The sequence below is a fragment of the Panthera pardus genome, unplaced genomic scaffold (assembly GCF_024362965.1).
Source record: "Panthera pardus isolate Hobbes unplaced genomic scaffold, ASM2436296v1 HiC_scaffold_24, whole genome shotgun sequence".
Taxonomy (NCBI): Eukaryota; Metazoa; Chordata; class Mammalia; order Carnivora; family Felidae; genus Panthera; species Panthera pardus.
The window spans coordinates 66,319,851-67,349,489 of record NW_026526810.1 but is presented as its reverse complement, the minus strand read 5'-3'; the positions used below and the strand labels follow the sequence as shown (position 1 = coordinate 67,349,489).

The 1,029,639-nt window shown below is 47.8% G+C and overlaps 54 protein-coding genes, 11 long non-coding RNA genes and 2 pseudogenes across 173 annotated transcripts; 36 read left to right on the top strand and 31 right to left on the bottom strand.

Annotated features, from left to right (window-relative positions):
- Positions 1-25,619: 25,619 nt before the first annotated feature.
- On the top strand, positions 25,620-25,986 carry LOC109254938 (60S ribosomal protein L31-like; annotated as a pseudogene).
- Positions 25,987-68,051: 42,065 nt separating this feature from the next.
- On the top strand, positions 68,052-71,683 carry LOC109254955 (granzyme B-like). The gene is made up of 5 exons (XM_019429261.2): positions 68,052-68,220; positions 69,794-69,941; positions 70,399-70,534; positions 70,723-70,980; positions 71,463-71,683. The coding sequence occupies exons 1-5, from the start codon at positions 68,166-68,168 to the stop codon at positions 71,631-71,633; spliced, it is 768 nt and encodes a 255-aa protein (XP_019284806.2). The 5' UTR covers positions 68,052-68,165; the 3' UTR covers positions 71,634-71,683.
- Positions 71,684-80,172: 8,489 nt separating this feature from the next.
- LOC109254957 (mast cell protease 1A-like) lies at positions 80,173-83,214 on the top strand. The gene is made up of 5 exons (XM_019429266.2): positions 80,173-80,361; positions 81,498-81,648; positions 81,893-82,028; positions 82,223-82,486; positions 82,844-83,214. Exons 1-5 carry the CDS (start codon positions 80,307-80,309, stop codon positions 83,114-83,116), a joined length of 879 nt encoding a protein of 292 aa, XP_019284811.1. The 5' UTR covers positions 80,173-80,306; the 3' UTR covers positions 83,117-83,214.
- Positions 83,215-84,467: 1,253 nt separating this feature from the next.
- Positions 84,468-88,101, top strand: LOC109254956 (granzyme H-like). 4 transcript variants are annotated; one of them, XM_019429263.2, is made up of 5 exons: positions 84,477-85,067; positions 86,114-86,300; positions 86,805-86,940; positions 87,144-87,401; positions 87,830-88,101. In XM_019429263.2, exons 1-5 carry the CDS (start codon positions 85,013-85,015, stop codon positions 87,983-87,985), a joined length of 792 nt encoding a protein of 263 aa, XP_019284808.1. In that variant the 5' UTR covers positions 84,477-85,012; the 3' UTR covers positions 87,986-88,101. The 4 variants fall into 4 exon arrangements, with proteins under 4 accessions (XP_019284810.1, XP_019284808.1, XP_019284809.1 ...); XM_019429264.2 differs by having other exon boundaries at positions 84,714-85,067; positions 86,153-86,300; XM_053889309.1 differs by having other exon boundaries at positions 84,717-85,067; positions 86,140-86,300.
- Positions 88,102-100,049: 11,948 nt separating this feature from the next.
- On the top strand, positions 100,050-102,738 carry LOC109254958 (cathepsin G-like). The gene is made up of 5 exons (XM_019429267.1): positions 100,050-100,179; positions 100,949-101,096; positions 101,537-101,672; positions 101,840-102,094; positions 102,494-102,738. Exons 1-5 carry the CDS (start codon positions 100,125-100,127, stop codon positions 102,665-102,667), a joined length of 768 nt encoding a protein of 255 aa, XP_019284812.1. The 5' UTR covers positions 100,050-100,124; the 3' UTR covers positions 102,668-102,738.
- Positions 102,739-154,377: 51,639 nt separating this feature from the next.
- Positions 154,378-157,470, top strand: CMA1 (chymase 1). Of its 3 annotated transcripts, XM_019429270.2 has the most exons (6): positions 154,539-154,655; positions 154,972-155,023; positions 155,249-155,399; positions 156,107-156,242; positions 156,468-156,722; positions 157,137-157,470. In XM_019429270.2, the coding sequence occupies exons 1-6, from the start codon at positions 154,554-154,556 to the stop codon at positions 157,278-157,280; spliced, it is 840 nt and encodes a 279-aa protein (XP_019284815.1). In that variant the 5' UTR covers positions 154,539-154,553; the 3' UTR covers positions 157,281-157,470. The 3 variants fall into 3 exon arrangements, with proteins under 3 accessions (XP_019284813.1, XP_019284814.1, XP_019284815.1); XM_019429268.2 differs by lacking the exon at positions 154,972-155,023 and having other exon boundaries at positions 154,378-154,611; XM_019429269.2 differs by lacking the exons at positions 154,972-155,023; positions 155,249-155,399 and having other exon boundaries at positions 154,515-154,611.
- A 26,722-nt stretch (positions 157,471-184,192) lies between these two features.
- Positions 184,193-187,321, top strand: SDR39U1 (short chain dehydrogenase/reductase family 39U member 1). Of its 2 annotated transcripts, XM_019429276.2 has the most exons (6): positions 184,193-184,292; positions 184,608-184,714; positions 184,809-184,891; positions 185,288-185,409; positions 186,193-186,336; positions 186,577-187,321. In XM_019429276.2, exons 1-6 carry the CDS (start codon positions 184,277-184,279, stop codon positions 186,987-186,989), a joined length of 885 nt encoding a protein of 294 aa, XP_019284821.1. In that variant the 5' UTR covers positions 184,193-184,276; the 3' UTR covers positions 186,990-187,321. The 2 variants fall into 2 exon arrangements, with proteins under 2 accessions (XP_019284821.1, XP_019284822.1); XM_019429277.2 differs by lacking the exons at positions 184,193-184,292; positions 184,608-184,714; positions 185,288-185,409.
- A 1,217-nt stretch (positions 187,322-188,538) lies between these two features.
- On the bottom strand, positions 188,539-197,124 carry KHNYN (KH and NYN domain containing). 4 transcript variants are annotated; one of them, XM_019429274.2, is made up of 8 exons: positions 197,060-197,124; positions 196,065-196,285; positions 194,089-195,200; positions 193,831-193,961; positions 193,649-193,745; positions 190,729-190,836; positions 190,418-190,519; positions 188,539-189,865 (listed from the first exon to the last, which is right to left on the bottom strand). In XM_019429274.2, the coding sequence occupies exons 2-8, from the start codon at positions 196,263-196,265 to the stop codon at positions 189,613-189,615; spliced, it is 2,004 nt and encodes a 667-aa protein (XP_019284819.1). In that variant the 5' UTR covers positions 196,266-196,285; positions 197,060-197,124; the 3' UTR covers positions 188,539-189,612. The 4 variants fall into 4 exon arrangements, with proteins under 4 accessions (XP_019284819.1, XP_019284818.1, XP_019284816.1 ...); XM_019429273.2 differs by having other exon boundaries at positions 196,923-197,105; XM_019429271.2 differs by lacking the exon at positions 197,060-197,124 and adding an exon at positions 196,396-196,732.
- Positions 197,125-197,261: 137 nt separating this feature from the next.
- Positions 197,262-200,878, top strand: CBLN3 (cerebellin 3 precursor). The gene is made up of 3 exons (XM_019429278.2): positions 197,262-198,344; positions 198,652-198,771; positions 199,125-200,878. The coding sequence occupies exons 1-3, from the start codon at positions 198,045-198,047 to the stop codon at positions 199,320-199,322; spliced, it is 618 nt and encodes a 205-aa protein (XP_019284823.1). The 5' UTR covers positions 197,262-198,044; the 3' UTR covers positions 199,323-200,878.
- A 1,168-nt stretch (positions 200,879-202,046) lies between these two features.
- On the top strand, positions 202,047-208,294 carry LOC128772997 (uncharacterized). The gene is made up of 2 exons (XR_008417163.1): positions 202,047-204,604; positions 204,827-208,294. It is a non-coding gene; the product is annotated as an uncharacterized LOC128772997 (long non-coding RNA).
- A 2,583-nt stretch (positions 208,295-210,877) lies between these two features.
- Positions 210,878-233,688, bottom strand: NYNRIN (NYN domain and retroviral integrase containing). Its single transcript, XM_053889308.1, has 8 exons — positions 232,921-233,688; positions 221,990-222,657; positions 220,305-221,867; positions 219,212-219,342; positions 218,973-219,069; positions 217,210-217,311; positions 216,901-217,002; positions 210,878-215,581 (listed from the first exon to the last, which is right to left on the bottom strand). Exons 1-8 carry the CDS (start codon positions 233,116-233,118, stop codon positions 212,731-212,733), a joined length of 5,712 nt encoding a protein of 1,903 aa, XP_053745283.1. The 5' UTR covers positions 233,119-233,688; the 3' UTR covers positions 210,878-212,730.
- A 19,682-nt stretch (positions 233,689-253,370) lies between these two features.
- On the bottom strand, positions 253,371-262,588 carry NFATC4 (nuclear factor of activated T cells 4). Its single transcript, XM_019429281.2, has 10 exons — positions 262,301-262,588; positions 260,106-261,201; positions 258,524-258,686; positions 257,737-257,936; positions 257,234-257,406; positions 256,631-256,771; positions 255,676-255,731; positions 255,272-255,398; positions 254,498-255,079; positions 253,371-253,747 (listed from the first exon to the last, which is right to left on the bottom strand). The coding sequence occupies exons 1-10, from the start codon at positions 262,398-262,400 to the stop codon at positions 253,680-253,682; spliced, it is 2,706 nt and encodes a 901-aa protein (XP_019284826.1). The 5' UTR covers positions 262,401-262,588; the 3' UTR covers positions 253,371-253,679.
- Positions 262,589-288,440: 25,852 nt separating this feature from the next.
- Positions 288,441-292,449, top strand: RIPK3 (receptor interacting serine/threonine kinase 3). Of its 3 annotated transcripts, XM_019429283.2 has the most exons (10): positions 288,441-288,581; positions 288,840-288,980; positions 289,119-289,428; positions 289,885-290,024; positions 290,151-290,197; positions 290,408-290,575; positions 290,692-290,759; positions 291,002-291,364; positions 291,508-291,568; positions 292,122-292,449. In XM_019429283.2, exons 1-10 carry the CDS (start codon positions 288,556-288,558, stop codon positions 292,268-292,270), a joined length of 1,473 nt encoding a protein of 490 aa, XP_019284828.2. In that variant the 5' UTR covers positions 288,441-288,555; the 3' UTR covers positions 292,271-292,449. The 3 variants fall into 3 exon arrangements, with proteins under 3 accessions (XP_019284828.2, XP_019284827.2, XP_019284829.2); XM_019429282.2 differs by having other exon boundaries at positions 288,459-288,980; XM_019429284.2 differs by having other exon boundaries at positions 288,461-288,980; positions 291,002-291,223.
- Positions 292,450-293,636: 1,187 nt separating this feature from the next.
- ADCY4 (adenylate cyclase 4) lies at positions 293,637-309,262 on the top strand. Of its 10 annotated transcripts, XM_019429286.2 has the most exons (26): positions 293,637-293,762; positions 294,068-294,277; positions 295,565-295,762; positions 295,879-296,040; positions 296,684-296,833; positions 297,275-297,423; positions 297,502-297,613; positions 298,307-298,434; positions 298,587-298,745; positions 299,004-299,136; positions 299,339-299,512; positions 302,206-302,249; positions 302,367-302,453; positions 302,654-302,723; positions 303,086-303,183; positions 303,855-303,939; positions 304,036-304,173; positions 304,996-305,106; positions 305,365-305,549; positions 305,745-305,829; positions 306,302-306,460; positions 307,771-307,917; positions 308,212-308,319; positions 308,413-308,527; positions 308,840-308,964; positions 309,056-309,262. In XM_019429286.2, the coding sequence occupies exons 2-26, from the start codon at positions 294,119-294,121 to the stop codon at positions 309,206-309,208; spliced, it is 3,234 nt and encodes a 1,077-aa protein (XP_019284831.2). In that variant the 5' UTR covers positions 293,637-293,762; positions 294,068-294,118; the 3' UTR covers positions 309,209-309,262. The 10 variants fall into 10 exon arrangements, 9 of the variants coding, with proteins under 9 accessions (XP_019284831.2, XP_019284836.2, XP_053745281.1 ...); XM_019429291.2 differs by lacking the exon at positions 295,565-295,762 and having other exon boundaries at positions 293,638-293,762; XM_019429285.2 differs by lacking the exons at positions 293,637-293,762; positions 294,068-294,277 and having other exon boundaries at positions 294,313-295,762.
- A 2,087-nt stretch (positions 309,263-311,349) lies between these two features.
- Positions 311,350-317,970, bottom strand: LTB4R (leukotriene B4 receptor). Of its 4 annotated transcripts, none has more exons than XM_019429311.2 (2): positions 317,863-317,970; positions 311,350-312,636 (listed from the first exon to the last, which is right to left on the bottom strand). In XM_019429311.2, exon 2 carries the CDS (start codon positions 312,578-312,580, stop codon positions 311,582-311,584), a length of 999 nt encoding a protein of 332 aa, XP_019284856.1. In that variant the 5' UTR covers positions 312,581-312,636; positions 317,863-317,970; the 3' UTR covers positions 311,350-311,581. The 4 variants fall into 4 exon arrangements, with proteins under 4 accessions (XP_019284856.1, XP_019284857.1, XP_019284855.1 ...); XM_019429312.2 differs by having other exon boundaries at positions 317,867-317,959; XM_019429310.2 differs by lacking the exon at positions 317,863-317,970 and adding an exon at positions 313,234-316,023.
- Positions 316,140-317,970, bottom strand: LTB4R2 (leukotriene B4 receptor 2). 2 transcript variants are annotated; one of them, XM_019429306.2, is made up of 2 exons: positions 317,863-317,970; positions 316,140-317,517 (listed from the first exon to the last, which is right to left on the bottom strand). In XM_019429306.2, exon 2 carries the CDS (start codon positions 317,508-317,510, stop codon positions 316,434-316,436), a length of 1,077 nt encoding a protein of 358 aa, XP_019284851.2. In that variant the 5' UTR covers positions 317,511-317,517; positions 317,863-317,970; the 3' UTR covers positions 316,140-316,433. The 2 variants fall into 2 exon arrangements, with proteins under 2 accessions (XP_019284851.2, XP_019284852.2); XM_019429307.2 differs by having other exon boundaries at positions 317,867-317,969.
- Positions 317,971-320,442: 2,472 nt separating this feature from the next.
- On the top strand, positions 320,443-323,274 carry CIDEB (cell death inducing DFFA like effector b). Its single transcript, XM_019429315.2, has 5 exons — positions 320,443-320,645; positions 320,943-321,087; positions 321,931-322,080; positions 322,333-322,523; positions 322,691-323,274. Exons 1-5 carry the CDS (start codon positions 320,605-320,607, stop codon positions 322,827-322,829), a joined length of 666 nt encoding a protein of 221 aa, XP_019284860.2. The 5' UTR covers positions 320,443-320,604; the 3' UTR covers positions 322,830-323,274.
- On the bottom strand, positions 323,252-329,179 carry NOP9 (NOP9 nucleolar protein). Of its 2 annotated transcripts, none has more exons than XM_019429299.2 (10): positions 328,375-329,179; positions 327,706-328,164; positions 326,845-326,955; positions 326,460-326,601; positions 326,151-326,343; positions 325,324-325,464; positions 324,810-324,935; positions 324,418-324,654; positions 324,100-324,205; positions 323,252-323,524 (listed from the first exon to the last, which is right to left on the bottom strand). In XM_019429299.2, the coding sequence occupies exons 1-10, from the start codon at positions 328,607-328,609 to the stop codon at positions 323,367-323,369; spliced, it is 1,908 nt and encodes a 635-aa protein (XP_019284844.2). In that variant the 5' UTR covers positions 328,610-329,179; the 3' UTR covers positions 323,252-323,366. The 2 variants fall into 2 exon arrangements, with proteins under 2 accessions (XP_019284844.2, XP_019284845.2); XM_019429300.2 differs by having other exon boundaries at positions 328,359-328,469.
- LOC128772996 (uncharacterized) lies at positions 324,114-327,332 on the top strand. The gene is made up of 2 exons (XR_008417162.1): positions 324,114-324,224; positions 326,421-327,332. It is a non-coding gene; the product is annotated as an uncharacterized LOC128772996 (long non-coding RNA).
- Positions 329,180-329,402: 223 nt separating the features above from the next.
- DHRS1 (dehydrogenase/reductase 1) lies at positions 329,403-334,937 on the top strand. Its single transcript, XM_019429313.2, has 8 exons — positions 329,403-329,609; positions 331,063-331,206; positions 331,368-331,447; positions 332,759-332,891; positions 333,206-333,352; positions 333,894-333,963; positions 334,277-334,357; positions 334,542-334,937. Exons 1-8 carry the CDS (start codon positions 329,460-329,462, stop codon positions 334,676-334,678), a joined length of 942 nt encoding a protein of 313 aa, XP_019284858.1. The 5' UTR covers positions 329,403-329,459; the 3' UTR covers positions 334,679-334,937.
- Positions 334,938-347,341: 12,404 nt separating this feature from the next.
- Positions 347,342-353,734, top strand: RABGGTA (Rab geranylgeranyltransferase subunit alpha). Of its 5 annotated transcripts, none has more exons than XM_019429303.2 (17): positions 347,342-347,471; positions 347,787-347,843; positions 348,002-348,112; positions 348,455-348,579; positions 348,766-348,953; positions 349,437-349,640; positions 349,938-350,021; positions 350,111-350,193; positions 350,283-350,384; positions 350,490-350,595; positions 350,694-350,745; positions 350,898-350,986; positions 351,119-351,207; positions 351,302-351,418; positions 352,276-352,389; positions 352,685-352,772; positions 353,526-353,734. In XM_019429303.2, exons 2-17 carry the CDS (start codon positions 347,841-347,843, stop codon positions 353,672-353,674), a joined length of 1,704 nt encoding a protein of 567 aa, XP_019284848.1. In that variant the 5' UTR covers positions 347,342-347,471; positions 347,787-347,840; the 3' UTR covers positions 353,675-353,734. The 5 variants fall into 5 exon arrangements, with proteins under 5 accessions (XP_019284848.1, XP_019284847.1, XP_019284846.1 ...); XM_019429302.2 differs by having other exon boundaries at positions 347,787-347,852; XM_019429301.2 differs by lacking the exon at positions 347,342-347,471 and adding an exon at positions 347,496-347,619 and having other exon boundaries at positions 347,787-347,852.
- A 114-nt stretch (positions 353,735-353,848) lies between these two features.
- On the bottom strand, positions 353,849-356,223 carry LOC109254978 (uncharacterized). Its single transcript, XR_008417161.1, has 3 exons — positions 356,117-356,223; positions 355,070-355,179; positions 353,849-354,964 (listed from the first exon to the last, which is right to left on the bottom strand). It is a non-coding gene; the product is annotated as an uncharacterized LOC109254978 (long non-coding RNA).
- TGM1 (transglutaminase 1) lies at positions 355,483-370,697 on the top strand. Of its 3 annotated transcripts, none has more exons than XM_019429296.2 (15): positions 355,483-356,293; positions 356,903-357,232; positions 357,360-357,548; positions 358,549-358,797; positions 359,176-359,294; positions 359,402-359,509; positions 359,959-360,133; positions 360,514-360,652; positions 360,771-360,874; positions 364,008-364,096; positions 364,649-364,802; positions 364,910-365,191; positions 365,315-365,475; positions 365,847-365,983; positions 370,294-370,697. In XM_019429296.2, the coding sequence occupies exons 2-15, from the start codon at positions 356,905-356,907 to the stop codon at positions 370,520-370,522; spliced, it is 2,463 nt and encodes an 820-aa protein (XP_019284841.2). In that variant the 5' UTR covers positions 355,483-356,293; positions 356,903-356,904; the 3' UTR covers positions 370,523-370,697. The 3 variants fall into 3 exon arrangements, with proteins under 3 accessions (XP_019284841.2, XP_019284842.2, XP_019284840.2); XM_019429297.2 differs by lacking the exon at positions 370,294-370,697 and adding an exon at positions 367,813-369,987 and having other exon boundaries at positions 355,483-356,232; XM_019429295.2 differs by having other exon boundaries at positions 355,485-356,232.
- Positions 370,698-378,851: 8,154 nt separating this feature from the next.
- Positions 378,852-384,303, top strand: TINF2 (TERF1 interacting nuclear factor 2). Of its 4 annotated transcripts, none has more exons than XM_019429324.2 (9): positions 378,852-379,725; positions 379,863-379,967; positions 380,081-380,182; positions 380,262-380,369; positions 380,455-380,551; positions 380,712-381,174; positions 381,264-381,331; positions 381,429-381,520; positions 381,652-381,894. In XM_019429324.2, the coding sequence occupies exons 1-9, from the start codon at positions 379,534-379,536 to the stop codon at positions 381,823-381,825; spliced, it is 1,401 nt and encodes a 466-aa protein (XP_019284869.2). In that variant the 5' UTR covers positions 378,852-379,533; the 3' UTR covers positions 381,826-381,894. The 4 variants fall into 4 exon arrangements, with proteins under 4 accessions (XP_019284869.2, XP_019284872.2, XP_019284873.2 ...); XM_019429327.2 differs by lacking the exon at positions 381,652-381,894 and adding an exon at positions 382,519-383,304 and having other exon boundaries at positions 378,857-379,725; XM_019429326.2 differs by lacking the exon at positions 381,652-381,894 and adding an exon at positions 383,888-384,303 and having other exon boundaries at positions 378,865-379,725.
- GMPR2 (guanosine monophosphate reductase 2) lies at positions 382,326-388,925 on the bottom strand. Of its 4 annotated transcripts, XM_019429329.2 has the most exons (10): positions 388,730-388,925; positions 388,233-388,353; positions 387,976-388,095; positions 385,741-385,824; positions 385,182-385,355; positions 384,346-384,427; positions 384,150-384,256; positions 383,921-383,963; positions 383,165-383,324; positions 382,326-382,960 (listed from the first exon to the last, which is right to left on the bottom strand). In XM_019429329.2, the coding sequence occupies exons 2-10, from the start codon at positions 388,317-388,319 to the stop codon at positions 382,771-382,773; spliced, it is 1,047 nt and encodes a 348-aa protein (XP_019284874.1). In that variant the 5' UTR covers positions 388,320-388,353; positions 388,730-388,925; the 3' UTR covers positions 382,326-382,770. The 4 variants fall into 4 exon arrangements, with proteins under 4 accessions (XP_019284874.1, XP_019284875.1, XP_053745280.1 ...); XM_019429330.2 differs by lacking the exon at positions 387,976-388,095; XM_053889305.1 differs by lacking the exons at positions 388,233-388,353; positions 388,730-388,925 and adding an exon at positions 387,323-387,399 and having other exon boundaries at positions 387,976-388,088.
- A 264-nt stretch (positions 388,926-389,189) lies between these two features.
- NEDD8 (NEDD8 ubiquitin like modifier) lies at positions 389,190-398,551 on the top strand. The gene is made up of 4 exons (XM_019429343.2): positions 389,190-389,332; positions 397,145-397,192; positions 397,360-397,442; positions 398,188-398,551. The coding sequence occupies exons 1-4, from the start codon at positions 389,315-389,317 to the stop codon at positions 398,282-398,284; spliced, it is 246 nt and encodes an 81-aa protein (XP_019284888.1). The 5' UTR covers positions 389,190-389,314; the 3' UTR covers positions 398,285-398,551.
- A 759-nt stretch (positions 398,552-399,310) lies between these two features.
- Positions 399,311-400,767, top strand: MDP1 (magnesium dependent phosphatase 1). The gene is made up of 6 exons (XM_019429342.2): positions 399,311-399,420; positions 399,534-399,594; positions 399,664-399,774; positions 400,115-400,222; positions 400,313-400,398; positions 400,565-400,767. The coding sequence occupies exons 1-6, from the start codon at positions 399,384-399,386 to the stop codon at positions 400,654-400,656; spliced, it is 495 nt and encodes a 164-aa protein (XP_019284887.1). The 5' UTR covers positions 399,311-399,383; the 3' UTR covers positions 400,657-400,767.
- Positions 400,748-405,299, top strand: CHMP4A (charged multivesicular body protein 4A). Of its 5 annotated transcripts, none has more exons than XM_019429338.2 (7): positions 400,871-400,985; positions 401,188-401,326; positions 402,946-403,095; positions 403,184-403,361; positions 404,102-404,210; positions 404,381-404,516; positions 404,949-405,299. In XM_019429338.2, the coding sequence occupies exons 2-7, from the start codon at positions 401,215-401,217 to the stop codon at positions 405,005-405,007; spliced, it is 744 nt and encodes a 247-aa protein (XP_019284883.1). In that variant the 5' UTR covers positions 400,871-400,985; positions 401,188-401,214; the 3' UTR covers positions 405,008-405,299. The 5 variants fall into 5 exon arrangements, with proteins under 5 accessions (XP_019284882.1, XP_019284883.1, XP_019284886.1 ...); XM_019429341.1 differs by lacking the exon at positions 401,188-401,326 and adding an exon at positions 401,553-401,640 and having other exon boundaries at positions 400,887-400,985; XM_019429340.2 differs by lacking the exon at positions 400,871-400,985 and adding an exon at positions 401,553-401,640 and having other exon boundaries at positions 401,214-401,326.
- Positions 405,300-406,173: 874 nt separating this feature from the next.
- TSSK4 (testis specific serine kinase 4) lies at positions 406,174-413,077 on the bottom strand. 5 transcript variants are annotated; one of them, XM_053889303.1, is made up of 5 exons: positions 412,926-413,077; positions 408,224-409,213; positions 407,660-407,874; positions 406,881-407,274; positions 406,174-406,455 (listed from the first exon to the last, which is right to left on the bottom strand). In XM_053889303.1, exons 2-5 carry the CDS (start codon positions 408,446-408,448, stop codon positions 406,273-406,275), a joined length of 1,017 nt encoding a protein of 338 aa, XP_053745278.1. In that variant the 5' UTR covers positions 408,449-409,213; positions 412,926-413,077; the 3' UTR covers positions 406,174-406,272. The 5 variants fall into 5 exon arrangements, with proteins under 5 accessions (XP_053745278.1, XP_019284878.1, XP_019284877.1 ...); XM_019429333.2 differs by having other exon boundaries at positions 406,174-406,528; positions 412,410-413,071; XM_019429332.2 differs by having other exon boundaries at positions 412,410-413,071.
- Positions 413,078-413,195: 118 nt separating this feature from the next.
- On the top strand, positions 413,196-418,790 carry TM9SF1 (transmembrane 9 superfamily member 1). Of its 3 annotated transcripts, none has more exons than XM_019429321.2 (6): positions 413,196-413,308; positions 413,733-414,094; positions 414,894-415,515; positions 415,802-415,987; positions 417,275-417,548; positions 418,123-418,790. In XM_019429321.2, the coding sequence occupies exons 2-6, from the start codon at positions 413,750-413,752 to the stop codon at positions 418,514-418,516; spliced, it is 1,821 nt and encodes a 606-aa protein (XP_019284866.1). In that variant the 5' UTR covers positions 413,196-413,308; positions 413,733-413,749; the 3' UTR covers positions 418,517-418,790. The 3 variants fall into 3 exon arrangements, with proteins under 3 accessions (XP_019284866.1, XP_019284865.1, XP_019284864.1); XM_019429320.2 differs by lacking the exon at positions 413,196-413,308 and adding an exon at positions 413,335-413,437; XM_019429319.2 differs by lacking the exon at positions 413,196-413,308 and adding an exon at positions 413,350-413,474.
- An 82-nt stretch (positions 418,791-418,872) lies between these two features.
- IPO4 (importin 4) lies at positions 418,873-427,621 on the top strand. The gene is made up of 30 exons (XM_019429318.2): positions 418,873-419,210; positions 419,290-419,376; positions 419,504-419,583; positions 419,669-419,710; positions 420,160-420,289; positions 420,384-420,563; positions 420,794-420,859; positions 420,965-421,066; positions 421,153-421,236; positions 421,479-421,643; positions 421,732-421,785; positions 421,943-422,052; positions 422,357-422,465; positions 422,629-422,758; positions 422,983-423,096; positions 423,205-423,318; positions 423,569-423,689; positions 423,841-423,952; positions 424,063-424,175; positions 424,285-424,362; positions 424,443-424,500; positions 424,597-424,702; positions 424,794-424,987; positions 425,141-425,185; positions 425,526-425,651; positions 425,752-425,960; positions 426,066-426,198; positions 426,287-426,391; positions 427,085-427,154; positions 427,257-427,621. Exons 1-30 carry the CDS (start codon positions 419,007-419,009, stop codon positions 427,385-427,387), a joined length of 3,372 nt encoding a protein of 1,123 aa, XP_019284863.2. The 5' UTR covers positions 418,873-419,006; the 3' UTR covers positions 427,388-427,621.
- Positions 427,622-427,663: 42 nt separating this feature from the next.
- REC8 (REC8 meiotic recombination protein) lies at positions 427,664-434,196 on the bottom strand. 2 transcript variants are annotated; one of them, XM_053889300.1, is made up of 19 exons: positions 433,366-434,196; positions 433,203-433,271; positions 432,928-433,070; positions 432,767-432,842; positions 432,321-432,441; positions 431,293-431,377; positions 430,873-430,952; positions 430,534-430,624; positions 430,331-430,403; positions 430,166-430,251; positions 429,972-430,021; positions 429,506-429,655; positions 429,097-429,163; positions 428,861-429,006; positions 428,642-428,690; positions 428,316-428,382; positions 428,091-428,222; positions 427,907-428,013; positions 427,664-427,812 (listed from the first exon to the last, which is right to left on the bottom strand). In XM_053889300.1, exons 1-19 carry the CDS (start codon positions 433,419-433,421, stop codon positions 427,721-427,723), a joined length of 1,740 nt encoding a protein of 579 aa, XP_053745275.1. In that variant the 5' UTR covers positions 433,422-434,196; the 3' UTR covers positions 427,664-427,720. The 2 variants fall into 2 exon arrangements, with proteins under 2 accessions (XP_053745275.1, XP_019284867.1); XM_019429322.2 differs by having other exon boundaries at positions 429,506-429,652.
- Positions 434,197-439,565: 5,369 nt separating this feature from the next.
- Positions 439,566-445,149, bottom strand: IRF9 (interferon regulatory factor 9). 3 transcript variants are annotated; one of them, XM_053889301.1, is made up of 9 exons: positions 444,604-445,149; positions 443,648-443,828; positions 443,149-443,332; positions 442,766-442,896; positions 442,594-442,675; positions 442,419-442,490; positions 441,194-441,535; positions 440,155-440,270; positions 439,566-439,999 (listed from the first exon to the last, which is right to left on the bottom strand). In XM_053889301.1, exons 2-9 carry the CDS (start codon positions 443,825-443,827, stop codon positions 439,871-439,873), a joined length of 1,236 nt encoding a protein of 411 aa, XP_053745276.1. In that variant the 5' UTR covers position 443,828; positions 444,604-445,149; the 3' UTR covers positions 439,566-439,870. The 3 variants fall into 3 exon arrangements, with proteins under 3 accessions (XP_053745276.1, XP_019284901.1, XP_053745277.1); XM_019429356.2 differs by lacking the exon at positions 444,604-445,149 and adding an exon at positions 444,108-444,546; XM_053889302.1 differs by lacking the exons at positions 442,594-442,675; positions 442,766-442,896; positions 444,604-445,149 and adding an exon at positions 444,108-444,551.
- Positions 445,150-445,265: 116 nt separating this feature from the next.
- Positions 445,266-457,862, bottom strand: RNF31 (ring finger protein 31). 4 transcript variants are annotated; one of them, XM_019429346.2, is made up of 22 exons: positions 457,791-457,862; positions 456,668-457,081; positions 456,434-456,580; positions 456,127-456,282; positions 455,824-455,892; positions 455,648-455,723; positions 455,031-455,208; positions 453,970-454,372; positions 453,477-453,767; positions 452,972-453,220; positions 452,680-452,865; positions 452,362-452,568; positions 449,296-449,469; positions 449,114-449,212; positions 448,928-449,017; positions 447,645-447,759; positions 447,414-447,532; positions 447,028-447,141; positions 446,821-446,878; positions 446,001-446,097; positions 445,512-445,680; positions 445,266-445,402 (listed from the first exon to the last, which is right to left on the bottom strand). In XM_019429346.2, exons 2-22 carry the CDS (start codon positions 456,857-456,859, stop codon positions 445,349-445,351), a joined length of 3,243 nt encoding a protein of 1,080 aa, XP_019284891.1. In that variant the 5' UTR covers positions 456,860-457,081; positions 457,791-457,862; the 3' UTR covers positions 445,266-445,348. The 4 variants fall into 4 exon arrangements, 3 of the variants coding, with proteins under 3 accessions (XP_019284891.1, XP_019284890.1, XP_053745274.1); XM_019429345.2 differs by having other exon boundaries at positions 457,749-457,857; XM_053889299.1 differs by having other exon boundaries at positions 453,477-453,764; positions 457,749-457,857.
- A 20-nt stretch (positions 457,863-457,882) lies between these two features.
- PSME2 (proteasome activator subunit 2) lies at positions 457,883-461,643 on the top strand. Of its 2 annotated transcripts, XM_019429370.2 has the most exons (11): positions 457,884-458,021; positions 458,332-458,364; positions 458,780-458,842; positions 459,079-459,165; positions 459,270-459,300; positions 459,387-459,484; positions 460,534-460,602; positions 460,759-460,826; positions 460,989-461,043; positions 461,341-461,427; positions 461,519-461,643. In XM_019429370.2, the coding sequence occupies exons 1-11, from the start codon at positions 457,974-457,976 to the stop codon at positions 461,597-461,599; spliced, it is 720 nt and encodes a 239-aa protein (XP_019284915.1). In that variant the 5' UTR covers positions 457,884-457,973; the 3' UTR covers positions 461,600-461,643. The 2 variants fall into 2 exon arrangements, with proteins under 2 accessions (XP_019284916.1, XP_019284915.1); XM_019429371.2 differs by lacking the exon at positions 458,780-458,842 and having other exon boundaries at positions 457,883-458,021.
- Positions 461,644-462,672: 1,029 nt separating this feature from the next.
- On the top strand, positions 462,673-464,942 carry EMC9 (ER membrane protein complex subunit 9). The gene is made up of 5 exons (XM_019429372.2): positions 462,673-463,162; positions 463,305-463,381; positions 464,296-464,365; positions 464,455-464,549; positions 464,703-464,942. The coding sequence occupies exons 1-5, from the start codon at positions 462,965-462,967 to the stop codon at positions 464,881-464,883; spliced, it is 621 nt and encodes a 206-aa protein (XP_019284917.1). The 5' UTR covers positions 462,673-462,964; the 3' UTR covers positions 464,884-464,942.
- Positions 464,939-467,733, bottom strand: PSME1 (proteasome activator subunit 1). Its single transcript, XM_019429369.2, has 11 exons — positions 467,569-467,733; positions 466,910-466,942; positions 466,703-466,765; positions 466,477-466,587; positions 466,343-466,388; positions 466,129-466,226; positions 465,816-465,884; positions 465,663-465,730; positions 465,502-465,556; positions 465,338-465,424; positions 464,939-465,164 (listed from the first exon to the last, which is right to left on the bottom strand). Exons 1-11 carry the CDS (start codon positions 467,605-467,607, stop codon positions 465,084-465,086), a joined length of 750 nt encoding a protein of 249 aa, XP_019284914.1. The 5' UTR covers positions 467,608-467,733; the 3' UTR covers positions 464,939-465,083.
- A 2,698-nt stretch (positions 467,734-470,431) lies between these two features.
- Positions 470,432-472,281, bottom strand: FITM1 (fat storage inducing transmembrane protein 1). The gene is made up of 2 exons (XM_019429363.2): positions 471,450-472,281; positions 470,432-471,070 (listed from the first exon to the last, which is right to left on the bottom strand). Exons 1-2 carry the CDS (start codon positions 471,713-471,715, stop codon positions 470,458-470,460), a joined length of 879 nt encoding a protein of 292 aa, XP_019284908.1. The 5' UTR covers positions 471,716-472,281; the 3' UTR covers positions 470,432-470,457.
- A 4,052-nt stretch (positions 472,282-476,333) lies between these two features.
- Positions 476,334-485,590, bottom strand: DCAF11 (DDB1 and CUL4 associated factor 11). Of its 7 annotated transcripts, none has more exons than XM_019429349.2 (15): positions 485,450-485,590; positions 483,709-484,076; positions 482,704-482,831; positions 482,319-482,446; positions 481,979-482,043; positions 481,574-481,674; positions 481,198-481,344; positions 480,930-480,984; positions 480,495-480,563; positions 480,107-480,164; positions 479,823-480,008; positions 479,233-479,386; positions 478,677-478,829; positions 477,290-477,396; positions 476,334-477,194 (listed from the first exon to the last, which is right to left on the bottom strand). In XM_019429349.2, exons 2-15 carry the CDS (start codon positions 483,861-483,863, stop codon positions 477,060-477,062), a joined length of 1,641 nt encoding a protein of 546 aa, XP_019284894.1. In that variant the 5' UTR covers positions 483,864-484,076; positions 485,450-485,590; the 3' UTR covers positions 476,334-477,059. The 7 variants fall into 7 exon arrangements, with proteins under 7 accessions (XP_019284894.1, XP_019284897.1, XP_019284893.1 ...); XM_019429352.2 differs by having other exon boundaries at positions 483,709-483,915; XM_019429348.2 differs by lacking the exon at positions 485,450-485,590 and adding an exon at positions 484,552-484,665.
- On the top strand, positions 484,653-514,194 carry NRL (neural retina leucine zipper). 3 transcript variants are annotated; one of them, XM_019429360.2, is made up of 3 exons: positions 484,653-484,763; positions 511,476-511,883; positions 512,790-514,194. In XM_019429360.2, exons 2-3 carry the CDS (start codon positions 511,503-511,505, stop codon positions 513,120-513,122), a joined length of 714 nt encoding a protein of 237 aa, XP_019284905.1. In that variant the 5' UTR covers positions 484,653-484,763; positions 511,476-511,502; the 3' UTR covers positions 513,123-514,194. The 3 variants fall into 3 exon arrangements, with proteins under 3 accessions (XP_019284905.1, XP_019284906.1, XP_019284904.1); XM_019429361.2 differs by lacking the exon at positions 484,653-484,763 and adding an exon at positions 499,666-499,774; XM_019429359.2 differs by lacking the exon at positions 484,653-484,763 and adding an exon at positions 509,692-509,847.
- Positions 493,261-502,012, bottom strand: PCK2 (phosphoenolpyruvate carboxykinase 2, mitochondrial). The gene is made up of 10 exons (XM_019429355.2): positions 501,782-502,012; positions 499,513-499,758; positions 498,873-499,057; positions 498,582-498,785; positions 498,015-498,202; positions 497,545-497,707; positions 497,079-497,297; positions 494,523-494,660; positions 494,148-494,243; positions 493,261-493,908 (listed from the first exon to the last, which is right to left on the bottom strand). The coding sequence occupies exons 1-10, from the start codon at positions 501,808-501,810 to the stop codon at positions 493,454-493,456; spliced, it is 1,923 nt and encodes a 640-aa protein (XP_019284900.2). The 5' UTR covers positions 501,811-502,012; the 3' UTR covers positions 493,261-493,453.
- Positions 514,195-515,932: 1,738 nt separating the features above from the next.
- On the bottom strand, positions 515,933-522,514 carry CPNE6 (copine 6). Its single transcript, XM_019429358.2, has 17 exons — positions 522,384-522,514; positions 520,869-521,040; positions 520,287-520,466; positions 519,855-519,929; positions 519,617-519,691; positions 519,386-519,469; positions 519,205-519,294; positions 518,742-518,846; positions 518,429-518,515; positions 518,149-518,208; positions 517,751-517,884; positions 517,611-517,665; positions 517,466-517,517; positions 517,004-517,137; positions 516,623-516,859; positions 516,238-516,412; positions 515,933-516,121 (listed from the first exon to the last, which is right to left on the bottom strand). Exons 2-16 carry the CDS (start codon positions 521,034-521,036, stop codon positions 516,275-516,277), a joined length of 1,674 nt encoding a protein of 557 aa, XP_019284903.1. The 5' UTR covers positions 521,037-521,040; positions 522,384-522,514; the 3' UTR covers positions 515,933-516,121; positions 516,238-516,274.
- A 1,784-nt stretch (positions 522,515-524,298) lies between these two features.
- Positions 524,299-541,856, bottom strand: CARMIL3 (capping protein regulator and myosin 1 linker 3). Of its 11 annotated transcripts, none has more exons than XM_053889281.1 (40): positions 541,117-541,856; positions 539,512-539,606; positions 539,122-539,172; positions 538,960-539,019; positions 538,768-538,883; positions 538,455-538,552; positions 538,144-538,214; positions 537,972-538,045; positions 537,675-537,750; positions 537,503-537,591; positions 536,935-537,029; positions 536,620-536,706; positions 536,297-536,406; positions 536,083-536,160; positions 535,462-535,538; positions 535,276-535,380; positions 535,112-535,181; positions 534,554-534,635; positions 534,340-534,436; positions 534,123-534,177; positions 533,870-534,042; positions 533,527-533,595; positions 533,220-533,313; positions 533,035-533,133; positions 532,487-532,615; positions 532,199-532,312; positions 531,598-531,773; positions 530,733-530,820; positions 530,457-530,594; positions 530,104-530,167; positions 529,754-529,962; positions 529,268-529,371; positions 528,300-528,615; positions 527,807-527,935; positions 527,082-527,148; positions 526,889-526,978; positions 525,265-525,383; positions 525,001-525,181; positions 524,732-524,842; positions 524,299-524,618 (listed from the first exon to the last, which is right to left on the bottom strand). In XM_053889281.1, exons 1-40 carry the CDS (start codon positions 541,154-541,156, stop codon positions 524,590-524,592), a joined length of 4,125 nt encoding a protein of 1,374 aa, XP_053745256.1. In that variant the 5' UTR covers positions 541,157-541,856; the 3' UTR covers positions 524,299-524,589. The 11 variants fall into 11 exon arrangements, with proteins under 11 accessions (XP_053745256.1, XP_053745258.1, XP_053745260.1 ...); XM_053889283.1 differs by having other exon boundaries at positions 524,299-524,615; XM_053889285.1 differs by having other exon boundaries at positions 525,001-525,175.
- Positions 541,857-541,981: 125 nt separating this feature from the next.
- LOC109254998 (dehydrogenase/reductase SDR family member 4) lies at positions 541,982-552,504 on the bottom strand. Of its 2 annotated transcripts, none has more exons than XM_019429368.2 (8): positions 552,338-552,499; positions 551,052-551,229; positions 547,206-547,307; positions 545,103-545,173; positions 544,954-545,005; positions 544,516-544,650; positions 544,047-544,102; positions 541,982-542,499 (listed from the first exon to the last, which is right to left on the bottom strand). In XM_019429368.2, the coding sequence occupies exons 1-8, from the start codon at positions 552,466-552,468 to the stop codon at positions 542,385-542,387; spliced, it is 840 nt and encodes a 279-aa protein (XP_019284913.2). In that variant the 5' UTR covers positions 552,469-552,499; the 3' UTR covers positions 541,982-542,384. The 2 variants fall into 2 exon arrangements, with proteins under 2 accessions (XP_019284913.2, XP_053745271.1); XM_053889296.1 differs by lacking the exon at positions 541,982-542,499 and adding an exon at positions 543,326-543,512 and having other exon boundaries at positions 552,338-552,504.
- Positions 552,505-552,590: 86 nt separating this feature from the next.
- Positions 552,591-751,338, top strand: LOC109255004 (uncharacterized). Of its 6 annotated transcripts, XR_008417154.1 has the most exons (9): positions 552,591-552,938; positions 570,726-570,908; positions 573,673-573,925; positions 576,585-576,616; positions 577,732-577,819; positions 586,039-586,169; positions 591,311-591,402; positions 603,556-604,473; positions 739,932-740,271. It is a non-coding gene; the product is annotated as an uncharacterized LOC109255004 (long non-coding RNA). The 6 variants fall into 6 exon arrangements; XR_008417155.1 differs by lacking the exons at positions 586,039-586,169; positions 591,311-591,402 and having other exon boundaries at positions 552,593-552,938; XR_008417156.1 differs by lacking the exons at positions 586,039-586,169; positions 591,311-591,402; positions 603,556-604,473 and adding an exon at positions 737,885-737,984 and having other exon boundaries at positions 552,599-552,938.
- Positions 574,214-576,578, top strand: LOC128772993 (60S acidic ribosomal protein P1-like; annotated as a pseudogene).
- Positions 686,097-739,015, bottom strand: LOC128772995 (uncharacterized). Its single transcript, XR_008417160.1, has 3 exons — positions 738,832-739,015; positions 714,813-714,927; positions 686,097-686,472 (listed from the first exon to the last, which is right to left on the bottom strand). It is a non-coding gene; the product is annotated as an uncharacterized LOC128772995 (long non-coding RNA).
- A 10,450-nt stretch (positions 751,339-761,788) lies between the features above and the next one.
- DHRS2 (dehydrogenase/reductase 2) lies at positions 761,789-771,294 on the bottom strand. 2 transcript variants are annotated; one of them, XM_019429365.2, is made up of 9 exons: positions 771,112-771,294; positions 768,485-768,664; positions 768,139-768,316; positions 767,504-767,605; positions 764,564-764,634; positions 763,450-763,501; positions 762,810-762,944; positions 762,502-762,557; positions 761,789-762,255 (listed from the first exon to the last, which is right to left on the bottom strand). In XM_019429365.2, the coding sequence occupies exons 2-9, from the start codon at positions 768,622-768,624 to the stop codon at positions 762,144-762,146; spliced, it is 846 nt and encodes a 281-aa protein (XP_019284910.1). In that variant the 5' UTR covers positions 768,625-768,664; positions 771,112-771,294; the 3' UTR covers positions 761,789-762,143. The 2 variants fall into 2 exon arrangements, with proteins under 2 accessions (XP_019284910.1, XP_053745272.1); XM_053889297.1 differs by lacking the exons at positions 762,502-762,557; positions 771,112-771,294 and having other exon boundaries at positions 761,789-762,296; positions 762,813-762,944; positions 768,485-768,669.
- A 14,893-nt stretch (positions 771,295-786,187) lies between these two features.
- On the bottom strand, positions 786,188-791,429 carry LOC128772826 (uncharacterized). The gene is made up of 4 exons (XM_053888727.1): positions 791,003-791,429; positions 788,778-789,715; positions 787,968-788,078; positions 786,188-786,382 (listed from the first exon to the last, which is right to left on the bottom strand). Exons 1-4 carry the CDS (start codon positions 791,208-791,210, stop codon positions 786,188-786,190), a joined length of 1,452 nt encoding a protein of 483 aa, XP_053744702.1. The 5' UTR covers positions 791,211-791,429.
- A 5,704-nt stretch (positions 791,430-797,133) lies between these two features.
- LOC109255005 (uncharacterized) lies at positions 797,134-797,757 on the bottom strand. The gene is made up of 2 exons (XR_002075056.2): positions 797,616-797,757; positions 797,134-797,303 (listed from the first exon to the last, which is right to left on the bottom strand). It is a non-coding gene; the product is annotated as an uncharacterized LOC109255005 (long non-coding RNA).
- LOC128772994 (uncharacterized) lies at positions 797,221-802,424 on the top strand. Its single transcript, XR_008417159.1, has 4 exons — positions 797,221-797,330; positions 797,433-797,634; positions 797,753-799,616; positions 801,343-802,424. It is a non-coding gene; the product is annotated as an uncharacterized LOC128772994 (long non-coding RNA).
- Positions 802,425-802,560: 136 nt separating this feature from the next.
- JPH4 (junctophilin 4) lies at positions 802,561-813,927 on the top strand. Of its 2 annotated transcripts, XM_053889294.1 has the most exons (6): positions 802,578-804,660; positions 805,201-805,751; positions 806,523-807,294; positions 810,328-810,446; positions 810,771-811,303; positions 812,237-813,927. In XM_053889294.1, the coding sequence occupies exons 2-6, from the start codon at positions 805,373-805,375 to the stop codon at positions 812,318-812,320; spliced, it is 1,887 nt and encodes a 628-aa protein (XP_053745269.1). In that variant the 5' UTR covers positions 802,578-804,660; positions 805,201-805,372; the 3' UTR covers positions 812,321-813,927. The 2 variants fall into 2 exon arrangements, 1 of the variants encoding a protein (XP_053745269.1); XR_008417145.1 differs by lacking the exon at positions 812,237-813,927 and having other exon boundaries at positions 802,561-804,660; positions 806,523-807,338; positions 810,771-810,883.
- Positions 813,928-814,048: 121 nt separating this feature from the next.
- Positions 814,049-822,750, top strand: AP1G2 (adaptor related protein complex 1 subunit gamma 2). 2 transcript variants are annotated; one of them, XM_053889292.1, is made up of 22 exons: positions 814,049-814,342; positions 814,706-814,910; positions 815,357-815,481; positions 815,622-815,763; positions 815,885-815,981; positions 816,152-816,228; positions 816,347-816,442; positions 816,854-816,934; positions 817,234-817,332; positions 817,508-817,563; positions 817,735-817,848; positions 818,045-818,185; positions 818,284-818,338; positions 818,422-818,544; positions 819,233-819,322; positions 819,410-819,537; positions 819,795-819,899; positions 820,232-820,352; positions 820,436-820,571; positions 821,883-822,046; positions 822,262-822,360; positions 822,463-822,750. In XM_053889292.1, the coding sequence occupies exons 2-22, from the start codon at positions 814,707-814,709 to the stop codon at positions 822,562-822,564; spliced, it is 2,355 nt and encodes a 784-aa protein (XP_053745267.1). In that variant the 5' UTR covers positions 814,049-814,342; position 814,706; the 3' UTR covers positions 822,565-822,750. The 2 variants fall into 2 exon arrangements, with proteins under 2 accessions (XP_053745267.1, XP_053745268.1); XM_053889293.1 differs by lacking the exons at positions 814,049-814,342; positions 814,706-814,910; positions 815,357-815,481; positions 816,152-816,228 and having other exon boundaries at positions 815,650-815,763.
- THTPA (thiamine triphosphatase) lies at positions 820,880-825,950 on the bottom strand. 2 transcript variants are annotated; one of them, XM_019429387.2, is made up of 3 exons: positions 825,730-825,950; positions 824,691-825,242; positions 820,880-823,594 (listed from the first exon to the last, which is right to left on the bottom strand). In XM_019429387.2, exons 1-3 carry the CDS (start codon positions 825,788-825,790, stop codon positions 823,449-823,451), a joined length of 759 nt encoding a protein of 252 aa, XP_019284932.1. In that variant the 5' UTR covers positions 825,791-825,950; the 3' UTR covers positions 820,880-823,448. The 2 variants fall into 2 exon arrangements, with proteins under 2 accessions (XP_019284932.1, XP_019284934.1); XM_019429389.2 differs by having other exon boundaries at positions 825,642-825,754.
- Positions 825,951-826,013: 63 nt separating this feature from the next.
- ZFHX2 (zinc finger homeobox 2) lies at positions 826,014-857,618 on the top strand. Of its 8 annotated transcripts, none has more exons than XM_019429377.2 (10): positions 826,014-826,194; positions 844,058-846,147; positions 846,328-846,845; positions 847,389-847,629; positions 848,904-848,978; positions 849,386-849,444; positions 851,111-851,311; positions 851,678-851,804; positions 851,944-855,402; positions 855,657-857,618. In XM_019429377.2, exons 2-10 carry the CDS (start codon positions 844,107-844,109, stop codon positions 856,634-856,636), a joined length of 7,701 nt encoding a protein of 2,566 aa, XP_019284922.2. In that variant the 5' UTR covers positions 826,014-826,194; positions 844,058-844,106; the 3' UTR covers positions 856,637-857,618. The 8 variants fall into 8 exon arrangements, with proteins under 8 accessions (XP_019284922.2, XP_019284920.2, XP_019284924.2 ...); XM_019429375.2 differs by lacking the exon at positions 826,014-826,194 and adding an exon at positions 828,385-828,729; XM_019429379.2 differs by lacking the exon at positions 826,014-826,194 and adding an exon at positions 828,992-829,101.
- Positions 830,354-831,589, bottom strand: LOC109255016 (uncharacterized). Its single transcript, XR_002075073.2, has 2 exons — positions 831,518-831,589; positions 830,354-830,667 (listed from the first exon to the last, which is right to left on the bottom strand). It is a non-coding gene; the product is annotated as an uncharacterized LOC109255016 (long non-coding RNA).
- LOC109255015 (uncharacterized) lies at positions 838,667-869,030 on the bottom strand. Of its 8 annotated transcripts, XR_008417151.1 has the most exons (7): positions 866,992-869,030; positions 864,438-864,600; positions 854,716-854,885; positions 854,249-854,424; positions 842,520-842,623; positions 840,414-842,076; positions 838,667-839,804 (listed from the first exon to the last, which is right to left on the bottom strand). It is a non-coding gene; the product is annotated as an uncharacterized LOC109255015 (long non-coding RNA). The 8 variants fall into 8 exon arrangements; XR_008417147.1 differs by lacking the exon at positions 866,992-869,030 and having other exon boundaries at positions 854,701-854,885; positions 864,438-864,727; XR_008417149.1 differs by lacking the exon at positions 866,992-869,030 and having other exon boundaries at positions 854,249-854,371; positions 854,701-854,885; positions 864,438-864,727.
- A 21,309-nt stretch (positions 869,031-890,339) lies between these two features.
- On the bottom strand, positions 890,340-899,650 carry NGDN (neuroguidin). Of its 2 annotated transcripts, XM_019429390.2 has the most exons (11): positions 899,598-899,650; positions 899,215-899,274; positions 898,549-898,620; positions 895,031-895,168; positions 894,699-894,783; positions 894,553-894,605; positions 894,189-894,309; positions 893,925-894,093; positions 893,042-893,198; positions 892,841-892,898; positions 890,340-892,382 (listed from the first exon to the last, which is right to left on the bottom strand). In XM_019429390.2, exons 1-11 carry the CDS (start codon positions 899,616-899,618, stop codon positions 892,363-892,365), a joined length of 954 nt encoding a protein of 317 aa, XP_019284935.2. In that variant the 5' UTR covers positions 899,619-899,650; the 3' UTR covers positions 890,340-892,362. The 2 variants fall into 2 exon arrangements, with proteins under 2 accessions (XP_019284935.2, XP_019284936.2); XM_019429391.2 differs by lacking the exon at positions 898,549-898,620.
- An 18,902-nt stretch (positions 899,651-918,552) lies between these two features.
- On the top strand, positions 918,553-940,876 carry MYH7 (myosin heavy chain 7). The gene is made up of 40 exons (XM_053889267.1): positions 918,553-918,630; positions 920,033-920,086; positions 920,552-920,760; positions 921,054-921,197; positions 921,490-921,646; positions 921,827-921,854; positions 922,441-922,549; positions 922,633-922,725; positions 922,829-922,892; positions 923,219-923,317; positions 923,552-923,655; positions 924,302-924,440; positions 924,543-924,661; positions 924,775-924,924; positions 925,189-925,359; positions 925,942-926,251; positions 926,536-926,603; positions 926,958-927,045; positions 927,949-928,066; positions 928,194-928,317; positions 928,583-928,719; positions 928,961-929,216; positions 929,838-930,080; positions 930,230-930,406; positions 931,190-931,335; positions 932,448-932,538; positions 933,241-933,630; positions 933,845-933,971; positions 934,171-934,289; positions 935,217-935,413; positions 935,996-936,179; positions 936,360-936,525; positions 936,662-936,786; positions 937,384-937,692; positions 937,914-938,117; positions 938,240-938,365; positions 938,569-938,844; positions 939,791-939,886; positions 940,009-940,143; positions 940,740-940,876. The coding sequence occupies exons 3-40, from the start codon at positions 920,560-920,562 to the stop codon at positions 940,755-940,757; spliced, it is 5,808 nt and encodes a 1,935-aa protein (XP_053745242.1). The 5' UTR covers positions 918,553-918,630; positions 920,033-920,086; positions 920,552-920,559; the 3' UTR covers positions 940,758-940,876.
- On the bottom strand, positions 940,758-950,309 carry LOC109255025 (uncharacterized). Its single transcript, XR_002075076.2, has 7 exons — positions 950,208-950,309; positions 949,734-949,807; positions 948,463-948,621; positions 948,257-948,372; positions 946,411-946,532; positions 945,989-946,212; positions 940,758-942,842 (listed from the first exon to the last, which is right to left on the bottom strand). It is a non-coding gene; the product is annotated as an uncharacterized LOC109255025 (long non-coding RNA).
- On the top strand, positions 946,032-971,509 carry MYH6 (myosin heavy chain 6). The gene is made up of 37 exons (XM_019429397.2): positions 946,032-946,232; positions 947,664-947,807; positions 948,049-948,205; positions 948,291-948,318; positions 948,599-948,710; positions 948,981-949,073; positions 949,952-950,015; positions 950,236-950,334; positions 950,807-950,910; positions 950,998-951,136; positions 952,857-953,125; positions 953,390-953,560; positions 954,766-955,075; positions 955,748-955,818; positions 956,093-956,180; positions 956,270-956,387; positions 956,533-956,656; positions 956,929-957,065; positions 958,669-958,924; positions 959,061-959,303; positions 959,453-959,629; positions 959,917-960,062; positions 960,307-960,397; positions 962,660-963,049; positions 963,366-963,492; positions 963,591-963,709; positions 964,082-964,278; positions 964,826-965,009; positions 965,190-965,355; positions 965,466-965,590; positions 966,710-967,018; positions 967,240-967,443; positions 968,368-968,493; positions 968,697-968,972; positions 970,133-970,228; positions 970,937-971,071; positions 971,430-971,509. The coding sequence occupies exons 1-37, from the start codon at positions 946,032-946,034 to the stop codon at positions 971,451-971,453; spliced, it is 5,820 nt and encodes a 1,939-aa protein (XP_019284942.1). The 3' UTR covers positions 971,454-971,509.
- Positions 971,510-973,716: 2,207 nt separating this feature from the next.
- CMTM5 (CKLF like MARVEL transmembrane domain containing 5) lies at positions 973,717-976,536 on the bottom strand. 3 transcript variants are annotated; one of them, XM_019429408.2, is made up of 5 exons: positions 975,965-976,536; positions 974,940-975,092; positions 974,359-974,451; positions 974,077-974,161; positions 973,717-973,976 (listed from the first exon to the last, which is right to left on the bottom strand). In XM_019429408.2, the coding sequence occupies exons 1-5, from the start codon at positions 976,511-976,513 to the stop codon at positions 973,963-973,965; spliced, it is 894 nt and encodes a 297-aa protein (XP_019284953.1). In that variant the 5' UTR covers positions 976,514-976,536; the 3' UTR covers positions 973,717-973,962. The 3 variants fall into 3 exon arrangements, with proteins under 3 accessions (XP_019284953.1, XP_019284954.2, XP_019284955.1); XM_019429409.2 differs by lacking the exon at positions 974,359-974,451 and having other exon boundaries at positions 975,965-976,380; XM_019429410.2 differs by lacking the exons at positions 973,717-973,976; positions 974,077-974,161; positions 974,359-974,451 and adding an exon at positions 974,472-974,573.
- A 113-nt stretch (positions 976,537-976,649) lies between these two features.
- Positions 976,650-985,063, bottom strand: IL25 (interleukin 25). Of its 2 annotated transcripts, XM_053889279.1 has the most exons (4): positions 984,964-985,063; positions 980,008-980,174; positions 979,585-979,829; positions 976,650-977,734 (listed from the first exon to the last, which is right to left on the bottom strand). In XM_053889279.1, the coding sequence occupies exons 2-4, from the start codon at positions 980,014-980,016 to the stop codon at positions 977,479-977,481; spliced, it is 510 nt and encodes a 169-aa protein (XP_053745254.1). In that variant the 5' UTR covers positions 980,017-980,174; positions 984,964-985,063; the 3' UTR covers positions 976,650-977,478. The 2 variants fall into 2 exon arrangements, with proteins under 2 accessions (XP_053745254.1, XP_053745253.1); XM_053889278.1 differs by lacking the exon at positions 984,964-985,063 and having other exon boundaries at positions 980,008-980,626.
- Positions 985,064-986,745: 1,682 nt separating this feature from the next.
- On the top strand, positions 986,746-999,868 carry EFS (embryonal Fyn-associated substrate). Of its 5 annotated transcripts, XR_008417142.1 has the most exons (9): positions 986,747-988,180; positions 992,412-992,690; positions 992,951-993,091; positions 993,194-993,916; positions 994,281-994,370; positions 995,505-995,775; positions 997,572-997,665; positions 997,985-998,241; positions 999,699-999,868. XR_008417142.1 is itself a non-coding variant. In XM_019429405.2 (7 exons), the coding sequence occupies exons 1-7, from the start codon at positions 988,163-988,165 to the stop codon at positions 998,041-998,043; spliced, it is 1,581 nt and encodes a 526-aa protein (XP_019284950.2). In that variant the 5' UTR covers positions 986,746-988,162; the 3' UTR covers positions 998,044-998,084. The 5 variants fall into 5 exon arrangements, 4 of the variants coding, with proteins under 4 accessions (XP_019284950.2, XP_019284951.2, XP_019284952.2 ...); XM_019429405.2 differs by lacking the exons at positions 997,572-997,665; positions 999,699-999,868 and having other exon boundaries at positions 986,746-988,180; positions 997,985-998,084; XM_019429406.2 differs by lacking the exons at positions 997,985-998,241; positions 999,699-999,868 and having other exon boundaries at positions 997,572-997,901.
- A 101-nt stretch (positions 999,869-999,969) lies between these two features.
- On the top strand, positions 999,970-1,006,141 carry SLC22A17 (solute carrier family 22 member 17). The gene is made up of 10 exons (XM_053889269.1): positions 999,970-1,000,076; positions 1,000,247-1,000,753; positions 1,000,846-1,000,949; positions 1,003,086-1,003,240; positions 1,003,834-1,003,999; positions 1,004,189-1,004,334; positions 1,004,498-1,004,603; positions 1,004,763-1,004,980; positions 1,005,273-1,005,384; positions 1,005,502-1,006,141. The coding sequence occupies exons 2-10, from the start codon at positions 1,000,346-1,000,348 to the stop codon at positions 1,005,788-1,005,790; spliced, it is 1,704 nt and encodes a 567-aa protein (XP_053745244.1). The 5' UTR covers positions 999,970-1,000,076; positions 1,000,247-1,000,345; the 3' UTR covers positions 1,005,791-1,006,141.
- Positions 1,006,142-1,009,415: 3,274 nt separating this feature from the next.
- LOC109255027 (bcl-2-like protein 2) lies at positions 1,009,416-1,029,340 on the bottom strand. Of its 4 annotated transcripts, none has more exons than XM_019429413.2 (8): positions 1,018,035-1,018,400; positions 1,017,564-1,017,678; positions 1,016,789-1,016,856; positions 1,016,366-1,016,472; positions 1,015,812-1,015,899; positions 1,015,572-1,015,723; positions 1,012,849-1,014,636; positions 1,009,416-1,012,195 (listed from the first exon to the last, which is right to left on the bottom strand). In XM_019429413.2, the coding sequence occupies exons 1-7, from the start codon at positions 1,018,383-1,018,385 to the stop codon at positions 1,014,597-1,014,599; spliced, it is 921 nt and encodes a 306-aa protein (XP_019284958.1). In that variant the 5' UTR covers positions 1,018,386-1,018,400; the 3' UTR covers positions 1,009,416-1,012,195; positions 1,012,849-1,014,596. The 4 variants fall into 4 exon arrangements, with proteins under 4 accessions (XP_019284958.1, XP_053745251.1, XP_019284959.1 ...); XM_053889276.1 differs by lacking the exon at positions 1,018,035-1,018,400 and adding an exon at positions 1,017,823-1,017,846; XM_019429414.2 differs by lacking the exons at positions 1,009,416-1,012,195; positions 1,012,849-1,014,636; positions 1,015,572-1,015,723; ... (3 more) ...; positions 1,017,564-1,017,678; positions 1,018,035-1,018,400 and adding exons at positions 1,023,630-1,027,390; positions 1,027,953-1,028,392; positions 1,028,845-1,028,932; positions 1,029,229-1,029,340.
- On the top strand, positions 1,018,507-1,023,973 carry LOC128772991 (uncharacterized). Of its 2 annotated transcripts, none has more exons than XR_008417144.1 (3): positions 1,018,507-1,018,823; positions 1,020,165-1,020,249; positions 1,023,872-1,023,973. It is a non-coding gene; the product is annotated as an uncharacterized LOC128772991 (long non-coding RNA). The 2 variants fall into 2 exon arrangements; XR_008417143.1 differs by having other exon boundaries at positions 1,020,162-1,020,249.
- Positions 1,029,341-1,029,639: the final 299 nt, after the last annotated feature.

Sequence of the window (1,029,639 nt, the reverse complement as noted above, 5' to 3'; positions counted from 1 at the left end):
TGCTGACCCAATCTTATTTTAGGGGAAAAGTTTGGGGACCAATCCACTGGGAAAAGATTCAATGGTACACAAAAGCCTGAACCTAACTTCCCTTATATTTGATCTTCTTCCCTGAGGCTGTGTCCTCATCCAAACTTCAATAATTAATCTTAGGAAGTGGCACCGTTTGGTTGAAATAATGAAAATATAGAATGTATTGACATGTAGCTACTTTAATCTTAGAGACCCAAAGGCTATAAAAAGAAAATAAGTTGCATAGTGAATCACAACGTATTGTCATAGGAGGGGAAATGTACATGTTTGCAATCATAAAACTTAGAAATCAAGTTGGAGATGTCTTCTTGCTGCTTGCCTCTATCCAGTTTTGGACATGTCTTCCATTTTAGATCTCTTCTAAGCGAGGGTGACTTTTGATTGTCAGTGATCATAAATGGGCCTTAGTATAGTCCACATATTTTCCACAGAGAATCCAAAGGTCGACAAGCCACTACTTTTGGGGGCACATCTGGGTCTAACAGACAACATAAAGACCTTAAGTCTTTGTCACTTTACTCTTGATTAATTTCTGATGGAGCGCCTCCAGCCTATAATGTGAATAATATTCTTTTCCTTGACTCTGTTTCAACAAATAAATTCATGGTAGTGGAGCCATGTAGGAACGCGGCAACAGCATTCAGACAGCAGAACCCAGGAAATAATTTGTTTGCTTCCCATTCCTTATGTATACACGCAAGCACCTTCACAGAGCAGGCTCTTCACAGCCTAATTAGCCTAATTCAAGGATGGCAAATGTACCAAAACTGCCCCCTAGGTTAGGACTGCCCAATAAATATCGTCCCTCTTACCTGCCCAAGTTCAGAACCAACGGAGAGATAAACACAGGAGTCAGACAGATGGCAAATAACTATTAACAGTACAGCTCTGGGGAACATAGGCAGGAAATGCAAATAAACTTACTACTGTTGCCTAAATTAAACTTCCCAGGCTTCGAGCCCCTCTGACTGAGGACAGTGCCTGCCCTTCAGGCTTGTCACATAGTGGGGATAATAGGCCAAAAGAGGCAGGCGGTTTCCAAAGAAGGAGAAGCCATAAGGAACTAAAGAAAGCAGTGCCAGAAACACCTCACATGCCCAGTTTCTTCTCTCAAATTCGTTCATCTGACAGGTCACTCCTGCCTTCCCCCCACTCACCAAGAAGAGTCAAGCATGTGGCAAGGGACCGGCAAAGTTTCTCCACCGCTATGCTTCCCAAACTTGAGCATCAGAATCACCTGGAGGGCTTGGTATAAACACAGATTACTGGACCTACTTATGAGTTTCTGCTTCCACAGATCTCAGTGAGGCCTAAGAATCTGCATTTGTAGCAAGTTTCCAAGCAATGAATCATGCTCTGAGGTAGTGGTTGTCAACCTTGACAAGCATTGGAATCAAGAAGAGAAAGGAGTGTTTCCTCCTATGATTCCTCAGCTTTTTGTTTTCCTTCTTAGCCCATTGGGTTGAACCCCTAATTCTGTGAAGGTGTGGTCCTCCATCCAGGGGAGGGAGTCAGCAGTCCATCCAAAAAATATAGTTGCCGCTTCATGGGGCTTCTCCCTCAATACTGACCACTATTCCTTCATGGGACTGTTAATGCACAGTAATTATTTTTGTCCCCAGAAAGCTACGTAGTGGGTCATAACATCAATTTTAAAACTCAAAAGCCATACTGACGAGAGCACTCCTTATTCTATTTCCCATCCTAAATTAGGTCCAGCCACACTGTCCAAAAGAGCTCATCAGAGATTCTTTGGTGAAACTAAATGGCAACATTAAGATATTCCAGGGGCACCTGGGTGGCTCACTTGGTTAAGCTCCTGCCTCTTGATTTGGGCTCAGGTGGTAATCTCACGGTTCATGGCATCGAGCCCCATGTCAGCAGCTAGGCTGATAGTGTGAAGCCTGCTTGGGATTCTCTCTCTCTTCTCTCTCTGCCCCTCCCCACTCCCTCTCTAAATAAATAAATAAATAGATAGATAGATAGATAGATAAATAAATAAATGCATACATACATACATGCATGCATACATAAATAAACAAACAAACAAGCATTAAAAAAGATATTCCAATAATACATTAATAATAAAAAATTCCATTTGGGTATAAGCCCTCTCCATCACGAATTTCCCAGGTTGAAATTAGAACTCCAAAAAATCAAATTCCCTGAATATTAAAGTCCAAAATCAAACCATCTTGCCTTTGTGTTCAAAGCCAAAAGAAAATGAGTCCCGAATTCCATCCTCCCTAATTTCTTATTCTTCTGAGTCCTTCTGAGTCCATCTAGAGGAATCTCCATATTTAGGTAGGGCTGTGGTTCTTTCAGTAGCTGCAGGTGAGCTCTCTTCCATGGGACAGAAGTAGTTGTCTAATGACCTTGAAGGTAAATAGTTCTCTTACAACCTTCAGCTGTGAACCACTGGGCAGTAGCGGCCCAGAAAAGGAAAAAAAAAAAAAAATCATCATTTTTAAGGAGGAATTTGATGAGGTTTGACAAATGTATAGTCAGTTGGTCACCGTGACCAACAAAACATAGAACATTTCTCATCACCACTCAAAAATTTCCTTTGTGTCTCTTTGAAGTCAAGACCCTCCCTGCACCCACAGTCCACAGGATTCACTGGTCTAGACTGGTCTGGTCTTTTCTTCTAAAGAATTATATAAATGAATCATGGCGTATGTCATCTTGTAGGTGTGGCTTTATTCACTTTACCATATGCTTTTGTGATTCATCCAGGTTGTTGCATGTATTGTAGCAGCTTATTTTATCCCTGAGTAACATTATAGTATGAAGTACCAAAATTTGTCCAATTGCCAGTAGTTAATGGCCATTTAGGTAATGTCAAGCTTGAGACAATTTTGAATAACAGTGTTATAAATATACACATACGAGTCTTTCTATGAACACATTTTTTAATTCTCTTGGATAAACACCTAGCAGCAGAATTTCTGGGCCATATTGTAAGTATATATTTAACTATTTAAGAAACTGCCAGACTGTTTTTTAAAGAGGCTGTCCTTGGGGCGTCTGGGGGCCAACTCTTGATTTTGGCTCAGGTCATGATCCCAGGGTTGTGGGATCAAGCCCAGAGTCGGGCTCTGTGCTGACATCGTGGAGTCTGCTTGGGATTATCTCTCTCTCTCTCCCTCTCTCTCTGCCCCTCCCCTTCTCTCTCTCTCTCTCTGAAAATAAAAAATTAAATTAAAAAAACATTTTTTTTTAAAAAGGCCTTTAAAGAGTAGAAGTTTTTCATTTTGACACTCAAGTTCCTGTCTAAAGAATTGTTGCCTACCCAAAGGTCACAACAAATTTTTTTTCCTAAGTTTTTTTTGTAGAAAGTTTGTGGCTTGGCTCTTATATTTAGGTCTAGGATTCATTTCAGGTTAATTTTTGTATATGGTGTGAGAGGAAAGTCAAAGTATTTTTCCCCCATATAGTCTGTTCTGGCACCATTTGTGTAAAAAACTACTCCTTCTCCATTGAATTACCTTGGTATTTTTGTCAAAAATCAATTGCTTATGTATGTGTGAGTCTCTTTCTGAACTCTATTCTGGTTCACTGATATTCATGTCTGTTCTTATGCCAATCACCCACCATCATTATTACGTGTAGCTTTATAGAAAGTCTTAAAATTAGCAGGAGTCCTCCAACTTTATTCTTCTTTTTCAAAAGTGTTTTGTCTATTCTAGGCCTTAGCATTATCATGTAAAATTTTGAATCACCTTGTCAATTTCTATAAAATCCCTGCAGAAATTCCTACTGATATTGCTTGGGACTTATAGATCAATTTGCAGGGAAACAATATTGAGTCTTCCATTATAAACATGGTATATCTCTCTACTAATTTAGGTCTTTAATTTTTTTTTCTCAGCAATATTTTTCAGTTTTCAGTGTACAGATCTCTCACATATTTTGTTAATTATTTCATGTTTTTCAATGCTATTGTAAATATTTTAAAATTTCAGTTTCTAATTGTCCATCTGCATCTATGATAGTCTTCTTTATCTGTTAATATGGTGACTTATATTATTGATTATTTCTAACATTGAATCACACTTGCATTTCTGGGATAAACCCTACTTGTTCATTATTATCCTTTTTATATACTACTGGATGCAACTTGCAAAAGTTGCATTGATATTTTTTTACACCTATATATGGGTAGTTTTCTTCTTTTGTAATATTTTTGACTAATTTTGGCATCAGGATAGTGCTGACCCCTAAAATAAGCCAGGAAGTAACATCTTGTATTCCATTTTATGGAAGAATTTCTGTAGAACTAGTGTTATAGCTTCTTTAAATATTTGTAAAAATTCACAGTGAAGCCAATTCTGGGCCCAGAATTTACTTGCAGTTGCTGTTTTTGTTGTAAGATTTGCAATTAGGAACTCAATTCCTTTCATAAATATAGTTTATCATTTTAGGTTATCTATTTCTTCTTGACTCAACTACAGTAATTTGGTACCTTTTAAAGAGAATTGTCCATTTCATTCATATGTCATTCATTATTTTATTACCCTTTTGATATCTGGAGTAATCCCCTTTTTCATGTCTGATCTTGGTAATTTGCATTTTTTCTCTTGATTTCCTGCTAAGTCTGACTAGAAATTTATCTATTTTATTGACCTTTCGAAGGATTATTGTATTAGTTTCCTATTGCTCCTGTGATAAATTACCACAAACTTGGTGGCTTAAAACAACACAGATTTGTTATCTTACAGTTCTGGAAGTCAGAAGTCCAAAATCAGTCTCACTGAACTGAAGTCAAGGTATTGGCAGGGCCTATTCCTTCTGGAGGGTCTGAGGGGAACATGCACTTTCTCACCTTTTTCAGTTTCTAGAACCTACCTGCATTCTTTGGCCCATGACCCACCCCCTTCGTCGTCCAACTTCTTGCTTCTACCATTGTTTCTCTAACCATTACCTCCTGCCCCCTCTAATAAGGATGCTTGTGATTACATTGGACCCACCCCAATAAGCCAGAATAATCTCTCCAGTTCAAGATCCTTAAAATATCACATCTGCAAAGTCCCTTTTACCTGTAAAGTAACATATTCCCAAGTCCCAGAGATTAAGACTTGGGCTTCTTTGGGGAACCATTACTCTGTCTACAGAAGCTTTTGATTTCATTGTTTTTCTCTATTGTTTGTTCATTTCCTATTTTATGGGTTTCCAATGTTCTCTCTATTGTTTCTTTCCTTCTTTTTGCCTTAGATTTATTTTGCTCTCATTTTTAGTTTCTTACAGTGGAAGGTTAGGTTTTTTATTTGAAATATTTCTTTTTTATATTCAAAGCATTTAATGCCATAAAGTTCCCTCTAAACCCTGCTCTAAATACATCCCAAAATTTTTGATGTATCGTGCTTTCAATTTCATTCACTTCAAAAACATTAATTTTTTGTGATATCTTCGATCCATATGTTATTTTTAAAATATGCTTTTAACTTGGAATTTTTTAAAGATATTTCTCTTGTTGATTTCTAATTAATTCCTAATTAGAAATGTGTGTGCTAATTTACTGCTCTTATATGAATTTGAGCTTTTAAATTTATGGAGACTTATGACTCAGAGTCTTGATGACTTTCATGTTTGAAAACATGTTTTGCTGTTTTGAAAAGAGTGCGTGTTCTGCTGTTTTGGAATGATGTACTCTATAAACAGCAGTTAGGTCAACTTTACTGATAATGTTATTCAAGACTTCTAGATCTTCCTTCATTTTCTATTTTTTCTTTTACTGGGAGAAGTGCATTGAAGTCTGCAACCATAATTGTGGATTTGAATCTTCTTTTAGCTGGGTGAGCGTTTGCTTCATGGATTTTGAATCTCTGTTATTGGGTTCCTATCCATATAGAATAGTTATCTCCTCTCAGTGGATTGACCACTTTCTCACTATATCATGGCCCTATCCCTGGAAATAGTCCTTGTTGGGTTTTCAAAATAGTATAAAAGAGGACCAGAAGTTGTGTGGCTGACCTAGCACTGCCTATCTATGCCTGGCACATCCTTTCAAAGCTAGAACCTCACACATAAATGATTTTCAGAGCACATGAAATATAGCTTCTCTGTTTTTTAAAGTCTTGGACTATAGATTTGCAGCCAAGCAATAAAAAAAATTATTCCATTCCCTAGACCTAAAAGCTGACATATGAAAACATTCTTCTTTCCCTCTAATCACAACCTTGCCTCAGCTCCCTCTGTTTACTGAGCTCAAGGCAGTGCTAGCGTTTTTTGTAAGATTGGCACTTGCCACCTCGCCTGTATAAAAACAGCTGCTTGTGGTGCCTGGGTGGCTCAGTGGGTTAAGCACCCGACTTCGGCTCAGGTCATGATCTTGCAGTTCATGAGCTCAAGCCCCGCATCCGGCTCTGTGCTGACAGCTCAGAGTCTGGAGCCTGCTTCAGAGTCTGTGTTTTCCTCCTCTCTGGCTCTCCCCTGCTTACATTCCGTCTGTCCCTCTCTCAAAAATAAATACACATTTAAAAAAAAAAATTTTAAACAGCTGCTTGCCTGTGGATGAAGCTGCCATTAGCTGCTAGGTCAAAATCCTCTTGGGCTTTGCTTGCTAAAAATCTAAGGCCTAAAGCTGCCAGCCCAACCTCACCCCTCAGACGATAATTGCATCACTGTAAAAAGTAGCCATGTGGTGCGCCAAAGCCCTATAAGCCCCAAAGTTAAAGGGAAAACGATGTGACCCATGTTTATGCCACCGAAGCCCTAAAGCTACTCAAAGCGTCCTGTTTTGGGCTCCCCAAGTAGGACTGCTTACCTGCCTCTCAGCATTCCTGGACTGTCCTCCAAACGTCGGGGGAAAGGATGTTGGACTTCCTTAAGCTCAATCACCCTCCTGTGCTGATACCAATCATAACCGATCCCATAAAGTGGGTAATAAGGTTTATTTTCCCCGCTGGCCGGCAACACGCTGGTCTCCGTTTGGGGTGTTGTTGTTGCTGTTGTTGTTGCTGTTCTCTACAACACTCCCCTCTCTATAAATTCAGGTCCCTCACTCTATGTTGTGAGGGAAGAGCTTCCTAGTATCCTGGAACGGTGACAGAGGTGGGTGCACACAGGACAGTGTGGGTCAAAGCTCAGGTACATCAGGCCTCCGTGTGTGCCCATCTGCTGGGGGAGCCCCAGGCAGCGAGCAGGGCAGGAGGCTGTGTGGCGCTCTGCCTCTCTCTGTAGTGACTGCTCTCATTTTGTGTCCCCCACCCCTCAAGTCAGAACCTTTCTCACGTAGCCTCTGGCGGCCTCCACAGTTGGGTCCAGGATCACCTCTGCTTCCTATCCTCACCCGGGATGACCTTCATACTCTTTCCTGGGGAAGAAGACATGGTGTCAACCTCTCCCTCCAGCTATTATTAATCTCTCTGATGGCACATACTATGTTTTGCTCCCCTCAGGAGCTTCCTTTACGAACCCCATAACCCAGTTTGGAAATCAGACAAAAGAAAACAAAAACAGAATGGGTGGCTCATTCTGTTGACTTTTGATTTCAGCTCACGTCGTGATCTCGCGGTTCCTGAGTTCAAGCCCCACATCCGGCTCTGCGCTGATGGGGCAGAGCCTGCTCAGGATTCTCTCTCCGGCACTCTGCCCCTCCCACGTGCTCTCCCTCTCTCTCTCTCTCAAAATACATGAAGACATTTTTAAAAAGGTTTTTTTAAATAAGGGATTCTTTAAAAAAAAAAAAAAAGGTGGGGGGAAGCAGACAAACACAAATATTATTAACCATTTCTTTCTCTTTCTATCTGGATGCTCTGACAACGCGGGAGAAGCCTGCAGACACACAGAAAAGTAGGAACAGCGCAAAGAGTAATACACAGGATTCTAGGTCAGCACACGGGTTTGCCTACACTGCACCACACAGGTCTCATAATCGCTCCAAACGCCCGACCCAGTACAGCCATCGAATACCAGGATGGCCATTAACCGTCCAAGTCTTGTCAAACCACAGCACTGGTAGTGAAGTAAGTCAGGAGGCTTTAGGAATGAAAGCCCTATGGCTGGAAGTGTGTCCAAGGCACACAGCTTGTCAGAAGCATGGCCGGGATTCAACTTCCAGGCTGCCGAGCTTCACCTTGGGGTGACCCGGAAGGACTAGGTAACGGACAGCTCGGAGCAAGACCTGGACGCCGGGCAGAGGCCAAAGCAGGGAGGACACTTTCTTCTAATGAAAGTGCCACCGTGGAAGATGGGGGGGGGGGGGGGGGGGGAAGGGGCAGGGGGAGTCTGGGCCTCATTTTGTTCCACGAATGGATGACATGTCACTGGTGTCTGAAGACCTTTCTCTCGAAGCACCAGCCCCAGTGGGACTCTCTTCAAATACCTTGTTTCCATTCAAAGTGATTTTCCGAAACTAAGAATTTTCCACCTACCTTTATACATAGGATATAAGTGTAATATAGAAAAGTCAGGGGAGAAAAACATCTGTCCTGGGGAGTGGAGCCCTGTGTGGCTTGAGGCTACGGGAGCTACTAAAACCCCAGCCATCGATGTCATTCCCCTTCTGGGCCGTTCTTTAGTGAGCTATGTAATATCACGATGCTTTAAAATTGTTCACATCGGCAAAGAGTGCTGTTTTGATGGGACTCTGAGGAAAACCCTTACACGGGTTTCAGAGATCTAATGGGAAAAATCACTGGCAACCTTGCACTTACAATCAGAGAAAATGGATGCTGGAGGGGTTTTCAAAGTTGATGGAGGACACGAGTGGTTCTTTCCCCCAGCTGACTTTTCAGATTCAAGGCTTGCACGTGAGGGATCGTTCTGAGAGAATGTGGGGCATTCCTGCCAACAGTAATTATGGCTGGATCCTAATAGTACCCTGAAAGGTTCAAATCAAGCAGTAGGTTCAGCAGCTGTGGCTGTCCAGATATGTCCTTTATCCATACGACTGGGGCTGGATCTACACAGTCCAAGACGGGGGTCAGGATTCAACCACTCTCGAGTTCTAGTACAGCTGCCTCTCCCTCTGACCTGATGTCATACCACCATCTCCCTCATGCAGGACACTGGTCTTTATGTTTCTCAAGCACACCAAGCTTTCCTCCTTTTTGTCTTCCAACCTGCTGGTTCCTGTGCCTGGAATGTTCTTGCCCAGACTTGTACCTGGCTGGCTTTTCCTCAACCTTCAGGCCACCCCTCCAAGAGGCCTCTCTCACCAGCCATCCTCAAGAAGTTACCAGACCTCACTTTCCCACCTTCATGTTTTATTTTCTTCATAGCAATTATTGCTATTATTTTCTAATGTATTCATTCTTTTGCTGTCTGTCTCCTCCACTAGAATATAAGCTCTCATCTTCCTTTTCACTGCCGTATCCCAAGCACCTTGCCTGGCACATAGTCGACACTGAAGAAATATTGGTCAAACAGGCAAGGGGAAAGATGATGGCGCTGTTCTGTGTGGGGGTCAGCTGCTCCCCTCATCCAGCGGCGACCACAAACTTGCAGGGGTCTGCAGGCCTCGGAGGAGCGGTGTGTATCAGCCTCGCCATTCCCTTGCTGGAGGGACAGCATTTAGGCTCACCGATGAAAGAAAGAATTATAGGATTTGAGCTGATACAATTGCATCTGTCATGTACCAGCTGGTTTTCAAGATAGTAAGAACAGCTATAGAGCTTGCTCATTTTAGGTACATCTACTGTGTCCTAACCCATTTCTCTTAGTGGTGACCCATTTTTAACGACTGTAGTTTTCCCTCGTTCTTCTCTGAAGTATTTATTCACAGCCTGTGGCCAGTTCTGGCTTGCAGTAGTCGGAAAGTGGGTCTGGGGAAGGTGGATGAGCCCTCTGACACAGTGGAGGAGGTCACTGGTCACTGGTCCTGGCTCTTCACAAGATAATATAATGAATTTTATTAAGGTCAAAGGCAGAGGCACCTGGGTGGCTCAGTCGGTTGAGTGTCCAACTTCGGCTCAGATCATGTTCTCACTGTTTGTGAGTTCGAGCCCCACGTTGGGCTCTTGCTGACAGCTCAGAGCCTGGAGCCTGCTTCTGATTCTGTGTCTCCCTTTCTCTCTGCTCCTCCCCTGCTGGCACTCTGTCTCTCTCTCTCAAAAATAAATAAACAATAAAAAAAATTTTTAAGTTAAAAAAAAAATTTTTTTTTTAACGATTAAAGGGCAATCACCACTCATGTGCTTCATTTACAAGGATTTTGTAAGGAGTCAGCAGAACCTTCCTTAGGGGGTCCTCTGGTCCAGCTTTCCACCAAGTGCAATTATTGTCCGTGACATGGCTAATATAATAACTGCCCAGCCTTTGTGTAAACACAGCTCCACTGCTGAGAGGGCAGCCCAGATTTTTACCCCTGGAAAAATTTTCCTGAGGAAATTGTCCAATAAAATCAATTATTTCTCTTTTAAAAACATTTCTGTGGGCAGTGGGTAGATATTTTTAAGTTTAGGATTTGGGCCATATGGAGTGAAATATTTAGAAATGTTTAGAGCTGTTTTGTTCCTTATGAAAACGAGATTGAGAATAACCTAAGAGAAAATATAACACCACTGGCTTTCCCATTCATAAACACGTTCTGCTTGGCACCTCCTTCTCTGACATTCTGTGAGGCGAGGGCGCCTGTAGTTGAAATTTCATTTGCATGTTATCCCACCGGGATAGGAAATTATTTCTCCTTGGCCAACTCTTATCATGCAGATTGCTCTAAAATCAGATTACAGTTGTTTGTTTTGATTGATTAGTTAGTGCTGCCTTTTAAAAAAAAAAAATCACTCATATCTTATCAGTGAGAAGAAAGCTGAGAAAGCAATTACAAGACTTACTTGTGGGTTTCTGAGAGTGTTTTAACAAGAAGCTCCACAGAAAGAACTTCTATATAAAGGTGAGACAGAAACAAACTTCTTTCAAATCATGAGTAAATCTGTCAAATCTGCCAAATAACCCAAGGGGCCAAGAATTTAATTAAATCCAATTAAGTTGTCCTGTGCAGCAGTGAGCACCCATTAAATGCCAGATGATTCCAAGAGCTGCATAGGACAGAGGATAAATAGAACTTGGAAGTTCACACTCAAGATGCACAAAGCAGCCTGACCCTCTACACCAACACCATCACCCCAACCATGGAAGCTCTTTGATGTGTGACCTCATGTTCCGGCCAAGTGTCACAGGATACTTACAGGGGTAAGAGAAATGGGACTTAACTCTGGGGAGATACTATGCATGCTCCAGGCTTTGGGACCAGACATTCTGGAGTGAGTCCCAGCTCAGCACTTACTAGTTTCATGACCTTGAAAACGTTTTTTTAACCTGTTTCCTCATCTACCACAAGACAATACTACTATTCTTGCTGGCTCTTGGGGAATTATAGATACTATATGTAAAGAACAGTGTGTCGCCCCCTGTAGCCTGTGCCAGCTTTGGGGTCTGGGTTTGTTTTCTCCGCACAGCCGCAGACCTGGTAGCCGGGCACACAACTTCCTACAGTTCCTAAGTTTATTCTGCTGGAAGGTGACCTTGGAGGATCTGCGCCAAGACAAGCTGCGGAGGCCCTACGTTTTTTAGCACGGGCTGCGGCTCTGCAGAGGGGCTGATCCGGGGCACGCGGCTGGGGCCCACGCTGCGCCGACAGACGTCGCGGAGAAGGCGGGTGAGAGCAGGCGAGGGAAGAAAATCCGGGATAATGTGTTTAATTTGATCCGTTCCCTGGAGTCATTAAAATGCATCCTCCCCTGGACTCTAAAATTCTTGAGCTGAAATAATCAGTCCAACAGGCTTTTTGCTGGAGATAATGCGAGCACAGCTCGCGATGCGTCGGAAAGCTCAGGCCTGTTGAAATACTGCCCTCTTGTGTCGCGCGGCGGGCACAGCCTCTTCTTGGGATCCGCTCAGCCGCCCTGCCTCTCAGTGGATAGCTTCCAAGCTGAAGCTAAATGCGAGGGAGACCCCAAATGATCCAGCTAATGTGTAGGTAGGAATGGGGGTGCCAGGAGTCCAATTCCTTATTCACGTGATGGAGAATCTCTGTCGTTCATTTTCAAGGGGTCCCCAAACGAATTCTGAAGTAATTACTGGCCTCTACTATATCTCAACAAGGGAAAAGAAAAGTACTTAAGAGACTAGACCAACCTCCACACAGGAACACCCTGTCTCCTTCCCTATCTGTCTCTCTCCTCCGTTTTCTTCATTCATCCCTTCCATTAATTGAGTGACTTCTAAGAGAGTTAGAACTTTCAAAATGAAAATGGGTAAGAAAATAAAATATTTAGAACGAGCGCTATCACATTGCAAACACTAATAGTAGCTATACTTAGTCATTATTATATCTTTTTCTAAGTCTCAGGCTTTGCCTTGAGTCCTACAAATGCAGCTGGGGAACATAAAAATGACCCCTCCCTCCCATGAAACATACATCCACAAATTCTGGGCTTCACCCTATTTGGGGTTGTATCCACACTGGATGGGAAAAAAAGTAATGTTTCCAATGTCTAATAAAAAAAAAAAATTTCCAAAACAAAACAATTCATGATAGCTCAAGACCCACTAGAAAAATATTAGTGCCATTTCTGTCAAACAGAGCCAGGATTTTCACAGGTAAAAGTGTCTGTATGCCTTGGGGAGCTCTTTTTCTCTTCTCAAACGTCTCCATGAAATATAATTCCCCTCCTTCAAATTCCAATGCTTATCCACATTTTTAGCTAAAGGGAAAAATTAATCTTTACATAGGCAGAATATGGAGCTGAGTGGTTTGAATCATGTTTTTCTTACTCTGGTTGAAATGATGTTCCTCTGTTTTATAGAATTAGAGTCTCCAGGAGCCCTCTGCTAAAATACGCATGCCCCTGCACACATTGCCTCATTCATGATTAGTCATTAGCGGTCACTATGAGATTGATTTGTTAAATCCTTCCCAACTTGATGGCTAAAACCAGAGAGGCTCAGAATTGAGTACACTTTTAAGAAGAGTATTTTCTCATCATAATAATAAATGCTCATTGTAGAAAACTCTAATGAGGAAAATTACCCCCGGCATGAGATAACTAATCTGAACATTTGATTCTCCTATCCAGCTAAATAATTATACATCTTGAGACCTAAATAAATGGATGCAAACTCCATTCCACAACTTGAAGAAATCCCCCAGATTTCTGCAGACAGATGAGGAGTTGGCTTTTACATAGTCAGTCCTTAGTTCCAGATTCTCCCTCCAAAAATGCTATCTCCACTCTTTACCAGATCTACCCCCACCCCAACGCACACATGCACACACACAACCCCGCTCACATGAGACACTTGTGCCTGGGGTAAGCTGAAGACGAGGGACAAGAAGTATGTATTGCAGCAAGCAGCTTCAAATGAGGCATTTCCAGGCCTTTCTTACAGTGTCCATTGGCCATTCCTTCTGCCAGAGAATTCCCACCAGCCACTATTTGCCCTGCTGTCCTCGGTCCGGGAATACCTCCCTTGCCCTCTTTCTTTGCTCCTGGCCTCATGCAGAGCACTGTAGCCACTTCCTGCTCTTGTTTAGGCTCCTGCCCCCTCTCCAACCCCTGAGTCTTCTCTTCTAACTCAAGGGCTTACATCAAGTTCCTTTTTTTTTTTTTTTGAGAGAGAGAGTACACGTGCGGGCACGCGCGCGCACACACGGAGGAGGGGCAAAGAAAGGAGAGCCAAAATCCCAAGTAGACTCTCACTGTCAGTGCAGAGCCCGACGCAGGCCGAACTCCCAAACCATGAGATCATGACCCAAGCCGAAGTCGGACACTTAACCAACTGAGCCACCAGGGGCCCCACATCAAGTTATTTTCTAAAGCAAGAGTAGTGTACCCCCTGGAAGAAACATTATTGCCAATCATTAAAATAATGAAATGTCTACCCCTATTACGTTTTTTAATACTGTGGATAGGATGTGAGTTTGTATCCTTTTAAAAATACAGGATATTGTGAGCATTTCACCATGTCAAAAATTACTCAAAAACTTACATATCGCATAACATGTCATCATCAGGATGAGTTAGTGTTCCAGAGGAAGGGTTGGGTGAGGAGCATGAAGGATCTGAGAAGGATCACGTGCTTCGGTGGGCACAGGAGGACTGGCGCTATTTATTGGGGGCCGTGACGTTCCCATCTCCCTTGGGGAAGGAAGCAACACATTATCAAGAAGGGTGCAGATACAGGAAACACCCTTGGAACATTCCATGATTTAGCTTAGGTTTGGTTCTGTTAAAGAGTGGGGCAGGGGCGCCTGAGTGGCACAGTCGGTTAAGTGTCTGACTCTTGATTTAGGCTAGGGTCATGATCTTAGAGTCATGGGAACAAGCCCCGTGTCATGCTCTGCGCTGGGCATGGAGCCTGCTGAATATTGTCTCTCTCTCCCTTTACCAGCCCCTCCCCCACCCCCTCCCACACACATGCATGTCCTTTCTCTCTCTCTCTCTCTCTAAAAAAAAAAACCAACGGGGCAAACACCCTCAGCATAGCTTTTGTTGAGACACTAGAACCGTTCCACATTCTTAAGTAACAGAGAAATGCAGACAGGTGATATTTAAACACTGGTAAACTGTGTGATTGAAGCAAGGGGTGGGAAGAATAGTAAATCCAACTTCTTTAAGGTGATAGTACATCAAGTATTAACTATGTTAACGTACCACATAGCACACACCATTGGAAATAAACACAACTAAGATAAAAATCTGGAAAAGGTGATGCTTACTTGTTTTTTAGTAACTTTTTAGTATTAGAAACTTCACATGAGTAGGGTGCCTCCTGAGTATGTATTTATGTAACAGTACCTAGAGGCGTTCTTTAACTCCAACCTTTATGAAGATAACAAAAAGACTGGGCCTATATTGGCCCTTGCAAGAAATTAGACCCATTTCTAATTTACTGTATAAACAACTCACTACAGTGTGTCCTGCTCACCTGTTCTGCCTCTTTCATTAAGACTTCCTGGGAACCTACCCAGCATGAACAAGGCTTCACAGAGGTTCACCTGTGTTGTATCTCAGACAGCTCTTGACCCCGCCACTGAGTCTGGAATGTACACCTGCTTCCAGGCCCTGGGAAAATTACAGATATTTCAGAAATGTTTTCTTTTGTACTTGATTTAGTCATATTCTTTGAACAATTCCTATAAAAGATTACAAAAAAAAAAAAAAAAAAAAAAACCTTAAAAATTCTTCTTGGTCTGACCCTTGGAAAAAAACCCTGACTTGCTTCATTTACCATCCTCAGGCATCCTCTCCTTGGCCCTGTCCCCTGTTCTTCTGCTTTGTGTCATTTCTGATACAGACCCTCCCTGAGGTTCTGTGTTATGTCTCTTGGCCAGTTTTGAATTCAGTGCTTGGTCTATCCCTGGATTCCTAAGCTTTCGCGCTGGAGCTTGCTTTTAGACCCCCTAGCTTCACATCTCCAAGCCACAGGCCAGCCCTTTGCCTTTGCCCTACTATTTTGGTTACCTATCTCCACCTAAAAAGTCATCTCAAGACTTCATAGCCCAAGACAGCACTACCATTTATTGTTCAAGATTCTGCAATCTCAGCAGGCTGTGTAGGCATAGCTTGCCTCCGTTCCATGTGCAGCCAGTTGGGGTAGGTTGACTGGAGTTGGAGTGTCCACTTTGAAGACGGCTTACTCCAATAGTTGGCAAGTTGGTCTTGGCTGGCAGCTGAGACCCACTGAGACTAACAGCCAGGGGCTTCAGTTCTCCATGTGGACTCTCCAGATGGCAGCGTTGGGCTTCTCATGGCATGGCCACCCTAGAGTAGTTGAACTTCTTTTATGGAAACTGGTTTCCTCCAGAAAGCAAAGTGGAAGTTGCCCATGAGATACCTGGAGGCAGCACTTTGTAGCAGGGAGAGCACTGGGCTGAAGAGTCATGACCCAGCGCTCCCACCCATGTGTTGGGCTCCCCAGGCAGCTCACAACCTCGGAGACTTTCTCATATACACAATACTGGGAAGTGGGTTTGGGAAATGAGATGAAACCATCTTCACCATCGATTCTAATGTTCCTAAATCTAATCCAAGTTAAGAAGTAAATGGATAGCCATGGAAGATCACTGTTTAACCCCACTAAAAATAGTTATTTAGCATCTACCTTCGACAATTCTGGGTCACTACAAAAGAGAGGAGTTTGAGTATTCATTGGCAGGCACAAATAGGTAACAAAAAGTTAGCAAAAATATGAAGAAAGGCACTGGATGACTGACCATCAATGGTTCACTGCAAATAAATAGTCTAGGAAATATATTCTGAGTGCTTCAGTAATGTGATAGCTCTCTGAAGGTTAAGATGGTTTTGGAGGTGAGACCCATTCTAACATCATTCTCTTTTCAATATGTAAGGCAAAGGAAGGAAATATGAGGATTTGGGGTTCAGCATCAGGGTAGCAAGAGAGGTTCAGCTCCAAGGCTAGCAAGAGACATATTCCGGGTTATGGGAGTATACGCTTCTGCAGAGAACATCACACATTGCACCTGCAGCCGTGTACCTTGAGAAACGCCACATTGAAAGCAGATGTCAATGGAGAAAGGAACTTCCCAGAACTATTCTATTCTTCCCCTTCATCCTGAAGCCACAGAATATAAAACCTGTGTTTTGTGGGTGGCATATGGAGACATGCTTCTTTTGCTATGCCTAACATAGCACTGAACAACAACTGCAATGCACAGAGAAGCTGGAGGTTTGCCCGCCAAAACCCCGCCACCACCTCTTGTGTTACCTCATCATTTAAATCACATCAGTGGGGAAGACAACCCCAAGCTCAATCTATTGACAGGATTGACTATGGCACTCTGAGTTTAATCTAAGAAGGAACGTCTAGAGGGCCATCTGAGCTTGAGTCTTGTCAAATGTTAGTGACGTGCAGAGGTTTTATAAAGATCAGATGAGAAAGCGCGGGTGGGTCATCAGGCCTAACATGGCGCCTGGCCCGTAGCAAATGCTCATGAATGGTTTTGCAACTGTGTACTGAATTCAACACTCTCTCAGGTGTGGCCCAGCTTCAGTTCGATAAAAATGGGGTAGGAGAAAGCCAAACCTAAGCTGGGTCTAGAGAGTCAAGCTATTAAGGAGTCAGGTCCAGTGGAAAAGGCCTATCTCTTCAGGTTGCTCTGACTACCCGCCTCCCAGCCACCTGCACCTGCTGCAGGCTCACAAGACCCTGGGGCCCTTCGGGGCAGCGAATGGACCTTCATTGGCTCTGAGACAAGGCAGCGTCACAGGAGAAGTCTTGGTCCTCCCACGAGGACTTAGTCCCATGGGAGGGGACGAGACACCACAGAAAGGACCCAGAGCCTGGCTCTGACACCAACCAGCTGTGAGGCCAAGCAAGCACATTCCCCTTACTTCTCCGAGCCTCATTTCCCTCACCTCTAACAGCGCAGTTGGAAGTGAAAGAGGAGGCGGGTGTTGGACTACATGATCTCTAGGGACCCTTCAGCTTTAAACATTCTCCAGGTTGGGGCACCTGGGTGGCACAGTCGATTAAGTGTCTGACTCTTCATCTCGGCTCAGGTTATGATCTCATGGTTTGAGTTCAAGCCCTGCATTGGGCTCTGCACTGATGTTGCAGAGGCTGCTTGAGATTCTGTGTCTCCCTCTCTCTGCCCCTCCCCGACCTGTGCTCCCTCTCTCTCTCTCCCTGTCTCTTAAAAAAAAAAAAATAAGTCGACTCCAGATTTCCAAACTTTTCAGTTTTAGTTTGGCCTAAATGCTGAGTTGATGTAAATCATGCTTCCCCAGTTGAAATACAAGGCGCACCTGTGTCTTCTTTCTCACAGACAAATGCGTGGTTGACAAATTTGTTCTTGTCATCTTTTTAAATGAAAGATTAAAAACCTTGATTAAAGTCACACCAAAAGCAGGTGAGAGAATTCAGATCTTCTAACTACAAGTGCATGCTCTTTCAAATCCTATTTCTATGATTTCTGTAATCAAGGGGGCAATCTTACGAGGACTCATGAAACTGAATTTGGAAAGGTAGAGTACTGAGGAATGCTGAAAAAAGCATCTGATGTCTTCCAATAGATAATTTCACTCATATGTGAAATTTAGGAAACAAAACAGATGAATATAAGGGAAGGGAAGCAAAAATAATACAAAAACAGAGAGGGAGATAAGCCATAAGAGACTCTTAAATACAGAGAACAAACTGAGGGTTACTGGCGGGTGTTGGGTGGGGGGAAGGGCTAAAGGGGTGAGGGGCATTATGGAGGGCACTTGTTGGGATGAGCACTGGGTGTTACATGTAAGTGATGAATTACTAAATTCTAGTTCTGAAATTATTATTACACTATATGTTAATCAACTTGGATTTAAATTTTAAAAAATAAAATGTCCGACTATAAAAAAAAAAAAAGGATCTGATGTCTTCTGATCTCCCATCTTAATTCTACCAGAACCTAAGGAAGATGGAGGGGCTGCCCCCTCACTAACGACCCCCCACAACACAGACATAAGGGCAGATCAGGCGAGGACGTGGGGCGGTGGTAGGCAGAGTGGGCTGACCCTTCGAATGACAGGCCCGCTATAGGGCTCTTAAAGAAATGGCCCCAGAAGTGTCTTTCTTATTGGGAACTTTTCCTCACTGTTGCTTCTCCAAAGCAAATGTTAAGTATTTCCAGCCAAGGTTTTTCTGCTGTTTCAGCGTAAGAACCTTTTGAACATGCCCCCAGCACCACCAGCTCACGTGTGTGTTTCCTCCCCAAAACTTGCAGTAATGACATGATTAGCTCACCAGAGCCTATTCCTTCAAATCTCTGTCCTTCACAGGTTTTGCTGCCAAAATCTATTATGTGAATAATCTGTTTTTGTTATTGTTTTGTTTTCCCTTTTCTAGTAATTTCAGGGGTTACTGATGCTTAAAAGGATGAAGGGCTTAAAAGAATAAAATAAGTTTTAAAGAACCCTTTTTAAATGGCTTTTTATCTTTTTGTTTACACTTTATACATGCTGATTGTGGAAGATTTAGAAAATATAATAAAGCATATGGAAAAGAATTACTTGCCTATCAACCCCACCACCATGAGAGACATCACTATTGACAATGTAATTTTTTCGTGTGGGATCAATCCTTACTTTTTGGAAACACGATTTTTTTTCCCACCTAGCAGCATATGATGAAGCACATTTTCTGGCAACAATTAAGCATATACCCAGCTCTTGGACCTGAGTCAGAATGCCACCTTTACAGCATTATTTTTAAAAAATAATAATAAATAATAGTTTTTGGATAACAGAAAATTCAAAAAGAAACAATCTAACAATATAACAATTTTTTTGCCAAGTTAAATATGGCTTGTACATTTTATTAATAAAAGTGATATTAAACATGGCTTTTGAATGATTTGGGAGGGAACATTTTTGTTATCTTTCTATTTTTTGCTTTCGAATGGTTCCATTTGGCCAGTTTGCAAGTAAATGTAATTAAAACTAGTTTTTACAATGTTCCCCAGATCTCAGAGGTTTAACATAGTGAAAATTTATTCGGGCTCATGCAATGTTCAGTAAAGTCTGGGCAACTCCCTTCCTTGGCTCTATTACAAGCAGTGACTCAGGGATATGTGATCTTTCCATTTAGTAGCTTTACCATCTGGAACACGAGACCATGTGAAGAAGGAAGAGTGGAGAGAGTGGGGGGGATCATACCGTGTTTTGTTCAACCTGGAAGTAGAGTACATCTTCCTTCCCACATCTTATTGGCTGATAGCCTGTCACATGATCTGCACCTACCTGTGAGGGACTCTGGGAAATGTAGTCTAAAAAAAAGAAACAGGTAAACCCCTAACAGACTACTTAGAGGGCCACTTACAAATGAACTGTTCTTTGTGTTTCCACCTTAACACCATTTGTTGTTTTGGCCATTTAAAGAGCTGTTCATTGTACAACCAATTGGATTCCATAATCCAGGTCTCTCCTCGATGGCTAAAATAGCCACAGTACAGTAAATGGAAACATATACTCACTCTCTCTCTCTCGTTGCTATCGGCAACTGCGCTAACAGCATAGTTGATTTGGGTATATTAATAATAGATCCTTATAATAAGCATAGCTCTATGTCAGACTGTGCTGTGTGCTTTACTTCCATGCATTATCTCAATTGATCTTCACAAAATTATATGAGGCAGTCACTAATTATTATTCTCATTTTACAGTTACAGAAATGAAACTTAAGTGACACAACTTGCTCAAAGTCAAACCATGACAGGGTTCAAGCCCATCTGGCTCTGAAACCTGGGTTCTTAACTCCCGAGCTGTACCGGCCCCGTTTCGGAAAGACGCTGCCGCTGCCAGAGTGAGCAGGAAAGAAGCTCTGTGGGGAAGGAACGCTCTGGCTTTCCTGACCTTACTCCTTACTGTCACCGTGGTTCTAAGCTCAGTGGGCTGCCCTCTGATCCTCCAGCACTCCTGCCACACACGACCTAGACTGAAGCTGCGTATGGCCCACTTTCCACTGTCCCCCAGGATGATGTTCTCACAGTTCTGCTCTGCCTCAACACTAGCTCTGTTTCCAACCTGGCCTACCGAGTGACCGTGATGTGCAGCATGGCTCTAAAGCACAGCGCATTACATTAGTCGGAGCCCCAGTTGCTCACATTTGATATGTTGCCATATGCTGTCTTTAAATGTTTGCCTGTTGCCAGCTCTTATCTCCCCTAGTAGAGGGTGAGCCTGAGACTAAAGCCATGTGTTTCCCCAGCACTTAGCACAGTAGAGGCACAGCGGAGGCAACTGAGAAACTTGGGCCGATTTGGGGAGGGCAGCCCTCATATCACCCCCATACCTCGGTTTCCTCCTCCACAACTTCAGGGGCTTGTGCAGGAAAAGATCTACGGGCTCACCCAGCCCTATAGCTCTGCGTATCACCGGGCACTGCTCTTCAAGGGCATGCTGTCCAAAAGTTTTGTAAATTTTTCCTGCAAAGCCAAAGTCACCAAATGGTCACAGGGTGAGTATAATCACACAGTCACCAGCTAACCTTTCCAAACACACGCGACCATAACTGAGTTATAAAGAAAATTGCATTTTAAAGTGACAAAAAGCCATTATTACAAAATGACTAATAATGCAGCAAAGAGCCGTGAAGTGATTCTTGCCCAAGTCATTAATCAATTGATGCACTTTGAAGAGAAGCTTCCTTATGCACGTTGGTAGTCATTTATTCAAATCAAGTAAATATTGTCCACGTTGTCCACTGAGAAAGTACAGGGTGATTTATTAAGGAACTGAGCAGATCAAATTTCTTGGAGAAACTTCACAATGAAGGAGTCTTTCAAAAAAATGTTTTCAGGCATCTGGCAGGCTCTACGGGCTTCGTGCTCTATGTGCTCATCTTTGGGCCTCACTGGGTTCTATCTGATGCTCTAATGCAGTGAAGGTCAAGGCGACCTTCAGTTGTCTAATGGGTTAGTTGCTCTCAGGCATGAGGACAATACCATTCAAGAGGCAAGAGCTTCTAACAGAGACGCTGACTCACATTGTTATTTTCTTTCAAGTCAAATGCCTTGCCTCCCTTTCTGGTGTATCAAATAGGTGGTTACTTTCCAGAATCAAATGCCTCAAACTTGGGTGCTAATAATGTTTTGTTTGCACCTGGTAGCATCTCCTAGCAGGGTGTGCTACTCCAGGCTTATTCTACAGCTGCTATTGCTACACAAGGAAAGGAGGGATGGAGGAAGGAGAGTTCGAGGAACTGCAACCAATGATCTTTTACCACTTGGAAGGAAGGGCTCAAAACAACCACAAACGTGAGGCTACGGGAAAATTATAACGAGTGACCCACTTTATCATTAGTCAGCATATAATAACAGCTGGAGGACAGAGCAACCTGTGGGGGCCAGGTTGGAACAAAATTTAGAGCAGGTTATAGCTACCCAATGGCAAAACATCCAGTAAATTCAGGTACATATTTTTAAGCACATCTTTTAAGTGCATGTAAGCAGCTGAATTTATTTCCTTTCATAGGGGCTATGCCAACTACCTAGAAACACTGCCTGGCACTTCTCACAGGAGTTTTGTGATCCGATTTTGCAAACTGGCTTCAAGTGCAGACACACAGAGACTCGGAAACACACACACGGACACACAGTTAGAAATCTTCCCTTTTTGCTGTGTCCTTCAAACACCTCCAGGATCCTCTGACCCCTCATGAGGAATAGTTCTAAGTCCTCTCCAGGTGTGGAAGAGTTTGTCCCCTTCCTTTAGAAGAAATGATGGCAACCAGAAGGGACGATCCCCATAGGCAAGGTCTCACCCCATCCCACCTTTCATTCCTGTCCTAATTTAATACTGTTCGCAAATAAAAAAAAATGAATGATTTTAGGACTGGCTTCATTGTTGAAGGAGTGCTTTGTATAAATGTTGCATTACAATCTGTCCTTCTTGCCAGTGCTCACGGAGAGTCCATGAGTGTGTGTCAGCACAAACTCTCCCTCCCAAAGCTCACCGAGCTCACCCATTTCTCCCCATCTCCACTCTTTCCCCAGCAGGACTGTAACTGTACGAGTCTGCCGATCCCGGGCCCCACTCTGTGCCTCCATCCTCTCTGCTCCCAGCCACAGTGTGCTCTGAGAAGCCCTCACCCCGCCTTCAGCTGGTTCCCAGTGCTCTTAGACCAAGTCCAGTCTTCAGTGTGGACTGCAAAATCCTACCTCTGCTGACCTCCTTCACCTCGTTTCCGTCCGCTGCCCCACGCTGCTCACTCAGCAAAGAGAGCAGGCTCTTCCAGGTCCTTGGGGGCAGGTCCTGGTCTCCCCTCGGCCTTTGCCTGGGCCTTTGCCTGGCCTCTCTCCCACCTTCCCCCACCCCCATCTTGCCCCCACTCCTCTTTTGAGCCTGCATTTAAATGTTACATCCTCGGGGAAGCCTTCCTTCTCCCCACGCCAAGTTGGGAGCCCTCTTTTATTTTCTCATGACACATGCTACCTCTCCCTCGGGGCCTTCCTCAGCTGTAACTGAGTACTCATTGGCTCCCATACTGAACAGAATGCTTGTCAGTGCAGCTGAACAGCCCAGGGCCTGGAGGCGGACTGCACAACTCAGACCTCAGTTCTGCCATTCACTCGTGTCCTGGGTAAATCTCATCGCCTCTCTGGGCTTCCATTTCTGCATCCGCCTGATGGGGTTAGCCGTAGCAGCTGTGTCACTGGGTGACTTTGGACGTTGGATGAGACAGCAAGTGGCCTGTGCCTGGGATGTAGTGAGCACTCAGTAAATATTAAGAAAACCTTAGTAAGTACCCAAAACGTGTTCGCTGAAAGCATGATGCTTTTCATGCAAAATGGGGATAACAGCATCTGCCCTGCCAACCACTCAAGATGGATTTACGATGAAGTGAAGGGCTGAGTGTGAAAAGGCTCTGCACACATGGAGTCCTGCCATCGCCACATACACTTTCCAGACTTAAGCCTTACCTGGCCTGGCCAAAGCAAGGACTGTGTAAACACAGTCTCCCGGGGTCTAGCTGACAGTCTAGCACTTTATCCCCTGGGGAAAATCTTAGCCCTTAGCAAATAAACAGACCTTGAAGTTTCCCTTCAGGGGAACGGGTACTATTTAAAGCTCTGCAACAGTGGAATGCTAATGTCCAGCAACAGCAGGAGCAGTGAAGTGTGCTGGGATGCATGAGATAGGCCCTAATTAATCAACTACTCCCAACCCTGTCCACAGTCAATGCATTTTCTCTAATTTAGTTCAGTGCCATGTGGAAGTGTATATTCCTGCTATGAATAGAGCTCTAGAGGTACACGGGTTCTGGGTTGGAAGGCATCTGAGGACCACTGAACTCAAAAGCCTGTTCATGCACATCCACGATTCTCCCCTCCATACGTGGCCAAGCCACAAGCCCCAACCTTCCTGGATGGGTCCCTTAGCACAAGGAGGGGGCAGGCCCCAGGCCCAGCTAGTGTGGAGACAGCTCCTGGTCGACCTGCCCAGTGGGACTCTGAGGCAAGGGAAGAGAGCCCAGTGTAACTCAAGGTTCACGGTGGGAACCAAGAAAGGACACTGAGGCCAGGGAGAAAGGGGTCAGGATTCTAACAAGTAGGAAACAGTGAAGCCAGGTACCGAGATGAGGTGACATGATATAAACAGAGCCCTCCCACTACACTACCAGCAAGCATTCTTCCTAGACACATGGGTGCTGGGGTGAAGTCACAAGGCAGGTTAAAGTCTGCAGGGGAACAAACCAACCCCAAACAATGAGAAAGGAAGGAGGAAATGAAGTGTCATCCAATGATACTGAATGAGGTACTGGATTGGGAGTCGGGAACCCTGCTTTCCAGTTCTGACCCTGCCCCTCGCACCCTCGGGTAAATGACATGATCAGAATGGAGCCATTCTGTAGTCATCACATCCCCAATATGATAGGCACTCGGTGAACATGGTGCGAGGGTTAAGGTTGGTGGAGTTACAACCTTCCATTCTGATCCAGGGGGTTCACACACAGCTGCCCCCAGACCCCAGGCATCTTAGAAGATGAGGAGTTGCCAAGCCAGCCGTGTGATAAGTCAGTGTTCTCCAGCGTAAACATCCAATAGGGAGGAAGACTTCTAACAGGAAATGGCAAAAGATCTTCCTAGCAGGATTTCTTTTTCACAAATCTCCCCAGGGGCACCTGGGTGGCTTAGTCAGTTAAGCGTCCGACTTCAGCTCAGGTCATGATCTCACGGTTCCTGAGTTCGAGCCCCACGTTATGCTCTAAACTGACAACGTTGAACCTGCTTGGGATTCTCTCTCTCCCTCTCTCTCTCTGCCCCTCCCCAGCTCATGTGCACATGTGCTCTCTCTCTCTCTCAAAATAAATAAATAAACTTAAAAAAAATTTTTTTTCAAAATCTCCCAAGAATCATTCTAAATGTGAAACCCACTTGATCATTTCACTGGAACTGTGCCTCTCAGAGCTCTGCCTTCAGCCCTTCACTGTGTTGTGCAGAGGCCACACCTGCCCTGGGCTTCTCCTGGCCAAAGGCAAAGCAGAGCAGGGACACCGAGGCAGGTCTGTTCCAGGGAGATACAGGCTCCTCTGACAGCTGACTTTGACTGGGGACTCCCAACAGCCTTGCCAGACTTCCTTCAACTGCACAGGGATCTAGGATGCCTCCACCCAACTTTCCCTTCCCCTCCCCCACTGGCACGAGACCTGTGCCTCAGAATGACTCTCACAGTCTCCTCTGGTCCCCTCTCACCTTCCCCTCAGGCATATCCCTAATAAATCTTTCTCATTTCATCCCATCTCAGTGCCCAATTCTTGGAGGGCCCCAACCAGCACCACTAGTAACCATCTCCTAACTAGTTGAATGAATAATTGACTGTTTCTCACTTCAGTGAAAGCCATCAGGCCAGTCTGTGTGAAAATGTTTTCAAAAGATTTCCTCAGGGGCACCTGGGTGGCTCAGTCAGTTACACATCTGACTTCAGCTCAGGTCATGATCTCAGAGCTCGTGAGTTTGAGCCCCACATCGGGCTCTGTGCTGACAGCTCAGAGCCTGGAGCCTGCTTCAGATTCTGTGTCTCCTTCTCTCTCTGCCCCTTCCTCACTCACGCTCACTCTCTCAAAAATAAGTACACATTAAAAAAAAAAATTTTTTTTTTAATTGTTGAAGTGAGCTTTCCAACCTGGGCCCAGCAGAAAGAATGGCTCCCACAAGGAAGGGTGGCGAGAAGGGCTATTCTCCCATCAGCGAGGTAGTGACCAGAGAATTCACTATCAACATTCACAAGCACGTCCATGGGGTGGGTTTCAAGAACCATGGCCCTCATGCATTGAAAGAGATCGAGAAACTTGCCATAAAGGAGATGGGAAGTCCAGATGTGCGCATTGACACAAGGCTCAACAAAGCTGTCTGGGCCAAAGGAATAAGGAATGTTCCATACCTGACTCATGTGCAGTTGTCCATAACGAGGAAGCAGATGCACCGGACAGGCTCTATACGTTGTTAACTGTGTACCTGTCACCATTGTGAAAAATCTACAGGCAACATGGATGAGAACTAGCTGCTGATTGGCAAATAAAGAGGAAACTATCAAACCTGAAGAGAGAAGAATGTTTACAGAAGACATGGGCCTGAGTAGTCCTCACCAAACATCCTGCTTATTAGGAAGGAGGGGTGCCAGGACTCTACTAAGCCAAGAGCCACTTATTTTTTTTTATTTTTTTAATGTTTATTATTTTGAGAGAGAGACAGAACGTGAGCAGGGGAGGGGCAGAGAGAGAGGGAGACACAGAACTTGAAGCAGCCTCCAGGCCCCAAGCTGTCAGCACAGAGCCTGACGTGGGGCTCAAACTCACAGGTGGAGAGATCATGACTTGAGCCAAACAGATGCTTAACCAACTGAGCCACCCAGGAGCCTCAGCCAAGAGCCATTTCGGTGACTGCAGGGAAATGTGTCACGACAGATGTGTGCAGGATTCAGATAACATCTACTGCTCTGCTCGGAAGTACCTGAAGTGCTGCTTACCACTCTCTCCATCAGTTTGACAATCTGATTTCAGAAGTGACAGCAGCTCAGAGTCCCCACCAAGAAGAGCTCTGGAAGCCAGACTCCCTTTAGTGCTGGACTTGTTTCCTGCAACTGTTCTTTCTCCCCCTTCACGGCCAGGGTGTCAGGAGTGGATCAGGGTGCCTGCCTCTCCTCCCCATTTTTATTGACTGTTTTGAACAAGAACATTTTCTAGCCGGGCACCTGAAAAATTGTCTTCGCAGGGTGACTTAAGTAGCAAAACCTGGGAATCTACCTAATTATCCTAATATCAGAAATACGGTTTAGTATATTAAGTATTACCAATATGATGGATTATTACATTATTTAAAAATGAATAAGACTATGCGGCGCCCAGGTGGCTCAGTCAGTTAAGCATCCGACTCTTGGTTTCAGCTCAGGTCACGATCCCAGGGTCATGGGATCAAGCCCTGCATCAGGCTCCATGCTGAATGTGGAGCCGGCTTAGGATTCTCTCCCTCTGCCCCCCCACCCCCACTCTTGTGCATGTGCACACACTCTCTCCCTCTCTCTCAAATAAACAAATAATAATAATTAAAAAATAAAAAATTAATAACGTAACATACCAAAAAAAAAAAAAAAAGAATTGCACATTTTAAATGGGCGAACCATATGGTATATGAATTATGTCTCGATAAAGTTCTTTTTTAAAAAAGTAAAAGCACTGTGGCAGCTCTGGGCCCATGCCGCTTTGCTGTGGGACCCTGGCCAGAGAGTCAAACCCAAGCAAGAGGGTGGCTGTTTCCCCCTCTATTGACAATGCGATACAGCAGCAAGGACCCAAGCACGGGACAGGCAGAGTTTCCTGAGCCAGGTGGACAGCTCCAGGGGTACGTGTGACAGCCTGGGGGAGGTCCCGGACGGAGGCTGGGAAGTGAATGAGCACAGAGGGGCCCAGAGGAGTGGCAAGCAGCTCAGACATCACACCGGGCAGCCCGTCCTGTTTCCTGGATTGGTTCTTGAGTGAACTCTGACCCCTCAGAGGCTCGTTAAGACGGGAGATGTGGGTGGAACCTTTCAAGGGGGCAGAGACACAGATGTTTCAGATCCCACTGGGGAGGACTATCGAGTGAGCTAAACCGCAATATGCATATTGATGTGACCACAATCACACTCGACATCATTTGTACCCGGTGGGGTCAGTCGAGGGATACTTGGTATAGAAGCGAAGTTGGGAATTGGTACCATTATTTGGACCACTTGAAAAATAAGGAAGACAATTTTGCCTGATTATCCGAACTTCTTATCTTGGTGTGTATAGCACCGAGGCTCTGGAGTATAGGTTTTATCGTCTGAATTTTCCATTTCTAGTGTAAGTGGATACACCTATGGAGTGCAAAGAAATACGGGAAATGAGCTGATTTTCGTCCGTGCAGAGAGGTACCTGGACAGGCTAAAACACTGGCTTTTCTTATTAATCTGTGAGCCCATCACTCCAGCAGCATTTGCAATGAATGACAACATCTGGATGTTCCAGATTCTAGGAGAAGGACACAAGATAATTGAGGTAAGTGTGATGATGTTAACACAGGTCTCCATATTCTCGGTGTCGGCCACGCTGTCTCACGTGTAATTTCCATGTTAAAGTGGTAACCAATGGACGGATAGTTGTCACAAGTCTGAAACACCGACCTGGCTACTGTATCAAGGCGCTGGAATTAAGGTATTTGGATTTACCTAAAATTAGAAGCTATATATGTAGCACAGCTTACATGCCTTCATATTGTGGGAAACTCATTATTTGGGGTTATTGTTACTGACAAGTATTTTTGCTTTTAATTTGGGGGAAAGATAATACATGCAATAAAACACCTATAAATGGGTATTATAGAAGGAAATCTCCCTCTCAGGACCTTATCTTGGAAGCAACCATTGCTATAGTTCCTTCCAGAGACTCAGTATGAACTTCCATAGTGCTAAAAGTTTCTCTGCACTTAGCATGAATCAATAGTCCGAGGGAGACACACCTCTTTTCAGATGGATAATTTGTCCTCAAACACAATATGCGTATTTGCAAACATGTAAACACACAGGTCAGTCAAAAGTCTCTAACGGATTGGAAGAAAAACAAGAATGATGGATTTGTCCCTATCTCTAAATAGAAAAAAAAATCTCAAAGTTTATGGGACTTGAAACACACAAATTATACTTGAATATTAATGACGGAAGGGATTTTTCTGGCTGCATTCTATTTTTTAAAAAGTAGAGTTGTCCTAGGGAAATAAATGCGCTAATCCACCAACTTGGGTTCCGCATTCTGTGCACTTGTATAAAAATACAAAATAGCTACACCTTGTAAACCATTTTTCTCCTGGTCCATTGCTCTGCAGGGGTAATTTGAGTAGGCATTGATGATGATAAACACCACAGTTTAGAAGATGTTAAACCAAGCTTATCAGAGCTCACATAGAGAAACAAATTAGGCAAACTGAAGTAATTTGAGCTAATGAAGTTTGATTCCAAACATCCAGATCAATTAAGCTTCCAGTACTTGCTTGGGTTCCTGCTCTGTAAGGCAGGGAAAGCTGCTGCCTGGAGGGCTGGGCCAAGAGAACTAACTGCAAAGGTATGGAAATAAAGGCGACAGAGCCATTCAGTGCTTCAGGGACCTATTTCGCAAGCCTCATCGTCTGAGGATCACATCATACTGAAATGAAGGGAAAGTGGGCAATGCACCCGGGGGGGGGGGGGGGCCCTGCTTATTGACGGTCCCAAGAGTTCCAATATTGCAAAGACCCAGTATTGCGAGAATGGGACCAGCCTTCTGGGTAAAAGCTACCCAATAAGAAAATGGTCATAAGCGAGGCTTCCATGGAAGGATAGGAAGCCCGGGAGCCGGAAGTCAGGAGATCAGGAGGACCTAGTCCTGGTCCTGCCACAAACGAGCTGTGTTTCCCATCTCTAATCTACAGAATGAAAATATTGGGCTAGATAATTTCTTTAATCTCTCACATTCTGGAAGTGTGGGAGTGTGTCTGTACTCTGTGTGCGCATGCGAGTGAAAGGTTAAGGGTAGGAGGGAAGAACTAGGAAGTAGTTCCCAGCCTGACCCCTCCAGAATTTGGCGAAGCACTGCCTTAAAGGCTTTAGCCTCCATTGGTTATGTGTCCAGTACTGTTCAGAAACGAATTCAGTCCCCTATTGGCTGTGGGGATGGCGAGTGGGCGTGCCTCCCTGGCACCTGGGGCACCTGGGAAAACGGAAGCTACGTGTTAGCCCCACCCACAAACTCAAGCTGAAGGTGTCAGCGGTCAACACCCGTCCACCTCCACGGATTCCATGTTCCTCGCCACTGTGGGCACACAGTGCCCCCATCTTGCTCAGAACTTATGAGAAACGCACAGTAGTCTACTTAAGTGGCCTCCAAACATTTTTGGAGCATACATGCCATATCTGTAAATATTTATTTAGCAATAAAATATGAACTAGTGGTACATGATATAACTGAATACATTATAAAACCTACATAAAATCGAAATTAAAATCACATACGTTTGTAAAAGAGCAGAAACTGACATTTTAATTTTCCTGCCATACTCCCCCTTCCAAGTTTCCCTCCTCTGGGATACAAATACCCCCATTTCAGAAACCACTGCTGTAGCATATCAGAAGCAGCATGGAGAGTCTTAAATGTGTGGCTTTGGCACACAAACTTTCTAGGCCTCAGTTTTGTTGTCTATAAAATAATAATACGTTTCTTCATGTTGTTACTATAATTATCTTCACCAAGACACTCTCCTTATCACTCCCCTAGCTTATTTATTGTGTGTCTGATTCATTCACTCATGCATTAAGTGATTCATTCTACAAATATTTATTGAACCCTGTCTATGCTGTTCCCCACCTATGCTGTTGTGTTAATGGGAATACAGCAGGGACAAATGCAGTCAAAGTGTTTGCCCTCATGAAGTTTGTATCCTGGAAGGACAGACAGGATTAAAGATTAAACAAATAAATATATGACATAAAGGCAAGAAGTGTTCAGTATTATGAACATATTAAAAGAAGAGGCACCTGGCTGGCTCAGTAGGAATATCATGAAACTCTTGATCTCGGGGTCATGGGTTCAAGCCCCACATTGGATGTAGACAGTACTCAAATAAATGAACTTGTTTTTAAAAAATATTAAAAGGCAGTATAAAGTGATGTGAATTGGAGCAGACGCTATTTTAGATTGGATGGTAAAACATCCTCACTAAGGAGTGAGGGGGATTTGGATAGTTACCCCAATGAAATTATAGTTATCAGAGGAATTAGAAAAAGAGCATGCAGTCAGACGGATGATACAAGAAAGGACATGTTCTCAGACAGAAATGAGCTTGGGATGTCCTAGGACAAGTAAGAAGTCAGTGTGACCAGCAGGAGAGACAAGTTCATCAGAGGCCAGACCATCTTGCATCTTGAAGCCATTTTCAGGACTTTGAGTTTTATTTGGAGCATGATGGAGGATGGCAGGAGAGGACTTAGAGCCATGTTGAAGGCCAATTAGCATAACTCCCAGGGGCTCCTGGGTAACAGACCCTAGTTATACACCATCAAGTTCAGGAGTCACTTGTATCAGGCTGTGTTAGCTGAGGGGGGGGGGGGGGGGGGGGGTTGGGGGTTCTACATGAGGGCTGTATTTATGCCTGAATGTATGGTGCTTACTGCTCTCTGTGGTGATCTTGTATATTAAATGACCTTGAATGTACCTGGTTCAGATAAGGTTGAGCTTGCCCACAGTCTAGACCATGAGATACTCTGCCAGCCTTGTAGGGTAGATCTGGAAGGAGAGGAGCTTCCAAAAGCTCTGATGTGACCTCCACTCACCCAGACCTTGCTTTCTGCAACTGCTGGCCAGTTGATGAGGCATTTTGTGGTCTAAAAGCTTGCAATTGCCACCTGTCCAGGAAAATGTTGCTAATACATTTGCCATGTGGCCAGAGTGTAAGGACGTCCTTCCTGTAATTTTTTTAGATAAGTAAATGTAGTTTGGTTTACACGTGTCTGAGTATCTGAGACTGATTTTCCTGTCCATCTGAGACTACAGTCGACACTTGGCCATGCAGAAACCTAGTGGCTGTGTAGAAACCAGGGTGCTGGAGGGTTTGGGGTATGGCAGTAACAAGTTATAATTTGTATTCTTCAAAGATCCCTCTGGGGCGCCTGGGTGGCTCAGTCAGTTAAGCGTCCAACTTCAGCTCAGGTCATGATCTCATGGTTCATGAGTTCAAGCCCCACATCAGGCTCTGTGCTGACAGCTCAGAGCCTGGAGCCTGCTTCAGATTCTGTGTCTCCCTCTCTCTCTGCCCCGACCCACTCACGCTCTGTCTCTCTCTCAAAAATAAATTAGCATTAAAAAAAATTAAAAAAAAAAAAAGATCCCTCTGCCTGCTGTGTGAAGAATTTATTGTAGGCGGGCAAGAAGAAGCAGGGAAACCAGGTAGGGGACTATTGGGATGATAAGTGCTGGTGGCAGTTAGAAAGTGGGATATATATTGAAGGCAGAAGCAGCAGAATCTGCTCTTACATGGCCTATGAGTCAATGACAACTTGTAGGTGAGGGCCTGATCATCTGGGCAGCGATGGTGTTTACTGAGAAGACAACACATCCAGGTTGGGATGGAGGAGTCAGGAGTCTTGTTTGAGACATAATAAATCTGAGATGCTTACTGGACATCTCTATGGCCATACTGAGCAGACAGCTCACTAATTTTCTGTCACGTGAGTTATCTGTGCATGGTTTGGAGGGAAAATATATCTCCACTTCATATATTTACATTAGGATATGATTTGGTGAGTGACATGGGAGGGCAGGCCCACGGCTGAGCAAAAGCTTGCAATGTGATTTCATGGCTTGTGTTGCACTCTCCTGCTCTGCCCTCCGCCATAAGCACAACATAATGCAGAAACTGGCTACTAGGTCTAGAATTTGAAGTCATGCCAGTCCAGCCAAGTTAGGCAGAGCCACAGCTGACCCATAGCATTTATGTACCATTAACAAGAAACACATGCTTATTGTAAGGCATTGAGATATTGGAGTGATTTGCTACTGCATCAAAAATTGATAGTGTAATACCCAAGGGTCATCAGTGTATAGGCAGTGTATTCGAGGTCATAGCACCTAATGCCATCGCTTAGGGAATAAGCATAGATAAAGAAAAATACTGAGTCCTGGGAAAAGGAAACTCCAGGAAAACAGACTGATAATCCATGGACAAAGATATCCCAAATTTTTTTAAAAAGTGCTGTATGAAGGGGCACCTGGGTGGCTCAGTCGGTTAACGATCTGACTTCAGCTCAGGTCTTGATCTCACGGTTCATGAGTTTGAGCCCCACATTGGGCCCTGTGCAGAAAGCTCAGAGCCTGGAGCCTGTATCTCCCTCTCTCTCTCTGCTCCTCCCCTGCTCATGCTGTCTCTCAAAAAAATGAATAAACATTTTTTAAAAATTTTAAGTGATTTATGAAAAAGAACAAAGTCCGTGATGCCAAAAACAGCTGAGGATACAAGAAAGAAAAAGACACAGAAATTACATTAAATCTAGCAAGAGAGAGAACATTGATGACTTTGACAAAAATGAGCTCAGTGAATCGGTGGGGTGAAAACTGACAAAAATTGGGTAGAATATGAGGTGAGAATGTGGAAGCAAAAAGTACAAATGACATGTTTTATAAATCTTCCCTAAAGGGGAACAAAGGCATGGAGCAAGCAAGAGGTTTAGGAAATTCTGTTTTGTTTTCCAGATGAGAGGTAATACAGAATGTTTACATGTTGATGAGAAAAATCCAGTAGAGAGATATCATTTCGAAGTAATATGATAAACTGATGCCCAGATGAGTGATGAATATTGCCAGATTTTATATTGGAGTATTTATACTGATAATGTTTAACTATACCATCACCAGCAATCCAAAGAAAAATATTAAAATCCTATGATGCCAATTATTCTCTTCACCCCCAATTCCCCGAGGATCATAAAGGAGCCACAGACAAGGAATAACAAAAAATTAAATGCCACTCTACCAATGGTTGTTACAGTGCCTAATACTCCAGCTCAAAGTCTTCATAATGGTTGACTAAGACTCCACAGCTCAGGCTTCTCCTTCAAGACTTGGATCCAATTCTTAAGATCTTAACCTCTCTAGCAAACTTCAGGAAGAAAGTCATTTGAGGATAGTGGTCTTGAATCCACTTACACATCCCCATAGAAGTGAAGAGAGAGCAAAGGTGAAGGGCCTCTGTTTGTGCTACTTATGTCACAATGTCTTATCCATTACCTATTAAGTCCCAGGTAATGTCTTGAGTTCTAATAATTCATGTTAGTGACCGTTCCTCCCTTCAAGGGACAGCTAGTAAGGACATGGGCAGGTTAGTCATAGAAGGACAAGTTCTCCCCCACTGCATAGGTGGATGATGGTGTTTTCTCCATGGGCAACTCATTCATATTTAACTTGGAAACTCTGAAGACGATGTCCTAATCAAAGGCATGGCCTTCAGAGTAGAAATTTCGGACACTGAGGTACAGGACTGGCAGAAAGACTTGGGGTAATGCTTCTTCCATGGTGATGCTGGCTCGTGCCAAGTTCAGTCTCCTTTGGGACTCTTATACACGCAACATGTACAGGTTCTTCACTATAAAACCTCTAGAAAGCTCTCTTCGATTTGCTCTCTCCCTCCCAGGATGCTCAAATGAACATTCTCTTTTCAAATAGCCCATAATTATCAAATCGCTTAATTTGTATTGCAGAGAAAGAATAATTTCACCAGAATCCAGTGACCATGAGTTTTGGGAAACTCAAAGGGAATTTCATAATTCAGAATTAATTAGGCAATGAGAGAGAACAGGAGGCATATTTTAGTATATTAATTCATGCCAAGTTCACACTCATTCCATCTCAGTTGCCCAGTGTGAATAATTATGCCATTAATCCATAGCTGGAGGAGAGCTATGGTGACTGCAATATATTTCTAAGCAAATAAAGAAAAATGTCACTGTTCCCCTTCAACTAATTCTCTGAATAGAGCTACATAATAATAATACCTTTATTTGTTTATAGGGCATAATTCTCCAGAGCTCAATAAACTATAGGATAAGCAAAATGCTGAAGAGGAAAAACAAAAAACAAAAAACAGAAGTTTTCCAGCTAATTCTGAAACAAAACATTAGAGGGGGAAAATGACTAAGGAGAGAAGCTGAAATTTTTAGAAGAGCTTGGGAAAGGGCTAAAGGGAAGAAGTGATGATGTGGCTTTTTCATCTCCCTCCCCTTCTATGGAACACTCTCCCGGCGGTGACTCTCGGGAGGGCTAGCAGTGGGAGTGGGGGGGGGGGGGGGGGGGGGAGGGGGAGCGGGGGAGTTTCACAGACATTTTATCAGCTCTGAACAGGACCCCTGGCTCCAATCATCCTTTGCTGTCAAGATGATGCAGGTCAGCCTGTCCCCTTCCAGATGCCCTTACAGTTCATGTACGGTTTATTGAGAGTACTAGTATTGCGGGGATCAGATCCCAGGATTCTGATTTATGAATTAGGGGAGAGAGAAAAGGCAAGGAAATCTGGGACCTCTCAATCGCCGCCTTTCTGGTTTCCTGCCGGCACTGACTGCATGGCGCCCTCTGGTGCCCAGACTGGTTTTCTTACAGTCTCGGCAAGGCGGTCCAGTGCAATTTTTTTTTCCCCCACATGAGGGAGCAACACAGGGAAAATAAAACTATTAGTGGAAGACATAATTTTATTTTAAAATAATAGTTTTACTGAGTTCCAAGAGAAATGTACATTCTTAAAACCTGCATTATGCCATTTATTGAACAGAAGATCAATTGGAATATGAGAAGAGAGTTTTAGTTACTAAAATCGTAACAAGCACATTTGATCCTGCAACCAAGAGGAAGTATCTAGTCATTTATCCCTTGTGCACACACACAGCCCATTAGAGGGCCCCAAGTCTGTCCCTGTGCTTTATCTCATTTCAGCCCCAAATGGCTGGAGACGGCCATCTTGAACCCTGACCTTTCCCCAGTGCTCCAACTGGTCCACCCAGACTCCATATATATGTGCAATAGACATAACACATGCAACTGTGTGCAAAACAGAGCTTTTGATTTGTCTTCTCCCTCCCTTACCTGTTCCTCCCTCCACTATCCCCTGTTGGCACCACCATCTCTTAGCTACTCAGGCCCAAAGCCCAGGAATCACTTTTGACCCCTCTCTTCTGCACGTTGTAATTCCAAATCACTGGTAATTCCTGTTAGGTCCAGCCTCACGATAATGTTTATAGGCAAGAACTATCCCAACTAGTGGGTGAACATTTGAGGAGTAACAGAGTATCATGTACTTCCAAAGGGTCTCCCCACAAATACTTATTAATTACAAAAGGTGAAATAGTAACCTTACTCTTACCACTAATGGGACTGATTGACAGCAAGTGCCTCCTGGTGTCATGCAGGAGTAGGACTCAGCATCGCTTCTATGATCTCCCTGCCAAAAGTCCATAACGTGGATCCAGTCATGAGGAATTATCAAACCCAAATTGAAGGCCATTTTACATAATAACTAGCCTGTACTCTTAAGAACGTCAATGTCGTGAAATAAAAAGAATGACTCAGAAGCTGTTCCAGATTAAAGGAAATTAAAGAATGATAGGACAAAATGCTCCATGTGATCTCAGATTTTCTGTCATTATACAGAATAGAATTGAAGCAGTTGGAGAAATAGAGGTTCTGTGGATTATATAATGGCACTAGAGCAATATTAACTTTATTTATTTATTTTTGAGAGAGAGAGGGAGAGACCATGAGTGGGGTAGGTGCAGACAGTGAGGGAGACACAGAGTCCGAAGCAGGCTCCAGGCTCTGAGCTGTCAACACAGAGTCTGAGGCGGGGCTCCAACCCACTAAGCTGCAAGATCATGACCTGAGCCCAAAGTCAGACACTTAATCGACCGAGCCACCCAGGCACCCCTAGCAATATTAACTTCTGATTTTAATAATGGTACTGTGTCTTTAGAAAAATTTCTTGCTTTTGGGGGCACCTGGGTGGCTCAGACAGTTGGGTGTCTGACTCTTGACTTTGGCTCCAGTCATGATCCCAGGGTCGTGAGATTGAGCCTATCGGGCTCTGCACTGACAATGTGCAGCCTGCTTGGGATTCTCTCTTCCCTCCCCCCTTCTCCGTACCCCACCCCCAATGCCCCTCCTCTGCTTGCACTCATATGTGTGCGCTCTCTCTCTCTCACACAAAATAAATAAGCATTTTTTAATAAAAATCAATTAAAATGGCCATTCTCCCCCAACTAATTTATAAATTAATTGATTGCAGGCAATTGTGGCAATCTTAACCTGGCTGGTAAACACTGCTGCTCTCCGCGGAGCTGTGTGAGATGTCAAACAGGAAGCCACCACATCCGGTTCTGGACCCTCTTGGGCTTTTTCTGGTACCAACCCAGACACTTCGAGGCTGTTTGCTTTCCTCACTGCATCTGTCCCCCTCCTCCCACCCCGGTCACTCCATAAGCTCCCTTTACATTTCTCTATACTACAGGGACACCCGTCCTCAGCGGTGCCTTCAGCCCCGGATTCCCCTCTGCCTCCCCTCCCCTCACCTACATTCACTCTCTGACCTATAGCAAGACTTTGAGTGGGCTTCACTAGAGCTGATTCAAAAGCAGCGGCAAGAACCCACCCTCAGTGTGCCCAGCGTGGGGAGCAGTGGGAACGGGGGTGGAGGGGAACATTAGCTTCTCTCACCTCAAAATGAGATAAGAAGTTGAGTTTCTTAGAACTAACCTCCATATTCTGGTCACTCATGAGGGGGCTTCTGATAAGTGATTTGGCAGATGTCCTCTCTACCACCCACTTCTGTGGTCACGCACACCGCACAGAGATGAGCAATCCTTTCCAGGCACACTCTCTGCTCCACAGCCTTGTGATTGGGCCCCACACATGTAGTTCTGGTCCGTGATTTCCTGTATTTTGCTGGCTTCTAATATAGAACTTTCAGGCTCCAAATACCTCACCCATGTCCTCATCTTTCCCCTCCTGCTACGTATTTCCCCAGAAGCCCCTAAAAGGAAGTGCGTCACAAGTGCTCACAAACAAGGTCTTTGCCAATCCACAGAGCTGCAATTGCCCTCTTCCTTGGCACTGACGTCCTCTTCCCTGTCGAGCAGGACACGGCCTGCAAAGCTACACCAACACACCGCAGCACTGTCTGTAGTGTCACCTCTGAGCCATCGCCTCTTCTAATGTCCCATGAATGAACGCAGGCCATGGAGACCAAAGGATGCTGTGTTTTCTTTGAAGTTCTAAAAGCACCCAACCTAACCGTGTCTCATGTCTCGGTGGTGTCAACACCTCTTCCCTCTTTCCTGGTTCTAGTCTTAGGATTTGACATTCCGGTGGCACAGCAATTCTGCTCGGGCCTCATTGTCTCTCCGAGAGTTTTAGGGAGAAGAATGCTTTCATTTTGTGCCCTTGACCTCTCTCTTCCACAAGCTGAGCTGGGGCGCACACCCTGGGCTGCCTCCCTGTCTTCCTCTCTCTCCTTGCATTACCCCTTCTCCTTTTTTTTTATTTATTTTGAGAGAAAGAACGTGCACACGCACTCACACAAGCAGGGAAGGGGCAGAGAGAGAGAGAGAGAGAGAGAGAGAGAGAGAATCCCAAGCAGGCTCTCTGCCCCAAAATCTTGAGATCATGACCTCAGCCAAAACAAGAGTCGGTCACTTAACCGACTGAGTCACCCAAGTGCCCCTACCCCTTCTCCTTTGACCCAAGACTGATGCTCCACTCTGAAGCTTTCAGTAAAAGGGATGGCTTTTGTCCCTCTTCTGGTTTCTAGAGAAATAGAACACCTTGTTGGCTGGGCCCAGGGGTAGAACCTTTCTAGCCTCCATTAGATAAAATTTGAATCTCACTCCCTCACACGTTCATCTGCTTCCACTTTCATTTCCCCTCTGAAACCCTAACTCCTCTCAACTGTCTCCCTCAGGACCCAGTATGGCTTCTCAAGAGGCTCTCTACAGCGTCTATGCTTTCAGTCTTCCATTCAACAATTACAGGAGCATTTACCAAGCAGCATCACTTTTACAAACCCACCCAATTTGAGTATGACCAAGAAACATTCAGTCATGCATGAAGGCAAAATTGCAGGGATAAGGATATCTATAGCAGGTGTGTTAATAAAAAACAGTGAAAAAATGCCACTAATATAACTGTTCTGAAATAAATAGCTGGTTGAATACACAATGGTATATCTACGCAATGGAAAATTGGGCAAGAGTTATAATTATTGGTGTATAAAGGTGATTCTCAAACTGTTAAAGAACAGCCTGCATCAGAATTAGCCAAGGGCTTGTTCAAAATACAAAGTTCTGGGGGCACCTGGGTGGCTCAGTCAGTTAAGCGTCTGACTCAATTTCAGCTCAGGTCATGGTCTCACGATTCATGAGATCAAGCCCCACATCAGTCTCTATGCTGATAGAGCAGAATCTGCTTGGGATTCTCTCTCTCCCTCTCTCTCTCTCTCTCTCCCTCCCTCTCTCTCTCTCTCTCTCTCTCTCTCTCTCTCTGTCCCTCCCCCATTTACGTGCTCTCTCTCTCAAAATAAATAAATAAATAAACATTAAAAAAGTATAGAGTTCTGGGCATAGATCCAGACTACAGAATCAGAATCTCTGGGAGTATGACTTGGAATCTTTATTTTAACAGGCTTCTCCAATGACACTTAATGCATATAATATTTAAAAACTTACATCTGTGGAAGTCTAGTTAACCATGAAGGAAAATGGTCATGATATACTGTCAGATAAAAATCATAGGTTATAGAAAAGATCTATAATATAGTCCTATTTTTTAAAACAAATAGTGTAGATAGATAACACTGAAAGGATATTTGCCAAAATATTAACAGGACTTAGTGGTAAGTTTATAGACGATTTTTATTTTACTCTTTTTATGTGTTTGCTTGGTGTGTGCAGTTTCTGCATTTCCAAAATAAGCACGTATTTCATGAGTACTTAGCAAATGATAAAAGTTGTTTCGTTTTCACAGAACTAAACAGGAGTTAAACTGTGTAAACCTTTTTTAACTTGTACTTTCACCTTGGATTTAAGAAAGCACATGTGAGGCAGCTTGCAAAATTTTACACCACATGACAAAATTTCGAAATGAAGAATCAGAAACAAAGGGGAAATTCTGGCATTAATACAAAATGAAGCCAGGATTAAGGTCAGTTTCCAATACACCACCATAAACTTTAGTATTGTTTCTGAAGCTGAGCTGTAGGTTTGGCACTTCCTGGTGTCCCATGGTAACTGAGCAGATAAGGGCAGTTAGGAAGGGGGAGGAGTGAGGGATTATAGCAAAGTTTTAACTTGGATGACTATGTGGATGATAGTGCCCTTAACCAAGACAACAGATTCATGACAGCCTTGACTAGATTTCTGTATAACAACTGCCCACTGGGAAAGAGTGCAAGAAAACAAGCATGGAAGAGAAAGCTCCCTCTGCTACAATTGCTGGCCACCCAGCTAAGTGACTGCCCCACACACCAGGCTTGCAGCCTGAGATTCAAATTCTGGTCTCAATAAAAAGTCAGGGACATTAAGGGACATCTGGGTGGCTCAGTCGGTTAAGCGTCTGACTCTTGATTTTGGCTCAGGTCGTGATCCCATGATTCATGCGTTCCAACCCCACATTGGTCTCCACACTGACAGTGCGGGAAACTGCTTGGGATCTCTCTCTCCCTCTCTCTCTGCCCCTCCTTTGCTCACTTTCTCTGTCTCTCTTGAAAATAAATAAACTTAAAAAAAAATTTTTTTAAGTCAAGGATGTTATAAAAAATGAACACAGGAGGGGAATAAACACGTCTCCAAAGAAACTATACAAATGGCGAACTAGCACCTGAAAAGATGTTCCATGTCATTACTCGTTAGGAAAATGCAAATCAAAACCACAACCTCACACCCACTAGGCTGGCTACAATTTTTTTAAAGTGTGGGGGTGGGGGTGGGCAAGGATATGAAGAAATTAGAACTTTGTATGTTGCCGTGGGAATGCAAAGAGTAAGACGTAAATGTCAAATGGTGTGGCGCACGCAGAAAAGAGTTTGCCGGTTGCTCAACAAGTCATACAGAACTACCCTATGACCCAGCAATTCCACTGCCAGGTATATATCAAGAAATTGAAAACTAGAACTCACATAAATGCTTGTACATGAATGTTCATAGCAGCACTATGCACAATAGCCACAAAGTGGAAACAACCCAAATGTCCAGCAGCTGATGAATGGATAAACAAAATGTGGTCCATCCATATAATGGAATATTATTTGGCCATGAAAAAGGACTAAAGCACTGATGCTACAACATGGGTGAAACTTGAAAACGTTCTGCTGACATAAAGAAGCCAGACACAAAACATCACATATTGCGTGACTCCGTTTACATTAAACATATGGAATAGGCAAGTCCATAGAGATAAAATGTAGACTAGTGTTTTCCAGGGCCTGAGGGGAGGGGAAACGGAGAGTGACTGCTTAATGGGTGTATGTCTTTTGGGGGTGATGCAAACATCTTGAAACTAGATAGAAGTGATGATCACACAACACTGTGAATGCACTAAATGTCATTAAATTGTACAATTTAAAATGGCTCATGGTTGGGGCACCTGGGTGGCTCAGTCGATTAAGCATCTGACTTTAGCTCAGGTTGTAATCTCACCGCTCATGAGTTCCAGCCCCACATCGGGCTGTGCTGACAGCTCGGAGCCTGCTTCGGATTCTGTGTCTCCAAGTCTCTCTGCCCCTCCCCTACTTGTTTTCTCTCTCTCTCTCTCTCTCTCTCTCTCTCTCTCTCTCTCTCTCTCTCTCTCTCTCTCTCCCCCCTCAAAATTAAATAAACATTTAAAAAAATTGATAAAAAATAAAATAAAATGGCTCATGGTTAATTTTATGTTAAGTGACTTTTGCCCCAATTAAAAAAATGGGGGGAGGGCAAGTTTCAGGGTCATTTAGGAATCATTTGTGAAAGTTAAATCTGAGAATGCTGGGGCTTTCAAAAAGATTCTGGAGAGGAAGTGGAAATAATTAGTCCAGTTTGGGACCCCTGAGTCTGATAGGTCCATGGGGCATTTAGGTGAAGGTACTAGAAATCAGTTTGGATTACCAGTCTCAGCTGGGGAGAGAAGACCGGGCTGGAGCTCTAGATTTGAGGGTCATCAGGCTGGAGGTAGAAATTGATATATGTGAATTCTCCTAGGAACCCCTAGTAGAAATGGAGTGGAAAATAGGCCCCAGTGGAAGAAATTCCTTCATTGTCTCTGATTGACTCCCCTTTGAAAGGTTTCCTCATCAGTGTGGGCTTTGTATTCATTCGTTGTTTTTAATGAAGGAAGAAGGTTGTATGCAAACTTTCTCCATGCAGAAAAGCCTTGGCACGGGGCACCTGGGTGGCGCAGTTGGTTAAGAGTGCGACTCTTGATCTCAGCTCAGGTCTTGATCTCAGCTTCATGAGTTCAGTCCCTGCATTGGGCTCCATGCAGGGTATGGAACCTACTTTAAAAAAAATAATAATAAAAGCCTTGGCTCTGATGGGAGTGGAAATCTCTAACATGGCAAAATGGTAAAAAATGTGACTTATGTTTGACACATTATCAGAACAAGTCACCACAGGCCCCTCCTCCTTATCTTCCTTCTCTCTGTACCAAGCAAAGTGTGAGAGGCCTCCCTTGCCCTTTCCAGCGTGTGGTCCCACGTGTTTGCGGTAGGCTTGTTGGAGACTTGCGGTAGGCTTGGTGTGTCACAAGAAGAGATATGGTGCTGTGACTGGCAAAGCCAGGTCATACTTTCTTCCAAGTCTTTTCTGATTTGGAACAAATTTCAGGGCACAAATGACTTTTTAAATGGCATTTGAAAAAGCAAATATGGGGGCGCCTGGGTGGCTCCGTCGGTTGAGCCTCCGACTTCGGCTCAGGTCACGATCTCGTGGTCTGTGAGTTCGAGCCCCGCGTCGGGCTCTGGGCTGATGGCTCAGAGCCTGGAGCCGGCTTCCGATTCTGTGTCTCCCTCTCTCTCTGACCCTCCCCCGTTCATGCTCTGTCTCTCTCTGTCTCAAAAATAAATAAACTTTAAAAAAAAATTAACAAAAAAGCAAATATGGTCAGGGGGAATGGAGGGATGGGTGAAAGAGGTATAGGGATTAAGGTAATAGGGATTAAGAAGTGTGCTTGCTGTGATGAGCACCAGGTGTTGTATGGAACTGTTGAATCACTATATTGTACACCTGAAACCAATATAACACTGTGTTGGCCAACTGGAATTGAAATAAAAACTTAAATAGGGGCACCTGGATGGCTCAGTCGGTTAAGCGTCTGACTTTGGCTCAGGTCATGATCTCACAGTCCATGAGTTCCAGCCCTGCGTCGGGCTCTGGGCCGACACCCCAGAGCCTAGAGCCCGCTTCAGATTCCATGTCCCTCTTTCGCTCTGCCCTTCCCCCGCTCATGCTCTGTCTCTCTCTCTCTCTCAAGAATAAATAAGCATTAAAAAAAATTTTAAATAAAAACTTAAATAAAAAGAACGGATAAAAATGCAAAAAAAAAATTTTTAAACCACAAAAAAGAAAATATGGCAAATTTGTTAACTGTTCAACCTAGATAAGGGATGTATAGACATTTATTGTACCATTTTCTCCATTATTATATGTTGAAAATATTTATAGCAATTTCAAACAGAATCTTTAACATTACAGTGATGTGGATTTCACACAAGTTTATTAAGCATAAGATGTGTTCCAGGCACTAAGCTAGGAAGTCTCACAAGTAACTAGTGCCTGCATCATGGACCATTTTGATGACATTTTCTATTCCAGATAAATGCCCTAAGCTGTAGGTTGCAATAAATAATGTTATGGTGCAGGAAGGTGGTTAACAATGATCCCTTGGGTCAATAAGAGGTCAAGATGAAATTTGACTTGTATAAGGTTTGAAATAGAAGGCATTCCCTAACCCCAAAGTTATAAACTTAACTTCTCTGTATCTCCCAGAATAATACTTTGGAAAATTCAATCACATAGCTTATTTTCTCATACAGAGGAACCGATTCCCCCACCTATAAGTAGAACTGTTCTGCTTGTCTAGGCTCTGCCATGTGTTCCCAGGGCAGCCCCATCTGTCAGATGCTGGTTCTTAGGCAGGTCCTACTGACAGCACAATGCACGTGGACTTCCTGACAGTGCCTTTGAAGTGGTGGGAAAAAGCCACATTACTGTGGGCTGTTGTAGCATGAGTCTGGGTAGACCACTCCTCCTCTTAAACGAAACACAAACTCTAGATTGAGAAGAAAATCCAAAAGAGATAGAAGGCTCACAGCTTTCCCTCATCTAGTCTTAGGTGTAAGACCAAACCTCTTGGACACAGATAATGAAATTATTATTCTGAAATTCCTATATCAGGTTGAAGCTCTGATCCCAAATAGTCATGAGGTATCATTGTCACTCCTACTTCCCCTATAAGAAAAAGGAGGCCAAGAAAAGCTAAACGTCAGGATTTAATGGTATGCCAAGTTAAGCCTCCAACTCTAATTTCTGCATAGAATTTGAATTTTGATCTTAATTTCAATCTTAGTATTATGGAAGGAAAACTTTGATGAGTTTCTTTTTCATTGAAATATAATTGATATATAATTAGTTTCACTTGTATCACATAATGATTCGCTGTATGTATATGCTGTGAAATGATCACCACAATAAGGCTAGTTAACATCCATCGCCACACATAGTTACAAATTTTTGTCTTGTAATGAGAACTTGTAAGATCTGCTCTCTTAGCAACTTTCAAATACGTAATACAACATTATTAACTATAGCTACCGTGCTATGTATTATATCCCAGGATGTACTTAGAACTGGAAATTTGTTTTTTGACCATCTTCACCCATTTCACCGCCCCCCCCCCCCCACTCCCAACCCTGCCTCTGGCAAACATCAATCTGTTCTCTATGAGTTCAAGGTTTGGGTGAGGGTTTGGGGGGTGGGGGGTAGGGAGTGCAAATTCCACCTGTAAGTGAGATCATATGGTATTTGTCTTTCTGTGAAGTATTTCATTTAGAATAATGGTCTCAAAGTCCATCCATGATGTCACAAATGGCAAGTTTTCTTCTTATTTTTTCTGTCTGAATAACATTCCATTATATATATTTTTTATCCAATTATCCATCCATCCATATATGTATGTATGTATTTTCTTTATCCAATCATCCATCAATGGGCACTTAGGTTGCTTCCATGTCTTGGGTATTGTAAACAATTAACATGGATGTGCATTTATCTTTTCTAGTTAGTGCTTTTATTTCCTTCAGATAAATACCCAGAAGTGAAATTACCAAATTGTATGATAGTTCTATTTTTAATTTTTTGAGAGGACTCCATAGTGTTTTCTGCAGTGGCTGCACCAATTTACATTCCCACCAACAGTGCACAAAGGTTCCCTTTTCTCCACGTTCTTACCGACACTTGTTACTTCTTATGTTTAATAATAGCTATGCTAGCAGGTGTGAGGTGATATCTCATTGTGGTTTTGATTTGCATTTCCTTGATGACTAGTGATATTAAGCACCTTTTCATTGAAGATAAATAGCTGCCCCCCCAAAAGGATTAAGGGAGGAAATAAGAATTATCCAAAAATTTCTGAAGGGCTGGCATATAGATGGGGACGTCATAGGTTTGGCAGGTGTAAAATAGCGCAACACTACTTTTTGACTTACAGTGAAGTTATCAAGTTCACCAGCATCTTCCCAGGTAGGACTGCATCACTACATTTTTCCTGGTTGGTACCACAAAATTGTCTGGAAAAAGTACCCACCATGTGCCAAGCTCTGGGCATGGTGTTTTACATACCTTATCTCATTTAATCATTTTAGGAGTCCTGCGTACTGACATTTTTAACACATAAGAAACAGTTCAAAGAGTTTAAATAACGTGGCTTAAGTCACAAAATTAGTAAATGATCAAACCAATAATCAAACTTGGATCAAAACGTATCTCTTGTCAAAACAGCATGTTGTTTCGGGGGTTAGATTGCTATGGAATTCAGGAATTCATGTCTTTTAACTTTGTTTATGGTTTCTTTTGGTGTGCAGATTTTTTTTTCACTTAAACAGATATATTAGTATTTTTCTTTATGGTCTGTGCTTTTTGTGTCTTGTTAAGTCAATTTGTCTACTTTAAGGTTATAAATGTATTCTGTATTTTCTTTTAGACTTATAAAAATCTGTTTCTTACAGTCATATCTCTATCTTTAATTTCCAGTTTAATTTCTATTTTTTTCTAATTTTCTCTAATTTGATGATGGTATGAATTAGTGATGTCATTTAACTTTTCCCCATGAGTAACCAATTGTCCAGCACCATTGATGAGAATCCATCTTTACTCCAGTAATTTATCATGCCTCTGTCACATATTGAGTCTAAATGTGAGGAGGTCTCTTTCTTTTTTTTTTCCATGTTTATTTATTTATTTTGAGAGAGAGAGAGCACATACACACACATACACATAAGCAGGTGAGAGGCAGAGAGGGATGGAGAGAGAGAATCCCAAGTAGGCTCCATGCTGTCAGCTCAGAGCCCAAGGCGAGGCTCAACACAAACCATGAGATCATGACCTAAGCCAAGATCAAGAGTCAGATGCTTAACCGACTGAGCCACCCAGGTGCCCCAACGTGGTCTCTTTCTGAACATTCCACTCTCTTCCATTGGTCTTCTCTTCTTTTAATCTCTGTGTAAACACTGCATTGTATTAATAATTATAGCCTTGTAATAAATATTAATATTTGCTTCATTAAGCCCCCATCTCATTCTTCTCCAATTTTTTTCTTGGTTATTTGAACTTTTAAAGACAACTTATTATGTTGCTTGAAAAACTCTACTGGGCTTTTGATGAAAACAATATTGCAACAGTGAATTTTTGGGAGAAGTGACACCTTTAGGAATAGTAAGTCTTCTTATCTAAGGACATAGTATGATTCACCATTTTTTTTAAAATAATCTTCTCCAAGGATGTGGAGAAACGGGAACCCTCTTGCACTGTTGGTGGGAATGCAAATTGGTGCAGCCACTCTGGAAAACAGTGTGGAGGTTCCTCAGAAAATTAAAAATAGACCTACCCTATGACCCAGAAATAGCACTGCTAGGAATTTACCCAAGGGATACAGGAGTACTGATGCATAGGGGCACTTGTACCCCAATGTTTAGAGCAGCACTCTTAACAATAGGCAAATTATGGAAAGAGCCTAAATGTCCATCAACTGATGAATGGATAAAGAAATTGTAGTTTATATACACAATGGAGTACTACAGGGCAATGAGAAAGAACGAAATATGGCCCTTTGTAGCAACGTGGATGGAACTGGAGAGTGTGATGCTAAGTGAAATAAGCCATACAGAGAAAGACAGATACCATATGGTTTCACTCTTATGTGGATCCTGAGAAACTTAACAGAAACCCATGGGGGAGGGGAAGGAAAAAAAAAAAGAGGTTAGAGTGGGAGAGAGCCAAAGCATAAGAGACTGTTAAAAACTAAGAACAAACTGAGGGTTGATGGGGGGTGGGAGGGAGGGGAGGGTGGGTGATGGGTATTGAGGAGGGCACCTTTTGGGATGAGCACTGGGTGTTGTATGGAAACAAATTTGACAATAAATTTCATATATTGAAAAAATAAAGAAATAAAATAAAATAAAATAAAATAAAATAAAATAAAATAATCTTCTCCATAAAAGCCTCACCCCACCCCCCTATTATTACCTCTCTATACCTTAGTGACTTTTTTCCTATTGCAAATAAATTTCTTTTTAAAAAATTGTCTGGAACTCAATTGGTTTTTCTATATTTATCTTGCACCCAGAAACACTGCTGAACTCTCTTATTAGTTTGTAGATCGTATTAGATTGTTCAATGATTTTTTTCCCTAAGAAGTATTACATTGATTTAAGCATGTTTAATCACTCAAAATTATCAATGTACAGGTATAAAATTTAAAAACTCCATGGGGCACCTGGGTGGCTCCACTGGTTAAGCATCCAACTCTGGGCTTTGGCTCAGGTCATGATCTCGTGGTTCGTGACTTCGAGCCCTGCATCAGGCTCACTGCTGTTAGCACAGAACCCACTTCGAATCCTCTGTGCTCACTCTCTGCCCCTGCTCTGCTCTCTCAAAAATAAATAAACATTTTTTAAATTTTTTTAAAAAAATAAAACAAAAATAAAAACTCCAGAATTTGAAATATATCACCTCTTATCTTCTATAAACTGATGTAATTTTGGTTTGAGCTGGGGTCACACACAGGTCATGTCATAGTCCATGGTCTGAAACATGTCCATGGCCTGGGGGCTAGAGAGTACCCTCTCTCATCATGGGCCATTAGTGTAGTCAGTTTTCTGCTGCCGAATCTGTTTTCTCTGCACATCTCCCATCCTGTGGCTCTCTACCACATCTGTGCTTGTGAGGTGACTCCCTCTGAAAAGTGTAATGAGAAGGTAAATCCAACCGAGTGCTTCATGAAAGCATCAGCAGCTGTTGCACAGGTAGAAAATGCACACTGGAAACAAGCTACTGTCCTGGAGAGAAAAGGAGAGAGCAGACCAGTAAAAAGGAGGGAGTAGAGAGGGGAAAGAAGTTTTCACTCGCACCATCTCACAGCCGTATGCCATAAGTGATACTCCCTCTCCAAACATGAAAGGAAGGGACAAAGAATAAAGAGAAGATGCCCTTTTAAAACCTCTCCTAGAAACCCTGCTCAGTGACTTCCTTGGGCTAGAATTGTATCACACTTAAATTCCTATGTGCAAAGGAGTCTGGGATGGTGGGTATATTTAACCGGGTGCCATTGCCACTCTGAGTAAAATGGGAGTTGGTTAGTGAGGAAGAAGGGGAGATGGCTACTGGACAGGCAACCAGCAACATCAGCCTCCATTTTAAAAATGAGGACACAAAGCCTTAGAGCCTTCTTCACAAATGTTAGCCAGGAAATGTTGGGGCTGTCTGAAGAGATCTTTTTTTTTTTTTTTTAAGTTCATTTATTTATTTTGAGAGAGAGAAAGAGAGAGAGCACGAGCAGGGGAGGGGCAAACAGAGAGGGAGAGAGAGAGAATCCCAACCAGACTCCAAGCTGCACAGAGCCAGACATGAGGCTCAGACTCACAAACCATAAGATCATGACCAGAGTTGGATGTTTAACCAACTGAGCCACCCAGGGGCCCCCGAAAAGATCTTAAAATCCCTGAAGAGAATACAGACTTAATGAATAAAATTCATCTGCTAAGGGGGAGGCAGAAGCGGCTTTGGAGGCCAAGGTGGTGGCAGAGGAGGCTGAGATGGATGTGGTGGCAGAGGCCAGGGAGGCTTTGGAGGGCCAGGAGGCTTCCAAGAAGGCTGAGGAGGAGCAGGAACCCACAAGCCACAAGGAAAGATGAAGTTTGAATAGTTTCTCCCATCCTTCTATCTTTTCCCCCTTCCGCTTGAAAGAAAAGGACTCTGTAAAAACAGAGTTTTTACTCTGTTAGCTGATCAATGATGGAACCTTCTGAGGACCTTCCAAAACAGTCCTGTGGTCTACTTGGAAATTCGTATAGATAACATTTCAAGGGAGATACCGTGTTGGTTTTGATTGGATATCCATATACACTTTTTAAAGAGGTCAGTGATACAGCTAATCCTTGTCTGTCACTTTTGAATTTATATTGTTTCTTCCCATGTACAAAACTATTTTTTTCCTACAAAAAAAAAAATTCGTCTGCTAAGGCAGACTCTGTAGTGGCCTCTGTAGTGATACCGCGTGCCTGAGATTTCCAACCTCTATATAATGGGACACTGCTAGAGCTTAGAGCCAAAAGGGACATTTTGATGGGGTTGCTTTGTCACTAGGACGAGACTCATGCAACTAGACCTGAGCTTTACGGAAGAAATCTACCCACCCCACCCCACCCAGTCCTCAGGTGGTGGCAGCTGAAGAGTTAGCACGAAAAGCCACAAACCTGTCATTTTACTGTTCTATAAACATCTATGGTCTTACAGGGTCTCCCCAGCCAATGACAGGGAGCCTGCTCTGGGGCCACCAAGAAGTTTTTGTCTTCAGTTAGAGGTGAGATCTTGGGACTGCTTGCCAAGTGTCCGTATGCACTTGGAACGCATGCAGCAGGGAGATTCTCTCTGAGAATCTTGAGATGTAGACCCGAGCAGTGGCAGGTTTCCATGACCCCATCACCTCAGCTCTTTTCTCCTTTATTCCTTCACTTGATGCTTCTCTGTCCTAGGCTAGCCTGGCCACCTGTGGGGGTCCAGGTGCAGTATACACCTTTCTTTCTGAGACTTTTCTCTCCCAATTTAACTCAGAAAGTTGTTAAGGATACTACTAATGCCACACAGTCACTTAAGACTACTCCCCCTCACCACCACCCATAGGAGGTACAAGATGTAAATTTTGAAACTTTCTATTACTTGAGCTGACATGGGGAAGCCAAATCTCAGAACACGTGAGAAACCGTCCCTCAGGGAAGGGCTTTTATACGATACAGAAGGAGGTGGAATGTCCAGGTCTGGGCAATTTTTTTTTTTTTTTTTTGAAAGTGAGAGAGCAAGCAAGAGCATGAGCAGGGGAGGGGCAGAGGAAGACGGGGAGAGAGAGAGAGAGAGAGAGAGAAAATCCCAAGCAGGCTCCACACCCTGCATGGAGCCCAATGAGGGGCATGATCTCATAACTGTGAGAATGTGACCTGAGCTGAAATCAAGAGTCGGACACTTAACTGACCGAGTCACCCAAGCACTCCTGGACAATTCTTTCATTCAAAAAGAATGTATTAAGTACTTTCTCTGTGTGTGGCATTGTACAAAGCACTGGGAATCAGTGCAAAGAAGAGGGACTTAATGAGAGAAGAGGCTGGGCTAGTGATCCAAGACCTTGTCAACTAGGCATTAAACTTAGGCCTCATCCTCCAGTTGGAGGGGCCCAAGAGAAGGGTCAGTTCTCCCTCATAAGAGAGCTGAACTCGGATACACCAGGACTTAGAAATCTGAGTAGGGAGATATCAGTCTACACTGTAGATATCAATGTGTACAACAGATTTCAGCAAAGCGCCTTGTTGTAACCCAGCCTGCACATCATGATAAGTTTCAGAAGGAAGCAAACAATCTTAAGAAAGGAAGAAGAGCTGAAAAGATCATCCAGAGAAGCCAGGCTTTCCAGAAAGACTACCCAGGGCAGGGGCTGCTCTGCACACCAGGTGCCTGCCCTCAGAGGTAGGAGGAAAATGAGAACTCAGCCTCTCCCTTGTGTAGGTTCCAATGTTTCACTGGTCCCTGATATACTTTTCTTCCCTCTGGTGTCTCCATTGTCAGAAGCAAATAATGGAAGAAAATCAAGAGCTTTGGTTCCCAGCCAATGCCATGGGTGGTTCAGGTTTAGAAACAACGGGGCAAGTCTGGACTCATCTGAGTTAAATTGTGAGCAGTGTGAATTGCTGAAACAATATGGGGAGCAGAAGAGAGCTGGCTGTTCTTCCTTAAAACTTTTTAAAAATGGTTGATCCTATACCAGCCTCTGCAACCTTGCAATTATTCAACATTTTTTAAATTAATTGTATTTTTTTAAAGAAATATGTTTACCGGGTGCAAATTTTAAGTTCCAAAAGTATGAAAAAGTAAAAATCCTCCTCTCACCTCTGACTGCTAGGCATCCTGTTTCCTCTCTAAAAGAAACAGATCAGTGATGTATTTTTGAGATTTATCTGTGTTGGTACATGTAAGTATAGCCTATTCACAGTAATCGATGCACAATAACACACTCTATGTATCCATTCCTAGAAAATTTAGGTTGTTTCCGATCTTTGCTTTAAAAATAAGGTCACAGTGAACACTCTTTACTGTCCCTCTATGTTCATACGTGCAATAATTTCTCCAGAGTAGATCCTTAAAGTGGAATGGCTGGGTCATAGAGTATATGTACCTTCACTCGTCTTTGGTCTTGCCCAATTGCTTCACAAAGTTATTGTTCCAGTGTTTTAGTGTTGTAAAGCTTAATCCTTTTTGTCAGTCTATTCAAGGTGAAATGGAAAATCATGAGGGTTTTTATTGCCACTTCCCTGACCACTGGTGAGGCTCATTATTTTTCAAATATTTACTGGCCATTTCAGTTTGCTCTTCTATGAGTTGTCTGTCACATCCTTTGCACATTTACATTTGAGTTGTTTTCTTTAAGAATCTTAAAGATTGCTTTATATATTCTAGATGGCTTTTTCTTTTTTTTTTAATGTTTTTGTTTGTTTGTTTTTTGAGAGAGAGAGACAGAGAGACAGAATGCTAGTGAATTAGGGGCAGAGAGAAAGGGAGACACCGAATCCGAAGCAGGCCCCAGGCTCCGAGCTCTCAGCACAGAGCCCAACACGGAGCTCGAACTCACCAGCAGTGAGATCATGACCTGAGCCGAAGTCGGACACTTAACCAACTGAGCCACCCAGGTGCCCCTTCTAGATGCCTTTTTCAACAGATAACTGTAAATATTGTCTCCCAGCCCAGGGTTGTTTTCTATACTATGATGATGCCTTGGTTAAAACTGAAGATTTAAATTTTCAAAGACTCCAGTTAATTTCTGCCTATTGTCTTTGAATTCTACATATCTTCTGGAAAATAGAAGACATTAGTTTCTGGCAAAACTCTTCATTATATGTCATAATGTTCAGATACTCCAGAACCTCCAGGTATGTGATCACCTCAAGATAATTACTTAAATGTAATGGAGAACACTTTCCATCCTCAACTGTGTGTTTTCATGGCTGGCAAATATCACCTCCTCAGGAAGGTCTTTCCTGACCCCTATAAAGGTCAGGGTAACCTGTCCTATTCTCTTAATTTTTTTTTTCCTTCAGAGTAACTGCCACCATTCATGATCACACACATGTATGTTTATTTGGCTAATGTATGTCTCGCTCCTCAAAGTTAGAAACTAAATTGGTATTGCTGACCATCTGATTCCCAGTGCTTTGTACAATGCCACACAGAGAGAAAGTACTTAATACATTCTTTTTGAATTTAAGAATTGCCCAGACCTGAACCTTCCACCTCCATCGGTATTATATAAAAACCCTTCCCTTAGGGACTGTTTCTCAAATGTTCTGAGATTTGGCTTCCCCATGTCAGCTCAAGTAGTGGAAAGACTCAGAATCTGCAGGAAACACCATCTCTATCTTTGTTCTAAAGCCCACAGTGAACTATTCATGAGGTTCCCGCTGTGGCTACAATGACTGTAAAGAGTCAACGGCTCTTGCAACACAGTAAACCCTAGAAGAATGATCTGTGGTAACAGCAGTTAATTGCAAGTTTGTGGTTATTGACTAATCAAAATGAGTCCCCAGCCTTAGCTCAGGTCCCAGGCATTTTGCACTTTTTCTATGACATGTTTTCAAGGGATTATTTTATTTTCATTAAGCCTGGGGCAATGAAAGGGGTATCGAGGTTATATTATGACTGATTAGGCAATTGGAATGTCTACTTTCCATCTGGATGTCGTAGCACAGGGTTATCACATATAGACCCCATTATATAGCACAATATAATGCTCCCATTGTCTGCCTGTCACAGATTTCCTAAGTATAGCAAGGTGCCCTCCTCTCCTCAGCCTGGCTAGAGTTTGGGTTGGAGGCAAGATGTCAAATAAAAACACTGATGTTGAGTATCAGGTATGTGTTGTACAGTCATTTCATATAATGAAAGGAAAAAGAGCGTGGAAATCAAATAGGAAACAGAGAGTCCAGTGACATAGGAATGAAAATGAAAAGCTGAAAATCTATTCTTCAGTGACACAAATAGAAAGACATTCCATATTCATGGATTTCAAAAACAAATGTGGTTAAAATATCAATACTACCCAAAGCAACCTACACATGTAATGCAATCCCTATCAAAATACCACCAGCATTTTTTCACAGAGCTAGAACAAACAATCCTAAAATTGGTATGGAACCACAAAAGACCCCAAATAGCCAACGCAATCTTAAAGAAGAAAAGTAAAGCTGGAGGCATCACAATTCCAGACTTCAGGTTATCTTATAAAGCTGTCGTAATCAAACCAGTATGGTACTGGCACAAAAAAATGGGACACATAGATCGACAGAACAGAATAGAAAATCCAGAAATGAACCCACAATTATGTGGTCACTTAAACTTTGACAAAGCAGGAAAGAACAATCCGATAGGAAAAAGACTGTCTCTTCAACAAATTATGTCAGGAAAATTGAACAGCTATAGGCAAAAGAACGAAACTAGACCACTTTCTTACACCATACACAAAAATAAATTCAAAATGGATGAAAGACCTAAATGTGAGACATGAAACCACAAAAATCCTAGAAGAAAACACAGGCAATAATTACTTTGACATCAGCCATAGCAACTTCGTTCTAGACATGTCTCCCGAGGCAAGGGAAACGAAAGCAAAAATAAACTATTGGGACTACATCAAAATAAAAAGCTTCTGCACAACGAAGGAAACAATTAACAAAACTAAAAGGCAACCTACAGAATGGGAGAAGATATTTGCAAATGACATATCTGATAATGGGTTAGTATCCAAAATCTATAAAGAACTTATAAAACTCAACACACAAAAAACAAATAATATAATTAAAAAATGGGTAGAAGATATGAATAGACATTTTTCCAAAGAAGACATCCATAGGGCCAACAGACACATGAAATGATGCTCAACATCACTGATCATCAGGGAAATGCAAATCGAAACTACCATGAGAGGTGCCTGACTGTCTCAGTTGGTTAAGCATCTGATCCTTGATTTCAGCTCAGGTCATGATATCATGGTTCATGAGTTCAAGCCTCAGGCTTCAGGATCTTCACTGACAGCACAGAGCCTGCTTGGACTTCCCTGTCTCCTTTTCCCTCTGCTCCTCCCCCAATCATGCTATCCCTCTCTCTCTCAAAATAAATACACTTTTTTTAAAAGAAAGAAACAAAACAAAAAAACAAAACAAGCACAGGGGGAAAAAAGAGAGAAACAAACCAAGAAAGAGACTCTTAACTATAAGGAACAAACTGATGGTTACCAGAGGGCAAGTTGTTGGGGCGATGGGTTAAATAGGTGATAGGGATTAAGGAGGGCATTGCTGTGATGAGCACCAGATGATTTATGGAAGTGTTGAATCTAATAACGTACTATATTGTACACCTGAAACTAATATTACACTGTACATTACCTGGAATTTAGATAAAAAATTTGAAACATTTTTATTTATTCTTCCTACAAAAAAGCAACACTGAAGTTACACAATTGGTCTCCACTTTTAGAATGTCATGTTCCTAGAAAGGACACTGCATAGTGGAAAGGTAATGACATGCAGGAAGAAGGCTACATGTCACGCCATGTGAAAGTAATCCACGAAAGGCAAAGAGGACCAGGTCAAATGCCAGAAATGAAAAAACCTATAGAGACACCGAGAAAGTAAGAGATGAAGTCTTTGTCGCATGGATTAAGAAAAACGCCAAAATGCAATTGAAGACAACTAATCCATTCTAAAAGATTCCTCCACGCCCGATTTCCTGGAAATCTCAACAAGCTCCTGGAAAGTCATTCTCTTTTCTATCACTGATTCTTCAGCAATCTTTTGAGTATCTACCAAGTAATTTATGAACTATCACTTTATTTCTCATTACCCTTTTCCTTATGACTCCACATTCATCCCATGCCTTAAAGCCCACATCTCTGTGTTTCGCATCATTTCTTATCATCCCCACCATTCCTGACTGCATTAAATAAAGCTCTACGGGTGCATTGTGTTCACAGTGCACATTCGGTTACTCTTTGGCTGTTTTTTTGTCATCCTGCCAATCACACAACTGTAAAACAGGAAGAATGAAGTACTAGAAGAGTAAGGGAAGACACAACCAATTTTGAGGCCAGCAGCGTTTTTTGGTGACTTTGTAGGACTGAGCCCCAACTCTTCCTCGATTACTAAAGTATTTACCAGTATAAACATCTCATTTTCCCTATGAGATGTTCTGCCTTCAGTAGGCACAGGATAAGCTTCCTTCCTTTGGTGGGGCTGAGAATCTCGGGCTGCTCTTTTTAAGGCTACAACGCTGGCTTTATGCTACCAATAGAAAGTATGTGGGTGACATTCCTGGTCCCCAGAAACTCACTGTGAAAGGGGATAAGAAAAGACCTTCCATCCCAAAACTTGGTTATAAAGAGGGGAGAAAGATCCAGAGACTGCCAGGAGGGGATGCCATAAGGAGGAAAGATTTTAATGGAAGGCTATCCCGGGAGATTATCTGGTTTGTAATTTATGAAAAGACTCCTTTTGAGTTTCAACTTCCAATCTGAGATACAAGGAAGAAATGCTAAAAATTGTGCTTTCCCACTTTGTCCTATTCTGACTCCTATAGGAAATAGAGACTGAAGCAAGGATTATGGTAGGAACAATTTATTTGGGAGGTCCAAACCCAGGTCGATCACATTGAGAAAAACACAAGGAGTCAAGGAAAGATACAATGCCACGTGATACGTGGTGTTACCACAGCCAGCCATACATCACAAGTTGCTAAGGCAAGTTGCTCAGCAAGCTCCGTCACCCAGGGGCTTCTCCACAACAATCGCTTACTGGCCCTGGACAGTAAGAACTAAGGCACAAAATTTCCTGGAGACAGGCCCAAGAAGGAGTTATCCACAGGGAATAATATCCCAGAATAAGTGGGAATATCGGTTCTTCCTTCTCAGTTTTTCTTCAAAAATAAATAGATTCCTTGAGCCCAAACTACTACCCCCATGCTATCTCCAAACATTTTTTATTCTGGTTGTCCAACACATGGAGAAGCCAAAACTTTTTCTCTGACCAGCCCCATAAGGGATTCTCATTCATTCACTGTCTCTGTGTGTGTGTGTGTGTGTGTGTGTGTGTGTGTGTCTCCGTCTCTCTCTCTCCCTCTCTCTCAAAATAAATAAAAATAAAGATAAATATATAAATAATTAATTAATTAATTAATTAAACTAACTTACCACACCTGGACCCACTACCTAGTAGTAATTTTCACTTGCAAATTACTTTTAGGCAGGCGTGGACCTTGGTCTCTGTGCCCTGATGATCTTCCCTGAACAAGTGTGTTTGGGTGTATCCCCAAACACAGGAGCATACACCAGGTCCAGAGAACTTGGATGAGAGGTTAGAAACAGAATCTGTAGGGCTACAAACCTTGCCCTCCTCTGGTCCAATCCCGCTTTCTCTCTCAGATGTACTCTCACATTCTCCCCCTTCGGTCTCCATAGACTTCAATCTCTACAGACTTCCCGCTTGAGATCTTTTCCAAATTCAGGCCTCCCAAGGAAAATAGCCGGGAGGAGAATACCAGTATCACACAGTCTGTATGCTACGAAGCCTAGAGAGAAGGACTTTCCTGCATTCTTGTGGGAAAGGCGGAAGCAGCAATTTTCTTACTAGATGAGGAGCTGAGTAAAGGGTTTCTGAGGATTTATGAACACTGTTCATTAGATTAAGGAAATTTCTTTCCATTTTGGTCTGGTAAAAGGATATCTTTGTCATCATGAGTGGATGTTGAATTACATTAACTGCTCTTCTGTTTATTGAAATAACTCTATGACTTTTCTCTTAGATCTGTTTTGTGGCAAATTACATTCATTGATCTTTCTTAAGGTTCAATGAGATCTGTATTCTTTGTGTAAACCTAACCTGCTTGTGGTATATTGACCTTTTTATATATTGTTGGACGAATTTCAAGAGCTCATACTTGGGGCAGAGTTTTTGTGTCTATGAATCATGAATGAGATTGACCTGTAAATTTCCTTTCTTATTCTGTTATTTGTATCGAGGCTGTGCCAGCCTTATAAAGTGAGATGGGTAATGTTCCTTCTTTACCTCTTTTCTGGAAGAGTTTGTATATATTAAAAGTTTTCCTTCCTTGAATTTTAGTAAAAATTAATAATAAAGCCATCTAGATCAGTTCTCTATGTGGAAAATTGCTGCTTGCTAATGCAATTTCTTTACCAGTTCCAGGATTACCTAAATTTGCAATTTCTTCGTGAATAGGGGCTAGGCAGTGATATTTCTATTTTGTCTGAAATTTAAATTTGTTAGCACAAAGATTTTTTATAATATTCTTGGCTTATCTTTTAATAGCCTGCAGCATTGGTAAAAATATTCCCTTTTTAGTTCATAATATTAAATATTTGCTCCGTCTCTCTTTTATCCTTGATTAGTTTCTCCCAAGGTTTGTCAATTTTATTAACCTTTTCAAATAATTAATCTTTGCTTTATTAAACCTCTCTATTGTATGTTTGCCTGTGATTTCATTAACTTCTGCTTTCTTCCTCATGCTTCATTGATTTTTTTCACTTATTAATTTCTAACTTCTTCAGATATACAATTTCAGTTTTTTTGTAATACGTGAGTTTTAAGACTATAAACTTTTCCTCCACTTGCTGTAGCTGCATTCCACAACTTTTATTAGGAACTGCTATTGTTAAACTGAGGGTTGATGGGGGGGGTGGGAGGGAAGGGAGGGTGGGTGATGGGTATTGAGGAGGGCACCTTTTGGGATGAGCACTGGGTGTTGTATGGAAACCAATTTGACTATTAAATTTCATATATTGGGGAAAAAAAGAACTGCTATTGTTATTATTCAATTCAACACAATTTTTAATTTCTTTTTGAATTTTGATTTGTGGGTTATTTAAGAGTATGGGGTTTTTTTCTAATATTATAAGGATTTTTCTAGCTGCCATTTTATTGATTTCTAGCTTAATTATGTTGTGGCCAGAAAAAAAGTCCCAAGATTTATGTTTTTGGAATTTTTCAAAATTTGCTTTATGGTCAATATATGACCAATTTTGGAAAATGTTTTCTGCATACTTATAAAGACAATATATTCTGCACTGGGGTGGGTGCAATGTTCCAAATATGTATATTAGGTCCAATTTGTTCTTTGTTTTGTTTAAATCATTCTTACTGATTTTGGGGGGTGGGGGGGGGATGTCTACTTATGTTATCAATTCCCGAGACTATTTATCTCCCCTGAAGTTCTTTGTGTTTTTGTTTTATGTATTTTCTAGCCATAAAATTAGGCACATTAAAATTTTAAAACATTATGTCTTCCTGATGAACTTAACCTATTTATTGATGAACCTGTTGGTGAAACAGCCTTATTTATTTTTACAGATGCTTTTGATTTAAAGTCGATTTTGTCTGGTATGAATACACCTATAATGGTTTTCTATGGTTACTATCAATGGTGTATTCATTTCCTTTCTTTTCCTTTCAATTTTTTAAACCTGTTTATTGCACAGAAAACATATTTATGTTTTGTTTTCATAGTTGATCTGACATTCTTTGACTTTTGACTGGAGCATTCTGTATGTTTACCTTTAATATAGTCATTGGTGTACTCTTTTAATATGCTCTTTATTTGTCCCCAACTACTCTATGTTTTTTCCCCTCTTCTTTTTTACCTTTTCTAGGATAGATTACTGTTTACCTTTCCTTTTTTCTCTTCTACTAATTTGAAAGAGATACATATTTCAAAATATGTATACATATTTATTCAAAATATACATATTTATATTATTTTAGTGATTACATAAAAGTACATTATGTTTCCTTAACTTATCAAAGACTAAATTTAATCAGGCTTACCCTCTTCCCTGAAAATAAAAGAAATTAGGAACTTTAATCTCAATTACCCTCTCCCAACATTTTTGCATTTTAATTCCAGCCTATTTTTTAAGCACTATTAGAAATTGTGATCATTTTATATAGACAATGTTCATTTTCTTTTAATAGTTCCTGGTAACTAGATTAGTTTAGTTTTTTTTTTTTTTTTCCGTATTGTACTCTAATAACTTCTTCTGATATTTCTTCCAGCTAGTAATGCTCTTTTCTATTGTCGTCTGTCTGTAAGCCAAACCATCCATTTAATTTTTAATTTTGTTATTGCACTTATTATTTTTGCAAGTCCTATTTATCAACCTGTTATGACACTTCATATTTTCCTATTCTCTACAATTATTTTTAAGTTTGCACATGATATGTGCCAGATAATTCCAACATCTCGAGTACTTGCTGACTTGTTCCTGCTAAGTGTTAATTCTGTTGACTCTTCTTCATGGTGTCATGTTTTTCTTGTGTTCTTTGGCATTTTGATTATGTGCAGCTCGCCACTTTTAAAAAGATATTGAGGGAGAGTAGAGGATGGAAGGATTTCCAAGGCCTAGAATAAAAATGTCTCCTTCAGCGCCTGGGTGGCTCAGTCAGTTAAGCATCCGACTTCAGCTCAGTTCATGATCTCACCCTTCATGGGTTCAAGCCCCTCATCGGGCTCTGTGCTGACAGCTCAGAGACTGGATCCTGCTTCGGATTGTGTGTCTCCTTCTCTCTCTTCCTCTCCCCAGCTCACATTCTGTCTCTCTCTCTCTCTCAAAACTAAACATTAAAAAAAAAAAAAAAAAAAAAAAGTCTCCTTCAGAGAGGATTCGCGATTGCTTCCGCATGGTACCTGGGGGCATTTCCCTTCAAAACCACCAGAAAATCAAGACCACTGCTTTAGACACTGTCTGTCCAGTCAATGAGAACCTAGGCTGTAAATCTTCAGGAAGGTTGGCCCTTGGTCACAACTTCTTCTCAGGGTTTGGTTGTTTTTCCCTTTTAGCTGTTTCTCTACTTTATTCAGTACCAAGGCTGTCTTCTCTGGTGGGGATAGATTTCATTCCACTTTACCTTTATGCTAAAGGAGAGCCCATGGGACATCAGACTCGGGTGAGGGAGTTTTCTACTTGATTCTCCATATTGCTTAAACCCAGGTCTTTGACTTTTATCCTTCTTGCCACAAGAAATCACCAAAACTAGGGCCAAATTGTTCAGATGGCAAATACCTTCAGGGCAAAAAATGCTTTGTGTTGCTTTGACTTCTGCTTGCCTTTCTGGGTTTCAGAATTAAATCCAAAATTTAACCTGACAGTTCCCCGCTGTCTCGTCAGTTTCACCAGTGCTTTAAAAAATTTTTCTCCCCTCTTTTTCATTCAGAGGGTTAGACTAACTAACCTGGCCCACTAAAGCTAAAGATAGAAGTCGGCATATTACTTTTGTATTTATTCAAGTAACCTGATTCATTTTCTCCTGTGAGGGCCATAATTATAATTATTTTCCCAAGCCATTGCCCTATCTTTTTGGCAGTTATTCTTTACCTGAAAAAATCACAGAAAATCATTCAATGACTACATTTTAGTGGACTCCTCTCCTGGTAACATGTAGAAAAACCATTTAATCTCAGTGAGAAATACCCAAATTTGTCATAGGTTGGTTTTCTTCATGCGATGACTCCTATAAGCAGTTAATCCAATCTGGTGTGTAAACTCTTTCCTAATAGCCTCTTCCTGAATTTTAAAAATCCCCTTTGCTACATTTAGGGGAATCCTGTACCACTTAGAGGAAACTATAAATATCCAATGGGGCTTCTCCACTTCAAATTATTATTTGATAGGCTAGAGAATAATGGAAAAAGAAAGGGAAAGACCTGAAAAACCAGCTAAGGGAGATGTTCTGACCCAGCAGATAAGGGACTGAGGCTGGAGCAAGGGAAGGGATGAAAGTCCCCCCAACCATCCCCTGATCCTCACAAGGCGGGTTTACCCTCATGTTCATCCTCCTAAATTGCTAGCACCTGGTGGGAACCCTGGCCCTGTCTAATGGTGTAAAGGCAAGATCCTAGGGATGAGAGGCACAAGGATGAAACAGTACCACACTGTGGTAATGACCATGGCCAGGCAAGAACCAGAGAGTGCTTGATGAACCAGGATCCTAGGTGTCTTTGTCTTTCTTCGTAGGTTTCCCAACAAAAAAGAGAAACAGTTCAGTGTTCCAATATCATTTTTTAGAATGTTTATATGATATGACACAACCATTCTACCACTGGGAGTAAAAAGCAAAACCCAAAGCACACACACACACACACACACACACACAAACACACACACACACACACACACACACACACACACAGGCTACAATAAACAATAAACTTTGAGCATAAAGATATTACTCTCAATTTTATTTAATATTGTCAAAAATTAGAAATGGCCTAAATAACAAAGTAGGAAATCATTAACTATGGTATATCCACATAATGGAGTATGGTATAAACATAAATAGGATTTTTAGGAACCCTATAGAAAACCAGGCTAAAAACATTAACTGGTTATTTGCAGGCTCTCACTCCCAAAAAAGAAAAGCATTAATGGACATCTGGGTGGCTCGGTCGGTTGAGCTCCTAACTCTTGTTTTCAGTGCAGGTCATGATTTTCTCATGGTTTGTGAGATCTAGCCTCTCAACGGGCTCTGTGCTAGTTGTGCAGATCCTGCTTGGAATTCTCTCTCTCCCTCTCTCTCTCTGTTCCTCCCCTGCTTATGCTCTCCACAAGAAGAATAATCAATAACTATTCATGACAAGACACCACTGAGAAAATCCTAGAACATGAAGTACCCCCCTGTACCATGAAGCACCCCCCTGTGAAGACAGAACACATCTCCTTTGGATGAAAAATGGAACACCTCCAGGTCTTCAAGATCCTGAGCCTCCTAGCCTGGAAAAAGAGATCAATAAAACCAGGGACCCAGCAAAGTGCCCTCTGTGACTGACCATTGTCTCTGGGGAAGAGTCCAGATCTCCCTGCATGGAGGCTGCCACAGCCTTAGTAAATATCCATTTCTAGAATGAAATGATTGATTTCTCCTTTATTTATTCAATAATCACTGGGTAGCACCTATAGCCCAAGTCTGCCTCTGTTCCCTCTGCTCACATTACTCCTCTGCCTTCTGCTTCTTTCTCTCTTCTACCTCTCACCACCTCCTCATAACTCCTTGCCATGTTATGACCCAGCCTGACTCTTTTCCACACCTCCTGTGTGGCTGAGCCCCTCACACCCAGTCCCACATCCTCCATAGGCTCAGAGCTCACTCATAGACCATTCACTCACAGCTTTGGCCCCTTTAGGCCAGTCTTTTGATCACCCATGGTAACATGGCTTCTGGTCTAAGATCCATCTAAGATGGCTATAGCCATCTGTTGAGCAAGGGAAAGCAACTTTGCACTGGAACTTAACAGCATTACTTTTGCTATCAATCAGCAAACAAGAGATACTGAGCACCTATTATGTGCTCATAATAAATGAGAGGCTCAGAAGTGAGCATGGCAGGCACTTTCCATGCCCTCATGAAACTTAAGGCCAAAGGACAATCATCAGAATTTCCCTAAATCTCCTTCCTTGATCAGGTTGGTTGGATTAGACTGAATCTGTGTAGGAAATCCACACAAATGAAAGTCATCTTATTCAAGGTTAATATTTGTCTTACAACGTCCAGTTTTCATGTATCTTGTCACATTTGACCCTAGGATTAGAGTTAATAATTCTGGTGTCAGTGGAGACCTACTTCTGGATGCAGGAGAGATGCAGGAAGGAAAATATATAACCGGGGCAGCCATTTCTTTATGGTTTACACTTAGGGTATCCTATGGGGTATAAAGTTCAATATAAACTCTGACATGGAGGAGATACCACATTTCCTTATCTTCCTTAAATCATGCCAGAGTAGGGAGGCTTCCATGGTGACAGAAAAATGGAGAACAATTTCTAAACTTCAGAGCATCATGGTTACTGCAACACACTGAGTTTTCAAGCCCATGATGACCCTTAAAATTCATTCAGCTCTTAGCTTAGAGACCACACATGTGGTATGAGACTCTTTTTTGACTCTGTGCCTGGCGCAGTCTAGCCAGGCATGCCCAGCAGTCACCCCCTCCCAGGTCTTGATTCCAATCTGGGGTGCTACTTTGGATTTAAATTTAGTCACAATTGTGGATGAATATTCCCCAACCAAATAACACACACCACTAACATGATACTCATCTTCACACAAAGAAAATATCTCCCTCTGGGTTCCCATCACCCTTGAAGTCATGTCTTCTCACATGTGGTTACCCACAAAGACCTCTGTAGCAGAATATCTTAAAGATTTTGACTACTTCATAATGAGGGGAAAATAGTTGACTTCACACAGTTTCTGTTTGAACACTAAAAATCCTCCTGAAACAACAATGTACCAAAATCATGGTCAGAAAGAAAAACTGAAGGGATCAAAACAAATAAAAACATACAACTATACACACAGCACATGTAAGTATATCCTAGCCACTAGACCATGAAAGAACTGTAAGCACACATAAATATATATGTCTATATATATACATATATGATGACATTTATAGAGCTGTGGATAAGATCACAGATTTGGAACCAGATCCCAGCTATATTAATGTGTACACATGTATAAAAGTGTAATTTCTGACAATAAGAACATGGGAGGTACCTGAATACAAGTTAGTAAAATGAATTAAACAAATTGCAGGTAAAATGTAAGATCAGTTGTTTCTATACACCAGCAATGAACAATCAATAAGGAAATTTTAAAAACAGTTCCACTTACAATACCATCCAAAAGAATAAAATACCTAGGACTAAATTTAATTTAGCCAAGGAGGTGAACAAATTGTACACTGAAAATTACAACATTGCTGAAAGTAATTAAAGAAGAACTAATTAAATGTAATGGCATCCCATGTTCATGGATTGGAAGGCATATATTGTTAAGATGGCAATACTCCCCAAAGTGATCTACAGAGTCAAAGCAATCTTTGTCAAAATTCCAATGATCTTTTCTGCTGAAATGGGAGAGCCAATTCTAAAACTCAAATGGAATTGCAAGGAGCCCCAAATATTTAAAATATTTAAAGCTAAAATATTTAAAAAGAAAAACTAAGCTGGAGGACTCACACTTCTTGGTTTCAAAACATATTACAAAGCTATAGCAATCAAAAATAGTGTGGTAGCAGCATTAGGATAGACATACAGATGACTGGACTAGAACTGAGGGTCCAGAAATAAACTCAAACATCTATGGCCAATTGATTTTTGACAACGGTGCCAAGACTATTCGGTGGAGGAAGAATAGTACCTTCAATGAATGTTGCTGAGACAAACAGATAACTACATAGAAAGAATGTAGTTGAACCCCTACCTCACTCCATACACAATAATCAATTCAAAATGGGTCAACAGCCTAAATATAAGAGTCAAACCATAAACCTCTTAGAAGAAAACATAGGGTAAATCTTCATGACCTCTGACTTGATACTGGATTCTTAGATTTGACAACAAAAGCACAAACAACAAAAGATAAAATAGATAAATTGGATTTCATTAAAAAATTTTAAATTTTTCACACAAAAGAATAGTATCAAGAAAGTGAAAATAAAAAAATGAAAATACAGTCTACAGAATGGAAGGAAATATTTGCAAATTACATCTGATAGAAGTTTAGTATCTAGAATATATAAAGAACTCTTATAACTCAACAACAAAAGGACAAACAACTCCATTGAGAAATGGGCAAAGGACTTGAACTGACATTCCTCCAAGGAAGATGTACAAATGACCAGCAAGCATAGGTAAAAATGCTAAACATAATTAGTCATAAGGAAATGTAAATCAAAAACACAAGCTACCACCCCATTCACACTAGGATAGCTATAATAAAAAAATGAAAAATAACAAGTATTGATGAAGATGTGGAGAAATAGTAATGTTTACAAAAAAGCCAGACATTGGGGCACCTGGGTGGCTCAGTCAGTTAAGCATCTGACTTCAGCTCAGGTCATGATCTCATGACTCATGGTCCTGAGCCCCATTTCAGGCTCTCTGCTGTCAGGGCAGAGCCCACTTTAGATCTTCTGTCCCCCTCTCTTTCTGCCCCTCCCCTGCTCATGCTGTTTCTCTCTCTCTCTCTCTCTCAAAAATAAATAAACATTAAAAAAAATAAGCCAGGTCATACATTACATGATAATTTTTATATGAAATATCCAGAATATACAAATCCATGGAAACAGAAAGATTAGTGGCCGCTAGTAGAACAGGCAGGGGTGGAGAAGGGAGAATGGAAAGTGATTAAGTACCCATTAAGTTATGAATGGGATGGATGGATGTTCTGGGGTGATGAAAAATTTTGAAACTAGAAACGGTGGTAGTCACACGACATTTTGAATGCACTAAATCCCACTGAATTGTACACTTTAATGAATTATGTTATGTGAATTTCACATAACACCTCAATTTTTAATTGAGTCATAGCCTCATGTTTAGCATAATCCTTTTTTTTTTTAATTTTAAAAAATGCAGGTGGGTGCCTGGGTGGCTCAGTCAGTGAAGAGTCCAACTCTTGATCTCAGCTCAGGTCATGATCTCACAGTTCATGAGAGAGATCAAGCCCCATACTGGGCTCTGCACTAACAGTGTGGAGCCTGCTTGAGATTCTGTCTCTCCTCTCTCTCTCTCTCTCTCTCAAAATAAATGAATAAAACTGAAAAAATCTAAAAAAAATAAAAATAAAAAATTTAAATGTAGATATACATGAGAGAAAAATATATTAGATCATACTTCAAGACATTAAAGATGATTATCAATGAATGATGAGAAATCATATAATTTTAATTGTTTTCTCTTTGCTTAAGTTATTTTTCAAATTTTCCAACAATTTTAGAAAATAATTGCGTGCTAAATTTTTTAACAACTAGGAAAGAGAGACTATAGTGATATTGCTAATAGATTCTTAAGAGCATAAAGAAAATACCTAAGCTATAGGGTTAAGTGAGGACAAAAGAAAACTACATTGTATATGTACTTTGATTCCAGGTATTTAAAATGCACTGCTTATGGTAACAGTCTATCAGTAAGAGACAGACAAATGAGTGACATTTTTTCTTTCTACTTTCCAAATTTTCTTAATGAACATATATTACCACTATAATCAGAAAGATACTTTTATTTTTTAAATGTCCACTACTGGGCAAGCTAAGTTCAAAAAAAGTAGCTTTGAAAAATATACTTGATTTGATAAGGAGGATATTAACACTGGAATTATATATTTTTATACATAATATTCCTCATAGAAAAATCGTAAAATACAGAAAATGTAGAGATGGAAACTTAAATCACCAGATTCTAACCACTCAGAGATATTTAGTTGTTCTTTTTTTTTTTTTTAAGAAAGAGAGAGAGAGAGTGCTGTGAGAGTGCACATGTAGGGGGGATGGGCAGAGGGAGAGAGAATCCCAAGTAGGTTCCACGCTCAGCATAGTGCCTAACGTGGGGCTTTATCCAACAACCCTGGGATCATGACCTGAACCAAAATCAAGAGTCAGACACTCAACTTACTGAGCCACCCAGAAGCCCCTACTTAGTTGTTCTTTAAACAGAATTTGGGCTTGGCTGTTTACAAAAAATTGGTCCCTTCCATCCATTATAGTGAGATTAGCAACAGAGTTTGGTTAGCAAATGTGAATCTATTATGTGCCAAGCCTGCTGTATCAGGAGTGTGGCTCTCTGGACGGAGGACAGAGAATACTGAAAGGACAACTATTGGTCTTTGATTGCCCAGCACACTTTCCCACTTCATATGGTATTGGCAATCTAGTAACCTGGACTTCTTTGAACCAACCTGGACTTCTTATGATTTGGGTGGGACTGACCCCAGTCCACCCAAAGTAGGAATTACCTAGGCTTAATCAGTCATTCAACATCTAGGTCACAGTGGTTCATTAATTTAAACCAATACGTATTAGGTGCAGGACTTTTGTTAAAAACATTGACAGGAGAGGGGCGCCTTGGTGGCTCAGTCGTTTGGGCAACCAACTTCGGCTCAGGTCATGATCTTGCAGTTTGTGAGTTTGAGCCCCACATCGGGCTCTGTGCTGACAGCTCAGAGCCTGAGGCCTGTTTCGGATTCTGTGTCTCCCCCCGCTCTAACCCTCCCCTGCTCACGCTCTGTGTCTCTGTCTCTCAATAATAAATAAACATTAAAAAATAATTAAAAAAAAAAAACATTGACAGGAGAGATGAGCTTTATCACACTGAGCATTTTTGTAATTTAAAAACAGATGCTAAAAATCCCTAAGAAAGAAGGTGTGATGATGAATGGGTTACCGTATGGATTTAGTAGGTAGTAGTCATGCTCTCTTACCATCTTGTGTATCCCTCTACCATGGCACTTACCAGACTGGATCCTGATCACTGCTGTTTCTGTCTCCTCCACCAGACCATCAGCCCTCTGAGGGAAGGAGACACATCTCTAATACGTTTGAGCATACAGACAAGGGTCTACATACACTTCTACTAAAGAAATTATCCTCATGAACTTAGCAGCAAAATGGAAATGAGGCATTGGTGGTCTTATCACTGGGGATTCAGGTTTCTGGACTCTAGTACCTTTACAGGTTGATACCACAACCTTCAGCCCCAACCTGGTACCTTTGGTTTCCTATTCTGGGAGGAACAAGTGGTCAGGTCTGAGTCAACTGGTGTGGGTTCTGATGTGGTCACAGCACGATTCTCACACAACCACCCAGGGAACACCATCAGACAGAGGGAGTGGGGGCAGGGAAGCTTTCGTAGAAAGCCATCGAAGATGAAGCACCACAAAACCAAAGGGAGTTCAAGGTCAATGAGCCCATCTCCACCCGCTTCCTCTGGTGGGAGCTAAAAGAGAGCACAGAGAAAGCACCAGCATCTCCGACCTGAGCAGCCTTCCTGGGAAGATGCAGCCTCTCCTGCTCCTACTGGCCTTTTTCCTGCCTTCTAGGGCAAAGGCAGGTAAGTGACCACCACAACCCTCAGAGGCCCGACCCCATCCCACCGTGGGTAGAGCTCTCCTGCCCCTTCTGCACACCCCTGATCCATCTATCCACCAGGAACATTCGGAACCCCAGGCTTCATCCTGCCTCACACTCTCAAGTATGATGCTGAATTAGCTACCAGCAGGAATGGCCAGGGCAGAAGGCTGGTCTCCAGAAGAGCCAGGGGATACTGTCCCCTCCCCAGGCTCTACCTTTGCCATCTGGAAATGGAACTTTCCTAGCAGAGGATGAGAACTGGAAGAGAACATAATAAATCCCCCTGCAAAGGGAAGAGTAGGCCTGGCTTCTGAGTGAGATGAGCCAGGTGCTTCCTGAAGCATCTGCTTGGGAGAGAAGCCCGGGGCTCAGCTGCAACCAGAGTTCGTGGGATCACTGTCCCCACAAGATTGCTGTGGCCTTTGCTCTGTCCCAAGTCTCCTCATTCCTTTCTCCAACTCTGCTTTTCTTCCCAACGTGTTAGTGGCTCTCCTCTTTCATTTATTTGGGTCCTTTCCTTTTCCTTTTTTATCAAACTGGCTAGTGGTTTATCAATTTTGTTAATTCCTTGAAAGAACGAGCTTCTGGTTTCATTGATCAGTTCTACTGGGGTTTTTTTTTGTTTCAATAGCATTGATTTCTGTTCTGATCTTTATTATTTCCTGTCTTCTGCTGGTTTGGGGTTTTATTTGTTGTTCTTTTTCCAGCTCTTTAAGGCATAAGGTTAGGTTGTGTATCTGAGATCTTTCTTCCTTCTTTAAGAAGGCCTGGGTTGCTATATACTTTCCTCTTATGACCGCCTTTGCTGCGTCCCAGAGGTTTTGGGTTGTGTTATCATTTTCATTGGCTTCCATGAGCTTTTTAATTTCCTCTTTAACTTCTTGGTTAATGCATTCATTCTTTAGTAGGATGTTCTTCAGTCTCCAAGTATTTGTTACCTTTCCAAATTTTTTCTTGTGGTTGATTTCGAGTTTCATAGCATTGTGGTCTGAAAATATGCACGGTATGATCTCAATCTTTTTGTACTTGTTGAAGGCTGTGGCTCTCCTTTTTCAAAGATGAGCTTGGAAGACCTAAACTTCCCTGCTTTCCAGAATCCTACCAGCAGTAGCCCTACCGACCCTCCTCCAAGAGGCTCACTGGGGAGCCACGCCTTCAGGCAGCCAACCAACACTTACTAGGCACCTGCTCCATGTCATGCCCTAGGAAATAGACTATGTCAGACAACATCTAGATCCCTAAACTTAAGTCCTAGCCACTGGAAAAGCAGCAACATCCTAGACTTCACAGGATGACAGGGGCCTTAGAAACTCAGTTGAAACAAAGCAAAGTCAGGAAAGGAGTTTTCAGGAGCCTCTAGAACTTGGCTATCCCAAAGACAGGTATGCTCACCTCCAATTATATGTAGAAGATAGATTCACAGACCAAGACTACTACCCATCCCTTTCCCAGAGGAGGAAGTTGAGGCCCCCTCCATGGCCCTCCCAGATCCAGGCCACGCCTGCTCTGTGGATTCAGTGGGTGCACAGGAGCAGAACAGATTTTTCCTTCAGGGGAGATCATCGGGGGACATGAGGCCAAGCCCCACTCCCGGCCCTACATGGCATATCTGTGGATCCAGAATAGGGAGGTGTGCAGTAAGTGTGGTGGGTTCCTGATACAAGAGAAGTTCGTGCTGACAGCCGCTCACTGCTGGGGAAGGTGAGGAGCAGCAGCCAGCACAGCCCTGAAAAGCCCAGCAGGGAGCCCTGCCTTCTGCAATGGGAGCTCCCAGGGCTCCAAGGAAGACAGGAGTCAGGAGGGCTCCTGAAAGGGAGTGAGGGAGGGCCGTACATTGTGGGGAGAGGGGAGGCCGGAGCTAGGGGCATTGCTGAAGAGCCGGGGCCTGCATTGACCTCTGAATGCAAAGTCATGCAATTTCACATGTTTCTCTGGGGAACTGTCCCCTGAGAACCACCGGCATGGTCAGCAACGGCTCCAGAATCCTACCTCAGCTACTGAGAAGCAGAAGGCACAGACAGCTCAAACCTGGGCCCTTCTGTTGCCTCAGTTTCCCCTCGGCTCCAATCCTGCCCACCCCAGCTGCCACCTGCCCTCATGGATCCTGGGCTAGGTCCTGTGACCCCACACCCCCACACCCCACTCTGCTCTCGTGCAGCTCCATCAACGTCACCCTGGGGGCCCACAACATCAAGAAGCAGGAGAAGACCCAGCAGATCATCCCCGTGAGAAGAGCCGTCCCCCACCCAGACTATAATCCAAAGAACTACTCCAACGACATCATGTTACTGCAGGTAAGGAGACCTCCCCACTGCCCTCACTCTCCTGGGTCCACATTGTCTCCTCTCCCACTGGGACCTGTCCCCTCCTTCATACCTGGCCTGGCCACCTGACCAGTCTCAGTGGCTCAGGGGAGAAGGAAGACAGGGCAGCCGCATAGAGACCACTGACTGAGCTGGCCCCTCTTGCTTCTTTCCATCAGCTGGTGAAAAAGGCCAAGCTGACTGCAGCTGTGAGGCCCCTGGGCCTGCCCAAAGGCAAGGACCGGGTGAGGCCGGGACAGGTGTGCAGTGTGGCCGGCTGGGGACAGATGGCCACGGGAAGATACCCAGACACACTGCAGGAGGTAGAGCTGATCATGCAGGAGGATCAGGAGTGCAAATCCCGCTTCCCCAATTATTACAACCACAAAACTCAGCTCTGTGTGGGAGACCCAAAGGAAAAGAAGTCTTCCTTTCAGGTGAGCAATGGATCCAAACGCAGTGCTCCTCCAGAAGGAGGGATTGGCAGCACTCTGCCCCATGCCGGGGCACCGATGTTAGAAAATTGTGCGCCCTGGGCGTGCAGTGGTGAGAAAAACAGGGGGCTCCTCATAGCTGGCACCCACCTGGGGTACTGGGCTCCTCCTCCATGCTGAGGAGCAGCCCCGCCCACCTGCTTTGGGGGAGGGGGGTCTAAAGAGGAGAGTGAAGCCAGCAGTCCCCAGCAGAGGATCTGGGACCAGGGGAGGAGAGGGAGCTGCCACCTGGGGTGAAGTGAAGCAGGGACCATGTCCAGGCCTGCCCTGCCCTCAGACTTCCTGACTTCCCGTGAAGGCCACGCAAAGCACCCTTCTCAAAGGGGCTGGGGAGGGCGGTGTGGGGGGTGAGGTTGGGGAGTGGGCACAGGGAGGGCAGGGACAGCAGGAGAGCTGGCTCACTCCTTCCCCATCTCCGTCCACAGGGGGACTCTGGGGGCCCTCTCCTGTGTAACAATGTGGCTCAGGGCATCGTCTCCTATGGACCAAAAGATGGGGCACCTCCACGGGCCTACACTAAAGTCACAAGTTTCCTGCCCTGGATAAAGAAAACGATGAGAGGCCTCTTCCTGCAGGAACCAGACTATTTGCTCTGAAGCTGATCTAGAATCACACTGGGGAGGGTGGGAGGGAAGGTGCCAGCTGTCAAATAAATGTCTCTCAACTGAGTGTGAAGGGCTGGTTTCTTGTGTGTGTTTACTGACCCTCTTTCCCTGGCATCCACTCTGTGCTTAGAAGGCCAGTGACACAATTCTGCTGTTTTCTGCTTCCTCTTCTTCCTCCTCCCCCCGCCCCTCAACCCCATGAAAAGTTCCTTCCAGCTCCCTCTCACCCACACCTGTCTCCCCAGAGCCTGCCCTTCTGCCAGGGCTGAAGTTGGGCACCATCAGGAGAAAGCATGAACCTTTCTGGTCCTGGAGCTCAGGGTGAAGTTCTTACCTCTTTCCCCTGTGTTCTCTGGCAGGGAGGAAAGATAACAACATGGGTCCTAGAAACCACACTTGCCCAGTCTCGGGCTGTGGCTCAAGGACATAGTCCCCCACTGGGAAGTGGAAGGACATTTCTCTCCCACAAACAAGGATGCTGGCACAGAGTGGGGCTGGGTCTCTTGAGTAGCTCTTGATCCTCATCTCGACTGAGTTCCCTTCCCTGACCTCTTCTGAGCTCAGGGGCCAGCTCAGCCTCTAGTCTCCTGGCTGCTCCTTCTTCTCCATACCTCAGAGTATTCCAAACCCCTGGGAGTGTTCAGTGGCCACAACTCCTGTCCCCTCCAGACAACACTGATCTGAGCCAGCCCCTTCCTCATATCCCTTCCACCTAGAACACCCAGAGTTCCAACAGGGCCTCGCCACTGAGATGTCAGCCCAGTCCACGCCCTCACAGAGAGGGGCATCAGAGGCACCTGCCCTGTGAGGGCACCAGACAGGGTCCATGGAGGACAGGGCTGGCGGGTGGCTCTCCAGAACCCTTGGCCCCATCGATCACCTGGGAAGGGCCAGCTCAACTCCTCACATCCAGCCCAATGTCACCCCCTGTGCTCAGGGTCCACTGGCTGTCTAGTCACTCCATAGCCTAAGTCCCTCTCCACCTGTCCCTCTCGTCACTGCCAGCCTCTAGGCTGAGACTCCCTGCTGGCCACCCTGGGCTATATCAGCCTTTTGAGTTTGAAAGGGCTCTTCTCTGCAGTAGGACTGGAAAGCACAATGTTTTCCATCAACCAATAAACAAATGCTGATTGAGCACTTACTACATGTCAGGCATTGATTGGGGACATGCAGGAAACATAATGCAGGCTCTATCATTTGAGCCCAGGTGAATCCGACACTGTTGAATTTCACCCGAATCATCTAACCCCTTCTCCCTCCTTCACACCTGTCCACACGGCCTACATCTCTATGGTAAGTCCACCTGAATCAAGAATTTGTACTTTTTTATTATTGCTGGTCACAGTCTGTATACATATTATCACATGTGACTCTAGAACAGCAGTACATAGATTTGGAAATGACTTTAGTCATTCAGCATCTAGACATGAAGTTACCAAACTCTGTTTACTGTAACACCCTCTATACCTAGGGGACATTTGCTTCAAAAGCAGCCGGTATGAATGTCATTGCATAGATTCAAATGGTAGAAAAAAAACACATTATATATTGGCCCAAAGGCAATTTAAGCTTAAGTTAAACACCCATCCAGTTGGACGGGCCAGTAACAATCCCAGTCATGACTGCAAGACCCTTCCTGTGCAGACTCAAACTAGAATCAGGGAGGCTCACGTGGTCTGGAAAAATGGGAGAACCACCACTGCCCTTTAGGCCCGGGCTACGTAGTTGCATCCACAGACCCCAAGACTGCCTAGACTTTTCCACATTTGGTAGTTTGTGGCTTGGAGGCCACGATATAGAGGTTTAGATGTGATTTTTTGCTGAACGAGGATCTCCCTATGCTGGGCTTACCTCACCAGACACCCGCAAGAGCCATACCACCAAGGTCTTACCACTAGCGTGGGCACTGCCTGGGAGCTGGGCCTAAGGTCCCAGCTCTGGGCTGATGGTTTAGCCTGCACCAAAAAATCTGCACCAAAAATACACAACACCATCCTCTTTTGTGACACGGGGTAAACACTCTGGGATCATGTAACCCTCAAAGGCATGCCCTTTCACATCTTATGCACAAAGCCTGAAGCAACACAATCTTTTAACGACCTCGAGTACTTTTGCAAGGGAAGAGCGATGAGATCCCACAGCTTCTGATTTGGAGCTGAAAAAAAATCCCTGCATCGAACGCATACTAAGGACCTGGTTCCTTGATTAACAGAGACAAAAGGAGGGGTGCCTGGGTGGCACTATCAGTTAAGTGTCTGACTTTTGATCTCCGCGCAGGTCATGACCTCACGATTCGTGGGTTCATGAGTTTGAGCCCCACATCGTGCTCTGCATGGATGGTACAGAGCGAGCTCGGGATTCTGTTTCTCCTTCTCTATGCCCCTCCCCCACTTGTTCTCTCTCTCTCTCTCTCTCAAAATAAATCAAGTTAAAGAAAAAAAAGGAAAAAACAAAAAGGAAAATGCAGAAAGCAAAATTAAAAATAGTATTCTTTAAAGTTTCCCAGCCACCTGCATATTCAGTTCACATAGTACGTCTGCTTTGAGGAAATGGTTCTGTGGTTTAAAACAAGCTTGAGAACACTTGTTGTAGTCTCTCATCCTCCCTCAAGAGATGAGGGAGAGACAAAGTACCAGAAACAGATCATAACTGACTAAAGGGACCAGAGTTAGGACAGCACCTGGACTGAACCCAGGCCTCCTGACAGCCAGGCCAGGAAGAAGCCTTATATGATGGGGGTGCCTGGGTGGCTCAGTTGGTTAAGAGTCCAGTTCTTGATTCTGGCTCGGGTCATGACTTCAGGTTCATGAGATCGAGCCCCAAGTTGGGCTCTGCACTGACAGCATGGAGTCTGCTTGGGATTCTCTCTCTCTCTCTCTCTCTCTCTCTCTCTCTCAAAATAAATAAACATCTTTTTTAATTTTTCTATAAAGAAGCCTGACATGTTTTCTAATGCCCAGTCTGTGATGAATTATCAGCAACCCTGAACAAAAGATGAGCTTCTGCTCAGACACCTCCCTGGAGAAAAAGCCTGTAGGCTCCTGTGGCAGCCATTCCTTGACAAGTATTCAAAACATCTGCCTTGGTAAAGCTGCAGTCTATTCATGGGCACATTCAGATGCAAGTTGGTGAGCACCTTAACGTGCCAATTCCTTCAAATCTCCTTTGTCTGGGGAAATATCCCTCAACCCCCAACTCAGAGGAAACAATTCTTCCCTTGCTTAAAAATCTCTGTGATGAAAATTAAGAAATAAAACAAAATAAATTAACTCTGTAAAGACCTCAAGGAAGTGCCCCTCGTCCCCAAGATCTCCTTTCACTGTCCTTCTTTCCCCACACACCCACCAGAAGAGTCAGGCCCCAGTGTGACTGGAGAGAGAAATGCAAAGCCAGTTTCTGGTGGGGGATAGGCCCGAGGAATGCCAAATCTTGCTCATTTGTTTCAGGGACGGGCATTGGGATGGCTTGGCCTTCCATTACCACACTTTGTGGACTTAGAGAACTTATAGCTTTATTACCAATCTGTATCGCACACGACACTGCTTTTGACCAACCAACATATTTCACCACGAGAGAAGGGCAGCCATGGGTTCCTTTTCATCACAGGCCTATTGCTGGATGGCATTTCTCATCCCCAGAGTCAGGAACTTCAGTGAGTCTCAGGTAGGACAAGGAAAGCCACATCTAAGCACCTAATAGTCAAATTGGTATCTGATAAAGATCAAAAAATGAAAGTAGAGGGGAAAAGAAGATACATTACTTTACAGGAAACAAGAAGCATAACAATGAGCTTCTTCCAGATAATAATAGAAGTCAGAAGACAGTCAAATAACATTTTTTAAACAGTTGAAGGGGAAAAAAAGAAATAGGCAATGTATTTCTAGAATTCAACCTGGAATTCTAGATCCAGTGAAAATATTGTTAAAAGTACAGGCAAAATGACTGTTACTCAACATACTATTGGAAGGCTTAGCCTCAGCAATCAGACAACACAAAGAAATAAAAGGCACCCAAATCGGCCAGGAGGAGGTCAAACTTTCACTCTTTGAAGATGACATGGTACTCTATATGGAAAACCCTAAAGATTCCACCAAAAAACTGCTAGAACTGATCCATGAGTTCAGCAAAGTCGCAGGAAATAAAACCAATGCACAGAAATCGCTTGCATTCTTATACACCAACAATGAAGCAACAGAAAGAGAAAGCAAGGAATCCATCCCAATTACAACTGCACCAAAAACCATGAAGTACCTAGGAATAAATCTAACCAAAGAGGTGAAAAATCTATACACTGAAAACTACAGAAAGCTTATGAAAGAAATTGAAGAAGACACAAAGAAATGGAAAAAGATTCCATGCTCCTGGATAGGAAGAACAAATATTGTTAAAATGTCGATACTACCCAAAGCAATCTACATATTCAATGCAATCCCTATCAAAATAACACCAGGATTCTTTACAGAGCTAGAACAAACAATCCTAAACTTTGTATGGAACCAGAAAAGACCCCGAATACCCAAAGCAATCTTGAAAAAGAAAACCAAAGTGGGAGGCTTCACAGTCCTGGGCTTCAAGCTGTATTCCGAAGCTGTAATCATCAAGACAGTATGGTACTGGCACAAGAACCGACATTCAGATCGATGGAACAGAATAGAGATCCCAGAAATGGACCCACAAACGTATGGCCAACTCATCTTTGACAGAGCAGGAAAGAATACCCAATGGAATAAAGACAGTCTCTTCAGCAAGTGGTGCTGGGAAAACTGGACAGCGACATGCATAAGAATGAACCTGGACCACTTTCTTACACCAGACACAAAAATGAACTCAAAGTGGATGAAAGACCTCAATGTAAGACAGGAAGCCATCAAAATCCTCGAGGAGAATGCAGGCAAAAACCTCTCTGACCTTGGCCACAGCAACTTCTTACTCAACATGTCTCCGGGGGCAAGAGAAACAAAAGCAAAAATGAACTATTGGGACCTCATCAAAATAAAAAGCTTCTGCACAGTGAAGGAAACAATCAGCAAAACTAAAAGGCAACCGACAGAATGGGAGAAGATATTTGCAAATGACATATCAGATAAAGGGTCAGTATCCAATACCTATGAAGAACTTACCAAACTCAACACCAATCCAGTGAAACAAACAATCAATGAAACAAAAACAAACAATCCAGTGAAGAAATGGGCAAAAGACATGAATAGACACTTCTCCAAAGAAGACATCCAGACGGCCAACCGACACATGAAAAAAATGCTCAACATCACTCATCATCAGGGAAATACAAATCAAAACCACAATGAGATATCACCTCACACCTGTCAGAATGACTAACATTAACAACTCAGGCAACGACAGACGTTGGCGAGGATGTGGAGAAAGAGGATCTCTTTTGCACTGCTGGTGGGAATGCAAGCTGGTGCGGCCACTCTGGAAAACAGTATGGAGATTGCTCAAAAAGTTAAATATAGAACCACCCTACAACCCAGCAATTGCACTACTAGGTATTTATCCAAGGGATACAGGTATGTTGTTTCAAAGAGGCACATGCATCCCAATGTTTATAGCAGCACTATCAACAATAGCCAAGGTGTGGAAGGAGCCGAAATGTCCACCAACAGAGGAATGGATAAAGAAGATGTGGTACATATACACAACGGAGTGTTACTCGGCAATCAAAAAGAATGAAATCTTGCCATTTGCAACTACACGGATGGAACTAGAGGGTATTATGCTAAGCGAAAGTAGTCAGAGAAAGACGAACATCATATGACTTCACTCATATGAGGACTTTAAGACACAAAACAGATGAACATAAAGGAAGGGAAGCAAAAATAATATAAAAACAGGGAGTGAGAAAAAACATGAGTCCTAAATATGGAAAACAAACAGAGAGTTGCTAGAGGGGTTGTGGGAGGGGGGAGGGACTAAATGGGTAATGTGCATTAAAGAGTCTACTCCTGAAATCATTGTTGCACTACACGCCAACTAACTTGGATGTAAATTAAAAAAATAGATTAAATTTTAAGAATTTTAAAAAAATAAAGTAAAGGCCAAATGAAGACATTTTCAGGAAAACAATGATAAGAGAACTGTTGCCATCAGAACTGCTTTGCAAAGAGCACTAAAAGAAGTTCTTTAGGCTAAAGGGAAATGATCCCATTGAAAGCAGGAAGGGAAAAAGAGAAATAAAAGTGTGAAATGTGACTTAATATAAAAGCTTTTATGTAAATTTCTTTTAAAGATTATTGATTACTTTAGGCAAGAATGCTTTAGGAATTATGGCATATTGTAAAATGTATGACAAAAATAACTCAAATGGTGGGAGGGCAGTTAAACGGAGAGACATCATTACAAGGTTCTTATGTGCAGTGGCATAACATCAATTCAAAGTAGAGACCGTGATACGTGAGGACTCATATTGTAATCCTAGAGTAAATAAGATAAAATATACAGGTATAAATAAAAGCCAACAAAGAGGACTAAATGGGACACAACAAAAGAGGGCAGAAAAAGAAGGACAAAAAAACAAAGACTAAGTCACACCAATACAAATCACTATCAATAAGATATTCTTCAACCAACCCTATCAGCAGCTCCATTAAACATAAAGAGAGATTGAATACTCTAATTAAAGGGCAGAGATTGTTAGTCTAGCTAAGAAATGCCAGACCGAATTTTGTACTATTTACAAGAGATACATTTTAAATATACAGGCATAGATAAGATGAAAGTAAAATTATAGACAAAAAAATATACATCTTGCTACACAAATTAAAAAAAAAAAAAAAAAAAGCCTTGCCCTTGGCGTATGCTATTTCCCTTTTAAAGGCAGCCCCTTCGTGCCAATGCAAACCTCACTATACCCAACTGCTCTGATGAATTGCACCAGACTGCCCCCTCAGTGGAGGCCCCTGTCTGCCTCCTTGAGCTCTGATACCACCTATTAGGCCAGTCCCTGATGTGAATATCCCCCTCACCGCACTTAGGCGTCTACTTCCCGAGCTGGGCTGCCCTCCTCACCTCACGTTTATTCTGCCATCCCAAGCTGGACTGCCCAGTGCAGGGCGTCCAAGCCCATGTGGGATAAGGGGGAGGGTGTCCGCATAGGAAGCCTGGTGTGGCCACCTTCCCCACCTCGCAGGGGCTTGAAAGCCGTCTTTTGGTTCACTCTGGCTCCCCACCAGCCAGAGTCACGGTTGACTTTATTGCTTCTCAAGAGAACTGGGATCAACATGTTTAGAAGCAACAATATTTTCAATTCCATTACTCCCTTCTTGTTATCCATTATGGGGAGACCATCAGAAGAACTCATTGAGCAAATACTACAAGGATATGAGAATATAGCTCTCCAGACAGTGGTGTGAGGATCCTGTTCTAGCTCCCTGGCACTCTTTGCCACTTCACACACTATCAGGAATTCGTTTCAGAGACCCAACCCTCTTCCATCCTCAATACACTTGGTTTCGACAGAGCAGGCCCCAATCTGTCCAAAGGCTATAACCTCGACTTATAACCTGAAACCAATCAGTGGTTTCAAGTCCTCTGATCAACTCCACCTGCCCCTAAAGTCATGTGGCAGATTGTCCTTTACTATGACTGACATTGTATGTCTCCCATCCCGCAGGCTCTTCTGACATGACTGAAACACTCCTCCCCCTCAGAAGTGGGTTCTATATGCCTCTTCCTTTTTAATATGGGTGGAGGCTTTTGATTGCCCCCAAGAAGCTGAATTTGGTAGAACGGATGCCGTATGACTCGAAGTCTGGTAAAGAAAGAACACAGCTTCTGCCTGGCTTGATCTGGGGGACATCCTCCCTCTGGGAAAGCCAACCACCACGTTGCAAGGAAGACTAAACAAGCCCATGCAAAGACTACATGAGAGGACCTCATGGAGAGGAGCTGACATGCCAGTAGATAACCAGTACCAACCACTGGGCACTGGTGACTGAGCCTTCAGGTGATCCCAGCCTCCAACCTTCAAGCCTCTCCTGACACCAAGGGGAGCAAAGGGGAGCTCTCCACGCTAAACCCTGAGCAACTTGCAGATTCATGGGAAAAATAAATGGTGGTGGTGGTTGTGGTCGTGGTGGTGGTGTCACTGCTGTTGTTTTAAACCACTCAGTTCTTTAGTAACTGGACCAACCCCTCTTCAACATGACTCCCACACCATTCATTCTGTCCATCTCTCTAGCCATGACCTTCACCATCCTTATCAGATCACCGATGATTTTGTCTCCTCCACCAGAAGCAAGGAATCTCACCCCCAATACCCCTGAGTCTCACTCGAAAGGGGCCTCCGTAAAAGATCGTCCTGACGGGCTAAAGAGAGCCAAGGAAGACGAAACATCTTGGATCTATCATCATGAAGCTCAGATTTCTGCAGCTCAGGGACTTGCTGCTCTCTGATGGGACATTTTTAACCACCCCATCTCTAGCCTGTGGTTCCTGTTTTCAGCTGGTGTGGTCAAGAGCTACGGATACCAATATGGTGACTGATAAGTTATTTCACTCAGTCCAGGACTTGATCAGACAGCAGTAGGAGGCACTCAGAGGGAGGAGCCTTATGTGATAAATACCACAACACCAGAGAAGAACACCAGGGAGAGGACACTAGGACGAGGCACCAGCAGCTCCGACCTGGGCAGCCTTCTTGAGAAGATGCAGCCGCTCCTGCTCTTGCTGACCTTTCTTCTGGCCTCCAAGGCTGAAGCGGGTGAGTGACTGTCCCCACCAGCAGAGGCCCAGCCCCATCCCACCATGGCTCAGCCCTGCCTACATGCTACACTCAGGCACATCCAAGCCCTCCTGAGTGTTCATCCCGCATCAGATCTGCCCACCTCACTCAGAGATGGGCAGATCTGAAGCGGGATGAACCCTCAGCAGGAATGGCAGGGCAGGAGGCTGATCCCCAGGAGGGCCCATGGGTACCATCCCCTTCCCAGGTCCTAACCTAGTCATCTGGAAATTGGGTTCTTTTACAAAGGCATCTGAAAGAAGGTTGGAAGGTAGGAATGAGAAATGACTAATGTCTCAGGAAAGGGCAGCTTGGAGAAGGGGACTGGCTTCTGTAGTCAAAGTAACGCCTACTAACTTTCTAACCCAAGGTGTTAAAATATACCCTCAACCTTCACTCATTTCTCCAAGATTTGGCATTCTTATGCTGTCCACGAAAGAAGTCGAGGACCCAGTTGATCTCACAGTTGGTGGCGTCCTGGTCCCCATAACACTTACGTTGGACCATTTTTGTTTCAAGTTCCCTCTGGTAATCTGTCAGTCACAATGGGCACAACGGCTTTGGCAGGCCCCGTATTCCCTGCTACTTAGAACCATGACCAGCCCTCATCGAGGGGCTCATCAAGAACCATTGTTTCAGGCGGCCAAGACATTTATTGAGCACCTACTACGTGCAGGGCTCTGGCAAAGATCAAACGCAACCCACAATACAACATGAGCATTTTGAGCTCAAGTTCCGAACATGACAAACGTGGAGCAGTTCATTAAGGTCTGGGAAACAAAAGGGGAGAGAGGACCTAGGTACATTCAGGGAAAGGATTTTCCAGGATCCATGGGGATTTCACTGCTTGCTCCAAATGCAAATTCTGTCTGCCACCCTATGTGTCTGCAGCAGGAAATAAGGAACAAGGGCTCCTCTGCTCTTTGTCAGAGGGAAGATGTGAGTCTCATGGCTCATGTAGCAAGCCAGGAAGGCTGCCTGAGGAAGCCTTCTGGGTTGCTGCTGGCTACTAGGGACTGTGCTCTCCACCACCCCGACTCCCACCTGCCGCAGTTTCTCTGCATCCAGCCTTCGGCTTCATGAGCACAGCAGGCAGGGTAGAATTTTTCTTTCAGGGAAAATAATCGGGGGTCATGAAGCCAACCCTCATTCTCGTCCCTACATGGCATTTCTCCGGATCTGCAAACCAGACAACACCTGCAAACAGTGCGGGGGTTTCCTTGTACGTGAGGATTTTGTGCTAACAGCAGCTCACTGCTGGGGAAGGTAAGAAGGGACGCCTGGAACCCCGCCCTTCTGTGACACCTCTCAGGTGTTAACTGTGAGGTTAACTCCTGCCCAGCCTGGGCTGCCAAGAAGCAGAGGGCACAGAGATGCTCAGCCCCAGGGCCCCATTGCCTATAATTCTTCTCCAATTCCAGTCCTGCCCTGCCCCGAGCTGTCCTGTTCCCTCCACGGCTTTGAGACTGTACCTCCTGTCACCCCACCCCCCACCCTGCTCTGTGTGCAGCCTCATGACTGTGACACTGGGGGCCCACAACATCAAGAGGAAGGAGAGGACCCAGCAGATCATCCCCGTGAGAGAAATCATCCGCCCCTCAGGCTACACTTCTGAAACCTTCCTCAATGACATCATGTTACTGCAGGTAGGGCCCTCGCTCCACTGGTTCTTGTGCACTTTATTCCTGGGGGCTTTGCATTCCCTGGGACCTCATTCTTCTCCCTCCTTCCCAGTATGACCTTCCACTTGACCCGGGGCTGTGAAGATGGCAATGCCATGACTGTCCCCGGGCTCTTTGTGACTATCGGTAGATTACAATACCTTTCCTCCGGCACTCAGCTGTCAAGAAAGGCCCGCCTGGATGCCAACGTGAGGCCCATCAGGCTGCCCAAAAGGAATGTGTGGGTGAGGCCAGGGATGGTGTGCAGTGTGGCCGGCTGGGGACAATTCAGAATGGACAGCTCCTCTGGGGCAGAGAAACTGCATGAGGTAGAGCTTGAAATCCAGAAGGATGAGCAATGCATGTCACACTACAATCACCTGTATAACCCCGCCACCCAGATGTGTGTGGGGAACCCAAGAAGGAAGAAGTCTGCTCTTCAGGTGAGATCCCCAGTACTGTCCATGCCCAGCCCTGGGACAGCCACACTTTGAGAAGAGGCAGTGAGAACTAGCCATATCCCTGTCTTCAGCCTTTCCATCCAAACCCATCTCTGGCCCTGTGTCTGTAGCAGGGGTGAGAGACTGTCCCACAGCTCCTTATGGGCAGAGGGTTTCTGAGGGAGAAGAGGGAAGGGAGTGTAAGGACCAGGCTGGAACCCCAGGACCAGGTGAGGCCACAGGCCTACCCTGGCCCTGATCTCACCCACAGCCCCCTAACAGAGACCACCTATCCCCAGGGACAGCAGGGAGGTAGGACCAAAGAAGGGTTGGCTCAGCCTTTCCTCCCTCTGCCCACAGGGAGACTCCGGAGGCCCCCTTGTGTGCAACAACGTGGCCCAGGGCATTGTCTCCTGTGTAAAACACTGTGGGACACCTCCACTTGTCTACACCAGGATTTCAGGCTATATGCACTGGATAGAAAAAATAATGAGACACTTCAGCCCACCAGGACCAGACTCAGACGCCTCCAGGATCAATCCATCCACCTTCTCTGGGGCAGAGGCCAGAACTGCACTGAGCAAAGGGGGTGGAGAGGAGGCCGCCAGGGACCTAATAAACTTCCATCTCTAGTGGAAATTAGATTCCTCCCTTATTCACCAAAACAACATTCATTCGTTACGGCAACCATTGGTTCACATTCTCTAGAATAAAAAGTTTTGCTGCACTGAGACCCAGCTCCTTCCAAATACACCTCCCAGCGCCACAGCCCCCTGCCAGGCTGACTGTTAGCTCCATCGGGAAAAGGGAGACACTGTCCCAGGAAAAATGACCCTCTTCTAGAGCACCCTTCTGTCTCATCCATATTGCCCTCTACCTCCTCCCACACCTACACTCCCACCCCATCCTACCTCAATATGGCAACATAAAGGAATCCATTTGGAAGGAGGACCACCTCAGAAGCTCTGAGATAGGGGGCCACTTCTCCACCCTAAGAGAAATGGGCGAGAAGATTCTGGAGAGCTGTAGCTCTCCCCATGCAGCGCTCCCTCCCCAAATCAGGGTGGCAGCTTGGAGTCTGAGAAGTTTCAAGAGGACCCTTCGGTACTCCCAGCCTAGCCCGAGTGCCTGTCACAGCCTTGCCATGGTCGCACCCTCTGGTGTGCTGCAACCCATCTTCCATGGGCTTGAATGACCTTCAGGTGCTCTTCCATCTTGGTCTAATCCAGCCTCTTCCCACCTCCCACAGATTCGCGTGTGTGTGTGCATGCGTGCGTGTGTGTGTGTGTGTGTGTGTGTACGTGTGAGTGTGCCTCCAAAGGAAACTTATTATAATAAAAAGTTGTGTTTCAAAGGTATCCTATTATTTCAAAGGTGTCCTACAGCTTACAGCTTATCGAGTAAATTTTTTCTCCCATTTTTCAACCATCACTAAGTCTCTTATATAAGAATGTATTCAGAAAAGTAATCTCATTTTAAAAACACCCACCTTAGGGGCTCCTGGGTGGCTCAGTCAGTTAAGTGGGTGACTTGGGCTCAGGTCACGATAACATTGCTCATGAGTTTGAGCCCCACATCAGGCTCTGTGCTGACAGCCTGCTGTGGAGATTGTGTCTCCCTCCCTCTCTATCTGCCCCTTCCTCACTCAGGCTCTGTCTCTCTCCATCAAAAATAAATAAACATAAAAAAAAATTAAAACCACCCACCTCAGGGGCACCTGGGTGGCTCAGGTGGTTAAGCATCTGACCCTTGATTTCGGCTCAGGTCAGGATCTCATAGTCCTGATCCTTGCTGACAGCCCAGAGCCTGCCTGGATCTTTCTCTCTCATTCTCTCTCTCTCTCTCTCTCTCTCTCTCTCTCTCTCCCTCTCTTTCTCTCTCCCCTTTACTCTCTGCCCCTCCTCCACTCATTCTCTCTCCCTCTCAAAAGAAATAAACATTTAAGCAAACAATAACTAAAAAAATAAAAGAAAACCCCCACCTAAGTGAAGGCAGCCTGAAAAGAAGCAGTTTGCTGAATGTCTGCAATTGATGAGTGTGCTTAGACTGAGGGGAAAGGTACACTCAGCACAGATTCTTGGTCTGCCCCTGGTGACCATCAGCATCTCAAGCTCAGGAGCCACGCCTCTCATGTCCCCGCACCCAGCTAGCTCAGTAATTATTCACGGTTTCCTCAGAAAGGAAAAAGAGCCAAGAGCCGAGAAATAAAGACATTCTTGTCTCGATTCAGTCACCGAGTGGCTTCTGAGGTACCAGCCCTTCTGCGGGCTGCAGTCCCAGCCATCACTTTCTTGTTCTTTCTTCTCACGTTCACCTCGTGACTCAACAGTGGGAGTGCAAGTGTGGAGGCAGTACCGTTGTCACCCAGCCCAAGAAAACCACTTTGTATGACGACGCCCAGCTCTACAGGAACACAAGTCGAGGAGGCCTAGACGGTCAGTGAGCCACCTGTCCTTCATTCCCCTCGGGGCTTCGCCTCTGGAAGGAAGAAAGACAGGCTGCTCTGACCTGGGCAGAACTTCAGGGAAGATGCAACCACTTCTGCTTTTGCTGGCCCTTCTGCTGCCCCTTGAGACCAGGACAGGTGAGTGACCAGCCCCATTCCAGAGGCCTGAGCCCATCCCACAAAGCCCCCTGTAAGTCCTGACCCTTCTGCCCAGTGCGGCCCTGGATTGTCCTCCTTTGAGCCCAGGAATTTTCTGAGCCCCGGCTCCTATCTCAAACCAAGACTGACAGGTCTGATGCTCGACAGACACACTCAACAAGGATGGCCAGCAGGAAGGGTACTCCTTAGAAGGTTTGGTAGGGGTTAGCCTCTCTCTTATGGCTTGGAAAGTGGGTTGTTTGTAGAAAGACATTTGGTAGGAGATATGAAACTACAAAAGACAGGCATTGAAATTGCTTGCTCCAACCCAGGAAAGGTAAGCTCAGACCAACCAGCTGCAGTAGAGGGTGTTGTCGCTGGACTCAGCTTTAAAAGCCAATTAAATTTCTCAGTGCTCTCCACCTGCTCCATCCTGCCCACGGAGGGTGATCTCAGCAGCAGCTAGATGACTGTACCCCAACCTCAGTCCCAGGCCCGTGTAACCCATTGTCAGCGCCACCCACCCCTGCCTTCCTAGGCCCTCGGCTGCTCCACTGTCTTTGCCGATGCCCTCCCTGATTCCTGCGGCCTTGAATCCCACCAGCCCTATCTCTCCATCCAACCTCAGCCAAATGCTAATTGAAAGCCGTTCGTTCATGCAACTTAAAAACGTCTACTGACACCTTAGGATGTGCGAGGCCCTGGAACATGAGGATATCAGAGAATCCAACTCCATAAGGCCATAGGTAGCTTATTAGAAAATGGCACCCATCAGGATGTTAGCAGAGGCTCAGACGGGCCCGGGGGGACTCACTGAGAAAGAAGGCATCAGGGGAGTCCTGTCCACGATCCTCTGAGATTCTACCATCTTGAAGGTAGATCTTACCTCCCCCACACACTTGTCTGAAATTGGATGTGGAGAACAAGCACTGTCCCTTCTCAGGGGGGTTCTGAGGCATGAGGTTCAGGAAAGGTCCTCCAGCTACAAGGAGAACCTGAGAAGACCATCAGTCACCGCCTTCTTACTCTTTCCCTCCTGACCACAGCTGCCCCCAGTCACCCCATCCACCAGCCTTTTCTTTCAGAGGAGATCATCGGGGGCCACGAGGCCAAGCCCCACTCTCGGCCCTACATGGTATTTGTTCAGTTTCTCGTCGGGAACAGCAAGAAGAGGTGCGGCGGTGCCCTTGTGAACGAGGACTTTGTTCTGACGGCTGCTCACTGCTTGGGAAGGTGAGGGGCAAAGACCCCTAGGGGGACCCCTGCCCTTCCCCGCCAGGGCTGCAGCCCAGGGGGCCATCCGAGGCTCCTGGTCACTCAAGCCTATGAGAGCTCATCAAAGGAGCCAGCTGAGAGTGTGGCTGGGGCAGAGAAAGGCTGACACATAGGACAGGTGAGCTTTGGAGTCGGTGGATCAGATGTGAGAGTAAGTGGCACAGTGGAGAAGAGATGGACCACACCAGGCAAATAAAGCAGCAGTGGAGGACGGAAGCATGCCCTAGCACCAAAATGCAAACTCACAGTAATTTCATGATATTGCTTGAGAGCAAAAGAGAGCTCCCAGAGCTCCTACCCTCAGTATCATTGAAAAAAAGAGAATCCAGGACCCATCTGTCACCTCTATGTGCCCCTCGGCTCCAGTTCTGCCCACCCCGGTTGTCACCTGACCTTCCTGGTTCCTGGGCAGAGCTGTGTCCTGTGACCCCACACTCCCTTGCCCACTCTGCTCTCGTGCAGCTCCATCAACGTCACCCTGGGGGCCCACAACATCAAGAAGCAGGAGAAGACCCAGCAGATCATCCCCGTGAGAAGAGCCATCCCCCACCCAGACTATAATCCAAAGAACTACTCCAACGACATCATGTTACTGCAGGTAAGGAGACCTCCCCACTGCCCTCGCTCTCCTGGGTCCACATTGTCTCCTCTCCCACTGGGACCTGTCCCCTCCTTCATACCTGGCCTGGCCACCTGACCAGTCTCAGTGGCTCAGGGGAGAAGGAAGACAGGGCAGCCGCATAGAGTACCTGGGCCCAGAGACCACTGACTGAGCTGGCCCCTCTTGCTTCTTTCCATCAGCTGGTGAAAAAGGCCAAGCTGACTGCAGCTGTGAGGCCCCTGGGCCTGCCCAAAGGCAAGGACCGGGTGAGGCCGGGACAGGTGTGCAGTGTGGCCGGCTGGGGACGCGTGGCCATGGGCACTCTAGCAACCACTCTGCAGGAGGTAGAGCTGATCGTGCAGGAGGATCGGGAGTGCAGATCCCGCTTCCGTGGCTATTACATGGGGGCCACCCAGATCTGTGTAGGAGACCCGAAGAAGATGAAGACCAGCTACAAGGTCAGGCTTCCAGCATCTACCTAGACAGGCCCCAGGGCTGAGGAACCTAGGGAGGTCCAGGGTATGGGAGTGGCTGTGCCTTCATGCCTCAGCCTGAGAGCCTGGGCAGCTGGGTCTACAAATCCAGTCTTCAGTTCCCCACCCCTTCCAGTGGTCCCCTGTTGGGGGAAGAAGGCTTAGTCTCCTCACAGCAGCCTTGTCACCCGTGTTTCCCTGAGGTTTGGAGAGAAATGTTTGGCCTGGGTGGTGCTGGAAAGAACAGTCAGTGCCTGGATGGAGTGCAGGGACTGAGAGAGGGGACAAGGTCTGCCCAGGGCCCAATCTCCCATGCAGCCCCCTGACACAGACCCCCAGCCTCAGGGCAGTGGGGAGGGCAGGACCACCAGGAGTGCAGTCACCAGCCCAGTCCTTCCTCTCTCTGCCCACAGGGGGACTCTGGGGGACCCCTCGTGTGTAACAACGTGGCCCAAGGGACTTTCTCTTATGGAAACGGGAATGGGACACCTCCAGGGGTCTTCGACAAGGTCTCACACTTCCTGCCCTGGATAAAGAGAATAATGAAGCACTTCTCTCAGCAGGCGTGAGGCTAACTGTCCTCTGTGCTTGGCCACCTTTTCTGAGGCAGAGGCAAGAACTCCTTGGGGATCGGGGGATGGGGAGTGGGCACTGCAGGGTCATAATAAATAGATCTCTAGAGCGAGTATGGCTGCGGTCTTATTTATTCACTGAACCACTTTCAATATGCAGCAACACTGCCCCAGGAAGTTTTCTGCTGTCACTTACAGGTTTTGCTTTCTCCTTTCTCCCCCAGCCCTCGGTCCTCCCTAAACCCTTTGCTGCATAGTTTCTCATCAGTTTCTCAATAACACCTCTTTGGGGCTTAGCCCTCTGCAAGGGTTCAGCCTAAACTCTGTTATAAAAGGACAATCCTCTCTCCCCAAAAATTATCTTTCCTGGGCCATAAAAATGCCATAACTTCTCTAAGCCAACCACCAGCACCAACCCCACAATTTGGTCAGTAGAAAGGGAATAACTCCAGGGGACCATGCCACAAGCATTCCATTTCCTGTTTCCGGGGGGGGGGGGGGTCTTTCTGGGGCAATGGGGGCAGGTTTCTCCTACAGCCAAGACTTTCTGCAGCTTAGGAGGCTGAGATGAGGCCCCAGCCCCACCCAGGTTTCACTTTTCTGCACTGCTCAGGGCCCAGGACTAAATTCAGTTAACCTTCCTCCCTGGCTGACCATCCCACAACAGCCTCTGTTTTCCATCCTGCCACACCTGGAGCTGCCAACCCACCCAATGCCTGTCAGAGGAGCCAGTACCCACCTCCCAAGGAGTAGGACCTGCTGAGTCCCTCAGTCCAAACCAGCATCCCCCAGGAACTTAGCTACTATAGCCTATGGAGTCACTCACTCAGTAGCTTCAGCCCCCTTAAGCCTGGCCTAGTCTCAGGACCCAGACTCCCCCTGCTGGTACCCTGGGTTATGGCAGCTTTGTGAGGCAGAGGGCTCCAGGCTGCTGGACCGTAAAGTACCACATTGCCATCCATCAGATCAAATTTGATCTCTCTCTTTGTGCCAAGCATATAAGGGGCTCTGTTCCTGCCATTGGGAAACATACAGTGATGAGACATTTCTCCTAAATTCCCCTGGTTTCTCTCCTTCCACCAAGCAGTTCAGTTTGGCATAAATGGATCTGTTTTTAGAATCCACAAGAAAGCTTGTCTCTCTCTTTTTTTTTTAATGTTTATTTTACTTTTGAGAGACAGAGATGAGCTGGTGAGGAGCAGAGATAGGGGGACAGAGGATCCATAGCAGGCTCTGTGCCATCAGCCCAGAGCCCGATGTGGGGCTTGAACTCAGGAACCATGAGATCATGACCTGAGCTGAAGCCTGACATTCAACCGACTGAGCCACCTAGGTGCCCCAAGAAAACTTGTCTTGAAAATAATTGAAATCCCTAAACTTTATCTGTATCGCACATCACAGTTGCACAGGCATGACTTTGTTTGGTTCCAGAAGGGCAATGTGAAGTTGGAAGAAAGTGGGAGACTCACGGGTCGTCAGGTTTGTAATCTATGCACGATAGAGGCCATGCCCAGAAGTGAGGGAGGGAGAGAGAGAGAAGAGGCAGGCTTATTTTTATTTCACACGTAGAAGACATGAACTTTAGTCCACAGACCCATGAAATGCCACATTTCAGGTGGAAGATAGTTCATTGTGACCAGATAACCTTATTTTAGGGTCCCATATCCTTCAAACACCACAACTAGTGAGTTGAATGTGACAGAACAAATTCACGATAGCTGAACAACTAGACAAACACTGAATCAAGTAGGACCCATATCAAAAGGAGAAAGAACTGGGGCACCTGGGTGGCTCAGTCAGTTAAGTGTCCAACTCTTGATTTGGGCTCAAGTCACGATCTCTCGGTGGTGAGATCAGGCCCTGGGTTGGGTTCAGCACTGGGCATGGAGTCTGCTTAAGATTCTCTCTCTCTCTCTCTCTCTCTCTCTCTCTCTCTCTCGGCACCTGGGTGGCTCAGTCAGTTAAGCGTCCGACTTCAGCTCAGGTCATGATCTCGCACTCCGTGAGTTCAAGCCCCGTGTTGGGCTCTGTGCTGACTGCTCAGAGCCTGGAGCCTGTTTCAGATTCTGTGTCTCCCTCTCTCTCTGACCCTCCCCCGTTCATGCTCTGTCTCTCTCTGTCTCAAAAATAAATAAACGTTAAAAAAAAAATTTTTAATAAAAATAAAGATTCTCTCTCTCTCTCTCTCTCTCTCTCTCTCTCATCTGTCCCTCTCCCCCACACATGCACTCTCTCTTTCTCTCAAAAAAAGAGAGAGAGAGAAAGAAAGAACTTCACTAAAAAGGAAACAAACCACATAGATGTGAAAAACAAAATCCAGTACACTGAAAAAAAAAGTGAAAAGCAAATAAAAGCCAATATTTCACACAAGACTGTCCCTATGTCCATCTGCCAAGTCTTCCCTGGAGCTCACAGCACAATGCAATAGCACAGGTGAGATTCAAGATGAATGCATGTATGGAGGTAAGCAAGAGAACAGTAGAAGGTGATGACCAGTGGACAGCTCTGGGCACAGCAGTAAAGAACAACACTCTGAGGAGAAGCCATCACACCTAAGAAATGTAGAGTCCTCAGAAAGTCAGCCATGAAGAGCTCCATGGAGCCCCAGGATGCAAGGTTGAGCCAAGGGCAGAGTAACCAAGGACATCCACCACCAGGGGCAGAGGTGTGTGACCTTGAAAGACAGAGCCTGATGGGTCAGTTTTTCCCTTACACCTGATAGAAGCACTTGACACAGTATGACATATGTTAGGAAGAAAAACTACTACCTTACAATGACGGTAGCATCATGAAGACTGGGCTGCTGTTGACGTTCCCTTAACATTTTGAAGTCAGTTCACACCTATTTCTCTCTCTTGCTTTTGTGATTTTTATTTCTAGAACTTAATCCTATATAAGGTTTAAAGTGTGTGTGTGTGTGTGTGTGTGTGTGTGTGCACACGCATGTGTGTAGGGAAGTTATTCAAAAGGTGTTCATTAATCACACCATTATTTAATAATGGACCTCAGATTGGAATCAGTATTAATGTCCAAAATGGAGAAATGGTAAAATATGGCACATTTATATTATGTATTATGCAGCCATTGACATCTACATTGTCCACCGCTCTAGAAAACTAGGCTAAGGAAACAAAAGAAAGAAAACTAAGCCAAAAACATTAATAGGCAAGTTATTAAAAAAAAAAAAAAGTTGGTACATGTGTTAGTTAAGACAACCCTAACTACTCTACCAGATAAACTTTAGCATTTCAGTGACTCACACAATGGAAACCTGTTTCTCACTCACCCACAGTCCACAATGAGTGTTCCTGCTGAGTAATGCCCCTTTTTACTCTCAAGTATCCCAGCTGGGACAAAAGTTACATGTGTGCCCATGATTAAGGAAACCAGGCTCAAGTTCCTAACGATGTCTTCCAAGTCCCTCTTGTTCATCCAAGTGGAACCCAGGTAGAGGTTCGTTATAGGCCCGTCTGAAAGGTACAACACCATCTCCATTCACACCCCATTTGCTACAGTAATCACACAGTCACACCTCACCTCAAGTGAGGCTGGATGACTGGGTTCACCCAGGTCCTCTGCAAGAAAAGGAAATTGTTTTGCTAAACTGCTAGCTCGCCTCTACCACAATTCGTTATAGTGTTTGCTGTTTATAAGGATCATGGGCCCTAAATTTTGTTCTGCCTATGAAACTAATACACACTGATGACAGAAAAAAATGGATAATATAAAGGTGAAAAAAAAGAGTCATAAAATGATTATTCTGGCTGTTGCTCTTTCTAAACAGAATTAGTATCAAAATGCATACACCACATCATATTCTACTTTTTCCACTTACTATTAGGTGATGCAAAGTGTTCCATGCCACTAAGCAGTCTTCCAAAACATGCTATTTAACGGCCAGATAGTATTTCATTCCATGAATATATCAGAATTAATATTACTGAGCTCCTGTTGTTGAATAGTTGGATGGCCTGAGCAATTGGGAAGAGAGTCTCAAGGTATATGTCCACCTCCAGCTCTTTCTCACATTTACCCGAGGCCCCAGGGCCAGTCACTCCATCTCAGTAGTGTGCTTTTCTTCCAGGAGACACTGAGGTCCTTGAGCCTCTTTTCAAGTCTTCCTCTGCCACATCCAGGGTATCTGGGTCCTTCTTTCCCTCAAACTACGCTGATGGGGAGATTGTATGCAGTTCCCATTGACTTTCCTTTGTCACCTGCTCTTTCCTACTAGACCAAAACAAGGGCCAGTTCTTTGCAAGAAAGTGCCTCGCTCCCAGCAGACATGTGTGGTGGGAAGACAATAGTGAAGAAACAGACTTCTCCCGGTGCTGGCGCTCCATAAAACAATCACCAGCTCATCAGTAGAAACTTCCCAAGGAGCTTCTAGTCTGTCCTTCTAACTGTGATATTAGGGCAGCCCTAAGAATGTCCGGAACTTCTCAGTAGTACACTGGTCTCCTACAATGCCAAGGGCAACCAGATTGCTTTCTGACCAGAGCAGCATCAAAGGGAGGGAGAGGAAGTGTCCCAGCCTCAGCAGGCAACTGCCTGCCCAGAGCTTTGCATTTTGGCGGTATATGGGGCCCAGGGAGGAGGTGGGAGACATCCTACTTTAATGTCCCAATATCCCAGAGGAGAAAAAAATTGTAACTGACGGAAATGTAATAAAACAGTCAAACGTAGATGTAACCAGCTAGGAATATTGTGAAATGTACCAGAGACATGTTTGTTCAAATATCACAATTTTTATTAAAAGGGAAAATCAAAACATTAAAAAAAATATGTGCCCACATTTATTCTCTGACATTCCATTCTCTGTCCAAATGGTCTCTCTAATCCCCAACCGCTGGCAAACCAACTTTTAAGAAATTTTTATTGCAGGGGTGCCTGGGTGGCTCAGTCGGTTGAGCATCCGACTTCGGCTCAGGTCATGATCTCACAGCTGGTGAGTTCGAGCCCCGCGTCGGGCTCTGTGCTGACAGCTCAGAGCCTGGAGCCTGCTTCAGATTCTGTGTCTCCCTCTCTCTCTGCCTGTAACCCACTCGCATTCTGTCTCTGTCTCTCTCAAAAATAAATAAACGTTAAAAAAAATTTTTTTAATAAAAAAAAAGAAATTTTTATTGCAAAATATACACACATGAAATATATATACACTTAAGAATGCTGGCCAAATTTCAGAAAGCCCCCATATGTCTCTTCCTGCTAAAAATGCCCTCTCTGCCCTCCAACCCCAGAATTAACTTACTGTTGTGACTTTTGTGATAACCACTTCCCTGCTTTGCATCATGCCCTTACCCCCTATGGACGCATTTCTATCCAAAATAGTTTCATTTTCACAGTGAATGTAATCCTTCAGGGACTTTTCTCTCAACATTAAGTCTGTAAGATTTATTTGTGGGACTGCATGTGGTTATTAGTTATTTATTTTCATTGATATGCAATATTCCATTATGTAAGTATACCACGATTTGATGTTTGTGCTGCTGTTGATGAGTCTTACTACTGTTTCCAGTCTGGGGCTTTCATGAATAACGCTGCTATGACCTTCTTGGACATGTATCTGGTGGAAATGTTCGCATGCTTCTCTAGAATATATACTTAGGAAAAGAGTCAACCTGATGACTGTAACCGGTATTTCCCTGTGATTTAAACTGGTTGGTTCTCTGGTATCTACTGAGAGTAACATCTTTTCCTATGTGTGTTGGCCACTTGGATGTTTTCTTTTTCGAGATGAAGCTGTTCAAGTCTTTTGCCCATTATTCTATTGAATTGTCTTTTTCTTATTGATTTATAGAAGTTCTTTACATAATTGGAATGTAAGTGCTATGTGTGTTATAAGCATCTTTGACCCCCTCTACCTATTGTCTTTGTTTCCTCTTGATTTTAATGTATCAGTTCATCAATCCTTTTCTTTATGATTAGTGTTTTTATGCATATGATTTAAAAATTTTACCTATCGTGAAGACATTGTTACATTATATTTTCAAATCTTTATTTATGCTCGGATCCATAATCCACTGAAAATGGATTTTTGGATATGGTATGTGACAAAGGTCATGTTTTATTTTGGGGGTGTCTATAGGACACCATAAAGAATCTATTGTCCTGGTTGTGTTTATCAGGGAGAAAAAAGAAAATAGTCTTTTCCCCACTGCTTTGCCATTCAAACTCCATTATCAATCAAGTGTCCATATATCATATGTGTCCATATGTGTATGTCAGTGCCCAAATGTGTATGGGATCTCTATTCCCAGACCATCAGTCTATGTTCCTGTGCCCATATCACTACCACACCATCTTCCTTACTATGGCTTTATTTGCTAAAAGCATGACCTCCCATCTTATTCTTCAAGAGCGTCTTGGCTATTAGCCATTTGTTTTTCCACACGTCTTTAGAACTGATTAAGTTGTATGAAATACTTCTTGAGTACAATGAATCTACAGATCACTTTTAGAGAATTGATATTTTTATAATATTTAGTCTTCCAATCCACAAACATAGAATCTCTCTGTGTTTGGGTTTTGTCAAGTGTCTCTTAATGCAATTTTATAATTTTCACCAAAGACATCTTGCACATCTTGTCTTAGATTTGTGTTTAGTTATTTGATCATTTTCATGCCATTGAAATATTACCTTTTCCAAAATTTCATTTCCTAACAGTATTGCTATCCATATTGAAATGTGATTAATTTTTAATATTTATTTATTTATTTTGAGAGAGAGAGTGAGGGAGAGGCAGAGAGAGGTAGGCAGACAGAGCAAGAGCCAGATGCAGGGCTCGAACTCACAAACCGTGAGACCATGACCTGAATGGAAATCAAGAGTCAGACACTTAACCAACTGAGCCACCCAGGCACCCCAGAAATGTGATTAATTTTTAAATTGATTTTGTGACTAACAAATCTGTTAAACTATCTTATTAATTATGATAATCTATCTGTCCATTCTGTGGCATTCTCTATGTACACTATCATTCTTCAAACAATGACAGTTTTGTTTCCTTCTTTCCTGTTCCCCATAACTTTCACTTCTATTTCCTGCCTAACTGTACTCGCTAAAATCTCCAGTCTGATGTTGAAGAGAAATGATAATTATGGGTACTCAGGTGTCCTTGTATTGTTTTGCTCTTGAACAAAAAGAATTCAACATTTCACCCTTAAGTATAAGGACTGCTGTGAGATTTTTGTGGATAATTTTTACCGGATTAAAGCCATCATTTCTATTCATAGATTACCAAAATTTTTTTTTAATAATGAGGGTGAATTGTAGCAAATGTTTTCCCTGGTTTGCTTCAAGTGAAGAATCATATGTTTCTTGTTCCATCAATCAATGTGACGTGTTTCAGCAACTGAGTTTTGAATGAAACCCCTCCCCATTCCTAGGAAGGTCATGGTATCTTTTTGCTAATTGATTGATTTGGTTTGCATCAATATTCTGAACTGATACGGCCTGTAATGTTTCTTTCCCATATTGTCTTCATTGGGCTTGGCCTCAACATTTTGCTAGTCTCATAAAGGAGATAGGTACCATCTACTCTCTAGAAGAAATTGTGTAGTATTCTTTGAATATTTTGTAGAGATTTCCAGTGAAGCCATATGAGTCTATAGCTGACCTTAATGGAATATTTTTGATAACTGAATGATTTATTTAATGTTTATAAGAAAATGCAAATTTCTTGAATATGTTTCATTAAATTTTCTGAGGATTTGTCAATTTCATGTAGATTTTCAAAATTACATAATGGTTTTCCAATGGCTTATATAGAAATATGACTTTTATATACAAATATGCACACATGTATCTCCCAAATACAAACCCTTTCTCAGTTATTGATAATATCTTCTTCCATTCTGTAGCTTTACTTTTCACTATGCTGATAGTGGCTTTAGCGGTCAGAATTTCTGAAATTTTTATATAGATCAATTTATCTATTTTTTTCCTTTGTAATTATAATTTATATTAGGGCTTTTTACGTCCTATTTCAAGATTTTTTTTCCCTACCTTAAGTTTGTAAAAAAATTAATTCTTCTATCTTATCTTCTAAAAGTTTTGGTTTTTAGGGGCACCTGGGTAGCTCAGTCAGTTAAGCCTCCGACTTCAGCTCAGGTCATGATCTCATGGTGTGTGAGTTCAAGCCCCACATTGTGCTCTGTGCAGACAGCTCAGAGCCTGGAGACGGCTTTAGATTCTGTCTCCCTCTCTGTCTGCCCCTCCCCTGCTCACACTCTGTCTCTCTCTCTCTCTCTCAAAAGTAAAATAAAACCTTTAAAAACAATTTTTTTAAAGAAAAGATGTGTTTTTAAAATCTTCCCAAATGACTATGAAGTTGTTTCTTCCTGGAGAGTATTCACTCATTGCTGCTGCTAAGGAGTCAGCCTCAAATCCAGTATTAATTTGAAAGTAATCTTTCTTTCTCCAATTGTTCTTAAGATTTCTGCCATTTCTTGGGGCGCCTGGCTGGCTCAGTCAATGGAGTATGCAACACTTGATCTCAGGGTTGAGAGTTCAAGCCCCACATTGGGCATGGAGCTGACTTAATAAATTAATAAAAAAAAATTTTTAAAGATTTCTGCCATTTCTTTAAGACAATGATTTCTAGGTATGAATTTCTTTGTATTATTCTGCTTGAAGTTTTTTTTTAACCTCTAGTTGGATATTTTTCATCAACTTTTTAAAAATTTCAGCCACTATTCTATTTTATATGACCTCTTGTTTTTTCTTCTTCCTCTAGAATTCCAAGTAAATATATGTCCAATCTTCTAATTCTATTATTTTCTATATTTTTATCTTTAGGTCTGTCTATGTTCCATTCTTAACACTTTTTTCTGAGCCATTTCAGGTTAGTAATTCTCTTTAGCTTTGTCTAATCTGTTATTAAGTTTTTCCACTGTGACTTTAATTTTGGTTATTACATTTTTCACTTTTTCAAATGTTTTGTCACTTTTTTTAAGGTTCGTGTTCCCCGCAGCTTTTTTAAAGCTTGTTTTTATTTCAGCATAATTGTCTTATTATCTATATTTTATTATTCTAATACACTTATCCCAATAATTAAATTTGTTCTCTGTTCTTATTGTCTATCATTTCCTACTTCTGTTGTCTTATCTCTTTGCTTATCCTCTTGTTTATATTTGACTATATGCTTGTCATTCTACTTGAAAAATAATTTTTAGGTATAAATCAAACCCTGGAATTAAGTGAATTTCCTCTAGATTTCCATTTGATTCCATCAGGCACTTTGGGACACAGTCCATAACCACATCAATGCAAGTTCAAGGTCTGAGATTCCATGAAAGGTCCAAGTAATTCCAATCTTTCATGAAATCACTTGCAGGGATGAGCTCATTATCTCTTCTTTGTTACTTTGAGGGTATAGACTTTTAATGTCCCAGCTCATTGTGAGGAGTGTCTCTGGTTGGACCTGGTTGTGTGGGTTTTGGTCTTTGATTTCTACACCCTTCACCTTATGTGGCCATCAAAGCAGAGCTTTGAATTTTGTAGGTTCAGTAAATTCCCTCAGAACAGTAGTAGCCACCTAACGCCCATTATTCCTTCCTTTTTAGCGTGATAAACACTCCTGCATTGGCAGTTCTTTGAGGTTTGTAAGGTTTGGGATATTTTGAACAGGTTTGCTTGGGATTGTTTCTCGTGGGAAGGTTGGCATGAAATCCTAGGTCGCTGTTCATGAACTCTTCTGTCCACATTTCTATGTAGATCATTGGGAGCATACAATTTACTCCCCTTTTTCCCTCAGGCTGGTCTTTATCCTTTTCCCTTTTTAAAAGAGTTAGACTAATGTTTGTTTGTTTTTAACTTTATTTTTTTATTTTTTAAAATTTACATCCAAATTAGTTAGCATCTAGCGAAGCAATGATTTCAGGAGTAGATTCCTTAATGCCCTTTACCCATTTAGCCCATCCCTCCCTCCCACAAGCCCTCCAGTAACCCTCTGTTTGTTCTCCATATTTAAGAGTCTCTTATGTTTTGTCCCCCTCCCTGTTTTTATATTATTTTTGTTTCCCTTCCCTTATGTCCATCTGTTTTGTCTCTTAAAGTCCTCATATGAGTGAAGTCATATGATTTTTGTCTTTCTCTGACTGATTTCACTTAGCATAATACCCTCCAGTTCCATCCATGTAGTTGCAAATGGCAAGATTTCATTCTTTTTGATTGCTGAGTAATACTCCATTGAATATATATACCACATCTTCTTTATCCATTCATCCATCGGTGGACAGTTGAGCTCTTTCCATACTTTGGCTATTGTTGATAGTGCTGCTTTAAACATGGGGGTGCATGTGTCCCTTCGAAACAGCACACCTCTATCCCCTGGATAAATGCCTAGTAGTGCAATTGCTGGGTCATAAAAAACTGAGTCATAGTCATAAAAAAAAAAAACTATTTTTAGTTTTTTGAGGAACCTCCATACTGTTTTCCAGAGTGGATGCACGAGCTTGAATTCCCATAAACTAATGCTTTTAAAGTGTTGAAAACATTTAAGTAGCAATAAATTAAAATTGTCCCAAATGCTAAGGCACTAATAAAGCCGTTATAATAGTTTCTCTTTTTTCTACACAGTTCTTTCTAGATGCAGAAAGAAATTTCACAAGGTTGCCATCATTAAGCATGTATCAGAGAAGGATGAAGTTCTTTGCAGCTGTGAAAATCATGTATATTTGTATATAAGGAGAGGATTCTTAATTTTCATAAGATATTCAAATGGGGCCATCATATCCATAAAAGTTTGAGAATTGTATTAGTTTTTAATTCTGACATTTTCGCAAAAATTATGCTATATTACAATGTTTTTCTGTGCACCCACAGAATCTTCTAAGTATTTTTAAGTGTGTCTGTGTTACTCTGTACTGCCTTCTTAACGTGGACTGCATGTTCTTTATGTATTGTAGGTGGTGCTTTATGTGTTACAGGGAGCACAGCAAGCATGCGTTCCCTTGTTAGAAGCCCCTGGGGGCAAAGAACAGGGATTAAGTTAATTGGACTCATATCATGGATGAAAAGGATCTTCGCTGTTTTTCAGCCAGGGTCTGACAGCTCTCAACAAAACTAAGCCTCTAGGTCTTTTCTGTGTGCAGGGAGCATTCTGGGATAAAAAGGTCCTCACCTTAAGTAGGAAGCAGGAAAACAGAAATTCTCAACTGTGTGATAATTTTCACGGAGAGTTTGTTGGGGCTCAAGTGCCCTGAGAAAGTAATTATCAGTGGCAGAGCCTTGTTCTGCCCTTTTCCTTCCCTGGCAGTGCACTCTACCCACTCAGGAGAGGGAGCTATTTGATCTGCCTCCACAACCTCTAGAAAGAAGTGGGAGCAGCAAAGGTGCCAGCAGGGGGTCCAGGGACCAAAGGGTAAAGATAGGCAGGCTTCCTCTTCACTCTTTGGCCTCCTCTTCTGACTTATTCCTAGTGTCCTCACCACATACCACCACCACCCCACACCTGTCTTTCATTCACCCATGGCCCCACCTTACTAAATATGACTTAAAGAAGAAATCTAGAGGGTGCCCGGATGGCTCAGTTGGCTGAGCATCCAACTCTTGATTTTGGCTCAGGTCATGATCCCGGGGTCATGGGATCTAGCCCCACATCAGGCTCCACACACAGCCCCTCTCTCTGCCCCTCTCTCCCACTCTCATGCACTCTCTTTCTCCCTAAAAAAAAGTAAAATAAATAAATAAGCAATCTAGGAAATGTGCATTCATTTAAAGAACTCAAGTGCCAAAGGACTGAGGCTCTCATCCTGGAAAGGCAGGAAACAGAGGAGATAGGCAGCTACCAGTTTTCCTGCCTTGTTGGGATATTACTGAATTTGGTGGGTTTAGGGTTCTGGGACACAGGGCCCCAAGCCCCCTTCCCTGTCACCCCAGGTGCCCATTTCTGCTGCCAGCACTGACTCAGCAGCTGTGCAGGACAGCGTTGGCTTGGACTATTCTCTTCCCCCCACATCACCGGCAGTTGGTGGGCAAGCTTCCTGGGCAGCCACAGGTGACGAAACCTGTCACACCAGCAGGAGTACGGGACTGCTCTTGAGCCCCCACCCCCAGACTTCCTTCCTCTCTTGGGGGGTACAAGTCTGGCAAGTGAGAGAGGCAGCGGCATCTGACTGGGGCAGTCTTCCCAAGAAGATGCAGCTGCTCCTGTTCCTGATGGCCTTTCTCCTACCCCCCGGGGCTGGGGCAGGTAAGTGACCACCCCCAACCTCAGGCCCGACCCCTCTCACAGACCCTGGAGCCAGACTGCCTAGACGCTTCCTAACTCTGTACCGTTGGGCAAGTTATTTGAATTCACAGTTCCTCAGATTCCTCATCTATAAACTAGGAAGAATACCAGTGTGTACCTCCTAGAGTTCAATGAGAGTTAAGTTAGTTGGTGTACATGAAACCTTTGGACTTGCTGCCAGCACAAAGGACATGTGATATACATGTGCTCTCTAGATTCATTCTGCAGTCCGTGTGTCCGAGCCTAGGAAATAAGGATGCAGCAATAACAATACCATCAGCTCATGTCTAGAATCTGAAAAACCAGTCCCCTGCTGCTCATGCGCTGACCTTGAGGAGGCCTCAGGGGGACCTGGGAAGCTCCCTGAGGAAGAAAGTACCAGGGAACTTCGGAAGAGGCCACCCCAGAGGGCTCCAGATTTGCCACCCAGCAGCAGACCACCTCTCCTCATGGTGGGAGCCTGAATCTGACCCTGCCTGGAACCAGAGCTATCCTCCGGGGAGCTGGGAGGGAGCTCAGGTCTGGGATGGGGAGCCAGCAGTGGTTCCTGCCAAACCCGGGAGTCCTCCCCCAACGTGTGGTGCCCTGCAAACCCAATTCTCACCCGCAACTCCTCCACTCCCTCATGTCTCCCGCCTCCTCACCTGCCAGCCTTTGTGGAGCAACCACCCTGATGCCCACACCACAGGGTCAGCAAGCACAGAGATAAGTGCGCAATGCTTCCTTCCAGGGGAGATCATCGGAGGCCAAGAGGCCAGGCCTCATTCCCGCCCCTACATGGCTTTTCTTATAATCCAGACTCCAGTGGGGTACAGCACCTGCGGGGGTTTCCTGGTGAGAGAAGACTTTGTGCTGACGGCAGCTCACTGCTGGGGAAGGTGAGCAGCTCGTGTGCCAGTACCGCAGGCCCAGGAGAGCCCCTGACCAGCCATGTGAAAGCAAGCTTCCAGCAACGAAGGGGAAAAAGAGACGAGTGGGATTTGGGGGTGGAGAACGGGCCAGGGTGAATGAAGAGAAAAGGAGGACATGATCAAAAAGAGCAGGAGGAGGCAATGAAAGCACACAGTAGGGCTCAAAATAGGAGTTCAAGCTATTTCTCAACTTATTCCAGGGGAAGCAAGGCTCAGTCACTGTGTCCCCCACCACCCTCAGCTCAGGGCTGAGGAGAAGCACAGAGGACTCGGCCCCTGAAACCCTCCTGTCCCCTCAGTTCCCTCGGCTGCAGTCTTGCCGCCCTGGGCTGTCCACCTGGCCTGCAGAGCCTGCGGGCTGAGCTCCTGAGGCTCACGCCTACCCCTAGGCCACCTCTCCTTTGCAGTCCTATCACTGTCATCCTGGGGGCCCACAACCTCAGGAGGGAGGAAAGAACCCAGCAGCGCAGGTCTGTGCTCAGAGCCATCCGCCACCCTGATTACAATCAACAGAGCAACGTGAATGACATCATGTTACTGCAGGTACGGCCCGCCCGACCCTCCAGTTCTCCTGCTGAGCCAGTCCACTCCCAGTGCAGGGGGGCCTGGCCATCCTGGGAGGCCGAGGAGGAGGCAGGGGCAGAGCCGCAGGGCAGGGACGGTGGGCTGCACACACCGCCCCTGAGTGCCCCCTCCCCTTCTCCTGCCAGCTGGAAAACAGAATCCAACAGAGTGAAGCTGTGAGGACAGTGTCTCTGCCTCAGGCACAGGCCAGACTGAGACCTGGGGCCGTGTGCACCGTGGCAGGCTGGGGCCTGGTGAGCCTGAGCAGGAGTACAAACAGACTCCATGAGGTGCAGCTAACTGTGCAGAGGGATAGCAGGTGCCGCGATCGCTTCAATTTCTACACCGACCAAACACAAATTTGTGTGGGGAACCCAAGTTCGAGGAAGTCCGCCTTCCTGGTAAGGCCATGGGCATCTGCCAATACTGCCTGACAGGCTGGGCAGTCGAAACAGGCTATTCCCCGCGGCGTCAGTCTGGAGGGGTCAGAGCAGAGGGAGGTAGGGTCTTTTCCCATCAATCTGGTCTCTAGGGTAACGGGAGGAGCACTGGGCACACAACATATACGTGTGCAGTGTTTTCCTGGAGAAGGCAAAGGCAACTTGACTTGGGTTGAGCTAGAGACAGTAACTCTAGCCAGGCCTGAAGCCCAACCATGGAAAGACCGGAAGGTTGACTTCCATACTTCCACCGCCCTTCCATCCTCCCCCCACTCGCCCCTGCTTTCTCTGAGAGCCAGGCCTTAGGGCAGCAGGAGCCCAGAGGCCTGGTTTAAGGTCTTTTCCTCTCCTTGTCCACAGGGGGACTCCGGAGGCCCCCTGATATGTAACAATGTGGCCGAGGGGATTGTCTCCTATGGAGACAGGAGGGGGATTCCTCCCGCAGTCTTCACCAGGGTGTCCAGCTACGTGAACTGGATAAACAGAACAATGGAACGCTTCAAGCAGCAGAACCAGACCTGGACGCCGCTGTGACTGATTCTGCTCTGGGGCGGCTCCAGAGGGGGTGGCCAGAGCCTTAATAAATGTCCATGTCTAGAGTGGAATTAACTAACTTTTCATGGGTTCATTAAACATCATTCGGTACACAACAAGCACATGCCAGGACAGAGTCTGGGCTCCTCCAGGAAAATGGGGTTCTTCCCCAGGACAAATTAACCCCTCCCACACCACTCTGGAGATCAGGATGAGCTACTTCCTTCCTCCTGGCCATCCATTCCCTCATTTCTCCTCCCCCCACCACCTGGGAGAAGGGTGGAAAGACATATCTCTTCTCAGGACAAAGCTCTCTACTCTTCACCCTACCAGAGATTCCCCTACTAGGTATTAAAGTAGACTCTAAAACTGTATGCCAGTGCTATGTGTAGGGCAGGGAGACCAAAGGGACAGAGTTGAAATTCAATACAAAGCTTGATTTAATATATGATAAAGGTGGCATCTCAAATTACCGAGAAACAATGAATTTTCAATAGATGGTATTGGAACAACGAGATAGTCATTTGGGGGGAAAAAGATAAAATTGGACCTACTCCTTGCACTGTAAGCCACAATAAACCTCAAATGAATCAGATATCTAAAAGCAAAAAAATGAAACCATACAAGTACTTGAAGGAAGAAAAAAATAAAGATTTGCTTGCTTAAAAATAGCGACCAAACACTCACGTTCACAGCACCGTTATTCACGATGGCCAAGAAAGGGAAGCAATCCAAAGGCCTATGGACAGCCAACATTCTTCTCTTAAACCCTTAGGCTACAACCAAACCCCACTGAATTACAGACCACTGTTCTCATCTTTTTTTTTTTTTTTTTTCATATCTTTCTTTTCTTGGGGCGCCTGGGTGGCTCAGTCGGTTGAGCGTCCGACTTCAGCTCAGGTCACGATCTCACGGACCGTGAGTTCGAGCCCCGCGTCGGGCTCTGGGCTGATGGCTCAGAGCCTGGAGCCTGCTTCCAGTTCTGTGTCTCCCTCTCTCTCTGCCCCTCCCCCGTTCATGCTCTGTCTCTCTCTGTCTCAAAAATAAATAAACGTTAAAAAAAAAAATTTTTTTTTTAAATATCTTTCTTTTCTTAATGTTTATTTCGAGAGAGAGAGAGTGCGCTCATGCATGCATGCAAGTCGGGGAGGGCCAGAGAGAGAGGGAGAAAGAGAATCCTAAGCAAGCTATGCGCTGTCAGCACAGAGCCCCACTCAGGGCTCCATCCCATGAACCAAATCGTGAGATCATGACCTGAGCCAAAATCAAGAGTCACTTAAGTGACTGAGCCACCTAGGCACTCTCATTTTCTTATGTTGATACTCCAACGTTACACAAAACTCCACACAAAATGTTGACTAAAATAAGGACATGTACCCTAAAAATTAGCCCATAGCTGTGTATACCAATATTATATTCAAATAAAAGATTACTAAAAATTGCATAATTTAAACCATACTTTAAACACCTTCTTAAGATAACTGTACAGAATCAGCTGGAAGGTTTTGGGTTTTTTTTACATCCATCAAAATGCTAATTACTCCTTGCAGTGTGACATTTACCATCTGACTTTTTGCAGTTTCCATCATCTTAAATGGAATAGTCACTGAACTCATATTTTATCAAGTCTAACTGGCTATATACAAAAATACTTTGAAGTAAATTTAATCATTATCGTATGACTATTTTTTATCAGAAAGTCATTTGCCTATAATATTCAGTGTAAGCCATTCATCAACCAAATTGTAATCAACATCACATCTTTGACAATACACAGGCACTCTCTATATTTGTTATCATCTATCCATAGGAATTATCTATTATTTGCATGTTCTGGGGGATAACAGTCTCATTATTAAGTGTTTGCATTGGCAAACAGAAAGAGTACTTGCTGGTGGGGAAAAGGGAAGGGAGAGCGACGAATGAGTCCATTTAGCCCTGCCTCTCTGTGACATTTACTCAGAGCCCAAGAGCACCACTCTGGACTCAGTGCCCAGGAAACACCAGGGCCGACCCATCTCACCTCCATGTCTTTCTCTGCCAGTCAGCACTTCCAAGGCATCTCTCTCCCTCCCGCTGCCCTGCTGGGAAGATTGCCACAGACCTCACAGTGTTCACCTCCAGAGGACAATTCTGATCATGAGCATCTCAGAAGCCAAGCCTATCCCCAACCCTCCACAGGTCTGCACTCTTCCCTATTAAGTAAACCGCAGCAGCAAAACTTTGGGAAGAAAGTCTTTTGCACACTGAAAACTAGTGCAAAAGGACTCGGTTTCTCCCACTTTCTTTCTCCAGGTGCAAACTCTGTATTACATGCCCTCCTGACTTGACTGAAAAGCCATAAAACAACCATGACAAGCTCGTACGCGAAAACCCAACTGGGAACTTCTCCCAAACCAATAGCTATAGCAGACTTCCTATCTACAGAGACTTGGTGCCTCCACTCACCACCCCCACCTTCCCCCCAACCCCCAAGGCAGAGCATCAGAGTCAGGAGAAACTAGACACTGGCAGTTCATCATAGCTATAGCAGAGCTACAGAGGTGAGGGGTGGTGACCTTGATAATGGTGTCTGAGGAAAAGCGGGGAAAGGTGGGTGCTCCAAGAGCAAGTTGGACAGGTACGGAAAGTTAGACATTGGATAGGGATATTGAGGACTGGGGTTCTTCAAGGAGCGTGGCGTCTGTCACCTCCACAGGAGACTACAGGACAGCCCTGACCTTGAGTCAACAGCGACAGAAGAAATGGGACCGGAATGCCAAGGACCTGGGAACCCAGCCTTGACAGAAAGTGAAGTTTGCCTCCAGACTGTTGCTCCAAAAAAACAGGTGTGCTGAGAGGTAGGGGACACTGAAGATGTGGGCACTAGGGTCACCCCATCTCTGCCAACCCAAACCACGCCATTTGCATTTGCACTTCTGCCATCCCAGGACAATGTGTTCTGCACCCTTCACTGTCAACATGGTCTTAGGAGAAACATGTTGCCCCCTGCAAAAAGGCACAGAAAGTCAAAATTCACCCCAGTATATTTCTCCCAGTACTAGGGAGACTAATTTTTAGAGTGCTACCTGGGGAGTTAGCCAAAATAGACAACAAAAAGTAAAACATAATAATATAATATGTAATAAATAATTATACACATCTAAGTTATTTAAGATTGAGTGTTTCCATAGGTGTTTCAAAAATTTATTTCATTCTTATTTAATTATCTCTTATGTGATATTTTTAAACTAATCAACAATAGATTATTGACTATGGCCACTAGTAACTAACTGTAAGACTAATGAAACATTAATATGTATGGTAAAGTATGCTATTTTGTGTTTCTGTCACTTGAACAGCATTTTTTTTTTCATCTTTTCTTAGAGTTACACTTCGTTGTATCTTATTGTGTTGTTTTAATATACAAAAAAAAGCATATCATTATGTATATCAATATTCTAAAGGAAAAAATAAATACATGAGGATTAGGTAGACAATGCCTACATATGCTTAAAATAGCAGCGCTGTGTTATCTCTGTCTTATGATAGAGTAGAATCTCACCATTTTTCTTGTTTCCTTTTACAATGATACTAGATGATCTAACTGCCTGCCTCTTGAGAACATCCTTCCTTCTTTTGGTAAAAACAGAGTGAATTATATTCAAAAATCATATACTTTGACCTGCAGTTCTGGCTGGTTCCTGGTCTCCTCAAGCTAAACAGCCTCTCAGCAGAAACTCTTGAGTGTGCAATACTGAGGATTTTACTTCTCACCAGCAACAGGCAATTTGATTTGCAGGAGTTAGTTCCCAGCTCTCCAAAACTGTGTCTCCACTGGGCCTGCAGGACTGTTCTGGTGGACAAGCCATTAGTCAGAATCCATCCTGTCACATGGTTTTCAAATTGGGGCACCGCCTGAAAGGGGAGGAGAACGAAGGGACCAGCCCTCACCCCACACCACCCCATCAGAACAGCTCATCAATTTTAAATACTTAGCACAGGTCCAAATTTTACTTAAGGAAAATATTCATGGCTTAAGAAAGTCACAATTCTGAAGGACACTGATAGACACTAACCAGCTCCATTAAAAGAGAAGGCCCAGAAAGGAAAGCGACCAGCACGGCCCTGGGGTGAGTTCTTCTCAGGCACAACACTGGACCCTGGTCTCCCAACTCCCAGCCAGTTCTGCCAATGAAAAGATGTTGTTCCTCACACTTTCTCCTCTCCCAGGCCCTTGGCCACATGGCCATGGGCCTGCCACTCTCATGTCTGTATTTTGAGGCCAAGTGGACCCATCCTGTCTCTCCCTTCTCCGAAATGAAACCTGCCTCCCTGTGGCTTCCCACAATCCGTACAGCTCTGTCAAGTGACGGTGTTTGACTAACCTGAGTATCTTCTGGAATCCCTGTATTAGTGTGACTTATCAAGCTACTTAACCCTCTGTGAGAGTTAGGGGCCAAGAATGAAAACAAGAAGTTACTTTATATGTTCCACCTTCCAAGTGATGACCTATCCAACAGATACAAAAGCAGCATCAACATTATGTCCAATCTGAGATAAGATTTCAGAGGTCTTCTCTTATCTGTATGAAGTTATAAATGAACAAAGAAGTCATTGGAAGTATCAGGTTGATTGTATTCTATCCAAAAGCTGACAGCCCTCTGGGAATGCAAGCTGGTGCAACCACTCTGGAAAACAGTATGGAGGTTCCTCAAAAAACTAAAAATAGAACTACCCTATGACCCAGCAATTACACTACTAAGTATTTATCCAAGGAACAGGTGTGCTGTTTCAAAGGGACACATGCACCCCAATGTTTATTGCAGCACTATCAACAATAGCCAAAGTATGGAAACAGCCCAAATGTCCATCGATGGAGGAATGACTAAAGAAGATGCGGTATATATATACAATGGAGTATTACTTGGCAATCAAAAAGAATGAAATCTTGCCATTTACAACTACGTGGATGGAACTGGAGGGTATTATGCTAAGTGAAATTAGTCAGGGAAAGACAAATATCATATGACTTCACTCCTATGAGGACTTTAAGAGACAAAGTAGATGAACATAAGGGAAGGGAAACAAAAGTAATACAAAAACAGGGAGGGGGACAAAGCATAAGAGACTCATAAATATGGAGAACAAACAGAGGGTTACTGGAGGGGTTGTGGGAGGGGGGATGGGCTAAATGGGTAAGGGGCATTAAGGAATCTACTCCCGAAATCATTGTTGCACTATATGCTAACTAACTTGGATGTAAATTTAAAAAAAAAAATTAAAAAAAAAAAAGCTGATAGATCTCAAGCCCCTGTGTACAGAGAACTGCAGAGCAATGATACTATCATTGTTGATAACACTATCAACAGCCTAGAAATGTGGTTCCTGCAACAACCTCACCACAGAAAAGATCTTTCTGTGTGAGGGGAAGGGCGATATGGTGAAAGCTCATAGCCTGAGAATCAGAACCAGGAGAAAATTGGTGGTCACTGAGCCAGCCCCTTTTTCTACTTCACCTCAAGGACTGAAAAGCCTGGAAAAAGAAAACCTCTTAACAGACCCATTCAGCCTTTCAAGAAGTTACTGCTACTCCTGTTTTTCTTGGCTGATCTCCTACCCTCCAGGAGGTAAGGGACCATTCTGTTAAAAAGAAAACCACAGGCCCCAAATGGCTTCACTTAGATCCAGTCCCCAAACCAGGGCTTGATACCTAATCTAATTGCAGTTTCAACCTCCCTCAGAAATGTTGTCTAAACCTGTCAGTCAGGAATTTTTCCATTGAGTCTGCCTTGTGGGCCCTCTCCAGGCCCCTAAGGAAGATGAGGTAATCTGTTTTTTCCCTAAGGAAAAGCCACCTTGCCTGAAACAAATCGTTTCCTTCTGCTTTCTTGCCCCATCCTCCTTCTATAAAAACCCTCCATTTTGTGCATCTCTTCGGAGCGACCCTCTGTTTTCTAGATGCGATGCTGCCTGACTCATAAATCATTTAATAAAGCCAATTAGATCCTTAAAATTTCCTCAGCTGAATGTTTGTTATGTAACAATCCCTAGACTCAGAGGCCTGGCTTATGCCAGCAGTGACACTTCCCCAGCATCCCATTGAGGTTATTACTATGATTCTTTCTTGCCTCACTCCCATAAATTTTCTGAGCCCCAGGTCTGTCATTGGATATACAACATACAGAAATTACAGAACAGAAAACTGCTTCCAAAGAGACATAGTGGGTCCTCTCCCCTAGATGGGTCATATCCTGTCACCCAAAAAGTGACATTACTAGGATGCCACAGGATCCTGGCAGCAGAGGAAAGCTGAAAATGAGGGCTGGAACTTCTCATTCCCCAAAGCTGAAAGTGGTTATCTATCCCAGGAGCTATTGTCAGAAAGTCCCCAAATTACACACACACCCCAATGTTTATAGCAGTACTATTGACAATAGTCAAAGTATGGAAATAACCCAAATGTCCATCAACTGATGAATAGATAAAGAAGATGTGGTATATATATACAATGGAATATTGGTGATCAAAAAGAATGGAATCTTGCCATTTGCCACTACGTGGATGGAATTAGAGAGTATTATACTAAGCAAAATAAGTCAGTTGGAGAAAGACAAATATCATATGATTTCAGTCCTTTGTGGAATTTAAGAATAAAATAGATGAACATAGGGGAAGGGAAAGAAAAATAAGATAAAAACAGAGAGGGAGACAAATCATAAGAGACTCTTAAATACAGAGAGCAAACTGAGAGTTGCTGGGGGGGTGTTGGGTACGGGGATGGCTAAAATGGGCAATGGGCATGAAGGAGGGCACTTATTGGGATGAGCGCTAGGTGTTATATGTAAGTGATGAATCACTAAATTCGATTCCTGAAATCATTATTACACTCTATGTTAACTAATTTGGATTTAAATTTTATAAATAAATAAATAAATAGCAACACAAAAAGAAAAAGAAAAGTAAGTCCCCAAATTAAAAACAAGTAACCTGAAAAAGCATCATAAAATCTTAGAAAACACAAAACTGTTTTTGATAATATGAAAGTGATCAAATTAGACATGATTTCAATATGAGGCCACAAAACCCCAGGTCTAAAGGCACTTATCTGGCAACATCCAATCCAACTTGACACAATCAGCTAGCGCCTAAAGTTAAGAATGTAAGGAGCTTGGAAGTTGACAGACCATCCAAACAACAAGTAAAAAGCTGACAGACTAAACAATCAGCAAACCCTTCTTGGGGTCATAAGAGGTGGGGGGGAGAGGGCAAACCACTACCCCTATGATTTGGAAAAACTGACAGGCAAATACAGGGAGCCACAGCTCAATGGAGTCGAGATTCCCGGAGCAAGAACCACTGTGGGAACCAGTGCTGGTGCAGAAAAACCTGAGCTGTAATTGACAGACTGCTGGAGGCTCAGTGTGGACAAGCCTGAGAGTTAAAAAACTGCAGGACGACCTGGCCACAGAGGGACCCCACACTTTGGTGAGATTTACCTCCTAGTGCTCAATCAGATTTTCACAGTAAATACTGGAGGAAAATCCCCTCGTGCTCCTGGCAGGGAAAGAAGGAAAATGAGCCATTCTGAAAGAAAACAGAAGACTCTGTTCTTCTTAAAAAGCCTTGCCCTCAGGAGAAACCAGTTTCTCCTAAGCCTAACCTGCTGGGGTACTGTCAGACCTAACTGACCCGGGAGAAAGGAAATACCCAACTCCAGCCCCCCTAGCTATCCTGTCTCCCCCAGGGAGACATGTGAAATTCACAGTCCAGAGGCACAGTCTCACTAAAAGACTGAGACGGAATCACAGGACTACAGAATGCTTCCCCTCTCCCCACATCTTACTGCCACATAATTAAAGGCCTATTTATAGCAGTTCCTTTTACCATCATGTCTAGTTATCAAGAGAAAAATGACAAGGCATACCAAAAAGCAAAAAATAAAATTTTAAGAGAGACAGCAAGCATCAAAGCCATATATGGCAGGGATATTGGAATTATCAGAGCAAGAATTTAAACAACTATGGTTAATATGCCAAGAGCTCTATGGAGAAGAAGGCAGGGCACAAGAACAGATGGGCAATGTAAGCAGAGAGGTGAAAATGCCAAGAAAGAACCAAAAAGAAAGGCTAGAGATCAAAAACGCTTTTCAGAAATGAAGAATGTCTTTGATGAGCTTATTTGTAAATTGAATGAGTTTTATTCGTAGATTGAAACTGGGGAAAGAATCTCAGTGCTTAAGCGTATCTCAACAGAAACATCCAGAACTGAAAAACAAAGAGAACAAAGACTGAAAAAAAAACAAACAAACAGAACATCCAAGGACTGTGAGACAACTACAAGATATGTAACATGCATAATGAGAATGCCAGAAAAAGAAAAAAGAGAAAGGAATAGAAGACATATTTGAAATAATAATGACTGAGAATTTCCCACAAATTTCATGTCACCAAACCAAAGGTCCAGGAAGCTCAGAGAACACGGAGCAGGATAACTGCCCCAAAAAACTACACCAAAGCATCTCATCTTCAAACTACAGAAAATCAAAGATAAAGGGGAAAAATCCCTAAAAAATCCAGAGGAAAGAAACACCTAACCTATAGAGGAACAAAGATGAGAGCTACATCCAACTTCTCCTCAGAAACCATGCAGGCTGGCAAGTGGTATCTTTCAAATAGGCCCATTTCATCTAGATTATCAAGTTTGTGGGCAAAGAACTGTTTATAGTATTCCTTGATTATCCTTGCAACGTCCATGGTGTCTGTAGTGAGATCCTATATATATATATACTTAATACATAAATGTTATATATGTATGTGATATATATATGACATGTGTAAGTGGACATAATAGAATATTATATATATATTATGGAATGTAAGTTTATACATAAGCGAAATGAATGACAGTAATGATACAGGGATGGGAGGGAGGAATTAGGATTATTTTGTTATTATAAGGGAGGCACACTACCTGTGAAATGGTACGGTATTATTTGCAAGAGGACTTGGGATTGGTTGTAAATATATTGCAAACTGTAGGTCAACCACTACAAAAAGCAAAGAAGAAAGAAAGAAAACAGTAGCAAATATGGTAGATCAATAATCATTTTGAATGTCAGTGGTCAAAATGCACCAATTAAAAAACAGAAATTGGGGCGCCTGGGTGGCTCAGTAGGTTAGGCGTCTGACTTCAGCTCAGGTCATGATCTCGCGGTCTGTGAGTTCAAGCCCCGCGTCAGGCTCTGTGCTGACTGCTCAGAGCCTGGAGCCTGTTTCAGATTCTGTGTCTCCCTCTCTCTCTGACCCTCCCCCATTCATGCTCTGTCTCTCTCTGTCTCAAAAATAAATAAACGTTAAAAAAAAAATTGAAATAGAGAAATTGTCAGAGTCTATCAAAAAGGAAGACTCAACTATATGTTGTTTACAAACCCATTTTACACTTAAAAGCACATATAGATTAAAAGTAAATGGATAGAGAAAAATAATATACTATGGTAACACTAATCAAAAGAAAGCAGGGAAATGCGCCTGGGTGGCTCAGTTGGTGGATCAGCTCAGGTCATGATCTCACAGCTCATGGGTTTGAGCCCCACGTTGGGCTCTGTGCTGACAGCTCGGAGCCTGGAGTCTATTTTGGATTCTGTGTCTCCCTCTCTTTCTCTGCCTCTCCATGGCTCTCACCGTCTCTCAAAAGTAAATAAGCATTAAAAAAATTTTTTTAAGAAAGCAGGGATACCTATATTTCACCAGACCAGACTTCAAAGCATGGAAAGTTATCAGGGATAACGAAGGGCACTACATAATGATAAAGGGGCTAATTCTCCATGAAGATATAACAATTCTAAAGATGCATTTGCTTAACCACAGGAGCAGCACACTATTTGAAGCAAAAACTATAGAACTGAAAAAAGAAACAGATGAATCCACTATCATAACTGGAGACTTCCAACACCTCTGTCTCAGAGGTGGACAGATCCAGGGGTAGAAAATCAGTAAGGACATAGGTGAACTCAACAATACCATCAATCAACTTGATACAAGGGACATCTCTAGACTCTTTCATCCAACAGCAGCAGAATATGTATTCTTCTCATGATCACATGGAACATTCACCAAGATAAACCACATTCTGGGCCATAAAACACACCTTAACAAATTTAAAAGAATGGAAATCAGGGCGCCTGGGTGGCTCAGTCAGTAAAGTGTCTGACTCTTAATTTCAGCTCTGGTCATGATCTCACATAATTGGGCTCTTCGCTGACATTGCAGATCCTGCTTGGGATTCTCTCTCTCACTCTCTCTCTGCCCCTCTCCTCCACATGCATGCTCGCTCTCTCTCTCAAAATAAACAAACTTTTAAAATATACATATCCTGGGGCGCCTGGGTGACTCAGTCGGTTGGGCATCTGACCTCAGCTCAGGTCATGATCTCATGGCTTGTGAGTTCGAGCTCTGAGTCAGGCTCTGTGCTGACAGCTTGGAGCCTGGACCCTGCTTTGGATTGTATCTCCCTCTCTCTCTCTGCCCCTCCCCCACTCACACTGTGTCTTTCTCTCCTTTAAAAATAAATAAACATAAAAAATTTTTTTAATATACATACCCTTTTAAAAAAAAATAAAATCATGGGAATCATACAATGTTTGCTCTTGCACCACAATGGAATTTAACTAAAAATCAATAACACAAAGATAACTAGAAATCATAAAGTACATGGAGATTAAACTTCTGGGACACCTGGGTAGCTCTGTCAGTTAAGCAGCCGACTTCAGCCCAGGTCATAATCTCACAGTTCAGGGATTCGAGTCCCACATCGGTTCTGTGCTGACAGCTCAGAACCTTGAGCCTGCTTCAGATTTTGTGTCTCCTTCTCTCTCTGCCCCTCTTCCACTCACTCTGTCTCTCTCAAAAATAAACATTTTAAAAAAAAAACTTCTAAAGAGCATATAGTCAAAAAAGAAATCTCAAAAAAAATTTTTAAATATTTTGAACTAAATGAAAACATGACTTATCTAAAATTAGTGAGATGTTGGGGTGTCTGGGTGGCTCTGTCAGTTAGGTGTCCGACTTCGGCTCAGGTTATGATCTCACAGTTTGTGAGTTGGAGCCCCATGTCAGGCTCTGTGCTGACAGCTCAGAGCCTGGGCCTGCTTTGGATTCTATGTCTCCCTCTCTCTCTGCCCTCCCCACTCACGCTCTATCTCTCTTTCTTCAAAAATAAATAAACACTAAAAAAATTTTTTTAATTAGTGAGATGTAGCAAAAGCAATGCTTACAGGAAATTTATAGCAGTCAATGCCTATATTATTAGAAAAGAAGAAATCTCTAAAATCAACCAAATTAATGCAAAGTAAACAGAAGAAAAGAAATAATAAGAATTAGAGCAAAAATCAATGAAATTGAAAACAGGAAATCAATACAGAAAGTCAATTAAACCAAAGCCTGACTCTTTGAAAAGATTAATAAAATCGATTAGCCTCTAGCTAACTAAGAAAAAAAGAGAGAGAGGACATAGGTCATGAAAACCAGAAATAAAAGAGGGACATCACTACAAATCGCATGGACATTAAAAGAATAATCAAGGAATTCTTTGAATAACGCTGTGCCCACAAATTTGACAACCTAGATGAAATGGAACAATTTTTGAAAGACATAATATGCCAAACCCCACCCAAGAAGAAATAGACAATCTGAATGGGTCTATATCTAGTAAAGAGATTACCAATAAATTAATAGCCTTCTGAAACAGAAAGCACCAGGCCCAGATGGATTCACTAGTAAATTCTACCAAGCACTTAAGGAAGAAATTATGCCAATTCTCTGTAATCTCTTTCAGAAGATAGAAGTACAGGGATTACTTCCTAACTCATTCTTTGGAGCCAGCTATACCTAAATACCAAAACCAGACAAAGACATTACAAGAAAAGAAACTACAGACCAATTAACTCTCATGAACATAGATGCAAAAATCCTCAATAAAACATGATCAGATCAGATCCAATAATGTTTTTTAAAGAATTATACACCCCAAATGAGTGGGGTTCACCTCAGGTGTTCAAGGCTGGTTCAACATTTGAAAGTCGATTAATGTAATCCATCACATCAACAAGCTGAAAAATAAAACTCACGTGACCATATCAATAGATATAGAAAAACATTTGACAAAATCTAACACCAATTTATGATAAAAACTTACCATAAACTAGATATACAGGGGAACTTCAACTTGATAAAGAATATCTACAAAAAACCTGCAGCTATTATCATACTTAGTGGTGAAAAACGAGAAAGTTTCCAATTAAGATCAGCTACAAGGCAAGGATGTCCCCTCTCACCACTTCTTTTCAACATCATACTGGAAGTTCTAGCTAATGAAATAAGAAAGGGTGGGAAGGAGATAAATGGATTGGGAAGAAAGAATAAAGTCTATATTTACAAAGGAGATAATTATCTATGTAGAAAATCTAAAGGAATTGACAAAAACACAGCTGGAACTAATAAGCCATTATAACAAGGTTGCAGGGTACAAGATTAATAAACACAAATCAATCACTTTTCTATATACTAGCAATGAACAAGTGGAATTCAAAATTAAAAACACAATATTATTTACATTATTGGCACCAAAAAAATGGAATACTTAAGTATAAACTTAACAAAATGTGTGCAAGATCTATATAAGGAAAACAACAAAACTCTGATGAGTGATGCCACAGAAAAACTAAATAAATGAAGAGGTATTCCATGATCATGGATAGAAAGCCTAAAAATTGTCAAGGTTTCAGTTCCTTCGCTCATTAGTCCTAAACATACATTCTATTGGCACTAGAACAGAAGGTTGTTTGTGTAATTTATCATCTTGTTCCATGGCTTTTAAACAGGAAGAGAATGGTAATGAATGAAATAATCTCAGGTCCTAGTCCCTCACTTCTGATTCAATCAGAAGAGCCTATCTCTAGCTCTTTTAGGTACAGGCATAGGTATAAAATTTTCTTTGATAAAAGATATACCTGGCATTATAAAATTAATAATTTTGAAACCCATTGATGTATAACAACTTCCTCCTTTGAAATATGAAGAAGCTGAGGCACAGAAAGGGAAGTAACCACATGGGGCCATTCAGAGAGCTGTCTCCAGATGGGAACCTTGGTGTCCCAACTGCCAGGCCAGTACTCTCCAAGACACAACCATTTCAGCAGCAAGAGAGCTTCAGTTCGCGTAGTCACCTCCTTCCTCACCTCCCCCATCTGGCTACTCAGATGGGTTGCATCCCAACCTCCCCCATCTGGCTACTCAGACAACAACCTGGACAGAAAGTACATGGAATTCAACCTCTTCCCTTTTCCACCGAAATTATGAAAGCTTAGGTCCAAACAAAACACAAACCATATGACAGTCCATATAATGCTTCCAGTCAGCTGCCACACACACCTGCCCCATCCCAACCCAGGCAATTCCACTGTGTTCTGAGTTAAACACCCTCACTCTCAGTTCTTCATTTGCTCTGTGAGATAGCAGGGAGCCCATTCACCACACAAGACCCTCCCTGAAAACTCTCTCAGAGCCCAGGGCTGGGATGTTCCCAGGACCAAGTTCTCCTGAATTGTATCTAGCTAATACTGAGACAATCTGACAGGCAAAGCAAAGAAATTCAACGGGAGAAGAAGCCCAGAGGGAAGCTTCCGTAAGGCTCAGGTCCAAGAGTGAGCCAAGGGACCCATCTTCGTAAAGCTCCTTAGGCAGTGACCTTTGAAGAAAGAGTACATGAGGAGCACAGGCTTAGGGTTACACCCTTAAGACTTTTTTATGTTTCCTTTGGGGAAAAAAAATGTGACTTCATTTATCAGCTTTCTGAAAAGTGATGGACAGGATAGAGAAAAGAATGCCTCCATGCAAGTGAGAACTTGCCACGATCTTGATGAGACTCGTGATGAGAAAGTGATGAACTCAAGAAAACCAACATCCTTATCTGGTTTTCATTTCATTTTGTTACTCCCAGGATATCCCCCAATTCAAGAAGCAGTCTGGAGAAAGATGGTCACTCCCACCCTGCAATTTGTTAAATGCAAATCATTACATATTTAGGACTTCCCCAGTCCCCACCAGGACTAGCACTAAAACTTCACACTAAAAAATGCCCAGACCTCACATACCCACCCCCACCCCACCCCCAGCTACTCTGCCCAGGAGAAAATGCTTAAGGGGCATTTCATTTTCCTGCTGGGGGCTCAAAAGAAAAAGAGACAGAGAGAGAGAGAAGGAAGAAAGAAGTTAAGTTACTCCCCATCCCAACTCAACTTGGGCTGAGCAGACCTTTTTCCTGAGCCCTGGTATGCTCAGAGTCCCTGAAGGGTAAGATCTCTGCCTATTTCTTATGTGTGTCGTTATCTGTCCACCTTCCCTAGCAGATTCTGGGCACTCTTTTGGAATACCGTGGCCTGGTTTCTGAATCCTTGCTATGCCCCTACTGCCTTAACCGGACTTTCCCACCCTAATGCTGTTTCAGTTTCTTCCTATCTCCTAAGTTTGGCATCACTCCACATTTTGCAGACAATAAACATATTTTTATTTTTATTTTTTTAATTTTTTTTTCAACGTTTTTTATTTATTTTTGGGACAGAGAGAGACAGAGCATGAACGGGGGAGGGGCAGAGAGAGAGGGAGACACAGAATCGGAAACAGGCTCCAGGCTCCGAGCCATCAGCCCAGAGCCTGACGCGGGGCTCAAACTCACAGACGGCGAGATCGTGACCTGGCTGAAGTCGGACGCTTAACCGACTGCGCCACCCAGGCGCCCCAATAAACATGTTTTTAAATGATATTATAATTGTACATAATAACACTTGATAACTAATTTGAAATTCTAGATTAGAAAATTCATGGATTCTTAGAAAAACATAACTCATCGAAACTGACACAAGACACTTTGAAAATATGACTAGCCCAATGTCTGTTGAAGAGATAGAATCTGATTTTAAATCTTCCCCCAGAGGGGGTGCCTGGCTGGCTCAGTCCATAGAGCACACAACTCTTGATCTTTGGGTTGTGAGTCTGAGCCCCAGGCTGGGTGTGGAGACTTCTTAAAATAAATAAATGAATAAAATCTCTTTTAAAAATAAAAACTAAATAAAAATAAAAATAAAATATCCTCCCAAAGAAAACTTTAGAAGTTAATATAGAAGACTATCTTCATGACCTCCAGGTGGGTAAGAATTTTCTTAAATAAGGCACAAAAAAACACTAATCATAAGGAAAAATATCTTTAAAAAGCATTTTTTGTTTTTGAAAAGATGAGAGAGTGAAAAGGCAAACCGTAAAGTGGGAGAAAACCTTTGCAAGGCATATATTTGACAAAGGACTTACATCCAGGATATATAAAGCCACATAACTTCCACAAATCACTGAGATAAATACAGGCAATGTAATTTTTTTAAGATTTTATTTTTAAGTAATGTCTACACCCAACATAGGGCTCAAAATTCACAACCCCGAGATCGAGAGTCACACACCCCACTGACTGAGCCACCCTGGCACTCCTCAGCAACGTAATATTTTAAATGAGCAAAATCTCACACATTTTGCAAAATAATACCAAAATGGTCCATAAGTATGTAAAAAATTTTGCAACAGTATTAGTCTTCAGAGAAGGCTAAAGACAAAAAAGATAAAAACTGCAATAAGATACTGATACATGGTGTTCACAGCAGCTGTATTGCCATTAGCAAAAACTCTGGAAATTCCAATATCCAGTAAAATGGGCATATAAATTGTAGAATAATCATAACAGAACATGAATCATCGATGAGAATGAAAGAAAAACCATTCCAAACAACCCACAAAGATGAGTCTTCAAAAACATGATGTTGAAAAAAGTAATAAAAAATAAAAACAATGTTGAATAAAAGAAGCCACACACAAAAGAATACATACTGATTGATTCTAAATGTATAAAGTTTAAAAATAAATAGGCAAAATTAATCTACAGTGATGAAAGTCAGGACAGAGGTTACATTTAGGGAAAAGAAAGAGATTGACTGGCAAGGGCAGAGAGGAGCTTCTGGGGTGCTGGCAATAGTCTATTTTCTGATCTAGGCAATAGTTTCATGAGTGTGCCACTTTATGATAGTTTACTGGGAGTATATATGTATGTATATATATATATTTTTTTTTTTAAGTTTAGTGATTTATTTTGGGGGCAGGGAGCAGAGAGAGAGAGAGAGAGAGAGAGAGAGAGAATCCCAAACAGGCTCCACGCTGTCAGCCCAGAGCCCGACGCGGGGCTCAGTCCCATGAACCGCATGAGATCATGACCTGAGCTGAAATCAAGAGTAGGACACTTAACCAACTGAGTCACTCAGGTGCCCCAGGAGTATGTTGTTGTTGTTGTTGTTGTTGTTGTTGTTGTTGTTGTTGTTTTTAACTAAAACAGTTGACAATTTTATTTTCACATTTCACAATACAAATGAAAAATGCAAATTGCTTTTTTTTCCCCCACTTCTCCCCAGCCAAAACTATTCTTTCTTTGACAGGAGGGGCGAGCAAGTCTTCCTTGTCATGCTGTTAGAAAACACCCAGATTCACAGCACCATGATCTCCTGGTGAATAGAATAGCTCTCCTCATTTCTTTTTCAGGTATTTTATTGTTAGTATTTAGAAATGTAACTGATTTATGTATGTTGATTTTATATCCTACAAATTTACTGAATTCCTTGATTAGTTCCAATAGAGTTTTGGTTGAGACTTTAGGGTTTTCTACATATAAGATCATATCACCTGCAAATATAAATTCTACTTCTTCCTTTCTAATTTGGATGCCTTTTGTGTCTTTCTCTTGCCAAATTAATCTAGCAAGGACTTCCAGCACAAGATTTGTATACTTCGATATGTGTAATTCTTCAAAAAAATTTTTTCTTAAAAAATATCTGAAGGAGTGCCTGGATGACTCAGTTGGTTGATTTTGGTTGATTTTTCCTACTCCTGATTTTGGCTCAGATGATGATTCCAGGGTCATGGGATGGACCCCAAGTCAGGCTCTACATTGAGCATGAATCCTGCTTACAATTCTCTCTATCCCCGCCTCCTTCTGCCCCTCCCCCGCTGGCCCACGTGTTCTCACGCTCTCTCTCTCTCTCTCTCTCTCTAAAATAAAAATATCTGAGGGGTGCCTAGGTGGCTGATTCTTGACTTCAGTTCAGGTCATGATCTCACTGTTCACGAGTTCAAGCCCTGCATCAGGGTCTGCGCTAACAGTGCGGAACCTGCTCGGGATTCTGTCTCCCTCTCTGTCTGCCCCTTTCCCCACTTGCTCTTTACCACTCCCTCAAAATAAATAAAAATAAACTTTAAAAAAAATCTGAAAATACTATATGCTAGTGCAAATATGGAGCAAAAAGAAGTCTTGTAAGCTGCTGATGAGAGCACAAATTTGCAAAATGATTCTGGAAACAGTTTGGCATTTCCTATCAGAGTTAAAGGAATGTATATGCTTTGACCCAATGATTACATTCTTAGTTACAGCCATAGAGAAATTCATGCAAATGTGCACTGGATATCTGTTTAAGAATGCTTTCACTGGCATTATCCCTAATAATCAAAAACTAGAAAAAAAAAGGTGTCCATCACCTGTAAAATGGATATATAAATTATGATGTATTCATACAACGGAAACAATGACCCAGAGCTATGCACAACAACATGAAAAAATCCCACAAACATAATTTTAAATGAAAGATACAAGGTATGGGACACCTGGATGGCTCAGTAGGTTAAGCGTCAGACTTCGGATCAGGTCATGATCTCACAGTTCATGAATTCAAGTTCCACATAGGGCTCTCTGCTGTCAGCCTAGAGCCTGCTTCAGATCCTCTGTCTCCCTCTCTCTCTACCTCTCCCCCACTCATACTCTCTCTGTCTCTCTCAAAATAAATAAACAAAACTTAAAAAAAAAAAAAAAAAGGAAGGAGTGCCTGGGTGGTTCAGTCAGTTGAGCACCAACTTTGGCTGGAGTCATGATCTCACAGTCTGTGAGTTTGAGGCCCACGTGGGGCTCCGTGCTGAAAGGTCAGAGTGTGGAGCCTGCTTCAGATCCTGTGTCTCCCTCCCTCTCTGCACCTCCCCCACTCGCACTCTCTCTCTCAAAAATAAAATAAATATTAAAAAAATTTTTAAGTTAAAAAAAAATGTGATAGATACATACAATGGATTATCATTTAACCCTAAAAAGGAAGGAAATCCTGTCATATGTTACAACGTGGATGAAACTTGAGGACACTATACTAAGTAACCGGTCTTAAAAAGACAAATACTCCACTAATATGAAGTATCTAAAGTAGTCAAACTCTTAGAAACATATAGAACGTAGGGCACCTGAATGGTTCAGTCTGTTGAGTATCCAACTCTTGATTTTGGCTCAGGTCCCCCGCTCAGCATGGAGCCTTATTTTTTTTTTTAAGGTTTATTTATTTTCAAGAGACACAGAGCAAGCAGGGGAGGAGCAGAGAAAGGGAGACACAGAAACTGAAGCAGACTCCAAACTCTGAGCTGTCAGCACAGAGCCCAATGTGGGGCTCGAACTCACAAACTGTGAGATCATGACCTGAGCTGAAGTTGGATGCTCAACCAACTGTGCCACGCAAGCGCCCCAGCATGCAGCCTTCTTAAGATTCTTTCTGTCTCTCTCCCTCTGTCCCTCTCCTTCACTTGTGTGCACTCTCTCAATAAATAAACAAATAAATAATAAAAAAGAAACAACTAGAACGGTGATTTCCCAAAAATTGTGGGAAGGAGAAAAGGGCAGCTGTTGACCAATGGGTACAGAGTTTCTGTTTTACAAGATGAAAAAATCCTAGTGGGGCGCCTGGGTGGCTCAGTCAGTTAAGTGTCAGACTCTTCATTTCAGCTCAGGTCATGATCTGACGGTTTGTGAGTTCAAGCCCTGCATCGGGTCTTTGCGCTGACAATGCAGATCCTGCTTGGGATTCTCTCTGCCCCTCCCCCCTCCACTTGTTCTCTCTCTCTCTCTCTCTCTCTCTCTCTCAAAATAAATAAACATTTTTATTGCACAATAATGTGCATAAAGTTAACACCAGTGTTCTGCATACTCAGACATAGTGGAGATGGTAAGTTTTATGTTAATGTGTTTTTTACCACCATATTGTAACCACTGACCTATAGGACAAACTCCACACTTCTACAGCAGACAAGCCATCCCTAAACTGGCTCCTATCTAGCTGGCCTCATCTTCCACCATTCCTGCCCTTGTTTCATTAACATTATGCCTCAGTAATACTGAGGGACTTGTAGTTTCCCCAATCACACAGTCTTTCTCTTGCCCTTTTTAGATATGTTGCTACTTCTGCTGAGAAGGACCTGTCTCAATTTGTCCAGTGACAAAATATAACGTATCCTTCTGATCTCAGACAGAATGAAGCTGTTGCTGCCTTACCAGGATGGCCTGGACAGCTTCTCTTACCACCCACAGTGTCTCTGCATCTGTCCATTGCAGCACTGTGCTATTTGCACTGTGCTGTTTGCACTGCGATGATGAGATGGCACACTCATCAGGGTCTGGCACCTGGTAAGTGCCCATCAAACATTTTTGAACGATAAAGTGAGTGAGTGAGTGAGTGGCATTTTATCAGGAACCCAGAGCCTTAGAGGAATGGAGAATTGTGATATCCAGGCTGACGCTAACATTGTCACTGAAAGAACTCATATGTTAGTAAGAGAAAATAAATGGAAGGTCAGGATAAGGGAGATAGTGCCAATTATGTGTCATGTGATCATCAAGGGATTAAGACTGGGTGGAATGGGAGGAGCCAAGATGGCGGAACAGCATGGAAGTTTTTTGTGTGTCTCACATCCAAGAAATACAGCCAGACCCACACTAAACCATCTTGCACACCTAGAAAACTGATCTGATTAACACAACAATCTGCACAACCTGAACCATAGAATTCAGCAGGTACACTGCCCAGAGAGGTGAACTTGGGGAGAGAGGAGCCACGGAGGGCAGGGAAGTGTTTTTGCATGCAGAGAGAGGACGGCATCAGGGGGGAGAATACAGAAAAGCACCTCTCTTGAAAAGCAGCTAGACAGAAAGTGGAAAATTAGAAACAGCCACAGGAGCTGAACTAAAAAGGGAGAAAGGAGAAAGGAGAGGGTTTAAATTCCATTAAGACTGTAAACAAGGGGAGCACAGAGTCTGAAATTACTCAGTACAATACCTGGCAGTGCTCTGGTGGGAAGGGCGAATCCTCAGGAGCAGACTGGGGCCCGGGAGGTTCTCAAGCCACATGGGGAGAAGCAGTTCCACTGCTGAAAGGACGTTTGGTAGAGACTGTTGAAGCCACCTGGTCCCAGCAGACCCCAGAAAAAGGCCACATTCACTGGTGCTGGAACAAGGTCGTTAAGTGTGAAGCCTGGTGCCAGATGTGTGTTGTGATTTTCCATAATCCCTGACACTGCTGCTACACTATCCCATGAACTTTCCTGGGTGCAGCTGGCACCCAGCCATTGCTCGGTGAGACCCTCCACAGAGAGGCAGAACGGGTCAAAGCCGCGGTCCTTCAGAAATAAGGGGTCAGGAAAAACAACCACATCTGAGACAAAACTCCGGAGAGAGATACTACCTGGGGTTTGGTCACGGACAGTGTAAAAGCAGGGAGTGGACGAAAGCTGAAGACAAAGGACGGGTGCACGGTTGCTGATCAGGGAGAACAGAGTTCTGATACTAGAGACCGGGTACCTGGGTGATGCCATTTTCACCGCTCCCCCACATGTGCATACACACCTATGAGCACCACAATAATCTACCCCAGGAGGTCAGCAGCACCATCTAGTGGAGAACTGAGCCGTTACACTAAACCCCGCCCAACTGGGCCAACCTCGCTCTTCAAAAACAAAAGTCTCACTGCCTGCTTAGTTTATGGACTATAAACCGCTTCATAGTCTGACTTCTAGGGGGAAACGAAGTAATTTCAGCCGTATTTAGTCTGTCAGTAGGTCCATCTATTCAATTTTCTTTCCCTTTTTTTTTCTCTTTTTCATTTCTTTTCTTTTTCTTGAATACAGAAAGAAAAAATTCACTTTTATTTTCAATTTTTATTAAAAATATTCCTTTAGACCTGAATGTGAGACAGGAAACCATCAAAACCCTAGAGGAGAAAGCAGGAAAAGACCTCTCTGACTCAGCCGTAGCAATCTCTTACTCAACACATCCCTAAAGGCAAGGGAATTAAAAGCAAAAATGAATTACTGGGACCTTATGAAGACAAAAAACTTCTGCACAGCGAAGGAAACAACCAACAAAACCAAAAGGCAACCAACGGAATGGGAAAAGATATTTGCAAATGACATATCGGACAAAGGGCTAGTATCCAAAATCTATAAAGAACTCACCAAACTCCACACCCGAAAAACAACCCAGTGAAGAAATGGGCAGAAAACATGAATAGACACTTCTCTAAAGAAGACATCCAGATGGCCAACGGGCACATGAAAAGATCCTCAACGTCGCTCCTCATCAGGGAAATATAAATCAAAACCACACTCAGATATCACCTCACGCCAGTCAGGGTGGCTAAAATGAACAAATCAAGAGACTATAGATGCTGGAGAGGATGTGGAGAAACGGGAACCCTCTTGCACTGTTGGTGGGAATGCAAATTGGTGCAGCCACTCTGGAAAGCAGTGTGGAGGTTCCTCAGAAAATTAAAAATAGGCCTACCCTATGACCCAGCAATAGCACTGCTAGGAATTTATCCAAGGGATACAGGAGTACTGATGCATAGGGGCACTTGTACCCCAATGTTTATAGCAGTACTCTCAACAATAGCCAAATTACGGAAAGAGCCTAAATGTCCATCAACTGATGAATGGATAAAGAAATTGTGGTTTATATACACAATGGAGTACTACATGGCAATGAGAAAGAACGAAATATGGCCCTTTGTAGCAACGTGGGTGGAACTGGAGAGTGTGATGCTAAGTGAAATAAGCCATACAGAGAAAAACAGATACCATATGGTTTCACTCTTATGTGGATCCTGAGAAACTTAACAGAAACCCATGGAGGAGGGGAAGGAAAAAAAAAAAAAAAGAGGTTAGAGTGGGAGAGAGCCAAAGCATAAGAGACTCTTAAAAACTGAGAACAAACTGAGGGTTGATGGGGGGTGGGAGGGAGGGGAGGGTGGGTGATGGGTATTGAGGAGGGCACCTTTTGGGATGAGCACTGGGTGTTGTATGGAAACCAATTTGACAATAAATTTCATATATTGAAAAAAATAATAATAAATAAATAAATAAATAAATACTAATCTCCTAAAGAGAAAAAAAAATATTTCTTTAATTTTTTTACCATATTTTTTACTTTTGTGTAAATTTTTTTGAAATTCTATTTTACTTCCATCATTTTATTTTCGTCTACTTCAGTGTATTCATTTTTTCAAATTTTCAAACGATTTCCTTTTTTTTTTACTTTCATTTTTCTCTTTTTCATTTCTTTTTCTTGAATACAGAAAGAGAAAATATTCATCTTTATTTTTAATTTTTATTAAAAATATTTTTCTTTAATTTTTTTCTACTATATTTTTTACCTTTGCGTAAGTTTTTTCAAATTCTAGTTTACTTTCATCATTTCATTTTAGTCTACTTCAGTGTATTCATTTTTTCAAATTTTCAAACGATTTCCTCTTTTTTTTTCTTCTTTCCCCTTTTTTCTCTAATCTATCAAGCCACTTTTTTTTTAATTTTTTTTAACGTTTATTCATTTTTGAGACAGAGAGAGACAGAGCATGAATGGGGGACGGTCAGAGAGAGAGGGAGACACAGAATCTGAAACAGGACCCAGGCTCTGAGCTGTCAGCACAGAACCCGACGTGGGGCTCGAACTCACGGACCGCGAGATCATGACCTGAGCCAAAGTCGGACGCCCAACTAACCGAGCCACCCAGGCACCCCAATCAAGCCACTTTCAACACTCAGACCAAAACACACCTAGGATATAGCATCATTTATTCGATTTTGTGTGGGGGGGTATTTTTAATTTTTTAATTTTAATATTTTTTTAATTTTAATTTTTTCTGCCTCATTATTTCCTTTTCTCCCTTCAAAATGATGAAACAAAGGAACTCACCCCAAAAGAAAGAGCAGGAAGAAACGACAGCCAGGGACTTGACCAACACAGATACAAGCAAGATGTCTGAACCAGAATTTAGAATCACAATAATAATACTACCTGGGGTCAAAAAAGGTTAGAATCCCTTTCTGCAGAGATAAAAGAAGTAAAAACTAGTCAGGATAAAATAAAAAATGCTATAACTGAGCTGCGATCACGAATGGATGCCACAGTGTCAAGGATGGATGAGGTAGAACAGAGAATCAGCAATATAACGGACAAACTTATGGGGAATAACAAAGCAGAAAAAAAGAGGGAGATTAAGGCAAAAGAGCACAATTTAAGAATTAGAGAAATCAGGGGCACCTGGGTGGCTCAGTCGGTTAAGTGTCCGACTTCGGCTCAAGTCATGATCTCACGCTCCGTGAATTCGAGCCCCGCATCGGGCTCTGTGCTGACAGCTCAGAGCCTGGAGCCTGTTTCAGATTCTGTGTCTCCCTCTCTCTCTGCCCCTCTGCTGTTCATGCTCTGTCTCTCTGTCTCAAAAATAAATAAACGTTTAAAAAAATTAAAAAAAAAAAAGAATTAGAGAAATCAGGGGCACCTGGGTGCCTCAGTCGGTTAAGTGTCCAACTTCGGCTCAGGTCATGATCTCACAGTTGGTGAGCTGGAGGCCTGCATCAGGCTCTGTGCTGACAGCTCAGAACCTGGAGCCTGCTTCGAATTCTGTGTCTCCCTCTCTCTCTCTCTCTGTCCCTCCCCTGCTCGCACTCCATGTCTCTTTCTCAAAAACAAACAAACAAAAAAAAATTAGAGAAATCAGTAACTCATTAAAAAGGAGCAACATGAGAATCATAAGGGTCCCAGAAGAGGAAGAGACAGAAATAGGCTTAGAAGGGTTATGGGAGCAAATCATAGTGGAAAACTTTCCTAACCTGGGGGAAGACACAGACATCAAAATCCAGGAAGCACAGAGGACTCCCATTAGATTCAACATAAACCGACCATCAACAAGGCATATCATAGTTAAATTCACAAAATACTCAGGCAGGAGAGAATCATGAAGGCAGCAAAGGAAAATATAAAAGTCCTTAACCTAAAAGGGAAGACATATCAGGTTCACAAGAGACCTATCCACAGAAATTTGGCAGGCCAGAAAGGAGTGGCAGGATATATTCAATGTGCTGAATCAGAAAAATATGCAGCCAAGAATTCTTTATCCAGCAAGACTGTCATTCAAAATAGAAGGAGAGATAAAAAGTTTCCCAGACAAACAAAAATTAAAGGAGTTTGTGACCACTAAATCAGCCCTACAAGATTTTAAGGGGGACTCTGAGGGGAGAATAGATGAAAATAGAAAGAGAGAAAAAAGGAAAGAAAGAAAGAAAGAAAGAAAGAAAGAAAGAAAGAAAGAAAGAAAGACCAAAAGCAACAAAGATTAGAAAGGACCAGAGAACACCACCAGAAACTCCAACTCTACAAGCATCATAATGGCAATAAATTCATATCTTTCAGCACTCACTCTAAACACCAATGGACTCAATGCCCCAATCAAAACACATAGGGTAACAGAATGAATAAGAAAACAAGATCCATCTATATGCTGTTTACAAGAGACCCACTTTAGACCTAAAGACACCTTCAGATTGAAAGTAAGGGGATGGAGAACCATCTATCATGCTAATGGTCATCAAAAAAAAGCTGGAGTAGCCATACTTATATCAGACAATCTAGACTTTAAAATAAAGACTGTATCAAGAGATGCAGAAGGGCATTATATCATAATCAAGGGGTCTATCCACAAAGAAGACCTAACAATTTTAAACATTTATGCGCCAAATGTGGCAGCACCCAAATATATTAATCACAAACATAAAGAAACTCATTGATCGTAATACCATAATAGTAGGAGACTTCAACACCCCACTCACAGCAATGGACAAATCATCTAATCATAAAATCAACAAGGGGGGCACCTGAGTGGCTCAGTCGGTTAAGCGTCCGACTTCGGCTCAGGTCATGATCTCACGGTCTGTGAGTTTGAGCCCCACGTCGGGCTCTGTGCTGACAGCTCAGAGCCTGGATCCTGTTTCAGATTCTGTGTCTCCCTCTCTCTCTGACCCTCCCCCATTCATGTTCTGTCTCTCTCTGTCTCAAAAATAAATAAACATTAAAAAAAATCAACAAGGAAACAGTGGCTTTGAAGGACACACTGGACCAGATGGACTTAACAGATATATTCAGAACATTTCATCCTAAAGCAGCAGAATATACATTCTTCTCCAGTGCACATGGAACATTCTCCAGAATAGACCACATACTGGGACAAAGATCATCCGATCATCCCTCAGCAAGTACAAAAAGATCAAGATCATACCATGCATATTTTCAGACCACAACGCTATGAAACTCAAAATAAACCATAAGAAAAAGGTTGGAAAGGTAACAAACACTTGGAGACCGAAGAACATCCTACTAAAGAATGAATGGGCTAACCAAGAAGTTAAAGAGGAAATTTAAAATTATATGGAAGCCAATGAAAATGAACACCACAACCCAAAACCTCTGGGACACAGCAAAGGTGGTTATAAGAGGAAAGTATACAGCAATTCAAGCCTTCCTAAAGAAGAAAGAAAGATCTCAGATACACAACCTAAACTTACTCCTTTAGGAGCTGGAAAAAGAACAGCAAATAAAACCCAAAACCAGTAGAAGACAGGAAATAATAAAGATTAGAGCAGAAATTAATGCTATTGAAACCAAAAAACAGTAGAACAGATCAATGAAACCAGAAGCTGGTTTTTGAAAGAATTTACAAAATTGATAAACCACTAGCCAGTCTGAACAAAAAGTAAAGGAAAAGACCCAAATAAAATCAAGAATGAAAGAGGAGAGATCACAACCAACACAGCAGAAATAAAAACAATAATAAGAGACTAAATATTATGAGCAATTATATGCCAATAAAATGGGCAATCTGGAAGAAATGGACAAATTCCTAGAAACATACACACTACCAAAACTGAAACAGGAAGAAATAGAAAATTTGAACAGACCCATAGCCAGTAAGGAAATCAAATTAGTAATCAAAAATCTCCCAAAAACACGAGTTCGGGGACAGATGGCTTTCCAGGGGAATTCTACCAAACACTTAAGGAAGAGTTAACACCTATTCTCTTGAAACTGTTCCAAAAAATAGAAATGAAAGGAAAACTTCCAAACTCATTCTATGAAGCCAGCATTACCTTGATTCCAAAACCAGACAGAGACCTCACTAAAAAGGAGAACTAAAGACCAATTTCCCTGAAGAACATGGATGCAAAAATCCTCAACAAAATATTAGCCAACCGGCTCCAACAATACATTAAAAAAATTATTCACCACGACCAAGTGGGATTTATACCTGGGATACAGGGCTGGTTCAATATCCACAAAACAATTAACGTGATTCATCACATCAATAAAAGAAAGGACAAGAACCATATGATCCTCTCAATAGATGCAGAGAAAACATTTGACAAAATACAGCATCCTCTCTTGATAAAAACCCTCAAGAAAGTAGGGATAGAAGGAGCATACCTCGAAATGATAAAAGCCATATATGAGCGACCCAACGCTAATATCATCCTCAATGGGGAAAAACTGAGAGCTTTCCCCCTAAGGTCAGGAACAAGACAGGGATGTCCTCTGTCGCCACTGTTTTTCAACATAGTATTGGAAGTCTTAGCCTCTGCAATCAGACAACACAAAGAAATAAAAGGTATCCAAATCGGCCAGGAGGAGGCCAAATTTTCACTCTTCGCAGATGACATGATACTCTATATGGAAAACCCTAAAGATTCTGCCAAAAAACTGCTAGAACTGATCCATGAATTCAGCAAAGTCACAGGAAGTAAAACCAATGCACAGAAATCGGTTGCATTCCTATACACCAACAATGAAGCAACAGAAAGAGAAATCAAGGAATCCATCCCATTTATAGTTGCACAAAAAAAACATAAAATACCTAGGAATAAATCTAACCAATGAGGTGAAAAATCTATACACTGAAAACTATAGAAAGCTGATGAAATAAATTGAAGACGACATCAATAAATGGAAAAAGATTCCATGCTCCTGGATAGGAAGAATAACTTTGTTAAAATGTCGATACTACCCAAAGCAATCTACATATTCAGTGCAATCCCTATCAAAATAACACCAGCATTCTTCTCAGAGCTAGAACAAACAATCCTAAAATTTGTATGGAACCAGAAAAGACCCCGAATAGCCAAAGCAATCTTGAAAAAGAAAACCAAAGCAGGAGGCATCACAATCCCGGACATCAACTTATACTACAAAGCTGTAATCATCAAGACAGTATGGCACTGGCACAAGAACACTCAGATCAGTGGAACAGAATAGAGAACCCAGAAATGGACCCACAAATGTATGGCCGGCTAATCTTTGACAAAGCAGGAAAGAATATCCAATGGAATAAAGACAGTCTCTTCAGCAAATGGTGCTGGGAAAACTGGACAGCGACATGCAGAAGAATAAACATGGACCACTTTCTTACACCAGACACAAAAATAAGCTCAAAATGGATGAAAGACCTCAATGTAAGACAGGAAGCCATCAAAATCCTCGAGGAGAAAGCAGGCAAAAACCTCTCTGACCTTGGCCACAGCAACTTCTTACTCAACACGTCTCCAGAGGCAAGGGAAACAAAAGCAAAAATGAACTACTGGGACCTCATCAAAATAAAAAGCTTCTGCACAGCAAAGGAAACAATCAGCAAAACTAAAAGGCAACTGACAGAATGGGAGAAGATATTTGCAAATGACATATCAGATAAAGGGTTAGTATCCAAAATCTATAAAGAACTGATCAAACTCAACACCCAAAAAACAAATAATCCAGTGAAGAAATGGGCAAAAGACATGAATAGGCACTTCTCCAAAGAAGACATCCAGATGGCCAACCGACACATGAAGAAATGCTCAACACCACTTATCATCAGGGAAATAAAAATCAAAACCACCGTGAGATACCACCTTACACCTGTCAGAATGGCTAACATTAACAACTCAGGCAACAACAGGTGGTGAGGATGCAGAGAAAGAGGATCTCTTTTGCATTGTTGGTGGGAATGCAAGCTGGTGCAGCCACTGTGGAAAACAGTATGGAGGTTCCTCAAAAAATTAAAAATAGAACTACCCGGGTGCCTGTGCAGCTCAGTCAGTTGAGCATCCCACTTCAGCTCAGGTCATGATCTCACAGTTCATGAGTTCGAGCCCCGCATTGGGCTCTGTGCTGACAACATAGAGCCTGGAGCCTGCTTCGAATTCTGTGTCTCCCTCTCTCTCTGCTCCTCCCCTGCTCATGCTCTCTCTCTCTCTCCTTCAAAAATAAATTTTAAAACATTGTAAAAAAATTTTTAAATAGAACTACCCTATGACCCAGCAATTGCACTACTCAGTATTTATCCAAGGGATACAGGTGTGCTATTTCAAAGGGACACATGCACCCCAATGTATTGCAACACTATCAACAATAGCCAAAGTATGGAAAGAGCCCAATGTCCATCGATGGATGAATGGATAAAGAAGATGTGATGTATATATATACAATGGAGTATTACTCGGCAATCAAAAAGAATGAAATCTTGCCATTTGCAACTACATGGATGGAACTGGACCATTTTATGCTAAGTGAAATTATTCAGAGAAAGACAAATATCATATGACTTCACTCATATGAGGACTTTAAGAGACAAAACAGATGAACATGAGGGAAGGGAAACAAAATTAATATAAAAACAGGGATGGGACAAAGCATAAGAGACTCATAAATATGGAGAATAAACAGAGGGTTACTGGAGGGGGTGGGGGGAATGGGCTAAATGGGTAAGGCATTAAGGAATCTACTCCTGAAATCATTGTTGCACTGTATGCTAATTAATTTGGATGTAAATTTAAAAATTAAATAAAATTAAAAAAAAAAAAAAGACTGGGTGGAAAAGGCCATGAAATTAGGAAGGAAATGAGCAGCTTAAAGAATCCACAGAAATATGGTCTAGGAGGTCCCAGAACACAAAACAGAGATGGAACCAGCTGCTCCAGCACTCAGCTCCCACAGTTTAACATGGAAAGCAGGATAGCATTCCCACGGGGCTGGGAAACCCCAGGGCACAGAGCCACCACTCCCCTGAGAACAGAATGGAGGGTCCCAGACTCACTCAGATACAGTCATAGGTTTGGGGCGAAGATGGTTCCAAGTGCTGGAAGGTGCTTTTTACTTCCATTGGCTTTTTTAGAGTCCTGGCACAACTTAGAGGAAGACAATTCTGGTTCACAAACTCTTGGAAGAGGTTTGTGATCTTGGGGGCTCATAATGCTAATACTAGTAATTAACTTTGAGTACTTACTTTACCTGGTACTTTATACAAATAAATTCTCTTATTTAATCTTCACCACTTTTTTAATGTTTATTTATTTTTGAGAGAGAGAGAGAGCACGAGTGGGGAAGGGGAGGAGAGAGAAGAGGACAGAGGATCCAAAGCAGGCTCTGTGCTGACAGCAGAGAGCCTGATGTGGGGCTCAAACTCACAAACCATGAGATCATCACCTGAGCTGAAGTTGGATGCTTAACTGACAGAGCCACCAAGGCTCTCCTTTAATCTTCACCATTCTTTTTTTTTTTTAATAGTTTTATGTTTATATATTGTGAGAGACAGAGCAAGGGAGGGACAGAGAGAGGCAGAGACACAGAGTCCAAGGCAGGCTTCAGGCTCCAAGCTGTCAGCACAGAGCTGGACGTGGGGCTCAAGCCCACAAGCCATGAGATCACGACCTGAAGTCGGACGCTTAACTGACTGAGCCACCCAGGTGCCCCTAATCTTCACCATCTTATGAAGATGAATTATTGGGTGGGAGAGGCTAAGAGTTGAAGAAACTTACCCCAAATCACAAAGCTAGTAAAGGACACTACCAGGATTCCACAGTCTGATTCCAGAGCTCTTAACTATGCACTTACTTCACCTAGCTCCCAAATGCATGGCCTGAATAAGGCTTCTATAAGAAAAGGATAACCCTTTCCCAAGCCTTGACAGTGTGATCTTTATATTCAAATGAGAGATGTTTGCCCTAAGAGATGCACTCCTCTCTTCTCCATATGACAATCCTCTTACAAGCATTAAAAAGTCATCCTTCACAGGAGATCTTGGTGCCTGGGTCCCTCCACCATAGCAGTATCCACAGACCAGCCAAAAGCTCAAAAGTTTATCAATCATATGTGGTATCTAAGGGAAGGAGAAAGTTATTCCTGGATGGTTCTATAAAGAGATAAGGAATTGCAAGAATCATTACATGAGAAAACATCCTGGAAAGTTAAATGGAGAGTTCTGAGTAGCACCCCTTCAGTTAATTGAACCCACAGATGGGAGAGCATAAAAGATACCTTGAGACTATGTCCCTGACCCTTGCTGCTGTGCTGGCTCCTAGCAGCTGCCCCATCTCATTCCTTGCAGCAACCACAAATCAAACTTCAAGCAGGCAAATGAAAAAGACAGATGGTGCAAACAGATCTCCTCCAACAGCTCACCAGATAATGGGAAGATTGCCATTGATAGATTTGATTCTAAGATGCAGAGAGCTGTCTCTTGCTGGCCTGACCAATGCTGATTGCTGACAGACTGGCAGCATCACATGGTTTATGAAAGAAGCATCCAAGATTTAAGGGACTACTCAAACCCTTGGGAAGGGGACGGCCTGAGGACTGCCTAGCATGTCCATAAATTTAGAAGCTATTGAAAGGAGATGAGACAGGGGCACCTGGGTGGCTCAGTCAGTTAAGTGTCCAACTTCAGCTCAGGTCATGATCTCACAGTTCAGGAGTTCAAACCCCACACTAGGCTCTGAGCTGACAGCTCAGAGCCTGGAGCCTGCTTCAGATTCTGTGTCTTCCTCTCTCTTAAGGTCCCCTCCCCCACTTATACTCTGTCTCTGTCTCTCTTAAAAATAAACATTAAGGGGCACCTGGGTGGCTCAGTCGGTTAAGCGTCCGACTTCGGCTCAGGTCATGATCTCACGGTCTGTGAGTTCGAGCCCGCGTCAGGCTCTGTGCTGACAGCTCAGAGCCTGGAGCCTGTTTCAGATTCTGTGTCTCCCTCTCTCTCTGCCCCTCCCCTGTTCACGCTCTGTCTCTCTCTGTCTCAAAAATAAATAAACGTTAAAAAAAATTTTTTTTAATAAATAAATAAACATTAAAAAAATTTAAGGAAAGAAAGAAAGAAAGAAAGAAAGAAAGAAAGAAAGAAAAATAGAAAGAAAGAAAAAAAGAAGACAGAACAGGAAACAATGCAAAGCCAACTGTTCTCAGGTCTGCAATGAGCCTACAACAGAAGTGAGAAAGGAAAACAAATAAAACAAGCTCTCCTGCCATCTTTCACCCCAGAGGGAGTTCTCTCCCTGAGACATTACAATCCACATCCCCTCAACCTTTTATCTCCCTGACTTCTTTGTTCTCTAACCTTCAAGCACCAACACAATTCTAAAAAAATTGAGGGGCGCCTGGGTGGTTCAGTTGGTTAAGCATCCGACTCTTGGTTTCAGCTTAGGTCATGATCTCACCATTCATGGGTTCAAGACCCACACTGGGCTCTGCACTGATAGTGTGGGGCCTGCTTGGGATTCTCTCTCTCCCTCTAGATAGATAGATAGATAGATAGATAGATAAACAAACAAACCTTTAAAAAAACATCGAGAGTTCCTCAGGAGTAAGACAGAGATCCCAGAAGTCCTATAACTAAAAACTAAGTAGACCAAATAGGTGATCTGAATGGAGATGTGGTAGGAATCATCACTCTTGCATCCTTCTATAATTTGGTGGTTGCACTAATCTCTGAATGTCTCCATGAATATAATATTGCTCTTGGTTTACTATTTGGGTAGGGAGAGGCAGTTCTGGTGGCTCCGTTTGGCCTTTTTCTACACATTAGCCCTCACTCCATGAATCGGGCAACCATTATGGAGATTCTTTTTAATACATCTATTCTACCTCTGCATTCTGGAGCTTGGGAAATAGTCAAAGGTTGATTTGGGAACCCACTGGACCCACTATGAGATGGACACATGCCAAAACTTTGTTGATCAGTCCACAAGCCTCTCGTGTGGCTGTGATTCACACAGGAATTTTAGGTCTTTGGGAATTTGTATCAGTCCAGCAACAAAAAACAAACAAACAAGGGCATGAAAATGTCTCAGTTTTTTTTCTCTAATTCATAGTCACTTTGCTAATGGCCACAGGTAGCTGTGAAGAAGACAAACAGGAAAATGTATAGTACAACTTTTTGGCTATGTAGCAAGGACCTTCCTCAAAGGTAGTCCATCCTCTTCATTCAAGGGTCAATGACTTGGTTCAAGTCCAAGAACTAGTTGATGTGCCTTGTGATATTCAAAAGCTCTGTTCACCAGACCCAGAACGCTTCCACTTATACAAATCAACTAAGACCTTAGTAGGCTGCCTATCTATTTCAGTTCTGGGAACACCATGATCAATTAGTCAAAGTCATGGGCCTCTATCTTGACCTCTGCTTCAATTCTGATGCCCATTATGGTAACCAAGCCTATGGCATCTCGGTAGCTTGGCTTGTCCCACCCTGGGGTCCCATTATCTCCTTGAAACTCAGGGATCCTGACCTCATCAGGATCATAGCACCCATTCCCACTGCCATTCTAAGCCTGCAGCAAATATCCACTACAGCACTCTCCAGAGATGCCAGTGCCTCCCACTCCCTGAAGTATTTTTGACAGTTTGGTGGAAAGAATGTTCTCTGTACTCTCCTAAGACACACTTAGGGGGTGAGTAAACCAGTCTCGCAATAATAAATCTACTCTACCTTCTAATTTCCTCAAAGCTTTGAATATTTTCTCTATATCAAAGAAGGCTGGCATCTCAACTTCACTTGGTATAGGCCACCTTTGGATCAATAGCTCAATCCAACCAACTAGTCAAATAGCTAGAACTACCTTGATATGCTTGATCAAATATGCTGACATGGGAATCTGTATTGAGTTCATCCCATCAACAAAGTCAGCCTGGCCCAACACCTACACCAACACCCTCAACACCACCCCTTCCCCCTTCCCATGTTTCTCTTGATACAAATTAGCAAAAATCTTACAATTGCTTTGGTGTATATTGCAAGTCCTTATGGGTCACACATCTGGGATTTACTGGGAGTTGAATCTGGTTATAGATCTAGAAGCACTAAAGGTGGTAGGAGAGGGTGGTCAGCAGTCAGCTGCAAAGTAACTACCTCAGGGAATCTCATTACAGATTCTTCAGGTGAGGGAAGACTAACCTCCTCAGACCAGAAAAGATGGGCTGCTGTTGACAGGCAAAGGAAGATTGGAGGAATTCAGGGATTAAAATGCCAGCTTCATCAGGATATGTCCAAATGTATTCCCAATCCAATCTTCAGAGTCCCAGTGAACACTGTAACTTTATATAAGAGACCCTACCAGTTTGGTGATTCAAAATATGTTCAAACCACCCACAGGATTAGACATTGGTTTAATATTTAGAAATCTCAGACAGGAGATTCCATGATATAAGGGTTTCCTTTATGGCACAGATTTCTGGACCTTTACTTAGATCATAAGCTTGGAACTGAAAGCCCAAAGCTCATCACTTACTTCTCCTAAGTTCTTTAGTGCACCTAGAAGCAACCAACCAACCCTGTAATATTCCTTATTTCTGCTAATATGTTCTATGTCAGCAAATACTTAGTCACCTAAAGTCTTGCCTTGGATTAAAGGTATGTACAAGTGATATTTTAATAGGTTTGCTACTGTATGCATTAATGGTTACTTACAACTTACAACTAATATCTTTTACTACTTACAATAGGGTAAGCAATGTCTTCAAATATATTCAGATTAGAGGGGCACCTGTGTGGCTTTGGTCAGTTAAGTGTCCAACTCTTGATTTTGGCTCAGGTCATAATCTCACAGTTCATGGGATCGAGCCCAGCATCAGGCTCTGTGCTGACAGTGTGGAGCCTGCTTGGGATTCTCTCTCTCCATCTCTCTCTGCCCTTTTCCCACTGACTCTCTCTCTCCCCTCTCAAAAATACATAAATGAACTTTTAAAAATATCTATATATAGATATAAATAGATAGATAGATAGATAGATACTCAATTTAGAAAACCTGTAGTAGATAACCCAGGCCAAGTTTCAGAACCTAAGTGTAGGTTAGGTTCCTACTCACTTCCAGTGCCAACATCTCTATTATTTAGAGTTCAATTAAGGAAAGCAGAGCCACTATGAATAATGTAAAATAAGGGATTTCTTAGAAGGACTGCATCTTCTAAAACTGTGGATATTGGTGAAGAAAGCCTCTCTAGATCCTTCTCATTGTTGTTGTTTTGTTTTTACGGTCTAGGAAAGCAGGGTGATATATGGAAAGATATATCCATATATGGAAGATACGGAGTTTGACACCTAATTCTGATATGTATTGGCTTTGACATCTTGTCAAGTGACTCAAATTCTATGAGCCTCAGTTTCCTCATCTGTTAAATGGAAACAATAATAGTTCTCAGGATTGGTGTCAGGGTGAAGGAGTGCTTGGAATATACCATATTTCATTGATTCCAAGATACCCAATATTCTACATTTTAACCCCTTTACAATAAGAATGAATCTTGTAATCAATGGCATGTTATTATTTAATCAAGAACAACTTTTTTCTTTCTCAAGGCACATAAAAGAATGAAAGCCTAGAGTAATATCTCAAATAATGACAACTGAGATGTCATTTTGTTACCAAACCAAGTGTGACCCTCAGTGCACAAGGGGAAAACCCCAACAGCCTCTAGAGAACACAAGTGTTCTTCTTGATACATTCCATTCCTTTCTCCATTTACTAGACTAACCCTTCATCCCACATCCCTTGTTGTTCAGATTAGTGGAATGGAAAAAGTACGAGTTTCAGATCTGATGTATTTTGGATCTCTGTCTCAGGAACTGTGAGATCATGACCTGAACTAATATCAAGAGTCAGAAGCCTAACCAACTGAGCCATCCAGGTGCCCCCAAAACAGACTCTTAAATACAGAGAATAAATTGGTGGTTGCCAGAAAAGAAGTCAGTGGGGAATGGGCAAAACAGGTGAAGGGGGTTAAGAAGTATAAACCTCCTTATTTATAAAATTTATATTTATATTTTATAAATATATTTTATTTATACATCCTTATATTTTATAAATAAATTTTACATATATTTATACATTCTTATTTATATTTTGTGAAATAAATCAGTCCTGAAGAGAGAAAGTACAGCATAGGGAATATTGTCAATAAGATTGTGATAATACTGTATGGTGATGGATGGTGAGTACACTTATCATGGGGAGCACTGAGTAATGTATAGAATTGTTGAATCACTGTGTTGTATGCCTGAAACCTAACATAACATGATATGGCAACTATACTTCAATAATAAAAATAAATACAATTTTAAAAAATTAAAACCCCTTCATCTGTGTTACTATGCTGCCTCAAGAGAACAGCATTAGATGAGAAAGGTGCATGCCTCGTCCCAGTAAACAGAACTCTGGGGCTCTGACCATAGCCTCGACACCAGCAGAGCAGACAGAAGGGTCATAAGACTTTCTGATGAGGAAGCTAGCCAGGCCAAAGTGAAAGACAAAAATGTGACTAGGTGGTTTCTGTGGTTTCCAGTCCTCCTCTTCCTTCTACTTCTGGGGTTATAAAAGCAGGGGCAAGGGAGGGCAGGGACAGAAGAAGCTCACCATGGACACTATCACTGGGAAAATGCAGGTCCTACTCCTTTTGTTGGCCTTTCTTTTGCCTCCTGAAGCTGGAGCTGGTGAGTCTAGGGTGTAACCCCCTGTCAAAGAAGCCCTTAAGTCAGGCTACAAGTTCCATGACAAGTATTCTAGGGGGAAATCTCCACCTGGAAGGGTCAGACTCTTTTCCTGCAGTTGATGACAGTTTCCCTGGGATGAGAAGACTTGGGTGGAGAAAGAATCAGAACACTGTCTTTGGAAGTTCCTCCTAACCCACTTTCCTGAAAATAGCCACAATTCTGATTCATGGTCCTTCTTGGTGCTTGCTCTCAGGTGGAAGAGGTCAGGATAGAGACCTGAAGAAACGTTTAGATGACAGCTCAGAATCAAGACTAACCATCGTGTTCTGAAAGTAGGGTGAGGGTCAGTTGACAAGGCGGATTAGGGTCAAGAAACCAGCAAAAAGGACACACAGAGGTCTGAGCTCCATTAGAAGTAAGGTAAAAGCTATGTGGGTCCTCAGCTTCCACCTCCTTTCCCTCACCCAGTGCTCTATCCGAAGGCAAGGGAGCCTGCGTTTAGGGACCTGGGGTTCTCTGTTTCAGTGGAAATCATCAGTGGCATTGAGTCCAAGCCACACCCCCGCCCCTACGTGGCCCATCTGGAAATCATCACTGACCAGGGTTATGTTGCCAGCTGTGGTGGGTTTCTCGTAAGTCAAGAATTTGTGATGACAGCCGCTCATGGTAAAGGAAGGTAAGAAAACTTTGATCTACTCTCTTTTCACGTGAGGAGCTGTAGGTGCCAGAGTTACACGCAACTTCAAAGTGGCCTAAGGAGAAATTCTTGTGTCCTGCTCATCTCAAGATGATCAGCAATGCATATTGGGAGGGACCAGCCCATTTTCATTTGCTGTCTCCACCTCCAAAGACCAGCCAGGTCACAGCAAGCTAACACTGCCTTACTGTCCTGATGCCAGCCAGCTGAGCTCGCTCAGTCCCATGCAGCTGCCAGGGCCTGGCCCTTCGTGAACCCACTATGATCCCGGGGTGGGAAGGGGGACTTCTGTCCTCAGTTAAGACCTGAGTTCCTCAGGTCTTGCCTTGTACTGGGAAAGAAGAGAGCCTGATGTCTCCTTGCTCAGAATGAACCCTTTTCAGAAGACCAGCACCTTTTCCTGCCTCTCTCCTCCTTCTCAACAAGAAAATTACTGTCACTCTGGGAGCTCATGACATAAAACAGGAAGAATCCACATGGCAGAAGCTGGAAGTCTCAGAACAAATAGTTCACCCAAATTACAACTTTTTCACCAACCTTAATGACATCATGTTACTGAAGGTGCCATTAGCCTTCCAGCACTTTCCCATTCCCCCTTCTTGAACTTTTCTCCTAACCTGTGCATTTCTCATTCTCCCTTGTCCAACCCATGTCCTCGGGACCCACCCTCATCCCACTCCATGTCATCACCATCCCACTGGGGAGAAACTCTTGGCCCTGCCCAGGGAGCCTCTACCACAGCACACTGGGACCCACTTTCTCTGGGACTGGAGGTCCATCTACTCTCCCTCCCTCACAGCTACAAATGAGAGCCAAGCTGACCCACGCCGTGGGGACAATCTCCCTGCCCACCGGTCTACCTTCATTCCACCTGGGAGAATGTGCAGGGCAGCTGGCTGGGGAAGAACGGGAGTGATGGAGCCGGTGTCAGATACTCTGAGGGAGGTGAAGTTGAAACTCATGGATGCCAAGGCCTGCAACCACTATACGTTTTACAGCCATAAATTACAAATCTGTGTGGGCAATCCCAGGAAGACAAGATCGACATACAAGGTGACCACACACTTACACTTTCTCCTCACAATGGTCCCTGGGAGACAGCATCCTCCTGGGAGGATGTGGGGTCACAAAGTCCCCTAGTACAGTGACTGGTGTCTGAGTTTGTGGGTTTCTAGCACCATGGGAACTAGAATCCTCCTTCTGAGTTCCATCCTCACATACCCAAGTCCTGCCTCTGACCCTCTCATCTAGTTGAAGACCTGGTGACAGGTCTTCAGGAGAGAAAGGAAGAGATGGAGAGGACAGGATCTAGGCTTATGGTTCCATGCCAGAGACATTAAACCCCTAACTTATGACTCCATGAGGAGCCAGGATTCCTGATCTGACTCTAGGGTATCTTGGAACTAGCCAGGTTGCTGATAGAACCCAGATGAAGTGACAGTAGGGTGAGAAGGACATTCCCTGTTCGTGATCTGCTTTCTCTAACCCACAGGGGGATTCTGGGGGTCCCCTTTTTGTGCAGGGGTGGCCCAAGGTATTGTGTCTTATGGATGTACAGATGCAAAACCCCCTGCTGTCTTCACTCGAATCTCCCCATATGTGCCTTGGATTAATAAAATCTTGAAGAAACAGTAGCCACAGAAGCCTGACCAGCCTACGTGAGAATCCCAAAGCCCGAGGCCTCCCTGAGTAGCCCTGGGTTCCACAGAACCTGACCCCAGCCTGAGCCCAGGGAGGCTCTCAGAGGCACACAAAGCCCCTACTGATTGTATCCCCAGCAAACTTCAATAAAAATGCTGCCTTCAGCATACTTATGTGTGTGAGACTCTTCTCTCTCCCACGGAGCTGGTCTGCTCTGACGGAGGAGTCCAGATATCCTTCTATGGCTTGAATGAAGAATTGTTCTGGGCTCCTTTCTTACCAGATTAATAATCTTGCCTACTTATCTCCCTGTGCACTGTGTGGTATTATGGATTATTGAAGAAAAAAATTTGATCTGCACACTTTGGATTTAACATCCACGGGGCGCCTGGGTGGCTCAATCGGTAAAAGCGGCCGACTTCGGCTTAGGCCATGATCTCGCAGTCCGTGAGTTCAAGCCCCGCATCGGGCTCTGTGCTGACAGCTCAGAGCCCGGAGCCTGTTTCAGATTCTGTGTCTCCCTCTCTCTGACCCTCCCCCGTTCATGCTCTGTCTCTCTCTGTCTCAAAAATAAATAAACGTTTAAAAAAAAATTAAAAAAAAAAAAAACATCCAAAGTAATGTTGGCACTAATTTACCTTCTTCCCCCACTGCCTCCTTTTCTTCCTCCTCCTCCTCTCAATGTTACTCTTTCCTCAAAACCTGTGTCTCAGCTACTGCAGTTCAGAGCAGAGATGCACCATAGCAAACTCCCAATGACTGTTTCCAGAGATGACCCCAGGCCTAGGCTGTTGTTATCTCGAGTCCCTACACCCACTTCTACCTCATCATTATCATCTCTCTCAATATTGGGTCTGAAGCCAGGGAACCATGTGCCAAGATGGAAAAGTGGGGAGGATAAAACTTCCCAAGCACAAGAACTCAGGAGGGAGGGGGAGGGATGACACCTAGAAGTCCTCCAGATGGGTCCGTCTGTTACAGCCATCAAAACAAAGTTGTAGGTGGGGCAGGACCATTCTAGCTGAGGGGAGAGCCCCAAAACCATCAGCGTCAGCCCAGTCTGTGAACTACATCAGAGCCACCCAAATTCAACTGTCATCTTCCCCCAGAAATGACACGATGTCTCAGGTCTTCCAGAAGGATATCTGAGTTGGGCCAAGTTCTCCAACATTTCCTCCTCCAAGTGACCTGCAACACTCTGAGCTGAGCAAACACACAGCCACACCTACCCTAACGCAGGGAAACAGGGCATGAACTCCAACTAACTCTCAGGAACCTGCAATTCAAGGACCTCCAAACAGGTCCCACTACAGTCCCTAAAAGTCCTGAGAAGGCAGGCCTGGCCCCAGGCAGGAAAGAGCTGCCGTTGCTGCCCACAGGGAACCCAGCACCTCCATCCGCCTATAGCCTGCCAGCCCACAGTTCATGACTTCCAGCTTTGCCACTGGTCAGTACTGGTGTTAAAAAAAAAAAGAAAAAAGCTAGCATAATATACAAGACTGGTAATTAACTCTATGTGTAAAACAAGTCTAAGTGGGTAAATTGGTACAGCCGCTGTGGAAAATAGTATGGAGATTCCTCAGAAACTTAAAAACAGAAATACCATAAGATCCAGTAATTTCACTACTCACTACCGGGTATTTACCCAAAGAAAATGAAAACACTAATTTGAAAAGATACATGCACCCTTATGTTTATTGCAGCATTGTTTACAATAGCCAAGGTACGGAAGCAGCCCAAATGAGAGAGAGAGGGATCTCTCTCTCTCTCAAAATTAATAAACACTTTTACAAAGAAATAAGAAAAGTAAAAAATAGGGTGCATGGGTGGCTCAGTCGGTTAAGCATCCAACTCTTGACTTTGGCTCAGGTCACGATCTCATGGTTCATGAGATCAAGCCCCATGTTGGGCTCTGTGCTGACAGCATAGGACCTGCTTGGGATTCTCGCTTTCTCCCCCTCTCTCTCTGCCCCTCCCCAAACGTCCCTCTCTCAAAATAAATGAATAAACATTTTTCAGTAAATAATGAACAATAAAAATAGGACAATAGACAGAAAGTTGAAGATATAGGAAGAAATAAAAAGGACCTGGTGAAAATCACTCTAAATACAAAAATATAAAAGCAATAGCAAATATTATAATTTTTATGATTTAAAAGAAAATTTTATTTAAAAAATAGATCTGGGCTCCTGGGTGGCTCAGTCAGTTAAGCGGCCAACTTCGGCTCAGGTCATGATCTCGCAGTCCGTGAGTTCAAGCCCCGCGTCGGGCTCTGTGCTGACAGCTCAGAGCCTGGAGCCTGTTTCAGATTCTGTGTCTCCCTCTCTCTGACCCTTCCCCGTTCATGCTCTGTCTCTCTCTGTCTCAAAAATAAATAAACGTTAAAAATAAATTTAAAAAAAAATAGATCTATGTTAATGGCCACACAATGTATAAAATATAGTTTGTGATATATACTTGTGATGCAAATAAAACATGATTGTGAAAAAAATTTTTAATTACCTTTTTTTTTTAAGTAGGCTTCATGTCCAGTGCAGAGCCCAACACAGGACTGGATCTCATGACCCTGAGATCAAGATTTGAGCTGAGATCAAGAGTCAGACACAACCGACTGAGCCACCCAGCCACCCCTAAATTACCATTAAAGAAAGAAAAAAACAGGCATAAGTCTGAAATTTTTTTTTAGTTTTTTTTAGGTTTTTTTTGGGTGTGTGTGTTTATTTATTTTTGAGAGAGAGCGCAAGCACAAGTGGGGGAGGGGCAGAGAGAGAGCGAGACACAGAATCCCAAGCAAGCTCTGCACTATCAGCACAAAGCCCATCGGGTTCAAACCCACCAACTGTGAGATCATGACCTGAGCCGAAGTCAGATGCTTAACCGACTGAGCCACCCAGGCACCCCGTCTGACAAATTTTGAAAAGAAAAAATCAGAAAAATCTCAAAAATGAAAGAACTTATGCTACAATGGTAATTAAAAGATGTGGTTTTTTTTCTTTTAGCCCTAAATCTCATTTTATATTTGTACAATTAAGTAGTTTTAAACATGAAATACAAGGAACAGGACATTATGTGTGATGTCTGCCTAGGAGACCACAGCACACACTGAATTACTTCTAAGGCCCCACACACTCCTGACCCCTTGGGACAGCACATTTATACGGCAGCTTTTCTTCCCGGGAAGCTAGACAACCAGAGACGTGGACAGAGTGGTCAGCCTACCCTGCCAGCGTGGCCTCCAACAAGTACTGGGGCCTGTCGAGACCGCAGAGATCTGGACTGTCTGCAGGCTGAATCGGACCCCAAGGGACTGACAGGGCTTGCATAACTTTCATCCGTTGCTAGGGGAGTGCAGAGTGGTACAGCCACTTTAGAAAAGAGGTTGGCAGTTTCTTAGAAAATTAAATATACACTTACTGTATTACCTAGAATCCTACCCCTGGCTGTTTACCTTACAGAAATGAAAACTTAAGTTCACACAAAAACCTGTACCCAAACGTTTAAAGCAGCTCTATTCATAATTACAAAAACCTGGAAACAACCCAAATGTCTTTCATCAGAAACACTGGGGAAAACTCTCAGTGACGCCTAGATGGCTGGCTCGCCCCCGTGCTGGGGGTTCTGTACACCCCCTGCCTCTGATATCTCACATAACTTCTCCTCAAGCTGTCCCAACAGCCTTACTGGAATCTACCTGCAGCTGGGAGCACTCACCACTCAAGGAACAAAGGAATCTCCTTGCAACTAAAAACATAAGACATGGAGAAAAAAACAAGTCAAACGAGACACCCGTATGAGGCCTCAACACAGAATAGCAATCCCAGTAGAAGGAGGATACCAGCCCATTCTAGGACTGTCTAGAACACAAGTGGGTCCAAATCCAGTAGTGATATCCTGACAGTGTGGCCCACAGGAAGCAGCCGGGGACACCATGGGCCGAGCCTCCAGGCGTTGACTCTGTCATTGACGACAGCCACAGATTAAACGAGCATGGCGTAGACCCCTGGAAGGGAAACCACAGCTGTTGCCTCACCAGTCTCTCCCACAGCACACCCAGAAAACATAAGGCCACCACAGCCACTTGGTGCCATGTTAATTCTGAGGTGCAGAAGAGGAGTGCCTGCCTGACCGATCCTGAGAGTGATGAGGGGTGATAGCATCACAGGGTCCAGAGGAGAAACTGCTCAGGGCAAAGGGCTTGCCCAAATTCATGAGAAGGGGCACCCTAGGACTTTCCCTGCTCAAACACCAGCCTATCGCAAGAATGGTAAATGGAAAAAAGACCTAGCAGGAAGAAATCCAAAAAAGCACCCATGGGTGGGGGGTGGTTCTTGCTGCAGAGCCTGTGTGAGGCCATGAGACCTATTCCTCCCAATCCAAAACTTGGAGTCAGCTCCCAGGACCTCTTCATCCGTCATTCTCCTGGATAATCTGTCCACTGGAACAATCATGCTGAGGCAAGTCATTCAAAAGGAACTAGTGTGCGGGGGAGGAGCCAAGATGGCGGAACAGCATGGAAGTTTTCTGTGTGTCTCGCGTCCATGAAATACAGCCAGACCAACACTAAACCATCCTGCACACCTAGAAAACTGATTGGAGAAGTAACACAACAATCTGCACAACCTGAGCCACAGAACCTAGCAGGTACGCAGCACGGAGAGGTGAACTTGGGGAGCGAGAAGCTGCAGGAAGGGAGGTGCTTTTGCAGGTGGAGAGAGGATGGAGATGGGGGCAGGGGAGGGGAGAATACGGGAAAAGCACCCCTCCCCAAAAGCAGCTGGAGAGAAAGCGGAAAATTGGAAACAGCCGCAGGGACAAAACTAAAAAGGGAGAAAGGAGAAAGGAGAGGGTTTAAATGCCATTAAGACTGTAAACAAGGGGAGCGCAAAGGCCTCAACTCTGCAGCTCAATACCTGGTGGTGCTCTGGTGGGAAGGGCAAATCCCCAGGAGCAGAGTGGGGTCTGGGAGGTTGTTGGGCCACACAGAAAAAGCTGTTCCACTGCTGCAAGGACATTTGGTAGAGACGGTTAAAGCCACCTGGTCCCAGCAGACCCCAGAAAAAGGCCACATTCGCTGGTGCTGGAACAAGGTCATTAAGGGTGAAGTCTGGTGCCAGATGTGTGTTGTGATTTTCCATAATCCCTGAAAAGCTGCTGCTACACTATCTCACGAACGTTTTCCTGGGGTGGGCTGGCACCTGGCTGCAGTCTCAGGGCACCAGCAGCAGCAGGGTCCAGCAAGTGTTCCTGGGTGCAGCTGACATTCGGCCATTGCTCGGTGAGACCCTCCTGCAGAGGGGTGGAGCAGGTCAAAGCCACAGTTCCTTTGAAGTAAGGGGCCAGGGAAAACAGCTGCATCTGAGACAAAACTCGGGTGAGAGGTACTGCCTGGGGCTTGGTCACAGAGAGTGAAAAAGCGGGGAGTGGGGCGCCTGGGTGGCGCAGTCGGTTAAGCGTCCGACTTCAGCCAGGTCACGATCTCGCGGTCCGTGAGTTCGAGCCCCGCGTCAGGCTCTGGGCTGATGGCTCGGAGCCTGGAGCCTGTTTCCGATTCTGTGTCTCCCTCTCTCTGTGACCCTCCCCCGTTCATGCTCTGTCTCTCTCTGTCTCAAAAATAAATAAACGTTAAAAAAAAAAAAAGAAAAAGAAAAAGCGGGGAGTGGAAGAAAACTGAAGACAAAGGACGGGTGTGAGATTGCTGACTGGGAAAACAGACTTCCAATACTAGACCAGGTAGCTGGGTGATGCCATTTTCACCACTCCCGCACATGCGCATACTCCCACGCACCTGCGAGCACCATAACATTCCACCCCAGTAGGCTAGCAGTGCCATATAGTGGAGAGCGGAGTCATTACACTGAGCCTGCCAACCTCGCCAACCTTGCTCTTCAAGAACACAGGTCTCACCGCCTACTTAGTTTATGGACTATAAAGCGCTTCATAGTCTGACTTCTAGGGGAAAACTAAGTAATTTCAGTCCTATTGCAATCTGTTAGCAGATCCATCTATTCAATTTTCTTTCTTTTTTTCTCTTTTTCACTTCTTTTCTTTTTCTTGAATACAGAAAGAGAAAAAAATTCATTTTTATTTTCAATTTTTATTAAAAATATTTTTCTTTAATTTTTTTACTATATTTTTTACCTTTGTGTAAATTTTTTCAAATTCTATTTTACTTCCATCATTTTATTTTAGTCTACTTCAGTGTATTCACTTTTTCAAATTTTAAAACAATTTCCTTCTTTTTTCTCTCTCTCTCTTTTCTCTTTTTCATTTCTTTTCTTTTTCTTGAATACAAAAAGAGAAAAAATTAATTTTATTTTTAATTTTTATTAAAAATATTTTTCTTTAATTTTCTCTACTATATTATTTACTTTTGTGTAAATTTTTTCAAATTATATTTTACTCCCATCATCTCATTTTAGTCTACTTCAGTGTATTCATTTTTTCAAATTCTCAAATGATTTCCTTTTTTTTCTCTCCCCCTTTTTTTCTCTAATCTGTCAAACCACTTTCAACACCCATACAAAAACACACCTAGGATCTAGCATCATTTATTCGCTTTTTTGTGTGTGTATTTTTAAATACATATATATATATATATATATATATATATATATATATATATACACACACACATATGTATGCAACTATATATGTATTATTAAATTATTAAAAAATTATTTTATTAAATTTTTTATTTATTCCACCAAAAAACTGCTAGAACTGATTCATGAATTCAACAAAGTGCAGGATATAAAATCAATGCACAGAAATCAGTTGCATTCCTATACACCAAAAATGAAGCAACAGAAAGAGAAATCAAGGAATCCATCCCATTTACAGTTACACAAAAAGCCATAATATACCAAGGAATAAATCTAACCAAAGAGGTGAAAAATCTATACACTGAAAACTATAGAAAGCTTATGAAAGAAATTGAAGATGACACCAATAAATGGAAAAAGATTCCATGCTCCTGGATAGGAAGAACAAATATTGTTAAAATGTCGATACTACCCAAAGCAATCTACATATTCAATGCAATCCCTATCAAAATAACACCAGCATTCTTCTCAGAGCTAGAACAAACAATCCTAAAATTTGTATGGAACCAGAAAAGACCCGGAATAGCCAAAGCAATCCTGAAAAAGAAAACCAAAGCAGGAGGCATCACAATCCCAGACTTCAAGCTATACTACAAAACTGTAATTATCAAGACAGTATGGTACTGGCACAAGAACAGACACTCAGATCAGTAGAACAGAATAGAGAACCCAGAAATGGACCCACAAACGTATAGCTGGCTAATCTTTGACAAAGCAGGAAAGAATATCCAGTGTAACAAAGTCTCTTCAGCAAGTGGTACTGGGAAAACTGGACAGTGACATGCAGAAGAATCAACCTGGACCACTTTCTTACACCAGACACAAAAATAAACTCAAAATGGATGAAAGACCTCAATGTAAGACAGGAAGCCATCAAAATCCTCGAGGAGAAAGCAGGCAAAAACATCTCTGACCTTGCCCACAGCAACTTCTTACTCAACACGTCTCCAGAGGCAAGGGAAACAAAAGCAAAAATGAACTACCAGGAGCTCATCAAAGTAAAAAGCTTCTGCACAGTGATGGAAACAATCAGCAAAACTAAAAGGCAACCAACAGAATGGGAGAAGATATTTGCAAATGACACATCAGATAAAGGGTTAGTATCCAAAATCTATAAAGAACTGATCAAACTCAACACCCAAAAATCAAATAATCCCATGAAAAAATGGGCAAAAGACATGAATAGACACTTCTCCAAAGCAGACATCCAGATGGCCAACCGACACATAAAGAAATGCTCAACATCACTCATCATCAGGGAAATACAAATAAAAACCACAATGAGATACCACCTTACACCTGTCAGAATGGCTAACATTAACAACTCAGGCAACAGCAGATGTTGGCAAGGATGCGGAGAAAGAGGATCTCTCTTGCATTGGTGGTGGGAATGCAAGCTGGTGCAGCCACTCTGGAAAACAGCATGGAGGTTCCTCAAAAAACTAAAACTAGAACTACCCTATGACCCAGTAATTGCACTGCTAGGCATTTATCCAAGGGATACAGGTGTGCTGTTTTGAAGGGACACATGCACCCCCATGTTTATAGCAGCACTATCAACAATAGCCAAAGTATGCAAAGAGCCCAAATGTCCATCGATGGATGAATGGATAAAGAAGATGTGGTATATATATACAATGGAGTATTACTCGACAATCAAAAAAGAATGAAATCTTGCCATTTGCAACTACGTGGGTGGAACTGGAGGGTATTATGCCAAGTGAAATCAGTCAGTCAGAAAAAGACAAAAATCATATGACTTCACTCATATGAGGACTCTAAGAGACAAAACAGATGAACATAAGGGAAGGGAAACAAAAATAATATAAAAACAGGGAGGGGGACAAAGCATAAGAGGCTCATAAATATGGAGAACAAACTGAGGGTTACTGGAGGTGTTGTGGGAGAGGGAATGGGCTAAATGAGTAAGGGGCACTAAGCAATCTACTCCTGAAATCATTGTTGCACTATATGCTAACTAATTTGGATGTAAATTTTAACAAATTAAAAATAAAATTAAAAAAAAAGGAACTAGTGTGGTAGGGCTACAGGCCCAGATACACGAACCTGTATCAGCTTATATATCCTTGCAAATTACTCGGCAGATATTGAATGTAAACCAGTAGCAGTTAAATTCAGAAAAACTTGGTCTTTCAGAAACATCAGCTATTGCAAGGGCAAGCACAGAGTGAGCTCCAGCCTGCTTCGGGAAAATGTGGCCAATGCCATGAAGAATGTACTTACTGTCCCTTCTCCATTGCACTGCTATCTCAATTAGAGGCAAGAAAGCACAAGCCCGTGCCATCAGGTGTCCCTCTCCATAGTATTTCTTACAAGAGTATTTCTTCTTGCAACATGGGTCAACGTTTACAGCTGTTCTAGTCCTGCATGGCAATTTGAGGGTTAAACCCACTTCAGTCACATGCTCAATCCAAAAAGACACAGCTATTACTCAGAGAACAAGGTTAAGAAACACCCTGGCAACTTAAAGTTCAACAAATAAAACAAGATGGTGTACAAAGCAGGACATGACTCAAGTCTGGTAAATCTGATTAATCTGTAATATGTTTAGGAGAATTTAGAGGGAAAGATAAACAGCCTCCAGGAGGACATATGCACCATTTGCCCATCAAACCGTTATATGACCACACAAGATATAACACAAGGGGACCAAATCAGTGTTTATTAAAGACCAACCATGTGGCATTTTTCATTTAGCACCATATTTAACTCTCCAAAAACCCTGTTTCATGTCATTCTTTGTATTTTACAAAGGTAGTAACTAAAGCTGAGAACTTAAGGAACTTTGCTAAGGTCAGACAGATAGCTAAGCGGCAGAGGGATTCAAGTTCTCCCATCTAACTGCAAAGCCGGCCATGTGCCTTGAATGTCAAAGTGAATAATGGCACTGATGATAAATGCTTCAGGAACTCAGAGGAGGGATGATCCCTCTGCATTATAGTGGCCCAGGAACATTGCCGTCACTAAATGCCAGTGTTTTGTTTTTATAGTCGGCCCAACCTTTTCCTTCCCACTCACTGTGAATCTTAAACAAGACTCTGTCCAACCTCTACTTTAATATCTCAGGCAATGGGGAAATCACTTGCCTCCCCTCCCCACACATTCGTGTTGTAACAACAGATTATTAGCAAATTCTTCCTTATGCAGAGTCACCATCTTCCTCACATGCTGTGGAATCAGATATAGAGGTGATGTAGCCAGGGAAACGACGTTGAACTACAGCACAGAACTGTTCAGCAAAGGCGTCACAGCCCATTGACTTGGCCCTCAGGCAGCACCAGACAGCTGACCCACAACTCATTTTTCCCCAAAAAACAGACCCCTCGGCCACTCACCCTCACTGGAAAAATTAATTCCACACGATGCCTGCTCCCTCTGATTACACCTTTCTAAATCAAGTTTTATACCTACTCAACTGATTGGTAGAGTCTCAGTCATAAGATTGAGGCCTAGATGCAAAAGAATCTGAGAAAGGAAGTTTATGGATTCCACCTTAGGAAAGCAAGAATCATAGCTGGGAATTCCTCTGATATGGGAAGGGTGTTCAAAAGACACTAAGGACCCACCATACATGGCAAATGTCTCCTACAAGCCATCACATAGCTGCCACACACTCCTTCTCTGTACCTAACCTCCCTAAAACAAAAGTGCCCTCATTGAACGTAATCCTCCCTATCTCCCGTACAAAGAAAAATGAGGCTTGACTCTCCCCAGAACTGATATAATCCAGTCTCATCAGTTACTGCTTTCAACTCCAAGTACAGGATCTCTAGGTGATACCCATGCCACCTCTAATCTAGTCAGACTCCCAAAGTGATATTCTACAAACCGTGGACTAAGCCGAAGGTTCACCACCAACAACATACTATATCAAAATAGCAGAAGGAGGGCAGAGGAGAGAGAAAAAGGAAATCAGTTCAAATATGCAAACACACATGACAGCACAAGGAAGAAAATATGGAAAATACGGGCAGATAGTGCCAACTTTATTTCTGAAATTGGCACTTGACCAGAGCTTGTACCTATTCCATTCTCTTGCCCTCAGCCAGTACAGGTGAAACAAAAATTGAATGTTGGTGAACCAGGTCTTTACTGATGCTGTGGAACTATCACACAAGTCCTGGACTACCTACCCCTCAACTTCTCATTACATGAGTGAAAAATAGAAATGTTTCATTTGCTTACCTCTCGGATTTTGGGTCCAACTGGTGCAAGGCCACAGGATAGGACTTCTCCAGGTCCAGATTCTCCTCTGTTCTGCTGATGGTAGAATGCCTAGAGTAAGTTTGCCATCTTTAGCAAATAAAAATGCAGGACTCCCAGATACATTTGAATTTCAGATTGACAATTTATTTTAGTATAAGTATGTCTCATTTGATATTGAGATATACTTAAAAAATGATTTGGTATTCATCTGAAATACAAATTTAACTGTGCATTCTGTATTTTATCTGGCAGATAAAGAGAGTGAGAAAAAATTAGTACAGGGATTCATCAAAAAATTTTACAAAAAAAATTGTACAGGGACTACAAATACGTGTAGGTGTAATTATTCTAGAGAGGGTCAGAGCTGAGGGCAACTGAGGACCTAACCAGTATTTACTAAGGAATGAACCACCCCAGTCACAAACCCAAGCTGAGACCAAGGGCATGGTAGAATGATTTGGGGAAGATATTTTTCCCCTGTGCTTACCCATCTCTGAATTAAATGGCTTCTCAGTCTCCAAGAGAAATGACACTCCACCCCGTTACCCAACTCTTCCCTGGACTCCCTGCTTCTCCAAGTCTGGGGAAAACAGCAAGTATGTACTTGAAACTTGGTTGTGGTAGTTATGAGTTGTGTGATCTTGGTCATGTTAATGTGTCTGAGCCTCAGTCCTATATCTGTAAAGTGACAGTAATGGTATTTTCTGAAGAATAAAAAGAGTAAAACCTCAGATACTGACATCTGTGTACATTCTATTTGAGCAAAACAAGTTTGAATAATAATGAGAGAGTAGGAAACCCCAGGCTCCCAGGGCAAACCATTCTTCTACATCTACGTCCCCATTGGTGGGACTCTATTTCTCTGTTTCTCTTTGGTGGTAGGGCAGAGAGGGCCCTTGATTTGGAATAAGAAAAATCTATTTCTAAACTAGAAGCCTCAATAGCCAATCCATAAAACTGAGCTAATCATACATACTTCACAGGGTTGTTATGCAAATATATCAAGAGTTGGGACAATAAATGATGCATAAGCTCTCAAAAAATGCTAATTCCAATCCCACGTGCTCTTGTGATAATGTGTATAAAGCCCTACCATTGGGTATGTTCCCTTCCCTATCTACGCTCCATAGATCTTTCTTCTGCCTATGAACATTTGGTTCAGAGGATGAGAGAGACCAGATCAATGGTTTTCAAATTGTAGGTGTTCACCCTTTAAGTGGGGTGCTGTCCATATTTTAATATGGAGTAGATGGGGCACCTGGGTGGCTCAGTGAATTGAGTGTCCAACTCTTTTTTTTTTTTTCAACGTTTATTTATTTTGGAGACAGAGAGAGACAGAGCATGAACAGGGGAGGGGCAGAGAGAGAGGGAGACACAGAATCTGAAACAGGCTGCAGGCTCTGAGCGGTCAGCACAGAGCCCGACGCGGGGCTCAAACTCACGGGCCGTGAGATCATGACCTGAGCCGAAGTCGGACGCTTAACCAACCAAGCCACCCAGGCGCCCAGAGTGTCCAACTCTTCTTTTTTTTTTTTTAATTTTTTTTTAACGTTTATTTATTTTTTTGAGACAGAGAGAAACAGAGCATGAACAGGGGAGGAGCAGAGAGAGAGGGAGACACAGAATCCAAAACAGGCTCCAGGCTCTGAGCTGTCAGCACAGAGCCCGACGCGGGGCTTGAACTCACGGACCATGAGATCATGACCTGAGTCGAAGTCGAACGCTTAACCAACCAAGCCACCCAGGAGCCCCCGAGTGTCCAACTCTTTTTTTTTTTTAATTTTTTTTTCAACGTTTTTTATTTATTTTTGGGACAGAGAGAGACAGAGCATGAACGGGGGAGGGGCAGAGAGAGAGGGAGACACAGAATTGGAAACAGGCTCCAGGCTCAGAGCCATCAGCCCAGAGCCTGACGTGGGGCTCGAACTCACGGACCGCGAGATCGTGACCTGGCTGAAGTCGGACGCTTAACCGACTGCGCCACCCAGGCGCCCCCCGAGTGTCCAACTCTTGATTTCAGCTCAGGTCATGATCTCGAGTTTTGTGGGATCAAGCCCCACATCAGGCTCTGCACTGTCAGTGTAGAGCCTGCTTGGGTTCTCTCTCCCTCTCTCTGCCTCTCCCCTGCTCGCTCGCTCTCTCTCTCTCTCTCTCTCAAAATAAATAAACATTTAAAATTTTTTAAATAAAAAATAAAAAATACGGAGTGGAATGGAATGAATGGAAACTGAAAGCATTGCACGTGACAAGGATAAATATTGTTTCCCGAAACTTTTGATTCATTTGTACATGTGTATGTTTGTGCTCATGTAGTCACACATGCATATATATGGCTACTGGGTCCCTTTGCAAAATGCACTTCCTATTGTGGGCCATAAAAGTGCATGTGTTTCTGGATGCTCTGTGTAAGGACTCTCCCCACCCGTGTTTCTGATGAGCCTGAAACCAGCTGCCCTGACTGCGAAAGACACACTCCCTCCACCTCCCCTCACCAGATAAGGCACCATGGTTGAAAGCTCATCCTGGAAGCCAAAACTTGGGGGTCAGACCTCCACTTCACCTCCAGCAAAACAGAGGGTAACTTGGGGGAAACTTCTGATCAGAAAGATCACCAGTTTAGGATGGGAGAAGAAAACATGACCACACAGTTCCTGTGGTTACCAGCCCAGCCCGTCGCTCATCGCTGGAGTTATAAAACCCAAGCCAGAAGACAGAAGCAGCATCTGCCCGGGCAGCCTCTCTGAGAAGATGCATTGTCTTCCTCTCGCCCTGCCGCTCCTTCTCCTCTGCTCCAGAGCTGAAGCTGGTGAGTCCTTCCCTCTGGAAGCTGCAGTATCAGCCCCCAACACAGTTTAGTCTGAATATAGCTGACTCTTTAACAAGATCGCAGGATCTCTCTGCAGGAATCCAGGGTGAAGTTCCACTTGGGATATGCCTCCCCCACCCCCCCAGTCTCTGCAGCCTATGGTAGTTCCCAGGGACGAGGAACCCCGCTGACTAGGGGAAAGCCCGAACAGGTGGGAGGAAGAGGGGGCATCTTCTCATGACTTAAGGTGAGATATTGGGTAGGAGGTCCTATGTTCTCTTCATCTTCTGAGCTTCGGGGCTACACTTTACCTCGTAATGTGGCCATTCTCTGACACTGCCCTCAAGGTTTGGAGCCCAGTGGAAGAGGAGCATTGAGGTCCCAGGCACAATGGCAGTGGGGGAAATCCGAGGTGAAAAATGCCTGAATGGCATCTGAGGCCAGATTGGCTGTTGTACCTGGAAGAAGGAGTGAGAATTTATGTGAGAGGTTGTGGGTGGGGACACCAGATACCCGAGCCTCCTGAGGGGGCAACAGGCAGAGTACACAGTGAGGATGAGATTAGAGAGAAGCCCCTCTCAACTTTAGCTCAGCCTATGCATTCTCTGTGTTCAAGCCCTGGGGATCTCTGTTCCAGGAGAGATCATCGGGGGCACAGAGTGCAAGCCACACTCCCGCCCTTACATGGCCCACCTGGAAATTGTCACTCTCCAGAATAGACTGGCATCTTGCGGTGGTTTCCTGATAAGACGGAACTTTGTGCTGACGGCTGCTCACTGTGCAGGAAGGTGACACAGCAGGGTCCCATTTATCTCCCTTCTAGAGATTAACAGCTAGGGTGGCAGCCAAGGACGTACCCTTGGGTGGTCTGAGGCTCCTGGGGCTGGGAGAGGCAAGACTTGAACTTATGGAACTTGGTCCCATAATTGATGAGATGCCCTGATCTTCAATCACCGTGAGCTCGGCTCCCCTACAGAGAGGAAAAGGAGGCCCTATCCAAAAGTCCCTCCTCTAAAAGTAGCTTCCCTCTCCCAACCCACCCAGTTTTCCAGGCCACTTCCTCTAAGCCCTTTCCAAGAACACTGGCCTTTAGTTCTCAGGGACTTGAGCCATCTTTCCAGGGGAGGCAGACAACAGGGTCCACCAGGGATCCCACCACCTCAACTCCCCCTTTCCTCTGATATCTCTGGCCCTCACACAGGGCTCCCTAAATTAGGAAGTGCTAATCCTATCCCCTGGGTCCTCCATGGCCTACTCAGTCTCCAGGAATTCCTGAGGGTCCTGGAAATTGTCAATGTTCCCTGAGAAAGCTATTCCCTGAGTAAAATATGAGCCCCCACCCCAAATGCTACAAGTGGTCCAGGGAAAGAGGGGTGAGTAGAGTCCAGTGACCCCTGTGATAGACTCTAGTCCTCTTTTCTCAGAATGGGAACATCGCAGGAGAAACCTCAGACCATCACAGTTTCTCCTGGTCCTTCCTTCTCCCTCACAATAGGTCCATAATGGTCACCCTTGGAGCCCATAACATACAAAAGAAAGAAGACACATGGCAGAAGCTTGAGGTCATAAAACAATTTCCTCACCCAAAATATGATGATAGTGCTCTTCTCCATGACATCATGTTACTGAAGGTAATAACTTCTTTCTCCACATTTCCCACTTTCTGTTCTCTTAGTTTTCTCCTTCAGGTCTCCATTGCTTAAAATGTCCCCAACCTGCCTCTGGACTCCAACCCCACTGACTCGTGCCACTGGATGTAGTTCTAATGCAAAACAGTTTGCCCTGTCCCTCCCTGATTTCCTCCAACTGCCCTGTCACCCATTTCTAGCACTGACAGCCCCTCATGCCCTCCACAGTTGAAGGAGAAAGCTAACCTGACCCTGGCCGTGGGGACGCTCCCCCTTCCGCCCCAGTTCAACGTCATCCCACCCGGGAGAATGTGCCGGGTGGCTGGCTGGGGAAAAACACAATTGAATGAACCAGGCTCTGATACTCTGCAAGAAGTGAAGCAGAGACTCATGAATCCCCAAGCCTGCAGACACTACAGAACTTTCGACCACAACCTCCAATTGTGTGTTGGCAATCCCAGGAAGACAACATCTGCATTTGAGGTGATCCTCGGAGGAGGGTTCTTTTCTACAAGTCACTGTTCGGGGCCCAGACGTCTTGTGGAAGGAGATGGGTGGGAAGGTTGTCAGCCAGCGACAGGGTTTCAGATCATGGGCCTAAGGAACTGGAATCACCCCTCTGCAGATCCATTCCCTGCCCCTCCCCCACCCATGGCCCAGTGCAGTCTCTGGGCACCCCTCCCAGGCTGCTGCACAGGGCACATGAGGTGGCCAGAAGGAAACAGAAAAGGGGCATCACACCAAGATGTATAACCCCATGAGGAACCAGGGCTGCTTGGTCTGACCCCAGGTCTCACTGGGAGTAGACGACTTCCCAGCTCACCTTCTGTGTTCTCTCTCTCTCTCTCTCTCTCTCTCTCGCGCGCAGCGCGCACTCTCTCTCTCTCTGCCCCACAGGGAGATTCAGGGGGCCCTCTTCTGTGTGCTGGGGTGGCTCAGGGCATCGTCTCCCATGGACGGAAGAATGCAAAGCCCCCTGTTGTCTTCACCCGGATCTCCCACTACCGGCCCTGGATCAATGAGGTCCTGAAGCAGAATTAAGCCTGGATGGAGCCTGGGCCGGCCTGAGGGGAAATCTGGAACCAGACCTGGGCAGGCTTTCTGTGGCACTCACTTTCGAGTTGCCTCTGATCTCTGCTGAGGCCCTGCCACATCCCTCAGACCCACGAGGGCCCCTCCAGGTCACAGAATCCTCAGTAAACCTCAATAAAGACCCAGCTTTCAGACGTGAGGATGTGTCTTCTCTCTGATGCTCTCTTCTCTTGGCACAATGCAACTGGCCTCCAGCCTAGGCAGCCTACAAGCCTTGGAAATGGTTGGGTGTGTGGGAGCAGGTGGGGGGGTCTGGGGGGGGGGTGTGAGTGTGAGATACAGAGAGGAAATAATGAAGAAAAATTAGGGAAAGAAAGAAGAAAAAGGGAATCCCTGGAGAGACAGGATCCTTATTTCCAACTTAAACAAGATGTTATGCCAGATCCTTGCTGTAATCATCAACTCTATACTGATTCGAATTTATCTTTAGTAATATCCAGAATCACTAAGAACATTGTGAATCACAGGCAAAGATGTAGGATATTTAGGGCATCCCTGATCTCTCCCCACCAGGTCCCAGGAATAGCGCCCCTCCACTAAGTTGTGCCAACCAGACATGACTCAGGGCATTGCCAAGTGTTCTCCAAGGGGCAGGGGAGCAGGAATCATCCTCAGTGAGAACCACCGGTTTAGATATGTGATGCAGGGAAGACAGTTGCTTCCACACAGGGCCCTCCTCGCAGTCCACCTCGATAAGAGGAGATCTACCATCTGCGGGGCTTCAATCTGAGATGCAGAGAAGATTGTCTCTCACTCCCTGATGCAGAACAGAGAGCTGGAGCAGATAAGGGGGGGATAGCATCACAGTTCTGCATGAGCAACTCCCAGCCACAAGGGCCGTACCCAAACCAGTAGGAAGTCAAAAACCTACAGCCTGCTCAACACAAAGTCTTGCCAGCTGAGAGACTGGCTAGAGAAGAGAAAACAGGTCAGAAGGACAGGAGACAGGCACAACAGCAGCCTGAGGCTTATAGCCCTCCTGGCTTCGGAGGGTATGGTGAATCGCTGCCTCGAGCAAACTCTTTCTAGCAATTTGCCTGAAAAACATAATCAGAGATTATGTCTCTGATTACGTCTTACACAAAGATTCATGAACAAGGATTTTAATCTCAGCATTGTTAATAATGGAAAACTTGGAATCCCAGTCATGGAACAAAGTTTAAATGGTAAATTCAGGGTCGCCTGGGTGGCTCAGTCGATTGAGCGTCCGACTTCAGCTCAGGTCATGATCTTGCTGCCCGTGAGTTGGAACCCCGCGTCGGGCTCTGTACTGACAGCTTGGAGCCTGGAACTTGTTTCAGATTCTATGTCTCCCTCTCTCTCTGCCCCTCCCCAACTCATGCTCTGTCTCTCTGTCAAAAATAAATAAACATTTTAAAAAATTGAAAAAAATGGTAAATTCAAATGATTGAATATTTTTTACTGAATATTTTGAATTCGTTAAAAATTTGTTTTCAAAAATATTCAGTCATGTGGGAAAATGCAAAACTTCAATGTAATGTAATGCAGGATTTGTTTCTCCTGGGAAGACCCTGGACTCTTCCTCTTCCCACTGTGAAATACCCCTTGACTGAATGTCCCTCCACCGGCCACGAGGGATTAAGAAGACGCTAACAGATCTTTGCCTGGATTATGTGATTTGTGACATTTGGGGCATTATTTTCTGAGTCTATGTTTTTTATTAAATGTTGAAAGGCTTCTGTCCCTACTCAACTTTTTGGTACTTTCAGTTTATTTGGATAGTTTAAAAGTGTTTGGAGTTTTGTGTTTGTGTTTTTGTTACGTGGCTTTAGGGCTGTGAAACACCACAGCTCCCCAGAAGAGTATTTGGCTGCATTCGTCTGAGTTCATTTCCTCATCAATCAGGAAACGATTGCATTATCAGGCCATGGTAGCCAAGAAGCAGAGATCTTTGCTAGTTTCCGTGATGGTTTTCCTGATGACCATCTTCTCTGATTTTCATCTCACGTATGCGCTTATCTGTGCTGGGCTTGCGGGCTTTGAAAAGTGCACCATGATTTTCCATCGCCAGCCCCACCTCTGGGCTGTGAAACAGCCACATCTGTGTATTCTTTGGGCCTTTATCCTCAAAGGGTCTGTCTGTCAGGTCCCAGTATTGGCAGATGGCACAATCACACAGGATAATTTAGGAAAAGTTCGATGGAGGATCTATCTATGTGCAAAGGGAACAGGAAACCAATAGGGTGTGGTGACACATCCCAGAGTTGGCAAGAGTACGGAGCCACCACCGTCCCTTTGGCATGAAGGGGGTTGGGTAAGGAGTGGTTATTGGAACCCAGAAAGACAGCTGGAGCTCCACCTCTGCTTGCTCTAGCTGTAGCTGCAGGACAGGAGCTGTGGGTCATGGAAGGACCCACGGGTCATGGAAGGACCCACAGCCAACTGATTCTAAGTGGTTTCCCAGGAAAGGACTGTGTGAATAAATCCTACTGTATCACTCTCCTTCTGCTCCTGAATTCCTGACCGTGCTCCCATTGGCCAATCCTTTTATCCTAAATTTATTTATTTATTTTGAGAGAGAGAGAGAGAGAGAGAGAGAGAGAGAGAGAGAGAGAGAGAGAATGTAGGAGAGGGGCAGAAAGAGAGGGAGAAAGAGAATCCCAAGCAGTCTCTGTGCTGTCAGCCCAGAGCCCACAGGGCTCCATCCCCTGACCCTGGGATCATGACCTGAGCCGAAATCAAGAGTCAGACGCCACCAAACTACCCCAGGCTGAAAGTTCTCAAGCCACACCCTATTCTATTCCCAGAAGCCTCCCTAACTCTTCCTCTTGCTTGACAAAAGAAAAGACAAAGATCACATCACTGAGCCTTACATAGCCTCAAGCCTGTGCTAAAGTAGTTTCAGGTGCAGGAGAGGTAGCTGGCCCAGGAGGGATACTTTTGTGATTCATTTCTATGTGAGAGGCAGGGACCGCTACTTTTTTTTAAGGCAACCCCTCAAGAGGGAGACTTCTGGCACCTAGGTGACAGAGGCCACCAACAGGGCAAAGCCATTGTAGGAGCCAGAGAGACACCTTTCCATCACTGGGTAACAATGAAGGGCTAACACTGGCTCCTCTAGACAGGGATATAACCTAGATCCCACCACTCCATCCCAAAAAGGGGACACACTCTCATGCTGGGAAACATGAGGGACCACCAAAGGAAACTCAGCTAACAGCTTCAGGAGAACAGAGTGTTTGCTGTCTCTTCTGCCTTGTGTTTTGCCCCCTTTGTTCAGCATTTTATAAACAGCTTCTCTAGTCTCCCCCTGCCCCAGCTGCATCTGAGAGAGCTGCTGACCTCAGGTCCTCCTACCACCCTTGATCTGAACTTCAGGAGATATCTTCTCATCCTTGGCCAAGGGAACCTACAAAATGTCCAGAACGTTTGAGGGCTCTTGCATATAGGATATGAGTGGGGAGTAATACTTGAAAACCTGATATGCAGCCGCGCCCCATCTGTTAGAGCTGAGACCTATGCGCCAAGTGACAAATGAAGTCCTCGTTCGTGTCTGTGTCACAGTAGGTCATTTGGGTTCTTGACCCCAGACTATGGTCAATTCCCTGGACTCCGAGTGCATACTTGGCATGTATATTTGGGACTTAGAAGCTGACAGAACTCTCATAATGATTCTCTGATTTATGAAATAAGGTCCATTTTGGTAAGAAAGGCTAAGAGGAAGGGCACCTGGCTGGCCCAGTCAGAGGATAGAGCATGTGAGTTCGAGCCCCACATTGGGGGTAGAGACTACTTAAAAATAAAATCTTTTGGGGACACCTGGGTGGTTCAGTCGGTTAGCATCCAACCTTGGTTCAGGTCATGATCTCACGGTCTGTAAGTTCAAGCCCCACATCAGGCTCTGTGCTGGCAGCTCAGAGCCTGGAACCTGCTAAGGATTCTGTGTCTCCCTCTCTCTCTGCCCTTCCCCCACTCACATTCTGTTTCTCTCTCTCAAAAATAAATCAACCTTAAAAATTTTTTAATAAATAAATACATAAATAATTAATTAATTTTAAATCAAAAAAAAAAAAAAAAAGAAAGGCTAAGAGGAAGCACGTGTAGCTACATCCCCACATCTGGCCAAAATGATAAATCAGAAACAATACAACATCCCAGATGAAATGGCATAGTGTAGTGGCACTCTTAAAGATTTAAGGGGCGCCTGGGTGGCTCGGTCAGTTAAGCGTCCGACTTCGACTCAGGTCACGATCTCGCGGCCCGTGAGTGTGAGCCCCGTGTCGGGCTCTGGGCTGATGGCTCGGAGCCTGGAGCCTGCTTCCGATTCTGTGTCTCCCTCTTTCTCTGCCCCTCCCCCTTTCATGCTCTGTCTCTCTCTGTCTCAAAAATAAATAAACGTTAAAAAAAAATTTTTTTTTAAGATTTAAAGGTGCAGGGGATAGTATCCTGGAAAGCCAGATATACCATGGCAAACAGCAATGGACCACCATAAACTTCACCGCATAGTAGCCCCAAATGCTGCTGCTATTTTGTATGTCATATGTTTGCAAGAACAGATCAACACAGCCTGTAGCATTTTATATGTGACTTTGGATCAGGCAAACGTGTTCTTTCAGTCTGCACCAAGCAGAAAGGTCAGAGCAGTTTGCATTCACCGGAGAAGGAAAGCAGTCTGCATTCACCATCTTGTCTCAAGATTATGGCAACTCTCCAGTTCTCTTACAGGATGAGCCCAAAGAGGCCTTTATGTCTGGACACTGCCCAGAACATAAAACTGGCCCGCTATAGTGATGGCATGGGCCATTGAGAGGAATAGTGCATGGTAGGCCTCTTTGGATTTTGGAGACAGCATATAAACACTTGAGAATATTGTTCTGGCCCATTTAATAGATGTCTCAGAAATCTGATGACGGTTTCAAGAGAAAGTTTTCCAAGGCAAGAGAGCAATCTGTAGCAGGTTCAGGCAGAACTCAAAGAACCCCAAAAGAACCCATGGGTGTTACAGGTACTCCCGATAGATAAGAGTGGGGACCCTACAAAGTGACTGACAAGCCCTGATTTACAGAACAGACCTCTAAGGTTCTGTAGTAAAGCCATGCCATCGGTAGCACAGAGTTATTTATCATACAAAAAGTAGCTCCTGGGAAGCTACTGGACCCTAATAGACACTGAGTATCTGATCTTGGGACATCAAGTGTCTGTGATCAGACCTACTGAATTCAGGGCCCTGGTTCCCAGAAATAGACCAGGGGATTTGCTCCCGCTGGGGCTGAGGGTATAGTAAGGGTTCCACTAAATCTAAAGTTATGGCTGCCAGCTGTCATGCCAAGCCTGTCTTGATAATGAGTGAATCTCTAGGCAACAGTGAATTTACCTCACTACCATGAATAACTCACCCTTATTATCATGCAAAGATAGAGTTGTCATGTAATAAGGGCAGGGAGGAGTATGAGGTACTCTTTGGTGCTTTTATGCCCAGTGATAACTAAAACCTGTAACTGCAGCAACCCTTCCCTTAAAAAAAAAAGCACAGGGGCACCTGGGTGGCTCAGTCGGTTAAGCGTCCGACTTCGGCTCAGGTCATGATCTCGCAGTCCGTGAGTTCGAGCCCCGCGTCGGGCTCTGTGCTGACAGCTCAGAGACTGGAGCCTGTTTCAGATTCTGTATCTCCCTCTCTCTGACCCTCCCCCATTCATGCTCTGTCTCTCTCTGTCTCAAAAATAAATAAAGGTTAAAAAAAAAATTAAAAAAAAAAAAAAAAGCACAGTAACCTCTGAGATAAAGGTCTGGGTTACCCTACTGGGTAAACAATTTAAACCAACAGAAGAGCTTGCCATGTGGTGGAGCAGGAGGGAGGCGGGGAATGGGTGCCAGAGGAGGAAGGCAACAACTAGTATTAATGGCCCCAGGACCAACTGCAACTGGCAGGGACTGTAGGTTAGCCTTATAAAGTGATTAACATCTAAATCAGCAGACTCTGACGTCCTCCACCCGCAGGTGGGCTCCATCCAATCAGGTGAAGGCCTTATGAACAAAGACTGAGGTTTCCTGACATAAAAGGAACTCTCCTCAGGACTGCAACATAGAGGGGCGCCTGGGTGGCTCAGTCATTGAGCGTACAACTTTGGCTCTCGGGTCGTGATCTTGTGGTTCTTGAGTTCAAGCCCCACATCAGGCTGGCTGCTGTCAGGGGGAAGCCCACTTCAGATCTTCTGTCCCTCTCTCTCTGCTCCTCCCCTACTCACTCTCTTCCTCTCTCTCTCTCAAAAATAAATAAACGTTTAAAAAAAAAAAAAAAGACTGCAACATAGAAAGCCTGTCTTAGTCTCCAGATGGCTGCCCTGAGGGGTTCGGACTCAACACTGCAATGTCAACCCTTACCTGAATTCCCAACCTGCTGACATGCCCTACAGATTTCAAACCTGCCAGCTCCCACAGTGGCGTGAGCCAATTCCTTAAAATAAATATCTCTTATAGATAGGTAGATGCCAGGATGGATAGATAGATAGATAGATAGATAGAGAAAGAAAGAAAGAGAAAGAAAGAAAAAGAAAGAAAGAAAGAAGGAAAGAAAGAAAGAAAGAAAGAAAGAAAGAAAGAAAGAAAGAACCACTACCTTGAAGAATCAATGACAAGATGAAATGACCTGAATGTGGGCCAGCAGTGGACCCGGCCATTTCAGAAGGAGGAGAGTGGCTGACAGTGTCCCTACTCTGTAACTGCTCACTGAAGGGAGCTTCCACTCAAGGCTTCTTACCCAGCTCATCACAACTCTTTCCCTAAAAGCTTGCTCTGGTGTAGAAGCATGCTCAGCCAGTGCTCACAGGAGATCAGAAGTGGCCCCTAAAGTGGCCTCAACGCAAAAGGGATGGGAATTGGTGAGTGATTAACCCAGTGTCATCACTCTACTGGGGAGACAAGTCTGAGGCGTGTCTTACACCATCTCCCAAAAGTCCCTGGTGACATGAAGCTCCAGGTGTCCACAGCAGTGATCTGCTCATTAACACATTCTGTAACTCCAGGGACACATTTCCTGGCAAAGGAGGAAATTCAGGGCAGTGGGAAAGGACTGTCCTTTGTCCTTTTATTGCTGGGCCAGGTGAAGATCAACGGGGAAAATGAAATTTGACCCCTACCTCACAAACACACAAACATCAATTCCAAGGGGGCACCTGGGTGACTCAGTCGGTTAAGCACCTGACTCTTGGTTTGGACTCAGGTCATGGGATTAAGCCCCACATTGGGCTCTGCACTGCCAGAGCAGAGCCTGCTTGGAGTTCTCTCCCTCTCTCTCTGCCTTTCTCTCTCTTTCTGTCTCTCAAAATAAGCTTTTAAAATTTTTTAATGTTTTTTATTTATTTTTGAGAGAGACAGAGACAGAGTACTATCAGGGGAGGGGCAGAGAGAGAGGGAGACACAGAATCCAAAGCAGGCTCCAGGATCTGAGCTGTCAGCACAGAGCCCCATGCAGGGCTCAAACTCACGAATCGTGAGATCATGACCTGAGCCGAGGTCAGATGTTTAACCGAATGAGCCACCCCAGGAGCCCCAAGTGTCTTACTCCTGATTTTGGCTCAGGTCATGATCTCACGGTTCATGAGTTCAAGCCCCACGTCGGGCTCTGTGCCAACATTACAGAGCCTGCTTGGGATTCTCTGTCTCCCTCTCTCTCTTGCTCTGCTGCCATGCTCTCTTTCTCTCTCTCTCTAAAATAAATAAATAAACTTAAAAAAAAAAAACAGTCAGTTCCAGGTGATTCATACATGACAGGTAAAACAAAAAAACTTGTAGACAATTTGACAAGACAGTATCTCTTCACATTGGGGTTTAGAAAGATTTCTTCAAGGCACACAAAAATCACTAACTTAAAAGCAAGTTTCTCAACCTTGCACTACTGACATTTTGAACTGGATAAATTTTTGTTATGGGGGCTGTCCTGTGCATTATAAGATATTTAACATCATCCCTGGCTTCCCACTAGATGCCAGTACCTCTGCCAATACCACCCCAGTTATGCCAATCAAAAATGCCTCAAAGACATTGTTAAATGTCCCCTATGGGTACAGCTGCCAGATTCAGGTGAAAAAAACAGAACACCCAGTTAAGCTTGAATCTCAGATAAACAACAACAACAAAATTGTATGTGTCACAAATATTACCTGGGAAGTACTTACATTCAATTTTTTTATTGTTTATTTATTTTGTTGTTTATTTATTTTATTGTTTATCTGGTATTCAGGTTTAACTAGATGTCCTGTATCTGACAATCACATCCGTTAAGAACTATTGCCTCAAAGGAAATTGATATATTGGACTACAAGAAGGACCTCCATTGATCAAAAGACACCTTTAAGAGAGTGAAAAAGCAAGCCACCAAGTGGAGAAAGATCCTTGTACTACATACACCAACTAAGGCCTCACATGCAGAATTTATAAATAATGCCTATAATGCAATAAGAAAAAAATCAGACCATCCAAGAGAAACACAGACCAGAGACTTGAAAAGGAAATTCACAAAATAAGATATCCAAATGGCCAATAAACGTATGAAAGGTACCCAACCTCAATTGCAATCAGGAAAATGCAAATTAAAACCACAACACAATACCACTACAAACTCACCAGAATGACTAAAAATAAGGACTGATAATATCAATACCAGAAAGGAGGGCAATAGGAACATTCCTACAGTGCGGAGGGCATGTAAACTCACTCAACCACTTTGACAGCATCAGTTGACAAAATAAAAATAGGCACATCCTCTGACCTATCAATTTCACTTCTAGGGATACACCCAAAAGAAATACCTGCATCATAAAGCATGAACAAGAATGCTCATAGCAACATGATACTTGGAAACAATCCAAAAGTCCATCAACAGCAGAATGAATAAATATAATTGTGGTATGGTAACATTACATGGGATACTACCCTGCAATGAAAAGTACCTGCTGTTACATACAAGAACATGGATGAATCTCACAAACATAATATTGAGAAGGAGAAAAAAAAAAAAAACAGACCTTAAAAGAAGACCCATTGTTAGCCTATTTATATAAAGTTCAGAAACCAACAAAACCAATCTATGTGTTAAAAGTTGAGATAGCAGTTACCTTTGGTGAGGATGGAGGTACAAGAATTAGGAAAAGGGGGCCAAGATGGCGAGACAGCATGGAAGCTTTTTGTGTCTTGCGTCCATGAAATACAGCCAGACCGACACTAAACCATCCTACACACCTAGAAAACCGATTGGAAGATTAACACAACAATCTGCACAACCTGAACCACAGAATTCAGCAAGTATGCAACACGAAGAGCTGAACTTGGGGACCAAGAAGCCCCAAAAGGTAGGGAACCCCTTTTGCGGGCGAGAGAGGACAGAGACTGGGGAGGGGGGGGGAGCATACAGGAAAAGCACCCGTCCCCAAAAGCAGCTGGAGAGAACGTGGAAAATTGGAAACAGCCACAGGAACTAAATTAAAAAGGGAGAAAGGAGAAAGGAGAGGGTTTAAATTCCATTAAGACTGTAAACAAGGGGAGCACAAAGGCTGCAACTCCGCATCTCCATACCTGGTGGTGCTCTGGTGGGAAGGGCGAATCCCCAGGAACAGAGTGTGGTCCGGGAGGTTCTTGCGGGCCACACGGGGAAAAGCAGTTCCACTGAAGGAAGGACATTTGGTAGAGATGGTTGAAGCCATCTGGTCCCAACAGACCCCAGAAAACGGCCACATTCGCTGGTGCTGGAACAAGGTCGTTAAGGGTGAAGCCTGATGCCAGATATGTGTTACGATTTTCCATGGTCCCTAAAATGCTGAGGCTACACTGTCTCGCGATCTTTTTTGGGGGTGGGCTGGCACCTGGCCGCAGTCTCGGGGCACCAGCAACAGCAGGGTCCAGTGGGCGTTCCTGGGTGCAGTCGACATTCGGCCACTGCTCATTCAGCCATTGCTCGGTGAGACCCTCCCACAGAGGGGCAGAGCAGGTCAAAACTGAAGTCCTTTGGAAGTAAGGGGCCGGGAAAACAGCTGCATCTGAGATAAAACTTGGGAGAGAGGTACTGCCTGGGGCCTGGTCACGGAGAGTGGAAGAGCAGGGAGTGGATGAGAGCTGAAGACGGAGGACCCGTGCGCCATTGCTGATCCGGGAGAACAGACAGGGTGTCTGGGTGGTGCCATTTTTCACCGCTCCCACGCATGCGCATGCACACCGATGAGCACCGCAACAATCCACCCCAGTAGGCTAGCAGCACCATCTACAGGAGAGCAGAGCTGTTACACCGAGCCCTGCCCAACTGGGCTAACTTCACTCTTCAAGAACACAAACCTCACCCCTGGCTTAAGTTATGGACTATAAAGAGCTACATGGACTGACCTCTAGGGGAAAACAAAGCAATTTCAGTACTACTTCAATCTGTTAGCAGGTTCATCTATTCAATTTTTTTTGTCTCTCTTTTTCCTGTTTCTCTTTTACAATTCTTTTCTTTTTCTTGAATACAGAAAGAGAAAAACTTATTTTTATTTTCAATTTTTATTAAAAATATCTGTCTTTAATTTTTATTACTATATTTTTTACTTTTGTGTAAATTTTTTCAAATTCTACTTTACTCCCATCATTTTATTTTAGTCTACTTCAGTGTACTCACCTTTTCAAACTTTCAAACAATTTCCTTTTTTCTTTCTTTTTCTTTTTTTCTCTTTTTCATTTCTTTTCTTTTTCTTGAATGTAGAAAGAGAAAAACTTCATTTTTACTTTCAATTTTTTAAAAAATATTTTTATTTAATTTTTATTACTATATTTTTTATTTTATGTAAATTTTTCAAATTCTATCTTACTCCCATCATTTTATTTCAGTCTACTACAGTGTATTCACTTTTTCAAATTTTCAAACAATTTCTTTTTTTGTCTTTTCTTTTCTTTTTTCTTTTTTTATCTTTTTTCTCTTTTTCATTTCTTTTCTTTTTTTTTAAACATGGAAAGTGAAAAAAATTCATATTTGTTTTTAATTTTTATTAAAAATACTTTTCTATAATTTTTTCTAGTATATTCTCTACTTTTGTGTATTTTAGTCTACTTTAGTGTATTCATTTTTTCAAATTCTCAAATGATTTCCTTTTTTTCTCTCCCCCCTTTTTTGTTTTTTATTTTTGTTTTTTTGTTGTTGTTTGTTTGTCTCTCTAATCTGTCAAACCACTTTCTACACACAGACCAAAACACACCTAGAATCTAGCATCATCTATTCGATTTGTGTGGGTGTGTGTTTTTAATTTTTAATTTTAATACTTTTTAACTTTAATTTTTTTAATTTCAATTTTTTATCTCATTAATTCCTTTTCTCCCTTCAAGATGACAAAACGACGGAATTTGTCCCAAAAGAAAGGGCACGAAGAAACGACAGCCAGGGATCTAACCAACACAGACACAAGCAAGATGTCTGAAACAGAATTTAGAATCACAATGATAAGAATACTAGCTTGAGTCAAAAATAGATTAGAAACTCTTGCTGCAGAGATAAAAGAAGTAAAAAATAGCCAGAATGAAATTAAAAATGCTATAACTGAACTGCAATCACGGATGGATGCAGCAGCGGCAAGGATGGACGAGGCAGAACAGAGAATCAGTGATATAGAAGACAAACTTATAGAGAATAATGAAGCAGAAAAAAAGAGGGAGATGAAGGCAAAAGAGCACAATTTAAGAATTAGAGAAATCAGTGACTCATTAAAAAGGAACAACATCAGAATCATAGGGGTCCCAGAGGAGGAAGAGAGAGAAATAGGGATAGAAGGGTTATGAAAGCAAATCATAGCAGAAAACTTTCTTAACCTGGGGAAAGACACAGACATCAAAATCCAGGAAGCACAGAGGACTCCCATTAGATTCAACAAAAACCGACCATTAACAAAGCATATCATAGTCAAATTCACAAAATACTCAGGCAAGGAGAGAATCATGAAAGCAGCAAAGGAAAAAAAGTCCCTAACCTACAAGGGAAGACAGATCAGGTTTGCAGCAGACCTATCCACAGAAACTTGGCAGGCCAGAAAGGAGTGGCAGGATATATTCAGTGTGCTGAATCAGGAAAATATGCAGCCAAGAATTCTTTCTCCAGCAAGCCTGTCATTCAAAATAGAAGGAGAGATAAAAAGTTTCCCAGACAAACAAAAATTAAAGAAGTTTGTGACCACTAAACCAGCCCCACAAGATTTTAAGGGGGACTCTCTGAGGGGAGAAAAGATGAAAATTGTATATATATATAATTTATATATATATATATATATACCAAAAGCAAAAAAATATTAGAAAGGACCAGAGAACACCACCAGAAACTCCAACTCTACAGGCATCATAATGACAATAAATTCATATCTTTCAGTACTCACTCTAAACGTCAATGGACTCAATGCTCCAATCAAAAGATATAGGATAACAGAATGGATAAGAAAACAAGACCCATCTATATACTATTTACAAGAGACCCACTTTAGACCTAAAGACACCTACAGATTGAAAATAAGGGGATGGAGAACAATCTATCATGCTAATGCCCAACAAAAGAAAGCCAGAGTAGCCATACTTATATCAGACAATCTAGACTTTAAAATAAAGACTGTATCAAGAGATGCAGAAAGGCATTATATCATAATCAAGAGGTCTATAGACCAAGAAGACCCAACAATTGTAAACATTTATGTGCCAAATGTGAGAGCACCCAAATATATAAATCAATTAATCACAAACATAAAGAAACTCATCAATAGTAATACCATAATAGTAGGAGACTTCAACACCCCACTCACAGCAACGGACAGATCATCTAATCAAAAAATCAACAAGGAACAATGGCTTTGAATGACACCCTGGACCAAATAGACTTAACAGATATATTCAGAACATTTCATCCTAAAGCAGCAGAATATACATTCTTCTCCAGTGCACATGGAATGTTCTCCAGAATAGACCATATACTGGGACACAAATCAGCCCTAAGTAAGTACAAAAAGATCAAGATCATACGTGCATATTTTCAGACCCCAACGGTATGAAACTCGAAATGAACCACAAGAAAAAATTTGGAAAGGTAACAAATACTTGGAGACTGAAGAAAATCCTACTAAAGAATGAATGGGCTAACCAAGAAGTTAAAGAAGAAATTAAAAAGTATGTGGAAGCCAATGAAAATGATAACACCACAACCCAAAACCTCTGGGACACAGCAAAGGTGGTCATAAGAGGAAAGTATACAGCAATTCAAGCCTTCCTAAAGAAGGAAGAAGATCTCAGATACACAACCTAACCTTACACCTTAAGGAGCTGGAAAAAGAACAGAAAATAAAACCCAAAACCAGCAGAACACAGGAAATAATAAAGATTAGAGCAGAAATTAATGCTATTGAAACCAAAACAAAAACAAAAACAAAAAAAAAAAAAAACAGTAGAACAGATCAATAAAACCAGAAGCTGGTTCTTTGAAAGAATTAACAAAATTGATAAACCACTAGCCAGTCTGATCAAAAAGAAAAAGGAAAGGACCCAAATAAGTAAAATCAAGAATGAAAGAGGGGAGATCACAACCAACACAGCAGAAATAAAAACAATAGAGAATATTATGAGCAATTATATGCCAATAAAACGGGCAACCTGGAAGAAATGGACAAATTCCTAGAAACATACACACTACCAAAACTGAAACAGGAAGAAATAGAAAATTTGAACAGACCCATAGCCAGTAAGGAAATTGAATTAGTAATCAAAAATCTCTCAAAAAACAAGAGTTCAGGGCCAGATGGCTTTCCCAGGGGAATTCTACCAAACATTTAAGGAAGAGTTAACACCTATTCTCTTGAAACTGTTCCAAAAAAATAGAAATGGAAGGAAAACTTCCAAACTCATTCTATGAAACCATCATTACCTTGATTCCAAAACCAGAGACCCCACTAAAAAGGAGAACTATAGACCAATTTCCCTGATGAACATGGATGCAAAAATCCTCAACAAGATATTAGCCAACCGGATCCAACAATACATTAAAAAAATTATTCACCACGACCAAGCGGGATTTATACCTGGGATGCAGGGCTGGTTCAATATCCTCAAAACAATTAACGTGATTCATCACATCAATAAAAGAAAGGACAAGAACCATATGATCCTCTCAATAGATGCAGAGGAAGCATTTGACAAAATATAGCATCCTCTCTTGATAAAAACCCTCAAGAAAGTAGGGATAGAAGGAGCATACCTCGAGATGATAAAAGCCATATACGAGCGACCCAACGCTAATATCCTCAATGGGGAAAAACTGAGAGCTTTCCCCCTAAGGTCAGGAACAAGACAGGGATGTCCTCTGTCGCCACTGTTTTTCAATATAGTATTGGAAGTCTTAGCCTCTGCAATCAGACAACACAAAGAAATAAAAGGCATCCAAATCGGCCAGGAGGAGGTCAAACCTTCATTCTTTGCAGATGACATGATACTCTATATGGAAAACCCTAAAGATTCCACCAAAAAACTGCTAGAACTGATTCATGAATTCAGCAAAGTCGCAGGATATAAAATCAACACACAGAAATCGGTTGCATTCCTATACATCAACAATGAAGCAACAGAAAGAGAAATCAAGGAATCCAACAGTTGCACAAAAAAACCATAAAATACCTAGGAATAAATCTAACCAAAGAGGTGAAAAATCTATACACTGAAAACTATAGAAAGCTTATGAAAGAAATTGAAGACGATACCAATAAATGGAAAAAGATTCCATGCTCCTGGGTAGGAAGAACAAATATTGTTAAAATGTCGATACTACCCAAAGCAATCTACATATTCAATGCAATCCCTATCAAAGTAACACCAGCATTCTTCACAGAGCTATAACAAATAATCCTAAAATTTGTATGGAACCAGAAAAGACCCCGAATAGCCAAAACAATCTTGAACAAGAAAGCCAAAGCTAGAGGAATTATAATCCCAGACTTCAAGCTATAGTACAAAGCTGTCATCATCAAGACAGTATGGTACTGGCACAAGAACAGACACTCAAATCAATGGAATAGAAGAGAGAACCCAGAAATGGACCCACAAACGTATAGCTGGCTAATCTTTGACAAAGCAGGAAAGAATATCCAATGGAATAAAGACAGTCTCTTCAGCAAGTGGTGCTGGGAAAACTGGACAGCGACATGCAGAAGAATCAACCTGGACCACTTTCTCACACCAGACACAAAAATGAACTCAAAGTGGATGAAAGACCTCAATGTAAGACAGGAAGCCATCAAAATCCTCGAGGAGAAGGCAGGCAAAAACCTCTTTGATCTTGGCTACAGCAATTTCTTACTCAACACGTCTCCAGAGGCAAGGGAAACAAAAGCAAAAATGAACTACTGGGACCTCATCAAAATAAAAAGCTTCTGCACAGCGAAGGAAACAATCAGCAAAACTAAAAGGCAACTGACAGAATGGGAGAAGATATTTGCAAATGACACATCAGATAAAGGGTTAGTATCCAAAATCTACAAAGAACTTACCAAACTCAGCACCCAAAAAACAAATAATCCAGTGAAGAAATGAGCAAAAGACATGAATAGACACTTCTCCAAAGAAGACATCCAGATGACCAACCGACACATGAAAAAATGCTTAACATCACTCATCATCAGGGAAATACAAATAAAAACCACAATGAGATACCACCTTACACCTGTCAGAATGGCTAACATTAACAACTCAGGCAACAGCAGATGTTGGCGAGGATGTGGAGAAAGAGGATCTCTCTTGCATTGGTGGTGGGAATGCAAACTGGTGCAGCCACTCTGGAAAACAGTATGGAGGTTCATCAAAAAACTAAAAATAAGGGTTTTTTATGACTATGACTCAGTTTTTTATGACTCAGCAATTGCACTACTAGGCATTTATCCAAGGGATACAGGTGTGCTGTTTCAAAGGGACACATGCACCCCCATGTTTATAGCAGCACTCTCAACAATAGCCAAAGTATGCAAAGAGCCCAAATGTCCATCAATGGATGAATGGATAAAGAAGATGTGGTATATATATACAATGGAGTATTACTCGGCAATCAAAAAGAATGAAATCTTGCCATTCGCAACTATGTGGATGGAACTGGAGGGTGTTATGCTAAGTGAAATTAGTCAGAGAAAGACAAAAATCATATGATTTCACTCATATGAGGACTTTAAGAGACAAAACAGATGAACATAAGGGAAGGGAAACAAAAATAATATAAAAACAGGGAGGGTGACAAAACAAAAGAGACTCATAAATATGGAGAACAAACTGAGGGTTGCTGGAGGGTTGTGGGAGAGGAGATGGGCTAAATGGGTAAGGGGCATTAAGGAATCTACTCCTGAAATCATTGCTTCACTATAAACTAACTAATTTGAATGTAAATTTAAAAAAATAAGGTTAAATTATAAAAAAAAAAAAAAGAGTAGGATGGGGCGCCTGGGTGGCTCAGTCGGTTGAGCGGCCGACTTCGGCTCGGGTCATGATCTTGCAGTCCGTGAGTTCGAGCCCCGCGTCGGGCTCTGTGCTGACTGCTCAGAGCCTGGAGCCTGTTTCGGATTCTGTGTCTCCCTCTCTCTGACCCTACCCCGTTCATGCTCTGTCTCTCTCTGTCTCAAAAATAAATGAACGTAAAAAAAAAAAAAAAAGAGTAGGAAAAGGCACATGGTTGGGGAATGAGGGCCTTCTGGAGAGCTGGTAATGTTCTATTCCTGACTGGGGTAGTGGTTACAGAGATGCACTCACTCTGTGATAACTCACTGAGTTACAGTAGTGTTACCCACTGCAATTAAAAGTTTGAATTTTTTTTGTTGTTGTTAAGTTGGTTCTCTGTCCCTCTCAGTGTTTTGGTTACCTTATTACCAGTTAATATCTAACTCTTGCTGGGGCACCTGCGTGGCTCAGTTGGCTAAGCATCGGACTTTTGATTTTGGTTCAGGTTGATCTCATGGATCCTGAGATTGAGCTCCGTGCTGACAGTGCGGTCCCTGATTAGGATTCTCCCTCTCCCTGTCTCTCTGCTCTCTCTCAAAAATAAATAAATGAACTTAAATACATATTTAAATATATATATTTCTATTTAAACATATATTTAATATATTTCTATTTTATATATATTTATATATATACCCACTCTATATGTATCTATAGATAGATAGATAGATAGATAACACTCTTGCTATTCAGTGAGCTCCCTTTCTCCCCACCCAGCCAATTTGACCATATGTTTTAAAGGCAGATTTTTACCCATAGAAGCCTCTTTTACGATGCTGGTTAACCACCAATGAGGATTTTTTTTTTTTTAATGCCTGGAAACATTAATCCAGACATCTTATTTCTTAACTTACAGGGTTGTTGCCTTTTAATATTTTACCTTGCAATTATTCATTAACTAATTTTCCTGTTTTATGTGTGATCTCTGTTCTCCCACAAAAATGTTGGACTTAATTGGGCATAAACACTATGACTAAAGAAAGTATGGCTCACACCTGGCCTGGTTTATACAACAGTCTAGTTCCACACCCAAGGTAAAGACATCACCTCCAATTCCACCCTAACAAACCATGTTCCAGCCTTTCCTCAAGCAGTACAGTCAACAGCTGCTCCAGGGGCACCTGGGTGGCTCAGTCGGTTAAACATCTGACTTCAACTCAGGTCATGATCTCAGGGTTTGTGGGTTCGAGCCCCTTTTCGGGCTCTGTGCTGACAGCTCAAAGCCTGGAGCCTGCTTTGGATTTTGTGTCTCCTTCTCTCTCTGCCCCTCCCCCACTCATGCTCTGTCTCTCTATCTCTGTCTCAAAAATAAGTAAAACATTTTAAAAAATGAAAATAAACTGACAGCTGCTCCAGCCTCTCTCTTTACTCGAACTGGTCAGGTGATCCACAGTGGACAGAGCTCTGCTGTTTTCCATTCACCCTTGACTGTTTCATCCAGTCCATCTTGAACAATAAAAACATGCTTTGCTTCTCACCCCCTCACCCACTCACTCAAGAGTTCCCCAAAAGGGTGCCAAATAGTTCTAGCAGGCCAGTGAATAAATAACCTGTGTTCATCTGGCCGTGATCTGCCTTCTATAGCAACCGCAAGAATGTGCCGTGTCATAAAATCGGCATTTTATTATGTGTGAATGTGATTTTGAGAATCCGTGAGAATGTGATCTCCTCCCAGAGACCGTATATAAGCTTTCGCTTTAAGATTGTTCATGTCTTCCTCACATACAGGGCCACTTCAACTCTCATCTGCCCATCCGTCTCCTTCTTTTTCTCTGGAAGTATGTCCCATTAATCATCTTCCCGTTCAGTCCCTGCTGATCAGATAAGCCTTCATAAGTTCTTCATACATCATTAAGGGTTTCAGATCTCCTGTTTAGTAAGCCATGACCCGGCCATGAGAGAGGAGGACCATTTTGTCACCTGACTTGGTGTGGCTTTTCCTGCCTGTATCTATTTGCTACGCTGTTGGCCAGGGGGAAAAGCAAACCCGGGAAAAGCAAACCCAGGAAAAGCCTCCTGATGGCCATTTTACAGTCCAGGACTGGAACACTGATGACAGTCTGCAGACGGTGGCCCTCCCTTTGAGAGGAGAGGAAACGGGATTTCTGGTTCTGGGCTAGTGAGGCCTCTGGTGGTGCAAGAGCTGTTGCTCATGATGAACATTTCCCTTCAGCCAGACAAAAGGCTAATTAATCTCTGTGTGTGTTTCTCTATGTGTGTACCTCTCCCTTCCTCTCTCTCTCTCTCTCTCTCTCTCTCTCACACACACACACACACACACACACACACACACTCCAGCACTGGCAGAGCACACAGGAAGGCAAACCTTAACTCATTTCTCACTCACTGCTCTGGAAACTAGACTCAGAGAGATCTCAGGGGCACATGGTCTTCACAGCAGAACAAGAACAGAAGCAGATGGGGCTAATGTGGGAGGTGAAAAGGTATTAACTCCTGAGTAAGGCCCCACTGGGAACAGATGTTTGGATAGGGGTCTGACTAGAGGGAGTGGCATCTAGAACTCTTCATGGAGGAGAGAGAAGAGAAGATGGAGCCCTAGGAGAAAACCTGGCCTTTCCACAAATGGCGAGACTCTGCTTCTGTCAGAACACTGCTTCTATCACCACAAAACCTGGGGTCAGAGGAAACTATCTTCATTTTTTTTCAGTTTATTTATTTATTTTGAGAGAGAGAGAGAGTGCAGGGAAGGGGCAAAGAGAGAGGGAGAAAGAATCCCAAGTAGGCTCCGTGCTGTCAGCATGGAACCAGATGCGAGGCTCGAACTCATGAACCATGAGATCATGACCTGAGCCAAAATCAAGAGTCGGACGCTTAACCAACTAAGCCTCCCAGGCGCCCCCAGAGAAGACTATTTTTAAAGGGAGGGAGGAGGTTCTAGGTTCCTTAATCTGCTGTGTCTCCAGTATTAAGATTTTGGTTGGATGGTTGGTTGGATGGTTGTATCATATTTTAATAAGAAACCATGTGACATGATGATGTGAATCGCATTTAGCAAGCAACATTCCAGAGCCTGAGAGAAGTTGCAAAAATCTGCCCAAACAAAATGAAGCAGAGGGACATTCACACAATTAGAGGTGGCATGGGAGAAAGGAAGAAGTGCTTGTCACCAGCAAACCCCCAACCCACTCTGCCCCTGCCCAAGTTGAGGGGAGCAGCCAGGACACCCCCCCAGTAAGTTTTGGCTTCCTGTCGCACCCTGTGGTGATGGCCTGACCACCCAGAGGGACTGTGCTCAGCTTCTTTTGCTATTTCAGAAAGCAGCTGTGGGGGAAACAGTCCCGTTTCAATGAATGAAATCCTTGTGATTGCTACAGACTCCGAAGAGACCCTTGTCTTCCTGAAAGGCAAACCAGCTGCATTTGCACCAATACCCAGATGCAGACAAAAATTTCTCATGTCTTGTTGTCTGTCTCCGATTTGAATGTTTTCACAGCTGAAGTGTCAGATGTACTGTGAGTGCTGCAAACAGCTTAACTTTAGTTCAGTTGTAAAAGGAGAGGCTAAAAAAGAAGGAGAAGTCAACCCACTCACCCCCAGGACGCAGAAGAAGAAAGACTTTAAGGAGTTTGAGGAGAAATTGAGTACACTCAGACAGGACCTGTTTCCCATCAGCCTACTGGGAGAGAAGTGGTTGCTGGGAGCTAGCACTGTCCCTATGTATATTCCCTCCCACAAAGGATACACAGCTCTGGAAGGAACTCCTGCCTCACCTCCATGAGGATATTGATGAAACTCCACCCCCCTGAATCCATGGTCTTAGGGCATCTGATTTAGCAGAACCTCCTTTCCCTCTGCCCAGTCCCCTCCCCAACTCACTGTAAGAAAAGAGAGCCAGGAGAGAAAGAAGGGTTGGTCAATAACTAGAGTGTGGTTGAAGAGAGGAGGAGTCCCTTGATACCTCAGAAACCTGGCTGAGGACGATGAGTAGGGACTCCCCGCCACCCTGGTCCAGCAATAGACACATGTCCCAGGCCTGGCCAATCAGAACACTCCATACTTGGCCACAATTGTCGGTTTGGAGATGGACACATGAGCAAATTCAGTCCAATGAGAGATTTTTTTTTCTAGGATTAGAAGCCAAGAATCCATCCTTGTGATCAAGGGGATAAATCTTCCTGAAAATAAAGCCAAATTACAATAGAGATGAGCCTGGAATAGCCTGGAAAGTAGGAGATTCACTTGCAAGAGCAAAGTTTTTAGAGAAGAAAATACTTAAGTGTTCCAACAAACTAGATCTTAGAAGATGGAGCAAAGAATTTGTTCTGTAAATCAAAGAATAGAAAAGAAACAGGATATGATATCAGAGCTATTGTCCATCACATAGCTTTTCCTGGGCTGGGAATAGGAGGTCAAGGAGGCTTGGAAAGGTCAAAACTAGATTATAAATGCTGCCTGGCTTCTCTGAAAAGGAACTCAACTAGAGTAGCAGGGAGAGACACCCAACCCAGAGAGGTAGAGGACATATCTGAAAACTGCAAGACTGTGCTGCAATCCCCAAGCATAGCTGGGAGCTTGCAAGGCTCTCCCAGAAGCCCCAATTGCAGCACAGAGCTTGTGATGCTTTTAAAATATGTCCACAAGGGACACCTGGGTGGCTCAGTCGGTTAAATATCCAACTCTGTTTCAGCTCAGATCATGATCTCATGGTTTCATGTGTTCAAGCCCCGCATCAGGCTCTGTGCTGATGGTGGAGAGCCTGCTTGGGATTCTCTCTTTCCCTCTCTCTCTGCCCCTCCCTCATTCACACTGTCTCTGAATCTCTCAAAAATAAATAAACTTTAAAAAATAATAAAATAAAACATAAAATATGTCCACAAATTCTTTGACACTCCTGCCTTCCAAAGTTGGAGCCAAATTCCCCTCTACTTGAACTTGGTAACTCACTTCTAAGAAACAGATTATGGGGGTCGCCTGAGTGGCTCAGTCGGTTAAGCATTCGACTTCAGCTCAGGTCATGATCTCATGGTTTGTGAGATCGAACCCCACATCAGGCTCACTGCTGTTGGTGCGGAGCCTGCTTCGGATCCTCTGTCTCCCTGTCTCTCTCTCTCTCTCAAAATAAATAAATAAGTAAATTTTTTTAAAAAAAGAAACAAATTATGATAAAAAGCAACTTCCAAGTCTAAGTGGGTCGTTAAGGGCATTGAGGCTTCCTCTTCATTCTTTCTCTCTTAGATCACTAGATCCAGGCAAACATGCTGCTGTGTCATAAGGGTACTCAAGAAGCCCTATGGAGACATCCACGTGGCAAGAAATTGGAGTTTTCTACTAACAACCGGCAAGACACAAGTCCTCTTGCCAGCAGCCAAGGGAGTGAGCCACCTTGGGAAAGGGCCCTCCGGGTCTTCAGATGATTGCAGCCTTGTTATCTTGGCCATAACTTAATGACTGACCCTAAGCCACAACCACCTAGCTAAGCTGCTCCCATATCCCTAACCCACAGAAACTGTATGAGATAATAAATATTATTATTGTTGTTTCAAGCCACTAAGTATCTTTTTTTAAGATTTTCTTTTAAGTAATCTCTACACCCAATATGGGACTCAAACTTACAACCCCAAGATCAATCAAGAGTCATATACTTTACCGACTGAGCCAGACAGGCACCCCTCAAACCACTAAGTTTTGAGATAATTTGTTAACAGCAGTATATAACTAACAGTGCTAGACTGCAGCGCGGTGCCTAGGCAGTAAAGACTGTAGCAGAAAATCAGGAGGGGGCCTATGGGGAGACTTACCAAGCCCCACATGTTCTATGCTATTGGTCAGAAGACAAGCCTACTGTTCCTCAATCTCCTAGCAGACATTCTTAGAACACTGGGATCTCAGCCAGGACCACGGGTATTACAGGCAGAAGATATAATACCCAGAAGCATGGGAGTTTGTATCAAACAACTATGCCCAGAGGCCCAGCCTAACCAGCCGTGTCTCAGCCCACAGCAGGCAACATGAAAAGGCCAAATGAGAAGAGATTTGGCCTTCTCAAATCTCTGAGGACTGGATGGCAGCGCCTGGACCATGGGCCTCCTACACCCTGGTGTCCAGCGGGAAAAGGGAAGGGAGAAGAGGGACGAGGCACTCTGAAAGACTGCGAATTTACTCCTAGAAAACTGAGTGAGATGAGAACTTTAAACTAGAAATGAGGAAGTTACTTTGGTTGGGTGAGTTTGAGTTTATTCCACTGCCAAAGAAAAACGTTCATGAGCAAGTGGGGTTCGGTTATAAAAACTAAAGTTCTGTTTCTGCACATCTGAGACAGGACTATAAATTTTAAATCCACCACAAATTTTTATTTCTTATACTTCAGACAACTAAAAGTTACAAAGAAAAACAAAACGAAGTTTCATGTACCCACCATCTAGCCTAAGAAGTAAGAAGTCAGGGTCCCTTGAGTCCCCCTCCCTGACTGCTTTCCCACTCACTCCCACAGGTAAATGCTATCCTGAGGATTTTTCATGCCTTTCTTGTTACTTTAAATCTACCTCCCCAATTAAGAGTGCATTATTTGGCCAATTTCTACTCTTTAAACAAATAGTATCATACCATAAATACTTTCCTCCAACTTCCTTTCTGCTCAACATTACAGTTGTAAGATTCATCCACGTTGAAATCTAGAATTCCAGTGCATGTAATTAATTCAATTTCTCAGTCTAAATGTATTATAGATACCGATTATTCCTATTATCTTACTTTGAATCTTCTAATTTTGTCTAAACTTTCTTTTTTTATTGTTTCTCAATGACTTTTTTATTGATTAGATTGTTTTGTTGTCTCTACTGATTTATAAGTGCACATTTTGTTTCTAATATATAATAGTTGCCCTTCATTTGTTAAATGGATATTTAACAAAGTTTAGTATTATTCAGGACTGTTACCCTTCCCCAACAACTCAGCTCCAGCTCCATTATTGGTGACTAACATTTTAGTTCTGGTTCAGTTTTTACCCACAAATTATATATCATTGTGTTGCTCTATATGGCCAATATTTGTTTATATTTCCCCATTTGTTTACCAGCTTTTTGCTCATTATTCTCCTGCATCTCACGCCTTCCTTTTAAGACCCTTTTCTTTTTTTCTGACAAAGTTTGTAAGTCTGATGATAACAAATGCTCTCTTCTTTGGCTTGTCTAAACATACCATCGGTTTACCTTCATTCTTGAATGCCAGCTTGTAAACAGTTCTAGGTTGGCCATTATTTTCTCTTCGCCTTTGAAGGTTTTAATGTATTACTCCACTGGCTTGTATTGTAGCTAAATTGTCTGTTGTCCGTCTAATTGTTATTTTTTTATAGATAATCTGTCTTTCTGCCCTCTTCTAATATCTCTTCTTGGTTTTTATACTTTTACTATGATGGGACTAGGTATGGATTTCTTTTTATTTATTCTACTTGAGATTCATTTTGCTTATTGAATCTGAGTATTCATACCTTTCATTAATTTGGAAAAATAATCAGCTATTATCTCTTTAAACATTTTCTCTGTCCCTTCCTCTGTTTCCTCTCTATCAAGACTCCAAATAGAAAGAATTTGAATCTCTCACTTTATCTTCCTTGTCTCTTACCCTCTGTTTTATATTTTCTACCTCTTTGTCTCTCTGTGCTGTATGCTGGGTAATGTCTTCATATCTAGTTAATCATCTCTTAACCAATGCTGAATCTATTCCCTGATGTTAAACTCATTCAAAGAGTTTTTGAATTTCAGTTATTATGTTTTTAAATTTTAGAAATTCTAATTGGTTTATCAATTCTGCTGGAATTTTTAAAATAGTATCTTCTCTTTCTCATGTTTTTAATGTCTCCTCTTGAAACATTTTGGATTTGGTAGTTTCATATTCTATATCTCATAATTCTAATATCTGAAATCCTTTTTGGTCTAATTCAGCTATGTATTATTTCAGCTGACCCCTCCCCAGAGTAGCTTGGATTTTTTCGTGTGTTTTGGATTGTGTGATTGGCAGGATTTTATCAATTGGGATCCTGTGAAACCAAGGGAAAATTTATTTCTATTCATATCTGGAACACTTAAATTTTTGGCTCAGGGCTTTCTAGTCCAAGCAGACAACAATTAATTCAAACTCCGAATCTGCAGGAGGGCCAGACAATAGATACAACTTCTCAGGGAAGGAAATTTTTTTACAACCAATCCTAGGGGAGAGCCAAGCCTGCAGAAACAAGTTTCCTGGTCATGTTCTTTGATACTAAGTGGGCGTTTGTTTTTTAAGTTTTATTTATTTAAGTAATCTCTGCTCCCCCCACCCTCCCAGCCCTACCCCCCACGCTGCCCTGAAACTCACAACCTGAAGATCAAGAGTCATACACTCATCTGACTGAGCCAACCAGGCACTAGTAGGCTTTTTTAAACTCATTTTTTCCCCTAAGAACATAGCCCACCAAGAGCTTTATGCAGGGGTCTGAGGCATTCTCTGCTGTCACCCACACCCCTAGGTTACTCTGACAAACAACCACAAGGTACCCTCAGTTCCAAGACTTGTTTTTTGGTCTCTGAGGATTTCCTTTATTTTCTAGTTGCCTTAACAATGTATTTAAATGGAGATGTGTTACATTTTACCCAGCACATCCAGGAAACTTACAATGGGAGGTTTTTGGGGGGGGGGGGGGTTGTTTTTTGTCTTTGCTTTTGTTTTCAGGAGTTGTATGTCACCATAGTGTTCTCCGCCCAGCTTTTTAAATCATTCAGTTTGCAATGTGTGGAACAGTTTGGAGAGGAGAAAGACGCAGAAGCAGGGAGACCTACTAGGAGCCTGCTGCAGAAATTTACACAAAAGAGCATAATAAGTTAAAAGAGAGTGGTGGTGGCAGACAAACAGAAACAGATGGATGTGGGAGATACTTAGTAAATAAAATCAACAAGTTTTCAGACATCCAAGAAGAAGTGTCTAGTGACAAGTTTTTATAGAGTCAAAAGGTCAGAGGAGAAATTCAAGTTGCATAGGATGTTGGGAAGCCTCTGAAAAACTGGTAACTGTATTTGTTACTGAACTCACACTTGTCAGTGCACCGGATGTTCAGTAAGCCAATGTCTGAGACACCAGTTTTGAAGCAAAGAAGTTTTATTAGAAGAGCAGCCCAACGAGAAGGAAGAGGATCATTCATAAAGCTGCCTTGCTCTGTTGAGTGAAGGGACAGCTTATAAATGTTTGGGGAAGGAGGTGAATACATGAGAGGTGGGTGAGGGGGTTCCTGAAATCCTGAAAGGAGGATTTGGAGGTGTGTATGTTTCCGGAAAATGAGGGGACGAGCAGGACTTGGTATATCAGGCACGTCAGATAATTTTGAAGACAAATGTTACCGTCTGGTCCTCATTAGTTTTTTACAATCAGTGGGTAAACAGGGAGTAGGGGCAAAAAGGGCAAAATTAATGATAAGCAGTACTAAAACATAAGTAGGGAACAAAACAGAAGGTGGGCCTAAGTTACTAATGCAACTAACACAGCTATAGTGCTGCTTACGCTTTCAAAGCAGGTTCAGGAACTAGGTGTCCAGCCTCAAATTCACCCACATACACTTGGGAGAAAGTGCAGACCGAAGAGAGGAAGGTCCTAGGTCCCAGCTTTGAGGAAATACCAACATTTTAAGACCTTCGAAGCAGAGCAAGCAACAGAAACTGAAAAGTTTGGAGGAACACCCAGAAGAGAGCTGTGGCTTTCACGAAGGCCGAGAGATGACGATTTCCAAAGGGAGGGAGAAGTCGGCAAGTGTCCAGTGAAACTGAGGTCAAGAAAATAACTGGAAACTAGGCATTTGTTTTGGTGACACATTGGAAATTAGTGCTCTTGACGACAGAGTCCATAAACAATAAAGGCAAAAGACGGGAGTGAATTGGGGAGTAAAAATGGACACCACTCCTTGGAGAAGTTTGGCTATGCAGGTGAAGACAGAGGGCATTAGCATCCGAAGAAATAGGCTGGAGAAGGATTAACAGGAGAGTAACCTAAAAAATTTCAAATGAAGATAGGAAGGAAGCAGAACAGGGAGAAGAAAGGATGAAGAGGCCAGGCCGAAAAAAATCCATAGTACGGATAGAGAAATTCTCTTGCGTTACTACCAATCCGCCAGGCTGAAAGGACATTCAAATCTCTACGGGCTTTCGGTCATGAGTGGGTGGGTGGGTAACTGTGTGCTCCCCACTCTAAAACCTCCCGTCCTCTGCCTTCGTACCTTCTTTCCCCGCCCACTGGGTCTAAGTCTACCACCTCCCACCCCAGCCGGTCCCAGCCACTCCTCGCGCTGAAATATACAGCCTTCTCTATGAACTCTTCCGGGTCGCCAAGCAGGACCACGCCCAGTCTCAATCCTGCCCGCCCCCCTATTGGAGCGCGCTTCTCGAGAGACGCATGCGCACAAACGTCGCTCCCAGGATTGGGCGGTCGTTTCCAAGATTGGGAGCGTCCCCCTAAATCTTGCGCGGGCGCGTTAGGTTCTGGTCGCTATGCGGGTGTTTGTGGGTGAGGGAGGGCAGAAAGGGAGAATCGGGGGCGGGCTTATGGAAAGGTTGAAATAAAAGACTGGGAGGTGGGAGGCCGTTTTTGAGGGAGGGCAATGAATCGTGCACTGGTAGTCGTGCACCAGCCTTGGCTTCCTATCCCAGGAAGTCGAATCTCCCCCAGTCCCTGTGACCTGTGTCACTTTTGCATCACGGGAGGGGGGAGAAGAAGTCTGGAGTCAGATGGGATGGCACCAGAGGAGGGGGCCACATGCGGAGACGGAAGGTGACCCCCCGAGAGGATAATTTCTGTAATTAGCTCGTAATTTCTGGTCAGGTGGCGGGACGGGCTTCATTGGGACAGCCCTAACCCAGCTGTTGAAAGCCAGGGGCCACGAAGTGACGTTGGTCTCCCGAAAGCCCGGGCCCGGTCGGATCACCTGGGTATGTCCATCCTCTGGAAGCTATGGGAGAAGGTCTGGTTTGGCGGCGCAGGGGAAGCCACCACCCGTACCCGCCTCATTGTTTTCTTCAACAGGATGAGCTTGCTACGTCGGGGCTGCCGCGCTGTGATGCGGCTGTCAACCTGGCAGGAGAGAACATCCTCAACCCTCTCCGAAGGTCAGCTAGGGCCCCGAAGCTGATGTCCTTCAGAGCAGAGGGAGGACGGGTGTGACCCTGATGAGGAGAACCTGTGAGCTGTGGCGAATAGAAGTGTCAGATTGAGAACTAAACTCATATCCCAAACTACTCATCCCGCCCCACTCCTTCCTCCACCCCCACCTGCCCTTCTGCCTGCCTCAGCCATTGACTTTAGTCTTCACTCATAACTCAAGATACCCAAGATATATGCCTTTTTTTTTCCTACAGGAGAGATGGGCCATTCCTCTAAACCACAGTGCAGGGGTTTGCTAGAAGTGGGTATGGATGAGCCCCAGGGAAAGAGGAAGGGATATGCGTGTATGTATTTAGTGACTTATTTCCCTTTTTTTTTTTTTTTTTTTTTCCCTCCTGCAGATGGAATGAAACCTTCCAGAAGGAGGTTCTCAGCAGCCGCTTGGAGACCACCCAGATATTGGCTAAAGCCATCACCAAAGCCCCACAACCCCCCAAGGCCTGGGTCTTAGTCACTGGTGTAGGTATGTCCCAAATCACCAGCCCCTTATATTAGCCAGAAGAAGAGCGGTTGCACAGCAAGGGGTTAGCTCAGGCCCTTCTAGCTATACACACCCGAGTACTGATCTTTTCCCAGCACAACAACTTCCTAGGCCCTCAGTCCATGCATATTTCTCCTGACCTTTGCGTACTTTCTCTGAGAAACCGGGATTCTCAGAGGAAGAGGGGATAGTGGCACTGCTCTCAGTGCCAGAAAAAGCCTCATCTACTCCCAAGTCCCTTGCTTCTCACACCACGGTTCTTTGGGAACAGAATTTGATTCTTGTATTTCACCATTGGGACCAAAGAACTGCAAACGGTTATAGAACATATATCTGCCACTAGTCTAAGTGTTTTACACATATTACAGCATTTAACCTTCACAAGCACCCTATGAGAGATAGGTATTATTGTTATTCCTGTTGTAAAGATGCAAACATTCTGCAGAGAGAGGTTATATAATTTGCCTGAACTCCTAGGGTTAATAAATGGTGGGGCTAAGAATAAATCTCAGGCAGCCTGGCACCGAGTCTTTGCTCTTAAGCACTACACTCTAGCAGTCACTCAGCTTAGCTACAACTAAAGATAAGTTACTCTAGGGCAGGAACAGGTCAACTCGTGGAGTAGTTCAAAGGAAAACTAGGGCTCTGTCTTCCCATGGGAAGATCCCAAAGACCTAGGAGGGCAAGACCAAGGGGAAACATCAGGTGCAAAGGGCCAGGCAGGACCAAGGACGTTGGGGCAAACCAGTGCTATTCCACCGGCAGCTTACTACCAGCCCAGCCCGACTGCAGAGTACGATGAGGACAGCCCAGGAGGGGATTTTGACTTTTTCTCCAACCTGGTAACCAAATGGGAAACTGCAGCCAGGCTTCCTGGAGAGTCTACACGCCAGGTGGTGGTGCGTTCTGGTGAGAACCAGGGGCCTGGGTATCAGACAGGTTTGGAATGTCTTCCTGGGCTCGGGGAGTGGCAGATTTGTGGCCAAGCTGTGGATGGGAGGACAGGAAGTCCCAGAGAGAGCCACACCTCTGAGCTACTACAGAGCTAAGCTGGCCTGGGAAAAGGGAGGAAGAGGAAACCAGGAGGAACTATGGAACTGCTGGAGGCTGAGGAGCCTCCTCCCCGACCATATCTCTTGCCTGCCCTAGGGGTCGTGCTGGGTCGTGGGGGCGGTGCCATCGGTCAGATGCTGCTGCCCTTCCGCCTGGGCCTGGGGGGCCCCATCGGCTCGGGCCACCAGTTCTTCCCCTGGATTCACATCAGAGACCTGGCAGGAATCCTGATCCATGCCCTTGAAGCAAGCCACGTGCAGGGGGTCCTGAATGGAGTGGCTCCAGCCCCCACTACTACAAATGCTGAGTTTGCCAAGGCTTTGGGCGCTGCCCTAGGCCGCCCAGCCTTCATCCCTCTCCCCAGCATGGTGGTGCAAGCTGTCTTTGGGCAAGAGCGTGCCATCATGCTGCTGGAGGGCCAGAAGGTGGTCCCACGGCGGACACTGGCCACAGGCTACCAGTATTCCTTCCCAGAGCTAGGGGCCGCCTTGAAGGAAGTCGTAGCCTAAGCAGGGAGGCCTCTGGCAGGGCTGGAGTCCTGTCCCTCAACAGAGGCTTCCTGGTTGGAGACTCAGGTACTCCTCTGGGACCTGAAATCATCTAGTCCTTAGAGATTCCTCTCCCTGCCCTCCTCATGGTTCCTTTGCTCCACCTGATTTAACTGAGAGACTGTCCACTGTCTCAAGGTTGCAGTCTCATCAAGTTGGATCCTTAAACTCTTCAACTCCTTGGAAAAGAATTCCCAGATTGGTTTCCCTGTGTGTCCCATTACTGTCCCAGTTACCCTTTATGTTGTGTAGAGAATTCTCTGTGATTGAGGCAATAAAGATAAATTATCTCACAGGCTTCGTTCACCTCTTTGGCCTAGATTCTTCTGGAATTTATTTCTAAGGAAATGCCAGATGATTCTTTTCCCTATGTTGGGGTTTTGAAAGTTATACTGGGCATCTCTCTTCTTGGTCCCTCCCTTGCCAAGAGCCAGTAACAAATTTGGGGCATGAGGTTATTATAAAGGTAGAGACCAGAAAACGAGTGCAGTGATCATCCATTTCCAGTGGGTTCTGTGGTCACCCTGTGTACTTGTTCACACAGTGCCATTAGGGTGCCAGCAGAGGAAGAGACAAGGCTTCAGTCTAGAACAGCCTTCAGTCTGTCACTGAAGAGCAGTGAATTAATAAAGCAATCCTGCTGGCCCTAGTTCATGAAGCTGCAGTAGGACAAAGCCAACATCCCCACCTGTAAGAAGCTTGGGACTTGCCTCTCATCTGATTGGGCCAACTTCAAGCAACCAGAGTCCCTAGCACGAAAGGACAGTTGGGTCCCTCTGGCCTACTGTCCTGATTGTGTGCCACGCCTTGACCAGAAGTAGTTCCCCCTAGCCCCCAGTTTGGGGCCAGATTACCCAATCTCCTTTCTTCCCAGAGGACTAGGAGTTGTCTGTGAGTCAGTCACCCCACAACTAGCCTCTTTGCCACACACCTGCCCCTAGGTCAGGTCTATACAGGCTAGTGCTATAAAGCCCTAATGGGAGAAGAGCTGAAGACACTCTCCATCATCCAGCTCCCCAACACTAATTGCTGGAATGAAGAACAGAGATGGCAGTACTTAACTCGCTGTATGCCACTCAGGCAGATGTCCACAGCCGTAAAAGAACCATGTCCAGGGACTCGCTGCAGAGCCCGGACAGCACAGAATCCAGGGGCACTTGTCCTACTTCTTTATCTGGTCTTGGACTCTTCAGGAAGTTGACGGGCTCTGTATTGTTCCTGAGAGAATGACCCACCCAAAGGTAGATGTAACAGAAAAGCATATTTGGGGGCTGCAACCAATACTGTCCACAGATGAAATGTGCAACCTTGGAGTAGTCAATTTTCTGGCACAGGAGGACTTGAAGCAGATAAAGGACAGGATGTAGGAATCAGGATGACAGTGGTCGATCTGGTGGCCAGTCAGGTGCCTTCTGACTTGGACCCTTTGGTTTTCATTTTCCAGATAATTGGTTCATCTCAATACCACCTCTATAAACCCTTCCATCCCCATACACATGCACACAGAGCAGAAGGGGGCCTCACTTTATGCAGTAAATTTGTTCTGTAGAGAAAATGCTGGGGTCAGATCACATTAACATTGTCATTGCAGACAGAGCATGGCTTCATCAGTTTGGCGAACGCTCAACACTTCAGCAAGTGCATCTCAACGGGGACTTTCTGACACATTCGTGAATCTGTAAACAAACACTTGAATGCAACAGGAGAGCTGCCATTTATAGGAACCCTGAGAGTATTTTGGTAATGCAAACAGCCACCCCTAATTAACTGTTCTATAAATGTGGATTTGGGGGAGTTGCCCAAAAGGGACGCAGCCATGATAGGGCACATTATACTGAGGACGCAGTGTTAAAATCTAGGGCACGGGCCCTGGGGACTGAGGATCCTCAGCTCTCTGAAAGTGAGGTTTTGGTTAGGAAGCCTGTGCAGCCACAGACAGACACACCTGAGACTTGATGCAAGTACCTTTCCTCCAAGGAGCTTTCCCCCACATTCTCATTTCTCTTCCCAGCTGGCATTTTTGCTCCTGATTTATACACAGAAGTAAAGGCCAAGCAGCTCAATCAAGGTCACAGACAGGCATAGCTGAGACCGGAAGCCAAGTCTCTCTCTGCCTTCACCAGCTCCCTGCTGCCCCACTGTGACCCAGACCCCATAACACTAGCCTCCCCAGGGCCCAGCATCCCCCTTCCCAGCCAGGCCTAGGAAGCAACCTGTCCTCTGACCTGCCAAAGCCAGGGCAAGGAAAGGCTTCGCTTTCTTGCCACCTGCTCTTCGTTCCCCACCCCCGTCTCCATCCCCAACTCAATTTGAAGGAGGAGCTAGCAGTCCCAATCTCCAGGACCTACTCTTCCCAGCAGCCCCCACTCCCTACAGAAACCCTGTGCTATGGCAAGGTTGAGAAGTTAAGGCTGAGCAGAACCTCCTGAGAGCTATTTGAGGTCCTGACTCCAGATGAGATCAAGTCGCACCAACTCAGAGTGAGTCTAGGTCAGGATCTGAGCAGCACAAGGACCCTCACAGAAAATGCTGAGTTGGGTGAGGCTGGAACTGACGGTATAGCAGCCACTCGGACAGGTGAGACTCAAAAGTTGAGGCTCAGTAGGGCCTCCGAGAGCTGGTTGATGTCCCGGCAGTATGGCTCCCGCTGCAGGATGAAGTCCACCTTGTGATCCTGGCCCCAAAACACCTCCAGCAGCTGGCGCCGGAGCCGCTCTGTCTCCCGAGTCTTCCGAATGCCACCACCGCCTTTTTCCTCCTCTTCTCTCCCCTGCTGCTGATGACCGTGTTCTGTGAAGGCCATGGAAGGATGCTGAGCCTTAGAAGACCCCTGAGCCCTGGGAAGAAACAGAACAAGAAAAGCTGATGAGCATCACGGAGGGAAGTTAGAGCCCAGGGGGCATCCCAGTTAACTGCCTGGCCTATTCCTGGCTTGGAGGGAGGGGGGAGGTGGGGAATGGTCCTGAAGTTCCCCAATATGACCACTGAGTGGCAGTATCAACCCACTTCTGAAGGGGAGGACATTTCCTTTGGAGCCAGGAAGGTGAACCCTGCCACTGGTATGATCTAGTTTAAGTCTAATATATTGACTACTTACTTCATGGTTCGGCACAGATGTGCTAAATACAACTGGCTATAAGTAAAAGCAACCATGTTCCAAATAATCCACCAAACATGGATCAGGGGAAGCTTCCCTCCCAGCCTGGAGGGTCTATGTCAGGATTCCCTGAAAAGCAGTTAAATACGGCCAAGCCCACCGCAACCGGAACCACTGAAGAATTAAGCTGGCCCAGATTGAGGTCACACTTCCCCCCAAGTCTCCAGGTCCACAAAGCCCTTCAGACAGAGGGCCAGGGCTGGGGGCTGTCTAGGAGAAATTGGGGCGTTACCTGACTGGCTTCTTCAGGAACTCATCCAGTGTGGGGCCGTTTCGCCCCAATGGATCATCAGGAACCATGAAGAGGTTTCCCACAAAGGTGAAGGGCAGTAGGCTGGATGGGGACAGAGAATGTATGGTCACAGAGGGACCCTTAAGAACCTCCCAGACAGCTGAGACCAGCAACACCAGAAAATTACTGGCCACCGTATCCTTCAAGGCAGTATCAAGCCCCTTCCCAGAGTCTTCACCCGATGGCAGAACAGAACTGGTTTAGAGAAAGGTCCGAGTATGCGCCCTGTTCTCAGGGGAGGGTTCCCTCACCGCTCCCTGATGATCGCCATCCACTTCTCAGACTCCTCCGCCAGGTCCCGGAACTGGTCATTGGAGACAATGACCCCGTCGGTCTCTTCAGCCAGCTTCACCATGAACCTGTCTCAAAAACCACGGCAGCCGTTCTGGGATACTCCAAGGCCCCAACCCCAGAGTATCATCAACTTCCATGACCCACTTCTGGGCATGGAGATCTGACCCCCCCCCCCCCCACCTCACCTTGACCCAGTCACTAAGTGACTGCCAGATTCAGGTGCCATAGTTAAGAGAGAAAAAAGACAAATCCGCATGGTCTCCCAAGAGCATCCCCTCTATCCACCACAACCCTCCACCCAACACTTTGTGCCTCATTCATGAGAGACCGTGAGATCTGGCTCCAGCTCTATCTCCTTCCATCCTCCCCCATCAGTCACAAATCCATCATGCTCTTCCTCTGAAGAGCCTTCCACTCTGCCCCCTTCCTTTCCAGTCCTACCATTACCCTTAGCTATTTGAACATTGCACCTGAGATACTGCATAGCCTCCTGATAAGGGGTGCCCTGACCCCAGCCATTTACCACCCTCAAGTCTCTCCTGCCCTCCCCTAAAAGAACACGCATTTCCCCCAAACAAAACTCTTCCCTCCTTGCCATTTATCTACCGAATAAAGTCCACAGGGCTGGCAGCTACGGCCTTCTAGAACCCAGCTCAATCTACCTGTACAGCCGTATCTCTTCTGGTATTCTCTAATGTACTCTCAACTCTGACAAAATCAATGATCAGATAACACCCTGTTCTCCAAACATGCCCTGTGCTGTCTGACTGCCACCATGCTTCTCAGACGATTCCCTCCATCTGGAGGTGCTTCCCAAACCTCACTGGATGAACAGGATCATCAGGGAACTTTTAAAAAAGAGATGCCTGGGCCTCACTTTAGTAATTCTGATTCCACAAGATGAGATAGGACTCTTGAGGCAATGGGTGGGGGTCTTTTATAACAGGTTTAGAAGCCAAAAAGCTGGGGCCCAGCCCACATCCTCAATCAACAAAAAAACTTGCTAATCTCTCCCTTCCCATAAAATCCCCACCAGAAGGGGGCTCCCTTTCCTCCGAGATGCCATAGTGTTTGGTTTATGGTTTGTTTGGGCTCTGAAATCAATAATCAGGCCTTCCCTAATTCCCAGCACCCCTACCTCCTTCTACAGGCCATGTGCCTACTGCTAGGTGCTAAGTGGGCAGGCAGTATTTGAAAGACAGTGTGGTGAACAGGGAACGAGTGATAAGCGTTAGGTGTAACATGACTGGTTCTGAGTTTCTGTCTGGGAAACGCATGAAGGAGACGACATATAAATGTACACGGTATCATATGATAATAGAAAAGGTATTTGCAGGTTAAGGGTATTTTACTGTCATGTTACTTCTGTTGCTCAGCAGTATTCATTCAGTAGGCCTATGCTATGCACCACTCTGCTACTCACTGTAACTAGACAAAATTCCAAATTCATATTGTGCTGTCTGCCTACCGGGACCTACATAACAGACACGTGCCTTTAACATTCATTACAACTGACTCGCTCGTCAGTTTCAATTCTGTGTCAGTGCTGGTGTGGAAAGGTTCCATGTCTTGGATAATCTGTGAAATCTAGACATAAAACAGAAGAGCACTGGGAGAAAGTGAACTGCCTTTTTGTAGAATACCATTTGTTCGTTAGGGAGAAAAAAGTATTTGAAAAGACAAAATATATAATCACTGTGGCTTGGAAACTCATTTTTTTTCTTTAAGACTGAAAATCCTAGGGAATAAAGAACTTGTAATTGCAAACAACGAATTGGCTTTTAAAATCTGCCCATTTCCCCCTCTATGTGTGTACCCTGGGGAGGGAATGTGCCCTGGATTTTTTATTTGAACAATTTGACAGCTTTAACTGCTCACTTTGCCTTTGCCATGTAGTATAGCCTTTGTTTGTTAAGAGTTAACCACCACTCTTGGGGTGCCTGGGTGGTTCAGTCGGTTAAGCATCTGACTTCAGCTTAGGTCGTGATCTCACAGCTCATGAGTTCAAGCCCCACATCGGGCTCTGCACCGACAGCTCGGAGCCTGGCGCCTGCTTTGGATTCTGTGTCTCCCTCCCTCTGCACCTCCCCCACTCACACTCAGTCTCTGTCTCTCAAAAACAAAACATAAAAATTTTTTAAAAAGGTGACCACTCTTACTCTATGCATTCCTGTGTGACAGACAAGAGACCTACTGCCATAGTTGAGGGGGTCCATGACAAGTCAAGGACTATCACTGTACACTTGCCTGGCACCTTGAGTGAGGCAAGCACATACCTTAGCTTCTTTTGATATTCACAAGGAGGGTGAACAGATAGAAGAGGACCCTGGGACAAAGAGGTTAACCCGTTAAGAGACTGGTCTGTAGTCAGAGTCAAGGAGTAGGTACAACTTGGGGCTCAAATTCAGATCTTCAACTTCTAAGTCCAGTGATGTTCCTATTGTAACACGTTTTGTATCATCTTAGTATGGCCGCGCTGTGTTTCTTCCTTTGCCTTTGTTATTTTGAACAGCTACACCGGTACTTCCAGGGGGTTTTCTCTACATGTTTGGAAATTTGGGCTGTAAGAAGTTATTTATGTCACCAGCTTTCCCAGCTTCCCATTAAACTAGTATGTTCTAGACAGTAAGGCACTATATAAATACAAGGCATCATTTAGTCTGATGAATCAAAAATGAATGAATGGGCAAACACAGTTGTCTACCTTCTGTCTCCTCTGGCCTGGATTCATCCAGGTACGCGGAGGAGTAACTGGCCATTTTCCCGCTGCCCAGACTTAAGAGACCGCACAAAGGGTCAGGGGCTTCCATCCCCGCCTCGGCTGCCCCCACTGTGCTTCTTGAATCTCAATACTGGGGCCAGGAGAGAAGCAAGTACCTATCATCGTAGGAGGAGATCCTCTTGCCATCCATGACTCGGGAGGGAGTGAGAGAGAGCAGGCTGAGGGAGTATAGCTTTTGCAGGAAGTGGCCCTCTAGAGAAACAGAGGAGCACAATGGGGTTATCCTCAAGTTGAAACGGGGCCTCTCCCGGGTTACAAAACATTGTGCCCAACTCACCTCTGACCTTGGCATCCTTACTGAAGCGCCACTGAGGCACAAAGACAGTTATGTCACGGTGGCCCCGGTCCCAGAAGTACTGCACAGCAATGGCAATGCCCCGGCTGGAGAAGTAGTGTTGGAGGCCATGCCTGCAGTGGGAAGGGGTCAGCACTCTAGGGCTCCAGAGACGGGGCCTCTCAGCATGTGTCCCCAAGGTCCATAAAACTGTTCATATCATCCCCCTCCCTGGGATCCTCAGTCCCACCAGGTACTCACACCATGGCCACATTGCTGCCATCAATGACAATGTGACGGAGGTCTGGCTGGCCAGGCACATTGGCAAGGCACAGGGTGAAAGGGTCCTGCAGGGCCTCCTGGAAACGCTGCGTGCCAGTCACCAAGTTGCCCCCGCGGGTACCTCGTTTCCACGGAGACCCACGGCCTCGAGCCACGACCTGCTGCTTGTCTCCCCTGTCTCCTCGGTCTCCGCAGTGCCACGGGGGTTCGGGTGCAGGTGGAGGGCTAGGCACCCTTGGAGGTGAGGCCTTCCCATTGTGTAACCGCTGGAGGAGGGAGGCTCCCCGGGGCTGAGCTGCCCTCGGATAGGGACCCTGGGCACCAGGAGGCTCACTCTGGACACAGAACCGTTCTCTGTCCTGAGGCACCCCCTCCTTCCCCAGGCCCTTTCCTGTCAGGGGCCCTACCTGCCCTGCCTCTCCTCCTCCTGGCTGTGATCTGAAGGCCCCTTCTTTCTCCCAGGCCTCTTGCCCAGGCAGCTCCTTCCACCCCAAATCCATCTCCCTGGGACCACCCTGCTTCCCTCCCTCCTTCTCCATAACATGTCTCTCTCCCCGTGACTCTTGCCACCTTGTAGGTCCAGTGTGCAGGGACTCCCTGCCTTCACTCGAGAGAGCTCTGACTCCCTGGTACTGAGCACCCAGTGGGCCCGGGCTCCCCCCCACCCAGGGGGGTATTGCATGGGGCCCCTGCCCTCTGGATGCCTCCTGCACCAGACTCAACAGTTCCTCCTGGACAGCCAGGGGCAGCTGTAGCAGGGCCTCTCTGTGGGCATCCCCATAGGGCTGCAGCAGGGCGGAGAAGTCTCTCAGCACTCCGGCACACTGAGAGACTCTGGGGGATCGCCCTGGCTGAAAGTCCCAGCTCAGCCGCTCCACCAGCTCCTCCACTCTGCTCTGAGCCATGACGAAGGCCTCAGTCAGGCCACTGACCATTAGCGAGCCGGGCAGCCCAGGCACCAGGTGGGCTGATGTGCTCCAGACCAGACAATCAAGGAAGAAGCCCTGGGCTCCCAGGAAGATGCAGTGCAGTTTGGGTGGGTAGTGGATTTCATTCTGCAACTCTGGGCTGCAGAGACCCTTCAGGAACTCCTGGGGGAGGAACGGGGATAGGGGATAGGAAAAAAAGGAGACTTCTGGAATTCTACATGGCCCAGTAGCCTCTTCAGGCCCATTGCACACCACCACCACCCCATCCCTGAGTTCCAGGACGCCTGGGCAGAGCAATGGAGCCCCACAGAGCCTGACAAAGGTGAGGGTTAAAAAGGGATCAAGAATCTCACTTCTTTTCCCTTTTCAGCTGATAGGGCTACGGCTAATATTTCCACTTAGAACCTGACTCAATTTAATATATTATTATAATAAACTGATCACAAGGCCATCTCTCTAAATATGTATTCATGCTAAATATGTATGCGTGCGTATGCGTGTTGTAGATTTCCATCACAAGGACTGTCATTTGCTAACTTTTGCTGGACTCATGCTTTATCTCATTCACAATAAGTCCAATGAAGTGGATACTGCTATTATTCACATTTCATAGATAAGGAAAGGGAGACTCGGTCATGAGGCCACCCCATGAGGTAAGTGGAGCTGTACTAGAACCTCTGACGGCAGGAAGCAATGGAGCCTGGCTTCCCATCCCCCAGTGAATTCCTTGGTGGGGCCTGCTTGCCCAACCGGATTATCTCTAGTCTTCAAAAACAGCACAACTGATTTGAGTGGAATCACCTGTCTCTAAGTCCTGGCAGAACCTGGCTCAACATAGCTCAAATGAAACCAAAACTCCAGATAAATACAGATTTGCAAAGTCCCTCAAAAGATGACAGTCACTGAGGTTGCCAGTAAGACAACCAAGGAGTGAGTGGAGCTCCTCCCCAGCGGCCCCTCCTCTGCTCTGCCTCCCTGTAGGGGAGGGAGACATTGTTCCCCAAAGGGTCAGAGAGGGGTGTTCACCTTGGCTCTGCTGGCGTTCTCCTTGGGGCCCTCCAGCTGCAGCCAGATGTGAGGGTTTTCAGGACAGTCCTTTGGGAGGACACTCATCCCCACGCTGAAGATGCGCTCCACGTAGGGTTGCTGCTCCCGCACCTTGTCCTCAGCCTCCGCAGACACGGCAAAGCGGTCAGGGGACGGGGAGCCAGCCCCCCAGGTGGGCATGGCTGCTTGGCCACCCAGCCCTGGAAGGAGGGAAGGCAGCTCAGAGCCTCCTTGTCCCCTTAACCCAAATCTTGGGTCTCCCACCCTACACCAGCTATCAACAGGTCGCGATACCAATCTAGTAAACAACCTGGGTCCATCCTGGGGGTAGGAAGAGAATGTCAGATTATCCGGAACCAGGTCTTCTCTCCGGAGAGGAAGTCATGGGCAAACAAGGCTGCCTACTGGGGATGGGCATCTGGCCTTTGGAAAAGGCTGACCACAGCCCTAAGCAGGAAGAGTGGGGGCTCCAGCTCGGTCTGGAGGCCAGAAGTGGATAGATGACAAAAGAGTCCCTCTCCTCAGGATCTCTGCAGTCTCCGCGTCCAAGACGGCCTCTTAAAGATGAATCCGCACCAGGGCTTGAACTGGGATGTCCTCTGGAGTCCCTGGTCTGCCATTTCCAAGGTTCTAGCCCCTCCCACCTCTCCCCCTCCCTCCGCCGTCCGCCGCTCTTCTAGGTAGCGCCAAGGCCCCACCCGGGGCCCAGGGGTCGAGCCGGGTCCCGCCCACAGCCGCCAGCTGCCACCGCCCCCGGCGCCCTTCCCCCGGCCGCGCTCAGCACAGGGGCCTCCGGCTCGGCTCCCGCCGCCGGGGCACGGGGCAGAGCGCGCCTACCCGCCTTGGCCGCCTGTTTCGGCCTCAGTACAGTGGGCGCCTCTCGGTGCCTGCAGGCCCCAGCTTCACCCGCGCCCCAGGCCCAGCGGAGAAGGGCTGGGAGCCCAAAACTGGGCGGGCCTTCCCGAAGTCCTCACCCAACGGGGACCTGTCTTCGCCACATCTCGAACAGTTTTTTGAGTCACTTCCTGGCCCGGGGCGGAGTCAGCCAGGCCCCACCCGGCGCAGGGCGGGCTCCGGGCCCTAGCGCGCGCCTGCCGCCGGGACCCTCCCTGACCCGCCCCCGGCCCGCCTCCCGGCCCCGCCCACCCGCCCGGGGTTCGCTTGGGCTCAGCTTCCAAGCCTGCCTTATGGGTTCACCTCTCCCGGTAAATCTGGGTTCTCGCTCGTTCTGCGCAGTTGTTTCTCGGGAGAGAGGAACCACTCATTGAGAGCTGGAGGTGAAGAGGATCCCTTCGGATGAAGATGTGGAAGATCAAGGAGAGAAAGAGACTGGCCCACGGTCACAAGATACTGACACGGTTGGCCCAAGCACTTTCCACCACGATCGTAGGGGAAAGACAAGGTCACCCGCTTTCTTCTAATGGCGGAAAGGGGCCACTGAGAGGGCTGTTGACTAGTGAGGGATTTTAAGAGGAGAGGAATGAGGAAAAGGAGGGGCTGTACGAGCTGTCTGGCGCATAGATGCACGCTCACCGGCATACACCTACAGGCTCTCACACATTCTCACAGGCACATGTACACTTTTACACACCAAGTTCTCTATGGTCCCAGATCCAGCCTTCAGTGCTCTCCAGAGGGGCTGCCCTGGGTTCTGGCTGTAGCCCTTCTGTCTCTCTGCTTCATCCCTCCTCTCCCTCCTAGCGCCCAACTGCTGTCACTTCGTGCCCTGCCAAGGAGGAGGGAACTGCAGTGACAGCAGGAGAGAGAGGCAGGACAGAGTCGTGGGGGTACAGAGAGGTATGGAGAGGGAGATGCTGAGACCAGGTTAACAGTGAGACCCAGAGAGGGGGCTGAGGAGCAGGGTGAGGGGTGGTGAGAGCCCTGGGGGAAGCAGGAACTGAAAGGAGCGGCAAGAGGGGACAAGACAGGAAGACTTGTGGGTCACAGAACAACTCAGCCATGCCAGGAGCAAAGCGACACTGGCGACCAAGACTCCCACCCAGCCCCAGGCTGCCCTTGGCCCTGATACTTCTGACCCTAGGGAATGGGTGGGCCCAAGAAGGGGCAGAGCCTGTCCTCCTGGAGGGGGAATGCCTGGTGGTCTGTGAGCCTGGCCGAGCTGCTGCAGGGGGGCCTGGGGGAGCAGCCCTGGGAGAGGCCCCCCCAGGAAGAGTGGCATTTGCTGCAGTCCGAAGCCACCACCACGAGCCAGCAGGGGAGATCAGCAATGGCACCAGTGGGGCCATCTACTTTGACCAGGTAATCCCCCTACCCTTGTCCAGTGGACGTGTAATGACCTGAAATCAACTACTCAAACCCACTTGGCTCTTAAGGAAAATCCCCCTACTGTGACTAGGTGCTCCTCCGCTCCTCTGCCCTGCTGCCTGTCTCCCTTCCCTACACCCCTACCCACACTCCTCCTTGCCCGTTCTCATCATTTCTTGTGAATCTGTGCATTCCTCCTGTTCTTATCTACCTGCCACCCCTTCTTTTCCTTACTCACTGCCCTGTCCCATAAGCCAGTAGTTTCCCTCAACCCCCACTCAGCAGAGTCTGCTTCCCACAGGTCCTGGTGAATGAGGGTGGTGGCTTTGACCGGGCCTCGGGCTCTTTTGTGGCCCCTGTTCGTGGTGTCTATAGCTTCCGGTTCCATGTGGTGAAGGTGTACAACCGCCAGACTGTCCAGGTGACCTGTGTACTGGGGCCCTGTCCTGGCTCAGGAGGGGAGGGAAGGGAGAGGAAATAAGTAGAGTCCTGCTAACTCCTAGGCAGTCCCTCCCTTGACGGTGTCCTTGGCTGGGGGGTGGGGGTGGTGCGGCTGGCAGGAGGAAGAGAGGAAAGGACCTGTCTAGCAGAGAGTGTGGAGGAGGTACTGAGTCCAACCCTGGCCATCCCTCAGCCCCCCAATGAGCGTGTGCTGAGCCCCAAGTTCCCAGGATTGCAGAGTATCCCTTGGGAGCTGGAGAAAAGAAGAAGCCCTCGGGCAAGTGGGGGATCTTGGGATAAAGGGAGAAGTGCTAACTGGGCTCATCTCACCAGGTGAGCCTGATGCTGAACACGTGGCCCGTCATCTCAGCCTTTGCCAACGACCCTGATGTGACCCGAGAGGCAGCCACCAGCTCTGTGTTACTGCCCCTGGACCCTGGGGACCGGGTGTCCCTGCGCCTGCGTCGGGGGAACCTACTAGGGGGCTGGAAATACTCAAGCTTCTCTGGCTTCCTCATTTTCCCACTCTAAGGGTTCAGGCCTTTCAAGGACTGGAATCTAACCCCTGCCTTCTGCCCTCTGCCCTCTGCCCTCTCCTGCCCCAGAAGCAGCATCTTTGGAGTAGGAGAGAGGCTCCCTCTGGCTGCCTGTATTCCACCTTCTTGCATGGAACCCTGTGCCTAACACCCAAGGTGAAGAGTAGAGCTGTGGTGTCTGGGGACCTGGCCCCCCTCACCTACCCTCCCACCCCCATCCTCCCACTGCATCTCTTTGTGCCTGCAAGGTATGGCAGGTGGCAAGGCCTGTGCTACTTTGCAGACTCTGCTCTTCCTGTTCCTCCACCCCCAGCCTTCTGCTCAGTGCTATTTGGGGACAGGTGGCACAGGTGAGCCTGACGGGCCCCCCCACAGGGACCCAGATGGACCAGCCTCAGTGTACCCTGCAGGCTCCTTCCTATGAGGTGTGCCAGCATCACGGATCTTGGCCAGCACAGTCAGAAGCCAAGCCAGCACAGTGTGGGCTAGGGCAGGAGGCTTAGCCACCAGCAGAAGTGTGGGGAGGACCACAGGACAGCCCAGAGCCTGTGGCTGGTGGGGCAGGAAGGCCATGTGCCCAGACTGAACATGGTACACACTTTTCATGTACACTGGGGCAGCCAGCAGACAGTGAATCTGGGCATCCATCTTTGCAAGGTCCCTGATGGACTCTGGCCCTCACCTCCCCACCTAAGACGTGGGGTGTGTGTGTGTTTGCTGCAGCCAAGAGTGGGTGTACTGAGCTTCCTTGGACAGCTGGAGGTAGGGGTAGACAGTCACACGTGGGCAAGTATTGATCTCCAAGCATGACACATGTCAATGACGCGGCCACCTCCTAGAACCTTTGTGATCTGAACTTCAACGACTCCACATTCTGACCGCCACCGCCACCCTCCCAGCTCTCTCAGCTACCTTCACTGTACCTGTCCCAAACTAGTCCTAGCCTCTCTTCTTTCTCCTGATTTGTGCTGTTTTGTCCTCCTTCTTAAACTTCCTATTGTCTTAGATGCTATGATTCATCCCCTCAGCCACTCTCCTGCCAGTGTTATAAAATCTCTATGTCTTACCGCACGCTGTCCCATTCTCCCAGCATGGATAAACCTATCAGTAAAGCAACTAGAGAATGACGGTCAATGAGAAACCACAGGAGCCCTGAAGAGACAAGATGCCATTTACAATTTGGATCAGGGGTTACAGGATACAAGCAGGTATGTTTAGAGAAGAGAAATGTAAAATTGTATATTTGAGTCAAATTAAAAAGGAAATTAGTAATGCTTAAATTACATAGGAAACACCAACGCGGATTTGTGGTTTTCAAAAGAAGTAACTTTTTCAAAATTTGTCACTAAAGTAGCCTAGAAACAATATTAGAACAAATCTGATATGCATTCTGAGCACCTGGACCTTTGCCTCAAATATGATTCACCTTTAAAAGAACTTGGGGCGGGGCGCCTGGCTTGCTCAGTTGGTAGAACGTGTGACCCTTGATCTAGGGGTTGCAGTTTAGAGCCCCACATTGGGTGTAGAGATTACTTAAAAATAAAAGTCATAGGGGTGCCTGGGTGGCTCAGTCGGTTAAGCGCCGACTTCGGCTCAGGTCACGATCTCGCGGTCCATGAGTTCGAGCCCCACGCCGGGCTCTGTGCTGACAGCTCAGAGACTGGAGCCTGTTTCAGATTCTGTGTCTCCCTCTCTCTCTGCCCCTCCCCGTTCATGCTCTGTCTCTTTCTGTCTCAAAAATAAATGAACATTAAAAAAAAATAAATTAAAAAATAATAATAAATAAATTAATTAATTAATTAATTAATTAATTAAAATAAAAAGAACAGAACTCCATCTCTTAAATAACTCTATGCCTGGAACATGTTGTTAATGACAAAAAGCAAGGATACGTTTTAAACTGTATCGGGTAGAGCCGAAAAGGCAAAGGAATCCATTTTCAAATTCTCCCACCCCTTGACATGCTGTGACAATTTGATCATCTAAAGGAAAATAATACAGTTAATTGGAACAAGGTGAATTTTTAAAATCCATGACTCTGTAATTATATTTAAAAGGGAAAAAGTCACTATAAAATGTGCAAAAAGATAGTTAATTTATCAAGAGAAGAAGAACAAATATAATCATATATATTTAGCTAATTCTGATAAGTAGAAGAGTGTAAATATAGTGAGTATTTTATCTCTTCGTAAGGTATACTTATTTTTCTTTATCTGTATAAGTAGGGAAGGGTGGACACATAGAGCTGTGAGTGATTCCAGAAAAAGTTGGAACTGTATCAAGAATGGAGGAGACTGATTGGCACCATCTGGTCATATATTACAACCAGGAAGAAAGGGAGCCCAACAGTGCGTTGCAAGATGATGAATTAGTCAAACGTCCAAAAGATAACTGCTCACAGCTCAAATTTGATCCTTCATTTCTTGGGAAAGGGAGCCTCTATATCACCAAACTAATTACAATGAGATTGCAGTAACAGCAAACCCAAAATAATAATGGGTTAACCAACAAAGAAGATTATTTCTGTCTCACATAGAAGAATTCACAGATAAAGAGTAGGGCTGGATCACAGTCTTATGATGATTGCAGCCAAGTTTCCCTTCTTGCTGTTCTACCATCTTTAGCTGCCATATCATGGCCCAAGATGGCTCCTTGCACTCCAGCCATTACATTAGCCTTACAGCCCCCCAGGAAGCAGGAAGGAAGAAAGAGCACGCCACCTTCCTTTACAGAAGCCTTCTGAAAGTTGCCCCCAACATGCTGATTACATCTCATTGGCTAGAATTTAGTCACACCTAGCCACACCAGGCCAAGGAGAGAGGCTAGGAAATCGAGTCTTTATTCCGGACAGCCATGCTGAGCTAAACATCATGAGTTTTATAATGTGGAAAAAGAGGAGACTGGATATTGAGGAAAAACAACTAGATGTTTTTGAACGTGCAAATGGGCTACATAAATTCGTAAATAATGGCAGGGAAGTTATTGTGTTGGTTTTCTATTGCTATATAACAACTTCAGCAGCTTGACACAACACCTATTTATTATCTCACAGTTTTCTGTAGGTCAGAGTCCAGCAGAGCATGACTGGATTCTCTACTTGGGGTTTCATAAGGGTGAAAGCAAGGGCTGCCTTCCCTGCTGAAGGGGAAGAATCCACTTTCAAGAGCATTTAGAATTCAGTTCCTTATGGCTGTAGGACTGAGATCCCTGGCACCCACCATCTTTAGGCCAGCAATGTCAGGCCAAGTCCTTCTCACACTTTGAATCTCTCTGACCTATCCTTCTGAGAGTCAGAAGTCTCTGACTTCAGTGGAGAAATTTCTCTGATTTTAAGTGCTCATGTGATTCGATTGGGCCTGCCCAGATAATCCAGTCTAATCTTCCTCTTTTGACCTTAATTACATGAGACATCTGGGTGGCTCAGTCAGTTAAGCATCCGACTCTTGATTTCAGTTCAGGTCAAGATCGCATGGTCATGATCTCATGGTCCTGGGTTGGAGCCCTGTGCATCAAGCCCTGTGCCTCAGGCTCTGCGCTGAGCGCAGATTCTCTCTCTCTCTCTTTCTCTGCCCCTTCCCCACTCACTTGCTCACTCTCTCTCTAAAATTAAAAAAAATTTTTTTAATTTAGAAAAAGATTCTCTCTCTGCCCCTCTCCCTCATTTGCTCGCTCTCTCTCTCTCTCTCAAAGTATAAATAAATAAATAACCTTAATTACATATGAAAATGTCCCTTTTGCTATGAAACATAATTCAGAGGCTCCAGGGATCAGGGCATGGACATTTTTGGAATATCTGCAGGGAACATGGACATTTTTGAAATATCCTAGTCATTAAGTTTTAAGATGGCATCATCTAGGGGCGCCTGGGTGGCTCAGTCAGTTAAGTGTCTGACTTCGGCCCGGGTCATGATCTCACGGTTTGTGGGTTCAAGCCCCACATCAGGCTCTGTGCTGACAGCTCAGAGACTGGAACCTGCATCAGCTTCTGTGACTCCCTCTCTCTCTGCCCCTCCCCTGCTCATGCTCTGTCTCTCTCTGTCTCTCAAAAATAAATAAATGTTGAAAAAAAAAAAAAAAAGATGGCATCATCTAAAGGAAAGGCATCCTGGGGCATCTGGGTGGTTCGATTGATTAAGCAGCCAACTTTTGGTTTCGGCTCAGGTCATGACTTGGAGATTTGTGAGTTCAAGCCCAGTGTTGGGCTCTGCACTGACATCACAGAGCCTGCTTGGGATTCTCTGTCTCCTGCCTCCCTCTCTCTCTGCCCCTCCTCTGCGCTCTCTCTCTCTCTCTCTCTCTCAAAGATAAATAAACATCTAAAGAATGTATTGGGGCGCCTGAGTGGCTCAGTCGGTTAAGCGCACAACTTCAGCTCAGGTCATAATCTCGTGGTTTGTGAGTCCGAGCCTATGTCAGGCTCTGTGCTGACAGCTCAGAGCCTGCAGCCTGCTTCACATTCTGTGTCTCCCTCTCCCTCTGCTCCTTCCCCACTCGCACTCTGTCTCTCTCTCAAAATAAGTAAATGTTAAAAAAAGATTTTTTTAATGTATTATAAATAAAATAATTTAATTTAATTTAAAAATAAAATAAAGGCATCCAGTTACAACACACAAATCACATGGAAAAAGCATGGGTTTAAGAAATTCCCATGGTATACAAGGTAAACACTGGCTCAGATTTTAGTCATTTTATTTAATTTAAAAAAAAATTTTTTAATGTTTATTTTTGAGAGAAAGAGAGACACAGAGTGAGAGTGGGGGAGGGTCAGAGAGAGAGAGAGGGAGACACAGAACCCGAAGTAGGCTCCAGGCTCTGAGCTGTCAGCACAGAGCCCCATGCAGGGCTCAAACTCATGAACCATGAGATCATGACTTGAGCCAAAGTTGGACGGACGCTCAACCGACTGAGCCACCCAGGCGCCCCAAATTTTAGTCATTTCAGAAGATTTTCCAGTTCCCAGGTCCCAGCCAATCATTCATTGATTAATCATATAAAACTTCATCTGCCCTGAGATAATGTTCTTTGGGATTATCTAAATTCAGAAATTGGTCTGAACTGAGATAGTGTCCATCTCTTGGGTCTACAAACCCATTTTTATAATATGTGTATACACATAGTATAGGTGTAATAAATTTCATGGTCCTTGTAAGATGTGTGTGGTTTACCAAAATCATGCTTTTAGAGAAATTAATATATTACTGGTGATCCTATCAAAATATGTAGGAGGTTTTAAGTTTACAGGAAATGTTTAAATAATTTGATTTGTAAAATAGGTAGGTTTTGGGGCGTCTGGGTGGCTCAGTCGGTTAAGCGGCCGACTTTGGCTCAGGTCATGATCTCGCGGTCCGTGAGTTGGAGCCCCGCGTCGGGCTCTGTGCTGACAGCTCAGAGCCTGGAGCCTATTTCGGATTCTGTGTCTCCCTCTCTCTGACCCTCCCCGTTCATGCTCTGTCTCTCTCTGTCTCAAAAATAAATAAACGTTAAAAAAAAAATAGGTAGGTTTTGATTTATTGGGTATACAAACCGTGTTTAAATGTTTAAACAATTTTGCTTAAGTAGGTTTATGAGGTAAATAGAATAAACGGTAAATAAACACCAATGGTGGTTAGTGTTCCTCTCCAGGTACAAAAAGCTCCTCAGACTTTAAGAATCCTAAGACTAGAATGCAGCTGTCCTGGGGCGCCTGGGTGACTCAGTCGGCTGAGCAAACGACTCCGGCTCAGGTCATGATCTCGCGGTCGTGAGTTCGAGCCCCACATCAGGCTCTGTGCTGACAGCTCAGAGCCTGGAGCCTGCTTCGGATTCTGTGTCTCCCTCTCTGTCTGCCCCTCCCCGCTCATGCTCTGTCTCTCTCAGTGTCAAAAAGAAACATTAAAAAGAAAAAAAAAAAAAAAAAAGAATGCAGCTGTCCTGCCTCCCTGTGCCCACACCCTGGCAGCCAATCTCAGCAGAGAAAGTCCCACCACTGAAGGATGCACTGTGGATCTAAACCCATTGGTGTCCAGGGGCACCTGGGCGGCTCAGTCAGTTAAGTATCCAACTTCAACTCAGGTCATGATCTCACAACTCGTGGGTTTGAGCCCCTCGTCGGGTTCTGTGCTGACAGCTCAGAGCTTGGACCCTGCTTTGGATTCTGCGTCTCCCTCTCTCTCTGCCCCTCCGTAGCTCACACTCTGTCTCTCTCTCTCTCAGAAATAAATAAACATTAAAAAAAAATTTTTTTAAACCCATGGTGTCCAGTCACCCCTGTCCCCAATCCTCTGTGCAAATCTTTTGTGGTTTCCTCTGCCAGCTTTTTTCTTCATCCTCCCCAGCATCCAACAGAAGCTTTCTGTTCTTTCCTTAAACCTTTTACACCGCCAGGTCTGCCCCTGTCATCAGCAGCAAACGGGCTCACCCTCAACCTGACTGAAGAAGCAGAAACACCAGGTAGGAACCCTTCCCACCACCACATCCGGAAACTCACCATTCTCATCTCTGCTCCCTCTTGTCTGGTTCAGTAGAAGACGTGTCCCTCTTCTTGTCAAGGCAGCTACCTGCATCCACCAGTCACGGATCTCACTTCCTCCAAACATCCCCTTTCCTTAGTCTCACTTCTCTCTTAAGGTTCAACCTCTCCCTCTCTACTCCTTCCCTTTAGTAGTTAAATAGACTCAAGACTCTTGACTCTGAAAAAGAAAATGATAGGTGTGGAAATAGTTGTAGATACAGAGCTTTATATGTCCCCGGCTCTATGTTCATGTCATCTCTCCTCCTCTTTAGAGTCAAATATTTATGCTCGCCAGTTTCTCACCTCCTGAGTCAACTGTGGCCTCCACTGCTCCACCTAAACTGCTCTCAGCCTGGTCACTCCCAACTTTGGTGTCACTAAAGTCAACGCACATTTCCAGTCCTTCTGTTACTCAAGTCCTCACTAACATATGACCCTGTTGGCCACACCTTCCTACCAGAACTCTCTGTGCCAATTTCCCTGACTGTGCACCTTCTGGGCTTGCCCTCCACTCTCTGCCCAGGCTTCAGTTTCTTTTTCAGGCTCCTCTACCCCTCTGCTCAAGTCTTAAATGTTTTTCCTCAAGGTTCTGCCCTAGGATTCCTTCTGGCCTGATACATTCTCAAAAGCTTGAATTTCCATCCATGTGCTGACAGCTTCCACACTTGTTATCTCTATCCCTGATGCATACATTGGACACCCCACCTTATAGTCAACTATGGTCTTTTCTCCCTACATCTGTTCTCTCTCTGTGTGTCTCTGTTCTCCATAAATGAAACCTCCCTGTTTCCCCAACCCAACACTAGCCGTTGTCCTCAGTTCTTCCCTCTCCCTTATACCCCGTAGCCAATCACAACCAGGAGCCCTGTCTATTGTGTTCCACCCCCCTGACTCAAACTACCAGTCTCCTAGATAGAGTTCTCCAGAAGCTTTCTAACTGACCCCTTGGCCTCCAGTTTTGCCTCCCTCAGTCCATTCTCCACACTGGGGCTGCCATACTGATCTATGTAAGTGAACTTCCTTGCATAGCCCTTTAGGGGATCGGTGAGTCTCAGAATGAGACATTACCTAGTGTGGTTTTGAGATCCTTGGCAATCCAGCCGCTACAAGCTCCTGCTTCATGTTGACCATCTATAAGAATGTGGAAGCTTACAAAGTAGCACCAGGTACTAGATGAGGGAAAGTGACACAATCCTGTGTTGGGGGACCCGGAGCTGGTGTATTAAGTCAAGAATATGCAGTTTATGGGGCATCTGGGTGGCTCAGTCGGTTAAGCATCCGATTTAGGTTCAGGTCATGACCTCACACTTCATGAGTTCAAGCCCCATGTTGGGCTTTGTGCTAACAGCTCAGAGCCTGGAGCTTGCTTTGGATTCTGTGTCTCCCTCTTTCTCTGCCCCTTTCCTGCTCATACTCTATCCTTCTGTCTCTCAAAAATAAATAAACATTAAAAAAAAAAAAAAAAGAATATGCGGCTCATGACCTGCTGAGGAGGTCATAATGAGGAGGCACAAGCCACTCACACAGGGCACTGTAGGCAGGTAGCCCGCTCTCCACCGAGCTCTCACCTCAGGAAAGTGAAAACCCCAGGGCCGTTTTCATTAAAGGTGCAGTTTCGGTACATGCACACAAAAGAAGTAGCGACACAAGATTTATTACAGATCCCAGAAACGGGGGTGGGGGTGCACACAATGAACCAAGGGAAGGGCAGGCATTTGTCCCCGGTCACGAGTGAATGAACAGGATGTAGAGAGCAGGGTAACGAGCACCTACTATTCATAAGGTGGTTGGCACAGAGGTCACTAAAATTTTGTGTGCTCAGCTCTCAAGTGGTTATTTTAAAAGGTGCCCCCAGGAAAAGCAAAGTGGGAATTTGGGGTGAGTATCCTAAGCTCTGGTCCTTGAAAGCCATCCAGCCTCTGGGCATGAGCGGGGGTTGTCATACTGTGAAATACCCAGGCAGCAACTCAAAATCATTGTTTTCTCATCACACCTCAGAGAAAAGAAGGCCTGGCTTTCAAGTCAAAATTTATCAAGGCCAAGGGAATCGTTCTTGGACCCGCCTAAGGTAAATCGGGACGGGTTTTAGTTTGTACAGCAGTCTGATCCCGACCAACCTGAAATGGAGAAATCTTAACCGACACAGTGTAACACGTTAAGGAAAGACCAGCCATAGATTGAAGGGGGGCAAGGCAGAGTAATCCTAGCAACAAGTGAATATGCTCACAGGAGAAGCAGTGAGCATAGTGGTTAAGACGGTGGCACAGGAGCCTCTCACTTAGTGGCTGCACATGACCTTCCATGACTGAACCTCTCTGTCCCCCATCTTCTTCCTCTATAAAATGGAGAAAACAATTGTATCTACCCCACAGGGTTGGAAAACACTTAGAACAGTGCCTGGCACAAAGCAAGTACTCAATATGTGTAAGTTACTGTTACTGTTTGGATTAGTAAATAAATTAAAAAAGGTGCATGTCCCAAGGATTCTCTGGCAATCTTTAAAAAGCATGTAGGGGGTGGTGGGGCATCTGGGTGGCGCTGTTGGTTAAACATCTGACTCTTGAGCTCAGCTGGGGTCATGATCTCAGTGTGTGACTTCGACCCCCGCATCAGGGGCTGCACTGGTGCACATCTCTCCTTCTCTCTGCCCCTCCCCTGCTTGTACTACTCTCTCTCTCTCTCTCTCTCTCTCTCTCTCTCTCTCTCCCCCTCTCTCGTTCCCTGTCTCTCTGTCTCTCAAAATAAATAAATTAACTGAAAAATAATTTTAAAGCATGTAGGGGGGCACCTGGGTGGCTCAGTCAGTAAAGCGTTTGACTCTTAGTTTTGGCTCAGGTCATGATCTCACAGTTTCATGAATTCGAGCCCTGCAACAGACTCTGTGCTAGCAGCCTGCTTGGGACTCTCTTTCTCTCTGCCTCTCGCCCACTTATGCTGTCTCTGTCTCTGTCAGAATAAATAAATAAGCTTATAAAAATTAAAAACTAAAAGGCATGTAGGATTTTTATTTGGTTTTATAGTGGCCATTTACCTGTTACGATGCTTCTTTCATTCAAATATGTTCACTTTTACCTGTGAACGCCAAGAACTTAGTAAATGGTTGCTGGGAAAGCGTGGTGTCACAAAGCTTAGGGGTCTTAATCTCACCAGCTAGTTTATGTTAAGTTTTAACGTGAGAACAGGATACAGTGTGGAACATGCTTTGTCTTTATGACTTGTGTTATGTCACAGAACTATCTGCATACTGGCTGCTTTGTAATTTCTCTGGGGAAAGCCCACCTTCCAGTGCCCCATATGAGAAGGGAAAATCGTGATGGGCATAAACGAGAGAAGCAGTGACTGGTAGGCTGTGATGCCCGTAATGGTCAACTCTAGACAAACTTTTACTATGCCCTCCCCTAAAGGTAGGAGGAATCTCAAATCCTGCTCAGAATTGTTGAACAGCGAAGAAGCAAAATCTCACCATCCCAGCGCTCAGAAGCCAATGTGGGTAAAATCTGATTATTGCTTAAAGTCATCCTGAGTAAAAACTAAAGAGGTTTTGCTGAGCCAGCTTTCTGCTCGGCTTTCCACTTAGGAGTTCTGAGCCTTTCCCTTGCTGCCTTGTACTAAGGGCATGTGCATTACTCCTGGTGAAGGGGGTCAGGGAAGACCATGACCTGTCTGAATAGCATGTGAGCTGAGATCCCAGGTGCCTGAGCCCCAAGCTCATATACTATGCGCTCGCTCTCTCTCTCTCTCTCTCTCTCTCCTCTTACTCCCCTGCACTGCATTTGCTTGTTGAATTGTCTCCTTCACCTAACTGAGGATTCCAAGGGGCAGAGACCCTATGACTCACATGACCTGCTACCCAGCCCACACCTAGACAGGGCCCGGCACATAGTAGGTGCTCCATGAATAATGAATGACAGCGTACACACACACACTGGGGAGTTCTCAGGAAAGAAGTTTCCCTCCTGCTGCTCCATACCCCTGCCAGTGCTGAACAGAAGTTTGGGCAGGTGAGGAAGGCACCAAGAAGCCGAGGCCCAGAGTCGGGAAGCTTGGCCAACATTAGGAAGGTCTCTGAACCTGAGGATCAAAAATGGCAAGAGTTCCAAGGGCAGAAGAAGAGAAATGTTAGCTAGTACATGATTGTCTCAGGCAGCTCGGGCTACTATAACAAAATGCCATAGACCGGGGCGGGGCTTAAACAACAGTCACCTATTTCTCATAATTCTGGAGCTGGACATTCAAGATCAAGGTGCTGACAGATCCAGTGTCTTGTGAGACCCCACTTCCTGGCTTGCAGATGGCCATCTTTTCATTGTACCCCACATGGTGGAGACAGAGCAAGGAGTGGCCCCTTTCCCTTAAAAGGACATTCATCCCACCATGGAGGCTCCACCCTGATGACCTCATCTAAACCTGATTATCTCCCAAGGGCCTTCCTAATTCCGCCTAATAGCATCCTCCTGGGGTTTAAGATTTCAGCATATGAATTTGGTGGGGACAGAAACATACAGTCCACGGCAGAGATGAAAGCTCACACCATACTCAGCACCACAGTAGCCCCTTTGCACAGATTATTTCATGTAATCCTTGTGCCATCCCGTAACTTGGGAGTCATCACCCTGCATCTCACAGATGGGGAAACCGAGGCCTCGAGAAACAAGCCACACAGGTAGCAGATATAGAGTCGATATCCAAACCTAATTCTGTCATGTTTCCAATACAACTAAGCTGGGTCAGCGCTGATGCCATTCTCTCACGCCAGGCTTCATTCACCCAGTTCTTCCATGACAGGGACTGGAAAGAGCAGCTGCGTGGGAGCCCATAGCCTGGGCTCCCCTCCCAGCCCTGCCACAAACCAGCCGTGGGGCCTTATGTATCTCACTACCTGGGTGCCAGTCTCCTCATCTATAAAATGAGACCATGCGTCAGGTGAGCTTGAAAGGGTACTACCCAGGCCTTCAAATCTTCAACTCAGCCTGGGAAACATGCAGCAGCAGCACCCCACAACTGCCCCCCACCCTCCCCACCCATAAGTGAGCCTGCAGCTAAAGAGAACTAGACCTTGGTTCCATTCGGATCCGTTTATTGACAAATCGAATGAAAAACAATCATATAAAAGGATATAAGACCATAAATGTGGTTAACACGTGGAGCGGGCGGAGGAGGGCAGTTGGGATGTGGGTACCGCATGGGGAGGGAGGAGGCTGGGCATACCACTAAAGGGAGAAGCAGAGAAGAGGGGGAGAAAAGGGGAAAGAGGAGGAAAGAAGGTGTCTGCTAACAATCCCACAGCTCACCTTTCAGTTTTTCAGCTGTCACCCAACCATTCTCTCCTGGACAGGATTAACAGCTGGAAATGATTTAAGGGCAACAACGAAGCAGTTTGTCTACAAGAACTGGGAGATGGGGGATGGGATACGGCTCTGAGGGAGTCTCTCCCTTGAACCTGTCGCCAGAAACCTGTTTAGGGTGAACCGAGAGCTAGGAAGCTTAGTCTTGGTCCCAATTCAGCCACCAGCGAACCAGCTGTGTGACTTTGGGCACGTCACTTCCCCTCCGGGCCTCTCACCTTGGCTGTGAAACAAGCAAACTGGACTCGATGGTGGGTCCTACTCTGGCTCTAGCAATGCCAAGCGCTTTGGCAACCTGAGCTGGGCCAGGAGTCTGGCTCAGCTTTGGAAAAATAAAACTACTTAGAGCCCCCCCCACCCCCCAAGAGTGACACAGTGCTAGCCTTCACCAGGAAACTACAGTCAGCAGAAGCAGCAGCCACTCAGAGGGCGAGTGTAAGTGCACACACCTATGAGGAATTCACTGTCCCTACAAGATGATCTTTGCAGGAAGTGGCCGCGAGGGAGCTGGGCTTTGCTCTACACAGAAGGCAGGTGCAGGGGAAGGGGACGATCCAACCAAAGCAGTCACACATTGTGCGGGGTCTGGGGATACGGGGTACAGTAGACATGGGAAGAGAGGGCTGTGGGCTTTGGGGCAGGGTTGGAAAGTAGAGCCGTGCCAGTACCTCACCGCGTGCCGCACTGCTCATTTCAGACGCCCTGCCCCCTTCAAACAGAGGCCTGGGCCCCTCGGTCTAGTTGAAGTAGCCTGTCAGGTAGAGATGCCACACTCGGCATCGAGATCCTTGATTCCTGTTCTGGTTGACGCCGTTGAAGCAGGGGACGGGTTGTCTTCGTTGGCTAGAGCCAGTTGAGGTAGGCTGTCTCTCCTTGCCCTTCCCCTGCTGACAATCGGGATGCTCTATGTGGCTGGCCGTACTTCTACCCCAGCTCTGAGCCTTGGGCCCAGAACTGACAGTCCCTCCTCGACAACTGGACAGGCCTAGGCTGGCCTGAGGAAGGTGGCTGTGAGACTGGGAATGGGCTGCCTCTCCACAGCCCTCATGGACTTGGGTCAGCTGTGACAGCGAGAAGAGCAAAAGGTCCCCAGGTGGACAGTTCAGGGGAAGAGTCCATATTCGAGATTTCTGTTTGATAAGGGAATGTGGTTCCGATTTTGAGGCCCAGAGCCAACACCGTTTGACCGTTAGGACAGGCAGGAGTAACATTCTGGGGGGACGTGTGTATGTACCTGCACACGTGTGACAGGACGATGAGGATACCCGGGGAAAGACAATGAGCCTGGCCTACCTTAAAAAGGGGACTTTCTGCCCCCCAGGGTAAAACTGCCAGAGGCCCATATCTCACAGCCTTTGACAGACTCTCCCGATATCCCAAACTGGGGATGCTTCCATAGGGACGCTGATCCCCAGTTCAAGGCAATTCAGCAAAGCTTTGTGAATTGACTTCTCCGCAAAAGGCACAACCGAGGCCCCCAGGGGGCTATGAGACCACTTCTCGAGGCTGGGGGAGGCCTAGCAGCAAAAGCCCAGGACCCTGGAGTGGGGGCTCTCCCGGCACCCCGGTCATTGCTCTAAGACCTTGAAGGACAGGGGTGTGCCGCTCTTGGCAAAGGCCTTCATCAGGCTGCTGGGATAGATGCACCCAAGCTTCTCTGGAGTCGGGAAGCCCCAGACCCTGTAGAGAGACAGGCTCAGCCGGTCCCCGATATAGAAGGGGCCCACCCATTTGGCACTGCTGCCGTTCCTGGGGAGCGACAGCAAGAGGACCTGGTCGCCCACATTCCACTCCTTCTCCTGACTCTCCCGCTTGAAACGCCTATTCTCTGCCTTTTCGCTAGCCTTGTCGGTCACCCGCCAGTGTAGCTCCAACAGCTCCCCAATGAGCTGCAACAAGAAGACATCCATCTTGAGCCCTTCGATATTGGCACTGCTCATCTCCCACCACAGGGGCTCGCTCAGCCTCACTTCATCCCCCGTCAGGATCTGGACCGGCGTGGCCTGGGTGGAGGAGGCCCTGAAGGCCAGGTGCAGCAGGGGCAGGGAAGCCGCCCACTTCTTGCCGTGCAGGAAGATGAACTCCTTGAGGGCCCTCTTGAATTCCCAGTAGGCATCTGAGCTGGTCAGGCAGGGGAACTGGAGGTCCCTGCTCAGGGAGGCTGCCTGGGCTCCCAGGGCCAGCCCACAGCTCACCAGGACATGCCGAGCAAACTGGGGGCCCTGGGCAGCCTCCAGCCTCACGGGAACGCCCCACCTGGCAAACACGTGCTGGAGCAGCACCTGGGCCACTGCCGTGTGCGTGTAGGGCTTCAGGGGGAACGCCTCCACCCATCTGGTGTTGGGGTCGGCCACAATCAGCACGTGCTTGTGGCCCTCCTCACTTATGGTGACTGGGCCCACCACCTCAATCTGCAGGTTGGACCAGGGGGCGGTAGACCTGAGGGGCCACACGGACTCGATAACCTTCAGCTCACTGCCTATGAGATTTCGGGGGATGCAGAACAGGCAGCTTCGGCAGTAGTCCCTCACATGCTCCTGCATCCCGGGCCACCACCCCAGCAAACGCAACTTCTTGTAGGTCTCCTCGGGCCTCTGGTGGGCGCCCAGGGGGAGGTCATGCACGGAGAAAATCAGGTCCCTCCGGAGTTGCCTCGGGACTACCCAGACCTTAGGCCTCTTATCCCCCTTGAACATAAGCAGGCCGCTCTCTTTGTCGAGGCTGAGTGAGTTAAAGACAGAACTGAAGGGTGAGGAGCCAGACAACTTCTGCCCCGCCTGCAGCTTGGCGATGATATCGGCCAGAGTGCTGTCGCTCAGCTGTAATGCCAGCAAGTCAGGCCTCTTGCCCATGGTGTGAGGAGATACTACAGGGATCGGCACGTCCTTTGGCAAGTTCCACCACTCCCCGCCCCCCTGTGCTCCCTGCTTGGCCAGGGTGTCCACTGTCACAGCAAACAGGGAGCCCCGGTAGGAGGTTCGGTAGATGAACGGAAGGGACGAGAGGTCAGAGGTGAGCGAGATGATGTAGGACAGCAGGCTCGGGTGAGGTAGCGGGGCCCCGTCCGAGGAGAGGAAGCCTCGAGCCCTCCACAGGGGCAGGAGCTCCCAGAGGAGGCTGAAGATCCAGTTGCAATGCGTGAGGAAAACCACAGGGAGGTGGGACTGGCCGAAGCGCTCCAGGCCACAGGCCACGGCCGCCAGGTGGGCATAGGTTGGTGTGTACGGGGAGCAAGAGAAGGAAAGGGAGACAGGAGCGCTGGTGGGAGACAGGACATAGAGACCAAAGCCAGCACACCACTCGTCCTCACGGTAAAAGCAATAGCCCGACATGTGGATGCAGACAAAAGTGGACAGGTCGGAAAAAGGAGGCAGAACCTGGAAAAAGCGAGGCATCGAGGACGCGGGCGTCAGCAGTCGGTTTTCCCCCAGCAGGCCCTGGAGAAGGGTCAATTCCAGGGCCCTCTTGCCTTTGTCCTGTACCAAGAGGGACCATCGGATCAACCATGCTTTGGAAAGTCTGCGGCCCTCTGGCGCCTCAGGGTCCACAGTGGCCCGGGAGGCGTAGGAAAGGTCCAGGACCACTGGGGTGTCTCCAATGCAGCGGGAAAAATGTTTGAGGGCCCAGGCCACCGCATAGGGGCTGTCTCCCCCTGACTGGGGGCCCTCGCTCTCCTCATCAGGAAGGAGGGGCTTCGAGGTATAGGCTATAGGGTGCTTCCTCCCCGAGTGCTCCTGATAGACAACGGCCGTGAGGGCCACTTGGCTCACTGTCACCTCCAGGCGGAAGGGCAGCTGGGTGTTGGGGGCCGTCAGGCAGAGGGCAGACACCAGGGCTCGCTTCAGAGCCAAGAAGGCCTTCTCATGCTCCCAGTCCCACTGCCAGTCCGGCTTCTGCTTGAGGAGGCTATGCAGGGGGCCCACGAGGGCTTCATAGTCAGGGATGACATCCTGGTGGGAGTCCATGAACCCCACGAAGAAGGAGAGTGCAGTGAAGTTGCTGGGGATGGTCAGCTGGGCCAGGTGGGCAAGAACCTGTTGGCAGGGAGCCTTCTCGTCCCAGGGGATGCCCAGGTAGGGAGACGCTGGCGCCGGCAGGAGATCAATGTCTAGGGCACCGTCAGGGGGGTCCTGGAGGCTGAGGCACCGGAGGATTTCCTCTGAAAGGGAAGGGCACTCGGCCCTGAACACTGATGCCAGTGAGGAGTCCAGGGCATCTTCTTCAGGCGGCTCCTGCACCCCTTGCCCCTCCCTCTGCTCATCGTCCTGCCTCTCCTCCTTCTCCTCCCGGACTTCTTCCATATTCTGCAGACCCTCTGGAGGTGCAGGGTCAGCACCATCACTTGGCTCAGAGGCGCTGGCTGAGCTGGGAGGAAGTGTCTTCCACACCTTCAGGAAGTTGCCGATGTCGGTGTCTAGCCTATACCAGAAGAGCAGAGCGGAGGGGCTCAGGGGCCTGCTGGAGGGGAGGGGCACCCAATGGGGAAACCACATCTGCGGAGCCTCACCCCACTGCTAAGTCCCCCTGAGGCTGGGCCAAGCGCCAGAGCCTCCATCAGGACCCTGCCCGCAGGTACCTCCTCTATTTCCAGCACGTGCCAGGCCTCCATATTGGGGATTCATCCATATGCGAAGCCTCACCCAATCAAACCCTTGTTGACCAAGCAACATTTTCAACCACTTCTAAGCCAATGACTTGGTACGAGTTAGATGACTGGCACTTCCAACCTGTCCCTAGGATGAGCAAGCCAGGGGGAGGTCAAGAAGGAAGGCGGCCTGACAAGGCACTTGAGAGAGGGCACAGCAGACAAACCTCCACAGCACTTTTTCTCAAACCAGGGAAATGAAACTGAGGGACCCGGTCCAGAAAGCAATGCCCTGTCCATAAGGTCCTTACCACCATTCTCTGCTGGGAACTAGGAAGAGAGGGGCAGTAAGGCAGCTCAGAGCAGGAGGAGGCCAGACCGTCTGAGTTGCTGCAAACCTGGTCCAGGACAGAAGTCATGTATGTCTAACCCAGGTTGTGAGAATCCAAGGAGACAATAAATATGGAAAAAATTCCACAGTACTTCCCCTAGCCCAGCTCCCTTTATTCCCACAGCAGCAAGAATGAGGCTGTCCCCTGGAGCACTGCTGCCAACAGCATAATATGGAAAATGTCAAACGGCCCTTGACAAGAGATTCGATAAATCCCCTGGGTACTTCTAGAATGGAATACCGCACAGCCATTAAAGTGAGCCACATGAATTAACATGGCATGTATCTGGGCGGGGCGGGGGGTGGGGAGCCATAAAATGCTGAGTACAAATGCCAACTGTGGAAAGATGCACATGTGCAAAACTGTAAAGCTGCAAAACCATACTGTAAGTGGCTTATGGATGCATCGATATGTGGTAGAGGTTGGGGCGCCTAGGTGGCGCAGTCAGCTGAGTGTCTGACTCTTGGTTTTGGCTGAGGTCATGAGCTCACGGTTCATGGGCTCCAGCCCCGTGTCAGGCTCTGCGCAGAGTCTGCTTAAGATTCTCTCTCCCTCTCGCTCTGCCTCCCCCACTCACATGCATTCTCTCTCTCTCAAAAATCAATAAATATTTTTTAAAAATATGTTGTAAAACCGTAAGCCTGAAAAATCGAATCACTCTGCTCATGGTTAAGCACTAGACAAATGTTGGTTAGCACCAAGGAGAAGTTTCTGGTCAGTCCCAAGAGGAACTGGGAGGCAGCAGAGGCTTGGCCCATTACCTGTTTGGCTTCTTCAGAAATTCGTCCAGGGTGGGGCCATCACGGCCCAGGGGGTCATCCGGCACCATGAAGAGATTCCCCGCAAAGGTGAAGGGCAGTAGGCTGGACCCAGGAGAGAGGAGATATGGTCATAGAGGAGCCCTTGATTCATACAGCCCGTTAACCCCCAGATGTCTGAACAGGAATTGAGACCAACGTCTGGTGAGCACAGCTCTAAGGGCCCTCTCCCAAGCCCAGCACCCCCTGCCAGGGGCTGGCTGACATCCATCCACGGGGAAGGAACAGCTCAAGTCCCTGGGATCACCTCACCGATCTTTGACCATCAGTTTCTTGGAATTATTCATCAGGATGTGGAGCTGCTCATTGGTGACAATGATGCCGTCTGTCTCCTCTGCCAGCTTTACCATGAACCTGCAGGGAGAGGGGTTGCTGCTAGCCACCCAGAAACCCTTACTTCCCAGCTCTTTGGGGAAAATGAACTTGCAGTTTCACGTGGAGATGTGCTGAACAAAAATGCTGCCCTTGGTGGTCGGGGAGCCAGGGCTCAGGAGCCCATCTCCTCGTCCGTCTGTGCAGCCATCCGGGATCACTAGCCCCCGGGAGGGTGAACTTGGATGCACACCCCCATCTACAGATACAAACACACGCCCCTATCTAGCACACAGGCATTCACATACACATGCACAGACACACACGCTGAAACCTGCACACTCGCCCACATTCACACATGCATTTTTACTAGCTCAGTTTCCACATCTGCAAAATGGACATAAAATACCTACCCTATATTGCTGTGAGGATTAAACTGAATGAGACAAACAGTACACTGAAGTGCCTACCTCGGTGCCTGCCACACAGCATGCACACACATGTTCCATTACTATTCTTCACCAATGCACCACATTCCCATACATGCCAAGACATACATACATACATCCATATGTACATATACACACTACATACATACACCGATATGTATGTAATGTATGTATGTATATACATATAAAACATATATAAAATCACATACCTTAATAAACAAATCCACTTTTCCAAGGATCACCTCTCCTTGAAAGAGGGCTGTGACCAGGAAAGAAAGCAAAGGCCACCTACTTCTCGGCATTCCCCGAAAGGTTGCCATTCCGGCGGCCCCAAGCATGCTATTCCACAAGTGCCCAGCAGGGGACCTTTGCAGAACAACCATTTTCCCTCAAACCCAGACCCGAAATTTTAGAGGCGCTTAAAGACCTTACCAGGGGGCCTAGCTCTTGAAGGAGGGATGCCTGAGCTGCCATGCCTGGCCCTTCCAGCTGAATGGATGCCAGGTCTTGAGAAAAGTGGGGAAGAACAGAACTTCTCATTGGCCAGCATAGGAGGTGCCTAACTGCAGCCGAGACCGGACACAGACTCCAGCCTGGGCCCAGTGACTATGGCAGGGCCTTCCCTGCCCCAACAGAGGCAGCATCACAGGCTCCCCCTGTGCATTCTGGTCCTGCAGCCATGTTGGGGACTAGGTGCTTAGGATTGACATGTAGGGAAATAGGGAGGTACTGGGGCTTTAGCGAGGAGACAAGGCCAGTCTAACTCCATTTTCAGAGCCCTGCCAGGGGTCCAACCACATACAGCCACACACATACCTCCTCCCAGTGCCAGGGCTGGGGGGGAGGAAAAAAACTGAAGCAGTTCCTGGAGACTTGAACTTTAGCCCAAACCGAGGCCCCAAATCAGTCACTTGGGCAAGCAGCTCACTGGAAGCACCAGGAGTCACCTGGGCGGGTCCTATCCAAAGTAGTGGGATCCAGCCCATAGGTCAGAGAGCCTGTAGACTGAGGGAATGGAGCTGGAGAGTCCCAAAGTCAGGAATCCCCCTTAGCCTTGGGTAGAGCCGATCCTGGAGCCCTCTCCTCACTGTGTGCCTCCCTCTGCCTACAGAGGGCCTGTGCACCACGCCATCCTTTCTGACATGACCCTCTGACATGGTGGCCTCCATCTCCCCAGAGCAGGTGAGGCTGGACTCCACCCGACACACCAGCCCAGCCCCTGGAACCCTCCAGAAAGGCCTGGGACTGGCACACCTATAATCGTAGGTGGTGATCTTCTTGCCGTTCTCGAGCTGGGAGGGGGTGATTGAAAGCATCTTGAGGGAGTGCAGCTTCGTCAGGAAGTGGCTCTCTGGAGGTGAAAGACAGAAGACAGAGATGCTCAGAGGAAGGGCGAAGTGGAAGAGGCCACGGCAGGGACAGAGAGGCAGGGAAAGGCAAAGCTTGGTGATGCTGCAGGGGCTGGCGGAGGGGGTGGGCAGTGGACAGCTCACCTCTCACCCTCCGGTTCTTCTTCAGCTGCCAGGTGGGTACAAACACAGTGACCTCTCGGTGTCCCCGGTTCCAGAAATACTGCACCGCCATGGCAATGCCACGGCAGGAGAAGAAGTGCTGGAGGCCATGCCTGTGGGGGGTGGTGGGAAGTGAGCAGCCTCCTCCTGACGAGTGGCCCTGCCTTTCTGCTCCTCCCTCAGACAATGCCACATGCCTGCATCAGCAACCGGCAATGCCCTTCTCCCTCTCCTCCATCATCGAACATTCTGTAAGCACCTACTGGGCTCACTCACCTACTCTGCGTGTGCGTGTGTATGCACACATGTCAGGGGCTATGTGCATGTGATCAGCTGTGTGCACACGTGTGGGGTGAATGCGTGTGTGCGTGTGTGTGTGTGCGGGAAACTCCAGGGCAACAGGAAAAAGAAGGCAACCTCTGCACCCAAAGAACTTAAGTCAGGGCCAGAAGCAAACAACCATTCATTCCACCTACTGTGGGCCAGGAGTGTGCTCAGCACAGATAACTACTGTCCCGTGGGGACAAATTCAGTGGTCTTGCACACATTTATGCTAGCATGTGTAGAGCAGTAAGCACAATGCAGGAGGACAGTCTCTAAGGATTGATTGGCACACTCAGGAAAAGCTCCATAAAGGACACCTGGGCCGGGCCTTAAGGTTCAGGCTAAACATTGGTAGCTGGCCTGGGGTTGATAGACGCTGTGCTATGTGAGACAGGCGGGCTGCGGTGGGAAGAGCAAGGGCCTTGGCAGTGGACAGATCTGAACTCAAAGGCCAGCCAGGTCCCTTACGAGGCTCTGGAATCTTGGGCCAGATGCCTTACCTCTGTGAGCCTGTTTCTGTTTCTATCAAAGAGAGAGAAAGAAACGTCCCTTGGCAGGACTGTCTGCATGATTCCGTGCACATTCCTACCATGCCCCAGTCACCCACCATTGCCATTTCCATCCTATCATTTCCCCATTTGAACCCATGTCACCCACATACCAAGGGGATGCCCACGCTCTGTCCCACCCGGGGATGCCCTGCCCCAGCTCCCCAGACTTCCCAGCCCACGCCACACCTGTAGCTACTCACACCATGGCCACACTGCTGCCATCAATGACCACTCGCCGTAACCCCTGGTTCCCGGGTTCCCCCGACAGGTTCAGCTCGAAGGGTGTATTCAGGGCCTCGTGATACCTCTGGAAGCTGGTCACTGTGCTGTTTGCCTGTGGGTGACGAGGCGGCTGCCTCGGGGCCCCCTCCCAAGCCCCCAGGAGCCCCTCCATCTGAGGTTGGTGCTGACTACCGGAAGTCAAGGTGCTGCTGGACTGAGGACCCTGCCTTCTGGACTCCCCATGGCCCTTTGGCAAGGAGGCATTGCCCCTTGACGAAGGCTGCACCTCGTTCAGGAGTTTGGCGGCATCCAGGCTTGGCCCTGGATCTGTGGGCGTCTTCTGAGATGCAGGTGTTTTGGGGCCTCTGGAGGCTTTGGAAGCTGCAGGTGCTTTGGGGGCCACAGGTCCCTTGGGGGCCATAGACCCTGTTTTAGCTGCAGGCCCAGTTTGAGCTTTGGGTGTTTTTGCTGCAGGTGGCATTTTTGCTGCAGGCGTTTTCTGAGCTGTGGCAGTTTTGGGAGTCGCAGGTACGATTTGAGCTGCTGATGCCGGTTGACCCACGGCTGCCTTCTGAGCTGCAGGCCCCCCTTGAGCTGCTGGCTTTGTCGGAACCGAAGGCACTTTGAGAGCTGAAGGTTCTGTGGGGACTGCCAGCATCATCTCTGCTGTAGGCACTTTGGGGACTGCAGGCAGCCCCTGATCTGTGGGTGGGGTTTGAGCTGTGGGCACTGCCGCAGCCACGGGCACTTCGAGAGTTTCAGGCACTGTTTGAGCATCGGGTGCTGACTGAACTGTCAGCCCCTCTTGAGCCACGGACCCCCCGTGAGCTGTAGGCACACCTTGTCCTGTTGGCAGTACAGAAGGGCCCTCTTCTGGCCCCTTACAATCCCACTGCACACTTCCTTGATCCCCTGGCTCGCTTCCAGCTTGCAGTTGGGGCGCAGAGGTCAAGGGGGGCCCTATCTGTGGAAGTCCTGGGCTAGTCTTGTCCTTTACGCCTGAGCCCCCTGAGACCACCAATAAACTCATGACTTTTTGGGGGGTCTCTGGCCTCGGGCAATTCTGTAGGGTTGCATCTCCTCCTGGTCCCCCATCTGGTCTGCAGTCTGGGCTTTCCATGCTGGGCAAAGGAACCAGCTCCTTCTGCTTCCACTCTAGATTTAAAGGCAAAGGATTCTGCCCTGGTAGCTTGAACTGAATGGGGCCCAGGGGCCTCTGCCAGAAGGGAAAACTGAAGCATGCCTGGGACAGGAGCCAGGCCAGGTGGAGAGAGTGCAGTTCATTGATCCTCCAGAAGGTTGCGGCGATAGCCCCTGGCCACAAGGGCCCAAACGCTGGCCCCGGGGTCCAGGCCTTCCAGGGCGGGCACATGCTCAGGGCTGACACGGGAGGCTGGAAGGGGCGTTTATCTTCCACTCTCTGGACCTGCCTTTGCTGTGACGGGGCTTGTGTGTGGTTTGCAGAGTCCTGGCTGCTGGTGGCTTGTGCGGGCCCTTCCTCTCGAGCACTGTCGGTACTACCTTGGCTGTTGGAATCGACCCTGGAGGAAATCCAAGTTTGTTGGAAAGGTGGTTAGGCCAGGTAAATCTCAAACCATTTCCGTGGGGCAGGGGGGAACAGGGACAGGGTCTAGAGAAACCAAACTGATTCTTCAGAACTTACCTTACCAGCTGGCTGGTTGTTTCCTGCTGTGTGTTCTGGCCTGGGGTGCCCGAGACCAGGGCCCTGGTGGCTCCCAGGCTGGTTAATCTCTTTGAATGTTCTGGGCTCCTGTTCTGGAGAGTCCCCACCTCCAGGAAGGGCCCAGGACCGTCTCCCACAGACACCATGGCCGGGCCTTCCTTCTGCTGGTGGGGAGGGCAGATCAGCACCTCGGGGTCAGGGCAGGACTCAGAGGTGCCGATGCGGCCGAGCCACTCGATGATGTCTTCCTTGCCTGCAGCGTCCCGCACCAGGCTCAGCAGCAGCTCTTGGACCGCTGGGGGCAGCTGCAGCAGATCCCCTGCATACTGGTCACCACGGATCCAGACCAGGGCCCCAAAAGCCCTGGTCACCTCAGCCTCCCAGATTCCCCGGGGGGTGAGCAGAGCGGCAGGGCCCCAGCGCAGCCGCCCCACCAGCTCTTCCAGCCAGTTCTGGGTCATGATGAAAGACTCGGTCAGTCCCCCCACCATCAGGGAGCCGGGGGGACCAGGCACCAGGTAGGCCAGGGTGCTCCAGCAGAGGCAGTCGAGGAAGAGGCCCTGGGCCCCAAGGAAGGCGCAGTGCAGGGCCTGCGGGTAGCGAACCTCCTTCCACAGCTCCGGGCTACACAGGCCCTTCAGATACTCCTGAAGTCACAGTGGGGAGAACACAAAGGAAGTCATTCCTTTATGGGCCTGCCACTGGCTTGCACCCTCCCCCCTCCCCCCCCACACACAGCCAGCCCCTCTCTCTAGGCCTGCCTCCTCACACACTCATTTCTTTTCAGGGAGCTCTCTGACTGAATGAGGGAGGCCTGGGGGGGAAGGGGGAAGCACCTAGGCTTGGAGTCGAGGGACCTGATTCTGGTTCCAACTTGACTGCAACAGGTTAGGTCAACTGTGGGAAATTTACCTTCTTCTCAGGGCCTCTGTCTTTTCCCCTGTAAGATGGCAGGTTAAGTGACAGTGACATACCCCTAGGGTCCAGTCCTACCCTGGCATTCTAGAACTGTGAGACAGCTAGGGGAGGGGAATTGCATACTACTGAGAATCCCCCATGTGCCAGGAACTTATGTGACCAGGGGGCGAGTTATTTACCCCTCCTTGTGTCTGGATTCCTCATCTGTAAAATGGGGACAACAGTTTCCCACCTCATCAGGCTATTATGAAGCTTCAATGAGTTAATATGAAGGAAGCGCTTAGCCTGATGTCTGCCCATCCTATTCCCATTTTGCTTGCCCAGCAGGGGCTGTGTAGCTTGCCCAAGGGCACACAGCTAGAGGGCGATGGACCAGGACCACAGCCCACATGTGTCTGACTCCGAAACCAGAGTTCTTTCTACCTCCTCAGACTGCAGAGTGACTATAGGCTAATCCTGTGGGATTCTGGCTTAATCCCCCTCCAGAAGGTCTCTAGCACAACCTGTACCTGTAACCATGGTAACTCTGTTGCCCAGAGGGAACAGAGGAGGAGGTAAGTCACTGGGCCAGCATCCAGGAGAACCCCGCAGACATGCACAGTGGCGGAACCAAAAGGAAGGCCTCTGGCTCTCTGGGCAGACCAAGTCCTCATGTTTACAGGGCTCAACCACTCAGTCTTTGGCAGTCACTGGGATGGACGAGGTTGGGTTTCTCCCCAATATGGCTGAGTTGCACCAGCATGACCCCCATGAGCTCCAAGGGAGCGTGGGCTCTCCCTCTTAATCAGTCAACCCATGTCAACTGTATTTGCCCTCATGTCCCTCCTGTCCCTTTACATCCCCGTGTCTCTGAAGGTCACCCCTCTCCCTGTTTCCCCCTAACAGGGAACAAAGGCTCCCTCTTAGATCACCAAAAGCCATCCTGAAGATGGCTCCAGCCCCTCTGCTCGGTACCCTGGCCATCCCGTTCAGGCCTATGTTTACCTCTTCCACCAGGACCAGGCCACAGACCTCCAGCCCCTTCCCCAAAGGGTCTAAAATACACCTAGGCTTAGGCCCAGGTCTAACCCCTTTTCGATCAGTCCAAAACCAGCTCAAAACCTGACAGACACCCCAAGCCAACCCCTCCCACCAAGAACCTCATCTGGTCCACTGTCTGGCGAGGGTGAATCTGACCGGGCGCAGGATAACTGTCATAGACCTTAACAAATCCCCACCCCAGCACCCTATATTCCGATTACTTGAAAACAACATGTAGAAATGAAGAGAGGTGCTGAGGAAGAAGATTGTCGGTGGTTTCTTTCTCTTTGTGCAAAGAGCTGAAAATATTTATTGTGCCATTCACTGTTCAATATTTTTTAACTAACAGGTATATAAAAACTAAGATTGTTTTCCAAATAGTAAGTGTGAACTAATATTTATTGAATACTTACTGTGTATCAGGCTCTTTAGACACATGATCTCATTTATTTGTCTCTCAGCCCTATAAGGAATTTGCTATCATCCCCATTTTAGACGAGCAAGGAAGGGCACGTGTCCAAGGTTAAACAGATTGTCGGCTGGGATACTCAGGCACTCTGACTCCAAAGTCTGGGGTCTTAACCATAGTGCCGTCTGTACCTTACAGCAAGAAAATGTAAAGAAACAACAGGCAATGACATCCAGAAAATTCTGGAGCAATCTGCCTGCTTAAAGCCCACCCCAATCTTTTTCCTCCAGAAGGAAAAAAGGAGAGAAGAGGCAGGAACAAAATAAGCACAGAAAAAGAGTTGTGTATTTGTCAAAATACATTGCTCAGTGTCCACAGGTCCTCTGTCAATTAGTAAGTTAAATAAAAACAGTAACACGAAACAGTTTAATATTGGTCTATACTTGATCAAGGTGTTCTAGCAATTAACACCTGACTTAGAAATCTCCTTTTTCCTAAGGCAGTTACCATTCATTGTCTGCTGTCCAGAACCACCCCCAAATTACCCTGCAGAATAGTCAAAAGGCTCAGAAAATGGCAGCACCAAGAAACTCTGGAATTGAGAGTGATGGGAAACCTTTAAAAAGGCAGACCAAGGGACTCCTAGCTGGCTCTGTCGGTAGAGCATGCAACTCTTGATCTTGGGATTGTGAGTTTGAGCCCCACATTGGGTGTAGATTACTTAAAAATAAGATCTAAATAATAATAATAATAATAATAATAATAATTAAACTAAAATAAATAAATAAAAAGGCAGACTGAGGTCAAGTTGTTTGAAGAGCAGCTCGAGACGGGAGACCAACTGCCCCCCTACACAAAGGCTGTGAGGTTTGTTCTCTAGACGGCGGGAAACAAGGTCCCAGAATTAGAGGTGGATCGCCATACTTGAGGGTGTGGGTATCATACAAAAAACATGAAGGAAGGGAGGAGAGATGAATAATGAAGTCTACAATGAAAGCTGAATGCCAAGAAACTCATTCTTCCCATTCAGCGATTTAGCAGCCAGGACAGAGAATAAGAGAAATACATTCTGGAAATCTGGCCAGCTGGAGAGCCAAGACCTAAAGATCACCAAACAAGTTTCCTAACAGACAGTGCCCTCAGATCTCTGTACAACCAAGCTCTAAATCAACAAGTGTCAGCCTCAAGCAAGGATTATCATGATAGATAAGGAAAACTTCTAATGTGAAATAAATATACAGAAAACATACACAAACGGGTGGGGAACAATTTGAAATACTCGGGAGGGAGAAGAAAACTTTAAAAAGTTTACTATTGGGGCGCCGGGGTGGCTCAGTCAGTTAAGCCTCCTACTCTTGATCTCAGCTTAGGTCTTGATCTCAGGGACATCAATTCAAGCTCTGCCTTGAGCTTCATGCTGGACATGGCATCTACTTTAAAAAAAAAAAAAAAGTTTACTACCATTGCTGTCTCAGAGAGATGATAAAGAACATTGCACACATTAAACAAGAATACGGTGTTATTTTTGAAAAGAGAATTCAAAAAACATAAGTGGTTTTTTACAAAAATACTTTATTCTTGAGGCACCTGGGTGGCTCAGTCAGTTAAGCGACTGACTTCAGCTCAGGTCATGATCCCACATTTCCTGAGTTCTAGCCCCACATCAGGCTCTGTGCTGACGCTCAGAGCCTGGAGCCTGCTTTGGATTCTGTGTCTCCATCTTTCTCTGTCCTTCCCCCACTCTCTCTCTCTCTCTCTCTCGAAAATAAACATTAGAAATTTTTTTTTAAAAATAAAAAATTTATTCTTAAGTAATCCCTACACCCAAATGTGGGGCTTGAACCCACAACCCCGAGAATTAGTCACATGCTCCACCGAATGAGTCAGCCAGGTACCCCCACAAATGACTTTAGATATTAGAAATATGATGGCAGGGGCGCCTGGGTGGCTCAATCAGTTAGGTGTCCAACTTCGGCTTGGGTAATGATCTAGCGGCTTGTGGGTTTGAGCCCTGCATTGGGGCTGTCTGCTGTCATCGCAGAGCCCAGCAGAGCCAGCTTTGGATCCTGTCTCCCTCTCTCTCTGCCCCTCCCCTACTAGCACGAGTGCGAGTGCACACTCTCTCCACTCTCTCTCTCAAAAATAAATAAACATTAATATATATGTATATTATAAATATATATTTATAATATATATAATGTATATATAATATGTATATATGTATGTATATATATAATATATACATTATATATATATATATATATATATATATATATATATATACACACACACACACACACACACACACATATATATAAAACGGCAGAAATGGAAGACCCAATAAAAAGTTTGGACGATAAACTTCAGGAATTCTCCAGAAAACAGAGCAAAAAGTCAGAATTGGAGAACAGGAGAAAAAAATAAGCAAAAGTACATTGGGCCAGTACATTGGGACATTAATGTCTAAAAAGGAGTTCCAGAAAAGGAGAACAGAGAAAACACAAGGAGGAAAGTCACCAACTTTCCAATCACCAATCTAGTCACCAATCTAGTCAATCTAGTCACCAATCTAGAAAACTGTCTAGATCTGAAGAACACGAGTGTCCAGATAGACAGGCCCCCAGAATATAGCAATAATAAGCAATGATGGATGAAGACAGACCCACACAGAGGAGTCTCACTGAGAAACCTCAAAACAGTGGGGAAAACAACATACTTCCAGAGAGAAAACACTTCACACACAAAGGACCTGGGACCTAAAGAGCTTCCAAAGCCCTAAAGCAAGAAATCAATGGCATAATGCCTCCACACTTCTGAAGGAAAATAATTTTCCATTTATTTATTTATTTGAGACAGAGAGAAGGTGCAAGTGAGTGAGGGGCAGACATAGAGAGAGAAAGAGAAGCAGAGTTCACCCAAAGTGGGGCTCATGGTCACTCGATGCAAGGCTCGTGCTCACCCGAAACAGGGCCCGATCTCACCAATAATTTTCCATTTATAATTCAATACCAACCAAACTATCAATCAAGCGACCTTCAGCTATGCAATGTAGATATGCAAATATGCATATCATTTTACCTCCTCCAACATTTTACCTCCTGTAAACCCTTTCTCAGGAAGCTGCTGGAGAGCATTCTCCAGCGAATCAACAATGGAAACTAAGAAAGGAGATCCGAAAGACGAAGAAAGCAAAGACAATCTCCAGGATGACGGTGAAGAGAAATCTCAGAATGTATTCATCATTCAGCAAATCATCATTGAGCACCCACTATTTGCTAGGCACTGTTTTAGGACCAAAAGCATCGTCAGGCACGGGGGACAACTAGTTCAGACTGGAGGGTAAGACTCAAGAGGCAAGCATGTTACTAGTATATTCTTCAGCACTGCACCATCTTTTACTTATTTTTCTTTTTTTTTTTTTAAATAGGCTCCACACCCAGAATGGAGCCAACGTGGGGCTTGAACTCATAACCCTCAGATCAAGACCTGAGCTGAGATCCAAGAGTTGGAGGCTCAATCAACTGAGCCACCCCAGGAGCCCCATGCACTGCACCATCTTTTTAACTTACGACGCAACTGGTGGACGTGCTCCACCAACCCAAGAAAGAGAAAGGCATTCGGTCCAGGAAATAATGCACTTAACAAAGAAAAAACGCAAAGGGCTGCCAAGAATGACAGCAAATTGAAGTCTAGGAAGAAAACTGTGTAGTCCTGGCTAGACAGAAAGAAGGATGTCTCCAGGAAAACATCTAGAACTGCAAGGACATCCTGAAGCCATAGACTGACCACCTAGAAAACTGTAGTGAGAAGCCACTGAAGTTGTTAGAATTGGCTACAGGTACTAAGAAAAACAAGTACATTAAAAAAACAAGGAGTTCTTAACGTCACTGAAATAAAAGCAAGAAAACATAAGCAGGGTACATGGCAGTGCTCAAATACGTGTGATGCTTGCACAGGCATAATGATGCAAACAGTAAATACAGGTCTGAGAGAAAACTGAAATAGAACTATACTGAGAAAAAAAGAAGGGATGGTGATATAAGGGACTAAAGGCTCACCTACAATAATGGTATGTCAAAAGGTATCTTAAACTGGGGCACCTGGCTGGCTCAGTCGGTAGAACATGTGACTCTTGATCTCAGGGTTGTGAGTTCAAGCCCCATGCTGGATGTAGAGATTATATCAAAATAAAATCTTAACGCGGAACATGGAGGCTGTGTCAGCTTCCCTCCCTCTCTCCCCCTGCCCCTCTCCTCCACCCTAATTCTCAGTCTCTCTCTCTCTCTCTCTCTCTCTCTCTCTCAAAATAAAAAATAAGGGGCTCCTGGGTAGCTCAGTCCGGTTGAGCATCCAGCTCTTGATTTTGGTTCAGGTCATGACCTCACAGTTCATGGAATCCAGCCCAGAGTCGGGCTCTGTGATGACCATGCAGAGCCTGCTTGGGATTAAATTTCTCCCTCCCTCTCTCTCTCTCTCTCTCTCTCCAAAATAAATAAATAAACATTTAAAATAATAAAAACAAAAGTAAAACATAAAAATATAAATAAATAAATAAACAAATAAATAAATAAATAATAAATACAAGATTTTTTTAAAAAATGTCTAAAATTGATTAGTCAAAATATAACAGTACCTATATATGTTTTTAGGAATGTGGAGATGAGGAAATGCTAAAGGCAATACTGCCTACAAGGAAGAGCACCAAAGAGGGAGTTGGGAGGGACAAGGCAGGCAATCATGGTGTCCTAGTGTGAGCTTTTTAAAAACTATTGACTTTTACATTGTGCATTACTTTGATAAAAGAAAAAATTAAGTTTTAAAAAAAGGAGAAGGGGTTCCTGGGTGGCTCAGTCGGTTGAGCATCCGATTCTTGACTTCAGCTCTGGTCATGATCCCATAGTCGTGGAATCAAGCCTCGAGTTGGGCTCTGCACTGAGCATGGAGCCTGCTTAAGATCCTCTCTCCCTCTCCCTCTGCCCCTTTCCCCTGCTCGAGTGCTCTCTCTCTCTCTCTCTCAAACACATTTTTAAACAAAAACTCTTTTAAATAAAAATTTAAAAGGGAGAAGGATCGGTTGCCCAAAACACAATTAGATGTGCCAGGAAGTGTTTAGCAATCAGCCAGGTGGGGGGATAGACATGATTTGTAGCATTTGACAGTTTCTGTGGCATAAATATTCCCACCATGGCTAATTTCAAATTACCAATGGGACTCCACTGGCTTCCAAACTTCCTGAAATTTTAACAGTGGGTTAAGTAGCAGCCAGCTCCAGCATGCCCCTGGCCACCAACTTACACGTTACTGCTCAGTGTGGAGCAGGGACAGATCGGCTTCCATCTGACAAGCCAAACCAAAAGTCAGCAAATCATGCCCTGTCCCACAGCTCCCTGAACCCAGTCTCTGGCTCCCCCTCATCTCCCTCCATCATCTCCAAAAAGGGGAAAAGTGAAATGTCACCTCTCCTCTCTGTGCTCAACCCTTCCTCACATTGTTGCCAAGAACAGAGCGCTGAGCAGGGCTTGTCCCTGGGCAACTCTGTCACTATTAAAACCCTCCTTTCCACTTGTTGATTTCACCTTAGAGAGGTGAGGCTACCCCAGTGTTTGTTTTTGCTGCCTGGGAAGGTGATTTCCAGCAGTGTCTTTATTATTTCTTTTTTTAATGTTTATTTATTTATTTTGAGAGAGGGAGAGAGAATCCAAGCAGGGGAGGGGCAGAGACAAAGACAGAGACAGAGAATCCCAAGCAGGATCTGCACTGTCAGCACAGAGCCTGATGTGGTGCTCGTTCTCAAGAACCAAGCCATGAGATCATGACCTCAGCCGAAATCAAGAGTCAAACACTTAACCAGCCGAGCCACCCAAGTGCCCCTGTCCTCATTATTTCTTAAATCCCACTACAAGATAACAATTAAAAGCACTCTTGAGGGGCGCTTGGGTGGTTCAGTCGGCTAAGTGTCCAACTTTGTCTCAGGTCATGATCTCACAGCTCATGAGTTTGAGCCCCGCATCAGGTTCTGTGCTGACAGCTCAGAGCCTGGAATCTGCTTTAGATTCTGTGTCTCCCTCTCTCTCTGCCCCTCCCCTGCTCACGCTCTGTCTCTCTCTCTCTCTCTCTCTCTCTCTCAAAAATAAATAAACATCAAAAAAAAACATTAAAAATTTTTTTAAATAAATAAAGTAAAAGCACTCGAGTTCTACAGAGATTTTCCTGAAAAACCAGTGCATATAATTTAGAAACATACCCAGTTCCTTCTCCAGATATAAGCCTGTGTCCTTCACCTCCCCTCCCCTCACAAGCCAGCCATCCCCATGCTCACCCCTTTCCCATCCTTCAGTCTCCGATCTCGCTAGGTCTTCTCTGCCAGGTGGCCTGTGCATAGTACGACATTATCAAAGTGCAGGATTCTATATCCCTGCAGCCGGGATTGGGGTCAGCCACAGCATCTCCCCATGGAAGCCACAAAACATCCTTATACTTGAGAAATTGTCATGTATCAGATTGCTGGAATTTAGAGAGCATTTAATCTTCTTACTCTAATTTAAGCTTTTCACTTTACAAACAAGGAGACCCAGAATCAGAAACAAAAGCACTCGTTCAAAGTTATACAATAATAACTGACATCTATCCCCCATAGCTCTCCACATCTGCAAACGTGCTTAAGCATGCATTATTTCAGCTGACTCACAATCCCTCTGTGATGTGGGTGTTATATTATTTTATAGATGAGGAAATAAGCTCAAGAGAGAGTAAATTGTTTGCCCCAGGTCACCCAGTTAGAGAGTAGCAAACCTCAATCTCAAACTCTCTCTGCCACACCAGACATAGCTTGGTGACAGCAGGTTAAGCCCAGATCTCCTGACTCCTGGGACAGAGCCTTATCTTCCCACCTACCCTGCTCCCCTGCTCCAAACCTCCAACTATCTCTCCATTCTGCAAATTCTGTGCAATAAGAGAGGGAGTTACCCAGAAGCCCCTCACCTTGTCTCCATCTTAAACAGGGCCTTTCCCCAAAGGAAGACAAAGAGGATTGAGGTGACAGGGTGGGGGAATTGAAGGAACCACTGGTTACCTTAGCAGGGCCTGGAGTGTAAGGGAGGGATCAGTGGCCCAAGGAACCCTGAGGCAGCAGTAGGAGCAGGAGCAGACAGGCCTAGAGAATCTGATCTGGGATCTAAGCAGGGGGCAGGGGAGCTGGGCACCTCTGAAAGTGCAAATCCCATAAAAGCGTGAGTTGTTGTGTTTCAAATTAATAAAAAGATTAAGAACCCAAAACACCCCCAAAGGTTGCTGTTGTTAACCAACTCTATTCCAGCTACTGAAAAGTCTGAATCTGAGGGGTGCCTGCCAATCCATTCTTTGGGCAGGCACCCCTCCCCCCACCCCCCAGCACCTCTGTCAGAACTGGAAAAACTGCTGACCAAGCAACTCAGTGGAGGGGCTGAGGGAGGAACTTTCCAGCCTGCCTGCCTGCCTGCCTGCCACTCGCCAGTGTACTCTGGGCTCCCCCACCCATGGCCTTGACCAATTAGGATATTGGTACAGACCCAGCTGGGGAAGGGGTGTGTGTTGGGCAGGGTGCAGGGGTGAGAGATACACAGGAAGCGAATGGCCTGGGGCCCAGGGAAGAAACTGTAGCATTCCTACTAGGAAAAGATAAGGGAATCTGGGGGAAGAGGGAGACCTTGGCCATGACTGGAGGCCAGAGAGAACCTTGTTAAGAGAAGCCAGGGAGTATGCAAGAGAGGTACACTGTGACCTGGCCTGTCCAGTGCCCAGCCCCACACAGCAGGCCCTTTCATCTGAAAGCCCACAGCCCTCCTCCAAGATTCCCACCCATCCCCAGGGACGGCTGCCTTCCAGAGCAGCTGTGCACGGACGCGGGCGCGCACACACACGGGCGCGCCCGCGCCAGCCCCTGCAAGAGGCTACCTAGGGCATCAAGAGTGTGGGGCAGGGAGCCCAGAGCCCTGGGTTCTGGTCCCAGCACCTGCCACCCTCCTGCCTACCTGACACTGTGTGCTCAGGCAAGCCTCTTACCCTCTCCAATCCCCAATGCCTGATTTGTAAAATGCCTGCATTGCTCTAGAAGCATCTCTAAGGGCCCCTCCAGTCCAGCACTCTGAGAGCCTCCAAGGGGCAACCCAGGATTTAAGGAGACGTAAAAAGAGACAGAAGGACCTGGGCCTTCCAGTGTCTTGGTGGAGAACAAAGAAGTGTTGCAGAGGCCATAGAAGGACCTTAAGCTGTTCCCCAGATGGAGGAGCAGGCTGTGGATGCTGGAAGGCTCATGAGGGAACACGTACCATGGAGGGTCTCGCAGCGCACTTGAGGGACAGAAGTGACACGCAAAAGAGGGGTGAGGCAGAAAAGAAAAAAAGGAACCAGAGGGAAGGAGTCAAGCCTGCAGATCTGGAAAGGCAGGACGTTGGCCCACTACCTGCCCGCCATAGTGCCGAATCCAGGTCGAGGGATCTCTGGGGACCCCTGTCTCCCCCGGGCAGGGGAGAGCGAGAGGTATCTGGCTGGAAGGGGCGGGTGGGGGTGGGGACAAGCTGTTTACCTTGGCTTTGCTCATGTTCTCCTTGGGCCCCTCCAGCTGCAGCCAGAAGTAGGGGGTGTCTGGGCGGCTCTGGAAGGCGTTCAGCTTGACCCTGAAGATGCGCTGCACTTGCAGCCGCTGCCGCTGCACCCGGGGCTTCGATTTGGTCTGCACCATGAACCATTCCTGCGCCGGAGGGTCGCCCCCGGACAGGAGCATGGCTGCCCCGTCGCCCCTGGAAGAAGGGCGCCGACGGTGTCAACCGGGTCCCAGCGCGGGAGGCGCCCCAGCGGGGTGCGGGAGGAGTCCAGGCCACGCCCCCTCCGCCGAGCGGCGCGCCCCCCGCCTCAGCCTGGTCCTCTCGGCTTACGGACCCACCAGCCACGGCCACGGCGCCCGTCCGCCCGAGTTCCGTCCCTTTTGGCGGCGGCTCCCGCGACAATCTCTTCCTGCCAGGGGCTGCAGCTGGGGGTGGGACCACTCGGGCTCCCGCCGCCCTTCCCTCCGCCCCCAGCCTTCCCCTTTCACCACTGCGCCAGCCCCTGCAGGATGAACCCTTTCTCCGTCTGCCTAGTGGCTTGAAGGGGCGCGGAGGGCCGAAGGAGGGGGCGACAGGGCGGGAGGAGGGCGCGAGAGGGTCCTGGAAACCTCCGCCTTCCACCCAAGTTTTAGGCCCGAAGCCAGAATCAGGGGTCAAAGTTAATTTCCTTCCACGTTCCCCTTTCCTGGGTGGAAGGAAGAGGAAGGGGAAGGAGGGGCGTTCCGGTGGGGGAGAGGGGGCTCGGTTTCGGGGACTTTCTCCCAGCTCCTCCCACCGCGCCCCTCCCAGCCCTCCCCGAAGAGGCAGAGAACCGGCCCTGTGCCACTCCTTCCCCGGAGGAAAGGGTTAAGGAAGAGCAGGGTGGGGAGCGGGGGAGGCCGGGGCCTGAGGAAACTCCGGGCTGGAAACCTAGCAGGAAGCAGAGGGTAACAGCACCGCCTCCCCACCCCACCCCCAAGTCTGGGGACTGTCGGGGCTGGCAGGCAGCCCAGACCCTCCTGAAGCCCCCAGGGCTGGAGGGGCGGGGAGAGCCGCCTGAATTTTCAGACTGGCGTGGTTAATGAAAGCCCCTTTTAGCAAGTTTGAGTAATGCCGGGCGGGGGAGGGGCGGGGCTTCAGGATGGGAGTGAGGGTCTGGTCCGTAACGCAGGCTTTGAGGGTTCCCTCAACCCTTGATCCACAGCCAACCTCTTGGCATCAGTGGTCAGGGACTAGCTCTGGGTTGGGGGCCCGCCTCCAACACCCGGCCCCGGAGGCATCCCCGGCACAAAGAACACCTTATGCAGCCCTGGGGCCTGAACAGAACCTGGCTCTGTAGAGGGCACAGTCTGGGTCCTGGGCTCCAGTGCCCTTTATTTTACAAACCCAAAATGAGCCCCGCATTCTGACAGGCACAAGTGTAGTACCTACGGGGACAAAGGGCAGTGGACTGTAATTTAAGCCTGCCCAGGAACATCTGGGCTGTCGGGCCATGGTGTGTTTGTGTCCTGGCAGGCAAGGGGCCAAGAGCGCCCCACTGCAAGGAAGAGGCCCAACTGGGGAGAGGAGGGGGTTCATATTCTCATACTACTCCCAGTATCCTCATACTATTCCTAGACTGGAATCCAGCCCGTCCTGTCCCACCCCTGCTTCTCCCTAGACTGGAATCCAGAAAAGGAAAAGGTGATCTGTGTCATCTCTGTCTCCACAATCTTCTGCTCTGCCCCATCTGTGTCCCGGTCCTGGCTCTTTATAGTACCTTGAAGCAAAAGACCCTCAGGGCGAACTTCAGGTCGTCTCCCCTCTTGCCACCTCTGTCTGCTCTCCAGGTATCAGAAGAGGCTCCTGCCTTCTTGTGTTTCAGTTTCTCCTCTGAAGCAAGGTGAGAGCCACTACCCCTGTTTCCTGCTCTTCCCTGAATAAATACATAACTCTTGTTGCCCTTTTCTAATGGACTGTGGACCCCACACACAGTGGCATCTTCAAGGAAAACTCTCTGGTTTAATCCTAAATTCAAAGGAGGATGGAAAGAGGGCGGAAGAATCAGGTACTTGATAAATGGATAAAAGAGGGTAATTTATTTAAACTCTTGTGCCTCCATTTCTTCAGCTCATAAAAATGGGGCTGATAATACCTACAGCACAGGTCATAAATCAGACCGCACAGGTTGTAAATCAGACCACACAGATGCACAGATACAGGTACTATGCCTAGCACATGTTCTGGCACAGAAGAGATACCCTATACATTTTAATTTTCCCTTCCTAGATCTTGTCTCTCGTCCCCACCTCACCTCTGGCCAATATGTCACCATACCTTCCCAGAGACGCCCTCTTTCCCATTGCCACCAGCCTGGCTCCTAGACCAGGCTCTCCTCACCCTCCCTGCTAACCAGTGCCCTCCTCCTCCCCCCTCTCCTCCTGGATGTAGCGGATTTAGTTAAATAGCCTGGCTCTAGTCCCGACTTTGCCAGTGACGAGTTGTGCATGATTAAGCAGGTAGCTAAGTCCTTGACCTCTCTGGGCTTCCTCATCTAAATTCATTCACTTGGCCAAATTCATTCATTCATTCAACAAATTCCACACACATTTATTAAGTGTTTACTATAAGCCAGGCCTTGGCAGTATAGCATTGACTAACATGACTCCTGGCCCTCGTGGAATGGGTGAAGAAAGAAGAAAACAGCTGTGATTTCAGGGAATGACAAATGTTGTACTGGAAATAAAGCAAGGTGTGGTGATGCAGAGTGCCTTGATGGGGACTCTCTGGCAAGGTGATATTTCAGCTAGAGGGAGAACAGGAAGAGCATGGGGATGGCAATGTGCAAAGTTCTTAATTTTTGATCTAAGCCTCTCCCAGCATGAATATGTTTGGTGATTCCTTGCCTGTAACATTAGGTTAAAATTTGTTCAATTGTGTTGGAGGCTTTCCTTGCCCTGGCCCAAACTTACCTTCCCAACCTTGTATGGAAGGATTCCAGCTCAAGTCTAAGGAGAATGCAATATGTCTGATATGTCTCGGCATGTCTGGCAACAGGGGACCCTGGAGCATGGAGTCTGTTTGCATAAAGAATGAGAAGCCTCCAGAGAAAGCTCTTGGAGATTAAAGGAGGGGCCTGCCCTGTAAGCTTGACAGACAGGCCTATTCCAGTTTCTGGAGATGGGGGTTGTGGAGCCCTGGGACCCAGGCAGCCTGCTTGGGATCTGCTTGTGGGAATAACCCAGTGGGGAGACAGGCACCTCCCTGACTTTGCCAGAATCCAGAGCAGCTTGGCCTGGTGGGCTCCCATTGGAATAGAAGTGGCTTCCCAGAGGCACCAAGAATGGTCGGGCCCGTTCCAAACAAGCAAGTAGAGGCAGGAGCCAAATAAACTGGAGTTACTCCAGGAGAGAGTGATGGCTCCCCATATTGGTCAGGATCTCAGTAGGAAGCACGTGGCCCTTTCAAAAGGGATGGCTGAAGGACGTCTAAAGAATGGATCTTTATGAGATGTGGGCAGGGTTAAGGAAAACCAATAAGAGACTCTAGGATTAGTGTGGGGAAAGCCATTACCACCAGAGGCCCGAAAGGGAAAGGGAAAGATGTGATTACTGGAACCAACTAATGGACCAGAGCTGGACCTGTAAAGGGCCACCAGAAGGAGCTGAGGCCTCAGATGAAGATACACAGCCACTGGCAAGCTGCGACCCAGGACGGAGGGAGCAGACTTCCAACCTGCTGCCAGTGCCCGTCATTGGCCACACCCAATCAGAAGCCAAAGGGCAGGGAAGTAGGGTTGAGGCAGTGCATTGAGGTCAGCCTCCTGGACACAGAGCAGGGTACTGGAGAGCAAAGAAGAGAACTGGAAGGGACACAGAATGGCCAGCATGCCCCTTCATCCCATACCTATACCCACAGGCTGATAAGGCCCAAGGAAATTGGGGATTCACTAATTTCCCCTACTTTTCCCCTCACACACTCTCACAGGAGCAGGGCTGAATACCTGTGCACTCCCATTCAGAACACAGCACTCAGGCTCAGGTGCACACTTAGACTCTCCTTCAAATCCCAGCTCTGTCACTGTATCAGCAAGTTGCCACCAATGGGGGGAGCAGGGAATGGAGCCAGGGAGTGGCTTAAAACAACGGACGTGTATTCTTTCACAGTTCCGGAAACTAGAAGTCTGAAATCAAAACATATAAAGCTACTATTAGCAACTTGGCACATGAATAGACAAACTGTTGAGTGGAACAGACCAAAAATGTAGAAAAGAAGAGCAACTACATACAGAAATTTAGTATATGACAAAGATAGCTTTTCAGTGAAGATAAGATGTATGTTTCTCTCTTTTTTTTAATGTTTATTTATTTATTTTGAAGGAGAGAGAGCTCCTTTGCACAAGCAGGAGAGGGACAGGGAGATGGAGAGAGAGAATCAATCCCAAGCAGGGCTCACACTGTCAACTCAGAGCCCAACGGGGGGTTCGATTCCATGACCACAAGATCATGACTTGAGCTGAAATCTAGAGTCAAACGCTTAACCAGCTGAGCTACCCAGGCACCCCTAGGATGTATTTTTCAATAAACGTCTTAGAACAATGGGGTAGCCTTCTGAGATAAAATAAAATATCCACACCTCACCTCATACAGCAAAATAAATTCCTGAAAAATCAAATATTTAAATATTAAAAATGAAATCATAAAAATATCACAACCATGGGAGAATTTTTTAAATATTGTATTTGGAAGAAGTAGGCCTTTCTAAGAATGACACCAGATCAGAAGTCATTAAAAACTTGTTTAGGGGCATCTGGGTGGCTCAGTTGGTTAAGCATCCAACTTTGGCTCAGGTCATGATCTCATGCTTTGTGAGTTGGAGTCCCATATTGGGCTCTGTGCTGACAGCTTAGAGCCTGGAGCCTGCTTCAGAATTGGTGTCTCCCTCTCTCTCTGCCCCTCCCCTGCTCACAGTCTGTTTCTCTCTCTCTCAAAAATAAATAAACATTAAAAAAAAAACTTGTTTAATACATTCAGTCACATATATATATTTATATCATATATATATTCAGTCACATATATATATATATCACATACATATATATTATGTATACATAATGTATATATATATATATATATATATATATATATATATTCAGTTGCATAAATACAAAATTTTTTTCCATTGGAATGTAAACCCCATAAGCAGAGTCAATAGACAAATGAAAACCTGAGAAAAATGATTTGCCAATCATCTCAAACCAAGAACTGATTTCCTTCATAGTTATTTTTTTTTTAATTTTTAAAAACATTTTATTTATTTTTGAGAGAGAGAGAGCAGAAACAGGGGAAGGGCAGAGAGGGGTAGGGGGTCAGATGATCAGAAGCAGGCTCTGCGCTCACAGCAGTAAGCCCAATGTGGGGCTCGAACCCACAAACCTTGGGATCATGACCTAAGCCGAAGTCAGACACTCAACCAACTGAGCCACCCAGGCACCCCTATTTTTTTAAATTTCTTTCTTAAGGTTTATTTATTTTTAGAGAGAGAGAGAGAGAGAGAGAACACACACACACACACACACACACACACACACACACACACACGAGTGGGGGAGAGGCAGAGAGAGATAGAGACACAGAATCTAAGCAGGTTCCTGGTTCCGAGCTGTCAGCAGAGCCCCACGTGGGGCTCAAACTTACGAACCATGAGATCATGACCTGAGCTGAAGTTGCTTAACCAACTGAGCCACCCAGACACCGCTGATTTCCTTCATATTCAAACAGCTCTTTTAGTATATGTGCTGCCGAAGCGAGCACCAAACAGCTCTTTTAAACCAATAAGAAAAAGATCGACTCAACCGAAAAATGGACAAAGATATAAACAATTCACAAAAGAAGAAATATAAATGGTTCTCAAATACATGAAAAGATGCTCCCTTTCATTTTTTTTTAATGTTTTATTTAGAGAGAGAGAGAGAGAGAGAGCATGTAAGCAGGGATGGGCATAGAAGGGGTAGAGGATCCTAAGCAGGCTCTGTGCTGACAGCAGAGAGCCCAATGTGGGGCTCAAACTCACAGACTGGGAGATCATGACGGAGCTGAAGTCTGCTGCTCAACTGACTGAGCCACCCAGGCGCCCCTCCCTTTCATTCTTAGTAAGAGAAATGCAAATTAAAACTATAGCAAGATTTTTCACCTACAGAGTGGCAAGAATTAGCAATGTTTGCTAACACACAGTGTTGGCCATGCTTGGACCCTGCTGGCATATCCTCACAACCTCCAAGGACAGCAATTAGCAGTGTCCATTAAATTGTGATTGGATATGCTCTGGAGCCCAGCAATCACACTCTAAGAATCTGTTTTACAAATATATTCTCACATGCGCATAAAAAAAATAGGAGCATGAGTATTCTTTGCAGCATTATTTGTCATGGCACATTAGAAATCATCTAAATGTGGATGTTCATTCATGCAGTGGAATGCTATCATTCAAAACAAGTAGGGGATAGAATTGTCCTAATATGGAACTAGGTCCAAGACATATAAAAGGGAACTTTATAAAGCCTAGTGCAAGAGAGGGAGGGCTGGGGTGAACCATCCAGTTGCTGATTGCCCCTGCGCACCAGCCAGCACCCACCAGAGGCACATGTGCTGTGTGTCTAAGGGAGCTGAGGCTGGAGGGGGCGCTCCAGAGCACAGACCCCTGTCGTGTATTCAGACGGTCTTAGGTTTCTGTGAAATGTGCAAAAGACATTTTAACCTCAGTGTGTGAGACTACTGTGTCTTTTCCTTCAGACTTCCTCTGTCACCCTTCCGCTTGTGGCAGGTGACATTGATGACGTTGTGGCAGGTGACTGCCTAAGGGCAGTTTTGGGGTGTAGCAAAAGGGAAGGTGGGTTGGAGATACATTAATTGTGATAGATTTATGTGGCTTGCGGCAACTTCCACACCGAATTGAGTTATTGTTTGCCATCCCTGTGCCGAAAGGGCTTTCAAAAATTTTCCTTTTACCTCACCTGGGATGGCCACACAAAGCTATAAGTCATACAGACTGTACATTAAGCAGTTCATGATTTATTTAATACCGTGCTATTTTTCTGGGTTTTGGAGTGTTTGTGGTTATTTGTCAGCTTTTTAAAATGTGTAGTTTAGTTTGAGTTTTCTATGTTTTGTATCAAAAATTAAAAATAAATGAAAAATATCTTGGTAGCCTCTGTCTTTAGTTGTTTTTTTTTTTAATGTTTATTTATTCATTTTGAGAGAGAGAGAGCTCAAGCGGGGGGAGGGACAGAGAGGGAGGGAGACACAGAATCCTAAGCAGGCTCCACGCAGTCATCGTGGGGCCCAACTCAGGGCTCTTATCTCACAAACTATGAGATCATGACCTGAGCTAAAATCAAGAGTTGGATGCTTAACTGATTGAGCCACCCAGGCGCCCTCACATATGCCTTTTAAATCCCTATGGAGACCAACATTTCTCCCTCAGTTCTATATTCCTTGTAAAAACAATGTTTGCTAGATGATGGATTAGTAGTGTAAACTGCGTACTTAGGATGGAATTTTGGGTGGCTAAGGAACAGTTAAACCAACAAGAATTTTGGTGATAGTGTGTTATATCTTGGGAGAGCCAGAGAAGGTCCCTGACCAACCACAACGTCAAAGAAACCATGGGGAGTCTTGACGGAGGCAGGAAACAGAGTGGAGCCAGGGCCACCCAAAACTGGGAGACCCCAAAACTAGGCAAGGTTATGGTCAGCTGCCAATGGGGTGCTAAGTTAGGAGGTGCTGGGATTTTCAGGATGGTGAAAATAATACAAAAATAATCCAAAATGGAATAGAAACTTAACTTTCTTTGCCTTAGAAAAACCTTTTATGCTAGAGGTCATAAAGCATGCCAACACCTGGTTGAATCTAAGTACCACGGCTTTGTCACCACAGCCAGGGTGTGGGGCTGGTCAGATACCCACGCAGGCAAAGGCATCGGCAGCTTTCTTCCTCTGCCCTTTGCCACCAGGGGGACAAAGAATGAAGAAGACCTCTCTCTGAGGCCGAGCAACATCCTAAAAGGACTTAAAGAATGGAGGGGAAAGGGCTCATTGGGGGGCTCAGAACAAGTTCTGTGCCTCATCTCTACATACACCCAGCCTGTATACCCCTTCCCCTCCCCACCCCTTCAGAGGGGCAAGGAAGTCCTGTCATTTATTCAACAACCCTGAGTGGTCTCCTTCTGCAGGCTCCCCACCGCACACTGCCATTTGCAGCATAAACTCCTGGAGTGTTAGAATCAGAAGAGGTTTCAGGCACTGTTTGGACCAGTCGAACTCCTGCATTTTACTACTTACAAAGTGACCAATATCCAGGGCGCCTAGGTGGCTCGGTCGGTTAAGCGTCCGACTTCAGCTCAGGTCATGATCTCACCATTCGTGAGTTCGAGCTCCGTGTTGGGCTCTGTGCTGACAGCTTGGAGCCTGGATCCTGCCTTGGATTCTGTGTCTCCCTCTCTCTCTGCCCCTGCCCCGCTCACACTCTGTCTCTCTGTCTCTCTCAAAAATAAATAAATATTAAAAAAGAAGGAGGAGGAGGAGGAGGAGAAGAAAAAGAAGAGGAGGAAGAAGAAAAAGAAGAAGTGAATGACATCCAAAAGGGAGCATGAATCTCAAGGCCTTTGATTAAAAGTCTGAAGTTCAATCTCTGGACTGTCTGGCTGCCTCATTCAAAGGGAGCCCTGGATATTTACTTTTTTTTTTTAAGTTTGTTTATTTTGACAGAGAGAAAGAGAGTGCGAGCATGAGCTAGGGAGGGGCAGAGAGAGAGGAAGACACAGAATCCAAGGCAGGCTCCCCGCTCTGTGCTGACAGTTCAGAGCCTGACACAGGGCTCGAACTCACGAACTGCAAGATCATGACCTGGGCTTAACTGACTGAGCCACCCAGTTGCCCCAAACCACAGCTTTTTTTTTTTTTTTTTTTTTTTTTTAAGTAGGCTTCATGACCAGCAGGAAGACCAACACAGGGACTGAACTCTCACAACCCTGATATCAAGACCTGAGCTGAGATCAAGAGTCAGACACTTAATCAATTGAGTCACCCAGGCACCCCACCTGGATGTTTATTTTTTATCTGATTTCACCCATGTGGTAGGGAATTGGCTGTAGTATGGTGGGAAAGGTCACTGGACCTAGAGGTGGGTCCCCCCCCCCCCAGGACAATCCCCACGTTGTCCCTGGGAGGCTGTGACTGTAGACATTACATAAGCCTTCTGTGCCTCAGTTTCCTCATCTATGAAATAGGGATAATAATAGGAACAACTTGCCACGACTGTTGGGAGAAGATTAAATGAGATGAGCTATGTGAAGGGCCTGCTTGACGAGGTGCTCAGAACAGAGTGAGCACCCCTGTTATCTATTTCTGTCGCTGCTCTCCTCAGTGAACATCTCTGAGCCTTGGTTTGGGATTGCAGCAAACTTGGAGTTAAAACACATAAAGCACTTCCCTAATAAGCATCACAAAATTGCAGCTCTTATTATTCACTGGACAAGGAGGCACGAAGAGTTATAAATACAAACACGGAATCTGCTCTTCAGGACCTTACAATCTGGCAGGGGAAACAGGGAAAGCACCCTAAAAATACAGTTAACAAGGCAAATCTATGATTACTAAGGGCCAAATGACTGACGATTCTGAGAAGTGGGAGCCAATTGGTGAACGGTGGTCTGAGAAAATGCACAAGAGGGGCACCTGGGTGGCTCAGTTGGTTAGTGTCTCACTTCAGCTCAGGTCATGATCTTGCAGTCCACGGGTTTGAGCCCGGCATCCGGCTATGTGCTGACAGCTTGGAACCTAGAGCCTGCTTCCGATTCTGTGTCTCCCTCTTTCTCTGCCCCTCCCCTGCTCACACTCTGTCTCTCTCTCTCTCTCTCAAAAATAAATAAACATTAAAAAAATAAAAAATAAATAAATGTACAAGAGAATCAGATGTGAAGTTCACAAAGGAACAGGGGCCCTGTTTTTCTAAGCTTTTTCCTCCTCCCTCCTGCCCACCCCACCTTCCACTTTGTTACTGCTGCCCCCTGGTGTCAGTCGCCTTCCCAGAAATCTGGGAAGATTCCCAGATTCCCAGATTCCCGTGGCAATCTGGACACCGTTCACCTCTGGGGCAGTCTGGAAGAGGAGGCAGACACCCACCCAGGGCACAGCCGGAAAGGACTTGAAGCTCAGCCAGGTCCCACTGGGAAGAAAGGAGGTCTCTTCTTCAGATTCTCCAGCCCGGACCAGGACGCAAACAGCAACTTCGGAGGTGGAGGCAAGGGAAAAAACAAGGATTACTGTCCAGTGGACAGTGGAATGCCTGTGACACATTTGAATGGATTCAGGGTCTAAGCATTGCACGTACGTGGGCTGCATCTCCACAAGTTACAGAATCACAAAACTTTAAAACGCACTGCCCCTCCCTGCCCTTGCTGGCACCAATATGTAAATATGCATGTGTTTTTCCTCAAAACAAAACCTGAAATCTCAACCCCTTTCAAGACTTGTGATTAAGTCTTTCGTACAATGCTGTACAGTTTAGGTTAGACTGAGGTTATGGGCCTTGGGAAAGAATATCACAAAGGTAATGTGTGCTTCTCAATGTATCATATCAGGGGCCTCAGATATCAACATAAATTACTGCCCATGATGTTAACCTTGATTGCTCGGTTACAGTGGTGTTTGCTTGGTCTCTCTACTGTTAAGTGGCTATTTTTCCCTTTCCATACTCTATTTGTTAGAACAACTTGCTAAGTCCGGAATACAAGCTGGGGCCCCTGAGTGGCTTAGCCGGTTAAGCGTCTGACTCTTGATTTTGGCTCAAGTCATGATCTCACAGTTCATGGGATCAAGCCCCATGTCTAGCTCTACACTGACAGTGCGGAGCCTACTTGGGATTCTCTCTCTCTCCCTCTCTCTCTGTCCCTTCCCCATTCCCGCCCTCTCATTCTCTCAAAATAAATAAATAACCATTTTGTTAATTCCTCTCAGCTCAGAGGAATTAAGTCAGCTCTATTTCCTAGAGCAAGGGGTATCAAAGAATTTGGGACTGTATTTTTCTTAATGTTTATTTACCGATTTTTGAGAGAGAGAGAGAACGCGCATGGGAGCACAAGTGGGGGAGGGGCAGAGAGAGAATGGGAGACACAGAATCCAAAGTAGGCTCTGAGCTGTCAACGCAGAACCCGACACTGGGCTAGAACTCACAAACTGTGAGATTGTGACCTGAGCCGAAGTTGGAAGCTTAACCGACTGAGTCACCCAGGCGCCCCAGGACTGTATTTTAAAACTCTCACAGTAATTAGTACATTTTGGAACAGATACTTTGAGGCCTGCAAATATCTTGTCCTTCCTTGAAGTTTTACCTGTTGATTTTAGCATTCATCAATGGATCTTGCCTGTAGCAATTATTACTGTCATGGTCTAATGGTGATTTTCTATTGCAACTCAGTCCATCTACATTTACTTTTTTAAAGATTTTATTTATTTATTTTAAATGTTTCTTTATTTTGAGAGAGAGAGAGCATGGGTGCAGGAGTGGCAGAAAGAGGGATCCCAAGCAGACTCTGGCCATCAGCACAGAACCCGATCCCATGAACTGCAAGATCATGACCTGAGCCGAAATCAAGAGTCAGACGCCCAACCGACTGAGCCACCAGGTGCCCCTAGTAAACTCTCCACCCAACATGGGGCTTGAACTTACAACCCCGTGATCAGGAGTTGCATGCTCTACCCACTGAGCCAGTCAGGCGCCCCTCCTTATGCATTTATTAATTGAAATTCTCTTTAAAGGAAACTTGTCCCTTCTCCTCCAGTGAGTTACTTATTCAACCATTACAGAGGTGTGTGTGTGTGTGTGTGTGTGTGTGTGTGTTGTTGTTGTTGTGTTTTTTGTTTTGTTTTGTTCTGTTTTTGAGAGAGAGAGGAAGAGAGAGAAAATTTCAAGCGGGCTTCATGCTCAGCATAGAGCTTGATGCTGGGCTCAGTCTCACAACTGTGAGATCATGACCTGAGCCAAAATCAGGAGTTGGATGCTTAACTGTCTGAGCCACCCAGGTGCTCCTATTTTATTCCTTGTGTTATAATCTAATATTCTTATTTATTAATTTGCTCAAATTGTTTCAACTTTGGCCATTAGGACATTTTTTAATGGTTTTTTTAAACATTTTTTTAACATTTATTCATTTTTGAGAATGAGAGACAGAGCATGAGTGGGGGAGGGGCAGAGAGGGATTGGAAGGCACAGAACGTGAACCAGGCTCCGGGCTCTGACCTGTTAGCACAGAGCCCAACAAAGGGCTCGAACTCATGAACTGCGAGATCATGACCTGAAGTCAGACACTTAACTGACTGAGTCACCCAGGCACCCTGGCCATTGGGACATTTTTGATTTGGCTCCTGCATCCTTTTGATATCCCCTCCTTATTTTTTTTTTTTTTTTGCCCTAATTTTCTAGAAATGCAATTTGCTCCAGGATTGTCTTGCGTTATTCCTTCCCCAACCCTAGAATTTGTCATTTTTCCAAGGAACCCTGGTTCCTGTTATTGAAGAATGGTATTTAGAAACCTAACATCTGGTTGTTAGGTGTGCTCATTGTTAATGTGGTACCCCCTTCTTTCGGATTCTTAGCAGGCAAAACTAGCAAATACATGTATGTGCATTAGCTCACATATACACACTTTATATTTATCTCTGTATTTTTTGTATGTCTATACACATACATACATATGTATATTATACAGATATCTGTAGCTTATAGCTCTATATATAGAATGATATCTACATATATAGATCTATTACATATATTCTATAATACCATGTAAATATGTATAGAAAACAAGCATGAGTTCATACTGGTACCCCCAATTCAAATCCAGCACTACAGTGTTTATTCTGTTTAGCTTTTCTCCCCACTTTCTCTGTCAATAAGAAACTTCTATCCCATAGCTACAATTCATCTAACTTATGTACCATTTACTTTTTTGTTCAAAACTAATATATATGTTAAATAGTTTCAGAATTGTTAAACTGTAACAAATTTACCAACTATAATATTGATCTATTGTTTCTTTTTTTTTTAACCTATGGTTCCTTTTGTCTATAGCCTTAAAGCATCCAGTCAAAACATTGTTTTCCAAATTTACTTATTTTAGCTTTCCCCCCACCCCCACCCCCACCCGCACTACCTTTTTCATATATATTTGTAATACAGTTAAATTCATATGTTACATATGGGTTTTTTTATTTGTATACAATTAAGTTTGGTCTTTGTAGAGTCCTATGGATTTTGACGATGGCATAGTCATATATTGACCACCATACCATACAGAACGGTTCCATCACGCTAAAAATTCCTGTGTGCTGCCCCTTTATAGTCAACCACTCCTTGTTCTCCAATTATTTCCCCTGGCAACCACTGATCTGTTTTCTGTCCCTATCATTTTGCCTTTTCCAGAATGTCAAACCGAGGTCAGGAGCCCCAGTTTCCATGGTGTTATGAGTTTCCCCCTACCTTGGCATTAACTATTCTGTATTCACACTTCTCACTCTTCTGTGTCCCTGTGAAGCAATATTTCCCAAATTTCTCAAGCAGATGTTGAGTGAGGTGTCACTAGAATGTGAGCTCCATGAGGATAGGGATGTGTCTGTTGTGTTTGAGGTTGTATTTTTTGGTGTCTAGAGCAGTGTCTGGCATATAGCAGGCACCAGTAAATATTTGCTGAATGAATGAATAAATGAATATTCATATTTGTGGTACCAGCCTCCCAGATGGCCCATATGACCCTCACCTCCTGCTCTTCCCACGGTAAATCAAGGCTGGTTTGTGTAACCAATAGAGTATGATGGAGATGACAGTGTGAGACTTCCAAAGCTAGGTTATAAAGTTTCCACCTTGGCTTCTTGGGTTGCTGATGCTGGGGAAAGCCAGCTGCCATGTCATGAGAACACTCAAGCAGCCCAGTGGAGAGGCCCATGAAATGTGGAACAGAGACCTTCCACTAGTTCCAACAAAGCCTTCAGATGACTGCAGCCTCAGGAAAAACTCGAAGCCAAGACTGCTCAGGCAAGCCACTCCCAAATCTCTGACCCTTGGAAAATGTGAAAGATAACTTTTTATTTGTTAAGCCACAAAGTTTTGGAATAATATGTTACACAGGAACAGATAACTAATACAGTATTGTCCTAAATAAAAGAGCTTCATGATCAGGGTGCCTGGGTGACTCAGTTGGTTGAGCGTCCAACTTCAGCTCAAGTCATGATCTCATGAGTTAGAGCCTCGTGTCAGGCTCTGAGGCTGGGAACCTGGAGTCTGCTTTGGATTCCATGTCTCCCTGTCTAAGCCCCTCCCCCACTCTCACTGTGTGTGTCTCTCTCTCAAAAATAAATAAATATTTTTTAAAAAAAGATCTTCATAAAAAAAAAAAAAGATCTTCATGATCAACTGCATTTAGGAAACGTCGGATTATACAGTTAAAGGAATTCATATACAGAAGGAATCTTCAGAGCTTTTAATATGCTAAAAGCTCATTGAGAATTTCCATTCTCATTTAGCTGGTTACTCTTTGTTCATTTTGTTAACCCTTTCCAGTTTGGAAGTGTAGTTGTAAATAAATCCACATAATCTCTCAGCATCCCAAGTAAAATGGAGATTGTCCAAGAACAGCAGGAAAAGGAGAATCTCCTGAGGATTGAGGGAGTTGGCCTTAAAATGCCTGCTCTTCACTATGTCAAGAAGCTACTTCAAAATCACCTTTCCTTTGGGACTCCCACACTTCATGGCTGCATCCACCAAGCTGGCATCAAAGGACACTGATCTCCCTTGCACTGCTGGGGCCCAAAGTGGACATTTTTGCTTAACTTGCCATAACACAACTGAGACCAGAATGATTGACAAAACTTTACATGAAATTCAGTGTAGTAGATTGGACTGGGTCACCAAAAAAGATATGCTGTCCTAACCTCTGGCACTGTGAATGTGATCTTATTTGGAAATAGGGTCTTTGCAGATATCGTCATACTGGATTAGGGTGGGACCTAAATTCAATGCCTGGTATCTTTATAAGAGAAATTTGGACACAGAGACACAGAGGAAACACGGGGAAGAATTCCATGTAATGATAGAGACAGAGACTGGAATGATGTTTCTACAAGTTAAGGAACACCAAAGATTGCCAGCAACCATGAGAAACTAGGAGAAAGGACTAGAATAGATTCTCCCTCAGAGCTTCCAGAAGGAACCAACTCTGCGAACAACTTGATTTCAGACTTCTGGCCTCTTGAATTATGAGAGAAATTTCTATTGTTTTAAGCCACCTAGTTAGTGGTGCTTTGTTATGACAACCCCTAGGAAACTAATATATTAAAAAAGACCTAAAAGGAGGGGCACCTGACTGGCTCAGTAGGAAGAGTGTGTGACTCTTGACCTCAGGGTCGTAAGTTCGAGCCCAATGTTGGGTGTAGAGATTTACTTAAATAAACAAATACATCTTTAAAAAGAAAGATGGGGCGCCTGGGTGGCTCAGTCGGTTAAGCGTCCAACTTCGGCTCAGGTCACGATCTCACTGTCCATGGGTTCAAGCCCCGCATCGGGCTCTGTGCTGACTGCTCAGAGCCTGGAGCCTGTTTCAGATTCTGTGTCTCCCTCTCTCTCTGACCCTCCCCTGTTCATGCTCTGTCTCTCTCTGTCTCAAAAATAAATAAATGTTAAAAAAATTTTTTAAATAAATAAATAAATAAAAAGAAAGAGAAGGAAGGAAGGAAGGGACTCCTGGATGGCTAAGTCAGTTAAGCATCCGACTTCAGCTTAGGTCATGATCTTCTGGTTTGTGAGTTCGAGCCCCGTGTCGGGCTCTGTGCTGACAGCTCAGAGCCTGGAGGCTGCTTCAGATTCTGTGTCTCCCTCTCTCTCTCTGCCCCTCCCCCACTCGCACTCTGTCTCTCTCTCTCAAAAATAAATATTTAAAATATATATATATTTTTTTTTGTTAGAAGAAAGAAAGCAAAATAAACTTGAGAAAAGGTGAGGGGGCCAAAAGGAATTACTCAGGAAGATAAAACGTAGTACTACCTACCACAGAGCTTCCATCTTGCCCAACCTTGGCCCCTGACTTCCTGCCCTGCCAGGATCCTGCCTCACTGTGGTAGAGACGACTGGGACACACTCTGCTCTAACTAGGTCTCTCAGAGTTGAGGTCTAAGAGAGAAAAGCATAAAGAGATGCTCCTTCTCACTCTACCCAAGGGCTGAGTGACAAATCCACATTTCCTGACCCTGGGTGCAATCACTGAATATCCATTCCTTTCAGGGAATGTCTTGTTCCCCCCCTAAAAGGGACAGATTCAACAGATGCTCTCAAAATATAGTTGTCCATCATTACTCTAAGAGATACGCAAACAGTGGGAGAGGACAGGTTCAGTGACCTTTCTGAAAGATCCCATAGCCCCCAGTACTTCTCCATCATTACACTATGTTCTGTAACTGCTTATCATAAACTTTGAGTTCTGTGAGAGAAGGAACTGTGTTTGTCTCACTCATTGTTCTATCCCCACGAGCTATCACAGAGGCTGCTACAGAGAAGGACGTCAATAAACATGTACAGATGAGGCAGCTAGAGCCCAGTTAGGCCAGGGACGTGCTAGAGATTACACGGAGAGTTGATGGCTGAGTTAGGACCCCAGTCCAGGACCTTTTCTATTCCCTGACCCCCCACCCTAGCTGAGCCTGCTTAGCTAAGCTAAGCAGTAGATAGAGCCCAGACTTCTCTTGCCTCAACTACTGCAAAACCTGTTCTGGTCTCCCTGCCACTATTTCTCGAAACAGTTTCTAAATCCTAAATCACATGTGCTCACACACCCACACTCATGCCTGTAGACCCTCTGACCAAATGAGTAAAAGACTGACTATTATCCATACTCCTTCGCATGACCTATTAAAGCATCGAAAGTCTGATTCCTTCCCCCCAGTGTGGTCTTGACCTCATATGTTTTAACTCTCAGGCATGACCCCCTCTCGCATGCCTATCTTGTTTATCCAGAAAACTCCCACTTCTCCTTGAAGACCTAGCTCAAAATCACCCACCTCTGTAAAATGTTCTTTGACCCTCCCTCTCAAGCTCTGGTCCCTGTGTTTCCATAGCAACGTACCATTTCTGCCTCTTGGACAGCTCAGATAAAATCACCTCACCCCCGTCTCCAGGCCGGAAAGTGTCCGCTTCTAGTGCCTGGATTGTCTGCTCCTCCACAGCAAGGCCCCGGTGTGATTCCCGTATCCTATGTGCCTAGCACAGAACTCAGCACAGAGCCCTGGAGGACTTTGTGGACCATTGGCTAAGTGAGCAACCAGACACTGAGGCCACTAAAACCAGCTCCCAAAAAAAGCAGCCAAACCCCTTGGCACTTCCTACATCTGGAACTTCGAGGAAGTGCCCTGCGTTGCAGTTTTTTGTTTTTTGGTTTTTTTTTTTTGCAACCTTCAAGACAACTGAGATTATCTACACAGCAAGATGGAGCCAGGTATAGAGAGCGATGAGTTGCAATGTGATGAATGTGTGTGCCCTTCCCCTCCCCTTAAGAACACTTTTCCAGGTGAGGCTCCACCCAGGACAGCCCAGGCAAGATCTGGGAGAAGGGAGCTATTTTAGAGTCTGGAGTGGGAAGGAGTGACACTTAATTGACAAATGACTCTAGATCTCAAGCATTCTTGTGCTGAATAATCACCTAGGGCACTCCTTAAAATGCAGATACTAGGCCCTGGCCCCAAAGAATATAATTGAGTAGGTCAAGGGTTGCCTAGGAATCTATATTAAAAACCAAAACAGGGGGACCTGGCTGGCTAAGTCAGAGCTTGCAACTGTATCTCAGGGTTGTGGGTTTGAAGCCCACATTGGATGTAGAGATTACTTAAAAATAAAACCTTTAAACAAAACAAAACAAAAAAACTCTCCCTAGTGATTCAAATACAAGAAATCCTCAGACCACACTTGGAGAAACCCTGGCCAAGAAAGTCTTTTCTGGCACCAGCTGAAGATCTGGCCTCCTCCCCTCTCTCTCTCTCTCTCTCTCTCTCTCTCTCAACCCCAGCCTCAGGGACCTAGATGTCTGTAGGGATCCTGGGAAGAGACAGTGACCCTGGGAGGCTGACTCACAACAGGATTCCAGTAGGAAGAGGGGTTAGGCTTACAAAGAATGGGCCCAAAAGGCGGAACAGGCCCTGGCAGAGCAAGTCACAGGGAGGCAGATGTCAGCTCAACCCCAGGAAGACCTTCATGGCAGATTGATTGTATCACCCCAGGCTTAAGGCCTACCATCTAGTAGGAAAGCTCCCACCATCCTCAAATAACTAAATTCCCCGGCACAGCTACAAGGGCCCTCAGAACTTAGCCACTGCTGCCTTCTCCAAACCCTCCTCACAGCCCCCTACTTCCAGAATTTAACCTGTACCCCATCCCCACCAAACAGAACCTCTCCTGCTCCTCCAAGAATGCCAAGCCTTCCATCTGTTAGCCTTCCTTGTTTGCCTCTCTCCAGGGTCTCTCTCCCATGCTGGTAGCTCTGCCTAACCTGCCCTTCCCCTAATCAGCCTGGGCAATTCTGTCACCCTGAAGTTAGTTCCCTCTCACCCCCACAACTGGATGACATGCCCCTGATCTCTGCTCCTTCTACACCCCATATTAAAACTACTCACCGTCCTCCCCCACAACAAGATCCAACATACTGTCTGTATAAGAAATATTTACAGAGTTGAACTGTTTGAATTTTTATAGTGAGCTCTTTCCTTACTGTTGCCCTGAGGCTAAGAAGTCCTCCAGGACCCACTGGATGGCAGTTATAGCTGCTCAAGAAATGTGTGGCAATGAATGAATAGCAGTGCCCTGACAGAAAATGAAATGGTCTGCCTTGGGAGGCAGTGAGTGCCCGCCTTCTGCAGCTTTCCATTCACAGAGGCTGACCTACCCCTTGTCAGAGATCTTGGGGATGGAGCCAAAGAATGCTCCCTGTGACTCATGTGCCCCAGGGTCCCTCCTGACATTGAGATTACAGGGCAATGACTCTGGCCCCTGCTGGAGGATACTTTTTTTTTTTTTTTTTAAGATTTTATTTTTAAGTAATCTCTACACCCAATGTGGAGCTCAAAGTTACAACCCCAAGATCAAGAGTTGCAAGCTCTACCAACTGAGCTAGCCAGGCACCCTGAGGGTATCTTTAAAAGAGCAGCCAAAGCCCAGTGATCTGATCACTTGAAGTCAGTTTGGTTCACAAAAATTTGAATTCAGGAAGACAAAGGAAATTCATTGCAGAGCAGCAACCAGACGGAGAGGGGTGGGTGGGGGAAGGTATTATCCCCATTTCCTGGGCTCCCAATCTAGACCCAGCTTCTGTCACACCTGCCCTGGAACACACAGGTACTTGCCAGGCCTGTCTGGACCCACTGGGCATAGAGAGGCCCCACCAGCCTTAGGTGAGGCAAGTTTCCCAAGTATGAATTCCCTGAATATCTTTTGAGTATGGCCGCCTGCAGCCAGGCCTCTCCAACTCAGCTTGGTGGTACCCAGTGCCTACTGTGTACCAGGCTCCAGGTGAGCAGGGCAGATAAGGTCTGACTTTCCCCAACCCACTGGAGACTTGGTCCCTCCCATGGCCTGTTAACTGGGGCAAACCAGGTTTCCAACCCCGGCCTGTCAGTGGGGACATGTGGGTGTACCTGCAGGATAGACCAGGAGATCATACAATGCCCTGAACCCAGGCAAGTGGTGACCAGAGCTGTGGGGAGCTGCTTGGTTTCCTATAGTCTACCTCTGAAGCACAGATGTTTCCAGAACGTCTTCACAGTCCTCAAAGGTGGGAGAATCCAGTGTGGATGGTTTCCTATAGTCTACCTCTGAAGCACAGATGTTTCCAGAATGTCTTCACAGTCCTCAAAGGTGGGAGAATCCGGTGTGGATGGGTCCATGCCAGCCCTCCCTCACCCGTAACCATACTCGAGGGAGATAAGCCTCAGGCCCGAGCCCAAAGGTATCTGAGGGTGGGTTGGGGAGGGTGGGCTGGGCAGGAGGCCAGGAGTGTGGCTGGCATTCAACCTGTTAATTGATTAGCTGTGTGACCTTGGACAAGCCCTTTTCCCTCTCTGAGCCTGGGATTTCTCCTTTATAAATGGGGAAAAGGGATCAGACTGGTTTTCGTGACCTTGGCTATGAATCTGAATCATCTGAGTGGCGGTAAGAGAAAGAAACTTGAAAATACACAGATTCCTAGGCCCCATCCCAAAGCTCCTAAAGGAATCTGAATCCCCAGGGAAGAGAGGCCTACTCAAGCCCCCAACCTCACTCCAGCTGGGGAGCCTCTGGAGTCCCTTCAAAACCTCCCCAGCACCCCTCCACTGAGAAACTCTTTGGGATACAGGGCTAGAGTAAGCTGCCCCATCTCTCTGTCCAAAGATTTCTGGAGCCTGAAGCACTAGTCAGTGAGCAGTTTATTATCCATCAAGCTGTCCCCAGCCTCCCAGCACCGTGGCCTGTACACAACTAGACACAGCCTTCACTCCAGTCTTTCCTCACACCCAGCCTTGGTCCCCACCCCCATCTTAGCCCCTCCAAGGCAGCACCAGGCCCAGGGGCCACACCTCAGCTAAGGGCAGGGGAGAGGAGGCAAAAGCTGGAGAAAGAGGATCCATATTGGCCCCAAGCTTCTGGAACCGCCACCCCAGGATGAAGGGAAAGTGGGCAGGGCTTGGGCAGGGGGGCTGGGGTTGCCAGGTGATGCTTCAGGCAGGAGGCTCTTCTCCAGGAGGTGCAGGGAAGCCACTCAGGTCTCGGCCAATGATCTCACTCACTGTAAAGGAGGTGCAGTTGAAAGATTGGGCTAGGGACTGGTCCCCACCTTTTCCAGAAATTCCCAATCCATTCCAGGCAGGCCTCAGTCTAGGATGCTTCTAGGCTCCTCCTCCACTGGCTTCTCTTCCACAGGGCCTCAGTTTCCCCAATGTGTCTTGATACCTGTCCCCAATCAAATCTCACTCAATTCCATCCATGTGGGCTCCCAGGCCCCCATCTTAGCCCTTTCCTGCTGGCTCGGCCTGCGGTGTTTGGGCAGTCACTGTCATCGGGGCCAGAGGTGGGTGTAGCCAGTGGGAGGAAGGAGATGCAAAATATGAAGGCTCCTCATCACCAAACCTGACCACGGTCACCATGTGTGGGGGGACGCTGAGGCAAGGGAAAATGTGCCTGACTGGGACCTCAGCAAGCCCCTGCCCCACTCTGAAATTCAGTGCGTGACTCTGACAATTGAGGGAGCTAGGCTGAATGGTCTTCAAAGTACTTCTAGCCCGGAAATTCTGTGATCTGGGACAGAGGGCAGAGGCAGGAGAAGGGCTGGGGCAGGAACTCTCTGCACCCTTCAGAACCGAGTTTAACCAGATTTAGGTGGCCACATGCACCAAACACTTGCCTCCTGAGACCCTCCAATTGGCCCTGAGGGCCCGAGGATGCCCCATCTCTGGGAAGCCAAACTCCAGCCCTCAGCAAACATGCAGAGCAATCTCTTGCACACACTCACACTCACAACCCCCAGCCCCACACCCACCTTCCTCCAGCGTGATACCCTGGATAGGGACACTGTCTCGGAAGCCGCTGCCGTAGCCACCCCTGGATTTCTCCTGCTCCGGAGCCCCCTCCCCAGGGCCATAGCTCGGCCCTACCTCATTGTATCCCTCAGCAGGTGGGGGATGAACACCACTCTGGGGAGGGAAGGGGCCTTCGAGCGGTGGGGATGAAGGCAGTGGAGGTCGAAAGGGGGCTGGAGGAGGGAACGGCAGCCCCAAGGGAAATGGGGAGCCCCGTCCTCCATAGGGGTCACTAGGGAAGGGCCGGGGAAGGAAGGAGACTGGAGGCGGGCGGGCACAACCTGCGGTACCCCCAGTCTCAGGGAACATCCGTAGGCCAGGTCTGTAGGATGGTGGGGGCCCCGTCTGGGGGTACAGAGGGGGTGTGCCATAGCTGAAGCCTTCTGACAGGTAAGGAGCTTCGTAAGCAGGGTCTTCGTGGGGATAGGAGGGGTATGGGGGCCTGGGTGGTGAGAAGTCCATGTCAGTGCCAAAGGGGGGGCCAGGTGCTGAAGGGAAGCCACGGAGAGAGGAGTCCGGTAAAGGCTCCTCCTTGAAGATCACTGGGTAGATGAGAAAGCAGGACACACTGGTGAGAGGGCTGGCAGTCTCCCCACTGCACGGCCTCCGCCCACTTCTCTGTCCCCAGGCTCCATCCGTCTCTTGGATCCTCACGATGGGGCACCGCATCCCTCTGCCCCTGCCTCAGCTCCCCGTATCCCCACACCCCCACCGTGCGCTGTCCCAGAACGTACCAGGCAGGAACTTGAAACTCTGGGTAGGACTGCGCTTCCTCCGCCCATTGGAGACATAAAAGTAGACCTGGACTGGCCGGGACACCCGCTTGTTGCTGTACTCAGGGACAGTCAGGGTCAGCGTCACCTGGGGAAGAACACAGGATGAGGCAGGGAGCCCTCGGGGATCTGGCTCGGCATAGCCCTTTCAAGGACCCAAACTCCACCTCCTGGCTTTTTCCATTTGCTAGACAGCAAACTTCATTTCCTAGAGATGAACCTGCTCCCAGAGTGACCAGACTGCCTCCTCCAGAAAAGAAGAGGTAGCTTCTGGAGTCCATTCCCATAGGCAAGGGACATAGCTGTGAATTTCCTGACTTCTCCCACCACCCGCCCAGGGTGGGTGCCCTAGGTGACATTGGTACCTCATTGCTCTGCAACCGGTTCACTGTGGCCTCCTCCTCCCACTGCAGCTTTCCATCTGTGCAGGAGGAACAGAGAGCTCCAGCCCAATTCCAGGGCCCGTGCCCCTTGCCCAGTCCCCTGCCACTTCCCCTCCTGCTAGAGTCAGGGCCACACTCAGAAGGCCCCTACAAGGCCTGGCTCACAGGGGAGCCCACTGCGTGTTTACTCAATTGGATGGAAGAGGCAGCAAACTGAAACGAGAAGTGGCAGGGCCAGCCCGGGGAACCAGAGAGAGTTCATGACAGAGGTGACTCTGGAACCCTCCCATTCAGTTCCAAACATCCCCTGCCATGACAGTGCTGGGAGGAAGTTCAAAAGTAAGAAAGGTCCTAGCTTGAAGGAAGGCAATGGGACCCTGATCTCAAGATCCAGAATCTCTGAACCTTCTCTGACATGGTCCCAGGGTGCTCCATTTGAGTGTAGGTGCTGGGGTTCTTGGTGGGCAGGGGTGGGGGGAGGGCAAAGGGCTCAGGTTGGTGGGTTTACTTGGACCCCTAAATGTCCCCTTCTCCAGCCCCGCAACTAACCCGAGTCCCCTCACAGGCTTTGTAATCACAGTTGTGCTACCAGGTCCATAACTCAGGAGGGGCTTGGGGTCTGGGAGGATATAAGTCCCCTCTTCCTCTCTCCTCTATGGACTATCTACATGGGAGTAAACTGTGTCAAAGCTGACTCCTCTTTAATAAAATGAATGTGATTTCTCACATCTGTTCATCATCTTGAGCATTTCAGATTGCTGTCACACCCATCTCCCCATGGGAAGCAGACAGGACAATAGGAAGGGCAGTCCATCTGTTCCCTTTCACAGATAAGGAAACTGAGGTTCAACTTGCTAGTTTAATGACAGTGCCAGAGATCTCTCACTTGCCCGTTCCAAACTCTTCCTGCCTGCCCCCCGCCCCCATGAGTGCTCACCAGGGCCCCTCTCGATGAACACCACCTTGGAGTCTGGCAGGAAGTTGGAGCCAGTGAGCACTAGTTCCTCTCCTCCTCTCACAGAACAGGCACTGGGGCTGTAGGCCTCTACCTGGGGCAGCTCCTGGGCTGAGCGCTGGGCTGCAGAGCAGTGCAGGAAGGAGGCTGGCTGGGCTGAGTCCAAGAGGACCCCACCCTTCTTGGAATAACTGCCACAGGACCCTGGAGGAGTCCTCCTCGGTAGCAGACATACAAGTAAATCAACAGTATCCCTGGGGTCACACACACCAGGTGAGGAGCTTGGGCAGAGACAGAGATGAACAGCGTCACCTAAGGGCAGAGTTACCCAAACAAGTACACAGGGCCACCCAGAGACAGATGGAGGACAGGCCAGAGACAGTCCAGCCCAGAGACAGAGTCTGTGGCAGGGACAAATTAGAACACTGCCCCCAACCCCTCCATAATAGAAATAAGCGCTGAGTCCTTTATAGGGCTACCTAGGACAGGACACAAGACACTATGCAGAGGAGATGGGAAGCCAGACATACACGCAAACAGGGAGTGGCAAGAGACATAGAGACGGCACAGGGCCTCTTTGCTCACAGCACTCAATGGGCACTGATGCTGTCTGCACTGAGACGACCTTCCCGCTGCCCTGGGGCACGTGCACCCGGAAGACGAGCCGCACACGTGTGTTCTTGCGCCCAATGTCTGTCTCCCCCTTCCGCAGCTCAATGTCTGAGTTCCGGAGCTTCAGGATTCCAGCACAGTCGATGCTGAAGGCAGAGAATGGAAGGCAAGCCCCCACCCAGCTGAAGACAAATGGCGAGGCCCCTGTAAGGAGGAAGCCCCCACGCTTCATCCAAAGCCCTGAATGACTTTCTCTGGGAACCTAGGGGGGGTATTTTCTAATCACAGGTGGTCTCTCCAAGGTGCTCCCTAGGCCCCAAGTCCTCTTCTAGATCATGAGAAGGCCTGGAACCTGTTCCTAGAGGTGATGTCCAGCTAGCTCTTCTGGGAAGAGGAAGAGTGGGCCTAGCTTAGACCTCATGGAAAAGGCTGGTCCTAAAGCCTGAAGACTGAGGGGAAGTGAAGTGGGGACCTACTTGGCTGCCATGTTGTTCTCAGGAAGCAGGGTCATCTCCAACACTTTGGTACCACTGACTACAGCTTCATAGCTAGCTGTGGCCACCATCTTGCCTGTGATACGGTGCACCTGATAGAAGGCATGAGGCCGCAGGTTCCTTTCATCTGCAGTGCCAATGAACATCTGTAGGGTCAGTGGCTTCTCACTGTAGCCTAGGAGCTGGCAGACGGAAAGAGAGAGGCCACCCAACTGAAACCCCCACTGTCTCATCCTTCATCCATCCCTGGGCTTTCAGTCCATCAGGGGATGAGGATGGTGAAAGATAAAGGATATCCTGAAAGGGATTCCCAGGGGGAATTGGGCACCAGCGGTGGAGAAAACGTGGCCTGGAGTTTACAGTGTTACTCTTGGAATAAGGCCCAAACTGAGCTGGGCAAAGGGGGAAATCTTCCAAGAGAGACTGGCCCAACTCAACAGACAACCTAACTCCCAGTGAACTTTGGCCTCAGCCTAACCCCTCCCCCATATCTGGCAGGCTACCATTTTCCAGAGTAGACATGAGGCGGGTGTCCCATGGGAAGAGTGGAGCGGGGGTGGAGGGACAGAGAAGGAGAGAGTATATCCGGGTCCTGGAAGTGCACCCTTCCTCCCTTAACTCCAGCCCCTCCCCCAGGCTGCCTGCAGGGTCATTGCTGAGAGGGAGTGTGGGAAAGGGCAGTGCCATGGGTCTGCACAGCTGGAGCCCATCTGCAGGGATCTGGGACTGGAGAAGAGAAAGGCTATCAGGACTGCCCTCTGCCCCTTACCTTGACTACAGGGTGACCACCAGGGGCAGCTTTGACAGCCCCTCGGCTGCCCTCAGTCTCGTAATGGGCCCGGTGGTGGGCTCTAGGCTGCACCTCAATCCTCAGCTCCAGCTGCTCATACTGGCTGGGTAGAGGCCAATCCAGCGGGGGTAAGGCAGAGGTCCTGGGTAGGAGAGAAAAGCACTGATCATATGCAGTCTCAGACCTCAGTCGGAGCAGCGCTGGGCCCAGCTCCCTGGGATGTGAGGGAGGAGGGGGTGTGAGTGTGGGAGAAAGGAAGTCACAGCAGAAATAAAACAGTCCACCAGCCCCAAAGCAAGGGGAGATAGGAGACAGCCCTCTCAGAGCCCCTTGAGATGAGGGTGTGGAAGATGACACAAGGCTTGAGACTCCTTTCTTTCCAGTTCTGAGCACAGGGTTTGGGGTGGCGAGGGTTCCTTCATGGGGAGGCAGAGGTGAACCTAGACCTAATCCTAATCCCCAGACCTGGATGGGAAGAGTCAAGTAAAGAAATACTTCAGGCCAGAAAAGTCCTCAGAGGTTACCCCTTTGTTTTTCAGATAAAGAAACTGAGGCCCAGGGAGTAGAATCCAGCAAGCCAAGCAAGCCAGTGACTGACAGAAGCCATGATTGTTTCCAAGCCAGCACCCTCTCCACTAGTTGGGGCTGGACAGGTCAGTTCCATAAAGCTGGGGGTTACAGATGGGCAACTTTCCTGTCCTGAACTCAAAGATACCCCCCCCCCAGGTGGTGGCTGGCATTGTCTGGAGACACTCTGAGTAGTCGAAACTAGGGGAGAGGGTACCATCCAGAAAGTAGAGGCCAGGGATGTTGCTAAACTATCCTACAGCGCCCACCACAGCCCCATACAACCATCATCCTGCTCAAAATATCAACCATGCTGCGGAAGTGAAACCCTGCCCTGCAGGGTTACACCCATGGGAGCAGGTGTAAAGGTTTCTTTCCCCAGGAAACTTTTCTGGTTAGAGCCAACTGAATCTGACATCCCAAGATTTAGGATTACTGAAATGTGCAGGGTTCTTGAGTGAAAGGGGTGGAAGAACTTCAAGAACTGCTTGTTTCAGTATGAATTCCTTGACTTGCAAGCTATTTTATTCAAATTAGCAGCTACACTTTTAATCAGTAAGTCAGGGCCCTAGAAATTAAGAGAAGGGAGACTCCCTGCTACCGGGTGTAGGGCAGAAATCCAGCCAGGTTCCATGCCCAGCCAGTGCCAGCATAGAGCTAAGGGTGGGGAACACCCTAGAGATGCTCCTTCTTTACCTAAGTGGTCCTCTTGGTGGGGGTGGGGGAGAGGTTTTTCCTTATTGGTCCCCAGGGAGTAATTGTCCTTTTGTAAATTATCTGTCTGGAGGGGGTGGGGTTTTTGTTTTGTTTTGTTTTGTTTTGTTTTTTAATGTTCTCCAAAACTGGGTAGATGGCAGCAGCCAAGCTGGTTGCAGATTCTCTTCTGAAATGCCAAGGGGCACAGAACTAGGGCCTTTCTTCAAACCCATCCCATCACCCTCCTGCTCTAAGTGAGATGGCTGGAGACACAGGCGGTGCTAGGCACAATCCTCACCTGAAGATGGGGCTGTGTCCCCCAATCCGGGCCTTGGACCAAGCCAGTGGGGAGGGCACTGCCAGGTAGTCCATGCCCGCCACCTCCTTCCGAGGACCCCCGGGAGGAGCCACGGCCTCCTCTGCTCCTGACTGCAGCTTCCCATTGCACGGGGCAGGCTCCTCAGGCCGAGGCAGAGCCACTGCCTGCTCGCTGGAGGTCCGCCGGGTCTTCTGCGGGATGCTCTCCGCGGGTGGGGCTCCCACGTAGTCAAAAGGGCCAGGGGAGCCAGGGTCACGGGCCAGAGGCAATGGGGGTGGTGGAGGTGGCTCGGGCCCCTCCTCCCCCAGGCTGCCGCGGCGGGACAGAGCTGGGGAGGCCGAAGACGGGGTCCCAGAGCTGGAATAGCGCCGCTTGCCACAGGGAGAGGCGGGCCGCGGGGAGGCTGGGGTGGGCCCAGGAGCGCTGAGGAGTAGCCAGCTATCCTCTGGTCCCCGACCTCCGGGGCTCGGACCATACAGGTTCCAGGGATCGTCGGGGGTCCACGGCCTAGGGGAGGCCCTAGGCGAGGGCAGGGGGGAGCCCAGGCCAAAGCGGGAGGCCGCCTCATTTAGCTCAGACTCCACCTCGTCGCAGGCCGCATACAGGGCTGCCTCGTCTGAAGCGTCGGAGAAGAAGCTCCACGAGGACAGGCTGCTGCTGCCAGGGCTGGGACTGAAGAAGGGACCCCCGCCCTGGCCCCCGGTCTCTCGGTAGCCCCCAAAGCCTTCTGGTGGCGGGTAATCCCTGGGGGAGCCGTCCCCCCAGGCATCAGGGTTGTCCTCCAGCGTGGCCGGCGGGTCGGGCGTGGGAGAGATGGAGGTGATGCGGATGCTAGGGCACTCAAGAACACGGCCTCCCCCAACCCCCCCGGAAGCCCCTCCCGGTCCCCCCAGCCTCACTGACCGGGCGGGCTGGCTCTCCCAAGTGCCAGGTGAGGGGGCCGGGCGGGGTGGTGGCGAATGCATGCCAGGCCGAGGGGGTGGAGGCCGAGGAATGCCAATAGGGGCAGCGCCATAGGGAGGGGGCTCCCCCAGGGCCAGACGGCAGCATGGCGGGGCGTCCTCTGAGTCCAGTTCTGTCGAAATGGGAAGGGAGGGGAACAGAGAGAGGGATGCCACAGGAGATGGGGACAAAGAGAAGCAGGTGAGATGTCTGGGTTCCTCGAGTGGCCAGCCCTCCACGCCCCGTATGCCACCCCCTCCTCAGTATAAGGGGGCTGGGTCCTGAGATGTCCTTCAGAGCCACGAAGACAAAGGCAAAGTTGGACCTCAGAAGGTGGAGTGCATAGATCCAGACGTCCCAGGCCTTTGCCCACTGGGATAACCTGAGCCCCTGGCCCCGGAACCAGGGGTACCAGACGGGGCGGGTCTTAAGGTGAGGAAGGCGACTCGAGAGGAGCTGGATTTGGGCCTGGAGGCGTGTTTAGGGAAGCGCAGGGCTGGGCTGGGGGCGACTCACACATGAACCCAATTAGCAGCGGCTCCCAAACCCCCAAACGGTGCTGGCAGGAGCCCCAGTTGCCATCGCAACAGTGGCCAAGGGAGGGGGGCTCCAGGGCTGTGGCAACGAGGGGAGGTGGCTCCTCCCTCGCTCCCCCCATCTGGGGGCGGGGGTACAGCCGAGGGGATGCTGCGTGCCGGGCCCGGCCCGGGGGAGGGGGCCGCGGGCAGCGCGAATTCCGTGAGAGCGGCAGCCGCCGCCCCCGGCTCAGTCCCCGCCATCTGCCTCTCATTGCGGCCGGCGGGGGAGGGGGAGGGGAGGGGCGCCCTGGCGGGCCCGGAGAGCTCCCCCAGCCCCGGGCGTCGGGTCCGCCGGCCCAGGGCCGGGACCGCGAGGGACACACTCCGGGGCCCCCTTCCCCTTCCCCTGGCAGCGCCCGGGGCTCCCGGGGCCGCTGTTCCCGCCCGCCCCCCAGCCCGGTGACAGACGGCCCAGCCGAGAGGCGGCGCGCGGCCAACGGCACCCCCACCCCCACCCCAGTCACGACCTAAAAAGGAGAAAGTGGTGCCCGGCCCCCAGCCTCACCTCCGCAGACCCCAGAGCCTCTGTGACTTCCCCCCACCTCTGAGCCCCTCATCCTCCACCCCAGGCTCGCTGCCCTAAAATCCCCAGTCTCGGGATCTCCGGGCCCTTCCTTTCCTGACCCCAAGACCACTTCCCAGCCCCGCACTAACCTTCCCCCGACCCCCCCGCGCCCAGCGGGGGGGTCTCCTTTTCCTCCCCGAACACCAGCTTAAATTCCAGCTCCTCATCCTCGCAGCTCGCTGCCCCCATGGAGCCGGCCAGAGCCCCCAGGTCCTGGTCTGGGTGGGAGGGGGGAGCTCAGGAGGCTGCCGTATCTTCACCCGTGGCTCCCTCCCTCCCCTTCTCCGTGACGCCCCCTCCTCCGCCGCTGCCTCCTCCCTCCGGACGCCCCCTCGTTATTATAGAAACTTTTCCAAACTTTTTTCCCCCAAACTTCTTCAAAGCGCCCCCCCAGCCTGTCCCTGATTGGCTGCCCGGGATGCTCCAGCCCCTCCTCCAGGGATGAGATGAGAAAACCACGCGCCCCTCGTCCTCCCCCACCCTCCCTCCCTCTGTCCTCTCTCCAGTCCCTCCCCCTCAAAAAAAAAAAAAAAAAAAAAAAGGAACAAAACTTAATTGGAAAACGGTCCCTCAGGCTTGGTGCGACCTCACTGAAGCCTATAGGCCCGCATTGAAGACAATCATATCCCTCCGGGAGCATTTCCACCACCACCACCCTCTTGTTAGTCTAAGTTGGGGCTCCGGGTCCGAGAGTCTTAAAGGGGCCATATCCTGGGTCCACCGTGTAGAGAGCCCAGGCAGACCCTTTCTTAAGTTCTGAAGAGTTGTGCAGCCAGCAACTCTCAAGCAAGGACACCTCCTCTCTCCTTTGCCTCCAAGCCTTCGGGCCCAGCGGGCTCTGGGGTGCAGAGCGGCTACAGCCTGCTCTTAAAAGGAAAAGGTCTTCCATCGTCTGAGGCTGCCCTGCCTGGAAGCCTTTGCCCTGCAGAGTCAGCCCTTCCAGCTACCGTCTCTGCCCAACCCTCAAAGGTGAAGAACTTTTAGCCGTCTTGGGGAACTGTTCAAAGGTCCACAGCCTCTGACGGGCGGTGATCCAGGCCGGACTTTACCGCTGCCCTTGTCCCAGCCACCCAGAGGGGCCATTAATTAGCCTCCGCGGGAAGTCGGCTCCCTCCTCCCTAGAAATGCAGTCTGGAATGAATCTCGGATCCGATGGCATCCCGCTCCGGCCCGCCTGAAAATCCTGGCCAGATTTTCTAGGAGCCCAGAGCCGGGCGACCTTGTGGGCCCCGGGGTTGGACACCTGTCACCTGGGCGGGGGGGAGGAAGGAAGACTCGGACTGGAGTTTCAAGGAAGGGCAGGTATGGTGGGGCCTGGTTGGGTGAGAGGGAGTTAGATCAGAGATTCTTGATTCAGAAGGCGGCCAGGGTACCATCCCCGCCCCCGACCCCCAAGCAAGAATGTGTACTTCAAAGTTCTCTAACAGGCCGCAGCGATTTTTCATCTAAATCCCTCCAGCTCAGGGCTGCGCCCTCAGCGGCGCCCCAGCCCCGCACCTAAAGGGTTAAGCGACGCCCCTCGGGTCAGACGTTTACAAACACTCGGGAGCCGGGCGGGGACCGCGCCCGTTACTCTAATGAGAAACAGGCTCTGCGGGGCTGGGGAAGAGGGGAGGGCTGGCCCGGCGGGCCGGAGCTCCGCAGCGGCGCAGGCGGCTCCCCTCCCTTCCCTCCCGTCCTCCCGCTGGCCCGCCCTGGGGACCCCCCCCCCCAGCCCCCGGGGACCCCAGTGACGTGCGGAGCTGCTCCGGCTCCGAGCCCAGGACCGCGACGCTGGAGGGGCGGGGATAAGAGGCTGGGCCGGCGGGGAGAGAAGAATGTTCCGAGGCCGAGCAGGGAGGCGGCCTGGTTTGATTTTTCTTTTCCTTTCTTTTTTTTTTTTTTTTTTTTTTTCTCCCCCTTTGGTTGGTCTCCTCAAATTACATTTCCCTTCCAGCTTCATCTCGGAAATAAAGGAAGGAGAGACCTACAGGGAGGGAGAGCGAGGAACACCCTGAGACTCGCGCGACCAGCTTCCACCCGAGGGGGCTGCAGAGAGAGGAGGGAAGCAGAGGCTAGAAGGGCAGGGGAAGAGACCCCAACCCAGCCCCTGCTTCCCCACACGTCGCCCCCGCGCCCCCCACCCCTCTGCTACACACGCAGACGCGCACATTCTTTTCAAATGTCATATTTCCTTTGATCCTGGGCAGCGTTTCTCCATGTGTCTGGCTCAGCTCCTGCCCAGCCAGCCACCTCCCCCTCTCACCCCCCTTTGTATATTTTCCTGGAGAACTCTTCCCCTCCTCCAAGCATCTGGAAGGCCCTCGAGGCTGGCGTCGGCGCACATTCCCCCCGCGACTCTGGCCTCGCCTTCCAGTGACTCAATTTCCCCTCTGCGGGTGTCGGGCGGGGGGGGGGGGGGCAGGGCGGGGAACAGAGAGGAGAGTTGTTGAGAGCAGAAGTAGTACGAGCGAGCCTGAAGACTGTTCAGAGTGCCAAGCTTCTCTGGGGGGAGTGGAGCGGGGCATCCCCTAGATTCTGAAAACCCTCCGATCTGCCTGGGCTACAGCAGAGGGATGGAATTTATGACTTCTGCAACGTCCCGCCTGGGGAAGAGCGAGTATTTGTAGGTTTAGGTTGCTGTACACTTCTGCTCCCCGGCGCCCATAAAGACCCAGCCTCCCTCGCTCCGGCAGTCCCAGGTTTCTCGCGCGCCTAACCTTTGTCCTCGCTCCGCTGCCCCCTAGCGGGCAAACCTGAGCGCCGTTCGGCTCTCTTTCACCTTGTGTTAGTGGAACGCTTTGCCTAGTGCTCTGCACTTTCACAACCTTGATTGAACGGCCTTGGAGGTGGACGTTATTTTTTTTTAATCACAGATGCATTCTCCTTGTAAATGACTCAAGCCGTAGAAAACTATATAGTAAACCGTGACAGTCCACCGTTTTGTGTACATTTCCTAACATGTACACACACCTGCTCTTTTCAGGAACATGAGACCATGCTGCAAGCATTTTTCATGACTTGCTCTTTTTTTTCCCCCCCTCATTTTAACAAACGGCTTGGATGGGGCGCCTGGGTGGCTCAGTCGGTTAAGCATCCGACTTCAGCTCAGGTCACGATCTCGCGGTCCGTGAGTTCGAGCCCCGCGTCAGGCTCTGGGCTGATGGCTCAGAGCCTGGAGCCTGCTTCTGATTCTGTGTCTTCCTCTCTCTCTGCCCCTCCCCCGTTCATGCTCTGTCTCTCTCTGTCCCAAAATTAAATAAACGTTAAAAAAATTTTTTTTTTTTTTTCAAAAAAAACCCACAAAAAGCAAATGGCTTGGAGATCTTTTCCTGTCGGTACATGTGCATCTGAAAATGGTGACAAAAGTGCCCATCTCTTCATGTGAGGTTAGTGACACAGCTAGGTCTGTGGGTCCTTTACCAGTGCTAATATGGCCCATGCCATATTTTACATAGGAATCCGTGTTAGGCTGAACTCCCCCCAAAAGCTGAGGCTGAGACAAGAATGACATGCAGGTAGTTTATTTATTGTGGAAAGCAATCACAAGGGACAAGGCAGGTGAGGAATGGGAAGAGGGAAAGTGGGAACGAGGGAAAGTAGGTCCAAGGATGTGGTACTAAGCTGGTCACTGCTCTGAGCAACTGGAACATTATCCCACTGGGACTTTCTGTGGAGCCACATAGAATATGAGTCAAGAGACAAAGAGAGGAATATTTACCCACTGACTCTTACCCCCAATGGTCAAAAGTTGCCCCTTGAATTGTTAATTCCCTCACCCTTCCAAGTTTACACAAGTGTCAGAAACGATAGGTGTCCCACAAGTCTTCAGTGAAGAATTCCCCAGGGTAAAGGCAAAGCTAGGTGCTGTAGTTGGGAGCAGATACTGTCAGGTGACGCCTGCAAGCAGTTAGTTGCCACAGTAATATCTACAGTAAAAAGATGGGTGGAGAATATATGAGGCAGCTAAGATGTGCCTGTACAAGATCATTCATTCAAACAAAAAATATGTATTGAAGTAAGTACCTTTATGTTCAGAGGCAGTTCTAGGCATTGGGTACCTATACTTATAAACCAAGCCCCCAAGATTTCCAGTTATTGTCAAGCTGAAAATATATTTCGTATTTGACATCTCCCTCTTCTGTGCTCCAATAACCGTAGAAAAGTATGTTTTTGTTTTTTAATTTTTTTAACGTTTATTCATTTTTGAGAGACAGAGTGTGAGCAGGGGAGAGGCAGAGAGAGAAGGAGACACAGAATCTCAAGCAGGCTCCAGACTCTGTCAGCACACAGCCCCATGTGGGGCTCAAACCCATGAACCATAAGATGGTGAGATCATGACCTGTGCTGAAGTCAGACACCCAACCAACCGAGCCACTCAGGTACCCCATAGAAAAGTACGTTTTATTCATGCAGTATCTACCTCCTTTTTATTCCCTTCATTGCTACCCCGGTTTAGACCTTGATTTTTTCCTGACTGATTTTTCCTGACTGAGACTGTCAGTAACAACAAATACCTTACATATTTTACAACTGAAGTATATGATTTTCAAAGCCCATCTCTTCTGTAACAAAAGATTATTTTCAGTATTAATGATGATATGAAACATAATCATGACCAGAAAAGAAATACAGAGTACAAATTTTCTTTTACTGATCTAATATGTTCATAATAATGCCAGTAACATACATATGTTACAGAACAAGAAAAGAAAAAGCAATGGGTTAATAATTATATACATATATTTTTTATCTTAAATAAAAAGGAAAAACATATTTACATATTGATCTGTCATAGGAATGAATTATGACACGACAATTTCTGTTCCAGGTCTTAATTTTTACAAATTTGTCAATGACTTTGTAAAAATTGATCTTCCCATATAGACAATAGAGCCAAATTTGTTCTTCTATTTCATTCATGATTGATCAGAGAAAATTTTTTAATAATTTTACATGTTTTTGAAACATAATTCACTTACCACAAAATTCACTCTTTGAAGGCACACAACTCGGTAGATTTTAGTATATTCACAGAGTCATGCAGCCTTCACCATATATATCTAATTCCAGGATATTTTCAACACCCCAAAAGGGCGGTTAGTAACCATTCTCTATTCCCCCGTTCCCGTAATTGCTGGAAACCATTAATCAACTTCCTGTCTCCATAGATTGCCTATTCTGGACATTTCATATAAATGGAATAACATAATACGTCAACTTTTGTGCCTGTCTTTTTTTACTTAGCATAATGTTTTCAAGGTTCATCCATGTTGTAGATATCATTAAATAGACCTGTTCTTTTTTATGGCTAAATGTCAATTTTAATTTTGAAATTTTTCTTCACACAAAGCAACAGATATATCAATAGCTAGAAAAAACATTTCATTGGTTATTGTTAAACCCTTTTATTAGTATATAACTTTTCACATGTTTACATCTTATCTCCCAATTAGATAATATATACCCAGAAGGAGCTACTAAGTTTGGGGATGATTTGTTACGCAACATTTGCTCAGGCTTGAGGTCCAGGAGCTAGGATGAGATCTGGGCCCTTGCACCTGAGCTTTGTGCCATGATGGGATGAGACTTGAAGATGTTAAGGGCAGGGGATGAGTGTGGGAGGGATGTGAATTGCTATGACCAGTAGGCAGACTGTGATAGACTTTATCTTCTAAAGATGTAGGTATTTATCCCATTCAACATGCCCTTCTTACAGTGTAACTGCTAGTCCTGCCACCCAGAGATGGGAGGTCTGTGTTCTCCCCCTTGATTGTAACCAGGGGCTTGTGACTGCCTTAACCAATGGCATACAATAACTTTCCAGGCTAGGTCATAAAAAGAATATACATTCTGTCTGGAGTGTGCTCTCTTCCTCTCTCTCTCTCTCTCTCTCTCTCTCTCTGTCTCTCTTTCTCAATGCTTGCCATATTTCCAGGAAGCCCGAGACACATGGAGAAGTCACATGTATGTGGTACAGCCAGTTGCCCTAGCTAAAGTCTCAGCCAAAAGTCAATATCAACTGCTACACATGTGAGGATTCTAGCTCCCAGCCTTCAAGTCCCCCACCAGACACTGTGGAGCAGATAGATAGGAGCCTTTATCAAACATCTATTATGTGTCAGAAACCATGCTAAGCTCTAGGATACATAGATTCATAGGAGATAGTTGTTGACCGATTGAAGACTTGGTAAGAGATGGTGTTTAGATAACTAAATGCATCCATTAGAATTAGGCATGGGCCGTATAAGACATAAAAACCTGACATCATGGTGGCTTAAATGAGATGGAAGTTTATTTTTCTGTCATATAAAAGCTCTACAGGTAGGCATGCAAAGTCTCAGTATGGCAGCTCCACAGCTATCTGGCTTCCAAGCTCCTTCTGTCTTCCTGTTCCACCCTAGCATTCCACTTCACAGAAGATCCATAAAGGATCCAGCTCAAGATCCAACCATCATGTCCATATTTAAACCAACAAGAAAAAAGAAAAGCCAAAGAATACATACCCTCTCCCTACCCACATCATATATATTCCAATTGGCCAGAATTTAGTCATATGGCCACATACAGCTGTGAGGGAGGCTGGGAAATGTATTTATTCCAAGTGGACATAAGTCTAGCTAAAAATGTCATGTTCTATTACTAAGAAAGATAGGGAGAAAGACTACTGGGGCCAATCAGCAGCCTCTGCAAACTAGAGAAACGGATTCGGGGATTATCCATAAATTCCAGTTATACATGTTGTCTCTTTCCCCTAATATAAGATATTTTGGGGGTGCGTGGGTGGCTCAGTCAGTTAAGCGTCTGACTTCGGCTCAGGTCATGATCTCACAGCTTGTGAATTCGAGCCCCACATCAGCCTCTGTACTGACAGCTCAGAGCATGAAGCCTGCTTCAGATTCTGTGTCTCCCTCTCTCTCTGCCCCTTCCCCAGCTCACACTCTGTCTCTCTCAAAAATAAATAAATATTAAAAAAAATTTTTAAATAATATAGGATATTTTCTTGACTTACCACATAATTATCCTCATTAAGCATTATACAGAACAAATAAAGTTCATTTTATAGTTAAGAAGAAACAACTTTATGAGATTTCTGGTTATCCTATTTTAGGGATGCTATCCATGATGTTGTTTACAGCAACAGAGCCCTCATTCTACAACCAGGGACACTGTTCTCTCAAGTCTCAACAACAACTATGCTTCTCCTGAATCATCACGCAAAAGGCAAAACCATAGAGACATTTAAAATGGCCAATCCTGGGGCACCTGGATGGCTCAGTTGGTTGAGCATCTTGACTTTGGCTCAGGTCATGATCTCCTGGTGCATGAGTTCAAGCCCCACATTACAGAGCCTGCTTCGGATCCTCTGTCCCTTCCTCTCTGCCCCTCCCCCACTTGTGCTCTCTCAAAAATAAATAAAACATTTAAAATAAGAAAAAAATGGCAGATGCTGAGCTTTTTGTGGGCTGCTAAGCACTCACAATATACATTGTAGATCATTACTTCAATTAATTTGGTCCAATCTAAAATTATCTTCTGCCATTTTTCTTTTTTTTAATTTTTTAAAAATTTATTTATTTTTATTTTTGAGAGACAGAGAGAGCAAGCTGGGGAGGGGCAGAGAGAGAATCCCAAGCAGGCTCCACACTGTTAGCACGGAGCCCGATGCAGGGCTGGGACTCATGAACCTTGTGATCATGACCTGAGATGAAACCAAGAGTCAGTCACTTAACCGACTGAGCCACCCAGGCGCCCCCTGTCGTCTTTCATAAATTCATGATCACACGCATTAAATTTTATAATCACATGGAATCCCCCAGATTTTGCCCCAGAAATTTCCTGCAGCTTCTTATGAGTATCATTCCTATTTACTCTGGTATGTTATTGCTTCTCACTCTCTGGTTCATCCTGGTCACAGGACAAGTATAAGGACATGAGGTGTGGGGTAGGAAATAGTAAAGCACTCTCCCCTCTGTCAGAGGGACACAATGAAAAACTGTTTCAAAGGAGTCTGTGGGATTGGGTTTTTCCCAAGACCCCTAGTTCTTTTCTTATGGCCATATTTGGATTATCAAGATCTTGATCTTTTTCCGGATCATTATTCTTACTTTCACTGCAGAATCTTGATGAGGTTGTAAACTTATCTGCAATTCAACAACGTGCAAGATCAGCTTCAGAATTCAGTTTACATCTGACATCTACAGGGAAAGATGCATACAGCTGTGCTGTATTTTCTTCTGGGCTTTGAGATGGAATATTCTGTATTCTGAGATTTTTATTCTCCAACCTTTAGCTATCCCCCCTTTAGCTACCATAGGAAGCAAAATCCAACCCTAAAATTGGATTCCTCATTACCATTTACCTTTAACTTGTTCTCATTACCTTTAACTTGTTCTATAGGAACTGCTACCTGGCCCCTTAGAATCATATCTAGCTTGCTTTGCTATAGCATATGGAAGGAGTCTCATTTCCTTTTGCTCCGTCTTTACTCTATATCCAATTCCATATGTCCCACGTATTCTCTGCATACAGTCCTACCTATAGATTAATGAAAAGACTTATTGAACAATCATCTCATTCACCACTACTGAGATACCATATTGAAGTTAAGAGCTCTTTGTACTTTGACCTGGTGGCTAATATATGGTATTGTTCATCCAATACCAGAATAGATGGTTTTGAGAAACAAGATGTTGTAGGCCGAGTGATGGTCCCCAATTATTAGGTAAGGGTCTGAGAAGAAATTTCACCAGTCTCATGGTACCAAGAAAACAAATGTTGGAGTTCAAGACCTGTTGAGAAGGAGGACCCTGATTAACACTCCTGGATTTCAGATAGGGCCCCTGAAGAACTATACTCTCAGACTAAAGCTGTAATCAGTAAGGGTTCACACAAGAAACAGAAATCACACAAGAATTTGAACCAGGAAACTTGAATATAAAATATCAACTATAATGGGGTATTAGAGTACTGAGAGATTGACTTGTAAGAAAAAAAGAGAACTCTAAAGAAGACAGGAATAACAGATATGAGAAAAGCCACTACCTCAAGGCTAAAATAAAACACCAAGGAAGAGGGGCACCTGGGTGGCTCAGTCGGTTAAGCGACTCTTAATTTCAGCTCAGGTCATGATCTCATGGTGCATGAGTTCGAGCCCCACACTGGTCTCTACGCCGACAGCATGGAGCCTGCTTGGGATTCTCTCTCTCTCTCTCTCTCTCTCTCTCTCTCTCTCTCTCTCTCTCACCACCCCCCGCCCAAATAAACTTTAAAAATAAATAAATAAAATAAAATGTCAGGGAAGACCACCTACCCTGCCTCAAACTCCCAGAGCTGAGATTCTGACCTAATTTAAGAGACCTGTGACTCACTGGCTGGTGGAGGAGTCACTGAGATACTGCACCTCAGAAATCACTGCAACACTGTCCAAGGAGGCACCAAGGGAAGTCGTTTAGGGGAAAGTGCCTCATCAGCTGCAATTCACCGAGAAGCCACCCAAGAAGGTGCCAGGCGAGGCTGTTGGCCACTGGGCACCGTTGATTGCCTTACTTTGCAGGAGCCTGCACTGGAGAAGTTGTACATGCCACTAGAGCCTTGCCAAAGGAACACCAAAACTAGGAAGAGACTTCCTCCTCCTCCAGTGTTCCTCCAGCACCCTCTACTGACAATGCTTAACACTGTGCCAGCTGGCAAAAGAAACATTTACAGAATCTAGCTCCAATATTGCAAAACAGGAAGTGAAGCGTGGGTTTGGAGCCGAGAGTTCGTTGATCATTGGCACAAAGGATAATTTAGAAATAGAAGAGCACAGAGGAAGACTGAAACACAGTTTCAAATCAGCTAGAGCCTACATTGGATGAAAGAGATTTTCCTCTATTCTAATTGCCTGTCAGAAATACAAGAACTATCCCGGGAGACAAACTGTCTCTACAATTTTTCATACAAATACCTGTCATTCAATCGAAACTTAACGAAGCATACCAGAAGATATCACCAAATGGCCGGAAACAAAGAGGAAAAAAAAAAAACCTCAACAGAAACAGACCCACAGCTGAACAAGACATTAGAATTACAAGACATGGATTTTGAAATAATTGCAACCAATAAGTTTGAGAAAATAGATGCTAGGATGGAAATTTTCAGCAGAGAAATGAAATCTATTAGCCAAATGTAAAATCTAGAACTGAAAAAATCCAATAAATGATCACCTTTATTCTCACTTCCCACAGGAACTGATCCATGACCAAGTCCCATTTAATTTTTCCAATTTAGAAAATTGCTTTACTTAACAATGATTATCTTTGAATGCCTATTATGTGTCAGGTACAGTAACATATGCATCATATACTTCTATCCACCTGTTCACCTAGGTAAATACTAGTTTCCCCATTTTATACATAAGGAAATTGATACAGATTAAGGAGTTTTCCCAAAGACAAACAACTCAGAAATGGTGAAGTTTAAATCCCAGCCCAGATCTACCAGTCTGACTCCAAATCCGTGTTCTACCCACTACTCTACACTATGTCTCTCCTCCCTACTTATCTGAGCAGATAGAAATTACTTTCCTTTCTATCTCTTCAGCACAATGTAATATCTTCACCTAATTCCTATTTGGTATTTCTCCTTTTTAAAAAATTACATCTTTATCCCTGTGTGAACCTAATCCTTCTACCTGAGCCCCTGAAATCCATACTTAGTCCCGACTCAGGGTCCTTGTTCCCTCTCTTAGGCCTGTGACTCTTCCCTCCCTACCGCCATTCTCTCTTCTCCACAGCCCAAAGTCCTCCCCGCCTTGAAACAAAGAAAAGAATCCCTTGATACTCTGCTTGCTTAACCTAACATCATCTCCTCTTTTCCTTCCTTCACTACCAAACTTCTCAACAGTCATGTCTGCTCTCTGCTTCTACTTCCTCAGATCCTTCACTCATTAACTCACTCAAAATGAAACCTAAAACTCCTCTCACAAAGATCACCAAAGTCCTCTTTGCTACCAAACCCGCAGGCTGTCTTCACCTTGTTTATCATTTCCAGCAGATGCCCCTGGTTGTGCTCATCACATCTCTGAGTTCAGCCACAGCTGTGGTGGACAGTTCCGTGTGAGGCCAGACTCACCTTGCACTGCCCGCATCCTATCTCGAGTCTGAACCCTGACTTACGTTCTGCTTCAGGGCCATATTAGTCATGGTTCTCCAGAGAAACAGAGCCAATAGGGTGTGTGTGCATGTGTGTATGTATGTAAATATAGGTTTTATTAGAGATTTATTACAAGGAAGTGGCTCACACAATTATAGAGACTGCCAAGTCCGGAATCTGCAGTGCGAGCCAGTCCAGAGGCCAATAGGTAGAGATCCAGGAGAGCTGAGATCCCAGTTCAGCCCAAAGACCAACAGACTGAAGACCCAGGAGTGCTGATGAATTCTTGCTGTTGGGTAATTGATTCAACTGATTAGATGACACCTACCCACATCATGAAGGCTGCCTTACTCAAAATTCACTGACTTCAATGTTAATTTCATCCAAAACACCCTCCAAGTTGACACATAAAATTAACCATCACTGGTCATTTTTCCACACGATGGGCTGGGCGCTTGCTCATCACCCCTCTCTTTGCCCATTCTGATGCAAACACAGCCAGGAAATGCAAGGTAATTAGTGCCCCAGGTGCAATCTTCAACCAATGGCTATAGATCTTGGTGGATGAATATTCCAGCCTCCCATCTTTCTTGTGGACAATCCTAGAGGCATTCTCTAAATTTGGAGGTTCTACTGAAATTCACCTTCCATTGCCTTTGACTGCACTGTCTTTTTTTAAATTTAATTTTATTTTGTTTTTAATGTTTAATATTTACTTACTTTTGAGATAGAGAGGGAGAGAACGTGAGTGCACAAGTGGGAGGGGGACAGAGAAAGAGAGAGAAACACAGAATCTGAAGCAGGATCCGGGCTCAAGCTGTCAGCACAGAGCCTGACATGGGGCTCGAACCCACAAACCGCAAGATCATGATCTGAGTTGAAGTTGGATGCTCAAATGACTGAGCCACCTAGGAGCCCCAACCTTCAACTGCAAACTCAATAAAACACCCTTCGGGTTGGCTTTTCTTCCCTTCCTGTCTCACTCTCTGTTCCCTCACTCCTGCTTCCTGTGATCCCTCCTCAAAAATCTACCTGCACCTAAAACCATGCTCAGGGGCTTCTTCTGGGGAACCCCAAATTTAGATGCCTTCTCAATAAGCAGTGGATTCGGATTCTCTCCTGATTCTGCTTCTGCCTCTCTGACCCATTTCTCTTCTGTTGGCCTGACCTTGACTATGCAGGGTTCGCTGTCCTTTGCCTTCTTTCTTTCTTCCTCCATTGACTCTCCTGGTTGATGCCTTCCATTTCAGCCTAGTACTTTCCACCTTCCCTGCTTCAGTCTCATGTTTTCTCCTGCCTGCTGGGGATCCCCTGAGTCTGAAGCACAGGGCTGTCACCCAAATGTGCCCACAGCTGAACATAATCAATGCCCACTCAATTTGTGTCCCTTTTATGTTCCATATCTCAGTTCATGGCATTACAGTTCTCTCAATGTCCCAGAATAGAAACTTCAAATATCCCTTCTCTCATCTCCCAGATCCTTCTACTAATACTTCAGAAAATATCTGCAGACTGGTTTCCCTCCTCTCCATCCCTACTGGCATTATCTCCATTCAGGTCCTCATCATCTACCTCTTAAATTGCTCTGTGATCTCCTGTTTTCTCTGCCTCCAAGCCTTCCCAGTTCAACCTATGCCCCAAGCAACCACTGGTCTTAGAGAATCCCAAGCAGGCTGTGTGCTGTCAGCATGGAGCCCAAGGCAGGGCTACATCCCATGAACTGTGAGATCACAACCTGAGCTGAAACCAAGAGTCGGACACTTAACTGACTGAGCCACCCAGGTGCCCTGAACTTAGCACTTTTTAAATGAATTTCCTTAGAAAGTAAGTGAAAAGGTCAAAGAAAAGAAACACACACACAAACTCAAATCAGGGATGTCTGAACTTTTTTATTTTATTTATTTTAATTTTTTTAAGTTTATTCATTTATTTCTAGAGAGGAGAGAGACAGAGAGAGAGTGCGCGCATGAGCAGGGGAGGTGTTAGAGCCAGAGAGAGAATCCCAAGCAGGCTCTGCACTGTCAGCTCAGAGCCCAATGCAGGGCTTGAACTCATGAACCTTGAAATCATGACCTGGGCAACCAAGAGTCCAACAAATGGGACGCCTGGGTGGCTCAGTGATTTAAGCCTTCTATTCTTGGTTTCGGCTCGGGTCGTAATCTCATGGTTTTGTGGGTTCAAGTCCCTGGGTTGAGCTCTGTGCTGACTGTGTGAAGCCTGCTTGGGATTCTCTCTCTCCCTTTCTCTCTGCCCTTCCCCAATTTATGATGTCTGTGTCTCAAAATAAATGAACTTAAAAAAAAATTAAAGGAAAGAAAAGTGTCCAATGCTTAACCAACTGAGCCAAACAGGCACCCCTGAACTTTTTAAAATTAATAGGTCTATTTTAAAACAAAACAGAACAAAACAAAAGTAACAGATATAAATGTAAAACCTGAATTATAAAACTTGTAGAAGAAAACAAGGGAAAAATCATTGTGACCTTGGATTAGGCAAAGATTTCTTATTGATGACACCAAAAGCACAATCCACTAGAGAAAGAAAAAACAGAATACATAAATTTCAAAACTCAATAATAAGAAAACAAACAACCCAATAAAAGGTAGACAAAAACTTTAATAGATACTTCCTCTAAGAAGATTTACAGATGGCAAGTAAGTACACGAAAAGAGGCTCAATATCATTACTCATTAGGGAAATGGAAATTAAAATCCATTGTGCTTTGTGATACCATCAGAATAGCTAGTATTAAAAATACTAGGAGCACCTGGGTGGTTCAGTTAGTTAAGTGTCCCACTTCAGCTCTGGTCATGATCTCACAGCTGTGGGTTCGAGCCTTGTAAGCGGGCTTTGTGCTGACAGCTCAGGGCCTGGAGCCTGCTTCTGATTCTGTGTCTCCCTCTCTCTCTGCCCCTCCCCTGCTCACATTCTGTCTGTGTGTATGTCTCTCTCTCTCTCAAAAATAATAAAAACATTAAAAAAAAATTTTTTTAAATGGGGCGCCTGGGTGGCTCAGTCAGTTAAGTGTCCAACTTCGGCTCAGGTCAGGAGCTCGCAGTTCATGAGTTTGAGCCCTGTGTCAGGCTCTGTGCTGACAGCTTACAGCCTGGAGTCTGCTTCGAATTCTGTGTCTCCCTCTGTCTCTGTTCCTCCCCTGCTCATGCTGTCTCTCTCTCTCTCTCTCCTTCAAAAATAAATAAAAACATTAAGAAAAATTTTTAATTAAAAAAATAATAATAATAATAAATAAACATTAAAAAAAAATTTAAGGGGCACCTGGGTGGCTCAGTCAGATAAGCGTCCGACTATGGCTCAGGTCATGATCTCACGGTTCGTGGGTTCGAGCCCCTTGTCAGGCTCTGTGCTGACAGCTCAGAGCCTGGAGCCTGCTTTGGACTCTGTGCCTGCGTCTCTTTCTCTCTGCCCCTGCCCCTCTTGTGCTCTGTTTCTCTCTGTCTCTCAAAAATAAATAAACATTAAAAAAATTTTTTTTTAATTAAAAATAAATAAATAAATATTTTAAAAATGTTTTAATTTTTTTTTAAACGTTTATTTATTTTTGAGACAGAGAGAGACAGAGCATGAGTGGGGGAGGGGCAGAGAAAGAGGGAGGCACAGAATCAGAAGCAGGCTTCCAGGCTCTGAGCCATCAGCCCAGAGCCCAACGCGGGGCTTGAACTCGCCGACCGTGAGATCGTGACCTGAGCTGAAGTCGGACGCTCAACCGACTGAGCCACCCAGGCGCCCCTAAAAAATGTTTTAATGCTTCAATATAGCCAAATGGCTGGGTAGCTCAGTCGGTTAGGCATCTGACTCTTGATCTCAGCTCAGATCTTGATCTCAAGGTTGTTAGTTCAAGCCCAGCATTGGGCTCCTTGCTGGGCGAGACCTACTTAAAAAAAAAAAAAGAGAAAGAAACAAAAAAGACTTCAATATACCAAATGCTGGAAAAGATACAGAAGAACTGGAGCTCTCACATTGCTAGTGGGAATGTAAAACAGTACAACCACTCTGGAAAACCATTTATCAATTTCTTCAGAAGTTAAATGTATACTACCATATGACTGAGTCATTCCACTCCTGGGTATTTATCCAAGAGAAGTGAAAGTATATACCCATACAAAGACTTGTTACATTAATATTCATAGAGGTTTTATTTGTAATAGCCAGAAATTTTGTCCAGGAACAGGTGGATGGATGAAGAAATTGTGGTACAATGGAATACTACAAAGCAATAAAAAAGAATGAACCACTGGTACACCCAACAATATGGGTGAATCTCAAAATAATCACATTGAGTGAAAAGCCAGACAAAAATGAATGCAAATTATGTGATCCACTTATATAAAATAGAAAATGCAGGGTGACTTGCTGGCTCAGTAGGCAGAGCATGCAGCTCTTGATCTTGGGGTTGGGAGTTCAAGACCCATGTTGGGCATAGAGCTTGGATAGATAGATAGATAGATAGATAGATAGATATAGATAGATAGAAAATGCACACCAAGCTAATGTGACAGAAAGGAGATGAGTTGTTGCCAGGAAATAGGGAATGGCATAGAAGAGTGGAAGGAAAAAATTGAAAAGGAGCTTTGTGGTGTGATAAATACGTTCACCATCCTAATTATGGGAATGGATTCATGGGCATATACATATGTCAAAATTCATCACATTGTACACCTTAAATAAGTACAGTTTATTGAATGTCAATTCTACATTGATAAAGCTGTTAAAATATTTAATTTAAAAACACTAACAGTCTCTGGGCACCTGGGTGGCTCAGTTGGTTAAGCGTCCAACTCTTGATCTCAGCTCAGGTCTTGAACTCGGATTTTGAGTTCAAGCTCTGCTACTAAAAAAAAAAAAAAAATATATATATATATATATATATATATATACACACACACACACACACATATATGTGTATATATATACACACATATATGTGTATATATATACACATATATGTGTATGTGTATACATATATATGTGTGTGTGTGTGTATATATATATATATATACTAATAGTCTCACTTGATTCAAAGTTCTGCTTCCAGATTCTATCAAAGGACCTCCCTCAATAAGGCAAGTAGCTAAAAGAGCAGAAATCTGGGTTTAACAGCCATAAAGTTGTTGTATGACCTTAGGATGGTTATTAAAATTCTCACAGCCTCCTCAGCTTCTTCATCCATAAAATGGGTCTAATAATAATCTGCCTCACAGGTTGTTGCCTAAATCTGAGGGAGATGACAGAGAATCCCTAGCACATCCCAGATGCCAGAATACAATTAGGCCTTATCTCTGAGGTAAATAGATTCCTTCTGTTCCCTTTCTTTCCCCTTCTTTCCTCTTTCCTTACAGACAGGGAGGGATCCTAGTCTCAAAGACAATCAGAAGAGAAACAATGGGGAGGAAACAGGGCAGAGGGCTTGGATTGTGTTCTCTTGAAAACAATGCCTGAGGACAGAACCGGAGACTTCCTGGAGGGTGGTCCCAGGGATCAGGAGGGAAGGAGCAGAAAATGTGAGTCAGAGGAGAAAGGTACATATTGAGCTAGCTACTGATATGTAGCTCAGTCCAGCCACAGACCCTCTGCAGAACTGTAGAACACACGAACCTCAGGATTGACCCTCCCAAGGACAGGAGGCTGGGGCACTGGCCCATGTCCTCTACTGCATGACCTCTGCCCTCAGCATTAGTTCCTCTCCTAGTTCCTCCCCTCTCCTTGACTTCTGTCAACTGAGGGAGGCACACAGAGAGTACCTCTTGCTTGAGGCACTGGCAGGGTCATGGAACTATCCATACAACCTTAGCTCAATCAAAGGTGGCCTGAAGACATGGGGCATGGGGCACCAAAAGTAGCTGCCTCAGGCCCAAAGCCCATCCTCAGGTCAACAATGTGAGATTTTCAACCTCGTTGAGCACCTCTGTGCCAGGCAGACAACTCAAGTACCAGAAACTAGAAACCCAGGATTCAAGTCCTCTCTCCCCAAGACTACAGGCCTGGACACAACTGACTTCCTCAATCACTCCCTCAGGACATTTGTCTGGGTAGAAGAGAGAATACCTGAAGGGTGAGTCAGTCATTAAAGGGGCCCTGGGAGGAAAGGGTGGGGCTGGGAATTTACCCGAAGAAGGAAAAGTTACTTCACTGAGCATGAGTTAAATCGTTTTTTTCTCTGCTCTACAAATACCTTGTGAACTGGAAATGTTCCTCAGGTTGGAAACACAATAATGTTTATTGCATTAATGCCTATCACTAATGAAGCACATAATATGTGCTTGGAAATGTGTGGTGTTCTCTCATGCCTATTTCACTTCATCCTCACAGCCAATCCTTTCCAGTAAGTACTATAATTAACTGAAGCTCAGAGACATTGAGCAACTCACTGAATGTCAAACAGTAACTTTTAGAGCCAGAATTCAATCCCACATAGTCTGACCTCAGAGCCTGTACTGTTGACCATTAGGCTATACTCAATTTCCCCATAATAAACAAACAAACGAACAAACAAACAAGGAGAACATCCAGCTAGAGAAGCAATTTGAAGCAGTGGCCTGTCCCCCCTGCCCTGCCTGGGATGAGGGGGGCTGGGAGAGTATCAAAATTAGATCTTAAGCATTAACTACACACAGTAAGCAAAGAAGGACTCCACACTGATCAGGGTGCGTTATGATTGTTGCATGTGGGCGGATACTTATCATTGATGGCTGCTCAAAATCTTTTTCACCCCATCTCACTAAGGTAGAAAGAATAAAAAGAAGTTGCCCTTCCAAGGCTCCCCTGCCTTGAGGGTGCAGAACAGCAACTTACATTCTGCCAAGGGGACACCATTCCATGCCCTCTAGTAGAAACAGATGACAAATGAGCAGGTATTCCATTTTGCTGGGGCAGATGGCCCTAGGGGCAGCATGGCTCTTTGTGAAATCATCATTCTTTCAGCTTTGCTAAGGAAAAACAAGTTACAAGGGGCTTTTGACCTGCTTGGAATGCTAAGAGAAGAAGAGCGCATCCTGGGCACTGGAAGGGGCTCCCAAAACAAGAACCCCAAGGGTAGAGGGAAGCTGGGGCCACAGCAGGTGGGATCCTAAAGTTCTGGACTCATTTCCACCATGCGTGTAGCAAGAGGAGGTTCCCACACCACCAAGAAATTCTTGGACACCAACAGTGTGTCCTACAACTCAACCCAATTCTGACACTATCTACCTGGAGACAGTATCAGATCTCACAGGTTAAGGGCTCAGTCCCACAAGACTGACACACAACACACACACCCTTCAAGACACCAATTGCAAATCCAGGTTATCATTTGTGTTTCTGACTAGCTATAGATTGGAGGTTCCCGTGCACCCTACCTTGGGTTCAATTAATTTGCTTGAGCAGTTCACAGAGCATGGAGAAGCAGGTTACTTACTAGATTACTGTGTTTATTTTGTTTTTTGTTTTTTTAAAGAGAGAGACCACTCAAGAGTACAAACATTCAAACAGGGGAGAGGGGAAGAGGGAGAGAGAATTTTAAGCAGGCTCCATGCTCTGCGCAGAGCCCGACATGGGGCTCGATCCCACAACCCTGGGATTATGACTTGAGCTGAAATCCAGAGTCAGATGGTCAACTGACTGAGCCACCCAGGCACCCCTAAATTACTGGTTTATTATAAAGGATATAACTCAAGAACAGCCAGGTAGAAGAGATACATAGGGCAGGTTATGTGGAAAAGGGCACAGAACCTCTGTGCGCTGTGAGAGCACCACTATCCCAGCACCTCCTATTCCCCAACGCAGAAGCTCTCCAAACTCCAACCTTTTAGATTTTATGGGGCTTCATTACAGAGTCATGACTGAATTAAACAGGAGCTGGTAATTGATTCAACCTCCAGCTCATCTCCCCTCCCACAGAGGTCAGGGGCGGGACTGGAAGTTTCAATCAATCCTTCAATTACAGGTTGGCAACTAGCTCCCCTCCTTAGGTTATCTCAGGGCTTTCCGAAGGTCGCCTAATTAACATAACAAAAGGCACCTTTTCCGCTTTCCTCACAGGAAATTCCAAGGTTTTAGGAGCTCTGTTCCAGGAATGGGGTGGAATGTATTTTAATATATTTCTTATTGTAAATCACAATATCACGACCCTTTCCAAGTGGAACACTTTCCCCGTAACTCCGCTTAAACCCTGGGGTTTGCTTGTGATCTTTCCAAGCTGAGTGCAGCCCAGTCCCCAAAAGTTCAGTTGCCGATAGTTCACGCTTACCCTGCCGTAAGAGTTTGTTTTTCAGCAGCTGGGAGCCGAGATAAGGGTCCCTTCCCCCCAACCAGGAGCTGGAGCAGCTTTGTGTCTGGGAGACTGGTCTGCACTGTCACTGTAAAAAGGTTTCTGATCCCTTTATGTTTGTTTTTCACATTCAGACAAAAAAGGAAGCCTTTTAATTTCTTTCATTTGCAGAACTTGACAATATGTCGAACCTCACAGAATTGCGGTGACTTTCAGTGAGTGCTTTGTGTACTATCAAGTGTAAAAAAGATAAGCTTTTATCATCATTGATGACTTTGCACCTTTGCTCACAACATCCTCTCTGACTGGAATCCACTTTCCCCAGGTTTACGTCTGTCAAAATCCTGCTCATCATTGGACTGCCAAGGGCTAACTTCAACCAGCTATCCAAGATTCAAGAGGGGCGCTTGGGTGGCTCAGTCGGTTAAGTGTCCGACTTCGGCTCAGGTCATGAGTTCACGATCTGGTCCGTGAGTTGGAGCCCTGCATGGTGCTCTGTGCTGACAGCCCAGAGCCTGGAGCCTGTTTCAGATTCTGTGTCTCCCTCTCTCTCTGCCCCTCCCCCGCTCGGACTCTGTCTCTCAAAAAAATGAATAAACATTAAAAAAATAAAAAAATAAATAAAAAAAAGAAAGATATATTAAAAAAAAAAATAGCTTCAAGAAACCAAGAGCGAGCTGCTCCCTGAGTAGATTTCCGGGTTAGGGTAGGAGGCAGGTGGCAGAGGGAAGTCTCCGCACCTCTGGTTGATGTCCTGAGGGGAAAAGAGACTGAAATGTAGTATCTGGGAATTCATTTTAGGAAAATTAGGAAATATGGATAAATAACACAAATATAAATGTTTATTTTGGGGAGAGAAAAAGTGCGTGAACGAGGGAAGGGCAGAGAGAGAGAGAGAGAGAGAGAGAGAGACAGAGGATCCGAAGCAGCCTGCTCTGAGAGCACAGAGCCTGAGTGGGGCTCGAACCCACAAACTGTGAGATTATGACCTGAGCCAAAGTCAGATGCCTAATCGACTCAGCCACCCAGGTGCCCCCCAAAAATACAAATATAAGACATAAGAAAATAAAAATCACCTGTAAACTTACCAGCCATAACTTAAATTAATTTTTTATTTGTCCATTTAGGTATTTTTCTAAATATGTATTATATATTATAATATATAAAATGTATACATATTATATTTTTCTAAATATACATTAAATATTTTTTTTAATTTTTAAAAATTTTTATCCATTTCTGAGAGAGAAAGAGAGAGACAGAGTGTGACCAGGGGAGGGCCAGAGAGACAGGGAGACACAATCTAAAGCAGGCTCCAAGCTCTGAACTGTTAACACAGAGCCCAACACGGGGCTCGAACCCACGAACTGTGAGGTCACGACCTGAGCAGAAGTCAGATGCCTAGCCCACTGAGACACCCAGGCACCCCTACATTAAATATTTTTTAGTGTTTATTTATTTTTGAGAGAGAGAGGGAGAGCGCAAGAAGGGGAAGCGCAGGGAGAAAGGGGGACAGGATAAGAAGTGGACTTGAACTCTAGGGGCTTGAAGTCTCAAACTGTGAGATCATGACCTGAGCTGAAGTCAGACGCTTAACAAACTGAGCCACCCAGGAGCCCCTCTAAATATATATTATATATAAATATTTATTTTTCTTTTTCCCCAGTAAAATTTAATGTTCAAATCAAATAACTAAATGTTTATTAACATAAACCTTCACATCTCTCTATCTAAAACATGGAATCATAATTTTAGTAGGTCTTTGTGGTGGTAAAACACACATAACATAAAATCTGCCACTTTAATAATTTTCAAGTGTACAGTTCAATGGCATTAAGTATATTCACATTGCTGTGCCACCATCACCGTCTCCAGAACTTTTTCATCTTCCCAAGCTAAAACTCTGTACTTATTAAATGGTAACTCCCCCTTCCCTCCCCACCCTACAGAGAATCCCAAGCAGGCTCCATGCTGTCAGCACAGAGCCCGATGCAGGGCTGGATCTTACACTCAATCAAACCATGAGATCATGACCTGAATCCACATCGAGAGTCAGACGCTCGATGGACTGAGCCACCCAGGAGCCCCTCAGCTGTGTTTTCTATTTAACCAAGCATTGCAATTTCAACTTAAACGTTACATACTTTTTTTTCTCTTGATAGTCTTTTTTTTTTTTTCTAAATCTATCTGGGCATTTTTTATAATCACTTATTCCTTGCTTACTTTTTTCTATTCCATCTTTTATTTCTTTAAACAGTTCACAGAAGCATCTTTAGATTCTTCATATGATTATTCCAAACTCTGAAGTCCTTAAAGATCCAAACCTGTTGATTTTTGTTCTTGCTGATTCTCTTTCATGGTGCTTTGAATCCTTACATATTTAAAATTCTTTTTGTGGGGTGCCTGAGTGGCTCAGTTGGTTGAGCATGTGACTTCAACTTTGGCTCAGGTCATGATTTTGAGGTCCATGAGTTCGAGCCCTGCGTCAGGCTCTGTGCTGACAGCTTAGAGCCTGCAGCCTGCTTCAGATTCTGTGTCTTGCTCTCCTGCTCACACTCTGTCTCTCTGTCAAAAATAAATAAACACTAAAAAATAAAATAGGGGTGCCTTGGTAGCTTAGTGGGTTAGGCATCTGACTTTGGCTTAGGTCATGATCTCACAGTTCGTGGGCTGGAGCCCCACTTTGGGCTCTGTGCTGCCAGCTCAGAGCCTGGAGCCTGCTTCGGATTCTGTGTCTCCCTCTCTCTCTGCCCCTCCTCTGCTCGTGCTCTCTCTCTTTCTCAAAAATAAATAAAAATTAAAAAAAATAAATTAAAATAAAATAAAATTATTTTTGTGTAAGTCTATATTTGGCAGAATTTAATCTAGAAGCTTGGGTGGATGATGCTTTCCTCTAAGGAGGATTCAGTTTCCTTCTGTTGGATTCCTGAGGGCATTAATAATCTGCGGGCAGTTAAAATTTTCAGCTTATGGTGTATTGATCAAAGGGAAAGTAAAAATTCCAACCATAGATCCTTGTTAGAGCAGATCTCACGTGGAAACTAACATTTTTATTAATTTTAACATCTGCAGCCTAGACAATTTTCCCTGTAAGATTCCTCTGTAAGCAGATAATATTTTTTCCTTTCCACTGAGAATGTAGCCTAGTTGAGGGTCCTAGCTTTGTGGGCAATAGGGGTGGCTCACATTTAGCTTTCATCTTCCTAGGCCTTAGGGCTCACTCTGTGGTTCTCTCCCAACCTTCCATACCCCCTTCCCAGTCCCCAGAACTCTAGGCTTCAAGTTAGTTGACTCTCTGTTTACTTACTGTTTACTTTTTGATTTGTATTGTTTTATTTTATTAGTCTCGGGGGAAGCCATTGGGAGGTTACCTTTCTTTTCTTGGGAGCTCACTAAGGAATTTTTAAAATGTGTTCGTTATGGGGCGCCTGGGTGGCTCAGTGGGTTAAGGGTCTGACTTCAGCCAGGTCATGATCTCAAGGTCCGTGAGTTCCCAGAGCATCAGGCTCTGTGCTGACATCTTGGAGCCTGGAGCCTGCTTTAGATTCTATGTCTCCCTCTGTCTCTGTCCCACCCACGCTCATGCTCTGCCTCTCTCTCTCTCTCTATCTATCTCTCTCTCTTTCTCTCAAAAATAAATAAACATTTTAAAATGAAAAAAATGTGTTCATTATGCTTTACATAGCATTTAGCTATCCTGTTATGGGAACTCTGTCACACTACTGGAGTAGATAGAATTTCCGAAACAATCAAACAAAAATGTGATTGTATGGTACCTATTGCCTTATAAGCTGCTTTTTTCCCCACTTGATATATGATAGACACCTTCCATGATAATAAATATGGGTCTAGAGCACCATTTTAATGGCTACATAGTCATCCACTGCATAATTTATTTATAATCTTTGTAATATATATTTATTTATGTATAACCTTTTCGTGTTATGGGATATTTAGGGTTCTGTTTTCATCACTATGTCAGACAACACTTCAGTGAATATCCTTACAGCTGAGTTATTGCATACACATGATCTTCTTCCTTCTTTAACTGTTTATAAAAGTAATATACGCTAACATAAACTGTTCAAACACTAAGGAAAATGAAAATTCTCCATAATCCTTTTTACCATCCCCTCATTTAATACCATTTGATCTATAACTGGAATCTCTTCATCAAACAACAGATCAGAATTAGTTCCTGCTAGAATATGTAAGAAGAGAAACCACACCCTCTGCCCTCCCACCCGCACAACTAAGGATAGGGAACCAGAGCAGGTACTAGGAATGTGCTGAAGGTGACCAAAGACCATCAGGAGCAAAAAACTGAAGAGATGAGAAACACCCAAATTCTCCAAAAGCCTGGGACAGGGGCAGAGGCTCTGTTAGGGGTCAGCAGCACTAGGCCTCAGGAAAGGCCACAGCTCCAAAATCTAGGGATCAGCTCTGTTTTGCCAGGTCCCCCCACCTAGAAGCAGAGGATCTTCTCAGGCACTCACTCCAGGCTCCTCTCCCTGCTCCTCCTTCTTTTAAAGGGGTTTGGTTTGTTTTGAGTCAAAAAGTAGTACAGGCTCTGACACTATCCCCAAATCCACACTGTATAGTGGCTTACCCCTGAGTCTCAGGGCCTTAGCCCAATCTAAACACATTCAGCCATAAAAAGATCTTTAAGCACCCTTCTAATGCCTTTCTGCCTGCTTCCCCTCAAGGGGAGCCTGGGGTCTTCTCCCAAAAGACTCATGAACAAGATGGCTGCCCTCTCTGGTGGCTCTTGACTCCTGACTAGACTTTTTTGAGGACCTGCTGCACTTGCCTTTATATTCTGTGAAATGCCATCCTGTCTCAACAATAAAGTCGATTTCATGTGGGTTCTGTCAGCCATGAAGGTGCAGGTGAGAGCCCCCAAACCTTAACAAAGTGCAACCTCCTTTTTTCCTCCCAATGAGTTTGGAGCTCCAGCAGGAGTGATCAAAGTTGTAAGGAATCCCCAAAAGTCTTCGTTGTTCACTTAATTCAATTCAACAAATATTTACTGGGTGCCTACAATGTACTGGTTTTTAAAGAGACTACAGGGGCACCTGGGTGGCTCTGTCTTTTAAGCATCTGACTCTTTTATTTTTTTTAATGTTTATTTATTTTTGAGAGATGGAGTATGAGTGGGGGAGGGAACCAGAAAGAGAGAGAGAGAAAGACAGACAGACAGAATCTGAAGCAGGCTCCAGGCTCTGAGCTGTCAGCACAGAGCCCGATGCAGGGCTTGAACTCATGAACCATGAGATCATGACCTGAGCCAAAGTCAGCGTTTAACCAACTGAGCCACCCAGGCACCCCAAGCATCTGACTCTTGATTTCAGCTCAGGTCATGATCTCACGGTTCATGAGTTCAAGCCTCTTATTGGGCTCTGCATTGACAGCATGGAGCCTGTTTGGGATTCTCTCTCTCCCTCTCTCTCTGCTCCTTCCCCACTTGCATGTGTGCACCACATCAGAGCTCACACACACACACACACACACACTCTCTCTCTCTCTCTCTCTGTCTCTCAAAATGAATAAACTTAAAAAAAAAATAGACTACAGTCCTAGAATTCCCTAAATAGCTCAAAAAAAGCACAAACTGACTCTACCAGAATTCATGGTATGGGTCTAAAAATCACAGTTAACTGCTGGCCATGTTTGCTCCATCCAGCAGAGTGCATGGACCACTGGACAGAATGGAAAGTGCATACCAAAGTGAGCACCTTCCAGTGAGAGTCAGGTCTCCCCATAAAGGACTGAGTGCTAGGACTGGCCACATATAGTTTCCACAGCCTCCAGCCACGGTGAGGCCTTCGGTATCCAGCTCAAGAGTGGAGAGTAAGGAGTGGGTATGTCTTCATAGACACCTTTTGTCTACCCTAAATCCTTAAGGCCCCCCAAATTCCTGCATTTCCAAAGGCCCTCGTCCAGAATACATCCTTGCTGGGCACATGTGTTAACCAGGGAATTTGTGTGGAGGTATTGGTGTGGCGGGGAGAGGGCAAGGGTGTGTTTCCCCTCCAATGTCCACCACAATGTCAGTTGCCCTTGGCTGGGTCAATTCATCTAGCTGACCACCACGCCCTGAGAGTCAAATCACTACCAATGCCAAGGGCTTGCCTCAGCAAGAGCAGCTGTCAGGGACTGGGCAGAAATACAGACAGGGACCTTTCAGTACGCTATTAGATGCTTCACACCTTCTTTAGCCACATTCACAACCAGTTAAGAGGTACAGACTGATGGTTCTGTCAGTCCATCAAATCTGATGGTTCTGAGCTAGGCCTGAAGTCAGCTCCATACTGGCTTGGGCAAGGTATTTAAGCTACCTGTGCCTGTTTCCTCATCCACAAAGAAGTAATAAAAGTAGTACCAATCCCCCTAGGGTGGATGTGAGAATTAAATAAGCTAATACAGGTACCTGGCACATTCGAGCTTTACAGAATTGTTAGCGGTGATCGTAGGGCATTTGGGGGAGGGCTAAATCCTTGGACCATAAAATCCTCCTCAGCCTCATCCCCTCCCCACAGCAGGCCTGGTAGGTGGTGGAGATGGAAATCCTGTGGGAGAAGGGAGAGACACAGGCTGCAGGAGTGGATTGTGTGTCCCTGAAAGATGAGGATTACTTGTGTGGCACCCTAAGGTCTCAGTGACACCTAACCTGGCTGTGACAAGCCGCAGGTGCTCAGGAAATATGAGTTAGGAAGGAAAAAGACTAACTTTCGGTTCTGCCTCCCTGCCTCCTTGGGGCGGCACCCTAGACACGCGCCCCTGGGGCGGGACCCTAGATGCACCAGCGAGTTAAGGAAGTGGTTTAGTCACTCCGGGTAGAGGAGGAGCAAACCAGGAAGCGGAATCCTTGCAGTGACCCCTCTCGCGAACCCCTGTCTCTCTCTGCCACAAACCCTCAGCTCCCAGAAGTCACTCCATCCGTGTGGACTCGCACCTTCCAGCCTGATGTCTGATGTTGGCGTCAAGTTATGGTCAGTGGAGAGCAGGATATGGATACAGATATGCAGCCTGACACACACAGCCACGCAGCCCTGCCCTCCCCTCCCCTCCCCTCCCCTCCACAGACTAGCTCCGGGAATGCCATTGAGCCCCTTACTGAGGCCAGAGCACAGTGGGACCCTGGGGGTGGGCAGGGGTGGGAGCTGGGGTTTGAAGTGAATGTGCAGAGTCACCGGTGTCACGGGGCAGGGGAGGGGGTGCGGTCTGGAAGACCAGGCCCCCTCTTTCAGGCCCAGCGGTACCCCAGCCTCCCTGGTTCCCCTCGAGGAATTGGAGAACCTGAAGTTCATCGGTGAAGGCGGGTTCGGGCCGGTGTTCTGGGCGCGACACAGGACGTGGGATTTAGATGTGGCAGTCAAGATCATGAACAGGTGAGTGACCTGAGCAGCGGGGCTGGGGCTTCCTGGGGTCTGGCCCAGAAGGAGGGGCCGCTGTGCTGTGGGCCTGATTGGGTAAAAGAGCGATCTTCCAAGAGCAGAGCCCCACTCCAACTCTTTCCTGGAATGTAGGGAGACGATATCCAGGGAGGTGAAGGCCATGGCAAGTCTGCGAGGCCAGCATGTACTGCACCTGCTGGGAGTCACCGGGAAGCTAGAATGGGAACACGTGCGTGGGCCGGCTCTGGTGACTCAGTTCATGGAAAACGGTTCCCTGGTGGGGCTGCTGCAGCCCCACTGTCCTCGGCCCTGGCCGTTCCTCTGTCGCCTGCTGCAGGAGTTGGTGTTGGGGATGTGTTACCTGCATAGCCAGAATCCCGTGCTTCTGCACCGGAACCTCAAGCCCTCCAACGTCCTGCTGGACTCAGACCTGCACCCCAAGGTCAGCCCACCCATAGCCCAGCCCAGCCTCTGGACACAGTCCTGTCTCAGAACTGTTCTAGCCCCACCCGCTAGACACAGAAACTGCTTCAGCTCTGTCTGCTGCACACTCTCAGCATTTCCCTTGGGACACAGGTGTCAAAGCCCACCCAGGAGCCATGGCCCCTACCATACCAGGTGTTTGAGACCCTGACCAACACGGTCAGTTCCACAGGCCCACCCACTAGTCCATCAAAAGCCTCATGGCTGACCTAGCTGAGGAGACTCAGACTTTGACCCAGCCCCATGAGAGGGTACCCAGACCTCCAACCCAAGGGCCCTACTGGTCCTCCCATTCCCCTAACCCTCAAAACCCCCTTTACAAGGCTGGACCTACACCTTGTGGTGGGAGAGGGAATTCTGAAAGTTGCCTTACCTGTCCATCCCCCAACCTTCTCCTTCCTCCCTCCCTTTCCAGCTGGCAGATTTTGGCCTATTCACATTTCAAGGAGGCTCAACGTCACTGGCAAGATCTGAGGAGTTAGCCCTAGCCTACTTGGCCCCAGAACTGTTGGCTGATGTAAACCGGAGAGCCTCCATGGCTAGCGATGTCTACAGGTAAGGTGCCCACTCTAAACACACATTCCAAATTTCTATACCTCTCTGGACCCTTCTAGGGGCCGGTATATGGGAAGGTAGTCTTGCCAGCAGTTTGCTCACGTCTCAGCTTTGTGTCTCCTGCAGCTTCGGGATCCTAATGTGGGCAGTGCTAGCTGGAAGAGAAGCTGAGAGTAAGACTCTAGGCAGACACTGGGATCCTTAACTCCAGGTGCCCTCTTCCTGCAAGCCTCCAAACCCTCTTCTTCCAGCTTACCTGCTCAGACTGCCTGACTTTCTCCTCACCTTGCCTTGGACTACACTCCTTTCCCCTTCCCATGGTGGAGCAAGTGGCCCCTCATACCCTGAATGTCTTTTCTTCACATCCTCCACCCCCACCCCAGTAGTGGCCCCGAAATCAGCAGTACAGGAAGCAGTGTGCGAGAGGCAGATCCGGCCCCCATTGACCAAGCTGCCGCAGCCCGGCCCAGAGACTCCTGGTTTGGAAGGACTGAAGAGGTTAATGCAGCACTGCTGGAGCCATGAGCCCAAGGACAGGCCCTCCTTCCAAGGTGAACTGGCCATTTAGCTGTCAGCCAGGGTAGGCCTGGATCTGTCAGCAGCGGGCTTCTCCCTGGGAAGGTTTGGCTCATCTGCCACCCCACCACCCCACTCTGCTTGTTTCCAGAATGCCGACCAAATACCGAGGAAGCCCTCAATCTGGTAAACAAGGAGATGGATGCCGCAGTCTCCATGGTGAGTGTCCAATGCCACCCCCAACCCCAGAGCAGAGCAAGGATGGCACAACATGGCTCTCTTGGCCACCCAATGACTCCCCACTGACCACTGTTCTTTATGCATGCCTTAATCTTTGGCCCCACTCTCCCCACCTCACCGCTGAGTTCCCAGGTAATGGATTATGGACCAAGAGATCCTTTCCTTGGGTTTACACTGGCTCTCCCACTTCCATGCCCAGAACGCTCCTTTTATCCTTGCAGGTGAAGAAGTTCCTGTCTGAGCACAGGGGTAGCAACAGGATGTTGTCTGCTCCCAAGCCAGGCCCAGGAGGGACAGAAACGGATGAGCCTAGGGGAACCACAGGAAGCCATGATTCTATAGCCTCTGAGATGCTGAACAAACTAAATCTGAAGGAGGCCCCCAGCTGTGTTCCTAAGAAATGTACAAATCTTCCTGAGAGGATCAGGACACAGGGAGACAAGGTTCAGCCTTCCCGGAGAGCAGGGATACCTTCAGCCTCAACAGCCCCATCTCCCCAAACTCCAGAGACCTCACCTTTCAGAAATCATACCCCCAGCCCCAAGTTGGCTTGGACCCCAGGTCCTGGACCCAAAGGGAATCAGGTGAGACCCTGGGAGAACTAGAGGATGCACTAGGAATCCTGTGAATCCTGTCCCCCTCGCCAGGGAAAACTTGGGGCTGAAGGGAATACAGCAGGGGAATAGGCCCCAGGACAGGGAGCCTAAGAGAGCTGTGTTGTTCGCAGGGGGCTAAGAGACATGGCACCAACCGGCCAACCAGGGCACCAGGGCTAAATCCAATACCAGGTACCCACTCCCCACTCCTTCCTTTCTCCTGCTTAATTCTTCCACTGGCTTCTTCCTCAAGACCATATATAGATCCAGGGTACCTTGGGTAGCAGGGGAGAGAAAGGGCTAGTGGCCAACTACCCCAAACTTCTCGTTTCATAAAATGAAGAAACTGACACCCACTGGGACTAGATCCCACTGAGGTCACACGGCAAAGCCTGGATTTGCCCTGAGCTTCCTGACTTTCCCCAGTACCAGCTCTGTGAACCCCTAACTTCCGTTGTTGCTATACTGGTCCAGAGGGGCTCCTGGAAGAAAAGACCCAAATATCAGGGTCTCAGACATTAGTTGCCACTCCTTTTGAACTTCTGCAAATTGCTTCTGAAGGGGCAGCAGGAAGGGGAAGGCCAAGGCATGCCTTGACCCAGTCACAGGCCAGCCTAGAGACCCCATACTTGCAATTCCCCAGGATGGACACAAGGTGCCGCTGCCCCCCCACCCTGCTGCTCCTCCTAATTTTGAGGTCCTCACTACTTAACCCTTCCACTAACCCTGCAAATTTCTCTTAAAGGGCCGCCATCTGTTATCATAAGTGACAGCCATGCAGTACAGGTGGGAGACAACAACCACTTGATTATACAAGGAGGAACTGCCTTATCCACACAGGGCCAGGCACCTTGGGGCATGGGTAGAGGCTGGCAGCGTGCCCCCCACAAGTAGGTGGGGAAGAAGGGCCACAAGAACCAAGAAGCCTGGAGTGGGCTGCAGGGCCAGTACAAAGCAGGTTCTGAGCTACCTCTTGGACTTGAAGCAATTAACTGAGGCTTTCTTCAAGGGCCATCTGGCCTGCAGCCAAACTGACTTTGTGCAAAGAGGAGTCAATAAACGTGGTGAATTTTTTTAAAGTTTATTTATTTTAAGAGAGAGAACACGTGAGGAGGGGAGGGGCAGAGACAGAAGGAGAGAGAGAATCCCAAGCAGGCTCTGTGCTGTCCACGCTGAGGGGGGGGTTCCATCTCACAAGGTCACGACCTGAGCAGCAATCAAGAATCAGAAGCTTAACCAACTGAACCAGCCAGGCACCTCCACACATGGTGGATTTTTAACCAAAGCGTCATACTTGGGAGGCTAATGCTTAGGCCAGGCCCTGGCAGCTGAAATGTGGCTGGGAGATCCGGGAGTTGACAGAGAGGGAACCCAAGGCACTGCTGTCTAGCAGAGGCCGGAAGCGGGATGCTCAGGGCTGGGGGTGGGCAGTGTCATGGCACACAAGGTCAGGGCCCAGCTGGCGGCAGGAAGGAATCCCGGTCGCCTGGCTCCTGGGGCTGCTCTAATCTCTGGGTGGAGCACTTCCTCTACATCAGGCGAGAACCCACCCTAAACCAAAATTCTGGTGATAGTCTCCCTGCCTACTTTTCTTCTGGGCTATGGAGACTCCGCAGTGGGGTCTTGGGAAGAGGGCTCTCTACCGGCATCCGCAGACCCAGGCACATCTCTTGCCCTGCAGGAAACCCCCCAGCCTCTTGGAGGTCAGCCACCGTACTTATTTGCCTCCACCACAATTACTCACCACCTACACTCACCTGCTCCTTGCTTCCGAGCCCTTTGACTCCTAGCTGGTGTCGGGAGTAGAAAGCCATGACTCCACAAAGCTACACACAGACGTGCCTCCTCCCATGGAGCTGGACTCCATGGGAGCATGGACAGTTCAGACTCCGCCACAGCAGCTCATACAGGCAGGAGGAGAGGAGAATGGGAACACCCTTCCATCCTGACCTGAATCCTACCCCCCATTCGCCCCCACATTCTTCCTTACATTCTTGCCAGCTTTCACTCCAGCTGTCCTGCATTCTCCCCACGTCCAAGGGTTCCACTCCGATTTCCACACTTGCTCTTCAGCCCGGCCTACGCCACCCCTTTGCATCTCCCACGGTCTGCATTCCCTTCTTGAGACGGCAGAAGGGGGAAGGTGACGGTGTTAGGGGAGACAATGAGGGAGGGAGGAGGCCTGAGGAGTCCGACTCGACTCGGCACGGGAAGGGGCCGGGCAGTCCCATCCGGGGAAGTGGGAGGGGTCCCCAGGCGCCGGGAGGGAAGCGCCTGCCGCCCGGGGCTCTGAGCCACTAGCTTCTCGGGGATCGGGACTTCGCGACCAGCTGCCCGAGCTCCCTCCTCGGGCGTAACCCATTCAGCTGCGGCAGCATCGCGGGCAGTGAGTTTGGGGGAAAGGGGGAACCCGAGGCTCCTTTGCTTCAACCCCGAATCCCGTCCCACCCGGCCATGAGGCTTCTGCTAGGGCACCTCAGGCAGTCTGGGTTCGAGGGAGTTGGAGCGAGGGATGGGGCAGTCCCCTCACCGCCAACTGGGAAAAGGCTGAGAGGCCACAGGGAGTGCCTGGAAGGTGGGATTGCCGCGAGGTTGGGGAAACGGGATGGAAGTGGCTTGGACCCAGTGAGAGGGGCACAGTTGGGGCCGGCTGGGGCCGCAGGCGGTAACGCGGCCCCTGGCCCTCCCCAGCCCCGGGGCCCGCCCTCCACCCGGGCGACGAGGCGGAGGGCAGGGAAGACCATGGCCCGCCTCTTCAGCCCCCGGCCGCCCCCCAGCGAAGACCTCTTCTACGAAACCTACTACAGCCTGAGCCAGCAGTACCCGCTGCTGCTACTGCTGCTGGTGATCGTGCTCTGCGCGCTCCTGGCGCTGCTGGCTGTCGCCTCCGCCAGCGGCCGGGTGAGCGGGGAGGGGGGAGGCTCTGGTGAGGGGCGCCTTCTGGAGGGTGGTGGGAGGGTCACTGCCTAGGGGGCGTTTTCGGAGTTAGGGCTCGGGAGGGGTCTTCTTTTCGATATGCCTTCTTTGCTGGAATCCAGGAAAGCCTTACTAGGAAATGTAGTGACCCTGGACAAGTCACTCCACCTCTGGGGCCACATTCGCTGGGCTGCTGGGAGAAGGCTGAGCCCTGGGGGTGCTTCTAATTTCTCTCAGGGTACTGACAGGCCTTCTGAGTTTCTGTGATCTACTGGTTCTAGAGTAAATGCAACACCGGATTTTCCAATTTTCCAGAGGGGAAATTACACTGGGCCCTGTGGGAATCCGTTTCCTGGTTTTCTTTCTTTCATAGGGGTTGTGGGGCAGTTGTACCCATAGTCTCCCAGAAGGCACCCTCCCTCCCGCTCACATTTAGTCCCAAAATAAACCCATTTCCAGTTTCTTTTTCTTTCTTTCTTTTTTTTTTTTTTTTTTTTTTTTTTTTTTTTTTTGAGAAAGGGGGTCTTCAATTCAATTCCATTTCTGGAAATATCCTGCTCCAAGTTTTCTTTTCACTTTTTGGAGGCAAGTTGGGAAAGCCAATAAACAGACCAATTCTTGCTGGTCCTCAAAGTCCAGGAAGAGGTGGGGACACAGGGCAGGGACAGCGGTGGGAGGGTGCCCAGAGGTGGGTGGCAAAAGTGTAGTGCTCCCCCCTGGCCTGACAGGAGGGAGGTTCCAGGTGCCCCCTGCTGCTGGAGCACTTCTTGGGTGGGTGGATGGGGATCAACTCCCAGACTTGTCCCCAGGGCAGGGAATCTCCTGAGCAAACTGGTTCATTCCTAAGTGCCTTCTGTAAGGTAGGATTCTTTGGTTGCTTCAGGACCCCTGGCTGGTGCTGGAATTCCTATTTGACAGACGAGAAAGCTGAAGTTCAGAAAGGTCATGGATTCACAAATGGGCAGTATGGGTTCTGAGCCAGGGACTCTGGATAGATGGCCTAAGGCTCAACCACCCCTGCAGCATGCAAGTGAGATATTAGGTTGAACCCTATGAGACCCCAGGCTCTGTAGATTAAAAACAGATTATTGGTGACTTCCTATGGTTCAACCTGATACGAATGGCAAGTCGAGGTGCCCTGTCTCCTTTTGCTACTTGAGTTTGAGACACATTTCAGAAGTGGCCTGGGGGGGCTGCCTGTTCTTCTTCAGCTTGGAGGCGGTCCCCCATACTCCACACTCCAGTCTTGCTGCAAGCACCCTCTCCTCGCAGGAGCTAGCTTCAGACCCAGGCTTCCTGACCACTGTGCTGTGCGCGCTGGGTGGCTTCTCGCTGCTCCTGGGCCTGGCTTCCCGGGAGCAACGACTGCAGCGCTGGACACGTCCCCTGTCGGGCCTCGTATGGGCAGCGCTACTCGGGCTAGGCCACGGCTTCCTGTTCACTGGGGGCCTGGTGAGCGCCTGGGACCAGGTGAGAGGAGCGACAGGTGGAGCAAGGGGCAGGAGGACAGCCAGGCCAAGAGGAGGGAACAGCCCAGCTGCTGGGCTGGCCGAAGCCAGCAGCTTCCTGTGCCCTCCCTCCCCCAGGTGTCCTTTTTCCTCTTTGTCATCTTCACCGTGTACGCCATGTTGCCCTTGGGCATGCGGGATGCCGCTGCTGCGGGCCTTGCCTCATCGCTCTCCCACTTGCTGGTCCTGGGGCTGTACCTTGGGCCTCAGCCGGACTCAAAGCCTGCGCTGCTGCCACAGGTGAGCACACCCATAGTACCTGCTGCGCAGTGGGCGGAGGGGGGCGGCCCCGCTGCACGCACCGTTAGTTCCTCTGAGCGTCCACCAACTTCTTGCTGAGCTGGGACTCCGGGGTGAGGCGCCCGCTAAGCACAGAGGACAAACACATACACACCCAGACAGTGCGCTCATGGGGCTGGTACACCAGGGCAGCCCGATGCCTGCAGAAACCAGAAGAGGCCTCTGGGTCCATGGGCAAGTGAGCTCACCCGGGGACCAGAGTAGTGGGGACAGATGCGGATGATGGAACCTTCACAGAGAATGTAAAAGTCGGAGATTGAGTGGTTTTGCGCTGCGAGGGGCGGGGGGTGGGGGGGGGGGGCGGCGGGTAAATACTGGAGTAGTATACCAGGCAGAGGAAACATATGTGAATGGTTTCTAGACCTAAGAGGCCATGTTGGTGCACAGCCAAGTCTAGAGCAGGGGTATTGGGGGAGGAGAAGCTCCCCCTATGGACCCCACAGTGTAGCACAGATTGCCTGGAAATTCTTGGGTCTCTGTGGAGTCCTCCTCAAGCGTCTTGGAGACCAACTCCAGGTATGCACTTAATCACCCCCACCGCCACCCACGGCCAGCATCCTCTGAGGCTGACCCTCACCCACAGCTGGCAGCGAACGCGGTGTTGTTCCTGTGCGGGAACGTGGCGGGAGCGTATCACAAGGCGCTGATGGAGCGCGCGCTGCGCGCCACGTTCCGCGAGGCACTTAGCTCCCTGCACTCGCGCCGGCGGCTGGACACCGAAAAGAAGCACCAGGTTCGCTGGGCCTGGGAGGCTGGGCCAGACTGTGGTGTGAAAAGGGGTTATTTATATCATTCAGCCGGGCCCCTTTGGAAGCCGAATGACTTTCAGCAGGTCACTTACCCTTCTCTTTCCTCCTTTGTAAAATGTGGCTACCGCCCACCTGGGAAAGTTGTGTTAAGTCTCAAACAAACTGAAGCCTATGAAAGCACTTTTATGATAGTAAACAAAGAACTCTTAATTCTGGCATTGGTTCTGGGAGTTCAGTCCCCAAAGGTGATTAGTGCAGGGTGGGATGTTGGAGCCCCAGCTCTATGTGATGGGAAGGATCTTGGGGGAGTACTTTGGGGAACACCTAGTGGTACTGGGGAAGTGCTGGGTTCCTAGTTCGTTGGGAGGCTGGGACTTCTGGCTGTGGGTTGCAGGAGGGTTGGTGTTCATTGTGACCTCCTCCAGGAACACCTTCTCTTGTCCATCCTTCCTGCCTACTTGGCCCGAGAGATGAAGGCAGAGATCATGGCACGACTGCAGGCTGGACAGGGGTCACGGCCAGAAAGCACCAACAACTTCCACAGCCTCTATGTCAAGAGGCACCAGGGAGTCAGGTATGAGAAATGATGGCCCCAGGGAAGGGGGCTGTGGGCTGAGATCCTGGCCCCACCGACACAGTCTGTCCTGCCCAGTGTGCTGTACGCTGACATCGTGGGCTTCACCCGGCTGGCCAGTGAGTGCTCTCCTAAGGAGTTGGTGCTCATGCTCAACGAGCTCTTTGGCAAGTTCGACCAGATCGCCAAGGTCAGAGGGGGCCTCCCTCCCCACCCAGGGATCTTCAAGTGCCCCACCCTGGAGAGCCCCTTCCAAGGGAAACACCTGCCTCCTCAGATCCCAGTCCCACTTCAGAGCCCATGTATTCCAATGGAAGATATTCCAATGGAAGTAGGAAACCCTCTCAAACAACCCCAGCTGTGGAGCTGCTCACCACACACCTCAAACCTGGAAGAGACTTCTCAACAACTCCACAAATGTCCCAACCACAACACCCCCAGATATGCTCAGAGCCCTGACGTAGGTGTCTCTGGACACCACAGCCAAATCTAGGGGGATGTTCAGATGTTCTAACCTTAGGGAGCCCTTCCAAGGGAAATGTCTGCCCTGTGTAACCTCAGCCCAATCCAGCCACCTGTTCAGACCCCCAGGGATGCCCCCAAAAAACCTAATCTTGGGTGTCACCCAGAAAACCTCAGTCTTGAGGCTACTTTCACATGCTCAAATCTGAATACACCCTCCACATGCCAGAGCTGGGGGAGAGCCACAGACCTCAGCCAGTCCCATAGCAAGTTGAGAGAGTCCCTAGATCTGACCCAGAGACTTCCGGCCTCAGAGGTTCTTCAGGAATGCCACATTTGCTCCCACTCCTCCCAGCTCCCTCGTACCTCTGGCCTCTAACCAGGTGCCCCCCTTCCCCTGCACACACACACACACTCCCAGGAGCATGAATGCATGCGGATCAAGATCCTGGGAGACTGTTACTACTGTGTCTCTGGGCTACCGCTCTCCCTGCCAGACCACGCCATCAACTGCGTGCGCATGGGGCTGGACATGTGCCGGGCCATCAGGTCAGCTCAGGTGGACGGGCAGGAGGGTAACAAGGGATGGATGTTGGGGAGGAGCAGACAGGGTAGTGGAAGTCCTCCTAGAGGGAGGGAGGGGTATGGCATGGGTAGGGATGAAGGCAGCATTCAGATTGTCCCCTACATACCCTGCTCAGGAAGCTCCGGGCAGCCACTGGCGTGGACATCAACATGCGTGTGGGCGTGCATTCGGGCAGTGTGCTCTGCGGAGTCATTGGGCTGCAGAAGTGGCAGTATGATGTCTGGTCCCATGATGTCACACTGGCCAACCACATGGAGGCGGGTGGCGTGCCAGGGTGAGATGTGGGGCTGCAGGAGGCCACAGGAGGAAACCAACCGGGCCTCCCACATGCTGTCATCCTGTTCATAGTTTCCTAAAATGAGCACAATCCCACGTGGGGCTTAGGGAGATCCTGGCGTGCAGGGAGTGGGGTCGGGAGACACTTCCGGTAGCACAGGGCCTTGCTTAAAGTCAGACCTCCAGGAAGGCTCCTTGAAAGAAAGGAGAGGTTTGCAAGCCCACCGTCCTGACTCCCACTGCCCCCTCCTTCCAGACGAGTACATATTACAGGGGCTACCCTGGCCCTGCTGGCAGGGGCTTATGCTGTGGAGGATGCAGCCATGGAACACCGGGACCCATACCTTCGGGAGCTAGGGGAGCCTACCTACCTAGTCATCGATCCCCGGGTAAAAGCCCAGCCTGGACCCCATGGGCTGGCCCATCCTAACCACCCGCAGCCAACAGGCCTGATCTCTTTTCCTACACCAGAGACTGAATTCCTGGGTCCCAGTGTGTGCGTCAAGGGGGAGGTGACACAACCTTCCAAGAGATGTGGGGAGAATGTGGAAAGCATTTGTGAAATTGACTCTCAGCCCTCCTATGCCCCAGGCTGAGGAAGAGGATGAGAAGGGCACTGCAGGAGGGTTGCTGTCCTCTCTTGAGGGCCCCAAGATGCGTCCGTCACTGCTGATGACCCGCTACCTGGAGTCCTGGGGCGCCGCCAAGCCTTTTGCCCATCTGAGCCACCTAGAGAGCCCTGTGTCCACTTCTACCCCTCTCCCGGTAAGTGCACTCCACTGCGAGCCCTAGCACTTACATAACCCCACTCCACTGCCTCTCCCAACCTCCCCCCACCCATCCAGTGAGTCACTTGATGACATCCTAAGGTCCTGAACTGTCTGGTTGCCCCAGTCACTGGTTCAGGCCTTTCTTTACCCTTCTTTCCAGAGACAGGGCAAAGGTCACTGCCCTCTGAGCTCACTTGAGATGCAAAATCCTATAGGCACCATGTTCACTGTTCCCCAAACTCCACTCAGGAAGCCTTCCCTCAGTACCCCAAAGGTATAGACCATACTTCCTCTTGGCTCTGAAGCCAGCACTCACACCCAGTCCTACCAGGAAATGTCTCTGTTGAACTCCCTTCCTGAAACCGCACACTCTTTTTTAATCCCCACTAGAATTGGGAAGGTGGGGGCAAATCAGTTGTTGCCCCTACTCTCAACATTTATACAAGGATTAAATGAGGTGACAGTGAAAATCACATGTGGTCTTGAAAGAAGTCACTCTGAGCAGGCAGGGATTGAGGAGAGAGGGAAGAGAGGTAACCAGGGCTTGGTTGGCTGACCTTGTGCATAGCACCTTCCGGTAATCATGACCCACTAGTGGAGGAGCCTGGATCTCTCCCACCAGCTGGCTCTTCGTGTTGGTGCTTGGTGACAAGCAGCCAGAACACCCACGCATACAGGTACTGAGGCTGTGTCCCCAAAGGCTTGCCCCAAGATTAGGGTCCTCAGCCTGCTCTTCTCCATTTTATCTGATCTTCTCCAAACTTTTCCAGCCACCTTTCTGCAGATCTTTCTCTCTGAATCTTCTCTGCCAGGTAGACCCAGTTGGATATATGGGATGACTTCAGAGCACCCTTTCTGTGTTCCATCTCCGCCCCCCCACCCACCCACCCAGCAGGAAAGCAGGCCAGAGATCCGTGAAACACTGTGGTATGGGGGGACATTGGCAGCAGTGGTTTAGGAGAGTACCTAATTCCAATCCTTAACACGGGGTAGGGGGGACGTCAGAAGGGTTAAGCGGGCAGGAGGGAGAAGAAGAAAGAATCCAAGACTCTGCTGACTATTGCAGGATAGAGTCTCCAGCATGGAGGCAGAGTAGAGGGTGGGCTTTGCTGGGAGCCCAAGAATTGTGAGACAATGTTAGGTGCAAGTGCAATCACCATGGTGAGAGGCCCCCTAGAACCCATGCCAGACCTCCCTGAAACCCCACTCGTGTGCAGGCTAAGAAGTGTCAGGGTGGAGAAGTAGGAACTCCTGGTTCGAGGGTAGCTCCCAAGGCAGGACCTCACCAGCCCAGAAATTCACTTCCAAGCCCGTGAAGTACCAGGCCCTCAGTCAAATGTTAGAAATCCTGAGAATCACATCAGCTTACATTTAAACAATGGGGAACCTTGGGGTGGTGGGGCAGTGTTGGTGCTAGTATATAACATCCATCCATCCATCCATCCATCCATCCATCCATCCATCCATCCCCACGTGGGTAGAACCCACGAACCGCAAGATCATGACCTGAGCTGAAGTCGGTCGTTCAACTGACTGAGCCACCCAGGCACCCTGTTCCTTCCACACTTTTAAAGCACCTACAATGTGGCAGGCACTAGGCTAGTTCTAGAGAAGACAGAAATGAATAAATTGTTTTCTCTGTTTTCAAAAAACAGTCATTGAGCAAGGTGGAAAGGCAGGTAGGTAGTTTGAAGAACGTTAGGCTCAGTCCTGGATGCATAGATGGGCTCATACCTAGAACACACCCCTTAATCTCCCTCCTTCCCCATACACCAAGTTTTGGTTTGGGGGGATGATGTGGCCCCCTGTGACCCTGCTTCCTTCACATGAGCCAGGGGAGCAGAAAAGAACAGTCACAGACTCCTGGCCCTGGGCAGTGGCCGTTGGCTTCGTTCTCTTCTTTGGGGCTTGTCTCACCTGCTTTACTTGCCTGCTTATTTTCATATGTTTGCTCACGGTGCGCATTTGTTTTGGTGCAGGAAAGAATGACTGTGACCAGGTTTGTCTCTCTTCCTTTCTCTTTCCCTTTCTTCTAGACTTTTTGTCTTCTGCCCCCACCACTTCCCAGCTCAGCCTGACCACAAGCGAGTCAGAACTTTCTCACTGTCACTTCAGTTTAAACCAAGGACTTTTGGGATTTGTTCAGTCCTTAGGGAAGATGACAGCCACTCAAGCTTACAGAAGACACAGAGTTGCCTCACAGGGGGTAGAGACTGAGGAAATAAAAGTATAAAGACCCTGGGTGTCTAAAGAGTCCAGAAGACACTGTTTTTTAAAGTTTATTTATTTATTTATTTTGAGAGAGACAGAAGTGCAGGCAGGGAGGGGCAGAGAGAGAGGGGGACGGAGAATCCAAAGCAGACTGCACACTGACAGCACAGAGCCCGATGCGGGGCTCGAACCCACGAACTATGAGATCATGACCTGAGCTGAAGTCAGACTCTTAAATGACTGAGCCACCCAGGCGCCCCAAGTCCACAAGAAATTTAAAGAATAAATGTGGTTTGATCCTTCCCTTAAGGGCAAATGGGATTTGATGGAGAGAGGAAGTCATTAGAGGCAGGGAAAACACTCATGCCAAATGCTCAAGGCCAAGGACATGTGTAGATATGGAACCCCTCACTGCAGAGAGGCTTCAGGGATGCTCAGCATCGCCTCATCCCCCTCTTTGCTGTGTTCTCCCAACAGGAGAAGGCCCTGGCTTCCTTTGGCCCCCAGTGGAGCCTGGACCGGTGAGGAGGCCCTGGGGTGACCTGCCCCCATCCATCCTGGGGGTTGGGGGCTGCACCTGCTTCACCCAGATATGTTGAGGGCCTCCTGTGGTGACAGGCTGGGCTGTCACTCTGCAGGAGCCGTACCCCCCGGGGGCTAGATGATGACCTGGACACTGGGGACGCCAAGTTCTTCCAGGTCATCGAACAGCTCAACTCTCAGAAGTATGGAGAACAGAAGAGGACTGGGAGGGGTTGGGAGCTGGGCTTCTGTGGTACAGGAGGGATGTGCTCCCCTAATGACCCAGAGGGAAGGGGGGGGGCTTCCCTACTCTACTCCAGGGAAACATGCACCTGACCACCCCTCCACCCACCTTGCCCTGTCCTTTCCTTTCCGGGGCTCATGGCCCCCCACCTCCTACCAGACAGTGGAGGCAGTCAAAGGACTTCAACCCACTGACACTGTACTTCAGAAAGAAGGAACTGGAGAAAGAGGTGGGCTGGGGTGGGTGGGGGGTGGCACAAGGTTACAGAATTTTCCAACCTTAGTGCCTTGGCCTTGGGAAGGGGGCAAGCCCTGTGGTCCCGCCTCACCTCCAAGGTCTGCTCAGTTTGTGATCCTGGGGTGAGGGGCTTGTACCTCTCTCCAAATGGCTGTCACCCTATAGATTGAATTTCTAGGTGGGGATGGGAGGGAGGAGGGCAGTTCCTTGGAGAACCAGTAGGGGCTACCTGAGACTGAACTGGAGGGTGGGTGGGGAGGCTGAGACACCCGTTCTTGCCTGGAATTGACACCTGTGAGATGATGGGCAGCCCTAGTGGCCCCTGTCTCCACACTGACCCCCCTTCCCTTCCAGTACCGACTCTCTGCACTCCCCGCCTTCAAATACTACGCAGCCTGCACCTTCCTGGTTTTCCTTTCCAATTTCATCATCCAGATGCTGGTGACAAACAGGTGAGAGCCCCAGGCAAGAGGGGCCCTGATTCCCATGTATAGACTTTTTGATCCTTGACTCACATTTTCTTCTTTACCGACGTTCCCTTAGTTTCGGACACTGACCCACAGAGGAAACATGTGTTCTGGGGAAACAGTGATAATCATAGCCCTCATTTTACTATCGTACATCTTGTGGGCTTTCTGCATAACCCAAGCACTTTCACAAGCCTGTCTCTCAATTCAAACAACTTTTCAATGAAGCAGGTTCTATTTTCATTGAGAAGCCCAAATCTCACAGCAAATGAGCTTAGAAAGTAGGTCCTTGTTTTTAGTCCATGGCTAGGAGGGGCTTCAGGGACTTGTCCAGAACTCAGCCAGGTAGAAGAAGAGCTTTGGCCTGAAGGCCCAGAGACTGGCCTGATGTGGCCTTGGCGCCTTTGTGAGCCTCCTGCCCCCTTCCAGTATTGTCCCCACCTTATAGTTCCTGCCCTACCCCACCACTGCCCTAGACCCCTCAACTTTCCCAGAGCATCAGCAGGCAATGCCTTTCATCAGCCCAGTCCCCACTGGCAGCCAGTTCAGATCCCCAGGACTCCTCCTCCCCACATCTCCCAACTGGGTGGCACAGCACCCTCCCAGCACACAGAGCCGATTCTGACTTTCAAGGCCTCACTCTTATCTCCCTTTAGGCCCCCAGCTCTGGCCATCACCTATAGCATCACCTTCCTCCTCTTCCTCCTCCTCCTCTTCGTCTGCTTCTCAGAGCACCTGACGGTGAGGTGGGCTGGGGGGTGGAAGTGGTGAGCTGGGCCCTCACTGTGACCTGGGTGTCCCAGCCCCACGGCTAAGATTCCTGTGCTCCTTCTGCAGAGGTGTGTCTTGAAAGGCCCCAAGATGCTGCACTGGCTGCCGGCACTGTCTGGCTTGGTGGCCACACGGCCCGGACTGCGAGTTGCCCTTGGCACAGCTACCATCCTCCTGGTTTTTGTGATGGCCATTCCCAGCCTGGTGAGGGCAGTGGGGGGCCCTATGTACCCCCATCAGGGCCTGTTCGAGCTGTCAGAAGCTGAAAGGGGACCCCTTGGATTTGGGAGGACAGCCGGAGTAAGGCCAACATTCTGGCAATGTTGGACAAGTATAAAAGAAAAAAATTAATCTGCCACCTGAGCATATCTATTCTGTGGAGGCAGATCTTCACTGTTTAGCTCGCTCACTATGATCTTGTAGCTGAGTCTGGCTGAGTTTTCAGAATTTGTTTTGTTTTGATTATTTTGAACGTTTATTATTTTTGAGAGACAGAGTATGGGTGGGGGAGGGGCAGAGAGCGAGAAAGGGAGGCAGAATCCGAGCTGTGCTGACAGCTCAGAGCCTGACGCAGGATTCGATCCCACGAACCGCGAGATCATTACCTGAGCTGAAGTCAGACACTTAACTGACTGAGCCACCCAGGCGCCCCTGAGTTTTCAGAATTTATAGTCATTCCTAGAATTCTATCCCTGAAAGACACCTTAGGAATCACACCCCCCCCCTCCCACCCCGCCAGCCAAGTAACAGAAGAGGAAGCTGAGGCCCAGAGAGGCTAAGTGGTTGGCAAGAGATCACACAGTGGATCCGTGGCAGACTCGTGCTCAGGACACCTGCTCCTCCCATCCCTGACCCCCCAGCGAGGACCCCTGCGCTAAGCCTCCCTCACCAGCCAGGCATAGCAGAATCCCCCTCTTTGGAGGGGTCTGGCCCTGACCCATCCCTAAGTCAGCTGAACCCCAGCACAAGCCACCATTGTGCCCAGGGAGCTGCCTGCCCACCTCAGCTCTTCACCTCCTTCTGCAGTTCTTCTTACCAGCAGCATCAAACTGCCCTTTTGGTGCTCTCAATGTGTCCTCCATGGCTTTCAACATCTCCTGGGAGCTCCCTGGGTCCCTGCCTCTCATCAGCGTCCCTGTGAGTATTCCTCACAGCCCTGAAACTCTGTCTCCAGAGCCTTCCTTGGCCCCTCCCCCACCTCCTTGGTTGAACGTTCCATCCTGTGGATTGGGACAGACGTAAATTACAGTCGGTGTGTGTTTGTGTGTATGACACCGCCTACTCCCGAGATAGGTCGTGGGCCCGGGGAGGGGCAGGCCAGGAGCCCCGGGATATTCTCCCACCCCTACCTGTGGGATATGCCCCGCCTCTTGACCACCCTACTTGGCCCCACAGTACTCTATGCACTGCTGCGTGCTGGGGTTCCTGTCCTGCTCCCTCTTTTTGCACATGAGCTTCGAGCTGAAGTTGCTGCTGCTCCTGCTATGGCTGGGGGCCTCCTGCTCCCTCTTCCTGCACTCCCACGCCTGGCTGTCCGACTGCCTCATCGCCCGCCTCTATCCGGATCCCTCGGACTCCAGGTGTGCAAGGCCACTGGACAGAGGTGCTCAGGCCCCCTGAGAGCGGAGGAGAGCTGTCCTTACCTCCCTGACCTGAACCATCCATCCACAGGGCAAAGGGGGAGGGTGGCTGTAGGCTACATGGGCACTGAGGGTAGGGAGGAGGCCATCGGGAAGGTGCAGGGCAGGGGCAATCCTGATCCGTGGCCTCCTCAGGCCAGGGGTGCTGAAGGAGCCCAAACTGATGGGAGCTATCTCCTTCTTCATCTTCTTCTTCACCCTCCTTGTCCTGGCTCGGCAGGTAAGTCACCCATCTCAGCCCTCCAGGGCCTCCCTTTGAAGGGTGAGGCGGGGGTCCCCATATTTGTGACTTGGTCTCTCTCTCACTCTTTCCCTCAAATCTTACGCCTTCGGGGTTGAGCCAAAATAGTGTGCCCATTGGAAGCTTCTAAGTGAACCTTCCTGCTCCTTTTCTTTCTCCTTCACCCCCCCGCCAAGGGAGGTGCCTTCAAATTCTCCCTCCCTCATCCCTCCCACCCCAACCTAGGAAAACCCACCTATAAGAAAGAATCTGCCGCCAATTCTATCTACCCTAGTTTGAATCTATTTTCAAGGTAGCCTCCCCAGGGATAGTTGCACCTTGAGGCTTCTCTCTAGACTGGGGGGAGGGGGTGTGGTTTAAGCATCAAGGAATGGGGGGAAGGGGGGAGCACACAGGAGCTGAAGTTTCCCGTGCACTGTGTCTCCCCTTGGGCCCCTGCTGACCCTGCCAGAATGAGTATTACTGCCGGCTGGACTTCCTGTGGAAGAAGAAGCTGCGGCAGGAGCAGGAGGAGACAGAGACCATGGAGAACCTGACTCGGCTGCTGTTGGAGAATGTGCTCCCTGCACATGTGGCCCCCCAGTTCATTGGCCAGAACCGGCGCAACGAGGTGACTCCCCACCCCTGACTCCTCAGCCTCAGTTGCCACAGGGACCAATTTTGGATGCAAGCCTTGGCCCTTGGCCCATCCTCTTTGGACTCCCCCACAGTAGTTAAGTGGCCACCCAAGTCTCTGTCCCTGTCACATAGGTGCCTGACATTTTCATAAGCTCTTAGTCTTTGTCTGCTGAGCACAAAGCCTCTGTGTTCCAAGTTCTTACTTAGAAGGAGCATCCTCTCCAACTCATAACCACTCCATGCCTTCCAGAAGCTTCTTCAAGTGTTGATGGGAGTTGTGTGGAGGACACAGTCCATCCATCTCTCTGGACCTGCACTATCCGGGATGGTAGCCATTAGCCATGTGTGGCCCTTTAAATTTAAGTGAATTAAAATGGAAAATTCAGTTCCTCTGTCTCACTGGCCACCTTTCAAGGATCTAACAGCTGCCTATGGCTAGTAGATGCCGTATTGGGCATCCCATATGTAGAACTTTCCATCACCACAGGGTTTCCCATTGGAAGATGCTAATCTATATCCTTAAACATCTTGCCATAGACCATCAGAAGGTCACCCACATAATTGCACCATTTTACTTTTGCCACCACTACTTCACTGTGTCTGCTGTGGAAATGCTCTTGGTCCATCTTGAGGAATGTTAAAAGAAACAGGCCAGGGGCTACTTCACAGCTTCCTGCCCCCACTGCTTGCTCTCTGCTCTCAAGATCAGCAGTAGGTCTACATCTCCTGCCTCCTTCTCTTACAGACACTGGGAATCTTGTCACTGCTTCTGTTTCTAGCTTCACATTGGCTACTAGAAAGCTCAGAGCCAGAATCTAGGACTCACAGGGACTTTATGGCACCCATTTTGTGAACCGACTTCAAATCTTACCTTTATTTTCTTACCTTTTCTTACCTTATCTTACCTTTATTTTCCTTTTGGCCCCTTTTCCCTATTACTTTATCTTCCAAGTTGTAGCTATCTTTGTAAGCTGACTTAGTTGACTTAACACCTATCGGCAATGAGATATGATAGAAAGATGATTCCCACTGACAGGATCCCAGCTCTTGAAGAGACTCCCTTCACGTGGCTATGAGGTGATCCTGACTCCAAACCCCTGTCTCTCCTGGAATCATAATGAGACCCAATCTTTGACTCCTGAGTCACACATCCCTGGGGTAACCTGGCCCTACCCCTCTCCCTCCTTTCCGATCCTTCTTAAATAGAGGGGTAGGAGTATGGACACAGGGAGGAGGGCCCATGCAGGCTCAGAAGGGGGAAGACCATGGCTTGCTCCCTCAACCCAGCATCCCATCCTCCAGGACCTCTACCACCAGTCCTATGAGTGTGTCTGTGTCCTGTTCGCCTCAGTTCCAGACTTCAAGGAGTTTTACTCTGAGTCCAACATAAACCACGAGGGTCTAGAGTGTCTGCGGCTGCTCAATGAGATAATTGCTGATTTTGATGAGGTGACAACTCCAAGCTTCCCCTGGACCCTTTGTCCTGGATGCTAGAATTTTCCACCAGTCCCTCCTGCCAATTTAGTCTCCAGCCAGGGGTCCATCCCCCTCTCCCCGGCCCTGCCACTCCTCCTCCAATCCCCTAGCTCTCTGGAAACTCTGCTCACTATCCACTCTCCCTCCTGCCACCATCCCTGTCCTCACAACCTGGTCCTTTAGTCTCCAAAGGCCTGGGGCTGGGCCTCTGAGAGGGAGGCAGGAGAGAGCAAGAAAGACTGGGGACACAGCTTCCTTTCTATACAGCTGCTCTCAAAGCCCAAGTTTAGCGGGGTGGAGAAGATCAAAACCATCGGTAGCACCTACATGGCAGCTACAGGCTTAAATGCCACCTCCGGACAGGACGCACAGCAGGTACAGAATCCCTTCTTTACCTACCAACCTTCGTCTGGGCTCTCACTGGGGGGTCCTCATTGACCCATCCTGGTGGGCCGGCCCCGTTGCTAGGATGCTGAGCGCAGCTGCAGCCACCTTGGCACCATGGTGGAGTTTGCGGTGGCTCTTGGATCAAAGCTGGACGTCATCAATAAGCACTCTTTCAACAACTTCCGCTTGCGTGTGGGTGAGGACCCTCCCTCGCTGGGGCAGTCTGGAACCTCCTCCTCACCTTCCCAAGCTCTGGCTCCCTTAGGCTCTTTGTTAGCTACTCCCCAGCTCACCCTGGACCCCCTCCAGCCTCATCCCTGGGGATGGAGCATGAAGCTGCTGGGCCAGGAGCTCTGAGGCTCAGCCACCCCTTCCCTAACCCACACCCCTCCAGGCCCTTTCCTCTAAGGCCTCCAGGCCCTTCACCCTAATTCCTAGAGTGTCCTCTTCCCCTCTCCCTCCTCAAATTCGCCCACCCAGGGCTCCTCTCTACCATACCTCTTGTCAGGGTTGAACCACGGACCTGTAGTGGCTGGAGTGATCGGGGCCCAGAAGCCGCAGTATGACATCTGGGGCAACACAGTGAACGTGGCCAGCCGCATGGAGAGTACAGGAGTCCTGGGCAAGATCCAGGTGAGGAGGCTGCATTGGAGGCATGGGGGGGGGGGGGCGGATAAGGATAGGGCCACACCCACACTTCTGACTCACACCCTTTCAATCCCAGGTGACTGAAGAGACAGCCCGGGTGCTGCAGTCCTTAGGCTACACCTGCTACAGCCGGGGTATCATCAAGGTCAAAGGCAAAGGGCAACTCTGCACCTACTTTCTGAACACAGATTTGGCACGAACTGGACCTCCCTCGGCCACCCTAGGCTGAGACCCCATCATCCTAAGATCCTCAATAAAAAGACTCTGGTATGATGGGAGCCAATTGGTGTCAGAAGCTTCTGGTATAGCTGCAGATCACCTTCTCCTTGCCTCTCAGCAAGCTAAACTTGCTTCTTCCCAAGCTAAAGTGAGTGTTTGTGTATATGCAAGGGTGATCATGAGTGTGCTGGAGAGGAGTGATTCTTTTTCAGAAGCTCAAGAAGAGGACTGCCTCAGCCTCCCTGCCTGATTCCAGTATTTTGTACACCTTGGAAGCATAAAGAAATTTAGCCGCATGGCTCAAAATAGGGATTTGTCTTTTCCTGCTCCCCACCCACAAATATTGGAAAGGAATAGCTGAGAATGTCATTTGACCTTTATTCATTCTCTATATACTAAATAAGCACCTATTATGTGCTTACTATACAGCATGGATGAAAGGCTTAGGAGATGATCTATCAGGTCCCTCCCTGTTTCAGCTGCTGTTGTCAAGTTGGTGCATACTTTCCAGCCAAGACCTGTAGACAGTTTTGGGATTCTCTTGTTCATAGATCCCTCAAATGCCCTCTTGCTTCCTTCTGCATCCTTCTGTGCAGATGCTGATACTATGTAGGTCTTGAAGCATCCAAGGTTCACGCCTACCTCCTATTTGTCGTAGACTCTGGGTCTGGAGTTCTCTCTTGTCCAGCAAGAGAGAGGATGCAGAATTAAAATGTTAGAGAGGCTAATGTTGGGGAGGAGACAAGAGCCCTAAGTAAAGATCCTTGCTCCGTTTTTATTAGGATCAGAAGGCTTACAAACGTGATGGACGTGCACAAAGAGACAATGAAACCGTGAACATTAATTCATATGTGTGAGAGAAAAGGGGTTTTTGAGAATATGCGGTGTTAGGGTTTGGGTCAATACAAAACAAAATCCCAGAGCCGGGCAGATGGTTGTTTATGGCAGGCACAAGGCAACGTGTCTGTTTATCTTAGCTTGCCTGGAGGATAAGACAGAGCAGGCTACCTCAGGGTCAACAAGGCTCCTTTCTTTTGCTAATTAGCTCCGCTCCAGGCAACTTCGCCCTGCTGAGGTCTATAACCTTGTTTACTTGCTTACCTATTCTGGTCCTTCCCTCCTGTGAAAGCAGCTTTCTGCTATTGCACTATTTTGGGGCACTTCCGCCCTGATTGCCTAATGTTGGATGCTTTCATCCTGTGGCTTCCTATTCCTCTATGCCTTTGTTCTATACTGGGGGCGCTTTTGCCCTGTTTACCTAATCTTGGATGCTTTCTTCCTGTGACTTTGTTAACCCATAGGTGCAAGCTCAGGGAATTCCTAAGCTTATTCCCCACACATTTTTAGCAGTCTGTGGGAGGTATCTTGACACCCTAGATTTGTTACAGATACTGCACATTTTGGATTTTTGGTCTTTCTCCTAGTTGGTCTTTGTTTATGGGAGAGATTCAAAAAGTACTCCGCTGCCATTTCTGCTACCATCTTCCTAAAATGCTGTCAGGACAGAGCCAGTCCAAGGCTCTCTAAAACAGTCATCCCTAGGAAAGAATGACTCATCCCTCTCACTTACAGGAATCTTAATTTCCTAAGAATGATGACTGGCACAGAGGGCCCTCAGCCTCAACCTGCTTCTGAGTGTATTTTAGGGGCTGGCAGAATGTTAATGTCCAGAATTCCAGGGGCTAAGATCTGATGACTTGGTTCTTAAGTGAGGCCTCCTTGGGAGATGAGGGGAGGGGAGGCAGTGCCCTAGAACATTGCCCACTGAAAGGACAAAGCTGAGTGGCAGGAAGTTGGAGTCATGGTAACAGCGATACCTATCATAAGCTTCAGGGTAAAGGTCCCAGAGCTGTGCTGTTTTCTCAGCTCATCTGCTGATTCAGGGAGTCTGGCATGATAAGCCCACATGGGTGGCCTTCTTCCATCTGCTCCTTCAGGAGTCTGTAAGACCTGTGCTCTAAGTATGATGGGCAGGGCACCTGCCTCAGAATGGGGGAGGAGAGGGGATTCTGGTTTCTGTATCTTTGTGTCCCTTCCAAAACTGAAAAGCACAGGATGTGATGTGCCTCTCAACTGTTGAGAAGGATCCCCAGAAGAGCACCCAGCAGCAACCCTAATTCCCCATTATACACACACGCCCCACACACAGGGTTGACCCAATTTGAGGCTTCAGTTTTAATAGCAAAGCTGCCCCAGGCTTTCACTGGGCCCTCACCTGCCCCGCCCCTCCCTCCTCTTCTGCTCCACCCCACTGGCGTTCTCCTCCTAGGGGTACAGCACTGGGCCAGGCCAACGTGGGGGCATTCCGCCAGGAGGAAAGCCGACCTTCCACCAACAGCGGCAGCACCACCACCACCACCACCCAGACCTAGTTCAGTTCGCTTCACTGGAGAGGGTTGGAGACGGTGAGGCTCTCGGTGGTGCCATTCTCGGGAGTGGCGGGGGCGCCCCTCACCGTCTGGGCCAGGGTGCCCCCGCGGCGGGTGCTGGACGCCTCGGAGCCGGTGGCCTCCAACAGCTTGGCGACGAAGCCCACGCCGGCCGAGCGCAGCAGGCCACCGCCGGCGCACGCGTACAGCACGGGGTTCACGCTACTGCTCAGAAAGGCCAGCGCGATGAACACGTAGCGCGCCAGGAGCAGCCGGTTCTGCAACGGCCCCGCCTCCCCGCCGGCCAGCAACCGGCCCGCCTCGGCCAAGTTCACCACGTGGTAGGGCAGCCAGAAGGCGGCGAAGGTCAGGATGATGAGCGCCACCAGGCGGCCCGTGCGGCGGCTTCGGCGGAAGCGCCGGGCCTGCAGCCTGCGACCGATGTCGGAGTAGCTGGCCACCACCACCAGGAAGGGCAGCAGGAAGCCGGTGAGGGCCTCGAAGAGTAGATGGAAGGCGTTGAGTCGTTCGCTGGGGTACTTCAGGAAGCACACCAGGCTCCAGTTGTTCGGTGCCAAGGTCACCGTGCGGTACACGACGACGGGCGTGGCCAGCAGAAGGGACATCACCCAGATGCCTGCCAGTACCCACCAGGCAACGGCCTTGGTACGAAACTTCTGGGACACAAAGGGGAGGGCAACCGCCAGCGAGCGGTCCAGACTCATGGTCGTGATCAGCAGGACGCTGGCGTACATGCTGACTCCGCAGACATAGTGAAACAGGCGGCAGGCAGCCAGTCCGAACACCCAGGTGCGTTGGGCCACGTTGTGGAGGAAAAAGGGGGCAGTAAGCAATACAGCCAAGTCGGCCAGGGCCAAGTTCAGCACCAACAAGGCAGTGACAGAGCGCTTCTGCATCTTTACCAGGATGCTCCACACCACAAAGCTGTTGCCGGGAAGCCCCACAACCAGTGCCACTGACAGGAGGATGATCGTCAGCAGAGCGATGAACATGACACCTAGTGAGGAGGTGCTGCAGAAGATGTAGCGTCCGGGGCCACTGCAAGGACCTGGAAGGTGAGGGTGAACACAGGCATGAGGGTGGGGGACCAAGGTTTCCCGACACCCTGGACACACCTAGCCTGAGTGCTCTAGCCGTCTCCAAATCAGCAGCATCAGTTGCACCTCTGCAATATACTGTCCTCACCACTGTCAACAGACCTGTCTTAAGGGGATCTGGCTGAGTAGAAACACTGATTTCCTAACTAGGCCCCGGGGCTCCTTCCTGCCCACAGACCCATTTGCAAAATACAGAGCAACAACAGCAGACCCTTTCTGCCTCCTTCTTTTCTGAAACCCAGAACCAAATGGCAGGGGCAGCAGGGTGGGGGGATGCTTTCCTTAACAAGGACACACCCTTCAAAAGGCTAGCTTCTCAGTAACCTGCCAGGCCCCGGGCCCCCTCAGTTCCAATGATTTCCACCAATCACCTCACTCTCTCCAGAGGTGCCCAGGGCCCACCAGGAATAACAGGGATGGGGAGGAGTTTGTGGATAGGAGACAGGAACAAATCCTCCCCAGTCAGGCTTTCTTTGGAAATTCCTTTGCCCTTTCGCTCATGGCTGTAACCTGCCCCACCACTACCTCCCTACTCCCAGGGTACTTACTTACAGACTTTGCCGTGTACTGGTTGGAAGCTGGTGCCAATCCCAAGGCCAGGGCAGAGTGGCGTAGCCTATTACCAGATCTGTCCCAGTTCCAGGGTCCTGGCCCCAGGTCTCGGTGCTGTCAGCTACGTTGGCCAGAGAGGAAGTACCAAGAAGCAGAGGAGGGGGAAGACACATCTTCCTGAGGGTGGGGCTGAAACTCCTAGCCCTCCCTTCACTGGGGAGGGGGGAGGGATGGTCTTTGTGTTCCAGAAGAGCCTAGCAGGGAGGAGGACTCCTCAGGGGTGGGACCAGATGAGAAGAGCCCAAGAAGGTGCAGGGAGAGGAAAGAGGGGTGAGGGGAGTGAGTAGGCTGGGGTGTGGCCTCAGATGCAGGTCTAGACTGGAGAACTGCCCTGGGTCATACAGGAGAAGGAGGGAAGGAAGCTGGAGAAGGGAAATGGGCTCAGATTGAGAGGCCAGAATGTTGGATATCTTTACATGTCATGTAAATAATATCATGTAATAATTTTTAGATTAATAGGAAGTGAGCAACAACTAACAGTCTTGGGAGGCATCAAGACTTGGCAGAGAGACAAAGGAGAGATGCCACCTCCCTGGGAACTTCCTGTCCTCCAGGAAGATGTGGCTAGGTTATGGCTTTGGGTTTAGGTAACATCAGGACTTGAAGAGGACAGCACTCTGTCCTTGGCTTGGGTTCAAGCCACAAGCAGAGTTGGGGGATGGGGCTCTTCCAGAACCCCCTATCCCTTCCCTCATGTAAAAAGATTGGTTCAATTCTTCTTCTTGGCAGAAGCCAAAGTCCAAAGGACCTCCTTTGTATTACACAGAATGCCAATTTCTTCCCCTTCCCCAACCATTTCCCTTGTGCTTGGCCGTGTGACTACCCTGCCACATGAATTTGGATTGAAGATCTGGGCGCTGGGCAAGGAGGTCAGCACCACCTCTTTCCTACCTTCTCATAGTTGGCTGTCCAGTCCCACCTCAGACACACAGAGAAAGTGGAGGCTGAGCATAGGGAGAGGAAGTAGGGGCAGTGATGCGTTATGCTTGCCCTGCCAGGAGGGGAAACCAGGAATGTACAGGGAGGAACAGCCCCAAGAATGGTCACTCTTCGGGGCGCCTGGGTGGCTTGGTCGGTTGAGCATCCGACTTCGGCTCAGGTCATGATCTCCCAGTTTGTGGGTTCTAGCCCTGCGTCGGGCTCTGTGCTGACGGCTCAGAGCCTGGAGCCTGCTTTGGATTCCGTGTCTCCCTCTCTCTCTGCCCCTTCCCCGCTCATGCTCTGTCTCTCTCTATCTCTCAAAAATGAATAAACGTTAAAAAAAAATATTGTTAATAAAAAAAAAAAGAATGGTCACTCTTCTCCCTTCCTGGAAGGAGTGCAGTCTCTCCCTTTGACCTCTTCTGCAGGGACTGAGAACTGAAAAGTCTTTCCTTCAATCTGACCATGAGCCTTTCTGCTTCCCTTCCAACTCTGTCACTTCCCAGGAAAGATGCACTTTGGTCCATCTTTGGTGGTCACTGAGGTCCTTTACCTTCTCTGCTTTGAGAAGGGCCAGTGCAGAGCTGACCCAGTAGCTGTGAGACAGAGGATGTGATGCAAAGAAATGGGCTGAAACCACAGCAGGAAGGCAGAGTTGAGGAAGGGCTTTCTGACCACAGAGGTTGTAAGACAGGGACTATGGAAGGGAGGAAGTTAGGGAGCTTCTGCCCTGACACATGAGAACAGGAAGGAGTTCCCGCTGTCAGTGTTGGAGGATGCAAGTTCTGGCCCAGAGCTCAGGGGTCAACCAGAGGCCCCTCCTGACAGAAACTGGGTTGTCTTCACCTCCTCTCCCAAACTGCTCCCCACTTCCATGTCTCTCAACAGCCTTTCTTCCTCCACCCCAGGCTAGATACTCTAAGCATACTTCCTGCCCCCCAGATCCAGAGCTCCACCCTGCCCCAGTTTGGGTGCCCCTGGCGTGACCCTGCAGACTGAATTTCCTTTACTCTTTCTTGGCCTCTGTCTGAGTGATGTGAACAGTCACTAAAGCAGAACCTGGGATGGTGGTCCGGGTGAGCACTCAGGTCACCAGCCATCTAGGTTTGCCAGGGACTGAGGATTGGGACAAGAAACTGTTGGTGCTGAAACTGGGAAAGTCTTGGGCAAACGGGGATGTTAGTCACCCTTGCGACCACATGTGTGTGCATGTGGACGTCCTCTGAACTCCATCCTACATCCTCAAACTCAAAAGCATCAGGATTCAGAACAGTTTGGGGACCTAGCGATAGAGAGATTCCAAAAGATGGGGGCCAAGGGGTATGGGGGGCAGTGAGCAACAGCTAGCAGTCTTGGGAGGAGTCAAGACTTGGCAGAGAGAAAAAGGAGACCAAGGAGAGATGTCACCTCCCTGAGAACTTCCTGTCCTCCAGTCATTCATACAGTCCCTGTACCCCTCGCCCCAAGCCCCAAATGTCCCCTGGGTGAGCCTGTGCCTGCTCCTGGGCTCCTTTTTGAGTCAGGTGATCTTTGGGGGGAAGAGTTGGATTCAGAGAGGAAGACAGGGCTCCCAGCCTCCCTCCCCACACTGCACCAACCACAAGACAGGAAAACTTTCCTTTCTAACCCCACACATTGTCTTTCCCCTTCCAGAGCTGGCTTTTTCTCCACTCAACTCTTTCAGACCCCAGAAAGTGGCTCCCATCCCCATTTTCTCATTCAAGCCCCCATACCTTTCCTTCCTCTTTCTCCCTTTATTTCCGGAGCGGTCTATGGCTTGGCTGGAGGGAACCAGGCCACCCAGACTCGGGAGGACAAGTCAAGATGCCACTGAAGGCTGGCAGCACCCAGCCTTGGACTGACCCAGCAGAGAACCAGGTGGCTTCAGTACAACTCAGGCATAATGAACTACCAGTGTGGGCATGCTTAACCCATGATGTAATGCCCCCCTCCTCAGTGTATTTCACAGTAGCTATTGGCAACAAGTAAGCAGTTCTGGCACGTGGGCCCATGACGACCTGCAGGCACACAATATTCACTAACAAGGACCACCACCACTTGCAATCCCTCAGTTTGGAGGAACCTGGGCCTGCCCAGAAAGATCCAAACTGTGGCCAGAGAAGGCTCCCCAAACGCTCCAGTTGTTCCCTGAGTTCTGGGGGAGGGACAACGGAAGGGGATAGGGAAGAGCAGGCCGGGTTGGTAGGGTTTGGTGTCAAGGGTCCCATCCCTGACTGTCCTTCTCCACCCCGCCCCCAGGGTCTCCATCGCCCCGGCCCTGCCCCACCACTTTGAGCCGAGGGGTAGTTCGGAGCTCCATGGTCCCCTCCCTAGAGCGGCCCCCGCTTCGGGCCTCTCCAGAGCCCTCAAAGAGTCTTGTAAGGAAGCGGGGACCTGCCCGGGGCAGCAGATCCCCTGCGGTGAAGACGTAGAGCACCGGGTTGACGCTGGAGCTGAAGAAGGCCAAAGCTGTAGTTCCAGCTCTCGCTGCCTGGCCCGCCCCGCCCAGCCTGGCCAAGGCCCCTTCCGGGGGAGCCAGCGCGGCGACCACCTGCAGAATGTTGACCACGTGGTAGGGCGCCCAGAGCAAGCCGAAGGCGAGCACGATGGCGCTCACCAGCCGGCCCACCCGCGTCCTGCGCCGCCCGGCGCCCCAGCGGGCGCCCCGCAGCCGCGCCAGCGTCAAGCCGTAGCAGCCGAGCACCAGCCCGAAAGGAAGCACGAAGGCGGTCAGCGTCTCCAGGCTCAGGTGGGCCGCGGCGTGGGCCGGCGACGGGTGGCACAGCTGGCACACGCGGTCTCCCCACAGGTGGCGGTAGACGGCGGCCGGGGCGGCGAGCAGCAGAGCGGCCAGCCAGACGGCCAGCAGCAAGCGGCGGGCCAGGGCCGGACTGCGCAGCCGGGGCGCCAGGAAAGGGCGGGTGACGGCGAGGCAGCGCTGCAGGCTGAGCAGGCTGGTGAGCAGGACGCTGGCGTACATGCTGAGCGCGCACACGTAGTACACCGCCTTGCAGCCCGCCTGGCCCAGCGGCCACGCCTGCCCCGCCAGGAAGGTCGCGAAGAGAGGCGTGAGCAGCAGCACCGCGCCGTCGGCCAGCGCCAGGTGCAGCACCAGCGTGGCCGCCAGCGGTCGCCCCCTTGCGGGCCGCCAGCCCGCCAAGCTCCACACTACGAAGCCATTGCCCGGCAGTCCCAGCAGCGCCGCCAGCAGCAGGAAGGCCGTGCCTGTGACCCGAGAGGCCTTCCAGCTCAGCAGCGTCTCGTTCCCCGGGGGTCGGTAACAGGCCAGCATTCTGTGCCTACCGGGAGATGGAAAAGGCCATGGAGGGCATTTAGGGGGTGGGGCAAAAGCCCGGGGTACCCCTCATGCCAGGTGAGAAGGGACTGCGTTTCCTCCCACTTTCCTCTCTTCTAAGAGCCTTGACTGACTTCCTGACCTACCCTGGCCCCTACTCAATCACTACTTCTTGGAACCCAAATCCCCTGCTGTCAGTCAGCCGACCTCCCCAGTCCTGACTCCCAGGCTGCCAGTACCTCCACCTCTACCCCTTTAGCTGGGCTTCTTCTCTGTCCAGCCCCCATTCCTTATACCTTAGGGCAAAATGAGTGGTGGGAAGTAAAGGTGCATGCGCAGATCTACTTACCCACCTGGGAGCTAGTAGGATCAGACCCACGAGGGGGCTGAAGAAGCTGAAAGGCACAGCAGCAGTGAGTGAGGTGGCTACTCCTGTCCTCTGCCAGTTAGATTTGCAGTGTGAGACTAGGAATAGGGAGGGACGAGGTGGAGTTCTTCTCAGGCCTTTCCTGGGGCTCCTCCCGCACTCTACCCTTTCCCATAACTAACAGGTCCAGGCATGTGAGAGGCTGCTTCCCTAGGAAACAGGACTATCTGCAGGTATACAGATAAGGTTCCCTGATCGTGTAGGTGAGTAGGGACACTACAAGATCCTGGGTCCTGCATCTGTCCTCATCCCTCGGGCAGTCCTGGCCCCAGTTGTTGGGACAGTTGTCACCACGTGCTCAGGCTTCCCTGGCCTACACTCAGCAGAGAAGGTGACCCAAACTACTCATTCCCCCAACTGCTCTATCTTGACCTATTTCCTGACTTCTGATCCTGCTGAGCCCTCTTTTTCTTCAGCCTGCTACCTACTCCTCTTGATGAGGTTTTGGGGTTATAGGGGTGATGTCCAGAGCCGACGGCCAAGAAAGAATTCTTGAAGATGTCCTTGGTACAAAAAGGTGACTTTATTAAAGCACAGGAACAGAACCCGTGGGCAGGAAGAGCAGTTTATAAGTGTGAGGGGGTGATCCTTTATATACTGTGGAGCTGAAGGAGGTAAAGTCAAGAGGAAGTTTCTTGAAGGGATTTCCATATGCTAAAGAGGAGTTACAGATTGTTGGGGGCCTAGCTATTGCCAAGCTAGGGCTGTTTTGCCCTCTAGCAAAGTATTATCATTAAGACAGTAGGGAGCTCCTGGAGACTGGGCTATTGATGAGATTGCCCTTTTCTTGTAATTTACTAAGATATTTGTAAACTGATGGAGACTCAGGTCCTGTGATCTCTATCAGTTTAACCATTGTTTTCTGTTCTTATCTTTGTTCTTGCACAGCTAGGAGTGCCTGAGGAATATCACACATATCCCACCTGGGGGCAGGGGAGTTGTTAGTTTGTGCTCTGCCTTTAGCTTGCCTAATGCACCCACATCACTCTCATCTCTTACCTTATGCCCTGCTCCATTCTTTCTACTCCCAGGGCTCTCAAAGGGCTACCAATGACAGCTTTCAGTCACAGTGCTGAGTTCTGGGGGATGCATTGGAGGTACAAGGGACTTATCAGCTCTTTGAGGAATCATAACACATAACCACAAAGAGACCATCCTACGGAGCTACGAGATAAGAAGATAGGAAAGGATGCATTGGTAGAGACATACTGAAAAGGAGCCTTCTCTGGGTGAAGAGATCAGGCAAAGCCTGGAAATGCAGAAATTTGAGGGGGATCTAGTACACTGATAAAGTTGAGCTAAGGCAAAAGACCCCTCCAGTTACCAGCTAGAGCTGGGCACTCCTTGGGAGCCAGGACACCAGTATTGTCTCAGTTTGGGTTACTTCCAAAGCACAGCCTGAATTAGCATGGGTACAGGTAATTCTGCATCTGGAAAGTCAGCTCAGGAAGTAGAAGTGAGGGAGCAGGGGAGGAGAGGGAAAAAGAGAGCCAAATAAGTGTGTTATTGAGTCTCTTCAGTAAGGATTAGGAAGCTCTCAGAATTACACAGAATGCCTTCCAGAAAGACAGAAGACTGGGGCACTGATGCCCAGCTTGCCTTCTTCACTGTTTGAGGGCTGTGCTAGAGGCATTATACACACTTGCAGCCTATACGTGTCAGGAGGCTGAGTGGGCTGCCGCAGCCTCAAACACCTAGGCAGGAAAGCAGAGATTTACACTCATGTGAGGGGTTCAGTCTTAGTGAGAGTCTGAGCTTCCATACAACTATCCACAACTATAGCTGAAATCAGAGATGGAACTCAGGGCACCCAAAGCTAGTCTTGATGCCATCAAAAGGCAACCCCCTTCCCCTTCACATCTCCTTCACGCCCATTCAGTGGCCAAAAGAGAAAGGTGAGAGAGAAAGTGACTAATGCAGTGTAGCTGAAGTGAGCAGTTCTGGAGATTGAAGCCAGAGAAATGTTGAGCCGACCCCTCCCCTAGACGGAGGAAGAAGCAGGAAAGCAGGAAGGCCAGGGTCCCAGACAGGATCCTGGTGATCCTGCATCCAGGGAGCAGGATCCATCCTCTCCTCACACACCACCCTGGCACACTGTCTCACCCTTCATTTCCTCCAAGCTCTGCCCATGATCCCACCTGCAGCCTGGCTTCCCCTTTCCTAATGCTGCAGTTTATGGCTTTCACAGTAGGTGGCAGCAAGTACAGTGCAAATCATGTATAACGCAGCTTCTCTAGGGTTGGGAGCCAGGAACTATTCCTAGAAATTCTCTCCATAGAAAGAAAAACACCAGAGACCACATTCCATCCTTACATAGTTCCCATTTATCCTCAGCACACACTGCCATCAGACAGACAGACACACACACACACACACACGCACGCACGCACAAAAGCCTCATGACTTTTGCGGGCAACTCTGGGCCTCAATCTCTCCTCCACTATCCCATCTAGGCCCCTCCTTCTCTCCCTCCCCTTGGACTTTGCCCTTCTTACTGGCCAGGCAGGGGGGACCAGAGTCCGGGTTGACTCATCTCCCACCTTACTGGAGCTGAGATCCCAGCTGTGTAGCTGAAAACACCACCATTTCAGCCCCAGCACAGCAGAGAACCACACAGCCCAGAACTCAGTGGGAGAGGCAACTCCCCTGCTCCTTCCCTCCACCATGGAGTACCTCTCAGCCCTGAACCCCAGCGGCCTGCTCAGGTGATTTTTTAACCCTCCTTTCTACCCTCCAACTCTGAGGATAGGGCATGGCAACAAAATTCCATTCAGCTCCCAGGAGACTCTGATACTCACTGCTTCTCTTTCCTGCCCCCACTTTCCACAACGGGCTTGTCCAGCTATGGAACCACCACTCACCACCTCCACTCCATGGTCTCTCCCTAGGCTACTCTGATCTGCAAATCTAGATCCCTCCTTAACTCCCCAGGCACCCCACCCCATCATCCCTACTGCATTCACCAAACTCCTCACTTCTTGACCTTTCTTCCCAACTACCAGGTCAGTATCCAGTATGAGCTCTGAGTTTGGCAGGAAAGTCTGGACTTCAGCTCCACCACCCCAGCGACCTTTCCGTGTCTGTGATCACAAGCGAACCACCCGGAAAGGTTTGACAGCTGCCACCCGCCAGGAACTGCTAGACAAGGTAAGTGAGCCAAATCCCTAAGTTCCTACTGCAGGGGCTAGAGAAGACTGAGAACTTACAGTGAGTGAGCAGAAAGGCTGAGGTTAGTTACATGGCTGCTCCTCCCTCTGGGGGCTAAAGGGGGAGGGGGGGCGGCGTGGTTCAGCCCAATGACCAACGCTGTATTTAGGTTATTTCTTTTCCAGGGGGTAGGAGGAGGAATAGCTAGGGAGGGTTGGGGGAATGGCATTCAGAAGTCAGTATGGAATGGTGATTCATATGACAAGTCAAGTTCAAGTCCAGATCCTACCACTTGCTAGTGTCACACTGTAGGAAGTTGTTCAACCTATCAAAACTTTAGTTTCTTGACCTACAAAAAGGGAATAATGTTACACCTTTCTCCTAGGGTTGTGGAAAGGAGTCAAAGAGGACATGTATGTAAAGTCTACATAGATACCTGGCACTAGTGAAGACTCAAAAAGGCTAAGGGTCATTGTTACTGAAAACAGTTCTCTGAGAGTGGGGGACAGTGAGGTAAGACACTGGAGAGAAGACAGAAGGATGGACCTCAAGAGAACCTGACTAGTTTTTCAATTCCAAACCACTAGGATTGGCTCAGAGGGTAACAGGGAAAGAGGACAATGACAGAGGAGCAACTAGGTTAAAAAAAAGTCAGCCCTTAGCGAGGGTCCCCCAGCAACTAAGCACCAAGAGCTGGAGCCATTTGAAGAAGGGCAGTTTCCCAGGAAGTAGAGTTGGGGTGTCAACCAGCATCCAGAGCCAACCAGTAGATATGGGGCAGCTGGAGAGGGAGGGGCATGGATAAGCCCTGCCCCTTCCCTCCTGCTTCCTGTGGCTGGGCAGGCACTGGAGGCCCTGCTGCTGAGTGGAATGCTAACACTGGTGCTGGAGGAGGATGGGACGGCCGTGGAGAGTGAGGACTTCTTCCAGCTTTTGGAGGATGACACGTGCCTGATGGTGCTGGAGTATGGGCAGAGCTGGACCCCCAACAGGGTGAGAGGCCCATAGTGGGGCTTGCTGTAGGCCACCAATCCTTTATATCTCTCCCAAGCTTCTCTAGCCCAACCGTGATCTTGGGGGCAGAGACACTGGGAGAGGTAAGGGGTTGCCAAGGACACCATTCAGGGGACAAAGAGTCCGGGCAAGGGTGGGTCTGACCCAGTGCTGGTGGGGAACTGTGTGCCCAGTGCACACCGTGGGTGTCAGGGTGTGAAGGTGCGTGGCACTGATGAGTGTACCCTACAGAGTGGGGTGCTGTCATACGGCCTGGGCCGGGAGAAGCCCAAGCACAGCAAGGACATCGCCCGTATCACCTTTGATGTATACAAGCAAAACCCTCGAGACCTCTTTGGCAGCCTCAATATCAAAGCCACATTCTATGGGCTCTACTCCATGAGTTGTGACTTTCAAGGACTCGGCCCAAAGAAAGTACTCAGGTCAGAGACCAATATATCGTATTTCCTCATCCCCTTACAGTTGCAGTGCCCTTAATTCCTTCTTCTATACTCCCCTATCCATAATCTCTCCCTTGTGGAAAACCCCCTCTATAGCCTCCTCCCACGTTCCCCCACCCATCCGACTTCATCTTGTCTCTGCCCTTCAGGGAGCTCCTCCGTTGGACCTCTGCACTGCTGCAAGGGCTGGGCCATATGTTGCTGGGAATTTCCTCCAGCCTTCGCCATTTAATAGAAGGGGCCGAACAATGGCATTGGCAGCGGCAGGGTCGCCTTCATCCCTACTGAGAAGGGGCTCCAAGCTGCTTTCTGCCCCTAGATTCATTCCAAGAGACACACTGTGAGGATTGTGACAGCATCAGCTTTGGAGATCTGAAGACAGTGCAGATTAGGTAACTCACCTGATTTTCCCAATGCCTTCTGACCCCATTGTGACAGGCCCCATCAGCATAACGCCTTACACCCCTAGCCTATACCCTTTCCTGAAGAATGCTGTCCCTTCCTAGCCATCTTTCCAGCATCCCACTTACCCGGAAAGGCCACAAGCCTGTCCCCAAGTATCTTGACCCCACCCTGATCATTGCTACATCTAGATTCCTTGCAACTCCTCCTGTCCCTAAGCTTCCTAGTGCACTGAATTCAGCCCTTTCTGATTTTACCTTGAGATCTCTATTTCTTTATACCCTTTTCCCCAAAATAACAAAAGCATGTCCAATAAAAATATAAAAATGTTTATTAATAAGACTTTTGATTCCAACTTAAACTAAGAAGCGGGACAGATACTCCCGCTACCCTCCCCATCACCCAGTCCCAGGTCCAAAGGCCTCAGTCTTTAAGTATTGAGTTCAAAGCCCTCCTCCGCTTGGCCACTGCCCCCTGCTGCTGTTCCCAAGCCTCTCGGCGCTTCAGGAAAGTAGTCAGGGCCACATTTCGAGCCACATGGTGGCCAAAAGGGTCTCTTATCAGCTCCTGGTTCCGCTCCCCTGCAAAGGGAATCACTCATGTTCAGTATCATCATGCAGTCACCCCCCGTGCTCAAAGCGACACTCCCTGGGTGAAGGTCCCTCCATTTTCCCTGGGCCCTGGGTTGGCCTCAGGGATAATACCTCAGTCTCCAAAGAACGGAAGCCAGGAGAGGGCAGGAGCACAGGGCTGCATAATCAGCAGAGGAAAGGAGGGCAGACTGCTAAGAACCCATGGTCAACACCACCCTTTTGGTTTTTTTTTGTTTTTTTTTTTCAACGTTTTTTATTTATTTTTGGGACAGAGAGAGACAGAGCATGAACGGGGGAGGGGCAGAGAGAGAGGGAGACACAGAATCGGAAACAGGCTCCAGGCTCCGAGCCATCAGCCCAGAGCCTGACGCGGGGCTCGAACTCACGGACCGCGAGATCGTGACCTGGCTGAAGTCGGACGCTTAACCGACTGCGCCACCCAGGCGCCCCAACACCACCCTTTTGAACTGAAGTCTCTGCTGTATTTAAGTCCCCTCCCCAGCCACTCAGCCATCTGGAGTGAGGGAAGTTTAGAAAGGTTAGAGAGAGGTGCAGGTACTCACCTAGCTCGGCAGCAATTTCCTTCCGGGCCCCCAAGGTTGCTCCACTCCAGATGGCATCTAGCACTCGGCTGCCATGACGACTACAAGCCAGAGCCACGTATTGTCCCTGCAGTGAAACAAGCAAGGTAGGTCCCTCTAGGGCATTCCACAAAAGTGCACTGGGGAGGGGAACGGGGAAGTGAAGTTTCAGAAGTTTATGGGCTGAGTCAAAAGAGTCTGGGAACGATATATCCTCTCTGATTCTGAAGGACAGTCTCAGGGCAAGCTCATGTTCTCTTAAATGGATGTTGGTGGGGGAATCAAAGCAGAAACCAGAACCTTTAGGGTCTTAAGCACACGGCGACGCTGCTTGCGCGTCACGGAGGGGCTGGTCAGGACAGCATCAAGCACGTGGGAGCCAGCAGGGTTCTGGGCGAGAGTCAGAAGTTGTGGTCCTGTCAAGGCACCAAGACTTCGAAGTACGATACCAGGGCTAGAGAAGTGCAGCAGATGCTGAAGTAGAAGAGACCCAAGGACTGTCACTTCCCCCAGAGCCCTGGCTGTGGCCATTTCCACCTGGTAGGATAGAAACAGGGATTTAGGAGGCAGCCACCAAAGTGCCACCCCCACCTGGATGAAGCCAGAGATCCCCACACCCTCACCACAAGGGTGAAGGACTTTTTAAACCCTGGCCCCAATTAGTCAATGACTTGGCCCCTCTCCTACCTCACCTGGTGCTCTGCGGGCACTGCCCCTTCCTCCTCTGCCAGTCTATAGTATACCTCATAAGCCGTCAAAGTGGCAAAGAGAGGCACACAAGCCACTTGCCGGGAAGGGGGCTCCGCACAGTGGAATGCCTAGAGGAGAAGACAAAACATGATGAATCGGAGAGCTACCTCATCCCTAACCCCAACTCTCTAGACAGAGGAAAGCATTCAGGAGATGTGAGAATGTAAGCTGCATAAGGGCAGGATCTCATCTGCCTTGCTGTATCTCCAGCCCCTATACACATAACAGGGGTTGAATAAACATTTATTCCTTAAATAAACTGCTCTCTTAGTTCTGGGAGACAATTTTCATTCCAAGGCTATGTGATGGGTTTGGCCTCATTTCTCCCTGGATCTGTGAACTCCCTGGATATTAGACCTCTTGAGTCCAGAGATATAACCACTGAAGATGAGAGAGGTCCTAACAGGTGGAATTTGAACTGAGGGCATAAACAGGTTGGGGGCAACACCTACTCACCTCCAACAACAGCTGCAGGACCCGGGCTTGGTGGGCCCCAACTCTGCGGCAGGCCCCCACCAGGGCAATGACCACCCCCGGGTGACCCTGAGCCAGCACAGCTTCCAGGGCAGGGCTCAGCTCCTCAAACACGGGGGACAGCTGAGGGGAGACACAGAATGAGGAATCTTTGGCATTCTGTAACAGTGGACTGAATTATTCAGAGAAATCTTCCTGCTGAAAACAACTAGAAGTGCTAGATAAGCACGGCCAATATCAGAATTTGGGTTTGGCCAGATAAAGTCTAGGACAAGGGGGCAGTCTTAGAGGTGCGGCCTCACATGAGGGAAGCAGCAATACTTTAAATGGCCACACTCTCAAGATAAGGGGATACTGGAATTAAATCTGCCCTTTTAGGGGCGCCTAGCTATCTCCGTCAGCAGAGCACACAGCTCTTGATCTTGGGTTGTGAGTTCAAGCCCCACATTTGGTGTAGAGATTACTTAAAAATAAAATCTTAAAAAAAAAATCTACCCTTCTACCCCAACTCCCAACTCTGTATTGCTACAGATAGTTGACCACAAACACGGGTCATGGAACCTCAAGCTGCATATTTGGATTAAGCCAGTCGCCTGCTGGTATTGGAACCCGAGAAGCCAAAACAAATCCTTTCTGAGAAGGCACTTTCGTCATAAGCTCTGAGTAACCCCTAGGAATAACTTCAAGGGGAATGGCCAGCACACACTCAGAGATGCAGAGACAGGCACACAATAAAATAAGGCACAATGAACAAAAACTAGCAGAAATAACAGAGCACAGAAACAGATCTGGCCCCACTCTCAACTCACCAACTCAGCGGTAGTAACAGCATCCAGTAAACGCTGCAAAGGGAAGTTGGCAATGGGGTGTGCAGCCAGGGTCTGCAGCTGCCCTTGGAAGTGATCCTCAAAGAGGCTCTGGAGCCTCGGGGGCTCCAACACCAGCAGCACTTGCTCCAGGAGTCTGGAGCTCGTCTGATCCCGCAGAAATAGCAGTAGGGGGCTAGGGACAAGGAGAAGGTGATCAAGCAGCCTTTACTGCATCTAAAATACCCATATCACTTCATTCACTTCACACAGCCTCATCAACTTTGGTGGACCCTGAGGCCTAGACCATACCTGCCATCTGCTGAGGAATTGCGGCTACTCAGATAGCCAATCACAGCATTGCAGAGCTGAGCACAAAACTGGGGCAGTTTGCGGTGTAAGATTTGTAAGGCCACTTGAAGGCAGAAGCTGGAGATCTTGTCAGTGATAAATACTGAGGGAAAGGGCAGAAAAAATAAAAGCAGCTCTTCCAAAATCCAGACAACCTGTACAACCTCAAACCTCAAGCAAAAGATATCAGGGACTTTGGATGTAAAAGCTCTATACAGAGTCTTTGCAATATCAAACCCGATCAGATTTGAAAAGGAATAAGACTGATCGAAGTAAGGGCCTCAGATGATGACAGTTCACCTCTAGAAAAGCAGGTCCTAGACCCTCCTCCTTTTTCCCTCCTTACCAGCAATGTCCTTCAGAAAGCAGGAGCTCAGGTCCTGAAGGCGATTCAAGAAGGTTTCAGGGACCTCAAAATCAGATGGCTTACCTTCCCGAGTTGGGGCCCTTTGGGCTTCTGAAAGAAGACCAAGAACACGTGCAGTGCTGGGATCACAAACTACCATCCAGGAGGGAGAATAATCCCATAGATGAGCAAGGATTCAGCTTGGAGATGCAGAACACATATGAATACCTCTTCTCATCTGGATGACTAAACAGAGACTATGTTTCTGTTTTAATTTTTCTAAGAAATTTCAACAGCGCCCCAGTGGTCCGTAGAAGATAGGCCAAACTCTCAGGACTTCAAGGCCTCATCTAAACTCTCTAACCTTATTTCCTACAGTTTTTCAAACTGTAGGTCGCTGCCTACAAATGCATCATAAAATCACTTTAGTGGATCTTAACCAGCAATTTTTCAATAGAATAGAATAGAATAAAACAGAAAAGAAAATATCAGAATGGGTTGTATATATATTATCTTCTCAAAGTTCTGCTTGAGTCCAATATATGTATACATACACAGACGCATGTTCAGTGATGTTTAAAACAAAAAAAATCTGTGAGTTGTGGTTTAAAAAAATTTGACACACATTCCTCATGAATCACCTCTCACCCCTGGCCTATTCTACTAGCTGTCCCCCAAACACACCTATGCATCCTCACGTCTGGGCCTCTGTGTGCACTAATCTTTGGCCTGTTAAGTCTTGTCCTAATTTCTCTGCTAATTCTTTAAGGTCAGCAAGAATTACTCTTCTGCTTACTCTCTTCTACTGGACTTCCTAAACTCTCCTCTCCTCTACATCCACTTCCCTCTTGTAATACTTACCAGGTGACTGAGAGCCACGGTGCCTGGTTCTCTCAGACTCCAGAAGAGTCCCTCCCAACACCTGTAGCAGAGTTCTGACCACGAAGCTGCCATGTGTGTCTCCACAGTAGAAAAGAAAATCATCACACACCTCGGAGGCTAGTCCCAAAACCAGCTCCTCCAGAGTCTCCAAGGGACCATCCTTGCCATCCTCCTCCTCTTCCACGTCCTCCTCCTCTTTCTCTGCAGGGCTCCCCAGCAATCGAGGCAGCTGCAGCAAAGCACTTTGCAATACATGCACCCCGCATCGATGACAGGCCACAAAGCGGAAGTTGGAGCGCAAAGTAGCCCATACTCGACACAGCGGTTTCAGGGGACTAAATCCCAGCAGTTCCTGCATAATCTCACTGCCAGTCCTGTTTGTGGCCAAGGCTAGGGCCTCAGCTTCCACTTCCTTCAAAACATTGTGCACCATCAGTTCTGAACAGACAAGAAAAATATTTCAGAGACTAAGAGGAGGATGGTTATGTTCCATTAGTTAACTAAAGGAGGGAGAGGGGAGCAATGAAGAGGATATGGGAGACATAGACTAAGTCCCTATGCCCTGGGAACCCATGAAAATTCTCCTGCCTATCCCAGAACTTATGCCCAGCGAATCCCACTTTTAGTCTCACCCTGAAGTCTCCCCACCTCGTTCTTCTCCGGTCTCAGGAGCCTCTTTCAGGGCTGACAGCGCCTGGCGGAAATACCCCAGAGCTTCGTGGCTCAGGTGAGGGTGCGCGTCTTGGGCTGGCTCCGAGCTTCTGTCCGGAGGCCGCTGGCGGCCTGGTGGGGGGCGCCCCGACCCCTTGGCCCCGCGCCCCCGTTTGTCACCAGCTGGAAACCGGCGCCCAGCCTTGTGGAGGGAGCGCGGACCCAGTCCCATGAGTGCTGAAGGCCGTGTCCGTCCGCGAAAGCGTCTCCAGTCGCAGAGGAACGTCACGCACGTAGGAGCGTGCCGGGTCCGGACCGAGTTTAGGAAGGCCGGCGTGCTCGGCGCGCAGCATATACGTCACGGTATTGGCGACAGCCCCTAGCCGGGTGACTGTGTGTGTTCCCAGGTCGCCCCGCCTCCAGTCGCCAGTCCTGGCCCCAGCACCGCCTCCCGTGCTCTCTGACCCTCTCCTCCAAACCCTCCGCTGATCCCGGACGGGAAGGCGGGCTGGCACCCCAGCCTCACACTCTGATCCAGTTGCAGTCACCTGGTCCCGCCCCCGCAGCCAGAATCGAAGTCCTAGAGTCCAAGGACTTTGCCGGCTAGACGGCGCCGGGACTGCAGGAGCGCAGGTAAAGGGCGCGAGCTCCCTCCTGCGTGCCCGGGCCCAGCTCTTACCCCCGACCCGGAAGCCGCCCCTCCGGGCTCAGCCCGCCAGGGCCACGCCAGAGGCCAGAGCTCTGGATAGCCCAGGACGCTGCGTGGACCCGCCGTTGAGGGGCTGCCGCGCTGAGCGCCCCCCACCCGGTCAGCCCCTTTCAGAGAGTCCTTATAGGTGGGTAGCCCTGGACAGTCCCACCGAGCCCCCTTATTTACTTCTTGGCCTGCCAAAAAGGACGAACAGCCTTGCCCTGGGGTTTGCACCGTTGTCCCGCTCTGAAACTTCTCTCTTCTCACAGGATCCTAACCTTGGCTCCTCCTCCCTCCCGCTATCCGGGTCCCCCTTCCACATACACGAGATGCAGGCTTCCCTCAGAGCAAGTCTTTGCTTCCACAGATTTTCCCCCTTTGCATGTGAGTCATGGCAGCTCCCATGAAGGGCCAAGTGTGCGTGGTGACCGGTGCTTCCAGAGGTATTGGCCGCGGCATCGCCTTGCAACTCTGCCAGGCAGGTGCCACAGTTTACATCACTGGCCGCCATATGGACACGCTGCGGGCCACTGCTGAGGAGGTGGGTGCTTCCTCTGGAACAAGTGGGACACACACCACCTGAGGTAGCCCTTCCCATTAACCACTCCTTCCACTAATCCCTTATCTGAAACCATTATATTCCTCCACGAAATGTGAATATTTATTCAGACTGGAATAAATGAAGCCCATAAATGACTTCAGATCAGGTCAAATTTTGCCAATAAGTGAGTTTTATGAAAAAAAAACCTTCTGTTTGAAACCTTCAGGGATTTTGGAATTGCAGCTGAAGGGTTGTGGACCTGTGCTTTCCTTTATTTTAGGAAAGACTTTATTGAGCTGTACACTTTCACTTGACTTTTTTTTTTTTTTTTTTTTTTTTTTTTTACTGGATTTCAGTTTTAAAAAATATATTTGGTGGGGCGCCTGGGTGGCTCAGTCGGTTAAGCGTCCGACTTCAACTCAGGTCACGATCTCATGGTCTGTGAGTTCGAGCCCCGCGTCGGGCTCTGGGCTGATGGCTCAGAGCCTGGAGCCTCCTTCCGATTCTGTGTCTCCCTCTCTCTCTCTGCCCCTCCCCCGTTCATGCTCTGTCTCTCTCTGTCTCAAAAATAAATAAACGTTAAAAAAAAAAAAAAAAAAAAAAAAAAAAAATATATATATATATATATATATATATATATATATATATATATATATATATATATTTGGTTTGCTAGGCACTGGGTGAAGCACTGGGGTTACCAAGATAAATAAGATGTCACTTCTGCTTTGGAAAGATAGGACCCAGCAGGAAATCAGAGGCAGACACAGAATGCTCTGGGAGCACGGGGGAGCAGTTAGGAGGCAAGAAGGTAAGAGGGTGGGAACTAGAACCTGGATCTGGAGAATAGGAGGATTGGTCCTGAATAAGGTATTTCTTCTTCCTTTGAAGTTAGAGGATGGGGACTCATTTGTGAAGGGTGAAGTAGAACGGAAAGTAGAAATAGTTCATGCCTGAGAGTTTTTGATTTTTCAGTAACTAGGCAGGAGCATTGGTGATGTGAGGGTAAGAGGGCCAGGACAGAGGAGAGGTTACACGTGAGTGGTGAAGAGTGGGAGCTTAGGGTGTGAATGATGGAAATGACCAAGGATGAGGAAGAAGAGAGATATTCCTTTCCCAGGAGCATCCCCCCTTCCCTATTTGTACCTTGCCTTCCAGTAAGAGTGTACAACGACTTGCACCTGGTAGGCCTCCGTAAATGTAGTTTTTAAGCTTGAGATCCCAATCTGTTTCCCTCTATAGAGAAAGGACCTAGCATTCCTGAAACTCCTCAAACAGACACCAGAGGGCGGTATTGCTCACCATATTCCCTCAGCTGCTGGCTTTGATTCCTACTTTTGCCTTCTCAGTGCACCCTCCCCTTCTCAGCTCCTCCCAAGCTGGGAGTTGAAGAGGGTTGCCTTATGTCTCACACTCATGTAACTATAAGCTCATATCCCCTCTGTCTCTCCAGGCACAGTCTCGAGGGGGCCAGTGTGTGCCTGTGGTATGCGATTCAAGCCAGGAGAGTGAAGTGCAAAGCCTGTTTGAGCAGGTGGATCGGGAACAGCAGGGGCGTCTGGATGTGCTGGTCAACAACGCCTACGCTGGGGTCCTGGTACCCTTTACACTTTGGTTCCAGCTCCACATCCCTAACCTCCCCCTCTGACCCCTGAGTCCTGAGTCCTTATCCCCACTCATTGTCCCTTTCATTATCCAGCCCCTCATACCTGTCTGCCTTTAGATCATCCAATTTACAACACTCCCTTTGCCTTCCAGGCAATTATAAAGAACACTAAGAAGGCATTCTGGGAAAGCCCTGCCTCCATCTGGGATGATATCAACAATGTTGGACTCAGGTAAGTGTTCCCTTTGTCCCAGGGTCTGGGTTCTCCTCATTCAGTCAGCTGAGGGCCTGGACCATTCCTCATATGCCCGCCCTTGTTCTCTGACCTCCCCATCTCTTTCTTCTTCTTTTTGTCCCATTTGTTTCACACCTCTGGAAAATTTCCATCCAGTTGGATCCGTACCTGGGAACATTGACTTTTACCTTGTTTCTGTCAGAACTGACACAACTGAACTTGCTCTTGGCCTCTCTCCGGCCTCACTCTGCACATCCAAGTGCGTGATCGGAAGGAAGCCTCCCTCTTTGAATAATGCACACCACCTGTAGTTGATATTAACAAAAAAAAATTCTTTTGTCTTAGATCAAGAGAAGGTCAATGAGGGTGAGTGCCAGCCATGTTAGCCTCCACATCCTCACTCCAGATCCATAGGCAAGGGCACTCCAACATCAGAGTTACACATACATGTGCATGGGAGTGAGATGAAACACAGCACGAAGAGTTCACCTAGCATGACGCACCACTTGTGTCTCTTTTTTATTGTTGGAATGGTAGTGCCCTCTCAGAAACTGCATTCCATGGGGGTGTGATCAGCCACCTGTGGGAGTAACTAAGAGATTATCTGAAAATCTGTGCCTAAAGCATTTTAAGAACACCCACAGCTTCTTGTGGAAATACCAAGGAAGCAGGATTAGAATCCAGTTGTGATTTCCAAGGCAGAAGAAAGATTATGAGGACAGAGAGGGATGGTCAGCCAAGAGGCAAGAAAAGAAAACCTAAAATGTTGATAATTGGCAGTTATGGCCCACATGCTTAGCCTTCCAAAGAGAGGCCTTCCACTCCCTCATCTCTTGCAGGTCAGAGTTTTGAGCCTGGGCAGAGGCCCAGGCCTTGGTCCCTGAGCCATGATGAATTTTCCAAGATAAAGGCCATTTTGTGAGCCTCTGGGAAGCCCGCCAACATGTCCTCACCTCCCCCCCCACTTACATACACATTTACTGTGCCTTTCCTTTGCATTACCTTAGATTGGGCTTTCCTTTTGAAACTATAATTCTCTCTACCTGTTTTCACTCGGAGGATCCTGTTTCCCATGCAAGTGAAATGTTTTTCTGGTTACCGAGTATATGTGTGCTGGGTTTTCCCTACATAGGAGAATGGAAAACTGAGTTTTTCCTTTACACGCATCCATTGGTGGTTCCTTTTACCACTGTTGCTCTCAGGAAGTGGCCTCTAGCCTTAGAGGGCAGAGGAAGCTGCCAGGGCTACAGCAGCCAGGACAGCAGTGAACGTCATGTATTCCTTCTCCTTCCTTGCCCCACCTTCTAGAGGTCACTACTTGTGCTCAGTGTATGGAGCACGGCTCATGGTACCAGCTGGCCGGGGACTCATCGTGGTCATCTCCTCCATTGGGGGGCTGCAGTATCTCTTCAATGTCCCCTATGGTGTTGGCAAAGCTGCGGTGAGGACCCAGGAGCACAGGGGTTAGGGAGGCATCAGACAGTGATGGTACCCATAGCTCAGGAGATCCGATCCCCAATGATCAGAGTAGTAAGGCCCACTGGCCCCCACCTCTCCCTCTGCACCTTCATAAACAGTCCCTTTGCCTGGGCTCCCCTTGGGTGGCCAGGGTAGGCAGCACACTGGGGAAGGTGGACAGCTGAGACAGGGCTCCTGAGAAGGGCTGGGGCATCCTCAGCAGAAGCAAGGAAGGCAGGGGAGGAAGGTGATGTGGCCGGGCGCCCTGGCTCTCCCCTGCCTTCTGTCCTTCTACAGTGCGACAGGCTGGCTGCTGACTGTGCCCAGGAGCTGCGGCGCCACGGGGTCAGCTATGTGTCTCTGTGGCCAGGGTTGGTGCAGACAGAACTACTGAAGGAGGTTGTGATGAAAAACAACAATGCTGATGATCCCCTGTTGAAGCAGGTTGGCAGGGGGAGGGCGAGGGAGGCAGGGAACGCAAAGGAATCAGCTTCTCCATCCTCAATGACAAGACAGTAACAAAGAGGAAATACCCAGGTGCCTACTGTGGCAGGAGCAGGGCCGAGCAGCATACATACATTATGTCCTTTCATCCACCAAAGGAGATATTATCTCCATTTTGCAGATGGCAATTCTGAAACCTGGAAAGGTTAGAAACTTGCTCAAGGTCATGTATGCCATAAATGGAAAAGCTTCCTTCCCCGAAGCCCATGCTGTTGACCCCTGCCCTGAACTAACCTAGAAGGTCCAGACATAGTTGACATCCCAAGATCCTTCCACTTAGGAAAGGCAGTGCGTCCTGGTGCCAGGGTACAGAATGTACCTGGAGGTAGGGAGGAGTGGCTCAAGCATCTTCTAAGATTCTGGGTCCTGCAGGTGCAGTGATGAGGGCCTGTCTCTCTTGGAATAGAAGCTAAAAGTGGGAAAGAAATTCGGGCAGTTCTCTTGGAAATTAACCCTTCACTTCTCTGCCCCTGTGTTTCAGTTCAGATCTGATTTCAGCTCTGCAGAGACCACAGAAATGAGTGGCAAATGTGTGGTGGCTTTGGCAACAGGTAAAGCGATTGGGAGCAGGTGGTAACAAGAAAGGGCATGGAGAATCTGCAGGGTGGTGGTAGCCAGTTCTGGGTCCTGGCTCAGGAGGTGGTTGAGGAATATGCCCTTCTTTTCTCCGGCTTCTGGACCCTATGTGGGCCCAGTTTGAGGTTTGGGAGCCGCAGGAAGTATAGCCAGGAGTCAGAGGCCTAGGAATAGAAAGAAAGAATTCTGGGCACCGAAGCCTGTTTCAGTGGTGCCCTGTCCCACTGGGCCCAAACCTTGTCACACTGCATCACTGCCATGCCTTCTCAGCTGTATTTGTGCCCACAGACCCCAATATCCTGAGCCTGAGTGGGAAGGTGCTGCCATCTTGTGACCTTGCTCGACGCTATGGGCTTCGGGATGTGGATGGTAAGAGCTCTGGCCCAGCAGCCAGCCTGGACCTCCCTTCCTCCGTTCCCTGCTCACTTCACCTTCTCCCACACTTTCTCCCCATTCCTCCCTCACATCCCACTCAGGCTCTTTAGCCTAGGCGGAGGTGTCTGAGGAGTGGGAAATGACAGTGTAACACTTCTCTTCTTCCTGTGCTCCACAGGCCGCCCCGTCCAAGACTATTTGTCTTTGAGCTCAGTTCTCTCTCATGTCTCCACCATGGGCTGGCTGGCCTCCTACTTGCCTGGCTTCCTCCGTATGCCCAAGTGGATTATGACCCTCTACACTAGCAAATTCTAACCCTCCTGGCCTGACTTCACAACTGTTCTCCCTTGGGCTATGTGGTAGGGCCTGACTCCGTGAAACAAGTCAGCCTCTCCTGCCTACCTCATACCCTTGATATGAAGAGAAGACCTCCACTGTATGTCCTGGGTGAGCCCTCGGGGCCCTTAGGTACTTCTTTATGCCTTAATTTTACTTGCCCCTACATTTTACTTTTTGCCTTAGTATTGAAAAACATCCTGCAGGCTAATAAACATCTCATTTCTCTTTCAACAAATTTTTGACTGCTGGTTCTGTCTGTGCTTAGCCAGTGTTAAGTACTTGAGAGAAAGACTCCAAGACATACATGCAAGCTGTTTAGGTCCTCAAGGAGCTTGCTAGGACAAGGCCCCTTTCCTCCACATCTGTTCCTACTCTTCCCTCTAGAGCTGCCCAGCTCAAGGGCACCTGCTCTTCAGCTGCGAGGCCCGTTTCCACACCTCAGCTGGGGAGCAGGGTCCCTCCCCAACCAGAAGCTGGCACACCCCTATCTCTCAGTACTTTTCCACCCCCTCATTCCACCATCTCTTTAGGGATGTCTGCTGCCTTCCAGCTGGGCCTGCTCTTGGCACAGCAAGGGCAGATTCCTTGGTATTTATGATTTCCTGGAATTTGGGAGGAAAGTACTGGCCGAATCCAAGTGAGAGGCAGAGGCTGATGGCACCAACACACCCATCCTTCCTTGCAGGATGGTTCCACCTGAAGTGCTCCCTGAGGAATTGACTGCAAGGAATAGCCTTGCCTGCTCCAGGGGCTGTCCCAGCCTGAGGCAAGGCAACAGGGGGTGTGTTCCAAAGGGGAGCCCAGGACCGTTCTGAGGGAGCCTTCCTGGCAGCAGCCTAGAGGGCCATCCACGTAATGGGACAGCTGCTGTCAGTCTAGTCTTTCTAATCTTTGAAAAAGGCAAAGTGAGAGCTGACATTTCCCAAAGCTGCCCATAGTGTGTGCAGAAGCCATGACCTTTCTGTAGCTTTCTGGGGACAGCGCTGCTTACTGTTCCAGTTGTGTGCGAAGGGCAGCTCACTGGCTTGCAAAAGAGCTGACTATGTGCTTCTCTTCCAGCTCTGCAGTCAGTGGTGACTTCATATTTGTTGCTTGAATTTAGCCACAGTGAGAGTGTATATGCCGTAGAAACCAACAAAAGCTACTAATTAGGGCTTTTTGTTTTGTTTTGTTTTTTTTAGAGAGAGCTGGCTTAGCACGTGACTGGAACTAACCAAACACCCATCTATTATTTTTTTCAATGTTTATTTATTTATTTATTTTTATTAAAATTTTTTTTAAACGTTTATTTATTTTTGAGACAGAGAGAGACAGAACATGAACGGGGGAGGGGCAGAGAGAGAGGGAGACACAGAATCGGAAGCAGGCTCCAGGCTCTGAGCCATCAACCCAGAGCCCGACGCGGGGCTCGAACTCATGGACCACGAGATCGTGACCTGAGCTGAAGTCGGATGCTTAACTGACTGAGCCACCCAGGTGCCCCCAATGTTTATTTATTTTTGAGAGAAAGTGTGAGTGGGGGAGATGCAGGGGGTGGGGGCAGGCAGAGGCTCCAAAGCAGGCTCCACGCTGACAGCAGTGAGCCTGATGTGGGGCTTGAACCCCCCCAACTGCGAGATCACAACCCGTGCCGAAGTCGGTTGCTCAACTGACAGCCATCCAGATGCCCCGCAAGCACCCCATTTAGATGACAGTGATCAGATAGCCTCACCACCCTCTCACCCCCTTCCACTTACCACCCTAAGTTCCTATTATCTCCTAAGGTCTGTGAAGGGCAGAGGCATTGCCTATATGATATGATAAGAATAAGGGCCTCCAGATCTCCTGCAGCCTTTCACAGCCATCATTAGAACAAATCCTTGTGCAATGGCATCGTCTCCTAAAGGCCGCAAAGTATTATGGGAAGAGTATGGGCTTCAGAGTCATGCAAATGTATATACAAATTTTAACTCCATCACTCTGGGAATGAAATGAAATAACATGTGTAAAACGCCAGGCACTAGGTAGCCATCGAAGTTGTCAGTTCCTTCTCACAACAAATATTTAAGAGCGTGCTCTGCACCAGTCACCATTCTTGGCTCTGGGGGCACAGAGCATAAGACAAACCAGGTCCTGGCCCACAAAGGACTTCCACTTCAGCCCTGGAAGACCTTAGAAGTCATCTAGACCTTCCACTGATGGGAGGAAGTGACCCCCAAGGGTCCACACTGTGTGGAGTTAGACCTCAGTCCTGGTATCCCCAGAAAACAGAGGGTACAGTGTTCTCTCCAGAACACCACCCTGCTTCTCTCCAACAAGCTTGGAAACATAAGCAAGAGTACAGAGCTCTGAGGGAATGAAACGTGGACAGTGAGTTTTGATTGGAGGTAGAAGAGAAACAAGATCTAAGAAACTCAATAGTAGAGAGGCTCAGGACATTGAGGGAGGATCAATGTTCATTCAAAAAAAAGTTTATTTAATGCCCATCCTCTTCCCAGCACCATGCCAGGCACCAGGGAAGACTATTTAAGTCTGTGAGAACAGTGCTATAGCCAAGTTTACACAGAGTACCCTGAAAATACAGGAAGAAGCAACTAGAGAACTGGAAGGAAGTGATATTGGCCAGAGACTTCCTCCAGCAAGGGCTGGACCAAGGGGTGGATTTCAGCTTTCAGGACAAGTCACTGAGGAAGAGTTCCCATCAACCCCTAAAGGCCCCTTTGGGTGACGTGAGAGTGGGGTGGGGATCCAGGCAAGGTGAAAGAAAAGCCCGCATGAGGGCCCCACAGGAGCCCAAGCTCAGTGGGCAAATCAAGATGAGGTGGTTGGGCCCAGGCCTGCCCTTTTTCCTTCCTCATCTTGGCTCCTACCCACCCTGTCCTAACCAGAGGCCTTGGCACTCTCTCTGAGACATTTCCTGAGGCCCTTCAGCTCCTTGCCCCCCACCCCATCCCTGGGCAGAGCCCCCACAGTGAGCTCAGAAATTGCTTCATTGCAGCCTGCCCCCCATCCCGTCTGGTTCCTGGTCCTTGTCCCCTTGGCTGGTCTACCCCTCCACAAAGCCCCTCTCCTGGGTCCCTCTGCCTATGCCCTCTCAGCCCCCCACCCCATCCTTCCACTGCTCCTGCTGCCCCTCCGGCCCATCCTCCCTGGCCCTCTCCCTGGGCCCTGTGCTGAGTCTTCTCCCTACCCTTCCATCTCCCAGGCAGCTGGTGTCGGTTGCAGCCTCCTCCGTGCCCTGCCCTGGGCAGGGAAGGGCAGATGGGTACAGGCAGGCCTGTAACACACAGGTCTGGCTCTCAAAGTGCTTTTGGTTATCATCAGGAGACAATCAGACAACCACAGGGAGCCCCAGAGTGGGGACTCAAAGAAGCAGGAGGGGTCAGCATAGCCAGCTGCCCCCGCGAGGCCACACCCAACTCCAATTCCTTTCAGGTTTCACCTTCCGGGGAGTATTACAACATTGTCATCCCTGCCTTTCCCTGCAAAACCTCATCTCTGTCTCAGTTCCTGCCACCAGGTATCCAGGGGCACCGTTGCTCATCTCAGCCCTGATCCTTTCCTGACGTATGCCTCAGCCAGCCGCCCACGCCACACGCAATCCCGGGTGCCCCTGCCCAGGGACCTTCACAGAGCCTTGGGGCTTACTGTTTGACCAGGCTGACCTGGCCCATGTTAAGCTCATGTTGAGCTGCAGAGACAGAATCTGCCCTGAGTGGGGCCTAAGGACAGGAACAGGCTGGCCCTTCTGTGGGTGAGTCCCACTGGCCTTGTACCAAGGTGCCCCAGGGTGCTTAGAAGTGGGCCAGCTTGCTTGGAGTAAGGTCAAAGGGTCCAGAGTCTGCCTCGACTTGTGTGCCAGAAGAGCAGAGGAACTGGAAGCTGCTTGTGCTTACCTTGATAATGGGAGAATCTAGGCAAGAAAAGGTCCCCTTTTTAGGCCCTTGGACATGGAGGAGGCTGTGAGAAATGCTGGGTAAGAGGCAGAGGGAGGAAGTAGGGTCAGCTTGGTGCAGTTTCTGTTAGCAACTACAGACACGTATGCACCTGTACTCCAGTGAGCAGATCTTGGCTCCCCCCTTCTTGAAGAGGTGGTTCCAGAAGAAACAAGCAAAGCCAGAACTCCATAAACAAACAGTGCCCAGCATCCCCAGAGGGGCTCATGTAGGAGGGAGCAAAGGTGACTCAGCTCTGGACCTTCACTGTCCCTTTAACACAGCTGAGACAGCCAGAGACTTGTGTTATTGTTGGGGCTGAGAGAATTCGTGTTTGTTGAGCACCAGCTAACTGCTCTGCCTAAGTCTTACTTAATCTTTCCACATCTGCCATATGAGGTAAGTATTCTCTTACAGCTTTAGAAACTGAGGCTCAGAAAAGTTGAGGTACTTGTCCAGATTACAAGGTTTTTTGTTTTGTTTTGTTTTGTTTTTAAGATTATTTATTTCAAGAGAGAGAGAAGGCAGGAGAAGGGCAGAGAGAGAGGGAGAGAGAGAATCCCAAGCAGGGTCCTCACTGTCAGGGTGGAGTTTAACATGGGGCTTAAACCCATGACCTGAGCCGAAGTCAAGAGTCAGACACTTTGGGGCCCCTGGGTGGCTCAGCTGGTTAGGTGTCCAACTCTTGATTTCAACTCAGGTCATGATCTCACAGTTCGTGAGTTCAAGCCCCACATCAGGCTCCATGCTGATAGTGTGGAGCCTGCTTGGAATTCTCTCTCTCCCTCTCTCTCTGCCCCTCCTCCGCTCATGCTATCTCTTGCAAATAAATAAACTTTCTTTATAAGAGACAGTGGGGCGCCTGGGTGGCTCAGTCGGTTAAGCGTCTGACCAGCTCAGGTCATGATATCACAGTCCGTGAGTTCGAGCCCCACATTGGGCTCTGTGCTAACAGCTCAGAGCCTGGAGCCTGCTTTGGATTCTGTGTCTCCATCTCTCCCTGACCCTCCCCCATTCATGCTTTGTCTCTCTCTGTCTCAAAAATAAATAAACATTAAAAATTTTTTTTTAAAGAGAGAGAGAGAGAGAGAGAAAGAGAGATAGCCGACTGAGCCACCGAGACACCTTGGGTTGCAAGTCTTTATAGGAAAAGAGTCTGGCTTCAACGTATGACTCTAGAGGGCGAGGTCTTTCCCCCACATTCCCCTGTCTCTGCTGCTTCATTTTTTTGGGAGTTGGTTTCATTTTGGTTTTGGAGGACCTTTTCTTTTTGGCAAAGAGGGTTGGAGATTGGGCAGAATGGTGAAAGCGTTCCCAAGTTCACTCAACCCAAAGGTGTCCTGGCCAAATTTAGAGTTGCCCTTCTCTCATTTTGACTATATTTCCTTCCATGCCTCTGCTCCAGCTGTTCTGGTCCCTGAGGTGCCGCCTCCCCCCAACCCCAGCCCCATTTCTACCTGCCAGAATTTTTTCTCACGAGGCTCATCTCAACCTCCTAGAAACTTCTACCCTCTTCCATTGTTCCTGCCCTTTTCTGGGGGACCTATGACAATCACTTGCCTCTTGACTAGTGTCAGAGCCATAGATGTCCTCATACCATCCCCTAGATAAGGCTGACAGCCCCCCAGGTCAGGGGTTGGGTCTTAGACTTCACACCTCCTACACACACACACACACACACACACACACACACACACACACACACACATTCACAGAATGTTTGAACCCTGCAGACAGAACAGAACAGTACCTGGAGTGTCCACACCACCCAGTGTGTGGCTGAGTTCACAAGCCTGACGGGATCCACAGGTGAGGGCCCCACTTCCCTACCTGGAGTCAGGTGGACTGGGCCAGCCTATGTGCCCAGGACCGACCCTCCCCAGACTGCTGCTCTCTAGTATTCCTCAGCACTTGGCCTCGTCCCACTCACAACACACACCTCAGCCTCCATGCCCTGTGCTCAGGGCTGCCAGTTGTGGGGGTCATGGGGACCTCTGCGGTGGCAGGCCCCTTGGAGGCTGGCCAACCCAAGACAAGTTCCTGAAACCTCTACTCCAGGACCTCCCTGCCCTCCGCACCCCCCTCCCGCCCCCCGCTGAACTCAAACCTGAGTCATGATTGAGTGCACAAGGGGACTGGCACACAATACTGCTCCTGTCAGCAATTCCAGGTATTCTCTTTCCTTGCTTGAAATTCTGAGGTTCCACAGCACTCCCTGTCCATTTCCTGCCCTGTCACTCAGACCTTCCCATGAGGCCTGAAGTGCAGCCATCCCTGACCACCCCTCCCTACCACCTTGCCCTAAGCTCCCCCACCCTGGGATCTAAGAGTCTTGGCTCCTCTCCTAATCCCTGCCCCAGCCCAGTGGGGTTCAGTGTGCTTGATCTGACCTTCACTGCTCACCATTCATTCATTCAGTCATTCATTCTCTCCCAGGATTCCCATCACCACCACCAACTCTAGGTCAATACCTTGTTTAATTCTCCTTGGGGCACTTATGACTGGCTAAAATCATCTCTTGTATGTATTTGCCTCTACAGGGTTTGTCTCCCAGATTCAAGTATAAGCTCAATGAGAACAGGGGCCTTGGCAGTCTTGGTCACTGCTATGGGGTAAGCTGTTCTGAGGCTCCGTGATTATTGCTTCATGATTGGCTGGATTATGTAAATGTGGAGCAACCACTGTGGCACCATGCTAGGTGAGGGGACATGCAGTCCAACTATCCTCCTTGGGTAGTTCACAGTGAGAGTAGAAATGGGGTTGTTCCACCCCACAGAATGAGCTAGAATGCAGGCACCACAGGCCCCACTGCTGGAGAAGCATAGAGGAAGTGTGCCACCAGCCCCAAGCCAGGGCTCCTGCTCCACACCAACAGCCCCAGCTCTAAGCTCCTCCCCTGGGAAATCTTACCCCCTTCCCTGGATAGGGCAGGTTCCCCCACCCATGGGACACACCCAGCACTACATCCCTCTCTTTAGGGCATAACTGTAGCCTTACACTTGCTTATACAGTTACGTGACTGCCTCTCTACACCATTTCCATCATCCAGAAAGTTTTACTGGGCAGCCCTACTCTGGGCCATTAACTCCATGAGGGTAGGGGCTGGGCCTGTGTTTGCCTCACCGCCACGGCCCCCATGCCTATCATTGTGTCCAGCACAGAGGGCACTCAGTTGCTATCTGTTGAATGAATGAATGGGACAGGGAAGGAGTAAGGGTTGGATCTACACCAAGGTCCGCCCACCACCTTCTTTCTGGGACTACTTGTTCACCCTCTGTATTCATTTACCAATCACCCCTTCTTGGTCCAGACACTCACAGTCAAGGCTTCTGTTTCTCACGTGGGCATAGAACCTCAGGGCTGCTGCCTCCTGGCACTACTCACATTTCCTATGCCCTACACCCAAAGCACTCCCTGGAGTTGTGCAGTGATGGTTGCCACTTGCGAGCTTCTTGGCCATATTCCCAACTCCACCCATGCTCTTGACATAGGCATGCTGGGTCCCAGGACCCAGAGGGGGTTCCACAGGACTAGCTAAGAGGGTCCTTGGCCTCATATAGGATTGAATTCAAAGTTGAGCCTGGAGGAGGTAAAAGTAGTTTACTGAACAGTGTAAGTGATAGAGTATAGCAGATGGGGTATCTGTGAGACTCAGAAAAGAAGAAGTGAGTCTCTCCATCGCCTGGGCTTAGGGGTTTATATTGGAAAGGGGTCCAAGGGACATGTTCTTTCAGGCATCCAGGGTAGGGGCCCATCAAAGGCAAGTGTCAGGCGTTATTCCATAAACCACAGAAGGTAGCAAGTATTGACGCCAGTGTCCGTGGAAGTTTGTCTGAAGCTAATGTCCTGGAACATGTTTAGGATCTGGTTCTTCTCAGATGTTATCAGGTGTGCAGGGGTCTAGGATGAAAGTCAAAGAATGATTAACTTTCTAGCCTCCCTCTTGGAAAGGGAGCACAGCTTCTTTGGTTTACTCAGATGCAAGGAGAAATATAGAGCATGAGTAAGTGGGGTCTAGCACAGAAACAGCAGAAATGGAGCCTTTCTAAAATGGAGTCCTTTCAGCTTCCCTATCGCACTCTGAGCAATTTTAGGGCAATGCTGTGCTCTTCACCAAACCTGTGCAGTGCCTGGCTCCTGTAAGAAAGAAAGGCTCCAGTTCTGGCTCAGGGAGTTTTTCCAGCTTTTCAGCCCCACTTCCTGGTTGCTTTCCCTGCATCTCTTCCCCCATAAAACACCAACATGAGTCAGCATCCACTGTGCCCTGGCTCTGTCATAGGGACTTTCCCTTTGAGGCCATTCTGTCTTTTGGGCCTGCTCTCCCTTCTCATCAGCTGGCTGGTTCCCTCCTTTCCCCCAGCCCAGAAGTGTGCTATGGGCATATGGTGGCACTGCTGGCCATTGAGGAATTCTCCCAGCCTGGCAGAAGCAACTGGGGAAGAGGGAAAAGAGAAAAAAATCCAATCGCTCAGACCAAGTGCCCAAGGAAACCCAGGACTCTGGGGGAATGGGCAGTATAGAGGATCTTCTTGGGTTTTGAACCATCTGATCCCCTGCTCCATCCCAAGGGTCAGAATCTTTCAGAACTTTGGGGCGGGTCCTTGAATGCCCTCTACCACATTGTCAAAGAATGGTTGAACAACATATGCTTGATTATCTCCCATGATGGTAAGCTCACAACTCACTCACTCCATTTTCGGAAAGCTTTAATTATTAGAAAGTCCTTCCTTATTACGAGTCTATATCCACTCATTGACCCCCCACCCCCTCACAGTCCTCTCTACTCCCTGTATTTCTAGGAGATGATAACCTCCTTCCCCGTACCTGTGGCTGGAGAGTTTAAAGTAGGAAGATCAAAGCTGTACGCTTTTAGTATATATGTTGTGCTTCATTGACAAGTTTTACAAGAAGAAAAAAGAAACATTAGGAGTTTAAGAAAAGAAATTGTAAAACGTTATATATCACCAGATCTAGAACAAACTCCCCTTGACCTCAATCTGAGTCAGTGTCCCTTCTGTGGGCCCCTGGGCCCCTATCCTACTTTAGCTTACATACTGGCATGTCTGTCTCACCCAGGAGAACTGTTCTGTCCAGTACTAGCCACTAGCCCCATGTGGCTGTTTAAATGGAAATAAATTAAAATTGAATTAGATTAAAAATGTGTTTCCACAGTTGCACGAGCCACATTTCAAGGGCTCACTAGCCACTAGGGCTAGTGGTGACCATACTGGATGGCACAGACATTGAACGTTTCAACACGGCAGAAAGTTGTCTAGTCTAGCCCAGCACTGCACTAAGTCTAGCTCCTAGCCAAGATTTAAATGGGGCCCCGACCCAGGGCTCATGGTCTGCTTCCGCCCTCCAAACCATCTCTGGTCCATGACTGGCTCAGGGTTCTAGGGACATTGTAAATGTGTGTGTGTGTGTGTGTGTGTGTGTGTGTGTGTGTGTGTGTGTGTGCGCGCGCGCGCATTGGGGAGTGGTTGCAGAGAAATAATCGGCAGGGGAAGAGGTGGTCAGCATGAAGAGAACCAGGCTTCCAGGCCTCAAGAAGCTCAAATTTGAGCTTCTGGTAATGCCCACTGCATAGGTGGGAGCAGCCACCCAGGCTTTGGGTTGAATTCTGGCTGTGTTTCCTCCCAGCTGTATGACCTTGGGCAAGCCTCTTAACCTCTGTGAAACCACTGTATGCATTCTTTTCTCGTTATAAAATGTGGATACTAATACCAACTTCATATAGGTAGTGATTACATTAAATAAGATGTCTAAGGGTTCAGTTGGTATTCAATTATTGCTTATTCCTTTTTCTACATAGAGGGCAGTAAAATCTCTTCCTTAAACATCATTCAGATCATAACCCTCAGGCACCTGTGTGGTTCCCACTTATCACACACAGGAGACCAAATATAACTCCTGACAGCTCCCTTTGCCTTAAAGCAAGAGGCCTGTCATTCATTCCATTGCTCTTATCTCCAAAGGCACCTGGCTCTGCTGCTATCTGCCAGCCGGCCAAGTCTGTTCTCCCCCTCCTTCACGTCACAATGCATGCCTGAAATGCCCTTCCTGCCCTCTCTTTCCTAAACCAGGCCCTACCTTCTCAGAAGCAGATTCTGTCACGAGACTCACTTCCTCTCTTAAGCCTACTTGATTCAACCTTCCCAGTTTCAAGATTGCTAATCACTAAGAAGTATTTCATGCCTACTTCGGCTTTCAACCATCCCCTTTCCTCCTCCCTTGGTGACTAGGATATAAGACTGGCAAATCTGCGTCTGTGGGCATCTGTGTTCCCAGCTGTCTGGTTGCACATGTGAGTGTGTACAGAAGCAAACAAAGGGCTAGTGAGGTGGGAGAGCTGGACCAGACCAGACACAGGTCCCATTTGGCCACTTACGACATGGATGGCCCTTAGCAAGTTACTTAGTGTTTCTGAGCCTCAATGTCCTGAATATTTATCATAAAAATTAGAAATAATAATAATAATAATATTACTACTATTACTATTTACTGAGCCCTTACTCGGTATAGACACTGTTCTAAGCTAAGCATTCACATTAGGTCCTTTTATCTAATCTTCACTTGAACTGTCACCGGTAGTGATATTTTTTCTATGTTACTACTGAAGAAACGGAGACACAAGGGAAACTCAACACAGAGGGTTAAGTACCTTTCCCAGATCACACAGCTAGTAAGTGGCCAAACCAGGATCTGCACCCAGGCACCCAACAGTCCATGTTTATAAGCACTCTGCTTACTGCCTCCACATGTGATCCTTCATGCATGCAAAACTCCTGCACAAAGACAACCAAGAAGTGGTGGGACTCTTTCCTCACTGGGACCACAAGTACACGAGGCCAGTAAAAGTGTCTCTTCTCCTCTGTCATTTGTTACAGAGCCCAGGAAAGGACAGACTATATAGTGGGCAGTTTGTATACATTTCCAGGACCTGAGAAAAATGTGGAAGAAATATAAAGAATTTAAAGCCATGCATTCTTAAGTATGAGCTATGAACACATACCACATGGACACACACTTCTCACAAATACATCACATATGCTCACTCATGCATATGCACTCACTGGCCACCTTGAACCCCATGAAGGCTCTCCAGGAAACCTTTCTGAGCTGGCCCAGGAGCCACAGAAGGCTTTTAGGCAGAGATGTGATATAATCAAACCTGCATTCTAGGAAAGTTGATCCAACAGCACAGAGAATGAACTCATAATGGAGAGGACAGAGTGGAGACGGGGGACATTGAAAAGACTTTCAACAATCTGGGAAGAAATGAGCTTAAATTCTAGTGCAGTGGGAGTGGAAAGAGTATTTAAGAGATACTAAGGAAAAATGGGGAGAGAGTAGTGCCATTCACTACAATAGGAAAACATAAAGGCCAAAGTTTAAGAATGAATGGGAGACATACCCTACGACCCAGCAATTGCACTACTAGGCATTTATCCACGGGATACAGGTGTGCTGTTTCGAAGGGGCACATGCACACCCATGTTTATAGCAGCACTATCAACAATAGCCAAAGTATGGAAGGAGCCCAAATGTCCATCGATGGATGAATGGATGAAGAAAAAGTGATATATATATACAATGGAGTATTACTTGGTAATCCAAAGAATGAAATCTTGCCATTTACAACTACATGGATGAAACTGGAGGGTATTATGCGAAGCGAAATTAGTCAAAGAAAGACAAATACCATATGACTTCATTCATATGAGGGCTTTAAGACACAGAGCAGATGAACATAGGGAAGGGAAGCAAAAATAATATAAAAACAGGGAGAGGGACAAAACGTAAGACACTTTTAAATATGGAGAACAGAGGGTTACTGGAGGGGTTGTGGGAGGGGGGATGAGTAAATGGGTAAGGGGCATCAAGGAATCTACCCCTGAAATGATTGTTGCACTATATGCTAACTAACTTGGATATAAATTTTGAAAAATAATTAATTAATTTTTTAGAAAAGAATGAATGGGAGACAACGATACCTCTTTACTTTTGGAGTTTGAGGTGTCTCTGGAACACCCAGGTGATATCCAATAGGCTTTTGAATAGGTGTGCACATATATATGTTTATTATTACAGCTCGTGAGACATCTGGGCTGGAGACACAAGTTTGAGTGTTATCAACTCCCAGGTGGTAATTAAAACTATGAGTGTGTATGACTTCACCCAGAGAAAGTGTGGGGCCAGAAAATCTGTGGGCCCAGGACAGAGCTCTGGGGAGCTCCAACTCCAAGCAGGAGAAGGCTTGGATTTGTAAATGTTCTCCCAGGAACAATGTGTGATGTGAAAGAGGATGGTGAAAGGGCCCTGGACATCACCAACATTTAGGGGAGAAGAAGGTGAACAGGTGAGAAGATTGGGGCAGAGGCGCAGGAGAAGCCAGGAAAGGGTGTCAAGTGGAAGGAAGTCGGCTACGTGAAAGCTTCAGGGATCAGTGGAGATAAGGACAGGAAACTCCACCAGTTAGATGTGGCAACTAGATGGCCAGTGGCCAGAATGAGGTCAGCAGGATGGCTAGTGCGTGAGTTCCCGGCTGTAGAAAAAACTTACGCAACTAGACTGCAGTTCTACCAGCTGACTGAAATTGCAGCCCCTACTGCTTGCGCGCGCCATTGCGCACGCGCACTCGTAAACACAAGAAGTAAATCAGGGATTTAGCCTTTCTAGAGAGTACCGGCGCACCCGTCTACCGAGCCCGCCTACTCCGCTGCCGGCCCCTCTCCACGCCTGCAGAGGGCGCTGCGCCTTGGAGAGACCGGGCGTGGCGCCGCTCTAGCCTGCGCCCGGACTCCGTGGCAGGCGCGGCAGCTTAGCGTCCCCCACGCCTCCCCTCGGCGCAGGTGGGTCGGCCCGCACGGGGCGGGAGTGTCTGGGATCTGTAGGGTGGGCGGGTAGCGGCAGTCTCTAGGCGCGGAGTCGTCCCTATTGCTTCAGTTCCCTGGATCGGGTCCGGTCCCGGAAGATCGGGCTGTGGGCAGGGCGGCACGGGTACGAATCCCAGTGTGGGTGAGCGCTCCTCCAGGACGGGCGCTGCTCTTCCCCGACCCTTTCACACCGCAGGGGTCTCCTCCGAGGCTCGCGTGCGGCTTCCGGGGAACAGCTGGGGGCGGGGCTAGCGGGGGCGGGGCTCCCATGATTGACACTTTTTTCCCCAGGTTTCTCAGGCTTCCAAGGGACCCCTCCCCGGTCCTGAACCCTGAGCCGGCACCATGGTGAGAACTGTGAGCAAAGCCCCTCACCTCCCCATGCCCGTGCCCCGCGTGGCGTTGCCTACGTTGCCCTGTATAAACCTGGGGTTCCGCATTGGGGGTTTCGGTGGGTCAGCCCCTGCAAGGCAGCCTGCGCCCTTCCAACCCGTTCATCCCTGTAGCACGGGCGCCTGAAGGTGAAGACATCGGAAGAGCAGGCGGAGGCCAAAAGGCTAGAGCGGGAGCAGAAGCTGAAGCTATACCAGTCAGCCACCCAGACTGTCTTCCGGAAGGTGGGGCCCTCAGAGGTAGCCCCTTTACCAGGTGGCCCTCTTAGGATAGCACAGAGGCCAAGAGCTGGGCCTTAGAGTTGGACTGCCTGGCTGCATATGTGGGTTCTGTCACTTACAAGCTATGTGATCTTGGGCAGGTTACTGAATTTCTTTAAGTTTCAGTTTGTTCATCTGTAAAATGGGGCTTACTGCATAAGGTTGTGAAAATTAAATGAGAGAATACACGTAAACCCATAAAGCGTTCTGCATGCTACCTATTGTATAGAAAGGCATTCCGAGAATATAAAGTAGTTCTATTTGTTATTTGCCTATGACTTCTGACCCTGCTGCCTGCCTTCTAAGCGCCAGGCTGGTGAGCTGGATGAGTCTGTCCTGGAACTGACAAGCCAGATTCTGGGAGCCAATCCTGACTTTGCCACCCTCTGGAACTGTCGACGAGAGGTGCTTCAGCAGCTGGAGGCCCAAAAGTGCGTAGGAGTTAAGGGCCCCAAGAAGGTGGCATTAGCCCTCTCCTGCCCAGGTCCAGTGATGGAGGAAGAATGGGACAGCCAGGAGCATAGGCAGAGGGGAGTGGAGGGCTGAGTGCAGAAAGTCAGGAGTGAGCTGAGATTGGGTGTTGTAGGGCCCTGAGCCCCATTTCCCTTTGAGTGCAGGTCCCCTGAGGAGTTGGCTTCTCTGGTGAAAACAGAACTGGGCTTCCTGGAGAGTTGCCTGCGGGTGAACCCCAAGTCCTATGGTACCTGGCACCACCGCTGCTGGCTGCTGGGCCGCCTGCCAGAGCCCAACTGGGCCCGGGAGCTGGAGTTATGTGCCCGTTTCCTCGAGGTCGATGAGCGGAACTGTACGTGCCTGCTGATGGTGTCCCACCTCGTGGTCCTGGGGCCTCAGTAAAGCCCAGAGTTGGGAGGGATGACCAGGACAGGCCCACTGAGCTGATGGCAGAAGGGATGCTGGAGACAAATGCATGCTCTGTAGAACACACAGAGGTGTTTGTTTGTTTGTTTTTTTAATTTTTTTTTAACGTTTATTTATTTTTGAGACAGAGAGAGACAGAGCATGAACAGGGGAGGGGCAGAGAGAGAGGGAGACACAGAATCTGAAACAGGCTCCAGGCTCTGAGCTGTCAGCACAGAGCCCGACGTGGGGCTCGAACTCACGGACCGTGAGATCATGACCTGAGCCGAAGTCGGACGCTTAACCGACCAAGCCACCCAGGCGCCCCACACAGAGGTGTTTTTAAGGGCCTCCAAGGGAACTCTGGGGATTCTAGCTATGAAGCTCCTCTTGCCCGACTTCTGAGATGTGCTGTCACCCTTCTTCCTAGTTCACTGCTGGGACTACCGGCGGTTTGTGGCTGCACAGGCAGCCGTACCCCCTGCAGAGGAGCTAGCCTTCACTGACAGTCTCATCACCCGAAACTTTTCCAACTACTCCTCTTGGCATTACCGCTCCTGTCTCTTGCCCCAGCTGCACCCCCCGCCAGACTCTGGACCACAGGGACGCCTCCCTGAGGATGTGCTACTCAAAGGTAAGGAGGGTCAGAGGGTGCTGGGGAGGACTCTGCAGTGATTCCTTTCCAGCCTTGATGCCTAACCCTGTTCCTGAACCTGCTACTTGGGCTTACTGAGCACCTACTTTGTGCCTGGCTTTGGGGGTACATAAGAGTCAATCCCTCTGCAGTGGGAAAGATACAGCTGATACATGTAGCCACTGTGCAAGGCCCACAGATAGATGAAACTGAGGGCTGGAGGTACTCCTGGGTGAGGGTGGGATGTTGGGGCGGCCAGGAGCCCACCAGGATCCTGTGCCTCCTTGGCCCCTGCAGAGCTGGAGCTGGTACAGAATGCCTTTTTCACCGACCCCAATGATCAGAGTGCCTGGTTCTATCACCGCTGGCTCCTGGGACGAGGTGAGCAGTGAGGAAAGAGGCTGGGTGTTTAGGGCTTGGAAGGAATGGAAGAGGATTTAAGGAGACCTGAGGTTGTGTCTCCCCCCCAGCTGACCCCCAGGATGCCCTGCGCTGCCTGCACGTGAGCCGGGATGAGGCCTGTCTGACTGTCTCCTTCTCTCGGCCCCTCCTAGTGAGTCCTGCAGCTTTTGCCGGAGAGCATCATGGATGTGGGCCTGGTGCTGTTGGGGCTGACGGGTCTCTCTTTGTCTCCTGGGCCAGGTGGGGTCCAGGACAGAGACCTTGCTGCTCTTGGTTGATGAGTCACCCCTGGCTGTGGAGTGGAGGACCCCAGATGGCAGGAACCGGCCTAGCCACGTCTGGGTATCCCAGGATTGATGGGGCAGAGTGGGGGACTGGGGTGGGGCTGGAGTGGGACAGTCAGAAAAGTGGTGAGGCTCGAGCATTTCCTTAACCTGGTGCTCCCAGCTCTGTGACTTGCCTGCTGCCTCCCTCAATGACCAATTGCCCCAGCATACATTTCGTGTCATTTGGACAGAAGGCGATGCCCACAAGGAGTGTGTGCTTTTAAAAGGTGACACAAGCTCTACGTTTTTATACCCTCGCAGCAGTATCCCTGTCCCTCTCCTCCTCTCATGGTTGCCCCCTTCTACCACCCATTCCTTCTCTCAGGCCGCCAGGAGGGCTGGTGCCGGGACTCGGCCACGGATGAGCAGCTCTTCAGGTGATGACAGGGAAGCACACAGACAAGGAGAGGGGGGTCTGGACTCTGGGGTGGGAGGCTGGAGGCTCGGGCATATGGTCTCAGACTGGATACTGGGGGTGACTAGCACCCTGAGTGGATGCCATCCCATCCCCCGCCTTGCTCATCCTCAGGTGTGAGCTGTCGGTGGAGAAGTCCACGGTGCTACAGTCCGAACTTGAATCCTGTAAGGAGCTGCAGGAGCTGGAGCCGGAGAATAAGTGTGAGGCCCCATTCCCCGAGGTCCTGCTCTAGAGGCCCCTTTCCAGGAGGGCCTCTTGGGGAGAGCAGGAAGGGTCTCAAGAGATGGGAGCAGGGGATCTAGAAGAGACAGTCCTCCCCCTCCCCTCCTCAGGGTGCCTGCTCACTATCATCCTGCTGATGCGGGCACTGGATCCTCTGCTGTATGAGAAAGAGACGCTCCAGTACTTCCAGACCCTCAAGGCAAGTTGGACCTGGAGGAACAGGTAAGGGGGAGGCCTGGTGTGCTGTAGGAAGACAACTGACGGGCCTTGCTCGCCTTCCTCGTCCCCGCCAGGCCGTGGACCCGATGCGGGCAGCATACTTGGATGACCTACGCAGCAAGTTCTTGCTGGAGAACAGTGTGCTCAAGATGGAGTATGCTGAGGTGCGCGTGCTGCACCTGGGTCACAAGGTAGGGACTGCTGTGCGCACCTTCTCCGGGCCCTCGCCCTGCTGGCCCTCCCTTCCTCCTCATCCCCTGGCCAGCTCTTGTGTCTCCTCCATGGGCTCAGCTGAGGCCTTCAGTCTGGTCTCACCATACCCCTGGCTTTGGCCCCAGTCTCAGGTGCCTTTCTGGACTTTTTTCTTAGCCAAGATTGAACTCCTCTTCCTTCAAGCCTGTTCTTCCTGGCCTTGTTTTCCGTCACTTGCCCCATCATTCTTGTTACACAGTTTCAAATCCTGAGTCATCAGGGCCTCTTTGTGCCGTCCCTTCTTCTGGGCCAGTCACATCTTCCTTCTTCCCTTAGAGCGAGCCCTCACTCACCCCCGCTCACTCCGATGCTTCCCTCCCTGGAGCAGGCCGCGGCATCTAAAGCCTGAGTAGTTTCCGGAGATGTTTGACAAACTTCCCAGACTCTCTTTTCCTCTCCTTGGGGTCTTTCCCAGCCAGTATTCCCAACACAGCGGTTTCAGCATGTCCTCGCAGCCCGCCTCCCCTGACACCAGACTGATCCCCCAGCCACAGCAGTCCCGCTCCTGCCAGTATCTGTGCCCACCCCAGCGCCCTCCTGCATTCCCTGTCCCTGCCGGAGGCTGCCTCCTTCCTATCCACTCACTGGCCACCCCACCCCTGCACCCCTGTGCTGTCCCATGTGCTTGATGGGGAGTGTATACTGTCGGGGTTGGGGGTGGGGGTGGTTGTAAGGTAAGCTTACCCGTCCTCTCCTCACCAGGGGCCTGTGTGGAGCACAGAGGGTAAGTGCCTTGTGAACGATGGCTGAGGCCCCTCCCCCAAGCCTCATCGGGGTATCTCGTTCCCCTCCTTAGGATCTGACAGTACTCTGCCATCTGGAACAGCTGCTCTTGGTCACTCATCTTGACCTGTCACACAATCGTCTCCGAGCCCTGCCCCCTGCCCTGGCTGCCCTGCGCTGCCTTGAGGTAAAGCACTCCTTCATCACTGTCCTGGGTGGCCCTCTTCCCTTTTCTCCACCTTAGAAGTCTGCCCACCCTACAAAGAGGTGTCCAGATCCTCCCAGCCCCTGCAAATGACCCTGTGCCTTCTCTGCCTCGGTCACCTAGACTGCCCCAGGTCACCTAGACTGCCTCGGTCACCTAGACTGACCCTTTCCTTGCACTGTAAGCCGATCACCCCAGGCTCCCTACTTGTTTGTACCAGTCCCAGGCTGACAGCTGCCTGCCTGGCCTTGTCTTCCCTGCCCTCCCTGCTCCCCAGGTCCTTCAGGCCAATGATAATGCCATAGAGTCCCTGGACGGTGTCACCAACCTGCCCCGACTACAGGAGCTCTCACTGTGCAACAACCGTATCCTCCTTTCTGGGTGCCTTTCAGACAGCGGGTAGGGTGAGCTGCTGGGCTGGGAAGGGACAGACAGCAAGCAGGGTGGGTGGGAGAGGGGCCACTGGTGGTCTAAGCTAAGGAGAGAGGATAGCTTGGGGCTGTGTGGGCCATCATTGACTTGCACTGGTCGTTTTGCGGGGTGGAAGTGACTTCCTCAAGCCAGAGTTCGTAAATCAGCAGCCTCCAGATGTTCTTGGGTACCCCATGGTACTTTAAAAATCAGGAAGCTTCATATTTAAAAACTTGAGAATTCTGATTCTACTTAAAAACTGGAAGTTAGGGGCACCTGGCTGGCTCAGTTGGTAGAGCACAAGACACTTGATCTTGGGGTCATGAGTTCAAGCCCCATGTTGGTTGTGGAGCCTACTTTTAAAAAAATTGGAAGTTAAAGCAACCCTTGGCCTGCATTTCCACTCAGCAACCCTTGGCCATTGTTGAGTCGTGGATGTCCCTGGAGCCAGAGCTAGCTTTCTTGTTGGCCATAGCCCACCGCTCCTTCTCATACCACATCTGGCCTGCCTCTTGGGCTTCCGGCCTGGCCCCGTGGGCAGGTGTTTGCAGTCTATAGTCTTATTCCCTCCAGGGAAGTGTGCAAGATGCCTGCCAGCCAGACCGCCAGGCAGCAGCCCCTGGTCTTGAGGGAGAACAGGAATAGATACACGGGAGCTCGTGGATCTGGGGGAACGTGCCTCATTTTCCTTGACTCTTCTGCCCAAGGCCTCCAGCAGCCCACAGCGCTCCAGCCTCTTGCCTCCTGCCCCAGGCTGGTCCTCCTCGACCTGCAGGGCAACCCCCTGTGCCAAGCAGCGGGCATCTCTGAGCACCTGGCCGAGCTGTTGCCTTCAGTTAACAGCATCCTCACCTAGGAAATCCTTCCCCACCCCTGTTCTTTAACTTATTGGGACTGAATAAACAATGGAGAGGCCCCCCAGGCTGCTATGCTGCCGCCACCGCCACCACCGCCACCACCATTACTACTGCCACCTATTTTGGAAGAGGAAAGGAGAGAGTTAGGGTGTGTCACATCATCCTCGCCCTTTCATTTCATGCTCGGTCCTGCTGTTTCCTCCCATGGGGAACCAGAGTCTCTGTTCTGGGGCAGAATTTGCCCCAGATGCCTTAAATGCAAGGGCTGTATTAGAGTTTACCTTCTGGTTGGGGCTGGGGCCCCAATCGAGTTTGGGTCCAGGTTCTGGTTGGGGCTGGGCTACAAAGCAGCCGTAAGTCGCCAACTAGAAGGACTCATAAAAGTTTCTCCCATGACTCCTGCCCCTTCCAGATGCCCTCTGTGCCCCGGCCCATTCACTACAGCTGAGAGGGCTGTTCCCACGAGGAGCTGGTCAGGGTGCCTTTGCTCCGCCCTCTGGTGACTATAGTATCGATCCTCATGAGTAGCATTCTGCGGTTGAACAGCCCTCGAAAGTACTATATCTCAGCTGACCCTCACAAGTGCTTAGGGATGAGATGGTGAGGCCCATTGTACTGATGAGGAAACTACACCAAAGCCGTCTCTGCACCTTGGTCTGGGATTCTACTTGTGTCCATTCTTCTGTATTGATATGGGATGATAGGTCAAGACTGGCCTCAGCTCCCGAGGTACCGAGCTGGGTATCTGTTCCCATGGTGCCCTGCTATACACACCCCTTGTCCTGACTTTAGAGCCCCAAGGCACTTGAGCCTCCTGGAGGGAGGAGAGGGGAGCGGCTCAGGGGTTAGGGCACTGAGTCAAATCTGGTTAGGTGGGGAAGAAGACCAAAACAAAAGAGAGAGTGACAAGGTACTTTTCTGGTTCCCTGGGAAATGTTCACACACATCCGGTCCCTTAGGGCCCTGCCCCTTCCCATGTTCATGGTGATACATACAGCCCCTCAACAAAGCCCTTTGGCTGACCTGCCTGCCTGGGATTTTGATTTTTACTTGTGTGTCCTTTGCGGGTGTTAGAGGTGGGGACGGACCCTCTGCCAGGTCAGGGGTTTGGAGCTAGACAGGGAAAGGTCACTGTGGGTGTGGAGAGCTCCCTGCCAGGTCCTGGAGTCTCAGTCCCCATTCCCCAAGGCCCCTCCCTGCCTGGTGCATCACCAAGTTCAGCCTCTCCTCTAGTCAGTTTCCATGTGTCTTCTTGCCAACCCTGTTTTCACTGTCTTCTCTTCGGTGGCCTATGGGCAGAGCAAGGACAACAGCAGGATGGAGGGAAGAGACCCCAAGAAATGGCCCCAACCTTCCTAAAGAACTTTCAGGAGAGCCTCCCAGAGATGTCTGACCTCCTCTTTGCCTTAGGGTTCCCTCAGTGGCATCCCTGGTGTTCCTCCAGTGCCAGGGTGGAGTTGGGATACACACAGGGCAGGTGCCTGGAGCCGGTCGGTCAGGATTTCTGGGAAGAATTCCAAGTTGGAGAATCCTGGACTCCAGCTGACCAGCCACCCCTCTCTGAGAGAAAAGGGGTAGTCTGCAGCCTGGGGAGAGGGCCTCACTTCCCACCTGAGCCTCAGAGTGAGGGCCCAAACCGTCCCCAAGCTCCCAGGCTGGGGGCAGAAAACAAGAAATTGCTCCTACTCTGACCCTCACTCCCCCCCCCCGCCCCCAGCCAATCCCAAGCTTGTAGGGACACAGGAAGCTGGGGGCAGTTCATTCATGCCAAGGGTTGTGAAGCAGCTGGAGGAAGAAGGAAGGACAGATGGGTGGGGGGGATCAGAGGATCTGGTAGAGCCGGCAGGTCAGGGGCTGGCTGGTGGAGCCAGTCTGAGGGCCTGGCTGCTGATGTCACCAGTCTGCAGCTTTGGATCCCAGGACCTCCCTGGGCAGGACCAGGCCCATGGGCCAGTTTCACAGGGCTGAGCCTGGCCTAGGCTGTACCAGACCCTGGCAGAGGCAGAGGTACCCGGGGTCTTATGAGAGCAGAGGCAGGCAATGTGAGCTTGGGAGCAGGGGGCCCGCTGCCTAGGGGCTTGGGTGACGGGACACTCTGCCCCACGGCTGTGGGGTCTTGTCACCCAGGAGAGGGGGCCCCTTGTGCTCCGGTCTGGCAGGAACCAGCCTGGAGTGGAGTCTGTCCATGGGGGCAGTCTCAGAAGGCCTTCCACTTTCACCACAGCTTTAAATCCTGACAGACCCCGGCCCCGCCCCGCTTTGGCTCGTTTCCACAGTTCCTCGAAAGGGGAAAGGGGATGCGGCCAGGTCTCCTTTCCCGCCCCTACCTCTGGAGACAGCCCCCAGAGGCCGGGCCTCTTCCCCAGAGTGAGGGGATGAAGCAATCAGGCTTCCCCTTCCCTGCAGCTTGGCTCCGCCCTCCCCCCTCATAAACCACTTACCTGCCCGTCCCACACCTTCCACTCGTGCCTCCTCGACCGTCCTGGGTCCCAGCGGTCCCAACCTGTCCCCGCCCGGCTGCCGGACTCAGCCCTGCTGTCGCCACCACCGCCACCAGGTGAGGCTCTGGCAGGCCCCGGCAAGGTGGGGTGCGGGCCAGCCAGAGCCTGCCAGCCCAGGTCAGGCTGCCCCTGACGCCCAGGCTCCGCGCCCCAGGGACGTCGGGCTCCTGAACCCGCAGCGCCCGCCACTCCGCGTGGGTGTTTGACCTAACGTGGGAATGCCAAAGACCCCAAATCCTGCATATCACCTGCCCATCTCCTACAAGGAGCCTTGGGTGGGGGATCTCTGCCAAGAATGGGTTCTAGAGGCAGCTTCGTGGACCTCTAGGCAGAGTAGCTGGCAGGTGGGAGGGAGCGGGTTTCGGGAATGGTCTGTGCCCTGGGTCCCGAGGCTGTGACAAGTGTCTACTCATTTCTGGGATGGGCCCTTAAGAGCAGGTTTCTCAGTGGGTCATCTAGTTTGGTGGATGTGGCTGTGGGGGTAAGAGGGGAAAGATTTCTCTGCAGTGTGGGAAGTTTCTCTAGGTGAGTCTGAAGGGAGTCTTTGGGGAGGGTCCCTGGATGGGTCTGGGGGAATCTCTGGGGCAAGATCAGATCATCTCAATCATCTGGTTGGGCTCTCCAACCAGTTCTCCAGATGGAGGGCTTCTGGGTGGGCCAGCTGGGGCGTTCTGAGTACAGGAGGTCTGAGTGGGGGATAAGAGCCTCCCTACCTCTTCCACACAGGCATGATGGACGGTCCTCGTTCAGATGTGGGCCGCTGGGGCGGGAACCCTTGGCAGCCCCCCACCACACCTTCTCCGGAGCCGGAGCCGGAGCCGGACAGACGATCTCGTCGAGGAGGCCGTTCCTTCTGGGCTCGCTGCTGCGGCTGCTGCTCATGCCGAAATGAAACAGATGCTGACTGGGGACCTGAGCCCCACGGAGACCGAGGGTCTGGCAGGGGTCGAGGGTCCAGCTCTGGGGGTCGAAGACCAGACTCCCGGGGCTCAGATTCCCGCCGGCCTGGCTCCCGGGCCAGTGGTGTGAACGCAGCTGGAGACGGCACCATCAGAGGTGAGGCTCTCCTAGCCACCTTATCTGAGAGCTGAAAGGCCTTAATGGGGCCTGAGACTCATCCTGACATCTCTGGGGGCCTGGGCTTCCCATGGGGCCTCGCTGACCCAGAGCTGTGGCCTTGCAGAGGGCATGCTGGTGGTGACCGGTGTGGATCTGCTGAGTTCACGCTCGGACCAGAATCGCCGAGAGCACCACACAGATGAGTTTGAGTACGACGAGCTGATTTTACGCCGTGGGCAGCCTTTCGACATGGTCCTCCACCTCTCTCGGCCCTATGAGTCCTCTGATCATGTTGCCCTGGAGCTGCTTATCGGTCAGTGGGGCCTGCAGTGGGGAGGGTGAAAGCCCAAGAATTGGGGAGTGCTGGCTAGCAGGGCCTCCAGCCCTGGTATTAGGATCAGAGGGACATCTTTAAGCTCCTACCCTCACCCCACTTCTCACCTCTGCCAGACAAGACAGGTGCAAGCACAGGAGTGTGTCTCAGGGAGGGTCTTGGTGTCCCATGTTCCTAAGCTCACCCTCTTCAGGGCTCCTGGGGCGTCTGTCTCAAAATATTTTCTCTTCAGGTGCTTGCTTCAGCTACTCCTTCATTGCTGCTGCCTCTGTGTGTCTTTCTTTCTGGGTCTGTTCTCCTTCCCCAGGGTGTGGCTGGCTCTCTCCTCTCTGTCCAACTCTGTCTCTCTGTCCCCATGACCCAGGGCAGGTGCCTTTCTCACCGCGTTGCTTAGTGGCCGTTGACTGCCCAGGCTGGTGATTATGCTGCTGCCGGGGGCGGGCGACTCCTCATACCCTTTGATTAAGGCCTAGCCGTGCCCACCCCAGCCTCTAATTTCCCAGGTACCCCCACCACTGCCACCAGGGATGTTCAAGGCTCTGGAAGCTTCAGCCCCAGGGGGGTAGGCAGGGTTGGCCTTCAGGATCTGGGCTGCCCTTTCACCAGGGGGTAGGGGCATCCGGACCCAGCCAGGGCAGCTCTGCCCCTCCAGCCCAGGCACTGGGACAGGCAGGCAGGCAGGCAGACGGTGACGGTGGCCTTGTCTCTTCTACCCACCTCTGAGTTCAGGGTCAGGGGAACAGGTTTGGGATGTTGGACTGCTCTGCCCTGGCATGTGGGCAAGCATTGGGTGGGGACAGAGCTGCTTTCAGAGTCTGTCACAGACTAAGGTGATGGCCCAACTCAGGGACACACACACACACACACACACACACACCGATGTGTGTCATACACATTCTGGGTTGGGCTGGGAGAAGTCCAAGACTCTATCTCCCCTCAGAGAAGCCTCACCAGCTAATTGCTGCTTCTCCTGCTCCAGGAAACAGCCCCGAGGTGGGGAAGGGCACGCACGTGATCATCCCAGTGGGGAAGGGGGGCAGCGGAGGCTGGAAAGCCCAGGTGACCAAGGCCAGTGGGCAGAATCTAGACCTACGTGTCCACACCTCCCCCAACGCCATCATCGGCAAGTTTCAATTCACGGTCCGCACACGTTCAGAGGCTGGCGAGTTCCAGTTGCCTTTTGACCCCCACAACGAGATCTACATCCTCTTCAATCCATGGTGTCCAGGTGAGCTGCTGGAGTCAGGAGCAGGGCGTGGACAGGAAGGAGCGGGGCTCAGAGCTCCCCTTCCTCAAATCTGGCTAGGTGCCTATGTGCCTAGTAGAAGCCGGCCTTCTATTGTTCAGGTGAGGGGACCTAGCTCCGGTGTAGAATGGTGGCCACCCAAGGTCACATTGCCTCACCTCTCCAGGGCCCTGGTTACAGCCACCTTCCTCCCACCATCTCTGTCACGCTCCCTCTGACCTTCCGGGGAGAAGTGCTGTCGGGCTAGGGGTGTCCCCACTCCTGGTCTGTGTACAGGAGTCCTCTAGAGTTGGCCCAGGGGCAGGTGGGGCCCAGGGAGAGGTCTAGAGGGGACCAGGCATATGTGTTTTGGGGACACAGAGGACATCGTGTACGTGGAGCATGAGGATTGGCGACAGGAGTACGTGCTTAATGAATCCGGGAGAATTTACTATGGGACTGAAGCGCAGATTGGCGAGCGGACCTGGAACTATGGGCAGGTATGGCTGGCCAGGGCCACGTGCACTTGGGGAAATAAGAGGCAGGTGGGGTGGGGTGAGGACGCGCGTGCTGACCTAAGGGTCACCTCTGCCCTCCCTCCCTCCAGTTTGACCATGGAGTGCTGGATGCCTGCCTGTACATCCTAGACAGGCGGGGCATGCCATATGGAGGCCGCGGGGACCCGGTCAGTGTCTCCCGGGTCATCTCTGCCATGGTGAGCACCCGCACGTCTCTGAGTGCTATGACATGTCTGCTTCCTGCCTCCCACCTTCTCTGCCCCCTGCTCCTGCCCTTTCTGATTTCTCCAGGAACTCAGCCCTGTCCTGCCCTTGCAAAGGGTATTGTAGGAGGGGTCTCACTCCCTCTCTTCTCCTTGCCTGGCCCCACCCCACCCTTTCTGGCTTCTGTCCCAGCTCTTGTGGAATGTAGGGCCAAACCCAAAACTTGGCACACCCAGGATTCACATTACTGTGTCAGATCCGGCAGTGGGGGGGTAAGGAGTGGGGGGGGCAGATGTCTTTGGGAGGCCTGGGTGGGGCTCAGGTTGGCTAGATTCTGAGGCATTTAGGGGTAAGGGGTGGTGGCAGGGGCAGGGCTGGGGACTACATGGAAGGCCCTGAGCCTCTCCCTCAACTCTACCCAACTCCATCCTGTCCTGGGCAGGTGAACTCCTTGGATGACAATGGGGTCCTGATTGGAAACTGGTCTGGTGATTACTCCCGAGGCACCAACCCATCAGCTTGGGTGGGCAGCGTGGAGATCCTACTCAGCTACCTACGCACCGGCTATTCCGTCCCCTATGGCCAGTGCTGGGTCTTCGCCGGTGTGACCACAACAGGTAGTGGAGGGACTGGGACAGGAGCTGCCTGGGCCCTACAAGGAAGAGGGAAGGAAACCAAAACCCCACCCAGCAGTGGCTACAGTGCAGAGACAGGTGGGGGGTGGATGGTAGTCTGACCTTAATTATCATTAATTAGTGTTAACTACCTAGGGAGGCCTAGGGGAGAGGAGGGAGAAGCACTGGGCAGGGACAAGGCCAGGCAGGTGGCCTGGCTTCCCCTAACCCCCAATGCTCCCTGGCCCAAAGGCCTCCTGAGCCCTGACCCAGCTTGGCAACCCAGTAGCCCTTGTCCCCCTGCTATTCCTCACATGATACCTCACCTGCCCACCACCCCACTCCTGCCGGGGCCCTGACCTCTAACCCTGGCTCCTCCATAGTGCTGCGTTGCTTGGGCCTGGCTACCCGCACTGTCACCAATTTCAACTCGGCACATGACACAGACACATCCCTCACCATGGACATCTACTTTGACGAGAATATGAAACCTCTCGAGCACCTGAACCATGATTCTGTTTGGTGAGGCTGGGGCCAGGGCTGGGCTGCCCATCCTTGGTGACCAAGACTTGGACACTGAGGGCACAGGGAGGCCCTGGGCAGGCTGCTCAGACCCAGCCCTCCCTCCGTGTCCATCCAGGAACTTCCACGTGTGGAACGACTGCTGGATGAAGAGGCCAGATCTGCCCTCTGGCTTTGGTGGGTGGCAGGTGGTGGATGCCACACCCCAGGAAACCAGCAGCGGTGAGATGGGCCCCACCTGGCTCCTGTGCCCCCCTTGGCCCCATCCCCATCTCCCAACCTGGGTAACAAGCCCCAAGTGTCAGCACCATCTGGGCGGTAGAACCTGGCCCTTTAACCCCCATGCTTCTTTTCTTCTTCTTCTTTTTTTTTTAGAGATGTTACACATTCAGTTTATTTTCTTGAAGTTTATTATAGACCCCAGTGTTTCTTTAAACAGGCTCACCGATGGGATCACTGTCCAGCCTTTCACTATTTTTACCTTTCCGCATAACTCTCTATTTGCCTAAATCTTCTTTATTTACGATGACTAATATATTCAGATGGCTCAAAAGGCAAAAGAGGTAGGAAAATTTGGCGAGAGCTTTTCCTCCCTAGCACACCTGCTCTTCTCCTTTGCCCTTTTACTTACACATCCTGGGGGTAATTAATCGAAGGACCATTTTATTTATCTTTTTTAAGTTAAAAAAGGTCATTATCATAAGTAGTACATGTTTGGAAGTTGGGGGAAAGTACAGAATTGAATAAGATAAAATATAAAATTTCCCTATTCTCTCTCAGGATGTTTCTGGTTTTATTTCTTTCTTTCTTTTTTTTAAATATTTATTTATTTATTTATTTATTTATTTATTTATATGTTTATTTTGGGGGGAGAGAGAGACAGAGTGTGAGTGGGGGACGGACAAGAGAGAGGGGACACAGAATCCAAAGCAGGCTCCAGGCTCTGAGCTGTCAGCACAGAGCCCAACCTGGGGCTTGAACCCACAAATTGGGGGATCATGAATGACCTGAGCTGAAATTGGACGCATAACTGACTAAGCCACCCAAGTGCCCCTAAATGCTTATTTATTTTTGAAAGAGAGAGAGAGAGAGAGAGAGAGAGAGAGAGAGAGAGAGAAAGAGAGAAGCAGGGGAGGGGCAGGGAGAGAGGGAGAGAGAGTCCCAAGCAGGCTCTGCTCTATCAGCACAGAGCCTGACACAGGGCTCAAAACTCACAAACAGTGAGATCATGACCTGAGCTGAAATCAAGAGTCAGACACTTAATTGACTGAGCCACCTAGACGTCCCCGTTTTTGTTTTTTGTTTTTTGTTTTTTTTTTTTTTAAGTTTTGTGTTTTTTTTTTTTTTTCAACGTTTTTTATTTATTTTTGGGACAGAGAGAGAGACAGAGCATGAACGGGGGAGGGGCAGAGAGAGAGGGAGACACAGAATCGGAAACAGGCTCCAGGCTCCGAGCCGTCAGCCCAGAGCCCGACGCGGGGCTCGAACTCACGGACCGCGAGATCGTGACCTGGCTGAAGTCGGACGCTTAACCGACTGCGCCACCCAGGCGCCCCTAGACGTCCCCGTTTTTGTTTTGTTTGAGTAAATGTCTAGGTCCCACCCCAGACCTGACATTTCAGACATTCCAGGGATAGATGTACATATTTTTTTGTTTATTTATTTATTTTGAGAGAGAGAGAGTATGAGCAGGGGAAGGGCAGAGAGAGAGAGAGAGAGAGAGAGAATCCCAAGCAGGCTCCACACTGTCAGCACAGAGCTCAATGCAGGGCTTGAACTCATGAACCGGAAGATTATGACCTGTGCCAAACTCAAGAGTTGGACACTTAACTGAGTGAGCCACACCCAGGCACCCCTAGATCTACATTTTTGAAAGCTCCCTTGGTGACGCTGAAGATGAGCTGGGTTTAGGACCACTGCAGGCCCTTGTGGGACACATGAGAAGGGGTGGCCCAGAGAGGTGGAGTGACTTTCTCCAGGGCACGGGGCATCAGGTCAGCAGCAGAGTCTCACCAGGCCTTGACTCCCTTTATGCATTCTGACTTTCACCAAGTTCTTCTCTTGTCTGTTCTGTTGCTCGTTATGAGTTGTGTGTACAGGATGGAAAATGCCAGAGTTCGGATAGGTCGGAGGAAGAAACTAGGCCCCATAACCGAGCCCTAAGAGATCATCACTGATGGCATGACCTGCTGATGTCTTTTCCACAGCACACACATTCCCTCGAACACCAGACCTGCTGTACGCGCTGTTCTCAAACAGCCGTCCGCTTCCACCTTTACATTCCAGCACCAGGCAGCTGGGCCTGCCCCTCCTGCTGCCTTCCTCCCCACCTCTCCCTTCCTCACCCCACGCCAGATAACCCTTGCCTCGCCTGCATTCCTCCCTCTCAATCATCTCTGTGAACGGTGCCGCCTGCCTTGTGCAGCCAGGCACTGCCCATGATGCTGGAACAGCCTGGCCCAGGATACTGGGGGATCTGAGCTCCTGTCCCCACTCTGGGAAGTAACGGGGTGGACAGCAGGCAGGGGTTCCGAGGCCAGCCAGACCCAGGTCTAATTCTAGCTTGATCACTTCTCTATAATATGGGGATAATATATACCAGATGGGGTTGTTGGGGGAATTAAGTGAGATCATCATATATCAGAGAGGATAGCAGCATGCCTGGAACAGAGTAGCTCTTCAGTAAATAGTAGCTTCTTCCATTCTTTCTTTGTCTGACTGTCTTGCAGATCTTGACATCTATTTGGTTTCCCTGAGCCTATGTCCCTATCTGTAAAAGGAAACCACAGTTAGGTGTTTTCTAAGAATCTTTCCTGTTGGGTGGCCCTCACTTCCTGTTTTGTGCCCTCTCTTGTCAAGCCTTTTCCTTGTCAGCCCATCTCCTCCAGAAAACCCTCCAAGCATGCCAAGAGAAGAATCTATTTCCCACCAGCTCCCCTCTCACCTCCCCACAGAGAGGACACACTGCAGGCTGTAGAGCTGAGGGTTTGTTCTGGATCTTTCTGGAATGGTGGCTGCTTTCCCAGCCAGCAAACAGAGTCACCCTGGGGTCTGGGTTTGTCTTGATGCAGGATGGGTTTCCTGACTTCTAGGGGTCACAGTCGATATCCAGCTTCGCCCAGTAGAGGAAAGATGTGTTGATAACTTGGTTATCAAGGCCGGCTTGTCCCACGTTTGGCCTCACCCTTGTTGACTGAAGCCAAGTGGAACTGTGCTTTCCTTTGTGTTCCTTCCCTGGGTTGGACCAGGTGGCAGCTGACCTAAGGCACCAGGGTCTGGGTGGGTGGGCCTCTCCCTAGGATCAGAGGATCCCCTCAGCCTCCTGGGATCTCTCACCTCTGTCCTGGTCCCCTAGGCATCTTCTGCTGCGGCCCCTGCTCTGTGGAGTCCATCAAGAATGGCCTGGTATACATGAAATACGACACGCCCTTCATTTTTGCCGAGGTGAGGACTGTGTTCCAGGTGTCTTCTTGGGTGGTCTGGAGAGACCAGAGCACAGCTGTCAGGCCTCGGTTCTCTGGTCCTGACTTCACCGCTGACCGAGTAGCTGTGTGACCTTGGGAAAGTCACTCATTTAGAGTCTAGGTTTCCTCAACTGTAAAAGGGTGATAATAATGGCCGCTGTGCTTCCTGTACTCAGGATCAAAAGAAATAATGGGTATGAATCTGCTTTATAAGTCATAAAGTCCGTGAATGAGCATAAGGGATTACTGTTATTAATGCCAAAATGCACTGCAAGGAGCCTCCCAACTTCTTCCCTTCTCTCTGGCCTCATCTGGCTCAGCTTGGAAAGTCTCCCAGGTTGGCTGTGCCAGGAAGTTCCTAACCCTTGGATCCAGCCCTCCCTGCAGCTCCTAGGTTCAGGGGAAGGCAGCGGGTGGGGGATGGGAGGGGGGGGGGTCACTGGGGGGGGAGGGGGGAGCAGGGGGTCAGGCCCAGCCTCAGACCCTCTGGTTATCTCATTCTTGGCTCACACCCCCCACAATCCCCCAACAGGTCAACAGTGACAAAGTTTACTGGCAGCGACAGGATGATGGCAGCTTTAAGATCGTGTATGTGGAAGAGAAGGCCATTGGTACGCTCATCATAACAAAGGCCATTGGATCCAACATGCGAGATGATGTCACCCACATTTATAAACACCCAGAAGGTACCGTTCCCTGAACCTGGCCAGCTCTGGCCCACACCAAGGGTTCCCACTGAGCACTTGCCTGCTCCGGCAGTGGCTGTAACCTCACCCTTACCCTCAACCCCCAGGCTCGGAAGCAGAGCGGAAGGCAGTGGAGACAGCAGCCTCCCACGGCAGCAAACCCAACGTGTACTCCACGCGTGACTCAGCAGAGGATGTGGCGATGCAGGTGGAGGCACAGGACGCGGTGATGGGGCAGGACCTGACTGTCTGCGTGGTGCTGACCAATCGCAGCAGCAGCCGCCGCACCGTGAAGCTGCACCTCTACCTCTCAGTCACCTTCTACACCGGTGTCACTGGGTCTGTCTTCAAGGAGAGCAAGAAAGAAGTGGTGCTGGCGCCAGGGGCCTGTGAGTGCTCCTTTCCCGCCCTGCCCCGCTGATGGCCAGGCACCCCGGGCTGTGGACATGGAGGCCCCAGGAGGCCGTGTCTGGGCGAGCGGGCCTAGGTGACACCTTGCCTCTTCTCCCCAGCGGACCGCGTGTCCATGCCCGTGGCCTACAAGGAATACCGGCCCCACCTCGTAGATCAGGGGTCCATGCTGCTCAACGTCTCGGGCCACGTCAAGGAGAACGGGCAGGTGCTGGCCAAGCAGCACACCTTCCGTCTGCGCACCCCTGACCTTTCCCTCACCGTGAGTGCAGCCTGCTGGGCTGGGCACGAAGGATGCCCTGGGGCTAAGGGAAGTCGGAGGGGGAGGGGAGAGGACGCTAAGCCTGGCCACCAGTTCCGGAGAAGGTCAGGGACTGGCTGTGGGCTCTTGGGCCCCAATGTCCTCCCCTGTAAAATCAGATCTCCTATTCCCGATCCTGCAGATGCTTCAGTGGGGGAGTGGGTGGGAGTTTCTTCTCTGGCATCCACGGAGCCCCATTCTTCTCCGGGGTGCCCATGTGGGACTTGGGGGGAGGTTTTGATTCTGGAATTTTCCCCTCTGGTGGAGTGTATGATTCCCTTGTATTTGGCCAGGGTCTCTGATGCGGAGGGGGGTGTCTCTTTTTCTCTTAGTTGTTGGGGGCAGCTGTGGTTGGTCAGGAGTGCGAAGTACAGATTGTCTTCAAGAACCCGCTGCCTATAACCCTCACCAATGTCGTCTTCCGGCTTGAGGGCTCCGGGCTACAGAGACCCAAGATCCTCAATGTGGGGTGAGTCTGGCCTCTCCCCGCCCCCACCCCTGCCCTTTTCTGCTCTCCCAGACTGCCAGGGGTCCCACGTTGCTTCCTGTCTTGGGTCAGGACAGTAGTCAGTCAGGACCCAACACAGCAGCCTGGAGCCAGCCAGCAAGGCCTTCTAACTTAGTTCAGTGGGAGCGGCATTTAAGACCTGCCATGTGCCTAGTGCGGGCCTGTCCTTCCTCACTGTCCCGCTGCGGAACCAACACTTCACCTAGGAATCCATAGCAGCTCATCACTAACATGCGCCCGCCACTCAGGAATTGACCAGGCACTTGAGGATTATTATCCCATTTGCAGACCACAAAAAACCCTTTAAAGTACATTAGAGAGCATCGTATGATTAAAAGGAAAGCTTTGGGATCCTGAAAACTTAGGCTCAAGTCTCAGCTCCAACATTCACTAGCTATGTGCCCTTGGGCAAGTGACTTATCTCCTTTAAGCCTGTTTTCTCAGCTGGAAAGTGGGGATAGCAACCATCCCTGGCTCCAAGGGCGGTTGTGAGAATTCGGTGAGCTATGCACATAAAGCATCTAGTGTTGGGCTTGGCACAACATGAGCCTCTGTTGGTAGTTCTTACTTTGATTATTGCTACCGTCACCTCCGCTTTATGACAGGGAACCTGGTGGCCGTGTCTCATGAGGTCTCCCAGCCCGTAAGGGGCAGACTCTGCTCTTCCCACCATGCCCCACCCAACACGCAGGCTTTCAGGCCTGTGGCTTCGTTTGTGCCAGGAGGGCTCGAGCAGCGGTTCCCAAGGAGAGGGCCCTGTCCCGTAGGTCCTCTGCCAGCCCACCTGAGCCTCACCCCGGCCTCAGAGAGGCTCTGCACCCAGGGAGGGCACACCCAGCGCTTGTGTGCCTAGGCCTGGGCTGTCATCTCTGACACAGAGCCACACATGCTGCTGTGACCCTCCCTGGAATAGCACAGAGGGAAAGCAGAGAAGGCCAGAGGCTGGCTGACCTTTAAGATCAGACTTCTGGTGACAGGGGCAGGTGTTTTCCTCTTTTGACAAAGAGTGCCTGAGGGAAAGGGATGGCCCCTGTGGAGGGGTTGGGTGGGGGAAGCAGAGGGTCCCTGCCCGCCCTGCCCCTTCCTTCCCCGGACATATAGCAGGCTCCGCCCGGTGGTGGCCCCTGCTTTTGCCAATAGGTCAAAGCTGAAAGGTTGCTATCCTGAGCCTTGCCCCACCTTGACCCCGCGTGATGTGATATGCCACAAAGGAGTGCCTTCCCCATTTCACCTTGCAAGAGTGTCCAGCAGCTTAGACTGTGCAGCTTGGGGCTCCCAGTGAGCTCACTCTGTGGCCATCTCTCACCTGCAGATGACGAGGGTTTCCCCTGTTCAGAGGGCTCCCCAGAGCTGGACTGTCCTCAGCAACTCCACCACATCTTTGATTCTTGCCCCTGCCTGGGAGTAAAAAGAGGACCCCTGTGCTGAGCATGGGGAGATCCAGCCCCGCTCTGTAGCTGTGGGGCTTGTGTGACACCCCACCCCCCACCTCAAAGGCCCTAGTCTTCTCTCCAGTAAATGAGAAGGTTGGATGATGGTTTCTCAAGGGAGGTCCTCCTTAGGCATTCTGTGGCTCTTCTCTGCTGCAAGCCCAGGCGGGGGTCTACAGAGCAATTGAGAAGGGGGAAGTCCCTGGGCTGTTGGTTCAGATACATTAGATTCCAAGACAGATATTACTTTGCTCTCGTTTGCACATCAAAGGCTGTGGTATGGAAACGCCATTAAGCATAGGTGTGCCACCCAGTGGGGTGACTGGCCACTTAATAAACATTCCAAACTTACTCCTCCAGATGGCTGTTGTCACTCACCACCAAGCCAGTCACCAGGGGAGGCTGAAGTCTATTCCAAACCCTTCTGGGGAATTTGCTCCACAGCCTGAATCATATTCTCTAGAATGTCCTTAAGGGTGGACTTCTGGGGTAGACTTGACTTTGGAGAAACAGCCTGAAGCCATTTAAAGCTAAGACTAATTAAGAAGGTAGGTGGAAAAGGTGGGTAGTGTGCCCTTTTCCATCAGAAATGAGGTTCGGCTGTGAGGGAGGAACAGGATGCACCCGGCGCGTGTCAGGGAGAGGGAGAGAGAGACAGACGTGGTGTACGTGTGGTTTTCCGGGGCTCTGAAGACAAATCTGAGAGGAGTTTTTAAATTCGTTTCAAGTCTTGACAACGTGATTGAACCAATCCATAAGGGAAGCACGATGCTCATTTGGATGTCTAATTTCTGGTGTCCTTGTCAGAGAGCCGGTTTCATTACCTGCACTGTTTCAGGCCCATTCCAGCTGTAGCAGCTGATGCGCTCAACTTCAACCAGCAAACCTGGGTGTGTCAGGTCTTGCCTGACACTGAGGCCGGGGCTGGGAGAGATCTTGACATTCCTAGCTGGAAGCTGAAAAGCAATTTCTCTTAGAAATAACGTTTACAAGTAAAGGCTGTATTCCGATCTAGTACAGTTCAATTCTAGTATGAATTAAGTACAGTGTTGAAGGCTGACCTGAGCCTAAACAGCTTGAAGTTTGTATCTCTGGAAAAATGGGCATGAGTTAAAAATGCGAATTTGTAACTGGCCACAGTATAGCCTACCTGTTAAGTTATAGACTTAATGTCTAGTTATATATTATAGTAAGTCTAGAAATTAGGTCTGTAACTTAATGGGGAGACCATCTATATCTCCCTGCCTTCCACTTATTCCCTCCTTTGTGGAGCTTAGAGTCACCTTCAAGGCCATCTGATTCCACCCCCTCATTTTATATTAATTCCCATTTTACAGACCAAAAAGTGAGAATCAGAAGTTTAATAATTTGTCCTAAACCACACAGCTAACAGCGGTAGAAGAAAGAGTCCAATGTGGTCCAGGGCAGCCCTTTGGAAGCAGGCTCCAAGCTAAATGTTTTGCCCCAAAGAGAGCCCATCTTTGAAGTTGGGGTGTTGGCTCTTTCCCTTAGAAGACTGAGATGTCTGCACAAAGTCCGGCTCCAGAGTGGATCCCCCAAGGCAGGCTTGAAGACGGGGCCAGAGGCAAGGGTTCAGGCAGAGGCAGAAAAGGACGGATGCTAACAGGCACAAGCAGGTGTGATAGAAATGCAATCTTGTTCAGTGTATACAGCACACAGGCCGATTACTGCAGGAGCTCAGAACAGGACAAGGTTCACTTCCCTGAGGGCAGGAGGTGCTCAAGGGGTGGTGTGAGCTGGGCCTGGAGCCAGCCCAGGAGCAAAGCATGAAAACAGAGGTGAGTTCGGGGAGGGGAAGGAGCTCATTGTTGGGGCTGGTGGGCAGGAGGAATGGTGGGGGATGATGAGGCCTTGCAGGCGGGGCTGAGTCAGAGTGAGCCTGCGTGTCGGGTTAGGGAGCTGCCGTCTCATCCCAGAAGCACCGAGGAAGCCAAACCCTTGACGGATTCAGTTCACCTCCAGGTGACTAGAAACTAGAGTGGGAAAATAAGATAGGACATTAGGAGGCAAAGAGGCCAGTTGGAAGGCTAGTGAAATTGCGATTCCCAGAGGGAGGGTCTGGGACTAAATTTCCAGAGGTCCATGGAGAAGGGGGGAAATGAAGACACCATAGTATGTATGTGTGCACATGTACACATGTATCTCTCTCTCTCTCTCTCTCTCTCTCTCTCACACACACACACACACACACACACACACACACACTTGTCCCTTTAAAGATGTCAATTGTCTATTCTTGGGAAGGACTTTCCTTTTTCTCTGAGATAACATCTTTCCAGTGTTTGCAGGTATTAAAGATGCTCCTTCCTCTTTGGTAAGATGATTATATTGCAGAGGCTGACTAATTATCTTCCACTTTCTTTCTTGGCCAAACTGAAATTATTTGGCAATACTGCGTTGAGGCCCGAAGTCTCATTTTAAAGTTTCCTTGGTCCTGGAACCCCCAGATGAGATGGGGTGGCTGGTCTGGTTAGGGCAGGAGCATTGGTGATGGAGAGGTGGGGGACACAACACGCAGTCTTTGTCCAGGTGTTTGTGGGGGTGGGGAGGGAGGGATGGATCCCTGGATGACAGATGACGGGAAGATTTCCAGCTCAGGCAGCTCGGTGGGTGGCCACTGACCTGGCTATTCAGAGGCGAGGGCAAGGAGGCCTTGGGGCTCAGGCTTCATCCTGGCCGCTGGTGTGGAGATTCCAGCTGAATCCAGAAATGCCCGAAGGGCTCCACCTTCTGCTCCTTCCTTCCTGGCAGCCCCATCAGTCCTTCCTCCCCACTCCACCCCCAGTCACCCCAGGTCCATGACTCTATCTCTGCCCATAGGGACATTGGGGGCAACGAGACAGTGACGCTGCACCAGAAGTTTGTGCCTGTGCGACCAGGCCCCCGCCAGCTCATCGCCAGCTTGGACAGCCCCCAGCTCTCCCAGGTGCATGGTGTCATCCAGGTGGACGTGGCTCCGGCCCCTGGGAGCGGAGGCTTCTTCTCAGATGCTGGAGGCGACAGTCACTCAGGGGAGACCATCCCTATGGCATCTCGAGGTGGAGCTTAACCCCTGGCCAGGAGCAATGGGACTGGAGTCAGAGGAGCAAGGACATTGCCTCGCAGGGACCCAGCGCAGAGCTGCTCTCCATAGGTTCAGGTGGGGAGGCCGGGGCACCTGGGGAGGGGGCCGCTCTTCACTTGCACTGGGCAGCACAGATGCTAATAAACTGTTTTTTAATGAACCGTTTTTAATGAAACCGTTCTGTCCATCTACCAGTTCGTCTGTCCCTGCTGCCAGCGCAGCAGCTCTTGAGATAGGGCCTGCTTGGCGTCAGGACGACCTTGAACATTTGACTGGTCTTTCCCCACTCCAGGATGCTTCTAACTGACCAAAAACCCTTCTGAAGCCCCCCGGAGTGAGGCGGAACTGCCTCCCTTCCATGGCACCCACGGTGGGTGAGAAGGATCGAAGTGTCCTCTTGTAGGCACACGTTTGAGATAGAACTAGGCTGGAGTCCTCTCTGAGCAGCAAAAACCACTTTCCAATATTTGTTTTCAAATGTGTTTGGCTAAGAATATTTATAAAAGCAACACATGTTCAATGTTGAGAATTCAGAAGACACGGAAAACTGTAAAGGAGAAAAGAACAATAAGCTTCAACTACCACCAGGTACAGAAAACAGCCGTTAACATTGTGTTTCATATGCCAATCCCCCTCACCCCCCACACGGTGTAACCTGTGGTGAGCATTTTCTCACAGCATTAAATAATCTTTGAAACCATCATGTTTACAGACTGGGCAGTAGTCTTGACTTCCAGGCCATCCTCCTGGTCCTCCTGAAGCCCCTGCTCAGCCTTGGGGTGTCAGAGTGACTCAGGCCTCCAGCCAGGCGCTCCCCCAACCAGCTACACTCTGCCTAGGTGAGTCCTGCCGGTCACGTGGTCTTAAGGACCATTGGCTCCCCAAATTGCATCTGTTTTCCTTGAACTTTAAACTCCCTTATCTATTGCCTTCTTAGTGCGTCTGCTGGAGACTCACAGATGCCCCCCATGTACTGTCTGAGATCAAACTCCTGACCTCCTCCAGCATATCCCATGGCCTCCCCATATCAGTAAATGGCAACTCCATCTTTCCAAGTTTCATGGGCCCCAAAGCATGAAGTCACTCTTGGCTTCTTTCCTTCTCTCATATCCCACTTCTGGTCTATCAGCCAGTCTTTTAATGTTATTCTCTCTGTCTCTCTCCTTTTTTTTTAATGTTTACTTATATTTGAGAGAAAGAGAGCACGAGCAGAGGAGGGGCAGAGAGAGGGAGACACAGAATCCAAAGCAGGCTCCAGGCTCTGAGCTGTCAGCACAGAGCCCGATGTGGGGCTCGAACTCACCAACCGTGAGATCGTGACCCGAGCTGAAGCCGGATGCTTGACCGACTGAGCCACCCAGGTGCCTCTCCCAGCAAGTCTTGATGGTCTGTCTCCCATATACGGATGTCCAGAGTCTGACCACCCATCACCTCTTCAGCTCCCAGAACTCCCTTCATCTCCTACCTGGATTGTTGCCCCAGTCTCCTAATCATTTCCCCCACTTCCATTCGTGCCCTCTGATACTCTGCTGTGCAGAATGGGTGGGTGAATCCAATCGTGTCAGTCCTTTGCTCAAAACCTTTGCGGGGGCGGGGGGTGGCACCTGGGTAGCTCAGTCAGTTAAGCGTCTGACTCTTGATTTCAGCTCAGGTCATGATCTCAAGGTTTGTGAGACCCATCCCCATGTTGGGCTCTGTGCTAACAGCGTAGAGCCTGCTTGGAATTCTATCTCCCTCTCTCTGCCCCTCTCCCCCACTGGCACTCTCTCTCAAAATAAATAAACATTAAAAACAAACAAATAAAACCCAACAACCTTCTACGGGCCTGGCCCCTGACTTTCCTTCTGGAAGAACACTGCCCCCAGGTTGCAAGCCCAGTCCCCTCCTGTTATTCAGGCCTCAGCTCACAGGTCCATCTCCTCAGGGAGCTCTTCCCTGACCTTCAATCTAATTTGTTTTCCTGCCCCCTGGTCTCTTTAGCGTATCACCCAATTTTATTTCATGTCCTGCCAAGCACTTCTTGGCATTAGCATGTTTGTTTATTTATTAAATTATCTCTTTTCTCTGAAATGTGAGTTTAGTAAGAACTGAGACTTTATCTGTCTGGTTCACACCCCTGTCCCAGGACTTGTAACAGGGCCAATCACAGGACTGCACAAGAGATATTTGCTCCTTGCCATTTAAAAGCAACAACTTGCCATTAATAATAATAAATATAATAATAATAATAATAAAAGGGGGCGCCTGGGTGGCTCAGTCTGTTGAGCATCTGACTTCAGTTCAGGTCGTGATCTCACAGTTCATGACTTTGAGCCCCACATTGGGCTCTGTGCTGACAAGGTCAGAGCCTGGAACCTGCTTTGGATTCTGTGTCTCCCTCTCTGTCTCTGTTCCCCTCCAGCTTGCGCTCTGTCTCTCAAAAATAAACATTTAAAAAAAATGTTTTTTATGTTTATTTATTTTTGAGAGAAAGGGAGAGTATGTGTGTGTGTGAGCAAGGGGAGGAGCAGAGAGAGAGGGAGACACAGAGTCCAAAGCAGGCTGTAGGCTCTGAGCGTCAGCACAGACCCCAATGCAGGACTCCAACCCACAAACCAGAACATCATGATGTGAGCTGAAGTTGGATGCTTAACCCACCAATACACCCAGGCACCACCCCCCTCCAAAAAAAATTTTTTTTAAAGTAACAACTTGCAAGATGTGATCTTTAATTGCTCCTTGAATTTATGGAGCAAACTCCAGTGGTATCCCTACATTTTTAATAACAAATGAACAAACACTGTCTACCGTAGAGTGCCATGATGTATTTGATTAATCCCTCCTTGCTGGAAATTTCAGTCTTCCCAATGTTCTGCTCTTACATGCAGAGCTGGGATAAATATCCTTGTACAAGTGCATGTATCTTTGTGCTCATTTTTTATTTCCCTAAAATAACTTCTTACAGTGAGAGTTATTGGGGGAAAGGGATTGAGGATCTGTAAGGTGGTCGAAACATTTTGTTAATTGGTTTCCAGAAAGAACAGCAACACAATAGTATCTCTTTTTATTGAACACCTGGCCAGTTTAAGATTTCTAACAACTTTGTAACTTGCTTCACATTTGTTCATTTTACCCTGGTCCCCTGTGGTTTGTTAGAGCTGAAACATACTTGAAATCCTCAAAAAGGAAAACACAAACACAAAAAAAGGGGGAGGGCCAGCTGTTCTCCAAACACTTGGGGGAAGGAAGCGAATATGTACATACCGAGGTCCTACTGTGAGTTAAGTTCAAATTGGGTGCTTGATAGGGGCATCTCCTTTAATTCTGTGGAGTTAGGCATTAGAATCCCTAGTGTCTTGGCTTACTGCGCTCTGGCCCTGGACCTTTAGCTCTCCTCCACTGGAATGTAAGTCCATGAGGACAGGGACCACCTCTCTCTTACTTACAGCAGATTCACACAGTCCATGACCTGTGGCAGGTGCTCAATAAATATCTGTCCAATGGACGATGAACTAAATTTGACGGTGATGGGGAGTCTGAAGGCTTGGGGGAGCAGTCGAGGATTGTGTTTCGGAGCATTTGTCGGAAGAATGCATGGTGCATGACTGGACCAGCTCTAGAAAAGCAAGATCAGTGGGCACCTGGGGAGCTGAGTAATAACCATCAGTACAGACTCCTACTGAGACTGTACCTCAGAAAATTGTACTAGGGAACCCTGTTTCCTGCTAGTTTATATTCGTTTATATGATTATTTCCTTGACATCATCCTCTGTATTACAGAGTGTCTTGTTTTGTTTTTAAATAACAAGAAGGTGTTATGAGTCTTGGTTTTACAAAATCCACTAGAGTTGCCCTCTTAGTTGGTGCCCCAGCACCGATGAGGCAGGTCATTGTCTCGGAGTCTTTGTGACCTGTTTTGGTTCTCCTGGGACACCTGGTATACAAAGTTGATCACTAGGGAGGAGGTTGATTCTTTGCATCAGTAACCCAGGGTAAAGAACCAGTATTCTCTTTAATTCCTTCTGCCCTAAGATTTACAGCTGGAAACATTAATGTGGACTGTGGTAGCTTCAACTGAGGTCTAAAAGCAGGGGAGGGGACCATCCCAGGCTTGGAGAACCAGGCTTGATATCAGGGTCCCTGAATCCCAGCTGAGTGGGTTTGATTTGGCAAGGCTGACAGCTAATGCTAGAAGCTCCTACAGCCCCCTGGCCCAGGGAGCAAAGTCCGGACCTCGGTGTTGAAGCCTGAGAGTACATGTACCAACCTCTGTACTTGATTTTGTAAGAGGCCATTGAGGAGATAGAAGTATGGCAGACCCTGTGGACAGCAGGGCTCTCCCCAGATAAACATAGAGGCTAGAAGGCTGGGCCTTTTGGATGGAGTGCTTGGAAAATTCTAAAAGAAGTAAAAACACCAAAAGGAAGATTTTATTTTCTGGATAGTAAGCCAGGTGGAGCTAATTACAAATACAAAAGCAAAAATTTACAAGATGTGACTTATAAATGTTTCCCAGATTTACGGATAAGACCATAATGGTTGCTCTTCTTCCCTCCCTCCCTCCCTTCCTACCTTGTTCTTTCTTTTTTGTTAAAGCTTATTTATTAATTTTGAGAGAGAGGGAGAGAGAGAGAATCCCAAGCAGGCTCCCTGCTGTCAGCACAAGCCTGACACGGGGCTCGAATCCCACAAACCGTGAGATCATGACCTGAGCTGAAATCAAGAGAGGCTTTAATTGACTGAGCCACCCAGTTGCCCCTGCACTTTTATTTTATTTTTAAATGTTTATTTATTTATTTTGAGAAAGAAAGATAGAGAGCAAGCAGGGGAGGGAGACAGAGAATCCCAAGCAGGCTCTGTGGCTGTCAGTTCAGAGCCCGACTTGGGGGCTTGAACTCACAAACTGTGAGATCATGACCTGAGCCAAAACCAAGAGTCACTTAACTGACTGTGAGCCACCCAGACACCCCTGAACTTTATTTAAAATAAAGTTAATTTTTTAAAATAATGGCTACCTTCAACTGTTCTTAGGTCTACCCTGGAAAGGGAATGTTTGTCCACAGTTGGACCCAAGTTTTACAGGAGACATTGACTGGCAGGGTCCAGCCATGGTGGTGGCTAATGGACCCATTCCTTCACTTATTAAACAAACATTTAATGATGTGTGTCAAGCAATTAACTAAGTGGTGGTGCACAGGACAACCCTAGTTCTTGCCCTGTGGAGCTTGCAGTCTGAGAAAGAAACAGATTAACTGAATAACTGCATGAGACAAAGTAAATAGCTCTGAAGTTTATAGTAAAGGCATCTGACCTAGCCTGGTTGTGGTGGTTAGGAAAGCTTTCCCTAAATAGGTGACCCTGGACCATATTTAGGCAGAAAGGGAAGGGAGATCACTACAGACAAAAGGAGTAGCCTCTGCAAAGATCCTGTGGTGGAAGGGAGTCTGGAAGAGTAAGCAAGACTCAAAGAAGGATAATGTGGCCAAGGCAGAGGAGCAAAGGTCAGAGTGGAGGAGGTGGAGTTGAGGAGTTGAGGGGCGCAGGGCCACACAAGGCGCCTCTTAGGTCAGATTCAGGATCTTTGTCTTCCCTAGAGCAGTAAGAAACCTTTGAAAGCTTTAAGGAATTTGAGATGACATGGCCAGATTGTGTTTTGAACAGATTACTCTGCTTGTAGTGTCAAGAATAGATTGGAGCAGGGTTAGCGTGGAAGCAGAGACACAGACTGGAAGGCAACTCTAGTTGTTTATGCTAGAGATGGTAAGTTGGGGCCAGCGTGGTGGTGCTGGAGACAGAGTGGAAAGCTTGGAGGAGTCCCTAGGAGATCGAATTTACACGGCTTGGGGAAGAATGGGATGTAGCTGCGTGGAGGGTGGAGAGGAGCAGTAATAAGAAAACCCCCGGGTTTCAGGTTTGTGGAAGAGGACCAACTGAGTGCCATCCACTGATACAGGGACAGGTGTCCCTCATCAGAGACAGGAAACTGCAGGGGAAGTTGAGGTTCGGAGATACAGAGTCAATACCCTTTGTATAGCTCTCTTCTACCTGGAAATTTTCCTTAGGTGACTTGAAAGATTTGGTTTTGGTTTGAATGAAACTGTTCCCTTACCCCGGGGTTCTTTGAGCATAGTCTATAGACCACTTATATTAGAATCAACTGAGACATTAATCAAGAATTCAGATTTCTGGGTGCCAGCATAAACCTCATGAACCTGAATCCCTGGAGCAGAGGCCAAGAAGTCTGTATTTTAACAAGATCACTAAGAGGTTGACTCCTATGCACGGTAAGGACTGAGAACAATCACCTTCTCTTTTTCTTCTCTGCTGTACTGTTCTCCCTGCCCACACCCTTCTGGGGCCAGCAGTAGCCATGAGACTATGTGCCCAAAGTTCTCAGTTCTGACCACTTGTCTTCTTGAACCTTCGAATTTAAGAAGACTTGTAAGACAAGGGGTTTTCTAAGGCAGTAAAAGAGAAGGCTAAAAAAGGAGCTGTTTGTATTAGCTGTAAACATACAAACAAGGTGCTATATGTACAAGAAAGAAACAAGGTCTTCCCTCAAGAGGCTCCCACCCAGTGGGGGTGACGGACATGTAAACATTCAGAATACAATGCATATGTAGTACTTACTATTAGCCGGGCACTGTTTCCTTTCTTTTCTTTTCTTTTCTTTTCTTTTCTTTTTTAATTGTTTTTTTTTTTTTTTTTTGTTTAACGTTTATTTATTTTTGAGAGACAGAGAGAGACAGTGTGAGTGGGGGAAGGGCAGAGAGAGAGGGAAACACAGAACCCGAAGCAGGCTCCAGACTCCGAGTTGTCAGCACAGAGCCCGATGTGGGGCTCAAACCCACAGAGAGATCATGACCTGAACTGAAGCCGGGCGCTCAACTGACTGATCCACCCAGGTGCCCCAAGGAACTGTTTCGAGTGCTTTATATTTACTAATTTATTTAATCCTTATAACAACCTTCCAAGATAGGTTCTGTGTGACAATGGTGGTGATAAAAATATGTATTGAGGATCCCAAGAAGATAACTATGATGGGCTTCATGGAGGTGGATGAACCACAAAAGATGAGAAAAAGTGAAGTCCAAGAGGCATGGAGGACAGAGGAATCATCCAGTATGCACCATGCACAGAAATGTAAGACAACACGGTATATTTGGAAAATGAAAACAATTTAATGAAGTCTGGCATATAGGTGCATAAGGGCAAAGTGGCAAGGAGTATAGGTGAAGAGAAGTTTGGCCAGATCATTAAAAATCCTTTTGCCATATTTCGGAGCTTGGGCTTTCTTTTGAATGCAAGAGAGGGCTTTCAGTTAGGAATGATATGATCAGTTTTGCATTTCACAAGATTCATGATGAAAGCAACGTGGAAAAGAAATTAGAAAGGAGTTGGACTGAAGATGAGAGGTTGGTGAGAGACAGGAAAACTTGAAATAGGAAAGAGGGAGTGAGAATGAAAATGGGGGTGGGTTGGAAGTTTCCATAGGAAGTAGAACTGATTAGACTTGATGATGGATTGGATGTGGAGAGGAGGGAGGAATGAGTTAAGGGCTATGGTCTGGGTTTCTAACCCACAGGTGAGGAGAGGTGCCCTGCACAGAAATATAGAGCCCAGGAGGAAGAGCAGAATTTAAAAGGGAAGATAACGTCCAGTGTTCTGTCCAGAAATCTCTGTGGATCACCTCAGCAGAATGACCTTGGGTGGCTCAAGGAGGGATCCTGCAGGTACTACCTCTAAGAGAGGAGATGGTCCAAGACAAGGGTAGTTCCACTAAATCCCTACAATGTAGTCAGGGAAGGTAATTCATTCAACCAACATTTTTTTTTAAAGAAAAAATGTTAATGTTTATTTATTTTTGAGAGAAAGAGAGTGTGATAGGGAAGGGGCAGAGAGACAGATCCCAAGCAGGCTCCGTGCTGACAGCAGAGAGCCCAATATGGGGCTGGAACTCACAAACTGTGAGATTATTACCTGAGCAGAAGTCAGATGCTTAACGGAATGAGCCACCCAGGTGCATCTCATTCAACCAACATTTAAAGAATACAACCTGTGTGCCAGGTTCTGTACTTGGTGATGAAAATAAAGGAGAGGCACCAGAAGAGTGACAAGGAGACAGACAAGTAAGTCGATCACATTGAGGGGCTGACTGGAGTAAGCCAACAACAGAAATCCGAAAAAGGAAAACTAATTTTTCATTTATTTTAAAATTACAGGGTACAAAAAAAAAAGATATCAAGCACAGAAAAGCACAGTCTGACCATCCAGAGAAAACCAAGTTAACAACCTGATGTATCTTTTCAAACTTTGTTCAGTACTTTATTTTTTAAAGACGGGCGCCCTCTCCTGTTTTGTGAAAGAAACAGTCGAATTTTTACTGGAGGCGGCTCGTCGCCGGGAAGGCTTTGCTGGCGCTGCTTTGAGGCCAGGATTTGAAGAATCGTATTTCAATGGAGAAGACGACGGGAAAGGGCAAGGCATGATCCTCGCTTTCCACACAACCAAGCCACGCCTTAGCGAAGGACGTGACTTTGTACGCTCCGCGAAGAAAGGCGGGAATCCGGAGAGCCACGATCAGCTGTGGCACCGGACGGAGATAGCGGGGGCGGAAGGGACGCCCTATCTGTTGGGGCGTGGCCTTATGACGCGATGTCACGTCTCCCTGTCTGATGTCCTATTGGTTCTCCATTACCGCCCTTTTCCGGGGCCGACAGACTGGCCGCAGGGGCCGGAAGTGGGGTAGCCCTCGGCTGCAGGGGCGGCGGTGTGGAAAACAGCGAATCTGGTGCTATTGTAGCTGGCCAGCTTCTCCATTCAGGCTCCATCCCGAGTTGAAGACCTCCAGGATTCTGATGACCTGTGGAAGGGATCGGATCGTGAATTATCCGGCGCAGATCCAAATAGCCTAGCCGCTGAGAGGCACCGGAACTTCGCCTCTAGGAGGAGTGGAGAAGGCTTGCCTTGGAAGAAGGAACCCATAGGGACTGCCCCCGGGGCGGAGCCCGCCGACCATGGCCACGCCCCCGGGGGCCGGTCCCGCGGCTCTGCGCTTCGCAGCCGCGGCCACCTGGCAAGTGGTGCGGGGACGCCGAGTGGAGCATTTCCCCCGGGTGTTAGAGTTTTTGCGATCACTGCGCGCTGCTGCCCCTGGCTTGGTTCGCTACCGCCACCATGAACGCCTGTGTATGGGTCTAAAGGCCAAGGTATTGGAGCCATTAGGAACTGGAAGACGGGAAAGGGGCGGGATGCGAGGGGACCAGACAGGGCCGACTGCTTGGCGTTGGGACTGGTTGGAAAAGGGCAGCTTGCCCTGAGATTCTGAGTTTAGTACCCTTCACAGGTAGTGGTGGAGCTGATCTTTCAGGGCCGGCCGTGGGCCCAAGTTCTGAATGCCCTACATCACCACTTCCCAGAGTCTGGACCTGTAGTGCGGGACCCGAAAGCTGTGAGTAATCCCTGGTACAGCCCTTTCCCGTTAACACGGTGCCACAAAGTGGCTTCTCCCGGCCACTGGATCCTGGTGACCCTAAGTTTTCTGCTTTTCCTTATCCTCAACAGACAAAGCAGGATCTGAGGAAGATCTCAGAGGCACAGAAAACCTTTTGCCAACAGGTGAAGCAACTAGCAGAGACCCCAGTGGACTTGGCTTCCAAGCTGCAGGTGAGACTGGCTGGTTTGGAAGCTGTTATGTGGCTAATTTCCCTAGCCCTCTTCTGACTTGCTTCTCTCCTCACTGCAGGAACTTGAACAAGAGTATGGGGAACCCTTTTTGGCTGCCATGGAAAAGCTGTTTTTTGAATACCTGTGTCAGCTGGAAAAAGCACTGCCTGCGTTGCAGGCACAGCAGGTTTTGTTGGGGCCAAATAAGGGCAGAGTGTGGGATGGTTGTATCAAGGACTGTGGTCTTCATGCCTCTCACTCTCTGCCCACAGCTTCAAGATGTGCTGAGCTGGATGCAGCCTGGAGTTTCTATCACTTCTTCTTTTGCCTTGAGCCAATATGGTGTGGACATGGGGTGGCCACTTCCAGGTACTAGGACCATCTGGGAGAACTAGGAACTTGGGGGTAGACTGGCCGGAGACCTTTTGAGATGAGCTATTTGAAGGGTTACATGGGCCTGAGGCATAAGAAACCAGATGGAGCTGTGTTACTATCTCTTATTTATAAGGAGCTTCATTTTCTTTTTCAGAGCGTTTGGTTACTGATTCAGTGAGCGTGACAGAGCCCATGGAGCAGAGTCCTCCTCAGCAACCAAATCTAGTACTTCATGATCCATCGCCAAAAGCCAGGCCTAGCTCATACCTTTCTCGGGGACTAGCCTCAAGGAAGAACCCAGAACCTTTGGCTGGCCACCACTTCAATCTGGCCCCTCTAGGCCGGCGAAGAATCCAGTCCCGATGGGCATCCACTAAGGGAGACCATAAGGAGCGCCCTACAGTCATGCTGTTCCCCTTTAGGAATCTGGGTTCACCAAGCCAGATCATATCTGAGCCTGAGAGCAGGGAAGAACATGAAACACACACGGCAGATCTGCCAGGTGCTGCGGGCATGAGAGCAGCTTCCACTGGAAAGTCTAAGAGTCCATCCCAGACCCTGGGGGGAAGAGCTCTGAAGGAGAACCCAGTTGACTTGTTTGCTTCAGAGAAAGAAGAGTGAGTGGTACAGTTGCTTCTCCCTGCAAACAGCCCATTCTTTGCCTGTTTTCCCGTTACCTTATCTTCTTTGCTTGCTCCCACTTCAGGAATTGCTTGGTTTGCCCCATGGACCCCCTGAGACTGTCATTATCACCTCCTAAGGCTAGGAAGCCAGGTAAGTATCTTGGGTCAGGAGCCAGCCTCCTCTCCTGGGGATTCTTCAGGGCCTGTTCACCTAGAAGGGTACTTTGACTCTGGTTTCCTTCTTGCAGTGTGTCCCCCATCTCTGTGCAGCTCTGTCATTACCATAGGGGACTTGGTTTTGGACTCTGATGAAGAAGAAAATGACCAGAGGGAAGGAAGGGTGAGTAGGAAGGAACAGAAAGCTGGGGAAGAGGATGAGCAGAACAAGACAGAGAAACCCCACATGCTCCAGAATATGGAGGGCTCAGGGAATAAGACGATGATAGGATCTCCCTGCTCCCTTCTCTGCAGGAGTCTCTGGAAAACTATCAGAAGACAAAGTTTGACACCTTGATCCCCACCTTCTATGAATACCTCCCTACTTCTGGCCCCGGTGCTGTGTCTGTCCCTCCCATGACCATGCAGACAGGTCTAGACACTTATGATAGGACCGGAATTCTCTCTGCACTCCACCTGTCTCCCTGAGCTCTACACACAGTTTAGTGGAAATAAAGTGGAAGCCCAGGTTTGGGTTCCCTGACTGCCTTGCTAAAATTACTTTGTAGTACTTGTTAATTAAGATTTGGATTTATTAAAATACTGTCTTGGTGTGAGAAAGGGGAATTAAGGCTTCTATAAAGTCAGTGTAGGTCATTCCTTAGAACTGGCTTCTCCAGGGCTAGAGGAATTCCTTTGCCTTTTTATTTCCGATGGAAAATGTTGTTCAGATGTGCCAAGAAGGGTTGATAGCCTGGAAGAGAAATTTCCCTTTGCTATTCTAAAAATATCTATGTGCCCTGATACCAGAATGTACTTTGTAAATTCTCATGCTGCCAGGTTACCTGGGGGTGGTGGCACTGAAATGGAGATACTTCATGGAAAAATACTCCCTGCCTTTGACTCTACTGGGTCAGTGCCAATTCCACTTCCACTTGTCCCGGAGAAGCACCCAGATGCCAGCCTTGTGCAGAAAGATACAGAATCTCTTATAGTCATTGGGATCTCTTTATTGAGATACTTAAAATACATCAACATTTCTGAGCTTTTTAGGTGTTCAAAGATACTATTTAATGAAGTTCATTAACAAAACATGATATCAGGAGAGTAACTCGTCCAGACCAAGGCCATATTAAACACTTAGGCAGGAGTCATTATCTTTTCCTTTCCATAATCTTCCAGATGCTGCGTCCCCAGATTTGCATTTGATTACCTTACTTCATTTTCTCAGCCTGCTTTCCTTGCTTCCTCCCCAGTGAGTACCCTGGGCATTTTGTGCGTACAGAGTACAGATTTATTGCAGAAGCCCTCAGGAGTAAGGCAACAGGAAATAACCGAGTGATAAATAGCCATAGTAGCTGGCGTGTGTGAGGAGCCCATCGGGAGGCCCTGTGCTAGGCTGCTAGTGCTTTGAGAGGGCACAGCTGCTCAGGTCTAGCTGTCATCACTGAAGATTGGATTCACCTGCTGGGTGACTCGGATAAAGGTGGTTCTCCGGCTCAACTCCTTCAGTTTAGCTGCTCCCACGTAGGTACATGTGGAACGGATGCCTCCAAGGATGTCTCGGATGGTATGGTCCACATCCCCTTTAAAGGGCACCTCCACTGTCTTTCCCTCTGAGGCCCTTAGAGGAGGAAAAACTTGTCTAACCTTTTCTTTTTGGATTTCTTAAGCCCAACAGCACCGCCCCAGTCTCTAGCATTTAGCCCCAGTTCACCACTTTTCCTCCAAGAATGTACCAAGCATCTCCCAGCAGCCAGCAGTTCTGCCACCACCCTGCTTAGTCACAATTTCCAGGAACCCTCAGCTCCTGGACCTCTGCACATACCTGTATTCAGCCACACCCCCAGCATACTTCTTCATGGCCATTTCAGAACTCATCCCATAGAAGAGCTTGTACTTCTTGCCATCCCTCTCGATGAGCTCACCACCTGACTCATTGTGCCCAGCCAGCATGCCACCCAGCATCACAAAGTCAGCTCCTGCCCCTGCCAGCATCAACAAGGGGAAAAGAGAATTGAATCTGGCCCACGCGCCCATATGCCCACCCCTGGAAGCAACTCACGCCAAATTCTCAGTCCTGACAATGATTCTAACATCTTCCTGGTTTTGTTTCCCTAGCTGACCCACAACCCACACAGGCCTGCTCTGCTCTGGCCTCTACTCCTCAGTGAGCCTGATTTCCCCAAGAATTTAAAAAGAGCCTCTGGAGATTCCGTGCCTGGGTTTTGCTCTTTTTTTTTTTTTTTTTTTTTTGCTGCTTTTACCATCTGGTCATTTCTTTGTACTATGTGCAGCTAAACAAGAGACTCCAAGTGTCCTAGGGGCAAAGGTCTCTAACTTTAGTCCAACAGTCTGAGGGATGCTACAGATGGACCTGGCATGCTGTGCAGTCTGTATCAGAGTCTCAGGGTTTCCCCTGCTGGCTTGCCCCAGGTGGCACCATGGGCTTCAGGGTCATTAGTTCATATTGTCAAAAAATCTGAACGGCTTTCTCAGCCTTTCCAAGCCTGATCTTTGGCCCTCAGAGGTGACTTATCCTCTTCTACAGGACCCTCCGTCCACACTCTCCCAGCACCCTTACCGAAAGCCTTGGCCACATCCCCTGGACAGCTGCAGCCTCCATCCTGCAAAGTGAAGAGCACTGTGAAGAGATAACGTGGATTTCCCAAGTACTAGGAGTGATGTCCCCATGGCCCACCTCAAAGCTGACGGAACCAGGGAGTTCTGATCCACCGCTACCACAGCCTCCACAGCCAGCAGAACACTCAGCTGTCTGGCAGCCTCATTCCCTCCCCTGCCCTTGGCCTTACTGAAATGATGTGGCCTTTGAGGCCATGAGCAGCATCTGCACACTCCATCACTGCACTGAGCTGTGGATACCCCACTCCAGTTTTCTTCCGAGTGGTGCACACGGAACCTGAGAAGAACATAATGAAAAGAGTAGCGTGCTCCACAGGCGTTCGCCACTGGAGAGGTAGCCAGTGGCCCACCCATAAACCAACTTACCTGGTCCTATTCCTACTTTGATGATGTCAGCCCCAGAGAGGATCAGCTCTTCCACCATCTCTCCTGTTACCACATTCCCTGCCTGAGACAGAGCAATCAAAACAGAGCACTCTTGGGGTTGGAAACGAGAGGAGGCTGCGCACTTTCATATACGGTATGCCTGGACCATGACCTTCCAACAGTATTACAAAGAGGGTACCTAGGGTCCCTCTACTGGGAACGAACTCTGCTTCCCAAGCTGAGGTAAGGAGGTGAGTGGCCAGTGGCGCTGTTGCACTAGGGTGAAGTTGGGGTACAACTGGACCAAGGCCAAAGCTGATTTACAGTAGATTTATCTCCCCGTCCCTGCCAAGAGACCCAAACATATCCTGTCCTTCATCTGTTACATCATAAAATCTCTGGCTTCAGGCAAAGGGGAAAACGTGATATAAGCTAAATACCCATTTGCACAGCTCTATTTATTTTTGGTGGATGGTACAGAGAGACCCCTTGATGCTGTGGAGAAAATAAGGCCTTGTTATCACTCCCCAAAGCTTGTAAAAAAAAAAAAATTAATAAAACTTATTTTCATGCGACTCCTTTAATACGATTCTAGTACGTGCCCACTTCAGTGGACACCATAGGTGGGCACAAGGCATGTGAAAAGGGACAGAGATAACTGCACTAACCAATCTATACATTTTAAGTGTGGGACCATGGATGATCACCCAGAGCCATGATTAAGCGGTCTAGGAAAATCAAAATGCAACGGAGGAGAAATGATGTAACAAAATGGGAGTGTCAGCAAAGAGTGGGAGGAAGAGGAACATACCAACTACAGAGTAATAGAAACATACCATAATAGTGTGTTTGGGGAAGCGCTTCCGTACATCCTTTACAAACTCCACAAAGTGCTCAGAGTAGCCATTTGCCACATCCAGGCATATATATTTCACTTGGGGAACAGCTTCCAGGATCTGTTCCAGTTGCTCAAAGTCAGAAGAGCCCATGCCTGAGCTGGCAGCCAAATGCTGTGAGAGAAACCGAGCCATTGGCATGGGAGGCATGAGACAGTCTGTGGCATGTCACAAAAGACCCAGTGAGGAGCCGGCAGGCTGGGAAGGTGAGGGTTAGTCCTCAGAAAGCCAAACAGAGATTCCTAGAAGGGCTCCTGGGTGGCTCAGTCGGTTTAAATGTCCAACTCTTGATTTTGGCTCGGGCCATGATCTCACGGTTTGTGAGATCAAGCCCCACATTGGGCCCTGCATTGACAGCGTGGAGCCTGCTTGGGATTCTCTCTCTCTCTCTGCCCCTCCCCGACTCATGCACACCCATGTGCTCTCTCTCTCAAACAAACAAACAAAAGATTCCTGGAAAACTGGGATGAAGAAGGGACCAGGAAAAGACTAAGATTACCTGAAGACAGTCAGGATTCTGGCTAGCAAAGTCTTTCCACTGCTCGAGGCTGTAGTGTTTATGGACAGCTGTGAAGAGGGAGAACTGGGGAGAAGAAAGAGTCATCAAAAAGGAGAGAACTAGCAACTCTTTTTCTACACATAGACCTTTATAGTAAGTATTCTCTCTGAGGAAGAAAATGAACTTTGGAAAGCAACTTGAAGAAGCCACTGGTTGAGTTGGGTTTAGTTTAGCCCTTATTCTCCCTATAAATAACCAGTAGGGCATTTTGTCATAAGCTAGTGCTTGTCTGACACCCTGACCCAAGTACTAAGTCATCTGGACTGGATTTCACCTGTCAGAAGATACAGGGGCTTCTGACTTAAAAGGTGACAGAGACGAGCTGTTGCTGCAGTGGAACAAGCAGCAGACAAGAACATAACCATGAAGAGGGTGGACGGAGCCAGTGTCTGCCTGCACAGACTCAGCCCCTCCTCCTATGGTAACCCAGTACTGAATAAACCTAGTTTTTGGTATCTTCTGGTCCAATAATTCAGTGAGTCTAAATGTTCACAAGAGGTCAGACCTTAATGGAGCCAGTAAAGTGCTACCCCATTCTTTCTCCATCTCCACTGGAGTAAAGGACAAATTTTCTGGAGACACGGACCAACCTAAAAAGTCTATTTCATTCCATCTATTTCGGTCAACCAAGTTTAAGGATACAATTAACTCCTCAGACTTGTATTCCCTAGGTCATCAAATTGCAAACAATATCCCAATGCTTTGAGAAAGGCATTCAAAGACAGCTGTGAATACTGGTACTTGTGCTTTAAAAGTCCAGACATGCAAATAGACAAGAGAGCAGTTGACAGAGACAACCCAAATCTTGCAACTAAGAAGAAATCCAAGGAAGTCATGTATCAGCCAGCAGTAAGGACATATTATTGCTATACTTAACTCATCAACACTACCTCGCTAAAGCTGGTATTGAATTCCGTTTTCTCAGCAACACTCTGCTATCAACATGCTGATACATAAAGAAAAATCACCCTAGAAGGTCAGTAGACCTTGGAGATATACTGATATAGTGTGACATGATGAGCACATCCAATTATGTACCGAGCTAGAGATCTAGAAGAAAGACGCTTATATCCAACTTTATGATTACTGTGAAACTTGGCTCTGTCGCTAAAACCTGATTTCTTTAGCACTCATCAGCATTACTGAAAAGCCAGTCTCAACATAAAGCATTAAAACAGTCCCCACAAAGTCCATGTATTATAGCATGTCTGTTAATGCTGAATTCAGAGTTACTATTCCTCAACTCTACTGGGCAGAACAGGCGGACAATGGACAACAAGAAGATTCCTAAGCAGTTAGTGAATGACAACAGCAAAAAAGTACTAAAACTGTATAACTATCAACTTCAGAGAAGTGACAACAGACATTCCACAAAGACTTACAGCAATCAAAAATAGAGAAAGGGAGATGAAGTCCTTAAGGCTAACAGAGCCACAAGCAGCAGCAGAATCCATCAATCAGGGCTACATAGATTAACCAGAAGAATGCATATGTTCCTTGAGTGCCCAGAATAACTATCTACCTTTTCAGCTACAAGTATAGAGGCAGGTAATATTACTGATGGGAGCAGCATCTTCTATTTTCAAAGTGAACAATAACCTGTGTGTAAGAAAAACACATTAAAAAAAAAAAAACACATTCCATTTTGAGCACAGGAATTCCCAGGAACCTAGGATTCAAAGAAGAGGAAGATTAAAAAATAAAAATTAAAAAAGGATAGCATATATAAAAGAAAGAAAATTAGTAAGCTGCTTCTCTAGGATCTTCTAGCTAGGAATTTTTGAATGCTCACACTGTATTTAGTTTCTGGACTAAAACAGTGAATATTTAGTGTCCTGAACAATGGTGTAACTGGAAGGATGAATGTGATTTGGAGGGGGTGACCTGGGTGGTGGAAAAAGTTGGCAGGGTGTATATAAACTGCTGGTCAGAACAAAAGTGAAAGTTATCTATCAAAAAAATGGGGGGAAACTTAGCTTTGAATCTTACTATTTCAGGCATGCCTTTGAACTTATAAAGAGCATTAGTATTGGAGAAAATGGATAAAATAGTAAGTTGAAACATCCTGTTACTTGCCAGAGAGCTGACTTGGGGTGGGGGTGGGGATGCAGGTACCTCTGCAGTCAGCCCATATAACTGGACACCAGTGAGGAACCTGCATGAGGGAAGTCCTACCTTACAGAGAACCTTGGCCATCTCAAAGGTGCCCACAGTATCCATATTAGCAGCAATGATGGGGATCCCAGTATACATCTGCTTTGAGTTCCGAAATGAAAAGGATCTTGTGAGATCCACCTGCAGATATGAACAGGAAACTGAGCATTTTATTCATCAAGTAAATGAGTACTGCAGGAGGACAAGAACTAGGACTCTTTCTCAGTACTGGCCCATCTGGAGCTTGGGGTCAAGTGCAACTAGGAAAGCAGTCTCACCTCACTTCGAGACTTAAGGGTACTGCGTTTGGGCCTCAACAAGACATCCTTGAAGTCCAGTTTGACGTCGTTATCGATGTGAGGCATGGCAGGGACCTCGGGATAGCGACCAATCTGAGAGCTGGAAGGTAGGGAAAGTCAGGAGGGGGGAGCTGAACCAATTTCCCCATAGGCCTTAATGCCCTCTTAGAGCTAACTGCATAACTCATCTCTCTCCTTGCTTAAATTGTGGAAGGTCAGTGCACTGGCTGAAGCTCATTGACTGTCATCTCATCTGTCTCATGGTTACAATTACCCGGTATCTCCATCCCAGGTACCAGTTGTTGGGGAGAAGAATTGGGATGGAGTCTTGAGAGACCCTAAAAATGTGTATTCCTTCCCCCCACTACTCTTCCTTCTCCCACCCTTGCAAAGAGCAATTTGGGGTAAGAGGCTGATTTGGGGGTGAGAAGAAATAGGGGGTTCCCACAACTAGTTTCCGGAATAGGGGTACTCACTTCCTGTCGCCGTGGCACAGGTGGCAGTTGACCAAAGTCGCCCTTGCTTAGCAACTAGGCTCGTGAAGCCCCGCTGAGCCTTGTAGGCCACGCCAACAGGTTCCGCTAATTGCCGGCGAAAAGGATTAACTGAGGCATTCTATTTTCGGCGGTGGCCGTGCGAGGCCTTCTGGGTAACAGAGTTCACACACCGAGGTTACCGTTGGACCCTAGGGGCGGGAGACTACGAGTCCCAGGATGGGACGCGCGGAGCTGTCCCCTGGCATGATGGGAGTAGTTCGTTCCGCCCCCCCGCTTTCGAAGCCCTGGCTCGCTAGGGACTCTAAGTATCGCGGAGGTATCATCTCTGCCGTAACGAAACCACCGCCTTCTTTTTATTTACGACACCACCAAAACCAAACGCAGGAGCATTCTTGAGCCTTTCGGCAACCCGATGAAAGGAAGGAGGCGGGGTGAGAGGGGTGGAGCCAGGCAGTGACCCGGAAACAGAAGTGACTCCCACAGGCGATTGCTGGGGAGCGGCAGCGGCGACCGCAGCGGTAGAAGCAGCAAGTTATCTGTGTGCAGCTCCAAACTGGGAAGAAGATGCTAATTAAAGTGAAGGTGGGAGCACCTCCGGCCTTGCCAAGACGCTGTGGTACTGGGCTGGCCGTTGTGCCTTACGGGAGAAGCGGGGAAGGAAAACCACGCCTTTCCCTAGCCTGGAGGGTGCTGACAGCCTCAGGGCTCCGCGCGAGGGGTGATGGGAAGTGGGGGGCCCCAAGAAGGGTTTGAGAGCTGGGGACTGGCCCCGCCAGATCACCCCAGGGTCTCTGCTTGTCTTGGTTTCTCAGCCAGGACTGTGCCGTGACTCAGAAGGAAGCCGTCTTTGTCCGGGGTATCGCTGTATGCGAACCCCCGCGGTCATAGAGAAGGCCTAGCAGCAGCTTGGCTCCCCTTCTCGGATTCTTGGACTAAGCTGTGATCTCCATTTTGCACTGCCCAGCTTACCTGCTTCTCCAAGCACAGTACAAAAACGTTAGCTTGGGGAACCGAGAGCCTCCTAGGAGCTAGACTGTAAGCCTTTGCTGGTTGTCGCCAGTGTGACAGCCGGCCTTCAGGAACCAAAGCTGGGAGTGTGTTCATTCAGCACCCGCCTTTCTGAGCCGGGCCTCCTGGACCAGCCTCACTTCTGTGACTGAGGCAGGTTAGTTATCATTGCCCTAGTTCTTGGTACTGGTGGTGTTTTCCTTCATCCCTGTCTCTCCCGTGGTTTTTATACCAATTGACAACACTCATTAGTCCTATCTGCTATTGCTTCTTTCGTACCTTCAGACAGAGAGGCAGAAACTAAAAACTGACGCAGTGCAACGTTAGTTTGGCCTTTTCCTGCTGAGTAAGTCTGTTCTTTCATCAGCTTTTTAGTGAATTTACCGTGCTTACCAGCCATTGTTAACCTCTTCATTCTTTCCAAACCACTTCTTGGCTGAGGATGGAGGCCAGCTTGTTGAAAATCTTTGTTTTTCAAACCTTTAGTAGTGGCTACAAGAGTCATTAATTATAAAATCCATTTAATGGGTCGCAAACAACGTTAACATAGAAATATCAGGGTATACTGCTGGATAAGAGTATTTCACGAATTTTGGTTTTCGTTTTATATGTATGTTAATTAAGCACATGTATGTATTACTAGTACATATGTATTATTGTGAGTCACTGTCAAAGTCTGAGAAACACTAAAATGCTTTTTGGATATGAATTCTCACATCCTCTTAGTCAAAGAAGAGGTTACTTTGTACAGTGTTTTGTAAACTTCTTAAAAAATCTCAACCTGCTCTAAAAATGTTTACCTCAGGTTCCTTACAAACACAAAAAACTTACCATGTGTGATATGCTCTGATATTTTCAGTTTTGTTCTGAGTTGATTTCCTAACCCACCAATGGGTTGAGACCTGCAGTTTAAGAAAATACTGTGTTCTAGTTGGGCTTCTCAATTTAAAAGTGCATGAGAATCACCTGGGGATCTTGTTATGCGGATTCTAATTCAGTGGGTCTGGGATGAGACCTGAGATTCTGTATTTCCAGCATACTCCCGGGTGATGCTGATGCTGCTTGTCAGGGACTACCCGGAGTAGCAGCGTTCTAGATTTTCTCTTTGAATCCATTTTTGTTTAGTGTTTCTCTAAAATTGTTAGTCTCCTTTCCTGAAATGCTTTTCTTTGTGCCTCCACAAACAGGTTCCTATGCCTTTCATCTTTCTCTTTTTTGTTAGCTGCATTTTTTAATATATTAAGTATATACAAAAGCAATTAGCTCTTAGTATACAAATGGTAGGTTTTATTTAGCAGGGTTCCTTTGCGAATTCAACTGTCTTCTCCCCGTAGCTGACTTTTTCCATATCTCTTTTTGCAGTCCTTTGCAATGAATGCCTCCTGATTTAAATCTTGTCTTGATGCCTCGTCTCTGTCTTTCTAAAATTAAATACATCATTTTCTGCTTTAGGTCATCTTCCCAGTACTCATCTCATGTATCAATCCCATCAATCTAGCAGGTATCTGGAATGTAATTCTTTAGAATCATTGTTTGCTTATAGAACCACATTTTTCCTTCGATAACCTCTTTTTTGCCTGATTTTCTTTCCATTCCCATTGTCCTTATCCTGGTCCGAGGTCTCATTAATTTATGTCTTTATTTCTCTGTAATACTTCTAACCCGATTTTCCTACCACATACCCCCTCTAAAGTTTAGAGTCTAAGCCATGACGTGGCGTACAAAAAAAATCATAGTGTACAGGTTTTCTTTATAGTTCTTTCTCATTATAGTACTCCCTAACCCCAGATTGTGCATTAGTGTCTTCTTTACTATCTAAGCCCCAGTTTTCTCATTCATGGTTTGTTTTTTTAAACACATTTGTATTTTTAACTTTAAACCAACAGTTCTTAAGGGTTCAGTTGAATGAGTTTTTAACAACAGTTATACATCCATGTAACAAGATCTAGAACATTTTCACCCCTTCCCTATGAAATTTCCATAGGTTAGTTTTGCTTGTTTTAGAATTTCATATATAAAGGGAGTTAAAGAATATATAATTTTGTGTCTGGCTTCTTTCACTTAGCATTGTGTCTGTTATATCTGTGTAGTTCCTTCTTATTACTGTGTAATATTTAATTGAATGACTATATCAGTTTGTTTATCCATTCTCCTGTTGATGGACTTTTGGATTGTTTCAGTTTCTGGCTATTATAAATAAGGCTTCCATGAACATTGTTATACAAGTCTTTTTGTAGACCTATGTTTTCATTTCCTTTGGGTATAAATCTAGCAACAAAATTACTGGGATCATGTAGTAAATGTATGCAAGTTTAAAAGAAGCTGCCAGTTTTCCAAGGGGTTGTACCATTTTACATTCCCAGTTGCAGTGAATAAGCAGTCCAGCTGTTCTGTACCCTAGCTACCTTTTAGTCCTATCAGTCATTTTTATTTTAGCTATTATAATGGGTGTGAAATGTTAATTTCATTCAGGTTTAAATTGATGTTGATTTTCACCCACCATAGCACTTTGTCGTCATACCTTGTGTTTGGATAGTAGTATTCAATATGACATTTCCTTTTATATTAGTTCTATTAATTATATGTCTTGTCGTTTCTTGGTAGTAAATCTTGACTTGAAAAAGATTGTTGGCAAAGGCTGGATCCCTTAATTTCTTTTTATATCCCCTCAAGTGCCTAAAGCAAGCAGTATGTTGAGTTTAGGTTCATCATTGACTTGTCAAACATCATTGAATGTATTCCCAGGTGACAATGACCAGATTTGGAGGAAGAAACACAATATGAAATATCAAGAATATCTTTTAAAATTGCTCAGTTACTCTGATTTTTTTTAAGCCCAAACATATTTTTTATTTGAATAGCATTTCAGTGTTTACAAGCACTTTTCTCCATTTCAAGCCACTTCATTCATGACAACCAATAAAGAATAAAACAATGGGGTCCATCACCTACACTGCCAATTGATACATTGTATTATAAAAATGAAAAAATGGGATTGATATTTCCAGTTTGAAAGGTTGACGCTTATTTTACAGGACTTTGAATTTTAATTATGAACTGTTTCAAACATACACAACAGGAGAGAGAAGGATATAATGCACCCCATATCCAGCTTCAAGTGCTGTCACCTCATGGCCAATCTTACTTATATTCACCAACTCTCGTTACCTTATGTTTTAAGAAACAAATCCCAGATAGCATATGTTATTTGTATGTGTTTCAGTATATATCTGTAAAAAAGGATTCTTTTTTTCCTAATGGAACTGTAATTATCACATCTAAAAAATTAACAGTGATTTATCACTGTCATCAAATTTTTCCCATTCTCTTTTTACACAGTTTGTTTCAATGTGAGTCCAACTAAGAGCCATACATTGCAGTTGGTTGATACGGATTTTAAGCCTCTTTAAAAAACCTGTAATTCCCCCCTTTTCCCCCTTTTCATGTTGAATAAACTAGGTGGTTTTTCCAGTGGAGTCTCCCACAGTTTGGATTTTGCTGATTATATTCCCATGTTTCCCCGTATTTCATGTCGATTGGTATATAAGATCTAGAGGCTTGATTAGTCTTTTGTATGTGTACTTGTGAGAATAAGTCATAGATGGTGTATGGTATGTAATTCTGTCACCTTTTTTGCTTTCTATGATGTTATAGACCTATTATTGCCTAGATCTATTATTTCATTGGAGGTTACAAAATGGGTATATCTAATTTTATTTTTGCTTGATATATTAGCTGGAACGCTCCAACAGTACTTACTAGCCATGTGAGCTATTGAACACTTGACATGTGGCTAATAAGACTGAGGAATTAAGTTTATGAACTATCTATTTGTGTTTAATTTTACTTAATTTAAATATAAAGCCTGAGACTTTATTCAGTTATCGGGAAAACTTTTAAGTCTGCTTGGAACAGTTTAGGTATGTAAGTCTACTTTTTCAACTGTAAGTTATGAAATTTAAATATAGTATAAATACAGTACTTCAGATGGAAATAAATCTACCATCTGAATCGAGATGTGCTATAAGTATGAAATGCACACAAGATTTTGAACATTTGGTTAGAACAAAGGAATGTAAAATACTAATTTTTATATTGATTATACATTGAAGTAATAATATTTTGAATATATTGGGTTTAAGAGTGTTAAAATTAATTTCACTTTTAAAATATGTGGCTGCTAGTATATTTTAAATTGTATATGTGGTTTGCATTACATTTATATCTTTTGGACAGTGCTGCTTTACAGAATCATTTCCTTACACTCCCATCAAGAACATTATTTTAAAAATAATGTTTTTCTCATTACAATGTATTCATGGTATAAAAAATGAAAAATACAGAAAAGCATAAATAATGTAATTAAAAGCATCCATAATGTCATAACTCAAAAACATTCACGTATATACCCTTCTACACTCGTTTGAAAGAGTATAAATACACGTATGTGTTTTGTGGTGGTGTTTTTTTGTTTTTTTTTTTTTAACAAAACTGGAATTATACCATTATTCCACAGATTATTTGAGGGCTACGTAATTTTTCTTCTATGTTTGTGTCATAATTTATTTAACCCACTATTTAATACTTAGATTGCTTGTAATTTTTGAGTGTCAAAAGACTGTAATGACCATTATCATAGGTATATTTTTTAGCGTAGTCATGATTATCTTCCCAGAAGTGATGCTGCTGGGACACCGCTTAACCAGATTGTTCTCTGGATACATTCATGGGCTTCTACAGTCAGAAACAAAGGGCCAGTCTTAGAGTTTTAAATTTTACAAGCCAGTAATTTTTTTTTACTGTCATTAGATCCAAGCACCTTACCCTTGGGGGAGCAGTTCTAGGCCTTCTCTAAGGGTCTTTTTTACTCTTTAAAATTTTTTATTAAATCAGAATGAATATTTGTTTTATTATTATTCATGTGATGAAGGGGTATATTTTTATTAGAAACTTTAATAGTGCAGATAAAGGGAGAGTTACCCTTAATAAACCCTTCCCTTAGTCCTATTCTCCTTCTCAATCACTACTATAGGAGATATGTATGCTTTTAATCATTTTTTCTATACATATACATATGTGTATCGCTATATGTGGAAAATGATATATAATTAAACATTCTTTAGATCTTTCCACATTAGTGTATAAATTGTTGCATGGTAAGTGTATCAGTCTATGGATGTACCCTAGTTTTAATAGTTTTCTTATTAACAGGCATTAAGCTTTTCCTAGTGTTTTACAGTAAACCTGTTCTGTTGAGTAAACACATGTTTCTCTTTGAATACATCGCTCAGGTTTCAAGTTTTTCCTCCAAGTTAGTTAACCTAGAAATAGATTATCTGCTTGAAGAATCTTTGCATTTAAAGTATTAAGATCAGTAAAGTGAAATAATTTATGGATGACACAGAATTGCTAACTTTTCATTTTGTCAGGAAAGGGCTTTAAAAAAGCACCATATATTGTTTCTGTCATTTCATAAAAGAACATTTTAAAAAAATTTCTTGGGACGCCTGGGTGGCTCAGTCGGTTGAGTGTCCGACTTTGGCTCAGGTCATGATCTCATGGTTCGTGAGTTTGAGCCCCGTGTCGGGCTCTATGCTGACAGCCTGGAGCCTGCTTCGGATTCTGTGTCTCCCCCTCTCTCTGCTCCTCCCCCACTCATTCTCTGTCTCTCTGCTTCAAAAATAAATAAAAACAATTTTTAAAAAATTAAAAAAATTTCTTAAGTAGCCTCTACACTCAACATGGGGCTCAAACTCAAAATTCCGAGATTAAGAGTCACATGCTCCACCAGCTAAGCCAGCCAGGCACCCCTTCATGGAAGGATAGTTTAACAGCTGAATATATTTAGTTTTATGAAAATCTCACTATTGTCATTATTTTTCCATTTTACCATAAATTTTCACAGGCCAGCTTGGATTGGGGTAGAAACTTGGGAATCACTGTTGTGATTTATTCTTTTGCACCCAAAGAGGTAACTCTAAAAGAATTACTCTTATATTTTTTTAAATATTCTTAGTACTGAACTGATTCTCATAGTTGAGAAATTAGGTCCTAAGTACTGTCATCATTCTGGTCTATGTGAATACCATAAGTAGAGACCATTTGTTGTTTTGTGAACCTATTACAATCCTATACATTGGGTTTTAATATCAGACCAGAGACACTTAGGCGGTACTGAGTACAGAGCTGGAAAAGAAACAAACAAAACCTCAGGCTCTGGGGCCAGAGAGTCTGTGTTTGGGTCCACACTCTCCTTTTGACTTCATGGATATGCTTTTTAACCTATCCAAACCCCATTTTCCTCATCTATAAAATGGTGATAGCAATAGTACATGTATCTCCTAACTTAGTTGCAATGATTAAATGTGTTGGTGCACTCAGTGTAGTTTCTGACTGTTGGAAAGTGTTAAACGTTGGCTATGATTGGGGCGCCTGGGTGGCTCAGTCAGTTGAGCGATCAACTTCGGCTCAGGTCATGATCTTGCAGTCTGTGAGTTCGAGCCCCATGTCGGGCTCTGTGCTGATGGCTCAGAGCCTGGAGTCTACCTCCGATTCTGTGTCTCCCTCTCTCTGCCCCTTCCCCGCTCATGCTGTATGTCTCTCTGTCTCTCAAAAATGAATAAACGTTAAAAAAAAAATTTTTTTTTTAACGTTGGCTATGACAGGGCACCTGGGTGGCTCAGTTGGTTAAGGATTTGACTTCGGCTCTATGATCTCACAGTTCATGAGTTTGAGTCCCCCTTCGGGTGAGCTCCACTGCTCTCTCTCTCTCTCTCTCTCTCATTCTCATTCTCGATGGGATGAAGCACATTTGTAAGTGTATGATCAGTGTAATTATTATGTGTATTATCAGCAGCCCTTAGCCTGTGGAAGAGGTCAAGAAGCTACAGCTGAAATTTAGTATTTAGGTAGAAGTCTGGAGAAGTTACAGAATAGAATGTTGAATTTTAGTGTTAATTGAAAAAACTGGTCATAAGTGGTCTCTGGGGTCCTTGAGAATTCTTTGAATTATCTGAATGTTAATTTCTAACTTTGATACAGGGAACAAAGGCATGCTTTCCTTAGGACATCTCTTATTGCTATCTCATCCAAGGGAATGCCAGTATTCTCATGGATTCTAATGGGGTGGGCGTGGGAAGTTGGGTAAAATGACGTGTGGGATTAACAGGGTCAAATGGTCAAATGCCCTCTCAAAGCTGTCTACTGCCTAAAAGTGTTTGATAAATACAGATATGGTCAAAGCCTTCTGATTCTTCAAAGCAGCTTTGCTGACAATGTGCTTCTTTCAGAAGATGTAGATTCCCCAGAGATTAAGACAGGGTGTTTTACCTAGAAAACCAGTTGTATATTAGGCTGTAGGACTCATGAAACCCTTGCCTGTTGCAGACACTGACCGGAAAGGAGATTGAGATTGACATTGAACCCACAGACAAGGTAATGTATGGCCAATACTTTTTCATGCCTGTCTCCCTACATGCACATTTGTTTGGATGTGCTGATGAACTTAGTCCTTTCCCTCTCATGCTATCTGCATAGCTCTTGTTCTTTCCACTTCCATGGTTCTACCCCTTAGCAGCCCCTGACTACTTGTACCCCTAAAGGTGGAGCGAATCAAGGAGCGTGTGGAGGAGAAAGAGGGAATTCCCCCACAGCAGCAGCGGCTCATCTACAGTGGAAAACAGATGTAAGTTGGACATAGTTGTGAGGTTGAGGGAGCAAATACTGATGGAGGAGCCTGAGATCCTTTGGTGATTTGGTGAATCCTATGAATTCCTTCTCGGATAAGATTTTTGCACACATAAAATAAAATACATAGATTTACAAAGGAAACTAATGATAATGAGATACGGTTCTCAAGATACTAAAAACAAAGTTGTGAAAAAATAATATATGTGGTTTATTAATACATGAAGATCTAATGGTAGGAATAATTACCATAATTTTGATATATTTTCAAAATACTTGCAAACAGTTATGTTATGAAATTTCTGTCCACAGGTCACCCATGTTGCTAATACCACTGTGGGTTTTTTGTCTATGTTCAAAATTAAAAGAAATATAGGGGTGCCGGAGTGGCTCAGTCAGTTAAGCTTCCAGCTTCAGCTCAGGTCATGATCTCACGGTTCGTGAGTTCGAGCCCTGCATCAGGCTCTGTGCTGACAGCTCAGAGCTTGGAGCCCGCTTCAGATTCTGTGTCTCCCTCTGTCTGCCCCTCCACTGCTTGCACTCTATTTCCCGCATTGTCTCAAAAATAAACATTAAAAAAAATTTATCAAATTTCATTTAAGGGGTTAGTAAAAATAAAGATATAAATTCTTTCTGCATTCATAGACCCCCCAGAAAGACTCAAAAAACTAAGCATAAGAATCTTGTTCTAGATGGTATTTCTAATCCCTCCACCCTTTTTTTTTTGCCCCCTTTTCCTGCAGGAATGATGAGAAGACAGCAGCTGATTACAAGATCCTAGGTGGTTCAGTCCTCCACCTGGTGTTGGCTCTGAGAGGAGGAGGTGGCCTTAGGCAGTGATGGACCCTCCCTCCATTTTACCTCCTTACCCTGTCGCTCCTAATGAGGCATCATATGTCCTCTCACTCTGTGGGACACCAGAGCCACTGCCCCCTCTCCTGGATGCCCAGTCTTGTTTGGCGGAAGACCGTGAGGATCCCAGGATGCGGTGTTCCTGACCCAAAGGGCCCTTGGTGGCCATTGGGTTTTAGTTTGCAGTCCTGTGTGCTTCCCTCTCTTATGGCTATGTCCCTAGTTGCCAATAAAATATTTCCTGACCTCCTGGAATCTTTCTTGTATTGCACAAAAGTGCACATCACAGTATATACTCTTTTACATTTCTGAAGGACAACGGAAGGGAATGTGTCCTTAGGGGGATTATCAGACTGTAGGAAAGTGAGCTCTAAGTGGTGTGGAGCCAGTTCTTATCAGCTCAGGAGATCTAATTATTGTCATCTCTTCCCAACCCCATAATTGATTTCGTGCTTGTAGCTTGAAATTGGCCATGATAGGAATATTTACAGAAGCCAAACAATACAAATCAGCCCCTCCCCCCAAACTGGTTGTTACACATTTACCAGTGTACTACTGATATAGGTAGTAGAAACCAGGAGAGTGAATTCTCTCTCCCTACTGGACATTTGGGCCCGGTTCAAGAAAGGACTCAGGGGCTTCACAGACACTACGATGTTTATGGCTGGAATGCGGGGGAGGGCTCTGGGTTCTGGAGAGAGGCGGATTCGGAGAAAGGTTGAGTGAAGAGTGAGTGACAAAGCTACGAATAACTTAGGTCTCAGCTGGTAAGATAAAATGAGAGAGGTGTCGGATGAAAGGGCTCCCTTCCCTGGCGTTTCTAGCCGATTCCCGCCACGCTGGGTGGAGAAGAAAGGGAAGAAGGTGTCTCGGAGAGATGGACCACTGCGGTCCCGTGGGTGGTGGCGTGGGCACTTAGCTACAGTCCTTCCCCCGCTCCGCCGTCAGGAGGCGCTCTTGCGCGGCCTCCAGACCCACGGCCGCAGCTCCGCGCGGCGACGCTCTAGTCGCTGTTTCTCTAAGGCAGGAGGGGCGGTTTGCAGCCGCAGGGCCTCGCCTCGCATCGCGCAGCCTGCCAGCGCCGGTCATGACGCGGCTCCCAAAGCTGGCGGTTTTCGATCTGGGTGAGGAACCGGCCCGGGGAGATTTGCGGCGTGCTCTCCTTTTCCAAAGCCCCGCTGCAGTTCTCGGGGCCCTGCGCGCTCCGAGCCTGAGCCCTCCCTCCGTCCTCCCGCAGATTACACGCTCTGGCCGTTCTGGGTGGATACGCACGTAGACCCCCCGTTCCACAAGAGCAGGTGAGGCGGCGCCGGGGAGGCCGGGTCCGGGCGGGGCCGGCCTCCGCTGAGTGCGCTCTCGCCCTCCAGCGACGGGGCCGTTCGGGATAGGCGGGGCCAGACCGTCCGACTGTATCCAGAAGTGCGTGACGTCCTGGAAAGGTTGCAGGGCCTTGAGGTACCCGTCGCGGCCGCTTCACGGTAAGGAGAGCGACTGAAAAAAAGCTGTCGGTCTCATGCTGAGAGACGCATGCATGAGGAGGCGTCTCGTGTAACCCCTTGGCTACAAAAACTTTGGCGGTGCGGATTTGCACGTATTTGCATATTTTTCTAATTGTACCCTTTCCTGTGCCTTTTATTTATTAAACCTTGACTGGCTTAGCGCCGCCTGTGTCAGACGGGAAGCCTAGGGAATCGAATAAGGACCGAGGGTGCCTACTTATCCTGGAAAAACAGCAAGTTGATTTCCCCTTGGTTAAACATAACTTGGCTTGCAGCCCCTGGCTCTGCTGATCCCATCTATTATTACACCTTTTTGCAGAACAGGGGAGATTGAAGGGGCCAACCAGCTACTGGAGCTCTTTGACCTTGACAGATACTTTGTTCATCGGGAAATCTACCCAGGCAGCAAGGTCACCCACTTTGAGAGGTATGCAGAGATAAGGTAGAAGCTGGGAGGCCAGAGAGGCTGCAGGAGCTAAGAAGCCAGTGTGGTCACCCCCTGCCCTGCCTTGCACAGGTTGCAGCAGAAGACTGGAGTTGTCTTCTCCCAAATGATCTTCTTCGATGACGAGAAGCGGAATATCCTAGACGTCAGCAAACTGGGTACAGAGTGGTGAGATTAGCCTTTTGGGGAATGAGGAGAAAGGGTTCCTAGGAGCGGTTAGATAGATAGGTCCAGGATGGGTAGCTTGCATGCAATTTTTGGGTGCACCCAAAAAAGGTGAGAGTAACAACAGGCTTGATGAAATGTGGCTTCTTTTCTTTCTAGGAGTTACCTGTATTCATGTCCAGAATGGAATGAATCTTCAAACCCTAAGTCAGGGACTGGAGACATTTGCAAAGGCCCAAGCTGGGCCCTGAGGTCCAGTCCTGTGGATGAGCCTCATTTGAAGCATAAAACTGAAAGGAAATCACGAAGGCATTTTCAGGTGTATTTGTAAATTATTAAAGTATGTTTGTGTGTGACAGAAATCTTCTGGCTGGTTTTTGTTTTTCTAGCTTTGTAGCCGGCATTGGCTTTTCGGAGGTGCCAAGACCAGAGCGAGTGGAATTAGACTTCATCCGGCTCTGCCAAAGAAACTTGTGGCACACCCGACTGTGGCCCCCTTGTGCTCACACCATCCGCGCCCCAATTCCTGAACTCTGTCAAGGGCCGGGAGAACTCTTCCACTGGCCCCAAGAAGTGGGATGTAAGACCCTGCACATTCCCTTTCAGGAAAACAAATACTGTGCTTTTTGGGGGGGTGGGGGTGGGGCGGCCTTTTTAAAGAATCAAAAACGGAGCGGCCGCTTTAAGAGGAGCGAATGGGTTGGGGGCTGGTGGCTCGGGTCACGTGGCAGAAGTGGCCTCGTTGGCTCTTGTTGATGATGTCGCCGCGGTGCCCCAAGGAGGGATTGGCCCAGGCCGGTCTCTGAGAGATGAGACCGCACCCTCCCGGGAGCCAGGCGGAAGTTGCAAGAAGCCGCGGAGAGGAGGCAGGAGAGGCAAAGGTGGTGGAGATGAGTGGTCTCGGCAGACTCTTCGGGAGGGGTGAGCCCGGGTGAGCCCGGTGGGCTGGTGGTGCTGGCCAAGGGGGTGTGGGGAAGGCCATGGCCCCCGGCTGTCGCGAAAACCCCGTCCAGGGCCCAGGCCTCCTCACGTGCCAGGAGGCCCCGCCTTGTCAGGCTGTCTGGCTCTGGCTGTCTTCCTTCCCCCGCCCCAGGGAGAAGAGCTCCGGGTCGGGCCGGAACGTGAATGGAGGGTCCCCACTGTTTAGGCTGGGGAGTTGAGTTTCCGACTGTCATCATCTAGTCCTTTCCAAAACACTGGTGCTTCCTTTATGCTGGCCAAGGGGGGAATCCGAGATGATGAAAAAAGATTGTCTACTTAAAACTCCCATCTGGTGGGGGGAGACCAGCAAAAACTGGTAATAGTGTAGTGTGGGAACTCCATAATGGAGATGTTCCTAAAAACTAGGGGGAGCACAGAAGAGGCGTGAGGGGTTGTGATCCAGAGGGCTAAGGTATGCCAGGTGGAGAATTGAGGTACTCCAGGGGGGAGGTAACTGTGTGCAAAACAGGCAGGAACGAGTATGGTAGTAATACTTAGGGGAAAGAGGAGTTCTGGCTGGTGGGTGTGTGTGTGCGTGTGCGTGGGTGTGCGCGCGCGCGCACATGCCCACGCCAGCTGAAGAAGAGGAAAGTAGAAGTGTGGATGGAGAGGTGAACAAGGGCCAGGTCAAGAAGGGCCTTGTATTTCTCATTAAAGTTTTAGATTTTATCTTGCAGGCAATGGAGAGTGTGAAAGGATTTTAAGCAGGCAAGGGCCTGCCTTATTAATTTTAATTACTGTCAGAAGTGCAGAAGATGAAGGGGAAAATGGAGATCAGATTTTTTTTTTTTTTTTCCTCTACCCCCTGTACTTCATTCAGTTTGAGGGTGTGGAGTTAGGACCTTGGGCATCTCCTAGGACAGCAAGTGGAACAGCGATTATAAAAAGTGACCAAACTCCAGTGGGGATGTGCTCATAGGAGGGCCATGCATATGTGTCAGCAGGGGGTATATGGGAACTTTGTATCTTCCTCTCAGATTTGCTGTGAACCTAAAACTTCTCGTGGGCGGGGGCTGAGGGGGAAGCCTGGGAATGACTTGAAAGGCAATTTGTTGTTGTTTTTTTTTAATTTTTTTTTTTAACGTTTATTTATTTTTGAGACAGAGAGAGACAGAGCATGAATGGGGGAGGGTCAGAGAGAGGGAGACACAGAATCTGAAACAGGCTCCAGGCTCTGAGCTGTCAGCACAGAGCCTGACGCGGGACTTGAACTCATGGACCGCGAGATCATGACCTGAGCCGAAGTCGGCCGCTTAACCGACTGAGCCACCCAGGCGCCCCGAAAGGCAATTTGAAATAGCAAAGAATACTGGATTTGGAAGTCATACTGCCACATTTCAATTCCTGCTCAATTCTCTCTGGCTGTGATTTTAAACAAATGATTATTTAACACATATATGCCTGTTTTTCACATTTGTAAAGTGAAGATAGTATATTCATTATAGAGAGTCATTTTGGGATTAAGAGTAAGACAGGTGCCTAGCACACACTCTGCGCTCAGTGATTGGTGGCTAATATATTTCCTCCACACAATATGGGCCTGCTTGATTGCACTCCAGGGAAGAAGGAGAAGGGGCCAACCCCTGAAGAGGCAATACAGAAACTGAAGGAGACAGAGAAGATATTGATCAAGAAACAAGAGTTTCTGGAGCAGAAGATTCAACAGGAGCTACAAATGGCCAAGAAGCATGGGACCAAGAATAAGAGAGGTAATGGGGGAGAGGTGCCAACTGGGTGGGCCCAGGTGGGAAGCATAAGGGCTTCTGGCTCTGATGCTCAGGGTGTGGGCTGGGTCAGCTGCCCTACAGGCTTTGCGGAGGAAGAAAAGATTCGAACAGCAGTTGGCACAAACCGATGGGACATTATCTACCCTGGAGTTTCAGCGTGAGGCCATTGAGAATGCCACCACCAATGCAGAAGTGCTTCGGACCATGGAGCTTGCTGCCCAAGGCATGAAGAAGGCCTACCAGGACATGTGGGTACGGGGGGAGGGAAGCAGGGGGCCCAGGCACTGGGGAAAGTAGCTTGGTATTTTCTCTTGACTCTTAAAACCTCTCAGAATGTAAATTTATAGATGTCTGTGACAGCTAGACCTCTGTCAGTCTCCTTGCTTCTTGGAAGATCTCTTTGCTGGCTGAAGCATTCTAGGGAGGAAAGAGGATTTTCCTAATTAAAAACAATTTTTTTTAATGTTTATTTATTTTTGAGAGAAAGAAACAGTGTGAGTGGGAGAGGGGCAGAGAGAGAAGGAGACACAGAATCGGAAGCAGGCTCCAGGCTCCGAGCTGTCAGCACAGAGCCCGACGCAGGGCTCAAACTCAAAAGCAGTAAGATCATGACCTGAGCTGAAGTCAGACACTCAACTGACTGAGCCATCCAGGTGCTCCTTTTTTTTTTTTTTTTTTTAATTTTTTTAAATGTTTATTTATTTTTGAGAGAAAGAAAGAGTGTGAGTTGGAGAAGGGCAGAGAGAGAAGGAGGGATTTTCCTAATTTTTAAAGATCCTTCAGGAAGAGGAGTACAGCCTATTCTCCCCAAAGTGGCTTCTTGCCAATTCTCAGCCCAGACTTGCTTCCACATAATTTCCCAGGGATCTCTTCTGATAGCCATGGATTTATCAGTCTGAGGCCACAGACAGGAGGGTGTTCATCCATGCAAGATGGGAAAGTCAGGAGCGTTGTTGCCTGATTTCATAGCTATATATCTTGTTCTCAGGGACATTGACAAGGTGGATGAACTGATGGCCGACATTACAGAACAACAGGAGGTGGCCCAGCAGATCTCAGATGCCATTTCTCGGCCTGTGGGCTTTGACGTGGATGAGGTGATTGGAGCAAGGGGTCAGGGAATATTGGAGAAAGCATGAGACTAGCCGGAAGGAATGCCCAAGAGAATTGTGGGGCAAATTTGGGAGGGGGGATTCAAAAATGGTATGTTTTCGGAAGTAGACATTTCCTTTCTTCATTTTTAAGAGTCTTCTTGTCCCATGTCCAGGATGAACTGTTGGAGGAGCTAGAGAAGCTGGAGCAGGAGGAATTGGCCCGGGAGTTGTTACATGTAGGCGACAAGGAGGAAGAACCCTCCATCAAACTGCCCAGTGTACCTTCCACACATCTACCTGAAGAGCCAGGTACTCAGGGTTATTCTCTTGTCTCAAGGACTTGAGAGGGTGGGATAGATATGGGGAAAGATTATATTCTTCTTACATCCTGCCTCAAAGGAGCCAGGCAGAGAGGGCTGCTGCTACAGTTGCACAGGTTGTTGACTGCATAAGGGTACCTGGCTGAGGGGGAATGAAGACTAAGTCCAGCCTCTGCCTCACTCAGCAATCTGTGTACCCTGGTGTGGGGCTGCAAGTGCTGGGAGAAAGAAGCACATCTTCCCAATTTGTACAGAGCTGCTCTGGGAATTTGCAGCAGCCCAGCAAGCAGAATGACCACACCTTTACGTTCTTTGCGAGGGAGAGATGTTTCAGCAGATTCTCGGTGTCACAGCAGGGGATTATTGACGTTGCCAAAGCCCTAATACTTCTTTCTTTCTCCGGGTATCCTTGTCCCCCAAGCTCCCAAAGCGGATGAAGATGAAGAAGCACTAAAGCAGTTGGCTGAGTGGGTGTCCTGATGTGTCTGGGCTTGTTTTCCTGGCGCTGACTTCATTGGTCTCTTTTCCTTAAGTGCCAAGTGCTAAGCTAAAGGAACGTAGCCTTTTGGGGGGGTCCTGCTGAGGGTGATAGTGACCCTGCCTGAAAAAGGGTTGTTGCCCTCCCCTCCCTGGCTCAACTCTGAAAGAGAATGTTGGTGCAAGAGGAGCCCCTTGGCTTCCTTCTCTTTGATAACAGTTACAGTGCCCTTGTTCCCAATAAAATCAGGCAGATGGAACCCTAGTGTTTCTACTGCCTCATCTACACCTGAAACTCTTCCCTGGTCTTTGGAGCTTTGTTTCAAGCGATGAATCATAGTGGGAGTAAGAAGGGGCATTGGAACATAGAGAAAGTGGGCACTGACAATATCTTGATCTACTATGTTCCAGGCATGTACTGTTTCATCTTTCACATTGGTTTGTCCTAGAGTTGCCTGGTGCTGAGGTTAAGGTTAACCTTATTATATATAACTGCCACCTATTATTTATCTTGGGACCATGTGGAGCTGTCTCTGAGTCTTCTCTCATTGCTTTCCCCCAGTCATGCCTCTGCCAAGACAGCCCCATGACTTACTACTCATTTTCACTTTGCAAAGCCCATTTTCAAGGGCAGAGAGGGAGAATACAGGGATAAAGGAGCAAGGAGCTTTCCATTATTCAGAACCCATAGCTAACAGGCTTGGTTTGAACTGTCATTTCTGTTTCTAAGAGCAATAGTGTGCATGATTCACTCGGATCGTTTCAGTCGTGGTTAAGGTGGCATTTGAAGGAAGGAGAAGAAACCAAGGCATTTCACACATCCTGATACCCATTTCTAAGAGAGCAAATAATGCCATCCCTTTGGTTATAAACAGGGAGAGCCATGGCCAAACAGCAACCAGGGCCTCTGCCCCACTGCTTGAACATTTAGAATGCACAGAGATGTGTAATAATAAGCATTTACTTAGAATAATGAAACTTCCCGAAAGGGATGTTCATCTGAGCACCCTCTCCCCCTGAGCCACATGTGAGCTATATACTGAATTACAGTGTTGACTTTAATAGGTGTCAAGATGACCAGTTACAGACTGGTTAGAAATCCACCTCTTGGACTCAGTAGTGTTCCCTGCTAGTTCCCTTGAGGAAAGAGTGTCTTTGACTCCAGCTGATGAAACTAAATCAGGTATAGATTTATTTTTCGTAGAAAAGATCGTTAGCCCCAGACCCTCCTGCTTTGCTCCTCTCTCAACTCCCTCCCTTAACCACTTTTAGGTATTGATTTCCAAGGACTGGTGCCGATTAGTGGTGCTGGGGGGTTGGCACATGGCCTCAAGCAGCCTGATCTCATGGGTGGGTTGCTGAGGCTGGAACTTGAGCACCCAAGGATCCTTGATGATGTCCAGGATGGTGGCACGCTTGGTGGCTTGGCATAGCATCTGGAAGACCAGGTTCTAGGGCAGGGGAGAGAGAGGTCTTGGCTGAGCTTGCCTCCCATTGTGCCACACAGGCAATGAGCAGTTGGACCTGAGAGAGAAGCAGGATAGCCCATCACACCACTCTGGTAAAAGGGGGTGTGGCCCTGATTTGATCCTGATGAGCCTGGCATGTAACTCCCTGGAGCAGAAGGGAAGGAAGGGTTCCTTGGGGGGAAATCCTTGCCTTATCCTGCTGAAACCAGCTCATCACTCACATCTAAGGTGTGGAGCCCAGGAATGGCCCTTTAAGCTCCCTCCCCACCAACTACTCTGGGGCAGGGGCTACAGTGTGAGACAGTGATGGTGGGGAAGAGCCTCCCCCGGGGTGGGGAGGCCTACATTAGGTATTCCCTCCCTGTGGGTCATCCCTGAGGCCTCAGCCCTCCTGGGGGAGCCAGCACCTTGCACTCCTGGGAGATGGAGTAGTTAGGTGGAAAAGTGACCTCCTTTTGAGTCTCTTTCAGCAGCTTTAAGAGATTGGTGTCATCAAAGGGCAGCCGGGCCACCACTAGAGTGTAGAGGATGACGCCCATGCTCCAGGTGTCAGACAGGAAAGGGTTGTAGGGCAAGCCCAGCAAGATCTCCGGGCAGGCATAAGCAAAGCTGCCACAGTAGGTCCGGCTGAGGTGGGTAAAGCAGTTCATATAGCGGTAAGAAGAGCTACCATGCACAGTCTGGTTAGAAGGCACCATCTTGGCGAAGCCAAAGTCCGATATCTTCACGTTCTCCCACTTGTCCAGCAACAGGTTCTCCAACTTTAAGTCCCTACCAGCAGCAGAAAGGCTGGGGGTCAGGCTGGGGAGAGGGCTTAGTATTAGACCAGGAGCTGAAGGGCAAGGGGTCAGAGGCTAGAGATGGAAAAGGCAAAGTGGGAGACAGGTGCCGTTATGAGGACACAAGGTTGAGAGGAAGGAACCATGGAGTTAATGAGCAGAGCCCAAAGGTGAGAGAGGATGGTACCTGGGGACCAGCGAGGGCTCATCATTGTAGTTCACAGAGTGCTGTGTTCACGGTGGGTACTACATAAATGTTCTTGACCAGACAATTAAAATAGAGGGGATGGATGGGCCTAGATAACTGAGGAAGGCCAAGGGAGGGAAAAAGAGGGCAGAAAATGGAAAATATGCATAAAACCCCCTTGAGAGCCCAAAGGCCCCAGCCTGGGTGGCAGCGCCCTCACCGGTGCACGATGCCCTTGCTGTGCAGGTAGGCGATGCCCAGGGTCATCTGGGAGAACCACTTGCCAGCATGGGGCTCAGAGCAAGCCCCATAGTGCTGGATCCATTCAAGGACGTCACCACCCTGAGCCAGCTCCAGAATGATGTATACTCGGGATGTGGTTTCGATGGCCTGATAGAAGTTGATGAGGTACTTGTGCCGCAGGACCTTCATTACCTGGCCCCGGAAGAGGGACCCATCAAACCTGGGAAGGGAGAACCCTGGCTGTGCTCCCAGCCCTCCTACTGTCCTGCTGCTAACTTACTTAGAACTCTGCAGCAGGATTAAACCCCAGAGGGCTGGTGGTTTGTGGGCAGACCCTATGCTTTGTACTTTTACTTTGTGAGGCGCTGGAGGTGAGTGGGTGGGTGGAAAGAGGTTGAATTTGTATCATCTTCCTGCTGCATAGTAAGACATTCACCCGATTTGGGGTTGGGGGTGGGGTTCTGGCTCTACCCCCTCCAGACCATGGCCAGAAGTCTTAATGAGCTTGGTACCAGTACCCTATTCTAGCCCCCTTTCCAACCTGTATCTCACGGGGCAGGAACTTGTTAAGGTAGTCCTCAGAGGCCTTCTTCTTTGAGATGATCTTGACAGCCACCATGATCTTCTGCTTTGTGTAGTAAGCCTCATAAACCGTCCCATAGGAGCCATTGCCAATGACCTTGCCCACCTCGTAACCATACTCCTCCATGACAGAGCGGTAGGCTGAGGTGGGTGGTGCTACCTCCAGGGTGTCTCCCTTCCGCATGGTGTTGGGCTTTCTGAGAGCAGGGAGCTTTGCTACTTAAAAGCCTATTATCTGCTCAGAAAGCCATGAGGGCTAGGGTACCAAAGTAAAGTTAATCTTTGAAAGCTTGCCTATATAGTCACACAAGTCTGGGATGCTGGGATCAACTCTCACTAGAAACGTGGAGGGGGAAGAAGGGAGAAGCAGTTCTTTTTGTCTCCACTAGCTGTTGTTACTTCTTTCTCCTCCTGGTTACGGAACTCCTCAAGGTCCCATGTTCCACATACATCACAATTCACCTTCTTTCCACCACTGGCCATAAGACTTGAGAATGAAGTGCACTTTGGAACGTATTCCTAGAGGCAACTTCTGCAATTTGGTGAGACTCCCCCCACCCTGCCTGCCCCCGCCATAGATCTAATCCCTTCAACCATTCATGTTTATTGAGCACCCACTATGTATCAGGCTGACTACTGGGATAAAATAATAAGACCAATAGAGACCCTATGCTCCTAGAGTTTTATTATCCAGCATGAGAAACACACGTGTGAGAATATTACAGAGCATTATAAGGTGTTGTAGAAACATATTCTAAGGAATCTTAACCTTAAAATGTTTTTCTGGCTTAAAACAACCACTTTTTTTTTTTTTTTTTTTTTTGCAAGTTGAGCTGGGCTCAGTTGGGTGGTTCTTCCAAGTGGTCTCATCTTTGCTGGGATCGTTTGTTTCTGCTGCATATGGTCTCACTATCCAGCAGACTAGCCAGAGTTCCTTCACACAGTAGCACTGAATTTCAAGAGAAAAAAAAAAAATCAGAAATTGTATGATCAATTGAAACCTAGGCTCCAAAACCACAAAGCGTCACTTCCATAGCTTTATACCAGTAAAGACGGTTACAAGATTACAAGGATCACTCGGATTGAAAGGTGGAATAGATTCCACCTGATTCCACCTCTGAACCTTGAAATGCATTCTTATCTTGCTTTCCATGACCTTAAATTCTGTAGTATTCCTCCTATCCCTCTGGCCACTCCTCACACTTCACTGGAGCCTTATCTTCTGTCTGTCCCTTAATCATACCGTGAAGGTTCTACCATAGGTCTTATGTCCTCATCCTTTAGGATCTCCCCCATTCCCCACACCTTACTGATTACATCCATTCTGACTGCTCCTAATCTTGTCTCTATCTCAGATGTCTCTGGAGTTCCAGATCCAGCATCCAACTGCTTGCTGGATTCACATGGACATGTTTGTATCTTCCACGTGCCATGTCCAAAACTGAAGTCTGTATGTTCTTGCCCTAGATTTCCTCTTTCTGTAAGTTCTATACTAGTTGTTTTCAGTTCACACACCCAAATGTCACCTGGACCCTTCCCTCTACCTCGGCCCCTACATCCAATCTGTCACCAAATTCTGTCTCTTCTACCTCCTAAGTATTTTTAACAATATGTTTCAGGCTCCCGGAGCAGCTGTCACTGCCTTAGCTGAAGCCTCTTTCAGTTCTCAACTGATCGCTCTGGCAAGCTTTCTGCTCCCCTCCAGTCTTCACCCTCAACTCCAAGGTGTAAATCTGATTTTATGCCCACTTGAAACAATTCAGTGTCTCCCCATTCTCCTCAGGATCAAGTCCAAATTTATATGTATATATATGTATTTATATATTTATATATCTGACCCTGCTTACTTCTCCAATTTTATCTTTTAACCTGCATGCAATGCTACAAACAGAATTACTTTTCCTTCATTGCTTTCTCTGTCTGGCAAACCCCTACTCTCCCTTCAGGACTTAGCTCATAAGCTGTTTTAAGGACACCTTTACCAACTGCTCAAGAGCAAACTGGATGTTCCTCCCTCCTGGGTGCTCCCAGAGCCCCAATACTTTCTCTGTCACAGTGCCTGTAACTGTGTTTTTTTTCTGCTTGCATCTCCCACTAGGCTGTCAGGGAGGTCAACTGGCAAGAAGAGGGAGATGAAGTCAGGTTTGAGAAGAATGGGTTGTGCAGAATAAGATAGCTGATCTGGAAAATGAACAGGATCACTGAGCAGCACTGGGGGTCCAACTGAGGTTAAAAACACAATTTAGAAACACACGATTTTAACACAGTGTTAAGATTCATCTTGGGTATAGGTGCTTGAATACTGACAGTTCTTGAATATGAACCCAAGATTAAGGTTTCACTTGGCAGCTGGAATGAAACAATAATGGAAGAGAGGCATCAAGAACACAGTCAAGAATGTGGCTGAAATGATGGAATGCCAAATCTAAGCTGCATGGGTAAGGAAGACAAGCTAGAAAAATACAGGTTGCAGGGAATGACAGAGATTGTGGTCACTGAAGGGTTAACCTGGATTTAAGACTGGGGGGGGGGGATGAGGGGGTGGGGAGGGGGTGGGGTGGGGGTGGGGAGTGGCACTCAGGAAAGAACAAGGGAAGAATCACATTTCTATCTTCCAAAGCAAAACAACTCCCAACAACAGATTATGCCATAGACTACTGGTAAATTCCTATTTACTGACAGCCTGCTGATCCTGCTGGCAGGATGGTTCCAAAGTTTGTTGGAAGCCTAATCTACATCCTCGATCTACCAAGATGAGTTGTCCAGGGCACATCATGGTAAGGAGGGCCACACAGCCCCACCCTCTGGATAGTTGGCTGGCCCTGGGATGGGCAGCCTGGTGGCAGCTGTGTTATCATTGTGCAGGGGGCATGTCCAGGGGGTAAACCAGTTCATTTGAAAAACATTTATTAAGCTGCCGACTTTATACGAAAGCACTGCTAAGGATATCAAGATGTATAACTTAGTCTTCCTGTGAGTAGTTAGCAATTAACAAGGAAGAGAGACACATAAGAAGTAAAATAACAGTCCAGTGAGGTAAAGTGCTATAATCAAAGACTGGAAGATGTAAAAGCAGGCTTTATAGGGGAAGCATTTGCACTGTCAAAAGTCTCCAGGCAGGTAAGTAGGGAATGGTAGACTGGGAAGTCTAGGCAAAAGGAGCTACATAAGCTTGTAGACTTGAGAGAACACGACATTGAAGATTCTAGTTTGAACACAGGACAGGGTTCCAAAAGGGTAATGTACCTGGAGAAGTAAAGATCCAGGTCTGACAGGTCTCATATGCCAAGCTTTTAAGAATTTATCCTATGTACTCATGGTCAAATTGTAGTCAAAATCAAAGCCTGTTAAAAAATAATGACCAGTCACCCCCTCCTCTAAGATCCTGATTTGGTGGGACCCAGGTCTCTATGTTTTAAATAAGCTTTTGGTTCAATCTGATGAGCACCAAGATTTCAGAACCACTGTTGCTGGAAATAGGACACATATTTTTTAAAAAATCTTTATAGCAGCAGTATGGAAAATGGATCCAAGTTGGGAGGTGACCAGGACACTAGCAAGGTGGCTATCATGGTAATTTAGGTGAGAGAGGGTGGGACCTGAACCAAGGCAGCTGCAAGGAGGGCAAGTATTGGAAAATATTCAGGAAATAAGCAGGGGGGCTTGGTGGCACTGATCTGAAGAGGATGTCCCCTGGGGACAGGGGAGTGAGAGAGTCCCAGGTTTCTGGCTTCTCTAAATTACTTTTCTAATTACAAAATCCACTGATTATCTAAAAAACTCAATCCCCTACTTCCTGGAACCTCACCTCCTCCTACAGGGAGGTGAGGCACTACTTCTTTACCCAGGGAAAGGGAAACTTAAATCTGCATCCTTACATGTTGCCCCCAAGTGGCCAAACGGAAGTTACTGCCCCTGGGTCTGAGCTTCAAAACTCTCCCAATGGCAGATACCCTTAAAATGGCCAAGACAGGCAAGGGTAAACTTTTCCAGAGTAATCTGCAATATAAAATTGAGAAGCCCAAACGCGTGCGCGCGCGCGTACACACACACACACGTAAATAACAAGAACACCGAAAAAGTCGAACGTATGACAAGATTCTTTGCCTGCAGGTTAAATAACCCTGCCAGGCTGCCCAACTCACCCGGTAAAAGGGCTGACACCCTGTCTCTTTGCGTGTCTCCGCACCAGACCTGCCTCAGTCTTGCCTGTCTTCGAACATGGGGCTGTCATTATTTGGCCGGGGAGGCCTCCAGCACAGCCTCGGGAAGACATTTTTACTTATTTATTTATTTTTTGGGGGGAGGCCACTCGTGACGGGTTGGAAGAGGAGCAGTGAAATGAGATGCAGATTCCAGGACACTTGCACGTACTGTGCCCTCGATGTCCCAGCACAGCGACGCCCAAAGTCTCACCTCCGCCCGGGTTGGGGGCCATCAACCGCCTCTCTGAGCTCGCCCTCTGCATTCGGTGGCGAGACCCACCGGTTCAGCCGGCAAATGCTCCTGGGCGTCCACTAGGTGTAGGCCCAGCCACCAACCGGGCTCCGTTTCCTGGACAGTTACTGGGCGCGTGCGGCGGGCACGGCTCTCCGGCCTCTGCCGGCAGGTGCCCCCAAGTCTTCCCTGGGACGGGCGAGCGGCCCGGCAGCGACTCTTACCCCAAAGTGGCGTCCGGGTCCCCGCAGCCAGGCCTCAGCCTCAGTCCCTGCCCGAAAGACCGTCGGTGGAACAGCGCACCGGCCGCAGCATCGGGGGCGTGGTCCCCACTAGGCTCCAGAAAAGGAGCTTTCCGCCCGACTGAGGTCCCCGCGGGTGAGGCGGAAGTGGTAAGACTGACGTGTCCCGGGCTGCTCTCCAGATCGCCGGGAGGGCCCACCTTCGGGGGACGGGCTAGCCGGGCCTTGCGGGCTCTCCAGAGCTGGGCCGGGCTCCCGACTGGAGAAAGCTAGTCGGCGAACACTTAACTGAACTCAGTGCGGTCTACCGTATGGTGTGGCAACAGCCGCTGCGATCAGGCACCGCGGCGGCCAACCCCGTGGAGGTCGGTCGTCAGGTCCTTCCCGGGCCGCCGCTAGCGCGCCGCTCAGGGGGGAGACCCCGGCAGGAACCCAAGGGCAGCTACGGGGCCGCAGAGGCCGCGGGCGCCGCCTCGGCCAGCCCTTCCCGTGCGGTGAGGACCCCGCGGGGGCCGCGGGAAGGTGCCTGAGGTGCGAGGCCGCGTGGCGTTGCCATGGAAACGGGCTGGGGCGCGGGGAGGTCCCGGGCAGGCGGGCTGCGGGAGGGGGGCCCCAGACTTAGAGAACAGGAGAGCAAAGGAGGACAGTGTGACAGTGTTGTCTGGGGGTCGGGAGGCGGCCTCCCGAAGGAGGGTTGGAGAACCCAAGGGGAGGAATTGGAGCGGTTCGAACGACTTGACCTGGGGCGTCAGGAATTGGTTTCCATAACTGCAGGACTCCCCCAAACAGGTTCTGCTGCCTTAAGGATGACAGTCCTAGGGCACCCGCGGAGTTGGAGCTACCAGTGGTTGTCACTTCTGATGCTGCTGCTGGGCACAGGCCATGAGCCTGGGGTGGAAGGTGTGACACACTACAAGGCCGGTGACCCCGTCATTCTATATGTCAACAAAGTGGGACCCTACCACAACCCTCAGGAGACTTACCACTACTATCAGCTTCCGGTCTGCTGCCCTGAGAAGATACGACACAAAAGCCTTAGCCTGGGTGAAGTGTTGGATGGGGACCGAATGGCTGAGTCTTTGTACGAGATACGTTTTCGGGAGAATGTGGAGAAGAGAATCCTGTGCCACATGCAGCTCAGTTCTGCACAGGTCAGCCTCTCCACATTGGCTAGAAGTCAGCCCTCCCTCCCAGGGACTAAACAGTGTCTTACAATTTATGGTCTTATAGCACCTTTATGGAAATGATCTGACTTAACTCTAACTACAATCCCACCAGGTAGTCAGGACAGGTGGTATTATTTGCATTCAGTTGAGGAAGAAACATACTTGCTCAAAAGTGACTTTCCAAGACCACATGGATACTGAATTGCAGAGGTGATATTAGAGCCCAGGGCTCCGGACTCCAGGCTGCTCTGTTGGTAATAAGGTCCCAACTATCACTCCTATATAGTTGTTTCCTTCCATACTTACCTCTTGGCTTTCTTAACTGGCTCCTTTACACTCTAATCTTTCCTGTGATGCTTTTTTTTTTCTTTAGCAAATCCTCTCTTAGGGCACTTTAGTCTACTCCAGACCTTCTGACACCTTGCCTTTCTCCTTTTTCTACACCTTAACCCTGTCAAGTCACATTGCTCGTTTTGGAGAATCCCAGCATACTAGGTTCTAACCTAGTGGTTCTCAGCAGGGGGCAATTTTGTCTCCCAAGGGATATTTGGCAATGTCCGGAGATAATTTTGGTTGTCACTGCCGGGAGGGGGGCTGGGGGGGGGGGTGTGCTACTGACACCTAGTGGGAAGAAGCCAGGGATGGTACATATTACAGTGCACAGGACAGCTCCCCACAATAAAAATTATCCAGCCCAGAATGTCAGAAGTGTCCAGGCTGTGGAACCTTGCTCTAACGCTATGCCTGGGGAGGCCGTATCTGACTCCTGACTTGCTCTTTGTAGGTGGAGCAACTGCGCCAGGCCATTGAGGAACTGTATTACTTTGAATTTGTAGTGGATGATTTGCCAATCCGTGGCTTTGTGGGCTACATGGAGGAGAGTGGCTTCCTGCCTCACAGCCACAAGATAGGGCTTTGGACCCATCTGGACTTCCACCTAGAATTCCACGGAGACCGAATTATATTTGCCAATGTCTCTGTGCGGGACGTCAAGCCCCACAGCTTAGATGGGTTACGACCTGATGAGTTCTTAGGCCTCACCCACACCTACAGCGTGCGCTGGTCTGAGACTTCAGTGGAACGTCGGAGTGACAGGCGCCGTGGCGATGACAGTGGTTTCTTTCCCCGAACACTGGAAATCCATTGGTTGTCCATCATCAATTCCATGGTGCTTGTGTTTTTACTGGTGGGTTTTGTGGCTGTCATTCTCATGCGTGTGCTTCGAAACGACCTGGCTCGATACAACTTGGATGAGGAGACTACCTCTGCAGGTTCTGGTGATGACTTTGATCAAGGTGACAATGGCTGGAAAATTATCCATACAGATGTCTTCCGCTTCCCTCCATACCGTGGTCTGCTCTGTGCTGTGCTTGGTGTGGGTGCCCAGTTCCTGGCCCTTGGCACTGGTGAGGTGATAAAAATTAATCAGGGATTTCTCTCAAGGGGTAGAACTAAGTTGGTGGTTTGTTCTGGAAAGATCTGCAGATCTTCTCTTCTTTCCAAGGTGAGAGGCAAACCTAAGGGGTGGGTGGCTTTAACAAGCATGTGTATATTCAGTTGTGGGTTTGCTGAACAACAGAATTAGGGGATATTGTTTTCCTTGGGTCTGGGAGAAAGGGGGATGATTCCTCTGAAGTTGTCAGAAAAGGGACAGGGGAGACCTGACACAGGCTTTCCACTACTACCCTGCAGGCATTATTGTCATGGCGCTGCTGGGCATGTTCAATGTGCACCGTCATGGGGCCATTAACTCGGCAGCCATCTTGTTGTATGCCCTGACCTGCTGCATCTCTGGCTACGTGTCCAGCCACTTCTACCGGCAGATTGGAGGCGAGCGTTGGGTGTGGAACATCATTCTCACCACCAGCCTCTTCTCTGGTGAGGACTGCCCTTTCCCTGGTGGGCTGGCCTGGCGACTGAGGGTTTAGGAACTTACAACACATCATGGAACCTGGGATAGAGTTAGAGTAAGGCCTTAAGGGAATGAAAATGGGCAAAAGAAACAAGAAAACCATTCAAAAGACAAGACTGCATTTCTTTTGCATAGTTTAAAAATTAAGTCCTTAAAATATTCTAGGCAGCATGGTAAGCACTCTGCATGCCTTCATCGCATTTAATCCCCACAATAGCCCTATGCGGGAGTTAATATTGTCCCCATTTTTACAGATGAGGAAATTGAAGGCTGGTTAAGCAATTTGCCTGAAATTACACTCCTAAGAGGAAGCAAACCAGGTTTCAGATGCAGGCAGTCTGACTCTAGAGCCTGTATTCTTAACCATTATGTTAAGAGTGAAATAACACTCCTTCTCGAACATATTTCTTGATAGTCCCTTTTTAAAAGGTTTTTTGGGGGCACCTGGATGGCTCAGTCGGTTAGGTGTCCCCCTCTTGATCTTGGTTCAGGTCATGATCTCAGGGTTGTGAGTTCAAGCCCCACATTGGGCTCTGCACTGGGCTTAGAGCCTACTTAAAAAAAAAAAAAAATTTTTTTTAACGTTTATTTTTGAGAGAGAACATGTGCACGCATCAGTGGGGGAGGGGTAGAGAGAGGAGGACAGAGGATCTGAAGTGGGCTTTGCACTGAGTAGAGAGCCTGATATGGGGCTTGAACCCACAAAGCATGAGATCATGACCTGAGCCAAAGTCGGACGCTTAACTGACTGAGTCACCCAGGTGTCCCCGCGAAAATAAGTTTTTTTTTTTTTATTTGCAGGAGGCTACCCCACTCTAGCCTTACAAGCCAGCTTGTCCTTTCAAAGGCAGCAGTAGTAGTATGCATTTTGAACCTTTCATGTTCCCAATCTTGAGTGTCTGATTTGTACTCCATCACATTTATGTTTGAAGAGGATTTTCTGAAAATAGGGCCTTAAGCCAAAGGAATGGGTCATGCTAGGAATCACCAATGCTACAGCAGAACAAGCCCTGGGAGGCAGGTGGATTGTGTTTCTCTTTGATCATTATGTAACAGCTGCCTTGACCCTTAATGATAATGGATGGGGGAAGGGATGTTGGTAAAATAAGGAACTGAGAACTATGGGATGCGAAAAGGTGAGGTCAGCTTGGGAGCAGGATGCTTCACCTCTCTCCCTGTTAGGTCTAGTCAGAGTGGGTGGCCCCAGGGATGTTCCTCCAGCTGACCCTCCTTCTGGGGGCCCATCCCTGCAGTGCCTTTCTTCCTGACGTGGAGTGTGGTGAACTCAGTGCACTGGGCTAATGGTTCGACACAGGCTCTGCCAGCCACCACCATCCTGCTGCTTCTGACGGTTTGGCTGCTGGTGGGCTTCCCCCTTACTGTCATTGGAGGCATCTTCGGGAAGAACAACGCTAGCCCCTTTGATGCACCTTGTCGCACCAAGAACATCGCCCGGGAAATCCCGCCCCAGCCCTGGTACAAATCTACGCTCATCCACATGACGGTTGGAGGCTTCCTGCCTTTCAGGTATCCTCCCTTTATGCTCTGGCCATCACTCTCAGGTTCCCGACTTTAACTGCCTTTCTCAGTACCCTGACCCAACAAGAGTGATGATCCCTGGTTCAGGTGCACAATTAAGAGATCATTAAATAGTTCCTCCTGTATCCAAGCAGGACTCGGCTTAAATCAACTCAAAGATGAGGGTGGCTCACTTATAAAGCTCTCCAAAGACATTGCTCCGTTCACTGCCTTCCTGGTTTCTGACTTTAGTGTCCACAGGCACCAGCTGGGGCTTAAAGCCCATGTGATTGCCTGTCCAATTTTTTGAGTACCTCTAGTGCCAGGCAGATAATATAGAGCAGAAAATAAAACAGACAGGATCCTCGCTCTTAACCTATCAGGGAAGCTGTTCTTGAAATGAGCACAGCTAGTCATGGGTAAAAGAGTCCCCACGGAGCCAGGAACTGTAGGGCAGGGAGTGGAGTGGACCCACTTTCCACAGTGACCCGGTAACATGGAGGGGGTGGCTGGATTTTGACCTGGCCACTGTGTTGGCAGTGCACAGCCCTTTAATGCTGTGTATCCTCTCTTCTCTTCACAGTGCCATCTCTGTGGAGCTGTACTACATCTTTGCCACAGTATGGGGTCGGGAACAGTACACTTTGTATGGCATCCTCTTCTTTGTCTTCGCCATCCTGCTGAGTGTGGGGGCTTGCATCTCCATTGCGCTCACCTACTTCCAGTTGTCTGGGGAGGATTACCGCTGGTGGTGGCGATCTGTGCTGAGTGTTGGCTCCACTGGGCTCTTCATCTTCCTCTACTCGGTTTTCTACTATGCTCGGCGCTCCAACATGTCAGGGGCAGTACAGACAGTAGAGTTTTTTGGCTACTCCTTACTCACTGGTTATGTCTTCTTCCTCATGCTAGGCACCATCTCCTTTTTTTCTTCCCTAAAGTTCATCCGTTATATCTATGTTAACCTCAAGATGGACTAAGTTTTGGGTGGCAAAACTATTGATCTTTTCTCCCATTCTTCACGTCCAGAGGCCCACTGATCTCTTACCAACGTCTCTTCTGATTGACTGAATTGTGTGATGGCATTATCTACTTCCCCTTTGCCCTTTGGGCCCCTCTTCCCCCCGGAGGGCCTGGAAATTACAAATCTCTATTATATAAGGAGTATATATTTGAACTTTTTAAGTTGCCTTTAGTTTTGGTCCTGATTTTTCTTTTTACAATTATCAAAATAAAATTTATTAAGAAAAAGGATCCTGTAGTTGGAGGGTTTGGTCTGGATATAGGAACTCTTGCCCTGCGGTTAAGGGTAGTGTCCCTTTAGAAAACCGGGTCGGCCCGGCACGCACGGAACTCGAGTTCTACGCGGAGCTTGGGAACTCTCGACTGGGGGAACCTTCACTGCCAGGGCCTGTTTCCGCGGCTCAGCCGGCGCTGAGGCCAACGGAAGTGGCAAAGCCAGAGCTCCGGATGGGAAGCGAGTTGAATCACCCTGGTGACGGGAGGGGCTCGGAGCAACGCCCTTTCCGCCGGAAATGGGTTTCGGGGCCTCCACGTGCTGTCCCTCCCCCCGCCCGACCCAGTAGCGGCTCTTCGGCTGCTGCCATGGAGCCCGCCGGCCTGGAGCAGATCCTGCGGGAGCTGCTGCTGCCGGACACCGAGCGTATCCGCCGGGTATGGACAGGGTAGACCCGGCCGGGCGAGCGGGAGGTTGCGGGAAAAGCCCTACTCTGACCCCCAAACTATCCGCCAGGCCACTGAGCAGCTCCAGACCGTTCTTCGGGACCCGGCCGCCCTGCCCGCGCTCTGCGACCTGCTGGCCTCCGCGGCCGATCCTCAGGTGAGGCTCCTGCCCCTTCCCGCTGAGCGTCCCATAGCACGCCACTGGTCACGCCCCCAGCTTGCCCCCTGCGGCCCGTTCAGCACCTTCCTGCCCAAACCCTCACGTGCGTGCTTCCTCGTCCCAGATCCGCCAGTTCGCGGCAGTGCTGACCCGCAGAAGACTGAGCACCCACTGGCGACGGCTGACAGCTGAGCATCGGGAGAGGTGGGCAGGGCCAGGGGCGGGGCGGGGCCAGGCGGAGGCGGCTCCTGGGCCGGCCAAGTGCCAACACCTGTCACCTGTGTTCCAGCCTCAAGTCCCTGGTCCTGTCGGCCTTCCAGAGAGAGACCCAGTAAGTGCCTACCTGCCTCCTCTTGGGATCCTGACTGACCCCCTACTGAGACCCTCTTTGGGTTTCTGCCTTGTCTTTCAGCTCCAGGCAGGGCCTGGGGCAGGGAGAAGGGAAGATTTCAGTTCTAGACCAAGGGTGGAGCAAGTGTTCTAAGGCCATGTTGAAGACTAAACTTCATAAGAATGGGCTGTGATGGTCTGCCATATCCTATTTAGAAGAACAGAACTGAAATTCAGTCTGCATGAAACCAGGCTCACCAGATCACATACCCACCATGCTGCTGGTCTCCCTGTTAGCCACTAGTGGTCTTATGTGTCCCAACTTGGCAAACACTCTGCCCACACTTGAAGGTTTCTTTCCTGGCCAGCCCATTGAGGCAGGCCCAGCGTGTGCTGGGGAGGGTACTGGAGGATGATTGGGGGTGGTGGGGGTATCTCTCCTATTTGCAGGCACTCTGTGAGCCTTAGCCTGGCCCAGCTCTCAGCCACTATTTTTCGAAAGGAAGGCCTGGAGGCCTGGCCTCAGCTCATGCAACTTCTTCAGCACAGTACCCACAGCCCTCACATACCAGAGAGAGAGGTATTAGCACATTGTCGGTGGGCGGGAGGGATGGAGGGACCGAGAAGCTGGATAGACCATGTAAGCTTTCCTCTCGTCCCCTACTCCTGAACAGATGGGCCTTTTGCTGCTAAGTGTGGTGGTGACCTCCCGGCCTGAGGCCTTCCAACCCCACCACCGGGAGCTTCTTTGGCTTCTGAATGAGACCCTTGGTGAGGTGGGCTCTCCTGGGCTCCTCTTTTACTCCCTGCGCACGCTGACCACCATGGCCCCTTACCTGGGCACTGATGACGTGGTAAGATGTGGGTCCTCACCTTTCTTGGTTCCCTATTCTTGGGTCTTCATATTCTCATTCTTGCAGGATGCAGAACTACTTCAGAGTCTCTGCCATTTGTGCTTCCTAACACTTGAGAGGGGATACTGTGGGTATCCCCTGTACCTGGGCTCATCTTGTGCCCAGGCTTTGAGGAAGCTGCCAGCTTCTGGGGCCTGAGATGAGCCCGTATTATGCTTTCTGTCCTCTAGCCTCTTGCGCGGATGTTGGTGCCCAAGCTCATTGTGGCCATGCAGACTCTGATCCCTGTAGATGAGGTGAGGACATGTGGGCAAGAGGTCTATTGGAAGGAGAGTGTAGGAGCACCCAGCCTGGTCCACTGAAGAAGAGCATGGTAACCCTATGACTTGTTTGTCTGGCAGGCAAAGGCCTGTGAGGCTGTGGAGGCCCTGGATGAATTGCTAGAGTCAGAGGTGCCCATCATCACCTCCCACCTCTCTGAGGTCCTCACATTTTGCCTGGAGGTGAGCTGAGGACAGGCACAGCCTCTGCTGCTTATATTGCTGGGAGTTTCTTTGTCTTTCTCTGATTCAAGTTAGTCTCTGGGCAGGTGGCTAAAAACGTGGCTCTGGGTGATGCAATACGTGTTCGTATTCTCTGCTGCCTCACTTTCTTGGTTAAAGTCAAGAGCAAGGTGAGTACTCTGTGACGCACATTAGTGCACCCCCATTTCCATCCCTTACCTCACTGCTGGGGCTTTCTGTCTATCTCTGGGTATCTTTAGATATTTAAAATTGATCTGGCCTCACCCCAGCTCCTAGCTGGGAGTTTGGGAATCTTCTGTTAGACCGTTTATGGCCTAGAAGGCTAGAATTTTTAATGTGAGTCCATCTTGAGAGCAGATTCTCAGGGACACCATTCCACCTTCTTTTCAAGGCTTTGTTGAAGAATCGTCTTCTGCCACCCTTACTACACACCCTTTTCCCAATTATGGCTGCCGAGCCCCCACTGGGCCAGCTGGATCCTGAGGACCAGGATTCAGAAGAGGAAGAGGTGGAGATTGGGCTGGTGGGGGAGACTCCCAAGCACTTTGCTGTACAGGTGAGATATGCTACAGGGGTAGTAACAGGGTGTTAGGTAGCTGTGGGGCAGAGATGGAGTCCAGCAAAGTCTTCCTGTCCATTTTCAGGTCGTGGACATGCTGGCACTACATTTGCCCCCTGAGAAGCTCTGTCCCTTGTTGGTAAGTGTGGCTCTGCCCTTCTGGCGCCCCTACCCCCAGGTGTGCCTAGTCTCCCATTGCTGAAGATGTTTGGGCCCTAGTAGGTGTGGAGGGCCAGTTGCCGGAGGAATGGCAGGCTTATGCCAGGGTTTCTGGAGAGTACCATCTGCTCCCTTAGATGCCCATGCTGGAAGAGGCCTTGCGGAGTGAAAGACCGTACCAGCGCAAGGCCGGGCTCCTGGTGCTGGCCGTACTGTCCGATGGAGCTGGTGACCACATCAGACAGAGGTAGGTGTCTATTCCTTTTTCCTAGAGGGAGGCTGGGCAGTGGAGAGAACCACCACACAGCGCGTGGCAGTCCTGGTCTGTGCTCATTGTTGGAGCTTAATTATCAGTAGGGCTTTCCGCCACTCTAAAAGGCATCCTGATTTGGAAAATAACTTAAATGGCTTCCCCAGCTATAGGGACCAGGGGTGGTGCCTACTGTCTGGTGACAGAGAAAGCCTTTTTCCCAGGGGAAATGAGAATGGCCCAGCCTAGGGCTTTCTGTTGTTGCCCCTCAGACTACATTCTCTTGTTCTGCCCCACCCAGACTGCTGTCCCCACTGCTGCAGATCGTGTGCAAGGGCCTGGAGGACCCATCACAAGTTGTACGCAATGCTGCATTGTTTGCCCTGGGCCAGTTCTCAGAGAACCTACAGGTCAGCAAGGCTAAATGGGCAGTCAGCATTTCAGAGTCCCCACCCCTCCCAGGGGCCAGCTTCCCCTCCTCAGGCATCCCTGCTGCCATTGGCACTTAGGTGCGTGCTTTGAGGGCATACCCGCCGTTGAGCTGACTCGGGGTCTCCTTTCCCCTTCTTTCAGCCCCATATCAGCAGCTATTCAGGGGAGGTGATGCCACTGCTCCTCGCCTACCTGAAATCGGTGCCTTCTGGGCACACAAACCACCTAGCCAAGGCCTGTTATGCCCTGGAGAATTTCGTGGAGAACCTGGGTAGGTGATGGCAATCGGGTATGTGAGGGAGGGGACGGAGATGTAGCTTTGGATGAAGGCGACAGGATGTGCAACTCCCTGAACCACTGTCTGGAGCAGAGAAAGGGGTGTGGCAGGCACCCAAAGAGGTCTGGGCTAGATGTTAGAGGTCAGCCTGGAAGGAGGTGGGCCCCCAGAATGTAGGAGACCTGGCCTGGGTGTTAGAGGAATGCTTTTTCCTACAGGGCCTAAAGTGCAGCCCTACCTTCCGGAGCTGATGGAATGTATGCTGCAGCCTCTGAGGAATCCCAGCAGCTCCCGGGCCAAGGAGCTGGCTGTGAGCGCCCTGGGGGCCATTGGTGAGGACAAGGAGGCAGGAGGCAGGGCACAGGGTTTCCCTAGGGTGTCCGTGACAGATGGACCGGTGGTCCTCACTCCAGCTCTGATACTGGCCTTCCATTCCCCAGCCACAGCTGCCCAGGCCTCCCTGCTGCCCTACTTCCCCACCATTATGGAGCACCTGCGGGAATTCCTGTTAACTGGCCATGAGGACCTTCAGCCTGTGCAGATCCAGAGCCTGGGTGAGTAAGGGGCTCTCAGGCAAGGTTCCCAGTGCAGGGGAAGGGCCAAGGTGTTCACAAAGATCTCCCCCCGGGCAACACAGGTTTTTTCCTTTTCATCGAAGGAAGCACCCTTCCCACTGTGCCTAGAAACACAAGTGGGATTCCTGAATCACCCCCCAGCTGCCATCTTTGGTCCCCCAGGTCTTGGCCTCGCACACCTCTGACCCATCTTCACATCCTAGTGTTAACCAAATCCTTGTCCCCACAGAGACACTGGGGGTGCTGGCTCGAGCAGTGGGGGAGCCCATGAGGCCCCTGGCTGAGGAATGCTGCCAGCTAGGGCTGGGCCTGTGTGACCAGGTAGACGACCCTGACTTGCGGCGCTGCACGTGAGTGAGCCCTCATCCCACCCCTGTCCCATGTCTCCTGCCCATCCACTGGATCCACAGCCCTGACCTGAGAACCCTGTCCTGTTTCTGGATCAGGGGTTTTCCTGGGCTTCCCCCTTCTGCCTGTACAGCTTCTGCCTGCCTCCCCCAGGTACAGCCTGTTTGCAGCCTTATCAGGACTCATGGGTGAGGGCCTGGGGCCACACCTGCCACAAATCACCACACTTATGCTGCTGTCACTGCGTTCCACTGAAGGCATTGTGGTGAGCAGAGAACGGGTGGGCTGGGCCAGTTGGGGAAGGGCAGCCCGGGACTGGCATTTATCTCCCAGTCTCAGCTAAGCTCGAGTCCCTGCTGTGCCTCCTCTGTCCAGCCTCAGTACGATGGAAGCGCCTCCTTCCTTTTGTTTGACGAGAGCGATGGGGAGGAAGAGGAGGAGCTCATGGACAAGGATGAGGAAGAGGAGGAGGACTCAGAGATCTCAGGGTGCGGAGGGCTGCCATTCTGGTCAGAGGAATCCTGGCTTTGCAAGGGCCCAATGCCAGATCTGCCCCTTCTGGTGCCTGATGGCTGCTGCCTCCCCACCTGACCCTAGGTACAGCGTGGAAAATGCCTTTTTCGATGAGAAGGAAGACACCTGTGCTGCTCTGGGGGAGATCTCTGTGAACACCAGGTGAGCCTCGGCCTTCCCCAGCACTGGGAACCCTGCCTGGGAGTTCCTTCCCCAATGGCCATATGTCTGTCTGTCCACAGTGTGGCCTTCCTTCCCTACATGGAGACTGTCTTTGAAGAAGTATTCAAGCTGCTAGAGGTGAGAGGGCTGGTAGAGTGGGTGGGATCCAAGGGCTCAGGGCCCAGCGTTGGCCATGAACACAGCAGGCACATCCTGCCCCTCCTCACCCTGCAGTGCCCTCACCTGAACGTGCGGAAGGCAGCCCACGAGGCCCTGGGTCAGTTCTGCTGCGCACTGCACAAGGCCTGTCAGAGCTGCCCCTCAGAACCCAACACTGCAGGTGAGCAGGGGAGGCTAGGGCCCCTGGAAGCAGGGGGCGATTGGAGGGAGGGACAGGGTCTGATCAGGGCTTCAGCTAATAATGTCCCCAGCTCTGCAGACTGCCCTCGCCCGGGTGGTGCCGTCCTACATGCAGGCAGTGAATGTGGAGCGGGAGTGCCAGGTGGTGATGGCCGTGTTGGAGGCGCTGACGGGGGTGCTGCGCGGCTGCGGGCCCCTCGCGTTGCAGCCCCCTGGGCGTCTTGCTGAGCTCTGCAACATGCTCAAGGCGGTGCTGCAAAGGAAGGTGAGCAGGATGGGTGGACTGTGGGCTGAGGAGATGGCTCAGCCCTAAGTGGGGATAGTCTGAAGCTCCTACAGGTCCAGGTTCCCCTATCTCCCCTCCATGGAAAGGGGAAGGGGCAGGAGAGCCAGGCTGAGCTGAACTCTCTTCCTGCAGATAGCTTGTCAGGACACCGACGAGGAGGAAGAAGAGGAGGACCAGGTGAGGGCCATGGATGCAAACTGTGGGACCAGGCTGTCCGGGTAGTCTGCACAGGGCAGAGATGGACAGTGCACCTGGGCTTGGCCTAGGGAGGCCAGGGGCACTAAAAGGCTGGTAATGGCTCCAAATGATGCAGCCCTGCTCCCACTAAGGCATTGGAGGTTCAGGAAAGGCTTCTGGCAGGTGGGGATTGGGGTGGGCTTGGATCGATAGCTAAGAGTAGGTGTACCAGGAGAAAAAGCTGTGTTTCAAACATGGCCAGCTTGGAAGGGGCATTGTGGGAGGCACCCACGGCTACAGAGCTAGCTCTGGTGCTCTAGCCCCTGACCTGGTTCCGCAGGCTGAGTATGATGCCATGTTGCTGGAGCATGCGGGAGAGGCCATCCCAGCCCTGGCAGCTGCAGCCGGGGGAGATGCCTTCGCCCCCTTCTTTGCCGGCTTCTTGCCACTGCTGCTGTGCAAGACGGTGAGTGCTCTGTGCTCTGGCTTCGAACCCTGTTCTACCTGTGCACCCTGTGTCCAGCCCCTCACTCTGTCCCTGCTGACTTCACTCCTCCCCCCACCAGAAGCAAGGCTGCACAGTGGCAGAGAAGTCTTTTGCAGTGGGGACCCTGGCGGAGTCCATTCAGGGCCTGGGTGGCACCTCAGCCCAGTTTGTGTCTCGGCTGCTCCCTGTGCTGTTGAGCACCGCCCGGGAGGCAGACCCTGAGGTGCGGAGCAATGCCGTCTTTGGGCTGGGGGTGCTGGCAGAACATGGGGGCCGCCCCGCTCAGGAGTATCCTTAGTTTGCAGAAAGGGCCTGGGTGGGGTTGGGAGCATCCCTGGAACTCGAGGACGGGAGAGGTCTGCCCGCGTGCCTGTTCCTTGACTGTGGAACCAGACACTTCCCCAAGCTGCTGGGGCTTCTGTTGCCCCTCCTGGCACGGGAGCGCCACGATCGCGTCCGTGACAACATCTGTGGGGCACTTGCCCGCCTGCTGATGGCCAGTCCCACAAGGAAACCGGAGCCCCAGGTGAGACCCAGGGGCATCAGGCACAGCCAGGAAGCTGAGGAGGGTGCGAGGGTGCGGAACAAGGGGCCTGAGGCATCTCTGTGTCCAGGTGCTGGCTGCCCTGCTGCATGCCCTGCCACTGAAGGAGGACTTGGAGGAATGGGTCACCATAGGACACCTCTTCAGCTTCCTGTACCAGAGCAGCCCTGACCAGGTAATGCTGATGCTGGCGGCCCTCAGGGGAGCTTGCTGCTCGTCACAGGCAGAATTGGCCTCGCTTGTAGCTGACGCAGAGTAACAGTTTAAACTGTCCTGTGACGCTCCTTAGTGCTTTTTCCTAGGGAGGCTCCATCGTGCCTGGCCATTTGCACACTCTGGGGGGAGCTAGAAATCAGAGTTTCCCTAGGCTAACTTCCTATACCAGGGCTCCTTCAGGATGCTCATGGGGCGTGGGTATCCCTGGGCTGCCCCACCATCCCTTCCAATTAGAGCAGCCCTGCTTCCTGAATTTGTCTGAACTGACCAGCTAGGTTTGGACTCCTGTTCCGTTGCTTCTCTAGAGACTGTTCTGTTGGTGGAGCTCCCAAGTGTCTGGGATTCTTTTGGTCTGTCTTTAAAATAAAAGGTGAAAGACTTAATAGATCTGAAGAGAAACCAGGGGATTCTTTTGTTCTTAACTTCATTCCTCTTTGGTCACAATCCTGTCTCCTTCAAAAAAAACAACAATTACTACTACCATGTTTCTTAGGTCCTTCTCATGTTTCACAGTTGTCTTGGATGTGAATTGGTATCACACTCAAAGTATCCCTGGTGGGAGATTCTCCCTCTCTTTGGTCTCTACCACTGCCCCCCTGGACCCGGGCCCAAGGGTGCTGCCACCCCTAAGTCAGCCTTTCTTTTCTCACAGGTTGTAGATGTGGCTCCTGAGCTCCTGCGCATCTGCAGCCTCATTCTGGCCGACAATAAGATCCCACCAGGTGAGGGTGGCAGTAGTGGGCAGGGCCAGGGGTCACAGGGCCTGGGGCAGCTGGGGGAGGGCCAGTCCTTGCGGGATCTCTCCCTCTGCACTTTCCACCCAGATACCAAGGCCGCATTGCTGCTGCTCCTGACATTCTTGGCCAGACAGCACACCGACAGCTTCCACTCAGCACTGGGCTCGTTGCCTGGTGACAAAGCTCAGGAGCTCCAGGCCGTCCTAGGCCTCACCTAGACTGAGCTGCAGCCAGGCCAGAGAGAACAGAGCCTGCCCAGACCCCGAGAGCACCTCTCAGCCCAGTGCAGCTCGTGCCTTACCAAAGATTCTGGGCCTCGTAGCCATTTGGAGTCTCAGCCCTGCCCGCTGCCCTGCAGAGGCGTCTCTGGATCTGTTCTGCTGTGGAACAACACAAATGAAGGCTTGACATCCTACCCTAATAAAGGCAGTTCAATTTCTGCTTGAAAAACAGTAGCTCTGACAGCAGAAAGCACGGAGATAGATGTTCAGAAATGAGGCAGGCAAGACATATTTAATGTAACCAGTATCCTGGCAGCTTGTGAATTAGTTCTAACCGCAGTGGAATCGGGGCCCCGGCTGCATCAGGAGGCGCCCGTACGGCTTCTCTTGTTCCACGCGAAGGATCTGTTGTGCTGCAAGCACTGCTCAAGGGGAGAAGACAGGGCCAGTCAGGGGGAGTCCGCGTAGGGCCTGTGTGTCCTCGTCCCCCACATTGCACCTCGTGCCCACACTCACCTAGTAGCAGATAGAAGGCCCGGGCAGCCACCCTGCGAGGGCTGAGAGGGGACACCAGGCTGCTGAAATCGGGCTCCCTGTTGGCCTGCAGCTCCTGTGCCACTGCCCTGTAGGGATCAAGGACTGTCAGCTGAAGTCTCAGCCTGGGCCCGCCCCACCGAGACACTGTCTATCTCCCTGATACCTATACACAGCCTCCAGCGACAGCAGCTCGGGCTCCAGGGGCAGCTCCAAAGGCAACTCCATAGGCACTTCAGGGAGTTCGGGTACCACAGGCAGTGCAGGGGCCTCTGGCCGCTCTGCCTCGGCCCAGGCCCTGGGAGAACATGGGAGTCAGGTGGAACAGGGAAGGTGGCAGCTGTGACAGAAACAAGGGGAATACTTGAGTTCGCCGGGGCTGGTGGCTTACCACCGTTCTTCCGAAGGGATGAGGCTGATGCGGGTCTTCTCCTCCTCGGCCGCTTCTAGAGAGAGTTCTGTTGGGGGAGGGGGAGGGGGAGGGGGAGGTGGTGAGTGGATCTGCTTAGATCTGAGCAATCGGGACCTTGAGGCCACCTGGTTGACCCAGATGCCGTGACTGTGCAGTGACTTATTAAAAGTGCCCAGTGGGAGAGCTGAAGAGATCTATGCTCCCTCATGTTAATCAATCACTCCCTTCTAATAAGAGCATTGGGGGTACCAGTTCTCCGGGACAGGGGCTGGGGTGGTGGTCCTGTCCCTTCTCCAGGTACCTACCTGAAGACAGCATGAGGGGCCCGCTGGGCTCCTGGGCCTCTCTCAGGACCTGGGGGTGGGAGAGCGAGAACTAAGACCCTGAGTGTCAGAAACACCTGGGGTAGGGTGAAGCAGTCCCAGCCCTGAACCCGCCTGCACTAGGGGACGGACCCAGCACCAATGGCTCCCATGGGGGGTGGAGAAGGCAGCCTCTTGACGAAGGAGGAAGGGTGCAGTTACCTCAATATCGCTCAGAGCTTCAGTCCTCCTCCTTTCCTCCTCAGCCTCCTCTTCAGGCTCCAGGGGTGGCCTTCGCCTGAGTGCTTCTGGGGGTGGCTGGGCACAGCGGGTCCAGAAAGACAGCAGTTCTGGGGGTAACCAGCCAGCTGGGGAGGGGGGTGGGCAGTGGGGGTGGGGTCTGAGGTGAGGAATGTGGGTTCAGAAGATCCCACATGCCAACTCCCACCGCTCCTTACAGTGAGTTGGGGTTTGGAATAGCTCCGTGGGGCTTCTGATGGTCCTCTCAGGAGGCTGCACCTTTGGCTGCATGGCAAGGAGGGCCAGAAGCCCAGTTAGGAGGGAGCCACTCCTCACCGCCCCTCCTCCACTTCTTTGCAATACTTTGTTCCAAGGCCTCTGACCTTCCAACTCTCAGGTTCATGCCCCTGCCTGCCCCACTCACTACTAACTGGGGCCTGTGGATATGCTAGGTGGGGTCACTCAAGGAACACAGCTGTGTATGTGCAAACCCCCGGAACACGTGCACTTTGGGGATTGTTCCCTGTGTAGCCCCCCCATCCCCCCAGAGTTTAGAAGGCCCAGCATGTGTTGCCCCAGGCCTGCCCTGCCTCCCTCCATCCCCAGCAGAGCCTAGGCTGCACTCACACACTCCCAGCAGTGGGCTCTGGTTTGCAGTTGTTCCCGGAATTTCTCCCGGGAAATCTGAGTCTCCTTGTCCCAGAACAGTAACTGGCGGCGGCGACGGCGACGAGCAGGTGGGACCCCAGGATATGGGGCAACTGGGGGCCTCCTCTGCTGAGTTGGAGGGGAAGTGGGGGCAAGGCTACCCATGATTCCCTTTCCCACCACCTTAGTGGTACAAGCCCCATATCCCCACCCCAGAGGTGCCCCGAGAAAGAGCTGGACACAGCCTCTGAGTACATGCAGTTCCAACCTCATGTGAGGGGCCCAGCTGAGAAGGGCAGTCTAGATAAATGGAGTGTGAGCAGGGGTACCTTTTACCCATTTGCCCAAAGGCCCAGGCAGGCTAGCAGTAGCCCAGGGCTTGGGGAAGCCGAATACAGATGAGCAGCTCTGGGAGGGGAAGAGACTTGGAAGGGGCACTACTCACCTCTGGGCTGGGAGGGGCTGGCAGACGCAGCTCCGGTGGAGGAGTCACCTCTGCAAAAACATTCTAGGTCCCGGCTCTGCCACACAGCCTTTGCCCTTACAGCCACCCAGCCACCAGCTAGAAGGCCTCCCTTCAGCAAGTTGGAATCCAGGGCCCTTGTGTGCAGTAGCTGTACAGGCACGATGGGCACTCACCAGTAAGTAGGGCCTCGGGCTCCCAGGCTGCTGGCTTCGGTTCCTCGGGGACTGGGACCGGAAGTGGCTCTGCTGCCCCTTCCACCCTGAGGGAAAATGGGCGAGAAATGAAGACACCCCTCCCAGCACTGACCCCCTACCTGGCCCAGAGGGTCCTGCCCTTACGGTGCAAGAGCTGGAGGTGAAAGCGAGGGTAATATGGTGTCTCCCTCCAGGGCCCGGGGCTCCTCCTTGTACTCTGCAGAGAGAAAATCAGGTCTCAGAGCACAGAAGAGAGGAGACGGGAGCACTGCCCAGGCCCAGACTGCCCATGTCAGGGCTCTGACCATCCAGTGCCACACGGGCCCTACGCAGCCAGATAGGCCTACCTTCACGTTCCTCTAATAAGATAGCTTCTTCTTCCTCGGCAATCAGCAGCTCCAAGTCTCGCCGGCTGACCTCTGGAAGGTCCCGTTCACCCTGTCCAAAGAGGGAGAGTAAGGAGAGGGGAAAGAGGACACAGTTCCATTTCTGAAAAAGGCAAGTGGATCTAGGAGACTGGGTCTGAAAGGCAGCAGGAGGCCCACTGGGCGCTCAAGGAACAGGGGCAGGGAGTGGTGAAATGGAAACAAGAAGGCAGGACTCGGGGCAGACAGGAGTGGATAAATACAAGGTGGGCTGGGCCGCCAGAGGCAGGCCTCAGGCCCCACTGTAGGGGTACAACTCACCTCAATCTGCAGCATGCGTATGGGCTCTGGCTCTTGGAGGGTGATGGCCTCTGGGGGCAGCACAGTGACCGGGATCCTGTCTGGAGGGGCAGGAAAGTCACCCCAGCCCCTCTACTTCTTTCCAGGTTCCCACCCCATGTGGTGAGTCAAAAACATGGACTCTACAATCAAGTCAACCTGGGTTCTGGTCAGGCCCAGGCCAGTCACTGCCAATCTGACCCTGACTATGCTGCTTAACCACTAGGGGCCTCACTTTCCTCCTCTGTAAAAAGGGGTAAGATTCTGATCTCATAGGACTCCTGTGAGGCAGAGATGAGGTTACACAAAAGGCATGGCTCTTAAGAGAAGCTCAATGATGGTCATTTCTTCAGTTTTGGGGCCTTCCTATGCCTCTCCCCGGAAAGAACCCTCTCTGCTCACCTGGCTTCGTTGGCTCCATAGGGACTTCAGGAGGGATCTCCTCAAGAAGTCTCTCTGGGGTTGCAGCCTCAAGAAGGTGTCGAATCTTTGGGGAGGATTGGGGACAAAAGGAAGGGTTCATCTTTAGCTGCTGTTTTCTCACTTCCACAACCTTATTCAGACAATGGACGAAAATATTCCTTCATGCCTAAGCCCTGTGGCACTGACAGTTGTATGCGGTGAACTCACCATATGCACGCCTTTCCTCCCATTCCTGCCATTATCTACTCTTTGTCCATCTGTCTGTACACGAAGCACTGCACCCTTATGTCAAGTGTTGTTGGGGACAAAGGAACAGAAAAGATTCCTGGTCTTAAGGAGCTTATGGTCCAACATGATGACAGGTTTGTACAGGACCTGGGCAAGAGTCAACACAAAGGGTGAAACAAGCCCCTTAGCGATGCGCTGAGTTCCAAAACAACATTTGGTTCTGGCCAGTGATAAAGTCGCATAGAAAAGGATAGTATTTGAGCCAGGTCTGTTAAGAATGTGTAAGACTTAACTAGTAGAAAATGAGGATGACCCTTATGGACTAGGGAAACAGCACAAGCAAAGAAGTGAACATGGCATCTTTGGGACATGGGGGCCAGACCAGTGTCTGGGAGCCAAAGATGCTTAAGCGATATGCTAAGAGACGGTAGCTAGTTCTAGACCTGGGCATGGAGAGCTCTAATGCTAGTACTCTATCTGCAGTGGGGAGCCACAGGAGGTGTCTGAAGGAAGGAAGTAGCATTGTATTAAGCTGTAGAGGTGTTAAAGTGTGGATAGAGGAGGACATAGATAGGGAAACCCAGGGCTGAGAAACAATGAGGGCCTGGATTAGAGCCTTGGCAGTGGGAACTGTGTGGAAATAAGAGCTGCCTCTTATTTGCTTATATGCTTCGGATAAGAGCTGCCTCTAAGTTGGCCTTGAATAGACAAGTGGAATGGGTTTTGTCTGGGTGGGTCCACCACGACAGTCCCCCTGAACTGTCTCTGGGGAGCCCTACCTGAGGGATATTGAAGGGGCTGGGAAGTGTGGGATCCACAGACATCATTCCAAAAAAGGGGTCTGGAGCATCTTCCAGGGTCTCCATCATGGCCAGGCGGTTAGGAAGCAGCAGGCTGGGTCTGAGAGAGAGTGTGGGCTGTCAGGTACTGAGGCAGAGGGCTAAGGTTGCCCTCTAAAGGCTGAAGGGCAGGGGTGGGGGGTGTCGGGTGGCTCAGTCAGTTAAGCCTCTGACTTCGGCTCAGGTCATGATCTCACAGCTGGTGAATTTGAACCCCGTGTTGGCCTCTGTGCTGACAGCTCAGAGCCTGGAGCCTGCTTCAGATTCTGTGTGTCTCTCTCTCTGCCTGTCCCCTGCTCACGTGCTCTCTCTCTCAAAAAAGATTTTAAAAATTAAAAAAAAAAAAAAAAAAAAGCTTAACGGGCCGGTCCCAGGGGGGCACTCACAGGTCAGTCTCTACCATATCAATGCGGATCTGCAGCTGGGCACGGTGCAGGCGCTCCAGAATGTGCTGGATGTCCTCTGTGGGCAGGGAGGGCAAGGTATAGAGCCCGCCTCGCTGAGGGCCACTCAGCTCTGCCCCATCTCCGAGCCTTCCCGGACTTACCTACGAGGTATTGGCATTGCTGGGAGTAGACCCGGATCACACCAATCTGCAGCTGGGCTGAGAGATACAGGGAGAAGCGGGGCCGCGGTAGACCGGGCAGCGGGGGCTGCACTCGTACCAGCACGTAATCGAGGATTTCCTCGCTGGGGGTACAAAACGCCCTACTCACCCCTGCGCCAAGGACCAACCCCGTAGCCTGGCGAACCGGATCCATCCAGTTGCCCTGCCACCCTGCCCGCACAGGCCCGGCCGCTCCTCCCCTTCCTGGGCCTTACCAGGTCTTCACCACGTTCACCTTCAAGTACTCACGCTTCACCAGCCGGCTGCCACGCGTCGCTGCCAGCCTGGAGGGGTCGGGGGTGTGAATGGACGGCGGGGAGGGGGTGTCAGGCTGGGATCCCTGGGTGCCCCTCCCGGCGCGCAGGGCCCTGCCCTTACCAGATGGTGGCGAAGCAGCCGGTGTGGCGCTGAAGCACGTTGGGATAGTAGAACATTGTCCCACAGGGGTTTCACCCCCGTCTCCGCCACTCCTCCGTTCGGATCTCAATCGGAATTCTTTGCGGCGCGGGACTTCCCAACACCGTTGGAACGAAGGGTTTGGAGAGGTGGCACCGAGGTGGACCCCGAATGCCAAATAAAGGAGCCAATAATCGGTGGATAAACGATTAAGGCGAGAAGCAAATGGAGGCGCGGACCGCACACACAACAGTTGGGATTCCCCTCTCCGTCTGCCCTGAGCGGGTTCACACGCCGCGTGGGTGCTTCGAACTTACTGGGGCCTTTCGGGTTGGGTTCCAGGTTGGAGGTGCAGAGCTCCCCGAGGGCAGGTCCGGGCTGGGCTCCAGACCAGGTCCCGAGGGAGAACGGGGGTCCTCCGCAAGAGTGCCGGGCGCCTGAGTCTTGCACTCAGCTTCGGCACCTGTAGTCCCGGCAGGGTCGCCCTCCCGCGGGACTAGATCCTGCCGCAGGGAGCGCGCCCACGGGTGCTTTGCGCCTCCGTCATTAGATGGCGGCGGCCCCCACGACAGCCAATGGGGAACGGGGGTGGGCTTGGGAAGCGCTCTTTCCAGGGCACCAAGGAGCCTGCTGGGCGTCGAGGCAACAGGGGTGAGGCAGACAGCGAACCAATCGGAAGAATCCTGTGCGCTGCCGGGGCCATTGTGAGGTGTCCTGACCAATGGGCTCTCGTTCTTGCCTTTGGCAACAAGGGTTCCTCGGTGGCACTTCTCTGCTGACCAATGAGAGTGGAGCAAGTTCCAGTCTCGCCCCCCCCCCCCCCCCCCCCCCCCAGCAAGTTTGGTAACAAGGGCACTTCAACTACTAGACTAGGTCGGGGTCATGCTGGGGGCAACTGCCCTACCCCACTCTGGGCGCCTGATCTGCGGTTAGAACTTGCCCTTTCCCCCAAATCCAACCAAGTACCAACAAAATACCAAAAATTGGTCTGCCTTTTGTGCCCAGACTTGGGTCTGTCGTGAGCTGGGGAGGTGGAAACGGTGTGGGTGGCCTTGGAGGCGTCACAGACCGATGAGGAAAAAGTCATATCTCACAGGAAGCCCTGAGAGAACTTGCTGGGTCCTTTCCTAAATTTGAACAGTTTAGGCTCTGGGCCTGTCCCATCTGGCTGTTTTCCAGTTGTGAATGTTCCCCTGGCTGGAATAGATTTCAGCTTTGTGGGATGCAGGGCATACCTCTCTGCATACAAAAGCCATTTGGCTCCAACAATTCTTTGTCTCCATGCCTCCTGGCTTTGTACAGCCATTTCTTTGGCTTAGAATGCCCTTCTCCAGGGCATGCTTCTCTGCCTCTTTAATAGTTATTGTGGCTGAGCTGACCCTATTTTGTTTTGTTCCTTCAGTCTGGGAGCTCTAGAGATCGAGATTTTATTTTATTTTATTTTATTTTATTTTATTTTATTTTATTTTATTTATTTTATTTTATTTATTTATTTTTTTTCCCCCAACTAGTTCCTGGAACCCAGCTCAGTAAACATTTGTCAAGTGGTTGGGGTGCCTGGGTGACTCAGTTGCTTAAACATTTGACTTCAGCTCAGGTCCTGATCTTGTGGTTCAAGAGTTCAAGCCCTGCGTCAGGCTCTGTGCGCTGCGTCAGGCTCTGTGCGCTGTGTCAGGCTCTGTGCTGACTGTTCAGAGCCTTGAGCCTGCTTTGGATTCTGTGTCTCCCTCTCTCTCTGCCCCTCCCCTGCCTGCATTCGGTCTGTCTCTCTCTCTCTCAAAAATAAATATTAAAAAAACACAAAAACATTTGTCAAGTGAATATGCAATTACCCTAAATTTACAACCACAAAAATTCAAGGCTGACTGGGATTTCAAAATCTAGCCTAAGGCTTGCCTTTCAGATGAGAAAACAGAGGCCCATATAAGACAGGTTTTCCCAGACCACACAGCTCTTTAATGACAGCCTGGCTGGGAACTCTGCTCTCTTGAATTCCAGCATTTCCAGTACCTAGTCAACTTGTGCTTGTTTAAGCTGGTTTCTACATAATACAAATTGTTTCAGTCACTGTACATATGTTGTGTTTATAAGTTCACATTAGAGCACAGAGATGATAAGGTGGGGGCATCTACCCTTAAGGTACTTAGAACCTAGTTTAGGAGATAAGCAATAGACTGAGTAATTTGTTCATCCATCCCTCCATTCAACAAGCATGTATGAGATGCCTACTACATGCCACACACTCCTCTATAGAGGCACTGGATATAGAGCAGTGAACAAAACAAGTCCCTGTTCTAACGCATTAGGGAAAGAGAGATGATAAGCAAGGAGACAAACAGAAATATGTGAAATGGTGATCAGTGCTATGAGAATGAGGCCGCATAGGAGAATAGAGAGTAGTGAGGGCTGCTATTTAGGTAGAGTGCTTAGGGAAGCCCCCTCTGAAGAGAGGAGACAACATGCACCTACCTAAAGGAAGAATATTTTAGACAAAAGAACCAGCAAGTGCAAAGGTCCTGAGGCAGAAATGTGGTGGGTTTAAGAAGCCTGGAACAAGAATGGCAAGCGGTGAGGTTAGAGAGGAGGATAGGGGCCACAGCACAAGGACCTTGGAGGCCACTTTAAGGATCTGGGCTTTAACTCTGAATGAATTAAGAGCCAATGGAGGGTTTTGACTGACATAATGAGATTTATGTGTTAAGGGGATCTCTATTGTGTTGGAAATAGGCTGAAGGTGGACAAGAGTGGAGGAAGAAAAGAAGATGTGGAAGGAAGCAGAAAGAGGTGTGAGAGATGATAGTAGCTTGTTCCAAAGTGTTAGTGGTAGGGGCCTCCGGGTGGCTCAGTAGGTTAAGCATCTGACTCTTTAAAAAATTTTTTTACATGTTTATTTTTGAGAGAGAGAGACAGAGCATGGGCAGGGGAGGGGCAGAAAGACAGGGAGATACAGAACCCGAAGCAGGCTCCAGGCTCTGAGCTGTCAGCACAGAACCCGATGTGGGGCTCGAACTCATGAACTGTGAAATCATGACCTGAGCCGAAGTCAGATGTTTAACCAACTGAGCCACTCTAGCACCCCATCATCTGACTCTTGATTTCGGCTCAGGTCATGATCTCACAGTTTGAGTTCAAGCCCTAATTTGGGCTCTGTGCTGATAGCACAGAGCCTACTTGGGATTCTCTCTCCCTCTCTGTCCCTCCCCTGTACTCTCACTGTCTCAAAAATAAATAACATTAAAAAAAAAAAAAAGTGTTAGTGGTAGAAACAGAGAGAAGTGGTCAGATTCTGGATAGATTCTAAAGGAATAATGACAGGATTTGCTGATGGCCTGGATGTGGGTTATGACAGAAAATGTAAGAGGACATGATATAATCATAAATGGGATAATCCAACCAGAAAATATAACAATTATAAATATTTATGCACCTGGCATGCGAGGACCCAAGTACATAAAGCAGTTAATAACAAACATAAATGATCAATAGTAATACAATAATAGTATGGGACTTTAACCCTCACACCAATGGACAGATCATCTAAACAAAAAATCAATACGAAAACAGTGGCTTTGAATGACACATTGGACCAGATGGATTTAACAGGTATAGTCAGAACATTCCGTCCTAAAACAGCAGAATACATTCTTTTCAAGTGCACATGGAACATTCTCCAGAACAGATCACATATTAGGCCACAAAACAAGTCTCAACAAATTTGAAAACATCAAAGTCTTTTTAGTATCTTTTCTAACAACAACACTATGAAACTAGAAACCAACCACAAGAAAAAATCTGGAAAGACCACAAGTACATGGAGGTTAAATAACATTCTATTAAACAATGAATGGGTCAACCAAGAAATCAAAGAGGAAATTTAAAAAATACATGGAGACAATGAAAATGAAATATAAAGAACTGATACAACACCAAAAAAAATAATCTAGTTAAAAAAATAGAAGACATGAGCAGACATTTCTCCAAAGACATCCAGATGGTCAACAAATACATGAAAAGATGCTCAGCATCACTCATCATCAGGAAAATGCATAGCAAAACTACAATGAGATCTCACCTCACACCTGTCAGTATTGCTAAAGTCAAAAACACAAGAAACAAGGAAAGGACGTAGAGGAAAAGGAACCCATCGTCCCTGTTGGTGAGAATGCAAACTCATGCAGCCACTGTGGAAAGCAGTATGGAAGTTCCTTAAGAAATTAAAAATAGAATTACTATACGATCCAGTAATTCCACTACTACAAAGAATACGAAAGCACTAATTCAAAAGGATGTGTGCACCCCTATGTTTATTGTAGCATTATTTACAATAGCCAAGATACAGAGCAGACTAGGTGTCCATCGATAGATGAATGGATGAAGAAGTGGTATACATATACATTGGTATATTATTCATCCAGAAAAAACAATGAAATCTTGCCATTTCCAACAACACACATGGATCTAGAATATATGCTAAATGAAATAAGTGAGAGAAAGACAAGTATCATTTGATTTCACTCATGTGTGCAATTTTGAGAAACAAATGAACAAAGGGGGGAAAAAAAAGACAAACCAAAAAACAGACTCTTTTAACTATAGAGAACAGATGGTTCCCAGAGGGGAGGTGGGTGGGGGGATGGGTGAACTAGGTGGAGATTAAGAGTACACTTATCACAGGGTGCCTGGGTGGCTCAGTCGGTTAAGCATCCAACTTCGGCTCAGGTCATGATCTCACAGTTCGTGGGTTCAAGCCCCGTGTCGGGCTCTGTGCTGACAGCTCAGAGCCTGCAGCCTGCTTTGGATTCTGTGTCTCCCTCTCTCTCTGCACTTCCCCCACTCATGCTCTGCCTCTCTCTCCTTCAAAAATAAACATCAAATAAAAAATTAAAAAAAAAAAAAAGTACACTTATCACAATGAGCACTGAGAAATGTATAGCACTGTTGAATCACTATGTTGTACCCCTGAAACTAATTTAACACTGTATGTTAACTAGACTGGAATTTAAAATTATAAAGAAAAGAAATAAAATGGAAGTCAAGGAGACAGCAAGTGCAAAGAAGAAAGGCCAGGAGGAATCTTAGAAAATCAAGAGCACAATAGGGCTTGCGTACCTGTGCACCCAGTACCTGCTTTCTTCCCTGCTAATGCAGATTCCTGTTTGGACTCTTGGCTTCTCAGGAGGATGATGGGCAAGACTGAAGAGAACGAAGGTCCGAGGAGGCAGAAAGGCTCAAAAGCAGCACTGAAGTTTGTCAAGTGAGACAGCAAGAAGATCCTCGAGGATCTAGGCATCTAGGCTTGATCACATAGATGAGCCGGGGAAGGCTTATAAGAGCGAAAGGACAGGAAAGTCTGGTCTGGGAGGCTCCTCTTCCTCCAAGCTGGTGTCACATATAGGAGGGGGGAAGCTGGATGCTGTGGCAGTTGGTTAAGTGGGGACTTACGTCTGAACTAATCTGCTGGATGTGAATGGAGAGGTAAGATGACAAGTTGCCTGTAAAGGAAGAACTTCCAGTTTGGTGGCAAAATAAACACAGGGGGTATGGGAAAGAAGTGTCAGTTGCTTTAGGGCCCTCACATCTCAGCGAACAGAGTGTTGGTGACATGGCAGTCTAGGCCACATGGTCTTTGGTGGGGTCTAGGTAGAGCGAGGAAACCAGTTTGGGAGTCCCCTTATGTTGGGGCGACAGTGCCCCATATAATGGGAGAAGAGATACCAGGGCCTGGTCTGCCCTCGGCACAGGAGGCACAGAAGCTCTTTCTTCCCTCTGATTTCCCCTCCCCTCCCAGACCCCAGCACCTCTAGTCCATAGTTTGAGGTCAACTTCAAGTTCTCCTGTTCATTTAGACCTCCAGCCAGAGTCCAACCCTAAGCCACTTGTGAGGCCCGAATCAGAGGCCTCTAGCCAAGAACCGTGGAGCCCAGATTTTTCCATGTGAAGTTGGTGGCTACAGCAGCTGTAGGCTGTGCTCTTCTGGGTGGCTAACCTCAATCCTCTCCCCAAACTCAGAACCCACAGAGGCCAGACAGCTTCCTAGCCAGAAGCTGCGGGTGGAGGAGGGGAAAGGGGCCTGGAGAGGTCAGCAGAAGAAAACCCAAGTACACCGCTCTGAAATTACATCTCTATCACTTCCCTGTGACCCCTGCTACCTACCTTTTCATCCCAACAAAGCAGATAATGACTCCTCTTTCAATAAAGTTTTATTTTAAATCCCCAGTGAACATCTAAGAAGAAAATATAAAGTGCTTGGCTTTAGGGTTGGGGGAAGCAGGAAAGGTCCTCTGAGTTCACACCATTTGGACTTTTCCCAATTCAGTTTCTTAGAAATGAAAGAGGGTATATCTCAAACTTAAAAAAAGGATAAAAATCATCCTTCAGTTCTCCACCAGCCAGGTACACGAGCAGTTCAAGGACACAACCATCACAGACAACCACCGAGAATGATCACCAAGGGAGCCAGGTCAACAGTGTGGAGAATGAGTTTCTTTCAAAGGAGATAGGAGGAACAGAGCGAAGAGGAGGAAGGCGGGTCTCCCAGGCTCTGCAGCAGGGAGAGAGCGGCTGCCTGCTCCTCAGGAGTCTCCTCCAGTAAACGTCGGGCAAAGGCCTGCTCCATCTGTGCCGGGAAAGGTGGGGGAGAGTATCATGAGCACAGCTGGGGCAGACATACCCCCAGGAGTTCCTCCCCGCCAACCAAAGGCCCTTCTCCACCTGGAACCCCCTACACCCCACTCACACAGGCAGGCTAGTCTTCCCTTGCCCTGAACTCACCTGCACTGTGATAAGACTCTTCGGGGTGTGGCTGGGGCCAGGGCTCTCCTCCCAGAAGTTCAGAGTCACCTGGAACTTGGGTGGGGGGCCTAGGCCCTGGAAGTACCTGGCCAGGTCTGATGAAAGAGAAAGGATCAAGGGTTGGAAGAAAGAAGGCAGAGGCTACAGGCAGGGAGGGAATACAGAGGGACCCATCATGGAGAAAAAAGGGTGGGTGTGGGGCCAATTGGAGACCAAGGCCAGAGCAGGAGCTGCTGGGTCACGGCTGTTGCCTCATACCAGGAGGGATGCCAGCAACTAAGCTGCTACTCACCCATGTGCAAGGAGGAAAAGGTGCCCCTTTTTCAAGTAAGAAGTATTTAGAGGTAACCGATTTTTACACACCCTCAAAGCTCTCTGCTGGAAGAGCTTAGAGTCCTCAAGGCAGCAGCCCGGGCTGCTAACATAGAAGTGTCCCCACCTCTATTGTCTGCTCGCACCCTCTCTGCCGAGGGCATGCGTGGCCCTGCAACACTCCCACTCTGCGTCCCCTGTACTCCTGGCCTCCACTCCCAAGGTGAGATTTAGAGGTGAATGGAGGCAGGAAGTGGAATCCCAGGCAGGGGCGAAGGACGGGAGAAGGACAACCCGAGGAGCTGCCCGGGGTGCAGCAGGGCTAGTGTGTGGGAGGTGTGCGAGCTCTCCCAAATATGGGGCCGGCCCGTGCAAGTGCATATGCAGGAGAGGGCCGCGAGGTGCACCTTCCCGTTACTGCATGCTGCCATGTGGTGGCAGTCCCCAACATGTGACTTGTGTGCTGAGCTGCATCCGAGCTTCATCTTCCGAGACCTTGGCTGGGGAAGGCTGGCTGCCAGACAGCTGCCAGGGCTGAGCACAGTGCCCCACAGGATGTGTGTGCACCGCTCAAGTGCAAGGTGCTATGCCTGGGCTGTAACGAAGGATCTACTGGAAGGAACACAGGGTGGTGGCAGAGCCTGCAAGGTCCCAGGGGGTCCTAAGAGATGGGGGCAGGGGCTCAGCTCAACTGGAACGGCCTCACCTCTGCAGAAGTAGGTGGTTCTGAAGAGCTCCACGCACTCATTGCTGGGCAGCAGATGTGGGCCTGGACCGGGTGGCGCCTGGGGCGCGTTCCAGGAGATGGGGATGGGGCAGAGACGCTGCACAAAGAGGCCTCTGGAGTTGCTGGCTACTAGGACACCTCTCTCGATCTGGCTCAGCAGGCGCTGGGTGGGCTCTCGTGGGTCAGGCTTGGGAAACACCACCTGCTCCATCCCATACTGGGAGCCTGAGGGCTCAGCCACAAGGCGGCAGTCCAGGCTCTGCACCTGGGCTTCGCCCACCACGCGCCCACCGTAGATGAAGGTAAGCAGCAGCGAGTAGTCTGTGAACAGAGAACGGCCAGCTGCACCTGTGCTTCACCCCAGGGGTCCACCCGGCCAGCACCAGGTCCTGGGGAATGAGGAGGGGCCAGTGGCAAACCCCACATCCTCATTTTGCTGGTGAGAAACGTGAGGCCCAGAGGGAACACAAGCAAGGGCAGGGGTAGCAGTTTGACCTTCTGCAGTTAGAGAAGGCGCTTCCCTCCCCATCTGCCCTCTCACCAACCTTACCAGCCAGGGGGCATCCTGTGAGGCTTTGCCATCACTCACGAGGGTAGCTGATACACAAATGCCCACTGAGGCCTCAAGGCTTAATGCCCAGGGTCTTATGGTTTATAAGAAAGTCCCGAAGACTAGGTCTCCACTTGACCCACAGAAATGAATGTCTCAAAGTGAATTTCCAGGGAACAGAGTGCATAGGGGATACTTTTTAAAAAGTTTATTTATTCATTTTGAGGGGGGCTGCAGAGAGAGAATCCCAAGCGGGCTAGACGCTCTCAACTCAGAGCCCAACGCCAGGCTCAATCCCACAAACCGTGAAATCATGACCTGAGCCAAAACCAAGAGTGGGACGCTTAACCAACCGAGCCACCCAAGCGCTCCCTTCACCCACCCCACCCACTTTTTTACGTTTATTTATTCATTTTGAGAAAAAAGAGAGAGAGAGAGAGAGGGAGGGAGAGAGAACACGAGGAGTATTTTTGAGAAGTAAGCTGTTGGGAGGTTGGAGTCTGCCCAGGTGTCCTGCCTGGAAAGCAATGCCTCTGTCTGGATAAGGTGGGCCCTGTTTCCTGCAAGCCCCGACATCCTTGATAATGCATGCATAGCTACAGGGAGACAACCTGGGGGGACAGAGAGCAGAGAGGAGTCAGAAACACCACACACCTGAGTCTGGAGGGGGCAGACTCTCCAATGACACCTGATCTCCTTGGAAAGGGGCTTCTGTTGTGTCTGTACCTATAAGGGAAGCAGAGGAATGTCATTCAGATGGGGACTGGGGAATCCAAGGGCCAGAGGGAGTGGCTGTAGGGGAACAACACAGAGGCAGGGGAGGTGGTACCTTCCTGAGGCTCAGGGCTGTTGCTGCTGCTGCTGCTCCCAAATTCTGAATGGCCTGCTTCCCCACTGGCCCCCACCTCCTCCTGCAGACACAGTGTCTATTCGTTGGCTGACCTCTCCCCTAGTTTACTCTCCTGCCCTCAGGCCCACTCCGTTCCCTCCCCAGCTCTTACGTTTTTGAGGGGGTCCTCAATCAAAGAGGGACTGAGTATGCAGTTCTTTGTGGTACCCTCATCCTCTTCCCTCTCAGAGGACACAGAACTGTAATGTCGCTTTGATGGTGATTTCTGGGTCCCTGGCTGGGCTGTGGAATATTGTGGAGGGGGAGAAAGGTCAGAGCCTTAAGTGTGAACAGAGGGTAAGGGAGACAGGAGACAGTGAAAGAATGTGCAGGACCAGGCAGGGGAACGTGGGTAGGAGTACCCCAGGGACAGGGCAGAACTCTGACTGAGGGGCCTGGAGGGAGGCCCACCACCCTCCCAGAAACCTCCTATCTCCATCCTCCCCCTGTCCACGTCTGCTGATTCTAGAAGCGGCTGGGCAAGGGGACACCCACCAGGGAGGGTCCCCGATGGCAGCAGCCGATACACCTTGTAGGGCTCAGCTCCATCCCTATGGCCATTTTCAGGAACCTCCTCAAATTCGGGGCTCTTGTTGAGAGCACAGCGCAGACGAGTCTTCCAGATGGCAGGGCCTTCTGTGTCTCCCTCCTTGTACTTCCCCTTAAATATCGCCCATGCCTGAGAAGCACAGGAAGTAAAGAGGAGACAGCATGTTACCCTGCCCAGCTGACCCTCTCCTACAGCCGGCTGCGGGCACCTGCGGCCTGAGCACCTGCACAGAAGGCCCAGTGCTCAGGTCCCCGCTCTGCTGCTGCTGTCTTGAAATCCTCAACAATTTTTGAATTTTCATTTTGTTTTGGGCTGTGACAACAATGTAGCTGGCTCTACCCTCCCATCTCCCCTTTATCTGAAACACAGGTATACCTCTTAAGGGTGAGAGATTGTGTCTACTCCACCCCTCCCTCGGAGGGGCTGGTTTCCAGGCCCATTCACCTTGAAGAAAGCGGCATCCTGGTCCTCCCGGAAGTCCTGCTTGCCTGCATGCTTCCAAGGAATCCGGAACATGGTCTTAGCTGCATCGTCCCAGCACACCCCCGGGAACTGCCCGCTCTCCACTTGCTCCACCACCCAGTTCCGCAGCTTTCGGGTGCAGCGTGCCCGGCCCGATGCCATCCTGGGGACAAGAGCAGCAGGCAGCATCAGTGGAACTGATACTTCAGGAGGGAACATCTGCAGAGATCCTGACCACTGGGGTTGGATTCTGGCAAGGGCCCCCAGAGACCCCATCCACCTTTTGCCTGTGGACATTTCTCACAATTCCCTGAGGCCAAACCGTTTCTTTCTGCCATCACTAGTAACCAAAAAACACACCCTAACATCCCAAGCTCCGACAACTGGAAGGAAACCCTAGGCGCTGGTCTTAAAACTGTCTTAAAACAGTCTTAAAACTGACTTTTCAGGAATCTGTTGTCTGGAAGAGAACTCCCTTGGTGTGGTTCCTGGGGAGAGGCCCGGTCTCTGCCCCAAGCATCTGCGAAGGCAGTATCTGTTTGCAAGATGCTTCATAGATACCTCACCCACCACCCCCACAACCTATCCTTTGACCCCCATCTGTCCCCTCCTCTTGCCTCTGGGGTAGGTGGGGCAGAGCTCCAGCGGAAGTGGGCAGGGCCAGAAAGCAAGAAAACAAACAGGGTCAGCTGGAGCCGGGGCTGACTTCCCTGAACAACCCACAGCAGGGACCTCCTGTTCTTTGCCTATAGGGCTGGGGACAGCGGTCCCCAGTCACTCTCTCACTCAGGCCAAACCCCCTATGTCCTGGCTCACAGGCGGTCTGTATATTCCTGTTTGGCAGAGGGGCCCCAGGAGCCCCCGCCCCCCCACCTCCAATCCGGCCGGGCCCTCTAGCTCTAGACCCACGCTGACATCCGGATGTCCGCTGATCTTACCTGAGCGGCTTGCTGGCTGTCCCAGGACCCAGCTGACCTCAGCTCGGCAGCCGTCTAGGCAGCTTCCTGATCTCTCCGCCCCTTTCTACAGTCCCCACCCTAAGTTTCAGTTCTCCTCCAGGAAGGGCCTTTTCTCAGAAATCACGTGGCCTGAGCTGCAGGGCAACGGCTTGCCTCCAGGGGGAAGCAGCATCTGAGAACCTCACTGTTGGAATCCCGCTGTCGGACACAAGAGGGCCCCCTTCCCGCTCAGGCTCAGTCCCCTCCTCCCTTAGATGCTCTTTGATCTCTGTTAACACTGCTGCTTCTCAGGGAGGCCAGTGTCCTGGAGTCTGGCCTGAGGCCTCTGGCTAGCCCCGTACCACCGGTGCATCTGTGTTCCCCCATAATGCCTGCTTGGTGTCTATTAGGTGACCTCAAATATCAACTGAATTCCATGAAAGAACAAAGGAGGCAGGGGAGGAGAATGCCCAGGCCAAGGGGCTGGCTGGGGAGAGGGGCTCCTTGGCCATCCATGGTGTCAATTCCTTCCTAGCCCTGAGTCCAAGAATGGTCAGGCGGTAGGCTGCAGGTGACCCTTTCGGCAAAGCTGTGTTCACCCCCCTCTTTCCCTGGTGCCCCAGATGGTGGGGCCAGGAAGAAGGACCACCAAGAAGCCTGGGCAAGGAGATGCCTCTTTATTGGTGCTGGAGCTGTTCCTGAGGAGGCTGGGCCATGAGACCCTCATGAGGATCCTTGCCCTCAGCTACTTCCTCCTGCGAGGGATACTTTGTCCCAAGGGCACTTCTTCCATCAGCTTCTGCAGAAGGAGAGAGATGATACTGGAAGTTTAAAACTCAGACACAAGCTGGACAGGGGACTTCTTTCTAGAGTGTGGGGTCAGAGGCGAGGCTGGAGGGAAGCCTTACCTGTAACAGGCGGGCGTGGTAGGCAGGGGCATCTTCCCCAGCTGCTGGCTGAGGGCGCACATGCAGGTAGCGCTCAGCAGCCGTCTCCAGCTCCTCCACCTCATACAGGGTGGCTGGGTCCAGTGAGTGGGCATTGATGAGACTCACAAGATACTCTTTGTAGTGTGCCCTGGGGAGATGACAGGGTGGAATATTTGTTCTTCCATTTGGCTAGTATTAACTGAGTGTGCCCAACACCTTGCTGGGCATTGGCATACTCAGACGAACAAGACTGACAACTCTTGCCAGTTGCACTTGTAGGCACTGTCCCCCTGTGCACACTGCCTGCTATTACCTACCCATGCCCTTGCCCAGAGAGCCCTTCCCTCACTTTCCCTGCAGGACCTACTACTCCCAGAGACCTCCTTTACTACCCATGCGTATCCTCAGCCCTCCTGCACGTCCCGCCCCCACCGCCCCGCCCAACACTATGCTCCTGCTGATACTCACTGGCAGAGGCCAGCATGGCCAGCTGGAGTCTCCTTGCCACAGGCTTCATCCCGGAACCCATTAGGAACCTCCTTCTGCTCCATCACTCGGCAGCCACCTAAGGGTAAGGGAAGGAAGGGACCCTTTTGTTGGGAGGAGGTCACTGACCACAAAGCCCCGGGAGAACTGGGGTATCAATGGAGGCATGTGAGGCAGCCTCCAGGGAGGGGACTGCTTTAACAGTGGTAGTGGTGGGGAGGGATGCACTTAGAGATACCATCGCAACAGACCAAGCCTGATAACAGAAGCAGGGGCCTTGCTGGCCCTGCTTTTATCTAGGCTTGCTTTTGGTCCATAATCACATACTCTCTCTCTTTTTTTATTATCACATACTCTCTTGGGACAACTCTTCTGGTTGCAATTTAGCTCTTGCCCAGTTAACTTAGTCTGTGAAGGTCTTACTTTATGGAAATAAGAGGTGGGGTAGGTTAGAACCATATGTAACATCTTTCTGTCACCCTCATGGAACCTAAAACAGTGCAACTATCAAGTCTCATTAAATACTGCTTGAGTTAACTAATGAATCATCATCCTTTGGGAATGGGAGAAGAAAATTAGTATCAACTGCTAGGCCCTCAGGTAAAATAGCTTAGCTGCAAAGGAGATATTACTCCCATGTCACAGAGGAAGAAACAAGGTCCAGAGAGGTTAACTCGCTAAGAAGCACACAAGTAAGCACAGGATGGACTCTGACCACAGACCCAACTGTCCCCTTTACCCACCATACAGTGGAAGCCCAGCCCACCCTCACCCCTTCTCCAAGGCTTGTCCTGACACTCACCACCAGGAACTGCCCGGGCTCCTGCTGGGGGCTCTGTGTTGAACATGACATTATTGTCCTGAGGAGGGGCAGACGGATGGGCATTAGGATCCCCTTGACGCCAGCCCACTGAATTTCCCAGCACAGAACCTTTCCTTTGTTGCCACCCTGAGCCCTGCCTCCTACCCTGGGCAACTCACAAACCCAGCCAGGCTGGCCACCCCTGACCTGTAGCAGCTTCTGGAGCCGGAGAGCAGTCCAGTCCCGCAGGTAGAAGAGGCAGTCTCGTGGGTGGTGGCCATGTAGGGACTTTTTCACCCTGCAGTTAGGGTCTGGACATTTCTGGCGGAAACCCAGATGGGAGAGAGGAAGTTGGAGACTGTTGGGGTCCTGGCTTCTCAGAACCCCTGCATGAGGGGTGTAGGGATGGGGAAAGATGGAGACATTGGAGGGTCTGGAGCAAGTGAAAGGGGAGAGGGGACAGAGAGAGGTGCTTTACACCCCATTGGCTTCCTCTTCTCTTCCCCTAGGCGTCTCCTCAATGTCTTTGCCCCTCACACCCAGTAGCAGCCTCCCACCCTTCTATCCCTTCCACCCCCATTCTCTGGGCTCACATTCTTGGCGTAAAAGGCATTGTAGCAGCCACTGCAGAACTGGTGGCGGCACTGGGTGCAGTGAAAGTGCATGCAGCCTCCTCGGGCCAGAGCATACGAGAACTTGCACTTGGGGCAATCTGTAAGGGACAGCAGGTCAGGGCTGGGGCTGTCACTGCTCCGCAAGGTCCTCAGGAAGAGAGCCACTGGCAGTGACTTATGAGTGGGCACACAGGCCTAACAGGACCTTACCAATGCCGTTCTCCTGAAGATACATGGCCAGGCCCTGGGCCTGGTACTCTGGGTCATTGGTGCGTTTCCAGTTCTGGAAATCCTCACAGCTCCGGCCTCGGTGCTGCTCCTCCCACTGCAGGAGGGAAAGCAAGCTTCACGTGAAAACCCCACCCCGGGCCCTTCTTAAGGGCCACCCCTCCTCTCAGATCTAGAGGTCCCTGGCTTCGTTTATGGCACTGCCATTCACCATTTGCTTCAATCTCAAACTGAGGGGCCAGCCTTGGTTCTTTGGCGTCCTCGTACCAGCACATGTTCACCGGCAGGTCTTATTCCCACCACCCAGGCCTATCTCAACCCTGTCCCCTTTTTCTTCATCCCTCCTCTGGCCATTCTACTCCAGGCCAGGTCAGGTGTTGCCTCAATTAGTGGTCTCTATTCCTCCATTCCTGCTCCCCTATGGTGCATGCTCCACCCTGCAGCCAAAATGTCTTTCAGAGTATAAGGCAGGCAGCTTCAGCAGTACTGGGAGTGTTCTAGTTGTGTGTGTGGTTTGTTTGGGGTTTTTTTGGAGTGTTCTAGTCTTGAGATCTAGTGGTGGGGTCTCAGGTGTTCATTTTATTACCGTGTTTTGTAATAGAACTTTTTGGTATCAAACATTAAACTTTTTAGAATATGTGCTGCCAAAGTGAGCACTCAAATATTAAACTTTTTTCAGATATTAAACTTTTTAACAGGTAAATGAAAGAGTATCACCCCTAGCTTAGTCTTAGAATAAAAGGCAAATACCTTCCTCACTTGGCCCCATGGCCTCTCCGGATCTGGCAGCTAGCTCCTCTCTGACCACCCACCACTCTCACCCTTGATCTTGGGGCTCCAACCGCACACCACTTTTTCTGACTTTGGCCTTTCCATGTGTTGCTCTTTTTGTCCTGAATATCCTTTGCATAATTGGCTTCTTCTTAACTTTCAGGCCTGAGCTTAAATTAAACCATTTGAGAGAAGACTTGTCTGACCTCTCCATCCTAAGTAGGTCCATTCTGTTATTCCTAATCTCAGATTCCTGTGTTTTCTTTGTAGAATTTAATGCCACGTGTACTTATGCTCTCTCCCTTCCTTCCTCCTTTACCTTACCTTTCTTTCACTGCCCCTCCTCCTCAGCCTCCCTCCCTCCTTTCCTGGAGTCTGTAAGCTCTTTGAGCCCGGAGTTCATGTCTGTTCTGTGCTTCAGCACATCCCAAGTCTGACATAGGACCTGCTAGCAGCTTTAGCAAGTTATTTCTGAAAGGATGAATGTGCCTCACCTGGCGCTTACAGCGCACACAGAAGGTCTGGTGACACTGGGGACATGTCGCCTCCAGCTGCTCTCGTTCATATATGAAGCCAAAGGAGCACTGTGGGTACAAGAACATAAAGCTATCTCAGGCCTGACCTGGCACCTCCATCCCTCCTCCATCCCTCCAGTCAGCTGCCCTGGGTAGGCCACTTACTTGGGCACACCACAAGAACTTAGGGTCTCGCATCAGCACACCCTCAGTCAGCTTCTTGTGAAATAGTGCATAGGCATCTGGCTCCAGGCTCTCCCGAAGCTGAGGACAGGATGCAGAAGTGGTGGATGGGCAGGGTACCTGTTCAAAGCCCAGGGCACCCCAAGTCCTAGGGACTGAAGTACCTGAATGTCAAGGGTAGAGAAGTAGCTGAGCAACTGTGTGTCATCGGTGAGGTCAGGGCGGCCACAGGCAGGGCACACCATGTCTGTGATGTGCTTCTCCTTCAAGGCGATGGTAAAGTGCTGGCGGAAGCAGTCAGGACAGATGGTGCACTCACAGGAAGTCAGGGCCTGCATCTATAGGGTGAGGCAGGGAGAGGAGGGGGTCTGAAGCCATAGCCGCCAGCCTGGGGAAGAGGCATTAGCCAGGTGTCCACTGAGAAACCAGGGTCTAATTAACAACCGGGCAAGGTAGCAACCCTTAATGCCAACAAGTGCCTGGCAGGCAATCCAAATGTCTAAAGACTGTCATTAGTTGGAAGAAAAGAGACAACGGTGAGGCCTAAAGTAAATGGAAGACTGCCCTCCAAAGGCATTCACATTCAATTAAAAGGAAACAAACAAATAACATTTCTGAACTGACAAAACCATACAGATGGAGAACAGGCTAGATATTGTCAGGTGATAGGAGAAAGGGAAGAAAGTTACAACTATAAAGAGGTTGTATGAGGGAGTTCCTTTGTGGTGATGGAACAATCTGTGTCTCAGTGGTTACATGAACCTGTAAGTGGAATAAAACTGCAGAGCCACACTCACACATCCATGTGAAAAATGAACAAGATCTGCAATTTGCTAACATTGTGCCAATGTTTATTTCCTGGTCTTGATACAGTACAATAATTATATAAAATTATATATTTATATTTATATATATTGTATAATTATATAAGATGTCATCATTGGGGGAAGGTGGGTAAAGAACACACAGGACTTGGGAAATAATGAACTATTGGGACCTCATCAAAATGAAAAGTTTTTGCACAGTGAAGGAAACAATCAGCAAAACTAAAAGGCAACTGATGGAATGGGAGAAGATATTTGCAAATGACAATTCAGATAAAGGGTTAGTATCCAAAATCTATAAAGAACTTATCAAACTCAACACTTGGTGAAGAAATGGGCAAAAGACATGAATAGACACTTCTCCAAAGACATCCAGATGGCCAACCAACACATGAAAAAATGCTCAATACCACTCATCATCAGGGAAATACAAATCAAAACCACAATAAGATACCACCTCAACCTACCAGAATGGCTAACATTAACAACTCAGGCAACAACAGATGTTAGAGGGGATGCAGAGAAAGAGGATCTCTTTGCACTGCTGGTGGGAATGCAGACTGGTGCAGCCACTCTGGAAAACAGTATGAAGTTTCCTCAAAAAATTAAAAATAGAACTACCCTATGACCCAGCAATTGCACTACTAGGTATTTATCCAAGGGATACAGGTATGCTGTTTCAAAGGGGCACATGCACTCCAATGTTTATAGCAGCACCATCAACAACAGCCAAGGTATGGAAAGAGCCCAGATGTCCGTCAATGAATGAATGGATAAAGAAGATGTATATATATACAATGGAGTATTACTCGGGAATCAAAAAGAATGAAATCTTGCCATTTGCAACTATTGGAGGGAACTAGAGGGCATTATGCTAAGTGAAATTAGAGAAAGAGAAAGACAAATATCATATGACTTCACTCATATGAGGACTTTAAGATACAGAACAGATGAACATAAGGGAAGGGAAGCAAAAATAATATAAAAACAGGGAAAGGGACAAAACTAAGAGACTCTTAAATATGGAGAACAAATTGAGGGTTGCTGGAGGGGTTGTGGGAGGGGGGATGGGCTAAATGGGTAAGGGGCCTTAAGGAATCTACTCCTGAAATCATTGTTGCGCTATATGCTACCTTGGATATAAATTTAAAAATAAATCATTAAAACACACACAACAGGACTCTACTATTTTTACAACTTCCTGTGAATCTACAATTATTTTATTTTATTATTATTGCTTTTAATGTTTATTTCCGAGAGAGACAGAGCACGAGCAGGGGAGGGGCAGAGAGAGAGGGAGACACAGATTCGAAGTAGGCTCCAGGCTCCGAGCTGTCAGCACCCACCAACCTGACACACACCAACCACAAGATCATGACCTGAGCCAAAGTCGGACGCCTAACCAAGTGAGCCAGCCCAGGCACCTCTACAATTATTTTAAAATAAAGAGTAAAGGGGTGCCTGGGTGGCTCATTTGGTTAAGTATCCAACTCTTTTTTTTTTCTTAATTTTTAATTTTATTTATTTATAGTTTATTTATTTTTGAGACAGAGACAGAGCATGAATGGGGGAGGGTCAGAGAGAGGGAGACACAGAATCTGAAGCAGGCTCCAGGCTCCGAGCTGTCAGCACAGAGCCCGATGCGCGGCTCAAACTCATGAACTGTGAGATCATGACCTGAGCCAAAGTCAGATGCTTAACTGACTGAGCCACCCAGGTGCCCCAAAGTATCCAACTCTTGACTTCAGCTCATCACCCTTGACTTCACCCTGCATCAGGCTCTGCACTGACAATGGGATTCTCTCTCTCCTCTCTTGGCACCCCCTGCCTTTCTCTCAAGATTCATTAGTAAACTTTAAAAACAATTTTTTTTTAAGAAAGAAAAAATAAAGAGTAAAAAGATAACAAAAAACACACACAGCCAGCATAAATAAATTGGTAATTTAAAAAATTATTGGTAATTTTTTTTGGTGTGCCAATGGTATTTGTGGGTATGTTTTCAAAGACTTTTACCTTTCAGAAATATATACTGAAGTATTTATAAATAGACTGTAAGAGTTGTTTCAAAATAATCTTCTGTGTAAGTGGAATAAAGACTGGCCATACACTGATAATTGCAGAATCTTAGTAATGATACATGGGGGCAGGGGGGGGTGGGCATGAAGAGGAAATATACTATTCTACGTATGAAACTTCCTATAGTGGAACGGTAAAAAAAAAAAAAAAAAAAAAAAAAGTGTGGGGGGGAGGTAGCCTATTCCTGCCCTCCCCTTCCTAGAAACTGCTGGGAGCACATGGGCAACTGCAGAGCAAAAGACAGGACAAGAGACAAGGGAGACAAGAGAAGTGGAGCAGGGCCCAAAGGGAAGAGTCATTCTAAGGCCGTCCCAGAGGAAAGAGGCTTACCCGGTTGCGAGGCAGGGTCCAGCCACACACAGCACACTCCTGGGCCAGCAAGCGGCGCAGGAAGGCCCGGTCCTGGCTGTGCCTCACAGCTTCCACCACATCGCCCAGCTCATAGTTCCTGGGTGTCTCCTGCAGCAGTGACAGTGCCAGTTCTGCCCGACCCCAGCTGGGGAGCGCATAGACTGCCAAAAGCCGTCTGACCAGACTCTGCAAGGTGATTTAGGTGGAGAGGGAAGAAGTGGCTGTCAGGCCCCAGGAGTCCTACCCCTCGGCCTTTCCCTGGCTCCTCTAAGTGGATTCTTCACCTCCTCCCAGCACCTGCTTGTCTGGCCCATCCCAGGAAGGGGTGGGATCAGGGCCCTTGTCCCAGAGACGCTGATGGAAGGGCTCTAGGCGCTGGCGCTGTAGCTCAGTCAGGGCCCGTGCCACATCACCACCATGTTGGAACAATGCTTGAAGAGACCCCTCTTCAGGCCCAAAGCCCAGGGACCGGAGCTCCTGCACCTGAAAATTGGGGGTAGAGAGAAGGAGTGAAGAGGGAAATGGCAAGCAAGAGTGTGAGAGGCTCTGAGACCCACAACCCTGCCTGCCCTGTCAGTACAGCCGGTACCTTCCTGCGCCGGGCCCTCACACACTCTTCCACAGCTTCATCAAGATTGCCATGACGATCCAACCAGGCTTTCCGGGCTTCCTGACAGGAAAAGGCACCCAGGCCCGGGTCCTGCTGTGCAGCCAGCTCGGCCACCATCTCCAGCACGTAGGGCAGCTCTGAGCGCAACCACTGCAGGGGCACCTCAGTGCCTGAGTACTGTAGAGCCGAGAAAACCTCCTCTGGACAGGCACCTGCAGCTTCCCCTTCCTAAGGCACAGTCCCACCCAGACAGATGGCCCATCAGGAAGGGCACCTTCCACCCACCCTCAGCCCAAACCAAAATGCTGACAGTGGTTGAGCTCAGACATATGGATCACGTGAGCACCGCACAGCATGTAGGCGGTGTTCAATAAGAGGCAGCTGCTGCTAATGACTAGGTTTACAAGAACTTGTATTAATCAACTGCAGCCCCTCCTTTCCCCCATTAGTTCAACCCTACCTCATCCCAGGCCCAAATTCTCACCCGGATCTTGATCACTAGTTGGAGACCTTCCTCACGCATCTTGTCTTGACGCTGCTTCTCAGGGTCCCCACAGGAACTGGGCAGGGGGGCACTGAGGCGTCGTGGAGGCCCTGGCTCAGGGAGTTGCTCTTCCAAAGAGCTGGCCTGGGGCTGGGGGGCGTGCGGTACTGGGATGGGGCTGCTGGTCCGATTGCACATAGCACACACCCAGCCAGGGCCAGAGTTGCAGAAGGTACAGTGGATACAGTACCAGACTGGACTCTGGGCAGAGGAGAGCAAAGTATCCCCCTGCTGGGAAGGCAAAAAGAATTATCCAACTGAAAGCTGGCTGAGGCTCAAAATGGAAATACAGACAGGTTTGGGGGGGGGGGGGGGGAGGGCGGAAGATTCAGAAGAACTGAAGGAAAACAGGAGATGAAGAGGTCGAGAATGGCCTGTGGTAACAGGTGCAAATAAAGAACGGGGACGGCTGGGAAGGCCAGGAACAGGTTACCTGAAGGGGCTGCAGGCAAATGCCAGTATCCCGAGAATCCACCACCAAGCTAGGAGGCTGAGCCAGCCGAGGTCGCTCACATATGGCACAGAGCACAGCTGCTGCCTCATTCTCAAAGGTGCAGCTTTGGCAGGCCCACCGACCCCGTGCAAGTTCAGATTCTAGGCCCTCAGCTCCTTGGGAACCCTCCATTGTCAGCCCCAACCCCTTACAGCCTCGGGGCCGATCACAGGCCACACAGAGCACTGCCCAAGATTCATTTAGCATGGCACAGGCAGCACAGTGCCAGGGCAGACGGGCATTTGCAGGATCAGAGGAAGCTTTCAGGGGAAGCACGAGAGAGCTATCTCCCAGGGCCAGCAAGGAGGCTGACTGAGGCCGTGGTGATGCTGAGGCAGGTAAGCTGTAACGAAAAAGCAGAGATGGTCTGCTGAGGGGGCCCTGGTGCCTGGGTCCCTTATTCCCAGGCATCCCTCATTCTCTGTATGACAATACAAGCCCTGTCCTTTGTGCATGTTGTTCTCTGTCTGGAATGGTCCATACCCATAGACTATTCAACATTTAATTATATCTTAGGGGCACCTGGGTGGCTCAGTTGGTTGAGCCTCGGACTCTTGATTTTGGCTCAGTCCGTGAGTTTGAGCACCGTGTTGGGCTCTGTGTTGACAGCATGGAGCCTGCTTGAGATTCTCTCTTTCTCTCCCTCTCTCTCTCTGTCCCTCACCTGTTTGTGCTCTCTCAAAATAAATAAACTTAAAAAAATGGTATCTTAAAGTTCATATCTTGTGATAGCTATCCCCCTAACATAGGGCCTGACCCACACTAGGTGCTTAAAATCCTACTGATTGAGCTGATCCTTTAGGCTAGGTTCCTCCTCTTCCTACCTATTTGCACAACATCTGGCTGTGACTGCTACTTGCTTCATATGTCTGTGATCTCTTGCAAAGCAGTAACTAACTGCATTCTATGAAGCAGCTTTTAGCAGAGAAACTGACACATAGTACATAAGTAATTCTAAGTTCTCTTAACTTCATTCCCACTCAGAAGAGAAGATCTCTTACCTGGGGGTCAGGCAGGTGGTCTGTGGGGCCCCAGGCAGGGTCTGGCGGAGGTGATGGGCACGGGATGGGTGTCCATGGAATAGACGATCACAAGCCGGGCACAAGGCCTGTTTACAGGTTGAACAGTGCAGTGTGCCTGGTGCAGAGCCACAAAGGAAGCAGGGACCAGGAGTGGAGCCTGGAGAACAGGAGAGGAAAAACTGAACATCCTTTTGAAAGAGACCAAGTTAATCTGAATTTGCTGAAGGGAACAAATTACAGACTACTATTCAACATATCCAGAGCCAAGGAAAAAATTTTAATCTCTTTTTAAAGGCAAAAAGGATAGGGGCGCCTGGGTGGCTCAGTCGGTTAAGCGGCCGACTTCGGCTCAGGTCATGATCTCGTGGTCCGTGAGTTCGAGCCGCGTAGGGCTCTGTGCTGACAGCTCAGAGCCTGGAGCCTGTTTCAGATTCTGTGTCTCCCTCTCTCTGACCCTCCCCTGTTCATGCTCTGTCTCTGTCTCAAAAAAAAAAAAAAAAAAAGGCAAAAAGGATAAACAGAGGAGGGCCCCAAATTTCCATCAATATGGTCTACTAGAAACTGCCCCCCACCTCCCATTATAGGATGAATAATACCTGGGGCAAAGGGCGTGTTGAGGGGGCCAGGAGCAATCTCTCTCAGCAAGGGGGCAAACTCGGAGAGCTTCAGTATCTGAGAAATAAAGGGCAGGGAATGGGCAAGAGTTTGGGGACACACAGTCCCACAACCCCTATCCCCTTTGTTCATCAGGTCTTAAGAGCCCCATCCCTACCTTTTTTACATCATCATCAACCTTTTCTTCCAGCAGCTGCTGCAGTGCTTGTTGTCTTGGGTGAGTATTCTGCAAACAAGGTAAGAAGAATTCCCACCTAGAGACCTAGGACAAGGTCCTCCCTCAAAGCCCTGGTCTCCCAACATCCACAGGAAGAAGAGTATGGGGAGTTTCCAGGTTGCTATGTGGACTATGCCCATGGTTCACCAGCATGAGGGTCTGCAAGACTGCTTATGGAGTTAGGCTGGGCTCCCCAGGCCTGGTGTTTAAGTCCTCAGGACTAGAGACACCTCAACATCTCACCTGTAACAACAGGCTGAGCTCTGTCCGAAGCAGCAGTACTTCCAGTGTGACTGTAGCAACTTGATGCTCGTCTGGCTCCTTCTGCCCCTCAGGGAAACTCAACCCATCTGGCTGCTCCTCAGTGTAGCCGTATAATCGCAGAACATCCCGGCCCCCCTACCACACATTCAAACCAGTCACCACCAGGCAGGCCCCCTTCCCACTAGGGCTGGAGCCCTCCCCATTAAGCACAGCCTCAGGCCCTTTCTTACCAACCCCCCAGCCCAGGCCAAGTCCCTTTCTCCCATAAGGGGCCCAGGGGCTTCACCTGAACAGCATCCACCGTACTGCGAAAGACAGGGTTATTAAACTTGACCCCGCGCCAGTACCGGGGCCGCTGAGGGCTGAGGAGGTTGCGGCCGTATTTCTCCAGGATGTTCAGGGCCGTGGACAGGGTGTTGAGGTAGTTTCGGGGCTGGGAGCAGTCAGAGAGCGGAGAGCTGTGAGCCCCGCCCAGGCCTCAAGTCCTACGTCCCCCTCCCGAGCGGGGGCCGGGCCTCACCTCCCCATGAGCATTGCAGCGGACCAGGCGTGCGGCGTCCAGCTGCAGGTAACGAGCTGCTGGCGGTAAAGACGTGACCAGTAGCGGCTGGAGTTGCTCCAGGGAAAACACCTGCCCGGAATCCTTCCTCAGGGCGCTCGCCAGCTCCTCGCGGGCCGCCAGGAAGGCCCTCTCCTCCTCCTCCCCCGGCATCCTGAGACAGGAGTCAGCCCCAGCCCCGCCGCCCGCCAGGACCTGGCGCAGGCTGTGCGCTGCCTGAGCGCTGCCCCTCCCGCCCGGTGTCGGGCTTCGTGGCCTGACTAGGTCGACGAAGACACCCCAGGTCACTCAGGCCACGGTCACTCTTCGGCCCCGGGCCCCGCGCCAGTGTTAGTCGGGAACAGGAAGTACTAGCAAAGAGGGCGGGATTGCAACCTGGTTTCAGGGGAAGGGGAGGGGTTTAAGTTTAGGACCGGCTGGGGTCAGGAAATCAGGGGGCGTGGGCAGGAGGGAAGTCAGGTCCCAGCCAATGAAAAGGGCAAATGGTCCCTGACTCCGCCCCCAGAGCATCTCGGCCTTAAATTCCAAACTAGCGCCCCTCCCCGCCTTCCTCTAGGCTGGTTCCGCCCCTTTCCGGGTAGCCCTAGGCGAGGGGTTACCTTATTTCCCTCAAAGCCTTCTCTATTTAGACCAGTCGGCTTTGCTCTGGTCCCCACCAGGAAAGCCCCACTCTGTAGGGACTCCACTCTGGCCGGTCTGGGCCCCACTCAAGCGAGTCCTGCCCTTTCTCCAGCCGCCCTTCAAGGCAGGGAACCCTCCCGGAGGAATCCCCCGAGACTGCTCCCTTCCATATCCTGCTATCCCTTTTCAGCCCCAGGCCCGCCCTCCCACTTCTCCCATCCTGATCCCTCTCTGGGCCCTCCTTGCAGTTGAGCCTTCTAGAGGGAGCCCCACCACTGAACACCCCCTTTCCCCACTCTCCTACCCATCCCACCTCAACCCTGGATTTTCCCCGGACCGCCCTTGCCCTTCCCTGCAAGCCCCTCCCCTTCTCCGAGGGACAGCCCCGGTACTGTCTCCGCGGTCCCACTTTTATACCAACCCCTCCCTCGGACAGCCCCTGGGCTTGTGACCGAGTCCGTACCGCCTTTACTAGTCGCAGCAGGCTGAGAATGACTGAGGGACTCCCTACAGTTTGCAGACTGCCAGAGGGAGGGGGAAAAGAAGGAAAGGGGCGGGGCCGAGGGGGGCGGGCCTGGACGTGCGGAGTGAAAGCGAAAGGCCGGGCAGAGAGCCGGGAGACCGGAGATCTTGCAACTGGAGCAGCATGGCCAAGCCTTGTGGGGTACGCCTGAGCGGGGAAGCCCGCAAACAGGTAATGGGGGATCGGGAAGCCAGGAAAGGGTCTGGGAGCCCTCCTGGCTGGAGGCAAGTCTGGGTGCTCCAGGGGACCAAGGCCGTGCCAGAGAACTCCTCCAACCTTTTCTTAGTGCTTTCACTTCTGCCGGGGGTTTCCCAGATTTCTGTCCTCTGACCAGTCTCTGCACTGAGCATGAGCTTCCAGGGAAATCTGGCTTGTGGTAGGAAAGGCCTGAGCCAAGTTGGAGGGCATCCCTTTGTGGGTGGGATCTTACTCTTGACAACTGAGACCCTTAACCAACATCCGGGTACTGCTCTCTGTGCAGGTGGATATCTTCAGGCAAAATCTTTTTCAGGAGGTAAGTCTTCTAGACTCAAGCGGTTTGACTCGGAATCTTAGACCAGTACTTGAGGGCCGCAACCTCTCAGACTGACCCCCAGACCCACCCTGGGCCCTCCTTCCTTCCCTTCTCAAACCTTTACCTAAGGCTAATTATTCATCTCCCCCTTTAATTTGACCCCTCTTAATATTCTCTCCACTTCTGCCACTTCCTCTCCCCTCTTTGGGTGTAAAAGGGAAAAGCTGTGGTCCCAAAGCCCTAACCTTGGTTCTGCCACTTCCCAGCTTGGGCAAGTCCCTTCACTTCTTATGGCTTCAGTTTGCTTATTTGTAATTATTGGAGTCAATGATTTACAAGGGCCCTTCCAGTCCTACTTCTCAGACATCTCTTGAGCATCTTCTGAGATTCCCCACCCTTGCAATGTAACCCACAGGCAGAGGAATTCCTCTACAGATTCTTACCACAGAAAATCATATACCTGAATCAACTCTTGCAAGTGAGTAGTGTGGGCCCTTCTCACTCCATCCCAAGGCCTCTCTCTTCTCCACCCAACCCCTCCAGCAAACAACTGGGCTCAGCCTGCAGAGAGCAGTTATGAGTAGTAGACTGGAAATGGTAGGATGGGGTGAGGCCTGAGCCTAGACAGTAGGTGGGTGGGCTGTGTGGAGGGAAGATTGTGACTCAGAATGAGGGGAAGAGGCTGGGCAGCTGCTGACGCTGAGCTCTGTGCAGGAGGACTCCCTCAATGTGGCTGACCTGACCTCTCTCCGGGCCCCACTAGACATCCCCATCCCAGACCCCCCACCCAAGGATGATGAGGTGAGGCACTCAGTGTGCAGGGGTCAAACTATAATCCAGGTGGGGAGGATAACCCTGCAACCTCCAAGACATTTCTAAAGCTGCTGTCCCCCTTTTTATCTTAGATGGAAACAGATAAGCAGGAGAAGAAAGAAGGTAAGAGAGGAAGGGGTGGCTAGGGAAGAGGAAATGGCACATTGACTGTTGGATGAGAAGGGGCCTGAATGCCCTCTTTTTCACAGCCCCTAAGTGTGGCTTTCTTCCTGGAAATGAGAAGGTTCTCGCCCTACTTGCCCTGGTTAAGCCAGAAGTGTGGACTCTCAAAGAAAAATGCATTCTGGTAAGCCTGGGAACTGGGGGAAAGAGAAAGGGAAGACAAGCCAGGCTAGACCCTAGTCTTCAGAGATACAAGTCCCTCAACCAGTCCTTCAACCTTCCTCTTGCTGAAATAGGAAACTTCCCCTGTGCCTTGGGGTTAGATACTTTGTGTTCTCATTCTGCTAGACCTCTGATATCACAGTGGTGTCTCTGTAATCAGAGACTGTGCTGTATCCACCTCCATAGTGTCAGAACCCACCTCTGTACCAGGTACACCATGCAGGTCCTATGCCATAGTGAGGTGGGGGCTTGGGCCCTCGAGGGAGACTGCTTGGGTTCAAAGCCTGACTCTATCACTTACCTAGCTGGTTACCTTAAATAAGTTCCTTGGACATTTTGCAACTTAGCTTTTTCATCGGCTAAGCAGGTACAATAAGAATATTTTGGAAGACTGCTGTGAAGATTTTTTTTAACTTTTTAATGTTTATTTATTTTGGGGAGGGAATGAGAGAGACACAGCATGGGTGGGGGAAGGGCAGAGAGAGAGGAGACAAAGAATCCCAAACAGCCTCCAAGCTGTCAACACAGAGTCCGACGCAAGGCTTGAACCCATGAACTGTGAGATGGTGACCTGAGCCGAAGTTGGACGCTCAACTGACTGAGCCACCCAGGCACCCCTGAAGATTTTTTAATGTTTATTTATTTTTGAGATATAGAGAGAGTGGGGGAGGGTCAGAGAGAGAAGGGGAGAGGGGATCTGAAGCAGGCTCCACTGTGACAGCAGAGAGCCCAATAAAGGGCCCGAACTCACCAACTGTGAGATCATGACCTGAGCTGAAGTCGGATGCTTAACTGAACCACCCAGGCATCCTAAGACTGCTGTGAGGATTAAATTATATATATGTATGTGTGTATATATATATATATATATATATATATATATATATGTATATATCACAGTGGCTGGCATATAATAAGGGTTCAATTAAATATAGCTGTTATTAGGAAGTGGCGGTAAAAGTAAGAACCCAGTAAGTTTGTTGAATGATTCCTACATGATCATTAATATAGGTGATCACATGGATCCAGCACCTGATCCCCAAGATTGAGGATGGAAATGACTTTGGGGTGGCAATCCAGGTAAGAAAACTGTGTGTGAGGACATTGAGAGCAGGGAGAGACTTGGGGAGTGAGGGATAGGAGCTAGACATGAACTAGGAGGAGGAGGAAGATGGTGAGTGAAGGACAGAGGAAATGAAGTGTTTTTCTTGCCTCCCATCTCTTTTGTTACCATAGGAGAAGGTGCTGGAGAGGGTGAATGCAGTCAAGACTAAAGTGGAAGCCTTCCAAACAACCATTTCCAAGTGAGGGCAGCTGGAGGGCCAGAAGAGGGGCTAAAGGAACATTTCTTTGGGATTGCCAAAGCTGGGCGGTTCCATCAGGATGATAGAGGGCTTTGGGAAGGTTCTGAGGGTATATCTCTCTCTCATTACCCATTCTTGTCATTATCCCCTTGCTTTTGACAGGTACTTCTCAGAACGCGGGGATGCTGTGGCCAAGGCCTCTAAGGAGACTCATGTAGTGAGTGGATAGTCCACCAGTCTTTTAGCTGAGGTGGGGCAAGGAAGAGGGGATAGAGGTCTTCCTTGTCTGTTTTCTGATCTTCCCAATGTAGAGAATATTAAACCAAGAGAATTGGCTAGAAAAACTGATTTGGCTTCAAAACCTTGACCCTTTTCTCTGCTTGATCCTGTGGGATTCCATTTCTTGGTGCTGAGAAGGGACTCATCCTCAAGTTACCTATTCCCTATATGGGGAAACCAGATTAATGTCCCAATCTCCCATGGGGCTGACTCAGCTTTGCCTCCCACATCCCAGATGGATTACCGGGCCCTGGTACATGAGCGAGATGAGGCAGCCTATGGGGAGCTCAGGGCCATGGTGCTGGACCTGAGGGCCTTCTACGTGAGTGTGGAGTAAGCCCCTAGGGGAGATGGTTGAGGGGGATAGGGGAAAGGCCAAGAACCTGACTGCCACCCTTCTGACCTTCTTCCAGGCTGAGCTTTATCATATCATCAGCAGCAACCTAGAGAAAATTATCAACCCAAAGGGTGAAGAGAAGCCATCTATGTACTGAGCCCAGGGCCAGAAGGGAAATAAATGATCTATGCTTTGTGTGGATTATCTCTGGTGTGTCATTCATTCAAAAAGCATTTATTGAGTGCCACCTTTGCAGCCACTGGATGTGAATGTGGTGGTGGGAAAGAGAGGGGATGCCATAATGGCAAAGATGAATGGGAAGCCCATCCTGTTCTTAAGAAGTCATCCTAAAGAACAGAGTGGAAATTGTGACATGTCATGACAGCTACACAGATAGCCCGTATTTGGGGATTTCACAAGATTATTTCCATCTAGGGGGCTCATGAGTGCTTACTGGAAGAAATGGCTTTTGCGAAGGCCCCTTATAGGAATAATCAGGCTTTGAACAGACAAGTAGAAAGCTCCGTGGCTGAGATCAGAGAATGAAGGAAGGAAGGAACAACACTTGTCATTAGCTCAGAGCAAGCCTGAAGAGGGGGTGAGTTTCACTGGGAGAATTAGGGGTGAATGGTGGGACTCCTCAAGAGATGACAGGGAGAAAAATGCTCCCAAGGCATTATGTTGAAGAAAATTATACTGCAGGACATTCATTAAGGGAAGGATGGGTCGGTAAATTTTCCTTTTTGTTCTCTTTCCCCCTTCCTTCAGCCGATTGCCGTCTTTATTTCTGCAGAGAATACATTAAGGAAACCAAGGGCCATATATCCTGTAGTGGCAAAGGTAACACGGGTCTTTGGTGAAGGAGCTGGTCTAGAGTACAAATCCACTCATTCCATAGTAGGAGCAAGGCAGTCCGCTTCGTGCCCACGTTCGGAGATCCAGTGCTCGGAGACACCCGACGCTGGGCGCGCGCTCCACCCCCTGTGGCTTCGCGGGGTCTGTAGGGGAAGATGCACAGGTATCACACCCAGCCATCCTGCAATTCTGGGCCGAAGTCGAGTAGCCTAACCAATCAGTGAGCGAGCAGGTCTCTTCAGTTTTCAGGTGTGGGTTCTTTCCAGTGCTCGGGCGACCAAGGTGGGGCAAAGTGTGGACGCGGCCGATGATTGGGCAAAATGAGAACCTCTAAGCCTATCAAAGGGCACCACGTGGGCGGGACTCCAGAAGCTGGTACTGCTCTCTGCAGCAGGCTCTGAGCCCCCAGACTGGCGGGGATCTGCGGCCTCCCGATGCGGGCGGGCGGAGGCGGAGATCGGCTTTGCAGCGTGCAATTCCCACCGCCTGCGCCCCAGGCCAGGTGGGGACCGGGCGCTGGGACCCAAGTCCCCCAGAGCCGGCTGGCTGCCTTCGAGCCGAGTCAGCGTCACGGCCGAATCTAAGTGAGGGGGCAGAGAGAAGGGACAAGGAAGGCTCCGGGGCACTGGAGGGAGCTTCGCGGACGAGAGCTGGGACCCCGCTCGCCATGGGGGAGGTGGAGATTTCGGCTCGGGCCTACGTGAAGATGTGTCTCCACGCCGCCCGGTACCCGCACGCCGCCGTCAACGGGCTCTTGCTGGCGCCCGCGCCGCGGTCGGGAGAATGCCTGTGTCTCACCGACTGTGTGCCCCTGTTCCACAGCCACCTAGCCCTGTCCGTCATGCTGGAGGTCGCCCTCAACCAGGTGCCGTCGCTGGACTCCCACTGACCACCGGGAAACCCCCTAACACCCCTAGCCCAAGCCCATCCCCGGTCTCTGGGCAGCAGTGCGCACCTACAGGGCGGGCGGCACGATTGGGTTTCTGATGGCCCCTTTCCCACGGCAGGTGGATGTGTGGGGCGCGCAGGCCGGTCTGGTAGTGGCTGGGTACTACCATGCCAATGCAGCTCTGGACGATCAGAGGTGAGTGGAGTAGCCCGAGGCAGAAGGCTAAGGGTTATGGGATGAGGGATCAAGAGAACCCTTCTTGGTCTTTCCTCCCATCTGTCCTTCGTCGAATGCTTAGGAGCAGGTACTATATACACCAGGCACTAGGCTGAGTACTGGAGTGAAGGCATATAAAGAAATATGAAGGCGATCCCTGGAGGAGCTGTAGTGGGGGTTCGGGGGGATAGTTGTGTGTAAGTAACAAGCTGACACCTGGCTTTAACTGAGGTGTCGTCGTCCCCCCCCCCCCCCCCCCCTGCCAAGCGCTGGCAGAACATAGAGGAAGCCCAACCAGCAACTTCGGGGGGGGGGGGGGGGAAGAAATTTCCTTATATATAGAAAAAGTTATATACTTACATATGAATCCCCTATCTGGATCAAATTATACAGTTTTGTGATTTGCTTTTCCCTCCTCACTTAGTAAATATCTGCCATCTTTCCATCTCTAAAGATTTACCTTAGCCTGGCAGCTATATAGTAGGAGTATGGATGGATATACCATGATTTATTTCATGCCTTTAAACATTGAGGTTGTTTCCATTTTTTTGTTAACACACACTGTCCAATTATTACAGTAAATTCTCTTAAGTGGAATTTCTGGGTCAGCATATGTATAGTATACTGCTTAAATCTGGGTGGTTATGCCAAATTACCCTACCAAAAGACCACCTTTGATTTTCACCTTGACCAGCAGTCTGAGCACCTGTTTTCCACAGCACCCAAGCATTAAGCAGTCGTGTATGAAGCTTCAAGCAGGCCTGACCCCTCAGACCAGTTACAGGGAAAGCCCACCACTGTGTCTTCATCTAGGAGACCTGTGAGGCCCAGCTCAGATGGACAGGGTCTATCTCTAGTCACCTCCTCACTCCTCTGATCTTCCCTCTACACAGCCCTGGGCCCTTGGCCTTGAAAATCGCTGGGCGGATTGCAGAATTCTTCCCTGATGCAGTACTTATTATGGTGAGGCTTGGGTTTCAGGGTGGGGACTTGGTGAGAAAATAGGAAGTGGGGTCCTTGAAACCCTCACCAGCCATTCCTTGTCCATACAGTTGGATAATCAGAAACTGGTGCCTCAGCCTCATGTGCCCCCAGTCATCGTCCTGGAAAACCATGGTCTCCGCTGGGTCCCCAAGGACAAGAACTTGTGAGTGCCCCACTCCCACCACCTCTTTTTGGAAACTCACAGCTCCTGGGCCTCCTTTGTCCTTCATCTTGCCCCAAGGGTCCTTCTCTAGACCCTAACCTCTGCCAAGTATCTGGCCCCACTGCCTACTGAGTTTGGGGGTTATTATTTCAGAGTGATGTGGAGGGACTGGGAAGAGTCACGGCAGATGGTGGGAGCACTATTGGAGGGCCGGGCCCACCAGCACCTTGTGGACTTTGACTGCCACCTTGACGACATCCGGCAGGACTGGACCAACCAACAGCTCAACACCCAAATCACCCAATGGGTTGGTCCCACCAATGGAAATACCTGAGTCAGGGCTGGGAGGTGGGAGGGAAAGGGTCAGGATCCAATAAAGATACTTGGGCTGAAGGGCAATGGTATGACTATTTATTGGGCCTGGGAGGCAGGGGAGGGAGAAACCTCAACAGGCTGAAGGTGCGGAAAGTCTGGAGTCCTGTCTAAAAGATAGGAAGGTCTCTGCTGGACCCATTACAGGATGAGAAGAGGCTCTCAATAAATCATTCCTTTTGTTTCTCCCCTCGGCTTCTTGAGCTTCTCGAAGTTCTTCAGGATGATGTCATATAACACAGCCTACAGGGCCAGAGAGGAGTGAGGGTAGCCACAGGCCCCTGGTGGCTCCTATACCCCATTTCTAGTCTTGTGGAGAGGCTAAGCTCTGTCACCCTTCACCCCCAGCCTGTAGGGTCAGGGAGTAGGTGGCCTGGGAAAGCTGCCTCTGCCCACCCCTGCCCTTGCTTCCTCACATAAGCATTGCGGATCTCCATGACCATCAACCTGATGTCCCGGTACTCTGCCTCATCCAGCTCATGCACCAGCTGTCGATAATCACCCTGTGGGAGATTTGGATCAGGTCTGACTTCAGATGTGTCCTTCCCCCACCATGCACCCTGACTTGGGCCTCACCTACCACATGGGGCTGCTTGGCTGCTTTGGTCACAGCATCGCCCCGCTCAGAGAAATACCTGTAGGAAGCAGAAGGGTTGGGAACAGAAGGAAGAGAGGGAGCCCAAGCCTCTGTCCAAGGAAAAGGCAGGGTATGCATGCAGGTGCAAATGGGCAGTCACTCACTTGGAGATTTGCGTGTGGAAGCCTTCCAGCTTCGTGTGAAGGGCAGTCATCAGCTCAAACACCTTCTCCTGGGGAAAGAATGCAAGGGGAAAAGTGGAAAACAGTGCGGACTGAAGCAGTAAGGAGGGCAGAGGAGCGGGGTAGTGCTTTCACCTGTACAGCCACTCCAAAATTGTTCCCATCTTCAATTCGAGGTATCTGAAGCTGTAACCAGGTGGTGACCTGGAAGGAGGAAATGGTATCAAAGCCACATCAGCTCCCAACCTAACTCTCTGTCCTTTGCTTCCCTGCCCATGGCGAGGGAAGGCATGCCAAGTCTGTCCTGAGCCCCAAGGCCTACAATTCTGGCTTCACTTGCTGTGCCCTCTCCTGCTAAGACTTGGCAGGTGCCAAGTGCTACCTGGCCCAGACCAAAGAGGACAAAGGGTTAGATCTGAAGCCTGGGGGTGGGAGTGGGAGGGCTCACCAGGTTGAGCTGCTCAATGACATCCTTGATCTCAGGCTTTAGACGCTGAAGGAGGACCACAATCTTCTCATTGCAGTTCACTGGGCCACAGGGAGGACCTACGCAGTGGGCAATGGGTCAGTCACCAGGCTGGAACTGTGTGAGGAGCAGGAAAAGAGGAATCCCTACAGAGGAGTTCCTGGGATGTGAGACTCAAGTCCCTTCATAGTGGTACCTTTGTCTTCATCTTCCTCTTTCTTCTTTCCATCTTTGTCTTCCTTCTGCAGGGAGATAGGGGCTCTTGGGAGTCAGGCCTAAGGCTGATTTTCCCCATGGTTGGGTCCCTCCTCCCAGCTCTTCCTGGCTTGCCTCCTGCTGCTTCTTCCGCTCCTCTTTCTCTTTCTCCTTGACTGGATCAGGCACTGGGATGTCCAATGGGGCCTTCAGATTGCTCAGGTTGGCTTCATTGAGAGCTGGCTCCTGGTGCAGGGTGGGAGGAGGGCTGGAGGCAAGGGCATCCCTCTCACCTCACTCTGATGGCCCCCCAGACTCTCCCCTTGATCCTTACTCTCTAGCTTCCTGCTGCCCCCAGTACCTTTAAAAATGCATCCAACTCAGAAATCTTCTTGGGGAAGTAGCTCCCCAGCAGGTTTTCTGTCTGTATGAAGTGGGGGTGGGGGAAGATGGAGGTCAGAATAAAATGTTCTTCTGGCAGTGAAGCAGCGTTGACACTGCCCAGCAAGGAAGGGCTGAGCGGTGGGAATTAGGTAGGGGTGGGGTGCTGATGGGCCAGGTTACCTACCTTGGTACACAGGTCTTCACGGAACACATCCACCTGTGGGACACAGGCAGCCCTTCACACACCTGGCTTTACAGGCAGTTCATTTGAGGACCGTTCCCTTAGGGTTGTATAGGGCCTGACATGGGGAAGGGGGTTGGGTTGGGGAGGGTGAAGTGGATTCCCTTGGGGCTGGATGCGGCGGATGAGAACATTCCTGGCCGTGAATGGCAGGTGGTCCAAGTGAGAACAGATCCCTCAGACTCAGAGCACAGGTCTCCTGGGCTGTACAAGGAGGGGTCTAAGAGCCTCTGCGACTGGCACAGGGACGGCATGCTCTGTGGAGTGGGCCCGGGGCCCTCCGGTGGGAAAGGTCATGAGGTGGCAGGGCAGCTCCGGCATCCTGTCTGTGTGTGGCCCCAAGCCCGCGCCAGCGGACTTCCCCTCCACGCCAGCTCTCCACTTCACCGCACCCCACTGAACCTCAGCCGCCTAGCTTATCCCGGCAGGTGGACCTCGCCTGTCTCCCTCCGGCACAGGTGCTCCTGGCACAGAGGCTCGCGTGGGCTCCATTCGACCTCCACTGGACTCGCGACGGGGGTTGGGGGGTGGGTCATGGACGCCTGCAGCCTTTCAGAGCCACGCCTCCCTAATGGGCCCTTCCTCAAACCCGCAGCGCTCACCTTGGCTTGGGCTTCAGGCTGGACCCTGAGTGTGGCCATTGCCGGGGCGGGGGGCCTAACGCCGCACGAGAAGCGGAGCGCGCACAGGGAAGGAAAAGCGAAAGCAAACGCTCGCCCCCACCACTGCCTTCCTCGGTATCGGGGAGTGGAGGTACTGGAGGGGGCGGGGCCAGACGGGGAGAGGAGAGGGTGGAGCGGGGGAGGGCTGCAGCCGCGGCGGGGCTCCCCCTGGAGGCCGAGAGGAGCACTGCCACCGCCACCTCCGCGGGGCGACCAGCGCCAGCCCGCCTCCACCTCGCAACTCTGCCCCCCGACGCTCAGCCACTCCCACCCCGCCGCCTAGCTTCCCGCCTTTGGACTCGAAGCCTACTGCCACCCGCCCCGCCCCCGCTTTTTTTCAACTCGTCGCGTCCCCACGTACCGCGGGCCCGCCTCCCCGCCTCCCGGAGCCCATAGGCCGGCCAAGGCCAGTGCCCGCCTCCCATCTCCCTGCCTCCGCGTTCCGCTGGTTCTCTTCTGCTCCTGCTCTGCTGGGACCATGATAAGCCTTATCTGGCGCTCTTTCGTCTTTTCTGGCCTCCCTACATAGCCCTGGCTCCATGGGCATCTGCTGGCCCATGCGGTGACATAAGACACTGTCACCACTCCAACCCAGGCCCCGGTCAACTCTCTCCTGGCCGTTGTGGACTACACCCCTCGATACTCTCCGCACAGCAGTGGCATGAGACCCCTCTCTTGGCTTAAAGCCCTTTCTCAGCTTCCTGTTGACCTTAGAATGAAATCTAAAGGGCTTTCCTGGCTCATAAGGCTTGCCTGGCCTGCCAGTCACCTGTTTTTCAACTTCACTTTGCACTGCTTTCCCCTTTCATTACACTTGCAAATACCTGGGCCTTCCATTGTTGCTTAAATCTGTCTGGTGTTCATTCCTACCTCAGGGCCTTTGCCCTTACTATAATCCCTTTGCTTGACACACCCTTTCCTTGCCTTAGGTTCTCAGTTGAAATGTCCCCTCTCCAGAGGGAACTCTCTCCAGTAAGTCTTTATTACAAACCAGCCTGTTTTAGTACATTCATAGCACTTAGCTCTCTGATATTAGCCAGTTTATTTATTTTTTTGAGGATAGTGGTGGTTTAAGAGATTTTTTTTAATGTTTATTTTTGAAAGAGAGAGAGAGAAAGAGAGCAAGCAGGGGAGGGGCAGAGAGAGAGGGAGGCACAGAATCTGAAGCAGGCTCAGGCTCTGAGCTGTCAGCACAGAGCCTGACACAGGACTCTAACCGACCAACGGTGAGATCATGACCTGAGTCGAAGTTGGATGTTTAACTGACTCAGCCACCCAGGTGCTCCACGGATAGTGTGGTTTAGACCAGGAGTTGGCAAACTTTTTCTGTAAAAAGCCAGATAGTAAATAATTTAGGCTTTGTGGGTCAATGGTGTCTGTAGTAACGACTCTGCCATTGCAGCAGGTATGAATGAATGAATACCTAAATGAATTAGTATGTCTAGGTTCCAATAAAACTATCTATGGACAATGGACTTTGAATTCTGTGTAATTTTCTCATATCATGGAATATTCTTTTTTTCAATCATTAAAAACTTAAAAATCTGGGCGCCTGGGTGGCTCAGCTGGTTAAGCGTCAGACTTCAGCTCAGATCATATCTCAGGGTTTGTGAGTTTGAGCCCCGCATCGGGCTCTGTGCTGACAGCTCAGAGCCTGGAGCCTGCTTTGGATTCTGTCTCCTCTATCCCCACCCCTTCCTCACTTGTGTTCAATCTCTCTCTCTCAAAAATAAACTAAATAAAAATTTTTTTTAATGTAAAAACTTTTCTTAACTCTCAGGCCATACAAAAACTGGCCACAGGAGGGCTGTAGTTGCTGGTCCTCAGTTTAGAGCACAATGGACCCACATCATGTGGGTTTATAATCCTGACTTTGATATTTACTAGCTGTGAACAAGTTACTTAACCTCTGTATCTCAGTTTTCACAACTGTACAATAGGAATACCACCAAACCTACCTGATAGTGTTGGTGTTGTTATGAGGGCTAAATGTCTTAATTTATATGAAGAACTTAGAAACACTTAGAACTGTGCCTGGCACATTGTAAGCACAATAGAAGCATTTGCCTTTATTTGTGAGTTTATCATCTGCCTCCCCCATTAACCCATAAGCCTCCAAAGAGCAGAAACCTTGTCTTTTTTTTTTTTTTTTGCTTTTGATTTATAATTATTATTTTTAAATGTCTATTTATTTTGAGAGAGAGAGAATGTGAGCAGGGGAGGGACAGAGAGAGGGAGAGAGAGAGAATCCCAAGCAGGCTCTGTGTTGTCAGTGCAGAGCCCGACTCAGGGCTCCATCTCACGAACTGTGAGATCATGACCCGAGCTGAAGTCAAGTAGGATGCTTAACTGACCAAGCCACCCAGGTCCTCCAGAAACCTTGTCTCATTCATAAGGCATGGAACTCTGCTTGGCTCAATAAATACCTGTTAAATAAATGTGCCCAGATAGACAGGCCCCTGAGGAAGGCGGAGGGTGGGATTCAGTGCAGGAGGCAGGAAAAACAAATCAGCCAGGCTAGAGATGAAGCACCTGCCCAGCAGGAGTGCTGCCCATACCTAAGGGCACTTTTACCTGCTCTAACATCACCATTCCTTGACAGCAAAACCCTCCATGTACCTTGAAGTCTGCAAGGACTGGGAGACTAAAAGGACAGCAGGAGGGATGGAGATCAAGCATAAGGAAGGATATTCAAAGTCCATAACAGCAAGAAATGGTTGAGGAACGCGAGACTGCCTGATTCTTTTCTTATCCTTCTCACCGTTTCTGAGTCCTCCCAACCAAATGATGAGAAGAGCCAGACTTAGGCCTGATTTGCCTTTATTTCTTTCAGTTATGCTTGCGGCTGGAGTGGGGCCGAGGGAAGAGCCCGTGGCCCGGGCTCCCTGGAGACCAGGGCTGATGATACCAGCTGCCATAGGTGAGGTACCAGGCAAAGGTCCCCACTGCAGCACCCACCACCTTGTGAGTATACTGGTGGAAATAGATGACGGTACAGAGCAGCAAGAAGTTCCAGAGGCCCAGCAGCAGCACGTTGAGCAGGAAGACTAGGCGTAGGGGCGCCCCGGCTGGCAGCCCATGGGCCAGGTACTTGGCGAACACAGCGGCTTCCTCAGCCATGAGCAGACAGCAGAAGGTGAGCAGGAAGGTGTGGGAGGAGACCGTGTAGCCCCGCCACTGGTGGCCGGCTGCCAGGCAGCTGCGGCGGTCGGGAAGCTCGTGCAGCAGCAGGCCCTGGGGCAGAGGCTCGAAGCAGGAACCAGTCAGGTCCTCGATGAGCAGGAAGGCCCTGCCGGCCCCCCGCCACACTGCGGCCCCCACCACCAGCCGGCTCAGGTGCCGGGCAGTCACCGCCACGCGCCGGGTAGCCAGGAACACCACCAGCAACACGAAGCCCCCCAGGAAGGTGCACGTCCAGCCCCATGCCGAATTCACAAACTTTCTGTGGGCACAGGAGAAGGGAGGCTATTGGGACCCCTCAAGCCCCATCTCCCACCCCGTCTGTGTTCCCATCACTGCTGTTCCCAGTCCTGCATATCATCTCTGGTTCCATTTCCTCCCCCTACCCACCCCCATTCACTTAAACTTTGCCATCTCCTTAGAGGCCCATTCAGCCTTCTAGGACCCATATTTCCTCTTCAGCCCTGCTCCTGATTTCCCCTGTACCCCACAACTCTGTTCCCCTCCCCCTCCTCCCAATTTCTCCTCAACCTCCTAGCCTATTTTTAGTGTCCAGACTGGCAGGAGGACAGAAGCCTGGAGGAGGGAGCTGGGATCTCAGAGCACAGGGAGCCGGCGCCCACAGCCTCAAGTGGACTCACATGTTGAAGAAGTTGCCGTGGCTGGCGAAGATAGTCCGAGGGTTGACATGGAACTGCAGAAGGGGCCCAAAGATGACCACTGCTGCCAACCAGGCATGGTAGAGGCGCCGTAAGCAGGGGCTGCCCAGGAGCCGGGCAGCCTGTTCACTTCCAAAGTACAGCAAGGCAGAGGCCACCCAGAGCAGCACCTTGACCAGGCAGCCCAGCAGTGCCCGGATTCGGGCCCCGGCCCCCAGCCCTGCCCCCACCACCGGCCCCCGCTCCATGTTCCCTCCCCTCCCCACTAACTGCTTGCTCTGCTGGGCAGCTGAGGAGGGGCTGATGGGGCCCCCCCTGGACAAGGACAGGCAGTGACAGGTGTGGCAGACACAGGGCAGAGCCCTGTTGGCAGCTGGCAGGCGGGGGAGAGGGGCGGGGGGCAGCAAGGGGCCAGGGCGGAGGGCTGCCACGTCAGCAGGGTCCTAGCCTTAGATGTGTGTCCTGACAGTGGCCTGTGTCCTTTCCTGTTAGCCCTGTGTCCCCTGGACTCTCTAGGTTTGTGTCCCCAGCTCCAACCCTGTTCTAGTTCTTGTTGGAGGGTAAGGTCTACTGTTCAGTGTTGTCTTTGTCCACAGTCTGCCTGGGTCTGCCTGTCTTTGTTTGATCAGCCAGTCACCCCCACCCCACCCCAAATTTACTTTGTTTGCTCCACAGGGAAATCAGGGGTCATGAAGATTCAGATTAACTAAATCTTGGAAATCATTAAAAATATCTGTGTCTGGGGGCACCCCACCGGTGGCACAGTTGGTTGAGCATCTGACTCCTGATTGTGGCTCAGTCATGATCCCAGGGTTGTGGGATCAAGCCCTCCATCTAGCTCTCGCTTAGCTTGCATGATCTCTCTCTCTCTCTCTCTCTCAAGATGATAACTTTTTTTTTTTTTTTAACTAAAAAACAAACAAAAAAAACCCCCACAAAGAATGGTCTCACGTTAGATCTGATGTCTGGTGCATTGCATAACCACCATGGTTTATGTAGGGCCAAACTAGCCCCTCAGAGCTCCTCACACCAGACAGGGGCTGGGGCTGGGTCAAGCCCCTCAGGTCACAGTGCACCTAAGTGGATACCCCTGCTGATGTGCCTCCTCTGCCTGAGTTGGACACCGTGCTGTGCACAGACATCTCATGCATCCTGATTCAGGAGAGGAGCTAGATCCCACTGATGAAACAGACCCAGATTTTTTTTTTTTTTAATTTTACAGAGACTGAGCGGGGGGAGAGGGGCAGAGGGAGAGAGAATCTTGAAGTTTATTTATTTTGAGAGAGAGAGAGAGAGAGACAGCATGAGTGGGGGAGGGGCAGAGAGAAGGAGAGGGAGAAGCCCACGCAGTTTCTGCACTGCCAGTGCAGAGCTGGATGCAGGGCTCAGACCCATGAAGCTGAGAGGTCATGACCTGAGCCAAAACCAAGAGTCTGGCACTTGATGGACTGAGCCACCCAGGCACCCCCCATTCCTTGGTGTTTATTATGATGGCCAACACATGAAATCGAAGTGTCTGATGAAAGGCGTACTGTATGAGAGATGGTGGCAGCCCCGGTTGGACTTTCAGAACCCCAAAGATTAGGCTTAGTACCATGTGATGGGGGTGGGAGTGGAGACCCTACAAAAATCCCCAGCTTGGAGTCCATCAAAACCTTAGGTTGTGTCCACCTGCCAGTTACCCTGGGTCCTAAGCCCCACACTGGCCTCCCAGCCTGACCCCTGGGGCTAGAACCACAAGGAGGAGAGCAACCTAACCAAGGGACATCCCTCTTATTCAGTAACTGTTCTGGGATACTTTTTTTGTCTGCCTTCCTCATTCCACAAAACTGTGGTGGGTTTTCAGAGCACAGTGGAGGCCCATGAAGTAGTGAAAAGAATGAGCAAGCAAGTACCCCTGGGTTCTGAACTGTGTGACTTTGGGAAAATCAACTAATCTTCCTTGGTCCTCCGTGCCCTCATTCATAAACTGACCAACATTGACTAATCAATCTGATTCCTTTCAGATCCTAAAGCCATACCTCGACATAGTTCCTGTTTATGGACCCCAACATGAAGACCTATAGAACCTCTCACACATTTTTAAGTTGACAAAAAATTTTCATTGTAATTAAAAAAATTTTTTTTTATGTTTTATTTATTTTTGAGACAGAGAGAGACAGAGCATGAACAGGGGAGGGTCAGAGAGAGAGGGAGACACAGAATCTGAAGCAGGGTCCAGGCTCTAAGCTGTCAGCACAGAGCCCGACGCGGGGCTCAAACTCATGGACCGTGAGATCATGACCTGAGCCGAAGTCGGACGCTTAACCGACTGAGCCACCCAGGCGCCCCTCATTGTAATTTTAAATAGTTGCACAGAACATAATTTCCAACGCATTTTCTATAGATCACTCTTTTAAATATACCCAATGGAATCTAAACCCTACAGTGACTATATATCTTACCATTATCCACTTAAAAAACAAGTGACAAGATCTTAATAGTCAGAAATCATATTTCTATTAGACTTCCCCTACAGAATTTATCCTAATGTTTTTGTGCCTGAAAGTTCTTTATTTTTTATTAATTTTTTTATGTTTATTTTTGAGAGAGAGAGAGAGACAGAATGCGAGATAGTTTCACATTGAGAGAGAGGGAGACACAGAATCCGAAACAGGCTCCAGGCTCCGAGCTGTCAGCACAGAGCCGGACACAGGGCTCGAACTCACGAGCTGTGAGATTATGACCTGAGCCAAAGTCAGATGCTCAACTGACTCAGTCATCCAGGCGCCCTCTGAAAGTCTTTTATTGATCACATGTCTCTGCCAAAAAAAGTCTGTAACTTGAAACTTAATTTTAATTTTTTTGAAGTTATTTTGAGAGAGAGAGAGAGTCCCAAGCAGCCTCTGTGCTGCCAATGCAGAGCCCGACGTGGGGCTCAATCCCATGAACCATGAGATCATGACTTGAGCCGAAATCGAGTGAGACACTTAATCGACTGAGCCACCCAGGTGCCCTGAAAGTTAATTTTTAAATATTTCTTGTGTTCATAAGGCCCTGAAATTAAAACGTTTTTCTTCTGGATAAAGTTTTCATAATAATTGTTAGTAATATAAAATGTATAATTAGTACAGCAAAGATTTCACTTTTTTTTGTAGCGTTGGTTTTTTTTTAATTTAAACTTTAGTTAAAAAATTTTTTTTTAGTTAGTTAACATACAGTGCAATATTGGTTTCCGGAGAATTTGGTGATTCATCACTTCCATGCAACACCCAGTCCTCATCCCAACAAGTACCCTCCTTAGTACCCATTACCCATCTAGCCCATCCCCCACCCACCTCCATCAATCCATAGTTTGTTCTCTATCATTAAGAGCCTCTTGTGGTTTCCCTCTCTTCTCTCCCCACCCCTTCTCCTATGTTCATCTGTTTTGTTTCTTAAATTCCACGTATGAGTGAAATCATGTATTTGTCTTTCTCTGACCAATTTATTTCACTTAGCATAATACACTCTACCTCCATCCACATCATTACAAGATTTCATTCTTTCTGAAAGTAATATTCCAAGTAATATTCCATTGTATATATATGTATACCTCTTCTTTATCCAATCGTCAGATTTCACATATTTCTGATAATTAATAAGTTAAAATTGTATTGGAAATTCATCTTTTTTTCTTAACAAATTTTTAATGTTTATTTTTGAGAAAGAGAGAGAGAGAGGGAGAGAGAGAGAGAGGTGGATGGAGCACAAGTAGGAGAGTGGCAGAGAGAGAGGGAGACACAGAATCTGAAGCAGGTTCCAGGCTCTGAGCTGTCAGCACAGAGCCTGACACAGGGCTGGAACCCATGAACCATGAGATCATGACCTGAGCCGAAGTCAGATGCTTAACTGACTGAGCCACCCAGGCGCCCTGGAAATTCATCTCTTGATAAGAAGAATGGATGGTCCTTGAGGCCTTGATTAAAGGAGACACTGAGGATATTAAAAATTGTAATTTGCTTCTAAGTTTTGGCGCTCTGGAGGTAATACAGGTTCTGCGTGAGATGGGTGGCATCTCTGGGGTGAAGTGACAGAAGGGGAATGAGGAGGGCCAGTAGGAAGGGAGACAGGCATGATAGTTTCACATTAGGCAGATCAGTCAGAGGAAAGAGATCACATGTGGGCCGAGCAGCTGGAGAATCTACTCTTTTATAACTACCTGTTTTGCTGTGAAAGACGAATCCCTTTTACCCCTTGCTGTGTCTTTGAGAACACTTGGAGGTGTGTGTGCTGGTTTGCAAATTGCATTAGGGATAATGAAATATCACAAAGAAAGGTAGATCAGAGCTGGGTGTGGACCCTAACCAACTCTCCTTCTGATCATAAACCATGGGTTTGCTCTGTCCCACCCCAAAGATATTTTTGGCAATCTATTATATCTGGGGCATGTTGCCTGACCTCTTCACATTGCCATTTCCTCACCTGTACAAAGGGTGGCTGTGAGGGTGGATGAGGTCCTCGGTGTGAAGCACCCAGATGGGGCCTGGCATCAGTGCCCATCCAGTCCTCTCTGGCTCTGAGCTACTTCTCATAGACCGGACCAGCTCCAAGGCCAGCCCCAGAACAAAGCTGATGTGGGTGTTCCAGGTTCTAATCTAAAATGCACTTACTTCCTGCTATCTCAATTTCTACTTGCTGGAAGTTTCTGAGTTCAGTGAGGGAGTTGCCTGTTGCAGAGCACAGTTAACAAATGATTTTGGCATTTCTCTTCATCTTGGGGGCATCAAAGGGGTGTTTTCTCCTACAGAGAAGCATATCTGAAGGCTTTGTGGATACTACTTTCTTGAAGTGAGAGGATAAAAGGCCTTAGACAGGAAAAAGAATGAGACAGAGACAGACACTGAGCCAGGTTCCCACAGAGAATTTATTGAGGGAGCCAAAGCCAGTGAGAGGACGAAGGAGTCCTACTTCAACATCCCTCCTTGAAGCTGCTGGCCTCCAGCATGATGGAAGTCTGGGAAGGGAGGGCCTGCCCTGTGTGGGGCCACATGGAGCCTCTCACACCACAACCTGTCCCACCCCAAAGACCCAGACATAGAGAGAGAAGATCTAATTCCCACCCAGGAGGGTGCTAATGATATGCCTTACTCATCCCACCCTCCCCTAAACAGCTAGAGCTCTAGCCTTCAGGACCTCTGGAAGAAGGGCCAGGATGCCTGGCCCTCGGATTGGCCAGTCTAATCCTCAACATGAAGGCCAGGGAAGGGTCTGGCTGACAGCTCAGTTCAGACCTGGCCCCGGGCATCTATTCTAGGAGCTAACACTTAACATCCAAACATGATTAAAAACACTCAGGACAGTTCTCCTGCTGACAAAGGCCACACCCCAGATAATGGCAGTCCTGCCAAACCCTGGCCAGAGATAGACACCCAAGCCACTGGGTGTGAGCACATGAGGAGACAGAGTTACTCTGCCCCTTGGGGAGGCCCTTCTAGGGCTCAGCTAGGGCCCCAAAGCCTGGGCTTGTGCTCCTCCCCATCCAATGCCAGGGATTCCCCCACAGATCTCCCGGAAGGGAGGAGGCAGAGAGCTTGTAAGAGGCTCACCGGTGTATGGGGCTGGAGATCAGGTCTACTGGGGTGAGGAAAAGGCTGCAGAGGGGTGGGGCACTGGGGCAGGGGCGCTGAGGGGCTCCTCAGATTCTGGCATGTCGTCCTGGAAGTACTCGGCCTGGCGGTACTGCCAGAGACGCAGGTTCCCATCCCACTGCAGGGCAGAAGGTGGCAAGTAGTCAGGGGGTGCTGCCCTGCCTAGGTCCAAGTCCCAGACATGCACTGGCCCCCCAACCCCTGCCACCTCACCGAACTGCTGACAATCTTTTCCTCAAAGGGGTGCCAGCTGACGTCACGCACGCAGGCCTTGTGGTTGGTCAGCTTCTTCACGATGTGGCCACTGAGGAGGTCGTACACTGTCCAGGGAAGGTCAGAGTGGAGACGGGGCTGCCAGAGTACCTTCTAAATACCCCTCACAGTTCCTGAACTGTACTGCTTACCTCTAGGGCAATTTCCCCACTTTTGCAGGGAGCAAAGCCCACACCAGAGGATGATGTAATTTCTCTTTCTTTTCCCTACCTCGGCTTGAGTGTGTGGTCTGGCAGAGCTTGGATACCTCTCCCTGGCCCTTACCTAAACTTAACAGGGTCAAAAGTTAAGAAAATGTAATGTGGCTTTAAAGCTCTTTACAACAATTTTCTATGAAACCCATAAGATATGGAAGGCACAACAAAAGTGAACAATGGGCTATCTGCACAGACACCTGAGCCTTCTGGAGTCTTCTGGACAGGGGTGCATCTTCCTTTCTGAGTGGGCCCCTGAGTGCCTCCCAAGGTATGGCACTGTCTTAGGCTCCTCATAGCTGTACATGTATTTGTGTCTTTCTGCACACTTTCTGCTTTAATGACTGCATGTCCTTTACTATGAGCTTGTCTTCTTGTGTCATCCTATTTGTCCCTGCCCTCCATTTCCGCCCCCCCGCCCCGGCTTTTCATCTGCAATCTCTTTCTTTCCTTGACAGGCTAAAAAAATAGAACTAAGTATATTTTTGGCAATCTATTATTATATTTACTAAATAGAAGCCTATGTTCCTTCTTTTAATGTTTATTTATTTTGAGAGAGAGAGAAACAGAAGGTGAGTGGGCAGGGGTAGAGAGAGAGGGAGACACAGAAGCTGAAGCAGGCTCGAGGCTCCGAGCTGTCAGCACGGACCCTGACGTGGGGCTCGAACTCACGAACCATGAGATCATGACCTGAGCCGAAATCGAAAGTCAGATGCTTAAGTGACTGAGCCACCCAGGTGCCCCTATGTTCCTTTTCTTAATTTAACACATTAGGGTGTCTGGGTGGCTCAGTCGGTTAAGCATCTGACTTTTGATTTCGGCTCACGTCATGATTCCAGGGTCATGGGATTGAGCCTGCGTCTGGCTCACGCTGGGCGTGGAGCCTGCTGGAGATTCTCTTTCTCCCTCTCCCTCTGCCCCTTCCACACTTGAACTCTCTCTTAAAAAAAAAAAAAAAAAAGTGCTAGTGAATACAATGTTTTCTACTTCCCTAAGCCTAACCTGCTCCAAACTGAATTAAATCTCACTTATAGTCACCATTAAGACATTTAAGGTGGTTACCGGTAACAGGCGAAATGCCAGAGAAATATTCCTGCCTTTCCCAAGGCCCCCTCTTCTGACACAATCCTTACCGACAACTTTGCCAGTAGAGCAGCCACTATAGATGAACTGCTGGCCGGTGCTATGGGTGGGAGAGAATCGGCAACGGATAAGGGTATGCAGCACCCCATGGCCCCGGTAGGTCATCAAGGAGCTGTCTCCTGGGAGTTTCAGTTTCCGCCAGGCTGGGTAGGGATGCATGGAGAGCCCTAGGTTAGGGAGTCTGGATTCTCCTGTATCATCAGTCCTCAGCAAAGACTGATGCTTACAGATGACTGCCTTTCCAGTCTCCGACTGGTGGCTCCTTCCCCACCTAATGTTCACCAATATGGCTCAGCATGCTGGTTGTGAAGATACTGAAATACTTTTTGTATTGGTTGTTTCTGAGTGAGCCCCAGCCCCAGGAACCCCAACTCTCCCCAGAGTTCAGCAAAGACTTCACGCCTAGCAAGAGGGAGTTGGGGGGAGGGACCCAGGCTACGGTCACATCCACTGTGCCCATGCCAGGCTTTACCAGGGGTTAATTATTTTAACTACCACCCCTGACTCTTTATTCTCCAGATCTCAGGTTCTACCTTCCACTCTCACCTTTTTTGGGTACCTGCTGCCAGCGGTAGTCCCAGTTTTGCTGTGTGGCAGCCTGCCGTGAGGCTTCCATACCTTCCCGACTAGAAAAGCGTCGGATATCCCAGAGCTTGATGGTCTGGTCTTTGGAGTTGGAGATGAGATACCGGGCATCACCCTGTGAATCCCCAGATGGGGAACAAGGTATCAGAGTTTGCAAATATCGGGGTCTGTCAGTCCAGCTCTGCTTCTCCAGGTGAGGGGGAAGAATGTCAGTCCTTTGAGTTAGCTTGCCTCTTTCTTCATCCAGGTGAGCTCACCATTGGTATTCTACCACAGACCTGACCCCCTGGCTAGGTTTCCCCTTCTTTGCCCAGGGACTGGCTGGGCCTCCTATTCTATCCTGGATTAATTGTCTTCTTTCCTTCCACAGAAAGCCCTGCCCTGCTCCTTGAGGACTGGTGAATACAGATGGAGCTCATGTTTCTTGGCTTAAGTCCCTTCCCTAAACTCCAGCTCTTGCAAACCTTAGCTAATAAGGAGCTTGGTGAGTTTCCATGCCAGTCCACTTCGACAACTGTAACCTGGCTGTGCGGTTCTGCTTCCCTGCCCACCTTGCTGTCAATGAAGGTGATGCCGTCCTGATGTCCAGCCAGTGCACCCACGGGCTTAGGGTCATCCTCCCGCATGGTGCGTCGATCCCACACTTTGCAGATGGCATCATCACCCCCAGAGAACAGGATTTGGGAGCTTATGTCAGCAAAGGCCACTGCATTCACATCATCCTCATGGGACTCAATCTAGCGAAGAAGGAAGCCAGAACACCTAGGACCTCTTTCTAGGTCTTCTAATAGGCCAAAGACCAGGAAGCAGAGGCTCTAAGTTTCAAGGACATTACCTGAAGGGTGCGCCGGTTCTGTTCTCGATCAAAGACGTATAGGCAGCCATCATTGGCCCTGAAAGGGAAGGGATAAAGAGGGTCCTGGAGCCAGAACTGAGAGGACTTATGCTGTGTATGCTCTAGAGAGTCCTTGTTGCAAAGTCCTGCTGAGGGGCAAGCCCTGGTCTCTTCTTACACAGGAGGTGGGAAAAAAGTTAGCTGTGTTTTTGCAAGCAGGTTTGAGACATCCCATCTCATGCTGGGGAAACAGTGAGCAAGAGGTGAAGCAACTCGTAAACCCTGACCTTGGAGAAGGGCTGGTTGTTCTCCACAGTGGGGTCCAGTACAGTCTCTGGGAGAACTCCTACCTCATTAATTGAGGAGTGCATCCCCTACAAATACTCACCCTCCTAACACTTCCCGTCCATCTGAGGAGACAGCGATGGAAAAGACAGCAAAGCGACGCTCATCTGGCCTAAAAAGAGCATAGAGCATAGAAGGAACTGGGTTAAGTGGACTCCCCTCAGCCTTTGTTGATCTGCACAGAATCTGATGAGGATTGTAAGGCACACTTCTAAGGGGAAAAGGAAGTCCGGCTAATGCGTGCCAGAATGTGGATCACCTCAGTGAGGACGCGGAAATAATCCCGCAACCATCTGGTTTACCCTGCTCCTCTGGCTGAAAAGGATGGGCGCTTCCCTCCCAGGAATCCGCACAGAGACACTTGCAACCAGTGTACTTTCTCCCTCTAAGCAGGAGTTCCAGTTCAGGAGGTTTGCTCCTGGAGAGCCTTCCTCTTGAGAAGTTTCTGATGAGTCTGCCCAAGGAGGGAAGCCAGTACCTTAGATCCAGGGCAGTGTGTGTGTCTCCCTCCCCGTAGATGTTGCAGATATGAACTAAGAAAGGCAAGAGAGACAAGAATCTTTCAGAGCTGGGGGAAGGAGGGTGGAAGCGAAGCTGGGCAGGAGATGGAACAAAGGGCAAGGATGTCAGACCCTGGGAGTGATCCTCCCAGGAGAAGGGATAAAGTCCTGGCACAATGGACGTGGGCATTCGGGAGACCTCAGGTCCTGGGCTGGAGAGCCAGTAGAAGTCTGGGGCATACTCACTGTAATCAGACCAGCTGGAATATAGGAAGTGGTTCCCATCAGGGGTGAAGGCCACGTCCAGTACGCTCCAGCCTACATCCCGGGCCTTGATGCTCTTGAATTTATGAAAGCGGCCATACCGGCAGTCATACAGTCGGATTGTCTGGTCTGGGTAAGTGGGGATCAGGCAGAATTAGGAAACCCTCTTCTCGCATCCTCTCTAGATCTGACCTCTCCTTCTCTGTACATCTGTGGAATCTTCCCTTGATCATGGGGAATGTGTTCTGGCTAAGCATCCTAACCCAGGGTCAGCGTTCCCTCAGTCTGGGGCTTTCTAGCCTCAGTCAGGGGGTATATTCCTTGTTTCAGGGTAGTTCGTAGGACCAGGGACTGGTACCTTGGCAAGCAGACATGAAGATCTGACCATCTTTGCTGTAGATGCCGCAGAAAGCTTTCTGAGAGTAGGTATCAGTGAAACCCAGATCGTTGGGCAAGAAGCTGGGGAGGGAGAGGGAAAGTGAAGGTAAAGGAAGCTGAGGATGAAGATTATCCCGGTTAGCAGAATCCTAACAGAGCTGGGTGTGAGTACGAGGGCGAACTTCCCTTTTGGCCTGGGGTATAATCCCTGTTCTTACATTAATTTATCTTCTCAGTTCCTACGCTTTTCCAGTTTGTTTACTCTCAAACTTTGACCCCATTTAACTTTAATATCCCTGACCATCCTTTTATACCTGTCCCTTCAAAGTTTAGGGGATAAAACCTATCTGGCCCTTAGAGTCTCTCCACCAAGCCCCATACTCACTGAGACATCATTCGAGACCGTTCTCCAAGGGAGAAGCTTCCCCGGTGGCAGAGGCCCCGTTCTCTCTAAAGGAAGGGATTGGGGAATATTGCTAGCACAAACAGAGGGCCACTGCAGCCACACCAAGCCCCCTCCTCCAGAGATTGCTCTCGCTACAGAAATAGACACCACACACACTAGTGTGTCCCACCAAACTCCGATGTAGACTGGCTAAGAAGTCTCCAGCTCCAGCACTTGAGGCGTCCTTGGAAAGTTTATTTCCCTCTTCTCTGGGGCAGACAGAGCTTCTGGCTTCCTCAGGAGGCCTGCTGCCAGGCTGGGTAGAGGTTGAGAGGCCTACCTGGTGCAGCATTTGAGGAAAGCTGTGCTCCCGGGCTGCCCGTCTAAGCCCCAGCCGCCCTGTGGCCAATTCCACTTGTGTCTTGATCTCATTGCATTCCAGCTCCCGGGTGTCAGGAGTTGCGTCCACTGTGAGTATCAAGGAGAAGTTTCATCCTAGGTTTTGCAGCCACAGAACTGTGCTCCAGCCCACTCAATGTGGCCGAATATACTACAGCTGTGAAGGCTCCCTCATTCCCTGAGTTATCTCATCTTATTTCAGTTTAACATATGTTCTTACAAAAAAAAAAAAAAAAAAAAAAAAAAAAGAAAAGAAAAAGAAAAGAAAAAGGATTTTCTAATGAAAGTCTTCCAATGTTAGGATCTCAGTCTGCCTTTCCTCTTACCAGGTGGGTTGTATCGGTCCCCAAGACGGCCATCCCAGGCACTGTCATGCTCTTCCTCCGAGTCTGAGAGGGCCTGGATGAGTTGTAAATTTGCTGCACCTCCTCCCTGCACCAACCTCACTTGGCCTCTATGGAGAGATGCCCATGATAAAAGGGAGGATCCCTTCCCCAAACCAACCAAATTCAGAGTCAATGGCTATCCACCTACTACTCAAACCCTACACTGTCCCTGTTTTGAAGTTTGAGGCTGACTAGACCTTGGCTGTAATTTTCAGTCTCCTATAAGATACTGTAGGAAATGAATCTTCATGCTTACAGCAGGAGCGGAGAACTGCAACACTCCGTGGATGTTGACAAACCTACTAAACTGACTTCCTAGAGAGCTAAAAGTTCTAAGAGCATTTCCTTCTGAGCCTCTTGCCTGAGGAGTCCAGAATAGAACTAAAGGGATCCCCAGGCTTGTCTTCTTCCCAAGGAGCTACAGCTAAAAAACAAAGCCAGTGGCAAACCTTTTTGGTTAAGTGCTGGTGGTCAATTTCCTCAAAGCATTCTTTCCTCAAGAACAGGGTTAGAGTTAGGTTAATTTAAACTTGTTTTTCAAGTAAGTCCACATGGCCTCATATCACATGTCAATAACTTCACAGAAGTTGAACACCCACCTCCCCAGCTCTTCTCTTTACCCCTCACATCACTCCTTTTCCATCAGGGCCCCATTTTCATTTTATTTTTTACTTACTTGGAAAACAGCTTACATTTGTGTAGAAACAGCTAGAGAGGCTCCCCTGAACAGTTCCCTCAAACACAGAAGTGAGTTTGTCTTCGTGACCCTCCCTAATTAAGAACTACTCTTGTTGTGTATTGAGATGAGTGCCATGAATGTCCAGAAGGGAAGCTCAAACAGAACAGCTGGTCTGGGCTAATCCCATTCCCTATCCTCTTTAGCCTGGAGTTGGGATCAAGGGACTGTGGTGGTCCCTGGTGGGGACACATCAGAGGGTAAGTTACCTGCGGAGGAGATAGGCCAGTACCTGGGCCAGATCCACATCTTCATCCTCCTCTTCCTCTTCCTCACTCCGACGCAGGCTAGCCCCTCTTCGGGGCAAGCCCTCAGAGGGGTCTCCGGACCCAGTTCCTGCGCTACTGCTGTTCCGTGATCCCATCTTCTGATCACAGCATCATTAGGTCCTGTGCAGGGACTCCTCGTGTCACCTCCTTGGGTTTGATGAAAGCAAAGCCTACTCTAGAAACACCAGTGTCTCCTGAGATAGAGCGGTAGCTATCTCTAGGAGGGCGACCCTTCCTAGGGACTGAGATCCCTTCTCTTTAGCCTGTGACAACTCCCAAGGCTTCAGGACCACAAACCTTCCCCAATCCTGTGAAGCAAAAAAAAAAAAAAAAAAAAATCAGAGAGTGAAGTCTAAGGAGCTACCCTAGCTCACCAATGAGAATCCTTTGAAGAGGAATTTCTCAGTTTTCTACCTCAAACTCACCTATCAAAGTCCCTGGGGGGAGTAGGTGGGTGAATTCCCAGGTAACCTCTCTGGCCGACCAATCAAAACCCCTCGCGGAAGAAAGCGCCTCATTAGCTTATCTCATGTAACCAATCAGAAGCCTTAAGGCTCTGAGACCCCCGACGCCCCCCTTACCGACCAATCAGAGCGCTTCTTTGCGAAAGCCGGCAGCAGCGACAACCAATGAAGTTAGAATTCAGCCTAACACCCCTTCCTTCCTCGCCTCACGCCCACGTGGTGTGCTGGGGGTGTGTACGCCAAGTGGGGGAGGCAGGGAGAAGCCGAGAAGCCCCTCCCACTGAAGCCGGCGGTTACTGCCGCGCGCGAAACCACCCACCAGCCGGGAGCGGTCGCAGGACCCACAGCGGCGCGAGGCCTTGTTTACACCGACTGCGGCCGCAGCGTTGGCCAACTGCTCCTCCGTCACGCGCCTCCTTCGTCATGCATCTCCTGGCTTCCCGGCCGGAGGACTGCAGACGTCACGCGTTGCCCCTGACGGCCCCGCCCCCTTGGCCCGCCAACTGGACAGCTGAGCACAGTGATTGACAGGTGGGCGGGAGAAAGTGCGTGAAGGGTGGGAGGGGAGGAAAAGCGCGCGACCGAGGTGGGGCGTTCGCTCTTCCTTGGGAGGAGTAGTGGGGAACCGGCTACTTCCTGATTCGGAGACAACGGAACTAGGCTTGATGGGTGAGGGGCGGGGCTTGCAATAAATTGGTGGTTCGCTACCTAGAGGTGTCTTACCGAGGGATACCATTTGCCGTCGGCCCCTAAAATTCTTTTGCCTTCGCAATTTTCAGACGATCTCTAAGGGCCTCCCTTTCGCCTTCCTCCCGACCCGGCTCCAGCCTTATTTTGCTGGCGGTAGCTTCAGTCAGCCCAGCCCTAAGGGGTGACCGGTGCCTTTGGGGTGTGATCACGTCACACAAGGGGATCTAGGCCTCCACATCCTCGCTTCCGGGTTTAGCTTCCGGAAGCCTTGTTTTGTGGGGACTACTCTTTCTAGACCACCCTTTAGTTGCTTTGGCAACTTTTCAGATGACTCCTGGCTTCCCTTCGCGGTCTTTGCAGACGCTCCCTGACACACCCGTGGGTTTCTAGGGACCTTTCCGGTTCCGTCTGTTCCCCTTGGAAGCCTCACGGCTCTCCGGGATTTGCAGACCTTCCCTAGACCCTCGGTCTCCGGCGTGCCTCCTCCACTCTGGGAGTCCAGCGAGTGCAAGAGCGCCGCCTCCTACCCTTCCTCGGGGTTTATGAGTAAGCGGCTGAGTCCAAGGCCAGGACGTGCTACGTCTCGGGATCTTCTCCCAGGCTGGAAGTCGAGTGACCTCGCCGCTCCAAGTGCAAAGGTCCGGGGTCCAAGCTGCACTTCAGCGCCTCTAGTCCGCGCTCTTTTATAAGTGTTGTTAACTCTCCCTGGGCCCCTGAGGTCAAGAATGGGTGTGGTCAGACCCGAGGACGCCTCTAGGTCTCTAGACCGCTAGGTGCAAGCTTATCGTTTCTGGTCGCTAGAGCCGGCATCTTAACTGGCGTGCGTTCTGTACTGGACCCTACTCATGGTTTAATGGTCTGCTCTCGCCGACTGAAATGCCTGCTTTTTGAACAAGCACCTCGCACTTTCATTTTGCTGTGGGCTGTACTAATTATGTAGTAGATTCTGCCGGTCCCCCATCTCTCATTGTCAGGTAGCTTACTAACAGTTTCCCTGTAACGTTTATTGAGACCTTAGGATTCTGTGGTTTCTGGGCTGTCCAGCCTGGAAAATCTGAAATCATTAAAAGAAGAATTTATTTTCTGTTTGCCCTTTTAATACAGTTCTTCAAGTCTTAAAGATTAGTTGAAGTTGTTTTCACCGTCACCACCCAAAATCAAAATTTCATTACTTCTGTTTGCCCTTTTAATACAGTTCTTCAAGTCTTAAAGATTAGTTGAAGTTGTTTTCACCGTCACCACCCAAAATCAAAATTTCATTACTTCATGCCTCTCCTATTTGATCTGCTGGAAGTGTTTTTCTCTGATAGCATTTAGTTCTAAAGAACCTACAAGTGGTTCACTTTTGTTTATTGTTTCAGATATAAACTTCCAAATCTGGTTGTCTTATTTTTTTATCGGCCTTTTTACTGTAACTTCTGCCAAGCAATATGCCCATAAATTCTGTGCTGTTTCCACCTTTGCACCTTCCCAGGAGAATTTCTTACCTGGGGGAAACTTTGTAGACTCCCTTCCTCCTGACCCAATGGAACCACTTACAGGAATCTAGCTGGGACCTATATGCTAAATCTAGCCTTAAGATTTATGTTTGGGCCGCCTGGGTGGCTCAATCAGTTAAGTCCATACTCTTGGGGCACTTGGGTGGCTCAGTTGGTTAAGCAAAGGACTTCTGGCTCAGGTCATGATCTCCCATCCGTGGGTTTGAGCCTTGCATCTGGCTCTGTGCTGACAGTTCAGAGCCCGGAGCCTTCTGATTCTGTCTCTCTCTGCCCCTCCCCTGCTCACACTCTGTCTCTCTCAAAAATAAACATTAAAAAAAAAAGAGTCCGTACTCTTTTTAAAAAAATTTTTAAACATTTATTTACTTTTGAAAGACAGAGACAGAGCATGAGCAGGGGAGGGGCAGAGAGAGCAGGAGACACAGAACCAGCACAGAGCCCCATGCAGGGCTCAAACCCACAAACTGTGAGATCATGACCTGAGCCGAAGCCAGATGCTTAACGAACTGAGCCACCCAGGCGCTCTGAGTCTGTACTCTTGATTTCAGCCCCCCACTTTGGGCTCTGTGCTGACATGGACCCTGCTTGGGATTCTCTCTCTCCCTCTCTCTGCTCCTCCCCTGCTTGCTTGCTCTCTCTCAAAAATAAATTAATTTAAAAAAGGATATGTTCAACACATCAATTAATGATAATAGTAAAACACTGGAAACAAAATATTCTAAATATACTGTAATATGGGAGTATATTGGTTAAGCAAATTATGCTCCATGTGGTAGACACAGAAATATCAGGTAGTCATTAAAATGATGTAGTCTTTTTTTTTTTTTTGCTATGGGAAATTGTCCAAGTTATATGGTTAAGTGTTTTTTTAATTTTTTTTTTTTTTTTTTTTTTTTGGCAAAGTGCAAGTGGGGAGGGGCAGAGAAAGGAGGACAGAGGATCCAAAAGTGGGCTCTGTGCTGACAGGCTGATGATGTGGGGCTCGAACCCACCAACCATGAGATCATGACCTGAGCCAAAGTCAGATGCTCGAGCCACCCAGGTGCCCCAGGTTTGTGGTTTTTTTTTTTTTTTTTTTTAATGTTTATTTTTTAGAGGGAGGGAGGGGCAGAGAGAGAGGGAGACAAAGAATCCAAAGCAGGTTCCAGGCCCTGAGCTATCAGCACAGAGCCCAAATCAGGGCTGGAACCCATGGACTCAGAGGTCATTATCGGAGTCAAAGTTGATGCTTCACCAACTGAGCCACCCAGGTGCCTTGGAATACCATCTTTTAAAAAAACCTAACTGTGGGGCACTTTGTCTCTCTCTCAAAAATAAACATTAAAAATTTTTTTTAATACAGAACTTGTACATTATTGAACAAAACATTAAAAGTCATGTTAAATATGAAAAACAAAATTTGAGGGGTGCCTGGGTGGCTCAGTTGGTTAAGTGGCTGACTTCAGGTCAGGTCATGACCTTGTGGCTCCCGAGTTTGAGCTCTTCATTGGGCTCTGCTGTCAGCACAGAGCCTGCTTTGGATCCTCTATCTCCTTTTCTCTCTGCCCCTCCCCTGTGCTTTCTTTCTCTCTCAAAAATAAATAGGGGCGCCTGAGTGGCTCAGTCGGTTGAGCATCCAACTTCAGCTCAGGTCATAATCTCGTGGTTCTTGAGTTCGAGCCCCACGTTGGGCTCTGTGCTGACAGCTCGGAGCATGGAGCCTGCTTCAGATTCTGTGTCTCCCTCCCTCTCTGCCCCTCCCCTGCTTGAGCTCTGTCTCTCGCTCTCTCTTGAAGATAAATAAACAATATAAAAAGAAAATTTTTAATAAATAAACATTTAAAAAAATCTGAGATTCTGTGGCCAAACTGAGTCTTAACATTAAGTCAGAGGTGCCTGGCTGGCTCAGTCAGAAGAGCATGTGAGTCTTGATCTTGGGGTTGTGAGTTCAAACCCCACATTGGGTGTAGAGATTACATAAATAAAATAAATAAATCTTTAAAAAAGTCAAGGGGCGCCTGGGTGGCTCAGTCAGTTAAGTGTCCGACTTTGGCTCAGATCATGATGCCACAGTTCCTGAGTTCGAGCCCTGCATCTGGCTCTGTACTGACAGCTCAGAGCCTGGAGCCTGCTTCAAATTCTGTGTCTCCCCCTCTCTCTGCCCCTCCCCCGCTCGTGCTCTGTCTCTCTCTCAAAAATAAACAAACGTTAAAAAAATTAAGTCAAATACTAAAGGATATAGGATTTTATCTCTGGATCCATTGATAGATTTTTTTTAGTTTATTTGGAGAGAGAGAGAGCTCGCGCGGGCGCCTGAGTGGGGGAGGGGCAGAGAGTGGGAGACAGAATCTCGAGAAGACTTGGTGCTGTCAGCACAGAGCTTGACACGGCTGGAAGGCTGGACTTCACAAACCGTGAGATCATGACCTGAGCCAAAACCATAACCAACTGAGCCACCCAGGTGCCCCAATTGATTGATTTTTGTATGTAAGTATTAAGCTTTTGAATGTAATTGTTACTTGTGACTTACAATACTTTTATTTTTTATTTTAGAGTGTGCGAGTGGGGGAGAGGGGCAGAGGGAAAGAGAGAATCTTAGGCAGGCACCACGCTCAGTGGGAGCTGGACTCAAGGCCCTACCCTATGACCCTGTGATCATGACCTGAACCAAAATCAAAGAGTTGGAGGCTCAACTGACTGAGCCATCCAGGTGCCCCTTATAATACTTTTTAAATGTATATGGACATTTATGTCTTAGGATATACTATGTGTTCCATTGAAAGAAATATACCATTTCATAATTAAGTCATTTTGAGAAACTATTGGCCTTCCCTCTCATGATTTTGAAATTGGGTATGTTGCTTGGTGACATTTTGTGAAGTGCTTTTCATTGGGCAGCTTCGTGTTTTCCCAGCCACACTTGAAGCCGCTTAATGCCACAGAGAACTTTTCTACCTTCAGCACCCATTTTAGGACTTGTTCTAGTGATTGCTAAGTAAATGTCAGCTAATTGACTTTCTTTGGGACCTGCCTTGTGCTATTTCCTGTTCATTAGCATCCCCACTAGAGGGCAGGCTGGGCTAGAGAGGAGAGAGGGGGAGCAGATTTTTCTTTTCTGGCTAATCCTGGCCTCCCTCTCCCCCACCCCACCTTGCAGGCTGGCAACTGCAGAGTTTCTCGGACACGTGTACAGCTCTGGGCTACACAAGGGAAAGTTGTCTTCCGAAGCGACTGATTACATTATCTTCTTGTAGCATTCTGTGTAGAAGGAAAGGGGAAGTACGTTAATTTACCTAGGATTTAAATTCTGTTGACCAAAAAGCAATTGAGTAACTATGGGATTTCTAATACTCTCATGTCCTGTGACCTTGAGAATCAGAAATTTTTGTGTGCCAGAGAGGAGGTACAGATGTGATACAGAAGCTAAAAACCCTTTCTTTAGCCAGGAATTTGAACAGGAACTATCAGTATGAACTCATGAAGTGTTTTATCTTACTATATCTGTTGAAAAGGTCTAGAAACAATGACCAATCCAGTAGTAGATCTTAAAATGCCATTTCCCATGGAAAGCCACCAGAGCTTAAAGAAATGGCTGATTCCAGGTCTGGGGCAGAAAATGTACGAGACAAACACGGAACAGCTTATCTTACCAGATAGCAAGAAGCCAGCAAACACTATCAGGGTAATGTCAAAAGGACTCAGTGGCTTGGTCGGTTAAGCGTCCAACTCTTGATTTTGGCTCAGGTCATGATTTCATGGTTCATGGATTTGAGCCCTGTGTTGGCCTCTTCTCTCTGCCCATCCCCCACTTGCTCTCTCTCAAAAATAAATAAACTTAAAAAAAAAAAAAGGACTCAGGAGCCAAGTTCTCATGGCCAAAGATGGGATAATTTGAGCACTAAAAGGGTAACTTCATTGGGGCGTCTGGGTGGCTCAGTCGGTTAAGTGTCCACTTTTGGCTCAGGTCATGATCTTGCGGTTCATGAGTTTGAGCCCTGTGTCGGGCTCTGTGCTGACAGCTCAGAGCCTGGAGCCTGCTTCAAATTCTGTGTCTCCCTCTCACTCTGTTCCTCCCCCGCTCACGCTCTTTCTCTCTCTCTCTCTCCCTCAAAAATAAATAAAGCTTAAAAAAAATAAATAAAAGGGTAACTTCATAAACATTAAGTATGTTTAAATCCATGAGTTCATAATGGTGTATGTGTGTGTGTAAGTAACTAATTGTTTGCCCTTTTGCAGGATGATAGAAAATTAAATCATATTGGAGATGGTAAATAAAGGAAAAGAATCCGTTACTTTGTTGCTTCTCTATAAACTATACCTGGAGGTAATGAAATAGAATATAAAGGGAGTGTCCTTTTGTAAAACTTCCAACAATTATGACAGTTTGAATATAGCTGTCTTGAAATTCCTGGTAAATTAATGAATCTAGGCATTAAGCATCTAGGTCTGGATGCTTCAATGATTAAATTAAGGGAAAAGAAACGAATGGAGGGGGAACTTATAGATTGAGACTTAAAAGGCATATGAAATTCTTAAAAATGGGCAAAGCTGAACCATAATGTCTACAGATCCACACTTGGGTGATAAAACTACAAAAATAAACTTAAAGGACATAATTATCATGCATCACAATATCCATCTATGCCAGGAAGGAGGGGCTATGATGAAGGTGAAGAATGTAGGGATGGGGTGGCTGGGCTTTGGGTGTCTGCAAAATTCTGTTTTTTTTCTCTGGATGATGGTTTACAAGTGTTCACTTTCTGTTAGTTTATTAAGCTATACCTTTGTTTTTCATGGTTTTCTGTATCTGTGTTTTAACATAAAATAAAAAGATGAGGGATGCCTGGCTGGCTCAGTCATAAGAGCATGCGACTCGATCTTGGGGTTGTGAATTCAAGCGCCATGGTGGCTGTAGACATTACTTAAATAAATAAAAAACTTAAAGTAAAATAAAAAGATTAACTAAAATGTGTTAGGGACACCTTAGTGGCTCAGTCGGTTAAGCGTCGAACTCTTGATTTTGGCTCAGGTCGTAACCTCACAGTTCAGTGAGATGGAGCCCTGGCATTGGTCTCTGTGCTTAGTGTGGAGCTGGCTTGGGATTCTCTCTCCCTTTCTCTCTGCCCGTCTCTCCCTCTCTCAAAATAAACTTAAAAAAAATTAAAAGTGTGTTAACTACATTTTATCATTTCTCTGCAGGGCATGTAGCCTAATTTTATTCTAATTGTCAAAATAATTTTTAAGGCTAATACCTTTAAATCACTGGGCATTTAGATACCTGGAGGGCTCTGGAACCCCAGTTCCCTGCCTCTTTCATGGAGGGACTTATTTCCAAACCAGTTTTCTTTCTCCTCTAAATTTTATTTACATTGCTCACTCTCCTCTTAAACTGTAGTGTCAGCAATATATGACATAGGCTTACAGGGCATACTCTAATCAATATAGAGTGGAAAGGTGAGAGCAGCTAACATACAGTCAGTGGTTACTCCATGCCAGGAACAGTTCTGAGTGCTGGCTCCACTGACCTTTAATCCTTCTAACAACACCGAGGTGCAGGCACATCCCGGTTTTAGAGATGAAGAAACCCAGAGGCACCTGACTCTACCGTGTGCCTAACATCTCTGTTGTACCGCCTCTGATCATTTTCTCAGGTATCGCATGCCATTGATGAAGCTGAAGATTTGGCTGTATATTTTTAAGTGTAATAGACTCCATTACTAACTATACATTAACACGTGATCCACTCTGACCTTAGCTGCTTCTCTGCTTACACATGATAGCTGGTTATTGGCTGTTCTCTATGAAACACTTGGTGTTTCCTCCTCCAGTTTTTTCTTTTGCAGCAATTCCCAGAAACTCCATTTTATTTGTTGGAGTTTATTCTCATTTTCTGGGTGTGGACTTCCATCCTACCAGTCTGTTTATACATGCCCTCAGCCTGATTCAGATCAGAGGTGAAGTTATCCCTCAGCCAGCGCCCCTGATTTATGGAGGATCATCGCTCCCTTTGTGGTCTTCCTATAAAGCTGATTTCTGAGGATTTAGGCCAAGGCCTTGCTACTTAAACTATGGTCCCTGGACCAGCAGCATCAACATCAATTAGGAGCGTGTAAGAAAAATAATCTCCTGGCCACTCCAGACCTGCTGAATGAGCATTTTATCAAGATCCCCAGGTGATTCATATGCACTTTTAAGTCTGAGAAGCATGGAGTAGGGGACATCTAAAATCCTTATAGTTCTCCAGTCTATGCTGCTATGAGAGATGTCTATGCGGTTATTGTTTATCCTTGGTTCTCCTGTTTGCTGTGTGGGCTTGGGCAATTACTTGACCTCTGTATGCCTTTGTTTCTTCATCTGTAATGTGGTACTTGCTTCAAAGGGTTGTTTTGTAACGTGCTCAGAACAGTACCTGGCACACAGAAGGTACTATAAGTGTTAGCTCTCTTAATATTGAATGAGCTTTCATGAATGCTTTGGAGTCCCAGTGTCAGGTCAAGCAGGAAGAAGAACAGGTTTGATGACTGACAATGGAACTGCTTCACTGGGGATGGGACTATAGAGGCTTCTGGTCTCCAAGTGGGAGGTCAGAAATTTAAGGCCTGGAGGCTATATGGAGTAGCTGGTAGAGGGCCCTGTCTTTTTAAGAACTGGGGACACACAGCAGATGCGCCTTCTCCCAGAAATTCCCACTTATATGGCCCAGTGGTAGCGCTGCCTGTGAGAGAGGTCCTGGAAATCACCGGGCTGCGCCAGGCCAGGCTGCACCAGGGTGCTGGCTGCTTGGAGAGCTGCAAGAAGTCTATGAAATTGGTGTTAGAGAGAAGCCTGTGAAGACAGGCAGGAACGAAACAGCACAAAAGTTGTGTAAAGTAAATGAGCATCTCTTATTATTAGCATGTTGGAGAAGGCCTGTGGCCTGGTCTCATGGCACCCAGATGTTAGTTCTATCCAATTGCTCATACTTTCTGCAAGCCTGGTGGCTCTCCTATCCCTAGATGGCGGCCAGGACAGATGGGGGGGTGCTGTGTTCTCCTACTAGCCTGGAGCCTCAGGTCACATTCTGCGCACACGTCCCTCCAGGGCCTCCAGTTCAGCCAACACCTCCTTGGGCAGATCCTGATTGACTTGCTCTGTCAGGTAGCTCCGAATGTCACGCACCTCCTGTTCCCAGAAGTCCTTGGGGAGTGAGAATAGCTGTGTGGTATCTATGGCTCCCAGACCACTGAGATCCAAGGCACCTTCCTTTGGCACCAGCCCGATGGGCGTCTCTCGGGCACTGTCCTCCCCCTCTAGCCGCCGGCAGATCCAGTCTAGCACCCGAGCATTCTCTCCAAAGCCTGGCCACAGGAAGTGGCCCGCCTCATCCCGCCGGAACCAGTTGACGTGGAAGATGCGGGGTAGCCGGGCCCCCTTGCGCTCCTCCATGCTCAGCCAGTGTTCTAGGTAGCGCCCAAAGTTGTAGCCAAAAAAGGGCCGCATGGCAAATGGGTCGTGCATGATGACCTTCCCTGGGGAGGGGAGCAGGATGGGTAAGGAATCTTCCTCCTAACTGGAGAAGAGAAGGGCACCCTGCATCCAGCTGGAGGAAGTTGGGAAATGTTGGTGGCTCCAGAAGATCCTCAGAGTGGGGTGAAGAGAAGGGATTGGGAAAAGAGACCCGTGGAAAGGGCAGGCAGGAGGAAGGGAGAAAGGTCTGGCTCAGAAAGGGAGAGAAGCAGCCATGTGGGTGTATAGGGATGGCACTCACCTTTGTGTTCAGCCGCAGCAGTGGACTCAGAGCGCATAGCACTGCCTACAAACACCCCGTGGCGCCAGTTGAAGGCCTCATATACCAAGGGTACTCCTAGAACACCATTGAACAGGGTCACAGGCAGCTTTTGTCTGTGGGCCCTCACCACATCCCTCCTGGTGATCTTGATTCCTGGTCTCTCTCTCCTAGTATCTCTGCTTTCCCATTTTCAAACCCCATGCCTCCCCATATTTTGCATTCTGAGGGGACAGCTCTAGAGATAGACAGCTACAGTTGGCAATCTAGGCTGAGCTTTAAGTATAAGAGGGAGGTGGGCCCTGAGATAGAAACAGACCTTTTACCAAGAAGGCATGGAGCCCACACAATGCTTACCTTTGGGTCTGCGGCCTCCAAAGATGATGGCATCAATGGGGACACCCTCAGGGGCCTCCCAGGCTGGGTCCATGATGGGGCACTGGCGAGCCGGGGCACAAAAGCGAGAGTTGGGATGTGCACAGGGCTCCTTGTCTCCTGGCAGGGGAAATACAAATACTTTCAGTTCCAAGGGCTTTTCCACCCCCAACACACACATATATTTGCATGCACTCTTGCAAAATTTCTGTTTGTGTCAACTCCCTGCAACCTTGTGTGGTAAGGAGCAGGGAGAAGGGAGCCAGGACATCTTTCCCAAAAGATCAGGTTATTTATCCATAATGGTGCTACCAGCTGTGCTATGTGAGAAAGAATGGGCAAGGAATTGGGGTTTAGCAGGACACTACTGTCTATGCCAAGCTGTAGCTACTTGGCATTGTCCAGTGCTCAAGAGAATGGGCTTAGATCTTGGCATAAGGTTTTCGCAGAAATTTTATCCCAGAAATGATTTATATATGGGATTAAAAAAATTTTTTTTAATGTTTATTTATTATTGAGAGACAGAGACACAGAGCGTGAGCAGGGGAGGGGCAGAGAGAGGGGGAGACACAGACTCTGAAGCAGGCTCCAGGCTCTGAGCTGTCAGCACAGAGCCTGATGCGAGGTTCAAACCCACGAACTGTGAGATCATGACCTGAGCTGAAGTTGGTCACCCAACCAGCTGAACCACCCAGGCGCCCCACTGTGGGATTATTATTTAAACAAACATTCAAACCTAAAGCAAAAACTGAGGCTGTCAATGAGTACTTCAGACAATTGACTTTCCATCAGCAAATAGAGGAAGATGGGGTCTTCTGAGCTTTCAAAATGTAAACAGCAATTGATTTTGAAGCTAGAAGAATTTTGGTGATTTCCCTGGGTCTCCTTAGACCCAGAGGGAACAATATGTCTTGAAGACCTCACATATAACCTGGGCAGGTGAAACCTGAGGAGCATAGGACATTTGGTCCCTAGGGAGAGAATGGGACCAAGTCAGTGGCATGTGTATAAAGCACCACCAGGGGGTCCTAAATGGACACAGTAGCTTCTCTGCTGGAGGTTGCTGGTTAGACCTGGGAAGGGGGGCAAGGGAGTTGTACAGCCAGCCCATCTCTCCCTGCCGCGCCCCCGCCCCTGCCCAGCGCCTGCTTCCACTTGCATATAAGAGCCTCTTGCACTTCCAGCAGCCCCCAATTTAGGACCCTGGCACAGGGTATTATTCTGGGAATAGCAGCTGGGCACAACATGCCCTAGTTATACCCGTGAATCTAGAGATGATGAAAGGGTTGGGGAACTAGCCTGCGGGGAAGTATGAAAGTTTCTTGGGTTTCTCAGTTGGGTGGGAAGGCCAAGGAGGGCTTAATGATGGTGGTGGAGAAAGCAAGGGGTGATTAGATAAGGAGGGAGAATGCTTGGTCAGTCCGGAAGACGTGAATGTAGGCTTCAGTGACCACAAGGCCACCCTCCCCAGCATGCCCTTCTTTGCTTCCATTCTTAGGTCTCTGGGCTAACTGCAGAAGGTCCAGAGTGCAGGGTTGGGGGAGGGGCAGGGCTGCTAGGCATCAGGGGCGATGACAGGGTTGAGAAACTAGCTGTTAGAAGAGGCTAAAGAGCTGGTCTGATTTCGCCTGGAAGGATTTGGGTGTGCGTGTTAGAGGGATAGAGAAGGGTGAGGGTAACAACGCTGACCTTTAGACAATAATTATTATACAAGGGATGGTGGGAGCCAAGTGGCAGGGGGAGGGGCAGGCTTCCTCCTCCCTAATGGGTCAAACTTCGTGGACTATGCTTTGAGCCCAAGTCCTTGTGTAAAAATTTTCAAAACAGTCCTTCCCTTTCCTTTTTAAAAAAATTCCAAGAGCACCTGGGTGGTTCAGTTAAGTGTCTGACTCTTGATTTCAGCTCAGGTCATGATCTCAGGGTTTGTGAGTTCGAGCCCTGCTTTGGGGTCTGTGCTTCAGTGCTTCCCCACTTGTTCTCTCTCTCTCTCTCTCTCAAATAAACTTAAAAAAAAAAAAGCTCCAGCTTACTTTTATCGGAAATTTGCTATGTATTCAGCACTATGCTGAACACTTTGCATGCATTATTATTTCTTAAAGTTTATTTATTTAGTTTGAGGGGGAAAGGGGCAGAGAGAGAGGGAGGAGAGAGAATCCCAAGTAGGGGCTCAAACTCACGATCTGTGAGATCATGACCAGAGCCGAAATCAAGACACGGACGCTTAACCAATGGCACTCCTGCATGCATTATTTAATTTAACTCTCCAACAGCCGAGATAGGTACTTTGGTAACTGCCTCCATTTAGCTGATGGGGCAATTGAAGTTCATGAGGGTAAGCAGCTTAGCCAGGTCCCAAAGCCAATACCTGGAGTTGGGACTTGACCTGAGATCTCACCTGGGGTTAGAAACCGGGAATATTTATAATTTCCTGTGACTCCCAGAGGTCCTGGAGGACAGCCACAGGTTGTGGAGAAGCCTTTTACATCATCAAGGTGCTGAGCCCTAGGGGCTGTATCACGACTCCCCCATCATACATACCAGGTTTCCAGGGTTTTCCCAGCCAGGAGGTCACAGTGACACCAGGTGGAAGAGGCTGGTCAATGCCCTCCCAGTACACTCCACCATCACTGGTCTCAGCCACATTGGTGAAAAGAGTGTTACTCTGGATTGTGGCCATGGCATTGGGATTAGTGGTGGCAGAGGTGCCAGGGGCCACGCCGAAGAAGCCATTCTCAGGGTTGATGGCCCGGAGTCGACCTGTCAGGAGCAGAAGTGAAGGAAAGGAAGGATCAACCAGTAAGAGTTGAGAGGTGCGTCCATGGAAGGTCCTATTCTGTTCCCTCTTGCCCTGAGCTGGCCCCCAGATCTTATGGAGAAAGCCCTTCTGTCTCTAGGGTGGGTAGACTGCCAGGAGGTATAGGGCAGGGTCCACCATGAGCAGTGAAGGGGAGACTCCTATGCTCTGGTATGAGCCAGAACTGAGTATGATCCATGGGCCTCTCACCGTCACTGTCAAACCTCATCCAGGCAATGTCATCCCCCACACACTCCACTTTCCAGCCTGGCAGTGCTGGCCGCATCATGGCCAGGTTAGTCTTGCCGCAGGCGCTGGGGAAGGCGGCTGCCACATAGCGCTTCTTCCCTGCGGGGTTGGTGATACCCAGGATCTGCGTGTCGAGGAGGGAGGGAACAAAGAGGAGGTCAGTTATGGTCTGCACAGAAAGGACAGCTAGGGGTTAATAGGGAGGACAAATAATTATTGCCTAAACAGGTGCACCACCTTGCCACAGGGCTGGTGTGGCAGCAAGTTAAAGCCCCCTCAATGGTCAGCAGCCTGGGGCCAAAGCTTTGGTCATTTGGGCAGAGTCCCTCCCAACCGGCCCGGCACCTGGCGGTGGGGAGGTGAGGCTGACCAGCCAGGCCCCACTCCTGCCCTGCTCCCTGCAGCTGCCTAGGTCCTCACCAGGCCCTCACCAGCATGTGCTCCGCCAGCCAGCCCTCATCCCGGGCCAGCCGAGAGGCGATGCGAAGGGCAAAGCACTTCTTGCCCAGCAAGGAGTTGCCGCCATAGCCGCTGCCGAAGGAGACGATCTCTCTCTGGTCAGGCACGTGGCCAATCAGGGTTTTCTCTGGGTTGCATGGCCAATGGCTCACCGGCTCCCCTGGGGACAATGGGGTTATGGGGTCATGGGGCCGGCTGTTGGTAGGGGCATGAGGAACTGGGGCATTAGGAGCTGGAGGGTATTGGGATTGGCAGGAGAGACACTGAGGAGCGGTGGTGGTGCCAATGAGTAGCTTACCACCCCCCCACACCCCCAGTATCTATCAGCTCCTACGTCCCTGTTCTGGGACATGACATGGATAAGTGACTTTTTTCAATCTTGTGCAAATTGCTCTGCCAACACAGCATTGCCCCAGCCCAGACTGCTGCTTTAGATTTTGGGAATGAGGTGTTTCACTAATTCAGATGGGTAGGATTGAGGGTTTCCTCTGAATGCAAGCAGGTCTCTGTGGCCTCCCCTAGGCAGGGTAGGCGCTCACCTTGCCCAGTCAGGGGCTGGCCCACAGAGTGCAGACACTTGACAAAGTTGCCATCTCCCAGGGCCTGAAGCACAGGCGTCCCCAGCCGGGTCATGATGCGCATGCTTGCCACCACGTAGGCCGAATCAGTGAGCTGCACTCCGATTCGGGACAGTGGGGAGCCCACGGGACCCATGCTGAATGGAAGCACATACATGGTTCGGCCTATGGAGGAAAAATACCACCAGGATGAAGGGTTCTAACCTGTTAATATCTTCAGTGCCCCTGCTTCTGTGTCCCTGCCCCGGTTACCCTGCATGCAGCCTGGAAACCTCTCATCCACAGCTTGCTGGAACTCAGCTGGGGACATCCAGTTGCCTAGCTGCCCACGGGCCCCACCAGCCGGGAGGGGCACTGTGTCCCGTTGAGAAGGAGTTACAATCACTGTCTTGCTCTCTACTCGTGCCACATCCTTGGGGTCTGTGCGGGCCAGCCAGCTGGGGGAGAAAGGATTATCAGGAAGACGTGGCCAGATGATCTCCCTCATCCCCAGACCCAATCTTTCAAGTCCAACTTTGACTCTATGTCTTTTGTGGGTCTTATTTTTGCCCATCCATTTGCACCTCAGTTGCTTGCTCCAGATTTTGTCCCATCTAAGGGGTAGTTCCTTTGGCCCAGCCTTCTAAAGGCCTCTGCCCTCGGCAAAAACTCTGAACTTGGAAGAGGGGGAAAAAAAAAAAGCAAAGGTTTTTATTTGTATTAGCTTCTTTCCTTAACATAAAAAATATAGACCAATCCCACTAATTCCTAATTCTGTTTCCCCCAGAGCTCCCATTCTTGCTCATTCCATTGGGATGGTCTAGTTAAATTTGATGTTTGTCTTGGTAAACCCAACGTGGCCTCTGTCCAATAAGCTGTTCCCATCCCATGGGTCACGGGGCTCAGGGCTTACCAGTTGTTGTACTTGGGGAGCTTTCGGATAAGTCCCTGCTTTTCCAGCAGGGCCAATGTGGCAGTGTTCTCAGCCTCGGTGCCATCACAGATGTGGATGCCCTCTGGTTGGCACAGGCGGGCACTGCGCTCCACAAAGTCTCGAACTCCAGCGGGCAGCTGGCTCAGATCTCCACTGAGTACTCGTAGGGTCTGGATGCCGCGCCATGATGACCAGCCCCAGGGGCTCAGCCCAGGCCAGCTAAGCCTAAGACAAGAAATAGGTAATGGGCTGGGTGTTCTCATGGAAGATGGGCAAGTCAAGGGGACAGAAAGCTTAGGCTGCCATGGAGCATGCTAAAACAGGTCTTGGTGCAGGCACCTTGAAGAGCAGGTGAGAGTAGGTGTGTGGGACGGGTTCAGGCCACGTGTACCTTGTGGCCTCCATGAGTCTCAGTGAGGGTGTTTTCTTGTCAGCAAGGGACAAATATTGCCAAAGGAGCATAAAGGCACATGCCTGGTGGCGTGGAGGGTATATGTCGGCATGCTGAGGTTATTGCAGTCTTAACCCATGCCCACGTTTAACTCTGTCTGGTCAAGGTTGGAAATGAGGAGGTGCCCTATGACCCAGTGTCGATAAACTGTGCCCTGGTGACAGCTTCATGGGTCTGGTAGTTAAAGCCCTCATCCCTGTTCTTTCCATTCTTAAGTATAGTTTTTATAAGTTAAAAAAGCAGCTGCTTTTACTTTTTTCTTCTGGTGTGTATAAGACTGTGAAAGCCTCAGCAAAGGACCCAGTCTTTGAGATGGTACAGTCCCAGGTTTCCAGATTAGGGCTCTTGCACAGAGAGTTGGTAACTGGGTATTGGGGTTCCAGGCATCAGAGCTAGGGCTGCCCACCTGGGCCAACAAGGGTTGCATAAGATATTACTATTGGGTAGGTATCTTTGAGCTGGGTGGAAGGCTGACTGTTGGGGAATGTCAATGGCTGGGGTACATGCCCATTCCCATGAGGGCAGGGTCCCTGTTCTCTGTCCCTTCACACCCCTGGGAGAGGGAGAAGCAGGGTCTGCTCTGATTGGCCCGGACCCAGGGTGGAGTGACCCAGAGAGAGCAAAGGCCAAGAGAGGGAAGTTGCCCTTCTCTGATGCCAGGGCCTCGCCCACCAGAAACTGCTCCACACATCAGACTGCATGCCCCTGTTCCTCCCCTTAGAGGTCAAATGCCTAGAGAGTTTTGGGTGTTGGTGGTAGGTGGTAACATCAGACTGCAGAAAGCTCAGTTAAACTTAGGCTGTAAGCCTGGGGAAGGGAGACAGCTCAGACCATGGATATGGGAGTTGGAACCTGGCTAGAGTGGACCTGGGCTGGCAGGATTCAAACCCAGTGTGGCCTCAGGGGCAGAGGAAGAGGACTCCTGGGACCTGGCATTAATTTGAAAGGCAGACCCTCTCCCCGCAGGGGGCCTGGCTCAGGAAGTCTCTGGTGATCCTCTCTGACTCTCCACCAGTGGGACCCTCTCCTTTTCCTCTGCTCCAGAGGCCACCCACATGGGCTGGCCAAGAGGAACCAGCTGTGGGAGAGACTTGGGGGTTAGCTCAGACTTTGGGACACATGCTGGGGAGAAGGGAGGCCACAGAGGAACGACAGGAAGCTGTGAAAAGGGAGCAGGGCCTAGGAGCTTCCGTCCCAGACAGAGGCGAAGCCAACCTATTAGAATTGAAGGCAACTTGTCCCCCTCCTCCACCTTGTTTCCCTCTTTCCCCTGGCCGCAGGTCCCTTGGCTGCGCCAGGCTTCCCTCCAGGTTCCAGTTCGCGGGAGGTCGGAAATGGAGGTTTACCTTCTGCCTTCTTTGGGGAGTTCTGAGCTCAATCCCCCAGGGGTTCATGCACCCTTGACCCCAGGGTCCTACCGCGCTTCTAATAGCAACTGGGGCACAAGAGTTACATCTTAAAGAAAAGAAGACGAGGAGACAGGGCTCTGTGGGGGCGAGCGAGGAGGGGAGGAAGTTGTGAGTGGCAGATCGAGACGGCGCGGTCAGAGATCAGCAAAGCAGGGACGGGGGAGGAGGGGACGGAAGCGGAGAGACTCGGAGCGGCGGCGGCCGCCCCATATCTCCCGCGAGACACGGGCCAGAGAGGTTGGGGATGGAGACACACTCGCCCCGGGCCCGCCTCCTCCTCGGCTGAGAAAGCCGGCGGAGGCTGGCGGGCATGAGAGCGCCATTGGCAGCCCCGAGGGGGCGAGCGCGGCGGAAGGTGCGGGTCGGCCCCGGGCTAGGGCTCACTCACCGCAGGCCGGGGCGGTACACAGCAGCCATGGCACCTGGGGCTGCGGGGTGGCCACGAGAACCGAGCGGAGCCGGGGAGATAGGCGGGGAAAGAGGGTGCGCTGCTAAGCGAGCGGGAGCGAAGGCTGGGCGGGAGGCGCTTAAAAAGGAGGCGGGCGGGAGGGCGCAGGGGCGGAACCTCGCTGGGCCCGCGCGACCCTCTCTATGCCCTAGCCACACAGCCGCTCCCCCAGGGCACCAGGCCCCGGCCGGACCAGACGCCTCCCCTCCCCCAGCATCCTAGCCCCCACACCCATCTCTCTCATTGGACAGCTGGGCCCCCTACTCGGCTCCCCGCCTCCGCGAGGCTCCGCCCCCCGCTCCGCCTCGCCCCCTGCACATGATGTAACTTTGAGGACTCTTGCTACCGAGAGATAGCGACTGGGAGACAACGGGGTGGCAAACAAGCTAGGAACGAGGGGGGAAGCCAGGGCGAGGGCCCACGGAGGCTGGGAGTCCAGAAACCGAGGGTTGGGCATTGTCTTTTCTCTTCTCCTGGGGACTGGACACCGTAAGACCCATGTTTTTCTGTTTTCCAGGGTCCCAAAGCTAACGTTTTCTTGGTCCCCACCTCCTAAATACCTGTTTCTTCTCCCCCTGATGAGGGTTCTCTTCTGCCTTCCCATAAAATGATGGCGTCTCTCTACCCCAGAGTCTCTAATTTGGGCCTCTGCCCTGGCTATTCTTTCCACATTCCCCTGAAGAACTAGTCTGTCCCACCCAACCACCACCATAAAGTCCTCAGGTAATTTGTCAAGTTATGTCTCCATCCAGACATCTCTCTTCCACTTGATACCATTGGGTACCACCCCAAATGCCATAGTACCCGAGACTCAACATGCCTGTAGTAGGCACCTGCCCAGCATCCACTCCCCCTTTCTGGTAATATCACCCTGATGTTCCTTTACGGAACTACCTCCTCAGTCCATGGAGGCAATCATATAGGTCTCCTGTGGGTAGGCTCTCAGTTTGACCAATTTGTGTCTTCCTCACTTTGGCCACAGCAATTGGGAATGTTTAGGGATGGGCATGAGATCCCTCTCTGGAGCTTTTTCTGTAGACTTTCAAAATGAGCTCTTTCTGCTGGATTTGCTGAGCTGGTGGGATATAAGCATAGAGCTGCAGGGTATCAGCTCGGCACTGCAAAGCAGGAACCTGCCCTCAATGAAAGCCAGCCCAAAGGAAGCAGCAGAGGGATGGAGAGCTACAGATTCCTGATTTTTATTATAGGACTCAACAAATTTCTTAATTTCTTCTCTCGCTCAAGCTAATTTTAAGTGGATTTCTGCCATTTGCAACAGAAACAATGCTGATTCTCAGGTTTCTCAAAGTCTGTGCTAAAACATAGTGGGAAAAGGAGAGCTGGCCTCAAGCCTTGGGCTTGCTATTGGCTCTCTATCTCTTCCACCCAGGCTCCATCCTGGACTCAACCTTATGTGTACGTGTTTGGATTCTTTCCTCCAGTTCCTACATTCAAACTCTGTCCACACCTATTCCACTTCAGACAACTGCCTCTTTGGCAACCCTTTGGGCCTAAAGGTGTGCATGCTGGTCGCAGCATGGATCTACTGAAGGTCATCATCTCTTCCCTAATGCTGCACCTGCTCTCATGGTTCCCTATCTCAGTGAATAGCACCAGCATCTAGGCAGCTGCTCCAGAGGAACCTGAATCAGTCTAGGCTATTCCTTTCTTCTCTTCCATAGCCAATCAGATGCTAGGACCTTTGGATTTGTACTTCATAATTAGCTCTCAAATCTGTGTATATCCCCATGGCCACTGCCATAGTTCAGGACTTACCTCTCACCTGGCTTCAAGTGATATCTTCCAAGCCACCTCTTGGGCTGCCACCATTCCAAATGCCACTCCTTCTCCCTCCCACCAAGCTACCCTCCAACTCTGCACAGAAGTTCACTTTGATGAGTTAAGAGAGAGAGGGGTAATTTTTATTGTGTGGACACTAGGCTGGGCTCTGTGCCAGCAGCTTTACATGCATTATTTCATTCAGATTCACAACCATCCTATTTTACAGATGTGGACACTGAGGCTTAGAGAGGTTAAGTCATTTGCTCAAAGTTATATAGCTGGTCAGCAGGAGAAATGAAATCTGAATCCAAACCTTTCTGACTCTAATTACTAAGTTATTTCCCCCCCTCCAATCCTATACTGTTCCCTTGATTTATCATTAAAAGAAAATGAGATCATATCACTCAGACTTAAAATCCCTCAAGGCTCCCTACCACATGGCAACTGATGTCCTTTATAATCTGACTCCTATTTATCCAACCTTTATCCCTGCCACCTTCTCTCCTATACACCAAACTGCAGTTTCCAGAGCACTTCTATGAACCTTTTCTGCTCTTCAGACTTAAATTAAACATCACCTCCTTTGTGAAGTCCGTTTGATTCTTAGAATTAACATCTATCTCATCTGTGTTGGTTTTATACTGTGTACATATATATATATATATATATATATATATATATATATAAATGTTTTTATTTATTTTTGGGAGACAGAGGACGAGTGGGGGAGGGGCAGAGAGAGAGGGAGACACAGAGTCTGAAGCAGGCTCCAGGCTCTGAGCTGTCAGCACAGAGCCCGTATCGGGCTTGAACCCATGAACCATGAGATCATGACCTGAGCCAAAGTTGGATGCTCAATTGACTGAGCCTCTCAGGCGCCCCTACATACCTATATTTTTGAACTTATCACACTTTATTATAGTTGTTTTTGTATCTTTATAATCCTCACTTAAGTGTTAGCTCCTTGAAAGGAGGGCCCAAATTTTAGTCTTGTTGTTATTTTATCTTAATTTGGCCTTATTTGGTCAGCTAATAAATGCTGTTTGAATGAAGAATAAACAAGTCTCATGTTTCTGAACACTTCTCCCCCATTGTGTCCTTTCTTAGCTTAAGGGGCTCCCATGAGGATTTCCTTGTAGTCTCGATTCCCTTTATTCATTTATTTGCTACACTTTTATTCAGTTCCCTGGCCCTCTGCCCAGCCTCCCAGGTCTACCAGCTGGCCCAGTGTTCGAAGCACACCACCAGGGGGCAGGGTGTGACCAGCCTTGACCTGGTCTGCATTTTCTTCCCAAGGCCCTCTGGGTCTGGCCCTTGGACACCTTCCCGAGCTCCTGTAGTGGATGCTATGGTGTGTTGCCTAGATCCCTGCTTCAGGATCCAGGTTTTCATTGTCCCAGCCTCGGAGTGGTGGCTGCTAATGGCTCACAGCTGAATACTTCCCTGAGACCTACCTGTGGCTGAAGGGAGTGGTGTCACCAAACACAATACCCCTTTCCTGGGGCAGTGTGTATCCAGTGACTGATTGACGCAAGGGTACAAAGCCTGATCCCCTTTCCTCAATTTGGTCCATCTGAGCTCCAGAGCTCCTGTGGGATCGGCTGAAGTCTCTGTTCTAATGCAGTGTATTTCCACTTTTCCTCCTGCCCAGTCCTGCTTTTCTCACTCCTTTTGTTTTTTTTTTTTAATTTTTTATTTTCAACGTTTTTAATTTATTTTTGGGACAGAGAGAGACAGAGCATGAACGGGGGAGGGGCAGAGAGAGAGGGAGACACAGAATCGGAAACAGGCTCCAGGCTCCGAGCCATCAGCCCAGAGCCTGACGCGGGACTCGAACTCACGGACCGCGAGATCGTGACCTGACTGAAGTCGGACGCTTAACCGACTGCGCCACCCAGGCGCCCTCTCACTCCTTTTGAAAATCCTCCTTGGTGAACCACCTGTATACAGGTTTCCATCTCAGAGTTTGTTTCCAGCTTAAGATATCCCTCAAACTCAACGTGGATACTGCATTAGCCCCCTAATCCCACTCTGATTCCATTTTGCCTTCTAGATCCAAAGTGATCTTTCCAAACAAAATCTGGTCTCATCATGGCCCTGCCAAAAATTCTTTAGTAACTTCTCACTGTTCTTCGAATAAAGACCAAATCCTAACCTTGGACCATGAGGCTGTGCTGGATCTGGCCCCTGCTGACATTGCCACTGTCACCTACCACCATTCTTCCCACTTCCTTGGCTTCTTCTACTCTCTGGCTATATTGGTCTTTTTGTCTGTTTGTTTTGTACTCATGTCTCCTTCCTGCCTGAGCCTTTACATATATTGTTCTTGCAGCTTGGAATCCCCACCTTCTCCATACCCCCCGCACATGGTCACTTCTTACTCACCTGGCTGGTCTCAGTTTAATGTGTCTTCCTTAGGCAAGCTGTCCCCGCAGTGCTGCCCCTCATTAGATTAGGTCTTCATGAAATACAATTTCATAGTGCCTGCCCTTCTCCTTCATAGGACTCACCTCAGTTATAATAGTTTATTTTCACATAGGCTCCTGCCTAACATATGTGGGGCCTGGGGCAAGAGTACAAACAGAGGGTCACAAACCTTGTGTTTTAAATATTTAAAATGTAGAACTCATGCTAACAAACTATTAAATAAAATATGTTCTATTCTTCTCCCTTGATAATATGTACATGATGGCCTGGAATTTGGTTCAAAATTGAATTCAGATTTGGATTTTATTTGGAGTCCTTGGGATTCTGCAGCAGAATGTGGTGGGTGGTATGGGGAGAGGATGCACTGGGCCACTGGCCTTTGGGCCCTCTTCTCTTCCCACCCCTGACACTGTCTTTTCCTGTGAGGGGCCTCACGTGCATACCTATGGACCTCCCTGTCTACACATCCCAATTCTGTCCATGACCTCCTATAAATAGTCACCCTTAGCTGGCTTTTGGGTCTAGGGATGTGTGTACTGTAGTGTGGTCCACTTCTGGAAGGGCCTACCTGGGGTAGAGGTCCATGTGGGCCTAGAAGTGGGCTTGGAGCCCTTTGGACAGGGAATTCCTGGGTATCTGGAGTGTGGTCCAGAATGGGGTTGGGTGTGGGCAGAGGAGGCCTGAACTGCTCACCCCATGGGGTGGGACACAGCCAGAGGAGAGCCAGAATGGAGTCTTCCAAAAGCACAGGGCTTAGGGCAGGGGCTACTCTTGCCTGGGCCTAAGGGCAATAAATTGATGCTTCTCTGTTTCATCAGTCTGTATGCTCCACAAAGGCAGGGCTGGTGTCAGTCTGATGTACCGAGGTATCGCTAAAGCCTAGCACAGTGCCTGGTGCTTAATAAACACTTGTCAAATGAACATACCAGGCAGGCCAGGAAGAGGTTTGAAGATTTGGATCCATTACCGAAGATCTGGACACCAAAGGCCAGAACTTCTAGGGCTTACAGGGAATTATGGGCTCCAAATATGGGACAAATATGGGAGTGCAGGACAGAGGAGATAGTGATGGCACCCTGAATTACTGACTCTGTCTCCTCCCTTCCCTCTCATTTTGTATCCCCATTCTCCCGGCCCTTTATCTGCCTGGCCCTTCTCCCCCATTGTCCAACATCCCACAGCCCGCTGTGTTTCCTCTATGGCCTGACCATCTATCTGTCTGTTCCTCTGCATCTGTTTCTAATTCTTGGGCCCCAGTCTTACTTTCCTCTATCCCTTCCTTCTACTGCTTTTGTTCTTCTGGTCCCTTGTTCCTACCACCTCTCTTTTTACCCCTACTCCCTTCTTGGTGCTCTCCAGAAGACCTCCTTTCTCTTTTAGTTTGTCATGGCCCTTTGCCCACCTCTTCCATGTGCCTACATCCCTCCAACTCCTTTTGTACAAATCTGTGGGGAGCCACCGACTTGTTCTGCCTTCCATCCCAGGTCTATACCTACTGCCCCCTCAGCTAAGCCTTCTTGCCTCCCTTTGTTCTGTCATTTCTGAAGTCCACCTGCCTTCATCTTTTCGCTCTCATTTCCCTGTCCCCAGATGTCCTCAAGCCAGTCAGTCTCAATATGCATCTCCCAGGCCCTGGTTCCACCCCCACCAAGGGGGCCCATTAACTACCTCTTGGGTCCCCACTGGCTGCCGCGTCCTCTCGTCTCTGTGCCCTTGCCCATTTCCCCTGGCCTAGCCCTCACTTCCCGGACTCCTTTCCCTAGTCAGTGGCACCAGGTCTGAGCCCGGAGCGGCTCAGCTTGCCTGAGCTTGTTTAGTCTGACTCTTTTAGCCCGTTAGCAGCTTAGCCACCCCCTCCCCCAAACCTTTCCTTTGAGCCCTCCAGTAAACAAGAAGATCAGCACAGACCTGACAGCTGCTCGGGGGCAAGTGTCTGGCCAGACCAGGCATGAGAAAGGGGCTGCACTCAACACTTCCTATTCTTTCTGCAGCACAGGAAGTTCTGGGGTCTCTTTCCTGGCTATGTGCCTCAAAGCCACATTCCATGGGCATGTACGCGAGATTCCCTGGTCTCTATGATCCCCATTCCCATTAAGTGGCCTTGTTCCTAGGCTCTGTTCTTCTGCAAACACAACTGGATCCAGGCAATCACACTGAGAAGCCTTACTACTTGAATAACGACCGTGGTCTCTGCTCCACGAAATGCAGAACACATGTGGGAAAAGAATGATGTCATCTGATCTAGATCTTCTTATATGTGCGTACAGAGCATGATGGGAGAGACCATGCACACACACAGGGAAGCTGAATTGACTGTAGGTATTCTGTAGACCAGTGGTTCTCAAACTTCAGTGTTCATCAAAGTTGCCTAAAGGCTTATTAACACACAGATTTTTGAGGGTGGGGGAGTCCCAAGCCCAGAGTTTCCGATTCAGTAGGTTTGAGGTGAGGCCAGAGAATATGCATTTCTAGCAAGTTCCCAGGTAATGCTGCTGGTTGGGGCCCAGACTTTGAGAACCATTGTTTTAGGCCACCTGAACCTATCAGCTTTTCACCCAACACCTAAGACTGGGACCGTGTTAATTTTTATAACTGATGATCTTTAGGGCTGATGGACACCCAGATCTCTGACTTGGGACAGAGGACTTGTGAACCCCACAGGAACATTTGGGTATCCTCACCAGGTAGGGAATAAAGTTCTATTCTAGTACACACCTTGTTTTAAACAGCTTCAGACAGGTTTAAACACCTCCTTAGCTAATTCCTAGTATCCCTGTTCCAACTTCTACTCAGGGATAAGAGCTCTAAGAGGTGTTAGGGGATTAGGCTGAAAATGTAGGTCACCCCCTAGCCATCTGGGAACCAGGATGAGTGAGAGAGGAAGAGAGAGGGACGGAGACACACGCAGGGAAAAGGCTAGAGGAAGCAGAGGGCGTGTGAGGGCAGTTACAGAAGTCAGATGGATTGGTGGTGATTAGATTTCAGTGTCCCGAGGTGGCCCGGAAAGAAGGAGCAGAGATCCCCACTCTCCCTTCTCCTGCTCCTTCTCGCTGGCCTGCCTGTCCTGGGACTGGTCATCAAGAGTGGGAGAGGCTGCGGATTGGGTAGCCAAGTCCTAGCGATTCACCGTGGGGACAGTTGCCTGTCCTTCTAATAGGATAGCTGTGAGGAGTGTGTGGCCAGTCACAGTGGGAGTGAGGCAGGGGGTCAGAAATGTGAAGATTCCTGAAAGCAGAACCACTGACCCAACTGGCTAGGTGAAAGTGGGTTCAGACCGTTTGTATTCCCCAAAACAACTGCCAAGGCACTGTAGAGCATTGGAGGGTGAGGGCGCCGGGAACTTCTCTGGGCCTCTTTTCCAGTCCCGGGTTCTCAATCACTGAGGGCTGCGGGTGGTATTCACATGAGGGTGGCTGACTGGGCCAATGCAGCTCTCTGTACCAGGGAACTGAGCACCTGTGAGATGGACCATCAATGAGGAACTTTATTGGGGAAAATGCCCCCTTTCCTTCCTTGAGAACAGGCATACTCATCGTCTTCCCTCTTCTCATTCCCCCCTCAACCCCCCAGGCCAATGAGATATGCAAATGATCCCCTTACCTCATTGGCTGCAGGCCTGAGGACCACAGATGACCTCAGAGAGCTGGCCCTTTAAGAGTGCCCTGTGGGCTCAGTGCCCACAGCGCCTTGTTCTGAGCACAGAGGCACCAGGCCCTGATCAATGGGGTCTCCAGTCTCTGAGGAAACTGTGCCTGCCTGGCTCTAACACTGACCACATCATCTTTACCATCCCCCAAGTGAGTATATTTGGGGCCTACCTGGGTGCCAGGCCTCTCACCTATAGCCTCCGCCTCTGTCACCTGCTGTCTGCTCTCTGCTGTCTGTTGTCAAGAATCCTCACACTTCTTTCCCCTGCCCCACTCCCACCCTGGCTGGCTTTATGTCCCTTACTGCTATCACATCAGAAAGATAAATAGCCCTCCTCACTTATCTCTTCATTCAGTTCTCTCTGGACACCTCTCTCACTGTTTCACCATAGCCTCCCTGCCAAGGATCATTCCTTCAATCTGTGTCTTTGTTCCTACCACCCCTGTCCTCTCAAGGGTGAGGGGTTCAGTAGATAGGGCAACAACCCTTCCCTGGGACAGGAAGACACAAGGACTTGTCCTTCCTCTCACCTCTCTGGGCAGAACCTGAGGGTATGAGATGTCTAGAGAGAGAGCTACCTAGGCTTGGGGTATCAAGATGGGACCAGATGCCAAGCACTGGGGATAAGCACTCCCTGCCTTGCCCCTTCGGGGGCTGGCAGTGGGGCTATTGGAACTGGAAGCTGGGCTAGAGTGTGAGACTTCTGGCTCAGGAAGGATTCCTGAGGTCATCTAGCCTGAGGTTCCTCAGGTGAGCACACACTCTGCATGATAACAGGGAGGAGAGCTCCTGGGTGACATAAGTTTGGGATGCTCTGGGTTGAGGTTGAACAGATGGTTTACTGAAGGACTTCATAGATTAATATGTTGCTGTGCTTTGTGAATCTGCAAAATGTGGGGATTGGAGGTAGCCTTTCTCAAATTTATCTGAGCATCGACTTCTTCTTGGGTATTTCTCACACTTGGTGTTTCCTGGAACACTCTTTGGGAAATGTGAAGGTCTAATTGCCTTTATTGAACAGAAGGGGAAACTGGGGTCAGGTGATCCGTCCAAGTTCATACAACATAGCAGGTTCTGAATAGAAGGAGGAAAACCAATCTTGGTTGGTTCTCTTTGGAGAGATTGGCTTGGGGAAAGATGGTCACCACTCAGTCCTGATCTTGCTAGAACTGACTCTAGGACCTTTCTTTTTCCCTTGGAAAGTCTCATGCTCCAGTGAAAGGGATTAATTGATTGATTAACCCACAGAATAGATGTGCATTGAGGATCTTCTAGTGCAAGGCATTGGCCTAGGTGTTCTGAGAGAGAGATATAACAACGTTATCCTTATATATTAAAATTCACCTCATACATACCTTCCCATTGTCCTAAAATAGACACCTACTCTGTTACAGTTAATTAAGCAAAAATTTTTGATTGGTTGGAAATGGAATGATGTCTCTTGAGATGACAGAGCCTCTCAGTCTGTCCCAGCACTAGAGTTGGGAGTACTGCCATATTCCTCTTGTTTTTCAAAGCTCCCAGAGGCAACAGTGGGGCCAGACTCCATGCTTTCATCTTCTTCAATCAGGCCTTTAAGCTGCTTGCTGGAGCCCCTGCCAACCTGAAAAGTTGCCTCAGTCCAGAGGTGACTATTTAGGGAACAGGGTTGTACCATCGCCCCTGCTTTCCAGAACTGTGGCTCTCCAGAACACTTGGACTTTGAAAGAAGGAGGTTCCCATAAGGAGGCTGGCAGGCAGCCTCCAGGTGCTCCAAATCTCTCTTCTTTTTTTGCAGGTGCACCCCTCCCAATCCAGCCCCAGAATGGCACTGCCTCCCAGCCCCCTGGCTATGGAATACGTCAATGACTTTGACTTGATGAAATTTGAGGTAAAGCGGGAACCCTCTGAGGGGCGATCTGGCCCCCCAACAGCCTCACTGGGCTCCACACCCTACAGCTCAGTGCCTCCTTCACCCACCTTCAGTGATCCAGGCATGGTGGGGGCCACTGAGGCCCCCCGGCCAGGCCTGGAGGAGCTGTACTGGCTGGCCACCTTGCAGCAGCAGCTGGGGGCTGGGGAGGCACTGGGCCTGAGTCCTGAAGAGGCTGTTGAGCTGCTGCAGGGTCAGGGGCCAGTCCCTGTTGAGGGGCCCCACAGCTACTACCCAGGAAGCCCGGAGGAGACAGGAGCCCAGCATGCCCAGGTGAGTGATCAGTGAGTTGGTTTGAGGGGAGGCAGGGTGAGGGAGGACAGCCCAAGAGAGGAAGGAGAATTCCTGGAGAGGGTTATGGATTGGACAAGAGACAGAGGGCAGGAGAAGACAAGGGCCCTTGAAAAAAATCAGAGAGAGAAAACTATCTTCTGCCCCCTCCCTTTTCCCCAAATGGAGAGAAATGAGTAGTCTAAACCAGGAGGAAGAGGGAGAAAAGATTAAAAGAGGACCAAAAGGGGAGAGTTGAGAATTAAAGGAGAGCCGTTGATTACGGGAGGCAAATATACTCCGTCTGTGGAAACCAGGGAAAGAGTTGCGCTTGGAATTGAGTGGAGTTGAGACAGCGGGCACGGGAATGAGGTTGGCCTTTTCAAGACATCGTGCTTCCCCAGCCCCCAACCTTCTCAGGAAGGATTGGGACTCATCCTATTAATTATAGACACAGATGGGGGTGTTGAGGGCATTAGGATGTAATCCAAATCCGTTGAGGGTCACAGGGTTGCGGCCTTCAGGAGAGGGGAGCGAGGTGCATTGGCGGGGCGGGTTCCGTCTGGGCGGTGTCCGCCGGACACCCGGTGAGCCTGGAGCAGGACGCTAAGGACCTCGCTGCAGCGGCGCGGATTTCAGGCGCGCGACCCGCTAGCCTGACCGTGGGAGACGGGGCCTGCAGTGTGGGGCGGACCCAAAGGGGGAGCGCGCCCCTCGGGGAGGAGGGGCTTGTTGGGATCTGGGGCGGGGTCTGCACGGCGGGGTAGATTCTGAGGAAGGGCGAGCATCGGGTAAAGGTGGGGGCCGGGGGCGGAGCCTTCCCGAGGGCGGGGTAGTCCGGCTCGCGACCTAAGTGTGGAGCGGGGAGGGACCCGGCGCTGACCCGCTCTCTGCCCTCTCCCTCTGCAGCTGGCGGAGCGGTTTTCGGACGCGGCGCTGGTGTCGATGTCTGTGCGGGAGCTAAACCGGCAGCTGCGGGGCTGCGGGCGCGACGAGGCGCTGCGGCTGAAGCAGAGGCGCCGCACGCTGAAAAACCGCGGTTACGCGCAGGCCTGCCGCTCCAAGCGGCTGCAGCAGCGGCGGGGGCTAGAGGCTGAGCGCGCCCGCCTGGCCGCCCAGCTGGACGCGCTGCGGGCCGAGGTGGCCCGCCTGGCCAGGGAGCGCGACCTCTACAAGGCTCGCTGTGACCGGCTGACCTCGAGCGGCCCCGGGGCCGGGGACCACGCCCACTTCTTCCTCTGAGTTGCTAGGGGCCGCCGAGTGGTGTAGTAGGTGGGTGGGGGACACCACCTAGAAGGCCACTTTGCCATTCACTAGATGGTTACTAGCGCCTTCTGGTGCCAGACACTCTGTTGTATGACTACATAAATATGCCCGAACTTCCTGGACCCTCAAGGCATGCTCCGACGTTAGAGGCTGGTCATTTTCTGGGAGAGAGGTCTTCGCAGGCAGGCAGCATACACAGCCCTCCACCTCCTGTTCCGCCCCACTTGACCAGGACACTGAGATCTGAAGGAGCCGGTGCCCGGACTGTTGTGGGGGGCGGGTAAGAAGAGGCGCGGATGATAGCTGGGTGACAGTGAATGGGAGGAGAGGGAGTGGTGTGACTTCCCCCTCAGTTTAGATTTTAATTCAAGGTTTTCAACCTGTAGTGCATTAAGGTGGTAATTAGCAATGAAGCAGTATTTTCATTCTGAGGCTTGTAAACACCCCATTTTAAGACTACTGCATTTTTCAAGATTTCAATCACCAACAAGACAGACTAGGAACTCTATCCATGAGGCTTTCATCCTATCCAACCCAGTGGCCTCCAGGGCCCAGAACAGCAAAGGCCTGAGGAACTGTAGGGGTGGTTGGTGCCGACTGGGAGAGAATTCTGGGCAGGAGTCTGGAGACCTGGGTGCTAGGCCCAGCTCTGCCACAGGATACCTCTGTCACCTTGAGAAAATCACTTGCTCCCTGGGTTTTGGTTACCTCATCTAATCCTGGATTGGATGACTTCTGACACCTTTCCAGTTCTGGCATCTCCTTGGTGTAGGAGCCCCAAGAGTCTTCCCAAGAACCCCCCAAGACAACCTCACCAAAGGGACTTCCTGTCCTGCTCCTGCTTCCTGATTGCAGCCTAGGCGGTGGATGAGCCCATGCGCTGCTCCTCTGCTGCTCTCTCCAAGCTGCCTTGGCCTCCAGACCTGCATAGGGTACCCTTGCTACCTCCTGCCTTGCTGAGGGCTGAGGTGAGCCTTTGCCCAGCATGACAAGATGCTGAAAGAGTGTGGTTTTTGTGAATTAAACTTGAAGTTCAGGCAGAACTTTACACTATTGGCTAAACGTTCTTGAAATTTAAGAAGTGTTCATTCTTTAGCCTGGCTCCTGGTTCCTGTGTGTGTGTGTGTGTGTGTGTGTGTGTGCGCGCACACACACACACGTGCGCGCACTGTGTCTCAGTTCTGGAGGCCCAATGAAAATGGGGTGGAAGCGTGGGGATTGGGCCAGATGGAGCCTCCTCCTCCCACCACCACTGCACAGAAGCCGAGGAGCATCAGTGACTGGGCCAGGCCTGCCTATGGCTATCCTGAGGTCCCACAGTTGCCATGGCTACCCAGCCCTTTGGTTCATCTGCCTACAGAGAGAGTAGGCGGGGGCTCTGGGCAGAGCAGAGGCATTGAGCTGGGAGCAGCTACCTCACCAGCCACTGTCGTAGGTCCTCTAAGGGACATAATAAATAGGGAGAAGCAGTCGAGGGTGGGGAAGAGGCTCCCATATGTCTCTCTTCCTTTCTGCCCCCTCTATCCACCCCCTCCCCAGCTGTCTCTTCCCATCACAGTTCTTGTTCTCTCCTCCCCCTCCTCTAGCCCAGCTCATCCCTCTTCCACTCAGGAGCCTGCAATGGGAGGCATCTCCTCCATCTCCCCCAGGATTTCTTTCTCTTCTCCTCTCCTTCTCTACCACTGGCCACCGGCCACCCTCTCTGGCTCTGGCTCCTCTATCTGAGTGGCTCACAGAGCCTCTCCTCCTTCATCTCCTTCCACATGCATCAATGAAGAAAGAGGCTGGGGCAGGGAGGGTCCCTCCAGGGTCCCATCTCTTCTTCTCTTGCTCTGGATATCACCTGTGTCCTGGCCTGCTCTCTGGAGCTGCAGTCCAGACCCAACACCGCTCTTGCACACCTTCCTTAACTGGCTGGGTTCCTGCACAGCACACACATGGGCAGAAATGCCATTCACAGGCACCTACCCCCATACACACAATCAGCCCACATATGCATACACCTGAATCTCAAGATGAGGCTCACATGGATACACCTCACAGAAGCTGCACACTAGTGATTGAGAGTGTGAGCACAGATGGGTTTGGGCTCAAGTTCCAGGCCCACCAGTTCTTTGATGATGGGTGAATTTAAATGGAATGTCACTTGATTTGTGAGAGTGGGTACATTTAAAGCACGTAGCACAAAGTTTAGCACATGCCAAACAGTAACGTTTTACTGCTGTTGTTAATGTTATTAAGAGCACCCAGCCTGACTTCCTGAACCATTACATTAAGACCACACTCATGGACAGGCAGGGATGTGCAGTGCATGAGCACACACATTTCGCACACCCAGGAAAACCAGGCTGCACAGACCTTAGATGCTCCCTTTATATTCATAATTCATTAACAGACCTGCTGCCCTCCTTCAGTCCCCGCCCAACACCCCTTCTCGGCCCGCCCCACAGCTGTGTGGGGGCTGGAGTTCAGCTCATGGGGGACTCAGCTGGGCTTCTCTGGAGGCAGCTGTAAGAGGGCATCAACCTGCCCCTTTGGCAGCCCCTTATTACCCACCCCCCCATCTCTGGTAATTAACCTTCATGGTGCCGGGCCCCCTGGGGTTGGGAGGTGAGGGTAAGGGCTCATCAGATCCCACTGGCCCACAGTTGGGGTGAAACTGCTGAGATACCAAGCTGCTGGGGAGTTCTGGCTCAGATTTTGAAAGGTGCTGGTCCTCATTTCTTAATGGCGTGTATGTTTGGGTGGGTGTTGGGCATCTGAGACATGATGGATAGAGGCTGAGGTGCTAGGAGTGGTTCCCTTTATTAATGGCCAGAAAGTCAGGATCACTGAAGAAAGTCACAAGGCTGAGGGGTATGGGGCCTGGACAGATAGAGCAGGGCTCACCACGCACTTCCAGGACCTAGGGGGGCACAGCCGGTCCAAGAGGGAGAGGCACTGGTCACTCGAATCACAAGGGTCAGGACAGGCACCTGGGGCAGGGGGGGATAGTCATAAGCACCTTCCTCTACACAACACTGAGCCCAGATGGGCTCCACCAAACACCACCTTGCACCCCTGTCCACCCCTTTGGGCCCCCAGGACTCACTGAGAGGCTGAGGGAGTGTTGGTCCGGTAGGAGGCAGTCACGGGCTAGGGCTGGGGGTCGTGGCCGGTGTGCAAGGCCTGGGAGCCCCTGGGCTGATGCCCTGGCTGGCGTAGTACTCCACCACCTGCCTGGGCACCTCAGCCAGGACACACTTAGCAAGCGCAGAGGGTGCGGCCTGGGAGTAGGGGCGGGGACGTTGTTGGGGGGGGGGGGCGAAGATTGTGGGGGGAGAGGCCAGGCAAGGGGGCGGGGCTTCGGGGTGGCCAGATGGGCTCCATCCAGCCTCCCTCACAAGCCTTCAACCCGGTTTGGGAGAGGCTGGTCAGATTGGAGGGCCTGAGGAGCTGGGGAGTCCTTTGGCCAGTGGGGGGCACCAGGCACTCACATCCTTGAAGTCCCGGAAGGGCACGAACTGGACGATGTCGCGGGCCGCGGGCACCCCTCGGGGGCAGCGCAAGGTACCGTCGTCGCCATCCAGCAGCCGCATGTCTGAGAAGTCCGCATTGCCCACACCCACGATGATGATGGACATGGGCAGGCGGGAGGCGCGCACGATAGCTGTGCGTGTCTCGGCCATGTCACTCACCACGCCGTCGGTGAGCACCAGCAGCACCGAGTACTTCTGAAAGCAGACAGAAGGGAGGAAGGGTAGGCTCTGTGTGTAAGGGCTTTGGCACCCACCCCAAGCCCGGCCCTAGCCCTGGCCCCAGGCCCACCAGAGGACACCCAGTGGGGCAGTGCCTGGTTGCCTGCTTCGTCTCCTCACCGTGGCTTGGCCGGTGCTCTGCTCTCGCTGAGCTGGCTCCGCCACGCGGTTGATGATGGGGGCCACGTTGGTGGGGCCATAGAGCTGGATCTGGGGTAGGCACCGTCGGTAGGAGGCGATGACCCCCGAGATCTCTGTTGGCCAGGAGGTGAGGCCAGCAGAGATTAGCAGGGAGCCCTTCTTGACACCCCTTCCAACCAAGGAGGTGCTTCCCTATCTCAGGACTGCCTGGCCCCTTAAGTTCTTCACTAAGCAGGAGAGTTGGATGGTCCAGGCTCTGGGAGAGGAGGGTGGGCAGATGCTGGGTCAGGAGCTGGGAGTCCCAAATGAAGACAGGAGCTGAGTGGGCCAAAGGGCAGGGGGCTGGCCCATGAGGATGGAATCTATCCCCCTGCATGGGGTGTATCAACTGCGTACGGTGTATGGGGGGAGGCGGGGCTGGTGAAAATCTCCCCTCTTTACCTTCACATTCAGGGTTTTCCGGGTCAAAGTTGATAGCAAAGTCATGGGACACCTGTGAGGGTAAGGTGAGGGCAGCGAGAAGATGTCCTTTCCTTCCTTTCTGACTCTCCCATCAAATCCTCCCTTCCTCTCAAACCCAGCCTACCTCGAAGTTGGGGGGGATCCGAGCCCCAAAGCCAAATGCTGGAAACCGTTTATCACTGGCAAGAAGAAAAGCGGGGGGGGGGCATTGGGCAAGGCCTCCGTGCCCACCACCCCCCTCCCCTACCTCCCCCCGCCTCCTACCTGTCATAGTCTTGGCAGATGCCTCCCACTGCACGCAGGGCTTGCAGGTAGTGGTTGGGCTGGCGGGGGCTGAGGCAGTGTAGGGACTGACTGCTCCTTGGGTCCCCGTTGGAGGCCGTGAAGTCGATGGCCACCTAGTGGAGGTGGAAAAGGGTCTCAGTGCATCTATGAGAGCTAACAGAGGCTAGCCCAGAGCTAAGGTCTGTAGGGGAGGACCCAGGTAAGTCCAGTCAAGCCCACAGGTAGCTTCATCATGGAGTGGGGTGAGGAGTACAGGATGACAATGCTAAGGCTCATGAGCGGCCCCAGCAGGGGCAGTGGGGATTTGGGGCTCCTTCTGTTCATGATGTGCTTAGCCCCTTCCTCTTGCCTGTGTCCCCCGTCCCCTGGGTCTTTACCGTGAAGCTGATCTGGCAGCCGCCCATGATATAATCCAGGAAGGTGTGCACCTTCTCCACCTAGCAGGAGAGGGAAGAGGTAAAGTAGCAGGATGGTCCTTTGAGGAGGGAGCTGAGGGGGGCGGGCTTCTGTGGGGAAAGTGGAAGGGACAAAAGTGTTTGAGGTTGAAGTTCCCAGTGGGATAGGGCAAGCCTTCTCAGTTCCCAGAGGAGGAGACACTGGTCTTTGAAAAAAGGATTGAATCTGAGCAGCCAGCTTGAGGCAGGCACCGGAATTTACCGTGCACTGGGCCAGTACCACGGTCCCCGAGCTCTTGTAGTTCTTCTTCTTGTCCCGGTACTTGGGGTTGATACAGTCCCACTGCATCTAGATCCCACACACCCCACAAGTCTACAGTCACAATTCCATCAGGCAGCCCCTGGTCTCCCTTCCAGAAGAGCCTCCCAGAGCAAGACCCCCATGGCTCAGTCCTTAGACCGAGCCTGGGAACTTTCCACCCCCTCGTCCTATTGCATGTAATGGGCTCTTCAGCACCCTTAGAATTCTCCCAGGGATCTGGGTGGGATTCTGGGAGCTGGGGTCTTTGTGGCACCTCCTGCCCAGGGTTTGCCGTTCCTTCCTGCATCTCCTGGAATGTGCTGGTGAACTCGCCGATGAAGTCATGCTTCCCGCTCGAGTCATAGTCATACACCAGGAACTGAGAAGGCAAGGAGGGGAGGTGAGAGGGTCAGGGTTGCTTTGCAGTGGTTCCTGGGGGCAGGGGATGGACTTAGAGAGGTAGGGGGCTAATAGTCCCTAGGCCCAAACAGATGTCCTTAAGCTGCCTAAAGAGGCTACCTGCTGAACTTTATTCTTTGGCTCAATCTGGCAGGGACTTTGGCCTTGATAAAAGGCACACATTGTAGGAAAACTGAACTGTGACTGGGTCTTTACCCCACAGTGGGAAGGGCTTATCACATGAGGGAGGGGAAGGGGCTTGACACGCTCAGGAGGAATGTCTCAGACAGAGGCTAGATGCTCCAATAGGCTGCCCTTGCTTGGCGGGGGGGCCTCACCTTGAGAGGCCGGTGGACATCACAGCTGCATAGGGAGTGCAGGGACAGGCGGAATGGCTCCCAGCTGGGATTCAGGTTGTTCTTCACCACCTTGGAGAGGCACCCGAGAGCTGGTCACCTCCTCTCTAGGTTTCCCTGCTCTGCTCTTCCTCCCTCCTTCCCCACTGCTCCAGGCACCAACCTCCGTCCTCCAGACGAGCTGGTCACTCTGGTCCCCATTGGTCTTATAGATCTCCATGAAAGGGTCAGATTTGCTGAACAGATCCTGAACAGAGGAAAGAACCCATGGGCCTGATGAGGTCTGCAAGGGGAGGCAGCTAACACTGAAGTAGGGAGCAGCACTGATTTATCTTGAGTGGGGGCCTTGGCTCTCTAACAGGGAAGATGGGGGCCTGGACCCTGGGTTTCCAACCTTGTTGTCCAGCTTGTGGGCTCTGAAGGTGAGTTGTACATAGTCATTGGTGCCAGATACCTCCTCAGCCACAATCTGCAAAGGGGAAACAAGTGCAGGATTCCCCCCTACCACACAAAGGGCACCTTATGCCCTTTCCCTTAGGTGGAAGCCAGTCCTGGGCATGATGTCACCATGGATGTCCATGCAGGGGCATTGAATGCTATGCCCAAGGGTCAGTATAGGTGACCTTGCCTACCGTGATGGTGGACTTGCCCGCAGTCTTCCCATTCTTCAGCAGCAATGGCTTAGTGACCTTGGTTTGTGACACAATCTGGAGATGAAGGTAGAGGGAGATCCAGCTGTGACCCGCGGCCCCCCCCCCCCCCCCGCTTTGGCCAGGGAACAAGGGACAGGGTAAAAATATCCTTAGAGTGCTCACAGGGGCTATACTTGGGCTAGGGTTGGATGTAATTTCCACAGCAACATTAAGAGGTAGGCATATGACCCCCATTGTTTAGATGAGGAAACTAAGACTCAGAGAGGTTAAACATCTTGCCCAAGGCTGCACAGCCAGTGAATGGTGGAATGGGGTCCAAGCCCAGACTGAACTAGCTCCAGAGCTTATTCTCTGTTATTTTGGCTTTCAGAGGCAGAAGCTGAAGGGGGTAGGGTGGATGAGAAGGCAAACCTGGCCCAAGGTGCATTCTGTAGAGCCGAGGAAGGTGTCATTGCGGGGGCTAGTGGCTCCATCCTCAGCGTCAAACACGTGGAACTGCAGGGGCTGCTTCTCCTCAAAAAAGTACTCGAGGGCCAGCACCCGAGAGAAGACAGGGCTGGAGCAGGAGCGTAGCACCTCTGTGTGCTCCACCTGTGGCAGGGGGCAAGGGCCCTCTGGGAACCCAGGCTACTTTTCCCTGCCCTGGACCACCCTGCTCATGCCAGGTTTCCTCAGGCTCCTGTATCCCCAGTGACTAGCTCTTCCCTTGTTAGGCTGACCCCCGAGCTCAGGCTGCTGCCAGCCCACTGGACCGTCAGTCCTTTGAGGCTCTGATAAGGCCTTTGGGAGCTGTGCCACAGCCTGGGCCGATCCCAGGACCCTATAGGACTCTGTGGCTCTAAAATGGTTTGTGTCTCCAAGGTTACCCCCACAGCCTAGAATAGGCCCCTCAGAGTCCTCACATTCTCCTGTGAGGCTTTCCTTGCCCCTTCCCAGCCCCTCCTCCTTCCCAGGCTAGGAGGTTAGTTCAGATAAGACCCAGCCCATTCTCACCTCCACCCACTGCTCATCAGAGTAGAGCTTGAGCAGCACGCAGGGGTGGGGCTTGGTGAGTGTGTCTCGGTCCAAGAGGCCATGGCAGGACACCCGCAGCTCCACCCGCGAGGCCCCCAGCGTCATGGCTGGGGGCTCAGGCACCCATCCCATCTCAGGGTCCGACATGTCACTGTGGGGACAGAGCAGATGGCCTGGACACTGGAAAGGGAACATCTGCCAGGGGAGGGGTCTGTCTTCTGGGAACCTGGGCCCCATGCCCCACCTTGTCCTGCTTCCTGAGGCCCTGGGATCTTATGGATCTCCTGCTTCCCCCCTACCCACCCCCACCCCTGCCCTCAGCTTAGCTTCCTTGGCTGGAGCTGTGGACAAGGAGGGCGGAGGACCTGAGCTTCCCACTCTTGCACAGCCCTATGCCTTTGTCACCCCTGCTGACCTACTATGCATGGATGGGGTTGGAGAGGGCTGGGGGTATGGGGAGTTCCTGGCAGTCTTGGCTCCTAGGCCATCGATTGATCCATGCTTTCTGCTACCTCAGCACCTTCTGCTATTTCCCGACTGATGTTTGAGCCAGCACTGCACTCAGTCTTGGCACGAGGGAGCTGAACTGGGGCAAGGGGGTGGGGACATGGGTGGAGGAGCCCCTGGAAATCTGAAGGGGATGGGCCGTAAGAATGGAGTCTGCAGTGGGCAGGAGGAGGCAGGTTGTAAGATGCCCTGCGGGGCTGTCCTTATCCACCTCCCCCTACTCATCTCCTGGGTGACTTATGGCAAGGGAGGGGTGGTGGGCTTGGGGAGTTAGAGACAGAGCCCCATCCCCGCTGAGAGCTCCTCCAGGTTCCTGGCAGGGGCTCCCACTATGACAACTCCTGCTTCCCTCCCCACCTCCCCTGTTCTCACAATTCTTGGCAGCACTGGCACTGTCTCTTAGCGACAGGATTTTTGGGGAGCCACAGCCCCCTCCATGCTGCCCGTGGGATGCACGCACGCCACCCTCCCCCAGCAGTGGTATCAAGCCTCGGGCAGCAGCAGGCAGGGGTATGCTGGCCCGAGTTCACGGCTGGTCAGTCCATCTATCTGTGTCTGTCCACATCTCAGGGTGAGGCTGTCTGATCCCATGTCGTGCTTCCCCCAAGCGAGTGTGCGTTGGTGTGTCTGAATGCCCCCACCCTGTGTGTCTGTGCCCTAGTCGTGTGTCTGTATCCAGGAGGGTGTGCCAGTTCCCGTACCTCCCTCAGAACCGGGACCCTTCTCTGGCTGGGTTCCCCCCCTCCCCATAGCGCGTGCCTTTCTGGATATGTGAGGGAGGGTCTGGGTGGGTGGGTGGGGGTCTCTGCCTTCCTGCCACAAGTCTCCCAGTTCTCGCAGGGCCCCTGAGATGGGCAGGTGCATGTGGTGGTGAGGGGATCGGGCAGGACTGGAGACCTCTCTGGGGGCTGGGGGGAGATGTTGTTACGGAGACTGGGCCAGGCTGGGCCAGGCTGGGGCTGGGCTAGGGAGGAAGGGGAGGCTCACCTGGGCTCTAGTCGGGGGGCTCCTTTCTCCGGCTCTCTGGCCCTGGCCCTGACTCCCTTGCTTCTCCAGCCGCTGGCGCCGGCTCCGGCTCCGGCTCTGCTGCTATTTATGGGGCCTGGATGGGGAGGGGTGGGGGGGGCCGCAGCACCAGCTCCCCCCCGCACAGACCGGTTGGGAGGGAGAAGAGGGGAGGGGCAGGGCCACTGCCTGGGAGGGAGCCACAGAGCCGGGGGAGGAGGGCGGGCCGGGGGTGGCTCAGAGGCAGGACCCCCACAGACACAGTGACACACATCTTCCCCTTCACACCACACCCATGCACACATTGTGGCAGTGTGTGCACGCACACACATTCACACCAGGAGACGATGGAGACACACGCACCCACGGCTCGTGGGCTCACACGTATCCTGACACACACAGGCGCCAGCACCATAAACTCACTGTGACACCACGACAGTTACAGCCCTACGGATACACAGAAGGAAACACACCCAGTCTCAGCACTCTCCACATCGCGCTTGTGAAGGATATTCACAGTAACTCATAAAAGAACACTGGGCTATACTTGTCACACACACATACACTCATTCACACCAACCCAAATACAACAGAATGGAGATTTTCACATGCTCCTTAAAAATCACCCTGTACCACGCTAAATCTCATAGCTTTGAGAATGAGGTCCAGTTCCCTCGCTGCTTTTCAACAGGGACACACATGGAGATGCACACAATTGCTTAAGGACACACACAGTCTCCCATCCTGAGGCAGGGCTGCCACTAGGGACATGCGCTAAAGGACTGATTCCCGAAGCATCTTCTGGCGCTCACAATTCACCCCTCACCCCCCCAAGATTCAACCCGTGTGGTCACATCCTTGTGGGAGGGGCCATGTCACACACAGATCTTGAGGAAACAAGACGTTAGTCGTTCCCCAGTGACACCCGGGAAACTAGGCAATTCCCTGGGGAGCTGCATCCACACATGAGGACATTTGGGTACATGGTGACCTGGGATGAGTACACGAGAGGGTTCACCAGAATATCTTGACCCTCCATTCTCTAAGCCGCTCTAAGTTAACGGCCATTTGTTGAACATCTGCGTGCCAGGGGCTGGGGCTGAACAGGCAATCACCCGGCACAGGTGATTGAGACATAGGTCCTGCCCCTGGGGGAGGTGCATGTAGAAAGAACAGACAGACCCACAGACAGAGAGATGATGAGCTAATACACAAATACACAATGAAATGTGACAGGTGCAATGTTCCAGACTTATTCAGGATGCAATAGGTCACAGAGAGGGAGGGTTTAATTTTGATGAGTCAGGAGAAGGCAATCGGAAGGGCTTCACAGAGGAAGAGGTTCCTGAATGGAGCCTCGAATGCTGAGGTAGTATTTGTTAGTACACCAATGGGAAACAATTGATTTAATCGTCCCTCACTGTGGACACTTCTGTTCCCTCGGGCCACTCTACCGTTGAGATTCTGACTATTGGTGGTACCCCTAAGATAATGCAACATCATTTAATTCCGCCATTAGTGAGCCTACCTGTGCGGAAACTTGCACACACACCACACGCACGCTGCCCCCCAACCTTCTCTTGAACACCGGGACCTTCCAATCCCACCGCATGCCCCAGAGCTGGACACACACTGGTGCTAATTTGTGTCATTTTGGTCTCTCCTTCAGCCAGCTAGGCCCAGATCCTGCACATACACTCCCCCACCCCACACTTAGGGACTTTTCAGTCCCCTCCCACTTAGCACGTCTTGGGCCCATCTCTCTCCTGTCAGAGCTCCATTCTCATCCCTGTGGAGTATTCCCTACTTTTCCCCACTGTGGCTGAGCACTGAGGGGGAGCAGATGGTGGGGGGTGGTGGCAGTGAATGGGGAAGACAGCAGAGACAAAGCAGGCAGTGATTTTGTTTTTTTTAATTCTATACAAGGAGGGAGAGAGTCCCTGGGGATAGAGGGACAGATCTGCCCTTCCAGGAGAGGAGACGGCCCTGCCCCAAGCTCTGCCTCCCTCTCTCCAGGTTGCTCTCTCCCATCCTGTCCCCCACCTCCTGTCCCCAGGCCTCATCCTGCCATCCTGCCCCTGGGGGATGGGCTGGCAGAGGGGCCTGGAGGTGTGGGGGGTGGGTGGGGGTCTGAGTCCTTGTGAGGCACATGTTGAGAGGAGGGCTGGGCAGGGTGCTGTAGCGGCTGTCAGTCTGTTCCTGGCTCACTGGTTCCTGCTGGGGACAAATCCAGGGAGTCCTGTTTCCTAGGCAGGGAGAGCCAGCCTCTCGGTGTGGGCTATATCGTATCTGGCAGAGGGGGACTGCCCTTTTGCCCACCCCACTGGCACCTGTGGGGTCAGGGGGCTGCCTTCTGTCAGGCTCCAGCTTGTCACAGGACTGTGCCCGCCGCGTCCTCTTGGGCTTCAGGGGGGCAGTCCGGCGGCCTGGATCTGGGGGCCCTGAAATGACAGTCAAGGTGGGCCTGGCACATGAGTAGGGCTCATAGGCTGGGTGCTCATCCAAGCTGTGACTCATTCCAAGCCCGGGAGGGGTCCTGAGGTGGGCAATGAGGTCCCAGAGGCGCCCCAAGCACCCCGCCCCGAGCCAGGTGGTAGACCTTGGACCTCAGTCTCCTCTTGATCCTGCTGTGAGCCCAGCCTCAGCCGGGGTTTGTTCACTCCTAGGACTGCACCCCCAGCCTCAGCCTCCTCCCTGCCCCCTGGCTCCTGGGGGGGCCGGCGGCCCCGGGGCACAGCCACTGGCTTGGGGGGCCGTGAAGCTAAAGGGGGGTCCTGCAGCTGGCAAAAGAAGGAAAAGACTGGGTCAATTAGTCCCTTCGCCTCATCCAAGGGCCCTTCCCCTCCGCCTTGCCGGCCCTCACCTTGGCATTCCTAGTGGGAATGGTCCTCTCTGGGAATTGGGCCCCCTCCTTTTCCTCCTCCCCGTCCTGAGAGGCTGGGCTGGGGCTCTGGCAGCTGTGGTTGGGGGCACTCTCCTCAGCTGGGGGATGGGAAGAGAGGAGAAGCTGTAGGAAATGGCATTCTTGCATAGCTCTCCCTGACCTTCTTCCTTATGAAGCCCTGGAGGCCAGGACTTCTCCCCTCCAAGCCCATTTGCTCCTCTGCCTCTGCCCTGGATGTCCCCTTCTGCTCTAAGTGTTTCTGTCTCCTTGGTATGGTCTCCAGGATTGTCCTGAGCCCATCACCTTTGGAGGGGGCCCTGGTGTGGCTGTTCCTCTTGAAGGGCAGGGCTTGAGCCCATGCCTGCTGGGGCAGAGCCAGGGTACAGGGACTGCTGGGTCCACAGGCATGGCTGCCCATCCAAGGCCGCAGTGCCCCGAGGCCCTGCCAAGGCTGCAGCCTGGCATTCCCAGGACTCTGCCAGTCTGATTTAGATGGTGAGAGCCTTGGGGAGAGATGCCCTGGCACCCTCCCACCGCTGCCTCTGTGGCTTCATGCAATCTGAGCCTGAGGGTGCACTACCTGGAAGGTGTTGTCTGTGTGTGTATCTGTGAGGTGTGAGTAAGAGGGACCTGGAGGGTGCTGGTGGTAGGTGTGTGCCCAGTGGAGCATCTGACTATTGTGCTTTCCTAAATGAAGGATGGAGCCTCACTTTAGGTGTTTTAACTAGTCTGTGAGTGGGATGGGATGATCAGCAAAGATGCCTTCAGTGTTGGGATGGCCTTGGAGGATTGGCCAGGGGCACGGACTCTGCACCATGCCCTTGTGCCCCAGCCTTGGGATGGGAGGGGGCAGGTGAGTAAGTGTCTGCCTCTATGGGGAGATTTGTCCACGTCAGTGTTGTCGGAGTGTTGTGTTCCAGGCCTGTGGGCAAGTGAGTTGATGCCGAGCTGACCAGCTTTCCTTTAGAGGCTCCTTAAGTGCTCTGATCCCAGCAGAAAGAAAGCATCCTACCACAATTCATTTACTCCTCCAGAGTTCTGAAGCCAGATGGTAAATGACTTGCTTAAGGTCAACACTGCTGGTGGTGGTTGAACCGGGACCAACACCCAGGGTTTCTGACCCCCAAGGCATGGCTCTTGCCCTTTTCTTGTGGCACATTTCTGAGTGAACTGTGGATGGCTTGGCGAGCTACTTTTGGAGGAGACTGGAATGTTCGAGGTGGGTCTGGCATGGCTGGTACTTGCTCACCCTCTTTCCCAGCTGAGGTGCAGAGAGAGACCTTCTTTATAGAGGTGCCACTCTGCTGACGGTGGCCAGAGGTGGCCCCTGCTCTACGGAATTCCCTGGAACCATCCACAAAGTGTTCTTCCTTTCTGCTAATCCTGGCAAAGCCACTTTTGTTCTGTAAGATCTTTCTTTGCATTGGGTTGTTCCTTTCCTTTGGATGAGGCTTTGTAAATATCCTCAAAACATTTTTACTGTGGTGACTTCCTGACTGCCCCACCTTGGCTGTAAATTCCCCAACATGGGGGCTGTGGCTTCTGGTTCTTTGGACACACCCTGGGCCTTCAGTGCTGCTACCTGAGAAGAGGCGTTCCATACCTATGTGCCACGTGGCCTCTGCTCGGCGCATGGCGCTGAAGCTTGGCTTGGTGCTTTGGGGTGGTGGTGGGGGCTTCCAGGCTCCCGGCCCTGGGGTGCAGGGAGGAGATGAGAAAGGGGGAAGGGGAAAGGCGAATTAGAAGGGGCCCCTGAGAGAGGGGTCAAGGGAAGGAAGTGAGGGGGACTGTCTCACCTGCATCGTCTGAAGAGCGCCGTTTCTGCCAAGCCTGGACACTGCCCTCCAGGTCTGGGCCTGTACCCTGAAAGGATAGCTGAGTCAGGTCATAAGAAAAGTCCCCTCTACATGGAGACTGCAGTTAACAAGGGGCTTCTGCTCTAGCATCTCACGCCATTCTCATGGCATTAGTCCCTGGACACTTGGACCCTTATCCCCCAAAAGTCACACCTCTACCACCCTAGGGGGTGTAAGAAACGGCTTACACGAATGAGCATGTTGTTATTTTAGCAGTTATGTGTTTATTTTATGTGTGGTAGAAAAAAAAAAACATGACTAGTACAATAAGTCCATGATTTAAAAAATGATAATGCTTAGGACCAGACTAAGTTAAAAGGGTGAGTTGATTTAAATAAAAATATGTGAATAATAATCCAGGTGGTATGTGGGGAAGGGAAAAATCAGTCATAAATATGGTAATCTAGTCACCAAACTTTCAGAAACAGAACTCTAGAGGTAAGTATTTTTACAACTGCCCATTTTCCAGGGAGGTAGAGGCTCCGGGAGGCTAAATGACCTCCTCAGCCTTTCACGGCAGGTGAGTGTGTGGAATGAGCAGACTTGCAGCTAACACCTTCTAACACCACAGAATCACTCTCTCCACTGGCCCGAGCAGGGACAGGGCACAGAAGGGAGGCAGACAGGGATCCATAGAAACACTTGGGTGCCTGGGCTCCCCTCACCTCTCGTTTCCCGTCGAAGCTCCAACCCTTGGCTCTTCCCAACCCAGGAAGGGCAACACCATGGACCCTTGGCTGCTGTGCCGTCCCAGGGGCCAGGCCCCCCTCCCCTGGCTCCGCCCCCTCAGTGCCCTGGAACAAGGCCGTGGGTTTATAAGCAGTTCCTGATGGAGAAGGGGCTCCATAGGCTGCAAGGGAGTGAGAGAGGGCCCCTACCCCTCTGAGACCCCAGCCCTGGGACTGCCCTGCCGCAACCCTCTGACCCTTCACCCCTCCTCTGAGGAGTCCTTCCTCTGTCCTTCTTTGCATGCAGCACTCCCAGCATGCTCTGGGTCACCAGGCTTAGATCACTCAAGGAGTGGGGCCATTGGGAAGACCAAAGTTCCTCAGAACCTCGAGTCCTGTCATTTTCCCATTAACTGCCTGGGACAGGGTAAGTGGGTGGGCTATGTGTGGAACAGCAACCGGGGAGGATACAGCACCTCACCTCACTTACCATCTTCCTGCGGAAGGAAGGCCCCCGGCTCCCCCCAAATCCAGGGAGGGGGCCGCTCTCCTCCTCTGGGCTCCAACAGGGGGAGGAATTATTGCCAAGGCTGGGGGGATCTGGGCTTGGGGGGCTCTCCTGAGTTGGGGGTGGGGGTGGGGGCGGAGGGAGGAGGAGCCCAGTGGTGGGGGACCCTGGCCCCCTATCCCCCTTGAAGCTCCGGGGCCGGCGAAAGTGAAACAGGCCTCTGCGTCTCTTCTTCTGGAGTGGAGGCAGCGGCGGCTCTGAGAGGCCTGGCCGCAGGGTCCGCAGAGTCCGGGGGTAGCTGAGCAGAGTTGGGGTGAGTTACTGACAAAGTCGCAGGCAGATGCAAAATGCCAGATGTGGAGGTCACTCAGGGCGCAGGCTGGTGCTAGTGTTAGTCTAGCCCTGGGTCTAATAAGCCTCCAACTTTCCTTTCATCCAGTCTCTCCTGCTGCCCTGTAACCCTTTCCACTTAGGTCTCAGGAGACAAAGCTTCCTCACCTTCTCTGTCATCCTCCAGCAGTCTCCTTCCCTCTGTCTCCCCAGCAACTCCTTCCTCCCAGGCACCCCCATCCCCCCATCCTTCTCTCAGCTTCTCCCAGTGACTCCATTTCTTCTGGACAGGTGCTGGGGAGTCTGCAAGACTGTGACAGAGAATATACCCTCCAGGGCTCTTACCACTGTCATCCCATCCCAGGGCCTGTTGCGACCCCATCCCTCCCACCATCCCACTGTGGTGGTTCACCCTGGCCCCATGCTTCCCAGCTGTCCTGAGGAAAGTCAGAGAACACGGGAGTTAAGGGCTGAGTGGGGAAGGATGAGAACATGGGGGAAATGTTTCACAGAGACTGGCTTTGGGACACTGCCATTGGAGAGACCTCCATGACTGCTGGGAAGGAGCCCTTCAGGGCCTCTGGGCCTGCAGAAAATGGGACTGTGCCTAGGTGCCACACCTGGAGCTTTCATCCATGACCCTTCGGCTGAAAAAATCCTCCAGCCCCTCATCCAGGCGGGTGGCCATCCCATTCTCCTGTCGTGTCCCAGTTATTGGCACCTGCTGGGAGGAAAGTCCTGTAGGGTATCTCATCTGGAACAGGAAGTCCTCCCTACTCTCTCCATTCACTCAGGGCCTTCCCCTTTGGACTTGGACTTGCCTCTTGTTGGCCCCATGAAAATTTAGACTTTAGTCTGCCTGGGCATTTCCTAGGCATGGTGGCTCTTGGCTGTATCCCTCACCCAAATGGGAACTGCCACTGACTGGCAGACAGATTTCCTATCTGGGAAAACTGGCTAATCCCATCCTCTTTTCAGTGGCCTGCCTGGGCCCCTGCCTGATCCCCCAAGGCTGATGTCTCTGGCATTTTGGTCCTAAGGCTAGGACCCCTGGCTCTGGCATTGCTAAGTGGTATTGGTCCTTTTGCAAGGACTTATGGACTCACACTGGGCCGACCAGGTCCTGGAGGTGTGGTCCTGGGGGGCCGAGGCCTGCCTTGTGTTTGATGCCTTAGTTTATAGCCATGAGTGGGCAGCTCGGATAGACCCTCCCAGGAGCCACCGCCTGTGGGCTGGCTGCTTCCGAGTCCTGAGAACCAGCCAGGCGGGATACCCAGGCTCCCCAGCTGGCTTTCCATGTCCTGAGGGCTCCCACCTGTGGGCACAGCAGCATTAGAGGGAGTAGCAAGAGGCACAGGGAGAAAGCAGGCTGGAAAGACAATTAAAAAGAAAGGGACCAGAGCCTGGGAAGGGTGTAGGGACCTGGAGGACATTAGAATTGAGGCTGGGGACTCACTAATGAAGGCGGACACTGGCCGGATCTTGCGGCAGCGTTTCTGCTTTTTGATGGCCATGGTGTCCTGCAGAAATGGAAACCAATGGTGGAGCCAAGTTGCAAGTCCCAGGAGCCTCATCTGAAGCCTCTTATTCCTCATAAAGCCTTCTCTTTAGAGCCCCTCCTGCCTCACTTTCTTTGGGTGGCTGAGGTACTGGGACAAGGGAAGAAGCTGGGCTGGATTGGGGCTGGGGGATGAGACCAGGCCCAGTGTCAGGAGAAAGTGGAGTCCAGAGAAACGGAAGGGGACAGTGTTTTGCAGGTTCAGGGTCAGGACCTAGTTTAAGGTGGGGAGTGGGGGTTGGGGCACTCACGATGTTGGTCCCAAGTTCATCATCTGTGGTCTCCTCATGGTCATGGTTCCGGCCTCGGCCCCGGGAGGACGGATCCTGCCCTTGGCCTGGCCCCGATGGTGGATCTGATAGGGTCTTTAGCTGGGCCAGGTGCCGGGCCTGGGGAAGGACAGATGTGAACAGGTTCCCAAGGAAGCTGCTCACCTTCCGGGGCTTTGGGGGATGGTTGGTTGGGGGAGATGGGATGATGTGGGGTGGAGAGTGTGCCTGAGCCTGGCTGGGGTTCAGAAGCCTTACCAGGCTCTTGTGGGAGTGGTACAGCTCCTGCAGGATCTCGTCCACTATGGAGTTGGTCAAGTAGGTGACGACTGAGAGCTTTACTTCACTGTGGGCACAGGTGGGACTACTCAGTCATCCTGCTCCCTGGCCCCTAAGCCTTTCCCCAGGTGCCTAAGGGAGTGGGCAGCTGGCCTGGACATCCATGGAGGCACCTTAGGTCTCCCTTGTGTCTCCATAAAGGCATGCTCTGTCCCACCCACTGACACCCCGCATAGGTGTGTGTAGATCGGGAGAGTGGGCAAGAGGAATTGAGGAGAAAGAGCAAAGGGGCTCTGGGCCAGGCTCCTGGAGTTCCAGTGGAACAGAGCTGGGTAAATTGGGGTGCTGAGTGAACCCTGCTGGTCTCCGCTGGAAGCCCAGAAACTGGCTCTTCTTGAGCTGGCCACTTCATGGATATGAGTGATAATATTCCTTTGCTTTGGTGAGCAGTGGCACCTAGGATGAGAGAGCGCTGGAGGGGAACACGAGAACTGAGTGAGGGCAGAGCATAGTCCAGGCACCCCTACTCACATCGATTTTGTCCATGCCTCCGAGGAGACTGTGCTTTGTTTCTGGGAGGCCATTCTTGGTGGATGTGTGTGGCTGAGTGTGTGTGTACACCTACATGTGCACTGCCAGGCTCCTAAACCCAGGCTCAGCACTTAGATTTCTAGGGCAAAGACCAGTTAGACCCTAAATAGCAAGGTTGCAGTTAGTTAAAGATTTATCCCTTGTAATGGAGATTATGCCATTCATTATTCATTGCTGTAGCTGGGCCCCAGGTTCCTAAGTGCTCTGGGACAAATCCAGCCCCTTCCCAGTGCCAACCCCCTCCACTTCTCACTCCAGCTTGTTCTGAATGTCCTGTCCTGCCTGCTCCAGCAGCGCCCCTCGGATGAAGTTCCGGGGCACAGTGACGCGCTCAGCCACATTGCTCAGCATCTTGTTGTGCCCCTCAGCCACTCGCATGGCCACAGGACATAACTCCTGCGTAAGGCTGACCATCGACTCCAGGATCACCTAGTATGGGAGGAGGGGAGGCCAGAGCCCGGGGGGGGGGGGGGGGCGGGCGCAGGGTCAGGGCTGGCACCACACTGGAAGAGACTCTAGCCTGTCTATTCCAGCCCCCCATGGTGAGACTGAGGGGCCCACCAACGTTCTGGGGCTGGTTACCAGCAGAGCCTGGGACATTCAGGCTTCCCCACATCCTGGTAAGTGTTCCTTCCATCCTGCCATATGGACAGGGGAGAGGTCAGAGTTCAGGGGTCAACGTGGAAGCTAGCAGAAAAAATCCAAGCCCTGTTTTCTAGCAAAGCCAGAAACATTGGGAGTGTGGATGGCTTCAACTCTGCCTTTCCTTCCTGTCCCCAGGAATTTCCTCATGCTGACCTCAGCCCTCAGCTTTGAGCCTTGGTCAACACTGGGCTTCTTCCCTCAGGACTTGCCTGCAGTTCCTTGTCCACAGCCTTGGAGACCTCACTGGCAACTGACTCCAGCCTCTGCCGTACAGGCCCGTCATTGGCCAGCACATGGCCCAGCTCATAGAGGCTGGGAAACAGCTGCAGAAGGAAAGGGTTATCATCAGAAGGTCAGAATCAGGCCTGACCAGGTCCTGGGAGCCCTGGGCTGGGAGGACAGATGCATGGGTCAGGGCGCGGATACTCCTGGGGTAGTGTGGCCGGCCTTCCTGGGCTCTCGGACTGCGAAGGAGGGTGGGGCTGCGGAGGGCTCACCGCCCGTGAGTTTTTGGCGTCCTTGATCAGGTCCCGAGCATAAAGCAGCTCATCCTGCACAGGCTCCAGGGGGCACAGCCTCAGGGCCCGAACCTCCTCCTGCACCCGGCCACACAGCCGCTGCAGCATCTGGAGCACAGCCGGCAGAAGTGTCAGCGGGGGGGATCCTTGCACCCTCATCTTCCCAGGTGGGACCCCAGGCACCCCATTTCTGGGTCCCCTTGGGCAGTGCTCCTGGTGCTGGCACTGATGGGGTAGTAGTGGTGTCTCTGGATGGCCTGTTCTCTCTTCTTGGGATGCCCATGAATATTCAGGGGAGTTCCTGTGGTCCCAGGGACTCCTGGTCTGGGGCCCCCCACACGTTCTCTCATGTTTAAGCCATACTCTGAATGTCCCGTCTTTTGCTCTCCCATGCATTCAGTCCAGTTGTGGACACCACAAAATGCCTCTTTCATGCCCCCACCCTCGCGTGTGCACCCTCTATCACATCACACCTGAACCCTGTGTGCCCCATGCATGCCCCACGTGTCCCAGAGGGAAACGTTTACTTGCTCGGCGCTGCTGGTCACCAGGCCCTGCTGTAGCCTGAAAGCCTGCTCCTGAGGGCATGTCTGGGAGTGATTGTTCCTCACCAAGCACCACTGGATCTGGAGACGATGGGGTGGGAGGGGTCAGGGCCTGGGATGTGGGCTGGCCCCTGCCCCTTGCTGTTCCACCCTGCCAAGGCCTCTACCTTCTGCCAGACATCCTCGGTGCGCTCCGGGGCGCTGCGGTAGGCTTGGGAGATGTCACTCACGGGGAAGGACATGAAGCGCAGTGTGTGGTTGCTGTAAGGCACAGTGACACAGCTGGGTTAGGGAAAGGTGGGGAGAGGCCCTTGCTCTCCATACTCTCCTTGCTAACCATTTCCGTCACCCGGGCCTTTCCTAACATATCTCTGCAAACAAGTTGAGTGAACCAGGGTGGGGCTAATGTAGCAGGCTTGGTCCAGGCCCAGGGAGGCTGGGGCTGGGGTCAGGGCAGAGCTCTGGTCCACTCACCTCTCCAGGGCCCTTGCAATGTCCAGAAAGCCCAGGGCAGATGTGTTGTTTCGATCCCATAGGATGGTTCTAGGGAGACAGTGAACAGTAGCTGGTTACCCCTCCCTCTGGGTCCTTTTTAGGGGTAGGCACGCACCCCCTTCTGGAGTCCTCCCTCCTTTCCTGGGTAATGAGGCTGACTCCAAGATGGTTCTGGGCCTGAAGGTGTTCTGGAAGCTGGGCTACAGAGCAACACAGCAAGCAGGGCACGCGCGCGCGCTCGTGTGTGTGTGTGTGTGTGTGTGTGTGTGTGTGGAGGGGGCATACTGGGACTCCAGGTCAGAGATAGAGGTGTGCACCGTACCTGAGGGAGGAGTTTATCTGCAGGGCCTTAGACAGCATCTTGGCCCCGATGTCCTCCATGCCATTGCCACTCAGATCCACCTTAGCCAGGCAGGTGTTGCTGCCCAGGGCATTGATGAGGATGCTGGTGCGGAGCTTCAGCCTTGAGTCCGCCACTGACAGTGACTGCAGGGACTATGTGGGCAAGAGTGGGGTTGAGCCCAGTCCCCGCAGCCCCTGCCACTGTGGATCCCTTCCCAAGCCCAGTCACTCACACAGTCCTCTTCTTGGATCAGTTGCACCAGCTTGTGGAGGATCTCCTCCAGGGTCCTGTGGGGAGTCAGGGCTCAGAGCAGGAGGGGAGGGGTTGGGGTCATGCTACTGGAGGAGCAGGAGGTGATTTGAGCAGGGAGGGGCCAGAGGTAACACAGTGAGCCAAAAGGATAGGTGGATGATGGAGTGAGGTCTGTGGGTATGGGGAGGGGACCTCACTTGGCCTTGACATTGAAGTTCTTGCCCAGGAACAGGTGCTTGAGGGACTTGTTCTTGCCAAGTGCGGGCACCAGTGTCAGGAGGTCCGAGTCGAACCCTGGCCAATAGATGGGAGAGGTCTGGCTTTGAGGCCTGAGGGCGGCAGGGGGTGAGGGGGCCGTGCTCCAGGTCCCTGGCCCCATTGGTCCCCAGGAACGGAAGTGTCCCTACTTACCATTGTCTGACAGATCCAGGCTGCCCACACAGGTGACAGCCCCCAGCTGCTCCTGCAAAGCCTGGGCTCCTGCTGAGCGGAGCTGCAGGGACACGGTGAGGGTGGGGTGGGGAAGGCAGGGGTGGGGACATCTTTAATGCTTAGAGATTAGAGTAGTCACACCAGGACTCATGGCCATGCTAGGTCTCAGGTGTAAAATCAGGAGGCCCCTTCTCCACCAGATCCTTTCCTAGGGCTCTCTCCCTTCCTCCCTTTAGCTAGAAATATCTCCAGACTGCTGCTCCGGAGATAGCTCGCTCCTGCCCTCTGGTGGGAAAGTCTGGTATCTCCCACCCCAAAGCTTTCAGGGGGCATACTGGAGACTGAAAATGACCTCTGGAAAAGAGGGACACAGATGACACACTGAGAAGGGAAAGTGGAGGTTTGGTCGGGTCTGGGGGTCACAGAGGTGCAGCACAGAGGTAAGATGGAGCCAGGGTTTGATGAAGATTGGAGAAATGAACAGTGAGGCGACCGGGTGGGGGACTGGCAGTGGGCGTTAGGTGACCAAGGGCTCACCTCACAGCTGCTGAGGTCCAGGTGCAGATCACTGAGGTGACTGTTGAGGGAGAGGCCCTGGAGCAGTGCCCTGTGGGAGGAAGGTCAGCAGGCCCACCTCTACCCCTCACCCTCTTCTCTCATGGTTCCCTCTTGGACGCCCCCCAACCCTGCACCCACCCGACCTGAGGGCCTCCAGGGGCAGCCTCGTGGCCGACAGGTTGACGTGGCTCAGTGTGTAGGCGCTGCTGAAGAACTGCTTGAAGGCCGGCGGGGCCTCTCGGCCCTTCCTGCAGAGACTCCCGGGGTCAGCAAGGGAGGGGGATGCCCATGGCTCACCCCATCCCTCCTTGTGCCCTTTGTGCTCCCACCTGTGGGAGCAGCTGTTGCGCGCCAGGTTGAGGTAGGTTAGGTGGGAGCAGCAGCCATGGAGCAGGGCTCCCAGAAGCTGTGGGGAAAGACATGGTGGGTCTCACATGGGCTGGGAGGGGCTGGCAAGGATTCCTCCCTCCCCATCAAAGTCCTGGCTCTTCACCCTTGGCAGTCAGTGTGATTCCTTCTATGAATGCCCACTTCACCTCTTAATGCCTCAGTTTCCACTCTGTGGAAAGTGGGTCTACTCCCTGCTTGACCCCCAGGGGTGGCGGAGAGGCTCACAGGCAGTGAATGTGTAAAGCCAGAGCGAGCCATTAGGGGCTCATAAGGTGCCTTGTTCAAGTCAGGGGAAGAATCCTTTCCTCTTGGTGGATTCAGCCAGGAGCACAGCTGGGGAATGGAGGGAGGGCTGGCTTTTAGGGACAGCCAGCACAACCTTGGGCAGTGACCGGGATAGCGTGCCCCACAGGTGTGAGCTGTGGGCTTTGCTTTATAATTCAGCTGAACTTGGAGTCATCCTTCCAGCTCTGTCCACTCAAGGCAGGGGCGATGAGACAGGGGCCACCCTGGCCTCCCTAAATCACTTCAGGCTGGTTCTCCCATCACCGACCCCTCACCAAGTCAATGGCGCAGTCGGTTCCTGCCAGGTCCAGGTGCACCAGAGCATTAGGCTGGGCCAGGAAACTGTAGAGGGCCTGGGAACAAGGACAGAGGGGCTGCCAGGGAAGAGGTGATAGAGCCCCACCACCCCCAAGCTATAGGGCAGAGACTCCCTGGTCCTGAAACCTGAGTGTGCTTCTGTGGGGCTTGAGCTAGGTTCCACGGACTCACATTGGCCTCATCTGTGGCGAGCAGCCCAGGGTTCTTGCTCAGGTCCAGGTATCGAAGGGAGCTGGCAAAGGCTGGGTTGGCCCCGAAGGTCTGGCCCAGTGCCTGGAGCCCTGAGCACAGCGGGCACTGGGCTGGGTTGGCCCCCATCCCCACCTCTTCCCCTTCCACACAACTCTTCCCCCCAGCCCCCAAGTGTGTCTCCTTTCCCTTCCTCAGATCCCCAGGATGCTGTGTGAATGGGTAGGTACACCTCTGGGACTTGAGGATCCAGAGGGTGCTGGAGGAGGTTATAGGTCAGAGGTCAGGGGTCCTGGTGCAAGTACCTCGAGGGGAAATGGCAGTCTTGGCCAGGCACAGTTTGGTGAGGCCAGTGGGGAAGCAGAGGAGCTGCTGACTCAGACTGAGGAAACCTGGGAGTAGACAGAGAAATGGGCCCAGTGAGAGGCTGGGCAGTGGGCATAGGTGGTGCAGAGTCAGAGTGGGGGCTTGAAGGGGGTACAGGCCTGGGGTCAAGGACAGCAGTATTGGGGCAAGGGCTGGCATCAGGCTGGAGAGTCCCTGTTCGGCCCCAGGTTGGGCTCTGGGCTAGGGCAGGGGTCTATATTGTGGTGGGGGTAGGATTCAGGGCTGGGGCTCACCCTTGTCCTCGATGGGGTTGTGGGACAGAGTGAGGGCATGCAGCACACAGCTCCCGTTCTCCCCAAACACCCCGGCCAGCTTCTGGACAAAGTCCCTTCAGGGAAGGGGAGGAAGGATTTGTTTGTCCCAGCCCCGGACTTCCCCTCTTCCTCCACCTGCCTGCCTGGTTGGGGCTGCAAAGGTCAGAGGCCTCCATAGGTGGGGATGGGCTTGGGGCCTGCCAGGGAGCTTGTCATCACTATGAAGTACCTGGGAAGTTGTGCCGAAACAAAGCCTAGCTTTGGGTCCTTGAGATTAGAGCAGTCCACCCCATTGGGTAGTTGATGGAAGAGGATAGGGCATGGAGCATACTGGGAGAGGCCATGGAGCTGGGGGGCCAGGAGACTTAGGTCTGAGTCCCAGCTTGACCAATGACCTGCTTTGTGCCCTTGTTGGGCCTTAGTCTTTTTTTCTGTAAAGTAAAGAGCTGGAGGAGATAGCTTGGGGACCCGTATCATGCTCTGACGTTCTGGGACCCTAAGGCTACATCACTGGGGCACCACTGCCCAGGGAGGAGGCTGGCCTCACGTCTTAAGCCCGGCATTGTCCAGCACCAGCTCTTCGAGGCTCCCCGACTTGCTCAGGGTATGTAGCACCTGTTCTAACACTTCAGAGCCCTGAGGACAGAGGAGGTTTTGTGACCAGGAGCCAGAGAGGGCACTACTCTCCAGCCCCTCCTCCCACCCCTCGTAGTCCCTACCAGCCGCAGATCCTTGCAGTAGAGTTTGGTGAACCACTGGTTGTAGGCCAGGGCTGCCACCATTAGGGCCAAGTCTCTGTGGGGAGATTGAAGGGCCAGGAAAGTGGTGAGCCGGTGGTTGGGGCAGGAAAGAAGAGTTTAAGGATGGGGTGATGGACTGGGGAAAGTCTAGATGGGTAGAAGGCAAAGGGGGGTAGGGTTGGGGAGATAGAGTTGGGGCTGTAGGTAGGATCAGAAGAGGGAGCCTGGAGGCTGAGGCTGGAATGGGGGGATTGAGTCTCTGCTCCATCTGCTTACCGGCTTTCCAAGTGGCTGAAATCCAAAAGATTGAACTCCCGGTTATCCTCGGCATGATAGATGGTGTCCACATCCTTGGAGAGGTGGAACTGGCTCACACCTGCTCCCCTCCTCCCCCGCCCCCTCCCTCTGGGTCCCACCTGCCCACCTGCTGGGTCCCTGCCCAACGTACCCATTGCACCTCCTCACGGCAGTGCAGTCCGTTGTAGTCACACAGGGCAGCATAGGTCTCGGAGAAGCCACCTGTGGGGCAGGATGTGAGCTGGTTCCATGAGGAGTAAGGGTGTGGAGAATAGGCTTAGAGTTCAAGGAAAGGTCAAGGTCATTTTATGTGGCCCATGTCCTGGGTTCCTGCTATACCATGAACCTCTGAGGTCTAGGAGCTATGGAGTCCTCAGGGCAGACACAGCCCCATGCACAAAGGACTCTGGACAAGGGCAGGGTAGTTTAGGCCCCACTTCCGCCAAGTTTGCCCCTGCTCACCACAGACACTGTGAGTGGTCGATGTGGAAGTCTCAGAGTTAGGGGACGTGTCTCGGGGCCCTTCTGGGGTGTCAGCATTTCCACGACGGATTAGACACCTGGAAAATGACCAAATCTATCTCAGAGAGGGGTGTAAAGAAACTCTCCATTCTTCCCCTGTTATAGCTTCTGGGACCCTAGGAAGAAGCAGCAGTGGGGACATAAGGGCTCTTGCCCTCAGTGTTCCAGGAGCCCAGGTCCAGGGGAAGGAGGGAAGGAGGAAGAAGTCTCCTTGTTGTGTAACCCTTTGAGAGACTCCTCCTTTGCCACTCACCCAGGGCCAGGGCAGACCTTGGAGAGGGCAGAGCTCACATGTCGTGTCACCTGGTCCACACTCTCAGCCGATGGGAACCGCATGCTCACCAGGCCACGCTCTGTCTCCACTAGGATCTAGAGGAAAGGGAGCATCAGGACCAAGTCCATCCTCCTGCTGACCCAATAGTAGGGCCCAAGTTGGGGTCCTCACCTGGTTCTGACTGAGCGTATTGAAGGCGCGGATTTCTAGGACATTGAAGGAGCTCTCCACCTGTGGGAGGGGCATGGGGGTGCTCATCTTAAGGTAAGAGCCTGGCTGCCTGGCTCCGGAGGGAGTATGCCAGGTGTACTTCTGCTCCTCAGCCCAACTCACCTTGGCTGGGACTTTAAGGGGGAAGAGGTGGAGGCGCCAGGAGGTCAGGGCCTTCAGAGAGAGGAAAAGAACATCAGCAGCAAATGGCCGCTCCTGGGCCCTAGGCCACCTGCCCTCCTTCACCCCCCTCAGCCTGTGTGCAACCCCTGTCAGCAGTGGCCCTCTGCTCCCAGTATCCTCCTTCTCTCTCATGCCCCACCCTGGGCTCCTGGACATCCACTCAGTCTAGCCTGCCCCTTCCCCAGGCTTGGTCTCCTCAGCTCTCCCCCCACCCCTACCCCCAGTCTCCCCTGCCTCCCAGGCTCCTTGCTCTCAGCAGCCCAGCTGCCCTTGATGACACTCCCTCAGCTGCTCCCCCTCCCCCCACTCGCCGAAGCCCAGTACCCTCACCAGAACTCGATCCTCAAACTTCTTGGGCTTCGTCTCCAGCTTCACCCGATGTTGTTGGAGCACAGCCCCTTGGCTTAAGCACCTCCTGATGCTGTCTGCAGGTGGGTGGGGGGCCTGCTCAGAGCTCCCCTTACCCTGGCCACCCCTACCTCCCCAGGGCTTTCCAGGGGTGGGGTCAGATGAGAGGAAAAATAAGCACAGAGAGAGCTTTCCTTCTTGGGTGGCTTTTCTCTTCCTATTAGAGAGGGAGGGGGGTGTGGAGAAAACTCTGGCTCCTGATGTCCCTGAGTCAGGGGACAGTTGCTGAGTGACACTGTCTGTGGGAGGGTGTGTCTTACACTTCTGAGGGTGTGAAGGATTTTTCCAACCCATGCACTCCAGCAGCCATTGACATATACATAGTGAGTCAGTGTGTGGGGGCGTGGGGGTGTCCCTCTGACTATATTCTAGGTGGTCTGGGTGTGAGTGTCTGCCTTTTACTATGCATGTGTGCACGCCTTCTGAAGATGCCAGGGAGACCGTGTGTGGCATTGGTAGGACTGGATAGGTGAATGAGTATGCTGTGCTTGTAGTTGTGAAAGACAGCCTTGGTGTGGGGGTGGGGGTGGGAAGTGGGGGGTGAGAAAGAGTTAGTGTTTAAATGAGCCCAATACCCACTTCCTAGCAGAACCCATCCGGATATCCCAGTGTGTATATGTGTATGTGTGTGTGTGTGTGGTGGGGGTGCATTTTCTGTAAAGATGTGTGTACACATATCTGATGATTGTATTTATGTGTGTGTGTAGGTATGGGAAATTGCCATGGTGCAGCATGCCTCTGAGTATCCTTGAGTGTCCTGATCTCTGCGTGGGCTAGCCTGTGCTCCTGCCTGGGGCGGGGGGCCAGTGAGGGTTGTGGTAGTGCTGGGTGGGGGGTGTGGTGTCAGGCCTTGGTTTGGGCTGAGTCTGAGAACCATGCAAACAGGAGAGACCTTGAGGTGTGAGTGTGAGTAGGGAGAAGGGGCAGGCTAAGACGAGGGCTGTGGGAGGCGAGCTGCAGAGACACTGCTCTTGGTCGTAGCTCCAATCCGGGCCCTCTTCCCTGACTCCCTTCTTTGCCCCACTGGCCTGGGAGCTGCCAGGCTGCCAGAGGGGCTTTCAGGGCCAGTTCCGGGGCGGGGCCGGGAGGAGGGAGGGTGCTGAGCCAAGAGGCGGTCAGGACCAGGGGCAGCTCCCATGGCCCGGCGGGGCGGACCGGGCCCCGCCCGGCGGGGAAACGGGGACTCTCTGGAGGGGAGACTGGACGTCTCGCCGAGGGATGGGCTAGGATCAATGAGAGTCAGCCCCACGGAGCGCCAGGGGACTGCACCTGTCACCGATGATCGGGACGGGCGGCTCTGGGACTGGAAGGTCCTGACAGGGTGAGGCGAGGCGGGCAGCGGAGGATGCTCGGGGGACAGCGATGCCCCTAGCTAGGATGCAGGGGCAGGGGACCGCCCTGGAGCCGGAATGCATGGGGCGCGGGGAGGGCAGGAGGCAGCGGGGCTGGGGTGTACCGCGGGGAGGAACGCACTGGGTCTGGGATGCTCCCGGACGGGGCGTCCCGGAGACCACCGCAGCCTCGTACCTTGCAGCTCGCGGGTGAGCTCCGCGCTGGGCTTGGCCATGGCGGCCGCTGCTGCTGCCGTTGCTGCAGAGGAGCCGCCGCCGCCGGGGAGCCGCGGCACATGCTAGACCCGGCTCCGGCAGGGCCCCGGCGCTGAGCGCTGCAGCAGCCGCCGAGCCCGCTCCTGTCAGGGGCGGCTGCGCGAGCGCTCCTCCCCCCGCCTAGGAGCCCGGGTCTCCCGCCCCGCCCGGTGAGGTGTGGGATTGAGCATGCGCGCCGCGCCTCCCTTCCGCGTGAGACCCCGCGCGCGCTCGCGCCCACCCCTCCCGCCGGCTCCCGCGTGCGACGCCCTGTGCGTGTCGCCTGGAGCCTGGGCCATCTCCCGGGCGGGACTAGCGTCCACTTTCCGTGCCACCCACTCCTCGGGCACCGTGAGCAGAACCCATTTCTTTTGTTTGTGGGCCTGGGTACCCCTCCCCGGGTCATCCTTGCAATGCCCCTCCCTTTTGCCCTACTGCTTGGGAAGCGTCCAGCTCCTACTTGCTGACTGGCGAGGAAACTCAGGGCTGAGGGCGATGCCAGGAGAGGTCCTGGCTAGATCTGGGGGTGTTCGTCCTTCCTCCAGCTTGCCCAGCCTCGGGGATCCCTGCAGCGTCTTTGGCACCATCCCCACGGGTGTGAGGCCGAGAGTATCACCCGGGAGTTCCCGTGCCACCTCCTTCCAGCTGGCAGTTCTGTAGACACATCCACCCCTGAGCATCACGCTTAGGTCCTGGAGACAGGGAGGAGGATTAAGGGGATCCAGGGTTGTAGCTCACTCAATCTCTGCTTGGCTACCACATCTATGTACCCTGCAATGACAAATGAACACACCTACTCAAAGCAATACAGTCATCTGCATTTTATTTGCACCTCCCTTTGCAAGTTGTTGATTTTCCAACTGCTTTCTCCACCCGGGTTCCTTTAATCCCATCTCCCTCAAATTCCCCCATGCCCAGGAAAAAAATATTAGTTTTTGCCAAGGTAGACTCAGCTTTCTCAGCAGGCCTGCCCTATGTTCTCAGGGGAAGTCTTTATCTAAAGCTACAGCAACAGGGTGAATCCTCATAAGACCACACCTTGACCAGAAGGAAGGCTGGATCTTTTCAGAGGGCAGAATTGATTTTGGGGGTGAGGTAGGGTGTAAGGTGAGCAGTATATTAGGCAGAGGTGGGAAAGACTGATAAGTGCTGGAACAGTACTCAGGAGTTAGAGCCCAATCTCTGCCCTGGTGAGTTCTCTCCAGGTCCTCAGAGACGGGATGGGGTCCCTCCACCCACTACCACTGTTTCCCCAGTGATGTAGCTGGCGTCTTCAGAGCACAGGAAAGACACGATGCCTGCACACTCATCTGGTTTGCCTATCCTGAGGAATAAGAGAAACAAGGAACGGAGTAAATATCAAACAGGCCAGACCCCCTGACCTGGCCCTCAAGGCATGAATGTGCTTATTCAAAAAGTATCAGATGATTTATCAGGACCAGTGTATAAGCTTCTTGTCAATCAAAAAGGGTTACCATGAAGATAAGCTGTCATAATAAATACTGCCTAAATACTGCACGCTGTAAAAACCACCACACATTATATTCAAATAATACAGAGACACTTTGTGTTTTAGAGAATCAGGACACCACAATCCAAAGTCATACAGATAATCTGGTGAGCAGCTATTTTGTTTCACACGTGTGTATACTATTCAAGTGTCAGGTAGTCTGTAAGACAGTAAATGGTTTGTTTAAAATGATTCCATTTATATTGCTTCAATTCACAGACAACTTTTTCAGGAATCTGTTTTTGTCCCTTAAAGTCAGGTTCATTTTGTGAGAATGTGCTAATTCTCGGTGTTTGTATCAGTGATTGCATAGTTAGGGAACACTGTAACCTAACCAAAGAATGCTCTAGAGGTGGGGGTGGAGTAGGTACCTCAAACTTAGAAGGCCTGGATTAGTGGTTCTCCATCATAGCTGCACACTATAATCATCTTGGAGGCTTAACTTCCTCCCCGCCCTGGCCTCTCACCTCGCGAAGGGAAAAAAAAAAAAAAAAGCCTAGGTCCTATATTGGACCAATTAAAAAAGAATCTCTGGGAGTGGAGCCTGAGCATTTGTAGTTTCACAAGTGCCCAGCTGATTCTAACGCACATCCAAGATCAAGAAGCGTGGGTGTAGACATTCACTGAGGCTCCAGGATGACAATGCCCTGACTTGTTAGTGAGTTGTGAAGTAGGTGTGCAGCTCATGCCTGACATCAGAACAGCTTTGGGCGCACCTGAGGGGATCTGGAATGTTTGGACCAGCAAAGAGTAGGCCTTGCTGGCATGTGTTCTTGAGAGAACAAGATGGAGAAGCTAAAGAGAAGAGAGTTTCCAGAAGCCACAAGCTGGAGAGAGGCAGGGAAGTTAGAGGAAAAGGAACCAGACAAAGATACCTGAACAGTTTGGCTAGCCCTATGGGGAAGAGGCGAGTTTTCTTAGCAAGGGGAGTTTTGGGACTTAGTAAAGCTCTTCATTCCTTTTATTTGGATTGTAGGATCATCAACCTGAGCTCTGGAAACATGGCTTTTTATTCAAGGGGAACTAAAAAAGCAGGGTTTTGGTCTTGGTCTTGGTCCCTGGGTGCTAGGGATGCCCAGAGATGGAGGCAACACCCAGGTGGAGAGAGGAGTCAGGGTTTTTCTCAGAATGATGCTCTGCTGAAACCCAGATGCCTGTGTTTGGTTTTTGCAATGCAGGTGGATCCCTAGCACATGCCACCATAGTGACACAGTGTTCATGGACTTGGGAAGTCTGTGTGTGCTACCGAAGAGGGCACGCTCATGTTTTCTGTGGGACCAAAAGACAGCAAGCTGTGGGCTGTGTGAGGGACTGGAACTTTTGTCTTTGTCCTTCCTAACCCTCCCCTGTGACAGTCTTACCTTGTTATCTGCATGGTTTCTTTTATGCTCTCCTCCCTTTCCTTGTCCATCCACAACTGCAGGAAAAAGGGACATCTCTTTATGTGGCAGAAGAGGAGGACAGGGAGAGGAGAAAGTGCCACCCTTATGTCAGCTGAGAGGAAGGCTGGAGAGGACACCCTTTTACTTCTTAGTCCTCCTCAGTTCCCAGTTGTTTCCCTCCTCTGTTCCATTCTTTTCAGGTGCTAGTGAGGCTGTTGCTGGGTGTCCCCAGTTCTCATCCACTTAAGGAAAAAAGAAACCACATGAGCAGAGGCTGAATTCCTGTCTCTAGTGCACACCTCAAGAAAAGCGCATGTGGGGTCTGATCTGGACCAGTGGCTGGTATGGGGGGCGGGGAGGAATGTCAAAAAAAGTGCAGGGATCAGGGCGGAAGGTACTGGGCTTCCCCATCTGGGAAGATGCCCCTAGGGGTCCCAGGGGTCCTCACCACACGGCTGAAGCTAGTCTTGATGAGTCCTGGTGCCAGGCAGTTCACCCTGATGTTCCTTTGGACCAGCTCTTTGGCCAGGTTCTTGGTGAGGCCTAGCAAGGCTGTTTTACTAACATTGTAGGGGCCCAGGCCCTGGGGAAAGGAGACAATGCATTAGTGTCTTTGTTTACAGTTCATTCTTGGTTCTTATAGTAAGACAGGACCAAGGGCAGTAGATAATAGGGCATCTCCTATAAGGGAGGGTCCCCAGCTAGAAAACTGTCTTGTGGCTAACCCGCCCCTAGGTCAGGATTTGTGGGGGCAAGGCATCTATTTTGTGGGAGGGGGCTTGGTGGTGTGACTCCAAAAGGGGACACACACTAATCAGGATCACTGGGGGAGTGGAAAAATGCAGGACTGGGAGGGATGGAAGTAGCAAAGAAGGGGGGATCTTACAGGAAATGGGGTGTAGGCTGCTATGGAGGCCACAATCACCACTGAGCCGCCTCTGGAAAAAGAAGAGAATGAACCTCTTCCCAATGAGAACCCTGGCCCTCAGCCCATATGAGGTCCATCACATCCACGCTCCCTCTCACTGTCTGTACCCTCGTTTCTCCATCTCTGGCACCACTGCCTTTGTCATGAGGGCTGTGGCCTTCACGTTAATGTTCAGAATCTGAAACAGAGAGAGAAGGAGAAAGAGCATGAGGGAAGAGCTGGAGAAGGCAGGGCAAGGAGGACATATAGCAGGGTTCCTGGGATGTTTGTTGGGCCTGGTGCAGATCTCAGATGGTTTACTTGGACCATACAAGTACAGAGGCCAAGGCCTGGGGAAAAGCACCTCTCACCGGCTTATTCAGCTAGAGAATGATGCATTAGGTTCGGGTGAGAAGGAAAGGAACCTGGTTCTTCTTGTCTCCTAACCAGCCAAGTATGATTTGACCTATATTAACAGGGCTGCTTTGGACTTGAGCTGGATTTTCTGTGTTCCTTCCAACTAGGGAGAACTCAGAATTGGGTTGGCTTACTGGACCTGCCCCAGAGTGGGCCATGCTGCTCAGGGAAAATGTGGCCTGACCTTGGGCACTCGGGATTGTTTTAGCATTTCCCTGGCTTCTGAGCTTAAGGAGTGAGATGTTTTTGGCCCTCCAGGATGGACTGTCTGGCTGGATATTTATTGGAAAGTGGGATCATGACGGGGGCACTTTTGCAGGAGCTGGAGCACAAGCTACAGTCAAAACCCTGCATCCATAATTTGAAACAAATGCATAACCCTCATTTATGTAGTTCTAGGCACTGCTGGGATATTCCCCTTCCGTGCCCCCATGCTGACTTCTTATTTTGAAAATTTTAATCTTACAGAAAAGTTGAAATAGAAAAACAATGAATATCCAGAAGGTACACTTTAGATTCACCAATTGTTCACATTTTGCCCGATTTGTCCTATCTGTGTATCTATATAGTTTTTTCCCCCTGAACCACTGAAGATGAGTTACAGTCATCACAATGCTCTATCAGTAAAAACTTTAGCATTTTTTCCCAAAGAATAAGGACATTCTTAGACACTACCATCCATTATCACACCAAGAAATTTAACATTTGTAATAATGATTTTACCTAATACGCTGTCCATAATAAAATTTCCCCAGTTGTCTCCCCAAATGTCCTTATTTAAAAAATCCAGAGTTTAATCAAGGATCAACCACTGAATTTATATTTGATGTACTGTGACATTTTAAAAAATGCAAATTAAAAAGAAAAATTACTTGGTTTAAAACTGATTTTCATGTGGTCTTTATTCAGACTGCTCATGAAAGATGTTTCTCTACTTTAAAGAATATCAATCAGGAACTGAGTCACTGAAGAGCATTTGGCACTTTGGTCTTTATGTCTGTGAAACACTGATAAACAAACTATAATATTTTAGTATCCTTAAACTTCAGTGTTGAGAAATTATTGATGACATCAGAGTAAAAAGCAAAACCATGGGAGATCATAAAAAATTTAGCATTTCCAAATCATGTGCGAATATTAACCTTAGTAAACAAAGACAAATATTTTAATTAAGGCTTTATAATTAAAAACTGTAGTGTGTGAAATATATCACAAATATAATTATACACGCTCACATTAAAACCAATATTCCACACTTGAATTTAGACATCTGGATCTCAGATTTTCTTGACACTGCAGTTAAGAAGAAAAGGGCACAGGTCTTTTGCCAGGATTATAAGTTATAAAGCGGTAACTTAGGTCATTTCACCAGAATTGATATTTCACTTAACTAGCAGCTATTAACATTTTCCAGCTAATGAGAAATAGTTCTTTTTTAGAAGCTGGAAAGGGGATGGGGTGTGGATAAGTTTAGGTGTATTAGCTATTGGCATATAGTTGCCATGTCTCTGCTGGAAATAAACCAGGAAGAGCCTGGATAAGCATGTGGGGGGAGAGAGCTGGGGAATGAATCACAAGAAGGCTAGCAAGGAGCAAATGGAAGAACAAAACTGGGGAGAAGCAGAAATGAAAGAAGGGCAAGGATAGAAGAAGCCACCCCCCACTTGCCCTTTACCAGGTGCACTCCAGGTGTGTGCAAATCACAAGGATTCCTCACATTTACAGTGAACTTGACAAATGAATTCTAAAAGCAGACTGAGTTTGTTCTGGCTGTTTTATGAGGCCTGTCCCCTGCTCCTTTAATCCCCTCTCACCTTGTCCCACATCTCCTCGGTGGCGTCCATTATGTTTCCAAAGAAAGGGTTGACGGCGGCATTGGAGACTAGGATGTCAATGCCCCCATGGAGGTTCACAGCCTAGAAGGAGGAGTAAGGTCTGAATTAGGACTGCAGGTCAGTAAGGGAGGTGCACTTATCAATGTTGATGAAGAATTCCTTCTTAGGAATGAAATGATGTCAAAATGATGTCTCTTTTTCATGAAACATTTCTCTCCCAAGCTATCCTAAGCTCTGCTGCTAAATGTTTCAGGTTATCTAGTTTCTTTCTTCCTGCCCCCACTTCTAGGGCTGCTGCTGACTTTTTACTCTTCACACTTTCTCTTTGGGGAGCTCCTCGATGCTCATGGCTTCTTCAGTCCCACCTCAAAATCCATTTCTAGACGCTTTCTCATTTCACACCCAGTCCCAGCCCCATTTCTCCAGTTTACTGTCCAGTTCTCCTTGGCTGAGTTACCGTTATCTCAAACTCAACCTGTCCACACCTACTTGAATGGAGAAACGGTTTTAAATAGGCCAACAGAAAGTCACCCCTGGAAGGGCCTTTAGACCACCCAGCCCAGTGTCCTCATGGTGAAGGTAACAAACTGTAGTCTAGGGAAGTGAATTTCTCAGTAATGATATAAGAGGGCTGGCCAAGAACAGGAGGCCTGCTCCCTGGGACTTTGGGAGAGGGCAAGTGGTCTGCTCAGGGCACAAAGCTAGTTAGTGGGGGCAGATCTGAGGTCAGCATCCCTTCTACCACAGAGGTAATACATAAGAGTCCTCTGAAAGTGAGTTGAGCTCTCTATGAAACGGACTACCCAGGAGCCGCGCTGGGGAAGGCACCAGCTTGGGTTTAAAGCGGTTTCACACTTGGTTATGATGTCATTTTATCCCCCCCCCCCCCCCCCCACCACTTTTGGCTTACAGGCATGGAAGATTCAAGGCAGAAACTGAGATTTAAACAGGGAAAGCCAAGAAAGGGAACATTTCACCTCACTAATAAATTGTAAGTAGATGGCAAAGGCATGTGCCAGAGTAATGAGTGGCCAAACAGAATCTGCCAACAATACGTGACTCTGAAACCAGACGATGCATTTGCCCAGAATGGGCAATTCTGATGCCTTGGGCGAGCAGCACTAAACGGGCCCTCAATCAACTTTGTGCTTCATGATTTGGCGCACAGAGGGGTGTTATTAACAATGTGTACCATCTGCTAGCTCCCGTTTTAACTAATTATTCTTGCTAACTAGGTGCTAAGCTCAGTTGCTTCTACACTGCTGAAGGAATGCTTGGGCTGTCAACATGTAAATTTAACAAAATTTAAAACCACCTAAGCTTTTAAAATCAGTATGAATACTATCTGGTGCTCTGTAACTTTTGGTGTCCCGGCACAAGGCCCCAGCCACCTGCTTTGGCTCTGTGTAAGTTTTGCCTATGGATTTTGGACGAGCAAAGTGCAGAATAAGCTAGAAAGGGATGTTGGGGGTGGGAAGCCTAGCAGCTTGGAGAGGGGAGAAGTCTAGGTTTTGCCCAAACAGACAGAGAACCATAGAAGATTAATGAGAAAGGCATTATGACTACCCAGGTGTCTCTTAAGCCTGCTCTAAATTGTGTGATCACTACACAAAGTGATTACGAGTTGGGTGCTGTTTTCTGATAGATATATTTTTTAGAAAAAATACCATCAAGTGGAGATGGTAGCCGATCTAGTTTCTGCTCCCCACACCTTTGAGAAGCTTCGCTGTGCAGATTTAGAAGCTGCTGGATAGTAACCATCCTTAAGGGAGGAGCTTTTCCCAATGTAGGCTAACAGTTCTTAACAGGCAGAACCCATCTCTGATTGCTAACAAGTACCCTATCCTGTTCTCCACAGAAGAGTTGTTTTTGACTCATCCTTCCTATTTCCCATTTCTTGACACTGGGTTAGGAAGAAAAAAAATCTTGGGTGGTTCCCACTAGAGGTCTCTTGGGCATATCCATTCTGGTCCCACTGCTGCTGCTCCAGACCTGAATGACAGAAACAGCTTCCTTGCTAACATCCTTGGCTCAGAGTCTTTTCTACTCTAATATATCCTCTTACCAGTGGCAGATTATCTTTTTAAAATGTAACCATTTTCATCTTGCTCAAACCTCATGTGGCTTCTTATTTCCTCCAAGAACATCCAAGCACCTTTGGCGAGCACTGGAGGCCCCTGTTGCCTGCCCTTCCCACCAGCACTCCTGAGCCTATGCTCTCTGCTGTGAATTCACAGGGCTCCCTCTACCCTTCAGTCCCTCCTTGGTTGGCTGCTCATTTTGCGGGGTCATTTGAAATCCTGTCCCAATTCCATCTATCCAGTCTCACGCCCTCCTCGAGGTCTAGCTCAAGCCCCACTTCTGAGCCAGGGCTGTAGGACTGGTTAAGTGGAGCTGGTCAGGGTGAGAGGTTGTTTCCCTGACAGGATTTGGACATTAAATTGCTATGCACATTTCATATGGCCAGTCAGCAATTGGTTTCTAGATGGCTCCCTTCACCCTTGGGATCAAGGTCCTAATCTCAGACACTGTCCAGCAGCCTGTTCCAGGAAAGGTGACTTTCTTGGACACATATTTGGCTCTCTCCAACGCTCATTCGAGTATCTGCCAGATGGTTCCTTAAAAATGGAATGACTTTATATGGTCTATTATATCACTGTTTACCATTGTTTAAGGTATCCCTCTTCTAAGATTACCAAATTATTTCTTCCAGCCTTCCTATCTGTTCACACAATCCCTTACTTTCCATCTAGGGTAGATTCTCCCTTCTACTCTAGGGAATAAAGCATGTGCCCTGAGCCTGACAGAAGAGTGGCCTCCTTTGCCAGATATTCCTATTTTCTTGGGTAGCTGGAAGGTTGGTGCCAAATACCAATTCTGACACTGGCTTAGACTCTTTTTCTTTTTTTCCAAGTTTATTTATTTATTTTGAGAGAGAGAGCACATGCGAGCAGGGGAGGGGCAGAGAGGGAGGGAGAGTGAGAGAATCCTAAGCAGGCTCTGTGCTGTCAGCGAGGAGCCTGAGGCAGGGCTCAAACTCAAGATCCCTGAGATCATGACCTGAGCCAATACCAAGAGTCTTATGCTCAACTGACTGAGCCACCCAGGTACCCCTTAGACACTTTCTCTCAGACTAAAGTCCAACTGTGCACCAAAGGCCTGACCCGATGCTAATGGAGAAATGCCTGGTGGTCTGTAGTCAGCTTAGCTGGTCTGGGTTGACTTACAGCTCTTCCTAACTGGCTGTGGGAACTTAGGATGTCGCTCCAGCTTTCAGAGCAGAATGTTCTGAATGTTCCAAAACAGGGAGAATAGTCCTTGCCTTGCTTGGGTTGTTGTCAGGTTTAGAGATAACCCATGAAGGCTCTGAACAAAGTGAATGGCACACAGTAGCTGGTTGAAACATGGTGGGGTTCCTCCTAGAGAAGGCACTCGAATCTATAAACTAAAGACCATGGGATTGATTATTAGCCCAAGGGTGGGAACATCTATTTTGTGATTGTACTTACCTTTCTCGTCTACCCAATTAGATTGGAAACTACTGGAGACCCAGGACCAGCTGGTTTTCTGGGGGACCCAAGGGATGATGCAGAGTTGAAACATTAGAGTGGTTTTTGATTCTCTGACTGGGATGGGATGATTCTCAGAGACATAATAGAAAGGCACACAAAAATGTGCTGGTGGATTGGTGCATAACGCATGGTTGTTTTAGTTAATAATGCGGGCTTGGATCACACCAGTGTTGTCTAGGAAAGCAGGGAAGTAAGCTTAGACTGGCTCCCTTCTGCCACCTCCTGGCTCTCTGCCCATACCCTTGCCGCTCACCGTGGCCACCAGTCGCTCCCGGTCCTCGGCCTTCCCCACGTGGCACACGGTGCCCACCACGCTCAGCCCCTCCCCCTGCAGCGCCGCCACTGCCCGGTCTACGTTCTGCTGCTTCCGGCTGCTGACCACCACGTGGGCCCCGTCCCGGGCCAGGCGCCTGGCGATGGCAAAGCCAATCCTATGGGCAGAGAGAGAGTCAATGCCAGTATGGGGGAAATGGTTGAGACATGGGCCCTGGAGTCAGAATGCCCGGGCTTGAATTCCAGTTCTCCATCTGTATGACCTGGTGTCTACCTTACGTGTAGGAGAGCTAATGGCATAGCCATTACCATACAGATGGACATGCTTCACATGTTTTTAGCACTCATTTACTTGTTTTTCCTATAGTTTTGGCTGTCAGGCTACGTTCCCAGGCACTGACATTACCTTCCACAGGCACCTTCACAGTGAGAGTCCCCATGCCCTGTAGGGACTGAAGGGAGAGAAATGAGCTAGGGGTGTAGCAACAGCCACTTCAATGATTAGAGGGTCTCACTCGAAAGAGCCCCTGCCCCCCAGATACCTTCCTTACTAGTCTACATCATCTTAAAATTCTGTTGTTATTTATGTTTTGGGGTGTATGTGAAAGGGTGGGTCTCTAGTAAAAAAATGTAAATTTTTTACAATACTCTCCTGGGAGTAAGGGTTACACATTTTGCAATTGTTGGCTATTAGCATTTCGCATACATTGCATTTTAGATTTGCTGGCATCTAGCAAAGTCCTGTGGGGATGAGAAACAGGGATAGACAAGAACGGTGGGTGAGAAACAGGCTGGGCAAGGGCAAAATGTACTGAGCTAAACAAAAACCTGTACACATGGGTCTTGTGTCCCATCTAGGTGAAGGGTTCCAAATGGGGAGTCTGGAACATTTCCATAGTCGATGGAGGCAGAGGGACCGGATTTTTGAAATCTGGACTGTCTTGGATTTCTGGTGTTTGGTCTTCCCAGACTCTAGGGGGGGCCGTTTGATTGGGGCAGCCCGGAGTTACTGGGAGACTGGATTTATGCAGGCAGTACTGAGGTGGCGCAATTGAGCCAGAGGCAACAGTGGGAGGAGACTGGCAGAAGTGGAGTCAAGGCAAGAGGATTCGGTCAGGCTGCAGGCCGACCACGTGGTTCTTTTCTTCTGGGGTCGGACTCTTCCCGGGAGTGACGCTTGAGGACTTGGGCCGGGAAGCAAAGGTCAAGGGACAGTACCTGTTTCCAGATAGTGGGGGTCTCAGAGACTCCGGCCCAGGCACTCACCCGTCTGTGGAGGCCGTTACTAGGGCCACCTTATTGGCTAGCGGGCCCCGGCGTGCCATCCCTGAGCTGGCCTTCCGCACAGACTCCCACGCCGGTGCGCAGCAGTTCAGCAGCAGCCTCGCCTGCTGCATGGCCTCCGGACCTTAAAAGGCTCTGCGCCGCTCAGGATAGGTGACTGCCCGCCCGGCTCCCCGCCCCGCTCTCCGCCCCCCGCCCGGCAAGTCCTGCTCTGCGTGGGCCCTCCACACCCGGAGCCGGTTGTGGCCGCGGGCGCCCCCTGCTGGCGCACGGCCGCCGCGCCCCGCCGTCCTCGGCGGCTGTGGAACAGTATTGTCTGCCAGGGTTTCCTCCAGGGGCCCGTTCAGACTTCCGCACAGACTTCCCCACCCTTGGCAACGCTCTCCACCCCCATCTGCTTGACCCTATTATTTGTCGGGGTGGCGGAGAGAGCTTTGAGTTGATTGCTTTTCTTTCCCAGAACTTCGAGATGGACCTCCTTCTCCAAGAAAGTCTGGGTCTACGTGTGTGATAGTTCACAAGAGGGCAAATGCTTTGAGATTGCCCATGGAAGTGAAGCCTGTGGTCCTCGCAGAGTCACCAGGTGAGGGTCTCAGATGAGGGTGGAAGAGCCTGGGAGACAGATGTGATGGGGAGGAGTAGCTGGGCTGGGTCTGGCACTTCACACTGGCTCAGGGTCTCCTCCATGCTGACAGTCCTGGAGGGCTGACTCTGATCACTGTGGTAACCAGCATGCAGGGAAAAAGATCCTGACTGGAAAGGACTTTTCATACCCTCTACCGTAAGAGGACTGCCCCATTGTACAGGGCCTAAGTGGTAGCAGGAGGTGAGAGGATCTCCCAGCCAGTGGTGGAAATACAAACTCAGGAGTACTCAATTTTCCATAATCACCGTGTCCCCTGGTCTTAGCCTCCATCCTAGTTCAATAAATATTTATTGAATGTAAAAGCACTTTAAAAACTGGCAACTACTAAACACATAGTGATTATTGCCACCATAGAGTAATTATTATTGTTGCTACAGGCCAGGCTCTTCATCTGTAAACAGAGGATGCTGGAGGAGATGATGAATAAAGTCCTCTCTAGCTGTAAATTCTGTTCCAAGACTTCACCCTACCCTTCTGTGGAGCAGGCTGAAATGATCTCCCTTCTGGGTGTCTGGGAGAATTAATAAATCTGGATGGCTTGTGGGATGCTGTACAAAGGCCCCAACAGATCCAAGTGTTAGTGTCTGAATTGGTTTAACCCAATGGCCTCCAAAATGCCAGGCTGAGATGTGCTGATCCATGGCAAAGTTTTCACTCGTTCAAGGCAAGTTGAGACAAATAAAGATAATATAGTGAGTTTCATAAAGCTAATATTATTTAATTTAATAGTTCTTTATTTGCTCCTTATTTGGGAGGGGGGGTGTTCATCTTTATGTTAAGAAAAGGTGATGAAAGCAGATGGGTAAGTTGAAAAATGTATTGTTATCTGGTGAAATCACCAGTTTGTCAACTCTGTGTCAGTCCATACAGTTAGAGGAGAGAGAATCCTCATCTGTGAAATTCTGGGGATCGCTGTTTAATAGAATTCATGCTTGCTAGAGATTCACTTAGTATATGTATAGTTCTGCAGAGCAGCTAATAAAGGATTTCAACATTCAGAAGGGGATGTATGGGTAGCGAGTGATCTATCAGGCACACACTGGATTTATAGTATATTCCTCAACCAAGAAGCTACAGCTATGGTACTCAGCTTTGGTACTCAGCATATCCTGATGAGATAAGAGAGCTTATGTCTAATTTTCCCCATGCCTGGGGAAAACTGACTCTCCGACTGGTGCCCCTGTGTCTGAACCTCATGAATTATTGATGACAGAGGCTGGATAGCGTGACACTCCTCTTCTTCCTCCCCTGTTCAGAGCTAATGCACTGTGGGAACCCTTCCCAGTGCTCTCCACCTGTGGGCCTTTGGGGAGGGTATGTAGGACTGGAGAAGGGTTCTCAGGGCTTTGGATTCAAAGGGACAGGCCTTCAGGGCATATCTGATCTCTCTTCACCTCTTGCTCAGAGGGGCTGAGGTTGGGTAGAGTGGGGGAGACCATACTTCAAAGGGCAAAGGGTCTTGAAAAGAATTCTGGTCAGGAAACTTGGTGAACATCACATGACCCCTCCTTGTCTGGGCAGGGTTGTTATATGGCCTCTGGCACCATTTCTTTTGGGAGAGCACAGGGACATTAGGGAGAGGATCCGTGAACTGAAAAGGGTAGAGGGAAGGCAAGGAGTGTGGGAGTCTCTAGCTGCTACTCTTCATCAAGCTGATTTGTTGGAGATGGGGACAGGAAATCTTTGGGGGAAAAACATGGGTGTGTAGGAGTCTCTTTAAACGGGGAACTTTAATAGGCAATGGGATTGCTTTTGTATGTATGGAGGTGGTACTGATGAGGGAGGATAAGGCAAGCTGAGGGCAAAGCAGAGCTACCCCACCCCCCTCCAGGTGGGATACCTGTGACATTTCCTCAGGCACTCCTGGCTGCCCAAGAACAAAGGAAAGGAGAAAACAAACGGTTAACTGATATAGATCACAGTCATGCAGGACAGGAGTCTCCATCAGCTTACAAATATCTTAGTAAATTATAAGAAAAAAAGCAATCTTATCAATAGGCTAATCTCCAAGACCTATTGATGGGGCTTTGGGGTGATGGTGGGGGTTCCGAGCTGATGGCCAACAAAGAATTCTTGAAGACGTCTTTGGTACAAAAGTGATTTTATTAAAGCATGGGGACAGGACCCGTGGGCAGAAAGAGCTGCATTGGGGTTGTGAAGAATGACTGGTTATATACTAGGGACTTGGGGGAGGTAAAGTCCAAAGGGAAGTTTCCAAAGACATTTTCATATGCTAAAGACTCACAGATTACTGGAGGCCTAGCTGTTGTCAAGCTAAGGTTTTTCCCTCTGGCAGAGCCTTCATATTAAGACAGTAGGGAGTTCGTGGACTTTAGGCTATTGATAAGATTGCCCCCCTTATTTTTGTCATTGTCCTAAAATATTTGTAAACTGATGGAGACTCTTAATAGTTTAACCATCTGTTTTCTGTCCTTTGCTTTGTTCTTGGGTATCCAGGAGTGCCTGAGGAATTGTCACATATATCCCACCTGGAGGTACTGGGGAGGGAGGGATGCTAGCTTGTACTCTGCCCTCAGCCTGCCTTATGCTCCCTCATCAATATGGACTCAGTTTCCTGGAGCCCCAGTAGTGATGTGGGGAACAAAGGCAAAAGGAAATGGCACATAAAACTAAATTTCCTTTTAACCTGCAGCCCATTGACAATTACTTTGAGGCCAATATGGGGTACAGCATTTCTCCAGGCACCCCCTACAGTCATAATGTTAATGCCTTGATAGAGGGAAAACAACCTTAGCTTGACAATAGCTAGGCCTGTGGTATTTCAGGAGTCTTCTTTAGCATATGAAAGTCCTTCTGGAGACCTCACTTTTGCCTTTACCTCCCCAAACTCCATAGTATGTATATAGCCAGTCACTCTTCACAACCCCAGCGAGGCTCTTTCTGCTCACGGGTCCTGTTCCCGTGCTTTCATAAAATCACCTTTTTGATACCAAAGACAGCTCAAGAATTCTTTCTTGGCTGGCGGCTTCAATCTCCAGTCACTCCAAAACCCCATCAATACCATGTGCAGATCCTGAGGAAATGCCTTCATTATTGAGGAGTATATTCTGATCTTCCTCGAGGGCTGACATTCACTTGGGATGCAATTTTTTTTGACATATTTTCTAATGTTTATTTATTTTTGGGAGAGAGAAAGAGCACAAGTGGGGGTGGGGCAGAGAGAGAGAGAGAGGAGGAGACACAGAATCCGAAGCAGGCTCCAGGTTCTGAGCTGTCAGCACAGAGCTCGATGCGGGGCTCAAACTCATGAACCATGAGATTATGACCTGAGCCGAAGTCAGATGCTTAACAGACTAAGCCACCCAGGTGCCCCCACCTGGGATGGAATTTAAATCTTCCATTTTGCAATAATCATCCTCGATTGGTCATTGACACTAGTCAGGACTGGGCAGCAGGGGAGGGCTGTGGGATAACAACCACCTTTACTGAACACTTACTAAGTGTGGCAAGTGTTTGGTGCTTTTTATACGTTTTGTAGACCATTTCTAATCTGGTACGGTAGGCATTTTTATCTCCATTTGTGAAATCAGAGTGAGTCATGACAAGCCAACCTGCTGTGTATGTTGAATAGCTATGCTTCATTTTTCTGACTTTGTTGGGGAATGACAGATTTCATAGAAATTAATTTCCTCTGAGTTGGAATTTTACTGTCAGCACCAGTGCACTGTTGTTTTAATCATTAAATATCTAGTCTTTAAATTATAAAAATAACACATGTTCATGATTTTAAAAAGAGACAGGTTTTAAAGTGAAAAGTAAACAAGTAACTCTTCCCTATGCTTCTGCCTGCTCCCCATATAATAGCTCCTGGTCTTGTGTATCCTTCTAGAAGTTTCTATGCAGTTACGTATATTTTTCCCTTAAAAATGTTTCCCATGAATGGAATAACACTATATATGCTGTCCTTCAAATTGCTTGCTTCTTTCCTTTCTCCCTTTTTCTACCTTTCTTTCATTTCTTAAAATACATTCTTAGAAAATGTTCTGAGTCGTACACAATAGATCTACTTTATTCTCTCTCTCCCTTTTAAAAATAGCTGTACAGTATTCCATTATGTGGATATTCCATAATTTATTTAGCCAGCCTCCTACTGATGAACATGTAAGTCACTTTCAGTCGTGTGCTATTTCAAATAATATACAACCTTGGGTGTCTATATTTTTTGTGTTTGGTGCAAATGCGTTTGTACCCTGGGTCAAATGTTTTAAATTGATGGCCAAGGTCAAATTACCTTAAAAATGGTTTGACCAGATCTGATGGATTTGTTTTTCTAAAGTGAGTTTACCTGTTGTCTTACCCTCTTGCACATAGTATATAGAATGGTTTAAACCTTGGTTGATGGCATAAAACTCAGTAATTATGGCAATAGACCCTGGCCTCAGTGGCTGGGAGCCCATAGAGATTGGTGGGTCCTGCTGTGATAGTAAAAGGTAGAATTCAGTAGGCAGAGAGGGAAACACTAGGAATAGAGGTCCCTGGGTGGGGAAAAACACATATTTTGGAACAATGCTGGGAGTGTCTGAACAGCAAACCTCCTCAGGCTTAAGGTTCCTCTTAAGAATGTAACAGGTCCCACTTACTCCCCCTCATGTTCCCCTCAGGGCTTTGACAAAAGACCTGATTAATACTAAGTAGGAGTAAAGCCTATGACCCACAAGGAACTGTATGGCCATAGACCACCCTTCATACAATGGAGTCGAGCCAACCCAGCACCTAGAGTTATCCAGTCAGTAAGGGTAGATAGAACCTGAGAAGGAACAAGGGGGCAAGGGGGGGCGGTGGGCGACCAGAACCTTATAAAACAAGAACCCTCACCTGGAGTCCTCAGGCATTCGCTTTCGAATGTCTCCTCTCTGTAAAGAGAGCTTTCCTACTATTCTTCCTTTCTAATCTATTTCTCTAATAAACTTTTGCCTACTGCTTATTTTGTGTCCACCTCTTCATTTTTTGAAGCAGTGAGACAATGAATCCCGGGTATTGAGGTAAAAAAATCCTGTAGCACTCCTGACCTGTGACTTGCAGACCTGAGCATACTCAGTTCTGTCCATATTTGCCACTGAAGATGCCAGCCAGTGTTGCCAGATCTTAGGATTTTTTAGACAGAAGGTAGAAATCTGGATTTTAATATGAACTGTTTGATTTTTGAATGTTGGCAGCTAATTTACTTTTTTTTTTTAAAAGGTAAAACAAAACAAAAACCCCCAAACTAAAGCAATGAATGTATCTGTCTGTGCCAGAGACTGACTTGGTCTGTGCCTGTTTAAAAGCAATGTCTTGGGGTACCTGGCTGGTTCAGTTGGTAGAGCATATGACTCTTGATTTCAGGGTTGTAAGTCCAAGCCCCATGTTGGGTGTAGAGCTTACATTAAAGAAAAAAACTAAAAAAAAAGTATACATGCAATGGCTTATTAATTTTGTGAGATAATTGATTTATCTAGAATCTCATAACTCTATTGTATAGCTTATTCAATTTCTGGTTTTTCAGTTTTTGTCCCTGATGGCTCTGTATTTAGGCAATTGTTCATGAACGCCTTTTAGTTTCATTCATGCAGTCACTGTACAGATCCTTTTCAGGGACTCTGCAGCAGTGGGCAAAAGGTTCTTGTAAGACAGGCATTGGCTTCGTTTTTCCCTCATGCCCAGGATTGCTTTCTGCTGCTGTGTTTGGCAACGGGTGGTGGTGGTGGTCCCCAGTCTTATCAGCAAGTAGCAGTTGGTTCTATCCTGGGCTTCAGGGCTCTCTGCAGCTGGTCACTTCTGGGAACTCCAGGATTATAGCTTTCCTGTGGTTTCCATGTAGGTGCTGAGATGCTGGCTTTGGGACAGGGACAAGATGGGGAATGCTGTGTAAAGAATGAATTTAAAATTTTGTATGTCTTGCCTATTGTTCGACGTGAGCACCGTTAAATTTTTCTAGACTTAGTTTGCTATACCCTAAGATCACGGAAATACTTACTAACCAGCATTTTCTCGCTTCTGTAATCTTGCTTGCTTAACACATTCTTCCCCTTCCCCCTTCCCCCTTTTCTCCCGCCACAAGTAATGGACCAAGCCTTCCCGCCAAAGGACAGACAAAGGACGCCCAATCAGAGAACAACAAATGTCTTTACTTTAAAATCAACCAATCAGGCCCCTCATAACCTGAAACCTCCCCTATGCTAATTGTCTCTGTCCATAAAAACGCTGTACCAACCCTGATCGGGGCCTCTTAGCGTCACTGGCAACGAGTGCGCTGAGGTCCAGGTTCGAACCTGCAATAAACGACCCTTGCCGCTTGGCTTTGACTTACGACTCTGGTGGTCTCTTGTGGGGGTTTCGCAACCTCGGGCATTACAGCTGCACTCCCCCAGATGTCTTATCCTTCATTCGTCATGATTCCTTTGTACCAAGAAATTCACTGGGGAATTGTGGGTAGTGCAAATTACAATATAAAAAAAGGGACAGATCCTGCAAAAGGGATGCCTAATATGATTTCCTCTTGGGTCCCTTATGGGCACAATCAAATTCCTAGCCCTGTTTTCGAAATTGTTGTTTCCCCCTCTCCTCCCACAGAGACAGTCCCTGTGGCAGACACAGAGATGCGGAAAACAGCTCAGATCCTCTTTCTAGAAAGCACTCATGCTGGCTCTTGGGAGCTTGATTAGCTGTCAGCCTTCAGCTGACAGTTAACACCTTGTTAGGCTGGCCCCAGACATTTCTGGGGACCAGAAAAAGATCTTCCCATTTCTGCCTAACACGGGGCTCCTCTAACAGGCCATCTTTGCTTTAGAGCTTCCTGTTGGTCTGGCATTGCTGTCAGATCTGCATGAGGTCTAACAGCTCCTCCTCCTCCCCTTCTCCTTTCACATGTATTACTCCAACTCAACCCTTCTGACTCCTGACTCCAACCAGGCGTTTGCTTTGCTGAGGTCTCACTGGCAGTCTCTTTTGTTACCAAAACCCAAGTTTGGCTGCTTGGCATTTGAAAGCCCAGATTCTAGAGACAAGTGTTGGTTGGAAAGGAAAGGTTGCTTTATTTAGGAAGTGGGTAACCTGAGAAGATGGCAGACTAATGTCCAAAGACCATCTCCAAAGGGGGGTTTTTTTAAGGGGAAAGCTCCGGGAAGTGGTGAGAGTCCACAAGCAATGGTACAGCAGTTAATTATTCTTGATATGATCTCAAGCAGACTGGCTAGCATCAGGGAAGGCTAATTTCTAGTGTGGTCAAACTTGATCTTCTTAGAACATCTGGTTCCTTATTTCCTTAGAGTGAGTTTTCTGTTGAAATCTCTAAGAAGCTACAATTAGTCAAGCTATAAACTAGAGGGCACAGGTCAATGGGTTAAAGATAGATAGCCTTTAGGGCTGCTGAAAGCATAGTTACATTGTCTTCAGAATCTTTCCAATGCAACAACAGTTGTTCTCCCAGAGGATCTGTCCTTGCCCTAGAATCAGAGCATCAGGGCACTCTGAAGCAAGTTTCCTGAAGCTATTAATTCCTGCCAGTTTGACTTTTCTGATGGGGGGAGGCATTAGTAGAAACTTGCAGGGTGGGCTTTGACTGTCTCAAGCCAGTACAATAGTGCAAGTCCTGTTCTGGAGCTCCGTGTGTTTTCTTGCCTCTCCTGAGATACTCCATTTTCCTGTGAGGAACTGAACACACACACACACACACACACACACACACACACACACACACACACACACACAGAGCTTCCAAGAACCAACAGCAATTCTTAGGGATAATGCAGTCCGAGCTACATTTAGAAAGAGGACTGTGTCCCTAGAGGTGCCAGCTTGCCCTCTGGAGATTACATGGGACATTATTATGCAAAAGCAGTTTTCAGTCCTTTTGCCCTGCTTTTTGAACTGTGAGAGGCCCATGGTATGACATGAATAAGCCCTGTCACAAGCCTTGCCAAGGGACAGAGCAGTGTACTTCTGAGGGCTTTCTCCTTATTGGGCCAGATCAAATTCTTGAGCACAACTGTACTTCTTTTAATCTCTGCAAAGGAAATGGGGGTAGTTTAAGAATTTATTGCCCTTCCACCTCAAGCAAACCCTCAGGAGTGAAGGGGATGGGTGTTTTTGTCCTTCCGGGTACATGTGCTCTACCCACTCATTTTGAATGTCAGGACATAGGGACTGTTCTTACCTTTTGATATTTCATAACCCCCCCCCCCCCCAAGAATCATACACTACACACGTTCTGCACCTTGTTTTTTTTTTTTTAAACCTTTTGTTTTGAAGCAATTATAGACTCAAAAGTAGTACACAGTGTCTCCGTGTACACTTCCTTCAACTTCCCCCAATGATGACACCTTACAGAAGTGACATCTGTAATACAATATCAAGACCAGGACATTGACATTGATACAATACTGCTAACTAGGGCAAAGATCCTATACAGTGTTCATTTTTTATGTGAACTCATTTTTGTGTGTGTCAGTGTGTGTGTGAGTGTGTGCACATGCTCCTTAACTTGTTGGTGTATTTTGGAGATCTTTGACTAGTGAGCAGTATAGATTTATTTCATTCTTGTTCCTTCTTTTATTATCTGGATGAACTGTCATTTTCGGTCCCCTATTGATGTCTGCTTTACTTGTTTTTGGCTTTTCTCTAATACAGCTGATGGTGCAATAGTGTCTTTGTCCACATAACTAGAAGAACTTGTACTAAGCCCAGGTAAATAGTTAAGTCATAAAGCAAAGGGTATGTGCCTTTGACATTTGATAGAAATTGGCAGTTGACCTCCAGAAAAGCTTGCCCTTCTCCGGTCTCAGGGAAACTTCCAAAAGGGCAATTCATTGTGCAGGTGTCCATTTCATCACAACCTCATGGCACATAGTTTCACTAAACATTTTAATTTTTGCCAGTCTGGGTGAAAATAAATTTTTTTTAAAATTTACATTTCTTTATTAAGATGATTGAGTATATTTTCATGTGTTTACAGGTATTTGTATTTCTTGTTTCATAAACAGCTTATTCATGTCCTTTGTCCACTTTTATTAGGTTGTTTACTTTGTTTTTTTATTTATTCTTATAAATTCTTTATGAAAGGAAGTTAACCATTTGACTGTGATGTGTTGCAAATATTTTTCTCAGTTTGACTTTTGAATTTATGTCTTTTTAAAAAAATGTTTATTTATTTTTGAGAGAGAGAGAGAGAGAGAGACAGAGAGGGTGCAAGCAGGGGAGGGGCAGAGGCAGAGGGAAACACAGAATACAAAGCAGGCTCCTGGCTCTGAGCTGTCAGCACAGAGCCCAATGCGGGGCTCAAACCCACGTACCTTGACATCATGCTCTGAGCCAAAGTTGGACACTTAACCGACTGAGCCACCCAGGTGCCCTAATGAATTTATGTCTTTTTAATGTCATTTAGATATTTAAATGTTTATGGAATCAACTCTATCTTTTCTCTGATGGCTTCTGAGTTTTATGTCGTTCTTAGAAAGGCCTTTCTTACTCTAACAGTATTAAAAATTCACTCATGTTTTCATGTAGTCATTCAATATTTGTGTGTGTGCACGCTCGTGTGTGTATTTGGGCCATATGGGGGCGCCTGGGTGGCTCAGTCGGTTAAGCGTCTGACTTCAGCTCAGGTCACGATCTTGCAGCTTATGGGTTGGAGCCCTGCATTGGGCTCTGTGCTGTGACAGCTCAGAGCCTGAAGCCTGTTTCAAATTCTGTGTCTCCCTTACTCTCCCCCTTCCCTGCCCGTACTCTGTCTCTGTCTCTGTCTCTCTCTCAAAAATAAATAAACATCAGTAAAAAAATTTAAATCTTTGGGCCATATGATATTTGCTCTTGTATGAGAAGTGAGATGGACGTCCAGGTTAACTTTGTGGAAAAAAGTTTTCCCCAATGGTTAGCCAGTTATCTCAGCATTGTTGGAGATATTCCCCCATGCCTTGATTTCTTTATTATTCCCATATGTATTTGAGCCTATTTCTGGATTCTGTTTCATTCCATTGATTTGTCTATCTGCTCTCAAGTTGGGATTTTAATAGCTATTTCAGAGAGGAGAAAAGAAAGTGGAAAAAGTACCATCAAATAATTTCAAGTAGAATGGCATGGCAGTTCAGAGGAGGGAGAAGGTATTTTTAGTTTGGGTGGTCTGGAAAAGCTTTATGAAAGACATTTAAGACGGAGCTTAAATGAGCTTCTTTAGTCAAAGGAAATAAAAAAACAAAGACTTGGAGGGAGGAGGTGGTGAATATTTGTGCCGATGCCTATTGTATCTCTGCAAAGGAGCCCATACTCCACCACTTGGGAGTTTATGCATGCATGTCTTGAATACAGTCAAGAGCATAAATAAATTTTTGTACTACTTATTTGAATCATTTTGAGGATATGTTTATTAACCATAATAGCTACAAGTTGAGCACCTACTATTTGCTAGGAATATCTGTGTCAATTCTGATTCTCACCACGATAAGCAAGATTGTTATTATTATTCTCTTTTAGCAATGAGGAAAAGCCTCACTCAGGTTAAATAACAGATCATAAATGGCTGCACTGAGATTCAAATCCATAGCCAGCAAATAAAAAACCAGTCACACCTACGAGAAACTAGAATAGAAAATATAGCTCTGCCCACATCACCTGGGATCCCTTTGCTTCTGTGCACAGCAGGTGAATTCCAGTGTGAGCTCATTCCCCAAAGCCAGCATATTATTGGAAGGTACAGGAGAGCCAGAGGGGCCTAAGAATTTGTGTCCCTTCCCTTCCTCCACAGCCCTTAACCAATGACTGATGGGGATGAGATACACATACTCTAGATCTTGTCCTCTCTCTGGGATGCTTTTGAGGTGTGACCCACAGTGCCCCCCAAGCCCTCTGTGGGAATGAGTGTAAATTACCCTCTGTGTGACTTGGCTTGATATTGCACCTTATGTAGCCCAACTTCCTCATTTACTCTAACTTTTTCCTGAAAATATTTTTTTTTCTTCTTCTTTTTTTTGATGTTCATTTATTTGTTTTTGAAATGGAGAGAGGAAGAGAAGGAGAGGGGCAGAGAGAGGGGGGAGACAGAGAGTCCCAAGCAGGCTCCACGCTGTCAGTACAGAGCCTGATAAACATGAGATCATGACCTGGAGATCATGACCTGAGATGAAATCAAGAGTCGGATACTTAACCGACTGAGCCACCCAGGCACCCCTCCCTGGAAGTATTTCTTAATAAATCTTTTTCACATGTATCTTTCTCCACGGCAGTATTGTTCCAAGAAAACTTTTAGTGATATAGAGGGGTGTGTGTGTGTGTGTGTGTGTGTGTGTGTGTGTGTGTGTGTGTCTGTGTGTCTGTGTATTGGGTTGCCATTTAACTTGCATTTCTTACTGGGGAGGGAGGCAAAAAGCTTGAAAGCCACTGTCCTATACCACATTAAACTGTCTCTATTTGTGTAGAATTCACTGAACTGGAAAGTTTCCTGGGTGCTCCAATCACAACTGCAGATAATTTTCCAGGTCTTACTGCCTATTTGAGTACAGTGACTTAAAATACATTGAATAAAAATGTATTAGTCATGGGTCTAGAGAACACCATCAACTTTGACACAATTGACTAGGTTGTTCTTTGAACTTCTTTGGGCCATCAAGCCTGCCGAACAGCTTTCAAAGTCCAGGTTTCCCTTTGCTAAGATTGATAAATGTGGTATAAAGGTCATGATGTTTGATTGTTAATTTTCTGCTAGCAGGAATAGGAAGACCAAGTTTGCCTTGTAACAGAGCCAGACAGTATACCTGACCATACGGTGGGATAGTCAGCCCAGAGCTCTGGCCCTAAGTCTGGCTTTGGTGGAGAGAGGTGGGGTGTACAAAATTGCTCTGCATTTACCCCCCAAGACAGTGCAGTTAAAGGAAGGGAAGATAACATATCACAATACTCACTAACAGCCAATGAGACCTAGCAAAGAGATCAGGCAAGTTTCTGCTGGTCCTATCAGTAGCGATCCCAGGGTAGACGTGGCTTCCAGAATCCACTGGAGGGAGGCCATGAGTGGAGAGAAGGAAGCACCAACTCCCAAAGTATAGCAGACATGAAATCTGGAAGGCAGTGCAAAGAAAGGGCAAGAGACCCACCTTCCCAGAAAAGCCTCAGGAGCCCTGCCATGATGGTGTCAATTGAAGACCTTTATTTGTTAGTACATGATATAAGATTGGTTCCATATTTAGAAAAGAACTAACATGTGTTGAAAATTCAATGGAATGATTAAGAAAAAAGGAAAGAGAGCTCAGCTTATCAAGTTTTGGATGAAGATGGCCATGAGTTAAGAATTTATAGGGTCTCTGGTTATTGTCCCAGGGAAGAGCCATGCTTTCTGGTAGATGTGGCCATTCTGGTCACCGCAAAGGTGTGCTGCAGTGTGGGAGGTGGGTGCTTATTAGCACCATCAAGGTCTGGTTGAAGGATCCTTCAGTACCAGCCAACTCCCTTCCAGCTGATTACATATTCATTCCATTGCTTTCCGATTCTTATTCCAGGTAGGAGGTGTGGATCATAGATGATACCTTTTCTCATTACGGGGAGGTAATGTTCCCCACCGAAACCTAGTCCATTGGCTTTTGAGACTAAATCAATTTCATGTGAGTTTGAGTTGTGAGAGTCAGTATCATATTCCCCCACAAGTTTTAGAAAAGAACTAAGATGTTGACTATCCAAGTTCCTGGCTGATTGGTCTGAGAGCCACACCAGGGGTCAGGACCCTGAGAGGCCCAGCCTGAAATGTGCAGTCAGATCTCATAGGTTCCCAGACCATAGAAGAGCATCAGACCCCTGCCCAGCTGACCTGAAAACCTGGGGGCAGGCAGTACAAGCTGGTTCCTGACTGTTGGTAAGACTCTAGAATTCAGCCATAAGAGGACATTCACATGGCAGGTGGGGTGAGAGAGAGCTTTGGCTCGAGGGAGCTGAGCAGGGGTGGAATTGGAGGTGTGTTGGGCGAGGGTCAGTTTTGTCTTCAGTTTCTGTCTTGACCACTGTTTCTGGAAAATTAAGTGAGAAAGAAGCTTTTGGGCTCTGTCTCCAGGGGAAGCTGTGCTCAATTCCAGTAGTGACGACAGGCTCCCTAGCTCAGGGGTTCTATCTCTGTCTGACATTCAGGGTGGGGTGGGGTGGCTCCTATGACGCATGGTGGGGCGGGATGTGGGGGGCTCCTTGGCTCATAGTGCACAAGTATTAAATATTTTAAGCTTTATAATATTCATACAGTACTTTCACATAAACCTCATACTCTAATTGTTGCAAAGATACACAATTTTTTCCCCAAAGCAGATTCTAATTAATCAACAGTATGCTGATTAAGCATCTGCAGGAGAAGCATTGTGCTAAATGCTGTAGGATATTAAAGATTTACAGCATGAACTTAGTCCTTGCACTCAAGGAATTTACAATCTAACTGAGGAGCTAGGACAGGTCAATGAAACATCCAGAAAACAACCGCCGAAAAAAAGAGCTAAACTAAGTGTTATTTATCTGCACCTCTTCCTACCCTTCCATTGAGTCTCCCCACAGGGAAGCTCTCCCCTGCCCCAGGGGGCGGGACTCTGGAGGCTCTAGGCACATAACACAAGCCTTCCTCCTGTGCCCCACCCGCTCCTCAGTCCACCTGTCTTTGTCCCCTCCCTTCCCATAAGGCTCTGTGGGGGTGGCTGGGAGTAGGGGTTCGTATGGAGAGATCTCCAGAAAATGGACCCTGCGAAGGTGAATGGGTCGGACAAAAATAGGTCTCATGTTTTTTACCGTTTTCTGTTAAAATTGAATGAGTTTTGTTCGTTGGACGGGTCAGGCGTACCTTATTAAATTGATGAGCATCTGTGAAGTCTCACACATGCCGAAAGAAAATAAAAGGCCATCAGGAGATCAGGGTGTGGACGTCTTGGGGGCTTCTTTGGTTGCTTTTCCAGGTTCTGACACTCTGTCTTTATACCCATATTCTTAAAATAAACATTCCTCCCAGACTAGTGCTAATGCTGTGAGTGTCATCATTTGGGTGTGGTCCTTTGAACAAGGCAGGTTCAAGAGAGTGACAGAAGTATTACTGGAACCAGCTTCTGCTATTGTGCTGGCCTTTCTCAACAGGGGCTCCAGAAGAGAATCGAGGCCTGTAGCATAGTATTTGAAGGATTATTTTCTCAGTTCTCTCAAGGATGGTATATAGCTAGTACCAGTCTAGAAGCAAAAGAGATACAAGTTAATTTATTACATACAATTGTTGCCCTAGGGCATTAGGATTTAGGTTTCTCATGGAGACCAGGGTCTCAAGCAACACCTGAGCTTCCTTTTCTTGGCCTGACTCCGTTACCATAAGTGACCCATAATGACTTCTTGAGTCATGAGTTTTGACGATGTAGACCATAAGTAATTGGAGTTCAAAGGTGAGACCAGAGCCCTGTGGGTAGTATTATGTTGAGTTATAATGTTATTAGCTGTACTAAGGTCTAATATGAACCTAGATTAGGTGGTGAGCTTGGAAAGAGAAGACTCTCAAACATGCTCTCTCCCTCCTTCTGTATCAGGGAGCTCTGCAAGGCAGGGTGGCTTGGAATGGCCGTACATTTGAGTAATGACTCTTCTCTGTAGTGTGGAATTAGAAAACCTCCATTTCAAGAAAAAGCACACTTTAGATCTTATAAACAGTGATTTAAATAACAAAGGTGAAGGAAGTATGTCTGCCCCATCTGATATACAAGAGCTCTTCTGATTTGGCAAGGGGAGTCAAGGTATTGAGTGAGTCTGGAATGTGTCAGAATTGATGGGGTAGACAGAGAAGGTAAGGGTGCGTTGAGCTCAACAAGATAAGCATAGGGACCTGTCGGTACAGAAGAGCACAGGAGCCACTGGCTCTCCTGTCCTCGCTCTCACCATGCAGGGCTGGGTTGGGAGGATGCCTAGGAAATACTATCATGCTGGAGTTTAAATGTTCGGGAAAGCATTTTCTCTGATGCAGGCTTGGCCTGTACATCGTCTGACTCCCATGTTTTGGAGGTTGCCAGGGGACAATACTTTCCTTTGAGATTCTGGTTTCTACCCTTAATGGACCAGGCAGAGCCTAGTTTTCTTGGGCCCCTGCAGGCTGTGAGAGTAACTGCATTCCTGCTTGAAACCCCCAGCTTCCCTCTTTGGCTAGAGACCCTTTCTTCCTGGCTGGATCCGGGGAGGCTGAGAAGTAGCATTCAAACTTGCCATGCTGCAACCATAGCTTGTAGGACTGCATCTCTGTGTAAAGATTCACTTAGAGGGGCGCCTGGGTGGCGCAGTCGGTTAAGCGTCCGACTTCAGCCAGGTCACGATCTCGCGGTCCGTGAGTTCGAGCTCCGCGTCAGGCTCTGGGCTGATGGCTCGGAGCCTGGAGCCTGTTTCTGATTCTGTGTCTCCCTCTCTCTCTGCCCCTCCCCCGTTCATGCTCTGTCTCTCTCTGTCCCAAAAATAAATAAAAGAAAAAAAAAAAAAAGTTGAAAGATTCATTTAGAGTTTCTAGTGTGGAGCTACAAAATGTATCCTTATTTTATTTTATTTTATTTTATTATTTAAAAAAAAATTTTTTTTAACGTTTATTTATTTTTGAGACAGAGAGAGAGCGAGCATGAATGGGGGAGGGTCAGAGAGAGGGAGACACAGAATCTGAAACAGGCTCCAGGCTCTGAGCTGTCAGCAGAGAGCCCGACGCGGGGCTCAAACTCACGGACCGCGAGATCATGACCTGAGCCGAAGTCGGACGCTTAACCGACCGAGCCACCCAGGCGCCCCATGTATCCTTATTTTAGATCAGGTCTCTTTGCTGTATGTTCTTATGTACTTCCCTTTTGAAATACTTACACTAAGATTGTTTATTTAAACTGGTTTTCTGCTGTAGACTATGAGCAGCATGAGATCAGGAACTGAGCCTATCTTGCTCCCTGCTGTATCCCTATTACCAAGTACAACAGATTCCTCCTGGACACTTCAAAGAGGGGACTTAAAATGGAATTGAGGGGTGCCTGGGTGGCTCAGTCCACTTTGGCTCAGCTCATGATTTCACAGTTCATGAGTTTGAGCCCTGTGTTGGGCTCTGTGCTGACCACATGGGGCCTGCTTGGGGTTCTCTGTCCCCCTCTTTCTGCCTCTCCCCTGCTTTCTCTCAAAATAAATAAATAAACATTAAAAAAAAACAAAACAAAACAAACCAGGGAGTTGATTACATGTAATGGACAGAGGTGAGAAGCTGAATGGGCTGGAGAAATAATCAGGTATTAGTGCCAGCAGAAAGCTGCTGCTACCACGAAGACTCGAAGGGCACAGGAGAGGGATGGTGTCACTAGAATCAGAAACTGAGGCTGTGCCATGGCGAGGACTGCCAAGGACCCTGATGGGAGGAGCTGTGTGGTGAGGAGCTGGGTCCATTGCAGGAAAATGATACTCAAGGTACAGAGGGATGGGAAAAATAACCTGGCTTCTCTTGCTTCCCAATGTCCAACCTGTTACTGTTGCCTTCCATGGGCCATTCTAACTGGAAGGCAATTGGAGAGGGTAAAGAGGGAACAGGATTTGCAGGAGAAGGGCAGGGAAGAGATGTGAGAGCAAATAGGCAATGACTGGCACAATATGAAGTAACAAATACTCGTTGCTTACATGAATGAATAGGCATGGGTGCCTGGGTGGCTCAGTTGGTTGAGCGTCTGACTTCGGTTCAGGTCATGATCTTGTGGTTTGTGAGCTGGAGTCCCGTATCAGGCTCTGTGCTGACAGCTCAGGGCCTGGAGCCTGCTTCAGGTTCTGTGTGTTCCTCTCTCTCTGCCCCTCCCCTGCTTGTGCTCTGTCTCTCTCTGTCTCAAAAACAAATAAAAAAATTTTTAATAGAAAAAATGAATGAATAGGCAAAGAGACATGCATTAAGTATTGGCTGATCAATATTTAAGGGAGCCACACCCTCCCATTCACAACCTGTCAAAACTATCCCACCCCTCACTTTTCTGCCACTAGCTGCTACAGATGCCTTCTTGAGCCGCAAGTTTGGACAGTGTAAGCTAAGTGTAACTGAAGTTCAAAGGATAGACAAGAGCTCTAGTTCATTCTGAATTGCCTGAATTAAAAAAAATGTTCTTCTGCAGGGATTACCCAAAATACTAGTAAAGATGTAGGCTGTTTAACATTACCCAGTTTGAAATCCAGCCTAGTTTTCTTGAGCCTCAAATCTAGCAGCTACAGGGATAGCGTGCCTCAAAATGACACAGGTCACCATTTCTGAGGCAAAGACCTAGCCTGTCCCTCACAGGTAGGTGCGTGGTTAGGGTTTCAGGTCAATGGGGCTGAGAGGCTTTCTTCTCAGTTGGGCTCCTGTACCCTTTTGGAGACATGGAAGGCTGCAATTCTACAGTGTGTCCACTAGAGGGCCACAGGGCCTCCCCTCAGAGTCCAGACTGGGTGGAGACTTGGTACCTCACCCATATTCCATGGGGCGCTGCTATGTGGGGTCTAGACTTAGGCACCTCATGTGTTGGAGCTGATCTGGAGTAGCAGAGCTGCCATGATTCAGAGACAGGAATTTCCTATTCAGTTTCCTCACTGGCCCTTTTGCTGGCTCATTTTACATTTAATAACAGTTGATTTAAAACATTTACAAATGAAGAAATCAAAGTAGGAAGTGTGTGTGTGTGTGTGTGTGTGTGTGTATACACTCCTGTGCATGTTCATAAATACATGTGGCTATTTTGAATTTTTTTTAATCATTTATTTATTTTCAAGAGACAGAGACAGAGTGCCAGTGGAGGAGGAGCAGAGAGAGAGGGAGACAGAGAATCCGAAGCAGGCTCCAGGCTGTCGGCGCAGAGTCCGACACGGGGCTCGAACCCACCAACCGTGAGATCATGACCTGAGCAGAAGTCAGTTGCCCAATGGACCGAGCCCCCACATGTGGCTATTTTGAAGGTGAGGTAGCAGGAAGTGGGGATAATTCTGGTCACATCAATCAATGCCTAAACCTACAGCTTAAATATTATTTAATGTTGAAGAAATTCAGAGCTGGAAAAAGACCTTGGAAATAATTTAGCACCTCCCTCATTTATAGCTGGAGAAACCAACAGAGACTTTGCTGCTTGCAAGATGCCTGGGAGGTTCAGAAATTTTAGGAATGTAGTTAATACGTCGAGTTATTAAGGGGTTTGTGGTAAGATTTTCAGTATTCCATGCTTGCTCCCCTTTTCTTAGGTTCCACCTGAACTGTTAAGACAGAAGCAACAAAGCACAAAAAGACATTTTCCAGTTTTCTGTTGAAAATGTTTGGCTTTCTGGTTCTAATTCCATCTTTGGTCTTTGTGTTCTTTCTGGAAAGAAAGATCGAACCAGAGGACAGAAAGACCCGACATTGTAGGAAAATTATCCAGGAAGATGGTGGAGTGAGTAGAAACCCAGCCAAACTCCTCATCACAAATTGTATTAAAATCAATCACAAATTTTACTAAAGAAATTTCAGCAGTACCACAGAGATCAGTCACTAAGGTAACTTAAGGGAGAATGCATTAAACTGGAAAAATTAATGTGGCCTCCCTGAAAAAGTGTCATCACTCAAAAAAGAAGAAAGGAGATACAAAAAACTTTATTTTAATTAATCCTGAAAAAGAGCAACCACAGGGAACCACACAAAGAATTCAGAAAACAGTTGGAGCCCCTTTTCAAAGAAATGGATAATGATATCCTCTCAAGTGAGAGAAGGTCAGAATTAAAAAGAATGAAGGTAATGATCATTGCAAAAGACAAACTGAGGTTGTTGTTTAAGCTGTACAAAGAAGAAATTGCACTTAAATCAGTTTAAAAAACACTTAAAAAACTTTCAGGGATATATCCAGAATTTCAAGAAACTAAACTAAGAAATTAAACAGTTCAGGAGGGCCATTCTGGGGAATAGAGCTCAGCATTGCAATTTCTTCATAGTTAGATTTCCCGGATAAGTAGACAAAATAAAAGGGACTAAATCAATAATTAAAGATGCAGTAATATATTCCCCAGAACCAATAAGAGGTAGATTTGAAATGAGAAGAACCTATGGTCTCATAGAGTCCTTACAACATTTCAAGAGCGACTTGTGATTTACGAGATAGCTCTCACACTCGTGCGTGTTCTCATTTGCCCTTCACAACAACTACATGAGGTAGACAGATAATATTATTCCCTCATTTTGCTGACAGAAATTAGCCTCTGAGAGGCTGAGTGGTTTGTCCAAGGGATATAACTAGTGAGTGAAGAGTCCAAGTTTTGCTCTCCAAAGTGGGAGGATCTTATGTACATTTTGCATACTAAGGAAAAAACACCTACAATAACATGCAAAAAGAAAAGATCACTTAAAAATGTTTTTAAAAATGTTTAGTTATTTTTGAGAGAGAGAGAGAGACAGAGCATGAGCAGGGGAGGGGCAGAGAGAGAGAGGCAAACACAGACTCTGAAGCAGGCCGCAGGCTCCAGGCTCAGAGCTGTCAACGCAGGGGCCGGTGTGGGTGTTGAACTCTCGAACTGTGAGATCATGACCTGAGCTGAAGTCAGATGCTCAACTGACTGAGCCACCCAGGCACCCCTGGAAAAGATCACTTTTAAAAGAATGCAAATTGGAAAGACTATTGCCCTTTCTAGTAACATAAAAATAGCGTGGTGAATATGGAAAGATATCACCAAGGATGGGGGTGGGTGGAGAGAGAGAGAGAGACAGAGTGAGAGAGAATGTGTCCATTCATTCATACCCTTGCCAAACTGCCCTCCATGTGGGATGCCACAAAGACCTCTTCAAGGTCCTAGAAACCCAACCAGTCATCTTTTTCCAATTAGTTCTGAGGACTGCTTCTAACAGAAGTCTGCATTAAACACAGAAACCTAAATAGGTGGAACTGACCTGAATTATCTATTTATCTTTTACATTATCTATTACAAAAATATGTAAATGAGAACAGTATGAGAAAGCATTTTTTTGTTGATAAAGTACAATTATTGTATTTGATGGAATGAGAGTAAGATGTATCCTCATTCCTGTACGAGGCATTACAAACTGCTGTCAACTTTCTAAGAATTATTTGGCTAAATATAACAGGAACTATCCCCTGCACTCAATACTACCAGTCTTGGAACTTATCCTAAAGCAATAATGCAAAGAAGAAAAAGTTATATAGGTGGCTATACTGATATTATTTATAGTTGTTAAAACTTGAAATAAAAACCCAGTAATTGGGTTTTAGCCCACATGAATATTATGTAAGCTATTAAAAAATAATGAAAATTAAATGTGTGTATGAAATTAGCGATGGGAGTAGAACTAAACTTTTCACATTACCCTGATTAAACAACGAAAACCGTGTGCACATAGATACAAAGTGGAATGCCATTCAGAGAAACGGCATGAATTCATTTAGGGAGTGGGATTGAAGCTGAGCTTTCTAATTTCTTTCTTTAAATAATTTTTTAATTTATAAATGATTAAGAAATGACCAATGCTGTTGCTGAAACATGGCCAGTCACATCCAGGTCAGAGATTTGTGGCCTCTTTGGAAGGATGAGAAAGTGCTCGTAGGCATGGTGTCTCAGTAGGAGAGCTGAGGCCCGTGGGCCTGGGGACCAGGGCTGAGAAGAGACCTAATTTACCCTCCGTCGTCATCGTCTTCTTCTTCTTCTTCTTTTTTAAAATATTTTTAAATGTTTGTTTATTTTTCAGAGAGAGAGAGCATGTGCACACGAGCAGGGGAGGAGCAGAGAGAGAGAGGGAGAGAGAGGATCCAAAGCAGGCTCTGCTCTGATAGCAGAGCCCAATGCGGGACTTGAACTCACGAACCTCAAGATCATGACCTGAGCTGAAGTCGGATGCTTAACTGACTGGGCCACCCAGGCACCCCGTCCTCTACCTTCTTTGATGTGTTTTGAATTTTGTATCCTATGCATGTGGTACCAATTTTGAAAATGATATCCAGGTGCGACAAATCTCCATTGACTATGTTTCTGATTCCAGAATTGGGCCAAATGGTCGGATGATGGGACAGAATAGTTAAAATCAGGGTGGCCTTGGAAAATCCAGAGCATTCAGTCAGTGTGCCAAATAATTGGAAGGGTGAGCAGTTGAAGCCATCCTGAAGGTAGACAGAGGGCAACAGGTAGGGGGTGGGTCCGCCTGGGAGTCCAGTTGAAGTGGCAGAGATCTGGGAATCTCGGGGTTGAAGGCCAAGGAACAGAGAGCTGCAGAGCGGAGGTTGAAGGTGAGCAGAGCCAGTGACAAAGTGCTTGTGTTGCAGATGGCAGGAGAGGGAGGTGAGGGAGGTGTGGGCTGAGTGGCAAGGGAGGCAAGACTACCCCATGAGGTATGGTGCAGATGGAAACCAAGGGTAGGGCATGGAGAGGGGCCAGAGCCTCTGGGGGTATGAGGTGGGGGACACCACAGAGGCTCGGAACAAGGGGAGCCTTCTGGGGTGGGCTGCTGAGGCCAGGGCGAGGTGGGAGGAAGCAGATGCACCTGACTGGGTCCAAGGATCCGGGGCCAGTGGTGCTAGGGTAGCTGCGGATCTTAACAGTTTCTTCTCTTACATAGTTGGCAAGGGAGAAAAAGTAGGATTAGCATTCAGAAGGCCTAGGTTCAGGTCTTGCTTTGGGGACCAGCTCTGTGGCCGTGATCACTGTTCTGTCATCCTCAAATATGGGTCATATTACCTGGAGGCAGAATGAGGGGACAACAGTGAGCCAGGGAATGGGGAGCTAGGTGCTCTCTGAGCTGTACCTACAATCAGCACAAAACAGCTCGAAGCAGAGAAGTGCCATGTCACATGAAGGAGGCAGAAAGGCCACTTGAGATGGACTGAAGCCTGAATAAAGACCTTAACTTGTTAGAACAGGATCTGAGGAACCGTAGAGCCCTGAAGAGTGGCAGGTGTCTACACTGGCTAAGCACTGCTCGGGTGAGGGAGAGGTGTAGTGTTTTTTTTTTTTGCTGACAGGGATGCATTAGGCTTCTCTGACCCTCAAAAGCCTTGAGTCACGGTAACCTGCTCGGCAGGTAACCCTTTTGTGGCGCTCTGTGTGGCACTGTTTGGCTTCCCACATAGCCTGCCCCACAGGCATAAGACTTACCATTAGAGGAGGAAAATACCCGGTCCCTTTGAAAGTTGTTTCTCATTGTTCACTAAAATAGTTAAAAACAGCAACTTCAGGACCACGTTCAAGTTCTAGCTCTACTCGCTGCTTTCTTCAGCTGCCACCAAGGTGCTTGGTCTTTGTGAGGAAGTTAAACTAAGGCTGCGTTGGGTGAGGGCGTTGCCTCATTCCGTGACTAGCACTGGGCCAGGTACACTGGTCTAGCACACCTGCACCAAGGCCTTCATCTGGGAGCTCCCCTGAATGTACTCGGCCCTCATCCTGCATCACAATGAGGTGACAGTCATGGAGGAGAGGATCAGTGCCCTTATTAAAGCAGCGGGTGTAAAGGTTTCAACCTTTTTGGCCAGGCTTGTCTGCAAAGGCCCTGGCTGATGTCAACATCGGGAGCCCCATCTGCGTAGTTCAGGGCTGGTGGACCTGTGCCCTGCACTGCTGCCGTCTCAGCTGAGGAGGGAGTGGAAGCAAAGAAGAAGAAGCTGAGGAGTCTGAGAAGGACATGTGCTTTGGTCTGTCTGACTAAACTTCTTCTGTAGCCTGTTCAGTAAGAAGCGGAAGTGTTAAAAAAAAGTTCTGGCTCTGCTTCTTCCTAGCTGGTGACCTTGGACAGGTGACTGGACCTTCCTGTGCTTCAGTTTTCTCATCTATAAAATGGAGATGTTAATAGTACTTGGCTCCTACTTGTAAGGAATAGTGTGGTAAATCATGTAAGAGTACTCAGCGCGTGGCACGTAGTAGGTGCTGTGCACATGCTGTGGTACATGTGGGAAATGACTGACTTGGCACTCTTGTTTATCCACATTGCACTCTGGGAGCTTAGAGTCTCGGAGATGCTGGCACCCCTGAGAGACTGTCCCATTCTCTCTGTGCTGGTAGAATCAGGTTTCTGAGCCTATAAGTCTGAGAGGAAGACATTCAGCCATGGTGACTTCTCCAAAGTAATGCCTTGTGGGGACCTTAGGCAGTGACCCAGAGGGCTGCCTCTGCTTGCCTCCTGCGTTCTTTCCTTTCTTCCACATCTTAATGCCACTCGGGACTGTTGAGAGGGCTGGACGGGATGTCTGTAAGCCCTTGCAGACAGCAGGCATAAATGATACATGATAAATGAATGAATGAAATTGCCTGCTCATCCCTTCTTCCGGGGCTGGCAGTCCCCAGGGAGACAGACATGTGCGGAAATTGTACAGCCACATATGAAGAGGAAGGAGGACTCTATTGTATCAGAGGAGGGAGGCAGGGGGGAGATTTTGTTTGTTTTGAAGAAAATTCCAGGAGTTTCCTAGAGGGAGGAGCTTCCAGATGGAGGAGGTGGTTTTCATGAGTCTTGGTGGGGTGAACAGGCTACAGGGAGCTGAGGAGGCTGCAGCCTGGGTGTGTGTGGCAGAATGCTGGGAAATGAGGCAGAACCATCAGATGGGGGGCCAGATCCCATGAGTATGAACAATGACAAATTGTGCTGTGCTAATAGGTTTTGATTTCATCCTACAGGCAATGGGGATCCCCTGAAGAATTTCAGGCAGGTGAGTGACAAAAAGGAATTTGCATTTTATTTATTTAGTTAGGTTTTTAAAAAAATTTTTTTAATGTTTATTTATTTTTGAGACACAGAGAGAGACACAGCATGAACGGGGGAGGGGCAGAGAGAGAGGGAGACACAGAATCGGAAGCAAGCTCCAGGCTCTGGCCATCAGCCCAGAACCCGACGCAGGGCTTGAACTCGCGGACCGCGAGATCGTGACCTGAGCTGAAGTCGGACGCTTAACCGACTGAGCCACCCAGGCGCCCCTTAGTTAGTTTTTTAAATGTTTAGTTATTTTTGAGAGAGACAGAGTGTGAGCAGGGGAGGGGCAGAGAGAGAGAAAGGGAAACACAGAATCCAAAGCAGGCTTCATGATCATGTGAGATCATGACCTGAGCGGAAGTTGGACACTTAACTGACTGAGCCACTCAGGCGCCCCAGGAATTTGCATTTTAGATGTGAGATCCTTGAGAGTATGAGAGGTGTTTTTTTTTTTTTTCTTTTTGAGAAAGAGAGAGAAAGTGAGAGACAGAGGTAGAGGGAGGAGTAGAGGGAGAGAATCCCAAGGAGGCTCCATGGCCAGTGCGGAGCCCAATGTGTGCCTCGATCCTGTGACCCTAAGATCATCACTGAACTGAAATCAAGAGTTGGCCACTCAACCAATTGAACCACCCAGGTGTCTTGAGAGCAGAGGACGTGTCTTATCTACCCTTGTTTCTTTAGTAAGAGACGTACAATTTTATTCATAGTAAGAAATCCACATTTGGTAAGTGAATGAAAGACAGCAGTGGTGGCTATGGAGGATAGATGGGTCTGAGGGAGACCACTAAGGAGGCCAGGTCGGGGCGCTGACGGTGTGAGCAAGGGGAGCATTGGGGCTTGGGAGGAGGTGACCATATTTGAGACTTGTAAAATTAGACCTTTAGGTGACTGGCTGTGGTGGGGGCACTGATGAATGAAGACAAAGCAAAGATGGCTTTATGATTTCTAGCTAGGGTGAATGCAAAGCTATTAAAAACTGAAAGAAACAAGGGGGAAGAACCAATATGCTAACATCTAGGACACCACCACAGTATGAAGTGCTCAGTGGGCATAAATGAATTTTTCTTCTCTCAGAATTTTGCCTGAAAGCAAGGCTGTCATCGTTAATGCTGCTGATCAACTCTTCTGAGTCTTTGAGGGGACCCAGAGTTTCAGTTTCAAGGTAGGATTAAAGAAATCACGTTGCAATGATCACCTGTATTATTTTAGGTCATGTGTATAATGGGACATCTCTGGAAGGGGCAAGTATAAGCATATGTGTTTAACTATTGAACTATGAACATTACGAATACACAACTGAATGGAAAGTCCAGAGATTTCCCTTATACCCCCTACTTCCCCACCCCGTCCCCCCTGCCACAACCTCTCCCACTGTCAACATCAGCCACCAGAGTAGCACATTTGTTACAATTCATGAATCTAAAATTACTGTAAAATATAAAATCTGTTAGTTAAAAAAAACTTGATACAAGTGTATACTAGTATACATTGTGATTATATGCATATACGACTGTGTACAGCTATCTGCAGTGGAGACAAACAGGACGATCTAGGGTGGGATCCTGCCTCTGGAATTTCTAAGTTGTGTGGCAATGAGCCAGCTCTCAGACTCACTGTCCACAGGACTGAGGGCTCTCAAGTTTTCGAAGGAAGCTGAGGCATATTAGAGAATCCCCCTAAACAGTAGGCACTTAAGATGAAAACTGTTTGGTGTGCATATCTCAAGCATTTATTCTGGGTTGCCTGGGTGACTCAGTGGGTTAAGCGTCTGACTACGGTTCAGGTTATGATCTTGTGCTTCCTGAGTTAGAGCCCCACATTGGGCTCTGTGCTGATGGCTCAGAGCCTGGAGCTTGCTTTGGATTCTGTGTCTCCCTCTCTTTCTGCCCCTCCCCTGCTTGTGCTCTGTCTCTCTCTCTCTCTCTCTCTCTCTCTCTCTCTCTCTCTTTCTCTCTCAGAAAAAAAATGTTTATTTCCCCACATGCCGCCACTTTTATACACCTCTCCTAAAATGGCAGAGAACAAGGGGTGGGCACTGTGCTGGACATCTCCACAGCACATTCCATTCGTCTGGCCCCAACACACATTGCTCCAACAGGAGGCTGGCAGGGCAGGCCGCTGGCCCTGCTGACTCCACCCCCTGTTCCACCTGCATCAAATGATGCTGGTTGGTGTCCATCCTGAGCCCTTTACAGAACTGCTATGTTGTCTTATTCCAGCTCCTGAGGAAATAACAAGTGCTTTCTGTAGATGAAAAGACAAATTGGCCTGTGGCCGACAGCTCTGAAGTCCACTGCAGTGAGCAGAGCAAAATTTACTGTTTCATCTCACAATGCATGTGTTTTAGCTCTTTCTACCACCAGATTTAACAAAACTCTAACGTTAAATTTAAAGTAGCACAAGGATTTTATGAAGATCCTGTATAATAAGTTCCACCCCACATTGCCCCATTCCCAGAATCTAAGAGACTGGTATTTACTTTTCTAACTATTTCCAGGGGGGGGAATTTTTTAGATCTTTTTCTCCCCAGGCCTCCCAAATAATGGTGGTGTATTTTCTCTCTAATGGCATGGACAGAGGCCCTCTTCTGCTGACTTTATTGATCAGGTTTGAGTTAATGGTAGTGGTTTGTTTGAAGTAGGTTTCTGTATGTGTGTGTTTGAGGGAAAATACATGCAAAGAGGCAGGTAGAGTAGTCCTTTGGGTTCTTGCTGTGACCAAGAGGTTTTTATCTTTTAAAAAAAATTCTTTTTTCTTTGAGAATAAAAAATTATGCTTAACAATCTTAGTTGGCTTCGTAGTGGGTCCAATTATTGGGGGATAAAAAAATCTCATCAATGACATTTTCAGGTTTAGTATGACTCCATTTATATACTTAGAAGGACCAGTTGTATATAAAAACACTCATTTTGATGAAAACTGTAAATGCTTATTAAAGGACTCTGACTTCCTTCTTTTCTGGCAACTGCTACCTAAAAATATCTCTGAATACTATGTTAAGGGAAAATGTTTTGAAAAAAGTGGAAAGTTATATGAGAAGGTGCATAATCCCAAATCTCATAGAAATAAAACAGAGGCAAAATATGTAAATAAGATTGTGTGTGTGTGTGTGTGTGTGTGTGTGTGTGTGTGTGTAAAAATTATATATGCCATATATTTTCTACCATCCACTCTGCAATAGAGAACATTATTCTTATATACTCAGGAACACAATTAGTAATGATGGATTTTTAAAGAGCCCTAGACATCTTGATAAGGTCAACCAAGAATGGGAACCTGTAGATAAACTTCATCTTTATACAAAATAAAGGAGAGATTTCGAGAAGCTCGGGGAGGGTCTACTAGCTCTTTCTGTACCCTGTGGTTTTATGTGGTTCTTATAAAACCAGCTCAGGCAGAAGACAGCGGTGACAGGGTTATAGAACCTGGGGCTGAATCAGGATGAGGCTTCAGACCCTGAAGTGCATGATCAGGAGCTCAGCACCCAGTACAACAAGGAGGAAAATGCTAGCCACACCATGTCTTTTCTTTCTCCAACTTCTGAACATTGAAACCCATTTGGTTTTTATGTGTTTTTCTGGGAGGAATGGTTGGGATGCCTGACGTGGTCAGGGACAGAGGAAAGTGGTTAAGAAAGCATTTGCTACAAAGCGATGGGAGAAAAATTGAATTGCTCTGTGCATGGCTGGTTGAGTTCTTCCAGCTGTATCTATGATAAAGAGAATACACAATTGGGGATTTTCCTCCTGGACAATTACTATTACACAGACTACCAGTGGGATCCAAAGCATTGCCACTTGTGGATGGCTTGAAAGAGAAGCATTATTAAGAGTCATTTGTAATGGGATTTTACTTCTGGTTATAAAAAATTTGATAACCAAATTCACAATACAAATGATTAAAAAGGCCTAAAGAGTGTTAATGGCAGAATTTGGTAAATGATGTATTCACGAATACCAGATCTTTCTAATTCATGTGCCTTGCTTCGGCAATATTGAATATGTAAACTATGATCCACCTGGACTCAAACAGGCCTTATTAAGACAGCATTTTGGAAAAGGAGGTTTCCCCCTGCTCACTACTGCTTTGAAGTTTTTGTTTGTCTGTTTTTTAGATTTTTAAAAAAATTTTAAGTAATCTCTACACCCAATGTGGGGCTTGAAACCACAACTCTGAGATCAAGAGTCACGCGCTCCACTGACTGAGCCAGTCAGGCACCCTGACTTGAAGTTTTACTGTAATCAATCCTAAAATATACTCAACAAAATTTCTTAGATGAACCGATCTCAAGCGCAACTCAACATTTGCTAGTTTGTTAGCAGGGAAGCTACGGAGTGTGCTGATCCAGAAGGGGTGTGAAAGGAGGGGTTTGTGTTGGTGAATGCTGCTTCTGTCATCAGCTGGTTTTGGAAAAGTATAAAAGGCTGTGGTTTCATTTCAGAAGTCACTAAACATTGAGCGCACATTGGTTGTTGAGGAGGAAGTTTGTGGCAGGTTTATGAGGTGACAGATGCGCTGACATTGAGGTCAGGGAAGGCGGTGCTTCCCAGACACACATGACCCGTGGCTGCACTGTGCCGAGGAGTGGGAATATCAAGGCTTCACCCTCAAGTGGTGTTAGGGCCGATGCAGAAAGCGTGAATGGCACTAAGTCTCTGGGGGCTACATGGAGTCTACCTGACCATCAGGTAACAAGATCTGAATTTTGAGCTGCCCAAAGCCAGTGGTTTTTCTCAAATGTGGACACATCTGCCCATATCTTAGTTTTGGGACAAGATGTTTTACTCCCTTTGACAAGAGGTTCTTTGATTTGAAATTAAGGATAACTAAAACAAAATATGGCCTGGATTCTGTTTCATCCCCTATTAGTCTGACCTCACCTGGTGTACTGTCATCCAGTTCTGGCACCCGCCACCCAGAATTAGTGCAGACTCCATGAGTTGAGGGCTCGATCCTCCATAAGAATGCTCCCACTTCAGACGCTGGGCACACTTTGGGGTTCCCAGGCCACCCGCACTATTGACCAACCTGTTACAAATTTGGGAGGTTCCCACAGCCCCCTCAGGCTTGATAATTTGCCCAAAGCACTATAATTAAGGACTACACATTTATTATAAAAGGATACAGAACAAGACCAGCCAAATGAGGAGACATGTGGTGCAAGGTCTAGAGGGTCCTGAACGCAGTTTCCCTGCCTTCTCTGGGAGAATCAGAAGCTGTCACCCTCCTGGCCCAGCCACGTGCTCATCAGCCAGGAAGCCTTCCTGAGCTTCAGTGTACAGTTTTTATTGGGATTTTATTACGTAGGTGTGATTGATTAAATCATTGACCAAGTGATTGAATGTGATCTGCAGCCCTCCTCCTCACCCTGGAGGTAGGGCTGTTATTCAAAGTCCCAACCTTCTAATGAGGTGGTTGCTCTTTCTAGTGACTAACCTTCATCCTGAAGCTATCCACAAGCTGCCCCCGCACCACCACCCCCCCCCCAGCTCGTCATCTTATTAGCATAAACTCAGGTGTGATCCAGGGGCTCATGACTAACAAGTACACTTCTATTACTTGGGAAACTCCCAGGATTGTAGAAGCTCTGTGTCAGGAACCTGGGACGAAGACCAGACAAACTCTGTTATAGCATGAGAAGACAGGTGATATGGGCATGTTTCTGTATAATGAACTTTAAATGATATACAGAGGGTTCCAATAGGTCTTCTAAACTGTAGCCAGCACACAGAGAAAAGTCCTTATGATGACCCAGCAAGAAGAGGGCCATCTGCAAGCCAAGGAGACAGGTGTCAGGGAAAACCAGACCTTCTAATACCCTGATCTTGGACTTCCAGCCTCTGGAACTGTGAGAAATACAATTTCTGTTATTTAAGGACCCAGTCTGTGATATTTTGTTATGGCAGCCTTAGCAGACTAATACAGTGCCTTTGCTTATGCACTTCCTCAGAGTTTGCTTTTCTAGAGTCTTTGCCAGTTGTATTCCTGAGGAGACTCTAAGATGTTCTACAAGATGCCTGCTGCTAATTTGTCAGCGTGGGGATGGTTTCTGACTCTTTGTAGGTGTGAGGACTCTGCCCATGCTGCTATTCTGCATTGACCCTTCTGTGCTCGATTCTATCCTTTTTTTTTTTTTTTAACGGCTGTGCTATCTGAGGCTATTTCTTACCTGAATTTTGTGAAACTTCTTGTTCATCCCATTAAATCTGTCCTGTCTGGAGCCACCCCGGGGCTGCTTTCGTTAAATGGTCTTATGTCAACTGTCAGGTGGATTAGTCTTGTCAAGTATAATCATTCTGTTGGGAAGCTAAAGGAAACGGATGCAGAGGAATTAGGTAAATTCTACCTGAGCACATATAGCTAGTTGGTAAAATAAGTGAAATTTGAATATCAAGCTCTTACCTCGTGTTTAACTCTGCTTTCCATTCTACCCGTGAACTGTCTCACATTTGTGAGTTAAATGAACAGAAACATTTTGTTGACAGTCTTCCCACCTCTCTCAAAATGTGTGGAACCAGAGCAAACTACTTGTCCTGTTAGTGTCACCTCATTAGATTCTGGGAACTGCAAGAAAAGGAAGAAGAACTTAATAGCAATAAGCTCGATTTTTCTTAACGTTCCCCTTTAGAGGTTCTGAGCAAAGACAGCAAAGGATCCAGATCACCCAAAAGTGCCAATTAAGGGAACTTGACTGCATATCCAGATAACATAACTGCTACCAATTATCCAGAGGTTTCTCTTCAGTGTCCACTTTGTAAAAAGTGGCTGGTAAATTCATCCATACCAGGCGCTGATGTTTATACCTTCTATTTTAAAAATGAGTGAGAAAGAAGACCTCAGTTTTCCCTTCTGAGAAAAGAGAGTGTTCTAAAAACATCTTATTTTAAATTACTTGCTTATGGACACCCAAAAGATTCCATAAAAGATGGGATGTGGATATAATTTAAGGGAGATGTAGTTCCAAGTTGTATGAGATTAAAAAATAAGGATGCACAGAAAGCCTCCAGCTCTTCCAGTCAATCTGATGGATGCTTGAGTTCTTCCCTTGATTATCTTGTTCTTTAGCCAGCAGTCCTCATGTTGAAACAAATAGAATGGAGATGATTAACTCAGAAATAGGCAGGTCATCTGACAAAGAGGAGGAATAACCATCTGCCAAGAGGACCTGTCCTACTAAACCTTCTGCATCTCCTCTAAGGTTTAAAGACATTTGTGTCTTTCTCATGAAGCCTCTCCAGAGTCTTCAGACTCAAGCCTTCATGCTGGAGATACTTGCTTCCTTTGTTCATATTCACACAAATCCACAGGTACTGTGTTTCATGATTTAGAAGAGTTTTTCCCTTTTTAACAAGGATCCAATCAGAATAAGATCAGCAACAGCAGCAGTTTTAGAATTAATCATTTTGTTTGTTTTGTTTTTAAAGCCCAAGTTAATAGCCCCTTCAAAATAGATCTCAAAACGGATTGGACCAATTGTACTCAAAATTCTGGTGCACAGCCCTGCACATCACAAGGCACTGTCTTCCCTTGCCATATTTCTAAATAGTTATAGATGGTGTTCTCACTTTGTGCGTGTCATTAATAGAAGAAGATGGAAAAGCAGCTTAGCTCCTTGTCCCTTTCTTCTGTTGGCTCCTATACCCGGGGTCTTCTTTTTGCCCCTCCAGACCTATCCATTCCCAACCAGGGAGGCTGGTCCATGTGGATGTCATCAACATACTCTGATGCCTTCTGGCTCTGGGTGGGTTTGGCTAAAGGAAGCCATCATCAGGAGACAGAGATGATGGGTGCAAAAGAGGTGGAGGTGTATTCCAGAGGCTTGCTTCCTTCTAGTTCAAGAGGGATGGCTGCATCCTGCTTCCCTGTAAAGTGAAAGTGAGTGGCCCTTTCCCTGTAGCTGTGCTCTGTGGGTACTCAGAATCTCCCTTTCCTGAGACCCTTCAGGCCTAGAAGGTGGTAACCAAGATAGGAAGTTTCCATTGTTGGTTTCATAAGCCCTGCCTAAGCCTCTGTAAATAGTCCCTTTATCAAAATCTCAACTAGCCTGGTTTGCATGAGCCATCTGTTTCTAGATGGGTCTGATACCATTCTTTGTGTTCCTCTCTCTCTCTTTTTGCTGTCTCTCATTCACCTTTGACCCTTTCCTCTTCCCTAATTTCCTCCCTCTGACTACCATTCTTAATTTCTATGTATATCTCTTTTCCCTGATCTTCATTTTCTCTTTTTCTCTCTGACATTTATATTCATGCTTTTCATTACAGTAATACTGCATTATTTACCTTATTTCGGGGGGTGGAGATGAGTTTCACTTAATGAAAATCTTAAATAGTTTTGAAAAATATAAAAGCAAGCTGTTCTTGCTACCGGGTATGTAAAATGGTATAACCACTTTGAGAAGCAGTTTGGCGGTTTCCTGAAAAGTAAAACACACATTTATAATATGATCTAGCCATTCCATTGATAGTTATTTGTCACCCTCACCCCAAATTGAAAGCATACAAAGGATTTTACATGAGTATCCATAGCATTTTTACTTATAATAGCCAAAAATGGAAACAACTCAAATATCTGCCAGTAGGTGAGTGTATAATAAATTGTAGGATATCTATGCAATGGAATACTACTTAGCAGCCAAAGGGAATGAACCATTGAGATATACACAACACGGATGAGTCTTGAAGTAACTAGGTTGAGGGGCGCCTGGGTGGCTCAGTCGGTTGAGCGTCCAGCTTTGGCTCAGGTCATGATCGTGGGTTCGAGTGCTGCATTGGGCTCTGTGCTGACAGTTCAGAGCCTGGAGCCTGCTTTGGATTCTGTGTCTTCTTCTCTCTCTGCCCCTCCCCACTTGCGCTCTGTGTGTGTGTGTGTGTGTGTGTGTGTGTGTGTCTCTCTCTCAAAAATAAATAAACATTTTTTAAAAATTTTAGAAATAACTAGGTGGAGTGAAAGAAGCCAGACAAAAAAGGTGCATCCTGTAGGATTTAATCTATATAAAATGAACTAAGTGACAGAAAACAGATTGGTGGTTGCCTGAAGGTGGCAGGGGGCTGAGAGAGGCCAGGAGAGAGGGATTATAGAGGTACATGGGTTAACTTTTGGAAGTAATGAATATGTTCACCAACTTGTTATGATGGTTTCACAAATGTATACATGTCAAAACTTATCAAATTGTGCACTTTAAATATGTGCGGTTATACCTCAATAAAGCTGTTAAAAATAACACACAGTGATGGGCTTAAAGATGGTCTATTATTAACCAATTACCATAGATGTAGTGGTTTAAAATAGTATAAATTTACTCTCTGATAGTTCTGGTGGTTTCAGATAGTTGGTTCCTTTTGGAGGTTTTCAGAGGAGAATCCATTTCCTTGTGTTTTTCAGCTTCTAATGGTCATCTGTGTCTCTTGACTTGTGGCCCCTTCCTCCACCATCAAAGGGCATCGCTCCAATCTCTGCTTTCATCATCACATCACCTTCTCCTCTGTAGTAAGAGCTCCCTCTGCCTCCCTCTTGTAAGTACACTTGTGATCACATTTAGGGCCCATCCCGATAACTCAGGATAATCTCCCCTTCTCAAGATCCTTTAAAAAATTTTTTTTAAGTTTATTTATTCATTGAGAGAGAGAGAGAGAGAGAGAGAGAGAGAGAGAACGAGAACGAGAACATGAGCAGTGGGGAGAGAGAAAATACCAAGCAGGCTCTGCACTGTCAGCACAGAGTCCAGTCTGGGGCTGGAACTCACAAACTGTGAGATCATGACCTGAGCCAAAAGCAAGAGTCAGATGCTTAACAGACTGAGCCACCCAGGTGCCCAAGATCCTTTTTTAAAAAATTTGTTTATTTACTTATTTTGTGTGAGAGAGAGTGCATGTGCACGCACATGAGTGGAAAAGGGGTGGAGAGAGAGGGAGAGAGATAATCCCAAGCAGGCTCCACACTGTCAGTACAGAGCACAGAGCCCCATGTGGGGCTCAATCCCATGAACTATGAGATCATGACCTAAGCTGGAATCAAGAGTTGGATGCTTAACCAACTGAGCCACCCAGGCGCTTCCTCATCTCGAGATTCTTAATCACATCTGCAATGTGATCTTTGCCATATAAGGAAACATTTACAGGTTCTGGGGATTAGGACATCCATATCTTTGGGGACCATTACTAAGCCTGCCTCAGATGGTGTACTGTTTGCTCTGCAAAAATTCATGTTGCTTAGTGTCTGGGAATAGCTTCTCTCTTTCTGTTTTGCACTGAAGTATTTATAAGTAGCCCTGGCTCTTGAGGAGGATAATTTCCAGGTTGGATACTCCCTGAAAATCTCACTGGGCGGGAATCACTGTGTTACTTCTGTGCACAATACTAGGCATCCCCAGTGTAGCAGCCTAAACCTCTCAAACCCATTCTTGCGTGGGCCATGCATTGTTGCAGAGAGGGGCTCGGATGGCTAGGGGAAGGATGATCCTTTAGACAAATGTTGCCATTCTGCCCAAAGCTATTCCCTATTTTACAGGCTCCTATCTGCCCTTTGTTAACTCGTCTCTAATCATACCCCCCTCTTTAACATATTATCTTTTCCAGTCTGACTGGTGAGGTGCTAGGAAAATGCTCACCACCTCACTCTCTGTAGGAAGCAGACATAAGGGCCCATTTGTAGAGATGCTTCTAGAGAAGCTGCTGAGATGGAGCTGTCATTCCTAAAAAAGGATGGACCCTTGGGCTTTGCCAACCCTAGCCTCTTGGAGCTTTCTCAGAGGAGTGGAGAGGCTGTGGATGGGGTTTGGTGTGCTAGGGAATGAGGTCAGGAAGAGACTTTGCCTTTTAAGAAGCCCCTCCCCCGCTCTGCCCCCCCACCCCCCACGGGGCAGCGGATGGAATCAGAGAGATGCTGTTGCTTGCTGCTCACAGCCTCTGGAGTGGCTGCCTCAGATCTGCACTCTGGCCTACACCCACAGGAGGCCCAAATCTACTCAATCAAAAATATCTCCAAACTAGGAGTTCTCCAATGTACGATTGCCTCCAAAAGGCAGACAAATGGCAAGACTTGAATTTAGACTAGGAAGTTTGTGGTTGAAACTTGGGTGCCTCTAGCAATGCCTTTGGGGCCCAGAGGATGGTTCTCAGGCTGTAAAATGAGAGGGGTAGCTTCCATCTACAAAATACTCTCCTAAAGCAGGGGAGATGGTCCTATTTGTTCCTTTTGCTGCCCTAACATGCTGGATTTCCTCCATGCAGCATGTAGCCTGGGGATTCTGGTGGTCTCTCCTATGCAAAAGGTCAGGTAAGGGAGATGAAAATGTTATCCTAGTGTGGACACAGCTGAAGTTCCTTCCCTTGCCTGAAGGGGTCAGCAAAGGCCCAGAAAGGGTAGAGACATCTTGACTCCCAGGAGAGACCATTCCTAATAGGCCATCAGGTCCAGGAGACAGTCCCTACTGAGCTACTGTGTTATTAGTTTTTCTGCTTGCACATAGACAGATCCTCCCACAGTGTTCCCCTAACTGCCTGGAGATATTGGGGCAGGCCTTGGATGTTGGAGAATGGGAGTCTGTGTGGGATACGGGAAAGGCGGTGGGCCCAAGGCCCCCAACTGAGGAGAGCCATGTCAGTGTAGAATCCCCCAGCTCTGCCCTCTTGGATACTTCCCCTGGGATGTCCATGTCCTAGCCAGAGCCTGTAATCAAGCCATCAAAGCTAATAGGATGATTTCCGCATAAAATGAAATTGTGGATGAAGAATGGGGATGCAGGAAACAGATTAATGGTTCTAATGCTTTTTCCTCAACTTTCACTACTCAATAAAGTACAGTCATCTGACTCCTTGTTTGTGTGCTAGGAAAATGATGACTTCTCTGAGAGGCTCTTAGCAATGATTGTTTTGTTCCTTGTTGTCTGTGTCTGTTTGAGTGGGGACAGGCAGAAGAGACCTTGACAGAGATGGGCAGCTCATCACAGTCTGACCCTTTGATGAGCATCTGGCTTCTTTTCCAGTCTCACTGGTTGCCATATTTTCAATTGTCAATAATGTTTCTGTTTTTTAATTACAAAAGTATGACAAGAATACACACTCTTATTATTAAAAAAAAAAAAAAAAAAAAAACAGAGGAAAGAACAAAAACCTATTTTACTTGACTCCTCCAGTCTACCCCTTCCTAAGAAGGGAGAATTTATTATTGTTGGTTTGGGAAATATCCTTCTCTGTATATGTGGTGGTTTGAAAATATGTCCACAATATTTGATCCTACTTCCTTCAAATGGTGGAGCCTAATTCCCCTCACCTTAAGTGGAGGATGTACTTAGTGACTTGCTTTTAAAGCATGAAATGTGGTGGAAATGATAGTTTGTGATGTCTGAGAATCGGACTTGAGTGTTATTAGGTCTTTCTCTTTGTCACTCTCTTGGACCACCTGCTCTGGGGCAAGCCAGCTGTTCTGTTGTGAGGACACTCCAGTGGACCTAACGAGAGGCCCACGTGGTGGGGAACTGAGGCTTCCTGCCAACAGCCATATGATTGAGCCATTAAGAAATGACTCTAATAGATTCTACCACCTCTGAGGGTACAGGCTCTCTGATGTCAGGCACTGTGCTCCTCAGGGTTTCCCTCTCTTGGAAATAAGAGCACATATTCCCCAGGTGTGCTTTTCTATTGATAAAGAGTCCCTAAGGGTTTATATAATAGGCATGTCTACTTCCAGAGCTCCGGTTATGTGGTGGTTTCTGATACTTGCTGCTAGTACCATCCTCCAGGAGGAGAGGATTTATTACTTCAGTTGCTGGGAGTGCTACTGGCAGAAAACCCTCGACAGTCAAACCCTTCTGGATTTCTTTAGCTGAAGGAGACACCATGCCCAAGGTCTTGACCCCTTCTCACAGCCCACATCTGATGATTGATGAATGAGTGGTATGGAGCCCAGCCCTCTCTCCCCAGCTCAGGAGAGCTCTGCAGGGTATACCATCTTCAGATTCCCCTGCAGGATTGCCTGAGGCATTCCGCTGAGACTGCATTGCAGCTAGACTCCATCCTCTGCCCACTCTGCCTCCCCACTCATCCCTTTAACAGGTATTGGTACTGGAAGGACTCGCTAATAAACCTCCTGCATGTTAGTCTCAATCTTAGAGTCTGCTTCCTAGGAAACCCAAGCAGGGATGGAATATTCTAAGAAAGCAGATGAGGATGAGGTGAGGTTTTAGAGTTGGATGACTGGCTCCCAGCTGATGTCACGTGTGGTAGACAGAGCACTGATAGAAGGTGTCAGGACAGTCGTCCTCTGGTTATGAACTGTGATCGTGTGCTGGTGGAAGGGAATGCATCAGCTGTTGCAAGCCATTTGACACACATAGGGAAAATAGCAACTATATTGATGCTCTGGAGAAGGATACAAAAGCTGAGGGTAATCAGTCAGTTGTTATTAAAAGCTAAGTGTCAGACCTGGAGGACCTCTTTGGAGGCATGTAAAGAGGCTCTTATCTCCTGCAGTGAGAGGGCAGAGAAAGCTGAGAATCAGGCTTGGAGCTTAACCACAAGAGTAGAGGAGCTCCAAAGAAGGTTTGACTCCCAACTGAGGAAAGTCTGCTATGCCAAGGACAGACCTTTGATGGGAAAGAATGGGACTCTGTACATGAGATAGGCTGTCAGAGGTGATAGACCAGAATTATGAATCCTCATTTTTCCCTGGGAACCAATGGGTAGAAGCAGGAGTGGCCCTTTTTGCCGTCACTCTTGGTGACCAACTTGGGGACAATCTCTTTCCCACTCCTACATCTCTGGCTTCTGTGAATTTAAACCATTCCCAAGGAGGAAATTCTTCGATTTGGGAAAAGGCAAACATTCTATTAAACTGTAAGTTATGGCTGCCATCTGGAAAACTTTGGGCTACTTGTGACAAGGAACAGCAGGCAAATAGAGGATTCACCATCCTGACAGGACTAACTGATCCTGATCATTAGGCAAGACAGAGCTACTGTTACACAGTGGGAGTGGGAAGGATCACATTGAGAGGCAATGGGAAATCTCTTCAAATACAAACCTTACTCTATTTGTTACAGAAATTTACCTTATATATACATTCTTTTATATATGTTAGAATTATTTATATTGCAAGACTCAGAACAAACAGAATAACTAATACTTATTAATAGGGAGTTAGTTAAGTAGATTATATCTACTCTTATTATGGATCATACGCATCTATTAACAGAATGAAGTAGATCTCTGTGTGTTCATCTCCCAAGACATATTTACTAAGTGCAAAAAGTAATGTGCAGAGTAGTCTACATAAATCTTTTGATACAAAGAAAAAAATATAAATATGCATGCTGATATAGGCACACATAATATTTTTCCGAGTGATACATAAACATTTTTTAAAAGTAGTGGTTGCCTTTAGGGAGTGAAATTGGCAGGTTAAAAAAAAAATTTTTTTATATCTTTCTGTAATATTTGACTTATCTAACCATATCCATGTATTTTATTGCTTTCACTTATACATAATAGCAAATGTCTGAGAAGTGGTAGGCCATTAAAATTTTATTCTTTCCAATTTTTGTCTTACAAATTATTGCATGCTACTTAACATCCAGAAATCAGGAAAAGAAGTGGAGAGTAGGTTAATATTTTCTCCCCGCTTTTGGGCTTCAAATCATTTGTGAACTACATTGTAGGACTTCAGAAAAAGCAGCCTAGTGAAGAATCCATTTACGTGTCATTGCCCGGAAACTCCTTAATCCCTTACCTCACCACCTCCGCATTCCCAGTAAGAGGAGCCACTTCTTACTGGGTTATGTATAGTTATGTGTGTGTGTGTGTCCTGGATTATACCGGGCCAAAGGAGTAGCATATAACAATGGTTATATGCTTCCCATATAGTCTTCCCATATTACCACTCAGAGCAGCCCTGAGCCTCAGGAATAAGCCTGATTTCGGGCTGTCAGAATCACCGTGACTTCCTCCTTGTTTTCTTTCTTTCTTTCTTTTTTTTTTTTTTAATTTTTTTATTCTTTACTTATTTTTCAGACAGAGAGACAGAGTGTGAGTGGGGGAGGAACAGAGAGAGAGAGGGAGACACAGAATCCAAAGCAGGATCCAAGCTCTGAGCAGTCAGCGCAGAGCCCGGCGTGGGGCTGGAACCTGTGAACTGCGAGATCATGACCTGAGCCGAAGCTGAACGCTTAACCGCTTAACTGACTGAGCTCCCCAGTGGCTCCTCCTCCTTGTTTTCCACTCTGGATTCTCTCTCATGGTCTCAATAGTGGTCCTGCCAGCTGGTCTCAGTCAGGGATACTCCAGCTGCTTAGGCATGCTGTAGTGACTTCGGCTGTCAGAGGGACTCTGGTTCTCTCCTCTTAGGAGCTCTGTTTCCATGTAAATGTAGGAGAGCAAAGAGAGTTATGTTTGGGTTTGTTTGGATTCTGGGTAGCGTTCAGGAACCATATGTCATATTCCATTTGGTACATCTGGGGAGGGCTGATGCAACTCCATTTGTCTATAGAGTCTGAACCCAAGCCCCCATTCAGTTTAATACCCTTTTACTGCTATGCAAATAACTCACAAAGGGATGGATCGCTCCACTGTCAAATCTTGTTACGTTCCTGGTAACCAGGATTGGTTCCTCACAAAATTACCAGGTTTGGGCAGTGCCTTTGGGTTCTGTCTCTCTTACTCTCCCTGGAAAAGTCATGTCTTCCCAGAAAGTGCCAATTTTTCAGGAGCACAGGGTATTAATGATGCTACATCTCCAGCATTTTGGTTCAGACACAGAAAACACAAGAGGACTGTGTAAGGGGCTGAGGAAAGGAAGAGCATTTTCTTCCTTCTAACCCAGAACTTCATGACTCTGCAGTTGACCATGGTACCCCTGGTCCTATTGTGGGTCTGGGCTATTCTCTTTCTGCCTTGGGATTAGTATGGCCAGTGACTCCTCTTCAGATTTGATTTGAAGGTACTAAGGGTGTGCCTCTAACTCATGCTCTCTCAGTTGTCCATATTAACTTAACAGGATTGGCAACTCTATGATGGTCAAATGATCCCACACTGCCTTAAGCTTAGAAAGTATATATGCTATTGGTAAACAGTGAAAAAAAACAGGCAGGTGTCCAGGGGCATCGGAGTGTACCTGAGAATCTGTTTATAGCTCCAATGCCTACAGGGCATGAAGTCACAGGATAGTTAGGATGGAGCTGGGAGGATCAGGGAAAGTTCTAAACAGGTGGGATAAGGAAATCTACTTAATTTATGCCTCGGATGACCTCTGGAAATAGCCTCCTAGCTACAGTGTTCTGGTGGATAGCTGTCCATTGTAGTAGTACGGCATTTGAGTCTCTGAATTTGCTTCTCCCCTAAAGCTGTTCTTTCTCCTGCAGTTGGTGGCAGGTGGTGCTGCCATATATCAGTGAGGGCAATTAAGGAGTCCATAGCCCTATAAACAGGAGGAGAAGCCATGACCATCCCGGTGACAATGACCATGGAGGCTCATGGCAATGGCCATGCAGAGGTGCCTGCCCTTTAAGACCTGCCTAGGGAATCTAATTCCTTCCTTTTTCTGGGCTTCAAGGAGTCTATTTATTCTTGAAGTCACTACCACTGGCGGGGGAAAGTGGCTGCCTGACCCTCCCTGCTCTACACTTGTCCATGGTAAAAGGGCAGGCCAGGCTGTGCTGGGTAATCAACAATCCCCAAATCTTAGTGACTTAACTCAATAAGAATTGATTGCCTGTGTCAGTGCAGGCTCTGTGGCACTCCCAGGCAGCTTTTCTTCAAATACCAACTCAAGGACTCTGGCTGCTTCTATCTTGCAACTTAATCATTTCAGAATCCTTCACTTCCAACCACACTAATAGGAGGGAGAAGATGAGCCAAGGTTTTTGTAGGAAATTTTAGAGGTCAGGCACAGGCAGAAATTATTACAGCTTCAACAGAATTGCCCCGAAGGCTGGAGCTCTATCCTTTGTACCTTTGCAGGAGAAGAAATGGGATTGGTGAGTGCAGATCCAGTGTTTGTCATGTTCACGCAGGGCTTTACCCGCCATGGTTACTGCAACTGCTTCCAGTTTTTCAGGTACTCATGCAGCTCTCTCTCTCTCTCCCCATCACAGTCTACCAGCTTTCTTGATGTTTTCAAACCTTAATGGTACTGGTTTACTAGTGGCACATAAACAATTGAGATCTGAGATCTCAACATGGCCACCACATAGTTGTTGTTCCATAATATTTAATTGAATTAATGGAGAAGGCTAAGGATGTTTGGATTTAGGTGTCTCCACATCAGATTTGAAGAAAAGCCAGTCTCAGGGGTCAGACTGAGCTAAAGGCAAGAAGAGACTTTCAGTTCTGCCTGTGCCCAGAGATGCCCCCAGAAATCCTTATCCTTTGGAATCTGGCTGTGGTACAGTGAGTCCACAGAACATGAAGAACTGTGGTCAACTATAGAAGCATGGAGTTCTGGCTTAAAGGTGGCAACTTTTTTCCTTGCCAGCCTTGCACATGGGCCTGGTGATGATTCCCTGTGTTTGAGCCAACCCAGGGTTAATTACAGCAGTCCTCAGCTGCCTGTTTGATTCTGTTTGTCTCTGTGTGTGTTGACCTGGCCTTGCTCCTCTGGATCAACCAAACAGATCCTTGCTGGTCATCGTCACTGCAGAGAGAGGGTGGGTATCTGAGGCCTGAGGTAGCCTGAGCCTGGCCAGGCTGGGGTCCCAGCATAAACCTGACCCCAATAGGTGCTGAGTTATAAACCATTTAGTGGCTGCCTGAATTATCAACACATCTGATATTCCTGCTCCTGCTTCCTGCTATTCCTGTGCTTCCTGCTTCTTTACCATTATTGTCAATAAGGAGCTTTACCAATAAATGTAAAACTCTGGGACTTGATGAGGTCCTGTTTACCCCTCCTTGGTGTGGCCTTTGCTTCTGTGTACTATTCACTCACCTCCTCCTGTCTTCTGCTAATGGTTGTAGTCTGGGGAAGGGTGTCTTTCATTATTCCTGGAATATTTGTTAGTGTGATGAACTGAGCAGTTTCTTGTCTTTTGTTGGTGGGGGGTGTCTCACTATTTATTTATTGACAAATATTCCACATCTGTGATCCTCTCCAGTCAGAATGAGAGCTGTTGGCCTTGGGTAGTTGGAGAATGAAGTCATCTGACGCATTCATCCTGTGAATGGCCCCACAGATAGCATAGGGTTTAATCTGCCTTTGGAACCTGCCCATCAGCTTGTCAACCTTGGCCTAATTCATCGGGATGGACACATGGCCCTTGGTGCCGATGATGTGGTTGCTGGCTGACCATTTCTGCTGAGTGTACAGGTCCACAAATTCACCAGTGTTGTTATGGGTGCTGAGGCCACATCTAGTGCCACCACAAATGGGGCACTTTCTTGATGATTCATTTTCTCAGCTCTGTGACCTGAGACCACATTGTACCAAAACCAGCTTCTGAGAAAAATAAGACAATAGGGCTAAATGCTTTAATCCTCTGTCACAAACATCCTCTTCTCTGCACTGAATCTCCAGCTGATTGAAGTGCTTCACATATTTCAAACCACTCCACTACCTTGGGATCTAGGGTTTTCTGCTGTTTAACTAGAATGAATGTTGCTGCGTGCAGTTGCAGTGGCCTGTTCCCATGACTCTTAGTCCTATGCAGCTGCTTGCTTCATCAAGAGGAGGTGAATTTATGTGTCTCATGGAAAATTTTCTCAGTTCTTCTGGATGCATCTTTCTTCCTGAGTTAGCACAACCTTTGAGCAAGTCAACCATGCTGAAGTTGGCCTTCTGGGCTCCCTGCAGAAAAAATCTGGGGAAAGGTCCTAGCTCTGCCTTTGTTTCATGTCCAAGGAAACAGCATGCACCTCCCACCCCTGATTTAGGACATGGTGTCTGCATTCTGGCCCTCTACCTCTACCTGACTCATTCTCCTCCACCTGACTTCCATCTGGATCTCTCTCATCTACATCTTCTCAGCATTCACATTAGTAGGAGGGCTAATGAAAGGAGTCAGGGGAACTAGTAGATCCATCATGTGAGAGGAGGTATGGAAAAAAACTTTTTAAAACTGTCACAGGAGATGTAAAATCTTCGATTAGCCACATTCAAGTAAAGAATATGAAACGCATGGGAATCGTTTTTAAAAATTGGGTTTAAAAATTATAAAAGATATATATATCCAGTTTTAAAAATGAAATAGCCCATGGGGCACCTGGGTGTCATAGTCAGTTAAGCATCAGATTCTTGATCTCAGCTCAGGTCCTGATCTCAGTGTCATGAGTTCAGGCCCTGTGTTGGGCTCCACGCTGGGAATGGACCCTACTTAAAAAAAAAACGTTTTTTTAAATAAAAAATGAAATAATCCAGAAAAATATCAAATGAAAAGTAAAATCTCGGGGGACCTGGGTGTCTCAGTTGGTTAAGGGTCGGACTTTGGCTCAGGCCATGCTCTCATGAGTTTGAGCCCACATCAGGCTCTGTGCAGACAGCTCAGAACTTGGAGCCTGCTTTGGATTCTGTCTCCCTCTCTCTCTGCCCCTCCCCTGCTCATGCTCTGTCTCTTTCTCCTTCAAAAATAGACATTAAAAAAATTTTTTTTAAAAGAAAGAAAAATAAAATCTCTAGCCCCCTTATATTTTCAGTTCTTCCAGAGGGTAGAGATTAGGAAAAACAAGAAAGCTGGATCACTACTTCATTTTTTTTATAGCAAAATTAATTACGCATAAGTCAAGTTGGCATAAAAATGAAACTATAAAAGTACTAGAGGAAAACATAAGAAAAAACATATTTTGAAAAATATTCTTAATGTGTGACACTTTCCTAAGCATGACTCAATAACTGAAGCCATAAAAGGAAAGGTTGATACATTTGACCATATCATATTTCATATTTATCTATTTTTGCCTTCTACTTTTTCTATTATAATTTCAAATAGAAGTGATAATATCAGGTATCTGTCTTATTCTGACTTCAAATGGAAAGCTTTCAAATGGCTTCATTATCTGTGTGTTGTTTTTCTTTTTTTTTTTGTAGATACTATTTATGAGGTTAAGGAACTTTTATTCTTAGTTTGCTATTTGTCATGAATAAATGTTGAATTCTAGCAAATGATTTTTCTACATTAATTTTTATAATGTGATTTTTCTCCTTGAATCATATGGTGAATTATATTGGTTGGTTTTTTTAAAAAAAGATTTTATTTTTTTAGAGCAGTTCTAGGTTTACAATAAAGTTGAGAGGAAGAATCAGAGATTTCGTATATAGCTTCTGACCCCACACTTGCATGGCCTTTCCAATTATCAGCCTCACTTATCATAATGTTACTTTTTTTTTTCATCCAAGGATGAACCTACCTTGACACATTCTAAGCACCCAAAGTCCGTGGTTTACTTAGAGTTAACTCTTGGTGTTGTACATTTAATGGATTTGGACAAAAGTATGATATGTATCCATCATTATAATGTCATATAGAGTATTTTCATTGCCCTAAAAATTCTCTGTGCTCTGCCTGTTCATATCTCTCCCAACCCTTAAGCCCTGACAACTGCTGATCTTTTTATTATCTCCATAGTTTTGCCTTTTCCAGAATGTGCTATTTAAAAAAATTTTTTTTCTTACTGTTTATTTAATTTTGAGGGAGATAGAGAGACAGAGCATGAATGGGGGAGGGGCAGAGAGAGAGGGAGACAGAACCCAAAGTAGGCTCCAGGCTCTGAGCTATCAGCATGGAACCTGATGTGGGGCTCAAACTCACAAACTGTGAGATCATGACCTGAGCCGAAGTCCAACGCTTAACCAACTGAGCCACCCAGGCGCCCCCAGAATGTCCTATTATTGGAATTATACAGTATGTAGCCTTTTCAAATTGGCTTCTTTCCTTTAGTAATATTCCTCTAAGGATCCTTCCTGCCTTTTTATAAATTGATAGCTCATTTCTGTTTAACACTGGCTAATATTCCATTGTCTGGATATGCCACTGTTTATCCATTCACCTACAGAAGAACATCTTGGTTGCTTCCAAGTTTTGGCAATAATAAATAAATCTGCTTTAAACACCTATGGTCAAGTTTTTGTGTGGACATAAGTTTTCAGCTCCTCTGGGTAAATATCAAGGAGTACAGTTGCTGGATTATCGTAAGAGTATGTTTAGTTTTGCAAGCAACTGCCAAACTGTCTTCCAAAGTGGCTGTTCCATTTTGTGGTCTTCCAGCAATGAGAGTTCCTGCTATCCCATATCCTTCCAACACTTGCTATTGTCAGTGTTCCAGATTTTGGCCATTCTAAAAGGTGTATAGTGGTGTCTCATTGTTTTAATTTGCATTTCCCTGATGATACACGATGTGGAGCATATTTTCATTTGCTTATTTGCCTTCTGTATATCTTCTTTGGTGAGGGGTCTGTTAAGATCTTTGGTCCATTTTGGTTTTTTTTTCTTTTTTAGATTTTTCAACTTTATTTTTAATGTTTTTTAAAAATTTAATATAAATTTTAAAAAATTACACCCCAGTTAGTTAGCATATAGTGCAATAATGATTTCAGGGGTAGATTCCTTAATGCCCCTTACCCATTTAGCCCATCCCCCCTTCCACAACCCCTCCAGTAACCCTCTGTTCTCCATATTTAAGAGTCTCTTATGTTTTGTCCCCCTCCCTGTTTTTACATTACTTTTGCTTCCCTTCCCTTGTGTTCATCTGTTCTGTGTCTTAAAAGTCCTCATATGAGTGAAGTCATGTGATATTTGTCTTTCTCTGACTAATTTCACTTAGCATAATACCCTCTAGTTCCATCCACGTAGTTGCAAATGGCAAGATTTCATTCTTTTTGATTGCCGAGTAATACTCCATTGTAATATATATATATATATACCACATCTTTATCCATTCATCCATCAGTGGACATTTGGGCTCTTTCCATACTTTGGCTATTGTTGATAGTGCTGCTATAAATATGGGGGTGCATGTGTATCTTGGAAATAGCATACCTGTATCTCGTGGATAAATACCTAGTAGTACAATTGCTGGGTTGTAGGATAGTTCTATTTTTAATTTTTTGAGGAACCTCCATACTGTTTTCCAGAGTGGCTGCACCAGTTTGCATTCCCACCAGCAGTCCAAAAGAGATCCTTTCTCCGCATCCTCGCCAACATCTATTGTTGCCTGAGTTGTTAATGTTAGCCATTCTGACAGGTGTGAGGTGGTATCTCATTGTGGTTTTGATTTGTATTTCCCTGATGATGAGTGATGTTGAGCATTTTTTCATGTGTCGGTTGGTCATCTGGATGCCTTCTTTGGAGAAATGTCTATTCATGTCTTTTGCCCATTTCTTCACTGGATTATTTGTTTTTTGGGTTTTGAGTTTGATAAGTTCTTTATAGATTTTGGATAGTAACCCTTTGTCTGATATGTTGTTTGCAAATATCTTCTCCTATTCTGTCAGTTGCCTTTTAGTTTTGCTGATTGTTTCCTTTGCTGTGCAGAAGCTTTTTATTTTGATCAGGTCCCAATAGTTCATTTTTGCTTTTATTTCCCTTGCCTCTGGAGACGTGTTGAGTAAGAAGTTGCTGCGGCCAAGATCAAAGAGGTTTTTGCCTGCTTTCTCCTCGAGGATTTTGATGCTTCCTATCTTACATTGAGGTCTTTCATCCATTTTGAGTTTATTTTTGTGTCTGGTGTGAGAAAGTGGTCCAGGTTCATTTTTCTGCATGTCGCTGTCCATTTTTCCCAGCACCACTTGCTAGAGAGACTGTCTTTATTCCACTGAATATTCTTTCCTACTTTGTCAAAGATTAGTTGCCCATATGTTTGTGGGTCCATTTCTGGGTTCTCTATTCTGTTCCCTTGATCTGAGTGTCTGTTTTTGTGCCAGTACCATACTGTCTTGATAATTATAGCTTTGTAATACAGCTTGAACTCTGGGGTTGTGATGCTTCTTGCTTTGGTTTTCTTTTTCAAGATTGCTTTGGCTATTTGGGGTCTTTTCTGGTTCCATACAAATTTTAGGATTGCTTGTTCTAGCTTTGTGAAGAATGCTGGTGTTAATTTGATAGGGATTGTATTGAATATATAGATTGCTTTGGATAGTATTGACATTTTAACAATATTTGTCCTTTTTATCCAGGAGCGTGGAATATTTTTCTAATTTTTTTGTGGGTCTTCTTCAATTTCTTTCATAAGCTTTCTATAGTTTTCAGTGTATAGATTTTTCACCTCTTTGGTTAGATTTATTCCTGGGTACTTTGTGGTTTTTGGTGCAATTGTAAATAGGATGGATTCCTTGATTTCTCTTTCTGTTGCTTCATTGTTGGTGTATAGGAATGCAACCAATTTTTTGTGCATTGATTTTATATCCTGCAACTTTGCTGAATTCATGAATCAGTTCAAACAGTTTTTTGGTGGAATATTTTGGGTTTTCCATATACAGTATCCTGTCATCTGCAAAGTGTGAAAGTTTGACCTCCTCCTGGCCGATTTGGATGCCTTTTATTTCTTTGTGTTGTCTGATTGTAGAGGTTAAGACTTCCAATACTATGTTGAATAACAGTGGTGACAGTGGACATCCCTGTCTTGTTCCTGACCTTAGGGGGAAAGCTCTCAGTTTTTTCCCATTGAGGATGATATTAGCATTGGGTCTTTCATATATGGCTTTTATGATCTTGGGGTATGATCCTTCTGTCCCTACTTTCTTGAAGGTTTTTAGAGAAAGGATGTTGTATTTTGTCAAATGCTTTCTCTGCATCTATTGAGAGGATCATGTGGTTCTTGTCCTTTCTTTTATTGATGTGATGAATCACATTGATTGTTTTGCAGATATTGAACCAGTCCTGCATCCCAGGTATAAATCCCACTTGGTCATGGTGAATAATTTTTTTAATGTATTGTTGGTGCTGGTTGGCTAATATCTTATTGAGGATTTTTGCATCCATGTTCATCAGGGAAATTTCTCCTTTTTAGTGTGGTCTTTGTCTGGTTTTAAAATCAAGGTAATGCTGCCTTCATAGAAAGAGTTTGGAAGTTTTCCTTCCATTTCTATTTTTTGGAATAGCTTCAAGAGAATAGGTGTTAACTCTTCCTTAAATGTTTGGTAGAATTCCCCCGGAAAGCCATCTGGCCTTGGACTCTTGTTTCTTGGGAGATTTTTTTATTACTAATTCGATTTCCTTACTGGTTATGGGTTTATTCAAATTTTCTGTTTCTTCCTGTTTCAGTTTTGGTAATGTATATGTTTCTAGGAATTTGTCCATTTCTTCCAGATTGCCCATTTTATTGGTGTATAATTTATCATAATATTCTCTTATTATTGTTTTTATTTCTGCTGTGTTGGTTGTCTCCTCTTTCATTCTTGATTTTACTTATTTGGGTCCTTTCCTTTTTCTTTTTGATCAGACCGGCTAGTGGTTTATCAATTTTGTTAATTCTTTCAAAGAACCAGCTTCTGGTTTCATTGATCTGTTCTACTGGTTTTTTGTTTTTTGTTTTTTTCATTTTGATAGCATTAATTTCTGCTGTAATCTTTATTATTTCTTGTCTTCTGCTGGTTTGGGGTTTTATTTGCTGTTTTTTTCCCAGCTCTTTAAGGTGTAAGTTTAGGTTGTGTACCTGAGACCTTTCTTCCTTCTTTAGGAAGGCCTGGATTGCTATATACTTTCCTCTTATGACTGCCTTTGCTGTGTCCCAGAGGTTTTGGGTTGTGGTGTTATCATTTTCATTGGTTTCCATGTACTTTTTAATTTCCTCTTTAACTTCTTGGTTAGCCCATTCATTCTCTAGTAGGATCATGTTCTTTAGTCTCCAAGTATTTGTTACTTTTCCAAATTTTTTCTTGTGGTTGATTTTGAGCTTCTTAGCATTGTGGTCTGAAAATATGCATGGTATCATCTCCATCTTGTTGTACTTGTTGAGGCCTGATTTGTGTCCCAGTATGTTGTCTATTCTGGAGAATATTCCATTGCACTGGAGAAGAATGTATATTCTGCTGCTTTAGGATGAAATGTTCTGAATATATCTGTTAAATATCTGGTCCAGTGTGTCATTCAAAGGCATTGTTTCCTTGTTGATTTTCTGACTAAATGATCTGTGCATTGCTATAAGTGGAGTGTTGAAGTCCCCTACTATTACGGTATTATTATCAATGAGTTTCTTTATGTTTGTGATTAATTGACTTATATATTTGGGTGCTGCCACATTTGGTGCATAAATGTTTACAATTGTTAGGTCTTCTTGGTGGATAGACCCCTTAATTATGATATAATGCCCTTTTTCATCTCCTGTAACAGTCTTTATTTTAAGGTCTAGATTTTGTGATATAAGCATGGCTACTCTGGCTTTCTTTTGTCAACCATTAGCATGATAGATGGTTCTCCATCCCCTTACTTTCAATCTGAAGGTGTCTTAGGTCTAAGGTGGATCTTTTGTAAACAGCATATAGATGGATCTTGTTTTCTTATCAATTCTGTTACCCTATGTCTTTTGATTGGAGCATTTAGTCCACTGACTTTAGAGTGAGTACTGAAAGATATGAATTTATTGCCATTATGTTGCTTGTACAGTTGGAGTTTCTGGTGGTGTTCTCTGGTCGCTTCTAGTCTTTGTTGCTTTTGGTATTTATTTATTTATTTATTCATTTATTCATTTATTTACTTATTTATTTTCATCTTTTCTCCCCTCAGAGAGTCCCCCTTAAAATTTCTTGCAGGGTTGGTTTAGTGGTCAGAAACTCCTTTAATTTTTGTTTGTCTGGAAACTTTTAATCTCTCCTTCTATTTTGAATGACAGCCTTGCTGGATAAAGAATTCTTGGCTGCATATTTTTCTGATTCAGCACATTGAATATACCTGCCACTCCTTTCTGGCCTGCCAAGTTTCTGTGGATAAGTCTGCTGCAAGCCCGATCTGTCTTCCCTTGCAGGTTAAGGACTTTTTTTCCCTTGCTGCTTTCATGATTCTTTCTTGCCTGAGTATTTTGTGAAGTTGACTGTGATATGCCTTGTTGATGGTCGGTTTTTGTTGAATCTAATGGGGGTCCTCTGTGCTTCCTGGATTTTGATGTCTGTGTCTTTCCCCAGGTTGGGAAAGTTTTCTGCTATGATTTGCTTTCATAACCCTTCTACCCCTTTTATCTCTCTTCATCTTCTGGGACCCCTATGATTCTGATGTTGCTCCTTTTTAATGAGTCACTGATTTCTCTAATTCTTAAATCTTGCACTTTTGCCCTAGTCTCCCTCTTTTTTTCTGCTTCACTATTCTCCATAAGTTTGTCCTCTATGTCACTGATTCTCTGCCTCATCCATCCTTGCCGCCGTGGCAACTGAGATTGCAGCTCAGTTATAGCATTTTTTATTTCATTCTGACTAGCTTTTACTTCTTTTATCTACACAGAAAGGGATTCTAATCTATTTTCGACTCCTGCTAGTATTCTTATTATCATGATTCTAAATTCTGGTTCAGACATCTTGCTTGTGTCTGTGTTAGTTAAGTCCCTGGCTGTCGTTTCTTCCTGCTCTTTCTTTTCGGGTGAATTCCTTCGTTTCGTCATTTTGAAGGGAGAAAAGGAATTAATGAGGTAAAAAAACCCCTAAAATTAAAAACAATTAAAATTTTAAAAATATTAAAATTAAAAAATTAAAAACAAACACACACACACACACAAATCAAATAAATGATGATAGATCCTAGGTGTGTTTTGGTCTGGGTGTTGAAAGTGGCTTGAGAGATTAGAGGAAAAAAAGGGGGGGAGGGAGAAAAAAAAGAAATCGTTTGAGAATTTGAAAATTGAATACACTGAAGTAGACTAAAATGAAATGATGGCAGTAACATAGAATTTGAAAAAACTTACACAAAAGTAAAAAATATAGTGGAAAAAAATTAAAGAAAAATATTTTTAATAAAAACTGGAAATAAAAATTAATTTTTTCTCTTTCTGTATTCAGGAAAAAGAAAAGAAAAACAAAAGAGAAATAAAAAGAAAAAAAAGAAACAAAGTTGTGTAGATGGACCGGCGAACAGACTGAAATACTACTGAAATTACTTCGTTTTCCCCTAGAAGTCAAACTATGAAATGCGTTATAGTCCATAAACTAAGCAGGCGGAGAGACTTTTGTTCCTGAAGAGAGAGGTTGGCCTTGTTGGGCGGGGCTTAGTGTAACAACTTTGTTCTCCAGTAGATGGCGCTGCTTAGCTTACTGGGGTGGATTCTTGTCGCGCTTGTAGGTGCGTATGCGCATGCGCGGGACCGATGAACATGGCGCCGCCCAGCTACCCGTTCTCTAGTATTGGAACTGTGCTCTTCCCGCCCCAGCAATAGCGCACCCATCCTTTGTCTTCCGTCCACTCTGCGCTTTTACACTGTCCCTGACCAAGCCCCAGGCAGCACCTCCCTCCTGATTCTTGTCTCCAGTGTGGCTGTTTTCCCCCGGCCCCTTACTTGTGAGGGACTGCGGTTTTGACCCGTTCTGCCCTCCTGCGGGAGGGTCTCACGGAGAAATGGCCGGCTGCCAGCTGCACCCAGGAATATTTGCGGGACCGGGCTGCTGCCGGTGCCCAGAGACTGTGGCCGGGTGCCAGCCCACCCCAGAAAAAGTTTGTGAGATAGTATAGCAGCAGTGTTTCAGGGATTATGGCAAATCACAACATGCATCTGGCATCAGGCTTCACCCCCAACGACTGTTCCAGCACCAGCAAATGTGGTTGTTCTCCCGGGTTCACTGGGGCCTTTTCCTGCGGGGGGGCCACACAGCCTCTACCAGATGTGCTCCCAGCAGGAGAATCACCTGTCCCCGCGTGGCCTGAAGACCACCAGACTTCACTCTGCTCCTGGGGATTCGCCCTTCCCACCAGAGCACCACCAGGTATTGAGCTGTGGAGTTTCAGGCTTTGCGCTCCCCGTTTATAGAGTCTTAATGGAACTTAAACCCTCTCCTTTCTCCTTTTTTAGTTCAGTCCCTGCGGCCGTTTCAACTTTTCCACTTTCTCTCCAACTGCTTTCGGCGGGGGTGGGGGGGGGAGGTGCTTTTTCCATATCCTCCCCACCGTCTCAGTCCTTTCTCCACACGCAAAAACTGCCCCTGTCTTCCATGGCTTCTCTCTCCCCCAGTTCACCTCTCCGCACCGTGTACCTGGTGAGTTCTGTGGTTCAGGTTGTGCAGATTATTGTGTTAATCCTCAAATCAGTTTTCTAGGTGTGCAGGATGGTTTAATGTTGATATGGCTGTATTTCATGCACGCGAGACACACAAAAAACTTCCATGCTGTTCTGCCATCTTGGCTCCTCCCTGGTCCATTTTTAATTGGGTTGTTTGTTTTCTTACTGTTGAATTTTAAGAGTTCTTTGTATATTTTGGATAACAGTCCTCTATCAGATGTGCTTTTGCAAATATTTTCTCCCAGTGGGTGCCTTGTCTTCTAATTCTCTTGATATTGTGTTTTGTGGAGCAGAAATTTTTTATTTTAACTAAGTCCACCTTATTGATTATTTCTTTCAGGGATCACTCACTCCCCACAAACCATGTTGACCTTGAAATATTAAAAATATAAACTTTCGTTTCCCAGGAAATTGTATAAGACGTTTTTTTTCTTGGTTCTTCTAGTTAAGGTTCAAACCCTAAATTAAAAAGCAACAACAACAACAAAACTAATTGGCTACAAGTATAAAGGAAAATATTTTAAAATGCCAGCAATTTTTCTGTTCTGTTAAAGGTGCAAGTTAGAATTCATCTTTGGGAAGCAGAGGGCTTGCTTTTTTGATATTGTGAAAAAATTTCAGTGGGCTTTTTGATTCTGCGAAGCCAAGCTAAAATACCATTCCGGAGTGGAGAGGTACAAGAGAGCAAAGAAACAAACTTAAGCAAGTAACTCTGCAGTTTGTTTTCCCTGTGGGTAGACTTCTTATTGCAGATGACCATATTTGGTGGAAAGCTGGCCTTAAACTTAGATTTTCTTTTTCACTGGGCTCAGAGGAGCTAGAAGGTCTAGTTCCTAGGCAGAGAAATCATTGGCCCCTGCAACTGTACTGCAGGTGGGAGGGGTGGGGGGTGGGGGTGCAAAGAAGAGCACTGGTCAATGGGTAATCTCCTCTGAATGATTAACCTAGGGAATCTAGAGAAGATGCATCTAGTTACTCGTTTACATTTTCTTTTCTGCAGTGTTACTGGATCTTGTTTTCATAAAAAGCATAGTTTTGTGAAATTATACCTGAGGAATAATTAATTATGTGTTATACCTGAGGAATGTAATAGTGGACAGAGACACAGACTTGGAAGAAAGTGATTTGAGGGGAGAATTATCTATGTGGAGAAGCTAGTGATAATATGAAAAGACGGACCTGTGGCAGAGATGGGCAGGAGTCCAGACACAGGCAAGGGGGACAAGGGACAATTGGGATGGATTTGTGGCATCTTTAAGCATTCCTTGGGCATAATCAGAAATATTTAGGAAGGTTTTGGAAACCTGGTAAAAGATGGGATTTTTCTATAAGCAAGCAGGATGGGGATTCAGGGTTCTCATACCAAGGGAAGCATGATCCCTGGTAGCTAGAGAAGGTAGGAATATCTGGGTTACGTCTAAAAATAATTGCTTAATTACTGAATAGTGGGCCATATGGTGGTAGATTATTGGTGCCTAAATTTGGCAGCAAAGGTAGCTTTGGGTTGGGGCACAGCAGATGTCAAATGGATATAACAGATGAAGAGAGATATGAAAAATGTTTCCTTACTTCCCACCTCTGAAACGTGATGGGTACATTAAGGAACATGCTATGGACTCAGAAAACAAGGTTCTAAACTCTCCCCTGCTTTTACTCCCAATCAGTGTATAACCTTGACCATGTTCTCTGATCTCCTACCCATCAATTTCCTCATCTGTTAAAAGAAGTAAAGAGTGATGACAAATATTTTGGAGTCTTGTCCCATCCCAGTGGTCTATGATGCTAACAGTAAGTAGGAAAAAAAAAACAAAACAAAACAACAAGGCAGACTTTGTCTTTTGGGTGAGGCAAACATGGCCACAGGGGTAGAGATTTCAAACTCTAATATTTCAGAGGGTTCAGGCAGGTATTCTAAAAAATAAAATGGGCTGGAAATCTAGAGTTTTATGGGGGTTTATGTGCTTTCTAAAATGTTGACAACCAATTCAACTTTTAAAACAATTGTTTGGGTCTACAAAACACATCTGATTGACATACTGCCAGTCTAGGGGTCTGTTTGAGGAAGGGAAAGGGGAGGAGGAGAAAGGAGGTGCCCGTGTACTAAGAGAGTGTGTCAGAGGACGACACAGATCTAGTTTTAGAGGAAGGAAGAGAATCTTTGTTCTTCTGTTATAGCTTGTAAATAGGTAGTATTGGGAAAACTTCCTGCCTTCCACAGCTCAGTCTCAGGCACAGAGGGTGTGAATATTTGTTTTCTACTGCAAGGATGTTTGGAGTTGATGGCATGAATCATGTTCTTGACATCTTGTACTTTCAAATATTTGAATTTATATTAGATAATAATCCACTGTAGTGGTCAAATGTCCTAGAACTTGTCTCAGGGCAACTAATACAAATGTCTTCTAGTGTGTCCCCTAGAGAAGAACTCTACTGGCCCCAATCCTTATGTCCCAATACACACCCAATATACAGAGATACTCCTTTCTCATAGTCCACGGAGACTTTGGCACTGTTACAGTTACTCCTTCAGATGTTGTGACACATACTAGGTCATTGTACCTGAAAGCCCTTGGGATTACCATTTCATCTTTCAGAATCACCTGAAAATGTATTTTGGTTTATATGAATGTGGCCTATAAAACAAATACAAAGAAGAGGTTCAGAGTGGTTATCCTCTTCCTGTCCCTTTTCATTATCGTCAGTGCTTACTCCTATCACCTTTCTTACCTCTGCAAAGCCTCTATGTGAAGAAGCTGTACTTCTATCTGATGGGAAAGGCATGTGGCTGGAAAGAGAGCCTGGACTTCCTGCCTTCTTTCATAACAGCAACAGAATGAACTAAAATATCTCCAAGGGAGAAGTCATGAGCACGTGGGACCACCTGCTCTGCTTGGCGCTGGGATTCCTGAAACATCTTACCTTAGTAGGATTACTACCAGTCTGAAGTCTTTAGCTCAGCAGGCCCAGGTCCTCACTGTCCTCTTACTCATGATGTTCAGACCATTGGCAAATGCCCCGGCTTATAAATTTACTGAAATGGATTTGTGGCAGGATATTTTGCTCCCGTAAATTTACCAACTAAAGGGTTGATGATGTCATGTCAGCCAAGTCAGAGCCTTTTACCCCTGAGAACCTAATTCTAATCAGAAATTTGTTTGGGAAATATGAACTTACTATATGGGATTGGATTATTTTAGGAGACATTTTGTTCAAATTGAATGCCAGTTTGTCATCCATTTCAAGTAAGAGATTTTCCATGGGGGCCACATGTTTCTATTGTCTTCCTCCTTACAGATTGCTTGAGAATCTTTTGCATTTTTCCCACTATCAACCATGTCTTTCAATACTTCATAACTTGTTATAATTTTTCAAGTTTGTATATAAAAATTTGGGTTGTACTTAGATTTGCCACTTTGTGACATGTAGAATGGCCCCTTAAACCACAGTGTGGTACTTCAGTTCATAGTGCATTACTACATTGCTGTTAATGCTTTCTACTTGCCTCACTTCCATACATTGAAGAAATTAGTCCTTTTATCGTCTGCGTTTTGAATATTCTGTCTCAGTTTGTTTTGTCATTGCCAACCAGAAATTCTACATTTTTTCACAAATTGGCCAGTCTTTCGTGGCTTGGAAGATTAGATATTTTAGTCTTGAGATCATTGATTAAAATGTCTTCAGTGAAGGGAGAAAAGGAGAGTTGTTGAGACAGTTTGCTCTGGAAGGGCTGAACAAAGAACAATGAACAGGGACCTCCAGGTCCCTGACCAACTAGGCAGGCCATTCATCATCCAAGAATCTTACCTCATGACACTTCTCTGTCTATACCAAATTGACATCCAAGAGTATTGTTTGAAGAACTGTCCACTGGGAGAACATCCCTCACCACTGTCCTGAAGGGCGACACAGTGAGGTGGTGGTCACCAATATATCACCTGGCCTCCATAATGCTTCTCTACAGCAGATATTCTCCCCTCTAACAGGAGTACCATGATGGTATTTTGGATTCCCTGGTTCAGTGTCAGCTCACCCCTTGAATTCAATAGCCCTCAAAAGTTGTGGGTATTCCTTTTTTGTCAGTGCCTTTTTTTTTTCTTTTTGTAAATGGTTGCAGTTCCTACTGGGGAAGAATTTAGGAAATACTTATGTATGTTTGCATGCTGTGGCATGTCTTTCCACAGTGGGTCATCCCTTCAATCAATGGGCTTTAGGTCTAGAAACTAATAAGTGATTGTGATTTTTCTCTGTGGTGATTGCTCAACAGTTCTTCCCTCTTCCTTCCTCCACCCCACCCCACACTCCCTGCTGAATTATACAGGACAAATAACACTGTACTTGGATGTTTATCTCTATTGACCACAGGACACTATAGCTATTAGCTATTGACGCAGAACTCTCAGTCAAGCCCCGTTAGTGACTCACACTTTGGCTTGGGATGCTAGGTGGTAGTTCTCTGGCCTCATGTAATAATCTGTTCTCAAATTCCCACCTATCAGAGCCTCTGACTCCTTTCTCAGTACTGGCCAAGCAGTTCCAGCATCTTCACCACACTTATTGTAGGCTAATTGTCATGTCCAAGCTTCAAGGAGCCATCCCAGCAATGTATAGAATCAGCACTAGGTGACCTTGCCAGGATGTTAAATCTGAGTTATGGAAGAGTGCTCCCAAATCCATAAACTGCCCCCTGTCCCACGTTGTCTTTCTCCTCTTGGTCCAACACCCTCAAGAACCACTTATACATAGTCTCCCAGATTATACTGTGGGAAGCTGGGGCTTGAGCCACTGGGATCCACTGAATCTCCACTCAAAAGCTGGGAGCAGGATCAGTTATCCACCAGCTCCCTTCCCCATGGATTAAGGGTTGTCCCAGGGCTTGTTAACCTCCTTGCAGTTTCAGACTACCCATGAGTCCCATGCCACAGCATTAGGAACACACTGGGAAGAGAGCAAGAGGAATGTGGTGCAGCTGAGGGAGGTGGTGTCAGTTTACACCTGCATGACACTTACTGCTGCAGCAACGGAAAGAATAAAGGGGAGTTAAGAGCTTGTGTCCAGCTCTCTGGCACTTTGTGGTTATCTTTATACTTAAAAAAAATTTTTTTTTAACATTTATTTATTTTTGAGACAGAGACAGAGCATGAATGGGGGAGGGGCAGAGAGAGAGGGAGACCCAGAATCTGAAGCAGCTCCAGGCTCCGAGCTGTCAACACAAAGCCTGATGTGGGGCTCACGACCCATGAGATCGTGACCTGAGCTCAAGTCAGATGCTTAACCGACTGAGCCACCCAGGTGCCCCATCTTTGTACTTAAAAAAAATTTTCTTTAATATGTATTATTTAAAAATACCTAAATGTACTATAAAATAATAGATTCTTTAATATTTTTCTCCTGTTACTTAAAACTTAAGTACTTTCAAGTACTTGAGAAATACTCCAGACACTTTAGACCAAGGATCTATTGGAGGAGATTCTTATATCATCACAAGCACACCCCATATTATGCTCAGTTAAAAAAATATGGTGAAAGCAAAGGGAAGCAAGACTGTGTTGTTCTTTGTCCCATATTATATGACCACAAGAATTCTAGAAAATCAACCTGATTCTATCAGACCTTGGGGCGGCGGGGGGGGGGGGGGGGGTGGTGGCTCTGGCTTCCCCAGAAGCTGCTAACAAACCAGGAAATAGAGGAGAGTTCATACCTCTTGGGGTGAACTTGGACCAGTAAGAGACAGGAGCTGACAGATAAAGTTGTTGTCCTTTCTGTCCCAGACAGATGGTTCTGAAGCATTGTGATTCTCTGCAGCCTCTCCCAATTGTCGTGCATGACTGAGCAACTGTCAATGTTCTCTGTGAGGCTGCGGACAGTTCTGCAACACATCCTCTTGAGTTTGCTTGCCCTCCGTCCCCCGTTCACTGCCCTTTGTCCTTCACTTTCTCTGCCTTGCCATTCAATAAAGTGTTAGCATGTAAGCTTTGCCTTGAGTTCTGATTTCTAAGGCTCCCATCAAGACATAGTGGGATAACAGGTATTGGCTGGGATTTGGATTCTCAACATAATGACAAAGCACAATCACAGCCTTCAAGTTCTGTCCTACTCAGTTCTGTCCTGTGAGTTTCAGACGCCCAAAAGAGGCAGAGAGGTACTAAATGGTCAGTGCTTCTGTACCTCCAAGGGCCAGGCTCACAGTGGGAGCTCAGCCTAGCCAGTCTCAGTCTAGCTCAGGCCTCTGGGGTTTGCCTTCCTACAGTGGAGACCAGTAAGGATCTTTTCTCTTGATTATATTCAGGAAGGAAAAGCCAGACCAGAACCACAGAGATGGCCTTCTAATCAAGTTAAAAGGGAGGCAGAGGACCAAGATTACTAACCACATTTTGTCTCAGGCATGGAGAAAGCATAACCAGGCCAGTGTGTATGGCAGGGGAGGGGGGGGGGGGAGTGACTTGCTTCCTCCCGAGCAAGAACTTCATGCCTCTAGAAATGACCACAGTCCTTGGTGTCACCTGATGTCATTGTTCTCTTGACATCACAGCAGTTAGCTGGTGGATTAGGACCAGCTAGCTGGTAGATTTGGATGTGGCAGCACAAACAGGAACTTTGAGAGTACAGGGCCTACATCCCAGGCATAACTGGTCTCTTCCTGCTTTTGGTTCAGTCTGACCCTGACTGGAAACAGCATGAGGTATAATAATTTAAACAACTTGAACAGATACCATATGTTTGAACAGATACCAAATCCACTCTTATGTGGATCCTGAGAAACTGAGCAGAAGACCATGGGGGAGGGGAAGGAAAAAAAAAGTTAGGGAGGGAGCCAAACCATAAGAGACTCTTAATAACTGAGAATAAACTGAGGGTTGTTGGGTGGTGGGAGAGAGGGGAAAGTGGGTGATGGGCATTGAGGAGGGTACCTGTTGGGATGAGCACTGAGTGTTGTATGGAAACCAATTTGACAATAAATTTCTTTAAAAAAAATTTTTTTTTAATAAAAATAATTTAATCAACTTGAGCCTTTCCCATCAGTTCAATTCAATCAACTAATATTTATCAAGTGGCCGGTCTTTGATGACCAAGTTATCATACTCAGTACCCTAGGCCTAGCACATTCTCAGTGCATCCGTGAATGGCTATTGTTAAGGCAGGGGAGATGGGGGAAGGGGTGGTGGAGATGAGACAGATCCGCAGGGGCTCCCCTAGGGTGGGAAACTCCTGGAGGAACAAGAGGGAATCTGGAACACTAAGGAACTTGCAGGATGGTGAGTGAGCTTACTGTGCATTCTCAGCAAGAAGAATGCCCAGAATCCTGGCTCCAGAAAGCTATTGCTGCTAATACCTGCCTGGCTCTTCTGCAGACAGCTGTATCTCAGTATGCCCCCTGAATTCACCTTCCTCCTCTGAATCTCCTTCCTCTCTTGGGGTCATTTTCCACCATCTTCCCTGTGAGACCTCTGAGAGTAACAAAATAAACTCCCTGCTACTGTGTATGCTTATGTCTTCTGTGGTGACTTGTTATGTGTTTGCACAATGACGTGGCTGTCCTGTGTGGCCATGGGTTCAGGCCATACCCCTCTGGTGTCACTGAGAGTTGATGGCTTTGGGTATTTACGTTAATTATCAGGGAGGCTCTGGGCCCTGCAAAGGGATGCCCTAGGGAGTACTTAGGTGGGGGAGAAGAAAACTCCTTTCTCTTTCTGGACCTTGGTCTCTTGGGCCCGGGCTTTGAAGAGTCTAGTCATACTTGAGATCACTACCAGGCCGAGGGAAAGAAGGCCTGTGCCACATGGGAATTATGTGTGTGGTAGATCCATATCTGAGACTTTCAGGCAGTTTGACATTTGAGAGGGAAATAGAAGCTGGCAGAATTACAAAGCCACCACATTGGCCTGGGCTTAATTTGCTCTAGGGATTCTGCCCTAATACATGAGGAGCCATGGGCTTTGACGGCATCCTGAGTGCATTCCACCCTTGATATGGGTATATGGCTTAATTTATTTGCACCAAGTTTTCTTGGTCAGCTTGTCATCCCTGTCCCTTTCCCCGTTGTCCTCGGCACTGTAGGGAAGTCTGGAGTTCCGTTCTCCCCATCACTTTCCTATATGCCTCTGAGTTACAGTCTGCCGATTAAAGGTACACACAGGACATTTGGAAGGCAGAAGACAAGTCAGTGTCTCTGTTGGCCATTGTGAACAGATGCTTGGACATATGGTAGACATATGATTTGCTGTAGCCTCCAGCTACTTCCTAAGAAGCACCTGCTTTGGTGTAGACAGCTGGATTACTGTCAGCAGCTTCCCTAGGCTAACCCCTTCCTGATTTCATGAACCAGCCACAGTCTCCATATTGCTTCCCCACACCTTCCAACCATTGTGCAAGCTTCTAAGACCTTTCTCCTTGGGATACAGAGGTGCTTCTCCTCTGCCGAGAGCCCTGACTAATGACCAATGCTGCAGTGCCCCCTTGCCTTCCACGAGGGTGGTCCCAGGGTGGTAGAGGGCAACCCTCACTCCTGACAGATTGATTAATATAGCAGGCCAGGCAGCTTCTGGATAATTCCTCCAGCTCTGTGACCAGAGGTCCTTCTTGTACAATGACAGTCACTTCTAATGGAACAGGACAACTAGAGTCAGTTCCTACTGCCTCTCCTCTCATAGCCTTCTTTATTTTGCTGGATCCCAGCCTGACTGAGGCCCTCTACTTAAGATGGGCTGATTGGCTGATGTGTGATGTGGCTGTAGTCTAAGATTACTGCAGTGGATGATACCGAAGGAAAGGGACAGACGGCCACTGCTAGTGTCTGGGTGGGATGGGGACTGCTTCCTCGAGAGAACAGGTGTGAATGTATGTGTCATGCAAGAACTCTTGTCCATTATCATGGGCCCACAATTCCTTTCTAAATATTTATTTATTTATATATATATTTTAGCACAAACATATGGGTAAGTTGGCCTTGGGGGCCAAAGGAAAACATAGGGATGCAATGACTCAGTGCCTTGTCACATTGTAAGGACCATTGTGGCAGCACCCAGCATTCCCAGACAGCAGTCTAAGGCAAGCACTGGTGACGATGCCTGACAGCTTTGGCCAACCAGAGGATGTTCAGCTTGGGAGCAAGGGAGGCCAGAAATGCTGGGGGAGTCTTCAAACAAGGGTGAATGGGACTGGGGGGATAAATACCCCCATCTGCTTTACCTTTCACTGAGGACAATTCTGGGTCGTATTCCATCTCTGCAGCATACCCCATGAGAGGTTCTCATGGGGACTGAGCCCCAGTAGCTAAGGTTGCCAGATTTAGCAGATAAAAATACAGGACATCCAGTTAAATTTTAATTTCAGATAAATGATAAATATCTTTTTTGTAAAATTATGTCCCTTGCAATATTTGTAACACGCACATACTAAAAACTTATTTATGGTTTATCCAAAATTCAAATTTAACTGAGAGTTCTGTATTTTATCTGGCAAAACCTACCAGGAGCCCAAAGCAGTTACTTGCTCATTGGGGCACCCTGTCTTTCTTCCTTTCCGTGACCCACATCACCCTCACTTGTCGGTTCTTCCAGGGAAGTCACCTCTCTCCCTCAGTCCTGCTCTCAAGAGTGTGATCAGATGGCTTCTGCCAGGCCAATGCTGTGGCTCTGGGAAGTCTCTGAAATGAAAGCCTCGGGGATGCCTTGTATTGATAACTTAACTTTCTGGCAACTATTAGAATGATTGCTTAAGATAAGAAGTTTGATGACAGGAGAATAAAGTTGCATTTTTTGTAGACCTGAATTTGTTGCCTGAGTTTTATATATGTTTGTATTGGCTTTTGAGTCTTCACAAAACCACTATGGCACAGGAACTAATATTTGCCACTCTTACCCATGGCCATTTAAGAATGCCAAGTGATTTGCCCAAGGTCATAGTTAGCAAGTGGTAAATCCAGGATTCAAGCCCAGGCCATCTGCCTCCAGAGCCTGTGGTCACATCCACTGGTAGCCAAGTGAGGGGAGACTGGAAGGCAGGAGGGGCCCAGTTAAGAGATGGTTTTATTTCTACCACCAAAAACTGTTTAGGGTCCCCATTAAAGCAGGGGCAGCAGGGATCCAGGGTATGTTTCTTTGGTTTGGTCTGTGAGGTTCAGTGGCCGATTGGTTCCAAGAGTAACTACCTCCCAGCCTCATTTGTCACCCTATCCCCTGCCTTCTGCCAACACCACCCTCCAGTGGCACTGGCCTTTTTTTTTTTCTTCTTCTCATAATCGAAAGACTTCACGCAAGGCTGCATATTCCGTTCCCCTGCCTGAAAGTCTCTTTGTGTCCCCCTTCCTTGTCTGCCTTACACTTTCATCTTTCAAGCCTCAGCTTATTATTTTGTTGTTGTTGTTGTAGCAAGATACATAGAACATGAAATTTACTATAGTAATGATTAAGTTTTTTAAAATTTCAGTATAGTTGACATACAGTGTTACATTCGTTTCAGATGTACAACGCAGTGATCAGACAAGTCTCTGTTATGTTGTACTCACCATAAGTGTAGCTGCCATCTGTCACCATGCAAAGTTATTCGAAAATCATTGAGTCTCTTCCCTATGCTGTGCCTTTCATTCCCATGGCTTGTTCATTCCATGACTTGGAGCTTGTGTCTCCCACTCCCCTTCTCCACTTTGTCCATCCTCCCACTTCCTTCTGGCAACCATCGGTTCTCTGTATTTATAGGTCTGATTCTGCTTTTTGTTTGTTTGTTTTGTTTTTTAGAGTCCACATATGAGTGAATTTATATGGTATTTGTCTTTCTCAGTCTGACTTATTTCACTTAGCATAATCCCCTCTAGGTCAAACCATGCTCTCCCAAATGGCAAGATCTCATTGTTTTTTTATGGTTGCTGTTGTAGCTTGATTCTTAGGTGTTTGGTTCAGGGGCATGAAGTATATTCATATTGCTGTGCAACCATCACCCCCGTCCGTCTCCAGAACTTCTTTCGTCTTCCCCCACTGAAGTCATTCCAAGACCGTCCCTTTTCTATATCTTTCAACTCAGCTACGAACTGGCATATTTTGCCAACCTCATAATGGCTCACCTTGGGTCACCATGGGAGAACAGTGGTGGCATGACACAGGCCATTCTAAGGAGTAATTCTTTTCCACATCCCTACAACATTACCTCCCTTGTGGGTTTGTCTCCCTTTCTTCACTACCCTCACCTTTCCTTTCTTTTCAAAACTCACCTCTCCAAATGATGGTCCCAATCATCATGGTTTCTCCCCCTTTTGAGTCAGCCTTGTAAGCAAGAGCCACACCTGTCCTGGTGAAGAGAATCTTTTCTGGCTCCAGAAGATCCACATCCTGGCCCAGGGGGTCTATGCTGCATGGAGCTGTGGTTCCATCATGGCACCCGTTCTTCTCCCACAGTCCTTTCTGGCCACCCACCTGTTCCATGCAGAGACAGGGAGTCTGGGTATGAATGCTTGATTGCTCCTTTTTTCTCTCAAGGATCATGCCTCTGCTCACTGTGCTACATCTGTATTACAAAACTAGCTTATGGGGCACCTGAGTGGCTCAGCCAGTTAAGCATCAACTTTGGCTCAGGTCATGATCTCACAGTTCGTGACTTTGAGTCCCACGTTGGGCTTTGTGATGACAGCCCGGAGCCCACTTCGGATTTTGTGTCACCCTCTCTCTGCCCCTCTTCAGCTTGTGCTCTCTATCTCAAAAATAAATAAATAAACATTAAAAAAACCCCGAGAATTAGACTACCTCCTAAAAACATCCATTTACAAAAAACCAAAACAAAACCAGCTTAAATCCCTATGCAAACTCCTTATTTATTTTTGTTCATTATTCTATTCAGGAGATTTATTTTCTCCCCCTGAAATTTCCAAAGATTCTTTCACTGAGGCCTATCACATAATAGATGCTAAATAAATGTTGAATGAAAGAATGACTAAACGGCATTGTTCATAAAAATTTCAGTTGCTTAACATCTGTAGGCCCCCACAAAGAAGAATCTTTTGGCTAGCCATTTGTTTAATGTTTGAGTATCTACAATTGTGCCAGTATCAGAAGGAAAGGTAAATTGCATCAAGTTTATTTCTTTTTTTTTTTAATTTTTATTTATTGAGAGAGAGAACACAAGAGCATGAGCGGGGGAGGGGCAGAGGGAGACAGAGAATCCCAAGCAGGCTCCACACCCAGTGCAGAGCCTTATGTGAGGCTCAGTCCCATGACTCTGGAATCCTGACCTGAGCCAAAATCAAGAGTCTGATATTTAACTGACAGAGCCACCCAGGCACCCCACATCAAGTACCTTTTAAATGTTTTCACTAACGGTTGCCTCACTGACTCAGTGGGTTAAATGTCGGAGTCTTGATTTTGGCTCAGGTCAGGATCTCATGGTTCATTGGGATCAAGCCCCCCATCGGGCTCTGCACTGACAGTATGTTTTCTCTCTCTCTCACTCTCACTCACTCTCTCTCTCTCCCCCTCTTAAATAAATAAATAAATAAATAAATAAATAAAATGTTTTCACTGAAACAGTGTTTTTTTCACCTTTTTCCTTCTGCTTCCTCCTTTACCTCAACCCAGAGAAAGAAGTACATTTTCTACTGCAACCCACCCCACACACACATCCACACTCCCCATCCCTACCCCCCACCCCTACACACCCCCACCCCACACATCTCCCCTCCTCTACAGCCACCTCACACACACCCCTACCCCCACCCCTCACCCCCCCAGCCCTACCCTCACCCTCCACACCCCCCAGCCCCCCTCACACACACAACCACACACACCTACACCAAGGAAACAAACATTTCACAAAACAATTTTCAGCTTCACTACAGTTTCAGTTAACTTGGATATTTTCTATTCTATTTCATTTCTTAGAAATAAATGTGAATTGAGACCTACTACATTAGTTTTATGACCCACTACTGATCAAGGCCTACAATTTGAAAACACTGTTCTAAAGTTACTTTAAAAATGTTAGTGGAAGGGGGCGCCTGGGTGGCGCAGTCGGTTAAGCGTCCGACTTCAGCCAGGTCACGATCTCGCGGTCCGTGAGTTCGAGCCCCGCGTCAGGCTCTGGGCTGATGGCTCGGAGCCTGGAGCCTGTTTCCGATTCTGTGTCTCTCTCTCTCTCTGACCCTCCCCCGTTCATGCTCTGTCTCTCTCTGTCCCAAAAATAAATAAAAAATGTTGAAAAAAAAAAATTTAAAAATGTTAGTGGAAGAATGCTTAATATATTTAATATAAATGCCATACCTAGGAATATTTAAAATTTTGAATATATTAAATTCTAGAAAAGTGGCATGATGTTGGGGTGGGTGAAGGAAAGGAAGATCAAACCCATCACCCTTGGGTTGTAGGGTTTAAATCTGGGAAGGGGAATAAGAATGGGAATAGAAGATAAATGGCACAGACAGGAAATAGATTGAAACACTGATAACTCCATTTCACAAATTCTGCTGATAACAGTTGGGTACATTCCTGAGTCAGGGGACCTAAAAATGTCTGATTCCCAGATGGTATCACCAGCACACTGTGAAACAATATGTTCTTTTAAATTTAATTCAATTTCATTTATTTTCATTGACAAAGTAATAAATACATTCTTGTCCTAAAAATTAAAATTATACAGAAAAAAGTTCCCCTTGATACTGTTTCTCTTCAATCACACTGACTTTTCAAGAATGATTTCAATTTGAAGACACTTCCAGACCTTTTCTTTAAAAAAAAAATTTTTTTTTTAAGTTTATTTATTTTTGACAGAGACAGAGTGCGAGCATGAGCTGGGGAGGGCAGAGAGAGAGGCAGATACAAAATCTGAAGCAGGCTCCAGGCTCCAAGCTGTCAGCACAGAGCCTGATGTGGGGCTCAAACACAAACTGTGAGATCATGACCTGGGCCGAAGTCAGACGCTTAACTGACTGAGCCACCCAGACGCCCTACTTCCAGACTTTTTCTAATACATTTGTGTTGTGCTGAAAATATACATGAATATATAGGAATATGTTAAAAATTTGTTATTATAACATTTTGTTTTGTAACTAGTTTTTTACATTATATGTCATAGAGATTTTTCTGCATTAGTGCATATAGACATATGTCACTCTTTTTAATGTAATTATTGATATGTTTGGGCTTAGGTATATCATTTTATAAATGTGTTTTTGCTTGTTCTGTCTCCCCCTCTTTGCTGTGATGTTGTGATGTAAGAAATACAAAGTTGATCATCTTCCCCAGTTCTAGGCTCAGAGCTCCTAAAACTCTTGGGGATCTCCATGGTGATAAGTGTCTTTTTGTGTGCTAATGAGATCACCCTTGGAGGTTGGGAACTGGTTGCCAGTGGAACAACCTAGTGATTAGAGGATTGGAACTTTCAGTCCCACCCCACACCTGGAGGGAGATTGGAGGAAGTTGACTTAATCACCAGTGGCCAATGATTTAATTGATTGTGCCTACATAATGGGACTTTCATAAAAACCCTAACCGAAAGGGTTCAGAGAACTTCCTGGTTGGTGAATCCATGAAGGTGCTAGGAAGGTGGCATGCCCTGAGAGGGCATGGAAGCCCCATGCTCCTTCCCACATACCTTGCCCTCCCATTTGGCTATTCCTGAGTTCTTTATAATAAACCAGTAATTGTAAAGTTTTCCCCTGAGTTCTATGAACTCTTACAGCAAATTTCTGAAACTTGGGAGGGGAATGTGGGAACCCCTGACTTATAGCCAGTCGGTCAGAAGTATGGGAGGGCTCGACTTGTGGTCTGCATCCCAAGTGGGGCAGTTTGTAGGACCGAGTCTTTAACCTGTAGGGTCTGCACTTACTTATTTGGGGTAGTTAATGTCTGAATTGAATTAAATTGTAGGATACCCAGTTGGCATTCCCAGAGAATTGGAAAACTGATTGGAGACAAAACATCATACATTTTGTCAGAATGGTCTGCATGTGGAAGAAACTAGTTTTCTTATATTTATCTTCTTTTGAGTTATTTGAATATCTTTTAAATATTCTATTTCAGTTCCTCTATCATGATTTTGATTATATCTCCTTGTATTTTTTTTTTTTTGGTTGCTCTAAGGATTACAAAATACATAACTTCTTTTGCTCTACTTAGAATCATTATTTTACCACATTAATTGGAATGTAGAAAACTTACTACCTTACAAGACCCCTACCCTCCTTACTTTATGCTATAGTTGCCTTATGTATTACTTGTATATACATGAAAAATCCCACTAAACAATGTTATGATTTATGCTTTCAGCCATCAAACATATTTTGCAGAATTTTTAAAATGTTTATTTACTTTTGAGTGAGAGAGAGAGAGAGAGAGAGAGAGTGGGGGGGGGGGGTGGGGAGAGGCAGAGAGAGAGAGCAAGACAGAGAATCTGAAGCTCCATGCTGTCAGCACAAAGCCTGACGTGGGGTTATAACTCACCAACTGTGAGATATGACCTGAGCTGAAGTCAGATGCTCAACCAACTGAGCCACCCAGGCACCCCAAACATATTTTGCAGAATTTAAAAGAAGAATAGTCTAATATATTTACACAGTATCTTTCCTGTTGCTCTTACTTCATTCCTGATGTTCCAGGTTTCCTTCTTACATAATTTATCTTCTGTCTGAAGAACTTCTTTCAAAATTCTCTTAGAGCCAATCTGCAGGCTGTGAATTCTTAGTTTTAATTCATCTGAGAATATCTTTATTTCACCTTTGTTCCTGAAAGATGTTTTCACTGAAAACAGAATTCTGGGTTGATGGTTACACTCTTCAGCACTTTAAAAATGCTGTTTCACTTCCTTTGGCTCCATGGTTTCTGATGAGAAATCTATGGTTATTTGAGTTGTTGTCCCCTCTAGGTAATAAATACATTGTTTTCTTCTGGCTGCTTTCAGAATTTGTTTCTTTGTCTAGTTTACATCAGTTGGATTATGATGTGCCTGAGTGTAGATTTCCTTGTTTGTTGTTTGCTGATTTCCTATTTGTGGATTCTCTCATCTTCCTGAACTGTGGATTTATGTCTCTGGTCAAATCTGGGAAATTTTTAGCCATTATTTCTTTAAACATTTTTTTTTTTTTTTTTTTTTTTCCTAGCACTGATCTTTTTCTCTTTTCCTTCCAGGACTGTCTTCAGGTTCCTTGATTCTTTCCTCTGTTATCACCATTCTGCTATTGAGTCCATCAAAATGAGTTTTTAGTCTCCAGTTATTGATTTTTTGGTTCTAAAATTTCCATTTGGTTAATTTGCTTATTTGAGCTGCTGTATAGTGTTCATTGTATGAATACACACAATTTATTTATGCATTTATCTATTGATGGACAAAGATAAATGTTTCCAGCTTCCCTTTATTATGGTAATATTGTAATTAACATACTATTTCATGCATATGTATGAAGAATTCTTTAGAGTATATGCCTCTAAATGGAATTGATGTGTCATAGGACGTACTGCAGCCAGTTAGGCACCCCCCTCCAGGACTCATTCAGTCTCACTGTCTGCAGACCTAGGCCTCTGCTAAATGAAATACTGTCCTCCTCATCTCATCCCACATCAAGTTGGGTGAATACCCATCACCTGCATGGAGGGTACTGCCAGCTCGTGAGGGCTGTGGCTGGGCAGTGGCTTCTCAAGCAGCAGGTAGGTAGCAAATTTGGGCAGATGCACCACACCTCCTACACCCAGTCTGATGAGCAGCTGCAACTTGACCTGCACCAGGGTCCACAGTTCTGCCTATGTTCTAGTCTATGGCCAGAAGATTCTCTGGGTTGAACTCTAATTCCAGCTTCTCGTTTCTGCCTTCTGATGCTCTGCTTGTGCCAAGAGATTTTCGGGTTATGACTAAACACGGCCCTGGCTGTACTCATCACTTCTGGACCCAGATAAAGTGCTATATTGCTATGCCACTGCCCAGAGGAACCAAGTGACACAATTACTAGTAAGAGGTGGAGGGAGATTATGCCCTGTGTGGCAATGTTTAACCAATGAGAAAAATGTAAATATAACATAAACTGCATACATAATTTACAATTTTCTAGTGGTCATATTAAAAAAATTAAAAAGAAACAGATGATAATTTATAGAATTAAAGGAATACAAAATAAAATAAAAGAATACATGTTGTTTCACTTAATTTATCTAAAATATTATTTCAACATGTAATCAATATAAGAATTTTAATGGGGTACTTCACATTTATTTTTTTCATCTTAATTTTTTGAAATCTAGGATATATTTTATACTTACAGTACATCTCAATTCAGATGCTAAATTTCACCGGGAATACTTGGCATGTGTTTAGATTTAATAAAATCTATCGTTCAAAAAGTAGATTCACATACCCAAGCTGTTCCAAACACACCTAAAAGTTTTCCAATAACAACTGTCAGTTATAAGTTAAAATTAAAATTAATTAAAATTAAAAATTTAGTTTCTCAGTTAAACTGAGCACAGTTCAGGTTCTCAGTAGTCATGTGGTTAGTGGCTAATCTATTAGACAGTACAGTTTTAGACAAAGACTTAATTTTTAACTGTTTGGAAGGTAGTTTAGAACTTTCTGTATAAGTGTTCTTTACATTGTGAGGCAAAAATTTACCAACAGAAGAATATGATATGATAACAATTTGAAATATTCTATCAGTTTTCTAGAGCTGCCATAATAAAATACCATGGACTGGGTGTCTTAACAGAAATTTATTTCCTCACAGTTCTGGAAGCTTAGAAGTCCAAGATCAAGGTGCCAGCAGGTTTAGTTTCATTTAGAGGTCTCTCTTGGCTTGGAAATGGCAGTCTTCTTCCTGTGTCTTCACATGGTCTTTCCTCTGTGTGTATCTGTGTCCTAATCTCTCCTTATAAGGACACTATAAGTGACGCTTATAAGTCACACTGGATTATGACTCACCTCAAAGACCTCATTTAACTTTAATTACCTGTTTAGAGACCCTGTCTCCAAATGTAGTCACATTCTAAGGTACTGGGGGTTAGAACTTCAAACTATGAATTTGGAGAGAGAACGCAATCCAGCTCATAAAAAATATCAGTCTGGGTTCTCTTCTCCTTTTGATTACCTCCATTCTGGCCATGAGACAAGATGTTGCCAGTTCCCCCGGTGTTATTAGTTACATATTGTTGCATAACAAATTACTCCCAAATTTAGTGGATTAAAAGAATATTTATTAGCTCACTGTTTCTGTAGGTCAATTTATCTGTGTAGTCTGCCTCATAATCTCTTGTGTTGTTGCGATCAGGATGACCACTGGGACTAAAAGGAGTTAAAGTATGGTGCTCCAAGATGGCTTGCTCTTGTGGCTGTTGGGAGGAGGCCTCAGTTCTCACCACATGGCCTTTGCCATAGGCTGCTTGAATGAATGACTTTACAATATGGCAGTTGGCTGGCTGCAGAGTAAGTTAACCAAAGGAGAGTGAGCAGAAAGTGGCTCTACTTTTTGTGATCTGCTCTCCCAATTTGCACAGTGTCTTCCACTTTATTGCATTCATTAGGAGCAAGTTACTAAGCCCAGCCCACACTTGAAGGGTTGGGAATTCTGCTCTACCATTTGAAGGAAGGTGTGTCAATGAAACTATGAACATATTTTGAAACAGCACCTAGTGAGGAAGTAGAAATTAGGAAGGTTCAGTGAATAAAGCACCACATTTTTAGACTCTGGCTGATCATCCTGGTCTTAGACCAAGAAAAGATCAAAAAAAGATGCAAGCCAATAGAATAGGCTAGAAAACTCCCATCAGCAGGTGTAAGAGAAGAATTTGGAGTAGAGAGGCAGAATGGGGGTGATGTAAACACCCTGTCCCTGCCTAGTCTAGAGAGAGGTAAACCAATTACCTGATAACATTCCCCTTAATGCTTAGGATCTGAGAATAGAGAACCAGGTCATACTTTTGATCAACAGGAAGACACCTTTGTGGCTATCAGGCCTGGAATCATACAGACAAACGGTGCTTTGCATTTCGGGCAAGTGAAGGCCAGACACAGTTCTATACTTTCCAAGGCCCTGGGCCAGGGCCAGGACAGGTAAGGAAAGGTATCAAGTTCCACTGGTCTAGGTTGAGTCACAGAAATTGAAAGAAGAGAGTCAGCAGGCCTTCAAGGGTGTCCTGGTTTGGACGAGGAATTAACTAGATGTTCATAGAATGGATGGCTCCTTCTATTGAAGGGTAAAAACATTTAAAGTTTTAAGTGGTGTCAAATTGTTTTCCAAAAATATTGTATTAATTTGTAGCCCATAACTGCCATATCTTTGCCAGCATTTGTAGTAGCAATCTTTTAAATTTTGGTCATTCTAGGGGCACCTGGGTGGCTCTGTCAGTTAAGCTTCTGACTTTGGCTCGGGTCATGATCTCACAGTTTGTGAGTTTGAGCCCCACATCAGGCTATTTTGTTCCACTAAACTATTTCTCTTCTCTCATGATGATACTGCTCTGTTTTAAACTCTAGAGCCTTCAATATATCTGGTGTAATGGGGCACGCAGACCTCCCTCCCACACACATACCTGTGTTCTTCTCTTTTAATGTTGTCTAAACTATTAGTGTGCCTTTTCCCTCCCACTGCCATTTTAGAACAGTCTAATTAAGTTCCCTAAAAATCCTGCTGAGGTTTCAATTGATAATGCATTGAATTAATAGACTAACGTGAGGGATAATTGATATCTTTACAATGTTAAGTTTTCTCATCCAGAAACATCTGTTTACACTCACCTTTTGTTCTATATCTTTTGATAAGGTTTTTTATTTGTTCCTGTAAAGATTTTGTGCATATTTTGTTTATTTCTAAATATTTTATATATATTTATTGATGTTGTCTACTTGATGTCAGTTTCCAAAAAATGTGTTAAGATCTCCTCCTATGTTTATGGATTTGCCTTTATTTATAGATAGGTTCTATACATCTGTATCTGTTTATATCTATCTATCTATCTATCTAACAGGATATTAAAATTGAGATTTTGATCAAGGCACCAAGATAATGCAGATGAGAAATTCCAAAGCCAGGTCATCATATGCAAATATTTTTTTAAAAATGTTTAATCAAAAACCTGTTCTGTGACTTTAAAAAGCTTTCTCCGAGTTTGAGGACATAAAAAAGGGATCAGAGTATGGGGAGGCAAATACTCCATTTCTGACGAGATTCGTGAAGATGTTTCTTTAAAAGAGATGATCCCTTACTGTTAATACCCAACCCACCCTGAATCTTAGGAAGAGGAAGGAGGTTCTTCATCTTTTTTTTTTTGTAATTTAAGTAAGCACTGCTTTCCCCTAAAGCCTTGGCTTTCCAAACCTATCATGCAATCCCTTCCTCAAAGGGCTTTGTTTTAAATTTCCAGGTCATGTATGCATTAGACATCACAGGACCACAACTCAACTCCCAAAGCCTCATTGTGGCAGGAATGGGTGAAGGTAAACATATCTGATGTATGTGAAGGTAGCTTTTAGTGTGAGTCGCAATTTTCTTGCTACTGTATCAAGATAGTTGAGGTCATAGAAAGGCCAGGTTTTCGTTTTAAAAGTGTGATGGTGAAGGTGCTGGATGTATGTCATTGACTTGATTTAGGTACAAATGAGCTTCTGTCTAGATCATCAGAACACTAACTCACTGCACTTAACTAGGAAGGCTAGAAGTTGGAATGTTTATGATCCTCTTCAAGCGGAAATAAAAAATGGAGAGTTTTGTCTTCCTTGCCCTTTTGACAAAGTGTTTCATGCGGGTAGATTGGACTTCATGATGACTGAATCACTGGGTGAGGTGTGAAGGGCTATCGTCTGCAGAGGGAGCTCTAGGGAGGTCAGTGAGAAGCAGACACATACAGCGGATTCCTTGCTTCCCCAGCATTCCCCATCAGGCTGAGAAGCTAGGGACAGGTTCCTGAGTGTTGGAGGCAGCAAGTCTCCCACACGGTTATTCTGGGAATACATTAGAGCCTGTAGCCACAGTACCGTTAACTCAAATGTTACTCCCATGTCTAAATGCCTTCACAGCAACATCCAGACTGGTATTTGACCAAATATCTGGGTACCATGGCCTAACCAAGCTGACACATAAAATTAGCCATCACAGCATACTAGTTGTGTTACTTAAGCTCTTCTGATTGCAAAGGACACTTTCACCCAATGTGGGATTTACCCCAGAACCAAGGTGGTTCTTGGATGGTGAGTCTTTTGCCCACTTTGCTAGATGGAATGTCCTTTGCTAGATGGAATGCGGGAATGTCTGATTGGTAGTGAGGGGCTGGAGCAGAGACACAGGGAGAAGCAGATACAGAGTTCTCTGGAGCAGTGGTTCTCAGCTGGAGGAGCATGTCAGCAATGCCTGTAGAGCTTTGTATAGAGATGCTCAGGCGCATCCCTAGTCTTCCTGAATCACAGCCACATCCTGTTCCTTGATGATGCAGCCCCCATTAGAAGCAGGCTAGATTTGGACAGAAAAGGCATCTGACTCAGGTATTGTGAGAAGTCTCATTAAACACATTTGTACCTTTAATTCAAGAACGTTCACTACAATTGATGGACTATAGAGGTGTAGAAGAGGCAAAAATTGGGGGAAGGGTGCAGTCAAACATTAAGAAATCGATCAACATAATTTACCATGAAGCATAATAAAGGACAAATGCTACATTATCTCAATAGATGCAGAAAAAAAGACAAAAGCCATGTCTCAGTATATACAGATTAAAGATACTTTGTAATCAAACACATTATATTTCTGCAGCAAAATATACCAGTATTCTCATTGAGTAGGATAGAGACTATAAATAGCTTTGCATCTGTTCATGTCAAGATTTGCTGCCAAATGAAAAAAACAACTTTCTTTTTGGATTTCAGAGTAGTGGATAAGAGATTATAGCCCTGTATCAAAATAATAAAGAAAAACAGCAGATTGGGGATTTATAGAAATGCCCACTTAAAAAAAATAAAACCATAATGCTATGTTTTGATTTACAGTGAAAAATAATGTTTATTGATCAGTTTACTATCTTGGTAGGGACAAATCTATAAGGGAAGTTAGTTATAATCCAAAGGTTGTTTGGTGATCTTGGAATCAGATCTTACTGGCCAATGTTGTTAAAGGCAATACAGTAAAACCTTGGTTTGTGAGCATAATTCTTTCCGGAAACAGGTTTATCATCTAAAGCACTTGTATATCAAAGGAATTTCCCCGTAAGAAATCATGGAAACTGAGAGGATTCATTCCACAACCCAAAAATGTTCATATAAAAATGATCACAATACTGTAATATAATACAAAGTAATAAAGAAAATACAAAATATAAAGAAAAACAAATTAATCTGCACTTACCTTTGGAAACCTTCATGGCTGGTATGAGGCAGACAAGAGAGAGGAGGGTTATTGTGTAGGATAACTTTCATTATCACTAATGGAATCATTGCAATCTATTGGCTCAATGGAATCTTTTTCTGCATGGGGGCCATTGTATATGCTTGCAGGGATGCTGACTACAGTACAGTATTAATAAACTCTTGTCACATGCTGTATTTAATATAACTTGCAATAAGGCAGCAGAGGAAAGGGTCTATATCTGCAGGCAGCCTGACCTAGAATGAAGAGCAGCGTTCCTAAGCTCACTTTTATATGGAAAAGCAAAGGACTGCCCATAGGTGCTTTGAAGTGACAAAAAATACACTAGTGCCAGTTGTGGGCACCTTCCAACCTTCTGAAAAATCACTGATTTCTGTCAAACACCACAGCCTGAGACTGAGCATCTGAGCATGGTAGATGATCACCCACAATTCCTCAGTGAGAGAGAGAGAGAGAGAGAGAGAGAGAGAGAGAGGAGAACCATTGGCTCAGTTGTGATCATGTGACATTTGGTGTCATATAACTACTCGTGTTACAAGATATTGCTCATTTATCAAGTTAAAATTTATTAGAAATGTTTGCTTGTCTTGCAGAACACTCGCAGAACAAGTTACTTGCAATCCAAGGTTTTACTGTATATCTTTTGTGACAATAAGGACACTGCTGCCCCACAGACTGGCAGAGGGTACCTTTCCCAGAGATATGCTGCCAACATGCATACATATTCTGATTCAGGAAACATGCTTATCTCAATGTTAGCTCAAGTGAGAGACCAGGAGCATGAATGAAGCAATAGGAATGATCGGTGTCCACTTGTGACATTTTATTTATTTATTTTTAAAGTATAATTAATTGTTAAGTTAGCCAACATACAGTGTAGACAGTGTGCTCTTGGTTTTGGGTGTAGATTCCATGATTCATTGCTTACATACAATACCCAGTGCTCATCCCAACAAGTGCCTTCCTCAATGCCCATCACCCATTTCCCCCTCTCCCCCCCCCCCCCCCGTCAACCCTCAGTTTGTTCTCATTTAAGGGTCTTTTATGGTTTGCCTCCCTCCCTCTCTGAAACTATTTTTCCCCTTCCCTTCCTCCAAGGTCTTCTGTTAAGTGTCTCAAGTTCCACATATGAGTGAAAACATGATATCTGTCTTTCTCTGACTGACTTATTTCACTTAGCATAAAAACCTCCAGTTCCATCCATGTTGCTGCAAATGGCAGGATTTCATTCTTTCTCATTGCCAAAGTAGTATTCCATTGTATATATTAACCACATTTTCTTTATCCATTCATCGGTTGATGTACACTTAGGCTCTTTTCATAATTTGGCTATTGTTGAAAGCACTGCTATTAACATTGGGGTGTATGTGCCCCTATGAATCAGCACTCCTGTATCCTTTGGGTAAATTGCTAGCAGTGCTATTGCTGGGTTGTAAAGTAGTTCTATTTTAAATTTTTTGAGGAAACTCCACACTTTTCCAGAGTGGCTGCACCAGTCTGCATTCCCACCAACAGTGCGAGAGGGTTTCCATTTCTCAACATCCTCACCAGCATCTGTTGTTTCCTGAATTGTTAATTTTAGCCACTCTGACCAGTGTGAGGTGGTACCTCAGTGTGGTTTTCATTTGTATTTCTCTGATGATAAGTGACATTGAGCATCTTTTCATGTGTCTGTTGGCCATCTGGAAAATGGCCATTCTCCTTTGGAAAAATGTCTATTCGTGTCTTCTGCCCATTTCTTCACTGGATTATTTGTTTTTTGAGTGTGTGGGTTTGGTAAGTTCTTTATAGATTTTGGATACTAAATCTTTATGCGATATGTCATTTGCAAATATCTTTTCCTATTCCATTGGTTGCCTTTTAGTTCTGTTGATTGTTTTCTTTGCAGTGCAGAAGCTTTTTATCTTGATGAGGTCCCAATAGTTCATTAAAAGCTTTTATTTCCCTTGCCTTTGAAGACATGTCGAGCAAGAAATTGCTATGGCTGAGGTCAAAGAGGTTGTTGCCTATTTTCTCCTCCTAGGGTTTTGATGGTTTCCTGTCTCACATTTAGGTCTTTCATCCATTTTGAGTTTATTTTTGTGTATGGTGTAAGAAAGTGGTCCAGTTTCATTCTTCTGCACACTCATGACATTTTAAAATGCAAATCTGGCGGTGTTTCTTGTCCGTGTAAAGCGAAGCTACCAGCAGTGGCTTTGAGGCCACCCTCCTGCTCACTTTTGGACTCTTAGGCTGGGCATTGACTGGCTGTTCCCTTTAGCCTTATGAAACATTTGAAGAAAAAATCCTCCAAATTCTGATTAATATCTTAAAATATTTCATAATCATTCTTAATTTTATAGCTACTGAATTAGTTGCAATCTGGGGCACTTCTTTTTAGGAATACAAGCAACATTGCCCATTTGGTCAACACTTTGTCACTTCTCTTCACTTTCCTCTTTATAATTTAAGAACCTGAGTATTGGGGTACATGGGTGGCTTAGTTGGTTAAGCGTCCCACTCTTGATTTCCGCTCAGGTCATGATCTCACAGTTCATGAGATGGAGCCCCTGTTTGGTTTCTGTGCTGACGCTCAGAACCTGGAGGCTGCTTCAGATTCTGTCTCCCTCTCTCTGCCCCTCCCCCATTCGCATTCTGTCTCTCTCTCAAAAAAAAAAAAAAAAATTTAAAAAGAACCTGAGTATCTCATCTCCCTTTTTTTTCCTCCTTTAGGTTGCCTTTTTTTTTTTTTTTTAAGTTTTATTTATTTAAGTAATTTCTACACCCCACGTGGGGGCTTGAGCTCAAGACCCTGAGATCAAGAGTCCGACACTCTTCCAGCTGAACCAGCCAGGCGCCCCTTTTTTAAATTGGTTTATTTGCCTTTCACCTTTACTGATTTCAACATTTAAAGCAAAATCAATTCCTTTTCTGATGGTATTTGGAAGTTATTACACATTCTTTCCTTTATTTTTTTAAAAGATATTATTTTTTTAAGCAATCTCTACATCCAATGTGGGGCTCGAACCCACAACCCGGAGATCAAGAGTTGCATGCTCCACTAACGGAACCAGCCAGGCTCCCCTACACATTCTTTTCAGTACAAATAACTATGCCAAGGTATGTTATCTAACTGATTACAAACTTAAGTATTTTATCGTGCTTCTTTGAGCACCCTTGGCATAAGGCTGCTAGGCAACCAAGGTTCTGTTAAGACAGTATGAAGACTCTCTCTGTTGCCTTCCAACAAAAATGTAAACTAGGTATAGTGGGTCACACCTTGGCACTCAGTCCTGAGTGGAAGATATCACCCACCAGCTTCTGGCATTGCTGTGAGAGGTGGGAAATCCACAGCTAAGCCTGAGGGCTTGCTCCTTTGAACATGACCCCTATTTTCCTGCCTGGAAATGTGTCAGTTTATCTTTCCCTGAAGTTTAAAATGTTGAACAAATTATGTCTTAGCGTTTCTTGTGATGTTAACTTTTCCAGAGACTCTGTTAGTATGATTTTCAGTCTGTGATATCTTTTTTGCAATTCTGGAGTTTTTCTTTTTTTTATTTAAGGAAGTTCTACTTCTTTTGTTCCTGTGTTATCTTTTTGCAAGCTTCTGCTGAATGATGATTCATCTTTTTGTTGTTGTTGTTGTTTTTAAGTTTATTTATTTATTTTGAGAGACAGAGTGCAAGCAGGGAAGGGGCAGAGAGGGAAAGAGAGACAATTGCAAGCAGGCTCTGCGCTGTCAGTGTAGAACCCAACGTGGGACTTGATCTCACAAACCGTGAGTCCATGACCTGAGCCAAGATCAAGAGTCAGATGCTTAACTGACTAAACCACTCAGGTGCCCCTTTTTGTTGTATTTCTATGTTGACATCATCTCCCAAAATATTTTTGTATCCTTTATCAATTTCTCAAAAAATTCTGAAATGGTTAGGAAATGGTGAAACTTGGTAGATTTGTAATGGATAAGCAAGAAGCTTTATTTTAAGAATCATTTGTTGATATTTGATTGGCAAAACAAGAAATTAGAAGGGGTTGAGAATTGACCTATCCTGTCTTCTTTCCACGCAGACCCCAAGGCTTACCTCTCCTTTGGTGAAGACAGGTGGGCACCTGCAGCCCAGTGCAGACTGGGAGGGCAGCTCACACAAGTGTGGGGTTTTCAGAAATTCTTTATGCATCTTGCCAAGTATGTCAAAAGGAGATTTATTTTATGGAATATACTCACATGATTGTGGAGCTTGGAAAGTTAAAATTTGATGAGGTAGGCAAGCAGGCTAGAGACCCAGGGAAGAATTGCTGTTTAAGTTCAAATGTTGTCTGCTGGCAGAATCCCTTGTTGCTTTGTTCTATCAAGACTTTCAACTGATTGGACAAGGCCCACCCATATTATGGAGAGTAATACGCCTTACTTAAAGTCCACCAATTTAGCTGTTAATCTCATCCAAAAGACACCTTCACAGAAACATCCAGAATGATATTTGACCAAATATCTGGACACCATGGCCCAACCAAGATGAAACATACAATTAATAATCACAAGCCTGTCTTTTGTTAACTTGGTACCCCATACAGGTCTCCTTTAACCATACTTAATCTCTAAATAAAGACAATGACAAGGTCATACTTCCACCTGACATGACACAACTATCCTGTGTATAATCAAAAACACAACTAATTGTTTACCCAGAAGAGGATGCAAAGTCCCTGGCTGATGTTTACTCTTCTCTTTGATACTCTGTAAATCAAACACCATGATGTAAAGTTAACAGTACTTAAATACTATAATATAAAGTCACCTCTGCTCTGTTGTTTACTCCCCTTGGCATGTGGGAAGAAAATGAAACAAAGTGATTTGTCTTTTTTCCTACCAATATTCATTAAATGCATCCTATAAAAAGTCCATGTTTTCCTTCTTCCATTCCTGTATATCTTTGGGTTTGGGTGACAATACAGAAGAAAGGAAAGTAACAGGTAAAAGGCAAGGAAGAGAGGGAAGAAGTGATTGAGTGGTTCAGAAGCCATTTGACCTTCAAAAAGAGACAGTAAAATTGACGCCATCAAAAAGGGAAGCACTTTTCTCCTTCTTTCATGGTACCACGTTCATGTCTTTCCTTTCTTCTACTCAGTTGTGTGCACATATAAGTTATCTTTCACCATCGGGTATTCAGCTTGTGGGTATACTCAGGTGCTCAGTGAGCTCCTCTAGCATCACCCTCCCATGAGAGCAGAAAGAGATGGGAGTGGGGGAGCTAGCATCTTTGCTTGTCCTCTGACAGCCCTAACATTCCCCTGCCCCCTGCCTGTCCACAGCAACCAGGGAAAGCCTGCTTCCAGGTATACAGTGAGACAGTGTCAGACAGTGAGAGTGTTTTATTTGCTCTCTTCCTTCAGGCAATTTTCCTTTATGTTTTCTCTCTGCATCCTGTTTGCTGGTTCATTAGAGCATCAAAATTGATCTGAATTTTCCACAGAAACCATGTGGTGTTCTTCCCTCTCAGGATCAGAGATCAGAAGGCACAATTCTGCATCACGAAGATGGATATATTGCCTTTCCCAGGAAGAGACATGGGGTTATGTGATCAGAGACAGTCTGAATTCTCATGTCCCTCCTGGAGTCCTATATTGAAACCCTACCTCCAATATGATGGTATTAGGAGGTGGTGCCTTTGGGAAGTGATTAAGATTGAATGAGGTCATTAGGGTGGGGCCCTCGTGGATGAATGTGTACCCTTTATAAAGGCCACAAGAATGCTTTCTTCTTCTTTGCCCTCCTGTCATGTGAGGACACAGTGAGAAGACAGTTGTCTGTGAACCAGGAAGCAGAACCTCACCAGATACTGAATCTTCTGGAGACTTGATCTTGGACTTCCCCACCTCCAGAACTGTGATCAATAATTTTCTGTTGTTTATAAGCCACTCTTTCTGCCGTATTCTGTTATAGTAGCCCAAACAGGCTAAACAGCTTATAAGTTCCATTAGGGTAGAGGCTGTGACTCTTACTCACCATTACCCAATGCCTAGCACATAACATGTGTTCAATTAATTACTGATAAGGGATAAGCTCTAAGACCCATGAGAAGAAGCAGGTACACAGGAGGGCGGTATGTGATGGCTATAGTAACTGAAGAGCATTTTCTTGAAGATAGATTACAGCAAGCTATATATTCTATGTGCTGGGATGTCTGGAATATAAAAATTTAGGGATGTGTCTATATTAGGGGTCTCTGGATGTCTATAATGCTATCAATTAAAGTTATTTTGAGCATTTATAAATTTTTACATTTTATGTTTATAGTACTGTACTGATACATTTTGTATATAATGAAATTTAAGCAAAAAACATAAATTTTAAAGAGATGCAATAAAAATAAATGTAAAAAAGGAGTTACAGTTTTCTCTGCATTCTAATGGATGATTTTAAGTCTCTCCTGAGTTTACTTAGCTCTTCCTATTCTAAAAGAAGTTTGCAGGGCTTCAAGTGAGGTTGCGGGGAGCCCAGCATGAAATATATTAACGGCCTATGGATGGTTCTATAAAGTCTAACCCATACTCCAAGTAATCAAGAGAATCTCTGGCTCACTTCTATCTCTAGAATGTACTTTTGTAAAGACTCTAATAAAATATCTCAGCTAACTACATGTTAATTCTTAAGTCTCCTGGAATGTTGTAAGGGTCTTTAAAGAAGGGACATGCTTATTTTCTCTCATGTATCATCCTGTTCATCATATAACTTGTGGATAGTCAAAAAGCTTTTTCTGACAGGGTGTAGTAGTTAACTTTTGCTGCATAACACACCATCTCAAAACTAAGTGGCTTTAGCCAATAAACATTTATTATTTATCTCACAATTTTGTGTGTTGGCTGGATTGGCCATTCCAGTCTCTGCTGATTTGGCTGGGGCTCAGTGATCCAGGTGGCTCACAACTGACCTGCCAAATGACTACAGACATGTGAATGAGCCTCACTAAGATCAGTCACACCAGCCCAGACTTGCAGAATCACTCATCCATGCTGTATATTCCTGAGAAAAAATAAATGATTGTTGTTTTAAGTGACTAAGTTTTGGGATGGTCTGTTACATGGCAGTAGCTAACTGATAAAATTTTTGTGATGATTCTTAGGTGGTCAAGTGAGTACTGTCACCTCTAAAGAAGTAATGACATTACCTACCTAAGATGGAATCAGGTGCATATCTTCACTTTGAAATTTATTTTTCCTAAAATGACAAAAGCCTACATTTGGCGATATCCCTAGACTTTGCTCATAGATCTTTTGCCATTTATAGATGTTACAGTTTTCCCACCTAATTCGTAATTTTTCTTCTGTTGTTTATGGTTATTTTTTATTATCAGAGTTTAAATATTTGAGGTCAGATCTTCCTTTATGGAGTGTCTGTCTGTGTTTGTTTGTTTAAAAGGCTTTACCATCCAGAGATTCCATAAACATTGACTTACTTTTTAGTTATTAATTCAAGTAGCTTTATGGCTTTTATTTCCATGTATTGTGAAGCTGTTTTTAGGTTCATATAATTTAGGGTTGTTATATTTACTGAATAAATGGATCCTTTTATCACTGTGAAATAATCCTTTTATTTCTTATAATACTCTTTATTTTGAAGTCTACTTTGTATGACATTAACATTGCCACACCAGCTTTCTTAGGCTTAGTATTTTAAAGACATATCTTTTGCTATCCTTTTGCTTTCAATGTATTTTTGCCTTTGTATTTGTGTCTTTTATAAATGTATAATTGGGTCTTATGGGTTTTTTTTGTTTTTTTGGTTTTTTTTTTACTTATCTGACCATCTCTGCTTTTTAAGTGGTGTGACTAATTCCTGTACATTTAACATAGATATAGAAATGACTGGAGTCAAGTCTGCCAACTCACTGTTTGATTTCTATTTGTCCTTTCTGTTCCTGCCTACTTTCCTCCTTCCCCCATATCTTGGGTTAGTCAAGTATTTTTTTAAACTATTCAATTCTATTTCTTCTATTAGCTTTTAAACAAAAAAATTTTTTTTGGCAGGGGGGTAAGGGGAGATGCCTGGCTGGCTCAGTCAGTAGAGCATGCAGCTCTTGATCTAAGGGTTGTGAGTTCAGGTCCCACATTGAGTGTAGAACCTACCAGAAAAAAATTTGTTTTGTATTATGTTTTTAGTGATTGCTATAGTGATTATACTCTGTATTAACTTATTATAGTGTAGCTTAATTTTATATTATTCCACTTTACTGTATAATTTTATTTATAATTTATTTAACTTATCCTTCCATCCTCTGTGCAATTGTGATCATATATTTTACTTCTACATAAATCATAAACCTCAGGTTATTGTTTTTTTTTTTCCTTCGAGAGCTCAACTACTTCATAAAGAATTGAACAAAAGTAAGAAAAAATAGTCTTTATATTTACCCATATATCTATAATTTCCAGTGATCTTTCCATCCTGTAGTGCTAAGTTTCCATCTGGTACTGTTTGCCTTCAGCCAGAATTTTCCTTAGCATTTCTTGTAGTACAAGTTTTCCAGGGATGAATTCTCAGCTTTTGACTATCTGGATGTCTTTACTTTTCCCTCCATTTCAAAGGGTGTTTTTACTTCTAAGTTGATAGTTTTGCTGTTGTTTTTCGTTCAGCTCTCTGAGGAGGCTGTTCTTCTGGCCTCTGTTATTTCTGATGAGAAGTCAACTTTGGGGTGCCTAGATGGCTCAGTCGGTTAAGCGTCCAACTTGGGCTCAGGTCATGTGTGGTTTGTGGGCTTGAGCCCTGCATCGGGCTCTGTGCTGACAGCTCAGAGCCTGGAGCCTGCTGCAGTTTCTGTGTCTCCCTTTACTCTCTGCCCCTCTCCACGTTCACGCTCTGGCGCTCATGCTCTCTCTCTCTCTCAAAAATAAATAAACTTCAAAAATTAAAAAAAGAAGTCAGCTTTAATTCTTATTGTTGTTTCTTTGTACATAATGTGTTTTTTTCCTCTGGCTGCTTTCAAGGTTTTCTCTTGATCTTTGGTTTTTAGTAGTTTGGTTATGATGTGCATAGATGTCATTTTCTTTGTAATTATTGTGCTTGGAGTTTATCAAACTTCTTGGATCTATGACTTGATGTTTTTCATCAAATTTGTAAAATTTTGTCTATTACTTCTTCAAATATATTTTCTCTTCTCCTTCTGAGAGTCCAGTTATGACTACTTAAGATTGTTCCATGGGTCTTTGAGACATGTCTTCTTCTTTTTTTTTTCAATGTTTTTTCTTTCTGTACTTCAATTGGAATGATTTTTATTGATTTATCTTCAAGGTTATCAATCTGTTCCTCTGCATTGTTTAATCTGATGCTAATTTCATCCATGAAGTGATTTTTAAAATTTATATATGGTATCTTTTAGTACTAAGAGTTCTATTTGATTCTTTTTTAGAGTTCCCAGTTTTCACCCATTCTATTCACCTTTTTCCATAAGTTCTTTGACATACTTTTCATAGTCATTTCAAAATTTTTATCTGCTAATCCAAACATCTGGGTTGTCTGTGGGTCCATTTCTAATGACTTTTTCCACTTTTTCTTTTCACTATGGGTCACATTCTGCTTCTTCACGTATCTGCTAACTTTTGACTGAATATTATTTTACATTATGGGTGATATATTGTAAGAGACTGTGGATTCTCATATGGTTTTTGAAGAGCGCTGGGTTTGTTCTAGTAGCAGTTAAGTCATTGGAAGGTTACCTTGATCTTATGGAAGTTTGGTTTTAAACTTTATTGGGATAAGGCTATTTCAGTTTTACCCTTTGTCTTAGAGTAAAGTCCTTAGTCTTTGAGCATATTCTTAAGACATGGCCTTTCTGGAGGTCAATGGAAAATCCCTCTCCTGAGCACCAGACAACTATTGAAATCTGTGCCATAAACCCAAGTGGTTGATTTCCATTGAGTTTCTGAGATTTTTGTGTTCTTCATGCACAGTTCTAGAGATAGCCAAGGATTTGAGGGAAGTTTTTGTTTTTGTTTTCACTGACTGAGTCACTTTTATTGAGAACTATAGTTTTAGGGATGAGGCAAGTTTTTATGCTGTGACCCTCGATATAATTTTATTTTCCTCTGAAATGGCAGAATTATTTCATCTTACATCTGGATTATGCAAATACTGCAAATTATTTTTACAAGGCTTTGGTTACCGTAGGGAATATAAGATAACTGCACAACAATTACAACCAATTACACCTGTCCTGATATCATTGTCCAGGGCTTTCCACATTCATTGTCCAGTCCATCTTTCCTCCAGAACCCAGGATCCTACAGCATGACATCCTGAAAGCCTTAGAGCTTTGAAAAAAATGCAGCCACAGTGATGCTTTGTAAGCATCTGGAGAGTATGATATGATCAGTCTACCATTTCCTAATCCTGGATGATCAGTGAATAAACTGATAACTGATGAGGTCTGGCCTCTGGCTCTGCTGCTCTGGGTGAAGGGTCTAGCACACATTCAACTTTTGGGGCCCTACAGCTCCAGATACCTCATGGCACTGGCTGGGGTCCATGGAGAAACATGGTACTCAGCAGTACCACTTTTGTCCTCTAGACTCCAGCCTCAGATAATGCTGTCCTGAACTTCAACAAAAGGAATGGCCATTAAGCTAGAAAGTCTTCCATGGTCTTCCTACTTGAGGTTGTGCCTTCTCCCAACTCCTCAGAGACAGCTGAAGCCCCAAACCCTACTTACTGCTGACCCTTTAGTCCCAAGAGGACCACTCTAGAGTGGTGCTGCATATAGACCTGTTGTGAGGTCAGCACTCCTGGCTACTGATGCTGCTCAGGTCAAAACAAGGAGGGTCTGTCAAACCTTGTGGATCCACTAGGGTGAATCTGATGGCAGTTTCAACCCATCTGCGAGCTTCCAGATGGTTCTGAGGAGAACTAAGTAGCCAGGAAGTTCAGTCTTGGAGCTAGGAGATTTCCCTTTGACATGTGGCTTGGAGGAAGAGCAGCTGAATACAGATTATCCACATTTTTTTCTCAAGGCACAAAAATGTAAATCATTGTAGAATGAGGGGATGGAAAATGGAGCTCCAGAGTCTTTTCTTCTCCCGCATTTGCTTGTTCCCAGACTTGAAAACTGTTCTTTCTGTTTTCTGGTCTGAGAGGTTGTTTCCAGTGCTTCCATAGCCTGAGCTGGTTGAGATAATGCCTGAGATTCAGAGTGTGGAAGAAAAATATAAGATCCTATTTAACAAAACAAAACCAACTAACAAAAACACATAAAATCAGAAATAAGAATTTTTCCTTTAAGAAACCAGTTTTTCTCAGGGAAATGCTTGCTGGCCAGATTTGTGAGGCTAGAAACAACTCTCAACATGTACACATTTTTTTTTCTTGCACTCTGTTTTCTCTAAGCTCCTATATTCACAGAGAAAATACAAACTCCCATACTCACAACACTGGCTAGATTTTTTTTTTTTTTTTTTTTTTTTTTTTGCTGCTGACACAATAAAAATACTTCTATTTGAATTAGCTTTAAGGTTTGTGAAGAATGTTTATATAATAGCATATGTTCTAAGACAATGGCTATTGTGAAAAATAATGAATATTCAAAATGGTATGAGTTCATGTAAATGATTCAGCAGTAAAGCTTACCCTGCTTCTTTCTATAGATTCATTATCTAAAAAGCTATAAAAAGCTCCGTGCAAAATTTTGCTGTTTCAGATGAATAATTTCCTCCTTCCTACTGTAGTGGAGCTATGTTGTTCTTTTTATTTTTAAATAAAGTAATATCTAACAGTTTTTCCTTCCGAAATCTAGACATAAGGCAAGGTTGCTTGTGAATTACACTTTCACAATGGAAAGTGAAGCAGCCTGGTTAGTGTTACCGACTCCACCATCACCATACTTTCGCTGAGTTCTAAGCAGCTAGCCTGCCCAACAGCCATCGCTCCTTGGGGAAAGGAAACCTATCCCAAAAGGGTGAAGCATAATTGTTCCAAGTAAATCATGGTCATTCTATTAACTAGTGATTTGCTTAGAGGTAACCCCATGACCTGGTTTTGGCCAATGGGACAATAGAGAGTTATACTGGATGGCTTCTAGGAAAGATTTTCTCCCTGATTAAGCTTGGAGTTGGGGACATCATGTAGGTAGCATTATTGAACTCTGGAGACATTAAAATAATTAAGACATAATCTTTATTCCACATGTGCTCTGTGGAGGAGGGAAATATGAACAGATATTTGCAATATAATTTGATGGCTATCATATATAAAGTGCTAAGGAAGAACAGAATGGAACAACAACAAAAAACTGTCCAGGAATGAGTCAGGGCTTCCCAGAAGAGATGATTATTGTAAGCACTTGGGGCATGTATCTAAGAAATCTTTGCCTAACCCAAGGTCCCAGGGATTTTCTTTTAGAATTTAGAATATTTTCTTTTAGAATGATATAGTTTTAGGCCTTACACTTAGGTCTGTGATCCATTTTGAGTTAATGTTTGCATATGTTGTGAAGTATGGCTTAGAGTTCTTTTCTTTCTTTCTTCTTTCCTTCCTTTTTTTTTTTTTCTTTTTTTTTGCATATAGGTATCTACTTGTTCCAACACGATTTGCCAAAAGGCTACCCTTTTCCCTCTATATTGCCTTTACATCTTGGTCAAAAAGCAGTTGTTTTTGTATAAGTGGGTCTATTTCTGGACTCTCTAGTCTGCTCCACTGATCTATTTGTTTACCTTTACACCGACTCCACACTGTATTAATTACTATAGCTTTATGTAAGCCTTGAAATCTGGTAGTGTTAGTCCTCCAATTTTGTTCTTTTACAAAGTTGTTAGGCTTTCCAGGTCATTTGCATTTCCATATGGACTTTAGAGTCAGCTTGTCAATTTCTACCAAAAAAGCTGTTGGGATTTTTATTGGATTGCATTGAGTCTATAGATCAGTTTGGGAAGAAATGACATTCTGAGTCTTCCAACCTGTGAACATGCACGATTTAAATAGCAGTGATAGTACCCTTCAGTGTCTTTGTTTTGACTTTAATGGAATGGCTAATAGGGCTGGCTGCCTTGGGCTCAGGAAGCAGGACTAGGTGATAACCAACTGTGGGGTGCACATGCGGAGTGGGGGGCGGGGGGCAGGAATTGCAGTACATGCCTGTATGAATGAGTGAAGCCTACAACCTAATGATGTAAGTATGTGAGTATAAACTATGGTGCTTAGCAGGAATGGACACGCAGGTGGAGTTCCATAGGTATTTTGAAGTCGGTCCAGCCTCTGGGGTCCTGCGGGAGTCCCTTCTCTGTTTCACACTCCCTCCACAACTGTTTGGCAGTTGCTTTTGGGAAATCTGGCCCAAGGACAGAATTCACAGGTCTTTGGGGTGACTGGAAAAGCCACAGCCTGGGAGAGTTGTATCAAAGTTTCAAAGCCTCCAAGGTAGCCTCTGTGAAGCATTCGTGACCTAGTAGCTCCCAGCTCTTGGAATAACATCTTATGCAAAGCCAGGTGACACAAAGCAGGTGTGTCTCCTGCCCCTTTGATATAACGAGACATCCAACTTGTTATCAATTCCATTCTTCTACCTCCTAAATATAACTGGGATATGGCTCTCTTTCTCTATGCTGCCATTCCAACCCAAGTCATTGTTATCTAAAGACTAGACTTCTAGTCTAGTCTTCACTAGTGGCGTCCTCACTAGTGAAAAGAGCCATTGCCTGGCAGAGCCCCGGGGAGCAGCACTGACATTGTACAGCCTGTGTCAGCACTCTGGGCTCACACCTCCACCTGCACAATGGTTACAACAACAAGGTGCCCTGGGAGTTGAGCAACACTGCTCCTGCTGCTCTCCCTTCTTGTATCTATTTTCCCTTTGCTATTTACTATAATTTTTGGAATATTTCAAGCCCACAGACAACTATAAAGAGTAATATAACATATACTCATGTGTCCATTGCCAAACTTTTTTGTATTTTAACATTTTACACAAATTTTTGGAGTTAGGTAACCTAAATGTTTACTATGAAATATATCACTCGCAGAGAAGAGTATATATAGTGTGAATGAACACTTTAAAGAACAAATACTCCTGTGCTCTCTACTCAGCTAAAGAAATAGGATATTTCCATGCCTTTAAACTTTCCCATATGCCCCTTCCAAACCGGGAACTCTGCCATGTCCTCTCAGAAGTGACCACTATCCTGATTTTTGAGATAACTGTTTCCTTGCATTTCTTTAGATTTTTACCATATATATACAGACCCTTGATGTTTTTTTGTTTTTTGCTCTTTATATAAATGGGGTCAATCTGAATGCATTTTGTGATTTGCTTTTTTTCTTAGCTATATGTCTTGGAAGCCATATCCATTGTTGCAGGGAGCTGTAATTCATCTGTTTTCCCTGCTTTCCAATCCATATTCCATACCAGAGCCAGGGCAATTTTTTAAAGATCTAAACCCAATTATTTGTTACTCCTCTGCATAAAACCCTTCAGGCATTCCAAAACCCTTAGAATAGAACCACAAATCCCTGGCATGGCCCAGAGCCCCCATGTCATTTCCTTGATCCCAGTAAGCTCTTGTTTTCCTTATGGATTTCCCGCATGCCTGGATGCCCTTTTTCATTCCTCACCTGGCTATTCCTGCTCAAACTTCAGGTTTCTTATTAAACATCTTATTTATTTATTTATTTACTTACTTACTTACTTACTTACTTACTTACTTACTTATTGGAAAGCACGAGTGGGGGAGGGGCAGAGAGACGAGACAGAAGGTCTGGAGGGCTTTGCACTGACAGGCTGACAGCACAGAGCCCGAAGTGGGGCTTGAACTCACAAACCCTGAGATCATGACCTAAGCCTAACCCCCCTGTCTCTACCGACATAAATTAGTTGCTCCTTCTTTTGCTCCCTTCTTACCCAGTTGCTTCAAGTGCTCACTACAGTTTTATTATATATTTATCTGTGTGCTTATTTTTATATTTATTTGATGCTTGTCTCCCTTAAGTGTTACAGAGGACAGGATCACAGACATTTTGCAATAATGGCATATCTAGTCTTGGCAGAGCCCTGGAATGTAGCATGTTTCAAATAATTATCATTCAATGAGAATTGAAGCCAGAAAAAGTTGATGCGGTCAGGACAAAAAAAAAAAAAAAAAAATCAGCTCATTCTGGGACAATTCTCTGCAGGGTAAAAATTGTTAAAAATGAAGGTGTCACAGGATTCCTCAAGAAAGCATGTCAGGTTCAATATAATCAGAGGCAGATGTTAAGCTTTTGTATTTGTCCTACATGCTGACCCAGAGAAAGTGACCAAGAGGCAATTTAGTATAGCAGGTGCTGTACTGTATTTTAAACATACAATATATAACAACAACTAAAATTTGCTGAGTACTTAGTTGTGTGGGCACTACTGTAAGTGCTTTGCAGGAATGAATTGATTTAATTCTCATAATAACCCAGAAAGGGAAGTGTTTTATTATTCCCATTTTTACATATCAGGAAACTGAGGCACAGAGAGATGAAGAACTTGCCAGACCTTATATAACCAGCAATTGGCAAAATCAGGCTGTGGACCCAGACAATGTTACTACAGCGTTCTTGGCCGCTATACTGATTGCCTTTAATAATTTTGTTTGATGAATATTTGTGGCACGAATAAATGAGAAGGTGACTCAAGTTCAAGCTAAGTGCTGTAGGCCTATGAAATGAGAGCGTTTGGCTCTATATGTAGCTGTCAGAGGAACAGACACAGTAGGATGATGCTGTCCATGGCCGCGGACACATCAAGAGTCTGAGACACATTAGTGAAAAGGATGTGATCTGGGGTTGATGGACAGCAGATGGATGTGAAATGGATGGATGGTTGTAAACATAGACCCCTGCCAGAATGTGGAAGTTCTTTTTTTGTTTTTAATGTTTTTATTTGTTTTTGAGGAAGAGTGAGAAAGAGCAGAGGAGGGACAGAGGGAGAGGGAAGCAAAGGCTCTGAAGCTGACTCTGTACTGACAGCAGAGAGCCTGATGTGGGGCTTGAACTCACAAACTGGGAGGTCATGACCCGAGCCCAAATCAGATGCTTAACCGACTAGGCCACCAGGGACCCCCAGAATGTGGAAGTTCTTGAATGAAACTTTTGGAGGCTCCGAAGTTTTTAAGCAGGACTCTTAGACAAAGGCATTGTCATACTAATTACAAAACAATGTTGTCCTGACAACAGTCTGAGCTCAGATGTTGCAGGTGAAGTAGATTGAATGACAGTTCTTCCCCTATCTACTTGTAGCCATTTATTTCCATAAGGACTGAAGGGCTCCCTGATTCAGATATATAGAAAAATGTCTGACGGCCAAGGGAGCCTCAGAGGGAGGTTGCAGGGACAGACATCAAGAAAGCCAGAAGAGAATTCACTGTATATAGCATGGAGTCAGGCAAAGAGGAGTGGGATCAGTATTGGTGCCTCAGATCAGAGGGAAGGGCTGGATCTGGGAGGAGAATAGCAGGTGACACTGGAACTCCTCATCTGATCACCTTTCCAGAGTGCGTGTGCTACAGGAGAGACACTGAAACACTGAATAACTCAGTGTGGACACTGAAACAGACATGCTCAAATACCCAGTCGCAGCCTGAGTGTGGACAGTGTTGCAGTGTAGCCCTTGGAGTTCCCAGTTTCTCCAGCATTGTGTGTTGTGAATTCCCTATCAGCCAACTATACGTGTGGTAGGAGTGGGTAATGAGAATAGTTCTAACTCTGAAAAGCACATATAGGTTCAATTATTGGGCACTTGTAAGCATCCCATGAGAATTCCTGGAGATTCTTGGAGACAGAGTTAGTACTGAAGACTAGAATTCCTATAAGCATACAGATGATAGATGTGTATGATAGAACACATGAAACTTGGGAAATAATAATAATGGGACTAAATCTATTCCCCCTGGATGCTGAAACCTGAGACACTTGGGATATATCACTCTCCAGCCCAGATTCTCTACTAAGCGATACTCGGGACCTGTCTACTTAGATGTTCCACATGACCAAAAACTCAACAGGACAGCAATTGAACTCATTATCTTCCCCTACACGCTTCTCCACCCGGCTTCCTCATCTTAATAAAACAGCACCACTTTCTCCCAGTTGCTCAAGCCAGAAACTTGTGTATCATATTTTCTTCCTGGGTCTACATCAACCCCCATATGCAATCCACAAGGTCTTGTCTAGTTTACCATCTAAACAGCTCACACCATTCTCTCCCCACCCCCACATCCCATACTTAGTCCCATATAAGCCACCATCATCTCCACCTAGGTTATTGTCACAGCTTCTCAATTGGTTTTCCAATCCTCAAATCTCCTTTCCTAACCACCCTCTGATTGGTTCTCCAGACCACAGCCAGCACAATTGTTCTAAAATTCGAATCCAAACATGAACCTCCCTGAATCCTTTAAATCCTTTAATGGTACCCTATTGCCCTCACCATACAGTTCAATGTCTTAACAAGGTGTGTATCACCAGTGCCTTGGACCATGATTGGCACTTAGCATACATCAAGCAAATATGTGTACATGGAAATTGCAATGAGTTTGCATGTCTCATCTCCTTTTGACTTGCTGTGAGCACTAATGAGGATGACTTTTCTATATTATAATAGTAGCTAACACTTACATGTGTTACAGGTTGGTCATTTGTCTTTTTATTTTGCCTATTTTCTAATATGTAGAAGTTTTAAATTTTGTTACAATCAAATCTTATACATCTTTTCTTTTTTTTATTTTGGGGGTTGAATTTATACTTAGAAATTTCTTGCCCATTTGAGGATTATAAAAACATTTTCCTATATTTTTACCTAGCACATCTATGATTTTTTTACATTTAAATATTTAATCTATTTGGACTTACTTGTACAAATGATGTGAGGTAAGGATCTAACTCCATTGATTTTCCATTCAGTGGTCAGTTTCCCCAAAGAACTCATTCCTGCCTCGCTGATTTAAAATACTACTTTCATCATTTGTTAGATTCCCATATCCACATGGGTCTGTTTCTTGACTGTTCTGATGGTTATACTTTTCTATTTCTCTACCAATATCAGACTGTTTTATTATTTATGGGTTTTTGACATATAGAAGTTTTGAATATTTTAAAAGTTAAACTTTTACTGTGATTTCTTCCATTTAAAAGTTTAGCCCCTCAATCTTACTTATTGAAATTTATGTATGAAATAACATGATTTCACTTTTGCATTTCCTGTGCAATGAAAGATTAATTTAAGCATGTGAATATTTTTATACTGCAACGTTCACATATCTACCCGCTATCACTATTTCTTCAGGATCTCCTTTCAAGGGTACTACTAGAAAAGTCATCTTTTTATAAATGTAAATAGAGGTAGTTTTTGGATTTATTATAGGATAATATACTTTAATTACTGAAAGCAATTTCATTATTGTTGATGAAGACAATCAACAATATTTGTATTGTATCAGCTTTTGTTTAAACACTAAATGCCAGTAATTCTGGACCTGTATCTCCCCTGAATTTATTTACTTGTTTTATTAAAAAAATTTTTTTAACGTTTATTTATTTTTGAGAGCGAGAGAGACAGAGTGTGAGCTGGGGAGAGTCAGAGAGAGAGTGGGAGGGAGACATGAAATCTGAAGCAGGCTCCAGGCTCTGAGCTGTCAGCACAGAACCAGATGTGGGGTTTGAACTCACAAACTGTGAGATCATGACCTGAGCCAAAGTCAGACGCTTAACTGACTGAGCCACCCAGGCCCCCCTATTTACTTAATTTTAAATCAAGTAAAAGTAAATCAAGTAAAATGTGTAAGCTTTGGAAAATTGAAGTTAGAGAAAAATGTTTGAGACCTTCAATCTGGAGGTATTATTAGAATTTATTGCAACTCCTCATTGGAGAATTATTTAATTAATGCATCTACAACTAAAGCTGTTATTTTTCTTTTTTACATTTAAAAACAAAACATAATAGGCTATAAACTTAATACCAAATGACAAATCATATCTCTGTCGTTGTTTTAATAGTCCTGTTTTTTAAGTATTTCTTAAAAGAAAAATACACGTTTTACATATTTCTGAGCATACTATTAGAAAGTTTGTATAATTCTTAATTAGTCAAAACTAGGGCATGGGAGTGAGTGAAAAAAAAAAAACCCACTTGTACTTATAGCAGCAAAGTCCTTATCTAAACAAAGAATATTTCAAATGCAAAATCCTTAAAGAATTTAAAGTAAACATTACTCAATTATTTTGTGTCAAAATGCATATGACTAACATGTCACTCAGAATCTCTGTTCTCAGAATTTATTTATTTATTTTAAAATATTTATTTTTTAGAGAGAGAGACAGAGAGACAGAGACAGAGCACAAGCGGAGGAGGGGCAGAGAGAGAGGGAGACACAGAATCCGAAGCAGGCTTCAGGCTCTGAGCCGTCAGCACCGGGCCTGATGCGGGGCTGGAACTCACAAACCGTGAAATCATGACCTGAGCTGAAGTCAGATGCTTAACCAACTAAGCCACCCAGGCGCCCCATCTCGGAATTTATCCTACAGTAATGCACACGCAGGTGCTTACATGTGTGCGTGCGTGCGTGCGTGTGTGTGTGTGTGTAAAGATGTATATATGAGGATATTCACGGCAGCTTTGTCACAATAGCAGAATATAGAAACAACCTGAACAGTAACAATGGATAAAAGTTTTAGTAACTTAAGGTATCCATGTAACCAGATACTACATAACCAAGTTGCAAAGCAATATGTTTACTTGTATCCATTTATTGGGGGGTAAAGCTGAAGAAACACCAGAAAACATCCTTTCTATATACAGAATGTAACAAGATGAAAGGCATTTCAGCCTTATAGAGGGCAAGACCTCTTTTGTAGTAAAATATGGGCAGCTCAAGCTAGGTGTGCCCCTGTGTGGAAGGGGTATCAGCTGGCACTAAGAATACTTGAACTGTTGTACATGAGACCATAAGAGAAACTTGTAATTTGAAAGAAATAACAGGAGGCTCCTGGGTGGCTGGTTAAGTGTCAGGCTTCGGCTCAGGTCATGATCTAACAGTTCGTGAGTTCGAGCCCCGCATCTGGGTCTGTGCTGACAGCTCAGAGCCTGGAGCCTGCTTCCAATTCTGTGTCTCCCTCTCTCTCTGCCCCTACCCTGCTTGTGCTCTCTCTCTCTCTCTCTCTCTCTCTATCTCAAAAATAAACATTTTTAAAAATTTAAATATTAAAACAATTAAAAGAAATAACAGCTCTAGAAACTGCACTTGGAATGCCATTCCAGTATTTGTGCCTGGCACCATATTTGCCATTTCTTTTCAGATGTTGGTGCTTATAATGTTCTGCTCGTGAAATGATCTGCTTCTGAAAATTCCTCTCACAATAATTTAACAATACACATTGGTTGTCACATCTTGCTTTCCACCAAAATCATCCGTTGGTGCATCAAATTCTTCTTTCTTCGAGTTTTGCTACTTTGTCTACTGACATTATAGTAATAAAATTAAGGCCATGCATGTTGGCTGTTTAAAATTTCTAAATAAATTCTCCTTAAATAAATAAATTCTCTGTCCTTAACTTTTTTACAAACAGTTCCGAGATGATTCAATTTTCAGTAGTTCATCCATGATTCATGGCAAAGAGAGCCCACAATCTCATCATTTCTCTGTGCTTCAAAATTCTGCAATTTTAAGAGTCTTCTAGCTAGTCAGGATCCTCTTCCTCTTAACTCATGACTTAACTTCCCTTTGTGGAGGATGGACAGATAAGTGGGTATTGGTGTAGACATTCAAAAGATTATGTGCATTGTTTTCTAACAACTCATCTACTTCCCTATCTTCAGATTCTGGAAATGTGGGTGTTCTGTCCCATACATGCAAGGAAATGTCATGGGCATTTTGTTGGGGGTGGTGGTCCATTCTGGCCAAAGTCAAATACTCTGAACTTTTTCTGTACTGGAACCAAGATACCACTTACTGATAGGAGACGTATGTCCCAACAACTTCTAAATGATGGGCCTAATTTTAGACAGATTTGATAAGACTGGAATTTAAGTTTTTTGAGTACATTTTAAAGCTTGCTGCAGTCCAGGGTACACAAAGTGTCTGGGACAACCCGCTGGCGACAATATTGTGTCGTCGTTGCAAAGTAACCACACGGTCAGCCAGGATTTATCCTTTCATTTTCTTCACATTTATAGCCAGAAAAACCTTTTCAGCATTAAAGCTTACTTGGTTTATCAGAATCTAGCTTCCTTCCTTTTGTGAAGGAGATTCTTTGAATCTCTAGTGACAAGTGCCTTTTCACTGGAGCTCTGGGTTACTGTCTGACATCTCCTATCCAGCAAAGGGAATCTGACTGGGTCCCTCAAGAACTGTTTCAGGTGAGAGACACCCATTTCTCATAGTTTTAGATGATTTATGCCAGAAGCTTATAGGAATGGCAGACTGTCCAATAAAGGAATAAGGCAACAGAAAACTCTTCCTAAGGGCTTAGTTTTTTGTTTTTTCATCAAATACTATCAGTCATGACTTCTTCATGGTTTTGTTTTCTTCTGCCTTAAAAATTCTTACTGATAGCATTATTTTTGCAGGTACTGGTGACTTTCAAATATATTAACCTGAACCTCTCTCCTGTTTTATTTTTATTTTTAAAGTTTATTTATTTTGAGAAAGACAGAGAGAGCATGAACAGGGGAGAGGCAGAGAGAGAGAGGAAGAGAGAGAATCCCAAGCAGGTCCTGCACTGTCAGTGTGGAGCCCAATGCAGGGCTCAATCCCACGAACTCTGAAATTATGACCTGAGCTGAAATTAAGAGTCAGATGCTTAACTGACTGAGCCACCCACGTGCCTCTCCTGTTTTAAATCCAAATAGTTAATTCTCTACTGAAAAGGTAACTTCAAAATCAACCTGACTAAAACTGAACTTGATATTTTTTGTAAATTTGCTTTTTCTTATCTCAGTTAGTGGCAACCACATCCATCCAATGTGCAAACTAGAGACCACAGCATCAGTGTAGAAAGCTCCACCTCCCTCCGCCTCAAAATCAAATTAATTCCAAGAATTGTCAATGTTTCCATCCTGCTTTATCTACCGTCTCCTCTTCTCCCTCATTTCACTAACCTAATCAGGTCCAGGTATGTGGGGCCTGGGTGATGGCCTTTTAGCTGTTCTTGTCTCTCATCTCCTCTCATTTCACTCTCCACGTTGCAGCCAGAATGATCCTTCTAAGACACATTTGTTACTGAGCTTTTATGCTGCACAAATCCCTGCCACAACCGTTGAGGCTGTGCCGTGTATGGGGCTCCGTGCTAATTTGCTGTGATAGGATGGTAAACATGACCCTGTCTCTGCCCTCAATTATCTCTTAATCTGATGAAGACAAAGACAAACAGTCAGAATTCACTGTGATGCAGGGAATGATCTCTAGGGTCTTCCTTGCAGAATGAGACGTGCCAAATGTCATAGAGGAAGGAACACCTAATTCTGCCTGGGAAATCAGAAAAATTCATGGAGAAGTTCAGGGGAGGAGGTCCTTGAAGCACCTCCCAGGGGATTGCCTCAAACATCTCCACACACCCAGGGCCCGTACACGAGAGGGTGGGGACCTTGCAGTGGGGCGGGTTGGGGGGCTTGAGGGGATGTGAGATCTGCTGCAGACCTGGTGGGAAAGGGAAGAAAAAGCCACCGAGACACAGTTAACAAACAAGCCAAGCTGGAGTTCTAAACTGAGAGTCAGCAGTGCAGAGGGAAGTGTCAGAGGAATGAAGTCTGGGCTGAGCCATTAGGGCTTTCCCTGGCCCTTCCCGACCCAGATGATGCCAAGACCTTAATGCAAAGACCCCTAGAGCTTGGGCTTTGTCTCGCTTCTCTGTCACTGGAGGCCTCCCAAATATTAGATATGGGACTCTCCTGCTCAGCCCAGAAGGCTGGCATCATACAAACACGATGACAGTACAAGAGAGTGTGGGGAAACAGTTTCAGACGTCTGATGAGTACCTCTGCCTTGCGACCCTGGGCAAGGTTGTCAACTTGTCTATAACACAGAATTAATAATGGTGCCTATTTCATGGGGTCCATGTGAGGATTCAATGAGTAATATATATAAGACACCTGGTGTACTGCTTGGCCCGGGTGGGTTTCTGTGACAATGTGCTACTGTTACTGTTACTAACGAGGACTTGTCGCTAACTCAAGACAGAGCCAGGACTAGAACCAAGACTTGGCTTCCTAGTCTATTCCTTCATCCTCTACCTTCCTTCCTTCCTAAGGAGAGGAGGAAAGCATTATTCTGGCATCCAGAACGTACAGGAAAGTCACTAATGGAAAATGATAGCCTGAAGAGTTGAGAGTTGGACACCCTTGGAGCAAGAGATTATAAGGACCTTCTCTACTTTCTTTGCTTCTCTTTGCCTTCTGGAGTGATAAAGTATGGGGAGAGGGGACAATTTAGGGATACACAGATCTGTAGAACTCTGGAATGTAACAGGGGAACCCACCAACTGGGTTGATTATAATTGTCCTAGAATCTAGGCTTTTAGACAGAAGGAAGAAGTGGACTTTGAGGCCTCTTTCTACATTACCTGGCTTAGGTCAAGAGGGTAGGAAAATAAACAGGAATCATAAGCAAACAGTTCTGCTACTAAATAGAGTGCAGAACCTTACAAGGGTTAGCTTAGCAAGGGACAGGAGGGGAAGCCATTAATTTAGATGTTAAAAGGGTAATAGATGTACATGGTAAAAAATTTAAAACATAACATACTGTACATTGTGAAAAATAAATCACCTTTTTACATCCTCCCTATTTCCCCCTTTCAGTGACAAGCTCTGTTACCAAATTCTTATTTATCTTTTCAATGATTTTCTGTGTATTTACCAACATACACTCATATACACAGGTGGTTGCACAAATGTTTTCCTGTTACTCTCTTGCTTTTTCCACTTAAATATGTATCTTGGAGATTATACTATATTGGTAGGTTAAAGCTGCGTTTTTCTTTTCTATTTGTTCATTTGTTTCTCTTGTTACCATTTAATGGACCTCCCTCCACCTGGCTTCAGGCTACCAGGACACAGCCCCCCACCCCTCTTAATCCTCTCTTCAGCTCTTTTTTTTTTTTTTAATTTAATTTTTTTTGAGAGAGAGAGCGTACGCACGTGCGTGTGCACACAAGTGGGGGAGGGGCAGAAGAACCAAAGTGAAGTAGGCTTTTTGCTGAGCAGATCCTGATGTGGAGCTCAAACTCACAAACCATGAGATCATGACCTGAGCCGAAGTTGGACACTTAACCAGCTGAGCCACCCAGGTGCCCTTCTCCTCAGTTCTTCTACTCAAGAACTTGGCCTCCACAATGACAGGCTGTTTGGGGAGCTTTCCCTTACCCCAAACTTTGCAGTAGCTGGATATCACCACATCAGTGATAGGAGCAGTGTTTACGCATGTCTGCTCACTGACCAAGGTCCACAGTTTTGATTGTCAAGGTTGACAGATGAGCAGAAGCTCTGGTTCCTGTTTGAGTGGTGATGCCTTATACCAACTTTTCCACAGTAACCTGGGTGATCCTGCAGTGATGCATGCTACCAGCATTACCCTGGCCTCCTGCGTGCTTCTGGAGCTTGCTGATGTGGCTGTGGCTCTGGTGGCCCTGAAGTTTCTGGGTCTTCCTCAGTCTGGATGGTGTGTGGGCAGCCCACACAAAAGCTAAGGCTGCCTCTTTCTTTTTAATGCATACATAGTATTCTATTGAACATTCTCTATTGTTCTCTATTGAATACATTCTCTATCAATAGACATTCACATTGTTTCCAAATGCTTGATTTTATAAATAGAGCTACAGTAAATATACTTTTTTTTTTTTTTTAAGTAATCTCTATGCCCAGCGTGGGGCTTGAACTCACAACCCTGAGATCAAGAGTCACATGTTTTACCAACTGAGCCAGCCAGGTGTCTCTACAATGAATATCTTTGTACATATGTCTTTCTATACATATACATATGTATCTGTAATATAAATGCATAGTAGAATTGTTATACTCAAGGATAACATTTTATCCTTGTTATACTCAAGGATGTGCATTTTAATTTTTCTTTTTTTTTTAATCTATTTTTTTACTTTAGAGAAAGAGGGCATGAGTGGGGGAGAGGGGCGGGGAGGAGGGGCTCAATCCCATGACCCTGGGATCATGACCTGAGCCAAAATCAAGAGTTGACACTTAACACTCAACCAACTGAGCCACCCAGGTGCCCTGGAAGTGCGCATTTTAAATTTTCATAGAGTGATAGGATATTAGTCGTGACTTTTCCTGTTGTTTTAGATTTTCAGCAAAGGTGTCAAAGACCAAACTAACAGACCACCTATTTCTGTCATTTAGTGAAAACAGATACTAATGTAGATCTTTCATATATGTAAGGGACTGTAATGTGAACTTTCAAAAAGCGGGGGGTACCTGTACCCATTCAGCCTCCACCCTTAGCTTCTCCTCTGCCTCCAGCTTACCTAAGACAAGGCTAGGAATTCCTGGAGGGCGGAAGGTTAGAAGGAGAGAGGAGACACTGGAGAGCTGTCAGGAATGTGCTCTTTCTCCTCTCCAGAGCTTGTTGCCCTCTTAGTTTAAACTCAAGGAGGGGGTTCATAAGAGCCACTCAGAGAACTTGTTGTGTTTCCCGTGGAATGTGGGGAATGTAGGGACTAGTGCCTGAGTCACTGCTGTGTGAATACCCTATGGCCATGATCTGTGGTAAATCTACCTCTGTGGGCAGTGTGGGAGCAGCTGTATCTCCTCCAACCATGGGGCCAAGGTGTGTGTTTCCTGTGACCTGATGTGGGTGCTACGAAAGGGAGCTGGAATCACCAAGGATCCCACCAAGAACAGACTAGGGGCGTTCGTGTGGGAAGGGGAGCAGAGTGCCAAGGTTTGAGTGTGACAGTCATTAACAGTCAACAGGGTGGTGTGTTGGAAGCGTCAGGAACATTCAGGTGAATGTCCATCTCCAACGAACCCAAAATCATCCCATAAAAAGAGAAGCATTTGGACGCTGGCCACACCCAAAGGGCACCAGAGCCACACCATGCCTATCCCGGTCACTGAGGACATTTCCCGCCCTTTGCTTGTCCTGCTCCCCGGGCACCAACCCTCAGGAAGCCAGAGGTCACAGAGTGAGTAAGGAAGAAATAGAGGAAAATGACAAGAGGGAAAGAGTGAAAAGCAGACCAAGACCCCCTTTTTTGGCTTCAGGTTTCTGAGCCTGAGTCAGGACTAAGCCAGAGCTTGAGGAGAAATTTTAAGCTGGACAAGATTAAAGCTTTGATATGAAACTGGACCAAACCTGTTAACACCTGGAAAATGAGACTATTTCAACTAATAACTGGAAGTGATTGGAAAAGCTATTGGATCTACCCAAGATTTCATTAGAGTGGAGAGTGGACAGAATGGAGATTCAGTGTAGCATGGAAGAAAGGTAGTGTTGTGAATAAATAAATATCATGATTTTTCTCCTGCAGCTTGCACCCCACTAAGACCAGCATATTCAACAAACCGGTTAGAATAAATATTGCCAAATGACTCCCCACAAACGCTATACCACCTTCCCTCCAGCACTGGGGTGTGTAGCACCTGTTTTCAGGAAGAGAAGCTTTTGGTATTCATGTAGTAGGAGCCTTAACTCTTCTTTGATACTCTAATGAAGCAAAAGCCAAAATTTGCTTCCAAATATCTCCAGTCAATCACTACAACCTTCCTGATATCATGTATTATTTTAAATACTTGTGTGTCCTCCCAAATCCAGCCTCCACACATCAAAAATCTCAAGTTATACAGACTGTTTTACATTCTAGTCAGGAATATAAATGAAAGATGTGGGGGCAGATCTATTCTCAGGTACTAACTCGCAGTGACGAACAAGGTCCATTATACATTTATTTATTTTTGAGAGATACAGTGAGACAGAGCATGAGCAGGGGAAGGGCAGAGAGAGAAGGAGACACAGAATCCGAAGCAGGCTCCAGGCTCTAAGCAAGCATTCAGCACAGAGCCCGACACGGGACTCAAACCCATGAACCGTGAGATCATGGCCTGAGCCAAAGTCAGATGCTCAACCGACTGAGCCACCCAGGCGCCCCAAGAAGGCCCATTATAAAAACAAGTATCTGTTTTTAACCCAAAGGTATTTTAACATCCTTTTACATCTAGTGATTGATGCTACCGTATAAAGAATGAAAGAGCACAGGTTTATTAAAATTATGTTGTCCAAAGATTATTTATTAGTTAACACAAATTTACATTGCTTAAGGACTGAAAATTAACTTAGAATCTACAGTTTAGTTGACGTGTTAAGTCATTTGTAGAATCATAAAAATTAACCTCTTTTTAGAAGGACATTACATATTATCAAGTAATTGAGTTGAACACATACTTTTGCAGTTTTATAAATGTAAAATGATGTTAGTTTATTTGACCAGCAAAATTAGTAGAGGAAATTCAGGAAATTCAAATTACTAAAGCTTTTCATGAGAAAATAAACCCAAGGCTTTCGTAAACTAGAATGTGTTAACATTTTGACAGGGTGTAAGTCAGGGAGAAGATGTAGAATAGCTTTTAAATTAAATTAGTAAATCAGTTTAATTTGTCCAAAGAGATATCTCAATTAGGAATATTGCATGTTTTGTGTGCAATTATATAGCAGATATTAAAGCTTTAAAGTTATTTATATTTACTTCTTTAGTAACTGAGACTTTTAATTAAACTCACAATTAAAATCTCTTTTTTGTTACAGCTTTATGGAGATAAATTTCCTTAAAGAACTACATATTTAAAGTATAAGAAATAGAAAGGATTTTTATAAATCTTTGAATTTCTTGTTCTTCTCATTTATAGGTGCTTAATATATTAATGCTGTTTTTAAAAGCCAGTTAGAAGAGTTTATGCCTTTAGATTTCTAACTTTTTATTTTCAAAATATTTCAAATTTTCAGAAGAATTGCAAGACTATTACAGAGTTCATATATGCCCGTACCTACCTTTTCCTGATCTTAACATCTTACATAACCATGGTACAAGGATCAATACTAAGAAATTGTCATTGATGCAATACTATTCACTAAACTGCATAGCTTATTCAAAATTTACCAGGTTTTTCTGGCCCAGGATCCTACTCAGGATCCCATACTGCATTCAGTTGATCTAGTTTCCTTAGTGTCTTATACTCTCTAACAATTCCTCAGTCTTTCTTGGCCTTTCACAACCTTGATACTTTTGAAGAGTACTGTTCAGTGGTTTTGTAGAATGCCTATCAGTTTGGGTCTGTCTGATGCTTTCTTAGGCTGAAGTTATGCTTTTTAGCAAGAATACCATGGATGTGATGTTGTGCCCTTTCCAGTGCATCCTAACAGGTTGTGTGTGATGTCAATGTCTTGTTACTGGTGATGTTAACCTTGATCACTTGGTTAAGATGGTGTCTGCCAAATTTCTCTCCAATTACAGAGAATATTTTCCCCTTTGTAATTCACAATTGTCTTGTGCAGAGATACTTTGAAACTATGCAAATATCCAGTTTTTCTTGAAACTCTTGCTCACTAATTTTAATTTTTTTTTAACATTTATTTATTTTTGAGACAGAGAGAGACAGAACATGAACAGGGGAGGGTCAGAGAGAGAGGGAGACACAGAATCTGAAACAGGCTCCAGGCTCTGAGCGGTCAACACAGAGCCCGACGCGGGGATCGAACTCACGGACCGCGAGATCATGACCTGAGCCGAAGTCGGACGCTTAACCGACTGAGCCACCCAGGCGCCCCACTAATTTTAGAATCTGTAAACAGATCATGCCTGCAACAATTATACTGTGCTGTTTGCCTGGTGATAAGTCTCTATTTCTTCACTCCTACATTTAATAATTGCACTTTCCTGTTTCTCCCCCCTAATTTATTTATTCAGTCATTCATTGGTACCAATATGGACTCATGGACATATATTTTATACTATGGGTTGTAATCTAATGCTATCAGCATTGATGTTCTTGTTCAAATTAATCCAGCTTTGGCCACTGGGAGCCCCTTCAGGTGGGCTTCTGTGTCCTTTCAAAATATTTCCAACTTTCTTTTATTTAATAACTTTCTTACTTACTGTCCCAGCAACATATTACAGGATCATTGTGTATTTTCCCTATCCCGGTCCTGGAATCAACCATTTCTCCTGGGAGCCCTGGTTTGCTTGTTTTTTGGTATCTTTTTACTACCTCTGGATTTTTAAGGTTTATTAGAAAGCCGGATCTAATGGCCTAACTCCCTCTCCCCCTATCAGTGAGACACAGTAATAACCCCACAGCCCACTTTCCAAAGGCTGGCTATGCTGTGTCAATAATCACAAGCACTTCTAGTAGCAGGAAGTCTAGTAGAAATGTCTGGGTGAGATTCACCTCCAAAGCCTGTCCTCCCGGAGGCTCTTGCATTGTGAAGCCTATATATCTTCTCATTAATGCTAACCATGCCATGGGTAACTACTGACCACATGTGCATGCACGCACGCGCGCACACACACACACACACACACACACACACCCCTCCCAAGGACAGACATTATAGCTCAAGACTTTACAGCCTAAATGAAGATTCTTAAGCAGAATGTTTCCCTTAGCTCCTTCACCCTGACCCAAGCCAGACCTGGCTCTTTGTTATATAGAACCCTGGATGGTCCCCTTTGTTCACACTTCTTCTTTCGGAACATGCCTCAGGGCTTGATAAATGATGGGTTTCAGAACCATTTACCCTTTCAAATTAAAGTTTTTCTTATTTGAGAAGCAGGGTCATTCTTTTGCAGTCTCTATTTTCTGGTAATCTCTGTAAATGGAATGGGGTTGTTCCTGTGAGGATATATTATTCTCTATCCAACCACCCCACCCACCCAGAAAAACACAAAAAAGCTATGAATGAGTGATACTGTCTTTCCAGTTACCTTAATATTAACCCAAATGAGAAAATTAGTGCCTATACAATGATACACAAGAAAGATCTATTTCTAACCTCAATATTCACTTTGGCCATTACACTAAACTAAACCAGAGTTCATGGAAATACTTATCAAGTTTACCAAAAGCCTGGTGAACATCACTCTATGATGTTTTTAATAGTTTATAAAATTAACCATCTTTAATCAACTTGACTCAATTGTAGTCTTTATGTGTGTCCACCTCCTGACCCTCACAACTGTATTGAGCTTAGCATGCAAGTTTGCAGAAATATTAATAGCCAAGAATAACATCTTGTTCATATAATTAGTTTCTGCCCATAGAATCACAAAAGAGGTGTATAACAGACCAATGAAAGTAAAAAGCAATCTTTTGCTGTGCTTGGTTTAGTTTACTATAGGGTAGAATATAGCAATGGAAAATTTCTTGTATTCCTAACGTTTGTAGTCTTACAGTTCCATTTAATTGGATATTTGTAGCTTTCATTATTGAAACTTTCCATCGTGTTTAATCAGTTTTGTTCTCAGCTCTATTATCTGATATTTTTTTATCAACTTTAATTTTTTTCTCTGTTGTTACTTTCTTTACTGTTTTGAAACGACCTATCTTGCACCAACCTTTCTAGCTATCACCTTTTGGGGTATTAATTTTGCTTATGATTTAGGCAGAAGCAGCCTGTTAATGGTGGGTTTTAATTATTTATAGTAAATCTAGTATTTGGTATACTTGGCCTTGATCCTTTTGAAGTATAATAGGTATCTTTATTATCTCTTAGGTTATATGGACTCTATTTTCCCCTTTATCTTTTAATATGTTTTGGAGGACAAAAAGCCCCTATTTAAAAAAAAAATTAATGTTTATTTATTTTGAAAGACAGAGAGAGACAAACAGAGCATGAGTGGGGGAGGAGCAGAGAGCAAGGGAAACACAGAATCCAAAGCAGGCTCCAGGCTCTGAGCTGTGAGCACAGAGCCCAGTGCGGGGCTCTAACCCACGAACTGTAGATCACAACCCAAGCCAAAGTTGGACACTTAACCGACTGAACCACCCAGGTGCCCCAAAAAAGCCCCCATTTAAAGCCATATGTGTTCAATATCTTAAAACATTCTATAAGTATTCTAGGTCTTTTTTCCTAATCAAAAGCCTCCTCTGCTCTCCTGTACAGAAGACAAAGGACACTGCTCTTTGTCGGCTCTTTTTACTGCCTACTCTAATTTCACATTCATAATTAAATGTGATAGTTCTCACTTTTTTCTCTTTCATGTTTCTTTCATGCTTTCTGTGTCTTACTTTTCTTCAAATGATTGCCCTGGTATCAGAAATAACTCTTCCACTGTTATCCTTACTTCTTAAACAATAGTTGGTATCAATAATTATCATGGGTTCATTTTTCTAGCCATTATCCATTCAAATTTCTTTCTCTAATTTTAGTCTTGCATACTATATGTATTGTAGCTTTGAGCAATCTTTTCAAAAAAGGGCCCCCAGCTGCCACAGTTTTTGAAATTGGGCTTGTCTGAGAATGTCCTTCTGTTGCCTCCCTGTACAAGGGGCTTGATGTTGCCCATTATTCTTGAGCTGCAGCTTACCCCTCCCATGGAAGATGTCATCGCATTGTCATCTGGTATTGCTCAGTGCAGTGGAAAAAGCCAAAGCTAGTCTCATATTTTGCTCTTTGAAAATGACCTACTTTTTCTGCTTGGAGACTTGCAGAATTCTTTTTTTTCCCCTTATAGTTTAAAATTTTTATGAAACTATGTCATAGTGTTGCTTTTGTTATTGATTTTGCCTGGGACTTTGGACATACCCTCTGAATTTTTTTCAAACATAATATGTTTTCTCTTGTTTTCTTTGAGTATTGATTTTGATCCTTTCCCCCCCACTGTTGGAAACCCCTTATATTTGAGAATTCAGTCTCCAAATTTAACAGCTTCTCTTGAATTGTTTTCTTGCTTTTTCCATTCCTTTTCAATTCTGAATTTTGGAATTATGGATGAGAGGGGGCAAATGGATTCTTTAATAGAAAGCAGCTACATAGAATGACAATTGTCAAACAGGGAGGCCTTATTTTAATGACTACCAGCTGACACCTGTTTGGCTCAATCTGGAATGATGCTGGCAGCTGGGCCATTGATCCATTTCTCAAACAGGGCAGAGGATTTACAGGTTCCTCCTTTGCTAAAGGTGGTGAACAACTGTAGGTAAACACAGAGCAGGTGGAATCTGTTGCAGATCTCACTTCTCCATAGTCTTTAAGAAATTTTTCATAAGCCTGCAAAATATATCTGATGTAATTAGAAGGCAATGATGGGTAAGTTCTTGACATGACCAAACTGTCCAAAGGGGACTCTGAAAGTTCAGCTCCGTGTGTGAAGTAAAGTGTGCAAAGAACACAGCAAATGAAGATGTGAGTCACACCAGGGCTTGCGGTGGCATTTCTAGTTGGGGGGGGGGGTCATCAGTAGGGATTATCCTGATTGTTTTCATTGTTTCATGGGTCACATGATTGTGACCTAGGCTATCTATCCATGGGCAGAAGGATCTTATCTACCTATGTGGGGTTCAGGGCAAGTCCTAGATTTCGATCCTGAACCTAGAGGCCCTGGCTGGTGGCTGAGCCAACTTGGAGGGTTGAAAGATTGTGGGAGAGCTGGCCACATGCATCCATGGACCAGCAGGATTGAGACATGAGAGGGAAGATGGGAATGGTTGAGATTGTGCAGGGACTGACAAGCATTGCCCGACCGGCCAGAAAGAGCTGAGTAACAGAAATCATTGGGAGCACAACGGCCAGTTTTATGAGTGTGGAAGGACTTATCCCACCTTTCACCTATTTTATCTCCCTACCAGAATTGTTTGACAGACACCTCTAATAAGCATATATCTTTTCTATGTTTATACTTCAGATCTGGTCTTTCTTCTGTGATCAATCAGCAGACTGGGGGTTATGAAACCAGATACTGTATTTCTTGTAGGAATCTTCTTGAGGACATTGTCAATGACATATCTCTTGCCATTGGTTTGAGTCATATGGTAAATTCTTTCAAAGACAAATATGACTTCAGAGGAAGTACCAACAACCCCTTGCATTTACCAATATTCCCAGCATATATATTTGTCCATTCTTTGCAAACCCCAAATCCACTAAGCTCCTCTTTCTTATCTAAGGGCCTTTCATTGGAAATGCAAAAAATGTAGAAATAATTTGAGCCCAATTAACTATGGAGTCTTGGATTTCTAGTTCCCATGACTTTCCTGTGGACATGATATCTTAGACGGTATTACTAGATTTCTACTCATTCGAAATGCATTGAACATAAATTACTACAGTTACTTTCATCAAGGAAAGTGGTTTGCTAAATTCATCTCTGTGTCTTATAATTCTAAGGTCCCCACTTGCCACTAAGTTATTCGAATTCACTGTTTATTTATTTTTTAATTTTTGAGAGACAGAGCATGAGCAGAGGAGGAGCAGAGAAAGAGGGGGACAGAGGATATGAAGTGAGCTCTATGCTGACAGCAGCAAGCCCAATGTGGGGCTTGAACTCACCCATGAGATCATGACCTGAGCTGAAGTCAGATGATCAACAGAGTGAGCCACCAGGCACCCCCAATTAACTCTTTTTTAAAATGGACTTCCACCTTCCTAAGAGGCTTTTACATATTCCAACATTACTTCTCTGCTGCTTCCCACACTGCTGGGCAACTGATTTGATGGTAAAAATTAGTTTGACATCTCATCCTTACTCAGAACATTAAATGTCCTCCTGACCATAAAAAGTGGGTCTTGGTCACTTGTGCCTTCCCCTTGCACATTCAATGCACTTACTCCTCTAGACCCATAGTTCAAGTGTGAAATTGAAGGTACATGAGGGAGGATGGGGACTGCATGTCAGAAACTCATTTGCCACATCAGTTACCCTCCTGTCCAAAGACTCAGAGACCAATGGGCATCACCATTGTTGACCTAAGGGAACTGTTCTAGAACCAGGAAGGTCCAGCATGATTTTATTTAAAAAACAAAAACAAAATCAAAGGTCAGCCCTTTCTGGGATACCACTGGCATTTATAGGAGCACTTGCCCCTATTCCTAAGGAATTCTGCTATACTGCTTTAAGATAATCTTTGAAGGCGACATGTCATATAATTCTGAGTTTCTAGCGATCAACAGCTAAAATTACCTGAGGGAACAGAGGTCTCCTGGGGAGTGGGAGAAGGTGACGGAAACTGGGAGGTGGAGTGGGGATGGAGGAGGAGAAAACCAAGCTCAACAATGTTCAGTCTGATTCTGTTTTCAGTGGGTTAGCCACCACCGTCTTCACCAGCAGTGAATGGAAGAGACACTGCAGGGGCGCCTGGGTGACTCAGTCGGTTAAGCGTCTGACTTCGGCTCAGGTCATGATCTCGCGGTTTGTGGGTTCGGTGCCGTGTCAGACTCTGTGCTGACAGCTTAGAGCCTGGACTCTGCTTCAGATTCTGTGTCCCCCTCTCTCTCTCTGCCCCTCCCCCCTTTCTCTCTCTCTCTCTCTCTCTCTCTCTCTCTCTCTCCCCACATGTCAAAAGTAAATAAGAAATTTTAAAAAAAAGTGCAGTAAAGATATGCCCAAATGCAAATTAAGTGACATCTCAAAGTGCAAATCAGAATTTGGTGAGTCCTTATAATTCACTGTCGTATTCTCTGAGATTAGACTAATCTTTGATGAAGTTGTCCCCATTTCTGGATTAGGCCCCAAGTCCCCTTTCCAAACTTGTGGGAGGACACAAGCCTGTCCTCAGGTTCTGATTGGCTTAAAAGTGTTTGACAAGTGCACATACAGCTCTTTCCTTCTGAAGATAGGATGAAATTATTTAGCTCAGTCTCTCCTTTAATAGATTAAACTACTTCCTGAGTGCAGAGTCACTGATCTTTGTACTATACCAACTGTGTCCAACATATCGTGGATAAACACTTATTTTTTTAAACTCATATTAAAGCTTGGACCACTGAAGTCTTTCTGGATGCCTGGCACCTTTTGAAGACTCTTCTAATGTTTGGAGAATTTCTGACCAATGAGCCAGAAAACAGCGTCCCTGCCTCCTTTGCAGTAGGACATGGGCATTGGCTCTGCCAATCAGAGGACCCCGTGCAAGACTTCCATCCAGATGTGAATGAAATAAGCACGCACAAGTTCCTCATTTTGCCACTACTGTGGCTGCAGAGACAGCTGGCTTTCAGAGGCACAGCATTGATGATGCTGGATGGAGTGCCTCTTAATAAAGCCCTCCAGTCCCCTTCAGTCACAGCATAGTCTCACTTTAGTAATTCAGTGAGTGTTAGTATTTAGTATTTAGTATTTAGTAATTCAGTGAGTAATTCAGTCCAATATAATAATAAAACTTCTGGAATCTATTCCAAGTGAACGCTTCTTCCCTTCTCAGCTTGAGTCAGCTTCACCCCAGAAGCACCTATCAGGGGAGGGCCTATAAAACCTTCACACTTCGTCCTCCTCGCCCCTTCTCGCTTCTTGGCTTCCCAGACGTTGGTGTCAGTGCTAGCTTGGAAGTGTTGACATGTTGACAATGGCTCCCATCAGCCCAGTTGATCTCTGAGTGATTTTGTGGAGCAGAACTACTCTCTGACTCCAATTGGACTTTCCATGAAAGAAAAATAAACTTTTTTTTTTTTTAAATATTTTTTTTTACGTTTATTTTTGAGGCAGAGAGAGACAGAGCATGAGTGGGGGAGGGGCAGACAGAGAGGGAGACACAGAACCGGAAGCAGGCTCCAGACTCTGAGCCATCAGCCCAGAGCCTGACGCGGGGCTCGAACTCACGGTCTGTCAGATCGTGACCTGAGCTGAAGTCGGACGCTCAACCGACTGAGCCACCCAGGCGCCCCAGAAAAATAACTTCTATATTAAGATCTATATTAAGATCATATTAAGGCAAGGGTCAGCAACCTTTTTCTGTAAAGGGCCAGATGGTAAATATTTAGGTTTTGCAAGCTATGCAATCTCAGCTGCAACTACTCAACTCTGCCATCATCATGTGAAAACAACCACAGACATTACATAAATGCATGAGCATAGATGGCCATGTTCCATAAATCTTTATCTATAGAAATAGACAGAGTTTGGATTTGGCCTGTGGGTCGTAGTATGCTGACCCCTGTATTAAGCTACTGCAGTTTTCAGAGTGCCTGGGTGGCTCAGTCGGTTAAGTGTCCAACTTCGGCTCAGGTCACGATCTTGTAGTTCATGGGTTTAAGCCCCATGCTGGGCTCTGTGCCGACAGCTCAGAGCCTGGGGCTTGCTTCGAATTCTGTCTCCCTGTCTCTCTGCTCCTGTCCCACTCATGATCTGTCTCTGAAAAATATAGAAACATTTTTTTTAAAAGCTATTACAGTTTTAGAGTTTATATGCTATAGCAGAGTACTACATTAGTCAATTCACTTTTCTTATTAATCTTGTATCAACAGTATCCAGTGTGATGCCAAGCACAGAGTAGATACTCAATGATGAATGAATGGAGAGCCTAGAAACATAGAGGCTAGTGCTTTAACAACCCTATGGGGCAGAAGATCATGTTTCAGTCCTGACCATGGCCAAGAACTCAATCTGAGCTCCTTGCATAAAGCTGGGAGCCACAGAGGGTTGTCTCATGCATAAAACAAAGATAAGAGAAACCCTCCATTGGCTCTTCATTGTCCTCAAGACTGGGTCCAACATCCCTGGCTTGACATTAAGGGATTTCTTGCTCTGGCCTCTGCTCTCATCTGTATCCTTATTTCCCACTGCCCCTTTTACATTGTGTTTGAGCCGCAGGTATACCAAAGCAAGTTCCATAAATGCCTCGTGATTTCACACGTGATGTTTCCTCTGTAGGAGTGCCATTCTCTGCCTTGTTTCCCTGGCTGAATGCCTGCACCTTTTACCTTCCAATTCTTCTTGTCCCACCTGGAGTAGGAGGTGGTACTCCCTCCTACGTGCTTGTCCTTCAAACCCAGCACACTCCTCAGTTACAACACTTACTCTGATGTGCCAAGATATCTGTTTACCTAGTACATTGGGTGCACCCCAGGGTCAGGGACCAGTCTGTATTCCATATCCCTAAACCTCATGGCAGTACTTGGCACTTAATTTGGTTCTCCATAGAAACTGGTAAATGGCTCAGTGAATTACTAAGAATCCAAGCCCTAGTGAATATAACAACAACTACATGTGTAGAAGAGTTGTTTTACTCTTATTTATGGATGTTTGATTTAAAAGAACTACATATAACTTATATTGGATTTGAATTTTTAGTAGCGGGTAGAGAATGTTAATTTCTTTCGCCTTTGAAGCCAACCTATCATCAGCTGCACCTTAGCCCAGAGCAGCAGGAGCACTTGGGCTTGCTCAGCACAAAGCCAAGTGGGTAGGCTCAGTTCTTAGACCATTTGGGTTCTGCTGATGGCACCTGGATCCTCTAAAAAATACACAACTATATGACCCAGTTTTCCCAGAAAAGTTCCACTTTCCAGTGTTTGTTCCATTTTCCCCACAAATAAGCATACAGTTTTTGAACCATATGTCTCTATTTTGTTTAAGAAAATGTGAGTGTTGTTAAATATCCAATTTCAGCCCTGAATGCTATGTTAGGTTCATGATAAGCAGCCTTATATTTAACCAAGCATCTGACCTAAAAACGTTTAAAAATGTATCACTATTGTAAACATTTAGAAATTTCACAGCACCTACAATTTTTAAAGTTTGTATCTCCATTTGACTACATGTAAGATTTAACTGCAATTGTTGAAGTTGTATTAGTAAAGATGAGTAAAATGCCTTCCTTAAACTTGGGGCTTGTCTTGGGGCACCTGAGTGGCTCAGTCCATTGAGCATCTGACTGGCTCAGGTCATGATCTCACCATTCGGTTCGTGAGTTCGAGCCCCGCATTGGGCTCTGTGCTGATGGCTCAGGGCCTGGAGCCTGCTTCAGATTCTGTATCTTACCCTCCTCTCTCTGCCCCTCCCCTGCTCGTGCTTTGTCTTTCTCTCTCTCAAAAATAAATAAACATTAAAGAACAAAAAACCTCATTGTCAATCAGCTACTCATTCTGACTAATTTGGCACAAATAGGGCTAGTCTTTTGCCTCTTACCCAAAATCATAATGGAATATTTGACCTTACTTTTAGCAAGAAAGATAGGAGGACACTTAAGACTGAGGTATCTTCACCTCCAAATGTTACAACAACATTCCCAGTGCTCATGTGGTGGGAGCCCCAGGTCAGGTTAGGAAGACAGGGGATACTTGGGGAGGGGGGTGGGTAGTGGCTCCTGTTCGTTCATCTGGCTGCTGTTGGGGATGTGACTGCCTGCCCCCAGGAATAGCCAGGAGCAGAAGAGAAGGAAACAAAGAGAGCCTCTAATTAGGACCTGGACCCCACAGGGTAAGCCATTCAGGAACAGAATGAAGTTTGGAGACATTTCTACCCACCCCTTTTCCTTTCACACATACCCTCACTTCCTCTTCCCAGAGCCATCCAGCCTGTGAATCCCTCCCCACTTGTTCTGGGCACTTCTGGTGGATTACTTGTCACCCTCAGTGCCAAACACATGCTTGGCAGGGTGAGGTGTAAGACGGACAGGTGCAGCGGCCCTGGAGCTCAGACTCAGACAGGCCTTTATCACCCCCCTCCACAACCCCTCTTAGGAGGGGATAAGATGGCTGTTTGGAGCATGTGGGTCCTAAAGGGAACAGGTCCTTATCTGAACAAATAGCAGGATGGATTAAGGATAGACATTTAGCTGAACCATAGGAAGTTGCCAGTTATCTAGAAGATAAATAGATAAAAAGATAGATATGATTGTTGGGTAAGAGTGCCTGGGTGGCTCAGTCAGTTAAGCATTCAACTCTTGATCACAGCTCAGGTCTTGATCTCAGAGGCCTGTGTTGGGCTTAAGCTGGGCTTGAGGCCTGTTTTAAAAAAAATTTTTTTAATTAAAAAAAAATTAAAAAAGAAATATGCTGGGGCGCCTGGGTGGCTCAGTTGGTTAAGCATCTGACTTCAGCTCAGGTCATGATCTCACAGTTCATGGGTTCGAGCTCCGCATTGGGCTCCGTGCTGACCGCTCAGAGCCTGGAGCCTGTTTCAGATCTGTGTCTCCCTCTCTCTCTGCCCCTCCCCCACTCGCGTTCTGTCTCAAAAATAAATAAACATTTAAAAAAATTAAAAAAAAAAAGAAATATGCATAGGTAGGTAGATATAAAAACAAAGATAGAAGTGGTAAGTTAGGCATGTACAGATCAATTATATTTATTTTGACAATACATCAGTTATTTAAGGCACATGTGCCTCTTTCTAGTAGCAAAGGCTGGTCTGAGGGAGATCAAGGACCAAAAAATGAGATGGGCAGAAGTCCATGAGAATGACATCAGCACTCATGACAGCCAGTCCATGCCACCAACCCTATTCCTAACCTACTCTCACTTCAACATTTATAACAAAATCTCTAATAGTACTGAACTGTTAGTAATTGAACTGTACAAAATTGTATATACCACTTAAGTACAAATAGGATATTTTATTTTTAAATAATCTATAAGTACATCTTAGGGTTTTGTAAAATAGCTCATAAATGTGATGGCTTATCAACTTGCCTGAGCTAATCTGCCCCCATGGAGTCACAGTTATTATTTATCACTTTCTCCCAAAGTGAAATATAAGAAGTATTCCGGGCCATTAGTTAAAATGTATAAACAATTGATAATAGTCCTCTCTTATGGAGTTTCCCCTAAACACTGTGTAAACATGATATGACCGGAATAAAGACACAGAGGAATTTCTTTTTGGTCAGTGGTTCCTAATGATGTATGGTAAGTATTAAACCCAATCAATTTGTTCTCTTTCCATATCTACTTTCTACAATTTGTCATTCGGGACAAACATAAAAGCTAGCCCATACTTCCAAGAATCCTATACCGTACAGCCTTTAAGAATGATTTACCATCTTCTTCTTTAGCAGTTTTGATTTCAAAGTCTATTGTCTCAGAGCACCAGATCTGAGACCCAATGTAAACCAACAGAATCAACATTTGCAGCCATGCTATAAGGCAACAAGCTTCCACGTCCATACACTATTCTTGGGCTCTGGGAGAATGGCTTTGGTTTCTTTATAGACACTTTGGAGCAGCATTTATGGAGTATAATGCCATGTCTGGAGAACTTGAATCCCTGATGTATACTCTGAACATGGTCAGAATGGATCATTTTCTTTAGGTGAATAACCAGGTCCTTTATGCTCACTCAGAGCCAGATTTCCAGGCCACAAATGGGTGCTGAAAAGCCCCAACAGAAAGATGGTGGAGAGAAAAGTGACTCCAACTGCAGCTCCCAAGAATAAAGTGCTACCACTTTCTCCTACCAACCCGCAAGAAAAACAAAAAACAAAAACCTACAACTACCAGAGTTTTGTAAGCAGGTCCACTGCAAGCAACTGTATTTCCTTTGTTATTAAGGTAAAGTAATTTTTTTAACTTTTAAATTGCCAAGTAGAGCACACATACAAAAGGAGAGCCCAAGATAAAAATACACAGCAAGCACAATGAACAATCAAGTTCAAACATCTACCACCCAGGCCAATAAACAGAAATTGCCAGCACCCCAAAAGCCCTTGAATCTTCCTTCCTAAGCACTTTGCACCCCTTCTTTCCACAACAACTCCCTCAGTGTTCTGAGGGCTATGGCAGTCATTACCTTGCTTCTCTCTTTTTTTTCATTTATTTATTTTATCCTGAGAGAGAGGGTACCAGGAGGGAGGGGCAGAGAGAGAGAAGGGGGAGCAGAGGATCGAAAGCAGGCTCTGTGCTGACAGCAGAGAGCCCAATGTGGGGCTCAAACTCACGAAATGTGAGATCATGACCTGAGCTGAAGGTGGGCGCTTAACAGACTGAGTCACCCAGGTGCCCTGACTTGCTTTTCTTTATATTTCCACCATCTAAGCACTCAGTGCATCTTTAAACCCATGGTTTAGTTTTGCATTTTTTCTTTTAACTTCACATAAATGGAATCATACAATATGTACTCTTTTGTGACTCACTAATTCGACTCAATGTTACATTTGAGAAAATACAGAGTCCATGTTACTATATGTTCTTTCCTTGTTAAGGAACAGTCCATGTTCATTTCATTTCATGTCTGTGGAGTATGCCATTATATGGCTAGACCACAATTGATTTCTACATTCCACTCTTGATAGGCATGGGTTGTTTCAGTTTAGGCCTATTACAGACGAAGCTACATAGGTGCACACATTTCTGTTGTTTATGTACCTAGAAGTGGAATCACTGTCCCATAAGGAATGTTCAACTTTGGTGGACAATGCTATATTGTTTTCCGTGGTGGCATCAATTTAAACTGGCCCAAGTGTATTTGCATTCTGGTTGCTCTACCAACACTTGAAATTGTCAGGTTTTTTCTAACTTTCATCTCATTGTGTGCGGTTTTTTTTAAGTTTATTTATTTAGTTTGAGAGAGAGAGAGAGGCAGTGAGGGAGGGAGGGGCAGAGAGGAGGGAAAGAGAATACCAAGCATGGAGCCTAACAGTGGGCTTCATCTCACAACCATGAGATCATGACCTGAGCTGATATCAAGAGTCTGACGTGCAACCGACAGAGCCGTCCAGGTGCCCCTCATTGTGTTTTTTTTATTTGAATTTTCCTGATTACCAATGTGGCTGAGTACTTTTCCATATGTCTGTGGGTCATTTGGAAATCCTAATTTGTAAAGTGTTTGAATCTTTTGCCCATTTTCTTTTGAGTTGTTTCTTAATGTTTATTTATTTTTGAGAGAGACAGAGACAGAGCATGAGCAGGGGAGGGGCAGAGAGAGAGGCAGACACAGAATACAAAGCAGGTTCCAGGCTCTGAGCTGTCAGCACAGAGCCTGACGTGGGCTTGAACCCACAGACCAGACTGTGAGATCATGACCTGAGCTGACGTTGGATGCTTAACTGACTGAGCCACCCAGGTGCCCCTTGAGTTGTTTCTTGGTTGTGTTTTCTCCCATGCAGGGGCTTATTTTTTACCGTCTTACTACTGTCTTTCGATGAAAAGAAGTTCTCACTTTTAATGTAATCAGATGTTTTAGTCTTTTCTGTATGGTTGGTATTCTTCTATCCCATTAAAGAAATATTTTCTTACCAGGAGATCATGAATATATTCTCCTATATTATATGCTAGAAGCTTTATTGGGCTTTGGTTAAGTTGTCTTGGGTAACCTGATTTTAAATCCATCAAGAAGGAATGTGGGTCTTACTGCTCTCCTCCCAGAATGCTCCTGGGGTCCTTGCTCTCTGGGGCCCAGCAACTTCAGGTTCTACATATCAGTATTTTCTCACATATGTACAACTGATGGCTCTCTCTCACATATATACAACTCTCTCTCTCTCTCTCTCTCTCTCTCCCTCCCCTCCCCATTCCCCACGAACTTTTCTCAACGGCTGGCTGTTTGCTTTTATTTCTCCAGTAGCTCCCTCCCTTCTGCTTATGGGACAGTCTGTCTCCTCTCACTTCACAGTTCTGCTAGAACTCTCATGGTACAGCAGTGGCCCCACAGCCAAGCAACAGGATCCTTACTTCCTGAGGGACTGAGGGGAGGAGTTGTAAGTTCTATGGTTCTACTGTTTGGGGACCTCATTTGGCTGTAATGTCCAATCCCAGGACTCAGGGTTTATTCTGTCTTTCCAACTTTTTTAAATCACAGGAAGAGAAGGTTATCATTCATTTTCCTGACTTTGGGGTGCATTCTTACCACTGGTCTGTTCACGGCTCCACTGTTCTTTTACTTATTTACTTCTTTTTTTTTTTTTTATCCCCAACCTCCACTCCCATTTCCCTCTCCTCAAACGATTCCATTCTCTTTCTTTCTTTCTTTCTTTCTTTCTTTCTTTCTTTCTTTCTTTCTTTCGAGAGCATGAATGCATGTGCAAGCAGAGGGAGGGTAGAGGGAGAGAGAGAATCTTAAGTGTCACAGGGCTCAATCTCACGACTGACCATAAGATCATGACCCGAGCTAAAATCAAGAGCAGGACACTTAACAGGAATGAGCCACCTAGGCACCCCTAGGATTCTAATCTAATATACTTGATTTGTAGCTCTGGATTTGTATACATTCTTATTAAAATCTGTATTGTCACTTTCTATCCATATTTTTTATTACATAAATGATACAGTGATATAGATTTCACTTTGCTTCTTATTTTTCTCAGCACCATGTGTTCATATGTGCCTCTGCAACATCCCTGCAGCTCATTGCATTTCATTGTATTTTACTGCATGAATCATAGCTTCTCCAAGTGCTGCCTTACAGGACAGAAAAATCAAGATGGAGCTGGGACATCCTTGTTGTTAAAAACATTCAGATTAACATATAATTCTGGAAAAGCAAGCAGGCCAGCCCAAAGGAAGCAGACTCATCATCTAAAGAGCAATGATTATGCCCAGTTGAACAAGCAGTCTTAGAAGAACTTTGACTTCCCACCGATCCCACGCGGCACTGATTAGCTTTCCTCCAGTCTAAGTCCAAACACTCCTGAAAACTTCAAGGAATTCCAAAAACGAAGCTATATAATTTCTGAAGTAATGTGATAACAAATAAAGAAACTAATAAATAAATCGAGGTGCTGTGTGTGAGAACACAGTCCCTCCCAAGAACTGGTATCCATTGGCAATGGAAGCCAAGTCCCTTGGCTTTCACAAAAATAAGAGACTGCATGAAACGTTTTGGCAGCAAATGAGAAGTAGAACACTTAGTTCAGACATGGATACCTCACATTTGTGCCAATGCCTGTGGTCACAAGCAGAGGTGGCTCCAGCAGGAGTTTCATCTTTGGACAACCTTGGCAGAGCCAGGAGTTCTTACAACATCAAAATGGAGCAGAGAGGAATGTGTCCTACCACAGGATAGTCATAGAAGGAACTAGGCACTTACCTCCTTCCCTAGTGGGTTCTAAGTAGCTGAGAGGAGACAGAATCAAAGCCAAGGTCACCTTCACACCGTTAGTACTGAATTGGAGAGCAAAGCTTGCTACCACCGCCTCTCTAAATTGAAGGTAATTGGCAGAGTAGAGTTGACCTGATGTACCCAGCAAGTTTTAGGTAAAATGTCTCTAACCCAGAGCAGAGACCTGGATGGATAGAGCAGAAGCAAGCCCTGCTGACTGGAGACTAGAAATGTTACTTGAGCCTGCCACGTCTAAGTGCAGGTGGCCCAAGGGAAGGAGACAGGGCACTTTGCCTTGCTTGTGTAAGCCCCCACCAGTAAAGTGGACCAATCAGTTTAGCTATTCCTCAGACTACAGGGAGAGATAAACAAGGCAGTGGAGTGAAGGGTGGATGTTTCCTCACCAACATTTGTGAAAGGGCTGAATTACTGTACAATGTGTCCTCTTTTATGAACAAAAGCAGGAGTATGTAGAAAAGATGAGAAAGGTCCCTCCTGTATAAGTCTGTGAGGCCCATGGAGCATCTTGGGAGCTGATAGGGTAGAGCCAAAGAAATAATGATTTGTGACTCTTGTTATGACCCTTCTTCTACACACAGACATCTAGATAGCTTCGAAATCCCAGTCCATATTTTGGAGGCCCTACCGAAGGGATTCTAACATTGTAAATTCCGGTGCTTCCCAGGTGGCTGTGAGATTTCCTGCTTCTCGTTTCAGGCATGACTCCTAATCATGGTGACAAAATGCTTTATCGCTGGGGCCCTAGGATTCAGACTGCCCTTTCATGAGTCTCAAGATACCAACCAGGGGAGAGTAGGGGAAACCTCTTTGCCTAGTTGGAGCCCAGGGATGGACCACTGAGGCCCTGAAACATCAGGCAGAGGAGCCTACTGAGCTAAGGGGTGGTATGATTTATACTCTCTTCAGAAGGATCAGGAGTGTATCTTGGAAGCTCATCTGGAAAGTGACATTTATGGACACTAACTTGTCTCCACAAAGGAAATCCTTGGCAGACATCCTCTCCCTCACCCCCCAGAGACCTAGGAGAAGTTTCCTCGGAGTGGGACTGAAATGATAGAATAGGCGATTGGGCAGGCAGTTAAGCCCATGATAGCAGCCACACTGTAGACATAGTGCAGAAATGACCAATTTTGGGGATGGAAGAGAAAAAAAAATAAGAGAGCAACAGGCTTGGAAGCTAGATGGAGGCTACAATTGGGGAAGAATCCTTTAAGACCCTACTGAGTATTTGAGCATGTGGAGAGCAGCAAGGACCTGCTTGTTAAATTCCTAAATGCCCCAAAGGCAGGAAAATAGAACCTCAGCATGTGCATTGATAATGAAAAAACCTACAGAGGCACAAGAGAGAGGGACTACTTACAGGAAGGGGGGAAGCAATACAGCAGCTCTAGGATAGAGAGATGAGAGTCTGAGTTTTGTTTGTTGGTTGCTTTTGTCTTTAAAGCTACAGATGTGGGGGGGGGGGGGTGGCGTGTGGGCGGCTCAGTCAGTTGATTGTCCAACTCTTGATTTCAGCTCAGGTAATGCATGAGATTGAGCCCTGCCTTGGGCTCTGTGGAACGTGAAGCCTGTTTAGGATTCTCCCTTTTCTTCTCCCTCTGCCCCTCCCCTGCTTGAGCTCTCTCTCTAAAGTGAAACCAATCAATCAATCAATCAAGCTGCAGATAAGGGAGAAGATGGTTTGTGGAATTGAGGTGTCCAGAGGGGGTGGGAGAGGGTAGGATCCCCAGGGGATATGGAAGGGTTCCCTTGCAGAGGAAAGATACACCTATTCCCACCAATGCCTTCCAGAGAATAGAAGCAAACACCAGTATGTCTTGAACAGAGTGGGGAAAGTTGACACGTAGCATCTTATTGCCACTGTTCTCTCTGTGAAGCATGCAACAAGGTCATTGCTTAAAGTGAACAGAAGTGAAGCTGTGGGGAAGCGATGGCAGTTTTAAAAGGCCATTGGGGAAAACAGTGAGAGACCTGAGGGGCTGAGCCAGCCAAGGGAGGGGCGTGAGAGAAGGGTCACTGCAAGGCATTAGTGCAAAGTGGTGGGGCTGGTGGTGAGAGCTCAGGGGAGGAACTGGACAAGGGCCGGAGTTTCACAGTGACTGGACCAGAAGGGCAACCCTAGGTGGGGTGAGGCTGGGGGTCTGAGCCACTGCCCTTTGAGGGCCCCAGATGTCCCCCATTTTCTTTGCTCCCTGACAGAAACCTGATTCTGAGAGAGGCCATCACCTCGTAATGATGGCAAGACTAAGTGGCATGTGCCAAAGGGAGCCAGAACTGAGACTATCATGACCTAGAGGTTACAGGATCAGGCAACACTGAGTGAGTCTGACAGAAAGCCAGAGAAGAGGGCGTGGAGGTTATCAATCCAACCCCTTATTTGAGAGCTGAGGACACTGAGGCCCAGAGAGGTAAAGGCGGGTAGCAGAATGGACTCTCAGAAGATGGCCCTTTCCTAACCCAGGATTATTTCTATGGCTCCCAGGCTGGGCATGGGGAGGGAGAGAACTGGATGAATCTCTTCTTAGAGCCACCAGCCTTCCAAGGGACAAACTCTTGTTCATGCTCCTGGGTGGGCCAGTGGGCATGACATTTACTTATCCATGCCTCAGCTTCTCAGGCCAAAAAAAAAAAAAAAACCACACACAAAACCACACACACACACAAAACAAAAAAACAAAAAAACCTCTCTTCTCCCACTTCTCAGGATGCTCAAGTGCTGGTAACAAGTGTGGAAGAAGGGCTTCCTAAGGATGGGGACAGTGGAGGAAAGGGAACACTGACGTAGGGCCAGCATTTGTAGGCAAAGCAGCTGCTTGTATTTGCCAGCCTCACAGGAAGACAAGGTTAAGAGTTTCAAAACAAGTTAATGGCCAGTAAAAAAAGATCAGGTAGATTATACCTCAGTAACTGCTCAGCAGCAATTCTGTCCCATAACCTATCATGCCCTACACTAGATCTGTCTGAGAATTCTGTTTGTCAACTAGCACCTGGGGCTGGGACACCCCCTAGGTGGACTTTGTTCTCCTATCCAATCACCATCTGGTTCCCAGGGCAAAATGTGGTATCTATACCCAGAGTGAGAGCTTCCAGTCCTGGTGGAGGACATCAAGGCCTCAAGGAGAAGCCAATCCCCACAATGTTCTACAGATGATGTAGCTGGTGCCTAGAGAGCCCAGGAAGGGCATAAGTCCCCATGGTCCTCTAGCTACCCTGCCGCCATGGAAGGAGGACAGCCCTGAGGTCTTGGCTCTTGTGCTAATGAACTCTGACCTGTGGCCCCGCTAACTTGGCTGGAGGCCCAGCATACCCTCCACCCCTGGATCCCATTTCAAGGGATATAGTGGGGCCCTTCCTGCCCTCCAGATCCCAGCTCCTGGGCTGTGCAACCCCAGATACCGTGAGAGGAAGGGCCAATGAACAAGCATGCAGTTAGACAGTCCTGTCTCCTCTGCAGAGACCACCTTCCACTGCATCCATAAAGATTTTTTTTTTAATGTTTATTTGAGAGACACAGAGTGCAAGCAGGAGAGGGGCAGAGAGAGAGGGAGACACAGAATCCAAAGCAGGCTCCAGGCTCTGAGCTGTCAGCACAGAGCCCCATGCAGGACTTGAACTCACAAACCACGAGATCATGACCCTGAGCCAAAATCGGATGCTTTAACCGACTGAGCCACCCAGGCAACCCCCTACTACATCTATAGAGATTTTTCTTTAAAAGAATTTTGCAGTGCCAGTTTATCTTCAACATGAAAAAATTCAGAGGGTCAGTACTAGATAAGGTTGTGAAGGGCAAAAGAGAGACTGCCCTTGGCAGAAGTGTGATTCTGTACAGAGAAGTGAGAAGTGGCCGGTCTCAGTGTCTGCAGGCCTGGGTCTCAGAGTGACCAGCCTCAGCGTGTGTCTCAGGGAGCGTGGCTAGGCCGGGAAACGCACAGGGTGTTTGGCCTGGGAGCTACTGAATCCTCACAGCAAGGCTGAAGTCCTAGAGATGGGCAGTTCACCGGCATCCCCTTTGGTGCCAGCTCCACAGCCAAGGACTTGGTAAATAGCAGGGCAGTTTTGCTGGCAGTGCATGCCCCCAACATCTAGGAAGGAATATGAATCGGAACAAATACACAATAGGTGGGAGGAGAGGCTCCGACCAGACCTCCTGGGCTGTGGAGGATGAACCTGCTCACTTCTAGGCCCTGCTCAGACTTTTCTCCCAATCTGACCCTGGGAAGTACCAAGGAACAAAATCTGAGCAGGAGCTGGGTGAAGCCTGGGCTTCAAGAAGTCAGCCAGGCAGAGGCCATGTTTGCCCATGTTTCCTTGACCCAGAGAGAGGAGCTTCCGGGCCAGGTCAGGGAAACTGGGCTGCAAAGCCCTGAGGCCGGATCCCTGCTGTACGAGGAACCGGCCAACCTAGGGCTCAATTTCCTCATCTGCCACATGGAATATGTGACCTCTGCTATAGATAGTCACAAGAGTGTTTTGTAGGGACACTGAGAGCCTATACTGCCCCCTGGTGTGTATTTACTTTCTTTTCCTTTCCTTTTTTTTTTTTTTTTTCCTGTTTTTCCCCTCGTGTGAATTTTAAAAAGAACTCTCTAATGTACACTACAGCTCCACAGAAGCCTGACTTGGTAAATACAAATGTTAAAGACATCTCCTTCCTTCCGGCAAATGTAGTGCCCGGTCACAGTGCGTGGCTCAGCAGGGAGAGCGTAGACTGGATTTCAGCCCCGGCTTGTCCCTGGGTTTGATTCTCTTGCATGGTGAACAGCCTCATAATCATATGTAGTCGTCCTGGGGTTGTGGGGACTGGATGAGATAAGGGCAATGAGCATAATTTTAAATGTGGGCAGGATGGCATTCAATACATTTGAATTTTAATACAACACAGGATTAGTATTCACTTCCCCTACACCATGGCATCTATCACACCGCCCTTTCCAAAGCTCCCCACTCACTGTTTGAGGTGAGCGGTGGTGATCAGCACCACAGAGCCTTCCCTGTGAGGAGACAGACAGGTGTGACGAGGTAGAAGGTAGGCATAACCGAGAAGCCCAATGCTTCCAGAAAATGGGCTCCCAAGTGCTGAGGAGGCAGAACTGTGGCATGAGAAGAAGGGAGAGTGGAGATGGTGCCAGGGTCTCTGGGGAGGTAGGACCTGGGAGGGTGCTGCCACAGTTTCCCTGGCTGGGAAACCCAGGACTTGCTGGAACCAGTCCCATGAGCAGAGATCAATAAGCAGCTAGATCTCTGGAGAACAGATCCAGGAACATGGAGCCAGCCATGTACAAGGTCAGAGTAGCCCCAGGGAAGGCCACTCCCATAGGAGGGAAATGCACGTAGAGTCACCCAAGTTCCAAGTCTGAATTGAGAGCAAGAGCAGGAACTGGTTGCTGACAGTCAAAGGAAGCGATGAAGAGCAAAAGTAGGGAGAAAGTTGGCGAGCAGGGGAAATACTTCCTCTGGCCTCTTTGGAGGGGTTAAGCACTCTGGGTTATACCATGAGGCCTCTGTCTCTTGCAGCTGCCTCTGCCATTCTCAAGGACAGAGCACATCAGAGATGACCAGGGGCTCGTCTGTGGGTTTGGAATCTTCCCTCCACGTTCCCTCCAAATGTTCCCTTTCACTGTGTTGGCCACATCCCCTGGGGACCCAAAGATGTGGTTCAGGAGGTGACAGGAGATGGGTCTGGCATCCAGACCTGCTATGTTTGGGCTACTCTACTTAGTGGCCCCTTCTCCAAGGGTCCCCTTGGTGTAGAGGAAATCAAGGCAGACACCCCAACTCCATGGACCCTCCCTACCCTTACCTCCTCTTGTCCATGTACGGCAGCAGCCAGCTCGGCAGCAGGACTGGGCTTTCACCTTCATGTCTGGGATCTGAAATCAGAGGAGGGGGCAGAGGGGATCTGTGAGGTACCCTGGCCTCTCTGTCCTGCAGTTCCACAGGCCAGATTGGCTGTGGAAGGGAGCTGGGGGTGTGCACTGCTCTTCCCCATGTGGCCCCAGAGTGGAAGAAGAGAAGGGGGCTGAGGGGCCTGCTCTGTCCACCAGGAATTCTTAGCCTAAGAACCCCCTCACTGTTATTCACTGCACAGATTCTCTGCAGGGCACATCACTCTCCAGAAAAGCACATCGGTGAAAATAGTATCAGGAAAGGACATTAGGAAAGCTGGTGTATTAACGTCTGCTTTCATAAGGAGAGTGAGAATTCACACTGTGTAAATACCAGTTCTGTGTGGGGCACTGTTCAAGGCTGGTGCTGAAATTTGAGTGTCCTATAGAAGCTGGAGGCTGGGCTGAGGAGGGTGAGCAAGAAGCTAAGCCAGGAAGGCCAGGGAATGTGAGAACTGAACAGAGAAGGTGGGTCAGGGTCTAAGGACAGAACAGCAGGGCTGGTCAGAAGAACAAGACTCCATGAGGAGGAAATGGCTCACCCTGACCACGGACCCATCTCTACTGACAGGGTCCAGAGAGCGGGTGGGCCAGGACTGTGCAGACCCCCCTTCAGGGGGTCTTCAGGACAGCAGGAGCAACAGGAGCCCCTAGAATGCTTGGTGGGCTCCAGTGGGATGGCAGGTGTGGATGGGGGTCTCTCCTCTCTGCTGTGTCTGTGGATGGGTAAGGCGTCCCTGGGACAGCCAGGGTAGATCAGAGAGGGTGTCAGTGAGTCCAGACTGAGACAGCCTCAGAACCCTGAGGCAACAGAGAAGCTCTGGCCCACAGCAGGGTGTATCCCTTCAGATCTTGGAAGAGATCTGCAGTATCATTGGCCACCTGGGCAGACTGACCCAGGTGCGCTCCACCCAACGGAACCAGGGACTGTGGGCTCCCAAGATACACGGGTAGCAGCTGGGAACACTGCAGGTGTGTGAGCAGAGATGGGAGACAGGGAGAACCTCCCAGCTCCATGCTCCCCAGGCCTCAATTTGTCCCATACTTGCCCATGGCCTCCAGGGTACCCCCACACCAGGGGGTTGACCTCAGTGTTACACACCCCCACAGTGCTCCTGGGCCTGGGGCGAGGCAGAGGAAGCACAGAGGATGAGGAAGAGTCAAAACTCTGGACCAGAAACCTTCTCCTTCCCTCCACAGTCATCTGAGAAGGCTCCCTGTCGGATGGGTCCTAGAACACTGAGCAGCATTTCTGCAGCCTCCAATGGGGCCTCATGCTGATTTCTCTCACCCTAACACTTAACTCTGAGAGAAAAATGGACAGTGCCTAAGTCACCACCCTGTACTTGACCTGAGCTCCGTGTTGCCAGCCCTGCTGGGCTCTCTCCTCTCCCCCTCTGTCCTTCCAGGCAGACGGCTCTTCTTAACTCTCCCTCGTTTCTGAAAATCTTCACTCTCCAAGCCCCATACACCTGGAGTCTCTTCTCTGAAAAACATATCTGGACAATCCCCACTCCCGCAGTGACCACGATGGGCTCCCCAACCTGGCATCTCCCTTGGTCCAGCCCACAGACCTGCCCCTGTCACGGACGTCGTCCCAGCTTCACTGGGCTTCCAGTGTCGGTTCCCTGCAGTGTCCCCCAGGTGCAGAGCCACAGTGGTGGTTAGGAATGTGGGTTTGGGAGTCAGGCAGACCTTGGTTCAAAATTATCCCTGCCACTTAACCTTTGCACGTCTGTTTCCCACCATAAAGCTGTTATAACAACATTGAGTGCTTCACATACTAATGTGACAGGGTGTTAGTATATGCCTGGCACATAGTAAATATTCAAAAATATGTTAAGAAGAGGAGCATTTTAACTTAGAGCCCTCCTCCCCCAGACTGGATCTGTGTGTTTTCATCTCAACCCCCAGGCCCCTGTGGCCCCTCACCATGGCCATCAGCTGCTCCCAGCCTTTGTCCTTCCCCACGTGGCACACAATGCCCACCACGCTCAGCCCCTCCCCCTGCAGTGCCGCCACTGCCCGGTCCACGTTCTGCTGCTTCCGGCTGCTGACCACCACATGACCCATCCCAAGCCATGTGCAAAACCCCTCCCACCCTCCTCCTAGGATCCTGATCTTAATACATTCTTCTGCGTCCCAGCCTCCAAATCTTTTGAGCAGGAAAGAGGAACTAACATTTACAGGCCTTCACACCGTCCTATTATCCACTCTACCATAAAGGCGTTATTATCCAATTACTATCATATTTTACAGAAGTGGTTAAGTAAAGTCAAAATTGCTCAGGTAAATAAACGTGGAGCCCATTCAAATCCAGGTCTGAGTCCGAAGCACCTGCTCTTTCCACCTTCTTACTTGGCTCCTGGGATACAGGAGAGTTTAATGAGAGGGCTCACCCTTGGAAAGATGATGATTACCAGAGCTGGTGATGGAATGGGGGGATTCGACAGGGACGTGGGAGAAGGGAGTTGATGGCAGAGCCCACCCTGTAATGGGGACACTGCATCCTTTGGTACACGCCAGCCAGGGTCTCCCATTTACTCACCCCTTTGTGGGCCCAGTGACCACAGCCACTTTATCAGCCAGCACACCACTCCTGCCTGCCTTGCTGCTGTGCATGCTCACTGAGAGAGAGGCCAGGGAGCAACGAAGAGCCCTAAAGTCCATGACGCAGCCCCAGGCATGGTGGCCAGTTGTCAGGCCTCCCTCTTGCTGAACCCAACCCCAGGAAGGCAGTTGGCATGTTGGAAGCTGTGTCTTTATGGTGGTGTCTCTGTGGTATCTCCTATGGATCCCCTAAACTCCCTGCAGTCTCACAGGGAATGTGCAGAGTGGTCCTCAACCCAGCCCTCAGACCAGCTTCCCACTTCTCAGTGGACCACTCCATCATCAGAGCGAACATGGTCACACCCAAGTGGTTCTTGTTTAGAGGGTCACCAAAGTCCCATGCAAGGAGCAGAGCTCACTTCCTCATTCCTTGCCCCCCACCCCCCCACCCCCGCATTACCTGACCACGTCCCTTGTTCTGCTTATCTCTCATTTCTATCCTTCCTCTACATTGTGTAGCCACCGCCCCAGCCCCAGTCTTCATTTTCTCCTCATGTTATGGCAACTTCCTCTTCCCACCATCCTCACCTCAGCCCGGACCCCAGACGTGTCTTCTCTATGGGCCTCAGGGCCACGTTATCCCCTCCTCTCTGATGGCTCTCATCCAGCTGTGGACAAAGCCCAGCCACTCCCCTTGGCTTGTAGACTTTCCTAGGGGTGCTCCAGGAAGCCCTCCAGGCCTCTCTTCCCTACCCCCACCCCCACTGACCCCAGGCCATGCCCTTGGAACAGCTCAGGCCCATTGCTCCAAGATCCTACTGGGAGTTTGCTGTCCTTCTGACAGCCTTGTCTCAAAACAAGTCTCCCTCCTAATGCCGCCCTGGCTCCGCTCCCTCTCTTTCCAGCTTCCCCTGCCTCCTGGAGAAGATTGGAAAATAGTAATAACGATAATAATGGCTCTCTTCTATTGAGCATTTTCCCTGGGAGGGGCCGTCGTGCTAAGCATTCCACATGCATTTTCTTCTGTCATCTTCTCCTTGGTCCTGTGAGGTAGACATTGTTATTATCCCTCCCATTTCAAAGATGAGGATACTGAGGCTCAGAGAAGTTTGCTAACTTGCTCAAGCTCTCAAAGCCATAAGGGGAGGAGCACTGACTCAGCCAGAGGCCAGTCAGAATTCAGGTTCAATACGTCCTCTCACTCCTGGCAGTGCAATCCTTGGGTCGACCTTTCCTGAAGACCTACAAATGATCTTTCTATCCTTGTTACCCTAAGAAGTCACTTACTTTTGAACTGTAGAACACTTGTGGGTAAAAAAAAAAAAAAAATCTATCAAAATCCTTATAAAATTTCATTTAAAGGGTTGACTGATATTTCTAAAATCTATTTAAGCCATTTTTTAGTTTGAAGAAGCATCTATTCTTTTGTACCATTCAACTCCTGCTTCTTAAGAAACCAGGCTCAGTCTTTTGTCTGTGAGATTCAACAGGTGGTGCCTGGGGAGAAGCAACATAAAAGCCTCCTCTCTGCTCTTGGGACATGTATGGTCTCATTTGATCCCATGGGAAGTGATTAACAATAACGTGACAATAACTAGTCAGATGTCCAAATGTCTAGTGTAAGGGCCAAGTGTGACCCCCAGGGATGGAGGGCAGGAAGGGACTATGCAGGAAGAGGCTTGAGGAAAGAGCAGGATATATTTTGGTGGAGAGGGCTGTGGGGCCCTCCAGGCACCATTCACTTGTAGAATGGTGAGGTGGCAATGTTCACCAGCTAGGACAGAGGAGTGGGTGCTGTGGGCTGAATGTCTTGTGTCCCCCCACAAGTCATATGTTGAAACCTACCCCAACATGATGGGATCAGGATGTAGTGCCTTTGGGAGGTCATAGGATTAGACAAGGTCATAGGGTAGAAACCCTCAAGAATGGGATCAGTGCCCTTGTAAGACTCATGGAAAAGCTTGCTTCCTCTCCCTGCTCTCTGAGGATATGAGACGTCAGTCCCCTGCAGTGGGGAGGTAGGCCCTCGCTGGAACCCGACCGCACTAGCCCCAGATCTCAAGACTTGTAGCCCCCAGAATGGTGAGAAATACATTTCTGCTGTTTTTAATCAGTCCCGTTTATGGTATTTTGTTATAGCACCTCGAACAGACTAAGTAAGGCATGATCCTTGTCAGGGAAGCGCTGATCTCCTTCAGTGTGATAAATGACAAATCATCATACTCAAAATTTATTCTAGGTTCCAGTTAATAGAAGTGGCTAATCACTCTTCTTCTATAGTCCATCTTTTATACATTTAATTTTCTTCCCCATTCTGGATGGTCCGTCCTAGTCTTTTACAGTGCTCTCAAGAACCCTGCCCAGGAGGAAAGCTACACTTGTCATATAACAAGTTCATTGTCTGAAAATGGTCATGGGACCCCACTCTTGGCTGCCTGGACAAATTGCCAGCTGGGACCAAAGACTCCCCCTTCCCCGGTGGGAAATGTGCGATGTTTTCTGATGCTGAACTTGTGGTTTTTTCCAACACCAAACATTTGTCATTCTTCCACACCAATCTCCAGTTCTCTGACACCAACTGTGTGTCCAACAATTCAATCCAATTTTGACACGAACAGGAGTTAGCACAGACCCTACAAGGTAAGGACTCGGCCCCACCAGACTGCCCCACTTCAGATGCCAGCTACAAAGAGAGGGACCAGAATGACTCCAGAGTCTGAAGCGTGGGCAATTGGAAGAATGACATCACCATCATCTGAGGTAGAGAAAACTGCAGCTAGAACACGTTTGGGGGAAACAGGAGGAGTTTGGTCTGGAGACTGTATTAGTTATCCAATTTCCACATAACAAAATACACTGATATCTGGTGACTTCGGACAAAATCATTTATTATCTCAGAGTCTCATGGGGCAAGAATTCAGGAGTGGCTAACCTGGTGGTTCTGGCTCGGGTGTTCTTATAAGGTAGACGTCAGGATGTCAACAGCCTCTCTGTCTCATACCTCACATCCACTCTGTCAGGAAATCCTATTGATTCTACCCCTCTCTCTCTATCGAAGTGTAATACTGTCACCACTTGCACTGCTACCAGCTGGTGGGAGCCACCGCTAGCTCTCTCCCTTCTATCCTAGCCTGCCTAAAGTCCCTCCTCGACACAGGGGTCTAGTTATCCTTAAACACATCAGCCAGAGCACATGATTCCTTTTCTTTCTTTCCTCCCTCCCTCCTTCCCTTTTCTTTCTTTTTCTTTTTCTTTTTCTTTTTCTCTTTCTTTCTTTCTTTCTTTCTTTCTTTCTTTCTTTCTTTTAAATGTTTATCTATTCTGAGAGAGAGAGAAAAGGCATGTGTAAGTGGGGGTGGGGCAGAGAGCAAATCCCAAGCAGGCTGCATGCCACCAGCACCAGCACAGAGCCCAAAGCGGGGCTCTAATCCCTGAACTGTGAGATCATGACCTGAGCTGAAATCAAGAGTCAGACACTTAACCAAATGATCCACCCAGATACCCCCAGGTGATTCCTTTTCTTGAAGACTTGCAGTTTTATCATTCAGGGTCGAAGTCTGTCTTAGTCCACTTGGACTGCTATAACAAAATTACCATTGACTAGTGGTTTCTAAGTGACAAAACATTCATTTTCTGCCATCTGGGATGCTGGGAAGTTCAAGATCAAGGTGCTGGCAAATTTGGTGTCTGGTAATGGCTAGCCTACTGGTTCATAGACAGCTTTCTCAGGCTTATTTCATAAGGGCACTAGTCCCATTCATGAGGGTGAGGGCTCTACCCTCATGACCTGAGGACATCCCAAATGCCTCACCTCCTCATACCATCAACTTGGGGTTCATCTCAACATATGAATTTTGAGGAGACACAAACATTCACACCATAGCAGTCCAAATCCTTACCATGTTCTAGAAGGGTCTAAATGTACTGTGCTGTCTCCTTAACTTCTCTGACTTCATTGCTACTATCCTCCCAGCCACACTGGCCTTGTGTTCCTCAAACATGACAAACATACTTCTGCCTTAAGGCTTCTTCATTGACTGTTCCCTCTTCCTGAAATGCCATTCCCCAAGATATCTTCACACTTATCACCTTCCCCTTCTGCAAGTCTTTGCTTAAATGTCACTTCTCAATGAAGCCAAGCCTGGCCACTCTATATTCCTCTCTCCTTCTAGCGCACTGGATCCCTCTTAAACCGCTTTACTTTTTCTTTTCCACTATACTATATTTCCAACATACTATTTAATTTACTTATTTATAATGTCTCCTGTTTATTGTCTATATCTCCTGCTAGAAAGTAAGCTCTTTGTCTTATTGACTGATATATCCCAAGTGCCTAGAACAGTGACTGACACAGAGTATGCATTCAATAAATATTTGTTGAATGAATAAGTGAATGAATAAATGAATGGGCCAATCTACATATTCCTATACAAGAGCTTTCTGTATTTGTGCACTTTTAATCTAAAGCTCTCAATTTCAGTTATTTCAAACTTGTATACCTCAGGGAGAAAAACTTAAGAATGCTCCTCAGCACCTAACATTAGGGCCCACTAACTTCCTGCACTGACCTTCAGCAAGCAGGAATGCTAGGAAGTCAAGGGCAGGAGGGAAATCATGATCCTTAGATTCTCAAATTCTCAAATGCTCAAGCTAAAAGGCTAGCAGAAGAGGGGCATCTGCGTGGCACAGTTGGTTGAGTGTCTGACTCTTGATTTTGGCTCAGGTCATGATCCCAAGGGTCTTGGGATCAAGCCCCACATCAAGCTCCACACTGAGCATGGAACCTGCTTAAGATTCTCTCTCTCTCTCTCTCTCTCTCTCTCTCTCTCTCTCTCTCCCCCCCCTCTTCTGCCCCCCCCCCCCCAAGTGCATGTGTGTGCATGTGAGCATGCTTTTCTCTCTCTCTCAAAAAAAAGCAGGGCTGGGGGGTGGGGCGGGGCTAGCAGAAGCTGCCCCTGATGCAGGTGAGATAGAGTGAGCCTCTGCAGTGTGGACTGGGAGTTTCAGGAAATTAATGACAAAGTGTTATGGCAAGAAGAGATAAGAAACCGCTGTATCCATAGTTTCACACATCCCTGATCCCAAATGGCATGAAATAGAAAAATTTTGGCAATGGAACTACAAGGTGAGCCACATATTATTATTTCAATATGTAATCAATGTAAAAAGTTATTAATGATACAATTTACTTTTTTTCATACCAAGTCTTTGAAATCCAGTATGTAGTTTACATTTACCCCAGTTCTGAACTCATACTGGCCACATTTCAAGCACTCACTAGGCACATGTGGTTAATGACTATCCTATTGAATAGTACAGATATAGAGCATTTGTCAGACCAGGACAATATATGAGATGTGTTCCTGTTGTGGTCCAGAAAAATGTGGTCAACGTTGCTATAACTCACCCTTCTGAGAGTTTTGAAACGGAGAACACTCTGTATCCATGGGCATCCACATAGATTGAATACTATATCCCAAATCCAGATCTATGCCTATGGAGGAGTTGTTCTCGTCTCCTGGTGTTCAGTGACAGGTGATCTAAAAGAACTGCAGTAGCACAGAGAAACCTGCATGCTCTAAGCACACACATATATTGTCTAATTGTTAAAATTAGAGTAAATCTGGAAAGACCTAAACTCTTTGCTAGCAATTATATGAACCTTAGCACCCCACCCAAGACTGCAATTCAAAATATAAAATATAGCTATATGTACCAGTAACTTTATCATTTCTAACAGCAGATAAATGCAAATAACCTTAATTCCTAATAACAGGGAAATGTTGGATATTTTTCCTTAATGAGATATTAGACAAACATTTATTATTTTTTTATTTTTGAGAGAGATAGAGAAAGGGGGAGAGCTGGGGAGGGGCAGAGAGGGAGGGAGAGAATGAATCCCAAGCAGGCTCCATGCTGTCAGCACAGAGCCTGATGTGGGGCTCAATCTCATAAACCTTGAGATCATGACCTGAGCTGAAACCAAGAATCAGATGCCTAACCGACTGAGCCACCCAGGTGCCCTGTATTTATTATACAGACATTTAAAATGAAGTTTTAAAATATGTATAATAGTATGGGGAAAATACTTAACTTAAAATACTAAGTGGAAAATCAAGACACAAAATTATGTATGCAAATATTGGACTAAAATTATATTAAGACAAAAAACAGATACAGGAAAAAAGCAGAAAGTAAATATATCATAGTGAGATGACAATAAATTAAACCATACTTCTGCTTGTCTCTCCACATGAAATCACTAGATATTGTGAAAAATATTAAGAGAACAAAGAAACAATTGGGAAAATTAATAAAAGGAAACCTCACTAAAGGAGAGTCAGGAGGCCAGAAGGGAAACTCTCAGCCCTACCACTCACTGACAATTGTAGACACCAACAGGAAGAGACTTACCTTGCAAGCCTATGCTACTTTACAACCCCACCAGAAGGAAGATTTTCTTTTCCCCCAGTAATGGTGCAGCCAATGAGAGACAGTCACAACTCAGCCAATGAGAAGCCACGATACTTCCAACTGCTCCCAACTTCCCCCTTTCCTGTATAAAAGAGTGTTCCTCTCTTGTTCCTGGGATTTGCCGGTGGTTTTGTAGTAGTTTACATGTCCCGAGTTGCAATTCTCTACTATTCCTGAATAAACCCACTGTTGCTGATAAAATAACTGGCAGTTTTATTTTTAAGGATAACAAAATCAATAGAAGCACATATAAATATGAAGTGGTGTTCTTGATGATCTAGAATTTGTGAGGAATGAGGAGCCATCTTAAAGATGGAACCATAGTCCCAAGTCCCAGAAAAGAGGACTCTGTCAAAAGGTGAGAAGGTTATGGTGCTCTGAGCCAGGAAGCAGCAGACATGGGAGGCAGCAGGAGAGGCCAGTAGTCAGGGTGACTGTGCAGATGCTGTATTGGAAGGATGTTTCTTCTCTAGTCTCTGCCCTTCTGCCAGGCAGCCAGGAGCACAGGTGTCAGTTTCCCATGTAAGAATGAGAAGGGAAGGGCACTGATCCAATAAATCAGAAGTCAGGAAAGAGGGAACAATGCCTCTGTAGTCAGAAACACAAAAGAAATGTTCAGGAACCAGTTGTAATACGTTAATAATCACAATAAAGGCAAATGAATTGAATTAATAGATTGAAAAGAAGAGTCTGTCAAATTGTATTTAAAAATAATAATTGTACGCAGTTTACAAAACATATACCTAAAACAAAATGATGCAGGACATTTGAAAAGGAATAGGGAAAGATAACTATGTAAAATGCTAACCAAAAGAAAGCAAATAGAAATGTTAAAATCCGAGAAAACAGAATTCAAAGCAAGAAGCACTAAAAAGGGACAAATAAGGATAGTTGTTTATATTAATAAAAGGTACACCCGCCAAGGTAATATGTTACGAATCTTTTGGGACCTGGCAGTGTAACTTCAAAGTTGTTAAATCCCAATCTTAGCAGATTAATTTAACACACCTATCTCTGAAATTAATAGTTCAAATTTTAAAAAGGCTATAGATTAATGTGATCCAGAAATGGAAACACATATGTAATTAAAATTTTTCTGACAGCTACATTAAAAAACAAAACAAACATATGAAATTTAATGTTTTATTTAATTATATCCAAAATGTTACCATTTAAATATATAATGAATATAAAAATGATTCATTTTGCATACTGAGTCTTGGAAACTAGTCTGTATTCTATGCTTAAAGCCTGGCTCATGGGATGCCTGGGTGGCTCAGTCAGTTGAGCGTCAGACTTCGGCTCTGGTCATGATCTTGCAGTTCATGAGTTCAAGCCCCACGTCAGGCTATGTGCTGACAACTTGGAGCCTGCTTCATATTCATAGTGGGAGAGCCCCAAGTGGGAATAAGTGCAAAGTTAGGAGAGGAAAATGGTAATGATGGGAAGATTTTAGAAGTTATGTGAGTCCCACATCAGGAGTGTCATTTCATGTTCAAGCCACCAACACAACCGTAATTCTCTATTTCACTCACTGCATGTTTGTAAAGACTATAACTACTTATTTCAGTTGGTAACATACTCATCTGTATTTCTGACATTTGACATTAAATGCCTTTGAGACAGTGACTGCTTTTTGTGTGTGGTGTTAGCACCACACCCAGAACATTGTTATGCACTTCTAGGTGCTTAACAGATTAACAGAACTAACTACAATTCAGTGAAAGGGGCCCTCTTGTTCTCTGCAGAAACACCAATCAATGTACCTTCATATGCAATGAAATTTTCCAACACCTTCTGCTTGAATATCTAGTTTTTCTAAGTTTGCGGTTGGTCCTAGTGTTCTGTGATGGTTTGTTTAATTTTATAACCAAGTATTAAGTAGATATTACAGTAACATACTTACAGGGTACAAAATATTTTACCATGAAACCCATGTTTGTTTTTGGTTTTGCTGTTTTTACCATTAATATTGTACCCTGAGCAGTCTTCACAGCATTCGACAGTCTTAAAAAATGATGGTTTTTAGAAGATGTATATGCCACCTCATAAATGATATGCAATTAGCAATTTCCCTATTGTTGAATTATTTACATTTTTTTCAGTTTTTCCTTATTACATATATGCTGTGCTCATCTTTGTTGATAAAGCTTTGCTTCTCCACCTAATTAAATCTTTAGGCTAAAGACAGATAAGTAGAACTTCTAGGAGACAGGTATGAATAGTTTAAAGTCTTGAAGCAGCTGTCCAACTACTTTTCAGAAAGGCTGTACCACTTTATCCTTTAAAAATTTTTTTTTAATGTTTATTTTTGAGACAGAGACAGAGCATGATCAGGGGAGGGGCAGAGATAGAGAGGGAGACACAGAATCTGAAACAGGCTCCAGGCTCTGAGATGTCAGCACGGAGCCCTACACAGGGCTCGAACCCAGGAACTGTGAGATAATGACCTGAGCTGAAGTCTGACGCTTAACTGACTGAGCCACCAAGGCACCCCATGTACCATTTTATCCTTAACAGCAGTGAAAACAGGAAACAGGACCCATTTCCTTTACTATTTGTAACACTGGCTATTCAAATTTTGCTTATTTTGGTATTGATGTGCACAGAAATTCAGAGTATGCAAGCCCAATATGGTCATGTCTGGGTTACATGGCCTTGCAAAAGTCACTAGGCTGCCATTGTATTGGGGGCATAAACGTTCATAACTGTTGCAGCTTCTTCAGGAACTGTAAAATTTTATCTGTTGAAAATATCCTTCCTTAAACACATTGTCTTCTAGCATCCATTATTGCTGACAAATCTGATGCCAATCTAATTCTTATTTTTTGTAAACTACTTACTCTTCTTTCTGTGGATAAATTAACAAAAAGCTAAATACATGTAACATATCCACTCAAGAGATTATTATGCAGGATTTCAAAATAATGAATCATGCATATATTATTTCTTTATATGTTTCCTTATATATAAGGATGTCCCTTATATATTATCAAGTGAGAAAAGCAAATTGCAGAGAAATGGGTACCATTTTTACAAAAACAAATATCTGACAGAGAAAGACAAATACCATTATGACTTCACTTACATGTGGAATTGAAAGAACAAAAACAAAACAAAAAACAGAAACAGAGTCATAAATACAGAGACAAACAGGTGGTTGCCAGATGTGAGGGTGTGGGGAGGTGTGTGAAATAGATAAAGGGGATTAAAGGATATGAACTTCCGGTTATAGAATAAATAAATCACGAGGATGTGAAGTACATCATGAGGAAGATAGTCAATAATATAATAAGTTTGTATGTTGCAGATGGTATGTACCTTATCATGGGAATCATTTTGTAATGTATATAAATGTTGAATCATGGAGCACCTGGGCGGCTCAGTCAGTTAAGTGCCTGACTCCTGATTTTGGCTCAGGTCATGGTCTCATGGTTATGTTGGGCTCCACCCTGGGCTAGAGCCTGCTTGAGATTCTCTCTCTACCTCTGACTCTGCCCCTCTCATGCTCACACGTACTCTCTTTCTTTCTTTCTCTCTCTCTCTCTCTCTCTCTCAAAAAAAAGTTGAATCACTATGTTGTACACTGAAACTAATATAATATTGTATATAGACTATACCTCAATAAAAAAGATAATATGAGACACCGAATAAATCATTACGACTAAAAAAAAATCAGCAACAGAACTCTATGTATTTGTAATCATACTTTGCATATATTTTTGAACATAGAGAAAGTTGCAAAAGGTAGACACAAGGCTTTTAGTTTCAGATTCCTTTTTATTTAGGAAAGAGGGTGAAGATCATGCCATACATTAATAGTGTTATTGCATAATCAAAAAGAATGAAACCTTGAGGGTATTATGCTAAGCAAAATAAGTCAGTCAGAGAGAGATAAATATCATTTCAGTCATCTCTGAAATTTAAGAAACAAAACAGATGAACATAGGGGAATGGAAGGAAAAATAAGATAAAGGGCAATATAAAAAAAGAAAAGCAGGCTGAGGAGGAGGATGCTTTTATCAGGAAGGAGAAGTAAAATATATATCTCAAAAAAACCTGGTATTGCATATTTACTTAAATTTGAATTTTTCTTTACTGCTAGAAATTAATATCTTTTCATGTTTATTGATCATTTTGATTATATGCTTCTGTGAATTTTTTATTTCATATTTTCCCCATTATTCTATTGAACTGTTTGGGGTTTGGGGGGAATCGATTTATAGGAGCTTGTTATATAATCAATTGTATGTGTTGCACATATTTGGTCCAGGGCTATCATTTGTCTTTGTTTATGGTGTCTTTTGCTATGCAAAAATGTTGAACTGTTATGTAGCCAAATATATTTATCTTTTGCATTTATCTTTCTCATTCATGAGCTCTGGGTTTCATGCCATATTTAAGAATATCTCATCCAGAGGTGCCTGGTTGGCTCAGTCCGTGAAGCATGTGACTCTTGATCTTGGGGTTATGAGTTCGAGCCCCAAGTTGGGTGTAGATATTACTTAAAGATAAAATCTTTTTTAAAAAATCTCATCCAATTTAAGGTTATCCCTAAATATTACTCTAGATTTTAATTTTGTTTATATTTTTATCTTTAAATTTTATGGGTTTTGTCATATAGACATATAGACATAGATATAGATAATTTCATACATATATTCACAACATATGTGACTGGACTGGCTGGATGCCAGATGCCAAAAATTGTTAACTTTTTACTATTTTTTAAAAATTATTGAACATTTAATATGCACCAAGTGACATACCAAGACCTGAGAATAAATAACTCAGATAAATAACACAAGGTCTCTTCCCTCTACATCTAATGGACAAGACTGATAAGTAACTACATATTTCAACACAGTGTGATGTGTGCATGATGGAGATAAATGTAAGACATAGATAGGAAAGGTTACCAATTCAAACTGGGGTGGTCTGGGACACTAATCCTTGACTGAATCAGGAAGGTAGTTAAATAAGTTAGCAGGATGGAAGGATGTATTTTCAAAGCACTGGGGGCATACGTGCAAATGCATCGAGCAGAAAAAAGCAGGGAACATTTGGGGAAATCCAAATACTTGGTAAGACTAAAGCACTGAAAGAAAGTTGCACTGGTGAAAGATTAAGGTAGAAAAGTATGGCAAGCAGTGAAATTTGTAGCAGAAAATTAATATACACCCATTTGCATTTAGAAGAAATCTTTCACCCCACCTGGTGAAAGAGAAGAAGAGAAATGAGCCTGGAGGTGAGGAGAACATTAGAAAGAAGCAGTAGAAGCCCAAGTGAGAAATTATGAGGGCCTAAATCAGGGCCATTACCATCATAACTCCATTCACCGTGAGGTTACCTTGATGCCCCTGGAGTCATGCGATGCAGAGCCTACATAGTCCTGGACCAAACTAAAGCAAAAACAGTAAGAGATTCAGCTACAGATTTGAGAAATATTTGACAGAATCGGATGAAAGGCTAAAGAAGAGGTAGAACCAGCAACAACACTCAGATTTCTAACAAAGACAAATACTTAAATGTGGTACCAGTCACTGTGACTGGAACGCAAGAAGAAGGGCGTATCTGGGTTGATAAACAGTGAGATTGGATTTGAGAGATGTTACTTTTGAGGATGTCTGAGGCAAGTTGAGAGGAGACCTCCAGTTGGCAGTGGACTATATGAGTCTAGAAGTCAAGAGTCAAAAGATAAAGATCCTGAAGCTCTGGACATGAACGGTGTCACTCAGAGAGAACTTGTCTCATGAGACAATAAAAAGGTCAAGAGCATAACACTGGGAGCAAATCGTTTTAGAGAAAAGCACTGGTCTGGAAAATAAATTAAGGAGAAACAAAAAAGTAGGAACAACCACCAAAAAAAAAAAAAAAAAAAAAGCCAATGTCTCTTCAAAGTCAATGGAGGAGAATTTCAAGGTAGAAAAAAAAGTCGTAAATAGCATCAAACTCAATAAATAGATCCAGGGAGTTAAAGATCGAAAAGGGTTCATCAGATTTAGAAACCAGAAAGTCAATGGTGAATGGCAAGAGCAGTTGTGGACATCCTGGGACCAAAGCCAGGTTGTGGTACATGGAAGATCGGATGGTCAGTTACTGTATGAGGCAGGAGCCTTTCTCTTACAAGTATCAGAAATCCAACTCAAATTTATTTACCAAGAAAGGGATTTATTAGAAAATAATAAGTTTAGGGGCGCCTGGGTGGCTCAGTCGGTTAAGCGGCCGACTTCGGCTCAGGTCACGATCTCACAGTCCGTGAGTTTGAGCCCCACGTCAGGCTCTGTGCTGACAGCTCAGAGACTGGAGCCTGCTTCCGATTCTGTGTCTCCCTCTCTCTCTGACCCTCCCTCATTCATGCTCTGTCTCTCTCTGTCTCAAAAATAAATAAACAAAAAAAAAAAAATTAAAAAAAAAAAAGAAAATAATAAGTTTATAAAATTTATGAAAATTTATCAAAATAAAACTGACAGTTATTCGACCAGCAAGATGGGTTTATTGGGGAATAACAGAGAATTGCAATTTGGTACATGCAAGCTACAGCAAAACCATCAGCAAGTCTGGAGAACGAAAGAGAGGAACACTCTTTTATGGAGGAAAGGGGGAGTTGGGAGGAGCTCTTATAAATCCAACTGTTTCTCTCTTGGCATTGTGAAACAATAGCCGAGGCAGAATAATCTGTGCCTGTGATCAGGCTATAGCCCACTGTCTGACCCTGACAGCAGGAAGGATTACCTAAATCATATTCCAAGAAGAAGGTATGTGGGAAGGGCCCAAGGAATCTGGCTTCCTTCATTTCTCTGGACTCTCAGGTGTCCCTGTGGTGTTCCCCCCACTGCTTGCCTTTTATGCTAATTTTAGAACAGGGCAGAAAGTCTGGGTTTTGCAGTTCCACAAGAAGCATAAGTAACTAACTGAGCCTTAGCAATCTTGCCATGGGCAGAGGGGTCTCTATTAACAAAGCTGTGTGCTGTCTCCTTTCTGCTTTCAACCAGGTCAGTTCAGATCAAAGCTTGTTTCTGTTTTGTAAGACCTTTCTAAAAGCGGCAAGAAACAGCTGAGGGGATTCAGGGCAGGCCACCCCAAAATGTGCATATTGATTAGTTTGAATTAGAGTTGCGTAAGAAACAGCCGATATAAGAAGGACACTCTGACCGTCCTTTGTCTCCCTAAAAGCAGAAAAGAAATCTCCCCTGGGAAATGTACCTTCTTTGTGCCAGGAGGAAAGGGAACATCCTTATCACCAGAGACAAGGAATTTGGAGCTGAGAAGACTGTGTAAACAAACCTTTTTACTTTCTCTCTAATTTACCCCAAGCTCTAACTTCTCTGTCTTGTCCATTCTTCACAAATTTATCCTTTACTTGTCAACACATAAAATAAAAGCTGCCTGCTTTGGTCACTTCTTTGGGCCTCATATCTCTGGGGTCCTGTAGGTATGAAATTAAATTTCTTTTTCTCCTGTTAATCTCTCTTTTGTTCCAGGGCGGTATCTCAGCCGAAAACCTAGGAGGATAGAGGGAAATTTATTTTTCCTCCTCTACGCAGCCAGTATTTTCTAATATCCTGGACTGCAGCGAGGAATAGTTTAACCAGCTACGTCACTATCACATCACAGGGAAAGATGGCTTCTCACTCAGCCAATTTCACATTTTGGAGTCTCTGCCCTTTTAAATCTTGATTTGACTCAAAGGTCCATCTTTCTGTCTTATTTTTAGAAACATGCAATAACTTGCAGTGCAATGAAATGTAGAATTTAATTGGGCTTTAAAATTTAAAACCTTTTTCAAGGCTACTAGACAATGATGAACTTTGTAGATAGATTGACTTGTAATCGAAGTCCTACATAGCATGTTAGATGGGATAAAGGCTAGGAAGAAAAATGAAGCCAGGGAAAGGAATATAGTAGAGGGGTGCAGTTTTTAAAAGGGTGTCACATAGAAAATGACATTTGAATGAAGACCTGGATGAGGGAAGGTTGCCAACCACACAGGTATCTGTGGGGGAGAGTATTCCAAGGAAAGCGAACAGCAAGAGCAATTATCTTAACGTTGGAGCAGGCCTGTCCTGCTCACAGAGAAGCTGGGGCGCTATGTGGTTGAAGTGAAGTGAGCAAGGGGAGACTGGCAAATATACACAATGAACAGTTTCCCTATTTGGGAGCACTCAGGCTTTTACCAATATTTTGATTTTATAAATAATTTTTACACTCAACAGTTCATAAATTATTTCTCTAGTATAGGCTCCCATAAGTGGAAATCCTAGATTAAATGGATTGAAGTTTTGGGGGCGCCTAGGTGGCTCAGTCGATTGAGTCTCCAAAGCGATTGCAACTCGGGTCATGATCTCATGGCTTGTGAGTTTGAGCCCCACATTGGACTCTGCGCTTGCAGCTCAGTGGAGCCTGCTTGGGAGTCTCTCTCTCCCTCTCTCTATCCTTCCCCTGCATGTGTGCACGAGTGCATGCACACACACACACACACACACACACACACACACACACACACTCTCTCTCTCTCTCTCTCTCTCTCTCTCTCTCTCTCTCAAAATAAATAAACCTTTTTTTTTTTAAACGTTTATTTATTACTGAGAGACAGAGACAGAGCATGAGCATGGGAGGGGCAGAGAGAGGAGGAGACACAGAATCCCACGCAGGCTCTAGGCTCCAAGCTATCAGCACAGAGCTCGACGCGGGGCTCAAACTCACAAACCGAAGAGATCATGACCTGAGCCAAAGTTGGATGCTCAACCAACTAAGCCACCCAGGTGCCCCTCAAAATAAATAAACTTTTAAACAAACAAACAAATAAGTGGATTGAAGTTCTTGACTTATAATACTAAGTCACTTTCCCAAAAAGTTGCAGAGATTACATCTCCACCAAAAATGTATGAATGTACTCATCTCATCCCTCGTCACGGTTAAATATTATCCTTTTAAAATCTTTGTCGATTTGTTGGGCAAAATGGTAAGGCATTGTGAGTTTTACTTATAGTTCCTTAATTATTAACTAAGTTGAATTTTTTCATATGTTTGTTGGCCAGTTACATTTCCTCGTTATGCACTATTTTTCATAAATTTTGCCCACTTGTCTGCTTAAAAATTATTTTTCTTGTTAATTTGCACACTCTCTTTATTAAGCTTATTGTCTTCATTTGGGCTGCCATAAGAAAGTAGCTGTAGACTGGGTCACTTACAAACAACAGAAACTTACTTCTCCCATTTCTGGAGGCTGTTGGTCTGAGATCAGGGTGCCAGCATGGTCAGGTTCTGGTGAAAACTCTATTTGCAGTTACGGATTGCTGACTTCTCATTGTGCCTTCACAGGGTGGAAAGAGAACAAGCTAGCCTTCTGTCCTCTTCTTAGAGGGCACTGAGCCCATTGTGGGGGCTTCACCAGGAGGACCAAATTACCTCTGAAAGCCTCCACTTCCAAAATACCACCACACTGGGGATTAGATTTCAACATGTAATTTTGGGGGAACGCAAACATTCAGTCCATAACACTTATTAAATTGCATGTATCAGTTTTGCCGGATCCCCCAAAATAATGTGAAGCCACTCAGGGTCATGAGTATGCTTCTTGCTATCACTGCTCCATCACCATAGCGGGAGCCTCCTTGTAAGTATCGCGATGTGTGAGAACTCAGGCGCACAGAACAGGAGTTAGACTCTACATCTTGTCTCTCCCTTCCAAGGTCAACAAAACATCCTGTCTCCTTCCTCCAACCGTCCTTGCTGTCACTCGGTTCCCTCCTGCTACAACTTCCACTGTGTTTGCTGTTCAGCTCATTAATCCATATCTTACAGCAGTCTTCCTCATTATAATGTGGATTCTTTTTTCCCCTACAGTGAGGGTCTTGTTTCTATGGTGATACAAGAGAAAGTCTATGCAGAGGTGTTGCAACTGGAAACTTTCACTTACTATGAGAGGTAGTTAAAACTGACTGAGGTAAAGGGTCAGTGGAGATCCTGAAACTGTACAGCTGAGGTCAAAACTTTGCAGCAGAGTCAGTGGGAAAGCATTAAGAACTCCTTTCTTGTCGTTGTAATTACCTCACGTAGGCATGAAAATTTTCACACCCATCTAACACTAACTTTGTATATTCAATGATATTTTTCATGGATTGCCTTAGATTTTGGTCTGAGACAACTTTTTAAACAACTCACACAACTTTTTAAAACCACTTTGTCGAACAAAGGGAGTATTATATGGCAGCTACAGAATGGTAGAGAATTACTGGGGGCTTTCTCTTTATAAATGAAAAGAGGATTTAAACAATTTTTCATGTGAAAAGTAAACAAATAATAGGAAGAGAGAAGTTCAGCAGCATAATTTATAAAAATGGTTATACTGCAAAGTCTAACCCTCTCCTTTTTGTTTATCCCTGAATACAATAAAATAGTGTTAACATGTAATTTTCCAAAAAAAAAAAATAATATCATGACTCTCATACAAATATAAAATGAACAGGTGTCAAAATCTTCTTCACCTCATCAATTAGTGAGAGAACCAATAAGATGTTAAGATTAATTCAAAGAACATTTGAGAAGCTAGGGTCTTATAGAGGATGTTAGAATAACATTTTGGGGTTAGACAGAAAACTGCTTGATGTCCAACAAGACAATAAACTGTAACTTTTGGGATCATCTGTTCTAATAGAATGATTTTCATCTCTGATAAAAACCTCCACGTTATCCTTTGCTCAGAGATGACAGTAAGTCAAGCCCAACAGTGCACAGAAAATATCCTGCCAGCTCTTCTGCCTATTTGCAAATTTCAAATGATTTTTCTGACATGGAATGAACACGGTTTTGTACGGGAGGGGATAGTATGGCTGGTTCTGGAAACGAGGAAGCCAAGAAGGGAGCAAAAAGTTCTGGGAGCCCACAGCTCTTCCTCCTGACTCAGGAAGAAGAGTGACTGCCAGAGGCCCCCCAAACCAGGAGTGAGCTAGTACTTACTGAACTGCCCAGCTGGGCCTCCCCACCTGCCCCCATCCCCAAAGGGAGAGCGAATATAGGTACTGGAAGGGAAAAGCCATTAGGTGAGCTTCCTTCCACTCCTGAGACACTGTGGGGAAATAACTGCATGGAACACCGGCTCCAGGCAAGAAGCCCATAGCCCACAGCAGCATCCCAAACACAAAATAACATGAAAAGGACCCATCATGGGTGCAGAGATCTGTGGAGCCAGGTGTGGTAGATCAAGCACTCTGGCTGAAATTTGCCATTTGAGGTCCTGAAGAAACACGTAAGAGAGTAACTGGCAGCTCACTCACCTCAAGGGGATGGGAAGAGAAGACCAGCTAGAGCAGAGACGGGAGCCACCTTGGGTTAGGGCGGAATGGGGGAGGACACCCTTCCCTGAAGGGAGGGGGGAAAGGAGAGAGCTTCTCACGGACAAATTCATAAGGCGGCAGGAGGGACAAGAAGTTGGAGTTCCCAAGTCATTGTTTTTGCCTCCTGTATGCATATGGGGTTGGGGTGGTACAGCAGTGGACTTGAGGAGATTGAGGATGTGGGTTAAACTGTGTCCCCACCTCCAATTCCTATGGTGAGGTCCTAACCCCTAGCACCTCTAGGTGTGAGCATATTCAGAGATAGGGTCTTTAAAGGGGAAATAAGGTAAAAGGAGGTCTTTGGGGGGGGATCATAACCCAAGATGACCAGTGTCCTTGTCAGGAGAGATTAGGACACAGAGGTGCACTGAGGAAAGACTATGTGAAGACAGAGGGAAGAGGCAGCCATTTGCAAGGCAAGGATAGGGGCCTCCGAAGAAATAAATCCCGCTGACACCTTGATCTCAGACTTTTAACTTCCAAAACTGTGAGGGGAAAAAATATCTGTTGTTTCAATACATGTTGAAGGGAAAGGGAGATGGTCCCGAGTAAGACCATGTAGAAAGATTGCCAGGTGATAGTAGAAGTCAAAATTATATTGGAAGGTGGGATATCAGAGGAAGAAAAATCTTGGCCAATCCAGAAATGAATGTGTTTCATCTATTTGTGATGCTCCCTAAAATGACCTTTAGTAGATGGATGAGCCTCAGTCTGAAACATGAGCAGGAGAATCCCTGAGCCAGAATGGAAGATGGCAGTGAATTCATTCAACAAATATTTATTGAGCATCTTTTTATGCAAAGTGTTCATTGCTATGAACACGACCGACAAGATGCCTGGTCTTACAGAACCTACATTTGAATGAATAAAGTATATAACAAACAAGCAAACATTCAAGTAAAGTCAAAGAATTAAAAATGCTGTGAAGAAAAGAAAGCAGATGATGTCATAGAAAGTGACATAGAAAGTGAGAGCAACATTACATAGGGTGATCAAGGGAAAGTATCTCAGAGAAGGTTCTGTTTGATCTGAAACCTGAAAGGTAAAAAATAAACAAAGCAGGGGCAGATAGAAAGTATCCTGCTCAATTTCTGATTTCCCTGGGAAGGGTGAGAAGGAAAGGAGGAGGGGGTAAGGTCTCAGAGGTGAGAGCTGGTGATAAGGGAAGAGTTCATTGTAAATGCTAGAGCTGTGGGCGTGTCAGGCAGGGATGTGTGAGAAGGCCATTGACTTTGGAGCTTGCTCTGGGATGGGGATGCTAACATCTTGTGGTGGTACACCAGTGAGGGATTCCTATTTGCTCACCCCTTTGTGGACCCAGTGATCACAGCCACTTTCTCAGCTGGAGCACAACTCCTGTCTGCCATATTGCTGCTTGTTCTTGCTGGGAGAGGGACCAAGAAGCAATGAAGACCCCTGAAGGTCCACGACACAGCTCTCTGAACATGGTGATCATTGGCCTTTCTCCATCTGTACCCACACTAAGGACGAACCTGGGAAGACAATCACATTGTGGAATACATTAGGAGGGCTCCACTGACGTCTCTGATAGATGTCTACCTATCCTTCAAACTTCCCAGGGCGGTAGAGCATCTCATGCCTTTCCACTACTTATCCCCTAATGGGCTTCCTCGTCATAGTGAATCACACCGCCACAGCACATGTGGCTAGCCATGGTACTGGGATCCTGGTAGATGCCTGAGTGATACTTGCCTAACACCTCCACACCCCCAAACAAGGAATATCACTGTATTTTTCTTAGAGTCACCTCTGTACTTCCCTCCACACATCCATTCTTCCACAAAAAACAGCTTTGAACTTTTTCTCAACTTTCCCCAGCCTGCTGCAACCACATGGCCCAAGCTCTTGTCATCTCTCCAATCTGCCCCAACCTCCTCTTTTCTCAGCTCCCGACTGAAGCAACAGCTTTAGCCCCTGCACCAGGTTTACCAAACTTGTCAGCATTTGACAGGCAAGTTGGTTCCCCCCCGGCCCATAACAAATGACTCTCATCGAACTGTAGATAAAACCACTCTCTTCTGGTTCCAAAACTTCTGTGGAGTCTCTACCCTCACCCCTCCTCCATTACAGTTCTGGTCCACCTGCCAAAGATCCCATGACACCTACATCATTGCAAGTGTATCAGCAACACATCATTTCTGCCACAACTTTCGCTCAGTCCATATCCTTCACCCCCTTCTGGGGAGATCAAGGAATAATTGTCTTAGGTTGGCCCTGCAGATGGCCTGGGGAAACAATGTTAGGGGAATGGAGGGAGAGAGACAGAAGGGAAGATTGTCCATAAGAGGTGCCTTATCAAATGAGTTACCTCGATGGGGATCTGAAAGTCAATTGGGCTGAGGAACTCCGAGCGATAGTTTTGAGTTTCAGAGTTATCCCACCCAAAAGGCATGGGCAGTGGGGACTTAGGGTGACCAACCATTCCAGTTTCCCAGCACTGCAAGTTTTAGCACAGAAAGACCCATATTCCATGGAACTGCTCAGTCCTAGTCAAACCAGGACATTTGGTTAATCTCATGAGAGTTTATTTCCAACTCCTGTCAGTCATTTGTTGAGGACTGTTCCTGAGCAGCATTAATCCCATAGCACTTTCAACCTGCCCCTCCTGTGCTCAGAAACTTTCAGGAAAAGTCACAGCTGCTTGCTGTTGGACTTTGGGCTTCCATGTACAGCAAGGTGAGTGCTGAGGGGACGTAAGCAGGGCACCAACAGCGTCTGTTACATAGGTCACATCTATGGATCATTACACCATAAGCATAGTGCTATGCACTTTCTATGATTTTTTAAATTTAATACTCATGATAGCATTTTGAGCGAGGGACAGTTATCTTCCACATGTTGCAGAACTGTGAACAGAAACAAAGAGATAAATTGTTCAGTCTCTCACCAGAAAGAGAAACCTCAGGTTCAAAACCAAGTCTACTGAATATAGTTTGCAATTTTAATATCTAAATTCTACGGGAGGGGCCACTTGTTCTGAGCCCACAGAACCTATATATTTGTCTTGGCTACCCTCAAACTTTAAAAATGAACATATACTTACCATATGACCAACAATTGTACTCCTGGGCATTTATCCCGGAGAAATGAAAACATATGTCCACACAACATCATGCACATGAACATTTATAGAAGCTTTATTTGTATTAACCAAAACTGGAGATGACTCAAAAGTCCTTCAATGAATGGTTGAGCCAAGTGTGGTACATCTATCCAATGGTAAAAAAGAAAATATATTTGGTCTCTATCCTTGGTTCTGGGACAGAGTTCCTAAAACCCTTGGGATTTTTTTTTTTTTTTTTGAGTGATAGGGATATCTTTTGTTATTCATAGGAGTCCCTTTCCAATCACAACCTGAGTTCATGCTAGTCAGGTGACTTAAGGTGGAGGTCCTAGATAGCCTTAGGATGGGGCTGGTCACCAGAAAGATCTATGATAAGAAAGTTGGAAATGGCACCTCCACCCACCCACCTCAGGAAGAGAGAGAGAGGAGCTGGAGGAGGAGCTCTATAAAAACTCTTGAATAATGAGATTCAGAGAGCTTCCAGAAAAAGATATTAAAACTAAACACTCACTCACTCACCTGTACCTTGCCCTGTACATGAATTCCATATGGCTGTTCCTAAGTTGTATCCTTTATAATAAACCAATAAACATAAGGAAGTAAAGTGTTCTCCTGAGCTTTGCAGGGTCATATCAGCAAATCATCAGACCTGAGGAGGATGTTATGGAGATTCCTGATTTATAGCTGGTTGGTCAGAAGCATGAGTGACTTGGGACTTGCAGTTGGTTTCTAAACTAGAGGCAGTTGTGTGGGACCAAACCCTTAAACATGTGGCATCTGACACTAACTAGTTAATGTCACAATTGAATTAGATTATTGGACACCCAGCAAAATTGGTTGGTGTGAGAAAACACTCCAGAGCAATAAAAAGGAACACACTACTGATAGGAGCAACAATTTGGATATAGCTCAAGGAAATTATGCTGAGTGAAAAAGGCAGTTCCATTAATGATCCCATTAATATAGCATTCTCGAAGGACAAAATTATACATATGGAGAAGAGATTTGTGATTGCCAGAGGTTAAGGATGGGGTTAAGGATGAGGCAGATGGGTATGGCTATAAAGAGGTAGCGTGAGGGATCTTTGTGCTGCTGGAACAATTCTGTATCTCAGTTGTACTGGTGGCTTCACAAATCTGCATGTGATAATAGGCCAGCGTTACACATGCAAATGATTGCACATGAAGCTGGTGAAATCTGAATAAGATCTGTGGATTGTATCAGTGTCCATTTCCTGGTTTTAATACTGTACTATCATTTAGGCACCTGGGTGGCTCATTTGGTCAAGCATCTGACTTTGGCTCAGGTCATGATCTCACCCTTCATGAGTTCGAGTTCTGTGTTGGGCTCTGTGGTGACAGCTCGGAGCCTGGAGAGTGCTTTGGATTCTGTGTCTCCCTCTCTCTCTGCCCCTCCCCCCACCAAAGATAAATAAAACATTAAAAATTTTTGGCAGGGCCAACCTAAGACAATTATTCCTTGATCCCCCCAGAACTTTTTTTAATGTTTTATTTATATTTGCGAGAGAGAGAGAGTGTGAGCAGGAGAGGGGCAGAGAGATGGAGACAGAATCTGAAGCAGGCTCCAGGCTCTGAGCTGCGAGCTGTCAGGACAGAGCCCGACACTAGGGTTGAACTCACAAACGAACGGTGAGATCATGACCTGAGCCGAAGTCGGACACTTAACCAGCTGAGACACCCAGGCACCCCAACATTAAAAAAAATATTTTTTAAATACTGTACTATCATTTAGAAGATGGATTGAAAATAGGAAATTTTGGATGAAGGGTACACAGGACCTCTCTGTACTATTTTTGCAACTTCTCCTGAATCTAAAACTATTTCAAACTAAAAGCTTCTAAAGAAATGCACTTGGCTATGACTTATAGGAAACAACTGAACTAAGATCTATAGAAGAATAAAATCCAAATTCATCCATCGGGGCTATTTTTATATTTCCAGAATCATTTTAAAGCAACTAGTTTATTAAAGCAGACATCGACTCTGCAATATTTAGCCCCTGCCTCTTAACAGGGGAAGAACCCCATTAATTGTGAGTCTTTACAATTTGACAGAGCTGGGAAATGAGGCACAGGCTGGGCTGTTGAAACATAGCACCATACAAACAAGCGCCTGGTCTCCAGGAGATGAAGTGAGACTCAGAGTGAGCACCCAGAGCCAGAAGGGGTAAGAAAGCACGTGTGAAAAGAAATGGGGTGGAGCTTGAAGCCATGAGCCACCTAATCCTGGTAGCCAGGGCTGAGAATGCTCCAAGAAGAGTCTAGTTAGAGTGGACCTGAGGTGGGATGGAGAGGCAGCCAGCAGAGATACAGCAGAGGGCCTAGGTAAGGTGGGATGCTGAGGTAAGGCCATGGGATTTGGGGCTTTCTCTGGTGGACAAAAAAAAAAGCTCATGGAGGTTTTAAAAATCGATAAATGATTTTATATAAATGATCACACTCAAGGAGGCATATGGCTGAAATAGCTAATACTTGTTTCTCTGATGCTCCTTCTTTAGTCTTAATTCTTATTCCACTTTCTGAGTGGTTTGTCACAGACTTTCTACCAGCATGAAACTCCTACACAAGTGGAGCATTAATGCAGATAGCTAACCTAACCCTTCTTAGGGAATAAAATCATAGGACTCTGAGAACAGACAAGGTCACATTTGTATTCAACATAAAAGCTTGAAACAACCATGCGCTTTCTCCTTAAATCTCTGGGTTTTGAAACAAGTACAATCTTGATTTCAAGAAGTGTTATGGACTGAATTGTGTCCCCCCACCCCCACCCCCAAATTCATATGTCGAGGCCCTAACCTCCATTACCTCAGAGTATGACTGTGTTTGGAGATGGGGTCTTTAAAGAGGTGATTAAGTTAAAATGAGGCCACTGGGATAGGCTTTAATCCAATCTGACTGCTGTCCTTGTAAGAAGAGGACATTTGGACACACAAAAGAGACACCAGGGATGTGTGCACACACAAAGAAAAGGCCATGTGAGGACACAGTGAGAAGCAGCCATCTGCAAGCCAAGGAGAGTGGCCTCAGGAGAAACCAAATCTGCCAACACCTTGATCTTGGATTTCCAGCCTCCAGAACTATGAGAAATAAATTTCTGTTGTTTAAGCCCCATCTGTGGCATTTTCATTATGGCGGCCCTAGGAGACTAATATAAGAACAAATCTCAGTAATATTCCTTAATATTATAGTAACCTTACGTTATTACCTGTTAATCTCCCTCAACCTTTCTCTTAATGAAAAAGGTACACTACAGGTTTCTGACAAACAAAAAGAATCCAGGAGATAGAGAATAGAAAGGAAGGTCTCCTGGGTGGCTCAGTCAGTTAAGCGTCTGGCTCTTGATTTCAGCTCAGGTCATGATCTCATGGTTTGTGGATTCAAGCCCCGACTCAGGCTCTGCACTGAAGAGTGTGGAGCCTGCTTTGGACTCTCTCGCTGCCCCTCTCCCTCTCTCTCTCAACATAAATAAATAAACTTTTTTAAAAAAAGAAAGAAAGGAAACTGTGAGCCTCAGATTCACAAGTTTGAAGAAAGCAAAGGTATCTCTGGTGGTACAAGTAAAATGGACTGAACTTCCATAGTATAGAATAGGATCAGAATGTCAAAGGTATATGGCAAGAGGTGGTAGAAAGCAAACATATCTGTGTTTTCAAATTCCATCCCTGATCTTCTGACACTGATCATAAAAATATGTTTCCCCATTTTTGGTCCAGAATATGTGGTCACTATTGCTGCATCTCCCCCTCCCAAAGAGAATGACATAACCAGTGGTTGCTGGTTCATTCATTCGATATAATATTTCTCATTCTCACTCTTGGACTCTGCCTAGTATAGAGTTGATTTACTACGTTAGTTTTCAAAGACATAGAATCCAAAAGAACCATGATAACATACAGAGATTTGTATGTTCTGAGAAATATGTGTATAGGTTTTATGCATGCTATGTACATGTAATGTACATAAATGCACAAATATGTGTAATATATGATATGTCTTTGCATGTTGTTTGTTAGTAGATCTGTAATGACCTAACTGGGATTTGCTGGGAATCTGCAAAAATCTTGACATCCACCTAAAACATTTTCTATGTAAAAAATAGATTTATGAACAGGAACATTTATTGTCTTATTTGTAACAGGTGAAAAATAGATAAAATTTAAATGCTGAATATGGTATGTCACTTGATGGGATATATGCAGCCATTAAAAAATGGTGTTTATAAGTAGTTTATAATAATATGGAAATGCTTCGGTTAAAACGCTAGCTGAAAAATCACGACACAAACTTTTATATACAGAATGACTGAAATTATATTAACATAAATGTCTACGTAGAAAAAGGCTTGAAAGTAAATAAGCTGTGATGGAATAAAAGTGACAGATTAAATATGTACTTCGCCTTCCCCTTCACCACAAATCACTAGGTGAAAATTTATTTTTAAGAAAGAAAGAAAACAAATCCAAAGCAATACAGTTTAAAAAAACTTTATAAAAATTATGAGGAATTCTTGAAAGATAGATAGGGTCACCTTGCAAGTGAAACCACAGTCCAACCTGCCTTCAGGGAGGACAATAGTAAACAGCAGGAGCAGCTGTAGGAGCTCCAAGCTCAGAGGCAGCAGACAGAGGAGGAGGAGCCTGGGCAACTGTCACAACACAGGTACTTGGATTTGGAGAAGCCAGGCCATTATCTCTTCTCCAAATCACTGCCATTTTGCCAAGCACCTCTTCAGAAAAAGCATCAATGCTAAGAAGGTAATCATAAGAAGGCCAGAAGCAATTTGGTTAACACAATAAAAGGAATGAAAGAAGAAATAAAAAGCATAATGCAAAGCACAAAATAAGATAGGGGCACCTGGGCGGCTCAGTCAGTTAGGCTTATAATTCTTGATTTCAGCTCAGGTCATGATCTCATGGTTTCATGGTTTGGAGCCTCCTGTCAGTCACTGACCTCGCTGGAGCCTGCTTGGGATTCTCCCTCTCTCCCTCTCTCTCTCTCTCTCTGCTCCTCCCCGACTCATGCTCTCTCTCTTTCTCTCAAAATAAATAAATTTAAAAAAAAAAAAAAGAGGGGCGCCTGGGTGGCTCAGTCGGTTAAGCGTCCGACTTCGGCTCAGGTCACGATCTCGCGGTCCGCGAGTTCGAGCCCCGCGTCGGGCTCTGGGCTGATGGCTCAGAGCCTGGAGCCTGCTTCCGATTCTGTGTCTCCCTCTCTCTCTGCCCCTCCCCCGTTCATGCTCTGTCTCTCTCTGTCTCAAAAATAAATAAAAAACGTTAAAAAAAAAAAAATTAAAAAAAAAAAAAAAAAAAGATTTTAAGAATAAGTCCAGGGGCACCTGGATGGCCTACTGGGTGGCTCAGTGGGTTGAGTGTCTGACTCTTGATTTCAGCTCAGGTCATGATCCCAGGGTCGTTGGTTCAAGCCCTACATTAGGCTCAGTGCTGAGCATGGAACCAGCTTGGGATTCTCACTCTTTCCCTCTGCCCCTCTCCCTGCTCATGCTCGCACGTGCTCTCTCTCTCTCTCTCTCTCTCTTTCTCAAAAAACAAACAAAAAAAGGAATAATTCTGAATGTATGTGAATATTTATAATAAATGAGCATGGGTTAAATTCCTCTATTTAAAAGTTACGTTTCTCAAATGAGATATTTAAAAAAAATTTTTTTATTTTTAAATGTTTATTTATTCTTGAAGGGGGGGGAGCAGAGACAAAGGGAGACAGAGGATCTGAAGTGGGCTCTGTACTGACATCAGAGAGCCTGACATAGGGCTCAAACTCACAAACCATGAGATTTCCCATATGAAATCTTTTTGAAACCCAGCTAAATATAGTTCACAAGAGACACAGCTGGAACATGGCATAGGAAGATTGACAAGAAAGGAATAGTAGGCAAATATCAAAAGGCAAACAAGTATGACAATAGTATAATTAGACAAAATATAATTCAAGGCAAAAAGCATTAAGATGGAAACTGATTAATAATTGATATTAATAAAATATATAAGAAATAAAAATTATAATAGTCATTAACCTTTATGTCCTTAACATGTAAGTTTAAAATTGGCAAATTCACAAGGTTAGTAACTGTAACATGTATGTTTCTGAAATCACACTTCAACAGACAAGATATAAGTAAGAAAATATAGAGGAATTTAAATAATAATTGACAGAGAAATCTTAATAAATTCTTAAGAGCAGAAATCATGTGGGTCATCCACATTCACTATGTGCAATAAGTACAGAAATTAACCACCCCCCCCCCCAAATATTATATAGATAACAATTTTAAGTCCCCTTTTAAAATGACTTTCAGAAGAGGAAATCTGGGAATGCAAGCTGGTGCAGCCACTCTGGAAAACAGCATGGAGTTTCCTCAAAAAACTAAAAATAGAACTACCCTACGACCCAGCAATTGCATTACTAGACATTTATCCACGGGATACAGGTGTGCTGTTTCGAAGGGACACATGCACCCCCATGTTTATAGCAGCACTATCAACAATAGCCAAAGTATGGAAAGAGTCCAAATGTCCATCGATGGATGAATGGGTAAAGAAGATGTGGTATGTATATATACAATGGAGTATTATTCAGCAATCAAAAAGAATAAAATCTTGCCATTTGCAACTACGTGGATGGAACTGGAGGGTATAATGCTAAGTGAAATTAGTCAGAGAAAGACAAAAGTCATATGACTTCACTCATGTGAAGACTTTAAGACACAAAACAGATGAACATAAGAGAAGAGAAACAAAAATAATATAAAAACAGGGAGGGGGACAAAACAGAAGAGACTCATAAATATGGAGAACAAACTGAGGGTTACTAGAGGGGTTGTGGGAGGGGGGATGGGATAAATGGGTAAGGGGCATTAAGGAATCTACTCCTGAAATCATTATTGCACTATATGCTAACTAATTTGGATGTAAATTTTAAAAAATAAAAAATAAAATTAAAATTAAAATTAAAGGAAAAGGAAAACACTAGTAAAGAAGAATTCATTAAAAAAAAAAAAAAGGATTTTCCAGGATCTGGCTCCATCCCTTGAAAGACCTTCCTATCTTTGTCTTCCATAAAATAATCCATAAACTTCAATAAAATGTGTTCCTTAAAAAAAAAGGGGGGGGAAATCAAAGCAGAAATCACTGTTTAGAAATGAACAATAACATCAGCACTTTGCAGAAGAACAAAACCCTATGGAATATGGTCAAAGCATTAGTCGGAGGACAAAGCACAATTTTTCAGACAGGAGATAGTTGAAAATAATGGCATGAGCTTTCAACTCAAGAAGACAGTAAAAGAAAAACACCAATAAACCCAAAGTGGCAAGAATAAAAAATAAATAAATAAAAGCAAAAATAAATAAACAAAAGCAGAAATTATGAAATTGAAAACAAAGAAAATCAACAAGTGGATGGAAAAGAAATACACCAAATTCTAAAGATGGTTTTCCTTTGGTAGTAGGACTGTGATTTTTTTTTTCCCCTTGAATTTTTACTCTTATCTACTTCCCAGAATTTTTTATAAAAAGTATACATTGCTTTTATATTTAGAAGTTGACTATTTTTAAATGTCCAGTTCTAGGGCGCCTGGGTGGCTCAATTGGTTGAGTGTCCAACTTTGGCTCAGGTTCATGATCTCACAGTTCAGGGTTCGAGCCTTACGTCAGTCTCTGTGCTGACAGCTCAGAGCCTAGAGCCTGCTTCGGGTTCTGTGTCTCCCTCTCTTTCTGCCCCTCCCTCACTTGTGCTCTATCTCTGTCTCTGTCTCAAAAATACATATAAACACTAAAAATAATAATAATAAAATAAAATGCCCAGTTCCTTCTTAGAGAAATAGCTGATGCTAGGGCTGGAGCAGGAAAAATACAAGGTGAGCCTGCAGCATCGTGTTCTGTCAGAAAGTAAACAATTGCAAAAAATAATAATAATAAAATAAAAAGAGAGAAAAAAAAAGGGAAAGTAAGAAAAAAAGGTTGGAGGGATGTCAAAGGACAAAGGAGTCAAATTGAAAGAGCCCCCAGTGACCAAAGCTGAAACAGATGAGCAACAAAATAAATAATGTAGTATTGGGGCGCCTGGGTGGCTCCATCAGTTGAGTGTCCAACTTCGGCTCAGGTCATGATCTTGCGGTTCGTGAGTTCAAGTCCCACATCGGGCTCTGCGCTGACAGCTCAGAGCCCGGAGCCTGCTTTGGATTCTGTCTCCCTCTCTCTCTGCCCCTCCTCTGCTCACACTCTGTCTCTCTCTGTCTCAAAAATAAATAAACATTAAAAAAAAATTTTTAAATAATGTATTGAATTTTAATCTAACATATAAAATAAATATATATGTATGTCCATATTGATACCAAAAAATGACTAAGTAAATAACTAAATGATGAAGAAGAAAAAGACTTCTATCTAGAGGAATTATTTTTTAAACATTTTTTTTAATGTTGATTTATTTTTGAGAGAGAGACAGACTATGAGTGGAGGAGGGGCAGAGAGAGAGGGAGACACAGAATCCGAAGCAGGATCCAGGCTCCGAGCTGTCAGCACAGAGCCCAATGTGGGGCTCAAACATTCTAACCATGAGATCATGACCTGAGTCCAAGTCAGATGCTCATCCGACTGAGCCACCCAGGCACCCTTATCTAGGGGAATTCTAAATAATATTTCCTTTGCATGAGCTGGAGAGGAATCCCTCCTCCCCCAGCTTGATGATAGGCTGGACTTGGAATCTTGCTTCCAAAGAATCAAATGTAGAAAAGGAACAATATTAACTTCACGGTGCAGAAACACAGCAGACACTGCCCTAACCAAGTGATCAAGGTTAACATCATCATGTAAGTCATGCGCTGTCATGTACTCCCTGATATGATGAGATATGAAGGGCACTTCACCTTTGGGGTATTCTTCCCCCAAGCCCATCATCTCTGCCTAATGATGAGGAAAACATCACACAAACCCAAACTGAGGTACATTCTACAATGTCTTGAACAATACTCTTCAAAACTGTTAAGGTCATGAAAAATAAGACTGAGGAAATGTCTGGGAAAGGAGAGGACTAAGGAGACATGAGGATTAAATACAATGTGGCATCCTGGATCTGATCCTGGCATAATTAAAGGACATTAGTGGAAAAATTGGAGAGCTACCTATAAAGCAGGTAGCTTAGTGTGATACTGTACCAGTGTGAATTTCTTAATTTTTATGAATGTGCCATTGTTTTACATAAAATGTTAACATTAGAGGAACCAAATGAAGAGTGTACAGGAGCTCTGTGTACTAGCTTTGCAACTTTTCCGTAAATCTAAAATTATTCCAAAATAAGAAGTTAATTAAAAAAAACTTTTTTTTTTTTACCAACTATACATACCTTAGAGGATTTTGAGTATAGAATTTGGCAATGATTATTAAAGCTATGAATAGTAAAAATCTGTTACAAAAATTTTACAACTTTAAATTAGCTGTACATTTAGAGATTCTAGGTAACTTTCATGAAAATTGGACTGTTCCTAAACTTTCTGAAATAATATGCTCCCGTTACACCGTGGAAACGTCTATACATAATTCCAAGGCGGCAGGATTCACAGAAGGGCTCAGATGGAGCCTTCTCCTTCCTCCCATGCAGGAGCCCTCCTGGCATGCTGAGGATGGGGACAATTGGCCCTGTGGTGTCTCTGGCATGGCTGATACTTGCTGCCACAACAGGGAGTAGGGTTTTGAGCTGATATCTCTGAGTACACTAGAAATAAGGAGGTTAGCTCTTCCTCTGATAAGGACTTGAGTCTGGCCCTCCTGGTGGTGACCAATGCCCACCAGCCCACCCACCAACCCAGCCAATCTTAAGCGTTTCAAAGCAGGGGTTGTGCTGAGATGAGGTTCTGGCCTCTCCAGTCTCTATAGCCCTTTGTCTTCAGGGATATCGGCGGATGAAATTGAGGCTCCTGGGGCCGATGAACTCAGGTGCCTTTCTCTGATCCTTGAACAGAAGCCTGGGGCTATAGCAGTCATGAAACTCTGCTGATCACCCTGAGTATTCTGCTATTTAAGAGCTTCATCCCGGTGCAATTTTGATTGGGACTGCATTCAATGTGTAGATAGCTTTGGGTAGTATTGACATTTTAACAATATTTATTCTTCCAATCCATGAGCACGGAATGTTTTTCCATTTCTTTATATCTTCTTCAATTTCCTTCATAAGCTTTCTATAGTTTTCAGCATACAGATCTTGTACATCTTTGGTCAGGTTTATTCCTAGGTATTTTATGATTCTTGGTGCATCTGTGAATGGGATCAGTTTCTTTATTAGTCTTTCTGTTGCTTCATTATTAGTGTATAAGAATGCAACTGATTTCTGTACATTGATTTTGTATCCTGCGACTTTGCTGAATTCATGTATCAGTTCTAGCAGACTTTTGGTGGAGTCTATCGGGTTTTCCATGTATAATATCATGTCATCTGCAAAAAGTGAAAGCTTAACTTCCATCTTTGCCAATTTTGATGCTTTGATTTCCTTTTGTTGTCTGATTGCTGATGCTAGAACTTCCAACACTATGTTAAACAACAGCGGTGAGAATGGACATCCCTGTCGTGTTCCTGATCTCAGGGACTCCTGATCTCAGTTTTCCCCACTGACGATGATATTAGCTGTGGGCTTTTCATAAATGGCTTTTATGATGTTTAAGTATGTTCCTTCTATCCCGACTTTCTCGAGGGCTTTTATTAAGAAAGGATGCTGAATTTTGTCAAATGCTTTTTCTGCATCGATTGACAGGATCATATGGTTCTTATCTTTTCTTTTATTAATGTGATGTATCACATTGATTGATTTGCGAATGTTGAACCAGCCCTGCAGCCCAGGAATGAATCCCACTTGATCATGGTGAATAATTCTTTTTATATGCTTTTGAATTCGATTTGCTAGTATCTTATCAAGAATTTTTTCATCCATATTCATCAGGGATATTGGCCTGTAGTTCTCTTTTTTTACTGGGTCTCTGTCGGGTTTAGGAATCAAAGTAAAGCTGGCTTCATAGAATGAGTCTGGAAGTTTTCCTTCCCTTTCTATTTTTTGGAATAGCTTGAGAAGGATAGGTATTATCTCTGCTTTAAATGTCTGGTAGAATTCCCCTGGGAAGCCATCTGGTCCTGGACTCTTATTTGTTGGGAGATTTTTGATAACTGATTCCATTTCTTTGCTGGTTATGGGTCTGTTCAAGCTTTCTATTTCTTCCTGTTTGAGTTTTGGAAGTGTGTGGGTGTTTAGGAATTTGTCCATTTCTTCCAGGTTGTCCAGTTTGTTGGCATATAATTTTTCATAGTATTCCCTGGTAATTGCTTGTATTTCTGCAAGGGATTGGAAAATAATTGGGATTATTATCCCTAATGAGGGATTGGTTGTAATATCCCTAATGAGGGATTATTACCCCTAATGAGGGATTGGTTGTAATAATTCCATTTTCATTCATGATTTTATCTATTTGGGTCATCTCCCTTTTCTTTTTGAGAAGCCTGGCTAGAGGTTTATCAATTCTGTTCATTTTTTCAAAAAACCAACTCTTGGTTTCATTGATCTGTTCTATAGTTTTTTTAGATTCCATATTGTTTACTTCTGCTCTGATCTTTATTATTTATCTTCTTCTGCTGGGTTTGGAGTGTCTTTGCTGTTCTGCTTCTATTTCCTTTAGGTGTGCTGTCAGATTTTGTATTTGGGGTTTTTCTTGTTTCTGGATATAGGCCTGGATTGCAATGTATTTTCCTTTCAGGACTGCCTTTGCTGCATCCCAAAGTGTTTGGATTGTTGTATTTTCATTTTCATTTGTTTCCATATATTTTGAAATTTCTTCTCTAATTGCCTGGTTGACCCATTCATTCTGTAGTAGGGTGTTAACCTCCATGCTTTTGGAGGTTTTCCAGACTTTTTCTTGTGGTTGATTTCAAGCTTCATCGCATTGTGGTCTGAAAGTATGCGTGGTATCTACACATCCAATGCAATCCCAATCAAAACTGCACCAGGATTCTTCTCGAAGCTAGAACAAGCAATCCTAAAATTTGTATGGAACCACAAAAGGCCCCAAATAGCCAAAGTAATTTTGAAGAAGAAGACCAAAGCAGGAGGCATCACAATCCCAGACTTTAGCCTCTACTACAAAGCTGTAATCATCAAGACAGCATGGTATTGGCACACAAACAGACACATAGACCAATGGAATAGAATAGAAACCCCAGAACTAGACCCACAAACGTATGGCCAACTAATCTTTGACAAAGCAGGAAAGAACATCAATGGAGAAAAGACAGTCTCTTTAACAAATGGTGCTGGGAGAAGTGGACAGCAACATGCAGAAGGATAAAACTAGATCACTTTCTCACACCATTCACAAAAACAAACTCAAAATGGATAAAGGACCTAAATGTGAGATGGGAAACCATCAAAACCCTAGAGGAGAAAGCAGGGAAAAACCTCTCTGACCTCAGCCACAGCAATTTCTTACTTGACACATCCCAAAGGCAAGGGAATTAAAAGCAAAAATGAACTATTGGGACCTCATGAAGATAAAAATCTTCTGCACAGCAAAGGAAACGATCAACAGAACTAAAAGGCAACCAGCGGAATGGGAAAAGATATTTGCAAATGACATATCAGACAAAGGGCTAGTATCCAAAACCTATAAAGAGCTCACGAAACTCCACACCTGAAAAACAAATAATCCAGTGAAGAAATGAGCAGAAAACATGAATAGACACTTCTCTAAAGAAGACATCCAGATGGCCAACAGGCACATGAAAAGATGCTCAACATCGCTCCTCATCAGGGAAATACAAATCAAAACCACGCTCAGATATCACCTCACGCCAGTCAGAGTGGCTAAAATGAACAAAACAGGAGACTATAGATGCTAGAGAGGATGTGGAGAAATGGGAACCCTCTTGCACTGTTGGTGGGAATGCAAACTGGTGCAGATGCTCTGGAAAATAGTGTGGAGGTTCCTGAAAAAATTATAAATAGACCTACCTTATGACCCAGCAGTAGCACTGCTAGGAATTTACCCAAGGGATACAGGAGTACTGATGCATGGGGGCACTTGTACCCCAATGTTTATAGCAGCACTCTCAACAATAGCTAAATTATGGAAAGAGCCTAAATGTCCATCAACTGATGAATGGATAAAGAAATTGTGGTTTATATACACAATGGAATACTATGTGGCAATGAGGAAGAATAAAATATGGCCTTTAGTAGCAACGTGGATGGAACTGGAGAGTGTTATGCTAAGTGAAATAAGTCATACAGAGAAGGACAGATTCCATATGTTTTCACTCCTGTGTGGATCCTGAGAAACTTAACAGAAGACCATGGGGGAGGGGAAGAAAAAAATGGTTAGAGAGGGAGGGAGCCAAAACATAAGAGACTCTTAAAAACTGAGAACAAACTGAGGGTTTATGGGGGGTGGGAGGGAGGGGTGGGTGAGTGATGGGTATTGAGAAGGGCACCTGTTGGGATGAGCACTGGGTGTTGTATGGAAACCAATTTGACAATAAATTTCATTAAAAAAAAAAAGAGCTTCATCCCATTTCCTCTCGCCTTTTGGGACACTCCCCTTAAGCTCACTCTGTTCCCTGCCCACCACATTCCCTAGCCCTTTTTTGAGTCATGAAAACACTAATCAAAATGTGATATCCTTAGTGTCACCTGTAATATCCCTGAATAACCCTTCCTAAGGCAAGATCCTGCATCTCCAACTAGATTCCTAGTAGCAAAAAGTCCTGGAGGAAGACAGGGGTTCACATTCCCAGGAGAGTGCAGACAGGGGGCATGGGGTAATGGTTGCAGTAATAGGGAGAGGACCCAGGAAGGGGAGTGCACAGTACATGGGCTGTGTGTGTGCACACGCACGAGATTGACAGGAAGCCAAAAGTATCTATTTGTTAAATAAATATTTAAATGTCACACAGAAAAAGGAGAGGCAAGTATCCAAATGCCCGTGAATGGCCTAGAGAGAGCCTGAGGGGAAAGGAGAGTCACAGACTGGAGCACTGGAGAGCTGTGGCCACAGAGAAATCTTTCAGTGGGTTTTTGTCAATTTCAGCCCATTCTACCAAGCTACCAGTACCATCTCCTCTTGATGCACATTTGTCATGATGAATTCTATGTTTCCACAAGTGGCAGGTTCATATTCCTGACATCTGTTTGCAAATTCTGCTCATCCTCTGTGGCTGTCCTGACACGAGGAGCACTGTTATGCAATTTTTAGGTGCTCCAGAAGTCCTTACAAATTGACAGATTGTTGCTGAACAGCGGGATTACATGAGCCTTAAAAATATGTTTATCTGATCTCTGAAAGTGCTGTCATCTTACATATGCCATGGACTTTTCTATTGTAAAATATTTCAAATGAATGGAAAAGAACAGCATAATACAACCAACACCCGTAATTCACAAATATTAGCATTTCGCCCTATTTCATATATTTTTTTTAAAAAGTAAAACATTACAGGGGTGCCTGGATGGCTCATTTGGTTAAGTGTCTGACTCTTGATCTCAGCTCAGGTCTGGATCTCAGGGTTATGAGTTTAATCCCTGTGTTGGGCTCCACACTGGGCACCAAGCCTACTTAAAAAAAAAAAAAAAGTAAAATATTACAAATTGAGTAGAAATCCCCTTTTGTGCTTCTCTAAGATACTGTTCCCCTCCCTCCACTCTCCCCAGAAGAGGCTGCCATCCTAAAATTGTGTGCATACTTCTTGTTCACGTTTTTACATTTTTATTACACTGACATTCATAAATCATATGTATTGTTTTGCTTGTTTTTACACTTTAACAAAAACAGTATTACCACACTGTACCTACCATGCTGCAATTTGTTGGTTTTCATCAACTTTACGTTTTTGGAATTGTACCATACGCAACACTCGCATCTCCAGTCCACTCACTTTCACTGCATACAGCAGAGCATCTTATTGTATGAACAGACACAATTATCCATTTTCATGTTGATGGACATTTGCATTGCTTTAATTTTTACCTATTCCATAAAATGCTGCTGTCAACATCCTGTGCACATCTCCTTACATCCTGCGCACATCTCCACACACACCATAGAGTTTAAAATTTTTTTTAATGTTTATTTATTTTTGAGAGACAGAGAGAGACAGAGCACGAGTGGAGGAGGGGCAGAGAGAGAGGGAGACACAGAATCCGAAGCAGGCTCCAGGCTCTGAGCTGTCAGCGCAGGGCTGGATGCAGGACTCAAACCCACTGAGCCACCCAGGCACCCCCACACCATAGAGTTTATATTGGAAGGGGAAGATGGGCCAGAGAGCACGCACATCTTGATCTTTACTGTATATTACCAATTTGTTTTCCAAAACCGTTGTACCAACTTACACCTGTATGAGAGCACCTATTCCTCCACATCATTCTTAATGCTTGTATTCTCAGACATTTCCATTTTCTTCATTCTCCTAGATGTGAAATATCATCTCATTTTGGTTTGCATTTTCCTGATTACCAATGCAGTTGGTCCTCTTTACATGTTCGATGTCCATTCAGGGTACCTCTTTTGTAAATTGATGGGCTGTTCATTCCCTGTCCACTGTTTATTGGGCTGTTTGTTTCTCATTCATTTCTAAGGGTTATTTGCACATTCTGAGTGCTAGTTTTAGTAGACTACTCACTTTACTCCTACTTTTTGCAGTCATCTGACCTCCAGGTTGTCACTCCTTATTCTTTGAAGGTTTTAGTACCTGGTTCCTTGTCTCTTTCCAGTACTCAATTACTAGAGATTTCAATACCTATGAGGATGTTCTTGGTTCCTGATCCCCTCGCTCCCAGTGATCCTGTCTTCACCCTTTCCTAAGTCACCCCTTTCCAGTCATGCCTGACCTCGCCAATTATCAATAATCACATTCCCTCCGTTATCTTGATGACAAGCATCCCCCTCTTTCAGTACTTATGTTTCAGCACATGGCCTCCAAAAGCCTGCCTTCAATAATTCTTCAACTCTAATGGAACCTGGTATCCATTGACGTGCCAATTTTTAATATCCCACACCCCTTCAAGTCCTTACCTCTGATCTTGTCTGGCTTAGAATCCACCATCCATCATTATAGTCCATTCCCTATTTGTGTGGTTGTTCCCTTTCTTCTCTTTTTCTCCCTTAAACTTTTCTGGAAAACCCCCAACACTGAACAAATATAACTCTCCACTCACTCCCCAATAGCACAACAGCAAATGATATTTACTAGGGAAAAACACACAATCACAGTGAATTCATGACCTCCCTCAGGAGGGTCTTCAGTGCTGTCCTTCAGTCCTGCTCCACTTCCCTAATTGATTCACTGTCTCAAATCCTCATGGACAATTACTTCGTAACTTTTCCCCTTCCCTCAAATTTCCAACTCCTTCCACGTCCTCACTTTTAGCTGATGACCTTGCTTCTGAATGTACGAAGCATACAGAAGCAATCTAAAATGTATTACCAACCCCAATCCTCTTCTTTCCCTTCTGTTACAGTGGATAAACTGTCAGCGCTCCCATGCAAAGCCAATGCTTACACTTTTGCCCTGGGTCCTGTTCCTTCTCACTTCCTCAAAGATACTGTCTGTACTGATCATTCCCATTGGCATACACTCTGTATGTCTCCTATGTTAAAAAATGAAAAACAAGACCCCAAATTCCTTTAATACATGTCCTCTCTCAACTACCATCCCATTTTCCCTCCTCCCTCTACAGGGAAACTCCTCAAAAAGATCATCTATACTCATCCTCTCTGCTTGCTCTTCTGTCCTTCCTTGAAACTAGTCCCAATGGGCTTTATCATTACTGCTACTCGCTGCAACTATCAGCAGTGCTGTGGGTGACCTCCCCTTTGCCACATCTAATGACAAATGCTCCATCCTCATCTTGCTCAGCCTCTCAGCAGCATGTGACATAGTTGTTCCCTCCTTCTTGAAATGCCTCCTTCTCTTTGGTTCTCTTCAAAACGCATTGAATATCCCTTTACTGGTTCCTTCTTTTCCTTTTCAGGTCTAAAACAAAAATATCCCAGGGCACCTGGGTGGCTCAGTCGGTTAAGTGTCCAACTCTTGGTTTCAGCTCAAGTCATAATCTCACAGTTCATGGGTTCGAGCCCCACATCAGGCTATGTGCTGCCAGTGCGGAGTCTGCTTGGGATCCTCTCTCTCTGCCTCTCTGTCTGCCCCTACCCTGCTTGCACTGTCTCTCAAAATAAATAAGCTTTATACAAAAATAAAAATATAAAACTAAAGTACCCTGGAGCTCAGGGCTCAGACCTCCTGTCCTCTATGAACAGTATTTCATTAGGGGATCTCATCCAGCCCACGGTTTCACACACCATATGTGTGTGAATTTGACCACTCAGATTGACATCTCTGGCTTCATCTTCTTGCCTGAACTCCAGACTCACATACTATTTAGTGGCCTACTTGATACTTATACTTGATGTCTGATAAGCATCTCTAACTTAACAACCAGGTTAACCTCTCTTTCAGCCAGGTTCTTAATGCTCTCTCCCACAAGCCTCTTCCTCCTGCAGAGTTCACCATCTTATTAAAAAGCACCACTGTTGGGGTGCCTGGGTGGCTGTCGGTTAAGCGTCCAACTTCGGCTCGGGTCATGATATCACAGTCTGTGAGTTCAAGCCCCACATTGGGCTCTGTGCTGACAGCTCAGAGCCTGGACCCTGCTTCAGATTCTGTGTCTCCCTCTCTCTCTGACCCTCCCCCGTTCATGCTCTTTCTCTCTCTGTCTCAAAAATAAATAAAAAAAAAAAAACAACACCACTGTTAACCCAGTTGCTGAGGCCTGGGAGTCTCTACACTTGGACTTCTCCCCTTTTCTCCCACCCTGTGTCAGCAAATTCTGTCTTCTCTACCTTCAAATTACATCAGAACACATGCACTTGTTAGTACCTCTACCACCATCATCCAGAGGCAAGTCATTGTCTCTTGCCTGGATTATTAGAATGACTTACTCACCATTACCCCACCGTTACCCCTCCCTAGTCCACCCTCCACACGGTAGCTAGAGTAATACCTATAAACTGTTGGCTGTATCTTGTCATCCCTTAGCTCAGATCCTCCAGTGGTTTCCCACACTTTTCAGATGTCCTTATCAATGGCCTTCAAGATTCAGCATACCCAGTCCCCCTATTTCCTCTTTTACCTCATCTTCTATCACTCTTTCCCCCTACCTCCTCCAGATACGCTGGCCTTCTTGTTCCTCAAGACCAGGTATACTCCTGCTTCAGAGCTACCACTCAGCCTGGGCATTCTGCCTGAAAATTTCTTCTTGGATTCCCACATGCCAGACTCACCTTATCAAGATGGCCTTCCCCAGCCACCCCTATAAAATAGCAGCCCCACTCTATACTCTATCCCATTATCCTACTTTCTTTTTCCCCTGGCACTTACCATCACCTGACATATATTTATTTGTTTGTTGGGAATGTAAACAATCACAAGAGCATCGACTTTATTTTATTCACTGCTATATCTTCAATATGAAGCTAGGTATGTAACAGAAGCTCAATAAATATTTGCTGAATGAATGAACAAATGGACAAATTATTTTTCTTACAGTTTTTTGAGAGCTTTCCTGCTAAGGTCAGGAACACAACAAGGATGTCCACTCTCACCACCGTTATTCAACATAGTCTTGGAAGTCCTAGCCTCAGCAATCAGACAACACAAAGAAATAAAAGGTATCCAAAGTGGCAAGGAAGAAGTCAGACTTTCACTCTTCACAGACGACACGGTACTCTATATGGAAAACCCAGAAGATTCCAACAAAAAAATGCTAAAACTGATCCATGAATTCAGCAAAGTCACAGGATATAAAATCAATGCACAGAAATAGGTTGCATTTCTATACACCAATAATGAAGCAGCGGAAAGAGAAATCAAGGAATCGAGCCCATTTACAATTGCACAAAAACCATAAAGTACTTCATAATAAACCTAATCAAAGAGGTAAAAAAATCTATACACTGGAAACTATAGAAAGCTTATGAAAGAAATTGAAGAAGGCAAAAAAAAAGGAAAAATATTCTGTGCTCATGGATTGGACGAGCAAATATTGTTAAAATATCTATACTACCCAAAGCAATCTGCATATTCAATTCAATCCCTATAAAAATAACACCAGCATTCTTCACAGAGCTAGAACAAACAATCCTAAAATTTGTATGGAACCAGAAAAGACCCCAAATATCCAAAACAATCCTGAAAAAGAAAACCAAACCTGGAGTCATCACAATTCCAGACTCCAAGATGTATTACAAAACTGAGATCATCAAGACAGTATGGTACTGGCACAAAAACAGACACATAGATCAGTGGAACAGAAAAGAGAACCCAGAAATGGACCCACAAATGTAGGGCCAACTAATCTTTGACAAAGCAAGAAGAATATCCAATGGAATAAAGACAGTCTCTCCAGCAAATGGTGCTGGGAAAACTGGACAGCAACATGAAGAAAAATGAACCTGAACCACTTTCTTACTCCATACACAAAAATAAGCTCAAAATGGATGAAAGACCTAAAGATAAGACAGGAAGCCATCAAAATCCTAGAGGAGAAAGCAGGCAAAAACCTCTTTGACCTCAGCTGCAGCGACTTCTTACTCAACATGTCTCTGGAGGCAAGGGAAACAAAAGCAAAAATGAACTATTGGGACCTCATCCATATAAAAAGCTTCTGCACAGTGAAGGAAACAATCAGCAAAACTAAAAGGAAACCGACAGAATGGGAGAGGATATTTGCAAATGACATATTGGATAAAGGGTTAGTATACAAAATCTATAAAGAACTTATCAAACTCAACACCCAAAAAACAAATAATCCAGTGAAGAAATGGGCAAAAGACATGAATAGACACTTCTCCAAAGAAGGCATCCAGATGGCTAATAGACACATGAAAAAATGCTCAACATCACTCATCATCAGGGAAATACAAATCAAAACCACAATGAGATACCATCTCACACCTGTCAGAATGACTAAAATTAACAACTCATTCAACAACAGATGTTGGCAAGGATGTGGAAAAAAGAGGAACCTTTTTGTGCTGCTGGTGGAAATGTGAACTGGTGCAGCCACTCTGGAAAACAATATGGAAGTTCCTAAAAAAAATAAAAAATAGAACTACCCTATAATCCATCAATTGCACTACTAGGTATTTATCCAAAGGATACAGGTGTGCTGTTTCGAAGGGGCACATGCACCCCAATGTTTATAGCAACACTATCGACAATAGCCAAAGTATGGAAAGAGCCCAAATGTCCATCAATGGATGAATGGATAAAGAAGATGTGGTATGTGTGTGTGTGTGTATACACACACACACACACACACACACACACACACACACATACATATACACACAAACACAATGGAGTATTACTCAGCAATCAAAATGAATGAAATCTTGCCATTTGCAAAACATGGATGGAACTAGAGTGTATTATGCTAAGTGAAATTAGAGAAAAAAATATCATATGACTTCACTTATATGTGGAATTTAAGATAAAAAACACATGAACATTAGGGAAGGGAAGCAAAAGTAACATAAAAATAGGAAGGGGCACACAGTATATGAGACTCTTAAATACAAAGAACAAACTGAGGGTTGCTGGAGGGGTTTTGGGTGGGGTGAAGGGCTAAATGGGCAAGGGTCATTAAGGAGGACATTTGTTGGGATAAGCATTGGGAGCTATATGTAGGGGATGAATCACTGGATTCCTCTCCTGAAATCATTATTGCACTATATGCTAACTAACTTGGCTGTAAGTTAAAACATAATAAATAGGAAAAGAAAGAAAGAAAGGAAGGAAGGAAGGAAGGAAGGAAGGAAGGAAGGAAGGAAGGAAGGAAGGAAGATAGAAAGGTTTTACAGTTTTGTATTCTCAAATGTAGTTTTAATTCAACTTTATTTTTGTATATGATTTGAAATAAGGATCTAATTTGTTTTTATGTGGAAAACGAATCATGCCATTGGTATTTATTGGCTAGTCTTTCCTTTCCTCCATAAACTTGTATAAGCTCACTCATGTCATTTCCCAAATTTTCATCCATCTGAAAGTTTGTTTCTGGGCTCTCTATGCTGTTCTATTGGTCTATTTGTCTATTTTATTTACCACAGCATTTTAGTAAGTCTTGATATACAGTAAGGCAAGTATTCCCATCTTTTTTTCTTCATCAAAATTGTTTTTGCTATTCCTGAAGTTTGATTCTTCCATTTGAATTCCACTTAAAAAAACCTATTGAAATTTTGATCAGAATTACATTGACTTCATAAATTAAAATGGGGTCAAATGGACATCTTCATGTTACCAAGCCTTTCCACACATATCTCCCCTCTTACTCAGATCTTTGTTTTATTCTTCAAAAAGATTTTATATGTTTCTCCATAAAGATAGAATAAATTCTGGGGCACCCAGGTGGCTTAGTCAGTTGAGTGTCCAGTTGGCACATATCATGATCCCAGGGTTGTGGGATCAATCCCCACTTGGGGCTGTGCGCTGGGTGTGGAGACTATTGAGATTTTCTCTCTCCTTCTCCCTCTGCCCCTCTTCCCCACTCATGCTTACTCTCTCTATATGTATATTTTTTAAAGAGAAAATTCTATGTTATTTTTATTCTTAGATATCTTAAAGATTTTATTAATGGTACCTTTTCTCTTTAATATTTTTAAGTGGTTATTATGTTGTGGGACATTACTGATTTTGCATGTTGATCTTACAGCTAGAAAACTGCTGACTTATTCTAATATCTTGTCATAGATTTTATGCATCGGCAAATATTGACTTTTTCTCTTCCTTATGAATTCTTACATATTACCTCCACTTATTTTATTGTATTGATTAAAACCTCCAGTATAGTTGAATAGTAGGGCTGCCACAGGCATCCTTGTCTTATTACTGACTTCAATGGGAATATAGTTAGGATTCATTTTTAAATGCTATTTATTATAGATGTTTGTTAGGATTCTATATTGGGTTAATAAAATTCCCTTCTAGTCCTAGTCTGCTAAGAGGTTTTTTTTTTTTTTCATCCTGAAAAGATACTAAATTCTATAGAAAAAATGTTTTTGCTTCTGTTGAAATGATCATATGGATTGCTCCTCTGACCTCCTAAGAAACTGGATTATGGTGATAAATTTTCTGTTGGTGAACATCCTTGTATTCTTGGGATACACTCTACATGGCCAAGAGTTATTTTGTATATACTACTGCACCGGGACTGGTGAACAGCAGAGTCCTTATGTTGCAGTATACTGTATAGTGATGGCCTTCAGCGTCCCCTTCATACAGTAGCTTGGAAAAATATCAGAATTTAATTGCCATCAGATTTCAGTATGAAAAAAGGACTCATCCACAGAAAATAATGGAATTAATGGTTAACCCTTTTATCTCTGAACGTGGGATGAGATCAACTTCCAGCTGCTGTTCTCTATTTTGTATATACTATATACTGCTACTACAACTTTGGAATTTTTACATCTATGTTCCTCATTGAGACTGGTTGATAATTGTCCTTATCCTGGTTTAGAATTGATTATTTAAGAAACAAATGGTGGGGGAGTACCTGGGTGGCTCAGTCAGTTAAGCATCTGACTTCAGCTCAGGTCATGATCTCATGGCTCATGAGTTAGAGTCCTGCTTCACATGAGCCCCACTTCACTCTCCCTCTCTCTTCCTCTCTCTCACTGTCTCTCTCTTTCTGCCTCTTGTGGGATTCTCTCTCTCTCTCTGCCCCTCGCTCACTTGTGCCATCTCTCTCTCAAAACAAACAAATGGAAGTTTAGCTTCCACTTAGAATGCACAAAGGCACAAGAAAACATCAATTCCCACCCTAGGAATGAAAAAATATAGATCATCTACAGAATCATAACTTTCCTAGATTCCATCAGAAAGCTGAAGCAACCATGCAAACTGAATACTGGAGACTGAGAAGACCCTCGAAAGAAACATGGGATACATGAACTGTTTCACTTTTGTTAAAGCCGGGGAGGAAGAGGTGGCTGCCATAAAAGTGGGTAGGAAGAAAGCAGCTAAAATGTTAATGAATTCCTTAAGGCCTAGTATGGGCTAACATGCAGTTTAGAACAGGGTTTCTCAGCGTTAGCACTATTGATATTTTGGGGAGGATAATTATTTGTTGTCAAATGTTGTCCCAGGCATTGTAGAATATTTAGCAGCATTCCTGGCATCTACCTCCTAGATGCCAGTGGTACCCACTCCCCTAGTTGTGATAATCAAAAGTGTCTTCAGACATTACCAAATATCCCTTGGGGGGCAAAATGCCCCTGATTGAGAGCCAGTGGTTTAGAACAGTGGACACCCAGACACAGGGTGTCTCACAAGCTCTTTTCCAAGGGCCTTCACCTAGTACTGATGTAAAGGACAGTGGCAGAGAGAACCCTAAATTAAAAAACAGAGATTGCCAGATCTCTGACAAAACAAATATGTTGTCTACAAGAAACTCATTCTAAAAACAAGAAATGGTTTGAAAGTAAAAAGGTGGAAAAGGAAAATCATGCAAGCACTGCTCAAAAGAAAGCTGGAGGAGCTATATTAGTATTAAAAAAAAAAAAAAAAAACAGACTTCAGAACAAAGCCAGGGATAAAGAGGAACATTACACAATGAAAAAGGGATCACATTAGCAAGAAGATGTAACTGTCCTAAATGTGTATGCATCTAAAAACAGAACTTCAAAATAGATAAAGTAAAAACTGTTAGAATTAGAAGGAGAAATAGGATAATATGCATTTATAGTTGAAGACCTCAACACCCCTCTCTCAGTAATTGATAGAGCAAGTAAACAGAAAATCAATGAGGATATGGAAGACCTGAACAATACTATCAACTAACTTGACCTTGTTGACATATATAGAACACTCCACTCAACAAGAGCAAAATATACATTTTTTCCCCAAGCACACATGAAACATTCATCATGATAGACCATATCCTGGACCATAAGACAAATCCCAACACATTTAACAAGACTGAAATATTACAAGCATGTCCTCTGGCCTCCTCGACAGGATTAAGCTAGAAGTAAATAACAAAGATATTTGGAAAATCTCTAAACATCTTGAAATGAAACAATGCTCTGCTAAATACTCACACATCAACAGTGATTTACAAGAGACATTAGAAAAATTTTAATTGAATGAAAACACAAATATGTCAAAATTGGGGGGATATAAATGAGTATCATAGTTCTCTCTCTTTCTCTCTCTCTCTCTGACTCCATCTCTTCTCTAAAACAGTTTCTATTTTTTTTGAATGATCCATTTCTAGTTTGTAAAACACATCTCTAAAACCATCTCGCCTTTTATTGAGAGAGGACAGAAGACAGAGTTTGATTAACTATTGATTCCTTTTCTCTAATAATTTTTTATTTTTTCAAGTTTTCCTGATGCCGAATGATCCGTTTGTTCTTTCACTGATAAGGTTGCTCCTACATTTGCATTTTTAAGGGAAGGTTACAAGGGGAAGAGATGCACACTGTGGGGACTGAGTCATGCCTCTGTGGGATGAAGAAGAGGGGACTCCTGCCTTCTCTTGACAGCTTGGTTTTGGAAGTGATCCCTTTACCAAGAAAGCCTTGACCTGTTCTAGGTGACATGGAAGTCACCCACAGCCTTGACACACAATAGGTGGGGACTAACAATGAACACAGCTCACCAAATACTATTTGTACATTCTCTCTTTTCCTTTATCAGCTTTTCCCATAGGTTTTTCTATTTTATCAGTCATTTTCAAAGAACCAGCCCTGGTGCACCTGGGTGGCTCAGTGAGCTGAGCGTCTGACCCTTGATTTTGGCTTAGGTCATGATCCCGGGGTGGGATCGAGCTCTGAGTTGGGTTCCTGTGCTGAGCGTGGAGCCTGCTTGAGATTCTCTCTCTCCCTCTGCCCTTTTCCCCTTCCCCTGCTGCTCACATGCTCATGTGTGTTCTCCCTCTCTCTCTCTCAAAAAAAAAAAAAAAAAAAAAAAAAAAAGAACCAGCTCTCAGTTTTGCCAATTATCTCTACAGTTTTTTTTTCTTTTTTTTTTAACTTTTTTTTTGAGAGAGAGAGAAAGAGAGCATGAGCAGGGGTGGGGCAGAGAATCCGAAGCAGGCTCCAGGTTCTGAGCTGTCAGCACGGAGCCTGATGCGGGGCTCCAGCTCACGAACCGTGAGATCATGACCTGAGCTGAAGTCGGACACCTAACCGACTGAGCCACCCAGGCACCCCTCGACAGTTTTTCCATTCTATGGAGATGGGAGGATGATGGTGGTGGTTTGGTGTAGTTGTGGTTTGGTTTGGGGTTGGTTCGTTCTCAGTCTCCCTCCCACTCCCCTCCACCAGCCTCTGGGTTTCCCTCCACTGGAGGGAAACCAGTGTTACCGGTTAGTTTTTTACCTATCATTTCAGCAAGATTTTGTGCATGTATGAGCAGCTATGGACATTTATAAATCGTACTTGTGTAGCTGTAACTCCTTATTATAAAAGAGTGGCATATTGTACACACTGTCCTGTCCATTACTTTCTTCATTTAATGATACATACTGGAAATGATTATGAATCACTACATACCGAGGGTCCTCATTCTTTTTTTTTTTTATAAAAATTTTTTTAACATTTATTTACTATTGAGGGACAGAGAGACACAGAGCATGAGCAGGGAAGGGAAGGGGCAGAGAGAGGGGGAGAATCTGAAGCAGGCTCCAGGCTCTGAGCTGTCAGCACAGAGCCCCACGTGGGGCTCAAACTCACAAACTGCGAGATCATGACCTGAGCTGAAGTTGGATGCTTAACCGACTGAGCCACCCAGGCACCCTCGTCGTCATTCTTTAAAAAAAATTTTTTAATGTTTATTTATTTTTGAGGGAGAGAGAGACAGAGTGTGAGCAGGGGAGGGGCGGAGAGAGAGGGAGACACATAATCCGAAGCAGGCTCCAGGGTCTGAGCTGTCAGTACAGAGCCCGATACAGGGCTGGAACCCCCAAACCATGAGATCATGACCTGAGCCTAAGTTGGATACTTAACTGACTGAACCACCCAGGCGCCCCCTTGTTCTTATTAATAGTTACAGACAGTATTTGTATTTTATGACTGTTCACTAAATTGTAATCAATCTTTCGTTTTTATAAATAGTATAATTAATAGCCTTTTTCATACATCATTTTATTTGTATCTGTAGAATAAATTAGGAGAAGTGGAATTGATAGGTCAAGAGGAATATTCTGATATTATTTTATTCTGTATTGCCAAATTGTCATCCACAGATGTTGTATTGATTTTCCCTGCTGCTTACGACGTGTGAGGGGAACTGTGTCATCACACCCTAAACACTGGCTAAACCAGTGTTGAATCACCTTATTGGATCTTTACCAATCTGATCATTTTAAAATGGTGAAGGTGATTAAGAGGTTCAAACTTCTAGTTACAAAATAAATCACGGGGATGAAAAGTACAGCATAGGGAATACAGTCAATAGCATTCCAATAACATAATGTGGTGCCAGATGGTAACCACACCCGTCATAGTGAGCTCTGCGTAATGTACAGAATCATGGAGTCACTCTGTTGTACACATGAAACTAATAAAATGTTGTATGTCAACTATACTTCAATAATAAAAATGTTTTCATAAATAAATGAAATAAAAATGGTATTTCAGCATAGTTTGAAACTACATTTCCGCACTGCTGAAATGGAGCATTTTCTGTGAACATCTATTCATATCCCTTCCCCATTTTTTTTTCTAAGAGTTTCTGTCTTTTTCTTATTAATTTGTAGAAGTTCTTTATGCATTAGGAAGATAAGGCCTTAGCCTGTCCTATGGGTTGCAAATACTTTTCTCCAGTTTGTTATTTGTATTTTAAAGTTACTTACAAATAAATAAAGCCCTCTTGGTGGAGTCCTCCCTATATAATTATGTACTATCATTTCTTATTCTCATTAATTCTTTATTGTCTTGAATTTTATATGGTCTGACTTATATAATGTTGCTACTCTAGCTTCCTTCGGTTAATAATGGACCACTATATCTTTTCCGTCCTTGTATTTACAACCTTTGCAACCACTTTTTTCACTCAGCTTCTTGTCATCAGCATACAACTGGGTTTTGTATTGCTTTATTTCATCCAATCTGCTAGTCTGAATAGATTAGTTTACCTGCTTGTGATTATCGATAAATTTGGACTTATTTCAACCATATGTTACTGTGTTTTCTCTCATCTATATTAATTTCCTAAGGTTGCTAGAACAAATTGCTACAAAATGGGGTGAACTCAAAAAAACAGAAATTTTTTTGTCACAGTTCTAAAGGCCAGAAGTCTGAAATCCAGGTGTCGGCAGGGCTGAGTTCCCTCCTGAAGCTCTGGAGGAGAGTCTGTCCCTTGCCTCATCCAGCCTCTGTGGCTATCGGCATTCCTCGGCTGGCAGGTGCATCACTCCGATCTCTGCCTCTGTCTTCATATGACCAGCATTCCACTCCCTACATTTAATTTGGATTTAGGGCCCACCCAGATAACTGATGATCTCATCTAGGGATCCTTAGCTTCATTTCATGTGCAAAGACTTTTTTTCCAAATGAGGTCACATTCACAAGTTCCAGGGATTAGGATGTGAACATATTTTTAAGGGGCTCAACCCACTGTACACCATCTTTATTCCTTATTCTTCTATTATTCCCCCTCTTTCTTTGACTGTCAGATTGATAAAGGTTTATCTTTTTACCTCTAGTTGTTCAGAAAGTATTAAATATTTACATTAATTTCGGTAAGTATCCTTAAATTTTAACATGCATATAGTGATAAAATTTTTTTACCTTTTTTTTGAGTGAGAGAGAAAGAGCCCCTGTGCACACTCACATGAGAAAGAGAGAGAAAAGAGAGAGAGAAAGAGAGAGGGGGTGGGCAGGGGGGGGAGAGAGAGAGAGAATCTTAAGCAGGCTCCAAGTCCAACCTGGCCCTTGACTCGGGGCTCATTGCCACGACTCTGGGATCATGACCCTGGGTTCATGACCTGCGCCGAAATCGAGAGTCAGATGCTCAACTGACTGAGCCACTGAGGTGCCCCTTTTTTTAAACTATTTTTTTAGTCATAAAATTTTCTAATAAATTCTGTGGTTTTTTGGTATTTCCATTCTTTCACAGAAAAGATCCCCCAAATTAGCATACTTTTATTTCCCACTGAATAAACCTGAACCCAGTCTTTTTTGTTATTTTTTAAATGTTTATTTTTTATTTATTTTTGAGAGAGCGAGAGGAGGAGAGAGGCAGAGAGAGGGAGAGAGAGAATCCCACACAGGCTCTGTGCTGTCAGCTCAGAGCCCAATATGGGGCTCAAACTCATGAACTGTTAGATCGTGACCTGAGCTGAAATCAAGAGTCCGATGCTTAACTGAGCCACCCAGGCACCCCTTTTTTTTGTTATTTTGCCTAGAAATAGTGTCCAAAATTTTCAATATCCAATTAATAAACTTTGAGCACCCATCTGCAATATTTACTTCTTCATTCATTTTATTTATAAATTATAGACACACGTCACTTTCCAATGTATTATGTAAATTGTAAAATATATGTGAAAAGATAAAAATAGATAAATATAAAGATGAAAAATTCTGTTATTTTCTTTCTGAGCACAAAAAGATTACCTTGCTAGCCCTCTGGGACACATGCACCCTATTTTGGATACTACTTGTATGGAGATTCTTTTCACTTTTAGAATAACACACCAAATATGTTAAGAAATTTACTGTCAATTTAGAATTACATTTATGAAAGTGTTTTACAAAACTCAATAATTCCATTGCTTCTTGTTTCCTACATCTTCCCTCTTAGTTTACTTTCATTTAGTAAGTTAGGCCTCCAGTTGTCCAGTAGATGTATTTTGAGTCTTTTAGTCTATTTTTGTCTTCTTTTCTTTCTTTTCTTTTTGCCTCTCTATGCTACAGCATCTTCTTTAAAAAAATTTTTCTTAATCTTTATTTTAAGTAAGCTCCATGCCCAATGGGGGTTTGAACTCATGACCCTGAGATCAAGAGTTGCATGCTCTAGGGGCACCTGGGTGGCTCAGGGGGTTAAGCGTCCAACTTCGGCTCAGGTCATGATCTTGCAGCTCATGAGTTCGAGCCCCACTTCAGGCTCTGTGCTGATAGCTCAGAGCCTTGAGACTGCTTCAGGTTCTGTGTATCCCTCTCTCTGCTCCTCCCTTGATTGTTCTCTGTCTCTCTGTCTCTCAAAAAATAAACAGACATTTTAAAAAATTAAAAAAATAAAATAAAATAAAATTGCATGCTCTATCAGCTGAGCCAGCCAGGAGCCCCTCTGTGCTACAACATTTCCCATAGTGTCTTCCAATCCACTTATTCTCCTTTGACTTTTAATTTGCAACTATTATTTCTTTTTTCTAATTCTACTTTCAATATAGTAGTATAACGAAATGATTAAGCACAATGGAATCAGACAGCTGCTCTGTTTTGAATCCTTGCTCCACCCATAAAGCCCTGTGAGGACTTGGGCAAGTCATTTCACTGCCATTTCCTCATCTGTGTATGATAACAACACTTTTCCCACTCCATGGGCTTATTGTGCTAATTGAATGAGATTTGATAGCTTAGTATGTTTAGAGTCTGGATTTGTGCCTGGTACTTATGATGTGCTCCTTAAAATTTATTTCCATTTCTAATTTTGCTGAATTGAAGTCAGAGACTGTCGTTGACTCGCTCTCTGGCAGAAAATTTGTCTGGAGCTTGACATCGTAAAACATTCTGTGCGTACATTCTTGAACCTTTGTTTTGTAGAGTGAAGAGCCACAAACAAAGCCAGGACCAGCTCTCCCTCTGAGGACTAAAAAAACTGGACAAATTATTTTTAATGTATTTTAAAGTTTCAGAAAGCCATCAAAAACTACTGGGCTCAAATCCTAGGGATCAATAGGAGAGTGGGTAAATAAAGCATGGAGTGTATACATAAAATGGAAAATTATACAGTGCTAAAATGGAGCAACTAGATCCATACGTATCAGCATGGATAAATTCAAAACCATTAAGTGAAAAGTACAAGATGCAAAATATCATATGGGGTCTGATACTGATTATGCAAAACACCACACATATTCTATGCATTTTCTGTGAGCACAAATAGTTGAATAAAAAAATTTTTTTTAAGTCTGGAAGGAAAAACTGAGTTTATGAGTGTGATCAACTTGGGTATGAGGGAGAGGGGTTGGAGGGTAGGAGGGTGGTCAAAGTGGCTTTAGTGTGGCTGGATAAGCACAATGTGGTAAATGGGTACAGTGGAATATCATCCAGCCTAAAAAGGAAGGAAATTCTGACATTGGCCACAACAAGGATGAACCTTAAGGACATCATGCTAAGTGAAATAAGCCAGTCACAAAAAGACAAACACTGTATGATTCCACTAATATGAGGTACTTAGAGGAGTCAACTTCATAAAGACAAAGTAGAATGGTGGTTGCCAGGGCTAGAGTAGGGAGTATGGGAGCTATTTAACGGGTATAGTGTTTGAGTTTTACAAGATGAAAGGAGTTCTGGAGGGTGCCTGGGTGGCTCAGTGGGTTAAGCATTGGACTTTGGCTTACATCATGATCAGATCCTCTGTCCTCTTCTCTCTCTACCCACCCCTCTTGTGCACTCACTCTCTCTCTCAAAAATAAAGAAACATTTTAAAAATTTTTTAAAAACCTAAGAAAAAAAGGGACTTTAGTGGTATTTATAATGTCTTAGCTTTTAAAAAAACTAAAAAAAAAATTTACAACACTAAAATGAAAATAGAATAAGACAAATAATTATGTTACACTTAGTTAATCTGTAAAGCAGAAAAGAGGGGTGTGCCTGGGTGGCTCAGTTGGTTGAGTGTCCAACTTCATCTCAGGTCATGATCTCGCAGTATATGGGTTCAAGCTCTGCGTTGGGCTCTGTGCTGACAGCTCAGAGCCTGGAGCCTGCTTCAGATTCTGTGTCTCCCTCTCTCTCCCCTTCACACTCTGTATTTCTCAAAAATAAATAATAAAAACATTAAAAAAGCAGAAGCAGAAAAGAGGGATGACAAACTGAGCCTTGGGGGGTGAGTCAGGCTCTCCACGGCCACTGTCTACCACTAGGATACCTCCGGGGCCACAGGGAGATTCATCATGTGCTGAAGTCTGATGGTTAATAACAGCTCCTGGAGTGCCTGGATGTCCCAGTTGGTTAAGTGTCAGACTCTTGATTTCGGCTCAGGTCCTGATCTCACGGTTGTGAGATCGAGCCCTGTGTTGAGCTCTGCACTGACAGCATGGAGCCTGCTTGGGATTCTCTCTCTCTCCATCTCTCTCTGCCCCTTCTCCACTCACTCTCTCTCAAAAATAAGTAAATAAACACTTTTAAAGAGTGCTACACTTATGGGGGCTTGTTGTGGTCCTTCTTTTGTGTGTATCCAATTAATGGATGTGGCTTTAGGTGTGTTATCTCAATTAATTCTCATGGCAGCCTTTTGAATTATGTACTGTTGTTATTCTCATTTGACAGATAAAAAATCTAAAGCTCAGTGAGGGTAAATGATTTGCCAAAGTGACAAAACAAGTGAGCAGTGGAGCTATGATTTGTATCCAGGCAGATCTGACCTCAGAGCTCAGACCCTTAACCATGCTGCTGTGAAGTGTGTTTTCTAGCAGACAAAAGTAAAATGTCCACACACATATCACGGTGGTAAGGTGTAATCCAAAGCAATAGCTATGTTAAGAGCATGTGGAATATTTTGTTCATTAACATAACTGTGTCTTTACAACCAAAAAGATAAAACTTGCAGATGACTGCCCTCTGAGATTTAAACCAGTGAAAAGAAATCTTTAATGGATGAGAGTATCTATCTAAAGAATTCACCTTAAGGAACAGATCAAAGTCGGAAGAGACAAGTCAATGCCAAACTTCAATCAAGATGTCTAGAGTGAAGTCACATGAAGGCATAATTGATGAGAGCGATTTGGATTTTAAAATGTTTATATTCTTTGATGTGGTGATTCTACTTTTTGGAATCTATACTAGGGGCATAATGCCACATAACTAAAGAGTTTTATCCATAAATATATTCAGCAGAAAATGAATTTTAATAGTAAAAATGAAAATCAATCTAAGTATCCAACACTAGTGAAATAGCGAAAAGGAATCCCATACAATGGAAATTGTGAGACATACACACACACACACACACACACACACAGAATTTGTGATTGTTTACTAATTTTATATGTACAAAGACAAATTGCATGAGGAAATCCAGTCACTGTGCTATATAGAGACAGGGTTACCTTCCTGCTACAAATACAAAGAGATACTGAATAGTGTATAACGTTATTAGTTGAGGAATAAAATAAAGGAAATAATAAAAGGAAATTTTATTATAAAATAATAAGAAATTCTCAAGTCCCAGAAAAAAATAAGGAACGCAAAGCGAGTGTGGTAAGAAAGATGAAGAAACTAGGGCAGTCAGTGGAGTATAGACCTGGAGATAGACCCTTAGGGTCTACGGCCTGGGGTTTTAATATTCACATGGGGATGGAGATGAAGTCTCAGGTCCATGAAAGGTAGGGAACTTGTCTTGTCTGGATTGATTCCCTCTAAAACATAGGCTAAAGCAAAGATGAAAGAGCTAGAGCCTTACTTGGTGTTATTCGTCAAGGTTCTCCCGAGAACAACCAGTAGAATGTATATTTGTATAGGAAGTGACTTATTTTAAGGAACTGGCTCATGCAGGGTTTCTGAGTGGCTCAGTGAGTTGGGCGTCTGACTCTTGATTTCAGCTTGGGTCATGATTCCAAGCTCTGCATCAGGCTCCTTGCTGAGCATGTAGACTACTTGAGATTCTCTCTCTCTTCCTGTGTCCCTCTCCCCTGCTCACACTCTCTCTCTCTAAAATAAACTAACTGGGGCTCCAGGGTGACTCAGTCAGTTGAGCGACCAACTTCGGCTCAGGTAATGATCTCACGGTTTGTGAGTTTGAGCCCCGCGTCGGGCTCTGTGCTGACATCTCAGAGCCTGGAGCCTGCTTCTGATTCTGTGTCTCCCTCTCTCTCTCTGCCCCTCCCCCACTCATACTCTGTCTCTCTCTGTCTCAGAAATAAATAAACATTAAAAAAATTAAAAAATAAAAAATAAAATAACTAACTAAATACATAAATACATAAGTAAATAAAAAGGAATTGGCTCATGCAATTGTGGGGCTAACAAGTCCAAAATCTGCAGGGTGGGCCAGCAGGCTGGAGGCCAGGGACATCTTGATACTACATTTGACATTCGAAAGCTATCTGCTATAGAATTTTCTTTTGCTTAGAGGAAGTCATCTTTTTGTCCTCATCAGGCCTGTAGTTGTTTAGACAAAACCCACCCACATATGGGGAATGATGTGCTTTACCCAAAGTCCACTCGGTCAAATGTTCATTTCATCCAAAAATCACCCTCACAGAAACATTCAGAAAAATGTGTGACCACATATCTGGGCACCATGGCCCAGACAAATTGACACATAAAATTAACCATTCCACTTGGGAAGTACAAGGAAGGCAGCAAAGATGAGGAAAGGGGAAGTGAAGCAAAAAAGACATGAGGAAGTGTGAAATGGTACGTTGTCATTCTGGCTGACACTTCATGAGAAGCCTCCAAGATCACAGCAGGTTACTCAGCAAGCGTGTCTGGTTGGCAGATGGTTCTGCTCCAAACAGGCTGCAGAGAGAAATGGCACTTTGGAATAGGCCATGGGAGGGAGGAGGACGGGGAATTTATCTGCCAATCTCTCATCTCCTGTTTTCCATTAGTAGACTCACTCCACAGGAAGTTAACTTCCCAGCACTTCCACGGGTTGCCAAGTGGCCTTTTCTGTAGCAAGAATCAATGTGGCATTTCACCTAAGTCTAGAAGTTGTGGGAGAAGCCAGAAACTCTGGGTTCATAGATGTTTGGCCTACCTGTATGATGGAGGTCAAGGTGAAGGACTTAGTGTTCGCAGAGAGAGTGATGATCAACCTCTGGTAGTGTCAACAGAGTCATGGAGGCTATTAGTGCTGAGGAAATCTAAGGACGAACATAGATTTGCATCAGATACAACCCACTTCTCCTACCACTACAATCTACTCATTCTCCATTGTATTGACTCCTATTCTATATTATTGTAGGGATTTCATTTCTCGTGAGTACAAGATATCCTATTCCTTGCCCTAGAGGGAGGTCTGGGTCTGAATCAGAGTCCCTCAAAGTGGTTCCTAGTTGCAAACTCCTGGAAAAATTCAGAAACAAGAGTCCTTGTTATTGTAAGCTGGTCCCTGGTCGTATCTGATTTTCATCATCTCTCTCTTCCACACCCATTCTAAATTTCCCTCCTCCCCTGACAGCATTTAGGCTGGTGCAAGTTGATTGAGACCTTTTGGCCCTTTATTTTCCCTGCCTTTGGTGGGTTGTGGTATCTGCATTCCCATGATTATTACAGGACATAGAAGTACTAAGAGACACCCAAATAAAGGCCCTGAGTTCTGGAAATTCTCTTTACTATCCCCTTGTGTAGCAGTAACCCTAGTTCCTCATGCTAATCAGGATTGATTACCCAACCAGTGCAATAAGTCTTCCTTTGCTTCCTGGTTCACTGTGGCCAGATAGAAAACTGGCCAGATGATATCTACCACTCCTAATTTGGGGGACCCTGTTCTCTACCAAAGGTCACATTCTAGTCACATGACTTCACACAGCTACATCCTCTGGGTTCTAGTAACTGTTTCATGTCTGCCCCTTTATTGTTGGCAGAATAATGGCTCCCAAGGATGTCCCCATCCTAATTCCCAGAACCTGTGACTATGTTAGGTTATATGGCAAGGGGAGAATTAAGTTTGAAGATGGAATTAAGGTTGTCAACCACCTGACTTTCAAATAAGGGGAATTATTCTGAATTATCCAGTTTGGCCCTATGTAATCACAAGGGTCCTTTAAATGTGGAGGAAGGACTCATAAGAGTCAGAAGTGGAGAGATGGCATCATTAGAAACACTTGACCAGCCACTGCTGGTTTTGAAGTTGGAAGGGGGCTATGAACCAAAGAATACAGATAGCTTCTAGAAGAAGCTGCTACAAAAGGCAAGGAAACTACCCTTCCCTAGAATCTCCAGAAAGAAACATGGCCCTAGAGTTTGATCCAGTGAGACCCATTTTAGACTTCTGACCCTCTAGAACTGTAAAAGAATAAATTTGTGCTGTTTCCAGCTACCAGATTTGTGGTAATTTGTTACAGCACTGATGGGAAATCAATATACCCCTTCAGACTTACAGGAGACAATGGTTTCCACCATCACAGGCCCCAGGGCACTGCACCATCCTACTTGATTTCTTAAACCCCACCATACCTTTGAAGGGAGTTTAATAAAAGGAGTATTTACAATTACCCAGTTTGAGTTGTTACTCATTTCCTGCTAAGGCTCTAAACTGATACAGAGCCCAAAGCATCATTTCGGGATATAAGTGTCCTCAGCCACGGGGAGGGAGAATAGACTTGTCTAAAGAATTCAAGAGGCAGCTAATTAAAGTTCTTGCCGAGGTGTCCTAAAGCACCAGTGAAGAGCGCAGTCGTAGGTGACCAATGAATCTAAATGCAGACTCATTCACCTCTCTCCTCCAACTCTCCCCATCTCCCTTCCTGCTGTCCCCAGAACAGAACCTGCACTAGAAACTGGGAGTTCTGGTTTATAATCTGATCTTTGCCATTGAGTGTCTTTGGGCAGAGCAGCTAATTTCTCTGGGTCGTGATTGCTTCTTGTGTTGAAGAGCACTACCCCCTCAGCAAGCTGTTCTGTCTCAGCAAGGCACTATTAGTCTGTAAAATCTAATACTACCCTAAACATTCAAGCCTTCCCTCATGTGATCCACAGGACTTCAGGTTTCTTTGCCAAGGTCCTCTGGGTTGCGTTCAACTCAAACTCCCATGAAGAGCTCAGGAACCCTTACACAGCAGGCTCCTGCCTCCCTCTCTGATCTAACCTAACCTCCGGCCACATACCACACGCCTCACTCCCCACACCTCAGTCTCAGGGGCCTTCCTTCAATTCCCAAATCCTGCCAAGCCCTTGACTTTGCTCTTCCTTCTGTCTGGAACACTCTTCTCACCAGGGCTGGCTCTTTCTCATCATTTAGATCTCCGTTCCCACATCACCTCCTCAGAGACATTTCCTTGACCATCCCATGTCATGTTGTCTCCACTTCCTGATACTTCTATGACATTGCCCTGTTGAGAAATAATGGCTGAGGGTTTCCAGAATTAACAGAATACACCAAACATTAAGGAACATAATTAAAGACAATCCTCACCTTGGCTGGAGACATCAGAGTTTTATCACAAAACATCAAAGAAAAAGAACAACTTGAAAGAACTTCAGAAGTATTACTTCAGCAGAAAAGAAAATGAGCCAGAAAGGAAGAATGGGCTGTGAGAAGCAGTAGTGGCCAAGAGTGATAAAACATGTTGGCAAATCTAATCCTTGATTGATGGTAAATCATAACTATTGAGAGGTTAAAAGCATAGGGGTATTAAAATACCAGAGGCCTACAATAAGGAATTTAGAAAGAAAAAATTGCAGAGGGAAAATAAGGTATTCTATGTCTTTAGTTGAGGAGCAGGATCCCCCCTTTAATGAACTTTTGACTTATATAGAAAAATAGAATTAAGTATGGATGTTAAAAAAAAAAAAAGTTTCAGGGTGCCTGGGTGGCTCAGTTGGTTAAGTGTTTGACTTCGGCTCAGGTCATGATCTCACGATTCTTGAGTTTGAGCCCTGCATGGGGTCTGTGCTGACAGCTCAGAGCCTGGAGCCTGCTTCGGATTCTGTGTCTCCCCCTCTCTGTCTGCCCCTCCCCTGCTTGTGCTCTGTCTCTCTGTCTCTTAAAAATAAATAAAAACAATTAAAAAAATTTCACCGAGTCCCAAAAATAGATGTAGAAATACCATGTAGTACTTATAACCAATGAAAGAACCAAAGAAACTTCATTAATCCAACAAAAGGCAAGATAGGAGAAAAGAAATGGGAAGGAAAACCTTGGTAAAGGAGAAATATGTCCAAATACATACAACAGGAATTGCAAAAAAAAAAAAAAAAATGTGCAAACTAAACATTTTTTTACAAAAATGGGGTGCCTCAGGTCGACTTTTTTTAATCCAAATAAATACTGTTTGAAAAAGCACACCATTTATTCTTTTGGCTTCACTGTGACCTCTCTGGGAATGGCCCCTGTGGAAACTACACATTGGCCAGCACCTGCAGCAACAGTTAATGGCAGTAAGCCCAATGCTAGTGGAGGTCAGGACAGGAAATGAGAATGACCCACAAAGTGGGTGCAACAGTTCAGATTGCTCTTTCTTCATAGTAACTTGAAAGGTATTGCTGAGAAGGGACAATTGATAATGGTTTGTAAAGAAAGTGAAAAACACTGGTGAAAATCATGGGAGCTTTGTCTGGATACGAACCTCCTCTCGAGTTTTAAGAGCAACTTAGCAAGTTATTTCTCTTCCACAGGCCTGTTTCTTCACCTATAGAATAAAAAGAGCAATGCTGTCTCTCCAAGTTTGGGGGCTGGCTAAACTAGATTCCAGAGTCTGGACATGGCGAGCCTTTGGTAACTAAGACAAAGACCCGTCATCACACAGTACTGCCCCTCTCCACAGGCAGTACCATCTCAGCCCATGGCCTACTTCTCACTTCTCATTTTTACCCCCAGGGAAATGAATTTGCACAAACCAAAACTGTAAGAAATTGATATGCAAACACAAATGTAATTTCTTTTTTTTAAGTTAGTATAAGTGCCAAGCAGACAGTTTCTCTCTAGACTCAAAAATAAACTTTCTTTGGGGTGCCTGGCTGGCTTCGTCAATAGAGTGTGTGACTCTTGATCTGAGGGATGTAGGTTCAAGCCCCATGTAGGGTATAGAGATTACTTAAGAATAAAATCTTTATGGGGCGCCTGGGTGGCTTGGTCGGTTAAGCGTCCGACTTCGGCTCAGGTCATGATCTCGCGGTCCGTGAGTTCGAGCCCCGCGTCGGGCTCTGTGCTGACAGCTCGGAGCCTGGAGCCTGTTTCAGATTCTGTGTCTCCCTCTCTCTCTGACCCTCCCCCGTTCATGCTCTGTCTCTCCCTGTCTCAAAAATAAATAAACGTTTAAAAATTAAAAAAAAAAAAAGAATAAAATCTTTAAGGGGCGCCTGGGTGGCTCAGTCTGTTAGGCGGCTGACTCTGGCTCAGGTCATGATCTTGCGGTCCGTGAGTTCTAGCCCCGCGTCAGGCTCTGTGCTGACAGCTTAGAGCCTGGAGCCTGCTTCATATTCTGTGTCTCCCTCTCTCTGACCCTCCCCTGTTCATGCTCTGTCTCTCCCTGTCTCAAAAATAAATAAACGTTAAAAAAAAATTTTTTTTAAAGAATAAAATCTTTAAAACAAAGAAAAAAAGAAAGTTTCCTTTCTATTACCCCTTTCTTCTCCTGATGTCGCAGGGCCACTGAATTCATAGATTCCTTGAAGGTACTCTGTAGGGAGTATCGTGTGTACTCTGTGCCTTTGCTTTTGGTGCCTTCTCTTCTCATCCACTGAAGCCTTCCTGTGTTAGGATTCACTTCTGTGACAGGAAGATAGACACCCTCTGCCCCAACTAGAATGCCACTCCCCTCCTTGCTTTGTCTCATTTCTCACACTGATCACTGCAGATAAGGCTCCTTATCCCAGGGTACTTCAGGGTTGGGAGGGAGCAGTTAGGAATACCCTGATTTGAGGCTAATCTCTGCTAGGATTCAGTCATGTTTGCATGTTGGGCCCCCAAGGGCCTTCTTTTTTAAAAAAAATTTTTTTACATTTATTTACTTATTTTTGAGAGACAGAGAGAGACAGAGCACAAGTGGTGGATGGGCAGAGAGAGAAGGAGACACAGAATCCGAAGCAGGCTCCTGGCTCCAAGGTGTCAGCACAGAACCCAACGCGGGGCCTGAACTCACAAACTGTGAGATCATGACCTAAGCCGAAGTCAGATGCTCAACCGACTGAGCCCCCCAGGCACAATCCCCCCCCCCCCCGCCCCCAGGGCCTTCTTTTATAAGAGATTCGATGGTAAGGGCACAAGAGAGCACGGGGCACTATGACAGGAGATTAGAAGCACAGAACAGGATCTGCCTGGAAAATGTATCCTCTGGCCCAGACTCACCACAGAGAGTGATGGTGCTGTTTTCACTATGATCTCTGAGAGACACAGACTTTACTTAGTATTGGTACGCGGTGACCAAGTGCCACACTCAAAACCTTGTAGGAATTTCCCCCCACCATGGAATACGACTCTGTGGGGAATGGATCCATGTGTCACAACTTACACTGACAGCTCTGAGGACACGCAGGATGATGTCAGTAGGCAAGGTGACCAGCCTCCAAGATGGCTCCAGTGGTCCCTGCCTCCTGGTATTCACATTCTTGTCTCCTCCCACGTGCACCATGGTTGATCCATGTGACCAATAGCAGGAGCATGGCATGTCACTTCTGGGGCTAGGTCATAAGAGATATCATGCCTTCTCCCTTGTTCCCTCAGATCTCTTGCTCAGGGGAAAACTGGCTGCCATATTTTGAACAGTCCTATGGAGAAGACTACTTGGTGAGAAATGGAGGTCTCCAAATAAGCTGAGAGAAACTGAGGTTCAGCCATGTAAGTGAGCCCTCTTAGAAGTGGATCCTCCAGCCTCAGTCAAGCCTTCAGATGACTACTGTCCTGGCCAACATCTTGATTGCAACCTCATGGGAGATCCTGAGCCAGAAACACCCAAATAAACCAGTCCTGGATTCCTCATTCTCAGAAACTGTTTGAGATAATAAATGTTTGTTGTTTTAAGCCACTGTAGCAATAGATAATAAAATAACGTTCTCTAGCACAATTACAAATAAATGGAGTTTAATGTCATAAACCCTACTATGTAAATATGGACAAATCTCTAAACACATGTGATGGAAAGTAAAAGATTAATTATACTAAGATATATTCAATATCATGGGTGGGGAGGGAACATTGTGGTGGGGGAAGTTATCTTATCCAAGAGATATATTGGGAGGGTTTATATGATTTCTTTGGGGAACGCTGATACTTTCTCACTCCCCCATCTCCAGGGAGAGGACAGGAAGCTACTTTCCAACATAAACCACAAATACTGAGAAGGGGCTCTCAGGGCACACTGAAAGCTTGGTGTGTGTTCTCTGCAGTTGAAGATGGGGGTGGTCCTTGACACCCGCCTAACTCAGGCATGGGGAAGCTGAAGCTGTGGCATGTGGGACAGGACACGGAGCCTACATTTTGTTGGAGAGTTGAGGCCTTTCTATGCAACAAGTGTTTGCCACTCAGCAGAGGGAAACCCAGGCTGGAGACACTTTATACTCTCCTCCAAGAAGACCGTGGGGAGAGTGAATAGTGTCTGTTTGCTGGTGTGCTGTGGACCACAAGAACAGGGCTGGAGCAACATGGGTGCAGCAACCAGAGGAACGGAAGCTAGAGGAAGAGGGGGAAGAAGCAAAGGAGAAGGACAAGAAGTCTTACCTTTGGATAAAGGGTGAAATGCTGATTATTATCTTGGTTGGACATTTTGTTAAGTTTTTTTGTTACAAGGGTTTCTGAGCATGTGGGAAGGTGTCTGTCATTAGATTTAATGATAGTTAATGTTTGTGTATCTGCTCCATCTTTTTTTTCCAAAGGTTTTTTGGGGTAAATTGCAGAACATCTGTCATTTCACATTCCTGGGGACTCCACACCGTCTTTTCAGAGAACAGGAACATTTTCTTTTTTTTAATTTTTTTTTAATGTTTATTCATTTTTTGATAGAGACAGAGCATGAGTGGGGGAGGGGCAGACAGAGAGGGAGACACAGAATCCGAAGCAGGCTCCAGGCTTGGAACTGACAGCACAGAGCCTGACACAGGGCTCAAACTCTCAGACTGTGAGATCATGACCTGAGCTGAAATCGGACGCGGAACCAACTGAGCCACCAGGCATCCCCAGGAACATTTTCTTGTATGCTCCAGCAACACCGTCGCCCACAGTGGGATTAATGGCGATTTTTTTGGAGTCCCCTGATGCCCAAGACATATATGGTTTTCTTAACTGTCTCCAAGATGTCTTCTTTAAAAAATACAGTTGAGGGGCGCCTGGGTGGCTCAGTCGGTTGAGCGTCCGACTTTGGCTCAGGTCATGATTTCACGGTCCGTGAGTTCGAGCCCCGCGTCGGGCTCTGTGCTGACAGCTCAGAGCCTGGAGCCCGTTTCAGATTCTGTGTCTCCCTCTCTCTCTGCCCCTCCCCTGTTCATGCTCTGTGTCTCTCTGTCTCAAAAATAAATAAACATTAAAAAAAATTTTTTTAAATACAGTTGAAGCGGGGGGTGGGGGGGAGGGTGTGCGCCTGGGTGGCTCAGTTGGTTGAGTGTCCAACGTCGGCTCAGGTCATGATCTCATGGTTCCTGGGTTCAAGCCCCATGTCGGGCTCTGTGCTGACAGCTCAGAGCCTGGAGCCCGTTTCAGATTCTGTGTCTCCCTCTCTCTCTGCCCCTCTCCTGTTCATGCTCTGTCTCTCTCTGTCTCAAAAATAAATAAACATTAAAAAAAATTTTTTTTAATACAGTTGAAGCAGGGGGTGGGGGGGAGGGTGTGCGCCTGGGTGGCTCAGTTGGTTGAGCGTCCAACGTCGGTTCAGGTCATGATCTCATGGTTCCTGGGTTCAAGCCCCATGTCGGGCTCTGTGACAACAGCTCGGAGCCTGGAGCCTGCTTTGGATTCTGTGTCTCCCTCTCTCTCTGTGCCCCTTCCCCACTCGTGCTCTGTCTCTCTCAAAAATAATATAAAAACATTTTTTAAAATTTAAAAATAAATAAATACAAAATACAGTTGATGGGGGCACCTGGGTGGCTCAGTCAGTTAAGCATCCAACTTCAGCTCAGGTCATGATCTCACGGTTTGTTAGTTCAAGCCCTGAGTCGGGCTCTGTGCTGACAGCTCGGACCCTGGAGCCTGCTTTGTATTCTGTCTCGGTCTCCCTCTGCCCCTTCCCCACTGGCGCACTCGCTCTCTCCCTCTCTCCCTCTCTCTCTCTCTCTCTCTCAAATATAAACATTTTTTAAAACATTTTAATAAAAATAAAAATACAGTTGATGTGTTTTGTGCCTAGGAAGATAAACTGGAAACTTTTAACTTTTAAATTGAGGCTGTTATTTATAACTTAAATTGACACAAGACTGTTCCCGAAGAGTGAGCAGCACTCCATTCAGGAATGGAGAAATTTTATCCCTGTTGAATCATTCTGAAAGAAATGACAGAAACACAGGGGAAATGTAGATTTTCATAATCCCCCCCCCCAAAGAGGAATTTATACTTTGTGAAGGTGACAGACACTGCTGGAGAGATGCTCTAATAAGTTTACCCATGTCTTCATAACCCAGATGTTTAAACACTGCACAGGAATGTCATCCGTTGCTGATGCACGTGTAAATTTGTACCAAGTCAATGCAGGGCATGTGGCAGTGTCTATCAAAATTTTAAAAGCATACACTCTTTGATCCAGCCATCTCTTCCCCAGAAATTTATTCTGTACATATCCTGGCCATGTGAAATGAGTAAGTAAAAGGATATGCCTTGCAGCACTGTTTGTAATAGCAGAAGATTGGAAACAATCATAAAAGTCCATCAGTGAGGGATTCGTTTTCTATATATATGAACATATATATGCAGTTTATTATATATTATATACATATAAATGTTACACATACTATATATGTGATCGAGTATTCCACAGCAGAAGTACTACAGAATGCTCTAGGCCAGCAGAAGAATGAGGCTATAGGCACAGGCAGACTGCTAAGTGGAAAACAATGAAATGTGTAACAAGGTGCTGAGCGCGTGTGTGGGTATCATCCCACCGCTTGCTCTCCTCACTCACCCCCTCTCTCCTGTCTGAGAGTGACCTCTGTAAACGACATCAACAGACTGTCTTGTTCTCTGGCTCATGTTGGGTTCAGCCCTTGCAGTACAGCAGCAGGAGGGCAGACAGAGGGAGGAGAGGAGGAGTGGGCATATGCCCCTGGCCTCCTCCCTGTGACGCCCTGCTGGCTGTGCTGCTCACAGGAGTCACTGTGCTGTCTCCCTCCACTGTTGCTGGCCCTGGGTTATTGCACTATCTCTTGTGCTTTTCCTGTGGCTGGCCCACGCTTTTGTAAACAGTCCATTCGTTATGTTTGACTCAAATGACTCACTTTATGTGGGCCATCTGTTTTCTGTCAGGACTCTGATACGGTATATTAGCACTGAGGTAAAAATATAATAATAAATAATAATAATAATAAGGGCGCCTGGGTGGCTCAGTCGGTTAAGTGTTGGATTTTGGCTCAGATCATGATGTTATGGTTTGTGGGTTCAAGCCCCACATGGGGCTCTGTGCTGACAGCTCAGAGCCTGGAGCCTGCTTCGGATTCCATCTCCCTCTCTCTGTGTCTCTACCCCGCTTGTGCTCTGTCTCTCAAAAATGAAGAAACATTTTAAAAAATTTTAGATAATAATAATAATAATAAAAGTGTATGTCTGTTGAGGAGGGGGACACATGCACTTAATGTGTGCTTAGTGTTTCTAGGAAACTGCACAAGAAGCTGCTCACAGTGGTTGCTTCTAGGAAGGAAGCGGTGGCTGGGGGTGGAGAGCAGCAGGAAGGAATATCTAGTTTTACTGTTAGCCTTTTTGTTCCTTTTGAATTATGTACTTTATGCATGTATTGCTTATTCAAAAATCATTTCTTTGAATTTTTATTTTGCTCCCGCCCTTCCTCAAAAATAATTTTTAATTGAATTTTTTAGAAAATAATGAAAAATAGAGACCGCAGAGGGACTCCGTGCCAGAAGGCTTCCCAGACAGCTGTCCCTGCAGCACCCAAATCCCTCCTTCCCCGGGCACGGCCACCTTCCCTGGCAGATACACCAAACTGCCAATTGAACAAAACCGTAACTGGCAAGCTTCTCCCACTATATACTACAGACATGAGATGCAATATTTTGAAAGAAATCTGGCACATTAACTCTTAGACCATTTCCTGATACTCACAGGCGGGTAAGGGATTCATGCTAAAGGCCACAACTTCACTACCGCCATCAGCAGGCCACACGTCCCTCCCCCACAGGGAGCGGGATAGAGTCTGCTGTGCTTTTCATCTAGGCCCACTTTTTAATCCCTCTCTGACATCCTTGCCACTGCGGAGTCCAAACCGGCCTCGGCCTGGTTGAGTCTCAGCTACACTCAGCGGAGTCTGGCTAGGAGACCACACAGGGAGGGTCCTGTCTTCCTCCTCCCGCTCCTCAACCATGGCCAACCCATTACTTAGCAATGTCTCTATTTTTGTCATGCTCATTATACTGCAGTGCTCTTCATTTTCATCTCATTATTGTTGGCGGGGTCATCTGGAGGCTTCGTTGCCCAGGAGACAGTGGGGGAGCTGCGCACTCAGCTGTCTTCCGTAGGCGTGGCTCATCCATCATCTGGCAATACACTCTCAGGTCTCTCTCTTCTTGTTGTAGGGTCACCACCAGAGCCCATCGGTTGTTCTGGCTCTTCCTATTCCCAGAAGTGTGATCCTTCCCTTCTTAAGCAGAGAGGGAGAAACATATCTATATTTTATAGACAGATACATAATTGACAGAGAAAACAGAGCATCCACACGATTCCCGTGTGTAAATCTTTTGGAGGAGAAAAATGTCTCTGGGCACTGACTGCACTATTAGAAGCGTGTGGGATAGAAACACTCCTGCCCTAAAGAACACAGGTCACTGGGTTACTTCCCCAGCCTACGTGAGATGGGGGCTGTGGCTACAAAAGAAGTCCCCAAAGCACATTTGCATAAAGGCCCCCAGTACTTTTGCCCTAGATTCCACTACAGCAACATGAAACAGGTTAGGGTCTCAAGGAGATGACCATAGGCAAAAGGGGAACAAGGTACTGCTTTTGAGAGGAACTGATGCCCTTTGCCTCTATCCCCAACACTGAGGTTCTGCCCCTCCCTCCACACCCTCTGCACTCTAATGGCAGGGACAGAGCGCCCCGAGCCCCAAGCCTTCCCACCTGTGCCTTTTTTCATGTGAGGTCTGTCTGCTGGAGCTGTTCCTTCTCGTCCTGTGAAATCAGATCTCAGGTGTTACTTCTTTAGTGAACACTTCCTGGACTCCTAGCCTATATCCCTCTGGCATTGTTAGACATGCTTTCCTCTGAAGTCCTATAGCACTTTGTTCCTGGATGGTTATTGTTGGTTGTCCACTGTCCAACTCCCGTTGCTTTTGTATTGGCAGATTTTGCTGGGTGCTGATGCACAGCACATAACTTAGTTGAATGCACTGAACCTGGAGTGATAATTAGAGATGATTATGTGAACCACCTCACGACTGATGGTTTGCTTTGGGCCAGGCACTGTGCTGAGAACTTGACAGGCACTATCCCCCTTAATCCTGACCATAGCCCAAGAGGTAGGTGCCATTACTCCCCTCCTGCAGAGGAGGAGACTGGAAAAGGGTAAATGATTCACTCAAGGCCATGTGCATATTCCTTTCTATAGAGTTGCTTTCACTATACATGCAGTAGCATACTCTACATACTGTCCTACACCTTGCTTTTCTTCCCTTTAATTTATTTCCTGGAGATTGTTCCATTATCACTAGTTACAGACCTATAACCATTCTTCTTAACAGATTTAGAGTATTCCATAAATGGATCTACTCTACCTTATTTAATCATCCCCTGTTGGTGGGCATTTAGGTGGTTTCCTGTCTTTTGCTATTATGCATGGGGCTGAAAAGTGTATCCTTGCCCACAAATCTCAACATAAGTTATATTACATTCCATGCAAATCCTTGGTCCTTCTGGAATTTTGGTTACAAATGAGGTAGAAATTCAGTAAAAATGTTGGCCACTATACTCTACGATGGCCAAATATCTTACCCGGCACATAGTTGGTGCTTATAAACATTACTAGTGACAGTGGTGATGGTGACGACCAACAGCATTCACTGTGGCACACCATCAGGTGTGTTTATGAGCATGCAGTCAGTCTACCGCATTAAGGGTGGCTCCCTGGATGTCTTAACTCTCAGTGTCTAAGTCCTAAAAGTCACGCATCTGAATGACGTTCTGACCTAGGGAGGAGAGAAAGATATCACATGATTACGGTCATGGGATGAACCAAATGGGGATGACCCAGGATGGAGGAGCTTCTGAAGGCAAACTGTGGGTGATGTATGTGAGGCGTTCCCTGTGGGCTGGTTCGGAAGACATGCCATTAGTGGATGCAGGCTAATTGGGTTGGCCTTGGGCTGGAGGGAATGGAGGCATGTTCTAGTGTTAGGCAGGGTAATGTCCGAGGAGGCAAGGCCAGCCGGGGTCAGACCAGAGCTCTGAATGCAGAACCAACCTTTGGTTATATAAGAATATAAAGAGCCTATGGTATACAGTTGGAAGCTTCTGTCCATGTCTGGTAGAGAGCAGATAGAGGATGCCACAGAGAGAAATGTGAGCTGGGAACCTAGTCAAGTTTAAGGATCATCTGAAGAAGATGCCCTCTTATCCAGATGGGTTGAAGTGTAAGCCCTACTAGCTGGAGATCCCTGGGAGATGAGGAGAAATAGTTCTGGGGTGGGATGGCCAATCCCCAAGTAATGGGTGTGCATAGCAGAAGAGGGAAAAAGCTTCTCCTTAGTGCTGGAGTTGCTGGGAACAAGTAAATCTCTTGCTGGGCAGGGGTGGGGGCATCTACAGGGAATAACTGAACAGTAAGTCATGTTTCCAAGCTCTGCATAAGGACTTGGGAATAAGACGTCATAATAACAGCTAATATCTACCATAACCATGCCAGGCATTAATTCATTTGATTCCCCTCACAGCCCTGCAAATTTATCCCCATTTTATACAAGAGAAAACTGACTCACAGAGAGGTTAACCCTCCAGAATTGAAGTCACGTAACTTGCATCTATTATCAAAATTTGATCATCCATTTAACCCTAGGGGATGCTTTTACAGATCACCTTCTGTGCACTAAGATGTGGTCTTCATGAGGATAACCCCCAGCAGGATGATGGCCATGTATGGGACTTTCCTAAACCCGTCTAGGAATGGGCAGATCTCAGTACCATGCTGCTCCACCGTGGCCCTCCAGAGTGAGGGCTGGACTGCAGTAGAGATATAAGCCGCTTCTCTGAATACCCAACCATGGAATAGTGGGAGTAAGAGCACTGACCTAGGAGTCAGGAAGCTCAGGGCTGAGGCAGACGGAATGGAAAGACAGCTGAGAAGGAAGGAAGGAGATGGGCTCTGCAAAGTAACCAGCTATGGGCTGAACACAGAGGTCACTGGATCCCCCTATGTCGGGCAGGTTCCAGCAGGAGTCAGGCAAACACTGGGGACAAATGTGGAGGGTGTGGCAGGTGTCCGGCTTCATACTACAAACAAACCTCCCCCATTGGAGAAGCTGGGATGTCCCAACATGGGAATGGGATTTGCTTCATTTCAACTCGACAGCAAGCCCTTTGCCTCCACCAGCTTGGGAGGGGTGGCGTGATTTCTGCAGAAAAGCACTGCTTTTGCTGTGGGTCATCTCCTAAGAATGTACTACTTTGTCCTCCCCAGCCCTTCTCCCCACCCGGGGCTAGACAGATCTGCCCTTCTCTGGCTTTGACATGTCTCCAGGCACGAATCTGCTGGCCTGGCCTGGACAAGCAAAACATGCAGTCAGAAAAAGAATGAAGCTGACTGCCTTTGGCAGCACAAGACCTCAGTGCTGCCAGCCCCGGGCCCATCCACCATGCCCATCCCTCCCTCCCTGCTCACTGAGAAGAAGGAGGTCAAAAATCAAGCTGTCCTGGGGTGCCTGGGTGGCTCAGTCAGTTAAGCGTCCAACTTCGGCTCAGGTCGTGATCTCACGGTTCGTGAGTTCAAGCCCCACTTCAGGCTCTATGCTGACAGCTTGGAGCCCAGAGTCTGCTTCATATTCTGTGTCTCCCTCTCTCTCTGCCCCTCTCCTACCCATGTTCTGTCTCTCTGTCTCTCTCTCTCTCTCTCTCTCAAAAATAAATAAACATTAAAAAAAATAGAGCTGTCCACCTTTCATCAGCTGCACCTGTGACAATCATAATGTCCCAGGCCCTCTGTCCTTGCTCTGGTCTGCGAGGTGCTTTAGAGCTGTCCTTCCAACCCCCACAGGTTGTCATGGTGTCTGCTGCTCAGACTCCTCACTGGACAGAGCAGCAGACTGTCTCCATGGCAATGAAAAGAATCTGTGGAGGAAGGACGTTGGCCTTGGAAATGAACTCACAAGAACCCTCCCGGGAAATTAGCTCTTCCTGAGAGGTCAGGAGAGATGCCCCTCGTGGAGACAAAGTTCTTTAGCCGTTCCAGCAGCCTTGGGAAGCTCAGGTTTCCAACAGCGATGCCACCATCTCTGTCTACCCTCCAGCCATGGAGGAAGCCCAACCCAGATCCCTGGCTGAACCCATAAAAACTGCTGCTCTGGACAGCATGGTTGGTGTGGAGAATGCCTGACCCGGTTGTGCCGCACAGCCAGCTTCCCTGCCCGCTCTGCTTCTTCTCGAAGTCTCTCTCCCATCTGACAGGACCCTGGGCCCACTCCTCCTTGCTAAGGTGTGAGCAGATACAGATGAAACAGTGCCTCCCCTGCCCCCAGATGCTTGTGTGTTATCATAGGATCTTCCATAATAAGAACAACAGATCTCAACTAGCCCACTGCAGTCCTTGGGAGACATTTCTGCCCTGCATGTGTGCCTTTCTATCCTGCTTTTCACACCACGAATCTCAGCTTTGGCATGGTTCCCACAGGGAGGGCACTAGGGTTCTCTGAAACTCCTAATCCCTTTATTTTTTTTTAAGTTTTTAAATGTTTTTATTTATTTTTGAGAGGGAGAGAAACAGAGTACAAGCAGAGGAAGGGCAGAGAGAGAGGGAGCCACAGAATCCATAGAAGGGTCCAGGCTCTGAGCTGTTAACACAGAGTCTGACACAGGGCTCGAACTCGTGAACTGTGAGATCATGACCTGAGCCGAAGTTGGACACTTAACCAACTGAGCCACCCAGGCACCCTGCTCCTAATCCCTTTCTAACCCGACACCTGCACAACTGGAATCAGGCTGGGCTGGGTTAGAAGATATGGCCTTTTCTACCTCAGCCTCCCAGGCAGGAATCTGTCTCCCCCACCTACCTCAGGTACCCAGTGACCCCTTCCCTCTCCCCATCAATCCTTGTTCTCACAGAGGAATCACAAATGCATTCACACTTGAATGTGAGCAATGACAGATAAAAGCAGATTCTCTCAGGGAGGTCAGAAGTTAAATTGTAAGGAATGAGCTCCTAAGTGGACTTTCAGCCACCGGTTCAAAGGACAAGTGCCATAAGAGTAGAGTTTGGACTTTGCTCTTAGAAAAAGAAAGAAGTGATGTGGATCTTCTTTCTTCCAAAGCGTTTCTTTGCACTTGCTGACTCCCTTGGACAATAAAGGGTCTGTTTTGCTTTAACTTCTAGTTCTTAAGCCAAGGAGTGTGATTTCATAAAATTCTGCTACACTAAAGCTAGGTGTGGTGTCACCACAGAGGACTTTATGTTCACTGCCTGATATCACTGCTTCCTCGTTAGCAACCCAAGAGCACAGCCTCATAGCCACCACCACACCTACAGAGCAGCCTGCAGGGGGGAAGGCATCCCACCCTTCCTCCCCTCCCCTCCTCTGCTCAGTAATCCTGGGTTCCTTCTGGGACTTCTCACTTCCTGAAAACAAATCAGAAAGGACTTCATCAAGTACACTTCAGTTCAGGTACCAGCTGTGCCACTTATTTCGCTACGTGACTGTCTTTACTTGAATCCTTCCAAAAGCAAAGCTTAAGTAAATCCTTTGTGATGTGGTCATGGGGCACAGAAGTGAGGGGGCGGGAAGAGAGACAGGGCAGCCTCTGGGCCATGGGAATGGACTCCACACAGACTCACTGAGAAAGTAGGATGCCTTCCTGTTCCTCCTCCCACAGGGTTCCCCACTGGCCGAGGCTGCCCCTGCCCCTGGCAGTCACCCCCCCACCCCCGACATGCAGGACTCCCTGTGTACTCCCCTGGGCAGAAAAGCAGATGAGTCATGGTAGGTGTTGTGGGGCGAGTACTGTCCATCTATGCTGTGGCTGACATCTGAGGTGGACTGAGGGGATGTGGCCACACTTTGGCACGTTACTGAATTTTTCTAGAATCTCAGGTTCTCCACAGGTAAAATGGGGCTAAGATCTGCCCTGCCTCACAGAGTTGTTACTATCTTTAAAAGAGAGAATTCTTGAGAAGCACTTAGCACTGTTCTTGATCCAGAATAAGGCTCAGTAAGTGGCAGCTACTACTCTTCCTGTGACTGGGGACCGTGGGGGTCACCTATGTTGCACTAAGGGCCTGGGGGTCTGTTTCCCACCCCACCCCCTCTCTTTGGCAGGACCCAGATTGGGCAGGACTGGAAGTCATTTGGGAGATGAATCCCGAGGAAGCAGCCTGAGTTCTGGGTCTAGAAAACTCTTAAGAGTTTTTCCTTCCTTTCCCAAAGGGAAGACAAACTTTTTCTGGAGTGCAAGAGGCAGAAAGGGTTGTAGCTCCAGAGTGGCTGGAGAGGAAAATCTTGCTTTTTCTAGAAGGAACCATTTCCTTATATGGTTTGCCTCTGCCATTTCCAGGAATTTAGGGTCTAAGAAGGAGTTCCCAGAAGCAGGAAGAGCTAGACACACCAGATTCACCCTCCAGAAGAGGAATTCATTCATTCACAATCCAGTCAACTATTCAACAAACCTGCATTGAAAAGTTTCTAGGTGCTGAGCTTTCTGCTAGAGGCTGGGGCTTCAGAGATACAAGACCATCTCTGGGCAACTGAAGAAGAAAACAGAACACACTGACAACGATGCCCACGCACTGCAGTAAGTGCCACAGGAGCGGCTGCCCTTGGAGGATGGGTTCTGACAAAGGCAGCAGTGTGTGTGGAGACCTCAAGCAAGAGAGAGCACAGCCCATGGGGAACTGTGAATCCTTCCACCAGCAAGAGTAAAGCTCCCGAGGGCAAGTGATGGTTTAAAAAACAGAGTGATGGGCTCCTGGGTGGCTCAGTCAGTTAGGCGGCTGATTTTTTTGTTTCATATTTATTTATTTTTGAAAGAGAGAGACAGATCATGAGCAGGGGAGGGGCAGAGAGAGAGGGAGACACAGAATCTGAAGCAGGCTCCAGGCTCTGAGCTGTCAGCACAGAGCCCGACGCTGGACTCGAACTCATGGACCATGAGGTCATGACCAGAGCCAAAGTTGGATGCTCAACCGACTGAGCCACCCAGGCACCCCAAGTGTCTGACTCTTGATTTTGGCTCAGGTCATGATCTCACAGTTCGTGAGTTCGAGCCTCGCAGGGGGCTCTCACTGTCAGCACAGAGCCTGCCTGGGATTCTGTCTCTGCCCCTCTCTCTGCTCCTCCCTCACTTGTGTGCTCTCTCTCCCTCTCTCAAAATAAATAAATAAACTTAAAAAAATTTTTTTAAGCAAAACAAAATGAAAAAACAGTGACAAAGGAGGCAGAGGTCAGGATCTGAGGAGGTGTTCCCTACACAGAGAAATTTGGCTCTCATCCTGAGGCTGATGGAAAGCTATCTCCACCACAGGACTTATTCCATACCCCTCTGTGTAGCCCCTCATCATTGTAAAAGCTGTAGCTCCTGCATCAACGATGATATCCCCGACTATCTTAGAAGTGAAGGGAGAATGGAAAGCAACAAGCAAACCTCTCTGCCAATAAAGTTTGGGCCTCTGCTTAAAACACGGCCAGCCATGAGCCCTTTCTTCCTCTTCTTCTACTTACTGAAAAATCGTCCACTCAGTATCCTGAGTCACCTTTATAATTCCACTGAGAAAGTTCATAGCACTGCTGTGGAGTCCCAGGTGCAATAAATATTGGGTGGACAGGTGGATGAAAGGAAGGCCAAACAGTGGTAATAACGATAGGTGAGATGAGCACTGAAACTGATAAATACACATATGTGCTTGTACGTGCCCAGACTGTCTTTGGGAACAGCGATGGCCTGCGGGGAAGGGAAGCAGATTCTAGAGTTCAAGTGTGGTAAGGGAGACTCACCTTCCACTTCTCACCCTTTTGAAGTACTTCAATTTGTTACCATGTTCATTTAAAATACTTCTTAAAGGTGTGCCTGGGTGGCTTAGTCGGTTAAACGTCCGACTTCGGCTCAGGTCATGATCTCACAGTTCGTGGGTTCAAGCCCCGCATCAGGCTCTGTGCTGACAGCTCAGACCCTGGAGCCTGTTTCGGATTCTGTGTCTCCCTCTCTCATGGCCCCTCCCCCACTCACACTCTGTCTCCCTCTGTCTCAAAAATAAACAAACATTAAAAAATAATAATAATAAATAAATAAGTAAATAAATAAATAAAATACTTCTTAAAAATAAATGCATGTACTGTCAATACCCTCCAGCCAAAGACCACCACCAATACAACCGTAGTCAAATAAAATTGGGTTTATTGACTCTTAGCAAATGAGGGAGAACATACCCTGTGGGGACGTGGGGTGTCTCACTAACAGAATGTTAGAAAGGACTTAATCAGATCAGGCTTATTTCAGGTGATTTTGAGGAGGATTCAAAGAAGCAAGTCTTTGCTCTGGATTGGATACTGGGATAACTCTGTGACTAGAATCTTAATCATAAGTATCTTAATTTGTACATAGAAGGAGAGAAGAAAAGAGCAAAGTTATGGGAGCTGTTGACAAAGCAGCATCTGTCACTCATTATTCAGGATGGAGGATGGATGTTCAGATTTTTGCAGTTTGGACAATAATTTGTCTGTGTTCAGGGGCTCCTGGGTAGCTCAAACGGTTAAGCATCTGACTTGATTTTGGCTCAGGTTGTGATCTCACAGTTTGTGAGTTTGAGCCCCACATCAGGCTCTGTGCTGACAGTATGGAGCCTGCTTGGGATTGTCTCTCCCTCTCTCTCTCTGTCCCTTCCCTGCTAACTCTCTCTCACACTCTCTCAAAATAAATAAGTAAACTATTTTAAAAAATCTCCCTTGAAAAAATAATTTGTCTGTGTTCAGACATGATTACAGAGTGATCTTGTTTTTGTCTTCATTCATCAAGTGAACAGAGTGGGCTTGTCTGGTGGTGGTATCCCCCAGAATTGCTTATGTCTAACTGAACACCGTCACCTAGCTGGGAGGCCAGGCCATCAGCACCAAGGCCTGGCTAATTATGCCAAGTCAGCTCCAGGCTAGCAGCGGCTGCTCCTCTCTTTCTAGGCACCCTTCAAACTAAAGAGTACAGATATTAATTCAACTAGTTGTTTTTACTATACTGCCTGAGTAGTATAGAAATTGGGCCAATTTTTTTTTTAATATGGACTCAACACTAAGTAAGGATCACTTTAACAACTTTTTATGAGATACCAGCAAGCTTTAATACAGTATATTCTAAAGCCTGAGCTGGGGCAGGTCCCTGAAAATGGGACCACTGGTGGCTGACATAGATGGCCAGGCTCTCTGACCCATCAACACCATAGCGAAGTCACGTGGGCAGGGGTTAGTGTCAGCTCCACAGTCTTAGCTTGGGCTGCTATGACAAAATACCATAGATGGGCTGGCTTAACACAGACATTTATTTCCCACAGTTCCAGAGGCTCAGAATCTGAGATCAGGGTGCCTCCCTAGTCAGGATCTAGTGAGAGCACTTTTCCTGGTTTCCAATGGCCATTTTCTTGCTCTATACTCACCTGGTGGAGAGAGAGAGATCTCATATCCCACCACCACCACCCCCTTTTTGAAATTTGTTGTTAACATTTATTTTAGAGAGAGAGAAAGAAAGAGTGCAAGCACAAGTAGGAGACAGGCAGAGAGAAGGAGACAGGATCCGAAGCAGGCTCCACGCTGTCAGAACAGAGCCCGATGTGGGACTCAAACTCATGAACCGTGAGATCATGACCTGAACCAAAATCAAGAGTGAGCCACTTAACTGACTGAGCCATCCAGGCGCCCCTCATGTCCCTTTTATAAAAGCATTCACTCCATCATGAAGGCTACACTCTCATGACCTCATCTAACCCAAATTACAAAGGCCCCATCTCCTGGGGCACCCAGGTGGCTCAGTCGATGAAGCCTCCAACTCTTGATTTCAGCTCAGGTCACGACCTCATGGTTCTTGAGTTGGAGCCCCATATTAAGCTCTGTGCTGGTCATGTGGCAACTCCTTGGGATTCGGTCTCCCTCTCTATCTGCCCCTCCCCTGCTCACTCTTTATCTCTGTCTCAAAATAAATAAAAATAAACTTTAAAAAACAGGCCCATCTCCAAATACCATCATATTAGGGATTAGGATTTCAATATATGAATTTTAGGGGTAGATAGGCTTTCAGTCCACAGCACTCCCTGTTCAAATGCAGAAACTCCTGCCCTGGGAAAGAGAACTTCTTAGGGGATCATCAGTTGGACAGGTAATGGGTCAAGTGAACCAGGCACAGGACTTTCTCATGGCAAGCCCAGACTGAGGATCAGGGAATCTAGTCTCTGGATCAGTTTTCCCACCAGCCCACCACATGGCCAAGCTCCTTCCCCTCCATGGGCTTCAGTCTCTTCATCTGTAAAATGGCAGGGCAAGGGAAGGGGGAAGTAAACCAGATCATTTGTATGACCTTTTCTGTGATTCTGGGGCACAACTGTTCCAAAGGCAGGTGATGAGCCCATTTCAACCTCTTCTGGTAAAAGCAAGAGACCAGGTGCACTGGAGAGAAGCCAGCATATCTGGCAGGAAAAACATAGCCTCCATGACAAGCGAGTGGGCTTAGATCTCATGGACTCAGAGAGCTACACCTCCCCACACCTGCATCAGTTCTTAACCCCCAGCAAATGAAGCAAGACAGGAGGAGCATTGAGCGTCCCCTAAAGGATTGTCATGGAGTTAGTTAGCTGACAAACTTCAGGACAGGGAAGAGAAGAAAGGAGGTAGAAGAGAATTCTGGAAATGGCTCCATCTGAGGTGGGCTATTCTGAAGTTGGGGGTTGGGTAATAGCTTCTTTTGCTTGGCATTCCATACTCCATCCTTCTGCCAGTTGAAAGACACTCTCTAGATGTGAGCTAACAGTGCTGTCTGTAAGCTGTTTAATTGGCCAAGGGGGCCACTTGCTTTGGATGAAAGACCGTCATCTTCTTGGTAGAATCTGATGCAGGACATTCAAGACCCAAAATGTCTGGTGTTTGGGTTGGGCTGGCCACTGAGGTATCAATTCATTAAACTCCAAGGCCCCACATCTCATCCCCACACCTGTGGTGTTTCAGGTCACCAAGGACCCATCTTTACCACCAGCATCTTTTGTCAATTGCCTCCAGAAGCTGGGTTGCCAGAAATGGGACAAAGGTGACCCTGGATTCCTTCCCTCCCAGGACCTCACATTCTAAAACCATCCTGATTTTTTACTTAGGGAGAAGTAAAGAGAGTTTTTAAATTGGTATGTAAATTTAATGACATTGAGTGTTGCATTTTAAATTTTCATTTTTTAACAAGTAGAACATCCAGTTGTTGAGAGACCGAAGCTCTTTGTGTGTGTGATTAGTTTATTAAGAGTTTCCTCTCTGATCTTCCTTTCCTGCCTTCCTCTCTCTTCAGTCTTCTGGGAACCCTGCGGAATAGTCACGTGCACCACTCAAACCAGTAACTGGAGATTTAAGATCTGGCAGCTTGAAAGCCTCAGTGAAAATTTCTGATGGACGTCCCTTGGGGGAAGTGGATTAATTGTTATTTTGGGAAGAGGAGAGACTGTTTCTCCCTGGGGCTTCACAAGAGCAAAAGGGTTGAGAGTTTTGTTTTGTTTTCAATGTTTATTTTTTTTTTGGGGGGGGGGCAGACAGAGAGAGAGACGGAAACACAGAATCCGAAGCAGGCTCCAGGCTCTGAGCTGTCAGCACAGAACCTGATACAGGGCTCAAACCCACGAACCTTGAGATCCTGACCTGAGCCAAAGTCAGACGCTTAGCCGAGTGAGCCACCTAGACACCCTGAGAGTTTTCGTTCTTAAACAAATTTGAGACCTTGGGTGCTTACATCCTAGAGACCTTGTATCAGACACTTTCGGTGTCCTGACTCAGGCCCTCTTGCTGTCACCTGCATGACTTCTGACATGGCTGGGGTGGGCCATTTCTTGTAGGCCTGACTCACTGCACTTTGGACAGCACCTTCCTCTTTGACTGGAAGTGTGGCCCAGTTAATAATCCCCAGAGGCAGCCCTCAGTGGATAGGAGGTGAGAGTACATGGATAAATGCTCCACCTGCCATCTTTAGGGTGGACATACTCTAAAGTATGTTTGTGAGGGAGTCTATGCTCTTCTTGGGAGATGGAGAGAACTTATGGCATGCAGTGGCATCCTCCCTAGCTGACCCCTTATTTCCCTGCTCACCCCCATACTTCTGCTCCTGCAAATCTCCTGTCTGAAAGCTTTTGTCTTAGGCTCTACTTACAAGAGAAACCAAACTAAGACAGATATGCCAGAGAGAATTAGGCTGACAGAGCCTTGGCCATCATTTTGTCATGGAAAGTGGTTGAGAGACAGACTCGGATTCAAATCTCAGCAATGCCTTCCTACAAGATGCACATATCTACACAAACTAACCTCTCTGGAGCAGGTAGCGATTAGGAAATGTCAAAGGTCCCCGTTAAAATGATCAGCATATGGAGTCATTTTACCACTGGGATTCATGAGGACCCTTCCTACATGGAGGAACACATCTTTGGGCCTTCAAGGGCTAAAGGAACAGAAACTGTAAACTTGAGTCCAGCCACTGAGGGTACACACAGCAGCCCAGCCCTGCATAGCAACTTCAGTGCCCCCCTCACCCCTGCTCCCAGGGTCCCAGCCCCACAGGTGAGGAAACCCAAGGGCACTTGTGTCATCTGATTGCTCTTGTCCTCCATTTCCATCCTACTCTCAATCTTTCGTTTATTCTGGTAATGTTTACCCCATTGTTTAATTGGCCAAGGGGACTTTTTGCTTTAGATGGAAAGAGTTCATCTCCTTGGTAAAATCTAATGCAAGACCTTCACTGGTGGAGTCAGTGGTGAACAAGCATAGCCTTGGGCATTCACCCATTTTTTGTCCTCACCTCACCCCACAAAACCCAGCCTCCACAAAACCTCCGCTTAGCTCCACTGCTTCGGGCCACTCTGGAACCACCCCTTCTTCTCCAATGCAGCACCAGGACCCTCTGCCCTGGCATTGCCCTTCAAACTGCCCTCCCACCTGTGAGCCCAGCCCACAGGTGAGGCCTGAACAGACACAGCCTGGATGTTCATTGCAGGAGTGAGTGATACACAGTGTGGTGGGACAAGAGACCCACTACAGTGTGGTCTGGAAAATAAATAAGAAAAAACCAGGCCAGGGACTGCAGCTTTTTATTCCTGTGGGGCCACAGCATCCAATCAAGGTTGGGTACCCTCAAGAGTCATAAGACACAGAATCCTCAGACTGGATTGCCATCACTCAGTTTATCATAATCCTTACCTATGGCCATCCCTGGATACCCTAGAATTCCCCAGTATCCTGATACTTTTTTCCTCCAGATCTTTCCTTAAGAATCAGAGATGAAGGGGTTAACTTGAAATGTATAAATACAGACAAAATACTCCCAGGTGGAGAGTCAGATATTACAAGTCCCCACTCACCCGGCTCCATTTCCTCCTCTCCCTCCTTCCCCATCCCTCAAGCACACAAGTACTCCAAGCCAGCAGAAACCCTCTGATGAGCCAAGCTTGGCTGCTGTTGTTTTGTTTTTCATTTATTAGCCCAGGTGAAAGCATCTCAGTGCCACCCAAGGGCTGTTGGGAACCCAGTAAATACTGAGGTTATTTATCCCAAGGAAGAACTTATGTTCGGGTGTCTGTGACCTGCTGTCTCCTGGCTGGAAACAGCCTGAGGAGACAGGAGGGGGAGACTCAGTCTGGCCCTGGTCCTTACTCAACCCAGTCCGGAGCCCCCATCCACTTGTGTGGCTGTAAGGCAAGAATAGCATGGGAGCAGAGCAACGGGCCTGTCCTTCTCTCCATCCTTGCACCCTCCCATTCCTGGCATGCCCTGGGCAACGTGGGCCCAGAGTGGGCTTTTCCAGACACTTCTCAACAGAAGAAGGGCAAGAGCCATAAATTGAGTGCCAACCATCCTTTCACTCCCCAATATGTTCACCTGCTCTCTCTCCCAGCCCCTTCTCCTTGCTGAGGTCAGTTGCACTCTACCAGGGACACACACTCACTATAACAAACACACAGCATGTATCACTGGGACACCAAATCCCCTCTCTGAGCACTGCTCCATTGCAAGCAAAGTTCTCTTCTCGGCCTCAACGCCCTGCCTCCAGCACTGGGTCCAGAACTAGGGCCTTCCTTCCCAGTAACATACCCTCACCTTCTTCCACTGCTTTCATCCTGGGAGGGAGAGGGCTCAGCAGCCCCTGCCCCACCCTCAGGCTGCTCTCTCCCCTTGGGGGTCCCTGTCATCCTCTGCACCACTCTGGGTGTCCTCCCTGCCGGCCTAAAGGGCACTGTCCCTGCTTGCCTGGCCACTTCCCTTTCTCTAACTCTGCCCCCACAGAGTGTAGAGGGGGTCATGGGGCTGGAGAACCCATAACAAGCTTCTGCCCTCTGCCTTGGCTATTCTAGAGCTGTGGGAACCTCCAGAGTCTCCCCTCTGGGGCCTGGCTTTCTCACCTGTAGAATCCTGTCCTGCTCTGCCTGTCTGCATCTTCCCACTACACCGTGATTCCCAAGCCCCCCACCTTCCCCAACCAAAGCCTTCAGCCTGAGCTTTATGCTCTTGCTTTACTGTTGTATTCTGATTCCCCACCTCAGACGCCTCATTCAGGGCACTTCTGGTGGCACCTTAGCCCTGCACCTGTGGCCTGGACAAGTGCCAACCCTAGGGAGACCTCACTGTCCCCGTTTCTGCCACAGAATTCCTAAAACCCTTGGAATTTCGTAAGTGATGAGAGTAATAAAGGTGTCTCAATATTCATAACAACCTCCTCGCAACTATACCTCAGTTTATGTTAATGAGGTAACTTTTGGAAAACACCTAAGGATGGGCTGGTTGCCAGGGAAACCAACCATATGATTGGAGGGTTGAAACTTTCAGCCCCACTCCCCTGACCTCTGTGGGGGGGAGAGGGGCTGGAGGTTGAATCAATTGCCAACTGTGCCTAATGAAGCCTCCATTAAATCCTAAAGGGCAGGGTTCAGAGAGCTTTTAGGTTGGGGAGAGTGGCAACAGACATGGAAGCTCCATACCTTTCCCCATACCTTGCCCGATGGAACTCCCCCATCCAGCTGTTTCTGAGCGATAAGCTTTTATAATAAACTGGTAATCTAGTAAGAAAAATGTTCCTCTGAGTCCTGTGGGCCACTCCAGCAAACTAATCAAACCCAAGGAGGAGGCTGTTGGAATCTCCAAGCTATAGTCAGAGCACAGGTGACAACAGGGACTTGTGATTGGCTAGTGGGGTGAAGGCTGGTCTTGTAGAACTGAACCCTTGACCTATGGGATCTCATCCTATCTCCAGGTAGATGGTGTCAGAATTAAGTTGAATTGTGAGACATGCAGCTGGTGTTAGAGAACTGCTTGGTATGGGAGAAGAGCCCACACATTAGAACTAGGTACAAGGTGGGGGGTGCTTGGGTGGCTCAGTCAGTTAAGTGTCTGACTTAGGCTCAGGTCACAATCTCACAGTTCATGAGTTCAAGCCCTGTGTCGGGCTGACAGCTCAGAGCCTGGAACGTGCTTCAGATTGTGTCTCCCTCTCTCTCTGCTCCTCTCCAACTCATGCTCTGTCTGTCTGTCTCTCTCTCTCTCTCAAAAAAAATAAACATTAAAAAAAAAAAAAAAAGAATTAGGTACAAGGGCACCTGGGTGGCTCGATTGGTTAGGCATCCGACTCTTGGTTTCAGCTCACGTCATGATCTCACAGTTTCATGAATTTGAGCCCCAAGTTGGGCTCTGCACTGGCAGCTCAGAACCTGCTTGGGAGTCTCTCTCTTCCTCTCTCTCCCCCTCCCAAACTTACACTGTCTCTGTCTCTCTCAAAAAATAAATAAAATAAACAAACTAAAAAAAATAACGAAAAGCACAAAAATTTACACAGATTAAAAAAGAAAAAAAAAATTGGCTACAGAATTGTACCCCTACCCTACTCTTAGTCTTTTTCTTCTGTACCTACTAAGACACTATATAATTTATTTTTTAACATGCTTGTTGCTTATTGTACCCCTCCCCCACGAGAGTGTAAGCTCTGTAGGGAAATGATCCTTGTTTTGTTCACTGTCACCCCCTGAGTTCCTAGAACGCGCTCAGGCAGAAGTCAGGAGACAGGAAAGGCCTGTCCTCAGCCTCATTCCCCTTGGCTCTGCCCTTACCAGGAGTTTCCAGGCTCGAGGATAAATTTGAGTTTATTTGGGGAAAAAAATGTTTAAAGCACAAGAGGCAGAGAGAAGAAGCCAGCATACATCAGGGGCCTGGTAGGGAGTGGTGCTTTGTCACTAAATTCATTGAATGAATGAATGAATGAATGAATACATTCTGCCTTATTTTAAACCCCTGTTTTCCTACCACAATGAAGGAACTTGAGGGAGGTTGGGTCTTTTTTATATTTATGTTCTCCAGGTTGTGTGGTCCAATGTACAAAGTAGGGATAAATAAAGCTTTTAATAGAATCAGTCTCAAGACAAAGACCCATGCCCAAGAGGTCCAGAGAGGGGGCGGTGGTGAGGGGCTTCGGTGAGGTGAAGGCTGGTGGGCAGGGTGGAAGCCTTGTCTCAGGCCCTCGCTTGGGCACCCCTTATGGATTGCAAAAGAGGAGGAGAGGCGTTCTCAGTGCCACTGTTCCTCCCCAGCTCCGCTGAGCCTTGGACATGTACACAAAGTAGGAGGGTGCCCATGAACATGACTCAGGACAATAAAAAGAACCTTTGCCAAGAGGAGACAACCTTAAGAAGAACTTCACACTGACTTCTCTCTTTTGTCTAAATTAGAAGTTCTCAACCTGGAATCGTATGCAAGATTTGGTGGGACTTTTTTCTTCGGGTCTCAAAGGCCTGTATGGCCCAGAAAACATTAAGAACCGCTAGCCTGGAGAATCCCGACGGGAGTTCCAGAATTCTCCCACTCCCTCCCGCCACTCACGCTACTCCCACCAGCCTGCTCAGAGAACGGAGCAGAGCCTGCTGTGAACACTCACTGGCCACCACCATGGGTCTGTGAACGCGCTCAGGCAGAAGTCAGGAGACAGGAAAGGCCTGTCCTCAGCCTCATTCCCCTTGGCTCTGCCCTTACCAGGAGTTTCCAGGCTCAAGGATAAATTTGAGTTTATTTGGAGAAAAAAATGTTTAAAGCACAAGAGGCAGAGAGAAGAAGCCAGCATACATCAGGGGCCTGCTGCCCTGCTGCCAGAGGAGTCTCCGTTCCTTTCCCTTACGGTTCCTCCAAAGTCCCAGCCCCATGAATTCAGTCAGCTCCACAGCCCCACACCAAGAACCCACATGTTGGTCGAATCACAGCAGCTAAATCAACAACAGTCACGCAGATGAGAATACTGGGGGTCCTTCCTCGAGCCTGGCACAAACAAGCCCCCAGCTTTATTGTCTGGCAGAGCTTCAGACCTTCATGGGCCCCAGGCTCCTAGGCCTAGACCCCCTTAGCCCCATCAGAGACGAGAGGAGAAGCCGGCCACCGCGATGTTCTCGCCGGTGATGTAGCTGGCGTCTGGAGAGCACAGGAAGGACACAAGTCCTGCACAGTCCTCAGGCTGCCCAATCCTGGACAGAAGGAGGACAGAACACATGTCAATGATCTCAGACTCTGGTTTTGCTGCTCTGGTGGGAGTGGATTCCAAGAGGGGACAGGGTGGACCCGGCAGGGCTACTTGCATCCTCCAGGGCTCTGCAGAAACCAGACTTCAGCTAAAGGAATGACCAGTGCCCAGGGAGGGGTCAGCTAGTGAGATAGACCAGCCCCTCCTCCCCAACTGTACCCAGATTACCGAAGTTCCAAACCCAACTTGCCTCTGCACTTTGTGATCTTCCTTGAGGTTGTTCCAGAAAACCTCATTTTTGTGTAGCTGGGCAAAGAGAAAACATGAAAGAGTCAGTGCTAGCTAAAACAAGGAGATGAGCAGGGACCAAGGTGATCCCATAGCAGATTTGCCTTTCTCAGGGGAGAGGGACTGAGTCATGGCTGAATTCAGAGGACAGCAAGGACCTCAGCTGTTAAGGATGCTGATCTGAGGCTCCAGTCACTCCTTCATCACTTAGTCACTGGGGAGGTTTCGCCAAGCCAGGCTGAGAAATGGAGGACATGCCCCAGTCCTCACCACTTTGCTGAAGTCAGTCTTGATTACTCCTGGAACCAGGCAGTTCACCCGGATGCCCTTGGGGGCCAGCTCCAATGACAGTGTCCTGGTGAGGCTCAGCAGGGCCGTCTTACTGATGTTGTAGGGACCCAGCTCCTGGGAAGGGAATCAAGACAGTGATTAGGATATTGGGAAGCAGGGGCACCTGGGCGGCTCAGTCAGTTAAGTGTCTGACTCTTGGCTTCAGTTCAGGTCATGATCTCATGGTTCATGGGTTTGAGCCCCACATCAGGGCCTGTGCTGACAGTGCAGAACCTGCTTGGAATTCTCTCTCTCTCCCCCTCCCACACTGTCTCTCTCAAAATGAATAAATAAACTTAAAAAAAATTTTTTTAAAGGATATAGGGAAGCAGAGGAACACATCAGTTGGATTTCTCTCCTACAGATGATCCCACCCTGGCCCAAGCACAGAACTCAGACACACTCTCCCCAGCCTGGTCTGAGAACAGAAGCTGGATCTGAGGGACCCAGCAGCCACATGGGCATCAGCTCAGCCTAGGGCAGCAGGAGTAAAGTGTGGGTCTATCCCAAACGTTGTCCCTGTGGCATTGTGGGGACCCCTTCCCCTAATCCTACCAGGAGCACATAAGCAACAACTCACCACTCGTGGTACATATGCTGAAATGGAGGAGACCAGGACGACTGCCCCCCTCCTGAGAGGAGACAGACACAGAGGAGACAGGAAACCAATAACTTACCACGGACTTAGGTGCCACTATTATTTTTAAAAGATAAAAAATTATAATTATAACATTTTAATGATTATAGTCATTGAATAATGCAGTCCTCACCACAGCCATACAGTTCCTGTTATTATCCCCATTTCCCAGCTGAGCAAACAGAGGCTCAGCAGGGCTTATCAACAGAGCCAATAGGTGGCAGAGCTGGGACTCCAACCCTATCTCTCTCTGACCCAATGTCTCTACTTTGAACCATTACACTCTTCTGCCTATCCCTGGGGTAGTGAAGAACAGACAGCCAGGTGCTTGGGAAAGGGGGCAGAGTGGCCTTGGTGACAGTGAATGCCTATCAATGGGCGGCCTCTGACAAGTAGATGGGGCCGGAAGAGACAAGAAATGAGAGTCAGGAGTTTTTCCTTCTATCCAAGACAGTCCCCAGGCCAGTTCCTGAAGGGTATGTCTGCATGGAGGACATACTGGAGGACTAGCTACGTGCTGAGGGAGGTGGTGGCCCAAGTCCCTAACCTCAGACCCCTGAGACTATGTGTGGAGTGCAGTCAGATATGCAGGACCTAGAACAGGTCCTGCCTAGAACAGCAGGCTCCCTGGAGACTGAGAAGCAGGGAGTGAGGAGGGGCGTGGGATGGACCTCTCCCTGCCGGGAGCAAAGGGGCAGACCCTGTCCCAGACTGTAAGCTGGTGAAAAGGCATTGTCCAGCTGTGAGAGAATCAGAGTAGGTGAGGGTGAAAATGACCTGCCCAAGGCTAAGGAGCTAAAAGCACAGCCCTTTCCCAAACATGGTGATGTCAAGGCCAACGAGAGCATGCCTAAGCCACTGGACATCACCCTCATCAAACAGCCACTAGAATTAGAAGCCATAGCTGTACAAAAGGTGAGGCAGAACAGAGGGAGGGGGATGTGGAGGCCTCAGGGACACCTCTTTTGTCCTCCCCTCCCGGCTATGGCCCCATGTTCTCTAGACTCAATTCATGCCCTGGCTCCCCACCAGTCCCCACCCCCACCCTGCAACCTACCCCCTCTTCTCCATGTGGGGCACCAGCTGGCTCAGCATCAGGGCCGGGGCCTTCACATTCACTTCCAGGATCTGAAGTCAGAGCAGAGGCATGGTGGAGGGCAGAAACACATAGTCCTCAGCCCAGGACCTGTTCTCATAAGACACATGGGGTCCTAGAATTTGTCCGGTAAACCCAGATATGTGCAGATCTGAGATCAGTTCCCCTTCTGATCAGGACAAGAGGTGCTTCCCACTTGCTAATGGTTTAACACGCAGGCAGGCTAAGTGACAGGCCTGTGAGCAGAGCCCTGAAAATGTGAATTGTTCAGGACTGGGGTGAAGGAAGGCAACGTTGAGGCCTTTTAAAGAAACTGGACTATGTTCTGGTTGTGCAGACAGAAGCTGTAAGCAGAGGCCACTGGAAAAAGACTGAAAGTAGAACAGATGGAGGGAATGTAGGTGCTGGGAGCAAAGGAGATTTCTAGAAGAGTTGTCTTTGTCTGTCTGTGTTTTTACTTGTTTATGTCCTTGTCTTGTCCCAATAGAATTAAAGGCGTACTCACAATGCAACAGCATAAAACAAATCAAATAGGTATTATGTGTGAAGAAATGGAGAACAGTAAAAAATAAGTGTAGAAAAATAAGAAAAAGCAAGAGTAAGGTTGGTGCCCACAGTTCACAGCATGTGGTAAGGACTGAACATTAGTCTATTATTCGTTCACAAAAATGCAAGCTGTGAGGGCCTACATGCATGCCAGTTTATTGCAAACTTGGCTCCAAGCTTTCTTACGGCCACCACAAAGAGGGAGACACAACAGAGAATTGCCATTCTGGGAGTTGGGTGCCCACGCTGGGCCTGCCTGCAGCTAAAACCTGGATCTGGGCTCAGACTTAAGGGTCCCTGACCCTCTGTCTGGGAACTCTGTCTGGTGGCACTGGGGACAGAGGAAAAGTATGAGAGGAGCCGACAGGGAAAGACGCAGAAACTGGGCTGGGGGCTAGGCCAGATTACCAGTTGGGACTAACATGGGAGCAGGATCCCTCCTGTGGGGCACCACCTCGAGTGAGGTCAGTGCGTCTGGGTCTCTAGGGAGTGAGGCTGCACATCTGCAATGCCTTCCCATGTTTTCATCCCACACCCAACCACCCCATTGGATGTGGGCAGGGGAAATGCTTCAATGGAGAGCTGGTGAGGCCAGTGTGATGACAACTTGCCAGTGTTGGGGATGACCCCCAAGACTGTAAGAAGTGGCTCAGATGTCTAAAGGGTGGACCAGCATGAGATCCCCAATAAGAAGGAATTGAGGGTTAGACTAAGGGTATTCCTGGTCATTTTCTGTTCGAAACAGACCCCCGCCACCCCACCGATGTCTGCCCTAAGCTCCATGTATGTCAGGCTGGGTGATGGGCTCAGACAAGGCCACTCCTAGACTTGGCAACCAAACATGAGCCAAGGAAAAGTTACAGCTCCTCCCGGGCTGAAGAGGACTGCCCTATTAGAAAATTGGGTAGAGTATCTCTGGGTGCCACGAAGTCCTGAGTAGAGACTGTGGGCCTGAGGAGGATGGGTGCTGGAGAGTCCTCAGGCAGGAGAAGGGTGGAGGAGAGGCGGTAGAATGGGAGATGGGAGATTTCCCAACGAGCTGGAGAAAACGGGAGTCTGCCTGGGGAGGTGCTCAAACCGGCCCAGGGATAAGGTGAACAAGAAGGAACTCCCAGGACACCTGCTGAAAACCGCATGCAGATAGAGCAGCAGGTCAATGTCACACTCGTTTTGTAACCATTTCACCTCTGAGGTGGTGGTGGATGTGACTGGAGATGACTCCTGCCCAGTGGGGCAGACCTTGGAAAACAGGGTAGCAGCAGAGAAAGTAAGGCTGGGCCGTGGGCAAGTGCGCTCGGCTTCAGGAGAGAAGATTTGAAATGGGTTCTGAGAAAAAGAGAGTCATGATCCCATGAACTAAGACACTAAAAGAGGGTATGACTCAGGAGGGTTAGGAGATGGTCAGCCATGCAGTCCCAGCCACCTAATCACTAATGGTCGTTGGGCAGCATCAGGAATCTGAGGAGCCTGGGGAGGCTGCTAGCAGCGGCTGCAGGGAGCTCAGATTTCAGGCCATCTCTGAGGATGGAGGAAAGGGCAAGCCGCCAAGGGCAGATGCACAGGAGAGGTGGCTCGAGAACGATGTCTACAGAGCGCGGATTGCTGGGGAAGGCAGAAGGGAATGCTCTGGCCAGTGCTTGGTAGGGAGGGGGGTGCTAACAAGGTGATTTCATTGCAGTCCGTCTTGTCTGACAGACTCAGGAACCAAAGACAGGAGTGAATGGAACAGAAGTCATAGGATAACAAAGCCCAAAATGGACCTCAAGACATTTTGCAAGGCCTCTTCTGGACCCTGTGGCTCAGGTGGCAGGATCATTAGGTGGACGCAGTGGGTGGAATGTCTGAGCTCATAGGAAGCCAGTGGCCAGGCCCAGGCCTGACAGGTGTAGCAGGTTCATCTGAGGGACAGTAAGGAAGCCTCATCTAGGAAGGGTGAAGAAAGAATCTCAGCGGCAGGTACAGGTCACCAAAAAGGAGCAAAATCACCAAAAAAAAAAAAAAAAAGGAAAATATATCTGCTGTTGACAAAGAGCAGAGACCTTACTATTCTTGACCCTTACCAAAAGCAGAGACCTACTCCCACAGCTGTAAAGCTAGAGCCTGGAACCGTGCCTGGCACATAGCAAACCCTCAGTAAATATTTGCTAAATGAATAAATGCAAAAAGGATGGGAAGAGAAAAGATGGCAGAAAGAATGTAGGAAGCCACTTTAAAAACACACAAATTGGAAAGGAGCACCGCAGCACACTCCAGGGGACAAGCGGTCAGTGCCTGTTTTTACAGTAACTTTGGGAGGGGAGGCTCAACCGGGGAGCACTTCAGACCCTCTGCCAGCTCCTCCCAGCGGCCTCTCACCTTGTCCCACACTTGCTCACTGGCCCCCAGGGTGCTTCCCACCAGCGGGTTGACACCTGCACTGCATACCAGGAAGTCGAGACCCCCACAGTGCTCCACGACCTGGGGGAAAGAGTGACACGAAGGGCATAAGTGTGGAGATGGCCCAAGGAGGCCACACCCACCCCGCACTGCTGCCAGGTGCACAGGGCATTGAGACAACACTTGCTAATTAGATACTGTCTCAACCAGGAATGGTCACAAAGCCAGTGTGAGAACCAAACACTGGTGAAGGCAATGCCCTAGGTAGGCCCAAGGACGGGCTCTGCAGAGCTGAGGGCCTCAGGAGAGGAAGGTCTGTCTTCTCCAGGAATCCGTCTATATGCCCGGGATGGGGAATCCCTTTAGATTCCTCCTCAACCACAGTTCTCCAGGTGGGGGTGGGGGTGAGGGTCCTTTCACGAACAAGCCACTTTCCAGAAAGCCAGCATGAACAATGAGGTCTACCCGCTTAGACCATGAACAATCCTGGTTTCAAGACTGTTGTAGGGCCTCCCAACCCCGATCCGGGTCCCTGCCCCACCCAGGGCTGAGCAGAGTGGGAAAGGCTCTGTGCACTCTCCTTCCTATGTCCTTCCACCCCTGTGGCCCCTCACCGTGGCCACCAGTCGCTCCCGGTCCTCGGCCTTCCCCACGTGGCACACGGTGCCCACCACACTCAGCCCCTCCCCCTGCAGCGCCGCCACTGCCCGGTCTACATTCTGCTGCTTCCGGCTGCTGACCACCACGAGGGCCCCGTCCCGGGCTAGGCGCCTGGCGATAGCAAAGCCGATCCTGTGGCAGAAATGGAGGGAACAAGACAGCCTCAGCCTCCTGCCACCATGGTCACTCGACCCACGGAAACCAATAAGGCTGTGTCCTAATCTACAACCCTGAGGTCTCTCTGTGGAAGCGAAAATCCTTGTGAGGGGTCAAGACCCATAGGGCAATCAGGGCACTTACCCATCAGTGGACCCCGTGACCACAGCCACCCGATTGGCCAGGATGCCCTTTTGGCCTATCCCACTGCTGGTCATGCGCACAGAGAGTCCAGCACAGGAATGGAACAAGCCTCTGTGGATGTAGGCCACTGTTGGGAGCATGGAGGCCAGTTCCTGTCTCTGCTTCCTGCTGAACTTGGCCCTGGAGGAGAGAATCAACTTCAACTATCACTGATGCCATTAGTGAGCGTGATGGCAATCTACCTCCAGCTCCTTCAGACAGACAAGGCCAGCAGCAGAGAGCCAGAGAGAGTCGAGCTAGTCAGGGTGAATTTCAAACACGTGAGCCTCAGGTCAGGCAAACTCTCTGTGAAAATTCTCTATTTATAAAACAGGCAAATTAGAGTATGAGACCCACCATTCAGCAGACAGGGTTATCTTCCCATTCATTCCACGACCAAGCACTGAGCACTTGCAACATGCCAGAGAAAGTAGACCAAGGTTCTGAGCGCCTGCATAACGTCCTCACCAGGCTGTGCTGAAGTGAAGCTAATTGCATAGAGGCTGTGAGGAGCCTGAGCCAGACAAGGCAGCCCCACACCAGGCTGCAGGGTGCAGACCCATGCCCTCAGGACACCCTCAGGAAGGAAAGGGGTAGGCCTTTCGCAAGTGTGGGTAGGGGTAGGTCTACACAAGTGTGAAGGCAGGGTGAGGACCTGGCGTGGGAGACTCACATATGCAGACACTGTGTATGAACTAGAAATACAGGAGAGATGCTTGTGTAGGGGATCCTCTTTCGCCAGGACCCCAAATTTCCCAGCTCCACATCAATGTGAGCCCAGAGGCTCCTGCCTCCCCCCAGTGTGAGATTCCCATTTGCCTGCCCAGGAGCCCTGTGGGGTCCCAAATCTAGGAGTGTGATCTGTTTCCTGCGGAGGCGGGAGGGAAGGAATGGTTGGAGAAAAGGGTCACTGAGGATACACAGCGACTCGGGATGTACTTTTCATGTAAGATAGTGCCAGGAAGCTGAAGAGATGCAGTCTCTGGCAGCTTGGACTGCAGGGGCCATCAGACACGCACTTTCAGGAGATTCTGGTGTGGGCTGACCGTCCGCAGACCCTCATCTGTTCCAGACCTGCCTTGGCCACTCTAACACCAAGGGACTCCTTGTTACTAAGCAACCCCTGCCATACCTACTGCATCTCCCTTGTTCCTTAGCAACCAACCTTTACATAACCCAGTTCCCTCCAGTTAGGGGTCCTTATCTATAATAACAAATGAATGGGTGCTGCTCAGGAATTAGGGAGAAATTTCAGATTAAATATCAGTCTGTATCAGAGCCATAATGAAGGTAACCAAATGCTCTGCTTTAAGAGAGACAGCCTTGGTTTCAAATTTATGTCTCTTCGGATACCGTATTTCCAAAGACACCCTTTGCAGGTCCTTGACCTCCTCTCCTTTTTGTCCTGGCTGCTGTCATTCTCTTCTCTCTCACATGCTGTCTCTTTTCTGCAAGGTCATACCTACAGCCTTTCCATTCCAGAGGATGAGGGGTTTCAGCTTCTGATTATTCTACCTTTCCTAAACAGGACACCAGATTCTAAACACTGTTATGACCCCTGGGGGACTTCTCTACCCCCAGCTGTGAGCACAGATTAACCCCACCAAGTGTCAAGGGAATTGGTCTCCTTGGCTGGGAGGGCAGCAGGAAAAAGAGGGACTCGAATTTTGTCAGGATGGGCCGCCCCCTGCTGGAAGACCAGAGTTATGGCACGTCTGAGATGCTGTTCCCATACCAGCAAGTCCGTGGCTGTCCCCTCTGTTCTACAACAGTCCTTACCAAACCCTGCTCCTTTCTAAACTTGCCACGAGATGGTTTGCAGGAAAGCTTCCTTACTGGTAGGGAAAAGCAGCTGTGGCCTATTGCAGGTAGAGCATGGAGAAACTGATCAGGCCCCATCTGTCTGTCTTGGTTCCCCTTCCCATTCCAGGTCCTTCTTTCCCTGAGACTGAGCAGCTTCCAAGGGTCCGGGCTCCCACTCACTCTGCCCTCATCCTCACTTCTGCTTTCCTCTGGAGCAGTCAGCTGGGCCAGCTAGGCCAGAGTCAACCACAGGTCCCGGGAGCTTAGAGTGGTATCTGAGCCTGGCACTGCCCACTCTGATGCCCCTTACCATGCTGATCAGTTCAGTTGCCCAGAAGTGGAGGTGGGAAAGCCAAGTGGACACACCCTCAACTTAGTCCCATCTTGGAGATGGATGGCCCTCACCAAAGAGAAAAGGAAAGGGAAAAGCAAAGAAAAGATTAGGGGAGAGCTAGTAGTTAGAAACATTGACAATCAGGAAAGAGAGAGATGAGGGAGATTTCAACAGAAGGTGCATGATTTGGGCAAGTCTGTTCCCCACTCTGGCTCCATCTGCACCTGGGTAAGATGAGGTGCTGAGTTGGGTGGCCCTAAGGGCTCTGATAGCCTCCAAGAGCTTTATTATGAGAATCAAAGAAGAAATAAAGACAGCTGCAGACAGAGCCAGGGAGAAGGAAGCATCAGCACAAAAAATAAAAAAAGAGTGAAGGTGGGCAGTAGTGGTGACAGGGACCCCAGCCCAGCCAGCCTTACATTGGGCCACATTTTCCCTGCTCTGGTCTTACCTGGCGATGCTCTCGTCGTCGTTCCTGAGTGCAGGTCAGGAGCCCTTCTGCTGTGGAGCCTGCAGCTGACTGAGTGTGAAGATGTGAGGAAACAACAGGCTGAGTTTCAGGCACTGTTACTCCAACTGAAAAACTCAAGGATTCTGGGAATCTACCTTCCTAGAATTAGGAAAGGTGGTGATGAGGAAAGTCCTCCCCCACAGCTGGCGAGGAAGCTCCTCAGGGGTGGCTTGGGGGAAAATGCAGGACTTGAATTCCCCTCACGCCATTCACCAGGAAGCCAGTCCTATCAGTCCACCTGTCCCCAGACACTCACACAATAGAAGCAGACAGACTCCAACCTGTGGGGCCTACAGGCTTAGCCGGCTGGGGAGGCAGCACTGGGTACAAAGCCACGAAGATATTTCTACAAGCACAGAGAAGAGACTGCAGGCCTCAGCCCCAAAGCCATGAAACAGGCCCTACTGGCCAGATCAGGGGACCATTTTTTTTAAATGTTTATTTATTTTTGAGAGACAGCATGAGCAGGGGAGGGGTAGAGAGAGAGGGAGACATAGAACATGAAGCAGGCTCCAGGCTCTGAGCTATCAGCACAGAGCCCAACACGGGGCTTAAACTCACGAGCTGTGAGATCATGACCTGAGCCGAAGCCAGATGCTTAGCCGACTGAGCCACCCAGGCACTCCAAGAGACTCTTTTTTTTTTAATTTTTTTTTCAACGTTTTTATTTATTTTTGAGACAGAGGGAGACAGAGCATGAACAGGGGAGGGGCAGAGAGAGAGGGAGACACGGAATCTGAAACAGGCTGCAGGCTCTGAGCGGTCAGCACAGAGCCCGACGCGAGGCTCGAACTCACAGGCCGTGAGATCATGACCTGAGCCGAAGTCGGACGCTCAACCGACCAAGCCACCCAGGCGCCCCACCAAGAGACTCTTAAATACAGAGAACAAACTGAGGGTTGCTGGAGGGGTTGTGGGTAGGGGGGATGGGCTAAATGGGCAAGGGGCATTAAGGAGGGCACTTGCTGGGATGGGCACTGGGTGTTATACATAGGGAATGAATCACTGGAATCTACTCCTGAAATCATTATTGCACTATATGCTAACTAATCTCACACACAAAAAAAGAAAACTATGTGAAGTGATAGGTGTGTTAATTAACTCGATGGGACAAGCCCTCTCATAATGTATACATAACTCTCATAGTGTATACATGTATCAAATCACCATGCTGCACACCTTAAATATCTTACAATTCTATTTGTCAATTATACCTCAGTAAAGCTGGAAAATGTTATTTATGTGACCATACAATGGGTTTATTATTATTATTATTTTAATGTGTATTTATTTTTGAGAGAGACAGAGACAGAGTGTGAGGAGGGGAGGGGCAGAGAGAAAGGGAGACAGAATCCAGAGCAGCCTCCAGGCTCTGAGCAAGCTGTCAGCACAGAGCCTGATGCGGGGCTTGAACTCACAAACTGAGAGATCATGACCTGAGCCAAAGTCAGACGCTTAACCAACTGAGCCACCCAGGCGCCCCTTGGGTTTATTGTTTTTAATAAATAATACATATTTTTAAATTTCTTAGTTTTAATTTCTATTATAGTAAATATTAACAGATATAACTCACATAAACAAAAGCTCTTCAGAGTCCTCAATAATTTTTAAGACCATAGGGGGTCTGGGGTGCCTGGCTGACTCAGTCGGTTGAGCTTCTCACTTGATTTCAGCTCAGGTCGTGACCTCCGGATCGTGGGATCAAACCTCATGTTGGGCTCAATGCTGATCTTGGAGCTTGCTTAAGGATTCTCTCTCTCTCTCTGTCTCTCTCTCCCTCTGCCCCCCTTCCCTGCTCTCACCTTCTCAAACAAACAAATAAATAAATAAATACATAAATAAATAAATAAAACTTAAAAAAAGAAAAAGAAAAGAACATGTAGGGACCCTGAGACAGAAAAGTTTGAGAATGCTGCTTACCCTAGTTTATATAACTATTCCCCTATTGATGGGCATTTTGTTTATTCCCTTATTTTCCTACAAGCAATGCTGTAATAAGCATCTTTGTACATATCTCTTTGTATACAATACAAGAAAATCTTTTTAATCAAGAAAAGCATTCTAAATCAAAGTAATTAGTGGTTATCATAGGTCTTTCTGATTCGTGGGTAAGAGTGAAAGGCCAGGGTAACAGTGCTCTTCGGATGCTGGATGTGGATAAATCAAGAACTCCCTGGGATTGTCACCATCAATAGAAAGCGTGGTCAGAAAGGCTATGCTGGACCCACTCCGACAAGGCTTGCAGAATCAGACACAGTGATGTTGGCACAGGCAAACAGAACACACTGCTGATAAAATGAACATATTCACACTCTTAGCACATCGATTTCTTGCAAATGGAGGTGAAGATGTCATCTAGGACTACTGCAGTGAGTTCGTCAGGTAATATCTGTGAAGTGCCAAGCAGCATGCTTGCAGGCATCCCAGGCATTGATCAGGTGCCAGTTCCCTTTCCCCTGCTTTCCCCTTCATTGTGTGGCCTGCCTCAATACTTCGGGACACCTAATGCTGGAGCACAGAGAAGGCCCAGTCCCCAACTCCCTGCAGGGGAGTAGCAATGACAGGAAGATGCAATCTCTTGCCTTACAAAAGATCTGAGAAGGGAATCTGGTGCCATTACCCCAAACTTCCTGAGGCCTATTTGGGGGGGTCTCCATGTTTCATTCAGGTTTTATCCTATTTGCCAGCCTGTACCCGCCTGAAATTTCCTGAAGCCATGCCCCCGCCAGCCTTCCCACCCTGTCTCTCAGATCTGAGAGGTCCACTCTGCCAGCTGAGGGGCAGAGGAGTAAGGCCCCTTGACAAGAACTCTCCACAGATCCTGACCACCCAGGTCCTGTACAAGGGAAATTACTCAGAGAACAGGCTCCCCACACATCTACCCGTTCCTACCAACCCCCACAGGCAAGAAGGTCCAACCTCCTCCTCTAGGAGACTCTACCCTAACTGAAGGTCTATCAAAGCCTATTTACCCCAAGACCTTTCCCAGTTGAATACAGGCCAGGCTCCTGGAGATTACAGGTCACTAGGGAAATGACTGAGGACATGTCCTCAATACCAACTGACATTTAGGAGATTTTATCTCCACCCTCCTTTTTCCTGAGGGTATAATCTCCCTGTTAATTCTAGGTATTGACTCAACAAATTGTTGCTGAGTCATAAATTATTCTCTAGGAATCAGTGAAGTGTTTAATTTACAATGTAATATATGGAATGTCCTGGGACTCTGCTCACCCTTGGTGCTCCCCACCCCTCCTGGGTTCCCAGCTCCAGGTACATCTAGTAAGTCAGCCTCCTCCAAAATCTCATATATACACAAAAGTTCACTGAAAATGGAGCACAGATTTAAAGGTAAAACATAAAACTATAAAACTTTTAGAAGAAAACATAGAAGAATCTTCCTTAGCCTGTTAATACAGTAAATTACATGGGTTTTATTTTGAATATTGAAAGAACCCTTGCATCCCTGGTTGGTTATGATGTATAATAATTTTAATATATTGCTGAATTCTATTTGGTAATATTTGGTTAAGGGTTTTTGTGCGTATATTCAGGGATATTGGGCTGTAGTTTTCTTTTTCCTTTTTTTAATATTGTCTTTTTCTGATTTTAGTATCAAGATCATACTAGCTTCATAAAATAAGTTGGAGAACTTTCCCCTCCTTTTCTATTTCTACAAGAGATTATGTCGAACTGGTCGAATTTATATACCATGCTTCAGAGGAACAGATCCATCTGCCCCTCTCCTTCCCTTCATTCCTTCCTTCTCTCCTTCCTTCCTTCCTTCCTTCCTTCCTTCCTTCCTTCCTTCCACATAGTTAATGATTATCTTGAGGAGGCAAGCCAGTTATCTAATACAAGGCTCGATTCTGCCCTATTTGTTTTTTTTTATTTCCATAACACTGGTATTGCTTTTACTATGTGTCAGAAACTATTCTAAGCACTTTGTAAACATTAATTCTTTTCATCCTTATACAACTATTATTTGAAGTAAGTGCTATCTATGATTATCCCTATTTTACAAATGATAAAATAACTTACACAAGACCACAGAGCTAATAAATGGCAGGGTCAGGATTTCATCCCAGGTATCTGTTGTTTTAACCACAATACCCTTCTCTATGGGGACATTAGTATTCTTTTCATACTCTAAATAACAGACAGCTTAAGTGATTTGCCCAACTGAATGCAGCCAAAGTAGAACTCTTAATTCCCATCCACCCTAAAATCTGTCTTTCCACACCTTCCTATCCCAGGAAGGTGTTCCAATCAAAACTTTGAGAATTGCCTTTGAGTTTTCTCTTCACCTTAAGTCCCACATTCAATACATCAACAACTCCTGTTGATTTCACCCCCAAAACATGTGTCAAATCCTCTCTGTTCTCTATCATCCATACTACCATTGCAGGAGCAGCTAAAATTATCTTTTTAAAAAGAACTCTCTTCTGTTTAAAACTCTCCAATGTCTTCCCACTGCACTTAGAACCAAAACTTAATTTTTTTCCCATCTTGCAAAGCCCTGAAGAATCTGGTTCCCAGGTATCTCTGAGACCATCTCTTCTGCTCTCCCCTTGGCCCGCATGCTCTGGCCCACAGGCTTTTTTTCTACCCCAGACCTGACAGCTCAGGCCTGCCTTCATAGCTTCTGCATTTGCTGTTTCCTGAAAACTCTCACCACCTACACTTCATGGTCCCTAAATGTCACCTCCTTGTAGAGACTTTCCCTGATCATCCGGCACAAGGTAGACCCTCAGAAGCACTTCTACCATTCTCTTTTCTTTCTTTCTTCCTTTTTTTAGTTTTTCTAAATGTTTATTTATTTTTAAGAGAGAGAGAGAGAGAGACAGAGTGTGAGCAGGGGAAGGGGCAGAGAATCTGAAGCAGGCTCCAGGCTCTGAGCTGTCATAACAGAGCCTGATGTTGGGTTCAAACTCACGAACCATGAGATCATGACCTGAAGTCAGATACTTAACTGACTGAGACACCCAGGCTCTCCACTTTTCTTTTCCTTTTCTTTTCTTTCCTTTTCTTTTCTTTTCTTTTCTTTTCTTTTCTTTTCTTTTCTTTTCTTTTTTCTTTTTTCTTTTTTTAGGTATAATTAACATCCAGTGTTATATTAGTTTCAGGTATACAATGTAATACTCAATAATTCTATACATTACTCAATGTTCCTGGTGATAATTGAGTGTTCTCTTAATCCCCTTCACCCATTCCACCCTCCACCCACCTTCCCTCTGGCACTCACCGGTTTGTCCTCTGTATTTAAGTCTGTTTTTTTGTTTGTCTCTTTTTTTCCTTTGGTTGTTCGTTTGTTTGGTTTCTTCAATTCCACATAAATGAAATCATATGGTATTTGTCTTTCTCTGACTGACTTGTTTCACTTCATATTAATACTCTCTAGCTCCAGCCACATCATTGCAAATGGCAAGATTTCATTCTTTTTATGGCTGAGTAATATCCTATTGTGTATATATACCACATCTTCTTTATCCATTCATCTGTTGGTGGACACTTGGGCTCCTTCCATATCTTGGCTACTGTAAATAATGCTGCCATAAAATAAGGGTGTATATATCTTTTTGAATTAGTGTTTTCGTTTTCTTTGGGGAAATACCCAGTAGTGGAATTACTAGATCATATGGTATTTCTATTTTTAATTTTTTAAGAAACCTCACACGGTTTTCCACAGTGGCTGCACCAATTTTCTTTCCCACCAACAGCACATGAGGATTCCTTTTCTCCACGTCCTTGCAAATCTTTTATTTTCTTCATAGCACTTATCACTGCCTAATATTTCTTCTTCTTTATTACCTCCCCTACTAGGACACAAGCTCTGCAGAACTCATAATAATAAGTAATGCTTATGTAGCAATTATTTTTGCACCAGGCACTGTTGTAAGCTCTTTACACATGTACATTCACTTAATCCTCACCGTAATCCTGAATAGCTGCACTATGAACATTTTCATGTTTCAGAGGATGAATCTCAGGTACAGAGAGGCAAAGTAACTTGCCCAGGGGTTACACAGCTTGTAAGCAGTGAAGCTAGGATACAAGCCCAAGTAATCTGGCTGTGAAGTGTGTGCTTTTAACCCTCCTGCTTTATGACCGTCAAGAGAGTAGGGCCCTTATTTGTATTGTCCTCTGCCATGTCTATAGCAGCTTTAACAGAGCCTGGCAGAGAAAAAGCACCAATTAATCTCCCTAGGATACACAAATGAATGCTGCAAAACAAGCCTGCTTTTGAGCCAGAGTGGTCTGGACTCCAAACCCTCGTTTCCAGAGTATAGGAACTGGAGAATTACTAGCTTCAAACCAGAAATTCATTGAAATTTGCCATCTCCCCTAAAGATGTTTACAATCTCCTGGGAAATGCATATGCAAATAACAAAGAAGCAAAGTAGCAAAATATAAGTACCACAAGTGAGGGACACTCAAAGTGCCATGAGGTTCTGCTCAGGGGTTGATAACTTTTCACTGAAGTTCAGGGAACTGTTAGAAAGAAAACTTCAGGTCCCAAATGGCATCACTTGGGCCGAGTCCCCAAACCAGGGCTTAATACCTGACCTAACTGGAGTTTTAACCTCTTCCAGAAATGTAATCTTAACAGATCAGTCAGGGGTTTTCTGATCAGTATCAGTGAATCTGCCTCCTGGGCTCTCTCCTTCTCTGCCCCCTACCAAATTGAGGTAATCTGCATGATAAGACCCCCTGCTGGTCCCCCTATGGGGAGGCTGTCAGGCCTGAAACAATTCTTTTATTTTGCTAGCAACATTCTTGCCCCACCCTGCTTCCTATAAAAACCTTCCATTTTGTACTTGTCCTCAGAGCCCCCTCTACGTGCTAGATGTGATGCTGTCCATTTGTGAATCATTTAATAAAGCTAATAAGGTCTTCAAATTCACTCAGCTGAATTTTATATTTTATTTTATTTTATTTTATTTTATTTTATTTTATTTTATTTATTTTTAATGTTATTTTTGAGCAAGAGAGAGCGGGTAGGGGGGTGCAGAGAGAGAGAGAGAGAGACAGAATCCGAAAGCAGGCTCTAGGCTCTGAGCTGCCAGCACAGAGCCTGATGAGGGGCTAGAACTCACAAGTCGTCAGATCATGACCTGAGCCTAAGTCGAACACTCAACCGACTGAGCCACCCAGGCACCACTGAATTTTGTATTTTAACAGATTGGCAGCAGCATTGAGATCTAATGCAAACTTGTGACAGCATTTGAGGACAATGAGAAACACAGGGGTGGTGCCCCAGGAAACATTTTGAGTTCAGTCTTTCTCCCAATGAGGCCGTTGGTAAGTCCTCTGGGTTTCAAATCCTCTTGTTGTGTTTGGGCTACCGATCTCATTGGCTTTCCAGCCCAGGATTAACGGGTCAATGTAGACTGACAGGAGCCTCTAACAGAGTGTCATTCCTTAACCCTTGGTTCAGTCCATAATTCCACGTTGGGACCCTGTCCTAGTTCCAGCCCAGAGTTACCCTTTACTGGGGTTTGCTGCATTAGCCCTTTCCCCATTTCCTGTCTGTAGTCTTCATAATGGAGTCAGCTGGGTTAGTCTACGTTCACAATTGCATGGTCTTCTCTTGGACAGTCTGAATGACATGTTTTGGTGACTGAGGTGAGTTAAGATTTGTTTGCACATGTTTGCTTCTCTTGTTTTGTGTAAATAAAAGCCACCGCTAGTGGGGCTCTCAGAAGCCAAAAGCTGCAAAATTTGGTGGGCTCAGGTTGGGCATTTAAGAGCTATTAGAACACTTGTCACCTAACTCAGACTCCCATGTTAGGATAAGCTGATTAAACGGGTTAGATTGACACTAGGTCATCTGCCAATCTCAAGAAAGTTTCCATGTAATGAGGCACACTATAAACACCCCACAAATCCCAACGCCCCTCCATGGCCAGCTCCTATCTGGCACACCTGCTTATTTTGTGTCTAAGGACCAGCATTTTAGAATCTGTGGATGTCTAGCAAGATGGAAATTTTTACTAAAAATAACATGGAATTATAATGGCCTTTATGGGGAACGTTTCAATTCCATCATTTAAGACATGCACTTGAAAGCAAGGGTTCCCAAATTAAACAGAATGGAATACCCATTTAAATTGGCAAGCACACTCCTCCAAAGACTTCAAAATTCCAAAGCAGTTTTATTGAAAGATTCATTGCAAAAGGCTAAAGAAAAAGTAAAGATATAAAAGGCACATAAGGGAAAAGACTGCTCCCCTCTTCCTTCCTTCAAGTATTCATTGTCTGATTTGTTTTTCCACTCTGAAAAGACTACACAACCATAAACAAAAATCTGCCAAGTTCATGGCTTTACAGACACCCCCATATCTACCTTCAAGGGACGCCTCATTTGAACCCCTTCTAGTGTTGTCCAAACTGAAGGATTTCCTGGTAAACTGCTATATTATTCCTTTAAACAGCCAAGGGAAAATGCTGGTAGATACCAGATCTTTCAGAGGGGATCCTAGAAAAACTGGCAAAGGCCAGCCAAAGGTAAAAATGCTTACCAGAATCAATTCTTCTGAATTTCTGTCTGGAGCACCCAGTCCAGAGAGGAAAATAAAATGTCACATCCCTCCCTTTGCAAATCCAGACCCATTATTTATTCTTTCTCTCCCAACAATAGTTATTGCCTTCTTGTTTGCATAACTGGACTTGGCTTTCTGCTGGCTTGGAATTAGCAGATTGTTGGTTCTTTCTTTTGGCTATCCTTGGAAATGACTCCGAGTTTTGAGAAGTTAATATCCTTTGCACCATCTTTTTGGATCCAAGCAGGGTTATTCAATATTGCCTGAAATATTTAAAATTAAAATTAGGTACCCAGAGGGAAAGAAGCAAATTGAAGATAATGTCATTGGATGATATCATTTAAATTACAACCCGATTCTTTGAGGATGTGAGAGCAACAAATCTTTCACAAAACAAAAATCAGCTCTAGGAGGCAATTCAAAATTCACCTACTTCTTTACAAATCCCAAAACTTCCCTTGTTGAATGCAAAAGACTTGGAAATCATTGGCCTTAGCAAACCAAAGTCATTCTTGAAGAACTTCTATTCTTTCTCTATCCATTATCACGTCTTTGAAATGTAAACACAGGGGCGCCTGGGTGGCTCAGTCAGTTGAGCATCCGACTTCGATTCAGGTCATGATTCTCGTGGCTCATGAGTTCAAGCCCCATGCCGGGCTCTGTGCTGATGGTTCAGAGCCTAGAGCCTGCTTCGGATTCTGTGTCTCCTTTTCTCTCTGCTCCTCCCCCACCTGTGCTCTGTCTCTCAAAATTAAATGAATGTTAAAAAAAATTTTTAAACATAAAATAAAATTCTCAAAAAGATAGAAACTAATCCAAATGTCTTTCAAGTTCACGTGATCTAGGATAATCTTCAGTAAATTAAAGTTTAAGCTCATTGGTTTAATTAAAACAGGCATGTCTTTAGGGTTAACGTCAAATATAAAACTTCTTTTCCACTTGAGTTTATTAGCCAAATAATTTCATGTTATCTCTTATAAGATCTTCCAAAAAAATAGCTTGGGATAATGACTGATTTTGTCTAACGTTTAATAAAGCTTTTGTATGTAATTTAAACAATTCTATTTTTTTCAATATTTATTTATTTTTGAGAGCAAGAGAGTGCAAGCAGGGCAGGGGCAGAGAGAGGGGGACAGCAGCGAGCCCGATGTGTGGCTTGAACTCGTGAACTGCAAGATCATGACCTGAGCTGAAGTCAGATGTTCAACCAACTGAGCCACCCAGGTGCCCTAAATAATTCTTTTTTTTTTTTTAATGTTTATTTATTTTGAGAGAGAGAGAGAGAGAGGCATGTGTGTGCATGTAGGGGAGAGGCAGAAAAAGAGAGGGAGAGAGAGAATCCCAAGCAGGCTCCACAGTTGTCAGAGCAGACCCTGACTGGGAGGGTGGGGGGCCCAGTACCACAACCATGAGATCATGACCTGAGCCAAAATCAAATATCAGATGCTTAGCCGACTGAGCCACCCAGGCACCACAGTAACCTAAACAATTCTTAAAAACAAGTGAATTAAATAGATGTAAGCAACATAAAAGTTTATCAATGAACTTTTCAGCAATATTTATGTCTACTTAAATAGTTTCCCCAAATCTTTTTAGTAACCTAAAATCTTTGCTAACCTAAAACTTAAAAGTTAAGTGGTGAGTTCATTTAACATCATTGAATATCCCCATCTCAGGACCATTTCTCAAGAAGATAAAATAATAAATCATTAATTGATGTGGGAGCATGAGGCAAGCTGAGGGCAAAATACAGGCTGGCACCCCATCCCCCCACCCCCAGGTGGAATCCGTGTGATATTCCTCTGACACTCCTAGCTACCCAAGAACAAAGGAAAGGGGTTTAAGTGCTTACCATGGTGATGTGGGAAACTAAGGCAAATGAAAAATTAAATTCCCTTACTGCCTATAGTCCATTGACAAGTCCTTGAGACCAACAGAGTGACTGACCTCCCTCTAGGAGCTCAGCCGCCTCAAAGATGACACTTTGCTAGGGGCAAAAGAGAATTTTGGCTTAATATTGTTCCAACCTTGAGAATCCTGTAAATCAACTTCCTTTATCTCAACTGCCCCAGGATATATGCTGGCAATCAAGCTCCAAGTTTATGCCCCATGCCCCCCATATGCATCTGAGGGGTCTCATGACTGGGGTTTTATTAAATGGTGATAAATGGTATTTCCCTAGCAACAGCTAGCCCCTCAAGGTCCAGGAAACCTTGCTTCCAAAATACCTTAGAGATTTACTTAATCCCTGACCCCCTCCCAACCTGAGGGTATATAATGAGTTACCCTTCACGACCCCAGTGCAGCTCTTCCTGCCCATGGGTCCTGTCTCCATGGTTTAATAAAATCACCATTTTTGCACCAAAGATGTCTTCAAGAATTCTTTCTTGACCATCAGCTCTGGACCCCATGAAACCACCCTCCCCCCCGCCCCCCCCGCCATCACACCAAAACTTCATCATAATTACTGAACATAGGCTATCTACTTTTGACTTCTTATTACAGGGAAACTAAAAGATATTGGGATGTGTTAGTGCTATATTAGAAAAATTTTAAAAGACAAATGCTTCTAAAAATTATGAAAGGTATTTATACATTTGCAAATTTAAAGAATGCTGGTATTGGTGAGGGAGCATAAGGCGGGCTGAGGACAAAGTACAAGCTAGCACACCACTCTCTCTCCCCCCAGGTAGAATATGTATGGTATTCCTCAGGCACTCCTGGCTGCCCAAAACAAAGGAAAGGAAAGAAAACAAATGGTTAAACTGACAGAGTCTCCATCAGTTTACAAATGTCTTGGTAAATTATAAGAAAAAGGCAATCTTATCAATAGCCTAATCTCCAGAAACCTATAGACTCAGTTTCCTGGAACCCCAACATCACCCTCCCCTCCATAGTGATGTGGGGAACAGAGGCAAGAAGGAAATGGCAGATAAAATTAAATTTCCTTGTAACCTGCAGCCCATTGACAAATACTTGAGGCAGGCAGAGTAAAACATTTCTCCAGGAACTCCCTACTGTCTTAATGTTAATGCTTTGCTAGAGGGAAAAACAACCTTAGCTTGACAATAGCTAGGCCTCCAATAATCTGTGAGTCTTTAGCATATGAAAGTTTCTTTGGAAACTTCCTCTTGTCTTTACCTCCCCCAGCCCCATAGTATATAATGAGCCACTCTCCACAACCCCAGGGTAACTCTTGTTCCCCTCCCACTTCCCCCATCCCCACTTCAATAAAATCTTTGCACCAAAGACATCAAGAATTTTTTTTTGGTCAATAGCTCCAAACCCCACCATCACCCCAAAACCTCATCAGTATAACAGGCAGTTCACAATTACTTACTTCTTTAGTGGTTGTTATTATTTATTTATTTGTTTGTTTGTTTGTTTGTTTGTTTGTTTTAAGTAGGCTCCATGCCCAGTGTGCACAACCCTGAGATCAAGAGTCTCATGTTCTACCGACTGAGCCAGCCAGGTGTCCCACTTACTTATTAGTTTTCACTTAGAAATTAAGGTTTCTAAGGGTTAAGAATTCTAATTAAGGTATGTAATAAAAGCTACTAAAAGTAAGATAAGCATCTCTACTTCCTGGGAAAATAAAATATCTTTTCATTAAGACAAGGTATGACAGATGCACTTTTTTTTTTTAAGTAGCCTCCATGCCCTACATGGGGCTTGAACTCACAATCCTGAGATTACAAGTCACATGCTTTATCAACTGAGCCAGCCAGCCACCCCCCAGAGATGCACTCTTGTTGAGGGAAAAAAGAGTAATTTTATCCTCAAGTAGGGCTACGTTAAAAAGAAAACCACAGGGGCACCTGGGTGGTTCAGTTGGTTAAGTGTCCAACTTCAACTCAGGTCATGATCTCATGGTTACTGAGTTCCAGCCCCACGTTGGGCAGTGTGAAGCCTGCTTGGGATTCTCTGTCTCCCTCTCTCTCTCTCTGCCCCTCCCCTGCTTGCACTCTCTCTCTCTTCCTCTCTCTCAAAAATAAATAAACATTAAAAAACAAAACAAAACACAGGACCCAAAGGGCATCAATCAGGTTAAGGCCCCAAGTCAGTAAGCCAAGACTTAAAGCCTAACCTAACTGCACTTTTAACCCTCCAGGAATGTAATGTTTAACCAATCAACAAAGAATTTCCTGACCAATACTAGAAAATTTCCTGATGGCTCCCTTCCCCTCCCTTTAGGAGGGCAACATTGCCTAAACAATGCACTCCTTGCTAATAAATTCCTTTCTTTTTTTTCTTATGCCTTTGAAAACCCTTCTTTTGTTTAGCTCAGTGGAGCTCTCCTCTACTTGCTAGATGAGATGCTGCCTGATTCATGAATCCTTCAATAAGCCAATTCGATCTTCAAATTTACTCAGTTGAATTTTGTTTCTTAACAGAAGGATCCATGAAGAAAATGGCATTTGTACTGACTTTTGAACAATCTGGACAGGCAGAGATAAGAAGGAGGGGGTAACTGAGATGATTCGTTGTCCCCTAATATCTGTTCCATCAGTAATCATGCCCCCAAAATTTTAGCTGTGCAACTGGGCACCCAGAATAAAGGTTACATTTCCCAGCCTCCCTTTCAGCCAGGCATGGCCACATGACCAAGTTCTGGATAAAAGGATATAGCAGAAGTGAGGTATTCAATTTCTACGAAGTATTCTTCAAAGCAGGGGGCATGCTCTTCCTTTCTTTCTCTCCCTCCTGCTGGCTAGAATGTGAACTTAATAATGAGCTGGAGCAGCTACCTTTGACCTAAGAGGAAGCTACACATTGAGAATGCTGCACTATAGGGTTGAATCAGTCCGGATCCATGAAAATCATAAAGACCATATGAGACCTACCGTGGTCTTGTTTAAGCTGCTGTTGTGTTTATGTCTTAGGGTGGGCTGCCTGAAACAGATCCTGAGACCAGGCTTCACTTGCAAGTGAACTATTAAATGTTCCCAGGAGGAACAAGTAAGGGAGTGTGGGAAGCAAGACAGGAAAGGGGAAAACAAGGGTGTGCTTTCAAGCAAAGTGCCAGCCTCAGGCTTATCCTGAAAGGGAGCTCCGGAGCACAAATTACACCTCAGAGTTTGTCTTAATTTGAGACAAGGGACTGGGCTTTTGTCCTTCCTCACTAGTTCAAGCTAAAGGTTGCTCCCAGGCCCTCTGCATATGCAGAAGCTGTGGGAAATGATAAACAGGTCCAAGGGGATCCAGTACAATCTCAACAGGCCCCTTACACTGGGTTTTCGGTCACTCATAGCTGAACTAATTTTCACAGGTACCAAAGCCATTCCCACAGAGGGGAGAGTGTAAAGGGCACAGAACCTGGGTGGGGAAAGGTGTATATTGTAATGCCTGAAGTTCCAAAACCTCCCACAAAAGACCACCAGAGTCGTAAGTCAAAGCCAAGCGGCAAGGGTCGTTTATTGCAGGTTCGAACCTGGTCCTCTGCGCACTTGTCGCCGGTGACACAAGAGGCCACGATTAGGGTTGGTATAGCATTTTTATAGACAGAGACAAATAGCACAGGGGAGGTTTTTTTTACTTGTGGCGGGAGGAAGAAAGGGGGAAGGGGGTAGGTGAGGAATGTGCTGAGCAAGCAGGTTTACAGAAGCGAGAAATGCCGGTTAGTTTGTATACAATCACTCATTCCATTACATATCAGACTACATTTAGGAAGTTTTACAGCCCATTCTACAGTGGGTTACAATCAGGAAAGGTCTCACAATGCTCGTAGCAAACAGCAAGCAAAACAAACTTCTCAGCAATTGTATTTCTTATCAAAGATCCATAATAAGCAGAAAAGAGAACCTAGCTTTAAACTAAGGCGGGGCTGTCATTTGGATTCAAAGCTGTTCCTTTCAATATCAAAGTATAGGAAAGGAAGAAATAGAAAATGAAGTTGGGAAACCAAATTGTAGTCATTTGGACTATATGGAAAGCTGTAAATGCCTGGCCAACCCATACGAAAGGAAGCTGGGAGGAACTTTGAACATGATGATTCAAAAGATGAACGTGGTGACTATGAGGGGGTGAACTAGACTGAAACTCACGTGGAGTAGTGTCCGTAATTAGGCCATATTTGTAGCCTAGGCAAAAGGTAACGGTGGCTCAACCCCAGATGATGGTTCTGGGAAGGGAAAGAGGAGGAAAATGATCACAAATCTTATAAAGACTCAGTCTTGGGGCACCTGGCTGGCTCTGTCGGTAGAGCATGTGACTCTGGATCTTGGGGTTCTGAGTTCAAGCCCCATGTTGGGTATAGAGCTTACTTAAAAAAAATTTTTTTTAAATAAAAATGTAAAAAAAAAAAAAAGATTCTCACGGGTCATAGAGAAATAGGTGGCAGCCGGACTTGGCCTAGGAGCTGTAGCTCGCCCTGCTCTGGCTCCCAATTTAGGCGTTAACAGCCACTGAAGGGCACCTCCTTAGAGACACCAGCACGGTCACCTAGTGCATGCCACCAAAGACCCACACAGGAGTCACAGCGCCTCCTTGTTCTGTGGTTTGGGAGGCTGCTCCTCTGGGCCCAGGGGTTCTGGTGACACCACCTCTTCTCTCTGTTCCTCCAGCCCGGGGTAATAGTGCTTCCTGTAGTCACCACATCTGGTCACCACAGTGCCTCCCTTTGCTCTTCCAGCCCTCCAACACTGGACTAGCCATTCCCTGCACACAGCCTAAATGGAGTGCCTTGTGTGGGCTCATTTTCCTGGATGGGTCCAGACTGACACAGAAATCCTTCTGTTTTAGGGGTGGGAAGAGGAAAAGAAAGCTGAAAAGGAGCCAGAGAGGCAAGAGGCAAAGTAAGTGTGTCTCGAAACTGAAGGGAAGAGGCACCTGGGTGGCTCAGGTGGTGATCTCACGGTTGGTGTGTTCGGGGCTCTGAACTGACAGTGTGGAGTCCACTTCAGATTCTCTGTCTCCCTCTTTCTGATACTCCCCCTCTCATGTGCACTCTCTTTCTCTCAAAAATAAATACACATTAAAAAAAAGGAATGAAAGGGAAAAAATGTTTGGGAATGGTGAGCAGGAGTCACTGACCCTGAGAGAGGAGGAAGCATGAGAAGAGGCTGATGATTAGAGGAGCAGGAAGAATGGCCAGACCTTCCAGAAGCAGCCCCTGGGAATGGCGGGGGTAGGAACAAGCTAGAGAAAGACTCGGCCTCCTCTTGGGAGACTGTGAAGGGCAGGCAGCTTGAGGGAAGTGTCTGATGTGGTGCCACAAAATCCGTGCGGGTGTTTGGCTTACTGGGCATTGGGCAATGGCCCCTTGTTTGGTAATGTAATGCCTGAAGTTCCAAAACCTCCCACAAAAGACCACCAGAGTCGTAAGTCAAAGCCAAGCGGCAAGGGTCGTTTATTGCAGGTTCGAACCTGGTCCTCTGCGCACTCGTCACCGGTGACACAAGAGGCCACGAATAGGGTTGGTATAGCGTTTTTATAGACAGAGACAAATAGCACAGGGGAGGGTTTTTTTTACTTGTGGCGGGAGGAAGAAAGGGGGAAGGGGGTAGGTGAGGAATGTGCTAAGCAAGCAGGTTTACAGAAGCGAGAAATGCCGGTTAGTTTGTATACAATCACTCATTCCATTACATATCAGACTACATTTAGGAAGTTTTACAGCCCATTCTACAGCAGGTTACAATCAGGAAAGGTCTCACAATGCTCATAGCAAACAGCAAGCAAAACAGACTTCTCAGCAATTGTATTTCTTATCAAAGATCCATAATAAGCAGAAAAGAGAACCTAGCTTTAAACTAAGGCGGGGCTGTCATTTGGATTCAAAGCTGTTCCTTTCATTCCCCCCTTTTCCTTGTGCCTAAAGAGCCAATCTTGGATCTTCAGTTTTTTATTTGTAATGTCTCGAGCGGTTGGTACTGAGTTCGTAAGACCATTAATTGTACAGCATTGAACCTGTCTTGGATAAAATTAATTTTGTTTATGATGCAGAGGCCTAACGTGAGAGCGAGAAGTAGAATGGCCAGAGGCCCGAGTAAAGCGGAGAGCAGGATAGTATTATAGACTTTCTGGGTTTTTAAATTAGAAACCTCCCAAGTTAAAGTATAGGGTATGTGGGGGTTGCCTGCAATACTTATGAGTCCGTAGGAGGTGAACAGGAGCACGCTAATGAGTGTTCCTCCGATTATTGTGGGTCCAGAGCTGCTGCAACAGTCTTGGTATGGGACACCCAGGCCTTTGGTCTCAGCTGGTTTTCGGGGTCAGGTTTTCGACGCAGAGTCAATTTTAAAGGATGGGTCTTACTCTGGTCAACCGTCCAGGCGGTGTTGGCTTCTGGCACGAAGTCTTCTCAAACCGCAAAGGGATCAGCTGGTCGGGCGTGGGTGTAATGGATCCAGGTAGCAATCCTATCGACTTTGAGAGCAGTGGGTGTGGTTAGGATCACAATATAGGGTCCCTTCCACCGTGGTTGGAGGGTCTCTTGCTTGTGTTCCCTGCACGTATACCCAATCTCCGGGTCGGTAGTGATGCGGCTCAGGAGGGGGCCCGTTTTCATAAATGGCTCTCAATCTGGGCCAAACTTCCTGGTAGGTGTGCTGGAGTTCCCTCAGGGAAATAAGAAGTTTATGATCATCAAATTCAGTTAACACATTAGACTGTAGGTTGGGAATTATAGGGGGGGCGGGGCACTCCATACATGATTTTAAAGGGAGTTAATCCCAGTTTGTAAGGGGAGTTCCGCACCCTGAACAGAGCGTAGGGGAGTAAGACTACCCAATTAGCGCCAGTCTCTATGGTCAATTTAGTTAAGGTCTCTTTTAGAGTTTTATTCATTTTTTTTACCTGTCCTGAGCTTTGGGGTTTATATGCACAATGTAGTTTCCAATCAGCCCCAATAAACTGCGCTATCCCTTGTATTACCTTTGAAATGAATGCTGGTCCGTTGTCTGATCCTATTAGGGTAGGGAATCCGTACCTGGGTATGATGTCTTCTAACATTTTCTTTGCTACTATCTGCGCAGTCTCATGCTTGGTGGGGAAGGCCTCTGTCCATCCTGAAAAGGTATCTATAAACACTAACAAATATTTATATCCATATTTTTTAGGCTTTACCTCGGTGAAGTCTACTTCCCAATAGGCTCCCGGCTTGGTTCCGCGGGTTCTGGAGCCAGGGTTTTTCCCGTGGTTGGTGGCGTTAGTTAATTGACAAGCTTTACAGCTAGTAACTATCTGCTCAATTTTTGTCCTGGAGTCTTTAATGGTGATCCTAGCATGTCTTATTAAGTCTTGCATTTTTCTTGTGCCCATATGAGTGGCTCGGTGCATCTTGGATAAGACTTTATTTCCCATTTCTTCTGGGAGGATTATGCTACAGTCTGCTGCTCTCCACCATCCGTTAAGGCACTGAGTTAAAGGTAATTTTTGGATCCAGTTTAGGTCTTCTTTAGTGTAGGCGGGATTTTCTGGTAAACTAGCTGAACCGGGGTCTGGTAGGGTGGTCATTAAAGCACAGTCCACCTGTAAGGCTGACTCTCGGGCTACCTGGTCAGCCAAATTATTTCCTCTGGCCACCGGTGTGACCAGTTTTTGGTGGCCTGGGCAATGTATGATGGCTAGTCGTTTAGGCAGCCAGAGTGCCTTTAAAAGAGCCAATATTTCTTCTTTGTTTTTGATAGTTTTCCCCTCTACAGTTAACAGTCCCCTCTCTCTGTATATAGCTCCATGTGTGTGGGCCATAGCAAAAGCATATCTGCTATCGGTATACACGTTTAGTTTCTTGTCTTTTCCCAAAGTCATTGCCTTGGTTAAGGCCACAAGTTCAGCTCGTTGGGCAGAGGTGCCAGCTGGCAAAGGCTCTGCCCAAACAGTCTCAGTTTCAGTTGTGACTGCTGCCCCCACGTACCTTTGACCTTGATGTACAAAGCTGCTGCCGTCAGTGAACCAGGTAACCTCGGCGTCTGGCAGCGGGTGATCCTGTAAATCTTCCCGAACTCCATGAACCTGTGCCAATATCTCAGCGCAGTCATGGAGGGGGGTATCCAAGTCCGGGTCTGCCTTCGCGTTGTGGGTCGGGGGATGCGGAGGACGGTTTCCTTCCGTGCATCAGTGAGCCATCGTTGGCCTTCTCTTAACAGATACCCCAAGTAGGTTACCTCGGATCTGCAAATTTGGGCTTTCTTTTGCTGAAGCCCGGTACCCCAGGGCACCAAGTGTCCGGAGGAGATTTTTGGTGCCTTGCAAGCAAGCTTCAGCAGTCTCAGCGGCAATTAAAAGATCGTCAACGTACTGCAAGAGAGTCACTTTGGGGTTTTGATTCCGGTACTCACCCAGATCCTCGTGAAGTGCCTCATCGAACAAGGTGGGTGAGTTTTTAAATCCTTGGGGGAGCTGGGTCCAGGTGAGTTGCCCATTTATGCCTCTCTCAGGATTGGACCACTCGAAGGCGAAGAGCTCTTGACTTTTGGGGGCCAGAGGCAGGCTGAAAAAAGCATCTTTTAAATCAAGGACAGTATACCATTGTCTTTCTGGGCTGAGGGCACTTAGGAGGGTATAGGGGTTGGGTACTGTTGGGTGTATGTCCATGACTCGGCGGTTAACTTCTCTCAGATCTTGTACCAGACGATAGTCCGCACTGTTAGGTTTTCGTACAGGCAGCAGGGGGGTGTTCCAGGCTGAATGGCAGGGACGCAAGATGCCTAAGTCTAGGGGGCAACGGATATGTGGCGTGATGCCATTTCTGGCCTCCATTGACATTGGGTATTGTCGGACCCGAACTGGATCTGCCCCCGGTTTCAGTTCTATGAATAGAGCTGGGCGATGTTTAGCCAACCCCCGGTTTTCATCCATGCTTTTCTTTCTAGGGCATTCTCGGGCCCAATGGCCTTTTTCTTTGCAATAGGCACATTGGTCTTTATCTAGGGGCTTTTGTTTATCCAGGGGCTTTTGGACAACAGCGGCCAGGACTTTGGTCATTTTCTCGGTGGCTTTAAGTTGCCTGTCCTCTGGAGTCTCTCTATTATTAAGGACGCGCTGGGCAATGCAGAGTAAGTCCTGAATCTGTTTTCCCTCCAGGTCCTCTAGTTTCTGGAGTTTCTTTTTAATATCAGTGGCTGCCTGATTTACAAAGGCCATTACAACAGCAGCTTGATTTTCGGGGGCCTCGGGGTTCATGGGGGTATACTGTCTGAAGGTTTCCATTAATCTTTCTAAATAAGCGGGAGGGCTCTCTGTCTTACCTTGTATCACTGAATACACTTTTGCCAAATTAGTGGGCTTGCGTGCAGCAGCCCGGAGACCCGCCACTAGAGTCTGGCGATAAATGCGTAGCCGTCCCCTACCTTCTGCCGTGTTGTAGTCCCAGCCATCCTGTGGGGGTCGGGTCAAGGGAAAAGCTGCATTAATGAGATCAAGGTTAGCAGTGGGTTGGCCGTCATCTCCAGGAACCAGCTTTCTTGCTTCCAATTGAATTCTTTCTCGCTCCTCAGTGGTGAACAGGATTCGGAGGAGCTGCTGACAATCATCCCAGGTGGGTTGGTGGGTAAACATAACGCTGTCTAAGAGACTTATTAAATCTTTAGGTTGTCAGAAAATCGGGCATTCTGGGTTTTCCAGTTATATAGGTCACTGGTAGAGAAGGGCCAGTATTGAAGTCGGGGGTTCCCCGTCTCATCGGGAGGCCCTTTTTCCCGTAAGGGTAAAGCTACGGTGGAGTCAGGAAGGCGGAGTCCTGGCTCATGTGGGGCCCGCCTACGGGTATGTCCGGCAGCCCTTGGACTTTGCCCCCACTAGGCTTGGGCGCGGGTTGAGCCTCCCTATTCTCTAGTTCTCCTATGGGCTGGGCTACGGGAGGCTCTGCCGGCGCAGCAGGGATAGGGGCAGCTTTCGGAATAAGAGGAGGAATCTGGTAAGGGGGAGGGTCAAGGGAAAGTAAATCTTGGTTGTCGGGGAGAACAGGGGGTGCAGTTGGAGTTGGCGGCTTGGGAGGGTTGATAGGTTTAGCCGCTAGGATTTGGCATGACTCTGCTATTAAGGAAGAGGCCATCCAAGGAGGTGGGTTTTCTACTAAATCTTGCCACACCAGAATATAGGGAATCTGATCCGAGTGACCTTCTTTCCCTGGTAGGAAAATTTTTTATTTTACTTTAAGGACCACAGGGAGGCAGAAGGTTCCCTCTGTAGGCCAATTGACCCCAAAGGTGGGCCATGCAGAGCGGCAATAGGTGATCAACTTCCTTTTGCGAATGTCTAGGCTTAAGTTGTGTCCTCTAGCTTTTACGTCCCTGAAGTTGGTGAGAAGGAGGGAGAGAGGGGTGCTCTGCGTTTGGCCCATGTTATGATTCTGAGGAAGAGGAGAAGAGAAGGGGGCGGCACGGAGGGGGCCCTGAAGCGGCTGAAATCAGCGATGGAGTTCGCACAGGCGACCTCCGAGGGTGAGACCCCTGGCGGCCTGGCTGGGCCCCGGGGGGAGGGGCGGGAGGGAAAGCCGCAGGCAGCTGAGGAAGGAGGAAAGAGGAACAAAGGATGGAATAATTAATTCTGATCAGCCGAAAAAACACTTAATTCCAATAAAACATCCGACGCACGAAAGAAAAACAAGAGCCAACAAGAATCTCTGACAGTGGTTTCAACTTTCTGGGGCCGTCTCGGCCAGCCCAACAGAAAGGGTTATGGCTAGGACGGCGGTTATTACAAGGGCCCAGGGGTGACAATACATTTAGACTGACATAGAAGCATTCGCGTACTCGCCCGTCCGCGTCCCTCGCGGGAACTTAGGTGCCTCTTAGCATGGGCGGGCAGGTATAAACCCCCTGCTTGGATCAAAATAAATTTTGACCGCCTTAAGCCGTATGAGGATCACCGCGGAAATCGGGTTAGAGCCCACTCGAATCCCGTAGCTTATGCCGTGGGACTACACATAGGGTAAGTCAGGCGCATGCCCCTGACTCCCAACAATCATTCCAGTCGATTTAACAGACAGACACACAGACACACATCACATCAAAATACGGGTAACAATTGGCATGCCTAGATGGTTTTTTTTTTTTTTTTTTTCTTTTAGACGCCTAGAGATATTTCTTAGCACTCTGGAAGTTCATAGAGAAAATGAAAGTATTTAGTTCGCAGGCGCGTTGGGCATAAGCAGCCCACAGAAAAGAATCCTGATGGGCCAAAAAGGCCCCCCGATGGACCAGGAAGGTCCCCTGATGGACCAAGAAGGTCCCCAGATGGGCCAAGAAGGCCCCCAGATGGGCCAAGAAGGCCCCCAGATGGACCAAGAAGGTCCCCAGATGGACCAAGAAGGCCCCCAGATGGGCCAAGAAGGTCCCCAGATGGGCCAAGAAGGCCCCCAGATGGGCCAAGAAGGCCCCCAGATGTCAGTGGACGTCTCCAACTGACCCCGGCTGGGTGCCCTATAGCGCGTCCGCCAGGGTCACACCAGCTTCCAGACAGAACTGGTTCTCCAGAGAAGAAACACAGATCAGAGAGAAAAGGAAGAACGTTAGAGCCGGCTTACTTACCGATCGGAATCAAATACGACCCGTTGACCAGAAGTCTGGTGGGCTCGGGGGAGATCTCGGTGGTACCTCCAAATGTAATGCCTGAAGTTCCAAAACCTCCCACAAAAGACCACCAGAGTCGTAAGTCAAAGCCAAGCGGCAAGGGTCGTTTATTGCAGGTTCGAACCTGGTCCTCTGCGCACTCGTCACCGGTGACACAAGAGGCCACGAATAGGGTTGGTATAGCGTTTTTATAGACAGAGACAAATAGCACAGGGGAGGTTTTTTTTTACTTGTGGCGGGAGGAAGAAAGGGGGAAGGGGGTAGGTGAGGAATGTGCTAAGCAAGCAGGTTTACAGAAGCGAGAAATGCCGGTTAGTTTGTATACAATCACTCATTCCATTACATATCAGACTACATTTAGGAAGTTTTACAGCCCATTCTACAGCAGGTTACAATCAGGAAAGGTCTCACAATGCTCATAGCAAACAGCAAGCAAAACAGACTTCTCAGCAATTGTATTTCTTATCAAAGATCCATAATAAGCAGAAAAGAGAACCTAGCTTTAAACTAAGGCAGGGCTGTCATTTGGATTCAAAGCTGTTCCTTTCAGTAACACCCTTATGGATAGGCAAACACAGGCAGATTGCCAATGGCCACCTCTCAGCCCCTGCAGAGGACTAACCATAGTATGGCAGCCAGGAACACCCTGCAAGAGGGGTGTTTTCAAAATCTTCATGACTTATTAATTCAGCAAATGTTTATTCAGCACCTCTTATGTGCCAAGTGCTACTCTAGGTGCTAAGGATATAGTAGTGAGTTATTTCTTTTTAATATTTATCTTATTTTTGAGAGAGAGCGAGCGAGCGAGTGTGGGGGAGGGGCTGAGGGGGGGCGGGGGGCGGGGGCGGGGGGAGGAGGCGGGGGGGAGGGGAGAGAGAATCCCAAGCAGGCTCTGCACTGTCAGTGCAGAGCCAGATGCAGGGCTGGAACTGACAAACCACAAGATCATGACCTGACCGGAAACCAAGAGTCGGATGCTCAAACGACTAAGCCACCCAGGCACCCCCAACAGTGAGTTTTTAAAAACTTATTCCTCTGGGCACCTGGCTGGCTCAGTCAGTAGAATGTACAACTCTTGATCTCTGGGTTGTAAATTTGAGCACCACACTGGGTGCAAAGATTACTTAAAAATAAAATCTTTTTAAAAATTAAATTAGGGGTGGCTCAGTCGGTTAAGCGTCCGACTCTTGATTTTGGCTCAGGTCATGCTCTCATGGTTTGTGGTCCCAAGCCCTCTGTCAGGCTCCATGCTGACAGTGTGGAGCCTGCTTGATATTCTTTCTCGTTTACTCTCTCTCAAAATAAATAAATAAATAAACTTTTAAAAAATGAAAAAAATAAAAATTAAACCAAAAAGTCTATTCCTTCAAGGAGGAGCTTACATTTCTGTGGAGGGAGACAGGTAATCAAGAAAGAAACACAAAAGGGCAGGTGCTGACAAGTGCTCTGGAAAACAAAACAAAACCAAAACAAGGTGAGGAGGCTGGGGAATGTGGGATGGGGTGTTTCATATCAGGCCAGGTCAAGCAAAAGATGATAAAGCAGTAAGTGAGCAAAGGCCTGAAGGAAGTGGGAGAGTACAGAATGTTCTGGACAGCAGGAAGCACTAAGGCAGAGTCAGGTGCGCGGTATCATTCACGAAACAGCAAGGAAGCCAGTGTAGCTAGAGTGGATGGACTGAAGGGGAGGATAAGAATAGGGTTTGAGCAGAGAAGTGATGTATCTGATATTCACTGTAAAAGGTTGACAGTGACTAGTGTGTGGAAAAGACACTATAGGGGGTTGAGATGATCCCTCCATTCCTACTATAGATAGGAATAAAAGTCAAACCCCACAAATACAGGCTGGTGCTCAACTGGCTGGGTACCAAGATAATAGAAGAAAAGCTATAGGTCAGAATTGTCTACACCCCAACCATGAGACAGTAGTGTGGTAAACCAGGCAATCCTGCAATATGTGACATCTGACCCATGAAGACTAGGACGCTGACTCTGTGCCACGTTTGGCCTATACAGGGCGCCCTAGCACACAGTTGCCTTATGATTGCAATGCTTTCCACCTGTCCCACAGCCCAGGCTGCACACAGGCCTGTTCTCTCCATAAGTGTTTTCTCCCACTGTTTTCCCTTCTCTTCTGGCTGTGCCTCTAATGTTGTCATTCATTCAGCAACTACCATGTGTAAAACTTAATGAAGAGTGCCACAGGAGAGTCTCTGATAAGGACTTGGAGCTTGAATCTTTTGTTAATTGCGCCTAGAGAGCTCTGTCTGCTGTTGGCACAAATCTCTCTTGTTAGCCCCTTCTGGTTTGCCCTCTAACTGAGGGCTTTTTCTCCACCTCTCACAGATGCACTCTTGGAATGTCTGCCCTGCCAGACAAAGGACTTCTCTACAGCCCAAAATCACTGGCTTCAGTTTGGGTCAGGACTGGCAACCTAGTCTCAGTCTCAGGTGAAGAAAAACAGGGCCAGGGTTGGCAGAATGGTGCAAGGAGTCGAGGGCTCTTTAACTTCTCCCCGTCCCACCTCCAAACAGGGCCTTTTTTCCTGACAAGCTCAGGTCCTACATGGTCAGAGCAGGGCCAGGGTCACAGCCAATCCCTATCTCCTTCCCTCTTAGGTAACAGAGAAGAGAGGCCCAGTCTAGCCTTGGGTCCAATGAGAATGAAACCTTGAAGTGGCTTATTTGGACCAGAGACTGGAGCCAGTTTCTACCCTGCCAAGAGGCAGGGAAAGTTTCCTTCTCCAGAGCTTGGAGATGCCAGCCTTGCGGATTCCCAAAGGTCTGTGGCTCTGTGTCCAGCCTCCTGCTCCAGAGCCCCAGGCAGAGTCCTGGAGACTAGACACAACAGCCAAAGGCTCTGGGAGACCACAGGGGCTGGGGACGAAGCTCCTGGCCCAGAAGCTGTGGCAGAGAGCTGTGTATTAGCTGCATGGCCTCTAAGTGGCAGGAGCGAGAGGCCGGGAAGGAAGGGGAGGTCCGGAGCAAGGACTGCTGGACCAGGCTTGTGGCAACCACTCTGCCAGGCTCTTCCCCGGGCCGTGCAGCTTAACTCTCTTCACACTCGTGAGGCAGGACTATGTCCAACTTAATAGATAATAAATCTGAGTCTCAGAGAGGTCACACAACTTTCCCCAAAACACACGATCTACAGACTCCAGAGCCTGTTCAGACACCGAGGCTGCTGGGAAGAAGCCCCTGCAGCCTTGTCAAGGGCCCCAGCTACTTGTGTGGAGCCTGTGGTCAAGCTCAGGCCTAACATCCAAGTCGTGTCTATCATGAGGAGTTACTGGACAGTTGAATGTCAAGTGACTTCACCCCTTACCCTCACTCTACCCCAGTCTCCTACAGGGACCCCCACCCTTCTGCCCTTCTCACCCTAAGCTGGCCACATCCCAAACCCATCGGATAATGGGTTTTACTAGTACAAATGCATTCCAAAGGGAGGGGGGTCCAGCCCAGTCGTAGCTACCACAGCTGCTAGAGGTTTGTCCCAACCTTTAGTGCTTTGGGCTTCTTTGTCTGCCTCCCACCAACATTCCCTCTCCTTTCTGCAGCAGATTCCCACGCCATTGGAGCCTAGCATAAGGAACAGTCCCCAGCTCATCACAGCTTTGCTGCGCCCCCACACCTCATCTCCCCTCTCCCTGACTGCCTCCTCCTCACCAGCGTGGGGATTTGGCTGGAGTAGCTTGAGCTTTGAATTTTAGAACAAATCCAGAGAACCCAGTAGCCCAGGGGGACCTGGGAAGGGGCTAACAACACCGGAGGTCATGTGACTGCCTTTGGCTTCTTATTGCTCCTCAGGCTTTGCTTAGCACTGAACTGGGGCCCCTGCCCTCCAGAGCCAAGGGGTAGGGGGTGGAGGGCAGCACAATCACAAATAATACCACATAAGAAACTCTAGAGCTGACCTAGGCATACAACCCCATGTTTTGCTTGGCGAGCGATCCACACCACGGAACAGGGACATGCTGGCTGCTTAGTCCGCACTGAAGGGTGAAATCGCCTTCAACTTCTCCGTGCCTCACATGATGATCGGCCTGCACCATCTCGACCTATTCCAGGGTGGTTGGAAAGCTATGAATCAAACAACAGATGGGACAGGTAAATGTGCTCGTGTAAACAGAGATTCATTAGGGAGGTATGTGGGGGGGGGGGGTGACCTCGTGTTGTGAAAGCCCTTGTTCTCTTCCACCTAACACTCAGTGCAGGGGCACCTCCTGGTCTCTATGGTTACCAAGAGCAGCCCTGCCAGGGAGAACCTGGAGTGTAAACAGCAGGAACCGGGTCTGCGGCTGCCATGTCTGGAAGGAGGCCTCACACAAGGGCAAGGGAGGAGAGGGTGGGGCCCCTGCAGGCTCCCCAGGCCAGAAGGAGGAACCTCTTTACCTGAAAACAAATTTCCCAGGTGTGGAAATCTCCCCTCACTTATTCTTGGCACACAGCATTTTGAACAGTCGTTCCCAGTTTACTTCAAAGATGTCAGTTTTAAAATATTTTTTTCAATTTCTCTATTTTCATCATAGAGAAAGAGTCAACTAGATGTGAATGTGCCTTTCACATGTGCTCGTTCCCCATTTAATAAGGAAGTTCTGTGAGAAGAAGCAGTTGCAGCCTCGAGAGGTGAAATTCTGCCCTGGAAAATAAGACGGGTGAACTGCTAAGTCCAGAATGAAGACCAGACACCAGGAAGCCTGAAGCCGAATGTCCTGTATGCACATAAGTATGATCATTGTGGTTTAAACGGTTGCCTCCTTCCCTTCCCGTGGCTGCCAAACAGGGATGTGGGTAATGATCACAATTTGCTGTATCTTCAGGTTATCTTTACATACAAATTGAAACCATTATTATGAAATAAAATGGAGTGCTAACGTGGGATTTAGGAATGCTCATGAATTTTCCTTCATATCTGATGTGCTGGATAACTCTGGCCTTGACTCTCAGCCTCTCCAAGACCCCAGCTGCACCCATGGGGCCAGCCAGCACCGGTCTGAGAATCCCAGGGGGCCCTAACCCCACCTCGCAGATGCACAGGTGCAGGGGCTGTGAGAGCCAGCAGTGCTGAGGTAAGACTCAGAGCAGTGCCCTGGCAGATAGTAACCTGACTGGTTTCTCTCCCCCTTGGACATCTTGTGCCTGTTGCCACCCATGGCTCAGAGGTACAGATTCCAAGATCCACTGGCCACCACTGGCCTGGGATCAGCCTTCCTTCTCCTGATCCTCTGCTCACCATGCCAGTCATTTAATGCACATAAACACAGTGTGAGGCAGGGTACATCGGTATGTACCCAAATCTAGTGCAGCCCCGTTGACTGCTCAGATGGTTAGAGTGCCCACCTCCCTTCTCCCACCCCACCCCACCCTAGGAAAAATTCAGCTCCCCCCTCCCCATTTTGAAAGAGAGGGGTGGGCAGATGGGGAGAGAGAAAGAGAGAGAGAGATCAAGAATCTCAAGCAGGCTTCATGCTCAATGTGGGTCCTGATGTGGGGCTCAATCCCACGACCCTGGGATCATGACTTGAGCCAAAATCAAGAGTCGAATGCTTGGGGCACCTCGGTGGCTCAGTTGGTTAGGCATTTGACTCTTGATTTCAGCTTGGGTCATGATCTTGCAGTTCATTAGTTCGAGCCCCACATTGCTCTCCGCACTGACAGTGCAAAGCCTACTTAGGATTCTCTCTCTCTCTCTGCCCCTCTCCGGCTCTCACTCTCTTGCTCTCTCTTTCAAAAAAAAAAAATTGAGTTTGACGCTCAATTGACTGAGCCACCCAGGCTCCCCCAGACTCTTATCTCTCAGCTCCACTGCATAATACAGAAGGTTCAACCCCTTAGCATAACCTCCAAGACCACCCCTGTTTTCAACACTAACCTGCTCCCTTCACAGCACCCACAGGAAGCAAATGGGCTTAGGAGGCATGTGGGGGTACCAGAAAATGCTGGACTTAGAGGGGCATGGATCCCCCTCTCAGAATCTCACAAAACAAATATTGTCCTCTCCCCAAGGGAGGGGTGGGGAATGGATATTCATGCCCCACTTGCCCATTTTATTTGAGTCCCTTAGTCTATGGCCCTCCGGTTAAAAAGCCCTGCTCCTGGTGAACTTGGTCTCACAGTGTGTAGAGAGAGAAACAGAATAGAATTCTCAAACATCCTTTCTCTTTTTCGCAAGCCAAACCTTGGAGCAGCCAGAGGCAGGAGCGATCAGGCAGGGGACAGCCATCCAGAACATTCTGGAATCACCATCTGAGGAGCAGAGGGGAGCTGTGTGTGCAGCCAGCCGTGGTCAGACAGAGGAAATGCAGGGTCTGGCTGCTGGCCATTCTTACCCTCGCTCCCACCATCAGGATCTCTGGCCCCATCCTGACCCCTGGTGGCTGCCCATGGGATGAGGTGAGCATTCTTCCCAAGCTCCTCCCTGCCCTGGTCCCAGCATAGCAGGAAAAATGAATCCCCCACCCCACAGGTCCTGGCTAGGGTCCCCAGGAAGTACAAGTGTGTTTCCTAGGGGTTTTTCAGGAGGGTTTACTCCACTGTGGTCACCAGGTGCCTTCTCAATGTAAGTCCAGAGACCAATTAAACAAATGTATATAAAGAAAGCCCTTTCACCTGCCAAGTTGGCAAAAGGTGTGTTAAAAAAGAGGTGTGTGTCTGTGTGAATGTGTGTGTGTGTTATAACTAAAAGTTAATGCAGGCCGGGGTGCAATAAGACCAGCACTCTCATGCACAATTCGTGAGAGTACAAATTTGTATAACCCTTCTGCAAGTGATCCGAGCAAAATAAATCCAAAATCTTACTAAGCATTCTATCCTCTGACCCAGTAATTCTGTTAGGAATCCAGCTTCAAAAAAATCAATACTCAAATAACATGAAACCCAAAATTTGAAATAAATGGGAGAGGAAAAAACAAGATAAGCCAAGCGTGATCATCACTGAGGCTGGATGATGATTACATGACAGTTCTTTATTCTGTTTTGTTTTGTTTTGTTTTTGTCTGCTTTGCTATATGCTATGAATTTGCCATGATATTTTTAGAAGAAAGCATCAGAGATGCAAAGATTTGTATAAAAGATGTTAATTTTTAATAGCAAAAACTGTGCAAATGGCAAAAAAAAAAAAGTGCTATGCTGGGATGGTTAAACAAATTATGCTGCATCCAAATAGTGGGATATTATGCAGCCATTAAAAACGCAAGAGTGTTTTCATGATGTGGAAAAATGCTTATGTGATGCAAAGCAAATAAGTAGGAATCAAAATTGCATATGTAGTATTTAACTGAGTATGTTAAATGAAAAGTGCATAGGGGTGCCTGGGTGGCTCAGTTGGTTGAGTGTCTGACTCTTGGTTTTGGCTCAGGTCATGATCCCCAAATTGTGACATCAAGGCATGTGGCAGGGTGGAGAATGCTTAAGATTCTCTCTCCCTCTGCTTCTGCCCCTCCCCACTCATGCTGGCTCTCTCTCTAAAAAAATAAAAATAAAAAATAAAAAGTGCATAGAAGGAAACCATATGAAAATACGCTAACATGTTTGTTATACAGTGAGACTAGGGGTGACTTCTATTCTTGATATTGTCCTTTATTTTCTTAATTCTACAATAAGCATGTCTTTTATAAATAGGTCCCCAAATTGCCTTTGTGGAAGTATACCAACTTGGGGGTCTGAGATACATTCAGCTCCAAGGACTGCCATGTATTAGCCATGCAACATTGAGCAAATTCACATCTGGGTCCCAGATTCCTCACCTATAAAACTGGCATAACACCAACCTATTTTTCAAGCCACCATTTACTGGGTCTTCACTATGTCCTAGGCAGTATGCTTGGGGGGGGTTTCTGCATATACAATCACACACACCATTCATACATGGTCATTTCAATCCTTACAATAAGCTCTGGAGTAGATTAGGGCACTGCCATCTTAAGAACTACACGAACTGTGGCTCAGGAAAATTAGGGAATGTGCTCAGTTTTACCCATCTAATAAACAGTACAGGTGGGATTCAGACATAGATCTGACCATCTTTGAAAGCCCTGTTCTCAGACCCTCCAGCCTGGTCTGCTTATGGTTACAGTTCTTTTTTCTTTCTTTCTTTTATATATATATTTATTTTTGACAGAGAGACAGAGCATGAGCATGGGAGGGGCAGAGAAAGAGGGAGACATAGAATCTGAAGCAGGCTCCAGGCTTTGAGCCGTCAGCACAGAGCCCAACTCGGGGCTCAAATTCACGGACCACAAGATCATGACCTGAACAGAAGTCGGATGCCCAACCAACTGAGCCACCCAGGCGCCCCTACAGTTACATTTCCATTGGACTGAATGCAGTAATGCAGGTAAAGTGCCACACACAGTGCCCAGCTCCAAGCACAGAGCTGCTCTACTGGTTGGTTCCCTTTTCTATGACCTCAGCATGATGGTACATTGTGGCAAAACAAACCAGTGCACCCTCCAAAAAGAAGCACCTCTGATTTAAAAGAAGGGATTATAGGATCTGCAGGGACAAACCAGACTGGGGCTGGAAGACTGCCTCACTCAGGGAGATATTGGGGGCTGGGACAGTTTGCCAAGTTCAAGGATAGTTCTGCCAGTGACTTCTTCAGGGCTTCATCAGCTCTACACATTGCTTTGCAGCCTGGAATTCCGTCCAGAGTCACTCCACCGAGCAGGCATCAATTCCTACCTTCCACTTACCCCTCCCACCCTTTCTCCCTAAAGAACAGGGCACAGGTCTCACCAGTCCTGTAGATTTCTTATTCTTCCCTTTTCTTGGAGAACAGGAAAATCTTAGGGGCTGAGTAGGATGAGGCCCTGTGTGGAGAAGGAAGTCCTGAATATCTGAGGGTGAGGAATGCGAGGGTGGTTGGCTTGCTCCAGAATCCTTTCTGGATTCATCCTTTAAGATACCTCTTTCCCTAGGGAGCCAGCCTAACTTAGTTTCCATCTCTACTCTCTACTTCTACCCCTTGAAACTGTTATAGCACTAACTACACTAGAGTTACTTGTTAGTTTACTAGTGAGTTGGTTAGTTTTTTGCTAGTAAGCTCCATAAGGACGATACTCGGTCTCTAGCACCTAGCAATGTGCCTGGTACACAGTAAACTATGTAAATGTCTGCTAAATGGCAAAATGGAGGGAGGAAGGAAGGAAGGAAGGAAGGAAAGAAGAGAGGGAGGCAGGAAGGGAGAGAGGGAGGGAGGGAGGGAGGGAGGGAGGAAGGAAGGAAGGAAAGAAGGAAGGAAGGAAGGAAGGAAGGGAGGGAGGAAGGAAGGGAGGGAGGGAGGAAGGAAAGAAGAGAGGGAGGCAGGGAGGGAGGGAGGAAAGTCCTCTTTACCAAGTAGACTTGGTAGTCTTGGCCCAAGTAGACTCACAGCTGCCCTGTTCTGTGCAAAGCACTTAGAAGATGTGATCCCTGCCCTGGAGACTTAAAATATACACATTTCTCCAACTTTGTATCCATCTTTGGGAAAATACATTGCAAGGGTAATTCCTGTTTATTCCAAACCTCATGCTCTTTATTTTACTAAAGTACTCAAAACGGAGCTCCTGAGTCTGAGGGAGGTTCCCAAGTACATGGAATCCTGGGAAGAATTATAGGGCTCAGAGGTCTGAAGTCTAGTGTTCTAATCCTAGCTCTGCCACCTCAGCTGTGTAACCTCCAGTGAATGACTTTCCCCTCTGGGCCTCAGTTCTCTTTGTAAAATGGATGGGCCTGACTTTGTATGAAAATAAAAGCAGTTGGGTATATCTGACTATTTACCCCATTGTATGTAACTGGACAGTATCTTCCCTCATAAATGCTTAGGTGCAGGATAGATGCATCAGTAAGCTGAGGGGCAGAAAGATAGCATGTGCCTATTTCAGTCTGTAAAAAGGAAGGCCCAGGATGCGCTCCCCCTCTAGTGAGTGGTTGGAGTGGTGGTCGACCAAAGGGGGGCTTACCACAATAAGGGCCCACCCAAACATGTCTATGTGTCTTAGCCCCTAGGTTTACAAAAGGCTCCAAAGCCCCAGAGTCTTCATGGCACTACCAAGGACGAACCCTTGTTCACCATTCAAAAACAATACACCCCTCATACCACCCTTCCCCCTTCGGAGAGACAACCCAGGGAGAAATAGTCAGCAGAGGTGGAAGATGGTGAGATCTGGAAAAGCACTGGTGAAGCCAGTCTTCCTGCAGGGCCCCATCTCAGGCTTCCCCAGAAAGTGCAAGTAGTGGAGCTTTCTGGCCCCCTGCAGCAGTTACTTCTGGAGGACAGTGGGTTTGGTGGACACAGGCATCCATGCCCAAAGGCTTCCTGGCTTCAGTCCAAGCGGCTGGCAGGTTCATCCTTCTCCCTAGAGCCCCACGAACACCACTTCCGGCCCTCCTGTCTCTGCTTGGGCTCTAGCTGCCTGGATTTCTATGCCCATGCCAGGCCTTCCCTGTGCAGAGCTTTCTCGCTCTCCCTTGCAACCCTTATTCACTCTCACTCTCCCTATCTATTTCTTTCTCCTTCCTCCTCCTCCCCTGCTTCTCTCCTCCTTGCCAACCCTCAGCAGGCCCAGAATGGGTCCCCCCTCCCTCCCCCACAGCATCTCCCCCTCCTTAGCTCTCACCCCTGCACCTCTTTCTTTGTATTCCTCTCGCCCTCTCCCGGCCTCGCCTGTATCTCTCCTCCCCCGCCTGCCTTCAGCCTCCCCCAGCCTCCCCATCTTCAGCTCAGTCTCCTCCCTCTCGCTGTGCTCCCCTCCCCCTCTCCCCCAACCCTCGGTCTCACCCCACTCCCCGCCGCCGGCATCCCTGGGTTTCTTTCCACCCTAGGGGGGGTCTCTGTGCCCCTCATTCTCCTCTCTACCTGCCTCTACTTTCACCTCAGATTTAGCCGGCACCCATCCTTTCCTGCCTGGGTCCCCCACACACACTGCTAACATCGCCACTGTGTCTTCTTCCTCTCCTTCTCTCCCCACCCTCTCCTCTTCTCTCTTCTCCCTGCCCCTTTAAATCTGCCTGGCCCAGCCTCCCCCGTGATGCTGGGATGGAGCAAACATTGATTTGTGCTGGGATGGAATCGGAATTTTGATTTTTTTTTTTTCCTTTCCCAACCATAAGAAGGGAAAAAAATAATAAAAAACACCTCCTTTTGATAGCCCCCTCTCCTTTCCCATCCAGTTCCCAGCTCCTCTTCCCTATCTCCATCCAAGGCAAAATTTTTCCCCTCCACTATTCTCATCCCCCCCCCCACCCCTGCCACTACCTCGCCCCCCACCCCCATCGCCTGCTCCTCCAGCTGGGGAGAGAGGGGACTCTCTCTTGCGGCTCCCCCACCTTCGCTCTCTGGGTAGGAGCGGTCTCTCCGGAAGGGGAGGGGGCTTTGACTTGCCGGGACGAGGTGGGAGTGGAGGTATCCTGCCATGGATGCTGTGCCTGGGAGGCAGCCTGAGCCCCAGCCCACATGGTGAGTAACCTGCCCCCTCCCTTCCGCCTGTCTGCCCATCCCCACCCTCGTCTTTTCCCTGCGGAGCCTCCTCCATCCCCATCTTTCCCCCCACCAAACCCACTGCCCACCTTGGTCCGATCTCCCCCCTACATTTTCATCCTCCACCCCTTGCCTGGGATGCCAGAAAATCGGGGCAGAAGGGTCCTGACAGCAGCCTGAGGAGCGGACGGCCTACGACTCTGCCCAACCCCCTCTCAGGACCCCCCCCCCCCCCCCCCCCGCCCTCAGCAACTGCCATCCACACCCGACACTTTGGGGTTCCAGGCTGGAGAAACGGGACTCCTGCTTGGGGTTGGGGCCCCAAGTCCTGGGAGGGGCTCTCAACAGGAAGGAGGGGTGGGGGAGCCCCCATGCCCCCAAAGCTTAAGAGCTGCTGGAAGATGCTGCCGAAGGGTGGGGGGTTGGGGGGCGGTGCTGATGCCCCAGAGCCTCTGGGCCAGGGAGCGGCGGGCAAAGAGGAGGGGCCTCGCTCGCCACTTCCCCCCTCTTTCTCCGCAGCCACTCAGGATGAGGGTCCGGCCCTGCCAGCCCGCGCTGGGGCCCCCCCCGCCCGGCCCCGGTCTAACTGCCCCCGCCCCCAGGCCTCGCCCCGCTCGCAGGCCCCCAGCCGGCTCTCCAGCCCCAGGATGCGCTGAGCCGCCGGGGGGCTGAGGCCGCGCCAACTACATGCATGTCCCCCGGGGGCAAGTTCGACTTTGACGACGGGGGCTGCTACGTGGGGGGCTGGGAGGCGGGGCGGGCACATGGCTACGGCGTGTGCACGGGGCCCGGCGCCCAGGGCGAGTACAGCGGCTGCTGGGCGCACGGCTTCGAGTCACTGGGCGTCTTCACGGGGCCCGGCGGACACAGCTACCAGGGCCACTGGCAGCAGGGCAAGCGCGAAGGGCTGGGCGTGGAGCGCAAGAGCCGCTGGACGTACCGCGGCGAGTGGCTGGGCGGGCTGAAGGGGCGCAGCGGCGTGTGGGAGAGCGTGTCGGGCCTGCGCTACGCCGGGCTCTGGAAGGACGGCTTCCAGGACGGCTACGGCACCGAGACCTACTCCGACGGAGGTGCGGGGCCCGGCCCACTACTGTCTGTCTGCTCGTCCGCGTGCGCCTTCCCGTCGGCCTGTCCCGCGTACGCCTTCCCCACCATCTGCACCCGTGCCCCGCTGTCCTCCTGTATGTCTTCCCCATTCATATGCGCCCCGTGCTCCCATCTTGTTGCCCTCTCCTCCCATCGCACACGTCTCTCTCATTTGTCTGGCCCCTGCCTGCTTCTCCCTCTACCCAGTCTGCAGTCTGCCTGCCCTCACCTCTTCCCTGTCTGCCTGTCCCTCACCCCCCCCCCCATCTACCTGACTCTCACACCCTCCATCTGCTTGTCCCTTCCACCCCTGCTGCCTGTCCCACACCTCCCCTCTCCACCTGCCTGTCCATAACACCTCTGCTCCTCCTGTCCCCTCACATTTCCTCAGCTTGCTCCTCATAGTCCTGTCTGCCTGTCACATGACTATCTTAAACACCCCGTCAGCCTGTCCCTCACACCCTCTGGACTATCTGTCCTTCATACACCCCAGCCTGCCCGTCCCTACCCCTTTCCCTTGTCTACCTGCACGCCCCAAATCCACAGATCTCCTACTACCTGTCGGTCTTCACCGTGTTCTCCTACACCTTCTGACCCAACCTGGCCTGTCCCAGCTCCTAGTGCTTTTCCCCGACCTCCACGCTAACTGTCCCCACCACTCCCTCCCTACACTTGGGCCTTCGGGGGCGCTTGGGGCCTAAGGTGTAGGAAGCAGCGGGTCCTGACCCTTTCTCCCCGTCCTACCCCGCCCACAGGCACCTACCAGGGCCAGTGGCAGGCCGGGAAGCGCCACGGCTACGGGGTGCGCCAGAGTGTGCCCTACCATCAGGCGGCGCTGCTGCGCTCGCCCCGCCGCACCTCCCTGGACTCCGGCCACAGCGACCCCCCGACACCGCCCCCACCCCTGCCCCTGCCGGGCGACGAGGGAGGCAGCCCGGCCTCAGGCTCCCGGGGCGGCTTCGTGCTGGCCGGTCCGGGGGACGCTGAAGGCGCGTCCACCCGCAAGCGCACTCCCGCGGCCGGCGGGTTCTTCCGCCGCTCGCTGCTGCTCAGCGGGCTCCGGGCTGGCGGGCGCCGCAGCTCCTTGGGCAGCAAGCGGGGCTCCCTGCGCAGCGAGGTGAGCAGTGAGGTGGGCAGCACAGGACCCCCGGGCTCCGAAGCCAGCGGGCCCCCGGCCCCAGCTCCGCCCGCCCTCATTGAGGGCTCTGCCACTGAGGTGTATGCGGGCGAATGGCGCGCCGACCGGCGCAGCGGCTATGGTGTGAGCCAGCGCTCCAACGGGCTGCGCTACGAGGGCGAGTGGCTGGGCAACCGGCGGCACGGCTACGGACGAACCACCCGCCCGGACGGCTCCCGCGAGGAGGGCAAGTACAAGCGCAACCGGCTGGTGCACGGGGGGCGCGTGCGCAGCCTCCTGCCTCTGGCCCTTCGGCGGGGCAAAGTCAAGGAGAAGGTGGACAGGGCTGTCGAAGGCGCCCGTCGAGCCGTGAGCGCTGCCCGCCAGCGTCAGGAGATCGCCGCTGCCAGGTGGGCATCCGCTGCAGAGGCCAAAGCTGGGCTAAGTGGAGAAGGTACCCTGGGGACAGTTGGGGGTGGGGGGTGGGGATGGGTAGTTAGTGCCTAAAGGAGGGCCATGACCAAAGGCCTAGGGCTTGATGGGGAAGAACAGGCCTAGGGCCAAGCAGTTGTAGCCCTGGGTACCAGGAGTGTTTATATCTGAGGCTACAGGTGGATGTGGGTGTAACTGTGGGTGGCTGGGTATTTGAGGGAAGCCGTGTTAGACTATAAGTGTGTCTTAGTGTCTTTTGTGGGGATGTGTGTCATTGTTGTGTGTGGGAGTAGCAATGAGCGCTGGCTTATACAGGCTCAGAAACCTCTTGGAAGTCAGACATGTCCCTAGTCTTCCTCTTGCAGCTGGGGGCAGCAGCCTGGGTCAGGGAGACAGGGAGTGTGCATTCCTAGCCACCTCCTAGCCTGCCCACCAGACTGATAGAATTCCAGCCTTGGGCCTTGGGGAGATCTAGTTTGTACAGCTGATCTATCCACATGAAAAGATAGTTCCTGTCACCTTTGCCTCCTCTGCCTTCCTTTACCCAACTGATAAAGGTTTGAGGGGAGGAGGCTTGCCTGTAAATGAAATTTTCTTTCTGCAATTCAGATTACATTTCCATGCATTGAGGACCTTATTATCTAAAGCAGCACTGTGCAGTAGGAATATAATGTAAGCCAAATATATAATTTTAAATCTTCTAGTAGCCATGTGAAAAGATAAAAAGAAACAGGTAAATTGAATTTAAATAGTACTTTTTTTTTTTTTTAAGTAAGTCTTAGGCCCAACACGGGGCTTGAACCCAAATGACCCTGAGATCAAGAATCGCACATTCTGCAGAGTGAGCCAGCCAGGTGCCCCCTAAATAGTTACATTTTTATTTAAACCAGTATAGCCAAATTTTGATGATTTCAACATATAATCAACATAAAATTACTAATGAGGGATTTTACATTACTTTTTTTACTAAGCCTTTGAAATCTAGTATATATATTTTATATGTATAGCACATAATTTCAAATCAGACTAGCTACATTTTAAATGCTGGATTCGATAGCACAGATCTAAAGAAAGCCAAAAACCCATTTGTAATGCGATTCACAGGCCCCTAATTTATATAACTCATACATGTAAATTTTCACATGTTGGATTTTCTTTAAAGGGGAGTGTACAGTTGAAGGATTTTGTTTAAATTTGAGACTGTTTCAGAGGATCAGAGGCCAAGATATGTCCAAATATGCTTCAGTGAGTTTGTATAATGGGTGATCAAGTTATGTGTAGGAACGTGTCATTTCCAAAGTAGATGCCTGAGCCAGAGATGTCTATCTGTAGATACATCTCAGTGTCTGGGTGGTTAGAGTCCAGAGCCTTAAGCCAGGGAAGGGGGAGGGCAGGGCACCAGGGAGCACTTTAGCCTAGATGAAGAACAGGCATGGGCAGGAAAAACTGATCCCAGGAGCTGAGAGATCAGTCAGTGGGAGGAGGCTGGTTATTCTCCCCAGCAACAGGCCTGGCAAACCTGATTGGTTGCCAGCTACCATGGAAACAGCAGAGCCTCAGCAGCAGGTGCCTCTGCCAGGTAGCCTGATGACTGATTCTGCTGCCTAGGACTTGCTCATCGACACCCTCCAAACTCAGAAACAGGCTCGAGTTGTCAGTGTTGCAGTTTTTTGGCCGCCGATAGAATTCCATGCAACCCAAGACTGTGATCGTCATCCCCTGCCCTAAACCCTGAGACCAGCTTACTTTCAGGAAGGGACTAGTCATATAGAGTCTAACAGCACAAAGACAGAAGAACATGGTCATCTGAGGTCCCTCCAAACAGGCTCTAAAAGTCCTTAACCCAGCAGATTTGAGGGGAGGAGGCTGACCATATCTCCTGAGGTACGTCAAGAGGGGATAGACTTAAGACTACAAGGAACACCACCACACTTCTCTCTACCCCCATACCCAGTCTGCCTTCCTAAGCCAGATGAAACAAGCCTGGGGCCAGAGGGGTCTTGATCCATTTAAGCCCAAGTATATCTGATTACCTTTATCTCTGTTCCTTTGTGCCCCACCTTCAGTCAGGATTACAGAACTAATTTAATGATCACAGGGCATCTGTGATTAACAGCAGAAGTTGAAAGGGAAGGTAAATTGAGGAAGCATCTGACATCAGAGGGAGAACTGGGAAACAACCATGGGGAAAGGACTGATAATGCTTCATGGTGGCCTGTACCCACAGAGCAGGGCACAATGGGAGAGACATGTGAAAGGGAAGGAAACTAAGAGCTTCCTCAGAAGATGTAAACACTATAGTGAGAAAGCATGCATGGTAGCTGGGAGAAGAAGTAGGAAAAACAGAAAGGGGAGACCCATGCTTATCCCAGTTCCAGAACTCAGAAAGGAGGTGATGGTGCAGGGAGACAGAGGCAATGACCAAGAGGCAAGAACAGTGTGATAACAGAAGAGGCTGAAGAAAAGCAACCTGTGAAATTCTCATGTTAGGAAGTCTGCAATGAAGAGGCAGGGTTAGTAGCAGTAAGGGGAAAGGAGGCAAAGGCTCCTAGCACAGGGAGCAGATGGCCCAGAACAAGGGGCAGGGCAGGGAAAGCTGCTGGGAAGTACCAAGCAGGTGCAACTACAGAGAGATGTGCTAAGAGCATGAGGTCTCCTCTGTCCCTGGGAAGGGAGCAGGATGGGGCTGGGATAACAGAGTTGAGGGCAGCCAGGGAGGGCCTGGCCCCTGTTGCTGGAAGAAGGAAGGTGTTACTACAGGACATAATGGTGGCAGGTATGAAAGGAGCAAGAAAGTGTGATGAGAGCAGTCACAGCCCAGGTCTAGGAGAGGAAACCAGAAGCCAGCTGCCCTGCCAGGCCAGGGAAGGGAGCAGGCAGCAGTGTGTGAGCAAGAGTGAGGACTCCAGAGGTGAGCTCAAATCCAGAGGACATGATGTGGCAGGAACATGGGCCAGGGGGCTGGAGCATCGGAGCAGGTCTGCTAAGTCCCTGCCCCTGGAACCCGACAGGGCGGCAGATGCCCTTCTAAAGGCAGTGGCAGCCAGCAGCGTCGCTGAGAAGGCTGTGGAGGCAGCTCGAATGGCCAAACTGATAGCCCAGGACCTGCAACCCATGTTAGAGGCCCCAGGTGAGGCGTGGGCAGCCTGGGGAGCTGGAGGGGCTCAGGTGTGGGGAAAGGGAAGGAAGTCCCTACAGAGGACTGGGGATGAAAAAGCCAAGGTATGAGGGTCCAAGGGGATGAAGAGGGGGGCCAGACCCAGTTGTTTGGAGAGTGCAACCGGGAACTTATGAAATTTAGTAATAAGGACTAGGGGCTTGGGGTCTGGCTATGAGAGGCTGTAAGCCTGGGGATGCAAAGTCCTGGGAGGTGCCCAGAGAGAGGGATAAAGCTATAGCTCTTGCTTCCCAAGGCCAGTTAGGCCCCTCTGATTCTCAGCTATCCCTGCTGCAGGCCGCAGACCCCGGCAAGACTCAGAAGGTTCCGACACAGAACCCTTGGATGAGGACAGCCCTGGGGTATACGAGAATGGACTGACCCCCTCAGAGGGCTCCCCTGAACTGCCCAGCAGTCCTGCCTCCTCCCGCCAACCCTGGCGACCCCCTGCCCGCCGGAGCCCACTGCCTCCTGGAGGGGACCGGGGTCCCTTCTCCAGCCCCAAAGCTTGGCCTGAGGAGTGGGGGGGGCCAGGTGAGCAGGCAGAGGAACTAGCTGGCTATGAGGCCGAGGATGAGGCTGGGATGCAGGGGCCAGGGCCCAGAGACGGTTCCCCACTCCTCGGAGGCTGCAGTGACAGCTCTGGAAGTCTTCGAGAGGAGGAAGGGGAAGACGAAGAGCCCTTGCCCCAGCTGAGAACCCCAGGGCGCTTGGAGCCTGAGCCCATGGCCACGCCAGTCCTGAGGGGCCCATTCTCAAGGGGTCCTGAAGCCGGGTGCCTGATGGAAGAGTTTGAGGAGCCTGCTGCAACGGAGAGGCCCATCCAGCCGGTGAGATGCCCTCCATCCCCGCTTTGTGGCCCCTTTTCTCCTCAAAGCCTTGCCTGTCATCCTTTCCAGACATCTCTCTGATCCCTTTAGGGGCTCTGATTTGGACTCAGATTCCTTTCTGCCTGCCCAGTCTTGGACCATATCCCACCTTAAAAAAAAAAAAAAAAAAAAAAGGGAACTTGTGAACTGCAAGCAACCTTAGAAACCTTCATCTCCAGCTCCCTCATTTGACAGATGGGGAAACTGAGGCCGAGAGCACTTAAAGTAATTTGCCCAAGGTTACCAATAAGTAATGGTAGAGCCAAAACATCTTTCCCTGTTCTCCTTCCATATCATTTCCAGCTCCTGGTTTCCTACTCCACCCCCACCCCCACCTCCACAGTTTCTCTCTTTGGTGCCCAGAAATAAAAAAGGAAAAGCTTGTTCCCTCCCTACCCTGAGTCTCCCTCCCTCTCCTGGGAAGAAGGGAAATGGGAAAGGAGGCAGAAAACTGGGAGGGGTGGAGTTTCCCCAGAACCCTCTACTCTGATTGGATGCCAGGCCTCTCCTGTTTCCTAGCAACTACATCCTCACCCCTTCATCCCTCTCTGCTTTACTGCAGTACTGGCTGCTGCTGCCAGCGTCTGCTACTAAGGCCAGGCACCTTCTGCCTGGGCCACGTGACATGCTGCTAGTGGGAGGGGAGTCGAGGGAGGAGGGAGGAAGGGCTGTTCCCGACTTGAGGGAGCCTGAGAGAAGGCGGGGCCCTGCCTGGGAGAAGAGAGGTGTTTCTGCAATCTAAAACAAAGGTTGGACACGCCCCTGCTCTGACCTCTGAAGAGAGGTGCCTGGGACCCTTCAGCTTTGCCACTTGCCAGGGCAGGAAGTTGGGACCTGTCGCTGGACACGGTCCTTAGGGACTGAGACTGCATTTCCTTCCCCTTATCTCTCTAGGGAGCTGCCAACCCCCTGGTGGTGGGAGCCGTGGCCCTCCTGGACCTCAGCCTGGCGTTCCTGTTCTCCCAGCTCCTCACCTGAGGCTCCTGCCCAGCCTAGTTCTGGCTTCGGTTGCTGCCTCTTCACTTCTTTGACCTGCCTTTTTCTCTTTTCCTCCTCCTGGTTGTTTTTTTCTCCTCTCTTTCTTTCTCTTCTCCCTTCCCATTCTTTTCTGTTCCCCCTTTGTTTTTGTCTTTTGCTTTTTCTTTCCAGCTGTCCTTTCAGATTCTCTCATTTATTCTGGATCTCATTTATTCTGGATCTGTCTCTGTCTTCCTCACTCTCTTCCCCACCCTGCCCCACCTCTCTCTCTAGATTGTTTACATATGAAGGGCTTTTCTCACTCAGAGTTGCTCTCTTCTCTGAGACACACAAATCTAAGTCAGACCATTGCCCCATGTCCTCCCCGCCTTTTCTTTAGACCTGAACTTCGGTGAGGGTGGGGGTTTGGTATCCTGAGGGGTCTCCTGGAAGCTGAGTGGGAAGGAAGAAGAAAATGGAGAAGGGATGACTGTATACTGGGCAAGGCACTGGCTGAGCTGCTGTGGCTCCCTGACCCAAGGGGTCTGGTGTCCCTCTGAGGCCTAGTGGAAGAGCTGGAGGAGGTATGGCCTCCATCTCTGACCTTGGAGGATCCGATCTCACCTCCAAGCACTGAACTAGGTTCTTGCCTAACTCCATCCTTCCCTGAAGGAGATAGGGGAGATGAAAAGTAGAATGACTCCCTAGGATCTCCCTCTTCCTTTCCTCAACAGCCAGCCTCTCGTCCAACCCCCCTAGGGTGGCATGCCTTGTCAAGAGCAATGTGTAAAGGAAAGAAAATGTCTAACGCAGTCACGTCTACCCACTGACCTCTCCCACCCTCTTCTCCCCCCCCCTAAAATTTATTTGGTTGGTCTGGACTCACTTGTGGCCTTTGATTAGACTTCTAAGGGGCCTGAAGAAGACATTTCTATTGCTGAGGGTTAGAGGCACTTGAGCTAGGACCCCACTCCCCAACTCTGGCAGTTGTGGTGTGCGGGTTGCAGGGAGGCATTTTGGGGAACACAACCAGCCTAGGTAAGAGGAACTCAGAGCAGCAGAAGCTGTGACAAGTTTAGTAGTCTAAATGGGTTATATCCCTTCCCCCCATCACATCAGGATCTTGTGAAATGGGAAAACAACAGAAAGAGGGATCGAAGGAAGCCAATCTCTCACACACTTTCCAGGCAGGGCAGAGGTGGCAGTCAAACCAGGGTGAGAGGTGGGTGGAGAGCCCTGTTTGAGATTGTGGCTGATCCCTGTTAATAGCTTTCCCCTGGGGGCAGGAAGCCCTAGGAAGAGGGGGACCCCTCTGTAGGGTCCCCAGGGGATCTTTCCTCCCTCCCCTGCATGAGGCAGACGCAAGCTGCCTGCCAACCCCCTCCCTCAAGGAATGGCCTTGCCTGGGAATGCCCACCATACATACCCTCTTCTTTTTTTCTAGTCAAACTCTGTTTACTCCTTGGCCTGCCTCCCTCCCTCCCCTCTAAATCTTTACTTCTGATTTCTATTTCATGGAATTTGGGATTGAAGTTAAACTACAACAGTGCCGCCAACACCAAGTCTTGCAGGAAAAAAATACAAAGAAATTTAACAAAAAATATATTAATAAAAAAGTTCAAAAAAGGGGGGGGACTGTCATCTCCTTTGGGGTGCGATGGCTTCAAATCCAAGCTCTCTGAGGCTCTCTGGGTGATGAGAATGTACAAAGAGCCCTCTTGGGGAACCCCAGGCCTGCCATGCAGTCTTGCTGCCAGAAGAGCTCCTTCCCCCCACTCCAAAGCCCGAGGCCTGAGGTCAGAGTACTCTATACTCTAGACGGCTCAGTGGGGCTGCCCGGGAGGGGCGGGGTCCCGTGAAGAGGGCGGGAAGAGGGAAGGACCAGTCGAAGGACCAACCCCTGTCGGGCCCTGTACCCGGAAGCGCTGGGGGGAAAGAAGCGGAGTTGAGACCAGCCAGGTGAGGCTGTCTTTAGGGCTGGCGCCCTGGTGTGAAGCTGAAGCCGCCTGAGGTGTGACCCTGGGGAAGAATACCACGAAAGAGGTAGCTCGAGGCCCTGAAAGGAAATGAATGGCCGAGCTAGGGATGGGAAACCAGGTGGGGCTTGAGGCTGGGTTGGGGGGAAGGGGGGGGGGGGTGGGAAATAGGCGGGGTTCTGGCGCATGCTCAGTACGAACGGGAGCAGAGGTGGGGCGGGCACGCATGCGTGATGGGGAATCTCCTCCCGCAGTGTGGAAGGGGTGGGATGTGGAGATCCACGTGGGTAAAGGTAAATATGGGCTCGGTTTTAGGGTAGCTTCGGGGCCCGGTCCCTCAAGATGGCACAGGGCAAGCCTGGACTAGAAGGCCAGGTATTCGGCCCGAGGGGTTTAAAGCCCTCTCCATTTCCGGGCTCTGCCCCTTCAGGATGGTGGTACCTTCACTGAAGCTTCAAGATCTAATCGAGGAGATACGTGGGGCCAAGACCCAGGCCCAGGAGCGGGAGGTGATCCAAAAGGAGTGCGCCCACATCCGCGCCTCCTTCCGCGATGGGGACCCTCTGCACAGGCACCGCCAGCTGGCCAAACTGCTCTACGTCCACATGTTGGGCTACCCCGCCCACTTTGGACAGGTATTGGGCAGGCCCTCCTCCCTTCTGAGTTTGATGAGGAAGTCTAATAGAGCAGGGTCTTGGACACCCTCACCTAGTTGTGCCCTGGTTGTTGTGGGGTTTTTTGTTTTTTTAATTCTACAAAGATTCTGAGCCCTCCCTCACAGCATGCACTGCTGACCCCCGTCCTTATTACAACCCCTATGGGTCATAAGCTGGACTGAACACTTCATTCTCTGGCCAGCCCCATTCAAGTCACCTCCTTTCTTCTCCCATCCTCCTCGACTCCTGGTTCCTCGAAACTACCCACGAACTCTGAATTTCCTAAGCCTTTCCTCTTGTTGAAGGGAGGGTGATGGGAAATGGTGCTACCATAAGTTAATCTGGTGGTAAAGAAGATAGAAAAGGGATGTTAGTGCCTCCCAGTTTCACCCCTGCCCCTTCCTGTTCTCCCTCCTTCCCTGTAGATGGAGTGCCTGAAACTGATTGCCTCCCCCAGATTCACAGACAAGAGGGTGGGCTACCTGGGGGCCATGCTTCTACTCGATGAGAGGCAGGATGCCCACCTGCTCATTACCAACAGCATCAAGAAGTGAGAGGGTTCTGGGCACCACTTGGAATCAGGGAGATGGGAAGAGTGGGGAACTGGGAAATCCCAGGGGGCTGCCTAATGTAGGTACTGGGCAGGGTAGATTTCTCAGAGCTTGACTGACCACCTCCCCAACTCTGCAGTGATCTGAGCCAGGGGATTCAGGCAGTACAAGGCCTGGCCCTGTGCACTCTGAGCACTATGGGCTCTGCTGAAATGTGCCGGGACCTGGCCACTGAGGTGGAGAAACTGCTCCTGCAGCCTAGCTCCTACGTGCGCAAGAAGGTGAGATGGCAGGACTGCAGGCCCTTGCCCCACCAGAAACTGTCCTGTTGGCCATGTGTTAAAGGTGGGAGGTCCATCCTGGCAGACCCCTGCCCTCTTCTGAGCCCCCTGATCTCTGCAGGCTGTTCTGACTGCAGTGCACATGATCCGGAAGGTCCCTGAGCTCTCCAACATCTTCCTCCCACCCTGTGCCCAACTGCTTCATGAACGCCACCATGGTAAGGCCACAGGGCTCCCTGTCCCCTGCCTTACCTCTGGCTATGGACGGAAGTGAAAAATGGGACAGGAACACCAGCCCATAGGAGAAGGGGTAGCATGTGCACACAAACACACGCAGTAGGCTCTCCTGTGCCCCTGGCCCACCATTCACTCCCTACCCCCACACCAGGCATCCTGCTGGGCACCATCACGCTGATCACGGAGCTCTGTGAACGAAGCCCTGCAGCCCTCAAGCATTTTCGAAAGGTGGGCTGGTGAAAGGGGCAGGCCCTGGTCCAGGAAAAGAGGGGCAATGGGGTTGGAATGGGGCTGAAGGTTGAAAGGCTGAGGAAGAATGCCCAGTAAGGCTGTGCCCTCCCTCCAGGTGGTGCCCCAGCTGGTGAAGATCCTCCGGACTCTGGTGACAACGGGATATTCCACAGAACACAGTATATCTGGAGTCAGCGACCCCTTCCTGCAGGTGGGCCGATCCTTTCCTGCTGTATCCCTGGAACAGAGAGCTTAGCAGTAAGCCCATGGCTATCGGTCACCTCCCAGAGAACCCTTTGGGTCAGTCAGTGTCTTAGGCAGGAAGATGGCAGACACAGGATTGCACAGGTCATCCCAAGACCAGTGCTGGAATGGGGATACCTAAAGGTCAGAAAATCCAGTTTGGTAACAATGACAACAAAAAAGCCTGTCTCCAAATCCCTGAGCCTCACACACGTCTGATCTCCCAGGACCCAAGGGACCCAAGGTGAGGGGCAGGGGCAGGGAAGCTCTAGGAAACCAGCCAGACCCCTCATGATACTTTCTTCAGTGTTGGATTTTTCTCAGCCCGACTTCTCACCCTCTGAACCCCTCCACCTTTCAACCTTTAACCCAACTTCAGGTCCGGATACTTCGTCTCCTTCGGATTCTGGGCCGGAACCACGAAGAGAGCAGTGAGACCATGAATGACTTGCTGGCTCAGGTTGGGGCTGGAGCGGGGCACCGGTTAGGTGTGTTGCTCTGAGATCCCACCAGCCCCAGGCATCCCTCACGTGACCACCCATTCTGTGGTGGCCGTATAGTCACATCTCCATTTCCCTCTAGACTGGGATCTCCATGAGGAGAGGGACACAGTCTGTCTCAGTGTGGTAGTCCCTGACACATGGTGGGGGCTCAGGGAACTTCGTTAGATGATGGAGGGATGACACGGTGGATACCCTCCAGAAACCTGAGGAGAGGACAGAGCCCCTTCTAGCTGCACCTTCTCTCCCACCCACTCAGGTGGCCACTAACACAGATACCAGCCGAAATGCGGGCAGTGCAGTCCTGTTTGAGACAGTGCTGACCATCATGGACATCCGCTCTGCACCTGGCCTTCGGGTATCCTCCCATATGCCTCTCCCACTGGGGCCCCACTCACCAGCCCCAGCCAGGCAGATGGGTCCTATTCACCGGTTTCTCCTCCCCACCCATCATCCCGTGCCACGAAGTTCCCCACTCCTTAACAAGGACAGTTGCTCCTTCCCTGACTGTCCTCAACCTTTGCCTCCCATAGGTTCTAGCCGTCAACATTCTTGGCCGCTTCCTGCTCAACAATGACAAGAACATTAGGTGATAGTCCCAGGTGTCTGGCTGGGCTGTGCCACTGAGCACCTGGCCCTCGCCCCTGCTTCTTCCAGGGCCTCCTGATTCACCTACCTCTTATTCCAATACTCAGGGCAGGATGGGGCAGGGAGGGGGCTGATGGCCATGGTGTGATAGGGCCTCTCCCACTCTGGCCAGGTATGTAGCCCTGACGTCATTGCTGCGTATGGTGCAGTCTGATCACAGCGCTGTGCAGCGGCACCGGCCCACTGTGGTCGAATGTCTGTGGGAACCTGATGCCTCCCTCAGCCGGTGAGTGGGACAGACAAAAGAGAAGATGGGGCAGAGGGCCCAGCACCTGGTAGCCAAGACCTGGATGGGATCAGACAGCTGAAGTAGGGGGATTATGGAGACAGGTGCCGCTCCAGTGCCTGGAGAAGGGAGGGCCTGAGATATGTCTTGGGGTGACCTGGCTACTCCGTATAGACAGATCTCTTTCTCTTGATAGGCGGGCCTTGGAACTGAGCCTGGCTCTGGTGAATAGCTCCAACGTGCGAGCCATGACACAAGAGCTGCAGAGCTTTCTGGAATCCTGCCCCCCAGATCTACGGGCCGACTGTGCCTCAGGCATCCTGCTGGCAGCAGAGAGGTGAGGTGACAGGTGCCCAGTAGGCAAAGACCAGGAGGCAAAGACAGTAGAATCTGGGGAGGGTCAGCACCAGGGCTGAAGAGCCATGTGTCCCCTAGGTTTGCCCCAACCAAGCGATGGCACATAGATACCATCCTGCGCGTGCTGACAACGGTGAGGCAGGGACTGGACTAAGAGAGCTGGGAGGGAGTGGGCAGGGTTCACCACCCTGACTTGGCCCCATTCACCTCTTCCAGGCAGGCATCTATGTACGGGATGATGCAGTGGCCAACCTGACCCAGCTGATTGGGGGGGCCCAGGAGCTACATGCCTATTCTGTGCGCCGCCTGTACAGCGCCCTGGCAGAGGACATCTCCCAAGTACTGTTCCCACCACCCAGACCCAGGGCCGCCCAACCCTCTTAGCCCTTCCTGGGCCACCTACTCCCTCCACCGGAGTCCTTACTGTTTCTCCCTGGAAGTCACAGCTACCTACTTCGCAGAGACACTCAAGGACACAGCCCTGTTTTTAGTTAGAACACCTAGACTTTTGAACTGGCTCTGGTATCTACTGGCTGTGTAACTACAGATGACTTATTTAAGTCTCCTTATGCTCAGTGTACTCAGCTGTCTACCTCCCAGAGCAGTCTTGAGGGTCAAATGAGATAGAGTTCTTTCTTCATGTATCAGGCTTTATTATCTTGAATTCCGAGTGGATTAACAGAAGCCAGCCACTATCAGTAGTCATTTCTCCATATTATCCAAATAGAATGGGCAGAAACCATGGTACCCCTTCGAGGGAAGGACCCTCTTGCTTCCCTCTCGCTGAGCCCCTTTTGATGAAGCCATGTAGTTCTCATGCGTGGCCACCAGAGGGCAGAAGTTGTCCAAGAGCCAGGACAGAGCCAGCGGGGAAACAAACTTACATAACTGTTCCAGGGCAAGTCTTTTCCCTTTCCCCACCCCTCCAAACCCCACTACCTCTGTGCTGCATAAAGGGAGGTCACAGGTGTTGGAAGCTGAGGAGGGGACCCAGAACCTGGCCTACCATGTTTCTTATCCCATGCAGCAACCACTGGTGCAAGTGGCAGCCTGGTGCATTGGAGAATACGGGGACCTCCTGCTGGAAGGGAGCTGTGAGGAAACAGAGCCCCTTCAGGTAAGACCTCCATTGGGAGTACACCAAGGAGGGACTCAGCAGGAGAGGCAAGATGCCCCAGGGCTACTACCTTTGTCCCTGCTGAAGGTGGAGGAAGAGGAGGTGTTGGCACTGCTGGAAAAGGTGCTGCAGTCCCACATGTCCCAGCCAGCCACCCGAGGATATGCCCTGACAGCCCTCATGAAGCTCAGCACCCGGCTCCGTGGAGACAGCAAGTAAGAAAGGGTCCCAGCCCCTCCAGAGACCTTCTTCTTCGTGTCTCCAGGGACAGATGTCCCTTCACTGTGCCCACCGGCTTCTGAGTTTCTCTCCATACACACATCCCAGTTCCCCCAATCCTTAGGTTCTTCTTTTTGAGCCAAGTATTGTGGGCATCCCCCTGCTCCGTGGGGCCTTTCCCTTCCCTGCCATATCCTGGAGTTGAAGGGCAGGGCAGGTTGCATCCCCACTCACACACCACCCTGTGGCCCAGCCGCATCCGCCAGGTGGTGTCCATCTACGGGAGCTGCCTGGACGTGGAGCTGCAGCAGCGGGCTGTGGAGTACAACACGCTCTTCCAGAAGTATGACCACATGAGGTGCGATTGGCGTAGGACCCACACCCCTGCCCTCTCCTCACCTGTCCTCTCCCCAGTGCCCCTCTCTGGGCACAAGGGTCTCATTCTCACCTGCGTCCTTACTCCTCCACAGTCAGAGCCTCCTGCCTGTAGTTCACTGAAGCTAAGTTGGCTTCCAACCCTCCTTGCTCATCTGAAAACTGGCAACCGTGTGCCCTCTTAGGAAATCAGAAAGGCACTCTGACCCACCATGTGCCCAGGGTTCTGCATGGTCTCACCCTTCCCTCCCCCATGCTTGTTATGAAAAGCCCAGGGTCCACTCAGAGGGACACACCTGTATTCCATTCTCTCAGGGCCGCCATCCTGGAAAAGATGCCTCTTGTGGAGAGAGGCGGGTCTCAGGTTGATGGGGAAGCAAAGGAAAGCAAAGAAGCCCAGCTTTCGGAAACAGCCCTTGTGTCCACAGAGCCCCAGGTGAGGAGGCCGGAAGCTGCAGGGGGATGAGGACTTGGTCGGGCTTCCACACCCAGCCCTGCTCCTTCTGCCCTTTCCCCTAGGCCTCCAAGCTCTTGGATCTGTTAGATCTCCTGGATGGCACTTCTGGGGATGCCCAGCCCCCACCCCCTCTGGATCCCTCCCCAGGAGGCGCTTTAGTACACCTCCTCGACCTTCCCGGTGCACCTCCACCCCCACGTAAGCCTCAGCAAAGGGGAGATGGGAGGGGCACCTGGGTGGCTCAGTCAGTTAAGCGTCTCTTTTTTTAAAGTGTTTATTGGGGCACCTGGGTGGCTCAGTCAGTTAGGCGGCCGACTTCGGCTCAGGTCATGATCTTGCAGTCTGTGAGTTCTAGCCCCGCGTCGGGCTCTGTGCTGACAGCCTGGAGCCTGCTTCATATTCTGTGTCTCCCTCTCTCTGACCCTCCCCTGTTCATGCTCTGTCTCTCCCTGTCTCAAAAATAAATAAACGTTAAAAAAAATTTTTTTTAATTAAAAAAATAAATAAAAGTGTTTATTTATTTATTTTGAGAGAGAGAGAGAGACAGAATCCCCAAGCAGTCTCTGCACTGTCAGCACAGAGCCCGATGCGGGGCTCACGTAGGGCTCCATCCCATGAACCGTGAGATCATGACCCGAGTGGAAATCAAGAGTTGGTTGCTTAACTGATTGAGCCACCCGGTGCCCCAAGTGTCCAACTCCTGATTTCGGCTCAGGTCATGATCTCGAGGTTCACAGGATGGAGTCCCATGTCAGGCTCTGACAGTGGAGCCTGCTTGGGATTCTCTCTCTCTCTACCCCTCCTGCACATGCACGCACACACGCTCTCTCTCAAAATAAATACATAAACTTTAAAAAAAGAAAGCAGGGGGAGATGGAAGACATCTTAAGAAAAGGAGGGGTGGAAATGTGCTGGTTCTCCTTCTTTGCCAAAATCACATCCCCTCTTGATAGGTAAGTGTTCATTAGCTTGTGCCTGTTCCCTCTCAGATACCCCTCAATGCCTTCCCTTTGTTCCAGACTTCTTACCCTCACCTGTGGGGCCCGCCTTCCTCCCAGCGCATCTCATCTTCTTTCCCCGCTACCCCCTCCACTGGCCCGTCAGCATCTCAGACCCTCTCATCTGAAGCCCTTGGCAGTTTGTGTTCCTTTTACATGAATGTTCTTGCCCAGCACACCAAACGACTGGCTCATTCTCATTTCTCAGGCCTCAGCCACAATGTCAGATGCCTTCCCCCACCACTCCTATTTAAGTTAGTTCTCCCCAGTTATTCTGACATTGTTTATTTTCTTCACAGCACAAATTGGTCTGTGATTATCTTGGTTGTTTTCTTGTTTATTGTTTTTTTCTGCCCACTGGACTATGAGTTTCATCTTCTTGTCCACTTTGTCACTAGCATCTCAAGCACTGCCCTGCACCCAGTGGGTGTTCACTTCATTTCTGTTGAATGAATGAATGAGCTTGTTATCTTCGCCCATACACTGAGCTGCTTGTCTCTCCATATTCCAGCTTCCATCCCAAATCTCAGAGTGTTTGAGCGGGAAGGACTACAGCTGAATCTGTCTTTTGTTCGACCCTCTGGAACTCCTGCTTTGCTCTTAATCATGGTCACTGCTACCAACACCTCAGGAGCTGATGTCACCCACTTCATCTGCCAGGCTGCTGTGCCCAAGGTTTGTGGAAGACCAGGATTTGAGGTGGCCTGGGCACTTGAGGAGAAAAGGCTAAGTAGAGGGGGTGGGTGGGAGGAAGAACGAGAAGGAAATGACAATGCAGGGACAAGCACTTGGGAAGTTATGGGAAGAGGGTTTGAGACTCTCGGGTGTGGAGGGGTTGCCTGAGCCCAGCTAGCTGCCTTACTGTGCTCTGCCCAATCTCCTGTGTTCAGAGTTTCCAGCTGCAGCTACAGGCCCCCAGTGGGGACACACTTCCAGCTCAAGGTGGCCTTCCAGTGACCCAGCTCCTCAGAATCCTCAATCCTAACAAGGTGAGCTCAAGAGCACCCACCCACAACCCCTTCCTGTTGATAAGGCCCAGGGACAGGACAAATCACAGGTGCTAACCTTGGTCTCCACTCTCATACTCCTAGGCCCCCTTGAGGCTAAAGCTGCGCCTCACCTACAACCACTTTGGCCAGTCGGTGCAGGAGATCTTTGAGGTGAACAACTTGCCTGTGGAGACATGGCAGTAACTCAGCCTCTACTCACGGTCTGAAATCCTCCTGTGTCCTGAACGCCCCCTAGGGTCCCAGCCACTTGGAGCCTGGTGATTGGCTACCAGCAGGTGGTGCTCTGGGCCTGTGCTTGCCCCTGCAAAAACTGTGGGGGCCTGCCTTCCCAATAATGAAAGCCCAATAAAGCCTGAGGGGCAAAAGCCATATTTGGGTATATTTGAGATAGAAAGTGTTTATGAATCATAGAAGGGAAGAGTTTTCTTATCCAGAAACTAAAGTATGTATCTTCCTTTGAGCCTTAGGAACCTGTTTTAACAATTGAGGACTTTTCTTTCTACCCCTTCCAGGATGGGGAGCAAATTTGCCCCTAAACCTCCATAGGAGACACTCTACCATCTGGGCCAGAGTAGGGCGCAGGAGCAAAAAGTAAAACCAGAACTTCTAGATTTCTGACAGATTCTCACCCACTTCCCCAACCTGCTGCTATTTCCCATACCCCAAGGCAGGGAAATCCCTCCCCTCGTCTCTAACTCAGCTGTAAGGCGGTTTAGGAGCCGCTGGCAGAATCAATGGCATCGACCAAGGGAGGGGGGTGGCAAGGGATTTTCCTGTGCTTAACTACTGATCACAGCTAAGTGGAAATCCTATAAACACGAGCGGAAATCAATGGAGGCTGCTTAGCGGCCAGGGGAGAGGGGCGGCCCACAGATTGCATCTGACGGATGAGGGAGAGGAGGCAGCCAGGGAGGGCTCAAGGAAGGATAGCTGAGGGTAAGGTGAAGGAACAGGAAGGGCTGGAGAGAGGGGAGTCAGTGTGAGAAGGAGGCCAGGGGAAGAGGCATAGTGAGCCCAGGAGGGAACCCTGTTAGATTCAGACTCTTCCCTGTTGAGGAAGTGACACCCTAGCCCAAGTTGCCTTCAGGATCTTTAGTCCCCTGTGGCTTCTCTCTGGGTCTGTGTACTTGTAGCAGGCGCTGATAGTCCTGAGGCTGGAAACGCTGTAGGTATACCATCAGCTTGGCAGGTGCTGTCTCCTGTACGGGCACACCTACAGGCAAAAGGGGAAGGAGGAGAGAACCAGACAGAGCTTCAAATGCATTGACTCTGCTCCCTGTCCAGATAGCCAGACCCCAGAATTCTTTCCAAGGCAGCACTGGGATTCTGAATGCCACCCGACCAGCTTCTATAACCCACCAGCCCTCACCCTGACTGGCCTGTGGAAGTGGGGCCTACAAGGACCACTTCAGGTAGGAGTGGGGCTGGGAAGCCAAGCGTGAGCCTCTCCTCCAGCAAGGAGAAATGGTGAGGAGGCGCTCAGGTGCCATGAAGACAAGAGGATGCCTCAATATCCACTCATTTCAGTTATTGCTCCGTCCCTCAATTGAGATTAAAGCCCGTCTAGGCAGGCCAAAGCTCATTGGGTTGGTAATGAAGCACATGCAGAGGTACACACAGAGAACCCAAGGGATATAGAAGAAATGACAGAAGTAGCTATAGCTGTGGGGTGGGACTCACATAGAATTCTAGCATCTAGAATGGTGGTATGGAACCATAATAAGTCAGTATCTTATTGTTAGTGCCTGGCAGCATGCTGGGCATATAGTGGTGAACTCAGCATATGTTTGTTGAGATAGCGAGAACAGCATTCCACGGCTTTAAGGCTTCATGGGATGCACAAACTCATACTTCTGTGGATGAACTGTCTACAGAAAAAGAAATCAGCCAACACTTGTCTTGCTGCCTGTCACATAAATACACTGTTCTCGCCTTTTAGTCAAAGTCAACAGGACAAATTAAATGAGGGCTCCAGGTAGTTGTAAAAATAAGAGGATGGGATTTGGGGGAGAGAAGGATGGGTGGATGGATTAAAGCAGAGAACTGATGGAAACTTGGAGTGGCTGGAGGTGTGTGAACTAAATGAGGCAAGGACTGAGAGAGATTAGAGACCTGGAAGGACTTGACTCAGGTTAGGCAGCTACTATAAAAGCAAACTGGGTCTTCCAAAAAACTGCTCAAACAATATCCAGTACAGAAATAACCCCGAGACCCTCCCCACGAACCGTCCCCATGAACCCGTTCAGTGGGTACACCCAGAAGACAGATAATGAAGGCAAAGAACGCACACAAGGGCCTGTCTCCCTCACCAAGCATGCTGCTGAGACTGTAGATCTTCTCCAGGGCAACTGGGACTTCAGCCTCCTCGTGCACCAGGGCCTCTACCTCACCCACGGTGTAGCCAAAGTCTGCTGTATCCAGGTCCACCCTGAGCGGAGGCTCCTCTTCATCAGTTCCAGAGAGCACCAACTTCCAGGCACTACGCTTAGTCACAAAACTAGCTACTTCCTGCAGCCCCAGTGGGCCCAGCACAGCTGCCATACCTCCTGCCCCCAGGACCTCAGTCCCCAGCACCTCACAGAGCTGGGCCACAACTGCAGGCTCAACTGTGAGTTCCACATACTCCTGGTGGGGTCCTGAGACACCTGCTGTTCCAGGACATTTGAGCTCCCATCCACTACCCTCTCGCTGCCGCAGCCAGTAGTCAGCCCGCATGAGGCTCAGCTCAGGCGTGTCATAGTATCTGTCCCGGAAGGTGACCTGGTGCTCTAAGGTGCTCCCCAACTCCTGCAGCCGCTTCTCTGTGCCAGGCCCAGGAATGAACTTTCGCTCCACCTCAATCAAGGCGTGGGCCATGATACCTGTAATCAGTCAGTAACAATTTGCTGAGCTCCCAAGGATGCTTGGCCTTGCAGGGGGACAATTCAGTAACCACCCCCTCCCCCACCCCGGGGAAGAACTTATGAGGGACACACTGTCACAGTGCTCTCTGTTGGGGCTACAGCCCTTTCTCCCTGCCTAGTGATGGATGGTCCCCTCTGTCTCTGATGTTCTAAAGCCCTGAAACAGTGACAGATCTCCAGGTAATCCCTTACACGGTTCATGATGTCAATTCAAAGGGCTTCCTAGAGAACTGTAGTGGGTGTCCTCCTTTCAGTACTTGTCTTCTATACCTTGCTACCCCGGGTGGCCGGTGGCTCACTTCCCGGAACAACCCCGCCCTTCGCCACAGCACCGGGTAGCAGAGCCCCGGGTCTCACCTCAAAGCCCGAGGGCCTCCCTCCCCCGGGACCTGGAGATGGAGAGGGGACCCCACACCACGTCAGCGAGGAATGCCGGGAGCAGTACCTGGCCTCGGACCTCGGCCCGGCTCTCTGTGCACCGGGCCGGTCCCAGCACGAGCGGCCATATTAGGCGTGATGTGGCGGTGCCGAGGACAGGCCGGGGCCTGAGAGGCTAGGTACGTGATAGGGGTGCCGCGACCTCGGCGGTGGGCTGGGAGCGCAGAGGTTCCCCCCGCGCTCTGCTCCTCGTGTCCGACCCCTCCCGGCTCCCGTGGGTCGGCCCGGGTCTCAGGCCTCAGGCTGAGCCCGGCACCCTGGGGGGTCCAGGTGCATGATGGGAGGTGTAGTTCCAAAGGGAGATTTTGCTTTCTCGCCTCATTCGTCGCTATGGTGACAGGAAAGCTGTGATTAGTGCCCCAACACTGTCTAAAGTTGAGAAGGGGCGGTATGGACAGTCGGATGGAAGGAGCTGAGCCCAAGTCCTGTCTCCCTCCCCCTCACTCCCTAGGCAGATGGGCCTGAAATCCAGGTAACTCACTCAGACGCTGCTGTCCCAACAGATATTTTATTGACTATTATGGCGGCCCACAAGTACAGGCCAGTGGCAATGGGTTGAAAAAGGGGATAACTCAGGCCAGTTTAACTACTCTGGAGGTTTAGAGGGGATAATACATCCTAGAATGAAAGTTTAGGGTAAGGGTGGAAAACGTTCTGTCAGAGGAGGAACTAGTATTTTGGATAGGAACTAAAGACACTGTGGGATTTCAACAGTTAGAGACATGGATGGAGACAGGAACAGCAAGAGCAAAGACCAAGAAGCTGGAGAGCACCTGGCCAGTGTGTAAGGAGAAGGAGATGAGGCTAGAAATACAGTTGAAGAGTAGGTTAGAAATGGCCTCGAGTGCCAGCCAGACTGAGGAATTTGTCACTGAGTTGCCAGTGGCCCCTGAGCAGGCTTGGTCTGGAGTGGGAGAAATATACTCATGTTCGCTTAAAATACAGGAAGACATTGGGGTGACCCTTTGACTGCTTTGGGAGACAAAATAGAGAAGGCTCCTTCTCCTTACTCCCTCTGAGGACTGTGATAACCTGGAGATGTCACTGTGTATCTGATACTCTGGGTCAGGTAGCTTGCTGAGGAACAGTGGCTCTTGTCAACTCCTACGATGGGTGAGAAGTGCCAGGTTCTCAACATCGGACATCTTCCCAGTATCTTTTCGGAAACAAATGACCTGTGGGAAGTACTATAGGGAAGGCACTGATTCACAGACATGACATCTTGAACTTGGGATGTGTTGGATGCATCCCTCCTCCACCCCATAACAGGCACCAATAGTCAGGGAGGGGAGGGCCTCCAGCCCCTAGCTCCAATCATTGGCCTACTTTTCATGCATCCTTTGCTTTGCAGTTTTCTTCCCTGGGGAAAAAGACCCCTTCCCCTGAATTATAAGGTCCTCTTCCCTGGGTTACAATGTCCAGTCCAGTCGGGCAGAGGCAGCAGTTTAACTGAAAGACCAGACTCAGGAACCAGACAGACCTGAGTTTGACTCCCAGCTTGGATTTCCAGTTGTTTTGTCTTGGGCAAGCTACTCCACCTCCCTAAACGTCTCATTTCTCCATGGTAAAATGTGAACTGCCACAGTTATGTGTGAGGATCCAATGATAAACTGTCACAACCTAGAGATTCAAAATGTTACTTTCTTTCTACTTCCTTTTTTCCTGTGAACTCAAGGATTCTTTTTCTTTTCCCTTCTCTCCTTTCTTTCCTTCCTTCCTGTTCTTTTTATTTTTTTATTTTTAAGAGGAGTAGGTTATAGCAGCAATTGTGAGCTCTAGAGTCAGACTATTGAGGTTTGAATCCTGGAGCTGTCACTTAATGGCCATGTGACCTTGGGCCACCTAATTAATTTGTTTGTTTCCTGGTTTCCTCAACCGTAAAATGGGACTAGTTGTGAGGATTAAGTAAGTTAATATACATAAAAGGTCTTGGAAACTGTTTCTGTGCACTCAATAAACCTTAGCAGTTATTATTATTACAATATAAAAGAGCTTATAAACTGAAGATGAGGACCAGGAGCCAGAACCTCCCCTTCCCCCATCCAACTCTCTGTGGAGACAAGCTCTCAGAGACTTCAGAGTAACTGCTGTGGAAGAGAAGTTTCTAATACCCAACCGGAAAGGAGGGGGACTAATAAGGCAGGAAGAAGGGAGTGGAAAAAAAAAAAAGAGAGAGATAGGCCTGGGGTGGCTTTGGGAGGCTGGTAAAAGCCGGGGCTTGCTCTAGAGCTGATTTAAAACAAAATAACAAAACACATGTATGGTTTCTGTAGGCAGGATAAAAAAAGGAGAAAAACACCAGAAAGAGTTTAAAGGCTCCGGCCCCCTTTGCAAGCACTGGCTTGGACCCGGCGCCACAATCTTGCAAAGTGGCCCCGCCCGCTGGCTGGCCTGCCCTGGGGTATCAGGTCCAGCGCAGGCACTCAGCGCTCGCTGGCCGCTGGGTGGGAGCGGGGACGGATGGACTACAAATACCGGCATTCACTGCGGCGGGCGGGCCGCTGCACCTGCTCAGTGGGGCGGCCCCGGGCGCCTGGGTATTGATTATTCCATTGTGTGGGACGCCTCGGCTCCAGCCAGTGAATGAGGCGGAGGAGTGAGGGCGAGGAGGAGGAGGAGGAGGAGGAGGGCGAGGAGGAGGAGGAGGAGGAGGAGGGCGAGGAGGAGGAGGAGGAGGGCGAGGAGGAGGAGGAGGCAGGGAGCGAGCGAGTGCCCAGGGTGAATCAATGGAAACCCCCTCACGAAGCCGGGAAAACACTTCAGCCGCAGCCAAATAGCATTGATTATTTTCCTTCACTTCCCTCACCGCCGTGAATTTATTTATTTATTTTTTTCCATCTCCGTCCCCGACGCCCCGGAGTGAGCGCTGGAGGGAGGGAGGAGGAGGGGAAAAAAAAAAGGAATCAACACATCGGAGAAGTCCCTTCCAAGAGCCGCCCCCTCCCCTCCCCGCCTCGCGCTGCTCGGCGGCCGCGGTTCGACTCCCGTCCCTGCTTCCAGCTGAGGTGTAAGTGCATCGATTTCCGATGCTGCTGGGTTGGTTTTTTTCTCCTCTCCCTCTCTCTCTTCTTCCTTTCCTTGCTCTTTGGAAGCTGAAGACGGAGGGGAGAGGAGGCGCTCGGAGACTGCCGCTGGAGGGCACGGAGAGGGACGGGAAGGGGCTGGGGGAGGGGACACGGACGGACGGACAGACAGACCGAGAGCTTGAGGAGGAGGGGCACGGGTAGGGGGGAGGGGGCGTGCGAGCGAGGATGGTAGTGGGTGGGTGATAGAGATGCAGGGGTGGAGGGAGAGACGGCGAAGGGAAAGGCTTCGAGGCTGGACCAGGAGCCAGCCGGACAGACGGAGGGTAACGAGAGCCTAGACGGACCGCGCCGAGGTGTGCGGGTAGCGGGGGTCCCGGAGGGAAGGGGAGGCCGGGTGAGTGAGGGCTCGGAGCTGTCAGCCCGGAGGGGCCTGGGTCTCGGCCGCCCCGCGCCGGCTGCGGGATCGGGAACCGCGGCAGGCGGACGGGCTAATGGATGGGCTAGCGTGCTGGGGGTGGGGGTGGGGGTGGGGGTGGGGGTGGGTGGGAGGGGATATGGATACTCTTAATCTTCGATCTTCGTTTTTGCCTGAAGTTGAGCTGGGGTTTTTTTTGTTTGTTTGTTTGTTTGCCTTTTTTTTTGGAAAGGTGCGAGTAGGTGAGGGGAGGCCACTGCTCCATTCAAGGTGAAGTGTGTCTCTCCTGGCCCCCCAACTCTCCATGCGCTCTTGTCTGCCCCCCTCTCAGAGTAACCCTATCATTTTTGAGCGCTGGACCACGCGTGGTCTCGATGTGCCTGTAGCCCCGCTGATCTCTGTCCATGTGTCCCTGCCTCTTGATTTTGTCATTTTTTCACCTCATTCATTCTCCCCACCCATCCATCCCTGGGTCTGTGTGTCACTGTGTCCGCATGTGACTCTTCCTATCCGAGTGATCCTCTCGCAGTGTGTCCCTGTCACTGTCATGCCTTGGCTCCCTGACTTGTCTGTCTAGGACCATCTAGGACTCCATGCCCTCTCTTTTGGGGTCCTTATGAGATCTCTGGCCTTCTCAGGCTACTTTTTTCATGCTTATGGTTGTGGTAGTCACTGGTCAGGGGCCTGCAAAGAGTCTGAGGGATGGAGCAGATGTATCTCTCCCAAGGACTCAGGTACCCTTTCAGCACAGCCAGGACCGACTCCTCTTCCACCTTCACCCGGGAAGCTTTGGAACTTCTAGCATTGTTGACTGTCTCCTTTGCCATGTGCCTGTCTCACCCACCAGGACCTTTGGTCTCCTGTGTGTCATCTGCCTCTCCAGGAGCTTCCCACCGCAAACCTCTTCCTTGCTGACTTGATTTCCTCCCTTCCCTCACTTGGCCATTGTATATTTTTTCATTTCCCCATTTTGTTTCACCCCCTTTTTTGCATTCCTATCTCCCGTGGTCTCCCTTGCCTATTCTTTACCTTTGTTCCCATAACCTGCCCTCTGCCTACCTTTTATCCTTGATCACCCTAATTCCCTCTTATCCCTTATCCTCTCACTGAGCATTTTAACCTCAGCAGCAAAAGGTACCAGAGAGGAAGGGGCTGGGAGAGGTAGGGAGTATGGTTTGTGAAGGCACATAAACAGGCCAAGAAATCAATTTAATGGGCTTCCAGGGGCATATAACCCCTTCATCAGTCAGGGCCATTATGTCCATTAACTGTCAACTTTGATTTTGTAAGGGGACATTCTCTAGGACTCTGAACTCCACCCTGCTTGGTTGCCTCTCATCCTTCAGGTCATTCTAGATATCAGTGGCTTTTTCTTCACTTTCTAGTTCATCTTCTTCCTGGCCCCCCTGTTATTATCATATTTGGATTCAGCACGATCCTTTATGTGGCCGTTTTCATTCATATGACAGAAGCTATCTTGTGCAAGAGGCCAGGTTCATTCAGCCTAAAGAATGGGAAAGGTGGATAAAGAGTCTGGGGAGTTTACCTTGTGTTAAGCCCATCATTGTTTTCCAGCCCTTGGAGCTTGGAAGGGTAAAAGGAGGAGGTAGATAGGGGCAGAAGATGGAAGATTTCCGAGGTGAACAGTGTTCCAGAAAGGAAGGAGAGGCCGGGTGCAATAAATGTATGGGGTAGAGAAATGCATGACGTGAGGGATGTGCAAAAGGAAGGGAAGAAAATCCATGCGGAATGGGGGCAGGGAAGGAACCGAGGGGTGATTGGGAGAATGAAATAAAACATGACTTGATAGCGATACAGAAGATGGAGAGAAATGATAGAGTATTCCTCAAGAGGAGGTCAACAGAAAAGGCAATATGCAATGAATACAATTGTAAAGTGGGGGAAGGGAGGAACTGAAGAATAATATGAGGTGGAAAAAGAGTATGGTACAAAGAAGGTAAATGGAAGGCAAGCGGAGGAGTGCTGAAGCAGATCAGAGCTGCACAGAGCTTGGTAGGGGGAAAAAGGAGAGGATGAGGTATCAAAGGAAACAAATGCCTCTGGTGTGAAGGGGACCCAGCGTGACCGGTGCAAAGAGAGCGCTGCAGGAGGGGTGATTTGGAAAAAGGCATAGCAGAAATACCACTGGGTGAAGCCCCACAAGAGAGAGATGCCAAAGGAGAGGCAGAGAGCCCTCAGAGATACTGGTGAAGAGAGACAGAAAGAGAAGCTTCCGAGCATTCATTCCACTGGGCACATCCCTCACTACCCCACCAGAGGCCTTTGCATTTCATTCCCAAGCCAGGGGGACCCAAGCAAAGAGATGAAAAAAGTAGAAATCCCATTTACTTTACCTGACAGGAACTTGAATCTTTCTAGCCCCCTGAGAACCAAAGATCTCAAGCCTCTGATGTCATAAATTGCTGGTGTTGCCTTGGCAACCTGACAGGGTTCCTCCCTCCATGATGTCAGAGCAGCTGGTGTTACCTTGAAACACATAGAGGAAGAACTTGCTGCTTTGCTGGAGCTGTACACGTATGGGGCCGGGGCCTGAATCTGATCTGTAGGATTCCTGGGTCTTAGCTCAGAGTGAGATCTTGTATTTGATTGCCCAAGGTTCACTAGATCCTGCAGGAGCAAGAGAAGGGAACTTGGGAGACAGGGGGCATTGAAGACTGGGTGGTAGGACTGAAAGACAGGCAAAAAAGGAAGAAAACTGGAAATGGCAGTTACAGAACATGAGACGGGCGTTATGAGCAGGGAGGAGAGCTATTGAAAATGTAAGATGAACCTAGCTCTGGGTTTAGGAGTGGAGACTGAAGCTGTAAATGCAAAGACAAGAGATCAGAGCTGTGTGAATGTAACCTGATGCAGGGATAAAGAGGAGGGTTCTGAAATGGCAGCGGGCACAGTGGAATTTGGCTGGGGCTGCTTTAAGTTGGAGAGATGAAGCTGTTGGGTGAGAGACCCAGGGTGAGTCATGATGGTCTTATGAGCAGGGGCCTTGTCCATCTTCTTTCTGACTGTTTTCCCAGCACCTCGCCCAGCGTCTGTCACATAGAAGATGCTTCATATCTGTTGATCGAATGTTGAATAATAGGGAAAAGCTAGGGAAAAGAGTTTCCCACCTCCCTCTTACCCCAACCTTCAGGCCTAAGTCTGCATAAGTGGGCAAGTCGGGAAAGTAGAAACTGAAGGAAAGGTCTGGAGGGGAGTTTTCTGATCAACACTGAGATCTCAGGTAGAGAGAGGAGAGACTAGGTCAGGGGCACACCCGGAGTCAGCTCAGGGCAGCCACACTTGGAGGGTTGACTCCAGGGTCTGATCCAGGGAATCTTTGTAGAGATAATAGGAAGAAAACATGAATGAACAATCTTAGGAGCCCAAGAGGAAGATGTGGAGGAGGGTGGAGAAAGGAGGTGGTTTCCAGAAAAGGTTGGGAGCTGTTTCCAAAGACAGAGTGGGTGGATTTGAATTGGAAGTGGCATCCCGGGCCGACTGCATTCCCAATCATGAAACCACAATTGAACCCATCATACCCCTGCCCTTCCCGCCATGTGACAAAGAGTTCATAAAGCAACACCAGGGCCATCCTAAACACCTTGTCCCAATCCAGGCAACTCCAAGGAAGTCAGCATTGGCCAAGTAGGCCAACAAGCAGGAGGCACAGACCTGGATGTAAGAACCCGGTGAGGGATGGCCTTGATGCCTGATTGCTCACTGTTGAAAGAGTCCAGAGGTATCTGGAAGGTGGGGAGGGAGGCAAGTGATGCAGAGCTCACCACAACTCTGAATGAAATCTGCAGAGAGGTCTCAATACACAGAAGGTTTAGAGAAAGATGCACTAGTCAGGGATTATAACCTGTCCCGTTTCTGTGGTGAAGAGTCAGAAGGACTCTGAATGGATTGGGACTCTAGGAAAGAAGACCTGGAAGGGAGCAAGCAACCTGGGAGCCCTGGGGGAGAGAATCTGGCTATAATAAGAAAGGCTAGGGTGACTGGAGAGTCCTGAGGAGGGGGGCACCCCGAAGGGAGGGCAGTGGCGGCTGGATGCACTGTCAGCCGCCACCATGGACTTGGGCAGCTCATATTTTGCAGCAGGCGACAGGCTGTCGACACGGCGGTCCTTTACCTCACCGTTAGAAACTCATTTCATTGATTTTTCCATCTTTCTTCTCTGGCTTCTCAGTCATCCCACCACTCACTTTCCCAGAGCCCCTTGCCTCTCTGGGGAATGCCCCAGGGGACTGCCTGCCCACCCCTCCTCCACCCCAGGCTCATGTGACAGGGGTTAAAGATTTAGAGGGCCTTCCAGCACCCCCACTCCCTCCCCCCCCACCACCGAGGTAATCCCATTGGCTCTCAGTAGCCCCCTCTTGTAGGAACTAGTCCAGAGACCAGGGCCTCTGTTAGGTCGTTCAGGATGCCCAGTTAAGAGGGGACAGGGCTAAGATCCACCTGTTCTGTCACCAAGCTATACCACTGAAGTGCAGGCTGCATGTCCCTGGAAGGAGACATCTTTTACTAATTCCTCCTGACACAGCTTGGTATCCCTTAAAATTTTTCTTTCAAAGTCAAGTGAGAGAACAGGAGCGGCCTCTGTGTTTGGACAGGAATAAGGGATTACATTAAAGCTAAGCTTCTAGCCTTGGAGTCACATCAGGGCCATCCACTGGAACGGTGCTTGCACAGGCGCCTGTGCAATTAGGAGGACATAGTAGCAAGAGCTCTCTTCTCAGAGAAGAAGGTAAATGTATGCAGTGTCTAGTTCAGTGTAGTGTGTTGACCTGCAGGCAGTGGGGCAGGATGGGTGTGGGTCAGAAATTTTTACTTCATGTGTGGACATTTCCCTAGTGCCTCCTCCAGTCACAGCCTGCTACCCTCAGCCTCTCCCTCTGGGGCTGGGATCGGACAAAAGGTTAGGAGTCAATTGCCAGTCATTTGGCTTCTCAGTGAAGGAAGGCAGAGGGTGGGACAGAAGTGTTAGATGGGGTTTCCCTGAGGAACGAATGGGATACATGCCCTTTCTATCCTCAAAATTTTCAGTCCTTGTTTTGCCAGTGACCACCCCCCCAGCTCAGTCTTATGGCTCTGTCCTCCTTTTTCTCTCTGGTCTCTGGGAGGTTGTTTCTCTGGGGCCCAGTGTGTCTTGGGTGTGGGGTGTCTGAATCCAGATTCTGCTACCTCCTCTGACTCATGGGCCTGTCCGCCCCCCCTGGCAACTGTCTTCCATTCTGTCCAGCCACTTCCAGGTTCTGGACCACTGGCCTACTTGGGCCGGAATGCCTTCTTCCATCTTGTTTCTCCCGGGATTTTCAAAACCCAGAGGTAAATCCTGGTGCTTCCGGGAGAGGAGTGCACTTGAGGTTAGAGAGACCGAGGCAGGCCAAGAAAGGAGTGTGGGAGGGATAAGGGCAGGGAGGGATAAGGGCAGGGAGGAGTGGGAGAAGCGGGGGCAGGCTGAGTATGACCGAGGAAGGGAGTCCGAGGTAAAAACCATGTGACTTGGAGCCGACGTGAAGGCCACAATTTAAATGAAAAAGAAAGGAGGGCGGTAGACTGCGCGGCCGGGTAAAGAAATGGGAAGAGCAAAACCGGGAGCCTGACCCCCTGCCGGGAAACGAAGGCTGTGGGGAGGAGGAGGGAAGGAGAGTGGCTGGGGAGAGGCTTCAGGCGGAAAAGGCAGCTCTGGCTCAGCCTCTGTGGCAGTCCTGAGTTCAAGCCGTGCTGGCTTTGACCCTTGTGGGAGGAACTGAAGTGGCAAATTAACGACGATAATGAAGTCACTGCTCCTTGTTTGTCTTTGCTGGTTTCCCCTTGAGATTTGTCCTCTGGCCAGACGGGGCAACGTGGGGGAGGGGAGGGCCATCGGCGGGGAAGGGCGGGGGAGGGGCGCGGAGGAGAGGACCGGGAAGTGGAGACGCGGGGGCCGAGCGGACCCGAGCGAGGAGGAGGAACTCAGGCAGGGAGGAGGCCGAGGGAAGGGGACGCGCCAAGAGTAGGGGAGAGGAGAGAGCGGCGGCAAGACGGGAGGGAAAAGAACAATGGAGAACAGGGCAGGGAAGCCTGGAAGGAGGAGCAGAAGACCGGGCGGGAGAAGGAGAGCTGGCACCGGGAAATGGCGAGCCGGAGGGAAAGAACGTGGCCGGGGCTGCGGGAGCTGCAGCTGGCGGGGCCAGTGGGCGGGGCCTCATCTCCATCTCTAATGGCTGTGAAATGAGGTTAGCTCCATTAGAGGCGGTGAGAGTGTAACGGGATCACACTCATTAGGGCTGGGCCATCCCAGTAATTACCACCACCCCAAACACGCCCGCGCCAGCCGGGCCGCCGAGCACAAACAGGCACGCGGCAACACACCCGCACCGGGCAGCCCCGCCGCCCGCGGCCCAGCGAGCAGCCCCGGGCCCACGCGGGCAAGAACTAGGGCCCGGGGAGACCCAGCCCCAGCTGGAGGTCTGACAGCTAGCGCCTTCACGAACCCCGAAGATGTGCCGGGACAGACACCTACGCCCTCAGCCACGCACGCAATCAGAAAGCAGTGAACACACACGTACACCCCAACTCAGGAAATAAGGCACGTGAGTGAATAACTATCGTTTCTATTTATTGATCCCAAAGTGCTGGCCTGGATAATGATCATCTCAACGGACACAACTCCATGAGGAACTATTCCCCATTCTGTATACAACGAAACAGTTTTTAAGCAACCCACCTGAGGTCATTTACATAATGCAGACAACTAAAATTTGATTTCAGGTCTGTCTGACCCTAAAGGCCAAGTTCTACAAGAATGCTCTGCTGCTTGTCTTGAAGCTCATATGTTATTATGGATGCATATGTGTAGACTTCCAGCTTTAAGAGACATTATCATAAATTAATACGCATATCCCCTACCTTTTGATTTCTATCTCCAGCCACCCCCCAAACACAAACACACAAAAGGAATGGCCAGAGCCCCTCATTGACTGCAATGTGAATAGCACCCCCTGGAGTTGCACAAAGCAGTGGTCCTGTTCTGGCTCATCTTTTACTAAGAAACTGAGAGCAGCCATCTAACACCTTCAAGCTCAAAGAGGAGCCTGACAGCTTATATGCTCAAGGGGACACACATAGGACAGAGTAACACACAAAAACCTCAAAGACCTTATTCAAAATGCACAGCAGCCAGAGTTCAGAAGCTAGCAAATTAACCCAAGAGCTGAGTGCTGGGGTCAGGCTACGGGAGTCCAGTCTAGACTCCACATCTTTCCAGGTGTGAGACCTTGAAAATTCCTTTCCCCATCAATGTCTGTTTCCATGTTTGTAAAATGGGAATGAATGGCTGTATCTATTTCATCAGATTGTAGTGGAGAATTAGGGGATGCAATTTCCAGGGCTCGGCACAGTGCTGGCACATGGTTAACATTTAAGGATACTATTATTATTAGTTGTCTTGTTGTAACACTATTTAAATGGAGCCATTACTATGACAAGGTTCACGTAGACTCCAAGAATCAGAAGGTTTTATTTATATTACAATGGTATTCTTTCTATTAATTCTAAAGAATTGTGTGTAATTCCTTTCAAGTGCAGGGACCTTCTACAGAGGTCCTCTATGCCAGGAGCAGATAGGTTCCTGAATCTGAACTCAAGAACACTACTCCCTGCCCTCATATAAAAGGGTTCAGAGCTGGCTTTGTGGAGTTGTCCGAGCCTGAGTCTCCCAGGGGCACCTACAAGATCACACAGCTCCACACGGCTGTCCTAACGCTTGTGGTGTCATTAAAGGAGATGCATGGGCAAGAGGGTCCACTCCTCTCCAGCACGTCCACCCCTCCAGCAGCAGACACCCTGCAGCCCACTCAACAAAGTAAGGCAAATGTGGATGGATGTTCCACTAGCTGGTTGTGGTTTTAGTCCACAGCTTCCCTTTGACCCGTCTGCTCCCAGCCTATCCCCATCTTCCTCCTCTCTGCCTCTGCTTTCTCCTCACATCTCACCTAGTTCCATTATGCCCACCCGAAGCATCTTGCAAGGTGTAAGACACAGTTCCTGGGCTCCATCCCTCTCACTGGGGACAGGCCCCCTGCCCAATCTGATGCCAAAGCCGGGAGGCCTCCATGAGATTCAATAATCACACTTGTGGATCAAGATTTGGCCCCATCCCCCAACTTCCCTGCCTCTCCCTTTCCCTCCCTTCTTCTTCCCTCTTCCTCTCTACCTTAGCTGTCTCTTTCTTTACCCTCTATGACACACCTTCTCCTGCCTAAGTGCTTCATTCCCTGCCAACTCTCATTTTCTGTCTTTTGGACAAACATATTTCACAAAGTAAACACTCCCAAATATTTGGGGTGGGGGGAGATGGAGAGGTCTAGGAGAGGTAGGTAGGATTGAAATGGAGGAATAGGTACTGCTGAAACTAATATTACAATATATGTTATTTACTAGAATTTATTTTTTAAATTTTTTTTGTTTATTTTTTTATTTTTGAGAGAGACAGAGCATGAGTGGGGGAAGAGCAGAGAGAGAGAGAGAGAGAGAGAGAGAGAGAGAGAGAGACAGAATCCGAAGCAGGCTCCAGGCTCTGAGCTGTCAGCACAGAGCCTGACACGGGGCTTGAACCCACAAACTGTGGGATCATGACCTGAGCTGATCGGACGCTCAACCGATGGAGCCACCCAGGTGCCTCTCTTATTTACTAGAATTTAAATAAAAACTTGAAATATGAAAAAAAAGAATGGAGGAATAGGAGTACCTCTTGTTTCCTTTTGAATAGGAAGGGAAGATTTAGAGATAGAAAATGATAGTGTTTTTCGGTTTTTTGGGGGGGGAGTGTGAGGGGGAAAATGATAGTTTATTTTTTTATTTTGAGAGAGCGAGAGAGAGCAGGGGAGGGAGCAGAGATAGAGAATCCCAAGCAGGCATCACACTGTCAGCAAGGAACCCACAAACTCAAGAGTTGGACATTTAATCGACTGAACCATCCAGGCGCCCTGAGAAAATGATAGTTTTAAATGAAGGGAGTGGCCATATAGTTTTGATCCAGGTATTAACTGCTTTTGCACCCGGTCCAACTGTGAGCCTGGGCAAGGCTTCCATTCTCTGCTCTCAGATGATGGGGTGTCTCGAGGCCTGGCAATCGAGAGGGCCAAGTGAGAAATGAAATCTGCTGCTGGGCAGACTTAGCTTTAAATCCTGGCCACTGAAGACTCTCCCCTCCGTTTTTGAAAAGGGCAGAAATTAGAGGATGAGTCCTGGTCAAGAAGGAGCGAAGCAGAAGGAAAGTTGTCACCCACCTGGGAACACCTCACTCTGCTCTGTGGGAGGAGCTAGCCAAGACAGAAGGAAAAGAACCAGCCTGACTGATCACCCAGAAGGCCAGGAAGGAAGGGATCATTCTTCCCATTTTCCCAGGTTGCAAGTAACTTACCAAGGTTGCATAGCTGGTGAGTGGGGGAAGCAGCCCAGCACTGAACCTGGGGCTGCATGAATCCATAGCCCATGTTCTTACACTGCTTTAAAAATCAAGCTCATCAAGTTAGAGTTTATTGTCTATACCAAACAATCCCTGTTAGGCAGGGCACTCTATATTTCCTTTTTCTTTTCCCCTCTTCTCCAAGGCTTCTGCCTCTTAAAAGCAACAGGTTGAGACAAAAAGGGGCAAGAGGCAAAATGAGTGTGGAAGAGGGCAGTGCCCTAGGCAAGAATTTCAGACAGAGGAAGAAGAAGAGGAAAGGTCCTAAAAATGGACTCTTCAGTAAGGGAGAGGGGATAGATCCAACAGTTGGAAAAGTGAAAGGCAAAACTGTTTGGAAGGCTCTGATGTGGAAATCATTGTATGCAAATTTTAAGCAAATATGCTGGTGGCATCTGGTAGACTTTCTGGGAAAGTCTTTGCCATGTCCTTGCGTCTGGAGAAAAGAAGGGAGTGGGATTTTGCTTTAAGTGGGATTCTGGTTTAAGGAGAGGAGGGGGAAGAGAAAGGCAATCTGTTCGCCCGGCCTGGCATGTTTTCTCCTTGGTGATGTTCCTTCCATAACCACTAGGGAGCAGTAGTGTTTCTTCTCCTCTCGGTGGCCTGCTTGGGGCGGAAGGGGGCGCCATCCAAGGGTAGCCCTGGTCTTGCCGGGCTCCAGACGGGAGCTCCCGTCGCTGGCTTTGCCTCCATTTGCTGCACCCGTGCCCTAGTTCCTCCTCGGGGAGGGATAGAGTCTCTCTGTCCTCGGGCCGCGTTTCTTCGGTCCTTCCTTTGCCCTTGCTCCTTTGGCTCTTGTGCCTCACTGTGTTCTCCCTGCCTTGTGCGGTCTCAGAGCCCACCTTTTCAGACGTCCGTAACTTCATATCCAAGCCTTTCAGTCCATCTCTTAACATCTTTCTCTCTCTCGGTAACTTTCTGGGTCTACTGTCCGTCTTGGAGCCTCCCAGCTCCCCGGCTTCTTCCTGTTTTAAGCACGGTGGATCTGCCCCCCGAATAGGGAGCATTTATCAAGAAGGAGGAATTCTTGTCCAGCTATTTACTGGGTGCATTTCTGCACACCTACCATGGAACAATGTTTGCAGTTCAGTGATTATGTTTGGGGGGCAACTCCTCCCTAGCTGAGCTTTGAAAGTAGCACTTCCAGCCTTCTCTTCTCATCCTGAGCAATAACCATGGACCCGGCTCTGGAAAGAGGAAGAGGGCAATAGTAAAAACAAAACAAAACAAAACAACACACACACACACACACACACACACACACACACACACACAAACTCTTCTATTCCTCCATAGCTTTCTCTCCATCTTCCCCTTACTCCTCTCCTCCCCCTGTGAGGCAAGGAAACATTAGGGATGGAAATGGAATGAAGGGGCAGCAGGGGAGCTCTGGAGACTGAGCCATTTTGGAGCTGGAAGATTCATCTCAGGGGATGACTACACCCTCAGAACTCTCCACCCTCCCTTGGCTCCAGGCCTGCCTCCTCCCATCCCCCTCGGTGGCAGCAGCCTTGTAATTTAAAGCTCTCTCTGTCGCCTCTAATGTGATCCTCTCGTTTTATTGACTCTCTCTGCCGTCTGTGGCGCCCCTTCACATCAATCTCCGCTCTAATCACACCGCCGCCACTGCCTGCTGTCTCCCCAACCCCTCTCCTCCTGGGCCCCAGCCCTTGCAGCCACCTCTCCTTTGACTGTCCCCCACGTCCACCCTACACCTGGACCGCCCTCTTCCTCCCTCCCTTCCCCAGAGGCGGGAGTGCCAGGGCCCTTGAGGGTGGTCTTCTCCCCTTCCCCACCTCTGAGATGTGCCCCAAGGGAGAGGAGATGCCCTTAAGGAAAGCCCGGAACTACAGGAGGAATGGCAGTGGTCTGAGGGTGAACATGACTCTTGGCCTGGAGGTGGTAGGTGGAGGGTGACTTGGTCTGTCATCCGGCTCTGCATCATCTCCAGAAAGAGCTGAAAACTGAGTTCAAGGTAGGAAGGGCAAAGAGAGGGACACAGAGATTCAGAGAGGGAAGGAGGAAAAGATTGAGGAGGAGGGAAATGGAAGGAGGAAAGAAAAGGTGAAAAAAAAAAATCATTGCTGCAGTTAAAGGTTTGTAATAAATAGAGGGTGATGGGAGAAGCGTGGAGAAGAAAAGGGGGGGAGCTGGGGGGTGCACTGAGGCAGAGATAAATTTGCAATTGAAATTCTTTCCTGTAGAGGAGGAGGAGGGAGGTGGGGAAGAGATTTGCAATTTTAAACAGCTGCCGACCTACCCTTGGCGGTCTGGGTCTCACCCACGAGCTAGCCCAGAGCTAAACTCCTTTGGTTTCTAACTAAGAATCAGCTGGGTTTTTTTCCAGTCCTGGGAAGTAGAAGCTTTGGAGAGAGGATTTGGGGCTTAGGTCGTTCTAGCACCTCCTCTGAAGTTAGATCTGGAGTTGTGAATCAGGAGCCAGGAGGAAGCAGCTGATCGATGTGATGTAGGCGCGGTAGCCCAGCGGGGATGAAGCACCACCCGGGTCAGCCCTTGGTGGCAGGGCCCGGGAGAAGCCCGGCTTGCCCAGCCTCACTTCTTCCCACCAGGTGGGGCAGCGAAAGGGTGGTGGGCCCCCACTGTGAGGGGTAACAGTGGACTGTCAGACCCTCGTGAGCCAGCACATTTACCCCCTACCCCCAAGGATTCCGTAGGAGAGACACCTTTCTCCCAGTTTCGGGCTTCTGCTTTCTGGTTATCTAGGATAACCCCTCCATCTAATACCTTTACTTCCCTCCCGGTTCTCCAGCTACCTCCCCCCACCCCCCAGCCCTCCACCCCTTGCCCAGGTGCTGATTTGCATTTTCATTAGCATGCTGATCCAGCCCCACGCGGAGCTACTTAATGGCTCTGACTTCACGCCTGGCTAGCCCCCTAGGAGGAGGGGGGGAAGTGGGAAAGGGGGCCTGCAGGCTGGGTGGGGCCAGGCCGAAGACCCATTCCTAATCAAAGAATCTGAAGGTGAGCATTAGAGGTGGCCCAAGGAAGGAAGGAGAGACCACATCCCTTCTGGAAGCATGGGCTTGAACGCTAAAGGTTTAATCATTAGAGATTGGCTGATAATTAAGACCTGGAGTGGATGCAAGCCACTTGGGACACTGGGAAAAGTATGGGATGGTGAAGCATGGGGAACTGGTGAGTTTGGTGGGGACGGGAAGCGGGGCGGGGGGGGGGGTTGCGGAGGGGGAGGAAGGTGTGGTAATCAAGGTAAAAAGGCTGGGAGCAGCGTGGGAGGCCTGGTGTTTCTAGTAGCTGGAGGGAGCCCCGGAATCCTGACTGCTAGACCTCTGGAGGCTCATTTGGCCTTTCCTGGGTCTGAGGGACGATCCAGGTAGATGGAGGGCCCAGGTCTCTGTGCCCCGCCAGTCCTCTGGTTTCCCCTCCTTGGAGTTGTGTGACAGTTAGCAGTTCACTCAACCTGTTTCTTGGCTGCCTCATCTGCAAAATGAGATTAAATGAAATAATTGATGAAAGCATTTAGCACAGTGCCAGGACCATGGCATATGTACCTTAATAGCTTTTAGTAATATTACTGTTATTATTTTTTTTAATCTCTTTGTGGGGGAGGAAGCTAATCACATAGAATCGGTTGTCTTCCAACTGGCCAGGGAAGCCTCCGCCTATTTCACATGCTTGTGACCAGAGATGGCTCTGGAGGGCATCTGTGAGAGCAGCACCGGGCCTGCAGGCCAGCAGAAATTCACTGTGGCCTCTCTGGCTCAAGGACCTTGACTTAGGGAAACTACCCCTTCAGTGAGTGGAAAATCTGAGGGTCTTTCCTAGAGTTCATTCATTCAACAGACATGCACTGACTATGTGGCGGGCATTTTTCTTGGTGCTAATGATAGAGAAAGTAGGGTTCCTACCCTCATGGAACTTACCATCTAGAAGGGAGAAGTAAGTAAACCAGGAAATATCAGGTGGTGAGAAATCTCTGAAGAAAGTAACCCCCCGGAGCATGTTAGCTTCCATAGGAAGGGAAAGCCTGTTGGAAGAGGTGATATTTAAGCAGACACCTGAATGAGAATTTGCCACCATGCAGAGGTCTGGGGAAGAGTCTTCCTGGCTGACAGAGTAAGCTGTTTAGCTTAGGCAAGGCCCTAAGGTGGGAATGGACTTGGTGTGTTTGAACAACAAAAAGGCGGCCAGTGGGCTGGAGGCAGCCAGCCAGGCAGGGTGGAGAGTATTAAGACGTGTCAGAAGTAGGCCGGCATCAGATCAGATAGATCCTTTTGTAGATCAGGATCCTTTTGGATCTTATTCATTGTACAGTGAGAAATCATGGATGGGTTCTTAAGGATATAGTACAATTGACATTTTTTTTTTTTTTGGTTTATTTATTTATGAGAGAGCGAGGGGAGGGATAGAGAGAGAATCCCAAGCAGGCTCCGCAATGTCAGCACAGAGCCTGATGTGGGGCTTGATCTCACAAACCACGAAATCATGATCTGAGCTGAAATCAAGAGACACCTAACCGACTAAGTCACCCAGGCACCCTACAGTTTACCTTTTTTTTAATGTTTATTTATTTTTGAGAGAGACAGAGAGAGAGAGCATGAGAGGCAGTGAGGCAGAGAGAGAAGGAGACACAGAGCCCAAAGCAGGCTCCAGGCTCTGAGCTGTCAGCACAGAGCCCGATGCGGGGTTCAAACTCACGGACCGTGAGATCATGACCTGAGCTGAAGTCGGACGCTTAACCGACTCAGCCACCCAGGCGCCCCACAATTTACCTTTTAAAAGACGTTTAAGATATCTGAAATTTGCTTTAAAACAATACAGGAAAATGGAAAGTAGGTAAAGATATGGATGAACCAAGATCGGCCATGTGTTGGTGGCTGTTGAAACTGAGTCATGAGTACAAAGGGGTACCTTATGTTATTTGGTCTACTTTTATATAGGTCTGGCATTTCTTATAATTGAGAATTAAATGAAAGGTCATTCTGGCGGCTGGATGGAAGGAGACTGGGCTGTAGGGGCAGCAGTGGAAACGGAAGCCGCCGTGGAGCTCGGCACACTGGTTCAGGAAAGACCGTGGCTGGGGTGACGCTGATGCTACTGGAGACGATGCTAAGGGAGGGATAGGACACGTGTCTGTCTGAGAGATTGCTGTCCCGTTGTATGTGGGGAGCGGGCTAGAGGAAGCTTCTAGGTTTTTAGCCTAGCAACCAGATAAATGGTGGTCCCAAGTTCTGAGATAGGGAAGATGGGAAGAACGAGCTCGGGGGGAGAAATAGTTGTGATTTTGGACATGTTATGTTTGAAGTGTGTTAGCACTAAGGTGAAGCTTCAGGTTGGCAGGTGGGTAGCTGAGTCTGGTGCTCAGGGAAGAGAGTGGGGCTGGAGTACCTGGAGAGTCAAGGGCCTGTCTGGGTGTCTCCTGCCACCTCACAGCCCCGCTCTCTCCATGTTTCCCCCGCAGGGTACTTGCCGTCACGCTGAAATGAACCCCCGGCGCTCCTCCGTCTGCCATGGCCACCCTTAACTCATCCTCTACCACTGGCACCACCCCCACCCCTGGACACAATGCCCCGTCTCCGCCTCCGGACACCTCCCCCCCTGGCACCCCCGCTGATCCTGTCACCAAAGATCCCCCTGCTGCCCCCTCCACCTCTGAGAGCATGAGGCCCTCAGAGCCAGGGGGACAGGCCCTGGAGTCAGGCTGTGGCCTCGTCCCACCACAGGAGACTGGGGAGCCCCGAGAAGAGGCTGGCTGTAGTGGCTTCTCACCAAAGGACCTAGGAGTGCAAGAAGACAAGGAGCAGGAGGAGGAAGGAGGAGGGCTCCCTCCCGTGGACCTAAGCAACCATTTATTCTTCGCAGCTGGTGGTGAGGCCTACCTAGTAGCCAAGCTGTCCCTGTCAGGTGGCAGTGAACTCCTGTTACCAAAGGGCTTCCCCCGGGGCGAGGTGGGAATCAAGGAGGAGCCCAGCTTGCCCCTCCTTGCCCACCTACCCTCTGCACACCTCACTGCCCTTCACATCCAACATGGCTTTGACCCAATCCAAGGCTTTAGCTCTTCTGACCAAATTCTGTCCCATGATACCTCAGCGCCATCTCCGGCCACCTGTGAGGGAAGGGATGGAGCCTTCTGGAGCTACCAGCTGGCTCCAAACCCACCCGGAGATCCCAAAGATGGCCCTATGGGGAGCAGGGGAGGAGACCACAGGGCACTCTTCTGGCTCTGCCTCCTGTGCCGCCTGGGTTTCAGCAGGGCCCAGGCCTTTATGGGTCACACACAGTCTCATGGGGTGAAGCTAACCCCTGCTCAACATCTGGGCCTGCCCAGTAATGCAGCTGTGCTTCAGGTGGGAGATGAGGGCCGCGTGGCCCTCCTAAGCTTTCTGGAACCAAAACCACCTGCTCGCCCCCCTTTAGAAATGCCCCTTGATAATAGCAGCATGGTGAACACAGAGGCCAATGTAGCCCAGACTGAGGATGGTCCCCCTGAGGCAGAAGCTCCTGTCCTGCCTGCGGAAGAAGTCAGGGCACTTAGCCCACCCTCCCCCGCAACAACTCCCGCCACCTGGGACCCCAGCCCAACCCAAGCCAAAGAATCGCCAATGGCAGCTGGCGAGGCAGGGCCAGATTGGTTCCCGGAGGGGCAAGAAGAGGAGGGAGGGCTCTGCCCCCCACTGAACCAAAGCTCACCTGCCTCTAAGGAGGGGGGCGCTCTCTCTGCCCCAGTCGGCTCCCCCGAAGACCCCAGCGACCCACCCCAGCCCTACCGCCTAGCTGAAGACTACACCCCAGCCCCTGCAGCCTTCCAGGGCCTCAGCCTGTCCAGCCACATGTCTCTGTTACACTCTCGCAACTCCTGCAAGACGCTCAAGTGTCCCAAGTGCAACTGGCACTACAAGTACCAGCAGACCCTGGACGTGCACATGCGGGAAAAGCACCCGGAGAGCAATAGCCACTGCAGCTACTGCAGTGCCGGGGGCGCCCACCCCCGCCTCGCCCGTGGAGAGAGCTACAACTGTGGCTACAAGCCCTACCGCTGCGATGTCTGCAACTACTCCACCACCACCAAGGGCAACCTCAGCATCCACATGCAGTCTGACAAGCACCTGGCCAACCTGCAGGGCTTCCAGGCGGGCCCCGGTGGGCAGGGCAGCCCCCCGGAGGCGCCACTCCCGTCCTCTGCCGGGGACAAGGAGCCCAAGACCAAATCATCCTGGCAGTGCAAGGTGTGCAGCTACGAGACCAACATCTCCCGCAACCTGCGCATCCACATGACCTCTGAGAAGCACATGCAGAATGTCCTCATGCTGCACCAGGGGCTGCCGCTGGGCCTGCCGCCTGGACTGGTGGGGCCGGGGCCCCCTCCCCCGGCAGGAGCTGCCCCCGCCACCCCCCCTGAGCTCTTCCAGTACTTCGGACCGCAGGCCCTGGGGCAGCCTCAGGCTCCCTTGCCTGGCCCCGGGCTGAGGCCAGACAAGCCCCTGGAAGCCCAGCTGCTTCTCAACGGCTTCCACCACCTCGGAGCGCCTGCTCCCAAGTTCCCCCCACCAGGTAAGCAGCCTGGGGTCTGCACCTGTTTCCCCTTCTCCCTTCCCCAGGGCCAGACTCGAGCCTCTGCTCCCTCCTAAGGGCCAGCCCCCCACTGGGTAACCCCAGCTCCCTCGGCGCTATCCCCATTTACCCAACTGCCCCATTCCTTCCTTGGGCCACTAACCTGCTTCTGTCCCCCAGCCCCTGGCAGCCTCTCCCCGGACACCCACCTGCCTCCAAGTCAGCTCCTGGGCTCCTTGTCTGACAGCCTGCCCACCTCACCACCCCCAGATGAAAGCCCATCCCTGAAGGTGTTCCGCTGCCTAGTGTGCCAGGCCTTCAGCACAGACAACCTGGAGCTGCTGCTCTACCACTGCAGCGTGGGCCGAAGCCTCCCGGAGGCTGAATGGAAGGAGGTGGCTGGTGACACCCACCGCTGCAAGCTCTGCTGCTATGGCACTCAGCTCAAGGCCAACTTTCAACTCCACCTCAAGACTGACAAACATGCTCAAAAGTACCAGCTGGCAGCCCACCTGAGGGAGGGGGGTGGGGCCGTGGGCACCCCCTCCCCAGTGCCCCTGGGAGATGGGGCTCCTTATGGCTCCGTTCCCCCCTTGCACCTGCGCTGCAACATCTGTGACTTTGAGTCCAATAGCAAGGAGAAGATGCAGCTGCACGCCCGGGGCGCAGCCCATGAAGAAAATAGCCAGATCTATAAGGTGAGAGTGGGGCAGGGAGCCTCTGGGACTTGAGGGGAGCAGCACAGAGCCTCTGGGGGGAGAGAAGAGAAGGGGATGGGGACGGATCAAAGAGATGCTGAGTGGGAGAGCGATGGAAAGACCCAGGACTGGATACAGTGGCAAGTATGTACTGGGATAATCAACTTTTTGGAGATAGTCGTGGAGGGGAGGCCAAAGGATGGTGGACTCTGATAAAATGAATCCAGTACTTTATTCAGCTTTTCTGATGTTCGGGACTGGAGGGGAGTGTCTGCTCAGGCCATCTTGTCATCCGTTCAAGAGGTTGGAACCAGATTCCATTCACCTACTAGGGTGGAGTCCAGTATTGGTAGGAGGAAGAGAAGGAGACGGGAGAAAAAGCAGTAATATTCAGGTGGCCACAGGAGGGAAAGGGGAGGGGGCTGAAGAGGGTGGAAGGGATGGGTAGGGAGGGGCTGCTGCTGGTCAGGCTCCCTTGGGGGAGGTGAGATCTCGAGGTGTCTGTCCCTTCTGGGCCTGAGCATCCTCTTTCTGTGCTTCCAGTTTTTGCTGGAGATGGAGGGGGCCGCGGCAGGGGCTGAGCTGGGGCTGTTCCGCTGCCTGCTGTGTGCGTGGGAGACCCCCTCCCGCCTGGCTGTGCTGCAGCACCTACGTGCACCGGCCCACCGCGACGCCCAGGCCCAGCGGCGTCTGCAGCTGCTGCAGAGTGGCCCCGCAGCCGAGGAAGGGCTCTCGGCTCTTCAGAGCATCCTGAGCTTCAGCCATGGGCAGCTCCGGACTCCCGGTGAGGAAGAGGGGACGGGGCAGGGCGGGCAGCAGGTGTGGGAGCTGGGGGTGGTGAGGTGATACCAGTGAGGAGAAACGGGTCTGTGGGCAGTCAAGAGCAAGTGGGAAGGGGCCAGCTGTGAAGGGGAGATAAAACCGGACTTGGGGAAGAGTGAGGCTGCCCAGTGAAGCAAGGAGCAAGAGGCTGCTGGAGGGAGGAGGCAGTGAAGGGCAAGGGCTTTGCTGGGTGGAGAGCAGAGAACAGGAAAGTAGATAAGGAGGAATCACCCGCTGATTCCGAATCGTGACCAGCGTCCCAGCAACACTGGGTGTGGGGAGTGGCAGGAGCTGGTCAGGAAGGAGAGAACTAGAAAAGCAGAAGAATGGAATCCACTTCGTGCTGGGTTAGGGTATGTCAGAAGAAGATGGGAGTTGTGGGCCTGGCCCGAAGGTTGCAGGGATAGGAAGCCCTTGACAAGTTCCCCAGCCTCTTCCTGTCTCCTAGGAGGTCTTCAGCCCGAAGGCTGGGCTTAGGGTCCCCCTTAGGCAGCTGAGGTTGTACCAGCAGAGACCAGGAACAGCCCGCCAGGCGTCATTGATCCAGAGGGTGCAGGAGAAGAGCCTGGAAGGGGCTGTCAGAGGTGGGCATGGGCATTGGGGCTTTGTAGGGGCTGGCGGTGGGCGAGGGTGAGGGTACGGGCAGCAGGAACCAGGAACAGGCAGCATTGACTGGTGCTAATTGAATTGCCAATATGCTGGCTGGAGTTAAGTGCCGGAGGGGCCCAGATCAATAGCTAATGATCCTGGCGCAGGGCTGAATGGAGTTAAGGAACTTTAACACTTTAATTAGGCTGCCACCGAAAATAAATTCCTACACATCTGTCAATTCTTACTTGAGTGGTAATCTCCTCTCCCAGCTAGACCTGCCGCCTCCTGCTTGCCGCACCTGCCTCCACTCAACTTCACTTTCCTTCTTCAGTGCCCCTCCCTTTATGTCTCTGGGCTCCCTGTTTCTGGGACCAGTAGGCAGGGAGCCCAGTTGGCCTGTCTCCGCTGTCTATGGCCAGACTTGTTTCCTCATCTTTAAATGATGGGGGCTGGGTACTTAGAGTTAATCTCTTAGGCTCTCCCACCTCCAACCCTGTCACTTCTTCATCGTCTGTTTCTTTTTGGCAGCTTTTTGACTCCTCCATCCATTTTCTCCTTCTCCTGGCTGCGTGTCCTGCTTCCTCTGCCCTATGTCCTCCCTTTCCTGATGCTTCACTAAGTTGGCTCTCCCCTCATCCCACACAGGGAAGCCTCCTGTCACCTCCTTAGCTGAGCTGCCCACCCCTGAAAAAGACTCTCAGAACAAGACAGAGCAATTGGGTGAGTTGCTCATCTGGTCCATTTTCCCTCTATCCCTGCCCCTTGTCCCCCACCCTCTGCCCCATCCTCATACATTCTGAGGTGCACATGGGATTCTGCAGTAATCCAGCCACCCAGTGAGGCCTCATAGGTGCATGGAGCCAAACTGATACAAGAAAGGGCTCATCAGAGGGAAAGGAGGGGGAGCCACAAAAGGCTTAAATCTGGCCATCCCGCTAACCTGGGATCAGCCCTGCTGGGCCTCCTTTCCCTGTACTGTGTACAGCTTTGTGCTTTCCTGCCCTTTCCCCCCAGCCCAGCCCCCTACCCTGGAGGCTCTTTGCTACAAGTCAGGTAATCTTAAGGGCTGGGGGTCTGGAAAGAAAGAGGGAAGGCTGTCAGAGTCTCTTAATCTCTTCTCCTTTCAGCTTCTGAAGAGGTCGAGAACAAGTCTGGCTCTCGAGGAGACAGTGCCAACCAGACCACGGTCAGAACTGGGATAACTGGGAATAGCTGGGGTGGGGGTGGGGGGCGGGGTAGGGCCTGGTTTTACTGAAATTTGTTCATATTCTAAAGCCTGAAATTCTTATCAGTAGAGCTTTACAGCCAGATTTCAGACTAATGGCAGACCTAGTTTTGTCATGCTTGTGACTTGTCTCAAAACACATTAAGAGATGCCACCTAGGGCCAGTTATATGTTTAGCACCATACAGGGAGCAGAGCTGGCCCCAGGGGTGTAGCACAGAGGGAGAAGACAAGAAGGGAGGGCAGGACTTGAGGGAAAAGTGAAGACAGAAGCTGTCCCAAGGTAGGAAAAGCTGGAAGCAGGTGGAGGAAGGAGGGGAGGAGGGAAGACAAAAGTGAAGAAATGAAAAGAGAAAGCCCAAACCAAAAGGCTAGCCCGCTGCCCAGCTCTCTATTCCTGTCAGGAGCAGAAAGACAACTAGACACGGATGGTCATCTCCTGCAGAAGGCCCCAAGCCTGCATGGAACCATCTGGGCACCTCCTTCCTGAGGGTAGAGGCCCCAGCCCAGATAGCAAACCCTGAAGCTCTCCAAGTTTCCCAGCCTTGGGCCTCTGCCTGGCCTAGGCAGGACCTGTGTGTTTTAGCTTTGTGGCCTGAGAGTGTGGATTCTGAGGGGACTCCCAGACTGGGTCCCTGAGGCTCCATGCTGCCCCTCCCTCACAGCTCTCCAAATGGGACCTCAACAGGCAGGATTACTACATTTCCACAGACTGCAGCAGTGCTGGCCAGACCCTCCTCACTCCTGTTTTCTCCTGCAGACCGATTCCAGATGTCTGTTCCGAGGGCCAAGTGCATTAAAATGAGCATCTGGATGCCCTTCCTTTATGGCCATCCTGTCCCAGTATGCAGGCCTGGACCAGTGGCACAGGGGGCAGGAGAGGAACTGAGCCAGGGAGATGAAGATAGGCTGGAGGTCAGGCAGTCAGGTGACTAAGGTGGAGACAGGGCCTTCCCTTGGCCCCACCCCTCTAGAGGTGTGGGCGAGAATGTGCCTGCAGAGCAGGACAGAATTTTCATGGGCCGCTGGGGGAGCTGTGGCGTTTGTTTACATTAAGAAGGGGAAAAGGAAAAGAAAGTGGGAGCTGCTGAGCCGCTGGGAGATGAGCCGGCTTCTGAGCAGACAGGTAGGGAGGGCCCCTCTTCAGGAGACACTCAGGTTAGGGACCTTGGGGAGGCAGAGTGGGCAGGGATAAAGGAGCCTCTGGGTCCAGATGTGCCAGAGGGCAGGGGCGCCATCTCACAGGGGAGACACGGGCAGGGTGTGGGTGGGTAAGAAAACTAAATCCCGGGGAGATAGGTACAGGGTCATACTGTAGCTGGAGTACTAAGCAAGGCAGCAGAGAGAGGCAAAGACCAAGGAAAGGCCAGGATGGAGGGAGAGGGCCGGACAAAGAAGGCAGGCAAGGGGAAAGTCTAGCCTAGGCCTTTGTCCCAGTGGAAGGGAAATGAGGGAGGAGCCAGCTTCTTGCTTCTGGCTGGATCCGTGGTGATGCCTTGATGCCTCTGAATGCGGCTCACTGCTAAATTGGGAGTGGGGGATCATGCTGTGTCCAAGAACACAAAGGGCTGGGTGATGGTGGGCCCCATCATTCTCTGACACCTCCTCCCCAACCCACGTGCCCCCAGGTATTCTGCTGTCCATACTGCAGCTTCCTGAGCCCCGAGCCTGAACAGGTGAGGGCTCACACCCTCTCCCAGCATGCAGTGCAGCCCAAGTACAGGTGTCCGCTGTGCCAGGAGCAGCTGGTGGGCCGACCTGCCTTGCACTTCCACCTTAGCCACCTTCACAATGTGGTGCCCGAGTGCGTTGAGAAGCTGCTGCTTGTGGTGAGTACTGGCTGGGTGAGGACCCATCCAGGAGGCCTTGTTTGGGCCAGGAGGGGAAGAAGAGGCAGGGGCGTCCAGGCAAGTATGGGTTTAGCGGGGACAATGTTGGTGAGGAAGCTAAGCATTTCCTTCATTTCCATTAGGTCCTGATAAGAGCTGTTCAACTGGGGAGGCATGGGCTTTGGAGCAGGAGAGGCAGCAGCCCAGGCCCTCCCCTCTGGGGAAAAGCCAAAGTTCTGGGAGTGTTTCCAGGAGGAGACTGGAGCCCTGGACAGAAGCTGGGCACAAGCCCAGGTGCAGAGCAGGGCGTGAGGAGTAGCAGGGTGGGTCAGCACAGGGGAGTCACTGGGCTTTCTTCCATTGTAGGCAACAACTGTAGAGATGACCTTTACAACCAAAGTGCTGCCTGGGCCCACTCTATGCCCACTGGGGGATGCCCCAGAGCCCCCTGCTCCGGGGCCAGAGCCTGAACCCAGCAGAGAACAAGGAGCAGGTAAGAAAGGGGACATTAGCTTCATGGACCAAGAGGGTCTGAAGACAACTGAGGCAGGGATCAGTTGTCCTTGATATGGGGTGGGTGGGGTCTGACTTCAGACAGTTACCTTCTCATGGCACCCTTCTCTTTCCTTCAGAAGGCCCTCAGCTGACCCCAGAAGCCAGTCCTGATCCTCTTCCTGAGCCTCCCCCGCCCTTAGCTGAGGCCCCAGACAAGCCCCCAGGAAGCCCTGATCAACCCCCATCGCCAGCCTCTCGGCCTGATGTCCTGGTGGAAGAATTGGCCCCTCCACCCACCATGGCTGAGGAGGAAGAGGGGCGTGTGGGGGAGCCCCGCCCTGCAGAGCCAGCTCCATCTGACTCTCGCCACCCTCTGACCTATCGGAAGACCACCAACTTTGCCCTGGACAAGTTTCTTGACCCTGCCCGGCCCTATAAGTGCACTGTGTGTAAGGAGTCCTTCACACAGAAGAATATCCTTCTGGTCCATTACAACTCTGTCTCCCACCTGCACAAGATGAAGAAGGCTGCCATTGACCCGTCCGGCCCTGCCCGAGGAGAGGCAGGTGCTGCGCCTCCCACTGCTGCTGCCACAGACAAGCCCTTTAAGTGCACTGTCTGCCGAGTCTCCTACAACCAGAGCTCCACCCTAGAGATCCATATGCGCTCAGTTCTGCACCAGACTCGCTCTCGGGGGACCAAGACTGACGCCAAGGCCGAGGGGCCAGAGCGTGGCCAAGAAGAGCCCAAGGAGGGTGAGACTGAGGGGGAGACTGGCACTGAGAAGAAGGGCCCTGACCCTGGTGGCTTCGTATCTGGGTTGCCCTTCCTGTCGCCTCCCCCACCCCCCTTGGACCTACACCGATTCCCAGCACCCCTCTTCACCCCACCAGTCTTGCCCCCTTTCCCTCTGGTGCCGGAATCACTGCTTAAGCTCCAGCAGCAACAGCTGCTCCTGCCCTTCTACCTCCATGACCTCAAGGTGGGGCCCAAGCTGGCATTGGCTGGGCCCACACCCCTGCTGTCTCTGCCAGCTGCCACTCCTCCTCCCCCGCCCTCTAAGGCTGAGATGGCTGAGCGGGAGTGGGAGCGGCCCCCCATGGCGGAAGAGGGGAATGAGGCGGGGCCCGCCTCGCCCCCCAACTCCATGCCTAATGAAGCAGCCCGCACTGCAGCCAAAGCCCTTCTAGAAAACTTTGGCTTTGAGCTGGTGATCCAGTACAACGAGGGGAAGCAGGCTGTGCCCCCTCCCCCGACCCCACCCCCACCAGAGGCCCTGGGGGGTGGAGACAAGCTGGCCTGTGGGGCCTGTGGGAAACTCTTCTCCAATATGCTTATCCTCAAGACACATGAGGAGCATGTCCACCGCCGATTTCTGCCCTTTGAGGCCCTGAGCCGTTATGCTGCTCAGTTTCGAAAGAGCTACGATAGCCTATACCCACCCCCTGCAGAGCCCCCCAAACCTCCTGATGGGTCCCTGGATTCACCAGCTCACCAACTGGGCCCTCCCTTCCTGGTCCCAGAGTCTGAGGCAGGGGGGGCCCATCCCTCTGAGGAGCGAAGCCGGGCAGGAGGACGCTGGCCACCAGAGGAGGAAGAAAGCTCCAGAGGGAATCTGCCTCCCCTACTGCCTGCAGGCCGCAGGTTCTCCAGAACCAAGTTCACAGAGTTCCAAACCCAAGCCCTGCAGTCTTTCTTCGAGACCAGTGCCTACCCCAAGGACGGAGAAGTGGAGCGGCTTGCAAGTCTCTTGGGCCTGGCTACCCGTGTGGTAGTAGTGTGGTTCCAGAATGCCCGCCAGAAAGCACGCAAAAATGCCATCGAGGGGGGGCCTGTGCCGACCGGAGGGGGCAGCGGGGGAGCCTCTGGCTGCAGGCGCTGCCATGCCACCTTCTCTTGTGTTTTTGAGTTGGTGCGGCACCTCAAGAAATGCTATGATGACCAGCCCCCTGAAGAGGAGGAGGAAGAGGCAGAGAGGGGGGAAGAAGAAGAAGAGGTAGAGGAGGAGGATGCAGAGGAGGAACAGAGCCTGGAAACCCCCGCACGGCCCAGGGGCCCGTCACCTGAACCTGCAGACAGGGAAGAGCTGAGCCAAGCAGAGGCAACAAACCCAGGAGGCAAAGAGCCTGAAGGGAGGGCCCCTCCCTCGCCTTCCCCAGTCCACACTTGTGACCAGTGCACCATGTCTTTCCCCAGCCAAGATCTCCTGACCAGTCACCGCCGGCTACACTTCCTGCCATCCCTGCAGCCCGGTGCTGCACCCCACCTCCTAGATCTGCCATTGCTGGTGTTTGGGGAGCGAAGCCCCCTGGTGGCAGGTGCTCCACCGGCCCCAGGGCCACTGCTGAAACGGAAGCATGAGGAGGGCAGCCTGTCCCCAACGGGCAGTGAAGCAGGGGGTGGAGGGGAGGGCGAACCCCCCAGGGACAAGCGCCTACGTACCACCATCCTGCCCGAGCAGCTGGAGATCCTGTACCGTTGGTACATGCAAGACTCCAACCCAACGCGCAAGATGCTTGACTGCATCTCCGAGGAGGTGGGACTCAAAAAGCGGGTGGTGCAGGTCTGGTTCCAGAACACCAGGGCCCGGGAGAGGAAAGGCCAGTTTCGAAGCACCCCTGGTGGGGTGCCCAATTCAGCAGTCAAGCCCCCCATCACTCCTGCCCCTGCAGCCTTCCCCAAGTTCAACCTCTTGTTGGGCAAGGTAGACGATGGATCTGGGAGGGAAGCCCCAAAGCGGGAAGCACCTGCTTTTCCCTACCCACCAGTTACTCCTGCTGCCGGGCCCCTGGCTTTCCTACCACCTGGGAAGGAGGCCACCACCCCAACACCAGAGCCACCTCTGCCTCTCCCACCTCCCCCTCCACCCAGTGAGGAAGAGGCTACAGAGGAACCTTCTAAAGCTTCACCAGAGAGCGAGGCTTGCAGTCCATCTGCAGGGGATCTCAGCGATTCGTCGGCTTCCAGTCTGGCCGAACCAGAGTCTCCTGGGGCTGGGGGAAGCAGTGGAGGAACAGGAAGTGGGGTCGGGGTTCCAGATGGAATGGGGCAGCGGCGCTACAGGACTCAGATGAGCAGCCTGCAGTTGAAGATCATGAAAGCCTGCTATGAAGCCTACCGTACCCCAACCATGCAGGAGTGCGAGGTGCTGGGGGAGGAGATTGGGCTGCCCAAGAGAGTCATCCAGGTCTGGTTCCAGAATGCTCGTGCCAAGGAAAAGAAGGCCAAACTGCAGGGGGCGGTAGTTGGTGGGGCTGGGGGCAGCGGTGAGGGCCCCTTGGGAGCCCAGCGCACTGACTGTCCCTACTGTGATGTCAAGTATGATTTCTATGTCTCCTGCCGAGGCCATCTCTTTTCCCGCCAGCACCTGGCCAAGCTCAAAGACGCAGTCCGAGCCCAACTGAAGAGTGAAAGCAAGTGCTACGAGTTGGCCCCAGCACCCGAGGCACTCCCGGCTCCCAAGGCCCCACCAGCCACCACACCTGCCTCTGTGCCCCTTGGGGCTGGCCCGGCCCTGCCTCGCCTGGCCCCGGTCCTCTTGTCTGGTCCAGCTCTGGCCCAACCCCCGCTGGGCAGCCTAGCTCCTTTCAATTCAGGTGAGTGGGCAGTTGGGAGGGGTTGGACTTCAGAAAGCATCTCTCTCTAATGACATGCCCCTCTTTTTCCTCCTGGACTCTTCCACCTCCAGTCTCCTGTCGCCTCCTTAGTTTCAAGCTCTTGGGGGAGAGGAGGGAGGGAAGGGAGCAAGGCAGCTAGGTGGTGGGAATGGGCGAGGGTGTGGCTGGAGGTGGCAGGATGGACACCAGGCCAGTAGGTGGCTAACCCTTCATCCCTCCTTTCGTCTTCCTAGGCCCTGCAGCCTCCTCGGGCCTCCTGAGCCTCGCCACTTCAGTCCTGCCTGCTACCACAGTGGTCCAGACTGCTGGCCCAGGCTGCCCCTTACCTCAGAGACCTGTGCCCGAACAAACTAACAACTCCACAGCAGGCACCACTGACCCTGCCCCAGGCCCCCCTACTGAGCCCTCCGGGGACAAGGTCTCTGGTGAGCGCAAGCCAGTTGCAGCGCCCACCAACTCCTCCACTGACGCCCTCAAGAACCTCAAAGCACTGAAGGCTACAGTCCCAGCCCTGCTGGGGGGCCAATTTCTGCCCTTCACATTGCCCCCCACAGGGGGGGCAACACCACCAGCTGTCTTTGGCCCCCAGTTACAGGGGGCCTACTTCCAACAGCTCTATGGCATGAAGAAGGGGCTATTTCCCATGAACCCCGTGATACCTCAGACCCTCATCGGACTGCTCCCCAACGCCCTCCTCCAGCCACCACCCCAGCCCCCTGAGCCCACAGCCACAGCGCCTCCAAAGCCGCCCGAACTGCCTGCTCCAGGGGAGGGGGAGGCCGGGGAGGCGGATGAGCTGCTGTCAGGCAGTACCGGCATCTCCACCGTGGATGTGACCCACCGCTATCTGTGCCGCCAGTGCAAGATGGCATTTGATGGGGAGGCCCCGGCCACGGCTCATCAGAGATCCTTCTGCTTCTTTGGGCGGGGCTCGGGGGGTTCTGTGCCCCCCCCACTGCGGGTGCCCATCTGTACCTACCATTGCCTGGCATGTGAGGTGCTGCTGAGTGGGCACGAAGCCCTGGCCTCCCACCTGCGCTCCTCGGCCCACAGGCGCAAGGCGGCCCCACCCCCAGGGGGCCCACCCATCACCGTCACCAACGCCGCCACTGCCGCCACGGCTGCCGTGGCTTTTGCCAAAGAGGAAGCAAGATTACCTCACACGGACTCCAACCCAAAAACTACTACTACCTCTACACTTCTAGCTTTATAAACAGACAAACCAAGATGGGGGGGAGAGGGGAGGGCCTCAGGGCTCCCTCCCTTACTCCAAGGGGTGTTCGGTGGGAGCTCAAATCCCTCACCCCAACCCTCGGCTCCGCCCACCTCACGGGAATCTTTAAATTCCCACCCTCAGTGGGCTTCACACACCCCACCTCCAGCAGAGTCCTGCCTCCTCCCCTGCCCCCAGACACACACTGATCCTCTGCGGCTCATTGCCCGTCTTCACACCCACTTTGTCATCCTGATGGTCCACTCATCTCTGCCCTGCCCACCACACACAAGATCTATCCTTGAGTCCATCTTCCTACAACCTTTTCCCCACTGAATTCCCAGTCACCCTCCCCCCACAAAACAGTCAACCCCCGCGAACACACAAGTACATGTTATCCCATGCTGTTCTACTGACTGAGAAAACACCAAAAAAAAAAAAAAAAAAAAAAAAAAGGAAGAAGAAGAAAATAAAGAAAACCCAAGGCAAAGAAGGGGTAAGGAAAACAAACATTGCTACTCCCCCTTCTCCTTACCCCCTTGTCTAGAGCGTCACACAGCTCACAAACTTTCCAAATACCCAGTTGGCTCCCAAGGTTGGAGCCTGGGACGGGCAGGGAGCCCACAAAACTCGAACCAAACTGGAGGCTGGCAGGGGGAGAAGCGCTTGCAGCTCACTCTCCCCACACCCCTCCCTCCTAACCCTCTCCTCGCCTGACAGGGGAGCCCCTGCGGCCTGGACTCTAGGGGAAGCCGCCACCAGGAACCCCTCTGCCAACCCCCACCCTGCACCCTGGGAACTGCAGTAACTTATTCTCAAAGGCTTTAAACACAGAGATCCTCTCAGCAGCCGTGGGCCTGCCCCTTGTCCCAGCCCTGCCACGTGGGGGTCCAGCCTCCGGGACCGGCGCTGCCCACCAACGGCAAATCCAAAGTTCTTTTATTTAAAAAAAAAAAAACAAAAAAAACCTGAAACACATACATGACCAAAAAAAAAAAAAACAGCGAGAGAGAGCACGCGCGCACATGTGCACGGGAGAGAGATGGAGACAGAGGAATGAACTAAAGTAAAACACAAGCTTGGAAAATACAGAAAAAACTGAAAAGTCTCCCATCAAACAAGTGTTTTTTTCCTGTTTGTGTTACCTTCCCCTCCGTGTTGAGGGTTTCTTTAAACCACTGGTCTTTGGAAGATCTAATGGCTTTAAGTCCTTGTGTGGGTTTGGTGATCCTCAAGATGGAAAGCCATGCAGCCTGGCCTTGGCCATGCCCAGCCTCAGAGGTGGGGGCTGGTAATGGGGAGACAGGCTCAGACACGGGGGAGACCTACCCTTGCCCCTGAACTGAGTATCAGGACAGGTAACATCCCCTCATTCCTAGCTGCTAGTTAGAAAAGTCAGTACCACCAGATGTATCCTGGAGGTCCAAGGAAGAAAGGGGTGGACAGGGCAGTTGGGTAAGCCTCTCTTTTGTGCAGCTAACCACCACTTCCTTTTGCTTCTTTCACAAAACCCTTCTATTTCCCTTTCCATTTCTGGTCACTTCTTGGACTCCTTGCTTTTGTGGGGTCCCTTGCTCTCCATATGTGTTCTTCCCTCATCCTCTGCCCTTGCCTTTTTTCCCACCGGCAAGCAGCAGCTGCTGGAGGTGCCACCAAAGGAGTCAGGCTGTCCGGGAGGCCCACACGGCTCTGGAGCTCATGACAGATGAGGGGGTGGGTGGGCAAGGAGGTGACTGAAGCACAAGGTGAAGAATGTCTGATAGGGCGCTGTCACCAAGGGGACCAACGAAAGAGGAATGAGCTAGAAGAGAGTCCCCCACCTCTAACCTCATTGTTCCTGCCAGGATCAGGTGGTAACTGGCCACCCCAAAGCCCAGCTAAATTGGCACAGGGTAGAAAAGCAGGTGCTTTATTTCAACAAAGAAAAGCTTGCAAAAGCTCCTAGTCCTCCAGGTAATTTCTGCTACTCCCCTTGCCCCAGACTTCCCCTCTCAAGGGAGTCTCTTTGCAAACTTTCTCCCTTCAGGCTTCTTCCGCTACCATCATCCATTTAATATGCAGACACACCAATTCAGTCAGCCCTAGGATTTTGACTTCCTGGCCCGTCACTCCACCCTGTGAACTGGTTAATACCAAAGCGGTGGCTTATGTGCCCAGAAGATGGGAGGGGAGAGTGGGGGAGGGAAAAGTCAGCTGAGTCCCTAGTGCCCACAGGTTCTGCGAATCGCACTTCTGGTCCATTTCTAAAATTAAAAGCTCCTACTCTAGCAAACTGGGGTGGGGCAGAGCCAGTCACTCTGATGATGTCAGGCATAAATGCAGGCCCTACTGTGGTCTCAATCTTGCTGCCAACCTTCCCACCTCTCAGCATCTCTTTTGCACCCCGCCCTCCCTCCTTCCCTATCCTTTACCTTCTCCTGTTGAGATTCTGTGTATAAAACTACTTTCTTAGCAGCATGTGTGAGGAAAGAAGCTTTTTCACTCTGTGCTTTCAGGGAATATGACTTGTGTATAAAAGTTGAAAACCAAAAAAAAAAAAAAAAGAAAAGAAACATTTTAAAGAAAACCATGGCAAACACCTGGTATGGGATGATTAGGGGTGTGGTGTCATGCATTTTATGAGTTCACAACAAGGACAGGTTGGCTTCAGTTCGAACTGTGTATATTTTTAGTGGGAGTTAAGAGAGCCAGATATCCCTCCTCCTCCTCTTGCCCTCAAACATGTTCTCTTACACCTGGATACCCTGGTCTGGAGACACCATGTACATGCATAGCAGTAGACAGCAACTGACTCTAAGCAACTGTCCTAACCAGGAACCCTGCAGTTTGAGACAAAAGAGCAAGGCTGACTGTGGAGTTAGGTTTCCCATTCCATGTTCCCAGTGCCCGGAAGCATTCCTCCCTAACCCCATTCTCAGACCAGAAGTCCACAGGAGCAGTGCTCCTGCTTCAGAAATGCGCAGTGGGCCACTCTGGTAGACAGAAGTCAGTAGGCCCTATGCAGAATGCTAGAGGTGAGCACCAGGTCGTGCTGCTTCTCCTGGGGAGCAGTAGACCCAACTCAAGCACCTGGCACATCAACAGCTATATTGTAGTATAGGCTCCACCCCAACAACCCTAAAGTGAGCTTCAATCCATGGCTCCTATGATTGGTCTTCCACGGCCTGGGGCAAAGGCCTAGGGTCTGACACACATGGGTCCTAAGGCATCCAAATTCTGGTCTACCCTACTTACCGCTAGGATCAGTACCAGGAGACAGGAGGTGGAAATGAGCTTGGCTGTTTTTGCTCTAAACCAGAATCATTATGGGATGGCTTTAAGGTACCCCATTCTCAACTAGGAACAGAACTCCAAGTCTTCTGCAAGAATATGGCAAAATCTGAAGCTGCAGCAGCCAAATGGGGTAGAATGTGCAATAGGACCACTAAAAGAAACACATTCTTTCTCCAGCTCTCTAGCCCCTGGAGTGTACTTACAGAAGCATGCACAAGAACCAAGAAAGCCAACCATTCCAGCCATGGTAGCACCCATCTACTTAATTCCTTCTATTTGTTCCTTAGTCACTTTCAGGGCTTAACAATCAGATCACCAATCCTCCAAACCTCCACCAGCCTGTTTTAAGACGCATTTTTCCATCCAATAGAAATATATATAGGAACTTGCACCTGAAATACAGAACTCTGTATAACTGCACCAATGGAACAAGCACACACACTGTCAGCAACTGCAGCAAAACCATGGAGAGAGCTACAGGGATACATACATGCCCTAAGGAAGGGCCCCATGGGCACAGAGGCACAAAGGACATGCCTTCAGACCTATCACCTACACTTCACATAAGTAGAACCACCCTCCAGGACATACACATTTTCTTCACATAAAAACAGTGGGTTTGAAAAGCTTATGAACAGTCAGGGGGAAATGTAACCAGTATCAGAAAGGGTGACCAAGTGTTATAATCCATGGGGAAAGGACTTTAAATTTCTGTGCACTGTGACACTAGGGAGGGGAGAGGTAGAAGAGAAATCAGGAGGAAACTTTAGGGAAAACTCATGAAACACAAGAATAAACTGGTTTGGGACCCTGTGTTATAGGAAGGGTAGGCACTGAGGAACCTTTCTCTCTAGGTTGTGGTGCAAAGCTCAAACCACCAGCTGGGAGCAACTAGTGAGAAACTTGTGAGCCGTGAGGATGTCATTTAGGACTAAGGAAGAAATGCCCCAAATACCAAGGAAACCTTTGCTACAACAAGAAGGGCTACAGACCCAGTCTGCAGGATTATAGCTTTATATACATTGTGAAAAGGGCAGATGAAGGAAAAGCGAGATAGAGGACATCCATAGAAGACCTAGACCGTGACTCGTCAAGTTGGGGGAGCGATGGGAAGTGATTCCCAGGCAAGACTATACAGGAAGAACATAAAATTGGGTGAGGTCCCACTCTGTCATTCTCCATCATACAGAGGTCTCAGACAACCTTCCACACAAAGGACAGCAAGGGGTAAGTGGCATTATTCCCTGTCAGTAGTCTGAACCTGGTGTTTCCTGCAGCTCTCCAGCCAGAGAATTGTCTGGCTAGAAACTCATGGGGAAGCAGGCTGGACCTGCTTATGTGGACCGGAAGGAAGGTGATGGGGAAAGGTGACCTGGGATTGACTCTTTTTTTTTTTTTTTTTAAGTAACCTCTACCCCCAACATGAAGCTCTAACTCATGGCCCCAAGTTCAAGAGTCAGATGTGGAGTGCCTGGCTGGCTGAGTCAGTTAACCTCTGACTCTGGATCTTGGCTCACGTCATGATCTCACTGTTTGTGAGTTTGAGCCCCATGTCGGGCTTTACACTGATGGCACGAAGCCTGCTGGGGATTCTGTCTCTCCCTCTCTCTCTTCCTCCCCCAGCTTATGTTCTCTCTCCCTCTCAAAATAAATAAACTTAATGGGGCGCCTGGGTGGCTCAGTCGGTTGAGCGTCCGACTTCGGCTCAGGTCACGATCTCACGGTCCGTGAGTTCGAGCCCCGCGTCGGGCTCTGGGCTGATGGCTCAGAGCCTGGAGCCTGTTTCAGATTCTGTGTCTCCCTCTCTCTCTGACCCTCCCCCGTTCATGCTCTGTCTCTCTCTGTCTCAAAAATAAATAAACGTTAAAAAAAAAAATTTTTAAATAAAAAATAAACTTAAAAAAAAAAAAAAAAAAGAGTCAGATGCTCCACCAACTGAGCCACACAGGTGCCCTCCTGGGGTTAACTCTTAATCCTATCCAAGCAAACACACACTTTTACACAAACAATGGCTAAAACACCGAAATGGGTAATCTGTAGGAGCTCAGCATGCCCCACATCCACAGTCCTTCCCTGATACTCAACCTTGTACCATGTCTTTTCACCTGGACTTGAAGAATGACCCACACTGTGCTCATTCCCACCGAGTGCTCAAACAACAGTATCGTCTGCATCTTGCTAAGTATCCACAGTCAGCTAGGCCCTGTACTCCGTTGACCCCTCCTTCCACTACCCAGGACCCAGATCTGTCTCCAATAAGAAGAATAATTAGGATTCATCCTGTACCAAGCATAGAATCCACACAAATCTTGCTGGACCACAGAGAGCCATCTTCCGGCCATGCTCCTAACCTGGTGGTTCTCAGTGGTAAAGTTTAAGAAACAAAGGGCGGCCTACCATCAGAATTTGAAAGTGTTCCCTAAGGGATTCTTTTGTGATAACTACTGCCAGGGAGAAGCACCGTTCTGACAAGCTAAACCTGTGTGATTTGACCTCACAATCTATCCTATTCCTCCTGTTGCTCCTACCCAAAACACATTTACACACACCCCACATGCATGGCAGCATAAAGACAGGCCTGTGGTTGGGGAGGAAGAAGAAAGATGCAAAAAGCCTAGAGAAATCCAATCTAGAGTAACTGTTCTACAAGGTGACTGCTGTCTCTTAAAACAGTTTCTCAAAGTTCTGTTCACCCGCATCGTGGTCACCTGTGCTGGCTTAAAATGCACATTCCTGAAACACATTTCATATTAGTTTAAGAACCCCTGATTTGGGCTGCTCAGCCCATATACGTCTGTGACCTGCCTGGAACTTTCCAGCACCCAGGGCCCTATCCTGCTACACCAGGGGCTCCCACCAGGCGCCTAACATCACCTCGGAATTGTTTTCTTCATTACCCTGCCATCACCCCCACCTCCAACATCTGGGAAATCTGACTGTGTCTTCTGCCAACAGGCTGTTCTTGAACAGGAGACAAGAAACATCATCCACTCACCCATTCGGCTGAGTGTCTCCCTGCTTTTTCCTGTGCTGTGGAAACCACCTCCCTTCTTCTGAAGCTGGCATCCACTTCCAGAGATGCTGAAACCAGAACTCCCCCCAACCCTAAGCAGCTCAGTAACATAGTAATGGTTTGATTTCCTTCTGGGCAGGTCTTCTCCTCCATCGGACCCACCCAGCCTCCCCCAACATTACCCAGAGCCAAATCTTCTAATTGAAGATCCTCCTAGTTACTACTAATCCACAGCCTCTGGCTACTCAGAAAGCAAGGAAAGCCCAACCTATTGGAATTTCTTCCAGATCGAGGCCCAAGGTGCAGTTTTATGGCACTGCCAAAGGCACTGCCTCTGAAGGCATAGGGCTGGTCTGCGTCACCACAGATGCTGGGGACTCTCCTTCTAGGAGCCTTCCTCTCTATGAGGGTTCATTGCTGATCTGTGGATTCCCTTTCAGGGGTGAATTTCAAAGACATGGACATTTATCCAATTCTACCTAATTGCGGTGCCACTGAGAAATTCCTAAATCTTGGGAAACACTCTTTCTGGAAGGACAAGTCCCAGGTGCCTTTGTTTTTCTTATACTTATCTACCTCTTTAGGCCTAGAGCACCTCTTCATTTTCCTGGGACTGTTACTGAATATGGGCCTTTTAATGAGGGAGGAAGAACTGGTTCATCTCAACCACAGCTCAGCCAATCACAAGGCATAGGGCAGACAAAATATATACGGGGATAAACCACCCCACAACCAACAGCAAGGCCTGAGGGTCCCTCCTTCCTACTTCTCTTCTAATCTCTTCTGGCACCAGCTTTGTGACAACATAGCTGGCTGTCCTCTCTACAGCTTTCATTTGCCCTGCTAGCATTTTCTCTGTCTTCACTGCCCAGAGAGGCGTACAGGCCACTGGCCTGGAGCCTTGGATTTGGTTTCTTGCCTATGCCCTTGGCCCTCTGTTCTCCAGGTTCCCTTGAAATAGCTACTCAAACACTGACTGTGGTAGCAGTTAAATCCCTTTCTTGGAGGCAGTTAAGTAGGAGGGAGGTGGGTGTCTACTTGAGGTTGGCTGGCGAGTACCGATGCAGCAAGCTGTTGAGGGTGCCATCTCATGCCACTCCCCAGCAGAGCTCCGCCTGATGCCCGGAGTGCCCATGTGCGCTGCCCCCTCTCCCTCTGCCGCCAAGTGGCGGTCGTGAGCATTGTTTGGCGGCTTTGGGTTTGCCGCAGTGCCAGGATCTGAGACACTGTTCACGTGCCAGTGCAGCACTACCAAGCGTGGCGGCATCTAGTTGGTTGGGTGCCAAGCAGTAGGACCCAGATGGTGATAGAGAGATGAAAGAGGGGTGGAGTGGAGGGAGGGGGAGGAGAGGAAGGCACCAGGGAGAAAATCAGATACCTCACTTGTTAGAGTGGAAAGTCCAAACGAGATCCACAGAAAGGTACCCTTCCCATTCTAGATCCCAACTCAGCAAGCAAGCCACCCCCCCCCACCCCCAACCCCCCCGCTCCCACCATGCTCGCACGGTGACATACACAGACCAGGCAAGAGGATTTGGCCATCTTCAGCAGGAAACTGGCTGGGGGCCAGACAGGACTGCCAGCGCTCTCTGTCCTTCTTCCTTGGGGTCTTGGCAATGGCATGTTTCCTCCTTTGTGTCCTCAAGCCTCTCTCCATCTGTCGCTCCGCTCCCCATGCCTAAGAGGGAACAGGAAGGAGGTCCTGGCAGAAAACAAGTCTGTTCTCCCAAACAACTCACTCTCACTCTCTCTCTCTCTCTCTCTCTCTCACACACACACACACACACACACACACACACACACACACACACACCATCTCACCTCCCTTCTCATTCCTGGCACAGCAACCTTCTCAACCAGATTGGCAAGAGGCACTTCTACCCTCCTCCATTCCACACAATGCCAGAGCCTCTGCCAGGCTCCATGGGCAGTGCCAGCACCCACTGCTTCACGCCCACATCCCCGCGCTTTTCACAGAGGCCAGCCCTGAGGAGCTCCCCCAGGGAGCAGTGGCATGATCCCTTCTCCTGCTCTTAGACACTTTCTTGGCACTTCCCCGGCTACTCTTTCCACCACTTCACTTTCCCAGACTAGAAGAAGGCTAACTACCTCATAGTCCAACTGTTTCTCAGAGCTGAGCTCCAGAGGGACAGAAACATCATTAACACATCTCTGCCCCTCCTCTCTGCCTCCTGGGGCCCCTGTTCCCACTGCCCCAGCTCGGGGCACCAGCCTGACGGGTGTGATGCCAATGGCTCCCAGGTACCGAGTCTCCCTCTCAGACCACCAGGACTCCTGCGGCTGTCCCCCTCCCCATTCGCTTCCTCTCATCTCCACGGGCACAAGGGTGGCAGCTGCAGTGCCAATGCGTGTAAGCAGGCAGCATGAAGCAACTCATGCACCCTCTTCTGCCCTCCCAGGCCTCAACCCTCTCCCCTCCTTCCACTCCATCCCCCTGTCCTTCTGGTTGGACACTAGATTGGCAACCGCAGTGCCAACCCCCACCCATGCCCAGGAGGCTCACATACAGCACGCGTTTATGCGTACATGTACATGCGCACACACACACACACACACATACACACGGCCCCATGAGTGCCAGGCAGCGGTGGCAGACACACAGCAATGCACAGTGACGGGTATACCCGAGGAGGCAGCCAGATTCGGCACCTGATCCAGCACCCGTTTGGGATTGGGTGGGTAGGCGGGCGGGCAGGCGGGCGGAGGGGTGATGGAGGCAGGCGATGGCCCTAGGTTGGCAGCCGATAGAGCTGGGAGAATGGAGGGAACAGATGCTCTTTGCCCAGCCTCTCTCCCTCTCTCTCGGAGATCAGTGCCAAGCTGGGGGGATGGGGTGAGGGGAGGATGGGGGAAGGGTGGCATTTGGAAAGCTGGCAGGGGGGGAGCTGGGTCCGCCCAGGCTGGGCAGTGCCGGCACTGGCTGCCGCCTCTCCACTCTGCCATCTGTCTCGCTTCTCTCCCCACCCCCTTTCTCTTTCTCTCTCCCTCCTTCATCCACAGCAAACCGAAAAGAAGAAAACAGGGTCCTCATTCCGCCCACCCCCAACCTCTGCCAGACCCCCTCTCCTCCCCACAACTCACCATACCATACCACCACCAAGCCATCTGTGCTCTCTCCTCCTGGCTCAGCCACCTTCTTTCACTCGCCTTCGCCCTCATACCAAAACGGGTGCAATGTTTTAAAAATATATATACATGTATATTTTAAAAAGCAACTTAAAAAAATTTTTTTCTTTGGGAATGTCCTGTCCTTCTGAGTCTGGGTCCTCGGTGCCAATATTTATGGCAAGCAGAGGGAGGGGACCCTGTCCTCAGCTGGTGCCCATGAATCCCATGCCAGGGAGGAGGGGTGGCTGGGGTGGGGTGGGGGTGGGGTGGGGTATCGGGAGAGCTCTCTTCTCTCTGCGCCTGTGGTGGTTTCTTTTTTTTTCTCCTCTTCCACTTCCGGAGCAGATTCAAATAGATCTAGAGCCTTCCCCACCCCCAGTTCCCAGGGCCCCTGTGCCCTTCTCTCCCTGCTTTTGATTTTATTCCTCGATCACCCTTTCCTTTTTTTGGTGTGTGTGTGTGTGTGTATGTGTGTGTGTACGTACGTGTGCGTGCGTGTGTTTGCATCCATGGCGGTGGGCACTGTGCCAGCCACCACACAGCCATCTGCGATGCCTTCTGCAGCCTCCGCTTTCTCCTTGCCACCTCCAGCCCCCAGCTCCCCGGCACCCCAGCTCTCCACCCCCCATCATTAATTAGCTACTGAATTAATTAAATCGTGAATGCTAATTAACATTCCTACAGGGCACGCTGCCAGGCTGGGAGGGCAGCGGGGGTGTGAAGAGGGGATTGGGAGATTGGGATGGGGGAAGAGGAAGGAGAGCCAGTCTGCTTAGAAGAGCAGGGGGAAGATGAAAAGAACCCAAAAGAAGGATGAAGGAGAAAGAGGGCAGAGTGATGAGATATGAACACGGAAAATGGGGTGTAAAAACGGAGTCCAAAGGAGAGCAACCCACCTTTCCTGCCCAAATAAGACAGAGCCAATTCTCACCAAGCTTACCTTTCCATCCCAGGACGTATATATTCCTAAGGTGAAGGACTCCAGCAGCTTTCTTCCTGTCTCTTATAGAAAATTAACCCCAAACCAGAGAATCAACAGCTACTACCTGTCAATCCAGCCACAGTGATCCTCAGACCAAGCCACCAAGAGGAAGCTCTGGGCTCAGAGGAGCCCATGTTGACTTGTCTGTCTCTACCTCTCAGATATTGAGGTAAAGGGGGCAATCTGTGAGCATCTGCTGCAGGGAGGCATGGGGGATTGACATGGGGAACTGTGAGGGGTGTCAATTCAATGGGAATTCAATAGCAATTAGCAAAAATCATTGGCACTGCCTGCAAGGCTGCGCTAGGGAGACTGTGACAAAAGACTGACTGCCTTTGGGATTCCAGAGGAGGAAGAGTGGAAACACTCCTTCCCATCTTGAAGGTCAAGAATTTGGGGAAAAAGTGAGTAAGGACCATCTAACTTGGAGTTGTTGCTGTTTTTAAGGGTTGCTCCTTAGAAAAGTGGATCCCACGATCAAATTTGTTTGGGAAATTCCGTTTATTCCCCCTTTAAGAGATTCAAAATGCATATTGGTTTGTTGATGCTCTGAGAAGTCCTGAGAAAAAAGAAAATGTTAGATGTGTTTAACCCAGATACTCAAATTCATTGGGCCATGGAACCCTCATTTTATATTTTCTAATTTAATTAATTCTATTCACACAGAAGCAGTGCTCCACTTTGGGGAAAGCTCTATCAAGTAATTAGGCATGGCTCTGGCCTGGAAGCTGGCAGACAGACTAGCTGGTCCCAGGTCAGCTGAATCCCAACAGTCCACAAAGAAAGGAAGAGCACCTAGGCTCTGGTCTTCTGAATGTGATACACCAGCTCATGATGGAGAAGCCATAACAATCTTTAACATCATAGACTTATACTTTCAGAGCTGGAAAGAGACCTTAGCAACCATTCCTTAATTTTACAACAGAAGCAACTGAGACTCAGAAAGGTGAAGTGATTTGCTTAAGATCACAGAGCCACTAGATGACAGCACTGACATTAGGACCAGAATTTCCTGACCTTTAGAATAGGAGAGGACTTAAAACTCTAGGACCAGCCCGACATAGGATTTATCAGTTACATATGCTCTTAAAGAGCTGCACCCAGACTCCTTCTCTCTGTTGACTAAGGCCCAGGCCTAGTCTTCTTCCCCCATTGCCCCCTCTCTTCACCCCCACCTTTGGAACCCTGCAGCATTTCCCTGCCTCTGGAGAGTCTAACCTATCTTTCTGTGGAAGTGGGGAGGGGGGCAGGAGTTTGTGTTTTACAAAAGCTCCCAAGTGCTCCTGATACCCTGGATTCAGAACTTGTCTTCTAGGGTGCCCTGTCCCTGCTCCCCCCTGCCCCCATATACTATTGCTTTCAACCCAAAGATTCTACTCTCTCATGACCTTAACCTTATTCTGGTCAAGAAACCCCAAATGCCTCCTGGGACATTTCCTACTGTATTCTTAGCAACGTTCCCTTTGCCTCTCCTTCTCACTTTGGCATATGGCGTCCCTGAGGTCACTTAACTTCTCCATCAGAGTCTTTGAGAGGGCAGGCTGTCTTCAAGTTGCAGGGACACATGACTCACTAGTGAGGAGACCCTGGAGCCAGCTTCAGAGACCTTCCAGGACCCACAGCCTCCTTGAGCTTCTGAACATCCACCCTCCTGCTACAGTGTGAGCCCCTCTTTTCTTGCAAGGCCCTTCAGGGAACTGGAAACAATGGAGAAAGGTGGAGTCCAGCTTATTTCAAATGTCGAAGAACATTACTGAATTGCTTTTGCTTTCTGGGTCCTATATGTGAAATCCATCCCACTTCACACCCACCCCGGCCCCAACAACTTCACAAGACTGATGACTCTCTTCACAAGATACTCACCACCCCCATTTTAAAGAGAGAATAGCTGTGAAATACAAGTTTGATTTGCCAAAAAAGATTTACATCCAAATATCTGAGAATGGGGCACCTGGGTGGCACATGCACTCTCTCTCTCTCTCTCTCTCAAAATAAATGAATAAACATTAAAAAAAAAAAAAAAATCCAGGAATGATGAGGTCCTTCCTTTGGAGCTCTAAAAGTCTATGAACGCGCCTGCTAACCTCATCTCCTCCTTTCTTCCCATGTTTCTGACAGGATAACCCTTTGGCCCTGGGCTGACAGAGCCACTTGAGTGTGACCCACTGTCCACTTGCTAGCTACACCTCCAGCTGAGGGACCATCTAATAAAGGGAGGACAAAGCAGAGTCAATTACCCAACTAGACAGCCAGAGGTAAACTTAGATGTTCTCATAGGACACATTTTTAAAGAAAGCATTTTGGGGCTGCTTTTATTGGGTGCCATCTTTGTTAAATTACCCCCTCTCAGTGGTCAGTGACAGAGGCCAAAGTCTAGCTTTCCAGGGTCAAGGATTTCAACCCGGTTCACTTTCCCTTCTGGAGCCTGTTTTACCTCTCTAACACCCAGGCACCAAGCCACTGTCAGTAGCAGAAGCTCTCCAGAGCTGCGATATAAATGATGATTATTCTATTATCAAATAACATTGCCAAGCCCGGCCGGCTCCCTACAATGGTAGTGGCAGAGGCGAGCTACAAAATTCAATATTGATAAACTGTATATTGTCTTCTAGAACCATCACTCTGCTTGACAGCTACTCTCTTAAGCTTCCCACCATTAGTGGCAAAGAAGAGGGAGATATGGTTAGTGATGGCCCTGGGGGGCAGGGAAACTAGGCAGAGGGAAAAACAAAGGGGCCCAGAAACTTTGGGGTAGATGAAGTCCTCAGAGCCTACCCCTTCTACAGCCCCCAACATGAACCAGCCTACTTTGACTCCTCATGCTCTGTCCTGACTTGTTCTTCTGGAGGGTTAGTCTTAAACAAAGCTGTCTAGAAAAGTCTAACAATGGCGAACAGGAAAGGGGCCTATACTCTAGTCCCATCTCTGCCAGGCTTTCAATGGCACTTAACTTCCCAGTATTTGCATTAAAGAGAAGGGAATGTACCTAAACTTCAGTCCAGCATTAACCTTCTCTAATTCAACTGTTTAGCACAACTTCTAAGAGAGCAAGCACATTTCTGGGACACCTAGGTGGCTCAGTCGGTTAAGCGGCCACTTTGGCTCAGGTCATGATTTTGCAGTCCATTAGTTCGTGCCCTGCGTCAGGCTCTGTGCTGACAGCTCAGAGCCTGGGGCCTGCTTTGGATTCTGTGTACCCCCTCTCTCTGCCCCTCCCGGACTCATGCTCTGTCTTGCTCTGTCTCTCAAAAATAAATAAATGTTAAAAAAAAAAAAATTTAAAAGAGCACATTTCTTTTAGGGCCTGACACTCAAACGCAAACAGGGTCATAGGACTAAGTTTTCTAGGAAAATGGTTTAAGACTTTGAGCCCTAGACTTAAGGCTGTACCAGATCTGCTCTCCACACCAGGGCCTTTGTACTATCTGTTCTCTGTGCTGGTGTGCATTTCCCTAGACAGGTGCTCTTTGCCCAGGAGGCCTACCTGATCACCCTATTTAGTACAGACACTTCCCCCACCCAGCCCCTTGACCCTGCTCTACTCTTTATTTTCTTCTCTTGCATCTATTACCTTCTAACATATAATTGACTTTATTACGTATATTGTTTATTTTCTATTTCTTACTTCTGGTATGTAAACTCCACAAGGGTCAGGATATTTGCTTTATTCGTGAATGTATCCCAAGCACCAATAACAGCGCCTGACGCATAGAAGGTGCTCAATAAATATTTGTTGAAAAAATGAAGCTAAGGTTAGAATGGTGTATGTTTTGATCAGACCTATCCGACTAACCTCACATTTGGGGATGGGAGCAGGGAGAGATGGGTTGCCATTTCAGTGCTCTCTACCTTCTAGCAGGATGGCTGGTGGATGCCCCCATATCCTCCTCCATTCTCATCATAGCCTTAAAGAACATGCCACTCAGGAAAACCTGATATTTAAGTGAGATGCTGAACCCAAGCACCTTCCTGACTTGCACTCAGTCAGGTCACCTCTGGTCCATACTTCAGGACCCCATTCCAGGCCATCCCAGACTAAAAGTCCAACTTCTAACACCATGATACTCCAACTTGGGTAAACATAAGAATCACCTGATAAGCTTGTAACACTTACTACTAGACTACCTTCCAGAGACTGATTCAATAAACCAGGGAAGCATTTTTAACAACTTTCCCCAACCCTCAAGATGACTATCATGACAGGTGTTATTTGGGCCACACTGTGAGGAACTTCGGTGCAGACAGAGAGCGAGGGGACTTATTAAGTGAGCCTTAATGCTGTCTCTGCTCTGATTCTACCTAACTCCAGGATATGGCTCTGCCTAGGATTAGGACCAAAAGAAATGGATCTGTAAGGTTTGCCAATTTCTTTCCATAGAACTACAAAAATTTAAAACAGCACTTAGAGAAATATGGAAAAAACCGAGGAAGTAGAGGATGGCAGCAGCGTGGAGCTAAGGTGAAGCCATGTCCCAGAATGTCCTAACTCTGAACCTTCTATTTTTGATAGCTTCTTCAGAAATTAGGTGCTAAGTTTAAATATCTCCTCTTAGCAAGTAAACAGATGAAAATGAGCATGTCTAGAATGATGGAAGTATCTCCCTCTATTTTATGTGGGGAAATCTAGCACGAACCAGGCGAGTGGCCGGGGACTCAACTCAGCTGGAGTGCTTCCAAGTGCTGGACTATTGCCCAAGACAGGCTCTCATGATCAGAACTGAAGAGGACTCAATATTCCGCCACCAAGGGCATTACTTCTTAGGGCAACTCTGTCCAGGAACAGTGACTGTCAAGCAGATGTTCCCAAAGGGGTGACATCATCACCATCAATCAAACCTCAGCACAGAGGTTCTTGGATCGTCTAAGATAGAACTTGGGACAATGGAAACAAGTCAGCAGCAAGAAGGGATAGCATGGTTGTCCCAGGGTCCTAGGAACAAGATGAAGGCTCTGGGATGCTATGTGTAAAAGCATCTAGGTGGAGGAGGCAAAATGGGATGGGGAATACCCATTAGGTCTTCTTTCACCTCTGTTCTTTCTCTTTCTTCTTTGGATCTTCCACTCTTTGGAAACTTGCTGGAGGCAAGCATTATTCCTGCCCATTCCATAGATAGGGAAGACTGAGTTATTCAGTCATAATTTAATCCCACCACTAAGGACTGAAAAGGAGCTGAGTCAGAACTGAGCCAGCTGCTGGAGTCCTTTCCAATCAGGCAGCCTGGGCTCCAGAGCCCATTCTCCTAACTGCCTTGCTCACCTACTGATTCTGGACTAGAAATGGGGTGGGAGTTGCCCTAAATGACAGATTCAAGACTAGGTCTAAGTCTCTTGAATCTCAGGACAGTGCTGGGACTCGGAATCAAGAGCAGAAAAGTCACTGGGGTTACACATACCCTCAGAGAAACTTTAAGTCTCCCTAGCTAAGTTCATTCCCTGATATCCTATTCTAGAAGTTTTGAGTCTGGGATACTTCTAGTCCAGTGGGTCTCACATTTGCTATTTCACTATCATTTAGCTAATGAACACAAGGAACTATGAGCAGACTGCTGTTACACAGCATAAAGGAGAAGGCAAAGATATGCAGAAGGCAGAGCAGAAAGCACCTTCACGTACATATACCACATCTGCAGATGCAAATGTTACCCTGAAGGCTATTGACAGCAATGGAAGGATTTAAGCAGGAGATGAGGGTAAGATATGTGCTTCAGAGAGATTACTGTGGAGGGTCACTGGAGGCCAGATTCAAATGGAGACGAAACCAGAGGCAGGGATAACAGGAGGCTGTAGCTAGTTGAGGTCAGAGATGACTAGAAACTGAACAGAAACAGTGGTAATAGGAGAGTTAATATCGGCTTTCCTTACCTGGTGGTATATAGGGGTGAGTGAAGAAAAAAAATCCCGAGAAAGATGCTCAGGTCCCATGCTTGGCAATCAAGAAGAGAGTGGAAATAGTTACTAGGGAGAGTGAATAAAAGTAGATTTGATGAGGAAAAAATGGAGGTGACTTTACAAATTAAGCTAAAAGTACAAGTCTGAAGCTAGAAGTCTAGCTAAAGTTTGTTTAGATCATCCAGGTGGACACACCCATCAAGTAGATTTTTTTTTAAGATTTATTTTTAATTAATCTCCACACTCAATGTGGGGCTTGAACTCACAACCCCAAGACCAAGAGTTGTGGGCTCTACCAGAACTGAGGCAGCCAGGTGCTCCATCAAGCATATTTTGAATAGAGGAGCTGGAAGCTCAAGGGAGAAATCTGAGCCGAAGATAGAGATGCAGGAATTAACAGGCAATTGGTGGAGTTGAAACCTTGGGAATGAATGCTATCACCCAGGGAGAAAATGCTCCTGAGTGAGAAGTAAAGAAGAGGCAGACTCGTAAGATATCTTAACATATAAGAGGTGGAAGAGGTGCCTGTGCCAAAAGAGACCAAGAAGGAACAGAGTGATACAAAGACACATGGGAGAGTGTGTCATAGAAGCCAAGAGAGAAGAGTTTCAAGAAGAAGAGGTCGACAGGTCAAATGTTGAGACCCGCTGTGTTTGGACAAAGCTAAGATCTTGGGACCACTCTAATCTATGCCTTGCAGGCTGCTGACACAGAAAACACTGCTTAGGACTGCTGTGTTTCATGATCCCCCTTTTAATGCCACTGAATAACAAAAACAATTTACTTATTCACCTTAAAGTTCAGTAGAGAATCATGCTAGGACAAGCAGAACTGAACCAAGGAGGAGCCAGGGTGGGGTTACCTGGAAGTCTCTTGAGGGCAAAGACCCACATCTAAGGTAGGAGCCCACACAGTAGACCCAGAACCCTGAAAACATTACCGACCCTCTGAAGACAAATCCCTGAGCCTCATTCCCTCATCTATAAAATGGTCGTAAAATGGTTCCAATGGTTGTGAAGGCTAAATGAGCTGATTTTCCTGATGAAAACATCTTCCACTGTAGCTGGCTCTTAGGAGTCACCTAATAAATGCTAACAGTAATTTCCTTCCTTCCTTTATAGGCTTTCAAGACTTAAAGCTGCAATCTTACACGATTCTTAAAACCTAGAGCTTTAAGGAAGTATAGTGCCTGACCAAAGATCACCCAGAAAATTAGCTGCAAAGCCGAGACTGGAACCTAGGGCTGCTAAGGCTTAGTCCAGGGTTTTGTCATCCACAGCACACAAATGCCCAGAATCCTTTTATAAGTAAATAATCCCTCTTTCATTAATCATTACATCTTGCATAAACCTGAAGCTTTAATACAGTAGCCTTGTTCCTAACTGGACAAGCCTATAGGAAAATTCACTCCAAGGAAGCTGAGTCCCCAGGATCCTCTTGGCCACCACCAGTATGACAGAACCCAGGACCAAGTGTAAAAGCAAAAGAACCCAAGAGCCCTATTTCTCAGATCTCTTTTTCCAAACATTACCTACTACTAGCTTTACTCTTGACCTAGAAGCTGAAACCAGCTAAGCAAGCTTCCAAGACCCATTTATTTGGCAGAATCCCTCCTCAGCCAGAAGACAGAGCTGATGGCTCAAATGTCTAGGGCCAACTTTAATCACTACATCACATCTCTTTCCTCTGCTTCTGAAATGCCCCCTCAGGCAATGTCCAGCAGGCAAGCCATCTCTGTATACATGATTCGTTACATTGATATATAATATATATATATGAAGTATGTGCCTTATTTCTCTCCCTAGTGTTATTCTTATTTTTCTCCCAGTGTTAATTTGTGGTGACATTAGGGAGAAAAATAAGGCAGGAAAGGGAGCTGGGGTGTGTACAGAAGGAGGAGCAAGGGGCAATTTTAAACACAGAGAAGGTGACATTTGAGCAAAGATCTCTTTCTCTGAAACAAAGATATGATCAGCTCAAAACATAATCTGCAAGTCATTTAGCATTTCTAGACCTCATTACTTCATCTATAGAGCAGGGATACTTTAGAGGGTGAATGCTTCTGAGTAGGGTACCTTTGTGGATAGGAACACATTATCCTTTAAGCTCTGCTTTGGAAATTTTCTATTCCATATGCCCCCCCTTATCCATAGGGGATATATTGGCATGACTCCCGGTGGATGCCTGAAGCTACAGACAGTACCAAACCCTACACATACCATGTTTTTTCCTATACATACACACCTATGACAAAGTTTATCAATTAGGCACAGTAAGAGATGAACAATAATAACTGATAATAATATAGAACAATTATAACAACAGACTATACTCAAAGTTACATGAATGTGGTCTCTCTTACCTTTCTTCTTCTTGCCATGATGTGAGATGATAAGATGCCTATTGATGAGATGAAACAGTGAGGTGAATGACACAGACCTTGTGATGCGGCACTAGGCCAGTACTGACCTGATGGTACATCAAAAGAAGGATCATCTTGCTTCTGGACTGCAGGTGACTGCGTGTAACTGAAACCTCAGAAAATGAAACTGTGGATAAAGGGGTACTACTATATTAATGTAGGGTAGATGTAATTCCCTTTACGCAGCAACTGCAAGGCCAACTCCCCCAGATTCACCCAGCTGGCAACGGCAGAAGTGGGAGTGGAAGCCAGGCCTTCTGACTCATGGTTCAAGATACTCACCTCTACCCCAAAGTGGCCTAGACTGAAGTCATAGGCATGTCACATCTCATGATGGGGCAAAGGTTTCCTAATGGCATGGCCAGACTAATGATGGCATCTGCATTTAGTTCACCATTTCCCTCCAAGGATCCTAAAGCACTACAGACACATATAAGAGCTGAGGGAGTTTCTGTTCTCAAATGATGCAACGCACTTCACCAAGACCCTCAGAAGCGGATTTCCTTTCAATGACAAATCTTAGTCAACTACTATTTACCAAGGGCTTTGCTAAGTATCTAGCTCCAAGCAAGGAGCTATAGAATACCTATTTAAAAAAAGTAATTACAGGTAACTTGGTTCCTGCCATTAAGTTGTTTTAATAGTAATTACTGAATTGCTTATCCTTCCTCCTCTTTAGGCCATGCAGCCTTTGCCCCGAACCTTGACTATGGGCTTTTGGGATCAGTAAAGGAGTCTATACGCCTGATTCCCATACCCTCCTTGCACATGGTAGGTGCTCAGTAAAGTTATAATTGTTCTAGCTCTAGGTAAGAAAACTGAAGACTTCAACCTACATCATATTATTCCCCAGAGTTCTTGCCACTATGTCACACCAGAACTGGGTGAAAGCATGTGAAGATCGTCCCCACCCCTGGATGTGACTCAACAATGCTATCAAGGCTTCTGCTCCACCAAAAAAAATTCCTCTTAGACACAGGTTATGCTTGTTCCAACATAAACTCCCTTGAAGAGTTCTGCCTCCACCACAGTATCCGCTTTCCACATGATTCTGATTCTACAGACAACTAAAGGGCAGGCCCCCCCACTGCTACTATGCCCCCCACTGCTACCATGCAGGTCTGGACTGAGGCTCTGCAATCTCCCCAACATGTCTAATGGATCTGCCCAGCTGACCTTACATAGGATCCTACACAAATGGTCTGCTCCAGAGCACACCCAATATCATAATGACTATTTGAATATGTCCGACTCCCTTCCAAACTGAATTCTTCCATAAGCCAGAGTTTGTGTCTTATGCCAGCACCTAGCACAGTGCCTACTAGAAAAAGCAGAGGTCAGAGAAAGTCAGTGTGTGCATAGCAAATGCTACCTGTTATAGGTACCACGCTGCCCAAACTGCCCATGCCCGGAGTCACGTAGAGCCTTCTGCACAGAGATATGCTTCTCTTACCTATGTTCAGGCATTATGTCACCTGAGAAGGATACAATGAGAAATCAAACTAGTTAGCAAAGATCAGCTGGTTTCATTTATTTACTGTCTCCTAACAGAAATAAAGCCTTCTGGGAATGGGAGTAGGAAAATATAAAATACTATTGAGAAAGGCAGGTAAAGGTCCAGGGCACAGGGTGTCAAGGTGAAGAGGGATCTGGCAGCCATCCTGGTCAGCACAGGATACAGCAGTCCCTGACAGAGACTCAGGAAGGAGAGTGGGTTAAGTGCTGCCAAGTCTATCCATCCAGGGCAATCTCTGCACAGAATTCAGCAACAGGAGAGCCAAGGATTCCCACACACTTGCATTTTTTTGCTGACGCCAGACTCTCGACCTTGGACCTTCCAGTTTCACCTCCTCCTCCCTTCTTCCCTCTGCAGATTACAGAAACATCCCAAAGGCCAACCAGCCATTTTCCTCTCAGCAGCTCCCAGTTAGGAGGAAACAGAGCTGGCCAATAGGATCCTGGCTCAAATCAGCCTCGTCCACTCACAAGTCTTGGCCAACCAGAGCCTGAGGGCACAGTAGGAAATAAGGGGGGAGGGAGTGGAGGAGCTCAAAATACATTTCTCACTGCTTACAGCCAGAGCTTGATCCAGGATCAACCGGTTTTCCATCAGCTTGGTAAGACATTTTGATAAGCAGGTCAGTTAAGTTTCTCCAACAGAATACGTCCTCCTATCCTGCACCTCTGTAGAGTCCCTGCCCCGATTATCTCTCTACAAATGAAGAAGGACAAAGAAGAAGGGGGGAGCAGCATGCTTTTTCGTTTAATAAAGAATGAACAAAGACTGCATTGTGGGGTGTTAAAAAGGAAACTGGGCCGAAAGTCTAAAAGTCTACATCCAGGGCCTGGCTCTGCTACTCAGAAGTTCTGTGACTTTGGGCTGTCCATCTCACTTCCCGGAGCCCATTTCCTCATGAAAATGAGCCGTATGATAGCCACATGCACTAAGTACCTTCCACATCCAAGGTACTACAAGGAGGGCTTTATATTTGTTTCTATTCCTCATAAAAATCCTACGAAGTAGCTCTTTTCTTTATTTTGCAAACAAAGTAACTGAGGAAGTGGTTGAATTTCAAGGTCAGTTTTTTTCAGATCCCAAAACCCACTAAAAACATATGCCATTATTAAACAACCTCCAAACTCCCTTTCAGCATTAGAGCCCTGAAATTTCTTAGATGATCCCTTCCGTCACTGTCAGGTTCTTTCCTTCATCAGTTGACAGCGTCAAGATCTGGAAGCTAAACTGCCCAACTGGCACTTTCTGTAGCCACGGAGGCAAACACTCCAAATTATCCAAGGATCCTAGACCCTCAGGGCTGGAAGAGACCTCTTAGCCTTCCACATATTTGCCCTTCCATTACTCACACAGGAGAAGAATCAAGGAAGGTCTTAAGGAATAGAAAGAACGCTTCTTACATTTGCCCATCTCCTTTATTTTTCCTCTAAGAACTATTAAGGCAACTGAACTTATATGCAGCAACGTTTATTTCTTCCCATTTAATTTTAGTATTGTTTGTTTTTCTTCGTTGTTTATTCCTGTTTGTGATCCAAAAGTCAGTAAGGCTTGAAGCTGCCTGTGCTCCTTCTCATTAGGGCAGGCCCTTTCACTCTAGGCACTAGACAACACTGCCTTATAATCAAGAGGCCTCCTGATGAACTGATAATGATCCCACCCTTTAGTGCTTCCACTCAAGATACCTGGACTCACACATTCTAAAAAGATTACAAACAGGAAGAATAATAATAGCTATAAAACAAAGAAAGTGTTAAAACAGAGCATAAACAATGTGTTAAAACAAAGTGTTATGTAATTCTTTGACTTGCTTCTTCTTGTGCCAATAGGTAATTGAAAGAAGCATTCTGGCTGTGAGCAGGGTTATGCCTAAACCATCCCAGGCATATTAACAACTGCAAAAGGGAGATGCAGACAGGCATGAGGACATTCCAGAAGAGACACAGATTTAGACAATTAGATTCTTAAAAAAAAAAGTCTATGTGTCTCAGAGAACAGGCCCAGTACAGAGGTCAGAAATAATAGGCGAAAAGTTACCCTAGAGTTTAATCAAAAGAGATCTGTCAATATTTGGCTTGTTCTGCAAGAGACCATCCAGAAGAAGCAATTAACATAAAGCAAATTCAGGGGAAGAGCTGCAGTGTGTCCGGTACTGGCAAGGGAAATACCACTCTCATACACTGCTGGTAGAAGCAGAAACTCGTTTAGCCTTTCTGGAGGGCAACTTCAGTCTCCATTAACATTTAAAACTTCTAGCCAGCATTTCTACTTCTAGGCAGCTATGAGAAAAATAACTTCATATTCTTCACAATAGCAGTGTTTATGATAATTCCCATCATTAGCAAAATGGCTACATAAACTATAGACATTATATAGCAATTAAAAAAGTGAGAAAGATGTTCAAAGACCTGGAAAGATTTTCAAGATATATTGAATAAAAAAGCATCTTACAAAACCCTATGTATAATGTACTCCCATTTATGAAAAAATAACTACAAAACTCAAAACAACATACATTTTTTGTACATACATAAATGCATGGAAAAAGGCCCAGATACACATGAATGTGGTAACAGAGGTTACAAGAATTGGGAGAGTGAGGATCAAGGGAGTTCCCCTCATCTGTACTTCCTGAATTTTTTGTTTTAGAAATGTATTTATGTGTAGTGAATGACAAAAAAAAAAAAAAAAAAAGAAAGAAAAGAAAAAGCACCTAAAAACAAAATACAAATACCACCTTTATATTTGAAACAAAAGATATTCAAGATATGTTTTAGTGAAAAAAGCAAGTTACCAAATACCAGGCAGAGTATAATCTCATGACGGGGTGGGGGTAGGGTGGAAGTGAAAGAACACCAGAGGTAAAGGCCTCAGTCCAAATCTTCATTCTGCCACTTAATGGTCTCTTGATCATGGGCTCACTACTTAATCTTTCCAAAGCCTTGGTTTAAGAAATAGCTAGCTCATGGGGTGCTATAAGGTTTAAGTGAGAATGTTTAAAGTACTTTCTAAAAGCCTGGCACAGACAAGCACTCCATAAACGGTAGCCATTATTTGTATTAATAATAATAAATTCAGTATCAAAAATTGGATCCCTGAGATCATTTCAAAGAGAATCTTTATGACACTTGATTATGATTTAGCCTTAACATTAATCATTATTATTTTTTAAATTACTAATTCTCTGAGTTTCAGTCATTAAATTTTAGAGCTGGAAAGGATCCCAAGAGTTCATCTGACTTGGTGGTTCCCATATAAGGCTGCACAGCAGAATTAGCTAGAAAGCTATTAGCGAGTAGGGGGCAGGGGAGGGGAAATAAATGAGGACACACATTCCAAGGCTCCTCCTCAGATGAGATTAGAATTTCTGGGAGGTGGGACTGAATGAGTTCTATTTTTTACAAACCTTCCATATCTATACATATACATATACATGCACAGAATACCTCTGGGAGGGAAATGAGGGAGAAAGGTGGGAGAAAATTGCACTATGTTCCCTTATGTAGGGTCTGAATTTTTTACCTAATCAAAAATAAATCACTGTTAAAAATTAAATAATAATAAGCTTCCCTAGGTGAATCAAATGCAGTCAACCCACAAACCAGAATGGATGTCTTTATTCTTTGCCCCAGAAATTCCACTTCAGAAAGTTGTAAGATTTACATATAAAGATGTGGATGTCCATCATAGAAGGAAAAAACAATAACAAACCTGGAAACACCCTAAATGTACAACAATAAGAAATGGTTTTACAAATTATGGCATATCCATGATAGAATATTACATGTTCGTGAAGTATATTTTCACCTGTTTTTTTAATAGCGTAGGAGAATATGACACAACATTAAGAGGACAAAATAGGATGTAAATGTGTACAAATGGCCTAATCATAATTTGGGGAGTGGGAAGATGATGGGAGACGTCTACAAAAAAGTAAAAGGAAACACAGTACACAGAAAAACAAGCCTATTGCCCTCCTCCCCCGCATCCCTGTGCCCCCTCAAAAAAACCAAGCCTGTGCCCTGTTCTCCACACTCCACTGCCTCTCCTCAGGCCGGCCCCTCTTTAGGAACTGGCTTCAAATCCCATTGAGGAGCATAAGCACTTTTACCCTGTCAAGTCACTTACCTTACTTGTCACATAATTATCTTACTCACCGTCACAATTTTTGTAACTTTAAAAAATAAGAGGTCCCTTCAGAGGAAAATATTTGCCACAATTAGGAATGTCACACACTCTAAAGCAACTCTTAAACCTCCATACATGGCTGTATGTTAACACATAAGGCTTCAGGGTAGTGCTATGTGTACTCCACCTACAGACCTGGTTTCTCAAGGAGCTATCATCTCTGTGGACAGATAAGACACAGATATAAGAAGGAATAAGTAACCACATAAGAGGACACAAAAGCAGCACAGGTACCAGGTGCTATAGGAGCACACACATATTTACACATATACACAGAGTGAGTTACTGCACTTTACTGTAATACATCTTTTTTCCCTGAACCAAAATATAAATTCCTTAGATGTAATAGCTTTATCTAAACCTAATGCCTAGTGTGTCTGGCAGACAGTAGGTGCTTAATAAATGTCTTTTAAATTAATGATACTCTATGCCCTGCACAGCTCGTATGCAAATATTTTTGAATGAATCAATTACTGCAGTATACTGGTGAGGAATGCCATCTAACTGAACCACGGTTAGGGGTGTAGACAACACAGCACTTGCTCCTGACATATTTCAGACTCAAAATGGTTGGGAAATATTCTTCTAACCTGCTGGACTCCTCCCAGACTTCAGTTCTTGGTAGGGGGCTAAACAGGGGGTGAGTTTAGATCTGTACTGAATATAGTTTTCTTTACTCTTCAGAGGTCAAAAGCAATGACAAGCAAGCTGTCCCTATTTTTTTTCAGGTTGGGCCACAGTAGTGACCTTAACGAAATCCCTGGTGCCAGACACACCCTTATCAATCCACACCAACCTTCCTTTTCTGCCCTCTATGTAACTCTAGCCATTCTCCTCTCTACCCCTTGGTCAAGGACAGAAGCCATGCTAGCCATAAGGCACTCATCTTTCTGAAGTACTCGCTAAGAATTACTGCTCTAAACCTCCCAGCAAAGCAATTTCTGATTTGAAGAGAAGGCTCACCCCTAAAAAGCTAAACAGACCACAGAGAGCAAACTCAAAGTTCACCTGGAATGCAATAAGGAAAGGGAACTGAGAATGAATCCCGAATTTTCCCATCCTGGATTTTCTTGTTTCTCCAGAACAGATACACACTTAGGGATTAACATCTATGTATCTAGAAAAAACCTTCGAAGTTCATCATCTCCTCTGGCTTTGGGCAAACTTTAACCATTCTAGACAGATCACTTATCTCCCAAAGAGTTTCTTCTGCAGAGTATGCCACTGCGTTGCAAGGAGGAAGTTCTCTTTTGTTTCTTTAAAAAAAAAAAAAAATTTTTTTTTAATGTTTATTTATTCTTGAGAGACAGACAGAGACAGAGTGTGAGTGGGGGAGGGTCAGAGAGAGAGGGAGACACAGAATCTGAAGCAGGCTCCAGGCTCTGAGCTGTCAGCACAGAGCCTGACGTGGGGCTCGAACTCCCAAACTGTGAGATCGTGACCTGAGCTGACGTCGGACACTTAACTGACTGAGCCACCCAGGTGCCCCTGGAAGTTCTCCTTCGTTTGTAATCTAAAGTATTCCTATTAAAATTGAGATTTATTTCTCTGGAAGACATTCAAGGCAGCAAATCAGCATCCTTTGTATCATTATTTCTCAGGTTATTTATGCACGCTGTTTGAGACCCTCAGTTCTACCTTCTAACCTTCAGAGACTTCAAGACACTTTCATTTCCCCCATGTTAATTATTCTAATTATTTTCCTTTTTAATAGGTTCCACTCTCCATGATTTCTTTTCTCTGTCTCTTCCTATCTCTCTCAGGTTTCTTTGCACTCATAGATTCTTTCCTCATCTACCCTTTACCCCTTTCCCCCTACCTCCCACCCACAAATCTCTTATCCTAGATGGGTACAAGTCTTGCTTTACCACCCCCTGCTTTTCTGACCTGGCATTCTTCCCTGTAGGAATGTTAATTAGCATGTGGGATTTAATTAATTCAGTAGCTAATTAAAAATGGGAGAGGAAGAGTGGGAGAGGAGGAGGGTGGGAGAGACAGAGCCCGCCTCAGTGCAGAAGGCACCGGAGATGGTTCTGGGTTGGCTGGCACCATGCCACCGCCCTCCAGCCCCCCCTCCCCCCCCCCCCCCCCCGCAGCACGCACAGCGATGGGGGAGGGGCAAGAGTGAGGGGCACAGACTGGCAGAGCCTCTAGACAGACTCATTCAGTCCTGCCGCTGCTTTGTGATGGGGAGAGACAGAAAGAGGGAGAAAACAAGAAAAGAGGGGAGAAACACGGTCAGACCCGTACTCGGGAAGAGCAAAAGAAGAGGGCATCGGATCCAATGACTCCTCTCCTCTTCAACAATGGATGAAGCAAAGAGGAGAGATTGTTCAGAGCCAGCATCTTGGGGTTCCCTGGCCCCTAAGGACCACTGAGGACAAGATGGGAAAAGAGAGCCACTAATTCTCTGGAGAACAAGGGACAGCTTACTCTGACAACCAGGGACCCACTCTGCAGCCCTTCTTCCCATACCAGGCTGTTTCCTCAGCATGTACAGGCAATGAGGAAAATAGATGAAAATGAAAGATGGTGGCGAGGGGGAGGGGGAAGGGTGGAGGTAGTAGGCACAGATGGATGACGGGGAGTAAGTGAACAAGGAGATTTAAAGGAAGAGGAATGAAGAGTGTACATGAGGAGGGAAGGGAGAAGTGGGAGAAGGTAAAGGAGAAGAAATAAATATTGGAGGAGGAAGTGAGGGGCAGAGCCATGCTTTGTTTGTCACGATGGATCAAGAGGGATGGAGTATCTGAGCAGAGGACTTCCACATACTGATTCCGTCCAGCCTAGGCCAGGCAGACAGGGAATGGCATCAAGCCAGGGAGGGGCAGGAGCAGATCCTTCTGAGGATCAACTAAGATGCCGGAGACAGGGAACTCATCCTGCAGGACCTTCCTAAATACTGGATATTGCTGCCAAACCAGGAATTTATCAAAAGCAATGGAGAAAAGCTTCCAAATGAACAGAAAAGGAGGCTAGGATGACAGGAGGCTGCAGAACCCGATTCCAGGAGCTCCAGCGGGGAGATGGGTGAGGAATGGGATTTTTAGCACCACCCAGCTGGCTCTCTAAGGGTGTCATCTGATACTGAGGGAAATACATCCATTAGGGGGTTGATTTGAGGATTTGAGGGATGATAAAGACAGAAAAGGCTGGGCTTCAGAAAGCACCCCGTTGGTGGGAGGCATCTAGGAAACTTTGGAGCTTAAAGCCTTGGAGGGAATAAAGGAGGGCAAGAAGGAAGTCTGCCATCAGTGATAGATTACATAAGGCTTGACTGAAAGAAACAGAAGGAGGGTGTGAAGCCAGATGAAGCTTTTCTGGTGTTAACTGCCATAGAGCTGAATGCAATGGCAGACAGGGGTCATTGTAGCTAAGAGACAGGGTTTTCCTGGCTAGGAATTCTGATTTGATCTCTTTACCACCTAGGGCTTCCTGCAAGAGCTAGCAGTGAGTGAATCACAATTGGGAGAGAGGAAGTAGAAACTCAGGGGCTCTTTATTCTTCAGAGTTCACCCGTGGGGCTAAACCCAAGGCTGGCAGATGAGACAAAGCAGTTCTCAGAGTAAGTTGCTACAGGCTGAGTCAGAATGGAAACACATGAATGCTTTCTGAGCCTACTTTCTAGTCTAGGTTTTAATTAACAATAAAAATTATAAGGACATTTATTAATATAGCCACAATGACGGTTTTACACTAGATTTAGGATCACAGGCACTAGTATGAGGAAGCAGGTGGTCCACAGAGCTTTTTGTAATTGTAGTGGTCCTGGAACTGAAGAGTTAGTTGCAAACGAGCAGCAAGGAAAGAGCAGAGATCAGAGTTTCCAGCATCCACCAGTAAGAGCTGGAGCTATCTAGCTCCAAGATATTTTTGAGAGGGAGAAATCTTAGGGGAATGGGGCATATTAGTTAGCATTAAGGTCAAATTAAATCTGGAAAGGCAAATAGAAGCCAGGGCTTTGGAAATCCCCTACCTTGGCACTGTTGAGGCCCCTCCGCTAGGCTGGACTATGAAATGCACAAGGAGAGTGCTGGCCAGCTCCCTCATCCAGCCCACATACCCCAGCTCTCCCACTGCTGATGTTCTCCCTCAGCAGGGCAACCAAGGCTGGCTTAACCTAGACATAAAATCTGACCGGGCTGCTGGCTTCAAGGCTGTCTGTGACTCTGGGGATGAAATTGGAACACTGGTTTCCAAGAGGTAGTCAACAAAGTCAGACCTAGCTGTTGGAGAAGATAATAGGCTCTAATGCCAGCTCTGTCAATGATTTATTTACACAGCTTTGGACAAATCACTTCCCTCTATAAGGCCTGAGTGAAAGAAAACAAAAATCGACCAATTTTAGCTATAGCACCAGGGGAAGAAATAGTTAAAAATTTTTTTGTGTAATGTTTTTATCTATTTTTGAAAGAGGCACAGAGTGTGAGGAGGGGAGGGGCAGTGAGAAAGGGAGGCACAGAATCTGAAGCAGGATCCAGGCTCTGAGCTGTCAGCACAGCGCCAGATGCGGGGCTCGAACTCACAAACTGTAAGATCATGACCTGAGACGCAGTCGGACACTTAACCGACTGAGCCACTCTGGGGCCCCAGAAATAGTTAAAACTTAATTTATAACTCTTTTAGAAGGATACTAAAGCTGAAAGTTCCTACCATTCAGTACAACAAATATTGAGCCTTGTGCTTTCAAGAGAGGGATCACTGCTATATTAACATGAGTCCATGACTCTAACTAGAATTCTGAAAAAGGGCAGTAGAAAACACAACTGTGGAAACAAAGAGTCCACTGGCCTATCCGCCTGTCAATACACACACCTTAGGAAGGCAGGAGGCAGGCAAAAGAGAGGTTTTCACAGGCACCTACCTGCAAGGCTCAGATAATAAAGTGAAGGGTGTGGTGTTCTAGCTCCCGTTTTCACAGAGGATCTTTCCTGCACTCTGCTGGGCAGGCAACTCTGCCTCTCTCCATAGTCTAGGAGGCAGCCTTGACCCACACATGCTAGGGAAGTGGGAGCTAGTGACTCTGGGGCTGCCACTTATGCTAAGGAAGATCCCCTGCCACCAGGAAATGAAGGAAGAAGGCCACATGTCCGTCCATAATTCCTAGGGCACACACAAGGCAAAGACTCAGCACTATTGTCCAGAGAGTTGCTAGGATGCTAGTAATCCATAAAAATAATTCAATAAGAGGGAAGTTAGCCATCCTAGAAATTGGATAACCTTACAATCAACAACACTGCTGAGTTAGCTGAGGGACTGTACTGGTCACACAATGAGCAGTCTCCAGACAAAGTTAAGAAGCAAGGTGGGGCAAGAGCTGGGATAATAGTCTGATCAATTTGGGGTATATTCTGGAAACAATAAACAATAAAGGCAGCTATGGCTGAGTAAGGCGACCATATCAACTTGGCTGAGATAAAGGAGACATGGAATGACAGAAGGAGGAAGAAGGCTACAGGAGCACACTGAGGTCCTACAGCCAGGATGCCCCTCAAGTAGGCATCACAGCTGTCCTGGAAAGGACCTTCTCAGGACTCAAAAGGTCAGTAACAAGGCATCTCCTGAGGGACCAGAGAACAGGTTTTAGAGCATGGTTTTCTTCCAGAGTCTTCAAAAACAGGGTAACAAAACCACAGCTATCCTTAGCAATCGAAACCAGAAGTTTTTGGATGAAGCCCTTATTATCTGAATTCTTGTGACCCCCCCTATCTCGCATTTTCCCAGCACATGGAATCAAATTCTGTGAATTCAGATAGCTCAGTATTCCCTTGCCAGCTGAGTTCTAATTATCCAAATCCAGGAACTGAATAGATTTGGACAGCAAAGGATACCTTTACTTTGCACCTGCATTCACTTCCCTCACAGAACTTGTCATTCTCCTGACCTAGACCTCGACACTGACCCCTTAGATCCCCTGCTCTCTTCTCACCCACTCATTCATAGCCCCTTTTCATTAGGAGACTCATCTGTAAGATGCCAACAGTAGAAGAGATAAAGAAAAAGAAAGGGAGTAAGGAAGAGTGCAGATTTAATATAGGGGTAGGAGACAGAAACCCTTCAGACAGAGAGAAGGAGAGAGAGAGAGAAATAGAGAAAGCAAGAGAGCTGGAGCAGGGGGGAGGGGAAGATGGCACTGCGGAAAAAAGAGCGCCACAAAATTAATTTGAGGAAGGGAACAGTAGAGGAGACGTCGGTGGAATAACAATCAGGCAGTAGAGGGCCGGGGAAAGAGGGAGGGCGCCAGGGGGTGGGAGGAATGGTGTTGGGGAGGAGGGCCTAGCATGCAGAGCAACAGCAGCACCACCTATGGGCATGACGAAGGGTTACAGACAGCAACAAAAGAGGCCCCCACCTGGGCATGGAAGTCTGGGGTGCGGATGGGAAGGGAGAAAGCCATGGCTTCTGCCCTTCAAACCTCTCAGTAACCAACACGCAGGCTAGAAGAATAAATTCTATATGGCTCTCCTGGGAAAAGAAGGGACTTAACAAGGAAAGGGAGGGAGGCCACATAACTCCTGGCTTTTTCCATTCCAAGGGGGTTTTCCCCTCAGAATTCAGGCAGGAGAAAAGGGTATGAAAAGGAAGGAATGCCGGGTACTGTAAAGGACGAGTGTGCCTGCTTCTTTCATTAGCTGGAGAAAGGATTTTATCTCTATTTCCAAGTGATTTCCTTTCCCCACTGGATGTTGGGAGTACAGCTCCCTCCCTGGGGCCATGGATGCCCCTCACTCAGCTGCTTCCTCCCAGCATTGCCTTGAAACTCCCAACCATCATTAGAAACCCCCAGGGAGCCACCAAGCTCAGAAAAGGAAAAGGAAGGGTCCACCCCCACCAGTCAAACAGACCCGGGAGGGGGACAGGGTGGAAAGAATGAAAGGGAGAATGCAAAAGCTCTTCAGAGGGAGGAGAGAGAGAAATGTGATCAGTGGTATTTGTTGTACTTCCAGGGAGGAAGGATCCGTCACATTTTTAATAATAATAAATACATGAAGACAGATTTGCCAGCACTGCTCCAGCTCCTTGGGAAGTGTGGGGGAGGGGAGCCAATGCAGCTGCAGCACAGACCAATATCCCCCTCCCCTCTTCTCCCCTCCCCCCTTAGATAGGCTCAGTATTGCAGCAGCCTCTCCCTCCCCCTCTAACCGCAGTCCTCCCCATCACAGCCCACCCTTTCCCAGGTCCCTTCACACAGCTCTGCTCCTCCCTCCTCCACCACTCTCTCTGTCTCTACTCGCCACCACCCCCCCCAACCCTAGACTCTCTTTTCAGCACTGGTCCTCATTTAACACGGTCTTGCTCCAGCTCTCAGAAACCTTAGTACCCACGGAGTCCTCCCCCAATCCTGAGGCCCTGCTTTCCTACCAGGGCCCTTCAAGCTGACGGCAATCTCCCCCGTACAACACCCCCACAGAACTAATCCAGTACGTTTCAGCATTCCCTGGATCCCACCAAAAAGGGCTGTTTTCCCCCCATTTTTATTTCAATGTGACCTCCTTTCTCACAACCTTAAATATAATGGCCATCAAATGTGCTTGTGTTCAGGGGGTGTCAGGGCCTCGGGACTAGGTGACTACTGCCACCTATTGACCCAAATTTGTTCAGGACAGACCTTTAATATACTTCTTACACAGCGACGCTCTGTTATTTCAAGAGCATCAATAGCTTAAACATGCGAAGGCACGACTCTTGGGGCTTCTCTGAGACCCTCTCAACAATGAGATCAAAGAAATACAAAAGCAAGACTGGGCAGAGAGCCAGAGCAGTGATGCCTTTCTCCATGCAGAGGCAGAAAGAGAAGCTGAGGCCAAGAAATGAAACAGCAAGTTTAAGTCTCCTCAAGGGTCTGTAAGCAAAGAATAGGGGACAGAGTTCTTCTCAAGCGCTGTTAAAAATCTTGCGCATCACAATATGAATGATGTTACCAACAAAGCAGAAGGCAGGAGTTCACTCACATGCCTCCATGTTTGGATAAGTCTAAACAAGGATCTGAGCTTTACACATCTAATAGCTCCCAGGGAGGATGGGGATACTCAGGACTGTTGTTGACTCTCACTCAATCTGCTACCAATCAGAACTGGAGACTGGATAGATAAACTGGGCTCTGAAAAGTGGCAGATCTATAGCATGCAGCTCTATGGATTGGTTTAGCTATGTACCTTCCGCCAACCCAAGGAAAGGAATGAGACAGGAAAGCTTGAACTCTCCATGGTACTGAAAATGAACACAATCAGGTCATCCCTTCCTTATAACCAAAAAATATTTTTCTAATGAAAAAAATACATCCATGAAGACTGCTGTGAACTCCTGACAGACATCTCCCCAATTCTTCATAAAATCATAACAAAACAAAGCTAATAAGGAAAAACAGGTCTTGGTCAAACCCTCTTCCCCCCTCCTCAGATGAAAAAACTAAGGCAGAGACACTAAATTATTTGACTAGAACAAGGCCAAGACTTTACTATCACAAGATGCTCATGTGAACTAGTGACAGACATCACTTAGTGAACACTGGAAATTATCTGTTGTTAGCAGTGCATTGACGAAATCGGACATTCATATGGTCTCAACAATCAGAGGAGTGAATCTCTGAGCAGGAATACAGGATACAAGAGAAGCAAACATCAGCCATAAAGAAACCCTGAGATTTGAATGCTTCGTTCCCTTGCTCTTCTACTGTTAACAGTGGTTATCAAACTATATCCTATGTGTTTTCTGTTTTTTGTTTGTTTTTTGTTTGTTTTTTGAGAGATAGGGCACAAGTGAGCGAGGGGCAGAGAGAGAGACAAAGAGAGAGAGAGAAGTGGGACTCATGTCCACCGGAAGCAGGACTCGTGCTCATCCAAAGCAGGGCACAAGCTTTTCTGAAGTGGGGCTTGAGCACACCCAAAGTGGGACTCAAACTCACTAAGTGTCAGATGCTTAATGACTAACTCACCCAGGTACCCCATTCTATGGAGTTTTAAAGGTTGCTTGCAGCTATTCAGAAATCTTGGGAAAAGCAGGCTATGAGAACATAGAGCTCTAGGCTTCTTCATCCTCACTTTAACTAAAGTAACTTCACTTATACCTGTTTCCCATTTTGAGAATCCAAATAAAACTTTGTCAGCAGCATACTCTAAACAGTATTTGATGACTCTGGGGCAGATATTCTCAGAAATTATTCAACATTTTGTTGAAAACCTTTTTCAAATAGTGCCTATCGTCTAGAAACCAGGGATAACAAGATATCCTGGGAATAAAGACTGGATTGAATTAATAGAAGATCCACAAAAGTACAGGTTTTTGTATAACAGGTGTTATACTCACTGGTATAACACCAAGAGGGCAGAACAGTATCTGGAACTTGTGGTTTCTTTGAAGACAAGACTTTGAACAGGAGTGGGGGCAGTAGGGAAGAGGGAGCTAAACTCTATAACCTACCTATCAGTATTTTTAAAAAGGAAAAACAAACAACCTGAAGACTTTCATGAACCCCAGGATACTTGAGGGCCTCCACACAATCGTGTTCTTCAAGTACTGGTTCTCTTCATTTATTAGCAATGTAACCTTGGGCAGACTGCCTAAGTGTCTCAGTTTCCTTACTGGTAAAATAGAGATGATCTATAATTTGTAAGGATTATGTATAAAGCTCTTAGCTCAATATGTAACACAAAGTAAGATCTTAGGAGAAAAAAACCACCACCACTTCCTTTTCCTTGGCAGTTCCTGTAACCCAAAAATCTTAATAAATGAGAAGCCAATGCAATAGTCAGTCCTAAGAAGCAAATGAGGTGGTCCTAACTAAGTATTTTTGAACTGAACCTCCTGTCCACTTAGTTCAGCCAGAAAGGGAAAAGAATCTCTAAACCTGTTCCGTGGCTCTTTGTTTAGATTCACTTGAAGAAACAGAAGTATCAGTGCCCTAGGCAGGTCAGGCTCACTCAGACTACAATGGACTAAAAGTTCAAGGCCCTAGAAATAACCCCATTCTGGAAGAAATCTCAGAGATTCAGTCTAACACCTTCATTTTTCAGCTAAGGAAAATCAAAGGCCAGGAATGTTAAGTGATCTGCTCAAGTTAACAGGAGACAATACTAGGTTGACTCCTACTTTCTATCAGGCTACAGCCAACTAAAAACACACCCTGCCCTGATCAGGCAGACTAGTAGAAGTCCAAATTCACAGGACTCAGAACCAAGGATTTAGTGATACAATAACCCAATTCTACTTCTCTCCATGACACTGCCCAGGAATACAGACACAAAATTAGGTCTTCATGAAATCCTAAGCACTTAAAAAAACTGTAGTAAATTTATTCAACAGATTCTTCAACTTCTGTCCTTTCCGGTTCCCCTTTTCACCTTCTGTATTATCCAAGCCTAAAGGCTCTCCCACCAACAGAGGTCGTTCTCTGGACAGAATACAAGATCTCAGATATGTAACTCCTACCAGTCTCTTGATTTGGGCAGATATTTTGGTGACATTTTCATTCTTTTGATCTTCAAGCTAGGAATTTTCCATCTGCCTATTTTTTTGGCACTCCTTTGCAAGCATTTATAAAAGGACTGGCCTTTAACTGACTGGTGAACTAAGACCTTAGTTAAAGGAAGGTCAAAGAGGCTGCAAAACACAAGACTATACTGATTCTTCATACTCTAGTCTGCTCATTCACTCTGCTGTTCTCTCTGGATAAACTCTCTCCCTATAACTGACCAAAGATCAGCCCTATGTTTATTTTATTTTAGGAAGAAAAGAAAAACATTCAGAAGTGGAGATATGAGTAACTTAACAATGAGAAAAAGTTCTACAATACAGCTTTTGCTAGTCATGAACCAAAGGTTTCCTGAATCACTGACCCCATCTGGTGGCCAGCAAGTTACATTAACAAAACCCACATACCTTAAGATGACTTGCACTCTATTACAACAAATCATACATGAACTTATGGCCACGTGGGCCAGAAGAGTTGATTACACCACTCTAATCTCTCAATATTTTTTGCTAAGGAACCAATTTATAGCTTCTGAGAAAAGTAAACTATCAAAACAAACTATAAAGCCAACCTTCTCTCACTCCCCCTGCAAAATTTCATCTTTCCCTTTATCCTTTTATTACCATCTCACCAGAAAAACCCCACACCCAGTGATTCCAGTCATACAATACATATGCAAAAGCAGGTTCATTTCTTAAGTAAAATCAATTTTATTAATAAAGATCTTTCCACATATCCAGAGCAAACAATTAATGAATTTCAAGGAAAAAAAAACCAAAACCTACATACAGTGAAATTAGAAGTATCCCTGGATAACAACAGATATACAAATATGTACACCCATCATCACCGCCGCCTCCGAAAACCTGAAAGGAAGGGAAACCAAGAATAAGGCAAAGGACAGTTGGAAAAGCTGAGGGGACAGAAAAAAAGAAACCTAGAGAAAAGGGCTCAAGAAGGTTGGGTCCCCTAGACAGTACTCTGTACATCCTCCCAGGACAAAGGACTAGAAGTAAGAATGAAACTAAACTTGGAAAACAGTTCCTTCAAGTGACATTTTCATAGTCCTACTTAAGGAAGCCTGCACACCAACTGTGGGACCTTAGAAACAGAACCCAGAAACCTTTTTTTTTTTTGTGAATGATGCTGATTTTCAGCTTGGCAAAAAAGAGAAAGCCCACTTCTAAAAAAATCAATGCTCAGTCTGGAAGAGGTAACTACAGGGGTTGGTCTGAGACCTAAGATGGCAAATCCAGACAGCTGACATCCCAATTCATACTCCCTACTCTGCACTTAACCATCCAAGTCCTAGCCATTCACTGACCTTTTTTCTTTCGACTTTTCTTAGGTATCTTCTTACGCTTCTTAATAGGATTCTGGTCCTGGAGACAGATGGAAAAGTGAAGGAATGGCAGGTGCTTCCAGGTGTCAGCACCCCTTTCCGTGTTCCTCATGGTAATGAGCCCCACGTGCACCTGGCTGAAATCAAGGAGGCTGCTTTCCCACCGCTGTATCGCAGCCTTACCTCATCAAGATGGGGTGTTCCTCCTGTCAAAGCACTGATGTCACTAAAGTGTGTGAGGGAATGAAGTTGTGAATTCATGACACTTGCTCGTTTTCGTCGTCCTTTCTCGCGCTTACTGACACTTAAACGCACCATCATGCTCTCCTCATAGTTAATCCTGCCACAGAAACACAGTTTACAACATGTTCAATCTACACACAGAAAGCTGCAGCTAAAAATCTTCACCCCTTCTTCAAATAGTTCTCAAGAAATGTCACAGCAAGTCAATATAATATTTAAGAACAATCAATGCACATATTGAGCTTCTTCAATGAAATGTTCTTTATGCTAGAAATTCCCTCCTCCTTAGAGATGAACTCATAGCCCATCCATAAGAATATTTAAACTATTATACCAAAAAACTTTCACCTTCAGGAACAGAATTCCTTCATGAGCCCCTTCACTCAAATCTATCAACGGTGGAGACTGCCGCCCAGGTAAAGTTGATGAGTCTGTATTCACGTTATAGTCACTTTCCTGCTTTTCTTTCCTGAACCTGTCTAGCATTCTTGATGCCACTATAAAAACTTGATTTTATTGGCTTCTGCACAGAAGTGAGAGTTGTGACAGTGAAATACGGAATTTTTAAAGTCCCACTAGGCGGAACTGCACATATTCCTCTTCGTATAGCATCTGCTCAGCCTAAACACTTGGGAAGATATTTTTTCCCGAGCTCCTATCCTGTACTTACCAACCCTAATTCTTAGAAACTATCAGCCCATTTTCCACTCTACTTTCTCTATAATGTGAATTCTCTTGGTACCAGGCTTAATCATATCCATCCAAAGCATAAAGACAGGTCTCCATGGGGTAGAAAACAATTTCCAATTGCAAGGAGTCAGACCTGTGTTGATCCTCCTGACTCTGGCGGGTGACATGTGGATGCCGAGCATCACGGATTTCCTCTGGAGCATCTGAGTACTGCTCCTTAAGTTCACGAATGACAGAGCTGCTCAATGCCCGTTTTCTGGCCCGTTCTAGGCGTTTCTTTTCCCTCTCAGCTTCTGTTTCATCTATATGATAAAAATCAGCGAGGGTTATCCCAGAACAGAGAAAAAGATAAAAGAGACACAATTTATGCTGAGGAGGCAGTAGACACAGTTCATACCATAATGTACTGGAACCAAGCGTGGTGGAACGTATTTCTTAACTGTTCCTTTTACAGATTTCTTTCCTGAAGCTTCAGATTGGCCTTCTGCTTCGTCTTCCTCCTCGTCCTCAGAGCTCAACTACAAAAGGAACGCAAAATCCATAAACTCAGCAAGTGTTAGACACTAAGTAAAACCAAAGCTAGAGTACCCTGGGGAGTTGGGAATATAAACAAAGGGGAGAAAGGAAAATCTCATACTCTACATTCTAAGGCACAAGACAGGAGTCAACAGTAATAAGAGAATCCCAGGAGATCCAGGATCACCATGAGGCTCATTCAGGCTTTGAGCCCTCAGGAAAATCAGGTGAATGCAATCCCTTACCTTGCTCATCATATTGCTGGGATGAGGCTTAAAACGGAGAGGGTCATTCTCACCTGGGGGGGGGGGGGGGGCACAAACAAGGGATTTTACAAGATTTGGAAATTTATGATAGTCCCCCACATAATCTTACAGCTTCTGCCACTTACTGAGGCTGCCTGTCACTGCAGTCTTGACTAGCTTGTCAATCTGATACTTCAGTTTTTGGTCCAAAGGACGAAGCTTTTCCAAAACCTATAATGTGGTTAAATAGGGTTACGTTCCCTTCCCCAAATTAAACATGTCAAAGCCTCTACATTAACTTGCCAGATAAAGCATCTAAAATATAAACAAAGTAGAGCAAGTGAAAAAAAAAATACTTTTTTCATTTGGTTTCCTCACTTAATCATGAGAACACCCACTTAAATGAGAGCTATTGTGTGACAGTCCTAGGGTTCAGGCTGTGGAAACCCAGAACGCTAAGATGCGAAATGCTTCATACCGTGCGGATCTCTACCAGTCTCAGAACTGCAGCATGTCCCTGAAGAGACCCTCCTGAGGCTTTGTCCAGGATGAGATGGGTTAAATCCATAAGGTACATGAGCAATAGCTGGTCCTTCACTTCCAAGAGGCTGAGACCCTGAGAACAAAAGAGTAAGAGATGCCAATTCAGTTTTAGCCAAAGAAACAGGAGGAGAGCCTAGGGTAAACAGGGTAATTTTTTCCAAGTTCAAGTTTTTCCTCATCAGTTTATACAAGGTATCTGGAGTAGTCTCAAGGACGTGACTGTACCTAAAATGGCCACTAAGAAAATTATGAGAGAAGCAAAGCTCTGAGGATTACTGCAAGACAGTAAGAGCACAAAAATCAATAAAATGTCCCCAAAACTACTATGGTAGGGTTTCTCAATCTCAGGGCCATTGACATATGGGAATGGGCAATTCTTTATTGTGGAGTCTGTGTGGAAAACAGTATCCTTGGCTTCTACCTTTAAGGCCCTTCCAAATTTTGACAAATTTTGTTACCATATGATGTTCAATCTTTAATCAAAACAATTATTGGTTTTTATCCCCATACAATTATGTGATACAGTTAAAAACAATGATCTATACATACTGACATGGACTTAATTCCATGTCAGCACTTTCTACACTACAATATGGTTTCAGTTAAGGCAGGGAGAGTATGATGCACACATTTTATTTATTTCAATTTTTTTAAAATTTTTATTTATTTAATTTTTTTAAGGGGTCTCTTTCTATTTATTTGTTTATTTATGAAATTTATTGTCAAATTGGTTTCCATACAACACCCAGTGCTCATCCCAAAAGGTGCCCTCCTCAATACCCATCACCCACCCTCCTCTCCCTCCCACCCCCAATCAGCCTATTTCAATTTTTTTTTAATCTTTATTTATTTTTGAGAGAGAGAGTGCGAGCAGGGGAGGAACAGAGAGGGAGACACCGAATCCGAAGCAGGCTCCAGGCTCTGAGCTGTCAGCACAGAATCAGATGCAGGGCTGGAACTCACAAACCATGAGATCGTGACCTGAGCTGAAGTCGGACGCTTAACTGACTGAGACACTCAGGTGCCCCTGACGCACACATTTTATACACAGAGAAAAATCTCTGGAAGATAACACACTAGTAACAACTGCTCTCCCTGGGGATCAAGATGAGGAAAAGGAAGAAATGGAGCATTTGTATTGTGAAAGTATTTTTCATCAGGCATACATTACTTTTACAATAAAATAAATTTCCCAAAAATATACCCCAGTGGTTATCTCAGAATGGTGATTATATTGGTTTAAAATTTTCTTCTTTATGCTTCTATGCATCTTCCAAACTTTCTAAAATTAAAATCACATTACATTTACAGTCAGATAATCAAGCAAATATCATATGAGTAACACAGGAGGGCACTTAAGCTACAGTTGTTAAAGAAGTTGGGGTGCCTGGGTGGCTCAGTTGGTAAAGCATCCAACTTCAACTCAGGTCATGATCTCATGGTTTGTGGGTTTGAGCCCCACGTTGGGCTCCGTGCTAATATCTGGAGCCTGCAGCCTGCTTCAGATTCTGTGTCTCCCTTACTCTCTGCCCCTCCCTGCTTGTGCTCTCTCTTTCAAAAATAAATAAACATTAAAAAAAAAAAGTCTTTGTGACTACTTAAAATGAAACTGAAAAGTCGACAGCCCTTGGAAGACCTATTTTATTTCAGACAGGTTAAATACTCTGCCTAAAATTACACACGTATTAGAGGAGTATGGGATTCAAACTCAGTCTGACTCTAACACCAAAGCCCTGGGTATTTTTAAACAAACATGGGAAGCTGCTGGAGATCAGCACTAGTGTGGTAACAGGTGGAGGCGCAAAGAATTTAAAGACAAACTGAGTTTAACTTCTGAATTAGGCATTTGGTAGTCAAATAATGGGTAACTCAATCTCATAACCCCAGTCTCCTCATCTATAGCATATACAGTATTTCCTTTCTGCCCCGAAGAGTAATTACGAGCTTAAAAAAGATAATATGAAAGAACTCTATAGTCTGTAAAGCACTTAGTAATTTTCGGTCCTGAAAGATAAGTTACTAAATTCTGTTCAATGAATAAACAAATATATAGTGATCTAATATATATGCTGGCAGCCCAGAACCAGCCAAGAATTTGAGAAGTAGGTTCTTCCTGACTAGCTTGGACTCTGTCAAGTTCAAATAGAGTTATAAGCATATGAGAAAAAAATCAAAAAGAAGAAAACACAATGATAAAAATAAAAATAGGTAAGAACAAAACTGAATAATGAGATAGAAAAGGCAAAGAGAACATATTAGAAACTCTATTAGCTCTAGGGGCGCGTGGCTGGCTCAGTCAGTGAAGCATGTTACTCTTGATCCCTAGGTTGGAAGTTTGAGCCCCACACGGGTGTAGAGATTACTTAAAAAATAAAATCTTTTTTTTTTTTTTTTTTTTTTTTTTAAGTAGGCTCCACACCCATCGTGAGGCTTGAACTCATGACCCTAAGATCATGAGTCACATACTCTACCAATGGAGCCAGCCAGGTGCCTCCCAAGATAAAATCATTAAAAAAAAAATTCTATTAGCTGTCTTTCTAAAGCATAAATCTTCTGTAAATCCCATATTTAAAAATCTTTCAGTGACTCTTTTTAAGTTACCACAATGATTTTCATACTTTTGTTGACCAATGGAGTATATTAAGTAATATCTTAGAACAAAAACTCCACATATAAAACAAGAGTTTTCCACTTCAAGGATCCTTCAAGAAGGATCCAAAGCCCTCCTTCTATACTGCTCCATATCCAATGATCCCTAAGAAGGTTCTACAAGACTTTTAATTAAAAACCACCATATTTCAATTTTAACATGCATATTGTTTTCATATTTTCACATCTCTAAAGTCAGGATGTATCTTTTAATCAATGGTACCTTAATGTTATGTCATATGTTAACAGGCCGAATTTTTTTTTGTATACAAAATAAGTGGCAGGTCCCAAATTAACAGCATTAGATTGGATGAAATACAACAGTAACTCCTCAGTTGGCCTACAAGGCTCTTCACAGAGTGACTACTTTCCTAGTCTTACTTCCTACTTCCCACCTTCCACCCCCACACTGTACATCCAACCACACTAAATGACCTCCTTTCCCAGTATATCACCATGCTTTCAGGACTGTGTCCCTTTGTACATGCTGTTTCTTTCTGTTCCCTGGAGTCCTATTTATTCCGCACAATCCTGTTACCACCTGTGTGAGAAGCCTTCCCTGACTTCCTCTGTTCCTCTGGCAATTATTTAATCTCTCTCCTGGGCTTGCACAGTACTCATTATGACTCATCAGCAATTCTGCTGTTGCTTATACCTATTGTTTTGATCTGTCTCCTCTCCTAGACTTCAGCACAGAAACTGGATCTTATTCATCTTTGAAGTTCCAATATAACACAATAAATTTATGATGAAACAGCTGTTGAGAAGAAGTCAGGGAATGCTGACTCTTCAAATACGTCTTACCTTCTCTGTAGGATAGGCTCTAGCTTGAACTTTTTTTGTCAGAGCTTGTACTTGTGCAGTTACAGCCATCACCTGAAATTAGTCCAAATAAAACCGCTGACGAGAATACACCTAGTCATCTCTGAGCATGGAAGGGCAAAAACTAAACAAATCACCTGAAACAAAGCCTAAAATATTGTTACTACCTTTCTTCTCAGACAGTATAGGAAAGATGGTTTCTGATACTTTTTCATAAAGTACAAAAAAATTTCTACTTCTTAAAGCTAAAGAAATCATCTTATCAAACCATGGGGAGGGGATGGGAACTGGGTCAGTGGTGATGTGGGGAGACTGTACCTTATCTGTACTGGCCGAATCAACCAATACAGCTGGCTACCCAAAGGGCAAATCCTATCACCTTTCCCAGCATTGGTTTCTTTAGCTATGAGAATAAAGGAAATACATTCAGATAACTTCTTTTTGGAGTTTTCTGTATTGCTTTAGATGCAGAAATAAATTACTTTGAATTCTAGCCCGAAAAGGTTTTTTCATTAAGTCACTTGGCTCTTAAGGAATTTGGTATCATTCAAATATATGTCCCTCAAACGACCAAAGTTTGGAGGTGAAGCACACAAAACGAAAGCCAATCCGTCAGTGACCCATCCCCAAGGGGGTGACATGACTCACCTGATCCTGAAGGTTTTTCAAAAGTGTCATGGCACTTTGCAGGTCTGACTCCAGCACCGCCTATGAGAGGGAGAGAGAATTAAAGAAAAGCACTTATTTCCTCAGGATTATTAGAAGACTGGACGTATGGGGAGGAAAACCCTCTTCTCCTTCAGACACCCCACATTCCCGACTTTTCGCAGACTCGTTTCACAGTCGGCCAGCCCTCCAGGTTTCTAGGAGAAGCGGTAACTTCAGCCCCCTCACCCTACTGCTGCTTTTACCCTGCTGTATCAGGGAAGCTGCTTCTCTGAAGCTACTTTCGTCACCTCCTTTCCCTCGCGCCAATTATTTGCCCAGAGCCGCTGAAGTAAGGAAATGCCTACACAAGGAAACAAACTCACAAGATTCCCAGGCGCCGCCATCTTCACAAACCCCGCCTGTTCAGGGGCGGTACTTTCGGAGAGCCAACGTTATCTGATAGACTTGATAGACAACTCCCGCTTGCAAATCTAAGCCAATAGAAATAAGGGCCTCTCACTTCCGCCCCGAACAGGATGTGGGGAGGAGAAGCCACGCCCAGCCAATAGAATGGAAGAACTGACTAAATTCGTCAGACTTAGGGGGAGATCCAATGACGTAAAATTACTCGTGGAAAGGGGCGCGTGATTAGTATATTGAGGAGAATGATGGAAGCTAAACCAATAAAATCGGGGCAAGCGATTGATCGACAGTTAGAAAGACCCTATGGAAAAAAGGAGTTTGCTGAGCAAACTGATAGCCTATTGGCTCCCCGGATGCCGCAGAACCCAGTCTTTTTCACTACGCTGCCCTTGCGTGGCCACAATCTACCGCTAGGTGGCAGTCCTTGGCTTCGCTCTGACACGGCAGCGTTGCGGATCCGCCAAAGCTGTCTGCTGTTCCAACGCGGTCCACGCGAGGTTCCCCACCGGCCTCAAGGCCCTTGCATAGACTTTGTGATACACTCTTGTGTGACCCTGGAGAAGTCACTCGGTCTCTGACATTTTTTTCATCTGTAAATAAGACAGTTGAGCCAGAGAAGTCCAGAACCAGGGTTTAGAAACGGACACACCGACACTTGGCGCCCATGTCCCTCATCGTGTTTACTGGGGACACTGCGGAAAGACCCCCCCCCCCCCTCACCAGATGCAGCCCCAACACTCCTCATCCCTATCTATTTGGGGACTTAAAAGGGAGCACGTTTTACACATGAGGAAGCCAGTTGAGATTTATGTGACTTGCCCCCGTCACACAATTTCGCAGCCGAATTTGGCCCAAACCCACCCCGTATTTCATTATGCCCTGCCTCATCTTTTCTCAATACTTAAAAATATGTCAACTCCTGCTTCTCACAAGCTGATAAAGTAAGTTGGGTGGGTATTACTTGCTTCCATCACCTGCCTTAAGAAATAAGCACTGCAAAAGGTTAATAATGGTCTTGAATTTGTCCAAGCTGACCTAGGACTAGAAATCAGATCTCCTGACTTGGAACTGTCTTCTGGAACTAAGGAAGGAATAACCCCTGTATCTCTGCACTCAGGGTGGGAAAATCCTGGTTTCTAAATCTTCTGTTGGACTCAGGAAGAATAGGTAGGGGTTGTATCCAATCACCGTGTCTCTTAACATTGTTTTGCTGCTTCAGGCCCACCATGGAAGCTCAGGGTGCCTTGACAGCCTATTCATTCAATTAACCAATAATTAAAAAAAAAGTTTTTAATGTTTATTTATTTTTGAGAGAGAGAGAGCACAAGTGGGAGAGAGAGAGACAGACAGACAGACAGACAGACACAGAATCCGAAGCAGGCTCCAAGCTCTGAGCTGTCTGCCCAGAGCCTCAAGTGGGTCTGGAACTCGTGAGATCCTGACAAGCAATGAAGTTGGAGGCTTAACTGACTGAGCCACCCAGGCTCCCCTAACCAATAATTTTTGTACCATTTGTCAGGATCTGTATTATGAAAAATTTCCATCTCAACATAAATTCTCGTACTTGTCTTGTTAGGTTACAAGTAAGCTTTTCTTTTCCTTGGGACTTGAAATTAATCTGTTCCCATGCATTATGATGTCAGCAAAGAACAAATTACACTACTTTGTTTTGGTTTTGATTATTAAATACTTACTAATCATTCTTTTCGTTACAAGAAAATCTTGGAGTTAACAGTACACTAAGTCTTTGTAAAACTCTTCCAGGACTCAACCAAGTATTGGCAGAGAACACAAGATCATTAAATTTATTTTCTATTCCAACAATTCCATAAACTGTTAGTCATTAATAACATTTGCATGTACTGTATTTCCTGTCCATTCCTCTAGATATAAGATTTTTTTTTCTCTCTGATTTCTTTCAGGATTTTTCTGTCTTTGGCTTTTGCAGTTTCAACATGGTATGCCTATGTATGGGTTTTTTTTGGTTTTAGGTTTTTGTTTTTTTGGTATCCATCCTGCTCAGCGTTTTCTTTTTTAATTTTTTTAAGTTTATTTATTTATTTTGAGAGAGAGAGAGAGAGAGAGAGAGAGAGAGAATGCAAATGGGGAAGGGGCAGATAGAGGGAAAGAGAGAATCCCAAGCAAGCTCCCTACTGTCAGCACGGAGCCCAACATGCTCCAAGCCCAACATGGGACTTGATCCCACAGTGAGATCTTGACCTGAGCCGAAATCAAGAGTGAGATGCTCAACTGACTAAGCCACCCAGGTGCCCCAAAGATTAGTTCCAAATTATGGAAATAGCCCAAGTGTCCATCAACTGATGAGTGGATAAAGAAGATGTGGTATACATACATATGTGTATATGTGGTACACACACACACACACACACACACACACACACACACACACACTGGAATATTACTCAGCCATAAAAAAGAATGAAATCTTTCCATTTACAAGGACGTGGACAGATCTAAAAAGTAATATTCTAAACAAAATAAGTCAGTCAGAGAAAGACAATACCATATGATTTCACTCATATGTAGAATTTAAGAAATAACAGAAACAATGAAAAGGGAAAAAGAGAGAGGCAAACCAAGAAATAGACTCTTAACTATAGAGAACAAGCTGACTGTTAGCAGGGGGGACGTGGGTGGGAGATGGATTAAATAGGTGATGGGGATTAAGGAGTGAACTTCTTGTGATGAGCACCAGGTGTTTTATGGAAGTGCTGAATCACTGTATTGTACACCTGAAACTAACATTACATTGTAGGTTAACTAACTGGAATTTCAATAAAAACAATGAAAAAAAAAATAAAGCTAGGGGCATCTGGGTGGCTCAGTCGGTTACGTGTCTGACTCTTGATTTCAAGTCAGATCATGATCTCATGGTTGTGATATTCAGCCCCGCTTTAGGCTCGTGCTGGGCTTGGGGCCTGCTTAGGACTCTCTCTCTCCCTCTCTCTCTGCCCCCCCCCTCAAAATAAACTAATTAAAAAAAAGAATAAAGTTGTATTTTACAGAAAAGTTATCTACACTGACTTAGTTTTTTTAAAAAGAGTTTTATTGAGGTATAATTTATATACCATAAAATTCACCTGTTTTAAATGTATAATTCAATAATTTTTAAAGAAAATTTACAGAGTTATACAACCATCACCAGAAAACAATTTAGAACATTACCACCATCCCTCATGCCCTTTTGCAGTTTATCATCATTCTCATTTCTATCTAGCCTTAGGCAATCACTACTTTCTGCCTTTATAGGTATTCCTTTACTATACATTTCACGTAAATGGAATCATATAGTATGTAGTCTTTTTCATCTGTCTATTTTCACTAAGCATAATGATTCTGAGTTTTTGAGTGTGAGATCATAGACCTGAGTAGAAATCGAGAATCAGATGCTGGGGAGCCTGGGTGGCTCAGGCAGTTGAGTATCTAACTTCAAGCTCAGGTCATGATCTCACAGCTCGTGAGTTCAAGCTCCATGTCGGACTCTGTGCTGACAGCTCAGAGCCTGGAGCCTGCTTCAGGTTCTGTGTCTCCCTCTCTCTGCCACTTCCTTACTCACGCTCTTGCCTCTCAAAAATCAATAAACATTAAAAAAAAAGTCAGATGCTCAACCAACTGAGCCACCAAGGTGCTGCAATATTTTGATCATTTTAAAACTCAACTGTCTTCTTGAGTTGTAAAGGTTCTCTGTATATTCTTAGCAGAAGTCCTTTATCAGAAATATGACTTCCAAATATTTTCTCCAAGTCTGAGGCTTAAACTTTAATTTTAATTTTCTTAATAGTATCTTTTAGGTACAAAAGTTTTTAATTTTTATGAAGTATAATTTATCAATATTTTCTTTTATGGATTGAGCTTTTAGTATCATATGTAAGAATTTATGTCTAACCAAAGATTTTCCCTATGTTTTATTCTAAAAGTTTTATAGCTTTGGATCTTAAAATTAGGTGTATGGCCCATTTTAAATTATTTTGGTGTATGGTGTGAGGTAAGGTTCTACATTTATCTTTTTGCATGTGGATATTCAGCATCACTTGTTGAAAAGACATTTTCACCCAATTGCTTTGGGATTTTTGTTGAAAATCAATTGCTCTAGTTTAGTTTTAAATTTTAATTAAATTAAAATTCAGTTTCTCAGTGGTTCTTAATACATTCCAAGTCCTCAATAGCCATATTTAGCTAGGGGAAGACAGGGAGAGTCCCAATCAAGTCAGGAAGGTGGGAAAGCCCAGCCTGGGGTGAGGGAGTATTGGTAGGCCAGTCAGACCTGGAGGTGGGAGGCTGTGAAAGGATAAGATGGTATAAGCTGTGGCCAATTTAAATGCCAGCCAGGGGGGCCTAGGCTTTGTCTCAGATACAACATAGGCCCTGGAGGCTTCTATTCATGACAGATATGTAAGATATGTAAGAAGTGATACTTTAGAAAATTGAGTCTGCCAGTCATTTGGTGAAATGAGCAGCTGGAAGACTAGTCAAGGTGCTGTTGCAATTATCAGGTATGAAAAGGGGGCTAGCTGAACAGGTAGACTGCAAGGAGCTGAGAATTACTAGATGGGGCCCACTGAGATGGGGCAAGTTCTGGAGAACGTTGTCATTGCAGATGCTGGAAGGAAGTCCAGACCAGCCTGGAAGCTTGTAAAAGGAGTTAGTCCATTAAACAGTCAGAGTCAGGAAGATGTTCTAACAAGACGGCAGTAGGACAGGTTTGGAAAGCCTAGCAGGCTAGTGGTAACAATAGATACCACTCACTGAGCACTCACTGTTTGTTGGGAGCTATGCTTGTAACTTCTTTTTCTTCCCCTAGCTTTCTTCTGGTATAGTTGACAAATAAAAATCGTATATATTTAAGATGTACTATGTGATGTGTAAATATATGTATACATTGTGAAATGATTACCACAATCAAGCTAATTAACCAATCTATTACCTCATATAGTTACCTTTTTTTTTCCTTTTTCTTTCTTTTTTTTGGGGGGGGGGTGGGTCTAGTGATGAGAACAATTAAGATCTACTCTTAGCGAATTTCCAGTACACAATACAGTATGGTTAACTATAGACACTCTGATGTACATCAGATCAACAGAACCCATTCATCTTTCATACCTGGAATTTTGTCCTCTGAACATTTCCCCTACCCTCTAGCTGTTGGTACCCACCATTCTACTCCCTGTTTCTCGGAGTTTGGCCTTTTATTTTCCACACACAAGTGAAATCATATAGTATTTGTCTTTTTGTGACTTATTGCACTTATCACAATGTCCTCCAGTTTCATCCATGTCATCACAATAACAAGGTTTCCTTCTTTTTAAAGACTGAGTAATATTCCTTGTGTGTGGAATCAGATTTTCTTTTTTCTTTTCTTCTTCTTCTTTTTTTTTTAGATTTTCTTTATCCATTCATCCTTTGACTGACACTTAGCTTTTTCCATGGATTGACTATCATAAATAATGCTACAATGAGCATGGGGGTGCAGATATCTCTTTGAGATGGTGATTTCATTCCCTTTCGATATATACTCAAAAGTGGGAACACTGGGTCATGTGATAGTTCTATTTTTAACTTTTTGAGGAACCTCCATACTATTTTCCATAATGGCTGTAACCAATTTTTTAAAATAACTCCATATACATAATCCTTAAGCCAAGCAAATGGGCTAGATATTACCATACACGTTTTGTAAATAATTTCATTTATTTATTTATTTATTTATTTATTTATTTATTTATTTTAGAGAGAGTGTGAGTGGGGGAGAGGGGCAGAGGGAGAGAGAGATAATATTTAAAAATATTTGTTTATTTGTTTAAGACAGAAAGAGAATGCACTAGTGAGCAGGGGGAGGAACAGAGAGGGAGAGAGAGGGAGCGAGAGAATCCCAAGCCAACTCTGTGCTGTCAGCACAGAGGCCAACGCAGGGCTCAACCTCACAAACTGGGAGATCATTACCTGAGCCAAAATTAAGAGTGGGACGCTCAACCAACTGAGCCACCCAGACACCCCTACCATCCACATTTTACAGATAAAGCTGAGGTTTAATGCTGGGGTTCAAAGCCAAATCTTCCTGGTTCCAAAGCCTGTGCTCTTGAGAATAGTTCTTGTCAAACTTTTATGTGCATTAAATCACCTGAGAGGGTCTTGTTAAAATGCAGATTATGTTTCAATAGGCCTAGGTTGGGGCCTGAGATTCTGCAGTTCCAACAACCTCCCGTGGATACAAATGCATCAGCCCATGGATGACACTGAGTCACAAGACTTTGAATGATACTTTTTTTCTCAGAGAGGTGAAGTAAATCACCCAAGTCACGCAGCTGGTCCTTAGCAGAGCCAGAGTTTTTGAACACGGGTCTATTTGACTACAAAACCTATGCTCTTAGATATTAAGATGTGTTATCTCCTCTTATTATCAGGAGACAGGGCCACCAGCTTCCAGTCTAGGGCTTGAGGGAAACATCTAATCTCTGAGTAGATGGGAGCCAGAAAAACTAAAAGAGTTATCAAAACAGGGCTTCTGACAGAGGTAACACGACCAGGGTCAGTTACCACACTGGGGCACAGGGTGGGGCCCAAGTCTTAGGAACAAGACAGAAGCTAAGTTTCTGGAACTATTGCATGGGGGCAAGGATAACTGGATGCTGAGACTCCAAGTTAGGCCAGAGCTCGTTCTATCCCTCTTGCATGGGACCTAATCAGGGATAGGACTGCCCCTGCACGTGCAACAAGGCATAGCAGAGGAGAAAATGGACAGAGGGTTGGGAGCCAGGCTATCCTTCATACCTTGCTCCCCAGGATCCTTGGCACTCCCCAGAGAGGCTAGGCCTTCCTAGGGCTCACCCATATCCTTGGGAGCTATAGAATCCATTCCCTGCAATCTCCTTGCTCACCTTCCATTCTCTTGATTCCGAGCCTTCCTCCCACCACAGTCCTCCATGTGCATACTCCCTGTTTGTATGACAGGATGGTTCCATGTTTCAGGCCCTTATCTTATTGACCTTGTTCTGTCAGGACCCATAATAACTGCCTTTGCTTTTTCTTTCCTTTTTTTTCCATCCTGACTTGCTCCCTTTGATTGGCCAGGGCATAGGGTGGGTGTTTGGGAAGTGGCAGAAAACAGAGACACTATTATTGACTCAGTTTGGGGTCTGCAGTGGGGCATGGGGGACCCATGGGAGCAGCACAGAGCAGGGTGAGAATAGAGAGTGGAGTATTTTAGATGCCTCTGGGCTTATGCTTTTGTGTCAGGAAAGCAGCCATCCACGCTGCACCAGCTGTCAGCTCAAGAGCTGCATCAGAGTCATCAGCTATATTAGGATCTTGGACAGAACTTTTGATTGACTTTTGGCTAAAGGCCACTTCAGAACTTCCACAACAAAGGACAGGTACAAATGTGACCTAAAGGATTAGTTACAAAGCCCCAAACAGAAAAAAATGACCAGATAAATTTTTGAGCATGAAAAATGAGACATTTCAGAATTGGCTTTGCTAAAGAAATGCTCAGACACTATCATGTCAATATCAGCGTTGTGGAAAAAGTCTTTTATGCAGATACAGACATTATAGCCTCTGCTATACTAGGATAATTTCCCATGACCTGAGAACCCACCATGTGCTTACTGTCACTTCTGCCCACAAGCAGGGTCTCTCTGTCCAAGTGACCCCTTCTCCCTCTCTGTCCAAGTGACCCCTTCTCCCAAGAGGATGATGTCCAAGGGGCAAAGAAGAGCCAAGGCAGAAAGACACTGTTTGTCAGCATCCTCTTAGATATACTTTTTTTAAAACATTTTATTTTTAAGTAATCTCTACACCCAACATGGGGCTCAAACTTACAACCCCGAGATCAAGAGTCATATGCTCCACCAACCGAGCCAGCCAGTACCCTCTCCTCTTAGATATCCTTTTTTGGCCTCCTTGAGTTATTAATTAATTAATTAATTAATTTAATATGAAATTTATTGTCAAATTGGTTTCCATACAACACCCAGTGCTCATCCCAACAGATGCCCTCCTCAATGCCCATCACCCACTTTCCCTCAGTTTATCCTCAGTTTTTAAGAGCCTCTTATGTTTTGGTTCCCTCCCTCTCTAACTTTTTTTTTCCTTCCCCTCCCCCATGGTCTTCTGTTAAGTTTCTCAGGATCCACATAAGAGTGAAAACATACGGTATCTGCCTTTCTCTGTATGACTTATTTCATTAGGCATAACACTCTCCAGTTCCATACATATTGCTACAAAAGGCATATTTCATTCTTTTCCTTGAGTTATTTTAAATTTCATTTTGGTTCATTTTTGAGAGATGATTACCGGTTAGCCCCTGGAGACTCTGTTAATCATTCAAATGCAAGTTACTTGAAGAGAGACCCCTAGAATCATTCATGGCTTGATAAGCCTCCAACAACTACCAACATTTAAATTTAAGTGTCCCAGTTTAAAAAAAAATCTCAATGTATATTTTATACATATACACAAAAGGGTCTGAATAGATACCCTCTAACTACTAATCATGGTTATCTTTGTGGAATGGGACCATGAATAGTGGAAGGGGCTTCACTTCTTTTGTGTTATAGAAGATTCATTGTTTGAATGTTCAAAGTCATGAGCATTACTTTTACAACTGGGAACAAAGGAGAGAAGGAAGAAGGGGAAAGGAGGGAGGAAAGAAGGAGACAGAAATTTGGAAGAGAGAAGAAAATACAGAAAGGCAAAAATACAAAGAAGGGGAGAGCAAGTAAGAAAGAAAGAAAGAAAGAAAGAGAAGGAAGGAAGAGGAGCTCCCTCCACCCTCTCCCTGAATAAGATCCAGGGAATCTCATCTATGTCCCTCATCCTCCAGGAGCAATTGGAGCCCTCATAGGAACAGAGAACAGCAGCTGTCCACCTTCTTTGGTACATTATTCATCAAGTATTTATTTGATTTCAATTTGTCAGAGTTGAAAGAGCTCAAGATAAAAATATACATAATAACTTTTGGTCATTTAAAATATCAAAATGGGGGGCGCCTGGCTTATTCAGCTGGTAGGGTAGAGTATACAACTCTTGATCTTGGGGTTGTAGGTTGTAGCCTACATTTCTACAATGGGTGTAGAAATTACTTAAAAAAATAAGGCCTTTAAAAATAAGTAAGAAGGAGTAAGTAAATACATAAATATAGATAAATAAAAATTAAAATAAAAAATTAAAATAAATAAATACAATAAGTGAATAAAAATAAATATTGAAACAATGAACTACATTTAGGGAGACTAGAGGTAAAGAGGCGGGAGAAGGGGAAAACATAAAAAGAACATACAGAGCAAGAAAGAAACAACAGGTTGGAATAAATAGCAACACACACCAGTCTGCTTAAAAACCCCAGGAGGCCACTACTCCTTGCTTAAGCTGTGATACCTGGTTCCCTAAAGGTTGGGCCAGAAAGGTAAACCTAGAAGCCCTTGTCTCCCTTTTTCCTCCAGAATGCCCACAGTGTGGGCCAGTGGCTGTGGATGTGGTTGCTTAAGACACAACTCTTTGTTCAGGATCCATCTCGAGCTTACCTTCCACGGAAGCCTCCCTTAATTGCCCTTTGCCCTGCAGCTCTGCCCTCAATGATGACACTCCTTCATTCCTGTAGTTATGTCCTCAATTTTTCAGTTATTTTGCATTTGTCAACTGTTGTCACTCTGGACCTGTGATCATGTTGGCCATGTGTTCATCGATCTGAAAATTCTTTGAGGACAAGGAGGCCTCTGACCTGTCTCTTGACCCCTTTCAGTGTCTAGGTGCTGCCTGGTCCACAAAGAGTATGCAGTGACCTTCCTGTCCCCTTCCCACCATCTCTCCATGCTCTTCTCCAGTGACACTGCCAGAAGCCAGAGGGACCACGGTTAGCAGATGACCATGCAGGCACGGCTGTCTAATTCTAGCCAAGGGCATGGGGGAAAGGACAGAGCCCAGGGACCTGTGGCCTGTTCTTTGAGAGGACACAGGGCTAATAATAGGAGGGGAGATTAGGGAGGGATTTGAATTGCATTGTTATCTCACAGGAATGGCCTTTGAGAGCCTTTTTCCAAGCTCTTCCAAGAGCGGCACCACCCCCTCCTCTGCCCTGTGTCTCTGAAGGAGTGCTCACCACCTTTCACCACTTCTTTCTCTCCTCTTTCCATCTGCTCTTCTCTGTTAACCCCCAACCGATCTCTCCCTACCCTGTCTGCCCAGCCCCAGGGCCTCTCCAGCCCGTCCTCATTCCTCATCCCTTTTCTGTCTCCTGCACTGATTTTCCTGACTTCTCTGCCTTGATCTGCTTCCTTCCACCGCTTCCCACAAAGTCCTTCCTACATAACCTTCCTGCCCACTTCTGTCTCCCTCTTGGCCCCCACCGCCGCACCCCCTCTCCTCCTCCCAGGTTCCCCACTGTCTTCAGCTTCAGGCACCAGACTTGCTTTCCAAGCTGGTGGCCTTTGTCTCCCCTTTCCCAACACATTTGAGCCAGTTTCTCCCTCTCCTGCCCCTGTCCCCTTGCTCTGCCCTCCCTCAAAGCTGAGCTGGACAAGTATAGGTAACAGAGATTGAGGTAGACTGATAGCCTCCATTCCCCACCAGACACCAAGCATTGGGACACCTCTGAGAACAAGACCTGGGACATGCAGGCCACAGGAGACACCTCCTTGAGGCCAGCCACAGCTATTTTTAGGAACCCAGTACCACAAAAAGGCCTTTTGCTTTGTTTCACACCACCCCCATGGAACTGCTCTTGGCAGCCAAGCTGTAATCTCAGAGACAGGGGGCCCAGGCACTGGGAAGCCAGGCTGGAGACTTTGCCCCCTGCCCTGGCTTCTCAGAGCCATGAGACTCTGCCCTTGGGGCAAGGTCATCTCCCCCCCACAACACACAGACACACAGCCACACTGCTCTGCCACTCTCTCTGCCACTCTTTCTGCATTCTTGGCCTATTCACTCCACAGCTGACCCTCCGATCTGCCGGCCCCACCCCCTACTCCTCCACTGCACCTCCTGGCCCGCCCCTCTCTCTCCAGCTCCCAAAGGACCCTTCACTGGCTCTTCCCCACTCCAAACAAACCAACTACTTCACCATCTTGCTTCCTCCCCCTCTTCTTGCTCAGAATGGTTCAGGCTGTTTTGATTTAGTAAATCCAAAGCCCTTTGATAAAGGTCCTTCCTTCCTTGCTGCAGGTGGGGAAGCTAAGCCCCCAGATTTGGTCCCTTCAGGGTGGAGAAGCCTGACCAGCTCTGTCTTTAGTCTCGTCTCTGGTCCAGAGGTGATCTGGCAGTCAGGCTGCCTGCTGCCCCTGAAAAGCTCCCTTGGGAGAAAACAGCAGCCAGCTCTCTGGGCTCCTCCTCCGTTCCAAATCAGACCCAGGGAGGTCCTTACCACCCGCCCCCAGGGCTGGAAGGTGAAAAGTGTGTATCTCTTTGTGTTCTTAATCAGTTTCTTTCTTTTTTTAAAAAAAATATTTTTTAAATGTTTATTTATTTTTGTGAGAAAGAGTGCAAGTCGGGGAGGAGCAGAGAGAGAAGGAGATAAAGAATCCGAAGCAGGCTCTGCTCAGAGCCCGACATGGGGCTCGAACCCATGAACTGTGAGATCATGACCTGAGCTGAAGTCAGATGCCTAACTGACTGAGGTGCCCCTCTTAATCAGTTTCTAATAGCTGTATGGACTTTGAGGCATGTGCAGCAAAGGACTGGAATTAAACCCCTGCTCACACACTCAGCGGCAGGAATGCTGCACAGGAGGTCAGCCTTCCACCTTGCATTCTCTTGGAACCCTAGCAAGAGCCGTGCTCCAAGAGACCAGCAGCTATCTCCTGGCCAGTTTGTGGGGCTGGGGTACATAGAGGCACCTGCATGGTCAAAGCAGCAACATCATCTTTTCAGGTAAAATAAAAATTCGGAGGCATTAGCAAGCAGAAGAATCCAATTCACAGGTGCCACTTGTGTTTCCAGAACACTCTCAAGGGTTACTCGCTGCCCTCCAGCCCTACTTTGTCCTCATAACCTGGAACACTGGAGGCCAAGACCCAAGAACTTTCTCGGGCAAGTTGGTGAGGGCCAGAGGATGATGGCGTGGCTGCCCCAGGCTCTGCTCTGAGCTCCCTACAAGCACATCTGGAGATGCGGGGGAACCGGCTGAGTCTTTTGCTTATGGCAGGAGGCACCCCAACTCTCCAGATATTCCCAAACCACCACTCAGTCTTCCAGAGAGACAGAGGCAGGAATAGGAAAACAGAACCAGAAAATGCAAAAGGGAATGGGAAACAAAATAAGGGCATCTCTTATTACCCCCTCTTCATGAGTTTGGGATTGCCCGATCTTAAAAACACAACAAACCATGTTACTTGACTCTCTTCCCTTCTGGTTGCTGTCTAATCTCTTTTACTTCACTGCCAAGCTCCTCAAATGCACGGTGGCCACCCACTGCCTTTACAGCCTGGCCACTCATCTTTTTCCTGATACTTCTCTGCAGCTTGCTCTGCCCTGTGACTCTGCTTAAGGTCCTTGCTCCAAAGTCACCCAAGTTCCTCCTCTGTCTCCCTGTCACTCAGTCTTTCTTTGGCATCTGACACTGTGGCCACCTGCTCCTCTTGAAACACATCTTCTGGCTTCTAGGAAACTTCTCTTTTTTTCTGTCTCCTTGGCTCTCCTTGGGTCACCTTCTCCCTTCTCTGTGAGCTTCTCTTCCTTCTCCCATATTTGCACTGCAAGTATCTCCTGGGGCTTTCCCTCTCGCCTGCAACCTCATGGCTTCTTCCCTGGGCCCCCTGAGGCAGTGGATCTCAGGCACCAGCCCTGTCAGCCCATCCCATCATTTCAACTTCCTACAAGGATGCAAAACGTCCTCTGTCCTCCAACAGCTGCCGCATGGTCACCTCTGACGCCCCCACACCAAACATTTTTGTCCTTTCTCCCATCTGCTGAAGAGCTCATCCCCATTGCTGCCACTCCCATCCTCGCCAACATTGTGCAGTCATGAGTCTTCCTTCCTTGTTTCCTGTGTCCAGTCTCCCAGCAAGGCATTTTATTTCTTCCTTAGAAACCCTTTCCAGCCTTGCCCCTTCCTCTTCATGTCTTCTGGCCCTGCCTTCCTCCCAGTCTTGACTGTTATTCTGTCCTACTCTGGGTCTCCCTGCCTTCAGCCTCTTCTCCCTTAAAGCACCCAATAATATCCTGCTCAGTTCCTCTAATTCTGCTGTCATGATGTCACAGTGACTGCCCCTGGTTCAGGGCTTTAATTATTTTTCATTGCCTCCAGGATATTGTCCATTTTGCTGGTTTGGGAAACATGGCAGTGTCAGTAGAAAGAACCTCAGAGCAAGAGAGACCTGGGTTTGAATCCCAGTGCCATACTTACTGTTGACCTTCAGCAGACATCTTGGCTTTAACCTTCAGCAAACATCTTGGCCTCTCTGAACCTTGTTGCTCAACCATAAAATTCAATTTAATTGGCAGGCAAGTGTAATACGTATAAAACACAGTGCATTGTGCCTGGCACAGGTTGGCATTCCACAAAACAAACAGCCATTTCCCCTCTTGTACAGTGTGCCCCCCCCCCCCACGAATCTCAAGACCCCTTCCCCATAGTCCAACAAGGCATATGTTCTCTGAGTCTTCATGACTTCACCATGCCATTTGTCTGCCATGCTTTCTGTCATGCTGTGATTCTCACCACCACCTATACCACATCCCCACTCCCAATGCTTCTCAAAGCCCTACCCTTCTTTCAAGCCCCAGTTTCAGGCCGTCACCTAGAAATCTTTGACAGTTTCAACCCTCACTGATCAAGAGCTTCTCTGCCCTTGGGTTGTTCTGGATCTGGGCCACACTGTGTAGCCCTGAACCATTCTCCCTTGGTTTCTGGTATGTTACCTGTGGCTTCCTGAGCTGATGGGAACACCTGTGAGTCAGAGGCCATGTATCCTTCTGTAGTCCCCACAAAGCCGGGTATTCATCAGGGTCAGCAAGGCATCTGATGAAATGACTGACTGGGACCCAGCTGGAGGGAAGGAAGGATGAAATAGGCTGAAAGCTGGGAGGGAGGCACTCCTGGCAATTTCACAAATACCAGTGCTTTGTCTTCAGACTGGCTGTAGAAAGTAGTTCAGACCCTGTCATAGGTGTGTGTGTGGATGTACGCTCACACATATGTGTGTGTGTATATGTGTGCAGGCATGTGTGTTTGTGTGCATTCATCTGCATGCACAGTGGTGGGTAGAGGTGGAAAGATAGACGATGGGCCCAGGGAGGCCTGCTTAGGGAAGTAGGGCCTCTGACAGAGAGAATGAAGTAGAGAACCCCTTCTCCCTTTGGGAAGGGGGACAGCTAATTACTCAGCCTGTTGGCTCCTCTCTGAGCAATTACCATCTGCTCCTAGTAAATTGCATGGTCTGTCCGTATCTTGGGCTGATTCAGGCCTGAAAGCTACAGGATAACTGTGACCAGAGCAGAGGTCCTTGGGTGGAGCAGGGGCCTATGCTGGGTCCCCAGCTGGGGCCCAACATAAAGAGACCAGTGTAGGGCTCCAGGTCTAGACACCAAAGTGTCCGTCCAGCAGGCAACTCCGGGATGCTGTTTCTTGGTTTGCCTAATTATTTCACATCGCAATACCTTGGCCATTCGCTTTCCATGAGTTTCTAGCCCCCCTGTATCCTAAGTCTGGCTCTGGCTAAGGGGTGATTGGGATTTCTGAAGGAACCCAGGTCAGCCCCATCTCTGAGGGCCTCAGTTTAATCTGCCTCCCTTCCACAACCCAGTTCTCAGATCCTAGAGCCAGCCCAGCTCCACCAGGTAGTGGGATCTCTAAGATCCTCAGCCAGGGCGCACACAGAACAATCTAGATGACAGTTGTCTGGAATGGCCAAGCAGCCTCCACCTGGGGGGGGCCTCTGTTCCCATCAAGTGTCCCTGGTCAATACCGCCACTTAGATGGGTGACTCCTGGTGGGCCTCAGTTCAGCATGTTGGCCTGCCATGAGGGCAAGTCCATGAGCAGCAGTCAGGCACTGCTGCCTCTCCTGGCCCCAAGGCTGGACTATAGGCCTAGACTGAGCCTAGGACAGCTTGAACACTTGGGCCTCCTGGTCACAATGTTCCCTGATCATGGTGTGGCAGCTATGATTTGGGTAGAAGAGACCACAGGATTGCTGGATCTTTGATCCACCCTGGCCTGGACCATCCCTCACACCAAATTGACTTAGTGGGGCTAAGAGAGATGTGGGGCAAAGAACCTATGGCAAGGTAACCAGTCCTACCACCTGGCAGCCAGGTCTATGTTCCTAACAGTAAAAACTGCCACTTCACGAGGGTCTACTATGTATCTGGGCTATGCTGGGCCCTTTACCTATGCAAACCCTATATTAGAACTTAATATTCCTGGAAGGGATGGTCACATTTCCCATGTTACAGATGATAAAACTGACTCAGAGAGGTTCTGTGACTGACATTGAATACACAGCTGGAAAATGGCACTTTTCCATTTTCCAACTTTTCCATTGGGTTTCAAAGTGGATCTTTGTGACTGACCCCAAAGGTCACCAGGCTGCTCCTTGCATGCCCTCTGAGGCCTCCAGCCTTGCATCTAAATTGGCCATGCCCCACAAAGCCTCCCTTTTGGTGAGGCTACAAACACTCTCTGAAGGCAAGACCCACCTTCTCAAGTACCCCAAACTAAAGAGGGCCAGACCCAGTCACTGCCTTCTCCCCACTTCTCTTTCCAGTTGTCCACTGTCTATCAGAAAGTGGAGACTCTGGAGTACAGAGTGGGGGCAGGGTGCAGAGGGGTACAAAAGATTTTGGAGCTAGCAAGAAGACAAAAGAATGACAAGAAGGAACAGCTGTTTGTAAAGGGAAACCTGAGACAGGCACAAAGCTCAGGCCCTAATTCCAGGCTCTCGTGGAGCCAGGGTAGGGGGCCCCCAAGGTCAGAGATTCTAGGGGTGGGCAGATAGGAGCACTTGGCCCCACTCTGGGGTGGGTCCCTTCTCCCAGGCACTCATACAACTGGTGCCTCATTCCTCTCCCTGGGCCAAGCCCCCTGCCTCTTCCTATCCCCCTCTGCTCCCATCTTTGGGGTTGGGGCCTCCTTTCTAATTTCCCTCTTTCCATACTGAGGTCCACTCTAACCTGGCCTAGTGCACCCCCTCCTTCCCCATTCCTGGAGTAATTTTAGCAACTTTTCCTCTGAACTCCTGCTGGCATGTCACAGCAAATGGCCCCTGTTTGGGCCTGACACTTGATCAGGGTGGTGACAGAGCTCAGACAAAGCAGGCACCATGCCGGGGAGGGGAGGGCAGGGCAGAGCAGGGGAGACAGATCACCTTCCTTTCTCTCCAGGCCTTATTTGGTCTACCTTGGTGAAGCCACCCTCCCTCTAGCCCCCTCTTTATTTATAGCATTTTGCTCTGCTCGCCTTTGTCTTGTCTGCTCTCACTCTGTAGTACACTCTGAACTCTCCCCACCCACCCCCACATGGTGGGGCCCCCGGCCCCTCACTCTCCCCACCAGGAATGTGCATGTGAGCAAAGGCGCTGGCTAGGAGCTGAGGCCCAGATTCCATTTCTACAAACAGTTGAATAGAGCTGCCAAGAGGAAGGGTCTTTGTTTTGGTCACCCCTTAGATCCTTATTGATGAGAACAATGCCACATTAGGCACTCAGTAAATACTTGCTGAGTGAAGGAATTAGCAAAGCTGCTGCTCAGTCTTCAGACAGTAGCTAGTGGAAGGCAGAGAATCATAATAGAGCCAAGGGCAGGTGATGGAGGGCTGGCGAGTGAGTGGGGGGTCTTTAAAGACATCAGACCCTCCAATCTGTCTCCCAATCGTGGGGACATCAGGCAGAGCCTCTGCCTAGCAGCAGAGAGATAAGTTCCAGTCTGCAATGGAGTGCTCGAACAGAGTAATGCTGTAACACCAGTAGGTCAGTGCCCTCACAAGCCCCAAAGGGGGAAACAAAGTTTAATTTACTATACGTAGAAAAGGTTTCCCAACTCCACAGCCAAGACGGTTGGCCCACAGTGAAGACACCGACTTTGAAATGGCTCGCCATCCTTTGGGCATCTCAGTTGCCTGCATGTGTGCTCGGTTGCCTGCATCTGCAGCTTTGAACTTGGGAAGCTGCAAGGGGAGGATAAAAAGAGATCTTGCCCTTTGTCACCAAACCCTGAGGTCTCTAGCAGCGGGCCTAATTCCTCGGCACCTGGGAGGGCCTGGTCCAGACCCACAGAGTTTGTTCCACCAGGTCTGTTAGCAGCAGAGCCCGCGTGGGCCGCCGCTGCAGCAGCTGTGGACTTCGGCACTGCGCAGCTGCACGGCATCGCCGCAGCCCCTGCTGCTTTCGTGATGTAACTCCCCTTGCCCGCACCCTCCCCCACCCCACGGCTGTTCAATGCCCACAGACTGTGCCTTGGTTACCAAGCAGCCCCCACGGGGGCCCCCACCTGGGTTTGCCCTTCCCTGCTGTGCCTACTCCACCTTCAAAATGTACCTGTTCTGCACTGCGCCCCCCCACTCCCCCCCCCCCCCCCCCCCCCCCCCCCCCCCCCCCCCCCCCCCGCCATCCCCCAGGCCTGCTGCTCTCCTCCCAGGCTGACAGCTAATCAGATAGATTAATCCGCATGCGCTGAAGAGCTGTGCTTGGGAAAGGGGGGGGGGGGTGCATTTCAAAGCAAACCACACAGTGGTTGCCTGGACACGGAGCCAGTGAAGCTTGCACACGAGGTGGCTAGAAGAGGGTGGCATTAACTACGTTCTGTGCTCATGGGCTGAGCTTCAGGCCTCTTTCCTCACCTACTTTATGGCTGCTTCTGAGGCCTTCAGGAAAAGGGGGACATTTTTCCTGTCCTTCTGCCCCACTTGCCAGAACACCAGTCTCACCGGCTCTGGAGATAGATCACTCCACAGAACACAAGAGGATAGGTGGGCCACACAGCAGGTGTCTTGGTCAGGGGTCTCCTAGCTGAGAGAAGCTGTATTATCTCTGGCACCAAGAGTGTCTGACTCTGGGCTAGAGCGTTCAGCTGAAGGCTGAGCTAAGAAAATGAGTCAGGCAGGGGGCTCCACGAGGACCATCAGGCAGCAGCCAGGTCTGCCCTCTGAGCACAGTGGGTCCTTGCCTGGTTGGACTTCTAGCCCTCCCTCCACGGGCTGGCCTCCATCCCCCATCTGCTCAGCTCCCTCCACCCCCTTGAGTCTTACTGCCCCGACTAGCTGCATGACCTTAAAGAAGGCACTTCCCGTCTCCATAAAATGAAGGACTAACGAATGGCCTGCTTGGCTCTGAGGTTCAGTGACCTCAACACATTGCCTGGCTGGTCCAGGGAAATCAGTGCCCAACCCAGCGTCCCCATCTCTAAGCTCCCTGGTCATTCCACTTGGCTTGGAAACCTTCTGCCAGCTGCCCCAGTCTAGCCCCCTCCCAGGGGCCATGCCCCCAACTCTGCCATACCCCTCTGCTATTGACACTCAGCCCCTTCCCGTCTCACTGTTGGATGCAGGACCCAGGCCTGGAAGCAGAGAGGACACTATGCAAGTGGGGCTGGGCCAGCGGAGGAGGTAGGGCAGGAGGGGCAGCAGTGTCAGAGGCCAGGAGAGCCCTGGGGGAGGGCCAGGGCCCTGCCTGCCTGAGGTCATGGTGGTCTGACCAGTCCCCTCTCCTGCCAGCTATGGAATGTGAAGCCTGGCCTGGGAGATATTTTGGCTGCACTTTGAGCCATCCCCGCCCCCTGGAACTCAGACCCTGTACACTCCATGCCATAACAATGACGACCACTTCCAATTGTTTCCTAGCTGGGGGGGGTGGGGGTGGGGAGAGCACTTTGGGGAAAGGGGGGGAGCCTGGGGGAAATGCTTCTAGTGACAACAGCCCTTTCTAAATCCGGCTAGGGACTGGGTGCAGGTGGGGGTGGGGGTGCCTGCTGCCTGATATATACAGCCCCTGACCAGGTCAAGCTCCACGGCTCTCCCCTGTGCTCTGTCTTTCCTTGCTGCTCTCAGGTAGGAGCGCCAAGCAGGAGGCCTTCCTCTGGGATAAGGGGGCCCCAGTTTCAGGAAGGGGCTCCTCTAGGAACAGCAAGCTGCATGCAGGGCTTCATGCAGAGTACAGGTCTGATCATTGAGCACACATGTGCAGGTCTAAACATGAGTGTAGGTGCCCTGGGAGTGGGAGGGCTCATGTGTTGGGAGTGTGTGTGGATGTCTATATATGAACATATGGGACCAGAATGCATTATGCATTAGAGGTGTGCGCGCGTGCGTGTGTGTGTGTGTGTGTGTGTGTGTGTGTGCGTGCGTGTTTTGTGTACAAGCATGCAGTCTCAATGCATGGTGAGGGAGGGTATGTACCTTACTGCCTAATTAAGATACAAAAATGTCAAGTGGGAGACATGTTTATGATCACGCCTGAGGATAGCTGGTCCATTTGAGGGGAGGGAGAAGAGGATGGCAGAGAAGAATTACTTAGGAAGTACATATGCTTCAAAGCTAGTTCTACGGTGTCCGTAATGAGCGACTACGTATATCCATGCACGTGGAGGTGCTTGTGTGCACATTCAGAAGTCGAGACTGCTACAGCATGTGTACACCCTGCAAAAGGAGCTCACAGGCGTGTGGTGTGCCTGACCCAAGTGTTTGTATACTTGAGAATGTACAGTGATATGGACTTATTTATACTGGACAAATACTTAACATGCGTGTCTGTTGCCCAGGCATGATGGCACAGTGGGAGGGATGTGTGTGCCAAGGTAGAGGAAGGAAACGTGTCTGTATGAGGCATGTGTGTGAGCAGCAGGCATATGTGTTCATCAGAGGACATATGGAGAGCTTTTGGCTGTGTGATGGGTGTGCCTATGAGAGGATGCCCACAAGGGTCTCCTCTCTGAGAGGGTCTACCAAGACTGACAATCAAGTGGGAACGGAATGGAAGAGAACTAGATTTAGTCATGAGACATGGGCTAAAGGCCTGGCTCCACCACTAAATAGTTGTTGTGTGTTCTTGGACAAGAAAGCCTCTTAACCTTGCTTTCTTCATCTGTAGAACAGGGTGAAGACTGAGTAAGAGAGTGTGCATAAAAATGCTTTGTAGACTGTAAAGGACTGAACATATGCGAGCATTAGTTGTTTCTCAGGTGGCTCAAAGAAGGCAAGTTTCACTAGATGAGTATAGGCAAGGGAAAGACCATCTCCAGGTGGGAGGAGGATGAATGGACATCAGGAAACTGTCAGAACTATTGCCCAGGAGAAAGGGCAACAGTGTTTAGAAAGCCAGACAGAGGACAGGACCAGAGAAGCTGGCCACCACTCCCCACCTGTTTGCAGACCTAGGGGAGGGGCAGGTGCTGAGGGGCAGAGCCAGAGAGCAGCAGGGAGTTGGCCCTGACACAGCCTTCCTTCTTTCCAGGTCCCCTGCAGGCTTGAGCCCCTTTCATCTAGTACACACATTCGAGAAACCAAGGTAAGGAAAGCAGAAGATGGAGTGTGGGGGAATCTGGGAAGATTGGCCATGACAGCCCCAAAGCCAGGCATGGGACTCTGTTTCTGCCTTGTCTTGGGGAGTATGTCTTGGTAACCAAGAGCTCCTTGCCTGTGACTAGAGAGGAGGTGCCAAGGAGGGACAAGGATAAGAGATGGATGGAGTTAACTTTCTGCTCCCATGAGAAGCCCAGAACGCTCCTCCCTCCTCTAGGAGAGCCCCAAGCTGAACAAAAGTTAGCCTCCCTTTCTGCCTGACAGGTTTGCTAGGCTATTACATGGTTGAGGGATAAGCTCAGGGAACCAGGGACTCACAGTGACCCCCCTGACTCATGAGTACGGTGCTAGGCTCTGGGGCTCCCACTGAAACAGAGAACCCAGGGAAGGGAGTGGAGGGTGGGCGGACAGGAGGGCCGCCAGCATCTTCTCCAGCTCCCACCCACTGCAGGCACAGCCATGGTGGATGCGGAGATGGCCGCCTTTGGGGCCGCCGCCCCCTTCCTGCGAAAGTCAGAGAAGGAGCGGCTGGAAGCCCAGACCCGACCTTTTGACCTCAAGAAGGATGTCTTCGTGCCTGATGACAAAGAGGAGTTCGTCAAGGCCAAAATTCTGTCTCGAGAGGGTGGCAAAGTCACTGCTGAGACTGAGCATGGCAAGGTGGGCAGCAGGGCTGGTATGAGTGGCCCTCCTGGACTCCTCCCATAGCTGGGGTACACAGAGAGGGTTGCCACCAGGACCCACCCCATGCAGACCTGAGGACAGTCCGATTTCCCCTTCCTCTGGGCAGGGCTCCACACCTGCCAAATAGCCCTTCTCCTTCCCAACATCCCGTCTGTCTTCTCTATGATCACCGGTGCTTCTCTCTTGAAAACCACTGTCCTAGAACTCACCTGACTCCTTTCTGGGAGGAGGGAGGGCTGACCGTACGGCCTGCATGTGGACTGTTGCAGACAGTGACCGTGAAGGAGGACCAGGTGATGCAGCAGAACCCACCCAAGTTTGACAAGATCGAGGACATGGCCATGCTGACCTTCCTGCACGAACCTGCCGTGCTCTACAACCTCAAGGAGCGCTATGCCTCTTGGATGATCTACGTGAGTGCGCCCTCCAGGACATCCTCTGAATCTAGTAGCTTCCTGGTCTGCACAGGCCTGCCTCCTGGAACCCCAGGTTTCTGTTCTTTGTGTGCAGCCATTACAGCACTCTATCTGGGCCCCTGCCTCCCTGGTTCAGTTCTAATACCCCCCCAGGCTGGGATTACTCAGATTTAGTGCTTTCATAGATTTTCCTTTCTCCTCTTCCCCTCCTGGAATGGTTCTCTAACTCTGAAATCTGCCATCCTCCCCTCTTCATCACCAAAAACTCAACCCTCCTTTTCTACCCTAGACCTACTCGGGCCTCTTCTGTGTCACCGTCAATCCCTACAAGTGGCTGCCGGTATACAATGCAGAGGTGGTGGCTGCCTACCGGGGCAAGAAGAGGAGCGAGGCACCGCCCCACATCTTCTCCATCTCTGACAACGCCTATCAGTACATGCTGACAGGTGACAGGCCTTGACTGGAGGGTTTTCTGGAGAACCCCATGGGAGGGAATGGGCTTATTGGTTTGGGCCACTGGGAGATGCCTGGAGAGAGGCAAGGAGGTGGGGTGGTAGGGTGGGTGGATGCCAGGCAAAAGCATCCTGTGTGGCTCCTGATTTTTCCTCCCCACTTTCTTCCAACAGACAGAGAAAACCAGTCCATCCTGATCACGTGAGTGTACCTCCTACCCTGGTCCCTTCCAGAACCTCCCTGACCCCAGCCCCCATCAGGGACCTCAGATCCCATCAAGGACCCGCCATTCTCTTTTCCCTCTACCTTCATGCCAGCTCTTCTTTCTCCAGTGACCTTTACCCTTGCCTTTGCTCGCCTGCTTCCTTTCTGCTTCCCACTCCTGTGGTAGTTTTCCTCTCTCCTTCCCTTCACTCTCTCTCCTCCAACTCATGGCTCTCTTATCCATAAGCCCAGAGTCACCTCCACACTTTCTTTCATCTTTCCCCATTCTGCCACGCCCACCGCCCCCCATTCTTTTCTAAAATGGCCGATGCCCATTGCCTCATGTTGACCTTGCCTAGCTAAGACCAGCAAACCCGGCATTTTCCTGTCATCCTTCCTGGTGCTCTCCCTGACACCATGTGTGTCGGAGTACAGCTGTGTGCTTGGGATGCACGTTACCCGGAAGCTCCTGCTTCAGGGCTCCCACTGTCGACTAGGACCAGACATTCTCTCCTGACTTGAGGCCTGTTTGTCTCAAGCGGTGTCTGTTCATTGCCTAATGAGCCCCTGCCTCTCCCGACAGTGGGGAATCTGGGGCAGGAAAGACTGTCAACACCAAGAGGGTCATCCAGTATTTCGCTGTTATTGCCGCCATTGGGGATCGCAGCAAGAAGGAGCAGACCCCAGGGAAGGTAGGCCTGTTGTCCTCCACGGGCCTGCACTGCAAAAAGGGAAGGGGAGACCTCTCACCAGCCATCCTTCCTGACCTCTGCAGGGCACTCTGGAGGACCAGATCATCCAGGCCAATCCTGCCCTGGAGGCCTTTGGCAATGCCAAGACAGTCCGGAATGACAACTCCTCCCGCTTTGTGAGTGGTCCCTGACCTTGGGTTTGGGACTTGGGCTGGTGAAGGGATGGTGTCAAACATGAGCCTGGCCTCCACTCGTCACCACTCTCCTCCATCTCTCTAGGGGAAATTCATTCGAATCCATTTTGGGGCGACCGGAAAGTTGGCGTCTGCAGACATAGAGACCTGTGAGTGCCATGCATCTGCTAGGACTCAGCTTGAGCTCACCCTCATTCTAAGTCATCATGATCCCAACCTGTCTCTCTCCTCTCTCTGTCTGTCTGCCTTTCTGTCTCTGTCTCTTTTGTGTTTCTAGGTCTATATATTTCTCTCTCTCTGAGACTCCCTCTGGTCTTTCTCCACCTCTCTCTCTGCATGTCTGTATGGGACCCTCTCTCTCTTTGTCTCTCCCTTTCCCTCTGCCTTTTGCTTGCTATGCTTATCATTCATTTCCCTCTATTTCCTTGCACTTAAATCCCAACATTTCTCTTTTTTCTCCGATTACTGTTCACAGACCTTCTGGAAAAATCCAGAGTTATTTTCCAGTTGAGAGCGGAGAGAGACTATCACATTTTCTACCAAATCCTGTCTAACAAAAAGCCCGAGCTGCTGGGTGAGTCAGAGCTACCAACCGAGACCAACTATCTCCATGGCAACCTGGTCCCCTCTGCTTGAGGCTGCTTGCTAGCATGCCCTGGGTTTATGGCACTGCTGGATTCAGTTCTGTGGGATGTGGGACCACATTAAGCCTTGTCATGTGCTTTCCTGCAAGTCCTGTGCTGTGGTAGGCAGCCCCAGCGAGAGCCAGGGGGTTGTGCCTCATCCTAACCACATCTTTTCTTCCCAGACATGCTGCTGATCACCAACAACCCCTATGATTATGCATTCATCTCCCAAGGAGAGACCACGGTGGCCTCCATTGATGACGCTGAAGAGCTCATGGCCACTGATGTAAGTGTGTGAGAACCTGGTTGAGAGGTGAGGGGACAGGCAGTGAGGGGTAAATGAGGCCAGTTCAATGGCTCAGTAGGAGAGCTGAGACACTGTCTATCTCTTATTCAAAGTGGTATGGCCCTCCCCATGGGGCAGAACAAGCCTTATGACCACTATGTGTTGGGAAATAGGTGTGATGAGACAGTGGTGGCCAGTATTTGATGTTCAAGCAAAAAGGGCTGAACACCATGAGACAGAGAAGCAGACAAGACAAGAAGCAAGGCATCACCCAGGGAAGAGGGGTAGGTCATGCAGTCACCATGGGGCTGGGGCAGGCTGTTAGGTGAAGACCAGAGATAGGTATAAATGGTTCCAGCAGGGAAGCAAGTATAGGGCCCAGATGAAGGACAAAAGTAGAAATCATGAGTGGGTAAACAGGGCAGCTCCAGAGGACAGTTGTGACCACAGATGCCAGATCTGGGGCAGTATGCACACCATCTTGCTCTTGTACTGCCCATCTTGGTGTTGGAGTTTCCTACCGGGTATGGGAGTATCAGAAGCCACAAGGATTCAGGAAAGAAGCTCTGTCTCCAACTGAAGCAGGATCTCATTTACGTACCATACTTCCTATTCCGGGGTCCACCAATATGGGATTTGCCTACAGAATGCCTTTGATGTGCTGGGCTTCACCTCAGAGGAGAAGAACTCCATGTACAAGCTGACGGGTGCCATCATGCACTTTGGAAACATGAAGTTCAAACAGAAGCAGCGAGAGGAGCAGGCTGAGCCAGACGGCACTGAAGGTAGGAGTCTGGATGCTGGAGGGCAGCTGTGGAGTCACTGAGGGCCACATCTGTAGAGGAGTCAACCCTTTACCAACTTGGCTGCCTACCCTCTCCTTTCAGAGGCTGACAAATCTGCCTACCTCATGGGGCTCAACTCAGCTGACCTGCTCAAGGGGCTGTGCCACCCTCGAGTGAAAGTGGGCAATGAATATGTCACCAAGGGGCAGAATGTCCAGCAGGTGGGTCATCTTTAGGAGATAAATGGGGAGGGTGCTGGAATGCTGCACTGGGGGCTTTGGAATTCACTGTCCCCACTAACTCTGCTCATCTGGGTCTCTCCCTTACCTTCCAGGTGGCATATGCCACCGGGGCACTGGCCAAGGCAGTGTACGAGAAGATGTTCAACTGGATGGTGACACGGATCAATGCCACCCTGGAGACCAAGCAGCCACGCCAATACTTCATAGGGGTCCTGGACATCGCCGGCTTCGAGATCTTTGATGTGAGTTGGGGGAGCCTGGGTGTGGGGGAACAGTAACTCACTCATTCGCACCTGTGACCATCATGGCCAGGAGTGGGAAAGGTGGTGGGGCTCAGCGGTGATAAACACATCATCCTGTCTTCCAGTGGGGGCTCCCTCTCCCTGGCCTGACAGAGGAGGGGTCCGGCCACACTCCTAACTGGGCTGGGGCACAGGCCTGGGCTGACCCCACTGTCCTCTCAGACCTCTGCCTGCCTGACCCGCTCCACCCCTGCCCCCCCGCAGTTCAACAGCTTTGAGCAGCTGTGCATCAACTTCACCAACGAGAAGCTGCAGCAGTTCTTCAACCACCACATGTTCGTGCTGGAGCAGGAGGAGTACAAGAAGGAAGGCATCGAGTGGGAGTTCATCGACTTTGGCATGGACCTGCAGGCCTGCATCGACCTCATTGAGAAGGTGCTGCCTCCACCTGCTGCCTAAACTACCCACTCACGCCCTACATGAATGCCCCAGACAAAATGGAAGCCCCTCTCTCTGCTGGGGAACATGATCTCGATCCCAAGCCCTAGTTTCCAGAGTCCTGTGTTGTCCTGACCACCCAGGACAGGATGGCACAGGAGAGCCGAGGTCCCAGGGGCTTGAGAATGGACACAGGGAGGACAGGCAGCTCCAGGAAAGCCTCTCATATCAGTATGTTTAAAAGCCCTGGTTTAACCTGGTTTGAGCACAGGGCAGGGAAAAACAATGTATCTGTTTTCAACCCCAACATCTTAGGGATCTGGGCAATGCAGTGGTGTGTAAAGCACCTAGAGTATCCACATTCCCAGACTTTCACAAAAGTCCCTCTGAAATCACACAAAATCTTCCACCTTGGGAAAGCTTGAACAGGTGCAAGTTTGTAAATAACTGTACTGAAAGCTAAACCTGATACCTTAACACCCAAAAGAGGCATCACCATAAACAAATATTGACCTTAGAGTAGGATCCATCTGCATCTGCATGAAGCATGCTCAACGATGTTTTTCCCTCGACCCTCAGCCCATGGGCATCATGTCCATCCTGGAGGAGGAATGCATGTTCCCCAAGGCCACTGATATGACCTTCAAGGCCAAGCTGTTTGACAACCACCTGGGCAAGTCCAACAACTTCCAGAAGCCACGCAACATTAAGGGGAAGCCGGAAGCCCACTTCTCCCTGATCCATTACGCCGGCACCGTGGACTACAACATCCTGGGCTGGCTGCAGAAGAACAAAGACCCACTCAACGAGACGGTGGTGGCCTTGTACCAGAAGTCCTCCCTCAAGATGCTCAGTAACCTGTTTGCCAACTATGCGGGTGCTGATGCACGTAAGTAGAGACTGGGGCTCTGGGGACTATAAAGCAGCGTTTCTGACCTGGTTCTGAGACAGGTTCATTGCACATTCCACCACTTTTGTGTCAGGTTTGCCCCCAAGGGGTACAGGATCAGTGAGATAGAATGGGGGTGGAGAGGCAGAGGCCCCCATAGTGAAGACCCTCACCTGGTGGCCAAATGCCTGCAAAGACATAAAGAGAGCCTGTGATTGTCCACCCCCCAACTCTGGCCTCCCACATGCCCACTCAAGCCCCTTTCCTTGACTCTCCTTCCACAGCTGTTGATAAAGGCAAAGGCAAAGCCAAGAAAGGCTCATCCTTTCAGACTGTGTCAGCTCTGCACAGGGTGAGTCTGTGAGCCCAGCCCCCACCCAGCTAGGTTCCCCAGCACCCACCAGCCCTGCTCCTTCCTGCCTTTCCATCCCTGACTCCCCTGTCTCCTCCTTCCCTTGTGACCCCTTTCCTTCTTTGTCTTTCTTTTTCTCCATTCTCTCTCCCTTTGTGGGCTGCCCTCTCCTCTCTTCTTCTCCCATCTCAATATCTCCCTTTCCCTCTGGTCTCAGGCTGTCCCCTCCTCCATGTCCTCCCCAACATTTCTTCATTCTCTCTGTCTTTCTTTCCCTTCCCTCCTCTCCTCTCCCTTCCCTACATCCCTCTCCTTCACCTGCATTACTTTTCCCTCCTGCACTTTGGGCCACAGGAAAATCTGAACAAGCTGATGACCAACTTGCGCTCTACACATCCCCACTTCGTGCGTTGCATCATTCCCAATGAGACAAAGTCTCCAGGTGAGCCCCAGAACTTGCCACTGCTGGCCACATGCCCCAGGCCCCAGGGACAGGGCTTCCTAAGCCATCTCCTAATCCCCCACAATGGTGGTTTCCAAATGACACTCTCCTCCCATCCCCTATGAGATAGTAGACTACTCCCACCCACCCCCATTTCCTTGCATTTGCAGTGTGATTCGGGGGCCATGTAATGCACTTAAATGGGCATCGCCTCATGTCATGCAGCCCTCCAGTGAGACATTTAGAGATTGTTCACCCTTTTTTGACTGATTAGGAGTTGGAGTCTCAGGGGCCTGGATTCAAGGCTTGGCTAACTCTGCTCTGGTCAGCTTAGTGACCTTGGTGAAGTCCCTTAAACTCTCTGGGTTTAACTCCTCTGGGATTAATTTCTTCTCTAGAAAATGGGATATATTTGCCCTGGCTACCACCTATGATAATAAACACAATATAAAATACAGAATGCGAAAGTCTTTTGGTTACTCTTAAGAGTATAGCTAGGAAGGGGCGCCTGGTTAAGCAGCCGGCTAAGCATCTGACTTCGGCTCAGGTCATGATCTTGCGGTCTGTGAGTTGGAGCCCCACATCAGGCTCTGTGCTGACAGCTCAGAGCCTGGAGCCTGCTTCAGATTCTGTGTCTCCTTCTCTCTCTGCCCCTCTCCTGCTTACACTCTGTCTTTCTCTCTCTCTCTCAAAAATAAACAAAACATTAAAAAAAATTTTTGTTAATAAAAAAAAGAGTATAGCTACGAACAAAATGAAAAAAAAAAAAAGGACCACTTTCCATTATTAAATGACTTGCTAAGGTTACGGACTAGTGAGTGACAGAGCGAGGATCAGAGCCCAGAACTTTTGGCTTGGTCCAGTACTCTCCCTACACCTTCCTCCCCCCATCTCCTGCTGCAGGAGTGATAGACAACCCCCTGGTCATGCACCAGCTGCGCTGTAACGGTGTGCTGGAGGGCATCCGCATCTGCAGGAAGGGCTTCCCCAACCGCATCCTCTACGGGGACTTCAGGCAGAGGTGGGTACAAGGTCTCCCAGAGCTCAGGAAACAGGGGGAGCCTGGGCAGTCCACAGGTGGCCCTGAATACTGTGGGCAGAGCAGGTCAGTACAGAACGTGGGTGACTCTGGGCACCTCCTTCTCCAGGTATCGCATCCTGAATCCAGCGGCCATCCCCGAGGGCCAATTCATTGACAGCAGGAAAGGGGCAGAGAAGCTGCTGGGCTCCCTAGACATTGACCACAATCAGTACAAGTTTGGCCATACCAAGGTAAGGGAAGGGAGGAGACAAGGTGGTTACAGAAAGACTTCTCTCGTCCTTTGGCTTCTCACCTCGTACCTCCTTCCCTTTGACCAATCATCTTAGGACCATCTCTGAAAGGCATGCTTCCTTCCCTGTGAACCCTCCAGCACCACCCCCATCCCAGCTCTAGCTGCCATTGACCTCTTCCCTCCAGTTCTTTCCTAGGGTGTCACCCTCCTTAAAATAACCCTCTCTTCTTTCCCCTCCTGGCCCATCCACCCCTCACCCACAGGTGTTCTTCAAGGCTGGGCTACTGGGGCTGCTGGAGGAGATGCGTGACGAGAGGCTGAGCCGCATCATCACCCGCATCCAGGCCCAGTCCCGGGGTGTGCTCTCCAGAATGGAGTACAAGAAGCTGCTGGAGCGCAGGTGAGAGCTTCAGAAGGAGGCTCCTGACCATCTAAGGCCAGGCTGGTTCAGGGGCAGTGTCAGGAGAAAGCTCACTGAAATTTCAAGCAAGCAGACCAGCAGGAAGGGCTCCTACAGACCCAGGGTGGGCTTCACGGCCAGAGCGGCATAGAGGAAGGAAGGGCCATTACTTAGGAGTCAGGGCCTTAGGACAGGAAGGAGAGAGGGGACTCTCTCACCACCCCTTGCTGGGCCCCTGCAGAGACTCCCTGCTGATAATCCAGTGGAACATTCGGGCCTTCATGGGGGTCAAGAACTGGCCCTGGATGAAGCTCTACTTCAAGATCAAGCCACTGCTGAAGAGTGCAGAGACAGAGAAGGAGATGGCCACCATGAAGGAGGAGTTTGCACGCATCAAAGAGGCGCTGGAGAAGTCAGAGGCTCGCCGCAAGGAACTGGAGGAGAAGATGGTGTCCCTGCTGCAGGAGAAGAATGACCTCCAGCTCCAAGTGCAGGCGGTGAGGCTCCTGGGCCTTTGCTAGCTTGCCTGCCCTGCTCAGCCAACATCTCCCACACACCCTGTACTTCCCCGCCTGGGGCTCACCTTCTCCTCTCATAGGCACAGGATTCTAGGGTCAATACTTCAAACACCTCCAAGGAGGTCCCTCCAGAGAATGAATGGGAAGGGGAAAAGAACTACCTTTTAAAAACAGACTTTCCACCTGGATTCAGCCTGGATCCACAGCGTAATAATTTTGTGACCCTGAGAAAACCACATGTTATCTTTGAGTCTCAATGACCTCATCTCTGGACGGGGGATAAAGCTGCCCATCTCACTAGGTTGTAAATATGTGAAGTGCTGGCATCTGCAAATGTAGTGTCTTCCCTTCAGTGGAGTAGACCAGAGGAAGAAGGCCAACTAAAGAGACTTCTGATTCCCTTCCTCTCTACTTCCATCCCCCAATGTTCCCATCATATTGTCCTGCAATTCTTCCCTACCTCATTCTTCTGAGCTTTCTCTCAGCTGGGATATCCTGGAGCTGCCCTCCTACAGTGAGGGCTGAGCCTCTCCCTCCCTGCATCTGTTAGGGTAACCACCCCACCCACTGATCAGCCTCCCCTCTGTGCCTTGTCCTCAGGAACAAGACAACCTGGCTGATGCAGAGGAACGCTGTGACCAGCTGATCAAGAACAAGATCCAGCTGGAGGCCAAGGTGAAGGAGATGACAGAGAGGCTGGAGGACGAGGAGGAGATGAATGCAGAGCTCACTGCCAAGAAGCGCAAGCTGGAAGATGAGTGCTCTGAGCTCAAAAGGGACATTGATGACCTGGAGCTAACACTGGCCAAGGTGGAGAAGGAGAAGCATGCAACAGAGAACAAGGTGAGGGCAGCTCCTTCTGGCTCCAGCCCAGGTCTCCTCAGGATTCCCAAACCACAAGGTGGTCCTGGTCCTTGGCATTGGACATCCCCATAGACATCTCCAGGCTGGTGACCTGTGACCCTAAAGGGGATGGGGGTCTTGGTTGGCAGGTGAAGAACCTGACAGAGGAAATGGCTGGGCTAGATGAGATCATTGCCAAGCTGACCAAGGAAAAGAAGGCTCTGCAGGAGGCCCACCAGCAAGCCCTGGATGACCTTCAGGCCGAGGAGGACAAGGTCAACACCCTGACGAAGGCCAAAGTCAAGCTGGAGCAGCAGGTGGACGATGTAAGTAGATTGTCACAGGGCCTAGATATACCATGTCCATGTCCATGTCCATGTGTATTTGTGTGTGTGTGTTTAGAAGGATGGGATTGGAGAGTATTCCCTCCCCTGATAACTTTCTAAAAGGGAGCTGGGGAATAGCAAAGGGGAAGAGTGATCAATTATGAGTTATCCATTTCATCCTACTGATATGATCAACAGTAGAAATGGGCTTCCTTTTCTCGATTTAGGGTCAAGCGTTTATATCTCTACTTTCAACCATAGGATTAGAGAGATATCACATAAAAAGTGATACATTTCTTTGGGAATTTTGTGAGACTCCTCAAGGAGGATCTTTGGACCTCTAATATTTTAGGCAGGATCTGGTCCTCAGTGATCATTGTTTTGCAGATAGTTCTCTGTGCATATGTCCATGGGCTCACTTATCACCCCATGTTATCATTACTGAAGTATCTGTCTCAGCCCTAAGACCAAAAGCTGCCTTTAGGTAGGACTTGGATTTATTCAGGGTTGTGTCTAAAGTGCCTAGCACAGGTCTGCAGAAGCTGAATGAATGAAGGCAGCTTTGGGGTTTCAGCACACAGCCATTCATTAAATCATTTATCAAATGGTTACTGAGCATCCCTCTATACCAGGCACTCTCCCAGTCCTCTCGCCCACTCTGGGGAAGCTTTTCTGAGTCCTGGACATTTCTTAGGATTCCCTAACCCTGGAGTGACTGAGCTTCCAAATCACCAAATCAGGACGATTGGTTTTACGGGGCACACTGGTCCTTCTCTCCACCAGCTGGAGGGGTCCCTGGAGCAGGAGAAGAAGGTACGCATGGACCTGGAGCGAGCAAAGCGGAAGCTGGAGGGCGACCTGAAGCTGACCCAGGAGAGCATCATGGACCTGGAGAACGACAAGCAGCAGCTGGACGAGCGGCTGAAAAAGTAGCGTGCTCCCCTCCCTGGTGCCCTTCCTCCCCCTCAGCTCAGCGGACTGTTCTGCCCATGACAGTACATACTGCCCCAAGACACCCGCCCTCAGAACCCCATGCAGCCTCCATCAGTGGCTACAAAACTGTGGGCAGAGGCGTCCAGGAAGAGGGCCTTCCTCCCCCAGACACATGTAGCCAGGCCCCGCAGTCCTCCCTGGCAAAAACTTGAACTTGGATACCTCAAACCTTTTCTTCCTGTTGGGGAGTGAAGAGATGGAAAATAACAGCTCACCTCCTTTTTCACACAAGTCTCTTTGGAGACCAGTTGCTTAACACTGAGGAAGGTTCCACACAAAAGCCTCTCAGGAAAGGCTTTTCAGGTCCTTCACAGAGAACCTGGAGGACCACAGAGAAGCGGGTCAGCTGCCACACTTGAGCAGTGCAGGGTCCTATGAACTTGTGGATCCAATCCTTATTGCAAATTCTACCAAAATTGTATAGATCCACTTTCCACACTTGGGAAACTGAACCTGCAGGATGTATTTGGACAATCAAGGATCTTATGGTGCTTTAGGGTCAGGATTTCGAAAGGCTCTGAGAGTTATCATGATTATATCCTCATTGGGCTTGCTTCTGTTCAGGAATCTTTACACTTCTCCAGACACAGCATTTGTTGAATGAACTAATGACTATATCATCCCATGGACCCTCAAACCACCTTCTAATAATGGTATTTTGAGGCCCACTTTACCAAAGCAGAAATGAAGGTTCAGAAAGGTTAACCAAAGGGTCTAAAGTAACAGTAACAGAATTAAAGGCCATCAGAGCAAAAAGGGGCCTTTGAAACCATCTCATCCAATGCCTCATTCTACAGAACCACAGAGAGGAAGTCCCACAGAGCCCAGGTCTTGTCACTCCACCTGCGATGCTCTGCCAATTACATTTCTTGTTGGACTTCAGCCCTTCAGCATGTGTTACATTTTCAGGGACTCTACATCAGCCCCAGACGCTATTTTTCTAGTGAAATCCTGCTCTTCATTTTTTGTATTACCATTTCCAACCACTGGTGGGCCCTCCAGGTGCCCAACCAACCTTCCTCACCTTACCCTCCCCACTTCTCTACAGGAAGGACTTTGAACTGAATGCCCTCAATGCCAGGATTGAGGATGAGCAGGCCCTCGGCAGCCAGTTGCAGAAGAAGCTCAAAGAGCTTCAGGTGAGGTGTGGGATGCCTAGGCTGGAGTCCCTGGGCTGGCTGTCAGCCTCCTCGACCCCCTCCTCCAGGATGTCCTCCCCAGCATTACAGGCACTTGCTATGTGTCCATGAGGGGAGATGCTGAGCTACACCAGCACACCCATGAAGCACCCCTTGGAGGGGCTGGGATGACATAGGAAGAGACCTTGAAAAGGTCACAGGTGTAGGAGGCAGAAATCCTGGCTTCCTGTCTCAACTCTGGCTTAGCTGGTGACCGCGGGGAGCCCACTCCAGATCTCTGAGTCTGTGTGTCTCCCCTGTTACCAATGGCTTTTAAGGTCCCTTTAGCCCCGACAATCTTTGACTTGTATTCTTACCCTAGAGAAGACACCATGTGAGGTCTTTAGATAAACATGGCTCTCTCATTCTAAACTTTTCATAGTTTTGCTCCTAAACTGCTTAAAATATCCCTAGAAGATAAGTCTCTTTGTCCCTCTTAAAGTGTGAGCTTCAACCCCCTGTCCTTCCAACAGACAATGTATAATGTTCGGGACTGAAGGAGGGCTAGCTCAGCAGCCAAAACATCTTCCCTAAATCTTTTATTTCCACTTCTCTGCTGATAGAACTGAACTGACTTGCTATTCCAGACAGGCCAGGAATGTTCTGGAGCCCTGGGGTGGGATCTGCAGGCGGTGGGTCTGAGCTTTCTGTGTCCTGGCCCAGGCTCGCATCGAGGAGCTGGAGGAGGAGCTGGAGGCCGAGCGCACCGCCAGGGCCAAGGTGGAGAAGCTGCGCTCAGACCTGTCCCGGGAGCTGGAGGAGATCAGCGAGCGGCTGGAAGAGGCCGGCGGGGCCACGTCCGTGCAGATCGAGATGAACAAGAAGCGCGAGGCCGAGTTCCAGAAGATGAGGCGGGACCTGGAGGAGGCCACGCTGCAGCACGAGGCCACGGCGGCGGCCCTGCGCAAGAAGCACGCCGACAGCGTGGCCGAGCTGGGCGAGCAGATCGACAACCTGCAGCGTGTGAAGCAGAAGCTGGAGAAGGAGAAGAGCGAGTTCAAGCTGGAGCTGGATGATGTCACCTCCAACATGGAGCAGATCATCAAGGCCAAGGTGGGCTGCCCGCTCACCCTCCTTGCACCCAATTCCCTCCACCCACCTTCACTTTCTGTGCATGTCTTCTCTCTTCTCTGATGGTCCAGTTTCCCACTTCTCTTCTTCCACCCTGTTCTCCCATCCTCTCCCCACTATGCCTCTCCTCTTCACTTCTGTACATGCACCCCTTACAACCCTTCATCCACCGTATCCACTCCCCTTCCTCCCTCAGGCTAACCTGGAGAAGATGTGCCGGACCCTGGAAGACCAGATGAATGAGCACCGAAGCAAGGCCGAGGAGACCCAGCGTTCTGTCAACGACCTCACCAGCCAGCGGGCCAAGCTACAGACTGAGAATGGTAAGCCCCCCTCCACCTCCCCCATTTCTAAGCCACCCAGCCTTAGGGAGACACTCACATACGTGTACACACACACACACACACACACACACACACACACACACACATCTCCAAAGAGTGGGGCCTAACAGTTAAGGGAAGGGTTGGGGAGAGAGGTGACTGACCTTCCGGAGTTGAGTGTGCCTGGGTTCTTCTCCAGGTGAGCTGTCCCGGCAGCTGGATGAGAAGGAGGCACTGATCTCCCAGCTGACCCGAGGCAAGCTCACCTACACCCAGCAGCTGGAGGACCTCAAGAGGCAGCTGGAGGAGGAAGTTAAGGTGAGGCCGAGACTCAGGCCACTAGGTCCAGGCAGGGAGCAAGCAGGTCCCAAGAATGAGGCTTGCTGTTTTTCATTGTTCTCCCATTTTCCAAAAGGAATAATAGCCCAGAGCCTACCACATGCTTCCTAAATCTATTGCCCAGGCTGAGGCCCTCTGCCTTTCTGTTGCCATCTCTGGAGAAAGAGGGGCATGGGATAAGGATGCCTGGGTTGGGGAAAGTGAGGCAGAGAAGAGGAAATAAACTAGGGAGGAATGATTGTCTTGGCTGGGCACAAGTATGGGGTGAAGGAACAGTACAAATAGGTCTTGGGATTAGGAGGGCAATCTGAAAACTAGAGAAAGAAACTAGGGGCACCTGGGTGGCTCAGTTGGTTAAGTGCCTGACTTCAGCTCAGGTCACAACCTTGTGGTTTGTGGGTTTGAGCCCCAGGTCAGTCTCTGTGCTGACAGCTCAGAGCCTAGAACCTACTTCAGATTCTGTGTCTCCCTCTCTCTCTACCCCTCTCCAGCTCTGTCTCTCTCTCAAAAATAAACATTTTTTAAAAATTTAAAGAAAAGGGGTGGAGGAGAATATGACTTTTTTTAAAAAGGCCAGGACTTCCATCGTAACCTGTCCCTTAGAGCTTGGTAATCTTGGGGGAACCACCTAACCTCTCTGAGCCCCCGTAAATGAGGACGAAGTCAATAATGCCTGCTGCAGTGAAGAGCAAGGAGTGGTGGGCATGACACATTGTGTGAACTGTACAATACTATATGGACATGCTTTGTTATTAGTCCTCAGTAGACTTTTCCGGGTCCACGGGGGAATTAGAAATAGGTGAGGTCCCGGGGAGGATGGAGAAACTAGGGTGAGCATGTGGGCACTGTCTGGGGTTGTACTTTGGAGAAAGCTGAGCCCACCTTCCGGTTCCCACCCCTCCCCAGGCGAAGAACGCCCTGGCCCACGCACTGCAGTCAGCCCGACACGACTGTGACCTGCTGCGGGAGCAGTACGAGGAGGAGACGGAGGCCAAGGCTGAGTTGCAGCGCGTCCTGTCCAAGGCCAACTCGGAGGTGGCCCAGTGGAGGACGAAGTATGAGACAGATGCCATCCAGAGGACAGAGGAGCTTGAAGAAGCCAAGTGAGTCCCGGGTGGCCTGCCTCTCACTGAGGCCTCTCTGCAGGCAGGACACAACCCTGCCCAGACCTGGGAAGATTCTGCACCTTGGGATAGACGTTTGGCCAGGTTTTGACAACACAGGAGAACTCTGTCTGGGGGCCCCCCACTTCTTTCTCCTCTCAGGGAAGCTTTTTGCTCGCGTTATGTTTCTCATCCGAATATAAGACGAACAAAAGGTTTGTCTGAGGGCAGAGTGCTCCCACCTGGGGCAGGGTGCTGTGGTGGGATGAGGGATGCGGGGTGGGGGGGGTGTTGTAGTAGCCCATGCGTCCTCCATGTCTGCAGCATACAGGCTGGCCCAGGGTCAGGGGAGACCACCTGGAAGGCCCTCTTGGGTTCTGTGGGTCTTCACAACCTGCCACCAAGACCCTCTGCCTGCCCGGCTCTCAGCCCCCTGGGGCCTGTCCTCAGCTTTTCCAACAATGCTTCTGAATTTTCAAGGATTGTTTTCTAGAACACTCACGTTGTTTCCCCTTGTCCAAATCTATACCCTCCATCTTCCCCACCCTCTCCCATCTGCCACACCCCCACTGCCCCGGGCAGGAAGAAGCTGGCCCAGCGGCTGCAGGATGCCGAGGAGGCCGTGGAGGCCGTCAACGCCAAGTGCTCATCCCTGGAGAAGACCAAGCACCGGCTGCAGAATGAGATCGAGGACCTGATGGTGGATGTGGAGCGCTCCAATGCAGCCGCCGCAGCCCTGGACAAGAAGCAGAGGAATTTCGACAAGGTGGGCCCAAGCTGGGGGCCGCAGCCAGGGGCGGAGCAGGGAGGCCAACGTCACCGTGAAGACTGGGACCTCCTCCTTGAGGGCAGGGGAGGAGGCTGAGCCCAGCCCAGGGACCTGGGCAGGCCCTGGAGCGGGGCTGGGGCAGGGCTGGGGGCCACGCAGTGAGCCAGGTCCCCACAGATCCTGGCCGAGTGGAAGCAGAAGTATGAGGAGTCGCAGTCAGAGCTGGAGTCCTCGCAGAAGGAGGCGCGCTCTCTCAGCACAGAGCTCTTCAAGCTCAAGAATGCCTACGAGGAGTCCCTGGAGCACCTGGAGACCTTCAAGCGGGAGAACAAGAACCTTCAGGGTGCGCTGAGGCCTGAGAGACCACGGAGGGGTGGGGGGTAGTGTCCACATGTGGTGCCACCCAGGGGCTCCAAGATGTGTGCTCCACATTTTGGACCACAGCAGCCCCCAGCTGAGTGGCCCCGTTCCTTCCACAGAGGAGATCTCCGACCTCACTGAGCAGCTGGGTTCCAGTGGAAAAACCATCCATGAGCTGGAGAAAGTCCGCAAGCAGCTGGAAGCTGAGAAGCTAGAGCTGCAGTCAGCCCTGGAAGAGGCTGAGGTGTGTGTGTGTGCCAGGTGGCGCAGGGTTGGGGGCGGGGCGGAGCCGAGCCCTAGGCTGTGTTCCCTGTTCTCATCTCCCTGTTGTCTGTTTTGTTCACTGTTCCATCCTTAGAGCCTAGAACAGTGCCTGGTACATAACAGCCACTCAACAAACATTGTGGAATGAATGAATGAATGAATGAGTGAATGGACAGGTCACTCTGTTCCTTCACACAAACATTTTACCCATTACATCTTAGACAAGATTTCCCATTTCCACTCCCCTCTCCTTTCCACCTCTGCCTTCCACTTCAGCATTTTTTTACATTCTGAGCCTGATTGCTGTTGGTTTCCTTGGCAACACCTTTCCTTTCATTTTCCTCTTTGTCTTCACAGCTCGCTCTCCTCTGTGAGGGTCTGAATCACCTTCTCTTAGGCCTGTTTTTTTTTTTTTCTTTTAAATTCACTTTTCTTCTCCCTCCTTCTGCTTCTTTGACTTAACCACTTAATACCACTCTTGAACTCACTTTGTATCCATGATTCATGGACAGACCCCTGCCTATGGCCCTGTGCCCTGACTGTCTGCCTTGGACCCTCTCTCCCCACCTTCTTCCAGGCCTCCCTGGAGCATGAGGAGGGCAAGATCCTCCGGGCCCAGCTGGAGTTCAACCAGATCAAGGCAGAGATCGAGCGGAAGCTGGCAGAGAAGGACGAGGAGATGGAGCAGGCCAAGCGGAACCACCTGCGGGTGGTGGACTCGCTGCAGACCTCCCTGGATGCAGAGACACGCAGCCGCAACGAGGCCCTGCGGGTGAAGAAGAAGATGGAGGGCGACCTCAATGAGATGGAGATCCAGCTGAGCCACGCCAATCGCATGGCTGCTGAGGCCCAGAAGCAAGTCAAGGGTCTCCAGAGCTTGCTGAAGGTACATGGAGACTCCTGACGCAGGAAGTCACCTTACTCAGAGACAGACTGGCCTCCATGTGGCCAAGTTGGTGGTGATGTCCCCTGGCCACTGCAGAGACATCTCACAGGCCCTCCTGACCCACCATATTGGGCTCCGCACCGGCATCCATCCTAGTGTAACAGCCTTCCGATGGGCCCAGAGGCCAGCCGCTCTCTCATGCCCACCCTCCTGATCTGCAGGACACCCAGATCCAGCTGGACGACGCGGTCCGTGCCAACGACGACCTGAAGGAGAACATCGCCATCGTGGAGCGGCGTAACAACCTGCTGCAGGCTGAGCTGGAGGAGCTGCGGGCCGTGGTGGAGCAGACGGAGCGGTCTCGGAAGCTGGCGGAGCAGGAGCTGATCGAGACCAGCGAGCGGGTGCAGCTGCTGCACTCCCAGGTGAGCAACTCCCCTGGGCATTCCTGGAGGGAAGCACGGGCTGGCTGGACTCAGCACGTGAGGTTTGGAAGCCACCCATGAATGCTCAGTACTTTTCATGCTCTGCCCACCTTGGTCCTCAGAACACCAGCCTCATCAACCAGAAGAAGAAGATGGATGCAGACCTGTCCCAGCTTCAGACTGAAGTGGAGGAGGCCGTGCAGGAGTGCAGGAACGCCGAGGAGAAGGCCAAGAAGGCCATCACGGATGTGAGTGACTGCTCCCCTTCCTGCCCCCGCTAAAGACATGGGGCCCTGGGTCCAGGCCAGGCCACTGTGCCGTGGCAAGTTGACTCTGTAGCTGCATGAGTCTGAGGGCCTCGGGAAACAAACGCCACGATGGGAAAAAGGTGATCCTCAAGGGACAAGAGGCCCCGGGCCTCTGTTCTTTTACACGTGTCTCCCGTCCCCAGGCTGCCATGATGGCAGAGGAGCTGAAGAAGGAGCAGGACACCAGCGCCCACCTGGAGCGCATGAAGAAGAACATGGAGCAGACCATCAAGGACCTGCAGCACAGGCTGGATGAGGCCGAGCAGATCGCCCTCAAGGGCGGCAAGAAGCAGCTGCAGAAGCTGGAGGCCCGGGTGCGGGAGCTGGAGAATGAGCTGGAGGCCGAGCAGAAGCGCAACGCGGAGTCGGTCAAGGGCATGAGGAAGAGTGAGCGTCGCATCAAGGAGCTGACCTACCAGGTGCGGGCGTGGGGGCTGCTCTGCAGCTGGACCCTCTGCACCGTGACCTGAAGCCAGGGAGATACCACCACGAGGGATGAAGTGCTCTCTCGTAGCCTCCTCCAGGACAAGGAGTGGGAATGCAGCCCCTGGCTGCCCCATTTCCACCCTGCCTAGCTGTCTTCTACCCGAACTGTCCCCTGGCTAGAGTTCAGCCTCTGAGCCCCCTGGCCTAGGAGCTCTACCTCCAACCTTCACCCTCCACCTGTCCCCTGGGGACAACACTGAGAGCTCCAGACAGAGCTCACCCAGTGCAGATTACCAGAAAGCAAATATGTTGCCAAATTCTGGTTGGGTGCCATGACCACCAAAATACACGAAAAATACACCAAAGTCATTGAACAAACCTCAGAATTTTTTGTTTACCTATAGAGATATAGACTTTAGCTTTCCATTATGTTTTCTAGAATCAGACTCCTAATTAGATTTTGTTTTTGCTCTAATCCAAAAAGTTACCATCTCTCTATACACACGTCATGCTGGGTTCTAGAGCAGGAGAGTTTTTCTCCACGGGGCCCCAGGACCCCTAAGGGCCTGCTCCTCAGAACAGTGCACACACATGAGCTTGTGCACAATTTCAGGAGTCTCAGCAGCTCCCTAGACTCTCTCCTGGCACAACCATTAAAAAATTATAATTTTTATGGTAGAAAAATTATTTTAAAAATAATTTAATTAATTAAATTTATTTAATATTTTAATTTAATTAGTTACTTTTTAAATTTAATTATTAAATTAAATAATTTTTTACCATAAAAATTATAAGGAGGGTGCAAGTGTTTGTTGGGGATTAGAACGTAGAATCGGGTGAGGATGTTACATTCAGGGTAACGACCACGGCGGGGGAGGGGTGCGCTGCCTCCAATGAGTGTGCCCTCCTCACTCCTAACTCTGCCCCCCTGACCCCCAGACGGAGGAGGACAGGAAGAACCTCCTGAGGCTACAGGACCTGGTGGACAAGTTGCAGCTGAAGGTCAAGGCCTACAAGCGCCAGGCCGAGGAGGCGGTGAGTAGCTCTTCTGGGAGCCTGAGGGAGGAACATTGCTGAGCCAGTCCTCCAGGCTGGGAGGCTGAAAGAATCTCTGGCCTCCCCTCACCTCATCCTCCCCCCTCCAAACCCCCCTGCAGGAGGAACAGGCCAACACCAACCTGTCCAAGTTCCGCAAGGTGCAGCACGAGCTGGATGAGGCAGAGGAGCGGGCGGACATCGCCGAGTCCCAGGTCAACAAGCTGCGGGCCAAGAGCCGCGACATCGGCACCAAGGTGGGTCCCTCCTCTGGGCCCCACTAGTCACCGCATGTCAGCACACCTGCCAACATCAGCGTCCCCCAGACAGAGCCCCCTCACATCAGGGATGCTTCCTTTTCATTCATTCCCCACAACTGAACCATGAAGCCACAGAGGGTGAGGTAATGCCATCCTCTGTGATTTCTAAGATTCTTCCAACTCCAACTTTCAATGATTTTGTGAATCTCAGCCCTAAGGTGTTCAATAACCCTAGTAGGTGCCAATTTGTATATACCCACTGTGTCTATGTCTCAATTCAACTGCTGGCCTCCTCTTGTTTTCCACCTAGTTTAGGCCTACAGCCTTGTAACTCAGTCCTAAAATGGACATCCCAGAGGACTCCTTTGTCCTTGCCCAGGCTTATTCCCTCTGGCTGACCTCAGAGCACTGCCCTCCAGCCCTCGCTCCTCCACACCAGCCCTTAGGACACATCCCTCACATGGGGGCCTCCCTCACGCCCAGAGCAGTCCTCCACCCCATCAGGTGCCCCGTCTCCCCTTTGTTTTCTGTGCCCATCCCTGCCCAAACCCCACCTCCCCATAGCTAATTTGGACTTTGTTTCCTTTCACAAGGGCTTGAATGAGGAATAGCTTTGCCACGTCTTCTTGATCTGCCCAGTCCCGAGGGTGCTGACGAAGCCTCCAGTTCCAGAGTCTATATAGCAGCCCCTTTGGATGAAGCAGAATAAAGCTATTTTCTTTGAAGCCAATACCCTGCCTTCAGACTCTTCTTCAAAGCCTTCCAGCCATGGGGACATGAACGGGGTCAGGGGGATAGGGGATGGGAATCCAGGAGAGGAGGGGCGGCTTTATACACAGCCCAAGGAGGCCTTCCTGGAAAGCTGTGAGTCTCTGAGCATCCTTGGTGCAGGACTGACCCAGATGCTCCCCTTCACCTCCTTCTCAGCAGGTGACACCTCTCCTCCCAGTCCTCTCCCTGGCCCAGAGACCCTCAGGGTTAAGGGAAATTTAGGAAAACCTTTAAGTCTTGCCTAGAGCAGGCAGAGCCCATCAGCTATGGACTTATATCCCAGCTGATTGACACTACCCCCCACCACCCCTAACAGCACCAGGCCTGAGCCTCCAGGAGGAGGTTTAGTGTGTAGGGGTACCCTCTGATGTGTGGGGTAGTGACTTCTAAGTCCCAGTCTACAGCAGGTCTCTGAGAGGGCACACGGACTCATGGCTGTAGCCCATCATCCTTACAGATGCAGCCACCTCTGTCTCTAAGCAACCTAAGGCCAGGGCGCCTTCCTCATCACAGTCAGAACTGTACCCTGGGCCCACCCTCCTCTCCTCCTCTCCTCCTCTTATCTTCCTCTTATACTCCTCTCTCCACAGCACTTCTTTCTTCTCCTTCACTTCTTCTTGCTGTATCTTCCTTTCCCAAGATCCTCTTCACCTTGCTTGCTGGAAGATGGAGGATCTTTGGCCCATTTATGGCCAGCCATATGGAGGGGAGGCAGACAGATACGGGACTGTGGAGAGGAGAGTCCCAAGTGAGCAGGACTCTGGGGAGGGGAGGGTGGGCGGCCAGAGGGCTCGGGAGTGGAGAAAGGAGCAAGCCTCTCCCCAACTAAACAAGCCTGGCCCCCTGGAGTCACTGCCACACCTGGGCTGCTTAGAGAAGGCCTGGCCCTATGGATCACAGCATCTTGCAAGGAATGGGGCAGTCAGCCACCCACTGGGAACCCCAGAAGGCCTGGCTAGCCCTGGACTGAATCTCCTGCACCTTACCACACAGCCATCCCAGCCAGGCTCCTGGTCACCCCTACTCTGAGCAGCCAGAAAGAAGGCCTACCCCAGGAAGAATCAGAGAATAGAAGGACAGGGAAGCAGGGAGAAAGGGGATAGGGAAGGAAAAAGGAAAGAACTGAGGAGGGTGACAGACATCAGAGAGAGTGGGGAGACTCAAGAAATCGAGGGGGCAGAGGACCAGGAGAACCAACAAAGAAAAAATACAAGTAGTGAGGAGGCCTTCACGGGTTCCCACCCTTCTCTTTGAGGCCCCCTCCATTCACCTGCCCTAGGACCACCTGGGAACAATGAGGAGATTGGTAGAGAAAAGGGAGATGCAGGGACACCCTGAGGACATAAGCTCCCAGAGCAGAGAAGAGAGGCTGGGGACACAGTGGAGACCACATGGTGAACAGCAGCAGAGCCTGGCAGCCGGCAGTAGGAGGAGAGAGAGGAGGAGGGGGCTGATGGGTGGGAGAGCAGAAGGGCAGGGTGGGCCTTGAAGACAGATGCTGCAAGAGCTGAGGGAAGTGACACTGAGCAAGGGAAGAAATCCGGGTCACCTTCAGATGTGAGGTAAATCAGCAAGGCCAGGAATAGTGACATTAGAGAGGAGTAGACAAAGACCTCGGAGTGAGACGTGGAAGCAGAGAAGAGACAGGCAGAGGGTGAGCGGAGGTCGAGCTGAGAGAAAGCAGAGACTCTTGGAAATGCAGGCCTGGCAGACTCCAAGTTGGGCAGAAACCTGGCGCCAGGGAGAATCGGAGGCCAGGTCCAACTTTGAGACAGGGAACCAGGCAGAGGGAAAGGGAGGTCAGACAGAGACAGACGGAGATCCAAGGAGCCAGGCACAGGGAGGTGACCCGGTGTCCCTCACCTGTGGCAGGAGCCTCCATCCCATGCCCTTGTGCTCCAGTACTTCCAGCACAATGAAGAGCTCTGTAGGAGGCAGATGAGGGAGGATGGAGCACAGGGATGGATGTGAGAGCCTGGGGCTAGGTGGGGACCTATCAGGAAGGAAGAGGAGGGCAAATGGACCAGACAGGGGGGCAGAGCCCTGGAATCAACTTAACCTCTTCCCCCTTCCTCCTTCCATTGGAGACAGTGGGCGCTGTCAGCCTACCCTTCACCCGTCACCTCTACTGAGTCTGGCCTGCTCAGGACACAGGGTTCCCTGAGGACAAAGCCTAGTCTTTGTCAGCTGGACCTGACCCAGCCTGACCTGGTGTTCTTAGTCCCTTATCACATCCCCAGGGCAGTGGGAACCAGGCAGTGACGCATTGGGCTAACCCCCCAGCTTGCACACTGGGGCCTCAAGTGACCTAGAGCTGGGAACAGGTGGCCTGCGTCCCTTGGAGGTAACATTTTGGTGTATGTACCTGCAGGAGACGTGGATGTGGAGTTGACTTAGGTCACTCCCAAGGACACTAGGTATAGGGCATAAGTCCTATGGAGATGGGTGTGTATCCCTGAGTCTAATAATGGGAGCAGTGGAGGGTCCTAGGGAGTTGTGGATCTCGCAGGAGAAACCAAATATTCAATGGACACCTCTCCTACCCGGAGAAACTGACCCTTGTCTGTCCTACCCACCTCCACACTCTAGAGCTATATTGAGAGGTGACAGTGGATGGAGTGGGAGGGGGGAGCTGGGAGAGTGTTCCTGCGTGTGAGGGTGTGGGGGAAAGCCAGAGCAGGGGTGTCTGGCTTTGTTTCCTGAACACAATGTCCACTTAATCATAACAGGCACGGCCTGCTGAAGACCTGACACCTACTGCCTCTGAGAAGGGGCATCACTGGAGGACAGGGTGGGGGCCCTTGAGGGCCTGGGATTTGGGATGCCCACAAAGAAGGGCATTGTGAGTATGAGCCCCAGGACAGTTGGGAGGGGACACCAGAATTCTCCCTGGGGAGAGGAGGACAGACTACAGAGCCCCCCCCCAGCCCCCCACCACCGCCACCCCCACCCCCTGGAATGTAGAGCCTGGGGCCCAGCTGGTGTAAATCCCTGGGCCTGCCAGGCGCCCCAGCCAGCCTTAGCAGCACCTGCACCCTCTGGCAGCCCAGAAAGGCGGAAGGGAGCAGCCCCCCACCCCCACCCCTCCTCCCTCAGGCTCTGGGATTAATGCCTCCTGTCTCTCCCCACCCCCTCCCTGCCCCACACCAGGACCAGAGGGTGGCAGTGGAGGGTAAAATGTGAATGTGGGTGTGCAAATGTGTGTGTTGGTATGCACAACAGCAAGTAGGAAAATCTGCGATCATAAGCGTGTAAAATGTGAAAAATCTGCATGTGTGTGGCTAAGAATGCACATGGGTGTGTGGTGGTCAAGTCAATGTGTGAGGGTACTGGACTGTAGATCTGAGTGCAAATCTGCTATGGTGGCGTGGGAAAATTCCTTCTTCTTTGAGAGGATAGCTGGTGGCCACCATATCAGAAGCATCAGGGGAGGGGCTGGGCAGCTTCAGATGTGTCCCCAAAGCAGTACAGCCTCAAGTCTCCAGGAGGACACCTGCCTGGAGACTTGAGGAACAGAAGGAAACCAGGTACTGCATTTGTGCAGAGAAAGAGCAGCACAGACGTTTGTTTCCTGTTAAAAGGAAACTGAGTCGTGGAGCTGGGCAGCAGATTCCTTTTCTTGGGCATCATGGCTCCAGCTCCCAGCCCCTGGCACTGTGGGACTGTAGGTCAGAGAGGGTGGGGAGATGCTCCTAGCCCAGGGCTGTGTGAGGACAGGCCAGGGTGGAAATGGGTAGGAGGGAGGGGAGCCCATGTCTGGGGAGCAGGGGACAAGCATCTGGCCTGCAGGAGAAGGTGACTCTTGCCCAGTGTGCTCAACTCACTCTTCAGGTTAAAAATAACCAAGGTAAGGGCCTGGTGGGCAGGGGCGGTTGTGTGAGAAAGTCCTGTCTTCCTACTATCTGCCCATCAGTTCTTTGGAGGGAAGGAATGTGCCCAAGGACTAAAAAAAGGCCCTGGAGCCAGAGGGGCTAGGGCGACAGACCTTTCATGGGCAAATCTAGAGGCCCTGCTGTCCTCCTGTCACCTCCAGAGCCAAGGGATCAAGAGAGGAGGAGCTGGAAGGCGAGAGAGGTGGGAGGGAGGGTCCCTCCGGAAGGACTCCAAATTTAGGCAAGGGGTGGGGGCAGCGGGATATAAAGGAGATGGATCCTGAGGACAGACAGACCTACTCCTCTGAACCAGGTAAGAGGCTCTTTGGGGGCCTTCGTGGTCAACCCTCAGAGCTCCCCCCCCCCCCGAGGGACTCTGCCTCCTTGGGGAGTGGGGTGCAGGTTGGTCAGAGGCCCAAGGGTTCTGCTAGAACTGCCTCACTCCAACCCCTGGGAGTTCCCACGGACTGAGGGGAGGTTCCAAGGGAAAAGCCCAAAACCTCTTTTCCCCTCTGACCTGCATTTCTTTCCCTGCTTCTGTTATCTACTTTCCATATTCTCCATGCTCTGTCTTCATCCTGATCCCTCCTTGGATGGCTTTTATTTTGTCCTTCCTCTTTGTCAATACTTGTCACTATGGTCCTTCTTTGTCTGTCCCCTTTGTCTTTTCTTCCTGTCTGTGTGTTCTCATCTCCTTATCTCTCTTTGTTTCCAAGTCTGATTCATCCTCCACCCCTGGCACTTTCACTAACACTGTGTCCTTCTTTCCTGCCTCGCTGCCTCTTCTATCTCCCTAACTCCCCTCTTTGGCTCTTTGGGTCGAGCCTCCTGGCTCACTTCCTCCTGTTGACCTGCCTCCATTATTTTTCACTCTCTTTGTCTGGTCTTCCCTCTGCCTGGCTGTGCCTCTGTGGCTCCACACATGGTTCAGAGTCTTCAGGATTCTCTGTGAAGAGATAACCAGGTGAGAGCCTCCCAATTATCTCTTGGGAGCCAGGTTGCTGGACCAGGGCCCCCGTCCTTTCTCCAAGCAGCTCAGCACCTCCCCTTAGCAAACTCCTTAGAGATTCTCCTCCAGCATGATGTCACAGGGCAAGGGACCCAGGCGAGGATCTTCTCAGCGGTGGGGAAGAGCAATAGGACCCAGGCGATAAGGAAGTGTGGCAGGGAGTGAGGGTGTGGAGGGCAGTGCCACTCACTGAGGCTTGGGTCTTCTGGTCTCAGGCACAAAGGAGCGCCAAAATGACTGATGCCCAGATGGCTGATTTTGGGGCAGCAGCCCAGTACCTCCGCAAATCAGAGAAGGAGCGTCTGGAGGCCCAGACCCGGCCGTTCGATATCCGCACTGAGTGCTTTGTGCCCGACGACAAGGAGGAGTTTGTGAAGGCCAAGATCCTGTCCCGGGAAGGGGGCAAGGTCATTGCTGAGACAGAAAATGGCAAGGTGTGTGGGGCAGAGCACCAGGGAAAGGGAGAGAAGGTTTGGTAGGGGGTGTATAAAGAGTGGGGCCACTTGCAATGGGAGCTGAGGGGCTCTGTAGGAGATCCAAAGCCAGCAAGGGTGTAGGACACGCCCCCCCCCCCCCCCCCAGGGAGCCCAACATTTGAGTGAGAACTCTGACCTTTCTCAGATGGACCTGAGCAGATGTAACAGGGCACCATCCCAGGGATGCACATCCTTTGCCAGAGAGGATGCTGGGGCGGGAATGGGGGGACCTCTACTGGTTTTGGCCTCAGAGGGGTCCTGTAGATAAAGAAGACACAGACACAGCATCAAGTAAAGCTCCCTCTTGAATGTGTATCCCTCCCCTCTGTGCCTCAGTTTCCTCCACGGACCAACTCCCCCAAACCACAACCTCACCCAAACCAAGAGCAAAGTCTTAGGCCCAGAGGAACACAAAAAGTGGGAACTCTTTTTTTTTAATGTTTATTGATAGATCGATATAATTTATTGTCAAATTGGCTAACATACAGTGTGTACGGTGTGCTCTTGGTTTTGGGAGTAGATTCCCGTGGTTCATCAAAGAAGCAGGAACTCTTGAGCTGAACGCTCAGTCCCAGAGCTGGGGACTAGCACTCAGATGTCCACAGTCCCTGCTTCCTCAGGCCAGCCATGAGAATCGCCACTGGTCACCAGCAGCAGCTCAGAACCATTTGCCTTGAGACATGGTGACTGAATGTTGTGTCCCAACAAGGTGTGCTATGACAGCCCACAGCCTGCTGGGAGCTTTGACTCTGATCCCAGCCTTGCCACTGGCTATCCACCCTGCCAGTAAACCATTTAATTATTCTATTCACAGCTTCCTCCACTGTAAAAAAAAAAAAAAAAAAAAAAAGAAAAGAAAACAATGCTAGAATGCCTACCTGCGGGATCTAATGACATTAGGGCATGCAAACTGGTGCCAATCAAACCACACTGATAGTGACCAATGCAGAGCAGGGAGGTGTAGGAAAGGTGGATGAGATGTTTTCCAGCAGGGCAAGGTTGACCCTGAGCAACTGACACCCTCAAGCACTGCCCCCAGGAGTCAGGTAAGGTGTGTGCACAGACAGGAGAGCTGCCAGCCCCGCCAAGTTTGCCCCTAGACGGTTGGAGCAGGGATGGAAAAGTGCTGCTCAAGGGCACAAGCTCTGGGGTCCTGGCAAGACACAGGGACTCTAGGACAGTACCTAGGATGGGAGGGAGAGTGAGCCGTAAGTTATGTGGGGAAAGAGTTGTGGGGGAGCTATGGGCACTGGTCAGAGAAGAGCTGGGAGATCGAGGCCAGGTTGTGGCCCATGTCCTGGGAGGAGGTAAGTGGGCGAGGCTGGCGAGTACACAATAGCAAGGGTTCTGGTAGGAGTGTGGTCATCCCTGTCCATGCACCTTCCCCAGACGGTGACCGTGAAGGAGGACCAGGTGTTGCAGCAGAACCCACCCAAGTTTGACAAGATCGAGGACATGGCCATGCTGACCTTCCTGCACGAGCCCGCTGTGCTCTTCAATCTCAAGGAGCGCTATGCAGCCTGGATGATCTACGTGAGTATACATGACAGGATGCCAGCCTTGGATAGAGGCCAAAGGAGGCCAGGGCAACTCTCTCAAGGATAGGGGTCAAAACTCGCCCATGGGGCCCAGCTCCCCTTTGCCCCCTTCCTACCCCTGGTAGCTGCAGGAAGAGAGGAGCCAGCTGGGATAAGCAAGAGACTCCCCTGCCTGTCACCATCTGCCCCAGGCTTACCACTTTAGCCCCTCATGTCTGCCCTCTCTCCTACTCCAGACCTACTCTGGCCTCTTCTGTGTCACCGTCAATCCCTACAAGTGGCTGCCTGTGTACAATGCGGAGGTGGTGGCTGCCTACCGGGGCAAGAAGAGGAGTGAGGCGCCACCCCACATCTTCTCCATCTCTGACAATGCCTACCAGTACATGCTGACAGGTGAGTCTAGCAGCCCTGACCTGTGCCCCCTCAGCCCTGTACCCCATGGACCTGACTCTGTTGCCTCTCTTCTTTCCTCTTCCAGATAGGGAGAACCAGTCCATCCTCATCACGTGAGCAAATGCCATCTACCCACACAGGGACTTGGGGAGGATCCAGGCTGATTCCTGGGGGTACAGAGGGGAGGAAAGTTTCAAGGTTGTGACTGTCAGGAGTGTGGGGAGCTGGGTTTTCAGAGGGGTGCCGGAGTGACCTACAATGATATGCAAACTCTGCAAGACCCCAGTGGAGGAGGTTAGATGGCCGGGATTCTGAGGGAGGAGGGTGCAGTGTTGAACTCTGAATGGAGCACAGAGGGGATCTTGGGTTCTGATGGGTCCCTGTTGCCTCCAGTGGAGAATCCGGTGCAGGGAAGACTGTGAACACAAAACGTGTCATCCAGTACTTTGCCAGCATTGCGGCCATAGGTGACCGTGGCAAGAAGGACAATGCCAATGCCAACAAGGTATGGAGAGGGCCACAGGCTCAGCAGAGGGGGCCTGTGGGCAGGCTGACCCAGGGGACCCCCAGCCTTGCCCTGGGGAACAGTGGGGACAGCACCACTAAGCCCAATGCTCAAGACCTTCCTGGCAGGAGACACACACTCTGATGTCCAAATATGGCCCTTTGGAGCCACAGGCCCACCTCCATTTCCTGGGACCAAAGCAGTCTCCTGCCCTCTCCACTGCTGGAGGTGGACGGAAGATAAACCCTTGAGGTTTTGCTGCTTTTGCAGGGCACCCTGGAAGACCAAATCATCCAGGCCAACCCCGCCCTGGAGGCCTTTGGCAACGCCAAGACAGTTCGGAATGACAACTCCTCCCGCTTCGTGAGTGCCCTTGATGACTGCCAACTGGCCGCATCTGGCCTTGACAGGAAAAGGGGGGCACTGTTTTCCTAACAGTCACTACACCCAATTGATCATCCTGTGTTTGGCTTTAGGTTACCAGCAAGTGTGTGTGTGTGTGTGTGTGTGTGTGTACACACACACACACACACACACACACCCCAAACCCTCCCCACTCAGTCTGCCTCCCTGAGCTCTGAGAACTCAAGAAAAGAGACCCAGAGTCACCATGGCTGTTTCATAGCCAAGTAATGGAGCTGATTTTTGTCACATTCTAGATTTTCCTAATGACTGTTTACAAAGCTCTTCCATATGGGAAGGGGGAAGAGAGCATAGGTGCTGGAGCTGATTTCCGAGTTTTCCACCTACCCAGAAAGTCTCCATGCCTAAGTCCCAGCTCCCTTATCTAAACTCCCTACCTCTAAACAGAGGTAGTGGGGCACCTGGGTGGCTCAGTCAGTTGAGTATACGACTTTGGCTCAGATCATGATCTCAAGGTTCATGAGTTTGAGCCCCACATTGGACTCTCTGCTGTGAGCACAGAGCCCACTTGGGATCCTCTGTTCCCCCTCTTTTGCCCCTCCCCCATCTCTCTCAAAAATAAATATTTTTTAAAAAAGAAACAAAGGTAGTAATATTTACCTTCATTCCCATGTTGTTGTTTCTGCTCAGAGATATTTGGTAATAGGGGAATAGGCATCCTTTTCTCTGTTTTCCTGATAGTAAATTGGGACACCAACTAAGTCATTAACATTTCCAGAACTATTCAGGGCTTTTTGGGTTGTGTTGAGGTCCAAGATCTCCATTCTGTCCCTTCTGGTCAGGTCAGTTCCCTCACTGTTTGTCCCATCCGCCCCCAGGGGAAATTCATCAGGATCCACTTTGGAGCCACTGGAAAGTTGGCTTCTGCAGACATAGAGACCTGTGAGTATGACAGGGAGCCCTGCCCACCTCTCTGTGTCCTCTATCTCTGCCTTCTTTCCCAGCTAGCTGGGCGACCCTATCTTAACATTCCTGCTGCATCTCCTTGCCTCTTCCCCTGCTTTCTCCATTTTGTTATAAGAGCCTTTCTTCCCTAATCTCCATCATTTTGTTGGATTGACTCTCTGTTCTTACCTGCCTTCCCCCCGTCTCCGCACTTCAGATCTCCTGGAGAAGTCTCGGGTGATCTTCCAGCTGAAGGCTGAGAGAAACTACCACATCTTCTACCAGATCCTGTCCAACAAGAAGCCAGAGTTGCTGGGTGAGCCCACCTGATGCCTCAATGCCCACATGGCCCTCCCCATACAGGGCAGGTACCCTCCTTCTCCTCACTTGCTCCTGCTCACCTCCCTCCTCCTTTGGTCTGCTCAGTGGCTTTCTCTTCCTCCCCCATCTCAGACCTGCCTGAGTCTCCTCTTGCTTCCTTTCCTACTTTTTCTTTGTCATATTTCTTCTCCTCCTCCTGGTCGGTTTCTTCCTTCTCCTCTTTGTGCCTGCCCTACTCCCAGGTATCATTCTCCCACTGTCCTCCCTCCCTGGGTCTCCTGTCTACCTTTACATGTCTTTTTGATTCTCTGCATGGTCCTTGCTGACTCTCCTCCTCTCTCCCTGCTCCCGGTCCTCTCCTCTATTATCCCTGCCCCACCCCCATGGTGTCCCTCTCCCAACCCCTCTCTGTCTGTCTCTATCCTCTTCCATCCCCTTGTCCCCTGCCCTGCTCCTTGCCTGGACAGATATGCTGCTGGTCACCAACAACCCCTACGACTACGCCTTCGTGTCTCAGGGAGAGGTGTCCGTGGCCTCCATCGATGACTCCGAGGAGCTCGTGGCCACGGATGTGAGTAAGGAGGCAGCGTGAAAGCTCCTGAGGGCTCCTGTACCACCCAATCCAACCACCCTCTTTGCCTCTCTTGCTCTTTCCCAGAGTGCCTTTGATGTGTTGGGCTTCACTCCTGAGGAGAAAGCCGGTGTCTACAAGCTTACAGGTGCCATCATGCACTACGGGAACATGAAGTTCAAGCAGAAGCAGCGGGAGGAGCAGGCTGAGCCAGATGGCACTGAAGGTGGGGCAGGGAAGGCAGGTGCTGTAAAGGCCTGAGGTGCTGGGCATTTACTTGTCATGAGGAGATAGTCCACTGGGAGCAGGGTCTCCCAAGCTGCATCCAAAAGTGGTATCTTTCAAAAATTCTTCAAGAGCTGACAACCTAATTTATTAAGACTATTAGGACCATAAAATAGAGAAAGTTAGAGGAAACCAGAAGTACGAGAAGTACATGGTTAGAGGGCAGCACCTTTTCCCAGAAGGAGGCTCTGCCCTCACCCTCACCCCATCCACCCCTACCAACAGGCTTTCTCCTTGTTAGAGCCTAGCCAGAGGCCACCCACTCTCCCCAGACAGGCCTGCTCCCTAGGGACCCTGAAGCTTGTAGGGTAGATGGATGGGGTGAGAGCCAGGGAGGGGCGGGGACATGGGGGAGGTGGGCAGACAGGGAGGTCCCCCACAATCTTGCCAACTCTTCAATCCCAACTATGAGTTGGGGATGCTTCCTCCTGGGCCCAAGACTCACCCAAGCTCAGGAAAGTGGACTCTGAGCTCTGTGCATCCTGATCATTAATGCGGTATGTATGCAAAGGGTTCCCAATCCTTGGGTGAGCCCTGTTCGGACTCTGTGCCATGTCCTGTTTGGGAGGCAAAGGCCAGGGGTCAAAATACAGCTTGACATCAACATGTCATACATTTCACTGGACCTCAGTTTCCTCCTTAGTGAAATGGAACAACAGTCCCTCCTAGCTCACTCCGGGACTACGGTAACATTTCATGGAGAAGGAGATAAGAGGTGTATAGGGTTAGACAAATGCCTAAGAACGTTCCTCTTAGCCTATCTTCAAGGACCACTTATCTGTGTCTATCCATATCAAAATGCCAAGCCTGGGTTTCATGACAGCATGTTACAAGCTACCATAAAACTCTTGAAATTAAATCAAATAAATTTCCTCTAAACAGAGATTGTATGTTGGGGGGGATGTAACACGTTGTTAGAAACCTTGATTTCCCAGCTGGTCAAGTTGGTCAACACATGGATTGGGGCACCTGGGTGGCTCAGTTGGTTAGGCATCTGACTTTGGCTCAGATCATGATCTCATGGTTTGTGAGTTTGAGTCTTGCATCGGGTGAGCTCCAGCTCAAGGTACTTCATGTTCCATGCTGACAGTGCAGAGCCTTCGTGGGATTCTCTCTCTCCTCCCTCCCCTCTCTCTGCCCCTCTCAGGATTCTCTCTCTCTCCCTCTCTCTCTGCCTCTCGCTCACTCACACCCCCTCTCAAAAATACATACATACATACATGTTAAAAACAAAACAAAGCAAAAACAAAAACAAACCCAAAAAACCCCACATGGATTAAGAGTAGAATGGGCCCAATCCTGGGATGGAAGAAAGGAGGCAGGGAGCAGCACATGTCTCTTCTGTCAACCACAGTGTCTGCCCTGGAGACATGAAGGGACAGTGAGGGCAAGGATGAGCTCACAGCTGTGCTGGTGAAGGGCCTCGCCCAGGGACACCCAATAGATGCAAAGACAGAGGCAAGAGGAATTGCTGGGTGGTGGGAAGTTCTGGACAGATGGAGAGGCCTGGGATGGGTGCCCCTGGCAAGACTTGTGCCCTTCCAGGCCTGGATTTGCAATTCTTTAGTGACAGGGGTCAGACTCAATGCTTCAGAAAAGCTCTGGGGCAGGGAAAGGAGGTCTGTGGAAAGTGCTTGCTTAGTTATTTCCTTCCCCACCAGATGCCGACAAGTCTGCCTACCTCATGGGGCTGAACTCAGCTGACCTGCTCAAGGGGCTGTGCCACCCTCGGGTGAAAGTGGGCAATGAGTACGTCACCAAGGGGCAGAGCGTCCAGCAGGTGTACTATTCCATTGGGGCGCTGGCCAAGGCAGTGTACGAGAAGATGTTCAACTGGATGGTGACACGGATCAATGCCACCCTGGAGACCAAGCAGCCACGCCAATACTTCATAGGGGTCCTGGACATCGCCGGCTTCGAGATCTTCGATGTGAGTTGGGGGAGCCTGGGTGTGGGGGAACAGTAACTCACTCATTCGCACCTGTGACCATCATGGCCAGGAGTGGGAAAGGCGGTGGGGCTCAGCGGTGATAAACACATCATCCTGTCTTCCAGTGGGGGCTCCCTCTCCCTGGCCTGACAGAGGAGGGGTCCGGCCACACTCCTAACTGGGCTGGGGCACAGGCCTGGGCTGACCCCACTGTCCTCTCAGACCTCTGCCTGCCTGACCCGCTCCACCCCTGCCCCCCCGCAGTTCAACAGCTTTGAGCAGCTGTGCATCAACTTCACCAACGAGAAGCTGCAGCAGTTCTTCAACCACCACATGTTCGTGCTGGAGCAGGAGGAGTACAAGAAGGAAGGCATCGAGTGGGAGTTCATCGACTTTGGCATGGACCTGCAGGCCTGCATCGACCTCATCGAGAAGGTGCTGCCTCCATCTTGCCACCTGTGTGTGTCACCTTCCCCTGTCATCCCAGACAGAGTGGCAGTACTATCCCTTCTACAACCAGGATACTGGAGTCCCCAGAATCCCAAGCCTCTCTCAGACCCAGCTTCTACCCACTGTAAAGTCATGGGCATACAGAGGATGAGCCCTTTTCTTCTCTCCCCAGGACCTAAGAACTTGTCCTGCATGGTGGTCACCTCCCAGAGTCCTAAGAAGGAGATTTAGTGAGGAGAGGACTCTTGGTCCTTCTGACTTCCATGAGAAGCATCATTCATGGAAAGATCCTAGGCTGAAACTGGAGACATTTGGTTTTCCCTCCTCTTCCTGATAGCAGAGAATAAGCCTGTTTCAGCCCCTCTTGTCTATAGACTCAGAAGAGACAAGGATGTGAGGTGTGAGGCTCCCAGTGCTGGCTTGTTCTCAGTGTGCCTTTGCACTTTGTTGATACAGACCAGAGCTTGGAATAACTACCCTCACCCAGCCAGCCATTGCCCTTCAGAAAATGCGAGCTTACCAGAAGCTTTGGGTGGTTATCCAGGGTGCTGCTCTTCCAGAAGCCTCAGAATTGCCTGAAATTATATGCGAAAGAGAAACAGAAAGAGAGAGAGAGAGAGAGAGAGAGAGAGAGAGAGAGAGAGAGAGAGAGAGAATGAACATGCCTTTTTCCAGGGAGACATCTTTAGTTTAATCAAATTCTCATTACAATTCCTGCCCCAAGAAAAGTCAAGAATTACCATCCTTTTTGAAGAGCAGGATGTTGTACAGAATCTGGATCCCTCTAACCATCCCTTGAAGAACTGTTACCCGTCATATAGACAGGGTTCTGGCCTGTCCCTTAGTCTGGCACCTCTGACACATACATACTCCTTGCCCTGGGGCAAGGAGTCTTACAAGAAGAAGGGACTTGCTGCAAGGCCTTGGAACCTTGCAGGACAACTGGGAGCACAGGGCTCTTTGTTAGGTCCACTGGGGCAAAAAGAGGTTATGTAGGCCAGAATAGAATTGGATTTAGGTTGATTCCAAGAATATTAGGTTCCTATACTGTGACAGAAGGTGCTAGCACAGAGTTTCTGTAGCCTGCCCGCTATACTGGGCTGTAGTCTTTCCTCTGGTAGGGTGTGGGACTCTGGAATCTTGGGAGTGCATGCAATGATGCTCTCTCTGCTTCCTCCCCTTGCTCTCAGCCCATGGGCATCATGTCTATCCTGGAGGAGGAGTGCATGTTCCCCAAGGCCACTGACATGACCTTCAAGGCCAAGCTGTATGACAACCACCTGGGCAAGTCCAACAATTTCCAGAAGCCACGCAATGTCAGGGGGAAGCAGGAAGCTCACTTCTCCCTGATCCACTATGCTGGCACTGTGGACTACAACATCCTGGGCTGGCTGGAGAAGAACAAAGACCCACTCAACGAGACAGTGGTGGGCTTGTACCAGAAGTCCTCCCTCAAGCTCATGGCCACACTCTTCTCCTCATATGCTTCTGCTGATGTTGGTAAGAGGGCAGCCCCTGTATTGGGCCAGAGCAATTCTTAAGTTGTGAGGGGCCAGGGTCTCACTGCTTCAAACCATGTGACCATAGAGGCAGAAGGGAGCCTGCTTTCCAGTCACAGGATGGGGGTCAGGAGATACCACAGGCATCCATCTGTACCTGATCTCTGAAAGTGCCATTTTCCACTTTGTGCTATGGATATTGGTGTACATGTCTTGTGTCTCCTCAAGACTGTGAGCAATTGGAGGCCAGTGAGGGTGTCATGCATCCCTGCACCAGGCCCAGCATAGAGTCATGCCTGTAGGAGGATCACTGAACATCTGGTAGAACAAGTGAGTGTCCCGTTCAGAGAAGGAAAAGAGAGGGTGTGGACTGGAATGAGGAGGATGAACTATGAGAAGGAAGGTAGACCATGGAAAGATGTAAGCATGAAGGGCGGAGTTAGAAGGTGGGAGAAAAGCACTGGTATTATTTCAGCATATACCATGTAGCAAGCAAACTTATCTAATCTTCATCACATCTTTTAGAGGCAGTTACCATTCTCCTCCTGGAAAACCTAAGACATGGAGAATCACTTTGTGAAGTCACATGGCTAGTGAGGGGCAGAACCCTGCCCCTGCCAAAGGGTTCCTCCACTTTCAGGCTCTGGCTTCTCATCTCTTTTCTTGTTATTAGGGGACAGCAGCAAAGGCAAAGGAGGGAAGAAAAAAGGCTCATCCTTTCAGACAGTGTCAGCCCTCCACCGGGTAAGAAGGACACAGAGATGCCAAGAGGCCCATGGTGGGCAGGCCCAGCCCTTTGGCTGTCACCCTAACCTGATGCTCTGAGTTTGGGAATGAAAGAAGTTAGAGTTATGTGGTCATTTTGGGCATGGGAGTTCTACACAAGCCTGAATTCACATCATAAATTATATGTTAACTCTCTGTCCCTTGGAGAGTTCTGGAGACAAGCTGTCAGGGGCTCGGGGACCAAAAAGATGGTTCTTGTGGCTTCTGAGTCCCCACTCTCATCCACCCCCAGGAGAATCTGAATAAGCTTATGACCAACCTGAGGACCACCCACCCTCACTTTGTGCGCTGCATCATCCCCAATGAAAGGAAGGCTCCGGGTGAGCGATTTGTAAGGGTCTAATCTAGAGAGGGTACCTGGCATCCACTTGCCTTGAGGTTGACCCTTTCTCCTCTTTTCCTGCTGCAGGGGTGATGGACAATCCCCTGGTCATGCACCAGCTGCGCTGTAACGGTGTGCTGGAGGGTATCCGCATCTGCAGGAAGGGCTTCCCCAACCGCATCCTCTATGGAGATTTCCGGCAGAGGTGGATACAGGGTGCCCTGGAGCTGAGGAAACAGGGGGAAACTGGGAAGACCTGGTGGGGAGGGGAGTCCACAGGTGGCCCTGAATGCTGTGGGCAGAGCAGGTCAGCACAGAACGTGGGTGACTTGGGGCACCTCCCTCTCCAGGTATCGCATCCTGAACCCAACGGCCATCCCTGAGGGCCAATTCATTGACAGCAGGAAAGGGGCAGAGAAGCTGCTGGGTTCCCTGGACATTGACCACAACCAGTACAAGTTTGGCCACACCAAGGTGGGTCTAAAGCCCCACAGCATGGAGTTGCAGGACGCCCAGCCATGTTAAGCGGAGCAGCTAGGAGTTTAGAAGGCAGGCCTCTGAATCCTGGCTTCCTGAATCAACCCAAGGGCTGGAACCCAGGCTTCCTTTCTGTCTTCTTTTTCATATTTCACTCTGAGGTCTAGGATATATGGGTGATGGATCCCCTAGGAGCTCAGTCAGCACCTCCCACCTACTTCCTCCACCCTAGCTACCCTTCTCTGAGGATGTGGCTCTCTTGCCCACAGGTGTTCTTCAAGGCGGGGCTGCTGGGTCTGCTGGAGGAGATGCGGGACGAGAGGCTGAGCCGCATCATCACCCGCATCCAAGCACAAGCCCGGGGCCAGCTCATGCGCATTGAGTTCAAGAAGATCGTGGAACGCAGGTGAGGTGAAGGAAAGGGAAAGGCTCTCCCAGAGATATAAGAGGCAAACAAGCAGTGCTAATTGGTGTGGGTCAGATGACCTGAGTTCAAATTCTGGCTTCACCACTCACTAGCTGGCTTGAGCAAGTGACTTTACCACTCTGGGTCTCATTTTGAATTCTTTGAAAAAAAAAAAAAAAGAAAATTCTTCATAAGCAAATGCAAATTAAGCTTCAATGAGATACCATTTAAAAACACTAGATTGACAAAAATCAAGAAGTCTGTAAATTAGTGCAACCTCCCTGAAAAAACAATGTATTATTTCTTAAAGATGGACTATTGTGGGGCACCTGGGTGGCTCAGTTGGTTAAGTGTCTGGCTGTTGATTTCAGCTCAGGTTATGATCTCAGTTTCGTGGATTCAAGCCCCACATCATGCTCTGCGCTGACCACGCAGAGTCTGCCTGGGATTCTCCCTCTGTCTCTGCCCTTCTCCCCCACCCCCTGCTCACACCCTCTCTGTCTCTCTCAAAATAAATAAATAAACGTTTAAAAATATTTAAAAAAAACAAATATAAAGATGGGCAATTGTAAGGGCACATGGCTGGCTCAGTTGGTAGAGCATGCGGCTCTTGATCTCGGGGTTGTGAGTTTGAGTCCTGTGTTGGGTATAGCATCACTTAAAAAAAAAAAAAAGATGGACTATTGCATACCTTCCAATTCCACTTCTAAGTGCATTCCCACAGAAACTCCTGCACATGTACAACATGAGACAAAAAAAGAATATAGCATCATTGACGAGCAGCAAAGATTTGGAAACAACACCAATTTTCATCCCCGGGGGAATGGGTAAATAGTAGAATAGTTGTTCAGTGGAATATTATAAAGCAATGAAAGGAGGGACTTACAACTACATGGTACAATGTGTATGAGCCTCAAAAGCATATTGTTGAGTGAACAAAAGCAAGTCACAGAAGGATACATACAGTGTAATGCAATTTTTATAAAACTCAGAGATAACAAAAAACAGTAACATATTGTTTAAAGACACATACGCATTGAGTTAAAGTATGTTTTGAGAAAGTAAGGAAATGAAAAACACAAGATTCAGGATAGTGGCTACTTCTGGTGGGGGGACCAGGAAAGAGGATGGAGAGAAGCACACAGGTTGAATCAACACTGATAATGGCTCTAGTTGTTGTTTGAACAATTGATAGGTTCATGGTTCGTGATTTTATTTCATGCTTCATAATTTACATATATGCTATAGATATTCTTACCTGTGAAATACAAGTTTTAACATATTTGCAGTTCTTATGGGATTAAAAACACTGAACTTAGTAGACATTCTGAGTGGCATAGCTTTCATTACTACTAGTGCCCCAGAAGGGAAGATATAAACTGTCCTCTGGTTGAATTGTTCAATTAATAAATATTTATTGAGTAACTCCATGATCAGTGAGGTAATGTTGGAGTGGGGTTGTATATCAAGGCGCAAGACAGGGCTCCAGCCCTCTGGTGCCTACAAACTTGCTTAGATGGGCTGGGAGCCAACTGCAGTCGGTCCCATGTTTGGGAAGTGCTCTTTCTGAATGCTCTTTCCCACCTCCATGTTTCCTTCCCAGGGATGCCCTATTGGTAATCCAGTGGAACATTCGGGCCTTCATGGGGGTCAAGAACTGGCCCTGGATGAAGCTCTACTTCAAGATCAAGCCACTGCTGAAGAGCGCAGAGACAGAGAAGGAGATGGCCACCATGAAGGAGGAGTTTGGGCGCATCAAAGAGGCACTGGAGAAGTCAGAGGCTCGCCGCAAGGAGCTGGAGGAGAAGATGGTGTCCCTGCTGCAGGAGAAGAATGACCTCCAGCTCCAAGTGCAGGCGGTAAAGCCACGCAATTATCTCTTCATGCCTCCCCCTTTATTCCCCTGGATTATAGCCCATCTCATCCCCAGGGACTGAGGTCCTGTGTCTCTTCTCTCTTTAATCACCAGTTCTGCTCTCCTTCCTCATCTCCCAGGAACAAGATAACCTCAATGATGCAGAGGAGCGCTGTGACCAGCTGATCAAGAACAAGATCCAGCTGGAGGCCAAGGTGAAGGAGATGACAGAGAGGCTGGAGGATGAGGAGGAGATGAATGCAGAGCTCACTGCCAAGAAGCGCAAGCTGGAAGATGAGTGCTCTGAGCTCAAGAAGGACATTGATGACCTGGAGCTGACGCTGGCCAAGGTGGAGAAGGAGAAGCATGCGACAGAGAACAAGGTGAGGGCAGCTCCTTCTGGCTCCAGCCCAGGTCTCCTCAGGATTCCCAAACCACAAGGTGGTCCTGGTCCTTGGCATTGGACATCCCCATAGACATCTCCAGGCTGGTGACCTGTGACCCTAAAGGGGATGGGGGTCTTGGTTGGCAGGTGAAGAACCTGACAGAGGAAATGGCTGGGCTAGATGAGATCATCGCCAAGCTGACCAAGGAAAAGAAGGCTCTGCAGGAGGCCCACCAGCAAGCCCTAGATGACCTTCAGGCTGAGGAGGACAAGGCCAACACACTGACTAAGTCTAAGGTCAAACTGGAGCAGCAGGTGGATGATGTGAGTAGTAAGAGCCATGCTCTGTCTCTCTCAGGTCAGGATTTTGCAGGCAACATCAATGGCCAAGGAGTTCCTGGTACTTAGAGCTAACCTCTATGACCCCTGAAGCCTCTTTGCCCTCTGCAATTCCTCACTAGACTAGGACTCAGAATTTTTTGTGCTTGCAGGGATTTCTCTGCTAGTTTGACCTCCAATCCCGCTGGACTTTGACTTTAGAAGAGAGCAGAAGAGCATGTACTGTGGATCTCATGTTTTCTACACCTTGTTTATTTTCTTCTCTCCACCAGCTGGAGGGATCCCTGGAGCAGGAGAAGAAGGTTCGTATGGACCTGGAGCGAGCAAAGCGGAAGCTGGAGGGTGACCTGAAGCTGACCCAGGAAAGCATCATGGACCTGGAGAATGACAAGCAGCAGCTTGAAGAAAAACTCAAGAAGTAGGAGCCTGGGGTGTCCCAGAGGGGCAAATGGAGGTGTCTGGCCTGAGGGTTAGAGCACAGGATGCCACAACCCCACTGGCCATGACTGTCCCGGGCACAGTGTGAATGAGGAAGTCAAACAGCACTCCCTCATTCACCCTCTGCACCAGTGGGGAGGGGACTTGTCCTAGCATGCCAGGCAAGAGAAGAGAATGGGCACAGAGGACGGAAGACCACCTGTCACCCCTCCCTTCTCCTCCAGGAAGGAGTTTGACATTAATCAGCAGAACAGTAAGATTGAGGATGAGCAGGCACTGGCCCTTCAGCTGCAGAAGAAACTGAAGGAAAACCAGGTGAAGTTCTTCCTGGTGCAGCCAAATGCGGAGCTCAGTGGTGAGGCAGCTGAGGCTGCAAGAGCTCTGTAGGGTTCCAGACAGCATCTACAACTCCAGGCGGCCTTGGAGACACCATGCCCCCTGACTTGGCACTTGGGAACACCAGCCTTCCCCCATTAGAGCAATGAGTCTTATTTCAGCAGGCCTATTTTGGGAGGCAAACAAGCCTACTAAAAGGGCTCTCTTGATGAGCTGTGCCCTGTCTCATGGGTTTTTTTCCTCCAGCACAAATGACAGGGTTCAAGTCTCCTCTTGCTCTTCTTCTGGTACTTCTTCCCTCTACATGGAGGTGAGGAGGGCCTTCATGGAGCACCTTCCTATGGAGTGCTCTGATCATACTCTTCCCAGGTACTGACCCTATGGTATTCAGTCAACTCCTACAACCCTGAGCAATTCACTTCCCCTTGCTGAGTCTCAGATTCTCTTCTCACCTGTGAAATGAGATAATAGCACCTGCCTTACAGAAGGCCAGAGGAGATAATGTTTATAAAACCACTTAGACAGCTAGCAGTCAGCCTGCCACTAGCTAGAAGGTGTTCTTTTATTTTCTCCATGGCCTTCTCATCCCTCTGCAGGAGGAGATTAAATTAACAGCCATAGCCACCCTTACTTTTAGTGCACCCTGAATTTTAACGTGCTTTTAGTCCTGTGTTTGTCAGAAGAGCCCTGGAAGCAAGGCAGACAGGTACTGCAATCCCATTTTATAGCTACAGAAACTGCATGGCCAGGTCTGGACATAGTGGCCACAAAGACAGCAGGCACTCAACTATTACAGGCAAGGCCTTATCCTCTGATTTTCTGGTCACACTGTGGCTATTGGAGAGCATTGAACTCCCCTCAGCATTCGGGGCCCATGGTCCAGGCTACAAGTGATACATGAACACAATTCCACTCATTTGGGGAGCTGCTCAGGGGCTAGCCTGCCTTCAGTGATAATTTACCCTTCCATTTTCTTGGATGCCCCTCTCAGTTATAGCCAGAATATTAGGACATTCTCCAGGTTCTTCTATTTGGGTCTAGGCAAACTCTTTGGCCCTTAGGCCCAGAACAACAGTGCTATTATCCTCACCAGGTCTTGGCTGTAGGCTGAGGCCCTCCTTCTTCCTGCCCAAGCTCTTGCACATAGTCCTACCTTCCTCATCTTGAGAGCAGAGGCATGGTGGCCCTCTCTCTCCTGCTCCCAGGGCCCACCCACAGACATTCCATTAACACTGTCCTCAACCACAGATTCAGGGATTCCACTGACTGATACTCCCTTTTGCTCCTGGCTGGTCAGGGAACAGATCAAAATGAAAGATGGGACATTCTCCCAGTTTAGTCAAGGCCAAGGAAAAGGCCAGAAAAATGAGGTAGGGGCATGATGATGAAAAGGCCAACTTTCTAGCACTCATCTGGCCTGGAAGGGAACAACAAAAGTAGAACCCACCCTAGACATAAATAAGGCAACCCCTGGAGAGTGAGGAGTATAGTTGACTGGACTTCGTGGTGAACCTGGAAGATTACAAACATTAAAAAAAAATTTTTTTAATGTTTATTTTTGAGAGAGAGAGAAAAAGAGAGAGAGAGAGAGAGAAAGCGTAAGTGGGAGAAAGGCAGAGAGAGAGGGAGACACAGAATCGGAAGCAGGCTCCAGGCTCCAGAGCTGTCAGTGCAGAGTCCGATGTGGGGCTTTAACTCACGAACCGTGAGATCATGACCTGAGCTGAGGTCAGATGCTCAACTGACTGAGCCACCCAGGAGCCCGGATTATAAACACTTTGATTGTTTTAAGGCATATTATTGCAACTGTTTGTAAGATACAAGCACCAGCTTTCCTGCCTTATGTTTAGCAGAGCAGAGTCTAGTGAATCTGTGGAATCTTTGAGATTCAGGATCTCACAGGAGCTCCAAATCCCCATCTGAACACAGATTCTCTGGATTCAGGGCTGCAGATTCTCAGACTGAGTCTAAATGTCTCTAGGAAGTGCTTTGAGGATTCAGCTTCAACCAAATTGATATTGATGGTCTGTGCATCACAGAATGTCTAGCAGCACCCCTGGCCTCTACCCACTAGATGGCAAGTCATGACAAGCAAAAATGTCTACACACATTGCCAACTATCCCCCATGGCACAAAACTTTCCCTAGTTGAGAACCATTGCTCTGGAGAGACCTGCATGTTCTAGAGCCCTGGGGTGGGGTCTGCAGGCGGTGGGTCTGAGCTTTCTGTGTCCCGGCCCAGGCTCGCATCGAGGAGCTGGAGGAGGAGCTGGAGGCCGAGCGCACCGCCAGGGCCAAGGTGGAGAAGCTGCGCTCAGACCTGTCCCGGGAGCTGGAGGAGATCAGCGAGCGGCTGGAAGAGGCCGGCGGGGCCACGTCCGTGCAGATCGAGATGAACAAGAAGCGCGAGGCCGAGTTCCAGAAGATGAGGCGGGACCTGGAGGAGGCCACGCTGCAGCACGAGGCCACGGCGGCGGCCCTGCGCAAGAAGCACGCCGACAGCGTGGCCGAGCTGGGCGAGCAGATCGACAACCTGCAGCGTGTGAAGCAGAAGCTGGAGAAGGAGAAGAGTGAGTTCAAGCTGGAGCTGGATGATGTCACCTCCAACATGGAGCAGATCATCAAGGCCAAGGTGGGCTGCCCTCTCACCCTTCTTGCCCCCTTCTCTGTCTCAGTGGCCTTCCTTCCACTGTCTCTGCCCTGTCTTCTCATCATCACCCCTTCATCACCTCTTGGTCTCTGTCTTGCTCTCTCCCTCACCCTCCCTCCCTCTGCCCACAGCTCTTCACCATCTCTCCTTTAGTTCATGTACCCTTTTCAGACTGTTCCTGTCAGCACCTCTCTTTTTCACCCCGCTGATCCCTGTGCTCTCCCCACCTTGGCCTTCCCATCCTTTCTCTGGTCCACCCAGCCCCTTTCCATGACAAGTTGTCCCTTACTGCCTGAAGGCAAACCTGGAGAAGGTGTCCCGGACACTGGAGGACCAGGCCAATGAGTACCGTGCAAAGCTGGAAGAGACCCAACGCTCCCTCAATGACCTCACCACCCAGCGAGCTAAGCTGCAGACTGAAAATGGTGGGTGCCCCTCACCAGCCCTGCGCCTTCCTGAGGGTCAGGTACTAGTTGCCCCCTTCCGTAGCCCACAAATTCATCCCTCTTATTCCCACCTCCAGGGGAGCTGTCTCGGCAGCTGGATGAGAAGGAGGCACTGATCTCCCAGCTGACCCGAGGCAAGCTCTCCTATACCCAGCAGCTGGAGGACCTCAAGAGGCAGCTGGAGGAGGAGGGCAAGGTGAGGCGCAGCTAGGGACAGTGAGACAGGCTTGATGGCAATGCTGGACAATTAACATCAAGACCAGGATTAGGGGTCTAGAGACTGGAGAGAATCCTCTGTGGTGGAAAGAGCCCCAATCTAGCTTCCTCTACACTCCAGCTAAGCCACACCTCAACATCATCAAATGCCTCTTTCCTCATTTGTAAGGGGGTGGGGTGGGCAAACTGGGAGGCTACTCCAAGATGCTGAGATTCCACACCAGCCCTCACTCTAATTGAGGCTGGGCTTGTTTGAAGTCCATAGATATGAAAAGGATCTAGAGAATGATGGTGGTGGGACATTCCCTCCTCCCTTCCTCGGATGAGCCTGTCAGTGCCCACCTCTCCCCAGGCAAAGAACGCCCTGGCCCATGCACTGCAGTCAGCCCGACATGACTGTGACCTGCTGCGGGAGCAGTATGAGGAGGAGACGGAGGCCAAGGCTGAGTTGCAGCGCGTCCTGTCCAAGGCCAACTCAGAGGTGGCCCAATGGAGGACCAAGTACGAGACAGATGCCATCCAGAGGACTGAAGAGCTCGAAGAGGCCAAGTGAGTTCGGGGCAGTCCCCCACCCAATTCTAAGAGAGGAAGGAGCAAGACAGGCAGAGTGGGCATGGGAAGGAGATCTGAGGAGGGTGGAAGAAGCATGGGGGCTAACAGAGATGGTTGAAAGGGAGCCTGGATCTTGTGTTCTGAGTGAACCTGGCTGGCCCTGACTCACTTCCTGTGACGCATGAGCTTTTGGCTCGGGTTATACCTGACGCTCACGTATAAGACGAGCAAAAAGCTTGTTGGTCAGAGGAGCTTCCATCGATCAGCCTGGTATGGGGAGGGGTGGGGGTTGTCACCCAGAGGTCACTGCATGTAAGGAAGACATTCTGTCCTAGGCACTCGCAGGCTTAGGTTGCTCGAGGCTAGGGACGCAGGGCCTAAAGGGCTGTTCAGGGTCCCAAGGTATTGTGGGGAGGAGGATTGGGTCACCCTGGTCTGGGGAGGAGGTGGTTCCAAGGTCCCACTGTTCCCAGGTAGAATCACACACATACACACACACACACACACACACACACACACACACACACTAACTGCCCCCGGGCAGGAAGAAGCTGGCCCAGCGGCTGCAGGATGCCGAGGAGGCCGTGGAGGCCGTCAACGCCAAGTGCTCATCCCTGGAGAAGACCAAGCACCGGCTGCAGAATGAGATCGAGGACCTGATGGTGGATGTGGAGCGCTCCAATGCAGCCGCCGCAGCCCTGGACAAGAAGCAGAGGAATTTCGACAAGGTGGGCCCAAGCTGGGGGCCGCAGCCAGGGGCGGAGCAGGGAGGCCAACGTCACCGTGAAGACTGGGACCTCCTCCTTGAGGGCAGGGGAGGAGGCTGAGCCCAGCCCAGGGACCTGGGCAGGCCCTGGAGCGGGGCTGGGGCAGGGCTGGGGGCCACGCAGTGAGCCAGGTCCCCACAGATCCTGGCCGAGTGGAAGCAGAAGTATGAGGAGTCGCAGTCAGAGCTGGAGTCCTCGCAGAAGGAGGCGCGCTCTCTCAGCACAGAGCTCTTCAAGCTCAAGAATGCCTACGAGGAGTCCCTGGAGCACCTGGAGACCTTCAAGCGGGAGAACAAGAACCTTCAGGGTGCGCTGAGGCCTGAGAGACCACGGAGGGGCGGGGGAGGGGGAGACAGGGAGGGCCACACTGGGCAGGGAAAACTCAGGCTTTGGGCTTTCTGGCCCTCTGACCCCCAGAGGAGATCTCTGACCTGACTGAGCAGCTGGGAGAAGGAGGGAAGAATGCACATGAGCTGGAGAAGGTCCGCAAGCAGCTAGAAGTGGAGAAGTTGGAGCTGCAGTCGGCCCTGGAGGAGGCAGAAGTGAGAGGCTGTCTCTGCCCACACCCTTACCTCATACCCTCTCTTACCTACCCTGTCTTGTTTCTGACTCCCCACTCTCCTTCACCTGGGGGTGGCGCTGACCCCAAGACAAAAGTTATTAGCTCCTTTTTTAGTCTACCTACTATCTGGTACCCATGACTACCTCCAAAGCCAAGGTCTGCCCCAAGAAAATCATCCCAGTCTGATTATAAGTCATAAGGTTATGTTTCCTATCATGTCTATAAAGTGGTTATCATAATAACCCCTCAGACATTAAGTGGGCTTCAGAGTCAAACAGATCTGAATGTGAAATTTGGCTTCAGAACCTCCACTGTGTCATTGGGCCAGTTTCTTAACCTCTCTGTACCTTCTTTTACTTATCTCTAATGGAATTAATTGTACATACCTAATAAGATGTTATGCGTTATTACTAAGATTAAATGAGGTAACAAACTTAAGCACTTAATATATATTTGCTATTATTACTATTCATTTTTAAGAACCTAGGGAAAGTCCTGAGTTAGGGGGTTTCTAACATTTTTCACTAAAGGGTAAGTGACCCAGGAAACAAAGATAAAGTTTGGAATATGTGGTCATAAAAATCTCCCACTTTTCTTTTTACATTTATTTATTTTTGAGAGACAGAGAGAGACAGAGCGTGAGCAAGGGAGGGGCAGAGAGACAGAATCAGAAGCAGGCTCCAGGCTCTAAGCTGTCAACACAGAGCCCGACCCGGGGCTCGAACCCACAAACCATAAGATCATGACCTGAGCTGAAGTCGGACACTTAACCGACTGAGCCACCCAGGCGCCCCGAAAAATCTCCCACTTTTCTATGATGTTTAGAGGGTCAGGATTACGCAGTGTTGGTACTAGAGTGTTTTGGCGATTGCGAGGGTCAAACCCTTTCCTTGACAGAGGAAACCCAGAGCATCCTGCACTTCCTCTGCCAGGGCACCCTGGTGGTCTGGGATGCAGGTCTCACCTGCATCTTTTCCCAGGCCTTCCTCTCCAGAGGCCGTAGTCCTGGCTGATACCCTGCATACTTTTGGCCTCCCTCCCCACCTTGCCCTGTGCCCTGACTGTCTGCCTTGGACCCTCTCTCCCCACCTTCTTCCAGGCCTCCCTGGAGCATGAGGAGGGCAAGATCCTCCGGGCCCAGCTGGAGTTCAACCAGATCAAGGCAGAGATCGAGCGGAAGCTGGCAGAGAAGGACGAGGAGATGGAGCAGGCCAAGCGGAACCACCTGCGGGTGGTGGACTCGCTGCAGACCTCCCTGGATGCAGAGACACGCAGCCGCAACGAGGCCCTGCGGGTGAAGAAGAAGATGGAGGGCGACCTCAATGAGATGGAGATCCAGCTGAGCCACGCCAATCGCATGGCTGCTGAGGCCCAGAAGCAAGTCAAGGGTCTCCAGAGCTTGCTGAAGGTACATGGAGACTCCTGACGCAGGAAGTCACCTTACTCAGAGACAGACTGGCCTCCATGTGGCCAAGTTGGTGGTGATGTCCCCTGGCCACTGCAGAGACATCTCACAGGCCCTCCTGACCCACCATATTGGGCTCCGCACCAGCATCCATCCTAGTGTAACAGCCTTCCGATGGGCCCAGAGGCCAGCCGCTCTCTCATGCCCACCCTCCTGATCTGCAGGACACCCAGATCCAGCTGGACGACGCGGTCCGTGCCAACGACGACCTGAAGGAGAACATCGCCATCGTGGAGCGGCGTAACAACCTGCTGCAGGCTGAGCTGGAGGAGCTGCGGGCCGTGGTGGAGCAGACGGAGCGGTCTCGGAAGCTGGCGGAGCAGGAGCTGATCGAGACCAGCGAGCGGGTGCAGCTGCTGCATTCCCAGGTGAGGAGGTCAGGGGCCGTGTGGACAAACCTGCTGAGTGGCAGAGGCCGGGACACCACAGAAGCTTCTGAACCAGATGCTCTGAGTGAGTATGTCCAACCAGAATGGCAAATTGCTTCATCTGTTGGGCCATCTCTCATCTGTCAGTCATGGCTGTCGGAATCACTACCTTGAGAAGAGGGCCTACACTTAAAAGCTAATGGGGTCGTGATTGGTTGGCGAGATCCACCAAAGTCACAAATCTGGGAGCGGTGAAATGCGTGCTGTCATCTGACATCCCTGATCTGGAGGACAGCCCCCAGATTCCTCTGTAGAGGGAGATGTGGGGCATTTAACGAAGTACAAGTGCATCTACTTGTAAGCCAAATTCTCAACGGAACACCATTTTTCTGCAGTCCCATACACAGTGATGTCAGCTCTTCTCTGCAATGAGTTTTCAGTTTTCGTGTCCATCTTACTGCAGGGTCCTGTGGGCCTTTTTGCTGTAATCTAGTATGTGTGGGAATGATATCATCCACTGACTCCACCCCCTCTTCATTATTCTACTATATTCTTTCTGCAACTGTAATCATTTCCAGGATATTGTCCTGGTAAAAAGTTGTTCCCATTTTCCCTGCAATGTTTTCATGCTCCTGAATAGACACATTACGAAAGATGTCAGGAGAAGAATTGCAGACCTTTCGCTGCTTGAAGTCTTTCTTCAGAGCTGAGTAATTTTAGATAAACCTCAAGAACATATCTGTTTTCATAAGAAAAGGGAAAGCTGATACAAAACATGGAATACACAACAACAAAGGATACAAGGAATAAATAAAAACAAGACTTTAAAAAAAATGACTGGTTTTAATTTTCTGTGGATACAGGTGTAGAATCAAATAACAAAGTATCTACTTGATAGTTTTCTCTATGTGTACGTGTATCTAGAACACCAGCCTCATCAACCAAAAGAAAAAGATGGAGTCAGACCTGTCCCAGCTTCATACTGAAGTGGAGGAGGCCGTGCAGGAGTGCAGGAACGCCGAGGAGAAGGCCAAGAAGGCCATCACAGATGTGAGTGACTGCTCCCCTTCCTGCCCCCACTAAAGACATGGGGCCCTGGGTCCAGGCCAGGCCACTGTGCCGTGGCAAGTTGACTCTGTAGCTGCGTGAGTCTGAGGGCCTCGGGAAACAAACGCCACGATGGGAAAAAGGTGATCCTCAAGGGACAAGAGGCCCCGGGCCTCTGTTCTTTTACACGTGTCTCCCGTCCCCAGGCTGCCATGATGGCAGAGGAGCTGAAGAAGGAGCAGGACACCAGCGCCCACCTGGAGCGCATGAAGAAGAACATGGAGCAGACCATCAAGGACCTGCAGCACAGGCTGGATGAGGCCGAGCAGATCGCCCTCAAGGGCGGCAAGAAGCAGCTGCAGAAGCTGGAGGCCCGGGTGCGGGAGCTGGAGAATGAGCTGGAGGCCGAGCAGAAGCGCAACGCGGAGTCGGTCAAGGGCATGAGGAAGAGTGAGCGTCGCATCAAGGAGCTGACCTACCAGGTGTGGGCGTGGGAGCTGCTCTAGGGGGCAGTTGAGAGCGAATGTGAAAGTGCTTCTCTAGTCCCACCTCCCAACCCACACAGGCCCCACGCACATGCACTTTCCAGGAATGCCACCCGACCCCCCGGAACCCATGTCTTGAGAAGCTATCTTTAGATTAATTTTCTTTCACATTCCCTGGAGTCAATTTGTCTTGAGTCCATGATTTTTCCTAGTGAATGCAGAACCTACCTCTACTTCCTGAAAATCTTTTAACCAGCAATTTCCTCAGGATTTTTTTTTAATAACCTAAAGTGCTACCATTAAGGCTTTAGCACAGTCCAAGGAACGCTTCTACTGGCCTGAAAGGGAGGGACATAGTGTAGCACTTTAGGGTTAAAAGTCAGAGTTGGGAAAAGACTCAGATCTTCCAAGGAGTTTCTGGAACAACAGATAGAAGGCCTTAGATAAAGAAGATCCCAAAATGTTCTAAGACCTGCATCTGCATAGCTCAGAGCTTTTGCCCTTGACCTGTTGTTTTCACAGTGTGCCTGGGAAGGAAGGACAGAGAAATGGGGTATTGATTCATTTAGTTGGATATGAGAGGCACAAGAAGGAGACACAGCTATAGAACTGCAGATGTACTGCAATCCTAAGGGCAAGTGGTATCCTAGCACATGCAATGATGTGGAGATAGGAATGATCAGGTGACAGTGATCCTGTACAGTGCCCAAATCTGACCCAGTACAATATATATATGATAGGTCAGAATGGTCTGGACTATGATAATACCCTTTGTTCTGGGTTCCTCATTAGTCCTCTCAGCTCACTCTAAAACCACTGGCCAGGAGCATCTACAGTGCTCCAGGTTGGAACTGACACAGCCCCGATGTCTCCATGTTATCAGATGAAAGAATTCTGTTTGGTTCTGGGCCCCTTCCCCCACTTCCAACTTTAGCGCTACAGCCTTCTTTGCCTTTTAGATCTGGACTGAGGACCTTGCTGTGGCCCTTTGACCTATAAGTAGCAACAGAGGTAGAATCCCCCACCCCCTCATTGACCTGGCCCATGGGAGAGAGAGGCAACTAAGGCCTAGGGAGGAAAGTGATGTATTGAGGGAGGGAACAATGATTCCACTTGCTCCTCCTCTCAATTGGCTTCTCCCATCCATCCACCCCCAGACGGAGGAGGACAAGAAGAACCTGCTGCGGCTACAGGACCTGGTGGACAAGCTGCAACTGAAGGTCAAGGCCTACAAGCGCCAGGCAGAGGAGGCAGTGAGTTCATTGTTTTCTCCACTCTCTGTCAACATACCTCTCATGTGTGAGAATTGACAGGTGTCCGCCTCAGCATGGGGACTGGACGTTCCATGTGCTCTGGGTGCTCAGAGCTATGTCAGGCACCCTGAGCAAACAAAAGCAATGCTTTTGGGTCAAATAGACCCAGGACCTGCCTACAAACTGCTTATAATCCATACACCAGTAGGCCCAAGAGAAAGCAGTGCCACTGCTAAGCAGGCCAGGGGGCCAGACAGTGCTGAAGGCTGGAAGGTGGCTATGGAATTGGGCCCAGAGAAGGACCTGACCATAGAGCAGTGGGGAGGACTCCGGGTGGGCAGCAAAGTGTGCAAATAAGGTGTTAATGCTCACATGTGTGCAGGAACCCTGCGGTTGGGAGCATCTATCAGAGTTCTGGTTGAGCAGGTGCAGTGAGGCTGGGTTCTGAAAGGAACCAGACCAGACAGTATCTAATGCATCTTGGGCAGTGGGTGGCCATGAAGGATTCTGAATTCTGGGCAAGTTGAAGAGGATGCCAAGCCAGGAGCAGGATATCCTTGGCAAAGCTGGTAGGGGAACATAGTTGGGGGTGAGAACACCAAGCCCCTAGCTCAGGGACAGGGAGTCCCTCAGATTGGGATGCTCAGTATTTCCAACCCCCGCTGCCTCTCACTTCATCCTCCCCCGCCCTAACCCCCACCCCTGCAGGAGGAGCAGGCCAATACCAACCTGTCCAAGTTCCGCAAGGTGCAGCACGAGCTGGATGAAGCAGAGGAGCGGGCGGACATCGCCGAGTCCCAGGTCAACAAGCTGCGGGCCAAGAGCCGTGACATCGGCGCCAAGGTGGGTCCCTCCTCTGGGCCCCACTAGTCACCCCATGTCAACACACCCGCCAATATCAGTGCCCCTCAGAGTGGGCACTCCTTACCCTACAGTGTGACAGACCTGGGGGTCCCACAGCTCCCATGCCTGAGAATCCCCTTCCTACTCAGAGTGGCCCGTACAGACTGGCACCTCTGAAGAAAGCCCAGTTCTGCCCCCTAAACTACAAAGACCCGCAAATGAGAACCAAGATCCCTGAGGCCAGAACCTCTCCCCCTAAAGGCATCCCCTTTAGGCCCCTAAAAGCCCTAGAGATTCTTCCCCACACCCTTCCTCCCTCTTGCCAGCTGCCCCCTCACACCTTTTATTCCTTTCTCAGCAAAAACTGCATGATGAGGAGTGACACTGCCTCTGGAACTTCATTCTTGCCAACCTGTAATAAAGATGAGTGCCAGACTCTGCCTGCTCCCTGTCCTTTCCACCGCCAGCCTGGAGCTCTTAAAGTTCCTGAAAAGAGGGAGTCCCTGTCCCTGTGTCAGAGCTGTGGGAACCAAAGCATTCCACATCTACAGAGGAGGAAGCCAAGGCCCAGAGAAGTGAGGTGTCCTCCCTGAGTCCCAGTTCTGCTCAGTCAACCATACAAGGGAGGAGAGGGAGAAATGTCAGAAGAGAAAACAAAGGCACCGGAGGAGTGAGCTAATTCTATGTGCTGGGAGACAGAATTTTAGTGTCAAAGCTGAAGCTACCCTCCACCTACCCCAGCTCTGAGGCTGCAGGGGTTACAGGTGTCCTGAGATACCCATTCCCTCCTAAATGAATTTCCCACTGACACTAGGGAGGCTCAGGGCTCGCTGGGGATGGAAGTTCATAAAAGGGTTGACACAGGCCCCTTATGAGTAACCCACAGGGTGCCCCCCACTCCCTATCATCCTCAGGCACAGTCAGCTGAGACCCAGGTCTGACCTCAGCCTCTATGGTCAGCCCCTCATCATGAGGGGATCCCGAGACACTGGAGCCAGCTGCCACTGACCCTGAATCAACAGGCACTGTGGACCAAAGCTGGGCATTGCTCGTTTTAGTTTGGCCTTCCAAACAGGCACAGATGAGCACAGGTGTATGTACAGGTGCGCACCATAGATCACACTCCCACTCTCTCTGAGCTCTCACCAGGGACAGTCTGGCCCAGGTCATACAACTGCCCAGGGGACAGACAGGGCTGGCCCCTCTCCCATTCTGCTCCAAGCAAATGCCTGCCCCCTGCTGGGCTTTATGGGCTCAGGTTCTCCTGACCATCTTCTCATCCCTTCGCCTGGCGCCCCATCTCCTGAACTGACCTGGCTAAGCCCCTCCTATGCTTCCTCTGAAGCCTTGATCCCAACCCCCCCAAGGGTGGAGAATGGACTGTGCATGGAGCCCTGAGAATGTGGAGAAACCAGAAAAATACAAAATCTGATTGGTTCTAGCTCTGGAGAGGCTGCCAGTACTGGTGAGAAGCCAGGGAGGACATGAGGACAGGAAAATCAGAGGAGTCAGACCAAGAGAGACCCATGATTATCACCGAAGGGAGCAGAGCAGTTCTTCCAGAGTTCCAAGGTTCAGCCAGGGGTTGGGGTTGGGGGCTGCATCTGGAAGGAGCACCCCAGAGAAAAGGAGTTATTTCAGGGTGGGAGCAAACCAGTGTTAGAGGTAGAGCAAGCCACTGAGCTAGGTCATGTGGGCTCTATAGGGCTATGCAGGGACATCCCAGCTGCGCTGGACTATCATGGGCCAGGCAGGGCTGATTCCTGGGCTGTGGCAGGGCCTGTTCTCCAAACCCCCTTAGCCAAACTCTCCCACAGCATTTATGTGGACAGTCATGACTAGCCTGTCTCCTTCCCAGTCTGTGAGAGCTCAAGGACAGGCCCACCTGTCACTTCTGAATCCCTGGGGCCCGGCACAGGGCCTGCATACAGGAGATGCTCAGGAAATATTTGATGAGGCACTGGTAAGCTGGAAGACTGGACCCACTAGTGGAGGGAGCTGGAGATGAGGCTGGGCCATTTTTTTCCTGAGCTATAGGAGTTTAGTACAGTGTCCAGATCACCCGTACAGATAGGTGTTAGGCAAGCTGAGTTCTAGTCCTAGCTCTATCACAAGTAAAGAGGTCGCTCCCTGTGACTAGGCTTGTTTTCTCTTTTGTGAAATGAAGTCATCAGACCAGCTGATGTCTAAGGGCTCTTCCAGAGCCAGCATTTTGGGAAGTTCTGCCCTCATCTGGTGCCGCAGGCTGACCTCGCTCCTGTGGCCTGTGGACCAAGTCCTTCCCACACCACAAGGGGGAGCTCTACACACACCCCAGGCAAGCACCTGGTCCCAAACCCACCAACGAACCTGCGTGTGCAGGTATGGCAGGTGGGCACTTACATGGGGAAGGCTTGTGCCTTCTCAGACACAGGACTCTGGGAACCCAGCCACCAGGCACACCGCAAAGGCCTGGAACACAGAGAATGTAGACAGGAAGTTTTGTGTTGAAGGAAGTTTTCAGCACCTTCAGTGCAGCTGCCCTTCCTCACTGCTCGGACCTGGTTGCAGAAGAGGGACCATGACCCGCTCCAGGCAGCATTTCTATGAATACTCCCTGGCTTTCCTAATCTGCCTGATTTCTGGGGAAGAAAAAGACTCACCAGTAGGATTTGAATCTTTTAATTTGGGAATGACCAGCTTCCTCCTGCCCTCCCTCCCCAAAACACCTCCTTCCTGTTGAAGCTTCATCAGAGCACTGAGCCCCACAGACAAGTATCTGGTGACTTCTCAGGCCAGAATCCATCTCTGTAGGCCTGGCTGGGAGGTAGTAGGCTGTGGGCTAGTGAAACCAAAGGAAATGTGCACTGTTGCCTTTGTCTGGCTGGGCCTGGGAGCCAGGTAGCTCAGGGTCACTGCTGGTCATCTGTGAATATGGAGGCAGGCAGGGAAGGGCATATCAGGATGGGGTAGCTGGAGCAAAGGGTAGAGGGGGCATCTTCTCTCTCCAGAGCACGGACACTCACCCTGGGTGGTCCTGGGTGCCATCTCAGTCCGGTAGATCTTGAAGGCATCATAGGCAAAGACGGAAACCAGGATGATGCCAAAAACCTGTGGGAGTAGAATCAGGGATGGCACAATAAAGGCCATTGGCCACCATCTATTAGGCAGAAGGAGATGGGTGGTATGGGGCAAGGTGTGAGCCAGAGGCCTGGGCACTGGCTTGGGCTTGTGGGGAGGCACAGAGAGTGTGCAAACACCAGCCAGAGGTCCTTAGGGCCTGGGGAGCTCTGTGGGGCTGGACTCACAAAAGCAGCAATGGCAGCTCCATCCCGGGAGGTCACAGCCGCAAAGGAGACCACCAGGAAGATGATGATGGCACTGACACAGCGGAGGAAGTCCTGGGGGGTCGGGGGTGCAGGGTCAAGGGAAGTCAGAGGGCAAGGGAACATCACCCTGAGGTTTTCCAGGCTGGTCAGCAGCTTGACCCTCAGACACTATGAATCCCTGAATGGAGATACCCCTGGACACAATATAAAGCACTTGAGAGAAAGAGAGAGAGAGACAGAGACCCCACTGCTAACCAGGGAAGGGATACAGGTGAATGCAAAGAGACCAGGACGAGAAGCCAGGCCCTGGGTGGCACAGGGCTGGGGCATGCCAGCCAGGAGGGCCAGGGCAGGGCTGGACCTGGACCTGGACCTTTGGTGAGTGGAAGAACAACTCTAAGTGACCTGCATCCTTGTTGTCAGTGACAACAGTGAAATCAGGGTCAGGGCTGGGCCCCTTACTGACCCAGGAAAAGGAGAGAGGCTGGGAGGGAAAAGGAAAACTTAGGATTCAGAGAAGAAAGGGACCAGAATGAGGTAGGGGAGGCAGGGTCCCTCACCAGACACGGCCAGTTCAGCCGATCAAAGCGCTGATAGTACTGGGTGGCGTAGAGGAAGAGGAAAGCGAGTGTGATGAAGAACTCGAGCAGTGCTGCAGCCATGTAGGCGGAGATGGAGGCCGTGAAGCAGATGAAGATGATGAAGGTCAGGGCCTGTGGGACCAAATATGTGAAGCTTGCCAGGAAGGGGACACAGGCATGGCCAGATTTTTGCCTTCCCCTCCTGAGGAACTCCCCCAGGCTGGCCCCCACCACCCATCCTTGGAGGCCTCCCCATCTCTGGTACCGGGAGCCATACTCCAGGGCGTTTGCCCATTGAGGGAAGTCTCCAGCTTCCCACTTCCCCCTGCCCTGGATCCCAGCAACCCCAGCAGTGTGGCCCAGCTGCACTGCCCCAGGGAGCACCATTCTATGGAAACCACAAAAGAGGTGTCCTGCTAAAGCACAGGGTACAGGGTAAACTCCAGCCTCTGGAGTCATGCCCACAGCAGCCCTGCACCCCCAGAGGGACCCCCTATCCCCACTCCCAGATATCAGAAACTCCTCTAAACAAGGACCAAAACAAGGCCTTTGGTTCTATACCCAGAGACAAAGTTTAGAAGGCAGATGGACTTTAAGGGTCCCTGGGCTCTGGCAATGTAGGATGACATATATGCAATGGACTTAAGTTTACACTAAGGTCTTGCTAAGTGACAAGGGAAGATCCTTTCCTGAGAATAGATGTTCATGGGGAGCAGACAACAGATACAGTGGGAGTGCAGAAAGTCTGCCCTTTTATGTCCGGTCTAACTTCAGTTCTTCCTGCTTGCACCTAAACCTGCGGTAACTGCCTTCAGATGGAGAGGCAGCAAGAAGGCAGGGTAGGAGGTGAGGGCAGGGCAGCTGGGGAGAGCAGGGGTGTCCAGAAAGCCTGGGAAAGGAGGCGGCTGAGGAGTGAGCCCAGTGGGGGCCCTGGGACGGGGAGAGGGAGGAGTGGGATAACACTGGGAGAGATTGAGGCGCCAGGTTGGGGAGGTGGCTGTTACCAGCTCAGTTTCCAGCAAGATGCCTTTGAGGGAGGAGAGGAAGGTCTTGTCCACGGCGAAGCCCTGGAGCACTGCAGCTGCCCCCTCTTCGGGGGGCCGGTCCCGGCGATCCCGAGCACTGAGCATCTCTGTGGGGCCCACCAGGCACAGCCCCCACTGCCACCAGCCCGGGAAGGGAACTGGGAAGACGGAAACCTGGAGAGATGGGGAAGCAAACAGGAGCAGGGAGGCACTTGGAGAAACCTGAAAGAGAAGTGGGCAGTCTGGCTGTGGGGCCGCAGGGAGGCTTGCCCAGATGGGTCTTCTCCCAGCTGCCCAGAGTGCCCCTGCTGGGGCCTGCAACAGCCCCCCAGGAAGCACATGGGGAGGGGTGGGGCGGGGCAGGGAGGAGTGGTCAGCCTTCCCCTTACTGGAGCCCAACCCCGCCCAGAGAAAGGGAGGGGGGGGGAAGGAGGAGGTCCACAAAGAAACCGGAGGAGCCAGGTGGTGAGCCAAGAAATGGGCTAGACTAGGAGCCCCCCAAGGACCCGGGCCTGAAGAAGTTTGCATCCCCCTCCCCTAACTCCTCTCTTCCTGGCTGTCCTTTCTCCCTTTTCCTTTTAGGGATGGTGGGAGCTGGAGCCTGGCCCAGGCAGCACCCCCCAGGACCAGGCTGTAGCAGCCAAGACTGAGGACAAAGGCAGATTGTTGGGGGGACAAGGGGGCGCTGTGTGCCTGCTGCAGTGCCTCAATGGGCCTCTGTCTTTCCAGCATGCCAGGAGGGCAGACTGACCCCCACCCCAGTGTTCAGGGGTAGGCCAGGGAGCCAGAGAAGGGGAGGGATGGGAGGCCACAGCAGAAACTCTGGAAGGCAGAAGAACAGGGCAGTAGGTAAGGGCTGACGGTGGGGAAGAAAAAGAACCAGGCTGGGGAGCTTGGTGTTCAGGCACCAGGGACGCCAAGACAATTTAGGCCATTTTAAATACAGATTATTTATTTGGATAAATGTCTCCACGCTCAATAGCAGCCTCTTCCTCAGAGCCTAGTAACTGAACCAAGGTATGTGCAAAGGAGATGCTCACTGAGTGTTGGATGGATGGATGCATGCATGGAGGCATGGAGGCATGGATGGACAGATGAACGAACAAATGAAATGAGGGCCTCTCCACTGACAACAAGGAAAGTAGCAAGAAAGTGCTTGTGCTGTGCCAGGGCAGCTGGGGATGGGAGAAAAGGAAGAGATGGGGGTGGCGGCCTCCAGAAACGAGGAGGGCCTTTATGACCTTTCCCAAGAGGAAATGCAGGATGCTCTCTTTTAGCGGCCATAAACAGCTCCATTGCTTCACCCTGCATTTCCCATCCACTCCAAATGGTGAAACGTGCGGATCCCCCCAAAGTCCTCCACACTGTCCCACAATCCTGCTGCTCCTGTAGTGTTTTGTAAGGGTTGAGCATTCGGGTTCCTGGCTCACCATGGCAGGTGGTCATGCACCCAGTTCCAGTGTTCCACCCGGGAACCAGCTATGGGCACATGACTAGGCCATCACTCGGGGCCGCACACACACACAAGCCAAGGAGACGCGGTAGAGCCTTTGTTCCAAGCAGTAGCCATCACGGGTACCCTGCTCCCCAGGGCATGGCCGCCGGTAGAAGACAGTCTGGTTGTGGTAGAGCAACTCCGAGTTGCCCAGGGGGTCCATGTGGGAGCCAGTCTGTAGGCTGACACAGTGTGGACACAGGCAACGGGCGTGGTACAGGTCCTGAGGGAGCCGGTTCAAGTCCCTGTCCAACCTGTGGGGGTGGCACTCATCAGACTCTGGAGGGAGACTGGCTGGGCAGACAGGGGATGGGCCGGAAGCAGGGAGGTCCCAACGTGGAAATGTAGTGAGGCAGGCCTGGCTGTTTGTCTCAGCTCTTGCACCCACTTGCTTAGTGACTTTAAGCAAGTCACCCCCTCCTCTCTGGGATTTGTTTCACCCCCTGTAAGTGAGGATCGGGGAAAGAAGAGTGGTTTTCTGGTCCTGGGAGCCCTTGCAGAGGCAGGGGAAGGCTAGCAGCCTCCACCAAACAGGCTCTGCTTCCATCTGATAGTCTTGCTGGGCTCAGGCATGAGGTTTCTTTTTGTAATTGTCATTACACTTTCAGCGTTCTTTTATAAAGTAAAAACTGCTCTTACGTCCAAGTATTAAAAAAACTGTAAAGTTCACTGTCTCCCTACCAGTCCCACTCCCCAGAGGGAGCCACTGTCAACCATTTTCTGCACATCCTTCCAGACACTTTTCATGCATATATTATAAACACACATAAGCGAGCATGGTAACACTTATTTACTCATTCTGAAAGGATTCTGTGGCCAAAACAAGACTTGAAAAGTAGATGCTCCAAAGGTCTGAGACTCCCAAAGGCTAGCAGGAAACAGTCGCTCGGTTGTAAGGCCATTCTCCTACAGACAAGCCCTCCCGAGCTGGGGCTCAGCTGGCACAGCATTTCCCAGAGTAGGTTCCCTCATAACTACCCTGCAAGAAAAGAGGCCTGTGGCCAAATGAGTTTGGGAAATACTGAATTTATGTCTTCTTTTCCACAGACTTCTTGCAACCTTTAACGCTCTGAGCACATTATGAATCTCTGAGGGGTGAGGGCTCAAGCAGCTTTTCCCACACTTAACTGTCATCATTAATTTCTGATTAATGTGGGACGAGTATCGCAAAGAACACTTTGGGGAAGATCAGCCACGTAGTCTTCAGGGGGTCATGGCCTCCAAACAAGGGGTCTGGACCCCAGCCAAGTCAGCCATCGGGCACCCAGCCTCCCCAAAGGGGCTCCCACCTCTTTTGGATTTAGCCCAGGACCCAGCCAGACTTCTAAGACCACTTCAAAGCATGGTGACCTGCAGTCTCCTCCCTGGATCTGGTCTCAATCAAAGCTGACCTTCTCCCTTCCCCCTGAACTTGTCCACCCATCCCAGAGTTACATTTATGGGGAATGGGAACACAGACGCCCCAAGAAGACACAGGATAGAGATCCCTTAAGCCCTAATTTTTAATATATTGTTTTGTTGTCCTGATTTCAGTGCTCCCTAATATTTTTTACATCGTGGCACAAATAGAAAATTTTAATATATGTGTAGCACACCGAATGAAAGAGTAAGACTGCTCATAATCAAAGGTTCAACCGACTGAGTAGCTCAGGCAGTTGCACATCCGGCTTTTGATTCCGGCTCAGGTCATGATCCCAGGGTTGTGGGATCAAGTCCCGAGTGGGACTCTGCACTCAGTATGGAGGCTGCTTAAGACTCTTTCCCTCTCGCTCTGTCTCTGTCTCTCCCTCTGCTCCTCTCCCTTATGTGTGCGCTCTCGAGAAGAAAAGAAAAGAAAAGAAATAAAAGAAAAGAAAAGGAAAGGAAAGGAAAGGAAAGAAAAGAAAAAAGAAAAGAAAAAGCTGAGCTTTGAAATCTTGGGTAATTGGCTATCACCCAATAAGAGTCAGAGCTACCCAGACTAGGCCTTGTGAAACACTCAAATCTTTATGGAGTCTCAGATAAAAAGGGGCAGGCAGGCTGGAATTGTGTGGAACTCCCCAGACCCTCGCATATACTCTGACAGGCACACATGCAAGAATTTGGGAGGGGGCTGCAGACTCACTCATATCTCCAGGGGGAGATAGACCTGCTGTTGAGGGGTCCATCTTCACTGGCCCTGCAGGATTCTAGGGGGTGGATGAGGCTAGCGCTCTCTGGCGGGGTCATGAGCACAGTGTTCTGCGTCAGCCATTCATGAGTGGGGTTCTGCCCTTTGCTGGGGCAGCAGCTGGACCAGTGGATGCAGTCCTTCTTGATCCGAATACTGAGGGTGTGGGTTCCCATGGCCATTACCAAGAACACGATCACCTATAGGAAAAGGCCAGTAAGAGACCTGCTCTCAACTAATCTGGGTACTCCTTCCCCAGCTGTTCCCAGTTGAGATCCTGGTTTCCAGCTCCACCTGATCCCCAGCCCCAAACCCAGAGCCTGGCCTCTCTCCGCCCACAGCAACATCTCAGCACCTGCCAGGCCCCCTTGCACTCACCTGGTTCATGATGGATGCTGCTCGCTCAGCCAAGGTTCTGCACTGGCTGACAGGTGGGGCCTTGTGGAAGCAGGCTGACTGGAGCAGCTTGGGCGTCCTGGTTTTATTTTCAGCAAACCTGTTTTGTTTATTCAAATTTATTTCCACAACCTTTTGGAGGGAGTGACCTGACATTAAAAAACAAAACAAAATCAAAAAACCCTGAAAGTGTTTTCAAAAGCTGCTCAAATGCCATCTGCATGGAAGTTATAATTCACATCACACCTTGATAGCCTATTTGGGACACTTTGTTCTTTGCACCTTTCCTGGCATGGGGTCAAAGTAATGGTATTCTGCTATTCTGGGCATTGAGAACTGGCATTATGGGAATTTCCCTGGCTGGCTTGGTACTCCAAATTAGGGAACATCATCTGGTTTGTCTTCAGGAAGCCTCATTTCCATGCTCCCACCCAGGGCCTTGTCTTCACCATTCCCTTTCTTCTCAGACAGCCTCCTGATCACTCACTTCAGGGAACCTTTCCCTCTCTCTCTGTTGACCCTCAACCCTTCTGTTCTCTGACCTTCAATGACCTTCCTCACCTTCAATGACCCCAACTTCTAGGACCCTCATCATCTAAGATTTCTTCCTTGTTGTACATTACCCACTCCCTAACTTCCCCTCGCCCTCTCCAGTAGCTGCACCACCCGCCCATCCCCCCCTTCCCTGAACTCCTCTGGGCCAGGGATACAGGTCTAACCCCACAGGACTGCCAGGAATACCCTGACCCCATCAGTTTATTGACTGGATGCTCAGGGTCTGATGGAAGAAGATGTAGGTGGTTGCTTCCATTGCATAAATGAGAAGGTGAGGCCAGGAAGAGAAAGGGCTCGGTAATTAACAGCCTCACTAAGACCCAACATGAGGTCCCACCTCCAGAACAGATCTGCCCCTACCCCCACTCACAGGGCATTGGGGACAAAGGCCATAGCAATGTTAGCTGCCCCTCTCAGGCAATAGGGCAAGCCCACCCAGCCTCAGCCCACCCCCAGCTCCCTGGGCCACTGGGGGAGCATGTGTGCTCAGAAATGCTTTAACTAGACCTGATCGCAAAGACATGGGTCAGCCAGGGGTCACCCCTCCTGGGATACACTGCATTGAGAGCAGGCCACCTACTTCCCTCCGGGTCTTTTCCCTCCATCCTTGCCCATCGACCCCCCTCATCCCCCACACCCACAACCCCCCCAACCCCAACACACTCATACACAGACATGGTCTCTAGAATGATGTTTTCTGATTTGCATGTGCTTTCCCTTAGAAAATACTCCTCTAGTAACCAGGGACTCAGAAAATAAACAAAGGGAACCAGGAAGAACTTAAACTGCAGAATGAGAAGGAATCCTTCAAATGTTGTAGGGCAGAGCAGCCCCAAAGCAGAGGAGTGATGAGGACAGGGGGCAGTCTGGAAAATTGGGAGAAGCTGTGCTGGTGGTTTGGGGGAAGCCTGGAATTAGGGGTGAGGTGGGAACTTAGGGGAAATAGGTGGTGGCTGGGAGAGCAGGAGCTCTTAGGAAAAGCACTGAGGCCAGGAACACATCACCCCGCTCCCATTGACCCACTGTCTGCGCTATGCTCCCTGACGCCCTCTCATTTCTGCATGCCACTGGCCTCAGCTCCTGTGTGTCACGTGCCAGGATGGTGCCAAGCTTTGTACATGCACCAGCTCATTTTATCCTTACAATAAGACCATGAGGTGGAAACTATAATCCCCATATTACAGATGAGAAAGCTAAGACTCAAAGAAATTTAGTAATCTACCTAAGCTTGCACAGTTAGGGAGCGGCAGAGCTGGCTTTCCACTCCAGCCCTGAGCAACTCCAAACCTAATCTCCTGGCATGGAGATGACACACTGTGCTGACACCCAGTAAGCTGCAAATGGATGAGAAGCCCACGCAGCAGTATGTGCTTTCCTACTTACCCAGGCTTGGGCCAGGACAGGTCTCACTTGAACCTGCCAGAGGCCATGGGATGTTCCTGCCCACTCAGGCACTCAGCCCTGCTGTCTGGGATCCACTGCTCTAGCTCCTTATTCCTCAGAATTTGGTCTGGCACATGGCCACCAGGGTGGCTTTTGGTGTTCTTGAGAAACCCCCAACCCCAGAAAAGGCTCTGAGGGTGCACTACCCTCCCACGAGAGCTGGATTCCTCTGGGTGTCCCCCAAACCAATCACAACCACAGACCTGACATTGGCCCAGATCTTCCCATCTTGGCCCTGTCCAGGAAGGGGTGCTCGAAAGAGCTGGAAGTGATCCCAGCTACTTGTTTCACTTATTTATGCTGCAAAAGACCCCCATTACCCTTCAGGAGAAGCCTTTGGGGTGTTCCCCTACCTCTGTACCAGGATGTCCTCTGAGGAAACCCCTAAAAGGCAGAGGGGGCCCCCTCCAAGCACACAGTCGCCCCTCAGGTTGGCCTTTCCCCCACTATGATGATCGGTTCTGACCTGAGAACCTGTGCTCTGAGTCACACACACCCCACCCCTCTGGTTTGCTCAGCCTCTGCCCTTATCTCAGTAGCAGCTCTGTGAGACTCCTTAGGGTGATCCCCTGCCATGAGAAACATTTTCCAGAGGGTTTTCCTCCTGGGGTAACTAGTTTTGGAATCCCTGAGTCACTTCAGCTTCCAGGGAATCCTTGGGGGTGTGGGGAGAAAGGGGTGGCAATGGGAAGAATGCTGGAGGCGGAAACAAAGGAAAGTTCACCTCACACCTGTCCTCACCTGCCTGGGCCCAACTGGCAGCCAGGAGGGGTTGGCTGAGTCCCTGGGAAGAGGGATCAGCACCCAGAAGGAAAGGGCAGGGGAGATGTAATGGAACATATCCCCACCTTTGGCCAAGAAAAGCTCTGGGGGCTTTCAGAAAGCTAGAATGGGACTGTCCTGCCCTTTCGCAAAAAGACATCCCAGTCCTCACCTGCTGCCTTGAAGTCCTGACACTGCCTCTGGTCATTTCTTGATTTTAGGTCCTCTCTGGACCATTCTGCTCATTTGTAGAAGGGTTTTTGTTTTTTGTTTTTGAGGGGGTAACCTGGTTGAACACAAAAGCGCCAACCAGCTCAGCTGCTCTGGACCCCAGCTCCTAAAATAATGCTGAAACCACAGGACTCAGCAGAGTCTGCTGAGGCTCATCTGCACACATCTGATGTGAGGTAGGGGCATTGGTCGTTAAAATGCTGAAATGCTTCTGCCCCTGCTGGTAAATGCATGCTGTCCTCAGCCCAGGGGGTGGGGGTGCATTCTATATCACAACCTGCCTGTGATCCAGCAACTGAATGCCTGGCCCAGATGGGGGTCTCCAGAATACTGCTCCCGTGTCCTGATTAGTAAGTGATAATGGTACTGGTTGCTACCTATTTATACTATCCCTTTAGGTACAAAAATGTTTAGGCTTAGGAGCCTGCCTTCAAAGAGAACCTCGTCTGGCCTGGGCGACACGTGGAAAATCAAGGTGAGCTGGACCCAGCAAGTCCCTCCCCCAGCCCAGCACTGATGCCTGCCCATGGAGGGCCCTGGGCTTACTCAGATTTGTTCTACAGTCATGGCTGCCCTGTTCATTCATCCACTCACTAGCTATTTATTGAGCACCTACTATATGCCAGCCACTATTCTAAATGCTAACAGGAATGCAGAGGAGGACAAGCCAGATAAGTTCTCTGCCTCATGAAGCTTACGTTTTAGGAGGAGACGGATGATAAACAAGGAAACAAGATAATTTCGGATAATTAGTGCTACGAAGAAAATGAAACAGTGTTATGAGCTAGAGGGCTGAGGGGGATGGAAGAAGTGGGCTGCTTTAACTTCGGAAGCCAGGGAAAGCCATTCTGAGAATGCAGAATTTGACATGATGATGGAAAGCATGTGGGGGAAGAGTGGTCTAGGCAGAGGCAGCAGGACATGCAGAGTCCTAGAGGTGGGAAAGAGCTTGGCATATTTGAGAAACAGAAAGGACAATGTGGATAGAAAACGAAGGATAAGGGGGAGGGTGGGATGAGATAAGGTAAAGAGGTAGGCAGGGGCCAGATCACACAAGGTCTTCCAGGTTGTGGTAGAGCATTTGGACTTTATTCCAAGGTAAGGGGGAAGGTACTGACTGGATTCGAGTATGATCTATGTGAGGTAAGTTTCTCAAGGGCACGCACGGTTTCCTTGACCTTCTGCTGCCCCCATAGGGCTGCCATCAAATAACAATAATAATAGTTGCTTTTACCCAACATTTACACAACATGGGCCAGGTACTGTTCTCAGGAATTTCTTTTTATTTTTTTTAATGTTTATTTATTTTTATTTTTGAGAAGGAGAAAGAGGCGGGGGGGGGGGGCGGGGGGGAGAGGGAGACAGAGAATGCCAAGTAGACTCCATGCTGCCAACACAGAGCCCGATGTGGGGCTGGACCCCATGAACTCTAAGATCATGACCTGAGCTGAAATCAAGAGTTGGATGCTTAACAAACTGAGCCGTCCAGGTGCCCTTTTTTTAGGAATTTCTTAACCTCACAACAAGCCTGATGCTATTGGTTCCATTATTATCCCCACTTTATAGACAGGGAACCAGAGGCTCCAAGAGCCTTGGCTCCATGCCAAGGTCACTAACTAGTGTTGAAACCAGGAGTAGAATACAGGCAATCTGGGTGCTGTGGGGTCCAAAGAGAGGAGAACTGGAAGAATTCTTGAGCGCCTGAGTTTTGAGCAGCAAGAGGAGTAAAAACAGGTCAAGGAAGTCATGGTGTGGGATGGAAGAGACTAGCAGTTGGCCCTGCTGGGAAGGGGAGAGAAGCTGGGGCCCAGAAAGCCAGATGAAGGGGTTCTTTCCTTTCTGCCCCTCGAATATGACCAGGGTAAGCCCTGAAGCTGAGGGCTCAGCGGCCTGAGGCTGTTGCCCAACCAGGGTCTAACTGCCAGCCTGGGTTTTCTCCAACCTTACCTGGAGCCCAGAGCTCTCCCTGAAGAAGGTAGAATCGCCTTAAACCTCTGCAAAGGAGAAGGCAAAGATGAGATAAGGACAGAGAAAGGCTCTTCCTGGCCTCAACAAAAAAACACTTCCAATTTTCATGAAAGTAAAGTGGGGGGTGGGGGGGGGGGGCAGCAAGATGAAGAAAAGTCATGGAGGGAGATCTTTGCCCCAGGCATTTTACATATATTTGCTCTTCACCAAAGACACTGTTACAGATGAGGACCTGAGACTCAGAGATGTTATATAACTTGGCCAAAATCACATAGCTAATAAAACAGGATTCATTCTTGAGTCTCACAAGCTACATTCCATGCCTGAGCACTCCAGAAGCATATTCTTATTTTCCTGCAGGTTTGTACTCTGCTCCCCTGTCATCTACATTTATTTCCCCAGGCACTGAACTACAGGCAGTGAGCCCCAATGCCTGCCTTCCAAACCGCCATTCTGCCTGGTCCTAGCACTTCTCTTCTGCCTAGTCTTCTGACCTTCATCTATTTCTCCTTGTGCCTGAGCATTCATCTTTGGGAATTGGATTTTCTGCCCACTTCCATCTTGGGCCCCCATTTGCCTTGACAGTCCTCTGGGCAGAGCATACCAAGTCACTCCCCAGCAGCTGAATGTCTGTGTTCCAGGCATCCAGGACCCCCAGGGCTGGGGTCTGGAGGAGATTGGATGGGGCTGGAGCTGGGATGGGGAGCTCTCCCTTCAGATGCATCTGGAAATTTATAAGTTCCTCTACTGCCCTAAGGGCATCTAAGTCTGTTTGGAGTTCCCAGGCCCACCCATAGGTCTGCACCTAACTCTGAGCCAAGACCAGAACAGAATCTCTTCCTAACCCACCCTATAGGTCCCACAGGGCTCTTCACAGGTGCCCAGGTGACAGGGAGGGGGAGCCAGGCCAGGTATCCCCCTCCCCTCCTAGGAAATGTCTGGATGTGTGGGCCTGTGGAATGTGAGGAGAGAAGGAGGGAGCCTCGGGTTCACAAAGGGCCTTAAATTAGACTTCTGATGTTATCTACAAATGAAGTTATACCTAGAGTCATTGTCTGCTTCATGTATTTGAAGTGTTAATTTGTTAAATGTAAACACTGAAAATCTACTACAGCTTTTTAATCCTGTTTAGCATCTAATTTTTTTAAATACTAGGAATCTCAAAAATGGAAGAAGGAAGGCTCCCTTCCAGCCTAAGAGGCCTTGAGGTGTGTCTCAATAGGAAGAAGCAGGAGGTAGGGGTAGCTGGAGGGAACAGCACACACTAAGGAGTAGTAATAGATCAGGAGAGGTGTGGGAACCCAAGAACCCTGTTCTTGCAGCTGATCCCAGCTCCTCTGAAAGAGGTCTGCCCTTTCGTGCTCGCAGTCCGCACTCCTGCTCCGCGTGGTAGCAGAGTGAGCCAGAGTGAGGGCGGTGGACAGGCCCAGACTGGCAGAGAAGTGTAAGAGCCGCACAACCCGCCAGCCTGCAGCTCTGGGACCAGGCTCATGTTCTCTCGCCAGGGCCAGAATCCATGTCCAGCCTCAGCTCCCCGTCCTTGTCCCCCGCAAGAACCGCCCGTCACCCCTGCCACCCCTGCGGTGGTAACGCCGAGAGAGAAGAGACGCTCCGCTGTGGACCCCAGAAAAGAGAAGGAGCGCGCTCCCTCCCAAGGGAAAGACAGATGTGGGGCTCACGAAAGGGAGGCAGACAGCGGCGCGGGGCTGGCCGGGCAGAGCGGGGGCGTGGCGGGGTGAGGGAAGCTCCCGGGAGAAAGCAGACCACACCACCGGGAGGTCCTCCGTGACGGAGAGAGGAAGAGGCGCCGCGTACAGGGCCCGGGAGGGGGCGTGCAGTTTGGCCCGAGGGTCCCGAGCTGAAACTCAACACCCGCCTTTGGAGGGATCTTCCTCCTTTCTCCTCCGCCCCTTCCCTTCCCCTCCCTTTTCCCCTCCCTCCTTTCTTTTAATCCCCAGGACTGAGTCCCGCGCCGGAGCTGAGAGGGCCCGAGGGGAGGAGGAAGAAACTGCCCTGAGAGGGAGCCAGGAGCCCGGGAAGGGGAGGGAAGGGGAACCGCGCGTGGGGGCTGAGCTCGAAGGCCACGCGCGACCCCCCCGGAGCCTTCGAAGCCCCTTCAGTGTTCCCCCTACCCACTCCAGGCGAGTCCACAGGACCCTGGCCCCTGCTCCTCCTTCGCCTTCTCTGTGCTGCTTCCTTTGCTTTGTGGCTTTCCTCTCCGTCCCCAGAGACACCTGGGAGCTGCCCAGAGCTCCGCGGCGCGCCGAGGGGCCCTGCCGGGGGTGCGCGTGAGCGGGCTGAGGTGTGGCGGCGCGCGGGTGGGCCCCGAGACGGCGCGAGGAAGGCTGTCCCGCCCCTTCGGGCCGAGCCCGCGTGCGGGGAGCGAGGTTCCGTCGCGGCGCCCCCCCAGCCCCTGGCGTCCTGAGGGAGAGTGTGCGTGAGTGTGAAGCCGCCTCGCCGCGGGGGGTGAGAGTGTCTGGGCCGAACGCAACCACTCGGTCAACGCAGCCCAACGGCCACGCTCTCGGAGGCCTTCGGCGCCAGCCTGGCCTTCTTTCGCCAACTTGGGCGAGTTTGAAGAGGGGCGAACGTCTCAGCGCTCGCTCGCCCCACCCCCTCGCAGCCGGGCCGCCGCAGGGCCCCGGGCCGCCCCGACCACAGCCCTGGGAGCACCGCTCTCCGCTGCGGCCCCCGGGTGGGGAGGGTTGGCCTCTGAACTCGCTCGTCCAGCCCAACCGCTTCTGCGGCTTCTCCTAGCCCTCGGGGCCGTCCTGAGCGGCCTGGCGAGTCGTCGAGCGCAGCCCCAGCTCCCGCCTCCTCGCCTGCCCCAGCTCTGGGTGGGAGCTTTCGGCCCATGCAGACCCGGGGTCCCTCCGCGGCCTAGGGCAGGCAGCTCCGGGGGCCTGGCCAACCCCGTGGCCCCCGGGACAGCACGGAGCGCGCGCCCTTGGATGAGGTCCCGCAGCGACGCCCCGGCCCGCCCCGCTCCTCCTCCTGCCCGGCCAAGCTGCCTCCCATTTGGGGAGTTTTGTGGGCTTTCTTTCTCCTCCTCCAACCTCCGCGGAGGCCACGACTCAGGCGCCGCAGCCGGGGGCCGCCTCCATGGTGCGGGTCGGCCGCTGCTGAACTCAGCGAAACCGAGCCTGGCCTGGAGAAGGCCACACAGGAGGCCAAGGCCATGGCCATAGCCACGTCGGTGAGTCCACCAGGGAAAGGAGGATGCGGGCTATTGGCTTCCACGGTCTGCCCTGCACTCCTGTCACTTTTATTTCTGCTTTCTCTTTGTCTCTCTCCCTGGGCCCTTTCTCCTCCGGGAGGCTGTGTCTCTCTCCCCCCCACCCCCCAACCCACTTTTGTTTCCCTTTCTCCCTCTCCTCATCCCCAGCTCCTTCTGGGTCTAGGTTCCCCCATCTCCCCTCCTCCTCCCCATTCTCCTCTTTTCTTTTCTGGTGGCTGCCTCTGGATGGAGGGGAGGGGGCAAGTCTAGCCCGAGTCCTATCTGCTGTTTTATGGGCGGGAACAGATGGCCACCGGTGGTGGCAGGGGCTTGTGATTGGGAGGCAAGTAAAAGGTTGGGAGGGGGCTGAATGGAGGTGGCTCCAGGAAAGTAGGAGAGGCCAAAGAGGCCCTTCTCTAGAGGAAGTATGGAGGAAAGGGGGGAAATTGAGCCAAAGAAGGAGATCTGTTAGGGAGACAGCAAAAATAGAGGGAGGAGGAGAGGTGATGTCAGCCAGCTTCTGGCCACTTTCCGGGGACTGGGGACAAAGGGAGGAGACAGCTGGCATGATGGGACAGTGGGAGGAGGCCTCCTAGAGAGTGTGTGGCCCACTGCCACTCTACCCGCCCACCCCACCCCCATCCCCAGTTAAGGCAGCCACTCCCTCACAAGTCAGCTGGGCCCCTGAAGAGGGGGTAGAGCAGAGGTGGCCACACCCATCATCAGTCAGTCTATCAGCAACTCTGGCCTGGGTTCCCGAAATTGGAAGGCCCAGAGGTCTGGCCCCTTTGGATGGAATTCAGACCTGAGCACAAAGAGGAGCTCTCCACAGCCCCACCTCTGCTTTCTGTCCAGTGCACCTTATAGTCTGATTTCAAACAACTCTGTCCCCTTTCCACCGTTCCCTAGACGCTGTGATTCCCCAGGGAAAGCTAGTCTGCTGTGTGCCTTCTGGCCCCCTCTGAATGGGTGCTCTGAAAAGGAGATTTATGAGGCTGGAAGCACGGCTCCTGACATTCTCCCATACCCCTCAAGGAGTTCGATTATCACTCTCAGACCAAACTCCTTTTAGCTCCTCAATCTGTGTGATGGTAAGATTAGCTCAGAGCCTGAAAATGGTGGGGGTATTCTGACATAAAGATGCTGGCACAGAAGCTGGTCAGCTCGTCAGCTTTGTGGTCCCAGGAGGTAGATTTTTCTTTTTACCTAGGGGTGGGAGGTGGCATTTGTGCTAATCAAACTCACAGGATCCTAATAACAGTTAATATCTATCGAGCATTTACTGGCCCTAGTTTATTTATTTTGAGAGAGAGAGAGCACACACACACATGTGAACAGGGAGGGGCAGAGAAAGAGAGATAGAGAGAGAAAGAATCCCAAGCAGTCTCCATGCTGTCAGTGCAGACCCCAACTCAGAGTTCCATCCCATGAGTCGTGAGATCATGACCTGAGCAGAAATCAAGAGTCAGATGCTTAACCAACTGAGCCACCTGTGTGCCCCTGAAAATGGATATTTGGATATGGATATGAAATTGCACAAAGGAGGAAACTGAAGCTTGGGAAAGTTAAACAACCTACCCAGAGTCACCCAGCTAGAAAAGGATAGGGCCAGGACTTAAACGCAAGTCTGTCTGCTTCAGAACTGTGCTTTTAACCCACTGTCTAATCCAAAGTACTAATTTCAAATTTACACTTAGAAAGAAAAGTGTGGACCTAACCAGGAGTTTGTGTCATCTGATTGGCATGTTTTCTTTCTGTGGGACAATATCCTTTTTTTTTTTTTTTTTTTAAGTTTATTTATTTTTGAGAGAGCAGATGTGCACACAAGCCAGGAAAGGGCAGAAAGAGGGGGACACAGGATCTGAAGCAGGCTCTGCGCTGATGGCAGAGAGCCCGACACAGGGCTTGAACCCATGAACTGCAAGACCATGACCTGAGTTAAGTCGGATGCTTAACTGACTGAGCCACCCAGGCGCCCCAAACAATATCATTTAGAAGCCAAAATATAATCAGAAAATAGTTGGAGGAGTTTGGAATGAGGCAAGAGGAAAAAAGTCAGTTTGTTAGAATCACCAAGCCATGAAGGGCTGGACAACCTCTCCACCGAAGGGAAATGTCAGTCAAGAGGAACATGCACTCATGCTGGTTGAGCAGGGCCTCCTTCTCCAGGGTGGCCAAATGCAGTCTGCCAGAGATCTTTAGCTTGAGATGTTTTACTGAATTAGCCCACATGAATTACCTATTAGGTAGTTATGTCTAACTACTAACTATCTGCTCTCCACCACCACTGCCTGGGATCCTGCCAGCAGGCGCAGTCATTTAGCAAACATAACCAAACCAGAATATATTTTGATATTGTGAGTGGTGTAAGCTTGATTCTACCAAAGAACAACATGGAACCAGAGCCCTGTGAGAGGTGGCTACCAAAGGGAAATTGGGAATAATGAAGATTTCATAATGTATTTGAGTCATGTTTGAGTCATGGACTCTACTTAACCAAGAGGTTAAGTTACTAACATATGAAGAAGAAAAGTAGAACCTTACGTTTGTGATTGTGGAGAGGTAATAGGGGGTGATTGAGAACGCGGACTCTGGAGTCAAACAGCCTGGGGTTCATGTGTTGTAGGCAAAGTCCTACTCTCTCTGTCCCAGTCTCCTTTCCAAATGGGGATAATGAAGGCTCCTTCCTCATAAGCTTGTTTTTTAAAATTTTTTATTTATCTTTTAATTTTTTTTAATGTTTATTTTTATTTTTGAGAGAGTGAGAGGGACAGAGAGAGAGGGAGATACACAATCCAAAGTAGGCTCCTGGCTCTGAGGTGTCAGCTCAGAGCCTGATGCAGGGCTCGAGCTCACAAACCATGAGACCATGACCTAAGCCAAAGCCAGCCGCTTAACTGACTGAGCCACCCAGGAGCACCATAAGCTTGTTTTTGTTGTTGTTGTTTTAAAGTTTATTTATTTATTTTCAGAGAGCAAGAGAGTGGGGGAGGAGCAGAGAGAGAGGGAGAGAGAAAGAATCCCAAGCAGGCTCCACATTATTAGTATAGAGCCCAATGCAGGGCTCGATCTCCTGAGCCATGAGATCTTGACCTGAGCCAAAATTAAGAGTTGGATGCTTGACCGACTGAGCCACCCAGGTGCCCCACTCATAAGGTTGTTTTAAGGATTAAATGAGATGAGATGATTAGTGTAATGACTTGCACAGTGTCTGGATACATAATTTGCACTTAATATCTGTGACTTACCACCTTAGCATGTGACTCTTGGAGGAAAAAAACTTAGATGTCCCGACCAGACAGGACTGGAAACAGGATGGTAAATGCTTGCTCTTGGTTGGTCTGCCAGTCCCGCGACACACACACACACACACACACACTGGAGTGTATACACTTTTCTCCTCTCCATGGTAACCTCAACTTCCTCTGATAGAACCTTATTTGCTCAGACTGAGAACAAAAGCATTGCTTCAGTTTCTGTTTTCTTCCTTTTTATGCCTAGGCACTGTCTGGGCTGCATTTTTCCCAGCCTCCCTCAGATTGATGGGTGTCTGCTGCCACTTAATCTAACCTTCTGCTTGTGGGGGATGCTGACTGGGAAACAGGAAGGGTGAAGAAGATTCTATGGGAGACGTTAGCAGGGCTTTCTCATGTACACAAAGCTTTGGAGGAAATTCATTCAATATATGTTCACTGAGCACTGATTCCAGGTGGAGCCCTATTGCAGGGGCTAGGAATACATCAGTCCCTGCTCCCCAGAGCTTATAGGGCAGGGGAATAAATAGATAAGAAATGAAATAGGCAAATAGTGTAAAGTGTTATGAAGGGAACAATAGTGGAGATGACACAGAATGGGGTGGGGAGAAGAGTGAAGAAAAGACCTCTTCGAGAAGGAGACACTTAAGGAGAACTGAAGGATAAAAAAAGGGCCAGTCAGATGACGAGTCAGGGAAAGAGCATTCTGGGTCAAGGAAACCACAAGTGCAAAGGCCCTGAGGTGAGAATTTCTTTAGTTCAAGGAATAGAAAGGAAGAGGAGGAATGCAGGGGATGCAGCTGGAGACCAGGCAGGACCAGTCAGGAAGAGTGGAGTCAGGAGGTCAGATTTTTAGCTTGTGGGAAATGGGGAGCTCCATAATGTTTGAGCAAGGAATGTCATGACCTGATATATATGTGTGAGACCCATCTCCCCATTCCCACCTCACCCACCAGGCCCAGTTGGCTCGGGCACTCTACGACAACACCGCTGAGTCCCCCCAGGAGCTGTCCTTCCGCCGAGGGGATGTTCTACGGGTACTGCAGAGGGAGGGCGCTGGTGGGCTGGACGGCTGGTGCCTCTGTTCCCTGCATGGCCAGCAGGGCATTGTGCCCGCCAACAGAGTGAAGCTCCTTCCTGCTGGCCCGGCACCCCAGCCCAGCCTCACCCAGGTGCTCCCAGCCCAGCATGGCTCACCACATCCAGCCCCAGAGCACAGCAATGAGGACCAGGAGGTGAGAGCTAGAGCCCTCCCATCCCCAAACCAGAAGAGCCTAGTTCCCCTTCACTGGTGCCTGCGGCGAGGTGGGGCAGGGCAATCCCTGAGGCTGCAGCTCTTCACTGATCCTGTACTATGTGAAACCTGCCTGCCAACCCTTCCTCGGCTCTGTTTCCCCTTTGGTACGGGGTGGGGGCTGGAAGTGATCTAAGCTCCCGTAAGGCATACATTATCTGCTTCCTGGTCCTGACCCACACATCTGTCTTGATCCCCCAGGTATATGTGGTGCCACCCCCAGCTCGGCCCTGTCCTACCTTAGGACCTTCACCTGGACCCTGCCCGCCCTCCCCTGATCCCATCTACAAGGTCCCCAGAGGGAGTGGGACCCAATCAGCTGCCCCTGGAGATGCCTTGGAGGTGAGGACCAGAGGTCTGTGTATGTTGGTCAGGGAACAGAGGGCTCTCAGTGGGGTCCACTGCTGAGGCTGAGGGTAACTGGTGGCTCTGCTCCCTCTCCAGGTCTATGACGTGCCCCCCACTGCCCTCCGAGTTCCCTCCAGTGGCCCCTACGACTCCCCTGCCTCCTTTACCCGCCCTCTAGCCCGGGTTGCCTCACAGGCTCCTGAAGAGGATGAAGCTCCCTATGATGTGCCTTTGGCCCCAAAGTCACCGTCAGAACTGGAGCCAGATCTGGAGTGGGAGGGAGGCCGGGAACCAGAGCCTCCCCTCTACGCTGCCCCCTCCAACCTGAAACGGGCATCAGCCCTGCTCAATCTGTATGAAGCACCAGAGGAACTGCTAGCAGATGGGGAAGGTGGAGGCACTGATGAGGGCATCTACGATGTGCCCCTGCTCGGGCCGGAGGCACCCCCTTCTCCAGAGCCCCCAGGAGCCTCTGCCTCCAATGACCTGGACACCTTGGCCCTGCTTCTGGCCAGAAGCCCCCCACTTCCACACAGGCCCCGTTTGCCCTCAGCTGAGAGCCTGTCCCGCCGCCCTCTGCCTGCCCTGCCTATTCCTGAGGCCCCCAACCCTTCCCCAGCTCCCTCTCCTGCTCCAGGCCGAAAGGGCAGCATCCAGGACCGGCCTCTGCCCCCACCCCCACCTCGCCTGCCTGGCTACAGGGGCCCCAAGGTTGAGGGGGATCCAGAAGGTGGGGAGGTAGAGGATGATCCAGCAGGACACCACAATGAGTATGAGGGCATCCCGATGGCCGAGGAATATGACTATGTACACCTGAAGGTGAGCTCACCTCCCAACACCCCCACCGGAAATGCCCCCAAGAGAGCCAAGGGGAGGAGTGAGAAGGTCTGGGACCCAGAGGGACCGTCCCTTTCTTCACTGGCCTTGCACCTTATGGCCTGGGTCGCCAGTACTTGGTCCCACCACTTATACTGGTGCCACATTCCTTCTAAACCCAGCCTAGGGTCCCCAAGTCATCTGACCTGCCACCAGGGCTTCTCCCAGACCTGGAGTCAAGGGACTGGAATCTCTGATGGCAGAAGAAACCTCAGGAAGGAAGGCGGAGGGGGAAGGGGCAGGAACACGGGGAGGCCACCTTCCCTGCTCCCCCACCACTGCACTGAGACCCTGATCCCTCCTGCAGGGCATGGATAAAGCTCAGGGATCTAGGCCCCTGGATAAAGCCTTCCCAGGGGATCCTGAACTGCTGGAGAGGGGGCCACTGGAGCAGCAGGTAACCCTGTGGGTCAGTGCTAGAGAAGGGGGACCAGGAAGAGGAACCATCAAGGGAGAGATATTAGGATGGGGGTAAGAGCTCGGTGAGCCAGAGCTGGAGTACAGAGGAGTCAGCATGAAGGAGCTGGGACCTGAAAAAGAGTATTAGGAATTCAGAAAGAGGGGAAAGAATGTGTTGGAGAGGAATCAGAAAACCGAGCAGCCAGGGAAGCAGAGAGAGTTCTGGGATGTGGGTCAGAGCTAGGCCAGGTAACTTCTGAGGCTCCTTCCAACTGTGAATTCCTGGGTTCCTAAGAGACCTGGCTTCTAATCCCGGCTCCACCAGTAAGCAGCCAGGGGCCCTGAAGTCACCAGATAATCTCTCTGGGCCTCAGGAAAGTGAGGTGGCCTCCTCAACTGTGTGGACCGGTCCTGAGCGTAGTAGCTACTGTTTATCAGGTATTTACCAAGTACGGACCCTGTGCTAATAAGTACATCGCATGTGTCAACACTAATCACAGCCATAGTTAGTACTCATATGGTGCTCACAATGTACAGTGTTCTGTTCTAAGCCCTTTCTATATGCTGCATCATTAACTGCACCACAGCCTTGGGAGGCAGATACTAGAACTGCACTATCCAGTATGGTAGCCACTAGTCACGTGTGGCTTTTAGGCTCTTGAAATGTGGCTAGTCTGAATCAAAAAGTGCTGTAACTATAAAACGCACACCAGCTTTTGCAGGCTTAGTATGAGAAGAAATCTAAGTAATTTATATGTTGATTATAGGTTGAAATTACAATTTTTATATCTGGAGTTAAAACATTCCAGTTTGTTTCTTTTTCTTAACATGGCTACTAGAAAAATTTTAATTACACATGTGGTTTACATTATGTTGATCCTGGACAGCATGGTACCAGATTCTCCATTTTAGATTATAAGGAAACAAGTTCAGTTTGAATCTAGATTTATCTGACATCACCTCTGAGCACTTTCCTGCCACTGGCTGTGAGAATTTAAATTTTCTGATGAGCAGAGGGAAGAGCTCAGGTAGAAAGGATAGAATGAGGAACAGAGGGAGGGAAGGAGGGAGGAAACGATTGCAAAAGTGGCACTACTGAGAGCATCCCGCCAACCACTCCTCTTGCCCTCAGGAGGCCCTGTCTGCAGGGGAGCCGCTGGATCTGCCCACCGGAGATCTACAGCTCTTGCATTTCTACGCCGGGCAGTGCCAGAGCCACTACTCAGCACTGCAGGCAGCCGTGGCGGCCCTGATGTCCAGCACCCAGGCCAACCAGCCCCCACCCCTCTTCGTGCCCCATGGCAAGCGGGTGGTGGTGGCCGCTCACCGCCTGGTGTTTGTTGGGGACACCCTGGGCCGGCTGGCAGCCTCCGCCTCTCTGCGAGCACAGGTCGGGGCTGCAGGTACAGCGCTGGGCCAGGCATTGCGAGCCACTGTGCTGGCTGTCAAGGGGGCCGCCCTGGGCTACCCGTCCCGCCTTGCGGCCCAAGAGATGACACAGCGTGTGGCAGAGCTGGCAGGGCAGGCCCTGCAGTTCACCACTCTGCTCTCCGGCCTGGCCCCCTGAGGGTCCTGCTCTGTCCCTCTCCTGCCTGCCAGAGCCCCCTTTTGGGCCTTAGGTGGCAGGAGGGCTCTGTTTTTAGGGACCAGGAGAGGTAGGGACATCTCTCCCCTTCCAGTCATCTCAGCCTCTCACAGAGATGTCCCTCCCCCCTCCCCCCACAGCTTTTTGTACGAGCCATTTTGTATAAATTATTTATATTTAATATTATTCCCTGCTTTGTCAGGGGCAGGTGCCAGGCCCCTTGGGGCAGGGAGGAACTGGACTCTTTCCCTCAGCCTGGGGTGGAAGTTCTTGGTCACTGCACTGCCACCCACCTCTGAAAGCTTGGCCCCACAGAGAATCAGGTGGCTGAAACCTGGAGCCATCCAGATCCCTTTTCTTGTCCTGGTTCTTGGCTCTAGGACATCAGCACCTTACTGTTAGCTGAAAGTGATGGCATGATTTTGACCACCCAGAATGTGGAGGTCTGGGAGAGGCCTAAGGGCTCCTCCCCACAGCAGGCAGGACAGAACTGGGCCTCAATAAGCCCTGCTGTCTGGTTCTCTGACTCTGCTTCTTGGGCACCTGGAGGAGGGGCCAGGCCTGGCACCCCTAGGCCAAACCAATGGAATACACACTGTGGGCAGGATGTCTTTAGGTTTGGGGGGGAGATTTTGCTGTTTTTTCCAACAACTATTCATTCGGTGGGTTTCACCTCCCATGATGTGCCAAGCACAGTTCTGAAGGTACATTGTGGGGGTGGGATGGATATAACTGAGTCAGTTAAAATAAGTAAATAAAAAAGAATACCTGCCACAGATTTGATAGTTGCTGGTAATGGAAATGAACAGAGTGATGTGAGGGACTAACTGGATGAAGGAGAGGCTGTTGAAGGAGACTTTAGATGGGATGGTTGAGAGTAATAGCTGAGCTGAGGCCCCAGGGATGAGAGAACTGAGAAGAGTCTGAGAACTAGCATTCCCAGAAGGCAGACACTGTCAGTGATGGGAGCTTTTCCACCAAGACTTCATTATCATATGATGTCATTAGAGAGTTGCACTTGTGGAGAGGTTGGCCTCACAAGAGCCTTGAAAGGTGCCATGCTGAAGACATCATCCCAGTGAAGGCCTGTTCTCAGCTTGGCACCACAGGACAGCTCTGGCCAACTGGAAAGTGCTGCTGGCTGGCCTGGGCACCCTCCGCCTTAGATTAACCCAAGAAGGTCTGGCCCCTTAAACCTTCCTTCCCAGTCCTCTTGCTCACTGCCTTTCTAGACACACCTTCTTTTAGAGGAGCCAAGGGGCAGGTGAATGCAATTAGTCCATAGTCCTCATGCTTTGGTGAAATTGATGAGCCATGGCTTAGATGGGGGATCGCCCCAGCCATTTACCACAGGGAAGAAATCCAAGCCACAGATCCATTGCTTCATTTGTGCTTTTTCCCAAATGACATTTTAGCACAGTGACTGGATTAGAGGCACCCCAAGCTTCAGTCACAGTTCAGGTCTCTTGGCACCCTCTATGCATTTGCCTTCTCCATTTTGGGTTCCTTCTTTCTCATTTCACCCTTAAAGAAAACTCATTTCCAGATTCTGGGGTCACCAAAATGCACACTATGTATTGAAGACTTATAACAGGGCTGTCCTCCATCTCCCAGGAAGAATGTGAAGAGATCAACCTGGAAATCAAGTCAGAGGTTTCAGTGCAAGTCCCAGATCTGCCATGTACCCATGTGTCTGTGGGTAAATCCTGTGAGTCCCTCTGAGTCCTGAGCTTATCTTTAATATGAGGATGATCATAATGGTCTCACAGGGTTGTTGAGAGGCCATACAAGATAATACATGTGAAGGGCCCAGAGCCACATAAAGTTAAGGGATTATAATTCCAGGGCAGACATAAGGACACAGACAAATGAATCCCCAAGGAATGCTGACTGTGACAGCACCAAAGTAAATCCTAAAGAGACACTGAAATGAGCTGGGCGGGGGGGAGGGGGGGGGGCGGAGGGGAGCAGTGGGAAGCTGCTTAGTGTATTGGAAGGCTTCTCATATCTGGAAATTTTCTGAACAGAGGAGACAAATTGGAAGTGCGGTCCAGTGGAGAGAAGAAGCAATGGATTTCCTGGCTGAGACTAACAGGACACTCCTCTATAGCCCTTACCTTAGATGAAGAATCAAGTACCTGTTAGGTATCAAATCTCTTAGAGAAGTGTACCTCTAACTTGAATGTACCTACTCATGGGGATCTGGTTAAAATGGAGATTAAGATTCAAAGGCTTGGATTCTGCATTTCTGACAAGCTCCTGGATGACTTGGGAGCTCTAGTCTGTACGTCACACTTTTGAGTAGTAATTCTAGGGGTTAAGGAAGGCTTCTCTGAGACAAATGTGCAAATATGCTGAAGGATGAGGAGAACTGACCAGGAGAGGACAAGCCTTCAAGCCATAAAGATTAACTTGTCCAAGGGCCCTGTGACATTGAAAAAAAAAACTGAAAGAAGGCCAGTGTGATGAGTGCAGTTTGGGGAAAGAAGCGAGGTGGAGCACCAGGGAGCATGGGACCAGGCCTGCAGGAGCATGTATGAGGCTCCTGGAACATTAGTATTTATACCTTGTCGGTGAGGAGAAGCCACTGAAGGCTGTTAAGCAGGAAAGGGCCATGAACAGATCTGCATTATGGAAAAAAAACCAAACACTCCATCTGCACTATAAATACAGATAAAGGAACGGGGCAGAAACAAAGTGGATGCAGAACACCAGTTAGGAGGCCCAAGCAGTCTGTGCAACAGGTAGCTTGACTAATGGTAGAAAAGCAGAGTATCTGAGAACTATGCAGGAAGGAAAATGGACAGGGTTTTGTAAATGATTTGATATGGGGGTAAGGAGGAGTCCTTGTAAGGGCTGTCACCTTGAACATATGGTCACAGTTGAATGGTGAGGGTACCATTCACAAGGCAAAGAAGCACTAGAAGACGTTACAGGGGAAGAGCGTGAGTTTGGTCTTGGATGTATTGAGTTTGAGGTCCTTGTGAGTCACCCAAGGTTAAGAAGATGAATAAGAGGTGGCTACATAGGTCTGGGGCTCAGAAGAGAGGTGTGAGCTAGAGGTGTAAATCTGGGGATTAGGTTTGTATTGTTTACATTGGGGGTGAATGAGGCCGAGGCTGTGAGCATGGGTGAGATCCCAAGGTGGAAAGAACAGTGAAATGAGAGGAGGGCCCAGGACCAAGCCTCAAGTTCGAAGACACTGAATGATGGTGAAGAGGTGGAGGAGGAGCCTGCCATGGAGAAAAAAAGGAGCAAGAGAAAGAAAACCAGGAGAGTGTGAGACTTAGCAGCCAAAAAAGAAAGTGTTTAGAGGAAGGGGTGGTCAACAGTGCCAAATGATGCTGAGGATGAGGAAGACTCCGCCAGGGTGGGGGTGCTAAAACCCAGAGATGTGGTCTTGTAGAGGACTGCAGCCAGGGCTGAGTACAGAGCCCAGCCCAGCCCTCCATGTTCATCCCCTGTACTGTAGTCGCCAGTATAAATGGCTGTCTCCCCAGTAAGCTACTCCAAGGTGGGTCTTGTCCATCCTGTTATCTCCCAAAGCCTAGCGCAAGGCCAGGCACATAATAGACGCTTAATAAATTTTACTGATGAATGAGTGGATGCATGGAAAGTTGGATGGATGGTTGGATGAATGAATGAGGAGGAAGAATTGGAAGCAAATGAGGAATCTCTGGCAACTGCCTGGACTAGCTACTATCCTTCAGCTTTCTTTCCTTTTACCGCAATGGCCCGCAGACCCAGAGAACGGAGACAGAGCCCCTGGGCCCTGGCCCCCCTTCCTCTCTCTGACGAAGAGTCTGGACCGAAGGTTCTGCTGACGTGGGAAGGGGAGGAGAGTCTGGAGGAAGGGGAGGGGAAAGCAGCGCAGAGATCGCAGAGACGAAGGAGGCGCCCGCGGCTGCAGAGCTGCAGAGCGGGTTCTCTCCAGCCTCTGTATCCGGGCATCGGTGCCCCCACTGGGCCAAAGGACAGCGCATCCTTTTGGTGCGGGCCGACAGGGCCTCCGCGGTCGGCAAGCTGGCTCCCCGGGTGGCCACCGGGACCCCCGAGCCCAATGGCGGGGGCGGCAGCAAAATCGACAGCACTGTAGAGATCACTCCCAGCCCCAACGGAGTAAGTGCCCGCGCCCCCGGGGCTACGCCATCATCCCCCCGCACCCGCGCCAAAAGCCTGGCATTTTCCTCCCGCGCACTCCCGGCCCCTGACCGCCTTCCTCGCGCCGGCTCTCCTCCCTTGCTCTGCGGCTTTCTCCGCTTCACCCTTCTCCCCCCACCCCCCAGCAGGTCGGGACCCTCGGAGATGCGGTGCCCACGGAGCAGCTGCAGGGTGAGCGGGAGCGCGAAAGGGAGCGGGAGGGGGAGGGCGACGCGGGCGGCGACGGAATGGGCAGCAGCCTGTCGCTGGCCGTGCCCCCCGGCCCCCTCAGCTTTGAAGCGCTGCTCGCCCAGGTGGGGGCGCTGGGCGGCGGCCAGCAGCTGCAGCTCGGCCTCTGCTGCCTGCCCGTGCTCTTCGTGGCGCTGGGCATGGCCTCGGACCCCATCTTCACCCTGGCGCCCCCACTGCACTGCCACTACGGAGGCTTCGCCCCCAACGCCTCCGGCTGGGAGCAGCCCCCCAACGCCAGCGGCGTCAGCGTCGCCAGCGCGGCCCTAGCAGCCAGCGCCGCCAGCCGCGTCGCCACCAGTACGGACCCCTCGTGCAGCGGCTTTGCCCCGCCGGACTTCAACCATTGTCTCAAGGACTGGGACTATAACGGTCTGCCGGTGCTCACCACCAACGCCATTGGCCAGGTGAGGCAGCCTGCTGGGCCGCGGGTCTGGGGGCGGGCCGAGAGCGAGGAGCAAAGGGCCTCACACCCCCTGTATCCCTCTCACATCCCCAGTGGGATCTAGTGTGTGACCTGGGCTGGCAGGTGATCCTGGAGCAGATCCTCTTCATCTTGGGCTTTGCCTCTGGCTACCTGTTCCTGGGCTACCCGGCGGACAGGTGAGGGCTGCCGTGGGGATGGGGCAAGTAGAGAGGAGGGGGTGCTAGGGTGGCTAGCCCAGGCAAGTGGCCTTTCCAAGAGGTCGAAGAGGATCCGCTGGACTCTACAGTCTTCTGGACTTATGTTCAATGATATGCAGCCCATCCCTGTCTCAACTTCACTCCCCATCAAGAAATACTCCTTCCATACCTCTTCTGCACAAGGGGACACTACCACATATTCCCCATCCCCGTATCCTTGGATCAGTGGCTTATCTCCAAAGACAATAGCCCCATCCCCACTGATCAAAAATTATCTCCACAGATCAAAAGTCCTAGCTCCTCCTCTATTGTGCCTGTCATCACTAACCACCTCCCTCTCCATCTTCACAGACCCATCCCCACTAATAGCCCCATCCACATGATGGATTCCATCTCAAGGGCCTTATTCCTGTAGATCATTACATTAATTCCTAAATATCAACAGCCACAATCCCACTGACCTGTATAGTTCAATTCTACAAACAAATGACTCCACTCTTGTGGGTCAGTTGTCCAAACCCCATAGATCAATGACCACAATAGCACACCCTCCCCCAGAGATTAATAGTCCCATCCTCATGGGTCTTCAGTGCTCTTAGATCCTCCAGATCAAAAGCCCAATTTGCATGAATCAATGGCCTTATCTCAAAAGTCAACAGCCTATCCCCACCAACCAATAGCTTTTCCCAGGGATCAAAACTCCCAATTCCTCTAATTCTTGACACCATCACCACTGACCAAGTATTGCATCTCCATGATCATCCTCATAGATTATTAGACTCATCTCCACCCATATACAGTCCCATCCAAATGGGTTAATAGCTCAACTTCCACGGATCAAAGACAACCCAACAGTCAATAATCCCTAAAATCAATACCTATCCTCACTGCCTAATAGTCACATACCCACAGGTCAACAGCCCATTCTCATGCATCAGTGGTCTCATTCCCATAGACCAATAGCATCATTCCTATGGAATAATACCCTCATCCCCAAGTTCCAATAATTCAGTCTCCTAAATTCGGTACCCTTAGCCTCATTAACCAATAAGCCCATCCCCATGGAAAAATGGCCCCATTGTGTGGGTCAGTAGTTTCACTCTCAGAGATCAGTCCCCCTTCCCAATGATCAGTGACCCCTATCTTCATCCCCATAGATCAGTGGTCTTATCCCCAAAGATCAATAGCCCAGCCTGTCAAGGATCAGTAGTCCTGTCCTCCACTGACTCATACTCAGTGACCATCACCACTGACCAATAGTCTCAGCTTCTCTGGTCTGTGACTCCCCCCTGCTTACGGATTATCCCCATGAATTCATATCCCCATAGGTTCATCCCCACTGACCAATAGCCCCATCCACCCAAGGACTAATGTTCCCACTCCATCCCCAAAGATCATTTGTCCAATCTTCAAAGGTTAATGATCATCCCCATTGATCAATACTTTTACCCCATGTATTAATAAATAGTTCCATTCCCATGGATCAGTGGATCTTCTGGCAAAGGACCCTATCCCCACTGACCATCATTATGGGTTAATTGACCCATGAAACAGCCCATAGAACAATGGCCATATCCCCCCAAATCAATCAGTCCCCTAAGATCAATAGCTACATTTCACTAATACTATCCCCATGCATAAGTAGCCAATGGCCCCACCTTCAGAGATCTATAGTCCCAACCCCGTATATCAGTGACTTCATCTCCTCTGACAAGTATGAGCACAAGCTTTATCCCCACTGACCTGACCAGTATGAGCAAGACAAGCTCTATCCCCACTAACCAATCTATCCCCAGAAATCAATGGTTATAAGTCTCCTAAACAATATCCTGTCCCCTCTAATGGTTGGTCTCGCTTCCATGCTCTCATCTCTGACCAATAACCCCATCCACAAGAGTCCATGGTCCCACCCCTGCAGAACCATAATTACATCCCAGTGGCCAGTGGCCAGACATCACTTATCCATGGTCCCCTTCCCTTCCCATCTTCTCTAGCCTCAGTCCAACTTTTTACCCCAGTCCTCATACCTCCAAGTTTGAAGGGGGCAGCTGGGCTCCACCCAGCAACTCCTCTCCCAGGGAGTCTGGGTGACCAGAGGCCCTCCCCACTTTCCAGGTTTGGCCGTCGAGGGATTGTGCTGCTGACCTTGGGGTTGGTGGGCCCCTGTGGAGTGGGAGGGGCTGCCGCAGGCTCCTCCACAGGTGTCATGGCCCTCCGATTCCTCCTGGGCTTTCTGCTTGCCGGAGTTGACCTTGGTGTCTACCTAATGCGTGAGTGGCAACTTCCCAGATGTCCTTCCCTTGGGGCTCATGCCTGCCTGTCTGCATTCCCAGGCTGTTCCCACTGCCCCCTAGGATCCCCTCAGTCCCTTTTCAGTCCCCAGTTTCAGCTGTCCAGGATCTCAGCTGCCTTTCTACCCCAGCCTTTGAAGGATCCAGGGACTTTGCTTTTCTCCACACCCCTCCCCGCCAGCCCTCCAATCTTTAAGGCCTTCCTTGCCCTTGACTTACTGCTGTCAGGGAATGGAGCTTTATTTAAAAATGAAATCCTGACTAGCTGTATGTCCTTGAACAAGGGTTGATATGAAGGTCAAATAAGAGGCCTGATGTGAAAGGCCCTGTAAACTGGGAATGCTGAACCCACCAGGGACTCTGACTCTTGAGCCCTCCCAAGTTTGAGGAGAGGAGAGAGGACTGAACAGTCTCTCCACTCTTTGCCACTCAGAGGTTAGTCTGTGGGAGGTGATGACTACAGCCTCCACTCTGGGTCTGACTTTGCTCTCTGTCCTCCCTCCCTTTCTTCTCCTCTCTCCCATGCCTCCTTCCTCCCTGGCGTCTCCTCCCTGTCCCTGCTGTATCTCTAGGCCTGGAACTGTGCGACCCAACCCAGAGGCTTCGGGTGGCCCTGGCAGGGGAGTTGGTGGGGGTGGGGGGGCACTTCCTGTTCCTGGGCCTGGCCCTTGTCTCTAAGGACTGGCGATTTCTTCAGCGAATGATCACCGCTCCCTGCATCCTCTTCCTGTTTTATGGGTTAGTATCATCCTCCACCTGTTGTCTGGCCATTTCCACCTCTATCTCCAGCCTGGCTCTAGCCTGGAGACCTTTCCTCTTCTCCACTGCCCTTTGTCCAGGCCTGCCCCAGCCCTAGCCCTTCAGAGGTGGGAGTTTCCCACCCCTGGATCAGGAGACCTCAGAGTGCACCCCCACCCCCATCCCTAGCTGGCCTGGTTTGTTTCTGGAGTCTGCGAGGTGGCTAATAGTGAAGCGACAGATTGAGGAGGCGCAATCCGTGCTGAGGATCCTGGCTGAGCGGAACCGGCCCCATGGGCAGATGCTGGGAGAGGAGGCCCAGGAGGCCCTGCAGGGTAAGAGACAGGGGTCCCTACAGGTGATGCTTCACATGTACACATGACAGTGCCCTCTCCATGGTTACAGCTGTGCCACCTCTCAGGGTCCCCACCACCCATGTGGAGGACCCTGGGGTTCAGCTGTTTCTTCTAACAGACAGCTCCTCTCTCTTTCCCAAAGACCTGGAGAACACCTGCCCTCTCCCTGCAACATCCTCCTTTTCCTTCGCCTCCCTCCTCAACTACCGCAACATCTGGAAAAATCTACTTATCCTGGGCTTCACCAAGTGAGCCTGGGTGTCTGAGCCAAGGGCCAGGCCAGTAGCTGGAATGGGGGCTGGTTGGGTGGGGAAGGCCTGAGGACCCCTGCCAAGGGCAGCCAGGGTGGTGGAAGTCTGTGGATGGGCATTCAGACACTGCTGTTTGCTTTGTCCCCCTTCTCACAGCTTTATTGCCCATGCCATTCGCCACTGCTACCAGCCTGTGGGAGGAGGAGGGAGCCCATCGGACTTCTACCTGTGCTCTCTGCTGGCCAGTGGCACAGCAGCCCTGGCTTGTGTCTTCCTGGGGGTTACCGTGGACCGATTTGGCCGCCGGGGCATCCTGCTACTCTCAATGACCCTCACTGGCATTGCGTCCCTGGTCCTGCTGGGCCTGTGGGATTGTGAGCATCTTCCCTTCCCCACAGTGTGGGCTGAGCAAAGGAACCCCAGCAGAGGTGCCTCAGGCAGGCTCAGCCACTACCTCCCAAGTCCAGACCAGACCCTGCCCAGATCTTCTATAATCCTTCCCACCAGACCACACAACCCTGTCTGTTCTCCCTAGTCGATTAGTGGATGCCCAGAGAGCCCACCTGGCTAGAGCCATGGGATCAGAGAACCAAGGGGATGAAGCCAGGGACTAGGCCATGCGTGATCTCCTCACTTCCATTCACATCCTCCCTCTTGGCCCTCCAGATCTGAATGAGGCTGCCATCACCACCTTCTCTGTCCTTGGCCTCTTCTCCTCCCAAGCTGCTGGCATCCTCAGCACCCTCCTCGCTGCTGAAGTCATTCCTACCACTGTCCGGTGAGCGCAGTGTTGCTGGGGCTGAGGAAGGGCCTGAGGGAGGGAGGGGAAAGTGCTGGAGAAGGGTTGGGGTGAGGCCCATGGTTAGAGGCTGAGTGCCTCCTCCATCTCTCCCAGGGGCCGAGGCCTGGGCCTGATCATGGCACTGGGAGCTCTTGGAGGGCTGAGTGGCCCAGCCCAGCGCCTCCACATGGGTCACGGAGCCTTCCTGCAGCATGTGGTGCTGGCGGCCTGTGCCCTCCTCTGCATCCTCAGCATCATGCTTCTGCCGGAGACCAAGCGCAAACTCCTCCCCGAAGTGCTGCGGGATGGGGAGCTGTGCCGCCGGCCTTCCCTGCTGCGGCAGCCACCCCCTAACCGCTGTGACCATGTCCCACTGCTTGCCACCCCCAACCCTGCCCTCTGAGTGGCCTCTGAGCACCCTGGCAGGAGGCTGGCTTGTACGGAAATGTGGTATAAGGCCCTGGCGAACTGATTGGGAGGACTGAGTGAGGAAGGCAGGGCTGTCCAGAAGGCTCAGAGGCACCTCATGCCAGCCATCGAGGAGAGCTCAGAGGGCTGTCCCCACCCCCACCTCCTCCCTGCTGCTTTGTGTTCACTTCCTTGGCAAGAGTCAGGGGACAGGGAGCGAGCTCCACAGTGTAACCACTAGGTCTGGGCTCCATCCTGTGTCCAAAGACATCCTCCCAGACCTCGTTCTTTCTTGCTCTATCATTCTGTTTCAATAAAGACATTTTGAATAAATGAGCATATAATAGCCTGGACTTCCCTCCCTTCTGTTGTACTGTCTCTTCGGGGAAGGTTTCTCTTAGTGGAACCAAAATCAGCAACAGTCTCCCTTCCCCCTTCCCCTGGGCCTTCCCTCCTCCCCCCCACCCCATGTTACTTTACAGACAGCCACCACCCTTTACTGATGGCTTGCTATGCAGCTAAAGACTGGGCTAGGCACTTTACAAACTTCACTTAATCATTTAGTCCCTTCCAACACTGCAAGGTAGGTGTTGGGTCAATTAAAAGTTTTTGTTGTTGCAAGCAATGAAAACTGACCATAATAAACTTAAACGAAAATGGGAATTTACTAGAGGGATTTGGTGGGGCAGGTTGCGTTAGGGAGCTCACAGAAGAGGCGGAACTAGTCATGAAAGGTCAGGAACCAGACAGGCCCCCTAGTCTGGGAAGTATGACTTCACCTGGATGAATGACCTCCACTGGGATTCCATCTTTGGGTCATTCCACTTAAGAGTCATTTCCAGAGAGCAAATGACTGGCTAACTTGAGTTAACATGGCTGCACCCCCACCCATATTACTGACAACTGGGGAGACAGAAGGCAGCAACTGTGTGTTGTTAGCAGAAGTAGGACAGGATGTTGTGCAGGTAAAAACAATGGATGCCCACTATAGTATTCTTCTTCTTTTACAGATAAGAAAACTGATGCTCAGAGAGACTCAGTAACCTGCTCAAGGTTACAAAGCTAATGAGTGACAGAGCTGGGACATAATTAGATCCTGGAGCTGGAGCTCTTCACTGATGCACACTATGGCCACCTTTCTAACCCCTTCCAATCTTTAGGCATTACCCTTGGAAGCAAGGAGTCTCAAGGCACCCTAGGAGTTGGCAGTAGGTGAACAGGTCTTCCACATCAGTGCCAGGACCTGCCTCTCAGACTAGCCCTGGCCTGGCTTGACCACTTTGGGCAAATCTCTTAACGTCCAGCTTCCTTCAAGGGTTGCTGTGAGATTAAACAAGATAATGTATTTATACATGTCTCTTAAACTGATTTACCACTAGATGGTAAGCTCCTTGAGGGCAAGAACGCTGTCTTTCTCAATTTAAAAACACAAAAGCCTGACACATGATAGACATTGAAAAAGTTATTGTTAGTTCATTCTTTCAGCAAATGTTTCCTGTGTCCAACTTACGAACCAGTTACCATCCTGGATATTTAGGGCATAGGCCATCCTTCAGGGACCTTAAAATCCATCTAATACTAGGAATAGTAATGAGGAGAGAGACCAGTGGTTTGGGGCACTAGACAGCTGCATCCTGAAGCAGGTGAGACTTCACTCAGAGTCAGGAAACCCTCACGCAAAGGCTTAGGAGAAAAGTACAGTGCTTTCGACCCAAAGGATATAGGGACAGCAAAGGCCTGGAGGTAGGAAATGGGTGAGGCAGTCCTGGAAAAGATTCTTGGGGAAACTGAAGTGTTGAGGCCAGTCTCTTCCAGAGAAGGGAGACCCGTTCTCTACACATTCCTGCAGCACCCAGGGTCCTATCTCCTTCCTCTCTGCCAATCCAAATCTGAGGCCCAAAGCTCTGTGAACTAAGCCATGCTGCTGGGGTCTCCATACTAATTGCATTACTGGAGAACTCATAAGAACCCTTCTCATTTAATCTTCACAGCCCTCTGAAATTGGTTTTGTTATTTTTATCCTATTTAACTACTGAGGACATGGAAATGAGAGAAATGGAAGGATCTGCCATTAGATGGCAGAGCCAGGACTCAAAACCCGGCCTTCTGGCTGCTCTTTCAACTCCACTAGTTCCTTCACAGTTATGTACTGTGTACCCCACATTCTGTAGAACAATGTCTGTGAACAATGTAACTGATTCCAATGTTCACTTTTTAGTTCTGAGTAGCCCCAATGATAAAAGAGATCATACTACTGTCTCCAGCGATTCGGTGAAAACCAACCTGACGGTAGGTAAGAAAGTTCTGTACTTTTTGGAAGTACAAGGAGTTATTCGTACACTAATGACATCATCCAGTACATATTGTGAGGAATGGTATCAACGGGGCATTCCAGCAAATCCAGTCTTTGTACACTGCTGGAAGAAGGGCAGGGAAAAAAAAGTAAAAAACACTCAGGAAGTTCGAGCAGCTCCTGTAGGAGGGTAGTTGAAAGAGAACCAGATTCTCTGACTTCAACCAAAAAGGTAGAGACAACGAAAATGAAAGCATTCAAGAAGTATCAGTGAAGCACAGGGGAAAACATAGTCCTTCACCCCTAAGAAATTCATAATCTAGGTGAAAAGGGTCAGCATGTATAACTAACACAACTGGCATCTTGCTCTAAAATTCACCAACCACATAATCTCACTGGACCCTGCCTGATCAATAACCCCATGAGAAACAGTTCTCATGGTTTAGGGTTTTACAAATGGGGAGACTGAGGTTTGAAAAGGTAACTTATTCAAGGTTATGTGACTCTTAAGTAGAGTAGCCAGATTTTGAGAACTGAGATCCTGCAATCTTCTTCCTGTACACCAGATAGAAAATATTTCCAAACACCACAAAAATATTAATTCTCCTGTAATCAGTTTAGAAGACAACCCAGGAACTTGGGAGATCGTTTTTAGGAAAATAAGGAAGTGACTACTTTCACGAACATGAAACACTGTAGAAATGTTTTCGTTGGACTCACAACTACGAGCCATAATGGGTTATTCAAAGGAAAATTAAAAGTATATACAGGGTACATTTATAAGCTTAAGTTACATTAAGTGACATGAAGGCCACTCTCATTCCTCTCATTCGGTCAACCTAGCCTGGCCACCACATAACCATTTTTTGCGGATTACCCACTGTCTGGTGCTGCCTCAGCTCTGGGGGAGGGAGCATGGTCCTTCCCTGCAAGGGCTCTGAAGACTGTGAGACAAATCATTACAATCCTACGTGGAAAATGTGGAGATGTAAAAGTGCTTCAGTGGCTCTGAGGAGGAAGGATCTGCTCTTTTGGGGACAGTCAAGGAAAGCTTCTTGGATATTTGGACTGAAACAGTGCCAAGTCCAGAGGTATGACAGAACATGGATGGTGTGGAGAACATCAAGTGTTTAAACATCCATGATATAAAGGTAATCTATGAAAAACCCACAGCTAACACCTTACTTATCACGACTGACTGAAAGCTTTTCCCGAAGATCAGGAGTAAGACAAGGATGTCTGCTCTCACCACTTCTATTCAACATTGTACTGGAGGTTCTGGCTAGGGAAATGAGGCAAGAAAATGAAAAACAAGACATCCGGAATGTAAAGGACAATGTAAAACTCTATATTTGCAGGTGACATGATCTTGTATATAGAGAATCCTAAGGAATACACAAACACACCTGTTAGAACTAAACAAACAAGTTCAGTAAGGCTACTAAACTTACAGTTAAACTTGTACAAGATCAATGTACAAAATCAATTGTATTTCTATACAATAGCAATGAACATTCTGAAAGCAAAATGCAGAAAGTTCCATTTAATATAGCAAAAGACAATACTTAAGAATAAATGTAATAAAAGAAGTCTAAGACTTATACACTGGAAACTACAAAACATTGTTAAAAGAAATCAAAGACTTAAATAAATAGACATACTGTGTTCGTAGTTTGGAAGACTTAGTATTGTTACAATGGCAATCCTCCCCAAATTGTTCTACAGATTCAGTGTAATCCCTATGAACATTCTGGCTTTCTTTTTTGCAGAAACTGACAGGCTGATTCTGAAATTCATATGAAATGTAAAAGACCCAGAGTAGCTAAACAATCTTGAAAAAGAACAAAATTGGAGGTCTCATACTTCCCACTTCCAGAACTTATTACAAAGGTACAGTAATGAACACAGTGTAGTAATGGCATAGGACATCCATATAGATCAATGGAATAGATTTGAGACTCTAGAAACAAGCCTGCACATTCTTGGCATTTTCAACAAGGGTACCAACACCATTCAATGGGGGAAAGAGTAGCTTTTTAAACAAATGGTGCTGAGACAAATGCATTATCTGCATGCAGAAGAATGAAGTGGCCCCTCCCTCACACCATACACAAAAGTTCATTTAAAATGGATCAAAGACCTAAATGTAAGAGTTAAACTATAAAACTCTTAGGAGAAAACACAGGCATAAATCTCCAGGACCTTTCTGTTTCAAAGGATACTATCAAGTGGGAAAAAAAAAAAAAAAAAACCAACAAAATGGGAGAAAATATTTGCAAATCAAATATATGATAAAGGTCTAAGACTCAGAATATCTAAAGAACTCTTACAATTCATAATAAAAAGACAGACAAGCCAATTAAAAAGTGGGCAAATAATTTGAGCATTTTTCTTTAAAGAAGATATACAAATGGCCAGGAAGCACATGAAAAGATGCTCAACATCATTAGTCATTAGAGAAATGCAAATAAAAAACATGAGATACCACTTCATACCCACTAAGATGGCTATAATAAAAAAGATGGACAGTAACAAGTTAGGTGAGGATCTGGAGAAACTGACCCTCATACACTGCTGGCAGAAATGTAAAATGATGCAGCTGCTTTTGAAAACAGCCCTGTAGTTCCTCAAAAGGTTAAACATAGTTAGTTACTTTATGATCTAGCAACTCCACTCCTAGGTATGTATTTAAGAGAAACGAAAATGTTTGCTCACAAAAAAAACATGTAGCTTGTAGCAGCACTGTTCCTAATAGTAAAAAAAAGAAAAAAAAAGGAAATAATGCAAATGTCCATCAACTCATGGATAGTCAAAATGTGGTCAATCCATACAAGGAATTATTATTCAGCTATGAAAAGGAATGAAGTGCTGATACATGCTACAACATGAATCTTGAAAACACTATGCTAAGTGAAGGAAGCCAGACACAAAATGCCACATATTGTATGATTCTATTTATATGAAATATCCAGAACAGGCAAAGTCATAGAGACAGAAATTAATAGTTGCTAGGGGCTAGAGGGAGGGAAAATTAGGGGGGCTTGCTAATGGGTATAGGGTTCTTTGGGGGGTTATGAAAATAGAGTTAATAAAATTAGGTAGTGATGATGGTTAATATATGTTGCACTAAATACCATTGAATCGTACACTTAAAAGGTAATTCTTTATGGTATGTGAATTATATCTAACAACAAAACCCATATAGCTTTTCAGTGGGATATGCCAGAGGTATGGCAAACTGACACTTTTCTACAGCGAATAAAATTAAAGTTCTCTTACTAAATGATTTCTCTTTAACAAATGCTAGCACCTAGAACAGCACTTGCTGGGTACTCAGTAAATGTTTGTTGAATCAATGATTACCACAAGCATAAAGAAAGGGAAAAAGGCATTTGAGATTAGCAGAATTGAAAGATGTTTTAAAATCAGGTCTTGATTTAAGAAAGGCCACTCATTTCAACCATACATAAAAGGAAGGCTGTTATCGGAAAAAAACAGCAACCACTTTTCTTTATTGCTGATGTCAGGTTGGGCAAATCCCATCTGAAAGAGCTCTGGGCTGTCGTTGCAAAGACCTGACTCAGACTCTCACTCCAGAGAAATCTTAGAGATAGGCTCCCCCAATTGTCTTAGACACTTCCCTCCCACAAGATCCATGTGAGACTAGGTTCATTCCAATCCCTCAGATAAGAGGGAGCTCATCAGGAGTGACTGACCAAAAAACAAGCAATCTTTCCCAAGGAAAGCAACTTTCCTTTCATGCTACTTCCTCTAAAATCACTTAGGATGATGCAGGAAAAATGAAAAGACCAAGTAAAGAAAGAAATCTGATGCTTGTGAGGGTAAGAACTAGCAGGTCCAGGATAAAGGGAACCCCCAAGGTGAATTAACACCTTCTGAGCACCTAAGTTATACAAAGGCACAATCCATACCCTCAAGGAGCTTGCAGTCTAGTGGGGAAACAGGGATGTAATTGTTTTAATTATAAAGCTATGAAGTACTAAACAGAGATAGAAGCAATTTGCCCTGAGTGCAGGAGTGATTCATAATGACTAGGGAATGAAGAAAGGTTTCTGACTGTAGTGCCTGGCTTTATACATTACGATTCTGAAAGAGCAGATGGAATGGGCACAGCATGAGCAATAAATGAAATATAATAAAATTAACTGCAATGCACAGGGCATCACATGTAGAACAAGATGTGACAGGGAAATCTAATCAGAATTAAATTGGGAAAGGACTTCATTCCACATCTGCGTTTACAATTACTGGTGGTAGAACAGGGGCATTTCTGGCAACATTAAGTTTGTGGAGTCAGACATCTACCAGGAGCCCACTTTAAGATGGGGAGTTGCTCAAGCAATTAAAATAGCATGGAAAGAATGGGCAGGATATGGAGAACTGACTGGACATATAAAATTAAAAACAAAGAAGGGTCAAAAAAATGACACTCGCCTGTCCAAGATCCAGCAATTTGGAAGGGGTTTTGCAGATAGCCACTTAACGCCCCCTGGTGGATAGAAGAGACCTTCCCAGCATTAACATCATCAAGCTACTTCAGACCTCTCACATTCTAGCAAAGTTAATATTGAAACCATCGCTACCAGACTCCTTAATAAGCCTCTGCAGCAATCTCCACACTATTCTAGCTGAATGTTGTTAGAGCAGACAGATATCCCCCCCCACTGCAGAATGCTTAACAAATGACACAACAGGAACAGTACAATAAATGAGCAAATGCTGAAGTGGTCAATACTGACCTGAGAATTCAGAACACAAAGCCATTGGAGAAGTGGGTTAAGGCTTCAGAGATATATAGGACACTCATTTCTTTAACCTAAGATTACTGAAGAGAATACCTAGGTCGGAGGCAAACACAAAATATTCTGGGAACAGAGGTTAATGGTGCAACAGAATATATAAAGGTTTAAATTTAGAAATCCTGTAAGTAATGGAGAAGACTTGAGCAGGGCCAGAGGGGCAGGAACACGATGTAGTAGTACCCAAGGAATCTGGATACCGATTTGACATAATACAAAATAGAGAAATTTGGTGTTAATGTGACCAACTACTAAACTTAAGGATATTAAATCAGTAAAAGCCAGTTAGTTAAGTCCTAATTAATGGAATGATTCAAAATGAGTTAGCTGAACAGAGTAAGTGGTCACTGCATGGCTAGAAAAGATATTGCCATGGTCTTTGTTAGTTAACTACTTTCTCCCTCATTTTTTGAGCTGACTTTGGGGTAAAGACAAGAAAAGCTACCCAGATACCCCTAAGAATCTAGTGCTGCTGGTGTGGATAATTCATTTGCATGTTCAATTTACTCAGGAGTACACACTGAAGTGCTATCAGATTACTCTCTTCTGGCCGTTCTTTTACATTCCCAGGCTCATTTGATTTACCTCAAATGCCAATCAGGGCTACATGCTACCCAGAAAACTCATCATCCTCAACTAAATACACAATGTTCCTGTTAGTTGTAATTTTAACTCCTACTCCTTAATTCGTAAATGAGAACTTCCCCTCCACAACACCAGCACTTCCACAAAGGAGAATTAACAGCCATCTGGGATCTAAGAGAAAATAGGAAAATAGATAAATAACCCTTACACCCAAAAGGCCAAACAATTTTTATTTTCAAAAACAACTTTATTCATGACACATATTAAAAAAAAAACTCCCACCCCCTGGAAATGAGCTAAAAAAATAAAGAAAATCCACCTCCCACCTCCCTGTTCCCACTTCCTCCCATTCCCTCCAAATAAAAGGGAAAAAAAGGCAAAGGAAAACAAAACAAAACAAAAAACTGAAAAACAAAAAAACGCCCCAAAACCCCCCAAAACAAGGTAGTGCATTTCCCCAAGGGGTAGGGGAATTTACACTGGAGCCGCTGGGAGCGGAACGGAGATCTTCCGGCTACAGAAACCTGCAAAGAAAGACACTCAAAACAGAAAAAGAAACACAAAAGGAAACAAAATAGATCACCAGGCAATCTGGAGGGGCAGGGAGCCGGAAAAGAGGGGTGGGATGGGTGGTAGACCTGGCAGGACAGGAGCAGGCAGGAGGGGACTGTGAAAGTTAGGGAGAAGATGGAGGGAAGGTAACAAGCAGAACAGTTTGGTGTCCTTCCAGAGCCCTGGGTAAAAAAACCCCTCCTACCACCCATGCTCACCTACCCTTGAGCAGCCCCCAAGGTGGTGAAGTGGGGCAGGGAAACAAGGGGAGCAGCTTGCGCAGTTGAGACGTGTCCATGGCGAATCCCCAGAGTGAATGAGCAGCCCCCTGCCCCACTCCCTGGGCCTTCCCCTACTCCCCAAAGCAGGTCCCTCCTCAGCAGTTAGTTATGGGATTCTCCCCCCTTTCCACAGTATATCTTTTTTTTTAAAAATATTTTTTTTTTCCATCAAGGTCATCTTCTGTTTTTCTTTTTTTTTTTTTTTAATTCTTTTTTTTTTTTCCTTCTTTCCTCTTTTTTTCCTCTCTCTCCTCCTAATACACACTTTTTTTAGTAAGGGGAATACCATGATGTCGCTCTAGCCCGGCCCCTGGAAGAAAGAAGGAGAGTTAGGTGTTAACATAATCACTTAAGAGTCAGCACAAGCCCCTCCCCATGGGCCCTTGCCCCAGTTATAGTGCAGGGAATGGGGGGAAAGAAGTTTCCAAGTATCCTAAAACAGACCCCATTATCCCAAAAATAGTGACACACCTGGCAAATGGGAGGGGACAATTTAACAGAATACCTTGCCATTGACAAAAAAGCATATCTGAGATAATAGGGGCAAGAAAACGGACTTATTGTTTATCCACTTTTCAGTCAGTTCTCCACAGCTCTAAACCCCAGGCCTTCACCATCAGATCCTCCCTAACTCCTGGGAGTAGATAAGTAAATCTTATGAAAAGCCAAGGTCTATATGCTTATCCTGTCTATTTAAAGGCAGAGAGACGATAATAAAGCAACAACATGGGCATCACACTAGGCCCAGAGAAAAAGTTAACCTTGTAAAACACTGGCTCAGTTAAAAAGTATCTCATTATCCTCCCACATGGCTGTTGAAAAGGATCAACTAGCCTCTGGTATTCTTCCAAGGGAGGTTCAATCTTCAACTCCTCCTTAACTCTGGGAAAAGTAGCAAATGTCCAAGCAGTGCCTTCACTACTCTGAGGCCATTCTTCCTGGCCTGTTTTGTAAACACCTTCACTGCCACCAACTCTCAAGGGAAAAAAGGCTGGGGGAAGAACCATCTCTCAGAACAAAGTGGAGAGATCCAGCCCTTATCACCAACTCTTGCTCCAGAAAACGATGATGAGACTGGCCTCCTGGCCTGGCCTGCAACTACCTTCCTCACCCTGCACAGGCAGGAGACCAAGTCCCTGGAGACCAAGGGGAGGGTAAGTGAGGGAGATTCCTCAGATCAGGAGAGAAGGAAACATACAGGGCTCATGGGAGGCGGGGGGAGAGGAGCAGCCCATCTATCCTGACCTGTAGACGCGACCCCGGGGCCTGCTGTTAAAACCACTGTAGAATCGAGAGCGGGAACTGTTGTAGTTGGTGGTCCGGGCACGGTATCGGGCTCGTGGGAAACCCCGGTCTGTTGTGCTGATGCCTGGTCTGTTGGTTCGTTTTGGGATCACCTGACAGTGACAGATGTACAACAAAAAGCCTCAGAATAAGCCTGGAGAGTTTACACAGAACCAGAACAGCAATGGGCATGGGGCTTACCTTGATTTGTCTTCCTCTAAATAGGGACTCATCTAAGGCCAAGGAAGTCCTCACTGACTCTTTGTCTGAGAACTCTATATATGCAAACCTGAAAAGAATAATAGTCATTTTATCTATCTGAAGTTTAAAAAAGCAGCTTACGTGTCAAATCCAATTTTTAGGCATGCTTTACTCAAGTAATAACACATCCACATTTTTTTATTACTTTTCAAAAAATTCTTAAATGCAAGATTTCAATCCAAATTTCTAGCTACTCTTGGAAAATTATAAAACAGTATCCACAGGGCCTGGATTTCCATATAGCAGAACCAGTTAGGGCTAAGCAGAAGCTGTCCCTCTCTCTTCTAGCTCATGAATACACCCACACTAACCTTCATCTTTATCTAAAGGCCTCTGAAAGCATTTACATGCAACTCCTGATATACATCTCCATTAATTCCTCATAAGATGAACACCACTTACTTTAACAGCAAGTTAACTTACTGTTCAATATAAAACATTTTGTCTACTTTTAAAATGTGATTAAAATGACCTCAACTTACTTCCCTACTTACCCTTTAGGATGGCCACTAAATTTGTCACAAAGTATGGTAACACGGTTGACTGAACCACAACCATGAAAGTGTGCTTCCAGCTCTTCTGCTGTTGCACCATAGTCCACCTGTGGGGATAAAGGGATTATGTTTCACACGTACTGGGCAAACAAGCTCCCATCTCAACAGGTATCTCCGCCGAGCCTCTGGGCTGGGCCACCATATACACCAAGGCACATCAAATCTGATTCTTTAAGAAATTAATCCTTTTCTCTTCCCAACCCTAAAGCCGCTGCTGATCACCAGTACCTTTTACCCCCTCCAAACCCTCCCAATATTCCCCAAATCCACCACCTATCCTTGAGATGTTCCTTTCAATACTCCTACTAAGCAACTCCCAAAACAAGAGCTTCCCCCAACACTAATCAGGGCCCTAATACATACATTGCCAACATAAATGGAACGGGCATCAGCCTCCATCTTCTCTTCAATGGACATGATCACTGGGCCAGCTTTGAAGAAAAAAGAAATCGGAGGGGAAAACAAAGCTAGTTTTCTATTTGACCAATAAATGTACCCCTCCCACCACCAGTGCTACAGTGAAGGCAAAGATTTAGGTCTGCTCTGTTCCCTGCTGTACCCATTATCAAGAATACCATCTAACACACAAAAGGTACTCAGTGAACATTTGACAAATCAGCAACAGATTAACACAGTCCTAAAAACCAGAGAGAACAGTACAGGAATTCCCTCCTTCCCCCAAACCAAGTCCCTGTTTATTGAATAACTTTGAGTGAAATCATTTGAAAAGTGAACAAAATCAAGGGAACCCAAACTCAACATTTCTGGATTAAAGGGAAAGCCCCCTGTAGTGGAGCAATTTCTTAGGACTCTTAAAAGGTCTCAAACTAAAAGAAGAACCATGAGCCTTGAAGGTCAAATGCCAATTGGAAACCTCCACAAAGAGTAGAGGTAGAATAAAGAACAAAGAGCAACACACATGTAAAAAGGACAAAGAAAGGCACAAGATTACCATCATCAAAACAGGTTTTTGCCTCACTAAGGTCAGAGGAACACACAATGGACAATGACCACAGCACCTACCCAGTAATTGCTCAGACAAGCAGCCTCAAAGTCCCGAGCATCTAATCCCATACAACCCGTGTTCGCATAACCCTTCCGAGGACCCGGGTTCCGCGTGCAACCGCCAGTTACTCACCATTGCCTGGAGGTGGACTCATATTCATCTGTTTCTCTACCTCGTTCTGTAGCTCCTTTAGCTTCTCGGCTTCTTCCTCCATCTCCCTGACTCGAGCTTTGATCGCTTCCAGCTCCTACAATGAGTGGAGAGGGTATGGAGAAGAGCTTAACAGGAACCAACCAAGGGCTGCGCCCAGCTCTCCGTCCGAGCGCGGCCTCATGCTCGGCCATTTCCCTCGCCCCACACACGGGTCACGATGAAAAGAAAAGCAAGCTACCTTCTCTAAAACAATACTAAGCACCCATAACGCCCGAATCAACCCGGCTAGGCCCCTTCTGGCGGTCGAGGATCCGTCCCCGGCCCTGCCCCAGCCACGTTATTCCCCGCCCACCCCCACCCCCCGCCTGCCTCCCGCCTGCCTCCCGCTCGCCCGAGCTCTGGGCCTCCCGTGACACGGACGGCCCTGCTCGTTCGCCCTCCTTCCCTCACCGGGTCCTCAATGGCGCCGTCCCCCGGGTCACCCTCGACCAGTCCCGGCTCCTCCTCCTCCTCCTGGCTGCCGGGGGCTCCCGAGCCAGGCCCAGGGCCCGGAGCTCCCGGGGGGGCGCGGGGCCGGGGCGGCTCCTCTTCGGGCTCGGGCTCCGGCTCGGGCTCCAGCAGCAGCTCCTCAGGCTCCAGTTCCTCAGACTCCAGGCCGTTCCCGTAGTCCCCTGCGCCCCCCGGGGCCCCCTCCCCGGCCTCCCCACCGGCCCCGGGCACAAGATGGCGCCGCCGCCCCGGCCCGGAGCCCCGACCGCCCGCAGCCCCCGCTGCTGCTGCCGCCGCCGCCGCCGCCGCCATCGCCGCTCAGACTGGGGCCCGCCGCCCGGCGATTGGAGAACTGCGCCGGGCACGCCGAGGATTCATTAGTCTAGCAGCCTGCCCGTCACCACCAGCTAGGACTCCATTGGGGAATATTACTTGACAATCAAATAAGATCCCACCCTTAAGGCGGGATATTGCAACAAATTCTCAAATCCCGGTAGGGGAATTGGTCTGTCAATCAACACATGTCCCACCTCCTCTCAAGTCCTTAGGTAACAATACCGCCAGAGCTGTGACGACATTCCTGCTTCCCGCCCCGCCTCCAGGCGGATCCGCGAAGTATATGACGTTCGGGGATTGGCTGCTGGCTGGGTGAGGGGAAAGAACCAGTCTTCCGATCGCCTTGCCGCACCGGCCGTCTCAGATGCCGATTGGCTCGCGGGATTTGAAGGGCTAACACCCGTTTCGTGACAGGTGAACCTTGCCCCGCAACGGACTGCCAGGCTTCCATCAAGGGAAACCCGAGGTCACATGACTAGTCCTTAGGGAGGCCGCCATTTTGACACTACTGGTTGCCAAGTAGAGAGCTGTTGGAAGGCAGAGGCCGGAAACATTGAGGCGGTTTCTGGAATCTGGTTTGCTGACCAGGAAAGAATCAGTAGATGGGATGTTGCTGGAAATGGAGGTTCTGAATGGCGCTTTCCAGTAAGCTTACTTTTCCCATCCAAGTTATTGGTACCAACATCCACCAACCAGTTCTCCCAAACCAAAAAGCAGGGAGGAATCCTCACTCCAGAGCTACTAGCCCTGTCTGATCTGTCTTCCTTACACAGGCATACTTTACAAACCCCTGTTCATGCTCCAGTTTTAGCCTTTTTCTTGGACTGTTTGCTACAGCTCCCTAATAGGTCTCTCAGCTTCCAGTGTCATCTTTCCAAGCCTCGCCGCTACTTAGAGCCGGCTCCCTTTTGCTGGCCCGGTAAAAATAAAACTTTACCGTGGCCTTAAGAGATCTCAGGACCAGCCTACTTCGCAAATGTTATTTCCACCCTTCTCGTTCCAGGGGGGTGTACCTGCACACAGGTCTGTACCTCTACACGCAATGTACCCATGTACACTGCAGGCCCCAGCATCGCCTCTACTGAAGAACCTTTCACTACCCCCTCCTTTCCCATAACAAGCAGGCCTACTCCCACTGTGCGCTCATTTTGTCCTGCATTGTGAGTTTGGGAATGAGTGGCTGGATCCTACTTATATTTGCAACCCCACTGTGGGGCAGTATGCTTTGTACATAATAGATGTCCAATAAATGTTTGCATTTATTGGGGATCTGGGTGCCACCCTCATTTTTCAAGGCTTTCCCACTCCCCAAACCTTCCTTCAGTCCGCAGAGGAATTCCTCCTCGCAGGTTCCCAACACACGTTTGTACTCTGAGATAACCAATGAGACCTAGTCCTGGAAAGCAGGGTTGCCCTATTGTAGCAGTGTTACTACGCGTTTTTTAAAAAGTAAGGAATGACGGTGTTAAGTTTGCAAAAGGGTTATTTGTGGCCAGACCAAGCTACGATTTGACAGCCAGATTCAAATGAGGCCATTCAAATTAGTTAAATCACACAACCCCAATAGGATGTGTATGGCTGGGGCAGGGATTTGGACAAGAGGAGATCTCTGTTAGCAAACCAAAAAGTCAAAAGCTTTTCAATATACCCCATTCTTCCCCTCACCCTCACTTCTCAAAAATCCTTACCTCAGGAACAGGGGAATTCTGAGCAGAGTCATAGTTCTTAAAATTTCACTGAAAATTACTTCAGCAGCCATCGCAGCTCCAGTGGTCTGGGAGAACTAACGTGAGCACCGAAGACAAACCCTAAAAGATTGTGAAGTCGCTGGAAGAAAAAGGTTTTCTACTAATCTTAACCTAATCAAGATGTTGATGTTTTATTGGTGCCTGATTTAAGCTAATCAGGCAAATCAAGGGAAATGTGATTTTTTAAATAATGCTTCAAATCCTAATTTTGTTGAGCACTTGATTTTGTAATAGGTACAATCCTAGATTCCTTATTATATCTCATTGAATCCTTAACAACTCTATGAAGCAAATATTTCCAAAACTATAACTTGTTTTAGGGATGAAGAAAGAGTGAAGTAACACCCAAATCATGGAACTAATTAGCAGTGAGTAGGTGGTAAAAAGTGGTGGGACATCTGACCAGCTCAGGTCGTGACCTCCCCATTCAGGAGTTAGAGCCCTGTGTCAGGCTCTGTGCTGATAGCTCAGAGCCTGGAGCCTGCTTCAGATTCTGTGTCTCCCTCTCTCTGCCCTTCCCCTGCTTATCTCTCTCTCTTTCTCTCTCTCTCAAAAATAAATAAACATTTTAAAAAATTTTGGAGGTGCCTGAGTGGCCCAGTCGGTTGAGCGTCCGACTTCTACTCAGGTCATGATCTCACAGTTTGTGGGTTCAAGCTCCACATGAGGCTCTGTGCTGACTGCTTGCTCAGAGCCTGGAGCCTGCTTCAAATTCTGTGTCTCCTCTCTCTGCCCCTCCCCCGCTCACGCTTTGTCTCACTGTTTCTCAAAAATAAATAAATGTAAAAAAAAAATTTTTTTTTTAATTTTTTAAAAAAAGAAAAAAATGAGCAGGGAATTCAGAGCCAACTTTCGAAACTTAGGTCAAAATTATTACAAGGTCTGCTTTAATACACAAAAATTACATTATGTATGATGTTGAAATTCGGAAAAAGACTAAATTCCCACAATAGACAAATGTTTAGGCAAGTTGTTATTATATCCAAAGATTATTATGCACCTATTAAAAGGTTTACACATAGTGTGTAATAACATGCAAAAGTAATTATGTTAGGCCAAAGAAGTAAATATAAAATTGTATATAAAGTATGATTAAAGTATCATTATGATGTCTTAGTTTTTAAAAAAATAATTTGGACTGGGGCACCTGGGTGGCTCAGTCCGTTAAGCTTCCAACTTCGGCTCAGGTCATTATCTTGCAGTTTGTGAGTTTGAGCCCCGTGTTGGGCTCTGTGCTGTCGGTTCAGAGCCTGGACCCTGCTTTGGATTCTGTGTCTCCCACTCTCTCCGCCTCTCCCCGCTCATGCTCGCTCTCTCTCTCTCTCTCTCAAAAATAAATAAACATTTAAGAAAATTAAAATAAAAAAAATAATTTGGACTGAAAAAATAAATAACTTGGACTTCAGGGGAAAAAAGGGAGCAAGAATCAGTTCGATGTTTCCTTTGGTAATATGTACTAAAAGCTTTCAAAATGTTGAGATTCTTAAACCAGTAATTGTATTTCTTATGATCTGCTCTAAAGAAATAATCTAAAAACTGGATCAACATTTGAGAATAAAGACATTCATCAGAGTGAAAAAAATGTAAGCAACTTGAATGTCCAAGTGGCATACTCAGGAAAATTATTATATACACATAGATGTAATTTTATATGGTCATTATGCCTTCAAAACATTTTTAGTAACAAGGAAAAACTGCAATATAATGGTAAGCAGAATTGTAGTATAGAAAATTGTATATACAGTATGATCATAAAATATAAGCACGGACAGAAGATGGGAAAGAAATACGCCAAAATATTAATAGTAGTAATTTCTGAGTAGTAGGATTATAACTGACTCATAATTTTCTATGTTCTATGATTTTTTTCCACAATATCATATATTATTTTTGTTTAAAATTAAAAAACCTTCCAACTCCCAAATTACTCTAATAAGCATGATTACTTTTACAAACACATTTAAAAAGATACTTGAATGGTGACTTGTAAAGTAAGATACTTCCCTATTAGACTGTAAACTGTAAAAGGCAGGGACATCATCATAATTATATTTGTATTCTCATTGCCCATCACTCTGTATTCAATAAATGGTAACTGCATTAATGATCTTCCGTAATAATTTTAATATCTTACCTGTTGTTGATGCATAGAGAACATCAAAGAGATAAGTTTCTAAGAATGAATTTGTAAAAAATTATTATGCAATGATGTGAAATCTACCCATTATGAGTATAATTTTCCTTCATTAGTAACCTCTCAATAGAGGGCCATGGAATTTTGGGAAAATGGAAACTCATTGATGCTGTGTGCCAGAAGAAGGAAACATGTGCTAATAGAAGTGAATGGATAGTGGAAAAAAAGGAGAATTAGGGGTGCCTGGGTAGCTTAGTCGGTTAAGTGTCTGTCTCTTGTTTTCAGCTCAGGTCAGAGGATCTCATGGTTTGTGAGTGTAAAACCCGCATCGGGCACCATGGTGACAGTGCGGAGCCTGCTTACGATTCTCTCTCTTCGTCTCTCTCTGCCCCTCCCATGTACTATGTGTGCGTTCTCTTTCTCTCTCTCTCTCTCTCTCTCAAATAAACTTAAAAAAAAAAAAAAAAGAATTAAATCACTAAAAGGGGATGAGGGCAACTCCAGTTCTGTACAAAAGGGAAAAGTTTTCTTACTAAACAACATAAATACTTGGCTTTTTGGTAGTTTCATTCCTGCTTTTAACTCTTGCTTTTTTTGCATGCTGCAATAATTCTCTATAACCTAGAACTATGTTATTTAATATGGTACCTCTTAGTCACAAATGGTTTGAGCACTTGGAACATGAGTAGTCTGACTGGAGATGTACTGAAAGTATCAAATATACACGGAATTGCAAGACTCTGTATGAACAAAAGACTGTAAAATAAATTAATAATTACTTAATATTAATTATAGGTTGAAACTATAATAATTTTTACACTGGGCTAAGTAAAACATTGTGAAAATTAGTTTTATAACTGTTCCTTTTTGTTTTAATGAGACTACTAGAAAATGTAAAACTACATATATGGCTTGCGTTATATTTCTGTTGGACAGTGCTGATACAGAACCTTGAAACCTTGATCATATACTTACCTCTATCGTGGAGCCAACTCTCAATTATTTTCTAATGCAAAGTCTAGCCTCGCCTACCTTAATTCCTTAGGTCTGTCCTTGCAGGGAAGTGAGGTGTGCACTTAAATGAGAAAGAACCTCCTTTGGGCTGCTTATTTTCTATTCTGCTTCGTTAACTTTTTAAAAACTTAAACTTATTTTAATATGCTGTACCAGAAATATGTGTTCTTTATAAAAAAAAATCAGAAAATACTGACAGTAAAAAGAACAAAATAAAACACCAGTAAAATCCAACACCCACAGATAATCACTAATGATATTTTGGCATATATCCTTCCTGAAATTTTCAGTACATAAATACATACAGAGGCATGTACACACACACATATTTACATATTTATTTTAGCAAAGTGGGATCATACTGTATATATTGTTTTCTATTTTCTTTTTTACCAAGATAGAAACATCTTTCTGTATCAATAAAAATATTTTTCCAATTTCATTTTTCATGACTTTCCTCAAAAGTCACCTTAGAAATGAGGGTTTTCCCTGACTATTCTATTTAACATTGAAATTTACAGTTACACTTTCCTAATTCCATGCTAATGAATTATTTTTCTTTATAGCATTTATCACTTCATAACATGAAATGTTATGTTAATGAATATCAGAAGTGAAGTGAGTAAGGGGAGAAATGCTCATTGTCATTAGAGGCCGAACCACAAGTGAGGACTTGGTCACCATCACACAAAGATTTGGGGTAAGTTTTCCTTGTTTTGGTTTGTTTTTTGTTTATAGCCATCCCAAAGTACTGTATATACACACCCTCTTAAGATTTGGGTTGGCATAGGGGCACCTGGGTGGCTCAGTCAGTTAGAACTTGGAGCCTGCTTCAGATTCTTTGTCTCTCTTTCTTCTCCTCTCTCTGCTCCTCCCCCACTAGCACTCTGTCTTTCTCTCGCAAAAATAAATAAACTTAAAAAAACCTGTTTTTAAATAAATAAAATTAAAAAAAGATTTGGGTTGACATAGATGGAGCTCTTGGCTTTGGGCATTTGGCAGGGGTTAGGAGATGGGGAACAACTCTGATTTTCTTTTCTTTATGGTCTCAACACTTTCCCAAGTCCTTGTTACTCTAATTCTTGCCATTAACAAGGTCACGAAGAGATGATTAGATCAAGAAATGTCCTGACACCAGGCTATAGAGTGTAGAAGTCACAAACCCTGCTCAGTCCTTCTCATTAAACTTCTGGGCTTTATTTTTTTTTAATACGACCATTACATATTACACAAAAATAAAAGTCAAATGAACTTGATATTTATAAATTATTAAATAAAAATACAGGAATATATATTTATATTTATAGAGCTTTTTCTTTTCTTCTAAACTAACCAATCTGTTCTCTCGCCATTTTATGATTTAAAAAAGTAAAATAGTATATACCCTAGAATAAGTGGGGAGTAGGATTAATAATCGCAGGACCTAGTTGCCCTACTTCTGCTCCTTCCTTGGCCTAAGCAAAATCCCTATATGTCCCTTTGGGCTCTGGAGAGCAAGAAACACCCTCTCTACCTATTTAATCTCTGAAAAATGGCAATTAGATTTATTTCCCTTATTTTTTAAAAAATGAAATAGATTTAAAAATTGGGAGCCATACTCAGCCTTCCTGGCCAAGAGCTAATCCCAAGGAACTATATGGCTCTAGAAGAGTCTCTAGTTTTCCCTGACAGAAGAGTCTCTGGGGTTTCCATTGCCCCTCAAGAACAGGACAGATCAAAACTGCCCACTACGGTCCCATTCAAGCTATGCTTCTGGGAATCCAAGCCCTTTACCCTTTCAGAAAACAACTTCTCCTTCTACCAAGGTGTGAAGGCCTCAGAGCAGGGCATTTCAGTTACCTGACCACGGTCCCTGCTGCTCCTGTTTGCTAAAGGCCCCCAGGAGAGTTAACAGGGATAGGTGGTCTTGTGGTAGAGGGGAGGGTGGAGTCTGCCCCAAACCTGGGGGAGCACAGGCTCCAATTTGGAGCTGATGGTCTAGTCAGTGGTTTTCCAACTTTTTTTTTCAGCAGCAAACCCCTTAATGCAAATAAAATCTTACCCTGAACCCCGATATGTAAGACAGCTACAAGGGGAGCTATTCTGTTTAAGGACAAGTAGCCCAGCTTGCTCAGCACCCCCTCCCTTCACCTCCCCAAGGCCTCCTGAGGCAACCCCTAGGAAACCTCAGGGCTCTGCCAAGCAGCCTGAAAACCACTGGTCTAGTTTGTCCTGAGCAAGTCAGAGACCCCCCACCCCACCCCAACTGCCTGCCACAGACCAGCTCTGAGTTTCTGGTATCAGCATACTCACGATGGACCAAGTGGCACATGCAGTCTTCCACCTCCCCTATAAATACCATTAAAAAGTGCAGCTCTCTCTCAAAAGCAAAAGTCTGGGCTAAACACCTGAGGCCAATTTTGGTCCCACATTCTTGTGAGTACAACTATGTTGCCACATTTTGGGACCAAATGAAAATCCCAAGAAGAGTCAACTATGGTCTAGCTAAGCTGATCAGTGCTCAGGATCAAGGGCAGGGTTCTAGAGCACTGTGTCTGAAGTCAGCATTGGAGAGCAGCAATTTTAGCACCTTGGGAAGTGCAGCAGTGAGGTCTGGCTCAGGGCATGCATCTGGAGTGAAATTATTTCTTTCTCAAAAGAAAAAGCTATAAGTGGAATCTGTTCTAGAGGACTGTGAGCTCTAAAGTTAATGTCCTCAGACTCAGAGGTACAGACAAGTAACACCCATGCAAACAGCGTGGCTTCAAAGAAAATATAAATGCTTCTAGGTCATGGTAGGTACTCTAGAACCCATATATCTGGCCCTTGATAAAGCAGCACCAAAGCCCACTACACGGAATAGGCCAGTCACGGAGTATAGGTCACCCTCACACCTATGGGGTTCAGAGCTGGAATGTTCCTCTCAAGGCATCAACAGTCTCACTGAGACACAGTGCAAGACCCAGACTGTACTCTAGATCAGCATTTACCTCCACACACTCACAAGGAAAATTAGAGTCCCAATTTAGAGTTTGAGTTTGGGTACAGAAGGTCCCAGAGACAGGGAACACTTTAGGCACCAGTGTGCCCCAGTGGGAGAGGAGGGCGGCAGGTAGGTCCAGCTCCCCACCCACCCCCACTGCAGGCTCCACGGCCCTGTTTTCTGTCAGAGCCCAGGAGGCAGCAGCAAGTGCATGATGCACAAGGAATAGGGACGGTGAAGCAACAGGGCCAGCTAGAAAACTTATCTCCAAAGCCCTGCAAATGACTTTCTGTGGAAAAGTGCCCAAAGCCCTCTTCTGGATACAGTGTTTTTCCCATAGCCTTGAGGCATCAGGACAAGGAGAGGGGGAGGAGGGAGTTGGGAGGAGGGGCAGAGAGCTGCCCCTTGTTCTTGCCACTTCAACAGGGAATGTTTTCTCTGTGAATACGGCCACCACCATGTTAGACAAGCAGCCTAGCATGCACACAAGCACGTGTGCACATGCATACACATGTCCAAGCAGCCCAACATCACAGCCACCTCTCCCTATCACCTGAGAACTCCAAGCTTCCATTCCAAAGGGATGTGCCTTTGGTGTTTTTCCCCAAATCTCACTCATCCAATGGAGACACAACCCCTTATGCAAATCCTCCTTCTTTAGGGCTACAAAGTAAGCTCTAGTTATAGTTTTGTGTTCCCATACCTATAGGCATGATCTCTCCCACCTCCTCCCAACCCTGGAATGCCTCCATCTCCTGGCCTGCTCGCTTTCCAAACACATACCCTAATGTCTCCAGCTCATCCTTCCGACTGCCTGCCTGGCACACACAGCTCCTTCCCACAGTACCCTGCCCCTTCCCATCCCCATTCCATGCCCATCCATTCACCCACTTCTTCCAAGGGCATTTCTCTTGTTCTGTTCCTGCTCTCTTGTCCCCCAACTACACCTAGCCCCACCTGGCCCTGGACTTTCTCACTTGCTAGCAAAAAAGGCCCCTACAGTTACCAGGGCCCCCAGTGCCACGGCCCCTGTCAGCACTGTCCTCACTGAGGCCCAGTTCCCCTCCCGCAGACGCCGCGCCTCCTCCAGGGCCCCGTCCCCGTATAGAGCTGTGAACTCCGCCTGTGGGAGAGAAGGGAAGTAGGAGAGAAAGGAGAAAGGGATATCAGGAGAGGAAAGAGTGGAGGAAAGAGGAGAGGAAGAGTTCCAGTTCCATCCACTACAAGCACTACCCCATACCCAGCTCCTCTCCAGCCAAAGCTCTACTGGCTGCAAGCCCCGATCATCCCCCATGAGCGCCTGGCTCATTTGCCCTTTCTGCCTCAAGTGAATCCCAGCCTTTCCCTGGCCAAACATTTTGCTCAGAACTGGCATCCTTTGCCAAGGCTTTCCTGACCCCCTGACACCCCCCCGCCCATGCCACATACTCTGGTGTAAAAAGCTCCTGATGGCTGGATGCCATTTCCCTGCAGGCACTGTGTATTCTGTCCTCTGCTTTGGACCATGAGCCCATCCAGTGATGACTGCATGGCAGCCCTGGAGTGTGTGACACCCATGGTGAGAGCATCTGATTCCACCCAAATAGGGAGACTCAGACCCCAGCCTCCAGCCAGAACCCCTGTCTTCCCTCTGGAGACCATCTTTGCAGAGGGGTGTGCAGAGCAGCAATTGAGAAGCTTCTTACCCAGCCCCCACTGCTGTGGATCCAGTCGGCCAGCCGTGTCTCCAGGTAGGCCACCATCCACTCTTGCACTTGTCCCACAAGTGGCTCCATCTCCTTGTTGACACTCTCAGCACACAGTGCGGCTCCAAAGACAAAGAAGGCCACAAGGCGGCCCCAGTTGGGGCCCCCTTGGAAGAGTTCATCAGAGACCTGGGTGAAGCGTTGCTGGGCTGACCCAGGGGTCACATGCAACTGGGCTGCCAAATCAGAGAAGGTGCGCCGGAAGCGGGTCTCAAACTCATCTCCAGCTGCACGCATGGCTTGGTGCAGTGGGTCAGCTGCTGGGCCCTCCCCAGGGCCTGCTCCACAAACATAACCCTTCTGCCTCAGCTTATAGCCTACAAAGTCTGCCACTAGAGCCCGTGTGTCTGGGGCTGAGGCTGGGGTCGCCATCCGGGCAGCTGTAAGAGTCAAGGATGAAAGACTGGCATGAATATATGGTCAGAGAGCCAGAAGGGGCACTTCAGGCTTGGCCAACCCAGTGAGAGTTGGGAGGAAATGCTCAGAGACCACTGAGCAGGGAGGAGCAAGAATGTGGGAATTAAGTCAAGGTGAGAGGCCAGAGCATGAGGGGCTGACCATTAATTTGTAATGTGTTAAATGTAAAACAAGTAAATTTTATTTTTAAAATACTTTAGATTCTTTCCATAATAAAAAAACACCAACTCTATAACCCCCCTACAAACCCCCTTTCCACAATACACACCATTTTAGCTTAGGGTCTTAGTACCTCCCCAGAGGGAAGATGTGAAGATGCTGGCAGAGGCACAAGATGGGGGAGGAGACAGGAGCTGAAGGAAAAGGTGGGAGAAGCAAAGGGCTGCCAGGGACAGAGAAGGAAGGGGACACTCACCCAGCCTGGATGGCAGCTTTTAGGACCCAGCGCTGGTGGCAAGGAGCCCCCAGCTGGGGCCTTTCATCCTCCTGGCCAGCGTGGAGCCCTGGGAAGGGGAGGGGGAGAGCAGAGCTAGGCGGGGAAGGCCTGGATCACAGTCTGGACAGAGAAGGCTGGGGGTGCAGCTCCCGGGACCGGCCCCTGCCCCCAACGTTCTACCAGCTGTGTGGCCGAATCCATGTTTAATGACTGTCCTCCCAGGAAACCCAGGGCCAAGGGCTTCCTGCCGACACCGTATCTACTCCCGGCTCCCCCCAGTGCAATCCAACAGCCCAGCTCCTCCTTTACCCCCACCCTCAGCAAGTCTCCAACCCCTCCTGCCTGCCAGGTTAGGGATCTCACGGGTCAGGCCGCTGCCAGGATCCGGGCCGTTTCCTGGTGCAGGAGCTGGGAGGGAGGGAGAGACGGAGGAAGGGAGGGAAGGAAGGAGGGAGGAGAAAGGGGGGTGGGAGGGAGGGCCCGGCGCCGGGTGATGATGGGGCCCAGAGATGCGTCCAGAGAGAGGGGCGGAGCTGGGAAGCAAGCTTGGGAAGGCCACAACTCCGGAAGAGAGAGGGCTGCTGGAGGCCAAGAGAGCAGGGTGGAGAGGAGACAGAGGGCCAGGTTGGGCTCCTGAGCCTGAAGACTGCCCAGAGAAGCCGGCTAGACCTCAGGAAACCTCGGAGCAAATTCAGCATTTCCAGAAGATCTCTGATGTTCCACGCACTTGTTGAATTTTTCCAGCCTTAGAGTGGATGCCTGAATTAGAGGAGC

Excerpts from the sequence above, each read along its gene's own strand:
- NRL (XM_019429360.2), top strand. The coding sequence starts at position 511,503 with ATGGCACTGCCTCCCAGCCCCCTGGCTATGGAATACGTCAATGACTTT. Across the intron at positions 511,884-512,789 it reads CAGGAGCCCAGCATGCCCAG|CTGGCGGAGCGGTTTTCGGA; the intron begins GTGAGTGATCAG and ends CTCCCTCTGCAG.
- TINF2 (XM_019429324.2), top strand. The coding sequence starts at position 379,534 with ATGGCCACGCCCCCGGGGGCCGGTCCCGCGGCTCTGCGCTTCGCAGCC. Across the intron at positions 379,726-379,862 it reads GTATGGGTCTAAAGGCCAAG|GTAGTGGTGGAGCTGATCTT; the intron begins GTATTGGAGCCA and ends TACCCTTCACAG. Across the intron at positions 379,968-380,080 it reads TAGTGCGGGACCCGAAAGCT|ACAAAGCAGGATCTGAGGAA; the intron begins GTGAGTAATCCC and ends TATCCTCAACAG.
- CBLN3 (XM_019429278.2), top strand. The coding sequence starts at position 198,045 with ATGCCAGGAGCAAAGCGACACTGGCGACCAAGACTCCCACCCAGCCCC. Across the intron at positions 198,345-198,651 it reads GGGCCATCTACTTTGACCAG|GTCCTGGTGAATGAGGGTGG; the intron begins GTAATCCCCCTA and ends TGCTTCCCACAG. Across the intron at positions 198,772-199,124 it reads ACAACCGCCAGACTGTCCAG|GTGAGCCTGATGCTGAACAC; the intron begins GTGACCTGTGTA and ends TCATCTCACCAG.
- CHMP4A (XM_019429337.2), top strand. The coding sequence starts at position 400,748 with ATGTTTGTGTGTGACAGAAATCTTCTGGCTGGTTTTTGTTTTTCTAGC. Across the intron at positions 400,986-402,945 it reads CTGGCCCCAAGAAGTGGGAT|GGAAGAAGGAGAAGGGGCCA; the intron begins GTAAGACCCTGC and ends ATTGCACTCCAG. Across the intron at positions 403,362-404,101 it reads AAGAAGGCCTACCAGGACAT|GGACATTGACAAGGTGGATG; the intron begins GTGGGTACGGGG and ends TCTTGTTCTCAG.
- NOP9 (XM_019429299.2), bottom strand. The coding sequence starts at position 328,609 with ATGGGACTGGGTCCGCGCTCCCTCCACAAGGCTGGGCGCCGGTTTCCA. Across the intron at positions 325,465-326,150 it reads CTGTTACTACCGCTGAGTTG|CTGTCCCCCGTGTTTGAGGA; the intron begins GTGAGTTGAGAG and ends GTCTCCCCTCAG. Across the intron at positions 324,655-324,809 it reads CAGTGCCCGCAGAGCACCAG|GTGGAAATGGCCACAGCCAG; the intron begins GTGAGGTAGGAG and ends CTATCCTACCAG.
- CIDEB (XM_019429315.2), top strand. The coding sequence starts at position 320,605 with ATGGAGTACCTCTCAGCCCTGAACCCCAGCGGCCTGCTCAG. Across the intron at positions 322,081-322,332 it reads AGAGCTGGACCCCCAACAGG|AGTGGGGTGCTGTCATACGG; the intron begins GTGAGAGGCCCA and ends TGTACCCTACAG. Across the intron at positions 322,524-322,690 it reads GGCCCAAAGAAAGTACTCAG|GGAGCTCCTCCGTTGGACCT; the intron begins GTCAGAGACCAA and ends TCTGCCCTTCAG.
- MYH6 (XM_019429397.2), top strand. The coding sequence starts at position 946,032 with ATGACTGATGCCCAGATGGCTGATTTTGGGGCAGCAGCCCAGTACCTC. Across the intron at positions 953,561-954,765 it reads GCATCGACCTCATCGAGAAG|CCCATGGGCATCATGTCTAT; the intron begins GTGCTGCCTCCA and ends CCTTGCTCTCAG. Across the intron at positions 963,493-963,590 it reads TAAGCTGCAGACTGAAAATG|GGGAGCTGTCTCGGCAGCTG; the intron begins GTGGGTGCCCCT and ends TCCCACCTCCAG.
- IRF9 (XM_019429356.2), bottom strand. The coding sequence starts at position 444,220 with ATGAAGCATCTTGCAAACAGATACTGCCTTCGCAGATGCTTGGGGCAG. Across the intron at positions 442,676-442,765 it reads TTGAGGACCCCCTCAAAAAC|GAGGAGGTGGGGGCCAGTGG; the intron begins GTAAGAGCTGGG and ends CTGTGTCTGCAG. Across the intron at positions 440,271-441,193 it reads AACCACCTACTTCTGCAGAG|ACCTGGCCAGGTACTTCCAG; the intron begins GTGAGGCCGTTC and ends CTCTTTCATCAG.
- DHRS2 (XM_019429365.2), bottom strand. The coding sequence starts at position 768,624 with ATGCTCCCAACAGTGGCCTACATCCACAGAGGCTTGTTCCATTCCTGT. Across the intron at positions 763,502-764,563 it reads CCCCACATGGAGAAGAGGGG|GAGGGGGGCAGTCGTCCTGG; the intron begins GTAGGTTGCAGG and ends GTCTCCTCTCAG. Across the intron at positions 762,945-763,449 it reads CAGCATATGTACCACGAGTG|GAGCTGGGTCCCTACAACAT; the intron begins GTGAGTTGTTGC and ends TTCCCTTCCCAG.
- PSME2 (XM_019429370.2), top strand. The coding sequence starts at position 457,974 with ATGGCCAAGCCTTGTGGGGTACGCCTGAGCGGGGAAGCCCGCAAACAG. Across the intron at positions 458,022-458,331 it reads GCGGGGAAGCCCGCAAACAG|GTGGATATCTTCAGGCAAAA; the intron begins GTAATGGGGGAT and ends CTCTCTGTGCAG. Across the intron at positions 459,166-459,269 it reads CCCCACCCAAGGATGATGAG|ATGGAAACAGATAAGCAGGA; the intron begins GTGAGGCACTCA and ends TTTTTATCTTAG.
- KHNYN (XM_019429271.2), bottom strand. Across the intron at positions 195,201-196,064 it reads AGAACGCCAGCAGAGCCAAG|GAGTTCCTGAAGGGTCTCTG; the intron begins GTGAACACCCCT and ends TTCCTCCCCCAG. Across the intron at positions 190,837-193,648 it reads ATCTCCTCCTACGATGATAG|GTTCATGGTGAAGCTGGCTG; the intron begins GTACTTGCTTCT and ends TTTTTGAGACAG.
- LOC109254956 (XM_019429263.2), top strand. The coding sequence starts at position 85,013 with ATGCAACCACTTCTGCTTTTGCTGGCCCTTCTGCTGCCCCTTGAGACC. Across the intron at positions 85,068-86,113 it reads GCCCCTTGAGACCAGGACAG|CTGCCCCCAGTCACCCCATC; the intron begins GTGAGTGACCAG and ends TCCTGACCACAG. Across the intron at positions 87,402-87,829 it reads AGATGAAGACCAGCTACAAG|GGGGACTCTGGGGGACCCCT; the intron begins GTCAGGCTTCCA and ends CTCTGCCCACAG.
- EFS (XM_019429404.2), top strand. Across the intron at positions 993,092-993,193 it reads CCCCTGGAGATGCCTTGGAG|GTCTATGACGTGCCCCCCAC; the intron begins GTGAGGACCAGA and ends CTCCCTCTCCAG. Across the intron at positions 993,917-994,280 it reads ATGACTATGTACACCTGAAG|GGCATGGATAAAGCTCAGGG; the intron begins GTGAGCTCACCT and ends TCCCTCCTGCAG.
- LOC109255027 (XM_019429413.2), bottom strand. The coding sequence starts at position 1,018,385 with ATGGCGGCGGCGGCGGCGGCGGCAGCAGCAGCGGGGGCTGCGGGCGGT. Across the intron at positions 1,016,857-1,017,563 it reads GAGTCCACCTCCAGGCAATG|CTGGCCCAGTGATCATGTCC; the intron begins GTGAGTAACTGG and ends TTTTCTTCAAAG. Across the intron at positions 1,015,724-1,015,811 it reads TTAGAGGAAGACAAATCAAG|GTGATCCCAAAACGAACCAA; the intron begins GTAAGCCCCATG and ends TGTCACTGTCAG.
- TSSK4 (XM_053889303.1), bottom strand. The coding sequence starts at position 408,448 with ATGCGGAAGGGAGACACCCTGGAGGTAGCACCACCCACCTCAGCCTAC. Across the intron at positions 407,875-408,223 it reads TCCTGCCCCGTGAGATACAG|GTAATGAAGGTCCTGCGGCA; the intron begins GTTGGAAAGGGG and ends TTCCGGGGCCAG. Across the intron at positions 406,456-406,880 it reads CCATCTCCCAGGAGTGCAAG|AACCTGGTCTTCCAGATGCT; the intron begins GTGCTGGCTCCC and ends CCCCTGCCCTAG.
- NGDN (XM_019429390.2), bottom strand. The coding sequence starts at position 899,618 with ATGGCGGCGCCTGGGAATCTT. Across the intron at positions 899,275-899,597 it reads TGGCGGCGCCTGGGAATCTT|GCGGTGCTGGAGTCAGACCT; the intron begins GTGAGTTTGTTT and ends TCCCTCTCATAG. Across the intron at positions 892,383-892,840 it reads GAAAAGTCGAAAGAAAAAAG|GTTTTCGGAGGCGGCGGTGA; the intron begins GTCAGTGAATGG and ends CCTTCCTTTCAG.
- IPO4 (XM_019429318.2), top strand. The coding sequence starts at position 419,007 with ATGGGAAGCGAGTTGAATCACCCTGGTGACGGGAGGGGCTCGGAGCAA. Across the intron at positions 419,377-419,503 it reads CCTCCGCGGCCGATCCTCAG|ATCCGCCAGTTCGCGGCAGT; the intron begins GTGAGGCTCCTG and ends TCCTCGTCCCAG. Across the intron at positions 422,466-422,628 it reads AGTTCTCAGAGAACCTACAG|CCCCATATCAGCAGCTATTC; the intron begins GTCAGCAAGGCT and ends CCCTTCTTTCAG.
- LOC128772826 (XM_053888727.1), bottom strand. The coding sequence starts at position 791,210 with ATGTTTACCCACCAACCCACCTGGGATGATTGTCAGCAGCTCCTCCGA. Across the intron at positions 789,716-791,002 it reads GGACTACAACACGGCAGAAG|ACCCGGACTTGGATACCCCC; the intron begins GTAGGGGACGGC and ends ACGCGAAGGCAG. Across the intron at positions 788,079-788,777 it reads GGGAAGTAGACTTCACCGAG|TCGATAGGATTGCTACCTGG; the intron begins GTAAAGCCTAAA and ends CTGCTCTCAAAG.
- PCK2 (XM_019429355.2), bottom strand. The coding sequence starts at position 501,810 with ATGGCTGCTGTGTACCGCCCCGGCCTGCG. Across the intron at positions 498,786-498,872 it reads GTTTCCAGGCTGCATGCAGG|GCCGAACCATGTATGTGCTT; the intron begins GTAACCGGGGCA and ends TTTCCTCCATAG. Across the intron at positions 497,708-498,014 it reads GGCTGGCGGAGCACATGCTG|ATCCTGGGTATCACCAACCC; the intron begins GTGAGGGCCTGG and ends CTCGACACGCAG.
- AP1G2 (XM_053889292.1), top strand. The coding sequence starts at position 814,707 with ATGGTGGTACCTTCACTGAAGCTTCAAGATCTAATCGAGGAGATACGT. Across the intron at positions 816,229-816,346 it reads CCCTCAAGCATTTTCGAAAG|GTGGTGCCCCAGCTGGTGAA; the intron begins GTGGGCTGGTGA and ends CCCTCCCTCCAG. Across the intron at positions 820,572-821,882 it reads CGGTGCACCTCCACCCCCAC|CTTCCATCCCAAATCTCAGA; the intron begins GTAAGCCTCAGC and ends TCCATATTCCAG.
- LOC109254958 (XM_019429267.1), top strand. The coding sequence starts at position 100,125 with ATGCAGCTGCTCCTGTTCCTGATGGCCTTTCTCCTACCCCCCGGGGCT. Across the intron at positions 101,097-101,536 it reads GCAGCTCACTGCTGGGGAAG|TCCTATCACTGTCATCCTGG; the intron begins GTGAGCAGCTCG and ends TCTCCTTTGCAG. Across the intron at positions 102,095-102,493 it reads CGAGGAAGTCCGCCTTCCTG|GGGGACTCCGGAGGCCCCCT; the intron begins GTAAGGCCATGG and ends CCTTGTCCACAG.
- JPH4 (XM_053889294.1), top strand. The coding sequence starts at position 805,373 with ATGTCCCCCGGGGGCAAGTTCGACTTTGACGACGGGGGCTGCTACGTG. Across the intron at positions 805,752-806,522 it reads CGAGACCTACTCCGACGGAG|GCACCTACCAGGGCCAGTGG; the intron begins GTGCGGGGCCCG and ends CCCCGCCCACAG. Across the intron at positions 811,304-812,236 it reads CGGAGAGGCCCATCCAGCCG|GGAGCTGCCAACCCCCTGGT; the intron begins GTGAGATGCCCT and ends TTATCTCTCTAG.
- TM9SF1 (XM_019429321.2), top strand. The coding sequence starts at position 413,750 with ATGACAGTCCTAGGGCACCCGCGGAGTTGGAGCTACCAGTGGTTGTCA. Across the intron at positions 414,095-414,893 it reads TGCAGCTCAGTTCTGCACAG|GTGGAGCAACTGCGCCAGGC; the intron begins GTCAGCCTCTCC and ends TGCTCTTTGTAG. Across the intron at positions 415,988-417,274 it reads CACCACCAGCCTCTTCTCTG|TGCCTTTCTTCCTGACGTGG; the intron begins GTGAGGACTGCC and ends CCATCCCTGCAG.
- ZFHX2 (XM_019429377.2), top strand. The coding sequence starts at position 844,107 with ATGGCCACCCTTAACTCATCCTCTACCACTGGCACCACCCCCACCCCT. Across the intron at positions 846,846-847,388 it reads AAAATAGCCAGATCTATAAG|TTTTTGCTGGAGATGGAGGG; the intron begins GTGAGAGTGGGG and ends CTGTGCTTCCAG. Across the intron at positions 851,805-851,943 it reads CAGCAGAGAACAAGGAGCAG|AAGGCCCTCAGCTGACCCCA; the intron begins GTAAGAAAGGGG and ends TCTTTCCTTCAG.
- LOC109254955 (XM_019429261.2), top strand. The coding sequence starts at position 68,166 with ATGCAGCCTCTCCTGCTCCTACTGGCCTTTTTCCTGCCTTCTAGGGCA. Across the intron at positions 70,535-70,722 it reads ACGACATCATGTTACTGCAG|CTGGTGAAAAAGGCCAAGCT; the intron begins GTAAGGAGACCT and ends TCTTTCCATCAG. Across the intron at positions 70,981-71,462 it reads AAAAGAAGTCTTCCTTTCAG|GGGGACTCTGGGGGCCCTCT; the intron begins GTGAGCAATGGA and ends CTCCGTCCACAG.
- REC8 (XM_053889300.1), bottom strand. The coding sequence starts at position 433,421 with ATGTTCTACTATCCCAACGTGCTTCAGCGCCACACCGGCTGCTTCGCC. Across the intron at positions 430,953-431,292 it reads TATGGAGCCAACGAAGCCAG|ACAGGATCCCGGTCACTGTG; the intron begins GTGAGCAGAGAG and ends CTGCCCCTCCAG. Across the intron at positions 430,625-430,872 it reads TACGCATGCTGCAGATTGAG|GGTGAACGGGACCTTCCAGA; the intron begins GTGAGTTGTACC and ends CTCTTTGGACAG.
- LTB4R2 (XM_019429306.2), bottom strand. The coding sequence starts at position 317,510 with ATGCTGGCCTGTTACCGACCCCCGGGGAACGAGACGCTGCTGAGCTGG.
- IL25 (XM_053889278.1), bottom strand. The coding sequence starts at position 980,181 with ATGTCAGGTCACTCCCTCCAAAAGGTTGTGGAAATAAATTTGAATAAA. Across the intron at positions 979,830-980,007 it reads CAGCATCCATCATGAACCAG|GTGATCGTGTTCTTGGTAAT; the intron begins GTGAGTGCAAGG and ends CTTTTCCTATAG. Across the intron at positions 977,735-979,584 it reads ATCTCCCCCTGGAGATATGA|GTTGGACAGGGACTTGAACC; the intron begins GTGAGTCTGCAG and ends CCACCCCCACAG.
- MYH7 (XM_053889267.1), top strand. The coding sequence starts at position 920,560 with ATGGTGGATGCGGAGATGGCCGCCTTTGGGGCCGCCGCCCCCTTCCTG. Across the intron at positions 927,046-927,948 it reads CAATGAGACAAAGTCTCCAG|GAGTGATAGACAACCCCCTG; the intron begins GTGAGCCCCAGA and ends CTCCTGCTGCAG. Across the intron at positions 936,526-936,661 it reads GGAGAACAAGAACCTTCAGG|AGGAGATCTCCGACCTCACT; the intron begins GTGCGCTGAGGC and ends TTCCTTCCACAG.
- THTPA (XM_019429387.2), bottom strand. The coding sequence starts at position 825,790 with ATGGCCGCTCGTGCTGGGACCGGCCCGGTGCACAGAGAGCCGGGCCGA. Across the intron at positions 825,243-825,729 it reads GGGCCGAGGTCCGAGGCCAG|GTATCATGGCCCACGCCTTG; the intron begins GTACTGCTCCCG and ends GACTGATTACAG. Across the intron at positions 823,595-824,690 it reads CAGTCTCAGCAGCATGCTTG|GTGTGCCCGTACAGGAGACA; the intron begins GTGAGGGAGACA and ends TTTTGCCTGTAG.
- SDR39U1 (XM_019429276.2), top strand. Across the intron at positions 185,410-186,192 it reads GGTCTTAGTCACTGGTGTAG|CTTACTACCAGCCCAGCCCG; the intron begins GTATGTCCCAAA and ends TTCCACCGGCAG. Across the intron at positions 186,337-186,576 it reads CCAGGTGGTGGTGCGTTCTG|GGGTCGTGCTGGGTCGTGGG; the intron begins GTGAGAACCAGG and ends TGCCTGCCCTAG.
- NEDD8 (XM_019429343.2), top strand. Across the intron at positions 397,193-397,359 it reads ACATTGAACCCACAGACAAG|GTGGAGCGAATCAAGGAGCG; the intron begins GTAATGTATGGC and ends GTACCCCTAAAG. Across the intron at positions 397,443-398,187 it reads ATCTACAGTGGAAAACAGAT|GAATGATGAGAAGACAGCAG; the intron begins GTAAGTTGGACA and ends CTTTTCCTGCAG.
- MDP1 (XM_019429342.2), top strand. The coding sequence starts at position 399,384 with ATGACGCGGCTCCCAAAGCTGGCGGTTTTCGATCTGG. Across the intron at positions 399,595-399,663 it reads CCCCCGTTCCACAAGAGCAG|CGACGGGGCCGTTCGGGATA; the intron begins GTGAGGCGGCGC and ends CTCGCCCTCCAG. Across the intron at positions 399,775-400,114 it reads CCCGTCGCGGCCGCTTCACG|AACAGGGGAGATTGAAGGGG; the intron begins GTAAGGAGAGCG and ends ACCTTTTTGCAG.
- EMC9 (XM_019429372.2), top strand. The coding sequence starts at position 462,965 with ATGGGGGAGGTGGAGATTTCGGCTCGGGCCTACGTGAAGATGTGTCTC. Across the intron at positions 464,366-464,454 it reads CTGATGCAGTACTTATTATG|TTGGATAATCAGAAACTGGT; the intron begins GTGAGGCTTGGG and ends TTGTCCATACAG. Across the intron at positions 464,550-464,702 it reads GTCCCCAAGGACAAGAACTT|AGTGATGTGGAGGGACTGGG; the intron begins GTGAGTGCCCCA and ends TTATTATTTCAG.
- LTB4R (XM_019429311.2), bottom strand. The coding sequence starts at position 312,580 with ATGTTCATCGCTCTGCTGACGATCATCCTCCTGTCAGTGGCACTGGTT.
- CARMIL3 (XM_053889281.1), bottom strand. The coding sequence starts at position 541,156 with ATGGCCAAGCCCAGCGCGGAGCTCACCCGCGAGCTGCAAG. Across the intron at positions 534,636-535,111 it reads TGGACCTCAGCAGCTGTGAG|CTCCGCTCAGCAGGAGCCCA; the intron begins GTGAGCCCTTGG and ends GTGTCCCTGCAG. Across the intron at positions 530,821-531,597 it reads GACATTCAGAACAAGCTGGA|TGAAGTAAAGCTCTCAGTCG; the intron begins GTGAGAAGTGGA and ends CTGTGCCCACAG.
- NFATC4 (XM_019429281.2), bottom strand. The coding sequence starts at position 262,400 with ATGGGGGCAGCGAGCTGCGAGGATGAGGAGCTGGAATTTAAGCTGGTG. Across the intron at positions 257,407-257,736 it reads GAGAACAACATGGCAGCCAA|CATCGACTGTGCTGGAATCC; the intron begins GTAGGTCCCCAC and ends CTCTGCCTTCAG. Across the intron at positions 255,399-255,675 it reads ACCGGTTGCAGAGCAATGAG|GTGACGCTGACCCTGACTGT; the intron begins GTACCAATGTCA and ends GTTCTTCCCCAG.
- ADCY4 (XM_019429285.2), top strand. The coding sequence starts at position 295,394 with ATGGTTCAACCTGATACGAATGGCAAGTCGAGGTGCCCTGTCTCCTTT. Across the intron at positions 298,435-298,586 it reads GACATGTGCCGGGCCATCAG|GAAGCTCCGGGCAGCCACTG; the intron begins GTCAGCTCAGGT and ends TACCCTGCTCAG. Across the intron at positions 304,174-304,995 it reads TGATGGCCATTCCCAGCCTG|TTCTTCTTACCAGCAGCATC; the intron begins GTGAGGGCAGTG and ends CTCCTTCTGCAG.
- CMA1 (XM_019429270.2), top strand. The coding sequence starts at position 154,554 with ATGCATTGTCTTCCTCTCGCCCTGCCGCTCCTTCTCCTCTGCTCCAGA. Across the intron at positions 154,656-154,971 it reads CAGTATCAGCCCCCAACACA|TGGAAGAGGAGCATTGAGGT; the intron begins GTTTAGTCTGAA and ends TTTGGAGCCCAG. Across the intron at positions 155,400-156,106 it reads GCTGCTCACTGTGCAGGAAG|GTCCATAATGGTCACCCTTG; the intron begins GTGACACAGCAG and ends CCCTCACAATAG.
- GMPR2 (XM_019429329.2), bottom strand. The coding sequence starts at position 388,319 with ATGCCTCACATCGATAACGACGTCAAACTGGACTTCAAGGATGTCTTG. Across the intron at positions 385,825-387,975 it reads TGGCCAAGGTTCTCTGTAAG|TTCTCCCTCTTCACAGCTGT; the intron begins GTAGGACTTCCC and ends TCTTCTCCCCAG. Across the intron at positions 383,964-384,149 it reads TCAAAGGCCACATCATTTCA|GATGGAGGCTGCAGCTGTCC; the intron begins GTAAGGCCAAGG and ends TTCACTTTGCAG.
- LOC109254998 (XM_053889296.1), bottom strand. The coding sequence starts at position 552,468 with ATGCAGCAGGCGAGGCTGCTGCTGAACTGCTGCGCACCGGCGTGGGAG. Across the intron at positions 547,308-551,051 it reads GGGAGCGACTGGTGGCCACG|GCTGTGAACCTCCATGGGGG; the intron begins GTGAGCGGCAAG and ends TCCTCCTTCTAG. Across the intron at positions 544,651-544,953 it reads CAGCCTACACCCCATTTCCT|GGCCTGGGCCCCTACAATGT; the intron begins GTAAGATCCCCC and ends TCCTTTCCCCAG.
- RNF31 (XM_019429346.2), bottom strand. The coding sequence starts at position 456,859 with ATGCCGGGGGAGGAGGAGGAGAGGGCCTTCCTGGCGGCCCGCGAGGAG. Across the intron at positions 452,866-452,971 it reads TGAGGGCCCGGCGCAGGAAG|GTGCAGGAGCTCCGGTCCCT; the intron begins GTACCGGCTGTA and ends CCCAATTTTCAG. Across the intron at positions 447,142-447,413 it reads ATGCCTTTTACGCCAAGAAT|AAATGTCCAGACCCTAACTG; the intron begins GTGAGCCCAGAG and ends GGTTTCCGCCAG.
- DHRS1 (XM_019429313.2), top strand. The coding sequence starts at position 329,460 with ATGGCAGCTCCCATGAAGGGCCAAGTGTGCGTGGTGACCGGTGCTTCC. Across the intron at positions 331,448-332,758 it reads ATCAACAATGTTGGACTCAG|AGGTCACTACTTGTGCTCAG; the intron begins GTAAGTGTTCCC and ends CCCACCTTCTAG. Across the intron at positions 332,892-333,205 it reads ATGGTGTTGGCAAAGCTGCG|TGCGACAGGCTGGCTGCTGA; the intron begins GTGAGGACCCAG and ends GTCCTTCTACAG.
- RIPK3 (XM_019429282.2), top strand. The coding sequence starts at position 288,769 with ATGTGCAGAGTCACCGGTGTCACGGGGCAGGGGAGGGGGTGCGGTCTG. Across the intron at positions 288,981-289,118 it reads GCAGTCAAGATCATGAACAG|GGAGACGATATCCAGGGAGG; the intron begins GTGAGTGACCTG and ends CCTGGAATGTAG. Across the intron at positions 290,576-290,691 it reads GGACAGGCCCTCCTTCCAAG|AATGCCGACCAAATACCGAG; the intron begins GTGAACTGGCCA and ends GCTTGTTTCCAG.
- DCAF11 (XM_019429347.2), bottom strand. The coding sequence starts at position 484,657 with ATGACGAAGGAGGCGCGTGACGGAGGAGCAGTTGGCCAACGCTGCGGC. Across the intron at positions 480,009-480,106 it reads AGAACCGGCGCACCCTTCAG|ATTGAGTCCCATGAGGATGA; the intron begins GTAATGTCCTTG and ends CTTCTTCGCTAG. Across the intron at positions 479,387-479,822 it reads TCACCTTCATTGACAGCAAG|GGTGATGCCCGGTATCTCAT; the intron begins GTGGGCAGGGAA and ends GGGGATTCACAG.
- PSME1 (XM_019429369.2), bottom strand. The coding sequence starts at position 467,607 with ATGGCCACACTCAGGGTCCAGCCTGAAGCCCAAGCCAAG. Across the intron at positions 466,389-466,476 it reads AGCGGAAGAAGCAGCAGGAG|AAGGAAGACAAAGATGGAAA; the intron begins GCAAGCCAGGAA and ends ATCTCCCTGCAG. Across the intron at positions 465,731-465,815 it reads ATTTTGGAGTGGCTGTACAG|GAGAAGGTGTTTGAGCTGAT; the intron begins GTGAAAGCACTA and ends TTCTTTCCCCAG.
- RABGGTA (XM_019429302.2), top strand. Across the intron at positions 348,113-348,454 it reads CCCAGACTGTCTTCCGGAAG|CGCCAGGCTGGTGAGCTGGA; the intron begins GTGGGGCCCTCA and ends CTGCCTTCTAAG. Across the intron at positions 351,208-351,301 it reads AGTACTTCCAGACCCTCAAG|GCCGTGGACCCGATGCGGGC; the intron begins GCAAGTTGGACC and ends CGTCCCCGCCAG.
- NYNRIN (XM_053889308.1), bottom strand. The coding sequence starts at position 233,118 with ATGCTCCTGTCCGGGGGCGACCCTCCGGCGCAGGAATGGTTCATGGTG. Across the intron at positions 222,658-232,920 it reads AGAACATGAGCAAAGCCAAG|GAGTATCTGAAGGGCCTGTG; the intron begins GTAAACAGCTTG and ends CTGTGACTTCAG. Across the intron at positions 217,312-218,972 it reads ATCACCACCTACGATTATAG|GTTCATGGTAAAGCTGGCAG; the intron begins GTGTGCCAGTCC and ends CTCTCCCTGCAG.
- CPNE6 (XM_019429358.2), bottom strand. The coding sequence starts at position 521,036 with ATGTCGGACCCTGAGATGGGATGGGTGCCTGAGCCCCCAGCCATGACG. Across the intron at positions 518,847-519,204 it reads ATGTCCACCGGCCTCTCAAG|TTCCTGGTGTATGACTATGA; the intron begins GTGAGGCCCCCC and ends TTGCCTTCTCAG. Across the intron at positions 518,209-518,428 it reads TGGTACTGGCCCAGTGCACG|GTGGAGAAGGTGCACACCTT; the intron begins GTAAATTCCGGT and ends CTCTCCTGCTAG.
- TGM1 (XM_019429296.2), top strand. The coding sequence starts at position 356,905 with ATGATGGACGGTCCTCGTTCAGATGTGGGCCGCTGGGGCGGGAACCCT. Across the intron at positions 357,233-357,359 it reads TGGAGACGGCACCATCAGAG|AGGGCATGCTGGTGGTGACC; the intron begins GTGAGGCTCTCC and ends GTGGCCTTGCAG. Across the intron at positions 365,476-365,846 it reads CCCCTGACCTTTCCCTCACC|TTGTTGGGGGCAGCTGTGGT; the intron begins GTGAGTGCAGCC and ends TTTTTCTCTTAG.
- SLC22A17 (XM_053889269.1), top strand. The coding sequence starts at position 1,000,346 with ATGGGCAGCAGCCTGTCGCTGGCCGTGCCCCCCGGCCCCCTCAGCTTT. Across the intron at positions 1,004,604-1,004,762 it reads CTTATCCTGGGCTTCACCAA|CTTTATTGCCCATGCCATTC; the intron begins GTGAGCCTGGGT and ends CCCTTCTCACAG. Across the intron at positions 1,005,385-1,005,501 it reads GTCATTCCTACCACTGTCCG|GGGCCGAGGCCTGGGCCTGA; the intron begins GTGAGCGCAGTG and ends CATCTCTCCCAG.
- FITM1 (XM_019429363.2), bottom strand. The coding sequence starts at position 471,715 with ATGGAGCGGGGGCCGGTGGTGGGGGCAGGGCTGGGGGCCGGGGCCCGA. Across the intron at positions 471,071-471,449 it reads CACGGCAACTTCTTCAACAT|AAAGTTTGTGAATTCGGCAT; the intron begins GTGAGTCCACTT and ends CTGTGCCCACAG.
- LOC109254957 (XM_019429266.2), top strand. The coding sequence starts at position 80,307 with ATGCAGCCGCTCCTGCTCTTGCTGACCTTTCTTCTGGCCTCCAAGGCT. Across the intron at positions 80,362-81,497 it reads GGCCTCCAAGGCTGAAGCGG|GGAAAATAATCGGGGGTCAT; the intron begins GTGAGTGACTGT and ends TTTTTCTTTCAG. Across the intron at positions 81,649-81,892 it reads GCAGCTCACTGCTGGGGAAG|CCTCATGACTGTGACACTGG; the intron begins GTAAGAAGGGAC and ends CTCTGTGTGCAG.
- CMTM5 (XM_019429408.2), bottom strand. The coding sequence starts at position 976,513 with ATGCAAACTTCTTCAGGCCCGGGTCCTTGGGGGGCTCCTAGTCTAGCC. Across the intron at positions 975,093-975,964 it reads TCTTGCTGGAAACTGAGCTG|GCCCTGACCTTCATCATCTT; the intron begins GTAACAGCCACC and ends TTGGTCCCACAG. Across the intron at positions 974,452-974,939 it reads GGCTGAACTGGCCGTGTCTG|GACTTCCTCCGCTGTGTCAG; the intron begins GTGAGGGACCCT and ends CCGACCCCCCAG.